This window comes from Battus philenor, unplaced genomic scaffold (genome assembly GCF_028537555.1).
Source record: "Battus philenor isolate CCGP_79_NKW_IND1 unplaced genomic scaffold, ilBatPhil1.0.hap1 SCAF_5, whole genome shotgun sequence".
NCBI classification, from domain to species: Eukaryota; Metazoa; Arthropoda; class Insecta; order Lepidoptera; family Papilionidae; genus Battus; species Battus philenor.
Genome location: NW_027181715.1, coordinates 1,251,509 through 2,117,738, shown reverse-complemented (window position 1 = coordinate 2,117,738; position 866,230 = coordinate 1,251,509). Strand labels below are relative to the sequence as shown.

At 34.0% G+C, this 866,230-nt stretch overlaps 40 protein-coding genes and 2 non-coding genes across 74 annotated transcripts; 23 read left to right on the top strand and 19 right to left on the bottom strand.

Annotated features, from left to right (window-relative positions):
* The first annotated feature begins 70,305 nt into the window (after positions 1–70,305).
* Positions 70,306–162,239, top strand: PsGEF (Protostome-specific GEF). The gene is made up of 32 exons (XM_068772457.1): positions 70,306–70,495; positions 95,654–98,091; positions 98,175–98,239; positions 99,160–99,347; positions 126,467–126,699; positions 127,904–128,087; positions 128,947–129,132; positions 129,809–130,055; positions 135,376–135,552; positions 136,074–136,232; positions 136,694–136,912; positions 137,293–137,406; positions 138,012–138,222; positions 138,892–139,045; positions 140,699–140,804; positions 145,666–145,827; positions 146,201–146,356; positions 146,436–147,620; positions 147,706–147,776; positions 147,875–147,978; positions 148,773–148,926; positions 149,860–150,019; positions 150,871–150,989; positions 151,224–151,323; positions 152,047–152,119; positions 152,649–152,768; positions 153,954–154,088; positions 154,894–155,030; positions 155,687–155,840; positions 157,890–157,989; positions 159,877–159,973; positions 162,162–162,239. The coding sequence occupies exons 2-32, from the start codon at positions 95,661–95,663 to the stop codon at positions 162,237–162,239; spliced, it is 7,779 nt and encodes a 2,592-aa protein (XP_068628558.1). The 5' UTR covers positions 70,306–70,495; positions 95,654–95,660.
* A 2,672-nt stretch (positions 162,240–164,911) lies between these two features.
* pot (papillote) lies at positions 164,912–266,839 on the bottom strand. 3 transcript variants are annotated; one of them, XM_068772660.1, is made up of 20 exons: positions 266,685–266,839; positions 239,809–239,874; positions 217,249–217,336; positions 189,407–189,544; positions 179,973–180,056; positions 179,309–179,446; positions 178,296–178,438; positions 177,506–177,708; positions 176,685–176,846; positions 175,102–175,258; positions 174,236–174,389; positions 173,076–173,186; positions 172,066–172,175; positions 171,382–171,656; positions 170,641–170,867; positions 169,214–169,438; positions 168,306–168,454; positions 167,391–167,522; positions 167,001–167,131; positions 164,912–166,512 (listed from the first exon to the last, which is right to left on the bottom strand). In XM_068772660.1, exons 4-20 carry the CDS (start codon positions 189,536–189,538, stop codon positions 166,439–166,441), a joined length of 2,607 nt encoding a protein of 868 aa, XP_068628761.1. In that variant the 5' UTR covers positions 189,539–189,544; positions 217,249–217,336; positions 239,809–239,874; positions 266,685–266,839; the 3' UTR covers positions 164,912–166,438. The 3 variants fall into 3 exon arrangements, with proteins under 3 accessions (XP_068628761.1, XP_068628762.1, XP_068628763.1); XM_068772661.1 differs by having other exon boundaries at positions 175,102–175,228; XM_068772662.1 differs by lacking the exon at positions 173,076–173,186.
* On the bottom strand, positions 250,972–253,249 carry LOC137929552 (cysteine-rich with EGF-like domain protein 2). 3 transcript variants are annotated; one of them, XM_068772560.1, is made up of 4 exons: positions 253,099–253,246; positions 252,041–253,019; positions 251,925–251,959; positions 251,631–251,719 (listed from the first exon to the last, which is right to left on the bottom strand). In XM_068772560.1, the coding sequence occupies exons 2-3, from the start codon at positions 253,003–253,005 to the stop codon at positions 251,944–251,946; spliced, it is 981 nt and encodes a 326-aa protein (XP_068628661.1). In that variant the 5' UTR covers positions 253,006–253,019; positions 253,099–253,246; the 3' UTR covers positions 251,631–251,719; positions 251,925–251,943. The 3 variants fall into 3 exon arrangements, with proteins under 3 accessions (XP_068628660.1, XP_068628659.1, XP_068628661.1); XM_068772559.1 differs by lacking the exon at positions 251,925–251,959 and having other exon boundaries at positions 250,972–251,719; positions 253,220–253,249; XM_068772558.1 differs by lacking the exon at positions 251,925–251,959 and having other exon boundaries at positions 250,972–251,719.
* Positions 266,840–271,648: 4,809 nt separating the features above from the next.
* LOC137929599 (xaa-Pro aminopeptidase 3-like) lies at positions 271,649–281,424 on the top strand. Its single transcript, XM_068772623.1, has 10 exons — positions 271,649–271,786; positions 271,859–272,133; positions 272,654–272,803; positions 273,204–273,340; positions 274,710–274,948; positions 276,315–276,485; positions 277,544–277,650; positions 278,742–278,879; positions 279,965–280,085; positions 280,808–281,424. Exons 1-10 carry the CDS (start codon positions 271,756–271,758, stop codon positions 280,975–280,977), a joined length of 1,539 nt encoding a protein of 512 aa, XP_068628724.1. The 5' UTR covers positions 271,649–271,755; the 3' UTR covers positions 280,978–281,424.
* A 2,999-nt stretch (positions 281,425–284,423) lies between these two features.
* On the bottom strand, positions 284,424–309,841 carry LOC137929604 (amidophosphoribosyltransferase-like). Of its 3 annotated transcripts, none has more exons than XM_068772628.1 (14): positions 309,677–309,841; positions 298,587–298,785; positions 296,236–296,344; positions 295,028–295,174; positions 293,275–293,398; positions 292,484–292,614; positions 291,502–291,620; positions 290,532–290,567; positions 289,518–289,607; positions 289,166–289,324; positions 288,253–288,380; positions 287,422–287,643; positions 286,808–286,928; positions 284,424–286,531 (listed from the first exon to the last, which is right to left on the bottom strand). In XM_068772628.1, the coding sequence occupies exons 1-14, from the start codon at positions 309,680–309,682 to the stop codon at positions 286,377–286,379; spliced, it is 1,746 nt and encodes a 581-aa protein (XP_068628729.1). In that variant the 5' UTR covers positions 309,683–309,841; the 3' UTR covers positions 284,424–286,376. The 3 variants fall into 3 exon arrangements, with proteins under 3 accessions (XP_068628729.1, XP_068628730.1, XP_068628732.1); XM_068772629.1 differs by lacking the exon at positions 309,677–309,841 and adding an exon at positions 299,931–300,036; XM_068772631.1 differs by lacking the exon at positions 290,532–290,567 and having other exon boundaries at positions 309,677–309,840.
* A 649-nt stretch (positions 309,842–310,490) lies between these two features.
* Positions 310,491–319,125, top strand: Paics (PAICS bifunctional enzyme). Its single transcript, XM_068772369.1, has 8 exons — positions 310,491–310,661; positions 311,348–311,551; positions 314,543–314,800; positions 316,018–316,143; positions 317,030–317,115; positions 317,491–317,659; positions 318,103–318,320; positions 318,777–319,125. Exons 1-8 carry the CDS (start codon positions 310,643–310,645, stop codon positions 318,966–318,968), a joined length of 1,272 nt encoding a protein of 423 aa, XP_068628470.1. The 5' UTR covers positions 310,491–310,642; the 3' UTR covers positions 318,969–319,125.
* Positions 319,126–319,657: 532 nt separating this feature from the next.
* On the top strand, positions 319,658–325,547 carry Uck (Uridine-cytidine kinase). The gene is made up of 6 exons (XM_068772721.1): positions 319,658–319,846; positions 321,585–321,844; positions 322,398–322,540; positions 323,345–323,442; positions 324,157–324,205; positions 325,214–325,547. Exons 1-6 carry the CDS (start codon positions 319,658–319,660, stop codon positions 325,369–325,371), a joined length of 897 nt encoding a protein of 298 aa, XP_068628822.1. The 3' UTR covers positions 325,372–325,547.
* A 14,599-nt stretch (positions 325,548–340,146) lies between these two features.
* On the bottom strand, positions 340,147–362,094 carry hep (hemipterous). Of its 6 annotated transcripts, none has more exons than XM_068772411.1 (16): positions 361,833–362,094; positions 358,791–358,870; positions 358,214–358,357; positions 357,474–357,701; positions 356,608–356,787; positions 355,844–355,990; positions 355,265–355,341; positions 354,530–354,778; positions 353,251–353,349; positions 352,759–352,840; positions 352,169–352,269; positions 351,700–351,782; positions 351,068–351,158; positions 350,742–350,839; positions 346,683–346,803; positions 343,783–343,946 (listed from the first exon to the last, which is right to left on the bottom strand). In XM_068772411.1, the coding sequence occupies exons 1-16, from the start codon at positions 361,972–361,974 to the stop codon at positions 343,868–343,870; spliced, it is 2,001 nt and encodes a 666-aa protein (XP_068628512.1). In that variant the 5' UTR covers positions 361,975–362,094; the 3' UTR covers positions 343,783–343,867. The 6 variants fall into 6 exon arrangements, with proteins under 6 accessions (XP_068628511.1, XP_068628512.1, XP_068628514.1 ...); XM_068772413.1 differs by having other exon boundaries at positions 346,683–346,731; XM_068772414.1 differs by having other exon boundaries at positions 343,866–343,946; positions 346,649–346,803.
* An 828-nt stretch (positions 362,095–362,922) lies between these two features.
* On the top strand, positions 362,923–399,368 carry Gapvd1 (GTPase activating protein and VPS9 domains 1). Its single transcript, XM_068772679.1, has 31 exons — positions 362,923–363,419; positions 367,593–367,816; positions 370,772–370,939; positions 371,602–371,814; positions 372,513–372,696; positions 373,920–374,108; positions 375,264–375,370; positions 376,076–376,216; positions 377,194–377,408; positions 377,871–377,988; positions 378,667–378,808; positions 379,392–379,498; positions 379,616–379,721; positions 380,019–380,142; positions 381,120–381,223; positions 381,806–381,907; positions 383,544–383,608; positions 384,453–384,591; positions 385,103–385,209; positions 385,306–385,956; positions 387,594–387,730; positions 388,231–388,411; positions 389,329–389,440; positions 390,262–390,500; positions 391,385–391,530; positions 393,004–393,093; positions 393,505–393,619; positions 394,671–394,818; positions 395,980–396,093; positions 397,734–397,898; positions 399,000–399,368. The coding sequence occupies exons 1-30, from the start codon at positions 363,108–363,110 to the stop codon at positions 397,878–397,880; spliced, it is 4,947 nt and encodes a 1,648-aa protein (XP_068628780.1). The 5' UTR covers positions 362,923–363,107; the 3' UTR covers positions 397,881–397,898; positions 399,000–399,368.
* A 3,259-nt stretch (positions 399,369–402,627) lies between these two features.
* Positions 402,628–404,942, bottom strand: RpS23 (ribosomal protein S23). The gene is made up of 5 exons (XM_068772155.1): positions 404,853–404,942; positions 404,344–404,503; positions 403,296–403,494; positions 402,960–403,049; positions 402,628–402,705 (listed from the first exon to the last, which is right to left on the bottom strand). The coding sequence occupies exons 1-4, from the start codon at positions 404,854–404,856 to the stop codon at positions 402,981–402,983; spliced, it is 432 nt and encodes a 143-aa protein (XP_068628256.1). The 5' UTR covers positions 404,857–404,942; the 3' UTR covers positions 402,628–402,705; positions 402,960–402,980.
* A 1,004-nt stretch (positions 404,943–405,946) lies between these two features.
* Positions 405,947–406,540, top strand: Polr2I (RNA polymerase II subunit RpII15). Its single transcript, XM_068772845.1, has one exon. The coding sequence runs from the start codon at positions 406,061–406,063 to the stop codon at positions 406,439–406,441; it is 381 nt and encodes a 126-aa protein (XP_068628946.1). The 5' UTR covers positions 405,947–406,060; the 3' UTR covers positions 406,442–406,540.
* A 2,862-nt stretch (positions 406,541–409,402) lies between these two features.
* Positions 409,403–464,773, bottom strand: LOC137929769 (ectin-like). Its single transcript, XM_068772863.1, has 7 exons — positions 464,583–464,773; positions 462,528–462,668; positions 446,953–447,031; positions 416,442–416,591; positions 413,117–413,246; positions 412,463–412,552; positions 409,403–410,246 (listed from the first exon to the last, which is right to left on the bottom strand). The coding sequence occupies exons 1-7, from the start codon at positions 464,771–464,773 to the stop codon at positions 410,056–410,058; spliced, it is 972 nt and encodes a 323-aa protein (XP_068628964.1). The 3' UTR covers positions 409,403–410,055.
* Positions 464,774–470,869: 6,096 nt separating this feature from the next.
* On the top strand, positions 470,870–472,318 carry LOC137929708 (protein roadkill-like). Its single transcript, XM_068772775.1, has 2 exons — positions 470,870–470,988; positions 471,143–472,318. The coding sequence occupies exon 2, from the start codon at positions 471,143–471,145 to the stop codon at positions 472,139–472,141; it is 999 nt and encodes a 332-aa protein (XP_068628876.1). The 5' UTR covers positions 470,870–470,988; the 3' UTR covers positions 472,142–472,318.
* A 1,240-nt stretch (positions 472,319–473,558) lies between these two features.
* Positions 473,559–479,908, top strand: CkIIbeta (casein kinase II subunit beta). 2 transcript variants are annotated; one of them, XM_068772295.1, is made up of 8 exons: positions 473,559–473,680; positions 473,924–473,999; positions 474,070–474,172; positions 475,270–475,369; positions 476,344–476,435; positions 477,388–477,577; positions 478,004–478,101; positions 479,708–479,907. In XM_068772295.1, the coding sequence occupies exons 2-8, from the start codon at positions 473,928–473,930 to the stop codon at positions 479,737–479,739; spliced, it is 687 nt and encodes a 228-aa protein (XP_068628396.1). In that variant the 5' UTR covers positions 473,559–473,680; positions 473,924–473,927; the 3' UTR covers positions 479,740–479,907. The 2 variants fall into 2 exon arrangements, with proteins under 2 accessions (XP_068628396.1, XP_068628397.1); XM_068772296.1 differs by having other exon boundaries at positions 473,597–473,636; positions 479,708–479,908.
* Positions 479,104–481,221, bottom strand: LOC137929379 (speckle-type POZ protein homolog). Its single transcript, XM_068772294.1, has 2 exons — positions 481,072–481,221; positions 479,104–480,995 (listed from the first exon to the last, which is right to left on the bottom strand). Exons 1-2 carry the CDS (start codon positions 481,093–481,095, stop codon positions 480,006–480,008), a joined length of 1,014 nt encoding a protein of 337 aa, XP_068628395.1. The 5' UTR covers positions 481,096–481,221; the 3' UTR covers positions 479,104–480,005.
* A 325-nt stretch (positions 481,222–481,546) lies between these two features.
* Positions 481,547–496,891, top strand: LOC137929368 (nonsense-mediated mRNA decay factor SMG7-like). Its single transcript, XM_068772276.1, has 17 exons — positions 481,547–481,679; positions 481,850–481,949; positions 482,020–482,145; positions 482,682–482,800; positions 484,686–485,015; positions 485,382–485,534; positions 486,657–486,750; positions 488,694–488,874; positions 489,705–489,848; positions 490,105–490,258; positions 492,106–492,240; positions 492,506–492,702; positions 493,171–493,262; positions 493,611–493,718; positions 494,361–495,605; positions 495,718–495,813; positions 496,418–496,891. Exons 1-17 carry the CDS (start codon positions 481,648–481,650, stop codon positions 496,502–496,504), a joined length of 3,393 nt encoding a protein of 1,130 aa, XP_068628377.1. The 5' UTR covers positions 481,547–481,647; the 3' UTR covers positions 496,505–496,891.
* A 7,144-nt stretch (positions 496,892–504,035) lies between these two features.
* Positions 504,036–527,373, bottom strand: Mvb12 (multivesicular body subunit 12-like Mvb12). The gene is made up of 6 exons (XM_068772753.1): positions 527,233–527,373; positions 523,735–524,011; positions 509,915–510,122; positions 507,455–507,577; positions 506,137–506,521; positions 504,036–504,685 (listed from the first exon to the last, which is right to left on the bottom strand). Exons 2-6 carry the CDS (start codon positions 523,943–523,945, stop codon positions 504,599–504,601), a joined length of 1,014 nt encoding a protein of 337 aa, XP_068628854.1. The 5' UTR covers positions 523,946–524,011; positions 527,233–527,373; the 3' UTR covers positions 504,036–504,598.
* A 993-nt stretch (positions 527,374–528,366) lies between these two features.
* LOC137929633 (uncharacterized) lies at positions 528,367–533,411 on the bottom strand. Its single transcript, XM_068772676.1, has 8 exons — positions 533,198–533,411; positions 532,724–533,038; positions 532,270–532,434; positions 531,506–531,594; positions 531,152–531,271; positions 530,061–530,162; positions 529,305–529,374; positions 528,367–528,866 (listed from the first exon to the last, which is right to left on the bottom strand). Exons 1-8 carry the CDS (start codon positions 533,318–533,320, stop codon positions 528,690–528,692), a joined length of 1,161 nt encoding a protein of 386 aa, XP_068628777.1. The 5' UTR covers positions 533,321–533,411; the 3' UTR covers positions 528,367–528,689.
* Positions 533,412–533,640: 229 nt separating this feature from the next.
* Nubpl (NUBP iron-sulfur cluster assembly factor, mitochondrial) lies at positions 533,641–536,583 on the top strand. Its single transcript, XM_068772320.1, has 5 exons — positions 533,641–533,804; positions 533,900–534,068; positions 534,641–534,806; positions 535,416–535,600; positions 535,674–536,583. The coding sequence occupies exons 1-5, from the start codon at positions 533,742–533,744 to the stop codon at positions 536,045–536,047; spliced, it is 957 nt and encodes a 318-aa protein (XP_068628421.1). The 5' UTR covers positions 533,641–533,741; the 3' UTR covers positions 536,048–536,583.
* A 1,032-nt stretch (positions 536,584–537,615) lies between these two features.
* On the bottom strand, positions 537,616–553,775 carry Surf4 (Surfeit locus protein 4). The gene is made up of 6 exons (XM_068772565.1): positions 553,637–553,775; positions 551,595–551,756; positions 545,112–545,213; positions 540,672–540,902; positions 538,592–538,771; positions 537,616–538,109 (listed from the first exon to the last, which is right to left on the bottom strand). The coding sequence occupies exons 1-6, from the start codon at positions 553,685–553,687 to the stop codon at positions 538,023–538,025; spliced, it is 813 nt and encodes a 270-aa protein (XP_068628666.1). The 5' UTR covers positions 553,688–553,775; the 3' UTR covers positions 537,616–538,022.
* A 432-nt stretch (positions 553,776–554,207) lies between these two features.
* On the top strand, positions 554,208–555,680 carry ubl (Ubiquitin-like protein 5). Its single transcript, XM_068772855.1, has 3 exons — positions 554,208–554,308; positions 554,452–554,632; positions 555,591–555,680. Exons 2-3 carry the CDS (start codon positions 554,455–554,457, stop codon positions 555,632–555,634), a joined length of 222 nt encoding a protein of 73 aa, XP_068628956.1. The 5' UTR covers positions 554,208–554,308; positions 554,452–554,454; the 3' UTR covers positions 555,635–555,680.
* A 1,525-nt stretch (positions 555,681–557,205) lies between these two features.
* On the top strand, positions 557,206–561,659 carry LOC137929399 (pre-mRNA-splicing factor 38B-like). Of its 5 annotated transcripts, none has more exons than XM_068772323.1 (7): positions 557,206–557,348; positions 557,417–557,542; positions 557,681–557,805; positions 558,780–558,915; positions 559,618–559,831; positions 560,459–560,605; positions 561,281–561,659. In XM_068772323.1, the coding sequence occupies exons 1-7, from the start codon at positions 557,333–557,335 to the stop codon at positions 561,480–561,482; spliced, it is 966 nt and encodes a 321-aa protein (XP_068628424.1). In that variant the 5' UTR covers positions 557,206–557,332; the 3' UTR covers positions 561,483–561,659. The 5 variants fall into 5 exon arrangements, with proteins under 5 accessions (XP_068628424.1, XP_068628425.1, XP_068628427.1 ...); XM_068772324.1 differs by having other exon boundaries at positions 557,206–557,311; positions 561,281–561,658; XM_068772326.1 differs by lacking the exon at positions 561,281–561,659 and having other exon boundaries at positions 560,435–560,520.
* Positions 561,660–561,912: 253 nt separating this feature from the next.
* Positions 561,913–564,405, bottom strand: GlyRS (glycine--tRNA ligase). Its single transcript, XM_068772363.1, has one exon. The coding sequence runs from the start codon at positions 564,303–564,305 to the stop codon at positions 562,110–562,112; it is 2,196 nt and encodes a 731-aa protein (XP_068628464.1). The 5' UTR covers positions 564,306–564,405; the 3' UTR covers positions 561,913–562,109.
* Positions 564,406–564,757: 352 nt separating this feature from the next.
* exd (extradenticle) lies at positions 564,758–574,895 on the top strand. 6 transcript variants are annotated; one of them, XM_068772470.1, is made up of 9 exons: positions 564,758–565,186; positions 565,605–565,757; positions 567,595–567,755; positions 568,475–568,575; positions 569,191–569,341; positions 569,991–570,087; positions 571,031–571,099; positions 571,677–571,866; positions 573,001–574,895. In XM_068772470.1, the coding sequence occupies exons 1-8, from the start codon at positions 564,931–564,933 to the stop codon at positions 571,856–571,858; spliced, it is 1,170 nt and encodes a 389-aa protein (XP_068628571.1). In that variant the 5' UTR covers positions 564,758–564,930; the 3' UTR covers positions 571,859–571,866; positions 573,001–574,895. The 6 variants fall into 6 exon arrangements, with proteins under 6 accessions (XP_068628571.1, XP_068628570.1, XP_068628569.1 ...); XM_068772469.1 differs by having other exon boundaries at positions 567,577–567,755; positions 571,680–571,866; XM_068772468.1 differs by having other exon boundaries at positions 567,577–567,755.
* Positions 574,896–581,845: 6,950 nt separating this feature from the next.
* Srx (Sulfiredoxin) lies at positions 581,846–585,936 on the top strand. The gene is made up of 3 exons (XM_068772841.1): positions 581,846–581,955; positions 583,331–583,461; positions 585,517–585,936. The coding sequence occupies exons 1-3, from the start codon at positions 581,904–581,906 to the stop codon at positions 585,724–585,726; spliced, it is 393 nt and encodes a 130-aa protein (XP_068628942.1). The 5' UTR covers positions 581,846–581,903; the 3' UTR covers positions 585,727–585,936.
* Positions 585,937–589,830: 3,894 nt separating this feature from the next.
* Positions 589,831–624,472, bottom strand: Vav (Vav guanine nucleotide exchange factor). The gene is made up of 16 exons (XM_068772188.1): positions 624,119–624,472; positions 622,579–622,754; positions 621,949–622,008; positions 604,822–605,011; positions 602,863–603,033; positions 601,242–601,457; positions 599,724–599,843; positions 598,529–598,645; positions 597,571–597,747; positions 596,051–596,253; positions 594,978–595,095; positions 594,078–594,220; positions 593,607–593,741; positions 592,870–593,019; positions 591,802–591,970; positions 589,831–590,779 (listed from the first exon to the last, which is right to left on the bottom strand). The coding sequence occupies exons 1-16, from the start codon at positions 624,335–624,337 to the stop codon at positions 590,705–590,707; spliced, it is 2,439 nt and encodes an 812-aa protein (XP_068628289.1). The 5' UTR covers positions 624,338–624,472; the 3' UTR covers positions 589,831–590,704.
* A 267-nt stretch (positions 624,473–624,739) lies between these two features.
* alpha-Spec (alpha spectrin) lies at positions 624,740–666,317 on the top strand. 5 transcript variants are annotated; one of them, XM_068772499.1, is made up of 46 exons: positions 624,740–624,835; positions 626,404–626,498; positions 627,671–627,844; positions 631,888–632,154; positions 632,674–632,862; positions 632,976–633,164; positions 633,723–633,893; positions 634,732–634,899; positions 635,685–635,924; positions 636,907–637,095; positions 637,526–637,634; positions 637,878–638,057; positions 638,494–638,678; positions 639,027–639,179; positions 639,628–639,787; positions 640,326–640,531; positions 641,274–641,501; positions 642,693–642,827; positions 646,085–646,219; positions 646,783–646,908; positions 647,379–647,570; positions 648,130–648,319; positions 648,513–648,723; positions 649,209–649,326; positions 649,491–649,535; positions 650,364–650,512; positions 651,401–651,623; positions 651,978–652,123; positions 652,621–652,723; positions 653,107–653,256; positions 653,761–653,898; positions 654,807–654,924; positions 655,763–655,958; positions 656,556–656,873; positions 657,325–657,529; positions 657,813–658,017; positions 658,191–658,417; positions 658,696–658,809; positions 659,336–659,483; positions 660,247–660,361; positions 661,475–661,498; positions 663,263–663,375; positions 664,064–664,213; positions 664,842–665,012; positions 665,209–665,378; positions 666,135–666,317. In XM_068772499.1, the coding sequence occupies exons 2-46, from the start codon at positions 626,424–626,426 to the stop codon at positions 666,261–666,263; spliced, it is 7,347 nt and encodes a 2,448-aa protein (XP_068628600.1). In that variant the 5' UTR covers positions 624,740–624,835; positions 626,404–626,423; the 3' UTR covers positions 666,264–666,317. The 5 variants fall into 5 exon arrangements, with proteins under 5 accessions (XP_068628600.1, XP_068628603.1, XP_068628602.1 ...); XM_068772500.1 differs by lacking the exon at positions 624,740–624,835 and adding an exon at positions 625,366–625,537; XM_068772502.1 differs by lacking the exon at positions 649,491–649,535.
* A 583-nt stretch (positions 666,318–666,900) lies between these two features.
* Mps1 (Monopolar spindle 1) lies at positions 666,901–673,174 on the bottom strand. 2 transcript variants are annotated; one of them, XM_068772561.1, is made up of 6 exons: positions 672,177–673,174; positions 670,913–671,058; positions 670,370–670,530; positions 669,566–669,792; positions 668,541–668,688; positions 666,901–668,057 (listed from the first exon to the last, which is right to left on the bottom strand). In XM_068772561.1, exons 1-6 carry the CDS (start codon positions 673,029–673,031, stop codon positions 667,861–667,863), a joined length of 1,734 nt encoding a protein of 577 aa, XP_068628662.1. In that variant the 5' UTR covers positions 673,032–673,174; the 3' UTR covers positions 666,901–667,860. The 2 variants fall into 2 exon arrangements, with proteins under 2 accessions (XP_068628662.1, XP_068628663.1); XM_068772562.1 differs by having other exon boundaries at positions 666,901–668,013.
* A 610-nt stretch (positions 673,175–673,784) lies between these two features.
* On the bottom strand, positions 673,785–697,093 carry G9a (histone-lysine N-methyltransferase G9a). 2 transcript variants are annotated; one of them, XM_068772396.1, is made up of 18 exons: positions 695,955–697,093; positions 694,893–695,138; positions 694,759–694,815; positions 694,409–694,530; positions 691,921–692,120; positions 690,600–690,820; positions 689,514–689,728; positions 688,982–689,131; positions 687,474–687,727; positions 686,346–686,509; positions 685,694–685,855; positions 684,733–684,796; positions 683,991–684,124; positions 683,013–683,157; positions 680,298–680,453; positions 679,680–679,913; positions 678,408–678,592; positions 673,785–674,135 (listed from the first exon to the last, which is right to left on the bottom strand). In XM_068772396.1, the coding sequence occupies exons 1-18, from the start codon at positions 696,773–696,775 to the stop codon at positions 674,033–674,035; spliced, it is 3,633 nt and encodes a 1,210-aa protein (XP_068628497.1). In that variant the 5' UTR covers positions 696,776–697,093; the 3' UTR covers positions 673,785–674,032. The 2 variants fall into 2 exon arrangements, with proteins under 2 accessions (XP_068628497.1, XP_068628498.1); XM_068772397.1 differs by lacking the exon at positions 694,759–694,815.
* Positions 693,092–711,286, top strand: Hsc70-3 (heat shock protein 70 cognate 3). Of its 4 annotated transcripts, XM_068772404.1 has the most exons (11): positions 697,633–697,706; positions 697,807–697,970; positions 698,836–698,983; positions 699,568–699,787; positions 700,796–700,884; positions 701,715–701,858; positions 702,645–702,761; positions 703,836–703,929; positions 708,060–708,162; positions 708,761–710,390; positions 710,498–711,286. In XM_068772404.1, the coding sequence occupies exons 2-11, from the start codon at positions 697,843–697,845 to the stop codon at positions 710,714–710,716; spliced, it is 2,892 nt and encodes a 963-aa protein (XP_068628505.1). In that variant the 5' UTR covers positions 697,633–697,706; positions 697,807–697,842; the 3' UTR covers positions 710,717–711,286. The 4 variants fall into 4 exon arrangements, with proteins under 4 accessions (XP_068628503.1, XP_068628505.1, XP_068628502.1 ...); XM_068772402.1 differs by lacking the exons at positions 697,633–697,706; positions 708,060–708,162; positions 708,761–710,390; positions 710,498–711,286 and adding exons at positions 693,092–693,364; positions 695,101–695,175; positions 705,313–705,514; XM_068772401.1 differs by lacking the exons at positions 708,060–708,162; positions 708,761–710,390; positions 710,498–711,286 and adding an exon at positions 705,313–705,514.
* An 11-nt stretch (positions 711,287–711,297) lies between these two features.
* Positions 711,298–721,251, bottom strand: LOC137929447 (adenylate kinase 8). Its single transcript, XM_068772399.1, has 11 exons — positions 721,159–721,251; positions 720,025–720,160; positions 719,094–719,179; positions 718,918–719,023; positions 717,918–718,102; positions 717,455–717,665; positions 716,755–716,879; positions 716,081–716,172; positions 713,224–713,374; positions 712,458–712,545; positions 711,298–711,421 (listed from the first exon to the last, which is right to left on the bottom strand). The coding sequence occupies exons 1-11, from the start codon at positions 721,249–721,251 to the stop codon at positions 711,327–711,329; spliced, it is 1,368 nt and encodes a 455-aa protein (XP_068628500.1). The 3' UTR covers positions 711,298–711,326.
* Positions 721,252–721,447: 196 nt separating this feature from the next.
* Fpgs1 (Folylpolyglutamate synthase 1) lies at positions 721,448–732,007 on the top strand. 2 transcript variants are annotated; one of them, XM_068772627.1, is made up of 8 exons: positions 721,448–721,510; positions 722,206–722,286; positions 722,443–722,550; positions 722,911–723,090; positions 724,304–724,440; positions 725,289–725,469; positions 726,560–726,954; positions 731,607–732,007. In XM_068772627.1, the coding sequence occupies exons 3-8, from the start codon at positions 722,464–722,466 to the stop codon at positions 731,983–731,985; spliced, it is 1,359 nt and encodes a 452-aa protein (XP_068628728.1). In that variant the 5' UTR covers positions 721,448–721,510; positions 722,206–722,286; positions 722,443–722,463; the 3' UTR covers positions 731,986–732,007. The 2 variants fall into 2 exon arrangements, with proteins under 2 accessions (XP_068628728.1, XP_068628727.1); XM_068772626.1 differs by lacking the exon at positions 721,448–721,510 and adding an exon at positions 721,649–721,999.
* LOC137929601 (putative RNA polymerase II subunit B1 CTD phosphatase RPAP2) lies at positions 729,398–731,378 on the bottom strand. The gene has a single exon (XM_068772625.1). It carries the CDS (start codon positions 731,334–731,336, stop codon positions 729,546–729,548), a length of 1,791 nt encoding a protein of 596 aa, XP_068628726.1. The 5' UTR covers positions 731,337–731,378; the 3' UTR covers positions 729,398–729,545.
* A 587-nt stretch (positions 732,008–732,594) lies between the features above and the next one.
* Positions 732,595–757,730, top strand: LOC137929448 (uncharacterized). The gene is made up of 7 exons (XM_068772400.1): positions 732,595–732,960; positions 743,042–743,205; positions 744,231–744,316; positions 748,917–749,000; positions 749,860–749,987; positions 750,943–751,038; positions 756,482–757,730. The coding sequence occupies exons 2-7, from the start codon at positions 743,068–743,070 to the stop codon at positions 757,000–757,002; spliced, it is 1,053 nt and encodes a 350-aa protein (XP_068628501.1). The 5' UTR covers positions 732,595–732,960; positions 743,042–743,067; the 3' UTR covers positions 757,003–757,730.
* Positions 757,731–761,299: 3,569 nt separating this feature from the next.
* Positions 761,300–771,979, bottom strand: LOC137929451 (nucleolar complex protein 4 homolog B). Its single transcript, XM_068772409.1, has 10 exons — positions 771,838–771,979; positions 771,633–771,741; positions 770,682–770,884; positions 769,869–769,999; positions 769,015–769,154; positions 766,701–766,898; positions 764,420–764,591; positions 763,619–763,785; positions 762,759–762,946; positions 761,300–762,049 (listed from the first exon to the last, which is right to left on the bottom strand). The coding sequence occupies exons 1-10, from the start codon at positions 771,958–771,960 to the stop codon at positions 761,930–761,932; spliced, it is 1,551 nt and encodes a 516-aa protein (XP_068628510.1). The 5' UTR covers positions 771,961–771,979; the 3' UTR covers positions 761,300–761,929.
* A 294-nt stretch (positions 771,980–772,273) lies between these two features.
* Positions 772,274–784,411, top strand: LOC137929285 (116 kDa U5 small nuclear ribonucleoprotein component). Its single transcript, XM_068772147.1, has 16 exons — positions 772,274–772,552; positions 772,841–773,070; positions 774,016–774,267; positions 774,958–775,215; positions 775,463–775,704; positions 776,236–776,369; positions 776,687–776,873; positions 778,126–778,266; positions 779,043–779,255; positions 779,703–779,838; positions 780,582–780,780; positions 781,622–781,764; positions 782,509–782,645; positions 783,012–783,132; positions 783,383–783,575; positions 784,173–784,411. The coding sequence occupies exons 1-16, from the start codon at positions 772,362–772,364 to the stop codon at positions 784,324–784,326; spliced, it is 2,931 nt and encodes a 976-aa protein (XP_068628248.1). The 5' UTR covers positions 772,274–772,361; the 3' UTR covers positions 784,327–784,411.
* A 585-nt stretch (positions 784,412–784,996) lies between these two features.
* LOC137929673 (tRNA N(3)-methylcytidine methyltransferase METTL6) lies at positions 784,997–793,140 on the top strand. Of its 2 annotated transcripts, none has more exons than XM_068772728.1 (14): positions 784,997–785,820; positions 786,050–786,210; positions 786,731–786,768; positions 787,085–787,249; positions 787,649–787,692; positions 788,172–788,344; positions 788,702–788,740; positions 789,252–789,294; positions 790,045–790,088; positions 790,585–790,637; positions 790,904–790,957; positions 791,940–791,987; positions 792,437–792,479; positions 792,884–793,140. In XM_068772728.1, exons 1-2 carry the CDS (start codon positions 785,144–785,146, stop codon positions 786,207–786,209), a joined length of 837 nt encoding a protein of 278 aa, XP_068628829.1. In that variant the 5' UTR covers positions 784,997–785,143; the 3' UTR covers position 786,210; positions 786,731–786,768; positions 787,085–787,249; positions 787,649–787,692; positions 788,172–788,344; positions 788,702–788,740; positions 789,252–789,294; positions 790,045–790,088; positions 790,585–790,637; positions 790,904–790,957; positions 791,940–791,987; positions 792,437–792,479; positions 792,884–793,140. The 2 variants fall into 2 exon arrangements, with proteins under 2 accessions (XP_068628829.1, XP_068628828.1); XM_068772727.1 differs by having other exon boundaries at positions 787,649–787,802.
* Positions 787,502–787,586, top strand: LOC137929982 (small nucleolar RNA snR60/Z15/Z230/Z193/J17). The gene has a single exon (XR_011108858.1). It is a non-coding gene; the product is annotated as a small nucleolar RNA snR60/Z15/Z230/Z193/J17 (small nucleolar RNA).
* On the top strand, positions 788,025–788,110 carry LOC137929981 (small nucleolar RNA snR60/Z15/Z230/Z193/J17). Its single transcript, XR_011108857.1, has one exon. It is a non-coding gene; the product is annotated as a small nucleolar RNA snR60/Z15/Z230/Z193/J17 (small nucleolar RNA).
* A 1,303-nt stretch (positions 793,141–794,443) lies between the features above and the next one.
* Positions 794,444–798,544, top strand: LOC137929664 (probable ribosome production factor 1). The gene is made up of 6 exons (XM_068772714.1): positions 794,444–794,642; positions 794,789–794,912; positions 795,257–795,420; positions 796,112–796,316; positions 797,490–797,635; positions 798,345–798,544. Exons 1-6 carry the CDS (start codon positions 794,617–794,619, stop codon positions 798,520–798,522), a joined length of 843 nt encoding a protein of 280 aa, XP_068628815.1. The 5' UTR covers positions 794,444–794,616; the 3' UTR covers positions 798,523–798,544.
* A 9,340-nt stretch (positions 798,545–807,884) lies between these two features.
* On the bottom strand, positions 807,885–813,238 carry LOC137929822 (uncharacterized). Its single transcript, XM_068772931.1, has 2 exons — positions 813,176–813,238; positions 807,885–809,777 (listed from the first exon to the last, which is right to left on the bottom strand). The coding sequence occupies exons 1-2, from the start codon at positions 813,236–813,238 to the stop codon at positions 807,885–807,887; spliced, it is 1,956 nt and encodes a 651-aa protein (XP_068629032.1).
* A 2,760-nt stretch (positions 813,239–815,998) lies between these two features.
* On the bottom strand, positions 815,999–817,768 carry Inx2 (innexin 2). The gene has a single exon (XM_068772476.1). The coding sequence runs from the start codon at positions 817,664–817,666 to the stop codon at positions 816,587–816,589; it is 1,080 nt and encodes a 359-aa protein (XP_068628577.1). The 5' UTR covers positions 817,667–817,768; the 3' UTR covers positions 815,999–816,586.
* Positions 817,769–866,230: the final 48,462 nt, after the last annotated feature.

Sequence of the window (866,230 nt, the reverse complement as noted above, 5' to 3'; positions counted from 1 at the left end):
CAAGAAGAAATAGATTTTTGTTCAGATTATAGCTGTATGCGTTTGCACATTTGTTCTGCAGTGGAGACTGGAAGCAAGGAGACCCTGTCTTGTGCAGCCACTACCAATATTTTACTGCCCCCTTCATCATCACCTTTTCAGCCGAAAGGCGTTCACTGGGCATAGGCCTCCTCCATAGATTGCCAATAAAACTGTTTGGATGTGATCAGTATCCAGCGTCCTCTGATGACTCTAGCAGGCTCTTCTGTCCAGCTTTTGGGCAGACGCCCAACGCTGCACTTTCCGACTTAAGGCCCCAGAGGACATCAAGCGAACTGTATTAAGCGTCTTCCAACGACTTTTTCAAGGTTGTCCTTGTGGATGGACGTCCTCGCTCTGCTTGTCAGTCCGTGGTATTCATTAAACCTTCATTAGATCCAGACCCACATAAAAGCGGTCTTAGACTAAATGTTAGAAGATTGAGAATGACGTTAGGTTAGTTATTTTACTAGAGTGGGATTGTTACTCAAATTAATGACAGACAATTATCAGACTTATTTTCTTTTTAATATTATCCTGTTCCATATTTAGTATTTATTATTGTTAAATAACATTATTTACTATCAATTAAATGCCCTGTTGTATTACAACCATTGTTATAAAAACTCTACCTAAATTTAGACGTATCCTTAACCTAAAAACTCTTATTTTGTGAACTAAACAGACGTAGTCGGGGCATGTTGCTAGTAAACTAGAGTACAAAGCCGTGTAAATGCCTTGCGTAACTGCGATTCTAATATAACAAAGTAAATAACTTAATAAAAAGGGTTGAGATACTCGTACGTTTTTATAAGGTTTCTCATAACTAAGTTAAATAAGTCAAGGGTAAATAAATGTGTTAATAACTAAGTAATATTATATGTGTGACTGCGTTGTAAGTTCGCGTTATTGTTGAAAACTGATTCAACGTGATCACAAAGCAGAGGCCAAGATGGCCACATATATCGACTTCCACATGGTCACATGGCCATATATATTGTCGCGGAAGTCCATCCTAAGTAAGAAAAGGACCAATATTTAGCCACTTCCGCACATGCAGTGGTAGTCGTAGTGCTGATTGACTCTGTGTTTGGCACTAATCGGTGTAACGTAACTCCTGAAGATTCCCCGTGTAGGGGTGAAACACGTGTTGAGTAATTTGGTGGTGGCGGTTGTGTGATTCGCATTGTTTGCCGCATACGCATTTATCAGCGGGCTGGCGGGCGGTGTATTTCATTGCACGACTACCACTGCATGTGCGGAAGTGGTTAAATATTGGTCCTTTTCTTACCTACCTATGTGATCGGTCTACCTGGTGGGATGCTTACCAAAGCAGCGTCAGCTTCAACTGCCCTCGGTTGCAAAAGCGATGTGCCTTGCATACCGTCACTTCAGACAAGCAATTCTTCGAGCTGCATCGATGACCTAGCTTCTTCTGCGTATTTCCTCAATTCTAATTCGATCTCGCGGCGAAGCTCCGAACATAGCTCTCCCTATTACTCTCTCGTTAAGTAAGTTACATAGTAAGTGAACACGTCTAGGAACCGAACTTCATCACCATATAGTTAAAGATCTACGTCTTCAGGCGTTGCCGTATTTTGAACAAAATGATTCGAAACTTCCCAAACACTCCCCATATGAGTTGGGTACAGGTAGTGATCTCTTTCTCGAAGGACTAACTTAGCTAGACGGTTTGTTCAACTTGAATATAATTACCAATAACTTCGAGCTTAGCTTCTCCGACTACTCGAGTAGGGACAATATGGACATCATGTTAAAGACTAATATTATCAAAATTTGACTCTTTAAGAACGTATTTAATTGTACAGTAAGTAACTTTGTAACTGTATTTTTTTATGGCGCCCGCTATTGGGGATCTCTCTTACTCCTACCGAAGGACAGGGTCGTTTTATTTCCTTTTATAATTTTTTTTTCACATTTTATTTGCACGCTTTCCTTGCATTCTTCTTATTATCTTTTATACTTCATCTTTCTTTCCACATTTCTTCTGTCTTTCTTTTTCATTCGATATCATTCATTCCTCAATTTTAAATTTCTTTATTTTACTTTAAGCATTAACATTTCATTTTTATTTTGCTTTATTTGACATTTTATTGTTCACATTCATTCTTATTTTTAACTTTCATTTCTACTGAATTCTTTATCTGCAATTTTCCTGCAAAGTTCGAGGAATATTGGTCTCTTTTCGTCCTCTTTTATTAGCAAGTTCATTAACTCCTCGCAGCAACTGTATTGTAAACCCACTATTGCAGATTTATATATTACATACTACATAATACACACAGAGACAATAAACATTTCAAAAAACAGCGTAGGCTCGTCATATGACACTTTCCAAACACAAATTTTCACTTCCAAACCTTTAAAATATACCAAACCCTAATACAACGGAATAAAGTTTTAAATTACTTCGCATTCAATTTCGGAAACGCATTGAGTAAGTCAATTGATTTAAAGTTATTGATAGCATAGTGCAATAAGATATACGATAAAAATCGAATGTCGAACGCATTTATCGATTCCAATTTTAAAAGAACGTCACTATTAAATATGATATTGTCATATTTTTGTCGTATTTTTAACTATTGACTATTATTTTTAAAGTCACGAATTTCTATTTAAAAAATCTTTATGGTAATATTATTCATATGAAAAGAACAGAGTGTTTGGAATATCTTCTGGACGCCCACTGCAAGGCATGGGCTTCGACCAGAGATCGCAGCGACCCTACCGTGCCTACCCTCGCTACGTCTTCCAGTCTGTGGTCGCCAGTGGTCGCCACGTGAGACCCTTGCGGGAGAAATGGAAATGATTGCAACAACGATTTCTGTGGAAGGTGATGTCCTGATTGTCACACAGGCTTGTATGCCTCACTTGAACCTGTATATCACCAAATTACTAACTTGTGAGTACCGATAGACGCCACATTATAAGTAAAGAGAGAAGAAATATCTTGGTCACCGATGACTGACTTCGAGTAGCGACTAAAGTACAACGACGTAGTAGACAAACATTGCCACAACGATCCACGGGAGACTGGAAAATCGAGGCATGTGAAGTCATGTAACTTTATCATAACAAACAGTCTATTAGTTCCATATGGAACACTTTTACGGCTTAGTCCACACTACAGTCTTTTATTTCAATTTGAATAAGGAACTTTTTTTGACTGCCTGAGTTTCTCGAATCTTAATAGTTTTTATCGAAGATATTTATGGCATGTATTTCTTTTAATGGTTGGTTTGGTACCAGAGCGAGAGGACAGACCCAATGCCACTCAATACAAACCACTCAACACAAATTAAAAGATAAAATAAGGAACACAGCCTTCTGCAAAAAGACGTGTATAACAGATGCACTTACCTATTTCCTCCAAAGAAAGTGGAGGTGGACAGGTCACGTGGCGAGGTTCGCTGATAACAGGTGGATACAAAGGGTTATAAAATGGACGGGACCACGAGGTACCAGAGCGAGAGGCAGACCTAACGCCAGATGGGCTGACGAGATCTTGGCTACGGCAGATCACAAGTGCAAATTGCCAAAGATAGAGAAAAATGGAAAGCTGAATAGGCTTGCTGGAATAGGCTTTTACCCAGCGGGAGTCCATACAAACTTAGTACAAAATTTGTTTGGATGGAATGAAATAAAGCTTTATTATTATTATTATTTATTATTATTTCTTTTAATAACAATCGTCGATAATAATACCGACATCTTCAATATTTGAAATATAAAATTTTTCCGTGTGACACAAAATCAAAAAGGAAAATATCCGACGTACATTAAACGTACTTTAAATGCGTAAAACAATTCCCTATGGCGTTATTGTTTGGTCGCGCCCTTAAAAGGTAACTGCCGGTTTGGTTATCGACTGGTTCATGCCTGGATCATTTATGCCGAAGTCAGATACTGGACCCATATCTGTATACCATATTTTATCACTCCGCTAGCCTTTTTCGTATTTTATTAAATTACGTCTTACAATAATTACAATTTACTACAATAATAAGCTTAATCTTTAATTTAAAACATTGCACAATCAATTAAAAACAACAGTAAAGGCAAAAATCAAACGAAAACTAAATTTCAAAATTTGCAATACAAATACGCCCCAGAAGGATATGTTTATTATGTTAAAACTTGTCATGCTGTAATGGGCCACTGATGTACGGATACATATTTAGCTAGAAAATGTAACTCTTTTAGAGAAATTAATGTAAAAACTAATTTTCGAAGTCTACTTTCGCACAACCAGGTGTTCGTCATCTCACTCGCACGGGTGGAAATGGTTATCCATCTCACTTGCACATCTCCGTATATTTTCGATACAAAAGTGATTTCCATAACAATCCAACTCTTCAGATTTAGGAATTGGATTTCGGATCTAGGAAAGCAACATCGCCTTCCTAGTAGGGGATTATTAATGTCGTCCCATATTCTTAAGATTGCACAGAGCAATAACACATAGTGCAATAAATAGTAACAAGACTTAGTTACAATAAGGCCAAGTCGGATAAGTATCCACTTTCTCTGATATTTAAAAATTGTAAATAAATGAGTAAAGAATCAAATAGCATCGGTGTTTGCGACAAAAGAAAATAAGATAATTGACTTAGGTCTGTAACAACCAAAAAAAAATATTATAATTTAGGATTAATAATTATAATTTAGGAATACAAGTAGGGGATGTCAGGTGATGATTGAAATAAATGAAAATAAAAAAAAAAGAGTTATAGATGCTGTTAAGAAAGTAAGATGATGAACAAAACAAAATGTGAAGTATGAAAGAAGAAAATTAAATTAAATATGAAAAAAATATTAAACCCTTGTAAACCAAGTTCCACATGTAGGGGTCGACGAGAGGACCCCTAAAACAGAAGCCATAGAAATAAAAAAAATGAATTTAAATTTTTCAGCTTTATGTAAATATAACATAACAAATGTCTTATCTCTAGAAATGCTTCACTTTTCATCATGTAGTTGTAAATTTCAATAAATATTCTACAGACTTACATATATTTGCTATTTCTACTATAGTAATATAGAAGTTAATATATCCAGGCTTCCAAATCGTAATTGATAATGTTTCTCATATTACGCGGGTAATAAACAAGCTTGGCTATTTAAAAGAATAAAATTATAAAAATGTCTTCTAAACTATGAGAAATAGAAAAATATAATTGAATATACCCATTACATTAGTGAATACAGATTATGACAAAGTTATTTGGAGATTTGTCTGTTGTCAAATATCTCGTCTGCGTCTCACTAATCGCGCCATCCATCATCTAATTTGACTAACACTTCTATTAACATTTTACCATTGCTTTGCTGTGAGGATAGTAAAATTAAAGTCATTTATAAAATGTGTCTGTATTTGCTTAGTGTTCTAAATTCGAAAATTCTGAAATATACGTTTCGTTCAACTGTCAATTTCATTGACATTTCCTTTATACAGTCTCTTTTATAATATGTGCTTCCGAAAAACTCTACACATTTATTTTAGTCGATTTATAAACAGAAATACTGTGAATTTGCAGAAAAAATATTTTTTTTGAAATAAACAGAGTTTTTAGCACAAATTACTTATAGTGCCTATATTTAAATTGACAAACTATAAATGTCATAAATAAAGATAAAAAATTTCAAGTTATTATTTATTTATATCTGTGTAATATTGTTTTTAATTTATAGCTGGGACTTCTTGGAAGACCTACCCAGTCTATAAATAATAATAAACAATCCCAACATTTTTATTAAATTAATGATATTATAGATAATATAATTTATAAGAATGACGCCGAGGTGAACACAGAATGTCGAAGTCAACAAACACCAAACAACTCATTAAGAGATACAACCAGAAACAAAAACACTCAAATTACCCCAGGCCCCGCTCGGGCGAAAGCTCACGGTCACGAATTTGGCGGGAACGCGCAGACAGTAAGCAAGATGGCGGGACATTAAACGGGAAGGAGGCTAGTGTGTAGTGTTACCATATTATAAAGGATCATAGATAATAAATATATTAATTATATGTTTAATACAATACTATGAACTGTATCATCATTATTTTAGCCGAAACACGTCCACTGCTATAGGCTTTTTTCAGATATTTACAATAAGACTGGTACAAAGCCTTCAGCGCCATCCGATGACTTTAACAAGGTCTGTCTTCACCGTGGGATGAATCCTAGGATGCGCCTGCCCACCCGTGGTGTCCACTCATGATTCCAGCATGCTATATAACATATTGACATTAAAACAAATTTACAAATATTTTGACAAGAAACTTTTAATAATAATTCCGTGTCTTTAAGTATTGTACTGTTGTCGTGGTCTCTACCCCAGGTTCTTGAGACATTGCCTTGCACACTTTAACGTGACAATTCACTGGACTATGTCTGTTACTTTCCTTCGCTTACTTATCTCCTCATTTCTGACTCGATCTCGTAGGGAATATAAAAAGAAAAACAACTGAACTAATTTTTTTCGATGGGAGATGAAAAGTTCAGACTACTGATATATGGCCACCAAAGACGCTGCAGTTCAGCTCGTTCGACGAGATCCGGTGGGGTACCAACAAGGGCATGCATGGCAAGGGTGGAGGCGCTCATTTACAAAAATAAAAATATAGGAACTGTGAAAATAAAAAATCGCGTTATGCAAAATCATGAGAAATACAGTAATGGAGTAGAAGGATGAAAGGTGTAAGGGGATGAAGGGATGACAAGAATACAAAAGGAGTGAGAGATCTTATGACGAATGAAAGAAAACGAAAAACAACAATAAAGAGATAAATAAAAACGTGTCTTATTATTATCAGAAAATGTTCCGTTCAGTTAACTTGTATAGACTGCCTTCTGTATTAAGTTCGCTATTATACATAAATTGAATAAAAAGTGTTAAATAAATACATAATATGTAACGTCCCTGTCCCGAAATATAATAGGGGGAACAAGAAGACCCTATAAACAGAGGTAAAAACATTTTCATAGCAAAGCTCTCTAGGTAACCTCACAGGTCTGTAATAATGTAACCAGATATACATATATACAAGATACAAGAGTTTAGATGAACAAAGTTGTTTTGTACTTGATTTTGGATGTTAAAATCAAGTGTCAGAAACTTCTCACTTTTTGTTTAAAATTATTGTTGTGTCCTCTCTCTGTAAACAGAAATAAGATAGATAAGTGCAATACACTATTGTTATGTACTAAGCGGTTCTATTTAGACTTGTGTATAATATGCAATCTGTGGTTAATGTAAAATTAATACTGTCCGGAATTATTATAAAGAACTGTCACCCTACTAGCAAACAGCCTTACGCGCGTCTTCCCACGGTGGTGTTATAATATTTGTTACGTACTTCTCGGTATTGGCTTGCTTAATATATATAGTAAATATAAAACTTTATTTGTGAGATGTTTTTAATTAAGATGGTATTATTACGCTTGTGTCGCAATGTATCAATTATAATATTTTATTATAGACGCGATGTTAATAAATTTTCAGTAAATTAATTCAGTGGCATTGATATAACAATTATTTTAAAATTTATAACCGTACGGTAATAATAGAATTGTCGTTATGAAATAAAAAAAATTTTAAGTAACAACCGTTACAAAAAACGTCAATGTCGGAAATATTCTTTATTTAAAAATCTAACAGTATCTAAAACGGTTTTCTATTTATTCTGGGTAGATTACTGTATTCGTAATTACGATTACATAAAAAAACGAGCACAGATAACAAATTTATTTTCATACCGTAATTTGGCGGGAAATAATCGATTTGTGTAACAGAAATTCGTTATCTGTCCTAATTACACTGAAGATGAGTTTTTTTTTTTAATTAAGTCGGCGTGAAGGAATGTATATTTCTCTTAATTCATTATACGACGAAAAGATTTTCAATGTTACGGTTTATATTGGACTCTTTGTATAATTTATTAATAATTAAAAGTAAAAGATAGACTTTAAAATTCAATTACTTTCGACTTGTCGCAATTTTATGCTCCGATTTTATTGAAAGAGATTCTGAGATGTGTTTTCTCGCATTAATTTATCTTATAATTAATTTATGCTTAATTATTTTTAGATAGAAAAGTTGCTGAAATTTCTTCCGACACTACACAGAGCTAAGTCCGGAGCTTTTAATGTTAAGGCGTTTGGAGTCTTAATGACAAAACACCCTCTGTAAGATTCTTGTGACTCAGTCCAAGCGATCTAAAATTCGGTTCCATTTAAATCTAGTAATAAAGCAGAATGTAGTAATCTGAGCTTTGCTTCCAAAATCGAGGAAAAAGCCATGTGTCATTTGCGTTCTGCTTAACAGGAGCTATATACTTGACTCGATTTTAAATAATGTTTAATGTCTATCAAATGAAATTCATTATTAATGCATGCATTTGAATATAATACTATAATTTATTTTTTATTTATATATCAATTATTCCAATTATATGTTAACAAAATTTGGTGAAAGATGTTTAATAGTTTAAATTAATTTATTTTGTAGATATCATTATATCGTAAGAATTTTTTTACAATATAAGTAACTTAAGTTACTCGTTATTACATCAGCTACCTGGCAGTGTAAGTCGTGTCAAAAACGGTTCAAACATTTCAGAGATTACGCTGAACAAAAATACATACTGACAGACAGACAAAAATTTTACAAAATGTAATATTTATCTATATGCATGTATTATAATTGCCGTTATTTTAATATTACAGTCACTATATTCTTTTTTCAAAAGTCATTACTATTTGAATATTTCATTCAGATTTACCGATAGATATGAACTTTTTTACAAAAAAACATAAGGGGCGCATTGTTATATTATTTGGAAAAAAAATTCTGTTTCTGTTTAGCTGTCATCATTTTAGCCGAAGGACGTCGTCTAAAAATCTATGGGAAAGGCCTATGTCCAACCATTCCCATAGATTGTTAATTGGACTGGTTGGAGGCGGCCTGCATCCAGCGAATTCCAATGACTTCAACAAGGCCTTTTCTACCTTGTGGGTGGACATCGTACACTGCACTTGAAGTTTCAAGATCTTCACTCCAGAGTTTTAAGGCCTCTGACGCCATATATTCTGCGAACTGTATAGAAGGTTTTATATCGTATCGTATTTCTACAAAGAGAACTAAAAGAAGACTAAATGAACAACATCAAGCAAGAACCAAGTCCATTGATAAGTAGGAAGGAAGAAGTTCCGTTTTTAATATCATTTTATAAAAATAAATATGGTAACTCTATTCATAACGATATAAAAATGTTTTACATTGGTGAACATGCTTTCAACATTATATAGTGATTGATGAACGTGAATGAATTTGTCGACATCGCATGTTGAGTTGTTAATGGTGGAACTTTGTTAGTAAACTTCATTTGTGATAAGTTGATTTCTACGTTGACTGTACTTTTATTTTTAGAATATCACGTAAAGCATAACATATAATTTAGATGAGATATTTATGAATCTTATTTTATTTTTATGCATTTATCACAATGTTAGAAGACCTTGATTTCATAGAAACTAAAAGCCTAAAACAAACTTAGAGCCTTTATTTTACTTAACCTCTCTGCTTATTTACAAGCTTTATTATCTTATTGAGAGAAAAAAAATAGAGCTTTTCTATGAGTTTTTGTTTAACAAAATTTTTATTCTGAGATATTATATAGGAATACATTGTAAAATTATATAGTTGCTTAAATATTTCAGTCGTAAGAGGTCCAAGGTTTTTTTTTATAATGGTTCCATCATTGATTTTCGGTGGTCGGGGTTTATTTACTTAATGAATTATCTTTTTTTCTTTTAATTTCGATACTCATCTTTCGTCCTTTACAATGTCTTTCATTCCTTTCCATACTTTCTAGAGCTTTACAAATTTATGTTTATTATTATCATTTGTACAACAATTTATTTATTCTTATAAATTTTCTTACTATCTACATCGCGCAAAATTTACATTTCTATTATCAGCATGTTTATTATTTTCATTGTTTTTGTTTTGAGAGGTCCAAGGTTGTGAACAGCCTTCATCCAACGTCTTCCAATGAACTTAACGAGGTCGTCAGTCTACCTTGTCAAACTTAAGGCTCCAGAGGTCATTCCTTCTGCGTGCTACGTGGTCTGCCCACTACTTCAACTTGCTAAATCTAATGAAATGTTATAAGATAAATATTTTTTTCCTTAAAGTTTTTTAGATAAATATGGAAAAATGACATGCAATACGTCTTTAACATGCTTACTACAAAACCAGGTCCTTTTGGCATAGTTGTTACCTTTCGCTCAGTGCGGGTGCTGTAGCTACTGTTGTTCTTGGGGTATAAAAGAGATTGTTGTATATAAATACTTGATGACTGTGAGCTATGGTGCCGGTAAATTATTAAACAAACTCAAGAATTAAACCCACTATGATATAGCTTTACCACTATGATATAACTGCTGATAGATCGTACAAACTTTTCATTATCATCTTAATCATTATTATCGACAGCTGGACTAAATCTCGCTTTGATTTCCACTTCACATCCCAGCAAAATTGTCTTTCCATCTCTTCCTATTCCTATTCAGCCGATGGACGCCCCCTACAAGGCCTAGGTCTCTCCCCCCCCCCAACAAAGACCTGTCTGTGCACTTCATGGATGAGTAATTCCTTAACGGATATTAAAATTTATTTTAAAAGAATCCACTCATTACGGATATTTTCATGCTTTAATTATTTCTTAGAAATAACAACTTTTTAATTATTATGACTGGCTTACATACGGCATCTGTAACAAAAAAAAATCAAAAATGTTATATAAAGCATTGTACTGTTAACAGTGGTATCTAAAAGTATAATGTTTTTTTTAATGTTACGGATGATTCTTTTCCTTTTATATATCATAGTTACAAAACACTATTGACAACAGAGGTACTCGTAAATAAAATAAAGTAACAGAAATGAAAGCATGCATATAGTTCCCACGCTCGCCCGTTTGAACAAACTATAATCCATACATTTCTCTAGTGAAAGATTCTGAACGCAGATAAACCGATCAACAAGCACAGATACGTTATATTGAACGATGTGTGTAATTTGGCAATATATAAATTTGTAACATTCAATTATGAGGTGTCAGATTTTTTATACGTAATATTTTATTAGGGTAATATTATCTTTTATGTTTTTGATTATTTTAAAAATGCAAAAATGTGTGTTATTAATTAGACATGTTTTATGTATTTTATTATTTTAAAAATTTAAGTCGCAACACAATGATGCAGATACTGAAAACCAATTACAATAATTAAACTGGAGAGAAAAAAAATACTCAAACCGAATATGACCAAATAAACACTAATAATTAATAAAAGAAATTGCTGATGTATTTCATGTGTAGTTGCTGTTATTACTTCCTACTGTATTCATATTCGTAAAAGGTTTCATATTGTAATTAACTACTAAATATTGTTTTTGATATAATAAAAACCCATAAATATGCCATTATATAAACTAGCGCCATCTATAAAGTTTTATAAGAACTATTTCACTAAATTATTAACTAATGGTTAAAGTTACACAAAAATACGATAGATGTCGCTTAAAACAATAAGTTGATTATGAATTTTATTAGTAGGTATTATTTTATATTTCTAACACATCAATCCTTTCGAACTGTATATGTACTTGTTGTATTTTCATTTATTCAAAGCCTATTTACTATTACAATGGCTAACAGGACCGACAGGCATTATCTTGACCTGTTTACATTCAAACTGAGTAAAGTATGGCACTTTAAAAAAAGCTACTATTTTTAGTTTGGACAAATCAAAAATACATAATTACAAATATCATGTCTAATAATAGAATACATTGTTATCTCTTTTCTACTCTTACTCTATGTCATCTAATAAGGTTTAAGTGGTGGAATCAAATGATTTGAAAATAATTAAAAACAAAAAAAAAACTCAGGAATTATTTTATACAGATAATTTTTTTCACTATAGTTGTACATACGTCTTGAATTAATTTATAATAATATTAAAACCTTTAATTTCAAAAACCAATTTTTTACAATACGTTTTTGTTTAATTAATTAATTTACCTAGTGCAATATTTGCGATTAATTCTAATCATATTTATTTTTTATAAATATTACATCGTCCGGCTACTGCCGATCAATGGCGCATACATTATAATAGCTATTTATCCACCCCCTTTGCACGGTCACGTATATATCGTCACTGACAGTTATCTATGCAAAATAAAACGTAATGCCGCCATTGTTGTCAAGCAATAAACAAAGCTTAAAACACAATGGGCCGTCTAAACGCTCATGTTAGGGCACAGATAATATAAACAAACAACTGTGTCTATTGTGACTTTATAAAAATAATATTGGATAATTAAGATAATAGAAAAGTTGTTAAAAGAATCAATTTCCGGAACACTTTATGTGAAAAACTTTAAAGGAATGAATGTATAACCCTTTCGTTGTCAATTAATGTTTAGTAGACTCTTTCCAAAAATCAAAGATTTCAGAATTAATATACTACTTTAATATGATGTAGTAAGTAAAAACGTTTTGAAAATTCTGGCTGATGAAAAATCTGTTGGCCTGTTGCTATTGAAAAAAAAATGTAACATTTAAAAGTGATGGTAAAAGATTTAACCTTTTTTCTGACAAATGAATTTCGCTATTTTAAATATTTTGCAACTTTAACCAATTTTGGGTCGTTTAAATCACTGGATGCAGCCTGATTTCAAATCAGTCCTATTGTAAATCAATGGGTGAGGCGTTTGCCCAGTAGTGATTATATCTCCTATGGGTGAAATTTATGATCAAGTAATTTTTGGTACTAATGCGTTTTTAATAACCTATCGTAATGAACATGGTAATAGAATACCTAAGCATGATAAACAGTAAGTGTAAAGACTGTCAGTAAAGGTGAAGCTTAGAGACAGACTCCTTTCACTGAAATCCCCGTACAGTGATTTTTTGCTACTCCCTTCGTACCTGCCCCCAGATCAAAAAGCGGCGTCCCAAAACAGTCTAAACTCAGGGTTACCACAATCCAAGCATCACACTACACGCGTTGCTGACACTAATAACATCAACTGCCAAACATGTACAAAACATTAGTCACCACACCGCACGATTCGTTAGGGGTCAGCCTCTCGCCCCCTAATCCTGACAGCATGTGTGATCTGTGCGAGGATCCGGACCCTCCATGGGGTGGTAGATTGGTCCACGCTACCGTCTCAAGCCGTATACACAACAACTACACTTTGCACCTTTTCTAGGGTAGAGCTGTTCATCGTGAAACTTGAGTAGGAGTGTCCAGGAATTTTGAAAAATTCACGGACTCTTCCGTTTCATGAACTTATTGATGAAGCTATAAAAGCCCCCGGACTGACAGTATCTATTTCAACAGAAATAATTCTGCTTGAATAATATCAGGTGGTATTTCACACCGGAACAGTTGCTTACTCTATCAAACACAGTTCCGGATATGTGTGGAATATTGCTGCCATATCTTGAATGGCACTGCTTGAAGCTCTTGATTCGTTACGACGGTACGCTGTTCGAAATACAAATGATAATGGGTAAGTTTCTAAGAAACTTCTCAGCTTTAAAACCACTGACAAGTCAGTCGAATTTTACCGGATTTATTTTGGGGAATCCCTACGGAACGTCACGATTTTATCCAACCATCTCCGTTTCCCTATAAGATGAGTAGAACGTTAACTTATTCCACCAACACTGGAGTTTCCTTGAAGACATATCAAGCGTTAAACTCAACGTTTTTGATCCGCGAAAATCAAGTATTGAACGATATGGCTACCTTATTTCACAAGAATTATAACTGAGTAAATAGGTACTTTCTGAGTCTGCATGCTTGATCTTCGACTTCATCGTCGCTTTTTATCAGGCGAGTTGGTGGTGAAAAGCGGACAAGAAACAATTAAAAAAATTTAATCTGAAAGATTCGCCAGTGAAAACTTTTAAAAAGAATAATGCAATGAATCCCTTGGAATCATTGAAATGTATCACAAAGATCGCTACCGCCCTGGGGGTTGTGAAAATAATCCGTACTTAACTTTGTTTATATGGATTTCGGTCCGACAATAGGGTGGTTTTATACGATAGTAAACCCTACCGATGACTTGCAAATGTTTTGTTTACCCATTTAATGGTTGGAACATTAAATAGCACTATAATGATAAAATAATGATGAAACGATGATTCATGGCTGTTGTAAAAATATTAAACTTATTATTAATGCTTTATCATTTAAGAGTGGAGACCACGAACGAGGTATTGCAGTATAGAACGTTTTAAGACGTTTTAACGTCGTTGTAAAATATTGGATACTGGCTTCCAGCCGGTCCTATTGGAAATTCATGGCTTTTATCCAGCAGTGGACTTCCGAAGTAGCAGTGAACAGGCCACATACTGGGCAAAATAGATCGTCGATGGAGCCTTAAAGTTCTGGAGCGGAGACCAGGGACCAGCAAGCGCAAGTAAGGGTAACTTGGATAGACGACGCTGTTAAGATGTCGCTAGACGTTAGATGCTGGCCACTTCCAGTCGGTCCTATTGGAAGTATAGGGGAGTCCCCTATCCAGCTGTAGACTTCCGAAATAACAGTGAACAGGCCACATACTGGGCAAAATAGATCGTTGATGGAGCCTTAAGGTTCAGGAGCGGAGACCAGGGACCAGCAAGCGCTGCTGAGGATAAGTTTGATAGACGACGCTGTTAAGATGTCGCTAGACGTGACTGGCTACTTCCAGTCCTATTGGAAGTATAGGGGAGTCCCCTATCCAGCTGTAGACGTTCTATGGCTGAAATAATGTTGATGGCAAAACACGCAAGGTAGACAAGGAATGGGTAGGCGTACTAGTTGGACCGATGTCATAGTCAAGGTTGCAGGCAATTGGTGAATGAGGGCAGCACTGGACGGGTCATTGCGACGACGGCTGACATGAATTAATGTCGGGATTTTAGTCCAAAACCTACGATCGCAAATAGTGTTCCTAAACTATTTGCAGCTCTATTACTAGGGTAGTAAGAAAGATTAAAATTAATATTCAATTAATAATCTCCCACGTATTTAATTAATAGTTACGGTGTAGAAGCCGAATAGCTTTCATTATAATTTACTACTCCGCAACCCTCTTGAAGAAGGTATTATATTACAAACATGACCCCATATTAAGGCGTGTTCACCCTTTAAATAATCTAATATCGTGAAACAGAAACGCTTCGTTTGTTAAAGATTACTTTAAATGTAAAATTTTAATCAACCTCTTTTGTATAACAAGGTACGATAAGCATGATTTTAAAATAAATTAGTTTTAATTTCTACGATACAACTTATACAGGGTGATTGTTTAAAGGCTTTTAAAAACCTTTAAAGGATTGAATGCAAAAAAGATATCAAAATAAATTCATAATACCTTCATTTCGTCATCAGGTCTGGTATGCAAGTTCCACAAGATATCTTAGACCGTTTCCAGTTTTAAATCTAAAATTAAAACGTATGTTATTAAATAAATCTTATTCAAGAGTATTTAGTTGATCGAAATGTGTGGATCTTGGTTTGTTGATTCATTTACATGATTTATATTATAATGTATACATGAAAAATTGTTAAATTTCATTTCAAAGAGCAACTGTGTGTTTCTGGTGGGCTCTTCTCAATATATCTGCGTTCCTAGTCGGTGGCAGCTTACTATTTATAATGTTAAAATAATCGATAGTTCAAATTGCATGAAAAAGTCTGTCTGAATAAAGATATTATAAAAAATTTAAAGATCGTTTGCAGTCAATTAATGTATGGTAAATTCAAAAATAAATGGCTTCAGAAATAATAAACGACGTAATGATAATATTAGGGGAACCGGAGAGTAATGTCGTTTCTGTCGACAGATTTTACAGAAAAAACCGATTGATTTTTACCGCTCCGACATAGAAAATTTGTATACTAGATGGCAAAAGGTTGTTGATAACGAAGGTGAAAACATTATTGATTAGAAATAAAAACTAGTTAAAAAATCAGTCGTGTGAATTTAACTTAAGAAAGCGACATTACTTTCCATCCCCCTAATATAATAAAAACATTTTTAAAATTACTATAAATAACGTTTTTAAAATTCGGAATTGAAAAAGATTATTATCCTTAAGTTATGGGCCAATCGCGTTCTAGCAGAAAATAAATTTATCAACATATTTAAGAATGATCACTTTATATAAGGTGATTAGATATAGGTATAAAAGCTGTATATACATTCCTTAAAGGCTTTCACGCCTTTAACGAATATTTTTTATACCTCGCCTTTATTGCTTATTAAATACGTTCAATATTGTTAACTGGCATTTCAAACATATCCGCAAGTTTAGATATAGAAATATAAAAACGGGAATAAATAAGTTAGATAAGGTAAATATTTATAATAATGTGATTTTATAAATTGTTTTTAAAAGACTTCAACGAACAATAGACATCGATGTTTGCGAATTCTAATGTTAACAAGTTATTGTGTATGCCGTTTATTTATATATGGGCGTATTGATCACGAAGCAGATGTCCGGCGTTTGTTCCGATGATGCGTGAACTGAGGGTACCTTTGTCCACGATCATTTTGCAGTTAGCATGATTTAATATTTGTTTGTTACATATATATATGTATACATATACATATATTTAATTTATTCATGTATATTACAAGCAATAGAGATAAGAAAGAAATAAGATCTAGTGCGTAGTGCAGGAAGTCATATCACAAATATTTTTAACATAAAATAAAATGTACTATTTTTAAGCATTCGTAGCCCAGAGATGACTAAGGATTCGATTCCTGGGATAAAATGTTATATTATTAACACTTTGTGCATAAATTATATAAGATTATATATAGCATTGCCACTTTTCACAAGCAAGTTAGGCAGCTACGTTCCTAAAATCACACTACTATCGCTAATATGGTTGCCAAGCGTAAGGTGAAACCCCTCTATGTATATATATATATATATATATATATATTGTCATTAATGCCGTTGTCATTAATACTAATCGAATACCATTTGGCAATTTTTACCATAATTTTCTGGCTAAAAATGGCGGAGATAGGCAAAGTAATTTTTTTTCTCTAAATAAACAAAGTAAAGTACAAACAAGATTGTTTAAGTTTAAAATAAGGTTTCAGAATGTACAAAGATTATATTTAAAAGTGTATCAATTTTTGAGATATGAACAATATTTAGATTTTCGTTTTTTCTGAAAACTTATTTGAAGGCAGGTCTATATATACATAGATACAATGTTTATATTTACACACACATAAACACTAATGCACACAGTTTCTTGAGATTCAGTCTAATATACTAATAAGCTTTACAAATATTTATCAACACTCAATATTTTTATTAATCAAGCGATTTTACAACGTGGTCTTGCTGATATAACATATATTTGTCAAGTGCGATGTGAGCTTTATTGACATAACATAATATCGGTAATTATAACACATGCCATACAAAACGATTTAGGATAGTTCTTTAATATTTAAAAAAAGATGCACCGGCTTCACGGAGGCCGGAGCGACCGAATAAGATACCATACTTCCTTTAAAAATGATACTGACTGAATAATGCCTAGAAAGTGTGATAATAATATTTTTATTTAGTTTTTGGTAATGACTTTACTGGGTCAAGTCGTTTGTAGCAGATTAAAAGAGAATCACAGAATATCAGAGAAGTTACTTAAGCAAACGGCCGAAGTAAAGAGAGATTACTTATCGACAATAATAGAGAAAATAGAAAAGAGAAAACTCCAAGGGACATTGTATATTTAAGGTTGTGTTATAAAGAGCCTGATCGAGAAGGATAACTGTCCGTATGGTAAGTATTGGGTATGTGACGTCATACAAGGCAGTGTCGCGCATGCGTTGGGGGTCGCATGTAACCCCTTACTGCATAATGTTAGCGCGCCTCGACATCTGTTGGATTCGGTACAGTCGTAAAGACAAATAGTCACTCCGAAATTTAAGAATTATTATATATTTTTTTGAGTAAGTAGAGAATTACACGGATTAAATTACAGATGGATATTGGTCAACAAAACAAGTTTTAGTAATTATTTGTTTCGCTTGACCTAACATAGTCTAGTACATTTATAGGCCAGTTATAAAAACGGCTGACGGCTTTTTACAGAATAATGTGCAAACTAGGCAAGAAGGTATATAAATTTCCTAGACTTTTCGAAATAAGCTGCAAAACAATGTAAACATCCGTCGTTCCTTCTAGGAAACTCAACTAAAGTATTTAAGAGGCATCGGATGGTCATAGTTCTGATGAGTTGGGCTCCGTTGGAATCGCTTCTTACCAGAGTACTAGCCCAGACTCACAGAGTCCCACATCGTCTCTTATATAAGTTAAACAATAGAGTAGGACATATATATTCTTAACATAACGGTTTTAAAAAAGAAGTCTCTAATTTCTGAACTTTAACTGGCCGTTAACCTGCAAGGTAGACACAGAACTTTGTTAAGATCTACAGAAGACGTTAGACGCAGACCGCTATCAACCGGCCTTATTGGAAATCTGAAGGCCAATATTAGTGGACTTTCTGCGGATGAGATGTTGAATGGGTAGAACAGGAATCGCGTCTTACGACTGTTGGTTGCAAGTTCTATTTTAGGTACGGATATACAATTATTATTATATGTATTTAAATTAATAACATCACTAACAATTACGAAGGAAAAAGGTGAATATTTTTTATTCACAAAAGAACCCATTTTAATAGAAACTTGTTTTAGATTGATCTCTTTCATTATGACATTCTAACGCTAAAAAAGAACAATAGATACCGAGTGTTCCAAACGCATAACGATTTGAAAAGAGCCTACGATGGGGTCAGATGAGTTTTTCTTTTTTGTTACCACTTTCAAAAATGTCCTTAATGTGGCACTTAAAGTAATTTAATTCCAAATTTAATTATCACTTAAGCCTTTTTTAACGGACTCTCATTGCTGACCAAATGGCATTTGCCTCGTTTAAAGTAGCGAGGCTCGAGGCCTCCCGGGAGAGCCTTCGCTCGGACCGCTCTTAGATCGCTTCGGTAAACGCTCCATGGAGTGACTAGGGTCTCCCATGAGTAAACCTCGGCTTGGGCTGTTACTTGTCGATATTACCCGCTTTGCATTCTGACGTAAGGGCGCCCGAGAAGGCTGAACCTCGGCTTAGCGGATTGCTATTGTCTGGCTAATAGCATTCTTTACACTGTATTAAATTTTCGAAGATTTATTATTTAATATATATGATAAATCTGTAAGTTTATTGGGATAGTGCAAATTTTATAGAGGCTATAGAAAAGTATTATCTGGTGTAATAAAAACTTTATTTCTAATGTAAGCAATTTCATCACATATATATTGAAGATTTATTGTCGTTAATATTACAAAAAAATTGTTGATATCAAATTAACTACATTTAAAGAGATAATGCTATTAAAAATAAGACCAAACAGAAGATACATTTAGTATGAAAATAAATATAAATATATTATTTGCTTTGTGACGTTGACTGTACCTTACCATATACAACGCTTGTGGATATTTCGATTCCACTTAAGATATTCTTAATTTGCATATATTACCATTAAAGTCGATTTGTCTGTCGTGGCGTAACGAGCGCTATGGGCTTTGCGGTTGGTCACTGTTTTTAAATTCTCGCTCGATTAATTTTCCATTACAACGTTGTTTTTGTTTCAATTACAATATTTTATAACCGAAGGGAATATTTAAAAAAAAGTTTTTATATTGTTGTAACTTGTTATTTTTTTCGTGACCTAAGCAGTGTTAGCCTAAGATTAACACTTCCTAAGTTATTACATCGATAATCAATCATCGTGTACATTTCACTGTATAAAAATGCTCCAAAGTTCGGAAGGAAGGAAGGAGATGCAAGAAAGAAGATTTGCAAGAGAAGAATGTCAGATCATGAGAAGCGTGAAAGGAAGAAATAAAAGATAACGTGAAAGACGAAAGAGAATGTAGAATAAAAATGAAATAAACACAAAAAAACTGATTTTACTCAAATTCATTACGTCCGTGTCCCACATAAGGCAGGGAGAAGGTAAGGTGCTTAACAACGTGGATCCAAAGCTCTTGGATCGCTTAGGTCAATGCAAAATAATCTTATAAGTATCACGCTGTATGTGACATTAAAAAAAAAGTGTAATAATAGCGTAAATATCTAGTTTTTTGTTAAGCTCTTCCCGGTACAGTCAACGTTTCAAACCTGGCAGTGGTATACTAAAAAAAAACTAATATTATTTTAAACGTATATTATATACACGTTCTGGCGTTTCAGAAGTAATTATTAAGGCCTATTCAAGAGAATTAATATTTATTTTATTATTTCATTGTTTCAGTCACTGATGGGAGAGCCACTAAGATAGGCACCGCACTTAGCATCCTAGAATACTAATCCTATAATACAATATTGACAAAATAAGTTAAAATTATATTCATAATCACTGTACAAAATGTTTAAACACGTACCGTAGTTTGCGCGTGCGCATATATAATGAGCTTAACGATATAATTACTTGACCATAATGCAAGAATGGTCAGCCGCGGTCACCGAACAATCGACCATTGTTAGCGTCGAAATGATCACGGCTAGTAATTGGCGCGTGTCCGAAAAATGTGCGAAAGGGATAAAAATAAATTTGAATAATTTAGGGCTGCCATACATCTGCACCGATTGTTAGCTTTGACTTGACCGAATCTCGTTATAATTGTATTTTTTATTATAGTAATTTAAAATTGTTTTAATGTACAAGCGTTCATTTTTATAAATTTCTATAATATATAGCTATTGTTAAAAATTTCTATTGTGTAGTATTAATACAGTAAAATTACTTTGGTAAATATTTATACTAGTGTACTAATTAATCTTGAATTTACAATTATTTTTGGTTTTTTGAAAACGTAACATGGTTGCAAAAAATATTACTTTATCAAGATCCACAGCTGGTAAGAAGCTGACTTTGATTCGTTTAAAAATAAACGCGGAAAATATTCTATATACAAATTATATTATTAAGTAATAATTATTTTCTTCTGTTTTTCAGACGACAGATGCCCACTGCTGTTGTACGCAGAGATGGCTGCTGTCCATGCTCTGGAAACTGGTTTATGAACAGTGGCAATCCTATATAATTTATGCACAAAGTGTAAATTAAATAAGATTGTGTCTCGGGAATTAAACCTGCGATCTACGATTGAAATTCTTTATCCTATACGACTCGGCTACCACTCCTCATTACTAAATATACTTTTGTTTTTTTTTATGGCCCCCGCTATTGGAGGCCTCTCGTACCCCTAATTTGTTGGGATCAGTGACTTTGTTTACAAATAAGTTTTTCAAATTTTTATCTACTACTAAATGTACTTACTCATTAATAAATATACTTATTCATTAATAAATATATTTCTTATTAGACGTGTGCGATACTTTATATTATCTGAGAGATCATTGTATAATTTTAAAGGCTTTTCAACGCTTCTTACTAACACCGCTATACTGTCAGGGAAAGGATTTCAATGTAACCTGTTGTAAGACCTGTTGCCTTTCAAACAGTTATAAGGATATATATGTAATAATAAGCAATAAATAAAATAAAACATGAGCAACAGTAGCCCAGTGGTAGCATACTGAGACTAACGATAGTAGGTCGCGGGTTTGATTTCCGGGATGATTTTCGGAATCTTAAATAATTCACACTTTGTGCAATAATTATATAGAATGGCCACAGCTCACAAATAAGTTTCCATAGGATTGGCAGCACTGTCCTATACCATAATACCACACTACGGTATCCAACCCGTCTACCAAGCGTGGCGATTATGGTATATTTCCCACCATAGATATCTTTGGAGGAGGCTTTGTCGGATCAAAAGAAATTAAAACATCCATGCATAGATTATAAAAAAATATATAAATGCTTGTGTTAATAAACTGGGTCATGCGAAGCTTTTCTTTAAGACACTGGCAGTTAACAAAGGATAAATATATCGTTTAAGCAATATGCTATTCTAAAGAAAAAAAAATGTTGGATATTTTCATCGCTTATGAGTAAATTATTGGTTAGATAATCTAATGGCCGGTCGGCCGTAGTGGTGCCGCTATCTACATTGCCTTGGTTACGCCCCTGTTCGCAGGGTAGGGTTGTCACTTCCTAGAAAATGAATAATAAAAAAAAAAAACAAGTAATAAACTGTGAGAATATTTTTTGCTGTCCTTCATATGTACATTTCTTTACGGTACCATTACGTCGCATTAATAAATGGCCGCTGAAGACGTAATGTTTTGAAGTGGAGACCATGAACCGGAGTTATCCACAAGCTTCTGGTTTTCTCGGTTCTTCTGGTAATCTAAAGAACAGGTCTATGTCTAGATGGACCTATCTTTGAAATGATAATACCTACTGACTAGTTAATACAAGTTCACCTATGCAAATTATTATGCAAAAACAAGGGCCATTAAAAAGTAAATCCTAAAGTTATATAAAATTATTTCGTTTAAATTTATCGAATTCCAATTATAAACAAATGATACTCCGAAAACATACATTTTACTGCTATTAATGAGGATCTAGTCGCAAACTGTAAAAAAAATGTAGTTAGAGATAAATTCTGTCTCTTACATATCAAGCAATATATCATAAAATGAATAATAACGATAGGAAAAGGAAATGTATCGTTCTATGAATTATTTATGAATGTTGCTTATAAGCAGAATGTAAAGCATATTCAAGGGCAGATTTTATCCCTTATCCATTACGGATATGAAAACGTTATCAGTGTGAGTTGAACTGTAATGGAATAATAAACATAAAAAATTGAACAATTCTGTTTATAATAATGCTTGTTATTATTATGGTTTAAATGTAATCATTGTGGTTAGGGTATTCGTAGCATAGACTGTAGCATTGTTGGCAGAATTTTCGATTTTTTTGGGAAAGACACATATTTAATAAACGTTAAATTATTAAAAAGGTAATTATTAATTGTATAATATAAGAAGGCTCAAGATCAGAGTTCCCCAAACTTTTTTGTGTCGTAGACCCCTTGCTATGTTTTTCCGTGTTGGGTAGACACCCTACTTACCTGATATTGATTTCCTGTAAATTTCTAACTGTAGTCAAGTTAAGTGTTAAAAACTTAAAGTAAAAACATATGTTAATTTATACATTTATTAATTGAATTTATATAAAAACTGCTTAAAATAAATTTTGTATCTGTTATGTAAAATAGTATGATGTAAGTAAATAGGTACTATCAGTGTATGTGATGACTATCGTGGACCCCCATTTTCGTTTCATGGACCCCCAAATTTTTTTTCGTTGACCCCTTGCTGGTTGCCATAGACCCTTAGGGGTCGATATAGAGCACTTTGGGAATCACTGCTCAAGATCACTAAAAGGGCAAAGGAGAGATCTATGCACGGAGTTTTGTTGTGAAATCAAATCGGAAGTAAGGAGATCCGAAGAAGAACCACGATTACCGACCTAGCTCGAAGAATTGCTCGTCTGAATGGCAATCTGAAAGGCACATCGCTAGTGCAACCGATGCTGAAAGGTTCACGAAAGGTGACCAAAAGTCGGTAGATGCTGCGTGGGTAAGTCCTGCTCTAGATGTACCAAGGACATAAGGAAGTTGTATGTGCAGCGCTAGACCAGACATCGTGGCAATTTTTGGGAGACGCATTTGCGATGCAACGGGCGTCTATCGTGTGAAAAGACGACGAAGAATTTTTATTCAGTTTAGACAAATATAAATTACTTGTTGGTAAGAATTATTAATGATGCACCAAAAAAGTGAAAAACTGTGTTGCATTGAAAAGGATTTTTACTATATTTTTAATCGTTTATAAGTAAAGCATTCGACCTCTTTGTCGCCTGATGTTAAGTGATGAAAAGGTCGACTATAGTACATGTCTAGAAGAAGCCTATCCACTCTTGAATTGAAGACTCCTTTTTATAGTTGGCTGAAAACAACGACGTCGGTACGTTGTTCCACTCTTTTGCTATTCACACTATAAAAGTAGTAACAATACGCTTAGTGCGGGTGGAAGGGATTTCAACAGTGTACGGATGTCGTGAATCCATGCGTCTTGTTGTCCGATGGAGGAAAGGAGATGGGGGAATTATTTGGTGTAATTATGATGCACAATTTACAAAATCCAGTCTATAGAATATCGACAAATCAGTAAAAATAGAGGTTGATTGGCAATGAATACTTCTTATTACAAGTATATACGCTTAAAAATATTTGTGGTGGCAATGTTAACTGTTCGGAACTGTTGTCCGAGGTAAATTTTCGAATTCCTGCAGCAAGAACGCGTTCTAGATCTCTCTTTTTTATCAACGGCTAGGACAAATATCAGTCAACGTGCACCCTTATACAGAATGTGTGACCTCCACAATTCATATGTCAGTGATATTGATATATTCTCGTGCTCTCTCGTATCTCTTAAAAAACAATTTCGTTCGAAATAGTTGAGTACATACAATGCAATTTAAACCATAATATAAATGTATAAACCATAGTCTTTGATTCCTGTTTGGTAATGTTTTTATTCTTGTTTGTTTTTTCATGTTTGACTATAAATCATTATATGTTCTCAGTGAGATAGTTATAAGGTAACAACTGTAATTAATTTTATATTTCTAAGCTTCTAAGTTTGTACTTTCTTACTGCCTTTTGTTACTATCTATCTCCAATAAAATAAATAAATAAATAAATATAGATTAAAAATAAAAGCAATTGGCTGTCTTATCCAGTTATAAATTCTAATAGAAAGTCATATCATGAAATCAAAAGAATAAATTTTGTTTCAATTAGTAGGACAATTACATAAAAAAAAACTTTTTATTAAGTTTAAAAAGTGAAGTAAATTTTATTTACCATTTGTGACAACCCTAGGAAAGCTTCACCCAAAATTGGTGTAAGTATCCGAAACACTTTTCTTCAATTAAGCGTCTCCAAGTTTGTATTCCCACGTGTACTACAATAATAATTATTGCGGTTAGGAAGTTTAACGTTTTTTTTAACGGACTGTTAAGTTTTAAACTTGCAAACTTTAACTTTTTGATAGAAAATCCATTAAAAATATATTTATCCGACACCAATGTATATAAATACAAGTTTTTAATAACTTATTTAAACTGTGGTGTTACGTTTTAAACCATCGCTCTCTGTACGGTAAAGGAGCGTAGAATTTAAGAAATGTATAAGAATAGTCCCTGGGTTCAAAGAAGCTGTAAAAGCCAGAAAGGCTAGCGCCTAGCACCAATCGAATATAGCCTGTCACGTAACACGCCTTCATTCAACTTTCTGACGGAGTTATCACTGGAGGCTCATCATCCAAAAATTAAATTCTATTTAATTGAAATTTTAGCTTATTCAGAATTACTCTGGTATTTATTTTTAATGATTAATGAAATCTGTTGAGGTGTAATAATTTTTTGTGTCTAGAAATATTTTTAGTTTATGTACAAAAATTTTTCAAAAGTTTCTGAGGTTGAACAGTGGACGGACACACTATAGTTGAAATGATGCAGATTGCAGCGGCTGTGACGTGCGTGTAATGTTAGATTGGTCAACCGAAAAACAGTGGCAGAATTTTGTGGGAGTTTACCTAAAGATGGAGAAATTAAAAAAAAATACTGGACAGCGAAAGTCACGACTATTAAAAATGTGTAAATGACGCCAAGACCCTAAAAAGTAAATTAAAATTATAAAGAAAAAGGTTTTCCAAAAGTCCAAAAGATTTTAACTGACACCAGGGCTGTGAATAACTCTATGGTTAAAGTCCTGTAGTACTCAGCTTCCAAGGTGCGATTTTTGTAATTGAAAATGAAAATACTTTATAAAGAAATATATGATTTTTATTAAATGATTTCTGCCTTTAATTCAAAAATAATGAACCAGAAAAGTTTTTCACACAGCGCGGAACGCAACGTCAGCGGGTGCCAGACTCGCAGTTGGATATAATCTGTGGACAAAAGTGCGGGAAGCAACAGTTGGCTGCATCCATTATGTCATATTAAATTAAATTCTAGCGTAAATTTAAAATGAACGCAGTGTTTATTGTTTTATGAATTCTTTTTTTTTGTTTTAAAATAAAATGGCTAATTAGGTTGAGAATTAAATTATTATTTATAGATTATTATTATTATACCTAATTACAGTTTATTTTAAGTTATAAATGTCATTTGATAGTATTTTTTTCGTCGTTATTTCGGCTCATAGATATCTACTGCAAGGCATAGGCCTGCTATAAAATGTTTAAAAGTCTATGTATTTAATAAAAAAAAACAATAAATGTAACAGAACTACATAATCTGTCTCTGAAACTTTGTCTTGAAACTTCAAATGATTAATGTATAGTATTATTTTACTTTCTAATACTCGTCCGGCCCGTATGTGACAACGTACGTATACGGGCTCCAGATGTATTGCGTTGACAATATTAGAGAAATTTCAACGGTTTTCCTTCGTGTCACCTTCCTTTAAATTTTGAAAATATTTTATCACAATAATATTTAACAAAAAAAATGTAGCCTTACATCTCAACAGTAGCACTCACGCTTTTTATGTACAAAATATGTAAAAAAATCATCTATAATTGCTTATTGCCATTAGTTAGTTTAAGTATAATTGGATTCTAGTTTTAGAAAGCACTCACTTATTTTCGTTATGTACATAATTTTTCGTGAATTCTTCAAGTAAAAAAAATCTACATTTGTCTAATAAATCTATGTTTTTTTCCCTCTTTTCACTAGATGGATACTCACTGCAAGGTATAGGCCTCTAATAGATTCAGGCGTTACCTTGCGAAAGTCCATCCTAAATAAGAAAGGGACTAATATATAGCTACTTCCGCAATGCCGCACGCGCATTTATCAGCGGGCTGGCGTGCGGTGCACTTCATTGCACGACTACTGCTGCATAGCGGAAGTAGGTATATATTGGTCCCTTTCTTACTTAGTATAGGTTTCTCCCAAAGATCGCTACTATAACCGGTTTTCCTGCGTCCCACACCGCGTCTACTAGCTCTCGGTCGCCACTCACCACCTCAAGGTATGGCATTACCCCATATGACCATCAGACGAGCAATTCTAAGAGTTACGTTAGTGATTTTAGTTTTCTGCGGATTTCCTCATTTGTTATTCGATTTCGCAGCAAAACTCCGTGCGTTGCCCTCTCTATTGCTCTCTGTATTACCATGAGGCCCATCGTAAGTGACCACATCTCGGATCCGTATGTCATCACCGGCAACACACATTGACCAGAGACCTTCGTCTACAATTATTGCGGTTTTGTAATCAATACATAAATTATAATTAAGCTGATGTTTATTTCCTTATTTAGATTGCCGATTGGTCCACGCTGCTATCCACACTTAACTCCTCATTCAGCACACGATCATCAACACTAACTCGACTGACTTAAGTGCGTTAGCCGCGAATTCTGCCGACCCAACTGGGTTGCGCGGGTTTTGTGTCTTTGGGGGGCCCGGCTGGGTGTGCTCCGCTGCTACTGCCTCGTGGCCACTACCTTGCTGTGACTTCCTCGTTCCCCCGCCAAGTGCTGATACAGATTCGGAAACCCGAATCCTTTAATTTTATGTAGTTCACGGACCCCACCGTTCCGTGAACTCGTTTCCGATGAAGCTGTAAAAGCCGCAAGGCTAACAACAAAAACATCTCAAGAGACTATAGACTATATGATGTTTATCGTTTGTGTTATTTCAACTCAATAAAGATATGAGAGTATTTATTTTATATTCTAGTGTCTAAAGCATCCGGAATCCGGATAAAATAGACATTTAATTCGGAAAATCTTTATACAATGTAATATAATATTAAACTTGTATATAGAAACAACGTTATCAAATTTTGTCATCATATTCGGAGGAAATAGAGTGTAACAACTTGTTAATAAATGTTTAGCTACGATGTCATCGTAATAGAACGTTAATCGGTCTTGAATTGAATTTCCTCGACAGCGCAAGTTGAAAGTTAAATTGGAAATACTCAGTGGTGCTGTTACGTAGTCATTTTTAATACTATATATTGAATATACCATACTTTCTAGTTAGTTATGTACTTTGCCAACATAATCAGGAGTTTAAATAACGATTTTGTACAGATATTTTTGAAAATTAAGCCCGAAGTAAAATTATTGGCATTCTGAACAAATTTCTCGAAAATTGTTACACAACAGCGACTCCTTTCCTTTTTTGTTCTAACAAATGTTATCGGAGTACTCAAAGCGCTTGTAATAAAACTTTATTTATTTATTTACTCTTTTTACAATTCGTATAATGACGAACTTAATGCCTTTAGGAGTTCTCTACGAGTCAATCCAAACTTTCTTAGCCACAGCTTAGCCTTTGACGTATTACATAAAACATTATTTTGACGTGATTAACAACGTTGATGTTTTTAGTTTTTTTTATTATGTACACTTTCAACTGCCCTCTCCTTCACGTCTCTCATATCCATAAGGTTGCCTGATAAAGATTGCCTCAAGCGATGAGACCGCCTCTAATACTTCTATATAAATTGTTTCTATTTTTAGTTAGTATGTTATTTTGTTATATTTCGTTTTTGATTTTTTTATAAAGACTTTGGTGTACAGTAAACATAACACTTACGACGGGTCTCACACACGCAAGGCCACACAGAAAGCAATGGAGAAGGCTATGCTTCTTATGCTAGGAGTTTCGCTGCAAGATCGAATCACAAATAAGGAGATCCGCAAAAGAATCAAGATCACCGACGTTGCTCGAAGAATTGCTCTTCTAAAGTGGCAGTGGGCGGGACATATCGCTCGTAACCGATGACCGTTGGGGCAAAAAGGCTTTGACGCTGCGTGGGTAGACCCGCCACTAGATAGACCTACGACATAGTTAAGGTTACGGGAAGTCGCTGAAAGACCGGTCATAGTGGTGATCTTTGGAGTAGGCTTATACCTTGGAGTGGGTATTCATCAGCTGAAAACAACAAAAAAATAGTAACTAAATAAGTAAAAATTTCCATGCGTTCCTTTCGCAGGAAACAGCCTTCAATGGAGCCACACATACTTAAGTACAGTAACATTGTGCTTATATTGAAGATTCAGTATCAAAGATGTAGACTAGATTTATATAAAAACTTTACTCTCTCCAAAGGTGGAATTGGCAAAAGGTGAAAAGCTATTCGGTGATGATGTGTGTGACCCTAGTCGAGGTATAGTTCGCCCGTAGATATTTTTGGGGGAGGCCTTTGCCTTGTAGTAAGATTCAACATAAGTTGCAAATATTTTTAAGCTTAGAAATAATTTCACTGTGAAATTTTAGGCCATAGGACAATCGAATCAAATTTGTGAACAGTTTATAAATTCGCCGAAAACAGGTTGTGGTGTAACTAATAGGCGACTTAAACAGTGGGTTTTATAAAATAAACGGGACCATATTTGTCGACTTAAAAAGTCATGACTTAAAAAGTAACGCGTTGGCATTGTTCCATACATTTTAGTAATAATAGTTTTAATAACATTGTTTTCTGTTGATATTTTTCGGTCGGTTCTGGTGCCTCCGCTGTTCTTGCTATGCGTTGTCATGTAGTTTGGTTTTTGACGGAGTGAGACTATACTATTACTATATATATATATATATACATATATATATACATATATATATACATATATAGTATGTATGTAAACACTTTAAAGACTATATATCTCGTTTGCTGTCAATGTATGATACTTCTTATCCAAAAATAAATGGTTATAGGTATAATCAATAATGTAATGATAATATAATAAGAAAAACCATTTTCAAAATTAGAACAGGTACATATTAAAGTATATTCGGTATATTGTATAATGCCAGTACAATGGACTGACGCATACCAATGTAAAAAATAAATAAATTAATGTGATTGGAACTGGGGGTAAAAGCTTGAAAGATTACTGTTAACAAGCGACCAATACATTCACCCCTTTAGTCACACCTATAACCAATTATTCTGTATAGACAAAATACAATAAAATTTAGTTCAATTCGTTCATAAAACATAAATGCTATATTTTCTGACTTTATATATACGTATTATTAAAATATTTGTAATTAAATACATATTTTTTATTTCGTTAAAAAAGTATATACCGTTATATACATCCCGACCACTTGTCATTATCTCCAAAATTATTTGTATGTGTATTACTCGTTGAACAAATGTCATGATGGCTTGAGATCATACCCGGGGGAATCCCGGACATAGCGTGGGCACAATTAATTCCGGCAGTACCGCACAGCACGTGCGTGTCGTTACACAACACACGTGCTTCTGATGAGTTTTTAAATGCACGTGCACTTATTAATAATTGTTTTAGTTCAATTATTTGCTTACCGGACAGATGTGAGACCAATTATTTGACGTACTAGTTGGATTTGGTGAGGGTTGTGACCGTTTCGTGTCGCAAACCGTCATTTACCGTTCTTTATTGAATTAGTGACACCCATGTTTTTGTTTGACATCATTTTTTTTTTATTACACTACTAGGCTTCTGCCAGTGTTTATTTATTCCTAAAACATTGCTTATACGGTATACAAATTATTATGTTAGATGAGCATTTGTAACTCAGCAGTAGATGACTGAGAATTTCGATCATAAGTAGCGGGTTCGATTCTCGGGATACAGTCTTATATAATTCACATTATGTGTATTAATTATAAAAGATATCTTGATTGATCTAAATGCTGACCTTCTTAACAAAGTAGACCACCTTCTGTATAACTGCATTTGATTCATTTTCAATCTCCGTAAATTCGACTACATAGCATCCTATCGTTCAGCTGTTGCTGCCTATCCGACAGCACCGTTCTTTGTTTGCACTAACTACACTTTTCTATTTACTCTTTTCTCACACTTCACCTGCCTACGTAACATCTCAATTCCAGTTCTTGCAGTCTACTTAAATGCCCCCCCCCATAGAACCGACTTTACTGACTTCTCCTTCGCAATACAATTTATTATTTTCTGGAACGTATTACCCCTCAATATGAGGATGATCAGGAATCGTTACACATTTAAAGCAAAGGATCGAAAGCTGTCCCTTGACTAATTGACCAAATTATCACTATAATTGGATTTTCCTATTTATTATTTTTATTTAAATAGTATGTGTAGATATTTAGACATGCACTCACGCACAAACGCACACACGCACAAACGCACACCCGCACGCACGCACGCACGCACACACACACACACACACACACACACACACACACACACACACACACACACACACACACACACACACACACACACACACACACACACACACACACACACACACACACACACACACACACACACACACACACACACACACACACACACACACACACACACACACACACACACACACACACACAGTTGCAACGCAACGTACAACACGTCTACAGATAAGATGGATACACAACCTTATTAAATTCATCGGAAGACGCTGGATGCAGAGCCGAATTTAATCTATTTTATGACAAATATGACTGACTATGTCCAGCTGTGAACGTCGTTCTGTCCGAATGACAATAGCTCTAGAGATCTTAAGGATCCCATAGTTCAAACGATTATCTGACTAATCTATCTTTTGTGTATTCATTCCCACCACCACGACTTATGCGGTGACGCCAGCATATTTGTAAATTGTAATGTGAATCCTTGGATCAATTTGCGTAAGCATTCTTAACCACCATCTATTCTCGTTTTTACCTAGGAAAGACAAGTTATAACAAATTTGCACCGCCTAAAATCGTCTTCGTAACAATGTAACATCTCTTTATTTATAACCAAAACAATGGGAACGTTTTCGCCGAAAGTCAACATCCTTTTAGGACTTTTTTGGATATCTATACCTAATATTACTTTAAGCTAAATCATAATGTCACTGTTTGTACATTTGAAACATTTCTCACAATAACTGCCGTCAATATTGGATACTGTTACAAGTGGGAGTTGTCTTGGAAGAGAGTGTTAGAAGTGGATTTTTTTTTTGATAGGACTCTTCACTGTTGCCAAAATGGCATTTGCAGATTACGTAGGTTCGAGGTGGCACGGCGCAGAGTATACCTAGCCTAAGACCTCTTTTTAGCAAAGTCTGAAGGCTCTTGAGGGAGTATCGGCTCGGGCCGCTACGTGTCACTATTTTACCAGATTGGGAGGACGCCGAGGTCTTAGATAGCATCTGTGAAAATTCCATGGAGTGACTAATCTCAAGGGACCCCAAGAGGAGAAAGAAGTGGAGCATACTCTTGTGGAAATATTTCTTATAAAAGCTGACGTTTGTGTTAGAGGTTACGGGCGAAAATTATTTGTTTGTTTACATTATTTCTTCACTTATGTTTATATTCCTTCTCTTACTTAAGCCTTGTTTTTATTAAAGAATTCTGTGATAAAATCATTATAGGTTTTAAAAATTGTTTTTTTTTAATCTTGAGAACCCTGTCATAATATTAAAAAATACTATTATGATATAGGTGATTGGACTCAAGTACCGACACGCGTATCAAAGATTATTTGAAGTTAAAACTCTTTGCAAAACTCCACGGGTTGTCTATTTGTTTGCACCCATATTGCATTGGGGTCCATGGCGACACTATCTGGTGGCAAATCGCGGCAAATATTAATTATGAATGCAAATTACAATACGCGTGCCCGATCTAAAGATAGCCTACTGCAATTTCATTTTTATTTTGCTAAATATTCGATAAAATCTTATCAAGTACGTAACCCTTTTTTAAAAATTCATTTATTTAAATTAAATTCAATATATTACATAATTTTGGATTGTTTTACGTATAGAAAACTGTTTTAATATTCATATATTAGTTAAATATATGCACCATTGTACATAATTCATCTATAATTTTATGCGTAATATTAATTAGTTTAGATATACACCAATACCTCGCTTGGTTTCGTTTTACGTTTTTTTCGAAGTTGCGTCGCTGCTTAATTAGTACTAATTTTCACTATGCGTCGTTAGATTTTCGAAGTTGCGTTGTTTTGGATTCGTGTCTTTAACTTTTTTTTGAAATTTTGTTTTTTTTTTCTGAAAGATGGCAACACTTTTGTTTCTATTAGCGCCTTGCCATCAAAATTCGGGGATTCCCTTTCTAACTAATTATCAACGCAATTTTAATACAGTTTTATTTTGCTAATATTAGAGTTCAGTTTGAATTACGTAGTGTATTGTAATGTAGTGTGTTGTGCTTTTTTGTAAAGATAATAATAAATTTATATACATTTTTACGTGTTGTTTCTGGTTACAAAAAAGGTAAATATTATTCCAATTTATTTATTGGCTGACTTATATTATTTCTGTTTTTTAAATGTTTACTTTGTTTCATTTTCCTTTTTAAAAAGTAGTATTTTCGTGACCCTGGAAAATGGAAAATCTTAATTCACTTTGCGGCGTTTCAAATTGCGTCGTGTTTTTTTGGAACGTAACCACGACGCAAAGTGAGGTATTGGTGTATTGCGGACAATTTGTTCGTGCAACCAATGGCCATTCGGGTCGAAAAGTACCTGTTGATCACAAGCCGGTAGACGCAGCGTGGGTATGCCCCCATTAGGTAGACCGACGATAAAGTTAAAGTGGCGACAAGTGGTTAGATGCGGGCAGCGCAAGACTGGTCATAGTGGCCATCTTTGGCTGAAAGGCAACCCTCGCTATCTCATTCACTTAACATTTTCAAAATGGCAAAGTGGCAGTCCACTTATTACTCAGAGATGATAGCCAATGGATACTTACGGTTCTGAAGATTACAGTTCAGTAAACGCACCGAACGAAGAATGGAAAACACACAAAAAGTACAAATATAGACGATGCAAGTCGCTTTTTACCCGTCATATTAGAAAATTATGAGGGAGCTATGCCCAACATAGATCACACAGTATATATTATAGTTTACATGATGATAGTGAAGATGTCCCAATATTTAAAAAAAATAAAATGAACAGTAAATTAACTCGTACGTTAAATTTGAATTTAGAATAAAGGATCACTATTGTCTATATATTTTTTTTTAATAAAAACATCAAATTCAATGTATATTTACGAAGTTTCATTTAATATCTCTAAAATTGTTTTATTTTAACCTCTGAGCAAATTTTAAATGTTCAATTTAAACCCTAAAGTGTTTTATTAATATCAAAACGACATAACCAAGCCTCTCTAAGCGAAAACAGCATCCGTCTCTTCGAAGCGCTGTGAATTCAGGCTTCGTTTAAAAAATTAAAAATCAATACGTATGCTCCCATTTTTGCTCGCAACAACAAAGTAACAAGCGACTGACGCGATATTTTGAACTCTGACAAGAGAATAAATATGGCGGAAAACAACTGACAGGATTGGCAGGATTTTTTTTTAATTATACAGTCGCCGCATAGGCTTAAAGCCTTTTGAAACTTGAACTATGTAGACGATGTCAACAACGTTTAAATATATTTTGTATACGAATTCGACGCATCGATAGTCGCTTGGACATCTGCCGCCCCTATCCGAGCACCTAACGCAATAGTGTGGTAACACATTAACCGTCCAACACCGCTGATACGGGTGTATTTACACGACGTAATCAAGGACTATTAATGTTGTTATAATAATGCAACCCCAACTTCTAAAATACCGATTCATTTGAAATCGAAAAATATCAGTGTTCCTAAAAAAAAATTGGTATTTCAGAACTATTGGCTATTAAAATGCTTACATTATAATTAAAACTAAAAATAAAAATATTAAACAGACTTTAACGCTTATGTTATTTACATCATAATATCATATATCATGAATGTTTTGCGTCTGTTGCAAATTTGCGGATAAAAATTACATCAGCAAATGAGCTTTGGCATCAATTACCAATCATTCTATATAGTACTTTGGGGCAGCAGAAATATATGCTGCGGCTATATTTACCTAAACCAGATAAGAATTTTATTGGTCAATGAATGGTAATAGTTATAAAAGACATACTATATACTGCTGAAAAAAAAATCTGGAACATTTTTATGAGGACCGTGACAGCCGCCGTGTTTTCACCGGTAGATAAAATTTTTAATAGGTTTAATAAATAATAACTTGTAAAAGCAATAGGGTGAATGTATTTATAATACAAAAAGCTTTAAAATATATACACCCATTTCACATTACCACTTATGATTAGCAATTCTTCGATCTACGTCAGTGATTCTTGTTCTTCTGCGGATAGTCCTGTTTCTGAAATATGTTACATTAAATTTATTTCTTCTATTGGAATGCGACAGCAACACGACTTTTGGGTGTACTAAGTCTGCACGGACAGATAGTAATTAACATCTAATTTTAATACGTTGTAAGTAGAGATTTGTAAACGCCTATTCCTACTATAATATGTATATAAAACTATTTTTATATTTCATTATTGAAACGCTTAAATTTTCGATACGGTGTAACGTACATTAATTGACAAATTTCTTATTACAGAGACATACGGTACATTTAGAACCAATACCCAAGACGTAAAGCACAAATAATTCTACAGAAGCATAAATTTTTTTTCGTTTATTTACTATAAATGAAAACCAGTTTTTATGTGCTGCTATTGCAATCTCTATTACAATGTAATTGGGATTAATTTTCTAGAAAAGTCTATATAACAAATTGGTTCAATTTATAATTAAGTGTCAATTACCGAATTCTTCCGATTACAATAGTTTGATTTATTTTAAAACGACATTAAATAATTAATATAGATAATTGTATTCTATTTAACAGCTTTTGACTGTTAAAATAATATTTGAATTTTAATAGTATTTTTTAAAAATCACAGAGTAATAGACAGACGTTATTATGGTAGAACCACGCTACGACTACAAACTAAATGAAGATAAAATTTAAATAATATACTAGTCAATAGCAATCCGCAAAACTATTATTAAACAGTTTATAAGAAATCCAAAATGCATTTTAAAAATAAATGCCAGCTGTTCCACACGCAATTCAAAGTGATCCAATTTCCTTTGTCAAACACCGCCCGCGCAAAACTTTTTTTTCGCCATCTTGTGTTGCGTAAATGCTTATACGTTGATTCTTTTAAATTCGTTCGATTTTTAAACTGCGTAACATTTTACAAAAGGGTTAAGCCTCACTTCCACTGTAACTAAATTACCATAGCTATGTATAGCTCTGCCAGCTGTCCTATGTCTCATAAGTAAAATTATTTATTACATAAAATTATTAGTTATAGGTATAAAGGCTTTATAGAGGTTACAGGAAAGCTGACTATATCCAAGCACCGTGTATAAAGTGGTCATCCTAAAAAATGTTACATTATTTAAATTTTCATTGCACTGCAACAGTCTAAAAACTTGCGACAATGTAAAGTATATATGTATGTAGAAACGTATAGTAAACAATAATTAATTTTAATGAGTGGTAATTAATAAATTAGAAACTCTTTTTTTCATTGATACGTTATTAGTTATTTCTGAATCCATTGATTTCTTTAATCTTTTAATTACTAAATATTAAGTGTACATGTAATTTTTTGTATTGAAAGAAATAGACTTTAAAGATTTTTTAAAACAATGTACTTGTAAAAATAATTTTCTGCAAAAGTGTTTTTACGAAATAATATGTTCGCAGTGGAAGCAGGGCTTAATGTCAGAGTCATACATGTCGAAAAATTCTCAAAGCCATATAAAGTATGAAAGCGCTGTTGACAGTTTAAAGCTTACGGAATCCGGAATACAAATGCTTTGTGTGACAAATTGCATCGCCAGGGAGTCTCAATAGATTTTCTTTTGCTATCTTATTTTTACTAGATTTATCATTGTCATTTCCTTACGTAAAAATTGATAAAATTTCCTTTGTTTATATTTATATTTGTTTTTTATATATATTATTTAGAGTATACGCTACAGACTGTTTAATTTCCTCGGAAAGTCTTTTTGAATATTAGTCCAGACGCTCACTGCAGGCATGGTCTTCCACCAAAGATCGTCACGATGACCGGTTTTGCTCTGCCTGCATCCTGTGACTTCCCGTGATCTTAATTATTTCATCAGTCCACTTATGGGGGAGGTGGCTGAGGCTATTCTGAACTGAATGTTCTAGATTAAACTTTGCTGTATTCGGCAGCCATCAGAATTTTAATTATCTTTTATTATTAAGTCATGTACGGATCGTATAAATGGATCACTTGTAAGAATGTTGTTGGAAGAACCTTATGTCTATTTTGTTTGAGGTTTAATTTGCTTTGAATGGAGCACGATACAATCTGCTTATGCCTTGCAGTGGTCGTCTATGAGCTGAAACAACGACGAGGACTTTTATATATTTATATTAGATCACTGTGGAAAATATTCTTAAAAAGTAACGAAAATCTCCGAGAATGCATCTCCTGGATGGTTTCGAGGTGTGGCGGTGTGAAGCAAAATGCTGCGTATCTTCTGGACGATACTAAAACAATCTCAAACACAACAAGGCTTTCATCAATTTGCTTAGGAAGAGTTCCAAAGAATTTTGGTTACATTTTTCCTCCTAGACGAAGTAAACCTTGACAACTTATCGTAATATCAGATATTTTTACCCTGACCAAGGGAGAGAAACCCTGTGCACTGGGCAGATCAAATCCGCGAAAATCGCAAGAGATGACGCAGATTCATCAAGGAAAAGGTATTCTGTGGAAAGCACATGTGCTTTGTTTTGTTGCTTGTATGATGCGAGCAGTATAATATTCGAGAAATCGTTTTTATTTAAACAAAGCTTACCAGCCAATGTCACAATTATAAACCTTATGGATTTTTTACCGATTAAATCTTACAGTTGAATGTTTATCTATACAAATCTAAAGTTTATTTTTACAACTGTTACGCATATCACGTAGACGTAATTTTTTTTGTCACCAGACGGACTGTGTAAGCAAACGTTTGCTTATATTTGATCGCACGCGCCGCACCTGGGCGTTAGTGATGTGACAATTCCGTAAAATGTAATAAAAATATCGATAAATATATTAAAATTGTCATTAAGAAATTGTAATGTATTGATCTATTTTTGTATTATATTTAGTTTAAAATATTTGTAAAAATAATGTATGTTTTAAAAAAATTAAAAAAATTAAATAAAAAGGAGTGCCCAAATTGATAATAATATTGGAACAAGCAATAAGAATTTATTATTAGTAATAAGCTATGTTTACAACTTGTATCTGGGAGAAGAAATGTTTGTTTCAAATAGCGTATGTCTCCCAAATATCTGCGCTTATTAAAAGGCGTAATAACACATTTTTAAGCAAAAGCGATACAAATTAGAATTAATAAAGAAAGACTTTGTCAGGGTAAGTGGAAGAAGTTGAATGCAATACGCTTCCAACTATTTTATACTATAACTATATTTCCCTATTGGAAATTTATAAATAAATATACATATACTTATAATATCATTTTCTATATTTCTTTTATTACTTATTACTTTTGAATTTACTAAAAGCGTATTAGAATTATAAACAAAACGGTTGTATTATCCGTAGCATTGAAAGCTTTACTAAAGTGTGTGTTTACGGCAATAAGGTTCTTAGGTTTTAACTTTTTTAGGAAACATATATAGTTATTGCCTATCCAGGTTTGTATACCATGGAATTCTTGTAAGCTCACGGTTATAAAAAAAAATTGTCACTGAGCATCAGTCAACTAGTTAAGATTTAAAAAGTACCTGTTAGCTAGTTTTCATTGTCATGTATTAAATTAATAGATATTATCAGTTGATAATAGTTTAATAGACTAGTGGAATATACGTCGATGATTTTTTTAATATTGTGATTTTTGTTTGCAATTTTAAAGGATTTTATTTAAAATCTTATACACATTTCTTGCCAACACGCTGTTTTTTACCTGTATATTAAAACGATTAAAATAGGTATTACATAATAAAAAATATATATTTTTTAAATATTAAATCGACATAGTTATCGATAGTTTGATACACGTTCACATCCCTAATAATTCTAACCATCATTCAACCGCGTTTCTTCTCGCGAATTCACTGAATGAAACTCCTTTAAGACTTCAAAATTTATACGACTCGAATTGTATAAGTCCGACAGCTGAACCTTTTGGTTTTTTTTATACTTGCATCGGCACTGTAAACCACTACGGTGGTAATATTCAAATTTGATATCTATTTTCTACATTTTAAGGTATAGTATAATCTAACAAATTTGAAGGCGGTATAAACTGTAATTTAGACCATTCTTTATTTAAAATTAGTACTCGAATTACTTGACTTTGTTCATTGAAATTTGCATATTCTATTACAAGGGGGTAAATTCTTTACTCGTGCCGATGTATTGTGTAATTAAAAATGGTGTAAATATCATTAATAGAAATATCCTGTTTATGGTCATAGACCGTGGTTTATTTCGTTATATAATTGTAGGTGTCTATGACTAATGCTTTCAAGTAATAGTTCGCATAAAGAAATAGAAGCTAGGGGTAAATATAAATTTTTCATATGAATTATTATATATTAAAAATCATTAGTTCATAATAGCTCAATGCTTGCAATTAGCAAGACAGTGTTTGTTTTTTACATTTCAATTTGATTTCAACACGAATTTAACATTTTATGTGGACTTAGATACAAAAAAATATTACGTTTTATCTACATTTAATATTAATTTATTGTTGATATATCGTGAAAGGTACTCGTTGTCGTTTCAGTCCAAAGACGCCTCAAGGCATATGCCTCCCCAAAAGATATTTTAGGGGAAAATATACCAAAATTCTTGGCAGGTAGGTTGTGTTGCATGGCATTTGATGTGATTGACGTCACGCTGCTTGCCTGCTTAGTCTTTATGTAGCTTCATAGAAAACGAACTCGCGGAAACAGGAGTTCCTAGAACTAAGACGGATTGGCGATCGCAGTGTGGTATTATGGTACGAAAAGGACACTGCTGCCCATCCTCTGGATACTTGTTTGTGAGCAGTGGCAATCCTATATAATTAATGCAGTGTGAATTGATTTGTTGAATCGAAACTGCAAACTTCTTTCGCATCTAAGAAAGGAATTAATATTTACTTCCGCTATGCAGCAAATCTATTGTCGAGACTCGACTGTTTGGCACTGGTCGGTCTAACATCTCCTGAGGATGCTCCGTGGAGGGGTGAAACACGTGTAAAGTATATTAATAGTGGTAGTTGTGTTTTGCATTGTTTATCGCACGTGCATTTATTAGCTTTCGGTGCACTTCATTGCACGACTACTGCTGCATAGCGGAAGTAGCTATATATTAGTTCCTTTTTTAATTAGGATGGACTTCATCGAGGTAATGCCTGATTCTATTAGATACTATCGCAAGTCTCAGTCTTCCACTGCTCGACTACTGCTTTGACAAGGAAAAGGGTACTGGCCATATATAAAAGTGTTATAGTTTTTAAGATTGCAGAAGTGTTTCTTGATTAATTTTTAACCATATTAAAATATGTAATGTCATAATTTCTATATTAACACCAGTTGTCTAGACAGACCGTACAGCTAAAAGTTATTAGTCTGTCAGATTAAAAAAAAATTAACATAACACGTTTAAGAGTAAAAGAGTTAAGAAATGAGTAAATGTAATTATTATTATCTATGAATTCCGACCGAAACATCTGTCACATTCGCGAAGTTCATAGCGGACTGTCAAAATGTGCAAAATTTTCTTCTAATCTTCTATACATTATCTGATAATCATTTTTCTCCCACATATATATGTGGGAGAAAAATGGTTATCAGGCAAAATTAGGATAGAAGGATGTTAGGATTGACATTGATAAGGGATATCACGGGCACTGTCATGATGTACGATGAATGTACGAGTGTTTTTGCCTAATTAAAGTTTTGAGTTTAAGTCAAATCTTTTCGCTATTATATCCTCACATATATATACATATATTATTATTGTATATAATATATATACAAAAATATTGACTACCCCTCGCGTCTTTGTCCCCATTGATGAGGATATTCATCCTCGCTATGTGAGCCACCTGTGAAAAAGTGGTTACAGTTTGGGAAAGTTTTGGTCAATAGTAAGGTATATAGTGACAACAAAAACGCAACTATGACTAACTACGAACCATGGTTGATACCACAATAGTTAAAGCAATACACAACGACGAAGACCCACACGTGGTCTAAAATAGTAAATCTTTCCAAAAGATCATCAAACACGATGCCCATTAATAAGGGATACTCACGGAGGACTGCAGCATGAAGATTAGTGATAGGTGACAAGTGGGTTTTGTCCAACCATCTGTTAGAACTGCGACCTCTTAGATAATTGCGCTATAGTTCGAGGTTTTGACCATCCTTCCTGCCTATGTGACCGAAGAACTGCAATGCCTTGAACCGGCAGATGTCAGAAGTCCTGATTTTGTTTTAAGAATTCCTCAAAATAGACTCATAGGTGCGATAAATTCCTCAGAATTGGCTGCGTCTTCCGGCCCTTCATCTCTAAAGTATCTTTACGATCTCGACTGACTTTCTTGTAGTTCCAAGTATCTCACCCGTATTTAAATATAGAGAAGATTAAGGAATTAAAAATCAAGGAATTATTATAAACATGATATGTTATAAATTATATATGTTAAAAATTGTTAATAGTCTTTTTAATAAATCTGCTTATATAGACTACGTATAAACTGAACATTAATGTACGTATGTACTTTATACTAATATGACAACTGTAATATATATAAAAATATATAGATATATATAAGTGTGTGTGTATGTATACATGTATATACACAATACAAGACTGCTGAGTAAAATTTTTTCCAAGTTCACGAAAAAGCCCCTCAACTAATAGCATAAACATTTACAGAAACAATACTATTTTACATGAATCCAATACTGTAAAAAATGTATAGAGAAGCATAAATTTAATCTGTATTGTATCTCTGTATAGTGGAAAATATTTAAGTAAAAAAAAAATATATATTTAAGTAAAAGAAGTCCATAGTTTATTATGATTGGTCATAAGTATAAAAGCGTTAAACGTACTCGTAAATGTACGCTCTGAACAAAAATCAATAGTTTTAAAAATAATAAATTATGTAATGAGTAAAAAGCGTTAAAAAATTTCTGATTACTAAATATTAAAATTAGTATTGTTTACCAGCTGACATAACTTTGTACAGCTAGAAGCATATAGCATTGCAATATGAAACAACATATTTTAGGTTCATCACTTTAACCTATAAAGTTATCACTTTGATTGGATTAGCGATGCATTCACCCCTTTTAAGATTTTGCAGCTATAAATAATATACCCGTATATTATTTAAGGAGTTTATATAAGTTGTCTGTAGGTAAAACTTTATTAATAGCAATTCGTTTCTAATATTACAACCCAATAGTACATTTACTCTGTAATTCTTCTTGTAATAAGTGTTTCCTGCTTATTATATTTTGTTTTTAATTAACACGTTCACTGCGGCTTGAGGTCGATTCAGCCTCATGGTAGACTTTGCATTGGTGCGGCGCGTACAACTCGTGTTTTCTCTTTAGTGCGGCGGCTGTTTACACTCAACCGTATGAGGTATGACAAAGACAAATATAGCTTTCTTTATGTCTGCAAAGCATTGACTCAATATTGTAAAAAAAAAAGATTGAAACATGAGGCAGAAAAGGCCTTAACCGCACTACTAGGAAGTTCAGCTTGAGGCTGATTCGACCTCAGCCGCACCAGCTGAAAGTTCTTCAAAATTGGGCCCGCAGTGAACGTGTTAAATAATCTACCATTTTGTTATTCTGGGTTGAATTTAGTTTACATAGTGTCGAATACGTAATTGCCTATTCGAAAAAAACATCGCGTAAATTGCAAGGAAGTAGTCGTTCAGTCTTCCATCAACATTAACATTCTAAGTAAACCATTTACATACGTTGAACTAATTGCGACGCCGCAACCGGTTCCAAGAATCGAGAAACCAGAAATGAACCGTGTAACCCGTCGTAGCTTCGCATGGCGAGGCTCCCAGGGCGCAGATAAATCAACTTTGTTTTGACCCTTGACCTCCGGGAGCTAGGGGCCCGGAACCGGTCCGCCGTAACGACTGCACGATGACACTTTAATTTTGACAACCGCGCATAAAAATACCTCATCAAATACCGCCTTGACATATAATGACGAAAAGAAAAAGAGTAACAACTATCAACGATGACATTCTTAGTTTTTATATACATATTTGTTTTCTAAACAGCCAGTGTTAAAATATAACATAAAAATAAAAATTGTCATCCTTAATTATATATTACATTATATTTATGACACTATAATTATTTGCCACTATTAATTTAAAAAAAATATAGCAGTATTAGTGTTTAATGGGATTGTTATTTCATCTAAGAGTCAATATAATAAATCTTATGTTTTTAATGATTTTCATTTAACTATACTTAGGCGCTACAATGCATTAAACAGACGATAGACTTAAGATATTTATTTACGATACTACGTTATTTGTAATTTTCGAGGATTGGAGCTGATAAGGGGTTGAAGGCGCCTTGTTTTTAGTAACTTAGCTCGATGGCTATATAGAATTTTTATTTTGGCGTTTACGTTGGCGATTACAAGAACAGTCTATCAGCAACTCCGATCATTGAAATCTGTAAGACTGTCTCCCCGAGCTGGTTTCTTTGCTGATTTTTGGTTAAAGTAAATATTATATATACACATATGTATATATATATATATATATAAATATGTATGTATATATATATATATTTATATACACAATAATGATGATTATAATCTTTATTGTTTTAACACACATAAACAAAATTTTTACTACACATACTAACGTAAGTTGTCTGTTTTTTAAAAAAAATACATGTTAGTATATATTAACTATCTCTATATCAATATTGGCCATAGAGAAATAAAAATTATAATACAATATTTCGCAAGATCTCATCTGTGCAGATTTTCTTAAGATATGTGAAGGTGTATATTTATAACCAGTTCGAAAAGAATCAATGATATTAACAATATTGACAGTTACGTCGTCTAAAATGCCACCAAAGCATTCCTGTTAAATTGGTACTATATACGAACTAAAATATGTTATGAAAAAAATCGTATAAATTACTTCAAATGACATGTATAAGGTTTTTTTTATCATTTATAGGCGTAGCAAACCTCTATTTCCCCTGATCTTAAGCGAAGACGATGTCTAAGATGGTATATGCTTAACTAGAAGAAACTTATTCACTCATGTCTTGAAGACTCCTAAGTTGTAATAGGCTGGAAACAATGACGCCGGTATATAGTTCCATTTCTTAGCTCTTTGCTGATTTGATAGCCCTTTAAATTTTCTTTTTTTTATAAACTTTCAGTATTGTTTTTTTTCCTATCTAATGTGTTATTTCAAATGTATTTTGCACTGCGTGACACGCTATATCTAGTGTTGAGATTTTTGTTATTTGGTGAGTTTTGGTAGCTTGGTAGTAAAAGACTAAGATTTGTGATTATACGTCGCGGATTAAATTCCCGGGATATAATCTAATATAATTCACACTTTGTGTCATTATATATTATTGCCACTGCTCACAAAACAAAATTCCAGAGGATGAGCAGCAGCGTTCTTTGCATAGCCTGCCAAGCGTGGCAACTATGTTATATCCCCCCATAAATAGCTTTAGTAGAGGTCTACTTGAATGTCTATGGGCTGAAACGATGACGTAGGTTTAATTGTTGTTGATGCTGATGATGTAGGTTTTATTGTTGTTTTGTCAAGGAAATAAAATTATTAATTATTAATTTCAGAGCCCTCAAACTGAAATATAAAAACAATAATGCCTTACTAATAGATAGCAGGTAGAGATTGCTTGGAAAGTACGTCAGAATATTTCAAAAGTAAGCCGTTTTAAACCGGTACTGTTAAATTTATTTATGTACTGTAATGTTATTTTTTTTTAATTTAAATATTGGTACTGTTGAACTAAGGTCTTACGACTGAAATGATGATAGATAGCGCTACAGTCATAGAAGAAAGTACATTTGAATGATTTATTTCCAGGACATTTTAGTGGTTAATAAACATGTAATTTTCGAATCTTTTATTAAAATTTATATTATCTAAAGCATTTCTGTCGCTTATTCCTCACAGGTTTTAGAATTTTATTATACGAACAGGTGGTGCATCTTTCACCACTTGTTTTTCCAGGGTTCACGCTTCCACGTTTCGAAGTGTTAGTAATGTTAGTCAAGTGATAGCAATCGACTAAGACGAGACTCGAACGTCTTTGAGTTGGAATGCTAAACGAGAATTATAAAACAGTCACAGCTTATGCCGAGATCTTTCCAGAGTCTACGCCAAGTCACTCTACCTGTCCACTTAAGCGATATAAGTTCTCCTAATACGCAGAAATTGTAGTATGTTGGCCTAAGTCGATGCTCCCAAAAGAGCCTTCGAGATTCAACGCCTTTAAAAAGGAGGTTTTAAGCTATGCGAAATATATTTGGTCGAAAAAAATATATTTTTTGTATATGTATATAAACATATACAAAAATTTTCATTGTAAATATTAAGACTAGGACATAATTAATATCAGATATGCACAAATTTTTTATTCAAATTAGGTACAATAAAAATAGTTTTTAATTTATTTTAATCCATCAACACTCAACGAAAAAAAAAAACGTAATGACGTATACATAACTAAATACATAAATAAAAAAATAGAATATTTTACAGAAAATATTCCCTTAAATTTAATGTAATAACAATTTTGCACCACATAAATAAAGTATAATCAACTCTGAAAACATTTCCAGTTCCTTACCCCTAAAGAGCAATACAAGCTTAGAAGACAATAATTTCAATCAGTGCCAACCTAAAGAAGCTCAACCGTCTGCCAAACCCTGACAGTTCCCATACTGGCCACGTATTGTTGACGCGAGTAAATCAACATCCAGTTTTAGTTACGAAAAAAAAAATTATTCCAGAAGGGCGAAATCCATTGTGGCGCCTTCGGCTTTCGCACACGGAAGTCCCCGTTCTCAATAAGCTACATTCGAAGGCAACAATGCTTTAACAATAGCATCGTCAACAATGGCGGCGAAACTAGAGCATTCTTATTGTCTGTCGCGCAGCTGATCTCGAAGATTTCTTATCCTTAATGCACTTTTAAAAGTAATAAATAACGGGCATTGATATTACCGATGCTCCAGCCCCGGATACAGAATCAATTCATAAATAAATTATTACACTAACGCAACAGTCGATGGCTGTATCTTTAGAGTTTCTTTTGCTAAAAAAAAAAAATAATGTCAAACTATAAATGTCAAACTGTCGCGCGTGCCGCTTCTTTTGCAATGTCCTACGATGCAGTCATTTTCTAGCTCCATAAATGTTACATCGTTATATTACGGCAGGTGTTTCATGTACTACACGCAATGACCTTTGGTTAAGGCGATTTTTTATTTTAATTGCACTTTGAAGTCAATGTAATTTTTAATTAAGTTCAATCCTAGGTAACCCAACGCGAAACTTTTGTAGTTAAAGGTCTTCATATAGCATGGAATTAAAAGTTCCACCATTCTACATCTCAGTTGAAAGTATTACAAGACATAATTTAGAATGTTTTGGTTAAAGAAAAGATTTTATAAGACTTACTGTCTTATTAAAAGGACATGTGTGCAACTATGAACTTTTATTAATGAAAAAATAATCAACGATAAATACGTACCGACCTTCAAAAAGTAAATAAATCCTTCATGGGTATAATAATATAATCGGGTTTCCTAAGTTATCTTAGACATTCCTTTTATTCGTTTTAGATGTAAAACTAAGAGTATATAGGTGTTTTTAGTTGATCGAAATGCTTAGAACTTAGTTTGTTGACTCATTTACATGATTGATATTATAATTTACACACGAAAAAAAAATTTAATAATAACAAGTCTAGTGTAAACCGTCGTTATTTATGCAAACTTTTTGGAAGAACTTCTTATGAACTGTAATAGACAAATTTTTGTTATCAAAAATACTAATAGATGCTACTAAATACTAAAAATAACAGAACTATCGACAGAAAAAAAAAATAATTATCGACGGTCATTAGCAAATATAGTAATCCCAGGTATGTATATATTTATAGAAAAACAAGTGCACCCATATATGTTCTATTTTCTCTAAAGGATACTTTCACATAATGTACAGGAAAAACTATTGTGTTGACGTTTTATTAAAATCAAGGTAAAAATTTCTCTGTAAAGAAACTATCTTTACACGGTCATCCGCCTTGGACTGGATGTCCGCTCTTGAAGATGGGTTGAGCATGCCAGACCGTGGTTTCCACTCCAAAGCCTAAAAGCCACAGCATATACCTCTTCTGCGCATTACTTAGCCACTTCAACCTTTTAATTCACTATATGTTAGTTACTTTCGTTCGTCTGCGGGAGCATTTCTGATTTTATCTCATAGAAATCTCGAGTATAGCATAATTCATATGCCATCGACAGTGAGTATGCCAATTAGTTTAGTGTGAGAGACCACGTTTTTGTGCCGTACATCATCAGTAACATATTAATTGTGGACTTTCGTCTTGAGACTGGTGGATATTGGACAAGGTGATATGCCCACGATGGTGCCCATACGACCTGGATTAAACGAATAAAAACGAATTCTTCATTTAAAACTATTGTTACGAATTGAAATTCGAATTATGTACCACAAGTTCTCACTCGAACTAAATTCTTTATTCGAATTATAACAGATCTATATTTAACCTTTACTTTAATTTTCACCTCATAACCATTAGCGGTATGTCAACCAGTGTATATTCTAATATATTTTATGTATGTATAATTTACATTCAAAACACTTAAGCAATGTATTGTATGTATTCAATAAACAAAACCATTAGTGTTGTATGTTCGTTTGTTTAAATTGAATCATTCGTTCAACAAGCCTTTTATACATTTATTGCAAGGGCGTTACTAAAAATCAAAGCGGCATAGATAAAAGGTTTTCGCTCTAAATACATAACTGTCACATTAATTCAATTTGTTTGGGAAACGATGGAGCATCGCCCCTTGGTTAACTATAGCATAATTCAGTTTCCTTAGGGTGTTCCGTTGGGAATAAAAAAACGTGGGTAAGGAATAATATTCTCGTTGAGCGCAAAAAAAAAGTTTTTTTCGCCATATAAACTGTCTTGTTCTTAGAATGATTTAGTTTATAAAAAAGTCTTAAAAAATGGGGACGTGGAAAAAAATTCTAGGTGCAACGTGTAATTTTGTAATATATAAATACTGGCCGAAATATACGTGCACAATATACGAGCATAATAAAAAAAAGAAAACAATTTTTTTTTCAAATCTCGCTTGTCATTGTTGGTTTTCGGATTCGTTAACGTTCAGAAATTTTATTTTAATTTTTTTATGCAAATTTTAATGTAATATTTATTGATAATATATAAATACCTTAAAATTCATTCATATTTTATTTATGTTTACTTTGATGAGTTTATTTATTGATTATCTATTTTTACAACATGTGATGGTGGACTTAATGTTGTTAATGTCTTTTACTAGTATCTTTTCGATACCATAAATTGACACAAGATTCTTTTATATTAACACGCGTTTGCCGTTCTATCTAAGATCCGAAGGTCAGTCAAGATCTTTACTCTAAGCTCAATGACGATCTTGGGAGACCTGTCACGGCTTAAATATATTTTCTTCTTTATTTTAAACTACTGCCTACCTTAGTTCAGATCGATCCACAAGCCCTGTGACCGTCAAAGCTGTCACATCCCACAAATATAACTGTCAACATCTAACATGAATCTTAGAGTCACGTAGATTAGTGAACGCTCTGAGAAGTGACTGAGGGTATTGGCCTCCGAGAGAGGTCATGGACTTGGGCTGTCACTCGAAATACATTCAGTATCTGGATTAGGGGATGTCCGAGAAACCTAACTAGGGTACAATCTGTTGCTATTATACAACCTTGTAAGATAGTTTTACACTTAACAGGCGGGTCACATTACTTACCCTCAAAAAATTGCCTTATTCGCTTTCTGTGATCTTGAAGTTTATTTATTTAATACATCATTGGAATAGTGTGGAGATGGACACATGATTTTCAAGGTTTGAACTTTTGCCTGCCAATGATTGCTTTCGTGGCTCTTATAGAATCTTTATAAAATATTTTAATAATTCGCTGTTTCCAAAATAGGTTTAAAATTTTAATTTAGTACTTTTAACCACACAGCCTTCAAGAATGTTAATAATATAATGTAATATAATATAATATACTATAATAATAAAGATAATGAAATGATGATCGAAAAGAAATAAAGCACGAGTGATTTTGCGCATAAAATAGAATTATAATCATTATAATATACATTTCCATCAGGATCACCTTGCTTGAAAAACCAAAAGCGTATATTAAGTTGTTATCATTAAAAGGCTACACACCAGGCCTTTCAGTTTCCATTACCGTCCGTTTAACAACCACCGCCTGCTCGCGTGTTCAAAGGTCACCTGAACGGTACATTCCATCGCTGACCTTTGTTTTTACTGCATTAATGTAACCCTTGTTACATTTTTATTTATGGTCAACTTTACATTGCTGCTTCACTTTGTGAGTCATCAGCTTGTTCGTTTACATCTTATTAGCGCTTTAGATGATTTTTTTTGTTATATATCAAGACGTCTTTTTTCGCGTTAACATGTAAATTATAACGCTGTGTTCACATTAACCAGTTAATGAAAGTTGGGTTCGAAAAAAAAAATAATTTACGCAGCGCAACGAACAAATGAGAGAGCGAGAGGGAGAGATAGAAATGGATTCGCAATTTGCACTTCTTCTAACCAGATCTGTAGGTAGTTGAAAGTCAAAACTAGCCCTTCAGAAAGCGTGTACACGTCCCTCTTATCTATTGCGATCTAATTTATGAAGTAGCAAGGTTGAGTGATATCGATGAGGTACCCTTAAAACCAATGTGTGTAGTATAAAAAATAAAATGAAATTGATCTGGGTCAATGTTCCTTGTAGGAATCCTGGTTGTCCATTTCAAATTAAGTCCTTCGTCGTTTCATCACACTCGGCAGGCGGATTCGTGATTAAAGTGTTATTAATTTAAGATTTTATCCTGGATAACAAATCCGTGTCCTATGATCGCAAGCCTCAGTACTTCACCGCTGGGCTAGCCGTAATAGCGTATGAGTATAACGCCGTATACCAAAAGAATGCTAGCAGCTGGTGCAGATCTACCAGCGCTTTTCGGAACAAGTTAGCACAAGACCAGCGCTGGTAAGCTTGTCGGAACCTATCGGAGACGTTCGGCTACTTTCTTTCTGTATATGGCTTTATAATTCACGCACACATGAAAAGTATCAAGCATTAATATTAGGTAGAAGAAGGAAGAAAGATAGAAGAGAAGAGCATCCTTCCTCAATCACTGCGCAGTGATCAAGAATCTGTAAGTCAGGATCAGTCGGGTAAGCAATTTAAACAAGAATAAAAACATAGAACAGTAACAGAATAAGGTAATAAAATAAAAGTGTTAATAAAAAATTTGAAATAAGGAAACCAAAAAACTTCAAACTATGATAAATATACATCTTCATACAAATAAATAATTTAATCTCTAAATAAGAATAGACTGTGATACAATGAGGAAAGAGGATGAAAGGCGATGCAAAGAAGGAAATAAGAATGAATGAGAATGTTAGATTAGATTTAAATGTAAGAAGAGTGAATGAATGATTATGTGAAGACTGGAAGAAGGGAATCCAAAATAAGAGACGTGAAAAATTTATTAAAAATATGAAAGTTCCTTTCCCACAATAAGAACTATACGAGAGGCTCCGAAAACAGTTCTCTGTTTTTTATTAACATAATTTTTACGTAATGCATACTGTGTCTACAGAGATTTAAATTCACATTGTCGGTTACATTCGTTCATCAATGTTGACATGGTCCAGCAAATTGGGAAGCTGAAGTGACTGTGGACAGGCCGCGTAGTGCGAACACCAGATAGTCCTGGGTTCTGTTCTTACGGATCCTGAGAGATCGACGAGGATTTACTAGGTGGACAGATGACATAATAACGTCCCGTGGATGCAAACAATTTCCAACCGGTAATTTAAAAAAAAACGGTAATTTTGGAAATGATGATGAAGATGATGTTTATTTTGTAATATGTATTTAATGGTGACGGATAATTAACTCTTATTTTACCTTTTATGCTTCCTCTGATAAAATTTAAATATATTTAGTGTAAATGGTATATTATTTCCGATTTTCATTAAATAATTCATCATAATTTTCAAAATATCGATATTCTTTATAAATAAACACAGCAAACGTAAATTCATTAATGACGCAGGTAAAAGAGGAATGAAAGTCGAAACGAAAATAGATTATAAAACATTGAAGTGTTAACATTTTTAAATAAAGGAAACAAATGGTCGTTAGTATAATTGAATACTAAATCCGCCCCTGCACTGTGGACGAGTTAATACGCCGAAATAATGAAGTAGTGGATCGTGTTGTTACATTCATTCGCGGAACACCTTATTGCGATAACCCTTTGTCCGTCTCTCGGGGGTGGAGGCGGCCCACTGGGCACAGCTTGGGGTCATTGTGACCCGTAACAATCGTGATCCGGAATAGGGTTAAGTGAATCGACGTGTAATGAGCACTGAAAATTTTTGACACGTACACATTGGGTACACCATGTTTTCTCGCTCGGGGCGAATAAATACACTCAGCGGGGTTTTGGAAATTAGATGCGCACGCGCATTTCTATATTGAATTAATTACAATGTAAATAAATGTTCTTTTGTCTTTTTGCGAGATGCAGGATATGATTTATTTATTAAGGTGGACAAACGATCATGTCAAAGTCATCATAATACACTGGATGCAGACCGCTTCCAACCGATTCTATTGGAAGCCTCTTGGAGACGCCAACGTCCAGCAGTGGACATCAAACGACTGAAATGATGAAGTTGATTGGACAAAAGAGACCTGTCCTTGAATAATGCAGGGCAGTGAAAGATTAAAAAGTTATCATAAACATATGTATCTCGGATCCCCAATATTAAAATATATAAAATTTAAACTAGCCGCTTAATTGGTAATGACCACATGCGCTCTATGTGAAGCTTGAACTAAAAAAAAGACTAAAACTTTAGGTCTAAGGGCTAACCAAAAATTTTAAGAATAATTAACGAAAGAATAATAAAATAAAATAATTAAAACGTAAGTCTATAGAAAAAAAACTGTGAAAAATCAAAACTATAATTGTGTTATAAAAATGTATAATAGTAATGGATAATAAAATAATGGATACAAAATAAAACTTTAATATGTATAAAACTTGTAAAATAAAGATCAAAAATGAAAAAAAATCATCGTTCCAGTTTTCTAGAGGGAAGACAAGATATAGAAAGGAATGGAAGATAATGAGAAAGACGTAAAAATAGCAAATGATTTTGAAGAAATAATGTAACTAATATTATTGTAAATAACATATAAATCAAAGTCCTCGAAAGAAAAATAGTACAACTGGAACTTTTATGTGCAATAAACCTAAATGCATTTCTCCAGTATTTGTTATGAACAAATTTATAAATATTACCTCATTGCAAGCGGAAACCCGCCTACCAAGAGTGGACTATGGTATATCTCTGCATAGATCTTTGGTTGAAACGACGAGTCCGAATTTTGAATAATTTTTATTAAATGTTGTCTTCACATTATTCGCTATTTCTGCACCATTATTTTTTATATTACAGATTTTACACATATGACTAATCACGCTGTATATAGTGTCAATTTATTCTGCAAACCTTTCAAATTTATTACATTCAGCACTTATTTCTTCATTGCCAATTATACGTGGTACCGTGAGTCCATACTTAGCGTTTATTTCTACCGTAAACGCAAAAGTGAAGAAATATCATGTTCTCATTTGAAATGCGCCGTATCTTGTGCAGTGTTATTGCTTAACTAATAACATACAAGCGAAGTTACTTCATATTACGCTTATGTTTATCATGGAAATGTATCAGTTATAACCAATCATCAAGTAAACGACTTCATTACCCACTTTTCTTATTTATTTTCTTGTCGTACATAATAAATATTCTTAATATTCTACACACCTAAAATAAGCTGGTATATCAGAATTTTTAATTACTATAACGCTAATTGTAACATTTTAAGGCGTCTGCTTCAAGTGGTAGCCCAGAGGATTGAGATTTGAGATCGAAAATCGCAGGTTTGATTTCCGGAACACAATCTTACATAAGTCACACTTTGTGCCAATAGGACTGCCACTGCTCAAAAACAAATTTCCAAAGTATAGGCACCAGCGTACACGCTTACTAAGCATAGCGATTTTGGTATATCCCTATAGATATCTTTACAGGAAGTGTATGCCTTGCAGTGGAGCACCTATAGGCTGAAACGTCGACGATGATAGCATTTGCTTCTAATGTACTTTTTTTTAAATAACACATAATTTGATATTGTATTAAAAATTCTACTAAAGTTGAAGAAGGGACGTATTAGTTTTTGTTGTTTATATATATTTCTATAGATATATATCTATATATATCTCGCTCCATTAGAAGAATCGAAAAAAATACATTTTACTTATAAATATTTTTTGTAAAAATAAATAACAAATTAAACTTATATGCTAATTAATTTGACTATCGACTTCGTAGTGTGAAGATAGAGTAACTTCCTTAATATTTATTGCTTATAACAATATTTCTGGTCACGTATGCCGAATAAGCAGTTAGCGCTTTACGTTCCCATGCCTTGAATGTTGGAATCATGTTGCCTAGCACGTTGATGCCATGTAAACAGATTCCTTATATGACACTTATGTAACACGTATCGTCGGAAAATTGACGCCCTTGTGATGTGGCGCTGTAAATGGATGCTCAGAATCCCGTGGACGGCACAACGATGCTATCAATGTTCCGATCCTCAAAGAACTCAACATAAAAGGGAGATTATCCTCGACTGTGCAAATAAGAATCATTAAGTTTTTTGGACATATCATTCGTGTGGTGGTGAGACAAAGTGGAAGGCAATCGATCTTGTAGACGCTTTACAAGGAGATGTACAGGCATCATCAAAACTGTCACTAATAAGTCAGTACATGAATGTTCTTGTTCTACCAAACACCAAGCTACATGGACAGGCATAGCATGAACATCAGGGGCAATATAACCGACCAGAGCATGACCATGACCACTCTGATAAGAGTGTATGAACGAGAAGAATATTCTTTTTAAAAGAATAGCGAAGAAGTAAGTATACCCAGCGGGATTTTGATAATTAGATGCGCACGCGTATTTCTACATAAAAATTAATTACAATGTAAATTCTTTTCTCTGGATATGATTTATATTGGATAATGGTTCTTCATTTATTATCTCAATTAAAGCCACAAGGTGGACAGACGATTTTGTCAAAGTCATCATAATACATTGGACGTTTATAACAGGTTGTCAAATATCTCCCTTCCGCTTTTTTGCTCTTTATTCAATGCTTTATAAAAAGTGTTACAGTGATCGCATTTAGTTCAAATATGCGCCGTTTTGTTCGATAATCTGTTTCCATCTAGACGGCAACTTCATAATACCTCCCTCGTAGAAGCCCCCCTCCTTATTTGCGAAGAACTCGGACAGCTACTTTTCACAAACCTCTTTTGAGTTCAACTTTACACCACCAAGGGCGTTCGCCATGGACAGGAACAGGTGGTAATCACTTGGCGCTATGTCCGGGCTATATGGTGGATGTGATAAAACCTCCCATCCGAGCTCCCGTAGCTTCTGACGAGTCATCAACGAAGTGTGTGGTCTGGCGTTGTCCTGGTGGAACACTACACCCTTCCTGTTGGCCAATTCTGGACGCTTCTGGTCGATCGCCTGCTTCAAGCGGTCCAGTTGTTCGCAGTAGATGGTAGAATTAAGCGTCTGGCCATATGGGAGCAGCTCATAGTGGATGATTCCCTTCCAATCCCACCAAACACACAGCAAAACCTTCCTGGCCGTCAATCCCGGCTTGGCCACTGTTTGGGACGATTCACCGGCCTTCGACCACCACCGTTTTGATATTGTCGTATGTGATCCATTTTTCGTCGCCAGTCACCATCCGCTTCAAGAATGGGTCGAGTTCGTTCCGTTTCAGCAGCATATCGCAGGCGTTGATTCGGTCCAGAAGGTTTTTTTGCGTCGTCAAATCAAGCGGCACCCAAACATCAAGCTTTTTTTTGTATCCAGCCTTCTGCAGATGGTTTAAAATGGTTTGGTGACTAACTCCCATCTCCTGGGCGATGTCACGAGATGCCACATGCCGGTCTAACTCGATGTAGTCCATGATTTGATCGGTATTTGTCGTCACAGGTCTTCCGCCGGCTGGCTTATCCATGGTGTCGTTTTCGCCGGCTCTGAATCGTCGAAACCATTCCTCCGCGGTTCGAAGTGATAGAGTACCATCCCCCAAAACACCATTAATCTCACGGAACGTTTCTCTAGTGGATTTGCCTTTAACGAAGGAAAATTTTAAAATAGCGCGAATTTCGGCGTTAGTGAACTCCATGTTTATACGTCTATAACTGTTGAACGCAATATCCAAACTAATCATGCATAGCGTCGTTTTGTAGGTTATTTCAAGACCTTTCAAATTATGTATAGTATTGCCAGATTGTACACATTGCGCTTTGTACATAGCCGCGAAATTCAGAAGACAAAAAGGCGGAAGGGAGATATTTGACAACCTATTATTTTATAATATATCATGATACACCTACAGAAGAGTGTGAATGACAAATGACAAATAACCACTACTATTAAAAATTATCCTAAGTAAGTTTTTATATAAAGCGACTTTTTTTTTAAATAAGATGTAGTTAAATTGTATGACACACTAATCCATAACCAATACAGCCTTTAAGCATCTTTTGTTATAATACTAACTTATATTTTATGGACTCACTAGATTCTGAAATAAAATTTATTATTATTATATCCCTAAGCAGTCGAGCAATAAATTCATTAGTTTTACTATAACATAAAACAGTCATAATATAACAGATTTTTAACAAGATTTTATTTAATAAATTTCTTTAATACATGAGAATTAAGAGACGTTTTAGGATGGTATATTGTAACATCGTACATGGCTGTCTTCAAAGGCCTAGAGAACATAATCGTTATACATAATGTTAATCTGGTGTACATCAATATTCTCGTATAAGTATTTTAGGTCTTATTATGTATTGACTGTGTATAAAAGCGTGCATTACCAGAAAACAGGATTTTTGGAGCATTTAACATTTTAGAATAATAAACGTGGGGTGGAAAATGCCTAAAGAATGCTAAAAACTCAATAGAGGCATGATAAATTGAAAATGGCGGAGAGGAATTGACCCGATATTGCCCAAAACAGAGAAAAGTACAGGAAAATTAAGAAAAGAGGTCAAATCAATAGTTGAAGATAGCTGCAAAAAAAAAAATGTATAATGTAAGGATGTTTCTTAATATTACTTATTGATTATTCTTTAGTTATCTTAAATACAATGACATTTCATTTTTGCAGTATAACATGCGTTTGATTTCAGCGATAAATTGACACATTGTGCCGTTCAAACAACGTCTAAATTATGAACACATTCATGTGAATCGCATTTGTCAAATTCGACAACGTACTCCCAGGAGGCGATGCATTGCAAAAATAAAGTACCAACACTGCTATTTAATTTTTAATTTTAACACATAGACGTAAAGTTTAAATTGGATAAACAAGAAAATACGTTGAATCATGGCAACACGCAGTCTGTCAGTTGCTTTGACATCGTATTGTTGGATGTAATCTCTTACTCCACGCTGTGGGAGGCCAAAGTCAATAGATACCGCAATTATATTAAGTCTTTTAATTGAAAAAATCGATGCCTGACCGATTACGTGATATTGTTTGCGATTTTTTTTTTGAAATAATTATTTGTTTTATACATGTAACCTATTTTGTAACCAAATATCAGACTTACACATTCATAATATCCAAAGTTTTAACTCTGGCAATCTTTAATACCTATAAATATATAATTCAGCTGTAGTTTCGTTTGGAGTTTTAATAGTATTCTGGGAATATAACCCGGGAATCGTTCGCAAGTCTTAGGAGAAAAATTATTATAATTAAATCAAAATGTTTTTAAATTGAAACGATTTCATGATTGTTAATACGCGTATATTCACATCTTAATCATTTATTTGAGAAATTGTTCTTTACAATTTTGTAATAGTTTTTTTCCTTTTTTTTGTCCTTATCACAAATCCAAATTCGTTCATATTTCTTTTTCTGTCCCAAACATCTTATTTAGTTATAAATTTTCCCTTGGAATTACAGCCGGCAAACCGTTATATTTTTAAAATATAGTTCGAGATTTATTGGCGAAAGATTTGACGTAATTATCTAAATTTGAAATCTAAATTAAAAGTAAACACAATTCCACGCTTATATTCGACAGTTCTTTTCATCATGGCAACAAAAAATCATGTTAGGACTCCATTTATTTTTAAATTTCTTAATAAAACTGTTTATACAATAATCGTAGCATAATAGGGAAACGCTAATAACATTTATTTTTATTGCCCCACAAGGTATACGAGTAAATTAGATTATCTGTGTGTTTGACAGATGGCTGGTACACAACAGTTGTTGCCTTTCGCTTAAAAGATTTAAAAAAAAAACCATTGATAGACCAAAACTATGATGGTGAAATAATTCCTGTGTTTTATTAAACCTTAATTGGTTATTTATTTATTTTGATTACAGATTCGGCATAAATATTTCAAGATGGCTGTATATATTTTAACAATCTATATTATCTGTGTGTTTAACAATCTATACTTGCATTATTCGCGACAAAAAGGTAGTTCAGTCTTAACAATTTTAAGCATTACATGTAATTATTACTTTTGTATTTTAGATATCATTTGTCTCTGTTATTTCTTATATATTTTAATCTAAATTATAGATGTTGTTATTAGCGCTGTAGTACTGGGTTTTTTTATATTTATATTAGCTGTAAGTTGTAATTAATGAAAATTTGTCATTGGTAATCATTCAACTAGCTTAGAGTGAGTTACGTTTTAATTTAAGGGTTTAATAAAGGGCAGTAAGTTTCATCATCATTATCACCAGCCGATAGGCGCCCATTCCAAGGTATTCCTCGCTTATCGGCCTCCCTCAAAGACCGCCACGATGAACGATCTCGCGCTTCCAACATTCAGCGACTTCCCGTAACCTTAACTATGCCGTCATTCCTGCTAGTAACTGGTCTAACCTCGCCACGCCTATGGCCTCTTCGTCGCTATTTGAAAACCCTTTGTCTACGACGGTCGTCACGGCACTGCCAGTTCAGACGAGAAATATAATATAGCAGTGAATTTTTTTCTTCTGCGGATCTCCTAATTTGTTACTCGATCTCGCACCGATCATATAAGGTCAAGCTTTCGTCAAGGTCTATCGTAAGCGACCACGTCTCGAATCCACATATCATTACTGGCAACACACATTGTTGAAATACCCGAAGATGAACTCCTGAAGATACCCCGTGGAGGGGTGAAACACGTGTTGAGTGGTTTAACGGTGGCAGTTGTGTAATTTCATTGTTTGCCGCATACACATTTATCAGCGGGCTGGCGGGCGGTGCACTTTGTTGCACGACTACCACTGCATGTGCGGAAGTAGCTAAATATTGGTCCTTTTTTTACTTATGTTAAGTTAAACAAATAAATGAATATAAACAACATATTTGCATTTATACAATCTAACAGCTCTATTACTATATTCCAGTTATGTAGACAGTTATGGGATAAATATATATACGTGGGCGTTTTTTTTTTTAAATCCGAAATGCATTGTAACGTTTTTTTTTTCTAATTTTCACGGCCATAATTAGATTAGGCGATAAAATCGCCCACTACAACACGCTTTAGCACCTGTTACACAATATGGCGTCGTTCATTTCGAACTGACTATATTAACGCGAGGGATTGGAGCGAATTTGAGTTGCGTTTGATTTATCTGCCATACTTCTGAGTTTTTTGAATTGGGGGGAATATTGACCAAAATATTATTCTGTATATTTCCGATCATTCTGGTATTATTGGAGTTTCTTCCGCCACTAATCGCAGCGATGACGCTTTCTGAAATAGCAAAAATTCTAGAAATACTGGCTAAGTCGAGTTTCCGTTCGCTAAAATTCCTTTTAGTCAGAATACTAAGCAGATGTCGAGTGATAGTCCAAGCTATAAGCCATGGCCTTCAGAGCTTCTGTTCTAGATCATTCCATGAAGTAGCCGGTAGCTGTGGTTCCCAATCCATCGAACTGTCTCGCTAACCCTATACCTGGTTATTCATCATCATCGTTTTACGCTCTGCCCTCTCAAGGTCGCGAAAAAGATAAATGCTAACAAAGCAACAGTGAAGATTTAAACCAAAATCAGTATATTTTATTAAATATATCAATATATTCCGTTTGTTGTTTACAAATTTAAATACAGACTTTACGTTTAGGTGGAACTGTGATAGGGTCTGTTAAAGGACAAAGTGATGATAGCTCTGTTAATAGAGAATTATTTGAGAGTGCCGTATGTTTTGTTTAAATTGCATTTGACGCTTTGGGGTCCTTTCGGAACCGCGAATTGTGCTTAAATTACTTATTCCATCAGAGAGTCAACCAAGATATCTTGTTGTATAGGCAGATGTTCTATGGAGTGACTACACGCAAAAGGTCACCGAGATAATACCTTAGCTAGAGCTAACACTAGAGAAATCTTTAGTTTAATATATAGTACCAACTGCTAAAAATATTCTTTATTTTAAACCATTTAATTTTTTGGAAGAAATATCATCCTCTCTTTACCCTCTACAAAGTGTTATGCGTCTGAAAATAAATTTCCACAGACATTTTTCCGCCCCAGATACGTAAGTTTTATAGGTATCTCTTAAATACACGTTTCCAATTCGTCTCGATATTTTATTATAATAGTAATACTATTTCTTTACGATAATGTGAACAATTTTTACAACTCGATTCATCTCTTTTTATTTCAAGTAAGAAAAGGACCAATATATAGCTACTTCCGTCATGTAATAGCTATACATTGGTCCTTTTCTTACTTAGGATGGACTCCCGAAAAAAACGCCCGAAATCTTTCTTTCTATTTCGTTCAAGAATTTTATTAAACAAAAATTTGTCATATATCATATTAAAGTGTATAGAATACAAAATGATGATATCTATAAATTTTTGAGTTAAAAACATTATAGGAAATATGTTTCCTGAAGCAAAAATTATGATGACACATAATCGATATATATGATAATCTAGTCTATGTACATAAAGATATTAATAAACATAAGAATAACAATATAAAAAAAACATATCTTTCTTTAGATGCCATTATACTAATAATTCTTGTAAGCAACTCTGTAATATTACAACATATTCCGAGTAATGTGCCTGATCTAACAAGTTTAAAAAGTTAATTAAACAAAAACTTGTTAAAAAATCCTTTTTACCGTCAATTATTCTTTAGCGACAATAAATCTTGAACTGTATTACACAAGTACTCTATTGTAAAAGTTGTACAATTTAAAATTGACTTCAAAAAAGTCCATAAAAGTTTGTTGTTGACTCTTCACAGCTTTAAGCTTACAGATGCCATATACAGGAGTTCAATATTGTTCGTTTCCTTTCTCATTCATTCTATTTTCTTTCGTTTTTCTTTTGTTTTTTGTTTACTTTTGTTACACGTTGTTTCTTTTGCATACTAAAGTGGTCACTGTAAATTATTCTATGTGGATAAAAATAAAAATAATGTACTTTAGTATTAAGGGTACTAGTAGCTCTGCGGTAGAGGACTATGACTTGCGATAGTGGGTCGCGGGTTCAATTCTTGGAGTACAATCTTATATAGATCACACTGCGCATTTATTATATAGGATTTCTACTGATCACAAACTAGTTTCCAGAGGATAGGCAACAGCATCTCTGTGTCCCATAATACCACACTGCGATATACCCGCCTGTTAAGCGTGACAATTATAGTATATTCCTCCATAGATATGTTTAGGAGAACCTATCCTTGCGCGTCTATGGGCCTAAAAGACGACTATGACTTTAGTAGTTTTGTTTTTCAATCAATGTTAAACCTCATTATTCATTATTATTATATTAAGAAGTTGTTATATTTACGTTAATTACTTTGATATTTGTTATCTAATATGATGAGTAAATAATATATTATTTAGATGCTTGCATACTTTCTCCAGAAACTATATGTCAACAAAGAGAATGGAAAACACTAATAAAGACTGATATAATTATATATAACATTAAGTCCATAAATGTCTACGTTAATCTATAATTAAATAAAGCACTCAACATTAGGTTGATTGTACATTTCGGTACGTCGCCCAAATTGGTAAATTTCTCACGTACCATTTAATTGGTCCGGTCACCTGCGTTTACGTACCGGAACGGAGTACAGGTACGAAACGCGCGACCGTTTGTTGTTTTAGATGTTACACCGGTTTATTGAACTAATATTGGATCACACTTAGTGCCAAGTGTAACCATGGGGTCTTTCTAAATAGATATAAAAAAAGTACATTTCAAAACTTATAGACGCTGAACTTCTTCGGTTAAGTCAAAAAATTGATAAAGTACTGGTTAAGTTACAAAGATTATAACTTATTTAGAGACAGAGCGCAGATAGCGTTTAGATTGAACATGTTTTGTTGGTACCAAACCTGTAGATTAAGTAAGAAAAGGACCAATATTTAGCCACTTCCGCACATGCAGTGGTAGTCGTGCAACAAAGTGCACAGCCCGCCAGCCCGCTGATAAATGCGTATGCGGCAAACAATGCGAATTACACAACTGCCACCGTCAAATCACTCAACACGTGTTTCAACCCTCCACGGGGCATCTTCAGGAGCTATGTTACACCGATTAGTGCCAAAGACAGAGGCTTTGTTGCACGACTACCACTGCAAGTGCGGAAGTGGCTAAATATTGGTCCTTTTCTTACTTAGGATGGATTTCCACAAGGTAATGCCTGATTCCATTAAAAACCTATAGATTCTCGTGGTAGCATCGCCTAGGCCGCTACATTCTTCTAAATATCAGGATTGGGCAATCGGCGAAGTCTCAGCTCGTTTCGGGGGATACCCCATAGAATAGCGTGACACTTGGAATTCCACAGAGAAGGATTAGCAAGCGAGCGTGCATTGGGTTTATACTTCATTGGCACTCTCGAATTCAACCACTTCTTTCGAAGTCTCAAAGATCAGTCACTTCAAACGTAAAGCATTTAATGCCAGCGAACAAACAACATTTAAAATGATCAATAAAGAATACTACATGCATAGTCTGAAAGGCCTTACTTTTATAGTTATTATTTTAAGGTAAATAATTTAACTGTGGTATTTAATAACATACTTATGATCGTTTTTATGTATATAAAAATTAATCTCTGTTTCTCTTGGTCACGCCATAAGTTAAGATCGATTTTATACAACCTATAAATGTTTTATTAATACTTTTGTAATGACAAAATTGCACATAAACTTGAAGTAATTAATATATCATGGCTTTGATGGCCATTGCGTAATATTTTTGACATTTGACAGTTCGCTTTGAAGTTCGCGCGTTTAAAATTTCGCTTTGAACCGCGTTTGTTGGATAGTTCACTCGATACAATGTAATACTGTTATTTAACAGATACATTAATTGATTATGGATCGACCAAAAAGTAAATTAATTTATTTAAAATTAAATCAATTAATTAGTAATCATTTATAATTAAAATATGTCACGTGTTACATTTTTTTTAAAATAGAATGCGACAAGCAAGTTACTTCTGGCAGTACAAACTCTATAAGGACAGATAATAAATTATAATCAATTATGATATATAGTGATTTCAGTTTTGAAAACGCATTTTTAAGTCATTTATCATTACGTCATTTATTATTATTGAAAGCAATGATTTTGGTTTACCATACATTAATTAACAAAAAATGAATTATACATTCACGCTTTTAAGGCTTTTATGCTTATAAACAATTACCATGTATATGCCATCCGCCGATCCGCTCTGGGTCAGTCAAATTACTCTCCCTAATATTGCTGTCTCAACAGTTGTAACGTTAACGTTTCTCCAAAATGCGAAAAAAAATAAGAGTTTTTAAGACTCCATTTTGCAGTAGCTTTATCGGCTCGTACGTATGTTATGCACCTGCTATTTAAATAACCATGGCACAGTGGTGTTCAAACTGTTGTAGCTTCGAATCTTTGACAATGTCTAAGGGTTCAATTCTTGGTAGAGCATGATCACGTGTCATGGAGACGCAGTATGACCCTTCTCACAACCTTCAGCTACATTTCCTTTGCCTGTGTGTACATTTCAAACATATATTATTTAAAGAAATAACTTAAAATTTTTTGATGGTTTTTAATATTCTTATTCATTATTTTACCAAGTATAATACGAAGTATTGTAAGAATTCATCAAAACGCCATAATAATTTTTACAAGTTTGAGTATCACTGACCAATATCCTTTTGTCTGCGTGAGTGTTGTAAGGAAAAGTTTTTACAAATATCTAATTACAGACGACAGGTGGCGTGTTAGAATCAACATTTAACCTGTTTCTATTTATTTTATAATGTTAAGGACCTTTTAACATCTGTTCAATGTAAATACAACAATACAAAATAATCTAAATTCCTTGAAGCATTTGTTTCTTTTAAAATTAATATTATTGTAGCTTATTTATTAAACAATCCTGTTAGAGACTGTGCACTACCTTACGGTGCCATAAGTCCTCACTACGATGTCCAAACAACTTGTGAATTCGTACTTGCACAGTCGATAACCTCTCTTTTATGTAGAATTCTTTTGGTATCGAAACGTTGGTTCTGGCCATCCGTCTCCGGCATAACATCTCGAGGGCGTCAATTTTCTGATGGTCCAGAATCCTCATCCTTATAAAAGATTGTCACTGCTCACAAACAAGTTTCTAGAGGATGGGTAGCGAATGAAAAGAAGATATCATTAATGTACAAAATGTGAATTACATTTTTCGGGGATCGAACCCGCGATACGATAGATAGATACGATTGAGCATACTCAACCGCTGGACCACTGCTCAAATCAATCCACAAGTAAGTTCAGTTTATTTTCACTACGAGGCTCAGTCGAAACATACAGGAGAAGAATTTTGACAATTGTCACATTCAGCTGAGAAATATTTTGTGATACAATTTGATAGTATCTCTCACATTTCAAGGGGATAAATTAATATAACATTGTTTTATATGAATTTCGTGTATGAATGTATTTTTTATGCATATAAAATTAATTAATATTACTATTGAGAATTCTAGAACGTTATTCTATAACTGTTATTTGATTTTAAAAATAGAATCCCTAAGGCACGGTTTTCTTTGAGACATCTTCAGTGAAACCCTCATCTCTCAACACTGGCAGGTAAATTAAGGTCAGTCGTCTTTGTAATTAAAAAAGTTAGACGATTAACGGTTGTTATTACAGCTCGATTCGTAAGTTTCAGTTATTTTCATAGCTTTCTTTCTTACGGTATTTCATTTTGAGTCATTGCCGTCGATATTAATTCTATATATATTTTACAGAAAATAGCTTATCAGGCAATTTGTAACTGAAATGCTAGAGATTTCCTGCAGATGTTTTTAAAGAAATTGGTATTGTAACGGTCCCTTCGCAGTACATTTGTAATAACATATTATTGTATATGGTGACAGACGTAAATACAAGAAATAAAAATAAACTAAAAACAACTAATCCTTCACAGGTCTACATAATATAACTAAGTTCTACGAGATATTTTAGACCGTACGTTTATTAATTATAAAAGTGTATTATTAAATGAATTTTATATTATAGCATTCAAAAGCTTCGATTTGATCAAAATATGTACTTGGTTTGTTGGCACATTAACATGAATGTTATTATAGTACACATGAAAACAAAATTGTTCAATTTTATTTATAAGATCAATTGTTGAGTTTGTATATTTATATAGCCTGCACACGCTTGGTCTACAGGTTCGTGATCATCTGTCATTGATAGAGCGATGTGCTACAACTACTGCCACTACAAACGAGCAATTCTTCAAGCTACGTCGATGATCATCTTCAGAAGATCTTCTTATTACTGGTTCGATCTAAGCAGAGAAGCTTCGAGCAAAGCATCCATTGATTTTCGCGTGATATTTAGTCTTGTTATAAGGCATTTTTTAATTTATTTTAAGTGAAACATTTAAATGTAATTTAGTCTAAACTAAACTTGATTATTGTCTAGAAATTTTATATCTACGTATGTTTCTTTTAGATCGAAGTTATGTATGGTGCTGGTGAGCTACGACCCGAGCACGTATTTGTTCATTTGCGAGGAAGGTGATAGCCAAGAGTGACCAAGATGATGTATATTCACACATATACAAAGACTATTTATAATTTACAATTTCGACCCGAACACGATGACAGCGACTACATAAATGACGGCGTCCGAATTCAAATTTAAAATTCGAACGCAAGGATATTTTGACACTAAAAAATATTATGGTCATACTGGCTGGCAATACAAAGCATGTATGCTTTATATGTTATATAAACGGTAAACTAAATGAATATAACATTTACAACATAGTAAAGATAAAATTCAGTTAATATTTTTATGTGTATAGTTACGATCTAAGTTTTTGTAGCACCCGACTTTCTAACAATTTGATGTTAAAAGTTCTACAAAGAAAACATAACTATAGCTTGCTTCAACGGTTTTATAGACGATGTTAAAGAAGTTTTTCGATTAATAGCACAAACTATTAAGGCACTTTCACACGCGGCTATTTTGATAGTTGGATATTAAAACAATGAATTTTAGAGCGTTTAATGCATTTGTTAAATTCAAATATCGTAGAACACGTACTGATAAATAATTTAATAATAATTAAAGTATGTTTTTATTTATTAACATATTTTGCATGTATTAAAAAAAGTTTGTGCAAGAGAACTTCTTGTTTGACAAGTGTGAAATTTTCAAAAAAAATTAATTTACGTTAACATAATGAGCAAAAAATATAACATATTTTATTGATTTTTAATTAATTGTAATAATGGTGAAAATCATAGTAATTTTAGTAACCTAACATGTAACTAAAATGTATTATATTATAATAAAATATGCTCAGTAGTGGTTACCTCTTGAAATATGTGAGGGCAGGGGAGGTAGACAAACGTCAAGTCGTCTGTTCTGAAACGTCTCGTGTGCGTCTTGTCAACCGCGCCTTCCTCCGTCTCACCACCATAACAGAGAAATTGTTGCGTAGAAAACTAATCAATATTTTTAATGAAAATAACTCCCGTTCATTATTTTAAAGACTCAATACGTCGTTAATAGTATGAAGGTACATTAACAAATGTAAATAATGACTTAATATCTAAAGAATGAAATCGATTATCGCATATCTGTTGTAAAGTCTATCTCGTAGCAAGGGTCCGTTAATATTAATATAGATTTTTTTTCTTGATAATTCGATTTTTGAAATTGTATACGTCATATTTCAATTATGAGATTTAAGTTATTCTATTTATGGATTTATTTTAAATAACAAATACTAAGGCAACTAATAATTATTGATGATACTCTATAATATGGACGAATTTGAATCTAGAAACTTAAACTTACCTAGCGCCAGTCTAACGATGCTTGAGAATTAATTTTACGTTTTTTAAAGGACTTTCACTGCTGCCCAAATGGTATTTGCAGATTCCGCGAGTATCAGGTAGCAGAGCGAAGAGTGCGTCGAGATTTTACCGGATTGGGAAGCCTCTGACTTCTTTGATCGCTTTGGTGAATGCACTAAGATCATGGGCCCCCACGAGGGGAGTGATTACGTTTGTACGGTTGTTATACGGGGTTTATATCTGCTATGATTCAAGTAAATAATATTGTATAATAATTAAAAAAATACGAAGTGATAATTTGGCATAAAATCTATAGTTCATAAAAATCTGAATTAAATTTTGTATTAATTCTTTAGTAAGTATTTTCAAAAAGGTACATCTTAAATTTACAAACCTATTTAAAAGTTGTATTTTGCTTCAGCGTCTTTGAAATCTATGGGATGGGGGTGAGAGGAGGGGTGAATCTATTCACCAGCGAAAGCTCTACGAATGTTAATAATGAGGAAGATGTAAAGTGTCAGTAGTGAACCTTTTAACTACCTTTGCTCTGAAAAATGTTCGTGAAATTTGATTCGTTAACTTTCACCAAAACTATAACTAAAGTCAATTTTCGTTCGAAATATTTATCGATACGCCTATAAATAAACTTTGTTACAGTTATATTTATTGACCGGAAAACAATATCCATCCATGAAAGATCAGTGAACTATGCGTATTTTCCTGTTTTCTTTTATTATGTTGTTGAAATTCTGGTTTCCAATTACCAGAAAATTTTGAAACAAAGAAGGGTAATAATATTCTTCTGTTCTTCTCAAGAACTATTCCTTTCGCACGAATTTAGAATAAGTCATTTATTATCCTCCTCTTTCGTGTGAGTGTGTTCGAACAGCCTATTTGAATAAAGAATATTTTGATTTTGACTTGATTTTAATTAAAGAAAACGTTTGTTGGACTGCAACCGAAGTCTATACCGATAATTATTTTGGATGTAAGACCTCTTTTATGACATTTGTCGATTGTATGTTGATTGGTCATTCGAAATTGCCTGTAACAGCCTATTTGAATAAAGAATATTTTGATTTTAATTCATTTTAATTACAGAGTAGGTTTGTTGGACTGCAACCAAAGTCTCTACCGATATTTAGTTTGCACACAAAACCTCTTTTATGACATTTGACGATTGTATGTTGATTGGTGATTCGAAAATACTTGTAACAACATATTTGAATAAAGAATATTTTGATTTTAATTTATTTTAATTACAGAGAAGGTTTGTTAGACTGTAACCGAAGTCTCTACTGATATTTAGTTTGCACACAAAACCTCTTTTATGACATTTGACGATTGTATATTGATTGGTGATTCGAAAATGCTTGTAACAGCATATTTGAATAAAGAATATTTTGATTTTGAATTGATTTTAATTAGAGAATAGGTTTGTTGGACTGCAACCGAAGTCTCTACCGATATTTAGTTTGGACATGAGACCTCTTTTATGACATTTGACGATTGTATGTTGATTGCTGATTCGAAAATGCTTCTAACAGCCTATTTAAATAAAAAATATTTTGATTTTAATTTATTTTAATTACAGAGTAGGTTTGTTGGACTGCAACCGAAGTCTCTACCGATATTAAGTTTGCACATAAGACCTCTTTTATGACATTTGACAATTGTGTGTTGATTGGTGATTCGAAAATGCTTGTAACAACATATTTGAATAAAGAATATTTTGATTTTAATTTATTTTAATTACAGAGAAGGTTTGTGAGACTGTACTCTACCGATATTTAGTTTGCATAAAAGACCTCTTTTATGACGTTGACATATATTTAAACCATAATAAGTTTAAACTATAGATTTACTTATCACACTTCACGGCCACTCAGTGGTTAACAGCGTACCATGAATCGTCTAATAGCCGCGAACTGAATCGAACCTACTGACCGGGTTTATGATATTCGGTTACACGTAACGGACCAATGGTGACTTGAGAGTTTTGCTCTGTACATTTGTAACTGTATACAGGGTGATTGGTTATATGTGTACAAGCTTTTAAGAGATGACTGCATAGATCATCTATCGACAAAAAAACTTTAATTATTTCACAGCTATTATATTTATAGAGTTTACACAAAAATATATAAACTGATTTATTTTTCTATTACAGTGCGAAATGCAAATAACTTTTGAAACTACAATTCGCAGGGACCGAAAGTAAACAATAATTAAGTAAGAAAAGGACCAATATTTAGCCACTTCCGCACATTGGCTAATTATTGGTCCTTTTCTTACTTAGGATGGACTTCCGCGAAGTAACACCTGATTCCATTAAATATTTAAACAATAATTAATTTAAATATGTATTTATACGAAATTTGAAAATACTTTTTCTTACTACATTTTCATTAACGTAATGATAATTGCATTTATAATTTCGGAAATAATTGGTTTTTGGATAGAGTGTACCTTATTTTGACTGCAAATGAGTTATGTATTCACCTCTTTAAAACTTTTACACCTATGCAATCACCATGTATATAAGTGTTTGAGACTTTCTTATGTTTACACTTTCACAGTTCCAATACAGAGTTAAGCAAGTACCGTAATTATACTTTACGCATTCTTGAGTGAAAAGTGATTTCGCTAAAAAAAAATTAATATTATTTATATATGACATTTTTCATTTTAGAAATAGATCAAAATCAATATATATAATAACATTTATATATATTTATATATTTATATATATATATATATATATATATATAGATATATATATTGTGTAAATATGAAAAATGTTATATATATATATATATATATATATATATATATATATATGTACACAAGCTCACAATATCTGTAAATGCCTGTAAGGTAACAGTGTCCTTCTGTCCAAAAGATAAAGCAACAGAATTTATAAAGTGGAATTGTAGTCAAAAATTTGAATATGCTTGCATATCAGATGTATATACGCATGCTAAAAGCATAATAGGTTGAGAGTAAGAGAGGAGTAGAGTTCAAAGAGAGTTTCAATGCATTCTTAAAAATAGACACTGTTATCACAAGATCATAACCGATAAGGCGCCAAAACAAAACACCGGTAAAAAGAAAAAAATGATACCCCCAGTTACTTCGCGGCCGTTCATCGACAATACATAGCATGTCTTTCTCACTCACGCACAAGTTCAAAGCCGTCTAAGCGAGACGAAAGCAGTCGCAAATGTCACAGTCCCCAGGTAAGTTCCATGCTTGAATTTATTTGAACACGAGCTTTACGCGCGAAAGCACGTGAGTGTCGGTTTTCCGATTTGTCGGTTTTGTTTAAAAAGTGACTATTGAGATTTTTTTTAATTTTATATCGATAGTGAAAGGTTCGGTAGAAACAAATACTTTTAAATAAAGAACACGTGTTGATATGTGTCCGGTGTGTCGGTTGGATTTTACAAGTGACATCAGGAAGATCCTTTTGTGCAATGTGTAGGGATATCCTTTGAAAGAAGACACAGGAACGGTGAGCTACACGTTACTTTGATGCATTTTATTACTTTAACACCAGTGTTACCACATCAATTACCCTGAATTTATGTATTTAATTATATATATATTTTTTATAACAAGCATATATAATTTAAAATAAAATATTTATAAATTTGTCTTTTAACTTCCACTCAATAAAGATGTATAAGCCTTTCACGTTTAAAAAAACTATGACCATCTAACACTGGCATTAAGTAAAAATCGGTGTTCAATATAAAAAATAAAAAAGAAAACTTTTAAAAAAGAATGTGTGGATAGGACAAGCGATAATGTTTACAAATCGAGTTTGGCGCCTAAACTCCAGGTAGAAACATCGGGAATGTTTAGAAGAGGTACGAAAGGCTATACATCCTTTTTTAAAATTTCTACCCCAGCCATCATTTACATAAGTTTGGATTGTGAGGTGCGTTACATTATGTTATATTATATAATTTGAATAGTTTATCGAAGATATGAAGATTTAAAATATAGCAACGGATAATATAGTATTTTTTTTAAATTGTTTTAATAAGCTGCATAATCTGTCTTACCTGTATCAATTTATAATATTAATAACTAAAATTTTAGTATGAAGTATCATTGTTTTATTAAAAAAAAAAAAACTCACGAAGTGGATTAACTTTCACAAAATGATATCAAGATTCCGTTCAAAAAGTTTTTAAATTAGGAAAAATTTTGTATTAATAGGAAATCAAACTAGAGACTTTTAAAGTAGTTTAACTATGGAACTCTAAGGTATCAGTTAATTTTGAAAAAAAAATTGAAAATGTACTAGGCCTGACACAACGGTCAACATATCTAATGCTAATAATGCAAATCTATTCTAAAGGTTGTCTGTAAGAAATTGCGAAATGCGATGTATATATGTATATCTATATCTATATATATATATATATATATATATATATGTATTAAGTATATATATATATATATATATATATATATAAAAATCGTGTTATTAGAGTAATAAGACTGTCAGGACTATATTTAACGGGTGACGATGGTCTTAAAAGTGGATGCAAGTAGATTGTGTTCCTAAGTCGCAGGTTCAATTCCACGAGAGTAGCGTTCTTTGTATAGGTCGAGGGTGTTTGGTTATAGGTGTAAAAGTTTTAAAAGTGTGGAAATATAGCTCATTAGCTGTCAATTAATGTATGGTATGGCCTATCAAAAAATCAATAGTTTCAGAAACATTAAGTAACGTAATGTTTAGAAAAAGCCAGAAAAAAATTCGAACTACAACATATTATAATCAATTATTATTTATCTGTTCCTATAGACTTTACTAATACAATTTATCAGCATGTCACATTATAAAAGAAAAAATATATTAATATTATATACAGTAGAGTGATCGCGTTTGAAAAATGAACAATACATTGACCTCTTTAAATTTTTACATCAATGACAGTGTACAACATTACCATCGTAAAGAAATGGCATCAGTAGAAACAACTTAAAATATATTCGACATCTTCTTTGTATAAAACAATGTTCTATACATTGTTCAATACATAAAGGTATATTAGGTGTAGCATTCGGTAAAACAAACTATATGTAAATGTACTTATGATTCATAAATATAAAACTAATGTTAGCAAGTATTCTATCGATCATGTATCAAATACTATATCAAACACTTAAAGACGTATTTATTGAATTAATTTTTATTTATTAATTTTATCTACTTTATTCATTTATTTATTATATTTAATTTAAATCTTCTGTGATATTCTGAGTAGAGTTCGTAATAAAGTAAGACGGTTTTTTTGCATACAAATGACCTTAACATATTAGTAGAGCAATTATTTAAGCAAGCTTTATTATAACTTACAAATATATTATACTGCGGTAGAGAATTGAGACTTGCCATCCTAGGTCGCGAGTTTGATTCCCGTGACACAATGTTATATAATTCATAATTTTTGCGTTAATTAATAAAATTGCCACAGCTCATAAAAAAATTCCAGAGGTTAGGTAGAGACGTCCTCTGCGTACCATTATACCACACCGTGATCACCAACCCTTCTATCAAGTGCGGCGGTTATGGTATATCTTACAGAAATCTTTGGGAGAGCCATGCGCTTTGCAATGGGCGATAATGTCATAGGAACTTTTTAAAAGATTTAGTTGAATAAACTTTTATATTAGTTACATGATGATTCAGAGATATTATACGAAACTGTATTTTAAAACCGTACACTGTTGACACATTTGACACATAAAAAAGTAATTAATTTTATATTACCTATAGCCAGGTGTAACTCGCAATTTTCCTTTATATTTATAGCTGTATATTTAAAATATAAGCTATAATTATGTAAAGGAATTTTGATTCTTAGTTTAATACATGAAATGTAGGATGCTTTTTGAACTTATATACAGATAGAGACTTAGAATCAGCGATATGTTAAATAATATAGCAACTGCTATTTTTTTCAGACTAATGTCTGTGACCCTTGCTGGAAATAAATGAAAAAAAAAAAACCAACACAAACACACACAATTCCAAATGTGCTCGGCTCGCACCCTCTCTTTTAAATCTAAGGAGCTATGATGTTATTTCTTCGTGTCATTAAAGTCGACTATATATCTCGGAAAAATTGATTTTATAGAAAAATAGACTGTAAAAGACTGCGTCAAAGATAATACCCTCTGGTCTGAACAAGTTAAGTCCATATAGGGACTTATTGCAGTTGCTTTAAGGAAAACAACACAAGAAGGTACGAGGAGTTCGTCAATGAAGAAATTAAGATATATATTTATTTATTACACAATAAAATTAATCATTAACTATAATTGCAACCGTGACAATTACACGGTGCATGAGCTAACTACACGAATTCAATGAAAGTCAGTGAAATAAAATAAAAAAAAATAATATAAAGGCACTTACACACTCACTTGACGGGACCACAATAAAACAAAGAGTCATAACAACCACTTCTCACGCTCGTCTATATCAGCTTACCTTCAAGGGTCAGTTATTCCATTAATTAGCGGCAGACAGGGATAACTTATTATGTTTTTCCGTCTACAAGAAAGAGAGGGAGAAGTAAATAGATTATTGAGCACCCTTATTCGCAGTTTAGTGGACCATGCGCTGATTTTTTTTTTTGCAAACTTTTTTTATTTCAGTCTGAGAACTTCGCTTTTACAGTCTAGTGCGTTCGCTTTTGATGGAATTTGAAAAAGTTTCTAGACTCATTGGTTGAAAAAAAAATTGTGGCAGTTTTACATTGTTCGTTAGGGGTTTATGATGTTAGAATTTATTGACACTAACGAAGCGCCTCTGGTTCATTTGGCTAATGCAAATTATTCTTTTAAATGCAATTATTCTTTTATCACGACCTGCTTGCTTTGTTATGTCTGTATCACTATAGGTTGACTGGTAGAGAATGCTTACAAATAAGTAAATTGTACAGAGAAAACCGTTAGTAGATTTAACAAATAAAAAAATAATTTTATCCATAAATCATCGAACCTACGTCCTATGATTTCTTGTTAGCTTCAACCACTTGCACAGCTCTTATGGTGTAAAGTATGGTACGGTATATCGCTAGAGATCATGACGTCAGAAGGATCGTAAAAATGTCTTTAACCTCTTTTGTTATTATAATTTATTGTAATTAATTTTAAAGAGGAAGTGTGCATTAAATTAAAATTGGGGTTGGATTTTTTTGTTCTTAAAATCGGAGAAGCGGTTTGCAATTTTTTATAATTCCTTTGTATATTTTTACTGATTAAAAACTATGCATGTAAGTTTTGTTAAACCAAAAAAAATGTTTTTGAATTTAAATACACTTTTTACTGCTTCTATGATGGAACGATAGTTTTGAGTTTATTTATTATCGTTTCAATAATATTTTTCATGTCGTGACTTGATTTCTGGATCCTAGCTAGGTATTTTCTAGACTGAACAATAAAGAGTATTAAATTAGGTTATTAAAAGTCTTGACTTTAGAAGAAAGTAAGTGAATATTTTCCAGAGGATTCGTAAGTTAAAATGGGCGGTAAAGATGGCAGCTGGAACTTTAATAATCTGGCAGTAATAACATAGGACAGCCTATAAGGAAGACAGATCCATCAGGCCGCTTCCAGCTGGTTCTGTTTGAAATCTATGGGGGGGGGGCTTGTTTAACAATCATCATCATCATCAGATGAAGATATAAAGAAACCAAAATTTTGGTTCTTCTTTGGTCTACCTACCACCAGTCTGTTTTATTAATACCTACATTTATTATTCCATGATTATATTACGTATATTATTAGATACCTGAGTTATAAATTTTTCATCCATTTTAAATGGATAGCGATTTGTGAACTGTAGATATCGGAATTGTTATTAAATGTTATTAAAAAGATGATGAATAATTGTAAACTATTAGAATATAATAATCAAGTACATAGATGAGATGGGTGGCTATAAAGTTTCAGATTATGGTCTACGAGATTTGAACAGCGCAAGAAAATTATTAACTGTCAAGCACTTTACCATTACGGGTTTTCCGCTATTATATATCCTATTAGATGCTCTAATGTAGCGATGTATTATGAACATTAAAGAGTTCTCACGACCGCACGTGTAAGTAGATTAAAAAAAAAAACTATATGTCATGGAATTGTAACGTAATGCGCATTGAAGGGGTGAAGCGTGTGCAACGGGGACTGAATCGACTGATATGGATCGATGTTTCAAGTTGGTATCGCTCTGCGTGACTTCGTTAAAAAAAAAGAAACTTCCGCATATTTTTTTAAGCTGTGACATTTAACAATATTGTATTGTTTTTCTATCTGTGCCTGTTAAGATTGACTGGTTTATAAGATCTTTGAATCTGTATTGTGCGAATCTCCTTGAAAAAACGGTTTAAATAGGTCAATATTCTTACAGTAGCTTCGTAGTATATTTATAATAATATTTTGTCCATTTACAATAATTTTAACAAAATAAAAAAAATAAGCGACATCCATAGTGTTTTTTATTTACAAGGCACTGTGAGAAATTCTCTGTACAAAAGATTCAAAAAGTCTCTAATTTATTTGTAATAAACGGAATCAGGTTATTAAATAAAATTTCGCAAAACATTATTGAACTACCATTTATAAAGTTCAAAATGCATATTAAAAACGAATATTTAAATGACAATGATTCTTGGCAGCGATGTCGCTTGATTATTTTAATTTCATTTTTGCTATATCTGATATCGTGTAAATGTATAACTATGTATTGTTAAAATTTATTTAAAGATGTGTTGTTGCAGATTTTCTTCTCTCTTTCGGAGATCGAAGTGAAATTTTTTTTTACATCGAATTGTCCGCATAAATGAAGTGGAATATTTAAAAACAATTTGCAAAGATTCCTGAGAAAGTTCTCGAACTTGGTTGCTGTTAGATATACCCTTAGGGGCTTCAGCTATGTGTCACATTTAGCCTGATAAAGGTGTGAATGCCTATAGATAGCATTTGACAATAACAATAATCCCGCCTGTAAAACAAAATTAAAAAATTATAGCACAAACGCGCGCTTAGCAATTAATGTGTACCATTTATTGCATGGGAGCTCGTGATTCTTTGCAAGAATTTTTTAATAAGTCTGGTATTTTTACAGTTATATGGCTATATATCTATAATAATGTTTCGTTTGTCCGAAATACATTCAAAATTTAAAAAAAAAACAGTGATAAATATGTTATTAAAACAAGGAATAAAAATAATCTGTAAGCTTCTAGTTTTCGTCTTCAAAATTTTTATAAAACATTAATAGCACAAGGTACACGTATGTAACTAAGTTCATAAGTTAGTACGTAAGTTCCACAGTGGATTTCAGGTTTGCTGGAGTGATTTAAAACCAATTTTAAAAAAATATTATTGAAAAATATATATTATTCTATCCAAGAATACTAAAATGATGTCAATATTTGTAATTATATGTTGATGCTCACTCGGAAAGCTAATTATTGTCAAGCACTCTTTATAAAATCAAAAAAAAATTAGAAAAAAAAATAAGAATAACTGTTGAGTTTCTCTCCGGCTTTTCTTAGCAAAACTGCCTCGGGAGCCGGTCGTGGCTTCCTGTAGTTACAACAATGCCGATATTTTATGGTGATTGACTATTCAAATATATAAAAGCCTTTTCGAAAAAAGAATATTTAGATTTTATTTGATTTGAAAATTCGAGACTAAAAATTACAAGTCTCTACTTCACGTCTAACATCTCACCGGAACACAATAATGTTATAAAATGTGTAATAAATAATCACATATTTCTTTAGCAATTTATATAAGAAAGTTTACGTTTAAAAACCTTTACGGTTACATTTAATTTACGAAAACAAATATAATAAACAACGTAAATTACAATTGACTACTTTTTCACGTCTTCCGGTTAAAACGACGCTTATTTTAACAAAACCACGCGGTGTCCCAGGTGTCCGCCGTCGCAGTAAATCATACTGCTTGCCCTCCTGACCTCCGGGGTTTTAAGGATTAGGGTATTACATTCCCAGGACTGCGGTACAAAAATTATAAAAGATTGAATACGTGCGTATTAAATAATGTAATAGAAAATAAATCTTCATTTCATTCGCATCTAATATTTAAACCACGCGTTGTTGAAGTACTTTTTTTGATAAAAAAACAGTTTCTTTTTTTAACCTAATTAAATATATTTTAAAAATATTGCGTATTTTTTATCTGTGTTTGTAATTTTTGACATATGTTCAATAGTAAATTGATTACGTATAATTAAAATAGATAAGACAATTTTATTTTATATAATAATAATTAAATAATTTATAAATATAATTATTAGGTGTTTCTATAATGGAATAAAAAAAAAACTAGTTACATTTAACATACATACAGCCGTTTACTTTTTAATAAAGTCTTTACACCTGTCATCAAGCCAATATTTTCACTGGCCGATAACAATTGAACCCTTTTACGTTAAAAAAAACTTACATTTGCGCCACAGATACTATATATACCGATACTTTTTTATTTTTAAAACTTGTTCCTCTTGAGAAATACGTTAGAGTTTTCTACTGACAATAGACTGATTTTTTTTCGCAAATAATAAATTATTACAGAACAGGGGCTCCAAGTAAAGGTAACAATGCACCTCGTATACTTAGGGAAAAGACGGTAAGGTATTAAGTTTAAAATTTAAATATAATCGTGTAGAATTACATTCAGGAAGCAACCATAACTGGATTACAGTTGAAAATAAATGCGTGTTTATAACGAAAGACAATGAATTTTAAATATTATATTTAAAAGCGATTTTTTTACCTGAATTATTATCTCATAAATTAATATCATAGTCACCAATGGAAGTGGTAATAAAAATTTGAACCTTTTATTGTGACGCTCTTGACTTTTATGCGTCATAAAAAAATATTAAACATCTTTTAATCGACTTCTTTTTCGCAACAGTTATTATATTCGGCAATGTTTACAAAATATTTATAATGACGTTTATTATTTATTATATATTGTATATTTATTGTAAATTTTATTAACAATAATTTTAAAAATTATAAACATTTATTTTGTTCTTCGAAATCTTACGTCACCATCTTAAAACCACTTCGATAGCTACCATAGATAACAATAGTTAAAAAATTATTTGAAAAAACTCCAGTACACAGATTATAAAAGTAATTTTAAATAAAATATTAAAACAATATTAACAACTTCCTTGACCTTCAGCCATTTTCCCACGTAAAGCCCCGACATAACTTTCCTCCTTTTACCTCTAACGATACGATTCACAGATAACGCTCATTAATTATAGATTAAAAATAATTGGCTTGTTTCTTCTATTGGGTTAATTTAGTGCACTTTTATAATTTTGATTACACTTGATAAATATTTTATTATTATAATGTTATACGTAATTTTTTAGTTTAATAAAGTTATACTTTGTAAATTTTTTCATATACACATATATATACATTAAAAATAATAAAATGTATCTTTTTCATATTTTTTACATATAGTCCCGTAAATTACCATCAAGTCGTAATTAAATGATAGGTCAAGTAACAACGAAATGTCACTTAAAAAATCAACGTTACGTATTTAACGGTTTTTCAAAGTTGGTGCTAGAGACAATTTTGACCACAAGGTTTGTCTTTTTATATGTCATCTACAGAACGGTTATTTACGATGACATGAAAGGTAAAAGCTTTTAGAAAAGTAAACATTTGTTACAGAGATTATCACAGTACAAAAAATTACTTATTATTTTCAAATGCATTAATTAATAAAAAAACAAAATTTTTAAATTAATTTTCTTTATAAGCATCCATCAGCCGTTTTTCTCTGACGTTGATTTATGGGAAATGTGTATTTTATTTATATTTTTCATAAAACAAATTCTCTTCCTCTCTTTTCTGCCGTTAAACGCCAAGCCACGTCACCGTAATTGCCTAGACCGATTTAAAGAATGAGATCTAGTTTAATTAAACTTCTTCCATTCATTTCCTCATAATCCTTTCAGCCGTAGGTTCTATATTCAGTAGTGGTTGTTTTAGAGGCCTATACCTGTTCCATATATTTTCAATAAGACCGGCATATATCGACATTAACAAAGTCGAAGGTCCATTTTAAGGTTCGATGTTCCACGCTACGCTGGTCCATGGCCTTCACGAACCTTAAGGCTTAAGCGGCTATCAGATCTAAGTGGGCTGTTTACTGCCACTTAAACTTGCAAATGGTCTGTGGGGGATATTTTATTCATCTACGAATCTCCTTCTACCTGAGTCGATCTCGTATAGAAATCCTGAACACAGTTAGTTACCATGTGTTGTTGAGTTAACGAAAGCTTGTAAATAATTAGAGTTCTTACTTTACCACGTTTCGATACCGACAATCCTTGATAATACACTTTGGTCGTAAATTTTCATCTGAAGTCACTGAGGAGTGCTGAAACTTCTCTCATTGCGCTTTTATATTTTAAATTATAAAATAAAAACATATATTTCAAGTAATATTTAATGTAGTGCGCCTGTAGACAGAGCAAAAAAAGTAATGAATAGGGTGCGTAATATATGAAAGTAATAAATCTATAAATTCGTTACTTCCAAAAACCAGATACAAGAACTCCTCGCAAGTTTATATTAATAATAATTTTATAATACCTAACAAAGGTTGTTTCGATATAACCGCCCCTCGATATAGCGTCGTAAATTTCCCAAGACCCGACACAAGGGTAATTGTTGACTAAAATAAATCACCGCATTTACATGAACGGTCTTTGCCTTACGAAAAAAAAAATATACACCCAAAAACTAGATCGGATTTTTGTACATTCCAATGTGCGACGCAATTTGAATCTTATAGATATAGGACACAAGGCGTGGGAAACGTCAGGTCGTGTATCACACATCTGCGACTTCCCAACATTTTTGCACACTTCCTCAGACAATAACAAAAGGAAAGTAAGACGAAGTTAACAATGCGAGGAGATGATCCAGAAACGGGTGCTCCGTGATTGCATAACAATTGAATTCCTTATTATCTTCCGATAGCAGAGACGGTTGCGATTGTGTAGTTCAACAATAGACCTAATTTCTTGTGCGCTAGGGTTCGGTTACCTTTGACATATAGCCATCTGCTCTTATAAACTTAAAATTAACATTTGTTGCGTATTTCGAAGTGTTCCAATTTCAAAACTTAATAAGCTCCGAAGATATTAGTCGTTATCACGTTTGAGTATAAAGGAGAGAGAATGGCATTTATTTTTATCATTGTCAAATTTTGTTTCTTCATTTTGGCTGCTTTTAAACTTCTAAACCTATAACTTATCATTCTATATAAGTATAGCGATATACTAACTATGATATATATAAACATATGTATGCGATATAGCCTATGAAAGGTTAAAATATAATTCCCCATGTATCAACCCTTCTTTATTTTAATCGTTATCTGACAAACCATAAGGTTAACTTTGTCTCCGTATGTTATAAATATTTATAAAAAAATAACTATTCCTTTTTTAAATACATTTTGCAATATTAATATTCATTTATGAATGAAATAGTAATGCGTAAAATTTGACATATGGTATGTATAACAAAATTAGCATCTTCAGAAGGTAACACAGTACTAAAAGGGCAGCGTAAATATGATGGAATATAATTTACAAGAACATAGAATATAGTACATAGGAAGAGCGTATAATATGGGGAATTTTTTATAAACTATAATTGTGAAATAATTAAATATCAAAAAATTTATGATATATCACAAATAAAATACAAAAGACGTATCGCTCGTGCATCCAACTGCCGTTGGAGACGAAAGGTTTCGAGTAGCGAGTGGCGACCACAAGCCCGTAGACGCGGCGTGGGTGCCCCCCCCCCCCACTACGTGAACCGGCGGCATAGTTAAGGTTTGTATGCAGGCAGCATAAGACTCGTCATCGTGATGATCTTTGGGGAAGTCTATCGGCTGATATGATGATGGTAATGAATCTTCGGTGTCCTAATATGTCAAGGTACTTACCTTATGGTAGAGTTCACCAAACGCCGAAGTCACATTCCTAATAGATGAATTTCTTAAGAAATACTTAGGTGGTAAGTTTCCGCGACCTTTTACTCTTAGGCCTTTAACCTTTATCCTCTCTGGACTCCACTAGCGGCATAACACTTTCAACAGCGACGAAGTTGTCTTGTCGCTTGACCTTCACAGGTGAGCTTAGTTTGTTTATTTTATTAACTTTAATATAGCCAAAGGGATCTAAGTTGACAACAGTTTAAATAATTTGAGTATCTAATCATAACTCTCATTTTTTATTGGTGAAAGCAATATTAGGCTAAGTTGATTTAAATAAGTTACTTAATGAACCATGCATTAACCGCAATATCACGCGAGGAGTAAGCTATGATAGTGTCATTTGAATAGTGAAATGTTTTGTATAGTTTAGTCTTTTATTTACTTAGTGTAAACGCAATAAAAATACTAAAATAAATAAATTTTGAAAATTATATTATACCCGCTTAAGCTTATGAACATAAGCGCAGTCTAATAGTTAGCGATATCGACCACATGCCACAAATTTTAGATTTATGTAACAGATAAGGCCTAGTAACATATTGTTAGGACGTTAACAAGACGCACAGCGGTTTGTTGACCTAGCTCTATGGTAAAACATATGGGGCAAGGCCTTGAAATAAAAAACGTTAAAATATTGGCCAGTTTTAGCGACTTCATATCGTTGGCATATGTTACGTTGTATTGTATTGTTTCTGATGATGTTAATGCTGTTAGCCTTAAGGTTTTTACAGCTTCGTTGGTACGGAGTTGGGCTGGCGGGCGGTCCACTTCATTGCATGACTACTGCTACATAGCGGTAGTAGCTATGTATTAGTTCTTTTCTTACTTATAAGACATGAGTTTTGTATTTATCTATTATTAACGCTCCTCTGGTGTGAGGAATAATTATGTGCAACATAAGAAAACGTTTTGTTAATTTTTCTCTATTTTTCATTATTGAGAGTGAGATATTCGCCTTACTTTGACAACTTAGTAGATGTCAATTGTTCAATACAAGAAGTTAGGCTTTACATCTGACGAAGGTGATTTTTTTAATATGATAGCTCGAACATTTCGGAGCTTTTAAAGCCAGTTAAGCTAACAGTGCTCAACGCCGATCATATAGTGTCATTAACCTGTTTTTTTTATGTAGTTTCATAATCGATTCATTATCATGTTTTAACTCTTTCATCACAAGGGTACATTGCCCAATTTGCAACAATGTAATTTCATAAAACCTTTTTGGACGAAACTGGTATGTAACAGTGAGTCATATACGAGTATATCAAGCGTAGGAGTTAGAACAATACAATGTATCGTAATAGTACAAGTTTATGCCACAATCCTTTTGCAGCATTGTATTCAATTGTTATCTATAGTTTTTGTTTCCATATATCGAACAATAGATGAAATGCTTTTGCGTCATTTTTCGTAACATTTATTATATAATTATGGAGATTTTATTTGATTGATTTCGTACCACATAACTTATGCTATAAAATATATTAGATACATATCTTTCAATTATATATTAAATAGTTTTTTAACAGCTATAAAACTTATTCAACTATCAGTAAAAAAATATCTAAAATTAAGGGCTAGTGGGCAGAAGAACTGGTCTGATTTTACACCGCAGGTCGGTACTCCCCTGATAGTGGTGGTAAGCATCCGCACTATCTCCCAGGATTGATCAGGCAGCAGCAGGTCGAAAGTCGGGTAGCGCTGATAGTAGACAGGTTGTGTTCGTTCTGGTGCGAGTTATGAGGTTCAACCTCAATGACCGAAGGTTATTTTAATAATAAAACTCGTACTAGTAATAAATAGTGTAGTTTCTGGATTCAATTTGTATAAGTATTCTCTTCTTGAATGATGTAAAATGCGACTTACAGGACAATAAATTCTACCTTGACAGTCCTATGTCCTTGGATACAAAATGATGCTGGTTGGTAAGACAGACGGTGATGGTAAGATAGTCAACGCCGATCACCGGTGAAGGTCAAGCGACAAGACAATTTAGTCGCTATTTAAAATGTGATGCCGCTACGGGAGTGCAGAGAAGATAAATGACTTCATAATCCTGAGAGTGAAAGGTCGCGGAAACTTACCACCTAAGTATTTCTTAAGAAATTCATTTATTAGTAATGTTACTTCGGCGCTTGGCGAATTCTACCATTTAAAAAAAATGTAAATAGCATTGTGAAAAGAAGTGTTCCATTTTTAATTTTTAATTTTAATAATCTTCTAAAGCGATATAAAAATGTAATTGTGTTATAATTATGAACAATTATCGAGGCGCTAGCACTAATTTGGCGTGGGGGCGTACGGCAGCTGCGCGAGCGCATGTCGGCTTCAATACTACTGTTCTAAAGGGTTCACGACTCTTTTAGGGTTGTCGAGCTTAGAAAATATAATTTGTTGCATTATTAAGACCTTTATATGGTGACCTAAAGGTAATGACTGTCGTACCTTATGTACTTTTGATTTTCATGCTAGAAGATTATCACGAAGCCATTATATTACAGAAAAACCCTAATCTTTTAATAAATTTAGAAAAAATCAACTCGGCTTTCATAGCATTTTGGTAAAGTCGCGGGCATAATATATAATATAGATCCACAACCATGTTATTTAACATTTGGATCATCTTTTTCTTTACTTTAAAACTGAAATTAAAATTTTAATTTAAATAAGTCATATTATAGAATTCAAGACATTTTAGTTGGTATAAATGTCTAGAACTTGGTTTTTTGACTCGTTTAGATATATTTTGACGTATACATCAATTATTTTGGAACTGAATTTAAAAAGAATAACTGTTGAGTTCCCTTCTCTTTCTGTCTTCTCAGTCAGAATTACGAGCTGGTGGTAGCTTACAACTTACCACTAATGTTAAAATAATTGACGATTCAAAAGTACGTGTAAATTTTTTATCTGAACTAAATATTTTGAGTAATAAATAACAATTTTTATCGTCAATTCATATTTAGAATCCTCAATTTTGAAGCTACCTTTTTAGTGATGAAATTCACATAACAGGCCTTTGTAATTATATAATATTTTATCCTATATAATCGTTTTATATCCACGCGAATTGGTAAATTGAAGCAAATTGAAGTTTATAAAGAAATTGGATTAAAAAATGTTTTGATTGTCTTTAACTGACTTACCTGTAAAACTTTTGGTCTTGATTCAACGTTGTGAATAAGCTAGATCTTCTAGACTTTATGTCAGTGTAATATAATTAGAATCATGAAATTTATACCTCTGATTCTTATCCACAATTTGATGTTTGTGTTCTACACTATGACAACATTTTTTTAATTTCATGTCCCCGACTTTTATAGCAACCCTGTAACAAACAGCTGTGGTGACGTCATATCGCACTAGTATCTCCAATTAATACTTAAATATTATTGTGATAAGGATGATTTTCAAACAAAGATGTTTATCGATACACAATTTGTAATATAACAACTTTTTAAGTGCTGTTTGGTTAGGATTTAGATAAAAAAAATATATAAGTAATGATGTATTTACAAAATCAATTCCACAAATGGAATAATAAAAAATAAACGGTTTTAAATAGTGCACTGTTTATTTACTTAAGTTGCTTTTATTAAAGTGTATTTTTTCTTAAGTAAAAAGGTACATACAAATTTAGACAAAAATATATTATGAAAAAAATAATGTATTGTATTAATCTTATTGCATTTTCACAACTGGAACACATGCTTACATTTATACAGGGAGATTACTTGTTGATTTGTTACAGATGTAAAAGCTTTAAAGGAGTGAATGTATAACGCATTTATCAGCTAAACTATTACACTTATTTCTAAACACTCCGTATAAAGTGATCATTAAGAAATACGTTATATTATTTTATTTTTTATTTTGAAATGCAACAGTTTTATTACTTCTGGCAATACAAAGTCTGTATGAACAGATGGAAAACAATAGTTAATTATAATCTTGCTATATATAATACATTCTTACAAATAAGATTCTTAAGATATTTCAGTACGAATACCGACATTTTTGGTTAAATATTACTCGATTTTAAAAAATTTCTCATCTCTCTTCTACGACCAAAAACTATCTGTGACGTCAAACAAGACAAACAACTATTTTTCGTTTTTCCGGTTGTTTTGATTTTTCCACCTAATTATTTTTTATATTATCAGATAAAAAATGACCCGAGCGTCTCTCATTGGCTGCAGTTACTAAGACATCTTTCAAATACGCGCCATGATTCTATGTGCTATCTTCATCTCCCGAGATAAAATCTTTTGCTTTGGGATATGATTTCTTCGACTTCTTTTTTTTACTGCTTTTTTGTACAAATTCGACGTGGACGGCTTGATCTTTTTCTGTCATATACAAAGGAGATTTCAATATACCTATCAATAGCCCGACACACAAACAAACATACTTATGTAATGAAATCACGGCCATTCGGTTCTCTTTATTACTCCACTCTATTTTAATATACATTGGCGCGAAAATTAGAAATCACAATGAACAATTATTTAAAAATGACAGGTTCCAAATTCAAATGTAATATATTTTTTTTTATTTTTATTTATAGCAGTATTGATGGCCAAACAAAGTATAGTAATACGAATTTTGGAAATGCTTTTTCTAAGCAAACAATTTATTTTTAGATACGATGTACCACACATTAGTTAACAGAAAATTATATGTATATTCTGTTTTAAAGATTTTATCCGTATAACCAATCATTATGTATAGGATCAATGTACTATTTAACGATATTCAGTTTATACTGTACTAAAATAAAAAAGTGGGAAAGCACCAGTGTGTCACCACCTTTATTACGTTTCGTACATAAACATTATGCGTAAAATTTTACGTGATACCGTTAAGTTCATGACGTTTTCCGGTATCGTACGCATACCAAATTATATTTCCGGTATATGTGTCCCTAAAAAAAATTTATTCATTTCACCGTAATAAACTAGGTAAGAAGCAAAAGCACGCAACAGAATATTTTACTGAATTATTCATGATCCCAAAGCCACCTGCCAGTTTAACCGTCAAATGTTGTTCAATCGATACACGTGAGACACATTACGGCTTGAATGTTTTGCTTTACCATATTACCACTGCTGGAACGTAAATACTCAGAAAGTGACGTTTGTCTAATCAAACAAGGACGGACATTTTCATTTTTTTTTCAGATTTTTAATTCACGAACACACGAGTTTTTGACCAGTAATTTTAAATATGTCATGAAAAATAAGCCGTCGTTTTTAATTCGAAAATTGTACCTTTGTTTTGTTTCAAAACGCAATCTTATTTTATTTTTATTTTGTTGGATATAAACAGAAACAAAAGCCAATAATAAATTGTAAACTTAGAAATTCAAAAATAGTTACAATTGTTACTTTAAAACTATTTTACTAAGAACATTTAATAAATCAAAGCCAAACAATAATAAATTAAAACAAAAATATTACTGAACATGGATTAATAATTCAGCGCATTCTGCAGAACACACAGTAATACGAGCTAGAATTACGAGACACAGCAAGCTGTCATATTCCAATGAGGTTTAAATTGTCTTTTGAAAGATATAAGAGAGCACGAGAATATATATAAATATCAATAATAAATGAATTTTGGAGGTCACACACACTCTATAAGAGATTCATTCATAAGCATTATTTTCACAGTATAAACATATCTCCAATACACATATTGTATCTTTTGAGAATTAGAAACAGTGGTAGAATTTTACCAGTTTTAAAATTTTTGGCCAAACATCTCTTTTTATTCTCAGATCATGTGGGCCTAGAGTAGGACCCCCCTACAAGTTTTCGTTGATTTCGTTGAAAACACCTATTACAACTAAATATTACTGTATGGTATAATGTACGCGGAAGTGCTAGTTACAGCCTGAGATATGTGAGCGGTGTAACCAAGACCGCGATTTACGAGACGCACACGAGATATGAGGGCAGAAAGCTTGTTAGTCTATCTTCTCCGTCTTGCTGCTCACATACCTAAATGTTTTTTTTTTTATTATTAAGATCTTTAGTCCACAGACATTAGCGTTAGCGCCTTTGTTTTCATATTAATGTTTAATATTACCGAAATTTTAGGTTTAAGTCTCTTAAACTATTTACTAACATAAATCGTAAACTATTTAAAACTAAGTTAATTCAACTATTTGTTATGATTTTTTTATAAATCATTGGTATCTTGTTTGCTTTTAACGACGCCCTTACAATTTTCAGTAAAAGTATGGTTCGTACAACCATTTCCTCATCCCTACTCCACATTTCCATCCCCAGGTTGTACGCAAGAATCTGTGCGGTGTTCGTTGTATTTATTTTACATACCTAAACTCTACACTTTCCCTTTCTACTTTGTCGTGACCTGCAAGGAATTCGATTAAGTAGGTTTTTTTTTTAAATTTTAAAACCTATTAAACTGTTTTCTTCTTGTTGGAGTTTCTTCTGCTAATCTTTCTCCCAACGCTTACACATTCCAAGTGATATTAGTATTATTGGGCCTTCTTGGGTGCCCTTCCATTAGAATGCTAAGCTGATATATCGACTAGTGGTAGTCTAAGCTCAGGTCCTCTTCTGAAGATTGATGATTCTAGTCACTCCATAGAGCATCCGAAGCAATATATGACCACAACGGCTTCATTCATTCAAGGTGCCCTTTGCGTCCTGCCACTCACGAAAACTTCAAATGATTTTTGTGCAGCCGTGTTAGATCGATAAAACTTACTATCACGAGTGATCACATAATAGTTTAGATGCGTTTGATGTGATAGACGTTATGCTACTATCCGGCTTAGACTTTGCTTGTTTTGCAGCTTCATCGATATTGAGGTCCGGGAAACTAGAGATCAGCGAGCTAGAAATTTTTTTTTTGATGGCCCTCGTTATTGGAGGCCTCTCGTACCCCTACTTTGTTGGGATCAGGGTCTTTGTTTACAAATAAATTTTTTAAAATTTTATCTTTATTTTTCACTCTATAGTGTTGTGACTGTAGTTTAAGTATTAAAAAACGAGGACTACTTAGCGGTCAGACACGGGCCTCTTCTGACTGTCCTCGCTTGAATGAGGACACGAATGCCGGTGTTTTTAGTATTTGGTGATGAGTATCGCGGTCGACGGGGGCTTGTATAGATACGCTATGTTATCTGTGACAATGGTCTGATGCTCATGTTTTCATATGTAAAATCGACGATACAATAAAAACAAATCAATGCAATATTTCTGTAGATTGTACATATAAAACTCTTGTTTATATATTTTGATAAGTATTGCCAATTAAACGTAACAAATACTTAAAGCATTCACTTTTTAACCCTGGGACAGATTATATGTAGGTTCGTATAAAAAGGGTTCTAAAATTAATATTATTTGTATAAAATTACACATAAACATAATATTAGAAATATTTTTAAAGTGTATTTTTATATAGCAAACTGTTTAAGTAATTTTAATGATAAAACTCTTTCACCATACTTTCACAGCCTAAATGATAACATTAATCATAAAATATAAAGTAAGTATGTTTGTGTTTGCTATTGTAAACCAGCGGCAGAGAACTGAGACTTGCGATGGTGTGGCGCGGGTTTAATTCCCGGAATACAATCTTATATAATTCACACTTTGTGCATTAATTATATCCAGAGGATGGGCAGCTGCGTCCTCTGCGTACCATAATACCACACTGTAATTGTCATCCTGCCAGCCTAGTGGGGCGATTATGTGATTTCCCGCCAAAGAAATCGGTCTGTGTCTTGCACTGGGCGTCTATGAGTTGAAATGACGCCGAAACTTAAAGTTAAACCAAGTGACATTATTTAAGATTATTAGAAAGAAATTGTAAAATGACTAGACTTTATTGTATGATGACCAATTGCTAGTTATCTTTACTAAATATAGATATTTTATTTATAAGTTAAAATTCATCAACACAGCTATAAGAATTTGTGAACGTGTTTTGATAAAATGTTCATCAGTGTTCTAAAAATGTATAGTTTGTAAGTTTTTTTTTTTGTAATTCAATTTACCGTTCAATTGTGACTCAAGCCGTATAACCAGACGGAATCTTTTACATACCATAAACACAAAAGACAAGTACAGACTTTCAACGTCAAATCATCAAAGCCACTTACAAAGGATAAGGTATCCGTTTTGGCACAAGCCGGTTCTAGTACTTGGCAAAGATGTAATTTTAAATTTCACTTATTTCCCGTTAATATGACTCTTATTGCCGGCACGCTGGATTCAAAGTCACGTGCTAAAACAGCATCTAGATTGTAGGTACGTAGCGTCTTTTAGTGCATTAAAATTCAAAATTCGAATTTAAAAAAATCGAATCCGCTATAACGTGTTCCATTTCATTCATCGCGTCGTTGACATCCTTAGCGTGCGCTTTACTATTCCAAATTCGATTTTCGTATCAATCTAAACCTTATGCTGTTACACGTTCGGAAACACGATATAATCGGGCTGCAATAAAATCTGTGTCGCATAAGAAACTTTTTGTTCGGCCACCCCATGTTTCTATAGTTGAGACGTGCATTCGATATTTAAAAATGCTCCAGAAGAAATCTTAAATTCAATAGTAATTTGACGTTAACGCTAGGGAGAGGATAATGGAAGAAGTCGTACGCCCTGCTTTTGCGGTGTTGTATTTAGTTCGCGAATTCCACGGGGTAAGGTTTTCTGTTAGCACTGGTTTTGGAACTCAGCATGTGTCTGTCACTGTATGGCGGGAATGAATGCGCTCCGAGATTCAAATTATACACTCAATTTGGTTAGTTGAGGGAAGCATGAGTTATTGCCTCACCGTAACCGGAGTTAAATCGACCATTTTGTAAGGCGCCAACAAAGGTATAATTCGCGGGCAATATTTTAATATAATAACGTGTATTCTCTTTTATATTTAAAAGGTGATTAGGCGATATAATTAACGTATAATGGTATTAAAAGAACCCTTGGAGTAAAAATAATAATTTAGGCATTCGGTTTATGATTAACATATCTTGATTTCTTTTTTTTTATATAGTCGTAATGGAATAGAGGTTTCTCTTCCATCTCACCTGATGGCAAGTGTGGATGAAGACGAAGGTGGTACACGCCCATCAAAAAGAAACCTGGTCACTCTACTCTTGAAGGCTCCAGAGTTCAATTCATCAGAAAAAACAGACCCAGGCAGGTCGTTCCAAATCTTGGCCACTCTCACTAAAAACGAATTGTTCTACCAGTTAAAACAAAAATATATGTTCAATTTTAGATTTGCATACTTAATGTATTATCGTAAGATATAGTATTGGCGTTGAATATTAAGAATCCAGTGGACAGCGCTTCCCACTAATTCATCTATTCTCAAAGAGCCTAAAATAAGGACCCGAATATCCATTGTTTACTTGCGTAGAATTCTCAATTGCTTCGGCCCCATTAAACTGAAGAGCTCAGGAAATCAGGAGAGGCTCATATAATACTTGTCGATAATGTAGAAGGCAAAATAAGTAGACGATTACCTTCACGCTGAGGGAGTGGGAGTGAGAAAAGCGTGCAACATCACCTTGTACGGCTTAATGAAACTTTCAGATAACAGAAAAGCGTGGAGGAAAATGATAGCGAAGAGCGAAATGATTAGCCTCGATCATCAGTCATAACGTCACGGTTTAAAAAGTATGATATTTTATGTATATTTTTAACATAATAAACTTTTCACAGAAATAAATTTTTAACCGTTTAAAGTGAAGCAAATGCTATTCCATATCGTAATATTATAAAAAATGTCATAATTTAAATTTAGAGTTGTATTTAAATTTGAGAAGTGAATCTGCCCTAGATTATGAAGTTCGCTGATGCAGTGGTTTTTTTTCTATCATATTTAAAATAAATAAATTGCCATTAATGACTCGTTTATATTTCTTTAACGAGTTTAAATAACATAAAATTGTTACTCCAGTTGCAGATTTTTAAAATTGTACACTTTAATATGAAAGGCATCCTAGGGGAAAATGTCGAGGGGAATCTTACCCTTTAAAATCCTCTAGGGAAGTCGTCCTTGGTAATCTGATAAGGCTAAATGATCTTGCACGAGTCGCAGGGATGCTGCTTTGCCACATCTCCATGAGAGACAAAACCTTACTCATAGTCGTCTCTGTAATTAAATAACATTACTACTACACAAGTTAATATACATATTAACATACGTTACAGTATATTAATATACAAAGTGATTCGTTAGAGGGGTAAAGGCTTTAGGGGTTTGAATATATATATATATATATATATATATATATATAACTTTCGGATTACTATTTATTAAAATTAATTATTGTTTACTATCTATCCCAGTAGAACCTGCATTACTAGATTACTTTATACAGGTTGATTTTAAATAGGAATAAAATCTTTTAAGCCACGTTATCAAGATATGAGCTATATATCTAACCCTTTAAAGATTTTTATTTCATTAAAAGTGCTACTATCTGGCTGGAAATATAGAAGCCATGACAATACTTTATAAGGCGTCTTTAAAAAAAAAGAACCGAAACATCCATATTGCTCGATACATTAATCCGATTCCATATTCAAAATGGACCAAGACAAAAGCGTATCTGATATCAGACTCACGTTGTTACTGTTATAGCTATCAAACGCACGAAGTCTGCGAACATGTAGCCTTACCTTAGCTAATCGGCAAAAACGACACGCGCTCAATACATGGTATTTTGAATTTACACTTTAAACGTATAGGTTTAAGTTCGAAATTCGTCTAATTAAAACGTATTCGACTTATTGATTTATGAGCATTATTTAATTGAGTTTTCTGAATATGGTATCTGTGGATTGCGTGGCGTGAGCTCGATTTTTAAATGTCTTAACGATTTTAACTGACAATTTACGTTACTCAACCGTCTAGCCGTGACTGAACGTCATTATTGCTGCAAAATATGTCTGTCTAAGCTTTATTTTTTCCAAAACCTTACATTTTTATGTTTTATAATTATTTAACGATTAAATAAATATTACGGTTACGTCAACGGTAAACTTAAGTGAACGAGTAGGTCAATAATAGATTATTTAACAATGTAATTGATTTAGGAGATCGAAAACACCTCCTAGGCCTCGGTTTTATGCGGATACCAACATGATGTTGTTTTACTCTGTTCTGGAAAATATATTACGACTAAGATATAAATATTTGACTATCGCTCAAAGTTTGATTCAAAGGTATTAAAAAAATAGGAGACTGGTCAGGTCTCATAAGACCTATAGGAAATTTTATTTATGTGATAAATAATATAGGTTATGTAGGAGATATATGTTTTCAATAAACAAGCAAAAATTTCTATGGAAATGTGGACGCAGCGAGCGATAAATGTATGGTATACTCTATCCAAAAATTAATTGTGCCAGAAATATAAATATCGTTTTTATATTTATATATTTATAAATATATTTGTAATATAAATATACATTTGTAATAACTTAAACATTACTTAATTTGCGTATGAATCTTGGTTCTATAAAGTAAGTTTTTTACTGTTTTCTCAAAATACTGCTTACTACACGATTTTAAATAATTAAATACATCGCAATTTAGGGAAGTATTGATTGGAAAATGATATTAATATATTATTTGAACCTTCCGTCTGATCCGTTGTTAATTAGCGTTGCTAATTAGGGTGGTGGCAGGATCTAGAGAGTTGTGTTACTGTATTATGCTATCTCGACTTTAATTTTTTTCTATGATACCCACTCGATCATCATCACCATCATTCGAACTAGCTTGATTAATATAAAAGAAAATATTGACGAACCATATTCATATCATACACGAAATAAAATATTTTAATGCACAAACTTCGAAATCACACGTCTTGCGATATCGCATATTTATTTTACGTACATAACAACTTAGAGAATAATAAAAATATATAAGCATTATATTGACTTGTTTTGAATGCAATAAAAACTTAATAGCAGATGAAGTAACATCTACTTCAAGACGAACATAATATAACTGTACTTATATACACATGCACACATATATATGAAAATTATTTATTAAATATTTCTTGAAATGAAACATGGAGAGGGCTTTGCACAGAATTTCTTTGCACAATTGAAACATTGTAAATTTGCAAAATTGTCCAGCGGATTGAAGTGACAGTGGGTATGAAGGTTCCGGAGTAAAGGCCGTCAAAATCAGCGCAAGACGTGCGCCCACAAGGTGGAAACACGACCTAGCAGTAGTCATTCTATGGTGTTGAGGAAATCGCTATAGCAAAATGAGTTTGGTTCTCGACTATAGTAAACCTTATGTCAATTATATAACATAGGGACATGTGGAAGTAATTGGTGGATTGCCTTATATATTTTTACGTAAAAAAGGACCAATATTTAGCCACTTCCGCACATGCAGTGGTAGTCGTGCAACAAAGTGCACCGCTCGACAGCCTGCTTATAATTGCGTATGCGGCAAACAATGCGAATTATACAACTGCCACCGTTAAACTACTCAACACGTCTTTCACCCCTCCACGGGGCATCTTCAGAAGTTATGTTACACTGATTAGTGCCAAACATAGAGTCCAGTAATCGGTGTAACAATACTCCTGAAGATACCCCGCGGAGGGGTGAAACTCGTGTTGACGCCTGATTCCATTAAACATATTTTTATGTTTAGGCCCCACAAAATTCGATCAAACAGAAAGGAGAACTTTATAACAATTATAATTGATTTTGATCAATTTAACTATTCCAGTAATAATCTAAGATTCATTTCGAAATTGAAATTACGGTATTGTTTGAATTATGAAGTGACATTTTAGTTCCAGAACATTCCTCGTACCTAACGGTCGTGAGAATGGTATCTAGTCGTGACAAATCGAATAGCGCTGTCAGCCAACCGATGACAGATTATAATGGCAGCAAAAAGCGCGCCAAACTATAACGTCATTTGTCAGAATTGCTTGCACTGTTACTTGTACTTTTCGCCTGAAATAACCGTTTAGATTTCAACCGCATTTGAAAATATATATGAAATCGTTAAAATAAATCGATTGCTATTATTCATTATAGCGTTATTAAGTATAAATACACCTAACCTAACGCTGGGATTTTTTTTTCGTGTAAAATTACTTCTTATATTTATTATCCAGCTGGTTTATAGCTATTTGATTTTTCATTCGTATCGATTTTGCCGGCATATTAAAATTTCTCGATAAAAATAACAAATAAATATACACACACACATACAGACCTCTATAAATATAAATATATACATATATACACACACAAATAATATATATATATATATATATATATATATATATATATATATATATATATATATATATTATTTTGACGAGATACAACCAAAGGTCATAATTAAAAGAATCCATGATTTATCAGTTTTCAAATGAAATACTTATTTTATATTAATAATTTTTTATTTAAAAATTAATTAACATATAAGACAACATAGTGTTTTATACAATATATTCGTCGTAACATTTTTGTTCCATTTTGCAGATGACAAATATTTTATTATAGGATTTACAATTAAAAAGGTTCTTTGTAATATTTTTATATAATTTAAATAGTCATACTATAAAAATGAAATATTTATTCTACAGTAGACATTTAAATATATTGCCAAGGTTATGTGACCCCTATAAAACTTATCTATGGTCGATAAGAAATCTGAGTTGTGATCATGGGACGGGAACTTAATGTCAAGGCGTAGGCTGTTAGTAATCTAAATTTATAAAACCTATTTTTAACACAGGCTTACAGAACACGATATCTTTATACGTGAATACTGAAACTATTTAATTTGTGTATTTTGTTAATTGCTTCACGAATATATTCTCTTTCATCACCTTTAACGATATGAAATACTGGAGATTAATATCATCGTCATCATCACAGCCGTGGGAGAACCACTACTGTGTATAGGCCTTCCCTATTTTTTTTCTAATAAGGTCTAAATCCACCATCTTCCGACGAATGTAAGAAGGTCGTCTTTCTACTTGGATGAAAATTATATATATACATATATATATATATATATATATATATATATATATATATATATATACATATATATATGTAAATTACATTATTTCAAAGCTTCTTCAAACATATTAGTAACATACATAACGAATGACCTCATAGTAAATATTTTGAAGTAATTATGACATATAAAAAACAGTTTTCTCTTTTCCGGTGATAATAATTATTTGAAATAAAATTTTCTGATCATAATTCATGTGTAACACAAATTTAATTTTTTCAAATTAATTTACTACAAATTCAAACATTAAACGTCCTTTATTCATCGTCGTCTTTTTCGGAAATAAACTCGACAGTCGAACAGTCGAACAGAAACAGTCGAAGCACCTGTACTTCAACCATCATAGACTTGAACCGTTACAGTTCCTTTTATTGTTATATGAAATGCTTTTTACTTTATTCGTTAAATTTAAATTTCTTTTTTGGAAGGTATTATTCTCAGCTTGCCTTTTACAATAATATTGTCGTTTTTTAAATAGTACCAATTTTTGTTGCAGACGCAAAATGCTGAAGTGGGCAGTATATAAAAAGAATAATGAAAATCAAACGACTGTCAATTCACAAACAGAAAATCAAGTCTTCAGTTCAGACAGACCATACAATGAACAAAATCGACGTTCTTTAGACACACAGGCGATTAAAAAAAGCAAAAAACCTAGTCGTTATCAAAGAAGGTCAATGGGAGCAAACCATAGAAGAAATAATACTAAAAGTTTTGATAAAGAAAATATTAATTATATAGGTAATACCCCAAATTACTACAAACCAGGCTTCATAAAGAACTCTGAAAATTTTGCCCTAAAAGACGTTAGTAATATAACACCAACATCAGCCACACCAGCGACGAATTTAGAAAAGAAATATAACATTTATCAAGATGATGAAAAAACTGAAATACTTCCTGAACTACCACCAACTCCTTTATCATACAGCAGAAGAGTAAGAGAGGCGAAGAAGAGAAAATTAGAAATGAGCAGTTCAAATAACAGTGAATACTTTACAAGAAACCTAAGTACATATAAATCAGAAAGAAGAATTAAGAACGTCGATAGAAGTCTCTTATGTACGAAACTCAGTCACAGTTCTTCGGAGCCGTCTTTACACGACCTGTCAGAAAGACTTAGCGCATCAACTACAAGCAGTAAAAGCGCTATCAACCTTGAAAGATTGAAAATTAAAAACAAACCCCTTTGTACAACTAAAAGTACAAACCAGGGATTGGTCGAAATAGAATACGATAAAGATTTAGTAATCAACTGTCTAGAGAAACCATTAGTTGTTAATAAAAAAGAAATAGAAAAGTCAACTTTACCGATATTTGGTCACAGCTTATTTACAGATAATCCTGTTTATTTAAAAAAGAATGAAGACGTTCCAATCAATGTGAGACCTTTGAAAAGAACGAGAAAAAAATCGAATGACTTTGAAAGTTTCTTTAAGTCGCCCTCTGTGGACAGAAAGGATACTCATGCTCTTGTCAGAGACGGCTGTTCACCCATTTCTTTAACACCTTTAACTGTTAAGTTAGATGCTCTTAGATTTAGTACAATGAGTACACATAACTATAATAATAACAAGCGGCTAAGTTCGATTAACAATGCAACTCAATACTTCTCCAAAGTTGAAAATCCTTTTAACTTAATTATAAAGGATGAAGAAACCTCAGCCGAAATGGAAAACAAGTTTATATTAGGTAAAGACTCATTGACGAATTCATCGGAATCAACTGTATCAACTACTCAAATGGGCGATGTCACACTCGAGAAAATGATCGACGATATTATAAAAAGTACAAAAATTGTAAAATCGAAAAGGCGAATCTTAAAAAACGTTCCAGATCCAAAACTAACAGTGGAAGAAGAAATGCCATCTCTAGATACAGTCAAGGATTTATTCGTGAGACCTCAAGCTGAACATAAATCAAATTTAATCAAAGAAGCTAAATACCTTATTTTACCTCGCGAAAACTCAGTATCGCCAAAAAATAGTCCAAATAAAAAGATGATGCCTGTTCACAAAATTGATGAAAAGTTATTAAAAAATGTACCAATAGGGTGTTTTCTGTTAGATGATGGTGATGGGTACAATGAAAGAGAAGTTTGTACTCCAGATAGATCGTTATTAGATGACAAAGTAGAAAAACTCAATGCATATAGGAATAAAACATTAAGCAGATCATTTTCGATGAACGCAAGTTGTACAACCACAAGTAATCTTAATTGCACTCTATCAGAATCTACTCCAGATTTATTCAATGGTTTGAATGACAAGAACATTCGGTTAAGAAGACAAAGATGTATTCGTAAAAAGAAAATTACAATCAGTAAAGAGAGTCCATGGAAACAAGATCAAGTGGAACAAAATTCACCGAAATCATCGTTACTTGTTACTCTTGAAATGGGTATTCCGAGCCCTGTTTTAAATTTACAAAATGTATCACTATGTGAACCCCTTTACTCTCCTTTACCAATCAACCAACAAGAAATGTTTAAGGTTGATGATAATATCCGCGATAATTTAAACAGTCCTACAAATGTCTCGCACAGCAGCGTGATGTCTTACAAGCCGTTTGCCCAAAATAGAAGTTCCAGAGATTTATTTGGATTGACATTAGACAATGGAATACCAAGCCCTATAACTCCTGCGGTTAATTTAAAAAGACAAAGCAACGTATTGAGCGAAGAGAGAGCTAGTAAAACAAGCAAACTAGATGAAGATCTTATAGGAATAGATGCACTAACACCTATAATAGAATACAAGTCATCTAGAAGATGTCTGACATATTCGCCAGAAGAGAGCAGTATTAACAGTAGCGAAGAAAAACGAAGAAGTGTTGCCAGTAACAGGTTCGAACGAAGCACCGATCGGTTTCAAGCGCTGAAAGCGACCATAGATCTTGAAATAAAAACAAGACACGATATTGTAGACGTCCACGGTGAGTGGTGACTGTCGTTCCTTTTATTATATAATTTATATTAATTGTCTTTTTTAATTATTAATCTATGGTTTTTATTATAGTTATCCGATGTCGAGATCTTCAAAGGCCTTCTGGAAAAACTGAAGACATTAACGCTTATGCAAAGGTACGTAAATAATAATAAAAATTATATATTTCATCATCATTCATTTTTAAACGAAAATCATTTTGCAATGACACTTAATCATATTATAATAAGCCCATTACGTAACTGGAATGGATAATTTTAAAAAGCTAGTTGTCATTACATAAAGTCAAGATTCAAATCAAAAATCAATCTGTTACTACTGATGACCTATTACTTGAAGTCTAGACCAGGGATGAGCAACACGCTTGCGGTCCGTTGGACCTGTTAATGGGGCCAAGCATTTCTTAAAATTGAATTTGTTTTAACGTCTTTCTCTCATTTGTTGTTGTTGTTAAAATTGTTATGAAATTATTATAATAAAATTGTACAAGATAAACCTAAACTATTGATTAATATTAAACAGCGATCAAAACTAAATGATGCACGATTAGAAATCAGCGCACGCATTATATACGCATGTATTTGCTACATATTACTTGAAAACACAAGGCCCAAATTTTCATTAATTTTTTCCAGTGTATTCGTTTTTCCGTTCTTATCTTGTTATTAAGTTTTGCGTTAAAATTTGTTTATTATCTTATTTATTATTTATTTATTATATATTATAATTTTTTTTTCATGTTTATTAACAATAAAGTTTTATTAATTATTAATGTGTTATAATATGTGCGACCTGCCAAAAAAATTTAAAAAGGTTGCTCACCCCTGTTCTAGACGATATCGCATCATTCTTCACTATAAAGCCTACAGTAGCGCGTAATAAATATTGTGTATCGACTTAAGAGCGCCCTGTTTGATAAATTATTATTTTATACTTTGACGTAATAAATACAAATAAGATCATTGCGTAAAGATCATAAAAAAATCCTTCCATCATTGCGAACCGTATCTCTGATCAGCATTACATAAAATAAAATCTTGTTCTTATTTCAAAATAGGTTGTCATCACCGGGGTCCAAGAGAACCAGTCTCTCCCGTCACAGAGGTCAATATTCCAAAGAACTTCAGTTTTATACGGGAAAAGAGAACCAGAGTTCCAACGCCACCTGAAACTACCACTTCCTACAGCAGTCTACGATCATCAGATGCTGCACGTTTCTGTCTGGCATCGAGACAAGAAATACAGGTAACATAACGTTTATTTATTTCATATTTCTTTCATAAACTAGCTCCAAGTGAATATTCAGAGGTTTTTGACAGAACGCGTGTGTATTTAAGTATAAAGGTAATTTAAGTCACTCGAACAAAAAGGAATCAATCAGAACACTCAAGTCATGTAAAATGGTACTTACATCAGAAGATTTTCATCAAATAATATAACTTTCTTTTTACCTTTACATTTCTGAAGTAATCTATTTTCTAGAAGACTTGATATCTTTATGAATGGAATAGGAAAATCTAAAAAAAGATGATCGTATTTTTCTAATAATGAGACATATTAAGCTAAAAATATTAAAATCTAACGATCTTATTTACTTGAATGAAAACAAACAGAATATTGTTATTTAAATTGTTTGATTTCCACGGCGGATGGATGCAGGTCACTACCAACCGGCCTTTTAAAAATCTAAGGGAGGCCACCCCTTATGTCCAATAGTAGACGTTTAACGGCTGTAATGATGATGCAAAATGGTTGACTGTTTTTATGTACCAATTAGAAAAATTCCGTAACTTCTGAGCCGAGGTTTCTAAAAGGGCTCTCTAGGTTTGCTTTCAAAAACGAAGTCAAGGTTAAGCAAACTTTTTGCTCGACATACTCAAGCTTCCGGAATGTTTAAATGCCAGTAAGGTATAAGTGACCTTCTGTAAAAAAACCTCTTCTCATATCTCAAATGTGATGACCACAAACGCAGCGATTCGTAGATTTTTGTGTTTCAAAACCCTAAGATCTTATTGTTGTCATCGTTATAATCCAGCGTCTTTCAACGACCTTAATAGGTTTGTTAGAAGTACCAGGTTGTGGAACTTTTATGTTTAGCTTGCCAGATTGTCATCACCACAGAACTTTAAGGCTCCATTGGCCGTCTGTTCTGCGCCTTCTGCCGACTGCCATTTCAAATAACCAACTCGCTGAGCTACGTCACATGCGTTGGTCTACGGATATCCTCATTTGTTATCTCGTAAAGAAATCCCAACTGTAATGGCTCGTTGAGACAGTGAACTTGCCAATAATATCCGAAGTGAGAGATAACTCATTTTATTTACAAAATTTATCCATTTAAACCAGTCGAAATGATCTGAATTATCTTCATTTTACGATAGAGTCATTTTGTATAGCTACACATGTTTTGATAAAGCTAAAACTTCATTCGTTCGTAATAATATCCGACGAAACTGTAAGCTAAACCTGTGTTTTAAAGGTTAGTATAATCACTTATTTTAATTTTAACGAATGTATTTTTTTCGCCAACAAACCTTTTGTAACCTATTAGTGAACTTTCATGTATTACAATAAACACTTGTGATTTGATGCTGGTTCAATGTTTATTAAAAAGAGTTTTTTACATTTTTTTTCTGCGGCCAGTCACAGGACTAAAAGCAGACATGTTGAGTGCTCTGTAAAGAGTTGTTAGTGAGGAATTTGGTCACGAATTTTACATTGACTTGTGTCTTCATCCGGTTTCAAGATTCTATATCTTTTTAGTATTTTAAGACAATATTATTTTAGATTTGAAAATATATTTTACAGTAATAAAGTAATCAGTTAATATCTTTCCACCGTGTTGACCGAAATCAATTGAGGGTAAAGATGTTTATCGTAATGGGATCGCAAATCTCCTCATCGGTAACAAACAGAAGCTGAAAAGGAGCTATGTGGTCGTATGAAAAATTTTTCACCATCCCCGGCGAACTCCGCTCTCATACATAAGATACGAGGGTGGAAGTGACGCGAGGGACTATGCGCATACCGATCGATCTCGGATCTGCGCAACCCTGGCCAGTCGCTAAACGAACCCCCGCCCGTGAGTGTGTCACCGCGTGGGCAGCGTTCCGGAATTACGCATTGAACATTTTCAATATCGCCGTGTTGTGTACACCTGTGTTGTGTGATTGTGTGTGGCGAAATCTTTGTGTATAACGTTCCAGTGAATTCGCTGTGGTTAGGAGTATTTCGGTAAGAGTTCCTGATGACTTCACTGATGATGAACGGTGATATGTGTTTGACGGTACACCGTTAGAGACATATTTCTTTGTTTGATCGCACATTATTATTAATTTTTACACTTTCGATCATATTTTTTAATTTATTTATTTTTGATTATTACATTACTTTACCCTTCATAATAACCTACGTAAATTTTAAGTACATTTTTCCTGAATATTAAAGATCAAAAATTGACGATATCTACAAAGTTCAAAATATGAATCATTACATTTTCTTCGGGAGCGTATTTGCATAAGCAATATCTTGTATTTAATATTTGAGTAGTAACATACGAACTACGTATAAGTAATTTCCTTTCCCTTCATTCTCATGAATAATATATGCGTTTTAAATACAACATAGCCATTGTTATATTGTTTATAATTTAATTGTATATTCACCGGTAATATTTAATTAATAATCCATAGATAGTTAGAACAGATCGATATCCTTAAAGCTTATTTAACAGAGTATACACTTCGTTAGTTACAGGTGTAAAGGTTTTATTGTCAAGAAATGTACACGCTATACAAAAATCAATAGTTTCAGAAATAATATTCAACATAATCATAATATAGAAAGAAAAAGTGCTTAAATATTCAAATAATTACATGTTAAAATTAATTATTATTTACTATCTGTCCGTTTACTTTAGACGAAATTATCGATCTTCGCATTCCAATAAAAAAATAATTTAAGGTTATTTATTATATACAAGGCAATTGAAAATAGATGTAAAAGATATGAAACCTTCTTTGACAAGAGCTGTATACTTAAAAAGCTTTTACACAGATAACCAATCACCCTATGAAAGGAGAATTAGATCTATATAGAAAATCTTTATAAATCAGCCGAAACAATCTTATTACGAAGTCTGTCATGTTGCATCGACTGAAGAAGATTTGGAGTGTCATTACTAAAATACTGGCTACTGTCCAACAAAAACTTTGTGACATGATATTTTGTTCATAATGAGATGTGTTGTAACCAAATATCATAACATTTTGACTTCTTTAAATACAATCTTTTTATCCTTTTTCCTTTCTACTGCTTTAAATCGATGTTAAAAAGCTCATTTACAATTTAAACAACTTTAAGCTATTAATAATATAGGGTGATATGTAAACGTTTTGATTCGACTTGGATCAGCAGCGTCCTTAATGTTGAGAAGGTCTTTAACCAATGTTTTGCCAGTGATGACATACAAATCCGAGTCGTGGTCGCTTACGACAGGCCTCAAGAAGGCTTTTGGTCACCCAGAGAACAATGGAGAAAGATATGCTTGGAGTTCCGCTGCGAGGTCGAATCATAAATGAGCAGATCTGCAAAACAACTGAGATCATCGATGTAGCTCGAAGAATTGCTCGTCTGGAGTGGTACATCGCTGGTACAACCGTTGGAGCCCTTGGCGACCATGAGCCGGTAAACGCAGTGTGGGCAGGTCGCGGAAAATCGCTTGGTACGAACAGCGCAGAATCAGTTATTGTGGCTTTCTTTGGGGAGACCTGAAAATCAGAAGAAGGAAAGCTTTAATTAGCTAATTGTAAGGCTTATTTGCTGTCAATTAAAGTACAGTAAACCTAATCCAAAAGGCAATTGTTTTAATATAGTATCATCATCATAATATAGTAAAAAAATAGTTTTTAAAATTCCGGTAACTATATATTAAATTGAATTAATGTTTATTATCTGTTCCTGTAGACTTTCATTGGCCAGAAGTTGCCTATTTCAAAAATAGTCTATCGCGTTCCAATATAAAAAAATTATTAACGTAACGCATTTTAAAATGATCATTTAATATACGATGACGATTGTATATAAGTATACTTTTGGCTGTAAAATTAGCTTTATATTCCCCCCGTTCCAATTTAAAAATACCAAATTTAATTAGCTATTTCTGATATAGTTTCGAATTCCATAAACCAATTACCGTATAGTACGTAAGTAGAAATTTGTTCAAGCTACAGTTCTATACGTCAGTCGAAAGAGATTGCGTAGTTAAACTATAGGAATAATCAATAATCCTTTCATTAAACAAAGTTAAGCTTATCTTTTAATAGTATCTCTTGTTCCATTTGAACTTCGACAATGTTTAAATGTCATAGAGGTCCTTCCTCATCAAGTTCGCTTTGTTATTTCAAAAAGCAGTTATATATATACATATATACACACACAAATATGGTTGTAAGGATAGGAAGCCATTCTATGACTTTATCCAAATGTTATTATTACTTGCACGCCTTGCTTTAATATGTATTGCTGGTAAGATGTCGTTCGTTTGTATACCCTGTGCTCCACAGATCTGTGAGATTATTTCATATTTAACTATTATCTAATATATAAAATTCTCATGTCACGGTGTTCGAACTTGAACTCCTCCGAAACGGCTTGACCGATTTTTACCAAATTTTACATGCGTATTCAGTATGTCTGAGAATCGTCTACTATCTATTTTCCATACCCCTAAATGATAAGGGTGGTCCACCCCTAAATTTTTATTTTAATATTTTTAGACAATTTTTTTTGGTTTTTATTTTATTATGATACAGCATACAAAAATACGTACAAACCTAAATTTTCACCCCTCTACGATCAACCCTTATCTTACATTTGTTAATTAAAAACTTTAATTTTTTTTGCAAAACAACGTTTGCGGGATCAGCTAGTATTATATAATTCTTTATAATGCGTTTTAATGTGTATCAACAAATTGAAACACAGAGATCGGAGGTACAACGCTGACGTAACCAATCTAATCATGAGTGGTTTCCGATTAAGAATTAAAATAAATATGCATTCAAATATACTGAATATAAAATAAACAAATTGAATGAATTTATTCCAATTACAGTTGTATCTGAAACAGCCCTTATAATTAAGCCAGAGTATATCTCTGGCTTAATTATTCAAACTTAACGATCCATATAAAGGCTGTAGACTGAGGAATAAATCCAAGGGGAGATTATTAATAAATTAGAGAAATTGAAAGTAGTGGTATTTATTACTACATTTGTAATATGTTCTAGATCTAGTTGTGCCCTCGACTTAGACCGCGGAAATTAAACAAAAAAAATATTTATCATTCATTTTTTAATTTAAGATATTTCCTTAAATAAAAATAGCTAAATTTACTCCTTACATCAGCTATCTGCTAGGATAAGTTCCGTTAAAATCGGTCATGCATTTCAGAGGTTGGCCAGAAAAAACAGACAGGCAGACAAAGATTTTAGAAGAATTTAATATTATGTATATGTATGTGCATGTAGTAAAAAGCGGTTGTTTTAATATTACAAACAGACAATCAAAATATTTATTTATATAGATAACATAATTTAAGAGTGTGCAAACTTTTCATCCGTAACAATCTATAAAAAACATTCATTGATTCTAAAAGGCATTGTTTTTAAATTTGAATTAATTTTTGGAATTTAAATATAGTGTCCCACTCTCTTCATTAACAAGTTTTTAGTCACTTAATGAGGCATAGAGAACGCTATTCTTAGTATTTCTTTACGAGATAGAAAATGAGATCTTTAGAAGAACGAAAGTAGCCAACACAGACCAGCTAATCCGCTGGTTGAAGTGGCAGTAAGAAAGCCACGTAGCGCGGAACAAATGGCCTCTGGGACCTTAAGGTTCTGAAGTGGATTCCGAGAACAGGACGCCCACCAGGTGGACAGGCGACCCTGTTAAAGTTATCGGAATACGCTAGATGGCGCTTCCAACCGTACGGCTTACTGGAATAATATTTTTTAAAACTAAACTTGCTTTTATAGGCACATTTTTGTATGAACTTTGTTTTGGCACCTTTTAAGTCTAGACGAATTTAACACTGTTGTCCTTTGATGTTAAAGGATGCTATTATTAGAAAGTTTAATCTATTCCTCCTCATGACATACAGAAGCGATCATTGTAAATGTCCTGTGTGATTAATAATATAAAAAAACGACATAATATACGGACAGTGTAATAAAAATAAACCTTTCAGTGACCGACTGCCAATACCTAAAAGCTGTCGTGTTAAAATCAATTAGTAAAAATATTTTAATTGAATATTGGTTTCTATTTTGCCAATTAGTTCTAGTTGGTTCTGTCGCGTTATTAAAAATCAAAAACTTACATAAAAACTTAGCCAATCTAACCTAAAAAAATGCAAATAAAAACATGTTGCCGCTTGACACACATTCCAAGTAAGCTATTGTGTGCAAATCGTTAAAATGCGAATCGATAAAATATCGGTTGTTACATATATTTTAACGATTTGCAAACACTAACCGATCGAATATTACTTTTTTACTCATGTCATAACATTGATTGTCGTCAGACGAGAATACGTTTCATGCACACAATTAAATGGAAGTCAGTGGTGGTTGTTGGAAAGAGAAAACATTGTGTAAGAGTGGACTGAGTAAACATCGCCTCCACTCGGACCTTGTTGGTTGCGGATTTCTTAATCAAACATCGTATTTGCCTTGCCCCCGGCTTCCAACATTTTAGGGTTCCTCAGAACATTCTGATCGACTACAATACAACAATTCGACAATAAAGAGTGTTATTGTCAAAATAAATAATCGTATCCTTTGCTATAATTAATTTGCACTAAAAAAATCATTTATATTTATATCAATTTTCATTTATATAGGATTAGTTATAGGTATAAATTTATAGGTCATTTTTCAGCAAAAAGTTTTTATACCTATTTCTAAAAACACTTTATATAGTGATCAGTATGAAATATTTATTTTTTATTATTGCAATACTACAGACCAATGACTTCTAGTAGTACAAAATCTGAAGGGACGGATTTTTAAAAATAACTAATTTTAATTTATAGTATTTCGAATTTTGAAAACATTTTTCTAACTATATTATCATTGCGTTAGGTACTATTTCAGAAACCATTAATTATAATGGACAACTAATGACTATACACCTTTTTATAGCTCAACGTTCAACAGAGAATGAATTCCGCATTCTGACATATCCTCTCTGGTTACCATTGATTATGGGCGCCAATTCGAATCTACTCTATTCTGGTCTCTCTTTCATCGTTCCATTAAACGCTTTCATACCACCAGTTATCATCCGTGTGCGAACGGTTTAGTCAAATTAACTCAGTCAATTAAAAGCGACTTTGACGCGTAAATTAGTATCCTGGCATAAAGCCTTACCTGTCGTACTACTAAAAATGCGTTTGACGGAAATCCAATGCTCACCCCTCGAGGTAGAATACGAAGAACCGCTTTTTCTATCTTATCTACCCTTCCCATAGAACGAAGCTAGCGTTGCTACAGAACTCAGGAGGGTCATGGTAGATTTACAACCAGTTCCGTTGACAAGATACGGTCAATTATCCGTTTTGATCTCTAAACATCTTGAGTGCATAACTGCAGCGACCACATCACTGATAGCGTCCGAATTCAAATCGCGAAAGAGTAATATAAAATAACAGTTTTGTGGTCGTAGTGCAAGTTTAAGCAAGTTAAGAGAGAAATAGAGAGAAAAAAAATGCTACATAGATACCCTGTATACCAATAGAATAATAAAGTTACTGCTTAACAAATACACTACACTAAATACAGCCTGTTTCGTTAGGTGAATCTGATTGAAATTAAATTTAGACTGGAACGCAGTGTTAGACAATATTAAAAGAAAATTAAAGGTTCTGGATACCGATTATTAAAACTACAAAATATAGCAAGGCCTTAAAATATATAAAAATAAACGGCTACTATATAGCATGACTTCTTGATGAAGATTGATGCATTTAATTAAAATTGGGGTTAGAAACGAACGCGAGAAGCAATTTGGCATTTTTAATCGCATTTATTCTTCTTTGCATTATTTTAGTGATTAATTACCAAGTAAGTTCTTTTTCTGAAAGATTTTGATTTATTTATGACTTTTATATATTTATTAGAACGTAAATTTCGAAAGACAGTACAAATTGTACAAATTATGTGACAACGTTACAATTCTGTAAAAGAAACTCTCTATAAAAGTAAAGTAAAGTAAGCTTATTGGTAACAGAAATCGTAAATGTATCAGACTTACAACAGTTCACACTCGTTCATTATTAATGTATTAAATCAATAAACAAAGTGGTAACTTTGAAATACTGTTTTTATTAGAATGGGACAGGCTTTTTTACAATATTTTTCAGACCACCTTTATAAATAAATATGTACACCGGCTTTATGAATCATTTGTAACGTAAATAAAGCCAATGATTTTATCATAGTCTTTCTAAGGATGGAAAAAAATAGATTTTTGAACGGAACCCGACAAGATCAACCTCGCTCCAGCTTTGGGCTAGCTCACACGTGCCGTTTTTCCACAGAACTATTGACCCAGTGAACTGATTCCACTTCTAGTTTGTTGAGTGAACCACACACGCCTTAAACAGATACTAAGCTTTGACTTCACGTCATTGAAACGTTCTATGAGACCATTGATCGTGTCATCAGGGATTCGTCATTCTTTTCGTAATTGTTCTATTTTTAAACACTAGTGACTCTTTTTTTTCTTTTTAAATTAAAATGCACTCTTTCTTACCAACAGTCGTAATTATACTCATTATTTCAATTGTTAGACGTCCACTGTTGGGCATAACCCTCTACCATATTTTGGGGATTGTGCTAACAAAGACAATATTTAATTTCATTTGAGAAAAGCCCACAGTCGGTTATTATGATCACTTTCACAAATGTCTTTAATACGAGAAATTTCTTACACTTTATTTTTTACCTAATTCATTTGATTAACTTTTTAAATTTCATGATTCAGAGGGATACTAGGGACTGTATCATAAATGCGTACACTGTTGCCTATAAAATAATTAATACGCGTGTGTAGAAAATACCAAACGTGTCTTTATTTCTAATACTACTCTTTATGAAGTACATAAACATATAAATTGTAATTCAGATCCTCTCGGTAAACTTTCTTGTAGTACCTTCAGTATATGTCCACCCATAAAAGCTCTATACAAACACCATGATCGTAAACAGCGGAAATAAACTATAAACTATCTAACGCACCATTAGATTAATAGCTTAGTTTGTCTTCAGCTACTGTATTTGGTAAACGGAGTTGTTAAAACGGATCCACACGCATAATTATATAGATTGTGAAAGAAAATATAGAAATAATTACTTCTATATTTAATTATATATTTTCTCTTTTTAATTATACGTATATATATATATATATACGTATATATATATACATATATATATATATATATATGTAAAAACATATTAAAACTTATTTTCCAAATATTGAGATATTTTTTATTAGCTGTCATTTTGATACAAATGTGCGAATATCCTGATAGAAATCATATATAGATTTTCATCCAAAAAAATAAAGAATTTTAAAAAAATAAAAGAATAGAATAAAAATAATTATTCTTGTGCATTAAAAAAACTAATAAAAGTAAAAGAGATATTAAAATGTTGCGCATGTTCATCTGTCAGAAGAACTGTCAAATTTACAAGCCGCCATTTTGTAAACTACAATAGGCGGGAGCAGCGAGAAAGCAAGGCGTGGAGGCGAATTGCATGCGCTTTTCGGAATTCATGTTAAGCGAGACGGGGATGAAAATGAGATCAGAGACAAATGCTCTTTGTGTTTTATTGTTGCCAATTTGAGGGCTTACGCGGCGTGTTTCACTGCCTCAAAGCGATTTCTAACTACGAACGTATGCTATTATAAGAAAATAAATAGCTGTCTATAAATGATAGTTTTTTTGTATATTTATCAGTTAACTGTGAAATTAATAATTTAATTTTTGTGTACATTTTAAAAGTGTAGTTTTAGACGTTTGAGGACTAGTTCTCTTTAACATATTTAATGATTTAGGCCAGTCAAAAGCAAATATCAGGTCTTTTTTGGATAGGTCTTCCATACCAGCATTATTGGGATCATTTAGCAGCATTGGTAAGAGAAATCTGGCTAAATGACAATGCACTGGAAAGAGGTATCCTTTACCCTGAGTACTATTCTCGACCCCACGCGGTGGACTCGGTATGTAAATCCGTGGAACTTTAGGAGGAAGAATATAACTACATATATAAATATATATACACATACATAAATAGATAGATATAGATATATATGAAAAGAACTTTGTATTCTAATGATCTAAGACACGGGGGTCGATCAGGAGGAGTATAAATATAGGTTATATCGGTAGGTAATATAAATATACGTAATATCGCAGACCACAGTCAACATAAAAATATAATTATATTGAAAAAGCTCTCATCTGAGAAAAAATAGTAGAACCTAGCAAAATCACAGTAACATAAGCAGTATACACTCGCAGCTCTTAAATTAAAAAAAAAACTTAAAATTTACTCCTGGTTCGCTACCTTTGTTTATTTACCACTTGAAATGTCACCGAACAATGGCCACAAGTACCGTAGGCAGGCCGTAACCCGTACGGAAGTGAGTCTATTGCGGCCGTTAATGCTTGCTTACAGCGAGGGAGGGTCAATCCCCTCTTGCCCTCTCGGTCCCTCGCACACTTTTCCCTTTCCCGGAAATTTTATAGCAGACATCCGCTTCAAATGGGCCGGGAACGCAAAGTTTATAGCAAATGATGGTTAGTGTTGTTTTCAAATAAACATTTTGTTTGGCAGTTCGCGGTTTGAGCATTTCTACAACCGGTGGCTGTTTTAAATAAATCATTCTAGAATAGTATGGAAATTTCAATTTCATAATATGAAGGCTGTTATCTGGTAGTCTAAAGTTTATTCTCAAGCCCATTACTCAACTCTAAATCATTACAATTATCACCTGCTTTAAACGAGTGCTTGTGTAATTTAGACATATTTCCAAGAGGACAAGCAATATGCTAGACAAACCGATGATCATTGGCAAACTAAAACCTTTTCTATTTGTCATTGGAAAGATGTTCACTGACGTAAAAAACCAAAAAGCAGTAAGAAAAAAATGGACTATATTTACATTACTAATCCTTGTTTAAAGGTTACTTCCCAATATAGACTGTAATGTAGATTTGTTTACGATAAGTTCGCAGATTTTATTTCTACAATAGAATCAATAAAGAATCGGCAATAGAATATGAGAAGTGCTCCGTTTCATTCGTCAAGCAACAGCTAAGAGTATGCTTGCTGAGTGGAATAGGTCGGCTTGCGTACAGTGGAGCTGGAAACGGTTCTGGCCCAAATGTTGGGGCACGGGGAATTCCCTGAGCACCTGTGACCCAGCGACGGACTAGACTCTCTTCCATGTTCGCAAGTGTAAAATGGTTGCGCGAAGTGGAGATGGAGGTAAGGACAGAATGTGGCACCATCGCCTCCAGAATTAAAAATAAAGATGACCGCTACAAATTAAAATCATATAAAATTAAAAAGGTGATTAAAAAAATATAAGGTTGAGTAAGAAAAGAATTGTGAAATATGAAAGAATACTAATAGAAATAAAGATAAAAATTGCGATAATAAAAGAATGCGGCAAAGGAAAGGAGACAAATTGTGTAACAATTGTGAATAAAAGAAAAGAAGAAAAAAGAGTATACAAGAAAATGTAAAGAATCAAAAAAGACAATATGTAGGTAGAATGACAGAAGAGAGCGCTGAAAAATTACTAAAAATTATTTGAAACTAAATTATCTGTCATAGATTTCAGACAGGAGAACAAGAGGCCACTAAAAAAAGAAAAAATTAGACTGAGAAGACAAGTCTAAGTTAATCCTGTAAAAGTATTGGTATATCTCGTGTGTAATTTATTTACCACGTAAATATAGATTTACCTCAAAAGATTGTAATGTACAACAGTGTATGTTTCTAAGATCGTTGACCTCTATGATTAAGCATCCAGAAGTGTGCCATAGACGCACCCTTCGTCACACCTGGCACCCTTGCACTAACGACCCGCAAAGGTCAAAACGACTTCATCGCCTACACTGTGAATAAAGCCTGGAATTGCAATAGCGGAAACCTTTTTTCTTAACCCATAACCGTTTTTATTATAACAATCTAAAATATATTTTAAGACATATTTTATTTTGGTACATAGTACCTTCATTATTATTCAAGTGACATTATTTAGCTTACATTAAAATTCTAATTGAGTTCAAATTAAATAATCGTGATATAAAAATAACCCCAGATTGTTTTATTTCAATTAGACTGCAGTCAAGATAGAAGCATTTAATAAAAAGAAACACGCTCTAAATATTTTTATATCTGAATGAAATGTAAAATTACTAAACGGACAGCGCTTTCTTTCGCTTTCAATGCTAATTCTCCTTCTTATTTTAATGCTTAAAAACGGCGGTAATTTTATTTCCAACTGAACCCCTTTATATACATATGTCAGAGAAATTACTTCTGTCCTCTTCAGAGGTGCGAAAACTCCGACCGTTCACGCAACAACTCCCTCTTCTTTGTGGTTGGTTCTTTTCGTCGTTATACAAGACAATTATGACTAAGGAGTCTTCAAGATTGGAGTGAAAAGGTTTGTTCTAGGAAAGGATATACCATCGTGGACCTCGTCATCGTCTAAGATCAAGCGTGACAGAGATCACATGCTAGGCCTTTATCTCTCTAAAGGATAAAAAAAATTATGCGCCAGGGCTTCCTTATTCGTCCATCTTCAGCACTTTAATAAGCGGAGCGCAAAACCTTTTATCATTGCGCAAAGATCGCCAACACCAAAGATGGGTAGACTCATGCCTTGCAGTAATTTATAATGATGATCAGGTGTTTACGAAATATATGCTTACACTGCTCTAATCGATTTTCAGTAAAGCGATTTTACAACACTCGCTGTCTGTAAAGAAAAATATTAGATCAGCAAAAAAAAAAGTTAATACTTTAAATAAAAACTATTTTATTTAAGTTTCATGATTATTATTATCATTTCAGCTTTCCACTACTGTATTTAAGCTTTCCCTATAATAACAGTTATTTACATAGTTTATTTGCATTTAATTACAATGTAGTAAGGTAAAACCACCAGTAATTGACACTGTACTAGTAGTTGACACTTTGAGGAAGAAAATAAAATATTAAGAAAAATACAGGTTGCCATAAATCGAGATGGTGTCTAAGGTATAGTATAGATATCTTTCAGCACCAAAACAAACTAACGTGGTGTCTTATACAACACCACTGGTTACCCCGTTTGCATGACGGCAACCGCACGTCTCGCACCATTTTTATTGTTATTTTCTTGTGAAGTTTGTTAAGAGCAAGCGAAAAGAATTTTAATGTTGGAAAGGTTTACATTGTTTTACATTGTCAAATAAACATTAATTTCTTAAATTATATTAGAGTTTGAAGCGTGAATGCATATTATTTAGAATCACATTCAATAAAAACTATATAAATGGCGTCATGTCAATTACTGAAACTCGAAATCACATAAATTTGAGTAGTTGACATGTGAGTGTCAACTTATGGATTGTACTATAATTTGCTAATAGTGTTTTATTTATTGTGATTATGCTACTTATACGTTAAATTACTCTATTTTATCTTCTAAAACAATTTTGAACTATTTTGTTCAGTAGTTGACAGGAGGTGTCAACTATTGGAGCTGTAAGTGTCAACTATTGAATATTTTTTTTCGTTATTTAGATGCCACCGACAAAAGGAAATTTTAGAAATTATACACAAGATAGCCTTAATAGATAAAACAGATTCTGGTTGGATGACTTGTGAGGCGTTTTTTGAATTTATTGCTGACATTTTCCATCCTTCGCTAGAGAAAGAAAAGATTCCTTTGCCGGTCATTCTTTTTGTAGATGGGCATCAGTCTCACCTAAGTTTACAAGTGAGTCAGTTTTGTGAAAAAAATGGGATTATCCTCATTGCTCTGCACCCCAATGCAACACATCTATTACAACCAATGGATGTTGCGGTTTTCAGAACGCTGAAATAGCATTGGAAACAAAAGGTTCACGAATGGAGATTATCTAATTAAGAATCTCCAATCTTAAAGAAAAAGATTTTCTAAAATTACTAAAAGAAGTTATCAACACTATACAGAACGCAACAATCTTCGAAAATGGTTTTAGGAAATGTGGACTATTTCCATGGAACCCAAAAATTGTCTCTGTCCCAATAAACAATGAAGGTGATCAACTTACGAATGTTGAGGAACGTAAAAGATTTTTAAAAGAAAGGCTTCGGTTTCTCAATCTAAGTATTCCACAAAGCAAGCTCATTACATTTCGCAATGGAGATAAAAATGAGTTGGATGAAAAAGATATGTCACTGTTTGAACTATGGCAAAATACAAAATTAGAAATAGAAAGTGGTTTGATAAATACCTCTGTTATCAACGAGCCTGCCAAAGAAAGCAGGGAAGATATTGATCTATTATTATCTACAGAAGCAAGCGGTATTACTACGCTCGCTTCTGGTGGCATCAATGAGTGCAATAACTAAATTAACGAAGATAACAACCTAGCATCTGAAAACAACATTTCTACGGTTTTTGAAGAATCTTCTGAAAATGGTACGAACTTTTGCTAAGCTGGACCTTCTTCAGTGTCAGCGGAAATCCCCAGCCCTTTCAAAAGACATTTCTATTACAATAAAAATCAAGAAGAAATAAAAAAAAAATACGACCTATAAAAGAAAGAATGCCTGCCATAGTTTCGGGACATCTGTGTTAAGAATACTTTAGAAAGAAATTAGCAGAAAAGGAAGAATTAGAAAAACAATGTAACATGCTGCTGAAAGACAAAAGAAAAGAGAAGATAATGAAACACCAAAAAAGCGAAGATTCAGAAGTGTAAGAAAAAGACTGAAAAGAGGGTGTTAAATTTTGATGATAGTTCTGACACATACTGATGGCATTACTCTTGACAGTGAAAATGAGTCTCAAAATGAGAGCGATGGAGAAAACATATCTGAAAACAATCTTAAAAATCCAGTACAGAGAAAGGTAGGAGAGTATGTAGTATTTTATTACGAAGAAGAGTCATTTCCAGGGGTTATTACTCATATTACCAAAACAGCTGCTTCTATTTCGGCAATGCAGAAATGTGGAAGACTTTGGAAATGGCCTCAAAAAGTGAATCTTTTAGACTACAATTGGGAAGACGTGTTGTATCATATCAACGAGCCATTAAACATGAGTCAGACAAGACATGTGTACTCTGTCCCCGAATTAGATTTTTTATGGAACTAGCTGATATCTTTTTTGTATACATTTTATACCTTCATATTAATTTAAGCATACCTATGTCAACTACTGAAAAAAAAAGTGTCAACTACTGAATATTTTAGTTTCCACTAGGTGTCAACTGCTCAACATATTACTTTTATGTTATTAAAAAATAACATAAAAATACACATTAGTTTTATTGCTACAATCTTGTCACATTTTGAAAGGGGAATAATTAGCGCAACCAGTAATGACAAGCACTTCCGTCTAAGATGATTTCATACTAAACCATCTCAATAAACATCTCGATAAATCGTTAAGGTGTCATCTACTGGGTACTTTACCTTACGCTTAATTTTGTAATTTTTTAAATTTTGTAAGACATTCTATAAGTTGTAATGTTTTTATCGTTGTTAAAACTTTTTAAATGTGATCAGAAACTGAGTCACGTAATCTTAACAGTCTGTTCTTGTTTAAAAATTAAAATATTACAAGCGATTTATTTACAAAATTTCTTTGATGTCAGTTCAAAAGTTTGAACTCTGATACTTTAATTCTCGGGGATTTCCCGCGATCGTTCAAAAAAGAAATAAGACGCTAAAAGTACTTACTTTTACGACCTTTTCTTTGACAATTTAAAGATTAAAAAAAAAGCTTCTATTATTTTAACCATTATTTTCACAAAAGAGCAAGAATAACACAGCACGCAATATAAATATAAAAATCCTATTTTTGAAACTTTATTAAAAAGTTGGTCGTAGTGAAAAATAAAAATAACATAAATTAGTATCTATATAAATGGCGGCAGTATTATGAGTATTTACTTAAAACTAAATAATTTTAATTATGATCAGAAAAGGAAATAAAACTAAAATTGACAATACCTCAGGCAAACTGTCATATTTAACATTAAACGAGACTTCGCGTAGCGCAATTTTATGTTAATTTATATAAATAAATGAATAAAATAAATATTGATTCATGTATTCCGAAAAACTTTGAAATCTGTCAGTTTAAACACTCTAATTTGTACATACTTTGAAAATCGCTTTTCTTTCGTCGCTTATCTTTATATTGTTCGTTATATATAAGAAGAGCTGCCATAGCTTTATTATAAAGATAACATAATTATTCAAGAAATAAACATGCTTGTTTATTCAAATTTATAGGATAATAAAACTGTAATTAAACTTTACTAATGATAATACAGTATAACAACATTTTTATTATAACTAGACCTCATTAAATGAATGCGATGCGTACTTGAATTACAGCAGTAATTCTTTATAAAAATTTACTGCGAGTAATAGAAATAAAAGCTAGGTTTTTGCGTCGTCATTAAAAGCAAAAGAAGTGGCGTGTGTCCTTACAGACATTAATTAGTAAAGTCGACTTATTTTACAGGCATTAGCTGACATCGAATATTCGGGTGCATATTTAACTAAAATTAAAATGATGTCTTATTTTAAAGGCTTTGAATAAAAACAGGAGAATAAAAGGACAACCGTTTGGTGAGGATGTATATCTTATACACCAATACGTCGTTTTGCGTTTTTTTCGAAGTTGCGTCGCTGCTTAATTAGAACTAATTTTCATTGTGCGTCGTCAGATTTTCGAGGTTGCGTTGTTTTGGTTTCGGGTCTTAATTTTTTTTTTTTAATTTTCTTTTTTTTCTAAAACATGGCAACACTTTTGTTTCTAATCGCGCTATGCCATCAAAACTCGAGGATTCCCTTTTTAACTAAAAACAACGCAATTTGAATACAGTTTTATTTTCACTTTGTTTTGCTAATTTTAGAGTTCAGTTTCAATTACGTAGTGTGTTGTGCTTTTTTTAAAAGAATATAATAAATTTATATAAATTTTTACGTGTTGTTTCTGGTTACAAAAAAGGTAAATTTTTTCCAATTTATTTATTGGCAGAGTAATATTATTTTTGTTTTTTTTTTTTAAATATTTACTTTGTTCAATTTTTTTAAAAGTAGTATTTTCGTAACCCTGGAACCTATCTTCGATCTTTACGTGGTTTGCTATAGAAAATCTTAATTCACTTTGCGGATTTTCAATTTGCATCGTGTTTTTTGGAACGTAACTACGACGCAAAGTGAGATATTGGTGTAGTTAAAACATATACGCATACTATGTTAGTTTTTAATATGTTATTCATGCCAACATGGTAGTAGTTTCATACAGAATGAACGCTTAGTTCCTGACAAAGTATACGTTCATTTTAAAGGTCCTTGGAAATCCCTTCAAATTACTTATTGGAAATTTGTGGCAGAAACCCATATATAGCAATGGACGTTGTTGAATCTTAGCGACTATCCCACCCTCTCCAAGAAAGAGTAAGGGAGATAGAGATGTTCTCTTCCCCTTTTTTCTTATCGAACATCGAACATACAACTTCTTTTTTTAAACACAAAGATTGAAGTTAACTGTATTAAACTCAAGACGATTATTTCTTTATTAAAGAAACATTCGTAGCAAAAGAACTTTAGCAATTTGTTTGTTTTGTGAATTAATCGCGGAGACGGAGTGGCTTCGCGTGTCGTCCGCCATTAGTATCAAATACAAGCCGCCTTTGTACAACTTTTATTTAGTCTACGCAAAAATAAAACGTTTAAGCCCGCACGAATGGACTACAACGGCTAGCCTCGGTCAAGGGAACTGGGAGTGACGTAATTAAACTGAAATTTTTCAAGAAAGTGTTGGAAATGTAATAATATTTCACACACATACAAAAACACAGATGTGTATGTGTGTTTTTCTTCGAAGATGTTTAAAAAAACGTTACGTATCATAGGGATCTTGATCTTGATCTTAATATTTTTAACATGGGAAAAAAAATAATTTGGATATATTATCGATACCCCTTGCGGGTGGTATTCCGTTATTTGATTTTTATTTTTATGCTTGATTTTTACTCTATTACTACCAAATTTCAAATCAATCGTCATGGATCAGTACACCAAAAGATATTTTGTGTCATGATGTTTTATGTGACACCTTTTACGTCCAAATATTTAAGTAACATGTTTTGTATTCGCTCAGTTCAAATGTCTTATCTACTTCCCATATCTTCATTCTACGACTGTCTTATTTATTCTGTGAATTTTATCGACGATTTCTGCTATTTTCGCTTTTGGGTGACCAGCATGTACGGCGGCTAGAACGATCATATTTTTACGACTGTCAAACAAAAAATTACTGACGTAGGTTGCTCAAAATTTGACAGTAGCCTTTATTTTTATACAGATAACCTATAAATATAAGTTACTGAAATAAAAGAACTTCAAATTCAAGTCGCGAAGTTATCAAATAGTTGGATATTCTCTATTCGGTATTGACATTTAAGAATACAATTACGCTTCTCAATAGAAACATACTTTACGAACGTTATTTAAAATTATAACGAAAATTACTTTTTAAAATAATCCAAGGTTGAAATGCAAGCTATAAATTAAAAAGAAAAATCGTATAATAAAGCATCTCATTAGCTTTGTTTTCGAATCTTGAAAATAGTGCACTTTAATAGGCCCGCAATCTTTCAGCTATATTTTAATTTTCAGACTTTTCTTCTTCATTTATTTACTGAAACAAAGCCTTTATGCGCAACATTTTTGTGATCAAAAGCTCGCCTTTTTGCAGCCAGTGTCGCGAATTATTGGGGTTAAAATTCTTCATATTTATCTTTAAAATTATAAGTATTTTATAATCTGTACTTATTTATATACAGACTATTAAACCATCAAAATTTTAAATAAACAAATATTATTTGTCGGTTTTTATCCACACTACACTACTTGATACGCACTTTGATTATTAATAAAATAGACATAGTTAAGTTTTGTTAACTTTGATATGATCGATAGAAGATAATTTTATGCATAATTTATATTGTCTATAACAGAAACTGAAATAGTAAATAAATAATGAAGATATGAATATAATTAAAAAAAAAACACTTTTAATCCTTTTCCGTTCTTAAAGTTTTTGATACTAGATGATTTCGTATACTTTTTTTAAGTTAAAAGAGCACTATAAATTTCCAGTATCGCACTTATCTTATAGTATAGAATATATATCACAGTGAAATAGAGAAGATGTCCTTCGTCTCTCAAACTGTCGCTGGGCTGAGCCAGGCAAAGCGGGAGGAGGAGATACCTCGGCAGCACTGCTCCCATCGGCACGCTCATCGCCATTTCGAGCTCTGCAGGAAGAACAGCCTCCCCGAACGGGACCCGCCCGAATTGAGAACGAGAAAGAACAGCCTTCCAGCAGATTATCACGAAAGAGTAGAGACGGCACACGGCATCTCAGTTATAGAAGAAGAGTGACAACTAACACCGTAAGTGATTAGTCGGTGTCTCCCCCAGTCACTAGACGCATGGAACCGCACACGAGGAGGAACAGGCTTCGTGGAACAGGCCCTTGCATGTTTAGAAGCTTGTGTGAGAGTTAGGGATGAAATTTGCACGATAGATGTGTTGTATAGGATAAATGTTAACTTAAGCCGGTCTAGGATATGGACGAGGTAACGCAGGCCTTGGCGGCTAATTCGGGCGTGAAGGGGGGTTCTTCCACCTTCCCCCACCAGCTGTGCAAAGTCGTGGCACAAATCCAGCGCCATTGAAACTAGACCTGTAATAACTAATAAAAGCGTCAATTTCCATTAGCGTTATTCTTTTTAATCTACATACTGTGAAAACACTATATATATACCACAGAATTTATAATTTATCGCCTATAATAAAAGTAAAGTTAAAAAATTAAATTTAAAAATTTAAATTATTTATTTATTCAATTTTATTGTAAAATTAAAAATAAAAATGAAGAGCGTATATGATGATATTAGGCATTAGATATTTGAAATACAAGGCCGTTAAAATTTTATCTATGTAAATAACTTAACATTTTAAACAAACAAAAAATATTAAATTTGAAGTCTCTATCAAAATTTACCGTGGTCTTAAAAAGCGTCGAAGAAATTATATAAAAACAAGTTATTTTTATGAAGCAATAAATCACGTAATAGAATGTTCGAGAAGGATATAAATATTCTTAATAGTTTCAATAAGGCATCCCGTTTACGGAGATAATAATTCATAGCACGCAATGGATCGACCATGGGCGTTTATTCCAAATACCGCTAACTGATTATGTGTAGACGAGATTTGGATTTGGACCAAAGTCCAATAAATATGATGGTATTTAAAACCAGTACGTGAAGCTTTGACTATATTTGAAATACATTTATGGAATTGAAAAATTCTCTCAATTGATTGTATGTACATATACGTCAATTTAATTTAATATTTACAATAATACATGTTCCATACATGATTATAAACTGTAATAATAGTATTTATGTGTCTAAAAGATTAAGTACATTTTACTGTCACGTAAGAATACAGATTGACTTACATGAATAAATACAAATAAAGTAAACTTTGGCATAGTTATATTGTGAAATAGGGTCTTTGGTTGATATACTGTAGTTCTAAATAAACATTAAACACGCAAACATTTTTAGACTGGTGAGTTCTACGTCGCCGTCGTTTTAGTCAGTATATATATATATATATATATATATATAAATTACCAGACAAGTTGCACACACGACCTTGTATAGGTCATCGAAATAATGCAGACCGCTGTCACCTGGTCCTATTGGAAACTTTTTGGGTGAGGCCTGTGGCCTGTAATAACTCTATAAAAACATATTCTAGAATGTAATAATATATGTGTTCAATTTAATGACATTTTATTGAATATTTCAGAACATTCAACGGAAAGTTTTTTGTTTTCTTTCAATTTTTTTTAATCAGAAGCAAGGTATTACATGAACTTGACACTGAATCAGTATTACAGCCTAAATACGCTGTATTGCGTTATCTATTATATTTATGAAATTAATTTTTTTTTTCACAATTTATTTACAATTTTTCATATACCTTTATAAAGAGCAACAAAAATTATAAAAGCTTTACTTATATTAATTTATTGTATTTTCTTTTAAAAATAGTCGACCGCTTAAAAGAATTTAAGCCGCAAATTAAATTTAAAAATCGAAGCTCTTGATTACCAATTAGGTTATTTATAATCTGTTAATCAGGTCAATTGATAGTGCTTTACTCTTAAATTATTAATAAAATATAAATCTGCTGAAGCTAAATCATTAGCTTTAATATCTATATTTTTAAATTGTATTAAAAATGGAAAATAAAAGTCTTAAATGAGAATTTACGTGAACCATTTAGTAAGAGATTCGAGAAAACAAATTACACTGATATAGAGAATTAAAAAACAATACGAAAGTAAACCAAATATGAAATTGTTAACAACTTCCATCTTAATGGAATGACGTGTGTAATTTAACGTGTATATAGAGAATATTCATGGCATTTAATTTTGGATGCCCACAAGAATTAGACGATAGAATTCTGTAATTCAAAGGGAATTCAATTTCCATTCTCTCTCTTTTCTAGCTTCTTCGGTTTGGAACTCAATTCTTCTCTATTGGTATTTTTAGATTTAGTGAACAAAATATGGAAGGGACGCTAAATCATATTCTCGGACTCCACCTGGAACCTTCTCTCTGACCGGTATATGTAACGTTACCGAATTGGAAGGCCTCCGTGCTTTTAAATCGCTTAATTGAGCACTCTATGGAGTAATCTGATGAAAGTGCTATAGTTAATGTCCATTTGTTCACTAAGTTATTACTTATTAGTTCGATTGGTTGCAAATAAGTTAGCAAAAAGCGTGCGTTTAGTACCCGAGCATAGTTAACAATTAGCGGTCACGTAAGATAGGCGCGATCTTCTTTCTTTTCGATAGTAATCTGGGAACCGTACTGTTCTGCAACTCCTGGTGTATCCTTGCTGGTTTTCAGTGGGTAATGCTTGAAGGATTATTTCTTTCTTCCTAGTGACAGGTTCGAGCAAGGACCTCGACTTGGGCTGTCATTCTGTGAGGACTGAACCTAGACTTCGTCTGTTGCTCTTTCGGTTAGTGGTAGGAGAAGTGGCGGAAGAAACTCTAGCATGACTGTATCTAGTTGATAGAGGTTGTCTCCCTCTATACGTCCTTTACCATCCTTGCCGGCAACGGCAGCTTGCTTGTGACATACCTTGTAAGCTTGTCTTATTATCATCCTATCATTCAGATAGAAGAAAGCGTGTCTCGGATTTAGAACATCGCGATAAATGTCTCCGGAGTGACTGCTTTCTAACTAGCAGTGCTTGCAATTAAAGAATTGCATATTTTGCCTGCGTTAGTTTCTTTACCATGAAGATGGTACCTTCATGAGAAGAAGGAATAAATATGGAAACACGTTTTACCAACGAAGGCTTTATGACCATGGTATTGTGGTGGATAATGTTAGCCGGTTATCTTTTAGCGTATTTGAGTTTCAGCCCCAACCTTAAATTTTATGTACATTCTACGTCATTTATTACACTGGATTAATAGACCCCCACTTAACACAATTAACTTAATAATTACATGAAAACAGGTTTAACTCAAAAAAAAACCTTAGCGGTACTTCAACGGGAATCCTTACAGGTGTTAATCCTATTTATACTACGATCAAATTTCGAATGCTAAGGCAGATATCAATCAGAAGGTGACATACATAAAAATACGTAACCATTACTCCGTAAGTAGGATTACTAAGCTCTGGGATTTAATAGTAAGGCATCCATGTATATAATTAGATTTCATAATTTCGTTAGTTTAACTACTTACTCATAGTGTAAGTTTAAGGCCAAGTTAAATAGAATTTTGAACAAAGGTAAGCTGTCTTTATAACTGCATTCTTTAACTTGAAACATCGGGGATTGCAAAAGCCTACTGATTTCAAAAGAGCCTACAATAAACTTAATATCGTCGATATATAGGAAAGTAAAAATTAAATTATAAAGCAATGTGACTGTAAGAATAAATCAAATGAAGAAATAGAAACAAAGCACAACAGAACAAAATTAAAACCTGTTGTATTCTAAAGAGAAGGCGACGGAATTGAGGTGATGAATGAAAGGATATGTGAAGAATTAAAATATGAATGAATAAATGATATTAAAAAGGAAAAAAAGTAAGAATGCAAATAATAAAATCTGTGCAAAAAAATTATTTTGTAAAAATAGTCTCTGTGTACCCAATACAGGAAAAGTAGAAGCAGCTTCCAAAAATGAGGGTCATTAAATTATCATCAATACCGTACTAGAGCGAAACCTTTTCAAGCATCACTATAACTTAAAAAAGTTATGCTTACTGTTACAGGATTTTAAGGCTTTTGTTTAATGACATTCTTAAATGTACTTCATGGAAATTCAGAGAGAATTTTCTTGATTTATGAATCCTAGGGAAAAGTATAATAAGCTTATCTTTATTTAATAAATATACTGCAAAGTAAGAAAAGAACCAATATGTAGCCACTTCCGCACATGCAGTGGTAGTCGTGCAATGAAGTGCACCGCCCGCCAGCCCGCTGATAAATGCGTATGCGGCAAACAATGCGAATTACACAACTGCCACCATTAGACCACTCAATTGCCTTTTCTTATTTAGGATGGACTTCCGCAAGGTAACGCCTGATTCCATTAAATAAATATACTGCTTTTACATCCCGTTTCTCTTATTTTTTAATTTTTTAATTTTTCTTCCCTCTTAATCCTATCCTATTTACGTCTTAGACATAATGTAAATTAATAATATGATTTCCATAACATTTCTGCTCTACCGTATCAGGATGACTTAACAGAATTTGCTAATAAAAGTTTTAATAGCTCTGAGAAAGTTAAACTTTCTAACCATTTTGTACTTGTTTCATATATTTCTCATCTATACATCACTGAACATCGACACTAATTTCTCAGTTCGCAATTGAGTGTGAAACTTACTCCGTGAAGAAATAAATGAACTTCATTTACTCAGTTAAAAGTAATGTAGTGGTAATAATTTTAAAATAAAACCCTTCTGAACTCGGTCACGCGAACATTCACCTTCTCAGTTGTTCTCGTGTGAAATACAAAACATTAAAGACATGCGATCTTGCGGTAAACACGTTAAAAGGCTACTTTTTAATCTAACATCACTTTTAAAAAGGATTATTCGTGTATATATTTATTTCTTGCCTTCGCAGTAAACTATATTTAAAAAAAAATGTACACTTTTTTTTAAAAACTTATGAATATATGCACTTGGTAATTAATTATAGAAATTATAACTTTAAATAGATGAAGCTATAGCTCATTTGTCAATGAAAAGCTTTTGATGCTTTAAAACACGTATTTATAACAGGGGTAGCAAACCTGCGGGTTGCGAGACACGTGACTCTTTGAAAATTTATTTGTAGCTCTCGATAAATGTAGCCGAATACAATTTTCATTTTTATGTAAATATAAATAAAAAAATTGTAATGGAATCTGGCGTTACCTTGCGGAAGTCAATCCCAAGTAAGAAAAGGACCAATATATAGCCACTTTCGCACATGCAGTGGTAGTCGTGCAACAAAGTGCACCGCTCGCTAGCCCTCTGCAGTGTCTCTGTGTTTGGCACTAATCGGTGTAACATAACTCCTGAAGATGCCCGGCAGAGAGATGAAACACGTGTTGAAGCTATGCACTTTGTTGCACGACTACCACTGCATGTGTGGAAGTGGCTAAATATTGGTCCTTTTCTTATTTATAATTAAAAAGTTGTTATCGTTTTAAAACTCTTTTAAAATTACTGTAATATTTAATTTCAATGCAATTTTGAACTTTTTTAAAAAGATAAATAATTTTAGAAAAGAAAATATCAAATTTCGAATATTGGCTCATATTAACAAGACACTTTTCCACCGCTGGTTTATATTCATTATGTTATTTGTTATTTCTGAAACAATTGGCTTTTGAATTGTACCAAACATATACTGACATTTTCAATGATTGATACTAAACCCTGCGTTCGAGTAAATTATTAGTGATGTATGGTAAAACATCGGATAATGGACACCTCATAAAATTCTTTGCCATGTAGGTCAGACGCCTTGAAGTAATGGAAGCATTAGGATAATCAATGTAAAAAAAATTGCTATGTCATGTTTTGGACAGCAAATTATTCTTCATTTGTCATTTTTCCGATATTACCTAATCATGATTTGTCTAAAATGATACGTACAAAAGAGATTATCTGAAATCATGTATTTTTCTATTTCTTAAAAAATGGCTAAGAATTTGTTTTGTTTGCAAGCAGTTTTGATTTTTAAATGTGCGTAATCGAAGATAAAAATAATGTAAATTATTTCCGATATACTTCTGCAATGAAACATGACATCAAATACGAAGTTGAACTAAATAATTAAAATGTTTTTGCTCCAACTAAATATGATAATTTTAATTCCAAAAAAAAAATGAAACTAAGAATTTGAGCGTTAATCATTCATCTTTAAATGAATTGTAAATAATAAAATTTAGCAAATTACGAAAAAGTCATATCAATAACATGTCCACCGATAAAAGATAACAAGGGATAAGAACTCAATAGTTACGATATTTTTTCCTCTTCTGTTATTAATCATGTAACCTTTGACCATCAGACTGGAACTGCTCTACTACTGTTCTTCTTTATTAGGTAGCTGTGTATTATCATAACTGTCAATTTTTACTACCAGATCTTCTCTGCTGTCTCAATAGCATTTGCACTTTCGGTTTCGAGGGGGAGAGCCTGATTGCGCTAAGCTTATACCTATTATATGAAGTCATCCAGAAGATTATCCAGTAGGATTACTGGGTCTATGTCTAATGTTGTTTAAACCTTTGTTGTGAAGTGTTGTGATGTTGTGATATATAGCACCATCCTGTAGTAACCACACATTTATAAATCCATATCTATTGTTAAACAAATTTCTTATTATATATATATATATATATATATATATATATATATAAACGTGATGAATATCTGTAGACAAACGAAACGAAAGTCCAGAGCAGTAGACGAATTAGAATCGCACGCAGAGCAAGCGTAGCGTATGCGATGTCACCCTATAAATTGGACAGATGATATTATTGACAGGTCGTCGGAAAACACTTGCGTAGACCGCTTTAAACCGGTGTCATTAGAAATCTATAAGGGTGACCTTTATCCAGCAGTGATGTGATGATGAAGAACTGTTTCCGACAAACACATATTGTCGGAAACATATATAAAACTAAAAGTTTTTTTTTTAAACTTAATATTTCTCAACTATGTCAGCTATTGAATTATAAGGGCTTTGAAAGATTGCAGAACGCGATCTGGCACGTTTCGCGAAGATCTTTGAATGAATTGACCTATTTTTATTTCGTCGACATCTTTTTGAAAGAATGTCTTTAGTTTAGGCTAGTTTTGATTATTCTTTTGATGAATTTGAAGGAAAAGTAATGGTTACAATTTTAAGTTTCATTATTAGTTAAAAATTATCACTAATCAACTAAAACAAATGAAGATTCGTCACTCTAGATTATTTCCAATTGGAATTAAATATGTTCTAATTTAAATTTTGTTACGAATTTCGTAAATAATGCTACTTTTTTATAGTTGTAAACATTGCTTATAAGTAAATACCAACAAAATTATTTAAGAGAAGTTGTGACTCACAATAGAAATAAATATGAATTTGATACATTCACCGCACTCACGTATTCCACACGTATAACATTAAGAAACATTTTAAAATTAACTTATTTTAAGGAAAAAAATATTTTGTTTAGTATGTAATAAATAACAAAAGAAACTACAAATGATATAATTGAAAACTCAGGGATCAGATTTTGATATGTACAGAAGGTCATCGATACTCTGTTGTTGTTTTTTTTTTTAAGTGTCTTCGTCAACATTGTGTTCCCAATTTAAAAATACTAACCTTCTCTTTTGAAATAACTAATTGACCTCGGTTAATTAAAATATTATTTCTGTTGTTACAGACGGAGCGAGTTTCTAGGATGCGTCTCGTTCCCACTGAAAGATGCGATTAAGAGCGACGTCCACGGGACCTACTTCTTGCAGCAGGTGTCCGGTCGACAGGGCGGGACCCTGGCGCCCGCAAACGATAGATGCTCTAAAGACGATCGCGTGACTGAAGAGCAACGCAACATGGCCACGGATAACACTGAAACTAGCACGAGCGAAGGCGCTAAAGATAATCACAACGATAAAGGTAATTTACAATCCAGCAATATAGTAATAAGTAGCGGCCCAAGCTGGGACTCTCTCGATAGCCCACATGTTTTGCTACCTTCAACTTAAGGTAGCAGCAAGAAAAGGACCAATATTTAGCCACTTCCGCACATGCAGTGGTAAGCGAAGCGAAGGAGTTATAATTCCTGAAGATGCCCCGTGGAGGGGTGAAACACGTGAGTAATTTGGTGGTGGCGGTTGTGTGATTCGCATTGTTTGCCGCATACGCATTTATCAGCGGGCTGGCGGGCGGTGCATTTCATTGCACGACTACCACTGCATGTGCGGAAGTGGCTAAATATTGATCCTTTTCTTGCTTAGGATGGACTTCCGCGAGGTAACGCCTGATTCCATTAAATATTTAAGGTAGCAGCAAATACCACTTAAACAACAATGAAATGCTGGTACTAAAAACATAGGCAATTATTACGATAGATAAGAAAAACAACTACCTGATAAAGAAAAAACAGGGTTATAAATAACACAGGCAACAATCATAAACAATAAAGAAATAAGCTAAGAAAAGGAGGTAAAAGGGACATAGTGAATTACGGTATTCTCACAAAGCAAGCAGCTATTGCAGCGTAGAACATCCTCCCACAAGATGGACGGAGGAAGAATCACCCGACTGAAGAATCGGAGAATCCTTAAGCTTCATCCGACAATTTAAACAGAAGCTTGAGTTGTCGGAAGTTGTCGGAAGTCAACTCGTTATAGGCAGCATTGGATGTCTTGTGGTTGTAACGACAAGCAAGATTCGATTCTGTTTTATTCAGTCTTATAATCTCTTGTCTAGTACTCTCTTTTACTATAGTTCTCGGTAATGATGAATTCAATTTAAAAAAAAACTTTACGTGAACTTAATCTATAAGCTGAATATCTTGAGTATATATTTATGATGACGATGATGGTAAAAAAGTAACAGAAGGGCTAATTAAAATATGAACAAATTTATAGAAAACTCTTTTTAGACGACTATTTAAAATTGAAAATTATCTAACATTAATTTTTAGGCAATTTTAATTAGATCTAGAGTCAGTTTTAATAATTTTTGACGGCTTTCACGTTTAAATTATTTATTAATTTACCCTTTTTATACCCAGGCTAAAGCCATTCTTTGCCAGTTAATCTATACATTAACACTGAACATATTTTTAAATATAAAGGATTTTTTACATTTTCAGCAGTGGCAACTAATGGTCCGGCTTCTGCATCCGGCAGCCAAGCGCAAGCGGTTGCAGCAGCATTACAAAGAGAAGCAGATGAGCATTTATTCTTAAGATACCTGGAGTTGGATCCACCGGATGACCCGGCCGCGCCAAGAAGAGCTCAAAGGAACGGTCGTACGCCGTTCACAACTACTAGAAAGTAAGTTATCTTTCTTGTGTTCTACATTCTTCAATTTTCCGTCAGTCTCCAAAAAATTTCACTGTATATACTAACTTTCATTATATATACTAAATTTATTATTTTAGTTATGTTTATATGAGACAATAAATTTTTTTTAAAAAAAATGAGTATATATTGAAGGGAAAAACAAAGACAAAAAAAAGTATCTAGTAATGCATGCAAAAAAGCCGTTGTACTGAAAATGTTACGTAAAGATCATATTCATTGAACCATATCCAGCTGAAATGAATTTGTAAAAATAGTAATTCTATTACATATTTGGAATCCTATAGTCAATTCATGCTTGTTGTTAGTGATCAAGTATCATCTAATTCCGACAAAAGGCTCGTGTCACAACAATGATAACATTAGAAGTGTAACAAGTACTTACAAAAGTAAAGTAATGGTTTAGCTAAAAAGAACATTCTATATATTTTGAGTACTTAGTTTAAACTATTAACTGAACAAAACTTGTACAGATATTTCAAGTAAATATATGTTCCATGCAATACACAGAGACTCTCTAGTGTTAAAAACATAGGCTAGGCCGTGTTTAGATACTAGAGAAAACACAATGCAATCCGTAATATATACACTTGTTACCTATAACCAAGATATTGTATAATTATCACGTTTGATAGGCGTTGTAACTATAAATATTTTCTTTACGAAAAGGACAAGAAACTTGAATGTTATAGTTTTTTTTAAATATTTAGTACGTCAAAAAGTTCGCTGTTTTAAAGTCAAATTCAACGAAATTTTTTGCTCATATTTTTAATGCATATTGAAGTTAAAAAATCAATAAAAAAGCAAATGTTAACCGATGACTTACTTGCAGACTTGTCCGCGGTACGGGTGGTGGTTTTGGTTTCACGGTGGTCTGGACAAGACCGCCGAGAGTGGAGAGAGTGGCCGCAGGAGGATCCGCAGAGCGAGCTGGTCTGCGAGCTGGAGACTACATCGTGTTCGTCGGAAACAAAAATGTGGTCACAGCCAACGAAGAGGACGTACGGAACCTTGTCAAGTAAGAATAAATCTTCGCATACATAGTTTTAGAGAGTTTGTGCCCAAACAGAGAAGGTGCATAGCCTAAGCCTTTTTACTATAAAAGCTCCAAAGAGAGAGAGAGTTCCGGCTCCAGTGGTTGGTTTAGTTATCTTACTGAATTTAAAAGTCACTCACTAGAGCAGAATGTATAAGGAATAATTGCGGTCATGGATCATTTAGAGACAACCGCATCTTGGCTGATCAATTTCGCGTCGTGATTTTCAAGATTTCAGAAGAGGACGTAATTTCGATTTTATCGATTGCTACTATCGAATAGTTATAAATTCTAACTTAGATCTTTCTAACTTCATAAATGTACGTCCAATTTATTTACACAAATAAATTTTTGATACCATAAATATTTATTTCTTAAATAATAATAATTATGACGCTATGATTCTATTAAATATATAACATGACCATAATTGGAAAAAAAACATATTTTACCACTTCGGTACGGCGCTTGTCAGGCAACATGCATTGGCCTAAAGAGGCATGTTCCGAGACTAAAAATTTGAACTATGTATGACATCCCATACGAGCCACTGTCTCTATCCTTGCTTCTTATCAAATTGTGGAAACATTACGAAACCACCATTATACTAGTGTTATAAAAAATATATAACTTATTATTAATCTCTTAAATTTTTCAGGTCAGCAGGTCAAACGTTAACAATGGAAACCTTTAGAAGGGTGCCCCAAAACGGAGTGGGGATCCGTCGGTTGGCACAAGTATCGATACCACCACCAACTGAGTCAACCCCACCAGCGCCTCGTTCACCACGCGCCGCCGGCCTTTCGTCTCCGGCACCTGCAAGACCTCCCACAGCCTGCTCTTCTACCAGTCAATCGCTAGATCGACGCAAGCTACATCTACCACAAGTCACATTTTCGAAGGAGGTCGGTAATGGTATCATTGTCTGAGGTGTTGCTGGTGATTAGAAGAAACATTTTGATCACATCGTAATCGAATAATCATCCATTTTTCGACTTCTCCATTTGTCTCCATTTTGTCTGCTTCTCTATCTACTTTATGGAGTAGAGATCGCAGACCGGTAAGTGCAGTGTAGAACTTCCTGGACCTATTGGAAATTTATGGGAGTGCCTTATTTTTAGTAATGGACCTCTTACGGCTGAAAGAATGATGAAGTTCTATTTTTTTGCTACATTTACATACAGAAGATGCATGTGTGAGATATTAAACCCAAGGTATTTATACCGTCAAATATTAGGTTTGTGCATAACTTTTAATTTTCGTATTTGATATAAGGTTGATAATTTTTCATTTCAGAGTTCTGAGTACCTTGTATAAACGTATTTGTACTTTTTGGTCGATAATATTTATTGTTTTCGAATTTGGATTCGTGCTAGTCATCAGTAGTTAAATTTCGAAATTATTACATTCGGAAATCAAAAATTTAAATGTGGTGCTAGAATATTCTTAGATGGAATTCTATATTAGTTTCTTAGACCTTTTTTTTAAAATGTGTGAAAATTTTGTTTTTAATTATATTTAAGCAAATGTTTTGTACAGTTTTAGTGCGTACAATGTTATTTATTTTTTAATATAACAGTAGAATGGACTTCGTAATACATTCCATTATATTAATATATTTTATTAATTCCATAATCATGTACAGAGGGTGTCTTTTTTTCTGTTTTTAATAATAGGTTAAGAATTTGTTCACAAAGGGGGAATCGTTACGTTTAAGCAAACACTTTGTTAACATTTATTTTGTTATTTTTTTAATTTTAAACCCATTTGTCATATACAGCGTGTGTTATTTTGTGAAGATAAATTTTTTACAATATAATTTTTTTCGTAGTTTTAGTTTTGTGTTGGTGTACAGTTCTTGTTCACTTTAATACGAATCATTTTAATTTGTATCGAACATTTGCATTAGATTTTTTTTTTGGTTCCTGTTAACATTATTCTCTTATTTATTTTCTTTTTAATTTATGTTTCTTATGTTAAGTGCAAATAAATTTATCGCTTTTAATTATTTTCCGTTTTATTTTTTCATCCTTGTTTTTAATTATCATCTTTGTTCTTGAATAATATTATTTAAATTTTCCGAAAATATGATTTAAACTTTTATTTTTTCACTACACTCTTGCATTTTTGTTATTAAGAATTATTTAGTATAAATGTTTGCAAAGTAAGGATATTAATCAAGTTCTACAGACGTCATTACATTATTTCTTACCTTAGGGCATTATTACGTTGAGGCATATGATTTGGCACGTCGGAAATATCTTTGTCGTAAGTTACTCATGATGTGTCAAATCAAATGCCTACTACTATATTTTGACTATTATGTTTGAAACCGTGATTTTTGGACGCCAGTATATACGTGGTAAGAGTATGTCTCATATCGTTTAAGACCTATGTGTAGTAAAATCCTCATGAAAGGTTGTTCTAATAAAATGTTTTGGACAACTTTCGTCCAATTTTATCAACTTGAGACCACGCAAATCATATATCTTACCACTGTCCTCCAGGTTTCGTTTTGATAGAAAATTAAGCTCACTTGAACACGAAACCCAAATAGATTACCTTCAATAACAGGCATAAAATATTACAGATTTATTCTCATAAATGCGGTATTCCTAGTCGACGATGATATTATTTATTAAAAAAAATATGTTATATTATAATAAATCTATAATATTTACCGGTACAGTTTGTCTCAGTGGGTCAAAAATATTTCATTTTGTTACAGTTTATTACAAAATTTTATAGTTCCGATGATAATCCGTTTCGAAGCGCTGATATAAATCGATTTTTCAAGCTTCGCGCCTGACATTAAAACAATTTAAAAGTAGGTTATCCATTTAAAAGTTGCATACCATCAACTCTTATATTACTCAGTCAATACGTTCAGGTCATTATTCCGGGTCAAGACGATTTTATGTACAATTTGTAGTGTGCTATAGAAAGAAATCATAGTTACAAATTTAACGTTAAATCATCTTTACTTAATAAACAGGATCTAGTATTTATCTCGCTCAACTAGGTACCTAGGTAAAATGTTAACTAGGTAATAGCGACAAGTAATACATAAAGTAGCAATAGCCTAGTGAGCACTGGTAGCTAGCGATAGAGAATTTAGACTTGCGATTGTAGGTCACAGATTCAAATTCCGGAGTAACAATTTTTTGTAATTCAACTTTGTTCTTTAATAATAAAGTACTATCGCGCACACTAATAAGTTTCTAGAGGATGTGCAGCGGCGTCCTTTGTGCACCACACCTGCCTGTGAAGCGTGATGATTATGATATATCCTTCCATATATTTAGGAGAGACCCATGCCCAGGCGCCCAGCCTATGGTTTAAACCAATAACATTTCATCGTAATCTAAATGAATCTGGTAAAACTATAGTATGTAGCGGTTCGTGCTCCATGAAAACTTCTAGCTTCGCCACCTTTAATAAGGTTTGAGATTACACACCCACTACTTATTGTCTCTTTGAACCCGAAGATTATGTAAATGTCACTGGTATAGCAGTGTAAGCTGTCAAAACATAATAAATCAATAAAGGTGAACTGAACAGCCTCCCAAGCTCTGTCTAAAAGGTCAGCATTCTCGTATTCTGGTAATAAAGAAGCGTGTAGAAGCCTGAGCCGAAGCTCTTGCAGTCTGGGAACTCCCAGTTTTTCTATCCAAAGACGAGTACAAGCGCCATCTGCTCCCTGTTTACTCAAACTCGCAAAAACTATAAATTCCATTATAGCACCAATTATCATCTGTCACTGAAAATTAAAGTCGTAATTATATACAGTTTTCTTGTAAATATAATTGTAAGTCAACATTTTAATGATGATTAAGATGAAAGAAATGAAGTAAACAATAACAATTCTTTTAAGTAAGAAAAGGACCAATACCTAGCCACTTCCGCACATGCAGCGGTAGTCGTGCAACAAAGTGCACCGCCTGCCAGCCCGCTGATAAATGCGTATGCGGCAAACAATGCGAATCACACAACCGCCACCGCCAAATTATTCAAAACGTGTTTCACCCCTCCACGGGGCATCCTCAGGAGTTATGTTACACAGATTAGTACCAAACACAGAGTCAAATGGTATCGGAGTGGCTAGGTATTGGTCCTTTTCTTACTTAGGGTGGACTTCCGCGGGGTGTATTCTACTCAAGTAGATTGTGGATAATAGAGTCTTTATTTTGAGAATTTCCGAAAGTACAACTCCTCATAACTTTGGACAAAATAGATCAGCCTGAAAAAAGATGATGACAAAAACTCATGAGGAAGCGACGAAGAAGAAAAAAATACGATCGCTAACGCATAAGCATAAAATCATAAATTACACTTATGTACTAACTGTCAACTTGGAAATATGAATATTTTGTGTCTTTTTTGATATTTATTCCTTATAACAACACGAAATGCTGCATCAGCAGCTAACGCCTTGCGTTCCCATGGCTTGAATATTTAGGATCAGGTATCATAGCTCGTTGATGCCACGCAAGCAGACTCCCTATACGATACGTATATAGCAGACTATTTGTGCCTTTTTATTATTATTCAGAGAGCTTGTTCCAGTTTTAAGTGTTATATGAAACTAATGTAATCTTAACTCTTTTGTTATTGACGTGTCTATTTAAAAGAAATGAACATGATTAATGATGCGAAATAGGAAAAATTATATCAATCGTTTATATGGACATGCCACCGCGGTACCGTAATTGTTAAACAGAATTTTATTAAAAAAAATAAAAAGGTACTAAGATGACTAATTACACCAATTCTTTGTTTGAAAATCGGCATGAAAATAAACTCTGACAAGGAATCTATTAAAAGTTTAAGACAAATTGATAAAACGTCAAGTTTTTGTTGACCCGAAACTAGGCATATCCACATTATGATATACAAAGCCGGTACCGAAGGATCATAATCTTACACCTGAATAATCTACAATCCGTAAGTCATTTTGTAAAACCGCGAAAACGAAATGGCGAACAAAAACCACATATTGAAAAAGATTACAGATTAAATTTTTAAAGCACGTTCTTCTTTTTTTTTCGAATTTTTCGATCGAATTCTACAAGACCACAAACAGTTTTTTTTTTTAATTAATGTTGCTAGTCTAGCGGCTTTTACAGTTTCATCGTAAACATAGTAAGCAAAACCACAAGCTAATATAACAGTGGGGACATAAGTTTGAACTTGTAAAGATCTCGATGTTAAAGTTCATGACCTTAGCTTTACGTTAGCAATATAGTGGTAGATACGTACACATACCTTTTCGTAATATTAAACACCGAGGAGGTCTTGTTAAAGAAATAAAAAATATTACTGCTATAAAATTTAAAATTTATCGTATAGGTACTTCATACTTTTACTTCATCTAAAATTCTAAACCATCACTTCCAGCCGCTTCAGATCCTTTACAAATAGGGTGGTACAGGATTTGTTCTGTTGCCAAACGTGCTGGTTGAAACCACTAGCAAAATTTCAAACCTGACGAATTTACGCGGCGATTTTAAAGTACGTGTACTAGTGGTGATAGACGAGCAAGGTCGCCGAGATACAAACACGCGTACTTACTCGTAACACCATTGTCAGTCATCCCTATAAAAAAAATCCTGTCGGGTAATACGCGATACACCGTTTACTGAAGAGCACAATGAACGTTAAAGTTAGGGACGGTTGTCATTATATGGACAAGACCTACTCAGTGGTAGAAGGAACAGATCCCTGCTCGAAGTGACCTCTTCAAAAAGAGAATCCGGTTGAATAGCCATCATAACATTGACTTACACTGTTTCTTCTTTGATTCGGCCAAATTTTAAGGTTTTTCAGTCTTAACCTCACTACAATAACTATGCTAGAAAGTCGCCAAATCGATAGGCTTCAAGAATTTGACATTCAAGAAAGATGAAGAATGACAGGAGAAATTTTAAGAATTTAAGGAAAAAAGAAGTTCAAAATTACGTGTAAAAATTATAAAACCTCTGTTAACTAAGTCCCTATTTCAAAAGAAGGGGTGAACGAGAGGTTTAAACGACGCCATTAAAAAAACCTCTAAGCCCCATATCACATACTCCATGGAGTTTCTAATAGCGCCTAGTATACAGAACTCAAACCGTTTAGCATCCCAACTCGTGTTTTCATAAGAGCATAAAATCACGGCTAGACCTGTCGCTGTTATAAATAATCCGATAACAGCTATCGTTTGGTGAATCGATTCGTATCTCGCAGACGCCAGGGGTATCTACTGATGGAAGGAAGAGGGCGCTACTCGCTGTGGTAGCCCGGGAGCAACACTACGCCACGTGCCTTCAGTTCGGTCTGGTGCGATTCGTGTCACCGTTGGCGGAGAGGGCCGATCTTATAATACCTAGCGATCATCAACTGCTTTTCCAGAACATAGAAGAGGTAAGAGTCGAATTAAACGCCAAAAATTCTGGTGTTTATTTTTTTTTAATTTATTCATGTATATGGTGTACAAAACAGGATACAGCCAAAGTTCAGTATAAAATAGTTTTTATATTGTTTTTACGAAAAGTCTAAGACACATCTCTAACTATACATACCTAGCAAATATAAACAAAGGAAAAACACAGCATATTATTTTCCACGTTACACTAAGGTTGAAGAATTATAATCTTATACTATAAGTTGTTAAAAAGCGAGATTGTGCTTAAAATATCTATTTCAATACTATGTAAATGTAACATACACGTTTTTGTTACAACATTGTAAAAAGGATGTATTATTGTTACAAACTTGTAACCAGACGATTTTAATTTGACGTTTAGAATTGACTAAGAGAAAGTGGAGTATTTTATTGAAGTTCTAAAAGGTTGTATTCAGTGTCATTTTACTGTTATATTTGTTTAAATATACATACTAAAATTAACATCCAGGTCTTCATTCTTATTGTACTTTTATTACAGATTTTCAGGTTATCGGAGGACATATTAGATCAGGTGGTGCAAGACGACGGTGAAATACAGACATCGACTGTAGTCGCTGTTTATTTACAAAAGACTCCTGCGTTCCTCAGCCTATATAAGAAGTATTGTTTAGGATTGAAACGAGCTGATTGTGTTCTGGTAAGAAATTGAACTCTATTCCGTTTAATTAATATCCATTATTGCTTAACACGTATTCAACGGAATATTTAACCTTTTGCAATATCTTTACGGCTTCTTAAACTTTAATATTTAATGCGGTGCGAATTTTAATTGTTTATTGTCTTCTGTTACGTCTTTATATTGAATCATTCCGGTAACTGTAAGCTTTTTGTAATTCACTCTATCTTCGTGAGCATTATATTTTTAGTAATAAGTAGAGTATTTAGCACAAATAAGTATCATTAACAATTACAACATTTTTATGTATCAATTAACTCCTACATAATTGTTACCACCTTGAGTTGACCGGTAAATAATATCTAAGATGTATCTGATCCGCCATTACACAATGCGTGATAAAGTAGATAAATAAATAGTAAAAAGAATTGCACATAAGTTTTCTTTGCATAGAAAAAATTTAAAACTGTCTAATGTTTCAGGTTAAAAAGTCAAAAGACCCTAGTGGGGCGTTCTCCAGATTTTGTACAAGCCCGCCCATACCGAGGAGAAGACCTGATATAACCTCTCTAGTCCACAAACCTCTGGAACAGTTCAGAGAGCTATTAAGGCTTATGAGAGCGGCGGCCAGCGCCAACGGCGCAGGGCCTTACGATCAACTCGAAAAGAAACAATTGCAAGTCATTGTAGAACAATTGCAGGTAAATTATTTACTAAAACATTTTTTTGTAAATATGGGAAAAAGTAGGAAGGGGAAATTATAAAAGAAGAAGTAGATCTGGACTAAGAAAATAAAGAACAGCAGAAAATATTTTGCTTTAATTATAGCAGATGGTGGTAGGCTAATGTTCTCAAGTTGCGACCATTAGCCGGTATATACTGTGTAAGTAGGTGCCATATTAAATGGACCGACGTCATGGCCAAGGTTACAGGAAGTCGCTGAATTTCAGATTCACCAACACTTGCATACGTCTATGCCTTATAGCAGATATCTATCGGTTTTTTTACGATGATACTTCTAGCAGCGTTGTTACAGTGTGCTGTTGAATGTACAATAAAATAAAAGTAATAAAATTTTCAGAGCGGATACCAAGACGTCACGGCCGGCTCTGGACTGATGGGCTTAGCTGGAGATGGCAAGCCTTTATTATCAGTGTCCGACTTGGAAAGTAGATTGGTGTTCACTAGGTGTAAGGTAATATATTATTTATATACATTTTTAAACTAACCGCAGCAAAATAATGTTCAAAATTGTAGCATAAACTATACACCACACAACATAAAACTGTTAGAAGTAATTTACGGTAATCAAATAAATATTAAAAATACTAACTACTTTAAATACGTAAATGAAAGTTAGAAACCTGTGAAAATTTTCTTAAAACAAACTGGTTTAACATTACGTATATATACTGTGATAAAACTGTGGACTGTCCTGTCCGCGCCGAGCTACCGGGGATCCGGGCTGCTGGCTTACGTCAATGCGCTAGGGCGCGTATGGTGTCGCCGAGGACAGGACAGTCCGACGCAGTGAGACTGTCCGTCATAAAACCTTGCTTATGTGGTCGGAAGACGCAGGAGGTTAGCCACTTGCACCCAGTCCCGTGGGACATTTCTAACGGAGGCCTATGTCCAGCTGTGGACATCTTACGACTGTAATATTGATGACGATGAATCATATTATAACAAATTAACTAACGATAATAGTATCTTTTTTAACTTATTCCAAGATAGTACAATTCTTTAGTTTTAGTTGACCGTTTGAATCATAATATTATCTAAACGATATTCCTATTTCAGCCATTCGTATTAAGCACTCCGGGAAGACAGTGGATTTTTGGTGGAGAACTTTCCAGAGTTGAGGGTAGAGCAGTTAGACCTTATTGGGCACTGCTCTTCAGCGATCTACTTCTATTCGCAACAGTGTCTAGAGACAGAGTACTCTTTGTAACTGAAGAACCCGTATCATTAGGTTCGGTGTCTGAAGCTCAATTCAATATAAGAAAAAAAGGTAAGTTATGTTTACAAAATAATAATTACGTATATACAAAACATAAGCGAAATATCAAGTTGAAATGGTACCGGGTAGACAATATAGCCGCTGTGGTGGTATGGTCCTGAAATGGAGACCACGGGAGGTCAAGTGTAGTGTAGAACCTCCAACCAACAGGTGGATATCCCGATATTGTTATGGTCAACGTCTTGAAAAGGCGCTGAATATAAGGTATCTTTCAACCAACATTAATGGAAATCCATTAAGACGGTCTGTATCCTGTGAATGTCCTATGAGTTAAATGATGACGATCATGGTCATTGTAATAAATGTATATTCAAAATTAGAAAATGTAATTATTTAATGGCATCAGGCGTTACCTTGCGGAAGTCCATCCTAAGTGAGAAAAGGACCAATGTTTAGCCACTTCCGCTACACTATGTGTTTGGTACTAATCGATGTAACATAACTCCAGAAGATGCCCTGTGGAGGGGTGAAACACGTGTTGAGTGATTTGATGGTGGCAGTTGTGTAATTCGCATTGTTTGCCGCATACGCATTTATCAGCAGGCTGGCGGGCGGTGCACTTTGTTGCACGACTACCGCTGCATGTGCGGAAGTGGCTAAATATTGGTCCTATTCTTACTTAAAATGTAATTAGTTAAATACATTTCTTAACATTTACAGCGACTGAATTCCGTCTCATACTTGGTCGTGCTGGTGGAGAAAGTCCGCTGGTATCCTGCGCGCCACGGACTCCCGGAAGATCTCGACCCATCGTGTTACGAGCGCCGTCGATAGATTTAAAAGCTGTATGGCAAAGTTTACTTCAAAGGCAAATGTAAGTTTTTATATGGTTTTCATATTAGATCTTTATATTTCAACGGCCCACTGCAAGGTAAATGTCTCCCCGAAAAATATCTATGAGATGATATACCGTAATCACCACGCTTGGTACGGGGTTGGCGATCGCAGTGCGATATCATGGTACGTGCTATCCATCCTCTAAAAACTTTGTAAGCAGTGACAACCCTGTAGAATTAACGCACAAAGTATGAATCATGTAAGATTGTACCGCAAATCTCAATCCGTTATCTTAGGGCTGCCACTGCTCGAAATGAAAACAATATATATTATATTAAAATTGAAGGAACCTCTTTCCGAACCAGACTTTTACCGCTGGTCCACCACTACACCTCATGCTACCTACACTAGTGGGGATAACAGTGACATGTTATTTCACCACAATGGTTCCAAATGTTGGACAGTGGCTGTCAAACAATAAATTCATTGCAAGTCAAATCTCCCGATAGCATAATTTCAAATTGATCATATTTTAATTGCTCCGTTCACGGGATTATTGTTATATTTATATACATAGAATATGTAGTTATTTAAATATATATACTATGTATATATTGTGGTATATTTATTTAAAATTATATTATATAGTAGCTATTAGTATATCTATATAAGATATTTGTATGTGATTTTTTTCCTTCTCAATTTGATTTTACTTTTTTATATTATTTCACGTGTTTAATGATATTAAATAGTTTCACTTGCCTTTATTAATTTATCTCTGCAGCGTCCTAATGGTTAATTGGCATGAAATGCTTTCGGCATTAAGTTCACTGTTATACGAAAATGTATAAAAAGTTTTTGAATAAATAAATGAATAGACAATTTTTTGTGAGGCTACTGCAAATAATCTTCATTTTTATAAATCAGCACCATATTTGTGAACTCTTGGGTTCTGGATTACATTGGCTAGTGTTTATTGTAATCAAAATCTAGGCATTAGATGAAACAACGCTATGCTAGATAGACATCTTAATTTTAAATTTATTAAACGTTTACTGAATCTAGATAAAATAATTAGATTAAATATTTAAAAAAAGATATCAACATAAGTATGCATGGTCGTTGGGCATCTTCTGCCCTATATTATTTTGTCCAGTTTTGACAATCCTTTTCAATTCCGTTATGGTATAAAATGAGAAAGTTTTTTTGTTCAACAATTAATTTTATTTCAAGTTTAATTTGAAACCTTTATACTAACAATTTAAATTAATACGTTAGTCGTGTACGTTTGTACAATTTATTGCTCGGAGATTCGCTGCTAAATCTAATTAGAAATGAGGAGATCCGCAAAAGAAATACAAGTTACTGATGTAGCTCGAAGAGTTGTTCGTCTAAAGTGGCAGTGAGGAATATTGTTAGTGCAAACGGTAGCTGTTGGAATCAAAAGAGCGTTTAAGTCGCAACCATGAGCCAGTAAACGAAGCGTTGGTAGGTAGGGCTCTCAATAATTTGACCAACGACCTAGTTAAAGTCGCAGTTAAATGTTAAAGACATAGATGCAGGCAGCTCAAGACTTGTTATCGTGGCCTTCTTTGGGAGATGTCTTAACCTTGTAGTGGGCGTGTATCGGCTGAATAATAGAAGAAGATATTAACACATGAAACTAATAACAATATAATTTTGTTTTCAGTTATCGAGCTCACACGATGTCTGGGACGCCTCTGGGGTCGCCATTGGACTCTCCCGATCCACAGCTCACTTTCTCCCTGGCGACTCTGGACTCTCAGCAACGTCAGGTATCAGGTTCCAGCATACAAAGACATTCGAGCATGGCTCTTTTACCGGCCAGCTCGTATCGATCGCATCTAAACATGCTGGTAGAAGAAAAACCTGAAAAAGAAGTTAGAGTTAGTTTCGATGTCAGACCTTACTCGGAATCTCCACTTCCCCAACCTGTAAGAGGTCCACTTAGCACGGTATGGAAGACTGCACCAACGCCTGAAACTCCTTCAGCTAACCTTTCTCCAGCTGATTCACAGACTTTCTCCTCTCATTTTGTATCAACTTCAAGTATAGAGAGGAACGAAGAAAGACCAACGTCTCCCAGTGCGCAGGTGACTTCTGATGGATGTGAAGATTATTCAGAAGTATCACCCTGTAGGTGGGAATCCTTTGAAGCTGATCTGGCTTTAGCGGATTTAGACGTCGATCCTTCTTATAAGCATGCTGTCGAAGAGCGTATTTTCCTTCCCGATGATCCTCTTCTACCTTGTGTAGCTTTACCGGAGAGGCCAACTCCCCCTGCCTATTTGGAACTTTGATCCGCGGAGTCAGATCCGGAGCTAGCAGACGTCTGCTTACACCGGATCAGGAAGTCTAATTAGGGTATATCCTAAGTTGAATATATCCCTTGATCTGTTAATCTAGCACTATTTAAATTCCTCGTCCTGAACTTTATTGGAAAAAGTCTGACGACACAGAAATGTAATTTGATAATAAACTTAAAATTAAAATCTTGGATTGTAATGTTGCTTAATATGTGACCATGGTTGTGGTAGAAAATTTTGAGAGAAATATTTTGGAGCAAAAAAATATTCAAAAAAGAGATCCCATTATTTTAATTAAAAAAGATGTTATACCTACGAGTCCTTTTACAAGTGACAAATATGCTCTCCAATGTTTTCACGTTTGTTGTTAATTAAAAAAAAATACGATTGGCGTTGTTTGCATGGTTATTCTAATTTGTATGCCAAAGTGTACAAAAAAAAATCTGTGTCAAATATAACATAGGGTATTATCGTAGAAAATTTTTACGATTTCCTTACTTAATACATTTTTGAAATGAAGTCGCTTTTTAAGTCTTCCGTCCTTTTCTTATGATGCTTTCTCCTTTTTTAAAACTTTTATCTGTAGCGAAAACAGTCAGTCGTGTATTCCATATATGTAAGGTCAATACGTCGTATAACTATTGATATATTGGAGGTAATTAGGTGTAATTCTGTCTAATGATATTGTTTCATTTAAATGTATATTGTCTAATTTAATATCTACTGTTTGTAGTGATGTAGCTATTTGTACAGGTCATGTGGATATTTAGCGATTAAATTCGCGATAGCAATCCGTTCTAGAATAACACCGAACATTTATTTGTTTCAACGTTGCTTTCTTGTTTATTTCATTAGATCACTCATCGCTATTTCTATATGTGTTACAATGAAAAATGGTGGTCCGAGTCGTAGTAAACTTAGTTGGCGCATCTTATTCAATTACTGTATGCATCTTGAATTCATACATACACTAAAAATAATTAAAAATAAAAATCGCGTAGTTTATATCGCTAGAATCGTGAAATGTTCACATAACCTATCCCGGGGACATTTTTGTATCTTTTTTTACAAAATGAATCCGTAATAAATTTCGATGTCTTTGGCTGTGTGTAAATTAAAAAAAAATTATGAAAGAATTCGATAATTTTGAGACACTATTTTGCTCCGGGTTCTTGATGACGTATATCCTGGAGTATATTAAAATAAATGAATTTTAATGTTTATGTTTAGATCAGAACAATATATTTCTAATGATGGGTAAATAAAATTTGTCGATGGTGAAAAACTTTTCTTTTTTATTTAACGAATCTCCGCCCCAAAACGTTTGCGACACATACCCTGGATAATTTATTATATGATCTACCATTTTTCTTTGTAATGCGTAATATGTAATTAAAATTAACATGCATGCAATTTGTTAAGCCACACATAGTTTTTAATTTTTAATTTAAATTTCTCTTAAAAAAAGTAAAACCAAATATTAAATTAACATTTAGTCTATGGTAAAAAAGCATGATATGTTTTTAGTATTGCATGTCCTACGATATTATACACGCATATAATAGTAAAGAAGGTTAAAGATTATGCTGATGATATGGCAAAGTGTGTTGGCAAAAATGACATACGTATCCGAGACGAGTTCGCGTACGACAGTACTAACAGGAAGGCTTAAGGTCGGAGTTTCGCTGCGAGATCGAATCAGATATTGAGAGATCCGCAAAAAAATCATCAAGTCCTTGACATAACTCGAAGAATTGCTTGTTGAGGTGGCAGTATGCAGGGTACATCGCTCATGCAGCTGACGATAGTTGGGGCTGAAAGGTTCTTGTGCGACGACCACAAGCCGCCAGACGTGGCGTGGGAAGGCTTCTCTCTAGGTAGACCGATGACATAAATAACTTGGCAGGAAATCACCGAAAGCAAGCAGTATAGGAACGGTCATAGTGACGATCTTTGCAGGAGGCCTATACGTTACGGTGGGCGTCTATCGACTTAAAATATGAAGTAACTATCAATATAGAGAGTCACTGGTAATATGAATAAAGACTTTAAGGGAGTGAATTTATGGCTCATTAATTGTTACTTAATGTATAGTACAGCCTATCCAAAATTCAAGAGCCTCAAGAAGAACAAATAACGTAATGATACTACAGTAAGAAAAAAGTGTTTTCTAAATTAAAAATTAAAGTATTTAATGGAATCAGACGTTATTTCGCGGAAGTCCATCCTAAGTAAGTAAAGGACCAATATTTAGCCACTTCCGCACATGCAGTCGTAGTCGTGCAACAAAGTGCACCGCCCGCCAGCCCTCTGCAGTGTCTCTGTGCTTGGCACTAATCGGTGTAACATAGCTCCTGAAGATGCCCCGTGGAGGGATGAAACACGTTTTGAGTGATTTAACGGTGGTAGTTGTGTAATTCGCATTGTTTGTCGCATGCGCATTTATCAGCGGACTGGCGGGCGGTGCACTTTGTTGCACGACTACGACTGCATGTGCGGAAGTGGTCAAATATTGGTTCCTTTCTTACTTAAAAAATATAGATTGAAGCTTTTACAACCATAACTTATCACTTTGTATAACCAATGCAAACTAATCTATAGTTAGCTCTGGAGTCTAGTACTAATTAGTTCAGTGTTTCGCAACCTTTTTTGTGCATGCCTCGCCTATGCTTTTCTAAATACAACCCCATATGTAACATTCATAGTTTTATGTTAAAGCGAAATTAAATCGTGTCGAGTCCATTTTCGAATCGCCTACTTAAATTATTAAATTGTCCCCCTGTTGGGCGTGGGTCCCACGCTAGGAATCACTGTTCAAGTCCATTGAGAAATCGTAATATAATATATATTTAATATAATATATAATTAAAAATAGAACAAAGTGATAAAGAAATTTATCGTATATTCAAACGCGAGTAACATTATTTAAATATAAAATTCAGTTTTATATTAAATTAATATATGTACAAATATAATAATCCAGTTAAAGAAGGAACATTCACGTTTAATATGGTAAAGCAATTCAATTTACAAGTAATACAATAATAAAATTAATACTGGCTACCGTTGATCCTTAAGCCAAGATGTTGATGACGGAATACGTCCAATATCAAACACTAAGGATGGAGATAGACAATATTTTTTTTTAATTTACATATGAATTAAATAATAATTATAAAAAGCTTTTTGCGATCTACTCACTGCTTATCACGAATAAAAAAAATCAATGATTTTTTGAAAAATAAATTGGTTAGTACATGTGTTGTTAATTTAAAAATAAAAACCAGAAGCGATGTAACTGAAATTCTAATATGATATCAAACCACAAGAGACAAAGGAAATATCGCCGCCCTCCCGCAAAGATATGTATGGAGTGATATATCATAATCGCCACATTTGGGAGGCGGGTTGGCTATCGCAATGTGGTATTGTGGTACGATGATGGCTCATAGAGCCATCCTATGGAAACTCATTTGTGAGCTGTGGCAATCCTACACAATTAATGCACAAATGTGAATTATATATTTGATTCTCAGTCTACTACCGCTATCCTACCACTGTTCATACTACCAATACTCAAAGAAACATACGTTCATGTAATAAATTTTGGGGTTAGGATATATACGAATAAAATAAAATAACTAAAAACTGAATCAAAAATCTTTAGTTTGTAGTTTTGAGAATATCTTTAGTAGCAGTATTTTCTGAAATTGAATTTATTTTATCGACACTCTCTTATCAATATATTGTTACCAAATTAAGAATTATAAAATAGTGGTACATGTTAAACTGAATCAATTAATCAATAAAAACCATCGACTAAAACAGTGATAGACGATTTAAATGCTGCGTATGCGTTATATATACAGTAGTATTGAAAAAAACGGTGCCAAATTTCTCATTAAAACTTTCAAGCACGTTCCTTTATCAGTTGTTATTTTGTTCAAAAAAATTATGCTTAATTTAATGTATATTAAAAAAAAGTTTTGTAAATGATTAATATATGTATTACAATATATGCATGTCATTAAAATAACTTAAAATTTATGTTGCTTACTTTAGCTTACTTTAAAATAAATCTCATCATAAAATTACTTAAGAAAATTTTTAAACATTTTGACTGTATTAAAGAGATATATGTAAGTACAAGTTTTGATTTTCACTTTGGTAAGTACTTTTTATTTTTAATTTCACGTCCCACGCATCTATAGTCATCATCATATGCATGTATTATTTTTATTTATAATTTCATTTTTATCCGTAAAATAACTAGATTCTAATAAGTTTCATTGAATATATCCGAATGTACATTGCACTGAATATTTCACAGCAGACTCGTCGCAGCTCGGCCGAAACCCAAACGGGTGCCGCTGGTAGTGCGATAGAAGGAGCAAGAAGCACACGGAGTAGGGGTTCCACGCTTCATTTGCAAAGGTGGATGACGCAACTACCAGAGGCCGAAGAGCTAGATCCACCGGAACCGGATATGGAGGTAGGCAAACATTTAATTTTTTTTTGAACCATTGTTTTTCTTTTTACAAGAAAAAAAGTATATAAAGTAATAGATAAAGATTAAGATTTTAAATTAAAAATAAATAAGAGATCCACGAATCTGCATTGAACTCGCTTAGTGAATTACATCCCAGATCCTTTCTAAAAGGAGTCTTGAGCCCCAACTGTGGGAATATTACAAAGGTTATAACACAAAAACAACGTAAATTAGACAATACCTCACATCATCTCATCTGAGAATTACTTCTGCAGTAGATGTACTTGTTTTGACCCAACACTTGGAAAGTAACATGCGAATATTTAAATATAGATCGAAATATTACCCCCATAATAGTAGTCTATTTATTACACAGATGTGGAGTATAGAAGAGTTAAGAAAAAGATCTAAAGAACTAAATCTTCTAGAAGTAGCCGATCTCGTTACAAAGAATGGAGAACCTAAGGAATTGTCACCTGAAAAAAAGGAAAACGATAGAAGTCCTTCTAAAAGCAGCAATTCTGGAAGTCAAGTAAGAAAAAAGATTTACAACGCTTTAAAAAAATTGTTTACTAATTAAAAATAACATGACTATTTGATTATTTTTACAGATAACGGTTCGAACTAGTCCCGTGGTTGTCGATACGATTCCAGTTTGCAGACAATGTCACAAAAAATGCCTCTCTAAACCGAACAGTCCTTTGGTATCTCAGAAAGAACCGCCTACTCCACCTAAAGCTAAAATTGAAACTTCTCCCCAAACTTCAGCATCAAACAAAAGCTCTACCAGTACATGCAGCGCCAATTGTGATAACAGAAAGCAAAAATTTTTCTGCCACTTAGAACGTAAGGGTGCGATCAAAATACGTCCAGAGGATGCTCCCAAAGCTGCCCTAAAAGTAATCGACTCCATAGAACAGAGTCAAAAGATGCTTAAATCTACATCGTATGACCTAAAAACTGATCCACCAATTCTTCATAGCGGCATGACTAGAAGTCGCACTAAAAGTCGTTTAGAACTAAGAAAAGAAAATTCAATAATGTCTCCGAGTCCCACTTCAAGTAGTCGAAACAGCCCCCTATCCACAAGTCACACGACTTGTAGTTCTATGGTTTTCAATTCAAGTTCAAACGATTTGAGGACTTCTAATTCTAACATTGCTAATCAAGTTCAATGTGTAATCGCACAAGAGAAATATATAAATGAAGTGAAATGTGTTGAAAGTATTAACTTGAGTAAGCCCAGGTCGTCGTTGTCAAACTATTCGTCGCCTGGGTCTATGAAAAAGGAGAAAATAACGAGACAGAAAGCTGAAAATGTACTTAACAAAGTATTAGGTATGAACATAGTAACAAAACGAGAAAATGTCGGTACTTGTCTAAAAACATCATCGGTGTTCTTAGACGATGACTCGATACACGAAGATGATAATGATTTTAAAATAGAAAGAGGTCTTAAAAGATCACCCAGAATGGGAATAGCGGCAGTCAGTAAAATGAACGGAGACATAAACCTTAAGACTGATAGAATCGAAGACTTGAATGCGAACATACATGCGAGCGATGTACTGTCAGATGAGGACTTGGAGCTCGGACCGCTAATGCTGATGGGACTTTCTGCGATTAACCCAGCGGCACATCTCATGCGAGTGGAACCGTTCAAGAGAAGTTCGGACATAAGCATTAATAATGTACATTCAAGACCGTCGAGCCTTTGTTCAGTGAAGTCTGAGTCACCAGTGCCTAACATTGCAATTGTTCCACCCACACCAGATTACAATACTACTAATAAGACTGTAAGTCAAAGTTTCGTCATAATATAACTACACAACTTTATAAGTTTTAATTAAATCTACTATAATACTAACTTTTGATTCGTAGGATGGACTTGTAGATGACTCTCCCGAATCCCCCGATGGCCCTGAAGACTTACCTTACGTTACTTTAAAAAGGTTTGTTATTAAAAATTTCATTGCAAATTACTTTAATTATAGTCATTAGTAATACGTTGTAAAGACTTCGAACGTAAATATTTTGCCGTCAATTTCAGATACGGTACAATGTCAAGCCTTGAAAGATTACCGTCTGATGAGACTGACGATGGCAATTTAAGATTGTCTGCACAAGAACCCGAACCGAAGATACATAATTCAGGCAAGTGTCAAACTCCATAAATACTGGACTTTAGTTATAAAATGATTATATTTTCATTGTAACGCTTCATGCACGTGATATGTTTATTTTCTTTGTAAAGATAAATAGAAAATTTATTTATTCAGCATTGGAAAACTTTGACAGATCTTTTATTATTTTTTTAATCTATCTTTTAATCTTGCCTCTACTTTGCTTCGTAAGATTCTGGAAAGATGAAGAAATTCCACAACAACATGTTTCATTTGATAATCTAATATGCCTATTTTTTGGTTTTGATTGAGGTAATATTTATCAATTTGACAGCCAGGACGAGACATGAAACGAAAATGAAATTGTACAATTTATTCATTACTTTTATTTTAAACCTTACTAACTTTCTCCGGGCGGCACCGAAATTATCAAATAAAAATAACAGACAAAATTATTGAGCTTTTCTCAAAGTCTAATATTTTTTTTATGATTATTTGTTTTAATGTAATAAATCATTCTTATTTTTTTATGAGAACTGAATACTTCGGAAAATAGAAAGGTACTCGATTAAATTTCGATAATTTATGTTTTTCCAATTAGTTCTATTGGAAATGTATATCCAGTAGTGAATGAAGCACTAGTATTGCGATAAACTACAAATTTAATCTACAGCTTGCTCCAGAATTCTAATAAAAATTTAATTATATGTTAATCACTTTTTATTGTTACTTTCTAGATTTTTCTAGGAGATTCTCAAAATATCTTTACACGTTTGAATTACCCAACATGAATCAAAATTGACTAAAAACGAAATACAGTTTCAGCGACGAACAGCGTTGCAACAAGCACAGCCGGTGGTATTATGGGATGGACGGCACGTGCTGGTTCGTTCGTAGTGGAAAAAATGAATATTTTCAGTTACACAGAAAGCGTTCCAAATACTTCGATTGCGCACAAACAACCATCATTCTTGGAAAGGTAAATATTCAAAATTTCAACATTCTTTCCATTACCAAAAATTTCATGACATGATAATTCAAAGCTAAATGACACAAAAGACGTATATTTTTGATTTTTAAGAACACAATTCCTTATTGACTTCAGTAGTTAATAGTCCTAGATAACACAGTGACATTGGACAAATTTATCATGTTCCATTACAATAGATTTTATCACTTTCATTACATAAAATAACGATAAACCTTTCTACATCGTAGGTGGAAAACGACCCAAGAATACAAAACACGATAAGTATGTGTGATAATTCAAGATTAATACAAGTTTTTGAGTGTTATATAGCGAAAATTTTAAAAGTAAATGTTTAGTTTTTAAATATGGAAAATGTGTTAATATTTCAACATGTATTCTTAAATAAATGAAGCTATTCATAGTTGAAAAATTAACGCATTAACCTATAACAGTATATTGATAAACTGTTAAAATTTTTTTTGTAGGGCAAGACTTTTGAATAATGCTAGTCGTATCTTTTCGTCTTTTTCTTTGAATATTTGATACTTTTTAGCCATTTCGTTACGGAACAAGTTATTAACAATTTTAGAAAAAAAATTATTCTAGAATTTAGCTACGAATTTGCATTCTTGATAAATATTTTAAAAAGTAAGATAATCTAGTTGAATTGTTATAGCTATAGCTCAAAAAACTATATCGCTAAAATTGCAGAATTTTCACTTAGTTGTTATATTTTAAGGCATTACATATTAGAATCAGAATTTTCTCGATCTTCATTAGCTTTTTAATTCTTTGTGATAAGATACTTTATTACTAGTAATGTGAGGTGTCTGTTTATGTTGATTATGTATCATATACTATGTTATAGCTAGTTCATAGATTCGTAGAATAAAATTCAGTACAAAAACACAAATATTAAAATATTTATACTTTGACGATTAGGTGTTTAGGTGTGAGCGACTGGAAATCAACAATAGGAACAGAAGAAGGTGTAACAGAAACTGGTGAAGGTAGTGGAGCTAGTGGTGAAGAAGCATGGGGAACACCATCGTCGGGAGACCTGTCTGACAACCTACCCGATTCAGATCACGGCACGTTATCGGTTAGAATAATTTTTACAATTATTTTATTGTTACCAGCGGTATCCTATAAAATATGATGATATATAAAATGCTTATCATAGACTTTCATAAGTGTATTGGAAAATTAAAAAATAGCGAGAAATAAACTGAAGTTTCTCCTTCTTTCTTGGGTTTTTCCTCGTGACTGAGGATGGCAGGTCATGATTCCGCTGTCGTTGCTCTCCAGAGTTTCCTGTTATCAGCAGGTTTTATGGAGACGTGCACGGTGTTGTACGCTTTTGTAACTGTGTTAGTCCATCTACATGCTACACATCACAAGCTGGTCCTGAAGTTCTTGGCTCAAAGTACTTCAGGACTTTACGCAAGCAAATTTTAAATAGTCCTGTCCTTATTTGGAACCCTTTGCATATGGCGGATAAGTAATAACAATAATAATAGTCGAACTAAAATGCATTTGCACATACTTCTTATTAAAATCTAAAAAGTAAATATCTGTTCTTCTAGTCTATAGTTATAGGAAAACATTTCCACAAACTAATACGCTAAAGAACTTTATCGTAAACAAATCTCTTATTAGTGTATAAATAAATTTGATTATTTTTACTATAGCGTTAAAATTTTCCATTCGGAGGTCACTTTTCTTTCAAAAAGAATGCTTACGTTATCCCACCGTATACGTCCAAAAAATTTTAAGGATCTATTGATCTTGGTATAAAACATGTTGATATTTTGTCTCCGCTGTTTATAAGCGATGATGTTATACAATTCACCCAAAGCACACAGCTTACCCATGCGCTCTGTTCCTAATCAAACTAAACGATCTAAGCTTGTAATAATCAAAACCGAATGAACAGAAGCTTTACCGTTGCAGTCACCGACGAAGTCATCATCATCATACGCAGGTGATGACGACACGGAGCTAATGATGGACGAATTGTTAATGGCGCCAACCATAACAGGACCTACAACACTAAGGCCTTTATTACCTAGGTGAACAGATCTCTTTATTCTATTTCTTGTATTGAGCTTCTAGCTGCTTCAGTTTTAGATTCTGCCTTTTTGATCCTGCTTTTTACCCTGTCTTTTGCATGTAATTTAGCACTGTTCTCCCAATTATATCGCTTTAAAGTATTTCTATGCTAAAAATTTAGCTTTTGTAGAGCAGAAACAATACAAAATATGACAAGAGTTAAACAAACTAACTAACGTTAACGTGTAACGTAGGGATGTTTTTAGGAGAAGACTGGAGCCGTTGCTCGAAGAAGATTGTTCCGACAGTGACAGCGAAAACAACAAGCCTACACCCACCAACTCTGACGACCAGGTGAATATTTCTAAAGTATTTTGTGAGTTTATTGCTAACATCATATAAAAATGACATTAATACTAGTTCAATGGATGGTTTAAGTAAATTCTTGTCGTGATAGAGCCGTTAGTATCGACCGTTTGGAATGTTGTGAAGTTATCGAAATTTTTATCGAAAATTCCAGAAAAGTGGAATCGTATAAAATTTTCGATAAGCGGATATAAAAAAAACAAAGAAAGCATGTTATTGACCCTATTCCTAAAATATGAAAAGCATGTCCATTGCATGTTACCCGCATAATATCAAAAATGAATCGTTGGACTTGGAATTGCGGTGTTTTATTTGCAGGATTAAAAAACTATGTAGCCGTTACAAGTCGAAGCAAAAGCACAATCATCTATTCATCGAGCTATTCATACTTTCATCATTAAACTTGATAATTGGTTTAAAAAAAAAACTAAAACTGTCAAAATTTGTGTCTGAATCTAAAGGGAATTCTTGCTTCTGGTTTTCAAAATTTTGACCCAATATCATTTGGAATTCCTGATTCGAAAATTGATTCCGAAATATACTCACACATCTACATGGATACAGATATATAGGCTTCTTGTGACGTGGTTGCTTTGTGCAAGAGCCGCTCGGGATGCCGTCATCATCATTGGCAAATCGCTTTGAGGTGTAGACCGTAGCTAGGTTATGTCTCACATTGTGACTGGTCCGCTGGTGCGGCGCTTGGCGCAGGGCAGCGGGCGTGGCCTCGGTGCTGACGGCTGCTTCGACGCGCCGCGCCGGCCGTTCTCTGCTTCAGGGCCAGGTGAGTCCTCGACTGGAGCCACACTACTATGCCTTACTCAAAAGACTCATACATTCTCTTTCAAATATCACTTTGTAGAGCTTCCAGATATAAATAAGCTTCAGATGGAAATCCAACTTAAACGTCGACACGTATAGGTTGAAGATAAGGATGCGCTCGGACGTAAATACACGGGAATGCACGGACCATGCATGATTTTAAAAATATCCCCAATGGCCATTATTTGTTAGATGTTGTCAGCTCCCTTTATTTCTGTCATACCTGCATGAATGTCAGGCTATGCACTAACACATATAACACCTTTTTCATACCATAGTCCATGTGGCAAGTTTTCATATGTTTTTTATATTTTGTAATTAATTTTTTAAAAAAACTCTATTTTTAATTATAGCTATTTCATTTAACTTGACTTTCATAGGCACATTATTTGCTACATGAGCAATTGCAGTTAATGCATTCTGTTTATGTTTAAGATAATTTATAGAAGTTGACTGAGTATTAGGTCTGTAAAAGATTGTGATGTTAATAGCAGAGGACGGGGATGCGGGCGACGCGCCGGATGCTGGAGAGGGGGGAAGTGGTGCCGACGCAGAACTGACCCCAGATCGGACACCGACCAACGAAGTGCCCTTGACGTCCTTACAATATGGTAAAATCTAAACAAATTAACTTAACTAGCTAATGCAATCATAGGAATAGAAGATAAAGAACGCTGCCATAAAATCCTAAACTATTGCAGGAAAGTAGTCAAGAAGATTACAAACAAAAAAAAAACATTAGTTTTAAAAAATGTTAAATAAAAATAAAAACAGAAAAAATGAATTTTAAATTATGAACTAAATGATATCAAAGAATATAGCGATGAAAGAGAGACGATGCGTGTAACGAATGTTAATGAAAGAAAGGTAACAAAAAATTTGATAAATGAAAGATGTAGCAATAGAAATTGTGACGGATGAGAGAGGAAAACGAAAATAAAATAGTAACAATGAAAAAATTATTGCCCAATAAAGTTCCGATCCCAAACATGACAAAGTAAACGAGTGGCCTCCATTAACAGGGATAGAAGGTTCATTCAACTCCACTGCACCATAAGTCGTTTTTATTGCGTTTAAGGTAACAGGTGTTGCAATTTTCACAGTATTATCGATTTCAGGAATTGCTGATTCGGAAAAAGTATGAGATTTTTTGATGAAATTTCTTTTATCAAATTAGGAGATTTTAGAGACAAGTTGATTTTTCATCAGGCTGTGCGTGATTCAGATAATTGTTGTATTCATGAACAAAAAGAAGCTGAAGAATGCCTTAAAAAGACGTCACGTCGAAAATAAACTGTCATCTGTCTGAAATGCCAGATTTGTTGCATTTCGTGTCCGTTGCTACGTATCATCAACAACTGCCAATGTTTCTAGTTCACCTGGTTTTTTAATGTCCTTCGCAAATGCTACTTTCCTATTTCCATTTGCTTCTTCGATTTTAAGGTTGCTTTGCACTGATGGTGCTTTAGTATGTAGCTCTTTATAATAACTATATTTGGGGGCCATCGCTCAAAAGCATCGGATCAGGGTTTTTCTTTTTCTTGAATACTCTTGGAGTATGTGTGATCACAAAATAATAGCCCTTTTTATAGCTCCTGTCATTTTTCTCTCTACTATGCGTATTGCACATATAAATCCAGAATTAACACCGTGTGGGAATTCCCTCACTAATCCATTCACGGCCAAGCTTAGCAACCTCTGTATCTTGAGCCAATAACTCTACTTATTATCTCGATCACGTATCGATGTCGGATTATTATTAAAAGCAAATTTTATATCACATATACAATTTCTAGTTTCAAAAGAATGTGCGGAGCGAGCCGGTGCTGGTGTTGGCGCTCGTCGGGGCTCAGCCAGTTCAGCCAGCACGCCCTCCACACTCGAGCGTACCACCATCCACAACCCAACGCCCCATCATCAGCTGTCACCAGGTCAGTTAAATATATTTGTCACATGTTTACGAACAACTAGCGTCATCTGTTGACGATTTCTGAAACTGCAGAGTTCCGTCATTTATAAAATATATTTTAGGACACTATAGTCTATTGGCGTTAAGGAAATGGGTACATATTCTCGACAACAACAAGAATGGCAATTGCCTATCATCTTATAAACATCGAGTTTCCTTAAAACTTTTTTTTAAATTTTCGAATTTCGAAGGAACGTTTATTTTTTCACGTATCTATTCTGTGATGTTTATTTAAGTATTGTGTGATATATTATATATATATTTAAGATTGCAATCAATTTGATTGCTCCTTGAAATCGGCAGTTTTAACACATCTTCCAATAGTAATTGAATTTTGTGAAATTATGACATCGGTCAATTTTATTTTATCATCATCATTTTAACCCCAGAACCTCCACTGCTAAACATAAGCCTCCTTCAAAGATTAAAAATGTTGAAGCGGATTAAAAGCGGCCTGTCTTCACCTTCTCCCGATGATCTTTATAATGTCGTCTGTTTACCTACAAGGTGGGCGTCCTATGCCACACTCATAGATTTGTGGTATCACCCCAAAACCTTTAGGCCTATAGTCCAACAGGCACATAACCTATTCATTGATTAATTTTATTTGGATAAATTTAATTATTTAAGCAACAGAGTCACGTGTACCGCCAGTGTTATCAATAATGGTTAAAAACAATTATTTTTTGTTGAAAATGACCAATGTCAAATGTTACTATTATAAATAAAAATAAGTTTTTATTTTAATTTCTTCCTACTTCCTTCAGCTTCGGAGCCCCCCTCAGTCCCGGAACCCACTCCTCAGGAGGAAACCAGGCCCAGATCGCCGGAAGAGCGGCTCAGTCCCAGAGCGGAAATGAGACTGGCCTTGGACCAGGGGAAGGATATGCTAGCAGAACAAGAGGTATATTTACCCGATAATATAGATCTGGTATTAACATCAAAAGTAGTAATTGATGCATTATTATAATATTTTAGGGGTTCCGTATGATAATATGATAATCGTACATTTGTTTCCATTTTTAAAAAAATGGAACTAACCCCTATAGACATGTCAAGCAACAATTCACCGCCCTCCCTTTCCCCCCTTCTTTTTAGAACGGTCTGCATTTTTCTCTAGTGTGATGCCGTAAAATTAAAAACGTATAGTGTTTATATATTTTTAATTTATTTAATACCGTAGCAGACATTTGAAAGATTAGCTTTTAACAGAATCAGAAATATTTGCAAAGCTTACTCTCAAAATTCCATATACTTTGACAATACCGCATCGTAACATATCTTCGATTTTGATGGAAGTCAAATTTCTAACAACTGTTTTAATTTACTTTATAGTTTGTATGAGAAAATAGAGGCTTTGTTTTCACTGTTGTCCTATCACTTTTAATTTTTTTTAGTTAAAACTTTCTAACGCGAAAATGGTAGAGATTATATTTTAGATGCGGTTTTCGGCTCATTCAAGCTAGCTTTACGACTGTCTGATTGGGAAAAAAAAAGTTCTGCGTGCTCTCAACTAGAAAAACCATTAGGAATTCTCTAAGTATTGTTGGAATGTTTCAGGGTGGCGGGTCAGACCCCTGGTCGTTTCGCGTGGCGTGCCAACGGTCGTTGCTCCGGCGCGTGGCGAGCGCCGACGCGGTGACTCTCTGCCGAGTCAACCCGCACCGAACCGTCCCTCATACTACTTCGCGCAGTTCTGTATATGCTTGGAAGCGTAAGTTGTCACAGTTTCACAGCTTGCTAGACACAAGCAGGGTCTCTTTGACTCAAGAAACTAAGCACAGATCAAGTATGACGCAAGATCATATTACAAAATTATTTTCTTCACATACCATTAAGTAAACTTTTATCTATAGTATTGGCAAGGTTTACAGCGATAGATCTACGGTTACCATTAGCAGTTCTCACAAAATAAATTAATAAAGTAGTCAGTGAATAGTATAATAAAATATTCTGTTTTGTCGACAATGCTGTAGGTTTTTACGAGAAATTACCTCGTGCCTTCGAATAATCATGCAATGAATTGAAAATATTAGTCAAACAAAAAGTTTAAAAAAATCGGGCAGCTATGCAAAAGACTTTTAAGTGATAATACAACAAATGAAATATCGAAATACCTCCGTTCAACTTACCGAACCTCCTTAAGAAAAATCTACGGCAGAATCTTTTGAAGAGTTGGCTCGGCACATTGTCCTAAAGCTCAAGGCATTTAACCGTCTGTAGCGCTTGGGCAGCGACTTGAAATAAAATAAAGTACGAGTTAATTTACAATTGAGTATAACTTCCAAATTGTATTGTTTATATGTATAAATTCAAGCTGTATTTACCCATAAGAAAAATTATAAATAATGAAAACGCTGTCGTGACTCGCAGTTAGGAGAGGAAAGATCCGTATCAAATAGCGGCAACCCTCTCCCAACTGTCTGCGTTTAGTAAAAGCAAAAAAAAATATTGTAAAAAAACACTAGCGAATCTCGCTAGTGTTTTTTTACAATATTTAATACAAAATTTAAGAAATTAAATACAAAATTTACAAAATTTACAAAATTATAATTAATAAATAATTAAAAACTAATGTATTAAGGACACGTGAAAGTGTTTACGAAAAAGGAAATTTTGTGCTTTATTTTTATGATGGTCCTTAGGGCTTTTGTAGCATTTCTATACTAGAGATAACTGTAAATAATCCAAAATAAAAAATAATATGTATAAATGTTAGGATACGTCTTTAAAATATTGTTTTTATTTTATTACGAAAAATTCCAATTTTATGTTTATCAATACTTTCTGTAAGCTGAGATTTTGTGATGAACTGAGATATAGTAAAGTTTATAGAAGTATTTAGTTTATATATATTTAAATAGTAGCTCGAGGTTTCTTTGCGAGACGTAATAGTCGCTATATATCTATAACAATATTTTGTTTGTCAGCATCACCTTTATTGTATACTTCTAGTTTTCGTCTTCAAAAATTAAATAAAACAATTATGGCACAAGGTATACATATGTAAAATAAAATTTCATTACCTATTTTATGTCTGACACTAGAGAGATTTAAAAAAAGTATATTATTCTAAGTAAGAAAGGGACTAATACATAGCTACTTCCACTATGCATCAGTAGTCGTGTAATGAAGTGCACCGCCCGCCAGCGCCCTGATAAATGCGCATGCGGCAAACAATGCGAATTACACAACTACTACCGTTAATTCACTCAACGCGTGTTTCATCCTTCTACGGGGCATCCTCAGAAGTAATGTTCCCAAACACGGTGTTTGGAAGTAGCTATATATAAGTTCCGCAAAGTAACGCCTGAATCTATTAGATATGTATTATTCTATCCAATAATACGATACTGATGTTCATAAAATATATGGAGTTAAAAGTTGTTGATGTTCTCTCAGGAAGCTAATTATTGTCAAGAACTCTTTATAAAATTATATTCGTAAAGAGCAACTGTTGAGTTTCTCGCCGGTCTTTTCAGCAGAACTGCCTTCCGAGTTGATGCTGCCGATGCCGATATTATATGTTGATTGACGTTTCGAAAGTGCTTTCACAAGCCTATTTGAATATAGAATATTTTGATTTTATTTTGATATCATTTCAATTAAATAAAAATAATTGAAAAATAAATTATGTAAGCGAGAGAAAAAGTCAAAGAGAAGTAATAACTAACTTTTAGAATTATACTTTAAGGAAAAAAAAAACGTGGAGTCGTCTCATGTGTCGTTGGTTAATAAAATTAATTAAGTTGGAAAATTTCAGTTCCAGAAAGCGAGAAACTTATGGAGATGGAGCAACTGGCACGAGCGGAAGCTCAGACGATGCGTTCGCGGACGCGCTCTCAATGCCAGAACGGGAAGATGTATGTATTCTTGTTTATTAAACGGTTTTATTTATTAGTTCGACCCGTACGGAATTTGTCTAATTTGGGGTTAAAATTAGAAATTGAAATTTAGGCACCTTCCCGTCGTCAGATTGATCTGAAATTTGGTACACACATTTAATTTAGATGACAGTACAATATAATAAAATCAATAACATTATAAATCTAAGATGGCCGCCGATACAAAATAGCGGATTACATATTTTTCCTTAACCCCCTCAATATGGGTATCAAATGAAAGGGCTACACTAATAAAACACAATGATTATGTCAAAATTTAAAATTCAAGATGGACGCCGTTCCAATATCGGACTATGTACATATTTTACCACAACCACCACAATATGGGTATCAAATAAAACCGTTTAAAAAACCTTTTAACTTAAAAGTTTTTTTACCGATTTTTATTGTATTGTATTTCACGGGCAAAGTACCTCATGTAATATTTTTAATAGCGTGATATCAGAGTTGGTGACATCACTAACTTAATTCTGATGATGAATAAATGTCGATTGGAGTCTCTTGTGATTTCACTCCCGATGACAGATAAGAAAGCTCTCAGAACGTTTTCAGAAAGCTTAATGTCAGCAACAAAAGATACAAGTCGCTTCCAAACGGTTCTACATTAAATTTATGGGGGAGCCCAATGTCCAGCAGTGGGTATACTAAGTCTTTAATATTGATGATGATGATGTCAGAAACTCTAGCATCAAGTTAAGGGTGATGCCATAAACTTTCAATACAATAAAGTCGCAAATATATAAGAATCTTTTGAACTTCTAACGCTTGTGTGTGCGCGACTTTGGCCTTCGATTTGTTGTTATTTATTTATATATTTGTCTACCCTCAACAGTATGTTTTTAATAATCATGTTGTTATAAATACGCGTGTGTCCTGCAATAATTATTTCACAACGTGGTCACACGTTCTTCTATATTTTAAGTCTTATAATGACATTGTTTTCGTTTCGCTTAGATTTTATTTCATTTTTAACTATACACTGTATTCTCATTTCTTGAATATAAGCACTCATTTGAAAAAAGATTCCGGGTTATCCACGAATTCAATGCGTATTGAAGTAAGTCACAGGTAATTAGAATTTTATTGTCTCAGGACATATCGATTTTTTCACATCTTTTTACATAAAGTACGTGTTCCGGAATCGTTAATTACATTGTTACTATAAGATGGTATCATAAATGAGGAGATTCGTGTAGGTAAACCAACGAATTGCCTAATTACAATGGGTGCCACATAGTGCATAGAACATATGGAATCTGTGGCCTCAACGTTCTGGAGTGGAGACTACGTACATCTAGAATGTGGACAGACGACCTGGTTAATAATACCTAATAGTCCTATTGGAAATCTATGGGAGAGTCACAGGATGTCCACTATTGGACATAAATAGTGGACATCCTGTGACTGAATTAAATATAATAAAGGGACTAATATAGCTACTTCCGTAATGTAACATTATTCCTGAGGATGCCCCGTGGAGGGGTGAAACACGTGTTGAGTGAATTAACGGTGGTAGTTGTGTAATTCGCATTGTTTGCCGCATGCGCTTATATGAGCGGGCTGGCGGGCGGTGCAATTCATTGCACGACTACTGCCGCATAGCGGAAGTAGCTATATATTAGTCCCTTTCTTACTTGGAATGGAATTCCGCAAAGTAACGCCTGAATCTATTAGATGTGAATTAAATATGAATGACGATGCTATATTAACACATAAAGGATTTTTGTTTAATGCATTAAACCTGAAGATATATACATTAATTATTATATTTGGTTTCTTAAGGTACAAAATATTTTTGATTTGTTGAAGTATGGTAGTTAGTAAGGTAAGGACTTCTGTGTGCAGATTGGGTTTCCTCCGTCGCCGGGCGTCATCCGATAGTCCGCGCCGTGAACCCTTCACGACGGGCTCCGAGAGGCCATTTTCACCACGACGCACGACCGTGAGCAACCACGGATATTACAAGATTTGCTTTGTTAATGGCTCTGTGTAACATTGCTCGCACACAGCTTTTGAAAGTAGGCGTGGCTAAACATACAGGGTGATTGGTTTTAATATAAAAACTTTAAAGAGTGTCAAAATCTAGCTTATTTGCTGTCAATTATTATACGGTATACCCTAACCAAAAATTCAAAAATAAATAACGTAGTAATAATATAGTAATAAAAAGCGTTTTCAAAATTCAGATTACTACATATTAAAATTAATTATCGTTTACTATATGTCCCTACAGACTTCGTAGTGTCTATTTCAGAGTTATCATTTTATAGAGACTGATTGTAAACAGGTATAAAAGCTTTAAATATTTTTGCTAATTAATAAGCTATAATTTCACCCCTTCAAAGCTTTTGAATCCATCATCAATCACCCTGTATAGTTACGACAAAATGAAATAGCTCATTACAAATTTAGCAGCGCCTACGCATCGACGCCAATCGGCTGGATTTAAACGGTGAAACATGAATTGGCAAATTTAAAAAAGTAACAATATAAATTTACGAAATTAATGTTGTAGACTAAATTATTAACGTCAAACTAATAACTAACGATAAAAGGTGACGAAAAATATACATAGCACGAATTTTCACTTATTCACAATTGATACTTATTGCTCATAATCTACACAAACATGATTTAACATGACTAAACATGATTAAACATGATTAAACACGTTTAAACATGATTAAACACGTTTAAACATCGTTAAACACGTTTAAACATGATTAAGCTAATCTGTCTAAATATTACGTAAAAATTAGAAATAAAACTAGGTAAGTAGTGATAAAATTCTTGTTATAGTTTACACGCCAAACGATATGCCTTTCTTATATACTAAATAAGGTTATTGTTGTTATTAAATTTACGATGTTTCAACTTATTTGGGTATAAGAATTAGTGTATGGTGTTATTTAGGAAGCTATCGAAGTCAACTGTCCATTGCTTGTATTAAGAGTTTAAATCCAGCTTCTTTAACATGCTAGGCATTTCGAACTGATCTGTCTGTCCATTTTGTTGGAAACAAGTGTTCATGTAAAAATATATTTTTAATAAAAACCCAGCTCGCTTTTCACTGCTTAAAGGCCTATCCCATTTCTCGTTTTACAATCCCTCCTTTTATTCTTCCACGTAGTTAGGTATATTATTCTAATGTAAGTTCATTGTGGGTTTTTCAACAAGAACTTTTTTGAGATGAATAACGGACCAGGATTTTCGATAACAATCATATATAACCGAATATAAAAAATTACTATTGTTTACTATCTGACTTTGTCTGTTCAGTTATTGATCTGTTCGTATTTACATGAAATAAAATAAATTAATGTAACATACTATAAAAAAATCGGTGCAAAATCTTTAAAGAATTAAAAAAATTGGGCAGATACTTCAGAAATTAAAAATAAATTTACCATTTGAACTTGACGTTTGACAGTCCGCTTCGAAGTTTTAAAATGCAGACATTGCAAAAAAAAATGTTTTTTTTTTAACAGTTACATCAGTTAGTATTGATCGATCACGGATTTTTTATTTATTTATTGTACATTTGGAAAATAAATAAAGTAATCGCCCTGGAATATGTTACATCAATTTATTTTTTATATGTTAACGCGATAGGCCAACAACATCTGGCAGTACAGTCTGTCGGGACAATAGAAACATATAAATATAAATATTATATAAAAATGATATTGCATAAATAGCAATTCCAACACGCCCGTGTAAACTGAAGAAAATTTCTTTTTTCAAAATTTTCTGTCACATTTTAATTATGTATCGGATTGGCTTTTTATTTTAGATAAACTTTATCTTTTATATAGGCCCACTGAAATATTACAGTTCTTTTAAATTCCACTATTGGGACTGCTAATAAATTGTTGAAATTCGTGAGGTTATGATGAGAATTTTTTTTTAAATAAATTCATAGTTTCGGTCGCTGTATGGCAAGTGAAACTGTGCATTTGTAACCATATGACAGCTGAAAAAAATCAATGTTATTGTTGAAAAATCCCATAGTAAAACCTAACCTTTTTTAAAATATATATCACTCAATTATGCACATTCCTTTTGAAATACATTAAACACGTTCTTAGATTAAAGTTGCAAAAACATACGTTGACGCATTTTTCTTACAGGAGAAACATATGGAGAAAAGATTTTGGAAGCAGGTGAATAGAAGACGCCAGTCTCTCGGCTCCATCAGTCAAATTTAAAAATCTGTTTACAAGTGTTCAATATATAATGGTGTAGGTAATAGAAAATGAGTATTGAATTTTAGATAAAAAGTCAACGATATGGACATAAAATAGTGGAATTAAAACTTTTGATGTCCGAGACTGTATGATGTGATAATAGTCATTTTTAAAAGTGCGCGTAATTGACGATAAAACATAAAGGAGGATGCCAAAAAGTGTCATGGATCCGAAAGGAATTGCCAAATATATGAAAGGGACCTCTCAACTTTAATTCATATCGTAGGTAGACTTGATTACTATTGCAATGGGCGCTGTCCCAAATCGACTACAAGGCCTAATGATGTTATTTGTATATAAAATTAAACGTTTGAATTTCATATTAGTTTTACATTGACACAATATTAGGAGTTATCGTGTAAGACGCTTAATATCTTTGTAAAATATATAATTAATTATTTTAGCCTTTACGTGACGCTGTTGACGGTTTTAAATATAAATTTAAATTTGTTTTTACAAAATCTATTGTTATCTAGGTATCAATATCACGCTGTAAAATATTATTAATTTTAAAACTATTTATTATCTATGTTGCACAATTTTAGTGGTTTTTTTTTTCTCTATAATTAAATCAATCCTGTCATCACGTAGACACACGTAAATGTGATCATTATAAAATTAAACACGAATTTTCGTAGTTAAATTCGAAATTAACTAACATGTCCGTCGAATTTATTCATTTTTAAACTGTGCATTTAGACGTCAACTGGGATATTTAAAGTGTTTTGAATTTATTTAACCAATTTCAAAATAAAATCTTTTCATTTATCATAAACTTGTTTTGCATTGCACTTTCTCTGTAGAAGTAGTTGCCTAACTCTTTTACAGCCTTATCTGAACTGAGTTTACGGAGCCAAAGAGTCCGTGAAGTTTAAAACCTTGTTTTGTGTGTGTTTTTCAACGTAATTTATCGTTTAAAAAAAACTTGATAACTGAATACTTTTATTTTAATACTAGATTTTATGTAAATACTCTAAGTGTACAATCTTTTTTTTTCTAAGTCTAGTTAACAGAATAAAAATTAATTGATTTTATTCCTCAATAATAGGGCTATAAAACATCACTTTAAAAATGATTATCAAAACCACCTTTACGCGTAAACAAGGAAGACACTAAAGTTTTATAGACTGGCCGGTTTAAAAAAAAAATAAAAATAAATATTTAAATCCGAAAATGGAACACTTTACGAATGTTTTCACTTTATACATCTTTTTACGTACGTATATTATTCTGCGGCGGATTTAATATGTGATAATTTTTAAACTGGTCAGTTCCTCAACTATCAATGACACCAACGTAGACCAAAGACGCTTTCCGATCCTCTCCCTTTTATTTGTATATATAAATACTGTATTCACCAGGATTTAAAAGCAGAGCGTTGAAGGCATTTAGTCTAGATCTTGTATAATTACCAAGCTCGAAAGATTACTAAAGCCTCAAGCAAGATGGCGTAAGCAGAAGCTATATGAATTGACAGATGTCTAAGCTAAAACCTCAACTATATCAATTACCACATTCTACTCGTCTCTGCCCGCTTCGAGTGGCCCGCTGGTTTTTGTGGTTGTAGTTTGATGAAATCCGTACCGATAAAAAATATTTTTATCAATTTATATGCCAAAAAGAGCTGTAGTATAAAAACAAGCAATTTTTATAATGAACGCCCTCTCAATCCCCCTTGCAAGTAGAATTTGTAAAATCTTTAGCTGACCTGTACTCGAAACAAGAAATATTCTTACCAAATTTCATATCTATAACCCGTATGTCTCTGAAAGGTTTAGAGTGACTAGCGAAGTGGAAATGGGTAGGAACATTGCTTGCGGTAACATCGCTTCCCTTTTGGAAAACAAGGAAAGCCGCCACACTTTCTTGCGTGACATTTCACACTTCTTGTAACCGTGTAACAAGAAGTGTGATGAGGGATGGAAGGCGATACGTATTTGTAATCTGGGTGAATACTGTATGTTGAATGATAGAAATTGTGAAGAATGAGAGAGGGAAGGTGTAAGTAGAAGGGTGTATGTCAATGTCCCGAAAATAAGACGTGGAAAAGAGAGATAAAAAAACCCTTATGTTTCCATAGATATTGTGACGAGTCATTCCACAGATATAAGGTTACTATCGGATTATATTCCAATAAGTAGCACAATGTATCCGGTTCTTTATTTAAAAGTCGATTACATACAATTCCGTCAAGTAAGCTTCAACTTAGTAAGTTTTACAATATACATTTCTACAGTTATGTATTTCACAGTTACCTGGGTGTGGGACTTTATCGTCTGTCGCTTACAAGGACGTCATTGTCTCCCCCAAAGATATCTATGGGGATTATACCATAATCACCACGCATGGTAGGCAGGTTAGCAATCGCAGTGTGATATTATGGTACGCAGAGGACGCAGCTACCCAACATCTGGTAGCTTGTTTGTGAGCAGTGACAATCCTAAATAATGCACTGGGTGTGAATTATATTTTTTTGTATTCCGGGAATCGATCTCGCGACCGTAGAACGTTAATCTCAGTCCTTTACCGCTCGACTACCACTGCTAATAACGTACCAAATATAAACACTCAGTACCATTTTAAACTCAATGATATTGGATTATATGGAATGAAACGAAAAACAAATTGTTAAACTTGGTATTTATTGATTACAAATGTCAAATGTTATACTTAATCGCAAATCGGTACTGTAAAATAAGTTTTGAAGCAAAAAAAAAACTTAATGTCTTAGCACCACTTGATTACCTCCGTTAGTGAGTGTCTAGAATCTTCTGGAAAATTCTAGAGCTGTCAATTATTAAAATTTGTTATAGTAATTTTCTCGGGTTTTGTTAATTTTATTATATAACCTATGCTACTGTCGAACTCCCATGCCTACCGAAACCACATCACATAGCAGAAAAAGCAAGAAGAAGAAGCAAATGTACACAGTACGTCTTGCCAAGTCTGCTAGGTTTGACATCCCATTGAAAAACGCGTTTTTTTATTTACATTTGAGTAGATTAAAATACGTTGCCAGTATTGAAGCATTCCTTTAGAACTTTCTGTATCAGATTATAAATTGTTCACGTTTTTAAAATTTTACATTACTTTATATAAGAATTCTTTTAAAATTATATATAATTGGCACATGGTTAGTAAATAAAAGCGTTTTGCAGTAATATTCAACTCGTTTAAAGACACAATTTATATAGATTAAAGAAAAAAGGTAAATTAAAATACAAATAATAAAGATAAAAAAAAGATTTAAAATTCAATTTAACTCTTTAAACAAAGCGAGCATAGTTTAAGTTATCAAAATAGTAAAAAAAGTTAAGTTACATCGCTTATTAAAATAAAGGTATAGTTTAAAAACGGATAAAGATAGAAATAGTTTTGAAAAATGATAAGTTTCCGTATTATATTATATATACCTCCTGAAAATTATTTACTAGGCATAGAATTATTCATTTAAATCTGTATTAAAATTATTTCCTTTTAAACCATATACATGGTGTCTCCATATACATATAAAGAAAATACTATCACATACGGACGGAATGTTTTTATCATAAACATCACAAAATCGAACGCTAGCTAAAATTTTCATTTAAAACTACAGAGTCATTTTCAAATGGCAGTGAAAATGTAGCAATATTATTACACAGAAATACATACGTTGACATAGATAATTAATATTGTTCATTTTTTATCTGTAATTATACATTTTCATTCGATTAAACCATAGGTTCTCAAACTGTTACTTATCTAATTTTTTTATATTTGATCGAAGAAGCTACTTACGAAACAGTACGATATGAAAATAAAATGTAAATAAAAATCTGTTCAAGATATTTATTAATCGCGCAACTCAATTTAAAAAAAGAACACAATGAATTGAACGGCCGTGTTGAAATATTTATTACATTTATATTAATACCACAATATTATTATTTGATAGTATTTTTATTACTTCATTCTAAATCTTGTGCGCTTTTATTTTTCACGAAGAACCTAAAGGATATCGGAGATTCTTAACTGTTGAAGAGCGTACTTTGGAAACCACTGGTTTAAACTCCCTTTTAAAAATGGTACATGACTTGAATCCTTATTAATTTAAACTGTAAATTGTTAATTCTATTATAAATGTTCTGGCGGATTTTGTTTCGTTCTTGCAGCCGTTACTCGCGCCATTCCCTTGACGCCTGGAATGTTCTAACTTCGGACGAAGTAAAAGTTGTCAATCCTTGAGCACCTGTGAAAAAAAGACAGTTTTAGATTCCAAAAGGTTTCTCTTACGAGAGAGATAGAGACAGAGACTATGAATATCGCTAAGCAGGAAAGCAATGTTTACGTATTTAAGATATAATGCTATATCGCCTTTAAGCAATAAGTTATTTGTTTTCTCCACTCTGGATATATACTGTTTTCTTATTGGCTTTTATAAATTTCACGGTCTTAAGGACTAGCAAACTACTTCACTTAAACCTTGCTGGGGGTTAGAAATTTTACAATTGCTTTGGACAAAATTTGTATCTACATATATATATATATATATATATATATATATATATATATATATATATATATATATATATATATATATATATATAAAGAATATACAATAACTAAATAATCAGAATTATGTATTTCATTCATCAACGCTTAAATTGTTAACAGGTAGAAAAATTCTTTGAAAATAAATTTGTATAATTTTTTAAAATAAATAAGATGTAATGTTACCTCTAATCCGACGGCCAGGAGTGGGTGTGATGTCACCTTCTGGAGCCGTCCATTGCTCCATCACCTCGGTGTTGGACCGCGCCAACGACGGTTGACTGACAGACCGGTTTAAAGAGTGACGAGACCAGGATCTAGTAATAACGTTAGAAAAACTCTTTGAAACAATAAATGTGAACAAATTGAAATCAATAAACAGCATGTCGGGCTTCTTGTTTGACAATTAACTGTAACCAACATTGAGCGTAAGCAGTGGGAACATACAAAGCTGCGTATATAACCTAACTGCAAGACAGAAGTACAAGAGAGAAGTAGATCAATAAATATCTTATGTTCAAGAGCGGTATCGATTATTCGAGTAATGTAAAAAGATGATGAATTTATATTACTCACGGATGTTGGCTGAAAGGTTGTTCATTGTCGCTATCGTCATCATAGTAGCGGCCCAATAGAGTGCCCGCCGATACCTCAGACTGCGTGTCGGCTTGTTCCCTCGCGTAATCCACCATCATCTCTGACATTGACCTTTAAGACAAATTTAGTTAATTTATACAAAACCCATAAAGGGATAACGTTATTTGAAGAGTCATTATTTATGAGTCTGCGTACAAAGATTAAAGTACTTGACACAAGATGGCGTTCAAAACGTTGTTACTTCATACGACGTCGATAGATGGCGCTGGCGCTGGTCTCGCGCTTTAGTTTGACATAGGCAGTCGTACAAACTTTCGCAACCAGTAATCAGAATGGATGGAGTAATTTAAATATTCAGTTTACTATTTTGCTAAATTAATACTGTGTGAGTGTATATTTTATTTTCAAACTCCACCTTCATTCAATATTCCGATCTGTAACGGTCGACCATAAAAATACAAATAACTAGTAAGGGACGCCCTTAGTAAAAATCAGCGCTTTTACGGGCTTTGTTATACTTCAGTACGTAGAGTAAAAGTTTCCAGCGTTGGTACTCTAATATCTTTCCCGTATTAATTTTAAGCCAAGCTTGAAATTACGAATTGGCATTAAAATGATTATGAAAGATATTTGAACTCAGACTTTGAGTACGGAAACTCAGACTGTGATAAAAATGGACACTATTTGATGTTCCATTAAAAAAAAATCTTCAAATAACTTAACAAAGACATTATTCGAAAACCATAGATTTGGTAGCTTAAAAATTCAAAAGATAGAACAACCGATTGGGCCGAGAAATGACGTAAAAGTTTCGTAATATAATATACATAGGTTTACTTTAAATGAATATTTTGTGACGTCATACTGTCCGTAAACTAGATAAATGATGGTCACCTCATATCCACGTGGTCGCTACGATAGCTGGATCGTCGAGACCGCTGTGGCTCACGGAGGGAGGTTGCATCGCTGTCATACTCGTACAGGGTGGGCAGAGAACTGCGCCGTGAACGCGAATCCCACTCCGTCTTCTTGCGGTAACGGTTCTACAGGATGAACCGAAATGTTACATCAAACATACAAAGTTAATTAATACAGATATCAATCTTATTGCAAAGTGTTTCAATAAATGTGTGACATGTGACACGGTCATGTGAAAATCACATGTCTGCCATATCTGTGTTAGTTGATAAACAAAGTTATTGTTGAAAAATGTTATATACAGGATGATTGGTTACAGTTGTATAATCTTTGAAGGGGTGAATGAATTGCTCAACTGTATATAAAGTGATTATTCTGATTATTTTTATTTTAATGCGATTGGCCAATAACTTCTAGCAGTATAATGTCTGCAGAGATAAAAAGTAAACAAAAATCAATTTAAATACATAATATTATAATTTATTTGATACCTAATTTATTATACTATGTTATATATTAATTGAAAGCAAATAAATTATATATTTCACTTCTATAAAGTTTTTACACCTGTATTCTATACCTGTATACAATGGAGGGGGTTTTTGTATAAAATTAGAGGAGGCAAAATGCTGTCAGGATGAGAGAAAATGTGGAAAATTAAAGAAAGAAGACAGAGAGAACTTCAGAAGGATAAGAGAGAGAGCGTTAAAATAATTATTGAAAATAATAACTCTGCCCCTAAGTATATTAATAAGATAAGGGAACGAAAGATCCCCAAAAGCGACGGCCATTAAAAACAAAAGAAAATTAAAAAAAGAAACAGTAAAGCTGAAGGTACAAATTAAGCTATAAAGTCTTAGATTATTAGATAAACGCATGCTTACTTTAGGCCTATCAGGAGGTGGGGCGAGAATGCGTATTATGACTTCCCACTTGGGCGGGGAGTAGAGAGGGGCGAAGCGGTGATCGTGCGCCACCCTGATGAAGTCCTCGCGTGTGGAGGACCTGGCTAGCTCCCTACGTAGGGTGCTCTCGTGGGTGATCAGCTCGCGCCAACGGAGACGTTCTTCGCGGGTCAGCCGGTAGGATCGCTCCGTTTCCGAAAGTACCTTAAACATTTATATCGCGGACTTATTTATGTATTTATTAATTTATTTATATTGTACAGATTACATTTACTTTGATGTGTGTACGCCATGAGAAGTATGACAAAAGAGTTCTTTTTTCAGAGACTATAATCACATTGAACTTCCTGTAATAATATCTTTTAACTTGAATCTACGAGGACTCAAATATCACCCTGATCTGAGAAGAGCCCACAACAAACATAGACCGGTTTTTTTATAGTCACATTTACTATTGTTTAAATTTAAACAATAAACAACAGTTCGTTACTATATACACGCTTATTTTATTTAACAAGCGTTGTAGTTTTTTTTATATATATATAATATATATAGTTTTTTTTATATAATATACTCTATTTTTTTCGTCATTGACTGCAAGTAAATGGACTGTCATTTACTTGTCTATTATAAGAGCGTACTACATATGTTTTACATTCTCATCTTTTTAATGTTACTCTGGTTCAATTAATTGCAATTTTTTTTTCATTTATTATGTTACAAATTTTTAGGTCTTACAAACTTTTTTATAATTATTCGAATACACAGTCTTCTGATCTGTAGTTAGACAGGTTCGAAAGACCACAACGCTCGCTAAATAAAATAGTAACAAAAGCTTACTGTATAAATTTATAGCACAATTTTATTAATAAAGAGAATCAATTCATTCCTAAACTTTATTACCACTTAAAAAAATTCTTAAAACTACTATGTGACGTGTGATTCGTTTTTTGTGTACTTTTAAACTAATTATTAAACTATTGAAATATTCAAGTTCTACACAAAAAAATCTCCATAAATCATCACATATAATGTTATTATGTTTTATATTACGAGTGTATTATTTTTTTCCCTTTTAGATTTTCATTTTAAAAATTAAATTGTTTTATGTTAATATTGACTAAAAATACTCTGTTTTAAAAATCTAAATAATATTTATAAAGGAATAAATTTTTTGGCTCCATTAGTTTAAATTACGAGCTGTGTAGAAAACGTATAATAATGAAAACTATATAAACATCACACGGAGGGGAAAAAATCATACTATACATTCTTTTTTCAAATAACACATGGCTAATAAGTAAACAGTAAACTAAACGGAGAATTCACTACAAAAATTGTAAAACTTGTATACTAATTACAAATAAGTAAATACATTAATAAACTTTGTACAGTTCTGCACTAACCTCGTCTTGGGCATCTATCTTCAGTACTCTTGTGAGAACAGTCCAGTTAGATGGTACTGGTGGTGCTGGAGTAGGGTCTGGTACGTCCTCGTCATCTTCCTCTCTGTACAGCGGATTCCGAGCTGGTGGAAGTTCCGGTAGCAGAGGAAGATCAGAAGATGACGGCTGGTATACCTTGCCAGTCTGCTTAATCAATTCCGGAGAGAACAAATCAGGCCCTCCCTTACCTAAGAAAAAACATAAACAAAAGAAAGATAATTTGTGTAATTTAAATAAATGATATCAATTTTCAACACAAATTTTAATAAGTTTACATAAATTGCCAGTAGATGGCGTTGTAAATCCTGCTGACTATCGGCTAAATTCAGCAAAAATACTTAACAGTTATCTATTAAATAATGTCCATGTGTACAGTATTAGATAATATTAAATAATATTTAGTATAGTAAAGATAAAACTTAAACACATATTTCTCATATAACTATCCTTTAAAAGTAATCTGTGGAACAGTGGTTTTATTTAAAAAAAATATCTCGTTGTGTATACATCTAGTCACATATTTTATTTTTTTGACTGCTTTTATTGCTAAACTAAACTTGTTCGATAAGTTAAAAAATATGAAAGCTCTATTACGGTTTTGCATCTATATTGATAGACTAGGCTATACTCCGCTATTTGTCACCATAAACATAGCTACTAACTTATGAACGCCATTTATAGAAGACCAAAAAAATTACTGACCAATGTATTTCTGCGGTGGCAGCGATAATGGAACTCGTTCCATCTTCGGCGTAAGAGTCATTCCAGAAGCGCTGCTGATGTCAGAGAAGTTCTCCCATTGTGCTTCTGGCAGCGTGTGGTTCCTTATCGTCACGTCGAATTGAGGCGGCGGCGCTGGTACCTGGCGGTATTCCGTCACCAGGCGCTTGTGACGCTCAATGTCTTCTATCGTCTTCTTCTCCGTGATCGTGCGAAGGAAAACGTCGTCAACCACGTGAGAAGTTATCTCTGGTTTCCTGTAAATATTTTACTAATAATACAATTTCATTTTACCAAGGTCACCGAAGAAGCTCAAAGAATTGCTCGTCGAATAAAAGGAAAGAAAAGGCATGAAAGACACTGTGACGAAAGAAAGGTGAATAAATGAATGATGAGAAATGTAAATAAAAATATACAATTGTGAAAATTATTACTCGAACGAACTTAGAACTTCCCTGTCATACACAACGCAGGGTAACGACAGGCCCACAAAAACGGAACCAATTAAAATATAGTCACAATAGAAATCATCTTTTAGTAAACAATTATATGTGTGATCACTTTGAAATACGTGTTTTTTTATTAGATTGCTACAGTTCAATAACTTGGCAATGTGAAGTATGTTATAGCTTCTAGTGATAAAATATAATAACTTTGAGCTATTACCTTGCTGGCATAATTGGCGCCTCCGGAATAGGCTCAAGGCTTTCCAGTGTCATCTCCTGTTCCTCTGTCTCCAAACGCTCCGTCATCATGGGCGGCGGAGGCGGAGGTTTCTGGACATATTTTAATTACATTTACCAATAAATCAATAACGTTGTTGATAAATTAAATAAATATAATAATCAAGCGTAAACCCAAGTGTCCCAAATCTCTAAATATAATAAATCTACTAAAAATATAACTATAAACAGTAAAAGCAAAAAATTACAATTAAATGGCAAACTTCGAACCGCTACACAGCTTATATTGTTCTAACAGCAGTAGCAAATACATAAATGCTATAGCAGCATTTTAATATGTGTATCAAGATTATAATGAACAAGTTCTGTAACTGCTATAGCAGATATAACTGCTCCACCGACAATAGCAAATACGTAATTGCTACTAATAGTAGCAGACATGTAAATGCTATAATAGGTTTTTGTTTGCTTTAGCAGGATTATAAAACACCAGGTCTAAATTGCTTCAGCAGGTATGACTATTCTAGTAGCAGCAGCGGATATAAAAATGCTATAAAAGATTTTTAATTCCTATTGTAGAATTGTAACAGCCCCTGTTGATAACTGATTTAACAGCAGTAGCAGATTCGTAAATGCTATAGCAGATTTATATAAAGAGTATCGATAATATCTTACATAGAAGAAAAGCGAAAGCCTAATCTAAAAAAACAAATAGTAGCCTCAAATCTATAGAAACCTATATAAAGCATGCTAAGGAAGTAAATAAATAAAATATTTTACTATAGTGCTACCGAAACCGCTGTACCTCGCCTTAGGAAAGTGCTGCGGTAAGGGAGGTGATCATGAGCGCCACTATCGCCGCTCGCAAGCTTAAGGATAGCAGTCCCGGTAACACTATAATAATCTACACAAGCAATTTTCTGACCGACACAAAAGAACAAAGATACCAAAAAAGATGCATTTTCGCAGAATAATTGAATATTCCATTGCTACCTTGATGTGGAACATCCTTGCGTGCGATCCGTCGGTGACCTCCGTAACTGAATGCGTGTCAGTCATCTCAGTGTTGAGAGAAACAATGGACCTTGGACGTCGGGCCCACTCCTGGTTAGTTGGATGAATTGGGTGAGGTTGTTACATACACAATACACGGAGCTATAAATACTGACGCTACTAGAGTTTCCAAGTTAACAAAAGAATTTTTTTCATTCTTAAATTTTATATTACAAACATTCGTCTATAATATAAATTAAGAAAAGCAAATATTGATAGCTCCATGGTATATCATTGTGAAACACTTAAGTGCGTTGTGAGTTGATTTAAAATGCATTTGCAAAATTGAACACAAAACCAAGTGTTCGTTAACATAAAACAAACAATTAGTAATGTATTTATTGATTAATATTTTAAATTTTTATTTTAGTATTTTATTGTCAGTTATAATTTTTTTTAGTAAACGATTTTAGATTTTTAATTTATAATTATATCCATAGAATTAAATGAGCAATTAACTAATTTTATATATAAAAAAATTGAGTTTGAGCGATTTTTTTAAATTAAAGTCGAAAAACTAATTATTGAATATGTTTGCTGTAAATTAAAAAACGGGTAGGATAAATGAACTATTTTTGTCAAAGATTTACACCGTTCACAGAAAATATTTAAATAAAAGAATTTTTTTGGTGTTTATTACATCATTATGTTTCCGTGGCAAAAATGTTATTACATTTACCACCGAAATGACTTGAGAGAAAAATAAACTAAAGAAATATTAACTTTTTCATTTTTAAGTTTTCTTGATTGTCACGAAATCTACCAGACACAAATAAAATAAACAAAGAGATTTATTGCAATTTTGGACTTATAAAAAACCAAAAAAGCTTTTTCCCAGAATTAGTTGATATACAACAGGTTGATATTTTTTACGATAAATCCATATTCGCCGTTTTAAAGTAAACATTGATTAAGTGTGAACATGGCGTGTGATTAGTGAGGTGACGAAGTTTCTCAGTTTTCCTAACGAGTAATTTTTTTTGCTCTCTGTAGTCTTGTCTAGAGTGACCTGTGCAATATTGTGGCACTGATGGAAGAGATCATTTGCTCTTTAAGAACCATTCGGTTTACTTTGTCCTCCGGTATATAAGCGAGGTTACCTGTCGCTCGCGGTTGACTTGCGAGTAGAGTGCCGGAGGACGAGGAGGTCGCGCCGGAGGAGAGCCATGAGCAGCTCGTGCTGGAAGTGGCAGCGCTCCAGGTGAAACAGTACGCACTGACTCCTGCCGCTCGTGTTCCTCGAGCATGGTTTGTCTGAACAAAATTTCAATATCTAAATATAAAACTTTAAAACAGTTACAAGTATAACAGGACAAAGATTTGAATGGCATCATCACAACGTAAGCTGGTGCTCTTTACAAGGTATGAATTGATCTGGTCTTTCCTGAAGATCGCCTCGGTAACCGGATTTACGCTGCCCGCATCTAGAGCCCTAGACTATGACATGTGAGCTAAGAATTATTTAATACTCGGGACATTGGTGGATCGTAAGACGTTCACCCACAAGTTGGACACTCGATGCAAGCCGCATCCTACAGGTCCTGTAGGAAATCTTAGAGAGATACCTATCCAGCAGACATGTCCTATGGCTGAAATGGTTTTTTTATGGCCCCCGCTATTGAAAGCCTCTCATACCCCTAACTTATTTATGGGTTAGTGACCTTTTTATTTCTTTTTAATAATTTTTGACGTATATTTTTATTTTTTGGCTCTTCGTCCATGCATCTTAAGATCTTTCATTCTTTCGTTACATTCAACAATTTATCTGTCTTGCTCTTTTATTCCATTTTACCTCTTTTCCGATGCCTTTCATCCATCACCTCCGTGTGGCTGAAATGTTGGTAATAGAGGATATTGTAGAAGAGAGAAGAAGATGCGCATTTATACGAATGAGGCACTGATATTGTTCCATTCTCTTTGAGCTCGAGATCATATTTATAAAAAGATAATCAAAGACAGTGTTTACCTCATACTGGCGCCGTCAACTTCAGTCGCGGTGATGGTAGAAGGCGGAGATGGCGGTGCCGGAGGGCGTTGCACTCTCACGCGCACGTCGAACGCCGGCGGCACCACACCGGCGTGTAGTAAAGCGCCTGCGTGCGAGTACCGCCCGTTAGACGCGCCTGCCATTGGTTAGGGAACGGTGATATGATAAATGAAATGAAACTGATTGTTATTTTTATTAATAGTGATTATATGTATGTTAGATACAATGCAAATAAATTAAAATATTGTGTAAAAACAACTACTCTAGTCTACCAGTCTAGTAAGTGACATTTAAAAATTCCACGGGTCAGAACCTACGCCTCAACTTACTAAAATTTTAACAGATTGGGAGACTGTTGAGCTTCAAACACAGGGACCTCGGCTTGCGCCATCACTCGTCGATAACTCCCATTTTATTAGGGAAAAGTAAAGCCGCTTTCTTAAGTTAAATTCACACGTCTACATTTTTAACAAGTTTTTATTTCTAATCTACAATATACTCTCCTTCGTTATCAAATACCTTTTGCTATCTACTATATAAATTTTCAATACTATCAATCGATTTTTCTGTCAAATATGTCGTCAGAAACGACATTACTTTCCGGTCCCCCTATACATTTCCATACAAAGGCGCCTGAGAGAGTCGAAAACTCTACTTGATCGGTCGCTATTACATGACTAACATTAGTATCACTTCGAAAAGCACAATATTCAGACATTACTTATCTTTAAAACTATACTAGAAGATTGTCCGCGTTAAAATTGCTGTGAATAATCAGTGCTGTTGTTTATTATTTGCCAGGCTATATACCACCTTAACCACAAAAAAGTAGCACATGATCATAGAACACATATTTTAGAAGTGTGCTTTTAACTATATCTGGTTTATATTTCTAATTAACACGAATTTATTAAAAGTTGGTTATGATATCAGTGTGATGTATAAATTGATTAACATGCATTTCTAAATTTGAAATAATCATACTAATTAAAGAGAGGGTACCAAATTGACTTCTTCATATTGACATTCTTCAAATAAAGCAGGAAGGGTTACCAAAGGGTCCTTCCGAGAAAAATTCACAAGGCAATCCGGTTTTTTTCTTTGGTAATACTCTTATTAATATTAGGTAATGTATTTTTTTTTACCTAATTATTACGAATACGTTTAATGATATTAAAACAAATATCACTATGTTAGTTTTTAATAATGAAAATGAATTTTATTTACTCGATAAAATGTTATTAATGATGAACATATGTTTTTATGAAATAATTACACTCTATTTTAGGTATAAGTTCACACGACAAAAACATTTATGCGAAATACATTAGATTTGAGTTAGTAGTTTGGATTTTCAAAATTTTGCACGCAATTTTTAATCGTCAATTATTTTAACATTATAATTAGTAATCTACTAACGACTCTGAATTATCGTCTGATAAGATAGTACTAAACGACTAGTACTAGACTGCTATAAAGTTCGAGAATGTTCTTTTTTAATGAACGTTAAAAAATGTTTTACGCAGATTATTATTTTTGGAAAAAAATAATTTCGTGCATACCTTCGCTGTGATAGGAGTCGTCCATCATGAAGGCCTGGTTGGTGTGAGCTTCAGCCTCGCTTGGTGTCTCAGATGGATAATCTGATGGGATTGTATCTGACGCCACACTAGCGCTCTCTGCAGCTGCCGGATATACCGGATGGGCTCGAGGGATTTTCACCTCTGTATCAAAACTTTATACCATTCATTCCATTCACATAGAATCGTTTAAAGTGACGTCATGATCCCATACAAACAATAATCATATTGAACTTCCCCACTATGACATATTTCATCATAAAACGAGTGTTTCGAACAGGCCAGAAGAGATCGCAACAAACTAGGACGGATTGTTTTTGGAATCATATTTGCAATCCCAAATTCTTCAATTTAAAAAAATCCTTCACATTATTACACGATTTTTTGTTTAATATTTTTTTTCTTATTACAAGATAATTACATAATTGCCCATAAATGAGTTACTAATTGGAGGTGAACTTAAAGAAAGATATTACTAAAGGTATAAGAATATGTAGATCATACTAAGGGACATCATCATCTTTGCCGTAGGATGTTCACTGCAGCACATAGGCCTCCTCCATATATATCCTAGAGGAAAAGTTTACAGCGGCCTGCCTTCCGACGACCTTTTAAGGTCATTTGTCTACTTGGAACCTTCTACGCTAGTCGGACAGAATATGGTCCTTTTTTGATCATCTTAACAATTATCATTAATACAGTAGTAAGAGCAATTAATTTTGAAGCTTTACTATCACCTACAAAACTTTAAAATTATCTTCTTTAACAGAATGATTTTGTTGGAAGGTAGAAGATATATTCACCTTGAATACTCTCTCTGCTGACTATAGATGCAGAGGAATCATCAATCAGTCTTCTCGGAGCTGGTAGAGCTCGTCGTCGTAGACATAAGTACGACACACCAAGACCTAGGAGCAGCAGCGTGAGGAACAGGATCGCACAGATGATCATCAGGATGTGGGTGCCGGCTAAAGGAGCTTTAGCTGGCAATGGACCTTTCTCCGGACTGAAAAAGATAATAGAACATTTTATTAAAACTATACAGACAAATCATACATACAATATATAATAACTTTTTTGGTATGGATATGCTTTTATCGTGTCTTTATGAGCTTCAACCGGCATTCGAGAATATGATGCATCTTCGACGCAACGCTTGTTTCAACACTTGGCCAAAGGTACACGAGAAAATACTTCATGAACCGTCAACATTTGGGTCATAATCGAGTCCATTTCCAGGCCATTTCGACGTCTGGGAAAAATTTCCTTGGTACCGAAGCCGTCCCACCTTTCACGTACCTTCTCTTACGTTCTTTTTTTAAACTTTTATAAGTGAAGTTTTCAACCTCTATCACGCCAGATCAGTGTATGCTTGCCCGGAAGAAACCCATTTAACCTTGCTTTGTAGACTCCTAGGTTATATTTATCTGGAAACAAAGCTGCCAGAAGATTGTTGGCACTCCTTGGCTGATCGCAGTATAAAAGTATATGCAAAACGCTTAGTGCGGGTAGAAGGAATTTCATACCTTGAGCGTATCAGCGTCTCAGGACTGGGACTACATATACGTGAGGAATTACTGACTCAATACTCACGTAAATATAAGTGGCTTGAACTCCGGTTTAGGAACGATAGGAGGTGGGTAGCGGCAGACGATGGTGATGACCTCGTCACCGTCCATCTCCAGACCAGGGTGAAAGCGGACCACGATATTGTTTGTAAACACACGGAGAGGCTCCTGAAAAAGGAAATGATTATAAAAATAATTATATAATACGAAATAGGAATGAAATATGGTGTGATAAAAAAGTCCCGACTAGGTGGATCAACATAAGTCGCGAAAAGTCGCTGAACGCGTGCAGAGCGAGATCGGTCATCGTGGCAATTTTAGGTAGAGGCTTTGCAGCTTATAAACAAGCTGAAGAGCAGATGCTATATGACATTTGGTACCGAAGGTTTCTCGGGTGACGACCAAGAGCCGGTAGACGTGGTGTAAGGAGCCTACCCCCTTTAGATGGACCGAAACATAGGTCACGAGGAGTCGATGGATGCGGAGAGTGCAGAACCCGTCATCACGGCGATATTGGGGGGAGGTTATATGCCTTGCAGTGGGTGTCTATCAGCTGATAAGAAGAATGCTGCTGATGTCTGTACTTTTTTTAAGAGAGCTGTTAGTGCAATCTATATATATACGAGTGCTAAAGAATTTTCTTATCAAAATGTTTAGTAAAGACAAACATATGGCAATAGTTAATATAGATATGGTAATCATATATACAGAATATACATAGGGTAACACTAGAAATAAACGTAAGCTAGTTATATAATTCTTTCGGCTCTATAAACTAAATAATTCTTCAGTCATTAATAGTATAGTCGATACACCTGAATAGTTTTACAATGCACTTCGAATTAAAACAAAAAGGAATCGCGTAATATATTTGTGAGATTTATTAAATGAAAGCTTATAAAACAATCGTAATAAAATTTAAACTGGAAAAATATCTAATAAAGCTCTAAAATTAATTTCTGATAACTCCGATAGAACCTCTTTCAGAACGTTATCTTCAGTTAACATAAATGACTACACCCTGAAATAGTTGCCAACCTGTTTAGTCCCACATCCTTTCAATGGCAGCTCTAATTTATATGACGTGGCACCCTTGCCGACCACTTGGCACGCCGAGTGCCGATCGAAGTCGGCGTATGCCAAGCCGTAGAATTTCTCGTTGAACTTCAATTCGACCTGATAAAAAATAAAATAAAATTTATATTAATATGAATTTCAATTCGATGATTTCGTGAATTTTACATATGTTTATGTTTTTAAAAACGTATAATGTTAGTCAAATTTTATATATTTATAGATTACCTGGTGTAATAAGACCAATTGGTACATTTTTGTTCATTATTTATATATTTAAATGTATTTTAGCGTATATAATAGAGAAAATAAAATATAAAAATTATTAAAAAAATTGCAATGTTAATTAATTAATTAATTAAATGCAAAAAATAAATACATAGTACCATATGGAACTGTAAGTAATGTCGCTAAAACTGATTGTTTTTTTGCCTGTTGTTTATTTTATGATTAAAAGGAATTGAAAATACAGTTAACAAAGTTAAAAGTTGTTTCTATGTTTTCGGAACATAGTTTAATATAATTTTGTTTAATTCTTACTCAAATTTTAATTATTTTACTGTTTAAAAAATTCTGGTATTTTTTATTATAACTTTAGTAGTTCTCAAGTTAAAGTTTCTTCACTTACCTGCATAGAACCCGCTGCGCAGTTCAAAGTTGCCCTGGTCCTATTTAAGAAGATCACTGGACTCAAGTCATCAAGTTTCGTCACCTGGAATATGAGAAAAAAAAAATATTATACAAAGAGGTTATACTTTCAATTGACTTCTTTTAAAACGTATCATAAGTGTACATGTGACTTTGGGAAGACGCGCAGGACTGATGATCGCTGGTGCCTTAAGGTTCTGTAGGAGAGACCACGGATCGGCAAATGCAGCGAAAGGCGCCCCCTCCCCCAAAAAAAACATGAATATAAGCAAGCGGCTTTCTGCCGGCCCTAACCCATGGAAGGGGTGGTCTTTTTCAATCAGCTAAAATCTTATAGCTAAAATGATACAGGATTATGGTTATGAAAACAGGTTATCATAAAGTATTTTACTTTTACCATAACACGACTGTCGTAATTAATCAAACCTATAGATAACCTATTTAAGATTGTATCGTTTAATATAGTAATTTTAGTTTATTATCTTGATAACCTATTTTAGACTAGTTGACGTTACTTGTCTTGTCTTATTGATGAATAACCAATACGAACTTTCGAAAACGAAAGTAATTTCATAGATATAGTGCCTATGGTAATGCTTTTTGATCTTCAACATAGTTCATATATATATATATATATATATATATGTGTGTGTGTGTGTGTGTGTGTGTGTATAAATTATAGTAATAATCTTTGTGGTATTGACGCTCCATAGTGTCAATACTGTTACCAGAAACATTTAACGACGGCCCTTGGTGTTTTATTTATCGACATTGCAAACGCAAGCTCTCATGTATTTTTTCCACAAGAACCTTCAGCTTTGAAATCAAGAACCTTGAAATCAGTAATTCTCAAGTTGTTTATGTATGTTATAGCGGGACCAAAAGAAACAAGGATTAATTTTTATATACATAGTTTGTTTAACACCAAGGTCTCAGATTTACGATCGAAGATCAACGATTCGATTCCCGGGATACAATCTAATGTAATAACACTATGTGCATTGATTGTTCTACCTATATAGAAGCGCTGCGATCACCAATACAAGTGTGATGTTTATGTTATTTCCCCCATAGATTATTTTGGTGGAAGTATACCTTGCATTGACGTCTATGGACTACGAAAATAAATTTAAGTTTTCTTTAACAGAAAAAATGCTTGTTTGTTTTCTACTTAGTTCACAGTACAATTTATTCGTGTAATAATAGGTTAAAATAAATATATAGGCTATAACATCGGAATGCGGTTGGAACCTTCGCTACTTTAATTTTAAGTACTCGTATATTTTTATTTTAAACGATCGTAAGTGAAAAGTAATTTGAATGAATGATGTAGAAATCCCCGACGCTATTTTTCCTGACGTCATTGACGCATTCCGGACGCTAATAATTGAATTTGCTGGTCACCGTGTAAACCAGGATCGCTATAAAATAAAAGTAAATTAACACCAAAAGCGAAGCTAAACCGAACTAACCAAGGCGGCGTCAATCCGCGTGTATTATAAGAGAATCTCCTACTGAGCAGTAAAAAACAAATAAGCATAAATTATCCACAGTGTCAAGCACAAAGGATTTATATTCAGACGCCATGTTGAGACCGAAAATATTCAAACAGTAATTCTATATTTAGTCTCACAGCACCGGCCATCTATAAATCCATGAAGCTAATTATTGCCCCGCGGCTCTGCCTATCCGCGCATGACTCCATTGTCGTGACGTACGTCAAAAAGTGATTATGTAAATTTATGTTCAATTCTTCATCATATAAGTCTTAGAACGTCCACTAGTGGACATAGACTTCACCCTTAATTAGCGATAGCACCAGCTTAAAGTGACCTGCAATCACCGTCTTCCGAAGACCATAACAAGGTTTTCTCTTAACCTTCTGGCTTGCTAGTATGGTCTGCCCAATGCCACTTCACCTGCTAATCCGCTGGACTATTTCGGCTAAGAATTATATTTATTCCTTTAAGGAATTAACATTGTTTTATTCCAAAAACGGAATGTATAGTTTATTGTAGAGAAATAAAAAGTGAATATGACGTATTTTTTATTACTCTATCGCTAAAACTTTGTCCAGATTTGAACGGATAGATTTTGCAGGCAACACTCTAAACAGTAAGTTAATTAAATACTTTACATATATATATTGTAATTGTTTCACTAATACCAAACGACGCGGTAAATTTATTTGTTAACAAATCAAAGAAATTTGATGACTAGCTCTACCAAAAGGCTCTATTTTTAGCAAACATTACTTTATTTCAGAGTATGTTACCTATAGAATGAAAATATTTGGAAATTAATTATTTTATTACTAATTAAATAAAAAAATGTTAACACAATCATAAAAAAATTACTACTGAATTTCTTGAAAGTTCTTCTTACTTAGTAACGCGTTACGAACTAAAGTATACTTAATTTTAGAATGATGGTTATAAATTAATATAATTATCTCATATAATTAAGCTATTTTAAGCCTGATTTACGAAAGTATTTTTTTTAACATTACTGTATTTGCTTGTGGGTCCAGATGAAGGAAAAATAGATTTTTTTTTTATTTCGTTGGAAAGAATATTATACAACAGTAAAATACGTACAGCCAACCTATAAAAAAACTAATAGTAATGTGAACATTCGGTTTAAAAGATTGGTATCAAAAATGAAACTCTAGGCTATTAAGGGATTAAGAATAGAATTCCATAAATATAACACGGATAATGTACTAAGAATTTATATCAAAACTACTTCGCCGATGGCACCGAAAAAAAAAATATCAAAGTCGCCGGTCACACTCATATGTGGCAATGGAAACGAGAAATCCCACCACCGGCTATCCCAGACGATAGTTATATCCATCATTCCGTTGTCGGAGTGTTCACAACGATATCTCGCAGCCAACAATGCCTCCACGCGAATAATTTTACGCCGCTAGCCGTCCATTAAGATAAAGGTTTATAATACATTGCGATTTATAGCGACTTACATTATGTGGAATGCGCCCTTATCGGATCCATTCGTCGGTGGATATTACAAACTACATCGGAGTAACATTTAAAATAGGACAGTTGAAAACGTTTTTTTGAGCCCATAGGCGTCACTCAAATATATCTATGTGGTAGACATACCATAATCGTCACGCTTGGCAGGCGGGTTGTAGATCAAAGTGTGGTATTATGGTATACAGAACACGCTGCTGTTCATCTTATAAACTTGTTAGTGAGCAATGACAATTCCGTATAATTAATGCAAAATGTGAATAACACAAGATTGTATACACGACCTTCTATCGTAAGTCTTAGTTACCTTACCACTGATTACATATTATAAAATACAATTTTTCGCGTTCCGTATGCCATCTTCCCTCAATCATTTTAGATGTAGATTGTCTACATTTTAAACGACAGAATAACAGATAGAACAGAACTTTTTTTATATGTAATGTCGTTTTCTATTTATGGCGTGATTAAGGGAACCTTTTGAACCATAAAGATTTTTCTTGTCAGTGGTAGCTCAGTGGTAAAGGTCTGAGATATTCGATCATTAGAATACAATCATATATAATCCACACTTTGTGCATTAATTATATAGGACTTTGTGTTTGGCACTAATCGGTGTAACATAACTCCTGAAAATGCCCCGAGGAGGGATGAAACACGTGTTGAGTGATTTAACGGTGGTAGTTGTGTAATTCGCATTGTTTGCCGCATACGCATTTATCAGCGGGCTGGCGAGCGGTGCACTTTGTTGCACGACTACGACTGCATGTGCGGGAGTGGCTAAATATTGGTCCTTTTCTTACTTATATAGGATTGTTATTACGCACTAACATGTTTACAGAGGATGAGTAGTTGTATCCTCTGCGTACTATATTACCCTACTGCAATCGCTAACCCACCTGTATAGATAATGGTATATCCCCGCAAAGTATTTTTAGGAGAGTGTTATGCCCAGCAATGGGCATCTATAGCCTAAAACGATGACAATATAGATTTTTAAAATGGCACTGCATACATAAACATGCTTTATTTTTATTTACATTCTAAATACGATTTAAATAAATTCTTCTGGACTTTGAAATAATTATCTATTTTATATATATTCTGTTATATGAAGACAGATATAGATCTCGGTTCTTATCATGAACATGCCGCAAACAACTGCGTAGCAATAACTCAGAAGGTTGTATTACAGAACTCCAAGTTCTATTATTAATAAATATTGTAAATTATTATGATCCTTCATACTGTATAACTTAGATACAACATATATTTACTTAAACGCACATCATTTTTTTTCTTAAATAAGGTTTCTATTTAACGATAGAATATGGTTCAAATATTACTAGTTCAATCTTAGCTTTTAATGTCCAACAGTGGACGTCATACAGCTGAAATAATGATTGCTTGTCTAACTTGAAGATGTTTTACTAAGTTAAATATAAATAAAGAATGAATCGAAACACTCGAAAAAGTCAATGGCAATTACGCTAATTTTTTAAAATTGTTCGCATGAAAAGAGTTCTTGTGAAGTTTTAAAATTAAAAACCGCAAAAAAAAATGTTAAATTTAAGATTTCTACTTTTAACTTACTTAAAACACAGAGTAAATTAATATACATATTACCAGTCTAACTATAGACGTTTTAATAGTGTAAAAATCTTAGTGAAGTATGGGAGGTGAAGCAAGGCAGGTTCGTAAATAAAAGTTCGAAATGAAAAAAATAAAAACCCTCAAACTATTAAGTAATTATAGAAATCAAAGTTCCTATTTTAACTGTGGTAGGTGGAACTAAATAAAAAAAAACTATAGATAGATTAGCGTAACCAAAAAAGGTGTGTAGACATGTAATCAATCAAAAAATATCGTATGTCATAATGTATTACATAGAAAATATATATATTGACATCACTGCTGTCTGGCAGGGTACGAAAAAATAAACTTATATCTCTATTGGCTCGTTTTTTATTATTAAGACGTTAAATCAATAAAGTTGTACAAAGTCATATTTTAAGAAACAAGACTTTGGTTTTAAGCTTTGCTAAAAATAATTAACTTAACTGGATGGCCGATTTTTGTACTTTCTTGCCAGAGAAGCGATTCCTAGTGTGTTGAAGATTGGACTAGACTCTCTGGTCCTTTTCTAGTAAAATAGCAATCCCAAGCGGCTCAAGTCGATATCTCCCGGGAGCTCAAGAGCTTCGCCACTTTAAGAGAGATCTTACACCAGGAACACCTGCCAACACAAACCCAAGCCATTTGGGCAGCAATGACAGTCAGGTACAAATAAAACTTTTTTAAGTAACGATTCCCTTTGAGTCTGTGGATACTAAAATCACCTTCATCTAATGTTCTTTATATAACCTTCTTGTTATTTTCAGAGATACACTCCGATAACTTCGAATGTTACTGTAATTATAGTATAGTAATGTACTTACTCAATGCGTTAATGTGAAAGACCTGAGTTGAAAGAGATGATATTACTTACGCAAAACTCAAGAAACTGATGTTCTGTATTGACAAATAACTCTTAAATACTTTTTATTTCTTTATAATTACGATATTTTATCTATTAGACCGCAACAGACGAATAACGACAACGTACGATGTCTGCCAAAAGAGTTAGTTTAATATAAATATATTCAAAATTCTAAATAACATGTTTATTCACGATTTTAATTAATTTTCGAAACAATCAAACTATAATGCTATTGCATTATGATTAACTTATTAGTTAGTGATTGTGTGAAAGCTTTAATTTTTTTTTTGCTTTTCAATGAGCTATATTTTCAAAACCCATAGTTTTTGTACCTATCAACCTATACATACAAAAGTTTACAGGAATACATAATATGTCGTACATCGATGTATTCTCCTTATTTAAATCGTTTGATAAAATATCGATAATGTATGACATAAATCACAACTGATTTATATTTTTATATCGATATAGATGAGTAGTTCAATAGATTATCTCATTTTTATTTTTTGTGAATACTTTTTTTTTCGAACGTGGCGCCTGTTTTTGTTGCTTGTTAAAAAATAGTAATGTAAAAAAGTAACGTTTGAATTAACTATCCTTTATATATATACGATACTTGAAAAATTTTTTTTTAATACTGTCGTAATGATTAACACGCGTAACATATCAAACGCAATGAACTCTAACCAGAAATTCATAAAAAAACATACGCGCACGAAGACTGGCTGGTGTAAAAAATGGCACAGGAGAAAAAGATCAGTGTTCCATCAAAACTTAAATAGGTTTTGCGCTTCCACAAAAAGTAACTGGACAGATCAATGCACGATAGCGCGCGAACCTGTTCTAACATTAACCATTTGCTTGAACTTGTAAAACCAGAAAGCTTCGGATTTCTTAAAACTGTGCAAAAGCTTTTAGTCTACTTAAATTTTTGTAGGTTTTTCTAATGAAAGTTGATCATTTTCCGATGTATATAAATATCAATGATCTGTATTTTTAACAAGACTATGCCATATGGCAACAGTAGTGAATCAACGGACTCATTACAAACTAATTTTACCGAAGGACATAGCTCCTTCTTCCATAAATTCTGTTCAAGGCTGCCTAGCAGGTAAGAAACTTAAGAAAAACTTACATCTCTGGTTCTCTTTTTAGTAGGTATAGGTTAAATGTATTAATTTATTAACCTCTGTAACTTTAAGTGCGTCACTTTTTATTTCCGAAAATAAAATAATATCAATAAAGCTTTTCAACGAAATCTAGATTTTCGAACTGATGTGGATGTAAGAGAGTGAGTAACGTAAGATAAGTGCATCAATTTATTTTTGTTTCTTTCTGTCGAACTAAAACTGTCCTACGCGTACTTTTTCGTCCTTTCTTTACCTAGATATATTTCTTTTAACTAATCTATACATCTACTTCTCTTGTTCTTTCATCTTCTTGTCAGAGTGGTCATAGTCATGACCGGAGTCGATTCTGATGCCCCCGCTGCTTTCACTCGTCGACATGTAACATTTATTTATCGAGTTTTAATGGCATTTTCAATGAGATCTGTTCATCTTGCTGAACAACGTCTTGCATCACCAAGCTTGGAGACATGTCAAAAGATCTTGAGGATTCGTATTTGTACCGTCAACGATAACCTCTCTTTTATGTTGATTTTACTTTAAGGATAGAAACGATGGATCGGTGCGCCGTCCAATATATATACATATATGTATGTGTGTGTGTGAGTATATATATACAGTGAATTATTAACACAGATTATTATGGCATCCAATTATAATTATCAATGGTTTCCGTAGTTTGCTGATAATCAAATAGTTTATTTTAATTCCGACTAACTATTCTGAAGTAAATTTCACCTTATATATATTTTATTGCATATTATTCAAGTCACTTATACAATATAATTAACAAACAACGTAATTACTTATACATTTGTATATATCTCCATAACTTTTACTCACTTTTAATAATTATTATTATATAACTGTTTATTCGTTTCTCGTATAAGTAAATAAATAACATATGTTTTTAAAAACTAAACTCTCATATATTACATAGCCTCAGAAACTATAGATTTATGGTAAAGAAACTTGTGTGCACTATCGTACAGGGTGTTGTTCCGATTTTTCAATTTTCTAATTTGTCAACTAACATTCTCTTATACAGAAAGTATTACTAAATGACATTGATTTTAAAAATAGAGTTCTAGTTGAAAAATGCGCAAAATAAAAAGAGTAATTTGTTCCAAAACCTACATCTCTTTAATACAAGAAAAATTGATTTTCACTAACGTCTAAAAGAGGTGTCGGCAACCTTTATTGGACGTGAGACTAAATCGATCAATCCCTATTGTAGACGATGTAGAACTCCGACATTAATTACTCACCACAAATGAGTTTAAATTACAAATTCAATTTCTCGAATCGTCATTTAGATAAGTTGACCGCGAGAGCCGCACGCCGTGCCATTTCCTTTTACGTAACGGTCTTTAAATTGAGTCTCTGGCAGTACTGTGGTTAACCCAGATTCTTGCGAATGTACATTTTAATGAAAACAGCAGGTTGTATCTACACGTACTGTCGATTGTTTCCTAATGATCTTAATATATAACGTTATTACAATCAATTGAGGAACTTGATTAGATTATTTTACTTTCAAAGACATATCTAGATCGTAATTGCTTGTATGAAATTGCAGTAAAGTCACATCACTCGTATAACTGATGGGCGTTAAGGCTGAAAAGTTCTAACTAGTGGCGATGCTGCTAGGCAGCACCAGACCCGTTATTATGGCGGTATTTAGGAGAGATCTACGCCTATATATGATTGTCACTGCTAATAAACAAACATACTCTGCGCACCACAACACCACACTGGGATCACAAACCCGCCTACCTTCCAGAAGCATCTACGAGCTAATACGACGACGAAAACGACCCTAGTTATTGTCCAAAATATAATGTGACCCAGCATCTCCTAAAAGCAGTACTAGCATGTTTTTCAATGTACGTTTGTAAACCTGGAGTTTCTTTTAAATTTCAACTAAATAATCGCAAATACCATCAGCTTTGTGAACCATTGATTAACTAATGAAAAGAACAATCGCAGCCTAATACGTGTTACAATGAATTCCTTAGAATCAACCACCGTCTCAAATGCTCGCTGCAACGGAACAGCTAATAACAAGCGATCCGTAAAAGCGAGACGTTTGAAACCATTCTTCAAATATTTCGATAAATCGATTTCGTTTATGCGTAATAATCGAAAAATTAAAAGATAACTCCAAGCAGAGTAGAGGTTACAAACGAGAAGCTAATTTAAATAATGAAAAAAGAAATGTTATTTTTATATAATCATTAATCCGAAAAATTCTATCTGTCAGAGAATGCTTGTATCCCAAAGTGAGGACATTCTTCTTTTCTGTTTTCAGGCGATGGACACCTACTCCAAGGCATATGGTTACCCCAAAGATTGCCACGACAGGTTCTGCGCTGCCTGTATCATCACATTCCTGTGACCTTAAATATGTCGTCGGTCTACCAAAAGGAGGAGCAACTCTCAACGCGTCTACCTCATGGTCGCCACTAGAGAACTTTTCGAACCCGACGGCCAACGATTGCACGAGCGATGTGATATGCCCCGCCCCCTGCCACTTCGACCGAGGAATTTTTTGAGTTCTTGTTAATATATTCAAAAGAAACTGAAAGTAGACCACTTCCAATCGATCTATTTGCAAATTTATGGCAAGAGGCTTTTGTCTAGCTGAAATATTATGATGATGATAAAATATTCTTCTATTATTTTGGAGATCTTGTTTCTTAATGAATGAAATTATTTTCACTTATTATCTGTACTTGTAAATTCTCTGTTAGTTGTAAGATAGGTTGTAATTTTAAACATTTGTTAAAGTTTTCAAAACAATACAAACCTTCCCGTCCAGAACTGTCTGCTCTGGCAACCCTTCTCCCTGATATTCGATGTTGTTCGCCTGTGAGTCATAGTTCGACTGAGCCTTCACAACCGCCAGCACACACACTGCTATCAACCACTTCGACGCCATTTTTATCTGGAACAATTAAATACTAAAATTAATATCACACATAATTTTATTACGCATTATAAGTCGAATTTATATTCCGATTAAAAAAGACTAAGGAACCATTATAAATGTTCTTAAAAATATCAACCATACTTGATTTCTATCGAGATTATTAAAAATGAATCAAGTTTACTTTCAGAAACTATATACGGGTAAATAAAACTTACTTTCTTACTACTTATACATTAGGTTACACGATATCTTATACGAAACTTTTCTCTTATTAACATCCGTAGTAATGCTATAGGAATAGTTGAAGCTATTGGAAACTGTCAAATAAAGACCGAATTCCGTGATTAGAGTAAATATAATATTCTAGGAACTACTAGAAATTATTAAGTGTGAACTTTGGCTTAAAGACGATCGTTATTCTTTGTCTTTTATGGCTCGACGAGAGGGTTGACAGACAATGTAAAACATTTGTAAAAATTTTTTGCCAAAGTTTAGATTTTTTTAAACAAAGTATATTAATATTATTAGTACTTCTACCTTTTCCATACTATGATTGTCTGTAAGAGATTGCCACGTGTGATAAGACCGCCCTTTGTACTTTTTTGTATAATATTTTGAAGCTATTTAAATGTATCCTCATGTGTACAACAAATATTATTAAATTAAATTAATATATGCTAGAACTTCACGGTATATAAAAATGATTTTACAAATCCGAATTGTTCAATATTTTATCACGATCATCATTTTAGCAGTCTCATAAAGAAATTACTACAAAAATGATTCTATAGAGCCTTTTATTTCAGCTGAAAGGCAGTCACTACTGGCCACGAGCCTCCCCCATAACCAAAAGCAATTTACGCCTAGCACATACGTGATAGATCTTACATTATGCTGAAGTGTTAACATTTTAGTATTTCTAATAATAGCACATTTAACATGAGTGGTTGTCGCACTGTGACTTGCTATTATAGACAGCAGCTTCGATTCTCAAATAGTTGTGTTTATTACATATACGAGTATATAATTTAATATTTTTTAAGTATTCATACTTTGTAATATTATATACAGTAAATGTGTATTTAAATGTATTAAGTCAATGTAAATGGAACATTTTGAAATTGCTTCAGAAATGGAACGTTGAAGAAAAACCTCATGTAGAAATCGGCATATCATAGAAATGCCAGAATATATGTAACATCCACCCATACAAAGAGGCTCATATTCGACCTGTGCAGATATTCATTACTTTAATTAAAAATTACGTCGTTCGATAAGCATAGACTGTTGATATAAATCAAAGGCCAGGCCAATCATAGGACCATAAATTTAAAAAGGAAAAATAAATTTAACTTGTCTATGAGAGAGCAGCTATGTTTCAACTGCTGGTCAATTAAAATTTTAACGAAAATAACAACAATAAAACAACGTAAAATTTATGTAAAATAATGTTTAAATAAAGAATATCGTACGCATGTTTGTTATAAATAATTCAAAAGCGAAACACCATCATGCTCTATCTAGTATAAGATAAATCATGACCGCATCAAAGGATCTTATCTTATCCCAATAAACATACGTAACATAAGGCACGACATTTCAAAACTGGTAACCGACAAGGGCATCTGCACGCCCGCCCACCGCGACCGGCAGCCTTTCACTGAGCAAGGCTGTCGGCAATAATTTCATGCCTTCGCTATTAACGAACGCCATGTTCTATTTGAATAGCGTTCTATTTTAACTTTTTTTTTCTTCCAACAACTCTGACAATTTATTTATGGCCAGTTCATGTGTAGAGTTTTCATGTAAACGCTTGATCATTGTTTTTGTTTTGATATCGTATACAGTTTGATAAACATATGTTTCTACTAAGCTACGTGACCGGCAAATAGTCAACAATGGTACATACATTCGTATTTATTTCGTAAAATAGACCTTTCACGTCAAAATTCTTCGAATTCATTTTTGTATGAAATATCGACGCAAATCAAGATATGTTGATTCATACAGAGGTCACGACCCTCAACAATGAGGAAGGATTCTAAATAAGCTTTGAAAACTTTCTATTTACTCAAATATTATTACGATAGCCACTATATGTATAATAACCTGATTTAGACTAGACATTGTTTTCTGGAACAATATATGTTATATACACTTGCGATTGCTCATATAAACGAAATACATGAGGCAATCGGCATTTGATAGATTAGATATTTGAGTAAAAACATTCAGTTAATAAGTTTGGCTACCTGCAAGAATTATTTTGATTTTATTCATCAAAACAATAAACATGAATTTAAATTTAACCTGTTTCTATTATGAGGTCTATATTCGCCCGTTACAATGCTACAAAAAACAACATGATCTAAATATTCATTTTTGATTAACATGAACTTAATAAAATCAAAACTAACAAACTAATGTTTATTTATCATATAATATAATTATACATTTGATAAAAAGTAACTCAAAAGAACATGGGAATTTGAATATTTGAATGAACATGTACAAGACTGGTCGCAACGCTATTTAAAAAAAAAAACTGAAATTTAAAAATGACGTTCCAAAGAACTGCTACGTCGCCTAATATAATTCATTTTAAATTATATAACACAAGCTATAATTCGCCAATGTTAACCAATTATATAGCTTATTCGCTCCCGAGGTATTCCGAACCAAATCGTTAGCACTTCGATTCAGTCGGTGATTACAGTTTTTGCTTTGTTTCCATTAGGGCAATATTTTAATGCGCATGTGCCGACTACAAACCCGTCGGCGGAGACACGGGAATTATACAAATGACTTCCAGTCCGACCATTCGGAGAAGAGTCTAATATTATGTAGCATCATCTTAGATTACTAATTTGACGGCATCAAGATTGTTTTTCTAATTATTATAATTTAAAAAAGTTCTAGATTGATTATCGAACATACAACGACGATATAATAATAATAAAAGCTTTAATTTATTTATCTTTGATATATTATAACTTAACAGGTTTATGGGGCAAAGGCGTGAGAATGCATTCAGCCTAAATCTCTTTACGGTCTTTACTCTTAAACTAAGAAGGTTTTACTATTAAACTACTCCAGAAATTCCTCAGAAATCTCGATTCGAATCGTGATAATATATATTTCCACGGAATTTTCTTCATATTAGTACTTATTGCACTTATTTATCTAATTAGAATATAAATATAATGAGAAGAAATATAATGAGATGCAGTAAAATCTTTTTATTCGCGGAGGTTGTGTTCCAAAAAATGCCGCGAATACAGAAACAGTGAATACGGAATGGTGGTTTATATCGGATTATATAGGTTACGTTCCCGAGTGACAAAATAATAAAAAAACAATACATGAAAAAATCAATTTAATTGAAGTTTTTGAACATTTTGATTAATTATTGTAAGTCTTTGGTTGCATACCTATTGAAATCATTTTATTATTATGTACGTACTTTTTAGCCGCGAATATAGAAATTGGGTACAATTTTTTTAATCTGCAAATAATAAAAACGCGAATGAATGAAGAGAGAGACAAATGAACAACATGCAATAAATTCTAATCAAACCTGCTATCTATCTCACGAAAGCATCTTAAATCCTCACGTTTTAGTGGATCGAAGAATCACCGATAATTCCAATAAAATTTTATAACGCTGTTATTTATTAACGTTAAAGTTGTTATATATATAATTAATCCCTTTCAATGCTCTTAAACGGGCGCTTTCAAACTGGAACTGAGAGAACAGATTTCAAAGCCACGAAAACGCATTAATTCCCAAATTTATGATGGTATAAAACAGTTGAAAGATATCAGAGGTCGTTGAACTGGCGATTATTGCTAATGCAAAATGCGTTCGCATGTTTTTGAAGATATTCATTTATTTATTTGTACAATAAAGAAAATTACTTCAATACGTCGATGTCACTTATAGTGAAACTATACGTTAAATATGAATCATTCTTATGTGTATAAGATTGGGATTGACTTTAGTGGACTGTATTTAATTAGAAGGCCTTGGTCCAGAGAATGAATTAATTTATTAAGAATTAATTTTACAAGGAAGGGAAAACACGTGTGCTCGGTGGGTAGGGAGCAGAGAGAACACAGATAAAAACATATTTTACCGATTCGCTAAACCATAGATAAAATCTTAACTCAAACATTTTTTGTTGGTACTTTTGCCAACAATATGCAAACAAACAAGTTACATAAGTGTGTATTTTTAAAGTCTAATAAATTGATACTAGTAATAAATAAGTAAATTGTAATTGTCATTTAAAAGTTCCCGCCGTTAGGAAGGTGGGTAATTTATTTTCGTAGGTTGGCAGGACTGTTCATAACATTTGCCAAGCGTCTATTTGTCACTAGTTGGAATATCATTTGGCTCAGTTCAAACCATTCTGAAGGAAATTTTGTCTTAAACACGACAAGTGTTGATTGGTCAAAATCTCAACACATATGGTTCCGCGACCACCGTATCCGATTTAGCTGTCAGTGACTTCAGTGAATCAGTGTCTATATCAAGAATCCGATCAAAGATGCCGTTTTCACACGATTGAGGAGATAAAAATCGAATCTAAGAAAGTCTTGAAGGAAAAAGGCTATTACAATTGTTTAGAGAACAGGAAAAAGCGCTGACCAGAGTGCGTTTAATCGGACGGGGATTACTTTAAAAGGAATGAAATCGATGACGAAAAAAATTTTTTTTTTTTAAATTTACCTTAGGTTTCGATCACGGTATTAAGTCTTGCTGTTTCTAATTTTTTTTTCTTTATTTAAAAGCGACATGTAAAACCTCCACGGTTTACTCGCAGAGACTTTTTATAAGGGTAACAATGAGTTTTCATTAAATTTTTCTTTATTTACAATATTTGATCTTGTCTCTAGTTTTCCTTATTTTTATGTCTAATCGACCGTTTCTTATTTTTCTTATTTACATATTAATTGGGTTTCTATACTTATTCTAATTATCTAATCTACCTTATTAAGAGTTTTTGGAATAAAAAGTTTTTTTATTATAATTTCAGTCTTACATTCAAGCCTCCAAGGCCTACAAGTTCTGATGTTAAATCTATTTGGAAAGCTTCTAGCAGTGAACCTCCTACTGATTTTTGATGATGATTTCATATTTTTTATATCCTTGTTTAAAAAAAATTACATATAAATACGGAAGCATGTGTTCACATCTGAATAAAATGCAAATTTCTTATTATATTTAATACTTCGACGTAAATGTCTAGGTCAAATGATGATTTAAAAGTCGAATTCCAGAAAACAAACATAACTAACAAAATATCTAGTATCAAGAATGTTTCTAAATTATTCCTAATTTTTTTTTGAAATTGTTAAATATTTTAATTTATTAGAAAAATAATAAAATATACCATTTGATACATTAGGTACATTATAAAATATCATCACAGAGCAGCCACAGAACACAAACATGGCAATTAAAAATCCATTCACACAAGCGGGTGTTACATAAAAATCACCGACTTCGAATACAGATAAAAAAGGAAATAATATTTGCAAGTTTTAACACACAATGACATTCTATGAATGCGCAAGTGTTGCCAGCAGTCGGAGGCTGGTTTCGTTGATTTAATTAACACACTGATATAGCTTTCGCATGGGCGGATTCCGTCACCCACGATGCCCATTAATAAATCTACCTTCACACATGAGAAGTTTTTCTCGGTCAGTTTTATTGTTTATTATTTATAATATGACTTGTAAATGAATATCCGCCAACATTTATTTCAAAATATGTACAGTACCCGGCTATAAATATAGCAAATCAAAAGACAATTAGCTAATTTCGGCTTCATAGAGCGTTATAGTAATTCGTACGACAGAGTACGAATTACAATGACTGACAAAACACCACATAGGCAGTGTGGGACAGAGATGCGCTCTTTGCTGATTGTCTCTTTCTAAAGATCGATGTGCAATATTTATCGCCGGATACTGTACGTTAAAGTAACGATCTAAATGTGTCAAAATAATACTTTTATATGAAAAATTTCTCTGGTTACAATTATGTATGTCGTATATAATTTATATATTTACATCCACCTGTACGTATAGGCATGTTTGATGAACAAAGGCGCTTCCGCAGCCTATCAAGAAAGCTTTTCACCATCGGAAATGTCTGATGGTAATAGTTTATTTTTTAACGAAAAAAAACATAACTAATATGAATTTAAAATAATTACTCACACATTACCCACAGCGTTTATACCAGATTACAATAAATAAAGAAATTGGTAATAAATTTGTGGGAGTTTTCTGCGATCCAATAGATCTTGGATGTTATAACGACGTGAAGTCCGAAGTATAAATTTTTATAATTATCAAGCTTAATCCATATTTATGTCCATTTAAAACTATGAAAACAATCTTCAGCTAATAAAAATCGTCGGCCAATCACAAGTCGAGAAGAATTGTAAAACGCTCTCTTTCGTCCGATGTATGTAAAGAATTATATTTCTGTGGAATTCCCCTTTTCGACGCGCCGCTGACAATAACATAACGTAGCTCATACCAATTCTAACTAATTATTTCTAAGGATCACAAATAATAAAAGGTCTAGAAGAATCCCAACCTTGCTTTATGTATACCCTTTATAACTTATCAACTTCATTTAACGCAGATCATGGAATATTCTAGATAATTTTATTCTATATTTAAACGTATGTTCTATTTATGAGCATAATAAAACTTCTTTTACAAGAAATCTAGATTCTATTGCGTCAGTTTTATTGTATCTTCATTGGATTCAGGTTTAAACGATATAATATCTAGACAATTTACGGAAGTTATGACCCTCATCTTCTGATGTTTAAGATGGTATAGTCTCCGACCCATAATTTACATTTTTAGAATTATTTTTTTATTCACAGTTTCAGCAAATACACGCCCACTAGGCAAGACACAGGCTTTCCTCAAAGATATCTATGGGGGATATACTATAATCGTCACGCTTGACAGGTGAGTTAGTGATCGCAGTGTGGTTTTAATATACACAGAGGACGCTGCTAATCGAGATACTTATTTATGAGCAATGAGCAATCCTATATAACTAATTTTTTTTTATTTTCTTTATAGGAGATAGACAGTAACAAAAGACAGTAAGAAAGTACAAACTTAGAAGCTTAGAGAATAAAATTAATTACAGTTGTTACCTTATAACTATCTCACTGAGAACACATAATGATTTATGGTCAAACAATGAAAAAACAAATAAAAATAAAAACGTTACTAGACAGGGATCAAAGACTACGGTTTATACATCTATATTATGTTTGTTTATATATTTATATTATGGTTTAAATTGCCTTGTATGTACTCAGTAATTTAGAACGAAATTGTTTTTTAAAAGATATAATGCACAAGATGCAAAGAATTTATAAAGATTGTATCCTGGAAATCGAGTCCGCGACCTACAATCGCAAGTCTGAGTCCTCTACCAGTGAGCCACCACTGTATTTCTTTATTCAACTTAAAATGCACCCTAATGGCATAGAGGGGATTTTTTTGTCATTCAAAATGATTTTAGCGCTCCATACTATAGATGCCTTAATATTACTGCTATTATATCATCTCACGTATTACATATCAATTACTGTTAAATACTATTAACTCATTTCACATTTTTCTGTGAGGTCTTTAATTATTGGGGTCTCTTTCACCAACTCATCTTTAACCAAAACTTTGATAATTCACGTATTCTCGACTTGGAAGTATTGTAGCCCTTCTATGATCACCAATTTTAAATTAATGCTATTTTTCAAGATATTTATCTAAATAGACGCGCATTTCTTTAAAGATAATCAACCAGATAAAATTACGTGTTGCTAATTTCTATTATGTAACTAAAATAACTTATATATGTAGCGTAGAATTATTGCAATCCATATTATACAACAGACATCTAACATCGCTTGTGGGTGGCATGTCAATGCCAACCAGTGTTGCCAATTTATGAAATGGCAACTTCGGTTCACTTCTATACTCGACAGTCAAGGCTTTTACAGTACCCGGCGATAAATATTACAAATCGACGTTTGGAAAGAAACAATCGGCTAATTTCTTCTTCGTAGAGCATTATCTCTTTCCCACACTACCTATGTGACGTTTTGTCAGTCGTGCGACAGAGATACTAAGCCGAAATTAGCCGATCACTTTCAAAAGGGCGATTTGCAATATTTATCGCCGGGTATTCTAAAAAGTATTAGTAATGTATCAATATTAAATTATCATTTTAGTACAAGATTCACAACTTCTGTAATTAAGAATACCAATACGTCATCTGGAATATTGACCTCGCATCACAGCAAGTAGGAGGGGCAATAGAACATATGACACAGGCAAACATGTATGTTTTATTGATATAAAATCAAATCGAAATATTCTTTATTACTAGTTTCTTAATGGGTTGTTACAAGCACTTTCGAACCGTCAATTAATATAAAATGTCAGTATTGTCAGTTCTAAAGGAAGGTAACATCGGCTCGGAAAGCAGTTCCGCTGACAAGAGTCGACTAGACAATCAACAGTTGCTCGTTTCAAATATAATTCTAGAGAATAATTAGCTTTCTGTGATAGCATCAAGAACATTTAATTCCGCGCATTAACATCAGTATATTATTTTTGGTTACAATAATATACTTCTTAAAATAATGTTTTTAATTTTGATTTTAAATTTCTCTAATCAGATTTGAAACTGATTGTGATATTTTATTGTACATACGTATACCATGGGCCATAAATTATCTTTTTAATTTTTGAAGGCTAAATCTAGAAGTAATCGACTTATTTTTATTCCTTGTTTTAACATCATGTCTATAACTGTTTTTTTTTTTCAAAAATTTTGAGTTTTTGCGGACAAAAAAAACATTAATCTAGATTTATATTAATTATACCGTAATAATACCAGATTTATGAAATACTTCTCACAAAGTATCCCAAGCTCTCATGCAATAAATAGACCTGAATGATATAGGACCTCCTCGGAGAAATTGTTAACCTCTTTGGTGTAACGTCTGCTAAATATTAAAAATTAAAATGTCAGTAAAACTTTTTTAAATTTAGAATGATTGGCTGTTAAGCAGCAAGACTTTGATATGATTAATGTATTCTTTGTATTTTATTTTGACCACCTTAAATTAGGTGACATGGGCATGTTATTGTTTTATTTAAATCTACTCTTGTTGAACCATTCAAACTTTGCCAACAAGCGAACAATAATAAACAAAACTGTAAAAAAAATTAAAAAACTAGCAGTGATGTTGAAGATACTGCGACGCAATTGAAGAAATTGATGCCACTTGATCACAGAATTACGTTTTGAGTTGTGAACTAATATGAATTTTAAATGCGGGTAGGTGTGAAACCAGTTTTAAAAAATCTACCATCCAGTACCTTTATGCTTATCTTTAATAACTTATCAATATCTACAACTTATCTCAAGTTTTTATTTCATTAGATTAAAGCCTGTTGCCCACCTTTTTTCTTATATTTATTTGGTTTCATTTACATGTGTTTGGAATGTACACATATAGCTTTAAAGAGGTGAATGCTCATTTGTCTGCAAAGAGCTTCAAAACTTTCACACCTGTTTTAAATTACCCTGTATAAAGTGACCACGCAGAAATGTATTAAAATTTTTTTTTTTCATATTGAAATGTGTAATTACTTCTGGGAGTACAGTCTAAAGGGACATGGAAATTTTGTTTATATATTGGACCTTTATCACAATCCCACACTCACAAAAGTTTTTTTTTTAATAAGATTGCAGTAATTATGGGTGAAAACTCTTTTTGTATATGTTGGTATTTTTTGAGTACATGTAGAATTCAAAAGATAGTTTAACCTTTTTGATTATATAGAAAAAGATTCATACTAAAATATACATTGTAAATTTGTAAATAACTATAGAATAACACTTTATGTTTATATAATAAAATTAAAACTAAACAAGGGCATAAATTTTAAAAAATGACTGGAAAAAATCATATATTCATGTTATTATTTAACTCTGGATTTTAAATAAAAGGAACTACTGATATATTTAAGAGTGTTTTGTTTACGTATATTTTTTATTGTTGTAAATAAACCTTAGTATTATATAAGGTGGGCCATAAATTTTTGCACTTTTGAAACATGTGTAGAAATAAAAGTACAAATGCTATTTTTTTAAAAATCACATCGCCGAGATGTGCTCCGTCTCGCCGTTGGCACTCCTGTAATCGACTACGTAAACTTTGGAAGTTCCTATTTGCAAAAATTTTTGGTCCACCCTGTATGTTCCATATTGTTGGAAAGAATCGGTCGAGGGCAGGTCACATCGTGCGCAAAATAGATGGCTGCTAGGGCGTTAAGATTCTAGAGTGGTGACCACGACCTGGTGATAGTGCAGACCGCTTCCAAATGTGTGGACAAGGCCTGGATCCAGCAGTGGGCGTCTTGACGATGATAACGACATATTATATACATATATATATTTCTATATTATAAAACTTATGATAATTGCGCATTTACAATCAGAATGAAAAGAAAATACATGTGGATATTTCACAGCTATTAAAGAAAAAAATTTAAAATATCTTTTTTAATATTGCTTCTTATTACCGCAAAAAAATTACCATTTTATCGTCAGCAAGTGTTGCAACATCTTAATAAAAGCTTGTATTAATAGGCTCAACCACAATTACGCACTCCAAAGTAATATTATATTGATCGATGTTTAAATTACCTTTTTATAGGCATTCGTAACAAAAACCCACTCGGACGACAATCTTAAAAATAAACCTCTAAGTAACTCGGTACGGACTGGAATGTTAAGTGTCTCGATTGCTATTCAGATTTCTTTTTCTTTTATTAGTTATTTATTCAAGTTAATATCGCGTCCTGTTCAGATATTTCAAACAATACCAGTACACCGGCGCTGGAAAAAAAAGCATTTAACGGATTCGTTGTTGCTACTTTTATAACCTGCCAGTGGTTACATGCTAGCATTTAAAAATCTTTTATAAAAAAACATATACTTTCCGTTCCAATTTTAAATAACTTTAATAACAAATTCTCACCTAACATTTAGACACATTAAAATTTATTATTTAAATACGTTTTCGACTTTGTCTATCTTCATGTATATTTAATATTTTTGTTTATTTGCAACAATTTTCATTTAAATTGTAGACATGAATTCAATCAAAGTTACAGTACCCGGCGATAAATATTGCACATCGACCTTTGGAAAGAGACAATCGGCTAATTTCGGCTTCGTACAGCGTTATCTCTGTCGCACGAAATACAACGACTGTAAAAACGTCACATAGGTAGTGTGGGATAGATTGATGTGCAATATTTATAAAGCACTGTATTAATTATAAAGCTCTACAAAATTTTCAAACATAAATCTTATTATATAAGAAGAGAGCGATGTTAGCTTTGTCGACATCAATAATATGATTTTCGTGGCTACAATAAACTTAATCGAGCTGGATTCACTAATCGATTAAAAGAATATTCTTCCAATCCGTCATTATGATATTAATCTACTTCTCCCACTTTTATGTTTGTCAATTCACAAACGTGTTAAATACATTATACCGATATCTTCCAAAAAAAATTCAAAACCATTGTATAGCTATAACAGAACAAAGCGTATTTCGTTAGCTCTTTATGCGCATGCGTCGGTGTAATGTTATGCGGGATAATTAACTAAGGCCCGTATCTGACACGCCGATATGTCAATGTTGGCCAATGTTACGCTTACCTGCGGTCTAAAAACAAATGATTGCGTAAGTTTTCAACATATTATTATAAAACTGACACCGTAATTTAAAAAGTAAACTGTTGCTATGGCTACCGTATTTGTCTAGAGTGACAATGTTCCTGGTTCTCAGTCTAGGACTATCCTGACATTAATTCAAATTTAATTTTATTTTATATTATTAGGTTATTCGACTGTTCGTCTGTCGCCAAGATGTCACTTCGATGATGTGTCTGTAAACCAAATTTCTAGTTATCCAAATATCTCTCGATATTATATCCGAACAAGTCTATTACTTTATTCGACATAATTTATAAAGCAGGGATAACTTATTTGTAACTACATTCTATATTTGAATTGCAGCTGTTGCAATGTTAGCGAATGTTTCACAAACACCTAACCTTACGTAATTTTTCTTGGAATTGTTTAAACAGATGAAAGTAATAAAGAATTTATATTACCCGAGGCAATCGTCTGGGACCAATTTTGCTTTCTTTATATAGCATAAAGTACCCGGCATTAAATATTGCACATCGACCTTTAGAAAGAGATAATCGGCTAATTTCGGCGTCGTAGAGCGTTATCTCTGTCGCACGAAATACGGCTGACAAAACGTTTAAGTAGTGTAGGACAGAGATAGTGCTCTACGAAGCCGAAATTATCCGATTGCCTCTTTTCAAAGGTCGATGTGTAGCATTTATTGCCGGGTATTGTACGATATAGAACATTGCTAGCCTTAAGATCAAGGAATATTATTTAGTATCATAGATTACTAATTCACTTACCAACAGACGCACGTTATATTTGACATATACAGGATGATTGATTATAGGTGATTGATTATAGGTGATTGATTATAGATGATTGATTATAGGTAAAGATTTTAAGTTGTGAATATATAGCTCATTTGTATTGAAAAATATTTCCTCTATCGTATTTCCAATGACCCATATAAAGTGATCACTCAAAATACGTAACATTAATTTATTTTTCTTTAGAATGCGACAAGTCAATTACTTCTGGGACTACAAAATTTACATGGACAAATATATAATTTAAATATGTAGTAATTCGAATTTATAAAACACTTTTTCCTAGTACAGTATCATTACCTTGTTTATTACTAATCGATACCAAAACAGTCTTATCGAAAGTAGGTCGGTCGGATGGTATATCTCAGGGAGCGCCAACCTCCCATCATACTAGATAAAAGCCTTACTGGAGTTTCTTCGGTTGCTTTTCTAGCCCTAACGCTTTCCTAAATGGTAGTGATATAAGGCAGGCAATAGCAACAGGCAACCGACCAAACCAGGCTAGACCCTCTCGGATGCACATATCTTGATATATTAGGCAGGTATAATCGATAAAAGACAGCCTAAGTCGAAGTCCACTGTGGGTCCCGTAAGTTCAGTCACTCCTACTATCATTCATTAGAAAAAAAAACTCGTTTTCCGACCGTTGGAATATTATAAATATATCATATAATGTATATACATTACATAACAGACTGTATAATTGTCTTTTTGAAAGGCTGCATGAACTTTTGACATTAAATTTTAAAGATGATCAGATTAATTTAAAAATCCTTTTTTTTTAAATCCTAATCAAAATTTAAATTAATTGTATTTTTAATAAATCGAAACAGAAAGACCATTAATGTTAATACATAAATGTCAGCGTTATTTATTCACAAACGAACCGGACTTCGTCCAAAAATGAAAACAAATGTACCAATAAACAAAACCGCAAAAAGAACATACATACGAAAGATCAAACGTTATTACGTATACCTTAAGAAAAAGTATTTTAAATTCTATGCGTACAAGTTTAAAGTTTAAAATGAGAAGGATTAACTTGTTGATTTCCAGTTCGTATGTGACGTAATATTGGACGACCTCATCCATTCTTTTTTGGCTACAACAACTTTCACTTTTAGCAAGTGCACGATACCTGTAAGCAGTCTTAATGATTAGCATTAAGCAGTCTGCTACTTAGTATGCGTGTGCGCATATATTTCTTTGTTCTTGTCGCTTTATTGTTACATGGTTTATGTAATTGGTTATCCATTCATTACTAACATTACCATAGCTTATTTAATAATTCTTAATGTTGTTAATTGCTTACATAAGCGTGTGTTTCATTATCTTTATTTTCCAAAACCACTTACATTTATGCACTTTATTTGTTGTAAACGGAATAATATTTCTAAATAAGATGCAACAATACTTTATAGTACTAAAATTCAAAACGCATATTAAAAATAAATTGACGGAATAAGCTTATTATAGCAGTACTAGTGATGTCGCCTGATTATTTTCGATTTCATTTAGGTTACATCTGATAAAGCGTATATGTATAAATCTGTATTAAACTTTATTAAAACGTGTTGTTGTGAATTTTCTTCCTGTTTCTTTTCCACAGCTACAACACCTTGCAAAGCAGGGTAGAGTCCAAAGTAAAGTAGACTAAATAACAAATAAATAATAAGTTGACGATCAATATTAGTTCTACTAAACATCAGGTATCGATACCATTCTCTAGGGTTCATAGAATTGGCCTCTTTTGTGGTAAACTGCGTACGGTGTTACAATACGTCGTCGTCTTTCAGCCTATAGACACCCACTTCAAGGCCTAGGTCTCCCTCGAAGATATCTTTAAATGGATATACCAAAATCGCCTCGTTTGGCTGGCAGGGTTGGTGATCGCAGTGTAGTATTATGGTACGCAGAGGATGCTGTTGCTCATCGATGGAAACTTGTTTGTAAGCAATGGCAAGCCTATGTAATTAATTCAAAAGGTGTGAATAATAAATGATTGTGTCCTGAGAATTGAACCCGCGATCACAATCCCCTCCCGCGGCGCTACCACTGCTCGTATATTACAATACACTCCACTCCTAATATCTATAATTGTGATAGCTTAAGTTCTTTAAATAAAAACTTGTAAAAAAATCAAATTGTAGTACGAAGGATTTTAAGTGATATACAAATAAGGTCCCATAAAAAGTAATAACAATGTTACGTAGAATTCCTAAGTGTTGTGTTACTAAAATACGAAATATTAACGTCATCCAGGCGTACAACCTGTGTCCTTAACGTAAATGCATATTATTAACAATTAAATATGTGACGAAACTCTGTAGTTTCAATTGTTGTCGACAGATGGCGCTGGTTGTTCGTGAACAAATAAAAAGGTAACCGCGCGGTAAAATCGGCATTTTTAAAGATTTGATAACGAAACGACATGTAAATAAAAGTACTATCGAATATAAAACTATTACTGGTATTTAATGTACTATAGTAGAGGTTTTCTTGGCGGAACATTAACAATATTCGCTCCATCTATCACAATATCAGTTCAATACAAAATTGTACACTCATCAAACCGGACATTACGAAAATCAAATTCCAATTGATATTCTTAATTCAAAATAGATTATAATAGACATTAATAATTCTCGTCAAGTCCATTCAAACAATTCAGATCACGACTGCTATGTAAAGAATAACTGTATACGGGTAAAGCGATAACTATGGGTTTAGTTGGTACTTTAAAATATTCTCGCTGGTCACGAGCGTGCTGTCAAATCTAATTTAATCGTTTACTTAAGTGTCCGTGTCGGTCATATGACTCTTAACATGACCTGTGACGGATACGACACGACTTTTTGCACCTGAATTTTAATTAAAATATTACATTGTAATTTACCTAAAACAGTGTACAAAAGTCGTATCATATAAGTAATTTCAGACAAAGTACAACCTAGCCCTTAATACTGCTTTTGCTGCCATTTACTTATATCACAGATTAAAAAGTCATTTTAGAAATAAGGTTGTTTAGATAATATAAATATGAAAAATAAAAGTTTAGTTAGTAGGTTTGAAAGTCGCTAAATTCAATTTCTATATAGCTATATAGCAGTAGTGTACCAAACTGATTAAAGGTATTAAGGTAAATAAAATTACTGGCAGGTAGATAGATAGAACTAGGTAAAAGATATCCATAAGTAATCGAAATAACTCAACGCCACATAGTAAATAAATAATCGCTGGAGTTTAAAGGTTCTGTTGTAAAAACCGCAGATCTAAATGCGTAGCATAGAATATCACATACAAGATAAGCAGATGACCTAAAGTCGTCAGATAATAGTAGGTTCAGGCCGCTTTCAATCCGTTTTATTGTAAATCTCTGAGGGAGGATGTCTAGTGGAAGTTCAGCATAAAAGATTCACGATAAGCTATATCTTCTTCTTATATTCAGCCGATGGACGCCCACTACAAGGCATATAAGCATATATATGTATATATATTTATTCATATATATAGTTATACGCAACACAGATGAACTATACTAGTACGCAAGAATTGCTTTGGTATGATATAATGGCGCCGTAGCTTGGATAAATTGAATATGTAATTTAATTTCTTCTTTGTTGTTAGTAAGATAATTAACAAAATATTTTGAAACAACTAACTTTAATAAAAGGGCGACGCTAAATGTTTTGTTCGCCTAGTATAAAACAGTACACTTTAGAGTTTAAGCTTTTTATACGATATGCCATTCAAATATCGTCCCGTTCCCGTGACGTAACGTCTAAAACACTCCGCAACCGACACTTGTACAAACGCACGCGCCGCCTTCGCGTCAGCCGTGGCCCACATTCAGCCCACAATCTAAACACAGATTTAAATATTGTTCTGTGCCTTACACATTGTTTGTATCTAATATATTTATATATTCGAAGAAAATCTCGTGACGGTCTGCGGCAACTCCTACTAAAGACATGAGCAATCAGTTATGCAAATTAGTAAATAAAGTCGTGATTTACGCAAAAAAAAATTGTATTGTAATTAAAATTTTGATTAATTCATCTAATCAACGCTCTTCCACGGTCACACGATTATTAGATCAAGACAAGTAATTTTTAATTTGTTATAACAAACACACGATATAAAACTGGTACAAATACTTTATAGTAGGACGTTATGGTTTTTTTTCAGTATTTTTTTTTGTTTCATCAACATAAGTTAAGATCTCTATGGTGTGACCAACCAGTATGACATCGAATATACGTATGCCTTTCATGTCTATTTACAGTATGGGTTATAAACATGATTTATTGATACTATAGTTTAAAAAAAACAGTAACAGATAAGCAAGATGCTTTAAGGTTCTAGAGTGATGAACACAGGCTAGCTGAGTAGTCTGATATCTGCCCAAGAGGGAGACAGAAAACATTAAGATTGTCGGATGCAGATTGAGAGTCGCTTTCAACCTGTTCTATTGGATTTTAAAGGAGTGTTCTGTACCTAACAGTGGATATCTTACGTCTGAAATGATGTTAAAGCAAACAGTCTTTATATTCTGGAATGCAGAAACGAAGCAGAAGAAACCAATACACATAGTGGACAGACATCCTTGTTAAGATTAGAAGTCATCCGGTTCTATTAGAAATCTATAGGAAAGGCCTATGATGCCCAGATATAGACGCTCTACGTCAATAACGATGACAATAATAAAGTAAAATGGTTTCGCATACATCACGTACTAATTCTAAGAATAAATTTAGGTTATTTTAAATGTTTGGAAATTTATTCGTTGAAAACGTAAATTCAACATAATGATCTAATAATTAAAAATTTCAACATTAATTTCGACTCTTATAAGGTCGAAACTTCCTTAAGCTATATCCGTTTTCTAATAACCTTACTCTTACCTAATACGAGTTGAGCGCACTCAACTGTGAACTTAATGAGCACAAAAACGTTTACGAATATGGATAAATTTAGTTTCTTCATACTGTTTATTGAAATGTACCTAGTTTAGTACCTATGTGTACAAGGAAATATACAGCGTGTAGCTGTATATTTCCTTGTAAAATAGTGAGAGAAAAATGAAATATTGATACAACAAAACAACAAATTATTCAAAGAAGATAAGGCAAATCATAGTAAAAAAAATTGTGACCTGAACCAATTCGCCCTAAGTCCACGTGGTAGATAGTACGGAATAATTTTTAAAAAGATTTGGAACAAAAAAAAGTCAACGATGCCAAATAAATATTAATTATTAATCACAAACAAGAATCGATTAAAGAATCTAATGTTGAATATTCTTCTTTTCAGCAGAGGGACACCCATTGAAAACATAGACCTCCCCAAAAAATTGCAACGATGACCGGTCCTGCCCACATCTAACGACTTCCAGTGGCCTTAACTATGTCGTCGGTCTACCTAGTGGGATCCCACCCACACCGCATCTACCGCCTCATGGTAACCACTCCAAAACTTAGTCTAGCAGAAATAACCACACGACCACAATACATAATTATCGCAATTGAAGCAGATATTCTTAGGAATACTTTCTACTACTACTACTCCGCTAGCTCAGTGACCCAAAGTGGGTCTTGGCCTCCGAAGCGCGAGACTTCCACTTTCCTCTATCTTGCGCCATCGACTGCCATTGGTTGACATTCAATTCGCGCAAGTCTGCCTCAACGCGATCGATCCAGCGATACCTGGGTCTACCCACTAGTCTTCGACCCCTCGGTTTTTCCAGGTACGCTACCTTCACGCTCCGATCCGATCCCATTCGCTCCAAGTGACCAAGCCAGCGGATTCGTTGAGCTTTATATTCGCCAATGAAAAAAAAACCGTAAAAACACAACTGTTACAAAACCGAAGAAATACTTTCTAAGCTGTTTTAATAGACTAGTAAATAAATGACTAAGTAAATGCATGACTCTTAACTGTGTCGCCGGTCCATCTAGTGAGAGGCCTACCCACGCCGTGTCTACCGCTTTGTGGTCGCCATTAGAGAAAATTTCAGCCCCAACGGCCATCGGTTGCACGAGTGATATGTTCCGTCCGCTGCCACTTGAGATCAGCAATTTTTAGAGCTACGTCAGTGATCTTGATTCTTTTGTGGATCTCTTCATTTCTGATTCAATCTCTCAGAGAAACTCCGAGCATAGCCCTCATTGGTCTCCGGATCACTTTGACCGTTCTTATTGAGCCCGTAGTAAGTGGGATTAAATATTATACCAAAAATACTGGATTTAATTGACGAACACATAACTAACGTTCCTGACGTGAACTCATTAAGTACGAGTAATAAAAAATAACGATTCGAACACGCTGTTGTTTTACTTTTAAAAGTGGATGCATGTTGAGGCATCATGCGTTCTTATCAGCCAGTTGTAAAATTAAACTTCAGCAACAGTGAAACCTTTTTTGCGCACGTCAAAAACGATAAATAAAATCGAACATCGTGAGATAAGTTTACGATGAAACTTAACAATAATAACAGAGGCGAAGGATTTAATCTGCCAATCCCGGCCCGAGGGGGCATTTACGAATGGCAACACTTTGACTAACGACCTAAGTTACTTCCCAACGCAATAAGGAAAAGATAATTTATCTTTGCTTTAAAAATTATATATAAATACTGCTTATCTTATAGGTTCATTCTACCTTGTTCTTTTATATTCTCATAATTGAACAAACATTTTTCTGCCACTCAAGAAACGAACCACGACTTAAGTAATATTTGACATTACTTATAGCGTGGATCCAGATGTATTAAGCTACCTTTGCTCGTTCAACTTTACATCACAGATGAAACTGTCTGTTGACATTTACGGTGTAACTGCCTAGGTTCTTTGAGTAACTATTATTGCCTCAGGAACTTCGACTCGAAGTGTTACGTTTTTATTAATTAGTGCTTCATATTATTATCGATTTATATTGATTACTTGAATTGCGTGATAATGAAAGCCTAATTTAATAGAACAAGAATCAAATAATGCTTAATCTTTTTTATTAACTGAAGGCCAAGCATTTGACCTGTGTCTTGCCTGATGTTAAGTGATGAAGAGGTATACGATGCTATATGCTTGCTTAGAAAAAACCGATTCACTTTTAACTTGGAGACAACTAAATATAATAACTAATATGACTATATAAAAAACTATAACAGTTTTTTATATAGTCTAGTCAATTTCATTCTGCGTTTAAGACACATAATCTAGACCTCTTTTATTGAGCTTGATAGGTAATTTGAAAGTCTGGGTGCGTTATTAGTTGTTTCGGATCTCCATGAAATGATTGCGCGTTCTTTACTTAAACTATTTCTTGAAACAAGTTTAACATTTAGTTTTGAAGTTAAAAACATCGAACCAGAATCAGTTCGTTATACTCTCTTACGACGCCATACGACGCCAACTGCTGGACATAGGTCTCCTCTAAAGATTTCCAATACGACCCTTTAGTGATGAACTTAACAAGATCATCTATCCACATAGTGGGCGAATCTACACTGCGCTTGCCGGTCCGTGGACTTCACACCAAAACCTTAAGGTTCCAGCGGACTGCTTACTTCAACTTAACAGCTTTACTGCCAGTGTTTTGAACATGGGAGTCAGCCAGAATCCAACCCTATTTTTGTTGTTTATTTGTTTAAAAAGGTTTCAATTGCTATTATTTAGTACCATTTGCATACATAAGGTAATTAAAAGCAAAAATATGAAATAAAAATGTGAAGCACCGGTGCGAGACCGTGCGAAAGGAATTATCTCTATCAGTGCGGAATCTCGCGTTTTTTTGGCACGTGGTGGACCCTTTCTCGTATTTACGTTGCAAGAGCAATAAAAAAATAAATTCAGATAATTAAAAACCAATAGTTCGCTAACGAAGTTAGAAAGTTCAAGCGCAGCGCAGATACGTTAGCATGTTATTTTGCGCGATGCCGGTGCCGTACTGGCTCTTAAAAATTGTTCAGTAGGCATCACGCGCCGGCGCGAGATCGGTTCCTAACCGTAAACCCCGCGTCTTACGTCGGCGCGAGATCGGCAGCAAAGTTGTTAATCCGCTGAACTGTTACATTCATTCTTCTATAAATCTCCTCATTACTAATGAATACTAAATATACAGTACATAAAGTTACAACACCCCCATTTAAAACAAGTTAAGTAACTTGAATAAGCTATTAACAATACTTAGTCACAGAACAGTCGCCTAGAACTGGTTACATACTTAATCCCACTAGTTTTAGACCATTTAATGATTTATACATGAATTTGATTTGTTAAGGTGCATTTGTTAGAAAATAACAATGGCTGATTTGTAATTTAAATCAGAACAAGAACCGGGTGTGTTATTATTATTAACAATATGAATAGGTTCTATGAGCTTATAATATGGATATGCCTTACTTCTATTTTTATAACTTTGGATTAACGAAAATCTTCCGTTTGCCTCAACATACTCATGACCAGTTTTATGAACTTTATACTTACATTAAGGTCTTGGCGGAAACTTCTATTATCGATAAAAAATCGTTGTGATAGAAAAACTATGACAATCATCATCACCGTCATCATATCAACCGATAAACACCCAAGGCCTGATAGCCCTTCCGAAAGATCACCACATTTTTTTATATACACAGTCAATATATATGATAAACTAGTCTATGTGCATTGGAATATATATAAATATTAAAAACATAGCTATGTAAAAAGGGTTAACAATACAGATAATAAATACATTTAAAAAACTTTTAAGTTAAACGGTTTTTTGATACCCATATTGTGGTGGTTATAGAAAAATATGTATCTAGTCCGCAATATTGGAACGGCATCCATCTTGAATTATAAATTTTGACATAATCATCGTGTTTTACTAGTGTAACCTTTTTATTTGATACCCATATTGAAGGGGTTAAGGAAAAATATGTAATCCGCCATTAAGTACCGGCGGCCATCTTAGATTTATAATGGTATTGATTTTATTATATCATCTAAATTAAATGTGTGTACCAAATTTTAGATCAATCTGACAACGGGAAGGTGGTTAAATTTCAATTTCTAATTTTGACCCAAATAAACAAATTCCGTACCGGTTGAACTAAATAAAACCGTTTAAAAATAAGGTTATTATCCGTATTGTTAACCAGTTATTTGTTCCTTTCTCTAGACTTAATAATTAGTAGCTCTTTTGTAGGCATTTATGCACGGCTTTAAAACACACACCTGTCTAATGCATCTGCATAACGCAGATTTCTAACACGCCCTTATCCTAAAGGAAATCACAACAAATTCAAACGGATTTTGTTTTGTAATTACTTTCATTCTACCCTTAATAGAGTAATAGAACAATTCATTCCCAAGCTTTGTTATCAATAAAAAAACTTACATACTATGATAGGATTTTTTTAAATTTTTGTTTAATAAACTTCATAAATTTATTATATTTTAATTCAAAGATATTATTTAGGAAATTAGAGCAGTGGTAGCATAGCGATAGGGGATTGACACTTTCGATAGTAGGTCGTGAGTTCGACTCCTGGGATATAGGACATACCGTTCATATTTAATGGAATCAAGCGTTATTTTACGGAAGTCCACTCTAAGTAAGAAAAGGACCAATATTTAGCCACTTCCGCACATGCAGTGGTAGTCGTGCAACAAAGTGCACCGCCCGCCAGCCCGCTGATAAATGCGCATGCGGCAAACAATGCGAATTACACAACTACCACCGTTAAACCACACAATACGTGTTTCACCCCTCCACGGGGCATCTTCAGGAGCTATGTTACACCGATTAATGCCAAAAACAGAGTCACAGTGGCACTAATCGGTGTAACATAACTCCTGAAGATGCCCCGTGCGGAAGTGGCTAAATATTGGTCCTTTTCTTACATACTCTACATAGACAAGTTTCAAGAGGATGGTCAGCAGCGTCTTCTGCGTACCATAATACGCCAACACGCCCACCAAGCGTGGCGATCACAGAATATCCACCCATAGATTTCTACAGGCCTGCAGTGGGCGTCTATTTGCTAAAACGTCATAATAGTGCGATGAAAGATCATAGATGTACAAAGTCTTTAGATGCATGTTTTAGAATGTTTGCGCATTGACATATACAGTTTAAATATACCTTTAAGAACTTTAAAGATTCCTCGTTTCAAAACTAGATTTATACCTATATCAATGCTTTCTTGCTTGCGATATTTTAACCGTTCTATCAAATTTTTATACTTATAAAGTCATGAAAATGATTCCACTATTCGTATGTCTCCAAAGTACATTTATGAAAATGTATGCATAATTTATATACCAATAATATACTATTTTTTGCAGGATTCGATAGTACAATCGTGCTAACTGCTAACGCAATAAACAATTACAAACAGATAATAAACGCGAATGCCATATAGCACAAGGATCACTGGCAGGTCAAAGGAATTGTCGCCTTTGAAAAATCAAGTTCCATTGCCCCTAACGGTATGGGCCCACGATATGGCGTGTTGCGACTTCATTACAAGACATTGGATATAAAATATATCGATTGCTTCCATCCTGTATACAAATCGGTTGACATCCAATTTATATTCACGACAACGTTGACTTTTATGCCGAGATTGCACGAAACCTGTTTCATTTTGGTTCAAATTTTTAAACTAACTTTTCAACTAAATATTACATTTTTTATTTATATGTATTATCATAATTTTACCCGAGGACCTCCACAGCAGGATATACCTCACCCATGGAGAATTAGTATGACGTTTCAGTAAGTTATTACTTATCAAATGTAAGTCTTCACTTATCGTAAGCATTTGTCGAAGCTTCAAAGGCAACAGAGAAAGGACTCATTCAAAACGACCTTTTTTTTCATTTTTTTGGCCTGGTTTTTAGGGCCACTGGTACTCCCTATTATACTTCTGTTCTCCTCGTTTATACATCTAAAGATCTCTCATACCTTCGTCTTCACAATATTCCCGTCCCTTTTCATAATTAATTTCCTTATACTTATCGAATTTTATCCTTCACCGCGTTTCCCAAGGTACAGGTACAATTTCCTTTACATTTAGTTAAATTTTCTATCTAAAATTACATTACAATTTTTTCACAGTTGTTGTTTTGCTATTTTCTGCAAGCGTGCAGCACGAGAGTATCTTGGGGGACTCCTTCCTTAGTACAAATGATTACCAAGGGAATTTCAGCTGTTAATAATTCCACTTCCTTCCAGAGCGTACACTATTTATGAAATAATATTAGAGACACATGCTAGCTTGCGGCAACTTATCTTTCTTTTCTTGAAAAAAAGCTTCAACGGATCTATGGTGCTATTGCGAAATAGCTCCTTAACTTAAACCTTTTTACAGTAACTACTGCTGAAAGCTCCTCCGCAGGACCCTCAGCAACAGCCGTAGTGATGTTTCATTCTTTGTTAGCAATAGTGATGCTTCGTGTTTTATTACCAATAATTATGTGTCACTATTTGTTAGCAATAGTGATGCTTCATACTTTATTAACAACAATAATGTATCACTACATGTTAGCATTGGAGATAAAATTCGCACCAAATGCGCACTTAATAAGAATCGAATCCTCAACTTGCAAGTTATAAACTACTAACCACAGTTCTTACCCAGTTAACTGACGGCTATATACACTTCGATTATATTAAAGAAAGCCACGAATCATCGAAGTTATTACTTCATCCATAAATCACTTCGATTTAGTGTGCTGTCAGCACTCTGATAAACACTTTATTGGGAGATAAATCGTTGCTCGCGTTTAATTATAATAATAAAGTAAAATATACAAATCGATTGAGCACTTTAGCAAGCTACTTCTGGTTTTTATTTTAATGCACAGATTACAAGATTCTGTATTATAATAACCGAACAAAAATGGATGTTACACGTTACAAAAAGATATATAATATCCGGATACATTTGATTTTTACCCAATATTTATATAAAATTAACAAAAGGAACTATATTCCCTCACTTCCATTACCTAGTTTAGATATCCGTTTCACTTACCCCTTCGCATCACGAGTTTTTTTAATAAATAAAAGCATTTTCCAAAGTTAGCCAACGCTACAACTTGAGATAAATTTTACGTTGACTCATTGATAATGTATATAAATACGCCATTACGTGAAGCGTAAAAATGTGAATAAGTATATAATGAATCCGATAATAATTAAAATAATTTCAGTCAAAAGATGTCCAAAACTGGACATATATATCTCTCATAAATTTCCAATAGCAGTGGTTGGAAGCGACCCACATTCAGCGTATTCCTACGACAACATCCAAGACAAGCTAATGGGTCATCTGTCCAATAAATATTAATTCAGTTTTTACATTATAACACTGCTATATTTACTACTAACGCTATATTAGCGGCTAGCATTATGATAGCCTTTTACTAAACGAAACTTATACTAAACATATATTATATTTTTGCCGGTGTTGCACGCAATTAGAACAATTAAGTATAGAAAATACTGTTTCGCCATGGTAAAGCTTTCTAGCGCTATATAGCTCTCTTAACGGACATTATATTATAGTTATTATAGATAAACTATGCCGAGTAAATAAAGCATAAGAGGAAATTTCGTCTTATGATGCCAGAATAGCGCAAATATACAGGGAAAGTATTTCGGAAACCCGGGATCCCTTCCTAAAATCAAGTTTCCTCTGATGGATAAGTTGGTTTGAATAACATAGTCATATAATATAGCTAATATAGCTAAAAAATAAAAATTTCTTAAAGCAATTTCATGTTTAACAACTTCTGCTACACATTACTTTTAATTATCTCCGTAACTCGTTTAGCCGGTAATGATCAGCTAAGTGCTGCAAAAAATATATTTATTAGCTTCGCTCCGTCGCAAACAAGCGAAATTAATTATAGCAGCGATTAGCGAAAATACGCTAAGGGTTCGCGCGCTAAAATACGTCGGCCATGTTGGACGCCCTTGTTTAAAAAAAATTGTTATTCTATTTTATTTTTGAAATACATTATGGAGTGCAGTGTATAATTATTGCATTTACTAATTTTAGTCACACTATTTTAGAAGCGAAAATTAAAAAGTGTAACATAGAATAATCATACGATGTTTTTTAATAAATTTTAAAATATCGTGTGAATTTTATACATTAATGTAATACAGGTTAATTAATTTCACGTGTAAAAACTTTAGGTAAACATGTAGCTCATTTGTCGCCAATGTTACACTTAATGATAATGTACTAAGAAATGCTTTTTCCAAATTAAGATTTCTTTAAATTAAAATTAAATATTGTTTACTATTAATATCGTCTCCACGGCCGTCGATTGCACAAGAGATGTGCTCCACCCGCTGCCACTTCAAAGGAACAATTCTTTGAGCTATGTTGGAAATTCGGATTACTACATATTAAAATTAATTAATGTTTATTATCTGTATCAGATTTTATATTGCCAGAAGTTATTTCCCTGACGCATTCTAATGGAAAGTACAAATTAATGTACCACATTTCAGGGTGATTTTTACAGAACATTTATGCCGCTTGGTGGTTACCATGTTGTAACAAGGATAATACGGCAAATTAAAAATGGATATTAATAAATAAAATACAATGAAAATCTTTTCAAATTTACCTGTTTAATAAAACTTAAGATAGTATTATAAGAAACTTTTTTTAGAAATGTATTAATTACGTAGGTGTTTTTTCATTATTTTAAATATTTTTATGCTAAGCGCGAAATAAACACATGTTTCGTAATCCGTAAATATTTTTAGAGTTTTAATGTTTTACAAGCTATTTAGTTTACATACCTCTATTTTTATTTATGTATTGTAATAATAAACTAAATTAGTCTCTTACAACTTACAACAGATTATATTTATTTGACTTAAAATTCAAAATTTTTACGGCAATTATAAACAAAACTGAAATATTAACAAACAATGGCAACACTCAACAGAGTAAAAAAATACACAGGACTAAAAGAAAAAAACAACCAATTAAAATAAGTCTGTGGCATCGGTACATGTGTCCAATACAGTTCCAGGCCCTCACGTGTCGCCCGTAACGAGTCGATCCGAGATAATGCTTCACATTCCGCCTCCAACGGCTTGTTAGTGCCGCAAACAATATACATTTACATATTCAACCTTATTACAAACGCATAAAGTTCATATTACAAACACATGTCAATGTATAAGGACAATACAAAGACCCCTACTAGGCGTATTCGTGAATTTTTCGCTTACATCGGCAGCCGATCGAGATTGCATTGGAAAAATGGGATTGTTAAGAATGCATACGTCTTGCGTAGAACGATATGATCTTGGTAGAATGTGTTGATTTTAACAAGATATCTTTTAAAGCGTTAATTTTTATAGACCACTAACAGGCTAGCGCATCCAATTAATAAAAGCTTTGAATTTTAAGATAATCATAAAATAAATTAAGTATATTTAGTGCATGACACGTACAAATAAATATAAATATAAAACAGGGTAATTGGTTATAGATGTAAAACATTTAAGGAGACGAATATGTAGCTCATTTCATGCTTCAAGCTTTTAGACCTATTTTCAATCACTCTGTATAAAGTTATCACTCTTAAATATGATACGGTAATTTATATTTTTTATTGGAATGCAACTGATCAATTACTTCTAGCAATACAAAATCTACAGATAAAAAATAATTATATTAAAATGCAGTAATCTGAATTTTAAAAACGGTTTTTTCACAATGTAATCATTACATTATTTATTATTTCTGAAACCATTATGTTTTATACGGGGTGTACCAGACATTGAACAGTGATCTAAAAATTTAACCCTGTAAAGTTTTTACATCTATAACCGACCACCCTGTATATTAACAGGAAATAACAAAGCGGAGTCGTTATTTCTTTGTTTGCCCTCAATAGTGTCGATAAATTCAGAAGCCGTGAAGATAAATCTCATTGGAAGTTTAGAAAATCGTTTGGATTTCCTTATCGATAATATATAGGTTTATTATTTAAACTTATAGCCGAGTTATAAAATTAAAAAAAAACATATATTATTTGATGTCACAGTATTTTTATAATCTGTCCCACAAAAAATATATTTATTATATTTACCTTTTAAAGCTGTCTAGTATCGACCAATCAAAATGGCGGAATTTTTCGTATTGACAGAAGAAACAGCTTCATCGCATTGTTGTGATAACTGTAACAAAGACGAACGAAATTGTTATTTTATATTAAAATTAGTATTAAAATTACTTAATTAACAATATGGCGGAGACTATAGACTTCAGTGAATCAATACATGAACGATTTTTTGAAATTAATTAATAATTTGTGAATTTATTTTTAAATTGAATTTTAAAACTTTTTATTATTTAAACATTTATAGTAACTTATTTTTCTTAAAATGCCTCCTTACGAAAGTTGGCAACCTTTAGGGAAATTTTAATTATTGACACCGCAGGTCTGGAAAACCAACGAGTGCTGTTTTCAAACCTCTGGCGTAAGTTTTTCATTGAAGATATTAGTTCACACAGTTGCAGTGCCTCGTATTTTGAGTTTCTCATCATGTGGCCTGAACATAAATATATGTTGATGTTTCAATTATAATAGATTACTAGAAATGTAATATAAGAATAAAATAAACAAATAAATATAAACAAAACAAACCAAATGTCGGGATTGAATGGGTAATCCCTCACACATAGCTCCCATATTTTATTTATTTATTTTATATACACTTCATTGTACACCATAGATAATAACTAAAAAAATACACATCCCTCTATATAAATAAGATTTATCTAGAGGCATGCCTATACAGCATGCTCTAGTTTCATTTGTACCTAACTTTGTACTTACGTATATACACACACTTCACTCTTAAAAAATAATTAATCTCTTGTCAAAAAAAAAAATCTTAAATTTATGTGTGCGCGTAAGACGGTAAAGCATATTGAACAACTGTTTTGTAGCAGTCATGCCTAATTAGTAGTTTTCTAATAATAAAGCCTTACTACCAATAATTATTTTAACTTACACAAGATTTGTAAAACAAATAAAGATGTGAGCAAATAAAACAATTTATAATCTATTAATTTATTATCTGTGGCTTATGTTCACAGTTACGCTGTATAATCTGTGGCAATAAAAAGCATAACCGTTATCGAGACAAAGCGGCACTTGCCGGTCTCCGAGGCTCCCGATGTCAACCCTTTGTATGTAGATGTGATGACAGCTATACAATAGCACCCACTTGTAGTGACGCCCCTTAACGCCTACCGGGCTTTTTACCGATTTTTTACCGGCATTAGTGTTGTTAAATATTTTAATCAGGCGAAAGCAAACTTTGTCTTTTAAACGGTAACAATATATAAATTCACATCCAATATGTACACTTAGACATTATCGTATCTATTATAATTTCAGCTGCAGGATTTCCACTACTGGACGTAGGACTCCCCCATAGGTTTCCAAAAGGAGGCTTTGCTTTCGAAGGTCGCAGGTTCGATACGCGGGTCATCTTATATAATTCACACTTCATTAATTAAATAGGATCTGGAAAGTTTCCAGATGTGCTGCAGCGTCCTCTGCGTACCTTAATACCACACTGCAATGCCAAACCCGCCTGCCAAGCGTGATGATTATTATATATCCCCCATAGATATATTTGGGGGAGACCTATTACTTACAGTGGGTGTCTATGAACTAAAACAACGACTACGACGATACATTGCAGTGGGCGTTTAGCGACTGACTTGATCATAATGACACACATCAACCATTTGGTTAACGCCCTATCTGTTTCAACCCTTTATAGTTAATAAAAAATTCAAGTCAATTGACTTTGACAATTACTGAATACAGACTACATTTAAGCGCAGCAAACAAGAACATTAAACCATATACACTCGATCAGATTGACGGAAGTCTAGCGAATAAATGCATTCTTTAATATTGTACATGCCAACTTTGTCACGCATTACATGTAATTCCACTGAGTCATGAACCGTATGCCATTGTCATTCAAGTCGCGTAATGTAAGTATACGTAGGTGATATTCCAGTGGTTCTCAACCCGGGAACGGCTTTATGTTTTCAATAACAATGAAACTGTTTTCTCGCTACGAATCCCATTTCTATGATATAAGTAAAATACTATCCACTTACTTTAAAAAAAATGACTTGTTAATAATTAACTTAACTTTCAATGCCCAAGCCAAGGTCCCAAGCTTGGTGACCTCCCAACCCGGTAAGATATTAGTAGCGATCCAAACCCAGGCTCTCTCGGGTGCCAATGAGATTTGATTCCTTAAAAGAGGTTTTAAGCTAGGCGCTCTTTGCTCCCTGCCACCACAAACCCAAAAAAAAACCTAATCTCAAAACGGCGGATAACTTATTGTAGAAATAAATTGTACTATAAAACACAAAACTCGAATGTGATGAAGTTCCCTAGTATTTAATTACTGTAAATAGGTTTAGAGTAAGCGCATAACTTGACGAAGCCATAATTTCCAAAGGATAAACGGCTTACCGAGTCATAGTCCATGTCTAAGTCTCCTCTAGAAGAAGAACCTTGCGATAGATCACTCCGTACAGCGTCTGCCTTAGCGATCTAATGACTCGGCAGCCTGCTAACCCAGTATTGATATGGTATATCGATCCAAGAAAAGATTCTAGACGAATTTTTACAATTTTTTTTCTTTTAATCCAATTTTAAAATAACTATTTCTTGTATATTCGAATAAAATACTTTAAAGATCACGAAGCAATTAATAATGTCCTGTAGTTAACATCAGTCACCTATCATAAGATGTAGCAGCAATATCATCATCTTAACATACAAAAAAAATATTTCAAAGATCGTCATGCAAAAGGTTGAGAACCACTGCCATAGTTAAGTCGAGAACCATTCTCTTTACTTTGTATTTGTCACGGCTGGTATTTAGAAACCGTTTTAGGGTGTTAGTTCATAAACTAGGAAACCATTACTCTTCGTTACCTGTTTCCAACCACCTAGCTGAAATATGGAACTAAGGTATATCTCGTTTTATCTAATACTGTCTGAATATTTTCTTAACTTAAAATACATTTACATTTGTCTTTTCTAAGATTAGGCAGGGTGATTGGTATTAGATGTAAAAGCTCTAGGTACATATTTCAATTTGAACTATTTAAAGTGATTTAAAAACTAATTAATGCAAAGAATTAAGTTTTACATTCACTCCATTAAAGCTGTTACAGCTATAACAAATCATTCTGTATAGCTCGATTTACACAGTATACTTAATGTTTGGTAACAACTTACTACCGTTCTTGCATTTCTAACAATAAAAAAGATGACACATGATAAGTGTTCCTCTGATATCTTCTCAAATAAATAAATAAAACCGTAGTGGAATATTTCGTCTGTCTCTATATGCTAATATAAATCAAATATATTATACAGTAGCCGATTTTTTATACATTTACAAAACAAAGCGGACGCTGACGAAGGTCGAAACCAACAGACTGTGTCTGAAGTATTCTAATAATTTAATAGAAACGATACTTTAATAACATCTTTAATAGTTGTTTGTATTTCGTATCAACAGATGGCGTTACTTGTTATGGGTAAATATGTATTGGGAGAATAAAAAATGTTTTTGTCGCATATGCATATTAAAGTTTTTTTTTAAAAAAACGTCAAAGAGAAACGTCTCGTTCAATCTTATATTTTTTTACATTACTATTTACATCACACCACTCCAATATAAAGCCTCAGGGGAATACTGAAAACGTTTTCTTTGTTAAAAACATTAACACAATAAATAAGGTTACTTTCATCAAATTAGATAAATAATTTTCAGGGTTTTTTTACTCTGTTCTACATTGTTTGACGTATGTGTATTTTTGCCATAAACTAATATATGGTACATCATAACCAAAAGTTTCAGAAAAATAAATTACGTAATAATAATGAAGTAAGAAAATGCGTTTTCATATTTCGTTTATTAATTAAAATCAATTACTTTTTACTTACTATTCCTGCAGATTTTGAACTGCCAGAAGTTCTTGGCCTGTCGCATTCAAAAACATAAAATAAATATTTCACTACGACCGCTTTATACATGGTGATTAGAAATGATATAAAAATTATATAGCTTTGTATTGATAAATTAGTTTTACCTATAACTAATCATCCTGTATATTACGAAAACCGTTTTCTTTAAGATTTACGTTACTCGCGTAAGATTAAACATTCCTTGACATATGTGTATTTTTGCTCTACATAGCAAATGCGAGAATTTAAAAAATTAAAGAGATCCTATCTGTCACCACGTTTAGCGACAGGCAAACGGTAAAACGCTGACTGGATATACGTAACTGTACATCAAAGAAAACGTGGGACATGTTACTTCGGCGTTCCAGCGAACCGTTTGCAGTATCTTAACGCATTGCAGTTTAATATCGCTCATAGAAGCAAAAAAAAAAAGTACAACATATAATTACAAAAAACTGATCATAGGGTCATATTACAATATTACTGAATTTTTTTTTTTCATAGTATTATTTTACATTAACAAAAGCTTTTCGTTTTTTGAGCCTATAGACGCACACGGGAAGGTATAGGCCTTCCCCACAGATATCTATGGATGGTAAGCATATTCGCCACGCTTGGCAGGCGAATTAGCGATCACAGTGTGGTATTATGGTACGCAGAAAACACCGCGATCTACGATAGCACGTCTCAATCCTTTACCACTAGGCATCAATACACTGCTACAATAACAATATATGAATAATTATAGGATTTTATTATTCATAATCGTCTCATTGTAACATGAAAATTAACATATTACTAATTCCAAAACATGTTTATTTTATATATAATCTCTGATAAAACTATATGATTAAACAATCTTGCTTAACATTAGCTTTGAATTTTTTCGGCAAGAAAAATCTCGGATATTTAATTTACTTCAAGGATTTTATTACAAAAGCGTATACCTTGTCCCAAAAAGGATGAATCGACTTATATAAGAACGAAAACTTAATATTCCAAACTTGTTTCTTCTTTCTTGTATTAAAAACAATGGTGACTGTTCTTTTTAAAATATATTTCGTATATAGAGGATATTATTTATACAAATAAATACAATTGCAGTCTCTGTGTATAACAATAAAATAACTGCTTTTTACTACATGCATATGAATATATATACACGGTATATATGTCAAAAGTACATGTTTTTAAATTTGTTTCTGTCTGTTTGTTTGTTCCGATTAATCTCTGAAATGGACCGATTTTGACAGGATTTATATTGGCAGATAAAAGACGTAATAAGGAGTATTTTAAGGTACTTTTATTTTAGATAAAATTTGAACGGGAAATAAACGAAAAAATCGAAAAAATGGGAAAAAATAAACTATTTTTTTTTTGATAAATTCCACGCGGATCAAGTCGTGGCCAAAATTAGTTATATTTATAATATAACTAATTTTGTTTATATATAACTAATTTATATATATATATATATATATATATATATACATGTGTGGCCTTAGTATATCTATTTTATAAATTATTATTACTTTAAGAAATCTTATTAAAATATCAGTGCCGTCATGATTTCAATAATTTCCTAACTGTTTCTAAAATAGATATTATTTCAGATTTACTTTGTAGTGTCCAGAGAACTTTAGATAAACTTGTTTTCCGTTAGCGCTGTACATTCCGAATTCAATCTTAGTGCATAAATATAAATTTCAAATTACATTGACGAGACTAGAATTGTCATTACATTAAGTATATGTGACCGTCTTGCAGCGGTTGTGAGCGTTTCTCGGAACGGCCGACACTGCAACCGACGTGTTGTCATCGCACGTGATATAATGCCTTAATGAGTTCGTTGCGTATGGAGTCGGACTTTATCAGAAACGACGCTAGTTTTCTAAGACTACAGTGAAAAACCTTCTCCTTCTAATTTTAAAATATAATATATATAATATGCCTGTGCAATTAACAAATATAAAGTTGTCATACCTTTCTCTTTCATAAAATATTTATTTTATTCGCAATCGTATACGGTATTTCAATGCACCGTGAAATATGTCTAAATGTTAAGGTTATAAATTTAAGAAGTTTATTAAAAGAACGAACATAGCCAACATTAGACTATCGAATTGGTGGGTTGAAGTAGCAGAGGACAAGCCATATAGCCTGTAAAACAGATGACCGCTGAGGTCTAAAGGTTTTGGAGACCATGGACCAGAAAGTTCAGCATAGTACGCCACATGATGATGACGTTGTTAATCTCTAGAAGATGCTTTGATGATTGGAATAATCAGCGGACGTATTACTAAAATGATAATGTCGATTAAACATTCTGAAGGTTTTTTAAGTGATAGTAAAACTTATAGATGAATCTTTCAAATGCTAAATTAAGAATATTATGAAAGTGATCAGAAAATAACTCGTCTGTGTTTACTGTGGGCTCTTTTCAGAACGGAACGTGTTTGGAACACAGGTAGCTTTAAGTTGAAGGATACCATTATAAGGAAGTTGAATGTAATTCTATCATATAAGCCTTTTTTGTTATTCTTTTCAAAATGTACACAAATGATTGTAAATAAACGATCGTAAATTGTTAACAATATTGATTAAATAATGAATAAATAAACTTACTTTATCAAGAAGAATAGGAACCAATACGATGCGCTAAACCGCTGACAGCATTTATAAAATGTTAAAAGGATTTATTCGGCCTCTAAAATAGAATATTGTATAGCATTTGCTATTTATTCGTATTTATATAATACCTTTTCCACGTAAATATATAGATTAGATATATAGATATGGATGTATATAGATATAAAGGTATGGATATAGATATATAAATAAAGATGTGTACATATGTATATCTAAGTATTTTTGTACATATGAGTGTGTATAGTAGTATATGTATTTGCATGTATGTACCCCTAAACTGTTCTCTCCTTCATGTCTCTCATCTCCATCCAAAGGGTCGAGCAATAAGACCGCCTCTTGTAACTCTACATAAATTGTGTCTTTTTTATTATTATCTGTGGTGTACAAAAAAGTGTAAATAAATAGAATAAATACTCTTTGAAGATTTAATGTTCAACGATTTATTGTGAAAATCTTTTATGTAAAAAAAGCCTAAAAAATTTATTATTCATTACGTAATCTGGTAGAATATTTTTTACATTTGTATACATTAATGGCCGTATCCGTTCTGAGCCGAATTGATTACATCCGGTTCGACAATATTTTGTTGGAACGGAGAATAGTTGTTTTAATTGCTAGCAATTTAAAAACATAAAACTTATTGAAACGACAAACAACAGTTATCTGATCAAACAACAAAACGTATTTATATATATTAAATTTAAAGACGTATTACAAATACATGTGAATCGATAAAATAAAGGTTTGAATCGATTTTTTAAAGTAATATATTTCACATAATCATTCACTTTATACGCATGGTTTGTAAACGTCCAATATGGTCCCCGTTGGACAACTTCTTGTGTATATTATTAAAAAATAAATATGAGGGTACTAATCTCCCCCCCCCCCGCTTCTAGGTGAATATTCATAAAATTCCTTATTTATAATTTCTTAACTAAATTTTTCTTGGCAAAAGAAATATTTTTAACAAAATTTCAAATCTCTAAGACTTATGGTTCCAGAGACATCGTGATGAGTTTGTACATCGATGATATACAGAAAGATTGGACATGTGCTACATATTCATCACTTTAAAGTAATGAATATGTAGCTTATTTGTCATAAAAATCGTCAAAGTTACGCCTATTTCCAGACAACCTGTTTTAAGTTATCGCTCTAAAGTATTAATTTAATATATTACATATTTTTTCTATAATATGACAAGTAATAGAATTGTTCGAATTTGAAAAACGCCTTTTCTTATTATATTCACATTAAATTGTTTATAATTAGTGAAATCATTTATATTTTGGTGTACCATACGTAATTTATAACAAATGAGATAAACATTCAATCCTTTAGATCCTTTACACCTATAAATAATCATCCTGAATAGAAAAGATACAACATATTTATCTAGAAATGTTAAAAGGCGACTTTAACTATACATTATTTCCTCTACCTGTAAATATTAAAAAACTTAATATAGAAAGTTATACATATATATATATATATATATATATATATATATATATATATATGTTTATATGGACTTATTTCAAATAAACAATCAACAGATATATTCGCACTGCTCTCATAACTATTCACGCTCCAGTTCGCGGGAGGCTGCGATGGAGGCCGCTGAGTGATCCGCGAGAAGGTTTACGACACATGACGCCATACCGTTAGGACACTGATCTCGGGAGATATAGTCATGTCCTAGCTTGTTTGGAAAAGCTTAAGAAAAATATCGGCGTACTTAAGGATAGTATCTCCTATCCATACTCCTTATTTTCCATTACTGAAAATAGCATCCTCCATAGCGGCCTGCATCCAAAGTCTTTCAAGGTAGTATATTCGGCAACAAATCCTAGTCGGGAAACGAAAGAAATGTATTATAATAAACAAAAATAAAACGAAAAAAAAAAACAATTTAAAAAAGATTATAGTTAAAATCTCATCACGGATTGCTGTGTAGCAACCGCTACATTTGAATGCATTTTTATAATGGACTATCTTCATTCCACTATCTATATTCCGCCAAGACTTTTCAAACAGATTCATCTGAAGTAAAATTAAACATATAGTTTATCGATTAATATAAAAGCAAAAAGTGCGCGAAAACCCGACGGAACGCAAATACACGCCGCCATCTTTATCTCACTTGACATGTGCCCCTTGTCGTTAGCTACTCGTGCGATTTACTAGCGAAATGCAAACGAGACTTAACAAGATATGTTGCATTACGGCGCCTCTATAAAAGCATATCGTATGTTATACTACTAATTGCTAAGTTCCCATTACCGATGCTTGAACGCCATTAATTTAAATTAGTAGGGACGATCGAAGTAAGAAAATTAATATCTTTGTGCAATTGGCTCTGTATGTACGTGAGTTTGTAAACATGCGATATTTATCCTAGTATGTGTAAATGTTGTATTAATAAAGCTTATAACACACGTAGTGCTGCGTGTGTGTTTTTATTTTATTTTATTTTACAATTTTATTGTAAGTTACAGACTAATAATTTAAACAAGCTTCCATATATTATTATACATGTCGCTACCAACTGGTCGTATTAGAAATTCGAGTTATTCCTTATTATAAGTCTAACAGTGAAACTTCTATGACTAAAATGATGATGAAGGTGATCTTATACACCTGCCTTCTTTAATGGTTTCTGATTATTATTGCTGTAATTGTGCAGATAATATTTTAAAGATACTTATTACAATATTATTCTTAATCAAAATTTAAACACCTAGTAAGGAAGGATAAAGAGTCGTAAATATAGCAGAGTAATGTTAATTAGATATGTTTCAATATAGAAAATCAAAATAAATAAAATAAAAAATCAAAATTAAATACGCAAACGTAGCAGATAAACTCTAAAAACAATATGTATCTTAAGTATAAGGATACCAAATATGCATTACGAATACAAAAAGCTAACAAATTTGTTGCGAAATATTATACAAAATACAAAATGATTAAAAACAAAACTATGTTCTCATTCGTATTTTATATGTTAGCTCTTGATTTCTAATGTAATCTTTTTAATAAAAATATATTTTAATAACGTATTATTGATTTATTTCATATCTGTCATTGAACGGGAATTTTATATGTAACATATGTACATTTCAATAAGCCAGCTCTCTTCAGGGTCGATGTAAATAGGTGCCCACTGAGTCCGCGCTTCATCTTTTACTATATAGTCGCTTTCAATCTGACGAATTGGTGGTTAAACCCGAAGAACAAAGCGTAAAAATAGAAAAAAAAACTTATGTACTAAATATTATTCATAATTAGAACTCTTGTTTAAAAATTAAATGCTTATAATAAACTATCTATCAAGAAAAAAAAATATTTTGACTTTTTATTATCACCGTCGCAGCCGTCGAACGGTTACTAATGGATATAAGCCTCCCCTTTTAATTTCCAGTAGGACCAGTTGGAAGCAACCTGCATCCAGCTGTTTCCGACGGCTTTGACAAGATTGTCTGTTTATAGATGTTTGTAGATGATCATACGCTGCGCTTGCCCATCCGTGGTCTCAACTCTAAAACCTTATGCCCCCAGTGGTTCCGCACGCCATGTTACCCGCCCACTTACCCTCTTTTTTATAACCAACGTATAATATATGTTTTTGATAATATACGGTTTTGATAAACACAATAAAACCATAACAAAAATATTTCAATTAACAATTCAAAAATGAACTTTTAGAATTCATAAATACTTTGCTTGATTAGACATTTAAGACCAAATCGACCTGTCGATGTAACCAAGTTAATTAAAAATCATCACAAAATAACAAGTAAAGTTAAACGAACCAAAACAAAATAATATCGTGGAATCGCGAAACTGTTTTGATAGCCTTCGACGGGTTAAAATTTACAACCGAAAAACAATTTAAGCGAATTTGTACTTTATCGTGTAGGTGCATGGTTCAATTTACAATAATGAACACGAACTGAGATTTTAATTTATTTCACAATGGGTTTATTAGGTACTTGGGCGTCATTAAAAGCGCTTCTTTAAATTGAATCGGAATACAACGTTGAGGAATATCGTAGAGCAGTGGTCGTAAAATGTACCGCCTAAGAAACCAATGAAAAATAAAACCTAAATTAATTACATCACCACACTGTATTTGAGAAATATAGTTTGTGAGACCACTAAATCGGCTTAGAAACTATTTCCAAGAATATCTGCTACAATTTCGATATTTATGTATTATAGGCGTATATCTGTTTCTGTTTTTTTTATTATTATTATTATCTTTATTCCAAAGACATTAGCATCCGTACCTTTGTTTTATATTTAAGTTTAAAATTACCGAAAAAAAAAGTTTTTTTGCTCAAGTTTTTGCATGTCAGTGTCAAGCTAAGTTATTCTAATAACTTTGAACTATTTTAATTTTTTTTTTAAACACGCTCTTCTTCAACAATGTCTTTTCTTTAACATTACGGTTCTTGCGACCACTTCCTAATGCCTACTCCATATAGCCTTCCTCAGGTTATACGCCAGCATCTGTGCGGTGATTGCCGTATTCGCCACATCGATGAATCTTGCGATCGCATCTTTAGTCTCAACCGCGTAATAAACACACGAGTTCGTGTGACGTGGTATTATCATCACCGAATACAGCCTGAGGGTGTCTGTTGTTCGATGTACAACGATTATCGCCTAGCTCTAACGAATAGAACGTTTGTATATATGCATACTACGTTTGTATATATGTATATATACCGCCGAGATATCACCAAAGTCGGGGTACCAGTTTCCTCTCAAAAATCACATAGCCTTATGTAGATATGATTTATTTTTACTATATTATTTACAAAGTGTGCGTCCTGCCAAGAATCGAACTTACTACTTTGGAGCTACCTGATATAAACGTAAAAATGATGTAGCAGAATTGTTAATTATATAATTGTAGATATTAGGATACAGATATTTATACTTTGTTATAATGTAACGTTGCAAGTTAACGTCCTATAAATCTTAGTTAAAATTTTAACCAAAAAAATATAATCACGAGAAACGTCTCATAAATCGCAATACAGCAGAAAATTGTTCAACCCTTAGCGGGTAACGGTACGTCTCAAGTGGCGTGGGGTCGTGGGAGCATGCTATTGGTTTAACAGATCTTTGTTTTTATAACAAAAATTCCAATGCGCCCGCGCACCAGCACACAGAGTTTACACCAGTGCTCGGGAGAAGGATCCTGGCCTCGGTCGCGTTCACTAGCTAGGTGTCGTCTCACGCACCGACGCACTCTTTGTGTCGGTTGCGTTCACCAGCTATGTGTCTTCATACGCGCCGGGGCCAATTAGAATTTACGTTATAAATTCACGCCTTGGTCCTATTCATTCTCTGGGCATCATTTAGTTCACGCCACAACCTTTACATCGCCTCGCATCCCAAAGGGGTGCAAAGTTTACACCGTTGAAATTATATCACCGTGCACCGGAACCGACACATACTACAACCTATCGGTGCTCCCTGCTCTCGACTTGCTGCCGCCTGACCAGTCCTGGGAGATCGTGCGACTGACCACCACCACCATCAGGGGAGTACCGAGCTGCGGTGTAAAATTAGACCAGGCCTTCTGCCCACTACCCTTAATTAATTAAATACATATATATTTTTCTTTGCGTGCCTTTTTTTAATGCCAACATTAACTACCCTTAATTAAATATATATAAATATATATTTTTCTTCTTATAACGGCACAATAAGCAGGATTAAAACATTATTACGAAAGCTTTACTCTTGATAACACTATTCGTTTTAAAAAATGTATATATAACGCAAATATACTTAAACTTAATAACTGTTCTAACAAGTTTGAAGTTACTATTAAGTAAAAACATTTTTCTTCTTGGCTGTACCCTTTTTCATGTCCTTTTTTTGGCGTCTCTCGTAACCAGTGACTATTTTTACAAAATATGTTTTTTTTTTCATCATATTATTTGTATTCTCATATTTATTCCTTCTCAATATTATTCATTCGTTTAACTTTCAACTTCGCAATTGTTTCAATCCTTTCATTCATCACCTCACCTTCATCACCTTCCCGCTGAAATACTACAAGCTTACATTTTTACTTCATTTTTCTTTGTAATTTAATTATGAATTTCCTATTTTCACACTATCACAGATTTGAGTATTTATTTTGACCGGTCTTATATACTTATTTTTCTGTTCTTCATATGCCTCTCCCCCTTCCTGTCTATACCCTAGCACGACAGAGCGACCGCAATCGATAATTAATTAAAAGTATACAAGTCATCAACTAACATTTACTGTGTAGTAACACGTAATAACCCGGCGCGTCCCACGAAAATGATTGCTCCCCTTGAATTAGTGAGCATTAAAATTTAATGCGTCTTGAATCGGCATGATCAAAGGCTCTTGTGGGCGCTACGAAACGAAACAGTGATTTACTTGAAGTTATAATTGGTGCTTTGTTACATAACATGTACCATTTTCCATTCCTATGAATAATATTTGTAGTAAAAAATACTATTTTTCTTATTTTAGTTATCGATTATTTATATTGTTCTGTCCCTAATATTTCCTAAGAAATTAAATGTCTTAAATGGCACGTATACATAATCATAACATTAAAATTAAAATTCACATAAAACCAGTATTAGAACTATAACTTAGAAATTTATTATGCTAAACAGGTAATTAAGTTAGAAAAAAAAACTCTAAATGAGGTAGTACAAGGTATAAGTAGAGGCACATAGCATCTATAAATAAGAAAAATACGCGTAAAAACTATAAAGAGGTCAATGTAAAGCATTTTTAAAAAAAAGGCTTTAAAACTTATATTTATCTCCAAAACTTATGTAAAATGATGACACTGAAATAGGTTACAATAATATTTTTTCTATAAGAATGCTTTTTTTCAATAACTTTGGACAATGCAAGGTTTTCTAGTGCAGATAATAAACAATAATTATTTTTAATACATAGTCATTCTAATATTGAAGACACTTTATCATTACGTTGCTTATTATTTCTGAAACCATTCATTTTAAGTGAAAGGAGTAGCATAATTAAATTTAAAGCACTTAATTCATATTCACTTTTTTAAAGCTTTTTTCGCATATATACAAAGGCTCTGTAATATTGATTCAGCCCATAGACACCCACTGAAAGACATAGTGTTCCCCCAAAGATATCTATGGCTAGAAGTACCATAATTGCCACGCATGGCAGCCTGGTTGGCGATTACAGTGTGACATTATTGTACGTAGAAGACGCTGCTGTTTATCTTCTGGAAACTGATTGTAAGTAAGGGCAATATCATATAATTATAACACAAAGTTTTTATTATACAAAATTGTATCCCGGGAATTGAACCACTACGATCATAAATCTCCAATCTCCAAGTAACTAATTTATTTTTATTTTTTTTACGTATTAACCCTTAAATGCATAATGATGAAAATCTGCAACATATCACTTAAACGGTATAAGTAGCAGTAAATGCATAGTGTTGTATATCTGCAATATAAGATTTTGGAAAAAAAATAAGTATAAGAATATTATACATACATAAATATATTATCCTTTGTATTGTAGTGTACCTATCTGCAAGGTATATATTTTTTAAAAGTATAGACTTTCATGCATTTAAGGGTTAATATTTGTTGCTATTGAATATATACCTTCTGTAGTATTTCTTAATTGGAATTAAATGTATTATTTAAAAAATATCAAACGATAAAATGGTAATAGTATTCAGCAGACCACACTATCACATAAGTAAGATACATAGATTACTAAGAAAATTACTTAAAAACAATTAATCCACTAAGTTAATAAACCTTTACGTATATGTCAATATTTAAGCAACGTCCAAACATGGCGACGTGCTTAAACCCGCTGTGTTTGTGCAAAAGCCATTCGTCACCGGATATTGAGTCACATGGGTGACGCCATTCTTATTAAAATTACTTAAGCGTTAGACAACTATGATATTCTTTGAAAACTCGAATGACCAGAAATTAAAACGTATGTTAACATTGTCATCCAATATTTATTGGCAGTTACTTTTCCTTGTCATAAAAACGAACTTTAAAAAAATCTAAATCAAAATATTCTTTATTCAAATTATCATTCAACCTAAAATGTCGGCATTGTTGTCCCTTCCCTCCAGGAAGCTACTACTGATTTGGAAGGTAGTTCTGCTGAGTGCAGCCGGCGAGAAACTCAACAGATTAGCCATTTTATACATCAATAAATATCATGTTAAATAAATCATGAATACGGTATATTACTTGATATAATGGGCTGTCTACGTAAATACAATTAGAAGAAACATGTCAACTAATGCTGCGTGTAAGTTCATACAAGTTCAATCAAACACTCGTTTTTACAAATCAAATATGTATAAATAGATTTTCAAAAAAAATACTCTTCTTTATTTTATAAAATATTAAAAAATATTACTTATCGTTAGTCGAATATTTTAATTGCCAAAATTACTAATTCGGCAAAGCAGAAATAGCACACTTTAAAACACTACCGAATTTAATTAGACATATTTAAGCAAATGAAGTCATGAATTTATCACACCGTATACACGTGCTAGTGTACACTAAGATATAAGCAATTTAATAAACAGGAAACAAGTAATCAAATAGTCATAACGATCTGTGATAACCAACAGATTGCGCTAACAATAAAACACCCATTCTCAAACAAAAACTATAATTAAAAATCGCTAAGATAGTGAATACAATGAGATTGAATTACATCCCAGGACCACTTAAAATATAATAAACGGTAAAGTATTAAATAAATAATTCACACTTTGTGCACTAGTTATATAGGAGTGCTACTACTCACAAACAATCCTCTGCGTATTATAAAACCTCATTGCGATCACCAATCCTTCTGCCAAGCGTGGCGATTATGGTATATCTAATATATAAAATTCTCGTGTCACGGTGTTCGAACTTGAACTCCTCTGAAACGGCTTCACCGATTTTTACCAAATTTTACATGCGTATTCAGTATGTCTGAGAATCGGCTACTATCTATTTTCCATACCCCTAAGTGATAAGGGTTGTTCACCCTTAAAATTTTTTTTTTATTTTTTTGACGAAATTTCTTGTTTTTATTTTTTTATGATACAGCATACAAGAATACATACAACCAATTTTCACCCCTCTACGATCAACCCCTATTTTTTATTTGTAAATTAAAATATCAATTTTTTTTTGCAAAACAACGTTTGCTGGTTCAGCTAGTCGTCTTATAAATATCTTTTGGGGAGGCCAACGTCTTGCAGTAGACCTCTATAGGCCTAAAAGATGGTGATTATATATGTAAAAGCTTTAAATGGTTGGTTTAAATGGTATTGCTTATTTGTTGTATAACATATTAATGTATTACACCCTATTCATAAATCATATCGTAATAATTTCTTACCATATGAAAAAGCATTTCTAAAATTCAGATTATTACATATCAAAAAAAATTATTGTTAAAAATAAATTATTGTAAAATATTTCACAGTGATTACTTTAAAAATATTAATTTTAATTAAACTTTCCAGCTTTTACACTTATAAACAAACATACTGTATACTATAATATAGCATATTGTATCAGTAATCGTAATAAAACCCACATGAATATTTTAAATAATAAACACAACAACAAATGGAAAACAGCAAAGAGCTTTTAGCTTTTATTAAATAATAAAAGTATAAAAACATGTTAGTAATATGAAATAAGATATTATAACACCGAAAGAGCACTATCGTATTCCATAAACACAACACTTAAAACATCTCATAAAACAATGAGACACACTTGAATTCTAAATACTGGATATGTAAATATGTCATTCCGACGAAGGATACGTAAACAGGTAAATATAAAAATAGAATATGACGCATATTGTAACCGTATTATACCGGTATTTTAGATATTTTTGTACCATCTTTCCATACTGATAATAACTGTACCAATAATTATTTTATGCATACACGAAGCTAAATTATTCAGATGAATTATCAAACACGTTAGATTCTATACTTTATATGTATTTGAGAAATCAAGCTAATGTGAAAAGAATTTTTCAATTTTTTTTCATCGTATTAATTATTTATAATATCTGTTTTTATAGTGAAAGTCGCCTTTAAGTTAGGTGTAACACAAACCAAAATTTGTATTGAAAACAGTCAAAAAAATACATAGTCACTCTCAATATTCCTATAAAAGACTTCAACGAGATCTTTTAAAAAGTCGTTTTATTTTATAATGTTTTTTAAATTTTATTTTATTTCTAATAATGAGGTGTCGAGTAGGCCCCCCACTAAGTGGATCAACAAGACAGTTAAAGTCGCTGGAAATCATTGGATGTGAGCAGAGATGCTATTAAGATTTTGAAGTTTGTAATGCAAAATGTTTACATATATATAGCAAAGTTCATTACTAAGACAAACCCAAGACATACTAACAAGCAAGCAAACTGCATTTTCTTTCTACGTTAAACAAAAAGAGTAAATATTGGATTTGTAATCCAAACAAAAGATTCTACGTATCGCTCAAAATCGATATCGCTTATATCAATTCTTACCTGTACAAAGAAACTTATCGGTGCAATAAACTTACTAGCTAGTGATGTTCCTTAAGAATATATATTATTTAAATAATATCTGCAAGGAATAATCAAAATAAAGCTTTCCAACTATTCTTTTGGCAAGGTTTATATATAAAAATTTCTTTTTAATTATTTATAAATGAAATGTAGATATAACATGTTTGAATAGCAGCAATAAAATTAAATTACCACATCCCCTTCAGATTGTGAAATAAAGTTCGACGGGAGTTTTTAAATCGTCATCACCATCATGTATGCCGATAGACGCTTACTATACCTTCGCAAAGTATATTTCTACGTTCATCCTCATAGCACACAAATTAACTACTAGCACAGCACCTTAATAATCTCATGGGTTATGCGTCTACATGGCCAATGTTTACCGTCCTATCATGGCTTACACTGAGTTCTAAGAACCCTGTTAGACATAACAGCTGTGCTCAGTTCTGTAGCCTAGTTTTGTAAAACAAATTTAGTTCGTTAACTGTTTGTGTGTAGTCTATGGAAAGCCTCCCCCAAATTTTGCCACGATTACCAGTCTTGCTCTGTCCACATCCAACGATTTCCTGTGATCTTGTGTTATCGATTCGCTTAGTGGGGGTTTACCCAAAATTTCATCGTTTGTAAAAATAATTTGAATATTAATCAAAACGACTTTTTGAAAGGTCCCGTTAAAGTCTTTTACAGGAATATTAGGAAGTGACTAAAATTTTCTAACAAAGTTAATACATATTTTGAATCGTGTTGCACCTACAAATTAAAGGTGACTTCGGCTGTAAAAAAATCAAATGTAATATAAACAATTTAAAGGATCACGCGATCTTAACTATGTCGGTACACCAATATTTTTAAATAACTGTATATATGTAAAATTATAAGATCGCTACACATTTTAACTTTTGATTATGATAATTCTAAAAGTTTTTTTTTCGTCAATAATATTTGTAAAGAGGTACATCCCTAGCAGAGATACCGCAATCTATTAGCAACGGGCCGTTCTACGGGTTCTTTTTTCAACGCGTCAATGAATGGCCTACGCAGCTTCATCGCCTTCTGTTTATTAACCCCTTTGTCGACTACTGTACATAAAATTGTGAATATTTATGAGATACCTTAAACGCTCGTATCTGATAAATAATATCTGACAGATAACTTAAACGTGTTTTTACTTGCAATCCGGTAATATAGTAGTTTATAGCCAAAGTGAGGTTTCCGAGGTGGCCCACGATCTTTGCTATCTATAAAATGTGTTTAAGCTAAGTTTCATCTTTACCCTGCCTCCTGGAACTAATGGAAATTTCATATGCTTCCCCATAGATTTCTAAAAGGACCAGTATCTTTTTTTACTCCGATCATTTTTTAGGACAAGAATTTTGAATTCACTAAGTTTTTCAGTATAGTTTCTACTACTATGTCTTCTTCCGTTCAAATTTTCTTTTTTTTTTTCTTATTACTTTAATTTATACATTTTTGCCTTCCATCCTTCGCCACTTTTTTACAATATTACATTTTTTATACATTTTATTTCATAATTCTCATTTCATTTTTCTTTAAAAGCAATTAACAAGCACTAACCAAACATGGCCAAATTGTTTTACGGATTAACCATTATGCGTGAATTTCCCGTAATAACAGTAGACGCATCCATGGATGCATCGCATTCCAAGCGACTCCGTAATATTATGATCAAACAGTCGATGGACACGGCAGCAACAATTAGCATCAACACGATAACTCTGTTAGGACCGAGTCCGAAAACACGGGTATATTCCCAAGCGAACTTTATTTAAAATCTCTATTATTGCAGTGAACTGACTTCTAGTAACCACTTAATCACTGGAATTTAAATATACATATTTATAGAAGTGTATATGTATATTAATCATTCAATAATGCTAACTAAATCATAAGTCCGGAGCAGCAATCCAGAATAGTGAAGCTTTTTATTTGTCATGCATGAAAGCTGTTGGTATTTATACAAATTTATAACTTTGCTTAGCTTATACAGCTTCCCGGAATTTTACTCACCTAGCTTAGATCTTTGTACAATAAATAAGCTTCTTAAGAAACGACGGCAGATGCCGTTGTTTATTTATTGGCACAATTGGTTAACCAATTTTTAATACATAACATTCGTCATAATTTTAGCCGTAAGACGTCCATTGCTTGACATAATGCCAACCCCATACCCGTCTTTCGACGACCTTAGTGCTTGGCCAATTGGAAAAAAGTCAAACCAAGGAAATAAAGATAGGGGGAGGCTGTATTTGTCACAAACCTTAGAGGTCAAATCCGAAATAAATGAACACCACAGACATCTTCCCACATCTGTTGTGTCTATGACAACGGATAGGGGACATAGACAAGAGAGGATAAAAATAAATAAAATGTACCTAACCACCTTAAAGTAAGAAGATGATGAAAGAGCAAAACGAAGGATATTGTGAAGGACAAAAGTAAAGAATGAAAGATATTGTGACGCGTGAAAGAGAGTGATAAATAAAGAAAAGACTAAAAAAATAATTGAACAATAAAGTCGCTGATCCCGAAAAAGTTAGGGGTACGAGAGGTCCCCAATAGCGGTGGCCATTAAAAAAAATTGCAAGAGAGGATAAAAGAGCGGAGACAGCGAATGAGACATAAATGTTTAGAGCGCAAACTGTAAACGAATCTTGATTAATAAGGATAGTGTTAGGACCATCTTAGGCCTCCGAAGTAGTTCGAAGAGTTGATCGTCTGAAATGACAGTGGGCGGGGTACATTGCTCGTACAACTGATGACCGTTGGGGCTGATGTCTTCACGAGTGGCGACCATGAGCCGGCAGACATGATTTTTATTCATAAATTGTTCACACCCACAAATCGACATTCATATCAACATAACTTCAGTTCCACTAGTCGGGCCAGTAATTTAAGTTCTAAATGTGAGGTCGACAACACCGTTGTACTTGTAATAATCAGTTGTAACACTTGTAATAATGTGTTGTAATGTTTGTAATAACATGTTGCGAGTGACAGCAATTCGTGTATTATTTTTGACGGTAATTGGAAAGTTCGTTGCGTGTTAATTGATGGTCTTGAACGTGTCACTTTGACATTTGATTGTCAACTTTGTGTGATGTTTACACGCTCATATATATAGTTAATGATAAAAACTTTTCTTTATTGAAATAATCCAGTAAAATTGTTTAGGTTATTTATTTTTTGTTACTAGTCATAGACATTATCGCTATTGTTATTATTCAAAGCTTCTCTCATGTAAATGAGAAAAAAGTGGAGATTTTAATATATAGATATAGAGTTATGGAGGAAGTCCATATTTAACGAAATATCATGCAATTGTGTTAAATATTAATTTATGTGAAGTAATATTTTTAAAAATGTATAAATAAATTTTAAATTAAATTTATTACGAGAAAATTTTTAAAATAAAGCAGTCTGATCTTACAAATTATACGCCATAACTGCATTATTTATAATGAGCCTGGAGTTTCTCGTGTACTCTGCTTAACTAGAATAATGTTCGCTAACAACAGCAAAAACAAACGAAACACACAAGGCGTGGGTGCGTAAACAATTTATAAAAAAAAAAAATATTCACTAGCAAATCAGAAAATTCTTCAGCCGGCCTGCTCTTAAAATAGCGAGCGCTTCGAAAAAAAGATGGCAAAATTACAGTCGCGTCCGCTCCATAAATCTTTAAACATGGACATGCAACATGGCCGACTATATTGTCTCTAGTCACATTCGCATACGAGGTGCACAAGATAGAATATCTATTTGCTCGTTAGGTCATGTATTTATTGCAAATTAATTATAACATACAACAGGGTTGTTTTCTAAATTTTCAACTATGCATATATATTTTACTAGAAATACAAGGTTTTTTAAGGATACTTTTATTCTGACATACTTATGAATTACATAAAAAAATATATAAAATCATCGTTGTTTGAGCCAAAAATCTGCATTTTAAATCATAGCCCCAGCCCCAAAGATGGATCTATGGAAGGATATACTATAATTGCCACGCTTGGTGATCGGAGTTTAGTACGCAAAGGTCGCTGCTGTCCATCCTCAGGAAACTTGTTTGTGAGCAGCGGCAATCCTAAATAATTACTTCAGTGTGAATTAAATAAAAGTGTATACCAGGAATCAAACCCGCGAGCTCCGATCGCAAGACTCAATCTCCCACCACTGGGCTACCAATCATCAAAAATTAAATAATACTCAATACATATGAGACATATTTTATTATTTGTGCTGTATCTTCAAGCGATATAAAGGTTCGGTAGAAATACCTGGTATGGATTGACGTTTTATTCACCAGATAGTTAAGTATTTTTGTGGGTACACATATATTAATTCTAAAACTAGAAATAAAGTGTATTATATAAAAATAAGCCATAAAAATCTTTAACACATAATGTAAAATTGTGATCAGGGAATGTAGATGAGAAAACAAAACCGATCTCTGGAAGAAGATTTACAAATGAGGAAAGAACTTGTGAAAGACAGAAGGAAGGCACAAAAAAACATTGTAAAGGAAGAACGCATTTAACCTAAATTTGAAATTAACGTCCTTTTAGGTGACCTGTCAAGTGACAGTGGGAATAAGAGGTCACCAAAAACAGAGACCTTAAAAAAACAATATGACCCCAGCCCAATAAAGGACATGAAGAAGCAGTTACTTGAACTGCTGGAACTTATCATTTGTTAATCCGATAATAAAAAACTTAACTTCGGCCCTATCCAATTGAAATGAAAACGCGTACCGAGCCCAAGCCGGTCCTCTCCTTACAAGTGTCTAATGTTAAATAAGTAAAAGGTATCAGCCCGAGCTTTATAACTTTTTCAAGTTATAGTTCTAAGCTATGGACTCTATGACAGGCACACAGCATTTGTCAATGATAAAAAAAACCCAAGGGATAAATCCTCTTCTGAATGCCATGCAACCACAGAGCAAAAATAGAATAGATTGATTTCAACCGCAGAGGCTGCCGTCTTAGTATCTACATGTTTTTTTTTTTAATAAGTGCAAAATACTAATACACATTGCACCTAACATCTATAAAGAATACACCAGTTTTTATATCAATTTACTTTTACAACAAACATAAATAAAACTTTAGAAGTAAACATGGATGTAATAGATCGGCAAAACAACTGTGCCTGTTTAATTTGTCTACATTTAAATTTCATATATTACTGTTGTCATTTCAGCACATAGAAGCCCACTGCAAGGTATAGGCGTCCTCTAATATGGGGGGATATACCATACGATACGACGATCGCAACGTGGTGCAGAAGACGTCGCTGAGCATTGAGAATCCTATATTTATATTTTTTTAAAATACTTACAGATAATTTACGAGTTCTAACGACGATCCCTTTGCAAAGGCTTCATCGAAAAAGCAGAATCGTTATCTGAAAAGAGTAAAAACAATTTTAGCACCAACATTTATATGTATATATATATATATATATATATATATATATAAGAGTGTGTTTATGTATATATGTGTATATATATACACATTTATGTGTGTGTATATATATATAATACTTGTTTCCCACAAATATGGTACATCCTATCAGTGGCAGCCCAGCGATAGTGGACTGACTTGCGATAGTAGGTCGCGAGTTCGATTCCCGGATTGTCTCTTTACAAAAGTCGATGTGCAAAGTTTATCACCTTGTACTCTTGTAAATTTACAACGCCCAATTTTTAATATACACTTAATAATTTTTGGAAAACTGTTTATATTCTATATTCAAATAAAACAGGTGTGATAAGAGAACAAATAACGATAAATAAATCGTTATTTTTAAATATTTTTGTCCTATTTTCCTGCTATTATTAATGTCGTATTATTTTCAATTGGTAGAATTATTTATTAAACCTCTAATCATCATCGCGGCGACTATAATAACAAAAGGCTTGTTATTCCGTTTTCAAATATTTATTAACCGTATACGTGTATATACTCAAACATAGTGTTACTGTATTTGGTTATTTTTCTAGGTGACAGCTCTTCTTTTAATAAATATAAACATTAAACTTGTCCACACATTTAATATAAATTTGTATATAGACCGAATCCTTACGAACTAGTTACAACTACCCCAAAAGTAACATCGATATTGAAATAAGGCTAAAACAAAAGAATTTTTTTTTTTTCGATATATAAATATTTTTGTATTTACAATTTGATATTGTTTTCGACCAGTACCACAGTAAAGATGGGTAAAAACGCTTTCGTGCAAAATTACAATTCAAGTCGCCCACAAACCTCTAAATATTCCAAGGAGAGTGCGCTTTTTTGTCGAGAGCCTTTTTCTCGGGACTGCGACCAAGGTCCTGTCAATGTGACTTCTTTGACATTTAGCGGCCGGTTTCGACAGCCTTGTTAAAGATACGAAGTTTAGATTTTAAGGAAATTTGAACATTATCTGCCTTATTTTTAAGGTTGCAAAACGGTATTTGATGAATATGGTTTTTTGAAGCCAAAAATAGTGATGCCGCGAATGTTGTTCCTTTTTTAATATTGCAACTTCGCATGTGAAATAAACTGAAAAAAGAACAGTGTGTGCCGTCTTGCTATTGGAGAGTTTTAACTCATTATACTTACACAAACTCGTATTAAATACTAACATATTTTATAGGTGTTTAATTATGTAAAAACTCTAAAGGTATAAATGTTATTTTTGCTCATTTGTCATCAAAAATAAATTTCTTTTTTTTTTTTTTTTGGAATACGACATGCCTGTAAGTTCTGGCAGAATAAAGTCTGTAGGAACATATAGAAAACAATATCTGATTTTATTATCTTACTATGTTATAATTAAGTTATTTTTTATCTCTGTAACCATTGATTTTTGAATAGATAAAAAATGAGTATACATTTATACATTCACTCGTATAAAACTTTTATACCTATAAATATCATTTTAATATATTATATGTTATTCTAGACGAATGGTCGCCAAATAGCCAAAGAACCAAATATGAATATCACAAAAATTAAAAAAAAATTGTGTTCTAAATCTGCTGGTTTAGTAAATTTTTAATACACTAAATAAATGGTACACTAAATAAAACTAAATTTTACAATTAATCAATATTTATTAAAGCAAACAATGTGATTGTATCTCTTTGGAAAGCTTGAGTAAGTCAGGTTTACACATGTTGTATATATATGTATGTATTGTTTTGTTTTTTTAATTTTAGACACGATTCCAAGTTCTCATCAATGAGACAACTTATCGGACTACTCTTGATAATGTTCAATCTTAAAAACTTTCCTCGCCGCATATATGCAAAACCGTGCTTTTTTAGCTGATCGTAAGTTTTAAATTTCTTTTTTACCAAGTTTTTTTTTTAAATGAAAATATAATCAATATACATATATAATAATTATACGTATCATAAGGCACAAGCTCATCATTATTTCAGCCATAAGGCTTCTATTGCCTTTTATCATTTACTTATAAATTTCCAGTAAAACTGTTGATGAAAGCAGCCTACATCCTGCGTCTTCCAACTACTTCATAAAAGTCGCCATCCTGTAAATTTCCACTCCCGAACTTTAAGGCTCCAGCGGTCATCTGTTACACACGCTATATGGCCAGCCCAATGCCATTTCAACTTCTCGGTTACGTTCGTTCTTGTACAAATCTCCGTATTCTTGTCTTGTCTTGCCTGATCTTGTCTCGTCTTGTGTAAGTCTACTTTGTATTATATTTTTAGAAGTGTTATTCTAATTTGTAATAACCGAAGTTTGCTGCTGAATTTTACTAATATTTATTTAAGACTGTCTTAGCACGCTGGAGGTAGTCGAACGAGATGTTTGTGTACTGAACACTAGTTCCGCATAGCTTCATGCGCCCACGCAATATCTTTGACTAATAGCTAATACCGGGTTAGACGGGATCGGCTCCGAGCGATGGCTGATGTGTTTTATTACTTAGATAACAGCTTTGCGTAAATCCGCAAAGTCAACGGCCCGGTATAAACTACTAAACTATTAAGTGATTATTTTCTTTTCATTTATATCTTAAGCTACATATTTTTATCTAACATACAGGCTTGAAAGAGGGGAATGTATAGTTCATTTGCTAGCAAATAATATTTATTACAGTACAACACCCAGCAATATAGCGAGTAAAAGCGTTATCGAAAATTCAATAACTATTTATTTATTACAATTAATTATTGTTTACGATCTATCCCTGCAGACTTTGTACTGTTATTGTTCTGTTGCATTTCTATAGAAAAAATAAATTCTTGTAACACATTTAAGAATGATCACTTTTTTCAAGGTAATTGTAAATATATTTAAATGCTGTAAAGTTTCCCTTTCGCTCAATTTAATACAATTGTCTCGAAGTAAAAAAGAAAGTAATAAAATCAGTTTTAAAGCCTTGTATCTTTGCTTAAAAATGTCAAACATTACTCTTTAAGTTAGAAAAGTTCCGGTTTGAAAAACCCTTCATAGTTTCTCTTTACAGCAAGGCTTAGGTCTGCCCCAAAGATATCTATGTGGGGAGTTATCATAACTGTCAAACGCAGAGGATGATGCTGCCCATCATCTGGAAACTAATTTGCGAGCAGTGGTAATCTTATGTAATTAATGTCCAAAGAATGAATTATGTAAGATTGTATCCCGGAGGAACCGAATTCGCGACCTACGATCGCAAGTCTCAGTTTTCTACCGTTACCTACCACTGTACAACTTACATACAATAGATGTGGCTAACGGTTTTTATTAGGAAAAAAAATATAATTATGGGCATCTATACGCTAAAACAGATAACTATGAATGACAGTGTGAAATAAATAAACATTATAATATAAGTATTAATTTGAAGTTAAACTTTTTATACAACAGACTATACAGAGGTTATATTATCTGTGAAATATAGAAAATCGGTTGTAATAATCTGTATTACGTTTTTTTTTTTATAAATAATCTGTAGATATCAAATATGCAACAAAATTAAATATTTCAGATCACTGCTAACTATGTTTACTTGAAATATCGATACTGTCAAAAGCACAACATGTACTTTTCTCTTTAGATTTTTGTCATTAGCATATATTCGATAAATTCAATAATAATAGCACCATTCAAACCTGATAATGATTATTATTCAATCTTTAGATGTCAAGAATACATGTTATAATAACTTATATTTACGCGAATATTATTAATGAATTAAAACCCGTCGACAATCCGTAGAACAACATGGCGTCTTATCTTATTATGGAAGATGACATCACTACTGTCAAAATTGTCTGAGAGGACATCGCTATAAATTTTCTTATAACACGTTCTTACTATCGCGTCCTTCAAATTAAGTTAAATATCACAAATCCTTTAATCTATAGAGAAAAGCATTAGTGATATTTAACTTAATTGATGATTTTAAAAGAAACTAAATGTAAAGATGCGACACAGACGGTTTTAAAATGGAGATTGGCTGGACATGTGTAAAGAGAAATGGACTAGGCTAGTAACGGAGTGGTATCCCGGGAACGGAAAAATAAGCAAAGGACGTCAATCGTAACGGTGGCAGAATAAAGTAGCTAGTCCAGAATAGAGAAGAATAGTGGAAAACAGAGGAATTTAAAACTTTAGAAGAGGCATTTGTCAAAATGAAATCCGGTCGCCTAATAGTAATTAAATAATTTGTTAAATGTAATATAGGCGTATTGTTGTAAACTTTTAAACAAATATAAAGGCTTGTTTTATTCCATTTTACTAGAAATTATCTTGAGTCCAAACAAAAAAGAATTGTAAATACTGCAGTGTTTTAATTTCTTTGAAGAAGTCTTATTAAAACGTTTATCCTTCTTTATTAAAGCCAATTTAAAAAAATAAATAGACTAATTCGAGAATATTCCAACATTCATTAAAAGGTCAATGTGCAATTAAGGCGGTTCGTATTTCGAATCTGTACTCAAGTCGAACAAATCGACAATGAAACCCTTCCCTAGCTAGACAGGTCGTGTCGTAACGTGTGAAAGGTACTTAACTGTAATGTCTGCGTGAACGGTAAACCACGATCTCGCCGTGTGCCATAACAATGCACCGGCGGAGAATGAATGTTATTGGCTAGACTTGTTCCGTTACCCTTACCGCCCTAAGCGTATAAGGTGTCAAAGTTTGACATCTGTCAAAACGTTACGATTGGAAATTGTTCGCTATATTTGTAAATAATAATATTATTATTTCCCTAATAACATTAGTTTGTCCAATTCTCAATAATGATTGGTAAAAACCTAAATTTTCTTATTTATTTACTCTTTATTGTACGTCACAGACTATAAAACGAAATCAAGTGAAATACGCAAAAGATGAAGTATAACAGGCGATCTTATCTGAAACAACAATTTCTTTCAGGTAACCATTGTTTTTATTGAGTTGTGGTAAAACTTGCGATCGTGGGTTCGATTCCCGGGAACTTATATTAAATCACACTTTGTGCATTAACTATATAAGATTACCACTGTCCACTAATAAGTTTCCATAGGATGGACAGCAGCATCCTCTGCGTACCAAAATACCATGTTGCAATCGCCAACTCGGCTGCCAATCATGGCGTTTATAGTAATCCACACATATATATTTTAGTTACAAGCCTTTGCTTTGCAGTGGACCTCAAACGACGAAACCATCATTACTACAGATGAAATAAAGCAAACTTATTTAATATATATTATTATATAAATTACATTATTTGAACGACTTATATGACGTAACATTTCTGGAGGTCAATGACACAAAGATTTATAATCATCTATAATAAATGACCAAGCAACATTAAAGTTATATTTTATACATTAATATATTTTATTAATTATTTCTCTTGTAATATCTGACAACACCGTGCAAAATTTTATGTTACGTAACATTTTCCAAGACATTCTACAAGAACGACGATTGAAGATAATAAGAAAGGCAAACATAATTATAACATTGCATACACTCGTTATAATTTAATTTACCAAAAAATGCACGTAACACAATAGATCGCATAAAAAAATCACGGCACCCGATCAACATTCAAGTTATCCAACGGAATGAAAGTGAGACGTCACGGTTACATTTATTATGACAGTCGACAAATTCTCACATAATCAACAATGACAGTGATTTGTTTGAGGCAAACTAGAAAGCGTTCGTGTATTGTTTCTCATAAGCCGTTTTTTTATTTCTTTACACTCGTTGCGATCATTCTTTCACTAACTTTCTAAGAACATTTTCTAGCAAATTAATATTTTATATTTATTCTTTGATAGAATGAAAATAAACATAAGTGTTTTTTATTTTATATTTACGCATTTTTCAAATAAAATAAATATTTAAATCGCTTATACTGAGAACCTCCTGATGTTATCTTGACATAATTAACGAAAATAATTAAAGTATTAGTGTCTTTATATTTCATTTTTCATGTTTTGGTCTCTTGTAATTAAAAAATACGTCACAAGGTGAATTATAAAAAAAAGGTCTATCATTGTACCACATCTATTTTATTTCGTAAATCCTTCGTTCGAATTTTCTGTATTAATAAACAATAAACATGATACTAATCACGCATTAGACTTTTATTAACAATGAACGAGTGTAAACTATAATATGGATAAAAAGAATATAATTCCGTCCGTTTTAGTATCCTTCTTAAATGTAGCGAATCGTTATGTCATATTTCGGAAAATCGTAAAAAAAAATATCTAATTGCCGATAAGAATAATTATAAATTATAGATATAAGTTACTACTATACAATGATGGTGATGGTTTATGCCTATTGAGTGACACGTTGATGATGTTTAACCATGATAATAGTCTGTTCTGTGAAATATTTATTGTAATTATGTGTTATCTGTGAATTTTTTTGTCTACGAAAAATGACTTAATTATTTTTAATCTATAGTGTTTTTTTAAAAAAAAAACACGATCAATGACATAATTTTAATAAGTGTATATTGCGAAGCAGAGTCAAAAATAAAACAGGTTAAAAAAGTTGGCAATCAATATGAATTCTATTATAAGTGTCAATGTTGAATAAATAAATTTCATTTTTATCTTTTTATACATGCATCGAAAACAAATTCTTTTTTTTTTATTTAAAATTTAAAAAAAATCACACATTTGGTATATGCTTTTGTAAATAATATACATAAAATATTTATATTACACATTCAACATACTTCAAGGTATACTAGCATTTCAAGAAATAAATATGAGAATTAGATGTTCAGAGATAAACTTGGATTTGGTTTATGCTCTAAATAAGTTTTCGGCTTAATGTTTGCGTAATGTCAACACAATTGTCACGGTCGTCACCATGGTGCTAACTACGGATAGATGTTACATTAGGAATGCTAAAATGTTGTCTGCACTGTCCAGTTAGCGGTGGATCTTCGCGGAAGGGAAACGGGTCGGACGAGTTCCAACACGCTCGAGATTAGATATCTTACGTATATCTAGCTTGCTTTTCTTGTTTACGGCGTCGACGGCTTCTTGCATTTTTATGAATGCACTCTTAATTATGTGTGCAATTATAATACTGAGACCAAATCGTAAGGTAAATTTGTTTAAAAATGTAAATTCTTTATTTTTTCTTCCATACCATTTTCGTTCCCTTCAAAGATAAAACTCACTTTTGCCAACGCTTTTTCCAGTCAACAATTGAAAGTCTTTTATATATAGCCTTAGAGACCTTCAATTCAGTTTTTTATCTCTTCAATAATCAAAACGGCGTTTCCGCATTAACCTTATGAGTTTGCTGAATAGCCAGAACTCGCACGGAGCCAAATCAAGCGAATACGGTTTTTGCGGAACGATATTAGTCCCTCATACAAAAAATGTAGCCGGTATAGATAGAGGACGTTTGCCTTAAAACTTTATAATAACTATACTCCAGGACCACCGTGAGAGCCACGACTGGGTTCCTTTTTACCGGACTTTCTCTACTGCCGAAGTGGAATTTACACATTCAGTAGAGAGTGCCTAGACTAAAACCTCTTTTGAATGACTCGCTTCGTGAAATATGTATCTTATAATAAGTTATATAACAGAATAATTTCCAGCAAAGAAAAACCAGTGGTCGTGTGACCAAAAGCCGAGATTCCGTGACGCATGCAATCGTGTTTACGATTCGTCGGAACTAATTTAAATGGCCGAGTCGTTGGTTTACATCACATCTAAAATACTCAGTATTCAAACAATATAATTATATCATAATCTCAATTAAGACACAGTGTTTTTCGAAAGAGAATCTTAATTAGTTTTTTTTTATAAAAATACATGATGTGGTGATCAGTTATAGTTGTAAAATCTTAAAAAAGGTTTCACTAGTAATAAGTTACGTAATGATAATACAGTAAGAAATAGCGTTTTCGAAATTCGAATTTATGCATATTGTAGTAAATTAATAAATTAATTATTGTTTGCTATCTGTCCTTGCAGATTGCACTGCTAAAAATTATTAAGCCTGACGTATTCCAGTGGCAAATATAAATCAATGTAACATACTTCAGAGTTACACGCTTTATAAAGTATAGTTGTGTGTTAAGTTTACATAGCTTTTTCTGATATATGTGCTACATATTCACTTTTATACCAACTACCAATCACCCTGTATATGAGAGATTGTACCTACTCATCACGATATCTCAGGAATCATTAGGCTTAGAGAATAAAAAATTTAGTAGAAATATTTGCTTTGCGTAGTATTGGTCAGCTAAGAAAGGACTTTAAAATTCCACTCACAAGGAGGTTGAGGAGGCATTCGTTAAGTTCGCAAAGCGTACGGAAGACATATAGTTATAAATACATGTTATATATTGATAGTAAGTTATAATGACTAGGCCGACAGCAAACCAGCATTATGTAAATGTTACTTAGTTCCGATTTAAAAAGAATAAAGAGAGTCAAATTCTTTTCTTAGAGTAGTTAAGCATTATATTGTGTCATATAATATCAAATAAATAGTGAAAAAACCATTAATGGTGTTACCATTTAAAAAAACGATCTATTTACCAAAATAGTTAATTAGTTTCTTCAACATCTAAATGTAACAAAGATTTATTGTATGTATACAAAGCAACATTATTATCGTATAGAGAACATATATTTCTTTTACACATTCCCTTGTGAACACCGCAAACCATTTCAAATCAACGTATACCTTGTTGCGATATTACTATGTACTTTGCGGCTTACCGATATAGCCAAGGGCAAAGGTAGTTAAATATAAATGTGTCGAGCATTTACTTAAAACGTGCTTTATCTCGCGAAATAATATTACCTCTATATTTAAAAATATATTAATATGTTCATATCTCCGAGAGCTATAAATTCAGCCCTCTTTTGTTAAAAAAAAGTCTTTTTCAATTGATAATTTATATATTTAAAAAAGAAACATCTTTGAACGTCAACGATTTTTTAAAAATAAAGTTTCAAAATCCTTTACAATAATTTGGTCAAATCTGACATGACACCAACAACACATTACATAACACGTGGGCAGTGATTGACAGTTAACATCACAGCGCAAGTCACGAAATCCAGCGTGTTTAAATATAAATACCGAAATAAAAGCATTTGGTATAAAAATTACATGAAACCGATAAGGGTTCTGAATTTAGTATAAATTATAACATATAATAATTTGACACATTTAATAAATAACAATGTTTAGTTTATTAAAATTTTAAAAAATGCCTTGAATTAATATGTACTTTTTATTAAATTTTTATAAATATTTGTAAAATTAATATTATTTTAGAAGATGTATTTATTACTTGCTAATCCAAGCACACATTATACGAGCAAAATTAAAAAGCATATGTTTGGCGCCGTTCAGAGTACATTTAAAATGCGAACGCAAAAAGCGTGTCATGGTCGATTTACAATACGTTATTGACAAGTACAGCTACATAATACCGCCTGTTAACTAAGTGTTTAGATATTTATCTATAACGCATTGTGTTAAAGATAGATATCTACCTTTTTTATTAACCAAATAATGATTTGGAAAAAATTGTCAATATTATAACTAAATAATACTGTATGAATAAAGATTATACATCAAGTTTTTTGTCTTTTAATCACTGTGCAAATATACTTACACTTCAGTAACCTTTTGTAAAATTTAAAAAAAAAACCCGCGTTTAAAAAAATTTAATTGTCAATATTCGTAACACAAAAGTGCTGAATTTGTTTATATATACACTTACAAGTTTTAAATTTATCACTAAAATTGATTTTTTATGAAAGCAACAAGGTACCAGATAGTTGTGACGCATTATCAAAACACAATAGATCAAGAAGACTAAATTCAGAGTTCGACGAAACTAAATTTAATATTTATTAATATTTCTGATATATGCTAAATTGGACGAATGTTTGCGGTAATAGATTCATAAAACCATCTCAATTCGATAGGCCGAGGTAATATGTGACTAAATATATCTCGTAGAAAGACGTTATGAATTACATTTAATTTTGATTAAGACGTCACTTTCGGTTTCACGAAAATAATATTAAAAGTTATACCGCAAAGTTGAATTCTTCAAAAATAAATAAATTATAATTTCACTAAAAAAATAAAAAAAAAAACAATTATATTGTGGTATATTTTTATTATACATCCGGCGAATATTAACAGCTCAGTAAGGCCACAGACGGGCGTATCGACCTTAAAGAAGCAACGATCAAGGCAAAACAAATATCGGAAATTGTGCAATGTAATCCTAAACCAAATGCTGCTATTTCTTAACATTACTAAAAATTAAATAAAAAAAAATAATATCACTTTCTATTACAACCTAAATATATAACAAATAAAAATATTTTGCACAGCGACATTGTATAGTTAATCTGTGCGGATATTAGTTCGGCTTTAATTATTTAAATTTCATTTACAAATTAATTTACAAAAGGGTGTTAAAGTAAAATTTACTCATAATTAATTCGTTTTAATACCCGATTTAATTTCTGGTAGCATTGATTGTGACGTCATTATATTCCATTTACGCGCGAATATATAAAACTCGTTCGAAACATCTCACTTAATGAGATGATGATTTTGAGAATAGTGATCATTTTGAATTATAGATAAAATGTAGTTTTTTTTAATAGTTATCCACATTTATTTTTATTATATTTCAGTGTTCTATTCTTTTTCTAGTAAAATTACTAGAATAATAGAGATAACCTTTAAATTTCAGTCACAAGTGGGGAAATGCTGTCATATAACATTTTATATGTTATAGGTATCCATTGTAATCAGGTGATTGTCCTTTTTATTTTGTCTGTTAAACTAAAATTAAAATGCAGCAATTTAGAAGTAACCTCACTATTTTGATTTATGTCAGTTTTACTAAAATTCATCTTTAGTAACTAATGTACACAATGTATTTTTGTTTAAAATTTGTTCTTTAATGATTCAATGTAAAATTATATAAATTGAAAGCATGGTTTATTCAAATAAATGACACCACACAATTATTCTTACAATTTTACCTTAAACACAGATAATACACACACATATACATAATGTGATGAGAGATAGATAATTCATAGATTTCTTTTTTAACTTTTATGAATGTCCTGTTTTTTCCTTTGCTTAATGTAGAATTTTTACTTAATATAATAACTATTTAGTTAATTACACATTAAAATAAATATATATTTAACTGAAAATTTTCACATCATTATGTTATTCAAATTAAATAATATCATTCTGGTATACAAATTAAATAAAGCTCATATTAATTATAATATTAAGTGCTTTAAGCAAATATAATGCTTAGTAATTAAAGTCATAGTTTTAATTTACAAATCAGATAGTAAGTTAAATAATTCAACTATTCTGAAACATTCATACATACTTTTAATATTTATGCAGATACATACACACAAATATAGGATGTAAAAAGTCCCATAATATCATACAATATTTCATAAGACATCACGAAAAATAAATTATCAAATTTAAAACTAGGAACAACTTAAAAATAGTTTACATTTTATATAATAATATTGTTATAAGAATGTTCATTACTTTATGAATAGAACAATTGGGACAAATCATAGTCTTTTAGGTTCACTAAACCAGTGTGACCATTTATCATACAGTAATATTCAGCTCCAACAATGTATGATAGTACCATAATCCCTACAATACTTCCGAGGGATGTAGACTTCGGTAACAATATACCCGTTGCTATCAAAAGACCTACATAGGTCATGTACCTGAAATAAAATATACAAATTACAAAGTTACTACAAGAAAAATTATTTTAGTAATTAATGCATTACCAAATTAAACTTATTTTTTTATAACATGACAAAAATATAACACATTTTGAAGTTACAGAAATAAATACCATAAAATATTGTTTAAAATAAATATTGAATATAAACTATATCCCCACCACCAAAAATAAATTTCATTTACCTATAAAACATTCAATGAATTACAGCTCCTCTTTTCTGTAAGAAATTTATAAAAAGAAATTAAAATAACTCACAAATGTTTAACTGTAAAAAAATTATAATTGAAATAAAAATTACCTAGTGGTTGTTAATTTTTCAGATTGATCTTCATCTTCTCTGTCCGCAATACAAAATTCTCCTTTCTTAGAGTAACCTTTGGCACATTTTCTACACATATCCGGTCCATCACCATGGCATCCTTGGCAGGACTTGTCACATGTTATACAAGCATAAGATCCTAGGGAGTTAACACAAAACTGGTCCTTTGTGCACTTGTTTAGATCATCACATTCATTAATATCTAAACAACCTTCATCACTGTCAAATGTGTACCCGGGTTTACAAGCAGCACAGTCTTTCTGAGTACCTTGTCGGCAGCCTCCTAAACAAGACCTGTGGCACATTGAACAAAGCATTTTGTTGTCATCTTTATATGATAAGTAGTATCCAGTGTCACAGCTTTCACAATTAGTTCCTGTGTACCCTGGATCGCACAGGCATGTCCCATTTCCCTTTCTGGTTCCATCACCTCTACATTTCCCATTCCCATTACAGATATTGTTAAGGTCACTTCGGCATGGTGTACAATGCTTACCATAATGATGTTCTGGACAACACACTCTCATTTTGTCTATGCAAATGTAAGTAAAGAGATCAGCGGACTCATCAGCATCTTGTGCCCACCATTCCTCAATAAACTCTTCAGCTTTTTCCGCCATATGATGACATTGTACTGAGTGTTTCTTCTCCTCCTTACAAACACCATCCTGAATGTCAATCAGACGCATTTCACTACGCTTATATGATTTTTTTAATTTCTCCTCTTCCCAGGCGGCATCACCTCCTTCATATTTTCCTCTGGAAGTCCGATCCAAGCCCCTTTTGAAGGATTCCACAAACAATTTACAAGCTTGGCAATCTCCGAGATTTTTTGACTGCGTTAATATATCGGGGTTTATAACAGGCGCATTTAAATTACCAAAGGCCAGAGGAATTAAAACTGATAACAGAAAGAAGTGCGATGATATCTTTCTTAACTCCATTCTTATAATAAAACCTGTAAATTAGAAACACCGGTATAAAATTTTTAATAGATAAGAATTTTTGTTATAAATGACAAGCCTTTTTTCACATACACTAATTCAGTTATATGTTGGTATTTTATTTAATTCAAACAGCACTAATCACACAACCACTGTATTAAAAATAAATGTGAATGCTGTACGTTGGCGATTATTAAACATGCAAAATACTGACGTGTTGTATCGTCACTTGCTGTGGGCTTTGACGTTTAAAACAGCTGTGAAGCCAGTCCGCCATTTTACAATACACGTTTCGTTTCGTTAGAAGTGAACACACTTCTATTTGTTCAAAATATTCGAAACATCCTGTTATAATATATTACCACGATATTGTTTAATACATTATAGTTAAAATTATGTTATTTTTTATAAATGACGGAAGAATAATATTATAATGTTTGTGAAGTTATAAATTAATTTACAATTACAATATTTGGTAAATCGATTGAAAGTTGTAGTCAAATGCTATTGACATCAAACTTTGTATTAAAACTTTAATTAAAAGAAAAATTATAATGGGCTTCCTAAATCGTCCTTAATATCCTTTACTTACAAGGCAATCTAATACTTGTGCTGTACGTAAATGGTATGTCCATGTCACCCACACCATACGCCTACAATGACATTTCGTAAACTTATACGAATTTTATAAATCTGTACGTGGGTAGTTATACAATATTTCAGAAACGCCGTCCGCAAAAACAAGCCATGTTTCATTTCTTTATTGTTTTTTAGTTTAATTTTTAATTTAAAATGCTAGTGGACGAAGCTGCAGCCTTTGGCATTTGGTGCCGAAAACTTGTTAAATAGCGATTACAAGCCCGTAGACGTGGCATGAGTAAGCACGTAGATCAAGTCGCTGAATGTGGGGAATTATAGCGATCTTTGGACTCTCACGTTACAAAACGATAAATTTCATAATAAACAAATTTCCTATGTACAAATGCTGTACCATTGTGTGGTCTATGAAATAGTTAGATATATTTGAAACGGTTTGTTTACGTGAAAGTTAAATACACGCATATAAGTTCTCTCAAATCTGTGTCTCAACAGAATAAAAGTGATGTAAATCGTCGATCTACATAGAAATCCCTTACAGCTAATGGTCTGAGATAAAATCTACGCAATAGAGTATTTAACACAGCACAAAGCCAAAAACATGCGTTCAATACAACTAAAAATATATTCTGCATATTAAACACAATTTTTTTTTTACTTTTTTAAGGACATGAATATGAGAAACGTTTATAAGAGAATTCAATTGAATGAATTAAAGGAGGTCTGGACTACTATTATTCATGGTACATTGTCCGTACCATGAAGCTTTGATATCGATCCAGCGATTTTTATCGTATCGTATGCATTATCCATCATTCAGATCACGCCCTTTACATTATTTTTTTATTTTATACCAATGATAACTTAATCCTGAATCCCCATTATGATGAACATGGCCATGTTTATTTTTTTTAAGGTTTTTAATACAAGATCTCATAAAATAAAGGTTATGGTTGATTAAACGGAAAATCTTATTAGTTTTTAACAACTTCACAGTCAATTAAGTTTAATTTTTTTTTTTTGGTTATTAGTAAAAATATGATTCTTTAATGTCGGAATACACAAGCGTGGGGCTTACGCTTTTTGACATATCACGTATGTTCTAATGTCTTTGCCATACGTGCGGAAAAATTTTGCTGTCTGTGATTGGTTATAGATTGCTTTAAATGTGTGAATGTACAGTTTAAGCCTTTTACACTTATTTCCAATCAACCAGCATAAAATGATCTGATCAGAAATATTTTAAGTTAATTTATTTTTTCTACAGAAATGCGACAAGTTAATAACTTCTGACAGTATAAAGTCTGCAAGGACAGATAGTAAATAATAATTAATTTTACGGCTCCTTTATTTAACAAAGTGTTTGGACTCAATGTCGAGAAAACCTACTTCCACTTGGTATATTTTCGTTATTAACTCACCGGAGTTTTAAATCTTGGCGTGGAACGGAAAACGCATATATTTCGAGAGCATACATACAAGAGTCATTCCACCCTTCCGCGAGAGCATATTTTGAATCTGGAAGTCCATAACAGTTCTAATGTACCTTCCACTCGTCTCATATAACAAAAAAAATTATAAGTAACCAAGACCTACTAAATCGACTAAAATCGGGCATTATTAGCCTTTGTCATTCATATGATTACGACTAAAGTGCATTCTTCATTTATTCATTTTAACCGTAGGCATTGCTGAACGTAGACTTTCCCCATAGATTTCAAATTGTCTGCCTGGTCCGTGATCTCTACTCCAGAACCTTACGGCCCCAGCGGCTTGTTCTGCTTGCTTTGTGGCTTACACGCTGCTGCTATATAACTATTATCCATTACAAAATATATCGGAATAAATTTCACTGTACGTATATTATAAGGCATAATAATTAACCTAAAGAAAAAAAAACTAATAATTCTCAACGAACGAGTAAGCATGGTATCTAAGACATAAAAAAACATCACTGACCAGAAATAAAAAAGACAAAAACCATGAATGGCTATTTGCGTGAAGTCTAAGCCGAGTACTATTGTATTAATAAGATAAACAGTAAATAAAAGAAAATAAAACATAATATGCCTGCATCGGAACGCGCTTTGAACGCGCATTGGACGGTTTCTAGACGGCGTATGGCGCATAATATTGGCGCCCTTATAAAACGCAAGCTTATTGTAGACCAAACAATAGGCCATATATATTTTTAACACATACATGCTTCTTTAAATATTTATATTTTTATTTTACGCAATACATGCAACAGAATTATTAAAAACGGTAGGTTATTATCGATTTTATGTTCTTCCCTATGAAATTATGTCTTCGTTTCGTTTTTTTTTTAAATTGGCAAGACACACTACACGAAAAACGGTTGCTTAATTAAGAGTAGCGATTGGAAAGTTTCCGTCATTCGGCATACCTTCCTAACCATGCACTGATTCGCACTTGTTTAGTAATAAGTACAACTTCTTGCAAAAAAAATTCAACGCCACTTCGATGTTGAATTTTTTTTTTCTTGGTCAACATCGTGGTCATTGAAGAAATAGTTAGATATAGGTAAGTAAAACGATTAGTTACACCATAATGCTCTTTATTAGACTAATAGATGGACCGTATGAATAGTAAAGACATTAAAATTATGATTCACACAAAACGACGGTAAGAGCTAGAGTTAGTTTGATATAGTAACTAGGAAATTAATGTTGAAATTAAAATGGTAATAAAGTATAAGGTAAATAGTATGGCGAACAGTAATAATAAATAAATCGTTTATGGCAAAGATCTGCTACTACACAGATTTAATAACAATATTTCCAAAAAAAGTATATTATTGTGTCCAAAAATATTATACTTATGTAAATGCGTGAAATTAAAAATTGTAACAAATTCGTGATATCTCGCTACCAAAACTTTATTAAAGTAAACATTAAACTTTTTAAAAAAAAATATTTACTTTTATTTGAATAATATAATATAACAATAAATGTTAAATAAAACTTTTTAAAAGTTTAGCTGTTTAGTAATTAACAATAAGAATCTTTAAAGGCATTATTACTTTTTATATGTAATTACGGATTAAATATGTACATACGTTTGTCATAGCTAATGTAAAAACGCATAATTATATATTTAACGTAGCAGTGCTATAAAGTTTATAGCACCTTAGTTTATAAGTCGTTTTCGCGGATTGCGTTGTTTAATAGGCTTGCAATTATATAGTGCTTTATTTCTACAGCTCCTAGTTAATTACTTGAATAACACCATTCATACAGTGCATATAAATTTACAAGGAATGCTGCATAAGTTTTAACGACTTCTATTCTCGAAATAATATAGTGAATAACCTCTAAGTGTTTCTCTCCGTCGGATAAAATAGCATTTTCAAGACCATTTTTAGTATTGATGACGAAATAACAAAATAATTTAATTCGCGTAACAAACACACTTAAAGATAAATGTTTTTGCAGAAAGCTGCGTACACAGTGCTTAAAAATTACCAATTTCCAAACTATTGTGACCGTACTCAACTTTAGTTCTAGTTTGAAAATAAAATATATGGGATTATAAAAACTGTATATCATAAATGTTGTCATAATTTTTTTTACGTCAGTATTGCCACAGTGGCAATACTAACCTTATATCATTAATAACAAACGGGGCTAAAATTATTGATCACAACTCTTGACTTTGTGCTTTGTATCTTAAATTTTATAAATTACATTAGATATAAAAAAAATGTAAATCATCATAATTCGCATGATCTTTTAAAACATATCTTTAATAAAATATGTCATTTATGTTGTAATAAGATCTTAATCGTTTATTTTGTTGACTTCATTATTCTTAAAAGTAAAGACTTTACACTTTTTGTGTAAGTATAAAAAAGTGCCATTGTCAAATAGACAACTATAGCTTAGCGGGAATCTCGCTACCACAGATTATCACGCATACCATCAAAATGCACAGATAACTTTTACAAGAAGTTTGCACCGTCATCCCAACTATAAGAAACTGACGTATCAGATAGCACGAGTAATTAAGCACTGATTTAAGATAGAATACTCAACAGAATAAATTCTTTATACAAAAGGTTATTTGTCCGAGTTTGATGGATGTTTTAATTATTTGATGATATATCTGTAACATTGATATAATTGATGATTGCTAACTGTACAATGAATTAGTTAATATATTGAAACTTTTTGTAGCCCCCGCTATTCGAGACTTCGTTCCACCCCCTATTTTGTTGGGAACAGGGATTTACTTTCTTTATTAAGTTTTTCACTTTCTTTTTATTATTTTCATACTCTTCTTCCACTCTTCACAATCTCTATCATTCTGTACTTCATTCCATAATTCAGTCAGTTTTTCTCTTTCGCTCTATTATACTTTCGTCCATCCTCAATTACTGAAGTTTAGTTTATTATACAATTTATATATATCACAGCTTTTTTAGTTAATTTTATATCTCATACCTATATATCACAGTTCTCTTTTTCTCTCATTTTCAACATTATTATTTACATATTTATTTTATTTCTTTTATAATTAGTTTTAATACACATTTTTGTATTATTATTGTGTGTTTTTTTTGTATATATTTTATTTTCAAATCACATCATTTTATAATAAACATGAAAATCTGGATGGGATAATGTTTGACAGCTTCGTCAACTTATACAAAATTTGGTGAATTGGAAATTCACAACTATAACTAATTTTACTCACAATACTGGATAAGTCTTTATGGTTACACATTTACCTTATTAATTAAGAAAACTTTTCGTCTAGACCAAAGTAAGCATTTATATCTTTAATAAACATTGACTTTAAACTCTGGGAGAGTTGATTTTTTTTCGACATACTGAGGAATTCCAAAAAAACGGTTTCTAATATTTTTGAATTTATTTAACATGATTGTAATTTCAATTAATGTAAAATAAAACGCTTACATAAGTAAGTTAAGATGATACAAGTCATATTGCGAGTTATAGGCCATGCCCAAATAGCGCCAGGATGACTGATCATCGTGTAAAAACATTTTATATAATAACCATAAAATTAGAAGATATACATAAATGTTACAAAAAAGGGCCGGATATTGACTAATAAATAACATAAATTCATAAAGAAAGAAAAAAATTATAGGGATTGAAAAAAATTATTATATTATTAAATAAAGATATTAAATATTTTATAGACGGCATATTCGTACCTGAGTCACCACATGACGTCAGTATTGCAAATGCCAACTGGCCGGACGAGGCCTTGCGACAACTTGGCACCGCCGTGTACCTACAAATCGCGATTTATGTTGGATCTACGAAAGACTTGTGTTGTAAGGTTACAGAAATGTGAATAAATGTTATAAGCGATGAACAAATTTTTGTAACAGCTTATTACACCCTTCGTGGATTACGAACAGAAAAAAAGGATTAATAAATAGAAATAAACCTTTTTTAAAAATGGCTTTGATTTTGATACAAATTGAAAATTAATTTATTATGCGTCATCAATTTCTTCAACAATTTCATTTGATTTTGGAACCCTTCGTTGATGCTATCATTGCGGCATAAATATATGTGCCACTGGGCATAAAAAATAATACTTTAAAAACTGAACTTTTTACCACAGTAAGCATTCAAAAAAAAAGTCCTTTAGCCATTTTTCTGTTCAGAGGTCGTTTCAGGCTATTTAAGCCTACTATGAGGTAAAGACCTCCGCCAGAGGTATTTATGGGGGGGGGGGGGGATATACCAAATTCGCCACGCACGGTAGGTTGGCAATCACAGTGTGGTATTATGGCACATAGAGAAGGCTGCTGTCTTCCCTGTGAAAACTTTTTTGTGTGTGTGCAGTAGTAATTGTATATATAAAATGCACAGTGACACTTATTTAAGATCGTATTCCAGGAGTCGAACCTGCGATCGCATGTCTTAGTCCTCTTCCGCTGGTCTACCATTGCTTCTTTTCAGTACCAAAACTTAATTAAATGTTGAATTAAACCATAACAAATTTCAAAAGAATGCATAATTTAAATTACAAATAATATTATTTTCTTAACGCAGAATTACTTCAATGGTACATTATGTAACTAAACGAATAGGCACTGTTGCGTTTTATAACTTCGAAAACATCTTTATTTCCGCAGTAGGACGATAAAATCTGATCTTTACTGCCCTGAGAAGCTATAAAACCGAACGGGACAATGCCTCCCGCCGTTGTGGAATATTATAACTAAAAAGTAAAGAGTAGCGCTCATTGTGAACTAGAGAACTGGTCATCGGTAGACTTATAGTGAAAACATTTTATTTTTAACGAACTACCAAGTTGTAAACACGCCCACTATAATGTCAATAAAATGTATATTTTTATAAAATTGTTAACAATAACATTCTTAACAAGCGTGTCGAAAAATATAGTAAATTTACTATGACATGTTTTACGCTAAAATTCTAGAGGAACCGGAAAGTAAAGTCACTTTCTTAAGTCAAATTCACACGACTACATTTTTAACAAGTTTTTATATTTTATCAACAATATAATCACTTTCGTTATCAACAACCTTTCGCCATCTAATATATATACAACGTCTTCCGAGTACATAATGAGCAAATGACAATCAAATATCGAGATGCGCAGAAACGACATTACTTTCCGGTCTACCTAATAAATAAAAACAACGACGAATGTTAACTTGTAAAATCATCTAAAATATGTGGAAGAAAATGGCAACATTAGGATAGACAAATGAATGAATTAACATTTGTTGACAGGTGACGGTGTTCTGTGGTTAAGAGGAGTTTTAAGTTGTTATATTAATTAAAATTTTAGAAGTAAATTCATTGAATGTTTTTTCTATTGAGCATTCCACATATATCTCGCTATACAAACGTTTATTAACGAAAGGCATTTGTTTTAGTCTTCTTCATAATTCTAAACGTGTCGTTGAGTTTAATATTATATACAAGACCTTCTATTTCTGCAATTTAAAAATTAATTCAGAACACATAACATTAATCTGGTTAAAGGGGAAACGTAAGTGAAATTAATGATTTAATAAGATTATTCATCTAATGTTTACCTAGCTGGTAACCGCAATTAAAAAAATCTTATTCTCTAAATTTCAAATATAAATTTAATCGACGTTGATGTATTCAGATATAAAGTGTTATAACGCATAATGTGATTTCTAAAAATATAACTATTAATTCTCAAGTTTAACCTTCATGTTTATAATTCAGTAATGCTGTAATATTCTCCTTTAACAGGAAAACCTTTAAACGGTTCCTTTTACTTAAAAAAAATTATATTTCATTTTTCCGGTAAACCAAGATATGCTTTTTGCGCTTTTTATTGATTACAATATTATGGTCATTTTCACTGACATTATGAAAACCAAATTTTGCGTTTTAAAACGAATGTCATGTGGCTCCTAATATTATACAGAAAAGTGCAGCACTTTGTCTATTTCATTGTTCTTAATCTATTATATACATGCTTAGTATGAGAGAAAGAGCATGATTATACACTTTTTTCTTTATTTTTAAATATCTATTAATGGATAGAAATGCTTACCTTTTAACGATACCACATTTTAGAATAAAAATGCAGTATGACACCATAAAATAAACAAAGGACGCAAAAAATTTGCGATATTCATTAGAAGTTTTTCAAATCGATTAGAAGAACGTTTTTATTTAATATTTGGTTTTACATAACAATGTTATTATACATATTTCTAATATATGCACGAGGATTATGACATTAATAAAGGGTGAATTTATTAAATAAAATTGCAACAGCTCAAACTAATAAATAAATCACGTAGCAACGTCCTGCGGTCTGCCTCGTCGCCATGTTTATAAAAAAGCCGCAACTAATCGCCGGTCAACGCTCTCTCTATTTCTTTCTTAAAAAATATCATATTTTATTTCAAATCTTGCCTTCACTTACGGGAATGACACGTACCGCGGCGGCCATATTTATGTACACAAGTGTAACGCACTAAAACGTTGTAAGCTGCCTAATTTGGAATGTAACGATTATGTGTTGATGCAAGAATTTCATGCCTTAGGCCTTTAAAGGCATTAAAACAAGCAACGTGTGATTTGTTCAGCGATTGGATGTGAAACTAATAGCTTAGGAAGAAAAGCCTCGGGATACAAAGAACATTGTGTGGACCGCGCGATGCTCGCTGCCTTCCGGGGATGACTTAAAATGTGGTTTTGCGTTGAAACGCCTGCATTATACCGGGGAATTCTGATAAAACCTAAACTCTAGAAGTGAGCATAATTTGGTCTAATTTATATCCACAAATGAATAATTTCGTTCCCCTTACCCTTATTTATTTTTATTAACGAAAAAACAGCAGGGTGCGCATTGGACCATAGAGCCGAATTCATTATTTAAATAGTCATACGTTTTGCCGCGTTTTTTGACAAATTTAACAAGCGATGCTAAAATAAAAGTTACTTATTTCAAACTTTATATTATATTTATTTAAAATAATAACCTAATTTAAAACACCACAATTCTTCATCATTCATCATTAAATTCGACTTATTAAATACGAATTTGTGGCATCACATTTTCATCAAAATTCACGATTTAGGTAAATCAGTTTAGTATAAATGTATAATTGAATATAGATGAGTGTTTTTGATTTTTTGTGCATGTTTGTAAATATTTAAAAAGCACAAATCTACATATATATATAACGTAAATATATATTTGTGCATATTTTAATGCATATAGCCACAGACTTACAATATTTTCACACTAAAATATTTGTATTTTTTTTATTTATATGTAACTTTTCATTTATCTATATTTATTTTATTGCATGTAGCCACCGGCTTACAATATTTTCACACTAAAACATTTACATATATTTTTTATTACATGTAACTTGTCATTTATCTGTATTTATTTTAATTGTATACAAAAAAGAATACTCTGTTATTCTATGCAGTGACGGGAATAAGCATAGTTGAATTAAACTTGGACGATTATTTATAAAAGGCTTAAGATGGTTCCTCAATTAGGCTCTAACAATGACCATACAAAACACTACAGTGCTTTTTAAAAATAGAAAATAACTACCTCTCATTACCATCTGAAGTTAACGGCTCACTCTCGGCGCCCGTTTCGATAATAACGAAGGAATAGTAAAGGTTTTACGGGCCTTTCATCGCTAGCCCAAGTTAATAGCTACAAGCGATTCATCAATAACTTTTAACTCTTAAATACCTGATTTCTTCATAAGGGATGAAAACATATTTAGATGCATATTATTAAGAATTAAAAAAAGAATAAAGATTTTCGTATTCATTTTTGGTACAATCAATCTGTGGTCATTAAAATGTAATTCGAAATTTAACCTCAAATTTAATCTATTAACATCGGACAAAATACTTGTCTTTTTTCAATTATAATCTGTTTTTTGATTATAAAACATCTTCCTTCTTGCTCTTTTGTATATTTTTGTAAATAAATTTAACAGCTCTAAACTTTTGCAATACCATTTATATTATTTTATCATGTTTATCCTTAAGTCTAGTAATGTGATAAATATCCAATAAAATTATTGCAATGGAAGCTGCAATCCGAGATTATTAACTAACAAAACAAATGCTTTTTATTTGGTGATGGTGGTTAGCTTTGTAGTGTCCCAAGAACGTGTGTCGCCAACATACAAGACTCATCAAAGAGAAATAATGCGGATCTTTTGAATTTTGGTTTTTTGTATGTGCACTGTTATCCTTACGATGTTTTCCTTTGTGAATAGTTGCTATGGCATATAATCATCCAATCCCCGCTGGTGACTATTTATTGATTCGTTATGTTATTAGGAATGTTAGTAAAACTCTTAACTTGTAACAAAACAGTACATCCCCGCCATACAACGCCATAGCGTCCGAGAGGCGGAACTCGAGTAAATGGGCACATTCCACCGCTGGCTCTGTGAATGCGCTTCTGATGTATTTATATAATAACTGAATGACGTAAAAAAAATAAAACTCTTGGTTTTACTGTACCACGGTACTAAATCAATTAAATGAACAGTTTTTTTTTACTAGAAGAGACATAGAAATCATAACCTATCTAAATGCCGTTATTTTATTATAAACTGGCCAAAAAATATCTGTTCCTGTTAATTAAAGTCAATAATACGACTAAAATTAAATTTATTTATACGAATCGATTTGTAAAGTGCAAAAGTTTTGAAGGAGTGTATGGCTATCCAAATGTCATTTATTTCAGAAATAATCAATTACGTAATAATTATATCACACATTAAAACTAATTATTGGTTGCTATCTGTCTCTGCTTTATACTGCCTGAAGTTATTAGCTTATCGTATTCCAGTTAAAAAAAATGTAGTGTAACATACTCTGTAAAGTGATTGTAAATAAGTGTAAAAGCTATATATTAACTCCTTTGAAGATTCTACACTATTTTCAATCACTATGTATATCACATTAATACTAAACGAGGTACATTTACTTTACAACTAGTATATTTGAAAGTATAACAAGCGCGTTTACACCACTAAGCGTATCATAAATTTCGCGTATGTTCACATAAATAACATCTTGTTTGTACAAACGAAAGGACAAATTGACAAAAAATCTAAACGGCTATGATTAAATGAGACTGAATATAAACGTCTTGTCTAAACGAACATCGTTATACCTTAAAAGGTCCATACAAATTATGTGCAGGACGCGTAAAGAGAAACAGACAGCTTATTTGTACTAACTATTCATGAAATATGCATCGTTAAAAAAATCATAGATAAAAACTAGAGACATTCAATATTTCTTTATGTTACATAGACTTATCTTGATCCAAATGGCATATAACCTATCTAGGCGATCATTTAAAAAGCCTGGTTACAGAACACCATACAAGAAAATAAAAAAGTAAGTTGTAAATCGAATATATTTAGAATAGATTAGATAATTTTTATAATCGATATTTACCAAAGCCTTTAGAGAACTATTTATGTTAAGAAGAAAATATATTTCTCGGCTTACGATCTTTAATTGCGTTATATAATCACCAAGTAACACCTTCGTGTCATTTTCAATAGATATTTTTTTTGCATATGACGCCAAAACGATAACAATTCCTACAATACTTTCAACAGTTAAAAAACAAATTGTAAAACACATCCATAAAAAATCTTTGTCTCAACGACATAGCACACATTGTGTGCGAAGTCAAACACAATTAAAAACAAAAGGCAAATCTAAACAATGCAATTTACGACACGCGCGGTCTAACCGCCATCATACCACTGCGGAACTTGCGGTAGAAAGGGCAAAAGACGAAAGCTATGCGGCCACTTGAACAAACTTAGAAACTTGTAAGTAAATTTCATTTTTATTTGACATTCTAATTAGATTCCAGTGAGTATTTAATTTTTTTTATTTTCTTTTAATGATACAGAATGATTAAAATGATTTAATAATATTAACAAAACTGTTAAAAAGAACTTCGTTCATATGTCATTGTCTTAAAATAATTTGAAGAAAAAAAAAGAGAAGATGTCACTTAGTGACATCTTTATACTAACTCAAATCGATCAAATGATCAATAAAGAAGGTGCCATGACGAATAAAAACCTTAAGGACTTAAAAAACGTAAAGGATTAAAGGAATTAATTTGAGAGAGAGTCCTCCAAGCTTCTCATTTCAATTTTATTCTTTTTTCTCTTTTCTGTGGATGTGGAACTAGCATATTGTTGCTCTTATGTAAATGTATAACGTCTCTTAACTTTATATAGCCTTCGTTGTTACAGACCATAGAGGCTAGTACAAGGTATAGGTCTCCCTCGAAGATATATATATATATTTAAATGGATGGGTATACTGACGCTTGACAAGCGGGTTGGCGTTCGCGGTGTGAGACGCAGAGGACGCTGTTGCCTTTTCTCAGTAAATTTTTTTGTGCGCATTAGCAATCCTATGTAATTAATGCAAAAAGTGTGAATTAAATAAGGTTATATCTTGGGAAAGGAAGCCTCGATCAATGATCGAAGTCTCAGTCCTCTACCGCTGAACTAAAATTGTTCCCTTATAGACTTTTAAATAATATATAAAACTAAGCATGAGGAAAAATAATTCTTATTGGTCATTAATAATACTACTAGATAGTAATAACATCTAAGTACTAAAATGACATCACCTCCAACCAGATCATCTTAACAAACTATATTTTCATCTTTCCTTACTGTTATAGTTACACTATTGTCCAAAAATTGCAGGCGATAAAAATATTCAAGATTGTTTACCTGTTATATTGTTGAATTAAAGAATAATAAAATTTTTTGGATAAATATTAAAATTTGAAACAAATTTTATGTAAAAAATATCAGACCTATAAACTTTATTTACAAGAGATAAAAATAAGAAGAAACCGTTTTTGCTAAATATCATTAAAATACTATTTATTCAAATGACTTTTTTATCTTGTCCCATTAATCGAAATAAACTTGATTAATAACAATTGTAATTACATAAGAAATGACAATGACTTATTAATAATTGACAAATAGATTAAATGAATAAACGTATTTTTTTAATTTTAAACTGTTTTTTTTTTATTTTAACTTGTCAGAGTTAAAAGAAAAAAATAAGAAATGCCAGTCGTCGGTCAATAAGCACTGCGTGATGCGAATAAGCTTCCGCATGATGACGTTCGCGGCATAATTATCATAAGAATATATTATCTGCAACACTGGATAGTCAGCCATTGTTTGCGGAAAACTTACTTTCCCGCGCCAAAAAAACGCGTCCAACTTTACATTCTATAACGAGAAATTTTCGCATAGAAAAGAAACTATTTTAATCACTTAAACATTTTTTTGGTAAAATATATCTAATGCTTTTTAACATATACGGATTAATAATGAATAATAACAACGTTTCAAAACTGAGGAGATCGTGAGGACGTAAGTTAGGTAACCAACGCAAGCATCCGTAACAGCTAATGAATGGCTTACAAAACGATGCAAAATACAATCCGAAGTAAGCAAGTACATAGTAATGACTAGACAGCATTAGACGCAAAGAAATAAAACAAACCTCGTAGTCGTTCGCTTTGCACCGTGGCTCCGATATTAATGGGAAAATAAACAAATCACTGAACAGTTGTGAAACACTATAACGGGCACGGCACTATATTCCGCGATCTCGGAGCGACGACGTCGGTTCGTTGAGCGACGTGCGCAAGCGTTGGCAGTTCGACGCTGACTGAATCTTTAAATATTGCTCGAGAGTCGACGGTGAACGTAACGACCTTCCTTCCCATTGAGCCTGCATAGAACCTTTTTACCACTAAAGAAATAGTCGCACACCTAGACACCGCAATCCTAGTTATAGGTTCAATAGTCGAATGCCCTATGAAGTAAATCTTCGTTGTAATGTTTGCTATCTGCACTTTGAATGTTATGACCAGTTTTCTAATCAAATTCATATAGAAAGGGCCATTTGAGGCATTAGACAGTTATCTATTAATAACATTTTTTTATAATCTGTACTCTGTACAGCTTTTGATTTGACAACAACAAATTAAAAAGAAAAGTTTCGTAAATTTTCGTCAATTTTTTGCTTATTGCAACTGGTTTGAAACCGTCGCTGTTCGTAATTTAAATTACAATATTTTATACAGCTAATATAATTCATTGTTGTATATTTTGAATACAAAATGGATGTTTTGGAGTTAAACTTATTAAAAAAAATTAATTACAGAGGTAACTCGATAAAACTGAGATAGGGGATTATCCTTTTCTCTGCACAGTCTTTATCATCGTCTATAGCTTTATACACAGGGTTATATGTATATAAGATTTCAAGGAGTTTTTATACCTATTTCCAATCACCCTGTCTAAAGCGATCGCTTTGAAACTTTTTTGCAATGTGACAGGCAGTATAAAGTCCGCAGAAACAAATAGTTAACAACAATTATTTTTAATGTATAGCTATGCGAAAGATTATAAATTATGATTTAAAAAGTATTTTCTTACTTATTTAATGGAATCTGGCATTATTTTGCGGAAGTCCATCCTAAAAAAGGAAAGGACTAATATTTAGCCACTTCCGCATATGCAGTGGTAGTCGTGCAACAAAGTGCACCGCCCGCCAGCCCGCTTAAACTATTAAAGCAGTCAGTAGCTTTACTTACCTATGCTTCACAAGTACCAATATTGGTTCCTACGACCCAGACATTCATAGACGTATCTGGAAGACTTAAAACGTCATGTCTCGGCTACATCGAATATCGATAGACAGGAACTTCTTCACCGAGATCCCGGAACGGCTTATCATCACGCTGGCTGTCTCCATATTCTTATTTAGAACTAACACTTGGACCTTACAAAAAGAAGACCGATTAAGCATATACATAATTGAGATGAAGTCTTGGAGGTGAACGTAGCAAATTCCGTGGACTACTCAAAGAACCAAGGCATCAATACTGGACAAAATTCGAAGTGATTCCTCGCCTTTCCACTATATATACAAAGCGAATTTTTGATTTTTTTTGGTAACAGATCCAGAATAAGCGATGACAACTTGGAAAAAGTTTTGATCACCGGAAAAGTAAACGGATGGCGTCACAATATGTTTTAAGTAGACAAGCATTTTTTTTCCCAGGTGCAGTGTAAATATACACTTAAATCATTTTTCACGCTATAAAAGAAATTTTCATAACACATTTTTATTTAATGAACTTCTTAAATTTATTACATGAATAAAAGTTAGATATAATATAGAGTCATGTAAACAGATTTCCAACAACAAACATGTCTTCGTTAACAACTGTCTTCGACGTATTATCGGTATATACTGAGAAAGTCTCCAACGTAGATCTCTGGAAACGCTGCGGTGAGATGCCGATCGACCAGCAGATCAAACGCCGCGAGTGGAACTGGACAGGCCACACTCCCCGAGGGGATTTCTGATCACATCAGAAATATCACTACAGAAATAAAAAACAGTTGGAATGACGTGGAGCGAAGTAAAGCGTGTGGCTCAAGACCGCTGGGAATGGCGACGTATTGTGGACGCCCTCTGCCCCATACTGGGCACATAGGAATAAATGAATTAAGCAGATTAACATAAAGAATAAAAATAAAGCATAGCTGTAAGAACTACAATAGGATATTAAAATAAAAAAAAAACAATGTATAGTGATAAATGTAACATTTGTGATAAAAATAAAAATTAAATCGCCAGAATAATAAATATTATGGTAAACTATGATAAAAACCCTGTACTGTGATAATTGAGGAGAGAATAAGAGAGAAAATTATAACATGACAATTTAGAGCAGTGTTTCCCAAAGTGTGGCCCACGCCCCACTGGCGGCAATTTGATTGCTCAGGAGGGCAAATCGAGAGTGGACTCCACACGAGTTTAGCCCTTTCGCTTTAATATATAAAAATTTATATATGTATATGTTGCATAGGAAAGGCCGGCGTAAGAATTTTGTAAAGACTAAGGTGAGGGATGGCATATAAAAGGTTAAACAATGCTTATTTAAAGACGTATATAGTTATTATAATACCGTACACAGGGCTCACAAAAGTGTTACTAATTTTATAAAGCCTATGAAAAACTAAAGCAGTGAAGAGTTTAAAATCTTTGGATCCCTGGACAGGGATATGCCACCACGGACGGCTACCACGACGCCGCATGTGCTGGATGGATCAGGTCCGAACCACGCTCGATACTGCAATAGACGAAGCAATACACCGTCTAAGACCGGCACAGATAGCTTAATGTAGTGCGCTATGAACTTTCACAAAAGAGTCACGGTCCTCAGGAGTGAGGGAGACGAGACATGGAAGAGTACAGCCTTTAAAAAGGGGACTCGTTGATTTTTCAATTTACCATATCAACAAGTATTGTAGACCACGGTTAAGCGTCTGCTCAATTAATGAATATCATCACATATTTGCTATCTTAAGTACCTGATGTTCGTAATAATTTTTTCAATTCTTGTTCCCCCCTACTTTATTTGGGGCAGCGACGTTACAATACGGTTGTAAATACCCTTTCATTTTTAATTTTTATCACCCTTTCTATTTTCTTCTCTTACAAACTCTTTCTCTTTTGCTTACACCCTTTACAATTTTATTCTCTCTTTTCGTCCGTTCACAAATTCTTTCTCTCTTTTCCTCAAATTATTCATTCTTCACATTTTGATCTTCTTTCTCGCGTCGCCTTTCTTTTCTCGTCTCCACTATTATTTACATTGGTGTTTATTTCGCAGCACATATTTATTTGATGTTCGTCATATTAGACTGGATATGCTATATTTGTAATAAATAATAATTTTAAACGATAAATCTTACTTAACATTTGATCTCTGTATCCTCCCGTAGCTCGTCTGAAGAGCTAGAGGAGCCAAAAGGTGCTCCAATGGCGACCACGAGCCAGAAGATGCAACAACCTATCAGGGTGAACCGATGACATAGTCAAGATGCAGAAGTCTCTGGATGCAGGCAACGTAATACCATTTATCTTAGCGACCCTTGGAGGTCCTATTCTTTCCAGTGGGCGTCAATCGGCATTTATGTACATGAAGATAATTTGTAATACGTATTATATAGATTTAAAACAATAGAAAAGAAAGTTACATCTTTGAATGGCTCAATGACACATCTAACTTGCAAGATGGGTGCGTCTTTTTGTGGGTTAGTGATCTTTTAACACAACTTTGTTTAATGAAAATATAATTTTCTATTGGAAAACATTTTTATAATCATTTTACTTACGTTTAAATTATGAATGTTTATTTTGATTTTTTGAACGTGCATATCTCTTACACTGTTTCATCCATATTTTAGGACAAAGCGGGGATCATTCTTCAGTACTCTTTTTTGTAATAATAAATGTTCACTGTCTGTTTGCAATTCCGTATTCGCAGTTTAACTAGATATGAAGTGGCCGAGAGTATTTCGATGTTTCAACCGTATCTTGATTGATCGGAAGCAATTTTAGTTATAGAGAATCTAGGGAATAAAACAAAAGACTATTTGGTGCTTTTTGTCAAAGTTACATAGTTACATAGTCGCGTATTTGCTTATTGCACTTCAGCCGCCACTAGAAGTCCCTCGTCTATAAATAAGACAATTATTTTAATACCAGCAGGCTAGTATGGGCTGACTAAATATTAAGGTTCAAATGCAGCAGTCCAATACCGTTTTTGTTCATGAATTAAGTCCATGTTCATAGGCAGTCAGACAGTACTAGCTATATAAGATTAGCATATATGCATTATATACTGCACACAAGACTATAGAAGCATTTATCTATAAAATGTCTAATAATAAAAAAAAGAAAGGTAATTTAAAATTAAACTCATATTATACTTATATATTATATTAATAACAAATTTTAAGTTTGAATAGCCTTGTTTTTTTTTCTAATACGGGCCAAAATATTATATATATTAGGAGGATCGGAAAGTAATATCGCATTCTTAACTTAAATTCACATGACTACATTTTTAATAGTTTTTTATTTATAATCAACAATATATTCACCTTCGTTATCAACAACCTTTAGCCATACAGAAAAAAAAAAATTCAATGTCGGAGCAGTAAAAATTAATCAATTAAGTAAAATTTGTCGACAGAAACGACATAACTTTCCGGTCCCCCTAATAATTTGAAACATTTCAATATGTTTTTTTGGTAAAAATATCCTGAAAAAAATGGTGGAAATTTATACAGAAAAACAATAAAATTTTAATATTTTCATTGTTTTTCTTAAATTATTAATTTTGTAAATTCGTGAAATAATTACGTAAAATGGAGCAAAGATTGATACGTTCCATTTTATGCTATAAAAAGAGCATTGGCTTCGTGAATATTATATTACATTAAAATTCTATGACCAATATTACACAATTACTTTTTAAAAATATTAACGTAACACAAAACTTCATTTTCGTCTTATGTATTTCTTTGTATTACTTAAAAAATATCATTACTCTTATTCGTCGCAACAGTCTGTCAAAAAATGCCAAAGTTCAACAAGGATCCTCTGTTTATTTTGACCTAGATTATTTTAACCAATTTAGATTGATACACAGCCTAAGAATAAACTTAAAGATTATTATCATTATTTATTAATCAATTATTTAAAGATGATTAATTTTCGTAGATTTACGGGTCCTGGTAAGTAAGGTTATAATTACATATAATCACATATCTCCAAGATTTTAAAGAAAAATAATATTAATTTTAAAGGAATAAAACATGCGAAACATTTGCTGAGACAGAATCTAAATCAGAATAAATGGAGGAGCATGTCTCAAATGGATATACCCCCAGAAGAAACCTCTTTATCCCAGTTCACTATACCCAAAGGTATTGTCGGCCAGCCGACGTGTCATACGCACCCTCACATGATATCTCCAGGACATTTGACTTGTGGAATCACTCAAATGGAATATAAAGAAAGAAGAGATACATTAGTTAACAAATTGCTATCTGAAGTGGATAATGCTCACAAAAGTCATGTAGTAAGTACACGTTTTTAAGTCCTTATTATTATAAGAATCATCATTCATCAACATGTCATTTGCTAGACATTCTTCAAGGCCAAGGCCTCCACCAAAAGGTCTCTTGCGCTGCCCGCATCCCACAACCTTAAGTATGTTGTCGGACAACCTAGCGGGAAGCCAACCCATGTCTCTCTGTTGTGGTTGCCACTCAAAAACCATTGATTCTTAACAGCTGTTGGTTGCACAAGCAATTTGCCCTGCCTACTGTCACTTCAGACAACACAACACACTTAAGACACAGAAATCATTGAGCTACATTGTTGACCTTGGTTCTTGTGCAGAGCTCCTCATTCCTTGATTTGGTGTTGCAGTATAGCTTTGTGCATAGCCTTCTCCATTGACAAATAAATATTGATAAGGATGTAAACATTATATTTTAATATGGATTTGGGTTAAATTCTAAGTTTTCAATTTCCCATATTTGAACATATTTTAATGTCTTTTATTTTAATATCAATCATCCTATCTGATTTAACAGATAGTAGTGCCAGCAGCGCGGAAGCAATATATGTCAGATAAGATCCCATATGTCTTTAGACAAAACTCGGACTTCTTTTATTTGACTGGATGTTTGGAACCTTCAGCTGTATTAGTAATGATTAAACCAGCGGAATTTGATAGCTATAAGGTAAGAATTTACTTAGTGTTTATTTGATTTTTATTTTATTTTTTTAACATGTTGAATGATCTGCTAACATTGGACTTTTGGGTTGGGACACATAGACCTACACTTAGGGCTAAAGACAATATTTGTCTGCTCCGAAATAAGAACTGTTTTGCACAGATTTTCCTTAAAAGCCATTTAGATAAAATCTTATCTAGAATACCATTGATATATAGCTTGGCAATAAATGCCTGTAGTCGTCACATCCTAAACCTAAGCTATCTTCTGCTAAAAATCTGCTGCATCTTTTAAGAAGAGCAGCATAGGGCTTAATATATAAATGTGTAACAAATATTTTACAAATTATTTACTTATGAATAAACTTAATAGTATATTAATTATAATAATTCTCCTGTATTCACAGAGTGTTTTATTTGTGCATGAGAAAGATACTCATGCTGAGCTTTGGGAAGGCCCCCGCAGTGGCTGTTCAATATCAGCACAGCTCTTTGCTGTGGATGAAGCAAGACCTGTTGATAACTTCAAACATTATCTGACAAAGTAAGTCTTCTGATGTATATATATATATAAATAAATACATATATACATGTATAATGAAAATACTTAAAAATGGTTTTCTTTTCCTATATAAACCATAATATACTGTGTCTAGCTGCCAAACATTTAACCTCAATCAAAACCAAAGTAATATATCTTAGGATGTAATCAAACAAAAAAATTTGGATACCACAAACAAACTTAGAAGCCTTTATGTACTCGGATAATGTAAGGTCAAAATAACCATAAACAGAAACCAGTGCAAGCATTATTAGTTCTACTGGTACCAGTGTTATAGCTTTTACATCAATTTCCAATAATACTGTATAAAGATATCATGTTGAAATATGTTAATATCTATCTCCAGGCATCCTTTCTAAAGTTAACACATTGAAATATATTCTATTAATGCCTGGCGCATTGAGCCAATAAGTTCTGGCAATCAAAGTCTACAGGGACAGGTAGTAACAATAATAAATTTTAATATTTAGTACTTTGTTCATTATTTCGGAAATCATTGATTTTTGGATAAGATATACATTCATTGCTTTAAAGCTTTTTAATATCTGTAACTAATCACCTCTATTCACTCTGGCAAGAAAATATAATGAAAATATATTTATTTTACTTTCTGTTTCACATGCAACATAAAACTACACTATCTATTTTGGGTAGTATAGAGCAGTGGTAACCTAGTAAAACAGGACTGACACTAGCGATTGTAGGTTTTTTTTATTATTAACTCAAATTTCTTTTTATTTCGTTTATCACAATTTTTCTACATAGCCTAAGAAACTCTGGTCGCATCTCATTATTCTCGATAAGCGAGGCTATAGCGTTCTCGCAGATGTTAGTGCCTAACCGGCATTCGGAGCCGACTAGGAGTCTTCCGAACGCGGGACATTTGGCCACAAGGTGGGCCACGGTTTGGCCCACGTCCAGTTCACAGAAGCACGCGGGATCCTCCTTGAGCTTAAAGCGGTGAAGGTACTCAGAGAAGAACCCCTCCATGCCCCGTGAAGAGCTGGACCAAGCAGTGATTGTTGGTTGCACGTTTGACTTTTCAGATAAACTCTTATAATTCACACTTCGTACATTAATTGTATAGGATTGCCACTGCTGACAAACAAGGTTCCAAAGGATGGGCAGCTGCATCCTCTATGAATCTTAATACCACTATGATCTCCAACCCGCCTGATAAGAGTGACGATTATGGTATATGCCTCCATAAATATCTTTGGGGAAGACCTATGCCTTACATTAGGGGTCTACGCGCTTAAACGACGACGACAAATTAACATTATAACAATTTGAACCTTAATAATATAAGAGTAAATACCTTATTGCTATAATTATTGTGGAATTATTTCAGAATAACATCGCAATCTAAGCCAGCTGTCTTGTGGTACAACAATGAGAGTCCAGCCAATTCAGACATACATGAAGACATCCGGTCAGTGTTGCGACATGGTCAAGTGGAACTGCTTGACCCACAGAAGGCATTACATCTTATGAGAGTAGTCAAATCTCCGGCTGAGATTGAGCTGATGAAAGAGGCCTGTTATATCGGATCACAGTCTGTTAATATGGCCATGGCGTGCACTAAACCCGGTGGGTAGGTTATAATAATTTTGTTTAAACATATCCATTATTTTGAAGATATTGCAGACAATTAACCTATTTTGTAAACTAACGTAACTTTTTTTTTCTTTTGGGGAAAAATCTTCTGGATGTTCAAGATGCCCTGCCTCTGGGGGGAGGACGGAGTTATGTAAGATTCCTACCAACTAACACCCCCCTGGTGATCGACCTCTGCGTTATACAGGGGACCGCGGTATCTCCCGGTCAGGGATCCCGAATCATGGTCCACGAAACCTTCATGGTGCTATCACGATGTTTAGAGACCATATCGTCCCATCGACGGCTTCGGAGTCGCTAAAACTAACCTAACCTAACCAAAAGATAAAGTTTGAGTGTGAATTATTTTGAATTCATCTAGTATCACAGTTTACTCTTAGATATTTTGATTTTATTACAAATAAGACCAGTATAAACAACCTTCATGAAAAGTCTACTGTGCCTTAAGCAATTATATTGACACGTGTCAGGATAGGGCTCGAAATTAAATACCACTCGTACTCAGAAGATGAGTTTATTCGCGCCACCGAGATAAAAAATAGCCTTGAACCAATACTGATTATTCACTTACGATTCCGTAACTCCGTGAACACATTATTCACGCCACGAGGTATACTTTAGTCTAAATAAAGTCCCGTTTATCGCTTCGTATGGCTTCGTATCGCTTCCAAATCGTCAAGCGACAAACTCCCAGCATTCCTCGAGACTGGTTCTTAAATACCGCTGGCAGGTAATTTCTAGGTGCAGCTAATTTCGACACCTGGTGGAGAGGTTTGGTAAAAGAACTATAGAACCATCTAAAGGGCGAGCATCTATTGTAGTCCGAATTTTACTTCGTCTCACCACCCCCCAGCTGCAGTAAAAAGTGCATTAAAGCAAGGGACGCGCGATAGAGCCGTCATAACTTAATTAAATGACCTTAATTACCCCACCTTTTTCAAGTCGCGCCGTCAGCTCCGACTGGTTCGATCGTGGAATTCGCCTTTTGTTCCCGCCGATCTCTTTTTACTTGTTATTTGCGTTTTGAAAAAAAAAAGGTAGCAGATACTGACGTGCTTGGCTAAGACCATCAATCATGAGAAAACGACGATGAATAATTTTAAATTAAAAAAAATTGTCTAATAGTTAATAAGTAATATAATTCATTTTATGTTTAATAAATAAAATTTGATATTGTACTGAATACCCCTGTAGGGTAGATATTCTTGGAAGACATCTGAAAGTTGGAGCCTGGTTTTGTTTCATTTTAGATAGATAATTATTTATCATTGAAACACTATTATAAATTTTGTATTTATATAAAATAATTATACGAATTAACCCATTATTATCTGTGCAGGGATATCAGAGAGGACAGTGGATGCGGTCCTGGAGTACACTTGTCGGCAGGCTGGCGCTGAACATGCAGCCTTCCCGCCAGTGGTCGCTGGCGGTGCTCGGGCCACCCACATACACTATGTTAACAACAATCAACTCCTCGCTGACAATGAAATGCTTCTTGTCGACTCTGGTAATGTGTCACTTATTTTTTTTATTATTTAATTAAAGATCTTTAAGAATTTAAAGGCTGGGAAAGAAAGGCTGAGCCCAACGGGATGTATTGTATTAGAGGGATCAGAAAGTAAACTCGATTTCTTAAGTTCACACGACTACATTTTTAACAAGTATTTAGGTCTAATCAACAATATATTCACTTTCGTTATCAACAACCTTTTGCCATCTAGTATACAAATTTTCAATGCCAGAACGAACAGAAATTTTACTTTCCAATCCCCCTAATAGATCAATGGGAAAGGCATGTCACTTATTAGGCAATCTACGGCTGAAATGATAATGGTGATTATTATTACGTCATCTTTTACTTGATAATATTTTTAACTAAGAAAAGGACCAATATTTAGCCACTTTCACCCCTCCACGGAGCATCTTCAGGAGTTATGTTACACCGATTAGTGCCAAACACAGAGACTCTGTGAAACTCGTGATGAGTGATTCGACGATGGCGCTTGTGTAATCCGCGTTGTTTGCCGCATAGGCATTTATCAGCGGGCTGGCGGGCGGTGCACTTTGTTGCACGACTACCACTGCATGTGCGGAAGTGGCTAAATATTGGTCCTTTTCTTACTCAGGATGGACTTCCGCAAGGTAACGCCTGATTCCATTAAATATTTTTAACATTTTCAGCAGTGGTAGTCCAGTGGTAAGGAGACTTGCGATCGGGAGTCGCGGGTTCTATTCCCCGGATACAATCTTATATAATTCACACTTTGTGCATTATGGGATTGTGACATCACAAACAAGTTTCAAAGAGAATTGGCAACAGCGTCCTCTGTGTACCATAATACAACACTTTTATATCCAACCCGTCTTCCAAGCGTGGTGATTATGGTATATATACCCATAGATATCCAGGGGAGACCTATGCCTTGCAAAGAGTGTCCATGGGTAACTCAAATATAAAATTTACACATTTAATATCAAGGGTCAGTCCTCAAAAGCCAAGGTACCCAGAATTTCTGGAGTTTGATTAATTTTTAGCTGGTATAACATTATGTAACAATCGTACAGGTTGTCAAAGATGGATGTACAACTCAGATATATCTCGCACGTGGCCAGTCTCGGGGAAATTCTCAAAATACCATAGGATACTGTACGACCTAATCCTCACTGTTCAGGTTAGTTTTTAACTGAAAATACTTCTTATTATATTTTATTACATTCTTTTTATTGCATTACATTATGACACGCAATTTAATTACAATTTACATGTCATCTCTTGCACTTTGCACTCGCGCCGTCCTTAAAGCGGAATTTAAATAAATTCCGCACCCCATATCGACGCTAGGATATTCACCACACATCGACGCTAGGACATTCACCACACATCGACGCTAGGACATTCACCACACATCGACGCTAGGACATTCACCACACATCGACGCTAGGACATTCACCACACATCGACGCTAGGACATTCACCACACATCGACGCTAGGACATTCACCACACATCGACGCTAGGACATTCACCACACATCGACGCTAGGACATTCACCACACATCGACGCTAGGACATTCACCACACATCGACGCTAGGACATTCACCACACATCGACGCTAGGACATTCACCACACGTCGATCCTCGTCGGGCACGATACACCGAACATTCATTACACTTGTACTCATGACACGGCGGCCGCGCCCGCCTAGTCCGCGTTCATACGAGGGCGGTCTGCAGAGGCCTGTGTTCCTCCCGACCGCCGAGTAATTCTCGCTTCGCTCAATGTACAGTACTCCTCATTCACTACACTATACATCACACCTACACGGGTATAGTCCCTCAACGCATGTGCGTCTTCGTTGTAACTAGGGCATGATCACAAAGCGTAAATTTTTAGTCCGCGGACTCAATTTAGATGAAGCTGCACAAAGCCTAAATCATCTAGCAACACAACTTCAAACGCACCAAGTGCAAATGCAATGAAGTCATCTCTTTCATGTGTAATCATACATTTAAAAATAATTTTTAAAAGTTGTAGACAGAATTTAGTAAAAACAATATTTTTCAATTTATGTGTCATGTCCATCTTAGTCTTTCCTAAAAAAATTCGTGTCGAGTCGACACTTTTGTATTGCTCCCATTAACAATCGAATTGCCCCTCTGTGGGGCGTGGGCACAACATTGGGAAGCATAGTTAAAATGTCATGCAAATCGATTTATTTCGATGGACCATTTTTTTTTTGTAACAGTTGTTTAATTTTGCAGAAACGTCTTATAGAGTTGGTAGGTGAACAGCGACCCCCATTGGATCAATTGTTTGATCAAATGTGCCGACTATTGGGCACACATCTTCAACAAGAAGGAATTCTGCCAAAGAACTTGGATGGAAATGATATGATTCAGGTATGTAATGATATACAATTATGTGATTTTGTGCATCTTTTTAAGGGATATTTCTCTTTGATATTTTTATTATAAAGGCTGTGGTATCATTTTTAATTTAGTTTAGTCGGCCTAAGCATATAGTTATGAGTTTTTTTTTTTTAAATAAAAATAAGGCAATAGATGTAAACCTGCAATTTTTAATCTGTGGTACATTTATTTAAGGATACATGAATGTTTTGTAATTATGTCATTTGAATTAAATTAAATAATTAGATATCTTTACGGCCTATGCCATGCAGTGGGCTTCTATCGATTGAAAAGATAGTAAACAGGATGGTTGGTAATAGATATAAAAGCTTTGAAGGAATGAATGTATAGCTAATTTTCTCTATATTAATGTATGGTACACCATATCCAAAATTCAATGGTTTCAAAAATAATAAATAACGTAATGATAACATAATAAGAAAACTGATATTCACAATTAAGAATACTAAATATAAATATTAATTATAATTAAATATCCATCCCTGTAGACTTTGTACTGCCAGAATATAATATCCTGTGGCATGCCAGAAAAAATTATGTAACATATTTCAATGATCACTTTATACAGGGTAATTAACACGTTCACTGCGGGCCCAATTTTGAAGAACTTTCAGCTGGTGCGGCTGAGGTCGAATCAGCCTCAAGCTGAACTTCCTAGTAGTGCGGTTGAGGCCTTTTCTGCCTCATGTTCATCAATATTTTTTTACAATATTGAGTCAATGCTATCTGCGAAGCATATAAAGAAAGCTATATTTGTCTTTGTCATACCTCATACGGTTGAGTGTAAACAGCCGCCGCACTAGAGAGAAAACACGAGTTTTACGCGCCGCACCAGTGCAAAGTCTACCATGAGGCTGAATCGACCTCAAGCCGCAGTGAACGTGTTAAAAATGTATAACTTTATAGCTTTTTACTGACAAACGACCTATACATTTAGCCCTATAAAGCTTTTATATCTATAATTAATCACCATATATGTATATGCTCTTTAATATTTTCAATATAGTTTTTTATAAGAATAATGGATGAAAAATTATATGTGTTTGTTTGGTCAGCGCGCGTATCGGCTGTGTCCCCACCACGTGTCCCACTACCTGGGGCTGGACGTGCACGACGCGCCACTCGTGCGCCGCCGCGTGCCCGTCTGCAGCGGCATGGTGGTCACCGTCGAACCTGGTAACTGACTCCTACCTTCTTAGATCTTAGCTTACAGTTCAGGGATCCACAATATCACATGTTATAACTATACTATTAGTCTTTTCCTCATGATTAAGGGTTGTGGCCAATTATGTCGGTCACCACCATAGTTCTCCATGAGCCATGCACCCAAAGGCGTTAATTGCCATGGTAATTCAACTTAATTCCACTGAAATATTTTTTTATTATTGTGTTAGTCTAAATAAGAGTCAATCCAACCAATGGCAGTTATTAAATTCAAAATATGTGATATTATAAAAAAGGATATAGTCATTTGAAATATCCTTAGTAATAGTGAAGAAATAATATCACTAAGTATCGATATATCCTAATCTTTTCGTGAACTGTCAAATGCGCGAAATTCAGGCCAAACTGTAAAACGCGCGAAGTTCAAATCAAAATGTCAAACGCGCGAAGTTCAAACAAAACTGTCAAATTCGTGCTACTTTCATAGTTAACTGTTAAATGTTCGAAGTATTAATACCAGAAGTAATATTTTCAGAATTACTTTGTTTCTATGCAGTTTTCTTGTAGTGCTTCTTAAGTTATAGGGTGACTTGGTCACTGAAAATTGAGATGTATTTTTATGTATATACATAGACGTCATTTAAAACTTTTTTTAAATAATTCTCAGTGATCCACTATCATACTACCCTTATTATTAATATTATTATTTATCTACAATAATTTTAATTTAACAGGTATATACATAAGCCCTACGGACACGTCGGTACCTAAAGAGTTCCGTGGAATTGGTATCAGAGTGGAAGATGATGTACTTATCACAGACGCAGAGCCTATAGTACTAACAGATGCTTGTGTTAAAGAAATTGATGACATAGAAGCGATCGTGGGAAAGCACAGCCTTTGAGAGGCTTTATTTGAAACGTGGTAGTTAATCAACCCCAAGAAAGCTCCGCAGTGCGGGTATATAAAAATAGATCTTTGGACAGTAGTAATTATATATCTGTTAAACAGATATTAAAAGATATGTAAACCCAAGGATTGACTAGCTTCGATAAGGTAGATACATCACACAAACATGTTAAAAAGTGTTTTAGTTGAAATTGAAATGTCTTTGACAGATATCTGACAATTTTTAATATTGTGCTCGACATACAAATATAAATAAAGGATAGTGGACAACTTATACCTTTGATTAGTGTTAACGAGGTAAGGATTAATTTACACGTGTGTTATAATGATCTACGTCTATCGACAAAGTATGGAACATAGTGTTGTTTCAACAAATACAAGTAAATAGATCAGATAGACTTATTTTTGCATCCGTTAAATTTTATTTCTCGTTCTTTTTTTAAAACAGACATGTGATGACATCTACTACAATCATCGTCCGTTTCATATGTTTACATAAGTGCGATTGAAAGAGCGCTATATTGACTCTGTTTGACAAATAAAGTGTATCTAAAATGAGATTCTTAAATAGCGACACAGTGAACGAAGTGTTCATTGTACAAAAACGTACACGGAATCGTTTAGAATATAACTAGGGGCAGTTTTATCTATAACAAGGCATATGCGTTAATTTTAAATACAAATATAAAATAGTATAAACCATTTTATACAGTTTTCAAATGTCATCGATACGTAAACAATAAATTTCAAATCAATAATTGATTACACATGTTAAATTGTCAGTAAATACTTAGATGTAGTATCCTACCGTCTATCTATACAAAATAGTAATTTTTACACCGTTATTGCTATATCAATATAAAATAAATGTCAGAGAAACTATATCAATTATATTGTACCCCCAGAAATATCATAAAATATACAATATTTACTACGAAGTCATTTGTAAATACCTGATTTAAATACAGTTTAAATAAAAAGAATGATTAAAATGTATCCAATTATTTATGCTACGAGGGTCAAACTGAAAGTTCTTAGAAAATCAAAAACTAAGCATTCTAGCAAGTTATTAGTTTTATTATAACTTTTCAAAATAGCGTCCATTTACATCAATACATCGCTGCATTCGATGGAACCATTGAGAAAAGCACCTTGCCCACTCGGCCTTAGAGGTCTCTTCGACGGCGTTTTGAAACGCAGCCACTGCTTCTTCGGCGTCCATAAAATGTTTTCCTCGAAGTTTTTCTTTTATTTTCGGGAATAAATATAAATCGCAGGGTGCGTGGTCGGGGCTATACGGCGGGTGACCCAGTAATTCCACGTCTGAGGTCGCCAAATAGTCGATCGTTTGCCTGGCGGTGTGCGACGAGGCATTGTCGTGATGAAGGAGGATCCTGCTGCGAGGTCGTTTCTCTCGAACTTTTTCCAAGACAAGTGGCAAACAGTTGTTAGTGTACCACTCTGCATTAACCGTTTTCTGATCCTCTAAGACAACTGTCGCGTAATGACCTGTCTTTCCGAAGAACGAGGCCACCATCTTTTTTCCAACACTTCGACCTCTCTTCACTTTAGTTGGCAACTCTTCGGAAGGAAACACCCACTGAGCAGACTGTCTTTTGGTTTCCGGATCATAACAGTAAATCCAGCTTTCGTCACCCGTTAGTATGTCGAACACAGCATTTGAGTCACCTCCGTTAAATTTTTGGATCATTTCTCGGCACCAATCAACACGGCGGAGTTTTTGAGCCTCGGTCAAATTATGCGGTATCCAGCGGGCACAAAGCTTCCTGACCGCTAAATGTTCATGGAGGATTTTGTGCACTTGACTCATACCTATGCCTAGACTTGTCCGAATCTGCTGATAGGTCACTCTTTTGTCAGTCTCTATCATACGCCGCACAACACTGATATTGTCTTCAGTCGTCGCTGTAGAAGGCCGTCCCTCACGCAAATCATCGGTGAGATTAGTTCGACCACGTTTGAATTCATTAAACCAGTTGTAAACTGTGGCACGAGATGGGGCTTCATCGTGAAAAGCCAATCGAAGTCTATCATAACTTTCTTGTTGACTTATATGACATCGAATGTCATAAAAAATCATTGCACGAAAATTTTCTCGGCTTAAATTCATTCTGACGTGCACAGACAATTTTCAATTTGCCGCCAAATCGTAAAACAAATGACAAATGAATGAAATGTATACTCAATATTATTGGTAAAGAGTTCTATTTTCAAAATTTAAACTTATTTTTTTTTAATATAATGCTTTTAAGTTGCCAGTTCTAAAAACTTTCAGTTTGGCCCTCGTACTACCCACGTTTCAGTATGTCATTCCTCCTCCCCTATCGAATAAAATGACAATCGCCCTTATCATTAACTTCGACATTTTAAATACTTACAATCAACGAGGTCCACTACACCTTGTAAATGTTTTCTATAATTTTCTGGCTAAAAATGGCGAAGACGGGCAAAGTACAAACAAACTATACAAATATTATAATTTTAAGTGTATCAATTTTTAAGATGTAACCAATATACTAAATATTCTAATATACTAATTATTACAATATACTAATTATTATAATTTACATCTCTCCTGAAAGTTGAATTTATGAACTTATCTTTTTATTCGGTTAAGGCGGCAGTTTACAGTGAACTTCCCCATGAAGGCATCCGTCAAAGCTAGGAAGAATTCCAACGCGTCCTCATCTGAGTCCACGACAATCTTCTGTTACACGATGAATAGTTATGTTTAAAAGCTTTAAAGTATTGATAGTATAGATTTTTTTAAGACACTCCGGTGTTTGTTACTGCTGCCCAGATGGCATTAGCTGTAGCAAAGCTATAAGGCCGCTACATGGGTAAGATAAAATTCGTTTATTCAAAATGGGAATATTTATTAACAGTCAACTTATTATCTATTTTATTATTGACTTTATACATTGCTTCGCACGGTTTTATTATTGTGGTGAAGAAGCAGGAAGAAATTTCCTCGGATTAGGAAGCCGTTGATCTATTACATCGCTTCGGGGGACGCTTAATGATATGAGGCTCAAGGGCTCCAGCGTAAGGATCTCTTTGGCTGTCATTCGTTAATGATACCTACTTAGAACTCCAACAGGAGGCGCCCGAGACTGTCGAACCTGCACTTGACTGGTTGCTCTTATCTGGCTAATATTACAACAACCACTTTGGAAATCGTTAGAGCTGGGAGAAGTAGCGGAAGAAACTCCAGTAAAACTATGTATGATCAAAGGTTGACGGCACCTGTGATGAATGATCACCACCTCCGACCACCTCGTTTGGAAGAGACCGGTTAGTTATCGAATAAAGTTAGTATATAGCATAATTTGCTGTATAATTCTATGGCACAGTAAGAAAAAAATGGTTTCAAACGAAAATTTATTAATGGGGGGAGGGGTAAAAATAAAACAATAGAAATAGTAATTAATAAAGTTAGAGAATTATTTTATTAACTAAAAAATAGGAAGAATTTCTTTACATCTAAACTCCTACACCGAAACATAAAAAATATTATCACTATAAAACGTTTTAAATATAGGAATGTACATATCGTAAATACATAGCAAAAGTTCCAATAAACATGGAGTTTACTTATAACTAGATGAAACAGTGGCACTTGAGGTTGTTTCACATGATTATAAACTATTCGAGATAAGGCACTTTGTATGGACGTAAAAACAATTCATATTGAACTTTAGTAAAAAGGAAACTTTATTGTAAAGTTTAGGCGCGTGTCACACTATGTGACGTCATAGATATTTCAACATGGAGTATGTTCCGAATCACTTATATAACTAAACTATCATTTATATAAAGATTGGAAGATTAAGACAAAGAGAGTACGAGATTCAGTGATCGGTACGGGTATGAACAGAGAAATATCTCTATAAACTGCTGAAGGATTTGAACCCATCAAGAGATAAGATCAGCTCATTCCTTAAACCAACATAACATTGGCAGGATCCTTTAAACTTTGGTCAGGTAGAAACATTTAGTTGGTGAAGGTAAACGCATTGCAAAGCTACCTTAAACTTAGTACGCGGGTCGTCAGCCCCGAGAACTCCTTTAGTATCCGACGTCAGTACGGTAAATTCATGGAATGTTGAGAAGTTAATTTTAGTATGGACATGCCTTAGGAGTTACTTAATTTTAAAGAAGAATTCGAAAAATTTAAAATTATTAAAACGACAGGTTTAAACCTTCTCATTAAAATAAACCCACATAATTTACAAGTACCCTCAAGTAAATTTTTTGAAAAGGTACACTTTCCCTTTTATATAAATGTAGGTATTTTTTTATATAACTGCTGTAAGCATCACAAAAGAATTAATTATAAAGAGGTATATAGTATCCTTCCGGCCGTTGGAACTGGAAGGTTCTTGAATAACAACTACGATCCGGTATATATCCCACTAGGTGGACTGAAAACTTAATCAAGGTCGCGGGAAATATATGCGGGCAGCGCGAGACCAGTTCATCGTGGTGATCTTTGGTGGAAGCCTATTCCTTGTAGAGAGTATCTAATGGTGATGATGATAAAATTTCCATAACAAATATAAAAGGCATATGTATATATAGTAAAATATTCATAGAACAAGTACAAAAACTATCTCATCCTATTCCGATCACTGAGTCAAATAATCGCATAAAATCTTTATAAAGTCGCAACCAGCACGACTTGAATAATCTTTATTCCATTAGTTAATTAAAAAGAAAACTTTGATAACTATGTAAAGACTTAAAATTATAATTATCTAAGTCATTATAAATATAAAAGAGATTTATATAATGAATTTCAAAAAGGTAAAGTACAATAAAGTGTATTTTTCTCATAATTTTTTTTTGCCTCAAATTACTATTAAAGAATTTTTTTTTACATTTTCAAAGACCACGATTATCTTACATCAGGGTTGTCAAAATCAACGCCCGAGGTGTTCATTTTTGCAGTCCTGTCATATTTGAAAATAGTTCCGGGCAATAAAATTTCTCCTAAAACAGGCAAGATGTTAACAGAGAAATTATATTATCAAGACGTAAATAGGAATGTAATTTTATATACGTTTATTAAAATGTACTGTAATGTTAAGCATTTTTCATTCTCAAGTTAGCTTTTATGTTTGACAACCCTGATCCACACACAATATTTTTATGTATAGTTAATAATTGTGCATTTAAATTTTTTTCTGGAACGTTCTTGGCAGGTATCTTTTACCAGAATCCGAAGGTTTTTAATATTTTTTACACAATTACTCTATGATGATTGTATGCGAAGCGCGCCATCTATCGATCACAATTGCATACTTTTAAAATATTTACGAATTTAATTTATAATTTTGTCACGAACTGTGTGGCGTGTAACGTTGGCACCGTTCACCAGTCAACGTCCTCAGGCAGCCCTCCAGGATACTCTCCAGTGAGGCAGGCGGTACAGTGACCTCCCACGCCGTCGCTGGGCGTCGTCTTCATGTTGTAATGCACAGCGCTTACCAAGCCCTCCACACTCAGGTATTCCAAACTATCCGCACCTGGTCAATATATCCATAACTTAAATATCACATATATTATCACCTGTCACTACAAATATATGCTAAGTCATGTTTTTATGCGAATTTAATTCAATAATAAGTACGCTTAGAAAACGTATCAAAATCGGAATGACTATTATATAAGATCATTACAATAATTTATTCAGATGCAAAATTAGATGAATTTTTGCGGAACCACGTAAATCCCGTGGACCTTCAGAGGTCCACTCGGACCACTTTACAACTTAAGGTCTACAATATAAATATATTACTTACCAACGTGCTCGGCTAATTTGTAAGAGTCCATTTTGTTGGCTATCAACTCCTCCCTCGTGGGTATGTTGATGCCCATGTAACACGGGTACTTCAAAGGAGGAGATGCAATCCTAATGTGGACCTGCCAGCAAGATACTTTGAATAAGTAAGCTATATATGTGGAACTTATTACATTATGGATCGATTAAAAATTTTTATTTTATCGTTTACCTCTCAAAAAGTATGTGGTGTGTCCATTTCTTTGTTTTATTGTCTAAAGTACATTTCGAACAATATGTCGTACGCGTTGTTGAACCACATTGAAGTTAATAAAATTGTTTGATGTTTGAAACCATATAGTTTTAATGCGATTGATATGAGACGGGTTGCAAAATGGTGTAATGTTTCAAGTATGTAATACATACTACAAAAGTGGCTAATAAACCCGCTCCTCGTCTCGCCGCGCTCATACCTAAGTGGTACAAAAAAAATTTCCGAGCACTTGCTAAACAGAATTCTATACGGATAAAAATATTCCAGGCATTGTAGTTGCGTTTTGAACCCATAAATATTGATTTAATAAGAAAATGCTCATCGCTTCTGTCTTACTCTTTCGAATATAAAAAAAGACTCACTTCAGCGGCGCCGGCGTCGCGCAGAAGCTTGATGATGGGTCCGATGGTGTTGCCGCGCACGATGGAGTCATCGATAAGCACGATGCGTTTGCCGCGCACGTTCTCGGAGAGCGCGCCGAACTTCTTGGCAACGCCCAGCTGCCGCAGCCGCGTAGACGGCTGGATGAACGTGCGACCCACGTACCGGTTCTTGCACAGCACCTCCATGAACGGAATCCCTGACTGGAAACATTTTGTGCTTTAGTATTAAATATTACCATAAATATATATATATACATATATATATATATATGTATGTATATATATATATATATATATATATATATATATATATGTTTATGTACGTATGTATATATATTAAAGATACAGGTCTGAGATAGGTAATAAACGTTTTTATAGAAAACATAAATAATTGTTTTTTTAAAAAGATTACATTTCATCAGCATTGTCTTTCCCAAGGTTTTATGTTACTTACGAGATATCTTATGGAAAGGAAATATTATATAGCATTTAAAATACAGTACATGAGTTTGTTTTAATTACCAACATCCATTAGAGCAGTGTGTATCAAAAAAATTTAAAGTGAACTCGACATGAGTTGAACCTTTCGCTTTAATATAAAAACATATATATTACTTATGGGTGCGTAATAATTTTAATAAAGAAGGTGGGGCATGACAAATGAAAAGGTTGAAAATTATTATATTAGAGCAAAAGGTAACTGCCTTCAAGTTTTTTATTTCCTTGATTTGATGCCTAAAAGTCAGGAATAATATGGACAGATGAAATCAGACCTTATGCACACACCTTAAGGTTGTGATTGACACTCACCTGCCTCGCGTAGCCATGTGCAGCCGCTGTCCCCGACTCGGGTACAGAGGACACGATGTCCGCGTCCACGGGCGACTCGCGAGCCAACATACGTCCGCACTGCAGCCGCGCAGAGTACACCATTTGACCTGTGAAGTGTTTGACCATTAGCTACGATGGACTACGTAAACTTTGAAAGCTACGGGTGGTTCAAACCTTTGCTTTTATGAAATTGATTCATGTACAAAATGATTAGTTATAGGTGTAAAAGTTTTAAAGGAACAATTTGTAAAGCTTTTGTACCTTTAACCAAACACCCTGTATATAATCGTATCTAGTTAAGTTAAATTAGGTTTGTAGGAGTGGTCGTAGTACTGTAGCTTCTTGTTAATGTTGACCGCACCTCCGCTCGCACTTATAATGAGCGCGGAGACTCAACAGCGCGAGGCAAACTTTTGTTGCGTCTACTGTGGCGCCATCTGTCATCCGTTTCATTGCCGCCGCCGCCGCGATGCAATCGATGGACACGTGGATAAGAAAAGTAAAGAGCTCGTTGCTAGGCAACGCATGTTTCGAGGCGCGGTCCAACGGCGGAGCGGTTAGCGAGTGGCGCGCGATATGCACGCCACAGGTTGTTAAAAGTTAAACATATCTATTGGATCCAAGATTATGTCAAAGTATATCATTCCTTTACCGTTTAGGCTACCAATACATAATACTACCAATGCTACCAATACTACCAATACTACCAATGCTACCAATACTACTAATACTACCAATACTACCAATGCTACCAATACTCCCAATGCTACCAATACTACCAATCTTACCAATCCTTTCCATAATTTACTATCATATATTCAAAAAAAAATCTTAATATTTAAAAGTTTTATATGAGGATGAAAACCAACTCATAAGCCACCATATATCTTACCCTCAAATATGCTGTCGGCCCTCGCGAAGTAAACATACTCGAAGATGCAAAAGGCCTGCTGCTTGTCGGCTGGTCGCTCCACCACCGCCACCGTCCGGATACCGCGCCGCGACATCTCCACTATCTCTCCAGGAAGCACTTCGCGCACATACCTAGCACCTGAGAATTCATCATCAGTTAAATAGGTAGAATTATTTGAAAATGTATTTAACCCTCTACCGTCCACGGGCGTTATTTTATATTGTTTTAATAAGAACAATCAAAATATAAATATCCTAGTAAATAAAGGGAACTTAAATATTATTACACGGGAGTATACATCGTGATTTAAAATCAATTATGAAGATCTCACCAATTGACAAGAACCCGCAGGACTCTGATGAAACCACCCAACCTTCAGCCTTATCGTCGACTCCATTCTTCGCAATTCCGTTCATTAAAACTGTAAACATATATCATTTAATTTTAATAACACATTAAAAATATATATACATACTTTTTAATTATTCAAAAACACACACACTCATATTTTTGTTTACTTTTATTTGATTTTAAAATTAGATTATTTATCTAAATAATTATAAATGGACACACTTGGACTAAAATACGCTTATTTAATCTGTACTTTTTTGTTAACTTTGTTTTATTTTTTTAACCTCATTTCGTATTGTTTCCTTATGCTATTAATACAAAACAGCAGAATTAGTAGAAAAAAATATTATGTAATTTGATGGTGGAAAATTACATGCAATTCGAATTTTAAATCCTGTTATCGAGTTACAATGAAAAACAATGCTTTAACTATATTAGTACAATTGAATATGGAGCAAATAAAACAACGAGTGGGCGTGTCTTCATTAAAGCGATCGTCTAACTTGTTTGAAATTTAAAAACCACTTACTTTTTAATCATTTATACATATTTTGGCATGCGCTATGTGATCCCATGTGATGTAAAATGTACATGGTATTATTAATAGTTTTAACACTGGCAACATTTCCATGGCCTCCATGCAAAAAATAACTTTTTTAAGGAAGAATATTCTCTGTTTTAGAGATATCCCGCCATCTGCCATCACAAATTTCAGTCAATATATACAGTATGCACTGGTGTTATTTCCTTATGGCATGGCAACCCAAGACCAATTCATATTGCCATTCTCCCTGGGTTCATTAAAGCATGTTGCTATATTTAAAAATGTGAATAGAGTTAGCCGGTGACCAGAAACAGGTAGATGCGGTGAAGATAGACAGACAAGGTCAAGGTCGCGGGAAGTCGCTGGTGATCTTTGATGAAGGCTTTGTAATGGGCGTCAATCGAATGATGTGGTGATGATGAATTGAGTTAGTAGTGAATCATGCATTACCCGCGGCATGCTGCGCCGATGACTGTTTGTAGACATCTGAAAACGTTTATTTGCGTTAATTCGAATTATAAATTCACATTGCCCCAAATGGAATTTTTTTTCACAATTAAACCTTTAGGTAGACTCAACATATAAAAAATATATTGTTATAGGAATTTTTAATTACAGAAATATTGATTTTTCAAGTATGTATTTACATACATTAATCGTTGATTATTTTAACATCATAAGCTGCCACTAGCTTGTAACACTGATGTGCTACAAAAGCCAGCCAGAAACTCAACAGTTGCTCTGTTATACAAAATTTTACAATTATATTATCAGCCATAACACACATTATATTATCAACCATATAAATGAGTCAACATATCAAATTACATTCATTTCAATAAACTAAACACTCTTGTAGGCTTTAAAATCATTTATTAAATAATACACTTTTAATATATAGTATAGTGAATATTCTTTTATATTTACAATTGATAATGATAATGATGTTTTAGTTTAATAAATAATCTGTGAACACAATAATGAAATAAACTGGTCAATCACAAGACACACAGATAATTGTGACAGTATATTTTTTAATCACAATAGATACAAAGACAATGGCTCATGCAATTCCCTTGAAATATTTAATGGTTTATAAAAATGATTCATTACCCGGCGATAAATATTGCACATCGATTTTTAGAAAGAGACAATCGGCTAATTTCGGCTTCGTACAGCGTTATTATAGTATGTAGTTATGTTTGTATTTCGTGCGACAGAGATAACGTTCTACGAAGCCAAAATTAACCGATTGTCTCTTATTCCGCAAACACGAGCTAATAAAAAATCAAAGTTTCAATACCATTCAAATTTTCACGGTTATTGAATGGATTTTTGAATATACCTAGTATAGACAAACAAACATTTATTTTCGTTACATATATGTATATAGATTAATAAAATAGATTTTAGTACTCACATGAAGAGCCAAGAGGTAGTATCTTGCCAAGGCACAGTGGCCTATTTCCATACGGGTCTCGTACCGCGTATATTTTGTCCTTCAGCATTATAACAAGAGAATAGCTGAGAGGCGCTAACCTGGTAAAAATACAGGGTGTTTATGTGTGTTTATTTACTTAATTAAAAACTTTTTATACATATTTTCATAACGGCGAACTTAATGCTGAACATTCTCTGCCAGTTTACAGTTGAGATGGTGCAGGGATAAATTACATAAGGGTAGGTGAAAATAATTAATTACATACAATCTTCAATGTTGTGTGAAAAAAAACTTTTCCATTTAACACTATTGAAGTTACAAAGTACATGAAGGATGGAGAAAAGAAAACACATTTATGTGTCTCCTATGATCTCTGTTCATCACTTATAAAAGAAATGAGATATTATAACTTTAAAATTGATTAAAATTTGTCTTGATTACATTTGCATTGTTTTTTTTTCTCTCTTTCAAAAACATGTTATTAATTTTTTTACATTTTTATTAAAAGCAAAATTAAGTTAAATACTGTTATTTCTGCCTTGTAGTAAATCTTAGCACGCTATTACTGTGATATATATATGTTTAAGATGTCTCTCTCTTTATCTCTTCTTTTTTTAAGCCAATAGAAAGCCATTGCAAGGTACAAGCTTCTCCTAAAGATATCTATGGAGAATATACCATAATCGCCAAGTTTTGCAGGCGGGTTGGCGATAACAGTTTAGTATTATAGTACACAGAAGACGCTGCTGTCCATCCTCTGAAAACTTGTTTGTGGGCAGTGGCGATTCTATGTAATTAATACAAAAAAGTGTGAATTATATAAGATTGCAACTTGAGAATCGAACTGGCGATCTACGATTGAAGGTATCAGTCAGATCGCTGGGCTATCACTGCTCACTTTGAGACCTGTATCTACTAATCTTTTAACAAACAAATATTTTTATAATTACATAACAATTACCTCATAAGGTTATTGATCCTAGCAGGCCAATCAGGTCCATTCGTCTCCCCTTCTGGTGGGTTCAGGCACAACGCCTGCGTAATCAGCTCGGAGTCCGAGTGTGTGGACAATCCGACACCCCTGCCGAGGACCTGGGAACCGGTTATATCCTATGTCAAAATAAAACCTTCACATCTTTTAAGTCTATTAATCCAATTATTTTCAAGACATTTAAGTTCTTAGATTGAACTGCAAAACTATACCACTTACAAAAGTGCATACTCGCACCACTTCTCCCAGTGCTGACACTTTCCGAAGTGATTGTAGTGTTATTAACCAGGTTACTGTTATATTAACCAGCAAACGGTCAAGTCTGAAGTCTTATGTCGGAATACTAAGTAGATTTTATTTACGAGTGACAATGTAAGCTGAGGTCTCTTAGCCTTTGACCCAAATCACTCGATAAAGCATCTACTAAAGCAATCTAAAAGCTCAGTGATCTCCTAATCAAGACATCCTCTAGGAACCCCCTGGACTTCCCCTGAACCTTCGGTACGTTAAGTGGTCTTAAACGCCTCGTACCAGCAAAACCTGCAAATGCCACTTAGACAGCTTACACGTGTAATTATGATATTTTATAGCCCAGTATAGACGAGTGTAAAATAGTGTCATCACCATTATCATCTATTCCATATATCTCCAACAGAGCCGTAAGGAAGCGGTTGCTTCCAGCTTCTTCCGATGTCTTTAACAAAGTACTCTGTAGAAATATCTATACAAAGGTATAAGATAGGACGGTAGATGATAGTCACCATCTTCCGAAGACTGCTGCAGTTCACCAGCTCGCCGTTGTGAGCTACAGCGAGCGCCCCGTGCGCCGTGTGAACAACAAATGGCTGGCAGTTAACCTCCTCCGATGCAGCTGACGTCGAATATCTGTATAGACAATGTTTTAACATTAATACATATTAATACATAAGCAATATTATAATATACACCAATATCTCACTTGGCTTCGTGGTTAGGGTAAAAAGAAAACACAACGCAAATTTAAACGACACAAAGTGAATTAAGATTTTCTTTAGCAAACTATGTAATGATCGAAGAAGGTTACAGGGTTACGAAAATACTACATTTAATAAAGTAAATTGAACAAAGTAAACATTTGCTAAACAAAAATAGTATAACTCTGCTAATAAGTAAATCGGAAAAATATATAACTTTTTTGTAACCAGAAACAACACGTAAAAATTTATATAAGTTTATTATTCGCATTTTTTTAAAGAAAAAACAACACTGCGTAATTGAAACTCAATTCTAAAATTAGCGAATACAAAGTGAACATAAAACTTTTAAAATTGCTTTGATTTTTAGTTACAAAAGGGATTCCCGGAATGTTGGTGGCATGGCGCAATTAGAAATAAGAATGTTGCCATCTGTTAGGAAAAAAAACTTGAACCCTAAATAACGGAACATCGAAGCAGCGACGCAAATTTGAAAAAACGCAAAACGAAATGACGCAAAGCTATGTATTGGTTTACTCCAAACAGGGCGCCTATTGGCGTAAAGAGTTTAATTTATTTTGATACGGTTTGATTCTCCGGTTAACTAAAATGACTTATCCAATTGTTAAATCATATATTTTTGCATGCATATGCGCATTTACTGTCAATTAATATATGCTACACCTTGTCAAAAGTCAATGGTTTCTTAAATATTAAAAACATAATGATAATAAAGTAAAAGCGTTTTTAATTTTCAAGTTACTACATATAAATTAATTATTGTTTATTGTCCTTGTTGTTACTAATATAAAAGGTACACATTCACTTCTTCAAAGTTTTTACACATATAAACAATAAGCTCTGTTTTAATAAAATTACAAGAGAAAAATGCGCAGGATAAAATAAAAAAAAAATTCTACATTAAAAAAAACGACCGCCTATTGATCAATTTATCATTACTTTTTTTTACACACCATAGAAAAGAGTTTATATATTTTTTTCATTTCAACGTTAACATATTCCATATTCAAAAATAAATAAATAAAATCTCGCGTATAATTGGAACAGATAATCACAATTGTGTTGTTTAATCTGTAATGGGTTTGATAGGGTCGAGTTATTGGACTACGTAAAGTGAACTTAAATTGCGTCATTCCGCCTCGGACCCAAATGACCCAATAGTCCACTTGCAAGTGCCTTTCGTTACATTTGACAGCTACTATCATCTATTCAGTTAATTGTCGGGTGCCCATCTTGTGGGTATAACGATATCTTGATTTAAAATAATTAAAGATATAATAAAATTTAAACTTTCGAACTTTTTCTGAGCACGATTTTAGGTAAGATTTTGTAGTTATAAAAAATAACCAAACTCTTTTCTCATATGCATCATGACTTGCTTTATCATATTCTAGTTATAAACAATTTTTTATTTTAATTACGCTCTGCACAGACTAAATATTGAACGTTTGTTTACGTTTTATTTTCTAACGAAACATGCACAGATAAAATAAAACATATCGCCCTTAAGGTCAATAACATAAAATAATTATCAACTTGCCTGGTGTGGCCTATGCCAAGGTTCCCTTTCAGCTTCCTCATAGCCTCGTCATTAAATATATTGTTGATCAGGCCCATGCCTTTGTGCGAGTTGAAGGTCCTGGCGCTCTTGCCTTCCGACGTCACGATACCGGCTGACTCCTGTCCCCTGGATAAAATTACATTATTTTTATAATTATCTATTTAAAACGGCCATTGATAATTGGCTTTAAAAGTCAGATGGAAAGTTTTGTTGATTGATCTGTAAAATTAGAAATAATAAATCATTGTTTTAAGTCCTCAAAATCATTATAAAAATAACTAAGTAAAGCCAGAAGTCATAATACTGCAAGGCATAAAGCCTTTTTCAAAGATCTGCATTCAGCGACATCTCTTGACCAAAAATATATCGTCGATCTACCTAAAACGGGATCTACCCATACTTCTACCGGATCATGGTCGCCATTCGAAGCTATGATTGGTATCAAGTATTCTAAGTATTTCTTAAAACCTATGGCTATAAGACTAGAGACAGCCAACCGCACCGTGGCTTTTTTCCACCAGCGGAAGATGCCGGATGCAGGCCGCTTCCATCAGGTCCCATTGAAGAAAGACAAGGCTTAACCCAGGAGTAAACGTCACACGACTGAAATGACGGACATAACATTCTACGTCTGGTTACCAAAGCGCCAATGTATATTAAAATGCAAAACCTTTTTTCTTCTTTTTTTACTACCTTTCACCTATCTTATTTTTGATACAGGTATATACACCCTCCTAGTTTCACCTACCCTCTCACATCCTTCACAATTTCTATCATTCAACATATTCTATCCCTCGCTACAGTTCCTATTACACGGTTTTATTTTGCCTAATTACGTAACTCACCACCCTGCAACAAAATTGCAAGAAAGTGTGGCGGCTGTCCTCTCCTTCCAAAAGGGAAACGATGTTGCCGCAAGCAATGCAAACCTATTTCCACTTCGCAAGTCACTCTAAACCCATTTATAGCAAGTAATTGCATGTACCACAGTCTGGTCCACCGCTGGGTCACAGATACACGAGGTACTCCGTTTGAGCTTAAACTTACACAGGTACTCTGAGAATCCCGCAAAATCGAGGTTGTAGGTTCAAATCCGATATTGGGTTAGCCTGAACCGTCATAAAGAAACCAGCAATCTCTGGTTGATAGGTCATCGGTTGAGCTGAAAGATGTAGAGGAAAACTCACCTGTGTTGTAACGCCACCAGCCCCAAGCAGATCACTTGCGCCACATCCACCTGGGTCGGCCATTCTCCAGTTCCAATAGCTCCAAACACACCACACTCGTGAGTGAGTCCTGTTGAAATTTGTACCAATCAAATAATCAGTGGTTTCAGAAATAATAAACAACGTAATAATACAGTAAAAAAAAAACAAAGTTTTTGAAATTTTGGGTTACTATATACAAATTCAATTATTGTTTACTGTCCTTGCAGACTGTATACTGGTAGAAATTTTTTTTATTCGCATTCAAATAGAAAAAATAAATAAATGTAATTTATTTCAAAGTAATCACTTTAAATATTTAGATTGCTAAAAGCTTTTTGCCTGACAAATAAGTTATATATTCACTCTAATCTCATTGCGTCCCAGACATCTAAGGAGTATCAAAGCTTCTTGTTGCAATTATACTTCCGATCATATAAGACAGACCACGCGCATTTCTACGCGAAAAACATAAATATATAATTATGTGGAATTTTTTCGTAAAATGCTAAAACACCTTGTTTTTGATTTAATAGTACAATCTGTTAAGAAAAATTTACTAAATACTCAAAAAAACATCATATTGTTTACGTTCTCATCCTTATTCCTGCTGCGTCTTTTATTCATTCGTCCTTTATTCTTTACAAATTATTTTTAATTTTTCCTAATCCTTTCATTCACCACCTCATTTTCGTCGCATCCACACCAGAATTCTACGTCTTCATTTTGTTCTGTTTTGTTTATTTTGCTTTATATTTATCACACATTTAAGTGTTTTTCTTTATTAGTCTTATACACTTTTGTTTATCTCTTTAATTCTTCCTATTAATGATGTCTCCTATGACCCTTCCGCAGTATTCTAGAAAGGTCCCGCGACTCTCCTCGTTGTCCACAAGTATTGCAAGTATTCTAAGTCACGACTACCCACATGAATTTGATATTCAACAAGTTCGAATTTACTTGGGAGATCGTAAACATAAATAACCGATATAGGCTACTATATAACACGCAGAACAGATGGCCGCTGGGGCCTTAAAATTCTGGAGTGAAAACCATCAGCAAGAACAGCAAACTCAGCGTAAGACGTCTACCTACAGGGTTTGATATGATAAAGGTAGACAGCATTAAGAATGCATCTTTAGTTATTGCGGATGAAATTCAAAATTCGAACATCGAATCTGAACAAACTACGCCTTATCAACAATCAGAATGCGTTTAAAGCGCGACCTCCGCGGGCGCGTTTCATCATGCGTTGATAATCCCGAGTCGACGACATCGCGACAGACCAACTTACAGTTTGTAAACATGTTTTGTGTATTGAACGTAAATATTTACGTTACATGTATGTACTAACAATAAGTACTTTTTTAAAATTTCATAAATAACATAATAAGGAAGTCACGAGTTGACGAAATTTTAAGTAGTATTTGATCTTTATATACCACGAGATTTTTTCTTTTTTTTTTGCCATCCAGGCTTTTGGTCTGTGCAACAAAGCTTCGCTGATCGTTATGTGATAGAAAGCGTTTAACTTAGTGCTTCTTGAGAAGTTACGGTTTGTACTTATAGGCCGCCAAACTATTTGATTTCTTGCGAAAACTTCTTGAAGTGTCTGCAAAATAGTTCCAGAGAATGCCACAACTTGGACTATCACTTAAATCACGGTGTAAGGGTGCCTCAGAAGGCCGAGGCGACTGTATTGATTATTATTATATAATAGTATACAACAGTTTAAAAGTGTTACTGAATCGGTTAAATATGATTATAATTTTGTCGTGGAATTTTTTCAATGATAAACTGCCAGCGTGTATTTAAATTATTTTGATCATCATTTCAACCGAAGTCCATTGGTGGACACAGGCCTCTGTAATAGATTTCCAATAGGACCGGATGCCAGCGGCCTTCGTCAGCTTTTCTGAACTATCTCAACAAGGTTGTCAACTTTGTACGTCTCCACTCTAAACTCTTAAGGCCCTAATGGTCATCATATGCGCTTTAAGTGGCCTGCTCGTTGTCACTTCAACTTGGCAATCTGATATACTAATTCGGAAACCTTACCAGAATCCGCTGGTTTGATTGGGTCGAGTCAATAACTAGACAGACGCAGAGGATAGGATTACATAGATGAGGTCAGTGTCGATTCCGTCAAGGCATTTTAAGACGGACAAAACCTCCAGTAGTAAAAAATTTATTGAGAAGAAGTTTTATAATATAAGTGCACGAATAATCAAAAGAGACATTTAAGTTCACGGACACTTCCGCTCCGCTGTAAAAGCCTTAAGGCTATCAGCATGAACATCAACAGATAAATCAATAAGTAAAAGAGACTATACCTGATTCCACAGCACCCCTGCCATATCTCTTGCTTCTCACTTTAACCTCGCTCTGTGTGTTGTCGCAACAGCAGCTGGTCTGGCAGCTGCCCTCTTGTGCGTCATGCAGACTTAGTCTCTCCATGTGTGAGTGAGCTGGTGCATCCTCGGATCTGCTTAGCCTACATGGCGTTGGTCCTGCGGGACCGTCCATGTTATTCTATAACGAAAGAATTCAAATCAATAACCTTGCAAGCCATAAGTTCAACGAAGCTGCTAAGGTGAATACATCATCGAACATAAGAAAGATCAGTTTAATGAACCCAGAAGGTCATAGCTTCTTCTCAAGCGCATCTGTTATAGTTAAAACAAGTACATCGTTATAATTATTTTTAAATGTCGCTGTTAAGACTAGCTCAAAATTGAACGACAAAATTGATATCAAAAAGGTGACTCTGATAAAATAAAAATTACCTCTGTAATTCAAAATGCTACGGTATTTTTTTGCAATAGCACGTGTATATCTATCCTTATTTAATTTTAGGATTCTTTGATTATTTTCTATTGTATCTTAACTCTTCTTAGGGGGCCTTACAAGAAGGCTCAAGGTCGTTCAGTGAGCAATGGAGACTGTAAAGTTAAAAACTTTTGCGAGATCGAATCACATATGAAGAAACCCGCAGAAGAAGTAAGATCTCTAACGTAGCTCGAGAAGTGGGTGGAGTACATCGCTCGTGGAACTAATGGCCGTTGGAGTCGAAACGTTTTCTGGTGACGACCACGACCCGGTAGACCGTTAGTGGCGATTGTCTATGTTTTGAATTGAGCATCTGTGGGACTACATACATGACTGCGTGTCCTTAGGGGAGTCCAATGCTACAATGTAACTATAGTAATACGCCAGCAGTAGCGGACAGTCGCTCTATGCCTCTGACATCTGAATATGTCGCCATCAAGTCGTCAATAAAAATAAAAAAGCGTGTTAGAATGTAATCAAACAAAAAATGTCATCAAAATCATTCCAGCCGTAAGATATGCACCGCTGGATATAGGCCTCCCTCATAGATTATCAATAGAACCGATTATACGCAACCTGCACTAGAATATTAATTGAATGAAATGAATGAATGGAAATTTAAACTGATTATTATTGAAGTATTTGAATGTATGTGTATGTAAGTATCCAAATAGAAAACCTTCTTTGTTATCCTTATTAATTATTAAAACATTAAATCATGTAAACTAAGAATTTTTTTTTGTTTATTTACTTTTTTGCGTGGCAGACCAATAACTTTTTATAGTTCAAAATGTCAAAAGTTATTGACTATTTATAGCATCTAGTTATAAATACGTTTCAATTATTACCTGTGGCACCTGTTCTTGTAAAACAAATTTTCGTTCACAAAAAAAAATAGAATTTACAGTAAGAACAAAATCTAAAAATTAAACGCCCTAAGGTTTTTTATGTATGAACGCGACTTAACACGAGGCGGTGACTAACCGCTGTCAATCGCGTGCACAGATTATATTGTACGCTATACAACTAAAAACTTTTTAGTGCCAATAACACAACAACAGATAAAAACACACGCCTCTGTATCTGTAAAGAGGCGCTTGTTCATTTTGATTAAAAAAAACTATTGCTACAATAATATGTTTGACGTCAAACAAATTGAAAATATTATTGTCTTATTGATTGAGACCTAGTTAGAGGATATTCACGTCATAATGCTACGTCAGATAAAATACAAAAACACAATCGCGTGGTTTAGTAACTACGAATAGAAGCGACGAGTGAACGCTTCATGTAACTAATGAACTTTATCAATTTTTACGTTTTTGATCAAGATCATTGGACATATTATTCTAACTCCTCTCTTCAGGGTCAGGGTAAATAGGTACCTACTGAGTCTTCGTGCTTCATCTTCGACCACGTCTTCGCTTTTCAACAGACTAGTTGCTGATCAAACGCGAACAAAAAAGCGATTTTAACCCTTAACTTGGCAGTTTTTTTTTTTTAATATTACATTAATATTCATACCACTCGACTTTTAAGACTCAAGGATGCCAACAGAATAAACTAAACAATCGTTCGAAAATTAAGAAATTACCTAAACATTCACATACAAATGATTACTTTCCGTTCAAATTTGATGGCACTATTTTTTTTTAATTCTGATGTATCTCTACAGATACATTATCAAGAAAAGGGTTAACATAATAGTTCATTAAACGTAAACTTGTTACTACTATTACACTTTGAAAGATTTTAAAAAGATACTGAAGGTTGTAAATTAATTGCTCTACCGAGACTGGTCGTGCGTCGCGGGTTCGATTCCCTAGATACAATCTTATATAATTCACATTATGTACATTGATGTAGGATTGCCACCGCTCAATTACAAATTTTTAGAGAATAGACAGGAGCTTCCTCTGCATACCGTAATACCATATTGCGATGGTCAACCCACCAGCCTGGCTATATTCGAATGTTGATGCGCGCTGTCAGCCGTTTTGGCTTTCACGGCTTCATCGGACTCTGGGCTCGCGGATCCGAAATCAGCGAGCTAATAAACTAAAAAATAAATCTACGTCAGATGCTTCACCTGACGTATTGTATTAGCTAATAACTAGCCGAATGTGGCGATTGTGGTATATACCCCCGTAAATATCTTTTGAGAAGGGCCTTTACTTTGTAGGGGGCGTCTGTGGACTAAAACGTCTACTCTATTAAGGATACTGTGAAAATGACCACAGAAAAAGACCGTGTTTCTTGTGAGCTTTTGTCAGATGCGTTTGGAACTGTCGTAAATTGAAGAATATCTAGTTCCAACCACAAGTGATCATAGAAGATGATAGAAGAGGATAGTAATATGAATTAAAAAGAAATTGGAATCTGGAAGTGATGTCTTAAATTTTACTTAAAAACAATAGGAACATCCTAGATAACTTTTGGACACCATTGGTTGTCTTTTTAAAGTAAATTTCTTTGCAGACCCATCCACATATGTTATTGTAAATGTTATTTACATCAACATAATTCAAATATATACTTACGTAGATTTTAGACACGTAAACAGATATTATATTTCGTCAAAATATTTGTTTATTCGCTGACGTAAAATTCAATAATACATCAAAAACGATGTGCAAGGTTAAAATAGTACGCGAAGATACATTTCTATATAAAGACAACGTTATTATTTCAAACCGATAAACTTGTGTAAATAGAGTAAACGCAATTCTGGTGCCCTGTGCCGTCAGATCAGCCGTAGGGGGTCGTCAGTTATCGTTTGACATTTAAGTATCTTTCCATAACAAAGGTCCGGTAGTGCTACAAACAACAGATAAACTGACTCTCGCAAATTATTGCCACGCTTGCAATATATACGTCCGTTGATGTCGATAGACCTATATCTAATGCACGAATCTAAATTCCATTTTTAAATTTGTCGTCCAATTTTTTTTTTAAATAGAATTCGCCCTTCTTTTTTTTTCAACAATAATCGTTTGGATTAATGACTTGCTTAAGATATTGATTCTGTGCAGTTTTAGAATTCGTATTTTAAAATAGTCGTCAAAAATAGAAATTTTTATTTTCGGTTTGTGTAATAAGTAAAAATAATTGTGTATTTAATATTAAAATGTTATTACAAGCATTACAATGACGTCCATTAAAACAATAAAAATAATAATAAATAGGTCATTGCTTTATATTGTTTATACAATTTATATCTTAACATCACATGATGCAATATCACAAGATACGTTGATCGTATTATGAGAGTAATAATTATCTTTTGCATGTTTTTTTTTTGTTGCTAGCCAATAATTCTTTATTTTAGCACATCAATTATTATTATAATTTATAGAATAGACGCATTATTTGTATAAAAGTAAAGACAGTCTTCAAATTAAATCAGATCATTCATTTCGTGAAACATATATCAAATATGGTCATAAATGAGAATAAATAGTCAAAATACCTAATGGCGCACAAAATTTATGTAGGTATGTATAGAAAAAATGCCATTTATTAATTCAAATTTAAATTAACATTCACAATAGTCATTATAAAAAAAATTAATGTCAAAATTATTAAATTTAAATTATTATTTATTATTAATATTTAGTAAATTTATTATTTATTTCTTATTAAATTTATCATTTAAAAATTCGTCAACAACTTATAATTTGCTTTACCGACCGAAAATGTGTGCAAGTTACATTTGAAATGAAGTCGATTCAGTCTTTCTTTGGAGAAACGTGTTTTATATTTTGGACAACTAAGCTTTACTCCGTTCTGTAGTCCAGAAAGACATTGGTGCAAATGTATATTTGTCCTGGTGAACACCTCACATATATTGATTCTAGGAAACTTAGTTTATATTGATAGACTTCAATACTTTGTATGAAATATGTAATATCATCACATCTCCAATCGACGAAAAAAAAAACTGCGAAACAAATTCAAATGGCAGTGTTTAATAATAAATATATCATAAAGCATTAAGCTTTTATTTACATCGATAGTCGTTTCAGCCCATAGACGCATCATGACACAGGCCTCCCCCAAACATATCTATGGGGGCATACACCATAATCGCCACGCTAGGCAGACGGGTTGGCGATCGCAGTGTAGTAATATGAAACGAGATCGCTCCTGTCCATTCTCTGGAAATTTATTCATGAACTGTGCTAATCCTATACAATTAATGCACAAATATGAATTATATAAGATTGTATCTCGGGAATCGAATCCGCGACCTACTATCGAAAGTCAGTCCTCTACCGCTATACCACTTTTGCTCTGTTTTTCTTACATAATATAAATAAATGAATTAATATTAATGCAACGGGTTAACTTGAAACTATTTAATTTATTAAAATCCTACCTCTATATTCACAAGTATTTGTGGGTATTTCAACTTGTTCGTACTTTAGCAGGATCATTAAGAATATATACAGGATGTATCTGTTTTATTCTGTCTTTAGCATATTAAATAAACATTTTCAAAGTAATAATTTTAAATACATATACCTATTATTAATATCTTTTATACGAAATTAAAATGATATTAGTAATTCTTATATTATTAAAATATATTCGACCACCGCAGACGGGTCGGCGTCAAAACTTGTTTTCACAGCTTTTTTAATGAAACCGGAGCAGGTGGCATAAAGTCAACTTGCTATAAATTTGATAAAAAAAATAATCTATCTAAAATAGCAGACCGTGAGAGTAAAAAAAAGTTCCTTATACACCATGGTACGCTTAAAAAAACGTTTTCTAATAAATGATTTCTGACTTAAAAAAATTTGACGCATTCTTACGATTTAAAATCAAACACTACGTCCTTTTATATATCCAAGGTCTGTAACTAAACATCTTCATCACCATATAAGCATAAATATCGTGTTCTTCATAACGGTGACCGACTAAGGAATTCGATAATTAAGTGATGTAACTCGAAACACACTATATCTGTCTCACACTACCTATGTGACGTTTTGTCAGTCGTTGTATTTCGTGTGACAGAGATAACGCTCTACAAAGCCGAAATTAGCCGATTGTCTCTTTCCAAAGGTCGAAGTGCAATATTTATCGCCGGCTATAAGTTAGTTTCGCGGGAATTGAAGCCAATGGCTAAGATCGTCACAGTCCTTCATCGCAGGGCTACCACAGCAAAAAAAATATAAAATTACTTTGTATAAACAAACTTATTAAATGAAAGTGTTATTGAATTCAAAATGAACAATAACATAGTATCAAGTGCACGGGCAATTCGCGTTAAATACGTTTCGTAATTCGGATCATATTTCAATTACACTTTGTAGGTTGCAAAAACTTATTATTTACATTATCGAATATAAAAACTTCGTACACGAGTACAGGCCGCATGTTTTATTACCTAACGTTCAATGAAAACTAATCAGTTATAACAACTATATATTATACAGGGGACAAAAAATATCATTCACAGAAAATGATATAAAATTTTTTTTGACGTAATACTAATACATTCAAGTTTGGAAAATAAGATGTTATAAATATATTTCTCTCTATTTTATACAGACACATTAATTAGATTTAAAATTATAGTAAAATCTTCTCCATAGATATCTATAGCGATATACCATAATTGCCACACTTTGCAGGTTAGTTAAAGATCACAGTGTGGTAATATGGTACGCAGAGGACGCTGCTGTACATCCTCTTGAAGGTTGTATATGAGCAGTGGCAATCCTATATAATTAATGCACAAGAATTATATAAGAAGCATTACACATAACAACTGTTAAGGAGTTAAAAGTAGCAGGGAGTAATATAGACTAGAAAATCACCAGACATGACTTAACTACCGTAGTGTTAATCGTCAGCTACTTTAAAACTTGGTGACAGATGGGTGAGAGATGATGAATGATGTATCTCTACCTAAGGAGTGCTTTTAACGTGATAAAGGAGAAGGAACGAATCTACTCTTTTTGATCGCAAGCCTCACTCGTGTATATAGATGTAAGGCCGGTTTAAAACGAATTAAACCAATCGGTTTAAAACGAAAAAAACCGTTTAAAACCGAAAAAACCCATTTTTTTTTAGATTTTAAACGTTTAGTGTTGACGACTATGTTTTTCTTAAATATAAACACATTATCTATTCCAAGCGTAGACATTACCTAGCTAAGTTGAAAAACTATTACCTAGTTATCTATATTGGTTATTTTGAAAAGATTCATACCATACATACATACTATACCTAACGTTGTCTCTTTCATGTGCAAGTAAAACAGAGGGCATTCACTGTGTGTGTGTGTGTGTGCATAGCAGTCGGCGGTGGTTCTCTGTCGGCAAACTCTTTGAACAGAAATTGAGGAGTGGACCTTTGAGTAGACCTTAACTACTTGGAAATAAAGGGCAAAACTCCTATCCACAATTTCTTTATGATTTAGGTACATATTTTAATCTATTGTATGTAATATTGTTTCTTTATAATTATAGTACTTTATATGTAATATACTTACCTACATAGGTATAAACTGCATAGGTAACTAACACAAGACCAAGTATTGTCGATAATGATGTGTAAAAACACTGTTCTTATATTTTAGTAGGCGAGTTTTAAACCGTTTAAACTCGTGTACCACTCTGCATCTGCTGCTTGTAGTAAAAGAGATATCACGTTTTGTAATAGCAATATTTTTTTTTTAAATACGTGATAGTATTTTTAATAGTGTTGGCATAAAGAACCTCCTGTATATACATATTTATGTGTGTACACTTTCGTCATCCCGTCGACGCTTATCGTCAATAATAAGACGACCTTAAAATCATTTAGTTGTTGATAACGGTAACCAAAATTAATGTAAAGCATTCAATACTCATACATATTGACTTTGTAGATATTCGATAGTACTCTAATTGAAATACAAAAAGAATTATTCTTAGATAAAAAAACCCGTATAGAGGATATTAACCAACTAATTAAATGTACGTAAATATCTTAATGACGTCAATCGAAAGTTTTTTTTTAATTATAAGAGAACCAATCTATGCTATTTTTATATTAAATAATAATTCGTTTAGATTTAAAAGCAATAAAACATACTTCGATATCAAATAGTAAATTCAGTAACGTCGTTTCAACCTATAGTATATATAGGCCTTCCTCAAAGATATCTACAGGGGATATACCTTAATCGCCAGGGCAGGGTTGGCGATCATGTTGTGGTATTATGGTACGTAGGGAACGCAGCTGCCCATCCTCTAAAAACTTGTTCACGAGCAGTTGTAATATTATTAATGATCCCGGAAATCGAACCCGTTACCTACGATCGAAAGTGTATCCTCTACCCCTGGTCTCCCACTGATCTACAAAAGTTTAATACATAATACATGAAATAGTAACAACCATAACAAAAATGTATATCGCTGTAGTCTTCATAAACATTTTGTCACATAACTATTCCAATTTTGAATTTATAAAAAAAAATCATGTCATAGGAAGATAATTCCAAACTATTTATAAATAATATTCAAGTTCAAAAATAGAACGGCTTATTTTTTTAATTTCATATCAATGGCTTTAACGGAAAAAAAATTGCAAAAAATATATTGAAAACGAGCAAGTGAAGAACTAAAATATTAGCTTAGCTTCACCTATTAATATAGGCAGATAATATTAAAAAAAAACTCGTGATATGTCCTAAAAACTTGCAAATTTTATTATATATTCATTACCACGTGTCGAAATTCACAAAGCGCCGCCGCGATCCGCAACGTTCAGACGTGCAAAGAGACGAAATACAACTTGTGTTTGTACTTACAATCTAGCATGAACTTTTTTTTAACGCAAATCGATACTTAGATCCAATCTTCACATTTTGTTGACTTTTTGTAATTTGGTAGGAATGTAGAAAGTATTCTACCGAAGCCAGCTTTTAAAATCGGTCTTTATGAAAAAAGTGTCTGGAATCTATAAATCACAGGACTTAGACACGGACCCTTCCGCTCTGTGAAATCAGTACCGATGAAGCTGTAAAAGCCTTAGGGCTAACAGCATTAGCATCTTCAGAAACAATAGAATAGGAATTAGACTTTCAAAAGCCCGTGATAACACTTAATCATGACACATAAAATCAAGTGAACATAGTTGACGTAAAAAAATATCAAACATAGGTAGACGAACTTAACCTCGTAAATTAATAATCTAAGCTAGAATTGTCTTCTATTTACATAAAATTTTAATTAGAGAGACCTATTGACAGCTCGCCTGCAATGTAGGCCAAACTGTTCAATTGTAAAATGTAACGCAATTAATCGATCATAATTATTATTTAATTGGTATAACATATTTTCGCAATCTCATTAAAGTGATTATGACATTATTAAAATTAGTAATTTACAATTATGGGTTATATGTGTAAAAGTTTTACAGGGGTGAATGGTGAATCTTTAGTTAGCAAAACCATTAAATACTTTTACACCTATTTAAAATCACCATATATAAAGTGATCACTGTAATATTTTACATTAATTTTTTTTTAAATGTGACTGGCCAATAAATTCTGCCAGTTCAAAATATGCAGAGTCAAATAGTAAACAATGATTATATATTTAACATATAATAATAATTCGAATTTTGAAAATGCTTTATTTGCTTATTTATTTTATCATTAACTTATTTATTATTTCTGCAATCATAAATTTATTGATTTAGTTTATACTATATATTAGTTGACCCCATTAAAGCTTTTGCTAATCAACCAGTAGATTTTGGAAAATTAGGCTAAGAAAACCTATCCCATTTTGCTACTGTTATATTTGGTTCAAACCTGGAATCTAATGGACATATAGAAAGATATAATTTATTATCATATTACAGTTGAATCTAAATAACCATAACTATTGTTACTCTACCTCAAATGACAATTCATTAATTGTTTTAGTTTGTGAAATATAAATAAGGGACAAGGAAAATTAAACATTGTTGTAAACAATATTGAGGGAAAGTCAAAGATTATAATTTCAAGATAATTTGAATTCGTACTAGGATTAAACTTTATTCAAATAACAAATACCCAAATATATAGAAAAAAGAGTACATAAAATCTTCAGAGAGGAACTTACAAGAAAGCATAGAAGAACAAGGGGTTGTTAGAAGAAAAAAAAATTCTCTGCTTCGTACCAAAATATGGTATATAATTCTGCTGTACCATGAAGTTTATGTTGACTTAATTTATCAAGTCAAATTTATTAAGCACATTGCTCACATACAAGATTCTTCTATTCTTTACTTTTCCATCCAATTTTATTTGTTTTATCATAGAAAGCAAAGTTGAATAAAACAATCACAGATACAAGTAAGACAGAGATACAATGCCTTTCACTTATAATTGTATAAAGTTATTTATTTAATGATCAAGGAAAATTTACAGACTAATTTAGATAAGACAAAAAACAAAATGAAATAAGTTTGTTAGTAACAAGCTTCCACAGATAAAAGTTATTCTTCGACTTAGTCAAAATCCTAAACAGAACTTTCCACTTATAGCCGAAGGCATGGTTAAGTCACTTAATTAGACCTACATTTTCACTAGCTGTTGTAGCCATAAAAAAAACATAATTGAGCTTTAACATAATGTAGGATGAAACTATCACCTTTTGCCGCTAAGTAATTCCTACTTTAGAACAAACGTTATAAAATGAAAACATAAGTTTATTTACACCCATCATAACATAACTTAACATAACTTTTTTATAAACTTTGTTATGATTCAAAAATATTCTATAAACCATTATTTATTTTTAATTATGACCAAATGATTTCAATCTTTGTTTTTGATATATATAAAAGTTGATAAAACTGATAATTTTCTTTTGTGACAAAGAGTACCCTAAAATTTGCCTGAGTTGTAGTAACATGTAAACACTTTTACTTAATAAACACATGGGGACATTTTAAAACTTAAGTCATTCTTATGATTGTAAAAAAATTGTTTTCCTGAATACTAAAAATAAATTATAAGTTTTAATAAGGTTTAAACAGAATCTTTATTAGAAATCTAAAACTATGAAGAGTTAAAAAAAGGCCGTTTTTAAATTACATATAATTATAAAACTTTATATTTATCAGCAATTAAATTTATACGCCTGTCTTCTTATCGTAAATTTTTTACCATAACAGCGATGAAAAATACGGAAAATAATTGATGAAAACTACACATTAAAATAGACTAGTGTCTCAGTGTTACATAAATTAATACGTAACATTGCAAATAACCATAAACGAGGTCGCAAGTTATAACAAGTCATTATTTATCATAAATTAAATAAACGTCTCGATGTAATTGTACGAAGCTTTTTATAAATTAAAACGAAAAAGGTAAAACAACCTAAATTATATTGAAAATAATACAAAAAAATAATTAACACCATGCGGAGTACCACATTGTTATTTAACGTTACCATAGCAATTCTTATCTTATGCAAATGCTAAAAACTTTTTACGAAAATAACATGCCGCAAATTTCTAAACATTCCTTAGTATTTCTAACAGTACAATTACAAGACGTAATGTTTATATAGACATAGTGAATTAACTTCGTACTCACCTGCATCTGTGATAATATTTGAAGGCGAATAACTTGCAAAAGTATTGTGACAACAAGCTTAATTTATGTTGTGTATCGAAGCAACAAGTACCACCAAATAATTGACTGTCCATATATTATTTGAATTTGAATTGAAGTCGACTGCGCGTGAGATTCAATACGCCCGACGAGTGAATGAAATGGCAATAGTTAGAGTAAGGTTTAGTAATCTTGATATTTTGAGCCACATGCAAATTAGTTAAATACATTTTAATGACATAGAATTACAATTATAAAATCGTTCAAGTTTCATTCAGATAAGTTAACTGAATTAAAGTATTATTCCTCAAATGGTTATTATTATTAGATATGTTTACTATTTTGCTGAAAAATCGCACATTAATTTTAACTAGAAAAGTACAAATGATTGAAGACATAAAGCAAAAAGGAGAATTGGTTGTTAAATTTATTTTAATTTTTTGTTCTATTAGTGTTTTGTCAATCTTTAAACTAATATATAAAAAACGTTAGTCTTTAAAAAAAGATTATTTTTCCGCTGTACTAATAAATGCACCCTTGTTATCACTAACCAATCCTAGAGGCGACATGCATACATAATAATACCGTACTAATCCCGTAAATGTTATAGTCAGCACTTATTTTTTAAACTACAAAATTAGAATTCTTGCAATGATTTCTCTTTTCACCGTTAACATAATTCGATCCAGGTTTACAATTTTTAAATATTTCAAGAAATTATGTTCAAATATTTCAATAGTATCAAAATTGAGCAGGCGTGTTACGAACTGTTATCATAAGTTTGTCAAATGTTGGTTAGTGCGTAGAGTCGAGCACGTGGTTGTGTCGACGTATATTAGGCTTCAAAACTTTATAAAAGGCTCTCGCTAGTATACAGTTCTGTCGCGCAGTTAAAATTCTCCTGTTAACTCGCTTTATTACCAGTTCATATTTATAAACGTTGATAAGATGTCTCTACCGAAAGAAGGTAATTATAACTTTTTTTTATTTTAAAGCGGTATTATTCGACTAAGTTACGAAGATTGTATCACGCCGTTTCGTTTGACATTTTGTCTCTTTTTAGTATTGAATGATTGCCTCAGCGTGTTTTAACCGCGAAATGTCTAGCGCATACAATATGTTTGGATTCTGGCCTTGGAAATAAATTTTACTTTTTGCTTCTATTGATACTAATAATAAACTAAATATAATCATTTGATTAAACAGCAATTGAGCTTGTAAATCTTATGGTGATAAAATTTATGTTTTTAATTGTCCCGATTAAAAATTTAACAATTTTTTTTAACTTCTCTGTTGGAGAAACTAAATTATTAATAATACGTAATCTTCTATCAAGTCCAATTAAACATTGTATAATGTATGTAATGATGAAACTTTGAAATAAATAACTCAAGCTAATACTAAACTTACGCGATAATATAATAATTTTTTAAAACACACCTAGTATACTATGTTAAGCAAAGATTGTCAAACTTTTTTTGTAAATACATAGAAAATGATTTTAAATACCAGATCTAACATCATGTCCAAAAACGTTTTAGGATATATTATTCATATATTTCTCTTTTACGGTTTTTCAATACATGTTTAATTCTCAGACATCTTTTCTTCTTCTCTTGAAACCAAATTGACTTTATATTTGTTTTTTTTCAGTTGGCGGGCTGAAGCTAGGTGCCTTGATTATAGAAGGCAAAACTAAGCAAGTGTTTGACCTTCCGGAACTTCCTAACCAATGCCTCCTTCTCAACAAAGACAGAATAACCGCCGGCGATGGCGTCAAAGCCCACGATCTCGAGGGAAAAGCCGCCATCTCCAATCAGACTAATGCCAAAGTTTTTGAAATACTGAAAGCTGCCAGTAAGTTTTTATGAGTACACATTTTTAGAAAATAATTTTATTGAATATTTTTCGCGTTTTGTAATCTGTGCTATTAAGGATTTGCTATTTTTTACATATTCCTGACAGCTTATGAAAATGGTCGTCAACAGTTCTTTCTTTTCTATTTATAAGGCATAATATTCTATAAATAAACTCATATGATAAAATATTTTTATACAATATAGAATTGAGAGATATATCTTTAGATTCTGTTTTAAAATGTTTAGCTACTTGTAAATTTAATGATACGAAAATTTTGAAAAATAACATTATAAAAAGAGCCTTTTTGTTTTATTATATTATTTTGGTGTTATTAGTTTTGTAATGTTTTTTATTACACTAAAAAATCAGGGTCGTTTGGATGTGCCGATTCTTCCGCAGTATTTCGCGACACAATGTTGATTTATATGTTACACAGGGAAGCCTGTCAGGAATTGAATTCACTACAGTAGTAAGTCATTCTTTGACCAGTAGAATATCCCATTATATTTACTTAACCAATGTAATTCCGAAATTCTTAATTTTGTTCAAAATATATCTACCCGCAACCAAAAATTGGCAATTTTTAATTTCTGTCATTTATAATTCAAAATATTTATTTTCCTCCATTCTTTATGAGTTCTATGTTTGAATTGTGTTAATGTTATCCGTTCTGAAATAAAGATAATTTATTAAGACGGTCATATTTATTATTTTATACATGAGCAAATAATTTTATAATCTGTGTGGCTAAAATATCGAAACGTAATTAAATTTACGATGTTTATATAAACCGTAAAATAAAAATTACAAACAAAATTGTCACAGAAATATAGATAAGCACTACTTACCTACTTTATTAGCAATATTCCAATGATATTACGTAAAAATCGTGACACTGTTTCTGTAATGACCTGAAAAATATAATCAATCTATCTCATTTGTTTACTTAAGTTCATATTACGAAGATATAATGCGCAAATAAACTATAAACATTTAAGTCAATAATTATTGCGTATAGATAATATATAATTGGAATGTATTTTGAATTCGTTCGTCAATTTATACATTTGATTTGTTTTATCTGTAAATGATTTAAAGGTGTGTACTCTCATTTGTCAACAAAAAGTTATAGAGTTTTTACACCTATTCCAAATCACACGACATAAAGTGATCGTTCGGAATATATGTAATATTTCTATAGGAATGCAATAGGCCTATTACTTCTAGCAGTACTAAATCTGCAGAGACGGATAGTAAACAATATTTAATTTTGATATGTTATAATTAGATTTTTGATTACGATTTTTCTTACTTTTTTATCTGTACATCAATTATTATTTCTAAAATTCCTACTTTTAAGCTATAACCACTCACTTTGTTTAAAGTGAATCAATACTATAATCCGATAATACCTATTGAGATGTGATACGGAATAGTTTCCTGTTTTTTATCTGACATTATGACAAGACATAAATGGCCGAAGAGACATTTTGGTAATGGACAGATGGTTTTATTTTTGGCAAAGCAATTGACCTCTGGCGAGGTCTACAATGGTGCACGCTCGCCTAGAAGATAGCTATTCACTCTTGACTTCTTAATTAAGTATAGAGAAATTTAGAAGTAGAGAGTGGTTCTAATCTCTTCTAGAGGAAACTCTTACGGATGTTTAAGAAACCTTACCTCAGGAGGGTAGACAGGGTTATGTCAGATTCTTACCCACTAACACCTCCTGGTGATCGTCTTCTGCGCGATGCGTGAGAACGCAATATCTTCCAGTCAGGGATAAGCACGCGATCTTCCCTCGCACTTTACTATTTGCCACGCTGCCCCCGAAACCTGTGTTGTGTTATCACGATGGTTTGAGATCACATCTATCCATTCTTCGCCTCAGAGTAGCTGAAGCTAGTGGGAGAGTAAGACCCCATCTTAAATTCCTGCAACTCCGAAGGCCTCGTTTTTAGTAGAGGAACATAGTTCTATGGAGGGTATCTCCGAACGGGATCTGTCCTCTGTCGATACCTTTAGGCTGCTTCCTTCTGGACCATGACGGTCTCACAGAAGGAATCCACAGCTGTCCACGCCTATGACCCGCCTAGCATCGCTACACGACTGCTAACAAGGACAAATCCTGTCCGAATCCAGTTCTTGCTTCTTACCTAACCTAAATGAAGCATATTGTGCGAAGGAAGCCTCATAACTGTTCCATATGCAATGTCGGTATTAACAGTATTTTATGACTATTTTATACACCTGGGTGAATAATATGATGATAGGTTCCCACAATCGCGCGATGAATGGCTCATTGTGGTGACCTTTATCAACCCATATCTTGTACTTAGACGTTACTTGAAGTCGGTCGTCTGTGAATAACATACTACCTTCGTTGGAAGTGGAGTCTGTAGTTTTGTCTATACCAGTGTTTCCCAACGTGGGACCCACTCCACAATGGAGGCAATTTAATTGTTGAAGGTGCAATTCGAAAGTGGACTCAACACGAGTTAAACCCTTTTGCTTTAATATAAAAATGATCTATGTTCCTAGGGGGCGAAAGAATTTAAAATGTTACGGTGGGGCATAGCACGTAAAAGGTTGGAAAATACTGGTCAACATTATTTCAATCCTTGTAAGACATACTTGTAAGACAATTTCTCTCGGCTATGTATGTATATGCTTCAAATAAACAATAATGCGTTATTCTGAACACAGAGAAACGACATTTAAAGTTTATTATTTAAATTTTCGGTTCCTTTTAAATGTTTATTCTGCAATATTTTAAATTATCACTTTAACATCTCAAATACCAACTGCTTTACCGACCGGCGAGCGCAACGGACGCCATCATTATGCCATCATTAACAGCGCCATCTATGAAGCGTCAAAGTTAAACGGGCACTGCTTTACCGAAATTAAATAAGCGCGGCACAATACAAAATAGAATTATTAAAGAAACTAGTATTTTTACATACTTATAAATAACTTGTATTTCAGATGTAAAAACAGCCTTCGTCAAAATTGCTTCACCCACTGCATTCATATCGAAGAAATGTGACATGGTACCCATTGAATGGGTTACCCGCCGCCTTGCTACTGGTTCATTTCTCAAAAGGAACCCCGGAGTGCCGGAGGGTTACAGATTCACTCCTGTAAAATTGGAGACATTCTTCAAGGACGACGCCAACCACGACCCTCAGTGGTCGGAAGAACAACTCCTGGCTGCTAAATTGAAAGTCAACAATGTTATTATTGGTAATCTATATTTTTAATTGTATCAGATACCATAATATTTAGATTCTTGTGAACAATGTACACTCATCGACAATTCTGATTTAAGGTTCGACGAACGTATAAGAAACACTGTATTCAATTTTGCTAGTCGATTGTTGCTAATCGATATGGTTCTTAATTTTCTTCAGACTTGTTCCTACGCTTACTTGTTCTTTGCTTCTTTTTTTCATTTGGATTCTTTATTTTGCCGCTATAACCTATACATTTTGCTTAGTACAACTCGTGGGTAAGTGAACCCGCACAGGTCTGCGTATGGTAGGTTTTGTGCGAACGAAACAGCAATATGAATCTCCATGTACATTAAGAAATCATAAAGGTGGCTTTTATTAATTCAACATTATCATTTCAATCATAAGACGTCGACTGCTAGACGTAGGTCTCCCATAGATTTCCAATAGGTACAGTTAAATACAGCCTTCGTTCAACATCTTCCAACGACTTCATCGTTATCTGTTCCCCTTAAAGCGGTTATCGCAGTTCGTTGAACAATAGACACCCACGGGCTGTATAACAGTGTCCATCATGCGATGGTAGCAATATCACGGCACTGGAACTTGTGCGTGTATTACACGGACGAGACTTTAGATGCGATCGCAAAATTCATTGATGTAGCGAATACGGCACTGCCATACAACTTGAGGATGGCAATATAGAGTAGGGATCAGGAAGTTGTCGCACATAACTTAATTTTAAAAACTGACAGAACACCATTGATTTGAAAAAATCATAATAACTAGTTGACTAAATAGTTTGAAACAGTATAAAGAACATGTAAACAATTTTTTTTTTAATGTAAAAACAAAGGCACGGACGCAAATGTCTGTGGAATGTAGATACTAATAAAAAAACTGCTTCCCTTATGAGTGGACGTCCCATGCTACGCTTGTCGTTCTATGATCACTACTCCAATACATTAAAAACCCACTGACCATGTGTTCTTTGTTTTATTGGTCTGTTCACTATCACTCCAACTTGCTTATCCACATTCCTTTTTTTGGCTCCTGGCTTGCGCTTCCGTCTAAGTGACAGTGACAGATAAGTGACAGTTCAAAATTTTCTATAGAGCTGCGTCTTATTGTAACAAAGATGATGATACTCTGTGATGAAGAAGCTATAAGTCATTAATAATATATAGCTGAGTGATGAAGAGAAGTAATTAAATAAAACACATTTTCCAGGTCAAGACGAAGTTGATTACATGAAGAGAGTGACAGTGCTCGTTTTTGAAATATTAGAGAAGGCCTGGGCATTAAGGGACTGCGCGCTAATCGACATGAAAATCGAATTCGGAGTTGATAATGAAGGTAACTTACAAATATGTTAAATGACATTTGACAGTTAATTTTTTTTTAAACAGATACGCGGCTTTTGGCCAATGACATTTAAGGTTCATATACACAGAAAAAAAAGTATTTAGAATTTTAATTTTCGTCAATAAAGAATGGTTGCAACATGTCCATAGATTATATAACCAAATAATGGACAGCCAATAATAATGGTTTCAATTATTTTATCCGTCCTGTTATGTAAAATCCGTAGAATGTTTCAAATATAATCCATATATCCAATAATATTCCATATTAATTTGCGTATCATTATATTGTACATCCAAGAATTTGGGACATGCCGTTTAAATATTATTTATAAATAGAGATAATAAAAATACATCAATTATATATTATCTCTATTTTGTAATTTTTTTACCGTTTTTATTTGTTTTTAAATTATTTACCATCGCTACAACTGGAGGATCGAAAAAACACAATATACTTATAATTATGTATTGCAATAGCTAATAACAAATTAAATATATGCCGACTTATTTAACTGTCCACTTCGAAGTGTAAAGATAATGAGAAAATTTCTTAATATTTATTACTTATAACAATCTTTTTGGTCACGTACTGCTGCGCCTTTCGTTCCTATGCCTTGAATGTTGGGATCGGGTTGCATAGCACGCAAGCAGATTCCCTTTTACGATACGTATGTAACGACTGCAACATATATTTCATTTAAAACAAATAAACAAAGGACGGCTTTTTATTCCAAATATGTACAACTGAAACATTTAAAATTTCTCACATGGATTTTAAAGTCAATTGATACTTGTATAATAATGCGGTCACATGTCCTTGATAATTTCAAATTTCCAGAATTCCATTTTTAAAATGTACATTACGCAATCCGCAGGCAACATACTGGTAGCGGATGTAATCGACTCCGATTCGTGGAGGTTGTGGCCTTCTGGAGATAAACGTCTAATGGTCGATAAACAAGTAAGATTTCTTTATCTCACATATTCAAACAATATTTGATCTTTGTATACAGGATGAATATTTCTAACTAATTCTTATGATTTCACTCACAGTATGGCAATTTACTATTTACATAATCTACAGAATTATTGATTGGAGGTTTAAATAGGTAAATGTATACACATATTAGTTTGCTAAAAGCTTTTACATTTATTTTGAAGCATACTATATAAAGACAACTCTGAAATATATTACATTTTTCTCTATTAAAATACCACAGGCCAGTTACTTCTGACAGTACGAAGTGCGCATGGACGGAAATAATAATAAAAAACAATAAATTTTATTTCTATTATTAACAGATAATACTAACAGATATTAATCTATGATTAACAGGTATATAGAGACTTAAAGAACGTCACTGCAGCCGACCTGGACACCGTGAAACGTAACTTCGCATGGGTCAAGGACCAGCTCGATCACTTGAAGCCGACAGTTCACCATAAAGTGGTAGTGTTTATGGGATCGCCACAAGATAAGGAACACTGCAATAAGATAGCTAATGGTAATAAATATATACAAACAATAAAATATTTTTTACACACAATACAAATATACAGTACCCGGCAATAAATATTGCACATCGACCTTTGGAAAGAGACAATTGTCTAATTTCGGCTTCACATTGGTGTTAAATAGGACTGACAAAACATCACATAGGTAATGTGGCAAAATAGACAATTAAAAAAGGAAGAATTCAAGTAAACATTCCTTAGTTATTCCGAACGGAATAATGACAGTTTATGTGTCTGTTCATGTGTATTTGGACCCCGGCGATAATATAATAATAATAATAATAATAAAACTATTTAGATACCTGTAAAACTAATTTAAAAATCACAAAACTACTTATAAAGCACATTTTAATCCATTTTTAATATGTTCTGCAACTGAAATTATGACAATTTCTTGGTCACTAAGTAAAGTTATTTTTAATAATCTTACCAGCGGCAAAGGAACTAGGTCTGGATGTGGATCTCCGAGTTACTTCAGCTCACAAGGCAACAGAAGAGACACTTCGCATCATGCAGCGATATGAAGATACTCATGGAGCACTGGTGTTCATAGCAGTGGCAGGTCGCTCCAATGGACTCGGACCAGTACTGTCCGGAAATACCAGTTACCCCGTCATCAATTGCCCACCACCCTCTGATAAACTTGTCCAGGTAGATATCATTCCAGGCTATTTGTCATGATTTCCAACCAAAGACGAACAATAAACTCATCTCTAATTAAGTTTTGGTATCGAGATTTTAATTATAACCGTGCTTTAATATTACAAAATGTACATAAATCATTTTCCCATATATGTTTTTTCCAGAATAACAATTATTATTAATTTTTTTTAAAAAATTGCAACCTTAACTTTAAAGCGTACTACATTTTTAATTTACCTAATCATTTTAATTAACATTTTAAATATGCTTCCATTTTTCAATATATCAATATTCTTCCTTCCACTCTCTCTCTCTCTCACTCTCTCTGATTTTGAACTTTTATCACTTACTTTTAAATATTCATTTATATGGAAATTTAAAAAAAGAACATCAATTTTCAATGTCACTTCTAGATCGTCTAGAAGAAAATTCTGTAAAAATTTAATAAAATAATTATTATTGCAGGACATCTGGTCTTCCTTGTCCGTGCCTTCCGGACTCGGATGCGCTACCGTGATTTATCCGGACAGCGCCGCCATAATGGCTGCACAAATCATCGGCCTGCAAGACTATCTGGTCTGGGGCAGACTTAGAGCTAAACAGATCGAAATGGCCGCATCTCTACGAAAGGCCGACAAACAAATAAGAAATAACTAAAATATTACACATTTGCCTTAACTGAAATGTTAATTCAGTATTTAGTGTGCTAATGCGCCGAGTTACACTCGAAACTTATTTTTACTACTAAAATATAAAGATACAGTAAATATAAAGTTATGAATATACCATTCCAATAAAAATAATTTTTATACTACATCTGGTTTCATTTTTTTTTAAATTAAGACTAATGACTAACATATTTACCCCGGCATTTTTTATAAACTGTAAATAATAAAATTTTGCATATATATTATTATCATCATGTAAGAATTAAATATAAAACACAATTTTAAAATAATTTCTCACAGTAATCTTGCAGATGATAACTTTTTACCGTGTCTTAAACTATTATTAACTAACAGTTTATCTGTGTCTGCTAGAACTGTTACAAGTGATAAACTAGATACAAGAAGTTGGTCACCTATTTTATATAACACGTGTTTAAAACTGATTAAATACATTTTTATTAGAGATTGGTAATAAGTTGGTCTCTAGAAACTGTTTCCTTGTATAAAGATCGGGAAAAATAATAATAATAGTTTTTTTTTATCTAGTACTAACTCTGATAATCATTTGGATTTTGTATTAAGCATTATCTATAAAAAATAAGTATATGCTTTTTCAAAATATTGCGAAACAATTTTACAACAACACAGTCGACTGTTTTGGCAACATCTACCGTTGAAATGTCAATGTCAACAATTTTATTGCGGAGTCGTGTTTGGGGTTTTGGTGAATTAGTGAAAAGAAATCCAACAAAGAACATCTTTACTTACAAAATGTCCGAAAAGCCGGCCGATTATCTCGCTACTAATGGCTTTGAAAGCAAAACTCCGTTTTTAATCGGCGTGGCCGGTGGCACGGCGAGTGGAAAGGTTAGTTAAGCAATTGCACCATATTATTTTATTGATTTTTTATTCAATTCGATGATTGCTTACGTAACGGGATGGTACTGCTGGATTTTGATAAGAGTACAATTTTTTAAAACAAATACTACAAAATATGTTGATAGAAATGTGCCCTAACCTTCTTTATAACAACCTTGATAGGTGATTGTTTTTCAAATCAGTTTTTCAAACATTTATAGATATTTTGTCTAATAATATATATTGTTATATTCACTTCTTTGTTAAATTTTGAAAAAGCATGAATGATCTAAATGAATATTTATCATAATAGTTTTAGATGTGAAAGTGAAAAAAAATTATGTCAGATATATATTATATCAATATGTTTGGTGCGGTGGATTATGATCTGTTATGGCAGGTCCCAGGTGTAATACTTACCATTTCAATTAATGGTTTAACATTGCATCTGAAGAGAACCAGCATTCTGGGATCAATGGCCAATGATAAATCATATTTTTTGTTAAATTTGGCAGCAATAAAATATTAGGAGGAAATATAAAAAGGTTCTACCTTAGTGAATTAAAGTTTTTGTAATTTAGTGTAATAATAAAGTATCATACCTGGCATTTGGTTTAGCCCATAGACATCCACTGTAAGGCATAAGCTGTTCTTAAAGATATATATGGGGGGATATACCATAATTGCCACACTTGGTTTGATGATCTCAGTGTGGAATTATGGTATGCAAAGAACGCTACTGCTCATCATCTGGAAACTTAATTGTGAGCAATGGCAATCCTATATAATTAAATCAAAAACTGTGAGTTATTTAAGATACAACCTAAAATCGAAAGTCCCAGTCCTCTACCACTGCTTATTGTAAATTAATTACTCTATGTTATTTATATATTTTTTGGTTAGTAGTTAGGCTAATTGTATTAGTAAAAGATTAACATTTCTAAAAGTTTCTAGATTATCTCTCATCTGTGGTACTCCCTTAACATTTATAAGAGATCTGTTGGTATGAGCACTCAGTTTATTTAAAACTGTGATGGTCTGTGCAAAAAAACCCTCCTGATTAGGTAATGTAATTTCAAAGCAACTGTAAATTCCAAGGAGAGATCTTAATCATTATTCATTAATATTCATCACCCATAAGTTGGCTAATCATTTATGTAATTTTACATTTTCATTAAAATATATATATAATATGTATTCAATCAAAGTAATTACATACTATATTTATACTTTGTACCAATAGTTAATATTACTGTTATATAAGTAATCATAAACAGTTTTAATATCAGTTTTGTTTGAACAGCAGCCAGTAAAGTTATAATATTTGTAAAAATTTATAGCATATGGTGAGGACTAAATGAAATAACAGGTTAAAAAAAGGTCTTGTAAAGTAGTGAAAAATATATGAATGTTAGGAAAATCTTAAGCCAATTATTGAACTAAAGGTTATTCTATTTTGTAAATCTGTTTATATGAATTATTCTGAGTGAAAAACATAAATTTAAAAAATTGGTTATTGGTGATTTTTTATACTGCTATAAATGTTACCAGAAGTAATTGCATCTGTAATAAACAAATACCAGGTTAAGAAGTGTGTGTCACAAAGAAATAAGGTTATAGTAAATAAACTATAGTTTTTAAATTTATAATCGATAATTATACTTTTATATGTAACTTGATAGTTAATAATTTTTTATGAAAATTAATAAAAAAAATCATGTACTAATTTTAAAAAAAATTGTACCAGTCTACAGTATGCCAGCGTATTATGGAAAAATTAGGACAGCAGCACAAAGAACAAACTGAAAGGCGCGTGGTGTGCATCAGTCAGGACTCATTCTACCGAACTCTTACACCATCAGAACGCCTCAGAGCCGAGAGGGGCCAGTTTAATTTTGATCATCCAGATGCATTTGATGATAAAAAGTTGCTTGCAATTTTGAAAGATATCTTGGGTGGAAAGAAAGTTGAGGTTCCAGAATATGATTACATCACAAATTCAATCAAGTAAGTTATATTAATGTCTTATTAGTTACTGATTATGGGAATGGTTGCATCAATTTTTACAATCTGTCAATCTAGACTAGACCTCATAAAGTGATATGGCCTATGGATCTTATCATTAGCTGCATCTTACATGGTATTGTGGATTGTATATAACAAGTCTTTCCATCTAATCCTCATATAGTATTGACCAAAAAGTAATAAAATTCTAGAGTAAATGATCGTCTAGAGGAACTGTTTGAGTTTGAAGTCCTGGAGAATAGATATATTATTATGATTTTGAGTTTGTTATGACATTATTCTCCAGCATTATACCTACTCTGTATCTGTAACTTATAATTTCTATTTTCCTTCAACATTTCTTAACAATTAAGTAACACTGGAAATTCTATGGATGTTACAAAGTGAGTATTTTGTTGATTCCATAATATTACAACCTTTCCATATATAAGTATTTCCATTGCACATGAATATTATTTAAAAAAAGAGTAATTAATTGAGTAAAAAAAATGAAAACAACAGATAGGTGCTTTAAAAATGTTATATGTTCTACCAGCCCACATCGATCGCACACCATCTACCCTGCAGATGTGGTACTGATTGAAGGTATACTCGTGTTCTACTTCCCTGAGGTGCGGGATCTGTTCCACATGAAGCTGTTTGTTGACACCGACTCTGATACTCGACTTGCAAGGAGAGGTAAGTTAATCCACATATTTTTAATCTTTTCTCATACTATCACTAATTATATAGAATATACCAGATAGAATTATACCAGATGAGACCAGTTTGATTGAAAGAAGAGTCTACCTTATAATGGCATGGTTCAACTTAAATCTATTTGAGGTTTCAAACATACTCTGATATAAGAATAGCTTACAAACATTTTTGTAATAAGTTGTATGTGTTGTTGGTTATGATGTTTTAAATGTATACCCATATATCTCCTACTAACCGAGTGTGGGTTTCTAATCTTCTAGATTTTTGGTTGTAATATGCTTCTTTACATTTTATGAAAGGCAGTAATAAGATTATATGCACAAACATTATATAACAAAAATAAAAATGCATGTTAAAATAAAATTGATGGAAAAAGCTTATTATTCAATTAGTGAACATTTAAATAATAAGAATCCTTGGCAGTGATGCCGCCTGATTATTTCGATTTCATTAAGGCTATATCTGATAAAGTATTGAGTGGTAGTGGGGGAGGAGGTGGAAATAACAAAGCAGTGACGGACTGAGCTCACTCTGTGTTTGTTCAGCCAATAGTAATAAACACTTGTGGTGAAAAACATAATTATTAAATTGGTGTCTATTTTACTTTCATTATACAGTTTTTTTCCTTGTAACACTTTTACTTATTTAAATATAAGAGAAAAAATACATATTTACAAGTATATGTATGATTTGAAACCACAAATATCTCGATGACTGGTTGTGATTAGTAACAGGCTCTATGTATTTATGAAAATAATAATATATTGCGTTTGATGCTTGCAGTGCCCCGGGACATCATGGAACGCGGCCGAGACTTGGAGCAGGTGCTCAACCAATACATGAACTTTGTGAAGCCTGCATTTGAAGAGTTTTGCCTGCCGGTGGGTACATTTTCTATTTCATCATCACTAGATATCATATAAATTATATATATAAATATGCCTATCAATTTCAAAATTCTGATCATTATCTATACTTTATAACTAAGCAACAAGGAAGCCATAAGTTTTTTTTTTTCAATTTTAAGTTATTTACACTCTGTTAAATGATTAACTTGATTATGTTATAATTGGTCAAGGTTGAGATGACAAGACTATTCAGTAGCTGGTTTCGTTTAACTCCAATTTAAATCTTCTAGCTTAGTTTTGTGCAAAAGTATGCTCTAAAAATCTTTTGACTTTCATCTGCATAAAAATAAGTTTTTAGTACCCAAATTTTATTATATAATTTATCTGTCTGTTATACCGTTCTATTTAAGTATGTGTTTATTAGTAACTAAAGTTACTCCTCACAACATCAGCTACCTGTCAATATAAGTTCCGTCAAAATCGGTTCAGCCATTTTATAGTCTAGCTGGAATAAACAGACAGATAAACAAAAATTTTAAAAATATAAATTTATATTTGTGCCTTATTTATATTCATATGCATATGGTCAAAAGAGGTTATTTCAATATTACTAACGGACATTCCAGTTTTAAATTTGTTTCTAGATTAAATATAGAAATATAATATTTATCAAGTATATATATATGTAATTAAATAAATGCACCTATTTAAATAAATTTTTTTTATAATCTAATGTAATTTTTTCAGACTAAGAAATTTGCTGATGTCATCATTCCGCGAGGCGCAGACAATTTGGGTAAGATTATATTTGATTTTTTAACCTTTATATTTTTTTTTTCGGATTCTTACTAATCATTATTGTCCTTGGCAATAATAACTCTATAAGTATATTGTTACACTATTTTTAATTCTCAGTGTGAAGTAGTATAGCGGTAAAGAACTTAGACTTGCAATCATATATAATTCACACTTTGTGCATTAAGGATTGCCACTACTCACAAAAAAGTATAGGTATACCATACTGTAATCGCCAATCCACCTATCTAGCGGGGTGATTATGGTATATTATCCCATAGATATCTTTGGGTGAGACCTATGCTTTACTTTATGTGTATTGGTTGAAAAGAACTCATCCTTTTAATGAGTTGGTACACGTAACAAAACTCGCACAATATCCCTAAAAATTTTAGGGATGTTGTATGAGTGTGTTTCTTCCATTTAAAGTAAAAAAAGGAATTGGCTACTTTGAAAATCCTTTATCTAGATAATGGAATTGCGCAAACCCTATTTATGATATTAAAGGTAAGTAAACGAAATAATATTGATATGAAATAATCGATTAAAAAAATCTAAATTTATTAATTGATATATGTCATATGGACAAACATTTACAAAAAAGTGTCATCGGTAATGAAATTGAGTAGTTTAATGGAAATGAAAAAATGTTTTAAGACTGAAATTGTTAGGAATTATTTGCTTTTTATTTTTTAACTAGGTAATATGTGGTGTTCGTCAATCCCAAACAAATAATTTTTTTTTGTAAGTTTATGTTTATATATTATTTATAAATAAATATATATGTTAATTATAATTCTTAAGTAACACTAATATTAAGTCTGTCATTTCCACACAAAATAGAACCTTATTAGTTAATGAATAAAGGTCATAGCCACTGCAATTAGCCAAAAAAAGAAAATCTTTCAAACACGCCTTTTTATTACTTGTTGCAGCGGCTATGCTCTTATGTAGCTGCTAATCCGAACCTTAAAATCAACGCGTTAAAGTCCGTTTCTCGTTGTTGCAGTGGCTATTGACTTAATCGTGCACCATATATGGGATATCATGTACAAGAAGAGACCAGAGAAGATTGTTAATGGGAACTGCAACGGCGCCCATCTGGAGGTGGACGAGGTGAACGGGAGACGGATGTCTGGGAGCTCCGAAGACACTCTTAGCCGATAGCCCAAGATATCAAAACAGGGCTTCCTCGACGGAGTTGGATCTGTGATCTAAGAATTACCTATGATAAGTTCCATTGACTAACGTCTAGGCACAAGCGTTTAAATATCGAATATTTTATCTATTTTAATGCCAAAACAACCGTAACTGTATACGATCAGTATTAATTATAATTCCTTTCGCCCCCAAAAAAAAAATAAATAATAAAAATATTTCCAGAGATCGAGTAATAGGATGCATATTTGTCAAAGTTTAATGCGAACAAATTATAAAGGCAGCTTTAATGATTTACCAATAAATAAATTATAAAGAAAAAATAAACTATTTACGATAATCTACCTGTGCACAAGCAGATGTAGTTTGCCTCACTCATATGAGGAAGTACATTATTCTGTCTCTTTCACGCATTCCACTTTCGAGTTACCTTATTCTTGACCCCAAGAATTTGTTATTTCTATATTACAAAATGTACTCCATAATATTCTATATCTAAACGTAATTGGACAGGATATAGGCCGCTTCCAACTACTAGCAGCCCAGTAGTGGACTGAGGCTTACAATAGTAAGTCACCGGTTTTATTCCCGAGATAAAATCTTGTATAATTCCCATTTTGTACATTAATCATAGGAGTACTAATCCTATGGCACTGCTCACAAGTTTTCAGAAGATGGTTCCGCGTATCATAATACCATATCGCCCAAAGGCTGTCAAGAGTGGCGATTATTGTCTTATATGGGCCTATGGACTCCAACGGTGACGATGCTTCCAACCTGTCCTTTTAGAAATCTGAAAGGAAGGCCTATGTCCACCAGTGGACTTCGTCCCTTATACATCCAATCTTATTATTATAGGATTGGATGTAGAAGGTACGATGTGTAATATAATATATCAAGTTTTTTAATTGCTGCAAAGCTGTAGTAATATCTCTTCTCTTTAAGAGGAAAACATGCATCCTGATATATGATCTCTGCATATAACACGGCCAAAATTAAATTTCCCCAATGATTATTATCTAAGATTTAAAAAAAATGTTTTTTTTTTAAATACCACCCATGCGCGTTCATATATACGTATACGCACATATATATTGCCTGTATTAAAATATATGTAACGTATGTTAAAATTAAATACAACGCTATTGCATTTAGATATTCCAATGTAAATAGATGTTTCTATAAAATATAAGTACAGGATAATCTTACATTTATGGGTAGGCTTAGAAATGCTATGCTGTTTGAAAAATCCAAAAAAATGGGGTAAAGTCTAAAAAAATATTTGATGACCATATATGTTTAGATATTTTGTAAGAAAAATCTGTAAAATTTGTAAAAAAAAATTGTTGATCGGGCATAGACTAAATGTTGCAGTGTAGCTAGGTGCTTCATAGACAAATAAAAGAAGAATAAAAACGTTTTAAAAATAGAACATATTTTTAGATACACTTCCAATGTTGCGTTTTTTTAATGCAAATTCTACTTTTGTTTTAAAAACCGTTAGTAGTCGAACCAGTTTTTGTGCGATTTTTATATGTGCTGTTTTTTGTGCAGTACATATATGAAAATTTAAATGAAATGAAAATCATTATTATGTAAAATATTTAATATCTGGCTACGTGATATATATAAAAATGTGACAAAGTTCGCCTATTGCCAGACTTCGAAGGATACAAGTAGTTGTATTTCAGCTAAAAAACTAAGGAGGTGGCTTTACTTACACAAAAGGACAGATAAATAAATAATTTTCGGAGTTTTAAGTCCGCCTGTACTTAATGTAAGAGCGAGACAACTACTACAAACTAAAGTTTGTCGTCTTACTCTTACATTAGAATACCATATATCCAATACAAAAGTGCTTTCTATACTAAGCCAACATTACAAATAGTCAAACCTAATTAAAAGATGTTTAATTTACTTGTATTACTATATACATAATTACTATTTTATAATGTTACTTATTATTGATTTGTGTTCATTATTTAATATAGGATGTAGTTTTATATTATAAACTATATGATAGACGTAAATGTCACAGATCCAACTCTAAAATATTACGAGGTTGATTATGGTTTATATAATTAAAAATGTATTATTATAACTGCGCATATGTGATGAAACGATCACATTTTTTTTTCCAATTAGTGCATTGAAATTATAATAATTAACTTGTCATTAATTTCAGTTTAATAGCGCACTAAAGTCAATATATCGACATAAAATATTAATATCTATATTTTATATATTATTATATTTATAATAACCTATAATTTACATAGTGTTATGTAGTCACGAATGGTATAAACATATGTATACAGGATGTTTGTTTATAAGGTTGAATGTATAGCTCATATGTTATTTGTCAGCGAAGAGGTATAAAGCATTTACACCTATTTACAATCATCCTGTATAATGTGATCATTCTAAGATGTGTAACATTAATTTATTTCTAAATATGTTGTAATACAAAATTTTAAAACGCGATATTTACAATATTATTACGTTACTTATTATTTCTGAAATCATTGATATTTGGATGGGATGTACCATACATTTTTATTTTTAGTCGATAGGCGCCCACTGCGAGGCATATGTCGCTCACAATGATCGCCACAATGACTAGTCATGCTTTTCGTGCATCCAGTGTCATCCCACGACATTCACTATGTAGTCGACCCTTCTAGAAGGGGATGTACCCACGCCGAGTCTACCAACTCGGTTGAACAAGCTATGTTCCCAGCCCAATGCCACTTCAGACAAACAATAATTCGAGCTACTTCAGCGATCTTAATTCTTCTCTTAGTCTACCAACTCGAAATAATAAGACAGAGGTATTAGAACTATATTTAACGAGCAAGTGAATGTTGCCTTCTTTCCAGTTACGAATTTACCAACATACTCGATTGACTAATCTACTACGCAAAATCACATATAACTTACGCGTTCGCTAAGCAGTTGGCGCTTATTAGCCTTTCACTCACGTGATTGGTCAAGTGACTTGAGTGGTAGTGGGGGGGAGAAAGCGTTTAAATAGCAAAGCGGAATAGGAGGATATAGAAAGCGAATCTGACGTAGATTTTTTTTTTGGTTTATTAGCTCGCGGATTTCGGATCCGCGAGCCCAGAGTCCGATGAAGCTGTAAAAGTCAAAACGGCTAACAGCACGCATCAACATTCGAATATAGCCACGGAGCTGATTCGGTGTTTGGCACTGGTCGGACTAACATCTCCTGAGGATGCCCTGTGAAGGAGTGAAACACGTGTAGAGTATATTAACGGTGGTAGTTGTGTTTCGCATTGTTTACCGCACGTGCATTTACCAGCTGGCGGTGCACTTCATCGCATGACTACTACTGCATAGCGGAAGTAGCTAGATATTAGTTCCTTTCTTAGTTAACTGTGTGCCCCGCCCACTGAAGTGGCAGACGAATAATTTTTCAAGCCACTTCGGTGACCTTAGTTCTTCTCTGTTCTATCTCGAAGCGAAACTTCGAGCTATCTCTCCATTGCTCTCCGGGTGACTTTTATAAGGCGCGTCGTCAGCGACAATGCCAATGACATACGGATCTAACCGTATGTCATTGGCAACACACTTCAACTTTCGTCATCAACCATATATTAATTAGCAAATGAGCTATACATTCCCCTTTTAAAACTTTTACTCATATTTTCATCACCTGTATACATATACACACACGCACTCATGACTTATGGTATAGATATATTACCTATTTTACAATAAAAATTGAATTCGATATTGACATAAATAATGTTGATTTTCTATACACTATATTTTTAAAAATAATTTGTCATACGTATGGAAAATTATGTCTTGTTTACATATAGTAAAAGCTCTATTCGCGGGAATATAGGAGATACGTTCTTTGCTGAGAAAATAAAAAAAGAACATTTTATTTTATATTTATTTAAAATCAATTTAATTGAAGTTTTTAAACATTTTGATTAATTATCTTAAGGTCTAAACAATGGTTTAAATAATTTTGTAATTATCTCTTGCTTAATTTTTTTTAAAAAGCTTCAATTCAGACTGACACGCAGCAGTCGCATTAGCGGTCTGCAATTTAAAAATAAGACTTCGTTCGATTTTCAAATTATATGTTACGTTCCCAGTGCCCACCCAGGCCTTTTACCATAGAACGGAATAGCAACATTTAAAAATATACTTTATGCCTTGAGCAATAAGGCTGCTTTCTTTCTGTTTGTTTACATTCTAAAAAATACCGATCGCGGCGACGACTGCTGATCTCGGCGATGTCATTTAACAACATACCTTAGGCTTAGTTGTAATAAGATCTATTTTACTTATTTATTAGTCCATTTGACGGCATTTACAAAGGATATTGGGTTGTATACCTATAGAAATGTTTTTTTTATTATGTATATACTTATTATATCCGAGAATATAGAAATTTTTAATCTGCGAATAGTGAAAATGCGAAGGAAGCGCGAATAAGGAGTTTTTACTGTATTCTTTGTTTGTCAGTTGGTTTCATTGCATATGCGCAGAAAAATTTTCCAATACCTTATGTTAATTTCTGTATGTATTATTTAGGTTGAAGTGTATATCTATATGTTATGTATAAGGCTGACATTTAACAAGTACATAGAGTAAGAATTAAGTTCGACTAGTTTTATATTTTAGTATGACGATAAAAATAATAACACGAAGTGACGTCACAAATAGCAAATAGCGTTTTGGATTGCGAATTAAATTTTCAACGGATTCCTACTTAAAACGTGCTATATGCATTTTAATTTTTTTTCATTAACATGTATGAATGGATTAACTACTGCGTAGTATCGATGGTATCAGATTTATTTCAATAATTCATGTGAATTATAAGGGAGACCGGAAAATAATGTGTTCTCTCTTATCTTTCGATTTTTACCGTTCCGGCATTGATTTGTATACTAGATGTCAAAAGGTTGTTGATAACAAAGGCAAAATATATTGCTAATTAGAAATAAAAACTTGTTTAAAATATAGTCGTGAAAATTTAACTTAAGAAAGCGACATTACTTTCCGGTCGCCCTAATATATCACATCGATACTGCTCACTAGAAATGAAGAAGGTAGTAAGCAAAGGCTTATTTTCAATGTTTTTTTTCGGACTGGGCTAACATTACTGCCAATTAAAAAGCCAATTGTGGGTACCGCGAGTTTAAAGTCTAGAGCGCTTAGCCTAAAAATGTGCCTGTTGATTGATTGAAAGACCGCAAGCTTATAGATCGACAGGAACAGAAAACAGACATTTAAATAGGTTCAACTACGTCGTATCTCGGTTTGAACAGACACGTCGATAGTAGGCGCATTCTTTTTTATACTCGTACCAGAGGTCGCCACACATTTTTTTCCGACAGCCGAATAGATATAAATACGTCAGGCGTCACATGTGACGTACATATTCTTTAAAATTTATTAACACGCGAATTTCGGATTGGAAACCCGAGTCCAAAAAAGCTGTAAAAGTCATAAAGATTAACAGCACGTTCGTACTATACTCGTTCGTTCTGTGTCGACGCTTGTTTGTCACCAGTTATAAAGCACGCATATAGAAGCGTAAACAATTTTTTTCTCTAATTCCGAACAGAGATATGAGAGTTTGGCCACAATTTACATGATGTCTCCCTTTGCATTAGTCTTTGGCAATAAAATTTCAAGGTCCTACATTGTGAGTTGTTTCCATAACCAAGAGTCTGAAGTTGTTTTTAAATAGAGTACATTGCGTGTTCTTTATTTAAATGTAATAAGTGATTGGAATAGATCGAGCGAAAAGGCAATCGTATCGAACAGCCCCCCTCCTTCCCTTCTAAGTCTCAAGTCAAATCTAAGCTAGTACCCCCTTCCCTAGCAGTACTAGCTTAGACAGTCCATTTAAATAACTTAAGAGCTTTGCAGTAGTTAATTAGTTTCGGGAGCACAATGTCAAATATTGAACATTCTATTCCGATCACTAGCTGTAATTGAAACTAAGCATTTAGTGTTGCGAAGCATTGTTTTAGACTACAGGTACATTTTTTTCATGTTATCAAAACTCGATAAAAAAATGTGATTTACGAGTAACTGTTGCAGAGTTTTGTGGTGTTATCATCTGCCTACATTTGTGGTTGTAGCTAAGCCAACACTTAAGTTCTTCTATATGGAGAACTAATGTTCTAGACCAGGGGTGAGCAACCTTTTTAATTAATGGGTCAATTTAAATTTTAAAAGATTTTGCGGGCCGCACATAAAGTAACACACATTAATAATTTACTAAACTTTGTTTATAATAAACATTAGAATAAAAAGTGTTATATAAAAGTAATATATTGTAATTTTTAAAACAAAATTAAAAAAGGATTTAATGTTTTAAGTTTGGCAATGCTTTTTCGCGAACACGTACACTTATGTCCAAACGTACATCACTCAGTCATAATCCGTGGTCATTAATAATCAATTATTTAGTTTAAGTATATACTACAATTTTATTATCATTAATTATAGAACAATACCTTGATTAAAGTCAGTGAAATAAATTCAATTTTAGTAATACTTAGCGGGCTGCGTGTTGGTCATCCCTGCTTTAGACCTCAATAATTTTGTGTTGTAATAACAAATATTAAATGAATTTTTATATCATCTTTCAGCAAGTGTACGGATTTTTTTTTCTTTTTACTTTAATAATATTTTAACACACACGTAATGAGTGCGATATTCAGGAAATTCCTTGTCAACGTAGCCATAGCGAATAGGTGTCAGCCAAAGGATGATGTAACACTCAACATGTAACTGTTTTAGTGTACGCAGTTATATTAGGAGAAATATTTTTGATTCTTGACTTTCTAATAATACATATAAGTCGATATATAATACATATAGCGAAACAAAATAAAACTGCCTTCAAAAATAAAATATATTCAATTTTTATTATTAAACCAATTTTTTTTGTTTGAATTTATTAATTTATGAAAATGATGAATTTGTTTTAATGTTTTATATAAATTATATTTTAAATATATTAAGTTTCAATAATTTCTCTTTAATACAAAGAACGTGTTAGTGTCCACGGTATTTCGTTTATTATGCTTTTAAGGTATGTACGTTGAAGTAGCTCCATTTGGACTGCATGTTTAAGTAAAAAATTATTGGGATATTTAACTGTCAAAAAATGATTAATTTTTTTTAAAGATAAATGTAAAACATCGATCGCACAATCTCTGTAAAAACTTCTTGCAGTCAATTTAAAATGAAAAGACACTACAGACAAAATAATCTGTCGCATTTTATTTTGAGTTCTATTTTTAAACTTGCATAAACACAAAGAGTGTTCTCTGAAGTTTTTTTTTTTATATGAAAATAACTTTGTTGGAATCTGTAAATCTGTGAAACATAAAACATTGGCGACACACAAATAACAAAAAAATAATGTATAAGTAATGCTACAATGAAATAAAAGATGAATGTGAACTCAACGAGTTTGATTTTGTTTTGATTGTTTCTATTTATTTACATGAAATACCTAACCTACTTTTAAACTGCTTTTAACAATATTTTAGTAGGAGAATGAACAAAATATTAAACAAAAAATTTTAAACTAATTCTGTGTACATTTTGATTCACACATTTTGTTTTTTTTTTTTATCAAGCAATTACGATTATACAAGCAATAGTGTTGTGTAAGTTATTGTCGAGGCAACATATGCTATGTGCAATATTTAAAAAAGTAAACTTCAGTACACTCGCTTGCAACATTTCGACTCACTCTTAGTGCGCATTCAGAGCCGCTGCATTGGAATATGCAAATATATTACAGATAATTTTTCGTAAAGTTTTAAAATTAAGGAATCGTGAAAATATGTACGGGCGTTATAATTTTATAACAATTTTAACCAAAATGCAGCATTAAAGTAAATTATATGTAACGTAGGTTGAGGTGATTTAAAAGAAATAAAAAAACATAACAGATATTTCACAATTGACAAAATAGATCAAATCAATATTAGGTTGGTAACCCATCTATCGCCATAATAATAAAATGTCGAATCCCAAATAAGCATATATTAGGGGAACCGGAAAGTAATGTCGCTTTCTTAAGTTAAATTCACACAACTACACTTTTAACAAGTTTTTATTTCTAATCAACAATACATTCACCTTCGTTATCAACAACCTTTTGCCATCTAGTATACAAATCAATGCCGGAGTGGTAAAAATAAATCGTTTTTTTTTTAAATATGTCGTCAGAAACGACATTATTTTCCGGTCCCTCTATTATAAGTTTGACCACAATAAATAGCAAATATAAGACAAAAAAGATGTGAACCAAAATTTGGTAATTTTAATTTATATTAATAAATATGCAACCATTTAATGGAATATAAACAAACATTTATTGATCGGGGTTTGAACCTACGACAATTATCATCAGGTTGTATGAATTTCAGCGAGCCTATCCACTGCGCCAATTCATATATTTAACATTGGATTAAATCATTGATTTCCAAACTATTTTGAACAAAAGACCACTTTTTAAAATGAACCTCACACCTTGTTACTCTAAAATCTTTATTTAGTTTTTTTCCTATAGTTACAAATCAAAAAATTTATGTTTCGTGAAGCACTTAATGTTTTTAATGTCATTCTCATAGATGGTGTACGTAACACAACTACTAAAGTATTTTAAATAATTGAGGTAATAGGTTGTGAAATTTTCTATCGATCAATAAAATCATTTATATGTTGCAGGGTTCTGATTAGACCCCTCGCAGTTGATATAACTTTGAAAATATATTAAATAATAACATTTATTTTATAATAACAAGGTTTAAAACTTACAAAATTGTTATTACTTAACCAAGTCAAATTTAAAGGATAGTTACTATCTCTAAGTTAAATTAGGGAGGCCCATTGTCCAACAGTGGACATGCTCCGCTAAGAGAATACAACTAAACTTCACAGAGCTGTAATAGCTCAGTGGTAGAAGACTAAGACTTGCGTTCATAGTCGCCAGTTCGAGTTCCAGAATACAATCTTACATATTTCACATTTTGTGTATTAATTATTTGAAATTGCCACTGCTTACAAACAAGTTTGCAAAGGTTGGATAGCAGCGTCCTTTGCGTACCATAATACCACACTGCAATCGCCAACCTGCCTGCCAAGCGTGGCGATTAAAAGATAGAATTCGTTTATTAAACACTGGAACTTTTTAACAGAACTTTTAGTGACTGTAAACTAGTTATTTTTAATCTATTTTATTTGTGATCCTACCCTTCGCAATGTGTTATAGTTGTGAAGAAGAAGCAGGAATGAAACTCCACTTTATGGTATATGCCACCCTTAGATATCTTTGGGGAAGACCTACGTCTTGTAGTGGGTTATTTAGGAGTTAATTTTTTTTTGTTGTCTCATTAATAATTTCTTTGTACACATATTAAGACATTTTCGGATAATATCCGATTTGCACTTGAGTGAAATCAAATTAAAATAACCGTGTTATTTTTCAGTGGCAATAGATCTGATCGTTCAGCACATATCGGACTATCTGCGAAGGAGCCCCGTGGAGAAGTTGAACCCGCTGGGACTGTCCACGTCCGTGCCGGGGAGTCCCCAACGCAGCGGCCAAAGCGGTCGACCGCACTAGACCACGCCCTATTATATATTTATCTATTTTTAAGGTTTGTTGTGCTACAAATGAGGCTAGTGATATATAAATAATACGCACACGATTCATACACAACACGACAAATTAAACCACCTAATAATTCAGCGCTTAAAATGCGCAAATCAATGCTACCAACCGCATAGCAAATACATAGAATTATAATAATTAATTACTCACCGGACAGAGTTAAGTATAGTTCTTTTATACATGGTGATTAAAAATAGACGGTAAAAGTTTTAAAGAGGTTAAGGTGATCTCTCTTAAATATATTATCGTATTTTTTTTGCTCTATTAGAATGCGATAGGCAAATAACTTATTGTGGTACAAAGCCTGCAGGAACATATAGTAAACAATAATTATTGTTATTTCTGAAACATTTGATTTTTGGGTATTGACTTCATTATTGACAGCAAATACACTTAACCTTTCAAAGTTTTTACATCTATAACTAATCATCCTGTATACAAGAAGAATAATGTTAAGATGCGTTTACATGCGGAATCTTAGAAAATATTTTGGTAAAAATTAACTTATTTATTTAATTTTTTATAATACTCTTTAGACGGAAATAAACGCCATTGTCCAAGAAACACAGCAAGTGCACAGTAAATCACATATTAAAATATAAAACAAATGAAAAACCAGCCAAGTAAAATAATTTATTTATTTATTTTGACACTTCTACAATAAGTCAGTTACCCATTTGAGCAGTGCAGAGATAAATTAAAATGAAAGTTTTAAGGAAAAGTGAGATTTTAAAAAAAACAACTATTTAAATGTACAAACGACTACACATTCAATATAAAAGTAACAATATAATACTAGAAGAAGAATAAACAAGAGAACGCATTTGCTTCGTAAAAATAGATACACGTGAACGCATTCGTACCTCATTATTACCAACCAATGAGACATAGTATTAACTCTTTCCGGCGAATAAATTTGATCAGTCACAATTATCGGGTTTTATAAATCATTGCTGCTAAGCCGCATTCGAACCAAATTCAGTAAATTCTTGTCAATGAAAGCGTATTACCAAAGAGAGATTTGTAACGTAAGGAATATCATACGTGTGATTATTCAAATATTTATTTTTTTATTGTGTCCTAATAATGAACAAAATATGAGTTTATAGTATATTTAGTCGTTTTAAAATTTCCTTAGACTGTACGTGTTGATTAAGTGCGGGATACGAGATACATTACACTTAGGTAATAATTTGATTCAGGTACAGATATGATATTAATGCAATTTTTAATCTTTTATTAGTGTTGCCGTAGAATATTTTCATGAAAATACTAATTTAACATATGTGTTAGTAAATAAATATAGAGTATTCAGTTCAAAACCACTACCAGAACCGGCATAGCCTTGGGAGATGGTAGATTCCCTCCCCCGTCTTGCCGCGCGCATACCCAATGCACGGTACAGCTGTTTCGGTAACTAATTATCGGAATAATTAGAGCAATTTTTGGAACTTGTGTTTATATTTTAAAATTTCTATATTCAAGTAGGAATTATATGCGCTTTGGAATTGTCGATTTTTTTAACATTACAAGTACTAAGATGACATTGACTTGGAATGCTGATCTGCTGAGAAAAGCTGACTTAAAACCCAACAGTTGGTCTTTTTAAATTAAATTAAATTTTTTATAATATCCAACATGTAAATGAGTAAAATTTTCTTAAAAATATACTTTTAATTTTGATTATAAACAAGAAACAGAAGGGCTAAGATATCTCATGGTACATTATTATATATACGTATAGTCACATAGTCACACAGTTGAAGGATATGTCAACTTATGTCAGAACGTGGATATGCCTTTTTATTTTTACTTACTGAAATAACTTACTATATTTTGACAAGAGATATAAAAACTTTATAACTTGTAGTTAAACTTCAACATTTTTAATTAAAAATTATGATATTTTGGCACATTGCTATGACGACATTTGTCTGCCAGTATAACAATAAATTTTAGTTTTTCTAATTTTTTTTTCCCAAAATTTCGCAGCTATGTCTATAATAATATCAACGTTTGATATCATCCGAAAATTGCTCGAAATATTGCGATAAGTGTTACATTTGAATTTATTAACCTAAAACACATGGCTATAAGTGTTCTATGTTTAAAAATATTAACACACACGTTCGGTGTTATGGAATTTCGCGCCATTTTTTAAATTGCATTGTTGTTCTGTGTAGAACTGCGTTTTCATGAAAACATCGAAACTGTTTTTAAAATCAATTTATTATAGTGCACTCAAATATATTGTTGTAGTTTAGAATATTTAATGATAAATAATAAGCTAAGATGTTTGAATTTTATGTCAATGACTTTCTCACAGCCATAGGCAAAAGCAAAATAAAAAAAAAAACGCTAAATACGTTACACTTCCACAGAGATAATAGATTATATTCAGAAAAAAAATCGGTTTCGGATCATATTTTTTATGTTGTTAGCACGTACTGGCAACATTTTATACTGAACTGTCATACATTTCGTTAATGTCACCATTACTTTTGTTTCAATTATTGGTTATTGACTATAAGATTCACATGAAATTTGCGTCCGGAATGCATAGCCCGGAAAATATTGTTAACATAAATGTTACTCGCAAAGGGAATTTTCGACGTCATTCTACAACAGTTAGAAATAATTTTTTTTTTTTACAATAGTCTCTTAAAAATGTCGCTTGCAAACAATGCAATAAATATTCCCTTTACACTAATATATAGTTAGCCACAATAATCTCACAATAACATATCTGCACTTAGAAAACTAGTCATTTGAAGTAAGTTTTAATGAAAAAAAAAACTAATATACTATCTGTCGTTTACCGCTCAAAATAAGTTCTATCTACTAGATAAGCAATATATAATGGTGTCTTAATTTACATACAAACTTTTTGCTTCTAAAATTAAATATTAACTTTGATTAGATAATATAAAGTTTATGACAAGCTTGATCACATTTTTAGCCAATTTTAAAAAGGAATTGTAGTGACAAAAATATTTGTTATAAACCATAGACAGCAGACCTATAGCATATTAGAATTTCTGAAAGGAATGCAGTGGATTTTTAGTACGGTTTTGTTTTTGTGTTTTTGGTGTGCTATTTTTAGGATAAGCTTTTAATCGTTAAATTAGCGGATAGTAGTAAATGCAAATTGTATTTAAAAATATAAATTGAGCATTGACACATTCATTATTTTACCGCTTTGAAAAATTTTTAAAAACTATTTTTCGCCAATATATTTTTATTACTAGTTTTTTAATGTTTAAAAAAAGAATATATTTAGTACTGTAAATTTAAATATTTCGCAAAATTCTGACTGAAATTTCCTAGTCAATTCTATTATCCAAAGTAACTTATTTAATTATCGCCTTTGAGTGCCGCATTGGTATAATATAAAAATAAATGTTATTTACTATATTTATTACTTTCTAATTTAATTGACATATAAATGGTTATATATTTGGATTACAATTTTTATTTTTATAAATTAGGTCTAAAACCAAAATCGTAAAGTGATTAGTAATTTATTTATAGAAAAGTAATTTTATAAAATAAAAGCGTGTCATTGTCTGTTATAACCTAGACATATAGCAGCATGATAAATAATCAATTAATTTAAAAGAATAGACAATGAGTCGTTTTCCATTTCCTTTATTTTCTTTAACAACGGTAAATAAAATACGGATGTTATTACACATTACTGTGCCTATATATCTATTAAAGATAATCTATAATGATTTTCACTTTTTGCTTTTTAATATTCTTAGTTTAAATCGATACTCACATATCCCTAAAGGTTGTGTTGCGAAATTAAATAAACATAAAAAGATGGTTATATTATATTATTTTAATACAGAATTTTAATCTTGTTTAGTTTTGTATTCTTTTGAAAGTGTCAAGCCTTAAGAGATTGCCAGTCTGTGACATATTCCTTTCTGATTATGCACATTCTAATTGAGAAGAGGTAATTTAAAACGATTTAAATAATAAATTAATTAAAATAAATTCATAGAAAATTGAAGTCTTTAAAAAGTTTCATTTGGTAGTTATTGATTTTCTATCATATTACATGCATTTACATACAAGATTTTTAATTTAAAATGTTCAATATTGTTTTCAAACTTAAAAAGAACTTTTTTATTTAAGATTTTATTGTAATAATCGGTTCATTTACCACTTGAAACAATCGTAAAAAAATCGTTTTAAAGTTTTAATTTCTTTGTATTTTAATTGTATGTGATTGTTTTTTTTTTTAAATCATGTAATATTATGTGCAGTTGTTAATGGCCAATGTTAATTTATAAAACCTCTTTGTAAACATTTAATGTTTAATATATTGTGTTAATATTGCATTAGGAATTGAATAAATAATTCCTTAGTTTCGTATAAAAAAACTGGCTTTATATTATTAATTAATCGAAGTAGCTATGAGTCTGTTATAATACGTGTTTCGTTGATTTGTCGATGCTTGTTATTGTACAAATATTATGATTACAATAAAAATAATATTTTAATTTGAATATTGTGTTTATTTTTATTATGTTTATGTCCTAAAAATGTTTAATGTATAGCTCATTTGTTAACATTACCAATCATCCTGTATAAAGTGACCACTCTGAAATGTATTTTGCAGTACAATCGGCAGGTACAGATAATATATAAATTATATTATGTATAAATGTTTAAAAAAACTTTTTTCTTTTCTCTTTAAAACGAAGCACTAAACAATGTGTACCATAAAGAATAACAATAAAAAAGTAATCATTTTTTTACTAATATCTTGTAATGTATCTAAATAGTATAATTATTTGTATATATTCATTGTTATTATAATCAATAAATAAAATTATCTCGTTGAAGTGTAGTTGAGATAGGTTTATCTCTACTATTCTATTTCATTTCAGACATTCAGTCCTGGACATTGGCCTCCTCTAAAGATTTCTAATATGACCGGTAGGAGGCTGTCTGTATCCAATCTTCTGTCGTAAAAAAAGAAAAATTTAATTTAAATCAATTTTATTTATTAAAAATATGAAGCCTGTCGGGTAGATAGTAAAAACTAGTACTGTTTAGCGTTATAAAGAATAAAACCAATGTTAAAGTTTCATCCGCCTTTATTAAATTACACATTAAAATAATAATTATCGCGATAATTACAAAATAAAAACAAAATGAATCGTGTACTCTTAAATAAACTTCATTTAAATACAGTCACGACTTAAACTAGGGCGTTAGCACGTATCGCGTGCGGACTAGAGGGCGCCGCTTGCGGGGTGCGGCGTCCCGTGACACTAACATATTATATATATGCATACAAAAAACATTTACAATTTCATATAAACAAAACATTAATAAATAAACATGTTGCATTAAGAACAAAGTTTACACATTGAAAGTACATTAATTTTCTTCAAAAATACATTGATTTCTCAATAATTTTACGTCATTACCAAAGACAGGTCAGACGCATATTTATCTAAAGTCGTGTTGGCTTCGTATGTCTCTAAGTTTGTTATAGCTTTCGTTAGGGTTTATCAAATTAGTAACTATTGTGGGCAACTAACTGCTCTTTCTAGTCCACCGATGGACGCCCACTGCAAGGCATGGGCCTGCAAAGTTCGTCACGATGAACGGTCCTGCCTGAGCTGCCCGCGTCCACCTATTAGGGAACCATCTGTGTACGGTATTATAATTACACTGATAATAATTAATATAACGTTAATTATACAAAAAGTAATAGTGCGTTGTAAAAGTTACCACTGAAAAAATCCATTTTATTGCAAGTTCTTCTCAAATCAGGGCCTGTTTCTAATACTCTTATCTTAAAATTGACGGATTCCCTTATAGGAGGAGTTCATATTGATTTTATTGTCTAAATCAAGCTCCTGTAGCATTTTCTGACAAACTTACACATGTGGTCATTGTAAATGATACCATAAGTGTACGATGAATCAAGCGAGAATTCTTGTGCGCAGTTAAAAAGATATTTTTCTCATAGAAGCCTCCATAATTTGCCATTAAAAATACACATTAGATAAATATGCGTTCATACATCTCTTGTTAATAAATTCAATTATCGCAATCGAAAATCTCATGCAAACAAAAACTTAATTATACACGAGTTCTAAATATACAATTTTCTATTTATAACGGAGAGAAAACTTTCATCTGATTTCTAATAACATGAACAATTCAAGTACAAAACTGGACGACTTCATACAAAAACAGGAACGATTATCATGTGACAGCGATTATTTAGTTTTATTTTAAAAATAAATGTTCCCTTCATTCTTGTGTACAGATACATATATTTTATTGAATTAAAAGCATGTATAATTAATTTTTTGCGTCGTCATCATTATGTCATCCGATAGACGCCCCCTGGAAGACAAAGTCCTCCACCCTTCAAAGACCGGTCTTTCATTGCCCAGCGAGTTCCCACGATCTAAACTACATCGGCTCTCCTGGTGGTTGACCTGCCTCCACCGCGTCTACCGGCTCTTGTTCACTACTCCAGAACCTCTGGATCCCAACAGCATTTTTTGTGTATTCATATTGTTTATAGAATAAGTCACATATACATCCAACATTTCAGACATCACTACATATATGTACCAATATATTACACGATAAATATTGTCAAAACGCATTATGCAATCGATTTAGAAAACTTCTCATTCATAATTCATAAATGTATTTTACCTTATGCACTAAACGCTCTCTAATAATACTCGCGGGCCAATATGCTTCTGTCCATTGCACAATAAAAAAAAGAACATTCCACAACAGAAAATAATCACTAGTGATCGGGATAGATGGCGCTACTTTTTTGAAATTACGTCACAGTATGGACATGCCTAGGGGATTACGGATTCCGGGGATTCCCTCTCTCATACTCCATTGAAATACCGCTCTAAGCCGAGTAGGTCATCTTTATCATCATGACGAATTTCACACGAGCTTGCCTATGTCAATGATCACCTATATAGTCCAACAAAGGGTGTTAAATATAATTTAGTTATGAAAATTACTTCATTTTATCGTTTTCTTGTATTTAAATAATAATGACATGTCCATGTGTCGATAAAATAAAAAATAAAATCACTAAACCCCGATCACGTATAATAAAATCGATCATTAAAACATAAATAAAGAATTAATAAAATTATTTATACAAAATGTAAATGAGATATAATATAAAACAGTTTAACGCGACTGAGATTTAAAACTTAAAAAAAAATATATATTTACAAAACAGCACCAGATAGGGCTCGCGTTTAGACCTAGCTAAAACACAAGGTGTCAGAGCGCGAATTGAATTGCACTTTCAGAGCATACAGATAATCTATTGTAAGCTAATATTATATACATTTGGTCTAAAAATAAAACGATGTACCCACAAAGGCAAAACACCTCTCTGCCCATAAACAAATGTCTATGATACGTGTAAAATTAATCAATTCGCTTACATATTGCATTTCTAACGTCCCTTAATAATATAATACAAAATATATACATTCATGTAACCGAACAAAATTATGTAAATAAATAAAATAGGAAACTAAATAGAATAATGTACACCATACTCTTAGGTGATTTTCAACGTTTACAAAACGTACGTTCAGAAATAATGAAAATTAATTAAAATTAAAAACATTTCAAATTTTATTGTCGTTGAAGAATTTTATTTAAAACTAATAAAATAAATCGAATTATGAATAAAAGAAACGGCGCATAAACTTTCTGTAACAACCGAATCGATTAAGTTTAAATCGATTCTCTACGTAAAGCATCGGTGATCGAACATCGTGAACAATTAAACCTACATACAAATCTCTGTTGACTTAGAACAGCAATGTTTAATACACTATTTACATTAAAAAATATAACTCGCAAGCTTTTTTTTGGTGTTCGTGCTTAAAAATGGCGCCAACTTTGAAAATTGCGATTTATATATCATTTAGATATCAAACAGATTATAATTTTTCACTCAATGTTTCAATTTAATGTATATCTTTCACCTATTTTACATTACCATAAAAGATTATTACTCTCGAACATTTTAAATTTATTTATCCTCAATAATTATCTCGCAGTTAAAAATAATATATAGTACATTTATAACAATTGACAGATATAATCGATTACACAGGTCAATGACAAGTTATATTTAAATCGATTTTTTTTTAATCGAAAGATAGCAAAAGAAAGAGGTGAGAAAAGTAGAATCGTATAGACAATCATTTCGTGTGATAATCGATTTATATCTTTAACAATTAAGCCCGAACGGTATATATTTCAGTCGAAACGTCACAACACTAGCAAGCCAATATCTGAACAAATTGTGCATCACTCACGCGCCCGATTGAACATTTAAAATTCGAACACCAATCGGAGTCCATCGAGTCTATTGCAGCGTGTCATGCACATTATGTTTTCACTCAGCTTTTCCGATCGAAATTTTTTTAAAAAAAATAATAATTAATATTTGAAGTATAAAAACATTATCCAGCTTATAAAATGCACGAAGCGTAGTGATGACAAATTGGATTATAAGTCAGATATTTACTAAAAGTGTCTATAAGCTAAGTGAAAACATCCAAAATATTCCATATAAGCGAACTGGGTTACGAGCGTACAGGCTGGGCAGCCCAGGAAGGCTTCTCGGGGAGTCGCGGCGCCCGCCAAGGGGACCCCGTCGTATCTTCGACAGCAGGTTGATTAATGCCTTGTAGTTGAGACCATGCCGGCTTCGGCACGACAGTTTGCGTGCACCAAACGGGCTTGGAACCCGGGCGGCGACCCTGAGCGCTTGCGCTAGTCTGCGGGCCTCGGGGGCGGTGCTCGGGGCGGCAGGGGAGACGCGGGTACGCTCCAACTCTCGCTTGTACCCCATCTACGTAAACCAACAAAACTTTACATCTCATTCTCCGACCATCACTTGTTGAAAGCAGACGTAAGCGAAGGTAACATAGTTATAGCAGTGTCATGTATTGTTTCGTGTAGAGATGATAATGATATATATTTTTTAAAATAAAAGCACAAAGGAAGCTGTAACACATGCATTTATATATACCTCTAACAGCTACGATATAACACAAGCAGTTCGTATATAATTAAATATTATTTAATATCATAAATGGTACAATATTAAAACCATTTTTTATAGTACTGTAAAATTAGCGATGACATTTTTTTACGACGAGACATTTCTTTTAAAAAAGTTACTTTTAAAAATTAACATTTATCTGTAGGTATTATTTTAAAAAGGTTTGTCATCGCTGCTAAAATTCGCAAGTCACATGCGAATTTATCGATATTTACGTGGTACAAAGAAAGCGCCGAGTCACGTCACTGGCCCCCGGTAATTGTTTAAAAACATTCGCAATTTGCATTCTTACATTCACCAAAATGAATATATTACTGTATTAGCTACATTACAAACACATATTCATATATGAATAAAGCTAAAATGAAAACCTTTAAATAAACATGCCGGCGTACAGTACAAGGATAATAAATACAGGCGATTAAAAGTACAATAATTCAAGCTAAAAGAAAGACTAAATAAAAAACCACAGGACCTTTATTTTTATTTATCTTTGCGTTTGTTAATTCAATAAACATATCTTACTTATTTTATCTGTGTTCAGCGTTCTGGAAGATCCGCTCGAGTTTTGGTAACATTTCTCTAGCAACAGTAAACTTCAAAAAGTCTAGACTAAATAAAAGTCGATTTGTTATAGGTGTATAAGGTTTAACCCTCTCGTTACCAGCGCCGAAGTTAGCCGGCGTATACCTTGTAATGTGAGCTTATGTATAGTTCACTGTTTTAATATTTATCGCAGCCAAATAAATTACTATTTTTAATAATATATATTAGTAAAATCTTTAAATATGTAACACAAATGAGAAAATACGAGCATCAGCATACCGCCATGCAATGTGCACACTTTGCGGCGCACATGCCCGGTTCAGTAGCGTCACTTCGGCAGAAAGGACTTCGGTAAAGAAAGGTTTAAAGGTGTTTGTATAGCTCATTTATCATCTAAAAACTTTTACATCCGTAAACCCAATTAATCTTAAATATCTTACATTAATATATTTTTAATGGAATGCGATAGGCCAATAACTCGCAGCACCAAGTTTGCAGGGATAGATAATAAACTACAGTACCTGACGATGAACATTGGACATCGACCTTTAGAAAGAGATAATCGGCTACGCAGAGCGTTATCTCTGTCGCACGAAATACAACGAATGACAAAACGTCACCTAGGTAGTGTAGGACAGAGATAGTTATAGAAGCCGAAATTAGCCGATTGTCTCTTTCCAAAAGTCGATGTGCAATATTTATCGCCGGGTACTGTATATTTATTTTAATGTTTTAATAATGAACCAAAAAAATTCTTACTATATATGGGCATATTTTTACGTGCCTAGCAGGCTGTTGTTTGAGCGATATTTTTTTTTAATAATCATACAGAATATATTTAAACATAACAAAGTTGCGTTCATAAAAACGAAGTAGTTTTGGATATACTGCGAATTTTCTAAATAATCGAACGCCCGTTACCTGCATGGCGTGTTAATATCTCTGGATCCATTCATTTTTGGACAGAGTTTGCATTAAATGACAGCAAACGCTATAGAGCTTACATTTAACCTTTCAAAGCTTTTACACATATAACTAATCTACGTGTAGATGGCGGTGTAATCACTTAAGTTCCTACTTGCTTGACGTTTTGTCATTGACAAGCGCCGTTTGCCAGTTAGCATTATTTGTCTCCTTTAAACGCTTGTAAAGACCCTCCACAGAGCGCCCATGCAAGTTACCTAAGAGTTCCAAAGTCATTCGATGTTATATCTAAAGTAATAGATAAACCCCTTGAAGTAGCACATAACGTAGTTTATTTTAAGGCATAGCTTATAAAGCGTTCAATGTTCTGCCACTTTTAAATTGCTTATTCTGAGTTACTAAACCAAATGTTTCCAATCTATAGAGAATCAGAATTATTATGCAGGCTTTTGTCCATACTTCGAAGTCCTCGATACAATTTATTGTATAATTATCATACATTTAAAAAGTTACCATTATAAACTCCACAGAGTTCGAGCTCTCCTGGAGAGTATTACTTATTTAATTTAGAAAGTCACTCGGCTCAGAGAGTGCCTGAGGCATAAATCTGGCTTCGATTGCTATTATGGGATAACTTGTTTTTCTAATAAGAAGACGCAAGAAGAATACAAGCTGTATGACAATATGTATTATTACTTACAATATACTGTATACACGAAACATGGTTAAATTACATTTGAAAAAGAAACTGTTTGGTTTTTGATTGGCTCTTAGCAGATCAGCGTTCCAAGCCGGTAAAGGCTTACTGCTAATAATGTTAAAATAATTGACTGAACACTAACACTAGGTACAGCTGCCAAAATTACGCGTGTCCTCATGGTGGGACCTCGGCTTGGACTCGGTTCGAAGGCGCCTAAAAGCCGAGCTTGGTAAACTTGCCAATGAGGCTTAATGATGTTTACTGTTGCTAGATGATTCCATGAGTTGGCTATGGGACAGTGACCGACTGAAACACGTACCTAGGTTGTGTTGTCGCCGCCGTGCTGGACTCACCTGTGCAGCTGGTGCTGGTGGTGTGTGTGCGTGTGATGTTCCCGGCGCGCTGCAATATGGTGCCACTTGACGTAGCCGCTGAGCCGGCGCTTCACCAGCCCGGCCAGCGAGTGCAGCCAGCCTGCCCACGCCCATAGTTACCGGACCCACGCCCACGCTACCCGCGCCCCACACGCAACGCACGCTGCCCACTCTTCGGAAGCCCGATGCTCAACGTACTTACACGTACTCGACATAGATTCGCACGTTATACTCCTTATAATAATTTTACAATATCGCAATGTACAATAGACTTTATGATTTAAAACATAAGGTTGATGTCAGACTGAACTGATGAGTTGGGAGTCATCGAGCATCGAGCTCCCGTTCGCGCTACACCGTCCGCCCACCGGTGGGCACTGCGAAGCAATGACGGGGACGATGGACGAGTGATGGAGACACACCGCACACCTGGCTACTAAAAGCTATCCACATCCTCGCGTTTGGACCGCCGCAGCTCACCAAAACCACTAATGATTTTCTTAATTTCATAATCGCTGACAGTTGATGTACAATTTTTTTTTCAATAATTTTATTGGGTGATATTGATATATCGTCCATGTCAAAACAATATATGAAAAATACAACATCAAAATATCAAATAATAAATTCTTACATATTATTAAAAAGGGGCGTTATAAGGCATGTTCCACAGGTTCAGGGGGGCAGAGCACAGAGGGCGCTTAGCCTAAAGCCTCTTTGAAATTAGCGAAGCTCGTGACCTCCCACGGTAGCCTCGAGCAGGCCGCTACTTACTATTTTATTAGATTGAGAATTCGCTTAGTTGATAGGAGAGTTACACTAGGAGGTTACCTCGACTTGAGCTGTCCAATCATCAATAATACCCCACAGCATTTCGACACAAGGGCATCCAAAAAGACCTATTCTCGACTTGGAAGGTTGCTAATGCCTGGTTTATATTACTACTACCACTTCGGCTACCGCTGGAAGAAGTGGGGAAAGAAACCCCAGCAACACTTCTATATAGTATGATTGGGAGTTGCGTGATTTTCAAAAAAAAAAGGCACGATCCTCGGTAGTTAAGGATACAATGCAAGAAGGATTATTAAAAAATAATTAGGTCTTTCTTAGCGACTTCAGTTCACCACATAATTTCAAATATTAAAGTAATCAAAAAATGAAAATAACTCTTGAAAAATTACGTAATAATTGGATTGATAAAGATGATATAAACAATTTTTATTAGTACATCACTCATGTCATTGAAGCTAGTCATCGATAAGTCTCACCACATGAAATACTAACCTAACTGAGAAGAAGAAAGTAAAAAACGGAATATTCTAGAAGAAGAGGAACGTTGACATAAACTATGACGATGATATAAAAAAAAGAACTTACCGTCTGAGACAAAAATTACCCGAATTTTTTAAAAAAAAGTCGAGGCATCGACGTAGGCATCAAGCGGTCCAAACGAATACAACTTTTGTTGTCTGTACCAAAAGCAGCTGCTTTGCGCATTTAGCCGTTATTAGCTAGGTGTTAAGGTCGTGTTTAGTGTAGCGAGGCATGTGACACAGCTACAGATGGCAGGCGATGTGTGGGTCGCGTGGGGAGACAGCGGCAAAGCACAGTATGTGGTTGCAGTATCGTGGGAACCAGGTACTGCGGCGAGGGAAACCCAAAATCCCAAAAATGTCCAAGCATATCTTCCCTAGCCAATAATCACCAGTTCCCACGACACACACATAAATTTACACAAAACATTTTAGAACATTTAAAGTTGAGTTGCTCGTTTAAAGTCCGATTATGTCACTTTCACATATATAATAACATCGTTACAATTAAATTGACCTAAAAACTATGAATAAGCGCCATCTATGAAACGACAATTAAATGTATTTTATTTAATAACTATTCCCATAGTTTTATTTCGTGTAATTTCTATGAAATTCCTATTTCATTTGACAAATATTAAAGCAAGTTGATCAAAAAAAATCCGCAAAAAATATATCAAATTTTATGGGTCTAGTGTGGTAAAAAATTCAGCAAATTATACAGATGCAACATATGAATAATGCACAGTGAAATATGAATTTTTCTTGATACATTTTTTACAAATAATCAGGCATTTAATTTGGCAAGTTGGTAACAAGAATTAGATATCCATCTAAGTTTGATTTTTTGTCAAGCGTTTATTTTTTATCAATCGCAATTTAGAGCATTGTGAGATGAAGACACAAACACCATCCCACTGAACCCAGCCAGTGTACCAATTTAAATGCCTGATACTACATAATCTATTCTTGGTTTTTGTTATTGTTGTTGATGTACAATGAGCATAATTTATAAAGCATTTTTTCGTAATGAATCCCAAATTTGAGGAATTTTTATATTATATTTAATATCAATTATTTTTTATCAGATAAAAATTGATAGCACTGTTTTAAAACACACACCAAATATCTAAAACGTTCACCAATGTTGTCTTGAAACACTGTCATATTCAAAAAGTTTGCTGCGCAAAATTTTGTATTTAATATATACACAAACAGTTACATAGTAAAAAAGTCACTGATACCAATATCTTTCTGCTTACTAAAATAGCAATAATAAATGGGGAACCCCGTTTTAAAAATTATTCACGTCGTTAGTATCATATAAACAAACATGTTAATTTCATTCCGGAGACAATTTCCACTTAAAGTGACATAATCAAACAATCACCCAATAATTTTGACACTACAATATGCATTTTTCTGTTAGTTTCAGCTTACCGTAACATTCCCGAATATTCTCTGCGTATAATCTAACGTTAATAATTATTCAAAGAAAAAGATAGATTTATTGCAATATCTAAGTTTGTCTATATTTTTCTTCGAACCCCACCAGCGTAAGCAGAATAACTGCAAAGCGCAAAGCACAAGTTATTCTGGCTCTGTTAAGTTTTTTTATATATTCCCCAGTACATTTAATGATTGGAAGGGTAATGTGTAGGCAACATGAGGTATTTAATGGAATATGAGTCGAAATGGTTGTATTATCATATCACTATAATGGTATAATGGTTGTATTATCATATCATATAAAAAATAAAATGTTAAATATTTATAATGCTATTTCTTTTTAATCGAAACTAAAAAAATACTCCTAAGCTATCCTTTTTGCTGTCCCTGTATTTTGAGAAAAAATTGGAAGTAAAAATATTTTTATTAAAAAAATGTATCTAGAAAAAAATCCAATGTAACAATTTTGCCATGTACAAAATAATTCCCAAAAGTTTTCTAAAGGGTCACTATTTTCTTTTTTAAGTTTTTATCAGAATTTTTCGATAATTTCGAAATTTCAGAGAAGCCCTGCTAAAAAGAACAGATAAAAAATATTCACACTATATTTTTTATTTTTGTTTTTTTTTAATTATTTATAAGAATTTGATAATACAATCATTTCCCAACAAATGTTGAAAGGCAAAGGAAAAGTGGCAAGCGCAGCATAAAGTTTTTAATGTTAGAAGTAATTACTTATCAAAGGCTGGCTGCCCTCGGTTTTATATACAGTCATAGACAAGTTTCAAACAGTACACAGATAATTTCGAACATCATAAATTTAAAAGATTATAAAAGAGAAAAATTTTTTTAGTATCTGTATAACAACTTCATACGAAAGAATGTACTAAATGAAAAGGTTATTAATAAATGTATCTATTAAATTAAAATAGATAACAATAGAAATGCTAAATCTATCTATTTATACAATTTGTTTTTATTTTTATTAACATTTTTATACAATCTATTACTTTTATGCATCTACCGATATTTATTTACTTCTTTTAAAGATATTTAATTATATGTTTCTATTTTAAAGTTATTAAATAATAATAAATTTGTCAGTCAACAGACATGACATACCTTTAAGCAAAATTCAAAACGTCTACAATATGATAGAGCCACTAAAAAGTATCGAAAATTGTTTTCTTATTAATATATGAATAATTACATTTTTTTATTATTTCATGTGTTGTTAATGTGCTTTTTGTGTGTATGAGTATGTGTGTGTGCTCACCCTGATCGTCGTGGTGCTTGTGTGGCGCTGGTAACTCCGTCCGGTAGCCGTTACGTAGCTCAGCCCGAGTTAGACTCTGGCTACGTCCTTCCGAAAGCCTGGTAAATAATTAAAAACATTTTTTTTTCCATTTTTTTCGGTTAAAGGTCATTTGTGATTGGTGCAATTGTGAATGGTGCACAGACTTTAAACAGGTAAATGTATAGTTCCTTTTTAACTGTTTTCAATCTGCGTGTCTCTCTGAAATGTGTATTATTTTCTAATGTAATGCGACTGGCTAGTAACTTTAAATGAATCCCTTTACATTGATTTTAAAAAAAGAATACCTATCGCTAAGCAGCAATGGGGAAGGTGGGTGAAGCCGCTCATGTAGGCGCTCGTGCAGTGGCGGAGGCTCCAATTCCGTGCTGCCATTTGCTGAAATTATTAAAATTATGGACATTATACAAAAAAAAATTCTACTGTTATGATATTAACCTCCTCTAGAGAACGAGTCTAGGCCTACACCTTCTAATCCTTAGCCTTTCTGACAATTATGCCCTATTATTCCTAAATAACATATATAATTATTGTATTAAATTCTAAAGGAGTTAATTCATATCCACAGTTTATTGAGAACCATTGAAGTCTCCAGTACTATGATATATCGGTTTCCATTCGATGTTCCAGTAATACCTTCAATAAAGTACCAATTAAATGCAGATATTCTCCCATATACATGGTTATAGTCTACCGATCACAAAAAAATAAATCATGTCAGCAGCCAACATGCCTTCTGCAAGTTATAGACCCACCCCAAAAAGTTTGCAAGGATTACCAGTCTTGTGCTTCACGTATCCAGGGACTTCCCTCAACTTCCACCACATCATCACCAAAGAAAATATATTTCTATGCAGATAATTATTGACATGCTTATCACTTTTATGAGTTTATAAGAAATATTTGAATAAATGCTCACCATCGTAACCCAGTGCATTGTGCTGCCTACTTGTCCTCGGTGGAGGTTCAGGTGACCGTCCAGTGCTGTGTTCTCTACTCAGGCTGAAAAAGAAACAACTGATTACTGAAAATTTTCACAAATGTTACATTGAATAGTTACTACATACGAATTTACTTTCCACTTTATTTTTCTTAAAAATAGTGTACAAAAACATAAATACTGGTATATCGACGGAGCTGAAGTTCTAAATAACGTAAAGGATACCCTGCATTTTAAACCAAAGTTTAATATTTAAACTGCCTCGGACATCATTTTATATTTAATCATCATCATATTAGCCAAGAGACGAACACTCCAAGGCATAAGCTCACAAGATCGTCACGATGACCGATCTTACGCTGTTCACATCCAGCCTATGTCATTTGTTCGCCTAAAGCCTACCCATGCTGCATCTACCTATATATATACCTTCGCAATATATATATACCTTCTATGCCTTGGCGTCGAGTGCAGATCAACCCGGGACCGCCTCTGCTGACTTTGATGGTAGAACCTCTGCAGCACTATGGGACTCGTGTTACCAGAACTCTGCAAAATTAACGATTATCAATTAAGATATATTCTTAAAATACACTTGTATTAATCTTGAAAATTACCCACTGTTGGTACACGAGAATATGTCAGCCGTAATTCATTATTATAGAGCTACCGGAACCGCTGTACCGCGTCTTAGGAAAACGCGGCGATGCGGGATTCGAGTGGAGAAGAATATGAACACCGCCGCCGTGTTGACTGCGGACTGATGGAATGGAGCAAACGATACTCTCCCCCTTCGTCTTTATGCACATATATGGAGCGGTACAGCAGTTTTAGTAATACTATACCCGATTAGTGGAAGTAACATATTTCACCAACAACAACTTACGACACCTCTGTGTATATGTCAGAATCAATAGCACACACATATCCATGAATCAAAAGCTTAACTACTTTGGGAGCTTTGCTTTAGTTTTACGTTTCCACCATATGTTAGGAACCCTTGATAATTTCAGTCGAAACAAAAAGAAAAACACTTACCGCTGGTGAAGCTCTCCAGCGGTTTTCAGCTGAAACTCTACGCACTGGAGGTGGTGGCGGCGATGCGCACGCATCTATTGTTCTGTAACAAATTATGTTTATTACATTAAAAATCTTTATTCAAAAATTTCTACTAAAAGACCTGTCCGTTTTTAATATAACGAAGATATCTTTGCTCTAATATGAAACCAATCTGAATCGAGTCGCCACATACCAGGTAATTTGTTTTAATATTGGCAACTAGCATCAAATTACACATTCTATCCAAACCAAGACAATTCAAAAAAGCTATAATTTTTATGTTAACATATTTGTAAATAATTTGTATTTTTATAGGGGATCTTGCTATTTTGTAGATACAATATATACGGCTAATATGTTTATATAAACTTTGTATAAATTACAATTTTTTATTAATCTAATTTTGTTAATTTTTTTTGGGCTAGATGAAGAAGTACGACTTAATAGATTTTTGTTCCGTAATCATCATACCTGCGTCTGGGATAAGGCGAGTGGTTAGAGAAATCTGCCTCCAAGCTAGCCGGCTGCGAACTGCTACCGCCCGCGTTGCATGGCGATGCCCATCTCGCTCTGAAACACGTTTTAACTTCGCTTAACAAAAATGCAAAATAAATATTTCTATTAACAATTCCATGTCTATTTAATTTTCTTTGTTTATCTACAAGAAAATAATTTAATCATAGCTTCAAGCACATGCCCATCCTAGTTATTGGCCCAATCTAGTTAGATACACAGTGTCGTGGCTGCAGTACCTGAAGATGACCTAAAATTTAGTTGCTGTAAAGCACTCTTTGCTAAGCGTACGTTTAGCACTGTCATCTAATATATTATGAAATGCCAATGAGCAAAAAGCATTTTTTCAAGCCAAAAAAAAAACTAAATAATAATTATACTACCTTATTTTTAACACCATTTCCTAAATAGGGTGATCGTTCATGAGTGTAAAAGCTCTAAAGAGGTGAATGTATATTCTATCCCAAAATCAATGGTTTCAATAATAATAAATAATATAATGATAATATAGCCAAAAAAAATGCCTTTTAAAAATCTAATAATATATATAAATATTTGAATAAAGTATAATGGGACAACAATAGTATAAAAATTAGCCAAAACACATACATATACACAAACATACACACATATATAGCATATATATGCTTATAATAAATATAATACAATTATAAATAAAAACATCAAACTGACTTGGATAGCACTTGCCTCAGAAAGAACAAAGAAACAGATACAGATTATTATATTTATTAAAAATATTATTTACTACCTGTCTTTGCAGGCTTTGTACTGCTTGAAGTTGTTTGAATTGACCACCTTATACAGGTGATTTGAAATTGGTGACAATTTGTAGACAAATGAAGTATACATTCACCACTTAATAGATTTTAGACCTATAAATAATCACCCAATATACTATAAGTAACATTTATGTATCAGTAAGTTTTTAATATTAGTCAGTTTTGACTAAATTGCAATTTTAATATGACGCAATTTAATTTTGACTGAGTAACTGCTGATCTGTGAAACACTGCATTGGATTGCCAATAAATATGAAGGAGGCCTATGCCCAGCTGTGAACGTCTCATGGCTGAAATGTTTATCTTGAACTGTTGATAACAAACCAATAAATGGTAGTTGTGTGTTCTTCATAATCTATGCTACCGCTATGCTTAGATATACGTTTCATATATGGTTACCTACATATATATAAATTGCTAACAATGTAAAAACTCACCGTCCAGGCGTGGGCGTGACCTGCTCCGGCGTCCAGTGCTGGGAGCTGGTAACGAAATTTCTCACGGGCTGCGGCGTGGGTGGACTCGAGTGGCCGTTGGATGGCGAGGCGGGGGACGCAGGTGCTCCGCCCTTCGGCAGCGTCGCATACCAATCCTCCACTGACACGTGGTTCCGCGATGACTTCACAACGAAAGGATGTTCCAGAAGCTTTGGGTATTTTGGACGCTGTCGGTAGTTTTTTGTGAGACTGGAAAAAATTAAACGCTACGTATTTATAAAAAATTTTTGCACATGTCTACTTCTATGTCCACTACTAAAACTTTTATAAACACAATAAATCATATGTGTAAGTATGGACATATTAATTCAGTCATATCTTTCACAATATTTGATTTTTTTATAATCTTAAACCTATTGTTATTAATTATGTTATAAATATTATACTATAGATTTGTATCTAACCAAAAATCCCAGGGTACAAATCGGGAAGTGAAACAGATATCTACATGTGGAAGTGAGACCAACTACACCTGGCAATGTGTAGATAAATTGACTTCCATTGGTGGCATATCTATTAGTAACACTGAAGCCGTCTCCATTAGTTGTTAGCGAAAGCCTTAATGTAAAGGGTAAACTTTTATGTGGATACAGATAAACTATTTCTGTTCATGCATAACCAAAACCTTATAGCAACGTAATTAGCAATATTTAACATTAAAACAGAAAAACTAACCATTGAGACACAAAAGATTTGAACTCAGGAGAGAAGTCACTTGTGTCTGGAAGTTGGGGCGGATCGTCTGCTATCACCTGCAAATATACAGAATGCACTATAGATTATATAACACAATAATTATTTTAACTTAAATAAACTTTTTACGACTAATTATGTTAAAATAATAAATAAAAATAAATAATAAAAAAATTAAAATTAAGATTAATTCGTAAATATTAATCTTTAATTTAATATAATTATTTATAACAGTGATTTCTGAACATAAGTCATATTAACATTACTGAAAAATTATAACTTAAAAAAACAAAAACATGACTTGCTTCATACGAATTGCAGTGACATAATAGGCTAAAAAAATATTTTTTTCACGCATCCATTTCATTTACAATTTTTAAAACATTAATTCTAGCAAAGGAAATAAGTCCAGAAAATATATGAAATTTTGATGTTTCTGTCCTATTAATGTACCATGTGTTATGTTTTTAAAGTTGTGTACTCAATAAACAAGAGAGAAATACATAGATGTACAAAGAATTTCATTAGATCTAACAAATTACAGGCCCTGTAAACACTTACCCTTGTGAGAACCTCAAAGTCATTCTGGCAGTTCCTGTAAGGGAACACGCCGGTGGCCAGCTCTACCAGAGATATGCCAAGTGACCACACGTCTGCGCGGATGTCATAGTCAGGCCGGCTAGGATCGGGAGGGTCTATCCGCTCCGGCTATAAAACAATGTTTCAAATACAAACATTTTACATGCTATAAAATTAAAATTTCATGAATTACATTATTGAATAAATTGATTAGATGGCAAAGTATAGAATAAGCTTTTACCTAAACATGGGCAAACAGATCCAAAAGAAGATTTTGTGTTTAAAATTATTTAAACCCCAATATTTTTTTAAATGGTTACACTTTACAGAAAGTAAATTTTTTTATGTCCAATACGGTCTACACAAGGCATTGATAATTTCTTATAATAAAACAATTTCACTGGTATTTAATATAAAATAAAACCTTTTTACGAATTTGACAGTAGAAATTAGAAACTATTGACAACAACCAAGTTCGTCTCTGGCAACAAAAACTTACTTTTATGTAATTTTTACTGCTATTGGATTAGCATTTTTTTTATTATAAACATCTTCTAAGTGACATTTTGGCGAAAAAGAATAAGTCGTCTATTCAGCACAAATATTTAAATTAGTTAAATCAAATCATTTTTTATGAATCTGTGGACAGGGTTTATGGCCAGCATTGGACATCTCATGGCTAAAATGATGACGATAACAATGTTGTTATGATGTAATTATTGCTAAATTAGGATTTAATAACGTACTGCCATATATGCTGCGCAGCCGGCGCTCCTCGTCTTGGCCTTGGAGTCGACAAGACGACCACTGATGCCGAAGTCACACAGCTTCACATTCCCACGCTCATCCAGCAGTATGTTGCTGGGTTTCACGTCGCGGTGGATGACACCGTGCTTCTCCTTCAAGTAAGACAGCGCCTTCACCGTCTGCAAAAAGCAATTTAATTATATCAAATAATTATTTGACACCCAGTTTTCGTTTTATTTTTATTTTGAGGTTCTCAAAAAAATTATGAAAAGTTACCAATGAAAATACAATACAAAACAGTATGTATCTTATGTCAAAGGAAACACAGCAAGCTTCACCCAAAAATTATGTTTTTTTTTTCAGTGAAAGTCCAACAAAAAAAAGGAATATTGAAGCAATAAATCGTCAAAAATAATACATAACAGCGTTACATTACATTACAGTGAGTGGTATTACTTTTAAATTACAAATATTTACTTACAGTTTAACCTACTGGAGATATCTTATTGAGCAGCATTGATTTTAATAAATTTTACTCATGTGGAATATTTTTATGGCCATACTCAATGTATTCAAATACATCAGAATTTAATTTATCATATGCACAATTCAGACCATACAGGATGATTGGTTATGGGTGTTGTACCAATTTGCAATCATCCTGTATATGATCACTTTTTTTATTGAAATGCAACAGCCCAACAACTGGCATAAAAAGTCAGCAGGAAGTGAGATTAAACATTGATTAAATCTAACATGTTATAATCAGAATATTCTTTTTTATTGATTTTTAAATTAGTATTTTTACACCTATAAATCATTCTGTATACACATCTGTATTATGAAAGGTAATAATAATCCTCACCGCAACAGTGACTTTTCCAAGTATTGCTTCAGGTATGGGTGCTCCGAGTCGCTTTAGCAGCTTATCGAAACACGAGGCCATAAGTTCCATACAGATCCACACATCCGCGTCCGTGACGAAACAACCAAGGCAGCGAACGATGTAGGGACAATCGTGCGATCGTACCACCACATCCAAGTCCATCAGAATACGTTTCGTCTCCTCTGAATTGCCAGAACGACGCATTTGCTGGTGAACATAAAACATACAATGTTGATTCTCATCGCAGTTTCTATATCAGTAGCAGCCATGCTCCTTGATAATTCGAACCATTGTTCGAAATTTAAAATTCTTTGCGAGCCGCAATTTAGAACACGCAAACGAATATTTTTTAAAAAAATATATATATTTATTGAAATTATATGACAAAATTACAAAATATGTGTATTGAAGTTAAATATAGTGGCACATGTATATGATGATGCCAGTTAGTTAATTATGATTGGTGGTCGGATTTTTCTAATTTTATGGTGGACTAATAATAATTATAATTCACCCCAGTAATTTATATCGATTTTCCAGGAGCTGACATAGATTATATAAATTTAAATATTGAAATAATTCGATTATCAATCAGAGCCAAAAATAATCGTTCAAAGAGTCACAGCTCACAAGCTGCAGTTTGGCCACTCCTGTTCTATATAATAACAACTAAAAATTTTAATGTAACTTTTTTACGTGTTTGTATACATGTCACTTACCTTGACTGCAATGACAGCTCCAGAAGGCTTGTGCAACATCTTGACCACATGACCGCATGTACCACTACCCAACTCCCCCATGTGCTGCAGGTCATCTATGCTGGAGAAATAATCCGTGCCGCCCACATTCAGCTTACCACTCACCTGTGATAAGAAATTGCAATGTCTACATAAAAATACTTTTTGTCTTGTTGTACAGCTATGGAAATCTTACATAATTTACTCAGATGGGACATAATTACTTATTTCATGTAAATTTTTTGTTCAAAGAAATAATGTCTTTTACAGATTCATCCCTTTAGAAAAACAAAATAAAGAAAATATAATTTTGGAGTGATGTACATAGATTTCAAAGTCATATAAGACAATAACTGTGTAGTTATTTTACTATATTTTTATTTTTGTCTATTTTTTTTAGTGGCAGCACTGTTATAACCCTGACAAATATACTTTCTTTTTTGTTTTCATACTTTTAGCCTTTGATTCTCTAATCTCAATTTAATTAACTCATTGAAATATAATAAACAATAAACGAAATTAAATAACCCTTTAGCTTAGTTGAACTTAGTTTAATTACCTTATAAACTTCTCGCATTCTAAACTCTGTTTCCGCTGCCTGTGGTGATCTTGGTGGAAGTGGTATGTCTCTTGTGAACACTGAAAGTGTAAATTATATTTATTATTAACTATTTAACCTTGAGTTTATTACTATGTAACCTTGACAGCCTGGCTCTGTTAAGCACGCCACAGAAGTAGACCGACTCTGCAGGAAGGAATGGAGCAGAGTTGAGAGAAAGGAGTTGGAAAGTGGCACTCGTCATTAGACACAACAAACGCGAAAAAAATATAAGATAGTTGAAGAATAAGAATAAGATTATTCAATTGCCATCCAATGTAATTAATTTTGTAATTGCCATCGTTTTTTCAGCCCATAGACACCCACAGTAAGGCATTACCTTGCCCTAAAGTTTGTCATGATGGCCAGTCTGCGTTGCCCGCATCCAGCGACTCTTGCGACTTTAATGATTTGTCATGTGGAGTCATCAGTTGCACCGATGTGCTGTGCCTGTGCCACTTCAAATAACTAATTTTTAGACCCATGTCAGTAACATTGGTTTTTTAGGATTTCCTCTTTTGTGAATCATGCAGCAAAATTCAGGGCATAGCCTTTCCTAATGCTCTAAATTAAGTTTAAAGTAAGCTTAATATTTTGAGCTCTGGACAGAAAATATAGAAATTTTTAATGACATTAATTAATAAAAGATTATTCTTGTGTGAAGGTTTATCAAAAGAAACATTTTAATCAAGCAGATTAAAACAGTAAATAATATTGACATAGATGACATGTGAAGTAAAATTGACTCTTGGTATCTTGGCACTATAAAACATGTGATACACCCATTGACTCATATGAAGTGAGCGGCGAAGCAATGAAAATATATGACAGTATCATTTACTTGGCTGAGTCAATGGTAATAAAGCGTTTTGTAATGATGGATGATGCAAGACAGATATGGTCATATCAACGAAATGCTTCTTTTACAATGATTATGATACAAATAAGAATTTTTTAAGACTTGACTTGACAAAGGGTTTGTTTGGCAATCAGGAAACTGAAATGGAAAAGGGCTGTTTATATCATTTGTGGCAGAGAGAAGTTGAACCAGACCTTCATGTATTGGCATCCAAGGGTCATGAAGAGAAAGTGTGGCAGACCTTTCAAGTCAAGGGAAAACATATGGGAAGATGGCCCAGAATGTCAGGGGACAGACAAACATGACAACAGTTGGGAGACCCATGTCTGAATGTGACACACAGGGTAGATCAAAAGTAATACTATCAATTAGCAGTCAAAATGTACTATTCAATGTTTTACTTGTTCTGAAATAAATATTATTATTATTATTGTTGAAGTCATTTCTAAATAACAAATGACAATATTAAACTACAAAAATAGGTATATATATGCCAGAAGAACAAAATTATAGTCAAGTGGCATTTGCAAATTCCATGAGTTCAGGGGGCAGAGCATAGAAAACGCATAGCCTAAACCTCTGTTAAGGTAAAGTAGCTTGAGAGCTCCCATGGAAGCCTTGGCAGAGACCACTTAAAACTTTAATCTCACTGGAATGGATAGTATATCTTAGTTTGAAAATACTTATACTATAAAATTATAAATAGCAGACCTTTTAAAACTTCCTTACTTTGAAAACAAATTATCTTATTTTAAGAATGCCCTTAATAATCCAGACAGATATACAGTTTTTCAAGCAAATAAATACATAAACAAGAATAAGGATAGTTGTCACCCTTATAGCCATGATTCTAGTTGGAAATTATCCATATTTACATTTGACATTATTTTATGTAAAATACAAGGTATGCTTGTTGCTGGTACAAAAAAAAACTTACCCAATTGTTAAAATCTTTGTTGATGTTATGGTATTTTTATAATTGGGAGAATTGGAAATAATATATACAGAATATCTATAGGTCAATTTAAAATAGAAAAATATATATGTAATGAAGATTTTAATATGTATTATTTAGATTATAATAAATAAAGCATTCAAACATAAAAAATACATGTAAATAATAAGTTAATACTATAATAATAAAAAAGTTACAAACATACATAACTACTATAATAATGGCTAATAAATAACTTAATACATAAAATAAAAAGATGGTATAGTTTTGTTATGTTTAAAGATGTTTAAACCTGTCTTTAAACATATACCAATAATAAAACTAGATGTACAAGAAGACAAACCACAATTAGAATTTTTTAGACACTAAGTAATGAAATAAGTAATGAAAAACACAATAAAGAATATCATTGATATCTAAAGATATATCTATAGATATAAAAATCAATGCAATTATGTTAACTCATTATTTAAAAACTGTGTGTGTGACATCTAAACTATGTGTAAAATTTAGGTCTCGTCATCAAATACATAATGTTTAATAGGCTCTTTTTGAGTACAGAAGTTACTTTTAAACAGGTATATATTTATGAATTTATAATAACCATTTTTCAATGTAAAACACAAAGTGAATGCACAAACTAAAGATCATGTGATAACATGTTATATTATAGTAATTTAAAAGCCATAATTTACCAAAAAAATATTGTATATGGAACTGTACATTTTCAAGTCAAATCCTAAAGTTAATGCAAGTTTTTAAGTAACAATGGTGTATACAAATATTATGGATACATATAAGGTTAAAATTTTATATTTGTCCTAGAAATTTGATGTATTCAATATGATTACATTACGATAGGATTGCTCCTAACGTTAAAGATACAGAAACTTGCTTAGTCGCTGGGAAATACGCATTATAACTCAAATTATTTCGTATACACGATAAATTATTTTCGAAGATAATTGACCAAACGTCTTTCATTTTAAAAACGAAAATTAAACCATGACAAGAATATTACTGATGTATAAATACGAAGAGTAGAAAATAAATTACACTCAGGGCTTTAAACCAATGTAAAACAGAATGTTATGGTATGGAACAAAACAAGATGTCAAGATAACACCGACAATCAAAGCTAAATTTATGCTGTTTATCATAAAACGCTTAATGTGGTTATTATACTTACAGGGTCTGAATTTCCGATCTCCAGACTTAGGTGTCCGCAGACCACCTTGGTTCTGTAAACCACCATCACCCCGCGTACGCATTTCATTTTGAAACCGTTCTTGCAAACCTTTCAGTTTTTCATCGATTGAACTATTGGACATCTTAATATGTAAAATTGTTCACAAATCACATTTAAATACTTATATCTAAACATCTATTATAATATTTACACGATAATAAAAAGATTTGCAAAGAGCAGTCCAAAGATTTCCTTCTATACATCACTGTGTAAATTTGTAAAACACGATTCGTTCATTTTTAATCTTTATTTATGTAATGATCCATTCGTTCTTTCATTCCACATAAATTACTAAAGCTTGGTTTACATTTACCATTAAGCACACAATTTTATGTGTGATACTTGAAATATCAAATGCCGATAACTATATAATAATTACTTTTATGATTTAATATTGTGAGTAATGTTACTTATTGTGGATAGACAAAATAATAATTAATGTCTGAAATTTGAAGTATGTTTAACATTTAAAATGTAGCTATTCTTTGCAATAGATAATAATTAAAATTATAATAAGGTCACCTAAATAACAGTTCGAATAAAGATTTTTTATGAAACTCCGCTTTTCGTGGTCTTGAAATATAAATTTGTATGTTTTATACATTTTTTTAAACCACAAACATTTTTCAGACAGTAAATCTTAACTTCATGCTTATTGAAATATATAATTCTAGCTTACAAGCTTTATGCTTATTTTTCTTAATTTTAAATGAAATGTTCCATGTATCCTAATTGATATTGTTAACAAGAGACCTATAAGTTATATTAAAATTAAATTTTACAATACTTTCTCGCATCGACCTAACAGTGAATAAAGTAAGTTAATATTATGTTAATTTTATATAATAATTGTTTTGACTCGAAGACTAAAATTTGAAAAAAAAAAAAAATATTTTTTTCCCTGCTTAATACCTGTACTTGATACCTGTTTCTGAACGAAATTGCTTTTCATTCATCTCGATTTCGTTTCATTTTGCGTTTCGCATTTTTTGCTATTTGATAATAAAATGTTTAAAATTTAAGTAAACTATTGAAGGTGATACTTAATATCTTACTTGGGAAACACCAATGAAAGATAATTTGAGTTTATATTTGAAGTGTTTTTATTACCCTGGGCTTACTTGTAAAATGAAGTGATTTCTAAAACTACTTTCTTGAAATGACGTGAATAATTCTATTTATTTATCGAGAAGAAAATGTTTTGTTAAAAAGTGAATGTGTTTGGGCGCAAGTATGATGCAGCCGACATCCGAAGACTGCATGAACATTGCAGAGTTAGCTAATCAGCTGCGTAGGGAGAAGATTTTCATAAATTCAGAACGGCAGCTGCTTCAAAATCTTAACGAAGAGGTGGAGAAAAGTGTGCAAGAGTTGCTGCAGGCAGCATGGATTTGTTCTATGCAGCGTCAAAACCTGACAAACTTAATTTCATCGAGATGCGAAGCTGAATCTATCGTAGCTTGTCAGAGAGCAAGTTTGCTCGAGGGTACCACTTTCTTAGATGCTTACAAGGTCCTGAGATATAAGGTAAGATAATTAAATTTTTATATTTATAATATTTTTTTTCTGATAAAAAAATGACATCAATGAAGCAATACATCATCACACTAAGGTGAAAAATGCTGATGGCCCTATAGAATTTACTGTCGCACCAGGTTAAAAGTCGTAGAGCACTTGATGTATCTACCACAGAAATTTATACAGTTACTCAAGCTTTAGTAGCTACTTCAGGAGGTACACTTCAAGAAGTTGCATTATTAAAATCACTAGACTAGTAATCCACTAACATCTAAGGTCACTAGTGGTGGATGTTCTAATGAGTGACTAATCTGCGTTTCAATGACTTAGATTTTTATAGTGTGATAGCTACTATAGTTCTACATATATACATACTTTGAAAATAAGATTAAAACTTTGCATATATTATATACCAGGTGTCCTGCTTTTGGATTAAGGATTTTCTGTCTTCCTATGTCTGGCTGGTTGGTGGTAATTCACTTCTCTGTATTAACCAGAGGACTATTGGACAATAGTATAAATATAATAATAAATAAATAAAATATGTACTGAAGTATTAATATTTTAGTAATGTTCTGGTTGTTTTAATTATATAATTATTAAAAAAAATTAAATTTTTTTGCAATCAAGGGTAAAAAGTACATTGAATCATGATTCATACCAAAAAAAAAAAACATGTAATTTATTATTGCACTGTCTAAATATGACATTGATAAATTGTATCACATTTTATAAGTTATATATTATTTTATATAAAAACTTATATAAAATAATTTAATAACTTATAAAATATATGTACACAAATATTATTTTTCTTTGTAAATTTCTGTCAATCATACATATTGCCATTTATGATATTATGTTAGTAATAAAATTATGTACTATTTAAAATTGGCATGGTTTTAAGTATTAAATAATTTTTCCTTATCTAACTAGTATAGTGTGTTTCCGCCCACAACATGAGGTCATTATCGCCTGGTTTCTTTCTTTCTTAATGGTTAAACTGAATATTAAATAATTATTGCATTTAGAAACTAACATGTGCAATGATTTTTATTTATATTGGCATTGGCTATCTAAGTGTTACTTTGTCTTTAGTTGTTACCACTTTACTATATGCTATATATATATCTTACTGAACACTATAATTGACATGACATTTAAATAAAGAATATTGAATTTCAATCATGCAGAGATTTTATTACGAAGACCGGAAAGTAATGTCTTTTAAGTTAAATCCACAAGACTACATCTTTAACAAGTTTTTATTTCTAATTAACAATATATTCAGGTTCATTATCAATGACCTTTTGCTATCAAGTACATAAATTTTAATGCTGGAGTGTAAAATATGTCAACAGAAATGATATTACTTTCTGGTCCCCCTATATAAAGGATGTTATATTTGCAAAAAACAAAGTGGTTCATATGACTTTAACTTCACTTAGGTGGTTAAGATTTTTTGTGAATCTGAAAATAATATGTAGTGGGCCTGAGTTATGTAGGGTTCTCGGTCAGACTCCGGGATAGGCTACTAGTTTTGCTACCAAAATCAAGTCCAGGCTAACCACCACCTGAGCTATGCATCCTCTTCTTTTTTTCAGCCAATAGATACCTACTGCAAGACATAAGCGGCCTCCCACAAAGATCACCATGACCAGTCTTGCCTGCATTCAGTGACTTCCTGTAATCTGTTGGTGGTCCACCTAGTCCTCTACAAGCCCTCTTAAATCTTTCACTAAATATCAATATAATATGAAATGTTTGTCTTACTACTTTGTCATTTGGTAATTTGAATCCACCTCCATAATTTCTAAGAATACATAGCATAGCATTAATGTCATTGTAACCTACTTCCAAATATCCAAAGCATGGGAACACAAGCTGTTTATTGCTGATGTAGTATAATATGACCACAGGTGATATTCAATATTGAAATGAAGTCGTCATTTAATATTCATCTTTTCAAATTGGATTTATTTAGATTATATAGTAAATAAGTTCTAAATTGTATTTTTTACATTTATTTTACCATAAATAATTATAAGTAAATTGGTTTTTGCAACACTGGGCTGTGGCAATCACAATTTACATGACAGTAATAACAATTATTAATATAAAGTAATTTCTTGACTTATAAAATATTTAATTACACATACACATAAAAGTGGAATATATGTTTATGTAAAGAAATTAGACCACAGTGGACAAGTTGTACTGCCTTTATGGTAGTTGCATATAAACAAAGAAAATGTGCATCATGAACTGAATTCATTGCATAAAGCATTTAAATGTTTTGTTAATTGTTCTCAATGGTTTTTTTGTTTATTAGTTGTTTTTCTCTGAATAAAATTTATGTTTCTATTATTGTTTAGTTAGACCAGGTATAATCAACATGTGGCCCGTCTGGTTTTTCTATAATTTAATTTATTTTATGGACTGTCTTCCATCAATATATTATTATATTATTATAAAATTTATTATAAGAATTTGGAGTACATGCTAAACCAAAACAATCTGTTTTTGTATTGTGTTTGTAGATGAAAACTTTACTTTTTATTATTACATTTTGTTATTTTAATGTGAAATTTAAATTATGTTTTTACAAAACAGTATTAATAAGTGTTATTTTATGTGCGGCCTGTGAAACAATTTTAAAATTTAAATTGGCCCTGTGATTAAAAAGATTGCTCACCCTTGATTTACACAGTGATACATAAGTATCTCTAGTCTTAAAACAGATTTCAGCTTATTTATATGATTTGTAATATGTTTTTGGTGATTAACATCATATTCTCAGTGTGATCTCATTGTCATTCATCTGGGTCATCCACTTTTGGAAGTAGGATTCTTTTCGTAGATTAGCACAATACTACGATTTGATAGTTTATTTTAAGGTTATCTGTCCAAGCTTAAGTCATCACCGGTAAAGTGATGATTGGGCCACATACCTATAATGAAGCAATCATATTGTAAAATTGTTGGTTTTTTTAAAGGTCTATCGCAATGGAAAACATCGAATTGTTCAAATATTTAATGATTTTTTATTATAAAGAATTGCAACCCGACCTGCCCGGATCGATATCGTCGCGTACTGTTGATAGACCGGCAAAGGTCGTCTTAAATGTTTTGCCGTAGCCGATGCGTACTACGTGTAGTTCACTCAACGTCTTGTTAATACGTAGTTATATGTTGCCAGTATTTGCCTCGAAAAGCGTAAATTAATTAGAATAAATTATATGACTGTCTACATTCCTATTACGCTCAAAGTATTTTGTTGTAGTATGGTCATAGTATATGTGTTGCATACGGTCATCATAGTAATATACGTATAGATTTCATTTATAGATAGTTCATTTTAATAGGTATAGCATATTGTATGTTCGACCGTTACGTGCCTGATACGTTCCTATTACGGTCATGGTATGTTACGAAAAGTGAGCAGACGTTTGGATGGTATTCCTATAATTTGAACATATTTATAGCATATACAGACATATGTGTTGCTTTCGATCATCATATATTCAACATACGGGGAACAGACAGCTCCGTCCATTTTAATATGTATAGTACAGCGTATGTTCGACCGTTACGTGCTTGAAACGTTCCTATTACGGTCATGGTATGGTGTGTTATAATTACACTGATTACCCTGGTTAGGTTTGACGGCGCAACGAATCCTACGGACAGTCAATTGACTCTCGACGCAGCGAAGCATACAGATACTGAATTGATTTATAGTGCATCTATTATCAATTAGTGATTAATAAATAATCGGTAACTAACTCCTAACTTGTAGCAGATAATTCTGTTTTTATCTTAAAATTATTCTAAATATATTTAAAGGTAAATTGTAACTAAAATTTTACAACATTGACGTCGGCACAAAGGGCAAAAAAAACAGGCAAAAAATCTCTAAATTTTCTACTTCTTTATGTATTATGCCTTGTTAACTTATCTAAATAAACTCTAAGAAAGTTTTAATTGGGAACATGTTTTTGTATTTTTTTTCGCAAAAAACACAACACAAGGAAAATATGACATTTATTTAATAAGGCTCCATGTAATGTAACTATTTATTCAACTATGAAATTTCTTTCAGTAAAATCCTTTATTTAGACTCATATTGGGAGTTTTTCTTTTTCTTGATATATTTTCTTACAGTCAAAACATATATTACAGGAGGCAACAGCTTTGGGAGAACTTCTTGGATGGCTGCGAGACACACCGCACCTACTGGCGCTATGTCTCATGCTCGGCGAGGATCACATGCCGCAGTCCCTGCCTCCGTCCTTGGTGGCCGGACTCTACGGGAGCTGTCGATCGCCCACGGACAGGACTCGCCTTCTATCCGTCATACGCTCTTTGATCAAACACCAGATGGCAACGTCAAGCGATCCAAGGAAGTGAGTGTTTTAACACATTTAATTACGTACGGTTTAGACAATTAATGTTTTATAACCATGATCATGGGCGGTAGTATAATGTCACGTAGCAAATGTCATGTACCAGTGGTAAACAGAGCTGAATGGCAACGGTACAAAACGGGCAGTCATAGAGCGCTGGTATAGCCTTCTGTGAAAAAGTGATATCGCAGAAGTCTGCGGAGAGAAAGAGACAGAGAAAGAACATTTAAGGTCCCCATTCGCAGTCGGAGACCGGGAACGTTGGAGGGTATTATACCGCGCTTTTCTCCATCCCCCTTAACATGGCCTTGGCGACGGATTCGGGTTGATCTGCCACAAGTGAGGAGTTGAGGCACTGGGCCATCGCTGATGAAACTGCGTATGCGAAAGCGTTCCCGTAGTTTTAATACTAAATATACCGTTATGGATCAAAATGACCCATTTGGGTTCGACTTATTGATTTTGCAAATTTTGATATCATGACTTTTTGTTACTACTCAATCTACAGCTATTACACTTTTTTAATTTTAATTAAATTTAATTTATATTTCCTTCCTAAAAACTTATTTCATACATACAAGCAGGAAACAAAGTCGGGTCATTTGACCTATTATGGTAGGAATAAGTACTTAATAAGTGTTGGTATGATTAGTGTTAACAAAAGTCGTTCAAAAAGACCGTGGGGTTTTAGCCGGTCGGAGTCCGGCATAACTCTTTCGTTGCCCCCGCAGCGGAGGGGTATACCATGCAGGATTTCCCAACGAGAGAAAAAAAATCTCTGACTACCAATGGTGGCTCATGTCTATACGACAGATGTTTTGATAATTCCCTGACATATCATCATGATTAGCTGAATACGCTAACTGCAAGGCATAGGCCTGCTCTAAAGAGACTCCATTGACTTCCCGTGACCTTATTTCTGCACCTACGAGCCCACGCGTGTTCGTTGCTTCAGAAACTATCGGCCCCAACTGCCATCAGTCGCACGCGACACGTGCTCCCACCCACCACTTTTTTTCGGCTGGTAAACGTCACTTTGAGGCTGAAAAGAGAAGCCGGCAGATCCGATCTACCCACGCCACAACCGGCTCTTTGAAACTTAATTATTAAATAATTAATTATCACTAAATTACTGATTCAATAATATTTTATGGATTTCTGACAATATGCGTGTCTATGTTGTGACTTCAAAGTGTAGATATGAAAAATCGCATCACATGTTCCGATCACAAGGGTTCTCGAAGGTTCCAAAGGCGCGCTGGTTTGAGAAGAGCCCATAAAAAACAGAGACGGTTTCTTTTGTGGTCACTTTTACAGTATTATTAATATAGTAGTTGATCAATTCATTCTCTAAAATCATAAGAGGATTTTTTACAAGTGTGATATCGTATACACTTGCCCGCAAGAGATTTAATTTTTTTGAAGTAGAGTAATAAAGGATACAGAGTTTCGGTATTCCTTTTGTCGTATCATAATGCATCGACGTAATCAATTGTTTCCCGCCTACAGGATGCGAGCCCGGCATGCGCATTCGCTTACTGATTCAACGGAAAAAGGAAATCGCGCTTTGGTTTCGTTGTTATTATATGATTCAGGATAAAAAATGTCATCATTTATTTTGAACGGACTTGAAATTTTTTTTAAAATTCAAACTCGAGAGTAACTGTGCTTGTAGTTCAGTAGGTTAAAGTTTTAAGTTCACGGGCCCTTCCGCTCCGTGAACTCAGTTCCGATGAAGCTGTAAAAGCCTTAGGGCTAACAGCATCAACTTCAATCGAAACCAAGCCGATAGGTTAAGTTTGAAAATCGGACGGACAGATGAGGTATCTATACAAATAAATGGAATTCGAGTGTTTGTTTGTAATATTAAAATATCTGCTTTTTACTACACGCACACGTACCATACGCCATATACCATTATCACATTTTTAAAATTTTTTGTCTGTCTCTCTGTTTGTTCCGGATTGTCTCTGAAATGTCTGGACCTATTTTGACGGGACTTATACTGGCAGGTAGCTGATGTGATAAGGAGTAACTTAAGCTACTATTATATTTTAGAAAATTTCTTAAAAGAATTTTTTTTTTGGTAAAATCTACGCGGACGTAGTCACGGGATTCGTTAGTAAGAAATAATAACAGTAATTTAGTTTCAAATTTAAAATAAAGTACTATTGAAGTGACAGTGGTCAGACTATATAACGCGCATAACATATGGCTAGTGAAAAGGCGAGTGGACGCCCCGAGGTTCCTTAGAACAGACACTTTGGTTTTACGGGTAGTCCACGGAATTTCAAATGCGTCGATACATAATCGATCCGGTTTTCTTAAAGTCCAATGCATCACAAGCGTGATGATGAACTTTTCTTAATCTTGATAGAAATATTCCTATCAATTCATATTTGATGACGCCTTTAGTCATCCCGATGTTCCTACTAATGTCTTGTTAGCAATTACCAGTAACAGTCCTAAAAAGAACAACTTAATCGGGGCGACTAAAATACAATTCCATTAATAAAAATACGCAATCAGGATAGAATTACTTTGCAATAAATCTATTGTTTTTGTATCTGTGTGATATTTGCATTGCCGAAATGTCTAAACGGCATGTCTATTGAAGTTATTAAAGCTTACTTAATTATTATAAGTACATCATCATCATATCAGCCTAAGGAGGCCCATTGCAAGGTATAGGCCTCCCGTAAAGATCGACACGTTGACCGTGTCCCAGGCTACCCACATGCAGCGACTAGAGGAGCGTCTACCGGCTTGTGGTCGCTATTCAGGAATCTTTCGACTCCAACACCATTCGGTTGCAACAGAGATCTGCCTCGCCTGCTGCCACTTTGGACAATTATTTTTTATTTCTAATTTGTTTTGAACTTTAGCTCTCTTATAAGATCCATTTCATAATGAAGTCATGATGTAATAAATAAAAATAATTGTGTTATATGACAGGCTTTTCCGAACGAGCCGCTGTGCCTTGGCATCCTTGTACGCGACCTTCAGGGACGGTCACACGCCGGCGCGCAGGTTCCTCATAGCTGCACTGCACGCTCCCGTCATGGCCGTGCTCCACGAGGACGAATTCTTCCTGGACATCGATCCTGATAAAGCAATGGAGAGGTGAGAAATTTTTTTTTAATGCGCAAGGAATATCTGGGTAAGGATCGATATGGAAAGTTCTTAGTTTACTATAAAAAATGACATAGAAAATAGTAAAAATAACACTTACACACATCACTTACGCATAGAAAACGGAGTAAATTAATGATTGCGAATGAAATACAAGACTATACAAGAAATTGAAAATAATAAATAAAATTAATTACTGAAAAATTATTCAAAACAAATGTCCGTGTTACAGATTAAAGATAGCCCCCCTAAAATGGGCACTGCAATGGAAATATAATATTACACGTCTTTCAGTATATGAAACAGAAAATAAGTTTTTATTAAAATAATTGTTAATTACAAATACATTACATGAAATAATAATATGATGGCTTTGAAATACTGTGTTATTTCTTTATTATTTTCAATGGACTCAGCCAGGTCAATATATTTACACTCTGAAGTCTGTGGGTAGCAATACCTGGTAGAGGTGGATTTAGTTATAAGTACATATATTTTTGAATTAAGAACAATCAAATGTATTTGTCTCATTCTTTCCTTTATGTGACACTTGAGACGGCAATTGTTATCGAATACTTTCCACTTCTCCTTTGGTACGGCGATTTAGATGTTTGTCTAATAATTCCTTATAATAAAGAAGTAATGTATTCCAGGTTCTCGGCGTCTGATCGTCTCAAGAAGTTCGGTCAGACGAACAGCAGCGAGTACTCGACGAAGGTCGCGCGCTACCGCAAATGGACGGTGCAGTCGCTGTACAACCTCACCAGTAAGTTCATCGCGTCCCTGAAAGAGAATTGGCCCAATTTCCCCGCCGCCATCGCGTGGATTGTGCAGCAGATTGTACACCTGTTGAAACAACATTCCAGGTAACTGTTTCTATCTATGATTACGACTAACTACACCTGTTTGTGCGAGAGACATCGTAATTAAATTCTGTTTGTGACTCTCTGAAGCTGCTTCTATATTTTTTAAACTTATTCTTTGATTATTAATCATACATTGTGTGAATGTATTTTAAAATATTTTGAATACATATTGTTATGTTGGAATATTCGGATGTAAAAGCTTTACGGTAGTATTTTTCAATATTTTATGTGCCATGCCTTTCTAAAAATTTACGCCCCCTTATGTAACATCAATATTTTTTACATCAAAGCGAAAGGATTTAACTCACGTTAAGTCCACTTTTGAATTGCCCTCTCATGTGGGCCCACAGGGGGGCAAAGAAGTCTTAAAGCTTTTACACCTATTTATAATCATCCTGTATAGTGATCACTCTGAAATATGATATATTTCTGTTGGAATAAGACCGATCAATAACTTCTAGTAGTACTAAGTCTGCAGGGATATATAGTAAACAATAATTAATTTTAATATATAGTAATTTTAATTCTGAAAACGTTTTTTCTTAGTATGTTATTATGTAATTTATTGTTTTTGAAACCGACGATAATACTGAAAAATTGTCAAAAGCCAACTGACTGATCCTTAAGAATTATATAGTACACCTGAACAATTAAGATTAAACATTGTTAATATAAGTTCTTCAATACTGTGAACGCAGGATTAGCGAGCGCGAGCTTCACGCTATCTGCACGGACCTGGTGGTGAGCCAGCTGATCTGCCCGGCTGTGGTGAGCCCGGAGGCTCATGGAGTAGTGGACGTTCCCGTCTCATACGTGGCACGGTTCAACCTCATGCAGATCGCACAGGTGTTGCAGGTGCTCTGCCTGTACTGCTACCAGGAGGTTAGTCATGTTGTCTCATATTAATTGTTTAACACGTTGAGCGCCTCGCGTATTTCTAAGACAATCCCGTTCAGGCCACGCGCGCCGCTTCGATTAAAGCGCTGGTATTGAAGGACCGGTGTTTCCGATCGCAGTAGAACATAGTGTACGTTTGGAACGTGATACCTATAGTCATTGATTCAACACGTTACGCGCCAAGTCTGTTTTGTTTTCCTTACCGCTTGGCCCGCCCATATAAGATTTCTTCGAAATGGATGCGTGGCCGGTGTTCCCTTTGCGACAAATCAGTTCATTACAGTTCTTGGCTCCGTGCAGACAAAAATTTTCTTTAGCCCTGAGCGTCAAAATGTCAGTCCGAGAGTGTGCAAGCGACAGCAGCAGTGAAATTATTTCTGCTAGAAAACGGCCTAGAGTGGATGTATTTTTATCCTCTGACGAAGAGGAGGAGATTCTTGAAGAATGGCATGACCCGAGGGGCAATCAGCCAAAGATTGTGCCATTTACACATCCTTCCGGGTTTGTAAGGGAGCATATAGGATCAGATATAGCCGTAGAAACCAGCTATCAATTATTTGTGCCGGATGAAGTGATCGAGCTAATTGCCGAACAAACAAATTTATACGCAGCACAGAAAATAGAAGCTAGATACACGCAGCGCTTGGCAAAGTGGACAAAATTAAGTAAATTTTAAATAAATTTTCCGTAATTCCGTAAAATAGTGTAAAATTTTATAGTTCTCATGTTACACGCTGTCAGCCACCGATGGGTGACGCGGCCTAAACGGAAAGTCTACTGTCAGCCACCGATGGCTGACATGGCGCTCAACGTGTTAATATACGATTCCATGAAGGCCTTATGTTATTATTACTGTCAGGACACGTCATTTCAAATAAAGATCCACTTTCAGTCCTATGATACGGTTTTCAGGATGTTATCCACACATAGGATTTGTGAAACGATTTTTTGACAACTGTAGCGAATAAAATCGTGTAATGGTCATACTGTATTTTTTAATGCTTGTGTTTCGAATTCGTTTTTAAATTTCGAATTTGTATGACCATTGTTATCATTCATCATATTATAGATGAAAAATGTAAATATGATATTTTTGTATTAAAGAAACGGCTATGTTGGATGGGGTTTACTGTATTATTCGTCTATGAGATCCTTAACTATGCGACAATTGAATATTCAAAGCACTAAGCAAAATAATATTTTTTTAGGTGGAACCGAAGGTGCGAGATCTATACTCGAAGTTCGAAAGGACGTGCGTGTGGTCGCTGGTGGAGAGCGTGATGTCGGAAGCGTGTGCGCCTGCGCCGGCACCGCCGCAGCCCGACGCAGCGCTGCGGACCGACGCACCTCCCCGCACCACCATCGCGCTGTTCACTCCTCACGACGCACATCTTCTTGTAAGTTTCTTCAAGATTGACTATCGTCACCAATCACGTCAATTTTCGTGTCATCATCATAACAGCTGATAAACACCTGTGGTGGTGCAATGAGATAAACGGATGCTATTGAGAAAATCCTAATTTATTGTTCACACAACCACTATACAAAGGTAGGCGCGTCGGAGGGTAGACGCGTCGGAGCGAGAGTTTATTACGGCGTGCTTGCGTGTGCGCTGATGTGTAGCCGAACCCAGAGTGCGGTGAGACGCGCGCGCCGAGCGGCCGGGGATCCGGGCAGCTGGGTTACGTCAATGCGCTAAGGCGCGCATATTGCCGCCGCGGACAGGACAGTCCGATGTAGTGGGACTGTCCGCCATACACCCACTACAAGGCCGTGGCCTCCCCCTAGATTGATACTATGACCAATGTTGAGATGCATCCAGCGTTTTCCCGTGAACTTAACTATATCACTATGTAACTATGTCCATCGTTGCGAATAAACTTTGAGTTTGACTTTTCTCGTTCCACTATGACAAGGACTTATAACTTTTCCAGTTTTTTGTTTATTATGTATATACTCCTTCTCTTATCTATCTCATTCTCGCTCTCTCTTCTTGCAACCCTTATAAGGACTTTCACTCTCGCAGTTTTGATTTATAATTTATTAAAACATTGCCTCTCTTCCTTCACTATATTTCTCGCCTTTTTATGTTTTACAATTTACATGTTTATTATTTTACAGTATACATGTTAATTCGTTTATTAAAAAAAAATTGAGGTTACCTACTACTTCAAAAGTTTGATCTCAAAACGACCACCTGCACTGCAAACACAACTCTTGGTTATTCGCAAAACTGTTCATCCCCCACTGTAATGTTTACTGTCTTTGTCTAGGAGTTTTATTATATCCAGATACATTAGTAGTTCTATATTATACCATCTCCACATGTTGGTGTATTCCTCGTCATCATTTCTGCCGTAGGATGTTGATTGCTGGGTATAGGCCTTCCCAGGGTGCAGAACAGGGCTGGCTTGAAGCGGTCTGTAATCAGTGTCATCGGATAATCTTGTGGGTGGAAGTTCTACACTGCGCTTGCCGGTCCATGGTGTCCACTCCAACATTTTCATTTAATCTCCTAGCTATTCATATGGTATTTTTTTGTATACCTTCAGATAACATTCCTGAAACGCACTTCCTCCAAGCTGAATAACAACACACCGAGCATCACATCCGAGGAGTCTAGTAGTTCGGGGCCCGTCGCGGAGGCAGCCGGATTTAGGTGACTATCTTTGAAATTTAATTATATTGAACTATAAAGTTTGTACTTGCAACAATATGACGTCATCATTACATCTGCGCTGGTCACTGTGAAACAGTTCTTCTCAAGTGATTACACTAATTGCAGCGTTCTTTATATAAAAGAAAGAAATGCTAACTCTTTTTGTGTGTATGCGATCTTATGGCTGGATAAATCTGTTTTTGAACTTCATCGTCATATGTTCATCTAAGAAATGAAATGAATTTTTAAATATACAACATATTTAAAAATTCACTTCATTTTTTTGCTTTTGTTGCAGGCACTGTATAATATGCTGGATTATTTGATATTGTGTCAGGGTATATACACGGTTATAGGTGTAAAAACTTTTAAATGGTGAAAACAAAACTTATTTGTTGTTAATTATTGTATGGTAGGATGGTAGGATGGACAACTAAGGTACATATATCTCCTTTACACACAACCAATTAATCACTCTATATAAAACTTTAGCTAGCCGATTTACATAACAAATTTTAGTTAAGTGTTATCTTTAATAAAGAATAATTGATTTTGTAAATTATGTAAAAGATTTGTATTTATGAAGCGATGGAAACCTGTTAGCAGCTTGCATCAAAAACGGCCTACATAATATTGCAGTTTTTAAAGGAAGTAAAATGTCAAACTATCCACAATGTCCTTGACGATTGCTAATTTTGTTAACAGCAGCGAGAATAGCGAGAGCGAAAGCGCAGAGGGCGCTGCACGTCTGGCGGCGCTGCTGCAGACAGTGGAGCCCAATTACCGCGCGCGCCTGCACGACCTGCTGCGGAAGGTGCCCGATCTACCCGCCTTACTCGCCTGCAAGTGCGTATTACCTACATAACCTCCCTTCCACTCTTCATAATAACGAAGAACTAGTATTACCCATTCAAAGACAATCTCACCGGAAACGAGACCAGATTGTATATTACACGGAACGCTGACCCCTAGTCATATTAGATAGAAGCGTTTCTAGAGTTTCTTACATCACTTCTGTCAGTTCTAACGCTCTTAGAAGTAGTAGCAATATTATTCAGGCAATAGCAACCCACCGCGTCAAGATTTGGAACTTTTGAGCGCGCTCGTGTCGGAATGCTAGGCGGGTATTATCGACGAGTGATAGCACAAACCAAGGTCCCCTCGTGGGAGTCTTTGAAGCTAGTCACTTCATAAGAGCTTGGTGGTCTTTTAATCCAGTAAACTAGGAGTATATAGCGGCCCGAGCAGATGTTCCTCCTTCAACCCTTAAGCTTTGCTAATTTAAAAGAGCTCTAAGGGTTAGGTCAAGCTTGAACCAGGGAATCTGCTATTGCCACTTGGGTAGCAATGAAAGTCCGATCCTAAAATAAATTAAAAAAAAAACTCTCAAAGAACTATTATTTACTTTGTTTTATATATATTATATCATTACAATTTAAGCCACTACTGAACATATGTTGCGTAAATTTTCCAATACGACCGGTAGGAAATGGCCTTGCAGCGTCTATCGACCTAAACAAAGTCATTGGTTTACATTATGAGTCCGTTTTACGCTGCGCTTGCCGATTCGTAGTCTCCATTCGATGATTTCCAGCAACGCCAAACGCACATAGAGAATATTGTTAACCTTTTGTTAACAATATCTGCCCAAAGGATCGTTTTAAATTCTTAATCATTTTAAAAGCACAGTTTTATCTAAGCTTAGATAATATTTGTTTAACTGTTGCACATTTCTTTTATAATTCCCATGATTAATATTTTATTTTATTTATCTGTACTTGAGTTTCGGAATAATATTAACTTTATCAATTTTTTTATCCTAGAACATCTACAACGGAACCAAAGGACACAGTATCAGAGAACGGATATAGTAGCAAGCGCGGAATCCTGGCTAAGGTGCCGAAGCCTCGTCTGCCGAGAAGTGCCAGTTCAAGCTCCTCGCTGGAAGAGAAGGCGGTGAACGGTGACAAGGAGGAGTTGGAACCTCCTGAAGTGCTGGTAATTAAGCTGGCCAACACCGAGGAGAGTGATTATGTCGGTGAGTGTGTTAAATATTTTTTAACAATCATATTTTAATCACATTGTGAGCATATGTGTATATTTTTAATCAAACCATATGTAGATGTGTGGCCATAAGCGTATTATGCTATTAATATTATATACTATGCTTATTAATATTTTATATTTATAAATTATCAAAATTTTCATCTTCTTATTTGTCTCTTCTTTTATGAAGGTCATGTCCATCTTGAAACACTCATGGAATTAATGACAAGTTCTTTCTATACTATCCTATTATCTGCTTTCCTCTTTTAGATTTGATCAGACCTAATGATAGCTCACATGGTCTTCTACTGTCTTCTACAACTAGTAGTATATCGAAGTTATCTGATTGCCTGCGGGTGATGTGATAACTAAAGACTGTAGCCTATCTTGGAGAACCTGGTCTTAATGTTAAGCTGGTCAAAGTTGGACTTATTGGATTCAAATTTTCCATCAGGTTTGGTACCAGAGTCGAAGGTACTGGAGTGCTACTACGTGGGTTCAGAGGCCGGGGAAGAAGACGCTGCGTCCGCGCTGGTGGCACCTGGTGCCGCGCCTGTTCAAAAACGTACCAGGTTAGTGTGGATTAAGTGCTTTTACAGCACCTATATAGACATATACACCTACATAGAGATATAGACACGCACCTATATATATACACTAAAGTGACATAAACATAAAAAACAATAATAGTCTTAGTGTCAAAATATAAATAAATAAATTTTTAATAGGATCCGAGACGTGGTCACTTATGATCGGCCTCATAAGAAAACTCATGGTCACCCAGCAGCAGGACAATGGAGAAGTCTATGCTCGGAGTTTCGCTACAAGATCGAACCATTGAACTTTTTTTCGTTAAAATTTTTTCTAAAATTTTAAATATTTTAAGTTACTCCTTATTACACCAGCTACCTACCAGTATAAGTTCGGTGAAATTTGCTCCAGCTATTTTAGAGATTAGCCAGTACAGACAGACATTAAATAACAATGTAATTTTGGTATATGAACCATATATATATATATATATATATATATATATATATATATATATATATATATATATATTCACACGCATATGGTAAATAGCGGTTATTTTAATATTACAAACAGACACTTCGATTTTATTTATTTGAATATATGATTTGTAATAGGTGTAAAAGTTTTGAAACTTTTTCCTGACAAATAAGCAGTAGCTTATGTAAGTTTTATTCAGGCTTTTTACTTTGTTCATCCTGAAATTATTTATGTGTCAGGTTCTCCGTATTGCATGATGAAGTATCACTAGGCAACACTTCGGATAACTTGGAGGCTGTGTCGGAGGCGGCTTCCAACCACAGCGTCACATCCAGCCTCGAACTGGAGACGGAGGATCAAAATGACAATCTTTCTGATATGGTATTATTTTCATTATTTTGTTGTCTAATATTGAGATCATTACAATGATGATGGCCTGTTTATTTCATTTAATTAGATGATAAGTGATGAGTTACGGTATAGTTATGGTACTGAAACTTGGTCTTTCACTTAGGGTCTCATTGTAAAACTCACAGTCGCTCACTGATTCATGGCAGAGGAATATGCTCGGGATTATTCTACGACATCAAATCAGGAATTAGAGTTCAAAAATGACCTACATAGCCCAGCGGATTGGTATAGCCTAGAAGATTGCCACTGCAGTCTCAAGGTTCTGAAGTCAAGACAACTAGCTGGTCGGAATCGACTTAAGGTCGCGGGAAGACTGGATAGAGGTTGCTTTCATCTGTCCTGGTCTAGTGATGGAAGACTTATGGCTGAAATTAGGATGATGGTGATGACCATTACCGAGATTCAGTTCCTTTGGGCACTGGTAAACACATGTTGAGCTTGGGCCGTTATGTGTTCTGTATTCAAAAATCCTTTCCCAAGATAATGAAAAGGCTTTTCAGTGAACCATATTGTTCCCTTGTATGCATTTATGATCTTACGTCTACTGTACCAGGTGTCGGCCAACGTGAGTGGACGTGGTAGTCCAAACATATCGGGGCGTGAAACTCCATCCTCGCAGGTCACCGACGGCGATCCCGCAGGAGAAGCTGTGCCGCGGCGGTAAGACAACTTTCATTTCACTCAGGAATATATAAGCTTAGAAGGCTTGCCTGTGCCCATCGTTGGGACATTAGCCCACCAAAATCAGATATATTAGAAAATTTGTATATACCACAGGATACCACAGAACGTTCCCGCCAGCCAAACCGCCAGCAACCAGGCAAAAATGCTAAAACAGACGCGAAACGACATCGAAGATAAGTTCTGCAAATTCGAAATTAAGGTAATTAGTTATTAAGTATGAAACATCTCCTCCAATACATCTTTGTTTAATGATGAAAATCTACAATCAATTTTTGTTACCAGTGATGAATTAAGGCTCAGAATCTCTCACACAGAGCCTCATCGGCAAACTTACAGCTCAATGAGTCATAGTGATATAGAAAAAGATGATTTCAACCTGCCAAATTAGATGCCGGGTACTATGAACAATTTTAGGAAAGAATTATACCATTAATATTTACTGCACTCTATGTTTGTATTGCTTGCAGATGTTTGAATTCTGATTTTATATCCTCAGAAGCTTCTGGAAGGCGACGAAACCATCAGCATAATGTCTGACACATGGAGCACGGACGTCCTGGCCTCCGACTCTGAGACCATCGGCGACTCCTGCGACCAAACTCAAGTCGCGGCCAATCAAGGTATATATTGCAGACATGACCTGTTTCAAAATTAAAATTAACTAAACAAAGCTTTCAAACGCAAATACTTTTTTTAACATAAATCCATTAGAAATTCAATAACATATTTTCCTTATAACATTAAAAGTATCCTACATTTGGAGTCGTTAATAAGTCTTTTCACTTTTCTAAACCCCTCTCGCAGTAGGTAGGTCGCCAAATAAGTGAACCCACGGCATGGTTATCGGATGGACATTGCGGAAAATCGCTGGTGATGATGATAATGAAAATATCGGCAGAAGAACCAAGGTCACTGGCGTAGCTCGAAGAATTGCTCGTCTTTAGTGGCTGTGGGCGGGGCGCATCGCTCGTCTAAGCAATGGCCGTTAGGGCCAAAAGGTTTTCGTGTGGTGACCACAAGGCGGTAGACGCGACATGGGTAGAAATTCCATTAAGTGGCCTTACGACATAGTTGAGGTCGCTAGTAGTCGCTGGACGTGAGCAACGTTAGACCGGTCGTCATGGCGGTCTTTGCGGGAGTCCTTGCCTTGCATTTGATGATTAAATCTCTTCTGTATATCATGTTACATCACGTTACTATTCAGATGTTTCAAATTTCTTTAATATTTGAGAATATCTGTAATTGGCATTGAATTGTGTTACAGAGTTTATCCCCTCTGTCCTTCTCAATTCTTCGTCATACCAAGCGACCTTCCTCTCCCTTTATATTATTTGCTATCTGTCCTCCGTCCGCTTCGCGTGGTGATGTGTCATTGTATTACTATATTATAAGAATTTTATAAATAAAAGTAGCCTAAGTTATTCCTCATTACATCAGCTATCTGCCAGTATAACTCCTGTCAAAACAGACTGAAAGACAAAAATTAAATAAAAATATCTACATGTATAGTATAGTAAAATTAATATTACAAACAGACACCCAGATTTTATTTATTTGTATAGCTGTGATATACATTATCTGATCTTAATTATAACAGGGAACAATACGAGCAACGCGAATGCGCCAGACGTGTCCGAGACCGCGAGCGAGTCCGCTTGGAGCATGGACGTGCTGGCGTCCGACAGCGACCGCAACACCGAGGTGAGACTTGATATTGAATAAGCCGGATAAGCCCAGATACTCTTTGGATTACATAGTTAGATTAGATATATCTGTGAACATTTAATGCTTTTTCAAATTATATATATCTATGCATATCACTAGTGCCTATTACATAGGCAGGTTGTATGTGATTTCAAGGAACTAAATGCATTTTTATAATATCATAAAGGAGGATGTAGATACCATATTTACATAAAAAAGTATTATTAAAAAATTTGTCATAATCAAGTTTGTACATAGCTATTATAATAATGGAATAGTCAATAGTGTCTCAATTTGTATGTTTAATATCACTTAGTGTAGGTACACTAGCCAAAAATCTTTTTTTTTTCAGAAATAATAATGCAATGATAATGTGGTAAGAAAAAGCGTCATCCAAATTCGAATAACTACTATTAAAATTAATTTTTGTTAACTAGCTACAGAACATTTTGTACAGGATGATTAAAAATAGGTGTAATTTTATTTAAAGCTTTTCGCATATATATTCGTTTTTTTTATTTGAATTTTTTTTTATAACACTACTATTTATATTTTTTAACAATACGTATTTTGTTTTAGGTGGACACAGATGACTGCGTGTCGGTGGCGGCGCGATCCGACACGTCTTGGCCACGTCGTCCTTCCCAACAAGACGACGTTCTCCAACGACCCCCTCTACAGGTAATCGAATATCCAATAACTTTTTAATTATTCAGTAGTCAAGCTTGGCGATTATGGTATATCGCCCATAGACATCTTTGGGGAAAACCTATGCCCTGCTTTGAAATATGAAATATTATTGTATGTCGGTCAAACACGGTCACAACGTCTACCACAGAATAAATAGTAAAAAAGTACATCAGCACACAAGTACACCTCACAAAAAAATAAACATTTATTTATAATAGGTTGTCAAATATCTCCCTTCCGCCTTTTTGTCTTTTGAATTTCGCGGCTATGTACAAAGCGCTACAGAGCTCGTATCTGGCAATACTATACATAATTTGAAAGGTCTTGACATAACCTACAAAACGACGCTATGTATGTTTAATTTGGATATTGCGTTCAACAGTTATAGACGTGTAAACATGGAGTTCACTAACGCCGAAATTCGCGCTATTTTAAAGTTTTTCTTCGTTAAAGGCAAATCCGCTAGAGAAACGTTCCGTGAGATTAATGGTGTTTTGGGGGATGGTACTCTATCACTTCGAACCGCGGAAGAATGGTTTCGACGATTCAGAGCCGGCGAAAACGACACCATGGATAAGCCAGCCGGCGGAAGACTTGTGACGACAAATACCGATCAAATCATGGACTACATCGAGTTAGACCGGCATGTGGCATCTCGTGACATCGCCCAGGAGATGGGAGTTAGTCACCAAACCATTTTAAACCATCTGCTGGATACAAAAAAAGCTTGATGTTTGGATGCCGCATGATTTGACGCAAAAAACCTTCTGGACCGAATCAACACCTGCGATATGCTGCTGAAACGGAACGAACTCGACCCATTCTTGAAGCGGATGGTGACTGGCGACGAAAAATGGATCACATACGACAATATCAAGCGAAAACGGTCGTGGTCGAAGGCCGGTGAATCGTCCCAAACAGTGGCCAAGCCGGGATTGACGGCCAGGAAGGTTTTGCTGTGTGTTTGGTGGGATTGGAAGGGAATCATCCACTATGAGCTGCTCCCATATGGCCAGACGCTTAATTCTACCATCTACTTCGAACAACTGGACCGCTTGAAGCAGGCGATCGACCAGAAGCGTCCAGAATTGGCCAACAGGAAGGGTGTAGTGTTCCACCAGGACAACGCCAGACCACACACTTCGTTGATGACTCGTCAGAAGCTACGGGAGCTCGGATGGGAGGTTTTATCACATCCACCATATAGCCCGGACATAGCGCCAAGTGATTACCACCTGTTCCTGTCCATGGCGAACGCCCTTGGTGGTGTAAAGTTGAACTCAAAAGAGGTTTGTGAAAAGTGGCTGTCCGAGTTCTTCGCAAATAAGGAGGGGGGGCTTCTACGAGGGAGGTATTATGAAGTTGCCGTCTAGATGGAAACAGATTATCGAACAAAACGGCGCATATTTGAACTAAATCCGATCACTGTAACACTTTTTATAAAGCATTGAATAAAGAGCAAAAAAGCGGAAGGGAGATATTTGACAACCTATTATTATGTGCATGTATGGACTTTTTCTGTTCAAACAATTCTGTTTAGATAATATAAAAAAATTAAATCAAAAAACTTTGATGTTATTGTCGATGGTAATTTTTACATGTTTATTATCTGTATTGTTTCTTACAGAACGGCACCAAGCGACCAGACACGAGCAGTCCGAGGCACACATCCAGATATCTCCCAAATAATCGGTAAGAGGAAATAGTGAATTTTATTTTAATGTATATGTTATGTTCTGTGAGAATTTAATTGTTCGTCTGAAGTGGCAGTGGGCGGGGAACATTGCTCGTGGAACCAATGACCATTGAGGCCGAAAGGTTCTCGAGTGGCGACCACTAGCCGGTAGACGCGGCGTGAATACGCACCCTACAGGTAGATCGATGACATAGTTGAAGTGGCAGGAAGTCGCTGGATGCAGGCAGCGCAAGACTTTGGGAGATGCCTTTGTCATACAAAGGGCATCCATCAGCGGAAAAGAAGAATTTAAATATGTTATACTAATATGTGTTCCGTTCTCTGTGTAATGACAATTAATATGGTAAAAAAGCCCATTTTCAATAGTAGGTAAGTAGAAGCTACAATACAATAGCGGCGCACGAATATTCTGGAATCCAACGCTAAAGAGTTGGTTTTATATTTAAGTTGTGCGAAAGTGACAGCGCTCTACAATATTTCTCGCCGTGTGATTGGCTGATTTTTATGTTATTCTATTGGTTAACTATTGTTTTCATAGTTTTAAGAATTAGTATAAATATAGGCTAAGTAATTATAGTTAAGTTTAATCCATATACACACTTGTACTTTGAACTTCGTATTGTCATTGTCTCCAAGACCTACCAGCTCTAGGAATAATTCATAAGCTTTTGTACCTTGCCTGCTACTGGTTTGAGAGAGCCCTTGTAACGTCAATTTCTGGACGAAAGAGATAATACTTATTGTCTTTAGGTGAAGAGTTATGGTAAATTCTGTCTGTCAAAATTTACTATCAAATTTGAAATTTGTGGGATTAGTTAATTTGTGTATCGTTGATGGCAGGTACCTGAGCGCGACGGCCGCTCTGTCGCGTGGCGGGGAGCTGGACCTGGCGCCGCTCGCGCACGCGCACACGCACGCAGCTAACGCTCACGCTGCCTTCGTAGAAAACAGGAAGAGCATCCTCGTCAACGGCTACCCGGTATGCAAATCATTTTTTTTTAAATATATCTTTTAATTTTTAAATTGAATAATAGGATTTATTATCAAAACTTTGTTTAACTACAGATATATACACTGCATTGCTTAATTTCACAAAATTTTGTCTTTAGTTGTCCGCGCCAACCATTTGTGATTGAGTGATTTAACACATTTGAATTTTTTTTATGAGGCACGTGAAATTTTTTTTAAAAATATAAAAAACCTTTTCCCACAATGTGTTTAGGAGTGTACGAAAGGCCCCAAAAACTGGTGGCCATAAAAATATCAGCTATATATTTGTATTTTCGTATCTGCCAATTTAACAGACAAAAAGATTTGTTGAAAATTTAGATAAAAATGTCCGAAATTACTTTTTATTTGTAATCGGCAAATTTTTAATATTTCTTTGGATTAGAAAATTAGGTTAATATAAGTTTTCATTGAAAAATCTTTTATAAAATATAATACTTTACCTGCTAACCTAACCTAACCTAACCTAACCTTGTGTGTAGGTGATGACCTGCTACGCCACAGCTCACAGCTCAGCCCCCGAGAGCCCAAGCACATCTGCGCCCGCGCAGCTGGCAAACGTTGTTTTCGATTACGGTTCCCAAAATGGGTATTTATTAATTATTTTTAATTAAAACTCCTTGAATAAACCTAGTTTACGAACTAGCTAACGAATATTCTCTTATTCAATAATCTTTGTAAGCAGGAACAGCGCACAAACCGAATCAACGCTTGATGAAGCAACAGAGCAATCGGATGCAACCAGCCAGTGGGTCGATGACAGCTTCCCACAGCCGCACTCCTCACGCCCGTTTCCCGCGAAATACGACCTCCCCTCCACTTCCAAGCCATTCGATCTTCCCTCCACCTCAAAACCTTACGACGACAATGATCTAATGGACCGGTCCCTCAACTCCAGCGAGAGCTCATTCAACGCCCTCTCCGTGTCTCAATACGATCGACGCTTCGATTCCGGCATCGACACAGAACGCCCCGAGTCGGAGTCACGTTCCACCATCACTGACCTGATGACCCGTATGAGCTCCGCAACCATCTCAACTTCCGCCAACCTGGTGAACAACCTGACCAACCGGATAGTAAAGTCAGAGATACGAACGAGTATCGTGAACATCAGCTCCTCCCGTATCGAGAAGAAGAGGGAAACCAGCAATATGTCCCTCAGCACTCTGTCAGTGAACAGCGCGGAGACGTCGGTGTCTGACAAGAGCTCCAGCCAGGACGTGAACTCCGAGAACGTGACGGAGCGAAGAGTCAGCCCGCCGCCGGTCAAGAACACCTCCACCGGTGCCATACCTAAGAGCATTAGCTTTGATGCGACGGCTGAGAAATCACAGAGGTAAATATTTCTTTAAGATTAATAACAGGTGGCGCAAAAGCAATGTCATAATGTGAATGTACCTTTACTTTTACAAATGGCGCCAAATGTCAATTTGCTTTGACATTAGTTGTTACGCAGAGCAATACACACCATAATAACGTGGAATTATTGTTACTGCCTTTTGAAAAAAATTTAGTCTGATGTTTTAAAGCAGCATGAATTTCGTCGTTGTACTTTGTGTGTCAAATGCTGCACGAAGTGCTTGTTAAAAGCCACAAATCACGCACCTCACAAGCCTTTGAAACTAACATTGAAAAAGATATTGCCCATTTGGAATCGTGTTTTGAGAGTAACAATACAGAATGCCGCAATACAGAAACTCTAGAAGTGGCTTCTTGGGCAATATATTTTTTTTCAGTTAACGTCATCAACCATCAAATAAACTTTTGTCAACATCAGAGCTCTTATTTTTAACACAATGGTTGCCGGTTCAAAATTATGACATTACTTTTGCACCACTTGTTATATCCATTACTAAAATTACAATTGAGATATCTCAATTGAAATTATAATAAGGTGTACTATTATGTTTTAAGGCAAAAATAGATATACCAGATATACCAAAGACATTTTCGTTCATGGTTTTGTTTGGCAATACTTAATAAATCCATATTTATTTTGCTCATGTTTCTGTATGTCACATTGTTTACTAAGTTAAGTCACTACAGACTGTTTTCCAACGTGGGGCCCATGACCCGAGGAGTTTTTTTTTATGGCTTCCGCTCTTGGGGGCCCCTAATTTGTTGGGATCAGGGTCTTTGTTTACAGATAAGTTTGTCAAATTTTTATCTTTATTCTTCACTCACTTTCATACATCTCAATTTCTTTTATTCTTACCTTTTTCCTTGACAATATGTTTCATTTTGTTCTTCATTCCTTCTTGCTTTCATCGCCTTCCTTCCATCATCTTATTACTCTTAGGTGGCTAGGTACATTTTTTTAATTTTATTTTTTACATATTTTATTTTGACCGGAGGAGTTTAACCCTTTTCCTCTAGAAGGAGAATTTTAGAAGGAGTAAGATACAGCATGGCACATGAATGGTGGGAAAATACTGCTCTAGGCTCTTCTTAAACTGAAATCTATATAATTGAAGAAATGTTTGTTAAAGTTGTCAGAAGACATTGGACGCAGTCCGCTTCAAACTGTTCCTGTTGTAATTCTAAGGGGAAGAACTATGTTTATGTCCAGCAGTGATCATCACAAATGATGATGATAAATATTTTTAGAGATCAGAATAGACAAAGCAATTTTTGGTCATTAAACTATAATAAAGTCATGGACGTTGATCTATTTTTTGGCTGTTATAGCTATTATGTTATATCCCGTAATAGATGTCGTTAGTGGAGCACTGTCTATCTTGCATTGGGCGTTTTAGCCTAAAACAACCACAACATAGAAGTAAACATGATAAAAGGACAAATATTTATTGATTATATATGTTTATTATATATAATTATACATAGATAGTATGATTATAAGCATACATACAATATAACGTTTAAAGGAGTCTCGAGTTTGTGATTGTTCATAAAAAAATCGCCTTAAAACATGTAATGTATAATGTAATAAAAAACTTTTAACTTTTGTACTAGAAGGAGAATAACAGGCGAGGACGGCCTGGTAGGCAACCTGGACGAGCTGAAGAATAACATGAAGCGCTCTGGTGGTAACCTTTTGCACAAAATCAAGTTCTTCCGGCAGAAGGGACGCTCACACCATCACCACAGCGGTGAGATAGACATTACTTTTGCTTACTGTAGGGGAAACATAAATGTTATATCAACATATATATGTCGGACTTATTTTGTCACGAAACAGTGGTATCCTGATGTATACACACACACACACACATATATATATATATATATATATATATATATATAAAGCTTTGACCTACTTCTCGTTCAGTCATATAATTTAACATTCATTGAAATTAAGTAAGAAAAGGACCAATATAACACCGATTAGTGCCAAACACAGAGTTGGCACTAATCGGTGTAACATAACTCCTGAAGATGCCCCGTGGAGGGGTGAAACACGTGTTGAGTGATTTGGCGGTAGCAGTTGTGTGATTCGCATTGTTTGCCGCATACGCATTTATCAGCGGGAAGTGGCTAAATATTGGTCCTTTTCTTACTTATGTTGGACTTCTGCAAGGTAACGCCTGATTCCATTAAATATTCATTGAAATTGTTCTGTGTGTTTGTTATTATGTGTACCTTCATGTAGATATAAAACTACCTGAAGAGGAGTCTAGAAGTGACGACGGGCGCGCGGACGCAGAGGTGGCCGCGAGCGTGGACAGCTCCGAAGACATCCTGGCCAAGTACCGGCGCAAGGGTTCCGACGGCGGCCGTGCGCGGCGACCTGCTCGACGCCTTTCTGATCTTCCAGACCCTGACCTTGACAGGTCTGTTTATATATTAATCGCTACTACAAACATATGTTAGCAAAGCTTATAATGCGTATATGCACTTTTATATTCGCAACATGTCTTGTAAATATAAAAGTGCATAAAATTGGGACGGAGTTGCTTCGTACTTATGACGTAATTCAACATTAAACAGGCCATATTGGCGACAGATTGCAGTACTTTTAACTAAAAAAATGTGTCTACCTTACTCTTTTCTAATACAATGAAAAATTTAATAATAAAACTGTATTTATTGAAAAACCCTCTATTTGAAATTTATTTTATCTTTGACATTCCGTTGTGATTTTTTTCTTTAAAATACTTCAAAAACAATCGTAAAAACATTTTCGTACCGTAATCGGCGTTTTAAAAAACATCTCACACGTTGTTTGATACATCGGACAATGTACTAAATAATTTATTTAACGTTGTATATCAAAAGTAAAAGTACGATTTCGAATAAATCAAAAATTAATAAGGAATAAAAAATAATCCAATGAAAGTTTTGATTCATATTAACTGTAAGTTGATAAAATTATTTGAAAATTCAAAAACTGGAATTGAAAAAATCGTACAGTGTAAATATCTTTATTCGATTAGACATTTATATGCGCTTTTAAATTGTCATTTATTTTTCTCTTTTAAATGAATTTAACAATGTTTGATCTATACATTATAATATGAACCATGTAAATGACTCCACAAATCAAGTTCCACACATTAAGATAGACTGAAAACTCATTTCAATATTTTACTATTATACAAAAATATTTACATTGTCGAAATCTGCTATACAAAGTGACATGCTTGGTGATTTTAAACTGGGCATTTAACTATGGGTTTACCGTCTGTTTTTATTCTAACTCTATGATGATAAATTAGCCTTGTACTAAAATTTATCTGGTACTGTTCAGATGCGAGGGCGTGGTGGACCTGAACGACCCGGAGGTGTTCAACAGCATGAAGAGGCGGCTGCGCGTCATCTTATCCAATACGGACATGCACTGCATTGAATATGTGCCCAATGTATGTTTCCTTGATATTATAAACACACACACATATATATATATAGTATATATATTATACATGCAATGACTTGCAATGGTAAGTCAAAGGGTTTGAATTATGAAATGGTGTTTTGACAACTGCGGTGAATAAGATAGTGTAATGGTCATACTGTATTTTTGATGCTTGTGCTTCGAATCATATTTTTATTTTTAACATTTTTTAATAATAATTGTTCTGCTTATTGTCGATGAAAGCGGGCTACACATGAATTTAAAAAACGGTTCAGTTGGCTGGTTTACTAAATAATATCTCTAATTGGTATTTGGTATTTAAGTCGATATTTAAAGCGTGTGTGAGTGTGTGCAGATATGTAACATATACTTCATTTATTGTCAATTAATGCACGGTACACTTTATCTAAAGATTAATATTTTCAGAAATAATAAATAACGTAATGGTGTTATAATGAGAAAAGACATTTTTAAAATTCGAAGTAGTATTTATTCATATTTATTATTATTTATTATCTGTCCTTGAAGACTTTGTAGTAAAAATATTTTATATATATTTTATATATATAGACTTTGTAGTAATAATATTATATATATATTAATATGGCCAATTCAGAGCGATAACTCTGTACAGGGTGATTGAAAATAGATGTAATAGCTTTAAAACGTTTTGTTGAGAAACTTCAAAACGTGTGTCAAGTGAGTTTTTTATGTGTAACATGAGACAATCTGAAGTGCGATCGGTGTATACGTCTGTCGTAAATAGAATTACTGTGTACTTGTTCTAGTTAATGGTGTTCAAGAAGAATAATTTTGTTATGTTGGCAGCGCTGCACGAGCTCGTCGCTGGTTGAGTTTGTTCGTGCGGGCGGATGCGCTGAGAGTGCAGCAGTGGGGAGGGCGTTGGCGGGTGGCACGGGGAGTCCGGGGGGTGCCGCGACGGCCGGGCCAAGAGCTGCTCGGCTAGCCGCTGCACTACGAGCAGATCTTGCCTCTAGGCGACCCTACGCTGCTTACTTAGCGTCGTGCCGAGCTGCGTTGGCGCATGCGCAGCACGACTTACGAGCGTAAGTGTACCTTTGTATCATCATCGTCCGCCCCTATCTAGAGAAGGACAGTCTTCGTCAGTGGTATTTTTATTGTGTTAAGCATTTTTTCCTATTTTAATTTTCTTTCTCACCTTAAATTCTTCACAGTTAGTAGTTTTTATTTTCGTCATCTATTTCATGTCACAATACCTTACACTCTTCTATTTTAATTGTCTCCTTATACACACACCATCTTCCTTCCTTCTCTTCCGCACCTAAAATACTGCAGTAAATTACTTCTTTATATCACTGCATCTATTTATTTACTTTTTCATTTGTTTTTATTTTTCATTAGTTTCTAGTTCTTTGATATAATGTTTACCTTTTAAAATACAAACACAATACAAATTTTTACAGTCTTGCCAGGTTCTTCCTAATATTTGTTTTATTTTTATTTATGACTTCTTTTATTACTTTTTGCTGTACTTCAGGAATGGTGTACGTTCATAATGGAATATTATAAAATAATAATGTACACAATACTAGACTCAGTACCAAGGTTATTTCACAGATAATATTGGCACTAAATACAAAGAGAAAAACTTAACATTTTAATAGCCCTCATTTACTATATCTTCCAATGTTCCAAAAAAACTATATTTTTAAATATTTTTATTGGAATTTTAAAATTGTGCCATTACATATAATTGTTTTTTTTTTTAACATTATATATGTGTGCGTATAATATTAGGTTACATAAAGAATTCAAAAAAAAATACATACAATATTGTCTCATACTTGTGAACATGATCTTCATTAAAATGACTTAGATTTGCTGTTGATATGAATAGAAAAACTCTGGTGAAATTATAGATTGGTAGAACCAATGACTCGAGTAAATGTTTTATTGTCTTGTGGATCAGTCAGATCAAGCTGGTGCGCGAGGAGTGGCGCGCGTGTGCCTGTGCTTGTGCAGCGGCGCGCGTGCTGCAGCAGCTGGAGCGCGGCAACGCACTGCGCCGGCTCGCGCGCCACCACCACGCGCACAACAACCACGCCGCCCTCAACGGTATGTGCGCACACGGCTCAATAAAATTCAAAACTTCTTTATCAAAGGATACCTTTTACATGAGAAGAGCCGGTCAGAAAGTCAACTGTAGCTCATTTATATTATACTAGCTGATCCCGCAAACGTTGTTTTGCAAAAAAAAATGATATTTTAATTTACAAATAAAAAATAAGGGTTGATCGTAGAGGGGTGAAAATTTATGGTTGTATGTATTCTTGTATGCTGTATCATAAAAAAATAAAAACAAAAAATTTCGTTAAAAATTTTTTTTTAAGTGTGAACAACCTTTATCACTTAGGGGTATAGAAAATAGATAGTAGCCGATTCTCAGACCTACTGAATACACATATTAAATTTGGTAAAAATCAGTCAAGCCGTTTCAGAGGAGTTCAAGTTCGAACACCGTGACACGAGAATTTTATATATTAGATTTAACACTTTTATTTATCAGCCATACATGGCTGATAAATAAAATGAGATCAACAAAACTTTTCACACATATCGATCGTCTAAAACCAATGAGTCAACAAAACATTTCACACATATCGATCGTCTAAAACCTCTTAAATGCTATTAAGATTTATTTAATAATGTATTTTTAATTTTACACCTAAACGTAAGTAATGGAAACTAAGATATCTCGTGGAACTTTATTACATAAGCATACATTGTTTCTCATGAAGTTCAAATTTAAGCGTTACTAAGTTACTTTTATTTATTATATTTATCCTCTGTCACGATTTTTTCATATAAGATTTTAAATTATAACGCGTAAATAAAATGTTATTAAAAATGCATCGCGAAGTACCTATTTGTTAAGTTAGTAATAAGTAAATGTTTAAAAGCAAATAATTTGGACATAATTAATTATTGCCTTTATATATTATAATTCTATAGATAATAAATGTGAGAGAGATTATTAATGATTTATCTTTTAATAATAATTTTAGGGGGACCGAAAAGTAATGTTGTTTTCTTAAGTTAAATTCACACGACTACATTTTTAATAAGTTTTTTATTTCTATTCAACAATATATTCACTTTGGTTATCAACAACCTTTTGCCATGTAGTATACAAATTTTTAATACCGGAGCGGTTAAAAATCCATCGGCTTTTCTGTAAAATATGTCGACAGAAACGACATTACTTTCAGGTCCCCCTAATACATCACTACTGTGTTTTAATTAATTAATTACTTAGTTAATTATATGACCCTAAGTAAGAAAAGGACCAATATATAGATAGCTACTTCCGCCTTGCATTTCCATGCAGCAGTAGTGCAAAAAATGCATGGCGGAAGTAGCTATACATGGGTCCTTTTCTTACTTAGGATGGACTTCCGCAAAATCGCCTGAATCCATTAGTTAATTATATGACCATCTCATGCCTTTTAGTAGATATCTACTTTATTTTGAAAGCTTGCTATTATATATTAATTTTTGTTTTTGTTATATGAATATAATATTGTGTAGGTGGTGAATTGATGGACGAGAAAGCGAAAAGACTGACCGCCAGCATCAGGGCCATCACCGCCGAGGTGAAAGCTGACGCTTCATGGGAAGGTTAGTCCAATTTCATCTCTGACACCATGAACCAGTTTTTCCTATTTTCTTCCTTCCACACCTGCAAAATGCTAGTGGTCGCTACTCTAGTACCTTTCAGGTCCTACGGCAGTTGAATGCACCAGCGACTTGCCCCGTCCGCTGTCACTTCAGAAAAGAAATTCTTTGAGCTACGTCTGTGATTTTAGTTCTTCGGCGGATCTCATCATTTTTGATTCGACCACTAGCATAGTCGTCTCCATTGCTTCCACTTCCCAGATCCATAAGTCATCACCGCCAACACACTAGTCAAAGACTTTCGTCTTCAGATGTTCCGGTATGTTGATATAGTGATTATAGTAGCCAGTAAAGGGCGTTTTCAAGTGAACACTTTGTTATAAAAGTGAAGGCAGTAAGTGATCTGGTGTTCAGGTGCCAGCCCGGTGCTGCTGGAGTGCGCCGAGGTGACGGTGGAGCGTGCTGCATTTGCGCGGCTTTACCTGCACGTGCTGTTCCCTAACGGCGACGGCGACATCTCGCGCGACCAGTGAGTTGCATACTTTTTATTTGTAAGGAAATTTTACATGGGATCTTCCCTTGAGGAACAATGAGAAGGTTTCGGTATATTGTGTATTAGATGGAACAAATAAACTCAAAGTCGTGGACATTTCTAATACTAAAACTTCTGCATATTTCGTAACTGTATATGTTGTGTTTTATCTACTGATGTAGTGTTGGTACATGGTTACACCAGACTTTTACCAGTTAAAACCACCAGGTCTAGTTTGACGCCTTCTGTCAAAACTATGGCAATGTTTCACTGTAGCTTCTACCGCGTTGAGCTCAACCTCTCCAAGTAGAGTTGGGCCTCCCTGCTGATGTAAGATGGTTTACCTGAGATACTTCAAAGAGGCTAAGGTTCTTCAGTGGAGACAATGGACCAGAATAGAAGTGGAAACGTCATCGGTTCACCATAAAAGTAGATCTACGAGCTTGTTACACTGTGGGAAGAAACTAGATGCAGGCCACTTACAACTGGTCCTAATGGGAATCTAAGTGGAAGGCCTGTGTCCGGCACTCGACGTGCTATGGGTTGAAATCATGATGATGATTCATTGGGAATAGTATAATTTAATATATTTGAAATATAGTCTATACTGGTACTGATATAGAATAATTACTAATGAATAAGAGTAAAAACAAAATAAAATATATTATGGATGTTGGCGATCGTGTGGACTGTATAAATGCATTAAATACGTGAAATTAATGTTTGTAATTTAATTATAATTTTACAAAACTAGGTAGCAGTAAAGACAATGGACAGACAGAACTAAAGAACGAGCGAAACTGCATCGCGACAAATACTGTCAATTTAAAAAGTTTAAAAAAACAATTAAAAATATAAAGCGGTTTCACATGACCCAATTAGTCGCTAACAATGGATCTGCATTAAGTTTACTGTGTAATGCTTTTTCTTGATTTTATTTCACTGATTTACTTAGGAAGCAAACTGGGTTTTCAAATTTTAACTGCAGTGACTATAAGTATAGGGCATTAATTTGAGGATGATAACAATGTATATACGTGTGTAACAGGGTGCTGAGCGAGCACATGCGTCGGCTGGCGGCGTGCACGAGCGCGCTGCGAGCGGGCGTGGCGGCGCGGCACCTGTGGGCGGCGCCCTACCCCCACGCACAGCTGCAGCTGCGCCATCTACCCGTATACCGCACGCCCCGCGACAAGGTTCCTTATCACTTATTAAATATTACTATCCACATACAAGGCCAGTTCAATTGTTTTGAGCGCTCTCGGACAAAAACAATTTGATGTTCTTTTGTACAAGAACAAGCAAATTAAAAAAAAAGTAAAAAGTTGCTTATTTAAAAAATAATAAGTGATGCAACATATGACTGTTTATGATGATGTCTAATTGCGTCTTGAGCACCTTCATTTAGCCGATTCATATGGTACGTCAGTTTGCGGTATCTATAACGAAATAATGTGGCCGCTTGGTGTTGCTACAGCGCACCCTCTTAAGCGTAGCGTACCAGAAGCCTGATCTTTATCCCGAAACGTGTTGTGGCACATATTTTTAGGTTCTGGTGATGTATTCGAGCATTCTTTCTTTTGTACACCATCGAGAAGATATCTTTTTTTATCGGCGTCCGTTCAACATTTAGCTGCCCGAGTGGACGCGTATCTTGCCAGCACATATACATAGGTTTATTTACAGCCTGTGAACGTCATAAGGATAATACTAGAAATGCCTAATTTAAAATAAATTATAAATTAGACAGCCAAGGTGCCAAACGCGCAATGATCTAAGAGATCATCACAACAAACTACAACGGGATTTTTTGTGGTCACAATTAATGTATAATTCAACCTGTCCAAAATACAGTGGTTTCAGAAGTAATATATAAAGTAAAGATAGTAATAAAAAGCATATTCATTACTAAATATTGAAATTAAATATTAATTACTATCTGCTCCTACGCATTTTGTACTGCCAGAACTTATTGGCTTGTCGCATTACAATGGAAAAATTAAATTTATGTTACATATTTAATAGTGTAAATAAAGGATGATTGGAAATTAGTATAAAAGCATTTTGCAGACAAGTGTGCTAAAGATTCACACTTGCATATGGGCTTTGTTCCGTAATACCACCCCACCTCTTCACTGACATTACCACAAGCTATAGTTACCGGATATTGAATTTTGCAACTTTCTCTTGTGCAACCGAAGGCTTTTGGGGTCGAGAAATATTCGAATGGCGACCATGATCTAGACGCGGTGTGAGTGGATTTCCCGCTAGGTGGACCTAGTGGCGATGTTTGGTGGAAGCCTATTGCATTGAACGTCTATCGCCTGACGTGATTGACGTTTGTCGTTTGGTTGCAGCTGTCGTGCATAATGCGCTGCGTGTCGTCCATAATGTCGGTGCTGGCGCTGACAGACGGCAGCGCGCCCTCCGCCGACGATCTCACGCCCGTGCTCGTATACGTGATACTCAAGGTAACCCACGCCACGCCCATCCACCACCACATTATTCAAATTCAAAACATCTTTATTCAAATAGGTTATAAAACTTTATTTTTAACTAGCTGTTCCCGCAAACGTTGTTTTGCAAAAAAAAATTAAAGTTTTTATTTAACAAATAAAAATAAGGGTTGATCGTAGAGGGGTGAAAATTTGGGTTGTATGTATTTTTGTATGCTGTATCATAATAAAATAAAAACCAAAAAAAATTGTCTAAAAAAAAATAATAATTTAGGGGTGGACCACCCTTAACACTTAGGGGTACGGAAAATAGATAGTAGCCGATTCTTAGACCTACTGAATGCGCATATAAAATTTGATAAAAGTCAGTCGAGCCGTTTCAGAGGAGTTCAAGTTCGAACACCGTGACACGAGAATTTTATATATTAGATTTGGAGTTTTATCCTTGTTAACTCTTTTCTTGATAATGTATCTGTAGACATACATCAGAATTAAAAAAGTGGCATCAAATTTGAACGCAAAGTAATCATTTGTATGTGAATGTTTAGATAATTTCTTAATTTTCGAACGCTTGTTGAGTTTTTTCTGTTGGCATCCTTGGGTCTTAAAAGTCAAGTGGTGTGAATATTAATGTAATATTAAAAAAAATCTGTAAGTTAAGGGTTAAGGATATGTAAACCACATTGTGATTATCACATATATACAGACATTAAACTATTTAACAAAAATCGTGAAGACAAAACGTCTTTGAGTAAAATAAATTAGCCGCATCAGATACGCATCTTTTAATTATAAAATATTTTTATTTTTGTTGTGTTCAGCCGATTTTATGTCAAAAAATAGACAGAAATATCTTTTACTTTAATGTGAGAAAGTTTTAGTGAAATTATTGTAGTGTATTGAAAATTTAAACACAATAAGTTACCTTTTTTGTCATTTATCAATTAAGTTACGAATAAAGTTTTGGAATTTTAAATATTTAATGGAATTAGGCGTTACCTCGCGGAAGTCCATCCTAAGTAAGAAAAGGACCAATATTTAGCCACTTCCGCACATGCAGTGGTAGTCGTGCAATAAAATGCACCGCCAGCCAGCCCGCTGATAAATGCGTATGTGGCAAACAATGCGCAATCACACAACCGCCACCGCCAAATTACTCAACACGTGTTTCACCCCTCCACGGGGCGTCTTCAGGAGTTGTGTTACACCGATTAGTGCCAAACACAGAGTCTCTGTGACTCACACACTGTGAACACTCTGTGTTTGCCATTTAATTGCACGACTACCACTGCATGTGCGGAAGTGGCTAAATATTGATCCTTTTCTTACTTTGATATTTTATTAAAAATCTGATTCATTGATTTAAAAAAAAATTAGAAGTTAATTATATACTTTATCATAATCATAGAAAATAAACTGTCATATTGTTTGAATAAGACACGTATCTTAAAAATATGACACTTTATTAAGATACAAATTCTAAGACGGACGTTAAAAGCAAAAAACATTGAACAACATTTTGATGTCCTTACGTATGTCGTTATAACATTATTACCTCTACTATAAGTATTAATGAGTTCAACTTTAACTGTCTTAAGATATACCGGAGTACCCTTTACCCAGTGTATGTAAAATAAAGTACCGTATGCGTGAAGGTGAATCCACCGTCGCTGCTGTCCACCATCGAGCTGGTGAACGCGCTGGGCGGCGCGGCGCTGAGCGGCGAGGCGCTGTACTGGTGGACGCAGTTCTGCGCGGCCGTCGCCTACATCAAGACCATGGACTACCCGGCCGACTCCTAGCGCCGGCACTCGCGCCTGGTAACGCTTAAATACAAATCAATTCACGACCATCGACAGTCCTAAGGTCCACTCGTAGGGACCCTTAAGCCTGGTCACTGGATGAAGAATCCGCCAGAACGACTTAGGAGATCGGTAATATCCAATCATGTGAAATAGGTGTATGTAGTGACTTAAACCAAGGCTCCTATTGAAGCCTTCGAACTTCATTACGTTAAAAATATCTTAACCTGGGCCCTCTCTGCTATTCACCTCGAACCTCGCACCTGAGAATTCCATTTAGGCAGTGATAGTCCAGTTAAAAAAAAACACTTTACTTGCATTTCATTAGAATCTATATATCTCTGCATCATTTTCTAGTCATCTTTTGTTTGTGATCAATAAAACAATTGCGTACACAAAAGTCGTGTGTCCTCAAATACCTCGTATGCGTCTTGGAAATCGAAGTGTTTACCGCACACACACTGCTTCTAATTTAATGGGATCAGGCGTTATTTTGCGGCAGTCCATCCTAAGTAAGAAAAGGACCAATATTTAGCCACTTCCGCACATGCAGTGGTAGTCGTGCACCGATTAGTGTATTTGGCACTAATCGGTGTAACATTACTCCTGAAGATGCCCCGTGGAGGTCTGGAACACGTGTTGAGTGATTTAACGGTGGTAGTTATGTAATTCGCATTGTTTGCCGCATGCGCATTTATCAGCGGGCTGGCGAGCGGTGCACTTTGTTGCACGACTACCATTGCATGTGCGGAAGTGGCTAAATATTGATCCTTTTCATGGTCATCATTTTAGTCGCAGTAACTCTACTGCTGGGCACGGGCCTTCGTCATAAATTTTCAATACATAATAATAAGCGACATAAAATATATAATTTTTAATTTTAATGTAATATGACACTAATTAAGTATAATAATTAATTATACTGATTTCACTCTCCCATGATAAACCGATCATTTCAAATTTTGTATAATCCACAATCATCTTATTCATATATTCAAACACTGAGTGTTTCGAGAAATGACCTATTCCAGCCTAGCTGATTTGAGTTAGCTTCTGGTAAAAGCGCATTAAGTTTTCCTTTAAGCTCAGTGTTTTAATGTTGGTACATTTGTGTTGCAGAGTGCTGCGCTTCTGAAGGCAAAGCTGGAGATGTACCGGCGCAGCGCGACGCTCCGCGGCCGCTGCCACACCGTCTAAACATTATCTACTTTATTGCCAACACTTTAAGGTTTCATTCCAATTGATACGACTACGAACTTATATATACTTTTACGCTATGCATATGAAGTTTGACAGTCACAGTCATGTTTATAAAACTTTTGTTTTTAGATGTAATTGAAGGCCTATTTTATTATAACAACTCAAGTGGGGTATTCCTGTTCAACTTAAAATGCCAGATAGATAATACACTGTAAAAATTGTAATTTACAAAAAAAAAGAAATTCACACAATTATTTTTTCAGAAAATCTGACCTGGCAACTAGGTGACTTTTTGATCTTATCTATGTGTTACAATTACATACTTATTATACAGCCATAAATCATAATGCAACTAGAATCGAAGTAAAAAGGCATGAACGCTGCCAAATGCAAGGGTTATGTCCTTAAAATTTAACTCCTTGACAATGTAATTTTTCTCAGAAATGTGTAGCCTACCTTTAAAAAAAAAAAGAATTCTTATTAATAGCAACACTGTTTTTAAAACTAATCTATTTAGTCTTTTATAATATATCAACAAATTCAATGGAAAGGCTATTAAATAAATTTTACTATCACTGCCTTAGAAGGTATTTCTACTGTATACGATTATTTATAATAAATACTACACTCAAAATTTTAAAAAAATCTGAATTATACCGTCTCATCGCTATTTTAATAACCAATCAAAAAATAACTAGTCAAAATTATACTGTTTCATCATTATTTTAATAAAAATAACCTTAATGTGAAACATTGGCCTAATTTTAGTCATACCGGTGCCAAAAATTAATAAAAAATCTTGACTGCGACTGTTGACATAATCAGATTCCCGCCAATAATCATGAGCTATCAAAATATGTTCTCTAAGATCGCCTCTTAAAGTGCATCTATATATTTTCTTATAACAGATTAGCATTGTCCATGTAGCCGCTTACCAATCTTGGTGTATTTCAGTCGTGTATAACATATTCTTGTATTGTAGACCTAAGATCAATTATTATAACTATACCCTGAAATTTAAACTATAACCAATATATATTTATTGCATAATTAAGTGAAAATCCATTTCAAATTTAAACATTATTAATCAAACGTTTTCTCATGTTAGTGTAAGAATATATAGTAACTAGTGTCGCAATGTATACTCGCATATAATCTATGAAATATTTTGACGTCACACGTTGACTGTGATTTTAGTAAAGCTGTAATACTCGACAGAAGCGATTGTATTTTTGGATAACCGTTGGAATGTGTGATATTAAGGATAAAGTGGTAAAGGTATAGGTTGTAGCGACCCCATAGTTTAACGTACGGGGGCTATTTAGTAGGAAAATCATACTTTTAATTTTTTTTTTGCTAAATGATTACATGACTATATAAACAGATTTCAACAAGTATCATTCTATAACGTGTATGGCGGCCTTAAATATTTAAAATCGATATTTTTTTTAAATAGAAAACGTTGATTCATATTTCAGCCAGTATGAATACATGAATAATATGTATATCATTGAAATGTCATTGTTCACCAGAAGTTATAATTCCTTGTTATTTTAAATATGTTGCACTACATGTTATATGCTAAATAACTGTAATTTTATAACTAATTTAATGTAGCTTTATTTCGATTCCTTTGGAAACGTTATTGTTGTTTTAATTATTGTAAATATGATATTATTATTCTTTCCGACTATACTCAAAACTTATTTTCAAATCATCGGGAATGTTTCTAATACTTTCAAAGCACAAAATATCGATAGAAAACTGAAAACAAAAGGAAATTCTGTAAATTTGCCTTATTTTATATTACATCAGATATATTTGATTACTAATGTCGGCCTAGTTTTAGTAAAACCTTAGAATGAATAAATCAAAACAGGGCGTGCCATTTTCATTCTTGTGGTTTGTACAGTTTGTGTCTATGGTTGCGGATGTTAAACCGTGACTTCCTGTCTCGAATTTCGAATGTGATGGTTGTATTATTGTAATACGTTGCGTCGAGATTGGTTCACAGCGTGCAGATGTATATTCTGTTTGTAGCTAAAATTGTTTTATTTCTTTAATGTCTTCGTTGTCAAAACTGTGTTTAACTTATTATATATTGAATAAAAACATCCTCTAGTGTCCCATGCAAGTTACGAATATAGCGAGTGATCATTGTCCGATTGCAGGGACGATTTGTATGATTATGGGACATGCTTAGACCAGCGGACAATGATAATTCACTGCATTCTTGTCAATAACTCACAAAAACAGTCTTTTTATACCAATTTTGGTAAACTTGTCCTGACTGTCCAGAATAGTTTGAATGACAACGACAACATTCAATTTTAACGAATTTTTTATAAGAAATAATTAAAAATATTTGTTCAGTGTTCAAATTGACCTAAAATTAGCGCGTTTGCTTTATTTATAATATGTCGTGAATCAATCTTTGTAAATTAAAAATTACGCACATATGGACTGATTTTTATATGGAATATGTTGCAAGAAATAAACTTCTGTTTCAATTATTTAGGCTAAGTTATATTTAGATTTAAGCACCAGTTCGTTTTGCACTGAGCGTCTGCACATAAAGACAGATTCCAATATAAATGAAACCGGAGCAAGGGTTAATATTTCAATATGTATTTTTTGAACTTAAGTTATTGTAGTAGAATAAGTTTGGGTACCACAGTTAAGAAATAGTATAGCATCAATCCTATGCATACGTAAGAGCTATGGTTAACATTAGATCTGTAATGATTCCAGTATTTGTTTGTCTCGCCTGCGATGTGTACAGACGCGTTATCAGCCAGTAGTTACGTTATTCTATGTAATCATATATCAATAAAGTAATCAAGGCAATGTTTTGTTTTATTTAACTTTATTATTTTTTGACCCAATGTACGCCTTGGGTTTTACAACGCTACACTGTTTTAATCAAATTTATTATATTGTTTGAATTTTCTCGATTTCAAATCACTTACTTGCATACTTACATATATTTTTAACCATGATAAAATTTCAGGTGTCACTGAATTATTTTTAATGTTTCTATTTTTTATTCAAAATCTAAAATCAGTACTAAAAAGGAAAAACCTATATTACAAGGCGGCGTTTATTGCTCCGCAGTCGACTTGCAACTGGCATGAAGTCATCAAGCTGCCTTGAGGTGGCGCGGTAGACATATCTTTGTAATTTCAAGTCACATCTGACATCGAAATTGTACATAATGTTCATCAATTTGAGTAATACCGAGTACCAAGCAAGTTATTTTGCAGGAATTAATAAAATTGGTACTCATGGCAAGTAATCTGCACGACAGCACTACCAGTACACTTAATTTTAACATTTATTGACTGGAGCCCATCACAAGTCTAATTTTAAATGAATTAAGCACTCCATTTAATGGTAATAATATTGTTTTCTATATATATCCCAGAGCTGTAGGGGTAATAAAAGTAATATTTAAATAATAACTTTCTTCAGTATTATTTAAAACAAATATGGTTATGCTTAGCTTATATAGAAGTGAATAGGTCACAGGCGTAAAAAAAACGAAATATTTGGCATACATAGTTTATTATGTACTTGATTTTATGTTTTTAGTGACTCTTATGAACAACACCACTTTGCAGCAGCACTGAAACAAAAACAAAACGTCACGTTAGACTCGCAACAACCAATTAGCTATGTAAACTAAGTTTTATACATTATCAGTGAACGTTTCGCGTCATGGCATTCAGCAGTAGCAAATATTTGTTCTAGCATCATATAAAACAGTTGACATGTGTCATCATTGCAATGTTACAAACTAATTTACATTATCATCTAAGTACTAGCAATTTTAAGTAAATGACAGTTAAAACATTTAATTATCACATAAGAGATATTCACCATATCACAATGAAGTATGACCTATGATCTCGGCCTTTCCTTCTTCTCTTTGTATAAGGCGAGCAGCGAGACGTTGGCAACCTTCACTACCTGCAATAAACAGATGAGTAAACCTTTAGAGTGTTCAAGAGCCTTGCTGCATAGAGCAGTAAATAAAAATTCTAAGTCAGTATGGCTATCTCCATCATGGCACTCAGAGTAGCAAATACTCCGGATTTTATTATGCTGATCATCATTAGCACACTAACTTAGAAAATTTTAAAACTTCTTAATGTCACCTTAAATGTGTGTGCAACAAATTACTGATAAACAAAGTCCATGTGAGTTGGAACTAACCTTAAACCTGACTCCGGGAATGTCACCGACCGCATGACCCTTACGCCCGAAGCCTGCGACCAACACCTCGTCGTTCTCCTCAATGTGATTGAGACAACCATCCCGCGGCACGAAGGCCGTCACCTTCTTGCCGTTTTTGATGAGTTGTACTCTCACACACTTGCGAATGGCGGAGTTAGGCTGTTTGGCTTCCACACCACTGTGCACATCAAATTACATTATTAACTGTCCCCTAAGTGTCTATTTACGAAATAATAATTGTACAATAATGTTAACAAGCTCTTGGTGGTGATTTTTAAGCATCAATTACAGACACAAATAATAATAGTAACAAATAACATGTTATTTGATTCAAGCTATTTACTATTAACACTTATGGTGTGCTCATTCGACTATACAAGTAGAAATAAAAGTAATTAAGGTAGTTAAATCACTTTGTCAAGGCACTTGTGCCTTAAATATTGATCTTTTTAATATGAAACATAACTATTCGAAATATACTATATTAAATGAAAAAATGGGCTGCGAAAACATAATACAACGTAAGAATATCAAAATGCCTTCATCCAAAATCATAGACATCAATATCGATTTTTAAAACCACATGTATACATGCCTCCTGAATTATAATTTGTTAGCAGCTAACACTTTAAAGCAATACTTGAGCATTGTTAAATATAAACCACGGTTATAAAGTACGGTTAGTTTCACAGTAAACAGTAGCGTAAAATAACAGTTTATGTAAATACACACGAGACTCCTCGTGGAGAGTTCGATGACCCCGTCGTATGGCGCCGATCAATTTTCAATCTTCGCGACGGAAAACAGACGCATCCACTCGCAGTATTATCCTGTGATTGTAAACGGAACACATTCACAGGCATAATACCGCGTATGGACGCGTCCCTGCCAGCAGTCAGCTCCTACATTCTTGTACGCATCATATGCTGAACTCACCCGTTACTCAGTGCTACTTCATGTTAATACAATACACAATTATACACCAGACTTGAACAACAAACAAAATACTGAGAAGAAATCTACTCACACTTTCTCCAGGACGATGCCTTTAGCGTGAGATGCACCACCGAAAGGATTGGCCTTCCATCTTGTGCCCATGTGAGCCTTCTTGTAATCTTTATCTGCCCATCGTTGCTCGCGACGATGGTTCACGTGCTTCCTCGCGGTACGAATACCACGGGGTTTACCTGAAATCGCAAGTCGCCGGCGTTAACACTTAGAAGTTGAAATTGAAATCGATACACTAGATTCTCCTAGACATCTCAAAGACCGGGAATCTTTAATTGTACCTCGTAATCAATAAAACGTGTACGAGATGGAAACCGATTTAAATAAACACCACGAGAAAAACATGTCTGCGCCATGGCCGACACCTAAGCACACAAGATATTTTACTAAGATTTACTCGTAACTTAACATTCATTTTAAACGAAATACACTTTCACGTAACGGGCATTAATAATACACTCGAAACACGATGAAAAAAGAATAATTATAAATAAACTACAATATTAGCAGCACAAAACTACTCCTTACCCATTTGGATAGCACGACGGCAATCGGCTACGGATGGGAAAAGAAATAATCAGCCGTCTGACCAACCGTCGCTTTCATTTTCACAATGCTGCCAACATACAAAACTCTTATTTTGTTGCCATTTTATGAGAAATATATATTTATCCTAACAAAATCTAAGTGATTATAATATTTTTGTTAATATTACTAACAACATAAAATACCAATTCCCATTCAAAAGTTTGTAACAATAAAGCAACATATAAATATTTTTTTACTACTTTGGAAACTAAATCAAGACCTAGGTTTTTTTTTACTGTAATTAAATTTAAAAAAGAAAATTATTTTATTAAAATTATATTATTAATCAGCATCTTAATCATAATTTCAGGTTTTGGCGATAATATTAACATTTACTTTTCATTTAATTCCTTGAGTTCCTATGTATTGATTTATTTTAATGTCATCATATTCAATCAATATTTTTTATGACAAGTAAATTGTCCGGATTTTTAGTTGTTGTCTTTTAATTTTTATTTAAGTTGAAACAAAGTATGTTCAATAGCCAGCACTATTCTATAAAACATAATTCTGAAACAGTTCATAATACATCCTTTATCACTGTAATAGTAACAAAATTACTTAATTATGGCTATTTTAATAGTAATAATTAAATATTAAGAAAAAAAAAGAAAAAATCGTGTGTTACTTTTATGTACACGAATTTTAATTGTTTTTAAATTCAAAACCCCAAGCGTTTGTTGCTGGGCAAGTCTGACGGAGACAATGATTAAATTTACCGAGTACATAGATAATTATATACGAAGTGTATTTTCTGCGAAAATATTTCACCTCATGGAAACATCGTAATATGCTTTTTAAATATATGCTTAAATTTGATATCGACAGAAAACATATAGTGAATACAATCATAACCTAATAGAATTAATTAATATTCAGCAATACTTATGTTTACTAGGTATTTTTTTGTAACAAAATCAGATGCAAATTGCAGATGCTTATCAATATTTTGTAATTTTTTCATAAAAAATTGTCAAACGTGAACTGATTAGTTTAAAAATCTGTTATGATTTTTCGAGAAGACAGATGTCATAGATGACTATAACAAAGTTTTGACAGGTGTGTTGACCTGTATTGTTGTAATTGTGACGATCACATTTAATTTAAACGTAAATTCGTTTATTCATCAACTTCTACGGATTTTGACTATGACTTTAAATTTGGGACGAAAAGATGGTGGGCCTGGATATGTCGGCATACAGTTTTGTCAGGAATGTAATAACATGCTTTACCCGCGCGAAGATAAAAACAACAAAGTACTGCTATACGCTTGTCGAAATTGCGATTATAAACAGTTAGCCGACTCTAACTGCGTTTACGTTAACAAAATTATGCACGAAGTAGACGAATTGACCCACATTAATCCTGATGTTGTTAGTGACCCAACACTTCCTCGCACCAAAGATCATATGTGTCCAAAATGCAACCATCGTGAAGCCGTATTTTTCCAAGGGCAGACACGACGCGCAGAAGAAGAAATGAGATTGTATTATGTGTGCACCAGTTGCAAACACAGGTGGACTGAGTGAATGTGTATTGTTTTAATTAGAATACTATGTAAGATAAAATATAAGATCCAACACCTTAAATTGTAATTATTTTAACATCCCGTGATACTTCAACAGTTTTTTTTTGGATGAGAATTCTCCAAATTACTAACACTTAGACAAGGTTCTTATCTCCTTCTTAATTATAATTGTAGACATAAAAGTCTCATTCCAAAAAGTGAGAATATATTATAACCATGCAACCCAATATTGTATAATATATATAACTCAAATATATTTTTGACGTTCCATTAGATGAGAGGTAAATATATTAAAGTTTTGGATTATCTTCTATGTAAGAATTAGGAAAAAACTTTTTATTAAGTAATGGTCATATGGCTTAGGTAAAAAATTTGTAGTGCAACCAATGAGTTTTTAATGAGCTTTAATATATTATTTAATAAGAGATTTATACTATGGATAATACCATTTATAGATGTCTGTGGAAAACAATATCAAACATATGTTGTCTGTGAAAAAAAACATATCTCAAATACTAGTTTAAACTCTGATCAACAACCAAAATCTACCAATGATTTTTAATAAAATAAAAGACTGGTTCATTTATTACTTTTTATTTAACTAAAATATCAGCAAGCCATATCTGTTCTAATATAACAGTTAACAATTCACAGCCATTGATTTATCAATTTATAATAAAGTGCAAAGTCTACATCACAACACTCTAGAGTTGTTTATTTAGTAATACCTTTTTATAAGTCTTAATATAAAGTGGCATGCAAGTTGGCAAATACAGAAAACTTTATAACTAAATAATTTAAAAAAATATATAAGTAATATGTTCCTTTTTTGCAACTTCAATTTAGTTCTTATTTTAAATACCTTTTTATTAAAAAAAAAAACTATCTATCAAACTAAAGACAAAAACATCTTAAGAAAAAAAAAAAGAAGTAGTAAGTAAAATAAAAACTTCAATGTATTTAATTTAAAATAAACTCTTCCAATTGTACATTTATAATCGTAAGCCATTTTTAAACAATTTCATTTTCAAAGAAGCTCTTATTTATTTCCTATAATTTATTTTCAACTACATATTATTTGAAGCAATTCAAAACCCGTTTCAAATGACTTATTCAATAAATATACCAGACCATGTTCGGCTAGCTAGATCATTAGGTATATTATTTGTATTTATTTATTAATGTTAAAATTATGCCTAAGATCTATAAACTAAAAAGGACAAATAATTTTAAATAACAATCATTACGTCAAACATCTTACAAAGTATTTATTAAATATAAATAATTTTTCTCTCATAGTTTTCAGGCTTTTATGTAATTTCATAATTACTAAAAACAGACTATCTCTAAATACAATTATTAACAATTAGAATAGGTAAAGCAATTTTCTGTACTTGTATTGTGATATTGCAATAACATGTCTTTTTACAGTATGTTACATTATAAATTTCTTCACCTATTCAGATTACTATTGATTACCTTTTTTATATTTAACCGATTATTTACAATAGCAAAATGTTGTGAATGTCTAGATTTTAATTATTTATTAAATATAAATGTAGGTAACATTTACATGTTATTTCTGTTTAATTTCATAAGGTAAAACTTTTTTTTTCATACTAACAATTTAATATGGCGACAAGTGCCATAACATAACCATTCACTGCAATGCAAGAATTTTTAACAAAACATCTGAATAATTGTGTGTATATTATAGTAAAGACTGGAAACAAATGAATAAATATATAAACATTTAAAGTACCATGGATGAACAGCTGTGACATATTCAAAGAAAGTGTCTTAAAACCACATTTGTAACCAAATTACAACGTGACATGGTGTACTCGACATAATAATTCTTATCATAATAGGAAGCGACATATATAGCTGATATCTAAAGCCTAAAATGGCCTTTATCATGGGTCACCTGCGATATGATTCTTGTAACACAAACACTAATTTATACTAACTTGTTAAACATTGAAGTCTGAAAATATATGTACGGATTTTATAAGAAAATATGTGGTATTAAAAAAAAACAACAATCTTTTAGTAACCTCGGTGTGTGCATCTGTACATCAAGGCGACATCAGAAGACTGCTAGGAATTCTTGAAGGATTGGTTGACTCATAATATGGACATTGTCATTTACATGCGGAAACCCACCATTTGATAAAAGACAATAAAGTAAAAAATGACATTAAAAACAAATTCTTTGTCTAAATTAAGCTCATACATATATTTAACAAGAATTTTACTGGAAATTTTAAAAATCCTTAATAATTTCCTATATGTGTTTTATTCAGAAATTGGACATTCAAATTTAAAATTTTTTATTTATATTAACTAAGAAATTATGCTTCAGTTTTGATTTTAGAAATTGCAATAGTAGTTATATATCTACCTCACTAGGTTATTTCTAGAGATGTTTCGATATGAAAGTGAAGCCATAAAAAGGCAAACCTTTAGATAAATTTGCATCAGAATATCCCATCTCTGATAACAATGTATCTGAATTTTTCTAAATTTAATTTATAGATTCTAATAAATTTAGCGATGTGTTATCAAAGGCATGATTACGTGTATATTCTAAAACACCATTTGTATAAAATAAATCTTAGTATCAAGTTATAACAACTATTCTACTACACTAATGCGTTTGGAATAAATTTAACAAGTTTTATAATCAACCATGAAGGAAGACAAGGTTTTGGTTTCAACGGAAGATCGAAGTGTTTATTCCTAATCTTATTTTAATAATTTATTATCTGACAAAAATATGGTATTATTTATGTTTTTTTTTTGTTTAAAGGTTAATAGCGAAATTAAAAATTTTTTTAATATTCGTTGTGTTGATGAGGTAATATTTTTTTAACTATGCATCAGTTCATGTATGTTATTTTTTAAATGTAAAAACATGATCTCATTGAAGATGAAGAATATCTTCGAACGACTTCTGCGTAAGACATGCATACATATCATAAATGTATTATTATATCTAATTTTTTAAATTTACAATAACTGTGCGTACAACAATATTGCTTCAACAAGTCATGAATATTTGTAAAATTTAAGCTCAGGCAAAACAACCGACATTTTCTATCTATGCTCAAAGCTAGTGGACATATAAAAATGGACATGAATATTTATTATCTGTAGTACGTCCTAATATATTTTTATTTATATAATTAGGCAACGTTTTCAGGCCATAATCTATGCAAAAGTAAAGTATTTTTAAAATAAACTGTCGATTAATTAATTTTTTTTGTTTTTTTTTTATTTTTCTGAAAAATTAGTTTTATGTATGTTTGATTCATTATTAGCTGCCTTATATATTATTTTTCTTTCGTTTATGGGCGTCTTCACTAAATAATTAAAGAGTCCTAACACAAACCGACACAATATTTTCTTTTTTTTTGTTTAACAATGATAACTATTTTATTATTTGTCTCTCTCTCTTTGTCATAAGCGGCGACATTTTTACACTAATAGCTTTAACGTTTTTTCTAATTTTCAAAGTTCAGGTATTTAAACCGGTGGTTTGTCATTATTATTTTTTTATTTATTATACGTAGCATCGATCCTGAGACGTCTGCCACGTATGGAAAGCTGTCGTCAGTGAACCGGTGGAGGGGCGAGCTCCGGCAAGTTATCTGGCAAGGGTGGCAGGACGTTGGTCTCGAACTGCCCGGACATGTTGCCGGGTGGGGAGTAGTTCGCCACCACGATGACCTTCCCAGCGCGGGACCTTGCTTTGCCCACTCCGAAGAACCGGGTTGCGACCCATACCATCTGTGTGAAATGACCTGAAGAAGAAATGTGATAATTACTTTAAAACAGAGAAATTTGCTAATTACTATCCGCCATATATATTTTTTTTATATAAATGAGGAAATTAACTGTTGATTTTATTATTTAAAGAGTGTTATCTGTAGTATAAGTATACGTATTACTACATATTAAAATTACTGTTTACTTTCTTTCTTTTCTCCCTGCAAACTTGGTACTGCTAGAAGGTCTTCGCCTGTCGCATTTATATAGACAAAACAAATTAATATAAAATATCTCAGAGTTATAAATGATGTTGATGGCAGAGCATAACGTTACCTTTTTATTTTACTAAATTGATAAATACAATTGTAAATAAAATTATTATATTTGCTAATATTATAAATATAATAAATAAAATTTAATCATAAATTTAAGTACGTACTTGCTTTTATAAAATCATATTTTACGACAAGCATGAAACATACTGGCACACAATGATGATATTATTATTATGGTAAAAGCTTGTTACTAATGGCAACATTATTTTAGCGATATGGTGTGGATTAGAGTAACAATTCTTGTTACGATGATTTTAGTGCGTTTCATGTGTAGGGAATATTGCAATTTGTCTTTACAAAAAGCGATCAAATTATATCAAGGCTACGCAGGCTTTTTTTATTCATAGACCACTTTTGAAAATTTAGTTGATTCCGGTTGATCCTCTGTATCTACATTTTGACAATATTTCTAAAAATCGACAACTTTTTTGCAAGTCTTACCACGTAAAGCTTCATAAAATATTATCTGTCTACATCAGTGTTTCCCTACAGAGAGCAATTCGAAAGAGGACTTAACACGAATTTAATACTTTCACTATAATATAAAAAATATATATGTTACATTAGGGGGGCGTAAGAATTTTAGAAAGGCTAAGGTTGGGCATGGCACGTACAGGGTTTAAAAAATAATGGTCTTCATCGATAGAAGAAGTCAAACCAACCTTTTTAACTCACGTAGACCTCTATCGAGTCCCCCAAGGACCCCCAGGGGGTCCATCTGGGCCAATTTGGAAACTAAAAACTTAAACTATAAGCCACGTGAATACTGTATACCAATATAATAATAATACTAGAAATGTACAACCCATATTGGGTAGTGATAACGACATAGGGATGTGTTTACATGGGTCATTTGTACGGTGCGGACAAGTTCTCTTGGTCATATGATACTCGTAATTGTTTATTTATTTAAAAACTTTTTACACAGGTGGAAATAGGTAATATTCCAAAACACGGAAAATAAAATAAAAAACTAAAATCAAATTGAGAAGGAAGAGAATCACATAAAACACCTTATATAAATATACTAATGGATACTACATACTATAATTATATATAAATATGCCATGATATATATATTTAAATATCTATATATACTATCTCTATAAATATAATAAATAATAAAATTCAGCTGTCGTGATCATTCCGTCAGCTTGTCAAGCAAAAGTTCTCGAACCTTCGGTTTAATTGTGCAGCGATTCCTGATCATCCTAATATTTACGGGATGTGATAAATAAAAATAAATAAGTATGACAGGCAAGAAAAAATATGAACTAGAATTACTTATATTAGGAAAATTGAAAATAACAATACTGTAAATGTGATAAATTAAAGAACTGTGATATATGGTATATGAGGAAAATAAATATTATATTATAAATATTATAAATAGTAACAAAGCCTAACCTGCAGTGATTGAGAATGAATGAAAGGATTAGAGAGCTGAAAAGAAAAATAGAATGAATTATTGAATGAAAGAGATAGAAAGATAGATATTGTAAGGAATGGAAGAAAAGAATAAAAATAAAAAAACAAGTGAAATATTTAATATACAAAATAAAAACCCTGTTGCCACAAAAATAGGGGTGGAAAGATTGGTCACCAAAAACGGGCGAAATAAAAGATATTGAGGGTAAGCGCGTTACAAAGAAGAATAACACGTTTTACAAAGGAGAAGGGAGTAAAGTCGGTACTACGGGGTGACAAGTATATTGTTAATTGTTTATGTTACGTTGCATTATTCTTGGTTACCCTATTATTTTAATTTTTTTTCATATTTTATCTGTGATTATTTATATTAATTTATATTTAATCTTTGACTTATGTGTTCCGATTTTTTTTGAAACATCCTATTAGAATAACAATCATTAAATACGTATAGTAATATTACCGTCAGGATCGGATATTCTTACCTGCATTAACGTTTGCGTGGAGGACGTCAGACTCCTTGAAAAAATTGTACTGTCGAACTGCAGCGTACCAATATGAGGACACTTCTTGGCCTGGAATTGAAACACAAGGTTGATAAAGGAAGGAAATTTTACAAAGCAAAAGCCAAGTTTACAATATAGTCTTCGTGAAAATTTATATGAACAAGTAAAAAAAATTTAACGGTTTTATAGTTACAGTACCCGGCGATAAATATTGCACATCGACTTTTAGAAAGAGACAACTGACTAACAACTGCTTCGTAGAGCGTTATCTCTGTCGTACGAAATACAACTGACAAAACGTCGTAGTTAGCGTGGGACAGAGATAGTGCTCTACGAAGCCAAAATTATCCGATTGTCTCTTGCCAAATATCGATGTGCAATATTTATCGCAGGGTACTTGTAAGAGAAATGATTAATCATTAAGTGTTCCAAAATATTATTGTTTAAAATCTGGGTGGTTTAAATGTATGTTGAGTGTATACATTTATAGCAAACCAAAACGATTAAATACGTTAAGAAAAAAAGTGTTGTATCTATTAACAATTAAAAAAATAAAAAAATAATGTTTTAAAAAATAAATCGAAATTTACAATATAAATTTAGGTTACGTTTTGATTGGTTTAAATACGGTACCTGTGACGTCAGGCTGCAGCGCGCTGACCGGCCGCTGGTAGAGGTTCTGTCCCACATCACGGTCGTTACGGTAGCGGAACCTGTTGGTGTGCGCCAGGTGGTTAGCCCACGCCTGGGCGTAATCACAAAGCTGGGAAATAGAAAGTTAACAATTATGCATTCAGTCAATCATCATGTCATCCTACAGACTTTTTTTTTTAATGGTCCCCGCTGTTGGGGACCTCTCGTTCCCCTATCTCGTGTGGGACAGGGACTTTTTATTTCTAGTAATTTATTCATATTTTTTATCATTATCATTCTTCTCTTTCATGTCCTACAGGCTTGGCCAAGGCAGGCTTCTAGCAAAGGACGCCACAATGACAGGATTTACGCTGCCTGCATCAAGTACCTTCCCACGACATTATCATAACGTTGATCCAACAAGTGGGCCGGCTCGTGGTAGAATTCTTTGAATTACATCGCTGACCTCGTTTCTTCTGCGGATTGTTAATATCTTATGAAGTTTAATTTCAGACCCGGATGTTAACACCTCTTATGCTGCTTTAAGGATTTTGAGTAAATATGTAACGGCCTGGGTTGAAATTTCCGTTGGAGCTCTCGACTTACGGTACGTTAATCTAGGTTTATGCTTAACAAACTCTTCGTAAGAAAAGGACCAATATTTAGCCACTTCCGCCCATGCAACAAAGCCAGTGCAACAAAGTGCACCGCCCACCAGCCCGCTGATAAATGCGTATGCGGCAAACAATGCAAATAACACAGCTGCCACCGTTAAACCACTCAACACGTGTTTCACCCCTCCACGGCGCATCTTCAGAAGTTATGTTATACTGATTAGTGCCAAACACAGTCTACTAATCAGCATTAATCGATGTAACATAACTCCTCTGGCTAAATATTGGTCCTTTTCTTACTTTGGATTTACTTCCGCAAGGTAACGCCTGATTCCATTAAATAACATACTCTTCGCTTATATATCAGGAGGCCCCGAAAGTAATGTCGTTTCTATCGACATATATTACAGAGAAACCGATTGATTTATTCTGCTCCGTTATTGAAAATTTGTGTACTAGATGACAAAAGGTTGTTGATAAAGAAGGTGAATTTATTGTTGATTAGAAATAATACTTGTTAAAAATGCAATCGTGTGAATTTTATCTTAAGAAAGCGACATTGCTTTCCGATTGCCTTAATATAAGGTAAGTGTAGATCTAAAATATCATCAAAAGTGAGTCAATTATTAATTAATATAATTAAAAAAGAAGAAAAAGCTCGCTAACTGTATGTCACTTCTATTGCCGCTGCTCACAAACAATGATTAAAATCATTGAAAAAGAAATGAACTTGTTTTATTTAAATTTCAAAGGATTACTCATTTTAACACACATATATAAAAGAACGCTGATATCTTAGCAGGATAATTTACAAGGATAATATAAAAGATATTGCTTACTATCCATAAAAGTTCATAAGTCGACTTTATGGAGGTTATTTTGTCCCGATAGTGATGTTATTAGGGTTGCAGCCGTCGGGCACTTTTATAAATGTCATTTAAGCCAGTGTACTCGTTACACTTCTTTATTAGCTCTAAGTGATTTCGAACGATTGTGTCTGTACGTGTTATAATAATAATGTTACAAAACAAGAATTACAGAACCCTCTAAACAATAAACACGGAACTCTAGGATAAAGAAGTGCTGTGAACATGCGTGACCTTGAAATTATTTATAATTACTTGGGTACGGTTCTCGGAACTTCTAACCGAGTACTTCTACCTCGAACCATCTCGAACTTACTAGAACCTTCTCCGTAGTATAAATAGATGTACTCCCCATGTCGACAGTTCAATGTAGTTATTTGAGTTATAAGATTAAGATCTACGACCAGTGATACAAAGTGACTATTTGATAAGTTATTTGGACAATGATTTCTTAAGCGATTTGAAAGCGAAGTTTGGACTAAGCGAAAGTATACTTTGTGTTAAAGTAGGGTGACCGAGGGAAGATCAAGAGGGATTTATGAATAAAGGACTCCTTGTGAACTAGTGGTGTTTTATTTCGAGTCAGATCCCACAGTACGTAACAATACGTTATCTAGGTAGTGTCACTGTTTGTTATACTCTCAAAGTAAAATATAATTTAATATTCACGTAAATATGTGTTCAGACTATTCTGGTGCAAGATGTTAAGAGATTGTAGTATATAGCACCGGTCGACTTCTAAAATAACTTCATCAGAAAGAGACATATAATTTTTGCTAGTATATGCATCTCATTCCTTAATTCACTTCAAGTGGTTGGATGTGGGTCGCGCAAGACAAGTCATTGTGGTGATGTCTAGTCTAAATCTTGTTGGCGTCTATCAGTTGACACGGTGATGAACACGTGATCACGCAATATACTGTAATATATTGGATTTGCTTGCCGCTTGCTAATCCACGAATCTAGACTGATTTCAAAATAGTTTTGTTGATATACCGCCGACTACTAGCAACAAAGTGCAACATAAGCCATGCGCCGCACAACTGTAGGAACTCGTCGAAATGTTATTTATTTATTTATGTATAACAGTGATGTTAAAGCAGAAGGCATTGTTTACCAGTTAACCGTTTAGGCAGTGCAGAGATAAATAAATGAAGGTAGGTAAAACAATATAATATAAAAAAGTAAAATCAAATTGAGAAGTAAAAAATCACTAAGACAGAAAATACCTTACATAAACATATTTATAGCTACTAAGTACTATAATTATATACAAATACATCGAAATATCTGTATCTACATATCTGCATATAGTGTTTGTATAAATATAACAAAAATTAAAATCTAATTATCGTGATGATTCCCTTAGCTTGAAAAGCAATACCTTTCAAACCTTGGCTTTAAATGCACAACGATTCCTGATCATCCTAATAGCATTTAATAGTCTATAGCGCGAGGCAGAGATTTGACAAAAAATAATTCACCAATAATTCTATAATTGAGTAGAGCTTCTAAATTACATTGTTTATATGTATACATTTTATATGTATATAACTGTAAGAAAATTGTGTATAATAAAACGCTATTGTGACATGCAGCAGGGAGAAGAAAGATTCGTATCAAATAGTTGGAAATACTCTTCCAAATGCCTGCGCTCTATAAACGCAAAAAAAAAAATTGTAAACAAAACACTCTAGCGATTAAGAAAATATCCTAATGTCGAGGTGGAGCGCGATCGGTCATTTTACATTCCCTAATGTCGTTCAGATAAAGAACGGTCATGTAGTTTACTTCACACTACATGTCTTTCTTTTCAATTAGTATAGAGAATCTCTTTTTACTGACCTCAGGGGCCATGTAGAGCTGGGGGGCGCCGTGCCGCTGCCGGTAGACGTTGTGCCAGCACAGGCATTCGGTGATGAAATCGCTGTCCTGCCAGGCGGTGCGCACTTCGCTCCACTGCACCACCATGCTCACCGGCCTTGTCTGCAGCACCTGTATTATAACAATGCAAATTTAAAATTCACTAATTCTTTATTTAACATACAATAAAATAATCTAATATATAAAATTCTCGTGTCACGGTGTTCGAACTTGAACTCCTCCGAAACGGCTTGACCGATTTTTACCAAATTTTACATGCGTATTCAGTATGTCTGAGAATCGGCTACTATCTATTTTCCATACCCCTAAGTGAAAAGGGTGGTCCACCCCTAAATTTTATTTTTAATTTTTTTAGACAATTTTTTTGGTTTTTACTTTATTATGATACAGCATACAAAAATACATACAAACCTAAATTTTCACCCCTCTACGATCAACCCTTATCTTACATTTGTTAATTAAAAACTTTAATTTTTTTTGCAAAACAACGTTTGCGGGATCAGCTAGTAATATATAATATCAGAGGGACCGAAAAGTAATGTCGTTTCTGTCGGCATATTTTACAGAAAAAACGATTGATTTTTACCGCTCCGGTATTGATATTTTGTATACTAGATGGCGAATGGTTGTTGATAACGTAGGTAAATATATTGTTGATTGGAATTTAACTTAAGTAAGCGACATTACTTTCCGTTCCCCCTAATAGAAAGTATATGACGATATATTTAGGTATGCGACCAATGACAAGCGGTATATAGGAAAATTCGGATAGCTCATCTTTTCCTTTGTAACTTTTTATGATGATCTTGGCCTCCATGACGTTATTCGTTAGCGTCGTTTATATACATTCTAATAATGTTACAGATCACACTGTGTTTGGCACTAATCGGTGTAACATAACTCCTGAAGTTGCCCCGTGGAGGGGTGAAACACGTGTTGAGTGATTTGGCGGTGGCGGTTGTGTGATTCGCATTGTTTGCCGCATACGCATTTATCAGCGGGCTGGCGGGCGGTGCGCTTTGTTGCACGACTACCACTGCATGTGCGGAAGTGGTTAAATATTGGTCCTTTTCTTACTTAAAGTTGCAGATATTCCAGACGAAACCAACGATAATAATATTATGATCTGATCTTTATCAACATCATCATTCAGATGTGAAGAATCCAAGAAGTAAAACACACCAGAACAGTGTTTTCATCTTCCATTAAAGAATGGAACGCAATTGTTTTTATCATTCAAATATGGAATATTTGAACAGTTTATTGTATTTTTGTTAAATACATAGCGTATAAGTCGATCTGGTCAACGGCCTAGTCATAGAAGCGCGACGGACTCTCCTTGAGCTCTAGGTACTCTGAGAATCACTGGTGCTGCGTGAAAATCTGGATAAGTGCCGTGTCCAGCTGCACTTGGTGAAGCTTGCCTGGCGTTCGGGTAAAATATTCTCGTTGTTGAAGTCGTCGTTCCTTCCACACTGTCGCGCGTTTAGTAAACGTTACTAGCACGTGTTGTGACGGGTAGAGAACGGAGGGAGGATGATTCGTGAGTGGAGAACCCAGTATCGCGACAACTTCGCGTTTGCATCGCGACAACATCGCATTAACATCGCGATTGAAGCGTGCGTATAAAAATTAACCATGGGCAAATGGCCTGACGGTATGTAAACAAATTATAAATGCTTACTCTACGAGCTTTGATTCATATCATAGAAAAAAATTGTTAATAATATACTTGCATGTATCCATTATATAAATGGTATAGGACGCGTGGTGTTTTAATATTAGACGCGAGACTCAATAGTTTATGGAACAGATGCAGGTGTCACTGGAAGCATAAGGTAAGCAGTACTGTACCTGGATGCACCCGATTGCAGTCTGAATTGGCCCCGCGTGCCGCGAGCATTGCCATAGTTTAACCGCATCACTGTTTTGTGTACTTTGTAAAGGGCATCACAATGTACACGTAATTCCGTGCATATCATTTGAATAAGTTTTATTCGTCCAAGTCTTCGTGTGGGAGCATTAAAATGCATACATAGTAAGCTTCGCACGTCTAAATTATAAGTAAAAAAAGTGATTTGGTGGTCTGCATATTGTATTCATAAAAACTATAAAGTGAAATTCTATTTTTAAACTCTTTCGGCAAAAAGCAATTTCGGAATCGCATTTCTTTACTTTTATATTCATACTCTTTGTTAAGGCGGAGCCCTAATGAGGTTATGGCATTAAAAACGCTTACAGCGTAAAGAGACTTTTTATCGAGCTCTTTATGGCGGGAACTTGCGCTTAATAGGGAAAAAAACGCCCATTCACGGCCGCGCGGGAACTCAAAAGCTTACATTTCTATTTTAATATGGAACGCGGTGAAACGTTATTAAAAAAAAATAAACGCACGAGTAAAAAAACAAATACGCTAGAAATGCGTTGTCGGCGTTTCGTTTTTTTTTTTTGGAGTAAAAGCGTTTTTCATTAATTGTAATTCTTAAATTGAATTTTATTTTAAGAATATTTGATTCAATATTTTCTATTTATGGGAGAGGCAAAAAACAGTAAAACGTATAATTCTGCTGTGAAATGTTTACTTATATTCTTCATAGAATAGTTAATGATACAATATTTCACTTAAACAAGAAATTATCTTGTTTAACTGGCACGATTTATAGTTGAGTCAGAAAAGAAAAAAATATTTAAATATAGAGTGCATCTTATATTTAATGCTAGTCTTGGCGACCGCAATGTTAGCTATGCTGGATTTTGTACCATACCGTACTTTGTTCATAACATTCTGCGGTATAAAAAATTCAAGCTCGTAGGACAAATAGAAAGTTTTTAAAATTTAATGTAAATGTCGTGGGTACTTCGCTGCATGGACTACATTTTCCCATTCCGGTAATATAGTGAAATGGTTAGTACACTACTACTACTACTGTGTAGTACAGATAATATAAAAATGCAAATTGAATTTAGAAATGAAAACAAATTTTGCAACTATTATATGGCTACTTAATAACAATCGTGCAGGTTTATTACGGATGTAAATAAAAATGCTATCATCAGTATGTACAGGTGATATATTTGATGTGGTGATGTTATTGCTGTTAGCTATTTTTTTTGTTTTTAATTCGTTCCACCCCTTATTTCCTTGGGAACAGGGATTTACTTTCTTTATTAAATTTTTCACTAAGTATTTTTTATTATCATACTCTTCTTCCATTCTTCGCAATCTTTATCATTCTGTTCTTCATTCCATAATTCCGTCTATTTTTCTCTTACGTTCTAATATCGTTTTACCCATCCTCAATTACTGCAGTTTATTTATACAATTGATATATATCACAGCTTTTTTAATTAATCTTGCATCTTGTAAATATATATCACAGTTCTCTTATTTTCAATATTAATATTTACATGCTGTTAGCTGTTGGGCTTTGTATAGCTTTATCGGAATGTGTCCCAGACCCAGCTTTATTTTTTTTTGGGTCTCGGTATCTTACTTAAATATTTATTCTATATAGGACCAAGCTAAGTTTTAGTGGGCTTAGCAGGGGGTAGGTTTGCCTTCCGGACAGAGAGGCTTTACCCATGCTAATGATGTCGGAGGCAGGGAGGCGCGTTTTGGCAAGTAAAAGTTCAATAAAATTTTAGAGTAAAATCGGTTACGACACCGTTAATTATTAAAACTTTTTAATTATTTCATCGTAATTACAAAATCAAAAGCTTAAATGCCGAGTGGGATGCCCGGAGGGTTGAAATGTAAGAAGTTATTATTTCCACCGAGGAACGACGACGTTTTAGGGTTCGAGTCTTTAATGAACTTTTAATAATGAAGTGGTTCCACGCTTCGCTTCTTAGAAATTTCAGTTGTCAACTTCTGGACTTTAAACTTTCTCGTCCCTTTTCAAATGAACTTAATTAAGTAAAAATCAACTCAAGTTAATTTGTTGTTCTTGCTTCGAAGCATGTACTTTATTAGATTTCTTTTGAAACATAATTTCATTTTACAATGTACTCCCTGTATATATATATATATATACACATATATATACACACACACACACACATATATATATATATATATATATATATATATATGTCAGAAGAAACTATACCTGGAATCGTATAGTTTTAAAGTACACTGAATTCTTTTCGATAGGATTATTTTTATTGTAATATATTAAATATGATGGAGAAATAGCTCTTTCTGAGTTATTTAAAACACAAACACAATTTTTGTGATAAAACAAACTTCCAATATAATACAGTTTCAGAGGAACTATTTGAATTTCACTTATTAACTGCATAATAACGTTTTGAGAGATCCCAAGTAAGCGCAAAGGACCAATATTTAGCCACTTCCGCACATGCAGTGGTAGTCGTGCAACAAAGTACACCGCCCGCCAGCCCGCTGATAAATGCGTATGCGGCAAGCAATGCGAATCACACAACCGCCACTGCCAAATCACTCAACACGTGTTTCACCCCTCCACGGGGCATCTTCAGGAGTTATGTTACACCGATTAGTGCCAAACACAGAGTCTCTCTGTGCGGAAGTGGCTAAATATTGGTCCTTTTCTTACTTAGGATCGACTTCCGCAAGGTAACGCCTAAATTTACTAAATATTGAGAGATCCCAACGCGGTTCCAGCTAAAACTCTCTATTGGTATCGTCGGAGCTCCGATCATCATCATCAACTTCGTATCACACCATAGACGTCGACTGTTAGGCATAGGTCCCCTGCAGAGGTCGTTACGATCACCTTGACTATATTTTTAGTGTACCTGCGATGCCTAGTCTTATCGCATCTACGTGCAATTGGTCGCCATTTGACAACAAGACGTATGAATAATCGTCCACAATACAACTATCAATTAATCAAATCGATCCTCTCTAAAACAGTTATATTTAGGCCCGCGAAGAATAGCTTTTCTAAAAACAACTCACAGGAATTGCTTTTAAAGCTAAAAGAGCACAAAAATCGACTCTCGAAGTATACCACACCCAATTTACTACGTTACTTTAATTCATTTTAACATTTTAAAATTTGTATAAAAGTTTTTAGAAACTATGTCTGTCGGTCTTATAATTTGACTAAATACTCTTATAAATAATGTTTTAAGTAGTGATATCTTATATGTTATGCGTGCCTTTAAATGTAAATTAAATAGGTAAATACAATTATTTTATAATACACGAAAGTCATTGCTGTACTTCGTGACCTATCGCATAAAGTAACCCGTCTAAGTTCGCGTGGCATGCTTGAGTATGTCTAGAAAGTTCTATTGTACTAAACTAAAATTAAATTCTCTTGTCTAAATCAAATACTTACCTAAGGTCAAGTAATTTTACAATAAAATAAATATCCACTCATTTCCAAGCGCTTTTGTACCGTTTGATTTATTTCAATTGTTCAAGAAGTTTATTTGTTTATTTTCTTGCTTAATTGGGAAAAAGAAGTAATTTGTTTTATTACACGAAATTATATTGCCAGTTGTTAATAAATGAAATCAATTAACATATGTAATATTTTTGTTGAAAAACATAATATTGTTTATAGATGTAAAGCTTTACTTTTATTATTTTAAAGCTTTTACACCTAATCCCAATCACCCTGTATAAAGTGATCACTCTGAAACATGTTACATTAGTTTAATTTTATTAGAATGCAAGAAGCAAATAACTTCTGGCAGTAGCAGGTTGAGTAAAAAAATAAGTTAGTACACCATCGCCTCATTAGAAGAAAAAGGCCGACAGACCAGTGTTCCTTGATTATTCCAAAAAAAAAGCAAAACATGTAATAAATGTAAGCAAAACTAATACAGGTAGTGGCTAAAAACAATAAGAAATAATTATAAAGTAAATAAAACAAAAACTATGTAATTTGTGATAAAATTTAAAATACCCAAATAATGAAATGTAAAATAAAAGATGAGATAAAGTAAAAATAATGTGATAACCAAAAACTGTGATAGTAAAGAACGAGGCGAAGGAAGTGGAGGCGATGAGTGAACGGTAGAAAGTAAGTAAAAGAAAGATATAAATTGTAAAATGTGGGTAGAAGAAAGATAGATCATGTGAAGTATGACAGAAGAGCATGAAAATAAAAAGAAAAGAAAGTTAATCATGGAAATATATAAATGGATGGAAATATGAATTTTAATATGTAGTTATCCAAATTCTATAGTAGCTTTTCTTTACTATATATATATATATATATATATATCGTTATTTATTATCTATGACACTATTAAACTATGGACATGTTTTAGCATACGTTGCCAGAAAATGATTTACCATACATTAATTTCTTTAAAGCTTTTGAGGATATAACATATTCTAATCGACGGTTCTTCTTGTTCTTCTACTGCAAGGCAAACCCCCAACACCCTCCCCCCCCAAAGATAGCGACTATGACCGATCCTGCGCAGCTCTCATCCAGCGACTTCTCCCAGTCCGTCCAGAACACGTTAAGACACGGGATGAACTCCGCTTCTAACTGGTCTTATCGAAATCAACGAATGCCTATGTCTAGCAGTGGACATCGTCTAAAATGATGATGCGTTCAAAATAATATTTGTTCTTTCCAGCTGATGGAAGCTCATTGCAAGGTTTTTGCCTCCTCCAAAGACCGCCACGATGACCATTCCTGCTACCTTGACTATGCCGGTCCACCTAGAGGTCCAACAGCTTGTTGTCGCCACTAGAAAACCTTTCCGCCCCAACTGCCATCGGTTGAACCAATGTATCCCGCCCACTGCCACTTCAAACAAGCAATTCAAGTTACGTCGGTGATCTTGATTTTTCTGTGGATCTTCTTATTTCTAATTCAATCTCGAAACTTCCTTCAGTTTTGTTATGTGATTAATTATTGTGATTTACGATCTTTAGCGTAATTTATATACATTCACATCTTTATAGATTTTACACCTATTACCAATCCAACCTGTGTTACTATAGTCATATACTAACGAACGTTCCAAAACAGAGCCTCATAAATGACAATTAGTTCATTATGGGAGTGCGATTATCCCTTTTCGGCAGTTTTGCCCGATCTCATCGCAAGGGAGTCAGGTCGGATTAGCGAAGGAGTGTAGGATTAGAAAGGACGAGGCGGGAAAATTGTCAGATTAGGACTTTAATGTTAGATATATAAATAAATCTTTTACCGCATTGATATATATTTGTAGAATTTATAAGATTATTTTTAGTTATATTTCTATATCGTCATTAATATCACTCGATAAATAGTTGGAGAGCTTTTTTATGCCCCTCTTTTTGGACGCCTCTCGTACTTCCCCCCTTCTTTTATTCTTAACAAATTCTTTCATTTTGTCCTAATCCTATCAATCGTCACCTTGCTTTCATTTTCATTTACTTCTTTTTTGATTTATTTATATTTTTTTATTTATTATTTCTTTAATATTTCTTTATAATTTAATTTTGTACATTCCTATTTTCTTTACATTTATTACAGATTTAAGTATCTACTAGTCTTATACACTATAGTTTTTTCTCCCTACTTATTCCTTTTAATTATCTCTCCTATGACTCTTCTGTAGCACTCTACAAAGGTTCTGCGACTATCCTCGTTGTCAATGATAGCAGATCACGTCGATGAGCTATCAAGCCAGACAAATGTTTCTATAAAAAATGGTCACATCTTCTTTTTGTTGACTGAAGGTAGAAGCTAATTCCTGAAAGTTTTAAGGAGTCGTGCATGGTTCTAGCTTTGACCCTTTCCCCCTTTACAGGCAGGCAACTTGTCCGGATTTTCTGAGCTTCTCCGTGCAATGCCTTAATTCGTAAGATCAAACTGTGAAACCAAGTGTGTATGCACCAAAATTTAAGCGACTCACAAACGATAAAATTTCCACGTGACAGAGTTCCCCTGTGCGTCCGGCGACCGCGTTTGTCCGTGTAGATTTAAATTGTAGCCTTTGTCTTCTAATTAACGTTGTGCGAGTATGCAATTTCAAAACAGCTAAAACGCAATTTTGCTTCAATTTAGAGTTCTTGTTTTATATTCACAATTTTTAATTTACACATAAATCTATTTCACTATACTAACGCATTAGCCAATCGTTTTTAATATATAATTTTTTGAATGTTCCAAAATATCGCGTGTTATTTTTCATAATAACGACTTAGTCTACTTAGTCTTGCCATAAATATAATTACAAAGAAAAACGACATATATTTATTGTACGTAACATTTATTAGCATTACAGAGTGTTAATTTAATACTATAATAAATATAAATCTATTAAAAATATATAAAGCTTCTTCGAAGTGGTCTCCATTTGCTGCAATATAGTCATTTGAAAGTTGAGGCCAGTTATCAATAGCAGAACGCAATCTTTCAATTGGAAAATTCTTCACTACCAATCGTATGGATTCTTTAAGGGTTTCAAGATTGTCATGGGATATAAATCCATCCTTACTCTCTAAAACTGACCATAAATCATAATCCAGTGGATTAAGATCAGGCCTAAGTGACGACCAGTCTTCAGCTCTGATGAAGTCAGGAACGTTCGTTTCTAACCAAGATTAAGCGGATCGAGCTTTATGACCCGGCGCCGAGTCTTGTTGAAAGGACAATTTTTGATAATTGGACATAGTGCTGTTAAGGGGGCTTAATTACCTTGTTAAGTTTTAATACACTTGTGTTTATGTTTTGGTACCAGTTTCATAAAAATATGTTCCAATCACTGCTAGTTGCTAGATAACACCCCGCCAAAACATCACTAAAGTCGAATAATGCTCACGTTGCACTCTGTTGACAAATTGGCAACAAGACACGTCAAGACAAGCTTCCTTAGTTCTTTCAGCATAAATATGACCATTTGTATTTTGTAAATACATTGCTCAATTGTAAAAAAAATTCGCAAGTTTTAGGCGTTATCTTCAACTCCCGAGATAAATAACTTTCGCTTCCGTTAACTTAATTTTTTCTTTCTTTACCGCTTTGACCGCCTTTTTTGCACGAATATTACGTGGATGGCCAGATCTTTTTTCTTTCACAAATAGGATTTATACTTGATTAATATCAAGCGTATACATGATTTAAATTTTTAACCTGCTTTATGTACTACAATCACATCCATTCGGTCCTTGTTATCACCCCACTCCATTTTAATATCACAAAATATATCATAATATTGATATATTATGATATATTTTGTGATATTAAAATGGAGTGGGTGATGATCAAAATTATTAAAACATAATGAACTATCACATAAAAATGACAGATTCTAAAATTCAAAAGTTACATTTTGTTTATTTTTTTTTTTAAAGTATTTATGGTCGGACTAGGTATAATCTATAATCATCCGTGATTTATTAACGTTAATAATTTTCATTTCGTAATGTTTTTAAAAGTAATACTGGCACAAAAATAAAACAGATACTTTCTATTCTTTACATCGTGGTGAATCGGTAGAGGACTGACACTTGCGATCGGAGGCTCGGGTTCAATTCCGGATATATGATCTCATATAATTCATACTTTGTATATTTATTATGTAGGATTGCCACTGCTCATAATAAAGTTTCCAGAGGATAGGCAGGCAGTGGGCGGAAATGGGCTGATATCACGACGTGTGTACATGCTAGAACAGTGATTCCCAAAGTGGTCTATATCGACCCCTCGGGGTCTATGACAACCTGCAAGGGGTCTACGTCAGCGAAAAAAAAATTGGGGGTCCATGAAATGAAAATGAGGGTCCACGATAGTGCTATTCATTTCTTAGTAATTTATTATTAAAGCATCAGGTTCATCCTTCTCACTAAAAATATTGACTTATTGCTTATGTTATTTTATTCATAGTTTATTTTATGTTTATTTAATGGTACGTATATTTTACATAACAGATACAAAATTTTATTTTGAGTAGTTTTATTTTAAATTCAATTTATATATGTATAAATTAACATGTGTTTTACTTTAAGTTTTTAACACTAAACTTCACTACAGTTAGAAATTTACAGGAAGTCAATATCAGGTAAGTAGGGGGTCTACCCAACACGGAAAAACATGTCAAGGGGTCTACGACACAAAAAAGTTTGGGGAACTCTGTGCTAGAAAATATATACATACTTGTTGTTGCACTACCATTAACAAAATTAAAAACACATTTTAAAAATAAATTGGAAAAAGCATATTATTTAAGAACGAATATTTTAATGACAAGAATTCTTGGCATTGATGTCGCCTGATTATTGTTTTAATTCAGTCTACGTCTGATAAAGTGTATATGTATTATATAAATCTATGTTAAACTTTATTAAAAGATGTGTTGTTGTGGATTTTCTTCCTGCTTCGTCTCTACAACTATAACACTTTGTAAAGCAGAGTATAGACAAAAATAAAACAGATTAAAAAATCGATAATAAGTTGACGAAATGTTGAATAGAAGTGTTTTGTCTTGGTATCTTTTAAGGTAAATAATATGCGGTCTTATCAGACATGGGAATTTCTTTCAGACAACCATAGTATGAAAACAGTAGAGGGATAAATAAAGTGTTGTGTATACTGGTTGACCTTTATAAATAATAAAACAGCGCAGCATTTTCCCATTGAGGACGCGAAAGAAGTTCTTACAGCGCCTTTCTAAAGTTAACTAAAGGTCATGTTCTACACAGTTTTGTGGTTACATTTATAAACTCTAGACATCATGTTGTTGATGAAAATTTTTCAACGGGTCGTATATGAGGTATACATAGAAACAGATACGTTGTTCTTTCGTATTGAATACTTTGAAATGTTTGTTTTACTACATTTGCTAGTTTTTGAAATCGGAACAAAGTAATGCTTGGGTAATCATAGAAATATATTTATATGAATTTTAACTGAAAAAAACATCGAGTAGTATATATAAATAAATAATTATATATATATACATATACATATATATATATATATATATATATATATATATATATATATATATTTACATGTCATGTAATGTATATACATACACGAGCGATGTGCCCCACTACCGCTAAAGACGGGCAATCCTTGTTAACAATATCAAGTAAAAAACCTTTAATGACTGGAAAAAAGTAATCTTAGTCATGAAAATATTTTATTTTAAATTATATTCAGAATATTTGAATGAAAGTTATTGCAAGCGCTGGCAATTTATCTAAACTGTACAGGATGAAGGTTAATATACATATTATAATTTTGAAGATAAATAAGTATCGCTATTATTAAGTTACTGGTACATAACAATTAAATAAAAATAACCAAAATATTCTTTTTTAAAATAATTTATTGTATTGGTTTAATATTCCAATTTTCATCTTCATTTTAGCCATGTCCACAATCGCGACTAAAATGATATCGATTCTATTTAATAAAATCGATTTTCATAACCGCTCTGTTATTGTCATGTCGTTTTAATTTATAAACATTGTCCTTCCTTAGTAAAAACTAGCAGAGATATATATTCGTATATTTAAATAAAACAGTTTAATTATTCCGATAGTGTGTAGTAAAATATATGCAGCAACACCTGCATAAATAAATTTCATCTCGTCGCATTTGGCAGCCGCCCAATTCTCGGATGCAGTTCATTTATCGCAGCACTCCATCTTGTAGTGGTGCCGCGTCGGTAATTTAGTTTCTGCACGGTCACTGCACTGAAGTAGATATATTGGCAAAGTTGTAGCAAATCCTATCTGCATAGGGAATGTTAGCTTATATAGGCTGTATTATAGTCATTTATGTTTAATTATCGAAAAATTAGTTACGCGTTCGGTAATTTTTCAGGCCAGTTCAGGGAAAATACTAATTATTTTCATCAAATTAATATTATATAGGATAATTGATAATAAGCATAAAAGTGGTGAATGTAAATAGATGTGTCAAAAAAAAAGTTCAAAGCGTTTATACAGGACCACTTTGAAATATGTAAATTTTGCGACTGGCAAATAATTTCTGGTGGTACAATGTCTCCGATAGACGCCCACTGTAAGGTATGGGATTCCCCCAATAATAATTATGGAAGATATATCATAATCGCCATGTTTGACTGACGGGTTAGTGATTGCAGTGTAGTATTATGACATGCAGAGAACGTTGCTGCCTATGCTCTGGAAACTTGATGATGACAAGTGGAAATTCTAAATAATACTATGGTCGGAAGTATCAGTGCTCTACTGCTTGAATCTCTGCTCATAGTTAACTACAGTTTCTTCTAAACAGACGGCACTCTTGCTCGTGGGGTCTTGCGTCATTCTGGTGTCGTGTGCCTTATGATGTCATATTATCATCCCGACTATTAGCTACCTTACCTTGGCAATGTGGTGTCAAGTGTGGTACGGGTTTGATCAACCACCGACCGACCATGTCTCATTGGTCTCCTAGCAGAGTATTAATTAATTTAAAAAGTTCGATCTCTTTCTATATACTAAAGAATCGTTTCACATACCGTAATATTCTTCTCTATTTTCGTTAGCGAGAAAATATTATGTTAAAGATTTAATCACATTAAAAAAAAGCTTTACATCAATCAAAGCGTATAACGTTTTTTCCACTAAAACCGTTGCGTAACAGCTTACCTGTGATATAACGAAGCCCCGAAATATCAAAGGTTAGTCGTTCTACTCTATTTGGCTTTGCATCACTAGTCGCGATATGAACAAATATACCGGAAAAACGAATGCGGTATTTATTTTATAAATATAGACTCCCGTCTAAATCCAGATAAATATAGAGCTGCAATGCATACATATATTTGAAAACAACTAATTTCTCTGTTTGCAAAAAATAGAGTGCTTAACTTTTTATGTAAATAGACTGACTAGATTTTTGAAAATTCTGCGGTGCTTATTTAAGCGCACATATCCCAGTTATTCCATTATCTTAGCGCGTACAATTACAATGTACACAAACTTAAAGCAGTAATATATTTGTGCATTGCATTGCACGACTTCTGCTACATAGCGGAAGTAGCTATATATTAGTTCCTTTCTTGCTTAGAATGGACTTCCGCAAAGTAACACCTGAATCTATTAGCTAAAGCACTAATAGTTCGAAGAATTGCTCGTCTGAATTAGCAGCGGGCAAATCATTCGTGCAACCGATGGTATTAGGAGCCGATAGGTTTTCAACTGGCGGCCGTGGGCCGGTAGAGGTGGCGTGGGCATCCCGCCCACTGGGTGGACCGACGACATAGTTAAAGTCGCTGGATGCAAGCAGCGGAGTACTGCTCATGATGGCGATATTTGGGCGAAGTCTATATCTTGCATTGCACGTTCATCGGCTGAAAAGAAGAAATCCCTAATGTTTAGGCAGTAGTGATACTCCTATGAAATCGGTGCTAGTAGTTTGAATTGCAAGTTCAAAGGATATTTTTACACATATATAGAATATACTTCGAATTTGTTCTGTAACCTCTGAGGTTTATTTTAGGAGAAAGAAGTTCATTAGGTTAGATTGAATAACCCGTAGTAGTCATCACAAGTAGGCTTCACTCGTCCATTTTGGACACAAGTGGAATCCAGAACTGTGGTTTGCTACTTCTACTTCCACAGATAGAGGCGTCGGTGGTGGAACATCGAAGGATCTATAAGACTCTCTCAAATTATAATTACTAGTACAGATACTAATTACAGATTGTTCTGTAGTCCTCTCGCATTGGTATATGTCACATGAGAGCTTCAGATTATAGTCCCATTATATGTCGGTTACCTTTCACTGTGTACGGAATGGTTGCACAGACTTATTAAGACTAGGGGCCACTCGGGCAAATCATGAACTGATGCGGACCGGCCGCCAGAAGTATAGGTAATAATATTTTTGGGTTTTATTCTGGAATAGAATTCAATAGTTTTCGAAAGTACGAGAGTATTATTTTTATTGTCGGTGGGCCAACAGTATTCAACCTGCGGGCCGCGGTCTGTGCATCCATGGTTTACGGACTAATGTGATATAATCGTGTGTAGATTATACAAATATATTAGTTACGTAAATCAAACCCAGGACCCACTATCGCAAGTCACAGTCGAAGCAGTACACAGTGCTCTGTAATTTTAGTATTGGAATAACGTATATTTACCGTTGGATTTATTTCGTGTTTTACGAAACTCAAGGGAATGCAAACATTAAAACCGCACTCCAAACTCTTAATGGTATTATTATTAAATGGTTTCCACAGAAATTGTTTTTATAAAAGAAATTAGTTTTACTTTCAAAATATAATTTGTGGATACGTGAAGTTACTTATAGTGTTCATAATAAACGAAATAGATTTGCGTATGGTTGTAAACATTTTATAATATAGTTGGGGCCGAAAGATCCTCAGATAGTGACCACAAATTGCGACCACGAGCCAGTAGACGCGGCGTGGTCAGCCTCCCATAGGTGGACCGACGACGTAATCAAGGTGTGAATATATATATAAATGTTGATATAGAAAACAACTATCTTCATCATTCAAACCAGGGTTAGTAAACTCGCAGCCCGCATGTTATATCGTGAAGTTCTCGAAGGAATGCAGGTTTTCCAACAATTTACATCAAATATGTATATTATATGGCCCGGGTAAGGCCTCCAATAGGTGAACCGAAAACGTAGTCCAGGTCGCTGGACGCAGGCAGTGCAAGACCAGTCTTCGTCGCGAACACGTCAACAGTCAAACACTTAACGTCAAATAAAAAAAGGTATGTTGTATTATTATTAAAATAATGTTATCTGTGCAACTTTTTTGGCACGAACGTATTATCACTTGATGGAAAGTGATTTGACTTAATAATGTCAGTAAAATTAGTTTTAAATTTTATTTACACTACCACTAAGATGCAAATGATTTAAAATATCAATTAATTTTCATTAAGTGCATGTACGCTAGCTATGTCGTGGCAATTAACGTAGAATGTACATTTGGAACGGAGCCAACGCTGAACCGTGTAAAGGATATAAGTTAGGTTATTCGTATTGTCGAATTTTTTATTTATTTTATTATTCCTATTACATGTCATTTTATATATTTAAAATAACTGCAAGGGAAATACAAAACGTCTCTGATTTATGTAGAAACTCTTGTAGTTATATATACGTATATAAAAAGCTTTAAAAGGTATTTACTGTCAATTATTGTATTTATTATCCAAAATTTAATGATTTCTAGAGTAATAAATGGCGTAATGATTCAATTCGGATAAATATATATTAAATTTTTTAATCGCTTACTATTACTTTTTTTTCTGTCTCTGCTGTTTTTTTTTATTTTTTTATTTAATATTCTTTATTGTACACGTTACGATACATTTAATAAGCTTTACAATAATATACAAAAAAGTACAAAGAGCGGTCTTATCACACAAGGCAATCTCTTACAGACAACCATAGTACGGAAAAGGTAAAAGTACTAATAAAGTACTAATAAACTGATTTTGTACTGCATAAAGTTTTTCTATCGCTTTCCAACAAAAAAAAACATATAACATATTTAATTTTTTTTCCTTTATAACCAAATCTGTATAAACTGTGCAAAAGCGTGCTATATGTACATGAAAGCGTAAATATGCATGTGATGAGATTATAACTCCAATAAAATATAAAATTTTTAATTAAAGACTACACCACAGATCTATAATTACTTGAAACTTTTAATTAACAAATAGAAGAATTTAGATATAGCCAATAATTAAAGCTGCATAAACAATGACTTTGATAAAATGTTATTCAATGTCATTTGCGAATTACAATTAAAATATAAATTTTAATCAATCGAGCTTCCGACGAGTGGACAATTAAAAACTAATTGGTATTCGCGGGAAAACTGAATATACGATTGTCAATTTGTCTAGTGTCGGGAACTTTTCCAAAGTGAAAAACCGATAAATTATATTGCTCTCGGAATATAAAGATCGATTTCACTTGCTAAAGTTATTAATTATTAATGATAATAAAAGTATTTAATATTAAAAATGTAAACATTGACGATATACAAATCCGAGATATGGTCACTTACGATGGGCCTCATAAGAAAGATCATGGTCATCTAGAGAGTAAAAGAGATGGCTATGTTCAAAGTTTCGCTGCGAGATTGAGTCGGAAATGGGGAGATCCGCAAAAGAACAAGCACTGATCTGTATCTATGTAACACTGGTGGACCATACAGGCAACCAATTGTAGGTGTATAGTATAGTGAGGTGTAGTTTAAGTTATGCGAAGTGAGGACTATTCGGCAGTCGGTTGCGATACGGGTTTCTCCAGACCGCCCTTGCTTGAACGCGGGCTGGGCGGGCGCGGCCGCCCTTTCATGAGTCTAACTTTGATGAATGTACGGTACATCGTGCCCGCCAAGGGCTCGATGTGAGGACTTAGGTGACAGGAGACTCAATATTGTTCACAATTGAGTACCATCTAAGTCGTAACCTATTTCCATTCTTGTATGGTTATGCCGATAAAAAATAATTGTCTTCAAAATTTTAGTTTAACATAATAAAGTTTAATCAACAGAAATAAAAACACATCAGTCATATTCGTAATTACAAAAACTTTATTAATAAAATCACTTCTATTTTAGGTCTTAATAACTTTTTGTCTTATTTATTATTCTATTCGTATTACCACGTCGGAGTTTAGATATTTTCCTATATATTTTATTATTCCATTAAGTAATGAGGCGCCATCTTGAAACATAAGTTGATACGTTTCCATAAATCGAGTAATTTCATTACACATGGCGCCGTTACGGAAACAAAATATATCTTGCTATTTATAGCAGTAGAGAAAGGAAAATCGGTGTTAACCAACCAGTCTTTTTCCTTCAATATATCAAAAGGAGTAGTGGCACCAAGATTAATTTTTAAAAAGTGTGACGTCACAATAATTATTTCGTAAATTCTGTGCCATATTGAACGTTTCAAAGAAAACTATGAGAATGTTCATTATCCTAATTTTGTATTTTCAAACGTAGAGTCTAGCTCTACTAAAAACAATGAAATCTTTCATAAGATTTTGCAATAAAGTAAAGAGTTATTATTAGTCTAGTGTCGCTAGATTGTGGTAAAACTTAAATTGAGGTATATAATGCTTCTATACTTTTTTACACATTGTGAAATAGCGGACTAAATTTCTAACAGGGATTCTTCGCTAGTCAATCTGTGATGGTGGAGACGTAACAAGTGGGTAATATCTCGTCGTCGTCGTAGTCCTATAGATGACCACTACAACCTACTGAAAATCAGCGAGGAAACTCGCGCGGAAACGTAGTATCGCTGGCTACCAAACATCGTGCGTACCGGCGCGTGCGCATCTCTGTCCAGTTTTCTACACGGCACCCTACAAACCTCCGCCTTATTTTATATGTGACGTAATTACGACTTCATCCCAGTATTTGTCTATATATTTTTAATTGTTTCTAGATTATTATTCTAATAAAGAAAACTCTACACGTATATTAAATCTACTGATCAGATACGGGTGTATTTTTGTTTAGCAATTATATAATCGGTTGATATACACCCACTACAAGGCATAGAATTCCCTTAAGATCGCCACGTTGAATGGTCTTGCACTATCAGCATTCAGAAACTTCCAGTGACCTTAATTAGGTTGTCAGTCCACTTAGGACCTAACCGTCATGTCAATATACAGAAAGTTAGATATAGTGTGGAAATACAACGTAACTCCGAATAACTATATGTGGTACGTAATTATATAATACATAACTTTGTTAAAACGCATATTATTTTGTATTCTTAGGATATAATATGTATTGAATTTTAACATAAACTTTATATAACTTAAATAGAAACCAGTCCGTGATTTTGTTTTCTTCAAAAGTTTAATAAGATGTACCTTTTACTTATCAAAAGCTACGACCACGTTAAATAGCCTAATAACTTGCTAACAACTTATCGTGTTCATCGGAAACAGTATCTATTGAATTTATCACTTGATGTTAAAAAGAGTTAAGTTAAAAGTCACTCGGTGACTTCAATTTTGTCCAAAAACAACGTTAAAAGGCTCTAAGTTTTACTTAAAAAAAAGCAACGTTCCAGTTAAATAACTCACTTAAAAACTTAATGTTCAAGTTTTAATACAATTTAACTTCATAAAAATGTCCAATATAGATTCAACGAGATTTGGCGCCGCTCCAATCGGTGCATTAGAGGAAATGAAACAGTTTATATGGTCTGCAAAACTAAATGTATATACATATCTTTTCTAGCGTATTTTTATTTTTTTGTTTATACATAAATACTAGCTGTTCCACGGTGGAAAAGAAAAAAATTAGATGTATTGCAGAGAGATTGATTTTAATTTTTTTTGTCGATGTAGTGTCATAGTAAAAACAACTATTACTTGTAAAAATAGATAAATAATGCTTTATTAATCTAGAAAAAATAATAGCTAGATTATCTAATAATTAGATAATGTAAATATAAGGCTTCACAGGATTGTTAACTTTCGGGTCCAACATATTTCGAATGCGTCTATACTGTAGTGACTTTAACATATAGGTTCCACACCATATAGTATATAGTAGTAAATAGTGTTACTATTGATCTCCCGTTTCTCTATAACTAGTAAAAAAATAACAAGTAAATACTACCCTTATGTATAATATAAATACTGAATTTATATATGAATGCAAATAATAATGTAGTGTTTTATTATTAGAGTTTTTCTTCGCTTATAACTGCAATCCCGGCATACTGTGACATTTAATAAGGGACACAGATATGCGAGATGAAAGTTTTGAAAACAGAACAATTGCTATTGTATATTCAAAATAATAAACACCAAGTAATTTAAATTGTATTGTGTAGATTTGTAATGGTCTACCAAGGCAAACGCTTACCATGCCGCTTTTAAGAAGGTATATACAGAGCGTGGTAAATGTCATAAATCTTTGGATTTTTATCGCAGGTTTAAAAAGGTAGTTTTATTTTTCTTAAATGGCAACACTACTCGACCCCGTCACTCTTTTGTGACAACTTTCAGTAAAAGGATTAAGAGTGGTAGGGTTGAAACAGCGTTTTGATTATTGAGTCGGGAGCTCGGTCACTCGTTCAATAACCATCTAAGTGATTAGTTGTCTAGTGGAAACTATGCTATTTGGCCTATAAGAGTATTAAAAGTTGAATAAAAGTATTTAGTGTGCTGTGAATTGGAGTTATTCTGATAACTGTTTGTGAGTAGTGACCATGTTATATTATTTGCACAAAGTGTACACGAATTGAACCTTCGATTTACGTACGTAAATCGACTTTAACCACTGAAATTAAAAATAATTGTCAAGATTGTTGACAACAAATGTAAAAATTAAATAGTTTAGTAGCAATTTTTTCTTTCAAATTAAAATTTGATTTTAAATTGTTCCAATTTTAAATTCGCAACATTTTCGTTTTGTCGTATATACAATAAGGTAGAGTAGTTAACCTAACAAAGTTACCCCAGCGGTAGAAGACTGACACTTGCGAACGTAGGTGGCGGGTTTGAATACCGGGTTACAATCTTACATAATTCACACTTTGTGCATTTATTATATAGGATCGCAACTGCTCACAAACATGTTTAAAGAGGATGCGCAAACTTAGCTATATGGTCTATCACTCTATGTACATCTAAAGGGGATGGGGGGGGGGGCTGTGCCTTGCAGTGGCCGTCTATAGCAGAATTCCCCAAACTTTTTTGTGTCGTGGACCCCTTGCCATTTTTTTCCGTGTTGGGTAGACCCCCTACTTATCTGATATTGATTTCCTGTAAATTTCTAACTGTAGTGAAGTTTAGTGTATGTTCAAAATGTATTGCGATCACAAAGCGAATACCAACATCATACAACTTACACAATTTTATAAACATATATAATAAATTTTTCACTTTTATGATATATAATGTAAATGTTTTAATATTATAAGATAGTATGATGTAAGTAAATAGGTACTATCAGTGTATGTGTTGAGATCCACTATCGTGGACCCCCATTTTCATTTCATGGACCCCCAAATTTTTTTCGGTGACGTAGACCCCTTGCAGGTTGTCATAGACCCTTAGAGGTCGATATTGACCACTTTGGGAATCACTGGTCTATAGGCTGAAACGACGATTATTTAAAACACTGTATTTTTGTGATTTTTTTTTAAATTTGCTTCTACTGTGCCTCTCTCTCTTATATCGTGTTGTCTCTGTTTATCTTACTCTCACTTGGTTATATTAAGAATTACGATGTGAATTAATATTTTTTTTCTTTTCTCCTGTAAAATAAGTTTTATTACATAACACATTTATTCTGATTTAATAAATTGGAGTCGAAATAGAGATGAAACTATCGATTATCTTAGGTTTATAACATCTTATCGTAGACGTTGGCAAAGACGTTTATTTGGATTGAAGCCAGAAGCGCCCCAATTCTGAATAACATTCTCTAAGGTTGTCATAAAATTTTATTGCATACAGTTACAGACAAGCGCGTGAGATAATAAACTAACCGGAAAATGTGAAGAGCTTATAAAAAGAATGTTATATTATGTCATAGACATGAATCTGAAAAATTCTAAATTATTAAGAAATTTGATTTACAATTAAATTTTCATCTATAATTTTTTTTTTCATACAATCAGATTAAGTTAGGTCCATTAGGTCAAAAAGTTTTTCCATGGAGTCGTTTTTGCAAAACGTGGTAAAGGTGTGATAAAATCCTAAAGCGATCGGTTGTCGGGAGACATAAAGGATTTAGCGTAATCCTATTTCTACTTAAAATCATAAAATTTTCAAATAAAGCAATACTTTAGGAATAGTTATAATAAATATACTGAACTTTAAGTTCAAAAGTACAGACTTTAGTCATAACAAACAAATAACATAAATAATTGTCACAGATTTTAATTAATATATTATAGAGTTTCACTATGACATTAAATATTAGTTACATAAGCCTTTGTACAATGCAGTGATAGTGAATCTACAATTATATGCATGAGTGCACGAAAGTTCGAGGCGGAGAACTCGCAGCCTCGGGCCAAGCGGAACTTCCGATTTATTTATTAAAACTACATGCCAATTAAAACTTTGAATGACTGCACCATGCAAACGGCTGTTTTAAATTAGAAAAGAATAATATGAAACATGTTTATTTACTTTAATAAATTTATAATACAAAATATATACAACGCTTGTTATTCGTGTGTAAGCAGCCTTTATTTATCAAAATTGACTGCAGCTTGTTTACATATATATGGACGAGTCATGAGAAGTGCCGACAAGCAAAAGAGGCAATGCCTACCATAAGCTGTCAGCTCTCTAACAACCTGCTCCGGCTGTCGCGACCCGACTGCGTTTGCTGGCAGGGACCTTATCCGTTCATGGTCTTTTTAACAAAGAGGTGTTTACGTTAGGCGTTACGGATAGTCTTTTGTGTAGAGCGTGTCTGGAGGAGGACAAGACTGCTGCTCACGTACTACTTCAGTATACAGGAGTAGCACCCTACAGGGCTAGCCATCTCCGATCGCCTCTCCGAGATCGCCGGCAACAGTAAGCTTCTGCTGGAATTTCTAGAGGAGTTGGGTTGGTTTGATTAAGACCATGATGCAAATTGAGGGCATCGCCGCTTAGTTGCGGAAACCAGCCCGCTGAGAAAGACAAGCTAGTTTATAAAAAAAAATTCCAACCTCGAAGTTACCTAACGAGCCATTGCGAGGTATATGCTCATGAATTCTATACCATCTCGTATCAGAAAACCACACTACATAGTCCAGAGCATGGCCGTTGGAACCTTAAAGTTTTGGAAGTGAGACCACAGTCCAAAACTTTAAGGTTCCAACGACAGTCAATTACAGAGCTGGACGATCTCCCAAGGTGGACAAACGAGCTTGTTAAAGCCGTCAGAAGACGTTGGATGCTGGTAGGCTTCGGGGGTTTTTAGCGAAGATCTATTTGGGAAGCCGTTCTACAATAAAGGATATTCTACGGCTGATATAATACGGCTTCTGTATGATAGGATAGGCTATGGAAGGTTTAGTTTTAAGTATAATAATAGATTTGATATGCTATCCCACAAAACAGTGACGTGGGTTTCGTGCCATCTTTTCACGAAGATCGGCAACCATTAAAGCAATGTTAATCTTTGACATCGCAGCTCTGAAGATCGAAGGAGTGCTCTTTCTAAACCACTGTCGTAAGTTTTTCAACAAGGATATTGCGATCTTTCTGTTCATCTCACCCTGTATGATAAGTAACTGTAGCTCATATTTTGAGATATCATATGGCCCATATTGCAGCTTTCTTGTTTTTATTTTATATACTGTATTAGGGAGATCGGAAAGTAATGTCGCTTTCTTAAGTTAAATTCACACGACTACATTTTCAACAAGTTTTTATTTCTAATCAACAATATATTCACCTTCGTTAGCAACAACCTTTTGCCATCTAGTATACAAATTTTCAATGTCGGAGCGGTAGAAGTAAATCGGTTTTTCTGGAAAATATATCGACAGAAACAACATTACCTTCCGGTTCCGCTAATATATAAGTGAGATTAAAAACGTAGGTTTATAGTCATCCTATCCTATATTTAGGTTTATGTTAGGCAATTACCACAAGGTCAAAAATCTTTTTTAGTTGTGCATATTTCATCTAAATAAAAAAAACTTAGTGGCTGTCACTTAGATTCGATTATTGAATCAAAATTCGAAAAGTAAAAAAAAGTAAGCCAAATTAAAGGTTAAACAGTTTCTATTTGTGGGTCACTAAATTACACAATACATCTACAATTGAGGTCATATGCAAATTTCTATCGCTTGTTACGATTTGAAACGATTGCTACGTCAGCTGCTACGATGTAGAGGCAAGGCGGTTTTACAAAATGAAAACTGTGTTTCATCGTTACCATGAATAATACTTTTTTTGGTAATATTTTTATTGAAATAATCGATGTACACAGATTATGTAAACATTTATACTCTGTAATAAGTGTAAACATTCCATATTTAAAGCTTTGGAAAAAATCTAAATTTTAATTCGATTTTTAAACGCTCAAATATCAAATCACCGTCATTATCATGTTAGTCAATAGTCGTCTCACTACAAAGATCTCCACGATGATCGGTCTTGAGTTGCCCACATCCTGCGACTTCTCGCGAGTTCAACTATGTCATCCATATCATCAGATGTAAACTGTCTAGCGCCTCGTGGACAGGTCGATTGCACGAACGATGAGATCTGCCCAGTGCCACTTCAGACAACGAGCAAATTTTTGAACTACCTAAACGATCTTGATACTTCTATTATCATATAATTAAATTTAACTTTAACAATTCTGATATGTTTGCCTGTCGTTAGATTACAGATAAAAAGATTTTTCATCTTTAAGGATATTGCAAGTCATGGATGAAATTAAAAATAAAGTATTGCCATTCTATTATTAAATTTTCCCTACTATTTATTCTCGATCGTGTTTTTTAAAAATAAAGTGTGTTTTATTATCTTTTTTATTTTATTAACACTAATTATACCAATACTTATTACATACCTATTTCTACCATGACACGACTCTGTTTCCTGATTGAATGTATGATATATGGTAATTAGAAGGGAATACAGATTAAATTTATAATAATTAAACAAGATAGCATATTGTTATTATGACTAACGCAAAAAATAAGAATTTTTGATCCATTCCTCATCGCATTTTTAAAATTCAAAATAAGTCATTTGACCCTTTATGGTATGTTTAGTGTTAAGCTCATCGTTCGCTCCTGTAATAAAACTAACATTTAATCATTAGAGTAGCAACAGAATTATAAGTTGTCCTTTGGTAGAATTCGAAATTCAAATTCAAATTTTCCGTAATCAGGCAAAGGAGCGTCAGCGCTACCTTTGTCATTAATGCGGGATTTTTAGTCGCACAATGTCGCATTGGACGGGAAAACATTGCGTATTTAAAATCGAAGCGTATTTAAAAGTCAATCATTCGACTGCAATTAAGCGCCTAGGTCTAACTTCTAACTGAACTTCCTGTGCTTGACGGTCTAGGTGACTTACTAACTTTAAGAACTTGTAACTTTAAGACCCCAACAGCAATGTGTCCTGTGCGCTAAGTAGCCTGTACGCAGCCACTACAACTTGCTAATCCTTCTAATCTTTATAGCTGATTATTAATTCTTTTATATACACGATGACCATGGAATATTTTCTAATAAACTAAAAAATATGTGTTCTCATGTTAATAATATATGACGAGTGTAATAACTATTTATTAAAAATAATAATAAAAACTTTAATTACATTATTATGATAAAAAAATACTAATTGTAAGTTATCGTATATTTAATGGAATCAGGTGTTATTTTGCGGAAGTCCATCCTAAGAAAAGGACCAATATATAGCTACTTCCGCTATGTAGCAGTAGTCGTGCAATAAAGTGTACCGCCCCCGCCAGCCTGGTGATCACCGACTCTGTGTTTGGCACTAATCGGTGTAACATTACTTCTGAGGGTGCCCCGTGGAGGGGTGAAATACGTGTTGAGTGATTTAACTGTGTAATTCGCATTGTTTGCCGCATGCGCATTTATCAGCGGGCTGGCGGGTGGTGCACTTTATTGCACGACTACGACTGTATGTGCGGAGGTAGCTATATATTGGTCCTTATCTTACTTATCGTATATTTACATACCTATGCCAATTTTGCATATTAATATAAATAATACATATATATTAATATACGCTTTACTGAAAATTAGGTCAAATGTAAATATTAATATGAAGATGCATTCAGGATTTCGAAATTGCAGAACCTTTTTTTTACTTTTCAGTCGACAGATGCATATTGCAAGAAAAATGCATATGCCCGATATCGTTATGTCGTGGGTCCACCTAGTGGGGATTTACCCACACCGCGATCTCATTAAAGTAACAAGGAATCGCTATTCTTCTTCATATACAAATTCATTATAATTTATTGATTATGACAGCGAAAAAAAAGCAGATCATTTTGTGACTTTATAGCGATGGTAGTAACATGCATGGGATTAGTTACTACGAATAGTGTATATGCGTCACGTCGTGGTCGAGTCTGCTTTGTGAATGTCGATTCTATCGCGCGGTGTCCGCTTTTATGCGTTTATGCGAGAAAAGTGCTAGCGCCATCTGTTGATGCCGTTCGAAACTAGATTCCGACATAAATATTTTTAAATAAATAAACTTAACCAATTACGTGTTTTTATAAATGTATATAAAAGATCGCGTTCCATTCGATACATATTAATTATAATTATTAATACATTTTAATGTATAGTTATATATTAAATAGAAATTAACTAAGACGATTAAAAGTTATAAATCATTTTGCTAGTTATGGAAACGAGTTTTGCGTACTTTGAAATTATAAGTTTGCTTTAAACTAATGTTTCAGTTCTGAACGACGTTGCAGCACTAGTAATGCGAACTAAACTTTATCCTGCAAACTAGTAGAAACGTAAAAGTTGATTCTTTAAGTTTAAAGGATTAAATATATATTCATTAGTAATTAAAAAAACATTTAAGGCTATTACACCTATTTCAAATCACTCTGTATAAATAGATTACTCTGAAATATGTCACTTTTTTCTGTTGTAATGCTAATTATCCGTATATTAAAAACGGATTATTTTACTGTATTATCATTACTCTATTTATTATTTCTGAAACTATTGGTTATAAGCATTTGATGAGGTGTTCTTTCTTCTTTTTAATATACCATCTTGTTACCAAGGTCTGCGACAATCAGGGCTTCAATTTTCATTTTTGACATGTGCGGCTCTGAAAACCAAACGGGTGCGTTTTCCAAGCAACTAGTCTAAGTTTTCCAGCCAGGATATTTTTACTCTACCAACACTTCGTTTTCCGTGAATCTAACTTCATGATGAGGCCAAAAATATTGCAGTTTTATTACTTTTATTATATATAGCACTTTTGATTTTTCTTATATACTACACTAAAACACTGTTTCATTATTAACATTTTCTCTCCAGGATATCCTCAACATTCTCCTTTTTGAATGCTTTAACTTTCTTGCTCATTGATTCTTTAAGGGTCCACAATTCAACGTTGTACAGAACAGGAAAAAACGTAACAGCGTGCAAGACGCATTGGTAGCTCAGTGTTTAACTTTTTAATGGTATATAAGTGACCTAAGCCGACCTAAAAGTATGTTGATAAAGTGTACCACACACTAATTCGTAACAAAACAGCTATAAGCTCTTTTTACTCAGTTAAAATAATTAAGAATTCAATATGATGTTGAAAATGTAAACAAATCAGTAAACATTTATACAATGTATATCAAAGTGAAATTAATAAGTCGATTAAAAGTTATAAATCATTTTGCTAGTTACGAGAGAGAGTCGTGTACTTTCAAATTATAAGTTCGCTTTGAACTAATGTTTCAGTTTCGAACGACGTTGCAGCACTGGTAATGCGATCCAAACTTCGTCCTGTGTAGATTAAAGTAGATATATATAACAGAAACTAAATAGAAGTTAACCAAACTATATAAGACATGCTTATAATTTTATATTAATTATACCCGGCATTTGCTTTACGTGGTCATTGGTAGCCCTGTGGTAAAGGATTGAGACTTTCGCTTTGTCGCGGGTACGATCCGGGATACAATCTTATATTATTCATACTTTGTGCATCTATTATATAGTATTGCCACTGCACACAAACAAATTTTCAGAGAATAGGTAGCGGCTGCGACTCTAGCTATGTCATCGGTCGACCTAGTGGACGGCTCACGCCACATCTATTAGTTCGTAGGCGCCACCCGGCCATCTTTTGACCCTGGTATCCGTCGCGTCGGTTACACAAGCGATGAACCACGCCAACTGCCACTTAAGACCAGCAATTCTTCCAGCAACTACCGACGTTTCGACCTTGGTCTTTCTGCTGATCTAAACATAACTATCTCCATTGCTCTCTGGATGACCATCATGTAATAAATTTAAGAAGTTCACAAAATAAAAGCAATTAAACAACCTGCAATAGTGTGAAAGATTTTTAAGTAATAAGCATTAACTATACAAAAGTGTCTACAAAAGGTAAAGATAAAAAATTAAATTCGTTTATTCAACATTGGAACTTCTAACAAAACTCTTATTGATCGTTAAATTATTATCTAATTATTTTTTAATCTATTTTATTTTTGTATAATATCTCATATTCGATCTGTTGAAATTTCCATCAACAATATGATGTCTTGAGTTTGTAAATGTAATCACAAAACTGTGTAGAACATGATCTTTAGTTCATTTTAGAAAGGCGCTAAAAGATCTTTTTTTACATCTTAATGGGAAGTAAGCTACGCTGTTATATTAGTTGTAAAGTTCACTTCACACATTCTGACCAATGCTCACAACACTTTACTTATCTCTCTACGGTTTCCATACTATGGTTGTCTGGAAGTAATTGCCTCGTGTGATAAGACTGCCCCCTTTGCACTTTTTTCTTAAAAGATAAAATTCATTTAATCAACTTAGGAACTTTTGATAGAACTCTTATTGATGGCCAAAATATATCTATTTCTTTTTTTAATTTACTTTAATTTTTACTCTACTCTGCTTCGCAATGTATTATTGTTGTGGAGAGAAAGCAGGAAGAAACTTCATAACAACACATCGTTTGGTAAATTTTAACACAGATTTGTACATATACACTTTGCACACGATAATAGGTTGCTCTTCAAGGACCAAGAAGACAGAAATACAATTTTTTATATATAATTATTTATTTTTTGGAGCACGTATACGAAGTATTACACGCAGAGTGGTTTTAAAGAGAACAAAACGTCGATAAACCGGTACTTCTACTTCTATGAGGCTTATTAACTAGTGCCATCAAATATGTTTTTAAATAAATTATGATATAACAGTTATATGTATTTACCAACTTTATCTTTAACCCTTTCGTTACCAGCGCCGGAGTTAGCTGGCATTCACCTTGTAATGTGGGCTTATGTGTAGATTCTTGTTTTAAGATTTATCGCAGCCAAATAAATTACTAAGAATTATTCTTACATATATTTTAATTAATATACCAGTAAAATCTTTAAATATGTGACACAGATGAGAAAATTCGAACATCAGCTTTCCGCCGTGCTATGTACACACTTCGCGGCGTACATGCACGGTTCAGTAGCGTCACTTCGGCGGAACGGACTGCGGTAAGGAAAGGGTTAAAAAAAGCCGTATGTTTGTTTAAAACTCCTGTAGCTTCAAGTTGAAAGATGCTTTATAGGGAAGTTCAATCTGGTTCGCGTTTCTTTTAAATTTGGCTCTTCTGACATGTCTATCGAAACGTATGATAGCGGTCACTGTAAATGTTCCTAATTCTTTAATAATATAAATAAAAAATATGTTATCAAGTATATCAAGTATATTTCAAATTAATAATTATCTCATTCAACTTGTACTTCTTGTTGAGTAACAACCCTTAATAACAATGTGTCGTTACCTTTTAGATTCAGACGAGTCTGATTCTAAGACTGCGGTATCTTAACACCATTTTCAAAAGACTTTATTATTAAAGTTGGTTATTAAAGTACAAACTTCTCAAATGAAAGGAAACCAGTACAAGGACGGTACGTGACATCCTCGCGGCAGCGTTCCGCAATTTGATTTTTGTGTATACGAAGTTGTGCTCGTATAAGGAATATTCGTACATTGCTCTATTTAAATTCTGTGTCGTGAAATAACACATCTTTTGAGTACGAGTAGCATTTCAATTCGAAATTCACCCTAACACGTAATATTATTTCAAAAACTATAAAGTTAAAATGAAAAATTTACTTCCCTTTTAACTACACCTGACGCAGATATAATGACTTATTCATTAAATATAGATTTTTAAGCAAGTTAGAATTAATTCCTATAGAAAAGTTAATAATTAGAATATACTACAGTACGTGACGATAAATATTGCACATCGACTTTTGGAATGAGACAATAGGCTAATTTCGGCTTCGTAGACCATTATCTCTGTTGCACGAAATACAACGACTTACGAAAGATCACATAGGTAGTCTGGGACAGAGATAGTACTTTACACGGCCGAAATTAACCAATTGTCTCTTTCCAAAGGTCGACATGAAATTTTTATCGCCGGGTGCTGTAAGTACTGTTGTTTCAATTTTTTATTTTTAACTCCATTTTTCAATTAGTATTATTTAACATTTTTACAATCAACAATAGTTAAATTCTTACATTTCACAAATGTCCTTACTTTAAATTATTAATTGTGGATCTACTAAAAAAATATATATTACTATTTTAAATTAAATTCTTTTAATTGTCATTACAAAAATAATGTTTTAAAATCAAAAATAATGTTTTTCGAAATAAGAGATTTTAAATAGCAAAAAAGCGAATTTGCAGTTGACTTATTTTAAAAACTTTAGTATGTTATTTTCAAATATTTTAGAATAAGACGTAAAAGTATTTTTTTCTAAAGGAGTAATATCTTCGCTTCCGAGAAATAAGCTCTTCCACTGAACGATTCCGTTCCAATAAAAAACCGTTCGATTCTACGATAAAAAGCAAAAGGAAAAGTTGTATGAGAATAATTTTCTAGTTTCCCCTTGAACGATATCCGTTGTGAACTAACCATCCCACATTTCGCCGAATAGACCCGCCTAAGGGACAAGGTCACGCAATATTAAGTGTAACGTGTCAAGGACAGACCGATGCGTTTCCGATATACAGGAATACACGACTTCTGGACCGAACCTTGAGAATAACCAGCCAATGTTAAATGGACCGTATATTAGCAACTTCTTATTCGGCAGGAAGACCTACTTTTGTATGTTTTGCCTCACATAACGTTTGTTTGATATATTGATGCAAAGGTTACATAGCTATCGTAAAATATAAGAATTTATAGAGCAACGTTGTCGGTAGGAGCTTTTTTTCAGAGTTAAAAGTTTTAGAACAAATAGATCTTTTCCTTTATTGGACGAATATATTTTTAGATAGGTACGGTTCTTTTAAAGGTGGGACGAAAAGGACCTTACATTGGCCTCACGTAAGAACATTATTTTTAATCGATTATATAACATCTTTTTTTAAAAAAAGTGTAATTTTGCTTTTTCAGAACGATATTTAAAAAAAAATCGATTCGTCATTGTCGTGTTTTCAGCCCATAGATGCCCGCTGCAATGCATAGGACCTCCTTAAAGATATCTATAGGAGGGATATACCGTAATCGCTAGGCTTGCCTGTTCTCTACCGCTGGACTATCACTGCTAAAGGAGTCGATTATTCATTTCTTATATCTCAGTATTATTTTTACAACGATTTAAGCTTTATTTTTTCGCGGCGAATATACTTGTGTCTTATTCAAAATGATAATAAGGTTATTCTTTAATTTTTACTTTTCTCTTTAAAACATTGCAAGTACAATAGTAATCTTTTGTAAGAGGAATCTGAAGTAGCGCCTTTTATTTTATACCGATGATGTGATGATGTGTACATTGCACTAACCTTTTGCAGAAGCTTGGGTCTGTTGTCCAGCTGTTCAGGTTTTACATCATCTTTCGAGTGGTCGTCGTTCCTCGAATGTCTGAAAAAATTAATCTGATGACGTCACCCATATTTCAATCCACAGAAATTTGAAGAAAAAATCCACAAAAAAAAGAAAATTAAAGTGTAGTTATTTTACGTGTAAAAATTTTCCTAAAATAAAAGTTGCTTAAGTTACTCCTTATTACATTAGCTACCTGCCAGTGTAAGTCTCGTCAAAATGGGTCTTGCCATTTCAGAGATTAGTCGGAACAGACAGACAGACAAAAAATGTATATGTAATTTTGGTAATGTACAGTTTTTTAGGTGTATATACTAATATATTCACGTAGAAAAAAGCGGTTATTTAGAATATTTATTACAAACAAACACTCAAATTTTATTTATTAGTGTAGATTAGATTAAATGCATCTGTTGATGGATATTTAAAAACAAAACACTGATATATAGCTCTCTTCCTAGGTAAATGACTCCATAATTGCATATTACCTCTGCGGAAATTTCCATCACTATCCATTTATTTATCAGTAGATAAAATTCGTTAGTTTTATAAGATGACGTATCTATGCCGTATTAGCCCGACAGAGGCGAAACAAAAAAAATACACAACATATCTTCTTGTTTAGTCATCGACCTTAAGAAGCGTATGTATTGAAAGAAAAATGTCGAGAGAAACAATACAAATATGTCAAATGTCACACGGTCTAATAGTTATTTTATAAAGCAACAGACAAAATTGAAACTATATACACATAGGATACGTAAAAGATATTTTATTTGTGAATTTTTTTCTGGATTAAGTAAATAAAAATAAAAACTTATTTTAAACAGATTATGTGGTCATCCAGAACGACTTGACTCTTATATCAATTAAGCAGCTTTTTGAAAATGGTCATTCATCAACATGTTACTCTTCTATAAAGATTGCCACTATATTCTTGTCTTGCGGTGACGACCACATCGTAGCATCTGACTATTTGTGACTTCGTAATCATCAGGTCAGCCGTTAGACGTACATTGCAAGGATTAAGCCTTCTCCAAAAATCACGACTATAATCGATCTTGCACTCCTGGCATCCAGCTACTTCCTGCGACTTTAACTGTGTCGTCAATCCTACCAGTGGAGGGCCCACGTCACATATATCGGCTCATAGCCGCCCACTGACAACCTTTTAACCCCTATAGCCATCGCATCAGTTACACGAGCTCCGTCCATTGCCGCTTCAGGTGAGCAATTCTTAAATCGCCTTCAGTTAATGGCGTCAGTTTAAGTTAAGGCACCTGTCCCAAAGAAATATATAGGAGGAAGTACCATAATCGCCATACTTTGCAAGCGGTTAGGAGATAACAGTGAGGGTGTTATAGAACGCTCGTTAGTGCCCATGCTCTGGAAACTTGTTTGTGAACAATGGTTGTCCTATGTAATTAATAAACATAGTGTGAAATATAGTAGAAATATATCCCGGGAATCGAAACCGCGACCTATGATCGCAAATCCATGGTCCATAGTTCAGGTTATTAGTCTTTGAGGTTATATGTTACTGGGTATGAATCTTTATTAATACTTAGTTTTGAAAACTAAATAATATACAGGAACGGGATGTGATACTATTTGGAAACCGTAAGTGTTTATATTTAGAATAATTAAACGAAATGAAAGTTAAAATAATGTATGTTTTTGTTTTCATATCTTCATTTCTTTTATTTCTGCTTGAATACACGTGTAAGTACTTAATCAGCATCTGGAACAGTTCGTCCGTGAACTTTCGTTTCCACGTTCCGTTCGTGATTCGATCCGGGGGAAATAAGTTTCTTCAGGACTGAATCGTAAACATTTGGCCTTGAATTGAAATACGATATTCGCGTACCTGCTTTCGGTGCCATTACTGCGAGTACACTGTACATTCTATAACCATATATATTTTTTCGTTTCGCTTCTATTTTTTCGTTGTGTAATTTTTGTGATTTACAACTTATTAAGTATTCCACAGTTTTAGGAGTAGACATTTTGTCTATTCTAGCTAAAATGAAACCCTTACGGTGTTACTTCATCACACTATTCGAAATGCTACATTCGATTACATCATAATTTCAGCAGTAAAACACCCACTGCCCGTTGTAAGCTGCCTTCATAACAATCTTTGAAAGGATAAAGGAAAGTAGGTGCGATACAAAAATAATAGATAAAAAATCGTGATATAGAAATAAGACGTTAGAATAAAATAAATTAAAAAGTATAAGTAGAATTGTTAAAAATACAGATATATGCAGAATAATGAAGCAAAATAAAAAAGTAGCAATGCATAAAGGTCATGTGAAGGAAAAAAAAGTAACAAGTAAGAGAAATTGAGACGGACAGAAAAAGAAAGAGGAAATAATAAGAAAAGAAAGCGAATAAATTATTCAGTAAAAAACTGTCCCTATGTATCCATGACAGGGTTTGCACAAGAGGTCCCCAATAGCGAAGGCCGTTAAAAAGGCACCTGCATCCAGCGTCCTCTGACGACCTGATCAAGGTCGTCTGTCTACTATGCAAGTAATTGTCCTATGATTGCCGGTCTGCAGTCTCCACCCCCAGAACCCTATAAAGACAGCGGCCATCTGTTCTCCAAGCAATGTGGACTATCCATTGTGATATTATGACAAAGTATTATATATTTAAACATCTGTAGTATTATTATTAAAAATAGTTCCGCGACAGACGCTCGGCGTTTCGAATAGCACGTCGCTAGTGTCTACGTTTGACAATGCGATATCCTTTGCAGCGACGTTCTTAAAGTCAAGTCGGATGTGAAACAAGACGGTTGTTTTTTCTTCGTTCAAAGCATGGTCGGAGTTCACTTGTTAACAATTGTGCGATGACACGTAGCTTATATATATTAATGCAATTTGATATCTTCTTCGGACGTATAAACTCGATCTACTAGCGTAGAATAGCAGATCATGTGAAGTGTAAAAGGAATATAATAAAAGACATAGTGAAGAACGAAAGAGAATGTGGAATAAAAATTGACGAACTCATTTTAGCCGAATTTGTAACGTCCCTGCCTCACACAAGATGAACGAAAGGCCCCCAAAAACGGAAGTCATAAAAAAATGTATAAACTTAGCTTTAGTTATCAACAGTTATGACATTATTACAGAGTAAGAGGTCCACAGCATATAGCACGTGGGTCTAGTATCTGCCGCAAGCAGATATACTTTTGTGGCGTCGAAGGCTAAATTATACCTTCAAACTGCTCGTAGCTCAAGGTTTTCATTGTTATATTCACTGCTAAAAATTTAATTATTTATTTATTTTCACTTCGAGCCTCATGGGATCACAGGTGCTCGGCAAACCATGAATGGGATGATTAGAATAATAAATTAACCTTAACCAACAAAATCAATAAACTTTATTAACTCCGTTACTCGAAATGTATTAGAAATCTCTACATAACATAAAATATACAATAATACAGAACAGACGGCAAAAGTTATATTAAATAACTTAGAGCAAAATGTTTCGTCATATGTAGTCGCATAAGAGGAGAGCTTCGAATACTTGATATAAACATATTGGAGAGACCATGCTCTGAGATTAAAATAGATTAAATATTATTTACGTGTACTTAGTATAATGTGAAGCTGGAAGTATGAAAATAACTGTGTATATTGACAAGACCCGTTTCAAGTTTTTGACCTCGTGAAACTCGAAGATCGACACGAGGACCAGTCTCGGACTGTCCACATCTAGTAACAGCAATGTGCCCCGCCCACTACCCAAACGAGCAATTCTTCGAGCTACATCGATAATCTTCGTTCTTTTGCGGTTTTGTATGGCAACACTACATTTATGTTTATATTTGGAATTCAATACGTTGGCTGTATATAACCGCCAATACTTTTCTCTAGGCTCCATAAAATAAGTAACTTATTTTTAGGCAAATGTGTACGTTTTTACAATAAACTCCCTTATAACGAATGAAGAATTATCATGCAATATTTTTAAAACACCCATAAAATAAAATAAAACTTGTACAAAACTCTGCTACAATGTGAAGGTTTTTTTAAGTCGTGAAATAGCTTGGATATGATAACATATGAAGTATCTAATGGATTCAGGCGTTAATTTATGCACGTGCATTTATCAGCGGGCTGGCGGGCGATGCACTTTATTGCACCACTACTACTGCATTGGCGGAAGTAACTATATATTGGTCCTTTTCTTAACATATAAAGTTTTTTAAACGTACACATAGATTATCATTTAAATAGCACCTCGCATTTTTATTTGTCTTTTTTTATATAGACCATTTTCGAGGGCTTCTCGTTCCCCGATCATAAGCTATGACAGGGTCTTGGGTTACGAAATATTTTTTCAGTATTTTCTTCTTTCATCCTTCACATAATCTCGTATTCTCTCTTCTTTTATTTTTATCATCACATTTGTTCGTCTTAGATGTTAAGTTTTATTATTACTATAATTCAGCTGTTTATTACTATTGCTCGAGCTTAGGTATTGTTCATTTGATTTCTTTATGAACTCGTCGCAGTATTTTAAGAATCTGTGGCGGCATTCTGCATCATCAGGGAGGCGACGCTGCCACTCTCTACCTTCTTTTCTATCTCGATCTATAGAGATCCAGTTTAATTCATTGTTATCCGAATAACAGTTAGAAATATGTGTGAAAGCTTTTACACTTATATATCTATCACACTACATAATCTGGTATGTTTTCTGTGAATTCTTTAAGAAATTGATACGATTAACATCACCACACAGTACAGTTACTGTACGAAGGTATTTTTAGGTTCTATAACTCTGGAAATGCATAAATCATTTACAGTTTTTTAATGACACCCGTTTTTGTGGAATTCTCGTTCTATCCTACCTTGGAAAAGCACTAATTATGCGAATAATAATTTTTTAACGAATATTACTATTGTCACGCATATCTCACCCTTCCTTCATTGATTTCTCTTATCTTCCCTTCACATTATCTTGCGTTCCTTGTCTTACCTTTCCGTTCGTACATCACGTCACTTTCATCGTCTTCTATATAAGACTACATATTTATTGTATTTTTGTTTTTCACGTAAATTTTCCAAAGTTTAATTTTAATATTATATCGTTTCCTTTTTGTCTATACCACTGTTTATTTTTAGATGACTTTTAAAATTATCACGGTTCATTACATTTTGTTCGACCTGCTGGGAATCAAATCTGCGATCTATGATCAGAAGTTAACCACTGGGTTAACAAAGGGTCGCAATAAATAAGCCTTTAATCTTTCTTCAGCGTACAACGCGTTTCACCGTAGTAGACGCCGCAGCCAGACGTCGAAGTCAAACAAAGGTTTGTCGAATTAACATTGGTTTAACAACGTATTTTACGGTGTCGTTTACGCCGTGTAAAAACGTAACGACCGTAAATACCTTTATTGGATTGTTACGAGTTGATTAATAAGAGTGCTTTGGTGTATTGTAACAAAACAAATTATTTAGATTAAATGAAACCGTGTCCGGATATAGTTTTGGAAGTCGTTAAGGCGAGATTGATTGACAGGCCCATCACCGAAATGAGATTTTTGCAGGAAACATTAACTAGTTTGTATAGGTTTTTTTTTACCGAATATTATTAATAATATTTAATATACTTTAATTCGAAAAATGGGCAAACATCAAAACTCGACTGTAGTCTCGTGTTTAAAAACTCGCACTCAAACTCAGTGCTTTGAGTCGGAAGACTACCACCAATGTGTGTTACCAATGTCGACTTTTTTTTCTTTTTAGTCGATGGGCTTCCACTGAAAGGCATAGGCACACCCAACGATTGTTACGTCGTCAGTCTACCTATTGGGGGTTTGCCCACGCTGCATCTACCAGTATAATGATGACTTACGGCACAGAAACGCGGTCTATCACTTTGACCTTCATTGGCAAGCACATAGTCCTAGTAAATGGACCTATACTTATCTATCTCTTAATTCATTTCTTTTTCTTCTTCTGTTTCTTTCTGAGGCAAGTGCGATCGAACCAATACTGATCGAAGTCAGTTAGATGTTTTTATTTATTATTGTATTATATTTATAATATGTATTAAACCTTATTTATTATAAGTATATATGTTATATACGTATGTATGTATGTCTATGTTCGTTTGTAAGTAAATATATATTTTTTGTACACGTAGACTACCCATTATTAGTACTTTTACCTTTTCCATACTATGGTTGTCTGGAAGAGATTGCCTTGTGTGATAAGACCGCCCATTGTACTTTTTTGTATATTATTGTAAAACTCATTAAATGTATCATAACGTGTACAATAAAGAATATTAAATAAAAAAAATAAATAGTCGCTCAACTTGTCATGGAAGGAGCGATGATCGGGATTTTTCTACTATCAGAAATGAGATCCGTAGAGCAACGAAAGCAACCGACAAGCCCAGCGGATTGGCGGGTTGAAGTGACAGTCGATAGACCACATAGCGAGCAGAACAGATGATCGCTGGAGCGTTGAGGCTGTGGAGTTGAGACCACGGACCAGTAAGCGAACGCAGGACGATACACAAGGAAAACAGACGATCGTCGGAAGACGTCCAATGTAGACAGCTTTTAAGCGACGCTGATAAAAGAAATCTGAGTATGAAGTGTGAAAAACTAGAAGAAACTACTCTATTCTCTGAGGGAGGCTTGTATCTAGCTGTGTTAACGTTTTACGGAAAAAAATATAATATTTTCATTGCTTACTATTCAATCAGAATGTAAGTTTTGTAACAACAATATAAGTTCACTAGCTATTATAGCAAGTCATATTTTGTCCAATATAATATTTAATTAATCTTTGCAATTGAATTGAAATATGTACATATACACTGCGGTAATATATGTTTTAACTTACCTAAACATGGGTACTTTAATATAATTAGATGCATTTTGTTACAGACGTATCGTATAAGGAATCTGCTTACGTAATATCAAAGTGCCATGCAACCTGATCCCAATATTCAAGGCATGGGAAAGTAAGGAGCCACTTGCTGATGACACTTGACCAGAAGTATTATTATTAGAAATAGATTTTATGAAAGTTACTCCATCATCACACTCCGAATTGGACTGTTATATAAGTAAGCATATAAGTTTAATTTGTAACATATTATTAATATAAATAATTATAAGTAAATTGTTTTTTCCATCTTTCAGCAGTAACGATAATCGTATTTAATTTGAAAACACATTTTTAAAAGGTTAACTAGTCAACAATACAGTTTGATTGTAAAGATATGTAAAAGCTTGAAAAGCTTGCCTGTATAAAATGTTTATTGTGAAATATGTTATATTTAGTTACGTTTGGTAGTACAAAGTCTAAAAGGATGGATAGTAAACAATATTATATATAGTAAGTAAAATTGGTCCGACCTCCAAACAGTCGCAAAACTGGACACCCTCCATCCCTTAGCGTTAAGTAAAAGGGAACATCATGAAAGCGAGAGAAAATGGGAAGAAAGTAAGGCTTTATCGGGTGAAAGCGCACGCGGGGACGGAGGGGAATGAGGGGGCGGATTAACACGTGGCCCTAAAGTGTAAAAGAAGACCAGATTATGAGGAATGCCTCGACTCATTCGTCAAGCGACAGCTTAAGCTGGGAACGCTTGACGAATGGAATAGAAGGTATATGGAACGAACGACGACATCGACAACGCGGAAGTTTTTCCCGGGCGTCGTCGCAGCATGGAGGTTGACGCGGTCTTGGTTCAGCTCTTCACGGGGTACGGGGGTTTTCTGAGTACCTTCATAGTTTAATAACTCAAGGAGGATTCCTCGTGCTTCTGTGAACTGGGCATGAACCAGACCGTGATCCACCTGATAACTGAATGCCCCGCATTTGGAGGGCTCCGTTTCGAAACCGAATGCCGGGTAAGTAAAAGGATTGAAGAGGCTAATGTCGCCTCCATTTTGGCTGAAAAAGAAGAAAGAGAGTCCTTCCTTAGATTCTGCAGGGTTATGGAAAAAAATGCAATAAATAGAACACGGTGTCAACAGCCAAACAAATAATGTAAACAAAAATGAAAAGAAAAGTATTAAGAATAAATTAAAATGTAATTAACTGTGATTTATTAAAACTGAGATAAATATATATGTATGTGATATATATTTGTTTGTGAATTCTCTTATATACCTTGTAGGTATATAAGAGAATTCACAAACAAAAATCTGTGATAAACTGTAATAAAAAAAGCCAAACTGCAGTGATGAGGATGAATGAATGCGATGGAATAGAAGAGAGAGATAGATAGAATTGTAGAGTGAAAGAACTGAAAGATAGATAATATGATGCAGCAAAGAGTAAGGTAATAAAAAAATAAATGTGAAAAAAATTATAAAATATGACCTTGATTTTGTTCCTGTTCATTGATAGCCATTATCGATTTCATGTGTAAGTTGTTCAATCATGTCCTGTAAGGTCTTTGGATCTTCGCATATTAACATACAGCTATCGCACGTATTGAGACTGAATGTTTTGGTTGTTTCAGATATTCATTAAAAGCAAATTAACTATATGTTCAACCTTTATAGATTTTACATATATAACTAATATTGTATACGATATACTTCTTTCACTCTTTATAATAAACTTAGAAAAGAGAAACATCGGTTCATTATCCTTGTTTGATGAACGTAAACGATGTGTAACCTCTTTTCTGCGAGGGATGCGTGTTCCACGCCAATGTACGGCACCGCCGTGCCCCAAGGCCGTTGAAAACAATTGCCTGTTGAGTTTAATCAACTATTTATGGAGCACAATTATTTTATCGCATCGTTTAATACAATTCGTTAGACCGTTAACACTGCTATCATAGTCCTATTGATTTAAAAACTGTAGGAGGTGTTCTATTAGTTTAAAAGATATGTCCGAAAACTTCTATGGCTCTGAATGTACGCATATTTAAAGATAAATATAAAATTCATTTATTCAAAATAACAAACAATAACATATTTTATTTAATCTATTTTATTTTTGACCCTACTCTGCTTCGCTAAGTATTATAGTTGTGGAGAAGAAGCAAGAAGAAAATCAACAACAACACATGTTTTAGTATTATACATATTTATACATATAAACTTTATCAGATGTAGCCTAAATTAAACCAAAATAATCAGGTGGGGTCATTGCTAAGGATTCTAATAATTTAAATATTCGTTTATAAAATAATAAGATTTTTCCGTCAATATATTTTTAATATTTCGTATTTTGTTACTGGTATTCTTATAATATTTTGCCGCATTTTATTAAAATAAAAGTCTGATTCTGTTTATTAAAAATGAATTAACAGACTTTTTGCAGATAAAACTATGGTACAACCAGTTTTTCACAGTGCAATGTAACTATTTCTTTTTTTTCAATTTATTATAGTTATTATATTTTTTAAGTTCCGCAAGATATTTTATTAGACATTCAATTTCTTAGTAAGAAAAAGACCAATATTTAGCCACTTCCGCACAGAGCACAGAGTGTCTGAATGGAGTCCACTCAGAGACTGTTTGGCACTAATCGGTTTAACATAACTCCTGAAGATGCCCCGTGGAGGGAAACACGTGTTGAGTGATTTGACGGTGGCAGTTGTGTAATTCGCATTGCTTGCCGCATACGCATATATAAACGGGCTGGCGGTGTTGCACGACTACCACTGCATGTGCGGAAGTAGCCAAATATTGGTCTTTCTTACTTAGGATGGACTTCCGCAAGGTAACGCCTGATTTCATTAAATATTCAATTTCTTAGTTTTAAACCAAAAATTAGTAGTAAATTATTGAATAGATCTTATTATAGCATGCAATCGAAATGTGTGGAAATTGGCTTGTTGACTCATTTACATGATTATAACGTGTATGCGTTATAAATCGACATTACATTGCAATCGAACAATGGTAGCATAGCGGTAGAAGAGTTGTATAGGCGTGTCTAGTCTATTTGGTGACACATTGGTGGCCTCCCTGCTCTTGGAAGGCGGCGCTGGATCCTTTTCAGGGTCGGTGCCTCGAGTGCTGTTTTAAGAAGATGCTTAACATCTGGTGTATAATTTACCGCTAGTTTGTTAGGTTGTTATTTGGCGTATTCGAAGTATCTTGTTAACACCTCTCCGAAAAACTCCGATATTTTACGAAAATTCAAATCGCTTCGGATATTGATATTTCTCGCGAAGTGATTTTGGATGACTCATTACAAAACTCTTTTAATAATAAAACAATGGTCGGCGATATCCAATTAACCTATGGACGATTAAAAAAAACTTTACATAATCTTTTAAGCTGTCAAAATTAAATTTCAAAAAAAGAACGTCTAAATATAACACGCTGTAAACAGTGAGATAGTATTAGATTTTTTATTTTATCTCTTTTATTTCGAATGTACATTTTTTTAAACTAATACTCCATTACCGACAGTTGCCTCAAAAACTTACAAGTGATGTTCATATAACATATACACTACACGTACAACAATTTACCTGAACATTGCTTATCCGATTAAGTATACAGGATGATTGGTGATTGATGTAAAAGCTTTTAAAAGATAAATGTATAGCTCATTTCTTGTCAATCAATGTTTCAGAAATAATATATAATTATGTTAGCGACTGACTGAGCCGCTTAAAACCTTTTTATTAGATATATTCTTATAGATTTAGACGCTACCTCGCGGAAGTCCCTCCTAACTAAGAAAGGGACCAATATATAGCTACTTCCGCTATGCAGTAGTAGTCGTGCAATGAAGTGCACCGGCCGCCAGCCCGCTGATAAATGCGCGTGCGGTAAACAACACCACCGTTAATCTACCCTACACGTTTTTCACCCCTCCACGGGGCATCCTCAGGAGATGTTAGACCGACCAGTGCCAAACACCAAGTGAGCCTCGAGAAACCTTTTTTTATATTTTTAATTTTTTTTTTATAATTTTTATATTTGACAGTTTGTGTCGCAGGGCGCCCTTCTGCTTTTGTTTTGATCAGTCTATTGTTACGTTTCAATTTACTCTTATCTAATTTTGTGAAATTGTATTTAAATCACCAACATTATTTGTATTTATTTAATCCTTTTATACAGTCCACACGCTCGTCAACAACTAAGTGATAACATAGTAAGAAGAAGTGTTTTAAAAATTCGTATTGCTTATTAAAATCAATTACTGTTAATATCCCTGCATACCATACAGGGAGAAGTTATTTGTCTGTCGCGTTGCAATAGAAATAATTGATTAATGTACTATATTTCGAATTGGTCACTTTATACATAGATTATTGGATATAGACGTAAAGGCTTTTCAAGCTTTTTGCTGACTAATGATTTATACATTCATCCCTTAAACCTTTTAAACTTGTAACCAATCACTCTGCATAGCGTATTGAATTTGGTAACAAATTCAGTTTGATTAAGACGTAAATTTAACTGAAAGGATGTTAAAAGAAATTATTAAAGACTCGAACGTTCTCTGACCTTGGTAGTCTGAGCGACGCCTGGCGCCAAGCCGTCGCTTAAGTGAAGAGAGTCTACTGAATATAAATACGTAAATGTACGTGACTGCGCTGTTCAATACGGCATACGCGCGTATTGCCTTTTTTTATAGATTTATGTACGTCATCTAATTTTTATAGAGCTGCTTAAAGCGCGGCCTGTTTACACATGTGCTTCCTGTTACCTTATCTAACATAAATTTACCCACTGCAGAACTTCAAAGTCCTAGGTGTCATCAATTGTGCGCTATGTAACTACAGATTTTTTTTTTTTGGTTTCAGAAGAGGAGGTCCTTCGGTTGTTCAAGATGCAATGCTTCTGGTAGTAAGTGGTATTTATACCCGTTACAATCTCCCTGTGGTCAGTTTCGTCGCTTTGTGAAAGATCACGGTACCACCTTAGAAATTTTTTTTTAATATTCCCACAATCTGGTGCGCCACGCTACCCCTGAAACACTAGTGGTGCTATTACGATGGTTCGAAACCACGTTGATCCATCATCCGCCTCAGATTCGTCGAAGATAGTTGGAGGTTAGAAACCATTGGTTCCATTTGACGAGGTGCCTCTGCTCTGATGGCGTCTCCGACCAGGGTATGTTCCCCCGCCTATTTCGCTACTACTAGTTTAACTTGCCGATGTGCTGGTCTATGTCGGTTACATACGACTTAAGGCTTTGCATTAGACTCGTGTGAGTAGATCAAGTTATATAACTTTAATATCAAGATGAACCGGCATTTCCCACGAATAAAACCATAAAGTTATGACAATGCTTCAAAGCTTTAATTTTCTTATCCTTAAACGTTTCTGTGTTTACAAAAATATTTCTTTTAGCATAATTTCTTGCACTAGAAAATCTTGTACGTCGCACAAATAGACATATTTTAAAAAGAATAATTTTAAGTAAAACTAAACGGTATTTAAGACTGGATTACACGACATCCGTACACAGTTTAAATCCTTTCCACCCGCATCTCGCGTTTCTATAATATTTTTCACAGTGCAAACAGCCAAGGAGTAGAACAACCTACCGGCTTCATTGTTTCCAGGCAACTATAACTTAGAATTCTTCAAGTCAATAGTGAATAGGTTTCTATGTAAGCATATATCATCATATACCTCTTCATCGCTTAACATCAAGCGAGATGGAGCTCAAATGCTTTGCGATAAAAATATATAAAAGATATCCTCGGCGCTGGTTTATAATTCTTAGTGTTATGTTTTATCACCATCATCATCATCATTGACATTTGAGCTGTAGGACATAGCTATCGAGGTTGATAGGACCGGTTGGAAGCCTGTATTCAGCATTTTTGACGACCTTAGCAAAATCATCTGTTCCGCTTTTAAGTGAATGTCCTGCTCTGCGCTTCTCGGTACGTGATCTCTACTATAAAATCATCAGGCCCGAGCGGCCATCTATTCTGCTCGTTATGTGCTATACCAATGTAAATCAATTGCTTCGTTACTTTAATGATATTTTAATTATATGGTATATATATTGGACCTTGAATAAGTTCTCGCTGTTTTTTTTTTTTAAAAAAAAAATTATTTAAAATACAATGCTTACAATGACATTACTCAAAGTATTGTCCATCATTAGAGACCACTTTCTCCCATCTCTCTGGTAGCAATTGAATCCCCCGTCGGAAAAATGACTCATCTTTCGAGGCAATCCATGAATGAAGCCATTTTTCGGCTTCTGAGAACTTATTCAATATCCTATATTTGCAGGTTAATAATATATTTAATTTTTCAGACTATCTGTTACGTTTGTCAACTCTATCTTTATTTAGCTACGCACATAGTGTTTTTAATATAAGAGTGTTACTTCACAAGAAGAAAATTAAGACAAGCTACCGAACAAAAGGTAGTGGAATTTTCCATTTCTTTATTCACGCCAACCCTTGTCGCCGAAGGCGGCGGGAGGTAAGGAGCGATTAATCATTTCCCTGTACCTCCGTAAGCACTACACTTTGATAAGTAGGTGACCTAGTTGCCTTTATCCATTTAAAATAAACGTTACGCCATGTCAAATAAACAGACATGAATGAACGTATCCATTTATTTCTAAATCTTAAAAAAAATATATTTATATCATTTTAGTAAAAAATTAATTATTAATATTGTTAGTTATCTTTTTTCATTTGATTTGGACCTTTCTTCCACTCACATGTCCCTACATGCGTAGTCCACCTATAAATATAATGAACAGATAACATAAAATAATATCGGACATTACACGAAATAATTTTTGATATACCCTGGACGTCCACTGGTGAACAAAGACTTTCCCAATGGATTTCCAATATGAACCAATGCGAAATCCAACTTGTCTTATATTATAAAAACTAGATAACATTTAAAAACAAACTTGTGTGCCGGTGCAGATAATAATCACGGCTGCCTTCAAAGGTACAAGACAGATCCAACACAATTACTTGTGATACCGTGTCTCAATAAATTTTACCGCTTATCACAAAAATCTACCACGATATTCCGATAATTCGAGACTACTAACCAAACTAACAGTGGTGATGAGTGATGATTACTCAAAATTCTGGAATAAGCGTTGTGTGCTTCCGCAGAACTAGTAGCGTACACTCTCTCATTTTGACGATTGAATGGTTGTATATCAAAGTATTTTCATCTGAAAACAAGGTACGCTTAGGCTTATTGAGAGTGTGCAGCTGAATTAGACCAAATATTCAATTCAATTCTTCCATCTCTTTTCTTCCTTCGGACAACAAGACGCACGGATTCAAGACTTTCGTATACACATTTGAAATCCCTTCCACCCGCACTAAGCGTTTTTCTAATACTTTTATAGTGCGGACAACTAAGACCTCATTATTTCCAGCCAATTATAACTTAGGATTCATCAAGACAAGAGAGGATAGGTTTCTTCTAGACAAGCATGTACCATCGTAGACCTCATCGTGGCTTAACATTAGGCGAGACGAAGGTCAAATGCTTCGCCCATAAATGATAAAAAAGGAAGTTTTCATCCTTTTAATCGCTGTTTGAGGAAATCCCTATATTTTTTCTAACCCCGCCGTCGTGGATACTCCATAAGTTTCTTTTGACATTTTTTTTCTCACACCCATATGAAGACTCAACAAGTTCTGTTTATAGGAAGCATTTATTTTAATCTGTGCCTTAATTGTTTCGTTAATTGACGGTTACGACAGAATTACGGTAATAAACCGATAACAGATCTCACAAGAGTCAAAGTCGATAATCGTAATTGGCAAATAACGATAACTGTGTAAAGCAATCACTTCTAGTTGGTCTTATTTGCTTCCACTGCATCGTAAAAAATGAACTAAAAATTCGTAATGTTTAAAAATATTTAAAAATCGAACGTAAAAAATTAAATTCCAATTTATTTTTAAATTATTTTTGCGGCAGTAACAATAGTTAAGGACTTTTTATTATTCACATTATTTTTTTTTAAAAAAATCATCGGACGTAGTTTCTTTTGAAATTTTAATTATCACGTATGCTTCACACCACCCGCTGATGAGCTCACTACCAAAATCAGAAATCTATTATTTTTATTGATTAAGATTTACATTATAACTTATATAAATGCAGATATTTGTACATAAAATAAAAATTCATGACTTTTTCTGCCTAGTGTTGGAAATATAGCAAAACCTAAAAGTTAGATAATCCTTTTTTAAGGTTGACTTCCATGGCTTAAATGATTAAGAGACTCGCCGGTGAGCCACGTAGCGTATGTGAAAATACTCGATTTTTCGCAAAGCGTTCAACGTGTTAAGCTGTTTTTATTTTGGACCGGACTGTCCCTACTGCTCAAATGGCATTCGCAGATTCCGCGGGTTCAACGCGGCAGGGTGAAGATGATGCAAAAACCTCCTTTTAATGTAGTGAAGCTCGAAGCCTCACGCGCGAGCCTCGACTCGGGCCATTACATGCTATTATTTCAACAGATTGCAAGGCCCCTGAGTACTTATTGCTTTTTAAAGTATTAAGCTATGCTAACAGTGTAAGTCTCATCATATATCAAGTCTAGGATACCTGTCATGATGCAGTAGCGCTGGTGAAACCTTCTTTCGAAGGTTGGCAAGAGCGGCAAGTTCCTCTCGTTTACGTGACGGTGGCGGAGCCCCGCAAAGCGTCAGCATAGGCGTCGGAGCAGGTTGAGAGGCACGCAACAACCTGCAAAATAATCCTTACGAAGTGAAATCGTACATAGCAATGAAGAAACAAATTAATAAGTGACAAATATTGTTTACACCAGGTGGTTCATCATAATGACGTTTAAGACTAAGTTCATGATCATCATCATCATATTAAACAAAAGACACTCACTGCAAGGCACAGGTCTCCCCCAGAACTCACCAGGATGACCAGTCTTACGTTGCCCGCATCTAGAGACTTTCCGCGAACATAACTATGTCGTCGTCCACCTCGTGGAGGAACCTCTCTGCAGTTACGTTGCAGGTGTCAAAACAAGCCTGGGTCAAAACCCACACAGGAGTCGTCGGTAACGAGGCAGCCGACTTGGCAGCAAAGATCGCTGCCGCAATGCACTTTACACCTGCTTATGTTTACTTCCCAATGAGTTTTGTGAAGAGCGCAATCCGCGCTGAACACAAACGCATTTGGCAGGCTAGATACGAGAGCTCGACTCAGGGTCGACATACCATAGCACTCCTTTCGAAACTCACCGACATAAACAAACTGCGAAAACTCATCAAGACATCTTTCCATCTCACACAACTACTAAGCGGGCACAGGTACTACAAGCAGTACCTGCACCGTTTTAAAATATTCGATAACGAGACTTGCCCATGTGACAACTCCACAGTACAGACTTCACAGACTTTTCATCACTTACTCAGACACTGCTCCCGATTCGAATCCAAAAGACGTAACCACGTGACCTTATGTGAAAACCTTAATATACCTCCGTTCAACTTACCGGACCTTCTCAACAAAAAATCTACTGCAGAATCTTTTGATGAGTCAGCCCGGCACATTGTCCTAAATCTCAAGGCATTTAACGGTCTGTAGCGCTTGGGCAGCGCCTTGAAATAAAATAATGTACCAACTAATATATAATTGAATAAAACTTCCAAATTGTATAGTTAATATGTATAAATTTTGTTAGTATGGGTAACCATAAGAGAAAATTGTGTAAGAAAAATTGTAAAAAATTATAAAACGCTGTCATGCCTCGCAGCTGGGAGAAAAAAGATCAGTATCAAATAGCGGCAACCCTCTCCCAACTGTCTGCGTTTAGTAAAAGCGAAAAAATATATTTTGAAAAAAAAAACACTGGTCATACAAATTAGAATTAATAAAAAAGACCTATTTATTCTTTTAACGCCGATTGCACAATTTTCCTGTTATATATTCTCTTTTTGTCACGTTATATCTTTAATACAATTATAGGCTTTATTAATCAATCTTGCCTTATCATTGACTTTAATATTTTTGCGAATAAATTTTAAATTGATTTGATGGCAATACGTGCTGCAAGTTTAAAAAAAGTTTTCGCCTTTTTACAAGCACTCTCATCGTATAATAATTTCCCGGTCTTTAAACTTGGAGTTAGTACCATAAAATATTTGAAACGTAACAATGTACATATATAATGTAACATCAACATTGTACTTATTAAATGATTATGGATAATGTACATTAAAGTTTAAATTTCTTGATAAAAATTTCAAAAATTAAATGTACTGTTCATCTTTTATTAATGATAAAATAAAATCATTATTATTAATGAAAACATTTCATAAAATAAACAAATATTCCATAATTTACATACCTCTATCTAGTAAAAACCGCAAACGTAAATAATAGAAATAAAATGCAATAAACTAATAACACAATTTCAGCAACACGCCTAAAAGTTAAACAAAAAATTTTGAAATGAACTATTATATTTCAAAGACATTATAAAAAATAAACATCTTTGTTTACTGGCTCGTTTAGTTGGTAAAGCACAAAAATGTTATTATCTAATGAATTACATAACATACGAATTGCACTTCGAAACACGAAAACGCAAAAAAACATTATCCTTTTTGTTAGATAACAGAAATAAAGAACAATACCAACCGTTTTGAGACCGGCGTCCTCTTTGAGAGTAGAGTGTACTCGTAAAGATTCGAACTGGATGGATGGGGGTGAAAGGCCGGCGTTGGCGGGTAATACGCCTCATCTTCTTTGTAATTATTATTTACTAACACTGATTTTAAAGGCAATAATTCGACATTATCGTCGACACGTCGCTCGCGTGGTGAAGTCATGGCGCGGATCGCATCGTGCGAGACCGCCGGCTGCTTGCAGCCTACTGAAAGATGTGGCCTTGAAAAATCTGCAGCGTAGTGTCGGGACCGAAACGAGACGAATCTTAAGTTTTGTTTTTTATTTAACCATTATTTTTAAATATATAAATTCATATAATTAAATCCAATCAATAAACATTAATTATTTTAACAGCAAACATTTCAAAAATTTATATAAAATTCTAATAAATTTTCTAAAAATGAATATAATTAAAAACAAAATACTTAAAGTGTCGAAAATGCTAAATTACACATAAGCAATATGTAAGTAATAAATAATTTATCGTATGTATTTAAAATATTCCGCTACATCCCTATCGGCGCGCTGCCGGGCCGCGGCGAGCCCGTGTGCGCATGCGTATAAGGAGGTTGCTGATGTCAGTTACGCTAGACCGGGTTTTAAATTATTACGATCCCTGCACTGTTTAAAATTTTAACAATCATTTCATGCACTTGCATGCGCTTGTGTAATGGTAAAAATTTTAAATAGAATATAATTAGGAATCACTGCAGGAAAGTATGTAGGTATAGGTATGCCTGCCTGTATATGGATACATAAATCACTTGAAAATCAAGACTCGAGGTCTGGATATTTCTAAAGTCATTAGGAATAGGTAAATCAAAACAGAAGTATTTTTCGAGAAAAATAGACTTAAACTCTCTTAATAATCATTTCTCTGCTTCATCCATACTTGGTGACGCATCCAAAGAAAATACTCTTAGGCATCTGTCTAACCGTAGCACTTCCAGCTGTTCGTTCTTCACTTTCGAACCCTGCTCTCAACATAACATGCAGCAAACATGTTATGTTGAGAGCAGGGGCGGCTCTAGCACGTGTAGCGCCCGTGTGCAATGAAACCCTGGCGCATCCTAGGCCTGACCCCTCCTCCCGCGACTATAACTATTAACTTTGCCGTCGTAACAAAAAAGTTTTTTCATATTCCAACACGTAGCACGGCAGAATAACACTCATTGTTTTTATGCCTGTAACACATCTGTTGCGAAACTAAGCGAGCATGATGATCCAAGACGATGTTCTTAGCTGTCTCATAGGCTAAGCCGCCCTTGATTGAGAGAAGCATTATGTCAATTTCTTCAAACACAGTTGGAAGTGAATGTGTGGTTCGCAAAATGATCCTTCCATCCTCGACATAATCTAATCAATTATTTTCCATATCCTTAATTTCTCTATCACTAGTGGGATATTCCCAACAGTTTGGAAAAATGCTCAAATCACTCCCATTCCTAAAAAGTCTAATCCGTCTACCCTGTCGGACTTTTGGACCTATATCAATCCTTTCATTTCTATCCATACTCAACTCCCGGTCAATGTCAAAACCCGGTCACAGAACTAACTCTACTCTAGTTCATATTACAGATGACATCAGACAAGGTATGGAGCAAGGTAAGTTAACAGTTCTTGCATCCAGTAATGCTTTCAACATCGTCGATTTGGATGTTCTGCTCGGAATATTGAGTTCTCTTAACATATCTCCAACGGCAATCACGTGGTTTCGCAGTTACTTGTCTGGACGCCTACAGTGAGTTTGCGTTAATGACAATTTCTCCTCTTATTGCGCTACAACTACCGGTGTTCTATCTCCTCTTCTATTTGTTCTATTTATTAATACAATTTCACAACAATTATGTTCCGCCTGCCATCATAAACTGTGATATGGACAGCATTTGCAAGTGGAGCAAGGCCTATGAATTAGCCGTCAATCCGTCTATAACGCAGACCATTGTGATCGGCAGCAGTAGGATGGTATACAAACTAAACTGGGCGTTACTACCATTAGCTTGTACGGAACAGTGATTCCTTTCAGTGAGACAGTTAAAAACCTTGGCATTAATTTCGATGAACTGTTTTCGTGGGGTTCATAGGTTCGGGAAATGAGGCGTAAACTATTTGCATCGGCAGTCTTCGCGACTTAGCTACTTTTTACCTACTACTACCAAAATTTCTATTGCACGGTCACTGCTTCTCCCCATCCTTGATTAAACAGATGTCAGCTATCTATACCTCACTGAAAACCAACTAAATAAACTTGAGCGCCTTCAAAACTTCTGTATACGTTTCATATTTGCACTCCGAAAATATGTCCATGTTTTGAAATTTCGCACTGAACTAAATTGGTTACCTATTACGCTTCGCCGGATTGCTCAAATCCTTTATCTACTCTATAATATTCTTTTCAATAAACTCACTCTCTCTTATCTCAAATCAAGGTTTTAATTTCGTTAGGACACAAATAAAAGGTCTTTGAGTTCATCAGAGAATTTGGAATTAAAAATACCGGTGCATTCTTCCTCGTTTACGGCCAAATCTTTCGCCACCCAAGCCGTTCGATTGTGGAATGATTTACCACTGAATATAAGACGTGCTAACTTAGTACCTATTTTTAAGAAAATGGTTAAGAACCATTTACTAGACCTACGTTTATTTATTTGTTAATTCATTTATTTTTCTACCCCTGTTTCTTTATTCCTTCTGAGGCAAGTGCCATCGAAATCAGTTTGATGTTTTTATTTATTATTGTATTATATTCATATTTTGTTTTATACTTCATTTATTATAATATGTATTATATACAGATGAATGTATGTTTATGTACGTTTGTTCATAAATACGTATGTTTTATACACATCAACCACCCATTATTAGTACTTCTACCTTTTCATAAATAACTTGAGATAACCCAAGATAAAAATTGACCCCTATCTCAACGCATTTAACGGTCTGTAGCGCATGGGCAGCGACTTAAAATAAAATAATGTACCAACTAATGTATAATCGAGTAAAACTTCTTAATTATATTGTTAATATGTATAAATTTTAGCTGTATTTTCCCATAAGAGAAAATTGTGTAAAAAAAATTGTAAATAATTATTAAACGCAGTCGTGCCTCGTAGCTGGGAGAAGAAAGATCCGTATCAAATAGCGACAACCCTCTCCCAAAAGTCTGCATTTAGTAACAGCGAAAAAACTCATTGTAAAAAAAACACTAGCGATACAAATAAGAAATAATAGAAAAAAGGCTCCCGGCGGCCCCATTGTCCTTGGCTACGTTAACGACCAAGGTAACAACAGGGGGCAATGGGTTTAACACCGTTTACCCTGGTAGAGGCCCCGCTACCATTATTTTTATGGCAACATATAACATAAGGACGTTGCAGTCTGACGAGGAGCTGTTAGAACTGGAAGAGAACAGGTTACACTAGAATATCTAAGGATTGTTTGAAGATTTTTGAGAGGAAGAACACGCAATAAGTCTTCAGTAAAACTACCCTAATAATTAATATTGGCAAAAGGTAATACTTTTTTTTAAATGTAGATATAGTACGAGCAACATTCTTGATACTTACATTTTTACATGGGTTTTAAACGGGTTTACATGAAAGAAAAACACAATTTTTTTATTATTTATTTATTTATTGATTCACATTTTTCACCAATTTTGCAAAGGCGTACTTAATGCCTTTATGCATTCTCTACCAGTCAACCTAAGATGGTGCTGAGATAATAAGGATACAGGTAACCAATTGTTATAAAAAAGTTAATTTGTTATACAAACATATAGTCGTAATATAAATAAAAATATGCAAGGAATTTATTGTCAAATCATATTAAAAACTGCGACTACAGTTAAAAAACGATTCCATAATTTTGTGAATTTAAGAAAAATATTACCTCACTCAAGTATAGAAATATTATACGATTTCACATATTATCCTCAAAAATAATCACTACAGTAACTATACAAAATCAGTATAACATAAACGTATGACCTCATCATACATAACAGTCTTAATGACATTGAAAAGATCTTTTAGATTTCGCTTATTGAAAATAAAAATGCCCATTAATGCCTTGTTGTATTTCTTCCAGTTGCGTAGCTGCCACTCGAACTTTCTTACTTTATCGTCCGTTTGCTAAACCGCAAGTTTGTTGTGGAAAAAGACGGACTTCGAGCAACGGCAGAAATGCAACAGAACCATGATTTACTCGGCGCGCGGGTTAGGGAATTTTGCATGATATTACTCCCGCAGGCTATTTGTACAGCCATGTAACTTTGACAATTATAAGAAATTCGTAATAGCGTTCCGTATGGAATAGTTTACTTCACATCAAAGTTTTACTTCATTTAAGGCAGTGAACCTCTGTCTATTTATTTATTTGATTTTTGCATGATATTACTCCCGCAGGCTATTTGTACAGCCATGTAACTTTGACAAATATAAGAAAATCGTAATAGCGTTCCGTATGGAATAGTTTACTTCACATCAAAGTTTTACTTCATTTAAGGGAGTGAACCTCTGTCTGTTTATTTATTTAAAAACCTTTTATACATTTTTGCACAACGGTCAACTTAATGCCGAAAGCATTCTCTGCTAGTTAACCGTTAAAGAGGAGAATCACATAAAAACACTTTATATAAATATAGTAATGATTACTACATTATATAAATATACACAAACATACCATTATATGTAAATATATACGTATACTGTTTATATAAATATAATCTATTTCTTAAGTTGCGTAGCTCCGCTTGCAAAATTAATAATGTTTTACCACTTCCAACGCCTTTTCATAATACGTACCAGGATCAGTCATTCTTCGTCCATATATATAAAACCACATCAAATCTTCTTACGTCTATCTTTCTTCTCCTTATCCTTACTTATTAGCGCTCATTAGGCTTTGAACACTATTTAAAATTCTAAGCACTTTCAGTTCTTAAAGAGCATCTCACATTAGCTACAAACTTAGATCAAACGCCTAGCCAGTGATTTTCTTTAAAAGACCGCCAAATTTACTTTTTTAATTTAATCTTAAGAACTGATGTTGTTAAAATTTTCAAGTAATACAACTTAACTGATATCTGAAACCAAAAAAAATAGTAGCTACAAATCTTGTACCCTATTTTAAAAAGTTCTTCGTCTAACAGATAAGCAGAAGTTTTTAAACCTCTTGAATTTTTTAGAGACGTATGATAAAACGTATATAACTAGCGGGATTGTTCCTAGAGCCGGTAGGTTTTGAAGGTAATACCAACACGAAGTTGGAAGTAGAAGTGCGTGTATTCATTAAGCTTATCCCATATCTATACCGATCCTTAAAACTTTGAAAACAATGTTCAACCAATGAAAATCGTCAGCCAATTACAAATCGAGAATTATTGAAGAGCGCTCTCTTTCGTCCGATGTATATAAAGAATATATTTCTGTGCAATTCCCCTTTGCGATGTAGCACCTACAAACTTATCTATGAACTTGAACCTTCATATTCAATCAATCAAATTGTCAAACGAGAATTATTGTGGAGCGCTTTCTTTTGCCCAAATAAAAATATTTCGAAAACCAAATCATTAAGACCTCATTGAGTAGGAAGCAACGAGACGCTTATTAGCAACACTACTTCGTATAAAAAAAGTAATATTAGTATAAAAATCAACACGGCCACCTTCGTAATTTGACAAACGAATGCATTGTATGTTTTAGTGAAATACCCACTCAATTTATTTTTTTACATCTTCCACGGTGTAATCATGGCTTACAACATTCTTTCACCACTTTAATAATTTCATTAAACAATGTTTCAAATAATGATAGTTCTTATATCTCTAAAATAATATAGCCCACTCGCGAGTACCCTTGGGTCTAATCACTCTATGGAGCATCCACTGAAGCGACCTTAGGGCTCGGCAGCCTCCCCATCCTGTGAAATTGTGGTATGTAGCGGCCCAAGGCAAGGATTCCTAGGGAGCCCTCGAGAGTTGCTACCTTAAAAGAGGTATAAGCCCTCAGTGCCCTTCCCTCGCGCGGAATCTGTAAATGCTATTTGGGCAGCAGAGCAAAAAATTGACAATTCTATACTAAAACTTAACTTAAGATTATCCGCATGATTTTAGACAAATTTTAAAATAAAAATGAAAAGTGTGCCTATATTTTTTTTAATTTTTCCAATTTGATTGGCTTTTCAATATATTGATGTTTTCCTGTTTCTAAGCGAACTTTTAGTGTTGGCAACATTGTCATCCTCTGTCTCTGAATTGTTTTTCAATGAGTAAGTTTTAAAGTGATGTCAGATAAAAAACAATTTTACAACTTGAGAACTAATTTTTGCGTCTCATAAAACGTACAACAGTGAATTTAAGACACTAATTTCAATCGTGAGTTTTTCCATTACACTTAATAACGTACGAGTCGTGTCTAACGTAAAATAATCTTTTGCACAAATGTTATTAATTTTCTTAAACTATAGATGAATTGATATTATATTAAAACCCATTAGCCGGTTACTAAAACTTTTATCCGTTGTTTCAGATGCTAAGCAACGATGTGTCACCCTTAAACAAATGCGAAACAGCGAAAGCAAAGAGTCTTTCTGTATTTGACATAGGCAATAAATTGAAAACAGAGGGCCATTATAGCATAGGTGGCACATACTTTGAAGGGGAATCTGACCTTTGGTTTTATTATAGCACCTCTGTTTGTCCAGGTCACCAGTACCTTCTTGATTTATTTGTGTGCCATAGGCGGCCTGGCATTATCTCTGTAGGCGTCAGTAATAGTAGTGATTTAACACACAGAGAAAATGTAAATGGTATAACCTGCTCCCTATTGCCAAAGTCATTAACATGGAAGTTACTAAAGGCAAATGAAGCCAATGAGAACAGTTTCATTAAAACCTTTTGCTTCTCAATAGATGATGTTGTAAAGATGAAAAATAATACATTATGTATTGCTCTAAGTATTGACATGAAACCAAAAGAATTAGTCTTGGATGACATAATAAACAGGGTAAAACTTCAACATAATTTTAGTGACATAAATAATGATAAAAAAGATTATGAGCTTGTAAGTTCAAGTGGAAAAATATATAAAATTCATAAGATAATTTTAGCTACTCATAGCAATGTTTTTAGGTCAATGCTCAAAGAAGAAAAAAGGAAAAAAGATTCAATGGTCATTAATATGTCTGATAATGATTTGGAACTGCTGATTGAGTACTTATACACTGGCACAATTAAAAATCTTGTTAAACAAAACTGCCAACAGTTACTGGATATAGCTGATATGTTTCAGTTAAAAAAATTATTTCTTCTGATTGAATGTGCTATTAATAATCAGTTGTCTGTTGAAAATGCTGTAGATTTTGCATTATTATCAGAAAGATATAAACTCTCAAATGTACAGACTAACATATTTAAATTTATAAAAGAACATCCACAGGTTTTTAAATCTGAAGCTTGGATGGGGTTGAACAATGTGAGCTTAACCAAAAAACTCTTAGAGTTTTCAGTAGAAAGTGATGAATCATAAGTTAATTATATTATAATTTGAAAAATTTTTGATAAAAGAATTTATTTTAAATAAAGTTCATCATGGAAGTTAATTATTGTTTACCATTCATGTTGTAGTTACTTTCCTATCTATTGGTTATTATAATATCAAAAGCATGATGATTTTTGACAATATTAACCCTTATTGGTCACAAGTCACCTCAGTAGTTCTCTACAGCAGTTGTATGGCATGTGTGAGGTGACAAGTTGGATCATGATGAAGCTCACTGCCTATTGAATGCGCATACAACTGTCTTTTCAGTTTATCATTACCAACAAAACATTTATGCAGCATATCAATATTTTTTTAGTGTTTGAATTATTTTTTTGATAAAAATATAATTTATTAATTTTAATAGTATCTTCAACATCAGATAATGAGGGGAGATTGGATGGTACAGTAAAACATAATGACTACTTAGTATGTTCTAATTGTAAATAGCCTGGAGGAAGGAAAATTACACTATTCTATTGTGAAACATGAAAAAGAAAACCATTCCCTCATGTTGGAGATTGTTTCAAAAATACTACACATTAAATACACATAAATAAATGTAATTTTTTTTCAGAAAATAATTTTTTTAAGAAAATTGTTAAATTGAAATGAATAATAAAAAAACATCTTTATTTCATATTTATTAAAAATAAGTACAACTTGGTGAGAATTAAGCATACGAAACGTGCCGTCTGATAAGAGTTAAAATGGTTCAAGAAGAACTAAGTACAGATGGTTCGTTTTTTTACACAATTGCTTGTATTACTACATAGAACAATCTTCCTTGGTTTAGTATGTAGTCCTTTTCCGGTATTGTTATCAAATAATTTAATTTAAATCTTTAATAATATATTTCTTAATAAAAATGTTTCAAAATAAAATCTATTCATTTCAGGTATTTTTCATGAAAAGACATGTAGCTAATAATATAGTTAAAACTGTATTTTTCACGCTTAATTCGGAACAGCAGATACACAGTCTGAAAATATCATTTTTAAAATATCAATCATAAAATCTGACTTTGAAATTAGTAATGATGATAAAAAAATTAATTAGTTATTTTTTTGTATTATTATTGGTTAATTCAGTTTTACAAGGTGTACATCGTTATTCGCCTATCTTTATTTATTTCTACTTTTTCTCAAGAAAGTATAGATACTACTTAAATTTGAAAACTGTAAAAGCCTTAAAATATTTTTATACAACTAACTAAAACGATGGACAAATGTACAATATTAATATCGATTTCTCCAGCTTCCGAATACGTAGAACACCGTTAGCATAATTAATTTAAAAACTATCATATCACTTTATTCAGGTACTCTTACAATTTATTTAATACAGTGACATTTTATGCTAAGATATGTAATAATTATATTTAAATTAACTGGAACATATTATATTTTTATTACTAAACTGATTGTCCATAGACAAGCTACACCTACACGCGCAGCAAATTGAAATTATCCCTCATCCCGAGGTAGGTACCGTCCCGTCAAGCGTGGCTAATCAAGGCACCAAAAGGTGAGGTTTCTAATCGCAAAATTGCATTTTAAGTCGTGAAATATCTACAAATTTATTTATATGTTACGTGAAATTGTGTCATAGTGACGAAATAACCTCGATTGAGTGTACAAATCTTAAAATATCAATGTGAAAACAAGAACGCGTTACAATTTAGTGCATAAGTGTCGTCGCTGAGCGTTACATTTTTTATCTTAAAAAACAATCCTTTTTTTCTTGTGCTTATTAAAAGTGTAATTTTAGGAAAATGAGCAGCTCGGAGGAGGTATCATGGATTTCATGGTTCTGCGGGCTGCGAGGTAACGAGTTCTTCTGCGAGGTGGGTATCATAGAATCCTTCTAGTTTTGATGTTATGACTGATTATACGATATAAATCATTAATTTTTAGGTGGACGAGGATTACATTAATGATAAATTCAACTTAACGGGACTCAACGAGCAAGTCCCACACTACAGACAAGCTCTGGACATGATACTAGATTTAGAGCCAGGTGAGCATGCACCATAGATAATATTGTCAAATCAACTCATTAGATAATGTGTTTTTAGTTTAATAATATAATGTAATAAATCGATTATGATGTATTAATGCAATTACACATAATTAGTTCTTCTATGATGACATTAAGTAGAAGTAGTGGTGGTATACATACATCTTTTGTTTATATGGTATGAACTTTTTGTCTTTTTCATATTAATTATTATACAGGGCTAATTATTCAATCTGTAGTTTGGTATCTTATTTCCTTAATTCTTATTTTAAACACACATTTAAAAAACCATTGTAGAGCTATTAATACCATTTTTAAGCTGTGAACATGATGGTGAACAAACCAAATAGATTGTTGATTGCAGACATATTACAAAGTAGGCACATGTAAATAAATCTTTATATTTCTTACTATCATGCCCTTAATCTTATTTATCGTTCTAACTTATATAAGTATAAGCTATATTAATTCTTTCTGGAAAATGTTGTATAATGTTTTGTCTTAATACAAAATTAACAAACAAACTGATGTCACAATTACCAAAGATAAAAATGTGTCATGATTAACACAAAGTTGACAGTAATAAAATTGTATCTTAATATTGGCAGAGGATTAGTAAAGCAGAGTAATAGTAAACATGTAATCCAAGATCTGTATAAAAGAAGTATAACATTTAAATTGCATCTGTAGTAATATTTTTTAAGCCATTTATTGGGATTATATGTTAATCCTATGAATCCTCTTTGCTAATTTTTTTCCATGCTTATAGGCAAAGCGTTTGACCTCTGTTTTGTCAGACATCAAGAAATACTTTTGATCATTCTAAATTAAACTTAAATGACCAGTAGGGCACCATTATAAAGTTCAAATTCTTCTTTAATGAGAACAATGCTCTTGCATTTCCTAAGAAAGCTTACATTCACTTTTAAACTAATATTCTAAATGATTTTTCTAGCCTGCTGTTGAAATTTTTACAGAAAACTGGGAAGAACTATACAAAGATCCACATTTTGCTGACCATAATACAGGTCTTCTATATAAAATGGTTTATAAATTAAGAAATATTTAATTATTAACTAGTTACAATTACTTTATAGATGATGACCTGGATGACAACCCAAATCAATCAGATCTGGTGGAGCAAGCATCGGAGATACTATATGGCTTGATACATGCTCGCTACATACTAACAAATAGGTAAATTTATCGGCTTGATACTTATTTTTTAATTTATTATATCTTTAGTATTTAGTGATAATTGGTAGAAATTTAGATAAGCTATATTTCTTTATAGACTATGAGCAATTATCATAATTTCATCTAATCTGTATTTGCCACAGAAACAAAATCTGCATGACTAGAGGGAAACGCCTTTGGCTTACTTCCCTGACATAGCTATTTTTACAAAAATATAAAAAGAAACATTTTGATTTGAAATCCTACAACAATAGAATAATGTATAGAGCTATCCAATACTCACAATTATAGATTTCATTCAGGATATTTTCCAATGGTGAAGTTTGCAAATATTATAAGTAAAGTAATGTTCTATTTGAGGTGTAATTAAAGATATGCCATATTTGACTGTGAAGTGGGAACAGAATTGTATCTAAAGAGACACTTGGAGGCCTTAGTAGGCCTGCACTCAATGTTGGTTTGTTTCAAGCCACGTCTTAATGTTGGGTTTTGGTAACCTTACATTAAGATCACTAGGCTGGTCTGTGAAAAGGTCATGATCTCTCAGCAGCACACGGTTTAATTTCTAAAAAGAGAAGTTGGTGTTTCTATAGAGTAGTAGTAGTATTACAAATATTAAACTACTAGAATCTACATGGTAGGGTGTGACAGCAAAGTGGGTTCTGCTATTACAGGGAAATGACTTTTTATAACAATCACTGTCATCTGATGTAAGGCTATGGTTAATAAAATAAGTAAGTGAATAGAGACCATTTTGTCATTTCAGCATAAATAATAATCAAATTTTAAGTCAGTCTCATTATTAGAAGTGTAGTCCTGATCATAGTATAGAGAATTTTGTGTCATAATTGCAATGTCTATGAAGTTTATAAATGTTAAACTTATTTACATGGGATAAACTAATACATTTGTATTAAAATTCCTTGAATATATTATATATATATATATGATTAATTTGTTTCATTTTTACACAGAGGTATAGGGCAAATGCTGGAAAAATTTCAAGCAGGTGATTTTGGCCACTGTCCACGAGTTTATTGTGAATGCCAGCCTATGCTTCCACTTGGTGAGTAACTCTTGGAATCTAAACAATAACAAAATCATATAAATTAATTAATGTGTATTTTGTACTATTAAATGATAGATGTTTGTAGTTGTTATTTAGTTTTAAATGCAACAGATTATTTGCTAGAAATTTATGCAGACAGAAAGTATATCAAGTATTTTATAGACAATAACATATTGAATTACTAAGAATTGAATCAGCATCATTTGTTCAAGAAGCTCATATCTGACAATAACAAATTGGCAAAATAAAGTTTTCTTTATGTCGCCTATAGTTTTTGATGAAGGTGACTTCAGTTATGATATAAACTCGCAGGGAAATGCTTTTTTTAAATAGTTAGAAAATTGGCGAACCACTCTCCAAACTAAAAGATCACCAATATTATCACATAATATTAACTTGTTTATCACTTACACATAGTATCTATGCTTAAATCTATCATCTGAGTTACCAGTCAGAAAGTAAATTAACAAAATTATGAAGACATCATTTACTGTTGTATGAATTTAGGAATAAAGAAAGGAATTGAAATGTTATTAATTGATTAGGATGAAGACAAGAAAATGAATTTTACCATTTTGGAGGGTCTGGACTGGGACTTTCGTTCTACTGATGGTCTTTGGTACTGAAAGGTTCTTGAGTGGCAGCAATAAGTGTGTATACGCGACGAGATCATTACCGCACTAGGTGCATCAACCACATAGTTTAGGTTACTGAAAGTCGCTCACTGGGGACAGTGCAAAACCTGTCAATGTGATGATCTTAAGTAGAGGCCCTTGCCTTGCAGTGGCTGTATATATGATGACGGATTGACAGTATTGTGAATGGAGTTAAAAACCTGTTTAAAGGTGGATGAAGAACAAATTTATTTTATTTAAACCTATCTTGTATAACAGCAACTTAATATTAAAGCTATAACATATGTTGTGGATAAAAAACTTGTTTCTTAAAGGACTTTCGGATGTGCCCGGGGAAGCTATGGTGAAGCTCTATTGTCCGCGCTGCACGGACGTATATACGCCCAAGTCGTCGCGCCATCACCACACTGACGGTGCGTACTTCGGGACTGGGTTTCCGCATATGGTGTTCATGGTACATCCTGAATACCGGCCGAAGCGCCCCGCCTCGCAGTTTGTGCCAAGGTATGTTTGTCGGCATTTATTGATTGATAATTTAACAATTGCATTCTATCTTATCTCATCATTTTTTTTAAATATTTTAATGAGTATCAATATCTCATATGAAGTGAAGTTATACCTTCACCGAAATATTTATACAACCAAAGACTAAAAAGCTTTTTGAGCTTAATTGTTATCATCATTGTGTCAGTCTAGAGATGACCACTGCATGGCATAGGTTTTTCCAAAGATGACCACCATCATCAGTCTTGTGCTAATCCACTTGTGCCATATCCAGAGACATTTCGGGACTGTGCGATTTCATATAATCATTCTAGAATTATGAATCATATCTGTGGGCGTAGATTATTAATAGACTTAAATTCTGCACATAAATTTAATGATATTAAATATGCCCAAAATATTTCTAAAAATTTGTCTCCTTTATAGATTGTACGGGTTCAAGATCCATCCACTCGCTTACCAGATTCAGCAACAGGCTGCCGCTAACTTCAAGCCACCACTACGGAATCTCTCGTATAACAACGGTAAACGCTAGGGCTGCGCCACTGCGCGCAACCACGCGCCGACACAGTGTTGCAGACTCTCCCTGTACAGACTAATGGAACGAGCAGACTTTACATGGCCTATGTTTGCTCTTATAAACTACAAAAGTAAATACTAGTATATGACTTGGAATAATTCTCTAAAATTCATTAGTACCACATTGCATTTGTGAATTGAATTCTCGAGTGGCATTATTCTAAGTGTTTTTCAAACATTCCAGTTCTTTGGAAGTTATTAAAGTATATTAGTTTATACATTAAATAACAAATTTGTGTGTCACTACTGATATGTGTCAATTATCAAACATTGGTCATGTACAGTTAATGAAAATATACCCACATAAGACTGCCTTCAGACACCCTGTCCACAATGTTAAACCTAACAAAAACGCTTTTAGATTATTTTAAGTTAACATGTAACTTGAATATCTCAAAAGTATTTAATGTTTGTTTCAGTCTTCTAATACTTACATTCTTTATTTTAGACCTAATTCCTTTAAATAAATCTCGTATAGGGAGAATCTGTGTCCAAGAAAATTTAAAATCAAGCTGTAGTGTTAACCTTGTGGTGCAAAAAACTAATAAATAAAAGGACATAATGAGTGAGTCATTGAGATCCGTTTGTAAAGAGGTCATATATCATGAGATTGGCCAAAACATTTAATCGTATAAAGTAGAGAAGTAATTAGCAAAGTATGTTTTAGTTAATTCATCACCCATTGCTACCTTGTATAGTAATTAGTTGTCAAACATTGCTGTTCCATATTCATTTACACAGCATTATAACAAAACATGTATTATGTAATTACATTTCAGTGTCTCAATACCGTAGTATATTTTCAGTATACAAGTGTTCACTCTACATCACATACAGATTGAATCTAAAAAGGATAATTGATTATCTGTGGTGTCTTTGCATACTGATAAATGTGGCAATGGCAACATCGTACAGCCATTACTTTTGTAGTTTATATATTTATATCGCAACTAAGGTAGGGTCTTATAAGTTTTTATTTTTATATATCCAATGACCGTTTAGGATATAAAGGATAGTTTAACATATGCGCGTTTGTGTCTGATTTTTTTTCGTTAATGTATCGTTTCCAGTAATTATAAATAAATATTGATGAGAAATATTGGCCTTTTTTTCTTGCTTATCCTGCATGTTAACCATGTGTTTTCCTTTCGCTGAATGCAAAATAACAAATATGGGTTGTGTGCAGAGGTCTATATGATTTAAGTTATACAAATATACACATTGATGCTTTAGCTTTATTGATTAGTTCAATTACTATTATAGTACAGACTACAAGTAATTAGCTAGATGCTAAATGTTGAGTAGAAAGTACCCTGTACTAGTATACATAAACATTTTCTCTTACAGAAACAATATCACACACAGATTTTCAGTTGCACATTGATCAACAATTTAATTAAAACAATTTACTGACTATAACCAAAAAGTAATAAATCTCACAAAGACATGTAAAAATACACAGTGATTTTAAAATAATTCTTCCTTAACATGTTTGCAAAGTGAAAATTAGCGATTCTAACATTTTAATTGAGGAATGTTTGTTTGTCGCAGAGACGAAGACATCAAGTAACATTCCAAAATGATCATATGCCTGCGGTGCGCCGCGAACAGGGCCGCGGAGCCGAGTGCCCCGTGCCCGGGGGCTCGCCCCCCTACCTACTCTACTGACCAGTAATCTTAACTAATTGTAATATTTATTGAAGCAACTACTTTAATCTTTATTTAACTGAGAAGTTGTGTTTTAAACTCAAATAAAGTTTATTTTTACGTTTTCTGTATTTAATTATTTTTTTTTAATTTGAATCCTTATGTAATATACAATAAAATATTGGAAGAAGCTCGGAGTTTGTTATGCTGCAAGATATTTACATAACTCTCTAACCAATTGTACATTAGTCACCTGGCTAAACAAATTGCTGTCTAGGATTGAGTTATACTTTTTTATGAATTTAATGGCGGCCAATTTTAGCATGTCAGCATTATACATATCAGCTAAAACAAGAATATCAAAAACATTGTCAGCACTGATTTGGTAATATAGCACATGTTGGGTTAAATCTTTCAGTCCATCTAAATTGTATCGATCGGCTAGCATGAGCAGGTTGACACAATTGTAGTTTGCTAATTTCTTAACAGTTCCTGTGTAGATGAACTCTAATATGCCTTGCAGGTCTGCCTTTTCTATGTCAATCAATTTTACGTAACTATTCTGATATTCCGCAGTCTCTTCTTTTAACATTGCTTTGAACACTTCACTTTGTGAAGACAGTAGAAATTTGTGAACTTGGAACTTCTCCCCTTCTGAAGATTCAATTGTAAAATCTGAACCAACTGGATCATCTAACAGAGCACCAAAATCATGACAATTTTTAACATCCGCAACTTCACTGGTGTTGAAATCTGACTTAGGATTTTGGAGTGAAACCCTTATATACAGCTTCTTATCCTTAAGCATATCAACATCTAAGTTACTGAAGTCATATGTTGTTACATAGCTGACAGCAGCATTACCCTTTTTTACAACATGATAGTTTTTAAGAGTTGAATCAAGATATACTATGTTACTTTTCTTATCAAATGTTAATTCATTGGTTGCACTCAAACAAATATCAAATGCACCATCATGGTCACAAGTAACAAATAGTTGTAGAAGAAAAATATCACTTAATTCTTTTGTTTTATACATGAAAGAAAAATCTGCGACATCTTCAACGTAAGTAGCACCTATGTCATATGCACTAGGTCTATGAAACTTTTGGTAAATATCTTCTAAACATAACCATTTGGCATCCATTGTTTGGCAAAAGTTATTGTGCCCAAACACCACGTTCCCTTGGTTCTAAAAAAAATAGATATGCTATATTTTGTAATAGTAATATTCTTTTTAAAAATGTAGTTAAAATGCATACAGTTACCTCATGGTTAACTTCATTGCTCATCTTAAAAATAAAAGCAATATATGTCTAAATGTATATTGAACAGAAAACAATTTAAACTAATATTAATTTGTTGGGTTTAAATAATAAAGAAATACTTCGCTACAAGTAATTACAAAATGACATTGACTAAACTATTGCAGGTATTGCTGTGCTAGAGTTCGAAGTTGTGATTAAAAGGTTATCTTAGAGGATATTAGCAATAAACATGGAGTACCAATATATTGGTAATATTGTTAGCACATATAACAATAAAGTAGCGAAAAGTAAAATGTAACAAAAAATTATTATGTTAGCTTTTTAAAATATAATATTATAGGAAGATCGCAACGTAATAAAGTTCAGATATTAGTGTCATGTGTGCAAAAATATTTTTTATAATGGCAATTTCTTGGCTAACGTCTAACAGACGTAAATGACAAATAATGTACTTTTATTTGCCTGTGCATGGATTTCGATTGTTTTTAGGATTTTTTCTTTTCAATGTTAGGTTTTATTACTTTGAATCTATCCCTAATGCTATGACAAATATTGAGGCTTTAAGCCTCTATCAAAATGGTTTTAAATGCCGCTGTACAGATGTTAAGGTGCGTTGAAGAAAACTTGAAAAACAATTTTACATCATCATTATAACCCTCATTTTTGCAATAATTTTCAAATAATATTTTTTTACAACGTTAGAAAGTTGTTTCTCTGAATGTGATCTGTTTATTTTTTATGTTTAATAACTTGGCTAAATAAAACTGATTTTTTTCAGAGAGGCAGATGAATTGAAATCGAAGATTTTAAAATTTAATAGTGGTACCTCAATGCTTCAAGATCGCAGCCTGTGGACCACACAACAGCAATTGCAAAATGTTGGTTATCACTAATTATTTTCAATTATTATTGATTGCATAATAATAAATGTTAATAATTCTTTTTTAGGTTTATCAAAAGATATTAATGCTAGACCTTGATTACGCACTAGACAAGAAAGTTGAGCAAGATCTTTGGAATGTTGGCTTTAAACAGCAGATTGAAGCATTGCAATCTATCTCCAAAGACAGAAAAGTGAGTTATAATAACAACTTAAGTTCATTGATATTAAATTAAATTTTAATTTTAAAAGATTAAATTTTGTGCACATTTGTTTCTTAAGTACATAAAGTAAACAGGCATGAATTTGCTATTGATTTGATTTACTTCATTTTTCAACTGTCTTTGGCAACAGTTCCAGTTTTCATTGTAGTTTTGTGCTGATTACCTTTTACAACTCCCAATATATTGGTTAAAATAAACGTTAATCTTAGTTCCTCTTAGTTAAAAGTTTTTGCATTTGGTTCAATAACATTGTTATAGGTGGCATATTTTTTTATCAAAATACGGATAGTATCTATGATGAAATTATATTGTAAAGAGTTTTAAAGCAATCATTATGGTGTAGTGAAAGTATAAAAACTTAAACTGGAATATTCTTCTAATTAGTGATTATAATTTATTTAAAGTGAATTATTTATAATCAAAATAAAACTACCAATTGCCCCCATGTTTCTCTATCACTAATGCCTCGGCATAATACGGTCTTAATATTAATGTTCTATTTTCAGAATCCTCTTCGCAGTGAAGGTCAGGCTATGTTATCATGGGTCCTGCAGGCTGCAGCTGGCTTCTACCTGTGTCTTCTTCATCAGATTTGCACTTCTTTCAAGCTAGATTTACCATTTAGGTTATTATTTGCAATATTATTTACTAATTTTTTTTCATAGCCATAGTAAAACATTTTGCCAGGTGACATTTCCAGCTTTGCAAGGTTGGAGATGAACCTCTCAAAAGTAACAGGTTTTGGCAGCCTTAGTATTGGTTGTTAAATAATTTATTTCTTCAGATTGGGAGGGTCCAAAGTTTCTTCAATCAAGCATTTTGTAACATGAGTGTGTATAAGGGCCCACAACTAAAGACCTTGGGTTGTAACACAGTATATATTTTGTGTTGCAATTTGTGAGTGTCCGAGAGGGCCTAGCCTTAGCTTGTTTAGATTATCAGGCTACACACAATTAAAAGGGAGGTACTTTCAGGCATTAAAAGAAATGTGATTTAATTATTACTTCAATATACTTTTGCCTATTTTAGTATGTTTATACACAAATGAGCTATATATTCACCCCCTGTAACTCTTTTAAACCTATTTAAAAAACACCTGTATAGAGTAATTACTTTGAAATATGTTGCATATATTTATTTTTTGAATGATAACAATTCTAATACATCATACAAATTTACTATACAGTAACTTTTTACCATTACATTTGTAATTATTTTTAAAATCATTGATTTTTGGAATGGGATATACCACATAGTAATTGACAGGAAATGAGCTATTAAAAATCATACTGTCCATTTTCATTTACAGGTGTCCCATTAATTAACATCATATTGAAATCCGGTGATAGCCACATGTAGTGACTAGGTGAAAAAAATAAATATTACATTTTTTTAAGTGTTTCCATTTCAAAAAAGTAACTGAATTTTTTTTTGCACCCTGTGACATTAATTTTTCAATTGAAATAATCAAATACCACTGGAATAATCGAGTCAGAAAAGATGTTACTGATTTGTTAGTAATTTTCACAATGAAAATATTGTTAAAATTAATATTTGTATTTGTTATTACCGTTTTGAAATAGTGACAATATACAAGGTTATTGGTTATTAGTGCCACAGTTTTAAAGGGTGTAAAAGTATAGCTTGCTGTCAATTTATGTATGGTACACCCTAACCAAAAATTAATTGTTGTAATGAATAATGCAATAATATTTTCAAAATTTGGATTAATATAAATTCAAATTGATTACTGTTTACTATCCATCCCTGCAGACTGTACCACCAAAACATATTTGCCTGTTGTATTCTATAAGAAACATAATATAACATTTCAAAGTAATCATTTTATACAGAATGTTTAGAAATAGGTGTAGAAATATTAAAGCAGCTTTTTGCTTCACTTGTATATTTGCTCATTATGACTATAAGGTCTCATGTGACATAAGTTCAACATTTGCAATACCTGATGAATGTTCAAGAACACAGTAATGATTATATATGTTACATACATATTAGGGCAATTGTAGACAAATTTAGCAATGGCGATTCAACAATGAAATTTAGAATAGGATGCATCATTCTCTTAGTTCATTATTAAAATTAAACCTTTTTATGAAGTAGGCCTTAATTTGTAGCTGATGTTAATTCGAGAGATTTTAGATATTTTTTCTTGTTTATTCGAAAAACAATGAAAAGTATCAGTTCATTTTCTTTTAGGGAACTTCAATGAAAGATGATATTTATTTAGACATTATTTAGGCCTTAAAATTTATACAATACAGTTTGTTTTGTGAGCCAAATTCGAAAACAAGAACAGTTATATATAGGCTTGAATTATGTGCTGGACTAAGCAGTATTGTGTTTCTCAATTTTAGCCGGTTGTCTGGAGTTTGTGCCTGGCATAGCATATATTAATCAGTTGTTGACATGCGTTGGTTTGTCTTGATGTTTCGACTGGTGTCTCAGGATTCCTATTTATTTTTGGAATAAATAAAATCTTTGCTTGGCAGGCGTCGTGCGTCATTGCTGGGCTCTGTGGAGGCGTGGGGTCCTGGGGCGACGGCAGCGCCGGCTGCTGCGCGGTATGCTAGTCAACACTGCCTGGTCCACTTGGGAGACCTGGCACGATATCGACAACAGCTTCGTGTCGCTCACACCTTCTACCGTCATGCGCTGGCAGTTTCACCGCACTCTGGACAGCCGTACAACCAGCTAGCGTTGGTGGCCTGGCGCCGCGGTCGCCGCTTGGCTGCACTCTACTGGCACGTCCGGTCGTTGCTAGTTCGCGCGCCCTTTCCCCCTGCACCAACTAATTTGGCAAGAACTCTTGCTGCGGCCAGGTATGTTCCATATCATTTGCTGTAATTTAATACAACAATATAAATTATTCTACTAGCTGTCCTTTGCCAGCTTCACGAACATAATGGCCGCCTTTTCCTGCAACATGCTGGTAGAATTGAGTAAAATATGTTCTTAACCAAAGGAATACACATACCGACTCCCAAGTATCCAAGCCTTATGATTCTAGAAATATTGCGAGGAGTCAGTAATGTCTCATATCATTTTACAACTATGTCCTTATTCATAAGTGGGCATTGCTTGTAGTGTTAACAACTTTCTTCCTTTAATGTATGTTATCATATGTATTAAATATCATTGTTATTTAAAAATGTCATGTTTTTTATATAATTTTTCTTTCGATTTAGCCGTGAAGTGAAAGAGGCTCCACCCATGCCTGTGTTACCTGGACTCACTAACCCAGTTTCAAGTACAGCTGTTGCGAAGACTGAGCGATTGGATGCACATTCTTATATCACCGAGCTTATCAGAGCCGCCAACTATATCCACACAGTTGAACAGTTAGTACTTACTATATTAATATTTATTCATGTTTTAGTGCTTGGTATTTCTTTACAAGATATCAGGAATGTAGAAAGCTATAGACGAACAAAAGCAACTGACGTAGTTAAACAGTTTAGCAAGTTGAATGTGGTAGTGTGTGTACTGTGATGCATGCAGAAAGACCGCTGTTCCTTATCCTTTATCATTAAGAATTTGAAGGAGGACCATGGACGACCTTTAACCGGTCTTATTAAAAACGATCTACTGCTTTAGCTATAATTTGATTGGAGTTTCAAACATGGAAGTGTAAATACTTGAATATATAATGATACTGTCACATTATCACCGCTGTTTAATTTCAACGCAATGTGGAGATAGTTTTGAAAGTAACTATGGCATTCTCACAAAAGGAAAGAATACATATAGGAGCAATATTCAATTGAAACAAAAGTACCTACACCAATTGACTTTTTTTACGTTTTAATGTTGTGTTTGTTATATAATTACTATAATGTGTGCATTATTACTTTATTATTATAACTGGATGTATGAAGGAGACTGGAAAGTAATGTCGTTTCTGTCGGCATATTTTACAGAAGAACCGATTGATGTTTACCGCTATGACATTGAAAATTTGTACTCGGTGGCAATAGGTTGTTGATAATGAAGGTAAATATATTGTTGATTTGAAATAAAAACTTGTTAAAAATATAGTCATGTGAATTTAACTTAAAAAAGCCACATTACTTTCCATTCCCACTAATGATTCCCGTGGATTGCTGCATTCGCTTATACAGTGTTCATTTCCTGTTACTTACTTTAAAGTAAACCCTACTCAAAAATGAATAGTTTTAGAAATACATAATAATAAGTAATAAAAAGTGTTTTTAAAATAAGAATTGTTCCATACTAAGCTTTATTATTGTTCATATGACACGTTATTGGTCAGTCCAATTCCAATAGAGAAAATTAATTAATTTAACATAATTATTTGATAATTTTACACAAGACTGGAAATAAATGTAAAAGTTTTTTTTGCTGACTAATGAGCTACAGAAGCGTTTACGCCTTTAATATATCATTCTGTATGTATTTAATTAAATCTTTACAGTTTTTATAAATTGACAGTTTATTTACAGATTGGACACGGCGAGTACCTTAGTCAACACGCTAAACACATCGTTGACACCACTCGTTGCTACCAACAGCTTTGAACCTATGACGCTTATTAAGGTAAGTGATTATTTTCTATCTTTAATAGAGCTTTCACAAATGGCTTGATGATTGAACTTATGCCAAAAACACGTATGCACCAATTCTAAGGTATATTGTTAAGAGGACAACTAGAGGCAGTGGCGTAGCTAAGGTATTTGGGGCCTGGGGCAGATTGGGGCTTGGTGACTCATATTATTTAACAACTTTTTTAGCACAAATTTCGTAAAATTCGATATTCTTTTAATGTTATTTATTTTAAATTATGGTTTTCATTTTTCTTTTAACATTTCATTATTCATCATTCAAAAAAAAAATTCAAAAAAATTATTTTCAACTTTGGTGCCCCCCCTGCTTGTGGTGCCTGGTGCGGCCGCCCCGCTCGCAACCCCCTAGCTACGCCACTGACTAGAGGTCACAGTTGAAACACGTCAGATGGCATCCCGTTATGGGCCTAAGTTTACTGCTTAAAGAAAATATGTGTTAAATGTATGAACAATAATTGTAATGTTGCAAAATAAAATAGTAAGGAAACCTAGAATGTAGTGGTTGAGAATGGATGTATGGCTAATGGAATGAAAGAGAAAGACGGAAAATTGTAGAACGAAAGAAACAGTACGACAGATAATACGATACATGAATAAATTATATGAATAAATTATTAGAAATAGTCCATGTCCCACACGAGATAGTAGAACGAGCGGTCCCCAATAGCGGGGACCATTTAAAAAAAAAGTTTACTGCTCTTGTTATAAAGGTTAACGAACATCTAATGATAAACAGACAAAGTTATACAAATATAGCGTCCTGAACTATAGAAACTTATACAAAAACAGGTCGTTAATGCTCATGACAGACATGTTGAAATTCCAAATTCATTACACTATGCTGTGTAGATAAAATTAAATTTAAAATTGGAATGTGACAGTTATTGTAGCGTGACCAGATAAAACAATACATATACTGCTCTATGTCCAGGTAGATGGCAGTATAAAACTGAAAAAAAATGAGATCCTAAGCCAAACATTAGCTGTTATCTCAAGACGGACCTAAGTAATCTTTACACAATACTATTTGGTGTAACATATAGAATACAATACATATATACAATACACCGATGGTAATATATTCCTTGCTTATTCATTTTTTGAAATATTTTTTATATACGTAATTAACGCGTCCTGCTTGTAGTGAGACGTGCAATTTCATAATTTTACCAAATGATAAAAAATTCTTAAAAAAAATTACTAGTTTTTATTTTCGAGAAGTAATGCCCCGATAAAGTAAAATAAAATATACCTATATTTTATCTGTGGTAAATGTTATATACGTGTTTTTTATAACGATAGCGCCATCTATTGACATGTTCTTTTATTTACTAATAACTGGAAATTAGATGGTGTAATTGTGTTAAAGATTTAATTGTAGAAAATAATTATACTTAATATGGCTTTGTTTTTTAACTTGCCAAATAATCTGTCAGTATAACTAATGGTTTGCTTTAATAAAATAATTGCCGGAGTTTTTATATTTTAATTCAGTCACTTAATTTTTCCTGTCAAACTTTAGATAACCAAGATGTTAAAATAACACTAATATGTTGATATAAATGTCCACATAGGATCGTTCAAAGTGACCATTCCATTAGATACGGATTTAATTTCCCCTGTAAGACTTCAATTAAACCTACAAGGGTTCCAAACGCTTTCTGATCTACAGTGCCCACAACAAGCTAGGACGAATTTTTTTGTGGTCATTTTTAATCTGGCTGTAACAGTATTTTTACATACAGTAGATTTTTTATACGAAATTCTTAAATTCACTATAAGAAAAATTGAAGATATTAAATGAGAAGGTATTGTGATACCATACACAGTTGCTAATAAAAATATTTTTTTTATAAAGCCTAGAGAAAGGTATGACTTTTTCTTAATTACTAGTGCTAATATTAATTCAATGTCCAGATGTCGTGTGTGCTGATCTGGCTGGTGCAGTCTTCGAGTGAGGAGTGTGCTGAAAATGCCCTGAGTGCTGATGAGGCGACGGCTGCGCGGCTGGCGGCAGCACTGGCTGCAAGCACCGTGTTGTCGTTACTCCTGCCTTCATACACCGCGTCAGAACCGCCCAAGAAGGCCTTACCAGCTCGTGAGTGACAACAGTTGCTTAAGTTGGTCCAAGGAACCCTGAACAAGAGCACTAATATTTGTTCATATGACATGAATGAAATTGTCCTCTAGGTCCCATAGTGGTCCAGTTAGACCCACAGGGGTGCAGGGGAGACTCGACTGAGTTGACTCAATGTTGAGGTGACGTCCACAAAAGTTTATCTGCTATAGATAGTTAATAATCAAAATGTTGGTTTGATTTCACCTATCAATATATGCAGATAATAGTTTAAGAAGTTCAATGACCTGTTATTCTATATTTAGTGCTACATGTCGTTTTGTTGAGTTTGGGGTATGGTAGAAATGTATTTTTTTGAAGTCCATCAGAACCAGGTAAATTTTGAAAACGAGATGTGTATAAGAAAAGAAGTCCTTTTAATTTGCTTTCTTATTTTTGTTTATTTATTTACAATTATTAACAGATTTTTAATCATGTGACATCGGAGTTTACATTGAATGACGTGAAATAAAATTTTCGAAGAAGTCATATATCTTATACATGTTATGATGGTAAGTGAAATACTATTGAAATGTAATCATGTTTTGAATTAGTTCACTACATTCAAATGACCACATTCATCTCGGGATATTTTATTTTTAAACCCTGGGTGAAATGATGGTGAGGTATATATGTTTCCTTAGATTATAACTTTCTCCATTTAAAAGTAAAATTCGAATCTTTACTCGTCAAATACATTACACGTTCCTTTGAGAACAATCTTCATATAATGTGTGATGTATTTGTTACACTTAAACTGGGATTGATAATTTCAATTTTTTAAAAAATAAAAAATAATAAATTTTCTACAGTGAAAGTGTGGTTGCACTGGATGTCGTCTCGACCCCAGGCGCTGGAGACGGCTGCGTGGCGTGCACGCCCCCAATTGTGGCCTGCGCTCGCGCATGTACTCGCTGCACTCACCCCGCGCGCCGCACACCTCACCGCAGACCTCTGTAAGTGGGCAGTACTTTCTTTGGTTTCCAGAGTGCAACTATTTCTACCTCTACATTCAAGTTTCCAGGAACCTAACTTGAATACTCCAAGCTTCAACTTATATAAGTTCACTAGAGATGGTACATTGAAAACTCCACCGTATTTATATGCAGTTAAGTTCGTATTTTGCTGAAGCGAAAATACGGGGGACTGAGCGAATAACATAAGTGCTTTAGCTGTCACTGGACACGTGATAGTAATAATTTCGTTTTGCAGATGACACAGTACCTTTACCTGAGGATGAGGAGCTCCACGGCTTCCTGCCGCTGGAAGAAGCGTTCAAGGGTCTGAAGTTCTCATATCATACCACGTGGGATACATATGGTGGCAGGTTGCCGGAACTGGAAGCAGGACAGGATGGAGATACAGGGTAAGTATTTTTATTTATATATAAAAGGTTGCCAAATATCTCCCTTCCGCCTTTTTGTCTTTTGAATTTCGCGGCTATGTACAAAGCGCTACAGAGTTCGTATCTGGCAATACTATACATAATTTGAAAGGTCTTGACATAACCTACAAAACGACGCTATGCATGATTAGTTTGGATATTGCGTTCAACAGTTATAGACGTGTAAACATGGAGTTCACTAACGCCGAAATTCGCGCTATTTTAAAGTTTTCCTTCGTTAAAGACAAATCCGCTAGAGAAACGTTCCGTGAGATTAATGGTGTTTTGGGGGATGGTACTCTATCACTTCGAACCGCGGAGGAATGGTTTCGACGATTCAGAGCCGGCGAAAACGACACCATGGATAAGCCAGCCGGCGGAAAACCTGTGACGACAAATACCGATCAAATCATGGACTACATCGAGTTAGACCGGCATGTGGCATCTCGTGACATCGCCCAGGAGATGGGAGTTAGTCACCAAACCATTTTAAACCATCTGCAGAAGGCTGGATACAAAAAAAGCTTGATGTTATGTTTGGGTGCCGCATGATTTGACGCAAAAAAACCTTCTGGACCGAATCAACGCCTGCGATATGCTGCTGAAACGGAACGAACTCGACCCATTCTTGAAGCGGATGGTGACTGGCGACGAAAAATGGATCACATACGACAATATCAAGCGAAAACGGTCGTGGTCGAAGGCCGGTGAATCGTCCCAAACAGTGGCCAAGCCGGGATTGACGGCCAGGAAGGTTTTGCTGTGTGTTTGGTGGGATTGGAAGGGAATCATCCACTATGAGCTGCTCCCATATAGCCAGACGCTTAATTCTACCATCTACTGCGAACAACTGGACCGCTTGAAGCAGGCGATCGACCAGAAGCGTCCAGAATTGGCCAACAGGAAGGGTGTAGTGTTCCACCAGGACAACGCCAGACCACACACTTCGTTGATGACTCGTCAGAAGCTACGGGAGCTCGGATGGAAGGTTTTATCACATCCACCATATAGCGATTACCACCTGTTCCTGTCCATGGCGAACGCCTTTGGTGGTGTAAAGTTGAACTCAAAAGAGGTTTGTGAAAAGTGGCTGTCCGAGTTCTTCGCAAATAAGGAGGGGGGCTTCTACGAAGGAGGTATTATGAAGTTGCCGTCTAGATGGAAATAGATTATCGAACAAAACGGCGCATATTTGAACTAATTCCGATCACTGTAACACTTTTTATAAAGCATTGAATAAAGAGCAAAAAAGCGGAAGGGAGATATTTGACAATCTATTATTTACAGCTAGCATGTTTATACAAACATCTATATTATAAAATAGCCTATTCATAAATAAAACAACAAAGTAAAAGCCTTTACTAAATTGACTATTCAGTTGACACTAAGACAGGACTCCCATACTTTCCACTATTCTCTTTCTCTTTGAAAACATGTCTCCTACCACAAGCATCATGCCATATTTTGTGTTGATAGATATCTTTGGGGAAGGCCTATGTCTTGCAGTGAGTGTCTATGGGCTAAGACGATGAACTATTAAAAAAATCAATCGTTTCAAAAATAAAATATAACTATACTCTTTATTAAGATTAATTATCGTTTACTATCTGTCCCCACAGACTTTGTATAGCCAGAAGTTATTTGTCTCTAGCAATCAAAAAGATTTGAATTACTATAACATATTATAGTTTGATCACATTATTCAGGGTGATTGGAATCTTGTAAGTTTTTTTAAAATCTAGAACTTTGTCTGCACTGTTCAATGTTGGAAGATTTATGGTGCTTACTTCATAATCTGCCTGTTGTTAATAAGTAAGTGTGTACGACAGTGGGAGTCCTTCGAGCGTGGCGGCTTCGTGCTTCAGCAGCGAGCCAGGGTTGGAAGACCGAGTGCGAGCTCACCGGCTCGTCCAGCTCGGCAAGCGGCTCGCCGAACAGCACCCTGACCTGTTCACATGCACCACGTAAGTGAATAGACAAGAGGAAACTAGAATATAATAGTGTTAAGTGTTTTTTAATTAACGTACTAGCTCTATTTAAGTTGGTTTATGTTTTTCTAGGTTTCATATAATAATTAATAATACTTCCTAGAAATATCTCCAAATTAATATAGTATAAATAGATTCATTAAAAAAAACTTTCAAAAAAAGTCCTATTACAGCGCGTTGAATTTTTAAGTTAAGATGTAAAAGTGACCACAAAAAAAATGACTTTATAAAATATGCGCAGCGAAGAAGATGGCGGGCTGACATTCGCGGCGTGTTCGGGAGGCGGTGAACAGCTGACGCGTGCGCTCGCTGAGTTGTCTATGGTGGAGCGGGAGGCCGAGGAATCTCGGGCTTCGGACACGCTCGACGACAGCGAAGATGAACCGGCGCCTCCGCCCCCACCCGTGATCATCTCCGAAGCCGACTTCAGGGAAAAAGGTAAATTGTATAGAAGTCCTATTTTGTAAAACATTGTCTAGGTAATGCCTATATCTGATGTCAGATGACAGTGCTTTAGACAGTTTGTATATTAAGCTGATTAGATTTACATCATTAACTAAAAATTTTTTTTTTATTCAACCTATAAAGGTAAATTTGTTATCTAATATATACAGGGTGATTAGCGATATGTGTAAAAGCAGCAAAAATTTTTAAAGCATATATCTATTTCTTATCACCCTTATAAAGTGATTAGTCTGAAATATGATATAATATATATTTTTTATTGGAATGCATCATATTAAATAATAATTAACTTTAATACGTAGTAATTAATATCTTAAAAAAGTCTTTGCTTGCAATATATTACGTTGTTATATATATTGCAAGTTTATGCCAATGATTTTGTATGAAATATATATGTATTGTCTAATATCAGTGAATAAATAATGTTACTGGCGTTGACAGTTCGGGAGAAGCGTGTGGGCATCCTGAAGCCGCAGGGGTCGCTGGAGCGCGCGCGGGAGGAGCGTGCCCTCGCCACCACGCAAGACGACCAGGTTACACTGCCTTTCTAACTCCTAAAACTGACCGCTCCATCAGAGAAAGAGATGAGAAAAGTTTACAAAAAAAATCATGACCTTGTTGAAGTCCTCATGACTTCATGACTTCTTGGAAGCTGCTGGGTGCATTCTTCCTACAAAGTTTTCTATGTGTAGATCATATACAATAGCAAAATAAAGTAATATTATGCTTTTAAAAGAAGTTCGAGTTCGCTTTGGTGGATGTTATAAGTTCCCTTTAAGTCCTTTTAAGTCACTTTTAGTTGTTCTTATATATTATATGGTCATTGAATAAGTTAAACTAATTATACTAAAGAATGAAATATTAATTTTGTGGTCCACCAGGGAGTCGAGGAGGACGGTAAAGGAGAGGACAAGAAAGAGGCTCGCAAGCCGCGCGTCAACATCGCAATGGCCGCCATCATGCGCAAACAAGAAGAAACCAACAAGCAGGTTAGATACACACCATGAACACATTTTATCAGCTGATAGACGCCCACTGCAAGGCATTACGTCTGCCATTACATCTTGCGCTGCCAGCAACCAGTGGCTTCAAGCAACCTTAACTATCTAGTCGGTCCACTTAGTGGGAAGCCTATCCTCGAGAACCTTTTGGCATCAACGACTATCGGTTGCCAAGGGCCATGCCCCGCCCATTGCCACTTATTACCTACGACCCATTATTTGAGTCAATGACCTAGCTTTTTTTTAAATCTCCTCAACACGTGATATATTAATTGAAATATGTTTTAACATGTCTGGGTGTGACCAAGTATATGGTACTAGAGTGAATCACCCCCCCCCCCCGTAGATAATCGTGATGGTAGAAAATAGAAGAATCATTCTGTGCATTAGCGGTTGAACATTAATATACACCATATCATAGTATAAGTAATCAAGTGCCATTATTTCGATACTTGTAACTTTTTACAATCATGTCTATAGCATCTGGTGATGAAATGGTTTTTGGCTCCTGTTATTTTTTACATTATTACTTAACACCAATGCAGTGTTGAAAAAAAAAACATTCTTAACGTATAATATAACATCCAAAAAATTAATAATTTTGTTTTAATAAAAAAAATAATATTTCAGGTAAAGTTTGCGTCGCCTCCTCCGACGCCCGATTCTGTAACAGACGCCAGCGAATCCAGCGCCAAAGAAGCTGACAAGCCCAAAGTCCTCCAGCCTAAAGCTATAAAATCTTTGACGAACTTGCCCATCGGCAGAAAAACCGGAGGTATTCTCTCCCTTAAAGACAAGTCAGCTGGTTACCCTCATCTAGTGAACACCGATCCCGAACCTCCTAAGAAGGCTGATAAAGATGAGAGGAAAGACACTAAACCCGTCGCAGCCGTGAACCAAACCGCCCAACAAAACTTCCAACCCAAGTGGCAGGAGCACACGCCGCAGACGTGGCCGATGCCGCCTCAGCAGTTCAATGAGCCACGCATGGGCTTCCAGAAGAACTACGGCATACAGAACACCGGCATCAGCTATAACCCCAACTATCAAGCCGCGCCGGGCTTCGGGCAGGGCATCCGGTTGCCCGTCGTCAATCCCAAGGAAATAGACGTTCGTACGGCCGCGCTGCAGAAGCAGACCTCACGCCCCGAGCTTTTCCAGGAGGGGCACAAGTTCACCAACCACGGTTACCAAATGTCCGGCGACAAGAAAAATTTCCTCAACGACCTTCCGCCGCGATTCGCGAACCAATACCGCTACTGGCAGAATGCGCAGGACAACCAGCCCGGCGAGAACAAGTTCAGGGACGACTCCTTCAAGAGCAACGCCTTCGAACAACAGCCGCTGCGGAACTGGTCTAACCAGCAGCCTGATTACCAACAACCGATGACCTGGTGGAAGCCCGAGAACACACCTCTTTTCAATACCAACTTTTCTACCCCCATAAACATCCAACCCAATTACTTCTCTCCCCACATCTCTTCAAATACTCCAAATCCGTATCTAAATCACTCTTACAACCAGAACCAAGGGCAAAAGCTCGATAGTGTTGGCCCAAACTGGCAGCCCACTATAGGCCAGCCTCAGATTCCAACGCTGCAGAACTTGGTCACATCCCCCAGCTTCAGCGCTTCTTTGAATAACTTCGGGTCGTACGCGCCGAGTGTGGGCTACGACACGTCCATGTACCCCCAGTTCAGCAGCAAGCTCGGCTTCCAGCCCATGCAGGTGAAGACGGAGAAACCCTACCAGGGTAAGGAGATGGACGAAGCGGTGAACTTCGCGGCGAGCGTCATGGACATGCAACAGAGGAATATGAACTTCAACGCTGTGAATCAGGATGCAGGCGTCGCTAGTCCGTTGGATCAAATTGGGGTGAGTTTTAACACGCGTCCAATGTTTTTAACATGAAGCATATTATCGAAAATTGAAAGTAATGAAGATAAAATAATGAATTGTTTACAATATTTAAAGTTTACTTTGACAGGGCTGTGAGGGCACTTCGGCCGGAGCTGGCAACACGTACTCGCTGTTCAGCGCCGCCACAGAGCCCGCAGCCTGGACCCAGCGCCAGCCGCATCAGGTTTGTCCGAACTTTCTTAAATATTTTCTCAAGTATTTGCAATTTATTTTAATTTTCTATAAGACACTGGATACAATCAAAAATCTAATAATCCGTAATTTAATAGAAAATGGTAACACTTTAAGATTGCTTTCAAACGCGTCCAAAAGAAGCCCACAATAGGTTTTTCCAAATTGATTGTACTCTTAAAAGTCTTTAGAAAATAGGTAATGGTGTACCATTATCATTTTAACCATAGGCAAATCCACTGCTGGACATAGGGGTACCTACCTCATAGATTTATAATAATTTGGTAGAGGCCTCCAGGGTCCATCTTGACAAGGTTGTCTCTCCAACTTCTTGGTGGGAAGTCCTAAGACAAACTTATGAGCCCGTAGTCGTCACTTCAGAACCTTGAGAGCACCTGCGTCCATCAGTTCTACGCGCTATGTAGCTTGCCCACTGTCTCTTCAACTTGTCTATCCTGAATTGATCTCGTAGAGAAAACCCTAGGTGTCCATAACAAACTGGCTCGAAAACCATTGTTCGTTGAGTGACTAAACTTGCTAATGAGATCCATGTTAAAAAATAATATCTAACGATAGGAATGTATTTGTTATTAAAGTCGCTGTGGTCCGGGCCGGGACCCTCTCCACTCGAGAGGCTCTTGGAGCAACAGAAGCAAATGAAACAGCCACCAACACCGCAGTGACACTCTCGTAGTCCCTTTCAGTACTCCGGCATCGATCGCGAACATTCGAGAATCTTCACCTTGTGCCGCGTATTCTCCATTTTTAATTTGTATATAAGTAATAAATTTTACAATTTATATCGAAAAACAATTATGGTTATAATGTCTGTTGTGTCTTTCAATAAATTGTTTGTTAATATAAAAAAAAAAGATTATTATGAATTAAGACAGTAGCATTGTGTGTTCATGTATTTTAAATTAATGTTATTGTTTCTTTTAATAGATTGAATGTGTTTTTGACACAATAACGATAAAAATGGCGTGAAAATTTAAATTCCGATTTGTATATATACTCATATAGTTTGCTAATATTTTATAAATTTTTTCTATCGGTTAGATTATTAACACGCTAGTATATTTAAAAATTTATAAATATTTGGGCATTTAACTTACAATTATATTAAAATAACTCGCAGTTAATGAAACCAAAATTGCATAGTTCTTGTAAAAAAAAAACATTTTTTATGCTGTGTGTGTATAATGTCCCATCAAATGTAATAGATAATTTGATATTTGAAAGTGAGAAGTTGTTGTATGGCGTTTTGTTATGGTAAGCCGAAGAAATGGATGTTAACTTGGTGTAGAAATTTTGTAATAAAGTTATTTTTGTTATATATCCTTTCTTTATTTTACCCTGCACACTTAAATATGTGTATATTATTTTGCTTTCGAAGAAGGGTTAATAAAATCGGTTACTAGAGGAAGTTAACCTTTTTTGATTTCTATTTGTAATAGTAGTAATGCTTTGAAATTTATCATCGAAAGATTTAATAGACTCACTATTATTTTTTAACAAAAGTTTTTTTTGGACGAAGAGAAATCGGAAAGACTTCACTTACAACTAATTTTAATATATACCAGTGTAATCCTCAGTAAAATTTTGATTAGTGAATATTAAACTTTGTCTCTGGGATATGTTGCTTTTTATATAGTACTGTTATAATTCATAAATAATTGAAAATCTGTCAGTCTGTCCACATGATCTAAGTAGCGTGTATCCCGGATATAAATTGGAACTGAACTGCCATGTTGACAATGGATGGATAAGGGAGAGGTTGGATCAGAAGCGGTATTGGATACGGGCATAACAGTAATGCAGTAGCATAAACTCTGTTGTCCACGGTGCCTTGAAAACGTATAGGATTTTATATGGCAGGACAGCTGTTCAAGACAACAATCAAGTGCCGCAAAGTTAGGACTTTCCTGCGCTAAAAACATCAGTGTACCGGTTCCTTCTGTGTGTGGTATGCTAAAAAGAATAGCGAACTTAACAGATCAAAAATATATTTCTATATTCTATATAAAGGGTAGTGGGTAGAAGGCCTGGTCTGATATTACACAGGTTGGTACACCCCTGATGATTGTGGTAAGAAGCCGCACGATTTCCCGTAACTGGTGAGGCGGTAGCATATATACAAAAAAAATTATCTGTACGTATATAAAAAACTCAAAAAAGACAAAGATTTATGTCAACAAACTTTGACAATGGAACACATTAACCACAGATAAAATAAATTTACGATCGGCGAATCAACCGTCGATTTTCACAGCGAAAAAATGTATATAAATGTCTGTTGTACACACAGACTATATCCTTAACCCTTTACTTACCGCAGTCCGTTTCGCCGAAGTAAAGCTACTGAACCATGCATGTGCGCCGCGAAGTGTGCACATTGCATGGCGGTAAGCTGATGTTCGAATTTTCTCATTTGTGTTACATATTTAAAGATTTTACTGGTATATTAATTAAAAATAAAAGTTAGGATAATTCTTAGTAATTTATTTGGCTGCGATAAATCTTAAAACAGGAATCTACACATAAGCCCACATTACAAAGTGGATGTTAACTCCGGCGCTGGTAACAAAAGTATTAAAAGGAACCCACAACCTTTGTACCGTTCATGTGTTCCTGTTGTAAAATCTTAGTAATAGGGCATTAAAGAAACACAATTCGAATAATTTAAATTTATTCTCCCATCATAGTTCTAAACAATAATTATCGAATACGTATCTCTAATATGTAAAAAAGCGTAATCACTAATTAATTGCATTACATTCAACATAATTTACACTGGTGAAGATCGATTCAAATAATTAAAATTAAGTTAAATCGAATTCGTTACTTAAACATGTACATTGGCTATTTAACAATAAGAAACTTCAACGGTAATAAATGAACGTGAAGGCTGTAACCTCGTCGTGGAATCCAGTTAAATTATAACTAATAGTTAGGAATAATTGCGTTAAATATAAGGCAGTTATCTTATTTTTAATATTAAATAAGGATTATGCAAGAGGCAGTCATTTAAAGATATGTTCGCTTTCCTTTAGCATCATATGTAGAACATGTACATATAAACATATTACTCAGTATATACTCGTGTTTGAAAGAACATATACCTGATAAGCTTTACATACACCCAACTCTTTTTTACACGGTACATACGTTCAAAAGAAAAACAAAAAGAAATACTTAGACATATGGTAAATTTAAAAAAACAAATCTTTAAAAAAAAACTCGCAAAATATGTAAAAATAAAATTCATATTACATAAGTACTTTTAAAAAAAACAATCTATTTTTATTACATAAAAATTTAAATTACTTGAAATTATTTACAATATATAAAAATTGAAATTAGTAATAAAAAAAATCAATGTCATCAAGCATCTGCTACGTCAGATAAATCTAACACAACTGTCAGGTTTGATTCAAATAAAGAATTTCATTTATTATTTTCGGCCAGTTGTTTTTCTTTTGTTATAAAATACACAAAATTAACACATGTATGAGCACAAACTGATCGAAGGATTGTTTTATTTTGTTTATATTTATCTTATTGGCAAACCGCGTTATTTCAAAATCGTGTAAAAAGAGAGTTGGGTGTACATTACAAATATATATATATGTATGTCAGCACGATCACATAGTTGACATGGAGTGTTTCCAACAATAAAAATTAAAAATATCTTTTACATCATCCATGGTAAAGCAAATTATTTTATTAATAACATTATTTGTTTAAGTAAAATTGACATTATGTTAAAGAATTGAGTTTTTGTAAATTATATTAATTTGTTCGATAAATAAAATATTAATACAACTCGAAATTCCCACAACATACAGATATAATTATATTATCACACACTAAATAAATTATCTTGTAGCTACACTCCGCGACAAAAGTATAACCCACCCCCCCCTAATTTTTTCATATCTGATAAAGAATTGTAGTTATATTAATATATTACTATTACACAAAATTTGGGTGTTAGTAAGTTTATTATACTATCAATACATTATTTATTAAATGCATAATTAACCAAATACAAATGCTATTGGGTTTTGCAGTGCGACAAAAGTATAACCCAGGTAATGAAATTTAAATAAAAATTCGAGAAAAATATATCAAACAATAACCATTCATGTAATCTAATATTTAGTAGATCCACCACTTTTACTTATCACCTCAATCATTCGGTCCAGTAAACTGTCATATAGCTTTTTAATTACGTCTTGATTTATATTTTGCCACTCGTCAACTATGACCTTTTTTAACTCTTCAACAGAAGTAAATTGTCTTGATCCACGATAGACAGCTCGTGATAAATTTCCCCAACAATTTTCAATTATGTTCAAGTCAGGAGAATATCCTGGCCATTCAAGAACTTGAATATTTTTTTCACTAAAGTAGTCTCTAACTACCTTTGCTCGATGGATACTGGCATTATCTTGTTGAAAAATAAAATTAGGACCAGCAATTCGCACTGCGTGAGAGTTAATTTGCTCGTTTATTACTTCTATATATCGTTTACTAGTTATTTTTCCAGAACAGAACTTTTTACCTGAGTATCCAATGCCAGACCATACCATTACACTACCACCTCCGGCTTGCCGACGGCTCAATATAAAATTATCTTTTCTTAAGTCGTTAAAATAGTAATTAAAACCATCAGGTCCATCCAAATTAAACTTCTTTTCATCAAAAAAAATAACTTTTCGCCACTTTTTTTTCCATTGAACGTGATCTTTTGCAAATTGTAATCTAACTAGTTTATGTTTAGCAGACAACGGTAGTTTTTTTGGTAATTTCTCACGTTTTAAATGCTCACACTCACGTATAATGCGTTGAACGTTTCTTAAATTAGTACCAACACCAGCCTCCGCTGCGATTTGTCTTGCGGTAAGCGTAGAATTTGACGCAACTCTTAGAATTGACCTTCTTTCTCGTGGTGTAGTTGCTCTCGGTCAACCTGTCCGTTTTTTCCTACCATAGTTGTCGGGATCTTTTAAAAAATTTCGCACAACACGATGACTTCCGTTGATGATTCTCGCGATTTTGACCTTAGAATAATTTTCAGAATGCAATTTTTTAATTATATTAATATCAGTTTCGTTTAAGTGTTTTCCCCGTGGCATTTTAAATAAAAAATAGACAAATATTAACTTAAACAATTTATTTATACGTAAGAACTTACGAGTTACACGAAACAAGTATAAACATGAATTGACATGTCCAGTGCACCGAGCTGCTTGAGCCAATGAGACGAATGGGTTATACTTTTGTCGCGCTATCAAACCAATAACTTCGCCGCCGCGTAACAAAGCAGGATCGAAATGTAACTATATATATACCATAGTACTAGAATCAAGAAAACAATGCTGGCGCGTTAGGAATTTATTTACTTGTATTTAGTTTTACAGTAAATATAAAAAAATTCGAGGGGTGGGTTATACTATTGTCGCGGAGTGTAACAAAATTGATCAAAATTTGAGCCAAACTTTTTTTTTTTTTTTAAATACCGGCACAAAATTCCATTCCCGTAGATACTGTTTGCCAGTAACAATTTAATTTTGTTACAGACTTTTTAAATACTAAAACTCTATTTAAAATTGATGCATCATTATAGGTTAAAAAAAATATTCCATCGACTAGTAATACTGGCAGGCGACAAATGCCTGCGCCTGGTAACCCAATTACACAAAACTTGTACTGAAACTTGGCACAATTAAACTCACATTAATATCTATAGAATGTATAATCACGTGTATAAAATTCAATAATAAATGTCAAATAATAATGGACATTTTGTAAAATTGGCAGCATAATTTATAGTTAATTAATAAAATCGAGAATGTAATCCATATTTGACATTTAAGTTGCAACATTACGTATAGGCAATTATATTTTAAATTAAAAAAAAAAGATGTCAAAAACATTCAAAAAAGGAATAGACAGTTAATATACATGTAAATTTAAAAATTAAAAGGAACTGGCGCATTTAGTAAACAGTAAACTGATAAGGAAAGCTAAATTTTATTTTTTTTTTTGCAAAAGACAAAATTTGTATTTCTGCGACAGAGATAACACTCTACGAAGCCGAAATTAGTCGATTGTCTCTTTCCAAAAGTCGATGTACAATATTTATTTCCGGGTACTGTAGCAAATGTTCTTCGAATACCCAGATATATTGGAACACGTGTAAACAACGGGTAATCAGAGAAAGACCAAAACGTGGGTCATAACTTTTGGACATACCATAGTCATTTGGTAACCTAGATAATGTGTCGGAACTAATCACAAGAGGTGAAAAATGGCCTCTAAACACCGCACATTGCCGAAGACAGGCACATGTAGCATAACATAGTGCACCAAATAGGGTCACGATCCTCAGGGAGGAAAAAAGAAAAAATATGGTTCTTCATTCCAAAATGGAGGCTCAGTAGGTCTTTAAAATTACCAGATAAAAAGGTGTATTTAATGAAATATACAACACTAGTGAAGTTCTATGAAAATTCTATAACATTTCAATATGTTTGGCTTTTGCAAATATGCAAACTACATTACACAACTCGATGTTTAATCGAGAAAAATCGAATATGTAAAAATCGATTTTGAATTATTTAAATTTAATGCATCCTCTCACTCTCACAAGTAATTCGTGTATCAGTCTCTCACATTCCACGCTTGATATTCACCATCGTCTAGATTTTGACTTCTACTTTACATATAGGATATGCCAACGATTGCTTGTGCGATTTATTATTTATCGAAAAATCTAGTGGATAACACCACTTCATGTTTTCTATGGACAAAAATTTAAACTATTTTTTTTTCATAAAATCTAATTATTAGACGATTATTACCTTATTTATAAAATAATATGCAATGAAGTTATTATATCGTGATAACAGCCTTGTAAATGGCGTTTGTAACATTTATACGGTAATATAAATTTTTCATAATTTGGATAAGATTACTGAAGTTTACGAATCAATATATCACCGCATAGTTAGATTACTTGATTATTTTTAAGGAACTATTTTAACAAAACTAAAAAAAATTAAAAGGGAAATAATAATGATAACAGCATTATAATAATGTTGCCATTTTTTTACCCGAATTTAAACTAAATAAAACATTTATTCAGAATAGACCGACTAAATGAAACATTTATTCAGAATAGACTGACCAAATTAATGAAATAAAGAAGATATAAACTGTAAAATTAAAAGAAGAGAATAAAGGCACAGGTTTTTTTTAAAAAATTGATTGGCTATTGAAATTTGACATGGAGATAATACTATTCTTAATAAAAAAAAAATTAAAAAACAGCAACAACTTTATGTAAGAAAACAAGAAAAGTAACATATATATATCCAAAGAAATCAAAAAGAATTTTAATTGATAAACTTATTCTGAAGAAACAACAAAAAATTGAACCATGCATAATTAGGTAAAAAATTAAATTTAGTAAATTAAAAGCAGAAGGAGGCTTTAATATATCCGCAATAGAAGAAATAAAGCCACATGTCACTGCAGCTCATGCAGGGCAAGATTAAAAAAAAAACAAACACCACTTCGAAGTATAAATAAAAACACTACCAGTGGCACCAGTTGGCTGTTCAGAAGATGAAGCTTCAAGAAGTACATTATCGATGATCAAGTCATCAGGAGTTATCAGAACACTACTAATAAGGCTTGTGACGGATAGCCACATACCCATTTATTCCTTTTTAATTTCTGTTGTTTTTTGTCTTATATAATGTCCTATATTTTTTACTGCGTTCAACTGGTATTATTTCATATCTTGTACAGTTTCATATGTTCGACAATGTTGCATATAATTTTTATACATGTCATACTGGATAGTTCCAGTCAAATATACAACTATATATATATATACATATTTAATGAAATCAGGCGTTACCTTGCGGAAGTCCATCCTAAGTAAGAAAAGGGCTAATATTTCGCCACTTCCGCACAGAGTGACTCTGTATTTCTCTGTGCACTAATTGGTGTAACATAACTCCTGAAGATGCCCCGTGGAGGGGTGAAACACGTGTTGGGTAATTTAATGGTGGCAGTTGTGTAATTCGCATTGTTTGCCGCATACGCATTTTTCAGCGGGCTGGCGGGCGGTGCACTTTGTTACACGACTACCACTGCATGTGCGGAAGTTGCTTAATATTGGTCCTTTTCTTTTATATATAAATATGTATATCGACCAATGCTTAATTTGATTGACATTCTATTTAAATTTTCGATAATAATATATCAATTTCGCTATGAAATCATTTAAGGGATATATTCTTAAAGACGTTCGCAAGTGCAATGTAATACGAACTCTACGGGTAAACACTAAGGGTTGTTTTTCAACCGGCGTCACAAATACTTATATATTCAATGTAAATACATTATTTCACGTGTGCACCATACAGACTGCCTTAAAACAGTATGGCGACCATAACATAACCAAAGTTCATAACAGTCCATAATAAACCTACAGAATATTTATTTAATAATTGCATTTGTTAGAAAAGGTACTATTCGTATGTTTTAACTTTTCTTTTTAATTTACAAAGACACGTGACTACGTACATAAATGGCGGATGACACATCTGTCAATGTCAAACTTAATACAACAGTATTTATAGTGATGGCAACACTATCGTTATGTTACCGGTTTTCTATGATAAATATTATGTTTTTTTTATTATCTTTTCTCTTTATTTATATATCCTGCGAAGTGAAGAAGCTGCTATAGGGTTGTCTCACGTCTGCCGCTCCACTGTAAAGCTGTACACGTAGTCCCGGTCGAGTTCAAAGCGGGTGCGTTTCTTTATTACTGGCAACTGTGTCTGTCAAAAGCGATGACATTGCAAAATTAGTACTTAATAATGATGCTTGAGGTACAATTTCGAGTGTGTTACAAAGAGACCCTGTTGTTAAAGTACCCGGCGAAAAATATTAATCATCAACCTTTGGAAAGAGACGATCGGCAAATTTGACTTCGTAAAGCACTATCTCTATCCCACACTACCTATGTGAAGTTTTGACAGCCGATGTATTTTGTGTGACAGAGGTAACGCTCTACGAAGCTGATATTAGCTGATTGTCTCTTTCCAAAGGTCGATGTTCAATATTTATCGCCGGGTACAGTACCTACCGCGTATATACTTCGGCCACAAAATAATGTGTGACCTTAATTTATTTATTCCGAGGTACTTCACAGCTAACTTATGAAAATTATAAAAGCAGACTTAAAACAAAAGGAAAAACTAAAAGGAGTGTGTTTTATTTACAATGGGTACGGAGTACGTTGAGTGTGTGTTATTGAAGTATTAGAGCAGTGTTAGCCTAGCTATAGAGGACTTAGACCGCGTGGCGATCCCTGACCGGGAGATACCGCGGTCCCCCGTTTAGCGCAGAATGCGACCACCAGGGGGGGTTTTAGTGGGTAGGAATCCCACATACCCCTGTCCTCCCCCCAGAGGCAGGGCATCTTGAATACCGGAAGATTTCCCCCACCGAAACAAAAAAAAAGCTATAGAGGACTGAGATTTGCGATCGTATGTCGCGGATTCCATTCATTTCCCGGGATATAATCTAATAATTCACACTTTGTGCATTAATTATGTAGGAATGCGGTGAGGATTGTATGGTATATAGGTTGTTGTCCTGTGCATGCCATAATACCACACTGCGATCGCCAACCCGCCAAACTTGGCGATTACGGTATATCCCGCCAAAGAATCTTTGGAGACCTAAGCCATGCAGTGGGCGTCTATGGGCTGGAACAACGACGACGAGAATACTATATATAAAATATAACATGTACAATACATATTAGTTAGTACATATCGTATTTAAATTAAATTTGGTTCTATATCATAGGCAACAAATTTTCAGCCCGTGAGCCACATGCGCCTTTTTGAAAGATTATTCGTGGCTCTAGTGAATTACCAGGTACCTTAGTTCAGATTTATTTTTATTATATTTAAAAAAAGGTATTATTGTATCGTATTAGTTTCGTAAAGTCATAAATCATCTGCAACATATGTTGATGACTGTATATGTTATTGACTAAACTTATTGGAATGTATTGTTATATTTATTATGTTTTCAATAAATATAATATTTAAAAAACAATACACTTTTTTTAGCATAATTTGTAATACGTATTTAATTATGACTCTCGAAAACTTTCAAATTGTAAAACTTGTGGCTTATAAAGAACTAGGCCACCCCTGGTCCTATTTGATATAGCACAGGAGAGTTTAAATAAATAAAAAAAACTTGGAATACTTACCAGTTGATCGCTAGGCAAGCCCCTTAGTTTAGGATTCAGGACGAATGGAACGCCCTCCATGCCGTTATATCCGCCTAGCGTCTGATAATTAGAAGTCCTTGGCAACGGAGCCGGACCTTTCCGCCGTCCTGCTGCCGCAGGCGAAGTCGGTCCCGGGCTACCTATCGGGGACTTCGCCCTCGCCATTTGTTGCGGCGACATCGCTCTGGGAGGCTGTATTGGCGCCGGCCTGGAGGGCTTTATGTTATACGAGGGACTTAAGCCAACGTAATCCTGATCCGTCTTCAGATCCTCGAGGTTAGCGTTGGGCGATTTGAGGTTCAGGTTGTTCAGCTCGTTGATCAATGGAGACAGCTTCGGGGGGCGTTCAGGGGCCGGTCGCAGCCTGTAGAGATACGTTATCGAGTTATGACACATGCTGAAGAATTTTAAAAAACCTTTTATTATTCAAAATCAAAAGAACACTCTCAAACTCACTCATTTTTGTTATATATGTATAGAATTAATTCTGTCGGCACTGCTAGGGAACAAAAGCTGTATTAACGTCCGTTAACAATTGCAAAAACAGCCCAACTGAATTTACTTACGGGTGTTGGGATATGGGAGATTCACTAGAGCTTATTATTTATCACACACAAAACACAAACGGAAAATTTTGTTTAGCTATGCATGATTTTTTCGCAAAACTGTCTCGTTCGAGCTTTTGAAATCAACACAGTCACATGCTCGATTGAATTCTTTAAGTAAAAAAAAATACAAAATTACGAATGTACCCTGTACAGCCGTCCCAGCGTAGTTTCAGCTCTTGGTAAAGTTTTACCGATATCGGACTGAAATGTTATAAACTTAGTAAACATTGAATTTCGAACAAAAATCGATAATTTAAACTTTAGAATAATTACATAGCAATATTGTTATTTTATTAAATGGATCCCACTTTTCAGATCACAGCACCATATTTCATTATTGTTTATTTAAAAAAAGAGCGCAAATCTAAAGTTTTGTTTAAAAAGAATGTATCACTGTCTAAAGATTTATGCTCCCCCCCCCCACCCAACAATAACCGGTCATGCGTTGCCTGCTTCCACCGACTTCCCGTGGCCTATGTCGATGGACAAAATACCGGCTCGTCGCACACTCACAGGCACATCAGACGAGCGATTCTTCGAGCTACTTCGATGTCGTGCATAACCCTGTTGGTTGCTCTTTAGGTGACCTGGAGACTTCTTATAAGATCCACCACGTAAACGACCACGTCTCTACAGATTGGTCGGTGATATTTCTAATTTACACAGTGTATGTTGTAAAAGGTACCCACCTCCTGTTAGCCTCGGGCGTGATGTTTGTGAGCACGTTCTCATACTCATTAGGGGCTCCGGTCGGCGACGTATCGGCGCTGCCACCACTGACTTTGTAGCATACCATCTTGCCGTTGATCTCCCTGGATACATAAATCTATTATGCCATATCATTAATAACAAAGGAGAGGAACGCACAGTGAGGTTGAGAACGTTTAACTTCCTTCCAGGACGAACCTAATTTATTGCTAAATCAAATGATCCTATGTTATATAATAATATTAATAAATGAATATTCCCTACCAACAAATCAGTTATTCAGAACGAATTGGTTTGTTTTATGTGATTGATTTTTTGTTACCGGACTATCACTTCTGCCCAAGTGGCACTTGCATATTCCACGACGCCAAGGTTGTCTATCCTGAGACTCCTTTTAACGTACTGAAGCTCCTGGAAGAGCATCATCTCAAGCCGGTATATACTATTATTTCACTGAATTGCAACTTTTCTTGTAGTGATGGGCAGCAAGGTCTTTCGACTCAACATGACTTTACCACTGCCATCATCATATATAACATCAGTTCCGTGTATTAATAGAAGGACGATTGAATAATGCGTGACGTCACAATGCTGAGAACAGTCCGTCGCATCTATACAGAAAGCCCGTCGCGTGATTAGCGTGTATTGCGTTATTGATACTTGTTATTGTGTATTAATTTTAGTAAAAACATGATTCTTTGCAAGTTAACTTTGCGATGTTGTACCTGAAACATTGTAAGCAAATCCTGTTTGTCAGTAAACATTTATTGTTACATATCGTGTTAGTGGTAGCCTAGACACCATTTTCAATAGAAGAATAGAAGATTCACATTGTCTTTTCTTTTTTCCTCAGACATTATTTCCCCTCATTTTTTTGCATTCTTGAATGTCACAACGCTTGCTTGTACTTATTAGTGCTTAAGTTACTCAAGTCACTTCTATCAATCTATTTAGTAACTTGCACCTTAAACTAGAATAGAATTCATTTTTTTTTTTGCTTTTTAATTTTTTCCTCGTTCTATTCTCGTCTCTTTTCAACCCATTGATCTTGGGGAAGATATACCATTATCGCAACGATCGGCAGGCAGATTGGCGGTCGCGGTGTGTTATTATGGTACGCAGAGAACACAGCTGCCATTTCTCTGTTAACTCATTTGTGAGCAGTGGCAAACCTTTATATTTAATGCACAAAGTGTAAATTATATAAGATTGTATTCTGGGCATTAAACCTGCGATTTATAATCACAAGTCCCAGTGCTCTATTGTTGGGCTACAACCGTCATGGCAGTCGTTGCACGGCCCTTCTCACCGTCCATCTATCCACCTATCACTTTCCGAAGGATTTCGCGCACGTAGATCCAAGGGTGGTCATTCACCTTCGTTTAATCCTTTTAACACAAAAATGCGAAACTTAATGTTGAAAAAACCTCTGGGATACATCGGCATGGGATCTTATATTATTTAATCGAAATCAGGATCCTTGGATCGCTCGGGGAGATCCTTTAAGAATCTTTGATACATCATGCGATGCAATGATATCACACATTGCGTAGGTGGCAAATGGAACCCATTCTTTGGACTTGACTTTATCACATTATTCGTTGACTTTAGAAATGTTTGTAGACAAATCTTTACCTTCTACTGAAACATTACAATTCATTCCAGTGGATGTCTTACTCGGCAAGTAGCGGAGTTAAAAGCCTACTATCACCGCTACTAGTTGAAATCAATAAGGTGTCTTAGGTTAACTTAGTCCGTTATAGATGTAATCTCTTACGATATAAAACGTAAATAACCTTAATGTAAGAGAAAAGTACAAAAACATGTATACTTATCTACAGCTGAAAGTATTTTATATCTCTCATTCGTCTCATAGTATGTATTAATTGCACATGCATAATAGAGACAGTGGCATTGCGATGATAAGATACAATAGGTAACAAAAAAATCGAAGGAAAGAGTCTGCGATAAAAAAAATCTGTGATAATTAATGTAAAAAAAACTGCGTGTAAAAAATGACAGATCATGTGACGCGTAAAAGAAATGGATAAAAGATAATGTAGAATAAAAATTAAAATTCTCCGCTAAGAACGTCCCTGAGAACGTCCCTGAGAATGTAGATGAAGGAAGGAGATGCAAGAAAGAAAATCTACAATAACAAGGACAGGTCGTGTGAAGCGTAAAAGGTATGAATAACAGATGATGTGTAATAAAGATTGAAATACTCATTTTATCTGAATTTAGAACGTCTCCGCCCCACATAAGGCAGAGAGAACGAGAGGCCCCCATAAATGGAGGTCACTTGTGAAAAAAATATATACAAGGGGAAGATCCAGAAGAAGTCAATAATGACGTTATATTATGATAAGATGATTTTGTAAGTGTTTGCGGGTGAACTGCGCTTGTGACGTGGTAGTGACAATGCGGAGGCGGCGGCTCACCCGGCGCGCAGGAAGCCGCGCGGTGCCTGGCGCATCCGCGAGCACACGATGACGTCGGTGACAGGCGGCGCGGGCGCGGCGGCGTGCGGCCGCGAAACACGCGTGCACAGGCGCCGCTTGCCGGCTCTCCCTGCCACGCTGTAGCCGGCCGGAGTCGCTTCGCGCTCGCCCACCACCGCCACGCCGTCCATCACGTACCCCGGCACACCTGCGCACACGCACCGCATCATCGCACGAACACGCAGGACCACATTCAATGTGGTGGTCTATGGTTAACCCCTTGCCGTGCTTTGACGAGTCTGACTCGTGATGAAAATTTTCACTCAAACATGAATATGACGACCCAGGCTGGTGAATAGATCGTGAGACTAAAAGTAAACATCATGAACCGAATGATGAGTCAAATAAAAAAATCACATATACAATAGTATTGTACGACAAGAGCAGTAATAGAAACGCCGATATTTAGAAACAAAAGTGTCTATATCAAAGGCTTTTACATTGCAGTTCGATTTTGACCTTTCTTGTGCATCTGTGTGATCTGTGTACCTCGTGTCAAGTAACACTTGGGTCAGAGTTTCGTCGAGCCAAATGGCACGGAAAGGGGTGCAATCTTCTCATTTGCATTTACTAGTCCACCGGATTAGGATGTCGACAAATTGTAAGGTGTCTTTAGTGGTCGCAACCACACAATGTCGAAGTGCGAGCAATAACTAAGGTTGAATACTCCACAGTACTCGTTGATCATTATCGTAATGCAAAAGTCCAGGAGAGAAGTTTCTAGATTTTATGTCATAGACAACTTTTTCACTTTTTATGCAAATGCAAGCAACAGTCGCTGAGCCTTTTAAAAAATTATCTCTCTACATTCATTGATATGTGAAGCCAAGGCACTACTTATTCTCGGTTGAAGCTGATGCTCTTAGCCCGGGGGCTTTTACAGCTTCACCGAAACTGAGTTCACCGAGCGGAAGGGTCCGTGAACTTAAAAATAAAACAGAGGCTGATCAGACGCATTCCAGATATACGATGACGTTCGCAAGTAGTAAACCGCTTTACACGAGAAAAACTGTGTGGTGTTGATGTTGTGTATATGCGGCTTGGGATGGCAGCGTCGACCACAGGCGAGCCAAGGAGGGATCCGAATCCGACCGCGCCCTAATAACGGGTGTTGTGATTTGGTAAGTGGCGTTTTGTTCTTAAATATTTAATGGAATCAGGCGTTACCTCGATACGTGTTGAGTAATTAGGCGGTGGCGATTGTGTGATTCGCATTGTTTGCCGCATACGCATTTATCAGCGGGCTGGCGGGCGGTGCACTTTATTGCACGACTACCACTACATGTGCGGAAGTGACTAAATATTGGTCCTTTTCTTACTGCGTTTTGTTCTGTTATGAACTACGCGATGTCCTGTGCGGAGTATCGTAGGTGCAATGAGTGCTAGTGCTGTCTGGTCAGCGCTTGCAGTTTTGAGTGTCTGCAGCGGATGTGGTGCGTGTTATGTGGGAACCCTATGATGGGCGTGAGGAGTACGTCTTTGGGATGTCTCTTGACTTTTGCTGAGGTACGGAGGGAGCAGCGAGAAGCACTCGCGATGGGAGGGACCGTTGAGAGTTTGAGGCTGCTATGGAGATCAACATTACTATCCGGGTATCAAGCCGTGGTAACATTTTAGTTGTTCACTATCGAAAAAAGATATATTTTCGGGGACCCTGCTTACGAAATTGTGAACCAAAATTTATTCGGGACTCTTAGGAATAGATCTGCACTACTTGGAAAACTAATGGTCTAGACCAGCGACATCAATACCGATAACTATGTAAATGCCATAAGGAAAATGTTCGTAGTGGACAAAAAAGTCAATTAAACACGTGCATTTCAAACATTTCATGTGTTTGTTCTACTGTTATTGAGACTACTTGACATAAAATTTATGGATGATCGAATACGAGACTGACTAAACCACAGATAATATATAAAACAATACAACATATAACACAGATAATACATATGACATTTTTATTTTTAATGGATTCAAATAAAGAAACTGCCGTTACATTCCATTGCAGTTAGGTTAGTGCGATGTTTAAATTAAACAATGGGGCACTAATCGACGACCCATACCGCGACTAATGGAACAATAGCCGCACTCAAGCGGCAGGAACAGCGGCCGATAGTAATTCCATTAGAGGCACTGACCATGTACAACGTTAAACAACAACATTAGCTATAAAAAGCAAATATAAAACAAACATGTTAGATAGATATTTAGATATAAGTAAAGGTGTGATTACATAGCTCCTTTTTTCAGCAAAAAGCTTTAAATCTTTTGCACCTATTTCCAAAATTCATTTTATATACATTCTAAAAATTCATTTTACCCATTGGAATGCGACATGCCAATAACTTTTGCCATTACAAGGTATGCAAGGATAGATAGTAAAAAATAATTACTTTTTATATGTTTGAAGACACTTTTCTGACTACACTGACTTTTCTGACACTACCGTTGATTTTTGGATAGAGTGTACTATACATTAATTGACAGCAAAAAAACAATACATTCACCCCTTTAAAGCTATTACATATATAACCAATCGCCCTGTATATTTTGGTCCATCTATGTGCGAGAGAAAATATACGATGAAGTGCTCTTGCAAGACCTGGGGTTTTGTTTATTTTGTTATGGCCCAAACACGGGGCAAAATAAACAAAACCCTTCATTTAATTTTTTATTTCTAATAATTTTCTTACCATTAATACTCTTTTTATGTTTGTAAATTTAAAGATGAAGTGTTAAGGCGAGTAAAATAAGGCGGGAGGAAATTTATGACTTGCTTTTACGAACTCTGCTAACTGTGCAGAAATCCTCCTCCGGAGGACCTGGGATGGAGCTGCAGCTCGCAATGCGTTTTTTTAGTTCAGGGTACCCGATACACCTACTAAAGATTCCTACCATTTCTAAAGACCTCACCGTTAAAACGCTAAGAGTGCTTGCAAAAATACTATCGTCATTTAATTATACACTAAGTGATATCTCACCGAATCGGACACGTATGGGCAGCGTTAGTGAAATATTAGGGCGACCGGAAAGTAATGTCGTTTCTGTCGACATATTTTACAACAAAATCGATTGATTTTTACCGCTCTGGCATTGATAATTTGTATACTCAATTGCAAAACGTTGTCGATAACGAAGGTGAAAATATTGTTGATTAGAAATAAAAACTTGTTTAAGATATAGTCGTGTGAATTTAACTTAAGAAAGCGACATTACTTTCCGGTCCCCCTAATATCTTCTCCAAAATACCGCATTGTCTATAAACGAAGGTCTTTGACCAGTGTTAGTTGACTGTAATGCCTTATTGACCAACGCTGCGTCTGCCGGCTATTCCCTGCCAAGTGAAGCTGCATAGTCAACTCATCATCGTGGCGATCTTTGTAGGAGGCCCGTACCATGCAGTGCGCATTTATAGGTTGATATTGTGATTTAATATTAAAACCACGTCCATTGAGCTTTCATTGTTCATTGAGCAAACTGTACGCTGAGGTAGTTCCATTAACGGCAATCAATGAACGAGTAACTGCGTTAACAACCTTGCCCCGCAACCGCCGTGCGACCCGGCAGAGTTCCAAAGTGACCGTGACATCGACAATCTATTGCCAATGTTCACAATCGAGCACCACATTGTAAGTTATGTTGATGTAATAAGTCTCTACGAAAGTTGAATTTTTTAAGTGATATCTTTCGGACATTTCTCCAGCATCCACGTTCTGTAGTTTATAGCAGCACGAGCCGATTAGCTCCAGGGGTCCACGCGCTTCGCTACTTTAAAATAGGTTACCGAGTTCTGTTGCTGTTTTGTTTAGATAACAATAAGTTACACACGTCAGAAAGTTTTTTGTTTTCATAAGTGCTTGTGCCCTTCATCATGGCAGACGAAATAGACGACACGATTATTTATGATGAATGCGCGGACGTCTTGTCTGACGTTCCGGACGATTTGGCTGATTCGGAAGAAGACATGGGAGATGAAAAAAGTGAAAGTGGAGCAGAATCGTCGGTAGATAGTGAAATATTTACAAGGCGAATTCGACTTTGCATCTTGGAGACTGTTTTGCTTCATACCATGTGATAGAAAAATACTGAACAGCAAAGAGAAAGGAAATAAACAAATATATAAAACAAACAAATTTTGTATTTATTTAAGTATGTATAATTTCGAAATTTTATGAAAGTAAGGGAACAGGGTTGATAAGGCATAAGAACTAGCGATGAGTTGATTAAAACTTTACAATTCATAATTTCCCGATAATGTCAAAAACGGCCGGCGACAAGCCAAGTAATCCGAATTAGCGCTGCCGGAGCCAAGCGAATAAATTTTTACGAAACATGCGGACGGCAGTGTTAAGTTAAGCTCCCTTTACACTGCCACTTCGAACCCGCGTTAACTCCTGATGCCATTTGGGCATCAATGTAAGCCAGGTAAAAAAAGGCAACCGACTAATCTTTTCCACGATACACACTGTGGTTATTCAAGCGATTCGAACAACCATCAAAATTACTAAATTACAATGATATAATATAGGATATATAAGAATATACATCCGACATATATATCTCCTTGATCACCGGTCTTGCGTTGAATGTCTCCAGCGACTTTCCGTGATTTTAACCATGTCGTCGATCCAACCATTGTAGGACCCAAATTGTATTGTTTGTATTCCAAATTGTATTGTTAATATGTATAAATTTTAGCTGTATTTACCAATAAGAGAAAATTGTGTAAGAAAAATTGTAAAAAATTATAAAACGCTGTCATGCCGCGCAGCTGGGAGAAGAAAGATCCGTATCAAATAGCGGCAACCCTCTCCCAACTGTCTGCGTTTAGTAAAAGCGAAAAAAAATATTGTAAAAAAAAAACACACTAGCGATAAAAATTAGAATTAAAAAAAAACTATTGGAGGACCTTTCCACGCCGTGTCTACTATCTCATCATCGCCTACCCAGAATAATAATAATTTATAATTTACGTAGCATTATAATGCTACGTAGAATTCAATAATAAACTTTAAGTCTATATGGACTAAGAATTATTTGTTTATGGACGTATTACTATAGTCAACGGTGTTTTGGAAGACAAACCGTAAAGCTTTGTCGTTTTCGTCAGTAAAAAAATTAAAAAAAAATCATGTACTTAAGATGACACAAGAATAAATTTATCTTTTTCGGACCCTCAACCAAAGAATATTACAACAACGGTTTTTCATTTAAAGAGTGAAAACGACAGGTCGTTTATCGTTTATATTAATTCTAATTTATTTATCAATCACGCTTTTATCATTGCAGGCTTCCCAAAAGCCAATCGTCGTGGTGATCTATAGCGGAGGCCTTTGTCTAGCAGTGGGCATTTATCGGCTGACCTGATGAACTCATTGAAGCCGTCTCCATAATATCCTAACTAAAAATTATTAAGATTCAAAATAAATATTCGTCTGAATATTCGATCTGTACCAACCACTCGATAATAACGATTTCAGAGCTATTTAAAAGTTAACAATTTAGCAAAAATTTTGCTATTTTTATTACTTGCGTGTGCTACATAAAATAGCCTACCGCTATTATATCCTTTACAGTAAGTATAAAACGAACATTCGAAATCAAGAGATATCGTGGCATGGATAACATTAGACGAGAAAAAAAAAACAATCACTGGCCGCCGACACGAAGTAATTTTTTTTATAAGAACTAAAAAAAGTAAGTGACCGTTATCGTATTCGGTGTTCTAAAGTTGAAATACATTTTGAATGATACGAACACGGTTAGGCGTGCTCGAAAGTTTGGTGACCTTAATTCGTTATACAAAAATGGCGGCAACTTGGTTTTACTTTATTGTATTACTAACTTTTGACACTATGTTAATTAAGAATGCAAATTTTTTTCCCCTAATGTACGTACAGCAAAACTTAAAATTAAAATTCAATAATTAATTCACAATGTCCAATAAGTTTTTTTTTTTTTTATTTACTCGTTTATGTCAACCGTAACGCCCACTATAAGGCTTAGGTCTCCTCCAACGACCATCAGAATCATTCTAGCGCAGGCCGCATCTAGTACCAAGTCGAAAAGGAGGTTTTTATACATACCTTAAATTACTTCATTTTACATTTTCTGTACATTTAACATATGCACAATATATATACGAATCTATACCCTATTGGCTGATCGAATATTATATACGAAGAGTGAACAAATGACTTGTAAGAAAAGGACCAATTTTTAGCCACTTCCGCACATGCAGTGATATATAGTGCTGATAAATGCGTAACAGCGGGCTGGCGGGCGGTGCACTTTATTGCACGACTACCACTGCATGGGCGGAAGAGGCTAAATATTGGTACTTTTCTTACTTAGGATGGACTTCCGCGAGGTAACGCCTGATTCCATTAAATAAATGACTTGTAGTTGAAAGATGTTGGACGCAGGCCTCTTGCAACCAGTTCTATTGGAAATCTATGGAAGAGGCCTATATTCAGCCGTGGACATCGTATAGTTAGAATGATGATGATACTTAAAGTAGATTTATATTTACGAAAATATGGAGACGGCTTTAATTAATTACTAGCAAGTAACAATATTACATAGAAAAACTATGTTTAATGTCAACTGAAAAAGCAGGTGGTGTTTTGTTCAGTTTTTTTTTCATGTCACCCATTTTGAGACCTCTCATACTATTTCTATTCTCATACTATTTATTCTATCATGGTTCGCAGGTACTACTTTAAATAGCCTTTCTTTCATATACTTTTATATATTTCATTCTCGTCTTTTTTCCATCTCAATATCATTCAATCATTCTTTTTTATTCATTCCATTCCGTTTTTTCTGTTATATGCCATAAACTACTTCTACTCAACTCAATCAAATATATAACAACTCTAACTTATTGTTTGACGGCAGAAATAGTAATAGTAATATGATACTGTCCGTTACGTAAGAAAGACCTACCGCAGATATAAACAAAATAAAGAGATCGCAATATATTTACATCCTTCTCTTTTCCTGCCTATAATAAGAAGTGACCGATGTCCTTCGAGACAATAAAAGTGAACGTTTAATACAAGATGACATCATTGACTTTCATTATACCAACAATTAGTTCATCCGGTGACGGACAGATGCCTAAGCTAAAAAGATATTTTTGAAACATCTCTTTAAGATTGACTAAATATGTAAGAAAAGGACCAATATTTAGCCACTTCTAAATAAATAAATGCTTATGCGGCAAACAATGCGAATCACACAACTACCACTGTTAATTATATTATATATAAATTACTCAACACGTGTTTCACCCCTCCACGGGGCATCTTCAGGAGTTATGTTACACTGATTAGTGCCAAACACAGAGTCAAGGCATTTGGGAATGGACTTCCGCGAGGTAACGCCTGATTCCATTAAATATAGACTAAATATATAAGAAGGTTTTATATTAAAAATCATTAAACATTACCTCTATGTTAAAATGAGGCAAGGTTGGTAAAGAAAAATAATATCGGACATACATATCCACCAAACAGACGTCGCTGGTTTTAACAAAATCTTTAATCGCATCCTAACAAAATGGCCGAACTATGTCGGCAACAAATAATTGCCCAAGCATGTTTTTTAATTGTTTCTTTTTAATTTCATTTAGAACAACTATTCTTGTTAAATTTACCAACAACTTATATAACTGGAAATAGTATAAAAGATTATTTCAAATAAATCTCTTTACAAAACTTATTTTTTCACAATACAATAATATTGACTGGTTTTGGTAAAAATTAGGTATATATGTCATCAATTCGTTAGCTCCGGTTCACTAGGACAGTGCTAGGGCATTCCCTACCAGTCGTAAGAGGCGGCTAAAAGACTATCGGGTTTGCGGGCGTTGAGGGTATGTGTCCTCATAGTGCACTCAATGAGGACACATACGTGTTGCTGCGATACAGCGAGGATGCCGGGGGAAGGCACTTTTTCTTCCCGAAATGTCTCTTTGCACAGTGCTAAAGGGCAGCTGCGAGTTCCTTAGGATACCCGGCAGCCCCTCCGAAGGTGCAGACGACGACCACCGAAAAGATTTTGGCGATTTAGGAATACCACATACCCATGTTCTATCCCCAGAGGGCAAGGTATGTTGTACTGTATACCAAAAAAAAAGGTATATATCTCTTAAGATATCTAAATCACCATCTTTCTAGAGTTAATATTACTTGATTTTTTTCGCCACATGAATAATATTAAAGAAGCGTGAAAACCGAATGTTTCTGGAGGTTTATGTTTGCATTAAAATCGTTGTCTTAGTTGAAACCACACTTCATCATCTTCCTATCAGCTGATAAACGGGTACTACAAGGCACATGCATCTAAATCACCACAATGACTGGTTCTGCTCTGCCCGCATTCAGCGATTTCACGCGTCCATTACTATTTCCGGTCCACTTAGTGGTATACCACCCGCGCCGCAATACATACCATATTTCATTTATATCTATACTAGCTGATCCCGCAAACGTTGTTTTGCAAAAAAAAATAGTCTTTAATTAACAAATGTAAGATAAGGGTTGATCGTAGAGTGGTGAAAATTTAGGTTTGTATGTATTTTTGTATGCTGTATCATAATAAAATAAAAACCAAAAAAATTGTCTTAAAAATTAAAAATAAAATTTAGGGGTAAACCACCCTTATCACTTAGGGGTATGGAAAATAGATAGTAGCCGATTCTCAGACATACTGAATACGCATGTAAAATTTGGTAAAAATCGGTCAAGCCGTTTCGGAGGAGTTCAAGTTCGACCACCGTGACACGAGAATTTTATATATTAGATGTATTGAAAAAAATTGTTGAAACATCGATTCCATTAATTTATCATTCACTGAAAACTACAATGAGAAAAATGCTCTGAATGATTTCCGTACATGTGGTTAGTGAATGATTTGTGACGTCATACATGTAAATAGAGTGTTAATGAATGAACGTCTATTAGATATGCAAACGAGCCGGTCAACGACAGCTCACCATCTCAGCAAATGGCAAAATAAAATATCTTTGCGGTATATGATGTCACTATGCTTAGCGGAAATATGGCGTCTTATACGTAAAATGAAACAAATTAGTTTTACTTACAAATCAAGTTATTTCTTTTTCGTACTAATTCACGTATTTTGTAGGATTTTCAATTGTTTAATTTGAGATGGCTAGTGTAGTAACTAACTAGACTTATTAAATGTACCGATTTATAGTATTGAGATGATTGAGTGCGAATGTGTCATATTCTACTTTTTCTTTTTCTTTTCAGCCGATGGATGACCATTACAAAGCATAGACCTTTCCCAAACATCGCCACGGTGACCGGTTCTGCGCTGCCCGCATGCAGCGATTCATTTTCAGGAGTTCCCATCATTTCAGTCAATAGATGTTGAACATCGATCTACCAAATAGATGTCCAAAAGGAGCAGTTGTTGTTTAGATCCAAATTTTCCGACGAATCGTGTTCGAGTGAGATGTGTCACATATTGAAGAAGTCAAGGACGATATTATTATTACACTTGATAAAATAAATACATCGAAGTACACTCATGATAAAAGAACCCGACTGATTTATGATTGTTGAATACTCAACACCGAATTTAGTTTTTCTTTAACACTATTATAGTAAATCTTTATGCGATTCAAAATTAAAGAAGATAGCTAAGAAGTATCTTTTAGAGATCTAGAATGAGGAGTTCCAGAGTAAAGTGACCCAGCAGATTCAAGTTGAATGTGGTAGTGGTCAGACAAATTACGCGCAACAGGTGGGTGCTAGGATGTTACGGCTCTGGATCGGTGACCACGGAGAAGCAAGCGCATTATAGGACATCGATCCACGAGGTGCCGCTTACAACCGATTTTATTAAATCTATGGGGGGGTAGGTGTATATAAAAACTACGGCTGAAATGATAAAGATAATAAAAGAGATCGTGTTGAATAATACTGCGCGCCGTGACAGCGGCCATACAAACGATTTTAATTCGATATACAGGATTAAAAATGGAAAAACTATGGTATAATGTAACAGAGCATGTCTGATAAATCAGAAAGCATTTTTTTGGCCCGGACTATCACTGCTGTCCATATGGCAATGAGTCTAGCCCAAGAACCTCAGAAAGCATTATTGTGTATCTTAGACACATTATACATAATCGTGTAAGAAAAGTAAAGATTATCTTTTAATATTCAGATTTATATTAACTTTTAATTAACTACGGACACGGATTCGACTATATTCATATAATAAAGTAAAAAAAAAATTGATACAGGTAATTGATTTTTTTTAATTAACACGATAAGATTTCATTTACCACATGTAAAGAAATTAGATTTGCAGGAGGTACATTACGTCATCGTCTGCGGCGCATCGAAAAGGGGAATCCCACGTAAATATGGACGAAGCTTGACGAATTCGCATAGTTCGTGGACCTCTGTTTCCACGGACTCAATTTCGATGAAGCTGTACAAAGCCTAGACAGGCTAGCAGCACAACACCAAATACATCAAATAGCGAATATACACACTTTACTTTAAACTCCGTTTTGCTATTACCTTCAAGACCTCCAAGACCTAGGAAGAACCACAGATTCAATCCTCTCATCTACATCCCACCAGCTTCCTTATAATTACAGACAAAATTCTTACATATGGTTCAATTTTCCGATTCGCTAGCTATGTCGGTCAAATGCGTACACACCAAAACGAATGTTATCGATTAAATATAAATAGGGAAATAACAATTGTATATTTAAAACTTCCGTTAGATACGTATGTTTACAACGAATACGTAACCAGAAACAGCTGTAATTTGGACGCCTGTACTATATATCAGATATTAATTGGTAGTTGCATTTATAACAATATAATCAAGTAAATAATATTGGCACATAATACCCAAGGAACTTTTATAACAGCGTACAATAAAAAAAAAACAGTGCCCTTTTAAAATGTTTAAATTAAGAATATCAAAACATTCAAATTTACAATCGGTGACCGGAATAGGCTCAGCGATTCTTAGTATTTGCGCCCGGGAGGCATACCATGGACATGCTTAACACAATCTAAATGATTTAATGTTCCATTATAAAATTAGTTTTATCTTTTCGATTTTCATCAAAATCAAAAAATCGTTTATGGTTTTATTAGTAGATCTTAAATGTATCTTTTTATTAGAATCTACATTCCACATTTGTTTTTAAACAATTGGTGTCTTGTTTGTTTGTAACAACGCCCATACAGAAAAATGTCCAGCTTTTAAAATTACGGTTTGGGTCTTGAATGCTAAAATACATCGTTTAAAGGAAGACGTTAGTAGTTTAGTAGAGTAAGGAAAATTTTACTCAAAATTTTGATTTAAAATTTTACAATCCTGAAGGTATATCCATATTTTATACACGATTAAAATAAATTGTTCAACCTATTTCATTAATCATGCCGTTCAGTTTTTAAAACAATTCTTAAAACGTAAATATAAAATATTTTATCTTGATATTAGTAGTGACCACATTAGTGAACTTATACGACGACCGTCTAAATGGTCCGCCATTTAATTACTCATTCAATTAATTGATTAGTTTCAAAGGAAGTCTACAAAACTTCTAGCTATAAAGATATATAGCAAAGTGTATTGCTGTGTCAAGAAAAAAATACCTACTGAAATAGACATCCATTATATGAATCAGGTCAGGCCAACCCAAAAGTTTTTACGGGTCGCATCAGAATGTACATATAATTAATAAAAGTATATGATGCTCATCTGCGTCGGTTTTCATATTTACATTTACATATTTCATGTAAATTAATTAAAAATATGAATTCATCCGTAGGCCACACAATCGTATGCGGGCCGCAAGTTTACAAATCCTGCTTTGAATGTTGACGATAACTATTTTCTATAGCGACGTTTGTCTATGTATCTACGTACACATTACCACGAATCATATTTCAGCTTCAATAGCTGCCATCTTATAATCATAACAAGTGTCATATATCTGACCACCCAGGCTTTCTCAGGCTTACACTCTGATAAAGTGAGCGGCAACTTTTATTTTGTTTTAAATCAATTACCGCTTAACACATTAAATTAAAACCGACAGATTTAAGGAAAACAATTGACTTGGCCCCATTGATTTCTCAATAGAGAAAATCATATTTTACTTAACGAACGAAAAAACCTTATAGTTTAACAAAAAAAAAACGTCTTCATACATATGGATCATTTATATGCCGAATCACGCCACATATTTTACGATTTATAAAAACATTTGAATCGCTTTTTAAATTTAGAATCAACATTGAACCTAAAATTGAATTTAGAATCAAGCAATTAAATATTTAAAAAAATTACATATTTTGTAAACATCCTTAATGTGTTAGACATAAATAAATGCCCTCGATTTTAGTGTCTTCACTTTATCAAGTCATATAACAGAAAGCATAAAGCTCAATTTTTAGTCAAAAAATTGTTTCTAATAAAAAGTTGCTTAAGATGAGTATTTCCCGATGCCCACGCCCCTCAGGGGGGCAATTTGATTGTCGAAAGGGGGACAATTCAAAAATGGACTCCATACTAGTTTAACCCTTTCGTTTTCATAAAAAATTACGTATGTAAGGGGCCATAAGAACTTGAAGGTGTGGCCTTGCACAAAAGAGGTTGAAAAACATTGCTGTATACCCTTAGTTGCCAAAGTGGTCCAGGTGGAACTCCAGGTGTCCATGAGGGACTCAACGGCTGTCTACGTTGGCGCGACAAAACAATTGAGGTTCACTATTCGTAAGAGGGTGTCCATGAAAATTTATCTGATTATGGGAGAGAACTTTTTGACTTCATTTATCAATGTAGGCAAATAATATTTTAACACACTATGCACCGCTGACGAGTTTTCTCGTGTTTTACTCACATCTTTGGCGGACCGCTCACGAGTTTTCTCGTGTGTCATGTTCCTTTTCGGACCCTGCAGTTTGTTTCGCACGTAGAAAACGAAGTGAGTAAAGATATATATGTATATTTTGTATGGTTACTCTTTACAGAGAAAAATATATCACACGATATTATTTTTTAAAAAATTAACAACTACGTTGAAATTTTTTTAAGCAATTGTTTTATAATAAATATTAAGAAACATTTTTTTTAAATACCTAAAATGCACCCAGTTTTACAATTTCTAAAAGTTTCGTACAAATTAATTTTTTAATTAAGAAATTCATAATTTTTATAAAAACCCAATACCCGACAATAATTAATGCACATCGACCTTTGGAAAGGGACAGTCTGCTAATTTCGGCTTTTTAGGGCGTTATCCTGTCGCACATCGTACAAAATGTCTCATAGGTGGTGTAAGAGAGAGAGATTATGCTCTACGAAGCCGAAATTAGCCGATTGTCTCTTTGCAAAGGTCGATGTGCAATATTTGTAGTCGATTACTGTAATTTTTTACAATAATTCCTAGAAAGCATCTTATAGTACATTCTCTGTAAGTTTCACAAGAATTGCTCCATAAATAACAAAGCTATGAAGACTTTAGAACCTACAAGTTTGCCAGAAAACGTGTGGTCCCAGGCCTTCCTTAATGTGTTAAGACGATCAGCGACTGTTACTTGAAATAACTTGCATATTCCTGATCTGATATTCACATTTTTATCCAGTTTTAGGAACATGGTAGACATACCGATAAGGAAAAAGTCAGAGAACCTCTACTGCAGATGAGGTTATTAGGTTTAGTAAAAGTACCACAAAGTACATACCTTCGGACTTTGACAGGCAGATATAGTGACTGGGCTTTTTGCCAAACAGTCCATTTTGGCGAAGCAGGCCGGCGTCCGCATCTTCATCGTAGGTCCGACTGACGGCCCAATAGCCAGCTGGACACTTGGCGACGCTCTCAACAATCTGCAGCGAAAGCAGCGGGCGCTCGTCGGGCAAAGCCCCGCCCAGCGCCGACAGCACCTTCGACATCCTCGCCTACGTCATTATACACCTTCACACTTGATCTAATCTTCTATCAGTCTTCCAGAATAGCACCTGCAAATTACATTGATTTTGTAAATGTTCGTACACGTTAAATGCAGCCCTAAATAACAAATAAACACAATCAAACGTATCAGTTTCGCATTTCATTCGGCTTTCTTAGGTCACTAATAATTTACATCATCATCATCATCAATATCAGCTGATAGACGCCTACCGGCAGGCATAGTTCTCAAGAAACGATCGCCACTATGACTGATCTTGCGCTGCCTATATCCAGCGACTTCCTTCGATCATAACATGCCATCCGTCCACCTACTGGGTAAATTTCAGGAAAACCAGAATTCCTTCGAGAGCTTTATAATTTAACATGCGGGCCGTGAGTTTACCAGCCCTGGTTTGAATGCTGATGATAGTTATTTTCTATATATATGTTTATATCTCTAGGTTTAGATGAAATATGATTCAGTGTGACCATATTCACACTTAATCATATTTCATCTAAACATCACATCTTATAAAGCTTTACTTGTCTTTATACTATGACATAAAACATTTACGATTTGGCCTAACTTAAAATTATGAAATTAGTTAATATTTACTTAAAATGCTTAGGTGTGAAACTTTCCTAATTATTGGAAAAAAAGGCATAAATAGAAGGTCAGCAGCCACAAGGTCAACACGGAGATGACTTGATTGACTGTCGACAGTTCGGTTCAGACACCCATCTATCAAAAGGCGAATTCTCACGGTAGGCAATACAATGCAAAGCCCTAAATTCGGAATAGGCAGAGTAACTTTTAGTACATACACAAGAAAATAAAGACATGACACTTGATTTTTCAAATACAGAAAAGAAGTATCTTTTTAAATATACCGAGGGTGGCCAAGTTCATTGAAAGTACAACCCATTTTTCGAAATTTGAAAATTTTTGCGAGCCGCAATAGAATAAGCATTTAAAACAAGTAAAAGAATGTTTTTTTTACAAAAATCATATTTATTAAAAGTACCATATATGTGTATCGAAGTTAGATATAATGGCACACATATATGTCAACACTCTTAATAATACTTAAGATGCTGGTTAGTTAATTATAATCCGTGTTTGGATTTCGCTAATTTTGTGGTGGAATAAAAATAATTATTATTCACACCAGTAATTTGTTTCGATTTCCCAAGAGCTGACATAGGTAATATAAATTGAAATATTGCAATAATTTGACAATCAATCAGAACCAAAATCATCGTTCAAAGAGCCACAAGTGGCTCAGAAGCTTCAGTTTGGCCATCCCTGTAATATCCATTCAATTGATTAGTAAAACTTATTTCCAAGCCATAACTATAAACGTGATATCATATGAATAACAGTCATTTTAGTCTTATTTGAAATTCAAAAATTCCTGAGGCATATACAAATTAACATATATTCATACAAAATAGTTCATCATTTTGCCATAAATAACCACCTTATCTGTTCACTACTAAAAAAAATTATATTGCAAATGGATATTAACATCATTTGAAAATGTAAAAAATACTTGCTTATCTGCTATTCCTTTTCCTTATTACACTGATGACACAACATCAAGAATAATAAAATCACACAAAGACAATATCAAAGGCAAATTTTTTTATACATAACCACAGACCCTATACTTAATTTATATTACTGTACCACCAAACTTATATATTTTCTAAATAAAAGTACTTTCATAAAAAAGTGTTTATTACAATATTTATCTTTTCCTTGTATTTTCGGAAAAACCCAATTTTAAATTAGTCATTTGGTTTCCATAGTGCTTGTAAAAGAAAACAAAAAACCTTACTGGATTTCAATAGGGGAAACAATCACTGGATTAAGAGTGCATTGTACTTGCTAATATTCCCCCCTTCAAACATTTCAACATAAAGCTTGGAAGGTTTCTTTAAAAGTGTACTCTCATATAACCTGACAAACACTTAATGTTGTTTTAGAAGTGTTAAATTACAGTGATATTATGTTCTCAACTCTTCCTAAATATACAATAGCCATTTGTCTTTAAATAAATATAATAAATTTGGATGTGTGTGTACTGCAAAACATAGGCCTCCTCCAAAAGTTCGCCTCAAAACAAGTAAATTGTACAAAATAACATATTTGTTATATTCCATATGCAGTTAAAATAAATATCTTTCATTGTAAAATAATAGTTCATAATCATCATCTTTAGCGATAAGATAACAGAGGCTACCTAAGTCCTATTGGAAATCCATAGTGGATGCTCATCCTCTATTCATTTCCAATTAGACTTGTTGAAAGCAGCCTGTGTGTGATATATGTAATGTAATTCAATCTATTAACCACTTGTTGTATGCAATAATGTACTCAATTGAATTATTCCATTTTCCCTAAAAATATCCAACAGTTTTGTTACATAAAATACTTTCCAAAAAGTTATGTGCGCTTGTGCATCATTGATTAAGCCTTTGTTATCAGTTATTCCATAAACACAAAGATCAAAAACCAACAAAGGTATAAAGATAACAGTTAATTTTGTGATAATTTAAACTGTATTATCTAATGAACAATTGTAGATATCTGTTTTTTACCTTATTGTAAATATTTTGATTTCTTTAAAGATGTACTACTAAAAACATTTTTCAATAAAAAGTATACTCATAACTAGTTTTCTAAATACAAAAATCAGCCTACAAACATCTACTATCTATTTTTTTGACAAATTCTTTTTGAAATATTATTACATTTCATGTAGTTTCATCTAAACATGTTTTACAAATTATTATATTAATCCAATAATAAACTACTAACATTATTTAATAATAAATGTTAATGTACATTGTATTATTATATGTAAAGTTTTTTCATTCATGAGTTTATGTCTTGACAATTTGAAAATTGAATAAGATTTTCAGCTCACCAAAGGATATTAGATGGTATTATTGTACACAATTGAAATACTTAGGGCAATGAGAATCAAAGAGCACTTCTTTATAAATACTGAACTTTAGCAATGTTTATTACATAGCAATTTCGATCGGCTAATATATTAGAGGGACGAAACTCGTAAATTGCGCCACGAACGACCGACTTGGCAAAACTCCATGTCGTAAATATGATGGGCGCAAAGCCTCAGCCGCGTGCACCGCTCATACTGCACGGGAACTATACTAATTAAAACAATTGCTTCTCAAGTCCCTCCCACCCAGCCTTTTGAGAACGATGACCCCAAACAGATGATATCTTAGATTACTGCTACATGAAAAATTATCTTACCGTAGTCACGACATCGCGTAACGGGATTGAAATTATCTAACACTTGCTTCAAAGCGAAGATTTTTAAAATATCTCAATATCAAACAATGAATATCACACTAGTTAAGTGGTACACGTTAAAATTGAAAAGTTAAATTAAAGTATATAATCGTTACTAATTAAACAAGTTTTTAGTTTTGACTTTTAGTTACATTACACGATACAATAAATAATTTTCACTGAATTCACTACTTTTTGATTATATTTGACAACAAATCCTGTTGTGCAAAGTCGAGTAGTCACAGACAAATTGAGCTACTACAAATAACAGGAAAATGCGTGTTGCCATTACTGTAAATACATTATTATTGACGTAATGAAAGTAACTACTACTTTTATGTAAGTTTATATTATTTAAATTTCTATATTTCATAATATTAAATTCAGTATGACGAAAGAAAATGTGTGTAACATGTCTTCACGATTATTCTATATTCAAATATTTAGCTCAATAATATGTTAATACACAAGATATAATATAGCTGCAGAACAGTGTTACTAGTAACTCGACGTATTCTTGGCGCGAACTGATGAAAGTATTAAAATGCATCTATTTTGATGTTATTTGATTAAATTAGCATTTTTTTTTAAAAATCGCAAGCCTTACTTTACAAATATTTCTCAAACCAGAAAACATGTCTTGAGACGAAACAGGCTATTTTAAAGTAAGATTGTTTTTAGAATAGTTTTGTGTATGTTAACAAAAATTGTTAGATAAATCTATATTTAACTTATATCCCTAAAAAAATGGGATAAATGTATACTGGTCATTTTTAGCTTATTATAATTATTCATTTTTTCCTCTATTTATTGTCTATGGTGTTAATAAATAGATAAATAAATAGTTAAAGGTGTAGTTTGTCATTTCCCTAGATTTTGGGTATTAATATCCCTTGACTAAAAAGTTTTGTCTTTAATAAACTGGCATTTTGGTAAATGTGTATCTAAATACCCGATCTTTGTTTGTAGCAAATCATCCTTGTTCATTACTAAATTAATAGTTGTAACAATAAACGTTATTGTGTCATCAATTTTAATATTAGCTGATAATAAATTAAAAAAAAATTAATGTAATAATTATTTATTGTATCGTAATACATAACATCTAATAAGCTACAAAGTGATAACAACTGATGTATCGAATCACAAAAGCATTAATTGTGGCTTTATTCAGACTAAACAGGGCAATATTATAACAAAAAAAATAATTTTGCCATCCAGTTCATAATTTAATAAGTATAAAATTGTCGTCATTGCTTTTCGGGCATACAAGAAATATGAATAAGTTGATATTAAATGAATAATTTATGAAATAATTCAGTATTACCCGAAAATTGCTCTCGATTTTATTGTTCGTTCGAATATTCATACAATACTAATCAACATATCACATGTGAGTAATTTTGTGGCATAAGCGTTTATTCAAGAACTTTAAACGGCAGCACAGTAGCATCTGCTGTTCCTGAAGATGAGCTGAAGTAAGGTGATACGTCTGATAGATAATTCCTTGGAACTAATCCAATTAGCAATGCAATCTTTGCTGCTATTGGTGCCTTTTCTTCATCATCTATTATAGTGTCTTGGTCTGGCATTACCTGCAACATAAAAATTTGTTTAAAAATATATCTAAGTTTAATAAATTTGCTTAAAGAATTTACGCAATTATTTATGCTGACATATCATATAAATATGCTATTCAATAATCCATAAGATCCATAAGATAATTATTTATTTATTGAAGTACTAATATTACTATAAAAAATAAGAAAAATTTTAAGGTTGTATGTCTCTTAAGAGACCAAAAATACATTAAACTTCAATAATAATAATTTTATTTTTCTAACCTACTGAATATATGAAAAAGATTAAGACCATCCTCATTTCAGCAGTACAATATTCAATAACCTACATCCAGCTTCTTCTGAGACATCAATATATACAATGTAATTTAATAATTATATTAATAACAAATATAAGTTTAATATAAGCATTATGAATCTTTGTATCTATTATAGTTTTTGAAATAAACTAACCTTGTCTGCAATATGTTTTTGTATAAGACCATCACCCGCTACATAAAACGTAGAGAAACCATCATACCACCTGTTGAACAAACAATAATATTTAACATCACACAGTTTTCTTTATTTTATATAGATTTTTTAGAAATTTTTATAATTGAATGGTGTGCAATCAGATCCAATTTGTGATAAATAACATGATAATGTTTCATAACAAAGGACAGGTATTTTTATTAATACTCTGATTTGTACAGGAAAATAAAAAATAGATTTATTACTTTCTACTTCATTTTTCTAATTTTTTCTCTCCATAAAAACCAGTGTGCCATATAAAAATGTTTAAAAATTGCTGAATTGGAAATACGCCATACACCACACATTTGGAAATAACTCTTTGTTTTGAATAAAAACATGTAATTTTTATCATTATACAAACCTACCACTAGTTAATTACACTCCTACAGGATAATTGGTTACTAGTGTAAAAATCTGGAGGTGAATGTATAACAGATCACTGACTATATACTGCCAGAAGTTATTGGCCTGTCACATTCTAATAGGAAAAATAAGTTACATTACTTATTTTAATGTGAACACTTTATACAGGGTGTTTGGAAGTAATTGTAGAAGTTTTTTCATGTGCAATGCTATATATTCCCTCGATTAAAGCTTTAACAACTATAAACAACCACATTGTATATTTTAAACCTATAACAGATTCATAATTATATAATGTTAATACTTGTGTTTTAAATTCTCAATACTCACATTTCTTGATCTTTGAACACCTGTTTCATGTCCCACAATTTATACTTCCAGAACATAAAGAAGACCTTGAAACCAGATATGCCCCGAATTCGCCACCTCATCCTGCAAACATTTATTATAACACTACACATTCAGGCATATAAAAAATATATTATGCAAAACACATAGATGTATATATATGAAAATGGTTGCAAATGTACATAACTGGCTTTACATACATTTATATATTTTTTATTATATACATTTGCCCCATAACTCTAGTATATAATTGATATAAAAATTTAGATAAATATAATTAATATTTGTTTTTCTTGAAGACAGTATTAAATTACCATCAAAGAGTGACATAAAATATATAGATAAATTGCCCTAGTTGTCCATATGATATAAAACATGAGTAATTTTTAAAGTATAAGTATTTTTGTACATGTTTTTGTTAAGATTGTTGGTTGTTCTTTTTAACAATTTGTAAAATAAAATACATAATAAGAGGCATATAGTGCGTTTTTTTTTTAATTCCAACAACTGGGTCACAAGAACTTATTGTTTAGTTAATATTCTGGATTTTTCATCCTAGTTGGTTTATCAGTTTTCTCACAATTTTTGTTTTAACAACTTGTGAGGAATGGCGATTTTATGATTCATACAAAATGTGCACTTGTTAGGATTTAAATTAATCACAGATCATAAGTCAATGACAATTACTTGGCTCCACTGCTCTAATATCGTCGTATCAGCTCATAAATGCCTACCCCATAGGCCTCCCCCAAATATCTGTGAGGTGATATACCATAACCATCATGCATGGCAGACAGATTCACGATCACAGTATGGTATTATGGTATGCTAAAGACGATGTTGCCCATCCTCTAGAAACTTGTTTGTGAGCAGTGGCTAGACATATGGCCACTACTACTACACACTAACTATAGGCAAAATGAATGAACAAAGTGTGAATTATATAAAATTGTATTCTGGGAATCGAACGCGCGGCTTACTATCGCAAGTGACGGTCTGTGACAACTGGGCTACCACTGCTCTAACATGATTCAAAAAAATTTTAAAAATTAGTTATGTTCACAATAACTTACTTAATAGATGAGTCTTCAGGATGTACTGTAATTTTTAAAACTTCAAATTTGACATAAGCAAATTTGAGATGACCAACAGTGCGCAAAAGTGCAACCTGCCTCACATAGTGAAATAAACCACTGAAATAAAAAGATTATAAATGTTAAGTTATAATTAATACATAAATTAATGGAATGATATTTGAAATTGTCTATATATATATATATTATGTAACTAATGGCAATAAATGTAAAACCGCAAGTTCCTACATTTTTACATTTTTTCACTTTTACATTTTTAAAATTATTTCATATAATTTAAATATTAAAGCAAAATTGTTTGAAAAAATAAATTTATTTATAAATGTAACTCACATTGTGGTAACACCTCTAATATTATTTACGAAAATCATGTTGGGATTGTAAATGGAGTAGTCAAGTGGTTTAATAAATAAGTTCGGCATCTGAAACAAACTTTCGCCATTAACTTTTTTAGACATCGAAAAAAGATATTAGCCCATTGGAATTTATAGATCCTTCTTATTTGTAGCAGACCAGAGATGCATATCTTAAAGCTTCTTTACAGGATTTTTATAGTGTGTGGACTGCAATAATCTATTAGATTATAACACTGTTGAGCTTTTATGGCACCTAGTGGATGTTTTTGATGGAACTGGGCCCAAGGATTTGAGCACTTGAGAACCTTGGCACTAAGGATGGATTTACCCCTTAAGAGTTTTTATTTTATGCTTTATAGCAGTAAGTGACAAAAATATTGTTATATTGTTTAATAATTATTATATTCAGAATTATTGATAATCATTACCTATGCATTATTTCTTGGAACATGCAATTTACATATCCATCTTGATAACAAGTTAAATTAAAACAAAACTGCCAAAATGATAACTCATCATAATAAACATTGATAAAGAATGAAAGAAAATTATCTTTGTAAAATATTAATAAATAATATTTTTAAATTACCATGGTGTGTTTTACTTTAAAAATTAGGCTGAATTAATATATAATTTATTTACATGGATGTAAAAATTTATTTATTTGTGTATTTTATTTTAATTCATACACATTACATTTATTTAAATGAATGTTTGAATCAAATTAAGCTACATACTTACATTTGTAGAAAGCACATTAAAAACTCTATTCAGTTGTTCTTCACTTGGCTTCCCATCTGTGTTCCCTTCACTGGATGATTGTGCTGTGGTTGTTGGTGTTGGGGGTACACTACAGTATGACACCGCTTCACTTTCAAAGTCCGATAGGCATGTAGGTTCAACATCCTAAATGTTTAGTAATAATGAATAATTATTAAATATTAAGTATATTTTTAAATCAAATGAATATAGTCAGTTAACTTGAAATAAAATGAAATGGTAGGTAGTAAACAACCTAAGTATTCAAATTTGTATAATTGTTTATATTGAATGCTAGCAGAGGTAGCAAAATTTTTTGAAGACACTTATTTAGCCAAAAAAGGACTTTCATCTGAATTATTATAGTTCACAATATTGTTAAGGAAATTATTTTGTTGTTTTATATTAAAAGTATTATATGAAAAATTATACTCACCTCATTACATTTGCTAAAATCTATTTCATTCAAACTATAAGGTTTGTCATTAAAATTATATGGAATAGCCTTCTGCTCAATATAATCATCAGTGGTCAAGCCTAATGACTTTATTCCTAAGCTATCATTACTATAATTATCTACAATGCAACTGGGTGCTTCAATATCCCTCTTCAGCCCAGGCGTAGCTGAGCTTTTCGAAGCTTCTACAGGCGAATTTTCGACTCCAAAATCATAATGATGTACATTATCTCCGCTTTCAGTTACACACTTCACTGCGTGCTGACAACTGGAGATACGACGACGGTCTAGGAACTGAAAAAATATTTATTACGTCCTCTGTCAAATCTCTTCGAGGTCAATGTTGGGTTAAGAAGCAATGGCAAGAATTTAAGAGTTATTTTATTTAAAGGCTTTTAATGAAAACAATAAGGTAAAGAAATAAACAGACAAGGAACTTTAAAAAATACTAACATCTTCCAGAAATTGTGTGCGCACAGGAATCTTCCTAGACAACCGGTTGGAATGATTTCTGGTAGAAAAGAAGCTGTTGATAGGAAAAACCTTGTGTGAAAACGTACGTAAGCAAATAGCCATTTTCACAAATATTCCTGCTACTAAGGAATACTCATGGGAAAATCTCGGTTATAGAATACATTATCGAAAAATATCGAATGGTCGAAATGAGCCGCACATGACAGTTTTTTTTTTAAAGGCACAGATATCGATGATTAAAGCTCGGAATCAATAATAATTTTATATTTTACTACACGATTTGAAATTAAAAATATTTTAATTTTTAAAATTTACTTTTGTTTAATCCTTAAGTTTAACATTATTATAACAATAAAGTTAATAAAAATCGAATAACCCTTAGCAACCTTAATGAATGTCAACTGTCAATATAATAGACGATATTTGCGAATAAGGGGATTTTGCAATTGCGAATTTACAAAAAGTGTAATAATTACAACGAATCCACCCGGAAGGTAATTTAGATTTGAAAACAGCGTTGAGAATGATCGTACAAAGAGTGATTAACAAATTTTGTGGACAATCTCTAACGACGAACGTTAGAAATGTAAGTATTAATTAAAAAAATCGCTCTAGATAGAACAAAATTTAAAAAAAGTTAGGTAATTTAAAAGATTCTAATAACTGTTATGTACTTTTCAGTCACTCTCAATTTTTTCCGTACGATTAAAACACGACAACAATGATCTTGATCAGCATCGTAAGAAAGTCATGGGTCGGGGTCTTCCCGAGAAAAAACCTTTGCCGGGGGTTAAAAGTATAATATTAGTTGCATCTGGAAAGGGAGGTGTTGGTAAAACCACAACTGCTGGTATGTATCTTGGCTGCTTATTTTTTGTTTTAATTTTACAAAATAATGCAAGTAAATGTGATATGCAAGCAATGTAAATATTTTAAGTTAAAAATTTTAAAAGGAGTTCAGCTAAAAGAAACTGCAATCTTGCTTACTTTTCTCTTTTTTTTCTACAAAAAATATTGGTTAAATTTAAACCTAGACCTACAAAAAATTTTTGGATCTCAGAGTAAGATTTGTTACTCCACATTAATGCATGTATTTTACTTGAACATGTGATTTATGATATGGGCATGTATACTTTTTATATTGGATAATAAGTGACTGTTTGAATTTCAGCTTCCTTATGTATCTTATGCTATCAATGTTTGATAATTATATTTTCTAATAATTAATATTGAAAATAGAGTAAAAGATACCACACCATACTAGGTTTTTTATATTGAAGTACACATGATTCTTTGTAAGAAGTCAGTTATGTAAAGAAAACTCTGAACCAATACAACTTTTAGCTTATTGTATGTCCAATGTAGAACACATAACCTTGTAACAAATTTGAAATATGTTTATATTGCCTATTTATTTTACAGTAAATCTTGCCTGTGCAATGAAAGTTATAGAACCAGACAAAGAGATAGGACTTTTGGATGCTGATGTCTTTGGCCCATCTGTTCCCCTCATGATGAACATTAGTGGGGAGCCCATGCTGAATGATGAGAATCTCATTGAGCCACTGCTCAATTATGGTGTTAAATGGTATTTAATATCAAAATTTTATGTTTTATGTAGAATCATGAAAAAAATTAACAGACAAGCTTACTAAGATGGGATTTACATACTGTATTTACATTAAATAATTACTTTTTTTGCCAATCTTATAAAAAATATATTTTATTGGAATGTTTGATATATAATCACCGATAGGATGGTGGCTTTTTAGTAATTTTTGTTGACAACTATATTGTGCAAAACTATTTCCTCCGAAAATGAAATGTGGGAGTGAAAATTTTATTTTATATTTTTTTGTTTTGATGTTTCAGCTCTAGAATATACATTTCACTTAAGTTTGTAGTTGGTTCTATAATAATGTGATTGTCACTTGATTTACAACATCAATGAACATAATGTGTATGTTATATGAAAACACCCTTATGTATAGAAATATCATTATTGATCACTGGAAAATGCCTAGGATATAATAAAACTCCATGCTTTGCAACTGTATGTGACATTTAATTGTTCTATAAAGCAAAAAATGGAAGAAAAAAAGTTTAAAGTTAAAGTTTTTTTTTTAACAATTTTTTACTTTTGAACTTTTATGCATCTTTGATAAGGAATGTTCCTTAATTTTAACATTTTTTTCAGTATGTCTATGGGTCTCTTAGTATCTGGTGAGAATGCAGTTGTGTGGCGTGGGTTGATGGTGATGCAAGCTCTGGATAGACTGACCCGCCATGTTGCATGGGGGCCACTTGACTGCCTCGTGGTGGACACACCACCAGGCACTGGTGACACCCATTTGTCACTCGCACAAAACTTGCCAATAGATGGTAATATTTTCAACTATTTAAAATTATTTCCATATGTTGAACATAATGTTTATATAACATTTTAAATTTCTAGGTGCACTTGTAGTTACGACACCTCAGTCAGCAGCTTTGCAAGTCACAAAACGAGGTGTTAACATGCTTGAAAAGTTAAAGGTACCCATAATAGGCTTGGTGGAGAATATGTCCCATGCAATGTGTCCTAAATGCGGTACGAAAAACTTCATATTTGGAAATGAAACTAAAAAGACTGCAGAACAAATGGGGCTTGATATAATTGAAAGCTTTGAGGTTGATTCAAATATGTCAGAGTGCATAAACAGTGGTAAACCCGCAATCTATGCTCTGCCAGACAGCATCCATGCAGAAAAATACAGACAAGTCGCAAACAAAGTGTTCAAATACATAGCTAATAAGGACAATAAAGAAACAAAGGCTAAGGAGCAGTAGGTCTGATAAAATATTTACAAGTAGTTGTTGGATTTTGTTTATTTTTAAATATTTTACAAATATATCTGTTATATAAAAGATGTTCCGTTTCACTTACACAATAACACATAACATTATGGCATACCATATAGAATGCCCCGACGTGCGCGCCGCCTTCTTCACAAAAATGAAACATTTTTAAAGTCATTTCATATTTAATTCTATACATATTGATTTCATTAGGAATCCCGACTCGTCGTGATCAAACTGTGATATTAAATAAAAAAAAATACTATAAAAATATTGTCTTTTTAAATATAATTCTATAAGGAAATCATAAATTACATTGCAAGTGAATATTAAGCATTCTATACTAGCTTAGTTCCTTAAGGCAATTGGAATATATTTATAAATTTTTATTTTCTCACTTGTGATAAAATTTTAGAGGCAACACTGAAGACATTTATAGAATTGGTAATTAAATAGATAAAAGTAAAAGAGCTTTGCAATCCTTCAGACATTCACAAACACATTCTTATCCAGAAATTATCACTTTTTAATAATAAAATTACCCACATTAAAAATTTACATAGACCTATATTACATTGAATGTTTCCGTCATATTTATTATGTTCTCCTTAGTCAATATGCAATATATGTTTTAAGAGATAACATTAATAAAAATTCCTTGAATTAACACATAATATATAATTGTATGATTGTAAACTGTTTGACAACACAATTTATACATGTCATTTTGTGTTTGATATTTTGAAATGATCAAGTCTAAAGTTTAAAAAAATACTTGAAAAAATTGTCACAGATTTAAATAATAAAAAGTTCGAGGTAAAAACAAATATTGTCTTATTGTTATATATTTAACCAGATATCTAACAATTTATCCAATATTACAGAAAGATTCAAATGTGTAAAAAAAAAAAAAAAGTCTATGGCACGGGTGATACATTTCGTTCTCTATAATAAATCGAGTACAAGATAGCATGTGTATAAATATGCACCATACTATGTCACAAGTTAAATCATTAATCACAATGTATGCATTGGTTGATTCAATAGTAAAGTTAATCATATATATATAGGAACAAACATATATTTGAACAAAATTTATCATTTTTTTACTATTTACAATTGAAAACCAATACAAAATTGTTTACATGTGCATAGATATACACAAACCATTTTTTTAAAATATCAAAGTAATAATCATAACATGTACATTATTAAAAAATGTTTGTGCCTGAATTTCAAATGACGTCATTGTCAATCCATGTCTTCTATGTGCAAAAAGTAAATGTAAAAAAGATTCTATGGTGACATTGTAGAAACTTCTAATATACATTACAGAATTTAAAGGTAGTTGACTTCACCAAATAATGCTTAGTCATTTAGTAATTGTTTTATAACGATGTTCCCCAAAGTCCAAACTAGTCTAAGGGTCCATGGCAGACTCAACGGCGTTCTGGCTTTAAAACAGGGGTTTACAACATAGAACTAAAATGTTAACTTGGCTTAAACCCATTTAAGTCAGCATATAATATTTTGAGGACCTCAGCGACTGTTAGTTGTTTAAAATTTTTTGTATGGCCAACTTTACATCCGCTCACAGCACAATAATGAATTAATTTTCAATTTTTTTGAAAACTTAATTCATGGCTAGAACTCTGCAACTACTAAAATTTCCATTGGTAGATTTAATCTTCACTTTTTGTTTTAAAACTGGTCTATGATAAAAAAATACTGTATGGGTATATCTGTATATCAATTTTAGCACTTAGTAGATATTGGTTTGACAAGAACGATATATGCCTTTGCCTCATAATGTGATGATTAAAAGTAACGAAGCTGTCACCCGTGCAGTAGACTTTGTCAGAGCAGTTCCGTATCCGCGTATGTACACAACACAAGAGAATCGTGGCCGCAACAACCAACTGTAATATCGTCTGTCCTTGCACCGCGCCGCCCGGGACGCACGTTCCTACCACTTCTTCTTATGCTCGTCCATACTCACACCTCCAGGCCCAAGGTACACGATCATGAGCAAACCTCCAATTACTGACAAGGTCTGGAAAAAAAGACACATTTTTGAAGTTTATTATATAATATAAATTAACAGTACTATATTTTTGAATATGCAATATACTTGTTGATTTTGAATATTAATTTTGAGATACAAATGGATAGGTACAATGAATAAGTAGTAAGTACTTGTAAGAATTAAGTGATAAACTACATTTGTTTCTATGCAGGTAGTCTAGTCTCCTAAAATAGTTTCTTTTGTTAATTTATCTTAAAGTGATTTTTTGAAATGCACACTTTTATAATGTTTTAGCTTGAAACAAATTCACGTTAAAGTCAGAAAATATTAAACATATTTTCTATTTTATGCAAGAAGTAGCTGGATGCTGTCTGTGCAAGACTGGCCATTGTGGTGAACTGATCTTGGGGAGGCTTAGGCCTTGCTGTCAGTTAACTTGGTGATGACAATCTTAAATATTAATTCAGATATATAATCTATGATTAAATTATAGAAGTTTATGAACATACCTGGAAGAAATCATACTTCAAGAAATCCCTGAGCGGCTTGTACGAGGGTACGGCCCACCACGCGTTATGGTACAGGTTGAGCACCGTGAGTACAAGCACCAGCATGAGCGCGGAAAGCTTCGTCCGGTAACCTACCGTCACCAGGATCATGAGAATGCTACCCAAAAGATCCTGCACGATCTGAAAATATAACACAAAATATAATGGTCAGCCTGATGTGTTTTTAACAAATATAGTATTTTGAGTCCTTCAACTATTTACACTAGATGTTCCCAGACCTTTTTTTTTAGAAAACTTAGAAGAAAAGAATTTCTAGAATTTAGCTGGTTCCAGGGGATCTGCAGCTAGATTTTTAGCATATTTCCAAAACTCGGTAAAAATGTCAGAATTAGATCTAATTAGTACGAATTAATAGTTTTTGGAAGATTGCATGCAACAAGTCGTATTTCTTTCATATGACCGTTTGAACAAGTGTCGTGGACGGCAGAGGAGCTTTGCAAGTCTCGACACATTTGGAGATAAAAGCATCTGTACTATATACCCACTTATATAAAAATGTGAAGCTAAAAAGTATTTTTAATTTATCAATTATTTTTATATTGTAAATTTGGTACATATTTTGAAATATCCATAAGCTGAAAATGTTCAATTTAATCAAATTAAGTTTTTAAGTTAGGAATAAATGTAAATAAAATAGATTCTTCACTATTAGTTGCAAACAATTTTCTTATATTTATGACTTCACTTAAAATATACCAAATGCCACTGTGAGTAGTTGTTCATAATAGTAATTTTACTCATGTAATTTAGAATTTATTACCTTTTTTATCTTAAAATAATATGACATAAAACTAAAGTTCTGCAGGTCGGTAACGACGCATAAGGTTACCTCTGCGACTCTCATACATAATTAATGAAATGCAAATGGACCAACTCGCGCGAACGCTTTCTCTGAAAACATATGACGTCACGCGCTTTATTCTAGCCGAATAAGTTTTTGACGGACGTATTTATTTATTAACAGAATTTTCTAGAGCAGTCTTAAATGGGAATAATAAATTGTTTAGTAGTAAAAAAAAATAATTGGATTCTTTATTAATACGGATGTTTTTCGGACTTTAGAATAATTTGGATATAATACATAAAATATCGTTTATGTTTTTAACATAAAAGGTACATTTTTAAACCAATTTAGTAAAAGTCAAACATAAACGTAATTACGTTTGATTAGTTTAGTAATTACTCAACTACAATCTAAATATAACATATTGTACTTTAACAAGTTCCGTTCGACCGCAATTTTTGAATCTTTTCCATTCAACAGCGTGAGGCGTATACGACACACACTTTGAAAATTAAAAAAAGTAATTTAAGACGTATGCTTTATACTTTTTCAACACTGCGAAGTTACAATTAGCGGTTAAAGATTATAAATTTTAATATGCATTACTTACGCACATACGTGAACTTATCTATATTCGACTCTACAATTCATTTTAAAAGAATCCTTTGTCTTTCAATTACAACTGCAACTGCAATGGAAAGTGCAGCGGGAGCCGTCTACAACCCACATGGCATGGAATGTGTTAAGTATGCTGTAAGTAAATTTCATTGGCCACACAAGATGTATTAATGTCAAAGAAGCCCTGGTTTAGATGAAGTTGTAGTGTGAAGTTCAGGGGCTATCTGAAGTAATACACTTTAAAATATTTTACCGTGATCATTCACCATACCAAACAATATAGAGTTCAACATAATATGAAATGAAATACGAACTCGAAGTGTCTACACTGTACATGGTACTCGATTAATTATTTTCTTTATCATGTGAATTAAAGAAAATCACCGATTTAGCTTCAATAATTGTTCGTCTAAGTGACAGTGGGCGGACACATTAACTAACGAGAAACAGATGGCTGTTGAGGCTGAAAGGTTCTCTAGTCAAGGTCGCAGGAAGACGCTGGATACGGGCAGAGCAAGACTTCATTGTGATGAACTAGGGCGTGGCTTATGCCCAGCAGTGAACGTCTATCGGTTGACATGATGATGATAATAGAAATTTTTAAATCAAAACACGTACCTGTAAAAAGGACACTTCGAATCTCAGCAATGTGATGAACATGAAGGCGAGCAAGATACGGCCCGCGAGTTGCAGGTAGGTCTTCGGCTTGTTCTCGCCGAGGCTGGGCACGCCGGCGAAGAGGCTGCGCCCTTCCGCCCGCGCCTCCGCCAACACCAGCAGCAGCGCTCCAATGAGGGCCAGGTTGCGAAGCAAGAACTGCATGTCCCACAGTATGCTGTACGCGAATGTCTGCAATTTTTATTTTTTTTAATTGTTTAAAAAATGGTAGCAAATGTTATGTAAAAACTAAAAATAATCAGAAATAATCTTTTGGCACCAAACAAAACAAAATTAGAGCACATTTAGGTATACTTTTAATAATAAGGAGTTTCAAATTTTGTTATTAAAAATGTCAATATTATTTTTAATAACCTTAATAGGATTGCAATCTTTTCTAACTATAACAATGAGATACGTTTTGTTTCCTTTCGGTTGAGTGAAATGACACAAACGGAACAAATGCCGCAGTGAACCGTTTTCCAGGGTAAGGGTTGAAAGCGCTTCGCCTTAACATTAGTTATGATTAGTGAAAAACAAGAAAAAGAAGAAGCTAAAATAAATAAACTTATTTGGCTTTTCAATGAAGGAGCAAATCTCCTGTATATTTTCGACGCAGCGGTTCCCCTCAGATTTAGTCTGCAAACGATTTCCCGCTGGCCAAGTCCCTGACAACAACTTGAAAGGCTTCTCCGGATGTAGTATGCATTTTTCTTGATTTTTGGAAATAACTTACGGAAAATAACTTACGTAACTTGCGGAAATATAATCAAGTCAACGTCTGATTTGCTAATCAGACGTGACATAATGGTGCATAGTTTCAGAGAGCTAGAGCTAGCTAGAGCTTTCCGACACAATGATTTTTCGATGCTCACATAGATGTAACGGTTTATTAAAAACTGCCCGTCGAATTTAAATAGTACTAATGTTATTTTAAAACTTAAACACTAGCTGTTAGTAGATATACATTTTATGTACATTGTCAGAGCTAATACAGAAAAAAAATATACATTTTGTAGGGTTCTGCCGGTTTAGTTGCACGCGTGTGTAATAACTAAGTTAAGGCTTCGGGCACTTGCTGGAATCTAAGTGCCTTACTTAAATTTTTTTTACTTAAATATCAACGTGACAAAAAAAAAGATCGTGATAGATATGTAAAAAAAATATAAAAAAGATTTAAAAAACGAAGGTTATACAAATTATGCAGTGGTTGTAGAAAATGTATTTTTTTTCAAAAGCACGGTTCTAATTATAATAACACAGTACAGGTAGGCCACGTTTTTTTTTCTTTTTTCATATAACTACAACCCTAGCAGTTTTCGACGGCTTGGTCTATGTACCTTAGATGTACGTTCTAAGAATGATTACGCTCAAGATTTTTAAGAAAGAATATCGACTTGGTCTGTCATTCAAAACATTCCAATTTAATAGTTGCGGCTCAATCGATACAAAATATCGAATTACAAATATAATGATATACGCACTCGATTCATATATACTTCAATTGATTGAAAGGTCACACTGGTCAATCGAATATCTCGTACACATTTTCAATAACAAAACAATATTTAATCGTATCTTCCAACAGGGAAGGAAGTTAAATATACAAACATAAATAGTACATGACTATAGTCTAATTTTAACTCTTTACGACACACCAGTGAACCTTATCATTCAAATTTAGTTAAAACCAGGAAATCAATTATTAAGAATTATATCATAAAATATATAAAATGCTGTTATTCACACATGGCATAAAAATTAAGTGTGCGACTACAGTCTAGATTTGGTGATATATTAAAACGCATAAAATTTCAAAAATAATAATAGATTTGTAACGACGTCGTCCAGTTAGGCAACTGGGCCACGGAATACTCTTATACGTTTTGATTGATAGTTGTAACACATGGCTTGTGGTAAGCGTTGCCGATTTAAATTAAAAATATCTTTATTCAATTAGACATACCTGCACTTTTGAATTGTCAATTATTTTAACATTATAAGTAGTAATCTACCACCGTATCGGATTCCTGATTTACTAAGAGCCTACCAGAAAGAATTGGTCATTTTAAATGACGTCAAGAATGTTCCACGCATTTCGATAAAAAAAAAATTAATGCTGTGTGAGATTTATTTAAAATTCTTTTATTTTAGATTTGTAACCAGGTAATGGAAGTTCTTAGATATCCCGCGGAACTTTATTATATATACTCACACTCAGACCCATGGAAGTATTTGTAAACTTTTTGAAAAGAAAACATTTCCTTTTGAGTTTATTTTTATTTTGTTGTATTTATCATATGTCTGTCACTATTCCTAATATAAGATTTTAATTTTTTGGCGCAAATATATATTGAGGAAAGCAATCGTTAGAACACCAAATTCTTTAAAAAAATCTCTTACAGCACTCGGCGATAAATATTGCTATCTCTGTCCCACATTGCCTATGTGACGTTTTGTCAGTCGTGCGACAGAGATAATGGTCTACGAAACCGAAATTAGCCGATTGTCTCTTTCCAAAGTTCGATGTGCAATATTTATCGCCGGGTATTGTACTAGCTTTTAAGTTATAAATAAGCAGCTCTTTTTGTTTAAAAATATATAGAATTAATTAATTAATTTCGGTAGCATTGTCTCATTATAAAATACCGTAAGATAAAGTGACACAAAAGATGATGACCCTCGTGGCTCAAATGGTTTAGCGAGAGATGGCTCATCGTTGAACCTTTATCGAAATACAAATTTTTTCATATGGCATTCGTTTTAATACGAATATTAAAATTGTGTGTAAGTGAATAAATTCAAGATGGCTATCGGGTTGAGCGACCGAGACGAAGGGCGCTAGTCAATGAGACGTATTTACTATATTTGTTTGGCCGCTGCGCATTTGGCTGGTGAGTCTACTATGACAATACATGGCCACACCTAAAGTGCGCCAAGATCTTAGACATTAAAAATACAGAGAAATACTTTATATTTTAATACCTCTAGTGATGTCCATCGATTGGAGGTGTTTACATAGTATTTTATATATCAAACTTTACCGCGACATTTATTGTCACAAGTCGGCACTTTTGAATAGATACGGAGTAGTTCTTACTTGGTAGCATACAGGTGGCGCAAAAGTAATGTCATAATGTGAACGAGCCTTAATTTTTACAAATGGCGCCAAATGCCAGTGCTTTGATATTTATGGTGTAGCGAATTTCAAGTGTTTATTAAGTGCGTTAATATATATGTGTATATATATATATATATATATATATATACACAATGAATGCCAAAGCAGTTATGGCACCATTTTTCGTCACGTGTTATATTTACTTTACGGAGCTATCTCCATTAAAAAATAGATAATTAACTATTAGTAAACTTTTAGATTTTTATATAGAGAGAGAAAATACTTTTCATTCACTTTATTTCAAAATATTTGAGTTAAGAGAAAACAACAAAGATATTTTTTAATAAATGTGCATTTGAACCACAAAATGTTTTTTTTAAGAGTCAAAGAGACATTATAAAATTAAATATATATATTGCAAACTAGTTGTGCTCGCGTCTTCGTCCGCGTGAAATTTTAAAAAACAAAATAACGTTTAAGAATGTTTCTAAAAATAAAAGTAGCCTAAGTTTCTCCTAATTACATCAGTTACATGCTTGTATAATTCCCGACAAAATCGGTCAAGCTATTTTAAACATTACAACAGACAATTAAATTTTATATGTACCGTATATACATTCATACGCTTATTACAAACAATAGTACAGACATTCCAATTTTATTTATTTGTATAGATAATTTTAATGCCAATTTAATTTTCTAACAGCAAACTATTAAATTCGCCTCTCGTTCAATAATCGCAAACGTGCCAAGACGTCGTAAACAAAAAGCAATTGATTGGTTTGATTAATTGGTATAACATGCATATATTTAGAAATAATTCTTTATTAGACACATATTTTTTTACTTTTTATATCATAAACGTGTCCCCGTGTGGTGTCTGGGTCCATCTTGAAGCACCACTCCCGCTCTTTGTGGGATAAAACCTCGCACATGGACACTGTTCCGTTCGGAACAACTTAGGAAAATTTACCTTGTCCGGATGAAAAAGGATGATTGCTGATCAGTCAGGTGGACTGGCCACAGTGAAAACCGTCAATTAAGTAAACCAGATAACTACGTCGTAAACAAGAAAAGTTTACAGGAGATAAATGGTCTAAGAGTGGAAGAACGCGAGCACCCACCACTTGACAATTTCCCAGAAAAATCATACCCATGGAAGTGTCCAACATCACGACCCTCAGTAAATTAAGTTTGTAATGCGAAAAGTATATCATAAATGTACAAAATGTACACGTTTCGCTTGTACATAATTAAATATATGAAAAACATTATCTCACCTGCAAAACGACGATGAAGAATAGGATGCCGCACGCGATGTCGACCTTCAACCTGCCCAGGACCATCACGCAGCCTCCCAACTGACCCACTAAATTTATGATCTGTAACAAAATGTGACTTGTAAAATCAAAGTAGCTAAAAATAAAAATCTCTAAGTTTCAAATTAATTTTGTAAAAAATTATTTTTACTTTTAAATCAAAAACAATCAAACATGATAAATTTTATAAAACAACTCAAATGTGGTTTAAAATTGTATATGATTAAAATATATGTATTAAAACATCTAATGTAGTGTATATAGAGGGATTAGAAATTGGAAAAGTTCTATAAGTTTAAAGGCGTGATATATACATAACTTATTTGCTATCATTTAATCTATTGATTTCTGAATAATGTGTGCTCCATCCAGATCAGAAATAATAAACAACCTAATGATTACATAGTTAAAAAAAGGTTTTTCAAATTGGATTAATACATATAAAAATTCACCATCTGTAACTGCAGACTTTGAACTACCTGAAGTCATTGGGCCAGTCGCATTATATTTATTTATAAAAAATAAATAGTCCAGAGCCATCACTTTATACCGGGTGCTTTTTAACGCGAAAGAAGAGAGGCGATATATAAGGTATGAAAAGGAATGGAAGAGATTGAGATGGACAACAGAGGAATGAATGAAAGATTGTAAATAATTATAGCACATTGTCAATAATTAATTACAAGGGAGCACGACAGGTCTCTAGTATCGGGGTGCAATAAACAGGGTGTTTGAAGATAGGTGTAAAAACTTTAATGTTTTTTTCCGACACATGAGATACAGAAACACCCTTTAAAGCTTACACCGACATCCAATCAACTAGCATGTGTCAATTTTTTCACCATTATTAAGAAATGGTTTCGCTAACAGGTCTGTAGCGCTTGGGCAGCGACTTGAAATAAAATAATGTACCAACTAATATATAATTGATAAAATTTCCAAATTGTATTGTTAACATGTATAAAGTTTAGCTGTATTTACCCATAAGAGAAAACTGTAAGAAAAATTGTAAATAATTATTCGACGTTGTCTTGCCTCGCAGCTGGGATAAGATTCGTATCAAATAGCGGCAACCCTCTCCCAACTGTCAGCGTTTAGTAAAAGCGAAAAAAAATATTGTAAAAAAAACACTAGCGATTCAAATTAGAATTAATAAAAAAAACATCTAGCAACTTCTCAAATGTGTTTCCAAATTAAAATTTATTACATAATACCGAAAATAATGTAATAAATCCCAGTTTAAATCGCCATATTTAATACACATTTATTGACAACAATGTTTGTTCCCGTAAAGCTCAAAATAACAAAAACACGATTAAGCCAGTAAAGTATATCTAGAATTGATTAATTTTCTGCTCAATTTGAATATGACAGAAAATATATATGAATGCTCAGCGAATTATAGCTAATGCGTTGTCAAAACAATTTGTTACAGGTGTTTATTTCGTGAACTTCTTATGTTTTAGTCAAACATTTCACCTTTCTACTTCAATCTACCCACACACGTTCCTCGCTGTTCCTTTTTTATACAACTTTTTTTAAATCAAACAACACATGTTCACTGGTTTGTCTGTTCAATTTTCGTTGCCATTACAATACACATACAAACAGTAACAATGTCCGAATGTACCCCTATATATTAGATATTTTTATTAGACAATTATGTCTAGATTACAATGAGCCGTAATCGTGCGCGTAAGGGAAAGTACAATAGACTTGGTTCATCGTCTGACTTAACAGTTAACTATGCTATATTCACCGGATCAAGTTAATATACCTCTCTTTCAATTGTATTTTCATAAACTAGTGAATGTGTAGCGGAAGTATATCATTTTTAAGAACAGGATACATTTATACATGAAAAACTAAAGTACGTAAATTGAGGTTTTTTTTTCTTTTCAGCCGGTGGACGCCCACTAAAAGGCATAGATCTCCCTCAAAAAAACTATGTCATCGTTCACCAAGTGGGAAAATTACCCACTCCGCGTCTACCGGCAGGTGGTAGTCGTCACTCGAGAATCTTTCGGGGCCAATGGCCATCAGTTGCACAAGCGATATGCATTACCTACTGCCACTTTATACGAACAATTCTTCAATTATTTTTATTATCATCCATTAATTATTATTGTTAATTAGTTAATTCAGTAATTATTCAATTTGATACATGAAAAGGTTTAGTGATTTTTTTAGATGTATTAACTTCATCGATTCTCGAAAATAAATGCCGAAAAATAAAAACGAAGCGCTAATATTTAAGTTTATATGCCAGTTATTTTGTTACCAATGTAAACATATTCCTAATAAGTTTTACGATTATACAACGAAATTTAAATTGTACATTTCTCGTACTAGCTCTGTGCGGCGAATACAATATTCCTACATTTCACTGGGCACTTAAAACTTGCTCTTATATAAAGAGCTTTGAGTCTGAGAACATACAACTATAATAATACGTATCAGAATATGGCTAGACGAGCTTTCACCTAATACGTAATGATACCACAGATTCATAATAGTGCGTTGCAAATATATATATATATATATATATATATATATATATATATATATATATATATATATATATATATATCCAGCGACTACCCGCGACCTAATGTCGTCGGTGCACCTAGCGGGCAGCCTGCCCATAATCCGTCTACTGGCTCCGTCACCACTCGAAACCTTTTGGTCCTAACGGTCACTTCAGATGAGTAATTCTTCAAGCTACGTCGGTGACCTTGGCTTTTCTGCGGATCTTTTCATTCCTGATTCGAACACAGCTCACAGCACAAACTCCGGGCATATACCTCTCCATTTCTCATTGGGAGACCTTGAGACTTCTTATGAAGCCCGTCGTGACTGTTATAACTTGATCATTAATATCTACTCTCTGTTATTTTCAATGGCTTTAGACGCCATTATTACTCACAGATGAAATATCGACTAATTAAATTTGCTTACAACTGTTTAAAGGTAACAAATTAATTTTAGGTAAACCAAAACCTTTTGTTGAGTCTTCGTAAGAAGATTCAGTATTTCTATCAACTATAAGTAGAGTCTTCAAGACAAGAGTGAATAGGTTTCTTCTAGGCAAGCATATATCCTCGTAGACCTGGTCATCGCTTAAGATGAGGTGGAACGGAGGTCAAAAGCTTCGCCTATATGTGATTAAAAAAAAAAGTGGTCGGTATGACATGGCACGCGCACCTCGTGTATCTTCGATTACTTTTTTTTTTGAATTTTTAGCGGTTACGATATGAATATAGTATTGCATACTAAGGAAATTACCCCGCGAAATACAATCGTAAGGATCTCAATTTAATAATGTACGTAGTCATGCATTAAAATTAACTTAACATTATTGACAAATTAAAATATCAAATAATAACACATACAAGATAGTAATATGTTCATGTTGCAAAGTATTCAATAGCAATAAGTGAAATTGAACAGCGGACTGTATTCACTTTCGTTGACCCAATCACCGCACGTCGCACTGGCCGTTATAAAAAACGATGTATTTTTTATCTGTTCCAATTTTAAATTTGAATGAAGTCTACACGGCTGTCGTATTCCATAACACTTTCAAACATGTCTGGCTGTTAATTATTGTTAGATTTTTTTATATTCAATTTTAATTATAAATTCTCAGATATATATAATCTAATTATTTTTTTTTCAGCCGATGCGAATGTCGCCGTCCAATTTATTTAAACATCAGTTTTTGGAAGGATTTTATGACAATACTAGCTGTTCCGGTCAAGGTGAACTAGATATACGTGATTCGAGGAATTAACATGTAAATTATATTCGCAGATTCAACATATAAGCGACATAGTAACATTTTATTTAACATTAGAAACCGGACAAAAACTAAATAGGGATGACATTACAGCAGTATTCCGGTATTATCACAACTGCGTAATTTTTTATTATGTAAAAATAAAATTGCAAGAATAAGAAATGATTAATATCATGAATAACTTGTCCGCGTAAGATCAGAATCAAGCGCCATAATTCACTGCACCTTCAGTTTCCATTCCATATTCATGTATAGTTTCAATAGAAATGCCATTTCAATTTCGTTGTCGCTACACCATAGACCATGGTTGCACAGACTTATTAAGACTAGGGGCCACTCGGGCAAAGCATGAACTGATGGCGGGCCGGCCGCCAGAAGTATAGATAATTTTTTTTTTTGGTTTTACTATGGAATAAAATTCAATATGTTTCGAATGTACGAGAGCATTATTTTTGCTGTCTGCGGGCCACCAGTATTGGACCGGCGGGCCGCGGTCTGTGCATCCATGCCATAGACGCAAATTGCAAAGCACAGACTTCTTCCAAAAATATTTATGGGAGATATAGCATTATCGCCATGCTTGGCAGGCGGGTTGACGATCGCAATGTGGTAATTTTTAAAAGACACTGCTGTCTCTCAAATGTCATTTGCAGATTCCGCGGGTATGAGGTGGCAGGTGCAGTGCGTCTAGCTTAAAACCTCTTTTAGAGTAACGAACATCTAGATCTCCCGGGGGAGCCCTGTCTTAGTACGCTCCATATTACTATTTTACAGGATCGAAAGGCAGAGCTGTTAGATGGCTTCGGTGAACGTTCCATAGAATGATCAAGCTTAAAGACCTCCACAAGGGGGCCTCAGCTTGTCCTTGTCACACGTCAATAACAACCGCTTAGCACCCTGAGGGCGGCCGAAAAGACCGAATCTCATCTTGGTCTATTTCCAATGCCTGATTATCATCACTACTGCCACTTCGGAAAGCGTTACCAGAGATAAAGTGGTGAAAAAAACTCAATCTCAATGAATGTCTGGTGTGACGTGGTATTGTGGTACGCAAAGGAAGCTGCTGTTCATCCTCTAGGTTTTTTTGTGCATTAAATATCCCCTATATAATCAATGCGCATATTGTGAATAATATAACACTATATCAATGAGAATCGAACTCGATGATTGCAAGTCTTCGTTGGTCTACCACTGTTCTATATTACAACCAATTTATAAAAAATAAATTTTCATTTAATACTTCTTTAGATGATATGTATATACCGTTACATAACAAACATGTAAATTTCAACATACGCGCACGTTTTAAAAAGAATGTGCGATAAATCACGAAGTGAATTGACGAAAAATTATTGAATAAATTTCGTAACAGATTATAGACAACATCAAAATTGCTTATCACGTTACGAAAAAGCTAAATACCACAGAGTTGCTATAAATTATCTTTTTGGCATTTTCTGTTGACATTTACTTGTCTTGGGACAGTTAAAAAAAACAATAATTGACAGACGCGTACTACAAGGCATAGGCTTCCAAAGATCGTCCAAGATGAACGGTCTTGTCCTCAAAAATCTTTAGGCGCCAACGGACTTTGGTTGCACAAGCTATGTGCCGCGCCCACTGACAGTTCGGACGTGCTAAATCAGTTACCTTTGTTCTTCTAAAGATCCCCTCCAAAAATAATTTAAATGAATTTAGAACATTTTTTATCATTTCTTTTATTTTAATGTGCATACCTTTTTCACGTCAAGGAAGGAAAAAATAGTAATATTTTCTCATGTGGCAATTTCTTTCAATTTATGACAATAACTTTATTCCTTTTATAAACTCATAGTTAACAATAAACACAAATGACATGAATTGATTTTAATTTTCCTTTACTGTAAAATGGTCACTATTGATATTATACAGGATGTTAAAACAATTTACGAAAATCTCTATTGAAATCTAAATATTGTTACAATAAGGCAGAAAAATAATTCAATCAGTTAAAATGTTGATCGTCAAGATATTTAACATGTAATGACTAAGCATTGTGTTAGTCCAAAGTCTATTTAATTGTTAACAATAGCTAGTTAAAAAATTAGATCAATAAATATTTCTTATAACAAAAATTCTTTAAAAAAAATACTATATGTCCTCTCTATATATCAAGGCAACCCCCTTTCGGATGGAATTTCTTTAAATATGTACTTAGCTATCTTCTATTTGATGATAGTAATAGTCCTACCAAATTTCAATTCTCTAAGCCTTATGGGTCCACTAATGAAATAAATCAGTACAAAAGTGTATATCATATTTGTATATTATTTTTTTTAAAGGAAACCTCATTTAACCATTTATTTCTGTTACTCTTTATTTAAATTAAAAATACAATAAATATGGACAGTTGATTAGGATTGGAGATAGATCTTTACCCATTATTAATTACTATATATGAGGGTTTCTCAGAAACCTAAACAGCATATTTCACTGAATTATTTTAGATTCAAGTTTTCAGGTTGCTTTAGTGAGCACACTACACAGTAGTCAAGATGCAAGATTTTTTTAATAGGGGACCTCTACTAGGAATTTTATCACATGCACAGAAAAATTCTGATGAGCACAATGAAAGTAATGGGAAAAAAACTCAATTGTATACTTACAACAAACATGGTGGCAAGGAATTTTCCACAACCCCATGAGATGTCCATGTAGTCACGTTGTTCTGACCACTGGAACCACATTCGTAATCCATCTTCAAGGAATGTGGAGATTAGACACAGTCGTGCAACAGTGGGTAGCACATTCTTGCCTTTGCGGATGACCTATAGAGTAAAACAAATTATTAAAACTATCTTACAGATTCTTCAATTTCTATATTGCCTCTTAGAGGCAATGATAAGAATCATTAGTTAATTATTGTTTATATCAATGCACCTAACCAGCATAAGTTCATATGGCCTGTTGTAAAAAATTATATTGAATGATTAAAAAATATATATTGTTTAAAATTAACCAATGAAAAAAAAGCAGTGAAGAGAAAAATACATTTACAAATATCTTTTCAGTAGCATATAATTGATAACCATTTTCTTATCTAAATAATAATTACATTCATGCTAACATATCAGAAATGGCAATACATTATATTGTACCATGGCTTACATAATGTTACTAAAATAGATAAGTTTTTATTGTGTTATCATCAATTTAATAAATTTCAGCTGTAAGTTATTTGTAATAATCAAAATAATTTCACTTTTCTTAACTTAAAAATCAAAAACAATCAAACATATCCTATGTGATGAACTCAAATATGGTTTATAATGTGATTGTTATTTTAAAACATGCATTTAAAATGCCTAATCAAGTACATGCATAGGGATTGAGAATATGTGTAAAAACTACAAAAAATTGTATAAAAAATATTAGAAATAATTAATAATATAATGATAACATAGAAAGAAAAAAAAAACAAAATTGGGTTTATTCCATATTAAAATTAATTACATATATAAAATTAATTATATATATAATTATATATATGTTCCTGTAGACATTGTACTGCCAGAAAATTTTGGCTTGTCACATTCTTATAGTTTTTAAAAATGAATTGTTATGAACATAACATTTCAGAGTGATCAATGTGAACACTCTGAAATGAAACATACATGGTTAAAAGAAATCGGTGAAAAAGCTTTAAAGCAATTACCTGACAAATACTATACTGTACATTCACATTTATAAAGCTATTACACCTGATTCTAATCAGCCTGTATGCAGGAAAGGTGAAGGCATAATCGGAACAAACAAATAGTTACCTTTAAAATTACAGCAAGTTGGAAAATACTTATAAACCTACATATTGTGTAATCATATAATTTCAATACTCTAACTAGAGAATTTTCAAAATATAATTGTTATTAATAATTAAGCACAATTTAATATAGTACACAATACAGTACAGTACAGGTATTTAAACACTGGATTAGGAGAAATAATTAAAACTAGTGCTGTTACTCAAGGAATATTAATAATAATCATGACAATGTAATTATCAAGTGTACATAGCTATTACATTAATGTGGTATTTAATATTATAATAAATAACTTCGGGTAATTCGGTTATTGAGTAGGAAATGAATAATGGCTTCATTTCATTGTAATATTTATTCAATGTCTCAATAGTTCTAAGGCAATGTTTCCATATGTTTCCACGATCCTTATAAGAGAAAGTAAGGCATAGTATGATGTATGAAATTATTCTCTACTCTTTACTTGCAGTTAGTTCGTTGCAACTTTTTAATTTTAGTACACAAAAAATGTAAATTGTATATTAAAATAGTATATGAACTAAAATATATACTTTATGTAGAAAATATTTTTTACAAATACATCAAGCTCTTAATTCAGGCCATTGAAAATAAAACTATTAAACAAAAATAAAAAAAATTCAGACTTTCAAATTAATATTTCGCAAGAGTATAGAAAACAATCTCTAAATTCAAATTAGGTTATATTTTATTGCAATATGTTCATTGGATGTAATAAAAATTTGAATAAACAACAACCATACAGTTGAATATTACATAGTTTAAAGATCAAAAGCTTAAAAATAAGGTGACGTGACATTTCTAAAAGGAAGAATATTACCAAATATTAATTTTGGTGCAATTTTTGCTATAATGAAAACATAAAATTTTACCTGGTCTGCCACATCTTCCGCAGTGGACACATATTCATTAGGAATTTGCATTATAACTACTAACCCACAGCACTAACACTAAATGAAATTTCACTGCCGTTGAACTCGTAGTCAGATCTTGAGTGACGTGTGGATAGTTGGATACACTTCCTGTCAAAAAACCTACTCTAGAACTTTTATCAACGAATGTAACAACTTTATCGGAATATATTACATAAATTTAAATAATTAGATATTTTCAAGACCTTCTCTTTTTTTAGTATATCGAGAACATTACATCTGTTCACTTAACTTAAGAGCACCGGATGTTTTGATTCCTTATGATCTTAAAAACGTCAATTATAATTAAAATCGTCTAGAACAAATGTTATAGTACACATTTCTATGCTTTAATATTTATTATAGGAAATATATTGTACATAAATATTTTCTGCAGTATGTTAGAATAATATATTACTTTAATATTTTAACAATCATCCACAATGCACATTTTAAACCAAAAGATATGCACAATTTCAATTTTAAATATAGACATTGTACATGTTAATGTTTTAAGAAAAAAGTATGATTATGGTAATAGGGATATTAGAGACATAATGGTAAAAAGTCAACTTGACATAAGTCAATTTTTATTTATGTAGTTGTTTGAAAAGTTCGGAATCACCATACCCTGTTAGTATTCATACTATATCTTCCTAATTGAATAAATTGTAGTTTTGACTCTGATATATATTAGTTATTAGAATAGAGGAGTTGTTATTGTTGCGATAGACAAGATTTATATAAACATATACAGATAACCTATTTTTTTTCAGAAAATGTTAGAAGTTACATGTAACGACCGGTTAGGTAAAAAAGTGAGAGTGAAATGTAATCCTGATGACACAGTGGGAGATCTGAAGAAATTGATAGCTGCGCAAACTGGAACAAGACATGACAAGATAGTCTTGAAGAAATGGTACACTGTGTTTAAGGATCACATCAAGTTATCCGATTGTATCCTTTCTAATTATCTGATAAAGCTTTGTATTACTTCTTCTTTTTCTCTTCAGCCGTAGACGCCTACTGCAAGGCATAGGCATGCTCCAAAGATCGCGATGACCAGTCCTGGGTTGCCCGCTTCCCTTGACTCCCCGCTCCCTTGACTATGACGTCGGTCCACGTAGTGGGTGGCTTACGCCGCGACCAGCTCGTGGTCGCCACTCGAAAACCTTTTGGCCTCAACAGCCATCGGTTGTATGAGCAATGTACCATGCCCAGTGTGGGCACATTGCTTCATGTCTGTCAAGGAAAGAATTACAAGTCTATGTAATTCTTCACACTACTAATACTATTATAAATATTGTAGTGAAATACTATTTCTGAGTTATTGTAGATATTTGTAAAGTTATATAGGCTATACTTAATTCTTGTCTTTTAAATAGTAATTTATTATTGTTAACAATACTTTGATTAGAAAGTTTTAAATATGCCTTTGTTTTTAAGCAATGTGTTGCTCATGATGTTACATAACATCATTTTTATTTGCAAATAGCATGGGAAAAACCTTTTTAGGATATTTAATGTACTTTGCCTACATTGTGACTTGTGATGCAAGTGTAAAAATATAACAAGACTATTGCAAACCTGTTCAAATATGTGACTTGATCCAAATGCTACTGACTTATCTTTCATTGCAGCTTATTTAACACTTGATATATATAATACTATATTTACATGAAATATAAACAATCCATGTTAGCATTATCATAATCATGAAAGTTGATAGATGACTAGGCATAAGGCTCCCCTAAGATTGCCGCTCTGACCGGTTTTGCACTATTTGCATTCAGTAACTTCTTGCAGTGTTGTATATATCATCAATGCATCAAGTGACAAACAAGCAATCTCCAAGTATGGTAGAATTAAATCTAAGGTTTTGTCCTTAAATAATAATTTCCTCAACAGTTGACAGATGAAATCCATGATGGAATGAACCTGGAGTTGTACTACCAATAAGAAAATAATCACTAATTTATTATTAAGTTTTGATAATTTCAATAAATTTAAGATTACAAATTTTGTTTTATTTCCAACATTAGTGTTATATATTTGTGGACCCTTTTTTTCATAGAATTTGGTTTTTACTACAAATGGCCCAAAGTAAAAATTTTAGCTATTGTAAAATTATTAGGTCTGAATGTATACTAATGAATCTTGATGCATACTGAGTTTATCATTCCCATGTGAGAATGTTCATTTTAAGTTTATATTGCAAAAGATGTTTAATACTAGCTACGTAAACAAGTAGGTTCCCGAGACTTCCATTTGGAAGTGGTGTTTATCCAGCATCTTTCCTTAACTATAACTAATCTGTCTGTCCTTATACACCATGTTTAATCCTGCATATATCTTATTTGAAAATGTGTTTAAGTATTAACTGTATGTAAATTCAAAATATGTTTATTTAAGTAGATGTTTACATTTGCCTTTAAATAGTCAATTATTTTAACATTATAAGTGGTAAGCTACTACTGGTTTGTAATACTGATATGCCGACCAGAAAATCAACAGTAGCTCGGTTTAAATGAAATATAACTTTAGTTGTGTAACCATGTAAATGACTGAAAAAACCAACATCTGCACAATTTGATCAATTAAAAACTATTTAATGCTAAAATAAGATTTCACTCAAACCCACAAAGGATGTTTTAACTTTTTAAAGACAAAATTTCTTCGTTTACGAGTTCTTTTAATTTCTTGCATTTGTCACTATTTTATATACATAAAAGATTTAAAATTTTTGCTTATAAATAGTATGTTATTAAATATGTAGTGAAACTGCCACAATACCAATTAATTTATGAACATCTTTAAGGGAATCTCTAACTTTAACTCAACTGTGTTATATTAACGTTAATATTTGAAATTATATTAATATTAGAGACGATCTATATGAAATTTATAGAAATACTTTCGGATATTTCACATTATACATTTATCGTCATTACGACTTTGTCTGATAATAAGTTTCCTATGTGATTACTTCGGGTCAGTTGTGTTTGTTGGTTAAATTCCTTTTGGCTCCATCGTGGGGAACCAGACTTTGAAAATTTCGAAATAAAAACTAATTACACTAGTTCAAAAGGGACCTAGTGTAACTCTTGTGATAATAAGCCGCAACCTAAAGACGTCAGATGTTTTTATTTCTTTGGCATTGGTAAATTTTTGAATATAATTTTCCATGCCTCAATTTTAAAGGATCGTATCAATTACAATTACTAATAACTTTTTTGTACCCGTTTTATCTTTTTAATATAACTTTAAATAATTACAATATCACAATCTAAAAAAAAAGTTCTGATCCAAATTATTTTACCGATGTTGCAAAAGTAATTGAAAAATTTATTTCTGTAATAAGATAATGAATTTATTCTTCGTCTTTTGTTACGTTTTTTTCAGTCTTAAAATTACTATCCAAATATTTATTGTTTAACAAAGGAAGCAATATGTTGTTTCAAAATCCATAGACAAATTACAAGTGAATGTTTTTACTCTGTAAAAAACTTCATTTGTCATTGTTATATCGTGTCAAATTTTGTGAATTTGTGCATGGCGTTTAAGCCTTAATATTCGGATTTGTTTGGAGGCAAAACATTCTCGCGGTGCTTTTGGCATCGTTTTCCTCAGTTATTTGTTAAGTATTAAAATTAGATTATGGCGGAAAGTGATGGTAAGGTTACTGTCTAATATTTCGTTTTAGAATCCGTATCATTTTTATTGATGTTTGATATTTTCCAGAATTCAACCAAAAACCCGTGAAATCGAGCAAACAGCATAACGTATTACCGATATGGGGTAATGAACAAACTATGAATCTGAATCCTTTAATATTAGCAAACATTCAAGGTTCTAGCTACTTCAAAGGTAGGTAAGCAAACATACCAACGCACAGGAGTTTGGATTCACGTTCTGTTTATTTTCGTTTAGCTTTTGTGTTTAATAAAATAGTTAAAGCTGTGCATCGTTTGACACGTGTTTACTAAATTTTCAAATTGTCCTCAGTGCATCTGTTCAAGTTGAAGACCTATCATGAGGTGGTTGACGAGATTTACTATCAGGTGAAGCACCTGGAGCCGTGGGAGCGCGGCAGCCGCAAGACAGCTGGCCAGACCGGCATGTGTGGCGGCGTGAGTATGTCATAAGCATTGCTCAGTTGTTCAATGTAATATTGAAAACTATATTGTGACAAAAAAGGTCAAAATATAATAGACAGTTAACTAACCTCCTTTCTTAAATTCTTCAAGCAACAACTGAGTTATTATGTGTGTATGTCAATGTTTTAAGTTGCTATTATTCTAGACAAGTACATGCAGACATTATCCTTGTAATAGTTATCTGTTAACTAATTTAATACAAAAATACTTAATTATTGGTTATATCCTCCTTTTTACTTGATATAATATTTTTTATGAAAAAAAAACATTATCAGACTATAACACACACAATATTAGTTTTGTATAATATGAATTATCATTTTGAGCTGTGGATAACACTGCTAACTTAATTTTGAACTTACATTAAGTAAACCTAATGGTATTTTTTCATTATTATTATGTCAAAGAAGGTCAAAAGACACATTTGCATGCTCCACATATTTAGGGTCAACATCATTTCAGCCATGGGGAGTTTATTGCAGGACATAGGCCATCCCCCATAGATTCCCAAAAGGTTGAAAGGGGTTTTTATCAGGATAAGCTAAACTTGCCAGTCTACAGTCTATGCTCCAGAAACTGACACAGACTGAGAGATGACGTCAGTGGCCATCTGTTCTGTGTGCTACTTTAAATTGCCAACCTGTAGTTATTTCAATTACTATGGTGTGTCTATGGTTCTCTTTATTTCTATTGTATAGAGATTGGGGTACTTTCAGAAACTATGACTTTTCATTGAGGCTCGGAGTAAGACACCATGTTTCTGTGCAGCCTTTAGGATAACATATTTACAACAGTGTAGTGTAGAAATAAGATACACAATATTTTAATCATATTGTGTATCTTATTTTTCAGCATTTAGTTTAAATATTAATAAATCAAAAAATAGAACTAATGTTATTTTAAAATAGTATATGTCCACAAAAATCTATTACTAAAGTCATTTACAGGTGAGGGGTGTTGGTGCTGGTGGTATAGTATCCACTGCTTTCTGCTTGCTCTACAAGCTGTACACCCTGCGCCTGACACGGAAGCAAGTTAATGGCCTGCTGCAGCACACTGATTCACCATACATCAGAGCTCTCGGTAGGTAGGGCTATGAAAATACTTTACTTGATCAATTGGAAATTCAATTGCTCATAAAAGATATAGGATAAAAACAAAGATTATATATTTACATTGATAAACTTTGTGATGAAGGACCTATGTTAAAAATATTTATCATTGAATATATTTGTCATGTAAACCTATTTTTACATTCTGATAAACAGTAGTTTAATTGTAATTTCTGTTTTCTCATCTCTAAATGTACCTGCCACTTTTTATAAATTGTCCATCCATGCATTTATTGTATATTTCATATAAAACAGAACCATTCTAGAATTTTCCAAATGAGTGATGAAATATCTTTAGTTGAAACATGTTTTATTTCTCCTGGACATCAAGGAAGCTCACAAAGAGGCAAGTTGATTTTATTTTACCCATAGAGTGAATGAAAAATCACAATAGGTGAATAAATGAATAATTTTCTTTTTACAATCCTTTAATAGTTAACCTTTATTAAACACAGGGAAAGATGAGTTAGGAATTTTAGTATAAAGCCAGTTATTTACGTGTTATTGACACAAAAAATAACTTTGTTTAACATGTATGAGTACTTTCGTCAAATTTATGTAGTCAATCTTTAAACTCTTGATGGTTTTCAGGAACTGGGAAAGCTGTTAAATAAATTGTTTAAAAAGAATTATTTGTTTTACAAAAGTTGTGATATGATTTGTTGCCATTTAGGTTTTATGTATATCCGCTACACACAACCACCAGCTGACCTTTTTGACTGGTATGTGGACTACTTGGACGACGAGGAAGAGATTGACCCACGGGCCGGAGGCGGCGGGCCCACCACAATTGGGGCGCTGGTGAGACAGATGCTCATCAAACTGGATTGGTTCAGCACACTCTTCCCAAGAATTCCTGTCCCCATACAGAAACAAATTGAACAGAAGTAGGTATAACTAATTTAATGAAATCTAATTTATTCATTTTTTAAAAATATGTCACTATAAATTTGAAAGTATTTCAATAAAGCTATATTAATACATAAAGTATTATGATAATTAAAGCTTCTAATAAAGAAATCCAAACATTACTAATTAGATTTCTTAATATTAGCTAAGATAGGAAAACAGTGTGTGTTTATAATTTGTTATAAATTTTAGAATTTTCGTGCCGTTATGTACTGATTTACAGGTGTTCATCAATTCAGAATTTGTTCATGAAAATGTTAAGAAGATGTAGAAGAAAGATTGTATATGTGGAGCATGAAAATTGGCATTTACAATGGAGTTGGGTGATGTGCAGCTCTGGAAAATACAATGACCAATGACCGGCAAGGATCTTGAGCGCTCATTGAAAGAGTGAGAATTAGTTAACTTGGTCAACATCACTACAGGGAACAATTCGTGACAAGCAGTAATCCACACCGATTCTCATATCACCGCTAAACAAATCAGCTCCAGCGCAAGTGAAGTTCAGCGCTCAAGATCGGTGCCGGCGGTAATTATAGGCTGTTTATTCTACAAGTTCTTTCTAATTAATGATCTTAAAGTTGTTAATTTGTAACAAAACTTAGGCTGGCAGAGCACAACAGGAACATGGCGGCGTCCAAACCGGCCGCCAGCTACCGCGGCGGTGGTGCTGGCTACAGCTCGACGCGGATGGAGTCTGACCGCCGCGAGCATGACGACAGGGATCGCCGCGATTATGGTGACATGGACAGGTTAGTCTTGCTATCATTTTCAAAAATTACATTTTTTTTTCACATGGATAACTTTTTTATTACTTAAATTCATTCTCTTTATATGGTATTTACATGTCCTTTTGAAACAAATTTTTACTCATTGGAATAATTTTTGCAAAGCACGAACGTAAGCTGAACATATTGATACAAAGTACATTTAAATGTATATCTTTACGGGAAGAACTTGGCATAAATTTGATAATCATGTTTTATCTTTTAACACTAACTTAAAAATTTTGTTATAAATTGTGTATTTGCCAGTAAATCACCATAATACCAATGGCATGTTTATCTCCTTTAATATCCTTATAGGCTTTTTGGACAATCGCCTTAATTAAAACTGCTTCAAGGATTTTATTATAAATGGCCATATCTTGTGCCAAAAGATATAAATCATATGTATGAAAACAAAAACTTAGTGCTACAAGCTTATTTTTCCTTCTTATATTAAGAGTTGTTTTTTTGGAAATTATAGTATTTTTACTGCTTTAGCATTGATTTTGTATACTGGATGGCAAAAGGTTGTTGATAATAAAAGGTGAATATATTGTTGGTTAGAAATAAAAACTTGTTAAAATGTAGTTGTGTGAATTTAACTTAGAAAGTGAAATTACTTTCCAGTCTCCCTATATATTAATGTTATTTATTTTCCAGATACCCAAAAGATAGGCCAATGAAACGCGACGACAGAGATAGAGAACGCGACAGAGACAGAGAAAGAGACCGTGAACGAGAAAAAGACAGGCGGGGAAGGGACAGAGGTGAAAGAGACCGAGATCGCCGCGACCGCTATCGTGAACGGTCCCGAGACCGACACCACCAACGTTCCCGCTCAAGAGACCGCCGCTACAGATAATACCACACTGTCCTCACATCCTTAAATTCGTTTTATAATGTAATTAACATTGACAAATATAATTAGTAATAATGATTTTGTTGTATTACTTTTTTTGTGTTCAATATTTAGTCCACAATTTGTGAAAGTAGTAGCAGTGGCAACAATCACCTAGCCAAATAAGCTTTCTTCCCTACTTTTCTGAGTATTATTTTGACTAACACTAATATATCTTAACTTGGAATTTAAACATGCAATCATAATAATCATAAGCATTATATTATTGGCCCATGTTTATGAAGGAAATGTTAATTTTATTCTATTACAATCCTGTATAATAAAAAATCATCATCAAAAAATCATACATAATAAAATGTATCATATCATATAATGAAATTGAAACTGAAAACTTGTATGACATTTTTTAATCATCAAAAAATCAATGTACATAAATACAAAACAAATGCATGAAAAAAAAAATTATGTAAGCGATGGTATATAATTTATTTGCATAACTGACAAATAGTAGCTGTGGAAATTGCACAAGAACTTATTGTATAATATTCACTTCAGCTTACAGCTAGCAATACAATGAACAAATTACTCAAGATCTAAAAGTAACTGATAAAACAAATATTACATCACAGCCTAAGCAGCTGCACCTTTAACATTTTCCTGCTGTTCAAATTTAGGGTATTTCTCTTCAACATTAGCCCAAGATAGCCTAGCATTAGCCAAGTCTCTTACAACTGTTGGGACATCTGAAAGAGGAATACGCACTTGTCCCATACAATCCCTTTCTCTCAAAGTCACTGAATGTGGCTCCTTTATGGTATCAAAATCAACAGTTATGGCATATGGTACCCCTAGTTCATCAGTTCTGGCATACCGCCTTCCAATAGAACCAGATGAATCATCTACCTTATGCGAAACATCTACTAATGTCAATTCCTTAGATAACTCTTTTACAAATGGTTGGAATTCAGCATTGCCACTAAGTGGAAGTACAGCACATTTCATTGGTGCAACCGCTGGTGGCAGAGAGAAGTAGGTTCTCTGTTCATCACCTTCCCTCATCTTAAAGTTATGCTCTAATATAGAGTACAGAATTCTACCAATGCCAAAAGATGGTTCAATGACACTGGGTATTATTTCTTCCACATGAATTGTTTTTTGACTTCTCTTTATGCTCACAAGATTAGGGTTGAGTTTATAGTTTCCATTGGGAGTGATAAGATTATATTCTCCATCACCAGCAAGCTTACTTTGCAGATCTTCTAGGTCTGTAGTTTGCAATGCTGCTAAAGCATCATTGATAACCTTTGCATCTTTTTTAAATTCCTTGCCAATGGCTGCCTTGTTTGGTACAGCTTCAACTATCTCAATTTGTTTTGGAGCTGGTAATTTCTTCTCAGCTGCAAGTCTTATACCAGTAGCCTTAGTATGTTGTGTGAGGTCATAAGCAGACCTGTCAGCACATCCTACACATTCCACCCAGCCATAACTTGTAAGGCATTCAGCATCCCAACAGTCGCATGCATAGTGAGCCATCTCATTACCCATATGTTGTCGGAACCTTAGTTTCTTAGGGTCAACACCAACTGCCAACATATATAAATGAATTCTCGCCATGAAGTAACCTAGTGTTTCATTGTTGACAATTTTTTTAGTCACAGCATCTCCAATAGCCATGATCTCTGCAGGTTTGCCTTGTTCCTGGCTGTCAGCAGAGTAAAGCAGCATATTTGTGTCTTTTACTAATTCAAATTTTGGATGTTCTTTAGAGTCACAAAAGTGTTCTATTTCACACATTGTAAACTCTCTAACTCTTAGAAGGCCAGAACGAGGAGAGATCTCATTTCTGAATGAATTACCAATCTGAGCAGCAGCAAATGGTAGGCGCCCTTGATTAAATTCTAACAGTCGCTTGAAATTGACAAAGATACCTTGTGCTGTTTCTGGCCTTAAGAATCCTTTCACTAGTCCAGATGGACCAATTTGGGTGTTAAACATTAGATTAAATTCTATTGGTGGAGTCAGTTCATTGCCACTTACTGGTGATTTCATATCAAATCTCTTCATCAAGGAAGACATATCATCAGCATTCATTCCATCAAGCTTAACCAATAAGTCTTCAATTTCAGATTTAAGTTCAGCTTTTGTATTTTTTTCACTCTTTATTTTTTCTAGATGAGCTTTAATGAGGTGGTCCAAACGAAAGCACTCACCAGTCTTTACATCTTTAGTCATGAGGTCTGCAAACCTTTCTACATGCCCAGATGCTTTAAGAACAGGTTCAGGAGTAAGAATAGAACAATCAACTTCTAACATTTGCTCTTGAAGAATAAAATATTTTCTCCACAGTTGTATCATATTGCTTTTAAGAGCACATCCCATTGGACCGAAATCGAACTGCCCCGTTATGCCACCATAAATTGCAAAGGACTGATCATAAAAGAACCTTCTTTTAATGAGATCCTCCATCTTGGCGCGATCAAATAATTCTTCGCTCGGCGCAAGACTAAGTTCCTTGTCTTCCAAAATCTTTTTCCGGGCTTTCAATTCGGCAACCGCTTTTTTAATATCAATTTCAGGTGCTTTCTCTTCTTTAAGTTTTCTCACTAAATCACCTTGGCTCTTAACACTTGCCCGCAGTGGAGCTAAAATTTTTTCAACTTTCGGATCAGCCATAATTATTTCTCGTAATGGATTTGGTATTTTTATTTTCCTGTGAAGTTTATTGCTTCCCCACTCACTATGCGTGAGTTTGCACTGAACTTGTATAACTGGCAGATGTTTACTAAGTACACTACACTTGTAAAAGAATTTTATAATATTTCTCATTTATTAAGCGAAAATACAAAGATGTATTAATAGTACCATCTGGTATTGTAACCGGTGACCAGACATTTGGTCGCGTGTTAGATGATGAAACCGATTTCTAAGAAAGTGACATCAAAATCGATGAAAATGTCAAATTGACGTGGACATAGTTATGGTTGCTGATGTTTTTTAAAAAATGTAAAATTTTTGATGTTATTTAAAAAGATCGTTAAAATTTTTAAGAATTTAGTTTAAATGTAAAACAATGTTCGCACAAACCGCTTAAATGATAGTTACATCTTAGTTTATATTTATTTATTTAACATTGTACTTCGTCAAAATAATGGCAATATTGTATCTTCCGTCCTTCTTCCACTTTAAATCACTGCATATATTATCATGAGATAAAGCGTGATAGGAATAGTTTTAATTATTTGTTTTCTTTTTCAAATATCTCACTTTTGACAGCACAAAGAAGGCGGCCATTTTATAGCTACTTGGAACCGAGGAAGAAGCTGTAGTTTTCATAAAGCACGGATTTATTTGTAGTTTTTTATTCGTTTTACACACGCGTTATTACTTACGTACAAAGCTGTATACGTGTTTAGTATAAGTTTAGTTGTATTCATGTATTGAGTAAAGAGAAATGGACGATCCAAATAGAATGATGGCGCATAGCGGTGGATTGATGGGACCGCAGGGCTATGGCCTGGGTGGTGAGGGAGCTCCGACGGCTGGAGAAGGCGAAGCTCGTAAGCAGGATATTGGTGAAATTCTACAGCAAATCATGAATATAACGGATCAGAGTCTTGACGAAGCCCAGGCAAGGAAACATACGTTAAATTGTCATCGAATGAAGCCTGCATTGTTTTCTGTTTTATGCGAAATAAAAGAAAAAACAGGTAAAATGTTTTAGTACTAATAATATACTTAATCGTATTAAGATATAAAGGAAAAATGAACCTTTCGATTTTTAATAATTACTTTTTTTAAGCTTTAACTACCTATTACTTCTTATTAATTGTGATGTATTTATATTTTTTCTACTATCTTGTTAATTAAGTTTCGAATTTATTTCTAAATAAAGTTTTAACAGTGATTATTAAATGGCAACTGAAGTAATTAATTGGAAAATACATCTATGCATATTGTCTGATTCTTATTGGAACATTAGCTTTGTTACCTAAAATGTTAAATATGTTTAATTTAATTAATAGAAAAGTGATTTGATTTTTTTATTTTCAGTCAACAATTGTGTAAAATGAATTAAAAATTCATGAAATTTATATTTATTTTAATTTGCATATATTATCTCCATAGTGTTGTCGCTTCGTAACACACAAGAGGAGGAGCCTCCGGATCCCCAGCTCATGCGTCTGGACAACATGCTCATTGCGGAAGGTGTAGCAGGGCCTGAAAAAGGCGGTGGCGCTGGTGCAGCTGCGTCAGCATCAGCTGCCGCTGGAGAGTGGGGTAATTTTCTTAGTCTTTTATTAAAGATATGGTTAATGTTTGGGTTACAGATGCATGCAGCTCAAGGCTCTAAGATTTAAATTAAAGACATCAATAATATATATTAACACAGTATTTATTGCTTCTCAAGATAGTTTGTTAATTTTCAACATAAACCAACAATAAAAGAATGTGACTTGGCTGATAATTCATAATGTCCAGCAGTTACAAAATATAAAAATATTTGGTGGAATTCATAATATGTATATTTATAAGTATTAATTTGTTATTGAAAGACAATTAACATTGATTTATTCATTTTAATATCAATTGATTAATTATAAATAGTCCAAAACATGTGTTAACCACTTGCGGTGCAAAGAAATTGTTGGTTGTGTGTCAGAACAATTAAGCAGGAATCTCTTCGTGGCACATTCAGTGGGAGGGTTCCAGAAGAGAATATAAAAAGACAGAAAAAAAATTACATCTGTATCAATACTGAATTTATTTAATAATAATCTTGCAGGGTGTGATAGTTTCACAAAACAACTTGGAATGTGTAACGCTACAAAACATGTTTTACACTCCCATGTAGTTTTATTCTGTTTTTGTGTTTAGCGCATGCTATGCACCTCCATTGTGGATTTATTTGGTGTTTGACGGTGCTATATTTCTTGGGAAATGTCTCAATTGCTACGCTTTTAAGCGACTTGGAGCATTTCTAGCAGACATCCTTCCACATCTATCTTTCTGTAACAATAGCCAAACGACATGCATAACACATCACTGGCATTACTGTAACAAAAACATGTTAACTTGCATGGCATGCCTTTCCACCACAAGTGGTTACTATAATTGGTTTTTCTACACAAATGTGACAGTCCTTGTGCTCAACTGACTGGCCTTAGCAGAGCAGTCATAAATAAACATACATAATAAAAAAATAACTGAGGTTTTTAGTATGTCTTTTTCATAACACAAATCTGCAGATAGTTTTTCTAGTTGATAAAAAGATTTTTTGTTTATTTTACTTATGTATCTATATATATAATAATCAAATTTTGTTTCAATAGATCTATTTGTTTAGTCAATTGTTAATATATAATGGAGATGGAAGTTGGGAAATTGCTTTAACATAAACGCTACATTTTATCTGTATGCATGTACATTAGGAATTATTGTGGCATGTTTAGAGATTTTGGTAAAAGGTGGTTTATAAATTTGCTAAGGGATTAGTAAGAGCATTAATAGGATGTGTGTTAATATATTAATAATTATTGTAAAAATATTAGTAGCCATTTGCAGAGGTTGTTATTTTAATTGTTGTTAATTATTCAATTAATATGGTGCTGCCATATAATTTGGACTAGAAAACTTTTTAATGCATACAACATTTATAGTAACTTGTATATACTTGAGACAGATGTTGCAGATAAATATATATTTTTGTTTCATTGGCATCAATAATTTCTATTATTATTAATCATAATAAGCGGCGCAGGGTAATGACCATTTTTTTTTGCATTTCCAATAGTTTATAGAAAACTTTGAAATATCTAAACCTTCAAAATAGCAGACCATTGTCCATCAGTACTGGTGAATAAAAAAATATATAAAATTCACATGTTATAGTTACTGTTCCCCATTGGAATGTCGTATGAGGATTACTAATGTTAAATTATCCAGTAAATAGTATTCAAGTTGCATTTAAGAATAAGGAACATTTGCATCAAGTAGGGATTTCTGTCTGGTGTGTAACCCTGCAATTGGCTAAGTAAAGGTATGTTGGGATGGAGGTTGCATGTAACTCTTTCTGTCTCCCCGTCCGCTGCAACTTAAGGCACTGTGGCTCAAGCAGATAACGCGATCGAGCACTCGGACTATCGCGCCAAGCTCGCCCAGATCCGGCAGATATACCATCAAGAGTTGGACAAGTATGAGAACGCTTGCAACGAGTTTACTACGCACGTCATGAACTTGCTGCGGGAGCAGAGTCGCACGCGACCCATTACACCCAAGGTATGCATGGTATTTATGAATAATTCTAAAATTGTTTATTATTAACTTCATAATTTTAGACCTAAGACGTCTACTGCTGAACATGGGCATCCCTTGATATTTTCAGTAAGAACAGCTGAAAGCGGCCTGCATTTAGTGTCTTCCAATAATACACAAGGTTGTCTGTCCACCTTTGTAGCGTGCAGTGCACTTGCCGGCTTATGGTATCCACTTGCTAGATTTGGTATAGCCATAGGATATTTATGTAAAATTTAACTTTACAATTACAAATTTATTATTGTTTTTTAGATAATAACAACTTAACATTTAAAAAAAAAACACTTCTCAAAACCAATGCATTAGACTTGTAAAAAATGTTAGATCAGTTTTAAAAAAGCGTCATCATTTCAACTTTGCTGGACATAGGCCTTCTTCATAGATTTCCGATAAAAAGGCTTGTGTTCTCTATTCAAAACTAATTTCTAGTCACTAAGGATATTAGTTTTGAATAGAGAACACATTGTTGGTCAATTCAGGACACAAAAATTCATTTAGTTTGAGTCAATCTTTAATAATCCCAATGTCTGGTTGTGATAACTATTCAGTATAAACATCTTTAATAAATAATAAAATTTGTTTCAATTACTTACCCCTTATTAACATTCAAAAAGCTAGATATTATTTTCTAATAGAATTTTTAATTGGTTTTAAGTAAAAACATGTTTGTTTGTTTTGTACAGGAAATTGAACGAATGGTGCAAATCATTCACAAGAAATTCAGCTCCATTCAGATGCAGCTTAAGCAGTCCACGTGTGAAGCCGTCATGATCTTGCGCTCACGGTATTTAATTTACTCGTTCTTCATTTCGAAAATTAAATGTTGCTGTAGATAAACAGCTGTTCTTTGGAATCATATACTTAAAAAGGCCCTAAACCGAAACTTCCAAAATGTATATTTTGGTAGTTTCAACCGATAGATGACCACAAAGCATATGCTTCCCCTAAAGAAGCCACCATGACCTCTCGCTGCCCCCATCCATCAACTTCTTGCGACCTTATGAGTGAACATGAAGTGCAAGAAATATTCCTACCAAATTTCAAGTCTCTGTCTCTTAATGGTTCCAAAGATATTTAGATGAGTCATAACATTGGTGAAAATTTCTTGTATTGGATAATGGTCCTGTTATTCATTCCTCCTCAACTGATTAACCGTTTTACCAGCACTTAAAAATAAGTATTAATTTATTAATAATCCGGATTGTTCCTTCGTTGGTGGATTGATTATGGTATTCTTTCTCACCGAAGAGGCTTATGGCTTTTATCCTAGCTAAATAAATTTTACTGAGCAAACAGCTATTTTTTGGTTACTAACAGTACACTAGGAAAATTATAATGCTCAAAAAATAAACTAGATGTGTATTATATTAATCATTTTCTTATCCTCTTTTCGTCTCAGGTTCCTGGACGCGCGTCGCAAACGGCGCAATTTCAGCAAGCAGGCGTCAGAAATCCTCAATGAGTATTTCTATTCACACCTCTCCAACCCCTACCCCAGTGAGGAGGCCAAGGAAGAATTGGCGCGCAAATGTGGCATCACCGTGTCACAGGTATTATATTTATTAGAGTTGGATGTATGTATATGTGTAAACAGAGTTAAACTAGTTTATCGAGTATAGAGTTTACACTTTCAAAATTTAGCTGGTTCCAGTGGACCACCTGCAACTGTATTTGTACCATACTCTCAGAACTCGACAATAAAGTGAAGATTAGATCTAACTTTGGAGATTAGCATTTCAGTTGAGTTTCTACTATGAATCACAAGTTTTAAAGAAAAAAATTGAGAACTTAGTTAATTAATTGTGTTGTAAGTGGATTCAAAAAAGTAAAAATGGCCAATCAAAAGCACCATAGACCTTGTCATCACTTTACATCTAGTCATTAAAACAAAGAAAAAAAAAGCGATTCCATTAAACTTTACACAGATTTTTACGACAGTTGCTGATATTTTTAAAATATTATCTGCCTACATGAAAACAGATAAATTTTTGTTTACCTCATTGACATTAGTATTGCGTACATACAGATATATTTGATTCGTTATTTTTTATTTTAGATGTAGCCCAATACAGTTCTTGGTTCCTTTATATGTAATGTGTTTTATAATTTTTAAAATTTACTATTCTATTTTTTTTGTTTATCAATTTTATGATGTAAAATTACTTCAGTAGTATTTATCACTAAATTATTTATTTCAAGGTGTCTAATTGGTTTGGCAACAAGCGCATCCGCTACAAGAAGAACATTGGGAAAGCTCAGGAGGAGGCAAATCTGTATGCAGCCAAGAAAGCGGCGGGTAATCATCATTTTCTATACATTACCAATGAAAGAATGATTGAATGAGTGAAAAATGATAGACTCAACTTTTTCATTCATATGTCAATAATTTTTAAATGCATTCAAAATGTAATTTTTTTAAGAAATAACAGTGGTATTCCACTATTTGCATGAATTGAATTCATAGAAGAGTGATTGGTTATAAGTGTAAAAGCTTTAAACATGTGATTGTATAGCTAATTTGTTGTCAATTAATGTGTACAACCTATCGAAGAGTCGAAAGTTTCAGAAATAATGTAATGATAATGTCGTAAGTAAAAGCATTTTCACAATTCGGATTACTACATATTAAAATTTATTATTGTTTACTATCTGTCCCTGCAGAGTTGTGACTTTTTTATTGCCGGGAGTTAATGGCCAGTGGCATTCCAATATTTTATATATAATTTTTTAGAAATGGGTGTAAAAAAAAGCATACAGACTTCTTGCTGACAAATGAGCTATACATTTACTCCTTTAAACCTTTTACACATATTTTCAAGCACTCTGTATACATAAGGAGGGATTTAGTTATTATCAAAACAATAATATTTTAAAAATAGTTAGATAAATTATTACAGGAATGGAGGAAGTTGGAAAATGACATTTATGTTCTGTTCAATAAAGTTTGTTGTATGTATATATATTGGTATCGGTATTATACCTTTAACCAATCACCCCATATATAAAAATGTGCATATATAACAAGGGTAATATTAATAATTATGGATATACCAATTAATTATCATTTTCGTAATAATTATTTTGCAAAGGACAAATAAAAATAGTATTAAATTAAATGATGTGTTCAAAATCAGTTAATTGGGTCCATGTTAGTACATTGAGTAGTGTTCATCAGTATTAAGCCTGTTATACACTAGGGTAGTTAAACTAGCGCTCTATACTGTCGTTTCCGCACACAGACCTGCCTTGGATTGGCGCATGCAGGCGCGATGCTAGCTCCCCTCCGGCCCGACCCACTTCATATTACAGTAAACAATAATTATTTAGTCCTTATTGACAATCCTTTAGAGATATTCATAGAGCAGATGTAACACTAATGAAAAAAATACTAAATTTATATAAGTCTGCGTTTCAATATTATCACATTATTTAGGAATTTGTGTTCACCCTCTATAGATTAAGCCGCGTGAAAATATTTCATGTGCCTAATAACCCAAGTGTCTAATGTTAAAATGGAAAATATATCTGTATTTATCAAATAAAACTCGTGTTAGCCCATTTGAGATGCCAATTTTTCTTATATGGAAATCTATAAGAAGAAAAGGCAAAGTGATTTTGTTTTATTGCGGTATGCATCAAAATAAATGTATGTCTAATTTTATTTTTCTATACTTCATTTCCAAAAAAATGTTAGTTTTACAATTGTCTCTAAACAATATTTGCAAATTTTGTAATCCATCTATCTCAAGTGGGTTAATTTTGCAATCAACTGATAAAATATGTTAGAAGAAATTTTGTTTGAAGGGTAGGTTAATATTCATATGAAAGGCCAATTTTAAAGGCAACTTAACAATTATTAGATTGATGAGGGCATATTTTTTGCAGCAGCGGGTGCCTCGCCATACTCCATGGGTGCGGCGTCGGGCACGGCCACTCCGATGATGTCTCCGGCACCCACGCAGGACTCCATGGGGTACTCTCTGCCAGCGCCTGGTTATGACCCCCCGCAGCCCGGATACGACGCCGCCATGGGCTATGATCCCATGCATCAGGATCTGTCACCCTAGGCCCACAGGTTAGTTATTTATTTGTTGTGCCATACTAGCAACAATTTAAATAAATTTAGATCAGAGGCTCCTCAACATTTTTTTCATAGAGCACTTGCAAAATTTAGCTGGTTCTAGTGGGATTTCTTGCAGCTACATTTCGACCATATTCCTAATACTCCATAAAATATGTGAAGAATAGATGTAATGGTTTGTCACATACTGAGTATGGAGTTAGCAAGTTTTTACAAGTAACAAACACCAAACATAAAATATGATCTGCGTTCATTGATAAGTGAGAAGTCTAGCGAACATTTTAGTTTATTACTATCGAAAGCATATAAATTTTCTTGGAACTAAAACTTGGAAATTATATTTGTTACACAATCATAGAAGGCTGTCCAGGCTTCAGTGGACCCCTGGAGCACCCCACCTCGACCACATTGGGTAGTTAAATTAAAATTAGTAAAACCATGCAATGAAAGATGACCCTCACGAGGAACCCATCACAATTAAGTAATTTAATATTACTCTGTTTCATTAGGCAAGCCAAAGAATGGAAGAACTTGGATCTTGTTACTAGGGTTACATCTTATAGGCAATTGTAAACACTTTATATAGTAAGTGCAGATAAACAGAGGTTAGGCTGTCGGGTTTTCTATATGACATTGAACCTGAGATTAGATCTGTAGACAAACCAAAGTTACCAACAGTACAGCAGATTGGCAAGTTGAAGTGTAGTGGGCAGGTCACATAGCAAGCAGGAGCCCTAAGGTACAGAGTTAGATCATGGAATAGCAAGCTAAGTGAAGACATCTCTCCAGAAAGTTACCAGATGAGCTTGTTAAGGTAGACACTGGCCATTGCTAATCAGTTCTATTAGAATGCTATTATCGAAATGAAGATGATGAAATGAATAAAACATTTAGTCTTGAGTTGGTACTTGTTTAACCCTTCAATATTAAAGTAAAACTTTGTAAATAATTTAAATAAATTGACATTTTGAAATATACATTAATAAGCATAGATAATTTAATAAATAAAAAATAAATTTTTCATATTTTCCGATATCATTTTTTTCATTCTTTTTTCAAATTTAAAGTAGACAATAATTGGTTGCTGGTTTAATTTCGGTATTTTTAATAGGCGTTGTGTGTCCACAGGTCGCGGGCGTGGCGCACTCTCTGCGCCGCTTCCACAGAATTGCCATTTACATAACATACGATATTTAGATAAGGCGACGCCTTAGCGGTTAGGACATTGTATACTACTTTTACCTAGACACATTCTAGCTGTAATATTTTTGGACGGACCTTATCTTTGCCATGTATTATCAAACTTCTTGACTGGTGCACAGTATTTGCTTTTTTTATTTTTATATATATACATGTGTATTCCTATTTTATTGTTGGCAACTTTTAGGCTGCATTGATGAATTATTTACTTACTGGATATTTTAACATTTGACCTAATGTTATACGATTAGTGCATATGATTTTTAAATAGGTAATTATATAACATTATTGTAAAAAAGATTTAAAGTCCACATTGTAGATTCCTTGAGAAATGTATGATAGAATTTTAAAACGTTAATGTGAACGCAGCCTTAGTATTATTTTGAACCAGTGAATACTGTAAAAGATTTTTGCTTCGCTGATTTTGGCAGTATTAGTGACTGGACGGCGAGATCTCTTGTTTTCTTTACATTCACTAACTTTACTATACGGTGGATATAAATATACGATAGATGTAAGATGTTGTAGCGGAGCGTAAATGTAAGTAATCAGATGCGTTGTTGTATTGTGTCCCTATGAGGTGCTTTCGTGAGATAATCTATATTGGACCTTCTGTAACTGATCTTGAGATTTTGACAATTGAACAAATCCGAAAATCACTCGTTTTACAATTACTTCAAAACACTTTCTCATGAACTTTATATATTGAAACAACTATTAGGGTGTTACCACACTAGATTTTGTAGTTTAAAATGAAATCTTTCTTTATTTTCACATTACCATATAATGAAATATTTTATTTATATGATATAATTATTGAACTTAAAGCGGTACCCATTTTAAAACGTTCTATTTGCACAGGTGTAGTGTTGAAAATGTAAAAAAATATCTTATAATATATATTCTTAAATTTAAAATATAGTGTGGACTACCCGCTTATTATGTTACCTAAGGAGCATCAACAGTAAGTGTTTGGAGCGGTTGGTAAAGCGATTGGACTAATACTCGATGGGTTAATACTGGTTGGTAAAAAATTATAATTAATGGAAATATTTATGTCTAATTTTAATCAAAGCACAGATAATATTATTTTGTCAGAGCCAACATCATGGTCAACTTGTGCGAGATGTAATGAAATTTATGATAAACATTATATGTAAGAAAAGACGCTGTTAAAGGTTACAGAAGGTCCAGTACAGAGGAAAGTGGGCTACGCAACGACTTTTGTGCAATTTTATTATATTGACCTTTATGTATGTGTTGCGCACAAAGTGTTTTCCTCTCAATAATGAAGTCCTATTAACAGTAGCTATTTTTTAATATTTCTACTAAACTTTATTGTTTCCCGCTATCGTACGGGTTTTGTGAATATCAGAACAAAATATTATATTTTCTCGAGGTGCTACGGCGCGAGCGCGTAATATTATTTTTTCATGTACGTAGCCTGTAAGTTGAATGTTAACGATTTTTTTAATGAATATTACTGTGACGTCATCGTTCTGATTGAATATACGATAATGAAATACGAAATGCAATTATTACGAATACACTTAGTGGATAGTTTGAGATATGTAAAAATTATAATTATATAGCGTTAAGTTGATGTGTTCTAAATCAAGATATCTGAAACAGTATACGAGTTTAAGAAAAAAAATTGAAAAAATGTTTTAAAAGTTGCTTCGGAGCACTGCGCCTGCGCTCTGCGGGATCTCGTGCCTGACTTGTTCTATCGCAGAGCGGAGGCGCAAGGCGTACACCATGTATACGACAAATTCAATGTTATTACGACCATCGGATTGACTAAATACATTTTTGTGTAGTTACAGCTTGTTTTATTTTACCTTTTTTTCTATAACCTGGTATTTACATCATCGTCATTATCATCATCATCATGCCAGCCGATAGACGTCCACTGCAAGGCATGAGGCTCCTCCAAAGATCTGAAGATGACCTGTCTTGCGCTGTTCGCATCCAGCCACTTCCTGTGACCGTGTCTACCTTGGCTTCACTGTCATCAGTCCATCTACCAATTTAGTATCACAAATAAATATCGGACTACAATCAAAACCAATGCTATGTTTTCGAAGATGTCTCAGAGTAAATATAAACACGGATTAAGAATACTTCTTACTGTTTTGTGCTCAAAATGTTTAAAATTAATAGGCTTGGAAATTTTAAATTTGGTACCAATATTCCTTTTACTGAGTAAAGGACAGTTACAGATTATATAAAATTCTACCCACAAAGGGGACTTTAATTAAAAACAAGATTGCATATAGGTCAAACACGGCTAAAAAATATTTAAGTTATTAATTTATCCAATATAAAAAAACAGGAAAAATGAATGAATTTAGATATGAAATTTCGTAAACAATGCACTGCAGACGCAATATCTAATGTTTTATAGTCGTTAAAAAGATTATAAATATATATAGAAGAGATTAATATATATTTTTTGAAATCGTTATCGTGTACTTTCACGTTTTTCTTACTGTTTTATCTTCAAGTCAATAAATTTTTCTAAATGTTAGCGGTTTGTTTAAGTAGAAATAAAGGAAAAATAACCAGCGAAGAAAAAGTATGCGTATATATTATACAAAATTTAAGCCTGAACTTTTTGAAACAATGGACTGAATTGATTGTAGGTTATGTGGCTTAAGAAAACGAATGCTTATCGCACTCCTATTGACCCGTGAATCCCAACCAACAAAACGCTTTCATTTTTTTTGACTTGGCTTACACTGTTCAAATTTGCAAATTCCGCTGGTTTGAGAGGGCAGCTCAGTTTAAAACCGCCACGAAATACGCGATTTTCGGACGTCAGTTTTGTGTATTAAACTTCTTTTGTCACCCTGACAATGTTGTCTCTACGTCATGTCTATGTCATATGTTAAGTTAGTAATAAAAACGGAGAAAACGGTATTCCGGAGAAAACGGTATTCCGGAGCAAACGAGATGCGTTTAGTAGGCATGTGTTGACTCGTGAAGTTCAAAGGTGGAGCCATGTGAGAGTTGTGCTGTGACCTATTGGTTAGACTGTTACAGGTTTCTGGTCGTAAGGTTTGATGATGGTTTGTTAGTACCCTTGGCCCGGGTAAGTAACACAATTTGTTAGGTTAAATATTATCATTTGATGTTGTATATCGAGAGATAGCTTGACCATGTTGTGATGATGGTGGTCGTGTTGAGTCTGTAGGGGCGAGTGTGAAAGACTCTTCCGAACTAGTGGTCCGGCCTTGTCCTAGTAGCCAATGATGACGGGTTTTCCTGTTTTATATGGAAGACGTGCCCTGGTTTCTGGGACTCCTGGGTAGGTCTGGGTGTAGTACGATAGAGGCCGATGTGCTTGTGACAATGGGTCCACCTGTTTGATATGGGAACGTACCCGGGTTTCACCAGAAACCCGGGCATCAGAGGTACAAAAAACGGAGTCCCAACTCCTGGGTAGTCCTGGGTGTTGCGCGATCGGTGTTACTCTGTATTGATGTGAATTGGTAGACATCAGTGGCTGGAACGTACTTGTCAGCGAGCGTGCCGGCCTGTTAGGGTCGTGTACTGTTTGGTGTATTCCGGATGTGACCGAGTGTCGATGCGTGTTCGGTTACATGTGTTTACATTTGTTAGGTCTCAATTTCTTGGTATATATCTAAGTGTTTTGCCTTTGTCGCCAGATTGATTTTCTATTTGAACTTAAACTTGATATGCGAAGCAGATTGCAGTTTGCACTATTTATGACGGTAGTCTTAGTGTAGTTTTCTCATACAGTATGATATGTAAAGCAGCGACAGAAATCTGCTGTAGGATAACAAAGTTTGAGTTCCTTAAGGCTCGGGCCGCGATATACTGCAATTTCTTCCGATGTTCTCTTACATCGCTCAGGCGGATGCTCTATGGAGTGAATTCCTCTAGGGGCCTTTTCGAACTTTTCTAACTTGGTCAGCTAACATTACTACCACTTTAAAAAGTGTTAGTGCTGGGAGAAGTGGCAGAAGAAACTCCAGCAAGGCATTCTATCTTACAAAACACTATAAGAGAAGTCAACCTCCTCTGAAACACAGTTTTGTTCGACATACTAAGGCAAGTGCCTTCAAAAACGCAGCGGCAATGGATGATGCATTTCGAGGAACCAAGTCACAATAGGATACCGCGTTGACAGGATAACCCTATCGACAAACTGCGTGCCATCTGATTTTTGAGATATACAGGATGATTGTTTATAGGTGTTATAACTTTTGGAGGTTGAATGTTTAGCTTATTTGCTGTCAATGAATGTACGGTACACCCTATGCAAGAATCAATGGTTTCAGAAAAAAAAAAATAACGTAATGATAATGTCACTACCGTAGGTTGGAGATAGGGAAACGCAGATTCGATAAAAATACGCATTTTAATGTTCTAGAGTTCAGGCAACGAAACTAGCGAATCTGCCCACAGCAGCACTTCCCTGCTGTTCTCAATATGAGTTTTCGTGGTTTTCACTTCTTCCACATTTGAGAATGTCCCCAGTATAGGCTTTTATAGTCGTAAACGGTGTTCTAGTATGTAATAATTTTGATATTGGAAAGTTTGAAATTAATGACATTGTAAATTTTCTTGCAAGCCAGCTGTAGTATGAAACCTCCGCAGTCGTTACAAAACTATAATTAGAATAGTCGTTCTAATGGATATTAGTTATATCATCTTCTTGAACCTTATCTAAACATTTTGTGGGTGACAGCTATATTGACGTTTCTTGCTTTCGTGATAATAATATAGCAAATTTTTAAAATACGGATTAACATTATTTTTTGTTCTCTGTCCCGGCAGAATATGTACTGCCAGGAGTTTTTTGCGTGACGCATTCTGGCAGAATCTTACTAATTTACACAGGGTGATTGGAAATAAATGTAACATCTAAAAAGCTTTTAACAGACAAATCACCCTTTGAAAATTGATACTAAGTTGAATTTTGGTTTATACCGTATTTACAAAAATAAATAATCAAGCTATAAAAATACAGTAGCGAAACGGCAATATCATTGAAAAAAGGTGCGGGTTTTGAATACAGAGCGTATAATTTTTTTTATCTTTGTTATGCGCAAAATTTGTTTTCTGCGATATGTTGTCTTCGTATCTACCTCCAGCTGAGATATTGCATATTTTCTGAACGATCGCTTGCTACAAATCAATCGCTATTTATTTACGTAATACCTATTTTTTTCAATTGTCCAATGATATCGAATTGATTATGATAAAAGATGCAAAACAACATAGATAAATAATAAAACACTTTTTTTTTAACTTATCTGTCACACGTTTCTAATCGGTTATTGTGTTCTATCAAGAAGTTCAAATAAAGGGTATAATGTTGAAGGCCGTTAAGAGTTTTTTAATAACATGAGACAAGAAAAGTTCTGAAAATCTAAAGAAGAAATATTCTAGTGAGATCGAATCGGATTTGCTGCAGGTAATTAAAGTATACCTTAGGTTTTTTATCGTTTTTCTTAATCGTATATTTTATCTGTAATCATGGGACTAATCATTAACTTAAAAAAAAAATATGAAAAACCTTAGAAAAAAAGAGACATCGCGTCATTATGTCAACTGATAGACGCCCACTGCATAGGCCCCATCAAAGATGGTCATGGTGAACAGACCTTCGACTTCCCGAGACATGATGACGTCGGTCTACCTAGTGGGTAGCCTACCCACGCCGCGTCTACTGGCTCCTGGTCACAATTCGAGAAACTTTCGGCCCTAAAAACCGTCAGTGGCATGAGCGAGCGAGCCCCGTACACAGGCACTTCAGATGAACATTTATTCCAGCTCTGTTGGTATATAGACATTTTGCGGATCTCGTCATCCTAACACGCAACACAGTTCTGAGCATAGCTCTAAATCATATCACGACTTTAAACACATTACTGTGGAATACTGTTCAGTCGGATATTCCAACTCTCTTAAAACGCTAAGCGAGAAAAGGACCAATATTTAGCCACTTCCGCACATGCAGTGGTAGTCGTGCAACTAAGTGCACCGCTCGCCAGCCCGCTGACAAATGCGCATACGACAAACAATGCGAACTACAAAACTGCCGCCGTTAAATCACTCAACACGTGTTTCACCCCTCCACGGGGCATCTTCAGGAGTTATGTTACACCGATTAGTACCAAACACAGAGTGAGCTCAGAAAGCAGAGAGTGAGTTTTACCGGGTAAGGGAGTTATTCAACTGAAACATAAAGCTAAACTAAACTGAAACGTAAAGCTAAAAATCATTTAAAGCCAGACCGCTAAAAAACGTTTAAGAAAATAAAAAAAATAATACTGTCGATAAATTGAAGAATATTTTTTAAATTTAGAATACCGTCTGTAGTAGCATCGACGCTTACAAGTTTATGAGAATAAAAAAAAAGACTACTTTTGACATTTCGTTTGAGGTAAATAAACCTATAGTGATATTAATCGTAAGATTATTAAACGAATAATAATTTTAATATCGAGAATGTGTCTAGACGGACAGTGTGTTTATTTTTTGATGCCGTTATATACACATTCCATTGGATTTAGACACCTTAGTAGCTTTTAGTTCGCTTAATTGGAGAGGGGATCTCTACTTGTGCATCACTCTACATGAGTTTAGTATTAATTTAATATTATCACACCAGACACATTCGTATAATGGCTCGACTGGCTATTATTACCAACATAATTATACAACTTTTTGATCACAAAAATTCTTTGTCGACGTTAAACACAAAATCTTACTAAAAAAGCTACATGTCCTATCACATAATAATTGTGAAGTATCCGTAGCAATAAACGGGTATGAATTTAAAATATTTATAACGAGGTCAGGAGTGCTTCAAGGGTCGCACTTTGATCCTCTATTTCTCTCTCTCTCCCTTTGGCAACGATATTGTCAATGTAATACATTATTTTCGGTTTAACAGTTCTTTGTTGTGAGTCTTATTTGGGTTGCATTTACACATGGTGCTGTGAAATTAAAACAGAAATAAATGTTGTTAAAACATAAAATTTTGACTCTGACTCTGCAGGGCATAGGGCTTCCCCAAGATATCAATGGGGGGATATACCGTAATCGTCACGCGCGGAAGAGGGGTTGGAGATCACAAGGTATTATGGTACGCGGAGGATGCTGCTGCCCATCTTCTGGAAACTTATTTGTGAGCAGTGGTAATCCTATACAATTAATGCATAAATTAGAAATAATAAGAAATAGATCCTGAGATTCAACCAGCGAACTATGATCGAGTGTCAGTCCTCTGAGCTAAAATAACCCACGTTCATAATGATCTAACTGGAAGATTAAAAAATCTCTTCCCTTTGTCTACTACATTATTGTGTAGAAATGGACCTCGCTAATAATGTTCGTGGATCTGGTATTATATTTTAGGTTTACCTTTTTAATTTAACTAACATTTTATGATTAATAAACCAGTTAAAATGCTAAGTTTTTAACATGTGTATAACTAAAAATACAAAATCTAAAATTACTTGAAATCGCTTCTGCAGTTCGTTTTTGTATTTGGAGCCAGCTGGAACCTGTTAGGAAGTTCACTCGCGGTGGATTGAATCCGTTCAACGTTCTTTTGTTAGGTATCAGGCATTTTTAAGTTTTTGGATGAATAGCACAAGTTCATACGAGGATTTCTTCTCGTCCAATATGTCTTGAGAAAGTCTACGATTAATGTGTGTTACCAACAAAGACTTATGGCGCTGAAACGTGATCTGGGCTTCACTGGCAGGATCATAGTCTCTCAACGAACCGTAAAGAGAACAATACCTTTTTTATGGTACTCGTTTTTGGGAGCTTCCTGTTCCCGCTATCAAATTGTGAGGTCAGGCACTGTACATTTTTGAGTAAATTAATTATTTCATTTATTTCTTTATTTACAGTTATCCTCTTTCCTTCACAGTATCTTTTGTCCTTTTTTTACTTTCATCAGCCATAAAGTCTTTCACTCCTTTGGCGTTCTTATCATACTTTCAACCATTGCGTTTCATTCATTCATTCCATTTCCAAAATATTACAATTTTTATCCTTTTATTATAATTACAATTTTCTCATCACATTTACTTATTTCCTATATTTTGTAATCATCTCTTACTTCTTGCTGTCAGGTCTATGCTTAGAATATCTCACAAATTCCTTAGGGGGAGAATGGAGACGAAGATGAGTAATTGACTTAGCCAAGAGAGGAAATCTGCAAGTTTAAGTGAGAGCAGACAGGCCACGCAGCGTACAAAGTAGATGATCGCTGGTGCTTGAAGGTGGAGACCACGGGCCGGCAATAATAGCGTAGAACGAATTATTGTCTTTATTTCATTTTAAGTTCTATTTTTAAATTCGGTAAAATATTTTTCGAGTATGTTTGTGTTTACACCAGCATTTTTCAACCCTTTATGTGTCATGCCCAACCTAAGTCTTTCTAAAATCCTTACGCCTCCCTATGTTAACATATATATTTTTATTTTAATCGTAAGAGAGTCCACTTTCCAAATGCCTCCTGGTTTACACCAATGATGTGAGAAAACTGACACAGAAAAAGAATAAGAGTGAGAGGGATGTTCAGCAAATTCTTATGTATAAATTGTATTTAACAAATACGTTTTCCAATCTTATTTTGTTTCTGAATTTTGTTGTGTACAATTTTAAAGAAAATTAGTGATACCTTTTCGATAAAAAAAATTGTTTGTGTATGTTTTTATCAACGCAACGACCTTCTACTCGGTGAGTAAGCATTCACTATGACAGAAATAATGAAATCAACTCGGACGCGTCAGTGTGTTCCTGTCACTAGACCGAAGTTGTACTTGATCGCGTTTGTAATGTTGAGATCCCTCACTGGCGTATCAAGCATCGTAAATTCAGCAAATAATTGTAAGTTAACTTTTAAATAATGTCAGTAAATAACCTATAAATTGTTAAAAACTGATATTGTGTTCAGTGCACACTATTGCGTCATAATATACAATTATAAAAAGTTTTTTTTTTCATTATTATAGTTTAAGTTGATATTTGACAATAATTTTAAAAAAATATTCACATTGGAAATAATTTTTATTTTTTTTATGTTTTAATAGAAGTTTTAATTAATAATATAGCTTTAGACCAGTCATCGTCGGTAATTAGAATAGGTGAAGCATTTCCTAGAAAATTACATCAAACGTATAATTTTAATATAGTATTATGAAAATGAGAAATTAAGGTTAAAATATTTTTTGCATGGATGTAATTTGTTAATTGGTGCTTTAGTTACTAAATCTTTATCAATTTAATGATTTAGATATAAATATTGATCAAAAAAATACAAAAAATATATATAACTAATTTAAAGTAAGTAATAACAACCTGTGGAAGCATTTCTAAGAGGATAACAAATCAACATCTATAATTTGTACGGTTTGGACTATGGTTTTGCTGTGTTAATTTTTTCTGTTTATCATACAATTTAGCGTGTTTTTAAGCTGCGTACTTACTTTACTTACGTATTTATTCTGCGACTGAAATGTTTTTATAGAGGTCGTAAAACCATCAATGTAGTCATTTGTTTCAGTACTTTCAATAATAAAATTTGAAACCGTTATATTTGATATTAAAATTAATAATCATTATTCCTATTATTAATGTTAGAATTCCAAATGCGGTGAGTAAACCAAATAACGTATTCTTATTAAAAAGTTGCAAGTAACAATATATTACTTTTATTAATAAATGTAAATAGTTGCACTTTTTTTATAAAAAAAATAACTGCATTTTTTGTGATTTTATTTGCTTAGTACGTTGTCGTTAATATAAGAATGTAGTTAAATTTAATAGTATTTAATTGATTTCTGTTGAATATTGGAAAATACTGAATAAATACATGTTCTTGATATGACGTCACAATGCGAATGTCGAAAAGACACCAACTGGTCCAATCAAGGTACATCATATAAGGAATCTTCAACATCATCATTTTAGGCATAGGACGTCTATTGCTGGATGGCCCACCATATAGATTTTCAATAGGTTTTTGATTGGAAGCGGCCTGAATCAAGTGTCTTCAAACGACCTCGATAAGATCTTCTGTTCACATTGTAGTTGGATGTCGTACGCTACGCTTGCCGGTTCGTGGTCTCTCCTCTAAAATCTTCAGACCCGACCGGATATCTCCACGTAAAGCGGGGGAATTTAATAATATTAATGAACTTGAGTGCAATAAAAGACAGTAAAAAAAATTATAGGATTTTGTATTAGTTTAACTTCCTTACAGCTGTCAGAATGACGAGCATACACAGCGCATACAAGGAGGAAGTGCATGACGTGCCAATGTCCGTAATAACACGGCCTTTCATACCGGAACTGGACGAATCCAAGGTGAAGTCGCTTATGGACACAATACAAGTAAGTGTACTTTTGTTTTCCTTTAATATGTTTAAATAAACTAGTTTCTTTAATAATTCTATTTTGTATTGTGTAGTACTTATTTAATGTCGGTAAAGCAGTGGCTGTTTAACCTTGACATTTGATAGCGTTGTTAATAATGGTGTTATAATGGAGTTCAAAGCGGTTGCTGGTCGGTAAAGCAGTTGATACTTGCGCAGAATAAAGTTTTAAAAGGAATCGCTAATTTAAATAATAATTAAATGTCATTTCTCTGTTTTCCGAACAACGCATTATTGTTTATTTGAAAAATATAGTCGAGACAAATTGTTTATATATATTATATATATATATTATATATATTCTTAGTTATATATATATATATATTATATATATATATATAACTAAGAATAGTAATATATGAAGAAAAAAAGAAGTGAATGTATAACACATTTATTAGCAAAAATTTAAAACTTCTGTATCTATTTCCAATCAAACTGTATAAAGCAGTCACTATGAAATGTATTTACATTTATTTATATATGCATTGGATTACGACGGGTCAATAACTTCAGGTAGTAAAAGATAGTAGAGACAGATAGTAAATAATAATTATTTTTGCTATATAGTATTCCGAGTTTAGAGATGTGTTTACGTAGTCCTTAAAATAAATATGTACAAGACGAAGTTGATGTCAAATGTTCATGTAGCGCTTCCTCATGTAGTTGTCTGAGGTGCTACGCTAGAAGTTTTGTAAGTTCAACTTCATGAAAGAGATCCAGCTCAGATGGGCAGCATTCGAGAAGTTTCTAAACTTCTTCTCGCCCAAAATAACGCAATTTCTTAAAACGAAGGTATTTGACTAATGTGTGTCGCCAATGTTGACATACGGATACGACATGGTTTACGATAGGCCTCATAGGGCAAGAGGTCGCTTAAAGAGTTGAAGTGAAGAGAAGAGAAGTTAAGGAGAAGGCTATGTTCGGAGTTTCACTGCGAGATCGAATCAGAAATTAGGATATCTGCAAGAAAACCAAGGTCATCATTGCACAGCATTGGACGGGGCAAATCGCTCGTGCGATCGATAGCCCTTGGGACTAAAAGGTTTTCGAGTGGCGACCACGACCCTGTAGACGCATCGTGGGAAGGTCGTCCCACTAGGTGGACCCGGCAGCATAGTTCAGGTCGCGGCAGGTCGCTGGATGCGGGCAGTGCGAGACTGATTATCGTGGGGATCGTTCAGTATCGGCCGACATGATGACTTGACAGACAAGAATACTAAACGTAGTGCATTTAGATTGAGTAAATTGACTTTATAATATAAAAAAGTTGGCAATGTGAACTGTAGGTCGTAACCGTACAAAACACCGCCGAAATATAAATGAATGCATAACATTTGCATATTAAGTTGTTTTCGAAATAAAATTCCGGCGCTTATTTTTTTAAAATTTCCTCAATCGGTACAAATATTTGTGCGCAAACTTTTTTATATGTCTATACTATTATAAAAGATATACTAAAATAGTGTTTATTATTCAATTCGGTCTGGTAATAATTTGGCGAATAACTGGCATAGGTGTAAAGCCAATGATATAAGAAGAAAAAGTCATAATAATAAAAAAAGAACATTCATTAAGTTATTGTTTTAAGTCATTTACTAGCTTTATAGCAATACTTTATTCATTATTTATTACATCATCATCATCATTAACCACTTCGATACAAGCGTCGACTGTAGTCGGCGGCCGCTGGTGCATTCCCCCAGCCGGCTCTTATCTGCCGCGACATTGAGCGCGTCTTGCTCCTTAACATACTTGTAATGAGTTTTTTACATTACAAGCTGATAAACATACGCATTACATTCACCTAATGTTATTATAATAAACTGTAATTGCAGAGATAGCTTAAAATTTCTTGTTTAACGAATAAAGTCAACGCTGGGCCGTGCGCGTTCATATTACGGCGGTCGACTATAGTCGGCGGCTGATCATACGTTCATTGGTCAAGAAAAGCATTATATAAAAAATAAAAGGTAGTTAATCAACGATTTATTTAAATGTGATAATTTTTTTTTAGAAAGAAGAAGAGGTCGGTAATGTGCCTCCAATAGATATTCTGTGGATCAAGGGCTCCGAGGGTGGAAATTATTATTACAGTTTCGGCGGTTGCCATCGCTTCGCTGCGTACAAGAGGCTCAACAGACCCACTATTCCCGCCAAATTGATCAAATCCACTGTTTCCGATCTACGTACATATCTAGGCAGCAGTACACCTGAACTCAAATGATGGTCATCCAAAGTTTTTTTCAATTTAGCTTTTCACCGTTTTACTACGATTACTCAAATATATTATGTTTGTTAAATGATTGTTCTATAAGTAAAATGCGTAATTTTTTTATTTTCGTCTGTGTTACTTGTCAAGTTTAAATGTCAAAATGGCTGACATTTTATCAAAATTAATCTGACAGTTGACTATTTTAAGAAAAGTACTAAATTTTTACAATTATTACAATAATATTAGACAGTTTTTGGTCGCCTAGTTACTTAATTATCTTTATTGTAAGACATGCTTGTCATTTATTTATGCATTTTGTATAGTTTTACGACATTTTTATTTTAAAAATTGTATTTAAATTCGTTATTTTGTTTACATAGGTTAATTAATTGTTATTTATGTTAATTTTATTGCGCATTAAATTAGCATTGAAGTGTTTATAGTGTAATGCAATATGAGACAAATAGCACTCGTTTAATATTATTAAAGAAAGACATCGCCAAACAAGTTTTTATATAGATTTTTAATAGCTGAAACGTAGATACCACGGCATTATCAAACATGAAAAAAATAAATGTGAAAATAGACTTAAGTAAATTTTATTAATATTTTTTATGTCATATATTGTATATACAAAGGAAAATAAAACAAAAAATCATTTCTCCGACATTGTATTTATTTTGGAGTCGTCTTATCTAACTAGAGAACAATGAGATATGCCGAATTTTGTATATTTACAAACATTTAACATAAATAATACAAAAATACATTTATACATTGCATTCGCCTGATGGTCGCCATCAAAATTAAATGAACACAAGCTGATCTGGCACCCAATGCCTTGTGCGAAAAAATTTCACTAAAATTAAAAAAAGCGAACGTGCATGATTGCATTACAATAGAAAAATTATTTACTTCTCACGCCCTAATAAAAAGCAAAAGAAACATTTAAAATGTATACATGTTATAAATTCTCAATTTGATGATAAAATAAAATATCATGTACACATTTAATTTTATTTGGAATAACTTTGTGCAAGTTGATTTGAAATAAATAAAAATTATTAGTTACCAAAAAAACCGGCAAAATTTTAAATCATTAGGAAGTCTCCCATAAATTATATTTAAATCTTTTCAGCAAACAAATGTTTCTAGATATATTTTTGTCTTTATAATAAAATATTCCCTTTTGCAGAAACTACGAAGCTCTTTCGAATGGTTATTTCCCTCTACATAACCTTATTCTAGATTTCTTTTGACAAACCAATGTGTTCGTAATGTTTTGCCCAACTGAAAAAATATATATTTATATGTTACAACAACCATAGTTTCTCTATGCATTTTCTCTTATATATTATACTTTCATATTAACATGAACAAAGTCGCTGTTTGCGGATTCATTCGATACATATATATTTAATTTGAAATATATAAATCTACTGGGAACTATACACCTCACAACTCGGGAAATCGAAGTGTTTGTCTATCCTACTAAAACACTATCATTACATAAAACAATTAAATGTTTAATTGTTGAATTTATTTAATTATAATATTAATTGTTTATTTACAATGTATTATGCCAAATCTGGAAGTGGCCGCAAATTTAACATCACTTGTTTTTAAAATATGTAATCTGTTTCAAATGACATATAATTCATGTCAAATATCATAGACAATATTAGTCCATTTGTAGTAAAAACAAAACCGTTAATTAACTTGATACCTTTTGTTTTGAACAATGAAATTCTTTAGGTCCACCTCCTAAATATTATTAAATTTGAATAAATACATTTATTTTTCACAATTCCTTTATAAATATTCTGTATACATCTATTTATATACGGAAGGACATCTGTCATGGCATGTGTGTATATTACAACCATATCCTTTAGTGGTTTTTCATCATAATTTCATCTAAATAAAACCATTTGTGGTTAGTAAATATATTATAAATGTATTAAATGCAGTCACCGGAAACATACACTACCGTAAACACCACAAATTCGATTTAAAAGTAGAATACGAAAAAAATAGATCTTTCAAAATGCTTTAACTAAGAATTAGCTGATTAATACTCCATGGAATGCAGTACTCTGGTAAAAATATTAAAAATTGTCTAAAACAGTACAAATAAAGCAATCTAATCTTTATGTTGCCTAAACTGGCTAACTACATAATATGGCCGTTTTTTAATGGTAAAAATACTAAAGTTATTGCATATTCAAAAAAGGAACAACCATGTGGCCAATATTTATGTAAAACAATACAAAATTGTGGACGCATTTTCTATAAAAAAAATAATTTTCTGTAAAGTAACTCACCGAAAGAAGGATTTTATATATCAATATATGATTTTTTTTAAATAACTTTTCTATATAAATATGCAAGAAAAACTTCAATGTCTGTTATGGCAGCTAAAGTATAACTCTGATTTAATAGTAAAGTGATTGCATGTAGAGATCTGATTTAATTACACAATATATTTATTTAAAAAAAAGAATAAACTTTGCATAAAAGAATCTTCCACAAAACTACCTTCCACACAATAATTGTGTTTTGGCACGTAAATCTCACTATAGTTAAAAAATTAAATAAAAAGTAACGAGTTTTTGACTATTCGGTTTGGAAGCCATTGGATGTATAACATTTTATTGAGCTTAAATACAAGGTAGGTAAATTTTTACCCGCCTGCGACTACTTTCATCTAAAATATAACATTGTTAGTCAATTACATTTAATAAATTATAAACGGAGCTAATTGCAAAGTTTATTGCGTCATGTTTTAGTTGAAGTAATGACATTATATGTTCCATTTAATAGTGGCTTTGGAACATACGAGAATGTAATAGAATTGCTTCTGTAAAGTAACTGTATATGTCAGTAAATTTTGGAAAAATTCACGGCAATCTGTAAGTGCCGTCATATGTAATCCTTTTTAAATATTTTTTACTTTTATTTTAAGTTAAGTTTGTAATTAATATCCCGTGACCGTAAATGTCAATGCAAAAAATAATAAATTCAATACCGTCGAAAGGCCAAAAGCAGTAAGTCAAATTATACAATAATTAAAAAGTTACTTAAGTTTTGCAGTCTTCTTGTTTTACAAGAGTTTAACAAGGTCAAGACATGTTGCAGCTTTCTTTCATCTTTAGTAAAAATTACTTTTATAAATCAAATAGTTATGCATAAGAGTTTCTGATGATGATAAAAACATTCAAGCAATAAAAGAAAATTTTATTAAGTTGTTTGAGTAGAAACCACCGTGGATATTAATTTAAGATAATATGACTGTGTTGCATTGAATACAAGGTATATACTCTTTCCACAGTGGTACATGACCTAGGCTGTAGCTCTATGAGAAGTTCCATAGTTTAGCCATACTACTTGAGTAATATAGCTAGAAATATAAAATGTATACAATGATGATAGTTCATAGTCCAACTCCTGTATGTTTCTGTTATTTCATCTACATTATACGGTGGTATATGTCATATTTACATTATTAAAATAGATTTACGATATCTATTTCTAACCACAATATTAACGAAATAATATTATTTCAAGGTAAGAAACTGTTATTCCCGGTAAAATAGTAATGCACCTTGAAAAATATCATCGCTACTCTATTCTAGTTTTAAAGCATTTTTAGGCACCATCGAACATGTCCATAGTGCAATGATTTTTTTATAATTTGAAGAGAAGAGAGCAAACGCGCTAGGACATAGAGCCATTCGCAGTTTATAGAGCATTGGAGACGAAACACTTAAATTACAATTTTAGTGATAATTACAACTTATACACCTACACACAACGCTTACCAATATATTGACTTCATAAATATATTCGAATGTATATTTGATTATTTTCGTATCTAGTTTCATGATCGTGAATTAATTTTAATTTTTTTCGTTATAATACAAATCTTTTGTCTATCTAATAACATCGATGTCACATTTTGTACGAGAGCAATAAAATTTCTACACATAAATAAATTGAGATTTTACTTAGCATTTATTTTTATAACAGTGAACATAGTAGGTGGATCGATTTATGGATTTATTATTTGTTTTTTCCTTGTTCACGTAAAGATTACGTTATATTAAAAATCGATATTAAAATGAAATTGAACATTGACATTTTCATCAATATAATTTAAGGAAATAGTCGATGAAATCAAATTAAATAGGCTTATTCATGTTGTCTTCACGGTTCAAGTACCAAGAATCCTTCCACCTATTGTGATCACTGGTTGTTCACCATAGATTATATTCTTTTATAAGATTTTCGTTCACAATAGTGAACACAGACAAATATATCCATGCATTAAAATAGAGTCGCTCCTTAGAGAATATAATAAAAATAACTTACTAAATCTACTCTGCTTCTAAAATATCAACATTCATATACTCTTGTATGACTAAAGGTCGCAAGTCAAAGTTGCGGTTAATCCTTAAAGTATTTTTTTCAATAGTTTTATCATCGAGAGCAATTACCACAGGTTAAAAATTGCATTGTCATAGATTATAGTCAGAGGAAATACAGTTACGGGTACTCTTTAAAATATAGACAAAAATTTGGTCTCTGGTCAATGTTTTTTTAAATGTTCATGGACAAAGACAATAGTTTAAAATGGCGTTCTGAACGCACGTTTATGGCACGCTGTGAAATATCTGAATATGCGTACAACAGTAAATATTTTTATTTACCACTAAATATTTTTAAAAGTTTTAAATTTTGACATTAAATTTGATAGACGAAATTAAAGTAACACCTCTTTTGAGATCAATGTACCTTTGACCTGATACAGGTGTGTCTACATGTGAACGCACAGTTGGCTAATCTAGACCAAGTGATACCCGGCCATGTGTAACCATCCGTCTGTGCAACTTGTGCTGCCTGCACCTGTGAGGCGGGAAGCTCACACGAGGTCGCCGTCCATGGGCTGTGGGGCGAAGTGCATCTCGCGCTCGGCGAGGCAGAGCTGGCATCAGTCTAATGCGCCGATGCATTCAGGCTCCTCGCGGACACACTCCTTTGGGAAGTAACCGGAACGGTTGTCATCCTGCAAATAAGTCATTTTATAATATTGCAAATACTGCAAATAAGTAATTTATAATTTTATAATTTCTGTATCAACATTTGCCGTCCGCACGTTTCGTAAAAATTTATTCGCTTGGCTCCGGCAGCGCTAATTCGGATTACTTGGCTTGTCGCCGGCCATTTTTGACATTATCGGGAAATTATGAATTGTAAAGTTTTAATCAACTCATCACTAGTTCTCATGCGTTATCAACCCTGTTCCCTTACTTTCATGAAATTTCGAAGATATACGTCAATAAATACAAAATTTGTTTGGTATGTATATTTGTTTATTTCCATTCTCTTTGGTATTCAGTATTTTTATATCGTATGGTATGAAGCAAAACAGTCTCCAAGATGCAACGTCGAATTCGCCTTGTAAATATTTCACAACTGTAAATATGGCAATATGTAAATATGGCACAAGCACTTATAAAAACACAAAAACTTTTTGACGTGTGTAACTTATTGTTACCTAAACAAAACACCAACAGAACTCAACAGCAACAAAACAAACTCGGCGATACTATTTTGCGCGCGACACCACTGTGGTGTCGCCGGACGGCATAGAATTAAAATGTCGAACGTTGGAGGAGGCCTATGCCTTGTAGTGATCGTCAGTAGACATCATGTTGACAATAATAATATTAAAGAGATAATAAATAGTTTGGACCTCGATCCCTCTTTTTTGTTTAAAAAATTATCCAATTTTTAAAATAATTAATTAAACAATAGTAATGAAATCGATATTTTAAAATTAGATCTTAGTATGTAAATAGATTTAATGTTTATCTAATTTTTATTTTCAAAAATTTTTTTTCTTAACCTAAGACTGTTTTGTTGAATAATAGTCCAAAATGTAAATTAGTCCTGTATTTTTTTTTGATTGCTTCGTATGTGACATTGTTATGTTTGTTGGCAATCTTTAATAAAGCAGTATACTAATTGTATTATTAATTTTCATTGTTATGAATAAAAAGTAATAGTATTGTGCAACATGGTAACCTTGTCAAGCGTCCTGCCCTTCCACCACCCACGGCTGTCGCCCTCTTTGCTCAGCACGAGCACCTTGGCGCCGGGCCGCAGCGCCAGCTGGGAACCCTCCAACGGCCGGAAGTCGTGGATTACTGTCGCCACGACGCGCCGGAACGGCCAGCGCAGGTTAGAATTCAAACTGAAAAATATTTTTAATATGCATTCCTGTGCATTATTAAACGGTTTTATTTAGTTCGACCCGTACGGAATTTATTTGGGTCAATTGAAATTTAAGCACCTTCCCGTTGTCAGATTGATCTGAAATTTGGTACACACATTTAATTTAGATGACAATACAATATAATAAAATCAATAACATTATAAATCTAAGATGACCGCCGATACAAAATGGCGGATTACGTATTTTTCCTTAACCCCCTCAATATGGGTATCAAATGAAAGGGCTACACTAGTAAAATACGATGATTATGTCAAAATTTAAAATTCAAGATGGACGCCGTTCCAATATGGCGGACTGGGAACATATTTTTCCACAACCACCACAATATGGGTATCAAAAAACGGTTTAATTTAAAAGTTTTTTAAATGTATTTATAATAAACTACTATCAATAAAATTTGTTGTCTTTATTTATAACATTTTATATACGTATTATTTAATATAAAATGTGTTTATGTTTCATAGGCGTGATAATAACTATTTAAAAATAGTTTCCATATGCGCAAGACCTCCTGATTTCACTATGGAGCTCATATTCGTAGACAAACTCTTTAGCCAGTAAACACAAAACGATTTTGTGAAGTTTGGTTAGTAGATACTAAAAATACTGTAGCTCAGTATTTTTCATTTTTCAGTATTTTTTATATGGCATTCCATATTAGCTCATAAATAGCAAGAAAATTCTTAATACATTGTAGAAATATTACTCCTCGTATATCAGGTGCCCTTAACGACTAAATTAACCTAGTACCTTTATTTTGTAACATGTTACACACTCACTAAATTTACTATCGGATTTTTTTTAATCCACCAATTTGTTAGCCTTATTTAGATTAGTCATGTGTAAGCTTCACTTACCCGACGAAGTTCTCGGAGAGACTGGTGACCTCGTAGTAGGAGACGAGCTCGACGACGCTGCGGAAGAAGCGCGACTCGGAGAGGTAGTAGTGCGGCACCTGGTCGATAGGCTTGCGGCACACGCGCATGTGTTTCACCGTATTGTCCGTCCTGGGGACGCGGGTAGTAACGTGTTACTAGAGGTATCTATAAGTACTTTAATATCTTACTCATAGCAATGTTAACGATTAAGTCATAGGAATGCCTCTTATTCCAGATCCAGTGACTTCTGTAACCTTGACTCTGTTGTCGGTCCGCCTGGTGGTCTACCTGCTAGTGGTCACCAATCGCGAATCTTTCAGTTCCAATAGCCATCGGTTGTCAAAGCTTATAAGTTGTAAAATAATTATAACACACATAATTATTATTGGAATCAGTATTCAGAAAAACCAGGACTAGATTTTTAAGATACCGTTTGTCTTAATTAATTTATTCATTAGTAACTAATAGACATTTAAGATATACGCCATTAAACTATTTGATGGGAGACCACGGGTCACATTGTAGGTGGTTCTTGTTAAGATCGTCAGGTGAAGCTGAATATTGGCCGCTTTTAACCGGTCCTTGTTGAAATCTTTGGTAGTACCTTTGTCCAGCGCTGGACGTTATACAAATGAAATAATGATGACGAGAAGCGCTATGAAGATATCTATGCAGCTATCGCGTTATAGCGTTTAGCACAATAGCTTATAGCTTACTTAAGCGAAAGCGCGTAAAGCGCATCGGTGGGGGAATGCAGGGCCGCACGCGGTCGCACGCGCAGCAAGAACGTGCCGTCCACGCGTCGCTCCAGTCTCGTCGTCGCCGTCTCGCGTCCCATCTCACCCACATACCTGCGTAAATAACACGTAATTATTTATATTTTATTGTAAATCTTTACCAAAGAATAAATAAAACACCTTAAAATCCAAAAACAGTAATTAAAATCATATCTAAATAAAATTTAAAGGGAGAGATTGAGAAAGGGTAAGGTATTCAAAATAAATGTTTTCTCTCATACCGAGTTTCAATACTAATTTATGTAAAGACAATCACTGTAATATTGTCGCTTTTATAAAATTAAATTTGAAAAACTCTAAAATTAATTATTGACAAATGATCTATACATTCACTCCTTTAAAGTCTTAATACTTAAATATGACCATATAGACTTAATTGGTAATACTGACCACATGTAGTAGTGGAGCGCTTGGTCAGGCTGGTGCGAATGCGGCGGCAATGGAGGCGCAGGCGCCAGGCCTCCGCCGCAGCGCCCCGACAGCGCGATGCAGTCCTTGTGCGCGCACGCGTTACACACCGAGCACAGGTAGCCCTGAATAGTTCCATAAAATTATATCATTACTTACAACAAAATATCATTACAAATTTATGTACATCACAGTAAAATATTTGTCGATGCAAACCAATTTATATTAATGAAAATAACGCGTTATTCTTAATCTATTAGGCTTACAGGCGTGTACATATGTGTAGTTTATTAACACCATTTGAAATATACTAACATAGATAATCTATGATAATTGCAATCACAGGTCGTTGTGAAAACAAAAAGGAAAAAATATTGTGTAAATAAAGACCACGTCCACCCATGAACGGGGTTAAAAATAAATCATAGGTCGCAGGTTTGATTCCTAACAGACTTTCCATTAGTTTTAATTATATAGGACCGCCACTCTATTAGCAATGAACGACAATAATATGTTTCAGGATTTAAAAATTCATAAGTAATATAAAATATACATCAAGTTGTACTATATATTTTGTAATATTGTTGTCACTTGTTGAGCACATGTGGTCCAGCGTTAGGAGACTTGCAATTATGGGTCGCGTGTTCGATTCTTGGGATACAGCCACACTTTGTGCTATAATTATATAGCATTGTCATTGTTCACAAACAAGTTTCCAGAGGATGGAAAGAGCAGCTTTCTTTGTATGATAATACCACACTGCGATGGTCAACACGCCTGCCCGGCGTGGCAATTATGGTATGTACCCCCATAGATATGTAGGGGGGAAGCCTAAGGGAATTATTGTGCATATGTTTGTTGGTAATAACTAAATAAGCGAACCTGAAATATCCGTCCTTTGAGGAACTTTGAGCAGTGGTGACACGTGGCTGGCTTGTCAAAGGTGTGCAGCACGAACTTGTGGTTGGTGCTGCGGCAGCCCGCCGGTTCAAGGTTGTCACTGTAAACGACAAAAAAATTAATATTGTTAACCTATAAAAAGTGATCGTTCTCTTTTTCTTGGTCGTTTATTGCTGAAGGGCGCGCAATTCATGGAAATCTTTGGATTCAACGAGTTGCATTAACAGGTTTCTTTCAGCCGCCTTCCTGGCCCTTCACTTTCTTTTACCATCTGCACAGAGTCAGCCCATCGGGTTGGTGATCACCCTCTTGAGCTTTTTCCCTCTACTTTTCCAACAACAACCTCATCTAAACTTTCTGAATGCATCCGAGCTATGTGGACAATGTCTGGTATTGAAAATAACTCAAAACGATCCACCAAGATTAAAGTTGTAATCATTAAATTAAGATTAAAATATTATGTTATTATGTTACTTTTCACGACTTCGAAAGTTTTAGTACTGCCTTTATAAATACCTTGGTAAGTTAGCTACCAAGTTGTTATATATATGGCTGTAGTCGTAAATTGGTGTAAAAATTAATACTCTCAGAAGAGCCTTAGTTCCCAATGTGGACCAGATCGGAACCCTAAGTGTCCACGGGTGGTTCAACAGAGGCCTACGATGTAATGACAATCATATCCATATTCAGTTAATTGATATAATCTTAACCCTTTCCACTCCAAGGCTGTTATGTAGCATCGATAAAATTTAATTAAATTATAGTATCTTGGGATTCTAGAATATGTTTCATTCATTCGTGATTCAAACATTTTAGTAGCAAAAATCTTTCCTGTTTTAAAATTTTTCGCAAAAAGAAGTATTACACCATGTCGAGTATCACTCGACAGTGGAGCTTTTGGAACAAAATCAGTGTCGAGTGACACTCGACATTGGAGTGGAATGGGTTAATATTTCGAATTATGGTAATTTGGTAGAATTGTAGGAATTTACGGTAGTGTATATTAATCTACTAAGAATTATTATTGTCCGAGTCTGAGTGTGCAAGGCACTGACATGGCGTCGCGTATGGCCTTGATCCACTTGCGGCGGCAGTCGTCGGTGCGCGCGTACAGCGTGTACGTGGTGCGCTTGTTGCGGCGCACCAGGAAGAAGTGCGCCGTCCAGCGCGCCTCCCCGCGCAGAGTGCGCCGCACGCTCGCCTCCTCCACGCGGTACTCCGCCAGCCGCATGCCCACTCGGTACGAGTACTGGTTGTCCTGCGCACAAATTCAAATTCAGAACATCTTTCCTGAAGTACACATTTTTGAATCGTCAATTATTTTTCATCATCATCATCATCATGTCTCTCGTCTAATGCAAGACCTTCTCCAGATCACCACAATGACTGGACTTGCATTACCCGCATCCAACGATTTCTCGCGACCTCGACATTTCGATTTTAACGGCTGTCGGGCGCACAAGCGAAAGTGCCACGCCCAGTTTCACTTCCGGCGAGTAATCATTTTTAAACTACGCTCAGAATGCTGATATGCTCAATAGAGCCGGCCAAAAACACAACAGTTGCTCATTTTAAATGAAATTTAATAGTTAAATGTACACATTATAATATCAACCCTGCAAATGAGTCAACAAACCAAGTTTCATACGTTACAATTAACTAATAACCCTTGATTGCTATAATAAGATTTATTTAATAACATACTTTCAATTTAAGATTTAAAACTAAGAAAAGTGTGGTCTAATATTTGTTATGGAAGCATAAGATTAATTATTACATCCATATATATCAATAAAGAATATATTAACTTTTGAAGATGAAATTTAAGTGTTAAGAGTTTGCTTTTATATCTTTGTATCTATTGGGTATCTGTTAATATTTTTATACACGTAACAAATTTAGCGCTTAAATAATGTACTGACAAGCAACCAACATGATACCAATTTCTTTATAAATATTTTTCAGGGAATTGCAAGTTACTTAACCCTTAAATGCATGACTTTTATTTATACTTTTAAAAAACATATATTTCGCAGATAGGTACACTACAATGCAGAGGAAAATATGTTTATGTATAATATTCTAATTCTCCTTATTTAATTTTTTTTTCAAAAGCTAATGTTGTATATCTGACAACACTAAGCATTTACTGTTACTTATACCGTTTAAGTGGTATGTTGCAGATTTTAATCATTATGCATTTAAGGGTTAAGTCATAAATGGACCGCATACCTCTTTTGTACGGACTATTGAGATAAGAGAAGACACATGTGAATTAGCAAATATGATGATTTTATTTTATTTTCGTAAACTTAATCATGCTTGTATATTTTACAGACATACGTGCCTCTCTTTACATCTGCTTTTATTATTTTCGATTTTTTTTGGTCACGTTTTTGCATATTAGTGTTTACTAAATCACTTAATCTATTTTAACAATGTAATTTTTTTAACATTAAGTTTCGTGCGACCACTTCTTCCTCATCCATACTCCATATTGCTATTCTCAGGTTGTACGCCAGTATTTGTGAAAACAATCATGTTAATATAAACACTATGGTATGTAACCACTGACCTTGATGGGTTTGCAGAGCAGCATGAGCTTGTCGAAGACGAACACGTAACGCGAGCGAAGCTTCTGGTCTTCATGTGCCTTCACCTTCAGCTCGCCATCAAGCAGCAGGCGGCCGTATGCAGCTAGACCCGCACCGCCCACGCCCCAGTCGCCGCAGTCCCAGTTGATTATGCTCTCCTGGTAACAAGTGAAGCCCAATATGAATTGAAACATTCGCTACTCATCTTCGACTATTTTATTGAAAGTACATATACTACACGGTTCTATTTGTATTGCTCACAAACATTTATCTAGCTATATTCGTTTGGTTTTAGGCGAATTTAGTCTTTATGGCTTTTGTAGTTTCGTTGGATTCCGGATCCAGAAACATTCAGGACCTAAGGGTATATGGAGGTCAGTGCGGCGCCTTTCTAAACCAATTAGGTGGTTGTTCATATGCCAAAACTTGAACGGGTGAGATGAGCTTTGTTGTAGTCGATACTTTCATACAAATGTCTGTTTGTCTCATTAATTACATGGGGAGGAGAAGGGGAGAAAAGCAGTTTGCAATAAAACATGTAGTGCAGGATTGCCAACTGATAAATGTTGTTAAGGATGAATAGATGAAAATCATTGTTTCAGTTTATTCCGACCGCAATTGCTGTACCGCGCGTTAGATCGCTGTCACTAAAGATACATAGCACAGGTTGTTACATTTTGTGACTTAATGACGTGGAATGTTATTCATGATATAGATATACATAAAATGGTCAGTGGAAATAGTGAACGTAAGTTATATCTGTGGAAGCCAAATAAATGCCAAATTATAGTACATACAGACACACCGTATAAATGTAAAGAGATCACCAAAAATACATATTATAATTTAGTTCAGTCTTATTATATTAATTATACAAAATATTAAGTAGCTTTTATTCTCGTTCAAATTGCGCACAAATAGGGGAGTTTTTTCACACACCTGCACTTTAGCTAGCAACACCAGCACTTCGCTGTCACGTTTCACCTCGTTGATGTACTGCGCCACGTCCACCATCGCCTCTTTCGCGCGCTCCAGCCCTCGGAACTCTTCATGGTTCTGCGACACAGATTACATACTATGTAATATTGTGTAGAAATGAGTCTAGTTTTATATTAAAACGTATATTTTATCCGACTTAACTTCAATAAGATATATAATCCATCTTAAATTTGGCAAAGAATAGGCCAACAAGTAGATGTACTGACTTTAATCTTCAATACGATTATTAAATATGTATGTTGTCATGGTGTTGAGCTTTCTGACCCAGTCTGTGACCCTAACATAGATAAAATTCAGAGATCTCTGAACTTTATTCTGAAGCAAGTGTCCAACATTCCGTGGTTTTTAAAAATGTTAACGCAGTGCAACGTGAAATTAAAACCGGTAGTAAAAAATATAATCAACCTGACCAACTCCCCTTGCAGTTGAGAATCTCTCAGACAATGCTCTGGCTTAAGGAAAAACAAATTTTGGGATTAAATGCACTAAATAAATACATAGATATTCTCAATAGTGAATTTACTTGCCCGTTAATGTCTAATATCTCATCTCATAGTTTTTAGGCTGACTGCATAATACAGGAATGGACATATATACAATTAAATTCTTTATATCATTCCAATGCTACATCCCAATCTGCTTTTAATGTTATTATTCGTTACACGAAAAAATAAAAATCCAAATATACAATAAGAAATGTGATAAAATAAAACTCAAATGTGATATACAATGTATTATAGAAAATAAGTAAAAACGTAAAATGAAAAAATGTAATAAGAAAAGAGGAAAGAATGATAGATGAACAGAGCAAAAGGGTAAAAAAGTAGAAATGTAGCATGAAAGATAGATTATCTATCCGACCGATTATCTAGACCGAAAGAGAAAGTAAAATATGAAAGAAGAGAGAGAAAATAAAAAATCATGTGAAAAATTAAATTGCAAATAAAGTCCCTGTCCCACCATAAATAGGGGTACGAGAGGCCCCCAATAGCGGGGGTCATAAAAAAAATGTTATTATTGGACTACTATGAAATATCCTCTCAATTCTCATATAAATGATGAAGTATCAACAACCTTCTCGTTTAATTATTAACTTTTTAATACTGATAAAGGAAATACAATCAAAGATCCTTACTGGCTGCGTTTCGTGTACCAATTTGTCCAACAGCAGATGGTACTTCAGCACCCGCTGCATGGGTACAGACAGTATATCTCGCAGCTGTATACGTCCATCACTGTGCTCCTTCTGACATTTCTGGAACACAAAAAAGAAACTCCATACCATAGGCCGCTTTCGACCGCGGCCCGCCGGTCGAATACTGGTGGCCCGCCGACAGCAAAAATAACACCCTCGTACATTCGAAAAATATTTAATTCTAATTATTATCAATTCTGTATAGTTTTTAATTACCTATACTTCTGGCAGTCGGCCTGCCATCAGTTCATGATTTGCCCGAGTGGCCCCTAGTCTTAATAAGTCTGTGCAACCATGCCACAGGCATTCGTTATATTTTACAATATCAATATCTGATTGTGATATAAAGATTGATAAATATTATACAAGGTAGTACTGTACTTATCACAGGTACACTTATAAGCTAAAAGTTTAAAGCGGTGAAAGCATTGTACAGCATATACCAAAAATCAATAGTTTCATTATTAATGAATACGATAAAAATAATATTGTAAGAAAAAGCGTTGTTCGTATTATTACATATAAAATTTATTATTGTTTACTATATGTCCCTGGAGATTTTGTGCTGGCAAAAGTTATTGGTCGCCCGCTTTCAAACAGAAAAAAAAACCACTTTGACTTATTTCAGTGTGATTACTTTATACGGGGAATTTGAAATAGGTAAAAATTCTTTAAAGCTCTTTTGTTAAAAAGACTTGTACAGTTAACTTTTTAATGATTTTGCAACTATACCCAATAACCCTGTATTCCCTCCGTGTGTTGTATAGGATTACAGGAATTTGTGTTTTATTGCGAAACAGAGTTATTTAGACACGCACACACACACACAAACACACACATATATATATATATGTGTGTATATATATGTGTATATACGTATATATATACACATGCATATATATATACATATACATTTATGTATATATATATATATATATACATATATGATTCGTATTAATTGGAGGAAGGCGTTATAATATTATAGCACATATCAGAGGTGGTCAAGCCTCTTGACCGTCCAAGCTAACTTATAAAATCTGATACTTTTTGTAAGCCGCTGTTGTAAATAGTTAAAACATATGTAAAAAATGTATATATATATTTACAACATGTGTATTCAATAAATATATTCAAAATATCGCTATTTATTTTTAATTACTTCCCTTAATAATTCCTAAAAATTTGACGAATAAAGAAAACGATTAAATAATTGTTTTCTTTTATGCGACCTTTTTCTACCGTAAAAAAACAGGTTAAAGTTCCCTGCTGTCCGATTAGTATAAGGTAGTGAAGGTTGGGGGTCCCCGAAGGAACCTCGGCTAAAGTCAGTACATACTACTATTTCACAGGACTGGGTGGACGCCGAGCTCTTAGACGAGATGCTCTATGGTGTGAACTAGCATACACCATTATCTATGGATTATCAAACATAAAGAAGTTTATGTATTGTGAGCATACCACAAGTTGCTTCGCAAAGGTGCCGTCTCTGGCGTCGAGCGCTTTGAGAGTGTCCTGCGCATGAGTCAGGTTGGAGCAGTAGTCCCCGTAGAGCAGCAGCCGTTCGCGCCACGCCAGGAACACATCGGCCAGCCGCGGAGCCCCGTTACCAGGTACACAGGCCTCCGTCGCCAGTCGAAGCTGTCGCAGTAGCCCCGAGTGGATCTCATGTAACTCCTGGTAAATTGCACAAGAATTTGCGTCGATATTTTAATGTGAACACAATATATCACTTCTATAATTTATATGTACATTTAAATAATGATGCAGGCATATCTAAAACTTTATAAAAATTTAATGATTAATTAAAAATTCAAGAATTAAACACGAAATGAATAGACCATGAGATAAAAAAGTTTCTTTTATTGAGTTTCTGAACAACGATTTAGCAGGCACTATACAAATCTAGGGCAAATCAGTTGATAGGCTTTCTTGGTATTCTATTCATGACGAGGAACGTTTACTGAGATCTGTCTAAGTAGCTTTGGAATTTTTTTGAAAATTAAAAAAAATCCCGCCAAAGAGTCATCATTTTTTTTTTGGAGGCCTCTCGAACCACTAATTAGTTGGGATCAGGGTCTTTGTTTACAATTAAATTTTTCAGATCTTTCATCTTTATTCTTCACTCACTATCATTCTTCTTAATTTCTTTTATTCTTACCTTATTTCCATCACAATAGCTTTCATTTTGTTCTTTCATTCCTTCTTGTTTTCATCGCCTTCCTTCCATCATCTTACTACTCTTAGGTGGCTAGGTACATTTTTTTTATTCTTTATTTTATTATTTACATAATCTGTTTTTTTTATCACAGTTTACTTTGGGTTGTGCTTTCTTAATACATTACTACACTTTTCTTATTCTATTTTTCCTATTATTAATTGACTAGTTATTTTATGGGCAGTTTATTAGGTACCTAATTATCTATACTGTTTTGTTTCTATTAACAGTGTCACTCACCAACCTACGAGCAAACGAGTCATCATCAACATTATGTCAGTCGATAGACACCCGTCTACAAGGCCTAGGGCTTAGCCAAAGATCGTCACAATCACCGGTATTCGCTGTCCGCGTCCAACGACTCTCTCGACATTGACTGTTTCGTCGGAACTAGTGAGGGGCCTATTCACGATACATCTACTGTAACGTGGTTGCTTGCTACTCAAGAACATTTCGTCTACAAAGATGTCAGTTGTACCAGCGACGTATCCTTCAAACCCATCACTTCAATCGAGTGACCTTTGTTCTTTCTGATAAGATCTCGCGGCGAAGCTCCTGACACAGCCCTCTCCATTTCTCCCAGCCTCCTTATAACGCCCGTTGTAGACAACCATGTCTCAGATTTATAAGTCAACACCGACTACACACACTAGTCAAAGACGTTAATCTTCAAACATTGCGATATATTTTTTTATTTGTACCAAAGAGTTATTGTGTTTTAATTTGACAGTGGCGTAATAAGATTACATAAAATGTTCCTAGTCATATTTTAACTTTATCAGCACAGATTCGATATTATACGTGATTTATTATAAGGTGATAATATTGCATGTGTTATCAATAGGTGACGTAAAAAATTCTCACCTTTATACCGAAGAATATAACGTGCAAGTCTTGAGGTTTGAGATACGGTGTCAGCGGCCTTAGGAAATATTTAATTATTTTACTTAATACGTCTACGTAATTGCATTCCGTGTCAACGAGTTCCCGTATCACATAGTCCCTCTTCTCCAAGCTGTGCGACGATGTTGCTAGCTGCAAAATATAAAAAGTTTGAGACGTTCACCTTCAAAGAGAAAGTGTGGGCAAATTCGAGCGTTAATTAAAAATTCCCAAAAAAAATATATGCAAATAAAATTAACCATTCGAAGCGTAATTCTACGGAACATGATGGAGAAGCTATATAAAACTACTAGGCGAATAAAAAAAAATAACAATGATACCAGATATAATGAGCGAATGAATAATTCAGGGTATGCACGGAACGCGGCGCGAAACTTTTACTTGCCGAGCGGCCGCCATTCCTAGCGCAGCCGTGAAATTTCTTTTTTCGTCACGCCGAAAGTTGTTCTAATATTTATCGGCCAGTGCCAAATGCTCTTTGTCATTCTTTAATGTTTTTACTTTCAAACTTGCGCACCGACTTTTGCAATCATATCACATTACTTATTCTCAATTACAACGATATCGATAACGTATGTTCGATGTAACTTCTTCTTGATAATTTTAAAAATACAATAAATAATTAAAAAAAAACAAAAGACAACTTTTAGATTTTGAACAACATATATTCCATTTTTCAAACGCTCAATATTATTTCTGGTAACATCGATACTGCTATATCAACGATCACTAAGTACAACTACAGTTAACAAAGCGCATGTGTTGCCTTTAGTAAAAAAATATAGTAATTATTATTTACTTAAATATTATAGTTCAAAATAAACTATACATATTATATGGCGGTCACTATATTATCGAATTCAGAAAATAGCCTTGCCCCGGAATAACCATACGTGCCAATTAAAAAAAAATTATAATATCAAGGGCGTAAAGTGAGCTTATGTAGTTCTTTTTTTAAACCATTATAATAAATAAGCAATAATATCATGTAAGCCATGGTTACTACGTTGCATATAAAATCTAAATGGATTTTACACGTATTCAAAATATATTTGTTTAATTTATTCAAAACCTTTTATAAATCGCAATCATTTATTCTGACCTGTCAGCTTTTGTATTAACGCAATAATAAAAAAGACTAAATACAAAAATCAATAAATATATATTTTTAGGAGTTACCTTCCATAGCAAATTTTTAGTGTTGCCATTGAAATTTATTTTAGAACGTCAGAATTTTAAGTTATAAATTAAAATTACATTTTTGTAGCTACCATCTAATCACCACCAGAAGTAATAATAAAAGAGAAAGACACAGAGAAAGAGAGAGAAGTAATAGATATAAAGAAAGAAAGAGAGAAAAGTATAAGAAATAACATCCATTTATCAGTGCGTAGAGTCAAGTTACACGATGTGCTTGATTAAGATCCATATTAACAAAAACAAAGCCTAACTACTTGATTTTATTTACGGATATTTTTTATCTTTAACCAAGATTACAATGCCAATGTCACACGTAGGCGCCCGCTTTTCGCCGCCTTCCCTACCACGCTGTACGCATGTGCAACAAGTTCTAACAGCCCCACACCAAAACTACTAAAAGCTCACTTTAACCACTCGAAATATATTATTGACAGCACATGCCTTTCTACCCTTTCGTTACGAGCGTCGCCTATAGACGATATCTGTGTGTGAAGTCGCCTGCGGACGACATCCGCGTAAAGGTCTGTATGTACGAACGTCACCTATAGATGACATCCGCGCAATGACCTGTATGCCTATAGACGACGTTAGTTTAACACTTAACAATGATACCCGCGATGTGTTTATTTTTACACAGTGTACATCGTGTAGGCTGCCGTAGCGAAAGGGTTAAGAAATAAAAATAAAAAATAAATAAAAACCAAAAAGAAGGCGGCGTACAGCGAAAGCGTTGCTCTGCGGCGCGTGCGCGGCGTGCGGGAGGGTCGAGAGGGTGTTGAGGGGCGACAGGGCCGGAGTCGGGGCCCTCTTCACGGCGCACAGGTCGTGGTAGATTTCCTCGTCGTGGATGCGCGCGCAGTAGCTCGCGTACTCACCCACGTCGCCGACGTCCGGCGGGCAGGCGTCGCCGCTGTGCACGCGCACACACGTAAAAAAAAAAACGCGAAGTGTGAACAAGCCCTAATGGCTTGTTTCGCTTGCGGAAAATTGCATTTAGCCTATAGCACTAGCTATGTACATTGTGACACATGTACGCATACATATCTCTATGGTTGACTACGAAATTACATTTGGTAATGTTCCTGTTGTCTTAAGACAGTTTAAAAAAATAGAGCCTACGAGCAAATTATGATAATATGGATTATGGGCGACTTATTGTCACGGGATCAATTCCTCGAAGTCACAATTTGAATTTCACACCACTCTCATACCTACACAGCGAATGACAACTTCACGGAGAAACTTGGGATATTTCAAGACTTCAGGTCTCGGAACAGACGTCCAGGGGTCTGTCTACATGCGAGCAGCGCCTGCCAAGCGTGGCAATTATGGCACATCAATCCTTAGATATTTCTGGAAAAGCCTATGCCTTGCAGTGGGAATTTATGGGCTGAAACTAAAATTAACCCTTAATAGCCTAGAGTTTCAATTTTGATACCAATCTTTTAAACCGAATGTTCTTCACATTACTATTAGTTTTTTTTTTATAGGTTGGCTGTACGTATTTTACTGTTGTATAATATTCTTTCCAACGAAATTAAAAAATATATATTTTTTACTTCATCTAGACCCTCAAGCAAACACAGTAATATTAAAAAAAATCATTTTCGTAAATCAGGCTATTAAGGGTTAAATTCTACTCAATGTTTCTTAACATATATTTTAATTCGCTGCCCAAGCACCACAGATCGATAAATGCCTAAGTTATACGCCTTAAGTTTAAAAATAATGGGACGGGACATCTAGTCAAAAGATTTTGCAGTAGATTGCTTTCTTGAGGAGTTTCGGCAAGTTGAACTGTATATCAAGGTTCTGGTAAAGCGTCACCTTTTGAATTGAATTGGGACCAGTATCTAAGTAAATGTTGAAAAGTCTGTACTGTGTATACATCATATCAACGTTGTTGAATTAAAAATTTAAAACGATATAGGAAACGTATGAGATGAAAAGATGTTTTGATGAGTTTGCGCAGTTTGGTTATATCGGAGGGTTTCGTAAGGAGTCCTGTAGTGTGTCGACCTCAAATGCATTTTTGTTTGGATTCAGCTCTTTATGAAACATACGAAGAAAGCTTACGCCGGTGAAGAATGCATTGTAGCGATGCTCTTATTTGTCAAGTAGACTTCATCTTTACCTAATGTGATTGTTTTTAAGAATGCCCCGGAATATTTCGATGAAGAGCCCCTGGGTAACGTGGAAGAATTTGATGATGTATTTAAAATTAATGTACATTTATAAGAGTAATTTAATTTACGACCAATGTGTATCTAATCCAACGTCTATACGGTATAACAATATGGCCACCTTTCGAAATACAAGTTTTCTTGTAATAAAACATTTAATCGCACGCGAATTTGAATCACTATTAAGTTCCAATAACCATAGCCGTTTATTTTGCATACATATTATCTAGATAGTCCGTTATAATAATGATTGAGGTATTAGAGAAATTTATTGAGCAATTATTGCTTTCTTTTCAACACAAATATTCGCTCACACCGTTATAAATTTATTACTTTTTTTAAATTCAACTGAAAGATATTTTTTAAACATAAATCACGATATAGCACGATAGATTGGTGAAATATGGTACTTTTAATCAGCCTTGATTCCCTTTGTGAAAGCCAATTCCAGTAACATTGCACTATAATGTTCCTATATATCTAAGTACAAAGGATGATTGGTTATATGTGCATAAGATTTAAAATGTGTAACACATTTATCAGCATGAAGCTTTATAACTTTTACACCTATTTATTCAGTACAGTCATCATGTACAGTGTTCACCCTGGAATACGTTACATTATTTTTTTTATTTTCAAACGCGATAGACTAATAACTTCTAACGGTACAAAGTCTACAGGGACAGATAGTAAATAATAATTAATTTTATTACATAGTATTACAAATTTTGAAACCGTTTTTTCTCAATATATTATTATGGTGTACTATACATTAAATAACCGCAAATGAAGTATACATTACCCAGCCATAAATATTGCACATCGACCTTTGGAAAGAGACAATCGGCTAATTTCGGCTTAGTAGAACGTTATCTCTGTCGCACGAAATACAACGACTGACGAAACGTCACATAGGTAGTGTGGGACAGAGATAATGCTCTATTTACAAAGAGAATCTGAATACATACAGGAATTCTCTGCTCTCAGATCTGAAAAATGACTGTAAAAACTACTAAAGTTGCTATTTTTAAAATGAAATTCAACAATTTATGGTGTACACATTATTATATCAACTCTACAAATGAGTCAAAAACGAAGTTCTACACATTTCGATCACCTAAAACTCTTGAATACTAATAAGATTTATTTATAGAAAAGAAAGATCTAAGATATCTTGTGGAAATTGGTTGTAACGCCATCTTGGTGTCTACTTCGCAGAATGTTTTATAATGTAAATCGAAAAGATAAAAATCTTTCTATGTTTATAACGCGATAACAAATTGGAAAAACTTGATCACTGGAACTGTAGACGGACGGTGAATACAAGACCGCAACCGCATGCGTTTGTCCGATCAGGCCCGAATCTTGCTCGATAACACAGTAGCCGAAGTAATACACATCTTGGAAAACAGCATAACATAAGCGCGACAAGGGTTACAAAAAGAGTCACTATCCTCAATAGTGACAGGTAGGACGTAGGAGTATATGTTATCAGTACAGTCCAATCTTCGATCATAAATAAAGTGAACTTCCTACGATGTGTCTATAAAGATCTAGATGAATAATGATAATGATGGGTTGATATATGAAATTTATCAGAGAAGTATCTTAGAAAGCATGCTCCGTATTCCACTATCAACCATTTCATATTCTGGTTTTTGAAATAGAAGGCCATTGATGTGAAACCTGTTTCTCAAAACGAAGAAACACCATTATACGTAATGTATGTATATAAGCGGTAACTTCAAAGAATCTGTTACATATTCACAAACTACAAATTTCTATTATACACGAACAAGATGGTTGTAGTTCGATTCGTCACTGCAATTGTCGAAATAACCTTTTATTGGCCTAATTGCTAGAAAATATACACATGAGGTGTATATTAGACTGTTAGCGTTTTAGAAGCTCCGAAACATCTTGTCTAAATAACCGCAATGTTTGATGACGCAGGTGTAAGACCAGTGTGTGTTGCCGATGATGGCTGATCTGCGACGTGGTCGCTTACGGTAAGTTTTATAAGGCTCAAAATCACCCACAGCAATAGAGAGAGCGGTGTTTCGCTATGAGATCGAATGCTGCGATATCAATTCAGAAATGAGAAGATTCACAGCAGAATCAAGAGGACCGGCCAAGCTCAAACAATTTCTCGTATAAATTGGCAGTGAGCGAGGCATATCGATGGCCTTAGGGGCCGAAAGGTTCTCGAGTAGCGACCACAGGTCGGTAGACGTGGCGTGGGTAGCCCCCCCCCCCCACTAGACCGGTCATTATGGCGAACTATTGGATGAGTGTCTGTAATTAATGAATGACTGAGTGACTGTAATGAATGAATGACTGACACTGTAATGATAAAAACTGAATGACTGACTTTATAAAAAATGATCTCTTTAAAAATTGACCTTCGTTGTATCGACGTGTCTGCGGGTAAGCGAAAATTGACACATCACTATAAAGCTGACCTATATTGAGAGAGCACTCAACATAAATTATCGAATTTAACGAGCGGGCGACCACCCGACCGGACGTTCCGACATTATACCTAACGTGTTGTCACTGCGCTATTGTGTATATATAATTAATTTCTATCTATATAATAAATAAATCTACACACACCGGCACAATTAGAGGAACACAATAATTCTTAAAAGAACCATACAACCAGTAACCGCACTTGAAAAGTGTGAAATTTTTATAGCATGTTATTTCTTATGAGGGTACCTACACGTTAATAAAAACTAGTTCTCAAGATTTACATAAACTTTTAAAAATTAATATGAGACTGACAGAGGCAGGCACGTGAACAGACCTTTATTATAAATTTATAACTAGATCAATACACTGTGACGTTTATTTTAAAAAGAATGTTCAAGTAGGTAGGCTATCTTTCGTTGAGCAATGGGAGACTGCTCTTCAAGATGAATACGGTTTGCGTCTTATAGAAAGATATTCTTTGATAATGTAATCGCAAACTTCAATCGTTTTAATACATCTACATGTAGATTTCGATACTGTCGATTGTTAAAAGAAAAAAAATATGCACATATATATACGTTGATACATATATACGCGTGTCATGCACATATTATACGTGCCCAATATTTTTTTTATCTAATCTTACATTTTTTGCTTAGTTTTAAATTCAATTGGAAATGAAAGTAAAAGTTTTATCTGTTTCTTTTGTACCATTTCAGCCATAGGGAGTCCATAGCTAGACATAGATGTCCCCCTTAAAATTTCTAATAAGACCATCTGGAAGCGGGCTACATCCAGCGAGTTCAGATGACAGTTTGCCGGTCTCCACTCCAGAACCTAAGGGTCCAGGGACCAATTGTTCTGATCAAATTTGACCTGGCCACTGCAACTTGAATATGCTAGCTCACGTAAATTATATTTGTTTGTCTCATTGCTAATTTGATCTTAATTAGTTTATCTATTGCATAAATTTGTTGAAATAAAACATTTTCCCCATTTTTTATTTCATTATTATTACATAACCTGAATTGTAACAAAATTTGAAATTGCTATCGACGTTCAGAATTTTATTACAGTAACGAAATAAGCAGATAGGGCACCTAAAAAGGAGAAATACATTACCCACGCGTTTAGGATACGTCGCAATACCGACACTTCCGTCCACTGTACCAAATTGTGTCGCGACTGTACTTATAAGTGCTTTCATTGATTTAAAAGGAATTCTGTCTTCCGCAAACGGCTCAACCAATTGCAAGAGGTATGCAGACAACCGTGTAGTACAGTCATGTACACAACTGCATAAATAAAAGACGTTACAAACTTAAATCACGTAATAACGGTGTTTGTAAAAGGCATGATGCCATTTATATAATATACGATTACCAAAACATGTTTTATATAATAAAGAGTACATTTTAATGTAACTCAATCGAGTTTATGAGCAGCGAAAAGCAATCGTATCTGTAATGGGCACTTACAGTTTAATCATAATGTCTCGGACGTTAATTTTATGAAGGTAATTTAAAATTTTTAAATTCTTACGAGTTATTACATCGAAATATTCGTATATTTAACAGAATCATTGGAATAGTTTGTTTGAAACTTCCATTTGTTTAAATGTATAATTTTAACGATAAAATTATTAATAAACAATTTTATCAGTTTTCTTGTTTTTTATTTATAACTTCAGTTCTTTAAATGTACTATTGAAATATCACAATATTACCCTACCATACTCGCAAGTCGTCAATCTTTTTTTATTTATTTTTTTTCAGAAAAGGCAAAGAGCACTTTTAGGCATTCTCTCACAGACAAACTAAATCCAAATTTTTTTTTAGTAATTAAAAAAAATATATTTTACACGACATAATCAAGCTCGCGAGATGTCGTTCGGTGCCGGCACTAAAAGACCGGTCCTCGTGGCGATATTTGGAGTAAGGCCTGTGTCAAGACCTTCTGCATTCAGTCTATACTGACATAAAAGAATCGATGTTTCAGCCCATAAACACCCACTGCAATACGTAATTCTCCCCCCAAAGTTATCTATGGGGGTATATTCCATAATCGCAACGCGTAGTGTAGTGTATTATGGTATACAGAGGACGCTGTTACTTTTATTCTTGAAACTTGTTTGTGAAAAGTGGCAATTCTATATCATTACTAGCTGATCCCGCAAACGTTGTTTTGCAAAAAAAAATATTTTTAATTTTCAATTTAAAAATAAGGGTTGATCGTAGAGGGGTGAAAATTTAGGGTTGTATGTATTTTTGTATGTTGTATCGTAAAAAAAAAACAAAAAATTTCGTCAAAAAAAATAAAAAAAAATTTTTAAGGGTGAACAACCCTTATCACTTAGGGGTATGAAAAATAGATAGTAGCTGATTCTCAGACCTACTAAATACGCATAGAAAATTTGGTAAAAATCGGTCAAGCCGTTTCAGAGAAGTTCAAGTTCGAACACCGTGACACGAGAATTTTATATATTAGATATAGCAAAGTGAGTCTATTTTTCCTGATAAATTGAACTCTGGAGCCTTCAAGAGTAGATTGAAGAGATTTCTTTTGGATGAGCGTGTACTACCTTCGTCTCCATCTACACTTTCCATCAGGTGAGATGGAAGACAAACGCCTATTCCATTATAACTATATAAAAAAAGTGAATCAAACCCACGACATACAATCGCAAATCTTAGATCTCTACCGCTAGGTTGGCACTGTTCGACATGAATGTAAGAATTAAAAAAAAAACATGTCTTTTTAAATTTCGCGTTACTTTATATACACCATATATTGAAAACACAAGGCACGTCTTTATCATCCGAAAACACAGCACGCCTATTAAACCATATACATCTCTTACATCTCCAAAGGCTAACTCATCGCAAAACAGCTAAGCCGTGTCATTGAATTTTTCACGCCGGAACATGAAAATTCTTGTAAATAAAGTTCAAAATCGTATACCGGAATCGATACGAATTATTCCGGGAATCCATATCGTGAATTACCTCACTCATGACAGTTTATCAGTACGCCGATAACTTTGAAAATTTTATCTAGCATCGTGTAAGAAATGCAATGAATTCTTTTTTTTTTTTAATTTAAACCGAATTTACGAGAGGAAGGTCTTTATGAGATAGAGCATTTAAGAAATATTCATCGATCGTAAAGACAGGTGATAAATTCGTAAAAAAAAAACAAAAATAACTGAGCCTATCGGAGTGGTAAGTTTAAAGTGGCAGTGTACAGACCACATTGCGCGCATAACAAATGGCAGCTGGGAACTTACCGTGAATGACGAACTTGTTAGAGTCGTTGGAAGATGCCAGACCAAGGTTTCGCAATGTGTGGACTACGCCCCACAGATGGGCATTTTGATAGTTAAGAAGGGCAATTCGAAAGTGATCTCGATACGAGTTTAACACTTTCGGTTTAGTATATAAAACATATATGTTACATAGGTAGGCATAAGGATTTTTATAAGGCTTAGGTGGGGTATGGCACATAAAAGGTTGAAAAATACTCCGCTAGACGGCGGCAACCAGTCCCACTGGAATTATATGGAGGAAACAAATCACTGACAGGGGACAAAGAAAGAAAGATTAACAAGCATTTGGGGTCTAAAATTACACAATTTTTATTCCAAATATTCCAGTTGTCTTCAGAAATTTAGATATCGCAGCCTTTGACCAGGTAAATTAACATTAAAAATGATAGGTTTATTTCACTCATTTGTACGACATATATAAACAACCCCGACATGAAAACACCATTACTAGCTTTCCACCAAAAACATTTGTGAATGGAATTTTTCAGATATATAAAAAGATATTTTATGCTAGTTATAAATAATAATCATTATTATTTTAGCCAAATAACAGTTGTTCATAAATATTAAAGTAAAAAGAAGTTCTTTAATAACGCGGTCACAGTTCACTTGACTTTATTTGATCTGTGCGACCTAGGAGATATCTACTTATGCTTTCGATAAAATTATACGTTGCTTATTTAACAGAAAAGATAAACGGTATGTATTTAATTAATAATTCAAATACTCTGAAGTTAGCCTATAGATTAGTTTAAAATCAACTAACGTAATTCAAATGCATTATTCTAGCAATGTACAGTACCCGACGATTAATATTGCATATCGACCTTTGGAAAGAGACAATCAGCTAATTTCGCCTTCGTAGAGCATTATATTTGTCGCACAAAATACAATAACTGACAGAACAGTCACATATGTAGTGTGGGACAGAGATAGTGCTCTACGAAGTCGAAAATAGCCGATTGTCTCTTTCCAAAGGTCGATGTGCAATATTTATCGCCTGGTACTGTAGTAAAATGCCTGTGAGAACGCAAGCCATGATCCATCCGTCCATCTATTTAATATTATTTGCGTGTCTATTCAATGTTTTTATAAGATAAAATACACGTTTTCGTAATATTGTCCAGGGAAGAAACCACGACTGATGATAAGCGACAGCGATCTGCGTTCTGCGTCGTGAATTCAATTCCTTATTAGATCCAAAAGGTAATTGAGATGTGTTACATTGTGACTGGTCACAAATGGTGATTAAAAATTAAAAAGTGACATCTACTAACGTACAGTAAGCGTGATTGATCACTACATGATCTGTTATAGAATACATAGCAACTATATGTTAGGAATATCAACAAGTAAATCTCGCGATATAGACATGTACGTGTGTGATATACATATATTTCACCGGATAGCGCATCTTTTCTTATCTATAACAATAGACGATATGGGCAAGGGTATTCCCCTGATTCTAAGTGGCTGTGGTACTAAGTGGTGGACTGAGGAACTAAGTGGCAATAGCGAACATCCATGTAGAGGTTCGGCCCTCTCTAGCGCTGGAACGCTGGGCGGATATTATGGACAGATAGCTCCAAGTCCAAGGTCCTTCCGTTGAGGTCCATAAATGTCGTCATTTAATGGAGCATCTGCCGAAGCGATCAGTCGAAATAGTAGTAAGTAGCATCCCAAATCTCGACTCTTACGGGAGCCTTTGAGCTTTGTTACCTTAAAACAGGTTTTAAGCTAAGCGAACCTCGTATCTGCGAACTCTGTCATTTAGACAGCAGTGATAGTTCGGTTTTTTAAAAATAATGGCTACACTAAGTTTTCAAACACAAAATATAGTCATAGACAACTTTAGTCTGCCAATGTATTTTTTTTAAATATTATATATTCGTTTTTGACATTTTATAAGCACCTTAGTTACTCTGTCATTTTTCTAAGAATGATGTAATAAAAACGATTATTTTATATTGAAGATTTAAATTACGAATACGATTCATGTACTATTAATTTTATTGTGGTATAAACACTTTTCTTTTAGACCCATCATGACCGTTGCTGATGTCACACGTCAAGACATCTTGTCTTGTCAGTGTAATTATTTAACTAGAGTCAAATGCCGTGGCTGCTTTTCAGCGCAACTGTTCTTGGAACAAAGGGAGACTCCACCCAGACGGCTGCGTGGGCGGTCAGCGTTGGCGGAGCCTAGATTGTGTCAAAGCGTTCCCGTCAGTCACGTCATATAGAAAATATATTCAGTCGATTTCAGTTTACGCGAGATCGACAGAACTCGCCTATGCCCCCGCAATGGAGGTCATGAGAAGCCATTTCCATAATGTTAATTCAAAAATAGAACAAAGTATTGCGGTGGAAAAAAAAAAGTAACTGGATTTTCACTGCAACGAAACATCCCTCAAAATATGCGAATGTCTTATATACGCACCAATCTATATTTGAAACGGGAAACTGGTATCGCTCCTGTTATATAAATTGACGTACCTTACGGTCAAATAAAAATCAAATATCTTCCATTATATTCGAAGACTTTTTACTTCATAAGTCCGCGCTCATAGAATTTCTAAGCCTTTATACTAACAACTGAACCAAGTGCGATTTGAAGTCATCGTTATTGTTTAAATTTTTAACCTTTTAAGAATTTTTCCAATGAAAGATCATAATAAAATAAATTCAGTGGAGTAAATAGAGCTTTCTTTTACAATGATTCTTTTGATGTGTGCATAAATAAATAAATATTTTTTAATGTACACGTCTCTTTAAACCGAAAATTGAACACATTTGCTGCGGCAGAGATATTAAACTCAATTATCGTCAAAGACGTTAGTCGTACGGAATTTTTTATAATGAGGTTATATATATATCACGTGAATATTTTTCTTATAAAAATTTATGATAGTTAAAACTATAGTTATGTTACGCGACCTTTGCCCTTTTCCTATAATCAATTTACTGCGTCCCGTGCCGCCCACAGCTCTGAGTTCACGGCAAATGCGTACGGGGGCGTACTGAAATCACTGAAAATTTAATTACAACCTTCTCTGTTCAACTTTGAACTTTAAGTAACCTAGACTATATATGATTTATCTCAATTATTTCAAAGTGCTCTAAAATCATCAATATCATCCAATAGAAGCCTAATACATTGGCCTCGAACGACTTCCCGTGGTCTTAATGATTTCGTCGTATATGTATTATATGAATAAGATCTTATATAAAATAAATAAAACTAAATTACTATTTATTCGAATAGGCTGATATAAGCACACAAACTGTCTGCATTGTTGTCCCTACAGGAACCTACCAGCTCGGAAGGCAGTTCTGCTAAAAACCAGCGACAAACTCAAAAATTTCTCTTAACAAATATAGTTTTTAAGAGTGCTTGATAATAATTAGCTTCCTGAGTGAGCATCAACATTTAATTCCACGCATTAACATCTATATAGTATTCTTGGAAAGAACAATACATTTTTCAATAATAATTTTTTTTTATAGCGTTTTTCAATGCTTCTAGTAGCAGATTTGAAATTAATTATGGAAATTTATTATACATACGTATACCTTGTGCCATAAACGATTGATTTAATTTTTGAAGACAAAAACTTCATTTAAATTTAGAGATAAAACTGGCCATCGTGTTGATATACTGCATGCGAAAGGTCAAGTAATCTGTTTTTGGATATCCCATGTGCGTCTCGCCAATTCCGTCCTCCCGATGTTTTTCTTTATTTCTGGCATTCAGTAAAAATGTTATGTTAGTCATAAAAAGGGTTAACTTTTTTAAATAATTATCATATACAGGTTGTTTAAATTTCGAAGCCTTTCTATCCAAAAAGAGCCATCCGAGAAGTTTACGCCTTAAGGCCGGGGACCTTGAGAAAACGGCTTAACCCTTAATAGCCTGATTTACGAAAGTTATTTTTTTATTATTACTGTGTTTGCTTGAGGGTCTAGATGAAGGGAAAAATAGATTTTTTTTAATCTCGTTGGAAAGAATATTATACAACAGTAAAATTCGTACAGCCAACCTATAAAAAAAATTAATAGTAATATGAACATTCGGTTTAAAAGGTTGGTATCAAAATTGAAACTCTAGGCTATTAAGGGTTAAAGAAATCAATATGCCTACCGTTGCCTTTCAATATATTTATGACAATATTTTATACGTTTACATAATCATAATAAATTAAAAAAAATAGGGAACGTCTAGTGTATTTACGACTCTCGAAAAACTGACTGAACCTAAGTTTCGACTACTGCTAAAAATGTCTTATTCATTTGTAATAAACGGATTCAGATTTTTTAAATAAAATTAAACAAAACATTAATAGGGTAACATTTATAATAATCAAAACTCATATTAAAAGCATATTATTCAATATACGAATATTTACATAACAAGCATCCATTGCAACGATGACGCTTGATTTGGCTATATCTTACAGAAAGTTTTTGTGCCTAAATTGGAATTGTTAAACTTTGTTTAAAAAATGTATTGTTAGTTTCTTTTTGTAACTTTTCCACGACTAAAACACATTCCGAAGCTTGAAGAGTCATGTTGAAAGTAATATTTTTAAATAAATGACTTTTATCTTTTCTTATTATCTTTTATCTATTGATGACCGCTCGATTTATTTTTCCTTGGTAACAAAGTCCAAGTACAGGTTGTCTAGATGGAATCGCCATGGCTTGAGAGACTGCCTTTTGATACAACTTCACCTTTTATCTACTACGTATGATTTTATTTCTCTTTCTTTTTTGTATTGACATACAATAGATACGACATTAATAAATATAGTGAATTTTTCGAGCTGATACGCCTCCGTCATATCACAGAACATATACGTCCATATCACGTTTATTTTTGTATAAAAAATAAAGTGAGTAATAATAATCGCTTGACAAAATTCTGCTAATGTCTTCTTATCAATATCTTATTGCGTCAAGACGCAGCATTTACGACATTTTTACAATTTTATTTAAAATTATCGTAAATCGCAAGTATTAAAAATACGAATACGCTCTTTAGAAATATTACAATTCAATACATCTGTACCGTAACTTTAAATTCTAATGTTTCTGCGTAATTAAATACAAAGTTTATCTGCTGACAAATAGCGTATGATATAACTATTCAAAAGTAAATGGTATAGAAAATAAAAAATATCGTAATAATATAGTATAATATATAGTAGATGTCAAAATTCGTATTACTACATATTAAAATTAATTATTGTTTACTATATCTCCCTGCAAACTTTGTACTGCTAAAAGTAACTGGCTTGTCGCATTCCAATAAAAAATATATAAAAATAATTATATATTAAGCTATCCATTTACCCATTAAAGCTTTTACACCTTTAATCAATCATCCTGTATATTTAATTACACAGGGAGCTTCATAGTGCCATGTTAACACCAAGCTTTTCTCCCATATCGTGTTTATATCTCGCAGTGGTTCACAAAATTCATATTATTACATTTTAAATAATTTCGAAAAATTTCTCCAGACTTTGTACTGTTTAATGTTACTGACCTGTTGCATTCAAAAAAAAAAAAAACAAAATTCAGTGATTCGGCTAAACCAGCCGCCTTGTATGCTTTTGCAATATATTTTCACTACTTTACAAGTAGCAGATGCTAAATGCACGGGAATTAAAGACGTTGTAGCATGAACCAGTATGGCGTGTTGATGTTTATCTCGCCGTGTTCTAAATCGCATAGCACGCATGCAAGCACGCGCCGGCAATGCACTCAAATCAATGCGGCGTGCCACGTGGGCGGACGAAAGACCGTTTCGATTTTCTCAATATATTTCCCAACCTACCGACAGGCACGTTTCACGTAAAATTCGATTAATAACGATTGTGAAAATCGATTATGTGAAATTACAAATTTACGTAATTATCGTACTATTTTTAAAATTTCGAATTATAAATCGGAACGTGGCTATTGTGAAACTAAAAATATGATATTGATTCTACATATGATAATCAAATTTTGTACATATTCCATTGCTGTGTAAGTATATATAATGTAAAAGGAGATGTTTTTTAAAACAACTACGGATTGTACTTAACGCTTTTTTACTTATATTACGAAACATTTTCAAGTCAATCATTCCTCCTTGCCTTAAGCGAAGGTCTACGTTCAATTTGTGTAAGAAGTGACCATTCACTGAAACTTGGCCTCTCATTTCGGACTTCGTTACCCAGCTCTGAATATCTCAACGAGCCATGGAGAGGAAGTTTAGGATTTCTCTTCGAATCAGGAATGTGGTGATTCATTGACGAACGAAAGTATGGTTCTGGAGTGGAGACCACAGACTGGTAACCTACGCGAAGGATGTCTACCGTGGAAGTCCAAGGTGATTAGACGACCTTGCTTAGGTTATCGGGAGGAGTTGGAAGTAGTTCACTTCCACCAGGTTCTAATGCAAATCTATGGGGAGACTAATGTCCAACAGTGGACGTAGTAGCCTACGAGGGATTTTGAATTTGAAAATTGTGGCAAGAGGACATTGTTCTTCCAGTTCATCAAGGTCCTCCAGAAACTTTCGAAATTATTACAAGTGATATTTTGTAATGAACCCAAATGAGAACGTAAAGTGACAGTAAACAAGAAATAAACGTTTAACGATCATTTGCACGTATCCCTAAAAAGGAAAAGCAACTGAGATTGATTGCGTATCGGCCGAGAAAAAGTTGCTTTAATTTCGTATACGGTTCAGCTTAAAAGGGGTGAATGTATAGCTCGTTTGTCAGCTAAAACATTTGCAGCTTTATACACATTTACAACCATCCTGTATTAAGTGAAGTATATAAGATACATTATTTTATTTTTCTGTTCAAATAATCTTTAGCTGCCCAGTGTGCAGTGGCAAATAGTAAATAATAATTATTATCAGTAAGCAGTAATTCGAATTTTAAAAAACGCTTGTTCTTACTATATTATCATTATGTTATTATTCCTGAAACGACTAATTTTTGATAAGGTGTACAGTACCCGGCGGCAAATACTGCACATCGACATTTGGAAAGAGACAATCGGTTAATTTCGGCTTCGTAGAGATCTCTATCGCACGACTGACAAAACGTCACATAGGTAGTGTGGGACAGAGATAGTGCAGATTGGTGATACGCAGAGAACGCCGCTGCCATCCTCTAACAAATATAATAATAAAGGTAAAAATTCGTTAGATTTATAATGTTATAACACTAAATAAAAATTATCACAAATACCTCAAAGGTTCCAGATCAGAAAAAAAATCCAATTAGATGAAGCTGTAACAACCCCAAAAACCTATCACAAATAACCTACCCAAGTCATCCAAAACCGTTAATATAATAATACAAAATAAAAATTCAATATTAAACGAAATCAATATGAAATCATTGAACATTAAAAACGAAATATTACAAGCCAACGAATTCCGAAAAAACGTTCCGCTCAATGGAATTTCTACTAACAATCAATATTTCAACACTCATTGCCTATTCCAGACCTTCAAAATTTATTCATAGTTTAGATCTCATGAATTTTAAGATGTGAACAGACTTTCGTTTTTCTGTAGCAGATTTTCCACTAGGCTGTACATTTTGTAAGAATACAAAACGGTCTCATTTCATTAGAGGGACTGAAAAGTAATGTCGCTTTCTTAAGTTCTCGCGACTACATTTTTGACAAATTTTTATTTTTATCAACAATATGTTCATCTTCGTTATCAACTACCTTTTGCCGTCTAGTATACAAATTTTCAATACCGGAGCGGTAACAAAATCGGATTTTCTGTAAAATATGTCAACAGAAACGACATTATGTTCCGGTCCTACGAATTTATATATATATATATATATATATATATATATATATATATATATATATATATATAGATAGCTATACATTACGCTTCATAAACCCTTAACTTTTTTTAATTTATCTATGGAAAAACATTGTTAGCGTAATGTATTTATAAAACTATCCTCTTGATATTTTTATTAGTTTTTCTTTCTAAACATCCCTTGTCCGTAAAATTTTGTGTCGTAAATATTATTTTGATATTAACAATATAGAATTGTTGAAGGTTAAGAACAACTCGTACTTTGTAGTACGTGAGTTTATAAGTTATTCAGCTAACTTCCGACGTCGACGCCTTCCGACTCGCCGGTCCGTTACACCGCGAGCCGTGAAGAGACTGGAGGCCGATCACGTGTAGACTCACATAATCTTACTTCATTATCATACGCAAACTGAACGCGCATCCGGCAACGCGCACGTCCTCTGTCACGCGCACGCACACATGCACGCGGCTCACGCGTAAACATACAGCAACGAATAAATACATACGTAAAAAAATTGTAATATGTGTGAAAGAGTCATACAATGTCGTAAACAATACCTCTCTCACTTCTTTCTTAATTTTTTCTAATTTATATTCAAAATATGCGTCGCTTTTCCCGGTATTCGCGCCGTGAAGTCTTCCAAGAATTTTTTTTTTCAAAAACTTTCTTTTAAAATGTTTTTACTTAATTTTAAATAGGGATATCTAAAAATTTATATTACATTCCTATCGGCGTATAGTTCGTGACTTTTTCAAGCCAATCGACATGTAATAATAACAAAAAAAAAAAACACAAAGGGTTTATTTACATATGTTTGATAATTTAAAATTGGTCTATCCAATCCGATCAGATTTTATTAAAGGCAATTTTGTAATATAGAATTTCAAACGATTTCTTTTATATTCAAATACATTATCGTATCAATTTAAAAATAATAAACTTAAGGCCGCAAGACCAATTAAATGCTGCGCGTGTTAGTCAATTAATAGCTACAATTAAATACGTTAAACACGATTGTCTGTGGTTATTCTTGAAGTTGTACGAAATATTATTTTTCTGGAGCCCCTCCTATTTGCGTACGTGTATAACAAGCAACCTTCCTGATTTAGTCCAAATTAAATATTTACGAAGTGAATCATTTCTTAGAACCGATGTTCATTGAGAATATTCGCGGTCGAAACTTATATTTCGTCTATACATTTCACTATTTTTAGCGGCTGTTTTCCATACAGAAAACGGCGTAAACATATTCTAGAGACGGCACAGCTGCTACGGTGTACAGTTCACACATCAGCGCGTGCACTACGAAACTTTACTTAAAGAAGACTACATCGCAATATTATTCTGATAGATATACATAAAAACATTGTCTAATTAGAAAATTTTCGATAGCATATTACAAAATTACTTTAAATTCTAACCAAAACTTGATATGCTAATTAGTAGATAAAATTAATACATGATTTGAATACAACATTGTATTCAAATTATGTATTAGATCAATTAAATGTAAATATTTCATAATTTGCTCGAAAACAAGAATCAGGGAAATAATATATGTTTACTACAATAGATAATTTACAAAAAAAATAATAACTGTCTCATCCTATTAAAAGGCAAACTGTCAGCAGTACCACCGGAAAGAATTATCATATAAATGAGCATAACCTTACAAAAGGCTGCATCACACTACTGCATTATTCCAAGGTGCATGCTCTAGTGCGTAACATTCTTAAATTTAAAAATGAAATTGCCACCTCAGGCATGGCGGATGTGAACTTCACATAGCAGAGATCCTCATATATCTCCTCAACTCTGTCTTCGCAGGTGGCACTGGGTATTGTAAACTGCACCCATGGAACTTCTGCCGGCGCTGCCCTCTCTTGGGACTCATTCATGGTGTAATCAGATGCTTCGACAGACATGTTCGCACTACTATAATTGGATAAGATCATTATAATGAATCATAGACAGGCAGCTGTTGTGGGTGATTAAATATAAAGGTACTTACACAGACTGCAGATCTTTGTATATATCTTCTTCTGATTGAGTTCTATGAGCAGAGAATGGCCTGAAAAAAAATTTACATTATATCGGCTCTTAAGTTAAATATATTGTACATAATAAAAACAAAATAATCAAAGAAATAAAATTGTTTTTAGTTTTAATATTAATTTTTGGAGATTCTGGAAGTGCTCTCATGGATAAGGATGCTTAAACATTTACTAATAAATTAAATTTTACTCTGATTTACATGTAATATCACTGTAATTTAAGTATAAAATACTCTATTACCTTACATTGTCCTGTTTAGAATTAATTTAATAATAATTACATGTAATAATTCATTATTATTTTAGGTGCTCTTTAATTTTTTTTACTTGTAAAAATCATTACTAACATTAAGTTAGTGTGCCATAATTATAAGCATGGCTGTAGATGCCTATAATGGACAAATTTACTTGTGCAATAATTTTTACATGAGACATGTGAATGTATTCACTGCTGGCATAGCTACTTTAATTTATTTATATTATTTAATTTATATATATATAAATAAATTTTTTAATATATTTATATATGTGAAAGTCTTCTTAAGTGAGATCATTATATCACTATAAATATAAAAATAACAACTTACTTAATGTTTTTGGCTAAAGATTTTGGACACTGGCTGAGTTTGGCCAATGTGCAGAGTACTCGATGAAAGTTTGACAGATCGAAAAGCATAGACGGATCAAACAGGTCTGTTTCTCTTAACTCAAATACTTCATGACATGTCCTCAGGAACACTTTTATATTTCGCATGCATAGAAACTGAAAATAAAGTATCATTAAGTTTCATGATTGGAAGACAATTACATATCAAGAATATTTATTGCTTGGTGTTCCAAGGTGAGCCTTACACAAAGCATGGAATATAGAACTAATATAAATTCATACACATGCCATCAAACATATTTTGGAGCCATGCACAGGTGTTGCTTTAACTTATTACTAATAAACATAAATTTAAAAAAATTGCAAGCACCATTTTAAAATAAAATGTAGTACCCTAATCATTTGTAAAGTAGATAGATTTCAGCTATCTAATACTGATAAGTGATAAATGCAAACAAGATTTTTGAATTTTAATATCCTTGGTGCATCCAGTGCAATAAGTATACATTTGGTGTTGTTTGGTGTTATCAACCTTTGCAGTTTATACAGCTTCAACAAACTATAAGCAAATATCTCTATATGTGGCTTAGTATTTATAATAGTCAATTACATATATAAAACTGTGACATTTATTATTTTTTTTAATTATATGTTCTCTTATCTATTCTCTTATAAAATCTGAAGAATATCTGTTATAATCAAAGTTTTTTTTGTGGAGGCAAGAGGGATTTGTAGTGCTTTTAAAGGAAATTTTCTAAAGAATTGTCATTAAAAGTTAAGAAATAAAAAAAATCCAAATTATTTAATTTTATTTCATTTCCAGTTTGTTTTTAAACATTAAAAATACTTTGATTTTTTGGTTCAGAAAAGGCCTACATGTTTAAAATACATGCTAAAAAACCACAAATATATCTCACAATTTGATTTAAATAGTAATTGATTACACATATAACACAATAAATTTTTAGTAACCACTTTATACTAGTTGAATTTATTATTTAAATTCCAATATGTAAATTTATAAAACGTCCTTGAAATTTTACCTTCTGGTGTAGAAATATAAAAGTAGTATTTACACCAGTAGTTGTATATGCAGTGTATAATAAATATGTTAATTGAAATCTGTCTCTTCCATTCATGCAGCTGATAACAGCGGAATATATTCAGTAGGTTAGAATACTTTGAACAGGCATGAATGGTAGTACAATGATATACATTCAGCATGCATAATTAACATCCATGTGACAATTGTACATGTAACAGATTTTGTGTCCTTTCAAATGTATTATCAATATTAGTGATGATTAGCAATTCTAATTAAAACGTTAAATTTTCCTGTCTAGTGAATGTCAAAAGAAAAAAAAACAATTATTGAATGACAAGTCTACAAAAATAGATTACTTTAAAAATTTATTAATGAATACTATCTAAATTTTATCGATAGAGTGTCGGTATAATTTTATTTAAAGAATTATAAGCGGTAAGAGTTGTGTAGGATGCGATTGACGATACTAATGTACCTGTGCCATTTGGGGTCGCTGGTTAACATCCTTCATGTCAATACATCCAGGATGCAGTACATTCAGAAGATTGCATAGTAAAACGCCGTCGCGTAATGTGTATGCTAGGTCGTGGATAGTACTCGTCTCCCAATTCGCCTTATGGTCCGGACGCAGCAAGCTACATCTCGTAAGCCAGGACGCGCACTCGCGCCACAGCTCTTCACCGCCAGCAGCCATTATTCACACACACATTACACTGCACTTCGATATTATCTGCGCCAACCACTGCTTTTTAATAATCAACGGGCCATCATTAACGAAGGTTAATTGATAATTGACATACAAATTGATACAACAAACATACGGCAACCTTTGCTGAATAAAGTAATTTTGACAACTGATATCCGGTGTAGCCACGTTAATAAATGACACTTGTAGCATTTTGAACAAATAAACGTACATAATATTTTAGACATTTTTTTATAATGAGTAAACTATAAGTTTTTATATAATTCTTAAAAGTGATATATATGTTACTAAAAAGATTTAAAAATTTTGACATAAATGAAAATTAGGTCGATCAATAAACAGCTGGCATAACGAGCATTTTAATAGCAACATTATCAAAGGTGGAGTGACGCGACTTGTATGTCGAACGAACGAATATTTAACAAAATTTTTGTAAAAGTGACAAAGTATCGTTATTAAAGGAACTGATAGTTGACTAGGATACAGGTAAGAAATTATCATATATGGTCAATTCCTTAATATTAATTTCTATATTGAATATTCAACTACCGTCTATCTTTGACACACCCATGTTTATTCGTATAGGAGTAATTTGAAGTTATCAGTGATCTACAGACATTTATCTACTAATTTGAAATAAGTAGTAAATGTTTTCTAATGGATAATTTAGATTTACAAATTATAAAACTAAAGGTATATATTAGTCTGGGGTCATAATCCTTATTTGGTCTATTTTTGTGCATTACGTCATTGTATATGAGGGGAGGATGTATAGGTAGGTATACAGTATGTATAGCATACACCGGGTGGTTCGGCTTGTTACTAGCGGAGGCGGCGATGCGTACAAATACCGGGCCGTGGAATCTGGAGCGGCGACGTCGCACTCCGTCGATACTTTGCCTCGCCCAAGTACTTCCATCCTTAATTGATAATTCCGCATTGAAACAAGATAACGCCTTTCGAATACAGATAGTGGGCACTGCAGTGTAACCGAGGATATTGATTAGGTGTTCAAATCCTTTACTTTCTAAAAAGATACTGTGAAATAACAAAATAAATTCTTAGTTTCAAAATTTCTAAAAGATTATTTTGGATAATCATAGTGTTTTCTACCTTTGATGTACTAAGTAATCCAGTAAATGTACATGTGTGGATATACATATACTTAAAAGATTTAATCACATTAAGGTTTGTATTGATTTCATATAATGAATTGTTTCTATATACTTCCAGTAATACTAAACTAATTTGTAAGCAGTTCGTGGTTATTTTGAAAAGAACCATTTTATTTTAAAGATTTTTATTTATAGATTTAAAGAACAGATTTCAAAGAGAGATTTAACATCTAGTTTTTTTTTTGCTTGCTTAAAATTTGCAAAGCTTTAATATTAGTTATATTTGAATAACTAGCAGTTTAAAAACTCGTTTTTATGAAATTATTGTAACTTATTAATATCATTATAAAGGTATAAAAACCTACTTGCATTTTTAAAAGAAAAATGATTATTTTCAAATTCCTATTTACATTCCATCCTTATCAAATTAAGAATTTACAATCTTTTGAATATTATGCTGCCATGAATCACAAGGCTGTATGATGTAATGGCTGTGTACGAGCTGTGATGTCATTCTGACCCGACATTTATTTCAAATTACTGTTAATGTTATCTTGGATGTACCATTTTTGACTCTCAAATATTAATTTATATTTTTCCAGGGTATGTAGATAGTGTTTTGGACTCTATTACACTGTCAATCTGTGTAAAATAAAATAAAAAGTGTTATTGTCTATTTAAACTATATGATTGACATTTAAATAATGTAGATAATCTGTGCTCTCTCTATGTGTAATAGTTTTATCAATTTCAGAGTAACAGACTATACTTGATTGATTTTAAATGCATAGTCGTTATAAAAGTATTTGTAATCAGTAGGTTGTCTGAAGCTACAAATTTATGAATAAAGAAAATTTTTGTTGAATTTATAATATTCTTACATTTAGAGTTAATGATAAAAGTGTTTGGTTATATTATAACTGTAAATTATTGTTATAGCTGCATTTTACCAGTTCAAAATGGAGCAGATCCCACCCCCTAAGGAGGTGAAGATTCTGGAAACTGCTGAGGATATTCAGGAGCGCCGTGAACAGGTATTCTACTTATAATTTCTGTTCAAACCAGAATTTTTTTTTTACTTTACCTCAATTTTCATAAATAATTTTGATTTTCGTTATATACATTACCTAATAATATTTCATTTCGTTAAAATTATACATAAATGAAAATAAAATGGTATTAGTGACTAATTTGACAGATTCCTGTTATAAATTTTGAATTAAGCAATAAAAGTTGACAAGACAGTTATATTATTAAGAGTCTTTTTCCTCAATATTTATTTAATAAAGATATATTTCAATTTAACTGCAAGTTTCTTAGTATAATGAAATATTGAATTATCATATTTATCACGTCATACAAAAATTTTGTTTTTTAGTTCTTCACACAAATGCTTAATTACCTCTATTGTATTCCTTTAAAAGCAGATTAACTTAATATCTTTAATTATAATAGTTCACATTAACTACTATATTCATTAGAGTATCCATTGTATTTTTAACTCGAGAGATATTTATTCTGTTAATTGGAAATAATTGTACTGGATGACTGTGTAAGCAATTAATTATCATGTCTCTAATTTATCAGAGATATGCTTCTGTGTATGTGTGAACAAGGGTCAGGAGATTTCATATCTTAATGTTTAATCATTTCGATGATTGTTAATAATTTTTGTGGTTTTTCTTAGCTTCCCCAAATGGAAAATCATTAAAATGAAAAACTATTCAATTGTATAAGAAATAAGTCAATAAAATTTATTTGCTTTTTATACTTGGTTTGTATATGTAATAATTAGATGTTGTTACTTTCACAAGATTTAAACCTGTACCTGTTTGTAACTATGTTAAGGCTTCTTTGAAAGCTCTATCACAAGCCTATTACATAACTTGCAGCATTGGGTGGTCACTAATTTCTTAGCTCCCTCAATAAGCGTTTGGGCTTTCAATTCAAAGATGCCCAACATGACCCTATCATTTATGAATATTAGTTCACGGGTGTCACTTTTAATCACTCAGAATTAAGTTCTGTACTGGCAGCATCTTTAGTTGAATGATATGCAATATTAAATGAAAAAAAATAATATTAAAAAAATACTTTCGACCATATATATATTCATGACAGATGTTACAAGGAATCCTGACATTTTAGCATAATATTAAAATGATATAGGATACATTTAATAGTAAATTAAAATTTTTTGTATTAGGTGCTGAACCGTTATGAAGACTTCAAGCAGGAGGCTCGCGCTAAGAGGGAGAAGTTAGAAGACTCCCGCCGCTACCAATACTTCAAGCGTGATGCCGACGAACTTGAGTCCTGGATCCAGGAGAAACTGCAGGCTGCTAGCGATGAGAGCTACAAAGATCCCACTAACTTGCAGGTGCTTAATGTTAAATATATATAATTTAAGACTATTTGATTTATACAACTCACTACATGCATATTGTAAATTACTTATTTGTATAAGGATACATGATGTTTTCAGAGTTTACGCGTTTAAGTCTGGCAATATATAGACAATGGATTGTCATAAGCCTACATTTGTCTGCTGTTGGATATTGTTGTCTGTGTTGTATAGCATTACCTAATGCCTATCTACTTTCTACATCTTTGTTATGAAGTTGTCCCATCTAAAAGGATGGTTTCTTATACCTTTCTATCCCATGCAAGCTTTCAGTCTAAGACTTTCCTATAGATTATACCAGGGGTCACCAAACTCCCAGATAGCCGGAGCCATTTTTAAAAATTAGTACTATTTCGCGTGCCGTTATCTAGTGATCCAATTAGGTAATTAAATCAAGAAATTGTATGGACAACATATAAATAAATATACAAATTAGGTATATGGTTAAAAATATTAAAAATTGAACACCTTTATTTTACTTCTCTTGATAATTCTTAAAAATTTGGACAATAATTAGTGACAGCACTTCTTAGTAATTATTTCAGATGCTGGTTAGCTAATACTGCTGGGTGTTCGTATTTCAGATTAATTTTTTTTTTAAATAAGATGACACGAAAATGAAATGGGAGCTTCTGGTATATTTATCAAGATCCACAAATATTATTCAAAGAGCCGCATATGGCTTGCGAGCCACAGGTTGGCCTCCCCTGGATAATTTTGGTACTGCAGTATATAACCAACTCTATCATTTATACATCTATTCATATCATATTGTTTGAAGTTGTTTGGGTTTTTAATATTTATCTAATCAAATAATGCAAAGGGTTTAGCTTATCAGTATAAACATTTACAAAATAATAAATAAATTTTTAAACACACACGTGTTTTTAAAATTTATGATATTCTTAGGTCAGCAAAAGATTACTTTGAACTATGAACATGTGGAATCAATAACTTCAAAATTAAGAATTATTAGTTCTATTTTATTATTTTGAAAAATGTTAACTGAATTTCGCTGAAATCAATTTACATCAAATTATTCGCTTGCAAAAAAAAATGGCATGTGATACTCGCAGAAATATTCAAGTGACCTTATATGGCTTCATTAGTCGTAATTACGTGGTCAAGTTTCTTGCATAGCATGAATAAATTTAATAAAGTAAAAAACTGTCAAGTATGTACCAATCATATCAAATGTACATTATATTATTTATTGAAACTTTTATCACGTTCCGTGCCACAGCAATTTTTGAAGATTTTCCATTCATGTCGCGTGGGGCGTATACGACCCACTTTAAAAATTAAAAAAAAAACTTTTTCAATTCTGCAAAGCTGTAATTAGCGGGAAAAATTTATAAATTATAATATGCATTACGTACGCGCATACGTGATGACCCTACAATTCATTTTTTAATAATTCTATGTTTTTCAATATGAACTGCAAATAGCCTAAACGGAAAGTGCTGCGCAGGTCGCATACGCCCCACATGGCATGGAATGTATTAAAGGTGCTCTACCGTAGACATAAAACAACTTAATATACAAAATATGACACAGATGTCAGTTTAAATCTGACTATAGCAGTGTTACCCAGTGTGAGGCCACGCCCCACGGGAGGGGGGGCGTAAGAATTTTAGAAAACCTAAAGTGGGACATGGCACAAAAAGTGTTGTAAAATACTGGACTATAGTAACGCATCAAGCTAAGTTTTTTAGCCGTTTGTCTGGCACCAATTATCTTTAACAGGAATCATCTTATCAAAGTACATAAGACGTCTGTGGAAGCTAATTATTAAATGAAGTTTCCGGCGAAGGAACCCAAAAATTTGGCGACTTCCTAATTCAGTTAATTATCTAAAATAACAAGCCGAGACTTCCGAGTGAGATCTCAAGCATATGTTACAAAAAAAAATGGATATTTTTTGTCTCTACGGACTGGTTTCCGCAACTGCATCCGGCACTGCGCTCATTTTGCGACCGATTTTTTTTTGGGCCTTGCGATCCCCATACTTGTAGAATAGGGGCTCTCTGTTTTGCCATCCCAACTCTTGGAGACATCCGAACATATAACATAACGCCTTGATGTCGCTGAGGCTATTGGAGAGGCATTTATTTGATCCTAGATGGGGAGCTCTATAGGGAGCTATCCTCGCACTCCGAACATGTGGGCAACAGTCTCTTCTTCTAAGCTGCCTAAAGTAACCATATGTTTGATAAAAAGACCATGACCAGTTAATATTCTTACCACCAGTAGTCGGGGAAGCCACAGTCGGAGCAAGTAGGAGAGACGGCAGCTTATGGTGGGCACTATAAAAATGGTATAAAATACGCGCCCCTAGCAATTCTACCACCTTCATTCCTGTGCAATTGTAAATATTTATAAGCAAAACATCGCCTTTTCATCAAAAATAATGAAGAGTAATAAAGTACAAAGCGTTGCAATGCTCCAAATCGATTAATATTTACGTAGGGGAATCCCCTTTTATTTGTGTAGGTATATCGGGTTTCTAGTGCTACGTTAGCTCTATATATGATAGCTCCTTGTAGTACTAATTAAAGAAGAATAAAAAATTATAAGCATTGCTGCATAGAGTCTCGAAGAATTAGGTCATGGAATCCCGTTAGTAACAACGGTAATTAACGCATGCGGATACATGTCCAAACAGGACATCCTGTAGGTAGGAAGGTAATGATCGAAACGGCAGTTTTATTTACTTAATGGCACGTTAACTGATTTCGCCTTATCCACTAGATTGATTGCAGAACTGCGTTTTTTAATAAATGGGCGTATTGCTAATCAGGAAGTTATCTTCTCTTCGTCTATATTATGCCTCTCTATTTTTTCAAAACTTTTCGTCGAATATTAGAAAAAATAAACTATATATAGGCTGATTGGAAATGGTGTAAAAACTTTGCTGACAAAGTAACTGTGTATTATCCTTCTCTTTCTAGCTTTTACATCTATGGCAATTTTCTCATATATATATACATATATGTATGTGTGTGCATATAGAATATATATATATATTAAAGTAAAGTACAGAGTACATTTTGCTACCTATTTCCATACTATTGATGCGGTACAGAGATAAGTTAAAGAATTATTTGGATGAAGTTTGGCTACCGTATTGGCTAAGTACGGATGATTTGCACAATTATATCGTACGTAACCGAGTCTTCTGGTAAATAAAAGCAATAACAATGAAAAAAATTTGGAGGAAGCGAGAAGATAATACTGTGACGAACGATAGAAGGAAAATAAATAAAACTATACTGAAAAACTTACAGAAATCAAAGTACATGTCCCAATAAATGATAGTAGAATGTGTGGTCTCCAAAAAGGAGGAGCCATAAAAAACCGAGTGTACTGAATCTGAGGAAGGCTTCAATATCGAAGGTGGTCTGGATCGTATTGGAGTAGGCTGGGGAAGCATATGTCCTCTAAGATGTCGGCTAGGCAATCGCTTTTTCTCGTCACATAAAACTGGAGCCTGGTCATTCGAGCGTATCAGGGGTGCATGGTCGAGCATGTTACGTAAGGAGGCAGGATTTGATTTCCGAGATGGTGTAATTTCATACCACGTTCCGAGCTTCAGCTATGCGTTCTCTAGGAAAATATCATAGGCTGTCATTGCCGCATGCTTGCGTCTGGCTGGGCACATCGGAAGTTATCTTTCCTTGGGATCTGTTTCGAGCGATATTCGAATGATAGCGGTATCCGTGTCATCTTGGGACGTTTTATGGATTCTGGAGTAGGGTCGAAAGAAAATCTACTGAATTAAAACGCCATGCATACACCATTCCCTGTAAATGTGTAAATACTCCCTACACATGTATGCACTTTGTCATGAAATATTAAATAATTACCAGAATGCACTCCTTGCCTATTCCAGTCTGATTATAGAAACTAAAACTTGCTTCCATATTCAGAAAGAAAGTACTATTTTTTAAAGTTTTTTCAAAGGGCTGTCGTGTGACATTTATGTTTGCTTTAATCATGATTTTATTTCTGTTTCAAAGGCTAAAATCCAGAAGCACCAGGCGTTCGAAGCGGAAGTGGCCGCGCACTCCAATGCCATTGTGGTCCTGGACAACACGGGCAGCGAGATGATTGCCGGCGGCCATTTCGCTTCCGAGACCATCCGGCGTAGACTTGACGAGCTGCACCGCCTGTGGGAGCTGTTACTGTCCCGCCTCGCTGAAAAGGGCATGAAACTGCAGCAGGCTCTAGTGTTGGTGCAGTTCCTTCGGCATTGCGATGAAGTCATGTTCTGGATCCATGATAAGGTATGTAATTTTCACCTTTATTTTGTTTAGATTTTTAATGTTTTAGATTATTTCTTTATCAAATTATACTTGCTTATTGACTAATATTAAATAAGATATACATTCTTATAACAGTAAGTATTGATATGTTAAGTAGGAATACTTCTGTTGTTAATTGATTTAACTCAAGGCAATACAGTGTTACTGAGTCTTATAGAGAGATATATGAGACTTTGCAGACCCAAGGCTTGTGAGACAATCTCATTATTTGAGTTTTTTTCCCAGCTTTATTATCCTCACCGTTAACTTCAACTCAGCCATAGCACATCATCTTTAGTATAATATACTAGTTTTAGTTACATCAGATAGTTGATTTGTGTTAAGAATACTTGTTATTTTATTAAGATAAAGCAGAAGATTTATTGCCACATTAAAAACAAACATTTTTTTGTCACCAACAAATTGGCCTCATTTGTGAATTGCTTGCAAATGGCTCACATCCTACTGGAGAGTGTGGCATTAATCTCTCTCAATTTCCAGGAGACGTTCGTGGGCGCGGACGAGTTCGGTTCGGACCTGGAGCACGTGGAGGTGCTGCAGCGTAAATTCGACGAGTTCCAAAAGGACATGGCCGCCCAAGAGTACCGTGTTACCGAGGTCAACCAACTCGCTGAACGCCTGGTCCTGGAGGGTCACCCCGAGAGAGAGACTATTGTCAAGAGGAAAGATGTGAGTTAGACAAATTAACTTGATGCTTAGTATGAATAAAATTTTCCTAAAGGTGTCATTTATTTCAATAAAATGTTAATATTTCATATGTTTAACATTTTTATCTGTTATAGGAGCTGAACGAAGCGTGGCAACGTCTCCGCCAGATGGCGCTCATGCGCCAGGAGCGTCTGTTTGGCGCGCACGAGATTCAGCGCTTCAACCGCGATGCTGACGAGACCATCGCATGGATCTCCGAGAAGGACGTGGTGCTCGGCTCAGATGACTATGGACGAGACTTAGCTACAGTTCAGACTCTGCAGGTAAAAGGAGGCTATTTGTGGTTTTATTAAAATAAGCAATGTAAATGTGGGATAGATGTTAATTAGAGAATACAAATTACAATTGAACAAATTAAAACTGATTTAATTTTTGTAAAATAATTGTAACTAAAAATTGTAACAAATATTATTTGCTCCAAAAAAATTTTTGTTGAAGTGTAAAAACTCCCGTAATATTTTTGTTGAGTTATTAATAAAAAAAAAATTATTCTGAAATCCGACGACTGTTTGGTTCTCGAGTCGGAGCCGGCAGACCCAGCGTGGGCAATCCCACACTAGATGGACCGACAACATAGTCAAAGTTGCTGAAAGTAGCTGGATGCGAGCAGCGAAAGACCGGTCATCGTGGCCATGTTTGTGGGATACTTATGCCTTGCAATGGACGTCAATTGGCTGATATGATGATAATGAAAACCTAGTATTAACATTTATAGTATTAACCTTAGTACACTTTGTTGCCACATAATATGACAGTACCTCAGTATTTTAAATTTACATGATAATAAAGCAAGAATTAAAATTCAATTTTGATGTAATTAGCGCAAGCATGAAGGAGTCGAGCGTGACCTGGCGGCTCTGGAAGACAAAGTGTCGACGCTGGACGGCGAGGCGGCTCGCCTGGCTGCCATCCACGCGGACCACGCCCCCGCTATACACGCCAAGCGCGACGAGATCACGCATGCCTGGCAGAAGCTCGTGCAGAAAGCCAAGGTACCCTAAACAACAATGTTATTGCCTTAAGATTCAACAACGATTGTTCACAAATATATGTTACATGTTAATAATTGCTGTGTATGTAATGGTATCATTAAACACTTTCAAAGATATAAATAAAAATATAAATATTTCATACAGCATTCAAAACTTTTTACTTTACTGCAATTAAATCTAGTTTTATCAAGAACCTAAACATGGCCTAGCTTGTATCTTAGATACCAGAGAGTTAATGCATATTACATGGAATCAGTGGCGTACCTAGAACTTTTGCCGCCCGGGGCGATCTCCAGTTTGCCTCCCTTTCTATTATATGTCAATCAAATAGTAGTTTTTGATTTAAAAAAATATTGATATATCACTTCAAAGTAATCATATAAACTTTTCACAAGAAATGTCATTTATAAACTGACATCAAAAAATTTTAGTTAGGAAAAATTGCCGAACAAAGTCGTAAAGATCCTTTTACGAATTCAACCAATTTTAATGAATACAATAAAATAAAATTATTATCTTGTTCTTGAATTAGAATCCAAAATTTACACTAAAATGCATTTATATACACCGAGGAATAATATTTGAAATCATAAAGTTAATCATAATTTATATAAATCAAATATTAAACTTATAATAATCATTTATTATTCAAGAAAGAAAATAAATTTGAAATGAAAAAGTTGCTTTTTACAACTAAAAGTAAATATAAAAAATGCCGCCCCAAGGCAAGTACCGCCCGGTGCGACCGATAAAATAGTATGTAGAGATCGAAAAGTTAGTTCATATGACTTTCAACAAATTAAGACAATGTTTTAATCTCAATATATGTATGACGTAGGAGCGCCGCTCAGAGCTGGAGTCATCGTACGCACTGCACCGGTTCCTGGCGGACTATCGCGACCTGGTATCGTGGGTGTCAGACATGCGCGCCCTCATCGCTGCCGACGACCTCGCCAAAGACGTGCCCGGCGCGGAAGCCCTGCTGGAACGTCACCAGGAGCACAAGGTTTATAGTTTTAATTTTACAAAGTATAATCTTTTCTTAATGGCAAAATATGTTTTCCATCTCAAGTTGTGATATCATAACAATTTGTGTACACATACATAGATTAATAAAAAATAATGTTTTATTAATAGAGATGTTGGGAGATAGCAAGACAGTTTGCATACCAAAAATACCAAATTAATCCGGTAATTGGAATTGAATCAGCATTTGATTTTGTCCATAATTTGGAGAATGTTATCATTCATGTTTAAATGTACATGCTTATGGTAGAATTTCAAATCTCTAAATGCCAAATGTAGATTTCTACTTCTCTTACCTCGAGTTTATTACATTGATTTAATTGGTTTTAAAGTAAAATAATAAGTACAGTTTTAGACATGAAATAAATAAAAATGCTCAAAATTAAATTTAAGAGCATTTCACATTCAGGTTGATTTTTGATAACTATCAAGAAGAGTGTTAAAACTATTATGCAAGTATTAATATTCAGTCTGTCCCATTCACTTGTTGATTGAACATTAGTACTGCCTTTAAAAATATATAAATTAACAAAAAAAAAACAGTTTTAAAATAAAAATTATTACACTTTTTAAATGACAGTCTTGAGTGTTTGCTCAAGCAGAGTTTGCGCTGGGTGCCTTGCCACCTCAAACTGTTAATTTACTGGGCATTAAATTGTGCTGTGATCAATATAAAGGGGGGTAATATTAAGAGTATAGCAATAGTATTGATTTTAATATATATAATATTGGATAGTTAGTCTAATACCGGTGTGTATCGGCTAGGGCGAGATGGAGGCCCGCGAGGATGTGATAGCGTCGTGCTGCGCTCACGGCAGCGCGCTGGCGGCGGGCGGACACCGAGCAGCTGCAGAAGTGCAGGCTGCGCTCGATTCACTGCGACGTGATGCGGACGCTCTGCGCACGCTGTGGGAGCAGCGCCGCGTTCTCTACCTGCAGTGCATGGACCTGCAGCTATTCTATCGCGACACTGAGCAGGCTGACGCCTGGATGCACAAGCAGGAGGTATAGTACTGCATATGTGTAATACAGCATTAATAAACTGTGGCATTGATTGTATGTCGGGGATACTTTATGTATATTAAATTATTAAATGGCATTCTAAATGATGTTATGATTTAAAAACGAATTTGAAAATCACAATATAAAGTTCTAATGTCCACCTCTATGAAATCTGGTTTACTCAACTTAAATATCACATTTTGAGTTTGGGGATTCCACATAAGATTATTGACTAAAGAAAATTCCTTCCATCTCAATTGAATACACATACAATGAACCTGTCTCTATTGTTTACTACACAAATAAATAAAATTGGAGTCTGTGCTTTTTTACTATATGTGAATATATATAGTACATGAACCAAAATTATATATCTGTCTGTCTGTTCCGGCTAATCTTTGGCTGTACCAATTTTGACGGGACTTATACTAGCAGGCTGATGTAACAAGGAGTAACTTAGGCTACTTTTGTTTTACAAAAGTTCTTCCAATATAATTTTTTGAATTTCATATGGACGAAGTCGCGGGCATAGCTAATTTCAAATAAAATTTAGAGTGGTAACCTGAAGGTTTCAGTACTTTGTTCAGGTTATATAGCATCACTAGTGATATACTGATGTAATATATAATTATGAAAAACAGGCATTGTCTGGACCGAAAATCCGAACGATAGGTGACACCCACTAGAGCACAATCAGATTGCATGGCGGATTTTAGCTCACACTATCTCTCACAAATGAGGTCTGGATTCCAACAGTGAAAGAGAAAACATTTCCAAAATGTTATGTTATGCTTGGTTCTATATAAACCAGTGTTTCCTAATGTGGGGCTTATGCCCTACAGCAGGCGATTTGAATGTTGAGGTAGGCAATTCGAAAGAAGACTTGACATAAATTCAACCCTTTTTTTAATGAATTTTAGGGCATGGTACATAAAAGTAAAAAAATACGGACATAAATTGTTACTAATAGGTGCATTAATTTCAGGCTTTCCTCGCAAATGAAGACGTTGGCGACTCTCTCGACTCCGTGGAGGCTTTGTTGAAGAAACATGAAGACTTTGAGAAGTCACTTGCTGCTCAAGAAGAAAAGATCAAAGCACTAGACGAGTTCGCTTCCAAACTTATAGATGGGCAGCATTATGCAGCTGATGATGTTGCGCAAAGGAGAGAAATGGTTAGCATCATAGAACTTTTAATGGTAGAAATATTTAACATATAATAAGAATATTGTAAGGCACACTACAGAGAGTAACTGTTGTTTAGTGATTGTTGTGGTCTATAATTATAGATAACATGTTGGGTTCTCGATAAACATCAACATTTCAACCTGTTCTACTTAGTTATAAATCATACACTGTGCGACAGAAAGCTTATTACCTAGTAATGTTTATATATTAAAACATAATGAAATATTGGAAATGATAAACAAATCCTATTTAAATTATTTTTGAAGGGAAGAGAACTATCATTATAATTATCATCATGGCATAAAAAATTAGTAGTGTTAACCATCCATTTCAAACTAAATGTTTTTTTTTTTTTTTTGTTATTAATATTGTTTGCTAGTGTTTGTTGCCATACAATAAAATCATGAATTGATGCAGTTGTTGGAACGCCGCGCCGCATTGCTGGAGAAGTCCAACCAGCGTCGTGCACTGCTTGAAGACGCCTATAAGTACCAGCAGTTCGAGCGCGACTGTGATGAAAGCAAAGGTGAGTTACCAGTGATCACACCAACTATCACTCACAAAAACACAGCGTGTTTATTATAAACGTCGTTAGGTTTTTTTTAATCTATGATTCTGAAATGCAAATTGCAACACACAAAAACGGTAAAAAATATAGTTTTAAGTAATTGAAACTATTTTTTTTACTGTGTAAGTTTGATTAGCTGCATACCTCAATCTTTATATATTGATGCCAGTTCAATATGTAATTCTAAAATATATAATGCAGGATGGATCAACGAGAAGCTGAAGTTCGCGACTGACGACTCGTACCTGGACCCCACCAACCTAAACGGCAAGGTGCAGAAGCACCAGAACTTCGAGCAGGAGCTGCAAGCCAATAAGCCACGCGTCGATGAGATCACAGCCGCGGGAGCGCGTTTGCTTGAGCAGGAACACTTCGCCAAACGTGAGTTGCGCGCACACACACACACACAAGCACAACTACAAAAGTATACTCAATTTAACTATAGTAGAATTAGTTTGTCTAGACTGAATTTAAAAATGTCCCTATGAGATGTGAACATGGTTATGTCAAAAATTATTGAATTAGCATAAATTACATATGCAATTAATTTTACAGTAAACAATTATGTCTAATTTAAACGCTAAATAGAAATGTTTGTGTATATATTGATAATAAAATAGTCATTGTTAAACTAATATGTGCAATAAATATAACTTTTAGATAATGAATAAAAATGTTTTATAAAATTTTAATAGTTTCTAATTACATAGATTTTTAGAATTTTTAACAACCACAATACGCCGTATAATGTTTTAAGTCGATATTGGTAGACGTAATACCCTGTACTAATATTTTATAAAAAAAATTTTTTGTTTAGCTCAAATCGAATCTCGTCTTGGTGAATTGGCTGGGATGTGGGAACGGCTGGTGCAGGCGTCGGAATTGAAGGGCAGCAAACTGCAGGAGGCGGCCGCCCAGCAGCAGTTCAACCGCGCTAGCGAGGACATCGAGCTCTGGCTCTCTGAAGTTGAAGGACAACTTCTCAGTGAAGACTATGGCAAGGTATAACTCAGAATTTTTTATATTTATTGCTTTCAACTATAAAATACATATAAAATTATAAATAATTAACTAAAAGCATAATAAAACTATTTTAAACTATTTATCTATGTATATGTCTTAAATAAAATAGTCATAAAAAAGACCAATTATAAAGAGAAGATAACGCTTATAGCATTCACTGTCAGTCAATTCTACTAACCAGTACAGAATTTGAGTCAGGTATCTAAGAACCACCTATAAAGAATACTAAAAAACTAAAAACATTCTTTAATTACTCCATAAAAGTTATATCTTATAGTTATATCTTTTTTAAATTAAAATACTACAAATATATAATTTTACGTCTAGGACCTGACCAGCGTTCAGAACCTGCAAAAGAAGCACGCTCTGCTAGAGGCGGACGTGAGCTCGCACGCCGAGCGTATCGAAGCCCTGCGGGCGCAGGCCGAGCAGTTCATCGAGCGTGGACACTTTGACGCGGACAACATCAAGGCCAAGCGGGTGAGTTGAAGTACTTTGCTTTCATATTGGAAAGATGTTCATTTTTATATTACGTTTAATATGACTAGCAACAATACATATGTGTATATAAAGTATACAAAGGGTGACTATTATTAATCTACAAAAATAGCTCCTGCTTCTGTTTCTGTAAAAAAATTACATAAAAAAGATTTCTAATTTAAATTGGTTTTATTAATAAGGTATTTAGAACGAATAAATATAAAATATTTATGTAAATTGAATACTGGATGTTTAGTGATACCTATGTATTTACTTGATGACTCCATAGTATGTCATCAGTTGGTTTTCAGTATGTCATTTTGTGGAAATTATACAACATAGATGACACTGATCAGTAACCATGACTGAAAACATTAAAAGTAAATTGAGACTGACTAAAAACTAAAAATCTTGATTTTCACTAAAGGCATAACTAATCATGTACCAGGATGCCCTTGTTGCGCGATATGCTGCCCTTGACAAACCGATGGCAATTCGCAAACGTCGCCTCCTGGACTCCTTGCAAGCCCAGCAGCTGTTCCGCGACCTCGATGATGAGGCCGCCTGGATACGTGAGAAAGAGCCGATTATTGCCTCCACCAACAGAGGTAATAACTTTTTTAGAACTTTTGATAATGTTTATTACATATATAGTTACATACTTATTTTAAGTTTTTGAAATGTAAGTTTATAATCCAGATTTCTTTTGGATAAAATTGTATGTATAAAATTAGGCCAAAATCCATTAGTCTATAGAAAATTGTAAAGTAATATTCTCAGAAACTAGATCTTGTTACTAGAATTTATAATGTTATGTCAATGAGGCATTAGCTGCTTATTATTATAAAACATTATGTTTATTCAATCTTACAGGAAAATTGCAGCAACTCCGAAATATATTCATTATAACCTCACTAAAGTTTATTACTTGAAGATTTATATTTTTTATTCTTACTTGGCTCTGTCACCAACTCTTTTTCAATCAATTATTTAATTATTCAAGATTCTCTCTATAAAAAAGCTCCACTTGTATAAATTGAATTAACAATCCATAGTTTATTTGAATTAATATTTTACCACTAATAAAATATCTGCATTTGATAGATGATTTAAAATAATTATATTAACCACTTGTGATTGTTTTAGGACGCGATTTGATCGGAGTCCAGAACCTAATGAAAAAACACCAAGCGGTGATGGGCGAGATGGCACAGCACGAGGCGCGAGTGGAAGCGGTGCGAGCGGCAGGCGCAGCCCTGCGCGCAGCTGGGCACTTCGCTGCCGACGACATCGCCGCTCGTCTTCAACAGCTCCACGCGCAGTGGACCCAGTTGCAGGAGAAAGCCTTGCAGGTGCAGCATTCTCTACATTTAAATACTTTATTCTTGACTAAACTCACTGCTACCTCTGCACGTCGTACTCATTGCTAAGGATCGTGACCGCCTTCCACCATCGGTCGATTTGACCTACACACGACATATTTCTGTTGCCGATGGTGTTGAAGACTATCTCTACTAGCTCATGACTATGGGTGGAGGCTAGTCATGTTAGTCTCGACAGTTTTCTCTAGGCTTTTCTGTTTCCGGAGTTTCTGTAACTGCATCAGTCCAATGAGTAGATGATTGTCCTCTAGCCCTTTTACTTTCTACATTGCTGACACCTATAAGATTTTTTTATATTTTCTGAACTCCTTCAACTATGACTGAAGTAATTCTGAAGGATTCTATGCAAGCAATCAAGGATAATCAGGTTCTTATTTTGAGCTCAACTGTCATAGTTTTAATCATTGTTGAAGACAAGACTGACTACCTTTTTGTCATTTTTTCATGCTGTTGCACATACTATCGATTGACGTTTCCTGCAATGGAGTGCAATGTCTGTTGATGACCTTTACTCTTTTAAGACCTTACTTGCGGTTATTGGCTATAAAGAAGTTTTTACCATCTTTTCATAATGGGAAAAATATACTCAAGAACTACTACTTAGCTATGACCTAAAAATGCATTAGCTGCTTTCACTGTATACATCTTCCTAACAAGCAATTATTGTTAGAATTTTAGACACCATAAAGAAGCTAACATTTTAATTTAACAGCGTAAACAAGACCTAGAGGACTCGCTGCAAGCGCAGCAGTATTTCGCGGACGCTAACGAGGCAGAGTCCTGGATGCGCGAGAAGGAGCCAATGGCCAACACTCAGGATTACGGCAAGGATGAAGACTCTTCGGAGGCACTGCTAAAGAAGCATGAGGCGTTGCTATCTGATCTTGAAGCCTTCGGGAACACTATCAAGGCCTTGCGCGAGCAGGCGGATTCTTGTCGGGTATGTTATAGTAAATTAATATTACATTATTGACATGATGAACTCCATAGTGTCTATTCTGATTTGATGTTTCAAGAGCGAGCAGTTAGTGAACTTATTAAGGTAGTAAGAGCTACTTATATGTCAAAGAGATAAATACAAATATGTTATAAGTGTTATTTAAATCAGTATATAGGTTTTCTTCACATTTAACATATGAAATAGAAAATAATGTTTTTAAATTGATTTACAATAATATATGTAAGTTAGTAACATAAAGCTGCAATGAGCTTTTGTAACAATCTCAATATCGTCCTATTCCTGACAGAAGCATACTCATTGTATAATTCTACTTGTTTATAAATGTTATGAAAACTTATATATCTAATTAAAAATCCTGGTTTAGAATATATAGACAGGGTAATTGGTTATAGATGTAAAAGATTTAAATGGGTGAATGTACAGCTCATTTGTTGTCAATGTATAAAACACCATATCCAAAAATTAATGGTTTAAAAAATATGTTAATATGAAATGGTATGAAACACCGCTTTTCAAAATTCATATTATTATTCATATACATATGTTTGTATCTCTTAATGCAAATTTTGTACTGCCAGATGTTATTCACTTGTCGCATTCTAACAGAAATATATAATGTAACATAGTTATATATTCACAAGTATAGCGTTAGTGTAGTACACAATGGTAACCCAGTGAGCAGTTGTAGCTCAGCGGTAGAGGACTAAGAGAGGACTGAGACTTGGGATCGTAGGTCACAGGTTTGATTTCCGGGATGCAGTCTTATGTAATTCATACTTTGTACAACTGCTCACAATCAAGTTTCTAGAGTATGGACAGCATCCTCCATGTACCATAATACAACACTGCAATTGCCAACCCCAAATTGTTGTGACTATAGTATATTGCTCCATAGATATCTCAGGAGGAAGCCTATGTCTTGCAATGCGCATGTGCTAAACGAAGATCTACTCTTTTGAATATTTACATCTGTAATCAATCATCATATATATATATATATATATATATATATATATGTATAGGATGATTATAATTGTTTATATATATATATATACATATAAACAATTGGGCACACTAAAACTAATATTGTAATAAATATTCATGAGAAACCGATAAGACAATATGTTGGTGTATGTATTTAACCAAAATATTTGTATGTGTGCGGTACAGCAACAGGAGTCGCCGGTGGTGGACGTGTCAGGCAAGGAGTGTGTAGTCGCCCTCTACGACTACGCTGAGAAGTCACCGCGCGAGGTCTCCATGAAGCGTGGCGACGTCCTCACACTGCTCAACTCTAATAACAAGGTATTTGCATTAATATCAAAAAATGTTATAGTGTATGTCAGATAGTAAGCGAGGAATTATATTTATATTTGACCCCTATCAAGCAATACTATTGAATTTAAAAAAAAAATAGTGTTAAGATTATCGGTCAGTGATGTTTTATCAAAAAACTCGCTTTATAGTCTTGAACAGTCTTTATTTACGAATCAAAATTTGACCTACAATCGACTATACCGCATCGGAAGCATTTTATATCAAGTTTCACCACAGCATTGCATTGTATTTCGTATATTAAGGTCAATTCTTAATGAACGCAACAAGTGTTATAATAACAGAATGCAAACTAACAAATTTATATGATGATCACTGAAGCCTGGTACTGGTATTATTATTGTAATTTTACCTTGATTTGAAGTCCCTGGTTACGGGTTTGGTTTATGAATAATGTTAATTACATAATACCACTGTCTGCCTATACATGATTTAGAAACACATTATGAGATCAGCATATTTTTGAGCACTGGTTTTCAAATATTTTTCCTTTTTAAAATTTAGCTGGATCCGGTGAACCCTCTGCCAATACATTTCCACCATATTTCCAAAACTCACCCAAAAATTTGATGGACAAATAACATTTAATAAGCCTCTTAAAATAATTTTTACTCACATTGATAGTTGAAGTCGAGCAAATTTTCAAAGACATTCACTTACGAACTGTGAACACCCATTTTTTTATTACGCCAAAGTAGACTCGATTTGAGTTTTCCGCGGATCTCTGGGAGTCCATCTGGACTACTATTAAGCTGATAGACGCTTACTACAAGGCATAAGCTTTTCTAAAATATCGCCACGGTGACGGATCCGGCGTTGCTTTTACCACAACAATGTCGTCGGTCCACCTACTGGAGGGGTTGCCTACGCCGCGTCTACCGGCTCCTGATCGCCATTCGAGAACGTTTCGACCCCCTACGGCCATCAGTTGCACGAGCGAAGACTCTGCCCACTGCCACTTCAGACGAGCAATTCTTCGAGCTACGTCGGTGATCTTGGCTCTTCTGTGGATCATCTTATTACTGATTAGAGCATAGCTCACTGGATGAACTTGAGCTTTCTTCAGGTGTCGTAAGTGACACCATCCCGGATCCCTATGTCATCTTTGGTAACACACACTGGTCAAAGATTATAGTCTTCGAAAATAAACAAGGAGTATAACATTTTTTCAGTGGAACAACTTGCCTGAATTATACAAATAATCAAATTTCGTTCAAACATAAATCTTACACCGAGTACCATTTGAGATTCGTCACATCTCCGCTTCGAACCGCTTATATTTACGTAACTTGAATACATCGGTTCATTTTCAGTGCCTCCGCCGCGGGCGCTCGCTATGCGCATATAATTTAGCAAACGTTGAAAATTATCTGCCACACAAAATTGATTCATGTGTAATTAGTGAAATATGATAGTGCTCAGCTGGTTGTTTGCTGTGTTCGTAGAGAATGTTTTCCTGTACGACAAGAAGGAAGATAAACGTGTTTTATCGCTTGTGAGTGTCGTTATATCGTAATGGGCTTAAAAATATTGCGCATACGTCTTAATTTACTTTATTTAATTTTTCATAATTGTCTGATTGTTTATCGCGTATTTAATAAAATATTTGTTTACTACATTTTTTAATTATTATAGATTAGAACTTGATTATGAAGTCGCGATATATTTAGTAGTAATAGGTCAATTTTAGTGGTTCAAGATTTATAACAGATATTTATTTAAATAGGCTATTGCTAAGATTACAAGTCATACCGAATTATTTATTTATTTATATATCTACCAGTCAAGCCAAAAAGTATTATCTAGTTCAGTAAGAGCAGATTACATACCAGAGGTGGTCAAGCTCCTTGACAATCCGAGCTGTAATTAAATAAGTGTTTAAAAATTATGCAAAAATGTGCAAAAGATAACACAAATTATGTTTCTTTCTATCATATAAACAAAAGCACTAATTCAATATATATATATATATATATATATATATATATATATATTGGATCTAAATATTAAAAACTTAGTACATTTTTATCTCCTTATAATTTTTTGAAATTTGGTGAATTTATTAATATCTTTAGTCACTTTACAGTAATTATTTCAGATGTGTTTAATACTCACCAGTGTTTAAATTTCCCGATATATTATATTTTTGTATATGTAAGAACAAAAAAAAATATGAAAAGTGAACTTCTGATACATTTATCAAGAGCAACAACAAATAACCCTTCAAAGAGCGGCAGGTTGGCTATTCCTGCTACATAGTCTCGAAAGCCGTCATGTGATGATCAAACTGAAATTATTATATTGAAAAATTATTTTAGTCTCATTATTAAAGTTGAATTGTTTATATTATCAACGATATTATAAATTTTATATATTTTCTGTAAATATAACCTTTATATTGCCAATTTCCTTATATTTTTTCTGTAATGTTAATGTTAAAAAACCATGATCTACGCCTATTTATACAAATTCCGTCACGATTATGCTTTGTATGTAAACAGTATATTAGCATGATTTGTGTTCGAGGATATAAGTAAGTCGTTTATTTCACTGCTACAAACTATGTTTATTTATCACAGATATGAAAATCGCGCGCATATTTGTCTGCAGTAAAGTTTCATAGGAAATTATGGAAGCGGCTTTAATAAATTTTGTTAAGTTAAATCGAAACTATTTTACGTTGTCTCTCTCTTTGTATCTGATCTCCGAAGGAATGTAAATGTATGAATAAAGAAAACAAAGATAAAGTAAAACAATAAAATCTAAAACTGTATGTAGTATTCTGGTGGAAGAGCGACGAAAGTGAAATGACGAATGAAAGGATTAAGAAAAAATTAAAAGAACTAATTAATTTGTGAAGAATGAAAGATGGATGAATAAATGATGTTGATAAGGAAAAATATTAGAATGCAAATAACATGATGGAAATTTTTTTTTTGTTAAGAATAATATACCTGTGTTCCTCAATAAAGGGGAAGTCCAAGAGAGAGTCCCCCAAAAACAGGGGTCAAAAATATCCGATGATTGTTAATTATTTATAATATGTAGTATTAGAACATCATAATTTTGGTCAGTCTTTTACAGAGAACAATAAAAACATCTAGCCTATATAATATCGCATAGGTAACTGTGATTTTTCTTTTATGTCTCGCATGTGATACGGTCTCCAGCTCCATAATAATGTTATAAAATAATTAGTATTTAATTTTTGGTTTGTTCTGCCACAGGACTGGTGGAAGGTGGAGGTGAACGACCGTCAAGGCTTCGTGCCCGCTGCGTACGTGAAGAAGATCGACGCCGGTCTCTCGTCATCGCAGCAGAATCTCGCGGACTCCAGTTCAATAGCCGCCCGCCAGAACCAGGTAAACTGCAAAAATATATCACACCTAATTTAATTTTTACATAATTTTTTAAATTGATTACTAGGTAGTGATAAGAATAAATTAATTATTTTTAGTAAGTTATTATTAACATGGACGTCTTTTCATTTTTTTTAATTTTCAACTATAATCTATTAATATATATATAAATTACAGCCCTAATAGATTCATTTAATAAATGTTTAAAAATCATTTTACATGATTTTTTTTGTCGCTGGCCATTTTTAGTTTACTGTATGTAACAACCAATTCATATTTATAATAGCTTCAATTGGCTATTTATACTAAATTTTAAGCTAATCATTACAGATACAAGAACCAAAGTAGTGGTTAGAAAAATAAAACAATTTTTGGTTGTCCGAAAAATTTGTATAGATTTCCGAAACGTTTCATATAATTTTCCATAAATCGTTCCACTATATTCCTGTTTATAGCAAATATTGCTTAGACTTACATTGTTTAGTAAAAAAAAATTAAATCTTTATCTTATTTTAATTTTTTTTTTGGATAATTTTCCATTTCTTAATGATATATCTGTGTGGTAGATCGAGGGCCAATACGACAACCTGCTGGGACTCGCTCGCGAGAGGCAGAACAAGCTAAACGAGACTGTAAAGGCATATGTGCTGGTGCGTGAAGCCGCCGAACTCGCGACATGGATCAAGGACAAGGTAACAAACTAGCGGAGGAAATATGTTTTGTTCACCTGCAATGTCTTCCTCATAAATTATCACCTCCATTGTTATATAGCTTCTTGTAACATTGGCAAGAGAATCGTGATTTAATTATAGCAGCATGAATTCTGGCCATGTAGTCTTATCTCACCGACAACCAGCTTGATCATATTTTCTAGTATGCGACTATCAATTTATTTGTAACATCTTGTTGAAAGAATTGTATTGATTTCAACTTATATTATGTAAAATCATATATATTAACACTTAATTTTATGTAATGTATTATCACTTTGCATATTTAGTTTCTTTGTTGCAATTAATAAATAGCTTTCTGCAATTATGCTAATTAAGTTAAAATATTTTTATACTCACTGTTGTCCCTATTTTAATTTGATTTATTTTTTAATCAATATGTACTTAAAGTTGTTTTTACGCTAACATGTTCCGTTTTTGTGTGCGTTCAGGAGATGCACGCCCAGGTGCAGGACGTGGGCGAAGACTTGGAGCAGGTGGAGGTGATGCAGAAGAAGTTCGATGACTTCCAGAATGATTTGCGCGCGAACGAAGTGCGCTTGGCCGAGATGAACGAAATCGCCGTTCAACTCATGACCGTCGGACAGACTGAGGCGGCTCTCAAGATCAAGACTCAGATGCAGGTTCGTTGATTATCTTTTTTTTTTTTAAAAAATACAAGTATTGGAACGAGGTATCTGTACGTCTTAAAACTCCAGAGTAAAAGATGGTATTTATAACAGTTATTTTCTGTGTAAAAAAAATACAAATATATCAAAATCAATATGATTTGAATCTATTAATTGAGAAAGTATAATTGCATATACATTCATTACATGTTTAATGATTGTGGGTTTCTTATGGGAAGACATAAAAAAAAAAGAAGTCAAAGTCAATATACCACACAGAATTTACTATCTACCCAATGGTAGAAAGCCCCTTTAGTAGTGATAATACTAGGTGAGATATACACCGCGAAAAGTTAAAACAGCCAGTGCGTTTTATAAGAAATCCTGGAGCCTCTCAAGTGATAAGAACAACTACCAAACTCCCCTTTTAGTGGGTAGAAATGCCTTATAAACAACACATACACAATTTTTCTCCCACATGGATAAGAGACTATCTTCATCTCCAAACTATTTTACATAACATTAACAGAACTAAAAAACAAATCTAATCAAATCTTTCGTTTTGATGAATCAGGAATTGAACTCCAAGTGGACGTCGCTGCAACAATTGACCGCAGAGCGTGCTGCCCAGTTGGGATCCGCCCACGAAGTACAGCGATTCCATCGCGACGTGGACGAGACCAAGGATTGGATCGCCGAGAAGGAGGCCGCACTTGCTTCAGATGACCTGGGCAAAGACTTGCGCTCTGTACAGACCCTGCAACGTAAGTTGAAGCTGTTGTTAAATAAATTGCAATTAGGTTATTAATACGTTTTTTCTTCTAGATACCATTATAATTACAACTTTGATTAAATAATTGTTTTTTAATCCACACAAAACATGCATCTTAACAATTTACATTAAAACATTTTTATGAAAATTTAATACGTTCGGTGTTTAATATGAAATCTTTTCAGGTAAACACGAGGGTCTGGAGCGCGACTTGGCAGCGCTGGGCGATAAGATCCGCCAGCTGGACGAAACCGCCAACCGACTGATGGCGACGCACGGCGACTCCGCCGATGCCACCTACAGCAAGCAACGAGAGATCAACGATGCCTGGCACCAGCTGCAAGCCCGTGCCAACGCACGTAAAGAGAAACTGCTCGACTCCTATGATCTGCAGAGGTGAGTGACCAATGCAATATTACTATACATATATAAAAACGAGGAGATCCGTGGAAGAACCAAGGTCACCAATGTAGCTCTAAGAATTGCTCGTATAAAATAGCAGTAGGCGGAGAATTGGTTGAGGACGAAAGGCTTTCGACCACGATCCAGTAGATGCGGGATGAGTAGGCTTTCTGCTATGTAAACCGACAACATAGTTAAGGTTGTGGTGACCATTGGGTTTGACCTTGCAATGGTCTTCTAGGCTGATATGATGAAAATGTTACTTGTACACCATATAATTGATATTTATTTATATTATATTATAGATTTTATTTAATACCTATGCTGTCATAAGTAAAGTCATAATAGCCAAATTTAGATATTGTTTAATAATTTTATAAATAATTCGATTGAAATAATCTTTTGAATCTAGAATAGTTACAAATCTATACTCATAATATATTGATAAGTTACTTGTATTAATGTAACGTAATAAATAGGTTCCTTTCGGACTATCGTGACCTCATGGCATGGATCAACTCGATGATGGCGCTGGTGAGCTCGGATGAACTCGCCAATGACGTCACTGGCGCAGAAGCATTACTTGAGAGACACCAGGTAAGACATGAGTAGAATTACACACATTATTTGTATATTTCATTATTATATTCCAATATATGTGTTTACATATTCAACAGTAATTAGTTTAAAGATATATCTATTGTATTTGACATGTTATAAGAAGTAAACCACAAAATATGTAAACCAGTCCGTGTTTCTAGAGCCAGCGGTTGGAGATAGATGCGCGATACGGCATAATGCCGCAGGTCAGACTTGCACGCATGTGTGCCACCAGCCTAACTCTACTCTTGACACATTTAATCACCTCAAATACTTGGACATCTCACGATCTACACTTGGTGTATCTCAGACTTTATCTTCGTCGGATAGCCAATTAGATTACGTAACTACTAATGTACACTTAAAAGAGTATTTACTAAAAGATGATTTTAAAAAATTATTAATACAATCCAATCGACTAACAGACATATACAACAAATTTTAATAGGCGTCTAACAGAACAATTATTCTTTTTTTAATATCGATGTTGTCGTAGAGTACAGTTTACGAGACATTAGCTTATTTAGAAATAACAAATTAATTATCCGTCTGGCTACTGTCGGCTATTTTTTTATTCTTTATTCGTGTTTCATATTTTTAATAATTTTTAGTGTGTTAAACAAATTAAAAATTCTAATTAAAAATATTTTGAAAAATTTTATAGTTACGTGTTTTTGTTTGTGTTTTAAAATAAATACTTAAAAGCTTTTTTCACATTTTATATTTATTTGGTATTAACGGGCAAAATAAAAAAGTGTGGGTGATTTAAAAGTACTATATAACCAAAATAAAGAAGAAATTACTTCTGGCATACTTAATATTTATACTTGTGTGTTAATTGAAAATTTTTTGACACTTGTTTGTTGCTTATATGTTCAATATGACACTGTTATTAAAATCTATCTAGGCTGCATGATTTTTCTAAATTTTCATAAAACTGGATCCGTCTTGGAGGGTTCCTTATATCACAGACTATCTGGTAAACTGTTTGTCAATTACTTTAAATAAACACTGAAGTATATGTGACACGACAGGAGCACCGCACGGAGATGGACGCTCGCGCCGGCACCTTCCAGGCATTGGAGCTGTTCGGCCAGCAGCTGCTGCAGGGCGGTCATTACGCCAGCGTTGACATCCAGGAGAAACTCAACGCAATGGGCGATGCGCGCCAAGAACTTGAAAAGTTAGTCACGCTTATTATAATTCATACTCTTCTTATCTCTACTATTATTAGTAATATTATATACAAAAGTGATTGCATCTCGAAACTTTACGTTGTTGGTAATGTATTGCATACAAGTATACATATAGTATTAAACCATGGAAGTAGTATGTAACTACTCTTTAGATAAATCACAGTAATATGTTTTATATTTCCCCTGTGACGTTAGTACTGACTAAGTTATCAAATATATTATTTAATGCCAAGAGTAAGACTATTGAGGGTCCTGTTTGTTTCTGCTCCAGTATGGTAATGGTCCGTAATCCGTAGTCCATGGTCAATGCAAGGTAAGTAATACAAGGAGCCGTCAAATCCAAAGATGGTTCTGGATGAGCGTCAAGTGCAAAGCGGCAGGAAAAATAACGTCCTCAGGTTATATGAACGTAGCGACTGAGCCCAAGGCAGCAAATGCGACGTAGGTTTGTCGTAGAACTTCTGGCCGGAATGTACAATGCGCATGCGCAAACAAAATGTTCGCACGATTCTCTGAATTTTTAAACAGTCGTAAGAGTTGTGGGTAGACTGAGCACGGTCAACATCACTTTTTTTTCTTATTTCTGTGGTCTTCATTTAACATATAAATTGATTCAACAATATTTTTTGTTGACTTATTATGTCTTAATATATTGACACACTGTCAATTATTAACAAAACAGATATACGAAATTTGTTTGCAGAAAAGGCATTCACAGAAGTTGATTCCTTTTTAAGATATCGTATAAGCTGATAGACGCCTACTACAAGGTACTATGTCGTCGATGCACCTAGAGGGGGACCTACCGACGGCATGTCTATAAATTTTAAGATGTGCTATTATTATATTTGTTAATATAATGGTAATTCTCTCAGGGCCTGGGTAGCACGCCGCATGAAGCTGGACCAGAATCTAGAGCTGCAGCTGTTTTACCGCGACTGCGAGCAAGCGGAGGGTTGGATGGGTGCCCGCGAAGCATTCTTGGCACCCGCCGAGCCGTCTCAGGATCAACCCGACACCGCCGATGCGGCTGCTGCCGACAACGTGGAACAGCTCATTAAGAAGCACGAGGACTTCGACAAGGCCATCAACGCACACGTAAATATTGACAATTCAAATAGCAATAAATAGGCACCCGAAATTTATAATTGGTACATAAGAGAACAAAAAACGAGCAATTGCATTTACTCACGTTTATATGTGATAGAACCTTTCTGAAATTTGATTTGAATAAACTATGGCTGCTTTTGTTATACAAAGACTTCTAGAAACCTATACAAGGTTATGAGTTATAGGTGTAAAAGCTTTTTACTAACAAATGAGCTACATATTCACCCCTTTATAACTATTACACATTTAGCTTTGTTTAAAAGTATTGTAAGTATATAATAGTAATATTTTTTGCGTCAATAAAGTATGGATATTAATATTGCACTGTGATCTATGATACAGGAGGAGAAGATCGCACAGCTGCAAACATTGGCCGACCAGCTGATAGCGTCCGACCACTATGCTGCGGATCCCATCGACAAGAAACGTAAACAGGTGCTAGACCGCTGGCGTCATCTCAAGGAGGCGCTCATCGAAAAGCGTTCCAGGTATATTTGACGAATAAATAACATACATCAATGACATTTTAAATATCCTGATGGCTTTTTTGCCAATACCGTTGTCCTTTAACATTTAATTTCTTTTGCTACTGTAATAATATCAACAAAGAATAGTTAATAATGTTCTAGTTTTCTAATGGATGAATAATCACAGTATGGTAGCTAAGAAAGATGTGTTTATACTATTAACACAAATTATGCATATGCTAAGAATCCAACCCACTATTCTAATAATTCTTCTAAGCTAGAAGGTACATGATAAAATTAAAGAAATTTGAATTTTTTTACTTTGCAATTATCCTTGAAACATGAGCCTGTAAATATTATAATAAAATATTTATCTCGTAAAGTTAAAGATGAGGGTTGCCTCTGCTATTACCAAAAATTAAGTCAGGGCTATAAAGATTCAAAACATTTTTTATAGTTTATATTATTTTTTGTGTTATTTATATAAATTAATTGTAATCCACTACATTATTGGCTAGACTGGGCGACGAACAAACCTTGCAACAGTTCTCTCGAGACGCAGATGAAATGGAGAACTGGATTGCGGAGAAGTTGCAGCTGGCCACGGAGGAAAGCTACAAGGTTAGAACTTGTGCCGTTTCGTACATTAAATTATCGAATTTTATTTTTCATAATGACATCGTAAACAATAACTACTAAAAAAAAACCTTCCAAAGACACAATTTCAATTGTCTTTAAATTATCTGTATTCATTTAAAATAATTTCATATGTTTATTAAAATGGAATGAGCTCTCATAGTTGAGACATTAAAACCTAAACATTATGGCTGTTCTATTATTGTTTTAAAATGAAATAAAGTAGCAAATAATAATTAAACTAGGCTAAATTGAACTGTAAAAAAATTAAATAGAATTAGTAGAATTTAAAAAAAAATAGTTATTTTTTAAGAAAAGGAAGTTCGTATGTATGTAGTAGTAGTATAAATTCGAACTTGTGTTCATAGGACCCTGCGAATATCCAGTCGAAGCACCAAAAGCACCAAGCGTTCGAGGCGGAGCTGGCGGCCAATGCCGAACGCATCCAGTCCGTGTTGGCCATGGGTGGCAACCTGGTCCAGCGCGGTCAATGCAGCGGCAGCGAAGATGCAGTTCAGGTCGGTACACTCGCATCATCATAAAAGCAAACTAGAAGATATCTTAGCCATTAAAGATTTTTGATGTGAAGAAGTTATTACAATAAACTACACCAATTGATGGCAAACTATAGAGCCATGAAAAACATTTTAAAATTAAAGTTTATTAAAATTGGATATCATTTATAAAAAGCACATTTTATTTTCTTAATCAAAACATATTTATTAAGAAACAGAGACAATTAGATAAAAATAAAGATACATAAGGATATGAAGGACTTTCATACCTAACATACATAACTTTTAAAAATTAATTTCCTAAATACATATTTTTCAAGGATATTATGTTGTTTTTTACATGGTGTCGTTAATAAACAATTTGTTATAATTGAGATAAACACATTGAATAAAAGATAATACCAGACCTATTCAGAAAAATTTATTATGTTATTAAAACAAGCATATAATAAACCCTTTGTGAATTTATTTCACAAAAAGGTCTCTTAAATTTAAATGTTTGTGCAGGCTCGATTGGCTTCCATCGCCGACCAGTGGGAGTTCCTCACGCAAAAGACGACGGAGAAATCACTGAAGCTGAAAGAAGCGAACAAACAGCGCACGTACATCGCCGCTGTCAAGGATCTGGACTTCTGGCTTGGGGAGGTATGTCAGACTTGGATTTGAAATATGAATTAATATTTTAGTGACAATCTATTCCAGGTTGACACGACAAAAGTGATCAATGTTTAGTTAGGCTCATGTTCTAATAATCAAAAGAAAGGCTTGCAGTTTCTGTTAGTCTTGAGATTTTGTCACTGATTACACATAGAAGGGGCCTTTTTAGACGTTGAGTGGGGTATAAGGTATAATACGTAATCTACGGCGCTGCCTGTCATTTATTATTAGAATTACTAATCGTAAAACATATTTATTACCTATATTTAGATTCAGTTAAAGTGATGACATAATGTTTATAAACTTGAATGAATTTATTATGGGTCGTTCTCTAACTTGAGACCCTAGTGAACACGTATTTTAATCTGTGGGTTGCCATTTTATGGAAGCCAAGTTTAATTTTTTTTTTTATCAAATTAGGTTCCTTTGGCATTCTAGTCATTTATACAAATAAATAAAATTGTAGTCTGTTTGTAATAATAAAATAGCCGCTTTTTACTATATGTATAAGAATATGTATGTGATACATGTACAGAAATTGTATATTTTTTAAATTTTTGTCTCTGTTTTGGCCAATCTTTGTAATTGTAGGACTGGTTTTGCTGGGACTTTATACTGGCAGGTAGCTAATGTAATAAGGGTAACTTAGGGTAATTTAATTTAAAAAACGCTGGAACATAAAAATGTTTAAATCAGCAAAGTCGCAGGCACAACTAGTAATTAAATATATTTAGATAGTAGATGTTTTTCTTTACCCTAAGTAGCGGTGACGTCACACAAAAGGAATGCCTATCGGGAATCAAACGCGCTACTTATAATCATAAGTCATTCTTTAATCACTAAGATACCACACCACTACTCTTTACTGAAAATTAATAATTCAATGATTGTGTCAGGTTGAGAGTCTACTCACTTCAGAGGACTCCGGAAAGGATCTTGCTTCTGTTCAGAACCTTATGAAGAAGCACCAGCTCGTCGAGGCCGATATCCAGGCGCACGAGGATAGGATTAACGGTGAGATTGATTTTTGCGTCATTTTTGTAGACATGTTTTCAATCATTTATGACGTGATTATATTATGATTTATATTTCACAATTCTTTTATTATGTGCAATAAGCATCAATGTTTTAAATGTTCAATGATATAATTAAAGGAATTAGTTTCACAAGCATTTGCTTTAGCAAGATTTAACATGTTTTTTATATCATGTAATTATCATATGATTGAGAAATCTCTAAAAGTATTTACAAAAATATGACTTCATATTAGATATTCGTTACTGTGATCATTTAGTTACTGTAGGCATGTGGTCTTCGGCAATGATCCTCTACAAGCGGCATTTTACGCGTAGTAAGTTAAAATTGAAGATATATCCTGGGATACACTAAGATATAGTGGTTTTAACAATGTTGTGATTTTCTATTCATAAAATGTTTTGCAGTATACAGGTGATTTGTTACAGGTGTAAAGGCTTTAAAGGAGTGAATATATAGCTCATTTGTTGTCGACTAATGTATGGTAACCCGTTCAAAAAATTTAATGATTTCATTAATAATAAATAATGGGTAGTTTAGTAAGAAATACTTTTACAAAATCGGGAACACCATATGTAAAAATTTATTGTTTACTTTTTGTTTCTCCAGATTATGTACTGTTAGTAAGTTAAAAGAATTATGAAAACTTTATGATTATTGGAAATTTTTGCTCACAAATGATATACACATACACATAAAACCAATCACCATGTATATAAATCTGTTATTTTTTTTTACATATACAACCATAAAAATAATAATCATTCCTAGTGATGTTACTTTGATGTATATATTTAAAATTCTTGTATAATTTCAGACATGAACGCGCAAGCGGACGCGCTTGTATCGAGCGGTCAGTTCGACAGCGCGGGCATCGGGTCGCGGCGCTCCGCTATCAACGAGCGCTTCGAGCGCGTTCGCAACCTCGCCGCGCACCGCCGCGCGCGCCTGCACGAGGCCAACACGCTGCACCAGTTCTTCCGTGACATCGCCGACGAGGAGTCCTGGATCAAGTGAGTATACACAACCAGCATACAGCATGTATAATACTTAGCTTACAATCTTTGGCAATGATTTTATATAAACACCATATAGTCCGTCAGGCCACATTCTTGAAATGTAAGGTTGATATTGCAAAACCCCCGAAAGAAAGCAAAGTGACACAACAGTGTTATTGTAGTACCTAAAAACAAAAAGATGTGTGATATTACCAATGTTATACCCATCTTTCTGTCTGATCTTATTCTATTTCCCATCAAATTGAGTCCTGGCATTTTTTCATGGTTTTGTACATTATGAGGCCAAAATAAGGAACTACACAATTGTTTACCTGGTGGTTAATGATACATGACACCAATAATAAAGCACTGTATGGGTAAATTCTCTGATACAAAAAATATGCCTGATGCATACGAACATCTAGATGAGACAACAAACATTCAAGATTTTTTTTGTTTAAATAAATTGATTTTTTTATTATAAATAACCTTTTTAATTATATACGATAAACTTTTATATATACCTATTACATAATTGCCATATTAAAAAGTTATTATTTTGCCATTTAATGTTCAAGCAGTAGGTTTTATACATTTGTTATCTACTATTAGGGAGAAGAAACTGCTCGTTGCTTCTGACGACTACGGACGCGACCTGACTGGCGTTCAGAACCTGCTGAAAAAGCACAAGCGGCTGGAGGCGGAGCTGGCTAGCCACGAGCCTGCCATCCAAGCCGTGCAGGAGGCCGGCGAGAAGCTGATGGACGTGTCCAACTTGGGCGTACCTGAGATCGAGCAGAGACTGAAAGCTTTGGCGTTGGCTTGGTCCGAGCTGCAAGCGCTCGCCGGGGAGCGCGGCGCCAAGTTGCAGCAGTCGCTTGCCTACCAACAGTTCTTGGCGAAGGTCGATGAGGAGGAAGCTTGGATAAGGTATTATTTACGGCGAACGCAGCTTAAATGTTTGTCAGGTTTCATCTATTATGCGGGATGAGATTAATAATAAAGTTATAAAAACGATTGGTGTAGATATAGCGAATTTTGAACTGATGACAACTTTTGCCTGATAACATATTTATAATATCCAGTTTATATTAAGAGCGCCCATGGTAAGCTATATATCGTTACTATGTAATTAATCGATTCAATAACCGTTTTCGCAATTTTAGTCAAATCTCAATATCCCTTAACCATTTGAAATATACATTTGACATTGTTTTGTAAAAATAGTGTTGCCTATTTTTATTTATGATATATTATTAAGAATAAAAATATCATATACAACACTAATGACTATTTCATTAAACATGCAGTAATCTTGTTTGTAATAAAAAATCATAAATTCTTATTTCTGGATATAATCATGAGAACAAAATAATTCTAGCGAGAAGCAACAGCTGGTGGTGGTGAGCGAATGCGGGGACAGCATGGCGGCGGTGCAGGGTCTACTGAAGAAGCACGAGGCATTGGAAGCCGAACTGGCGGCACGCGGCGAGCGAGTGAGGGAACTTACCGCCGACGGTGAACGCTTGCTGGCCGCTGGCAACCTGCACGCGGACGCGCTCTCCCACCGCCTGCACGCCCTTCAGGTAAACCTCTTCTCAGTCGCCTCAATGATAAGCTATCTTAAACTCATCGCTCTAGCTTAAGACCATAAATGACAACAACTAATCTAGATAAATTTGTACTATTGACTATTGCAACCGTTTTTTGAAAAGTTCTTCATGCTCTGTGTTACGTTATATGTGTAGGGTTTTGGCGGTGTATTGTTTCGGCTGCACTGCGACCTTGTGGTCACCATCCATCCACTTTTCTAATGATCTAAAATTTACAATAAAGTTTGTTAAAACTAGTTATTTTTTATATGTACAGGCAAAACTGGACAAGCTGAGTGCGCTCGCGGCGCGTCGCAAGGCTGCGCTGGTGGACAACTCAGCCTACCTGCAATTGCTGTGGAAGGCGGACGTCGTTGAATCTTGGATCGCGGACAAGGAGACACACGTGCGATCGGACGAGTTCGGCCGCGACCTCTCCACCGTCCAGACGCTCCTCACCAAGCAGGACACCTTTGATGCCGGTCAGTCTTCGTTATTTTACAAATCTATTGATAATTGTAATTTTTACATAAAGCCTGCTTAACACATTAACTAGCCTATATGCACTGTCTAAATTTAAATGACACAGGTGACGATTGACACTTTTTATTTGTGGGAGATAAGATATTTATATATTTTTTTTTGTGTTTGACAGGTCTCGCGGCATTCGAACATGAGGGAATTCAGAACATCACACAGCTAAAGGAACAGCTGGTGGCCGGAGGGCACGAACAGGCGGCTGCCATCAGCAAGCGACACGGCGACGTGCTCGCTCGCTGGCAACGCCTGCTAGCTGATTCCGCCGCGCGCAAGCAACGCCTGCTGCAGCTGCAAGACCAGTTCCGCCAGATCGAAGAGCTCTACCTGACTTTTGCCAAGAAGGTATATATTACTTTAAGATGAAGCGTCTTTTTCTCCTATAACTTTAATTATCTTCTTTGATGGTTAGCCATCCGAATGTCCCGTTATTGATAGTGTCCACCCGCTCAAATACTCTCATGGCTCTCATAACTGACAACTCTGGTTTACTAACCAAATCAATACAGATAAATCAATATTTATTTAATGTTCACATGAGTAACTGATATATGTATAACAAAAATTATAGCTCTTGTATTTTTAAACTTTTAGTAAATAATGATTTGTTTTATCGTCACCAGGCGTCGGCGTTCAACTCGTGGTTCGAGAACGCGGAGGAAGACCTCACGGACCCGGTGCGCTGCAACTCCATCGAAGAGATACGCGCGCTGCGCGACGCGCATGCTCAGTTCCAGGTTGGTATCATCTCCCATACAGAGAGTTTTTTTATTTTCGAATTAATAAATCATCATTATTATCATGACAGTCTACAGACGCCCACTTCAAATCATAGGCCTCCCCAAAAGATCGTCACGATGATCGGCCTTAAGCTGCCCGTATCATGCTACTTCTCATGACCTTGCTAATGTCATCGGTCTAACTAGCGCGTGGTTGCACAGACTTATTAAGACCAGAGGCCACTCGGGCAAATCATGAACTGATGGCGGGCAGGCCGCCATAAGGATAGATAATTAAAGACAATAAAGAATTGATAATAATTAGAATTAAATAGTTTTCGAATGTACGAGAGTATTATTTTTGCTGTCGGCGGGCCACCAGTATTCGACCGGCGGGCCGCGGTCTGTGCATCCATGACCTAGCGGAGGACTGCGCATGCCGCCTATTATATTAGTGCGCAGTAAATTATAGTGTATTCTATTTTACGTTTATGATATTAGTTCATAAGAAATATTTTTGAGATTGTCATTATTCCTATTATAGGCTTCGCTGTCATCGGCTCAAAGCGATTTCGCAGCTCTAGCGGCGCTGGATGAGCAAATCAAGTCGTTCAATGTTGGCGCCAACCCCTACACCTGGTTCACCATGGAGGCGCTCGAGGAGACCTGGCGTAATCTGCGCAAAATTATCGGTACGTTAGAACCTTAAAATTGCTAAAATTCAACATAATAGTAGAAATAGATGAAATGTAATTGAGCCACATACAACAAAAGGCATAAAAAATATTCAGTTCTAGTTAAACAAAAAAGTACTAGGAAGAGACAAAAATGCGAATAAAGCTAGAATAAATGATAAGTCTGCAAAAGTTTATCGCCGCACACTTAATCACCATTGGTTGTCAGTAGTAGTTAAATATTTCTGTTTATTTGATAAACAGCATTAAACTCATACAATGTTGCTTACGAACGCATTCTGTAATTTAGAACTGTACATATGTTAGTGTGTGGCAAATATAGCCTTCAAGTTTGCTGTGGGCTCTTCTCAGATCAAGCCGTCTTTGAAAACCTCATACGCATTAAATTAAAGGATATTTTTATAGGGGAGTTCATGGTGTAGCCATGTGCTCACTATAAATAAACCTCTGTGGATGATAATACGAAAAAAGGCTAAAAATAATCTGTTTTAGCTACTCATAGAGTACATATGTAACTTAATTTACGACGTGCCAAATCAAATGCCGAGTTCCATTAGAAATTGCGTAGTACTTGTGCATATTTTTTAAAATAGAGTTGAATGTGATCATATAATGATGGAAAACACCACCATCATATACATAAAGTGTGTGCCCACAAGTAATGTTTAACTTTGTTCTTATATTAGATAGAGACAATTTTAATAAAAACCCAAGTTTTTATAACATTAGGGTAATGTTATTGTTGCTTTTTTGTATGCAGCGGAAAGAGATGTGGAGCTAACGAAGGAGGCCCAGCGCCAAGAAGAGAACGACAAACTGCGCAAGGAGTTCGCGAAGCACGCCAACGCATTCCACCAGTGGCTCACCGAGACTCGGTGAGGCTTTGCTCTTGTCTTACAAGTTCATTATGTTTTCAATATACAAAAACTCTTCCTATTAGACACAATTACTCAGACAGTGGTTGTCATATTCAGTATTTTAATTGTGTTTTTTTTTTGGGATAATTGCCAATTGTGTAATGAATGTCGGCAAAGAATAAAAGCATAGAAACTTCGGTAGTTACACAATCAGTCAAGTATACCGTTAGCCACTTAACAATATTGAAAAGGAAGAAGCAATTTTAAAAAAAGAAACACTGTTTTAAATATATAATGGTGGATGCATTGAAGAGTAGTTTTGTGGCTTACAATGCTTGGAAAATAATTTGATACTAGATGTACCAATCTTTCCAGGCACATGCTATTAATATTTTAATTAAAATAAAGGTAATACTATTTACAATTTTTAGTTCATTATATATTACCATGATTATTCAGTTATAGAAGGTGAATTGTTAAAGATTATTTGAAGTAAAAAACAGCAAGCAATTTATTAAACATCCGTTCATTTAATTTCAGTTTTGTTTACGGACAAGGTCTGCATAAACTATTTTTAAGGACCTTTGGCTAGATAATTATATCTGCTTAGTTTGTAATATGTTAACAAGGTGTATTTCTCTTTCTTGACTTATGGCACTGGAACATGGTCTCTTACTCTGATCTCGAGATTTCTTTCAAAGATAGAGTCAGGATTGAGGAGATGAAAGAAAGTAACTGACATGCAAAGCTAATCAAAAAGTTGAAGTGGCAGCAAGTAGGCCATATAGGGCACAGAACGGACAATAGATGACCTTAAAAATCTGTTCTATTGAAAATGTCTGGTGTAGATCTATGTTCAGCAATGGACGCCATATGGATGAAATGATGATGGTGTACATCAACATAATTACACGAAATTGATATTTCATGTTATAAAAAGATATATGACATCCATCAGCATGCAATGGGCCCTCATAGTGAACTATTATTATTTATATTTCATTATAAAAGTTTACTCATGTCCTAATGTTAAAAGCCAAATAAACTTCAGTTATAATAAGAACAGCAGGGTTGTATGTCAGAAAGATTCTGTTACAAATCAGACAATTCAATGTTACAATTGGTGTACAGGTACCGGCTGCTAGGCTGGGATGGGTAAAGTACCATACAATGCGTGTATTAAACGATGTCAATTTCGCTTCACCGACATGACAGAAAAGTGTCTCAATAGTAACTTAAAATTCTTATTCTACAAGCTATAATTCAACTCATCAGCTAGAATTAGAACCAGAAATTATGTATAATTATGCCAACTATTATGTATTAATAACGAGTTAAGGAAGTGTTTACACTGGTGAAATGGCAACATATATTTATGGTTTGCAAGGTGTGGAGCTTCCTTTTTTCTTCTAATGTTGATTGTTTTCATTATCCATGAGTAGATGTGTGTTTGGAATATTTTAGATTTAATCTATTATTAAAACATTATATAAAGCATATAGAATCTAAAATCTAATTAATAAATAACATTAGTGAAAAAAGAAACAGTTTTTTGTATTTTTTTTAAATCATTAAAAAATTACAAAAAATTGTTTTAAATGAAAATAAAAAACAGAATCTGACAGAGAATTAATGACAATAATATTTCTTCTTTCTTTTGTGTAGCATCTTATCTTTGAATCAGATATAAACTAAAAATACTTGTCTATGGACACTTTTCTGTCAAGTCTATTTATTTGTGAGCACCTCGTCTGTTTTCGATGTTTCCTTGCTTCATATAAAAGACTGTGAACAAGGTCCAATGTTCCAATACAATATGTACATATTTAACTCGTTTAACTATAGATGTGCGTTTTTGGTGTAAAATATTAAGTTAAAATCTACTAATTATCTGTAAACATTATGAGAATATTTCTAATTATGTAATACATTTATTTAAAACCCTTAACAAATGTAGATATAAGTTCTTTTGTAACATACATTTCGTTTCCTGAATTTTATTAACAAATCATTCATTCAATGTTAAAGTTATTGTGTTTTGTCCTATTTTGTGTAAAAAAAACATTCATGCCGTTTATATTTTATATTAGATATTGCTTGCTCATATAAAATAGTAAGATATTTTGAAGACATGAACAGATGAGCAGATTTAGCTTAGTGATTGTGGAGCTGTGACTTATTTGTTGGTCGTAAGTTACCGGATTGTTCACCATCAGGTTTACATGTGTGAATTATATCACACTGTCTCTGGTCACAATGAAGAACGATCCATATATGTGACGTCAAAGAATTTCTACTGCATTTGCCTGATAGATTATACAGCTATCTCATCAGGAGTAACTGAACCTATTTTATCAATACTCTGTTACTTTAATTATCTGTCATTAGAATTTAAAATAAAACGTTTTGTTAATAAGATATCACACATATCTTTATCTGGTACAAATTTTACTTGTTTCCTTAAATCAATTATTGCTAATTCATATCACGGAGGGTATATGAAGAAATTGACTCATTTACATGATTAATTGAGTAGTTTTCCGAAATGGTAGTGATGTTAGCCAGACAACAGACCAAGTGTAAGTTCGGTCTTTTCAGTTGCCTTGGAGTCTAAATACTAAACAGGTGTAGGTGGGCAGTGACAGTCTAGTCAATCTATGGAGCGTCTGTCTCAAGCCGTTAAAATAGTAGCCACGAGCTTTGCTATCTAAAAATAGGTCTTTGTCTAGACACCCTCTGGGCACTATCATCTCGAAACCATAGAATCTGCAAATGTCACTAGGATAGCAGTGTATATCCGGTCAAAAAAATATGAGCTTCATTGTCTTTTTGTAAAAATTTAATAGTGCTGGAAATATTGATTTAACGTTGATGCGACCTGAGCCTGGTGCAGTCACTAATCTGCTATTTGTTTTGCAGCACATCCATGATGGAAGGTACGGGCTCGCTGGAGCAGCAGCTGGCGACGTTGCGGCAACGCGCCGGCGAGGTGCGTGCACGCCGCGCCGATCTGCGACGCCTAGAAGAGCTTGGTACGTACCCAAAATATCACATCATACTGTGGTCTTAGCCAGTTCAAACTATTCTGTACACCATATATTGTTACTTCTTGGAAGTCTAAAGATGTAGTTTTAAAATATATTATACTCAACTTTTTAATTGAAGCCCATATAAATTGTATTTAGTAATGACCATTTAGAAAGATTATTTAAAAGCTTATAAACCCGAGCCTGTTCAGTGACAATGTATTCTCTTATTGTTTACTTCTACATTTAGTTATCTTCTTCATGTGTGATTAGGTATGTATATATAAGGTATGTGTAATTTAAATTTGTACTTGACGCAAATTTTCACAATTTATGTGTTGATTAGGAGAAAATGATAAACGGCATTAAGACAACTAAATTCATGGAATAGAGTACATATATTAAATTAATAAACCCAGTATAACAGATAAAAAAATAGAAAAATAAAATAAGAGAGGTTGTATATGTGGTTTTGCTATCAGTATTTAAAATCTTTAATTGTAATGGTTACATTGAATAAGTTATATTTTTATATACATATGGTATATTTAACAATGTATAAAGTATGTAATTAATTTTTCGAACTTAAAGGGGTTCACATATTCAGCTGATGATATATCTGTTTCATAAACTATAACAGAATATAGGCATGAAATAACATTTTTAAAAAATAAATGTAATGAATCCATTACAGGCGCAGCACTGGAGGAGCATTTGATCCTGGACAACCGGTACACAGAGCACAGCACGGTTGGGCTTGCCCAGCAGTGGGATCAGCTCGACCAGCTTTCCATGCGTATGCAGCACAATCTTGAGCAGCAGATACAAGCCAGGAACCACTCTGGTAAGATTGTTGTTAGTTCTGCAACGTCTGGTATTGTAACGTCATCTACTATGTCCATAGAGACATTTGTTGACAATCAATTAATATATTCATATTTTCATCCAATCCTATTCAGACGCCCATGTCCAATAGTAGACTGACTGAATCTGACCAAGTTAATGATAATGAAAACCAGACAATACTATTCTTCACATCATAACACAAACCTTAGCCAAATGAATAGCCTCTTAGTGCCTAACAGTATATCTTTGACAACTTTAATATTGAGAAATTGTTGGCTTTATCTGATCCACTATTGTTATTGGATGTGGACATATATAATAAAGTTCCATAAGATATCTCAATTCTTCTTTTTCTTAGTTTAAATATAAAATTAATAGTATGTTATTAATTAAATCTTATTATAGTGTTCAAGAGTTTTTTTGGTAATTGTAATGTGTGGAACTTGACTTGTTGACCTTTTTACATGACTGACATTATAACATAAACCACAACCATTGCTAAAATTAATTTAAAAGAGCAACTGTTCAGTTTCTAGGCTGCTCTTTACAACCGAACAGTGTTCCGAGACAGTGGTAACTTTGTATTTTTTAAAATGAAATATAATTTTTATTTTGTTTCCTAACAGGCGTAAGTGAAGACGCGCTAAAGGAGTTCTCCATGATGTTCAAGCACTTCGACAAGGACCGCTCTGGACGGCTCAACCATCACGAATTCAAGTCATGCCTGCGCGCGCTCGGCTATGACCTGCCCATGGTGGAGGAAGGGCAGCCTGATCCAGAGTTTGAGGCCATTCTCAGTAAGATACACTTTTATTAATGATATATTTGGTGTTGTTTATTTAGTTTTGATGAGGCCAGTTAGTATTTAAAAAAAAAAAACTTTCAAAGAAAATATTTTTTTATTATAAATTCTTATGTATATTGACAGATTACAAAAAACTTAGATTCCAACTTGTCATAGTATTACAATTATATATAAATAAAATTGCGCAGACGTGGTGGACCCGAACCGCGACGGGCAGGTATCGCTGCAGGAGTACATGGCGTTCATGATCAGCAAGGAGACTGAGAACGTGCACTCGTCCGAGGAGATCGAGAACGCCTTCCGCGCCATCACCGCGCATCAGGATCGCGCCTACGTCACCAAGGATGAGCTCTATGCGGTCAGTGCAGAAAAAATGTACCTTTTAATTTATTGTCCATCACAGTAACAGCCTCAGCCTAAGCGACCTAAGAATGTGCCCCAATCCGGGAAAATCAAGGATTAGTTCAAGTATAACTGCTTTAACTCTATAAAGCTGTAAATGTCAACAAAAAGCATTGTCAGTAACAGAAAAAAATATGGTTGTGGCTGTTAAGTGTAACAAATTATTAGTGACATGTATATTTTAAATCCATCATTGTTTCTGGCTTCCACTGCAAGGGATAGGCGTCCCACAAAGATTGTCACGACGACCGGTCTTGCGCTGCTCGTATGCAGCAACTTCCAGTGACTTTGATATACCATCAGTCCAATAGGAGGCCTACCCATTGTTTTAGAAACATGCTCTGATTGATGTTTAAGTTGGGATACACTTAATACATGAACTGGAAATCATTAGTAACGTACATTAGACCAGCATCAAGAGAGCTACGTGCTAAGTGTGAACTACAACTAATAGGGAATAACTTCAAGTTGTCTGTTCAGTAATAAGTATTATAGTTTATAAACTTATATGTGTGCAAGAACTTGCAAGTGTTGAGGTTATGTTAATAAATATAAATCGCTTGTGTAAGCTCTTTGGGCATATGACCGCTGTGTACATTAGTGACATTAAATATTGCCCTTAGTGTGGATCAAAAATAAATGATGTCACTAAAACAGTAGATGTTATCAGCTTTAATAAAACTGCCTGTACTCATACGTCGTTCCTTTCCAGAACCTCACCAAGGAGATGGCGGATTATTGCGTGGCGCGCATGAAGCCCTACGTGGAGCCGAAGACCGAGCGACCCATTCCCAACGCGCTCGACTACATCGACTTCACGCGCACACTGTTCCAGAACTAAGCCCGCCCCCCGCCTAGCACTTCTCACATTATATTATTAAATTAAGCTCACACAGACACCGCTTTTTCTTTCGAACCTCGCCCGATGTTCGCTTTTGCATTTATTTATTAATGAAACTCCGCCTTAGTGACGCTAGGATTGAGACACGTCCGACGCTTTCGATCTGAACGCGAGCCGTTCATGGCGAAACGAAGCTGCCTCGATTTCAGTCGGCTGTGCGGGTTTGGATTCCTTTCCTCTGAAATCAGCAGAGGGATAAGAAGCTCCCCCGCTGCTGTGCCTGCTACGCCGAGCTTTGTCCTCTGTACGTCAGCTTTTCTATTTCTCAGTACTCCTGATAGTATTGCGTTCAGCTAGCTAGGAGAAGTATTTGTAATTTAAGACAATTTATAGCATTCTTAAAACATTGTCATTTATTTACCTTAATATTTATTTTTTGTATTTAAATTTGAAACTAATAAACATTTATTTGAACTTCGAATTTTGTTTCAATACAATCTGTACAAATTCAATGCAATGTCTATTGAGATATATGAGAGATACTTTTCAATAAAACTAAAATACGTAACGGTAATGGAATTCAATAAAAGAAACGAGCATGAAAAGAATAAATACATCTTTGTTATATTCACAAAAGATTTCCTATACTATTTTTTACACCAGTTTATTCAGTTCATTTAATTTAATTATATACAATATTTACAAAATTTTATATGCAGTCGGAATATTCTACTTGCTATCAAACATTCATGAAAATTCTGTCGCGTGGCAATAATGCACAGGTAACATACGTTCCGTCACATTGAATAAAACTCATAGCAGTTAAAGCAAGAAAATAAAAACAAACTTAAATAAAACAATACTATATGTCATTGGGGTTGATATAAGTAAATATGTACAAGAATTTTGCACTTTTACCTTATTCAAGATTGTATTTTGATAACATATTAACCTTATAATTTACTGGGTGATTGTTTATGTTAAAACTATAAATTGTTTTTTTTTGTAGGCATTCTGCAAACTAAGTACTGTCAAAAGTTACCGGCTTGTCACATTCCAATAGAAAAAATAAATTAATGTAACATATTTTAGTGTTGATTTCATACAAGGTTAATGGATACAGGTATAAAAACTTTTAAGGGGTGAATATATATAGCTCGACACTTGACAATATTTCATTTCCAATTTAATAGGAAATTACTAACTAAGATGATCAGTTAATCTAAACCAAATTCCAGATATCCGAACTTAACAAGTAATGGCTCTACTTGTGCTTTTAATATAAATCACTGATTCTATTTTTGGCATGGGACACTAAAAAATGTGTAATCCGGGTAAACATGCAACAAACACATTTCTGATCACCTCAATGTTAATGCACCTAAATAAAACCCCGCTTCTCCAAGAGATCTACAGCAATATATCTAAGTTGCTGGATTTCCTGACGCGGCTTAGCTATTTTGCATCTTTTACAAACTACACTCAAAATACATTTTGACGCGAGTTGTGTTGTTGCTCATTTTACAAGCACGATAGAGGAAGTCACCAAGTGATGCACTCCTACGAGGGTCTAGTCCAAGCGGGTCTGTGCGCAGGTCTAAATCTGAGCGCGTTGTAGCTGCTGTAGTTCTTCGTCCGTGACATGTGGGCGCAGCTTATGTAGCAAGCTGGGTGAAAGTGGACGGCGCGTGCCCGCCAGGTGTTGCACGCCCAGCAATTCCCGCACGGACGCCCGAGCGCGCGCGTTGTACTGCAAGCACCATTGCAGAGAACTGATCAGCGTCGCAGGCACGTCTGCATAAACATACAGGATAAATGTATAAATAAATATCGTATTAGATCAATTTTTATTAATCATCATCATATCAGCCGATAGACGCCTAATGCAAGGCACAGGCCTCCCAGGCAAAGATCGCTACGTGGGTCTTGCGACTTCCCACGACCTTGACTTTGTCGTCGATCCACACAGTGTGAACACACTGAAGAAAATATTTTCCTAATTTTCTTCCCAACTTAAGCCTCACACTGATATAACAACTGTAGCCTCGCCTTTTCTAAAAAATATCTAATAGATTCAAGCGTTACCTCGCGGAAGTTCGTCCTAACTAAGAAAAGAACTAATACATATAGCGGAAGTAGCTTTATATTAGTCCTTTTCTTAGTTTTATAGAAAAATTAGGAGACATTTACCACCTGGTTTTACAGTGTCTACTCACTCCTCCTTGCCGCACTCATTCAATAACATGATTACCATCATCGAAATCAATAGCTACTCACGGTCAGCCGGCGGGTAATCGATGCGGTGATTGGGGTCGAGGATGGCAGCCAGCTTGGCCAGGTTGGGGACGTGGCTGAAAGGCGTGCGTCCATACACCATGCTGTACAGGATACATCCCAGCGACCACACGTCAGACCGGTACGAGATCTGCCCGAGAATAAATGTTAATAGACAAACAAGTTTCTATAAGTTTACATTATTAAAAAATATTTTTAAATTTTGACATTTTGGCAACATTAATAATTTATTCAAGATAATAAATTTTTATTCAACATTGGCAAAGATCATTGTGAGAGGCATATGTCTTGCTTGATATTATGATTCTTTACAGCATTTCATTATATCCTCTGTTCCCTGTATCTCACTTACTATACTGGTAGTCACAATGACTTCAACTAATCCTTGTCTATATCCGGCCGTCGCCAGTGTCTCATGCGTCAGCGTCATTTGTGTTAATGAGATATAATATCTCTCTGACAAGATGATGAACTATTAAAGTTTTTGTTGGATTTCATTGATAATACTATTTTACATAGACAAATGAAGTTTGCGTATTGGCATTTACAAATCCACTGAGGCCGGATTAAGGAGGATAAAATTACGGAATTAAAATTCGTTAAATACTGAAGTAAGCAGACCACAAAGCGCGCAGTACAGATGACCGCCTGACCTTTAGGTTCTGGAGTAAAGACCTCAGACGGGCAAGCTCAGTGTATGACGCCCACTCATTAATAAAGTGAAAATTGACCTTTTTAAGGTCATTGAAAAACACTACATGCCACTGACACTTCCAACCGGTCCTAATTTGTGGAGCAGGCCTATGTCCAGTAGTGGAAGACTTGTGGGCTTCGATTCACAATACTGGTGTTGTACATTACATTAATTAGTTCACGGACATGTTAAATACTTGTTTTCACAATTATTATACAGTGTGATATCATTTATTTTTTACATGATAATATCATCTGTATAAACCAAATTTAATCCTAAATTCTCTAGTGTAAAAAGCTTTGAACATGAGTACCTTGATGGGAGCAGTGGAGCCAGCCGAGGCGTCGTTGTCACGAGCGCTGCCACCGGCGCCACCCATTAGCGCCTCCGGGCTGATGTAGGAATAGGTGCCGGCCGCCTGCGACCGCACCACGCTGGTCGCGTCTCCACTCACCGCAGACGCGATACCGAAATCAATCAGTTTCAGCCGCCCCGACACCAGCACGAAGTTTGCAGGCTTTAAGTCTGCGTGGATTACCCCTGGAACATTTACAAAATTAAATTAACATATAGTTATGCTGAATTTAATAGTAACTTATAACGTTTCACAACTGTTCTCAATATTCATTATGATGCAAAACAACTTATAACTTCCAACTATCAAAATATATTGCTACATACAGTTTGTTATAGTGCATATTTCTTAAAGGTGGTTTAATAGTCTTAAAAATTGTTAGGCACAAAAGTCTCATTAATAAACATTTTTTGACTTTATATCGAAAAAATTTTTTTAATGGAATCAGGCATTACCTTGCGGAAGTCAAACAATGCGAATTACAAAACTGCCACCGTTTAATCACTCGACACATGTTTCACCCCTCTACAGGGCATCTTCAGGAGTTATGTTACACCAATTAGTGCCAAACACAGAGTCTCTGTGTTCGCATTATTTGCCGCAAACGCATTTAATACGCGGGCTGGCGGGCGGTGCACTTTGTTGCACGACTACCACTGCATGTGCGGAAGTCGCTAAATATTGGTCCTTTTTTTACAAAAGAATAATATTTTGCTTTATGTCCAAAAATGTTTTTTTACCTAGTCATCAATTTGTACTCACCATGCTCGTGTATGTAAAGTACAGCAAGGAGCATCTCCTCCCAGTAGTGCAACACCAGCGCCGGAGGCAGCCCAGAGCCACGCGCTCGGAGCAAAGAAGCCAAGTCTGTCTCGCCCACCTCAAGAACCATACGCAACAACTGGTTTGTGCGATCATATTCACTGGAATTATACAAAATCAATGTTTGAAACTAAAATATAAAGGTCAACATGACTCAAAATATGCAAACTTAGTAAACAAAATAAAAAAGTGACAGTGGGCCAACCATATTGGTACATTAACAGCAGATGAGTCAAAGAGTCATAGAGTAGAAGCTGGGATGAAGATGGAGTGATAATACATATGATGGCAAACACTTAATTTATAGTAACAACATGCAAGTTTTGTGACATTTGTAGATGAATATTCTCTTTAATTTACCTACATTTATGTTTTTTTTTACTTTATGCATTATCCCTGAATTTTAACCATTATTAAAATAAGACACATCTGAAAGGTATTAAAAATGAAAAGTTTATATTATTGTTATTTATGAATACTTACTAATCATACAACTGTATGACTCTGTCCGAATTCTGCAGTTTACGCAGCAATCGGACTTCATTGATGTAGCCTTGAGCCAGATCTCGATCGGAGCCCAGGTAGACACACTTCACTGCGTATTCACTCGATGTACCAACCTCCAACACCTGTGACACAATAACAGTGCACCTTCTATTAATTAAGAGCTATGAATTTTTATTAAAATCAAACCAACATCTATAAACACTTGAAAAATTTCTGATAAAAATTGTATATTTTTTTATAATCACAATTTATTTTTTTGTTACATAGCAGGTGAAATTAAAATTTAGTTAGAATAATATTCTTAACTAGGTGCACAAAAAACAGTTCAGGTCGCAGTAAGTTGCTGGATATGGGCAGTGCAAGACCTATCTTGCAGTAGGCATCTGCTCAAAATAGATACAATTTATATACCTAAATAGAACACTTGGTGGTTACTGGTTTGATATGATGATAATCAAGCAGAACCCATAATTAATAGATACAGATATCCCAGTAAATTTATTGGATATCACATGTGATATCGGTGCAACAGGTAAAATTTTGTGGTTGCTCAAATCCCGTAGGAGCCAATGTGGCCCTGATTATTTGTATTGCTTACTTACTAATAACCACATATATGTATGATTTATTGATTAAAAATAAAAATTTATAATATTAAAAAAAATAGATGTAACTAACATTTGATGATGCCTTTCAAACTATAGTTGCATGATTTGCTTTACATAAGACATTTCAGGTGCAAATTTGTGGTATAACTGTAATATGTAGACATTGAAGAAAAAATATAAATAAAAGTGACTTTTATGTAATATAACTAAGAAAAAACTTATTAATTTTGGCTGATTCATTAAATAAAATGTTATTACTTATAAATCAGAAATATTTTTAAACAGAGATACAATAGGAGAATTTACATTAAAGCCTTCAAGTTTTTCCTTCCAGTCAATCGATAAGATGCTGACAGTACCTGAAAATATTTGAGAAAGTCTAATATATCATTACGACCTACACTCATACTCCTAGTGCCCGCCAAATGAAAGCTATTTCCTTTACTCATTCCCATAGTTTTCATTTCATTTTGATTATTTCATGTTTTTATTGCAGTCAATACAAGGCAATAACCAACCTAAGTAATTATTTGTGCTATCTTCTGTCAAATATTGTTCCTTATTTACTCATATCAATAACTAAAAAAGAAATATAAAGCAAGTTCATATACAGTCATTTATGATTGCATTACCTTAAAAACTTCACTGGAACCACCTGCTCCCAGCTTTTTTAAGAACATATACTTCTTATCTTTTATGTTTGTGCTTTTAAAAAGAATCTTTGGGCCTTGGCCTGCTATTCCCTGGGGGTAGGACGGTGTTGCGCAAGGTATAAGTATTTGTTTTCTATTTAATGGTGTCTCGGGAACTGGGACCTGTGCAGCAACAGGGTTTGGACGTGGGGTAGTGACTGGAACAGGTGCTAGTGGTTGTGGTGCACACACCGGAGCCGGAGCTGGCATTTGTACTGGCTGCTTCGGTGAGATTTCCTGGCTCTGATTATGAGCAAAGAGCTCACATCTCACTTTATCCCTAGTTTGCGCAATTTTCTGCGGCTGCGTTTGTTTCTGATTCTGAATCTTTCGCGAGGAGCCAGGTGTGAATTTGCGAATGCCGGATTTTATAGTAGGTGTCGTAACTTTGTTTCTCACTGATTTTAATAACTCTGGTGTTTTTTTAAATGCCGAACCTGCATTCTCTTGTGACTGTATATTGCTGTCTAGTTGCATAAGAACCGGTCGTTTTTTTACTTCAGGCGAATAAAATTGGTTAAGATGTGCATTTTTATTGACACTTAGTTGTTTCTTTGCATACGTGTCCAGGGATTTAAACATCGGTGTCGAAAGTTCATGACTCTTCGTCTGAACAGGTGTTTTCTTAACAACAGCGTTGTTTTCGCATGTCGAATCATCGCTGTCGCCGGAAACAGAATTGGAATCAGATGACTCGTCCTGTGAGTGCAAAGGCATTAACTTCGCAAGCAACGCAGCCATGGGCATCGGTGTAAACTTGATGCTGTTGGAAGTTGATTCTTTGTTTTCACTCATGTTTTGTATGTTGTCAAATATTATAGAAGTCCAATAACTGACAATATCTTCTATACTTGTTGGAATTATGTAGAGAATTTGAATTACTCAAAACCGTTAAAATCATTTCAATTTAAAAATTGACGTACGTCAATCTGTCACTGTATCTGCCCTACTTTTGTTGTGTTTATGTGCGATAACAGATAATGAATGATACATGGATACCATAAATTAAAATTAAAACTTGAACTTAATTTTAATAATTTAATTTGTAAAACTTACAACAATAATGTAGATATTTCGCACAATGATGCATTAATATATTTATGAGTATTTATGTGAAATTTCGTAATTTAGATTATCAGAAATATTCATTTATTCATATTATTATCCGTGTAAAAAATATACAATGAACAATCTTACTAGAATTAAGAGTTTATATTAATAGTGTTGCCATATTTTCTTGAAAAAATTACATATAATTTCCAATTTACGAATGTCAATAATTTTTTTATCATTTTTAATATTATAGGTATAATTAGGAAACGCTTGATCAAGGCGATCAGTTTCATCTCAAAGATTCTACCATTAGTTATTTTTATTAATAAATGGCATGTCTTAATATAAAGGGAAATGAAGTTGAAATCGTTAATTAAAAAGGATTTTTGGCACATAATATTAAGCGGTGGTTAAGGGAGTTAAATACAACAAACCTGTAATGAAAGACAATTTGGTTCCTAAAAAATATTTTTAATTAAGCATTAGATGTGTATATATATATATATTATAAAGATTAATGTTATCACATTTAAAAATTAAAAATAAACAGTAGATTTAAACTAACAATGCGGGTGTATCTGAATTGCCATTTAAAAAAAACCACAAATGGTTAGGCAGATCATTAAATCGACGATTTAGTTTTTGCGTATCTTATACTGGTTACACAATAATAACAATATAAATTATTGTATATATTTACAAAGTACAATTATTCTTATCATAAATAATTATTATGTACATATTCATTCATCGGTAGATTTGGTGGGATATCTGCAATCTGGAGATTCGCATTCGCACTTCATCCATTTCGACTTAACCGACCAGAATTTATCTCCATAGTCAAACCTGGAAAAATAAAAAAAAAAACTACGCATTAGTACAGCAAACATTAAAACAATAAAAATATCACCAAATAGTACCCTAAAAGCAGATTTCAAATCATTCTCTGCCTTGATTCATGTCACTGTACTAATCACGTGGCCAGTTATCAGTATAAACGACATATTATTCCGAGGTCAAAATTCATCAAGTCTTTCTGCCTCTTGGTCTAAAGAGAAAGAGATTGAGAAGAAATGAAATTTGTCTAGCTATTAGAAGTTCTTAATGAACTAGTACATTAACGTTTCTGTGCCATTTTTTACAGGTATATACACTCTTGTACTTTTAACTACCAAGTTTAAAAATTTTGAGTGAAAAAATTATTTACCGGAATATGTTATGGCACATATATATATATATATATATAATATATATACACACACACACACACACACACACATATAAACCAGAACCTTAACAGAGCGGCAAAACGTCAAGATAGGTTGGGTCAATTGTAGAATAAGAGCTACTCAAAGGCCTATAAAATGCTTCAGGTGCTGGCACTATGGTCACGTTGCAAACAAATGCAGCAACAAACATGACAGATCGAAGAGCTGCATCAAATGTGGGGAAATAGGCCACAAAGCCAAAGAGTGCGGTAAGGAAGCCCGATGTGTCCTCTGTGTTGACATTGGGAATTCCGAAGACTGTGCTCACATTGCAGGATGTGGTCATTGCCCTGTATTTAAAAAAGCACTTCAGATGTTAAGACAGCCTCAAAAATGATCAAGGTACTACAAATTAATCTTAATCATTGTGAGGTTGCCCAAGACCTACTCATGCAGACCGTACGGGAGCTAAAATTAGACATAGTACTAATTTCGGAACCCTATAAGCACATCAGTGGCCTAAACTGGATCACCGATAAGGAAGGAAAAGCTGTCATCTGGGCATGTGGCACTAAACCTCTCCAGGGTAATCAAAATAATTGTTCTGGATTTGTAAGAGCCAAATTTAATGGAGTACATTTCTACAGTTGCTATGCGCCACCTAGCCTAACACACGATGAGTTCGTCCGGTTCCTGGCCAAATTAGTGGAGGATGCCCGAATGTACTCCCCGGTAGCTATAGCTGGAGATTTTAACGCTTGGGCAGTGGACTGGGGTAGTAAAGCTACTAACACTAGAGGTTGCCAGCTTCTGGAAGCGATGTCACTGTTGGACGTCGCCTTACTTAATACAGGCGATAAACCCACGTTCACAAGAGGCGAGGCGAGCTCAATTGTGGATCTCACTTTCGTCAGCAGTACACTGGCAAGAGGAAATAGCAGTTGGGAGATCTCGGATACTTACACCGCTAGCGACCACTGTGCCATATACTGGGAGGTATCATGTAAGCCAAATACAAATAGAGTACCACACACAAGAACTGGCTCAGTGGGTTGGAGGACTAGCATGTATGATCCCGGCCTGTTCAAGATAGCACTCGAGGATCGACCACTGCTTTCCAAAAGTGCCAGTGAAAAGGCGGCTGAAATCATAAGGAGGCTGACCGAGGCCTGCGATGCAACAATGCCAAGGCGACGCAACAACAACCGAACCCCACCGGTGTACTGGTGGAATGATAACATTGCTGAGCTTAGGAAAATATGTGTTAAGGCGCGTAGAACCTCCCAACGGGCTCGGAAAACACCACAATTCGAGCAGCTCTACGACAAATATAAGGAAGCGCGATTAAAATTAAATAAATCCATTAAAGAGAGCAAGAGAAACGCGTGGAAAATATTGTTGGAAGAGGTTGAAAAGAATCCATGGGGCAAGCCGTACCAGGTTGTAGTTAAACAACTGAGACATGAGAATACAACGCCCACTTGTCCTATTCTACTAGGAAGAATTGTCAGAGCTCTGTTCCCCACGCAACCAAAATCCTCCTTTCAACTAGGGATTGTGGATCCGAATGAAATCCCCCCTATTACCGAGAAGGAGCTAATGGTAGCATGCGGTAGGGTTGGAAACAACAAAGCTCCGGGACCGGATGGGATCCCCAACGTAGCTCTTAAGCAAGCTGTTGTAGCAACACCAGGAGTCTTCTTGGAGACCTACAATAGCTGCTTACTGGAAGGGACCTTTCCTACCGCGTGGAAACGACAGAGACTGGTACTTCTCCCTAAAGGTAAGAAGCCACCAGACGAGCCATCGTCATACCGGCCCCTCTGTATGCTGGATACTGCGGGGAAAATACTAGAACGTATTATCCACAGCAGGATCGAAGCAGCAGTTGAACCCCACCTAGCTAACTCACAGTATGGGTTCAGAAAAGGCCGGTCTACGCTAGATGCTATAGAGCAAGTAGTCAATATAGCAAAACTAGCAGTGTCTGGGAAAAGATGGAAGAGAGGCTCGATAAAATACTGCCTGGTTGCCACCTTGGACATTAAAAACGCCTTTAACTCAGCAAAATGGGAGGTTATCATGGGGGCACTTAGCTCACTGAATGTACCTCTATACCTACGTAAAATAGTCGCTAGTTACTTCTCTGATAGAGTCCTCATGTACACTACGGAAACCGGGACGGAGGAGTACAAAGTCACTGGAGGCGTCCCACAGGGGTCAGTACTGACTCCTAAAGAAACATCTACCCAGCGAAACTAAACTCGTCGCATTCGCTGATGATCTAGCAGTCGTTATAGTAGCGAAACACTTGAAGGAAGTGAAGTGGGCATTTGAAAGATCCTTCCAAATAATCACTCTGTGGATGAGGTCAGTCGGACTAGAACTGGCTGAGCAGAAGACGGAAGCAGTGCTCATTACTGGCAGGAGAGTTGCGGAGACCATCACACTCAATGTCGGCAGCTGTGAAATCGCAACTCAACCAGCTATACGGTACCTTGGAGTAATGATCGACCATAGGCTAAACTTTAAAGATCAGGCTGAGAGAGCAGCAGCGAAAGCGTCTCTGGTGACAGCGAAACTCTGCCGACTCATGCCTAATGTCGGAGGTCCCAAGCAAAACAGAAGGAAGTTATTAGCGTCGGTGACTACGTCAGTGCTTATGTACGGAGTACCCATATGGTCCGACGCACTGAGCAAACAGGAGTCCCGACGGAAAATCGCCTCTGTTTATAGAGTCAGCACTCTACGGGTAGCTAGCGCCTTTCGTACAGTATCGGAGGATGCGGCATGCGTGATAGCAGGTATGGTTCCTGTTGCGCTTCTTGCAGACGAAAGAACTGATCTGTACCGTAGCAAAAATAGCAAATCAGACCCAACTTCAGCTGAACTTAGAATTCGGGGAAGACTGAAAAGCTTGCAACAGTGGCAATCGTCCTGGGATAAGTCGACGAAAGGAAAATGGACGCGTAAGCTTATACCAAACCTAGAGCCATGGGTGAACCGAGATCATGGAGAGTTGAACTACTACCTGACTCAGATGATATCCGGCCACGGCTGTTATCGAGCGTATCTCCATAGGTTCAAATACGAAGATTCCCCTGACTGTCCTAATTGTGTCGGAATGATTGAAGATGCAGAGCATGTCTTTTTCGTCTGCCCCCGATTTAACGAAGCCAGGAGGTCTTGGGAAGAAGGTGTGGGATGCAAAATCTATCCTGAAACTCTGATAGCTACAATGCTATCCTCGCCTTCGGCCTGGGAACTTACGAGCGCGTACTGTACGACGGTGCTGAAGGAGTTGCGTAAAATAGAGCAAGAGCGGAGGAAGTTGGCCTGAACAGCCACTCTATCAGAGAAAGCTGCGGCTAAATCCCCCCCGCGAAGTAATGCCTAACGGCCATGCCGTGGGGACCAGGGATACCGAAGAGAGAGGATTGTTTTTAGTCGGTATTGATCTAGATCGAGTCCGACATACGGGGCACCAACATCAGGCCCTATGATACGTAAATGTATTTTTAAACCTCTATAAAAAAAAAAAAATATATATATATATATATGTGTGTGTGTGTGTGTGTGTGTGTGTGTATATATATATTTAATATATATACACACACACACACACACATACATATATATATATATATATATATATATATATATATATATATATATATATATATATGCCATATTATACCATATCTCTGTCCCACACTACTTATGTTACGTTTCGTCAGTCATTGTATTTCGTGCGACAGAGATAACGCTATACGAAGCCGAAATTAGCCGAGTGTCTCTTTCGAAAGGTCGATGTGCAATATTTATCACCGAGTACTGTACAGTGGTCACGTGGGGGTTGGGTGGAGGAGGGTAGTTGTTTATTATTGAATATCGAATATAGACGGCGTACGTGAGCTCCTCGCCGGCGGCTATGTCGCGCATGGCGAACAGCGCGACGACGGGTAGTCGCAGGTCCCGCACGCCCGTGAAGACGCGCACCGGCGCCAGGTTGGGCCGGCAGCTGTGGTTGATAAAACGAGCCGCGCTGCCGTACTCCGCCGCGTCCACACACAGCTGCTCCTTCGACGCGCACTCCTGGAAACCAAGTCTCGTTATATCCATTCCACTTACAGACTAACATTTTGAATAGCGTGCACTAGTATAACAGTTCCTTTTATAAATACATGGCCTCCACTAGGTGAATCGACGACATGGTTAAAGTGACGAAAAGTCGCACAAAATAGGCAGAGCATGATTGGTCATAGTTGCAATATTTGGGAAAGATTAGATTTTTTTAGCCTTTCAGTGGGCGACTATCAACTGAAAAGAAGAAGAATCAACGAAAGGTAATACAAACATACATATATATATAAATAGATATATTCATTCACATATACTTATAAAAATCAAATTAGGTTTGACTGCATATGCCTGATAAAGAAGAAAGAAACAATAAGAAAACAATACTGAAATAATGGATAGGTAGCCAATAGTCGAGCAAATATTAGGTCTATTATCGCTTAATATAGTATAATAGGATTATTACGAGTTTTTAAATTTAATATAAGATTATTTAGAGGTATTACATAGATGTATATTGAAAAATTATATACATTTGTGCATAAACGCCTTACAAATTTTATGAGGCCTGGAGAAATGTATAACGTTATTTGAGGTAATAGTTATTATTGGAGATGTCCTAGATTTTTTTTTTGACCCCCGCTATTGGGGGCCTCTCGTACCCCTATCTTGCGGTAAGACAGGGTCTTTTTTGGGCAATTTTTTTTCACTTAGTTATTTTTTTTTAATTCCGTTCTTTGCTTCCATTCTTCACATGATCTTTCATTCCATTCTTTTATACCACATTTCTTCTTTCTTACCCTTTTGCTCTGTTCGTCTATCATTCTTCCCTTTTTCTTTTTACATTTTTTGATTTATATTTTTATTTTACATTTTTTTTTACACGTTATTACTTTTTCTATAATTATTTCTATAACAGTTTTGTTTCTATTTACGTTTTTAATCTATTTATCTTTTTATACTCTGTTTGTTTTATTTCTTTCTATCGCCCTTTTGGCGATCTCTTTACAAAGGGATATGAACGCCTGTTTGTCATCGCCGCCTATCAGGAAGTGTAGGTTGAGTGTTGTTGTTACGTTGTTGGGTATGGTGGTTGTGGTACCTCGAGCAGGTCGTGCTTGAGGTCGAGCGCGAACATGTAGTGGTCGTGCGAGCGCGCGTCGGCGTCGGCGTGCGGCAGCAGCTCGCCGCAGTAGAGCGCGACGGGCGCGCCGGCGCGCAGCGGCTGCAGCGCGCGCAGGGCCCAGCCGCGGCGCGCCGTGCGGAACACCTGCACCCGCGCGCACACCGAGCCCGCCGCCTGCACGCGCCCCACCACGCGGTTGCCGCACTGCCGCTGCAACCACACGAGGCATTGTACAAACAATCAATAATCCGGTACTCTAAACTACAGATCACAGTAACATAGCGCCAAACAGTAAAATAACAAAAGAAATGTAAATAATTAAAATAAATATAAAGAGTCTGCAATAAAAAAATATCTGTCATAATGAATGTAAAAAAAACTGAGATATAGGAATGTAGATGAAGGAAGGAAGGAGATGCAAGAAAATAATGACTGATCATGTGAAACGTAAAGGGAATAAATACAATATAATGTAAAGGACGAAAGGGAATGTGGAATGAAAATAAAATTTAAACTAAAAAACGCATTTTATCCGAATTCGTAGTCCCTGTCCTACAGATTATAAAAAGTATTATATAAGTAGTAATTGTTTACCATGTTGCAGGCACAGGTCTGGTTGCACTCGAAGAGCATGGGCGGGTCGTGGTAAGGGAAGTTGTGCGGCAGGCGGCCGGCACGGTACCAGACGCGCACGCTCAGCGCGCTGCACGCGCACGCGCCCGACGAGCACGCGTCGCGACACGAGCAACCCTGCACGCACACACACAATACAATGTTATACTAACTCACTTTTGTACGCGACTGTACCTGGTTAAAGTTCTACTTCTTAACCGCTTCCTCATGATGGAGTCGTGGCCAAGTATGTAATTCTCTGCTAGGATTCTCCCGGCTTTTCTATTTTTTTTAAAGCCTTAAACCGTGCACGGATGTTTTTTACCCTTGCCCCTGCATCAGTCCAGTGGACTAGACCATTTTTCATCCAAATTATCCTCTACATTGCAAACTACAAGCTTAACCAGATTTTTCGGTCTCCTTCGCACAATATTACCAAAGTACATACTTAAGTTTAGCAAGCACTGTGTATAGTCGAAGCCTTATTTTGAACTCTGATCCAAACTGATAAAAGAATGTGCGCGGTGTCCACGAGATTCTTAACAATCGACTGCACTACTACATCTCGTTTGGGTTTTGCAGGCTATATACGAGGGTGAATCAAAAAATTCTTGGAATCAATATTAAAAAATGCAAAGATTTAAATAATAATATTTTATTTTTCTACATAATCTCCCTCCAATGCAATGCATTTAGAATAACGCGTTTCTAACTTCCTTATTCCTTGTGAAAAAAAATTATTTTCTTGACTCTCGAAAAAGTCCTCTACGGCAGCTATAACCGCGTCATTATCGTGAAATTTTGTTCCACGAATTTCCTCTTTTAATTTTGGAAATAAATGAAAATCACTTGGGGCTAAGTCCGGAGAATATGGTGGGTGGTCAAGGAGATTGAAGCCAGCACAGCGGATTGCGTTGAGCGCAACTTCCGATCGATGAGCAGGAGCGTTATCTTGAAGGAACAACACGCCCAACGACAGTTTTCCACGACGTTTTTCTTTAATCGCTTCACGCACTTTCGGGATTAAATTTGCATAATAGGGTCCAGTAATCGTCTGGCCTTTTGGCATGTAATCAATAAAAAGGATTCCTTCACTATCCCAGAACACAGAGGCCATAACTTTGCGAGCGGTAGGAGCAACTCGAAATTTCTTAATGGATGGAGAGGATGGTCGTTTCCAAGACATGCGTTGTCTTTTAGTTTCAGGATCAAAATGGTGGACCCACGTTTCATCCATGGTGACAAGACGACGGCAAAAATTATCCGAATCACGCTGGAACATTTCGAGATTACGCTTGGAAATTTCCAAACGTCGCTTTTTGTTTTCGTCGGTTAACATTCGTGGCACCCATCTTGCAGACACTTTTTTGAACCCCAGTGAATCAATTAAAATGGATTGAACGCTACCAGAAGATATCTTTAGGATCTCAGCTATATGTTTTATAGTCATTCTTCTGTCTTACAAAACCAGATTCTCAACCTTTTTGACATTTTCTTCTGTAAAGGAGGTTGAAGGCCGCCCAGAACGCGGGTCATCTTTACAGCTTGATCTACCTCTTTTAAATTCAGCCACCCAGTATGCAACCGTAGAATAGGGTACAGCATCACCCCCTAATGTCTGCTGAATGTCCAAAAAAATTTTCTTCGTAGACATTTTTTTCAAACTGAGATATTTTATCACCGTACGTAACTCACTTTTATCCATAATTTTGACTTTTTAGCAACTCGTTGCACAAAAAAAATTATTACATGCGAACGAACTGACAAAAACAAGTGACAGTCTGCATAAATATAGTGTGATAGACACTCTTTAATTTGAATATCGAACTTGATCCAAAAAGGTTTCATATATATGCACTTCTAAGAACTTTTTGATTCATTGATCATTAGTTTCAATTTGTTGCTTCAGTGCAATATCTATTTCTTGATACTTTCCACAAATTTTTCATTTGCATTCTTATAATTTTTTTATTTATTTGTTAACAATTTTTCCACTTTTTCTACTTATACTCATTTGTTCTTCACACTAATTCTCACTTTAATTTACGTACCATTCTTGCATTGTCTCCCATCTTTTTCACATTTATCATAATTTATATATGATATTGTATTTACAGTATTTTATTTTATGATTTTTTTTCCTGTGTTTATTATTATTTACATTTATTTTTATAAGCTTTATCACAATCTTAACGACTGATGAAATTAAATTTTATTAGTGATAAGTTTCCAAATTCGAAATTATAAAAGAAAAAGATACACAACTTATGTTTTGACCAATAAAATATATTATCACCCGGAAAAGATTTAAAAAAGCCCTAAAAGAGTAACTATCGAACTCTGTCAGATTCTTATCGGTATAATCAAAATTCTGAATCTGGCAGTATATAAATACATAATTAAATATTGGTTATATTAATATATTGACTTTTCGAACGCGCTAAGCCTATTTCTTTGGAATAGGCTTTGCTTAGCGCATTAAAAAAATTGATGGACTTATTTGAGGTCTTATTTCGTTGGCGGGCGGTGCACTTTGTTGCACGACTACCACTGCATGTGCGGAAGTGGCTAAATATTGGACCTTTCCTAACCCTGAGTTTGTTGTTAGTTCCTCCCAGTAGATGGCGCGTCATGAACTAATGTAAAATTAATTTTATGTGGCATTATACAAATGATTAATTGTCTGTGGAACTGTACCTGCAGCGTGGCTATGGAGGTGTCTACGTGCACGGGGCGCGGCGTCACGTGGCTGGTCACGTACGTGAACTCGTCGGGCAGCGGCGCGTCGTCCATCTCGTTCACGCACGACACCGGGTACGGCTCGCGACCGCCCGAAATGTCGCTGCGACATAATCAACTCTCAGACCAACACATAAGGTCTCATATCCAATATCATATAATTGCAATGTCCATAGCTCCCATTCATTTATAAACTTTGGATATACTAAAAGCCCTTGAAAAACCTTGTTTACCATAATGAAAAATAAACCAGGAGTTGTTACACCGATTAGTGCTAAACACCGAGTCTAGCCCTAATCGGTGTAACAACTCCTGAAGATGCCCCGTGGAGGGGTGAAACACGTGTTGAGTGAATTTACGGTGGCGGTTGTGTAGTTGGCATTGTCTGTCGCATGCGCATTTACGAGCGGGCTGGCGGGCGGTGCACTTTCATGCACGACAACCACTGCATGTGCGGAAGTGGCTAGATATTGATCCTTTCTTATTTAAAATACATCGTTAATAGTGCTACAGAAACCGCTGTTACTAAGCCCCCTTAGGAAAGCGCTTCGATGTGATGAGAAAAAAGGTCAGTAGCGTAAAGGCGGACTAAAAGTTTATGTATAAACCTTCATATTTGTTATCAATATTTTAAATTACTTGTAAAAACTTACTAAATAATAACATTCTTTTACACAAAAATTAAATTAGAACTCTAATAAATTAATTAAGAGCAACTAATATCCTTCAAAGAGCCGCAGGTTGGCCACCCCTGATATATACTCTCATTAAGACTACAGATACCAATCTTGTACTGAAAAAGCAATGTTTCAGTGTGTCTGAAGTAAATATACTTTACGTGCCTATCTCGAATATGATAGAATACCTTATTGCATTATGGAGAACCGGTATTAAAAAGTTTACATAAAGTTTATAAAACAATACATGAATACACACTTGGAGAGCAGTCGACTGCGCACCGGCTTTTCGTTGACGGCGAGGGCCATCTGCATGTTCAGCGAGATGGCGGTCTGGCACTGTCCCGTGCACACCTCCACGGGCAACTCGCCCGCCGAGTTCTCCACGTCCGTCTGTAACACATACAAATGCACATATTATTTAATTAACAAATGCACATATTATGTCAAATGTTCACTGCAATTTCCAATTAATAGAGTATTATAGCCCAAATTGATATAAATTAGAATTAAATGAGGTGCTATATAAAAACGTAAGTTATTAAGAGTTCCAAATTCACCTTGATTTTTGAATAAACCACAATAAATTAAGTCGATTTTTTGTGATCAACATAAAGTACACACTTATGTATATGGCCAAAATGACCATAGCCGAATTTAAATCAAGCTAAAACTTCTTTATTATTTATCCATTTTGTACTGTTTTATGTGTTGTAGTACTTTTATATATTAAATACCACATTTAAAAAAAACTGTCAGAATAAAATGACAGAGAGTGAAAAAGAAAAAAATTCATTTATTCAAAATTGGAACTATTAACAGGTCTCTTGTTCTATATTGCAAGAGATATCTGCTGACAATAAATGCGCTCATAATTTTGCAGCACAAATTTCATAATCACAGTCGAGGTGTTTATATAAATGTAATTGAAACTTGTACTTTAAATTAAAATCATACTTCTAGGTTTATTAAGTGTAATGTGAAATATATGTAAAACTCACCCGAGCACCTCTGGCAAGTAATATGACGACGCACGCGTAGTGACCCTGTCGAGCGGCAACGTGCCTGTCCAATAAAATTTTAAAGTCATTCAACTTGCTTACTAAACAATTTTTATTGAATCTGTTTTAATTCTAAATGGATACGTAAATAAAACTTCATTGGCTATGACCACGGCATGTCATCCCGATATTACAAACATCTTCATTACATATCTTTTTATATTTAAAAGAGATATGAGACAATTTCTTAGGATGCCATTGATCGAAATAGGCGAAGCAATTTTGAAAATCAAGGAAACAATAACGTGATAATCGAGGGTTCTGTTCTAACTAAGTCAATCTCTATGATTTCTTTACCCTGTGGAAAGTCCCTGGAGATAGGGCGGAAATCGTCGTACTTTGATTAGTACAGACTGAATGGGTGTCATAGGTGAAGATTAAACCTGTGACATCCATAGCGTTGCCCAGAATAAAGAGAATATTGGCAACATAAAATTCCTTTTGTTTTAAAAAATAACCGCCAAATTTATTATAGCCAAAGCGCGCTAATTGGATACAATAAACATGGAGAACAAGAAGCAATGGTGGTAAGAATAATCAAGGAGGGTATGGATCTGCATTATCACCTGCATCTCTGAGTGCAATTAGTCACGGAGATGCGAAATCAATGAAAGGAAGATTGTCTGGACTGTGCTTTGCTGCGATATCGAATCAGAAAAGAGGTCATCCGCAGAAGAGCTAAGATCAACGACATCTCTCGGTGAATTGTGGCAGTGGTGTGTAATAACCGTCGAGTTCCAACCACTAGCTAGTAAACGCGACGTGAATACGCCGCCCTTAGGATGGACCGATGATGTGATAGGAAGTCGCTGGATGGGAGCAGCGCAACACCGGTCAACGTGGCAATCTTTATGATGATGATGATGATGATGATTGAATAATGGGTGTATGTATCACGCACAGCGGCGAGTCAGCGTGCGCGTTGAGCGCTGCATGCGCGTGCGGCGCGGCGTTGAGCAGCAGGCGCAGCGAGCGCGCGTCTCCGTGCAGCGCGCACCAGTGCACCACGCCGTTGCCCTCGTTGTCCGTCGCCGCTGCGTCAGCGCCATGCTCCAGCAGCACGCTGTACAAAATAACAAGTAAGCAACATTCACATGAAATTATCGCTATTTGATAACCTACCGGGTTCGTCCAAAACGAAAGATTATATATCATAAGGAACGCCAACCCCAGTCCGTTCTAAATAGAAGAATTACTGTAATTTCTTCTATCAATTCTCCTCCCAGCGTTAAGTTAAAGCTTTCCGAAGTTATAATAGTCCAGCAATTTGTATAAATAACTTCAGGACCACCAGTATGACATACATTAAAGATTAGTAGTAATTATCTTCTCAGCATCAGTCAAGTACTTCCAACGTCAAGTCCACTGCTGGACTAGACGTTGGAAGTAAGAAATCCCTGCACGAATTTCAGACGAAGTTCTCAGTCCACCATAGGTTGGATGGAGTGAACTTCCCATGCTTCGCTTGCCGATTCATAGCCTCCACTACAGAATAATATGGTCTCTAATTCTGTACACACTATAGCCTGTCCATATTATCAAAATAAACTGACCTGACAACATCAGGGTGTGAGTTCTCAGCAGCCCAGACCAGCGGGGTCCAGCCGCCGTGGTCTCGGGCGTCTACGGAGGCGTGACCTTCCTCCAACAAAATCTTGCACGCAGTCACTCCGCCCAATTGAGCCGCCGTGTGGAGCGCTGTCATGCCTTCTGGACCCTGGTGAAGATGATAAATATTTATTCATGAAAAAAAATCATGTCCATTTCATTATAATCTTACTATTGTTTCAAAAACTCAAGCCTCCATAACAGATATAAAAGAGATATAATACATATATAATAGATTTAAAAGTTCCAGGTTAAGCATCTTCAGCTCTGTCATTTAACCCTTATCGGTCGCAAGTCACCTCTGATGTGACAACGGTGGTTCTCTACAGCGGTCGTATGGCACGTGTGAGGTGAGAAGTTGGATCATGATGAAACTTTTGAATGCGCATACGACTGTCTTATCAGTTTATCATTACCAACAAAGCATTTACCTTATGTAGCATATAAATATTTTTTAGTGTTTGAATTATTTTTAAAAAAAATAAATAAATTTATTAATTTTAGTAGTAACTTCAACATCTGATAATTAGAGGAGATTGGATGGAAAACTACATATCTTGCAACCTAATGATACAGGAAAACAACAACTACTTAGTATGTTCTAATCATAAGTAGCCTTGAGGAAGGAAAACAACACTATAATATTGTGACACATGAAAAACAAAACCATTTCATGCAGCATGCAGCATGTTGAAGATTGTTTCAAAAATACTATACATTAAATAGGTATAAATAAATGTTTTACTTTTTCATAAAACAAATATTTTTCTAAGAAAATTGTTAAATTAAAATAAATAATTAAAAAAAAACATCTTTCTTTCATAATTATTAAAAATGACTACAACCTGGTGAGAATTAAGCATACGAAACGTGGCGTCCGATAAGACTTAAATATAGCATGTAAATACGAAGTAGTGTATGTATAATTGAAGGCCTGGAAAAGGTTAAATCATAACAAAATTCAGGGCTTTTTTGGACCTTATGATATTTTCTATTTGTAATGAACTAATTAAAAATATTACATGAAGAGAAATAAATATTTATTTAATTAAATAATATAAATATACACTTACAGGTAAATTAACATCACACCCTGCGGCCAACAAATATCTGATAACTTTAAGTAGATCTTCATCACTAGGTTTTTTCACAATCGGGCTATCCCTCTCCACCAACTCATTCTCCTCTTGATGTTTTATTTCTTTTTCATCTACTTTCACTTCTTCTTTTTCATCTATATCACTCTTTTCATCAATTTCCATCGCTTCCAACTTTTCCTCTCGTATTTTGACCACTTCCTCATTCATCTTATTTTTATCTAATAAAGCTGTTGAAGGTTACAAAATTAATTACTGATCTCAACTTATATTTGGTTATATGCAATAACTTTGTATTTTAATTTTTACCTACAAGTATTTTTTAAATTCCAATATTGCATCATGTTACTATTAGGATGTTTAGTAACACAGCCTGCTAAATAATTACTGTAGCAAAAGTTTCTTTATTTTTAGAAAATGTAGTGTCTGACAATGGTGAGTAAGATGTTATAAGTTGACAAGGGGGTACCTCTGTATATAAGTATATCCCTACTTATTCTTCATTAAAGGACAAATAAACTTTTAAATAATGATAAATAAATCATGGGCAAAATAAATAAAAACAATCATTATTCACACAGATATAAAAATAACATATTGTTATGGATGATAATGATAGCGTCTCGAAACTAAATTGTTGGTTATGCATTGCATATAGGTATACATATAGTGAGTATTTTACACGACAGACGGGATCAGATCTTACGAGTAAAGAAATAAAGTCGATTACCACTTGGCATCTAGAGTTGTTTACAAAATTAAAAAGCATCCGAACCATATTCCGCGTGCTAAACTTTCTTTGACAGATATAAAATAGTTTCAGAAATTTCGATGTATGCTATTCACTGATTGGTCAATTCGTAAAAGGAATGAACTTTCTGGAATTTGATTCGTTTAATATTAAAGCGCTGCAGCCAGCGTGGGGAGAGAGAGAGATATATTAGAAACGCTATACGTATAGAACAAGAGAGGCTTATTTGAGAACAGTGGCGAGGCCAAGCATCCTTGATAGATCGAGCCACTGTTCGAAATTTGAAATTTTTCGCGAGCCGCAATTTGATACGCATTTGAAACACGCAAACGAGTATTTTTTTTTATAAAAATTACATCTATTTAAATCACATGACAAAAGTACAAATGTATGAGCATTGAAGTAAGATTTAATGGCAAACATATATATATGACAGCACTCCTAATAATACTTAAAATGCCGGTTAGTTAATTATGATTGGTGTTGGGATTTTTATAATTTTATAGTGGAATAATAATAATAATTACTCACACTGATAATTTGTTTCGACTTCCCAGGAGCAGACATAGGTTAAGTAAATCAAAATATTGAAATATTTCGACATTCAATAGGAGCCAAAAATAATCAAAGACCTGCGCATGTGCAGCACCCCTGGTAAATGATGATTACCAGCTACCTATGATGATAGCAGCCACCTAATCTACATATCCATAGGTAACAATATAGTATATACCTATTACAGCTTTCATTAGCGGCGTGCGTTGGTCAGAATCGGCGGCGTCTAGTTTGGCACCTGAGAAGTGCAGCAGGTACACTGCTGCCGCGTGACCGTGACTCGCTGCCACAGCCATTGCTGCATCCAAGCCCTCGCTTTTTGCTGCCACTGTCAAACATTATTGCTTTACAAAAGACAATCTTACCACAAATTATTCAATACATCGCTGTACAGTTAAAAAATGATAATTCTTATTATAAATTATTATTATTAGAATTATATTTGTTAATGGCCACAATTAATTTAATAATATAATAGTATATCTTTAATAATAACCTATTTTTATTATTTCGATATTGTAAAGGGTGAAGTTAATCACATTTTTTTTTTGACAATAACCATATAATAACATTTTTTTTTAATTTGTTGACCCCCTATTAGTGTGGTCAACTGTATAAGGCACGGAATGGAAGATTATTTTTTAATCTGTGCACATTTTTATATAAATAATGATAAAATTATAATTTAAATTAAATTATTGTTTAATTACCTATCTTAGGTATTAATTGTTCTGCAGTCTCTCCAGCTATAATAGCTTCATAGAGAAGTTCCAACTTCGAGATTGGTTCTTCATCATCAATGCTGCTTGTATCTTCACACAGCTTCTTCAGATCTACTGGTGGAGAGGGAAGCAACTCTTCCGGGATAAGCGGACCTTGATCTTTAGGAGCATCTGTTGTTGCAAAACTGAGGTAGGCTGGTATCCTAGAAATTTTTTTTATAGATGTGGTAACAGATACATACATGGTGTTACAGAATATAAAATTTTAAAAATAATCTAATGTTACCAGTATATAGTAAAAGAGATTAATTTTGTTTGTGGACTATTAAAACTTGCCAATTTATGTATCAAGTTTAAATTAAAGCTTATATTATGTTACCAACATTGATTTATAATACTATTACGTACTGTGGGTTCTGACTCGAAATACCACTGGTTCACAAGGAGTCCTTTATTCAGCAATCAGATGGTCACCCTACTTAACCACAAAGTATACTTTCGCTTAGTCGAAACTACGCTTCCAAATCGACCAAGAAATCACTGTCCAAATAACTTGCCAAATAGTCACTTCGTGTCACTGATCGTAGGTCTTAATCTTATAACTCAAAAAACAACACTGAACTGTCGACATAAGGAGTACACATATCTATACTCGGTTAGAATTTCCGAGAACTGTACACAAAAGTTGATAAATAACTTCAAGGTCACGCGTGATCTTGATCCAAGAGTTCAGTGTTTATTGTTTAGTGGGTTCTGTAAATCGTGCTTTGTAACAATATTTAAGACATAATACTTGTAAGCATTCATATGAGAAAGCGCTATGTTACTGGCAAGTATCGAAACTATATTTTTTAAAACTTTTCCTTTGTTTCTAAATTCAATTCTAACACCATCATACGATGATGTGATATAGTCACTCCCATAGTGTTGGAGTTAAAAATGTAAATTATCTAAGCATATATATAATATACAACAAATCAATCATACCAGGCTTACATATTTTTATTTTCATTTTAATTAAAGAAAACAAAGTAAATAATTTTCATTTCTAAAAAACAATTATTATATACTCACGACTGTTCACGTTGTTCTGGCAAGAAAACTCTTTTCTCACTGCAGTGCATTTCGATCTTCACGCGACTGCAGTCTATGTTAGCCGGTTGCCACTTCACCGAGTGGACACCACAGTGGGGACAACCAATATTCTGTTTCACTTCACCAGAGCGTTCAACACCACCAAGTATACCACACTCCAAATGGAATAGATGACCTAATGAACACTGATAGAATATACCCTGGAATAAAAAAAATCCTTAACATAAATAAAATTAAAATTAATGTGAAGTACTAAAAAATAATTGCAGGTAGTAATTTAACTTTGTATATTAATAAAAAAGATAAATGGTAAATTGGTGATCCCTGCCAAGATACTAACGCTTTATAAATTCCTCTTAAGTATGCACTAACTTAAAACGAGATGAGTAGATGCATACAAGTTGATTGGTTATAGATGTAAAAGGTTTGAAATGGCGAATGTATAGCAAATTTGCAAATATATTAAAATTTGGTATACCCTCTATCCAAAAATTAATGGTTTCTGGAATAATAAATGAAGTATAAAAATGCGTTTTCAGAATTCGTATTACTACATATTAAAATTAATTATTACTTACTGTGTCTCTGCACACTTTGTACTGCTGAAAGTTATTGGCCTGTCGCATTCCAATACTAACATTTCATATTTCAGACTTATCACATTATACAGGGTAGTGAGAAATAAGTATGAATGCTTTAAACTTTTTTGATGCCACCCTTATAGAGATCTTACACCTACACCAATCATCCTATCCATATTCATCATTCATCCATATTCGATACTAAATCAAACAAATGATTACAAATTTAAATTAATTTAATTCCAGTCATAGATCTTGCAAGAAATGGACAACAACTGCACTCATAGTCGTAGAAATTGGCAATCAAGTCATTACTTTTTATTTCATGTTTAACAATGATGTGCATTAGTCGTTGCAAAAAGATCTTGAACATTAAAACCCTGGTCAGCGCTTCTATATAATGGAGTTATATTTCCTATTTATCTGTGCTATAAGAGTACTATTATTCCTCAGTACCATATAAGTTATCATCATCATCATATCAGCAAATAGTGGCCCACTACGAGGCATATGCCTTCCCCAAAGACACCAAACTCAGCGACTTCCCTCAAGCTTAACTATGTTGTTGCTCCACATAGTGGAGGGTCTTCCAACTGAATCGTGGTCTCCACCTGAGGAAATGTAGGCTGTTGATTGCACGACCAATGTGCCTCACTGCCACTTCAGAAATGCAATTCTTCGAGCTAGATTATTCTACTTGAATTTTTTTTCATATTCACCTGTGCGCAGAATAGTCCACAAGCAGGGCAGCACATGTGCTTATTAAGCTGTGCGACGTGAAGTCGGCAGGTGAGGATATATGGCGTGCGGGGTCCAGCCCGGCGCAGAGGTTGCAGTTCACCATTCACCCTGGCAGCACTGTGAGAGCAGCCCACGCGTACACCGTCGACCGTTTCGATTGCTTGACAAAAGACTGGATCTACATAGAAACATAGACTTATTACTTTACAGCTGTGAGTGTGGTCTTTACCTACTTTAGTATGGCACTCATTGGCCATAAAACCTTTCCCCAGATAAAGACAGTCCTCATAGAAAAGATAGTACTGGTGCTAAATAATTATACAAAAATATATCAACATAATACTAATACGAAGTAATATAACCTAACCTGCACAATAAGAGGAACACAAAGAGAAGGTAGATTTATTTAAAAGTTTTTGTAAATCTTGAACTAGTTTGTATTAACGTGTAAGTACCCTCATTAGAAATAACATACTTTAACAATTTCACATTTCTCAAGTGAGGTGACAGGTTTTATGGTTCATTTAAGAATTTACTCACATCGAGTGTTCTAATTGTTTCTGATAAGAACTTTGTTGGATGCTGTGTGATGTCTGTGGTTCATTTAACTATTTGCTTTCAATGGTGCATATTGTTCTTATACAAAATGAGTGATTTACCAGCAACTTCAGTGGCTAGGGCAGTGACCATGATCGAGGAGGAGCATACCTACCGTTCAGTCGGTCGCGCAATGGGTGTACCGAAATCGGTTGTTCATCGTGTTGTACGACTGGATCTTGCATATGGAAGCAAGGGCAAAGCAGAAATCGGTCAGGACTAAAGAATCGTCTTTCAGACTAAGGAATCGTGGACAAACTGCTGTTCAGACCCAAAATCGATTGCAAGAAATCCGTTACCGGAATCATGCGTTACCTCGCGGAAGTCGATCCTAAGTAAGAAAAGGACCAATATTTAGCCACTTCCGAAGATGCCCAATGGAGGGGTAAAACACGTGTTGAGTAATTTGGCGGTGGCGGTTGTGTAATTCGCATTGTTTGCCGCATACGCATTTATCAGCGGGCTGAAGGCGGTGCATTTCATTGCACGACTACCACTGCATGTGCGGAAGTGGCTAAATATTGGTCCTTTTCTTACTTAGATCATATATGCAAGCAAAAGCTCCAAAACTCGGGACAACTCATCGTGTATCAAGTTTAGCGTTCGCTTGTGAGCATTGAAACTGGACAACTGAGTGGGAGCCACGTTTTATTCACTGATGAGAGCCGTTTCTATGTTAATTTAGTAGATGAACGCTAAAGGAAGTCGAGTGACTAGTGAGAAACTGTGTCCTATGGTGAAGTGTCAGTAATCGTATGGGTGACATATATTTGGGAGTTCGCAGAGATTAGTGATCATTGAAAATGTATCACTTACTGCACAACGGTATGTAACAGACATCTTAGAACACCATGTTATGCCTTTTGATCTATTCATTGATGATGATTTCATTTTATGCAGGATAGCGACCTCACAATGCTTACATAATGAATAGGTACCTAAATAAGGTTTGAATTACTAAAATGAACTGGCCAGCACTGTCCCCTGACATGAATCCCATAGAACATGCCAGTTTCCAGGAATGTACATGATTTAAAACTCGCATTGGTTGAAGAATGGGACAATTTGCCTCAAGAATTAAACGACAACCTTACTTTAAATATGGGCAATCATATACAAGCACTAGTAAGGGCTTGCAGTTGCAATACTTGATATTGATTTCATTATTTTTGTGTTTATTTTAAAATTAAAGTTATATTTTAGCACAACTTTTCAAAAATAAATATTATGCAGCTTAATTAATAACAACTTTTTGGAATTTGAACAGAGGTAATTATTTTTTATAAAGTCGAAAAAAAATAGTTTATTTTGTGTTTTCCTAATTGTACCGGTCTATGTATTAAGTAAGCTTACTACAATAGCAGAGATAAGGGCATTCATCTGTGGCCCTTTACTATAGTAAAAGCTCATTGATTGTTTGGATTGATTTAGATCATCTATCTTCAATGTTTTAAATCAAAGGATAAACCTTCATGTTTTCCTTCGCTATTTCGTGAACAGTTTTGATATCATTTAATGCATAAAAAGTGTGTACTAGGAATCGAGCCCATGACTTACAATCACAACACTTACAATCAATTTTCAGTAATTCAATAGCCACTGATTGTTTGACAAAAAATGGATAACAGACAAAACATAAAACTAAATTACAGTACCTGGCAATAAACATTGCACATCCACCTTTGGAAAGAGACAATCGTCTAATTTTGGCATTGTAGAGCGTTATCTTTATCGCACGAAATACCACAACTGACAAAACATAACATAGATAGTGTGGGACAAAGATAGTGCTCTCCAAAAATCATAATGCAATATTTATCTCTATGTATTGTGCTATTCATGTATACATAATATAAAGTGATAACTCACCAGTTAACTCATCTGGAGCAGCATATACATTGCTAGGTGCTTCGCAGTTACATGTAGCGACTACAGGATATTGTTCAAGAGGAATTGCAGCCTCCTCTCCCTCCTCTGGGCCAGTTGCATCTCTATAAAAACAACATGGATTTACTATTATTAAATATAATTAAGTCCAACATGCTATGTGTAACGGGCACAATAACTAGTGGAATGCTGGTGAGAAATATAATCTCTTCACATATTATTATATGCAGAGCGTATCTATGTACCATGTGTAGTTCAAATCTGTTTCAAATCCTTTCAGTTTCCAAAATATAATATTTGCAAATGCCTACTTTATATGTGAATTTATTTACCGGTCATAAAAATCACTGCAACTAAATCTGAGCCTCGACGAGCGCCGAGGTGGAGCCCTGCGGGCAAATGTGTAGACATTAGTAATTTTAATGTACGTAACTTTTAAAGTCTAGTGTTTAAATAAATCACATACTTAGAATCATCATCTCCCATTGACACCGATGATTGGTCACTGTCATGCATGCCATAGGATGAACACAGTCTTGTTGAACGTCTTGGTCTCTCACTACTGGCTTTCCCACCAACAGTACAAAAGAATTCCTCATCACTACTATCTTCATCAGCCTCTATCAGTTTATTAATAACCTCGGCATCATCATCTATTTCTTCATCTTCTTCAGGTACTTCATCTGGATCATTTTCATCATCGTCTTCACTTCTGCAATATATTTCACATTATTTAAACATCAAATAAGGTATGTACTTCACTTAAAGATCCACCAACATTTATTAGTGCTATTCTGTAATGTTAAAGTATTCTGTATTACCAAATGTTTGCATAAATTTTTTAGCTATAGATAAGTTGACCAAAGGAGCAGTTTTACTACACTTTTCTCTCTTAGTTTTGCAATCAGTTTAGTATAAGTGATTGTGTTAGCAAAACTACTGCATTCTGCCTTATAAAAGTGCAGTAAAGTAGAGGCTGAGGAAAAATGAGCATCGGTCCCATCAACCCAAACATTGACAGTACAGTTGTTTCACATTTGCCTACTTTCATAAAAGGAATTTTCTTGTATAAATGTTCTTACCACTTTCCACAAGCCAGCCACTTCAAGTCTATTATCTGACTACAACACAAAACTAACTAACCATGTGAACAGGACATTCACCGACTACATTCCCCCAAAAACAATGCGCTGCTACACAGGATTACATAATATTGATCAGTATATAACAACAGATATGCACTCATGGCCATTAAACTTAATGTAACTCAATAATTAACAAGAATAACTAGGCTATTGACAAATGTTTTAAGCCCCAGACCCAGAATTAGCTTCTTTTATAAAGCTATAGAAGTCATATAAAATAATGACTATATTCACAGCTCCTTATAACATGCAATGTGTACTTTACATGTAAAATATGTATAATTAATAATTGGTAATATTACACATATAAATTCACAAATAATTCAATAGATAAGATTTTATGTTTATTTAAAGTAAAAATTTGATTAGAAAACTATAATTACCTATTTTCAGTCTCTTGTGAATTCTCATCATCATTATTGATAGCCTTCAAGCCAAGTTTGCACAAATGTTTAACTTTCATATCTGAAGTTGAACTTTCTCCAGTCTCAGACTTATCAAGTTTCTCATCTTGAACGGTCCTGTGGCGCTTAGTTGCTTTTTTATCAGCCACTATATTCTCATCATAGTTTTTGGGATGTGCAGACCGTCTTGTCCGGACACCTTCCTCAATAGATTTTTCTGCTTGTATTCCTAGCCGAGCATTATTTTGTGACTCCAGTCCTATTCTCAGCTCTTCATTAGCTAATATTTTTGCAGTGGGCTTGATTCGTCTAGATAACCGTTGTGTAGGACCTGGGAGGGTTTCATTGTAAGATTTTTCTTTTCTAGCTATAGCGTTAGCCAAAACGTTATCGGAAAACTCTTTACTTCGGCGTCTGGTTGATCGTTTAGGTGTAGCAAGAGAGCTGTCTGAGGCTTCATCGTTTTCTGATACAGACTGGCTAACGTTCAGATCTTTTTTCGAACTTAACACTTCATTATCATCGTCTGATTCCCATTTGGTATTGCGATTACGATTCGATCGTCTAGGAGAAACTTCTTCATGTTTTTCTTCAGTCGACACGATTTTCATGTTACTGTTTTTTGCGCCGGATTTCTCAGACCGGAATGTTAATACGATACGTGGTTTAGGATCTTTGCCGTCAGCTTTCTTGTCAACCCCAGGGTCTGGATTCTCTACTCTAACGGTAACATCTGAAGGTGTATCGATTTTGTCGTGTTTCTTTTTGATGGTTGTTCCGTCGTCTTGATCAGAGTGCATATTGCAAGGCAACTTTTCTTTGCAGGGGGTCAAGGTAAACACCGAGTTAAGTTAAATAGCAATAAATTTCATGAAAAAAGGACGTTTACGTTTTACACTTTTTATCAACTTGGCACAGTTAAGACGACTATGCTATTCACAATTATTATAAAAAATAACTTAGTCAAGTAAGTTTATTTACATTTCAAAACAATCTATACCTATAAAGTTTTTGGTCTGGTAATAAAAATTTGATTTGATATATAATACGATTTCAAATAAAATGTTTACTTATAAGTTTCCTTAAGTTTAATTGACTTCATAATTCTATTCTATTAATTTGAGTTATTTCTTGATATATATGCTACAAATCCCCACAAGAATTGTGTGTGTAAATAATTAAATTTAGTTTTCATAGAGTATAAAAGAAACTAGCGAGCTTTTTGCACATTATTGTCCACAGGGTATTTAACACAAGACATAAATTAAAAATATTTATAAATCCATTTTATATTGCTACAAAGAATTGGTAAATGAAAAATTTATTCAATATTTTATTAACAAAATGAACTACGTAATAAAAGAAATATTATATAATATAATTTTATTTAAGATAAGTATTGGTTGTTCTATCATTATTTATCGGTAATTAATAATACCACCGGTATAATTTGTTGTTAGTTATTTATTTAAAACTTTATATATAACTTACATATAGCAAAATTGTTTTAACTTTGTCAATAATTTTCAATTTGACTTGAAATATATTTAGTGAATATTGTGGGTAACATTGATTAATAAATTACTTGTGTACTAATTTGAGATAATTTTCTGATAATTTACCTATATGGTATAAATAAAAATACATAATATAATATTTTTAGATCGCTCATTTTTAGATGCTGTGAAATATATCAGTACTTCTTATAAGTAAATATTTCTGTCTTGATCGGTAATTCTTATCAATATATTTTGTTAATTCATTCTTGCCTATTCTTATAACTTCTTGTTTCTAATCGATGTTAACAATATATTAATATGATTTATTTCAGATTCTCTAAAATTACGCTGCAGTTTAATTTATCAACATGAACAATCTTTTTCTCGCACCAGAACATGTACTGCAAGGTGGATATTTTCATGAAACCCTTAGAAAATTACAAGAACCGAATACAAATATTGAACCACATAATATAATGTACCCTGTATTTTTACTGTAAGTGCTATTTTTAATTCAAAACACTTTAACTACGTGTTATTATATGCATTAATCTTTCATTTTGACTTAATTAGTGAAATAATTAGTGGTAGCTCGGAGTTACCGCTTTTTAAATACTAAATCTATAATATTTTTATACATATGCGAACAAATTAAATGATAGGTGGAAGATATTAATTGTTTTAATATAGAAATTATTGGGGTTCACCACTATAGTAATTTACTTTCTACACCAAAGTGCCTGTGTAACACAAGACACAACAGCTTATTTGTACAAGCTGTAAAATCTGTAAATGATAGTAGCTTTAAATAACATCAATATAAACAGTATTGTTAGCTATATTTGTAAAATTATAGAAATGGTGAATGCATTAAAAGTAGTGATGTATAATTTGAAAATGCTTTTTTAAATATAATTTCATTTTATTAATTCTAAAACATTGATTTTAAGTTAAGATTTACCATAAATTGATTAACTGCAAGTAAGCTATACATCATCCCTTCAATCATCCCATCAACCCTTTACACCCATAACCAATTATCCTGTAGATTTACTCATTTATTGTCATTTTATCTAATACATATGCCTCTGTGGATATCTCGACAATATAAGACAAAAATATAGATCTAAAAAGTGAAATTTTTTTATTGTATATCTAACCAAATATGAGCTTGAAATATATTCATAACTCATTTATCATATTTATTTATCTTACATGTTTATGTATAAAGTTGATAACCTTATAATGATGTAGGAGAACTTTTACAACATGTTTAATTAAATTCATATAATATTTTAACACTATGTAGCCATAGTGTAATCTAAAATTTTTTAAAATTAATATCAATAATAATTTTGCAGAGAGAATGATGATGGATTTCAATCAGTATCTAGCATGCCTAATGTCTACAGATATGGCATCAACAAACTTATTCCAGCATTATCAGAGCTTGTTGAGAAGGGACTAAAGTCTATATTAATTTTTGGAGTGGTTGAAACATTAGAAAAGGTATATTTATAAATTACTTATTGCTAAATAAACCATTAACTGTGAATGTGAAACATGTTTAAAAACTTAGATTTATAAATCTAAAGGAGTAAGAGAAGAGTATATAATCAATAACATGGTGCAAATAATTTCATCAGCATCATTTCAGCCATAGGGCTACCACTGCTCGAATTAACTTTCTCCATTAGATTTCCAATAGGACTGGATCGAAGCGAGCTACATTCAGGGTCTTCCAAAAACCTTAATGAGCTAGTATGTTTAAGGACTCCATAATTATATAATATTTTTAAAACATATTTGTTTAAAAAATTTATGTTTAATATGATTAAATGAGCAATTTTAAATTAACATGTCACCATCTAACAAGTTGCAATGGCTATAAAATAAATCATTAAGAGGATAGGATTATGTATAACCACCTGTATACAAGCATAAAATTCACAAATACATGTTCATTGGTGCAACCAATCATATATGTTTTTCAATATTTAGTCCAGCAATTTCTAATGTGATAATAATTTTACCATATATGCTATAACATAATCCTCATGATGATATTGTATAAACAAGTGTTTATGTTCCAGGATGCGATTGGATCCAATGCTGACTCTTCTCAAAATCCAGTCATAAAAGCCTTGCCCAAATTAAGAGCTGCCTTGCCTCAGCTTGTGTTAGCTGCTGATGTATGCCTGTGTCCATACACTTCACATGGCCACTGTGGACTACTCTCTGATAATGGTGCCATTGACCATGCTAAATCAGTAAAGAGGATCACAGAGGTTGCTCTGGCATATGCAAAAGCAGGTGAAATAAACAATTACCATATTTTTGTACTTAATTAGTGTTAACTATTTAATCTTTAGTGTTTTATAGTTTAATAAAAGTCTTATTTTTACGGTGTTTCAATTCCACATAGCAGCATGCATGAAGCTATAAATAATCTTGTCCAATATTACACAATGTCCAAATCTAAAGTCTATTACCAATGTGTGTTACCAGGGATGACTGATGGCATTGCTATAATCTCACAATCTGGACACATTTGCTCAATGAGTAAAGTATGCTCGGAATCTCTATATGTGATCATTAATGAAATGAGAAAATTAATTAAATATAAATTAACAAAAGTTACTGACTTAGCTTAGTGAATTGGCAAATTAAAGTGACTGCAAGTGAACAATAGAAGGCTGCTGTGGGGTCTTACAATAAGTATTGGAAACCAAAGACTAGCACAGCATAAGTATTCTACCCAAAGTGGAGAGAAAACTTGTTAAGTTTGGTGGAAAACACTAGATGCACTGGATGCTTCCAACTAGTTCTATTGGAAATGTTATGATATGGTCTATGTCTAACTGCAGATCTAAATTAAGTAAATTAAGTAATGATGATGGCCCCAGAAATCAAAGATTACTTCTTATAAAAGTCTTGATGAATTGCGATATATTGTTTTAAAATAATCTATAACAACTTGTTTGCTCATCTTGTTGTTTTGTGTTTTAGCTAATAAACATTTATATCTGAAATCATCAGATCAGGTGTATGTTTTGTTTTTTAACCTAGTATAGTACTTTTAATAACAACATTAGTGATGAACTGTTACAATAATTTTAAGATTTATAAGTTTTTTTTTAATAATTTGGAGTCCCAATAACTTCTTTGTATTAATTCACACATTTCATGTAATGTTCCATAAATAACTACACCTATTCCAATTACTGCTTATAAAGCAATATGATTGTTTGTACCTCCTGAATGTTATAATATTACATCAATTTGTTTATATACATAGGTTAATTAAGTGGTTATTTACAGGTGCCCACATTGTGGCCCCATCAGACATGATGGATAATCGGATAAAAGGTATAAAAGATGCCTTGGTTGCTAACAATCTGGAGAATCAGGTTAGTGCTATTTAGACTGAAGTAAACATCATTACCAAAGAAACATTTGCATTTTTATTTGGTTTGTGTAAGCATTAAACTATCTTTTAATTTTCTAACATTGTTATTATATATTCTTTTTAATATATCTCATCATATATAAACAATATTTTTATTTTAACTTGTATAAATATATGAAATCAGGCATCAAAGCTAAAACTCTTAATTTCTTAGTAACTGTTTCCATAAAACTAATAAAAAAATATAACTAACTTTTCGATACAGGTTAGTTTTCATTTTTTCTTAATTACGTATGAAGTACATTAATGATGAGCATTGGTAACTCAGTGGTTAGAGGACTGAGATTTTTGATTTTTAGGTCGCAGGTTCGATTCTCGAAATGCAATCTTATATAATTCACAATTTATCCATGATTAAAGGGCGCCACTGCTACCAAACAAGTTTCTAGAGTATGTGCAGCAGCGTCCTTGGCGTATCATGCTATCACACTGCGATTGCCATCCCGCCTGCCAAGTGAGGCGATTATGGTATATCACCTCATAGATATCTTTGGGAAGGTCTATGCCTGGCAGTCAGTGTCTATGGGCTCAAATGACGACACATTGCTCATAGTTGATAAATTAATATTGATAGGCATATCCTAAGATCAATCCTATAGTAGAATAATCCCTATCTATGTCATCTCTTCTACTTATGTGATAAAATATTGTTATAAAAAATATTGACAATATTTGTTTGTTTTTGTTGGTTTTAACCACAATTCTTCATGTGTACCAAAAGTGTGAATGATACAATGTTTCTGTATGAATATATTCATATATTTTTTGCAGGTATCTCTACTTTCATACTCTTGTAAGTTTGCGTCATCTATGTACGGTCCCTTCAGAGACACCATGAAGAGCTCACCTATGGCCGGAGACCGCAAGTGTTACCAGTTGCCACCTGGGAGCTCCGGTCTTGCCATGAGGGCTGCTGTGAGTATTCTTTCATGTTTTATGTACACATACAAACAACATTGGCATAAACAACGACATCAACATTGTCATTCAAATTAATTAAAAAATCTTCTTTCAGCATAATATAATGTATCATACCTTTCATTGACCTCAAATTGAGTATATGACCTGTACACACCTGTCTGTGCCTCAGACCTGATATATAGTCTTAAAAAACTCTGTATTTAATAAACATTGAAATAGCATTAGAGCATAAACATTCTTTGTCATTTTATTACAAATCTAGCAATGGAAGTTGTTTGAAAATAATTGTGATCCTTTAGTAAAAGTGTATATATAGACTATAGTAAGATATAATAATTAAATACATACATGAGTTGAGTCTATAATATTATTAGTGGGTTTGAGACATCCAGTAATAAAGACTCTTGCCAAGCGGAGTTTTGTGGACTGGTTAGGTGACTTCGGCAAATATTCAATGGAGTGACTACAAGAGAAAGGGGAAACTTGTCTTATGCCTTCTTCTTACTAAACGCTTCTGGAATTACATTGAATGATTTACAAGAAGCAAATCCATGGCTTCATCTACTTTGACAATGTCAGTAAATGAGCTGAATGTATTTACTTAGAATTTCGTTATTCACACACTATTTAGAATTGCTTGCATATTTAGAGAGAGCAAGTATTTTAATATTATATATCAATGACCTAAAATTAAGGAGATGGTTCATAAAATTTTGAAGATAGTTAAATTTTATGAATAATTTTTGTAAATTATTATTTATTTTATTATCGTTACGACAGGCGCGTGACGTGGCAGAAGGCGCTGACTTCCTGATGGTGAAACCAGGGCTGCCATACCTGGACATAGTGCGGCAGACCAAGGACAAGTTTCCCAGCCACCCACTATTTATTTACCAGGTATTATACCAGACAATGACAAGATATGTAATGATAGTTTAACAGCCGGTAGGTTTCAGCAAGGTGGTATATAAAATTGCAAGACAAAATTTTGTTGAGTACGGCATTTAAGTGTGTCATCACAAGACATGAAGATCAAGAATATCTATTTAAAACAAGAATATCTTATTATTATATATTTTATTCGCCTTGCCAGAGTTTAAATTGCACTCATTTAATCGTCTTTTGTCAAAAGACAGTCTTCTGTCACTTTCACTTCCATTCACTTTGCATCAACAATTGTCTAGAAATGTAAAGATGATTTTACACATGGCTAACTTTTAAAGTGTGCAAAGAATATAATTTTATTTGATAGTTTTCGGGTTTCGTAAATTGATAATATAATCTATACAAATAAATAGAATTATAGTGTCTGTTTGTAATTTTTAAATAACGGCTTTTTACTTAATGTATGTGAATATACATATATAATATATATGGTGCATATACCAAAATTATTATTTTTTTCTGTCAGTTTATGTAACTTAACATTTAACCTACTTTGACTTATACTGGCAGGTAGTTAATGTATTAAGGAGTAATAGAGGCTGTGTTTTTTTAGTTAAATTCTTATGTTATATTAATATTCCATAGGGCTGAATTCGCAAGCACAGCTAATATTAGATAAAAGTATAAATTTTGGGTGATAAAACTCTACACCAGTTATAGACATTTGTTGACAGATATCAAGTGACTTGCCACAGATGTAAAAACACATCTTTGTTATTATGACTAACATAAGTAACTAAAAAAATTTGTTCATTTTCTGATATTATCTGTGTCAAATAATTACAGTATGCAGGTAGCCCTCACATAACACGACATCCAATAACACATCAAAGTTACAGGAACATATATATATACACACATATATATATGTATATATATATATATATATATATATACATATTCTTTACCAAAAATGTGAAGTGTTAAATCTCATAGAAATATTTGTGCTGTGAAGATTCTTTCACCAGAATATCAGATTTCTGGTAATTACTGTATTGCAGAAATAATAAGGTTTTCCATCCACAGGTATCAGGTGAATACTCCATGATTTGCCGCAGTGGAGATGACAAGGAGGTGGAGACCATTCTGATGGAGACACTCACCTGCATGAGGAGAGCTGGTAATTACAGTTTTTTATTTAATGAAGAATTTGATTGTGTATCTGTAGGTTATGTCAAAATCTACTAGGAGATAGTCTGCGCTCACTATATAACACTTATTTGAAGATGTTTGATGCTGTTCTTTCAGTGTTGGCACATGTTTTTTGTAATTTGTTATTGTTAAAGTTTCTCGTTATTTAAGCACTGTGCTTTGCGAGCTATGGTTCTCTTTGTATCCTCTGATCTGTTCCAGTCTGTCCCATCTTGATTCAGTTTATACCGGCACTATCTGTACCATCTCCCATAATAATATGCCTTAGACATGTTCACCGTTTTGTTTTTTTTTTATCCACTGTATCATGCCATAAGTCAACAGACTATGAGCAGATGTGTTGGACGACAATAAATTGTTAAATTCACCACTGGAATTTGAAAACATCATTGCATTTAATTGATGCTTTATTGAAGGTATTATTAGGCCAAAATTTGTTTTTGCTTTAGTCGGTGCGTAGGCTGAGGAACAATCAGCTGCAAGGCGAGTTGGTTTGAGTGATTTTACATTTTCGATTTATACCTTCCGCTACTGACTTTAATCTCCTATTGCGCAGTGTTGATTTTCATAATGCTTGTGCAATTAAGATATTTCTAAAAACCATGAAGCATTGGACACTTGCTTCGGGATGAAATTTTGTGGTCTCTGAACTTTTGATATATTGGAGTCGCAGGCTGAGTCGTTTTGTTTAGCAGATTAGACTGTTTTGTATTTATTATTGTTCTGTATCGCTACGCCCACCTTTTAGAACCCTTTGGCTGACGCTCCATGGGGAGACAGAGTGCCGGTGAGGTGGCTTTTTTTCGGCTTGAGATTTCTCTTGAAACTATCTTATGCACTCCATGAGGCACTAAAAATAAATACTTTTCCAATTATATATTTTCACAGAGATATCTAAATACAATAATATAAATTTGTTTTTTTTTTTTATCTCTCTTTAATGTGATTTGGCAAAAAAGAATTTGTTACGAGATGAACAACGCTTTCACCTTCTTTAAATCGCGCCGATGATTCAAAAGTTTTTGCTCCCTGTGTTACGCTGTTGAAATTTGATGACAAAATCTCTTTGGTTATTGAGGAACAAAATTTGTTGATGTTTAACATTTGTACGATAGATTTCATTTACAATGGATTAAATTTGTTCTTTAATTAAATATTTCGTAAATCCATAATTACAGTTAATTTTATAATATAAGCTTCATTATGCATAATTTATTTATTTTTGTTTTTTTATTATAATAACCTGGTTTATTCATTATAAAAGTTTTTCCAAATTGTCAAGGTATAAAATAAATCAAATGCTTTAAAATATATTCCGATTGTATTTTTAATATCCGCCATCTTGTTTCAGGTGCGGATTGCATAATCACATATTTCGCGCCATTAATTTTAAGCATAATATCGAATAAACGTTGAACAATGTTGTAATATTGACTTTTTTTTATTTTTTATAATAGACAATAGTATTGGTGCCTTTATTTTTATTTGCTCAGTTATCATTGGGAAGTACATTGACTGTTGTTAAATTATTGGAATAAATATTTTTATACGAACTCATTTGTTTTTTTTATAATTTTTTCCCTTCACAAATTTAATTTACGAATAATTCTATAACAGATCAACGTGAGTATTAGAGTCATTTTATTTTTTAAGGACAACAATTACAGGTTAAATATCTCAGATAAAAATTGTAAATAAAAATTCTTGACCAGAACTCGACAACAAATATAAAATAATATATCGTAACGAAACCGGCCGTATCATGTAACGGTTAAAAATCAAAATATGTCACATTTATAAATCCACACTGGGTCCCTATGGCTGTATACTGCCCGTAGTGTTTCTGAGAATTATCTGTTCCCAGCAGTGGTAGCATTATGAAACTAATACAAAATTTAAAAAAAAAACTAATGTCATACAATTAAAAACTATCGTAACAGTTCATTAGATACACACAGCTGTTTCAACTTGAAATATTATAATTACATCATAGTCATATCGATATATTTTTTTTAGTTTACACTTAAAATGAGCGAGTGAGAAACCATTATCAATTTGGTTTATACAAGAGCGACAGTATATGATAAGCTTTTTTATATAAATTTTTTTTTTCCTCTATATTTGTAATACCCGAAAATAGATTAACAAACGAATTATATATATTTTTGAAGACTGTAATTGGCATATTGTATTGAAATCTAAATAGTACTTAAAGTTGTTTATGGACAATGAGCTATCGACCTTCAAATTAGCTTTTTAAAATTCACAGCCTTTTAGGTGATAAAATACTGAAGATGCTTAACTTTAACTCAGATATCTTTAATAAAGCATTGGGGCCCAGATCGACTGGTAACGAATGCACTGCAACCAGATTGTGAAACCATCAACCTCTAAGTTTGTTTAATCCGACGCTCTAAGGTGTAACGTTTTATTTAGTAGTTATTTTTCCATTCACATTCTATTGGTCTTAACGAATTATGATATGTGGGTACCATATTGCATCATGTAGATACGTAAGGATCTTTAATTATTGTGTATAAATTTAGTTCTGGATCTTTATCTGTAAAGCATTATCCAAAGTTTTCAATTGTTGCATCACAAAAATGTACTTTTTAACGACCTTAAAAATGTAAGTATTTGAAATAAGTCTGAAGTGGCTGTGCCGTTGGGGTTGAAAAGTCCTCAAGCGGCAATCACGACCAGTACGGACGACGATATAACCAAGGTCCGCGGGATGTTACTGAATGAATGCAATGTAAGATTGTTCATTTCGGCAATTTTATGGAAAGGCTTATGCTTCGCAGTGGGCGTCTATCAGGTGACATGAATGAGCGAATAAATATTAAAAAAGGGGGCAATTAAAACACATACTACTATGAGTTGTCCTGTTTCTGTAACATGTTAGTTTTGATTATGATTATTATTATTTTTACTTGAACCTTATCAAATTATAGTCATGTTATGAATTTATGAAATATTATTACAAAGGTAACTTATACGATCATATCTGTTGGAGGAATGGACAAGTCATATAATATAGTTTTGTAATGGCAGAATAAGACGGAGGAAGAAAATCTAGATCATCTGTTGTTAAGACCAAATACAGCATCGGCCCGTTAATCGGATATGATGTGAATTGGTCATTGATTGGATCATACTGTTATAACTAATGAGTTTCTTATTTCCATACAAACTTTTGTCATAGAGTTTTTGTTAAGTATAACCATGTATGAGATAGTGGTGGGTGATCAGATTTAAAAATTTCGCCTAAAAAGTCTTGACCTATTACGAGTCCCTAGAACAATCCATGCTGCCAGCGATTAACGTGGGCCAATCAGATTGCGACAAATCGGTACACTTGTACCAATAATGTCGGAGCACTGAAAACGTCATCGCCGTTTCGACCAATAGCATTCGCCCACGAGGAACACTAGCGCTAAATAACAGCGAGGCAGCGCGTCAAACATCAGTTTTTGCCAAGCCATCAGAAGTGAAGTATCGTATTAGTTAATCATTTTGCGATTAGAATTTGTGATTTAACGTTGGCTGTGTTGAATTTAATAATTTTCTTTTATTAATTACTTCTAGACATATTCAGGTAAGTTTATCGATATAGTTTTCTACAATATATTTCTTTTACGTTAAAAGATAAGTTTTTACATATATTTTTTCTTTACAATCCGTATTATATATTACATTTAGTCTTATTAGAATAGTCTATTCTCTTTAATAATGCGAAAAATCTGCATCTTAAATCATTTACTTCATACGTACGATTATACTACATTACAGTAACGTCAGCGAAATTTCTAGATGCTTATGGGTTTAGGCGCGTTCGGCCTACATCTAATTCAAGCCACCGTTATCTTAGTTTACAGTTATAAGACCTAAATTAGTTTACTTTCGTTTTCTTATTAAACCGGGTCAGTACTTGGTAAGTTTTACTTTTGCTCCATCTAAGCGGTGGAGTGAAGCGTGACGTGTCGGCGTATGGATTACGTGTCCTTTGTGCCGAGTTTCATTGAACTTGAATCTATCTTTACAATTGTTTCAATTGTTCTAGGATACGCATGGTGAAAATGCGGTGGAGCTTACTAGCGTTGGCTTGTGTGGTCGCGGCGGTTTGCGCCGACGACAAGAAGGAGAAGGATAAGGACATTGGTACCGTGATCGGTATCGACTTGGGTACCACGTATTCATGGTGAGTTTATTAAAAAAATAATTTAATCAACATATTACATTAGTTCAGTATATTTTTAATGATTTTAATAATTATAAATAGATTAATTTATTCATTTTCTAACCATGCATTTCTAACCTCTAATACTTTTATGAATGAAAAGGTTAATGAACTTTTAGTCAAGTTATTCAGAGCAAGCTATGTCGTCAAGCAAAAAATATTGATGTATCTTTAGAATCTCGTAATAAAATAATTGAATTTGAATATTGAAACAACAAAATTAAGTTTGTTCTCTGTATTTCATTTTAAATTGAGGTTATCCTATTATCGAATTCATCAATTTGTACAATTATAATAGTACGATTTACAAATATGAAACATTTGTACATTATACACGTATAAATAATTAGAGATACGGCTATTAAAGTCTTACAGCGTAAATATTCTTCTAAATGCTTCGCCTTACAAAAATAATAAGTGAGTTATATACTTAAAGCGTATTGATAGTAAAGATACTGAAGAAAATTTTTGGCTAATCTCCAAATTGAATAAACAGCTAAGTCCTTTCAAATCACAATCCAGTACTGTTATTGATCATAAACTTTCATTTTGTCCTTAGTGTCGGAGTGTACAAGAATGGCCGAGTGGAAATCATTGCTAACGACCAGGGCAACCGTATCACACCGTCTTATGTCGCGTTTACGAGCGACGGCGAACGTCTTATCGGTGACGCTGCCAAGAATCAGCTCACCACAAACCCTGAGAACACAGTGTTCGACGCTAAGCGTCTGATTGGTCGCGAATGGACCGATACTACTGTGCAGCACGACGTCAAATTCTTCCCCTTCAAAGTTGTGGAGAAGAACAGCAAGCCCCACGTCTCCGTCATGACTGCCCAGGGTGAAAAGATCTTCGCACCCGAAGAAATCTCCGCTATGGTCCTTACGAAGATGAAGGAAACTGCTGAAGCTTATCTTGGAAAGAAGGTCACTCACGCTGTCGTCACCGTTCCAGCTTACTTCAACGACGCCCAACGTCAGGCTACCAAGGATGCTGGTGTTATTGCTGGACTTAACGTCATGAGAATCATCAACGAACCTACTGCTGCTGCCATTGCCTACGGTCTTGATAAGAAGGAAGGCGAGAAGAACGTGCTCGTTTTCGATTTGGGCGGTGGTACCTTTGACGTATCTCTGCTGACTATCGACAACGGCGTCTTCGAGGTAGTGGCGACGAACGGTGACACCCATCTCGGTGGTGAGGACTTCGATCAAAGAGTTATGGAGCACTTCATCAAACTGTACAAGAAGAAGAAGGGCAAGGACATCAGAAAGGACAACCGCGCCGTCCAGAAGCTGCGTCGTGAAGTTGAGAAGGCCAAGAGAGCTTTGTCTTCTAGTCACCAGGTCAAGATCGAAATTGAATCATTCTTTGAAGGAGAAGACTTCTCTGAAACACTTACCCGAGCCAAGTTTGAAGAATTGAACATGGACTTGTTCAGATCCACTTTGAAACCAGTACAGAAGGTGTTGGAGGATGCAGACATGAACAAGAAGGATGTCGACGAAATTGTGCTGGTCGGTGGTTCCACCCGTATTCCTAAGGTACAACAGTTGGTGAAAGAGTTCTTCAATGGCAAGGAGCCATCTCGAGGCATTAACCCTGATGAAGCTGTCGCTTATGGTGCTGCAGTGCAAGCTGGTGTACTCAGCGGCGAACAAGACACTGACGCCATTGTTCTACTCGACGTCAATCCCCTGACCATGGGTATCGAAACCGTTGGAGGAGTCATGACCAAACTGATCCCAAGAAACACTGTCATTCCCACTAAGAAATCTCAGATCTTCTCAACAGCCAGTGACAACCAGCATACTGTAACTATTCAGGTTTACGAGGGTGAGCGTCCCATGACCAAGGACAACCATCTACTCGGCAAATTCGACCTTAATGGCATCCCACCAGCCCCTCGTGGTATACCCCAGATTGAGGTCACCTTTGAAATTGACGCTAATGGTATCTTGCAAGTGTCTGCCGAGGATAAAGGTACTGGTAACAGGGAAAAGATTGTAATTACCAATGACCAGAACAGATTAACGCCAGAAGATATCGAGAGAATGATCAAGGACGCAGAAAAGTTCGCCGACGACGACAAGAAGCTGAAGGAGCGCGTAGAGGCCAGGAACGAGCTTGAGAGCTATGCATACTCAATTAAGAACCAGCTGCAAGATAAGGAAAAACTTGGTGCTAAGGTTGGTATTGATGTTTTAAAAAGTAAATGGTGTATATCCTTACCCTTTATTAATGCTTTCTGGATAAAAATGTCATTGATGCTAATCTAATATTTTTGTTGTTGCAGGTCAGTGATGATGACAAAACCAAAATGGAGGAAGCTATCGACTCCGCGATCAAGTGGCTAGAAGACAATCAGGACACAGATGCAGAAGATTATAAGAAGCAAAAGAAATCCCTAGAAGATGTAGTTCAGCCAATCATTGCCAAACTTTATCAAGGTCAAGGAGGTGTACCGCCTCCGGGCGCGGGCGGCGACGATGATGACTTCAAAGACGAGTTGTAACCTAACAGACTGTAACATGATCGTAGCCAATTGTGATCTCCGCTCGCTATGGATTATTCACGTGGTGTTGTCATATCGGCCGCTTAGTTTTAAGTTTATTAAATCGCGTGCGATATAACATAGCTTACAAAGCTTTTATTAAAGGGCAATACCGTGTGTATAATCTATATCGGCGCACGGATACGGAGTGTAGCTCGTGATGTGTATATTTATTGGTGCGTGAGTGTGCGTGATTGCGTGTGTGCGGCGGCGATGTCAATCTCAGTGGCTACGCTGGCCCGGGCCGGCCGTCGTGCACTTATGTGCGTGTGTGACTGTGTCACAGCTGTAAAAAAATGTTGCATTTTTATTTTTAGTATAATTGCAATAGCGAGATTATTCTCCAAAGGGGTCGTATCTCTGCACGGCCCCCGCGTCTCCACACACCCTGGGGACCTACCTCTGTGTTCTAACTGTATAATTGTTTTGAGACTGCTGAATTAATTGTTAGCTCGTAATTATGTAGTAATTTTAAATAATTTCAATTGAAGTACGGAGGAGTACATAAATAAAGATTTTTCTATTAAGATATCACATGTTTTTATTTCCCTCTATGACTACATTGCACGTTTTAATCTCCGCGGACGTTGCTCAAGGGAGCACCAAATTCAATATTGAAAGCTGGTGCCGCCATCACAGCCGCCTGGATCTCCACCTGCACTTGATCTGTAAGCAATATATTGATATAATGCCAAGTAACTAACACGACTTAGTCACATGATGCAAAATGGATAAGTAAAATTAGATAGGAATGGACTATTATTAAGATATTTTATGTTCATGTAGAAATTAGAATTTGTTCATGAGTATAGCAAGGAGGATTGCACACGTATAATATGAAAGAATACAATGGGCGGTTCTTATCACTCAAGGCCATCTACTATAATTCACAATATATATAATTGTCATTTAACACTTCTTAACCATATTGTTGTAAATTGATTAAAAATATTTCTAAATGAAGTGATTTTGAACTACAAAAAATCGAAGAATATATACTTATAGATAAGTTGAATGACATTTACAAACTTTTTATGTAATAGCAATACAAATGATATGTTATAATCTGCGCTAAATCACACAAGCCCATCATTTGACATATTTAGGTTATGTTTAAATTAAGTAATAGAAATTATTGAAAAGTTTTGTAAAAATGTAATAATGTTAGTGATATCCATTAATGGATATCAGAGTACATTATAAATAGGTTAAGGAATTAAATTTTAGAAGCGGAGAAAGGTTATCTTAAATGAGGAATCCTACGGAATGCTTGTATTGTCAAACTATGATATTTGAATTCCGTGGGAAATGACAATTCACCTCTGGAAATATCATTAAGGTTTCCTAAAATCGCGCGACGTATGAGTTATTATCTTGTTGCCCTTAGTCGCTACATTGAAGTCCGATATCTGTCAATAAGACGGTTATTCTCTCTTTGCTTGAAGTGTGACGTCGGTCGGTTAGTATATTGGGCAATGAAATAAAAATACTGATTCAAGTGTAGGTACAATTTGGCAAATTTTAAAATTAGAGCCATATTATTAATTTAACATTTAAAATCATATTTTCGTTGATACCACGAACCGTGTCCTGTGTTTGACCTGACTAATCAATCAATATCAACAAGTTAAACAAACACGATATTGAGGAATGAAAAAGATGAGCTCTGGTTGTATTCCTTCAATTATTAGTGAAGTCTTACCTATGGTTTTGAGAGCGTCCACTTCTACAGCGTTGAGACCGGCGGCGGCTCTGAGCTCCGCTAGCGTTTCCGAGAAGTACGCATCCAACTGTAGAATTTAATATTGGAGTTTTTTATCTGTTATATACCCCAAGTTGGAACATAAAATCTATTTGAGAAAGTACGGGCCATAATCCACCACGAGGTGTGTTTATCTTTTAGCGACTACAATAAAAAATATAATGGAACGTGTGACACGTGTGCAACATGGAGTTAATTTTAATTGTGTGATTTATAAATAATTGCGTTAATTTTGAAATAAATAAGTTTTTAACAGTGTAATATTTTTTTTGGCTTTTTTACAATTTTTTTTTCATTTGCTGACCTATTTGTATATTTCTGTATGATAGGGCAAATATTTTTATTTAGTTCGTTGCGCCCAAAATCCTATACATATCCTATATGTATCCTATGTGATACTTGTACAAAAGACTGTTATGGATTAAGTTTAAAATTACATGAAAGTTTTTTATGTGAAATAATTGCTAAGTAACTAATTGCAAAAATGTATGAATTTTCAAAAAGTATACGGAGCAGAGATCTTAGTTTGATAATTCATACGGCTGTGAGAGTAGTGAATTTTGGAAGTGGAGAAAGGTTCTTTGTCCTAATTGAAATTAGTGTGACATTTGTTAAGATTCGAGACTTAGCATTTTGGGGATAAAATATGAAGGTTCAAGTGTGCAGCGCAGCGCAGGGTAGTATGAAGTGTTGTTTAAAGGCATACCTCAGCGTCCAGCTGCGTCTCCTCGTCGTCTGGATGGATGAGCACTCTAGTGCCGGCGGAGAGCGGCGCCTGCTGCCCCGTGCACCAGTCCACACCACGGGACATCACGCGCGCCTTACACGTCTGAGCGTCCGCGTTCAGAAATATTACTCTGCCATTTAAAAAAAAAACACTCAATTTATATTTTAAACATTACTATTATCTACATAAGTTTTAATCGTCTGTTCTTAAATACTTAAATTTATATAATGTTTCTGTATTCGACTTTTTCAAATTTCGACGATTTCAAAATGGTATTTCAATCTATAGGAGATACATTGTGTAGTCGTCTGCGGCGAATCGAAAAGGGGAATTCTACAGAAACATAATTCTGTATATACACGAGGCGAAATAGAGCGTTCTACAATACTTCTCCACTTGTGATTGGTTGAACATTGTTTTCATAGTTTTATATCGAAGACCTACCGGCCATAGTAACAATGCTACAAACCTTATTCTCTCTTTGAGACAGGCTGCGCCTAGCAGTGTTTTGTTAATGTTTATTGCAATTTATTTTACATGCATATACTAAAATAAACGTATAAATAAAGTATGTTTCTATACACACAGTTGAATGTTATTTATCACTGTAGCTAAGTTTACAGCATTTCTCGAAATATTATTATGGCGTAGATTTTCAGCACATCTCTATTTTGATTTAGCCAATAATTTATAGTAGACAAAATCGCGATGTCATATATATAACAATAGACAAAGATCAAAAACCCAAAACATCCTTTTTTTCTTCGTGTAAATTGAAGACCAAATTTGTCCGGAAAACTATATGGAATCTAAGACTAACCAAAACGAAGAGACTGACTTATTTCTATTCTAAAGTACGTTAAAGAATGTAGTACTAATAGAATTTATAATTCCTTTGTAAACAGATAAACCTAAAGTCGCCAAAACTAAAGTGAACTAGTATTATAACCAAATATGGAGGTAGGAGCGAGACGTATTACAGCGATATACACAAAACAGAATACACGTATGTCATTATTGTTAGTAAAGTTTTTTGTTTTTGTAGTAGTTAATACAAACATACATAATTATTGTGTGCAATAAATATATATAATTAGATATCTACGAATTAACATTCGCTTATTTTTAGAACGCGTATTAAAACTTCGGTAGAGCGAATAAAAATTTAGTAAGGTAGAGAAAGGACATTGGTCAGTGAAGGTGAACGCATTGCATTGCAATAAGGCTTCCTTAAACATGCTACGCGGGTCGTCAGCCAAGAGCATGGTATTTGGCACCTGACCCTGCAACGCTATAGACCCGGCACTCGTACGCTAAATCCATATACCGATAATAAACTATTTTCTACTTAATATTACCATATCACACTGTAGTATTTAAAAAGATTTTGCATAAATAAAATCTGTGCCAATTATAAGTTTTAGATTTTAATTATATAGCCATAGGCGTGTCATAGAAAGTTCTAGTGCCCGAGTCGTGGGTAGCTTTCGATGCGGTTGCGATGTACTTTCTAAGAGAAAGGCTGGGCGCTTCGATTGTGCTTAGCTCTACTTACACTTAACTGTACAGAACAACGCTCTATTTATTATTATATTATATTTTATCTATTAGGTTTATAGCTATTGTCTATTCTCACCGGCTTTGAATTCAAATGTAAGGTTCGTTCGGATTTCTAAATTCAAATTTATTTTGAATTAACGCAACACGGTGAACTCGTTATTCGTTTGTTTACATATCGTTCTTTAACTAAGCGAAGACTAAAATTTCGCGCCATTTTTCGAGTTCAAAGAAGGTCGGTTTGGTTCCATCGTTTCTCTTTTATATATTTTTTTTTAATTTAAAGAACGAGCCCGGCGCTTCTCGGAAACGTAAGTAATAAAGAAGTAAAAGCAATAGTGGCAGGGAGAGACGTATTTAAAATAGTATTTTAATAAGCGGGAGTCCTCTGTATAAATGACAAAATAATTTTAACTTATGATCATTATTTAATATGGTTTCCTCAAAATCTTTAATTTCTTACACAAATTCTGCGTAAAACAAGAATCAAAACCGCGACCTATTATAGTAGCAGGTTACCAATGATATGGCAATTTATCAAACAGCGCAGGAACCTGGTGTCTTCCTTTGGGTTCTCATAGGTCGACTCGCAGTCTCAGAGTCATGAAATGAGAGAAAAGAGATCTCTCTACGAAATCGAATTAGGAATGAGACGAATGAAAGTAATCGATATAGCCGTAGGTAGGATGGGCGAGTTGAAATGGCAGTTGACAGGTCACATAGCGCGCAGAACGAACGGCCATTAGATCTTTAAGATTCTGGAGTAGAGACCATAAATAGGAATGCGCAGCGTCGTCCGACAGGGTAAACAGGCGATGTTTTTAAGTTAAAAAAGTCGTTAGATACAAGCTGCTTCCAATCGGTCAGAAAATCCATAAAGAGACCATGTCCTGTGGTGGACTTTCTGTGGCTAAAATCAATGATAATAAATGTTCAATATTGACAATCGTAACTTTTATCACCACGCTCGCTGCGTCAATATTTTCAAAGAACTATGAGCTTATTGTTTGAAGAGGAATATCTCATTACTAAATTTTCCCGTACGAGACCTGATATGTCTCTAATATTTTTTATTATACCATCGAATGTAATTTAAGAGAGGAAGCATATATGTGATTTTGTTTTAATCGTATATAAAGAACTTTAAACATGGCATGGATTTTATTTGTAGTAAAACAAAAGTCGAGGGGTCTTTTAGATCTCGTGACGCAATGAATGTGTTAATGAACAAAGAAAAACTAACAATACTTGAAGACTTGGGAAAGGCAAGTAAACTAACCGGTTAGGTGGCGTGGGCATATTGTCCAATTGTTCGAAGTCTGCTCCACTAGTGGGGTATCCAGTAAGCACCCAACCATTATCGATGCAATCCTATTAAATGTAAAAACTATTTACATCTGAATGGCTAATGTACCACTACTGGCATTAACTAGATACTTTTGCCAAATAAATAATATTTTATAAGAAAAATTAACTCTATAATACTACGGCACTAATCAAATTAAAACTCCTAGACTCCAGCACTTACGTGGAGCTATGAATCTCGCACAACTCCACGTGCTTGCCGTCTTTAGGTTTAACAATTCACGTACATGTCTCTCTTATAAACAGGCTGATTGATTATAAGATTAAAAGCTTCAATTCAATGTACCATACACCTTATCTAAAAATTAATAGTTTCAGAAATAATAACAATGATAATATAGAACGAAAAAGCGTTTATAAAATTCGAATTACTTCGAATAAAATTATTTATTGTTTACTATCCGAACTTGCAGCCTTTACTGCCAAAAATTGTTGACCCTACGCATTCCAATGGAGTTTCCTAATAGATGTAAATGTTCTCTGCTGATAAATTATCTATACATTTGCCTGTTTAACGCAACCAAACACCTAGATATTACTAATCAAAATGTAAACATTTGATTGTTTTTAATTGAAACCTGTCTTTACCTTCTTCGCGAGTCGGCGCCTAACGATCTCTGCTTTCAGGCGCGTGCTCAGGCCGTAATTACGCAGCTTATCACCCACCTCGTCATCACCTTCTTTGGCTTCTTTATAGAGATTCTCGAAATGTACTAAGAAAAGAAAAACAGTAAGTGCAAGTATATTTATACAACTTTAGAAAAGCTTCTTTTCTCCCCAAAGATCGCCACATTGACCGATCTTAACCGATGCGTTTTCTAACATAACACACTGGCTCTACTCAAGAAGCGTCTACCGGCTTGTAGAGCTGCTGGCTGCTGCTCGAGAACTTTTAGGCTTCAACTGCCACTTCAGACAAACAATTATTGGATGCGCGTCAACGATCTTGATTTTTGTGGATATACACATTCCTGAATTTGACGGTTTAAATTCGGTCTTTGTCGATTAAGGTAATAGCACCTGGCTAACGTTATTACAACTTCGGAAAGCGTTATCGCTAAAAGAAGAGTCGGAAGAAACTCCAGCAACGCTTGTATATAGAATAATCGGCGGTCGGCGAATCCTGGATACATGAGCCGGTTTCGAATCCGATGAGGTCAATAGGTTTTGAACGGTTAAGGCTATATGTGTGAATGGCATATCAACTGCTATCAATTATATAGCTTTTAAATGTCGTGTTCAGTAAAAAATAATTTATTGAATGATGTGGAAATAGCAATGGTCGTACGATGTAGGAGTCCAAACTGGTGGGCGAGAGCATTGGCGTGCAGGCGACGGCCGCAACCACGAGGGCCGAGTAGGAGCACGCGGTAAGCGCTGGGCGCGCCCACGGCTGTCAGCCGCCCACTTCGCAGCGCGCCTGCCGCCGCTGCGCGAATTCCACGCACGCACCTCGCCTCTACAGCCTTCCAATCCTCTTCAACGCCCACGTGAATCTCCTGAAACATGTACTTTATGGAAGAGCTTGTTACCTAGTTCCTAGGATATGGCTTGAGTAGAACCGAGGGATATCCATGCGTTCCGTATAATATTCTGAATCAACTTCAAAGGTATTGCGGTCGAAAAAGGATGGAGGGCTTCAGCGGGTAAGAATCCTACATAACCCAATTTTAATTATCTCTAATATAATTCTCCTAATCCTAACTGCAATTAGAATTAGCAAAAAAAACTATAGAAAACTTTACTAGAACCTTTAAAGTTGCCTTGTACGCAATCTTAAGTCCTTGGAAGTCCTGTTCGAAGAAGCCGCGGGGTGGCGTGTGGGGATTCTCAGTTGGTAGTGCTTGAGGGGGTGGCGGCATCAGCACCAGGGTGACGGTGGGTAATACACCCAACTGCTGGAGACAGCGTGCTTCGCGTACAGAGCACGGGTGGTCTATATAAACGCATAATTATACGATTTATTAAATAATTTTCATAGTGATAGAGTTATAAGTCAAAGCTTTAAAAGCGTATATATTTTTAATGGAATCAGGCGATATTTTGCGAAAGTCCATCCTACGTAAGAAAGGACCAATATTTAACCACTTCCGCACATGCAATGGTAGTCGTGCAACAAAGTGCACCGCCCGCCAGCGAGATAAATGCGCATGCGGTAAACAATGCGCATTACACAACTACTACACTTTAATCACTCAAAACGTGTTTCATCCCTCCACGGGGCATCTTCAAGAGTTATGTTACACCGATTAGTGCCAAACACAGAGTCGTTAAGCGTATATATGCCTACAGTTTTCATCATTATTATCATTTCTGCATTTGGAGACCTCACCTGTATTCTATTTTAAGCCGGCTGGAACTAGTGGTTTCGCAATTGGAACTATGGGTCCGGTTGTTTGGATCAGAGTACTATGGGTTCCGGTGTTAAGACTCATAGGGGTGTTATAGTACACTCCGGACATCAGGCATGTCCTTGTGCTTTGTATGACCAGCGATTCTGCGAACGGGTTGCTCTAGTATTGTTTGTTACTGCGGGCTTGGTGGTGAACGTCACAATGAAGCTTACAACTCCATTATTTGCTTAGAGAGCCAAGCAGTGCGGTAGAGACGGTAGATGTATGACCTACCGTAAATAGGTATACTGTCATTACTGGTACTTTGAGTCCAGAATAACAAAATATATATATAGAAAAAGACAAAAGAGGGTACTTTAATATAATATTGATTAAAAATAAAATACACATTCTTTACCAAACATGAGCCATCCGCTCTGAGCTACCGGATGTTTCATCGTCATCGATTTTGTGACCTCGGCCATGAGGACAGGCGAAATGCATCCCGGCACGTAACTATCGCTCTACGGACGTGATTAAATCGATTAATTATTTAATCAAAAATCGATAAACCGCATATGCAGCGTTCATCACCTTCTCGTAGCGATCCATCACGCAGCGGCGTGTGATAACGAAGAAACCGAGATCTTTTATCAGATCCTTGACTATTGCATTCACATCTGTAATTGCGTTATCATGTTAGGATATAATCTGTATTTTATATTATCTCCTATTAAAAAAGAATCTTGCAAAATCATTTTATTTTCCTTATTAATTATATTATACTTGTTATTCATTTATTAATGATCCATACTGTTGTAGCGTTTACGTAAGAATGCCTAGTATTATATCTTTCAGCCGATAGACGCCCATTGCTGGGCATAGGCCTCCAAAAGTCATCACGATGACCGGTCTTGCGCTGTCCGCTTTTTGCGACCACCTCCACTTAGTGCCAATGCGCTGGGCAATAATGGTTACTTCTGGTGGTCAAGAAATTTTGAGCAACTGTTACCTTGCCAATGAGGCTCGAAATAAGTAAATTTTCAAATCATCACTGGTAACTCATACAAGAATCAAATCGACTCATCTAAATAGTATTTATTAGCATCCTTTGACTTAACATATGTGACAACGAGCATTTGAAACGCACTCTAATCTAAAAAGAGTTCATGACAAACTCTGCCAGATTTGTGTTTGTAAACATTACAAATTCAAGTAACAAGACTTTACATCATATCATAGAATACGGAACACTATACAAAATGTGTGTATGTTAGTATGTACAGGCCGTTTACAAACAAATAATAAAAAGAATCTTTATTCCGCATCCACACGCCTTAAAAACCTGAACGAACTTTTACAAATATTAACGTATGAATATTGATTAGGTTTGTGTAGTAATCACGCGTTGTTTTTGTTACAAACCCAAGTAATTTAAATCAACGTACTACGTTAATAGAATTTGCCACCAATTGCAAACGTGTGAACGCGGCTTTAGATTGTTCTGGTAAAAAAAAAACCCTACCGATTTTCAATTCAGGCGACACCAAAAGTATAACCCGGTCAGCGTCCTTCGCGCTGCTTATGCGATGGTTGAGAAACACCTTCATGTGCTTCAAATGGTCTTGTGGCAAGTTTATCACCAAGTCTTGCATCATATCCTGGGCATATTTTTAATGTATCATAATATTACAATTAGCGCTTTTCATGTAGGTTTTAAGATAATGTAATGGAACGAGCAAAACGTTTATGTAATTCTAAACACTTTCTTTTAAGAGAGGTCTCTTTTGTTTTATTGGCATTTATAGCTTCCGCCAATTTAAAGAGGAAGAGTGCAGAGAGCGCTTATGCTGGTGTTCGTTTTAGGAGCTCGACGGCTCCTCCGGAAGCCTTCGCACAGGTTACTACATTATTTCCATTCCAACTTATCTAAAAGCTTGCTAGTCTCCTGATACGATAAAATAACTAAAACAAGTAAAATAATACATATAAAAATGTATACATAGAATGGATCAAATATGTGATAAAGAAATAAAACAAAGAAATTGTATTAGTTAAGGTATGGGGAGAAGAAAGAATGGTATCGAATAAAAGGAAAAATGGATATGAAAAGGAAAGAAAGAAGAATTGCAGAAAGATAGAAAATAAAGGAATGGAAGATCATAAGAGGAACGATAAAAGAGCGCGAAAATAAAAATATTACATGAAAAAATTATTAAATAAAAAGTCCCTGTACCTTGTGTCGCACCGTGTTTGAATTGGTCACTTTGGGACAAAAATACAGAAGTGTAGTTAAAGTTTCAGTAAATATAATTAACTTAGCTACAATTTTTTTCAGGTTCAAAATTAATAAAATATTACATAAATCTCGCTCGTTAAACAGATTTTGATTATTATCCATATATGATGTTGTCTAAATAGTATTAAAGTATAACAGATTGCGTAATGTTTGTTTATTGCACGCGATCTCAAATTTTAACTAAAACACTAAAATATTTTTTAATCTTCAAAATTAACTACCTCATTTATTAAATCTTGTATGTTAATATGATCCAAATTCTCTTTGTGACACACCAAAATAGTAAGTACTACTCGTATGTTAACCAGGAAGACACTATAGAAGAATTAAAATTATTTTGATAATATATATCGAACATACTTTAAAAAGCTTGTAAATCCTATATTTCTCCATGTACGGTATAAACTTGTCAGGTATTTGTAGAGGCCGTTTAGTTGCATCCGTTTCAGTCATTTTTTCGGATTTTATACGAAATATGCTTTTAAAACTCAATAATAATGTTTCACTCCTTTTAAGTTTCTACGTTTTGTTATTTCACTAAATAAATGACGAATAGTAAATTCTTAGTGGCCAGTTACGCAATCTGTGACATAACTGTCAATTAGCATTGATAATGATTCCCGGTTTTTATTTATGTATTTATTACAATGACATTGCTAAAAATTTAAATGAAGATGGTCGTATGACTTCCTCTACTTAACATTCCAAATAGGTAAAAAGGTTATGATACGGTGAATTCACTATTAATAAAAATGTTTTATTTGGCAACCAACCCTTAGTTTTTGATCTTTACATATTAAAATGTAACAAACAGCTGATTGTCAAATAACTTTTGTAGGTTATGTTTTGATTTTGAAATGTTATATATTAATGTCATTACAGAGAGTTCAGTTTTAACACAAACTATAAGCAGTTATAACCCTAAATATTCGGTTTATAATTACCGCATTCGCGGATCAGAGTTCAGTTCAAACGATAAGTGATGACGATGTTTATACTTTGTCGTAATATGGGCACGCTAACATGAGTCCACTTAGTCTCGTGGAAGCTTGCGCCAAGGTCATTTTTTTTCTTTAACTGCAAATCTACTACCGTTTCGTTTGCAATTAGTGTGCCGATGACCGCCGGTATCGGCTTACGTCGTAATTTATTAGTGAGTAGAATACTAGTGAGAATGTCTTCAAATAAATTTAGTTATGAGGTAAGTGTTGTAAAACCGGGCTAGTTCGTTAACTGCAATGTACATAAACAAAAAGTAAAATAAAAACAAGACTTGAAATAATATAGAAATTAAGTGTGGGGATAGTTTTATTAATTAACAAAAAATAAAATAAATTTTACTTAAATTCTTACTCTGAATACACAGAACAGTATTATGAATCTAATGTATGTTTTAATTCGTCTTAGGAGGCTGTCAAGAAATTGAATTTATTACAATCAAATAAATCAACTATAGAGCAAATAAGGAAAGATATAAAGTCAGGCCAAGTAAGTAATTATAATTATTTTGTGCATAGTTTAAAAGAAAAATAAATTACTACTGTGTTTATAGATTATTAATACAAATTTTACTTAATTTTATTGCTATCAAATATTTTTAGATACATACAATTTTTATTAATTGGATTGTACTTCTATCCTCAGAAATGCACAAACTTAGAAGATATGGAAAAGTACTTATCAAGAACAGGGGTGTCTTTGACGACTCTGGACAAACTTTCTGTTATACATGTTGCGGGAACAAAAGGAAAGGTAAATAAATTTAAATATATTTATATACAACAGATCTTCTGCACCATATAATTTTAATTTACTTGGTCATCCATCACTACTACTCAGTTTAAATGGGATTTGTGTGTAACAAAGTAATATTTTTATTTATCTGATTGGAATTTGTCTTTATCTTCTACATAAATGTTTACAGAAATTCATATTTTGATTACGAACACTTTTGTCTATGATTTTACATTGACTGCATATCTGAAAGATTGCCATATCTGTCTCTGAGAGCTTTTACGTTTTAAATTTTAAAGCAATGATGCTCTACATTGATACCAAATATGTAAACATGTATATATTTGAAAATTATGTTAATAGTCATTTATTGGGTAGGGGTCTACAAGCGCTATGTGTGAGTCAATTCTGCGCCACCATGGCTACCGGACGGGATTCTACTCTTCGCCGCATCTGGTCGCAGTGCGTGAGCGCATCCGTTTAGATGGCTGCATCATTAGCAAAGACACCTTTGCAAAGCACTTCCACAATGTCTACGACAAGTTATATGCTACACAGGTGATATTAAACTAACCCTTTCTTCATCTTCATTGTATTTTGAAATGTCTTGACAGACAAGCTCTTGCGATGCTATCCTATCTTCTGTTTTTCTCAAGGCAGTAGTAATGAAGAATCCAATAACTGATTTTATTTGATCAGACTTACTTTCCCTATAATCAGTAGTTTGTTGAAGTTGTAGCTGCCACTTGATTCTTCATATTTTATCAGCAGCTTGCTAATGCCCGGGTCCCCAACAGACACCAAAATAACATATAGTTGACAGACAATGGACTTTAAGAAACAGTTGAAGTACAATAGGACAATAACTTATGTGTGGCCCGACTGTTCGGCCCTTCCCCTATATTATTTTCCATGTAACTTTGACAATAGAAGCATTCTGTAATGGTGTTCCATACAGAACAGTCATGGAGGACCTCCCTCTATTCCTAAAAAGTTATCTGATTTTTTGAGGGTTATGTGGCTAGAAAAATGATGTAGATAATCCTATACCCTATCCTGGTAGTATGTATTTAAACAGTAATTGCATATTGTTGAGAGCCTAGTTTTTTTATAGGACACTTACTGCTGCCCAAATGGCATTTAAAGCTTCCGCGTAAATTAGGTAGCAGACCTTTTTCAATGTAGCAAAAAGCTCAAGGGCTCCAAGGGAGAATAAATTTGTATATTGAAGTGCAGAGTCAATGTAATGAACTGATGTTCATTTAAGGAACTGGGTGATTGGTAGCAATTCCATGTCAACATTCAGGTTTCTATTCTTATGTACCATGGTGCACCCATTGCTCTACACATAAACCTGTTCTACATGACCTGGAGTCTGTGAATGAAAGAATTCGTAAATTTTATTCTAACTTAAGTTGTTGCAAATTCTAAAATATTTTAAAAGAAAGATTTCTTAAGGGACAAAGATATAAACATTGTAATCAATATTTTAAATTTTTATTTGTAATTAGCGTGCTGTTTTGTCAAATATAGTATCATAAAGACACCTTTTATAGACAAAGACCTCTGTGTGAACCAGTACTAGCTGGCAATTAAGGTTTACAACTTAGTACAGATCATTGTCATTTGTGAGGATTATTATAATTAACAGAAAGAATGAACCTATTGAATATCAAATGTTCAACCTTTTCATTTTTCTCAACCCTTTACATAGTAGTAGCAATGACAGTACATTTTACACTTTTCATGTATTTGTTTTTTATTCATGTAGAGCTATGAAGGCGACATGCCCAAGTACTTTGCCTTCCTCACAGTGCTAGCCTACAGTGTATTCCTTAAAGAGAAGGTGGATGTGGCCATTGTAGAAGTGGGAATTGGAGGTATCGTCGACTATACTAATATACTTAGGTAATTAATTTAAATTTTAAGTGTCTGATTTTTTATTAAGTGTATTGGTTATAATAATATTTATAGTAAAATAAATATTACACCGAAAGTAATTATTCTAAAACTCTTTTGAAATGAGACAGACAAATAACTCCTGGCAATACAAAATCAGCAGAGACTGATTGTAAAAAATAATTAATTTTAATGTATAATTCGAATTTTAATTACGTTTTCTTACTTTAATATGATTACGTCACTTATTATTTCTGAAACCATTGATTTTTAGATATGATGTACGAAACAATAATTGACAACCAATGAGCTTTACATTCACTCCCTTAAAACTTTTACACCATTTCCAATCAACCTGTATTCTTATATTACTCTTATGAAGTGTTTATCACATAAAATGCAAACAATGAAGAACTTCATATGTTGTGGTAAATCTCCCCTGTTAATTTTCTTATTACATGTAAACTTATAACTTAAAGCAGCATAGTGTCAGTTAATGTCCCTTTAAGGAGTCCATAGAAAATAATAATTAAGATTGTGGCTCTTGAACTATGGTAATTGATAGAGGGAATGTTAAAAAAATAAAAAATGTGTTTATTTGTATTATAAAGGAAATGAAAATACACATAAATAAAATATTACGAATTCCAAAAAAATTATATATTGTTTTAAATTATATAACTTTTTATATATGGTTCTGTCAGCATTTTATGGCCATAAAAAGGATTACGGGCATAAAAAAAATTGAGAATCACTGAATTTATCAGATTTTTATAGATTTTCATATTAACATATATAAGCATTAGATTCAATTGTCTATGTGTATTACATTTTACTCAGCTTTTTTACTGTTATAGGAAAGTCCCAGTAGTTGGCATTACTGCATTAGGCCTAGACCACACATCAATCTTAGGCAACACGCTAGAACAGATAGCGGAGGCTAAAGCCGGCATCATGAAGAAGGGATGTGAAGCGTATACTGTCGAGCAACCTTCAGAAGCCAGAGAGGTGCTGGAAAGGGTTGCAAGAAATGTTCAGGTATGGAATGATATCCGATAAACATTTTTGTTAATAGTTTTTTTGTCATAATTTCTTCTCTATTCGTCATCTTCCAATTTAAAAACAATATATTTAGATTAACTAGATTTTCAATTGTGTTTCATCGTCCTCATGACTATGAAAGACATATTTCATGTTATTTCTCTTAATACAAGACTAATCATTGTGATGATCTTTGGAATAGGTCAAGGCCTTGCAGTGGACGTCCGTGGATGACATGATGATGATATCTGTGGTGATGTGGTCGTTTTTTGGTTTTGTCATTTATAATAACAGGTTCCACTCACTTTAGTACACAATATCTTTTAGTTAATTGTCGCAATCTGTTTAATAGTAGTGTTGTTATGTTCTGTTTGTTCATGACGTGGATATGGCCCCAACTAAATAGACCGACCGCATAGTTATGGTGACCGGGAAGTCGGTGGATACCGGTGCAAGGTCAGGATTGATCATCATGGTTATCTTTTGGGGAGGTTTATGCCAATCAGCCTTGGGCGTTTTTTGACTGACATGACGATGAATGTTCTGTTGAAACAAGCCTCCTTTTAAAAGTTGTGGGATTCTTCCTACTGACTAGGTCTCGGAGGTAATGACAATACGAAGTCCAAAGTAAAAGTGTTTATATTGGTCAAGCTTAGCCCATATTTATACCAATTCTTAAAACTTACTTTGAAAACAATATTCATCCAATAAAAACTATCAGCTGGTTACAAGACGAGAGGTATCGTATAGCACTCTCTTTCGTTTGACGTAAATATAGACCGCACGGGCGTGGGATTCCCCTGTCCAATGTGCCGCTAACGACGACGTATTGTAGCTGCTAAAAAGCATAGATCTTATAATTCATGGAGGTTCCTTGAAAAAAAATTTTGACACTGCATTGCTTTTTGTTTAAAGGTTAAGTTTTCTTACAATGATCTGCACCTATTGTTTTACTGTCATATGAGACAAACAATAACTACTAGGCTACCGATCCTTTGTGTAGTAGCAAATACGTCAATATACATATTTATTTTACTATTTTATTTTTGTTAACGATCACCATATTAACATTATATTTTTATTTCAGTGCTCTCTTACCACGGTTCCAGATTATAAATCATATACATTTCAGAATGGTTTAAAACTTCAACTGACTGTAGATATAGATGCATATAAAATAAACGCATCCTTAGCTATACAACTAGCACATGCATGGATGCGTAAAAGAACGAATAATAAACGCGAGGTGGATGTAACAAACAGTATTATAGATGTGAATTATAACAACGACGTAATAACAAATGGGTCAGATAGCAATATAATACGAAAGCTTCCTAACGAGACTATAAAAGGACTGTCTACATGCAGATGGCCGGGCAGATATCAAGTGATTGAGACCGAAAATTCTACTTTCTACTTAGACGGTGCTCATACAAAGGAGTCTATGGAAATATGTGCACAGTGGTTCAAAGACAATAACCGGTAAAGTATATTATTTTTTTAATACACACGGGATTAGTAATAACATTGACTTTGATCCAAATTGTGATCTGTGGAATTGTCATTTTGACAGATGACTAAGTTCTTGTTTTCTATATATAACAGGTTGTCAAATATCTCCCTTCCGCTTTTTTGCTCTTTATTCAATGCTTTATAAAAAGTGTTACAGTGATCGGATTTAGTTCAAATATGCGCCGTTTTGTTCGATAATCTGTTTCCATGTAGACGGCAACTTCATAATACCTCCCTCGTAGAAGCCCCCCTCCTTATTTGCGAAGAACTCGGACAGCCACTTTTCACAAACCTCTTTTGAGTTCAACTTTACACCACCAAGGGCGTTCGCCATGGACAGGAACAGGTGGTAATCACTTGGCGCTATGTCCGGGCTATATGGTGGATGTGATAAAACCTCCCATCCGAGCTCCCGTAGCTTCTGACGAGTCATCAACGAAGTGTGTGGTCTGGCGTTGTCCTGGTGGAACACTACACCCTTCCTGTTGGCCAATTCTGGACGCTTGGTCTGTTGCTGGTCGATCGCCTGCTTCAAGCGGTCCAGTTGTTCGCAGTAGATGGTAGAATTAAGCGTCTGGCCATATGGGAGCAGCTCATAGTGGATGATTCCCTTCCAATCCCACCAAACACACAGCAAAACCTTCCTGGCTGTCAATCCCGGCTTGGCCACGTTGTTTGGGACGATTCACCGGCCTTCGACCACGACCGTTTTGCGCTTGATATTGTCGTATGTGATCCATTTTTCGTCGCCAGTCACCATCCGCTTCAAGAATGGGTCGAGTTCGTTCCGTTTCAGCAGCATATCTCAGGCGTTGATTCGGTCCAGAAGGTTTTTTTGCGTCAAATCATGCGGCACCCAAACATCAAGCTTTTTTTAGTATCCAGCCTTCTGCAGATGGTTTAAAATGGTTTGGTGACTAACTCCCATCTCCTGGGCGATGTCACGAGATGCCACATGCCGGTCTAACTCGATGTAGTCCATGATTTGATCGGTATTTGTCGTCACAGGTCTTCCGCCGGCTAGCTTATCCATGGTGTCGTTTTCGCCGGCTCTGAATCGTCGAAACCATTCCTACGCGGTTCGAAGTGATAGAGTACCATCCCCCAAAACACCATTAATCTCACAGAACGTTTCTCTAGCGGATTTGCCTTTAACGAAGGAAAACTATAAAATAGCGCGAATTACGGAGTTAGTGAACTCCATATTTACACGTCTATAACTGTTGAACGCAATATCCAAACTAATCATGCATAGCGTCGTTTTGTAGGTTATGTCAAGACCTTTCAAATTATGTATAGTATTGCCAGATACGAGCTCTGTAGCGCTTTGTACATAGCCGCGAAATTCAATAGACAAAAAGGCGGAAGGGAGATATTTGACAACCTATTATATATAGTGGTTTAAAAATCACAATAATGTTAAATTTAATTTGTACTTTTTTGGGTTTGTCTTTATTTTTCGAGTAAAAAAACTCATACCTATTCTAGCAATATATTATTTTACTTTTAAAGGGTTCACTTTCAAGAAGTAACTAATTTTTTGATTATAATTGACCTTAAATATACTTATTCCTTGAAGTTATAGGTTAGTACTTTATATGTAACTATAGAGTGAAGCGTCTCATGAGCAATATAAGTATTCCTTTAAAAATTTATGGTGATCTATTCGAAGTATAGCCAGTTTCAAGTCATTTAAGGTAGTGAGAAGTTGCTGGCTCACAGGCAGCACAAGTCCTGTCATCATGACAATCTTTGGCTGAGGCCTATGCCTTGCAGCTTTGGGCATTAACGACTGAAAAGAGGAATATTCTATAGGGAATATAACACTGAAAATTATTAATCGATTGATTAAATAAAGATTTATAAATGAAAGTTATTTATTACATAAATTATTTACAGGGAATTAATATACATGTGAATAAAAACCCATATTTTTTAATCTAGTATCACAAAAGCATTTAAAAAATGTAAAAAAACGAAAAGTAAGAGATGCATAGCATTACCTACAACTTTATGCCACTCTTTAGAGAACCACAAATGATTACAGGTTTCAGCATTAACAAATATATTAAATGTCTTCTTCTTATATTATCTTTATTAAGTTATTAGCACATAATGCAAAAGGGATATCAAGGCACACACGCAGAACATCATACATCATGTTATAATAATTTCCTTGAAATTTTCACAGTGGAGCGGACACAAGTCTATTCACAGTGAGGTCACATCTTTCTTATGATGATCAGTTAGAATTGCATCTTGGGGATACCAGTTTCATCATTATATTTAGGCTATTTGCCATTATTAGGCCAATGCTGAGGCCTAAAGGAAATATAATGATGTGATAACATTGTTATAATTCTCAGATCATAACCAATAAACCATCACTACTTACATTACCATAATATTTAATATTAAATTAAGTCAATACTTCGTTATGGACATAATTAAGCATCTAGATCATTACATCTGTTTAAAATAAAGTTACTAGACATAGCTAAACAATAAATTAATGTCTTAATCTAAATAAGAATGTTGAAAAATTTAAAAGATACTATATATTATGTCTCTATAGTAAGTTGGGTATCATTTACATCTAATAGTCTATCTATATCTGTAAGCCAAGATATCAGACGGTCCAAATAGCCACCATCTTGCTTATAACTCAATAAAAGCAACTGAAGATGTTGAAATGCTGTAGGCTGTTCCAGTAGACACTGCAGCCTTTGATTTCTAAGAGAAAGCAGTTTTATAAAAATGATAGCTATCAGATTCCATTGGATTGACTTAAACATTATATTGTTTGCTTTCAATTTAAATGTGTTTACAAGTAACCTAACATCTGAACTTATTGTCATTGTTGATAGGTTGAGAGATTGTAGCAAATCTGGAAGCACTTTATTTAAATGCTGGCATACAATTCGTCTGCGTAATGCATTCTGTGCATTTTTATCAACCAGAGGCAGTTGTGTTGGTCTATCTTCTGTAGATTCTGTTGGTGTTGTATTATCAGTAGCATTTTCGTCAACAGTAATGATCTCAGTGTCTCCAGAGAGAAAAGCTTTGACTTTCAGTTGGATCTTCTTACTCTCTTCTTGTAGAACAGAATAATCTGGCAAAGGTTTTGTTTCCCGCTGCAAGGTTTGAGCATCATATTTCCTGTCTTCTAATTCTAACATATTGAGCTTACGGCACAAAGCCTGGTATTGGTCATAACTATTTGAATTATAAAAAATACTCTGTGCATAATTGTTTAGATATTCTTTTATACATTCTCCTTTATCTGTTACCATTTCTTTTACTCTCTGTTCACCAAATATGAAGATCAATGTGTCAATGGTAAACCACTCAGCCAAACATTTCTCTACTTCTATAGTTATAGTGGTTACTGAAGGTTGCTTCCTCTGTGGAACTTTTTTAATAGTTGTTAAATCTTTTTTCACAGAAATGTTTTGTGGTGAATTAATTAGAATAGGATCTATTGGCTTTTCAGGTTTTTCAATAATTTCTCCAACTATATTTAAGGGATTTGGAATTGATCTATTTGATTTTGATTTTAACCCAGTTCCATTTTTCTTCTGTTGACTACAATCTTCATTAATTAAATCCTTGTTTTCTTGCATTTTAAACTTTTCAGGTGTATCTTTGATGTTGCTACTCTCAATGGCTTTATTCTTAATATCTGTATCTTTATCAGAATTACTATTAACATTATTTAATTTAGAGATATTGTTCAAAATGTCTTCAGTATGTTTGTTACCATCATTACCAAATTCAGTTAAACTGGCATTAGCAAAATCATTAACTGATGTGAATGTCGGTTTCTCAGATCCCATTTTGACTCTTTCGACTACACCCAGGTCCACTTCTTGACCTAAACTTCCATTAGTGTTTAGGGGCAAAAGATGAAATTGTGGCATTTCTTCATACTCCCTAAACCACAGTGGGCTTGTCAACAACTGTTTTTTTATATGCATTGCCGATTTGTAACAACTATTGCTGCAAAAACTCTTACGGGCTGTAATATCGTATACTTTGTTGTTCTTTATCGATATTCGATATTTCTGTTTTGGTATGTCCTTTTCATGTAAATGATTTTCACACAATGGGTAACCGCATTGTTTAATAATACACCGCTCTTCTATAATATCTTCAAAGTGACACTGATTTATTTCTGGTAAACACTGCATAAAATACGTTTCAGAGATAGACTTTTCGAGTAAGCTCTCTACTATTTTTTGTGCCTTGGCATTACACTCCTGTTTCTTTATAATAGCCTGCCGTATTTGCTCTCTTGTCATTTCTTCAATTTTAGTGGGTTTTTTCTTTTTTATTACTTTAGTTTCTTCCATGTTAACAAATATTAGTTACGATAAAAGTAACCTAAAACTAATTGTCACTTTGATGTTTTTTTTTTTTTAATTTGCTTTCATTGTACAAAATTTGTTATTGTTATGTTAGCTACTTTTACGTATTTGTTAATATTTGTACAGAATAAAGATTGTACAGAGATTCCGATGGAAAAAATTATACTTTGAAACAACAAAATGCTTGCATTTTACATTTTACAAAGTTACACAATTATTTTTCTGTTAAACATATTTTAATTTTTTTTGTTACAGAAAACATAGCAAAAGTTTAATATTTAGCGCAACTGGTGACAGAGATGCGGAGATTTTGCTAACGCCTTTGAAGAACGTTGAATTTGAAACTGTCTATTTTGTCATACCAACTGCATTAAAAGATATGAGTCAGAAAAATGATAATTATTCTATTATGGAACACAGAGATTTAATTGCAAGATGTTATAAAAACGCAGAAACTTGGAATATGCTTCAGAATAATTGTAAACGTAGTTATGTTATGGTATTAGAGTGTGTTTCTGATGCGTTATCTATTATTAAGGAAGTAAAAACGAATAAATCTGTGTTAATTACAGGGTCCCTACATTTAGTCGGTGCTGCTCTATCTATTATTGATCCTAGTTTAAGTGAAAATTAAACATACTTTATTTATGTTAAAAAATCGTGATAAATAAATCAATGTTTTTTCACTACTTAAAATCCTAAAGAATTTTGATTTTGCCCTTATTAACCAGTTTCTCAACAATCAACCTTCATTAGAAACATCAGTGATAATTGCAGTAAAATTTGTGTTCTCATTCAAGGAGTTCAATTTGGTAAACAATGTTCTAAAATTGATAAAATATGCCATAGCTACGATTTTTTAGTTTTGTTCGAATAGGTCATTTAACAATAGCTATTGCAGTCCGTCTAATAAAAGTTCCTAACTTAGAGTTAAATGGGACGAGCAGCTAGGGTAAAAATTACTATTCCAGTATATACCAGACGAACTGAAGCTCTGTAGAATCATATTCTTAAAAATTTATTCGGGTGGACCTTGAATTAATTGAAACTGTATAAAGCAGTGAAGGATAACAGCGACGAAAATAACTAAGGGTTAAACTCGATTGTATTGGTTTAAAAAATTGGTGGTATTTGCAATTAATTTTAACTCTAATTATTTAGCTTCTGTGCTTAATTTGACAGGAATACAAGTGTGGCAACTTAATATTTGTCAAGATGACACCGTCAGTAAAAACAGCTGACAGGTCCCCAATTCTATTAGGTTTTAAACAAAAATGGGTTTAGTTCTGTGGTTGTAGTGTCGTCGATTCTGTCTTTTCGTGCCTCCCTTTCTATTTTCCAATTAATTTGTCCAGTGCGTAAAATAGTTGAATGCAGAATTAAAAAATATCTTTAATTTTAATTTCCCTGTGAATATTGATATGGTTTTCCGAAGCGGTGATATTCCTTGGTTATCGAATATTATCAATACTTAGGGCTATATATTTTATTTACTCTATTTGTTATTTATCTATCTGATAACGATGTTATCACCGTATATAGTAAGAACTGGTTACTAAAGAGTGATGGTGAGCTTGTTAACATCAGAACATTGATATTTCAATCAAAGGTAATACTTATTCAATCTATTATCTAATGTTTTTTAATCAGAATGAAAATAAAACTTTTTGTATTATTTTTACATTATTATGATAAGTTCATTAATATTTTTGATATATTTTGTATGTTATTGTAATTAAAGTAGGAGAAATAAAAATGAAATTTATTTCTAACTTTAATCTTTATTTAATTGAAATTTTTAATTATTATATTTAAATTGTGGTGATGTTTAGCATGGTTTGTATTTTGACATGATATATGTTCCATATATATTCAAGCTACATCCTTTAGTTAAAAAATTATTCTCATGAATAAGAGAAATTTATTCACATTCTAAAATATTTAAATTACTTGATTAATGCATTCATAAAAGCTTTTGTGAAATTTTTGTTATTTTTTTTAAACTGCTTCTTTTATACTTGTTACATATAAAGTTATTTTAATAAATAATTTAAAAGAATAAAACTTATTATATATATTATATAGGAAAGTAAAATCTTTAAAGGGGTGAAATACCTATATATTTCACCCCTTTAAAGATGTGGGGCCCTTTAAAGGGTGAAATATATAGGTTTCTCATTTAGTTGCAATATCCATTTTTATTAATTAAAATATATAAACCACTATTTATATATATATATATATATATATATATATATATATATATTTAGTCTACAAGTGGTTTATATATTTTAATTAATAAAAATGGATATTGCAACTTAAAATATATAAATATATATATATATATATATGTGTGTGTGTGTGTGTGTAGTGTAATTTATTATCTGTTTGTCAATTATTTCCTGTGCATATTTTGACTTAGAAGAATAGACATTATTATTAATTATTAACAATATTTTACCATATTGTATACATACACACACAAGGATTGAGTAGGAGCCTGCCTATTGGATACTATCTAAAAAGACTGGTCATCATAGCATTCTTTGGGTGATGTGTGTCTTCCAGTGAGTGTGTATTGGATAATATAATGATGATGATGCCTAAGTTGAAAAAAGTAGTATGAGATAGAGTTTTATCAACAAACACTAAGGTCTTTTTAATTTGTGACCAATTTCTGATATTAAATGACAAAATGAAAACATTAGTAGAGTTCTTTTTCTGAATTAATTATTTTTAATATTTTATTTATACTGATCCTTACTAAAAACTTTCATTGTCGCCACATACAAGTTATTATTTTTGGGTTTGACCCAATCTGCAGGTGAGATTGATCATGTGACAGAAAGTTTATAGCCTTCAATTACAAAGAAGCAAATAGTGCATATAGTAATATTTAATTGAAGGCTCCTATGAAAGATGCCTATCACCAGAAATAACAGATGTTTGACACCATAATTCTACAAAAATAATACCATTATCTATTTATATGTATATTTGTTTTCAGATAAGTTTTATCTATTCATATCGTTTACTTTCCCTGTTAGTGTTTATTGACATAATATTAGTTTGTAGATAATGAAAACTTCAGTTTGAAATAATTTAAGTATAAATTACGCCGTAATATTTTTATACCATTTATCGACAATTTTGATACACTCACCTTTTTTTTTACCCAATAGATAAGTGTGTTAGAAAAGCGTGCAAAAAATTCGTTTCAAAATACATGCGGCGTTAAGTAAATTTGGGGATTTGTTCAACAATATTAATAAATCGTGTAAATTTAAAAAATATTTTATTCAAAAGATTTTCTGAAAAAAAAAACGATATATCGAAAATTTTATTTTGTAGCTGCATACAGACAAGTCTCTGTAAGACACTCAAAATTAGGAATACGTGCTAGAATATAAAATTGGAATTAAAGTAATGTAGAAAATGTAATACCTGTAAAATTCGGTGAGGAGGTTAGGTATGAACGGAACAAAGAATAAAAAGGAATGAAAGAATATGTGAATAATAAAATTTTGTAAAGAAATTATTATTGTTATAATATCCCTTGGGTACACCCCAAGACGAAGAAGTACGAGAAGCTACCAAAAACGGAGGCCATTAAAAGAAAAAAAATTAGTGAAAAAAAATATATTAATTTTTATTGATGAAACGAAAACACTCATTTTAAAATTGTGTGAAAAAGACTGTAAAAAGAGAGTTGTATGTACTTATATTCAAACTGGGAACTTATTGAATGTGTAATTAGGGGATTCATAATAATGTCGTTATTGATTAATTAAATGACAGTATATACTCGGAAATATTCACAGCGATCACTTTTATACTTCATGGGAAAGATGCCAGAAGAACACGATTTGATAGAAAAACCAAAATCAGATTAAGATCCCCTATACTGGTTATATTCGATGGATGGATTGTAATTTAATTTGTTCCTGGGTGCAGAGATTCCGTGCAAATGCTTCAGCTATGAAAAACTCACTTCCAAAGCTTAGTCAATATTAAAGGACCCCCAAAAACATTGAACTAATTGCTCTCTTTCTCATATTGCTCTAACCCGTATATGTGAAATTGAACCGCTTTCAATACCGTAAAAGAGTAGCCTAACTAGAACTTTCAAAAGTGATTATTCATAAAATTTCAAATAAGCATCTGAAGTGACATCCTTTTGAAATTGTAATTGTTCAATAACTAAAAATTTTATATCAATGTTGGAGCGTTTTCGCAGTAAAATCCTCTTTTTTGGAGCGACTAGGTTTATTTTCACTTAAACTGCTTCGTGAACAAGCAATGCAAGTACTACCGTTGTTATTAAGGAAATTGTTACTCTAACCGTTGCTTTGAAATAATTTTTTAAGAACATAATATTTATGCGCCATAATTCAAAATCTCGTATGAGTAGTGACATACACGGGATTAATATTAAAATAAAAATAAACTCGTAACGCCTACATTTCGTTTTCAAAATATTAACAAAACACTTCATGGGTATGGATGTATGCATATATAATAAAATTCCACGAGATATCTCTGACGTTCCGTTTTTTAGTTTTAAATCTAAAATTAAAAGTATTACATTAAATCAATATTATTGTAGCGTTCAAGACTTTTTAGTTGATCTTTATGTGTCGAACTTGGATTTTTAAATTATTTGCATGCTATTATAATGTTCACTTGAAAAATTGTTATATTCACTTTAAAGAGCAGCTATTGGCCTTCTTTTCTGGCCGGCTCTTTTCAACAGTTCACCATTATTTCCCGATGATAACTTATTACTTATAATGTTAAAATAATCGTCGATTCAAAAGTGCTTATATTTGTTCAAAAATGATCGAGGCCAAGCGACAATGTTAATGGTGAGAATTACCGACGCATCATTACGGATATCGTTGTTGAATATGCTTCGAGAACGGCCTTTTCGAAAAACTGATCTGTCGTTTTGGGGATATTTCGTGGCCACCAAGGTCACTCCCATTTAACTCCAATGGATTTTTTTTATGAGGCAACCTCAAAGAGACAGTTTACAATAACAATCTCTGAACGAAAATGTTCCTCGAGAAATTAGCTCAATTGCAGCCTGTGCAAAACAATATTCAGTCCTAACAGTGTCTACAACTGGACGAAATCCTTTTGGATGATATACTCTTTAAAAAAATCCGCATTTCTATTCTATCGTTCAATTAATTTTATTAAAACCTTATATCACATATTACATTTTTTTATTAAAATTGATAACATAAATCTGTCAATACCGTTGTTATGTTGCCCCTGGAAAAGGAGAATATTTAAGAGGATAGGCAATTCTAAAAAATCGAACAATTTTTAATCCGAAGTGCTCCTGTGTATGTTTGTCGTTGTCGTGTCGGCTTCCGCTAACATTTATATGGGGGATATAACGTAATCGCCACGCTTGGCAGGTGAACGCTGCTGCTCATACGTTGGAAGCTTGTTTATGAGCAATGGCAATCATATATCAATAATGCACAAAGTGTGAATTACATAACGTTGTATTGCGGAATCGAACCTGTGATCTATCATCGCATGTTTTAGTCCTCTACCGGTGGCCTCTACTACTACTACTACTACTACTACCACTACTACTACTTAAAGAGGAGAAAGGGGTACTTGTTGTGTGTACATCATCATAATTTTAGCCATATGATGCTCACTGTTAGACATAGACCTATCCCATAGATTTCCTATGCTGATGACTTTTATTACGACGTTAATAAGTTCATCTGTCCTTGTTAAGGTACTTGTGGGTTGCCGTTCTCCGCTCCGTTTGCCAACCCATAGTGTCTGGTTCAGATTATTTTATAATTATACGCGTTATTTCTTTTGATCGATAATCGACCTTTAACTTCATGGTATTAACGCCCGAAGTCTTTCAGAGAAATATACAAAAAAACTTTAGGGATAATTTTTTTAACATGGGTCAATGTACGAAATGTAAACCCGATCAAACATTACCATTGCGTTCCAATAAAAAACCGGTTGATTTCAACATTATTCGAAAACTTAACTGATGGATATACCTATATTAATTGCTGTTTTTGTGACTTATTTAATATCGCAGTCGTATATTTGCTATTTATGAAGTATAATTAGCATGTAATAAATTATTAAAATCATGCAACTAATTTTATAATCACTGCTTATTAAATATTAAAATAAAATAGCTTATTACATATCTATATAAAAGCTATATATGATGTAATCACTGTGCAATATGTCATATTTGTTTATTTTTTTTCTATTTAAATGTTTCAAGCCAATAACTTATGGCAGTACAATGTCTGTAATAGTAATCCGAATTGTGAAAAAGTCTTTTACTATTATATTATCATTATGCTATTTATTATTTTTGGAACCGTTGATTTTAGGATGAAATTTATCTTATAATTAACAGTAAATGAGCTATATATTCAAACTTTTAAAGCTTTTGCAACTATAAACAATCATTCTGTATATTGATGGTAAAATATGCCACTATAATGAGTGAAATAGTTATAAAAATAGTATATAAAATTCAAGCACAGAAAGATTTATTAAAAAATAAATTATCAAGACAAGTAAAATAAAGGTATTTAATTTTAAATTCTATACATAAACTAGATAAAACGCAGTCGTTGTTTTGCCCTGTATGTTATTAACAAATAAAAAATATGGGTTGATCGTAAAGGGGTGAAAATTTAGAGTTGTATGTATTTTAATATGCTGTATCATAAAAAAATAAAAACAAAAAATTTTGTCCAAAAAATAAAAAATAACTTTAGGAGTGGACCACTCTTAACATTTAGGGGGATGAAAAATAGATGTAGTCCATTTCTCCACCCTGGCCAATATGCGCGCTAAGATTCACGAAAATCGGTCGAGCCATTACGGAGGAGTTCAATCACGTACACCGTGACACGAGAATTTTATGTATTAGATCATGGTTGCACAGACTTATTAAGACTAGGGGCCACTCGGACAAATCATGAACTGATGGCGGGCCGGCCGCCATAAGTAGAGGTAATTTTTTTGGTTTGCCATCCATTGGTCTGTGCATCCATGTGTTAGATATATCTATAAAATTAATAATATTTTTATGGATACCTTTTAAATACTTATTTAATAGCGGCTCGCGAAAAAATATTACTTTTGATAAAAGCCTCCGGCTTTCTTGTAAGCGTGGCCACCCCTGGTTTATATCAAGGACAAAGTGACAGCAGCCATCAATCACCTTACTTCTTTGCTATTTTATTTTCAACACTGAGTTTAGTTCCTTCGTGATTGAAGGACGGTCAAAGACTTTATTTCCACGTAACTCTCACGCGTTTACATCTGTGAGAGGTATGATCAGACATTGATACGATGTTAATAGCGAGGTAATGGCGAATTACAAAAAAAAAATGATGGCATTACCATGTTGCTTTTGTTTTTAATTCTGAATACCTTATCGATAATTTTACATAAAATTGTACACCCTGATATAGTACCGGAAGATAGATTAAGCTCACGTTTTCATGTGTTTTTTTAAATGATTTCCGTTTTTGGGGACCTCTCGTTCATACTCTGTCATGGTTCACAGGAACTGTTTTGTGAAAAATAATTTTTCACATGTAGCGTTCGCGCTCCCTATTGCTGGCCACTAAGACGATAATACTTTTAAGTGAAATAACTCTTGCGCTTTCGAATTCAAATTCGAAAGCCGAATTGAATTCGGACGCCATCATTGATTTGGTCGCTGTCGTTCTGTTAGGATCATGTAAATTGTAAAGACTCTTTATACGTTTGTACACCTTCATCGATCATCGTTCGCCATTATCTTCCTCGCCAAGTGCTCGGGTGATAACTCACCTCCGCCTGAATAGCGTATATTCACATATTTTAATTTTCACACCCATTTTTTATTCGTCTCAATTCTTTCCTCTTTTATCTCTTATAAACTCTTCCATTGCTTCTCATACTTTATCTCCTTCCATACATCGCATCGATTCCATCGCCTTACCTCAGAAATTCTAAATAGCAGTTTGGATTTATTTTGTTTATTACTTATGTTCTATTCTTTAGCTTACTTTAATTTTTGTTAGGCTATCTTAATTTTTCTATTTACTTCCAAATCCTATATCACAGCTTTATCACTATTTCTTGCTATTCGATCAGGACATCCGTTACTTTCTGTTCTTTACTTATTTATTCCTTCTGATGGTTTCTCCTACGACCTTTCTGCTAAATTCTAGAAAGGTGCGGCCACTCTCCTCATAGTTCTCTAGCGTTATTTCGTTCCTCGATCCTTTGCTGCAATCGAAACTGGCAGTCTTTTATAAAGGTTACACAGACGGCAAAGTGTATATTTTTTTTCTTAATATGGTGTGCTTTTAGCGAAGCCGCATGCAAGAAATCGTTGCACGGCTCTCTTCACAACCCACTATATCTCCCACTGAGGCATCTCAGACCGAGCCCATTTACACTGCCTATGATAACAAACCTCTTCATAACGTTGTCTTTCTTTCCCATAGCGGAACATATTGTAGAACCTCAGAAAAATATTTGCACAGGCCCCTAACAGAACGATTAGTGTTGGCTTCTCTGGCATAATATGTTAAAAATGTGAATTAAAATGTCTCTGCTATGGTGAGGATATTAACGAGCATGACATTCTAAATATATGTTAAACGGCATTGTATACAGGATGATTGATTATGGGTGTAAATGCTTTAAAGGGGGAATGTATTCTTTATTTGTTGTCAATTAATGTACGGTACACCCTTACCAAAAATCAATGATTTTAGAAATATTGCAGTAATGATAATATGATAACAAAAAGCGTTTTCAAATTTCAGATTACTACTTTTAATGCTTTCGCCCTTTTCAAGCTTTTGGAAATTTAATCGATCATCCTATACATATTGATTATATTTAAAGCCACTATCATTTTTAGATTCTATAGCTTGCGTAAATTTGGCTGTGTTGTATGTCTTGTGTAATCACTTTGGTGTACAAAATAAATCGCTACAGAATAGAACCACAATAATTTATGTATTAAATATCATCCATCTATCTGTTCATTTGTTCGCGTATGTATCAAAGTCTTATGTAGTTGATGAAATCTCTGAGCTTCCAATTATTCCAATAATTAAAACAAACTGAAAGATTTACGACGATAATATTACGTAATTAAAGGTGCTTTCAAAATTAGAATTACGTTCTATATACAAAGACATTATAAAAAGATGGTATGTGAAAAATAATGAAATAAATATGCATCGAAATTAAAATGACATAATAGACGCCCACGTAGTCTGAGCGATTTAAATTCTATGTGTTATCTGTTCCTTTGTTTCCACTACGCCAAGAAATAATTTTCGATGTGACATTCACGTGACTGAATGTCGCGCGGTCTATATTAAATAAATAATAAACCGCACTATTGTTCGTCTCTTGTTTATAATAATACGCTCTGGTTTGACTCATATGCGACTGTGCGATGGCTGGTGACTTTTTAAATCGTTTATAATGTAGTAGGCCACCTGTACGCGTCTAAGGAGCAACAACTCCATTGTTCGTTATCTACGCGTGTCGCAGTTTTGAAAATCAATACAAACAGGAAGATTTGTCCGGGGGACTATTTTGATAGACCGAATATCACCTGGAACTGTATTGTGTTCGAAATAAGTTAGAATTAAATTCTTAATTTTAAAAACTTATTTGTGTCTCCTCAGTTATATAAAGAGATGTTTGTGTGTTGTATTAAGTGCTACGAGAGCTGTGGTAGCCCAGCGGTGGAGGACTGAGATTTGTAGTCGTAGGTCGCGTATTCGATTCCCGGGTTTCATTCTTATATAATTCAGTTTGTACTTTATAAGATTACCACTGCTCTCAAACAGGTTTTCACACTGCGATCACCCGTCTGCCAAGCATAGCGATTATGGTATATCCATTTTTTTAATGGAATAAGGCCTTACCTTGCGGAAGTCTATCCTAAGTAAGAAAAGGACCAATATTTAGCCACTTCCGAGTTATTAATAACTTCTGAAGATGCCCCGTGAAGGGGTGAAACACGTGTTGAGTGATTTGGCGGTGGCAGTTGTGTGATTCGCATTGTTTGCTGCATAAGCATTTATCAGCGGACTGGCGGGCGGTGCACTTTGTTGCACGACTACTACTGCATGTGCGGAAGTGGCTAAATATTGATCCTTTTCTTACTTATGGTATATCCCACCATAGTTATTTTTGAAAAAGAGACTTATACCTTGCAGTGGGCGTCTATGGAATGAAATGGCGACTATTAAATGTCATTCTTTATGTTAATACCCCCTCGACTTCTAGATCCTTCTACATGTTAGACTCTTAGTTCTCACTCCGACCAATACCCTCCGGCACCACGAGATACTTGATGGGATTCTATGTTGGTGATAAAAAATGGTATTTCACAACTCGAAACTGGAGGTCCACAAACATTTATCTGGTTTCTATAATAATGAACTAGTGGTGTTTGACTTGACATATCAATGTAAGCAGATAGTATTTTGAAAAGCTTAGATACTGTTAAAAATTAGCGTATATCGTATTCGGTACAACGTGTTGACCTGGCTTTATTCGATTTTCATCCATCTGCTAACAAAGCCTAGAAACAATCACAGCATTTTTAAACTCGGAGCTTCAGAAATACAAGAGCTAAAAAACATCTACTTGAGTAGCGATGCGGGTCGTATTGTGTTGACTAATTGATAATTACTCGGTTATTTGAGAAAGGTGTGAACCTTTTCTCCTAAGATTGAACTGTCTGAATCGATATCAGAGTTTGGAGAGAATCGATTTGTGTAGCCGGAGAGTGCGGCCCTACGTCGCACACGGACACGAGGGCGGCGCATTCTAAATTCGGTTTTCGTTCGCGCGCCGAAACACTTGAGCGGGTGAAATGACCTAATGTCCCGCGAACTTAAATTTTGAAAATGTTTCGTGTGAAAAAAAAAGTAATGAAATCTCTTGTATTAAACGAAATCAATCGATTGATCGATTCTATATTTCGCTTTCATTTGTGCGGCCAAAGAAATATAAATGAAATCAAATAGATGTTTTAATACCATTTATAAATATTATCGATGAAGTGAAAATAAAAATTTACAAATATCAATCAAAGATGTTTGGATAAAATAATCTATGATAAATAACAAAAGTAATAATATAAAGAGAAAGATAAAAAAAAAACATTAATATTACCATACAAATAAGGATTCAAATATTTTACCTGTATCAATATCTACTTTCAAATATGTCGTCATTGTCTTCATAACAAGTTTGGGTTAATGTGTTTTACCAATAAAGGCTGAATCAAATTAGGCTTCATCTGTGTCGAGCATTAGTCTTTTTGATTAAAAAAAAAACATCATATCACCCCATAGACTCCCGCAACAAGACCGCTCTCAAAGATGGTGGTGCCATGACAATGTCTTGCGCTGCCCGTATCCAGCGACATTCCGCGACCTTGAATATTTTATTGGTACTTCTAGCAGGGTAACTATCCATCCACGCTCCGTCTACCAGCTCGTTGAGGTCTTATTCGGTCTCTTACCGGATTTTATATTGCTTTAGTGTAACTTATATAATGTTATGATTTACTTTATATGAACGCTACAACACCATGTTTAAACCTATATATATATTTTTTTAATTTGTTAATCTCCATTGTCCAGGGTGTAGCTGATGTTAGAGCCTCACCATGATGCACATGTGGATGTGGTTCGGCTACGACGTGGGAGAGTTCCTCTTCCCCGGCCTGGAGGTGAGCTCGCGCTGGGCGTTTGCACTCACGTGGATCGTCCTGTTCTTCGTAGCGTTTCTCTTCGAAGGTTCCAAGGTATGTATGATATACAAATAAACATGTTACTTTAGTGCTAATAGCAGGAGTGGTTCTAGCTCGTGTCGCGCCCGTATGTAATGAAACCCTGGCGCCCCTAAGGCCTCACCTCCCTCCCCCCTCGCGGCTACTATTACTATTAACTACTATTAGGGACTATTAAGGAGCGCCACGGCGCTCCCTGAGACGGCGGCGCCTGTGTGCATTGCACGCCCTGCACCATAGGTTAAGCCGCCCCTGGCTAATACATAGAAATATCCTTTGATGTATCTGGATGAAGACTTGAATACCTCTGAAAACAGGTATCCACACTTATTTTACTTCTCTAACTGATATTTTCTTTTTAGGCCCCTGTACATATTGGCGTCATAGTTACTTGATGTAACTATGTATTTAGATATGTTTTATGTGTATATATCTGAAATAAAGAAATGTATTGGATATACAATAAAAATTTAAACAAGCCATTATGATAGATTATGATTATACAAATATTAACAAATAGTTTTGAAAATAGACGTCTCATGTAAGACTTACGCCTCTCCCAAATATCGTCACAATGACCGGCTTTGTGCTGTCTGCGTTAAGCGACTATGTTATACTTTATATCAAAATAAATTGAAAATAAAGTTATCGACAGTACTCTGTGTTTGTTACAAAACACAGCCCAGAGATTTAAATAAGCAATTTCATAACTTGAGGCACTTGCTGTTTACTTTCCTTTTACAAGACGCACAGACACACGACATCTGTACACGGTTGAAATTCCTTCTACCTGCACTAAGCGTTTTGCCAATACTTTTACAGCGCGAAAAGCCTTTCCACTCCTAAGTAAAACAACCTCCCGCGTCATTATTTCCAGACAATTATAACACGGAAGTCCTTAAGACAAGAGTCAATAGGTTTCTTGTACCATCGTAGACCTCGTCATCGCTTAACATCAGGCGAGACAGAGGTCAAATGCTTCAGCTATAGAGGATAAAAAATGATCAGGACACAATGAGCACATGAGATTTTATATGCAGGTGTACTTGGCAAACGTACAACGCGAGGCGCACAAGAAGCTGTATCCTTATCGGTCTGATGAGAGGAGAAATTTGCTGTGTGATCGGTGAGTGCTTGAGTTTTATGATAAATAGCATCACAGAAGTAGAGGCAAAACGAAAGCAATTCTGATTTATACTTCACCGTTTAAAATTACCCTCGTAAATTCCTGCGCAGTAATTTTTAATTAATGCGCAAGTAAGTACATCTGTTCAAGTACACGGTTCACTGTAGAAACATTGTATTAGTGGTGACATGCGGGTTGTGGAATGAATCCTTCGTTGAACTTGCGTGGATATGCCAAGATATCTTCAGAAAAGTTGTTTACTCAGGCGTCCACTATTCACGTTACTGTAGCAATAATATTGACCGAAATTCAATAGAAAGCTTAAGGTACATGAGATTCAGTGAAACGATAGTTTAACTCTTTATATATTCAATAGACGAAAAAACAATTCATATACGGAACCCTAATGGTCTACGATGTGATAATAGAATACTATATAGCATGTTATACATAGCAAGGCTGTCAGACGAGAAATGGACAAAAAGGGTGACACTATGGAAAGGTTCATGGGGAAAATTTCAAAGGGGACGACGATATTAGCAAAACGGCAGGTCCGAGCTGGAGACAAACAGCACAAGACAGAGGAATCTGGTCTTCTTTAGAGGATGCCTTCACCCGCGGAGGGGTTCTTGTAGATTAAAGAAACAAGCCGGATGTAGATTAAAGAAACAAAACAACAAATTCATAACTATGTAACATTTCTTTCTACAAGAAATTAAAGGGTTTTCTATAATTATATAGCATGTTATCCGTACATTAATTAATTAAAATTTATTTTAAATATTAATCAGCAGCATTATATATTTTTAGGTCGATATACATCCAATTCTAAATCTTTTAAAACTAATAACCAATCAACATGTATATGACAAATGGAGTATGAAAATCACTCCATACAATTAATTGAGACAGCAAACAATCACACAGCCTACAGACGGAATAGAACAACCGACCATTGTACTGTCAAATGTTCTCAGAGCTAAGTTTCAATATTTTGTATACTGTGTCACACGAATAGCAAGCAGTCATTGTTTAGTCTGTTGTATATCGATATTGAATCGAATGTGTATTTATTCGTATTTGCGCTAAATCAAAACTAAATGTAATACAATATACAGGGTGATTTATTGTACATGTGAAAGCGTAAAACACTGAGGGTTATTTAGTGGGTAATCCAGTAAAACCATCTCAGTGTTCGCCCTCTGCAGTATGTTAGGAATTCCGTCCCCAAGTTAAGGAGTTCCCACAGTCTCACGCGCTGGTATATTCAATATTCCGTCCCGAAATTTATTTATTTAATATATTCTTTATTGTACACTTTAGGATACATTTAAATAGTTTTACAATAATATACAAAAAAGTACAAAAGGCGGTCTTATCACACGAGGCAATCTCTTACAGACAACCATAGTATGGAAAAGGTAGAAGAAGCACTAATAATGGGTAGTTGACGTGTACAAAACATATGTATTTATAAACAAACTTATATAAACATAAAATAAATAAACACGTCAAACTGATTACGATTGCACTTGTCTCACAAAGAATAAAGAAACAGAGAAAGAAAAATAAATGAATTAACAGATAGATAATTATAGGTCTAGTAAATATTTCTTAACCATTTTCTTGAAAATTGGCAGTGAGTTAGCACGTCTCATATTCAGCGGTAAATCATTCCACAATCGAACGGCCTGTGTGGTAAAAGATTTGGCTGTAAACGAGGAAGAATGCACCAGAATTTACAATTTTCTTGCTGGCGCTGAAAACCCTTGCGGTGCTATTAGGTTCGATCCAGAGTAGAGTGCTATATACAACTATTCTGTCGTGCCAAATTGTCTTAGCGTTTGAAAGGGAAATTATTTGAATTCTACTGCAACTGCGCAATGCAAAATGCGCGGGAATAAATGACATTGACATTATTAGAGCTGTGACCGTGGTTTGGTTTGAATAGTAAAAGGTACCACATATTTTAAATACGTTTTGGTTATGAAAGCTATAAATTTATAACTTTACTACTTAGTACAACTTTACTAAAATTTAATTTGAGAATTGTCAATAATAATACACATTTATTATTATTTATGTGAACAGATTAAAAATCTTTGGGGTATTATTAACACTAGTAGAATTATTAACTCACTTTGAACTGAGATTTGCAATTGTAGTATGAATTATATTAGATTGTATCCCGGAAATCGAACTTGCGACAAACGACCACAAGTCTCTGTCCTCCACCGCTAAGCTACAACTGCTCTGACAAATTAAACTGTTATTTAATTAAGAGTAATGGCCTTGTTGTACCAACTGTACGGCGTCGTTTTCAAGTGTAATAAAAATTTAGAACGGTTTTTTCTTCCGGGAGTTCTGACGCCGAGCTGTGACAGCCTTACACGGCTACCAGCACTAACTTCATTCACAATAAAGAAAAGCTTAGATTCTAGACATTTTGCTATATCGTTAAAACTTTTAAATAATGTGTTTTTTAACTTAATGATTATTTTCCTTCTAAATTTGATTTCAAATGTTTTTTTTTAATGATATTATCTTGAATCATCTACTTTCATTAATTTATCTTTGCACCGCCCGAACGGTTTAAGGGCAGAGAATGTATTCAGCGTTGAATTAGCCGTTATATAAATTGTATAAAAATTGTTAAATAAATATAACTAGACGATAAAAGTCACAATTTTATATTTTATGTATAAATAGCCGAATTATGTATACACACTTTAGGATGTAAATCTAAATTAAAGTAAAATATTTATAATGTAGGTCGACATGGTTAAGGTAGTGGAAAATCTGGATGTGGGCAGGGCTAGACCGCCCATTGTGGCCATCTTTGCAGTGGGCGTTCAGCGGCTGTAAAGAAGGGGGTTGTTTATTAAAAATATTTAATAACACGATCTACTAAGAAATATTACATAACTAGACATTTTATTGTTTGAAAATTTTTTTAAAAAATTATTCAAAACGCTATTTCCATTTTACGCTAACGTGTTTAAGTTATTGGGAGTTGATTTTGAGTCTTTGTGAGTCTAAGCTAGTACTCTGGTAAGCAGCGATCCCCTCGGAACCTAACTTAGAAATGCCTCTATTAACATGCGATGACCCTCACGTTGTTCAGTTGTTTTTTCTTGACGGCTTACTCATCAAAGAGAAGTTTAATAAACAAATATCTCTTGCTTAGCTTACGTCTGCGTATTAATCTGCAAGAAGCCATTTACTATGTTTATATTTAAAATTCCAATTGTTTTTATTGTCAGTTTGATATCGAAAGGGATTATTCGAATTGATTAAATTAATATTTTATAAGTAATTGTAATCTAATGGAATTCTTAAAATTTAAAAGTAACTTAAATAATGAATGCTGGCTTAAGCGTAATAAAGGTTTTTATTTAACCCTTAATGCGATTCCATGCACTTTTTGAAATATATCCGTAGTATAGACGTATTATTTTTTTTTAATTTCATATAAATTAAATAATAACGTATATTAGAAGCATCAGTCAAAATCTTACGCCAAAAAATTCTGGCGGCTTATTTAAACTGTACAACAATTTAATTTTTATAACAATAAATGAGTAAAATTTATATTTCATTTTTATGCTTAACTAATTATTTTTACAATTTTGAACAATTATTTTTTTATTAAATTAATATTTAATTACATGTTAATTGGAGCTATATTTAGTTATTACATAAAAAAAGTGTACATTTTTAATTTATCATAGTAAATGTGTTTTTTTAAATAATGCAAATAATTATTAGTTATCTGCAGCCTTTGTTCCCAGCACGGTTGGCGTGGCACAATTCTCTTTGTCAAATCGTCGTGGACCGTACGTTTTTTATATTTTAAGTTTGGAACAGACAATAAAATTTATTATGTCGTGTAATTTTTGGCCAGTATTTTGTTTTTACCCCATTTTTTATGATTATTAATTTTGAATATTATTTTTTAATTTAGTGCATGTAAAAATTGTAATATTTTTTCCCTTAATTCATTTAATATATAAGTATAAATAATTGTTTTGACATTGAATTATTTATTACCGTTAATAATTTAATATTGTATTTTTTCATGTTGATACTAATAATATATGTAAGAGTAACTTTTGATAATTATTTTTATTATTTATGTCTATTATTTTTCATTAGCGATTTTTTAATGTCATTTTAGATAAATTTATTGCGTTGGCATTTATTTATCATTATAATTACATTTGCAACATTTTGCAACGGTATTGGAAAGCGGTTATCAGCTAAAACGGATGTGAGTTGTTACATCGATTGATGGCCGGAAGTGTCAGAATGCTGCAGGAATATGAATTTTAAACTGTACAGTGATAAGACATAATTTAGATTGATTCATGCTATGTTTTGTTAAAATATACCGATTTTAATTTTTACTAGATGGACATATGACCTTAAGGTACCCCGGAATACCCTGGATCTAGGTTGCTTTCAACATGACTGTTTGGAAGTCTCTTGAGGAGACAAATGACGATGAAGTGGTTTTAATTGGCATAAATTTATTGAACGCGTCAATGTTTATTTCAAGTGCCTATGATGGTGGATCTATGAACATTTGTTGACGGTGCAGGGAGCAGGCGGGAGCGATGGAGCCTACGACCAGCCGCAACGCCAGCACTGGTCAGGTCAGCCGGTGGGCATCGCTCCGAGTACGGTTCGTAAAATGAATATAAATTTAAACCTATGTATATCGAATTTTGATATCAAATGCAAAAGAATTTTCTCATCAACTTTTTGTATTATATAAGATATTATGTACTTGTTTGGTAAGAACATTAAAATTTATTTTAATTAATGAAACCGTTTCATGATTTAACTGTTAGTAATGTAACTGTTACAGTTAACATCTTCACTGCCAGTGTCTTGAACATGAGAGTCAGTTAGAAGCCATATTTATTTTTGGTTGTTTATTTGTTCAAAAAGGATTATTAATGAAGTACACATGTAATGTAATTAAAATACCAAAAAGCAATCATAAATATCACGCGCTGGTGCGAAACCGGCACTACAAAAGGAACTCTCACTATCAGTGGCGGGTCTTGCGTTTTTTTGGCACGAGGCGGATCCTTTCTCGTGTTAATATTGCAGGCGCTATAACAAAAATTATAAAAGATGACTAAATCCCAATAATTCGCCAACGAAGTTAGAACATTCAAGCGTAATGCAGACATGTCAGGATGTTGGCTCATAAAAGTTGGTGGATAGGCAACTCGTGTCGGCGTATACACATACACACACAAACACGACGCACACAAAGTTTTGTTATAAATATATATATATATATATATATATATATATATACATATATATATACATATACATATATACATATATATATATACATATATATATATATATATATATACGAGTATATATTAAAACTTCCACGTATTTCGTCAATTTAAAATTCTTAATATTTCAATATTTTACATATCATAAATAAATGATCTGGTAGGAAGTATTTCGTCGCTTAACGCATGTGTGGTGAATGGTATAATGGTCGTTTGGGACAGTATGGCGGTGACCATGCACCAGTCGGTGGTATTCCTGCTGCACAACGTGGTTGGCTACCTGCTGATGCTGGCCGTCATGATCTACAACGTGCACCTGCTGCTTGCCGTCGTCTTCGGAATGATGCTCGGTGAGTGGAAGCTGGTGCATTCCTAGCTAATATTCAGTACCACAAATTTATCTGCATCAGCATTCAAACAATGATACATTAGTATTATTATGTTTTGGTTTGATAGTGCGCTAGCTAATGTGTTTACAAACTTTATGAGACATAGCATTTCGTATCTTAAAATGATAAGAATAAGTTTTATTTAACTTATTTGTGACACCATTTACTTCTACAGCGAATGTGAAATGATAAAGCGCTGGATGTGTCTAGCCTTATCTTGCAATTACTTTCCCTAGTGGGGTTACTGTACTTACAGTGGACACTTGTAGTGTGAATGGGCGTAACAAAATTTAAAGCAACTACTGCTGTATACATAATTTGAAAAACCGATGGACCTTAAACCATTTTAAAGAATGTTTTGTGTCTTAGACGTCAAGTCTTGTTTGGTGCCAAAGAGCTTAATTTTTTGAAAAAAAAAAAGCGTCAAAAACTCGCCTGGTATCGTACGTAAAGGCCTCTGCGGGGACGCCGTTTTGACACCATTGAGGAGATAAAAACCGAAATGGAGGAGGTATTAAAATCTATACCGAAGAAAAACTTTTTCGCCTGTTTCTAAGACTAGAAATAGTGTTGGCAGAAATACGTTTTATTGGACGGCAATTACTTTAAATGAGATAAAATTGATTTGGAACAATAAATAAGGAATTTGCATTTTATAAAAAACCACCTAAATTTTTTATAACAGTATAAATATCTGTAACGGAAGTATAAAATCTCTTCTATAATTAATTTAACATAGAGTTTAAATTGTTCATGTCATATTCTAAAATAATTAGATGTAAACAATGCATAATTATATCCAAGGTTATTAATGTAAGTAATATAAATTTATGTTATGTATTTCTGTTAGGGTGCATATTTGAAATAAATAAATATTCGATTTTTGGGTTTTAAATATAATCATGGCCACCTTCAGGATACTTCCTGTTCGGCACCAAACTGACGAGACTTCAGATGCAGTGCTTCAGGACCAGGCGAGTGGTTATTTGCACACCCGAATGCGACGACACCGGTAACCCATTCCGTTTATTTATATCTTCCTTAATTTATTACTAACTAGATAAGTATACACACACACGCATGTAAATTGGTTCCATTGAAAGTTTTTAAAACTGGCCAAAATTAATTATCATGTCAGGCGAAAGACGCACACTGCAGGGAATAGGCTTCCCAAAAAAAAAAAATCGCCACGATGACCGTTCTTATTGTCCGCATTCAGCAGTTTCCCGCGCTTTGGTCATTCGAAAGCCGCAATAGCAATTAATATAAAAAAATTGTAATTCGAAAATAGAACTCCTTACTAATCTTCACATAAATTACGTCATTATGACATTTATTCTAACGAGTTGATCATTATGAATTTAATATGTCAAAATTATCGTTTGTTTTTTTACGAATTTTAAAATAATCTATATATAGCTTTTAATGATAAAACTACATTCCGAAAATTATTTACAACTCTTTTAACGAGTCCATGCGCCATATATACCAATCTAAGTAGAAGCATTGGCTGCGTTTGAAAATTATGTCTCAAATATCTCCAAAGAGTTTACATGGTGCAATGACCCATAGATTGTAAAAAAAAAATTTGCAGTGTCATTCATGTCTTCGTGAAACTGATATGCTATGAGCACATGAACCTTTATTTTGTCTATCAGGGCTTGTTGATTAAAATTTTTTTGTATAAACAGTTTCGTCATAATCATACCACGATATACGTTTTAAATTTAACACGTTTCATTAAACAAAACTCGAAAAAAATTTTGCTATCAGTGTAAAGAATTTTTTAGTGTTAACAAATATTTGGTTAAATTCCTCGTTATATTGGATTAAGTAGATATTTGGAAGTTTTTTTAGACAAGGTTGCGTTGGTAACCTTCTAAGCCTGTTTATTCCAACTTTAGCCCCACGATCCAAGGGGATGGTGGTAATTTAAGTTTAGCCCTTTGTTGTGGGTATAGATGTAAAAAAGCCGATTTAAAACGTTAAAACCAAAAGTGGCGGTTTAAAACCCCAAATAAATCTTTTTAAACGGTTTAAAACTCGCCTACTAAAATATAAGAACAGTGTTTTTACACATCATTATCGACAATACTTGGTCTTGTGTTAGTTACCTATGCAGTTTATACTTATGTAGGTAAGTATATTACATATAAAGTACTATAATTATAAAGAAACAAAATTACACACAATATATTAAAATATGTACCTAAATCATAAAGAAATTGTGGATAGGCGTTTTGACCTTTATTTCCAAGTAGTTAAGGTCTGAGTAGACCTTAACTACTTGGAAATAAAGGTTAAATTGAGGAGTGGACCTTTGAGTAAAGGTCCACTCCTCAATTTCTGTTCAAAGAGTTTGCCGACAGAGAGCCACCGCCGACTGCTATGCACACACACAGTCTGTCAAGAAAGTCATGAAAAGAAATAAAGTGTTGCCATATTTAATTTTAGGACAGAAATGTCAGTCAGTTTTACAAAGATAGTGGCGCCTCATAAATTTTCATGACTTTCTTGACTGTACGATTATCATGTTGTCGAGTGGACTGTGTAAGATTAGCCAGTTTTTTTTATTACTTTCAAGAAAAAGTCGGGTTCCTAATAATCTAATTTTATAACAGCTCATTACATTTTAGTTATTTAGTAATGTTTGGCATATTTGGTACGAGTACCTTTATATTGAATCCAAATTTGTACATTTTTTTACAATACTGGCAACACTGACATGTCCGCACGCAACACGCTATGTATGTGTGTGTGTGGTGTGGAGTAGGCGAGCTGGCAACGTTGCATCTTGACGTCTCTCCGCGTGAGAAGTGCAAGTGTGTGAGTTTGGTTTTAAACCGAATGAAACTGATTGATAAATCTTTTCAAAATAACCAATATAGTTAACAAGGTAATAGTTTTTTAACTTAGCTAGGTAATGTCAACGCTTGGAATAGATAATGTGTTTATATTTAAGAAAAACATAGTCGTCAACACTAAACGTTTAAAATCGAAAAAAATGGGTTTCTTCGGTTTTAAACGGTTTTTTTCGTTTTAAACCGATTGGTTTAATTCGTTTTAAACCGGCCTTACATCTATAGTTGTGGGCCATTTGAACGTATTGCCAGATTTCGATGCCAAAATTTAGCAAAAAAAAAAGGATTTTTATAAATAATGACGGTAAATAATTATTAGGTATAATTTCGCTTGACGAGACCAAAATTTCAACTGCGTGTTTTGTGTCGTTAAGCAAATATATCTGTGGTAGACGGCAGACTCCGCGGGGAATCCCGGATGTTTTAAAATCTCGTTACTGAATGCAGTTGTTCGCACCTGTATGGCTCATAGTACACCAATACCTCGCTTTGCGTCGTTTCGTTTTGCGTTTTTTTCGAAGTTGCGTCACTGCTTCTTTAGTACTAATTTTTCACTGTTCGTCGTTAGATTTTCGAGGTTGCGGTGTTTTGGGTTCGAGTCTTTAATTTTTTTTTTGAAATTTTCTTTTTTTCTAAAAGATGGCAACACCTTTGTTTCTAATAGCGCCATGCAATCAAAAATCGGGGATTCCCTTTCAAACTAAAAATCAATGCAATTTTAATAGTTTTATTTTTACTTTGTTTTGCTAATTTTAGAGTTCAGTTTCAATTGCGTAGTGTTCTGTAATGTTGTGTGTTGTGCTTTTTTAAAAGAGAATAATAAATTTATATAAATTTTTACGTGTTGTTTCTGGTTACAAAAAATGTAAATATTTCTCTAATTTATTTATTAGCAAAGTTATATTATTTTTGTTTTTTAAATGTTTACTTTGTTCAATTTTCTCTTTAAAAAGTAGTATTTTCGTAACCCTGCAACCTATCTTCGATCTTTACATGGTTTGTTATAGAAAATCTTAATTCACTTTGCAGCATTTGCGTCGTGTTTTTTTGGAACGTAACTACGACGCAAAGTGAGGTATTGGTGTAGTATTAAGTTGATTTTAATTTGAAATAAGTTTCTGTCAAAATTGGAGTTTAAGCTCATTGGTTAATTTAGATTACATTGTGATTTTTACCTAAAACTTGTCATTAAAGTTTCTAAAACGAATAATATTTCTTTATGTTAAAAGTTACGTATGTCACACATGTAAGAGGGCATAAGAATCTTAGAAAGGCTAAAGTGACATGACACAAAAAAGGTTGAGAAGCACTACTATTAGCCTTTTATGATAAGATGAAGCATTTCGTTAAAGGACAGCTCGAATCGATTTCAGTTTTTATTAACTTAATTACATTTGCACACAGCAGACAGTTTCACGATGACGGTATACCTATCTCACATGCTTTCATAACCAGTAACAGAGACGGCTTAGTTAAAATGATTTATGACTCGCGTTAAACTCGACGAATTCCCGCCAGTGCTAGTGATGTTCTCTGCCATGTGAGTGATCGATAAATTTTATCGGTAAATTATTTGTAAAATCCATAGATACAGCGTTACCGTTAGGACGTGTGTCCGACACGGTCACGGCTGGAGAACGTCAGGTAGTCGACACAGTCCGTCACTAATTTACTCATCACCACCCTTTCGAAAGAGCGCTGCAAGCGCGAGAAATGCAGCTGGGAGGTGTGCGAGGGCAAGCTGTGTAAGGAGTTGGATGCGTTGGAGCTGCAGCACACCATCGCCGCCGTGGCGGTGGAGCCACGCCCCCACAAGTACCCGCGCCGCTAGTACTGTCACCATGATCACTTCAGATCCACCCTCCATTATTACATCTGTACCACTAGGATTGTAGAATTGCCTTAAGTTTTTAAATAATCCATTTTTAAAGTGTACTCATTTTTAATTTAAAGAATAATTTTAATTAAATACGTAATACTGTACCAGAGGTTCCCAAACTTTTTCTTATAGATCTCATTCAAAAGCTCGTCCCGGTGGACCCTTTGCAGCTATCTACCATATTCACAAAACTTGATCAAAAATGTTAAGATTAAATTTTTTAGTTTTAATATCATGCGATCAGCAGTAATATCAGACTTACAGGAGATATGTTATTTAATTGGTGCTTACAATGCCCAATTTAAAAAAAAATTGTGTCGGTCGGCGCAGTGTCTGAGGAATTGTCAGCTGCACGGCGAGTTGATTAAAATTCCTTTCTAGTCTCGCTTATATTTTGTGCTACAGATTACTATGGAAATTTGTGGTTGAAAAAAATAGAGTTCCAACAACAAATTAAAATTTTCAAACACAAATTTCAAAAAAGTTAAAATGTGCCGGTAACATTTTTTTACCAGTAACATTCGCTGCATTTCTGAAAATATTATCTGTATACATTGATAGGTAAAGTCAAGTCAACAATTTAGTTCTTTACTATTGAAACCAGATACATTTTCGTAGACTTCTGCTTACGAATTGTGAACCTCCATTTTGTCACACCAACGGGCTGGGATCTATCCCTGTCGACTTCTAGACAACTTTGGGAACCTCTGTAACTAGATCACCGAACGCTTTCCACGCTACTTTGTATAGATTGTTTAATTTTTTTGCGTACTATGAACAGTAGTAATTGGACTGTAATTTGTTCATTACTTATATGGTTGATTGTATTTTTAATCATTTAGTTAATACATTAGTGAATATAAATTTTATTATTTAATTATAACAGTAGAAACGTCATCTTTTCCTTAGTCTATGGTCATTAAAAAGTTTTTTGATTATTAAACAAAAGACTATGAAATTATAATATTTAATTATTGAAATAAGGTGATGAAAGATCATAACCTCCACTGCCCTAAATATTAGCGCTTAAATTCAAATCGATGGAATATTCCCTAAACTACTTCTGTTTTTTTCGCCTATTTCTAAATAGCAAAAAAAAAACAAAAATGTAATTCCATTACTCAGTAGTGATAGGCGATGAATACAGATAATACTTTAAAATATTATCTGTGTTCATCTGCTATAGATGCTTCTATGATGCATTATCTACTATATGATGCATTATATACTATATGCTATAAACGCTGCTATGACGCTATATCTGCTATAGACGCTGCCATGGTTTATTATCTGCTATTGACGCGCTTAGGAACGGGGCGTATCACGTACCTACTATCACTGCAACGAATTATAAACGGAGTTATTTATCTATTTTACAGTAAATACATTTAACTGTTATCATTTTAGAAGTGTTAGTACTAATGTTATTCTGTATTTTAAATATCTGTAAGCATTTCATAAATTGTACGTATAGTTAATTTGAGATTTTTTTTTCAATTTTTCCAGCAGCTTTGTTTGTAGAACAACGATACGACGCACAAATAAATTCTTTACCGTCCGAGGAAACATGCAAGCAGTCAACTGACGGTCCTTTTCTTTCATATTTCTTATTTATTTTTAGCTTTCGTATTTAGATGATGTTGACAGTATTTGTAATGTAGTTGTAGAAAAGGTGTTTAAAAAAAAGGTTTTATAATCTGTCTCCATTGTTTTAGCTGACAGCACGACTCCGCCGCTTTTGAACACCCCCACGGATTCAGAATCAGATTTCTTCATTTGCCGTACTCGCACCTGTATACAGCCGTCGCATTACTTCCCCGCGAGCACCTCCCGAGACTCATCCAATGATTTGGCAAATGCCACCTGTTACTACGGTGCAAAGAAGTGTCCCTCAAAGGTCGCCAGAGCTAAAAAGGTTCAAGCTCTCGCACAAGGCCACTGCCACCACACGGAAAGCGAGAAAGAAGACAGCCCGAGCGTAGAGGACGTACAGCTATTAAGAACAGAACGGCAAGGTTGTTGCAAGAAGAAACAAGAGCCGCCGCCCGAGGAGAAATGTTGCAAATCTAGTCAAGAGTCCGCCGTCATAGTACACGAGCCGAGTCAGTCTTGTTGCAAGAAAGAGAGTGTAGAGAGGGCCGAAGTGAAACTACGGGAGGACAGTCCACAGATAACGTGTTGCCATAACACAATGTCCGCTAGCACGGACAGCCAGGAGCAAATTATAAATCAATAAAAAAAGACTCACTGATTAAAAATTGAGGCTCAAAGTTAGACAATAATTATAAAAGGCTTGCGGAAAAAGATTTATTACAAGCAGCTAGCTTATTAGCTTAAATAATTATTTACTTTTATGTTGTTTGAAATGACGTAATTTATATAAAACCTTATTTATGGCCGCCATGTTCTTCGTCATTAAAAAAATAAAATTTTAAAAAATATAAAAAGATGACGTCTCGGTACGAAGTTTTGGCGGTCAATAAAAAGTAATGACATTAGAAGTAGTTTTTTTTGTTTGTATTTAACTTTTTATTCTATAATTTTGCATTATTATTTACTTCTGGGAAAAATATATTTGTCCCAAATTGATTTGATGCAAATTTAGAAGTCAGGGTTTTAGTGGAAAAATTTAACGAACTTTTAGAACTAGACATATCAGTTTATGAATAATAATTTAATTTTACTAATGCGTAGAGATTATAAATGTCAATATTTTTGTATATCTGTAATTGATTTTTTTTATTTGTTCGTTGTATGATTGAATATTGTTTAACATATTACGATAGTTTTAATCTGTACGAACTATTATATATGCAGTTATCTGTTTAATACTCGACTTTGATCATAAATGCTATTGTTTATTTGAAATATTAAATTGTAATGAAAATATGGAGAAACCTACACTACACGCTACAATTCATTAGAAATTATTTGTGACTTGCCATGTGCCAAAAAAACACCATGTATTATTATTATTGTAATAAATAGATATTGTTTTCATTGCAATTTTTATTAATTTTCTTTTTTGGGTCACAAGGATTACGGCACCTACAGTCCAATATCTTTTCTCCCATATGCTTGCAACTAATTTCGCTGGCTTTTGCTCTTCTGATAGCCAGTCGGTCAGCAATAGCTGTTTCTTTCATTTTTACTCATTCGATAAGTCGATTATAAATATAATTTAGAAGAGTCCAGATAGAGCGAGTAATGCATCTTGATACAATTAACATACCTCCATATGTATAAAATAAATGCTGCTACGATCAACGTGGTGCAAACGTAAGTAGCACCGACTTTGTTTTCAAGACCTCGAGATAATTAAGTGTCGCATTGATACCTTTGCGGTGCAACTATCTGCCTTCAGATGCAAATTGTTTATGAGGTAACACTTCATCGTCCAAAATACAGCTATGTTTGAAAATGACGCCCTTTGATCCGTTTGTTTCCGGTAACCATTTAAGATCTTAGACATGGTTGTATACGATGAACTTTGTAAGGTTTTAAAGATCAACAAGACAGCGTTGTCGAGAACTATACTCTAGCAAAAATGCAAACTGCATTAAAAAAGATATGCTCGTCTGAAATGGCAGTAGGTGGCCCGTGTAACCTCAAGCGACGATCACGAGTCTGTAATGGTAGTGTGGGTAAGTAAGACAAGTTATGTAAGAAAAGGACCAATATTTAGCCACTTCCGCACATGCAGTGGTAGTCGTGCAACAAAGTGCACCGCCCGCCAGCCCGCTGATAAATGCGTATGCGGCAAACAATGCGAATCACACAACTGCCACCGCCAAATCACTCAACACTTGTTTCACCCCTCCACGTGGCATCTTCAGGAGTTATGTTACACCGATTAGTGCCAAACACATACAGAGTTTTCTTATTTAGGATGGACTTCCGCAAGGTAACGCCTGATTCCATTAAGTATTTAAGACAAGTCATTGTGTTGACCTTTTGGGAAGGACTATGCCTTGGACGAGGAAACGCTTGAAATGAAAAGAACCAAATAATCAATATCATTTATTTTTAATAGAACGTTTAAATGAATAATATTAAAATAATACGTTAACACTAACTTACAGCTAGTTGTTTTGTTTCAAATAATCACATGACACGGCGGGCGCGGCGACGAATATGCCTGTCTCCTATCTCGAGATTCGATACAAAAAAATTTTGTTAATTTCTCCATTACAAATGTTTAAAATGTGTTGTTAAATTCTTTGTAGAAATCCCAATAATACCACATGCTTCACTTAATATTGAGTGATTTCCCATGTACTTACAAAACGATACTCAAATATGTCATACTATCCATATGATCATTGACAAGTTAGCAGAGTTCACGCATCCATTCCCCGGTTGGACCATTATAAGTTACTTTCTCATACAATATTTAAAATTTTACTACCTACCCAATTTAATAAAAGAAACTTGAATTAATGGACTAGTCGACATAGACATTGAATCGCAATAAACACTGGACCAAAAGACAATATCAGTGGTGATTCATACAGTTCCAGATAGCAAAGCACACAGTCAACATATCTAACACAGGGGTGTCAAACTCAAATGCTATCTAAAAAAAAAAAAAAAAACAAAAAATTTAACTATAGGTAGCTGAAAAAAAATCCATGTTTTATAAGAATTAAGCTGTAATCATAACCACTAGTAAAATAACATATTTATAACTATGTCTTATAAGGTTAGGTTTTCCATTAAGAGGAAAGACTATATAAAAAAAGATTTTTATTATAGGCAATAAAAATTTTAAATTGGCATAAACATAATTTGAAATGTTATCTGTATCTGTATAGATTAAAAATAAAGTATATTATTATTTATTACACTGGTTTGGTTATATTGTTTTATAATTTATATGGTATGTATTAATTGGACTGCAAAAATGTTATCACGGGCCACGAGTTTAACACCCCTGGTGTAATACATTGTAAATCAAATATGATCACCATCAAAACTGTAAATAGTTGGTCTCGAAACTTATGTGATAAATTATATTATTTACATAAAAACATTCACTTATATCTAAAAATAAATTAGTGACACAATGGCTGTGAATACAGAATATGTAGCGGCGATGTATTTCAAATGTAATCACTGGAAATATAAAACGTCTCACCGCACCCTCGACTGCGAGGTATCGTTAAAATAAATATGGCTGTCTGTAAAAAGAAACTCTACAGTTATCCTTTACCATGTAAAATATACATAATTTTACTGAATAAAATCCTAATTTACTAAGAAACCCGTTACACACACACAAATCTATTATACATAATAAATATATGAGGAGTGTCGGAACAAAACATGATGATTTCATGATGTACTTTGCACAAAACTACAAACACCGGCAAACTCCTTTGCCTTCCAAAAAATAACCCATATTTTTATTGTATAGATAACTCTAAAAACACCTTGTTAATTATGTTTTTTATTACAAATTGTATATCTATCATGTAAAAAATGGAAATACTATGTTATGGTCAGATATATAATATACGAAAATATCATGATTTGTACCAAACTGGAAAAAATAAGTTTTGAAAACAGACTGCATACCAGAATTGTATGAAATGTACAATGTTTTCTTCCGATTTTGTTTATTAATATTTATTAAACATGTAAATATCATGATTTGCAGGAAACTTAATTTCAGAGACTATTTACTTCAGGTATAAGCACAATTTGCACCTCACCAGCATAAAAGGCGGCTTAATTTAGTTATTCTTTTGAATGCCATGACTTTTTTTTTTTAAAGTCGTATTACCATGTTTTGTTCTGTCACTCCTTATACATATTCGTGCAATATGTAAAAATAAACTGACAAATGTTTATTTTTCCTATTTAAAAACTGTATGTATGCCATATGACAGTTTTATAAATGCCATAAAACAATTTTAAAATTAAGATTGCTATTTTGACTTTTGTAAAACTGATATGCATTAGAAAATCAACAATACTGCAATGATATTTATGTTTCAATTAAATTATAAGTGTGTGTGAGTAACGGTGTTATACTTACAACAATTAATAATTACAAGAGAGTTAAAATTAACCGGAATGAAATAAGAAAAGTATTCAAACAAAAGAATGGAAGGGAAGATCCCTTGTAAATTAATTATCATAACAAATTTAGGGTGTTGCCATTCTCCAATACATATATACTTTCATAATTTCATTCCTTTATTTATTTTAATTTCTTTCACAAAGTTAAAGTGGCATAGGTTTATCTTTCTCGCTACCTCCATAGGTCTGTCACTGTGGACAAGAATTTCTCACTGTCAATGAATCCTGACTTACTTTAAAAACATCAATGTTTTTCTTACCAGAACTGTTTGTGTATCTATCTTTCGGAAGAACCAACAATTACTGTTAATCTTTGGGAGACGCCTTAGGTTTCCGAGTTACATGAGTACCTGGAGCTAATGTGTATGTATGAACATGCAATCCACCTTCAGGTTCTCCAGCAAAAAAAAAACAGTTTTTCTTCCTTTAGCACGGATATTATTTAGGTTTGGTTATAATTAGACTAGTATGTGTCGGTACCAATGCCACCTTAACATTCGGAAAGAAACTCCTACCCTCAGATCACAGACTGGTACACTGGCTTCATAAAAAAATAAAATCAACCAAACCACAACAAACCTTACCAACTATGCATTAACATTTGAGTGCAAAACGTATTCAATATAATACTTAATATTATCGTTATAAACTAGATTTTTTCGTTAAATATCGCATCTTACATTAATACATACATTCAACAAATTAAAAAAAAATTAAGATGGATTAATGGCAGGCAATGTTGCCAGATGCAAGACATTCATAATTATAAAAACTACATTGTGATTTTACTGTTAAACAGTTATATATATTTTCCAGTAAATATATATTTTTAAACTGGAGAATTTTACAACAAAATTAAAAGATCAAAGCGACTGGTCGATCATTTAATTTTGTGCTCATATAATTACCTTTTAATAATAAACATGAAACTTAATTTCCGTAATTAAATCAATTATTTTAACATTTCAACCAGAACAAAGTGAAGTAACAAAATTAAATAATTTATTATCGAAATATAAATAAATAGCGACCTTTACAAGAGACACAGGGTTGAATATTTTCAAAGTGACATCTGTGACTCAGGCCATCAGCTCCCAGTACTGAGTGAGCCGCTCGCCAGCAGGCAACGCCATCCCCTGCGGCCGCATGAAGTTCATCTCAATGGTTTTGAACCTCTTCTTTAATTCAGCATCGAACATCTGTTAAAAAAAAACACTGTATAATTATGACATGTGTTACTCATATTGACAAAACAATTGAAATAAAAATAGTATTAATACACACACACACACGTTTTATATCACCTATTAAAGGTATCTTATGAAGATAGATGCCGCTAACAACTGGTACTATTTCAAATCTATGGATGTTGCAAACAGCAATGAACATCCTATGGCGATTCATGATGATAAAAATGATGATTCTGGTGATATGTACGCCGAGTGCAAAGCATTAATCTAACTATCAGAGTACAGTGGCATGTTCAAGTTACATACATACTATATAAAATTGAAATATGTTCCAGGCGCCCATATTACAATGATATCTCTTAGGTTTTTACACAGTGTTGTTATATATTTAAGATGTGCACACACTCTTTCAATGGTATTAGTATCTTTCAATACTAGGATTTGTAGCCATTTTTGGAAAGTTTGTGGCACACTGTTACTCTATGTGTACCGGTCTTCAGCCTTGTGTATTGCTTAGGCTACTGAAATTGTAGTTCAGACTTGATCAGATACTGGCTGTGGCCTGTTCGAAGACCCTCTTTTAATTTACTCCTAGTATTCTGATTACACTGGCCCTAAAGTACTTAGTTGTCAGGCCACACTAGTGGAAAAAGTATACTCGCTCGAGGGCAGGGATCTATTTACAATGCCGCGGGTAAAAAGTGAAGAGGGCACTGACTGCTGCATCGGGCGGAGCGAGTGCATGTGCAGCGGCGCGCTGGTCGGCCGCGGCCAGCACGCTGGAAGCGGCGCGTGCCACACCGGGCGCCGCGTGCCGCCGTAGCGCGCTCACTTCCCACAGCGAAGAGCCCAACGCGCGTGATCCCACCGCGCTCGTCTCCTCCATCACGTATGGGTCGGTCGACACTGCACACACATAATACATTTACTTACCACACCCATCATTGTTTTATGAAACAAATATTGATTCCTTCAAATAAGCTAAGATTTCGCTAAGAATTTTCTGAAAGTAAAAACAACAATATACACTAACTTTTTTACACGGTAAAACATTCCTTAGAAAAGGTCAGTGACTTTGTTTTTTTTGCAAATTTTCTTCATTTCTGATTCGATCTCGCAGCTAAGCTGTGAGCTTTCTTAATAAGGCCCATAATGAACAACCATGTTTCAAATCATTCGGTATTTCCATATAGGCCACGCGGCTCTCCGGTGAACCATCTCTCACTGAACAGACATCATCCATGAGCCACATACAAGGTTCATTGGTAACATTTCGTACAAGTCACATATTACCACTATCAAATAAAATGCACAAGGCAGTGCTACATAGACCCTGTTGTCAAGTAACAAACTTTTATATTATGTATAAAAAACGACATTTTATATATATTGAAATGTTATTCTAACATTATAAAAATATGCGATTTCCTGATTTTCACTTTGCTTTAATTGCGTGGTAAATTCTAATCTAAGCTTACCGTTGTCATATATCATACAATATTTTAATTTTTTTTTTTATTTCTTCAGGACATCCTTGTCAAGAAATGAAAACCACAACATGAATATGGGTCCACTTACTGATGGCCGGTGTATCCTCGTAGCATATCATACGCTTGAGGGCCGGGTGCCGAAGCAACAAATTGGCCACCAGCTGCAGCAGAGAAATTGCGTCCTCTGGCGATGCGACCAGCGCTAGTCGGGACAGACGCTTGGCGAACGCCGCCACCAACCCCTCCGGCAGATGACTGAAATAAAATTTATGATTAATTAAGAAAACAAATTTCATTTAAAACACACAGTCATTGCGGACTTTTACAATCAATTTTTTAAATATTTGAAATATAACACAATAGCATTTGTTTTGATGTAAGCCACAATTTTGTAATTACCCTAGGAGATTATTGAGACTACGTTAAAAATATGTTTTATAGAAAGTTAAATATATGTGGTGAAGAAATGATCATCGTGTCACCCAATATAAGGCATGGGCCTCCTCCAGAGATGGTCACCATGACTGGTTATGCCTTGCCTAGATCCAGTGACTACCTGCCTTAACTACATCATTGGTCCTCCTAGGTCCACCTCACACACGTCTCATCTATCAACTTTTAATTGAGAACCTTTCGGCACTAATGGTCGTCGGTGGAAAATATGTTAAAAAAATTATCCTAATGTCTATAAGAAGAATAAACTCACAAACATTTATAATAAAATATAATTGGACTAAAGTAATCATCATTACAGCTTTATTTATAATAGAGAAATTTACTGAACTAATGATGAAACTATCCATTACTAGATAAGTATTTCTCTCCAGATATATAATATAAACAAATTAGCATGACAGTTGTAAAGATTAAAGGAAAAATAAGGACTTACGTGGAACTGAGGAAAATGTCTGCGAGGTGGACAAGGCGGCGCTTGTACCGCGTGGCGAACATCTCCGGCTCAAACATGGCGTATAGACGGTCGTACATATCCGGGTAGTCGATGTTGTGACGCCTCACCAGCTCGAGTACGCCTTGCAGCGCAAGCATGCTGATAGGCCCACCTGCGTTACAATCAAGTCAAAATTTTATCAAGATCATCAAAGCATTAATTCATTTTCATCAACAAAAATAATAACATTCATAAATGTTTTTAATTGTTTATCAAGCATTTCATGTTGTATCAAAGCTGACTTTGCAAAGACATCTACCATTTAAAAGTAATATGTACACATTTAGAACTACAAATCAAAATTTTAATTATAAAAATATGCATTGCGGAATATAGTACATATCAACTTAATATAGTTATTATTAAATAATAATTACTTTGTTTACACAAAATATAAAAACTAAAATTTTGTGTAAATTTTACCATGTGTATTAATTTTCTTGGTTCTCTTTGTATCATTACAATTTCAGAATATATATACTGTCAAATCAACCAAAAATTATCAGCTTTAATAACTTTGAGTATAGTTTTATTTCTATAAACACATTTTGTACACATTAAAAATCGAGAAACACAAGAGCTGAAAATACCATAATAGCACTTAGATGGCACTAGATTTCATTCACCTCTTATTTAGTTAGTCCTAACTATAATGAGCACTGTTATCTGGGGAACGTATTATGCCAGGGGTGGCCAAACTGTGGCTTGCGAGCCACATGTGGCTCTTTGAATGATTATATTTGCCTCCAATTGATTGTAGAATTATTACAATATTTAAATATATATCACCTATGTCAGCTCCTGGGAAATCGATACAAATTACCCAAATACCAATCATAATTAATTAACTGGCATCTTAAGTATCATTAAGAGCGTTGTCATATACGTGTGCCTTTATATATAACTTCAGTACACATACTTTGTACTTTTTTTCTAAATAATTTCAAAAAAACCTCAAAAGCTTTGTTATTATAACAATATCTACACACCACAATGGTCTACACCGCAATGTGTTCTTACCACTTCAAGACTTGCGTTAGCGTTATTTATACCTAAGACGACAGACGAAAACAGACATTTTTTTATTAGGATCTAAATTTCACGGACATTAGCGTCCGTGCTTTTCTTTTCACAATTACTTTAAATACTTCCGAAAAAAAAATTTTTGCGCTCATTTTTGCATGCTCTTTACACTATTTACTAACTTAAATCATAAACTACTTAAAACTAAGTGAACTATTTGCTTTTAACGACGTCCTACTAATATCCGGTTATTGAAAATAAGGTTTGTGCGACCACTTCCTCATCCCTACTCCATATGCCATCATCATGTTGTACGCTAGTATTTATGCAGTAGTCGCCGTACTCGCTGCACCGATAAATCTTGCGACCGCACCTAAGTCTCGTGTAATCTACACGTGAGTTCGTGTGACATGATATTGCTACTACTGCATGATAGACACTGTTATACAGCCTGAATGTGTCTGTTGTTCGACAAACAATGGTGACTGCATCTCTCTTTAGCCCCTGAGCTTCGGAGATGATGAGCACCCTCGAACCTGTCGCAAAATGGTCATAATTATACCCATACACTACACTAACCTTAAAAAGACAGCTGTCAAGATTTCTTGATATTCTATTTGTATGCAACTAAAAGTGCTACTCATGTTATGTTCAAAACAATGACGAAGCTCGCGGATAAAATGTAAATCATTCTCAAAAGTAATTGTATTGTTTAAGATGGAAATTGTGTTGACGAATAGAGCTAATATTGATAAAAAAATGGGTTTTTATTATCTGTTGTTTTGAATATCGAACCAACACAAGGGCTGCAAAGCCTCTGACCAGATGATAAAAACTCATTTTCTTTTGTACCTACAAACCTGGTGGTGATTGTACCATTGACTGTATCAAGCAATAAGTATGACAACTAAATGGAGCTATTAATTTATATCTTAGTAAATTCAAGAAATTTGTTAAACACAGGTTCTGCCAAAAGGCATATTTCAGAGTATATTCACGACAAAGATGTTTGGAAACGAATTGTTCTAATTAAAAAAAAATGAAAATAAAATCATCAACAAAATTTCAAACTGTGTTTTTTGTTTGTTCTTCTAACTAGGAAGTGCGTTATGAACAAACATACTTAAAATTTAAAGCTGATGATTATAAATAATTGTAGTGATCTCAAGTAATAAAGCTATTTTGACTTTGAACTGACCAGCATCAAGGCTGTCGCAGAGCATGTCGGTGGCGAGGTGTGGACGCGTCAGCAGCGGCATGAGGCGCTCCACCAGCAGCAGCAGGGCGCGGCGGTGTGCGCGCGGGTCGTCGCACAGCGCCCACTGGCACGCGAAGCCCCAGCACCGGTTGGCATGGCGTCGGCAAACGGCTGCATGGTATGCAAACTGGGCTTTACCTGCATACAAGTAAACAAAAAAATTTGTATAACATATCATTGGTTTTAAATGTAAATGATTTGAAGACGTGAAAGAATACCTCACTTGTCAGCAAATAGCTTTAAAGCTTACTTTTTTCTTTTCACCTTTTTTAAAATGATCACTTTGCAACATTATTTTATTGTGACATGACAATATATACACAATAATCAACTTTTATATACGAGGGCCAAACTGAAAGTTTTTAGAACTGGCAACTTAAAAGCATTATATTAAAAAAATAAGTTTAAATTTTGAAAATAGAACTCTTTACCAATAATATTGAGTATACATTTCATTCATTTGTCATTTGTTTTACGATTTGGCGGCAGATTGAAAATTGTCTGTGCACGTCAGAATGAATTTAAGCCGAGAAAATTTTCGTGCAATGATTTTTTATGACTTTCGATGTCATATAAGTCAACAAGAAAGTTATGATAGACTTCGATTGGCTTTTCACGATGAAGCCCCATCTCGTGCCACAGTTTACAACTGGTTTAATGAATTCAAACGTGGTCGAACTAATCTCACCGATGATTTGCGTGAGGGACGGCCTTCTACAGCGACGACTGAAGACAATATCAGTGTTGTGCGGCGTATGATAGAGACTGACAAAAGAGTGACCTATCAGCAGATTCGGACAAGTCTAGGCATAGGTATGAGTCAAGTGCACAAAATCCTCCATGAACATTTAGCGGTCAGGAAGCTTTGTGCCCGCTGGATACCGCATAATTTGACCGAGGCTCAAAAACTCCGCCGTGTTGATTGGTGCCGAGAAATGATCCAAAAATTTAACGGAGGTGACTCAAATGCTGTGTTCGACATACTAACGGGTGACGAAAGCTGGATTTACTGTTATGATCCGGAAACCAAAAGACAGTCTGCTCAGTGGGTGTTTCCTTCCGAAGAGTTGCCAACTAAAGTGAAGAGAGGTCGAAGTGTTGGAAAAAAGATGGTGGCCTCGTTCTTCGGAAAGACAGGTCATTACGAGACAGTTGTCTTAGAGGATCAGAAAACGGTTAATGCAGAGTGGTACACTAACAACTGTTTGCCACTTGTCTTGGAAAAAGTTCGAGAGAAACGACCTCGCAGCAGGATCCTCCTTCATCACGACAATGCCTCGTCGCATACCGCCAGGCAAACGATCGACTATTTGGCGACCTCAGACGTGGAATTACTGGGTCACCCGCCGTATAGCCCCGACCTCGCACCCTGCGATTTTTATTTATTCCCGAAAATAAAAGAAAAACTTCGAGGAAAACATTTTATGGACGCCGAAGAAGCAGTGGCTGCGTTTCAAAACGCCGTCGAAGAGACCCCTAAGGCCGAGTGGGCAAGGTGCTTTTCTCAATGGTTCCATCGAATGCAGCGATGTATTGATGTAAATGGACGCTATTTTGAAAAGTTATAATAAAACTAATAACTTGCTAGAATGCTTAGTTTTTGATTTTCTAAGAACTTTCAGTTTGACCCTCGTATAATTCGAATTATGAAAATTCTTACTTTATTATCATTACATTACATATTATTTGTGAAACCATTGAATTATGAATAAAGTTTACAATACATTAATTGACAGCGCAACAGCTATACATTTGGACTTTCAAAACTTTCAAAGCCTACTAAACCTAAAACCAGTCATCCTATTTTTCATTTGATATAGAGTAATGACACAAAAGGAACATCCAAATGACGAAATATTTGGGAGACCGAAAATTAATGTCGCATTCTTAAGTTAAATTCAGATGACTACATTTTTAACATGTTTTTATTTCTAATCAACAATACATTCACCTTCATTATCAACAACTTTTTGCCATCTAGTATTATAGAAATATTTTCAATACTGGAGTGGTAAAAATCAATGGGTTTTTCTGAAAATATGTTGACAGAAACGAAATTATTTTCCGGTACTCTTAATATAACAAAAATATTTGACATTAACTTTATAAACGATCAGCTGAATAATGCATAGTTCACTTGATTTATTACTATATATATGACATTATTTAACTTTTTACTTACCTTGTTTTACAATGTTTTAAATGCTATTAAAGATATAGTAAAATGTGTAAGAACATTTTGAATAATAATCACCTTCAGCAGCGCATAAAACCTTTTCCTCCTTGTCATCATCTCTTTCTTTTGCCTTATTTTTAACTTCAGTAGGGATCTCTGCAGCTAGGAGACAGTCTAACAACTCCAAGTAATTCTGCATGTAAATTGATGTTGGTGCTCTGAAATATGTTCATTATTTTATAAAAGTATAAACATACAAGTACATACTTAACAACATACACATGACTAATTAAATAATAGAAATTTCAAATGCAGTACAAATATTACTTATATGAAAGTAATATCTTTGTTTTAATAAAACAATGTATAGATATCAACCACCATCAGAATACTACTCCCTACTTACTAAAAGATTATGTACAAATTCTATTTAAATGTAAACTATATATACTTGTTACAATCACAGCTATTTAAGGACAAAACTACAATTTATATGAAAACACAAATGCTACAAATAAGTTTAAGTGATTTTAGTAAAATATCATATTCACATATAAGTTAATAGTATATATTAAAATAAATGCCAAACTTGTGTTACTATTTTTTTATCATTACAAAAAACAAAATTTTTAATTCAACACTTTGTTTTTGTTCTTATGTTTAAAATTGAAAATTATTTGCAATGTCTCACTAGTAGAAACTAGCAGAAACTATAAAGTTTGAAGACATATTTTTATAGGCTCCTAGTTAGGGAGCCATTGAGTGTATAGCACTAATTTTTGTCACAGTCACTTTGTTATGTATATTTTCTTAGAATAATGCTAAAATATTAATCATGAAGTGTTTAGTATAAATATATATAAATGTTGCAAATACATAATAGTTTATTGTACAAACACTAACAATTCTTTATTATAGTTGTAAATACTAACTTTTTATAGCCAATAGATGACAGCACTTTCAAGCCATACTGTTGAACATCTTTGTACTCCGTGAACTCTTGGAATCGTGCAATAACAGCTGACATTGAAATCTCCGAATCCAATAAAACAGTGAAGATGTTCTGAAACAATAATTAAATATTATTTTCTTGAATAAGTGTATTAAGAAAATCATAATAATACTTGTAATTGTGAAATATTGGTAATTATGTATAACTTCTATGATGTGATGATGATGTTGTTTTTCACTAGCTAGCTCACTGTCTCATAATAAGCCATGGAGAGAGCTTGGCTTTTCTCTACAGCACTGTTTCAGAAATGAGGAGATCCATACACAGACAAAAGCATAATAGTCCAACTGAGATAGTCCATTTATGGCTCTTGATAAATGTACCAAAGTTTTCTTTTCCTTTTTATGTTATCATTATAAAAAAAAAATTATTGTTGCAGAAGTTTTTCAAAATTTATTTTACATTCGTGAAAAACTTTTTCTGGGGATATGTAACAAATATCATGTGTATATATGTGTTTGGTACTTTTATTAAGGTTTATTAAAAAAAAAATTCTGTTAACAGATATTAAATTGCAGCATGCAAAAAAATTAAATAAAAAGTGGCTGCAGTGGTATTTAAATAAGTATCTAACCGTATTAGCTTGTGTCCTCACAATAAAAGAGAATAAATTTAACAATAACACTTGTTTACTTAGTACCTTTTATGCTTTGAAACCCTAGTAAAATCTATTGATTACAAAAATATATATTACATATACTATAATTTAACTAAATAATTGTGCTTATTTTACCTTAAGACGCACAGAAGGAAAATAATATCCAGTGGTGGGTTCCAAAGGGTGCTTGCCTTCAGCTTGAAGTAGTTTGCAAGCAGTGACAAGTGCCTGCAGACGGGAGCTGGTACGTCCACGCCTAATACACTGCAAGCACCGAGCCAAGGCAGCCTCATAGCATTCATGTAGCCATCTTGTGTACTCAGCTTCTGGACTGTGATCTTATGGAAAATTATGCAATTATTAGTTTATATATCAGTAAGGATTTAATGAATACTATCACAATAGTATCTTTAATCTACAAAGTAATAGTTTTGATACAGAAAAAAATATTTTGAATTTTGTTTGTACAAATATATTTTTATATTTATATTTTATAATGCATACAAACTTCAATAATTACAAGCATAATTTGTTAAAGAATCATATTCATTTTAATATTTTAACTGCTGCTCAATATATATATTTGGTTTTAATCACTTATATATATTATAGATATATGCATATATTTTAAAACATTTATGAATAACAGTTATTTACTTTATTTCAATTTACCATTAAAGGCTGGATATTATGAATATTCTAATGAAATGGCATGTGGTGTATCATGTACTAAACTGAGCCAGTGGTTGCAAACAAAATCAGTTGTGGTTGAAATTATGAATATAGTACAGAAATAATAATGAAATTTACAAAGCTTCACGGTTACGTGAAATTAGTTTATATTAATCTCTAATATAGATATTTCGCGACAACAAGTTGTTTCTCTGTCAAAATATGTATGTTGAGAAACACCACATGTTACGGAGCGCAATTATGTACAGAAATGTGCAACAACTGTTTTAGATAACAAATTAAATGTTGGAACATAATGACGTGAACTATAACGTAAAGGCGTCACCAGCGCGAGTTAAACGCGTAAAATCAATAACATAACGACCGACATTATTGTATAGAATTTTTACTTACCTATAGGTTTTAACGGGACGATTTCTTGCACTAAATCACCTCTTTTCAGCAGCTCTGTGAATATTACTTCTATTGTCAGCAATAACGGCGTGTAATTATCGGATTCAGCCTGAAATAGAATCAATTAAACGAGTTATCCGAAATCGTAACCTAAGACGTAATTTCTACATATCATATTGCTGTACAAAACCTAAATTATACTCACATCAAACATTTCCAGGATATGTGCGACATTGTTAGCATATTTTCTTGAGTTCAAAAATTCATTTGCTTTATTTCGCAGCTGTGCCGATATCATTTTGGATAAATTTTGTTGTACTGCAGCCATTTTTGTATTGAAAAAGAGTGATGTACAGACCACCAAAACTGACTTTAAAAAAGTCACAATAGTTATGCTCTGTGGAATTTGCGTTTCAATCAACGCATTATTGAAATCAAACTTTTATTTTCACTTTTTACACATGAATGTATTTAATAATATTGATGATATTTCAAAATAAATTTTAGTTTCAAAATAAATATATAGATGTAGGATACTTTAATATATTTTTAATAGAAAAAATAATTATTTTGATTTTTTTTTTACTAATTGGTTATCTGAGATTTGTTGTCATTTTGTAAACTTGTAGGTTATCTTTCAAACTTAAAGCGGTACGGCAATGTTGTGATTTTGTTAGAAAACTATCCATTGCTTTCCACATCTGAAAATTTAATACAAATAATATCAAAATGGACGGAGATTTATACGATGAATTTGGTAATTACATTGGACCGGACTTAGAATCTGATTCGGACGAAGAACAGAGTGTTTACGGGCAGGATAATCGTGACGGCGACGAAGATGCGATGGATGAAGATGAAGACGGCGATGCCGAGCCCGAAGTTGCTCCTATGTCTGTGGTTTTACACGAAGATAAAAGGTATTTTTTGGATGTTTATATATGAAGAATATTTGTAGTATGTTTGTTTGTGCATGTAATATATTCAAGTTTTCGCCTCTAGAACCAAATTTCTTTAAAAGTTAGTAAAGAGAATGCATCTAGACGTTAAGTTTTATTGAATTATTGATGATGCAAATGAAGTCAAAATACATTTTCTATTCAAATGTCTACTTCCACTATTTTAATATTGATAAACATTATTTTTGTTGCATTATGTATCGGAAATATATGATGTGATTCTATTGAGTATGCTTTTTGTATTGTTAGATACTACCCACAAGCTGTGGAAGTGTATGGACCAGATGTAGAGACAGTGGTTCAAGAAGAAGACACACAGGCATTAGATAAACCTCTTGTGGAGCCAGTGAAGCACAAAAAGTTCCAGGTCCAAGAGCAGCAACTCCCGGAGACCACATATGATATGGAATACATGGCAGATATGCTGGATAACACAAACCTGATGAGAAATATTACTTTGATGGGACACTTGCATAATGGTATTGTGGATATAATTATTTTTTACCTATAAATCCAATTAGTGCTTTTCAAAATTAGAACCTACAATTGTTAATGATAATTAAAAACATAATTAAGTGATAGATTGTTTGGGTTTAGTTTCTGTTAGAATTAACATTCATATTTTCAAAGTTAGATAGACAAATATATATTTTTGACAACAATTGTAGCTTTGTTGCTAAAATTTGTAACATTTTTTTTCTTTTCTATACTTTGGGCTCCCATTTTGCTTACATTTTGTAAGGACTACAACAATGTCACTACATGGAAAGTAGTGTTAAAAATAATTGGATGAAAAACTTAAGTTAAAAAGAGCTTGTTTCATGTGAGAGTGAACATATATTTCATTTGTCAGCAAAAAGCTTTAAAGCTTTTGCACCTATTTCAATCACCTTGTAAAGATGATCAATGCGTGTGGCATTACATAATTTTTCCTATTGGTATGCCACCAATAACTTGTGGCCAAACACAGTCTGCAGGAACGGTTAATAAACAATAATTAATTTTATTATATAGTAATCTAAGATAAAAGTGTTTTATTACTATATTATAATTATGTTATTTATTATTTTTGAAACCACTGATTTTTGGATTGTATGTATGCAGCAAATGAAATATGCAATCACCCCTTTTAAAGCTTGTACACTGATAACCACGCACCCTATATATCTCTCATGTTTGATTCTCAGCAAGCAGGCATTACCTAATACCAATAATCTAAAAACATGTGACTTCTACCATTTCACACTCGGGTTGGTATGCCATACAGCAACTGACAGCAAATGGGCTTTACTTTTATATCTTATAAGCTTTTACACATATGTAATCAAGCTGTATGAACAACTAGATAAATGGATGAAATTTTTCTATACAAAATTTGTGTTATATATTATCTGGAAATTAAATACAATTTGTTCCTTTTCTAGGAAAAACTTCATTTGTTGACTGTCTAATAAGGCAAACCCATCCTGGGACAATAAACAATGAGACTACAATACCAATGCGTTATACTGACACACTGTTTGTTGAACAAGAGAGAGGGGTATCTATTAAATCTATGCCTGTCACTCTCTTACTCAAGAATATTAAAGGAAAGTCTCACCTACTTAATATCATGGACACACCAGGACATGTCAACTTCAGTGATGAAGTCACAGCAGCATTGAGGATATCTGATGGTAAATAGGTTTTATTTTTATAACAAACATAACAGACTAAATTTACAAGAACAACGACAATGAAGAAGACATACAAGACTAAATTTCTTCAATGGCAATAAGCTTAATAACTAAAATATTTATACAAACTAACTTGTCAACAAGGTGGACAGAAGATTTTTTAAGGTGGATGGAAATACTCAACAGCTCCTGGTCATATGGGAAATCTCTGGGGAGACTTATTTCCAACAGAGGTTGTATAACTGCTGAAATGATGAAGGGTCTACTAACTCTTTGTATGAAAATCGAAAAAAAGTCATAAAAATGGTCAGTTGAGTAATTCATCTTGACTTGTTTACTGAATAACAATTAAATTTATAAACTTAAACCATAATTATTGAAATTATATAATTTATTATTACATTTAGGATAAATAGTGGGCCAAAAGTCAAATGAACCATAATAACTTTGAAATAACAAATGCAAAATTGTCCAGATAATCCCTAGAAAGAACATTTTTTCTCAGGTTGATTTGGCATTAAACTTGGCATACAGAAAAATTCACGTTAGCTTAGCAATATCTTATTGTATAGTGCAGCATGTCTGTTAATTATATCATAGACACTTTGCTTAGAATGTTTTGGTATTGACTGAATAAAATATTTATGTAAATAATTTATTTACTACCTTGAAATGGTAATTTTGTTACAGGCGCTGTACTATTTGTGGATGCTGCTGAAGGCATAATGCTGAACACAGAACGTCTTCTACGCCATGCAATACAAGAGAGAGTACCTCTCACTATATGCATCAATAAAGTTGATCGGCTCATCTTGGAACTGAAGTTGCCACCTGCAGACGCTTACTACAAGCTGCGCCATATAATTGATGAGTTAAATTCTCTGGTGGAGACTAACCAGCCGCAAGACAATCCTGATGAACCTCCGGTTATATTTTCACCTTTATTAGGTATGTATTTATGTCATAATATTTTCATGATAATTCTTCATTATCATTTCACCTGATTGACGCGCACTGCTAGTTAAAGCCTTTTTTAAAGGTTGTGACCTTTTGCAACTTTGACTGTCGTCGGTCGTCCTAGTGAGGGCCGACCATCGCCACGTCTACCAGCTCGTGGTTCTCTTTGGTGAACCATTTGACATCAGTAGTCACTGTTTGCGCGAGCATGCACCATTTGTAAGTAATTATTTTATAGGTAATGTATGCTTCGCGTCGTCTCTCTACGACGTTTGTTTTACCCTGGAGTCGTTTGCTGCGATGTACGCTGCCGCTCATCCGGACACGGGGCTCCGCGCAAGTGACATGGCAGCGTGGCTATGGGGCGATGTCTATTTCAACGCTAAGACTCGTCGCTTCACCAAGAAATCCCCACATGCATCTGCGCAGCGCAGCTTTGTCGAGTTTATTCTGGAGCCACTCTATAAGATTTTCGCACAGGTATATATTCTTGTAAAATATCTATTCATCTATTTGTCATTTAAAGTCACTGTACCTCAGTTGCGCACAACTTTTTTTTTATTTTATTTCACAAAAAAATAGTGTTTTTTTAAGTATTGCACTATATAAACTAATTGTTAATATTGGTACTTACATTCACACAGATTATGAAATAAATGAAATTAAATTAATCTTTCTGTGGCTTATTATAAAATATAATCCCAGAAAATGTTCATAAAGCTTCCATTGCTGAATTTAAAAAACTGGTCAAAGAACATTTGTGTGCTAATGGTTACTACACTGTGAATGACTTTATAGCAGCTAGCACAGTTTGGGGATGATTTAATTTTAAATTATTAAAATAATTCAAGTTGGAGGCATTTCATCTAAACCGGCGGTAGAATCAACTTGCCGTCAACAAGAAATGTAATTTTAATTTCTTTTAAAAATTTTCTTTAATGCTATCTGCATTGGTAATATTGTGTAATTTAAGTGAGATGACTAATCGGTGTTGTAAATTTTTTTTTTTAGGTGGTGGGAGATGTAGATGACACATTACCTGCTGTTCTAGCTGAGCTGGGCATTAAACTGACTAAGTTGGAAGCGAAGCTCAATGTTAGGCCTTTGTTAAGACTTGTCTGCAGTCGTTTCTTCGGAGACTTCTGGTGAGATTGATCAAATAAAATAATGTTTAAATACTTGGATACAAGTCTCCTCTCAGAAATTGTACCCTTGATACATATGGATCTAGTCCAGATGGGTGTATATCTTTCCAATTTTGGAGTTTGTGGCCAAGTAACATAGTATCAATGAAAGTTTCCACTCCCGATCATCTTTGATTGTGATCACAAGCTGGTAGACGCAGCGTGGGTACTCCTCTAATTTCTCGATAGATCGATAATTTGGAATCCAAGAAATGGCGGGGGATGCGATGCCATCCAAGACCAACTAGAATGTATTAATGGTATATATATTTTTCCAGTGGGTTCGTAGAGATGGTGACCCGAAATATTCCATCACCACTAGACGCAGCAGAGCGCAAGGTATCGCACTGCTACCGGGGCACGTCAGGTCCCCTGCGTGAGAGCATGCTCACCTGTGACCAAAATGGACCTCTTGTTGCGCACACGACTAAAATGTACCCTACTGATGATTGTACATTTTTCTTGGTAAGTTTTTTAGTTAGACCTTAAGTTCCCATATAATTTTTCCCACTGGCCACTTTAAAAAATTTTCTGCTTAAATTGGACCCTTTGTAGTTTTATTTCTACTATATTCCCAAAAATTGACACAAATTTGGTTTTTTACAAGTCTAGACATGAACTGAACATGGAATATGCAAGTTTTAAAAGTAAGCCCCTAAGCTTTTTAAAATTTCTGCCTGCTTTGATAGGTGGAGTCGCGCTAACATTATAGTTCTTCACTATCGAAAGCGGATGAATATTAATGGTCTTCACTTATTCTTTAACCCTAATTTATTTCATGCTGACATAGATCACCGCCCATGTGGTTCCCGGAGATTTACCCAGACGTTTTGGGAACTTATAATCTAGATCATCATTGTCATTTTAACCATAGGAATATGCTGTCAATCACTGCTAGACATTGCCCCTAGATTTCCATTACGACTGATTGTAGATGGTATACATCCAGCGTCTTCAAAAAAATTAACTTATATAAATAATAACTATATTATCGTCTATTCACGTTATAGATGTCCTATACTTTACTGACTTGCCAGGTCACTGTCACTGCAACAGGTTAATCCATAAGGATATCGGGTACTTAGTTATGTTTACTGCAGGGGTTCCCGAGAGGATTTTTGTTTCTCACAGACCAATTCCAAAATTTAGCCAGTGCCGTTGGACTCCCTGCAGATACATCTCAACCATATTCCCAAAACTCGATAAAGAAGATTAGATCTAACTATTGAAACTTGCGCTATGGCTGAGTTCTAATTCCGTATTGATATTTAAAAAAAAAAAACAGTGGAGGCGCTTTGCACCTCTTGACACATTGTAATAAAATTTTGTATAACAGACTCTGAGCCTCTTGACATATCTGCCTATATTGATGTGTGACGTTAAGCCAACATTTTAGTTCTTTAATATCGGAAGTAAATAATTTATTGTTTACCCCATATGTGGACTTTTAAAATTGTGTTTTTTATACACACAGATATATCTGATTATTTTTTTATTGGAATAGCCAAACAATCAATCAACAAAACAATCTGTACTTTATGTGCAACATTTTTTTTTAAACTTTTTATAATTTTATTCCCTGTAGTAATATTTTTTTGTTCAACATTTTACAATCGATCCTGAAGCAGATCCGTAGATTTCTGGGTGTTCACCTGGACAATTCTGGGAAATAATGATGTAAAACAATTATTTGTTTTAATAAGAAACTGTGTTTAAGGTGCTGGCGCGTATAATGTCGGGAACGTTGTACGCCGGGCAGACGGTGCGCGTGCTGGGAGAGAACTACAGCGCGCAGGACGAAGAGGACTCGCGCCTGATGAATGTCGGTCGCCTCTGGATATACGAGGCGCGGTACAAGGTGTGAACATTTTTTTATTTTTCAGTGAACACATTTTTGTTATTGGTACGATATCTACAATCAGTTGCAAAATTATAATTACACACACACACAGTCCAAGAAGTTGTTTTTCTCTGGGGTGATGACTAAGACATTTGACATGTTTTTACTTTTAGCATCTTTGACCGCTATTGTCTGCAAAACTTTGCAAGTACAACATTAATTTTAATCTTTTCATCTTGTATAAAGTTATTTCTCTGAAATGTGTATTTTTTGAATTTAAATATGACAAGCCAATAATTTTTGGCAGTACAAAGTTTTAATATGTACTAATCCAAATTTTAAAAATGCTTTATGTTGTATTTAAAAAACTTAATTACTCATTATTTATGAAACTATTGATTTTTGGATAGGGTTTACCATATATAGCAAATGAGCTATACATTCACGACTTTAAAACTTTTATGTCTATAACCAATCACTCTGTACAGTTATTAAAGTTTGGCAATAATAATGTTTCTTACTAATCTGCTTCTAATTAATATAAATTGTACTGTTAAATAAATGAAATAGTGCTGCCATCTCGTATTGTGCATTATATGTAATATAATGCACAATAATATGGGAGAATATTGAACAGTCAGAGGACTAAACGAGTTAATAAAATCATTTAATAAATCTATGTAATTTAAATAAACATTACAAAACTAATTTTATCTTTTGACGTCATTAAAAGACGCCGGATGCCGCTTCCAGCTTTGCTTGGACATCCTTTACCTAAGATGATGATGCTACAGGTGGAACTGAATCGCGTGCCGGCCGGTTGCTGGGCATTGATCGAGGGTATAGACCAGCCAATCGTGAAGACGTGCACTCTGGTAGCAGCACACGAAGATGCCATGCTGCATACCTTCCGCCCGCTTCGCTTCAACACCCACGCCGTCGTCAAGATCGCTGTGGAGCCTGTGAACCCATCCGAACTGCCTAAGATGCTGGATGGATTAAGAAAGGTTGGTAGAGGAACTTGGCAATTACTTCGCAGATGACTTAAGTAGAAGTTTAAGAGTACATACAGCCGGTAGAAATGGCGCGGGCCGGCCAACCACTAGGTGGACCGACGACATAGTAAAGGTGTCGGAGTCTCGTGGCGGTTTTTACGGAAGACCTTTGCCTTGCAGTGGTGATCTATCAGCTGACATGATGATGATAATAGAACTAGAGGGTTAGGACTGAACATTCAATCATTGGCGAGTTTTTCATACCAGATGTCATTACAGTACCCGGCACACTACCGATGTATTACGTGCGATAGAGATAACGGTCTACGAAGCCGAAATTAGCCGATTGTCTCTTTCCAAAGGTCGATGTGCAATATTAATCGCCGGGTATTGTACTAACGTTGATCGTTAACTATGCTGGTGTATGGTATATTTATCTCCGTTGTTTTATTATACCAGGTGAACAAGTCCTACCCTCTGCTGTCTACACGAGTGGAGGAGAGCGGCGAGCACGTGGTGTTGGGAACGGGGGAACTGTACCTCGACTGCGTCATGCACGACTTGCGAAATATGTATTCCGAGATAGATATCAAAGGTATGTAAATGTGATACTAAATTTAAATAACAAATTTCATCGGCTCGAAGAATTGTTGGTATGAAGTGACACAGTGCTCGTTGGAGCAGAAACATTCCCGAGTTGAAGCAACGAGAGTAGACTCCCATTGGGTGGGCTTACGACATAATCTAGATCAAGGGAGACGCAACGCGAGAGCGGTCATCGCGGTGATCTTTGGAGGAGACCTATACCTTTCTGTGGGCGGCTGTCGATTGACATGATGATGGTGATGAAATCCCTTATCTTCCACACTAGTCGAAGTTGCAAGGTATTAAAGTATTCTCAGAAATTATGAATATAGAATACTATTAATGATATAAATATATATATGTATGTTTTAATGTATATGTACAATTATTTCTAATAAAGTTACAAATACATTATTTTAAAAAATCGTATTAAGAGTGAAATTCAAAAGATAATTACAATTATGTTATTTAAATTTCAACATGACCAACTGTCTGATTGTTGGGCAAGTTGAAGTAGCAGTGGACAGTTCAAATAGCGTACAAAATAGATTGCCGGTCTTCATATCACTATCCTACAAGTGCAGCATTGGACATCCACCTACAAGGTGAAAACAGGTGCTTTCTACTGATCTTATTTGAAGTCCCTTAAAGAGGCCTATGCCCAACAGTGGACGTCTTACTGCTGCAATTAGGATAGCAGGAGCTTGAATATACCATTTTATTTTATTTATCTTATTTTTTTTTTTGACACAGTTGCGGACCCAGTGGTATCATTCTGCGAGACGGTAGTGGAGACGTCTTCGTTGAAGTGCTTCGCGGAGACGCCTAACAAACGAAATAAACTCACAATGATCGCGGAGCCCCTGGAGCGAGGACTAGCTGAGGATATAGAAGCGGGTGCTGTCTGCGTCACGTGGGACAGGAAACGGCTGGGGGAGTTCTTCCAGAACAAGTTAGTAGTAATTTACTGCACGAATTCCTAATAACCTTGTTATTCCCTATAAGAGTACAATCAATTTAATGCGGAAATACCCAATTTGTGCTATTAGAGATGTAATGCTTAAACTATTTTCATTTACTTATTTTTTTCTACAATATCACTGTAACAAAAGTATAAAATTTGGGCTATAATTAATTAACACACAAGAGATTGTTCTGGATTCCGAAAAGGCATATGAAATGTCAGAGGCTTCAACACAAAAAACTCTAAGTATTTAATGGAATCAGGCGTTACCTTGCGGAAGTCCATCCTAAGTAAGAAAAGGACCAATATTTTAGCCACTTCCGCACATGCAGTGGTAGTCTTGCAACAAAGTGCACCGCCCACCAGCCCGCTGATAAATGCGTATGCGGCAAACAATGCGAATTACACAACTGCCACCGTCAAATCACTCAACACGTGTTTCACCCCTCCACGGGGCATGTTTAGAGGAGTTATGTTAGTGCCAAACACAGAATGAGCTTAGTCCGTCGCCGCTTGTCTAAGTACTCAAACATGAGTTCAAGCAATGCTATACTGTTATCACAGAGCTAAGTGAGAGACATTTAAAATAGTGGGTACTGAATACTGGAGAATCGCACCATCTTCTTCTCAACTGTCACTAATAAGTCAGTAAATGATGTGCTCGCGTGTGTCAAGCTTGGTGTCGTTGATTTTCGAGGGCAAAAATTTTATATAAATCTAATTTCCTCCTAAAGGGCAAGACAAGTTATTTCTAGACTACTACTAAAGTAATGTAATGAATGAGATGAATATATAAATTAAAAATTTAATTAATATGTATTTTGTTTAGATATGATTGGGATCTGCTAGCCGCTCGATCTATCTGGGCCTTTGGTCCTGATTCAACTGGGCCCAATATCTTGGTCGACGATACATTGCCGTCGGAGGTCGACAAGCACCTACTGGCATCCGTCAAAGACAGCATTGTACAAGGTACAGGCGATAATATTATGATAATGCACCGATAATATTGTCAAGGACTTGGTATGTGCTAGAAGACATGGTCTGCTCTAAATGTCAACCAAATATTGAGTAGCTCAAGAAATCTTTGGAGGCAGCAGTGATCAGTACAACAGTTTAAAAGCGCGCGTTAAAGCTAAGGGTAGACAATTTAAATTACTTGTTCAGTACATTTACATATCTTTTTCACTCTACATAATAACATATAAAACTTTAAAATATTTTTTTTTAGAAATTATCCGATATTTTCTTTGTAACAGAACTTATGGCTACACTGTGTATGTTATGGACTCCTTACAACTGACTTATGATACTTAGATTTAACTTAAGTCTAGGTAATTAAAACCGTACAATGTTTATATTCAGTGTTTAAATTAAAATTAATTGTTCTGTCAGAAAACTCTTAATACAGGTTGATTAATTAAAGGTGTAAAAAGTTTTAAAAGGATAAATATATAGTTTATTAGCTGTCAATAAATATATGGTACATACTATCCTCAAAACAATGATTACAGAAACAATATATAATGTAATTAAAATTAATTATTGTTAGCTATCTGTATATTACAAGAAGTTATTGGCCTGTCGCATTCCAATAGAAATAATAAATTAGTGTAACGTATTTCAGAGTAATCACTATATACAGGATGATTGGTAATATGTGTAAAACTTTTGATATAATCAATCATTCTGTATGTTATAAAAATGTTTATACAGGATTCCAGTGGGGCACCCGCGAGGGTCCATTATGCGAGGAGCCCATACGTAATGTGAAGTTTAAGATCCTGGACGCGGTGATCGCCCAGGAACCTCTGCACCGAGGCGGGGGGCAAATCATCCCCACCGCGCGTCGGGTACGTACCGCTTATTTTAAATTCCAAATATCATTATTCAAGTTTGTATTCGTACATACCTTCTAATTGTCTATTTATTTAATTTGCCGTAATGATCCAGCCAGAAATTCTACAATTGGTATTTCTAAATAAAATGAAATAAAGTTTAATGTATACATTATATTGACAACCCTGAAAATGAATCAAATTTGAATTTGGAAAACTGAACAGACGTCAATATGCGACTTTATACTCCAATGACACATGTGTGCGTCGATCGTCCACAGCAGCATCCATAGTGGCCAAAAGGTAAAGTGCATTCCAGAAGGCGAAAAGAACTTGTTTTTGCTTCATTTAAATTGTAATAAATTCATACACTTTTAATAGGTGGCGTATTCGGCGTTTCTAATGGCTACGCCGCGACTGATGGAGCCCTATCTGTTCGTGGAGGTGCAAGCGCCGGCCGATTGCGTCTCCGCAGTATACACAGTGCTCGCCAAACGAAGAGGTACAGTAACCTTACTGCTAGAAAGGTACAGGACTTCCATAAAGGTCGCCAAATTGACTGGTCCTACTTTACCTGCACTCAGCTGTTTCCTGTGACCTTGATTATGACGTCGGTTCTACTAGTAAAGGGGGTCTACAATACCCCCTACCATTTAAAAGAAACATTTGTTCAAACTGCGTCGCTGAAATTAGTTCTTCGAAGCTCCTCACATTTCACAGCATTTAAATAAAATAAATAATTATTGGTACAGGTCATGTAACGCAGGACGCGCCAGTGCCCGGTTCGCCGTTGTACACCATCAAAGCGTTCGTGCCCGCGATCGACTCGTTCGGCTTCGAGACGGACTTGCGCACGCACACGCAGGGCCAGGCCTTCTGCCTCCAGATCTTCCACCACTGGCAGATAGTGCCTGGAGACCCGCTTGATAAAAGCATTGTTATAAGGTAGATTAATTAAAAAGCAAAATAATTTATTGTGTATTTAGTTTAGGTAAGTCTACATCCTTAGTTCCCTTAGGTGTCCAGGTGGACCCACAGGAGACGCGACGGGGGTCTACTTTGACAAAACAAAAAATGGGAATTTACGAAATGTTCACGAAAATTTATCCGTTCAATAGTAAATAACGAAAATCTTGACAACCTATCAATGTAGGCAAATAATATTTTAAGAAGCTTAGGTGACTGTTACTTGTAAAATTGCATGTTCCATATTCAGCATGTGCGAAGAGACATTGTTTTCGAAAACTCAGCCGCAATTCAAATTTGTGTAGTTGATTTTATCCTTATATTTTATGTCGATCTTTATAAATGTGGTAGAAATATAGCCAAATTAGTTAAACCGGAACCAGCTAAATTTGAAAGTGGTTTATAGGAAAAGAAATCACTGATCTACATCAGAACATAGTTTACAGTTTTGATACTCTTTATTTTACACTAATGCTCGGATAAATTAAATTTAAATATAAAAAAAAATGATTAATTATGCGTATCCATGAAAAATATATAAAAAATACATATTTTAAAATTAATTACTTTACTCAGACCTTTGGAGCCACAGCCAGCAACTCACTTGGCGCGCGAGTTCATGATCAAGACCCGTCGGCGAAAAGGCCTCAGCGAGGACGTTTCCATTAATAAGTTCTTCGACGACCCCATGTTGCTCGAGCTCGCCAGACAAGATGTGCAACTTAATTAAAAATATCTCAATGTGCATTTCCATCGTTATTTTAAGTGTAACATTTAAGTGCTAATAAAATATTTTGAGAAAAATTTGTATTATTTAATATAACTACCACATTAAAGCAATGCAAAACTGTAATTTACGTTTCTTAAATACTTACCTAAAAAATAGTTTTTTATTTCGATATCTTTACAAAAACCGAATGAAATGTAGTCATAACTCCCAGGTAAATAACGATTATATATTATAACGCTGATCGACGATGAACCTGACCAAATTATACTGCGCGCTGTATGTTATAATATATCACGCTGCAATAACGTACTGCGTCCTGCAAAACATCATAAAAAAAAATCTGATTTTGATATAAACTATTTTTTAAATTTAATTACTTTAGTGAGCAAGTTTACTCAAATAGTTTTTACTATATTTTATTATTATAACGAAAATATATACCAAATTTTTCTAGTTACTACGAGGTAAAAAAATAATTATTAGTATTTTTTGAATGTTACATTCTATCAACATGCCGGTTATAAATGTTTGCAGTTAAAAGTATAGGTACCTGGAATCGATTAAAACTGTGTTGGTATCGATTGGTATCGTATTTTCAAATGACAGTTTACGGCCACCTAGCGGATACGATATTTAACATTCAAATATTTCATTTCACCAAAGTGTTCTGTGTAGAAAGGACGGTTCGCTGTCGTGTGTTAAATACTAATTTATCAAGAACATTAGGAATAGTGTAAAAATACGTTTGTTGGAGATTTATTGTTAGTCTTCTGATGTAGAAAATAAAATAGTTGGGCTGTAAAAACAGAACTGTATTATGATGAACATGGATGAACACACCGGGGCCAATGGCGACTGTTTCGTTCATCGCATGAAAGCATTATCCGACGAAGAGAAACAACGGCTGGAAAATCAAAATACGCGTGTCATCTCCGAATCAAAAGCGATGAAACTGGAAAAGGATGCGAAACGCCACTGGGATATATTTTACAAACGCAACGAAACTAAGTTTTTTCGTGACCGGCATTGGACCACACGTGAGTTTCAAGAGCTTATTAACTTCGATCCAGATGAGCGCATAGTCTATCTAGAACTTGGCTGCGGCGTCGGTAACATGGTGTTCCCTTTAGTCGAAGAGGGATTCTCGAATTTTTACTTTTATGCGTGCGATTTTTCGCCACGTGCTGTTGAATTCGTAAAACAAAATAAGTTGTACGATGAAGGGCGCATGAAAGCATTTTGCGCTGATTTAACCACGGATGATATATTCGACAACGTGGCAGCTAACAGCGTGGACATAGCGAGTCTTATTTTCGTATTGTCAGCTATCCATCCTGATAAATGGGCGCATGTTGCCAAAGTAGCTTACAATGTGCTACGTCCTGGAGGCTTGTTGTTATTCCGTGATTACGGTAGATATGATATGGCCCAGCTTCGTTTTAAACCGGGTCATAAAATATCAGACAACTTTTACATGCGTCAAGATGGTACGAGGTAAGTTAATTAATAAGTAGTCTTTATGTTATGTTATTAGTGAATAAGTAAGGTCGTGATGTAGCCTAATTTAAATAGAATTACTAAAAGTACCTGTGTCCAGCCATGACATAACTTACTGTTTTTGCAATTAAAAACACTAGAAACCTCTCTAAATATGAAAAGGTTTTATTCTCATTTCATATAAAAATCTTACTTTAGCTATATAATTGTTTTTTTTTTGTTTCAGAAGCTACTACTTTACGGAGGAGGAACTGTGTAAATTATTCTCAGATGCTGGTTTTGAAATAGTCATGAATACTTACGTGCAAAGGCGAACTGTTAACTTCAAGGAAGGTATTGATGTGCCCAGAATCTTTGTTCAAGGAAAATATAAAAAGCCCATTTAAGGTAAAATTATTTTTATTTTAGTATTAATCTTTAAGAATTGATGTTGTTGTTACTGTTAGCCTGGGGGCTTTTACAGCTTCATTGGAACTGAGTTCATGGAGCAGAAGTATCCATAAATATAGTACAATTGATGTGTTGCAATTAATGTACTATGTCCCTAGGAGGATCATTGGAAGATCCTACTTGCAGGTTGCTTCCTACTAGTAACAGTACTGTAGTAACAGTCCTACTAGTATACAGTATTCTACTGGTGAGTCTAATGTCCAGCACAACCTATGGCTGAAATAGTAAACTTTGCTTTTCATAGAAAGAATTCTGTATTGAAATGATCTCAGCAAATAGGCAAGTAAAATGTATAATTAAAATGCACCTATAGGTTGTTTTATCATGATGAAAAATGCTAACCATTGATCAATCTGTGATTTTGCATGTATATTAGCTCTAGCTGAACAAATGAGTTTACTTCAATTATATTTAAATGTTTTATATCATAACTTACTTTAGAATATGCTTGTTTCAGTTTGAAACTTTGTAATCACTGGTTCAACAACATTATTTGTAAGTATTATTAACATTTTTCTTTCTATGCATTAAGAAAGTCATAAAATTAGATATTGTGAACAAATTAATATGATGATAGCGCAGTGCAACTGAACATTGCCTTACAGTGGGTGTTATATGAGAGTAGGGTTTTTCCAAATTGTTTTTTTGATAATGGTAACACACTTTCTTTTAGACTTAGTTTTAAGTGTAGTTTAGGGCCACCTGTTGTGAGGTTTGATGGAAATCTTTGCCTTTGTGCATTCTGAACTATTTTAACTTTTATGGTAGATTGTTATATAGAAAAACATAACCAAAATTTATTCTGTTGCAGATAAGAGCCAGTTGATAAAAAATATATGGAAAGATGTATTTTATGAAATATATTTATCAAAGATTGAGCAGTCTACATGGCAATGTTTTTGGAACTGAAGTATTGAAGGTTAGAGTAGCACAAAAATAGAAATGACTCAACACCTTGGCTTTGCCAGCATTATTTGTAAGTATAACAGACATTACATTATACTATACTTAGTGTGGGTAAGCCCACCACTAGGTAGACTTACAATATAGTTGTGGGAAGTTACTGGCTGCAGGCAGGTGAGAATGCCTTTGAATTGCAGAGGGTGATGATAACATACCTTACTTGCATTTAAATATTCTTTATTATTTAATACATTATCTAAGAGAAATTATTTTTTATATAAATTTTAATTCTATAAAAGCTTCTAGTAATTTTTTATTATTATACATATTTCACATGATGATTTCATAGTTCATCTGATTGCTATGATGCATAATGCAATTTTGTCTTTCGCTCCTATCTGATACCATTATTACTGTTCATATATTTGTTATAATTTCAAAGGGCTTATTAAAAATTATCTTTTCATTACAGGTACATATATCTAAATTGACATCAAGATATCTCCTGAAATAGAAGTGAGTTATTTTAAACAATCAGAATTATGTTTAAAACAAAATCATTCAATCTGTTGAACTCGCCCATTGAATTACTATGTATTCCAAGTCAGAAAACTAAATATGTTAATGTAAGTGAAAATTTTTTATCTAGGCTCAGTTTTTAAAGGAACATTGTAAAGACAACAATCTATAAAATGGGCAAAGCTTATACATAACTATTCTACATTTCGCGATGAAAAACAAACCATTAATTTACAATATATATATGTTATGTTATATATATATATATATATGTTATGTTATATATATATATATATATGTTATGTTATATATATATATTATGTTCCTGTTTCTGATCTAATGATGATTTCATAGTTCATCTGATTGCTATGATGCATTCCACTTTAATGTCTTTCGCTCCTATCTGACATTGCTATTATTAAATATTGTTAAACACATTGTTGGAGAATTTTCTAAAATTAAATTCTGTTTTGTAGAATGACAGAGAGAACGTAGAGGTCAGATTTACCAAGAAGGAAGTACCTTATGATGAAAAGACATCCAATATATGAGATTATGTTGTGGAGAGGAAGAGAGAGAAATATGACCTGCATAGACATGCAAAACTACATTAGGTGTCTTCCATAACAAGTCTTTGTTTCATCAGCAGGTAAGGAATACATTTTCGTTATTTTTTTATGAACAATAGACAAGCAAGGAGTTCATTAAATATTTAAATACAAATATCTATTGTTTCACAATTTTCAGTATCCTTTTGTAGTCTTACTTAACCTATATTAGGTCTGTAATCAGTACTTGTGTAGTAGTGACGTTATTTTGTAGATTTTTCATTCTAGTTACCACTTTAGTAGGTGAATAGATAGGTTCTAGATTGTATGATGATTTCTGATAGGGACATCTGAATACATAATGCTGTTTAAATAACTATCAAAACTGATTTCTCTTTATATATCACTTGCCAAGTGTTTGCTCTGCATTTGTTTAATATATTTATTTATCATTGCAGGTCAGAGTGAAGACTACAAAGCTATTAAGTGTTAATAAGGTAAGATATATCATAATAATTATTACTTAATGTGTATATATTTACTTACCAAAAAAATAATATAGAAAACTAAAGCCTTAAGAATCCATGAAATAAACCTCTGATATCAAATAAAAAGTTTAGCTGATGAGACAGCTCATTGTAATGTTTTAAAACAAAAAGTAGTTTCTGTGCCATGTGTTACTGTTGTAACTTTTATAGCAGAATTAATATTACAAACAACCTTTGCAATTATTATTAATTAGTCAGCCCATCATATTATGACAAAACAGTGTAATATAGAATTTTATTAATTATGTTAGTGTTTGATGCTAAATAATGTCTTGTGAAAGTTTAAGGTATAAATTGTATTATGAAGGTACAAAATTATTTTTATTGAATGATGATTTCTGATAGGGACATCTGAACAATTATGCTGTTAAAATAACTATCCCAACTGACTCAAAAAAATTATGTTATAGAAGGTATATGCTATCATATTTATATTTACACAAAATATTTTTGATTACAGATTGATACACCAGAGTATCCATATACTGCTTATAATGCAAAAGGTAATTTGATTAGTCATATATTAAATAACCTTCTTGTTTAACACTAAGCTTCTACTATTCTATGACATTGGCTATTGTGCCCCAGGTTCAATTCTGTTCAGTCTTATGTGCATATTTACCATTACAAAATAAACACCAATTCCATACTAGTTCTGCATAATGGTTAATGGCCCATACTCTCACTCTTTTGGAGGCTAATAATGGGTTACTGGTATGGCTTACATTAGAATAACTTCACTGAGATGAAGCCAAATTAAATTCTATAATCATACCAATTGATAGACACCCACCCATTCAAATACAAAGGCTTCTCCCAAAGTTAGCCACGATGACTGGTCTTGCGCAGTTGGCATACAGTCAATTTCCGCAACCTGGACTATTGTCGATCCACCTAGTGGACGGCCGATCTGGGCCGCTTCTACCGACTCAAAATTTCTCTAAAGGTTACCGAGTGGTGACCACGACGGCGGTAGACAAAGCGTGGATAGCCCCCTCCTCATTAGGCGGACCAACCATATGTCATTAGTTAAGGTCACGAGAAGTTATTGGATGCAGGGGCAGTGTCTACTCTATGTGTAGTATAAAAAAGTATGTTCCTCTATAAAGTTCTTGTCTAGATGATGACTGCATAGTTCACCTGACATTCTGATGAACATTTCTTAAACGTGTTCCGCTGTCTGATAATCTTAAATTTCATATTGCACTATTATTGATTTAATGTGTTTTACAATAAATTTCTTTTTATTACAGGTATAGAAAAATAAACCAAGAACTATTGAAATGATAGAAAAATTGTAAGTATCTATAGTATTTACTATAATTAGCCAATATTGTATTGTTCAAGAGCTATTAAATGCTTTTCAAAAATGAAATATTACTTGGTACTTGTACAAATTAGGACAGTTTTATTTCTTATATTATGCATCTGATCAAACAGACACATGTCTGTATTTTACAATGGTGGCAACGGGTAAATATATTTGAATAAGATAAATATTTCATACTTACAGTTTGATTGATGATAAGACAAAAAGGAAACCTACCCTTTGTAAAAAAAATACAGCCTATTGTCATTACTTCTTATACTCTTATTATCTATTTATATATATCCATCTATTTATAAAAGGTCAATTTTAGGCAATTTTAAATGATGACCAGACCATTCAGGTCTCCCTCAACAGAGAGAACCCATTAAACCATGTTGACCAACCTTACACGTCTGATATTAATAATTTAAACAATTCAAAATAAATCATCAATTACAATTTCTAACAAGATATTTCTTTCCAGATTGGTTTCAATTCGAGTGCAGTAACTCAATAAGCTACTAATTCAAGCTTTTGGTAAGTTAATTTTAATTTTGACACAAACAATAATGACGGGAATGTAAATTTTGTGACGATACAGAGATTACTTCATGAAATATTCACTTTATAATAGAAGCAAAGATATTAGGTTAAAACTAAATGATGACCAGACCATTCAGGTCTCCCTCACCAGAGAGAACCCACTAAACCATGTTGACCAACCTTACACATCTGATATAAATATTACCTATACAATTAACTTTATCATCATACATAATTTATAACAAGATATTTCTTTTCAGATTGTACTTACTCCAAATCGGAATACCCTGATTGACTGCTTATGAGGGTTTTAGGTAAGTCCACATTAATATTAACTGAATACAAAATTAAGACCAAAATTATGATATTTTTTTTCAATGAACATCCAGAAAATTGTATCTGGATGACAAATGTAATCACTGCACATATCCTCTTTAACCTTTATTAGGAGAAACAAAATGATATCAATTTAGAATTAAATGACGAAACTTGTCTCCCTTACCAGAGAGAATCTAAATGACCATGTTGACTATTCTTTAGGAGTCTGATATTGGTTTTTACAATTCCATATATAACATTGATATGTCAGGAGTTATAGATATCTGTAGTGCTATCACATTTGATTTAATCTTAGGATGTGCTTATGGAATTGTTTATATTGTGATACAATATACATAAAACTGATACAGAAACCTTATATTTTTGCGATAAGTCAGGCTTGGTAGAAATGGCAGTCGAGTGAATGCAGTCAGACAGAAGGTTGCCTTTCCTAACGCCTGTAGCGATACCGACATCTTTTAAAAATACCATCCACATTACATTTTTATTAGTAGGATGTAGTAATGAATTTTTTTAATTTGTGGTTGGGATATATATCTGTGTTTCTATGGATAATTTAGTTTCTCTTATATGTTGCTAACAGACAATAACTATTATAGGCAATCGCGTATTGTGACCCCGTGAAACTACGATCTTTGAATAATATATATATATATATTGTGTAAATAATATAAATAATAATAATAAACCACAATGCTATAAGGAAATCATATTTTGAACCCAGGCCTGTGTGGTGGATTTGCCCCCATTACTGCTTATGTGTTAATAGCGGGATAAAGTAGAAGCATAATCTACAATTATAATTGATTTCTAAATGATGACTTGACCACTCAGGTCTCCCTCAACAGAGAGAACCCAAACAACCATGTTGACCAACCTTACGCGTCTGATTGAATAAAACATATAACTAGAAATATATTAAAAGAAAAATGGCTAATATTTCTATTTATTTTTCAGGTTTACAGGCACACAAGGAAGAATTCCATTTAAATTTTTTAACTAAAGGTAAGTTATTGCTATTGGTTATGAATTACCTACAAAATGATATTATTGGCTAGTTCTCCAAAATAGTTAAACTATGACTTCATATCATACTAATATTAGTCTGTTATAATTTGATTCACCCTTTAAAATGACTAGTTCCTTGACATCTTACTGTCCATAGTAAGACGAAACTCACTCATAGATTTCATAGGACAATGTCACAATATGTAATTACCAATCTTTTCATCTATTTTCAATGTCGAAATTTTTTAAGTTACACGATTTGTATATAAAATTTGAATTGTATTTTTCGATAAAATGGTATGATGACTAGACCACTCAGGTCTCCCTCAACAGAGCGAACCCAAACAATCATGTTGACCAACTTTACGCGTCTGATCAATGATAAATCCTTAAAAAGATCAAATTTTTATATAATGTTTTTAATTATAATTTATTTTTGCTTACAGGTAAAGAAATTATTTGTGGAAAAGGAATATTTGCATATACAAAGTAAGAGAATTTTTATTAATTATGCTTACCATCTTCTTTTTAATATTTTCATGAGATTTGTTATACATTAATTATAACCAATTTACCCAGTTTTTATAATTTATTTATCATTAACATAAAACAATATTCAGTTTAATGAACAAAGTAGCTGAACTTCTAAAATCTGTTGTCTGAGATCCTATGGGAATGCACTCAATAATTAGCATTCTTTGTAATCCAGACAAAGAATGACGTGGTTAAAACTGCTGGGGCATTGTCATAGTGTTACCAGTTATATGAACTCACTACAAATGCAATTGTCGAATGAACAATATTAATGGTTATTAACAATTTTTATAGTAAACCTTGTAGTGCAGTATTATAAAATGCTTGAGTTAACTGATGAATGTCGTCTTTTGTTTCAGCTTTGTCCAGCAAATCACATGGAGGTCATGGATTAGTTTGAACATAAAAATCTCCAGTCCTCCTTAAGCCTTTGGATTACAAAATATTTAAGATTTATTAAAAATCTGCAATGCCTGAAATCATTCCGGAATAAAGCTATGACCGAAATGTACATGAACATGGTGGATACTGCAAGCGATGAGTGTGTCAGACAAGCCAGAAACATTTCAAAAATAAAGTAGACTTTTCAGTTACCAATTCCAGGAAGATATAATAATTTTCGACAAATTATATTAAAAAAATATTATTTTAAATAAATTATAATTAAATCAAATTATATTAAATAAATTAATTTAAAACTTTTTATTTATTTCATACCTCTACCCTAAATCCATGTTACTTTTAACCAATAAACCCTTTGTAGATACTTTCCGTCCTTCGGTGTTAATTTATTTCAACTTTCTTATATACCAATTGCATATTACCAATCTCAGCAACATTGGTAATTAACTATCGCTACATTTACTATGCATTAAAGTTGTAACTATTTGTTAAAAGATTGTAATTTTAATCACTCATAATTCGAATTTTAAAACATTGTTAAAATCAATATCGCATTGAAAAAAATATTTTACAAATAATATTCTAAATATGGTATTGTTAAACTTCCCTCTTCGCGAAATTCAATCTTAACAGCTCATTCAGCCTTAATATAAATTTGGTTATTAATTTACACATTTTAATTGGATGACTAGCACCATGAACAACACCGTTATAGTATTTAGAAAGTCAGTAAATAACACAAAATTGAAAAAAATTGCCTATTTTTTGCATCTTGCAACACCTGGACTATCGGGTTTATTGCCATTGAAAAAGATAACCATAGTGATACTAATCTATTATTAGGGACCGGCAAGTAATGTCGCTTTCTTGACTTAAATTCATACTACTACATTTTTAAATAGTTTTTATTTCTAATCAACAATATATTCACCTTCGTTATAAACAACCGTTTGCCATCTAGTATACAAATTTTCAATGCCGGAGCGGTAAAAATCAATCCGTTTTTCTGTAATATATATCTACAAAACAGATGACATTATTTTCCAGACCACCTAATAATAAGGCTTAATTAATATTTCTAATTCAATTATTAAATTTTTCATGTCATATAAATTGTTATAATTCGATACTGCGATTGGATTTTACACCGAAAATAGACGCTTTGTTAACTTTATGTTTGTATTTTTGTGATGGATGGTAACCATTCGCTTTACTGTTATTAGCAGCTTCTGTGGTACTGGCAGTTCTTATTTAGTAACAAAGATTTTGGGTGCCCTCAGTTTACTACATTGATATTTCACCCAATTCGCCAGAGGTCGCCAAGACTGCCACACAATACGCAATAGCTCTGTCGAATTTTTTTCGGGCTAAATCTAGTCATTGGCTGCGGGGACTTAAAGCGATTCTGTGCTAGTATTTCAATTTTGCAGCATGAAAGTTTATTCATACCAAAAAACATTTTATTCACATCAAGTTTTAGAACGTATTATTTTCAAAAAACGAATAGAAGCTAGTAACAATAACTGTCAGTGTCAACTGTCTGCCTGCAATAAATGTTATGGTCTTAATTTAAATTGTTTTGAGCTATCATTTAATTGTAACAATAAAATTGTCACTGCAATTAGAAGGTGCTGCGTTAATTAAAGTCATACTTTCGTAGTTTAACTATTCAAAAGAAGTAACTGCAAAAATGGCTCGAGGGAAAGACAAGAAAAAGTAAGTTTTATAGGTTATATCTCGTGTTGTGTTTGTGCAATATTTTTTAAAATACAAAGTTTTTATTCACGTTTTGTCAATTTTGTGTAATTGATAAGTTTACAAATAGAACTTAATCAGTTAATATATGCTCTAACTTTTTATAGACGTAAGTTGGAGAAGAAACAAGAGGGAGATGATGTGCCTAAGAAAATACCACACACCTTGGAGTCCTTACGAGAAAAAGATGAAACAATGCTGGTTAACGTGGAAGAGGAGGAAAAAGTAGAGGTAAACCTTTAAAGTCGTTAAAATTGTGATTTTGCTGAAACTTTATTATTAAAAAGATTAAAACTTACAAAAAATAATTAAAACAATGACTGGTTCTTAATTAAGGTATTTATTTATTTTTGACAATGTTATCAAAAGTATTTCATCGTTTATTTTTAGCATGTTAACTAATACATATTTCACAGTTTAAATGATGATGATTAATCATTTTCTTGGGATACTCTTTACTTTTCCTTTTGCCTCCCTACTTAGAGCTTGACGTTGATTTATGGGAAACCAGTAAATATGTAAAAGTAAAGGTATAAAGTAGAATACTGTTAATGATGTAAAATGGTTGATTCCAGGCACAAAAAGATATGGAATTGGATGAGATGTCATCATATTTTGAAAACTCATATGAGCCAAGGGTTCTAATCACATACTCGGATAACCCACACACAAAGACAAGAATATTTGGCAAGGAACTCATGAGGATAATTCCAAACTCCTTATCAAGATATAGACAAAGGTAATACACAAAATATTTTTTTTTGTTGTCAATTTGAAAATATTACTATTGTTCTGCTATTATGATGTTTGACATAAGAACAGTGTTTGCCTAGTAGCTAAATATATATACACATACATATGTATGTATTTGTATGTATTATAGATACTTAATAATCAACAGAGGGGGCTATGTTCAGATAAGTATGAGTAAAATTTACAGATCTGTGGACAAATAAATGTGAAGAAGCAGAAGGGCAGGCTACATTGCACACAACAGATGGCAACTGAAGCCTTGTGGTTCTGATTGAAGACCATGAGCACAGCATGAGATATTTGCCAACATCACCCAAGGCCAAGCGAAGGTCACTAGAAGGCACTAGTGGCAGGCTACTTCCAATTAGTCATTTTAGAAATCTACTCTATGGGGGTGGCCCTATGCCCAGCTGTGGACATCCTATGGCTGAAATAATGATGATTGTTATTCACAACTTGCATTAAATCACCATATTTTAGAAGTTAACAAAAATTAGATGTTAAGTGATATCCACCAGCAGATTGGATCCATGTGGATTACTTTTAGTACTATTTTTTAGAGTGAATGCTTATTATAGTACTGGTAGATCAACAATAATATGACTTAGGTCTTAAGACAAGAATTCTGCATAATGTTATTGTTATAGCAAATATTAACGGATGAACCAAAATTTCAGGTCTTCTGTGAAGCGCATAATACAGTCTGCAATTCGTGAAAGTTACACAGATGTAGTAATAGTAAATGAGAATCAAAAGCAGCCCAATGGGTTCCTGCTGATACACCTTCCCAGTGGCCCCACTGCTCACTTCAGACTATCCAGTTGCAAGATAACACCCGAGCTAAGAAAAGATTACAAAGAAATTACAACACACAGGCCAGAGGTAATAAATCTTTGTTATTTCATGATTATGCTCTTGAGTTGGTTTTTCTTATTTTATATTGTCAGGATGGATTTCTTGTGACTGTGTTTGTTAAAATGTGTTGTGTTAAAATGCTGGTGAAAGAATGAATAATATTGATGTTTGTTTTTGCTGTCAAAAGAGGGGGGGGGGGGTAATACGAACGACTGCCTAAGTAACCCCCGTCAAAATATTTACAAGAAAGAATAAAGCATAAGTAAGGTGTTGATAAATACCATTTAGAGTATTTCTTTTTTTGTTTATTTTAGGTAGCATAAGAAATCTTAAAGTATAGTGAATGAAAAAACTTTCTTCTTTTATAGTTGTTTATATTAGTTTACTGCTATAGTTTTTGTTAATGTAATAATATCAAGAGACAAATCAATATTATAACAGTACTAGACTGCCTCTAGCTTCCTCTCATTGTCAAACTGATATTTGCTATGGACAAAAATAATTCTTTTAACTATATATATAACATTTCCACAAATGTTAGGTTGAGAATTCATAGCAAATAGCAGAAGTAGGGAGAAATGGAGAGAAGTATGGTAAGAGTATACCTTTCATTGAGTAGGGGTTAGATAAGTACAGATTTTTAACATGCAAGAAGTGTTGCCTTCACAATTCTATATTATGTTCGAAGTGAGTGGGAGCAATATATGAATCATAAAAAATATTAAAAAAAAATCGATATTTCTACTGCATTTTACATTCCTTTAGCAAACAATGCATCATATGCTAATTTGCATAGCAGTCTTTCTATAAGAATATTTGGTTAGTAAATAGGAAGTAATAGTAATGTTGAGAATTTTAGAAACAACATATACGAGTATATGTATATCTTATTAAAAGTGAGTAAAAATAATAATTTTTATTATACATATACATACCTATATAAATATATAAATTTAAATTTCTTTCTCTTTTCATTGCGAAATTTGTAATATATGTTTAGTTTTCTTAACATTACAGTTAAGTTAGAATAATATTGCAAGGAAGTAATCCTGGATAATTTTAATTTGTGATATCCTCAAATCCGCAATGAGTGACATTGTTGGATGATATCTCGATACCCTCTCGTGCGAAGTAAAAGTCTAAAACAATATCAAACTACTCTACGATGTAAATTGTTAAAATGTAACAATTGCTTCTCAGGTGATTTTGAACAACTTCAGCACCAGGCTAGGGTTGACAGTGGGGCGTATGCTGGGAGCGCTATTCCACTATGAGCCTGAGTTCAAAGGCCGACGCGTTGTCACCTTCCACAACCAGCGCGACTACATATTCTTTCGGCATCACAGGTCATTTATAGCTCATAGTTTTTTTCATAATTTAATTCAAAAGATGATTCCAATAGATATCCAAATTGGATGCGGGCTGCATCTAGCGTCTTCTGAAGATATAAAGGCCACAACATGTTGGATGCTCGTTAACAAGGTTGAGAAGCACTAATAGACTGTCAGGTTCTCAGTTTTATATCTAAAATTAAAAGTATAATATTAAATAAATCTAATATTAAAGCTTTCAAGAATACTTATTTGGTAGAAATGTGCGGAACTAGGTTTGTTGACTCGTTTACATGGTTGAAATTATGTGTATCAAAAATTTTATTTTAAAAGAGCAACTGTTGAGTTTCTGATTGGCTCTGAGCTGGTGGTAGCTTGCTAGTTAAAGATATAATGAACGATATAAAATTGACGATTCAAGTGCTTGTGAATAATAAAAATCTTGTGAATTTGGGTTCAGCAATGAAGATGACAACTTGATAAACAACTGGCACAATAAAGAAGAAAAACCCGACAATTAATTTCATACTTGATTCTTAAAAGCTTAATAGCTAGATCGTTTGCAAATTTTAAAAGTACATTATTGCAATATTTTTTTTACTGTTGATAAAAGGTGTAGTCATTATTATCGTTAAAAAAATGAGATTGTCTAGACGTCATACACAGAGATATGTCGAATAAAAGTACAGTTCTTTGGTAATTATAAAATGTTAACAATTCTCAGGTATGAATTTACTACGGACGGCAAGCGCGCGAAGCTACGAGAGTTGGGGCCTCGCTTCACGCTAAAGCTGATCTCCCTGCAACAGGGGACCTTCGACTCTAAGCACGGAGACTACGAGTGGATAATCGCCGGCCGCCGCCACGCGATGGAAACTTCCAGAAGACGATTCTTTTTATAAATATCGTAATAAAAACTACTTTCATAAATTAGTTTCATTTTTAATGGTGTTCTTATATAAAATTTTCATTGATTATAAGATATAACAAAACTGTGTAATATACAGGTTGTTGATTAGAGGTATATTAGCTTGTTTATTTTTTCTATTGGAATGTGACAATAACTCAATAACTTATGGCAATATAATTTGCTGGGGCAGATAGTAAAACAATAATGAATTCTAATATGTAGTAATCTGAATTTGAAAAACGGTTTTCCCAATTATATTATTTTTGGATAGGTTGTACCATAATATAATAGACAGCAAGGGAACTATATTATTGGAAGAATTAGAAGTGCAAACATTTTTCCTATAACCAATCAATGTGTATGTGAGAAGTGTGGGTTAAACCCGCAGTATTACATAAATTGCCCAAAAATCCTTTTGTACCGGTTTGAGATATAATATCTCATTTGTTAATAATTTCGATAATTGCACAAAATTAAATGCAAAAAAATATGACAATTATTTATTACCAACTGAACTAAACGAGGAACGTGTGCATCTTAGTAAAAAGACTTTAGTACATAAGGCAACGCTACAAGAAATAAAGTTACTATTTTCGTTGGAATTAGTAAAGTGTAAAAAGTAATGAGCTGTTTTCCCTAGATATTGTAAATTTCGCTGCAGTATAATATCTAGATATAAGTTGAATAACACCGTATTCATAGATCGTTATAACTGATTTAAAAGATAAAAACTTTTCACGGAAAATTATTTATATTTAAATTCTTTATACTTTTTAGAACTAATCTTTTTAATAACCGCATTTATATAGTACAACTGCGACGGTACTTTCGTAAGTATGATATGCTAAGAGAAAATATTAATTTAATTAGTTTCGAATATTGATTCTAATTTGATATTAGAGAAGTCATCTGTACCGTCTTTATTAATGGAATACAGACTGCAATAAACTTGTTTATGGTCCCCAGCTGTCTGTCATTAAGTAAGAATAATAATGATGTGCTGTTGAAACTTACTTATCGATAAATATTTTAAAATGTTTTATTAGTGAAGCTATTACAAATTACTTATTTTTTATTTACAATAATCAATTTCCACTCATCTGCTATTAAAAATAACGGGAAAGTTTTCACTCTTGACTCCCTAACCATAGAAATATTTTACATAAGTAATAGGATGATTTAGTTTGATAAGGTAAATACAATCCTTATAAAAACAAAATGTAAATCAGACAAATCGATCTGGAATAACTGATATTAGATAAGATAATACTAAAAATACAATGGTAGGAAAAATCTATCTGAATGGATTTTGTGTACGAACGCGATTTGCTTGAACAGTTTGTAAATTATAACATCACCATTGCTTATAAATGGTAAATCTGTGGATATAAGTTAATGACCCAAGGATGGTTGGCGAATGTACCATGTGTAAAATAATTTTTTATGTGGTCCACTAGTCGTTCACACAAACTGTAAATTAAGTATACATAAAAACTAAACAGGGTTTACTATGTCAGAGAAGTGAATACCATATAAGACGTAAACGAAATTGAGACTCAGCTACTTTGTGATTTATAATGAAATATTATGTATGGAAGTAATTATTCCTAGCTTCCTAATTTATGAAATTTTAACAATAATAATACCTACTCCTTTAAGTGTATTATTATAACGTTTACACATGTATTTACATTCTTACAGCATCGTTTTAGCTCATAGATGCCCATTATAGGGCAGAGTATGGAGGCCCTTCAAAGATATCTGGGGAGATATGCCATAAAGGCCACACAGGCGCACCACAGGTATTATGATACACAGAGGACGCTGCTGCCTATAATCTAAAAATTTGTTTGTAAGCAGCGGCAATCCTATATAATTAATATATAAAGTGCGAAATAAGGTGGGAATAATAATAATTATAAGTGTCAGTCCGTGAAAATGAATATTGTAACTGCATTTTCACATGACTATCAACAATTTATAGTTAAGTGACGATATATTTACTACACAGTTGTTAAAAATGTTTCATTAGACGTTGTTGATTTATAAGTAACTAGTATACAATTTAATATGATTCAGTGATTTATTTTAAAATATGTAGAATCGATATTTAATAATTAAATCCCGATAATAAAGGACGTCACTAATACCTAACATCGTAATTCTCGTTCATCACTCTAATAATAACACAGAATTTTTACGATGTAAGCAAACAAGTTGTTTCGATCGTTACAGATGATATACTAATTAGCTTGCTATTTATAACGTTATAACGAATATAAGCAGTGGTGGCCTAAAGAGCGACTGCTATGTGACAATAAGTTCAAATTTAAAATAGCTTTATTCAAAAATACATTTATGCACTTTACAATCGTAAATTATTTTAAAATTATAAGTTGTCTACCACTTATTACTACTTACACCACCGGCTGGGAATACTCATCTGTTGAGAAGAGCCCGTCAGAAACTCAATAGTTGCTCTTTTTAAATGAAGTTTAATTATGTTTGATCTGTATGTACATTATAATATCAATCATGTAAATAAGTCAACAAACCAAATTTCATTCATTTCGTTTTACCAAATCGAGCTTTAAAGTTGTAAACCTTTACGATCTTCAGCAATTGGATTGTGGCAGCCCAATTACTTCCAATAATACAAAGTGTAAGTAATAGATAGTAAACAATAGTTCATTTTATTATGTAGTAATTCCGTTTATGAAAATGATTTTTCTTACTAAATGATCATTACGTTAAATACCTGAATATATTTTTTTAGTTTAGGCTGTACCAAACAATTATTAATAAGAATTCACCCCTTTAAAGCTTTTATACCTTCAGCTAAACAGCCTGTATTATACTTAAAGTAATATAACATTGTATCTGAAAAATTGATAAGAAAGCAGACATAATAAACTGTACAAAATGCATGTAGTACGATGTATGTACCACGATATTCTGATGACAAAGATATTATTGAAACTAGCATAAGCTTGCAGTCGTTAGTGTAATATAATCTGCTGCGATTTGACGCTACATCTGCATAGCTGTTCGTGATCGTTGTGTAAACATACATCGCTGCTTCAGCTCCCATCGCATCAACCGATACGTCAGCATAAACATCGATGTTATTGAATGTGAGAACAAACCATGTTTAATATCCCATGTCAAAGAATTGAGAATATTTATGAGAGTAAAATATATTTTTTTAATTTTTTGTTTGTATACACTTGCCGTATGTACATAAGGACGGATTTTGCAAACTTAAAAATAATCCGCAGAGTTATTTATTATAATTTAACCAAAATATTTCTTTTGCATATTTTGGGTAAATTTGCAATATATGGAATAAAACATTTATACTGGTATACAAATCATTCACCACATAAATGTTATTATTCAACACGTACATATTTTGGAGTGTTCACTTTATTTATTATTTTAATGGCCTAATAATAAAGAACGATCAGTTAAAACTATTCCTTTTTTTATTTTGTACATTGATCGATATTTCCAATGTACCACTTCATTTTTTTAATAAATCTTAATATGCCTTCGTTAATTTTGATTGATGTCAATTATTTGACAGCTAGGGATCGTTCGATTTAATTTATTGTGTAAGCGAAGAAAAATATATTTTTTTTAATTTTTCTCTTAATGTTTTGTTCCATAAAACATCATTTTTAAAATAGTCGAATACGGCAAGCCATTTTCTATTGATTCTTTCTAAATTAGATAAAGATAAAATATCGATAGATAGAAATATAAAGGATAATTGATTATAAGTGTAAAAGCTTCAAAGAGGGCAAATAAGCTATATATAATATAAACGTACTGTATGTATTTAATATATACTGTGTATTATTTACATATAGTATGGTATAGCTTTTTGTCAGCTAAATAGCTTTTACACTTATTTCCAATCAATCTGTATAAAGTAATCGCTCCGAAAAAAGGTTCCATTAAGTTATTTTTTTTCTATTTGAAATCGACAACTCAATAATTTTTGACAGCGTAGTCTGCAGAGACAAGTATTAACAATAATTAAATACGTAGTAAGCAATTTTTTAATTAGCTTCGAGCAGTGATAACCCTGCGGTAGATGATTTAGTCATCCGATCCTAGGTTCGAGGTTTCCCGGGATGAAATCCTTTATAATTCACACTTTGTTCTTTAAATATTTGGGATTATCACGGCTCGCATATAAGTTTTCAAAGGATGGGCAGTATCCTTTTGCTCTTACTATAATATCACACTGTAATCGTAAATCTGCCTGCTAATTGTGATGATAACGATAAATCTCCACATAGATTTCTTTTGAGGAGGCATATGTAATACGTATTTTGTAAACGCTATTCCTTTCAATATTATCACATAAGTATTTGTTATTTCAGGGTGTACCAAAAGTTAATTGACGGCAACAGAGCTATATTCATCCCTTTAATGTTTTTACTCCTATGATCAATCATCCTGTATATTAACGTGATATCGTATGACGTGGGCATGCGGGAAGCAAGCATTACAAATGCACTTGAGCAGTCAAGGGCGCGGTGCAATTGACATTTCCGCGACCGCAATTAGACAAAGATATAAACGCACCAATACAGGTGACTTCCTCACCGAAGTTTCAACCCTATGAGAATTTCTATACATATTTACTGTAAGGTCTATTTTAGAAAGTAAATACATTTTTCAGAGTGACCACTTTATACAAGCTTATTTCAAATAGGTATAAAACCTTTTTGCTGTCAAATGAGTTGAGCCTTACAACCTATAATCAATAACCGCAAATCTGTGCCCCTTTCAACTGTCTCCGACTTGCAAAAATTTATTAGGTTCACAAACATCAAAACGCGACTTTGGGTCGTTCATTGAGTCAAGAGATAGAAAGTGTGGAATTACACCAAATAATTCTCCTATCACCTTCCATGGAACAACAAAACGCACGGAATCACGACATCCGTACACGGTTGAAATCCCTTCCACTCGCACTAAGCGTTTCGCTAACACTTTTATAGTGCGAATAACCTATCGGCGTTACTATTTTAGTCAAATTATAATATATGAGTCTTCTAGACAAGGATCACATCGTAGACTTCTTCTTCGCTTAACATCAGAGAGACAGTCAAAGGCTTCGCCAATAAAGGATAAAAACAATATTGAATAGAGATTGATATGTATTTAAATAAAAACGTTCTTTTTTATTGTTTAATTTGAATAAATAAAAGTGAGAGATAAAGCGTCTGATTTCGGGATATCCATTCATTGTTGTATATATAAATAATGAAATTATAACCTAAAAGGAGATGTGAATATAAATCAAAGGGTTAATTAAAATAATTGATTGGTGTGAAGAATTTTTAATTATTCATCGCAGACGCCTTTGAATCTAAAATCAATTACTCTATTTACATACACCTTTCATCTCTGCATTGGTTTATTGGTGACTTTAGAAAAAGTAATAAGTGTATGTAAGAAAGGTATAAAAAATAAATTTCGCATAAAACCTGCATGCTATAGATCAGTGATTCCCAAAGTGGTCTATATCGACCCCTAGGCGTCTATGACAACCTGCAAGGGGTCTACGTCAGCGAAAAAAAATTTGGGGGTCCATGAAATGAAAATGGGGGTCCACGATAGTGAATCTCAACACATACACTGATAGTACCTATTTACTTACATCATACTATCTTATAATATCAAAACATTTACATTATTTATAAAAGTACCTATGAAGTAAAAAAAATATTATATATGGTTATAAAATTGTGTAAGTTGTAGGATGTTGGTATTCGCTTTGTGGTCGCAATACATTTTGAACTTGTAAAAACCTGAGAGTCGCAGTCTCAGAGCTTCGCTACCTTTATTTTTTTTTTTTTTGTTTCGGTGGGGGAAATCTTCCGGTATTCAAGATGCCCTGCCTCTGGGGGAAGGACAGGGGTATGTGGGATTCCTACCCACTAAAACCCCCCCCGGTGGTCGCCCTCTGCGCTAAACGGGGGACCGCGGTATCTCCCGGTCAGGGATCGCCACGCGGTCTTCCCTTGCGCCTTGCTATTTTTCGATAGCCCGTCCCGGGGTATGCGTGGATACACTACCCCCGAAACCCTCGTGGTACTATCACGATGGTTCGGGACCACGTCGAACCATCGTCCGCCTCAGAGTCGCCGAAGCTAATGGGAGTTTAGGGCCCCCACCCTAAACTCTCGCGACTCCGAAGGCCCCGTTCATGGTAGGGGAGCACCATTCCTCGGAGGGCCGTCGCGAGGCACGTCTCTGCGCTGACGGCGTCGTCTCCGAGCGGGATCTGTCCTCTGCCGATCCCGTTCGGCTGCCTCCTTCTGGACCATGACGGTCTCACAAAAAGAGGCCACGGCCCTCCACGCCGATGACCCACTCAGCATCGCCGACACGATTGCTGGCAAGGAAAGGTCCTGTCCGATCTCGTCCGCCAGAATCCGCCGCTCCGACTGCCACGCCGGGCAGACCGCAAACGTGTGCGAGGCGGAATCCTGGGCGGCTCCTCCGCAGTGGAAGCAGTTCGCCGTCGCTTCGCGACCAATCCTACACAGGTAATCACCAAAGCATCCGTGCCCGGTGATCATCTGCGTAAGCCTGTAGGTGAGCCTTCCGTCTCGTCGCTGCATCCAGGCCTCGAAGACGGGCAGGATTGCTCCAACGACGCGTCTGCGCGCATAGCGCTCTTCCGAGAGCTTAGCGCGCCACGTCGCAAGCGCCCTGCGCCGTTCCTGCCGTCTGACCGCCTCGAGCACACGGTTCGGCTCGCCACCGCCGTCTCGGCGGAGGGTGCGGACTTGGTCGTAGATCCTCGCATCCGACTCCGCTAGAATGTCCAGGGGCGGAAAGCGCGCCAGGACTGTCGCCGCCTCGAACGATATCGTGCGATATCCGCGTACGATCCGTATGGCCATCCTCCGCTGGACGCTGTAGATCTTAGTTCTACAGCGTCGAATCGCCAGCCTTTTTGCCCACACGGGCGCCCCGTACAAGGCTACGGACCGTACGACCCCTGCATAGAGGCGGCGGACTTCCTCCGTGGGTCCCCCGAGATTAGGCAGCAGTCTATGCATGGCACCCGCTATCCTCTCAATCCGGGGGACGAGGCGATCGAAGTGCTCTTCGAAGCCCCAGCGGCTGTCCAAAGTGAGGCCGAGGTACTTCATGTACCGCCCCACCGTGACATCGTGCCCACCGACGCGAACGCGCGAGTCGGGAGGTTCCCTCGTTCGAGGCAACCGGTGGAACCATAGCGCCTCGGTCTTGTTTGGCGCTATTTCCAACCCCAGCCCGCGTATTTTAGCGACGACGACTTCCGTCCCAAGCTCGGCGAGCTCCCTGGTCCTCTCGAAGTTGTCTCCGCTGGCGACTACCAGCGTGTCGTCGGCGTAACAAACGACGCTCACGCCGGCGGGGAGACTGACTTGCAGAACCGCATCGTACGCGAGGTTCCACAAGAGTGGTCCTAGGACCGACCCCTGCGGCACCCCGCGCTTGATCTCCCTCCGGTTACTCCTTCCGTTTTGGTCCATGTACACGATGTACCTGTCTCGCAAGTAATCGCCGATGATGCCTCGCAGGCAGGGAGGGACCTCATGCTGGATCAGTCCCTCCCTTATCGCATCCCAGGGCAGTGAGTTGAAAGCGTTGACGATGTCAAGGCTTATCGCCAACGCTACACCACCCCGCGACACGGCCTGCTCCGACAAGGACCGAACGCGCATGATCGCGTCGACGGTCGAACGCCCTCGACGGAAGCCAAACTGGCTGTCGGCAAGATCGGGGCCGACGCGAGACAGATGCTCGCCGATACGAGCGGCAATTATCCTTTCGAACAGCTTGCCGCACTCGTCCAGCAGGCATATGGGACGGTACGCAGAGGGAGATTCTACGGCCCTGCCTTCTTTCCTCAAGAGGACCAATCGTGCCTCCTTCCAAGGCGTGGGGAACGTGGCTCGGCGGAGACAGCTCGTGAAAAGCTCCGCCAGCTTACCCCCCAAAGACGCCAGACTAAGTACCCAGACCCGACCCGGTATTCCGTCGGGCCCCGGCGCGGTGTTTCGCGCTCTGAGACGGCTCACGGCTCGATCCAGCTCCTGCGCCGTTACCCTCGTCTCATCCGTCCACTCCCACGGCTGTGCCGAGGGGTGCGCGGAGGGACTTGACCGATCTTCCGGAAAAAGAGTATCTACTACCCTCCTCAGAAAGACCGGTTCTAAGGTCTCCGTCGTCGGGGGCATCCATGGCCGGAGTTTTCCCAGCACTATTCGGTATGGACGCCCCCACGGATCCCTGTCGAGTCCCTGCAGGTGCTCGACCCAACACCGAGCCTTGGCACCAGCTACCGCCTTCTGCAACGCCTTTGTAGCCGCCCGGTACTCCCTGTACAGTCTGGCCATCTCCTCCTCCGGAGCTTGCCTTCGCCTCCTTCGGGCTCGGGTGTACCGGCGGCGGCTCAGCAAGCAGACCTTGCGGAGTTCCGCAATTTCCGCCGACCACCAGTGCACCCCCCTGCGCTTGGGACGACCGGCCCGGGGCATCGACGCGTCGCAAATTTGCGTCAATAACTCCCGGAACCAGTTCGCTCCCCTCTCCGGTTCGGACAGAACCTCTTCGGCGTTCGGCCAATCGGCGACGCAGGCGGCGGCCTCTAGCCGGTCTTTGTCTAGCCGCTTCAAACACCAGCGTCGCGTAGTGCTGCCGTCACGGCCGCCAGAGTCAGCGACGGGCCTGCGGATCGCAACATCGAAAACGATGTGGCGATGGTCAGAAAGAGTGACCACCTCCTCTGCAACCCGCCAGCCCGAAAGCATACGCATTGCAGCGGGAGTCGCCCATGTTAAGTCCACGACCGACTCCCCCTGCCAGCGCACGCATGTGCTGACGGATCCCCTGTTGACAAGTCGGAGATCCAGTCCGGCCGCCCACTCCAAGACGGTGTCTCCCTTCGGATCGTCCCTAGTATTCCCCCACGCCCTGTTGTGGGCGTTAAAGTCTCCAAGGACGATCAACGGACAGGGGAGGCAGGCCGCAGCGCAGTCCGCCACCCTATCCAGGTACTCCTCGTAGTCGGCGCGAGACCTGCTGGGAGACACGTAGCAGCCTATCATGGCCAAGGGACCCCATTTAACGGCGACATAGCCCTGTCCCTTAGATAATAAGGTGCAGGGTGGGGTACCCTCTCCGCCCCTCCAGTAGAAAGCTACGGACCCTGAGTCGTCGCCGAACCAACGAGGATGGTCAGGCACGTTATAGGGCTCCGCTACTACTGACAAGGCAACCCGAAACTCGTCGACGGTCTGCATCAGCAAGTCCTGAGCATTCCGGCAATGGTTCAGGTTACCTTGGAGGACTCTGAAGGGCGGGCATAGAGGTCAAAGCGACCTCCATGTCCGAGCTTACGCCCGGCGCTGCGGTCGGTGCCGCTGCGGCCGCCGTGCTGGTGGTCGCAGGCGGAGTCTTTTTACTCCTCCTGCCTTTACCCGGCGTTGGGCCGCACCTCTTACCCAGCCGGTGGTTGGAGGGCAACCCAAGGTCTGAGCACAGAGGGCATTTGAGTGCGGATGACACGCACTCTCTTGCCTTGTGCCAAGACTCGCCACATGCGAAACACCGCGTGCTCCGGTTTACAGAGTTGGGACACCTGGCGCCGACGTGTCCCTTCTCCAGGCACCGGAAGCAGTGCATGGGTCTGGGTTCCAGGGGTGCCACCCTCACCGAACCCCAACCCACACGCACGCGCCTCGCAGTCACCAGAGCATGGGCCACCTTGACCGGGCACCGCAAGCAGCAGGTGCCCATGCTCGTGTTTGTGCGGTGGACGTCCCCGACCTTGACGTCGTCCACCGAACAGCCGCCCGCCTCTGCCACTGCTTCCGCGACCTCGCCCGGACTGACGGCGTCGTCGAGGTCCCTCAAGCGGATTTCGCTCGTCTTGACGGGGCGGCTGATCTTAACCGCCACATCGCGAAGGACCTCACGCATCCTCGCCGCGAGGTCGTCTGCCTTTCGGCCACAGTCTTCTCCACTGATCTCCAAGAGGAGCGCTCCAGTCAAGGCACGTTTTTGGCGCAGAGCCTCGATGCCGAGGTCCGCCAGCCGTATTTTTGCCTTCGCCGCCTTTACTACCTCTGCATAGGTGGAGGTGGAGCCTTCCGGCAGCGTAACCGTCACGGCCGCCGTAGTGGGAGCTCGCTTCGCCTTCTTGGTCCCGCGGCTCCTGGGTGCGGCAGGCGGTTTAGCACTCGGACGAGGCACGGGCCGTGGCGCCGACCTGGGTTTTCGGGCAACCTCAGCCCAGGTGTTCCGGGTCGTGATCGCCGACGCTGCCGGAGGCGGTGCTGTCACTGGAGGCAGTTCCGGCACAGGAGGAGGCGCAGTCTTCCTCCTGGGGCGCCTAGACCGCCGCGGTCGCGGCGGCTGCGATGCCGGCGGTGCTTGTGGAGGCTGCGGCGGTGCGAGCGGCTCGGAAGGAACGGTCGACTGAGTCGGACGCGGTTCAGTCCTACTGGCGGCCAACGGCGGCCTTATTGCCCTGTCGGGGAACAGTTTGGCCTCGAAGGCAGCCAGTTTCGATTCGATGAGGGCTCCAATGCGATGCATGAGCCCCTCTTCGGTAGACGCGGACGTCCTTGGCACTGGTGCTGGCCGGGCCCGCGGAGGCGCGGGGGCAGCTGCCTTGGCCTGCTCCGTTGTAGCACTACGGACGCGACGAAGCTCCATCGTGAGGCTTTCCACTTTCGCAGAAAGGCTGGAAAGCTGAGAACGCAATTCTGCGTTTTCTTGCTCTAACTTCTCGACGGTGGAGTCGCCCGCCGTCCTGCGCGACATCTCCTCCAATGCTGCCTTGACGTTCCGCGCAGCGAGCCTCAGGCTACGCACGTACGTGCCCTTGAGGTTGCTGGACCGGTCCGTCACCTTCTCGATAGCCAGGAGGTTGGTCTCTGCATATTGCCGGGGATCAGCACATGCTCGCAATTCGCGAGCCAACTGCTCCTGACTCGGGAGCCCTTTCTTCGACCTAGTGCGCAATGGCTGCACAGAGGGGTCGAAGAGTCCCTCCTCGTCACTGTCGGTTCCGCCGACCGTCTCCGTGCCCTCGGTCTCCTGGGCAGAATAAGCCGCATATTTTGCAGCCACAGCACCAGGGCTCGGAGGCTTGGCCTTTCTCTTACCGGCCCTTGAGAACGCGCCAGGGCAAGAACGCGCCAGGGCGAGCTTCGCTACCTTGCACTGACTTGTTCAATTCGTCACTCTATAAATACGAATGTGGGACAAACAAATAAATTTACAGGAAATCAATATCAGGTAAGTAGGGGGTCTACCCAACACGGAAAAACATGGCAAGGGGTCTACGACACAAAAAAGTTTGGGGAACTCTGGTATAGATGTTTACTAGGCAATGAATATTTACGCGGCTGTTTTAAATCAACGTGAACAGTGCAAAGAGCAAAGCGGTAGTGGAGTGAGAATTGCGATCGTAGGTCGCAAGTTCTATTTTCGAGATACAATTTTATATAATCCACATTTCATGCAATAATTGTATATGATTGCCACTGCTCATAAACAAAGATTCCAAAATGTGGGTAGCAGCGTCCTTTACGAACGATAATACCGCACTGCGATCGCCAACTCGTCTGCCAAGTGTGGGGATTATGGTATATCCCCGATAAATATCTTTTTGGAAGGACTACGCTTACTTAACATTTAACAAAATAATTAGGGGTACATCCTCTGGCTTTAATTTCCAAAATTTATTTGATTTTTCCTAAAAATGTTAAATATTATTTTCCCATAATATTTATTGTAACGTAAGTACAAAATCATGGATATAATCAATTCAATATAGATTGTTCGAGTCTTGTTTCATTAAGGGCGCCATTTATTACTTTTTCATTCATAAATGTTTTGATATGAGCTGACATAATTATGGCCACGGCTGTGTACGCCACGAACAGACAAATTTAATTTAGTACTATATTATATATTATTGAGCAGTGGTAGTTCAGCGATAGAGGACTGATACTTTGCGATGGCAGGTCGCAAATTCAATTCCCGAGAATGTATGTAATTCACATTTTGTACGTTAATTATATTGGATTGCCACTGCTTTTGTAAAACATGGCGATTATGGTATATCCCCATAGATATCTTTGGGGGAGGCTTTTGCCTTGTAGTGGGCGTCTATGAGCTGAAATGACGACTATATTATACGAAACAAATGTTAGCAATTACTTTTCTGCAGGCGAGTCTATTTAGATTAAATAAATCGTTTTTTTTTTTCATTTCAATTAGAATTTTTATTTCGCATAATAGCACTGCTATTTCACTGTTATAACACGGTGATCGTTAACACTAAAAAAAGTTATTCGTTTTAGATTATAGAATTCTTAATTCAAATTCATTTATATACCTTTTTAAATATCGAATTCATTGTAGTGATGATTCATTAAAATAAGTCATAATTTTAACACATTACTCAATGACGTAGAAACGAGATTAATGATAAAATACAATATAAACGGTTATTTCCTTTATATAATTGATTGCATTAATATATGCGGATGCTATGAATAATTGTTTAGAGATACAACCGCAAACGCAGTTTCGTGAATATGGTTTTATTTATAACACTCGTTTTATTTAGAATTACATTATATTTGATTTGCTGTCAATTCTAATCGTATTTATTAGAAATTAAATAGTTACTTTACACAGTATTCGTCGCATGGAACATATACTAAAAATGTAAAACAATATTATTGATTAGTGAAAAGGTAAGCATGCGTTTACATATATTTTTTATTTGCGCGTCAAACGCTTTCAACTGCTTTTATTTAATTATTCCTGTTCATTATAGGACTTATCTTTTGGAGTGTTTCCTTTTAATTTCAGATATGTGTTTCTCGGACAACCATTGCGAGTAATGGAGAGATTATAATTGCATGTTACGACTCTTTAGGAGACGATTATCGAAAGAGGTAACTTTTTTTGTTGTTGTTTCTTATATATATTAAAGAAGTAGTTAAGAAACGTAGTTAACGCATCTTCATCAAAAACACCCACGTACACCATTATTTGTCCCTTTCACTCTCTTACAAAAGTGCGACTGAAAGAAAGTTATATTACCTCTGGTGAATAAAGTATAAATGAGCACATTTGTGTTTGTATCATTTACTTATATTCTATTGAGCTGGTTCACCTTGTAAATGTGACAGAGAAACATTTCTATAAGACATCAAGTCAGACATGAAGAAATAGGTATGCTACTTACTACTATTTTTTTTTATTTGGCCCCCGCTATTGTGTATCTCTCGTTCCGCCCCTATTTATTTGGGAACAGGGTTTTAATTTTCAATTTTTTTTTATCACATTCCAGTTTTATTTCCTTACTCTTTTTTAATTCGTCATATTATCTAACTTTCCTTTCTTTCATTCTACAAATCCTTCTATCTTTCCCTTCTATTCAGGTCTACTCAGTACTACTCTTATATTTTTTTAAAGTTTTATTTACAAGTTTTTCTCTAACATAGTCAGAGCTTCTAATTCTATTAACAATTTCTAGACGGAGGGGGGAATCGTGCATAGGACGCCTGGAAATGGAGGGCCCAGGCTGTGTCAGACTCTTACTAACTAAAACTCTCCTCTGTCGGATCTGTTACATTTAAGTTTACTACTATTAAATTGAAGACCGCGGAGGTTTTAGATCACTTTGGTGGTGTTGGGTGCTCTTTAGAGTGACTAGTACTGAACAGCCCCCATGAGGGGACCTAGGCTTGAGCTGTCACCCATCGGTAATGTCTGCTTAGCATTCCGACATAAGGCCCGGACCTCGGCTTGTTGGGACGCTATTGTCCGGCTAATATCACTACTATCACTTCAGAAAGCGCTAGTACAGGGAGAGAGAAGTGTCGGAAAGACGTCCAGAAATACTTCTAGATAGAATACTAGATAGTATGATCGGGAGTTGGCTACCTCTATATCAGAGTTCCCCAAACTTTTTTGTGTCCCCCTTGCCATGTTTTTCCGTGTTGGGTAGACCCCCTACTTACCTGATATTGATTTCCTGTAAATTTCTAACTGCAGTGAAGTTTAGTGTTAAAAACTTAAAGTAAAGACACATATTAATATAAATTTTTTTTATCTGTTATGTAATATATACGTAACATTAAATAAACATAAAATAACATAAGCAATAAGTCAATATTTTTAACGAGAAGGAGGAACCTGATGCTTCAATAATAAATTATCAACATTTGGCGTTAATTTTGTAAGGGTTAATCTTAAATCTCCTCGGCTAATGATGTCCAGTCTAGACTTTCCACTAGGTATGACGATGGAAAAGAAATTAAAAATTTCCTCGCTATATTCCATAATACGGAATAAGTAATGGGTATGTTGTTTTGCAGCCTGTCGTGGACCCCCAAATTTTTTTTCGCTGACGTAGACCTCTTACAGGTTGTCATAGACCCCTAGGGGTCGATATAGACCACTTTGGGAATCACTGCTCTATATATATCCGACCTCGTTTCCGACGAGACCCGTTGATTATCGAATGGAGAAAATGACGGTGTACAGTGGTTTGTCTTATTATCGTCGCATCGTTGGGACGGTGCGGAGTTTGAATGTACCTGGTGTGATTGTATTGTAGGTGGCGACACCAGCAATAAATAAATTTGTATTTTGAGCGGCATAGTCCAGGTAATGAATTAATGCAAGTTTTAAGAAATGTTCGATGAATGCTGCATATTATTTTTATTATTGCATTGTGTTCGGGCATCCACGAAATGCTAAACGAGTTACGACTGACAGCGTAAGCTTAGGGCGCTTGCGTCTCGTCTTCCTTTGCGACGCGATTCATTTTATTACTTACACAGGATTATTTAAAGTGACCACTTATCTTATGAGATGAATGCTAGAACAGCATAAAGTATTCATAAATTATAACCAACAGATTATCAAACTAAAAGGAAAAGAGGTTCCAGCGCCCTGTCAACCAACAAACAGTGGTAATGTTTTAAAAAAATAACAGCGTCTGTACAATGTTCTTTTTTTAAAGATGCGAAAATATTAACATTCTCGCTTGTAGGCGTCGTGCGCAAACACGACGGGCGCTGGCGTTGTGTTCCCCGCGTGCACACTTTGTTTTAGATAATGCCACGCTTCTCGGAACTAAGGCTTTTGTCCGAACCGAACTCACACAAGGGACCGAGGATCGTTCCTATGACTATGTTCACCATACTTTTTGCATATTCAGGATAATTTCGTTTCGCTATAAGTTGTTTCACTGGCCATTTTAAGTCTAGATTATTAACAATTTTTTGTAGACAGACACGTGGTTTTGTTATGCTTTATTTGTTCGTGAACATTTAGCATTAAGCATCTCACACAAACTTCATATAACTAATCAGATATTTATTTTAAAATAAACAAAGAGAAAACAAAAACTCACACATGTTAGTTGTTGTTAATGATGGTATAATTAATATGAAAAAAATACCTTACCATGTTGTTTGTCCTATAACTAGATATCCCGCTGCGACAACCATTAACAAGATAAATCATGATTGGTTAAGGCTGTTTTAAAGTGGGTGAATATATATCTCATTTTTATACAAAAAGCTTTAAAGTTTATACACCTAAACTTTTAAATATGTTATGACAGCAATGCGATAGACTAATAACTTCCGATAGTACTAAGTCTGCGGGGACAGATAGAAAACAATAATTAATTTTAATATGTACTAATCCGAATTTTGTAGTGTTCTTACCGTATTACCATTACTTTATTTATTATTTCCATACTATTGATTTTAGAGTGTCCATTGATTGCTAGATAAAGCTTTAATATTTTAACCAATCATCCTGTATATTTTAATAATACTTATTTATAATCTAAAGTGCAATAGTAAAATTTACTATTTATATATTATTTGTTATATACAAAAAACTTTTACTACTACTACTACTTCATCAAATTTGAAGTTACAAATTTATTAACACTATTTATCGTTTTTACTGATCAAAGTCAAGAAAGTATTATTATATTTGGTTTTATTATTATTGTAGGAAAAATAATAGTACTTCTGAGTTTGTTTCTCCCCATCTATAAAACAATCACCGTAAGGCATAGCAAGCAGCGGGTTTATTAAGAAACGTTATCAACTGTGCAGATGACATTTTCACATTTAGTATTAAATATAATATTTTACGATATAGTTGTTTACATTGAACTGTTGATATTTATATTTGAAGATAGTTTTTTTTAATTAGATATTGTATGAGTAATGTTGTTCTTTTTGCGTCTTTAGTTGTCTCCTAATGTTATATTTAATTAATTTTTTGATGTAAATATTTATTATAATAGTCCTGAAAGTAAAATGGTCACCCTGTAGACGCCGTGTGAATCGGCGATGTTAAAACTGGTCAAGCGCAACCGAGGTCCCTCTCTACGTGTCGTCCATTTTAAACTTTTACCATTACACTAAAAATGTTAATTTTTGAAAGCTTGTGCATTACAATACGTACCCATTATCCGATTGTAACCATTTTAAAGACAGTTCAACGTTTAAAATTTTTAACGTCAAAGAACTCGTCAGCCATGTCAGGGCAATAAGGTTCGCTGTTTAGTGTTTACCATTGCAAAAAAAAATCAATTGACACGTCTTTTCGGAAATAAGATAAAAGAATATTGACGCTTTCACTAATTAAGTCTCGTGGATGAAACAATAAGCTTATTTAAAAAAAGAGCTTTCGAATTTATTTGCTGTTAAGGTAAATAGATGTCGCTTTAATAAATTTAAGGAAAAGAATATCATATTTTCACTTTTGTGGAAATTGCAAATAAATGTAGTTATATTTATCATTACTTTCTAAAGCAAATTAATCAAAAAAACCACGACATTAAAATATAAGTAACTATTGTGTTTCATTGCAAAGTCAATTAAAAACATTTACCACTAAAGACGCGAGAAGTTTGTATTTAATTTAAAAATAAGTTTTGCTCTTATTTTTTGGAAATACCTAAGAAAATGCATTTTTAGTTTAATGTTCCGATGCGTTAGTCTAACAACCTACGGTTTTGAAACGATGTCAATTACATTTACAAAACAATTAAGCTGATGTTAGAAAGTCTAATTACATAATAATAACAAATAAAAGAGGATATTTATTTTAATGTACCTTAATCGATTTCAAGTATAATGCATTCCTTTTAACATACAATTAGCAAATTATTATCTTATTAAATCTTTAAAAACAATTAATATCTTATACCATAAACAAAATTAACGGTAAACGACCAGATATTTTTTTTTACCAAAATTTAGTTTCCATAGTAAGTGATAGATGGCACTGTATAGTTTACGTGCAGCGTCATGGACGCTTTACGTTTTGCTTTGTTCTTAGGGTAGCAAAACGAATGTGTCAAACGTTTTAGCAATGAAACAACTCAATTATAATGTGGCAGTAAATATATTCAGAAAATATTAACCATAGTCGACTTGATTTCGTCAGTAAAAAAGTATAGACACGCTATCATATAGTAAACTTACAATATTGTCTAACCAATTTTAATAAATGATCATTTCTTAATAATAGTTCATTATTGCTTTATACAATATCGTATCGAGTACAACATTCGATAACAAAGACATTACAAGATATCAACTATCTAAACCTTAGGAATTAGCCGGCGGCCACTCGATCAAACTCGTACACGTAAACACTTAATTTAGATATAATAATAATTACATATCACAATGAGACGTCTCTTTAAAGTTATTCACGCACACAAATAATAATACAAAATAATTCAAAAACGAAGGCACGAGATCTAACTACGTCTACGACTAAATGTAAACATGCCCTACAAGAGTTAAACTAAATGCCCGCGCCTCGGCGCGCCTCAGTCGGGTTGCGTTTGGAAGATGCCAACTAACATTTCGTGGCGTTTAGTTTTAAAGCGGTCCTGGAATACAATGGCCGGCTCGGCGAGTCTCCCCGAGCGCAGCAACGGAATGTCGGCGAGTTGCTCTCGCCCTCTACACCGTGTCCTTGCTTTCGAACTTCTCTGCCAGGTCGGCCATGAGTTCCTTGTAAATCAGCGGGTCGATGTTCTTTCCCAGCTGGTAGAGGACAAACCAGTCTCCGATTTGCAGTTGGCGGGCCACGGCCTCCACTTGCTCCTGAGGTGCGAGGCGGCTGCGGGCACGCAGCAGATACAGGCGCACGCGTGGCCCGGCGACCACAGCTGCGCGGTAGATCAGCGAGACGGCGCTCAGTGCCGACAGGATCATAAACCAGAACCACAAGAACACATAGATCTTTTCGTTCACGATGTTAAGTGGCAACACGCAGAGGCCGTCGAACTTCTGCACGGTTCCCGAGGGACCATATTTGTGGAAGGTGCATTTTGTAACTTTAGGGAACACGCGAGCCATGGGGTCTTCTCGTTCCTCCGGCTCCATCTCCGTGAAGCGCACCACGTCCCTGCCGTACGTCGAGAACTCACCGTCCAGGAAGAAATCCATGAAGTATATCTGTCCGACGACGTTGATAAAGTTCAACACCTCGCAGATAAAGAAGCGGAAGGCATAGAAGTTCTGCGTGCCCAAATTCGTGAAGAAATAGTCAACGAGCAGTTTCTTACGATCTTTTTTGCACTCCTCGCCGACCACCGGGCAGTTTAGGTCCAGAACGAGCATTTTCACGCGACCGCCCTCCCACGTCTTCCACAGGTACCGCGGCACGTAGAATAAGATGGCTTGGAAGAACAACACGAAACACACCCACTGGTAGTATTTGTGGTACTTGACTTCGTCCTGACCGTCGACGTGCGACGCCACGCCGGGCTGTACCATATCCTTACCGACTCGGCCCACGAGCCGGTTGGGTATGGTGAAGGTTGAGTAGATCCAGCAGTAGGTGTCCATAACGGAGTAGGGTATTTCGTCGACGATGCAATCGATGGGGTCGCCGATGTACTGGCGCGACGTCACGAGCAGCGAGAACGCGATCAGGATGATCACGGTGGCTTTGTAGTGAAGGCGAAACACATTGTTGTCGATGCAAACGGAGTCGAGCTTCAGGAGCCCCTTCACGGAGCCGAAAACGTCAAACATGGCGGTTGGAAGCCGCGGGCGCGCGGCGCGTTGGTCGCGGTCGAAATGAAACGGGGCGTGCGCTTCGCCCTCGCGTCGAGTGCGGAATGCGCGGGGCGGACGTGGCGCAGGGGGTCGCGGCTGCGACGTTGCCCCGTCCCGCCTCGCCTTGCCCCTCCGCCGACCCCCTCCCGCACAGCTCCGCGCCTCGGAGCAACGACACAGAAGTGACCCTATTTCCACCTATACTCGTGGCGTCATCTGGTAGCCGCGCCCGCCAGAGGCTACGTCTCAAAACAAGCATCGGAATTGCGGGCGGCAAATGGTACAATTAAACGGGCACTTATCAACTGATTGCATCATTTAACAGCTAGCCGGTGAAAAGTTAACGTGCTCCGATTCTATAGCAACGAGAATGTACTTTCCGAAGCGCAACTCCACCGACACGTGGTCTATGACGAACCGCAGCGGACAAAGGAATACTTCGTCATTGTTAAACCGATATCTACTTGATGCACTTTTTAGATATTTCGTCATAATTATTAGTTACGTAAACTAATTTCGGTATGACTTTAAAACTGAGCATCTTACAGTGATAATATACAAATATGTTATGTGCATTAAAAAAAATCATTTTATATAATTTATTATTATGAACCACTGAGTATATCTCTAACAAATATCACAAAAATATTGGTTTGACAACGACGACCTTTAGATACGCCCAGTTGGTTTTGTAATATTCCAAAACAGATGAGTTGCCTGCATTTAGTGGAGCAGGTACACGCTTTTGTAATAAACTATTGTTAACCTTTCACAGAGCGCATATGAAACTTTTTGTTTAACAATTTGCTTAAGCTGGATAGACAAGTAAAACCTGTTCTAACGGATTTCTTGAATAAGAACCATAGGGGCGTAAAACTTTACAAATACGAACATTTTTTGTCTGAGACATGAACAAAAAATTATTGGAAAACAACGAAATATTTAAAAAAAAAGACAAAGACGATCGCCTATGTAAAAATAACCAAAGATATTATTAACTAGCAACATTTAATGTTGCTGTTATTATTATAATAATAATTACATATTACAGTTATATATATTACAGTTTTACTATTTTTACACTCTTAAAAGTAAATATTTTTTTAGGTTATGTAAAGTTTAATGTTTATTTTCACAAGTAAAAATCGTATAAAAAGGTTTCTTTTGAAATCAAAAGCGTGTTTTTTTATAAAATATTATTTAATTTATTAGCATTCAATAACTGTTACTTCAATTTTATTTTAATCCTAATCATAATTATTATGTCACAGAACGGAAAAATCTAATTTCGTTTCTGGAATACATGCTATTGTAAAACAATTTAAGGCCAAGGTATCTGATATGTAAAGCCTATTTATGGGAAAAAAAATTAATATCATAAATTCTGTTATACAATGGAGATACAATTAAATTGTTATACTTAATAATAACAATACAGTTTACACTACATAACGATTTAATAAGTGTATAGTGATGTAAGATTACTCAGTTTACAATAAGGTCCCAAATTGTCTGTACAACGTTATTTGATAACCGTGTTTTGATTCTACGCATTTACCCTCTTATCCCTTGTAAAGTCAAGTTCAAATATGACACGATTAAAGCATGCTAATGTAGTAAAGGTATTTCTTTTTATTGGCGTGATATCTATGTAAAAAATTCTTTATGCAAATAAAGTCCACGTTGAAAATGCCCGGTAGAAAAAGTTATTACCGATGAGGACGCCGTTTGAGTAATACCATTTATTTACTTTGTACTATTTACTCTACCGCACTGTTTCGATAAATGTTTATGCTGTTAGCCCTAAGGCTTTTACATGTTCATCTGACATGAGTTCAGGGAACGGAAGGGTCCGTGAACTATGTAGTTTATATGTATGTTATGCTATGTATATTACTCAAACAAGAGGTTTTTTAAGTCTACCGTGCGTATGTAACAAACACACGTGTACATGTATATACATATATATATATATATATATATATGTATATATATATATATATATACATATTGGCAATGACCTCTCTACTAGTAATGGTTAGGGTAGTGATTTTCCAGCGAAATGATACTTTTCTGATTACTCGCATTTTAGTCACATCATGGATACGCCTATTTAAGTTATGTGCCGATTTTGACCGGAATTCATCAAGCATCAATAAATGATCTAACTAATGAAAGTATCACACGCAAATTATAAAATTGCAGACTTTATAGCATACTCGAAATGGAATGCTAAATGCGTAGCATGTAATACAAGCAAAAGTCCATTGTCTAGGGATCTTGCTGCTGGTTACCTGACCTGGCTACCTGGCTGGCTACCTGACTATGTATCCTTTAGGCTCGACAGTCTCCGATCTGATGTTATAACTGATGTTTCAGTCCAAGCAGAAGCTTCTGTGAGCGTCGTTTTGTTTAGTTAAAGTATAGCATAATGTACTAAATTGAAGAAAGAGGTTATAGGTAAACGTTTTAAAATGACTAATCATCGATTAGCAAAACTAGAAAATTTACATTCGGTGCAAGACTACATATTATTTCTTATTCTTGTTCTTGTAGCTCGATAGAAGATCACTGCAAAGCGTGAGTTCGCCGCATTGACCAGGCCTGTACACTCAGGAACTTCTCCGCCACGTTGCCACTATGTCATTGTTCCACCTGGGCTTCCAGCCTACCTACGCTGCATCTATTGGCTAGTTGTCGCCACTCGAGAATTTCCTCCCCAACGGCCATAAGTTGCACGAGCGATATGCTCCGTCCAGCCATTTCAAACGAGCAATTCTTCGAGCTATGTCAGTATCCTTGGTTTTTCCACAGATCTCATTTTTCGATTGATATGTGAAACTCCCGAGGCTTTCTCCGTTGCTCTCTGGATGACTCTGTGCCTTATTAAATGGCCCAGTATTGTGGTTTTTGGACGAATTGTTTCATAGCTTTCCGAACGCTGCCCATTCGAATTGAATTCGGCGAGTGATATCTTTTTAGAATTCGAATAATAAATTAAATGTCAAGAAAACTTTATTTCAACTACCTTCAAATTTGGCCTTCAGAAGCCATACTAATGTGTACTATGTACTATGTTCGACATAATTTTTCAGTAAATATCTTCACTTATTCCGAATACCCGTCCCGATAATTAATTATGATTAACTATAACCTGCAACTGTACGAGAATATTCTAAATTAATAATAATAATATCCGTTTATTTGTCTAAATTATTATCAGCTATGGATACCGGCTGGGTAGTCGGTACTACTGGTTATTGAAAATGCGACAACTTTTTTACGGATACCTTCGTATCGTCGTCTTTAAAACTTGAGTATTTACTTTTAATCTTTATTTAGTTTATTAATTAATAGTTTTCTCTGTACATATGTCACAACCTAAATTTACATCAAATAACTTATACTGTTTACTACAAAAAAACTTCTGTCTCTAATCAAAAATATTCTTCTGTTTTAAGCGGATCTCCTCATTTCAGATTCGATCTCGCAGCGAAATTCCGATAGCCCTCTCCATTGCCCTCTGGGTGACCTTGAGCCTTCTTATGAGGCCTGTCGTAAGAGTCCACGTTTCTTACCCATGTGTGCTGTCACCGACAAAACACATGGGTAAAGTCTTCAAAAATTATCAAAAACAAAAATAGGTTTTTAGTGCAGTATAACAACTTCGCATGTACCGTAAATGCATGCATCTGTGTACAATTGCATGCACCATATATTTGCTTAAAGACGAAAGAAGTTTCTTAAGAAATAGTTCTTATTTAATTATTTATTTATGTAATCAAAAGAATATGCGAAGAACCCAATTTGATAGTAACCAGTGCTAATTCAGTTAACCTTTAATAGCATCCTTCTACAGGGTGGGCCAAAAATTTTTGCAAATAGTTTTGCAACGAGTTTTGCAACGAGTTTTCCAAAGTTTACGTAGTCGATTACAGGAGTGCCAACGGCGAGACGGAGCACATCTCGACGATGTAATTTAAAAAAAAAAAATTTTAATAAATGATAATTACGGTAAATAAATCATAAACAAAATAGCATTTGTACTTTTATTTCTACACATGTTTCAAAAGTGCAAAAATTTATGGCCAAATTTATGGTAAAATATTTGTCTTTGGAGTTTAAGTTTGAAGAATGGTATAAATATATTAGTGCTCACGACTTCGATCTTTGATCATATCTTTCTATATGCACAGATCAGATCGCATGCCTTAGTTTCCTCACAAACGAGTATATTAGCAACCAGTTGCTTCGACGGTCTAGTGATGTTACTAACAGGAAAACAGACGAACGATGACCTTTGTCAGTTTTATATAAAATTGAGAAAGTTTTATGTAGTATGTATGTTATCGCTAGTCTCCAAAATGTGTGAATGTTAGTAAATAGATGTGGATGATAAAAAAATAAGAAAAGTCTTGACTTCGTTATAAAAGTCAGCAAAATATTATATCGTAATTGTCAATTCAACGTCCGCTTTATAAAAAGAATATATAGCAGAATACAGCTATGTATTACATAAGATACCAGCTGTCCTTGGTCTGCTTCACGAACTTAATGAAAGCAACTTCAAACCTTCCTGAGGACGTAGTTTCGTAAATTCATTTATTAGCTGACTTCTACGTGACAAAAGAAATATTTACACCAAATTTTAAGTATCTAAATCTCATGATTCTTGAGATATCGTCATGAGTCAGTTCTTAGATGAAAATCTTATGTTGAATAAAAATGTTCTACTGTAATGTTTGACATATCTATTGCTGCATTTTAGCATGCACAGATTATAAAACAATAAAACAATTTTTTTTCGATAAATTAGTTATAAACGTCAATAGATTAGAATTTGATGTGATGTGACACTTCAACAGAAAAGGCCAGAATGAATTAAAAGAAAAAATGTTGTGCTCCAAGAAGATAATGCGAGACCTAATACCCAACAAGTTTGGTCACTCGCAAAAAGCTTTGAAAACCTAAAACAGTTTGAATCGTATGTTCTGCCACACCCACCATATTCTACCAACCTGGCCCCTTCGGATTTTTATTTCTTCCGGTCACTTGTCAAAGATCACCCGGATCAGTTTCTTCCCAGCAAAGAACAAAAATGTTTATGGGCGTGGAATCATGTTACCACCAGAAAGATGGCAAAAGATGTTGGATCAGAAAGACCAATATATCATTTAATTAAACATTTATTCATTATACGAAGATCGTCTTTCATTTTAATTACAAAAAACTAAATTACTTTCCGAACAACCCAATATATGAACAGATATTGCTTTCACAACAAAGATAAATCACTTCGATGTATGAGAAACATCCTTATATTACAGTTATAAATTATCACACCGTTAAATACGAGATAGTTCTAATTTTCGCTTAGAAAACCGTGTTAGAAACTCTGACTCTATGATCTACATGTATTGTACTTATGTTTTATTCAAAAGCATTAAAATTGACTTCGCCGAGAACAGATTGAATACACGACGCATAGACTGATGGCCTTTTTTACTTAATGTTACGTAATCATTAACTTAAACTGACTTCTCCATAAATTTAATGTCTATACCGTTATGTCACTAACATTGTTTTTCATTATAAGAGTTTACACAACAGATCATTACAAATATATTACACTTTCTAGGAATTAAAAACAGAATGTACGGTACCGATAAATTTTACACATCGACCTTTGGAAAGAGACAATCGGCTACACACACTACCTATGTGACGTTTTGTCAGTTGTGTGGCAAAGATAACTCTACGACGAAATTAGACGATTGTCTCTTTCTAAACATCGATGTGCAATATTTATCGCCGGGTATTGTATGGAAGCACCCTTAACGGGCATAGACAGCAACAGTTTTTTTCTATTAGTAATGCTTTATAAATAGACACGTGTAGGTTGGACACACCTTTTATTATACAAAATGAAATTATTACCGCTTAAATATATAGAAATAAAGTGTGTGTATGAATTTAACTATGTTACATGAATACTAAGTTATTTAAACTAATTTATATTATAATTGGATTTAAGAAAAAATACGAAAACATAGCCTCTTCGTTTTCGCGTCTTAACAGAAAAACGAGGTTTAATAATATTTTTTTTACATATTAAATATAATACCGTAGTAATCATTTTACACAGTATGATTACAAATCGGTGTTTTGCATCTGTAACCAACCAAAAAGCATGCAACATGTTCTTAATTCAAATAGGCTATTAAAAGCGCTTTGGAGCCGTCAATCAATATAAAATGTCAGCATTATTGTCTCTACAGGAAGATACCCACTGGTAGCTTCACAAATATAATTTAATGAAGAGTGCTTGACAATAATTAGCTTCCTGAGTGAGCAACAACATTTCAATCGTCCTGTATATATGAGATTTTCAACTATGTACTGATTTATCACGATATCTTTGGAATAGGCATATTTGTTTTACCGAACAGAGGTTGGATAAAACCGGATTTGGACAGATGGACATCAGGGCCGAAAGGATCTCCAATGGGCAACCCCTCCAGTAGGTGGGCCGACTATATAGTTAATGTCACGGCCATCTTTGGGGAAAGCATATACCTTGCAGTGGGCGTCCATCTACTGAAAATAAGAAGAACGGATTCTACGAAATTCCACCTGAAAGGGAGTATCAGGAGACCATTAAGCTCGCGAAGAGGGAGGAGGAATTTTTATTATTTTTTTGCTTATTTAAATGATATAATAATTAAAAGATATATTCAAATGTAGTTAAATAGTAATGTATAATGTACATTACGTATACATATGAAACCATCTTTTTCCATCATAATACCTATATGTTTCGCTTTCGTATGTGGCTATGATTGTCTAATAAGGAGAGAAAGAAAGAGAGAAATCGAGTTATCACTGTTAACTGTCTACTGTTGCTTTGATAAATAACTTGCTAATGGTTTAAGTGATTAGATAAGTTAATGACAGTACAACTTAAATGTACGGAGAGAGTATTACAAACCAGTTCTAATTTAAGCTACTGGTCAGGTGAGTGAAAATTGTTTTGTGTCTTCTGTTGGCAAGCCACCTAAACCAACCATCTCCTTCATGTTTCTCATCTCCATCCATAGGTTGTCTGGTAAAGATCGCTTCGGGCGATAAGACCGCCTTTTGTACCTACATATAGTTTTTTTAAATTTATTATTTATGTTTTTCTATTATATTTCTTTTCCGCTTTTCATATAGACCTTTGGTGTACAATAAAGTGTAAATAAATAAATAAAATAACTAAATCACAGTTCACCTTGAGGATTTGTTTATAGAAAACTTTGTAACATTTTAATGCATGATATTACTGGCCATCAATACTTTTTAGATTATTATTTAGATTTACTATTCCTCACACGAATTAAAATTCGAACGCCGATTTAAATTTTAATGGTAATCACATAATCGCTGACAATGAGTTGGGTGGATGATGGTTGTAGTCTCTGTAATACAGTATGATAGCGACCAGATTATGAGAGATAGCCTCAGACGAGACACTTGACGAATGGAACAGAAGGTATGTAGAAGGTGAGACGGCTTCAGTAACGGGAATATTATTCACTGACGTCGAATCAGCCTTCAGCGCGCTCCGAAAGATCGAGCTAGACTCGGTTCTGGTCTAAACGTTCACAGGGCACGAGGACTGGCCGAGTACCTGCATAGGCTTAAACTCAAGGAGATCCCTCGTGCTTCAGTGATACTCCGCAAAAGAAAGTTCACATTTCAAAGTAGTCGTAGAGAGTAGGGAATGGGAGACAAAGAGTGCCGCCATGTATGTTTGAAATAATATCAGAAAATTATGATGGACCTTATAAATAAAAATAAAACTTAAAATGTAAAAACACATGTCAGTAAAAGTTAAAAAAAATTGTAAACAGTGATTTCGAAAATTGTGGCGTAGGAAGAGATGGTATGTGTGAAAGGATTGTGTATAAACAAAAAGAAAATATAAAGTAATATGAAGGACCAAAGAAGACAGAGAAATAGAAAATTTGAAGGATGAGAGAAGAGTGTCAATAAAATAATTTTGAAAAATTTATAACGGAATAAAAGTTTCTGTTATGTTAAGATATAGGTCAACGAGGGGCCACAAAAAAGATACAGTATGATAGAAAATAGGCGTGAAATTTTCAATGGAGCAAAGTATTCCACATTTGCTGTCAATGTATAGTACACACAAAAATTAAGTATTTTAGAAATAATAAATAGAGTAATGATATAGTAAGAAAAAGCGTGGTCAAAATTCGTACTAATGTATATTACAATTCATAACTATCTACTATTTGTCCAAACTTGTACTTTCAAAAGCTATTAACTCGGCAGATTCCGATAGAAAAATAGATTGATGTAACATATTTCATAGTGATCACATATTTATGGTGGTAAATGTAAAAACATTGACTTCCTTAAAGATTTTATATCAATGAACAATTTCCCAGTATAATAGTTGAAGGCATGAGTAGAATATAACTTGCAGCACTTGAATAATGCTTCTAATTAAAATAGTAACACAAAATTCAGTGATGGTGATACATCATCCTTCAACAACCACGCCAACGAATACATAACCGTGTCATCTAGACACAATGTAAACACAAAGATCACAATAAGACCTATATACTCTTTTTAATCTCACGAACGTGTCATTACGATATGCAACTGGCCACTAATAAATTAATTATCGCATAATTAACTAAAGTTTAAAAATAAATTCTTCATCAATATTTATAATTTTAAAATTGTAAGTACATAATATTAAGATATTTCATACACGCCATGACACGCGTCGATACGTATCGGATTTCAGATTAAAATTAAAATGTAATAAACACTTTGTAAAGAATGTTTTCATTATTGCTTATACATAGCGATGATGACATACAGATTCAAGACGTGCCTCATAACGAGGAGAGAGGTCACCCAGAGATCAATGAGGGAGATCTGCAGAAGAATCAAGGTAAACAACGTAGTTTGAAGAATTGCTCGTTTGCAGTGATAGTGTGCGGAGCACATTGCTCGTGTAACCTATGGCCGTTGGGGCTGATAGGATTTCGAGAAGTGACCACGAGTAGACGCGGACTGGGCAGACCTCTCCACCGAGTGGACCGATAACATAGTTAAGTTCGCCGGAAGTCGTTGGATGCGGACAGTGCAAGACCGGTCATCGTGACGATCTTTGAGGAAGGCTTATGCCTTGCAGTGGGAGTCCAACAGTGCATTGTTTTATGGTACGCAAAGGATCCTGCTGCCCATCATCTGGAAACTTGTTTGTGAGCAGTGGCAATCCTATATAATTAATGCATAGTATGAATCATATAAGATTGTATCCCAGGAATCGTACTCGTGACCCACGATCGTAAGTCTCGGTCCTCTATCACTGGACTACCACTGCATTTTGTATATTGCATCATTTAAATATGTTTTAACATCCCTTAATAAACTACCAAGTTTTGCGCTGCCCGCTTCGACGCGACTTCCCGCGACTTCCCTCGACTTCCCGCGACTTCCCGCGACTACCCGCGACTTCCTGCAAATTCCCGCGACCTTAACTATGTCGTCGATACACCTAGACGTCGGCCTACCCATGCTGCGTCTACTGGTTGGGGGGCATTCGAGCGAGTGTGTGCCCCGAACACTGCCACTTCAGACGGTCTTAATGTTCTAATTTTTTAATCTATGGTAGTCAACATTTTAAAAACAATATGGAAGTTAATTTACCATTCTATGTCCCATGTCTTTTAAAAGATATAAAAATACTAAACAATAAACTAAAGATGCAATGAGAAAAGAGATTTAAAAAATCACGTGACGTCACACGACTGAATTGACGCACTAATTTAGTTGTCGTGGGAACCTATCATTAGACCATCCGTACTCATAAATACGGAAGCAAGGTCATCGCCATTGTGGTAACAGAATTCATTCAGTTTGTTAAATGTAACATACTTAAATTACGATATACGACACAATTCAGAGAATATGTAAAGTAACTTATATCGTATTTACTCTACGCAGAAAATTTATTTGGATAAACAATGAGACACCGTGCAATTAATTCCGCGAAATAATTATTTTGCCATGCAAACCGATTTAATATACGTGACCATGACACATCGCTTCAAATTCAAATGTTATATATTTATTAATTTCTGTAATACTCTTTTAATGAGAATGTTTATTCATCTATTATTTTCGAATCTATATATGTATATATATGTCTCGTCCACATTAGATAACTAACTATTGCTTTCAAATGTTTTGTCTAAATTTCGTTTTACTACATATATATACATACATGCAATGGAAACCAAAAGATGTATGAAAGGATGTATGTAACGAGGTATAAAAAGGGATAGAATAGAAGAACAATAGAGTAATGTATGAAAGACTTTAAGAAGGACAAAACAGGAATGTGCAAATAGCAAAAAATAATTGTGTTTCTGTAAATAATGTCCCTGCTTACACATGGCAGGGTAGCACAAAAGGTCCATAAAAATGGGGGCCATAAAAAAGGGAACCTAATAGCGAAGACTTACAATTGTAGAAAGGAAAATTAATTATTGTTGACTTAGCTTAAAATTAATACAGGTAAGGTGTTATAAAAGTACTAATAATGTCAACCTTTTCCATTTATATACAGCAATACAGCCCGTCTTTAGTAAAGGACATACTTTTTTCAATTATAACGGCCGGGAGTACTGCTCGCAAATCTAAAATAAGGTGGGTTTTTTTAATTTGGAAAAAAAAATTAGATGCATGGATACAATTTTCGCTGCTTCACCGTGAATGAACAATTGGCAATATGGATGGTAATAGTGACTATATATATAACTGCGGATTAAACTTTTGAGTGGTAATGGTTTTGCGCGAATTCTGTATCACTTTTATAAAAAATTGAGTATACATGACAGAACTGGCATTTTTATAACACCGCACGGCATGTCCGAAATGAATGCGTCATTTAAAACCTGCTTCAGGCTTGCGGATGACCTGTACATGTGAAATGCTTTTGCGGGGATTGGAACATTCAAAACTTAACGTTGTACTATTTCATATAAATTCTTCTGAATCTATTATTATAGCTACATATATTTGTATTGTATTTGTCATATATACAAAGAAGAATATTAAACTTCATTATTATTTATCTTTTTTTTACTAATTACGACAATTTTGGTATTTTTTTTCCATTGTTATATTATTAACTAGATGTATTTAATATCTACTGTACTGTATTTTAAAAATTCTATAAGTATGTATATCTTACGACTTAAAAAACTGGAAACTATTGTATGTTTTCAAGATTATTATTAGTGTTACATAGTTGTTAAAACTTTAAATGGATGATTTTATCCAATCTATTATCAAAAACCTTTAAATATTTCATACGTATGGAAATATGTGTAAAAGCGTGTGTATGTACATTTAAAAGATACAGAGTAGCTGATTATCGTGATGAAACTTCAAAACTTTTAAACATATGGAAATAATATATAAATACGTATCCAGGGTAAATTCTTATAGGTATTAAAGATTTGAGAAAGTGAATGTACAGCGGATTTGTCAGCAAAAAGTTTTAAAGCTTTTACAATCCAATCTTCCTGCATAAAATAATCACTCTGAAATATTACATTAATTTTTTTTAATAAAAAAGGCCAGTTACTTTTGGCAGTACATTGTATGCAGGAACAGATAGCAAACAATAATTAATTTTAATTAGTAGTAATACGAATTTTTAAAACATTTTCTTACCATATTATCATAAAGTCATTTAATATTTCAAAAACTATTTATTTTTGGGTGGGGAAAATTCATTGGATAGTAAATGAGCTATCAAAACACCTTCTTTTAAACAACCAATCACATTATATAAAGAAATAGGATTAAATATTTTTATCTAATAATATAAATATAATATAATATTAATTTTTAATTGTCTTCGTCATTTAAAACTGCATTACCATTTAAAAGTATTATAGTGATGTAAAACCGGATGTGATTTAAAATTTCAGATTCACGCTATAGACATCGAATTAGTCGTGTTTTCTTGAAATATTATGTGACCAATCTTATCTCCTCGAACGTTTCGTATCAGATGACTATTGCTTATCAAATCAGCTTCGAAGGCGAAGTGATACGCGAACTAAAGCGAAAATATCATAAGTTTTATTGTCCTTATATGACGATCATAAAGTCTATATTTTGTTTATTATATTTAGTTATTTCTTATCAAATAACTGTACTGCGTATATTGCAGAGTCAGAGTTATTGGTAAAGACTACTTTACTTATCAGAAACAGTCAAGTGTCTGCTTATTTCCTTATGGCTACACTGTATCGTTATCTATCGTTTAAATTGGGCGACCAATGATTGTTTAGTATTTTTTATGTGATTTGCTTTGCTGTCCAAAAGACATTTGCAGATTCCGCATGTAAGAGGGGCCAGGGCGCTGAGGGTGCATATCCTAATACGTCTCCTAAGGTAGCAAAGCTCAATAGCTCTCTAGGAAGACTAGATTGGGAGGCCGCAGAGCTCTTAGGTCACTTTGGTGGACGCTCCATGGAGTGACTAGGCCAGAATCTCCGCGAGGGGACCTTGACTTGGGCTTTCACTTGTCGATAATATCCGTTTAGCATTTCCATCTCAAGGGCGCCCATAACGATCGGTAGACTATTTAACTTACCAGCTTTTATGGCAATAAACAGGACGATTGGGTATAGGTGTAATTTTTAAAGGGGTAAATGTATAGCTTATTTGTCAGAAAAATCTTTAACACTTTTAAACATGTTTGCATTCGTCCTGTTTTAAGTTATCGATCTAAAAAAATAATATAAATTTTATTTATAGCATAGTTGCATACATCCTTTAAAGGTTTGACGCCTATAACCAATCATACTGTACACATTTGTACTTACTTTAGTTCATTAGTATCTTTTACGAAGTAAGTTAACTATTTGTACATGTACAAAAACGTAAATAGATGATACTTGTAATTTTATATGCGTTTTTACATGACACAATTGTCAATAAACTTATAAATACTTATTGGAATAGAAAAAAATAAAACAGAGGTAAAAATAAAAAAAGTATAATGTTAAAAAAAATTCTATGTACCAGAATTAGAGAAGCATTAAACTAATTTTTAATGCGTTTGGTTTTTGGAAATCTATGTTGGGTTTTAATGCAGCGTCAGATTTCGTTGTTTGCAAACAGGGAGGGTTTTCATTTGAAAAGTGAATTAGGTAGTCAATTTAATTAGATAATGAATCGATTCAATTTATTTTTACAGGCATTCGTAATTATTGGCAATGTATTCTCATATGAATGTTGTTCAATAGTGAATATTTCGTTAAACTTTTATCAATAAGTAATTTTGTTAAATTAAAACATTAAACAAAAAAGAATTTTGTAAATTGCGTAATTGTAGCAAAAGTTGGATTTACACAAGCCATGCGGTTTTTTGCGCACGATTTATGAATGTATAAAAAGTCCATCGTCATGCTATTTGACTCACTAAATCTACCGCAAATATTTTTTTAAAATTTACAACGAACTTTTATATGTTACGCAACAGTAACATTATTAAAATATGATATTTCATTAAATCGTAAATATATTATTAAAAATATTGTATTAAAACTTAGTTTCTTTTTTAATTTTAATACAAAAAAGCGAATAAGAGCTGCCTTCGTATATAATGCTGGTTGTCTTTCGAACACCAAAAACAAAGATGGCGGCCGTTCGATTATCTCTTTTCATAATTTGTTACTGACAAAATACCAACAATTAACAACGTGATTTTAAATAAAACTTCTTCAATTGATTTTAATAATGTTTTTATAAGATATTTTTCCATTGGAAATCATATTGTATAAATTATAAAATGATATTATAAAAAGGAATTTTGAGATAAAAGTTTACCTTTTGAGGTATATTAAAATTTAATAAAAATAGGTACCTTCGATCTTTTCAAACTAACTCACTTAAAATACAATGGTAAATGTGAAATAAAATGTCAATGTTTTACCAGGATTAATAATATAAGTAACTACTTTTGAAATAAATTTATAGTTTACAAAGAAAGCGGTATGCATAGTTAAAATCCGTAAGACAGATTTCTCTGAAAGTGTATATGTATAATCTATTAATCAGCAGTATGGAACACCAAAAAAGGAAAATATTACCAGTGAGTGAATGAATGTAAACCATCAAATTTCCAAGTACCCGGTGACAGTGCGACCACAAGTCGAACTACGTGATGGTGGCGATGTTGATCGTGTGGTCAGCGGGCAGTCCTGCAAATCACGGGACCATTGTTCGAATATACCACTTACATCATATTTCACCATCATATTTTTTCCTGTTCTTTCAAATAAATAAAATAAACAGACTATTTTAATTTGTAATATTTTTTGATGATATTGAAACACTAAAGCAATATAAATATATATTGATTTATCTATGTAAGCGAATAAATTTATTGTGGATCTGACATTGTTTTTTTTTTTTTTGTTACAGCGCATGTCATAGCTGCCTGTCATTTAATTTGCAATTAGTCCTGTATTTTTTAAATACTTTGTTTTTGTCATAATAAATAAAATGAAATATATTATTGCCATAATTATATTCTTAAGATATTTATAAAATCATACTGTCATTGTTAGATTGGTCGCTTACGATGGGCTATATAAGAAGTGTCAAGATCACGTAGAGAGCAATGAAGAGGGTTATTTTTAGAGCTTCGCATCTTGAGAAAGACCAAAGTTACCGACGTAGCTCGAAGAATTGCTCGTCTGGAGTGACAGTGGGGGAAGCATATTTGACCGATGACCGTTGGAGTCGAAAGGATCTCGAGTGGCAGGAGATGGTAGATGCAGTGCGGGATGCCTTCACTAAGTGGATCGATGAAATAGTTACAGTTGCGGTTTGGCATTGCCAAAACGGTTATAGTGATGATTTTTGGGGGAGGCCTTTACTTTGTAGTGAACGTCTATCACCTGATATGACTCTGATGGTAATTAGCGAGCTGTAGTAAACTATTTAATATAAAAAATAATGTTACTAAAAATTTAATTTTAAACACCAATGAGATTCCATTATATTTCTAAATAATGAAATATGTTAAAAACAACTTTTATGTGATTTGAATACTTGAGCCCTTAGAAAGCACTACAACAATGAAATATAATAATGAAACGATTCAAGTTTTGTTTCATAAAGATAAAATAAAAAAAAAAAACATACGTAGTCTCCAAAACCATCAAAGCGGTGTCGTGAGATGGTTTCGAATGAATCTGATGAATATTCATCACATTGACCCACAAGGTAACCGGCTGGCTGACCTGCCCAAGGCACGGTTATCGACATATTGGTGCTGGCAACGAAATAAATTAAGTAAAGCTTTAATTAAGTTTACAGATATCGAAAAAAACTTTTCGTTCGTCTACGTTTCTCCTTATTCCTGGATCGATCTCGTAGGGGAACCCTGAGCCTGCCCACGAGTCCCTGAGTGACCACGTTTTAGTTTTAGTTTTAATACAACAGGATTAAATATTATTAATTAAAATGTTATAACAAACAGTTTATTGTAAAACCGTTGATAAATTTAAAAATCTTATTCACGTTAAAGCGTATATTATTAAATTAAATTTGCTAGTGAATTGATTAAATGAGATTTGTGCAATATTTCGTCGGTTGCTTTGGTGTTTCATTACGGATATTAATGGCGTGTTTATAATCAAACGTTCGGGTATTTTGACGGAAATTGACAAACCGATGGCCGCCATCGGGAGTCACTAGCATGCACGTTTCGTGAATCCGGTCGCGAATACATTTTTAATCAAGCATTACAAAAAATATATTCAAAATGGATTATTAAAAGGTTTCAGATTGAAGTCGAGTAGATGCTTTTGAAATGTGATACCGGAGAAAGGTGTTCGTGGATATGAACACGGAACAAATACGTACTATGTAGTAATAGAGGTATGTTTCCTTTTTATTTTCCAAAATATCTCATTCAAGCGAAACAAAACATAAGGCCGAATTATTTTTGAACTATTGTAGAAATGGCTCAGGTGTTTAGCATATTAAGAGAATACAATTACGTCAAGACTATGTAGTATTAATATTATTATAAGCAATGTAGGCGATATAAGGCCTATGAGGCATAAAATTAGTTTCAGCATTATAAGGTTTAGGACTCTCTTAAAGACCATCACGAAGACCGGTCACGTGATGCTCGAATGACCCGTATGGCCCGTATGATAAATGCGTATGCGGCAAACAATGCGAACTACACAACTGCCACCGTGAAATCACTCAACACGTGTTTCACCCCTCCACGGGGCATCTTCAAGAGTTATGTTACACCGATTAATGCCAAACATAGGACTCTGTGTTAGGCACTAATCGGTGTAACAACGCATTTGTCAGCGGGCTGGCGGGCGGTGCACTTAGTTGCACGACTACCACTGCGTGTGCGGAAGTGGCTAAATATTGGTCTTTTGCTTACTTAGGATGGACTTCCGCAAGGTAACGCCTGATTCTATTAAATACTCATATCGAAGCTCCAAGCATAGCCCTCTCCATTGCTCTTGACCTTAAGCCTTCTTATAAGGCCCATTGTAAACGACCATGATTCATAAGTCATCACCGGCATTGCTGGTCAATCACGTTCGTCTTTAGACATTACTATTTTTGAGAGAAATTTGTTAAGCATAAATAATAGAGAATCAGACGCACCATGCTAAGTTGTTACCACTTTTTGTAGAAATGTGTAGTCGTGACAATGTTGTTAACATTTCAAAACTGCAGCACTTACTTAAATAAGATCAATTATCGTAAGCACTCAAATAAACAAGTAACTTTCATGTTTCTTTGTTGGTTGAGAAGGGTGTCAGTAGAAATATAGTCTTTTAAAACCAATAACAAAGTACACATTAAAAAGTAATATTTTCACAACCAAAACATATAGTTTGTTGCATCATAATTTCTGTATTAATGTTTAATTAATGACAATGCTTAATTTTTTTCGAAAATGTCACAACAAACACAAGTTTTCAATTATTTTTATTCCCGAGTAAAGTATCAAGAATGTTGCATTTGTAAACATGTTATAACTTTAGAACGTGATCTTGTTAAAACTTTTTTTTGGTAAATAACAACTGATTTTAATAAGTTTTTGATTTAAAATTACAAGAAAGTAGGCTAGTAGTTTTCAAAAAGAAAAATGTTTACATAAAATATATGGAAAGGCCTGTGAATTCTGAATTTTTATTTTGGATCTTTACATATTTTATCTTATTAGTTATAGTGCATTCAATTATGCAACTCTAATATAGTTAAAATTATTATTCAAGAATTTATAAAAAAAGTTCTTTTTTTCAGCGGCTCCAGAGGCATCGATGCTGCAGTTAAACTGGCCAGACGAAACACCAGCATGGTCGTTTACGGCTCAGACCCCATCACCCCTCTACCAATCGGTAAGGCCAGATCTCACATCAGAGCGTACTAAAACTCAACACATTCAACAATAAACAAATCATTAGTAAAGTTGGAGGCAATGCCTGGCATAAACTGCCGGCTATCCAACACCATGGATCGTCTGTCGCGACCCTGATAGCTTCTGGAGACAGGAAACTAGAATGTTACTGATGGTATTCTCTGCAGGGCATGCCTGGAAATGGAGACTGTATTGTTCTACTAGCCATCAACTTTAATTCGCCGGGAGACTTCGTCGAAATCGCCAGCGACATCAAGGCTCTGCTGGGATTTTTTGAGGAGTTGGATTAGCTAGACTAAAGCCTATCTCCATCCAAAATGAAATTAATGTCTACTTAAGACAAGTTAGCATTTATAAAGATTAAGAAAATAATTATGATAAAAAAGATCGCCTGGCAGCGAAATTTTAAGGTTAAGTCATTGCGATTTTAAAAGAAAACTATAAATCAAACGTTTAGACAGTTTATCTACATTTACAACCTATTTCTTTTCAAGGGCACCACTTGAAAACCATTTGCGTAATTCGCGACACGCCGCGAGCGTCCAAAGCGCACCGCCGAATATAGTGTCACGGTATCAATTCAATAAAATGATAATATATAGTCTGTGACAGTTTGATACCTGTTAACTTCAGAGAGGCAGATTGATAACGCAATATAAGATACTGTTCTAATGTCTAATCTATCGTTCTAATATCTATCTAATCTGGAATTATATGGAAGGACATGATATTATTATTATATTTGTAATAAAACTGAAAATATTTTGTTAAATTTTAACGAAAACATCTTAAATGTACGCCTATTTTCTTCCATATAACGAGAAGAATGATTTACAAAACATATTGATATTCTTTCCAGATTACGGAACTTCTAAATCAATTTATAATAAATAGATATAATAACGTTACTACGTTTTAAAAATCGTGTACCTATTTTTTTATAGTTTACCGCCCATGCTTTTGCTCTATCAGAAACACATAAATGTTTTAAGTGAATGATAAAATGTTCAATGCACATTAAAACTTCTTGACGAAATGCTTTACCAGGAGGGAGAATTTGCGCAAAGTTATGGAAATGCTACATGCCTAATATAGCATATAGCATTTTTATCTAACTGAAGGTGTGTAGTTATCTCGCAGGATACCGCACCCATATGATAGCTAATTAATTTAGCTGATTAGATTATTCGTTGTAACAGTGTGCTATAATTCTTTAATCGTTTTTATGATAGGTTAGTTTTATACCAGTAGTAGTCTTTTGATTAAGGATCGTCAATTGGTCGCTTCAACTGCGTGTCAATTGACGCGACTTGGGTATGCCCACTAGGTGGATGGAGATGTCACTAGATGCGGGCAGCACAAGACTGGAAGTCACAGTCATGAATGATGATGATCTTATGTGAATAATATACAGAATAGTTACTTACAAAAAGGAAACATTGAGAAAAATCAATGGATTAAATATACAAAAGAGACTTTGTCATATCCACATCCTGCGTAGTGAATAATGACATTCTTCATGAGGTTAGGTTTGTGCTGGAACAAATGGAAGATTCCAGAAAGTTGACATTCTTATAAATAATAGTATACAGCGGCGTTCGAGTCTGACTCTTTGTCCGTTTATATTTATAAATGATAATTGTAATCGGAAACTAAAATGTTTTACTGTGTTATAATTTTATAAAGCATTTATATTACTAAAGCTTTACAATTATTTATTAAATTTAGCAGTATTCAATGACACCATTCAATTAATAATGAAAAATAATGACATGCATTCAATATTCCGATTACAAATTTACATAAACAAAGCTGTTAACATGGCGAAGACAGCAGTAATAGCGTAAAAGTTATAATTAGCATAGCAACTGCTAGTTAACGTGTTAAAATACTGTCATTTAATTTAATAGTGCTTCGTCATTAGGTTTTACGAATAAATACAGTTTTATTTAATAAATCTATAGATTTATGATAAATATGACAGATAAAAAATATATCGAAGAAATGAATATCTGATTTCGAAATTGATAATCGAAAATGCATTTAGCAGTTCCATAATCAAACAGGAAATCGAAAAAAGTTACAACATTATTTGACATTTTTTAAACAATACGAATTTCCGAGAATGTTCCGCTTTTGTTGTATCGATAAATGGCAAAGGTTTCTGCGAGTAATAATTATATTTGTTTTATTAAGTAAATACATTCATTACATACAATATTTTGAAAAACAAAATACAATACCGATTTTGTTTGTACTTTAAGTCAAAATTATTATTTCGTTATTCCAGTAAATAATTAGCTTAATTAATAACGCTAATTGTTTACTGTTTAACAATGCCAATAATTTACAAGCTAATTACCTTGTAATTTGTATATAAATTTTACGAGGATTAACAACAATGTTTTATGGCACATTTGAAGTAAATCCTTTTACGATCTACATTTGTAATTGTAACGAAAAATACTTTTTTGACAACTTTTTTGACCAAGCTGTGTGCTCATAGGGGTTTTGATTTCTTTTGGTACGGAAGTTCACTATTAATCGCAATGTTTATTTAAATATTGTTAGTATACATGGTGATTGGTTAATACGCTGATAAATGATATATACATTTACTTCTATAACGCTTTTGCACCTATAACCAATCATCCTGTACATGTATATAAAAAACTTCGTCAATTCGTCCAAAAATATCGAAGAATTCTTTACAGTCAATAAATTCACGATTACCTCCGGAGAAATAAAACATGTAGAACATTACGTATATGTAGAATAGTTAATAGCTTTCAAGGATACCATGTACAAAGAATTTGAAACAAGGATAGTTAATACATGGAGAAAATATTGGTTGCTCAGCGAAGACTCTTAATAAAGAAATGGCAATCAATAATGAATGAATCCGACGAACGAAATGCATACCGCCGAAGATTGGTACATAAGGAGGCCATATAGCACAACAAAATTTCCAGAAAGATCTTCGATCATCAATAGTGAGAGATATGATGCAAGGAAAACATACAGTCTTTTATAAGAGTGTGATTAGTACGTAATACATCAGTTGCAATCATTTTAGAAAAAGTTATGAAACACTAGATGTCTTATTCTACTGACGTATTCCTCTTTGGTCGACGGGTAAGATATTTTACACCTGCAGTTTAAAGGCCTGATTGCGACTTTACACTTGCAAACCGTTCACAGGATCTTTATACTTGTTGCTATGTGGTACATTTACGAAGTCATTGTAAATAGTTGTGTCAAGCTTTAAACTAGTGAATATATGACTCATTTGCTGTCAGGTAATGTACGGTAACCCTATCCAAAACCAAGGGCTTCAGAATTAATAAATAACATAAGAAAAAGACTTTTTAAATTTAGTATTACTTCATATTAAATTAATTATTGTTTTATCTGTCTAGGGCCAGAAAAAAAAAGTAAATTAAACTAAGATATTTCAGAGACATCATTTTATACAGGGATGATTAGAAATTGGACTAAAAACAAAAGATTTTTTGGAGACAAATGAACTATAAAATCACATTTATAAAGCTTTTACACCTTACATTACGTATTACGAATCGACCAGTTTAATATTGCCACCGTTTATAAATAGAGAAAGAAAACATAATGATGAAAATAGTGGGTTGAAAATATTAAATATATGATATTCAACGTATCTGCCGCCTGTGCGGTGGATGATAGAACGAGTAGGCCCTTTCGTACCCCGTCTTTGACACGACTGTCAAAATTCAATAAATTATTTTTTATAGCTAATATGCTTTTTAGCTATTAGCGTTTTTGTGTTACCAGCCAGTACTTACTATTATTTTAAATAATATATCTCTGTATTGCAATATGATGTGAAAATGTTATTCATCGTTGCATTCTTTAGTGTTTATCTAATTTTAAAGTACATTATTTTACAAGCTATTGTATTGTATGTATTTTGATTCACTGTTATCGTCATTTAATACGTCCACGTGCATATAAATATAATATAAATAACCTTAATATTAAATAGGGATGCGTGTTGCATCAAGCTTAAAAGTCAATAATATAAATATAGTTTAAATTTATGATTATTAAATTAAAATTAGTAATTGACAACCCTAAGCGAGGTGCAATGTATAGATAAAATCTTAGCAATTGACTTCACTGAAAGCTCTTGATTTTCGCCGCCAATTGCAGTTTCTTTGAAAATGGGCGGATGACGCACTGATATGAGAGATACAGATCTAAGGTAGCGATGACTGTTCAAGAAGCATTGTAATTTTAAAATGTAAATCTTTATGAATTAGATTTTTTAGAAGCAGTGCGCGTAATTTTTACTTTTGTTCGCCAAACACAATAGTACATAGTCTTTAGGTCCGAGGGTGCCTTTTTTCCTTATTAGCTCATTACCGAGTTAGTCATACAAATCTTATTTTAAATATAAGTTTTATTATAAGTAATAGGAACTCAACTCTTTGGGCGGTATTTCGAAACAATCACATTGGAGCTTTAGTTCTAACCAACATGTCTTAAAACAATGAACAATGAAATATAATAAACATGGATCCATACGTAACGTTGTTCAAGATATCTTTTAGATATTTTATGTTTTTCATTTATTATTTGATCGATAGATCAATTAATTGTCATTGCTTTTATTATACTATGTATGTATAGAACTCTATAACGTATTACAGGAATTACTTAGTTTAAGTACATTAAAGATACGCAAGTAAAATGTAATGTATTAATAATTTTTATAACGTATTCTTAAACATTTTGCAACTATGTTCTTTATTTTAGGTGGACTGGCAGTTAGAGTCCAACAACCATACAAATTTTAGTGAATATCTTTTTACCAAATTAAAATTATAAATAAATTAAAGAATATAATTGTTACATTTTAAATTTACGACTAATTGCAATTCGTCCACTGTACTTCCTTTAAACAAAATTAAAATATTATAAATAATAAAGGTAACTAAATAAGATAACTAAAACATTCGAATGAAGTTGTGTGTCAATTAAAACAAAATGGAGTGGTTTTTTTGCGTTTCAACAATTTCATTTGTTCATAATATATAATTATAACTTTTGATAAAATTAATTACGATTGCTTTGAGGTCAATTGACTTTGATAACCTACAAATGTTTATATGGGCAAGGAAAAAGGCGCGAATTATATAAGTATAAATTACCTTATGTAATAATATTTCTTTTCTTAGTTTTAAATCTAAAATTGAAAGTATATTATTAAATAAAACTTATCATAGCTTTCAATTGTTTTAGTTGATTTTAATGTGTGGAATTTAGTTGTTTCATTTGCAGGTTTGACATAATGTGTATATCAAACATTGTAAATTTAATTTTAAAAAGGAACTGTTGAGTTTCTGGCCAGCTATTCTCAGCGGATCGGCATTTTTAGTCTGTGGTAGCTTACTATTTATTAAATAATTGACAATTTACAAATGCGCGTAAATGAATTATTTTTAATTGAATTTGATTTGAGTGACGCGTTATTGTGAAATAAAGCGAAGGTCGACTTCTCAAGACTTATCGGCCGTAATCAGCGGCGTTGATACCGACTGGGCACCTTCTTAGTTAACTGGCACAAGGTTCCACCGTTTTATTTCTGTTCATTGTATTGCCAGATTGATACAAGTGCTAGTGACCCAAAATTAACACGTGTAAACGTAGGTTTTATATAGTTGTCTATCTCTAAGTGCCTTCAGAGTTTTTTTTACGCTCCAAAAACTTAAAAAAAAAATTCAAAAATGTTTCTTTAAAGTTTTCTCAAAAAAAAATTTGCTTTTTTGACACTTACATAGGGTGATTGGATATAGGTCTAAAAGCATTAAAGGTGTAATTGCATAGTTCACATAAAGTCAATTAAAATAGAAATAATAAATAACCTAAAGATATTATATCATAAAAAGGGTTTTCGAAATTTGAATTACTACTAACTACTAATGGAAATTGGTATTAAAGCTTTTAAAATTTTTAGATGACAAATGAGTATTTTTTTCCATGTATAAATCATTATTTCAGTTTTAAGATGTCCACGGCTGGCGATGCTTCCCACAAAGATTTCCAATAGAATCGATAGGATTGCTTGACATGTATCCAACGAGTTCTCATGACACGTTAAGGTCGTGTAATAAATTTATAGATTCGGTAAGCTAATGACTTAGGCATAAGTCATTGGAGCTTATATCATTATTAGAGACCCAGATTATCATTGATATCGGTAGAAAAAAAATCTATTGTCATTTCTAATCTGTATTAATAATCGATGTGATTAAGAGTTTATTCATTAATTAAGAAATCAGGGTGGATTTAATTTTAGTGCGCGTTAATCGAATGATCAATAATCTATACATAAAATAATCGATATGATTAAAATTTTATTCTCTAATTAATAAATCAGGGTGGATATAATTTCGGTGCGGTTTGTTAATACACATAATTATGTGAGAGACGGTTGGCCTGTAGACGGGGCGCCGGGGGGAGGACAAGACGCCGGAGAGGAGAGGGGTCATGGGTAACACGGAACCCGTCAAACCTGCGGCCATATCCCCCGACTCTCGCGAAATGCCGACCGACAGATTAGGTAATTTATATCTTAAAGTAAAGGAGATAAGGTGTAAAATGATAATACAACATGTAGTGATCATCGAAATACCTTTCTATTCCTTTCTCGGCTTACATCCAACTAAACAGACTTAAACGAAGCATTCATCGCGCCAACGTTACTGTTGATGCCTTTGACACAAGTGCCTTATTAGTCTGTGATAGATTGTAATAAATGCTATTAGAATTTATGCCTACTGTAATACACAATAAGGTGCATAGTTGTTTCTGGTTGTGTGAAATTGTTACCTTTTTAAACACGCATACGTTAATGCGTAAGACGTGTTCACGTTTGGGAGTTCTTGGTATCTCCGTGACACTGGTCGCTAACGCGGTATACTTTTTATTGGATTGAATAGTTTTTTAAAACTGTTGCTTTGATTTTTCGTAATAATTAATAAATGCAATAAATAAATCAATTGTTTCCATTAATAAGAAACATGAATCCTTGATTTTTTAAAGTATTGGTTATATAAATTTAAAAAAGTAATAAATAAATATACATCGAAATGATCGATGTAAAAGGATTTTGTGTTCATCTACTTTACAAATATGCATTCACATAAATATATATAATAAATGTAAATTGTCATATTCTCCAATCTTTTTGTAGTATTGGTTATAAAAAAGAAAGTTTAATGGTCTTAAAATATTTTTTTTGTTAATTTTTAATGCAAATATTAATCATATTGTTAATTAATATTCATTTTAAGAAAAATATTTTAAATTCGTAAGTAAACATATTATCTTTTTTTTAATTTTATTAAGTCATGCATGGCAACCGTATTTAAAATTTATATTTTTCAAGTTTATAATAATTCATACGAATGTTTAAAGTGAATCGTTCAACCCGTCTGCTCGTTTCTGAACGTGCGTTGCATTTTTATGACGAGTTCTTTTTTTCAAGTCGCACGACTCGTTAAAAAAGCATCGGAAAAAATGGCCGAAAAAAACCAGCACCACCGGCTATTCGCCGCTATGATCTGACCATACGATTTAATACTTGTTAGCGACCAGTGTTCGGTGTGGCTGTAAAGTTTAAAAACCTTTGTCTTAATTATAAAACGTAAAAATTTTTAAATGTCAGACGATGATTATTATAAATACTGCAATATAAAATATTATTATTTATAAAGATTAATTACAATTTTAAAAATTTATTTAGTAATAAAGTAATATATTAAAGTATCATATACACGTTGAGTGGTTATAGGTATTAAAAGTTCAAATGGTTGAATCTTCGCTTCATTTATTTTCAATTAATTCATGATACACCTTATCCACGAGTAGTGATGGCCCAGTAGTAAGCACTGAAACTTGTGATTATAGGTCGCGGGTTCGATTTCCGGGATACACACTTTGTGCATTAATTATAAAGGATTGCCAGAGTTGAAGCAGCTCAGTGTTCAGCGTCTTCCGGCATTATAATGCTAAGTCCTATACTTTACAACTTATATCACTGGTTATATATCAGTAATAACGATGTAAGAACGTGTTTACATTGTTGGCAAAATGTAAGCCGATATTTGATAAGATAAAATATTGAGTTGTTTTATTGTCTAATAAAATAAATTATTTCATTTAAAAATATATTAATAATGTAAAAATAAAAAACAGACAATCAATAAGACAATGACTAACCTATGGATCAAATAAAAATGTTTTATAATTATTTGCACAATTTAAAAAAGTGCTCACATGTAACAGCGTCTTTACATTTGTTACAATTATCTGATTCATTTAATTATTTATAAAAATGCGGTTAAAATAATACTATATTAACTCTGTCTATACTTATGATATAGTGTACGTAGTATATAGGCGCCTTAATAATGGTGTTCCGTCAACTTGTACTGTCTTCTGCGATGTGCAGAGCATCATAGAGTGTTTTGAGTCTATAGTATATCTCATCATATAAATTTACATGGTTATGTAGTATTTGAATTTAGAATCTCTCACATCAATGGCGCCGCAATGGCTATGAATTGGATTTTAATATTCATGCGCAACTAACAAGCGGTTCTTTGTTTTTATATTCCTACATAAAAAAATGTATGACGAAATAATTTACAAGAAAATCTCGTAAAAATGTCAGTTAACACGATTTAACTTCTTTAATAGATCATAATATATAATTTATTCAAATTTAACTCAGATGACGTGGACATGTTCGCTTAGATAACTTTCGTCTACCTATATCTATCTTCTATTCTGAAACGCAAAGGATAAGTGAAAAACATGGCGGTCATTTGCGTTGTGTGTCTCTAAATGTTTACGCTATTGATCCTAAGAGTTGGAAATTTTATTTTCTGGAGGTCATATTTGTTATTCACCATAATAAACATTACATGTAAAGACAAACCGCGCTTGCTGTCTTGGACCTAATCACTACGTTTATATAACTTCAGAGCGTGCTTCTTTACTTCTGAATCAATCTTTTATAAGTGTTACAGTTGTTAAAATTTTTAGTGACTGTGCTAAAACTTTATTGGTGTCAAAAGTACGTGCGTGTGGGCGTACTTTTTCGTGCTCGCTTTGTACCATTTCCGGGCTTTATGTTTTCGTGTACCACTTGCCTTGCTTTGGACCTTGGACTGTGGGAAGTACAATACCTGAGCATAAATAGACATGCTGCATTTTCCCCACGAGCCCTAGTCGTCTTGGACTTGCGATTAAATAATATATTTGACGACTTTGTCTCTTATTTAGATGTCCAACGCATGAAACTTAAGACGCAAAACGCCAAATACGTAAAAGGAGGCAGCCCTAAACCCACATATGTCTAGGAATAAATATACTTACAACTCGAGTACTAGCCATTGCTACAGTCTTTTTAAAACTAAGCTTCATCATTTTATAAACATCAAAAGATAGAATTGTTTCTATATAAAATTATACACAGCAATGTTTTACAGTGGTGTATCAAAATCAAAAGAAATAAAAGGTATATTTGTTTCTAAAGTATGTGTCGAAATATTACACTATTTTAGGGATCGTCAGTCAGTCTATAGATGGTCACTGCAAGGCATGAGTATTCACCAAATATCGCCAGAGAGACAGGTCTTGTGCTGCTTGTATGGTGATTTCCTGTGACCATGACTATGTGGACGATCCTCGCAGTGGTCTACCAAACCCGCGTCTAACGACTCTTCGTCGGCACTAGAGGACTTTTTGACCCAAACGGATATCGGTTGCACGAGCGGTGTGCTCCACCCATTACCACGGGACGAGAAAGACGAGTTACGACGGCCCTAAGTTCTTCTTTGGATTCCTTTCCACCCGGTCCTAATTTTTTCTAATACTAGACAAGATGAAATAGTCGTTACATTGCGGAAGTCCATCCCAAATAAGAAAGGACCAATATCTAGCCACTTCCGCACATGCAGTGGTTGTCGTGCATGAAAGTGCACCGTCCGCCAGCCCGCTGACAAATGCGCATGCGACAAACAATGCGAACTACACAACCGCCACCGTAAATTCACTCAACACGTGTTTCACCCCTCCACGGGGCATCTTCAGGAGTTGTTACACCGATTAGTGCTAAACACCGAAAAAAAGATGAAATAGTTGCAAGGCAGATATGCGTCAATATCCACGATTTAAATAAAATTATAAGGCTATGAAAATTACTTGCCTCTTGCGTTGAGGATAAAGTAATTCATTCTTTTCAAAGAAATATGTGCTCGCATTACCGAGCCAACACGTGGGACCGGGTGTTCCCCGCGTTTTCTTTTTCTACACGTACAACAATGTCTTATTAAGAATTAGTAGGTTGCATTTTTAATATATTTCTCATAACACAAGAAGTGCTAGAATCATTAACCTTTATAATAGAAGAAATAGCTTTTGCGATTTCAGGTCAAGCTTTTATCAATATTCTACTAGATATACGACACCCGATATTTAAACAGCTTTCTCTACTCATCTTTCTACTGTGTCAGAAATCAGTGTGCTAAATGTTGGAATCTTTTAACTCTTTTCTTCTGATTATATTAGCTATGTTATATGATTAAGAGCTTAGCCAAGTTTACAATCACTTATCAGTCTTTTTGCAAATTTATTACAGATACTGTTGACATTATCCTTTACCTAGTTCACATGGCAGATATATGTGTATTGTAGAAATAAACTTTATTTGAAAGTTGTCGTGCTATTAGATCATGTATTATATAATGACAAAACTTTTTTTTTTAAATCTATTTTTAGACTTTTTGTCAAAAGCATGAACATTTGATCTGCTGTATTATTATTTGTAACATGGTGCAGATGTGAGATGGATTGAACATTAATGACTACTTTCGCTTGAACGTTTTAAGCTTGATAAAAGTTTATTTATTTATATCCATAGGTATTGTCATTTTACGTTATAGAAAAAAACATATTTCTCTTTTAATATTTAAAAAAAGTTATGTCATTTTTATTAAGTATTAAAATATAATTTAGGTATAAACAAATTATAGGATCAATGGTAAGTTTGTTGGTTTAAAATATTTTTTTAAACTACATCAATGTTACTACAAGTATATGTTACGAAACGGAAACCTTATGCAATCGACCCGGTCATAAAGCTTGGCGGCAAATTTTGTGAATATGGTAGTTAGTATAATTTAATTGACATTTTGGCGACGTAATATCACAGATAATTATAATTGCCAAGAGGCAATATATTTATAAAAAGAACACGTGTAAATCGCTGATCATTTTTTGTAAAGGTTATTTATGGTAACACGTTACCATTATGAATTTAATTAAAAGGTCTCTGAACTTTAATAATAAATAACAAAAGAGACACGTGGGATGTATGAGATTTGTATATTAGCATATGCTGGTCTGTGCGTAATTGTGTTTGTTTTTTAATCTGTTACAATTTTTTATGCTAAACTGTGGCATAATAGATTTTAGAATTTGGACCTTTACTAGCATCATTATAATCATGGCAGCCGTTTTGCGCTATTTGCATCAAGTGACTTCCCGTAACCATGACAATGTCGTTTGTCCACCTTGTCCAAACTGTGATCTTTCGACTCCCGGCTGCAAGTCACGCCACAGCTTTTTGTTAAATTAATTAAATTTCTTGTAGGTAAATTCAATTAAAAAGTAATTATATAAGAATGTAATTTATAAGAACCATATTCAACGTTCATTTGTACATATTTTTATATTTTATTTGAAGTCACTGCCCAAGAGCTTCAAAACGTTAAATGCCTTGCAGTTTAAACACTGTGTCGCACCAACTCATCGAAAGATTCTGCAGTAGATTTTTTCTTAAGGAGGTCTGGTTTGAACAGTGGTATATCAAGGTTTTCGCAAAGGTTCGCGTGGTTACATCTTTTGGATTCGAATCGCGAACAGTGTTTAAGTGTTGAAAACTCTGTACTGTGGAGCTGTCACATAGGTAGGCATCGTTTCAGATTATTTTAAAACGATGCAGGTACTGTTAGCAGTCTGGTGTCCTTTTAGAATTTGGGTGAGATGTAAAGATGTTTTGATGATGACTTCGCAGGCTGGTTATGTCGAAGAGTTTAGGAAGGAGTCGTATGGGTAACCCCGGGCAAAAATCTAGAAGTATCTACTATACACTGTAATTTTTTTAAGACTGCTGTTGAGGCCGAACAGTACCTATGAGGCGACCACGTGCTGATAATCGCCGGAAGTTGCTGGATGCAGGCAGAACATTGGTCATCGTTGCCATCTTTAGAGCAAGCTTGTGTTTTGCAGTTGGCGTCTATGAGCTGAAAAGAGGAAGATGTGTCTTATTGATTAAATACATTGTTTTATGAAGATAAATTTGATCAAAATACGAGTATCAGTCTATCTTACATTTTTACTACAATCTTTATCTTCGACTCAAGGTCGGCTTATAGATAATGCCTATAATGACATCTAATTCACTTACTTAGTTTTATGTAAAAAGTTTAAATAAATAATGTTTTGTTTTACAACGTAAATCGGAATTATGATAGATATTTTTAATTTGCAAAGAAATTACTTTGACGTAAGTTAGTTGAGATTGAACAAAAATTTACCGAAATTTCTCTGCATATAACTATCTCTTTTTTATGGTTAATGAAAAAAGGATTTGTTACGTGTATGTTTTAGTGCTCTCAGTCGTAGTTGTATGATCCGCAAGAAAATGGAAGAGGAAAGTGTCGCCTTCCTGATGGGCGACGAAAAATGTCGTCCTTCATTCCTGAGGTTCTGCAGAAAGTGGTGTAGCAGACCATTCGGAACAAGGGCAAGTATTAAAATAAAAATAAAAAGCATATTTACACCCGCATTGTAACGTCCTTGCCCCAAACAAAGCAGGAGGATCGAGTTTTAACCATGTTTTGAGAAAAGGATATTTAATGCCAAAGTGCTGGTAGACGTGACACGCATCTCACTTGGTGGACTGAGGACGTAGCCAAGGTCAAGACCCATCATCGTGGCCATCTTTGGAAGCCCTATGCCGTGCAGTTGGAGTCTATTGGCTGATATAATGATGACGATGAACCAAAATTGCGAAGCAATGTAAGCTTTTAATATTTTAGTTTTTTTTTCGATTATTAGTTTTTCTAATAATTATTAATTTATCACGAAAGGTGCAGCATTAAAATTGTATATTTTCGCATGGCGTTGACAATAATTATGTTCACGTTAAAGACATATTTCGATTTGGCGGGCGTTCGGTGGTTTTCGCGGTCTTTAGACTTGGTAACGGGCGCCATCTTTAAAACATTAATTACGGTCGCTTTATCGACAATGATGACAGTATTTAATTAACGAGTGTTGAATTACACGACTGCTTGTGGTTTTAATATCGAGTTTTACCGCCACCGCACGGGATAAGTGTCCCCTGAGTGGTCATAACTTTGTCTAAGTCTTAGGTTCAATTAAAAACACCTAGCTCAGATATTTACTCGTATTTAACTGATTTTGGACATAACGAGTGTCATGATAATTTACAAAAAGCTTATTTTGGACCAGCCGCAGGAAACCTCGAGATATTTAAACAAAGCTCATTTTAAATGATTCCAGCGGTGTGTTATCCGAATTTTTGTTATAAAAAAAGTCTTAGTTTTTGTTATGGAACCATCATAAACTCTGGAAGCCATGACTCATGGTGACATTATTATCATCATCACTTTTGCCATAGAATATCCAATGCCGGGCATAGGCCTCCTGTTTAAATTTCCTAAAAGATCGTTTGGAAGCCGCCTGTATCCAGTGACTGTCTACGATATTAACACGGCTGTCTGTTGTGGCAATCTGATCTGTGCGCTATGTCGCGTAAAAGTTACCAATTGCCAATTAAACTTGACAAAGCGCTGGGCTTTGTCTTTTACTTCCGATCGTTTCCAGATCTCCCCGTTCTGATCCGATCTCGTTGATAATTCCAGAGTATATCTCTCTCCATGTCTCCATGAGGGCAAATTATAAAAACGTTAGCATTGGACAGTGATTGTAAAAGATGGTATTACTATCTAAAGCTGTGATTCCCAAAGTGGTCTATATCGACCCCTAGGGGTCTATGACAACCTGCAAGGAGTCTACGTCAGCGAAAAAAAATTTGGGGATCTATGAAATGAAAATGGGGGTCCACGATAGTGGATCTCAACACATACACTGATAGTACCTATTTACTTACATCATACTATCTTACAATATCAAAACATTTACATTATTTATAAAAGTACCTATGAAGTAAAAAAAATATTATATATGTTTATAAAATTGTGAAAATTGTAGGATGTTGGTATTCGCTTTGTGGTCGCAATACATTTTGAACTTGTAAAAACCTGATAGTCGCAGTCTCAGAGCTTCGCTACCTTGCACTAAGTTATTCAATTCGTCACTCTATAAATACGAATGAGGGACAAACAAATAAATTTACAGAAAATCAATATCAGGTAAGTAGGGGGTCTACCCAACACGGAAAAACATGGCAAGGGGTCAACGACACAAAAAAGTTTGGGGAACTCTGATCTAAAGTATATAACACCTACTGTAACGCTAAAACTTTTCTACTTAAATTACGATAATAATAAAATTTAGTTCCACCATTTATAACATAAATCTAAATAATATAGTAAACTTAATTATGTTACATTTGTGTGGACATCGCCTTTTGCGCTCTTAGTCATTTTTCAAAATGGCGCTCATAAACAACTGGTTCTGGGTTAATGTTGCATGTGTCCTTTTGGTAAGATGTTCGCACCATTGCGGGAGTACTTGACCCACATTGCTCTGTGGGATATAAAATATTCCGTTAAAAAAAGATTTTGATGAAAAGATATATTTATAAAAATTTAAATAAAAAAAACTACTGATATATGTGTTTTAAAAATGTTTAATCATTATGGTCTTTTAATCAGATTTATGGGTCAATAGGACGTCTAAGGCTTTGTATGGCAAACGCATCAACGCATTTGTTATATCGTGCTGGTTTAATTTATTACTTAATATTTCATAGGTAGCCAAAAAAGCTGGCAATAATTTTCAAAGAACACCCTCAAAAAAACTCATTGTTACCGGCAAAATCGATGATGAGACGAGCAAATGACGCCGTATGAATTGTCAGTCTACATTCATATAACACGGATAAAGTGAGAAAAAAGAAAAAGTAACATTTATTGCAGAAAATTATGTACATTGAAGGCATAGGCCTCCTCCAACTTGCTTGCTTCTGTGCAAAGTTCCTCCGCATGCGTCTGCGCAAATAAAAACTTTTTAATCTTGCACCCTTTATGAAAAATATATAATTGCTTATTAATACTACAATGCTTCTAAATTTTGGTTCATCATCATCATCATTTTTGCTGATTCACCGGTCTTGCGCTGCACACATTTAGCGACTTCCCGCCACCTTGACCACATCACTGCGTCTACCGGCAACTGGTCGCCACCGGAGAACTCTTCGACCCCAACATATATACCTAGCCTTTGTTATTACTTCTAATTTGTATCGTTTGTGTTTTGCTGGCATATTGTTTTTAATCGCGTAAATTGAACGCAGATAGTTGGGAGATGGATTTGTACATTGCTTACATGAAATAATTCTAATACTTCTTAAAAAAAATAGTTTTCTCCCGGAGCAAAATATGAAAACTTAAATTCAACGAATATAAAGACGTTAATCGATTTAATGCCGTTACGTCTGTTTCATTTTCATGCAGCGAGAAAAGTATTTCTCGACCGATACAAAAACCTCTTTGCTTACAGACTTGGCACAGTGGACCTGGTAAACTTGTTTTTATCTCTGCACTCACGTGTGTGTGTGTTCAATCGTATTCGTTATATTGGTCAATCATATAATAATTATTTTAACATTTTTTCTCGCGTTGTAAATTGAGCTTTATTCTTTGAGTTATAAGATATAATGCGCTATTTGCGCATTGATAAGTTTTAATTTTTTAAAAACAGTATTGTAATTAAAAATGCGTGCGATACACAAAAGCCAACCATCACACTGCCTACAAACCGAAACGTAGACGGGGAAGGCCCCGCGATCCTGTCTTCGCGAACAGCGTTAGTGGTTCAAGTTAGGATCCGTATCCTTTCTTAGATTGCCGAGTTCACGGATCCTTCTGCTCCGGGAACTCATGTCAGATGAAGCTGTAAAAGCCTTAGGGATAACAGTATTAACATGTTCAAAACAATGCAATACAATGGACTTTCTTAGTCGACGAATTTGTGTTAAATGTGTTATGATTACATCAAGAAAAAAATATGTTTTGTGCACGACACTAATATTCTTTTTGTGCATAGAAATTTGTACAGTTTAAAAACAGTAGAAGCGCGAAGCAACAATTTTAATAAAACGGATTTTCATATTTAAAATAAAATTATTGTTCATATGTATGAATCACATAACTAGTCATTATTATGTTAAATTCAACAGCGTTTTAATCTTCAAATATGAATTATGAAAGAATATATTGTGTACTGGCGGTCGAGGAATGCGTCAATAGTAGCTTTTATATGACGCAACTTTCATTTCGCGCGGGCCACACGGGTGGCTTTTTGCCTGTAGTCATATATTCGCTCACATTCCCCGGTGTGCGGTCACCGCTGATGCCGTGGGTCAAATAATATTAATGATAAGGGCCGTTATACATGACGCGGTAGTCTAAGGTGAGTGAATACTGTTCTTGGTCCTTCTACTTCTGCTTTAAGTGTTCGGTTCGTACTTGTTGTGTCTATACATAATCCTTTTCGTAGGTTTTTAAGAAAAATGGGCCAAGGTATCCCTTGCCTATCATAAAACATACTCACACACACACACTTATTTATATATATAAGTATGAGATCCCTCAGAGTATATATATAGGTATGTATATATATAAATATATATACATATAACTTTGTTCTGGTAATAATGATTTACAAGAGCGCCAAGATGAATATGTTTTACGGGTTTGCGGGCGGTGAGGATGGGATTCCGTGACATCCACTAAATTGTAACCAGGAAAGGCAGCATTACGAAATAGTCACTTGTTTGTGGCACAGCGAGGGTATTGAGCTTTTTCCAGATATGTAGTCCTGAGAATGAACACTGGGTAGAATACTTTCACAACGTTGTCATTACCCAGAGAACACTTTAGAGAACAAAAATGAACGATGTTTGATGTCTTGGCTTGATGCTACACTTGACTGTTACATTAAAAAACATTAGAAATCAAACATCACTTTATGTGAAATCGCCACGCTTACAAATAGTGAAAGTTTATGAAGCATAGAATCTTAGGAATAACTATCTTAATGTAATAATTCCAGCGTGGTAGGTTTCTAACTTTTCCTCTCTGGAAGTAAAATGGTTTTAATTGGGAAATTTAGAGACGCAGTTTAGAAAGTCATTCGACTTTGCCTTTGGTTTCTTATAGAATGTTATATTTATAAATAAATCAATTTGAAACAAAACTTAAAAGTTTTATAGAGATACTTGATGGTAAGTATACATATATAAATCTGTATTGTTAAACTAAAGTAAAACATTAAACGATGTATTGTTGCAGAGTTTCTTCCTGCTTCTTGTCCACAACTATAACACCTTTCGAAGCAGAGTAAAGTCAAGAATAAAATATGTAAAAATATAAGATAACAATCTGTTAGAGTTCTGTTCAGTTTCAAAATCGAATAAGTTAATTTTATCTTTATTTTTAAGGGCCTTGTCTATAACACATCTAAACAGACAATAGAACATAATGTTTCAAGTGGACACTGACACATATTAAGCGCGCATAAAATGAAATAAAGTTTTTTTCGATTGTGAGCTTTAATATCTCCAATGCTAGAACTTGAGACTTCACTCAAAAAGAGTTTGGGCGGTAATTCATCATGAGGATATTCCTTGAAAAATTTCTTAACAGTTTTCTTCACATGGACTACAACTACGGTGTACAGTTTAAGTGTAGGTAACAGTTTTTATATTTATTTACGTGGTACAATAATGGTCCACTCGCCTTTCCTATATATACACAAAGCGGATTTATGTGTTTTACATAGCCTGGAAAAGTGGTAACAACTTCTAGAAACTTTACGTCGGTGGAAAGGTAGGTGAACGGCGACTACGAAGTTGCAGCCCCGTGCGCTGGTCAAATCAGATCTGATATGACAGCAGACGAAGCAATACACACCGCCGAAGACAGCGCTGATGGCGTAAGATGTTGTGTGATATAATTTTCAGAAATATAAGGGTAGACTATCCTCAGAAGGAAGGGAAACGACACAAGGAAGAGTAGGTACCAAAAATATTCACGTGTTAAGAAATACAAGTGTGTATGAGGTTTAACGTTAGTCATACCACGCCCCTCGACCTGCGGTACGTACGCATACTTGACCAAGTCCGGCCCTATCGTACGATGTCTTATCTACCTCATTACGATAGTCTGTGACGATTAAACAAAGATGAACAGTTTTCTTATAATTTATGGAGAAATTATGCCAATTTAAATTATAAAGACGTTTTAAAACGAGTACCTCAGGCTTAAGTTTCACAGATAAAATAATAACGCTTTCTTTAATCAAAATCATACAGCCAGTTCGTGCAGAATGCCACAATTACTGCTATAACATTTTAGCTTTCGTCACAAATTCAACAGAAGTTTTTTTTTATTGTAATGTAATAAAAAAAATAGACAAATGTTATTTGTAATATTTTTCACTTGAAAATAGAGTTACTCATTATGTATTCTCCTACCTACTACCGGACCTACTACCGCATCCAAAAGATCGTCTAGACAAGTTCCCACCTTGTTGCAGAGATATAAATAGTCATAAATAATGATGCAGATTACATACTTAGCCTGTATTGTTTAGTTTATTTTAAATAAAGCTTGTTGCATGTCTGCAAACACTTGAAAATATTTAATTATAACTTTAAATAAGAAAACTAGAGTCTCTTGTTTGTGATATCTAGTCTCTAATCAGGATTTCGTTTACGGTTTTTCGTCCTAATTGTATACTCTCTAGTGGTTTTTTCATGAACTGCTCGAGTTACATGCAGCCAGCCGTAAAACAAAAAGGCTTCGTCTTTAATAGCAGACAAGTTTGAGCTAATAAGCAGCATAGGTCTAAATAAAATGTTTCGAACTTTAATTTACATTACGATAACACACACCGACATATCGAACATACATATATACACACATGCAAAGGTCTTTTTTTGATAGAAGCGGTGTATGAAGTCGCCAGTGTTTGTCTTCAGATACCGGATTCTGGAACAGACGGTTTATGATAAAGATAATAAACGTCGAAATGTATGTGTGTCTCTTATCATTTCCGTATTGGTGTTTCGAAGTCTTAACGAATCTTAGCGGTTCTATTTTGTTCTTTCATAAAGACACTTGGAGGAGTAGTTTTCTATCTACTAAAGCCCATACTGCGACTAGTGTTGCTATGGAAATTCGTCTACATAGGAAATTTTACTCGATACTTATATTACATTCATAGCTAGAAGATAAACGGATATGTTTTCTTCTGTTTCTTCTTCTTTCCACAACCTTAACTATGTCGTCGGTCTACCTAGTGGGACCCTACTCACATCACGTCTACCGGCTTGTGGTCGCAACTCGAGAATCTTCCGAAACCAACGGCGGAAATCGAATACGCAACCTCCGATCTAAAGTCTCTGTCCTCTACTACATGGAGATATCTCGTGAAACTTTATTATACATGCGTACACTCAAACCCATGAAGGATTTGTTGTTAAAATTTTGAAGACCAAATTTAGACATTACAAGTTTATTTTTGTTACTTGTAATAGTGAAATAAACAGAATTACATTTAATTACGTTAAATACAAATGAGACGATAGTAAATCAAATTGATGGCAAAACCATACAGTCGTAAGTCGTTTTTAATAATATATTTTTTTAAAAGAAATTGATTATTCATACTTAAGACAGAACAATGTCTGTCGAATCAGCTAGATGTAAATACTAGCCTAGAGATAGATGGAATAATATTCTATAAACAAACACGTTACAGATTATCTAATCGATCAGAATTACCGCGTGGGCGTGCTGGCAAGTGCAAAAGCGACAAGGCCGAAGCAATTGGACGTGCCCCTGCATCCCGCGGGAGCCGTCCTCTCAATTAGCGGGATGAATGTGGCCACTTTGACGGGCGGTGACCATCATTAACTCTTAACAATTGATAGTCCTAATCATCTGGTATCATCATCACCAGCTTCAGACTGTTCATAGCCTTTACCATAGATTTACAATTAGCAAGTTGAAATTGGCTCGCGTTCTGCATTTTCCGGTAATTTATATATATATGTATATACGTTACAAAGTCATCTGTCAATCTACAAGATAGCTCCCCCATCCTATGCTACGTATTGCGGTAATTCTGTACAAAGTAGTTGGTAAGTTCAATGCGGGTGATCTTGCAAGACATAGGGACCTTATAGCCAGCAGTCCAGAACCTGAAAGTTCCACCGGCCATCCGACCCGCGTGCCATATGACCTGCCCCTGCCACTTGAACTTACTAATCTGCTTGATTTATTTTAGGTACTTTCGACAGTAAACGGATCCTCTCATTTAGTATTCGATCTCGTAGAGATATTCTCAAATTATCAATTCTGCTGCCGAATGCCTACTACCGGATAACTTCTCCATAGATTTCTAGTACAATCGACGATTTTAACAATGTCTCTGTGCACCTTTTGGGTGGATGTTCCACATTTGTCTATACATATATTAAAAATAATGTATTTTAAATTGGGAGGAGATATCTCCATATCTTCACAGAACGTATTTGTCAGCTGCTAAAAATATAAGCCGCTCCAATTGTAGAGATCAATAAATGCCAGTTAACCACAAAGAATGTACTTCCGTGTAAACACATTCTTTATGCTTTAGTTGATTGTTACCTATGTTTCCTCAACGATACGGAGTTTTAGGACTGTTCCTCGAATTAAAAGTATATGTTACTAAGCATGATATGAAAATGTGTGTGGAAAGTTTTATTATTTGAAATAAAAAACCGAGATTTCTTCCTGCGACTTTTACAATGACGAACTTATTATTATTTTACACAGCAAAATGTGCTTTTTCTTTTAAAAATATAATGAATTATAATATAAAATATTAGTTGCACTCTTTAAAAATAATGCGTCTCTTTAAATATCATCTTTCCTTTTCACTCTTCTGCATAAGTGCGGTTGATAGATGAATAGGTAAGATGGATGCGGAATTCATTCAGCCAATATATTAACAGTAATATAATTTCTGACCATAACCACGATTTAATTTTCTTTTTATTTTCGCCTTAACTATGGCAAAGCTTTAAAGAATGGGTAACACGGAGGTCATTTCACGTGGGAAGCGATTACCATTTGAGTAGTCGCAGATGATTTCCTGACCACAGACACAGCTGTTCATTTCTAGAAGCTTCCGAAATCGATACCCTCATATACTGTTATGTGTCTTTTTATTTGTCATCTCGGATTATTAAATAAAACGGCGCATAGATAAAATATATACAAAAAAATTATTTGCAACAGCACAGATAGTAAATTAATTAACCAGGTTCCACTTCTAGCCATAAAATAACTTAGTGTGCTTGCTATAAATAAAGATTTTATTTAATTACATCTAGCAACGTACGTGACCATGCGTACGCAATAAAGAATTTTTATTATTCGCAGTTCTTATATGGAACGAGAAATCTAGATTCAACTATTTCATATTATCTGCCTTTTACAGTCTGTACGTGATTAGATTCTAAGCACAGGTTGCCTTTGACGGAGCGGAGAAAAAAATATATTTTTAATCTGTTTTGATTTTTATAGAGTTGTTACTACTTCATACTGAATGATATTTGCAGGGTTTAAACATTACCACAATTTCTCTTGTAACTAAGTTTTTTTTTAATAAGACATTTAACATATCATTTACTAGCTACCTCTGGAGAATTTCTAAAAGATCGGTCGGAAAAAAATCAAGATTTTCTGCCGGAAAAGAAATTTCTTCTTTTTCTTTTTCTTACAGCCGATGGACGCCCACTGAAAGGCACTCCCCCAAATATCGCTAGCGGAGACGACAAAAGTTTAATCTTAATAAATGAACAAAAGCTTTATGAATTTCTGTGCATAAAGAAGTTAAAATCTATTTAGATGATCTACATCTACTATAATTTTTTATTTTCTGTTTTAGTTAGTGTTAATAAAAGTGTAATTAGCTCAATTATAGCTCGTCTTGATCATATAACTCTATAAAGTGTTTTTTAACTAACTTTCTTTGCTGCTCAAACGCCATTTGTAGATTCCGCGGGTTCGAGGGGCCAGAGCCCTGAGGGTACTTTGCCTAACACATCTTTTAAGGTAGCATAGCCCAAGGGCTCCCTAGGAAGCCTTGGTTTGGGCAGCTACATGCTACGATTTCACCGGATTGCAAAGCAGCCGAACGGTGGAAGTGTTCAATGAAAGACCGTCGATTATGAGGGTCTTGTTTTAAATAGAGGTTCATTTCGACTAGTGACTAAATTACAAGTTAAATATATTCATAGATATCTTTAGTTTAAGGACAAGGTCAAGCTTGGTCACCCTACCAGCGTCTAAGATGTCAACAAAAGTTATCAAATAACCAAGTCTCCTTACAATTGCACGCGTATCCAATGGACTGTGGGCTGCACGGCACAGGTTATATTGATTATGCTTGCAATTTGTTACTGTCCAGACGTTTATACGAATATATCTATATCACTCTGTCAGGGCCGCACTGGCCAATATTGTCTCTAACATTGTGGGCTATATATCTTACGATTCATGGAAATTTATGTCACCCATACAGGAGCGGTGTGAAAGCTTTAAAGAGGTAAATGTATAGCACTTTTTAACCAAAACCAATAGTTTCAGAAATAATAGATTATAGAGTAAAAAGCGCTTTCAAATTTCTGATTACTAAATTTTAACATAATTATTGTTTAGTATCTGATTTGTCGCATTCCAATAGAAAATCTACATTAATGTTACGAAGTGATCACTTTATACAGAGTGAATGGATATAGGTGTAAAAGCTTTAAAGTTTTTCGCTCAGAAATGGGATACACATTCACCCCTTTAAAGTTTTAACATCTGTAACCAATCACCCTGTATTTGTAATAGTGGACGCGTTTACGGGACTCCGGAATTTTAAATTAAGAATTATGCTGGCATGACGTTACTAAGGTCACAGGGTACTTTACATTGTCTTAAGTATAAATCAATTGATTTAAAATTAGTTTGAAAATTATAAGCATTGGATATTTAGCTTTCCGTTCGTGTATAAATAGGATATAAAATTTTGTAAAACAAAATGGCCGCTTGTAGTTTTCTTACCATGTGACATACACGTGCTTATTGCAAAGTTTTTACGCTTTAAACAGAACGAATTTATTAAATAAATTATAATTATTTATAAAAAATTGGTCCACATAAGCCGACCATTAAACAATTTTGTTTCTCGCAATTGTCTAAGGAATATTTCGCGATAAAATAGCATGTTCTAGAATGATATAATATCTTTGGTAATTACGTCATTTGTGGATAATTGTGGATAATGGAAAGTGTTATGCTCGGAGTTTCGTTGCGAGATCGAATCAGAAATGAGATCTGCTGAAGCATCAAGTAGCTCGAAGAATTGGTCGTCTGATGTGACAGTCGGCGGAGCTTCATCGTGCAACCTGTGGTCAAGGACGAAAGGTTCTTGCGTGGCGAACACGGGCTGCTAGATGCGGCGAGGGTAAGCCCCATACTAGATGGACTGATGACATATTATTGCAAAAGGTCAGGTGCGGGCAATGCTTATTGCACTACTAATCATGGTAATATTTGTTTTTTTTTAATCATTTGATATGATGATGATATATAAATAAAAAAAACAAACGAGTAAGGTTCAAATGGCCTGAATAGTTTATTAAGACTCTAAATATTATATACGCTAATAGTTAAAAATGAAGTACCTAATTTTACGCTAATTGTAATAGATAAATTTGAAAATATTTAATAATTATTATAATAAAGGAATGGAATAAATTTATTATGTCATTATTTCGTCCTTATCTGGAGACTAATACGGCGCCTTTAAGTGTGAATAGATTATGACTTTGCTATTCCTTATTACCTATTTTACTAAAGTCTGCATAACTAAACATCAAGTGAGACTGCACTGATTTGTACTAAGCAAACAGAGCTTGTTCATGGCAACAAATATAAAGTTCGTTTAGTTTATATAAGTTATTTTTTATAGTAAATACTGATATAGAAAAAAGGTATTTAATTTTAAGTAATACTCGGAAATTTATAATAGAAAATTTCGTACAACATTGCGTCATTGCTATAAAGCACCTTTTTTATTTGAACTTTAATCAAATCACATTTTAAATTTAACATCGCAAGTAGATGATATGTCGACTGTATCAATGTCCACGGCTGGACATAGAACTCTCCTATAGACATAGGACCAGTTTGGAAGAACAGGCTTTTGATTCAGCGCCATCCCACGCTTTTACTAAAGTCATCTATCCCACCTTGTGGGTGGATGTTCTACACTGCGCCTACCGGTCCGTAGTTTTTACTCTAGAACCTAAGTAAGAAAGGGACTAATATATAGCTACTTCCGCTATGCAGCAGTAGTCGTGTAAAGAAATGCACTTTATTGCACGACTACTGCTGCATAGTGAAGTTGGTATATATTAGTCCCTTTCTTACTTAGGATGGACTCCCGCAAGGTAACGCCTGAATCTATTAGATAATCTAGAATTTAAGGCCCAATGGTACATATGTTCTTCGCGCTATGTGGCCTGCTCATTGTTACGTCAACTTGCCAATCTGCCATCATTATCAGCGACAGCGTCAGAAGATTACAAGCTATTTTTTCTTATCGCATTAAAAGTCACCATTCTGTCGCTAATTTTTTTCAAAATTATTTATATTGTTATGAATATGTGTTGGTGCTACCGCTAGTATATTTATTCAATGAAATACGTATATTCATTGCTGTTTTTTCAAAATTATTTATATTGTTATGAATATGTGTTGGTGCTACCGCTAGTATATTTATTCAATGAAATACGTATATTCATTGCTGTTTACAATTTTAATCATATTAAATAATTTACAGTTCGCTTATCGACTTTACACTAAGTTGTTCTTAGTCACTAGTTGTTTATACAAATATTTCAATATATATTTTAAAGATGATCGGTTTTTTAATCGACACCTTGTCCTTCGACAAAAGCTTCCTCTAAACGTGTCCATATTCCACTTTCCCCTGCTGTTCACATCCATTCTGAAGAAGCCTTTTTTGTGAGATCGTCTTTTCATCATTTTAATGTTTCCCTCTCTTTTTTTCCCGTTCCTGGGATACAACTCTATTACCTATTCATTCCACATTTTATTACCCTTTCTTAACAAATGTCTTATCCATGTTTTGTTTTTAATTTCGTTAAATGTTACTCTAACTTTCTTTTTTACGCCAATTACACTTTTCTCTATTCCATTCTGACAAACACTTTGTTGATTAGCTTTTCGGTTAATGCACATGCATACGTCAAGCATGGTAGGATGCATGTGTTATATAATTTTCTTTTCTCTTAGATTGGTATGACTTTATTTTATATTACTTTTCCATGTGCCATAGCCATAGCCACTATTCTTTCAATTTCATTGAACACAGTATCTTTGGAAGCTTTTAACTGTCATGAATATACGTATTCTTCTACATATTTTATTTCTTCAGAGCTAACCTAAAAGGTAAGTTCATCATAATTTTTGCCGAACTCTTTACAGTTACTTATTATATTTAATGTTAAATAAATAAACAAGAACCCTGATTTATGAATTTGTTTAGAATTAATATGTAGACACAGACTGGCTAGTGAGGAATGCAATTAATTTTCGTCGATCTCATATAAAACAAACTGGTTCGCTTCTCACACCTTGGCCCTATGTCCGAGGGATCTTTGCCCATGCCCGTAGACAGTGTGAAAAAGGGTACAGCTCACAACCAAAGTTTTTTAGCTTTTTAATTGCATATACACGCAGGTTTCGTCCTTAACGTTCTGTTAAAAAGTACGTTAATTGTTTAAATATTGTACATTGTTGTTACATTTGGGATGGGTGTACCACTAAAGCCATGATGGATATCGTTTGTGAGTCATGGCAACCAATAACATTCAGGTAAAAACTCGCTTAATCTAACTTGCTTCGCCGTCTCACGCTAGTGATGTTTATTGATGTCCAGTTCTTATCTATAATGTTATTTACTGGAGAAGAATGATTATATATTATGATGACGTGATTATAGTTCAAGGTCACATTATCCGGACCTTAAACCTCTGAATCTGTATTTAAGATAAATTAGCCAAGATATAAAGGTTGCCAAAAATGTATTAGGGTAACATAAACTTCGTATGTAAATACGATCATAGTTGTTTTCAAAAACGCTATACTAAAAAAAATTATCAAGACATTTTTCGTAACAATTAACATAGGAAATAGTTTTGTTTACGCATCTTAAAATAGCGGTGTTGTCAAATAATATATGCTATAAGCATTTTGCTATATTACTTCCTAAATTTACACTTTACAAGACCACTTTGTGACTCCATATAAATAAATAAAATATATAAATAAATAAAAAACACTCTACTAGGTAGTTGGAGGAGGCTATACCTTACAGTGGGCGAAAATAAATGAATGAAGCTAGGTGATAAGTGAATAACATAAAGGAGAAGAAAAATGATAAGTTAAAAAATAAGTAAGATAAAAACACGAGAAACTATTAAAAATATATAATTAAAAAGGTAAAAAAAACCTTTTTTTCGTGGCACACAATGGTTTGAGAACGACAGTTTAAATATTTAAAAAAAAACCCGTCATAGAAGTAGTAGTTCCCGAGAGTATAGCAGTAAACAAGAATCAAATTACACATCAATGTTATTCATGTGAAGGAACGTGGATACTTGGCCTTTGGCCCTAGTGGCTGGAGTTCCTTAATTGTCCAATTAGACTCGAGCCCAGTGCTCGATGCGTCCACTGGAACTTCGTTAACGCGTTTGTCGCTGTACTCCTGGTACTTGTAAGTTGATAAGGAAACAAAAATCATTAGTTGTTTCAGCTCATAGACACCCACAGCAAGGGACAGGCCTCCCCCAAAAATATCTATGGGGGATATACAGCAATCGCTACGCCTGGCAGGCGGGTTGGCAAAGAACGCTGCTGTTTGCCAGCAGTCGTAACGGCGATGATGAGCTGGTCATCAGCGTGACGAACCCATTTGGAGACGACGCCGTCAACGCAGGTCAAAGGTGTCCCCCTATCATAAACGGGGCCTTTGGAGTCGCGGGGGTTTAAGATGGGGGCCGTAAACTCCCACTAGCTTCGGCAACTCTGAGGCGGACGATAGTTTGACGTGGACTCGAACCATCCTGATAGCACCACGAGGGTTTCGGTGGTAGCGTGAACCATACACGCATACCTCGGGACGGGCTATCTGAAATAGCACGGCTCGAGAGAAAACCGTGGGGCGATCCCTTACCGGAAAATACCGCGGTCCCCCATATAGCGCAGAGGGCGATCACCGGGGGGGGGGGGGTTAGTAGTAGTAATCCCACATACCCCCAGAGGCGTGGCATCTTGAACGTCCGGAAGATTTACCCCCCAAAACCAAAAAAAGGACGCTGCTGCCTATCTTCTGAAAACTTTTTTGTGAGCAGTAGCAATCCTATATAATTAATGCAGAATGTGTGAATTATATAAGATTGTATCCCGAGAATTGAACCTGCGATCTACAATCACAAATCTCAGTTCTCTACCGCTCTTCAAAAAATGTTGTTCTTATTAAAGTTGTAACAAATGTTACGACATTGACATTTTAGGTTAGAATAATAGTAATGATCTTGCTTGTTCTTAAAAATAATTTTAGCTCTAGTATGTCCACCGCTGGGCTGGTTGAAAGCGGCCTGCATCAATAATTTCTCGATCACCTTAACAGCGTCGTCTGTCCACAATGAGGGAGAATATTTTACTTCAGAAGTTAAAACTCCGGCGGCGATCTGTTCTGCGCTATGTGCTTGTTATGCTTGTAAGTTGCGAATAAGGGCTTGTGGTCCCAACAGACGAAGGTTGCATGAGTCATGGAGGGTCATTGAATATTTAATAATGTTCATATACAAAAAAATACGTAGTTTTGTATTTAAGTTTGTAAATATGAAAGTATTACACCGTATGTAACAGAAAAATGTCGATAATTCCGAGTGCGATTGTATGGTCGTACGAACTTCACTAACCCCGCGTAACCGTAGTAGTCGTCTCTACTTTCCTAACGGGTCCTATCGCCATCTCCCTTTCACCTTTTAAAAAACTATCGCCTGTCCTATTCACGCGTGGGTGTAGCCCAAATAACTGGGCACAGATTGGGCAAAAAGGTGGGAAGTTGGTCTGTTAGGGCGCTTAATTGAGTATTCTTTGTTGATCGAGGAATTCGGTCTTCAATAGATTGTTAAGACGCTTGCCTGTCAGAGAGACGAAATAAACAAAGAAAGAAAAAAAACTCATTTCAGTTGAGGCTACATCATAAAAAACTGTTCCCTTGTTGTTAGCTACTTACGTGTTTTAAGTGTTTTTTTATTATTAACATTACATTAAACCTTTTTTTTTATCAAGGTTATACGTAAAGACAGTACTAAACATAAAAAAATACATAATTTGTACATTGTGCTGCAATAAACTAGAGGATAAACAATAATATGTTCGTATACACAAAAACTATCGCACTAAAAATAAATTACTGAATAAAAAAAAACTGTAGTAATGAGAGAATTAAAACGCACGGTCTTGAGTTTAGAAAAAAAAAAGTTATAACTCAAACATAAATACGAAATTAAAAATGGCGGTCGTTTCCCGCTATTATCAATTTACATATCAAATACGTCGGCTGCATCGTTCTACGAACGACTGGTATGTGTGAGTTGCTCATGTGTGTACACTCTACATGTGTGTTAGTGAGGCACAGGTCAAGCTGTGGTCAGCCTAAGACGCGCTGTCGTAGTCTTTAGTTTCTAATAATAGCTTCACTATTATTTTTATTCAAATAAAATATCTGTATTATTCTATATAGTTCTTATTAACTTTATTTTATGTAATAATTAGATTACTTATTTATTTATTCTAAATATGCAAAGTAAAAGTAAAACATAGCACTACATTAGTTTCATATAATATAGTATAAAATTAAATGTGGTCGCTTATTGTTAATATATAGTCTGACCATAACTATTATATTACTGGCTGGTATTTAAATGTTAATAAATGAATAAGAAAGGTTACTAATGAGCTATATATGTTCAATTAAATATAACGAAGACTTGATACGTTCGTTACAATGTAACGAACGTATCAATAATGTTACTAATTACATATCTAAAGAACAGACGACTTTTGCTTATTATGTTCAAACATACAAAATTATCATGTATGTATATATATGTAAAATTTAAAAGATTTGAAGCGGCTTGAACGGCCTTAACAAGATCATCTTATAGGCGTACGTCTAAAGCTTGCCGATTTGTGATCAAGACTAGAAACTTGAAGCCCAACAGCCATCTGTTCTGAGTTGTATTTGACCGAATCATTGCCATTTTAACTTATTATCTTAATATCAATTATTATATGAAAAAAATAAAGTGAACGATTAATTAATTTTTATTTAGACTATTTGTTCCCACTGTTGGTATGTAAGATGTCACAGATAGTAACACACTTTTATATTTATAAATTTATAAACAAAAATAAGTATAGGCGCTTTATTACTCGTGCAATCAACGGCTGTGGGGGCTGAAAGGTTTTGAGAAGCGACAAACGAATAAGTTAAAAATATCTAACAATAATGATATCTTTGCGTGAATCACTTATTTTTAGAATGGGTTCTAAGATGATACAGAAAATGCTCAATTTCTTGTATAATATACGGATAAACAGACATTGTAACAGTATTTGCTAATGCAATAATCTTATATATATATATATATATATATATATATATATATATATATATATAAATGAGTGTTTGTATGTCCTTTATAGAAACGTAAACTATACATTTGATCATGTCATGATATTTAACAATCATTGTGCATGAGTCCACGGAGATTTCTAAGTTGGTACAACCAATTTTTGACAAATAGCGCTACTGTCATTCCAATGAATTTCATACATTGCCGTGACAGTTTATGCTGATTTAAATTGAAACGAAAACGGCGTACGAGTGATGACGTTTCGAGTCATGGTTGACAAAAGAATTAAAATAAAAACGAAAAAAAAATGGGTATTCTTTATTGTTAAATTCCACCCGTAACGAACGTTGTAGGGCACAGCTAGTTACATATATAATATATACGAACGTTTAAACCTTGACATTATAGACACGTTCAATGAGTACTGCCGGTGTGTATCGGGATCACGGTCGTCCAAGCCTTCGCTAGATTCATGCCCTGCAAGCAATTCTATTTAGTCATTAATTCTTGTTAACGTATTACTTTTTAAATGTGCTTCTAAGTTGGTATCCTTGGTAATTATTTAAGGTCACATCCGAAACGAAGAATTTTACGGATGACCCCAGGTAGGAAACTGCATCTCAAGCAAGTGGCCCATGGCGTCGAAAGACCTGGAGAAGCCGCGTATGGGATGAAGAGACGTATCCCAGCTGTGGTACCAGGAAAGCAGTGGGCTATAGAGTGGAAGTTATAGACCAGGAGTAGGTCAATTCAGACTTTTAGTGTGATATAATAAATTAAAATATCATATATGTAAACAAAAACTTGCGTCATGTTGACTGTACACGAAAATCTCCGCAAATATCTAAACGATCCCAACTCTTGTACGTTGCCATAATATTTTTAATTAGTTCTGTTTAGAAAAAAAGTATTTATATTATTC

Excerpts from the sequence above, each read along its gene's own strand:
- LOC137929379 (XM_068772294.1), bottom strand. The coding sequence starts at position 481,095 with ATGAGCAATGAAGTTAACCATGAG. Across the intron at positions 480,996-481,071 it reads GCAATGAAGTTAACCATGAG|AACCAAGGGAACGTGGTGTT; the intron begins GTAACTGTATGC and ends TATTTTTTTTAG.
- LOC137929601 (XM_068772625.1), bottom strand. The coding sequence starts at position 731,336 with ATGGAAGAAACTAAAGTAATAAAAAAGAAAAAACCCACTAAAATTGAA.
- Paics (XM_068772369.1), top strand. Across the intron at positions 317,116-317,490 it reads GTCTAATGGTCGATAAACAA|GTATATAGAGACTTAAAGAA; the intron begins GTAAGATTTCTT and ends TATGATTAACAG. Across the intron at positions 317,660-318,102 it reads CTGCAATAAGATAGCTAATG|CGGCAAAGGAACTAGGTCTG; the intron begins GTAATAAATATA and ends TAATCTTACCAG.
- LOC137929285 (XM_068772147.1), top strand. The coding sequence starts at position 772,362 with ATGGACGGAGATTTATACGATGAATTTGGTAATTACATTGGACCGGAC. Across the intron at positions 778,267-779,042 it reads TATACGAGGCGCGGTACAAG|GTGGAACTGAATCGCGTGCC; the intron begins GTGTGAACATTT and ends ATGATGCTACAG. Across the intron at positions 783,576-784,172 it reads GATAAAAGCATTGTTATAAG|ACCTTTGGAGCCACAGCCAG; the intron begins GTAGATTAATTA and ends TACTTTACTCAG.
- Fpgs1 (XM_068772626.1), top strand. The coding sequence starts at position 721,916 with ATGACCGCCGGTATCGGCTTACGTCGTAATTTATTAGTGAGTAGAATA. Across the intron at positions 722,287-722,442 it reads AAGATATAAAGTCAGGCCAA|AAATGCACAAACTTAGAAGA; the intron begins GTAAGTAATTAT and ends TTCTATCCTCAG. Across the intron at positions 726,955-731,606 it reads TGGTTCAAAGACAATAACCG|AAAACATAGCAAAAGTTTAA; the intron begins GTAAAGTATATT and ends TTTTTGTTACAG.
- LOC137929664 (XM_068772714.1), top strand. The coding sequence starts at position 794,617 with ATGGCTCGAGGGAAAGACAAGAAAAA. Across the intron at positions 794,913-795,256 it reads AAGAGGAGGAAAAAGTAGAG|GCACAAAAAGATATGGAATT; the intron begins GTAAACCTTTAA and ends GGTTGATTCCAG. Across the intron at positions 796,317-797,489 it reads TTACAACACACAGGCCAGAG|GTGATTTTGAACAACTTCAG; the intron begins GTAATAAATCTT and ends ATTGCTTCTCAG.
- Vav (XM_068772188.1), bottom strand. The coding sequence starts at position 624,337 with ATGGCTGCTGGCGGTGAAGAGCTGTGGCGCGAGTGCGCGTCCTGGCTT. Across the intron at positions 599,844-601,241 it reads CCTTTGCGAAGCAACTTGTG|AAATGTCAGAAGGAGCACAG; the intron begins GTATGCTCACAA and ends TTTGTGTTCCAG. Across the intron at positions 596,254-597,570 it reads TGCTCTGCAAACCCATCAAG|GACAACCAGTACTCGTACCG; the intron begins GTCAGTGGTTAC and ends ATTTGTGCGCAG.
- LOC137929708 (XM_068772775.1), top strand. The coding sequence starts at position 471,143 with ATGCTAAGCAACGATGTGTCACCCTTAAACAAATGCGAAACAGCGAAA.
- LOC137929822 (XM_068772931.1), bottom strand. The coding sequence starts at position 813,238 with ATGCCGCTCAAAATACAAATTTATTTATTGCTGGTGTCGCCACCTACA. Across the intron at positions 809,778-813,175 it reads CTACAATACAATCACACCAG|TGCAAGGTAGCGAAGCTCGC; the intron begins GTACATTCAAAC and ends TGAACAAGTCAG.
- Hsc70-3 (XM_068772404.1), top strand. The coding sequence starts at position 697,843 with ATGAACAATCTTTTTCTCGCACCAGAACATGTACTGCAAGGTGGATAT. Across the intron at positions 697,971-698,835 it reads ATGTACCCTGTATTTTTACT|AGAGAATGATGATGGATTTC; the intron begins GTAAGTGCTATT and ends ATAATTTTGCAG. Across the intron at positions 702,762-703,835 it reads ACCCACTATTTATTTACCAG|GTATCAGGTGAATACTCCAT; the intron begins GTATTATACCAG and ends TTCCATCCACAG.
- Polr2I (XM_068772845.1), top strand. The coding sequence starts at position 406,061 with ATGACTTTAAATTTGGGACGAAAAGATGGTGGGCCTGGATATGTCGGC.
- LOC137929599 (XM_068772623.1), top strand. The coding sequence starts at position 271,756 with ATGATTAATTTTCGTAGATTTACGGGTCCTG. Across the intron at positions 273,341-274,709 it reads TTCAAACATTATCTGACAAA|AATAACATCGCAATCTAAGC; the intron begins GTAAGTCTTCTG and ends GAATTATTTCAG. Across the intron at positions 280,086-280,807 it reads GGTGGTCACCGTCGAACCTG|GTATATACATAAGCCCTACG; the intron begins GTAACTGACTCC and ends TTAATTTAACAG.
- pot (XM_068772660.1), bottom strand. The coding sequence starts at position 189,538 with ATGGCGTCGAAGTGGTTGATAGCAGTGTGTGTGCTGGCGGTTGTGAAG. Across the intron at positions 180,057-189,406 it reads AGACAGTTCTGGACGGGAAG|GTGACGAAACTTGATGACTT; the intron begins GTTTGTATTGTT and ends CTCATATTCCAG. Across the intron at positions 170,868-171,381 it reads GCCACCGCAGAAATACATTG|GTAAGGGAGGGCCTGATTTG; the intron begins GTCAGTAATTTT and ends GTTTTTTCTTAG.
- Uck (XM_068772721.1), top strand. The coding sequence starts at position 319,658 with ATGTCAATGTCAACAATTTTATTGCGGAGTCGTGTTTGGGGTTTTGGT. Across the intron at positions 322,541-323,344 it reads TACTCGACTTGCAAGGAGAG|TGCCCCGGGACATCATGGAA; the intron begins GTAAGTTAATCC and ends TGATGCTTGCAG. Across the intron at positions 323,443-324,156 it reads TTGAAGAGTTTTGCCTGCCG|ACTAAGAAATTTGCTGATGT; the intron begins GTGGGTACATTT and ends TAATTTTTTCAG.
- Srx (XM_068772841.1), top strand. The coding sequence starts at position 581,904 with ATGTTGAGATCCCTCACTGGCGTATCAAGCATCGTAAATTCAGCAAAT. Across the intron at positions 581,956-583,330 it reads CGTAAATTCAGCAAATAATT|CTGTCAGAATGACGAGCATA; the intron begins GTAAGTTAACTT and ends ACTTCCTTACAG. Across the intron at positions 583,462-585,516 it reads CGCTTATGGACACAATACAA|AAAGAAGAAGAGGTCGGTAA; the intron begins GTAAGTGTACTT and ends ATTTTTTTTTAG.
- Nubpl (XM_068772320.1), top strand. The coding sequence starts at position 533,742 with ATGATCGTACAAAGAGTGATTAACAAATTTTGTGGACAATCTCTAACG. Across the intron at positions 534,069-534,640 it reads TGGTAAAACCACAACTGCTG|TAAATCTTGCCTGTGCAATG; the intron begins GTATGTATCTTG and ends TTTATTTTACAG. Across the intron at positions 535,601-535,673 it reads ACAAAACTTGCCAATAGATG|GTGCACTTGTAGTTACGACA; the intron begins GTAATATTTTCA and ends TTAAATTTCTAG.
- exd (XM_068772468.1), top strand. The coding sequence starts at position 564,931 with ATGGACGATCCAAATAGAATGATGGCGCATAGCGGTGGATTGATGGGA. Across the intron at positions 570,088-571,030 it reads TGCAGCCAAGAAAGCGGCGG|ACCTGCCTTGGATTGGCGCA; the intron begins GTAATCATCATT and ends TTCCGCACACAG. Across the intron at positions 571,100-571,676 it reads CCGACCCACTTCATATTACA|CAGCGGGTGCCTCGCCATAC; the intron begins GTAAACAATAAT and ends TATTTTTTGCAG.
- hep (XM_068772410.1), bottom strand. The coding sequence starts at position 361,974 with ATGTCCAATAGTTCAATCGATGAAAAACTGAAAGGTTTGCAAGAACGG. Across the intron at positions 355,991-356,607 it reads GCTGCGCAGCATATATGGCA|CCGGAGCGGATAGACCCTCC; the intron begins GTACGTTATTAA and ends ATTGTTTTATAG. Across the intron at positions 351,159-351,699 it reads CAATGCACTGGGTTACGATG|CAAATGGCAGCACGGAATTG; the intron begins GTGAGCATTTAT and ends TAATAATTTCAG.
- Mvb12 (XM_068772753.1), bottom strand. The coding sequence starts at position 523,945 with ATGTCGAAGGTGCTGTCGGCGCTGGGCGGGGCTTTGCCCGACGAGCGC. Across the intron at positions 510,123-523,734 it reads CTGCCTGTCAAAGTCCGAAG|GTGTGCCGGGGTACGTGATG; the intron begins GTATGTACTTTG and ends GCGTGTGCGCAG. Across the intron at positions 506,522-507,454 it reads ACGCCCGAGGCTAACAGGAG|GCTGCGACCGGCCCCTGAAC; the intron begins GTGGGTACCTTT and ends GTATCTCTACAG.
- alpha-Spec (XM_068772499.1), top strand. The coding sequence starts at position 626,424 with ATGGAGCAGATCCCACCCCCTAAGGAGGTGAAGATTCTGGAAACTGCT. Across the intron at positions 648,320-648,512 it reads CTCTGTACAGACCCTGCAAC|GTAAACACGAGGGTCTGGAG; the intron begins GTAAGTTGAAGC and ends AAATCTTTTCAG. Across the intron at positions 663,376-664,063 it reads GCGACGCCTAGAAGAGCTTG|GCGCAGCACTGGAGGAGCAT; the intron begins GTACGTACCCAA and ends AATCCATTACAG.
- LOC137929633 (XM_068772676.1), bottom strand. The coding sequence starts at position 533,320 with ATGGCTATTTGCTTACGTACGTTTTCACACAAGGTTTTTCCTATCAAC. Across the intron at positions 532,435-532,723 it reads ATTTTAGCAAATGTAATGAG|GATGTTGAACCTACATGCCT; the intron begins GTGAGTATAATT and ends CTAAACATTTAG. Across the intron at positions 531,595-532,269 it reads TTAATGTGCTTTCTACAAAT|ATGCCGAACTTATTTATTAA; the intron begins GTAAGTATGTAG and ends AGTTTGTTTCAG.
- GlyRS (XM_068772363.1), bottom strand. The coding sequence starts at position 564,305 with ATGAGAAATATTATAAAATTCTTTTACAAGTGTAGTGTACTTAGTAAA.
- LOC137929447 (XM_068772399.1), bottom strand. The coding sequence starts at position 721,251 with ATGACTGAAACGGATGCAACTAAACGGCCTCTACAAATACCTGACAAG. Across the intron at positions 716,173-716,754 it reads GGCGCCGACTCGCGAAGAAG|GATTGCATCGATAATGGTTG; the intron begins GTAAAGACAGGT and ends TACATTTAATAG. Across the intron at positions 713,375-716,080 it reads ATGCCCACGCCACCTAACCG|AGTAATATTTCTGAACGCGG; the intron begins GTTAGTTTACTT and ends TTTAAATGGCAG.
- LOC137929451 (XM_068772409.1), bottom strand. The coding sequence starts at position 771,960 with ATGGCTGCAGTACAACAAAATTTATCCAAAATGATATCGGCACAGCTG. Across the intron at positions 769,155-769,868 it reads TCATCTATTGGCTATAAAAA|AGCACCAACATCAATTTACA; the intron begins GTTAGTATTTAC and ends AACATATTTCAG. Across the intron at positions 764,592-766,700 it reads CTGCGACAGCCTTGATGCTG|GTGGGCCTATCAGCATGCTT; the intron begins GTCAGTTCAAAG and ends ATTGTAACGCAG.
- LOC137929399 (XM_068772323.1), top strand. Across the intron at positions 557,806-558,779 it reads AGACCGGCATGTGTGGCGGC|GTGAGGGGTGTTGGTGCTGG; the intron begins GTGAGTATGTCA and ends AGTCATTTACAG. Across the intron at positions 560,606-561,280 it reads GATTATGGTGACATGGACAG|ATACCCAAAAGATAGGCCAA; the intron begins GTTAGTCTTGCT and ends TTTATTTTCCAG.
- Mps1 (XM_068772561.1), bottom strand. The coding sequence starts at position 673,031 with ATGAGTGAAAACAAAGAATCAACTTCCAACAGCATCAAGTTTACACCG. Across the intron at positions 671,059-672,176 it reads GTTCCAGTGAAGTTTTTAAG|GTGTTGGAGGTTGGTACATC; the intron begins GTAATGCAATCA and ends ATTGTGTCACAG. Across the intron at positions 669,793-670,369 it reads ACTTTACATACACGAGCATG|GGGTAATCCACGCAGACTTA; the intron begins GTGAGTACAAAT and ends TAAATGTTCCAG.
- LOC137929604 (XM_068772628.1), bottom strand. Across the intron at positions 292,615-293,274 it reads GCAGCAGTCTTCGGAAGATG|GTCCTCGGCAGGGGTGTCGG; the intron begins GTGACTATCATC and ends ACCGGTTCCCAG. Across the intron at positions 289,608-290,531 it reads ATCGGCGCAGCATGCCGCGG|TTTTAATGAACGGAATTGCG; the intron begins GTAATGCATGAT and ends ATATGTTTACAG.
- ubl (XM_068772855.1), top strand. The coding sequence starts at position 554,455 with ATGTTAGAAGTTACATGTAACGACCGGTTAGGTAAAAAAGTGAGAGTG. Across the intron at positions 554,633-555,590 it reads TCACATCAAGTTATCCGATT|ATGAAATCCATGATGGAATG; the intron begins GTATCCTTTCTA and ends AACAGTTGACAG.
- G9a (XM_068772396.1), bottom strand. The coding sequence starts at position 696,775 with ATGCACTCTGATCAAGACGACGGAACAACCATCAAAAAGAAACACGAC. Across the intron at positions 692,121-694,408 it reads TGCTCCAGATGAGTTAACTG|ATCCAGTCTTTTGTCAAGCA; the intron begins GTGAGTTATCAC and ends GTTTCTATGTAG. Across the intron at positions 684,125-684,732 it reads TACTTGCCAGAGGTGCTCGG|ACGGACGTGGAGAACTCGGC; the intron begins GTGAGTTTTACA and ends TATGTGTTACAG.
- RpS23 (XM_068772155.1), bottom strand. Across the intron at positions 403,495-404,343 it reads GGCATCGTCCTGGAGAAAGT|TGGTGTGGAAGCCAAACAGC; the intron begins GTGAGTAGATTT and ends TGATGTGCACAG. Across the intron at positions 403,050-403,295 it reads TTCCCGGAGTCAGGTTTAAG|GTAGTGAAGGTTGCCAACGT; the intron begins GTTAGTTCCAAC and ends TGTTTATTGCAG.
- LOC137929552 (XM_068772559.1), bottom strand. The coding sequence starts at position 253,005 with ATGGAGTTAAGAAAGATATCATCGCACTTCTTTCTGTTATCAGTTTTA. Across the intron at positions 251,720-252,040 it reads GAAAAATTAACAACCACTAG|GTACATGACCTATGTAGGTC; the intron begins GTAATTTTTATT and ends ATTTTATTTCAG.
- PsGEF (XM_068772457.1), top strand. The coding sequence starts at position 95,661 with ATGCTGAAGTGGGCAGTATATAAAAAGAATAATGAAAATCAAACGACT. Across the intron at positions 136,913-137,292 it reads TCATTGTAGAACAATTGCAG|AGCGGATACCAAGACGTCAC; the intron begins GTAAATTATTTA and ends TAAAATTTTCAG. Across the intron at positions 145,828-146,200 it reads CACCGGAACCGGATATGGAG|ATGTGGAGTATAGAAGAGTT; the intron begins GTAGGCAAACAT and ends TTTATTACACAG.
- LOC137929769 (XM_068772863.1), bottom strand. The coding sequence starts at position 464,773 with ATGACTTCACCACGCGAGCGACGTGTCGACGATAATGTCGAATTATTG. Across the intron at positions 447,032-462,527 it reads GCGCTACTGCATCATGACAG|ACATTCGAGGAACGACGACC; the intron begins GTATCCTAGACT and ends TAATTTTTTCAG. Across the intron at positions 416,592-446,952 it reads GACCCAAGCTTCTGCAAAAG|GTGCTGCAGACAAGGCCGGT; the intron begins GTTAGTGCAATG and ends GTTATAATACAG.
- LOC137929448 (XM_068772400.1), top strand. The coding sequence starts at position 743,068 with ATGATGCACATGTGGATGTGGTTCGGCTACGACGTGGGAGAGTTCCTC. Across the intron at positions 744,317-748,916 it reads AGAAATTTGCTGTGTGATCG|GGAGCAGGCGGGAGCGATGG; the intron begins GTGAGTGCTTGA and ends TTGACGGTGCAG. Across the intron at positions 751,039-756,481 it reads ACCCGAATGCGACGACACCG|CTGACAGCACGACTCCGCCG; the intron begins GTAACCCATTCC and ends CCATTGTTTTAG.
- LOC137929368 (XM_068772276.1), top strand. The coding sequence starts at position 481,648 with ATGGTTTTAAATGCCGCTGTACAGATGTTAAG. Across the intron at positions 481,680-481,849 it reads GCCGCTGTACAGATGTTAAG|AGAGGCAGATGAATTGAAAT; the intron begins GTGCGTTGAAGA and ends GATTTTTTTCAG. Across the intron at positions 490,259-492,105 it reads GGACAGGATGGAGATACAGG|TGGGAGTCCTTCGAGCGTGG; the intron begins GTAAGTATTTTT and ends TGTGTACGACAG.
- Gapvd1 (XM_068772679.1), top strand. The coding sequence starts at position 363,108 with ATGTGTTTGGGCGCAAGTATGATGCAGCCGACATCCGAAGACTGCATG. Across the intron at positions 363,420-367,592 it reads ACAAGGTCCTGAGATATAAG|GAGGCAACAGCTTTGGGAGA; the intron begins GTAAGATAATTA and ends CATATATTACAG. Across the intron at positions 393,620-394,670 it reads GGCGACATCTCGCGCGACCA|GGTGCTGAGCGAGCACATGC; the intron begins GTGAGTTGCATA and ends CGTGTGTAACAG.
- Surf4 (XM_068772565.1), bottom strand. The coding sequence starts at position 553,687 with ATGCAAATTCCTAATGAATATGTGTCCACTGCGGAAGATGTGGCAGAC. Across the intron at positions 545,214-551,594 it reads TCCTTGCCACCATGTTTGTT|ATCATAAATTTAGTGGGTCA; the intron begins GTAAGTATACAA and ends ATTTTGTTACAG. Across the intron at positions 540,903-545,111 it reads TCTTCATCGTCGTTTTGCAG|ACATTCGCGTACAGCATACT; the intron begins GTGAGATAATGT and ends TAAAAATTGCAG.
- Inx2 (XM_068772476.1), bottom strand. The coding sequence starts at position 817,666 with ATGTTTGACGTTTTCGGCTCCGTGAAGGGGCTCCTGAAGCTCGACTCC.
- CkIIbeta (XM_068772296.1), top strand. The coding sequence starts at position 473,928 with ATGAGCAGCTCGGAGGAGGTATCATGGATTTCATGGTTCTGCGGGCTG. Across the intron at positions 474,173-475,269 it reads GATACTAGATTTAGAGCCAG|ATGATGACCTGGATGACAAC; the intron begins GTGAGCATGCAC and ends ATTACTTTATAG. Across the intron at positions 478,102-479,707 it reads GAATCTCTCGTATAACAACG|AGACGAAGACATCAAGTAAC; the intron begins GTAAACGCTAGG and ends TGTTTGTCGCAG.
- LOC137929673 (XM_068772728.1), top strand. The coding sequence starts at position 785,144 with ATGATGAACATGGATGAACACACCGGGGCCAATGGCGACTGTTTCGTT. Across the intron at positions 785,821-786,049 it reads ATGCGTCAAGATGGTACGAG|AAGCTACTACTTTACGGAGG; the intron begins GTAAGTTAATTA and ends TTTTTGTTTCAG.